Here is a 982,623-nt window from a genome sequence, read left to right as displayed (position 1 = left end):
ATTGTTGAATTAAAATATGTTTCTTTTATTATTAGTTAATAAAGGCAGTTAGAAAGTTAAATGTTATATGATATATAGATAATATTGTGACGATTATAAATCTGATTTATTTATTTTGCTAAGTAAATAAATTGATCAATCGATATTTCACAGTAAGAATAAATTTAATAAAAACGCCATCTTATGGTGAAAGCTAGAACTACAACGAATTCTCATGGAGTTACATATAAAATAAGCGCCATCTATGATCTAACTGATCTAAAGCGATATTCACAAAACCCCAACAGATGTCGCACCACTTCCTTTTTTTATATTTAACTCTATATCCTAGGAGTTAAAAGTTAAAATTGCATAACATCAAAGAATAACTAACATTCACGATTCACGAAACGCCGTGAGCCGCGACCTGAATTGATCTGATCTGTTTGGGTTTGATCTGCAGATCAAACTCATATAATAAGTGAGCTGAATCTTTGAATCGGGTCAGATCTGAGTTACTCACCTCTACCCCGAGCGCGCACGGAGGCCGGGCGTGGTGTATGTAACAATTTGTATCCAGGAACTACAGGAGCACGCCCCTCTTCTCCTTGTCTTAACCACGTTTCATTTATTACTATTAGGTCTATAGCATGGTCCAATAATGCAGATATAAATTCGTCATGCTTAGTTACCAATGACCCTGGATTCAAGAGACCAAATCTTAGAGCTCGCGGTTTATCCATTAAATAAAAGGATAAAAGAAGACCAATAGGGGTTAATGTAATATGGAGAAACTGTTAATAGCTATAGCTGTGGATAGCTACTCTACTTTAAATTCAATGTTGGTGAAATCGACTTTTAATAGTTTATTTTATAGAATTTGACAAGCATCTGTCACGGACCGATGCTCAAACATGAGTAGACTCGATTGAAGGCAAGTCAGACCAACAACGCCTAATAGTGAAAGCCACGCCGCGCCTAACATAACCCTTCCTGCGCCTTATATGAATGTAGATATTATATTTCATGGCTTTATATGGAACAATAACTGTTTTGTTCTGCAGGATATTGGCCCGGGAAACTAGCCATGCGAGCCACGCGTCTAATTTTCTTTTAGTGCATTTAATCTCCAAATTAGTGAAGAATCGATTGGGAATAGAAATACACATTTTCATTTAATAAATACATTTAATGTACTAGATATAATAATTATTTTACTGTTATAACAATTAAACAATATTGAAAGCAGTCGTATTCCGCATTCCGTTGGCGTCCGTCAGCACCTGCACAATAGTAAATATAATTTTTAAACATACAAAAGGAACGTATCAATTAGGCAAATGATAATTTAACATTTGCGTCACGTTTTCGTTTATTGCTCGGTACTCGTTAAATTGGCAATAAATAGGCGCGATTATATTATCACGTTCAAGTGGAACCACGACGGGTCATACCACTTAAGCTTAATGCTTGAATTGCTTGAACTTTTGTATGTGATGTTCTAATGTGACGTCACCAACTGACGCCATGACACCCGCGAGCGTTTTCGCGCTTAATTCAAAATAAGTATAAAATAAGTATGCAGCTATGATACTATTATACTGCATTTATTGCAGAAATTATACGATTTTTGGAATCGTATCGTTGTAATCGTTGGCCAATTCGAACCTTGGCGGCGCGGGCTGGTGCAGCGCGTGCGGCTGCGGCGCGGCGGGCAGGCCGGCGGGCAGGCCCGGCGGCAGGCCCGGCAGGCCCGGCGGCAGGCCCGCCACGCCGGGCGGCAGCGGGCCGGGCGGCGGCGGGCCGGGCGGCGCGGGCGCGTACAGCGGCTTGGGGTCGCGCATGAGCGAGTGGTAGAGGTTGAGCGCGTCCACGAGGTCGGCGCTGAGCTGCGTGAGGCGCGCGTGGCGGCGGTCGGCGCGCTCCAGCGCCGCGTCCACGAGCGGCCCCACGGCCAGCGCGCGCGCCTCGAGCGCGGGCCGCTCGGCGCCGGGCGGCGCGGCGGGGTCGGCCTCGTGCAGCGCCGCCAGCGCCTCGTCCACGACGGCCTCGTCGATGCGCACCTCGGCCGGCTCCGCGGGCGCCGCCGCCGGCTCCGCGAACTGCACGCTCTTGCGCGTCTCCGCCGGCTCTGCAACGTGCGTCCGAAGTTCAGTATTCGAATGTGACGGCCGACGGTGGACGACGTTTCCGCTTACACGATTCCATTCGTTCGTAATAACTAATAACTTATCCATCGGCTAATCACCTCACATCGCACGAGAAAGAAAGAAAGTAGAAATAATAATGCAATATCAAGTATAAGAAAAATAACAAAGATTAGTATGACTTAAGTGAATGCAAGCGATACTTCACAGTATTTTACAAGCTTGCATGCGTGATGAGTGCATTTCAGTAGAGATAAATTATATTTATTGATATGAAATTGGTAAAATATTTATTAATATAAATTGAAAATGTTGCATTATATTTGCATATGAATCTGACAGTTTGAAGAACTTAAGACGGTAAAAGCGTCTCCACTGTGGATACAGAATAATTGAAGACAGAATACTGTTGTCTTTCACAACTTCAAGAGACCGCAGTATTCAGTGGTTACATGGTAGCTGCAGGACGGAAAGAGATGGATCTAATAATATATTACCCAATATCGAAGGAAAAATAGCAGACAATCGTGCCGTGAAAACGGCTACTCCCATTTACCTACATTTTCATCTTTCTAAGCGTGTTTCTGGACTGTCCCACGCGCAGCAGCGTAAGCAAAATGATATATGAGCTCTGCCTCTAAGACGTCTACCGATTGCTTACCCGTAAGGTCCGCGGTGACGAAGTTTGCGGGGAAAAGGCCCTCGCCGCGCTCGCCGCGCCCCTTCCACCAGTTAGGGTCGGTGGCGTCCGTCACCGATACTGTGGAGTGTGCACATTCATTAAGTTTTTACTTGTAATATTCCACTATCGGTTGTATACCAGACTGACTAAACTACCTGTATTAAATTTATGCTAATAATGTAAGGAATACGGATGAATGTCGCTGTAACTGGTGAGACTTTGCAATCTGTCAATGAAACTGTTTTCTTGGGAATAACCATTGATTCTAAACTCCAGTGGGTTCCCCACATCTCTGCTTTGTCCAGCAGACTTACTACTGCAGCTTTTGCAGTCAGAAGAATTAGACAGTTAACAGACATCCCCACTGCCAGACTTGTATATTTCAGTTACTTTCACAGCATAATGTCTAATGGCATTCTAATGTGGGGTAGTGCTGCTGACATAGACTCTATCTTTACTATTTAAATTCACCATAACTTTATTACTAGAAATAGAAATAAATTAGCAATTTCTAAACATAGATTATGTAAGTTGGCTAGATCTTTCATGGGTAACTGTATTATTCGCTACTACAATAAATACCGCCCACATTTTGAATCTCTCAGAAAAAAGTTAAAAACATGTCGTTAAACAAACGCTATGTCAAAAAGCGTACTATAAACTAAGTGATTATTTGACTAACAAAAGGGTGTGGTCTGAAGTAGCTCCAGCTCCACATGTACCATTAGGTTAAGTTTCACATTGTAAAAAACATTTTTTTAAAGATGTGTGTTATGGAGTTTCTTTCGCTGCTTCTTCCCCATAACAAAACACCTTGTGAAGTGGTGGTAGTTGACATTCAAAAAGTGCTCTGTAAAGTATATTTTTGTCTAATTATTAAGTCAATTTTGAATAAAAAAAAATTTTTTGATTTGATTTGACACGGCAGTGGGTTGTTAACTCACAAGTTATACAGGGTATTTTTTTCAAATAGCTCACTAATACTTATAGTTTACCGGATTTGGCCCCGAAGGCCCATTTGAAAAATTAACCCTGTATATTCTATATTAGTTAATTCAAACATATCACCTCAAAGCAACACTAGTATAGACCGGCGCACGAGTTTCAACAAATTCGTCGCAGGGCCACTTACATATCTCGCCGGCCTGAAACGTCAGTTCATTGTCCTCCGCCGCCTCGAAGTCGTAGAGCGCGCGCACCTTGCGGGCCGGCGCGGGCGCGGGCGCGGCGGCGGCGGCCGCGTCCTCCACGCGCGGGTACAGCGCCGCGCCCGGCGCCGCCTCGCGCAGCGACAGCGCGATGGCGCGCGCCAGCTCCTCCTGCTCGCGCTGCGCGGCGCTGGCGGCGGCGGCGGCGGCGGGCGCGGCGGGGCCCTCGCCCGCGCGGACCTCCGCGCCCGGCGCCTCGGCGCTCAGCTTGGCGTGCAGCGAGGGAATGAGGTCCAGCTGCGGGTCGTCGCGGAACTCGCCCTCGGCCCACTTCCGCAGCAGCGCCCGCAGGCGCGCGGCCACGGCGGGCTGCGCGCGCGCCAGCAGGCGCCGGAACTCCAGCTCGAAGTCGCGCGAGGCGACCTCGAGCAGGAAGGCGCGGCCGCAGTTGGCGACGCAGGCGTCGAGCAGCGTGGCGGCGTGCACCTGCACGTGCGGGTCGGCGTGCGCGAGGCGGCGCAGCACGGCGCGCAGGCAGTCGCGCGCGGCGGCGGCCGACGCGCCGGCGCGGTCGCAGATCTCGAGGATTAGGCCCCACTCCTCACTTGTATTATTTTCGCTAGTTGCGCGTTCTGTAACGATAGCACGATGACGCAATTAATATTACACAATTATATTTTACCCCTAAACTACGAAACATATGCCCGGCTAGAGGCGTAATTTCGAAATGTAGCAAACGAGGCCATGAAATGTTCACTCACAGTGTCGCATAGATATATTATCCTACTGATAATATATCAATGCAGTGTCGTATAAAATAACTCAATAATGTATATTTTAAGCGACTTTTCAAAAGAAGAGAAGTTAGCTATTTGTCGGCGACTAACTAAAGTTATTTACTTAGAATTGTAATTAACTTGTTTTGTTATGTCTGTCTGAATATGTTTTATATGTTATGTGATAAAAATAAGTTACGTAAGTTTAAGGATAAGACACGGTAGATGGCGCTATCGGTCGCATTTGTTGTATTTTATTAGTTTTTAGGTATTTTTATGAAAATAGTATTCAAGGTTATATTTTTCACTTTTATACATGTTTTATATTTCTAAAGTTTATGTTATCTCCTAGAATATGTTTCTAGCTTCATATTGATGTAAGTTTAGTAAGAATCAATTATGATAATTTCGAGATAATTAGGATTATTGACATGTAAAATTACGTAAGATGTACATTTTTGGTATATTTTTACGAATAACTTCTTACCCATTTAAGATATGAATATGTAATTTATGTGGCTAAATAGGGCTAATTATAAGGATTCCAACGATATATGATACATGTATGTAACTTTTGGAAATTAAATAAAGAAAGGGTGAAAACTAGGTCAGCCAAAGTGAAAATGACACGAAAATGGGCCAAAAAAGCGCGGCTCTCTTTACGGTATTGCTCTGGGGTAGCTCAGAAAACCAGTTTTCCGGCCTAAGCATCATCCGGCTTGGGGCTCGCGCACGGTCAACCCAGCGGGACGTAAACTGCACCATGACTCCGAGGCGATGGGCTATGAGGTGCTTGGGCCAGAGGCACCCACGCACATCCCCTCGGCCGAGTCCCATCGTCCCGATGTCCTGGACATAGTGCTCCACAGGAATCTCCAATGCCCGGTGAGTGTGGAGGTGCTGTACGACTTGGACGGGCAGCACCTCCCCATTCTAATCACGCTTGGTCTAGGGGCAGAATGCGTAGCGCCCCCCCGGTTCCGCCGCGTGACGAACTGGGAGAAGTACCAGTCCAGTGTGGAAAACCTTAAGTTCAGTGGCTCGCTTTCCACCCCGGAAGGGGTGGAAGCCGCCGCCCATCTGTTAACAAACACCCTTAAGGATGCTTTGGCGGCGTCCACCGACCACAAACCGGTGGAGAGCCACAAAACCGACCTCCCAGTTCGTCTTAAGGCCAAGCTATACAAAAAGCGTTTGCTGCGTAAGCTTTGGGCCCGCACCCGCTGTCCCCGGATCAAGCGTGAGCTCAACGCACTGGCGGAGGAGCTGTCTGGCGAGATGAGTGCCTACCGTGGCGCCGCCTGGGACGCGTATGTGGACCAGGCGGGCGAACACGAGAGGTCTCTGCACCACCTCAACAGACAGCTCACTCGCACTAGGGCGGCCGTCTGCCCGCTCCTAGACGGAGAGGGCAGGCGACGCTTCGCGCCTAGAGAACGGGCGGAGATACTTGCGGAGCACTTGTTCGAGCAATTCTCAAACCCCGTAGGCGCTGTCGAAGAACACCACGAGGTAGTGGAGGCGTGGGTTGAGGACTTCGTCGGACGCCCGACACCGCCACCCCAGGGATTGGAGTTCATCTCGCCCTCGGAGACGCGGAAGGTCGCCGCGCGCTTACATAAGCGCAAGGCGCCAGGCCCCGACGGGATCCCCAACTTAGCGCTGAGGATGCTGCCCAGGGGAGCCTTGGTCGCTATGACCAGGCTCTTTAACGGTGTCCTCCGCACGGGCCACTTCCCTACCATCTGGAAGTTGGGGAAGGTCATAGTCCTCCCGAAGCCGGGGAAAGACAGACGTCTCCCGGAAAGCTACCGACCCATCACGCTACTACCTACCATAGCAAAGCTCTTCGAGAGGCTCGCATTGAAACGACTGTCGCGGTCACTTGCTGTAAGGGACGAACAGTTCGGTTTCCGTGCGGGCCACTCGACTACGCTGCAACTGACACGGGTACTCCACCACTTGGCAGACGAGACCAATCGCGGGCGATGCACTGTTGGGGTCTTTCTCGATATCGAGAAGGCCTTCGACCGTGTATGGCATGCTGGCCTCGTCTTCAAATTGTTGGAGTCGCCGGTGTCGGCGCTATTGTGTAGGCTAGTAGCGTCGTTTCTTGATGGGCGGCAGTTCTTCGTGTCGGTAGAGGGCTACGATTCCGACCCCCGCCCCATTCGTGCAGGAGTCCCGCAGGGCAGCTGCCTCTCGCCGCTCCTCTACTCCCTCTATACCAACGACATCCCCACTCTAGAGGGTCACCTCAAAGAGTGGGAGCACGATGCCGTTCTTGCGCTGTTTGCGGACGACAGCGCCTACTTTACCACTTCGCGCAGTCCCGAGTTGGCGGTCGCGAGGATGCAGCGGCTGCTCGACTTGCTACCCGAGTGGCTGGACAAGTGGAAGCTGACCGTCAACGTCGGTAAGACGGTCGCAACACTGTTCAGCCGACACCGTGCTATGCCGTCGCCGCTACGTTTCCGTGATCGGGAAGTAGCTTGGCAGCCCACGGTTAGGTACCTGGGATGTCACATCGATCGCTCGCTGCACATGGTGCCTCAGGTGAACCACGTCATTCACCAGGCCCGTGCTGCACGGGCGATGCTCCGACCGGTGTTGTCATCTCAGCTGCCGACATCCACCAAACTAAGGGTGTACAAGACGTACATCCGATCCCGGTTAACCTACGCGGCGCCTGCATGGTACGCGTTGGTGGCCAAGTCGAACCGCAAACGCATCCAAGCGCAGCAGAACCAGGCCCTACGTGCTATCGTGGGCGCCGGTCGCTACGTGCGGAACGATGTGGTGGCGCGTGACCTCAGGGTTCCGACCATAGAGGAGTTCGTGAGGACGATGTCGGTGCGAATGTTCGCGAAAGCCGACAACGGCCCACACTCCCACCTGAGGGGCATCGCGCCGCTTCACGCTCGTCCTCCTGACGGGCGCCCGCTCCCTAGGGAGCTCATGGGCTAGGATCCCCAGACCATCCAGGGGAGTCCGTCAACCCTCACTCGGGGCAGCGCGAAGACACTCCACCCCCCCTCCCCCACAATTATTTCCGTAAGTTCGCCTAACGGCGGAACATAGCACCGGGGGCAGTCGACCCCTTGAGAATTGCCCGGGTAAAGAGGGAGACCTCGAGACCCGTATACCCCACTCCTGGAGGCCCCCCTCAGGCCACAGAGTAGGACGCCCACTTTGCTTGGCCTAAGCATGGTCTCAGCAGAGAAGAATACGAAGAAGACTCCTGAAGAAGAAGAAGACTCCCGAAGAAGAAGAAGACTCCTGAAGAAGAAGAAGACTCCTGGAGAAGAAGAAGACTCCTGGGGAAGAAGAAGGAAAATCTGAAGACGGAAGCGTTCCTGCGCAAGAAGAGGAAGTAGGGGTTAGGTCGGGATAGGGAAGAGGCTTTGGCTGGCCTACACTCTTGTTTCTATTGCACGTCAATTATTGTTTCTATTGCACGTCACCCCTTCCCCGCACCTACCCTCTCTACGGCACGGGACAGGCGCAACTCCCCGACGCGACGACTATCACCACGAGCGGGCTTCCGGCGCCGGACGGAAGAAGGCCGTCCGTACAACATCACGCCCGCACCCCTATACGGTCGCAGGTTAGGTGGCGGCGTGGCATACCACCACACCGCCGAACACAGCGCCCCGCGACATCACTATTCGTCACGTATATATTTTTTTATGTATGTCCAACGATTATTTCGCGATGCCGCGACCGATCGACATGATTCAAACACCATTGTGTGCAGCAAGTTTCACAGGGGGTCTCATTTCAAAGAATTTTTTCCCGGAAAAATGGAGAGACCTGATTTCTTTTAAACTTGAGTAACTCGAGTATTTCTTAACTGTGCAGTCCGTAGATAGCACAAATAAAATAAGCTAAATTTGAGATGCTAAAATATATTTAATGACGTGAAAATAGTTACAAATGACAATATTATAATTATTGGGGTATGTACGGTAAGGGCGAACGATGCGAACTGAACCGCGCGCCGCCGCGTGACAACGTTTTGCTGATTTCGCGTTGTAGGTGCGATGCACCGAACATGCTCCCGAGACAACAAAAATGAAAAGATAACAATTGAAATGCTAATAACAGACAATATTTAAAACAATGTTAGTAGAAATAAGCTCAAATATGTAAATTGACTTAAAAGTTGTATATATAAAATTTAAGAAATATAAAAAATATAAAAATGTTTAAACTACATCTGCCACTCTATACACCCTTATCGGCACGGGTGAAGTGGATGCGTCTTTTTTCACTTTCACACTACACTTATCACTAAGCTGACGGTCAGCTCTGTTGTTTAGATTTCGCGCACTCTCGACACTGATGACACTGATATTCGGTGAGGGTGAAGGCCGATAGCTCACGGCTACCGGTAGCTGCTTTACACTGCGACGCCGGCTGCACCTCTTCCATAGGATCACGACTGCTACCACCACACCTGCTGTCAGTAAAACGTAGCTAACCACGTAGTGATGAACATCATGATGGTCCATTGTGGTGTCTTGAGGAAGCTCTACGTTTTTTTACTGATTTATTTGCTGTCCAAGTTTTTCTAAATTGCGATGAATATCGGCGCTGGATGTTTCATTTCCATCTATCTTAAATGATATATTCAGGAGATGATTAATTGGAGCTACCCGTGGTGTATATAAGTTTGGTTCGATAGCGATCTTTCTGATCGCTTCCTTTTGAGAGTACGCTGTAAAATCCTTTTCTTTTATCAAACAGTCTGAACTTAGGTGTACGATACCCGAGCCCGTCAGCTGCTCGACGGTAACATGATCATCACAAATAAGGCGTAGTACACACCGATTGCAACAGGAAAATAAAAACAAATTAGATGCATAAAGCTTCAACCATTTGTGTACACAAATCGATAGTTTTGTTTGGCAGTGATGAGAAGATGAATCTCTTACACATAGTCTATTATCTGGCTTCAAATGGTAGAAAGTAGTGTGTAAGTTACATTGATAAGATGAGTTAAGATAGATGCACTGCTGCATATCATTTTCTCCCATTGGAATGTAAATATCCTTCCGAAGGTTAACTGCTATGTAATCCGATATCGGAATAATACTGTACATATTAGTTCCGCTCTGACGTGGTACAGCTATTATTTTATGGAGTTCAAAAGTATCTCTAGCTACGAGAGGAATTGAGATTTCAAAAATAAAGTACTCGGCTGTCATTCGTGCTTTAACCTTTAAAATTTTATACATTTTAGCCATTTCTTGAGATATATTATCAATAGATAATGACAAGTCTTTAGTTAACTGTCCGGAAATAATATTAAATTCACGTTGTAATTGTTGTGGTGAGAGGAGATGGAAATTGTATCGCTCATAATGCACGTCTGTTATCAGATCCAACAGCTGATCTTGAACGCTTCTCAAATTGCTAATCAGATTACCGGCGATTATAATGGACATTGTAAATTCATCTATTAGTTCTATGCTCTGAATTTCCTTTTTTAACGAATTTAAGTTTTGTTCTAAATTATTTAAGTTTTGATTTACAATTTTGTGCTGTTTACTGATCGTTTCTTCCATTCTTTTTAGAACATTATACTCTCCTTCAATTATAGATGTCTGGTTTTTCCATAACGCTCTCATATGGTTCTCATTTCGTCATTGTTCTGCGAACATTATTGTTCTGCGAAATGCTCGTCGAGTACCCCGAACAATGTGTTCGCGAGGTATCCCACTCCATTGATAAGGCCGCGCCTCGGTCGTACGCGTGTAAAATTACGCTGACCAAGCAGGATGCGGTTATTGAACTCTAACTCTGATGTGCTGTGTTTTAGTTGTGATAGGGCTACGTCACAATGTGACTGTTCAGATATAAATATACATAAGTTATTCAAATACTTTATATGTTTCTCAATGGTGGCAATTCCTTCCCAATAGGGATACATGTTATAATATATGACAAGCTTCCACTCGTCACGTGCTATTTTCATATTGCCAATTTTGTCGAAATATAACCCCTGATCTTCTTTAAATGTTGTTAATATCTTTAACGATGCTTGTGATCCATTTAACAGTGTCATGAATAATATAAAGGAATATATTACCATTGAAATAAAACTAGGTTTCGCTTGACTTCTTCTACTGCTGCTTTTTTCTATAACTTCCTCTTTCTGTACTTGTTTGTCCGTATTTGCGCTTGCGATAGGTAAAACTGAGAGCTTCAATACAGGTCGCTTTATAATACCATTTTTTGTTCTAAGTGATACCACTCTAACCAAGCCATCTCGTCCAGGATGTAGTTCTATCACTCTGCCCAGTAACCATCTTCCTGGCGGAAGGTTCTCCTCTTGGATCGTAACCATGTCTCCTATCTTCATATTTTCCCGCTCCTTATGCCATTTACTCCGAACCGATAGTTGAGTGAGATATTCTGTTTTAAATCGCTTCCAAATATCAGATGCTAATTTAGAAGTCATATGCCATCTAGTCCGGGCATCATGCTCTGTCTCTATAATTGTCATTCCAGGTCTCCCAGATAGAAAATGAGCTGGTGTCAAAAAATCTAAATCATCATGATTCTCCGTTAAAGGACACAGAGGTCGAGAATTTAGACAGGCTTCTATTTGAGCAAGAAGTGTGGTGTACTCTTCAAAAGTCAATTTCTGCTCTCCGACCACTCTCTTCAAATGATGTTTTACGCTTCGTACTGCTCGCTCCCATTATCCCCCAGCACTGGGCCAAGATGGAGCATTAAAGTGCCATTCGATATTTAATTCCGCTATTTCATTAAAAAAACTCCTCACCGAGTGTATTTTTTAAGTCATGGTATTCTTCTTTTAACATCCTATTAGCTCCCACGAAGTTCGTGCCATTATCGCTGTATAAATGCTGTGGCGCTCCTCGCCTTGCGACCATCCTGCGAAGGGCCGCTAAAAATGCAGAACTACTAAGGTCCGAAACCAGCTCCAGGTGCACCGCTTTGGTGACCATACAGATAAATAATGCTATGTATCCTTTTGTTGTTTTTATGCCTCGTCCCTTATTGGCTTTCACTTCCACATACCCAGTGTAATCAACCCCGGTATGACAGAACGGTAGGGATGGGTTAATTCTTTCATCTGGTAAGTTACCCATTAATTGACTTTGCTTTATTGGATCGTGCTTTCTACATTTTACGCAATTTTTAAGCACCTTCTTTACTACTCTATTACCCGATACTATCCAATATCTCTGTCTTAAATTTGCTTGAGTCAAACGTGGGCCACCATGGTAAGTAAGCTGATGAGCTTGCTGTATTAACAGATTTGTAAAATTGCTGCTGTAAGGTACTACAATGGGGTGTTTCATCTCTGTACAGATACGAGCGTTGTTCAATCGCCCTCCCACACGTAATATCTTATTGCTATCTAAAAATACTCCCAACGTTAATAGTTTGCTTTTATTATGCAATTTATTATGCTTTATTAAACATTCAAAGTCTTCGCTATATTCTGTCCTTTGTACATATTTTATAATAAGTGATTTCGCCCGCTTTAATTCTTGTAATGTGAGATATGGCGGCATCTTTTTACTTGCTGTTTTTTTATTTGTATTACTGAATCCTAAGGTATTTATAGCGCGTAATACCCATGCTACAATTCTTGTAATTTTTGTTAATGAACTTTTTGAGTTTAACAAAGAGTTTATTATGCTATCTTCACTTCTCTGTACTACGTTTACCCGATTCTTCTTAAGTTCCTCTTCTGTAGAATAGCTAGTGCTCTCATTTTTATCTTCAAATTCCTTCAACCACTCAGGCCCTCGCCACCACAAAGTGTTGTTTACCAATTGAGAAGCTAAAAGTCCCCTGCTGGCAGCATCGGCAGGGTTCTCGGTTGACTTTACGTAACGCCATTTATCGCCTTGTACTATCTCTGTTATGCTTCTGACTCGGTTAGCAACAAAGGTCTTCCAACGACCTGGGTCGCCTTGCAACCAACCTAAGACCACCATAGAGTCTGTCCAACAATATACTTCTACACCTCGAATTTTAAACATTCCAAAATCTTTTTCATTAATTTTGATAACAAATGCGCTCCACATATTTCTAATCTTGGCAAGGAGATTGATTTGTTACAAGGAACTAATCTGGTTTTCGATGCTACTAAAGTCACCTTCCCTTCATCTTTCTTTACTACTCGTGCATATATAACGCATGCATAGGCTTTTAGGGACGCGTCACAAAAACCGTGTAATTCTATGACGTCATTCTGCATACATCCTATCCATCTTGGAATTTCACAGTTGCTTAAATGAGTAATATCCGATTTTATCTTCACCCACTCTTTATTAATCTCTTCAGGAATTTCATCATCCCACTGTAAGTTTGCTAACCATACTCTTTGAAAAATCAGTTTTAATTTTGTAGTTAAGGGTGCTATCCATCCAAGTGTCTGTTCGGTCGAGTCTGTTCTGCTAATGGCTGACTAGGCTCATCTCCCCTACAAATGCCTCCCATTTTGATCAAAGCATATATATCAGACCCCAGAAGTAAGTCAACTGGACGACTTAACCAAAATTCCTTGTCCGCTAAGTTTATATTTTGAATGAACGACCACGACGGTTTTGTAAAGCTTGTTGTTGGCAAATGTTTTATTAAGTTACTCATTATTAGTGCATCTGTACTAAACGTGAAGTCATTATAAATTGAATTACAAGTTATGCTTATCATGCCTTTACAATTATTTTCCTTTTCCCCTAGACCATAGACCACTCCACGGCAAAACGATCTTTTTACTCCTAAGCGCTGGGCTGAATGTTCAGATATGAGCGATATCTGCGATCCCTGATCTATTAACGCTCTTAAAAGTATATAGGTACCATCCACAGCTTTAACCTTGAGCAAGGCCGTGGCTAGTAAAACTTCAGACGATCTATTTTGAGACACGTGTAAATTATTTGATATCGGGTCATTAGCTTTGGCAATTGGCAACGAACTATTTGCTGACGGATTAGTTTTTGTAAAACAATCGTGAAGTAAAGTATTATGCTTTCCGTGGCAACGGTGACATCGTTTCGTAGAAATGCATTGTTTGCTATTATGTCGAAATAAGCAGTTTATACATAAATTTAATTTGTTTGCCGTTTGCAACTTTATTTCATTAGGCATACTTGTGAATTTTGTACAATTGGGTACACCATGGTCTCCTTTGCACAAAACACACTTATTAGTGCCTACGTGATACGACTTTGGATAGTTATTATTACTATATGCATTAGCCCCTGACTTTCTTCCGTTATTAGAAAATTTCGGATTATTATGTTGAGTTGGTTTCGGTACGTGCTCTTGCTTTCTGCGTGAGGATTCAAGACTCGTAAATTTATTTTCCAAATATGACAAAAAATCCTTTAAAATTGGTAGCTCCCGCGAGTTATTCAAAGAGTCTATGTAGTCATTAAATGTGTCGCTATCCAGCTTCTGAGACAAAATATGTATTAAGATGGGGTCCCAGCTTGTTACATCTACTCCTAAATTCGTAATGGCATGAAGGCTTTCTAAAATGACGTCATGCATTCTTTTTATAGGCATTGCTGATTGATAAGACATGTTAGGTATATTCAATAAGGTATTTAAATGGGACGTAAAAATCAACTTTTTATTATTATATCTATTGTTGAGAATTTCCCAACAAAAATCGTAATTTGATGAACTTATCTGCAGGTGTTGAATGAGTCTCTCTGCTTCTCCGCGTAACTTGCCTTTGAGAAACTGCATTTTTTGAGCTGACGATAACGAGGGATTGCTATGAATGGCCTCGTTAAATAAATCCTTAAACGACGTCCACTGCTGATACGTACCAGAAAATACTGGAATGTCCATTTGAGGAACTGATTTCTCCCTATGCGATACAGACCACATTTTCTGGTTAATGGCTTTCTTTAAATTAATAAAGGTATTTTCATGCTTAGTAAACTCCTTCTCATATTCCTCCTCCTCTCCGTTCAACTCCATATAAATCACCCAATGAAGGGAATCAATAGCTGACCAACGTGATTGTAGTTCTTTCAATACGTCTTCAAACTCCCACTTTTCACTAATGCTTTCCAAGCGAATGTTCCTGACCGTTCTCATAAATGCTGTGAAGTTGACCGTCTGCTTACGTAATAGATCATCTAATTTGCTTGTTGTACCTGTAGCAACGAAGACTCGTGATGACCCGGCCTTCGCTTCCACTGGTTGCTCTCTCGATGCCGACATCTCAGGCTGAAACGTCTCCTTTGGCTGCTCTGCTGCTACTGCTGCTGCTGGTGGTGCTGCTGCTGCTGCTGCTGGTCGACCTAATCCTACCTCCTGCTGCTGTTGGTCTATTATATCTCTAGCTGTTTGATATAGTTCTCTCGTACTCTCATAATCCGATTGAATAAAATAAGGATGATCTTTGACACCAAACTTACACAGGTTTTTATGATTCTCCTCGTAATCTGCCCAATAGTTTTGTAATAACTCCAAGCGTCTCCTAAAGTAGTCACTTGTTCTTCTCTCTCCCGCTGTTTTCTTTAGGTTAGAAATAAATTTTGCAATAGCTTCGTTTATCACGTTTTGATTCTCATAAATAGGTTCCATGTTTTAGTTATAGATGCAGTAAGTTAGATAAATGGAAAGCTCTTACTTGGACACGTGGCTTATAAGTGAGTTCGCACGACGCTCCTGCTTGCTACCTGATGCTGCTCCTGGCTGCTGGCTGCTTCCCCAATCGTAAACCCATATTCCAACACGCTCACTGAAGTTCACTTGCTTAACGGGTCACCTAGGTTAACCACGTTTTCGATGGACACGAGGTTACTGCCACGTGGTATTGCGGCATGTAACTAAACGCGAGGCCCCGCTTTTTTGATCTCCACCGCGCGCTAGATCAAGTAGCTCGAAGGACCAAAATGTGCAGTCCGTAGATAGCACAAATAAAAGAAGCTAAATTTGAGATGCTAAAATATATTTAATGACGTGAAAATAGTTACAAATGACAATATTATAATTATTGGGGTATGTACGGTAAGGACGAACGATGCGAACTGAACCGCGCGGCGCGCCGCCGCGTGACAACGTTTTGCTGATTTCGCGTTGTAGGTGCGATGCACCGAACATTAACCAATTTCAATTTTTTTTTCATATGAAAGGATGTATCATTGCGGTACTTTTCTACCTTGGGTATGGTCTGATGATTAGAACTTCGAGTTGGGGTGGAACTCATGTTCACTACCCCTGTTTTTTTACATATTTTATGATATCTTACCTCCTAGCCACCCAATTCTCATAAAACTTAAAATGAACATTGAGTATCTAGATTAACAAGATATGATGAAAAATTCGACCTTTAACTTTTCAACCCTGATAATGAAGATGTGCCTCCCATGTAAAGTATATAGATTAGACATTTGTTGTAATGAAATTTGCTGGAACATATAAGACAATATAAAATGTGTGGATACAATCCAAACCTTTATTCATGATCATGTATATACAATCTAATTCTCAATATATTATATAAAATGCTAATGTTAGTACGTAAATTCACAGTTTTCTCTATCATCCGCAACTCCGGTCAAGTTCCTGTTGGGATGGCAGGTACCCCTTGGTCTCCTGTTGTGCGTAAGGGAGTTAGGTCGGGGTGGGAGGAAGTGGGTGGCTGAATGCGGCGGAAACATGAGATAATATATCTGTCCTTCTCTAAATAATGTAAATTTGAATATAAATGTCCTTCTCTAACTCATGTGAGCTTCTTAAAAGTTATGTAAAATTTCTGGAATGATCAAGAAAGTTCCAAAATGTGTGCGATGGTTGTAATCGTTCTAGACAGATTTAGAAAATTTCTAGAATGATCTAGAAACTTTTAAAAATTTCTAGAATGATTTAGAATGTTTCAAAATGAGTGCAACTGCTAAAATTAATCCGAAATTATCAAGAAGTACTAAAAATCCTGGAATGGTCTAGAAAGTTCAAAAATGTGTGGTTGTAATCTATGTAGAATGTTTTAGATTGAAGTTGGCGCTCAATATATTTCGTTTGATAACGGCGTAAACAGCGTGTCCAATATGAGCGCCGACTTCAGAAATATGTACTAAACCAACATTTATTTCAATTATTTTTTACTTTGTAGTGACATAGAGTACAACATATTCATTAATCATATTTTATATTTGTAAAAAGTAAGTGTCAAGTTGAAGAGTTGAGGTCATTTATTTCATTGCATGTACCTGGTTAGGACCTGTAAAATATGTGTGAAAGCACTAAATGACTTATTCATGTGGTTTAGGCTGGAGGTACTTCTGCATCATCAGATCTAAGGAGTTGAAGGTCAAATTTTTCATCATATGTCTCTGTCTAGCAACTTCATTACAACAAATGTCTATTCTATATTCTTTACACGGGAGGCACATCTGCATCATCAGGATTGAAGAATTGAAGGTCATATCTTCCATCATATGTCTCTACTCAAAGACCTTATCATATATTCGTAAGCTCCAAATGCCTAACTTGTATGATTGAGGCAGGAGGCACTTCTGCATTATCAGGGTTAAAGAGTTGAAGGCCAAAGGACAATGCCCATGAAAGTATGGACCGCCGTCCAGAGTTGCATCAAATTGAAAGTTGTTGTGGACGATGTATAATTAACCAAATACTACCACCAATAATTATTTTTTAGATCAGCACCCGGGTTCTGAAGTTATTTACCGAAATGTCACATAACCTCAAAATCTAAAATATCCGACGATAGATTGATGGTCGATTTTAACTGATAGTAGGTACCTATAATGTAGTTCGATTAACATTTTCCATTTACTTTTAAAGGTAGTAGGTAAAAAAACCTAAAATAATCCTAAAAACCTAAAATAATGAATTCCGAGTATAAAATACCGCCATTTTAATTTTTAAGAACAACAATCAACATTTCGTCTTATTATATCTTAAATGGAACCCCCTTGTTCAAAGAAACTATTCTGATCGACAAACTATGTAAAAAAAACAAAAATAATTTTAATATTACTTTCATTTTGATGCATGAGAAAAATCATTAGTCAAAACACTAATAGATCTTATTGAATTCCGAGTATAAAATTCCGCCACTTTAATTTTTAAGAACAACGATCAACATTTCAACTTATTTTATCTTAAATGGAATCCCCTGTTCAAAGAAACTATTCTGATCGACAAATTATGTAGAAAAATAAAAAAAATAATTTTAATATTACTTTCATTCTGACGCATGAGAAAAATCAGTACCAAGAATGGGCATTCTCCTTTTCCATCATATATCTCTACCTATCAACCTTATTGAATATTCATAAGCATCAAATGCCTAACTTGATGGTTGAGGCAGGAGGCACCTCTGCATTATCAGAGTTGAAGAGTAGAAGGTCAAATTTTCTATCATATATCTCAGCTTATCGACTTTATTAAATATCCATAAGTTCTAAATGCCTAACTTGTATAGTTGAGGCAGGACGCACTTCTGAATTACCAGGGTTAAAGAGTTGAAGGTCAAATTTTCCATCATATCATGTTAACCTAGATACACAATGTTCATTTTAAGTTTCATGAGAATTGAGTGGCCAGAAGGTAAGTTATCATAAAATATGTTAAACCCCACCCCATAACTTAAATTCTAATCATCAGAGCATACTAATGTTAAGGTGAGCATACTAATATTAAGGTAGGAAAGTACCGCAACGAAACACCCTTTCATATGAAAAAAAGAAAATTAAAATTGGTTAAGAAATACTCGACTTATTGAAGTTTATATGAAATCGGGTTTTTCCAATTTTCCGGCAAAACTGGCGGAAATTTTCAAATTTCCTCGAAATGGGACCCCTTGTGAAACTAGCGGCATACAATGGTGTATGAATGATATCGTTCGGTCGCGGCATTGCGAACTAATCGCTGAACAAACATAAAAAAAAAAGGATATATACAGTCAAATTGAGTAACCTCCTCCTTTTTTTGAAGTCGGTTAAAAAGTGTCTCTACTAGGTATTATAGTTCTACTAGCTGACCCAGCAAACGTTGTGTTACCATATAAATAAAGAAATGTATGGGTGAACAATCCTTATCACTTAGGGGTATGAAAAATAGATGTTGGCCGATTCTCATAGATACCGGATAAGCACAAAAAATTTCATCAAAATCGGTCAAGCCGTTTCGTAAGAGTATGGCAACGAAAACTGTGACACGAGAATTTTATACATTAGATATAATAGTAGGGGAGTCTATCATGCTAAATGTATACAAACTCAAGCATCATCGGGACCCATATGATTGTGTCGATTCGATAGAATGAAGAAACAGTTATATGATATGTTTCAATTCAGCTGGGAGTTCAGCTGCTAGTTGGTTCCAAAGATTTAAAAAAAATTTTGGTTAAGGATACTCTACAGGGTATAAGGAATCTCCCATATCTTAGTTTGCCGAGATACGTTATCTATTAAGGTCATAATATAATATATAAATGGAAAAAACAGAAAATTACAGGTGGCATACAATTACCTTTTTTAACACGCTTTTATTAGCTTGGGTTGTATGTATGTATGTATGTATATACATAACAGAGTAACGGAATCTGTGAACCTGATTTCTATATTTTGATAATTTTGTACCATCGTCCTTATCAACATCCTCAGGATTAACGATTTTCGAGGCCAGATTTAGAGAAAGTTCACCGCAAGTTACTAGATTGCAAATAATTATTGCTTTTTAGTTTCAATAACTGTTCTAGCGTGATTTTTAGTTTAGAAAATAATAATGTTATTTCCCTATAACTCAAATGTTCTGAAACATATCTATAACGCCCTAAATCTTATACTTATATATCTTATACATCTAGAATGACTTATGATTCCGTACTCAATGTGTAAAACGAAACCCTCCGCTGTCTGTATGTGTGTCACTGGGCTTTATCTCTTAAACCGTAATAGATAGACACTTCATTTTTTTACAAATGATGCATAACGGTGGTCACTATAACAACAAATACTAAATATTAATAAAATACACATAGTTCAAAAAACTAAAAAACACACTTTTATAATAAGAACAACTAAACAGTAGAAAATAATTTTCAATCTAAGAATAAATTAAGGAACAGCAATTAGTATAATGCACTCTGCATTTGGTACAATAATAATGAATGATCTACAATTGTCGCAAGGAAATGCCATTTGGGACTAACACGGGCATGTCATTTTTCCTTTCTTTTTGTCTGATTTATTGTTACTATATATTATATACCTTTAAATAAGTTTTAACTATCTAACCGATATATTTTCCTCGCGAAACAAAACAAGAAATTTTCTATATTGTACCTGAACTAGACTTGAGTAGCTCGCGAGTGAGTGATATAAAAGATATATATCTTCACCAAAGAGCTAATCACTCATCAACTCCGACGAATTTGAATTATATCTTTATATCCGCGTCACATGGTTGAGTTCATAGGTCCATACGATTCCGGACATAAGATCTTCTTCAACTCAAGTTTTATACTCGCTCGCGAGTGAGTTATGAGTCAAATGAGCGACTGACTGAGAGAGTCTGATTCGAGTCAAATGCATTACGTCTTAAACACTAATTAAAATCTTTTTTCTTTGCTAAGATTATGAAAATAGGGATATACAAATAGTGTTGGCTGTGAAATTTATATATAATTTCTTGCCAGTTTTGTATTAATTATAGGAATCAAAAATGTTGTCAAAACATTTTGATCTGATTCTCTGATATACTGATATAAAATGTTGCTTATATCTTTACAGAGCTACTGAGCTAAAGTGAGTTACTGAGCTAAAAGAGTGATATATATCACTGAGTTGAAAAGATATATCTCTCTCTTTTCACTTCAGTGATATATAATGCGCACCTCTAACCTGAACAATATTTAAAAGGCCAAAAAAATTAGATATATATTTTGCATGTTTTAGTTTAAATATGAAAAACGTACATAAGTTATAATTTTGTTATCATTCCATGAATCACTAAGTGTAGAAAGAAAGCAAACAAACAATAGTCCAGCAGTCTTGTCGCGATAACTTATCGACTCAACGTCGCGAGCAGGCTCCTAGCGTCATAGTAATACTCATTCAGGGCGTGACTAAGGGTTAATTAATTAAAGACAACATTTACGTACCAACATCCTGGTCAAAAGGTGAAGAAGTCCCAAAAATGCCCATAGTTCCGCACTCCAAATCACAGCGCAGATACCTCTGATATTTAGATATGCTTTTGTTTTGTTGAATTTTGTTTCATCCACAAACTACAATATTACTGGAATGTTTAAACAACAAATGTTTATTGAATTTAATGCTCTATATTGGCTTTTTTCACATTTTATTTAGCAATCTTTAAATGCTATGTTTAATTCCATTCACAAATGATTAACTCATAATGACACTATGACACATGACATTATGACATAGGGGTGTCGATATGAGATCGGTTAATCGAAGAACTATTGGATAGAAAAATCGATTGTTTTAATCTATATTTAGTATTGAATCGATTCAGTGAATCAATATCTCGTCCAGAAAATATTTTTTTTTAGATAACAACAACCATACAGTGATCATAGATTCGTAAAGATTACTCGCTCCTAACAAGAAAATGTAACCATTTGACAATTGGCTGCTTGACACTTTTTGAGAAAGTGTTTTAATGAATTAATATACGTATACTAATTATGTGCCTTTCATTGACCATTTTTTCGAAAAAAAGGGCTATTTATTAATAAAAAACGAACTTTCTTTACGGTGAACGGAACGTCGCGTTAAATCAGGCGGTCAAGTGTCATTTCGAGGCGGAACGTAACGAAATCTCATAAACGTTAAAAGAACTTGCAGACAAAGGAATAAGGATTCAATTAATTATTACTGAGTTATTATTACTTGTGCACGGATTAACTTACAGGACCGTATAATTAAAAATACATGATTTGCTAATATTAGTCTTTTATTAACAGACTTCTTTTTTTGTTAGGTTTATATGGGTCAATTATTGAGTACACACCGTAGAACTTTTGTAAATATTTATCATTATATGTTACATTTACAATAATTACTACAGATAACCTGAAAGCATTTTGAAGCTGTTATTTTTTTGTATATTGAAGCCAGAGCTGGATTAACCCTGTATGGGCCTGTAGGCAATACAATTTTCGGGCCCCTTTTCTTTACCTACTCTGACTGACTAAATAATGTTTTTTTTTTGCCTTCTACCCACATTCCTGAATACAATTCCCGATATAGGCATGGATGACGTCCTAAGGGCGGGTTCAGACATACGCAGGCTCTATGCGTGCTCAACGCGGGTTGGCTGCGTGTTAGTACGGAGTCTGCAGTGGGCCCCTGTCGATCCTGGGCCCCTAGGCAGTTGCCTACTCTGCCTTAAGGTTAATCTGGCTCTGATTGAAGCTCTTGCTAAGCTTAATTTCTGTGCTGCTTGAGTATGTTCTTTCTTCATTTCTAAAATTATTTGTAACAACTGGATTTTCAGAATTAAATCTGTAGTGCAATAACAGCAACTGGATGGTCATTTTTCTTCCTTCATCTTGTTGGGTAGGTTACTCATAGGGTTTGTCCCTGTAGTTCCGGGACTAGAATAGGGCTACGGTATCCCCTGCCTGTCGTAAGAGGCGACTAAAAGGGGGCTTCTATATTCTAAAGAACTACTATTTCCCATTTCATTTTCCTTCAGAGTGCTGACCACTTTCGAAACTTTTGGTTCCTCACTTTCTATGCACACATTAAAACATTAAAAATGCTACTGCATGTTTGCTGCATCCTAGGGAGGCAGGACAGTCATACATTGACATACGTGGAGGCAGGACATTTAATAATACTTTCCTTTTCATATACAGTCATGGACACTGAGCATGACTTTTGATGTAGTACCTTGTATTCAGGACAACTTTTACTTTTCATGAAACACAACTTGCCTGCCTCTTAAACTGCACATACCCTATAGTGTCGTCACTATACGACTGTCGCGAAGATCTGAAAATATAAATATAACCAATAAATAACCTTAAAGCAGTTCCGATAAGAATATATGTACCTATAGTTTAAAAAAGCCTGATAATCACTAAAAGGCAATCTTTCTTCTATCGAAAGTCGGTTAAGAAATATTTTAACTGTCCGAAATGATTAAATGTAAATCATAGATTAGTAAAGATACTTCGCCGCCTTGAAATTGAATGAAGCTGCAAATGGCTTATTATAGTAAGTTCTTTTTTTGAATTCTTGACAAATAAAAACATTTTTAGAGAAAATTTACGAATAAATAACTAATACTGCGTAATTTTCATGATAATTAAATAATTTATAATAATAATTTCAAAGATTTTAGGGACATTTTAGCACGGAGACGTGGCAAAATTTTTTTACGCAACTGTTTCAATTCTCAAAACTGGGCACATTTTCTTGTTAGGAGTGAGTAATCTTTACTAATCTATGATGTAAATATAAAGAATATTTTACTTATGTTGTTAATTTGTGATTTCCATAGGTTATTTCACGGAAGTTTTTGTATTCATTTTTATTTATTGCATTGTATATATGTATGCTTATATGTAACGGCTTATTAGTAAGTTCTTTTTTTGAATTCTTGACAAATAAAAATATTTTTGGAGAAAATTTACGAATAAATAACTAAAACTGCGTAATTTACATAATAAATAAATAATTATTTCAAATATTTTAGGGACATTTTCCTTCCTCATTCTCATCCTCATCCTCAATCCTCCTCATTCTGAGAGGAGACCCGTGCCCAGCAGTGGGACAATAATAGGTTGATGATGATGATGATGATGATAGGGACATTTTAGCACGGAGACGTGGCAAAACTTTTTTACGCAACTATTTCAATTCTCAAAACTGGGTACATTTTCTTGTTAGGAGTGAGTAATCTTTACTAATCTATGCCCACAGATAGAAAATCGAAAATTTCTTTTTAGAAATAAAAATATTTAGAGCGTATTAAAAATAAAACTAAAAAACGTTTATTTTTTAATACTTTCTAAGTATTTTAATTTTTAAAAAGAAATTTTCGATTTTTTATCTGTGGATTTTAAATCCCAAAACGGCGACAGTGCTGCCTCAAATGTCATGTGACGTCACTACATCGAAACCAAACAAGACAAATAATAATTAAATCGTTTGCTGTTAGAAAAAAAAAAAAAAAAAATTCTTATGTGAACTGTTTTAAGGTTATTAATTGGTTATATTTATATTTACAGATCTTCCCGACAATCGTATAGTGACGACGTTATAGAGTATGTGCAGTTTAAGAGGAAGGTAAGTTTGTGTTTCATGAATTGTTAATAAGTGTAAGTATAATTGTTAATAAGTGTAATTGGTGCATAACCGTTCTTCTTAACATTAAACAACAATAAATAAAATAAATGAAAAGTAAAAGTTGTCCTGAACACAAGGTACATCAATGAAAATGAAAATGTGATGACTGTCCTGCCCAGAAGAAGTGAGGAGCCAAAAGTTTCGAAAGTGGGCACCAGTCTGAAATACATAAAGTAAAGTACACGGGAAATAGTACTTCTTTCTTGCGTAACCTACCCAACAAGATGAAGGAAGAAAAGTGACTATACAGTTCCTATTATTGCATTGCAATTTAATTCTGAAAATGACAGTGATAAAAATATATATCCATTTGTTACGGAAAATAATTTTAGTAATGAAGAAAAGCAGACACGCAAGCAGCACAAATATTTAGCTTAGGTGATCTGTAGTAATTATTGTAACTGTAACATATGATAAATATATACAAAAGTTCTACTGTGTGTACTCACTAATAGAACCATATAAACCAAATAAACAAAGAAATTGGTTAATAAAATACTAATATTAGCAAATCATGTATTTTTAATTATACAGTCCTGTAACTTAATCAGTGCACATGCACCATCAATAATAACACGGTCGTGAAATATTTTCATTGTGCCCTATTAATTACAGAATGGGCCCTTAAAATAGAATTCTCATAGACGTCTTATAATTCTATTCTTATCATAGACATCTATATAATATATTAAATATATGAATACTTCCACTTGCTGTTTTGTTTTGATTACGTCCCGTTCCAATGATTTGGAATTGACGAATCACTCGAGAGTTACTAAATTTATTCCTTTTTTTCAATAATACTTCTCTTACATAGATAGTAAACACAGTAGAACATTGCTTGCAAACAGAGGATTTAAACATATAAGAATCTGCAAGTTCTTTAGCGTTTATGAGATTTGGGTATAGGAACTTGTATAAGCAAATTTGTTACGATCGTACTTGTACACATCGTCACTGCACACGTCTTATAAGTTGTCATTTATTTAAATTTTACTTATAATAGTTAAATAACTCTCAATTTTCTTCTAAGCGTTGTTTGTTCGATTTTTATTAATGAATAGCACTTTTTTCGAAAAAGTGATCAATGAAAGGCATATATAATACGTATACTAATTCATTAAAACACTTTCCCAAAAAGTGTCAAGTAGCCAATTGTTACTGTCATCTATTTTCGTGTTTGAAAAATATTAAAAAAATGTAGTTTTTAGAACATTTACGAATGAAACGATATTTCTTCGCACTTTTTCTTCAATTTCGTGTCTTAACTGTGTTAACATGTCGGCATTGTTCCACGTAAATTACGCCATGACAGCCATTAAAGTGTCCGTGAAACTAGCACAGCATTTGCCAGCAGAGCACTAAAAAATGAGAGTTCTATTCGCATGCACATGAGTTCTATAGTTCCTGATAGTTTTCAGGAATAGTTCTGGCGATTTCACGGAGATAAAGCAGAATGAAATAATGCTCTGCTAACTTCACACAGCAGAGCATTTTCTACAAAATTGAAAAACAAGCTATTGATTAGTGTAATTAGCTAATATCTGGAGTTCCTAATAGTTTTCAGTGATAGTTCTCGCGAAATAAACTTAAAAAATAATTTATTGATAAAATAAACTAACAAAATTTTAACCAAAAAACATCTGCAAAAAACTTATTTAAAAGCGGAAACTCGTCGATTTTGCAAAGCCTAGTAATAAAATGATACATTTGTACATTAACCAACCCAGGAACTCACACTAAAGTGCCAGCACAGCAAACTAGATTAACAAAAATCGGATGGATTTTCGACAAATATTTTTTTTTCAATCATGTTCACGTAACCAGATGGCGGGAACTCATCGGTTTTATATAGAATAGTAACATAGCTACAATTTAAAAATATAACCAATCCCAGAACTCACACTAAAGTGCCAGCAGTGCATACTAGAATAGCAAAAATCAGATGGATTTTCGACAAATATTTTTTTTCAATCATGTCCACGTAACCAGATGGCGGGAACTCATCGGTTTTATATAGACTAGTAACATAGCTACAATTTAAAAATATAAGAAATCCCAGAACTCACACTAAAGTGCCAGCAGAGCATACTAGAATAGCAAAAATCGGATGGATTATCGACAAATATTTTTTTAAAATTATTTACACGTAACCTAAAGACGGGAACTCATCGGTTTTATGTAGACTAAAAACATAGCTACAATTTAAAAAAAATAACCAATCCCAGAACTCACACTAAAGTGCCAGCAGAGCATACTAGAATAAGAAAAATCGGATGGATTTTCGACAAATATATTTTTACAATTATGTCCACGTAACCAGATGGCGGGAACTCATCGGTTTTATATAGACTAGTAACAAATCTACAATTTAAAAATATAACCAATCCCAGAACTCACACTAAAGTGCCAGCAGAGCATACTAGAATAGCCAAAATCGGATGGATTACCGCCAAATATTTTTTTTTCAATCATGTCCACGTAACCAGATGGCGGGAACTCATCGGTTTTTTTGTAGACTAGTAACATAGCTACAATTTAAAAATATAACCAATCCCAGAACTCACACTAAAGAGCCAGCAGAGCATACTAGAATAGCAAAAATCGGATGGATTTTCGACAAATATTTTTTTTCAATCATGTCCACGTAACCAGATGGCGGGAACTCATCGGTTTAATATAGACTAGTAACAAAGCTACAATTTAAAAATATAACCAATCCCAGAACTCTAACTAAAGTGCCAGCAAAGCATACTAGAATAAAGAAAATTGGATGGATTTTCGACAAATATTTTTTTTCAATCATGTTCACGTAACCAGATAAAGGAACTCATGGGTTTTATATAGGGTAGTAATATAGCTACAATTAAAAAATATAACCAATCCCAGAACTCTAACTAAAGTGCCAGCAAAGCATACTAGAATAAAGAAAATTGGATGGATTTTCGACAAATATTTTTTTTCAATCATGTTCACGTAACCAGATAAAGGAACTCATGGGTTTTATATAGGGTAGTAATATAGCTACAATTAAAAAAAATAACCAATCACAGAACTCACACTAAAGTGCCAGCAGAGCATACTAGAATAACAAAAATTGGATGGATTTTCGACAAATATTTTTTTTATTTTTTTCCAAGCAGTTAGATGGCAGGAACTCATCGGTTTTATATAGAGTAGTAATATGACTACAATTTATAGACATAACCAATCCCAGAACTCACACTAAAGTGCCAGCAGAGCATACTAGAATGGCAAAAATCGGATTGAGTTTCGACAAATACTTTTTTTTTAATTATTTCCACGTAACCAGATGACGGGAACTCATCGGTTTTAAATACACTAGCAAAAAAGCTACTTATTAAAAATATAACCAATCCCAGAACTCTAACTTAAGTGCCAGCAGAGCATACTAGAATAGCAAAAATCGGATGGACTTTCGACAAATATTTTTTTTTCAATCATGTCCACGTAACCAGATGGCGGGAACTCATCGGTTTTATATAGACTAGTAATAAAGCTACAATAAAAAAATATAACTAATCCCAGAACTCACACTAAAGTGCCAGCAGAGCATGCTAGAATAACAAAAATCGGATGGATTTTCGACAAATATTTTATTTAAATTATTTACACGTAACCAGATGACGGGAACTCATCGGTTTTATATAGAGTAGTAACATAGCTACAATTTAAAAATATAACCAATCCCAGAACTCACACTTAAGTGCCAGCAGAGCATACTAGAATAGCAAAAATCGGATGGAATTTTGACAAATATTTTTTTTTTCAATCATGTCCTCGTAACCAGATGGCGAGAACTCTTCGGTTTTATGTAGAGTAGTAATATAACTACAATTTATAAACATAACCAATCCCAGAACTCACACTAAAGTGCCAGCAGAGCATACTAGAATGGCAAAAATCGGATTGAGTTTCGACAAATATATTTTTTAAATTATTTCCACGTAACCAGATGACGGGAACTCATCGGTTTTATATACACTAGCAACAAAGCTACAAATTAAAAATATAACCAATCCCAGAACTCTCACTTATGTGCCAGCAGAGCATACTAGAATAAAGAAAATTGGATGGATTTTCGACAAATATTTTTTTCAATCATGTTCACGTAGCCAGATGAAGGAACTCATCGGTTTTATATAGGGTAGTAATATAACTACAATTAAGAAAAATAACCAATCACAAAACTCACACTAAAGTGCCAGCAGAGCATGCTAGAATAACAAAAATTGGATGGATTTTCGACAAATATGTTTTTTATTTTTTTCCAAGTAGTAAGATGGCAGGAACTCATCGGTTTTATATAGAGTAGTAATATAACTACAATTTATAAACATAACCAATCCCAGAACTCACACTAAAGTGCCAGCAGAGCATACTAGAATGGCAAAAATCGGATGGAGTTTCAACAAATATTTTATTTAAATTATTTTCACGTAACCAGATGACGGGAACTCATCGGTTTTGTATACACTAGTTACATAGCTACAATTTAAAAATATAACATTTCACAGAACTCACACTAAAGTGCCGGCGGAGCATACTAGAATAGCAAAAATCGGATGGATTTTCAACAAATAATTGTAGCCAGTAGCTAACAATAATTGTATCTGGTTACGTGGACATGATTGAAAAAAAAAAAAATTTATGTCGAAAATCCATCCGATTTTTGTTATTCTAGTATGCTCTGCTGGCACTTAAGTGTGAGTTCTGGGATTGGTTATATTTTTAAATTGTAGCTATGTTACTAGTCTACATAAAACCGATGAGTTCCCGTCATCTGGTTACGTGTAAATAATTTAAATAAAATATTTGTCGAAAATCCATCCGATTTTTGTTATTCTAGCATGCTCTGCTGGCACTTTAGTGTGAGTTCTGGGATTTGTTATATTTTTTAATTGTAGCTATGTTACTAGTCTATATAAAACCGATGAGTTCCCGCCATCTGGTTACGTGGACATGATTGAAAAAAAAATATTTGTCGATAATCCATCCGATTTTTGCTATTCTAGTATGCTCTGCTGGCACTTTAGTATGAGTTCTGGGATTTGTTATATTTTTAAATTGTAGCTATGTTACTAGTCTACACAAAACCGATGAGTTCCCGTCATCTGGTTACGTGTAAATAATTTAAATAAAATATTTGTCGAAAATCCATCCGATTTTTGTTATTCTAGCATGCTCTGCTGGCACTTTAGTGTGAGTTCTGGGATTTGTTATATTTTTAATTGTAGCTTTGTTACTAGTCTATATAAAACCGATGAGTTCCCGCCATCTGTTTACGTGGACATGAGTGAAAAAAAAATATTTGTCGAAAATCCATCCGATTTTTGCTATTCTAGTATGCTCTGCTGGCACTTTAGTGTGAGTTCTGGAATTGGTTATATTTTTAAATTGTAGCTATGTTACTAGTCTACATAAAACCGATGAGTTCCCGTCATCTGGTTACGTGTAAATAATTTAAATAAAATATTTGTCGAAAATCCATCCGATTTTTGTTATTCTAGTATGCTCTGCTGGCACTTTAGTATGAGTTCTGGGATTGGTTATATTTTTAAATTGTAGCTATGTTACTAGTCTACATAAAACCGATGAGTTCCCGTCATCTGGTTACGTGTAAATAATTTAAATAAAATATTTGTCGAAAATCCATCCGATTTTTGTTATTCTAGTATGCTCTGCTGGCACTTTAGTATGAGTTCTGGGATTGGTTATATTTTTAAATTGTAGCTATGTTACTATTCTATATAAAACCGAGGAGTTCCCGCTATCTGGTTACGTGGACATGATTGTAAAAATATATTTGTCAAAAATCCATCCGATTTTTGTTATTCTAGTATGCTCTGCTGGCACTTTAGTGTGAGTTCTAGGATCAGTTATATTTTTTAATTGTAGCTATGTTACTAGTCTACATAAAACCGATGAGTTCCCGTCATCTGGTTACGTGTAAATAATTTAAATAAAATATTTGTCGAAAATCCATCCGATTTCTGTTATTCTAGCATGCTCTGCTGGCACTTTAGTGTGAGTTCTGGGATTTGTTATATTTTTTAATTATAGCTATGTTACTAGTCTATAAAAAACCGATGAGTTCCCGCCATCTGGTTACGTGGACATGATTGAAAAAAAAATATTTGTCGATAATCCATCCGATTTTTGCTATTCTAGTATGCTCTGCTGGCACTTTAGTGTGAGTTCTGGGATTTGTTATATTTTTTAATTGTAGCTATGTTACTAGTCTATATAAAACCGATGAGTTCCCGCCATCTGGTTACGTGGACATGATTGAAAAAAAAATATTTGTCGAAAATCCATCTGATTTTTGCTATTCTAGTATGCACTGCTGGCACTTTAGTGTGAGTTCTGGGATTGGTTATATTTTTAAATTGTAGCTATGTTACTATTCTATATAAAACCGATGAGTTCCCGCCATCTGGTTACGTGGACATGATTGAAAAAAAAATATTTGTCGATAATCCATCCGATTTTTGCTATTCTAGTATGCTCTGCTGGCACTTTAGTATGAGTTCTGGGATTTGTTATATTTTTAAATTGTAGCTATGTTACTAGTCTACATAAAACCGATGAGTTCCCGTCATCTGGTTACGTGTAAATAATTTAAATAAAATATTTGTCGAAAATCCATCCGATTTTTGTTATTCTAGCATGCTCTGCTGGCACTTTAGTGTGAGTTCTGGGATTTGTTATATTTTTTTATTGTAGCTATGTTACTAGTCTATATAAAACCGATGAGATGAGTTCCCGCCATCTGTTTACGTGGACATGATTGAAAAAAAAATATTTGTCGAAAATCCATCCGATTTTTGCTATTCTAGTATGCTCTGCTGGCACTTTAGTGTGAGTTCTAGGATTGGTTATATTTTTAAATTGTAGCTATGTTACTAGTCTACATATAACCGATGAGTTCCCGTCATCTGGTTACGTGTAAATAATTTAAATAAAATATTTGTCGAAAATCCATCCGATTTTTGTTATTCTAGCATGCTCTGCTGGCACTTTAGTGTGAGTTCTGGGATTTGTTATATTTTTTAATTGTAGCTATGTTACTAGTCTATATAAAACCGAGGAGTTCCCGCCATCTGTTTATGTGGACATGATTGAAAAAAAAATATTTGTCGAAAATCCATCCGATTTTTGCTATTCTAGTATGCTCTGCTGGCACTTTAGTGTGAGTTCTGGGATTGGTTATATTTTTAAATTGTAGCTATGTTACTAGTCTACATAAAACCTATGAGTTCCCGTCATCTGGTTACGTGTAAATAATTTAAATAAAATATTTGTCGAAAATCCATCCGATTTTTGCTATTCTAGTATGCTCTGCTGGCACTTTAGTGTGAGTTCTGGGATTGGTTATATTTTTAAATTGTAGCTATGTTACTAGTCTACATAAAACCGATGAGTTCCCGTCATCTGGTTACGTGTAAATAATTTAAATAAAATATTTGTCGAAAATCCATCCGATTTTTGTTATTCTAGCATGCTCTGCTGGCACTTTAGTGTGAGTTCTGGGATTTGTTATATTTTTTAATTGTAGCTATGTTACTAGTCTATATAAAACCGATGAGTTCCCGCCATCTGTTTACGTGGACATGATTGAAAAAAAAATATTTGTCGAAAATCCATCCGATTTTTGCTATTCTAGTATGCTCTGCTGGCACTTTAGTGTGAGTTCTAGGATTGGTTATATTTTTAAATTGTAGCTATGTTACTAGTATATATAAAACCGATGAGTTCCCGCCATCTGTTTACGTGGACATGATTGTAAAAATATATTTGTCGATAATCCATCCGATTTTTGCTATTCTAGTATGCTCTGCTGGCACTTTAGTGTGAGTTCTGGGATTTCTTATATTTTTAAATTGTAGCTATGTTACTATTCTATATAAAACCGATGAGTTCCCGCCATCTGGTTACGTGGACATGATTGAAAAAAAATATTTGTCGAAAATCCATCTGATTTTTGCTATTCTAGTATGCACTGCTGGCACTTTAGTGTGAGTTCTGGGATTGGTTATATTTTTAAATCGTAGCTATGTTACTATTCTATATAAAACCGAGGAGTTCCCGCTATCTGGTTACGTGGACATGATTGTAAAAATATATTTGTCAAAAATCCATCCGATTTTTGTTATTCTAGTATGCTCTGCTGGCACTTTAGTGTGAGTTCTAGGATCAGTTATATTTTTTAATTGTAGCTATGTTACTAGTCTATATAAAACCGATGAGTTCCCGCCATCTGTTTACGTGGACATGATTGAAAAAAAAATATTTGTCGAAAATCCATCCGATTTTTGCTATTCTAGTATGCTCTGCTGGCACTTTAGTGTGAGTTCTAGGATTGGTTATATTTTTAAATTGTAGCTATGTTACTAGTCTATATAAAACCGATGAGTTCCCGCCATCTGTTTACGTGGACATGATTGAAAAAAAAATATTTGTCGAAAATCCATCCGATTTTTGCTATTCTAGTATGCTCTGCTGGCACTTTAGTGTGAGTTCTAGGATTGGTTATATTTTTAAATTGTAGCTATGTTACTATTCTACATAAAACCGATGAGTTCCCGTCATCTGGTTACGTGTAAATAATTTAAAAAAAATATTTGTCGAAAATCCATCTGATTTTTGCTATTCTAGTATGCACTGCTGGCACTTTAGTATGAGTTCTGGGATTGGTTATATTTTTAAATTGTAGCTATGTTACTATTCTATATAAAACCGATGAGTTCCCGCTATCTGGTTACGTGGACATGATTGTAAAAATATATTTGTCGAAAATCCATCCGATTTTTGTTATTCTAGTATGCTCTGCTGGCACTTTAGTGTGAGTTCTGGGATCAGTTATATTTATAAATTGTAGCTATGTTACTAGTCCACATAAAACCAATGAGTTCCCGCCATCTGGTTACGTGGACATGATTGTAAAAATGTATTTGTCGAAAATCTATCCAATTTTTGTTATTCTAGTATGCACTGCTGGCACTTTAGTGTGAGTTCTGGGATTGGTTATATTTTTAAATTGTAGCTATGTTACTATTCTATATAAAACCGATGAGTTCCCGCCATCTGGTTACGTGAACATGATTGAAAAAAAAATATTTGTCGAAAATCCATCCGATTTTTGTTATTCTAGCATGCTCTGCTGGCACTTTAGTGTGAGTTCTGGGATTGGTTGTATTTTTAAATTTTAGCTTCGTTACTAGTCTACATAAAACCGATGAGTTCCCGTCATCTGGTTACGTGTAAATAATTTAAAAAAATATTTGTCGAAAATCCATCTTATTTTTGCTATTCTAGTATGCACTGCTGGCACTTTAGTGTGAGTTCTGGGATTGGTTATATTTTTAAATTGTAGCTATGTTACTATTCTATATAAAACCGATGAGTTCCCGCTATCTGGTTACGTGGACATGATTGTAAAAATATATTTGTCGAAAATCCATCCGATTTTTGATATTCTAGTATGCTCTGCTGGCACTTTAGTGTGAGTTCTGGGATCAGTTATATTTTTAAATTTTAGCTTCGTTACTAGTCTACATAAAACCGATGAGTTCCCGTCATCTGGTTACGTGTAAATAATTTAAAAAAATATTTGTCGAAAATCCATCTTATTTTTGCTATTCTAGTATGCACTGCTGGCACTTTAGTGTGAGTTCTGGGATTGGTTATATTTTTAAATTGTAGCTATGTTACTAGTCTACAAAAAAACCGATGAGTTCCCGCCATCTGGTTACGTGGACATGATTGAAAAAAAATATTTGGCGGTAATCCATCCGATTTTGGCTATTCTAGTATGCTCTGCTGGCACTTTAGTGTGAGTTCTGGGATCAGTTATATTTTTTAATTGTAGCTATGTTACTAGTCTATATAAAACCAATGAGTTCCCGCCATCTGGTTACGTGGACATGATTGAAAAAAAATATTTGTCGAAAATCCATCAGATTTTTGCTATTCTAGTATGCTCTGCTGGCACTTTAGTATGAGTTCTGGGATTGGTTATATTTTTAAATTGTAGCTATGTTACTAGTCTACATAAAACCGATGAGTTCCCGTCATCTGGTTACGAGTAAATAATTTAAATAAAATATTTGTCGAAAATCCATCCGATTTTTGTTATTCTAGCATGCTCTGCTGGCACTTTAGTGTGAGTTCTGGGATTGATTATATTTTTAAATTGTAGCTATGTTACTAGTCTACATAAAACCGATGAGTTCCCGTCATCTGGTTACGTGTAAATAATTTTAAAAAAATATTTGTCGAAAATTCATCCGATTTTTGTTATTCTAGCATGCTCTGCTGGCACTTTAGTGTGAGTTCTGGGATTAGTTATATTTTTAATTGTAGCTATGTTACTAGTCTATATAAAACCGATGAGTTCCCGCCATCTGGTTACGTGGACATGATTGAAAAAAAAATATTTGTCGAAAATCCATCCGATTTTTACTATTCTAGTATGCTCTGCTGGCACTTTAGTGTGAGTTCTGACATTGGTTGTATTTTTAAATTGTAGCTATGTTACTAGTCTATATAAAACCGATAAGTTCCCGCTATCTGGTTACGTGGACATGATTGTAAAAATATATTTGTCGAAAATCCATCTGATTTTTGCTATTCTAGTATGCTCTGCTGGCACTTTAGTGTGAGTTCTGGAATTAGTTATATTTTTAAATTGTAGCTATGTTACTAGTCTACATAAAACCGATGAGTTTCCGCCATCTGGTTACGTGAACATGATTGAAAATAAAATATTTGTCGAAAATCCATCCGATTTTTGTTATTCTAGTATGCTGTGCTGGCACTTTAGTGTGAGTTCCTGGGTCAGTTATTGTACAAATGTATCATTTTATTACTAGGCTTTGCAAAATCGACGAGTTTCCACTTTTAAATAACCTTTTTGCAGATTTTTTTTGGTTAAATTTTAGTCAATTTATTTTGTCAATAAATTATTTTTTAAGTTTATTTCGCGAGAACTATCACTGAAACCTATTAGGAACTCCAGATATTAGCTAATTACACTAATCAATAGCTTTTTTTTTCAATTTTGTAGAAAATGCTCTGCTGTGTAAAGTTAGCAGAGCATTATTTCATTCTGCTTTATCTCCGTGAAATCGCCAGAACTATTCCTGAAAACTATCAGGAACTATAGAACTCATGTGCATGCGAATAGAACTCTCATTTTTTAGTGCTCTGCTGGCAAATGCTGTGCTAAGTTCACCAACATGCCATTAAACGGCTGACAGAATTGGGTACTTGACACTAATAACAATAAAATATGATCGATATGATAGCTTATAAGTAAACATAAATTATGCAATATTTAGTTTAATTTTTAATACACTATAAGTATGTTTATTTCTAAAAAGAAATTTTCGATTTTTTATCTGTGGGTTGTAAATTCCAAAACGGGGACGGTGCTGCTTGAAATGTCATGTGACGTCATCACACGCATAATAAACAAGACAAATAATAATTATATCGTTTGCTGTTAGAGTTGGTTGAATTTATGTTGTGAACCGATATAAATCCACACTATATTAAAGTTGATAGCGTGTATCTGCTTAAAGAAGATATACAATGCAATAAATAAAAATGAATACAAAAACTTCTACGAAATAACCTATGGAAATCACAAATAAACAACGTAAGTAAAATATTCTTTACATTTAATCATTTCGGACAGTTAAAACATTTCTTAGCCGACTTCCGATAGAAGAAAGGTTATGTTTAATTGATTATCAAGCATTTTTAAACTATACTTATTATGTTATGTGAACTGCTTTAAGGTTATTTATTGGTTATATTTATAATTTCAGGTCCTCGCGACAGCATTATAGTGACGACGCTATAGGGTATGTAGCGTTTAAGAAGAAGGCAAGCTTGTGTTTAATGAAAAGTAAAAGTTGTCCTGAACACAAGTGACATCAAATGTCATGCACAGTGTCTATGATTGTATATGAAAAGGAAAGTATTAAATGGGATTACTGTCCTGCCTCCCAAGGATGCTGCAAACATGCAGTAGCATTTTTAATGTGGAGTTGTAGAAGAAGTGAGGAACCAAAAGTTTCGAAAGTGTATAAACAGTAGTTCTTTACTTGCATAAACTACCCAAAAAGATGAAGGAAGGAAAACTACCATACAGTTGCTGTTATTGGACTACAGATTTAATTATGAAAATGACAGTGATAAAAAAATATATTCAGTTGTTACAGAAAATAATTTTAGGAATTAAGAAAAGCATTAACGCAAGCAGCACACAAATTCAGCTTAGCAAGAGCTTCAATATAACGAAGGAAATAACAGCTTCAGAATGCTTTGAGGTGATCTGTAGTAATTATTGTAACTGTAACATTTGACGATAAATATATACAAAAGTTCTACTGTGTGTACTCAATAGAACCATATAAACCAAATAAAAGACTAATATTAGCAAATCATGTATTTTTAATTATACAGTCCTGTAAGTTAATCAGTGCACATGCACAAGCAATAATAACACAGTCATGAAATATTTTAATTGTGTCCTATTAATTACAGAATGGGCCCTTAAAATAGAATTCTCATAGACGTCTTATAATTCTATTCTTATTATAGACATCTATATATTATATTAAATATATGAATACTTCCACTTGCTGTTTTGTTTTGATTACGTCCCGTTCCAATGATTTGGAATTGACGAATCATTCGAGTTACTAAATTTATTCCTTTTTCTCAATAATACTTCTCTTACATAAATAGTATAAAATGTCATCGCTTGCAAACAGAGGATTTAAACATATAAGAATCTGCAAGTTCTTTAACGTTTATGAGATTTGGGTTAAGGAACTTGTATAAGCAAATTTGTTAGGATATTTAGCGATCGTACTTGTACACATCGTCACTGCACACGCCTTGTAATTTGACATTCTTGCAATTGTACTAATAAAAGTTAAAAATTTCCCAAGATTTCCCCTGACAGGTTAGTTCCATTGCCACATTAAAATATGTTGTATTTTGCTTATTTGTATTTATTATAATGGGTAATTTACATAGATTAGTAAAGATTACTTAATCCTAACAAGAAAATGTAAGCAGTTTTGACAATTAAAATTGTCACTACTTTCGTGTTTGAAAAACATAAAAAATGTAGTTTTTAGAGCATTTACGAATGAAACGATATTTATCCGCACTCTTACTTCGATTTTGTGATTATGCACCACTTAACTGCACATGTCGCTATTGCTCCGCGCAAATAACCATGACAGCCATTAAATGGCTGACACGTTGTTAGCGAATTATTGGCTTCCTTCAATTACAAGGCGGTGAGATGTTAATACTTATCTATGGTTATTTATAAAAAATCGGTTCAAGAATTAGAGCTCTGTGACAGGCGGACAGACAGCGGAGTCTTCGTAATATTGATCTGTTTTTACCGTTTGGATACGGAACCCTAATAAAAAGCATTTAAATCGTACGTAACAAAAATATTAAATCAAGGTAACATTTTCTTTACATTTCTCTACAAGTAAATTAGAATTATAAGCTTATAACCGCCGCTCAATTTAAGCTAAAATTTAGAGTAATCCAACATATAAAAATATGTAAAAATTCGTCGATCCGCTTGTGCCTTAGGGCGCCAGCGCGCTAAAGAATAACACATACATAATAACGTGTACCCTCTGCAGTTGACCAAAAATAGAACATACTTTTATAAGTTCTGAAAAAAAAATTACAAAAAAAATACAACCGACTTTTAAGTCACACACAAAGTAAAAAAAATATTGAAATAAATGTTGGTTTAGTACATAGTTCTGAGGTCAGCACTCATATTGTACACTCAAGGATCTTGATCTGTACACATATTCGTAAACTTCAAATTCCTAACTTCTATGGTTGAGGTAGGAGGCACCTCTGCATTATCAGGGTTGAAGAGTTGAATTTTTCATCATATAGCCAACCTTGTTAAATATTCGTGAGCTCCAAATGCCAACTTGTATGGTTGACGCTGGAGGCACCTCTGCATTATTAGGGCTGAAGGGTTGAAGGTCAAGTTTTCCATCACATATGTCTGCTTAAGGATTTTATTACATATTCGTAAGCTCCAAATGCCTAACTTGTATGGTTTAGGCAAGAGCCACTTCTTTATCACCAGGGTTAAAGAGTTGAAGGTCGAATTTTCCATCATATCCTATATTCTATATATGTCCATTTTAAGTTACACGAGAATTGGGTAGCCAGGAAGTAAGTTATCATAAAATGAGTTCCACCCCATAACTCAAAGTTCTAATCATCAGACCAAATCCATGTGAAGGTAGGAAAGTACCGCAATGAAACATCCTTTCATATGAAAAAAAAATGAAATTAGTTAAGAAATAATCGGTTATTCAAGTATAAAACAAAGGTTTTTCCGATTTTCTGGGAAAACTGGTCAAAATTATCACATTTCCTCGAAATGAATGTTATTTGAATCATGTCGATCGGTCGTGGCATCGCAAAAAAATCGCTGAACATACATAAAAAAATATACGCGACGAATAGATAACCTTTCTTCCTTAGGGAAGTCGGTTATAAACACAAAATAACTTAAGTAATTCTATGTTCCGTGGTATGTACTAATGTTTATGCGATATATTATCTTATTATGGGATATGTTTTATGTGATGTATTATCCGTGAAAGCAAATATCTTTGCCTCCGTCCGGTCGAGGTCCCGGGTACGGGCCCCGTGCGCCCTTAAGGTAAAGGTGGAACTGCCCGGTGGTACATCTCCCTTTATCAAAGCGGTGATACCGGAGAACAGTTTTTCTGAACTCTCGTAGCACGACCGCTCCTTAAGCGCGTGCACTTCGCCGCCGCGAGTTCGCCCTTTTTCAGCTTTTCCTTCATTTAATAAGTCTCGGTTCAAAAATCGGAAGTGAGCAATGTAGTTCTGGCGGACGATGCGTCTGGCGGCGCGGGCAGTGTCGCCGGCGGCGGCGCGGGCAGCAGCGCGGGGCGCACGGCGCGCGGCGCGCGGGCCAGGAAGCGCGCCAGCTCGGCCGCGCCGGGCCGCGCCGCCGCCTCCTGCTGCCAGCACGCCGTCAGCAACGAACGTCTGCAACGCGCAACTTTTCAGTGATTAAGAGAAACACCACATCTATGTATATATGTTACAGTCTAAGTCAAATAGCTATTATACATAATGATTGGTTATTATGTATAATAACTAATTCGTCCAGACAATGTGATAAATTAATCACTTTATCCAGCTGTTATATACTCGTATAATAGCAAGTTAAGGTTAGTCAAAGTAATAAATATGTTATTGTAAAAGCCTGAAGTACGGTAAATCTTAAGATTAACTGAAGTTATTAATGATGAATTCTGTTGTTGTATCTGTTAGAGTAGTTACTCTATGATTCATAGTTATGAATCATATAGTTTAGGTCCGAATTATCGTGTTATCAAATATTATGTTTATTATATAATAAAAAATAATTACAAGAAGAATTGACATACGTTTGCGACCACATGTCTGGAGGCAGGGAAGGACGACCACCCAAGCGCACGAACTCCAATACCCGCTGTGGAGACCAGTCTCCGTATGGACGCTGGCCCAACGTCGCTAACTCAAAGAAGAGCATTCCTAGTGCCCATACATCTGAAGATGTTGAGAAAGTTCCATGGATCAAACTTTCGGGAGCCATCCACAATACAGGAAATAGTGCTTGACGTATAGTGGTGTATTCCTGCTGATCGTGACATAATTTACGTGCCATACCAAAGTCTGCCAGTTTAAGTGTTCTTCGCTCGTCTACTAGACAGTTCGCTGCGCGCACGTCACGATGTACCAAGCCCTGCTGAGCGAGGTACTCCAAGGCCGCAGCCGCCTCGCCCGCCAGTCGCGTCAATGCTTCGGCAGACACGTGTATGGCTTCACTTTCGTCACCTGCACCTAAATGTCTTTGTCCGGCCAAATGACGTCGTGATTTCAAGTAACGATGGAGATCTCCGTATAATGCATATTCCATTAATATAAACCGTAAACCGTTCGCAAAGCATATTCCAACAAATTTAACGATATTTTTATGGTCTAAGAACTCAAGAATTTGGGCCTCTTGTAAATATTCCCTCTTGTCGGAGTCATTTCGTAGTGCCTTCGCAGCTACGAGGATTGATCTTTCTTGAGATCGTCGTCGGCGTCTTCGAAGGGTAGCTAAATAAACGCGCCCGAAGTTACCGGTACCAATTTCTTTATGTACGTAGAGCGAATCACGATGGACGATCGAGCTGGATTGTTTCTTTTCGAATAGATTTGCTAACATTTTGAGGTCACGGCGTTTTAAACGCCTTAGTCTTGCTCGTCGTGCCAGAAGAAAAACGCCAGGTAACATAATGAATATCGCGATGGAAGTGAACAGTAGCGGATCGTAGCATTTTTGTACGAAATTTGAAATCTCGCCACCGCGTAACAAACAGGATGGGCGATCCTGCACTCGAAGTCCACATATAGACTGGTTTCGTTCCTCAACATCTTGCAAATGCCAGGTTGTGATCACAGTTCGTATTGTACCCTTCCAATGCTCTACATATATAACCGGGTTTTCAACAGAACTGTTATTTAATCGTAAGTCTCTCGCTAGGCCTTGCTCTTTTATTTCATCATAGATTTTTGAAAATTTGCTGAAAGTGAATATTCATATTGTATAACGCGTACCGACACGATAATAGTTACCAAATGCAATTATGTATATTAAAAGTCAAAACTATTACATGTTATTCTCGTCAACATAGCTAATACGCACGTGCAGCGATATAATCGATCTATACTTACATAGCATATCCTCTTTTTTTCAAATTAAAAGGGTTCGAAGAATAAAGGAAATTAAATTGAGCGAAACTGTGGTAGAGCAGGAGCGTCGCATCCACTAAAGGCGCAGCCATCGCGGGCCATGTGCGGTGCGGCCACAGCGCGCCTAGCCGCGAGCGCAGCGCCGCGCGACCGCCCGACGCCGGTCCGCCGCCGCGCCACGACCAGCCCAGCGAGAGGTGGCTCATGGCACCCCAATCTGCCGCTAGCAGCTCCTTCTCTGGACTCCACTCACGCACGATCCACGCGTAGCCTTTTATTGGCGTCATGTCTAATTGTGATGCTGATAGGAGAATTTTCTCGGCTAACGTGGAATTCGTGTTCACTAGAAATATTCGGGCATAGTCTTTTTCGATAGACTTCAATGTATTCGATATCGTCTCGGGTCTTACCGTTCTTTCGATGTGAACGATGCTGCCTCCTTTAAGCAAATGATTTTTAAAAGACTTCGCATAAGATGATTCATCGGAGAGTACAGCCAATCGCGACCAATTGCATGTTTTTAGAAGTTTACGATAAGCATTCGCCAGATCCTCGAGTTTTCCATTGACAGCGAACGCGATAGTACCGGAGAATACTGGCTGGTAGGCCCCGTCTGCCGCGACGGGGCCTGCCAGCGCGACGGGCACCTCATTGTAGTTGGCTATTTTTGCGAACGCCGCGATTCCTGCACTTGAACTCCATGCTAATGCACCCATAATGCTTTCCTTATTTTCTCCAAAATTGTTTAAAAAAATATTTGTAATACTATGAGCATCGTTACAATCGACAGTACGGATATCTATTTTAAATTTGAATTCTTGCTTGATCACGTTCTTAACAAGTGAAAGTGTATTTCTATATTCGCCATTAAGCGGGTCATTGCTACATAAATATACGAATAATATATACTCTCGGCTAGTAGAAATCCAAGACTCAAAAGTAATATTATTATGTAAAGCCCAATTACAGGCAGCAGCTTCGATATCAAAAGTATTATTCTTTGAATTGATACTTAAAACATCCTTCAAGTTTTCTAGTCGAGGATTAAATTTCTCGATTGTATCTAGAATTTGTTCCGCATAACGATTCATGTTATAATTGTATCCTACACTGAACGCACGATCTGATCCGAGTATAAAATTAAACCGTTTGTCAGTTGTTTCCTTGATATCATTGAATAAGTTCACTGTAAGTACTTCGGGTCCGTACATCGATAAGTCTTCATTTAGAAAGAGAAAAGATAAATTTCTGTGCTGATCGTACAGCCTATTAAATATTTTATGAAAACACGAAGTATCACTGAAGCGTACGATTGCTAGTGAAAGAGTACTATTGCAAAGAATTTGCTTCAGTGCATCGGTCCCTTGATCTTCGGCGGCGACGAGCACGACGGCGGGCGGCGCGCCGCCGGCCGCGGGGGGCGCGCATGGCAACCGTGTTACAGGACTGAAAATATAATTATATTTTTTACAAACTTTAATTTAGTTTACTTTGTTAGTTCATAAGTAGTGTAGTGTTAAAGGTGGTAGAATATTTTATGGTTCGACTGCGGCGGCACCACCGCCACACCTATTTCTGCCTAAGCAGTTAACAGCAGTTTTAGGCGCTGCTGTGTTGTGGTTTGAAGAGTGTAGTAAGGGAGACATACATTTCCGAGGCGTTTCAGCTTAGTACTCAGGGCTAGCAACTGTCGAATTCAACTACGAATCTAATTTTATCTAGGATTAATTACAGATGTCCATGGGTGGTAGTAGCCACTTACCATCAGGGACTGAATTCTCGTTTGCTACTTAAGTATTATAAAAAAAGTAAATAATTTTATTCTTGAATATACGGAGTGCACTCATAAGACCTCGGAACAATACTAGTGGTAGTTATTGTTCTGAGCATAGACAAATATTATTTGGTCCTTAAAGGACCAAAAGGAGTTGGTAAATACCTTTCGCGCTTAGAAATTGCGATAATGACATTTATTCAGATGTGAAGTGATTTATATCGCTGCGCTGCCCTAAGAATCCCCTCATGAAGATTTACTCTAGCACAAGATTTTTATAGTAGGTAGGTTAAGCATTAAACGGTAGGTAGGAACACACAAAATTGTACAAAACGCTTCTTCTTCTTTTTCTCCAGAGCTGGCGGTTCTGGATCGTCTTTGGGTCAATATTATAATTCTTAAGGTCGTTATCTATGGTCTTTATCCATGTGAGTCGGGGTCTCCCACGTTTTTTCGGCGCAGACTCAAGTTCGAGAATTTTCCTGGTCATATGGTCCGCTGGTCTCATGACATGGCCATACCATCGCAGACGTGTTTCTGCTAGCTTATCTACAATAGGTCTAACTTTAAAAGTTCCTCTTATATAACGGTTAGGTACCTTGTCTAGAAGTGTAACACCGGCGGACCATCTGAGCATTCTCATTTCTGTGACGTGAAGTTTGTCGGTTTGTTTATTTTTAAGAGGCCAGCATTCCGAGCCATATGTCATTGCCCGTCTTACGGCAGTTTTATAGACTTTTCCCTTGGTTCGTATGGGCATTCTAGCATCGCATGGGACTCCGGTGAGCTCTCTCCATTTTTGCCAACCTACGTTTCGGCGGTGTTCAATATCCGTATCTATGTTGCCATCGCTGGATAAAACACTGCCTAAATACTTGAAGCTTGAGACAGTGTTAAGGGCAGTAGATTGTAGGTAAATAGTGCGGTGACAGCCGGAGTCGGCGAACTTGCAGTGCATGTATTCCGTTTTATCTCTGCTTATTTTGAGTCCTGCCGTTTCCAGTGCCACTCGCCAAATTTCTAATGTGGTTTGGAGAGCCTCAGGGTCAGAGTCGATCAGTACAACGTCATCAGCATACAGGTTGTTCCAGGGTGAAGGTTGCTGAGCTTTCGATGTCAGGTAGTCCATTACAAGGTTAAATAATAGGGGGCTGAGTGCCGATCCTTGATGAACCCCTACCTCTACTTGAAACTCGTCGTTTTTTGTGCTGATCTTCTCTTGAACATTTGGGTTCCAGAAAGTAGAATCTTTGTTTTCTCTTGTGGTATCTTGTGGTTCCATTTGAAACACCAAGGTACGAAGTGGCTTTCTCGATGGCTACAGAATGAAAGTCGTTCCACATTGCATTAGCTTCCTTATCTAGCTCATTGTTTTCTATGTAATCATTGAGTTCGGCGCACAGTTTTAGGCCTTCTTCTTGAAATAACTTATACCATCGAATCTTTGCAACTCTAACTTTCTTGGCCTTTGCTGACCTTGGTATTATAAAGTCAGCTACAATTAATCGGTGTTGAGATGTTAGAGGTTCGCCAGGTATTACTTTACAGTCTTTACAGGTTCTTAGTAGTTTCCTGTCCGCTAAGATATAGTACCTGTGTGTGCTTTCCCCCACTCTTATATGTGATCAGATGTTCATCACGTTTTGAAAAGTAGGTGTTGATAATTGCCATGTTAAATGTGGCCGCGAAGTTCAGAATGTCATTGCAAATATATTCACACAAGGAGTACACGGCGAATCAATTTGAATGATAATAATATAATGCACTGGGTTACACACGTACAAACATAAATACGAGTAATACACTGATAATAAAGTAACGCAATACAGGGTTGGTTCAACCTGATTGCCTGATATCATCCACATCCTCGGATGCGGATGCCTTTACTGATCATACTGAATTGGGGTCTCAACCCCTAGTGGCCTCCAACCTTCCCTTTAGCCACACCGTGCCTCGCCTGTTTATACTGAGACTGAGCATGACTGATACTGATATTGATGCTGATACTATTCACAAACGTTCCGACGCATCGGTTACCAACTGAGGATAGCACACAATAACATAAACTGATTATATTTGTACAAAATATTAAAATCAACTCACAGTTTTACTCCAACGTATTCATATATAACGGCCGCTGCCATGACAACCGACATCGGTCTCTGAGTTAACCTTTTTTGACACTAGAGGCGTTAGTATCGCCTCCGGCACAACTCATGTTTCGCATTCGCGACATTGCCCTCGGGGTTTGCGTTGCCATAGCCATAGTTCCCATGGATGTCTCTATATGATGTTGATGTTCTACCTACATGTCCGTTAAAATCTGCTCCAATGTACTTCGCCTCGGTGCTGGGTATAGACTGCATGACTTAAAAAAGATCATCCCAGAAAGCCTGTTTTTCGGTTTGTGACAGCCCTGTTTGGGGTGCATACGCTGAAATTACGTTCATGCATGGCTGGTTGTCAAGAGCGAATTTGATCGAAATTATTCGATCGCTTACTCTCTTCATGTCGACTATTCGAGCTTGGAAATTTTCGTCAACTACGATGCCTATACCATTCCGATTTTACTGCTTTCCGGTGTATGAACTTGTAGCCGTTTCCGATATTGCGTGCTTTGGACCCCTTCCACTTCGTCTCTTGTATGCAGCAGATGCTGATCCGTCTTCTGAGCATCACATTGCTTAGCTCGGAGCTGCGTCCCGTCATGGAACCCACGTTCCAGCTGGCTATGCGAACTTTTGGGACGTCGGTTCCACTTTTCTTCTTCTCGTTGCTTCGGGGGTACGCCCTAACATTTGCTGCATCGTTATCGCCATTGACGTCGCTTCCGGGGGACGCCCTAGTATTTGAATTGGACCCTTTCTTATTTCGTTTATTCATGGTTAGGAGAAGGTGGGTTGGCTATAGGTTTTACGGACGGCTGCCGCCTGACGCCAAGACAGTAACCCCTCTTGCTAACAAGGGCTTAGGATGCCACCGTTGACTTCCGCTCTTCCGCTGCCATCCTCTACAAGACATCCTGCCCGATGCTGCTGACCTACTTCGGCCCGGTGTCGGAGTATGTCCGAGCGGCCCGACGAAGGTGTACCTGTTGGTCCGCGGGAGGTATTTTATTTCCCTCCTACCCTCCGGCACTTCTCTCGAAATGCCGGCGAGCATTCCCCGATCCCACCTGGGGACGCGCTCCCTAGGGATGAGGTTCCCCCGGGAGTGAGGTTCCCCCGGGAGTCAAAATTGTACAAAACGCATTTAAAGAAAAGTTTCGTTTGAAAAATGATTGTTATTTATTTAATTTATTTATATACTCACCAATGACTCGATTCAATTAATTCCACATAGAACTTATCAAAATGATTAAGCGTCATAAAGCCGCAGCGGTGTGCTTCGCTAACGAGCAGCGGGCCGGTGCGGCGCGCGCACGGGCCGGCCGCGCGCGCCAGCAGCGGCGCGCTCAGCGCCGCCTCGTCCGTGCCGCAGCTCACCGCCACGGGGGCCACCGGAAACCTACGCATGAGAAATATCTTGTAAGTGGCAGTGGGTGAGGGTGAAGCTTGTGGAGGCCGTGGGCGGGACACTCACTGCGACTCGATAGCGGAGCAGTTGTCGAAGGGCAGATGCTGCAGTGCGGCGTCGTAGCCCAGTCCGTAGTGCAGCGCCGCGTGGAGCAGCGCGGCGGCCGCGGCGACAGGCCCGCGGCGCGCGCCCCACACCGCCAGCGGCGCCTTTCTCCCCGCGATCACCACTTCTCGGTATTTGTTCGACTCTGAACCCAATTTTTGTATCTTACGGAAGTTACGGAACCTTTATAATAATAGCATAGCCTCAATCAAAGGCCATATACTGTTTTCTTTTAACAATATTTGAGTACTTGACTGGCTTGTGTTGTGACCATTGAATTGCTAGATAATAATATTTAACCAATACTGTAATATTTACAGGAAAATACCACTACATACACAGGTTTACATAATTATTTCCATTATTATTCCAAATATTAATAATAACTAATTCCCAAAGACCGCAATGACCCGGCCAAGCCTGTATTATAGTGACAATCTCCCTTCTCACGAAGGTGATGGAATGTGTTATAAATACACAGCTTCTAAAATTATTTCAAGACTGAGCTACAGCTAGGTGGTTACTTCTTACACTTTACTTAGGCCTCCGCTGTCTGTCCGTGTGTCTGTCTGCCCGTCCGTCACAGGGCTCTACCGTAATACTCGTAGATAGACATTAGAAATTTTAACAGAGTATGTATAATCGTGGCACTATAACAACAAATATTAAAATAACAAAGGTTGAAAATAAATGGGGTTCCCCATAGAAGAAATCACTATTTTCTAACGTTTTTTGCTTTATCTAATGAACTGTAATAGATAGACATTTCAAACTTTCACAATGCATTTACTTCAATGGTTGGTATAGCAAATCCTAAAAATAAAAAAAAAAATAGAAGTTTTGGTGGTATCTACGGAATTCTCGGTTCGCGACGTCAACTTGCACTTAGCCAAATATTAATTTTAAGAATACGTGGTGGGCCAATGAATACGTGTCTTTAAAAAAGTGTCCAAAATAGTATAATACGAATTTTGATTCATTCTCCTTTAAAACCGGATAAGTGCGACTTCAACTCACGTGGAGAGGGTTCCCTACAAATTGACTGTACAGTCTGTATACTATGTACCACATTATAAGTATATATACAGTATTCTATCTTCATACAAGAGCACGGAACGCAAATTATACCTACGCGCAAATGTGCCGCAGTGATGAGCGGTCGATGTGACGGTATTTAGGAAGTGTTTTTTTTATTTAAACAATTTTATAGCGTGTGTATAGGTATGATGATGATTTGTTTCTTTTTTGAAAATAATTGGTATATAAATTTTTTACCGAACAAAATACCTGAATTTATAAATAAATAATTGGATTGGACGAAGAAAACGACATACGAACGATAATTTAGCAATAGCTATTCTCGTTAAACATGATTATAAATAGACTTTTCATACCTACTAATTTGCAAAGTATTTATTATAACTTATTAATTTACTTATTATTTTCAACTAAAACAAAATGTCAGTTAACCTCTCGCCTTCAAGGAGCGGCTATGTAAAGGCTAAAATATAATATTTACAATATAAAAAAAAAGTAGAAGAAAGTCAGACGTAATTTAAATACTGTAGGCGCGCAGCCCTAACGCGAACTCTCGCCCAGGGGCGAGTTACAATACTGTGTAGATACTTCTACTGTGACTGTACTGTAAACACTTTAAATGAGAAACATTTTCTACCTTACGTAATGTATGGGTAAGTATGTTTACCAATGGAAAATGTATGGTCAATAATCCTAATTAGGGACGACTTTCACCCATCCGCTTAATGAATGAAATATATTTTACATCATAGTTAGTATTTTAAAACAGTGATAGCCTAGTGGTTAGAAACTCGGTCTCTCGATCGAGGGGTCCGAGGTTCAAATCCCAGGCACGCACCTCTGATTTTTCAGAGTTATGTGCATTTTAGAAAATAATTATCACTTGCTAAAACGGTGAAGGAAAACATCGTGAGGAAACCTGTATAACAGAGATTTATTAAAAAAAATCTCAGAGCTATGTGAAGTCTACCAATACGCACTTGTCCAGCGCGGTGGACTATGGCCTAATCCTTCTCATTATGAGAGGAGACCCGTGCCCAGCTGTAGGACAGTAATGGGTTATTGATGATGAAGATGAGTATGTTAAAAAATATTTCACAATCAGATTGGTAAAAAATGTCCCCCTGACCCAATAATCATAAATTAAAGGGTAATTAAAGTAAGAGTAAGTATGAGTACCTACCTAAGGTATACATAGTTCACTCTGTAGGAGTTTAAAGGTTCGGAATTTAAGTTATTATAATGTATGAACAGAATAATAATTTCGCTTAATCATACCTTTAGTCAGTATTCGGTACCGATAAGCGTACTTGTCGGCGAGCTGCGCGCACGCGGGCGGCGGCGCGGCGCGGCGCGGCGCTACCGCCAGCAGCAGCAGCAGCGGCACCAGCGCCGCGCTCGTGCACACCCTCATCACTTTTAAATACAACTCGCTTACTAATCTCTGGTCGCAACACGTTCGCCCACCGCTACATTCCACGCGATTATTTCAATATACCTACGTGCGCGGTGGAAGGCCAATCTTAATAAGGAAAATATTATCGCACTACTCCTACAACAACATTATAACTCAAAAATACACTTTTTTTTAAATCGACGGTATAATAAATTACTCTAATTTTTCAAAGTAAAGTAGTTTTCGATTAAAAGCAAAAATCAAAGGATTTGGAAGGCAGTGGTGGTAAAGTAGCATGAGGCCCCGAGTTTAAAAAATTGGTTGAATTTTACTAATACATTTTTCGCTGACGAATACGTACCTGCTTCAGTGATTATTTGGTTCTGGCAACCATCTTTTTTCACCAGAGATTTATTTTCTTCGTTTTGTCATTGTGGCAGTTTTCAAGACCGGCCACCCTATAGTTACGCCACTGTTGGGAGGGTCCCGAATCCTTGGATGACTGCACACCCGAGTCGGGATTCGCGGTAGGCTGTGGCCTGTCCACGGCCGTACTGCCAGTGGTATAAAACAATTTAACAAAAGTTTGATCCTACTATATCTTTGTTAATAACGCAAGGAAAATCAAGAAAATATGGCTACACTCATATGAACATTGAAAATATAACTTCTTAACAAAGTTGAATGGCCCTAAAATGTTATAATACTGTTTATAAATAAAATTGTTGTTTAAATAAATACCTTTATACATTTAAATTTAAAAATTTAAAGTTACAACAGTTTCATTAATTATAAATACCTATATTTGTGTCAATATTAATTCGTATCAAAGAAAGAAGTATAAAGCGGAAAACGATAGGGATATGTCGGTGAACACGCTGCGAATAACGATCTAGTCAATTTAATTTATACAATTATGTAATACCAATACGTCATCAAATATGATTAATAAATCTACAGGAGTAATTACACGAGAAACTGGTGGGGCCAAAACTAATTTTTTATCCGCCAGCTGTGAAAGGAGAATGCCCATTCTTGGTACTGATTTTTCTCATGCGTCAAAATGAAAGTAATATTAAAATTATTTTTTGATTTTTTTACATATTTTGTCGATCAGAATAGTTTCTTTGAACAGGGGATTCCATTTAGAAAAAAATAAGACAAAATGTTGATTGTTGTTCTTAAAAATTAAAGTGGCGGAATTTTATACTCGGAATTCAATAAGATCTATTAGTGTTTTGACTAATGATTTTTATGATGCATCAAAAGGAAAGTAATATTAAAATTATTTTTTGATTTTTTACATAGTTTGTCGATCAGAATAGTTGCTTTGAACAAGGGGGTTCCATTTAAGATAAAATAAGACGAAATGTTGATTGTTGTTCTTAAAAATTAAAATGGCGGAATTTTATACTCGGAATTCATTATTTTAGGTTTTTAGGATTATTTTAGGTTTTTTTACCTACTACCTTTGAAAGTAAATGGAATATGTTAATTGAACTACATTATAGGTACCTACTATCAGTTAAAACCGACCATCAATCTATTGTCGGATATTTTAGATTTTGAGGTTATGTAACATTTCGGTAAATAACTTCAGAACCCGGGTGCTGATCTAAAAAATAATTATTGGTGGTAGTATTTGGTTAATTATACATCGTCCACAACAAGTTTCAATTTGATGCAACTCTGGACGGCGGTCCATACTTTCATGGGCATTGTCCTTTCCAGATTTAGTTGTGCTGAAATATTGCTACATATTTATTTCGGATATGCCAAATAACCCATAAGGCGGTATGTATAAAGTAACGCATTTCCAATATTTAGCCACCACTGTAGGGTTGCCAACTCTCGTAAGAACCAACCCGGGAGGATTTTAATATATCTTTCCAACGGTTAAATAAAAGTATTAAAACAAAACTTAAGATTATTAAAGTCTCTCCATGTCTCCATTACATCACCAAAAGAAGGTCGAATAATTGCTATAATCACCTATTAAAGATGTTCGGTTATTTTTTTAAAAGTAGGTACCTTTGAATTAATCTTACAAGCACGATTATTACAATATTTTACCAAAAATATTTTTTCATAATTAATAATTATGAAACTTTAAAAGTGTTAAAATGTGAAGTGAAAAACCCGCAGACTTGTATTTGTTTTGTACCCAATAGATCCCGCATGTGTACGTATTTAGTATGGTTAAACCTCGGGTTAAACATGTGTATTCAACCATAAAACAGAAAAAAAAATTAACAAAAAAATACAACCGACTTCTATGTCACTACGAAGTAAAAAATTATTGAAATAAATATCGGGTTTAGTACATAGTTCTTACAGAGATGTCGGTTGTATTTATTTGTTAAAAAAAAAATTTTCACTCTTTTTAGTGATGACATACTAACGTTTATATTAATACGATATAAAATTCTATATCTATGTATATAATTCTATATAATTCTATATATATATGATCACATTGATCATGAATAAAAGTATGGTCTGAATTTACATTGATTGGACCCACCCGCTCGCAGGGCGGTACCGCGCCCTGCTCGCTTAGTTTAATATTGTCTTATATGTTCCAACTTAACCTAACCAATTCAATATTATTGGCTGGGTGAGTTTGAAACAGAAAAGTAAATAATAAACTAAATAATAAAGCTCTGCGATGGGGTTGGGCGAATTCACGTAAATTCAGTAGGTAAGAAAAACTACAACGTATAAGTTAACGTAAGCTATAGCCAATACACAAACGTTAATAAGCGCGTAAGACAGTTTAGACCAGCAATGTCCCTGCGTCATTAGTATTGAAGACTTGAAGATCAAATTTTATATCATTACGTCATAACAAAGTCTAGCGTTGATACTGTTTATAAATATCCGAAAGCATCAAATGTATAACTCATACCGTTTAGGCGAGAAGCAACCCTGCATTATCAGGGTCAAGATATTGAAGGTAAAATTTTCATCATGAGAGACATGTATGAAAGCATAAAATGGCTAACTCCTATTGTTTGGGTTGGTAGCACTCCATCATCTACAAAGTGAAAGTGATGAAGGTCAAATATTTTATCATATATCCCTGTCTACCAACTTTATTACAACAAATGTCTAACTTCTATACTTTAGGTGGGAGGCATCATCAGAGTTGAAGATCAAATTTTCCATCATATGTATCTACTGAAGGACCTTATCACATATTCGTAAGCTTCAAACAGCTTCAAAAAGCTGCCTTACTTCTGTGGTTGAGGCAGGAGGCACCTCTGCATTATTAGGGTTGAAGAGTTGGAGGTCGAATTTTCCATCATATATCTCTGCTTATCAACCTTATCAAATATTCGTAAGCTCCAAATGCCTTACTTGTATGGTTGAGGCAGGAGGCACCTCAGCATAATCGGGGTTGAAAAGTTGAAGGTCGAATTTTCCATCATATATGGCGCTAGCGCTCCGGAAGCGCCTCAGTACCGCCATTTCCGACACGGCCATCCTGCTAGCACACGGCCTCGTGTGTTGTGTGTATGTTAACTTTGTCTAGCTCATGAACTTTACACTAACCTGAATCTTAATAGTCTTTAATCCAAACTTATAGCAAATCACAACACACAAATACCGCAGCCACGTACCATCGTCATCATCAAAACCAATAAAGTTACAACCAAGTTTCCACAAACCCTCGAGTAAAGACCTCTAACGCCACGGCTCTCCAGCCGAAGAGCAATCACATTGCTCTCTCACACGTCTCAGTACGCACATCCACCTAGTGGATCGTCCGTGTACACCACCCCTGCGGCTACACGATACGGTCTCCATAGACCACGACCTCCGCCAGAGTTAAACGCACACCGCGCACCCACGGACTACTTGAGTTGCCCCAAGAGATACCGATTTCTACCGGCCTACGACTACGAAATAACTACTGGTACGGTCGAACACAATACGGCCGATAGAGTTATTTACCCGAATTTCTTTTAACCAATTAACTTTGAACATCGTCACCTTTAACAAGATTTGAAGGTGGTAGAACCTGTTGTGGTTCGATTCCGGCGGCACCACCGCCACACCTATTTCTACCTAATAACAGCAGTGTTAGGCGCTGCTGTGTTCCGGTTTGAAGGGTGTGGTAACGGAGACAGACTTTACCGAGGTAGGAATATCTAATCCTATCTGGGGTTGATTACAGATGTCCATGGGCGGCAGTAGCCACTTACCATCAAGTGGACTGCATGCTCGTCTGCTACTCTTATATTATAAAAAAAAAGATCATCCATTACTTTGATTTCGACTGGTACATGGCCTTCTGGTATTTTTCTTAACCTATCGTGAGCAAATTTGTAGGTACGTTTACAATTCAAAGCTTTCTGCGTGTAACAATGACCTTCCAAAACCTCAACTACCTTAAATGGACCTATCAATTTCGGATCTAATTTTGTTAGATTTCTTTCTCATTTTTAATCAAAACTAGTTCACTAATGTTAAATTTCACTATTTTAGTTTTACTTTTATCAAACCTAGAATTTTCATAACTAGTAACTAGTCTACTTAAAATTCAAATCTCATTTGTTCAAAATTGATTCACATACTTAGAACACTTATTGAAACTCAAACAAACCACCACCGCCTCGGAAGGGGCCTCGCTATGGAGAAGAAATGGCACAAGAAACTCCATACGTGTGCAATTCTGCATCTTTTTTTAAAAAGAAAATAATTTGTTGGAAATAATAGAAAAAGGTACGGCGGACCAAAGTGTGGCGTTGTGGCACACAAAAACTACGTGATCTTCTACCACTCACTTGTAGTAGGTATCTGTAAACACATTTTATTAAAATGTTACAACACGATCAATAATTGTTAAGTATTCCCTATGAATCCTATTTGGAGAAACGCAAAAGTTCACTGTTGGTGTCTACTGAACTCGTCCATTCGTCAGTTATACAGTTTCAGAGCAGAATAAGGAAAAAGCTAAAACCCAACTTTTTTTTTTATGTTCGAAATGTGTTATTACTGGTCACCCCAGCTAGTGCCATCTCCTATGTCTTGTGGGTAAAGCGTACTCAAACCAACTCTCTATTGGCCATCTCCGCCACGGCCATCGTGACAAGTTACACGTCCTCGTGTGCTGTTCGTTTAAGGCAGAAAAACAAACTGCGAATACTAAAATTTCCGCTCGGCCAATCCTGATTAACTCGTAATAAGGTTATTCGCCACGCTAAAAACTAAAAGACTCTCAACGCACAATACAACCGTACTCAACTTCGATGACACTACCTCTTTTACATTACTACCACTTTTCTTATTAAACAAAAATTTACTCAAAATCGATCGGTCACATTGTCCTTGTTAAGATTCCTACGTAACACACGCACGGGAGGAGACGCGCGGGCGGAGGAGGCGGGCAACGTCATCGGCGCGGGCGGTGCGGTGGCGGTACGAGCCGAACACTACTCACGCTTGCGACCTCCTTCGGCCACGGACGATTTACTCTTAAGGCGAAAGGATAGGCCAAACTACGACATAGACCTCTCTTTAAAGGCCTACTACTACTAGACGGATTGATCAAATTAAAAAATAAAATATACCTAATATGCAAAATATAATAAACTTTAAATTTTAAGTTTATTTATAAAAATAAACTTAAAATTTAAAGTACCACCAAAAATAATGATAACATTATTTTTGGTGGTTTTTAAGAAAAAAAATCTATTATATCGTCTATATATTTGCAGGAATTTGCTTACTGCTTCCAAAGGACTGAAGCGATTTAAATGTTTTTTTCACATTATTATAGACAATTTATTGCTTTATTAAATTTAAGTTCAAAGTTTTGCAAAATGACTACTTAAGTGCTATTAAATCAATAACACCATATTACTGTGATATTATTCTTTCGCGGATGGCGCCGCGACTGTCTCAGACGCGTGGGCCAGTCTTATCCAAGCGTTCGCACGGGGAGGTTGTGTCACATGTCAGCGCGCTCCGCTCTCTACACTTTGCGTCAAACAGTAAACAGTTCAGACAGTGCATTTGGTACAAAGCTTGGACGTTTTTAATATTAATATTTTATTAGCGTGCAAATAACTTTGTAAATATTTAGATTTTATTGTTTTAGTAAGTAGACACCTGAATATACATATTTTTATTAGTGTACAAACTCTTCGTAAATAGTTAATTATAATTAAATATTGTTGTAATTGCGAGTGGACTCTGAATATTTTTGAATATAAGATGCCACTCTAGATCAGCTAGCGAGACAACTGAATGTCCAAATTGCACCCTGTGGGCTTTTTGTAGACGAAGTAATTCAATTTCTTGGAGCCACACCCGATGGCTTGATTGGGGCCGATACTATTGTCGAAATTAAATGCCCTATAACAGCATACAATAAAAATTTCAGAGAAGCTGTAGAGAAAAAGAAAATACCGTTCTATAAAATTAATAAAGGAGAGATGGTTATAAACAAAACGCACGCTTGGTATTTTCAAATACAGGGACAATTGCATATAACCAAAAGACCAAAAGGTTTGCTTGGCATTTGGACGGGAGAGGATCGGCCTTTACAGACAGAATTGATTCCCAAAGACGATAATTTCTGGGCGAATGAAATGGAGGAAAAATTTTGCACATTTTATACAGAATGTCTACTTCCAGAACTGGTCGATCCCAGGTTCCCACGAAATATGAAAATAAGAGATCCCCAATACATTCAAAGCGCGATCGAAGAAAAAAAATATAAAGAAAAGCGAAAACATACGAGTACAGAAAATAACGATAAATCTGGCAAGCCAAAGAAAAAACCAAAAACTTGTAGGAAAAGAAAATGAAGAAGATATACGGAAGTCAAGCTCCAGTAAAAAAAACGCAGAAGGAAAAAAAGTACCTGTAAATTAAACTATTATCATAATGTTGAAGAAAAAAAGATATATGGAAGTCAAACTCTAAGCAAAGCAATACAGTTGAATCTATGTATTTAGAATCTACATTGGTTAGAGATTTAAAATTTACCGAGTTTTGATTGATTTAACGAAACTGCAGTGTTTCCGCAAAAAGAGAACTATCGTATTCATAGTGATTTGATGTGATTTTTATGCACAGCCGTGAAATCGGGTCATTTTCACGTTGTTTTTGATACTCATAATGAAGACAAGAACGTTTAGTGACTTTCTGTTCGTTTAGTGAATTTAAGATTTTTATTTTAGCTTCGTGATGTTCCGTCGAATAGCTAGAACCCTTGTCATCATCCCTATAAAATGGAGAAAATGCCATTTTAACGTTAAAAATGTTAAAATAAACGATAGCTATAGAATGGTACTTTCAAGACTGTTTTTAAGCGGTCTAAACGAAACGTTCAATAAAGATGTTATTTCCACATTTCAGTTTTTTATTAGAATAAGCACAATAAAAAAGTGTACCTTTTAAAAAACGCATATGGCACATCTGTGGAACCGGTTCCTTTCACTCACTGTGCAACCGGCTCCCGGTCACGTCACAGACAAGCGGTATAATTTTTTTGACAAAATAAATTAAAATTTTCCTAATTTTAGTATTTATTTAAAGAAGTAGTTGGTTAGTAATGAAAATTAATGAAAGTAATGAAAATTTTAAAAAATCTCTAATTTCACTTTTACAACAATAACTGTACTTACTAAACAATATTCTATTCAGGAAATAAGCACTGCAAATATTTGAAGTCTGCTTACATTCAATCGTTTTATGATGATAGAAGTCCATAGGTGACAAAAATGCTTCGAACGCATCGGTTTCAAATACTCTTTGACTTTCGGGGGAGTGCGCGTGCGCGTGAGGCAGTAATCGCTGGCCGCTTACTGCCTACAGTGTCGTGTTCGATTCTCAAGGACGTTGGGCTATCATTTCGCCTTAAAAATATTGTTTGACCGGGATAACCCTAATGTGATTAAGCGGTCTTATTAAAAATCAGCATTCTACAGTCCACTCTTTCATTTGTGTCCCAGGACCCTAACAGTCGTCATAGGATTATTCCACATTTTCTAAAATACCATTTAAAAAAAAGAATTAGTCCATTAACATTAAACTCAAACGCGTAAAATAAATTCCTACGAATTTTTTTTTTGTTTTTTTTTTTTAAACTCAAGAGCTTAGCTGACCAAAGTCTGGAAGCTCATCAATAATATTAAAACCCAATGTTTAAATGTTCTAACTTAAATCACTACCTTGCTCAATACAACACACCGTTAAGTCTCAATGCGATCGCCACCAAACACTACAGTATCGTATTTTCACTGAACACATCACATCATCATCATCATCATCACATTTTATAGTGTCAGTCGATCGGAAAAAAGTGGCACGCTTGGATTTCATACAAATGAAGGTACATGTGTCATTTATTTAGATATAGGTTTGTGGAAAATCCAGTGCCTCCTTCAAGAACCTGAACAAGACTTTCTACTTTCGCTCGTACGTGAAAACGATACGGATGTTTCTAATATAAAACGCATGTAACAGTACATCTAAATAATATATTATCTTTACTTATAGCTCCATGGATTATTGTAGGTCCTCAAAATTTAGGTTCTGTAGTTAATTATATATTTCTATTTGTCACAGTTTATTTTTATTACATATACATATAAAAATGCTAATACAGATATTGCAACATTGTGAGCGCATAAATACCAAGTCACCGCTGTAAAAAAGTAAAAAGGGCAATATGGATAGGTAAAGAACTCTATCCTTAAAATAATGTAAAATGCAAATATTTTACTACATTCAGATAAACGATCATTTTTAATATAAGCCTTTTTGTTTCAGAAATACGAAGAATTGGCAAAATTTATTTCTTGCGTCAGAGGAAGTACTTACATGTTTTAATTAATTTGTACCTTCATGATTGCTTTGCTATTGAAAATCAAATCGTATTTCAAACATACTGTTTGATTAAGATTTATTAATTATTATTTGTGAGATTTATTGATAAAATTGATTTTATATTATTTTTGAAATCTGAGTGTGCTATCTATATAGCTACTTACAGCTACCTATAAAGAGAAGAATTAAAATAAGTTATTTCAAATTTGTAAGGAACCTTAAAATACAATTAAACTAATATTTATAAATTATTCTATACATAATTGTAAAAATAGGTACTGTACAATAGTTATAGCTATTCAAAGTTGCTAAATGTTGACTAGATCGATTGGGAATGTTTTTAGTAAGTATAGAGTCGAGTGTGTTTCTCGGCGGGTGGTGCCGCGGGTCGTCAGGGCAGGAAGCGGTCGCAGTCGCGCGGCGCGTCGCTGAGGTAGGTGGTGTCGGTGGCGGCCGACGCGGGCGCGCCCCACGACACCCAGCGAGCCTGCAACGAGCCGTTTTAAGATTTACTCGAGTTTTGTCTTTACAAAATTAAGATTTTGCGTAAACCCTACCAAGTTTCGTGGTGCTTGTCCCTGTAGTTCCGGGACTAGAATAGGGCTAGGGCAGTGTCCTCTGCCTGTCGTAAGAGGCGACTAAAACGGGGCTTCCGGGGTTGCGGACGGCAAGTGGGAGCTCGAACCGCCCGGCCAGCGACCCCAGGATGAACGACGATATGTGTGGTCGAATACCTTCGTACACACCAGACGGTGTGGCGAGCGTCATGCTCACGTGGGCGGAGCCCGACGGGACAAAGCGCTAAAATCACTCCGGTTGGACTAGGACTAACTGGAAGGACTACTGTATTATATAGGTACTATCCATCATAAAAAAGTTCTTCCTACTAAATAATATGCAGAATTTTTTGTTGTAATTATATGGCCTTGAGCCATCAAGGCTCTTTCGGCGACATAATACACATCTAAGAGTTTGTTTGGTCCACGCGACCGTCTTTGTCGTCGACTAGTTCTTCGTCTATATGAACATTTAATGACTTTTTATCAAGTTGATTGTTTTTAACTACAGATACACAATCGATTTTTCTTTATTTTTTTAATAGAATTGTTTAATTTATTATTTTCTTATAATCGATTTTTACAGCAATGTTAATCGATTTTTTATATATCGATTATATAAATTACGTGTTCAAATCTATTTTTAGAAACAGTTCGTATCTATGCAACGGATGAAAAATGTCGAATTAAGTTCAGACGTAGAAGTTGTTTAAATAAAAACGGTACCATGCCGGTGCCGGTGTAATTTTTATATAACCGATTTATAAAAAATCGATTAATATTACTGTAAACAATCGATTATAAGAAAATAATAATCGATTAAAATAAAAATCGGTTATATTTAACATCTCTATTTTGAACCGTTCGGAGAACTCGTACCTCGGCGCGGTCGGGTGGCAGGCGCCAGGGCGGCTCGCAGTCCAGCGGCAGCGCGTCCAGCGGCACGTCGAGGCAGGGCGCCAGCAGCCGCGGCGCGTCCGCCAGCGCCGCCGCCAGCTGCGCCGCGCTCGGCCGCGCCTGCCGCTCGCGCTGCCAGCACGACAGGATCATCTCCTCCCTGCTCGCCACGCGCGATATTGCATTAGAATGTTATGTTTGTAATACGATTAAGAACTTATACACGAGTTTATGTAGCTGTAATTTGGTTTAATTTGCTAATTTAGTGTTCCCAAATATATACGATGTAATGGTTGCGAAACAAAATACGAAACTTTTGAAATACTCTTAGGGTTCGTACACAAAACTGCGATGCGACGTCGCATCGCAAAAATCTGCGAGCTCCCTCGACGCATCGCAAGAACTTGCGAATTGATTTGCATCGCACAGTGGTTGTTGTTGTTGGTCACCCTGAGAGACGCTACGCCGCACGATATCGCATCGCAGCAATTCGCATCGCAATTTTCTGCGTTGCGAATTCGCATCGCGTCGCATCGCAGTTTTGTGTTCGAGCCCTTACATAGACGTACTACGTACGATCGCTATTTTAGTGATAAGGTCGCCTGAGATTATATAATTTGTTACTTTTAGTTTGGTGTACAGTAAAGAATTTTTGTATTATATTATACATAATGTCGTGCAGAAATTATTAAAAGTGTTTTAATATGTATGTAATAATATTTACGTACTCGATGATGAGTTTTTTGTATGTTAATATCAGATGGAGGTGAGGCCGCGGTCATAAGTAATATTAACGATTAGTAATGGAATGCTCTAAGAAGCAGTATATACTTACAGCTGCGGTTTGATTCCAAGCGGCAAATCTAACGTGTGCCCCGCCTTCACGCGGGCCAACACTTCGCTATTGCTGAGTCCTTGAAAGGGTAACGAGCCGAACGTGACAATCTCGTAGAGCAACACACCGAAGGACCACACGTCGGAGGCGGGAGAGAACACGCCCAGCGCGAGGCTCTCCGGAGCCATCCAGCGCACGGGCAACATGCCCTTGCGGCTGAAGCGATAGTAGTCGTTCTCGAAGACGAGGCGCGTCATTCCGAAGTCGGCTAACTTGACCACGCGGCGGGAGCTGACGAGGCAGTTGCGCGCGGCCACGTCGCGGTGCACGTATCGCAGCTGCGCCAGGTAGCTCAGCGCGCGCGCCGCGTCCAGCGCCATGGCCGTCAGCCGCCGCGCCGACACCTGTTCCTGCGCCTCCGCCGCACCCGCGCCGTCCGCCTCGCCCGCGCCGCCTGCCAGGTGCCGCCGCGCCAGCAGGTAGTTCTTCAGGTCGCCGTACAGCATGAACTCCATCACGGTGCACACCGGCTCCGTCTTGGTCACCACGGCTAACAGTCTCACCACGTTCTTGTGGTCGAATCGCTTCATGGCTTCGGCCTCCGATAGAAAGTCGAGCTTCTCGTCGACGGTTGCGCCCGGCTTCAACGTCTTGACCGCCACTGCCGTCCAGGTGCGATCCTCAGCGAGCAGCGCGTGACCCCCGTACACGGTGCCGAACGCGCCCATTCCTAGCTTTCGATTGATAACGACGCGCTCGCGTGGCAACTCCCAGCGGTCGAGCCCGGCCGGCTCGGCGGCGAGGGTGTGCAAGCCCAGAGCCTCGAGCTTCGCGCGGTATCGGCGCTCGGTTCGCCGCTTGCAATAGAGAGCCGCGACGGCGAGGATCGCGACCGAGAGCGCGAGGAGCAGCGCGCCCAGCGCGGCGAAGGCGGCGGCGCACTCGACGCGCAGCAGGTCCGCCAGCGGGCGCAGCGCACAGCGCTCGGCGCCGTCGTCGGGCGCCGCGCCGTCCGGCGTGCGCCAGCGCGGCGCCGCGCCCGCCGCCAGCGCGCCGCGCCGCCAGCGCGCCACCTCGCGGCCCTCCTGCGCCAGCACGAAGGATGTTTCTCGCGCGTACGTCGTTTCTTCCTCGTTCAAGGAATTCCACTCGAAGGTGCCGGTAACTCCGCGGAAATTTTCGGTAACCGCGTTCGTTACGAGTGACCTGCGGCGAAATGAGGTTGTTAATACGTAATAATCATCATCATCATCATCAATCCATTACTGCCCTACTGCTGGGCACGATTATCCTCTCATAATTAGAAGGATTGGGCCACAGCGCTGGCAAGTGCGAATTAGTAGTAGAATTCATATACCTTTGAAAACTTTTTTTAACATTTCTCAAATAGGTTGCAGATTTCCTTACAATTTTATTTCTTCGCCGTTTAAGCAAGTGATAAATATCTTCTTATACGCACATCAATTTGAAAAATCAGAGGTGCGTGGGATTTGAACCCCAAGATCAAGAGGCCGAGTTTCTTAACCACTAGGCTATCACTGCTCCCTAGGCTATCTATCTACACTGTTATTTACACGTAAAGGGTGTGTAATAGTTGTAATAGGACTCCAAGAATGTAGAATAGAACTACATATATAGTCGTCGAGACGGTCGTACCTTACGAGCGTAGGATTGTGGAGGTCGTCGAGAGCGGAGGGCCTTTCGGCAAACAAGCGGTCGAGAGCGTTCGCCCAGAGGCGCAGCACGTCGTACAGCAGCGCGGCGTGCGGGCCGGGGCGCGCGCACGCCGCCTCGCGCGCCGCCGGCTCCACCAGCCGGTGGCACTGCGTGCGCCACTGCGTGCGCCACTGCGAACGCCAGTTGTCTTCGGCATTTGCAGAAATTGATAGGCCGGTAGAATTGGCTTCGGAGGTGGCATCGGCCCAACCCACGAGCCAGTCTGGGCCCAGTGTGAAGTGTCCGGCGGCCACCGCGTCCAACTGTTCCCGGGTGCAATTATGTAAATCGTTGGATTTGGGTTGTAACCAGGCGGACGAAAGGCCGGCCGGTAGAATCCAAACTGTACCCGAATTGGGCATCAAACCCGCATTGCGTCCGGCACACAGGGCGGCGCGAACTGCTCGTGCATCTTCCAAGCATAAATAAACAATCCGTCCTCTCGCCGCCGCTACCCTTTTCGCCCACTGGAATATAATAAGTATATTATAATATGTCTCCCCTTTACATTTGCGTGTTTGCACAATGTTTTTTTTGTATATTGGTCCATAGTTAACCTAACAATATATTAATTTTATAAATGGGAAAAAACGTGTCACATCTGGATTTGAATATAGGAGTATTATTGAAGTTATACCTATTTGGAGTATTGGAGAAAAAAAGACGAGTGTGATTATTTGCCAATCCAACAACTAGAATCGACACCATAAAGATGGCTAATAAATATTACATATTTTGAAAAAGGCTACCAACAAAATAATTTTAAATAAGCACCATGGGTACTCAATACTTTCAATACATTCGATCATACTAATCATAGTAAGTCGCATAGTTCACCACAACGCGCTCTGTGTGACGTATTGTTGCTATCTAGTAACTTTGCCCTACACTTTATCCCGATAGTTAATGCTATCTAGTGATTAACACCGCCTCGAAAACGTTAATCCTGATAAGGACAGTGAGACCAAATTATTAAAATTGTGTTTTATCGTCGGTTCTTGATAGTTGCTCAAAATTTTCACATGCATGTTCGACTCGTACTTTGAGCATTTTTTTGTAATATAGACTACCACCAGAAGATGGATGTTTAAAATCATCCTTTAACTCACGCTGTTACGATTTTTACATAATATCATTTTTGCATTATATTTTATGTTAAAAATTTAAAATATTACAGCGTATGTGTAATTTGGAACGGTTGTACATACTAATTGGGCTGCAACGGTTTAATGAGAATGAAAAGATTTGGACGAGATGGTGAGTAGGTAATTTCGTAAACATATTTTGCTTAGTAGGAATATAACAAAAGTCACGGTTGTTAATGGTTGTTACTACACGTATGTATAGTAACAACCGTGACCATAAGTATAGTCTTAAAAGTTAAAGTAGTTTTTTCCCGCGGTTTCGCCCGCGTTTAAAAGAAAATATTATGACTTACTAACATACATAAAACTGAAAATTCGTACCTTCATTGGAATTACAGTGGCGCCATCTGGCGGAAATTGGTCGTACCAACTCTGAAACCTTCGTGGGCTCATGGACAACAACTTTGCTAAAGATCATCATTTGATTAAATGCATAGTTTACCTTACTAATATCAATTAAAATAATCGATTTTTTGGTCCAAAAGATCGATTCTCCGATTAATCGATCTTAGATCGTCATCCCTAGTTTCCGTGGGATTTCCGGGATAAAAACTATCTATGTCCTTTCTCGGGTCTCAGGGTATCTTTGTACAAAATTTCATTACAATCGGTTGAGTGGTTTAGGCGTGAAGAAGAGAACAGACAGACAGAGTTACTTTCGGATTTATAATATTAGTAAGGAAGTAAAGAAGTAAGGATATATTAGCATTACAAATAGTTAATTACAAGATTGTATTTATAGCATTACAAGGCAAATATAATGTTTCACCTGAACGATGATATCGTTTTCGTCGACTGTCCATTCATCAGCGAGTTCGAGATGCTCCACGATGTTGGCCTGAAGCCGCGCGGCGTCAAGAGTGGCGTGCGTGGCCGCCTCGCTGAGCACGACGAGCCGCCGCCAGCGCATGTGCGCCAGCCACGCGCCCAGCGCCGCGCTGGCCGCGCGCGCGTCGCCCGCCGCCAGCAGCGCGCGCGCGCCCGGCGGCGCCGCCTGCGCGCTGTACGCCAGCACGGGCAGCGCGTGCGCCGGGCTCTGCCGCGCCACGTCCGCGAACGCCGCGCCGCACGCGGGGCCCGCCACCGCCGACAGCGCGCCGTAGTCGCTGGTACCGAGGGCGTCCAGAAGGTACTTGTACGCGTGAGCGGCGTCGCAGCGATCGTCGTATACTTCCACCTTGAAACGTGCGCCGTGCGGCTCCCCGCGGATCTCGAGGTCCTCCTCGGCCGAGGCCGCGGCGGCCGTCAACGCGATGCCGTCGTACACTTCACGCGGGGTTCCGTCCGGAATGAACACCGTCACTCGAACTTCACGCGGTAGGACGTGCATCGGGTGATCTTTCAAAAAATTCCGTGCGGCGGCGATGGGATCCGAGGTACGAACGTGCGCAGCAAGCTCGCGAAGATCTTTCTCGGCCAAAGCGAGACGGAGCAGGGCGCGAAGCGAGGCGGGTGACCTAGCCAGCGCGGTCGCCTTGACCAGCTTGATGAGCCGCCGACTCTCGAACGGGCAATCTTCCTGCGAGCAAGGCGGAGGTCCAAGAGGGCGAGCGAGCTGGGTGTCGAACTCCGAGGCCTCCAGCGCCCAGTCGCAGACCAGGCCGCTGCCGTTAAGGGCGCGCGCGACGGCGGGCAGCCGCGCGCCGAGCGCCACCACGCGCGCGCGCAGGGTGTGCTCGCGCACCACGCCCTGTAGCAGGTGCGCCTCGCCCTCCTCGCTCGTCAGCATGGTGGCACAACTCATATTCGATTGTTGACACCATTCAGGCTCAGGAAGTGCATTTATTCTGAAACGAAATTATACAATGATTATATTAAGTTTGCATAAAAATTGTACATGCCCACTAATACAAAGTACAAGAACCATATACAACTGTGTCAGATATGTGCAATGTATCGTATAAGGTAGCACTTTTCACAATAGTTGTCATTAGTAGATTTTGGTTATAATATTGTATTGCTTTACTCATAAATAAAGGCAAAGTAGGTATATCTTTTTTCGAGTCACCTAATGGAATGACTTGTAACATCAACATTTCGAATAGCAGCGTTCAGGAAGTCGGAAGAGATACGATAGTGTGCGGCGATTTCAGTGTCCGCCAGGTCGAGCAGCGAGCGCGCGGGACGGCGCCCGGGGCGGTCGGCGGCCCAGCAGGCGCGGCGCGCAGGCGGCGTCAGGTCGCCCAGCTCGTCCAGGCCGGCGTCGCGCAGGCGCCAGGCGGCGGGCGCGGCAGCCGCGGGCACGGGCAGCACCGCGGCCAGCATCCGGCCCGCGGCCAGCTCGCGCTCGACGGCTCGCAGGCAGGCGGCGTGGTCGGCGCGCGCGGGCGGCGCGCACGCGGCGGGCGGCGGCGCGGCGCGCGCGGCGACCCCGCCCGCCGACAGCGCGCGCGCCGCCAGCTCCGCGAGAGCTGCCGCCACGCGCGCGCCCCCGCCCGGCAAGCACGCGGTCACAGATTCATTCTCCTGGCTCACTGCGCGCGATATAATAATATTAACGTTTATTCGAAAATCAACGCACATTTTACCACACTAACAATATCCTTACGCACACGTACTTTGCACTATTTGTGACTTGCATAAACTAACTAAATATCGGCAATAAAAAAACGCATATCATGTGTACCCGTTACATAATAAAATGTCTCAATTCCGCGATAATTTTAGTCTAATATCAACGCACACCCTACACCGGAGTTGACTTTCCACTCGGTGAGGTAAAAAGTAACTCATTAGGTTTTAAAAAAATCTATTTCCCTAGCCGGAAATCGAACGAGTTCATTTTGAAAATAACAACCTGTATTATTGCACCAGAGTGTAATGTCGTTTATAAGGATCAAATAGGGAAGGTAATTATAGGAAATGGTTAATTAAAAAAAACACATTTTTTGCGGACGTTGTATACGAGAACCTATGTAAGTGACCATGGATTTGTCTACTTGCTTACCGGCATACGTCAGAGTGGTGATGGTCAGCAGCAAATGCAAAAGCACGCGCGCCGCCCCAGACCACCTGCAAGATACAAAATACCGTCGTTATGTTATTCTAAGTTCGACGCACATATAAAATGTATCTATACACATAATAATGTAATTATTCAATAAAAAATAATTTTAAACAATTCAAACTTTGAATACGAAACAGGACGTTACTCACCCGCAGATCATGAGAAGGTTCCTGGTGGCGACGGTAGGACGCCTCCTACGGACAAACGTGATGTTTGTTGATTATTTGTAAACAGCTATGTGTTGTAGGTACTATCGAATATACTAGTAATTACGATGTTCACTCCACACGTACATTTCATTCTCTACACTGTAATCGCATAAATTGCCAAGACCTTCATAGTTCGCTGATCTACACGTAAAGTAGACGGAGATAGTAGAAGGTGTTTGTGGCCAACTTCTGGTAGTAATCTAATCTAATTTCATTCGACGGTTGATTACTTGGATCCATCCGAGGACGCTGATGTCCGCTGACGAGTGAGGAGAGCGAGGCGCACCAGCTGCCGGGCGAGGTGCGTTAGCACGTCCAGCGCGCACGTGGTGGCGCTCGGCGCGCGGCTGTCGGTAATCCGGTCCATGGGCGGCAGTGGCCACTTACCATCAGGTGGACTACAGACTCTTTTTCTTTTTTAATATTATTAAAAAATCCTAGTTGTCGTAAACGTTTGTAAATGATGAACGTTTTTCGTGTACATTAACTATATTATTATTAAAAATTGAAATATCCAGGCATAGCACATCAGTGTGAGTAGTTAAAAAATAACCTACCTACAACATAACAATTATTTTTTTGCGCATAAGTAAGTTTATTTCATTCACATATTCCAACTTGACGACCCACGTGGTGGAGGGGTCACCATACCGGTTTAACGCGTAGAAGGTCCTGGGTTCGATCCCCGGCCACACACCTTTTTTTTGTTGACGAGGGGGAAACCTTCAAAAGGTACTAGACACTCTTGCGGCCCGCAACTCCGAAAGCCCCTTTTAGTCGCCTCTTACGACAGGTAGGGGATACCGTAGCCCTAATCTGGTCCCGGTGGACTACAGGGACAAGGCCAGGCAAATACCTAAATGATGAATTTAGGTTGCTATTTCTGAATCTCGGTGTTTGTGTATTTGTCTATGTATGTGTCCACACCCATAGCACTCGTGATACAGGAAATGCTAGTGTGGGGCTTTGTATGCAATTACAATACTCTGACGTGTTTTCATTCGATCTTTTTGATCAAAATTTTGAATATTAGAGTTACGATCCTAAAAATCGGATCAAATACGAAGATCGCATATCGCTATCGGTGGACCTGTTACGGATTAATGTAATAATACGACATCAAGTGATTTTTGTTACCAGTGTCGGTAAGCTAAAGTTTGCGAACAAATTGTAAAACTATTGGCAATATGGCAAATTGACATTTACATTAAATTGATCTTGCTAATTTTGAGACGTCAAAAACCCGACTGCACTAAAAAGGCTCAAGTAGAACCAAAAGCGGTGAAATAGGCGTTTCATTATTATTATCCAGGAAGCCAAATACAAAGTTTCATAGTAGGTATCTGCTTCAAAATCAAAAGATGTTCAAACAATATTATCCTATTTTTTCCTCGTAGTGCTCATTTACGCTATATACAGAACCTATGTGTAAAATTCCTGCACTCTAAAGGTCAGCGGTTTCCCTTTGTGTTGAACTCTGGCACAGCAACACTACTCATTTAGTCAGACAGTCATCTCGATGTTTTATATATGTACCCTATTTGATAGGTTTGCTAAACTTTTTTTAAAACGTCTCACTATTTCGTAAAAAAATACACCATTTACGCTCTATAAAATATATAACTTCAGTAATTCAAAGTTCCAGCCATTATTTTACCTCGTTAGGGGTAGAATTTCAGTATTTTTATCCAGCAAGCCAGATACAGAATTTCATAGTGTTTGCTTCAAAATTGACGATTATCCAAATGAACGTTCAACCCCTATTTTACCCCTTACGTGGTTAATTTTTCGGAAGGGGATAAATAGGTATGTCCTTGTTCCTATCCGAAAGGCAAATTCTAAATTTTATAGTAATTGCTTCAAAATTGAAGAATTTAAAATTAATTTAAATTTAAAAGCTGTCAATCCTTTATTTTTCCCTCTTAGGAGTAGGATTTCCAAAAGGCCTTTCTTAGTACTTATTAACGCTACATAGAGAACCTATGTGCAAAATTTCTGAACTCTAAGGTTTCGGATGTTCGTTGATTTCGAAAAATGAATTAGTCATTTAATTAGTCATTCAGTTGCACCTTGCTGTTTTATATATATACAAATATGTTTTTATAATCTCCGTTTAATTTCCTTTCATTTGATACCCTACTCGATAGGTTCGGTTAACTTTTTTTTAAATGTGTTACTTTTTCGCGCCAAAATTCCGCCATTTTCGCCAATCCGCCGTTTTTTCTAACATCTACCTAAGGACACTCGGGTCATTGAGACAAATATAATGACACCTTATCTGTTGAAATTTATCCAACCGTTTGTTAGATCCGATCAAATAAAGAAAGACGACAAAGTACAAGATACGCAAAGTACAAGATACGAAAAACATAACCCTTCCTTGGCAGTCGGGTAAAAATAACTCTTGATATTTTTTGACTATCCCTTATAATATTTCCTAATTATTTATTAATTATTCTTTCTAGTTTCTGATTTGGCCATCTTCACTCAATTGAAAATTTTATGTTATTTATAACACTCTACATTATAACATGGGTAACACATTATAAGATGGTTGGCAACTAGGTATGAGCGAAATGTAATTGTAGAAATGTAGGTAAGTACCTGTCTATGCGGTTAATAAATATAAATTTCTTAATCGTTTACATTCGATTGACCGTAAAGTAAGGACCATAATTATCGTTATTATCCGTAATATATGTGCGTCGCTTAATTAATTAAAGTAGGTAGACTCAAATGAGCTTGATATTATCAAGTATTGCAACTAAGATGCCTTCTCTTCCTAAAATGTGAACATTTTGGTTTCATTTTTATTACTTTTCTATATTAAAAAAGCAGCAATCATCATGCAATCCACTGACCGAGTACTGACCACAGGTAGGATAGGAGTTCACCTCTAATCGCTTCACACTGAGCTGAAGTAGTAGAATCACAGGGTTCTACCACTTTGAAATTATTTAATAAATTGATCATTATTCCAGACAATTATTTCAGCTTAATTTCACGATATTATGTTTTTTTTTTTATCGTTAATTTCAATGACATTAGAAAGTTCCAATTGTTTTAAATTTGAAACTTGTTGGCACCGACGTGGCTGACAGCCCCTAGCCCAACCGACCCGCTGGACGCAATCAAGATATCCAATCGACGTCTACTTACTTTCGGGGTGAAAGTACGCAGAGGAGACAGCGGAGTACGCTGACATCGCGAGCGGTGAGGCTCGACTCCGGAACAGTATTCACTGCGCCTCGTGCAGCGTGCGCCGTGCACCGGCTGCACAGAGCACACACGCGATCCGCGCGGTTTCCAAGAGATTACTCGGCGATCACTATCACCACACTATTGCCCGATATAGTTGTTATCCCGGCACAGATATTGCGAACGCACAGCGGCGTTAGCAGTGCGCACGACTCAGCGGCGCTGCAGCGCTCGGCGGACTGGCGGCGGCGACTGGTGCGGCGCGCGCGCACCGGCGGCTGGCGAGGGCCACCACACAAACAACACAATAATTATTAACCGAGACCTCGCAATAATTAGCTAATTAATTTAAATTTATTCTAGCGGGATAATCCGAAAAAAAAGAGCCGACGATGCTGCTTCGTCGAGGCGCAACGGACCCGACCGTGACAAAAGCGTTCGAGAAAATGTTAATTGAATTTCATGACTGAATAAAACATAATTTCTTGCAATCAAAAGGAACAAAGCCAGCTTTGTAATAAAGCCGTTCTGTAAGAGCATCTCGGTAAAACCTGAGGAGAACGCTTTGACACCCTTTCCACACCTTAGAGAGACAGTCCAGGCACGTCTTACCCTCTGGGCACACATATATTGCGCAGGATTCGGGTACCGAGGGTTCTCTCTCTGCCCGGGAAAATCCTCGGGTGGTCGAATACCCACTGGCTTCCCTACATTTATTTATAATAATATAATTTTATTTGGTTTGTTTGGTGAACAAGTATAAAAAAAAACCAGCTCCACTGTTAAGTAGGTGGTTTGGTACTTGGTGCGTCGTTACCGAGCGAACTTTCGGCCCCGTGGTGGTTAGGTCTCACCAGTAGTCGATCGAGTAGAGATGCGAGCCACTGTAAATGGGAGTATGGTCCGGCCTCCGCCCGCTCATACATTGCGCGTGCGAGGCGGACCACGAACTCCTCGACCGTCTCTACCTTAAGGTGGGGCTTCATCATATGGTTCCTGAAGTAGCATCCAGACCCCACGATTTCTCACAGGTTCTGATTCTGTTGCACCTAAAGACGCTCTGTGACCTGTAGGTTACCAACGCGTACTATGCCGTCATACCGATGCCGCGTAGGCAAGTCGTGAACGAATGTAGGTTTTGTAGATCCCTAGTTTCGTCCTCAACGGTAACCTATTTTTAAGTTCCGGTAGCGACATCGCTGAGGGCACTCGGGCCTGGTGGATCGGGCGGCTTCACCTGCTGGATCATGTGAAACGAGCGCTCAATGCTACATATATAAGGCTACCTAGGTATTTACCTAGCGGGCGAACTAACGTGCTTAACAAAGCGCCTATCACACGCGCCTTGCGTACTTTAAACCTCGTTGCAGATTTAATTGATATATTCTCTTGCTCTCTGAATGAATTTACAAAAACGACACTGTATGTACTGTGCTATTTTGTTAAAAATTAAGGAACCACAATATCGCTTTGGGAAGGACCTGTAATGATATGTGTTTGTGTGAAATAAATAAATAAATAAATTTAACTATAGGCTGCCAAGCAACCTCCCTCTCACGGAGCTGTAGCGGAGCCGGCATGATACGCTTGCAACTGAAAGGTAATCTACAGTCCACACCTTCTACGTACACTACATAAAAAAACAGACCATTTATAGAGCGTCAAGGTACTCGTAGAATGAAAGGGTTACGTGGACACCGGGACATACGATTCCTCGGAGCAATCACTGTTGTAAGGGAGATAGCAGAGATATTGTATGTACGTATGTATGTAAGTTTAAAACTTACAATCGAATTAAGATTTTTTGTATAAATTGAGACAATGGCTAAAATAAAAATAGCATCGTGTTCAATGTTGTGTTGTGTGTTCAAATGTGTCAAATATTAAAAAAAAATGCAGGAATTTATTTGTTAAGAGCTTTTTACACGGTGTTCTACTCTACAATAAATTATGTACTTATTTAATTATATAATTTTGGTGCAATTTATATAAAATTTCTTCGTTCTTTTCTAAAATGTGTAGGTACATGAATTGTATTTTTTACCTCATGTTACGTTTATTCATGGCCTTCTATAGGTAACCAACTCTATATAGAACAGGTTTTACCTGGAGCCTACTACCGATGGGTTTCCACTCCTGAGGACTAAGATACTCGCCTCATATGTAAATTAGCCGGCATCCACACCCTTTGAGTTGTGAATATTTGACTTGATATTAGCTCGCTTGGCCTATGCTGAAAAGCATTCGTATACCTTTATATATTACCTACTTTCTACTACACACACCATACACTATTAATTAGTATTATCAACCGGTTATAAATAAATTGAGACATGCATAATTTAACTTTTACATTATTAGAAATCTTGCGGTTTATAGGCCTATTTCCTAACTACTTCTTTGTTCATGTTACTGATCTGATCTTGTTCTGAAGCGCTACATAATACAAAATAGGTAAGTATGTGGTTGTTCGTCCCTGTAGTTCCGGGAGTAGAATAGGACTACGGTATCTCCTGCCTGTCGTAAGAGGCGACTAAAAGGGGGCTTCCGGGGTTGCGGGTGGCAAGAGTGGGAGCTCGAACCGCCCAGCCAGCGGCCCCGGGAAGGACAGCGGTATGTGTGGTCGCATACCGTCGTACACACCAGACGGTGTGGCGAGCGCCAAGCTCACCTGGGCGGAGCCCGACGGGGCAACTCGCTAAGAGGGCTCCGGTTGCGTTCCTTTGGAGATCCCGGAGCCCTCTACGCAGCGCCGAGGACGGCCACCGGGGCGGTTTTAGTGCGGTATGAATCCCACATAACCCTACGTCGCTCCCACGACACCGGGTACCTTTTGAAGGTTTTCCCCTCGTAAACAAAAAAAAAAGTATGTGATTGTTAATTCTTCTTCCCTTTTTCTTCTCCATAGCGAAACTCATTCCGAAGCGGTGGTAGTTTGTAGACGTTCAAAAAGTATTCTATATAAATCTTTTAGTGGTGCCCCGTGGTTTCGCCCGCGTTAACAGAAAATTAAAAATATCATAAATAAACAAAATCGCCAAGACTAAATGGTCTTTGAAATTTGCCTCCCGGGGCCTAATTTAATTTCAAGGTTTTCGATTAGGATGTACCCGTACTCGTAAAATAAGACGAAAACGCAATTTTTATCCCCTAAATGTTTTGTTATTTTATGTCAGATGCGTTTTATTATACCACGTTTTATAATGATACTTCACGGAAACGAGGTCAAACGGGATAAAAAGTATGTCCGTCTATGTCCGTCTCCTGGTTCTAAGCTACCTCTACCTCTACCAATTTTCAGCCAAATCGGTTCAGCCGTTCTTGAGTTATAAAATTACTTCACGGAAACGCGGTCTAAGGGAAAAAAGTATCCTATGTCCGTTTCCTGGTTCAAAGCTTCCTCTCCACCAAGTTTCATCCAAATCGGTTTAGCTGTTCTTGAGTTATAAATAGTGTAACTAACATGGCTTTCTTTTATATATAAGATCTATTTTGAATAAATATTATAATTAAATTTTGAGGCGATTTATTATGATTGAATGATTTATTTTCTAGTTATTTGTTCGATTAGCAATAAACGCGTGTTTTTTTTTGTTTTCTTAAACTAATATTTATTTTTCATTTTGAGTCTGTGACTAACTCATATATTGGAGAATTAATTAATCTTATAAGGATAAAAGGAAATTGTTATCAAATTATTGCATAGTTATCGGTCCTTGATACGTGTGCAAAGTTTTAAATTGTTCAGAGTTGTGGAAATTGGTGAAAATTGATCTGAAGAATTCCATTACATACATACATACATACACACATACAACTCAAGCTAATAAAAGCGTCTTAAAAATAATGCCTATGTTACTCCCATAATTTAAATGAATCCAACGTTACTTCGAAAGTTAAAAAAGGCCATCAAGCTGTTTGGACGGGTCTATATTTAAACTATATTTATACCTTATGTAGACTATACAATAATGTATCCCAATAACGAATGCGAAGCTTAATTAGAATCAATTCAAACAATTAAGGGTAGACACGAGATAGAGTTAAACGATGCAGTTTTCATGACGATCATTTTCCTTGTGCCTTACTCGTATGTAACTCTACACTTCGAAAATTGTACATTTTTATTTCATCTAATATTTATGACAAGGTTATATAAAAACAAATTTCGTTTATTTACTTAGGCAGGTTAGGTTTTATACTTATTACTTAAAAAAATAGACTTCATTTACTATAAGGTATTTACTTAAAGTAAATCACACATGATGTGACACTCATGTTACTAGAAGTGAAGAATACATACGTAACTTAATGAATCTGATCACACCTACTTAATACATTCATGAACCATTACATTTTGTGTAGAAATGAAATACTTATCTATTTCAGAACAAAAGAATAAGAAGAATGATTAACTTTTGAAGGTGGTAGAACCCTGTGTGGTTCGACTCCGGCGGCACCACCTATTTCTACCTAATAACAGCAGTGTTAGGCGCTGCTGTGTTCCGGTTTGAAGGGTGTGGTAAGGGAGACATACTTTTTCGAGGCCTTACAGCTTAGTCCTCAGGGGTAGCGGCGCATCTGTGGCCGACCTCAGGTAGGAATATCTAATCCTATCTGGGGTTGATTACAGATGTCCATGGGCGGCAGTAGCCACTAACCATCAGGTGGACTGCATGCTCGTCTGCTACTCTTATATTATAAAAAAAAAAAAAAGTAATATTAACCTTAAGCACTCTGTTAAAGCTCTCACGAGCTCCTATAAATATACATATAGTGCGTCAATAAAATAATAAGGCTATAAAGTCTAAATAAAAGTATCTGGTGTTTTTCTATAAATCAGTGATATTGTTGAAACAAACCAAAAATTAATGCCTCGCTCCTGAAGATGTATAACGTCTTTTTTTTTTTTGAGGAGTAAAAAATGCATCCAAGCACTTACACGCCGCGACGGCCGGTGCCTGCGTCGTGTGGGGCTGAATGAAAGGTCCTCCTGAAGGGAGGACCATCCCACTAAAAACTCCTTTAAAGGCATTCGTCCGAGGGGACCGTACAGCCGACATCGGATAGCGACCTCTCGTTGTGGAACGAGAGGCGCTAGCGGCGCTCCCTAGAGAGCGACCGCTGGATAGATGACACTGAAGGTGTCAACGTATCATGAATAAGACTAGAATCGTCGGGAAGACGATTCTCTATGGAGAGTTGAACGCCCCTGTGGGCGGCCAGAAGATTCTCCACATCCGTGGAGAGTTTGTTAGGAGCGTCGGTCAAGATATTTCTTGGCCGACGGCAGTTGTGACGGGTAGGAAGAGGGGCAGCATAGTCCGCTGCACCCTTGATGAGTGGGTTGGAATGATTTTCTGAGCGGTCGAAGAACGCTTCAGAGAATTGTTTGAGGACTTGTTGTATTGGAGCAAGTTCCAGGTCGCGGTGGAGGTCGGCGTTCCTGACATACCAGGGGGCATTAAGTGCCCGACGACAAAAAAGATTTTGTATGACCTGGAGTTTATCTAGGATGGTGGGATTCGCGTGAGCGAAGACTGGAGAGGCGTATGTTAACACCGGTCGAATGCAAACCTTATACAGCGTTCGCTTATTCCTGGCTGACAACTTGCTGTGTCTGCCAATCATGGCGTTGAGGCGGCTCATGTAAGAGCGGGCGGTGTGGGTGACCTTAGAGACGTGGGGTCTAAAGGTGAGGCCCGGGTCAAGGGTAACTCCTAGGTATTTTACTGTGGGCCTCCATGGAATGGGGGCCCCAAGTAATTTGACGGAGGGCAGGTTGTTTAAGCGCCTGCGTTTGTGGTCGAAGCGCATTGCGGAGCTTTTCTCCGCATTGACTTCGATGCGCCATTTCGTTGCGAGCGTTGGAGTTTGGCGAGGACAAATGACTCCTTTTGCCCTTGGATGTAAAGAGCGGTGTCATCGGCGAAGAGTGATAGCTGCACCCCATTTTTGGGGATAGGAATATCGTTGGAGTACGATATGAATAATGTGGGAGCGAGCACTGAGCCTTGAGGGACTCCGGCTGTTATGGGGCGTGGTGAAGAGAGGACACCTTCGTGCCTGTAGCGGAAGGTTCTGTCCTGAAGGTAGGAAGCCACGATGCGGACTAGGCGATGAGGAAGACCAGATTGGTATAGCTTGTATACCAGTCCTCCATGCCAGACTTTGTCAAAAGCCTTGGCGACGTCGAAGAAGACTGCTAGTGTATTGTTACGTCTTGGATAAAACCCGCTTGTGATGTACTCGACAATGCGGTGGACTTGTTGGGGGCACGAGTGCTGGTGGCGAAAGCCAAATTGGTGAGGAATGATGAGTGGGGGAGCATCTATTGGGAAGAGGTGCCCTCTTATGTGAACGAGGATCACCCGTTCGAAAACCTTGCCCATTGCATTGAGGAGGCTAATGGGGCGGTGGTTGGAGGGAATATGTTTCGGTTTCCCAGGCTTGGGAATACCGATAACTGTTGCTGTCTTCCAGGCTGTTGGAAAGAAGCTGAGATCGAGGCAGGCATTGAAGATAATGACCAGAAGGGTCAGTACCTGCTCGGGGAAGTGTTTAAGCGCCAGGTTGGAGATACCATCCGAACCTGGGGCTTTGCGAGGTTTCAAACCGCGGATGACGGTCCGGACCTCGTCTGTAGTGATTTTAATGGGAGCAGAGGTGACAGGGAGAGAGATCTTTTTAAGGACCTCCTCCTCCACCTTGTTAATGTGGATAGGGTCGCACGGTTGAGTGCTGGGGGAGCACTGCGCAGCGATGCTATCTGCGAAGCATTCGGCCTTCTCGGTGTCCTCGAAGGCTATGCTGCCGTCGGGACGCGTGAGAGGGGGAGTGCTAGAAAAGGCTTCGGTACGAAATCGTCTAGCGATTTTGTAGAATGCCTCATGAGAAGGTTGGATATCCTCCATGAGAGAGTTCCAGTTGGAGTCCCTCAGTTTGGCTAGCCGGGATCTGACTTTCCTTTGGAGGGCGTTAGCGCGCCTCCTAAGGACAGGGGTGGGATACTTAGCGGCCCATCTGAGGGCTGCGTTCTTAGTTTGGATTAGCTTCCTGACCTCGCGAGGTAGTTTGCGGTTCGGGACCTCTACCACCTTCGCGTTGTCATGAAGCGAAGTCTGAACTAGCTGGGTGAGTGAGTTGACCGAACTGTCTATTTTGTCCGTGCTAACAAGGTAGCCTGGGGGAATAGCATACGGTGAATCGGGGGCCTCTATGGCCGAGGTGAGAGATTTCTCGTACCCTTCCCAGTTGGTGAAGGTTTTCGAGGAAGTATGGGAAGTTGGATCATAGGGACCTAACTGGAGAGAGACTGGACGATGGTCTGAGCCCAGATCGTCCAATGTTTCGATCGCTCTTGTATTGAGCGCGACGCCTTTGAGTAGGGCGAAATCCAGCACGTCGGGTTCTTGGTCTTCCCGATCGGGGTAGTGGGTTGGCGCTATTGGAGAGAAGATATCAAAGTCCAGTGCGCGGGAAATGGTTAGGAGTTTATTACCGTTGGTATTAGTCAGACGACTGTTCCAAACGGTATGTTTACAATTGAAATCTCCAAATAGTACGACAGAGTCTCCGAGCGAGAGGAGGGCCTCCAAGTCGCTTTGGAGAGGGGCTTTATGGGCGGGGAGATAAATTGAGGCTATGATCAGGGACGGGTGTCCTGTCATGCCTAATTTGCATACAGTGGCTTCCATATTGGTGAGCTTGGGTGTTTCCAGAGGGGTGCAATGGAAGGATCTCTTGTAGTAGATGGCAGTGCCTCCGCCACGACGGTCGTCGGCTCTGTCATTACGTACAAGCGCGTAAGAGGGGAGACTTACGCCTTTAAGGGAGGGCTTGAGGAAGGTTTCCTGAACAAGCAACAGGTCGATATCCCTGTTGCGGACGAACTCTTTGAGTTCGGGAATGCAAGGCTTTAGACCTCGTGCATTGAAGGAGATAAGCGAGACGCCTTTAGGTTTTTGACGACCGGGACGAAGGGGTTGAGTATGAACGTTACTCATTGGATAGATTTGAACAACGCTAAGTGTTCGGAGTAGATAGCGATGCGTTCCGCCTGGCTGGCGTTACGCATCTTCTGGGAGACGAGTTTGATCTCGTCGAGGTCCACGCCCTTAACGCAGTCGACAAGGAACATGATATGTTCCCTTACCGATGCATCTTGGGTGGGACGGGGAGTGGGAGTGGCCTTAGGGGCCGGGGTTGGTGGGGCGGTCGCGGGTGCGACTTTCCTCCAACTCATGGGAGCGGTTGGGGTTTTGGAGGCCCCTAGCCGCGGGAAATTGGTCGAATTGACCGGAGGTGGGCCTACTTTGGAGGGCTGCTTTTTGGCAACCTTCTTTTGAGCGGGACGGGGGGCTTTCGGGCAACCACGGTAGTTAGCCGGGTGACCGGAAGTGGTGCACAACACGCAGGCAGGAGGGGACTCGTCTTCACGAGTTCTCTTGCACTCCCGTGTGGCGTGGGGTTCGAGGCACTTGACGCACCTTGGGGGGGCAGTGCAGTTCGCCGCTGCATGGCCGTAAAGCTGGCAGCGGTGGCACTGGGCAGGGTAACCACGCTTGTTAGGTGGTTCCACCTTGATTTGAGAAAGGCCACAGATTGTGAGCTCCTTCTCTTTGAAGATGTCCTTGGAGGACGGGGTCTTGGACAGTATGGCCAGGGCTAGTGGGTATTTAATCCCGTTGCGGTTGTACAGCTTGTGTACACCTTCCACGGGGAAACCTTGGTTGACGAGATCCGTTTGGATGTCGTCGGTGGGAAGTTCATAGGGGAGACCCCTAAGGACCGCTTTGATTTTGCGGTCCTCTTCCAGTGCGTACGTGTGGTACGGGAGTTGCAAGTGAGTTAGGAGCCTAATGAGGCTCCTGAAGTCCTCGGTGGTGGGGCATGATACGCGAATAGAATCGCGAAGGTTATGTGCCTTAGTGTAGTGGATTTTTCGTTCCACTAGGGTTTTGGAGAAGTCGGACCATTTCGACTTATCCCTGAAGAAAATGTGTGGAGGCGGTTTGCACTTGGCAAGTGCCGGTTCGCAGCGCGTGGCTGGCTTGGGGGGCTTAGCCGCGGGGGTTGAGCTCTGGGGCTCGGTGGAGGCTTTTGGCACGGGGGCCAGAGTGGAGGCTTTAGGCACGGGGGCCAGAGCGGGGGCCGCTGGGGCTGGGGTGGCTTCGATAGAGGCCTCGGAAGAAGTCTCACTTGTCGCCTTAGCGACGCGTTTGACCGGTCGTTTCTTGGTCTTCTTCGACTTGACAGGGGTGAAAACCTGGTCGTCGTCGGAGGAGGCCACGGAAATAAGGGTGTTTTCCGACGATTCGTCGGAGGAGGCGGGGCGTTTTAGCGAGATGGCGTCATAGTCCATCTCGTGTCTCGGGGTGGCATCAGGGGATGCGGGTGAATCAGTAACGGACGGGGGATCCGTTACGGACTTTAAGGGCTCGCAAAGGGAGCGGAGTTTGACAGCGTCAATGGGGCGATTGAGCTCCTTGCTCAAGAGGGAGGACAGAGCCTCGAAAAACCTATCCGTTACCATGTAGGCCATGGTAACCAGGGATGCCTCCCTGCCGAAGCAGGGAGCTAACGGGGAGGGGGAGGGAAATGCAATTACCCCTAAGGGAAAGTAACTGCTACCGTCACCCTTGGGATAGCCCAAGTGCAGTGGGATCGGGTCTGCCGGTTTCTCTCAGGCCGAGAGGTCTGAGAAGCGCACCGGGTCAACGCTAGCTGGTTTCGTTGGCACCGTTAGGTATCCACCAACTCAAACGCGTCGGGACGTGAGTTTTGTTTATTCCCAATAAATTGGCAATAAACAAAGCACGGACCGCTATCGATAATATCGAGTAGGCGAGAACCGGCCGAAAGGCCAGAGAAAATTCTGGGTTAGGAAACACTAGAGCGCGAGCAGGCGGGGCTGCTCGGTCTGGCGTTCAAACGCAGAGTGTATAACGTCAAAAAGAATTTCAATTTAAAATAGATAAGAACAATGTAGTAGGTCAGAGGGTGGTGCGGGTGGCGTCACGGCACTTGCGTCGATAGCACCTTCACTGCCACCAATTTGATACGGCTGCTGTCAACAGTTTCATTTCAAAGTGACTTTCGCCATTTAAAAAAATATATTTTCGATAACGAGGTCCGTACAAGTTAATTGCGTATGAAATATAAATCCGTTGTAATGTAGTATCGTATTTGTTCGATCGTTATCTTGTTGACGCGATAACAGATAGCGCAGTAGACGGCTCGCACCTCGCACACGTGTCCGCAGCCACGCGGCTGGCAACTCATTAGCTCGCCACCCTGGCCCTCCAACTCACCTGTGCAAATTGAACTTGTGCATATGTATTGGCCAACGGAACAAAAACAAAGTACTAAATTAATGAAAACGTTTCATGACGGCATTATTGAACAAACATTACAATATGGTGTACTACATCAGAACATAGCATCTATTACGGATCAAGGGATAGAGCCTTCTGACAGATGGTTTAGTAATATGGTATCTACCGTTTTTAACTTTTGGATTTTGAACGTTAAAAAAAATTGTTACTTATTTAACCCTGGGTGGTGAAATGAAAAATATGAAAGTTTTTTAAGGATAAATAATTCTTTCTATTCTTTTATGTCGTTAAATGTAGCTTCATTTACATCGAAGCTTAACAAGGTTTTAATACTTTCCACGTTCATAAAACATAAACGGAAGTGCCGGTTGTAAGTTCGTCCAGGAAAATGAATGTTGCGTAAACCCTATCTACTGTGACATTATAATGAACGGCGTGATAACTGTGAGTTTGTTTGTCATCGTAGGGTTCGCAGTAGATTAGAGCCGTTCGAACTGGCGCGAGTCTGCGACCGGCGGTGGCCCTTTTCTTTTTTCTTCTCGAGGGGGAATCTCCAAAAGGTACCCGGTGCCGTGACACGGTTATATGGGATTTTTACCGCACTTAAGCCCCCCATGTGACCGTCCTTAGCACTGCGTAGCGGACTCCGGGATCGATCGAAATCGAACGAGTTCTTTTTTAAAAATAATACACCTATATATTATTCCACTATGTTATAGTGTCGCTTATAAGGATCAAATTCTGGAAAGTAATGTTGTGTGACAAATTAAAGGAAAAGAAAAATTTCCAAGAAAATACATATTTTTTCATACCTGTGTATACTAATTCTTAAGGATTATACATAACATATGACTTATGTATAATTCTTTAGGACTATACATAAGTCATAACATTGAAGAATTTGTTGGTTAATCAACTAATTCTTCGATGTTAAGGCCATGACTTACGGCTTCGTATGAGAAAGTAATAGGTTGGCAACTAAGTTCCCGCCGTTTCTAGGATTGATTTTTTAATAAAAATAATTAATAACTGATTAATTAGTAAATTCTAATTTTTTTGTTGTTTTTAACTTCTTGTCAACGTTGAATATGATTTTCTTCGATCAGATTTTCCGATTTTCTTCTAATATCTCTTTGTTAAGTAAACACTCGGATTTGACTCGAAAAAGTCATTCTCGCAAATTGTCAACTTTACATCTGTATTAAACGAAACGCGCATAGCAAGTTACAAATCTATTATAATGGTCCTAAAAATAACCTTAACATAAGTCGAACATAAATTAAAAATATAAATTCTTGGAGAACAGAACGTCCGCTTTCGAATGATTTAAAACATAAGGCCAAAAAATTGTTAATATGAAAAATTTTTAAATTAATGAATGGCAGAAACTTAACTGCCAAATTATTATGAAAAAAATTGAATTTTCTTAAATATGAGGCTTTTCCTTTTGTCATTTATCATTACTTACTAGAATTTGATCCTTATAAGCAAAACTATGAGAGTGGAATAATATACATATGTATTTTTTTTTCAAAATGAACGCGTTCGATTCCCGGCTACGGAAAAAGATATTTTAAAAAACTAATGATGCAGCTTTAGTTTTTATCAAAATCGGCCTCGTAACTCCTTTCAGCATTTTTCGCTAATCCTTATAGTTTCAGATTTGGCCCTGAAGGTCCGTTTGAAAAATTCACCCTGTATATAAATATGTTATTAAATAAATATTTTTTCAATAAACTTCAAAAGTATAAAAAATTATGAAATGAAGTGGTTTTGTTATTTGTACGTCATAATTATGCACAATATCTATTTAAAAGTCAGACGCTGAATGTAGAGTCGTTTGTACTTCTCGTTGGCCTATAACAGGTATTGTGCTGTGCACGGCTAATGTCAAAACAACAGAATTTACATGTATCTTGCTACACGGAATTTGAAATGCGTATATCTTATTAAAAAGGATCGTGGAATTATGGAAATGGCACGCCGCGGCGCTGACTAACAGCGGCCATCAATTGATATGAAACTTGTTTTATGTTTAAAATAATGTAATTTATAAAACAGATAAAACGTATCTTCGTATCCGTATCGATATGCCTTTATTTGCACATGCCTGCAGATAGAAGATGTTTCATTATGTTTTTTCAAGCACATAATACGAACCACCCGGAAGTCTCAAATGACTATCAAGATTAATTATATTTAAAATACACTACTCAACAGCAATAAAATGCTGTAGATGCAACGTTAATGTTTATGTAACCACACATATTATTGTTAATTATTTTAGAACGTCGTATTTACGTTTTCGTTTTGGGTTCGTTTCATTTTACGTCAGACTAGCTCTCATTCGGAGTTATAAAAAAATTAAGTAAATAAACAACAAAATAACATATACTTGGACGCATATACGCCGGAATATTTTCATTTTTTTTTCATAGAAACCCAGATTTTATTTATGTGTAATAAGTGGTTATGTAGCTTTTTATAATAAGTAGCGTACTGTAGTGCCAACTTACTACAGCGTGTCGTGCCCGCACGAGGGACAGCGCGTCGCAAGACTAAATTTTTGTCGCAGATTTTTTTATTTGACATTTTTATTTTTATAGACTTTCCGAGCTCCCGCCTCGCGTGACACAGCGGCCACTTGGCAGTTGGCACACGTGTTTATTTTTATTCGGACCACATTTTATGTTCTGTTATATATCTTACCTATTCGTTGTTTACTAGCATTGTAGTAATTTTGGTAGAGAATGCGAGGACCACGATCCACGCCAGTTCGTTTTAAATAGGAATGTAGTTATATTGCCCAAATAATGTATCTGTAGATTGCAGTTAAACCGTGTTTTATGTAAACCTGTTATTGCTACGTGTAAGAATAAATATAGGATTATTGACGTAAGTGCACGTCAGTTTACTCGTAAAATGTAACAACGAGTAGGTACGATTAACGTTAGTGTTTTTTGCATATACGAGTAATACGTGACCTTTGTTTTGTATTTCATACATAACAAATGTTAAATACAGCCACAGTAAAAAACTTCTAATAGTTGTTTGCGTTACTTATTATCTTACAGCGAAACTTCGGAATTCATTGGAATGAGATTATAATTGTTTTGAATGCTTTATGTATGTACGACTATTTCCGCCGCTGTGGCGAGCGCAATCGCTGGCATTGACAAAAGCGATTGATCTTGATCTGCGATATAAAAAGAAAACATCGCTGGCATTTATTATGCTCTAGTCATTGCACTAATAAGCAGTGATCGCCTAGTGGTTAAGAAACTCGGCCTCTCGATCGAGGGGTCCGAGTTTCAAATCCCAGGCACCTCTGATTTTTCAAAGTTATGTGCGTATTAGAAATTAATTATCAGTAATGGGTTGATGATGATGAAGATGAGTCATTGCAATGTTAACATCAATTATTCGTTTACTACTGGGTGCGGATGAAAGAAAGATGGAATGAGATGTAAACCGGAACAACTGCAACCCCGCCTGTCGTAAGGGGTAACTAAAATGGGGCTTTCGGGGCTACTTGCGAGAAGAGTGGGAATCCGCAATCCCGGCAATGACGAAGTTGTGTTCGATTCGAGACCCTGGATTACTCTAAAAAAAAGGGAACAAATCTTAACAAAGGTGGATAGATCAGGATGGCATATGTGGATGACGCTGCCAGTGGCAGTGACAGTTCCTTACATTACACATGACAAAGGGGCAGGGATAGGAAAGTGGACTTCCTTTCGGGAGAACGAAAGAAAGAAGAGAAGAAAGAAAGAAGGGATTCTTTATTTCTTAATATTTCTCAATACATAAAATTAAAATATCGCATAGAAAAATTAAAAGTATAATAATTACTGGTATTTGATTGATCGATGTATCTGTGTAGATTTTGCTGATAGTTTCTACTGCCATTATAATTAAACCAATAATGCTCATTAGTTCCAAGAATGTAATAAATAATTTAATAATTAGCAGTAAGTAATGACACTAGATACTACATATGAGTATAGCCTCATACACACAACTGACTGCGCTTACCCTTGCTCGAGACCATGGCTTTGTCTAAAGCCTATAAGTTTCTCGCCAGGAATGATTTGTCCACGCGTCAGTTCCTTTTAGAATTGTCTCCGATTGATAACATTTTTTATCTTAAATTGTTTATTTATGTTTTTAATCATTGACGACATAGATCTTAAGATGAATGAACGATTGGATATTCCATAAAAATACATAAGAATTAAACAAATTATTATAAAAATTAATTAAGATGTGACTTCTTACTTGTGTTTATATACGTACACACATAAACATACTTATCACATTGAGTGATGTAAACTTTAGGTATAATTAAATCACATCAGTAATTAAATTTCAATGGAATATGACGTATATCACTGCGGTAATGAGGCTATTACGATGTTTATAATATAATTTAAAAATCAAGCTAACGGTGATAATTGATAAAGTAGCTGCACAAAATAACCAGTGGTACGAACTGACAAACATGGGTAGCCACCTTAGATAATTAAACCAACGTAGCCAACCAAGCCACTAGCCGAACGAGCGCTACTTAATGTTAAGTTTTATTATTCAATAATATAGAAGTATACGATTATCTACATAATAAGCGGTAATATGGCATTAAACTCTGGGACATTCCCCGTCCACGCGCAGCCCGCAGCCCGCAGCGCAGCAGGCGCCTTGGAGTATTAAATAAAGCTTGTGATTCGTGCACCGCGCTTACAATCATCTTTATCTTTCTCGGAATCGTTCAACGATCGCCATTATATCTTATTGCGTCTTTAGATCCTCATTCATTTACATTAATCATAACTCGTAGGTACTTAATTAGCATTAGTATTCGCTTTTATTATTTCGTTCTTATATTCTTTAGCTTCATTATTCGCATGAGATACTAAAATATAAACGGTATAATTATAACCTACACTGTCGTACACCTCTACCCGCCCTGGCTCCATTTTCATTAATTGCGTCTTGTACCGCCTTTCACTATTACCTAATATCACAGTATTGTATCTATATACTACTTACTATTCATCTGTTCTTTTTTACAATTTCAAAGTTTGTTATTACTTTGTTAATTATATTGAAGTATTGGTATCACTTCATTGCGTTATATGAATTAAATGTCATCTTACTTATTATACCCACTCATGCAATCGTTATAAATATCGCATGTACTCGTACCTATCGATTAAGTATTCCACCTATCTCACAATCAATGTGTCCGTTTGTTCTCGCCTTGATTAATTTTATATTAAGTAATGTAAATATTATGTTTTGTGCGCAGTGATAGATAATGTCGAATTGTAATGAGTAATATAAAAAACAATACACTAGCTTTAGTGACTTGAATTTATCTGGTTACTATTTTGAATGCCAGGAACTGTTGAGCGTGGGCACACAAGAACATTATCCGTGAGTTTTTTTGTCCAATGTCGCTGTACCTACAAGTATTAATCGTATTATGACAAAATGTAAGATCCACATTGTACACCTATTTAGTCCATGTTTTTCCTGCCGTTTTCGAGCCTTTTAGTGTTAAAAATGGACTATGAAAACTTTAAAGAATCCATTAACAACTACTAATATCTACCAATTACGAATATCAAACAAGGAAGGATGTATGATCTTGAAATGACCAATGACGTTTTCGTGCGGCCTTCTTGTACTTCATTCACACGAGTGAATCATATGAATATCGTGAGGTAAGGACTTGACACAGACTTGACTTAATACAGTGTGTGGAGTATTTCAACGGACAGACGTATTCTTGTTGTTTTTTCATACACTTATATCTAATAATGATTTTAGTGTAGGTACTCGCTCGTGCGTGTTATTTATATTTATCAGGAAATTGTTTTCAATGCGGCAGATATGCTAATGACAAAATTTTATGATAATTAAGAATTGTGGTTCATGAAAGATCAAGTTTCTATAGTTTTCGCGCAATGTTCATGTTATAAGCTAGTCGTCTCCCCCCCCCCCCCCCAAGTTGGAGTGCGCCTTGTCGTGGTGGTGGGGGGGGGGGGGGCTCAGTAGCCCGTTGCAATCCAGTAGCGGAAGTTAAAGCGCTCCAGTGGCGGTTGGGATACACTGCCGCCCGATACGGGGCCGACCCGTATCGGGCGGCAGTAATATCTCGACGGTACGCTGCGAGGCATTAGCGTAGGACACGGGGGTGTACGTCAACAACACTATTAAGCCTCGAGGTGGCGCGCGCGGTGTTCCCGCGTGCATCTCAAAGATGAGCGGATGGAGTAGCTCCAGCTCCATCCCGAACCGTCCCGGGCCCAGACATGGGCAAACGCCGTCGGGATCGCGGACGAGTGCTATTAGCCTACCCGTGGTCCCGGCAGTCCGGCATATCCTCTCCGCTACCCCCTCAGCTGAGAGGAACCCATGAAGGGGTTCCACACAGAAAAATAAACAAAAAAAAAACGAGGCGAGGGCAGAGGAGTGGGAGGCTTAAACCTGTTTTAAGATTATGACTTATGAGTTATGATCTAATAAGTGCGCGGGTTCCGAAACCCGAGCGCTACAATAGTTATTTACAAACTTTCACCACTGCTGACAGTGCTGACTTTGGAGGTCGCGACTCGCTACGCCGCTGCTTCGCCAGTGACCGCTCATTACCAAATAAAGATGAACACAATATGCACAATATATAATTTCGAATTATACAGTGTGAATTTTTCAATTGGGCCTTCAGGGCCTTATTTGAAACTATAAGGATTAGCGAAAAATGGTGAAAGGAGTTACTAAAACTGCATCATTACAATTAATGTTTAATAGGTTATCAGCGTCCACCCTGAGATGAATTATTAACTCTGTGTACTGAGAAGTCACAGAAGCGCGTGCCACATAAACCACGAATCCATTATTTGACAAGGATAAAACTTACGCAATTAACTGCAAATTTTTCCCAGCGTACATTTAATAAAGGAAAAATCCATCTCAATGTAGGGGGAAAATATTATTGCATATTGCAACATATAGATAAATCTTCGCATGATCAAAGATCGTGATTACCTACCAAACAACAAGCAATACGATTATTACGTATCTATGTAGGTAAGTTATTAAGAATTACGGAAAATCTCCAGCTGGTACAATTCGTAGAAACTATTTTTCCTATTTAAAACAACGCAGTACTATATTTTATTTATCGATAAATATTTTCTTAACTTAATTTTCGAAATAAAAATTGCAACTGTTGTACACGCTATTTTGGTGTGTTATTTGTAAGGGATATTTAAGTGTATAAACCCTTCATATTACGATATGCATGTGATCTAGCTCTAAGGCAGACTTCTGTACATTCACTTGGCATTTCTGTTTTCGAAGTCCATGTGTAAATAACACACTTTCTTAATAAAATGTTCCAAATTCTACTTAAAGGTAAAATTGTATACCTAATTAACATTATTTGGCTCGACTTGGCGGAGGCACTTCCGTGCCTCCAGATGTTGTTTCATATTGGAATTTAAATGTGACTTTTTATATTTTGTTCATCTCTTTTGGAAACCCTGTCCAGAATGAACGAAGGTCTGATTTGAACAATTCAATTAAGTATTAAAATGACATTGTAAAGTTTATATTGCAAGTTTTGCATCCATCTGTCAGACTCATTGTTTATCTTACGCAATGTCTCGAGTTTCTACCAACCACATCCTGGTTTATATAAACAACCACTACGTATGAAATATAAATGCATACACTATACCGCAGTGTAGCAGTGATGATAGCCTAGTGGTCAAAAATCGGTTTCTCAATCGGTGGTCCGAGATTAAAATCCCGCGCAAGCACCTCTGTTTTTTTAACGTTATGTGCGAATCAGAAATCATGGAATCACTCTAGTTCCATGGAGTCTCGGACGACCCTTGGTATAGGACGCGACGTGCGTTGACACATTAGCCCTCTCTCACATAGTTAATACTTCAGTGAAAGTGGAGGCCGCAGCCGACCATGCCCAGACTCTCAAGCGCCGTAAATATAGTAATTTATTAGACAATTCCTTGCTTGCTATAAAGACAGTGGGTCCATTATGTAACAATATCGCCTATAATTTCGCCTAGCTTTATATTTGAAAGTTGTAATATGTATGTATAAAGGAATGTTGAACTTGAATTGTTGTACATCACTTCATACGAGGCTCACGAGATGGTTGCAATAAATAGCGCAGCTCGTGGCGAGTGCGCGCGCGCCGCTCGCAGTGCCAACAACTTGTTTACTGTCGAGGCGAGCGCCTCTGCCTACCGTGACGTCGCCGTGTTTGTTTCGTCGAATACCACAGAGTAGGTACGGGATGGATCGAGTGGAATAATATATTCGATACACAATGTAACAACTGTTATTTATGAGCGTGTTCTTGTTTGTGTGGATGATAGTTCTAGTAGGTGTAGTAGAGCGAGTAGTGCTGCATGACGCGGCAGTGACGTCACCGGCCACGCGGGGGCCGGGGGGCGCTGTGCGGATGGGGGAGGCTAGCAAATTGTAAACAACGGAGACCAGCTAAGCAGCGTTATCGCTTGAAACGCTCTGTATCGTTCGTTAATGTGATAATGTGATGCAATCAACGGTCTGTCGCGAGTTATTCTTAGAAGGGTGCCCTATTATAAACCTCGTTTGTCTTTTACTTAAATGTAAATTTTGGTAAATTAACATAATTGGTCATGTTTTATTCTTATTCCGTCTAATTCGCCAGCTGATCTTGCACATGTTGACCTTTAAGCGAGGCCGCCGGAACATTGTACCCATGTAGTAAAATCTGTGTTCGCAATGAAAAAGAATACAAGTCTAAACTTTACAGAATCCCCGTAAAATCCGCCGCACTAAAAATTACTTGCATTCTTGATCAAAGCTATTGATTTTATTAACATACTTTATTAACATACATAATTTTTTAACACGAGTTACAATAAATTAACTTAATTATTGACCACTACAATGTGTGGACATCAATTTAAAAATTTTCGTATGCGAACAAATATGCTAACGAACAAAAAAAATAATAAGTGGTAGAATCATAATGTTTGACAACCGCCATACATATTTCTAGCGTGAATCAGTTTTTGTTTTTCAGTAGAATGGTGTAGATGCCAGCTGATTTTCATATGAGGCGACCACTTTATCTTCAAGAGTGGCATCGTATCTGTGATTGAATTATTCGATGGAATTATTTTAAAACGTAAAACTTGAAAAGACGAAAGATAAAAGACGAAAAAATCATAAAAAAAAAGAAAATTAAACATAAAATAATAATTTGTTCCGTAAGCTGTATTCTTAGATACTTCGTGTTAGATAAATATGATTAAAATGTGACAAGATTGTTTATCTCTATTAAATATTATATTTTTAATCATAACGTGGTATGCAAACGAAAATGCACAAGTTTAATTACGTCAAAATCCACTTACACACTTTTTTTATAGGTGCGCAGAAATAAGTTTGAATTGTAAATTGTCTAATATCTAATTAGACACTTGTACATTTTTTGTAGAATTAATTATATTGGAACTTGTTCAATAGCTGTTTTTAGAGGCAACAAAAAATAGAATGTAGTTTGTATAATACATTTCGTAGCATACTCGTATCTTTTATGTCGTTATTTAAAAATAGTAACTAACTATATTTATTGAAAGCCGGTGGGTTAAATTTAGTCTAGGCTTAAGTGGTTTCTCCTATCAGGCGTAGGTCAGAGATATTTCATCGTTGTTGTTTATCCTATTTGTGAATTTAGCCTAAGCATCAGCCAGTCAGGAGACCAGTATGGCATTGTGTAGTAAAGAGGTCAAACTGTTAATTTAACAGTTAATTGAGTTAATAATTCAGATCAAATATAAAACTTCCACAATCGGTACATTTTCATTATATACTCGCTGACAATACGGCCAGACTAGTCTCTCCTCAAAGCGGTTAAGGTTAAATATATAACTCCAAAAAATATATAACCCCAGAAAAGGTTATTATTCAACATTTAATAAATAAATAAATAAAGCTGAACAACAAAAATCAAAAACGCGAGGCGATTCCGCCGCCGCGGCTGTCCGCGTGCGAGAGGAGCGCGTCGCCGCGTTGCTGGATGAGGTTGACCGCTGCGTAGGGGCGCGAGGCGTTGAGCGCGGCGCCGCGCGGCAGCAGCGCGGCGAGCGGCGCGGCGAGCGGCGCGGGCGCGGCGCGGCCCGCCTCCCGCGCCAGCGCGCCGCCCGCCGCCAGCGCCACGCGCGCGCCCTCCGCCGCCGCCGCCGGCGCGCCGCCCGCCAGCGCCGCCGCCGCGCTCTGCGCCAGCGCCGCCCCGGACTCTGCGCCTATCACGTACCGCGTGCCTGCACCGATCGTTCAATCGTGAATCACTCTCTAAACTTATGTTTTTTTACAAATTTAACACAACATTTACAAACCGTTGAACTTATAATCTCTCATAAAAACAAATTATAGATTAAATAGCAAAATGTAGATATATTTAGGTACCTATAGCTCGCCAGTACATACAATATACGGCATTTGAATTGAATAAAAAAACGGTCAAATATGAGTCCATAAAGAAATCGGGTTGCGGCCCACCACTTAGTAAGAATAGTCATAATTATTTGTCTTATGTACCTTGCACAAAAAAAACTTAATAAAGTAGGCCTTAATTAGCATACCTATTATATAATTTAAACACTTAATGTTTTTTTTATAATATAGGAGTAGCAGACGAGCATGCAATCCACCTGATGGTAAGTGGCTACTGCCGCCCATGGACATCTGTAATCAACCCCAGATAAGATTAGATATTCTTACCAGAGGTCGGCCACAGATGCGCCTCTACCCCTGAGGTCTAAGCTGGAACGCCTCGGAAAAGTCTATCTCCCTTACCACACCATTCAAACAGGAACACAGCAGCGCCTAACACTGCTGTTATTAGTTAGAAATAGATGTGGCGGTGGTGCCGCCGGAGTCGAACCACAAAGGGTTCTACCACCTTCAAATGGTTATTTATTATATTATATTTGGGGTCTCTCTTGAGGTATTGTAGTATCTTGATACTAAGCTTATCGTAATATACATTTCTTTTATTTACTTTGGGGAACTATACACTAACTACTCGTTAATTGGGTTCCTGTTAATAAGTGAAGGTACCGCAAACGTGTTCATCCACCAGCAGCGCGGGCGCCAGGTCGAGCGGCGCACGCGGTGTGTCGCGCGCCCAGCCGTAGCTGCCCGCCGCGTCAACCGCCGCGTTACCCGCCGCGCCGACAGCCGCTCCGTCCGACCCAAACGCAGTAGACAGCCCGCTATGAATTAAGCCAATTTATTTATTTATATAGCGTATAATTATATTCTATTTTTTTTGTGACAGTAAGGCTACATGGCGTGTGTTTTATGATGATTTCTATAAAAATGATTTCACTTATTTCCTTTATAATTTTATCCCAATGAAAACATAGTCGTACGTAACAAGGGCGACGTATGTGTCTTGCGGGTCGACGACGGCCAGCCCGGACGCCACGCCCGCCGGCCACGCCGCGACACCCGCCGCCTGTTGCTGCAGCTCTACCACCACTCTGATATAATAAATACAAAAGGCATATGTTAAAACGCATTACGTTCTATTAAAACTGTTCGTATACATTATTTAAATATGTTTTAAAAATGTAGCTTTGTTTAAAATATCCTCCAAAGTCTAATCACCGATTGATAGGTAGGTACGATACTCTAAGCTGAAATCGCAAACCGACATTCAGTGTCGGTCATTGACCAGTAAATAAATCACTGATTTGAAAAGAGATTTCGCCACACGCCGTGACAACGTCGGTATCGGTACAAAAAATATTAAATTACACTTTGAGTTGTTATTTGACTTTACGACCATTCAAATTCACAAACCTTAAACTAAAAATAAACTTTATTGGTTTTGGCTGCTTTAGAACCATATAAACCATAGAAAATATACTTTCCAGAAATCACTTTAATTCTTTCAACTGTCCGATAAAATTATTTTCAACTTATTATAAAATTAGCCAATAAGAAAACATAAATAGGTTATTTGGATAGGATATTCGTTGAATATTATAAATATTATAAATTACCTGGTGAGCGTGTCGTCCGGCGGCACGGCGGTCGCGGGCGGCGGCGGCAGCGCGGCGGCCAGCGCGGCGGCGGCGTGGCGCCCGCCCGCGCCGGCCGCCCACACGCGCCACGAGCCCGCGCGCGTCGCCGCCGCCGAGCTCGTGCGCACGCTGCCCGCGCACCTCCACGCCGCGCATAACTCTATACGAACCGACCATTGCATTCAAAAACAATCTACAGTAAGTACACCTTTTATTTTGTGTTAACATACAGACTTAGCAGAATATTTTATTTTAGATAACATACAGACTTAGCAGAATATGTATCAATATATACATACGGTAAACTAGTTAAAACGAAAAGTTCCGAAAAGCGTAGCGTATATGTTCCGTTTTTATGTGTCCACCTATTGCAGTTGAAGTGATAGAGCCCGGTGACAGACGGACAGCTGATAACGGAGGCTTAGTTAGTAATAGGGTCTCGTTTTCATTTTCTTCGTTAGATTCAAAATAAACGCTGTATGTAGTATTGCTCGTAAATATAAAGTGGTAAAATGTAGTAGTCAGACCAGCGCTGGTGTTGAGCTGCAACGTCTCTAGGAAGTCTGCGAGCGCGGGCTCGGTGCGCGGCTGGCCGGCCACGTAGCCCGCTAGCCCGCGCGCCTCCGCCGCCTGTGCCAGACCCTCCGAAACTAGGAATCCCTTCCTGAATGTAACAAAATGTGATTCAATTGAACCTTGTTTTCTAGTGGCTTGGTCTTGATGATACCATCAACGCACACCTATTATTCTATTATTGTGTTCGTAAATATAATGTAGAGCTACGGTAACATGGTTTGATGTTTTTTAAGTTAGGTACTTTCATGAGCCATGGTAGTATGTTCAGGTTTGTGGCGAGTATCTAGTGTGAAAATTGTTATTCATAAAGTTTGCAACACCAGAAACAGTACCTTGCAATATCGATAGCGGGCTGCAGCAGCTGCGGCCAGGGCAGCGCGCCGTAGCGCTCGTGCAGCGCCGCCAGCGCCGCCAGCAGCCGCGGCGGCCGCGCGCCCCCCGCGCCCCCCGCGCCCTCCTCCGCCCCGCCCCACTCCGCCAGTGTGGGGGACTCCCACCGCGACGAACGGTATTCCCAGTATAACAGGGCTCCACTTCTAGATAAATGAAATATCAATATTTAGGAACAATGGTTATATAGAGCAAACTTTTGTTTTATTATCTGGTACCGTAGGGACTATACAATTTAATTTATTTCGTGGCCCCTGGTGAGTCCCAAAGGGCTGTGGTGATAGAAATACTTTCATTCATTTATATTTGCATAATGTGCTTAAATATCAAAATGTTAAGAATTCACTCTTAAAATATGTTAGTAGGCAAAAAGCGTTAAACTTAAGTGGGTCAATCGTACCGCTTCCGCATTTTTAGTAAATATTATTATTTTGCAAAAAAAAAAAATCACACAAAGAGTAAGCACACATCGGAACATAGTACCATTATAAATATGCGCATGCTAAATATTTCTTCTACTGTGCTTCAAACTTATTCTAACCTAACCTAACATGGAATTGGCGTACCACTTCGCAGCGTAATGCGCGACTTCTCAGACACGTGTAAATTTTATGCTTGGTTGTTTGCATTTCGAGAGCGTTTCTGTCTTTTCATATCGGACACTTGCGTATGAATCGCGAAGTGTCCATAAAATCAATGATAATGTGAACTCGTTACGTGCGCGGGCGTCACTATAAACAGTTCTATTAGTCTCGCGCGTCATCCATTCAATTGTTTATGTGTACATGTAAATTGTCGAGTTAACCTTGCAAAATAGTAATTTCACTACGAGTATTCGTTGAGATACAACGCGTAGCCCATTACATTGGTAAATTACAGCTTAGCCGAGATAATAAACATAGAGGTGCTAGTTAGAAAAAGAGTAAGAACGTCCACGGAATGATGGAAGCCTCGCCCGGACGTACGTACTAGAGCAGTGTCTCCAAAATTGTGGTGTGTTCGAAGATAGAGCTTCATATTAATTTTGTCGATGGTGTTTGTGTGTTTCTAAAGCAGTCGGCACACATAACAATTCAAATTGATTTAACTTTAATTATTCATATACCTACTACGTCGCGAGGTTCTGTTCACCCTCTGTGGGTCGACTCCGGCACCATCGCCACTTACATACTTCTGCCTAATAATAGCAGTGTAAAGCGTTGCTGTGTGTCTTGTTTGAAGATTGGGGTAGGATAAAGGGACTCTATAGAGAGTCCCTTTTAGAGAGAGAGTATAGACATAGGTCTATTCTTATAACTTAGTTAACCCTTAGATAAGTACTTCCTTCTCTTAAGGTAGTAGGGTAGCAAAGTAGCTGTTGCTAACTTCAGGTAGGAATCTAATCTTATCAGGGGTTTATTTCACAGATGCCCGTGGGCGGTAGTAGGTACTAACCATCAGATAAACTGCATGCATCGTTTATTACTTTAATATTTTAACAAAAATATATATTTAGCTCGCTCTATTTTTATCGTATTACCTAAGTACCTATGGTTTAATTATAATACCTATTCTACCTACTGCAAATAACAGGAAACCCATAGGGTAAATATAATTATATTATAGATACCTACAATATATTTTAAGAACGGCAATGCTTAATAATTATTATTCCAACTTATACCGATATGTTTACAAATTATTCAAGTGTCACGTGTTATCAACATTCATATAAAAATAAAATAATACAAACAAAAAGACATATCAAACCAAATTCGCTAATAAATCCTAGGTGACATTCAGAGCTAATGATAATTGTGGTCACTGTATCTATAATTATTCTTTACAGTGTCACTCTTCTTATCGTAGCAACTAAATCCATCTCTCTTATAAGTGTTGTACTAGTGTATTGACGACGCTAGGTTCTAGCTCTACCTGATAAAGAAGTTCTGAAACTCACATCCAGATAGCGCTGGTATTTTTCGTAACAAATCGGATTATCGAGTATTTAAAAATAATCTAGAGTAATTGATAGAAACGAGTAACGTGTATGATGATTGCTAATATATTGTTATAATAATGATGGGACACTAAAATTAAGGGCTAAAATCATGGAACAGAAAAAACAAGGCTAAAATAATATCGCCTACGCCATCTACCGTGAAGTGGCCGTACTATAAGCAATTGGATGCGCGCGAGGTTTTTAAAGTGGCACTGAGATGGCGTTGTAGTCTATAACATGACACTCATTGTTAGAAATATAATGTCAGAATTAAAATAAAGTATTTGCAATTTTAAAAGGAATGTTTCTCGATAGAATCGAGGAGGCTTAGCAAATAAATTTGCTTTATGTATTCCAATATGATTACATTGTCATAAATATTCCTATTAGGTATAATATTTTACTATTAGGTAAGTAACTTAAAATATAAAGTACCTACATAACTGAGACCAGCATTAGCTGGGTCGAGGACTGCAATAAAGTTTTCATGCCTTTATGTTGTGTTCTGAAATTTGCTTGTCCTGAGAAGAGCATAGTGAACCAGTGCTTTCCACTGAAGATTCCGGAGTTTCTCTACAATACGCAGGGGCCAAATTGTGTGGTAATATTAAAAGGTTTTTCCTTTCCCCCACACTAAAAAAGGCTTATACAGGCTTGTAGAGTCGTATTAGAGCTTGGCAACAGATGCATTGCTACACCCTTAAGGACTAAATTGGAGCGCCTTGGATAAATTTATGTTCCAGCATAAATGGTGTGGTAAGGACAATATCCTTATTGTCCTTACCACACCATTTATGCTGGAACACAGTAGCACTGAACACTGTTGTTATTAGGCAGAAGTCCGTGGGGTGGTGCAGAATCGGGAGTGGAATTACGAAGGGTTGTACCATATTGAATGATATTATTATAATATTTGTACGCGTCGAGCGAGGTGCGGTGCGGCGCGAGCACGGCGAGGCAGAGCGCGGCGGCGGCGGCGGCGTCCAGCGCGCGGCCGCCCGCCCGCAGCGCGCCCGTGCCCGCGCGCGAGCACTCCGCGCCCGACGCCGCCACCGACCCGTGCGGCACTACCTGCACAATGCATCCTAATTACAACATCTTACTGCTCACGCGTTTTATTCATTTTAAGTTAAAGTTGCAAACAGATGCCATACGAGTTAGCTACTGCCCATGGACATCTATAACTCTTTTACAAAGTGAAATGTCTCGCCTAGATATACCTCATGAGATATACCCCACTTACTTCACCCTTTAATCAGAACACAGCAGCTTATTACACTGCTATTATTATTTATTTATTTATTGCAAAATACACACACAACTTACAACATAATATAAGAGATATGTGATGCCCTGAGAGGGCGTCGCAAAAATACTAGAGAGCAGCATTAATTTATATTAGGTTACATTACATACATACATTACATTATGTAGAAATAGGTACGGCGGTGGTGCCTTCGCAGTCGAAACATGATGGGTTATACTACATTAATTTATGAAACTACATTTACTTCGTAATCTCCATAGTATATCTGTGTGAGCAGCGCAAGTGTGATAGCGGCGGAGAGCGCGGCGAAGGCGGCGAGGATGAGCCGCGGGCCGCCCGCGCAGTGCGCCGAGCCGCTCGCCGCGCCGCCCGCCGCGCTGCTCGCCTTCAGCGGCAGGTCCTCGCGCAACTCCACCACGCCTGTCACACATGTAGCAAACACAAGTTTCAACTTAAAAACGAACTGGATAACTACATATAATGTTTGTGACGGCTTTGATGAAAATGCATGATTGATTGCGGTTAATTACTAAATACCTTTAGACCTGAGATGTAATTCTCTATTGGTTTGTAATTGTCTATAATTTGCAAATAACTATTGAAATTAATCATTGAGTTTCCAGCTGGCGGCCGAAGGACAAGAGTGCTACCCTACAAATTTGCATTTAGCTTTACACTAAACCCCCATGACAACAAAAATATAAAATTGGGTCTTCTAACTTTTAAATGACTGATAGGTAGGTATTTTGAAAACTATACACAATCCAGTAGGATAAAATAACTTGACATAGGAAATGTACATAAGTATGTATTTGTGACTATTTTGCATATAGTTCTCAGACTTATTCCAGCCAGACAATGTTTATATAATATATTTATTTATTTATTTATTGCTTCATTAACAAAATTACATGCAACAAAACTTATAGATAACACAGGCCAAAAAAGAATAACATGGACTTTCAATTAGAAATGAAGACAGCTAACATATTAAGAGTACATAAACACACATAGATATACAAAACTAATAACATAACAAAAAATACATTACAAATTGGAAAAGGTTGCCTAAAGTTTAAAAAGATAAAAAAAGAACAGGAATTATACAGCTTGTAGATTTGGATGGCTGGGAATGGGGTGCAAGACTCTATATATTTTTCTTTTAAAGGCTTCAAGTCCATCATGAAAGAGGTCGATGGTAGAATCTTTAGCTAAAAATTCCTTCAGAAGTCTGCATAACCGAGGAAAAATGGAGTGGTGTCCTAAATTAGTTCTATATATAGTGTGGGTAAGCAAGGGTGCAGGATGTCGTGGTATACGCGACGGCACATTGATTTTAATGTGGTTTAAGAGCTCCATATCATCAACAAAATTATTAAGTATCTTGTATAAGAAGGTAATGTCAATTATTTTGCGCCTGTCTGATAGTGTTGAGAGATTAAATATATTAAGTCGATCTTTGTATGGAGCCCGTTTAAACTGTCCGTGACTGAAGAACTGAGTAAAACGTCGTTGTATGCTTTCGATGCGATCTTTATGAATTTGATAGTGAGGGTTCCATACTACAGAACAGTAGTATATCTTCGTTGTTAGGGTATTTCTGAATAAGTTTTTCTATGTATACAATTACAATCGTCATGTAGAGCTAGTAGCACACGGAAGAATTTCGAGCATTATAATCACGTAACAAAATAATTCACATCAACACGTATTGTCACTACATGACGAGATATCGAGAGAGAGATGCTTATCTACTAACAATTTGTATCAGATAAAACATTTCATTCAAAAGCACAGCAGCGGCAGCGGCGGCGGCGGTGCGGCGCGGTGGCGGCGCCGCGCGGAAATGAAAGATTTTTATTGAGATAACATTCTGCGGTCATCTACATAGGTAGTATAGGTACATCGTGAAGTCGAAATACATATTGGTCGTGCTAGGCCTTTATTTTGTGTATCAATATGAATTAGTAGGAAAATATAGTCTGGTTAATTTTATAACAAAATATTAATGCAATTGGATTAAGTTATTGTTTAAATAAATAACTAATTATCCATAACAGAGCCACAAAAAGGTTTTGATAGCATTCTTCTACGAAATGGAAGGGTTCCCTTCAAAGGAGAGCTTTTTGTTACGAGTATATAAGCACAGATGCTATAAGCTACACATTACTGCTATAAGCGAAAACAAACAAGCCATGTGAATAGAGCGGTATTGCTAACTTATTCACGTTCTGAGCATTTAGAAGAAACGTTGCAAGTATTTCCGTCGGAGGGCCGTGGCTACAGTGGATTGCCTTCATTAGGCGGGCAGCAGCGCTAATAACCGCCCATTACACTGTTTGCTGCTTCACGTAAACAAATATCCCGCGCTACGCCCACGCAACGGCTTCTGTACAGGCTAATACAACTGCTCACCAAGTCCAAAATGGGCCTATTTCTTCGCCCTGATCCAGATATTATATTTCTTCTAAATTACATAAATTGGGTCTGTATAGGCTTTTATGTACGAAGTGATCGTAACACGCTAAGCTAACGGTACAAATATGTTGCAGGATTGTTTATATTTCATTTCGGCAAATACCTAAGATTTTGGATAAATTGGACCTTAACGATAATTCCGGTTGTCAATTTCGTTACAAGTAATTAATGCACTTGTATGTACCGGTGAGGCGTGATGGAATGTTACCTACCTACATTATTTGCAATCTATACGAGGACGTGTTTATTTACATGTTTCAGTTATACCTACCTGGCGGTGGCTGCGGGTCGGGGCTGGCGGACATGTCTGCTGCTCCGCTGGCCTGCACTACTCTGAGTACTTCTGAAAATATGTGACAGACACATTTCATACATACCACTTTGTAAAACAAATCGGTCAATTATTATAAATGAGAATAAAATATGTTGTACATAATAAATATTATTGCTGATTTTCACAGGCATCCAATTAAATTATTTATAAGTACTGTTTTATAGTTGGTACCACAAACTATTGAAGGACATTATATTGAGTATTATACTCAATTATGAGAAGGAAGTTAAGCACGTAAATTTATGTAAGTCTCACTGCTGCAACTTGATTCTCCAGCCTCTCCTTATGGTCTCTACCATGGCCATTGGTCACTCTTGAACAGCGTGTTAGTAGACCTAATTATGATGTTGGAAATATCAGTGCTTGACACACTGTTATTGTTGCAATATTTAAGCTTGAGGGTGATGGAACCTTTGGAGGCACGATCTATCTGCACTTGTATCTGCTTTATCAACACTGTTAAACGTTTTTATGTTTTGGTTTGATTGGTGTGGCCAGGGACAGATTCTTATAAGAAGTATTTCATTTGCTACATGTCTGTGACTGATCTCTTACCTGACATGCACTAACCATAAGGTAGATTAAGTATAATTATGCTCGTTCGGATTTTTTTCTCATAAAATACAAAAGTTTAATAACTGACAAATATGAAGCGGGCTGGGGCCAGGAGTGGAATGTTGGTTCTATAATAAATAAAAATTAAGTTTAGTCTTGATTTTTTTAATCAATTAGAGACTTACCGGTTACTGAATTCAAACTATGTCCATGTGTCTAGGTCTATTTTTGAAATAGACAGATTTCAGCCACTACACCGGGTGTTCGAACGAACCTCAGCAGAAACCTCTTCTATAATACAAGTATCTGAATGTTGCATACTACTTCTGTATCAGATTGAAGCAGTGCGCTCGCTTACACACTACAAAGTTTATTATGTTGTGCTGTTCCCACAGTTTGTGTTACAAAATAAACAAACAATTATATTGCAATGACTCTGATCGAACATAAGGCGGTCGGAACACGGTTCATACTCCTCAGTGAGGACGAGTAACTGTTCCTCGACTGCGCAGGCCTCGGCGGCTGGCGGGGGGCGGCGGGCTGCGGGCGGCGGGCGGCGGGGGGAGGTGCGCGGGAGTCGCTCGCGGTGACTCGACTCCGCGCTGACGTCATCGTCTTCGTTTGCATTCCGCAGGCGGAGCATGGTCAGGGACACTTTCGACAGATTGTCGTAGGTAGCTTTTAGACTTGTCCTACCTGGTACCTGAACTGATTTACACTAATAAGCAAGTACTATTGAACAGTAAAATGCTATTATAGTTGTCATACCATCTCTATTGAAGTCATGGATTGAAGTATGATAGTTAAGGATAAGTAATTAGTTGAGTTTAAGGCGAAACCGTCCATTACGTCTTGCTAGAGTAATTATTACTTTATTAAAGACTAATAGAGGTCTGTTGTTAGTTGCTGCAGACCTACTTGTTATATATCGACTTTAATCACCATAGTTAGAAGTTCGCCTTAAACAAAATTATCAAGAAGACACCCGATCCTGCACCGCCGCCGTGCCGTGGGAACGCTGACTCCGCACTACCGCTCCGTTTCCACTGTATAGTCCCGAACGTGGGAATTCACTCTGGGCGCTAACATTGCCCCAGCAAGTCACTTAGGATAGTTAGTTATAATTTAGGTTAGATTTAATCCAAAACATGTAACATTCTGTTTGGATTAAATACATATACATAAGTAATTCGGTCTTTCTGTATCCTGGCTGCTGCATCCCGACGCAATACATAACTTACTCGTAATTATCACTGTGTTGTGAGAAAACGGGAAACAGGAATATTTACTAGAATGCCTATAAAAGTTGCGCTCGCTAAATTATGCAGGTATATACTCGTAGCTGTTCTGTTCGGTAAACACGGCTTGTTTATTGTTCGCCCGGCGCCGGCTGTCTAGCGAAATAACATAATCTAGTTCAGAAATGCAGCCCATTTTTAGAGTTTCCCTGGGAGCATCATTGTTTTTCATCTATATACCCTAAGAATGTAGATAGGTGCACCTATAATTAGTCTGTAGACTATATAATTAGTAGCCGGTTTTTATTTTATTTGGTTTTGTATTAGATTCTTAGAAAATGTGTATATATATGTATATATATACGTAGTGTAGTGAGTAGCAGTGCGAGAGAGTGCCACTGTTCGCCACGAGGTGGTGAGCGAGCGAGAGCGGGGTGAACGACCCGAGCGCGGCGCGTGCGCGTGCGCCGATCCATTATGTTTGATCGATGCGCGCATCAGCTGGACGAGGCCGCTTAGACACATGCTACAATATTACTACGCGTATTTACTTGAATTTATAAATTGTGAAGCCGAAAAGACTACGAACTCACACTTAACACGTATTTTATAAATGTTTTTTAAATAAAAATATTATAAAAATTTTAAGGTGTCTCCATCCATCAGACTTTACGAATCCACTACTGGACATAGACCTCCCCTAATCTGCTTTATCTTAAGGTCTTTAAATTAATTGCTTGCTTAAGGTAATTGCTTTAAAAAAAGTAGTTTTCACAGAACATTTTAGGCATATCATAAAAAGGTTTAAAATAAAGCTTTTTTAATTTTCTTGGCATAAAATGTTTTATTTTTTTTACTTATGTATGTAATGGGGACGTATAAGAAATTATTGCTCTGCCACTTTGGGATGTCCGCCGTATTTGAGCGTCAGTCAAATTGTTTTTAAAATAACGTTACTAAGCTAGTCAGTAATACATTTGCATGCAGTCAGGTTTAACTGGTTTGAAATTCAACTACAAGGTTTGGACTTTATATATTATATATGTGGCGACTTCGCGCTACACATCAAGATATGGCGCCTCAAGTATTCTGAATCACGATGTGAAAGATCTGATCTGAGGCCGTTGGAGCACAGCTTCTTTCCGGACATGATCACCTAGCCCGGCAGGAGATCTGTCTTTGCCAAACATACATACGAACTATCGAAGCAAGTAAAACAAAAGATTGAAAGAATAATGAAGATAAGAGTATTCGCTGCTTATGTTATTCCTGATATAAGGCCCTTTTAAAGTAAGTGCGGTAAAGGAGTGTGCAGGCGTCGGAGATCCTATCGCATTCACGAGACAAGTGACGTGCGCTCAGAGATTGATAAGCCCGGAGCAGCGGCTGGCGGCCGGCGGGGCGGGCGGCGCCGGTGACCGCATTCGAAGGGTTTACGAGGTGCGGCGACGGGATGGCTTTATTTTTTCCGAATCCTCCGCTTATTGAATATGCGGCTTTTACGAGGCGGCCTTGTCCCACGATTGATACGACTTTTTCAATTTACAGTAAAACGGCTTCGTGTTTATGTATGTGCTATACGGCCGCCCTGGAAACGCTCGTTTATGATCGGCGGCTCCGGTGTCCCAATACGCGTAGCGAGCCTCACCGACCTTCCGACGATCTTGACGCATACTATATTAAAGGTTATTACTTTATCGATCGCTCGTACGAGGCATGACATGTATGATTACGACTTAAATCGCATAAGTCAGTCTCTTGTTTGTGCACGTGGGCCGCCCTCACCACACTGTGGTCCACTCACGTGATCGCTAATGAGGTAAACAAGATTAGTGTGGCTCAGAAGCCTCACATTCGAGTAATCCCTTATATATTACGGTGGAGCTGCTTCGAGGACGCATTCGGCTTTTTGCCGCTACATACTGTCTGTGGATAACGAATCGCAAGAACAGCTAACCTGCCAAAATGGTGTACAATTTCAAAGTGTTTAAGAAGTGCTCCCCCAACGGGAAGCTCACGATGTATATGGCGAAACGGGACTTCGTCGACCATATTTCGTACGTGGAACCTATAGGTCAGTGTCGCGAAACTTATAACATATAAGTTATGTATCTTACAATCGATGTTTTCTAATAAACATGTAGATTTTAAAATGATACTGTACTGAAGTGAGCACACACCACGTCTTCTTGCGTCTTCTTTCGCACGCAGTTGGTGGACGTCTGCGTCCACCAACTGCGTGCGACGCTAACTGGAATCTTTTAGCAAATTAAAGCACGAATCATTTCAGTGTTTCTACTAACATAAAAAGGTAGATAACTTTAAATAGTGTAAATAAGTACGGTTTTACTGCTCCATACTAGGTCTGCACATATACTCTCTTCCTTACAAAACAGCTAAATCAGACTCCTGTTTTGAAGTTCGTTACAAATGTCCATGTGTCAGAAGGCATTGACCGTTAAATTCAAATATCAAACTGCTACAATCACGATTATGACTTACAATAAACCATAGACTTTAGGGCAATTAGCTCAATTTGCATATGGAGTATGTAAAGCAAGTGAACAATATCAGATGGCATGGTGGTGGTGGACCCGGAGTACATGCAGGAGCGCAAGATCTTCGTGCAGGTGGTGTGCACATTCCGCTACGGGCGCGAGGAGGACGAGGTCATGGGGCTGAACTTCTTCAAGGAGCTGTACCTGGTCTCCGAGCAGATCTACCCGCAACCCGAAAAGAGAAACTACGAGCTGTCGCGTACACAGGTTTTTATTTTCTTTAAAGTAATACAAATGGTAGATTTCTTTCTGATTCAAATGTGGCGTGTTTGTAATTAGGTATGTATTTCTATGTAACAGAACCAGGCTGCAATATTCTGGTTCGAACAGGGCAGATTATCAGTGATTGTATGATCTATTTTAACGGAGAGCGACGAAGTAGGCTGTGTGCCGTTTACTACTAAGGAAAGTAAATAAGCAAGGTAGGAAGGTATACTGTGGAAGTGATATATCTCCCTGCTTCATGATAAACATTTAAATCTAAATGAATGAATTTATTGCACGAATCTATAAGGCTTGGCCACTAAAATACTCATCCGAAAGAATCACTATTAATTAAAGGAAATGACAGGTTGAATTTACTTTTGTAAATACAGTACATTGAACTCTTCACGAGTTTTAGAAGACTGGTCTGTAGCGCTGAGCCCGTTAAAATTAAATAATTGAACCCAATTACTAGCATTAACTAGTTACTCCAGCAATAATTAGATCAGGCGAGCGCTTCCGCGGGCGAATCGAATTCATTCGGGATTAACACTTGCCACTTATTCGTAGTTACTCGTACCGTCCTTTACTATGCTCCAAACTCCGGAGCGCAAGCTTTCGCTGACTTTGAGATAGTAATCTAATGGGATCCTTGGGGTAGAGTCCACTTAGTCGGTAGAAATATCACAATTATTCTTTCCTGTTAAAAAGCCTGACATTGAATGTAACCTAAAATATATCTTTATATATATTTCTTATGTGCGTGTGTATGTCACTGAACTCCTCCTAAACCACTGGACTGGTTTTGATGAAATTTGTTGTGTGTGTTCAAAGGGACTTGAGAATGGTTTAGATTCACAATTTAGTCCGTGGGTAAAGAATCGGAAACTATGCATTTGTTCAAGTGACGGTCTTTAGCAAAGTTGTTGTCCAAGAGCCCCCGAGGGTTTGGTAGTTGGTAAGACCAATTTTCGACAGATGGCACCACTGTCATTCTAATGCAGGTACAAATTTTCCGTTTTATGTATGTCTTATTATTTCTTTAAAATGCGGGCGAAGCCGCGGGCAACACTAATAATAATATAAGATGCAAACGATATGGACCTCTGTATTCAATTATACTTTTGTATCTTTGTTTATATTGTCTGAAATAAATGGTTATTATTATTATTATTATTATTATTAAACGTAATAATTTATCCTTAGACTCTTCTCGATTCATTTCCTGAACACTTAGCTTCCGGAAACTGCGTATCTGCAGGAAGTCATGTATGCAAGTCACGTATGTCTGCAGGAAGACATGGAAGTAACGTATGAGACATTTGTCACTGCTTTGTGACTCTACATTTTTTATTCAAGTTAAAATGTTAATTGTTAGAAAAAAAATGTGATTCTTATATGATGATACAGCGGTGTCGTGTAGAAATGTCCTGGGGGCCCGCGGACTGGTTTATGGCGACGCAGTGGCGTAAACACTCCATTGTCGGCGCTACAAAGCCATCTATTTGTCTTTATTAACACGCCGCCGCCTCTCCAGCTGTATTGAGTTATTGAGCGTCACTTTCGTTTCATAATAGGATCTTCGGTCTTTAACGAATTAATGTATTGCCTTCGTTTTTGTCTCATCCCTTTCTCTCCCTTTAACAAATTCAATTGTGTATTCTGTAACGTACAAATTGGTAATAATAACTTACCTATTATATTTTTTTAAAAACAAACTTGACAGATGATTTTTTAGTTCTATTTAGAACATCATGTCGAAATCGCTTTAATAAAATAAGAACACAAATTTTAAAAAGAACCTATTCTTAACTAAGTTATTTCGTAACATAAGCGCAAGTGTAAGTTATTGAAAACATGAAAATAATATACCGTCATTTTTAATGGACATCTTACGTATTTTATTGGTCATCAAAAATATCATGTTCTTTAACTACTTTCCCAAAGAACCATAAATCGCAGGCTGCAAGGCTGGAAACATACATACAAATAATCATTGTGTTATCCTCCTCGTCTACACCCAGGAGCGTCTTATGAAGAAGTTGGGCGAGAACGCCATTCCGTTCCGGCTGACGGTGCCGCCGGGCGCGCCGGGCTCCGTCACGCTGCAGCCCGGCCTCGAGGACGAGGGCGAGCCCTGCGGCGTCCACTACTACGTCAAGCTCTTCGTGGGAGACACTGAGATCGACCGCTCCCACCGCAGGTTACTCTCTCATATATTGTCAGCTTGTTTGCTGTTTTTGCCATATGTTAACACTATGGTTCTTGCGGTAAAGCATTTTTTTTTATAATATAGGAGTAGCAGACGAGCATGCAGTCCACATGATGGTAAGTGGCTACTGCCGCCCATGGACATCTGTAATCAACCCCAGATAGGATTAGATATTCCTACCTAAGTTCGGCCACAGATGCGCCGCTACCCCTGAGGACTAACTGGAACGCCTCGGAAAAGTCTGTCTCCCTTATCACACCCTTCAAACCGGAACACAGCAGCGCCTAACACTGCTGTTATTAGGTAGAAATAGGTGTGGCGGTGGTGCCGCCGGAGTCGAACCACAAAGGATTCTACCAAATTCAAAGCTATATCCTTATATGAAAGTCACGCATGTCCATGGGCGGCAGTGACTATTTACCACCAAGCGGATTGCGAGCGCGTACTAACTCCAATCATAGAAAAAAAAACTTACCGACTGAATTCTGATTTCTACTTGAGGCTGTTTGTTTATAGTTTTCTCGACTTTTGTTTTATAGCTTATTATTATATCGTGTCCTTTGTGCATCAGGAGTACCATCGCGTTGGGCATCCGCAAGATCCAGTACGCGCCGGACAAGCCGGGCCCGCAGCCCTGCACCGTGGTGCGCAAGGATTTCACGCTGTCGCCGGGGCAGCTCGAGCTCGAATTGACCCTCGATAAACAAGTAGGTACCCGGGCAATCTTATATATTTGTCTTGCTATTCAGCCTTTGATCATACATATATGCGTTCCGATATCCTGTCGGAGGTGGTGTTATCACCACCACGATTATATAATAAATGAAATTTTATAAGGTTTTTTTATCTTGTAAAGCATATCAGTTATTAGGTAGGTACCTTAAGTGTTTAACTTACGAGGATATTATAATTCATTGTAATGAATTTTATTTTTATTTGTTAGTCGCTTATTAACCAACAAACTTTATATAGTATCTATAGTGAAGGACACAAGATATCGATTGTCGGTTGCAGCTGTACATGCACGGCGAGACGGTGGCGGTGAACATCTGCGTGCGCAACAACAGCAACAAGGTGGTGAAGAAGTTGCGCGCCAGCATCCTGCAGTCCGTGGACGTGATGCTCTTCCAGAACGGACAGTACCGGAACGTCGTCACCAGCATCGAAACAGAGTCAGTGGATTGTATACGAATTTATTAAGATAAATAAATTCAAAGCGTGCACGTACATTAACTTACGGCAACATAGAAAATTGTTTTTGGTTTTGTGGCTCTCTATTATTTACCCTTACCATGAGTTTTTACGTTTCGACAAATATGACTGTTTTGGTATTTCTTTACGTATTGGCCCATACAATTTCCAAGTTTTGATATAATCCGCTAGGGGCGCTGATTGGAAATAGTATGGGCAAATACGTAAACAAATACCAAAACAGTCATATTTGTCAAAACGTAAAAACTCATGGTAAGGGTACTGTACTGACCAAGCATTCAACTGTGTGATGGTTACACTAAATATGTTAATGTAATTGAAATAGAATTTATAGATGTAAGTGATTGAGTCATTTTTTAAAGTTTATATTCTAAAATTTAATTTCAAGACCTGTAATTTCATAATTTTGATGTAATAATTGGTTTAGTACGTGAGACACACTCTTTGATTTATTATATTATTTGTTTTAAGAGGACTAGGTATTGACGTTCGTACTCATTGCTCCTGAATGTGTTCGCAGGGACGGGTGTCCCATCCAGCCTGGCGGCAACATGCAGAAGGTGATACAGCTGCGGCCGTCGCTGGACACGCTGCGCGACCGCCGCGGTATTGCTCTTGACGGACAGCTCAAGAGCACAGATTCGTCACTCGCTTCTACCACCCTGTAAGTGGTTCGGCTACGGCCCAGCATATTTTCCAATTATTTAAATTTTATCAAGATTTTTGTGACAGTCAAGTAACGTATATATCCAGCTTGTTGGACGCGGAGCAGCGTGACGCTTTCGGCATCGTGGTGAGCTACAGCATCAAGGTGAAGCTGTTCCTGGGGGCGCTCGGCGGCGAGCTCAGCGCTGAGCTGCCCTTCATTCTCATGCATCCTAAAGTAAGCAATGCTATGCAATTGTTTTTTTATGTATAACGAATTTATGTAGCTTAGATACTGTTTTTAATATTTATGCGTGTAGGTACTTTAATTTGTTACAAATGTTTATTGTGTTGCTGGTCATGTCGTGCAGGAAGGTCGCGCCAAGCTGATCCAGGCGGACAGCCAGGTCGACATCGAGATGTTCCGCCAGGACACCGTCATCCACCAGGAGAGCGTCGAGGTCTACTAACTGGGACCTTGGGATACTGACTGGCCCAGCAGATTAAATTATTTCTGCTCATCTTTCATTATTTCACGTTTTCAAAATATACATATGTATGGATTTCAAAATGTATGAAGATTTTCACGTTATCAGGTCTTAGCTTTCATATTAACTACAATATTATTGGATTTATTGATATGAATTAATATTTTATTTGAAATTACTAAAAACGTTTTATTTTTAATAGAAATTATTTTTATACATAAACAAAAATAATAATTAATGATAACGTGTAATAAATATTCTCGACCACTTGTTTGGGTTTTGCGATGTTGAAATGATATTGTAAACTTTCTATTTTTTATTCAGGTCATGGACTCACGTAGTTAAAACGTTACGACGTTTGTCTCTGCTTAAATACCAATAAGACGTTATTAATTAAAAATAAATATATTATAAATTAAAAATAAATTAGCGAGCATTCGGAGATACGTAATATAAATCTCAATTCGTAACGATAGTTACTTGGGGAAATATATGTAACTGAGGTTTTAAGGAAAGACATTGTTAATAAATGATATATGTTATAAAAACTATGTTATCCTTAAATATTTAAAGTAAAAAATGATAAAAATATAACAAAAAATAAAAGAAAATTTACTTAAAATAAAGTATGTAAATACGCTTATGTACCTACTTATATTTTTAACACTATGTATAATAATCGTGACATATTTTTCACTGTATTTGTAGCATGTGTGGTCGTATTCATATTACTTCCATCCAGTAAAACGGACTAATGAAGAGACCATAACCAATATAATCAATGAAATGTACAATATGTTTTATTTTGCCCTTTTCTATATTTTTATTTACCCTTATACACGTGTTCTGTATTTTTTAGTTGTATTAGGCATCGTTATAGTTGTATAAATATTAAAATCTCCTATATTATAAAAACATTACAAGTTTGAGACATGAAACATTGTCGTAGGATTGCCATTAACTCATTACTGGTATGAACTAATAGAGCTGATGGCCCTGATGAGTAATGCTGATAAACGATCTGGAGATGGTCTTAATCTACCTACTACCCATATAATCGATTATTTATTCGTATTATATTGTTGTACAGTGTATACACGTATATGCATTCATGGCCCATGTTGTAATAATTAATACTAACGTACTTCAGTTCTTAAAAAATATTTTTAGTCATATAACAGTAGAGCATGGCCTAACTTAAACATAGTGGATTCCATGTTCTTGTTTGGTCAAAAACATGTGTAGCCCACCTACCTGTAATGACGTCGACGTGTTGCAAAAATCATTCGTGTAAACGACCAAAGTCCCGTTGAAGGACCGATGTTGTTCTTAATTGAGTTACGTTCCTACGAGCCCACGAGCGTACTTAATGCAGAACGTAAAGAACCACATTGCTCGGGCACCGGCGGATACGGATGGCACGCGCGGAATCGTTCAGTCGCTGGCTCTTGTGTCTTTGTCCTAAAAGAATTACCCCATAGATACATAATATTTTATAATTATTGTGTTCTAGTATTCTTAAGGTCTCATTATTTTTTTATAATTTAATAATAAACTTAATAATAAAAACTTTATATATATATTACTTAAATACATTTTTTCTTGAAAAATAGGATTAAAATAAATACTTACGTCTTTACATCAAAAATAATTTAGAGGTCCTATTCTTAGAAAAGCAATGTTATGTAAAATATTAATTTAAATGAAATAGTTAGTAAACAGTGTCCCGTTGTAGTTAATTATGCAAACAGTCGGGCTTCGGACCGGCGGGAGGTGGCGACGCGGGGTAATCGTGTTAACACGGCGCCCGCGACTTCAGACGTCGCCAGTGCTGGCACCGCTCCGCTTCGCCCGCCGCTCTGCTCTTTTGACGCCATCCTGAATACGGTTTGATGGTCGAAACTATTTTGGTGTTGCTTAGTTTAGGACACTTGGTCAAGCAAATCTGTGGTAGTGACCTTCGTCTATTATTGCATTTGGATGTCTTTGTAGTGATGTCAGCGATGATTCAATTAAGCTCGACACTACATCCTAGACATGTCTATTGTCCATGTCCATTACAGATAAAAATATCTATTTAATTTAGAACTTAAGTAATCAACAGCAACTTAGCAAGGCAATCGCAACTTATGGAGAAAAAGAAAGAAACTCCATAACATACATTTTTAAAAAGTATATTATACAATGTTAACTTAAACCGCGGGTAGTAGCTGCTAGCCTATAAATGTGATGTAAAGCGCCTGTTCAATAATAAATGCAATTAATGTGTTTCAAACAGGCGCGGAATTAACTACTAAAAAAAGTTTATTTGATGTTTAGAAGGTATGTTAAGGACACAAAGAAGGTAATAAATGTAATATAAAAACTTACATTATAAAGATAATCAACTTAATTAATATGTAAGATTCAAGATCGATCAGAGATATATTCTTTATCATCATAAAAAGATCAGGATATAAACAAGTCGCGAGGCGGGGCGTCCGCGGCGGCGGCGAGCGGTGACAGCGGAACATTTAAACACCGTATTATAATTACGGAATTAGCCGCCGCCTGCGCTAAGCTCGAAAAAGTATATTACCCCGGACACGGCTCAACATCACCGAAACCCGCCTGCGGCCGATACGAGCTCTGTTACAGGTATCCAAGGTCGTTTGTCCTTTGTGCGGTTTTCAAGAATAAGTGAGCAATAATATTTAGTGACACGAGGATAGTCGTTAGGGCGGGCGCGCAAATGAATCATAATGGGCGGGCGGCGCGCGGGTACTCGCCGCGCGAACCATTAAACAGTACGACTGGAAATAAGGGCAAATAAAGCCGGCTTCGGAGAAAGAATTGACATTAATCGGCTCTTGTTTATTACGTGGCATTTCAGAAAGTTAATGAGACTTGAAAACTTGTTGAAACGATACGTTGATTTTAAATATATATTGTGCGTATTTTTATTTATATACACATAATAGACAATATCGATCGCATGCCGTCGTCCTCAAATATCTCCTACAATCCGTGTAGACTACACGGACGATATCGGTTTGTTATCGAGGCGTTCAATGGGTCACGAAAATTAGCTTAAACTAGCAGGGTTGGCAGCTGTTTATAAACGGAGCGCGTGTCAGGCGCAGGGCTGATCGGCGAACAATCGCGGGTGCGATGTTAACACGATTATCTGTCATCCCTGCCGCCCCCGCCGCCCCCGCCGCCCGCGCCGTACTGTTTGCATAATTAACTACTACGGGACAATGTTTACCCACTATTTATTAATCAACGTTAACATTTGTTATGAGTTTCGCCTGTGAACATATGCATTTGAATATTTTATAATTACAATGTATCACTTGGCAGTGTGTTGTGGAAAGTTGCTTTAGTGGTAAATCTAATTATTACTGACGATCATTGGGCTTTTAATAAACTACTATCGGTCTCTATTGTATTAACGTTTTCGAATACGTTAACGGACAATATAGTAGGTACACGCACAGGTAATACTCATCACAATTGTAGAAAATTAAGATTTGAATGGATCATGGTATAATTTCTTTGAACTACAATTATTATATATGTAGTTTAAAAACTAAAAACCACGCTAAAATCGGTCAAGGAAAATCATTAATCTTGACGATCCTGATGAGGAGAATGGGAAAAAACAATTATTGTCATCGGATTTTGACGAGTGTTCAAAGTTTTAAATTAATCAGACCGTTCATAGTGGATAAATTCGAGTTTTAAGATTCCGTTACATACATACATACATACAGGTCAAGCTAATAAAAGCGTGGTAAAATAATAATATATATAAACTTAGTAGTAATAGTTGGTTCTATTTACCTACATGGATTACGCGATGGTTAACTAATGGTTAATAGGTTATTAAAAACTTAGCTGTTGTTGCCGATGATATCATCACTATGACTTATCGATTCGATTCAGAGTTTTAAGATGGGTATAGTTCCGAGAGGGACATTACAATGGGGCGATCAGATCAGGGTATTTGCGTTCCCATCGCATCGCTCAGCATGTGGAGTGCTAATTAAACGTCAATGGCACTCAGCAAAAATGAACGCTGGAATTGCTTGGCACGTCGGTACCATTTTACTTGATCGAAATCGGGATTGATAATATGTCCTCAGCTTAGTCCTCAGGGGTAGCGACGCATCTATGGCCGACCTCAGGTAGGAATATTCAACCCTATTTGGGGTTGATTACGATTATTGATGTCCATAAGCGACAGTAGCCACTTACCATCAGGTGAACTGCGTGCTCACCTGCTTCTCCTATATTATAAAAATAAAAATGTGTATTGTTAGATAACAATACGTCGTCGTTCTACTGCTAGGCACGGGTCACCGCGCTGGCCAAGTGCGATTGGTAGACATTTATGACAAATTTTATTTTAAAGGACTGTTAGGCCTTAGGCCAGGGTTACTCACGGTATTTTCCTTTACCATTATAGCAAATGATAAACGTTGCTATAAACACACACAATACACACACACCTAATATTGGAAAATCAAGTGTGCGTGGGATTAGAACTTCGGAGTTAGAGGTCGAGATTCATCTATTATTCTCTCCGTTCTATATTGATTATCATTCATTTATGTATAATTATAATTATTTCGCTCTTAGAATCATAAAGCTATTTATTACTTACAGTCCAAGTGGTTTTAATATCCTTCACACATCGTCAACAACAACGTGAAGTAATTTTCAGGCACATGAGCCTCGGTAATACTCATAACAACATTTTACTTTGTCATGCCCGAAAGATAGGAGACTGAGACTTTTGGGCTAGAGATGAACCAAGTACAATGAAGGTTTAAAATGATGACCATAATTTTCTATTTTTAAATACAAATTATCAGATTAATCCGCAATCTACTAAAAGAGGAATTCAATATTGAGTATTTGTGAATTTACGTTTCCAAATTAATCGATATTTAAATCGGTACTGACTTATTATTAATATTAGTATTAGGCCTCAAAGAGAAATAGGCTATCGCTCTTGACTAATGCAAGTCGATAAAGCATATGCAACTTGGGCAATTATGTAAGTCGTTTCATATGAACATCCAGCAACACATGTGTAGTGTCTAACCCTCTAAAATAGTGTGTTTAGTTTTCAAAATACAAAAAGTAAATGAAACTCAAGCCAACCTAAGTAAAATGTAACGAGTTTATTATTTTTTTGTCATTTGTTTTCTTGACAGGCATATTTACTTTTTCATATTTAACTTTAAATTATTTTGCTCACAGATTGCCAAAATTCTCGAAATTTTCAAGAATAACGCAAAATTTCGCAAAATTTCCAGTGTATCCTTAACGGCGTTTTTGGCTTCTTCACATAGCACGCAAAGTTTAATTGACAAGATACTACATAAAATGTCTTTTAGTAATCCTGAAATTGCTTATGTGAACGAAGCCGAAACTGCCTGGACTTCGGCCTGCCCAGGGCAAAATTTTCCTATTGATAAAACTGTTCAGAGATTGTGGGACGAGCCCATTTGTAAATCATACCAAAAACGACTTTTAGACAATTAACCAAATCTTTCAGAGCGGGCTCGTCTTTTAGCAGTCTCTGAAAAAGAGTCAGGTTTTTGGCTGCAGGCTTTACCATCATACAATTTAGGTACGTTTTTTGATAATATTTCATTTTCAATTTGTGTCTGCCTGCATTTAGGTATGAAAACAAATGACACATCGCTGTCTCTGTGGTGAAAATGTCAGCCAGTTTGGCCACCACGGACTGTCTTGTCGCCGCAGTGTTGGTCGCTTGTCGCGTCATGCGTGTGTCAACGATATCATCCGAAGGGCCCTTGTTACCGTCAACGTGCCGGCTTGCCTTGAGCCGAATGGTATTGCACGTGACGATGGCAAGCGGCCCGACGGTATGACTCTCGTTCCCTGGAAACAGGGGATGTCACTTGTATGGGATGCGACTTGCGTGGATACGCTGGCTCCATCCCATATTTCAGTGACCTCGACGCATGCAGGTGGTGCGGCAGAGGCGGCTGAATCTCTGAAGCGGCGCAAATATGCAGCCTTGGGGGAGGGCTACATATTTGTGCCGTTTGCGGTAGAGAGACACTGGGTCCGTGGGGGCCAGAAGCGACGGTTCTTCAAAGAAATGTCGTCGCGTCTGGTTGACGTTTCTGGAGACCCAAGAGCTGGTGCGTACTTTGGCCAAAGAATAAGTTTGGCCATACAACGTGGCAACGCGGCCAGCATTCTTGGGACTCTACCAGGAGGCAGTGATTTGGACTCATTGTTTTATATTTAATTTTTTATATTTCCTTAAGTTTTAATATTTCTTTTTTGTTTAAATTATATTTTTTGTATATATTGTATATAGATTTATAGTTTGTAAATAGAAAATAAAAACACTAAAACGAAAAAAAAAAAAAACTAATTGATATAATTCTTATTAAATATAATTGAATAAGCTTCCAAATTAGGATGCTTCCAATTTGTTCCATCTCTAGCCCAAAACTGTATGAAGCATGCCCAGTCTCCTTTTAGACTTCAAATCCGTTTCCATGATCACAATTGCATCTGTAAATGATTGACAAATAATTTATTCGGTTCAAACCGTTTTTATGTCCTACTGCATCCTGGGTCCTCTCCACATAATAAACGAAGGCCTACTCAATCATGGCACTTCAATGCAAACCGACAGTTAACTTAATGTAGGTAAATTCCCTTAGATTATAGCTCCGCACAAATGTGTCCTGTTTCTTTGTCTAGCGAACGGAAGAGCGCATGGAGAAGTACAGCGATCCATCGCCATAGTGTGTGTGCAGGAACAATGCGCCGGAAGCGGGCCGCCGCGCGCCGCGGCGCCACGCGCAAGGATTTGTCGCTGCAGAGCATGCACTGGGAATACTTACGTTATCTATACAAATTATTACAAGTATATTGTTTGGTTTGGATGTCGAAAAAATTATCTTTAATTGATTGTATTTTGACAGATAACACCGGTAACACCATTCAAATAAATCTTTAAAAAATCAGTTTTAGTTTATTTTAACGGTTTTTAAGCTATTCGTAGTTTTATTACAAAATGTGGCGACTTCCCACTACTCGTCAAGAGATGGCGCCACGTGTATTCTGAATCAGGCTATCGAAGTTTTCTAAACAATCTGTACATATGCAAGTTCCAAAGTAAGACTGTCGGAGCACGGCTGCACCCCGGGCGTGATCACCTAGCCCGGCAGGATATCTCCCTTGGCCAAAAAAACACAGCAAGGCAAAGTAATTAAAAATAATAATAGGCTACATCCTATCAAGTGGGTGTTTAAATAGGGAAAAATATAACATCAAAAAGCACGGAGCCACCGAAGAAGCCAAATTTAAGGTATCCATAAATTGTATTTTAGTTGTAATAAATAACCACGATTTAGTTAGGAACAAGGAGTACCGATGTATAATAATGAACACTTTTGGTAATAGTGGCAAGATATTGCTATTTACTGCAAGTTTATCAAAATAAAACACATAATGTACTTCCAAGACAACCTTTAATCTCGTCCAAAATAAATAAGTCAACAGTAGGGCGAACTCTTCGAGTTGTTTAAACGTTATATTAACAAACCTTACGTTACAAATTAGATTACCTAACGATATCTAGCTACGTCGGGATCAGTCGCTCCGAACACTGCTCGTTCTGATATGACACTGCGATATGACATGTTGGCTATATGATATGACACGTTGGGAAATGTCAACCTATCACTGTATTATTCACGTGAGTTTCAGTGTACATTCAATGATATGTGGAACACAGCTTACTATTTACATATGAATTGTATCGGCATTTCTAAAAGCCCGATTAGTAATCACAATAATATTGAAACATTATATTTTTACCTGGACCCTTAGTATGAATTTCAAATCGAGGAATCGATCAATGGAATCGAGAACTTGACAGATCCATCTCTTTACATTACAATGACAAATTTTAGTTCCTAAACAACTAACAGAGGTGGTATAGTGATCACGTAGGTTTGGGCGATCGAGCTGTTGAACCTTCGATCCGTTGGATAGAGTCCTCCATTGAAAACTCATACAAAAAGTACAGTCGGCTCGTCTTTGTAAGTCCTTCGTGGGCGGACTGTATGTGACGTCATTATGCTTGTCGCAAGCTACAATCGTAAACAGACATTTTTTCCTTTGAAAAACAAATTTTGTTTTATTCGGTTCCATTGTATTATTTATACAGCTCAAATGACACAATAAGAAATAACTATAATTAAGAACTAATATTTCAAATTTCACATAAAATATACTTTTCATAATTCGGTACGTGTCTAAATGTAGTAAATACATTGATTGAGATCAATAAGACTTTTTTACCACATTGTTTCAAACAATATACTATAATATAATATATTCGACAAAAATGAGAAATGTACCTAATACTAATTATAATATTTTCTATCAGACCCTTTACGAAAAACACGACTTAATTTTAAGGGAGTTTATTGCATTTTTTATTATAAAAATACCAAATCGTTATGAAGGTGTTATGATGTTCAAAGCGCGTAGAGCAATGTTCGCGTGGCAGCGTGGGTTTCCTTTGTCGTGTTTTTCGTGTGGTAAGGGATTGTGTAGTTTATTGAACATGGTTACAGAACTTAATAAAATGTTTAATCGTTTTATATCGATATTCTTATACTTTACAAAGTTAAAACAATACAAATGTAATAAATAATTAGTAGGAAGATCAGCTTCGCAACTTTAACCGCCCTATATTACACAAAATATTCCAAATAAACAGATATGAATTAAGTGGTTCTAGAGATATCATTATTTAGTATTAGAATCGGTATGATCGTCGCCACGCGTACTCTGTACAGTATAACTCACACCACGCGGCCGCACGCGCGTCTCCACGCTAGTATACTCTGCCGATAGCTTCCCTAAGCCCGCCTGAAACTTTAAGAGTGAAGTAGGTACAAACTTTATTTACACACAATCTACCGCTTTATACAGATAACGACGAGTCCATTCACGTATCGGAGAGGCGGGCCCGTGCCGGGACCGCTGCGGGGACGGCACGCGGACGACCCGGCGCCGAGGCCACCGTACAAATGTGATTAATTATTCCCTAAAGTTTCCTAGACATGTAAAAAAGTGGCAAAGACTCAGTCGCTTATAACCTACTATGTACATCATAGAATTTGTTCAAACAAAACAAGAACAAATTTAGTCTCCGATTTATTAGAAACGGCGTGGAGAATATCCGATTTAAGATGAGGTTCTAACAGATGTATGCGACGTGAGTGCAATGATTCTATTTATCGAAGCCAACTTGAAAGTTTTTGAAATGGAACAAATCATAGATAGCCATAGACGTCCTACATTAGTGTTGATCTCCCCTAACTAGGTAGGTAGGGAATACCCAGATATTAATTTAGCATTCGTGTCTAATAAAATCGAAAAGAACTCGGTTAAAAATACGATTTATTAGGTGCTCATATACGAAGACAATAAATATTTTGATAAAACTGTGATTATTGATGCGATAAAATTGTCATTGTCATTGTCATTGTCATGATGAGTTAAATGTTTAAAGAGCATTACATTTTAAAATATTGTATTTGTGGTTATTCTCTGTTTGGCTCCGTGGCTAATTTGAACATAGTATAGTATAAATTTTATATAACATATTACATAATTATATTATGAGAGGCGTTGAAGGTCATCGGATATTCAGCACGCGTTGGAAATTGTACAAGAAAATGTCTCCTCCGCTGCAGAGACGCCACTACATTATACATTTACATACGACAACGTGAGAAATATACAGAGACGGCCGCCGCCCCGCACTGACCACACGCCGGATAAATCCTCCATCATACATTAAATCCTAACACTCAGATTAGGACAGTACATCTAGAGGCCTCAAACAATTCTCCTAGAATGTTAATTAGTACTTTATTGTAAAAGTTTCCCTACATGTAACACATTCGTATTTTCTTACGAGTTAAAGATGACATAATCTATTGTTTTCACATTGGCCGTCCACATTAAGAAAATATTTTACGATAAAATGAAAAAGAAAACGCATACAATTCTCGATAGGACGCGGCGGGGCGGCGGGAGGCCATCCACATCGACGTATCACGCGGGCCGGCCGAGCTGGGACCGGCGGCGGCCTAGACGCAGGACTCGGGGATCCGGTGGTCCAGCAGCTTCTCCTTGATGGCGTCGACGTTGAGGTCGGCGGCGGCGCCGGGCGCGCGCAGCGACGCGGACGCGCTGCGGCCGAGCGCCGCCGCCGCCGGCGCCGCGCGCGCGCCCCACGTCCACGACGCGCCCGGCCCGTTGCACGCCTGCAACACGCCCGATCAATCTTACTCTTCATACTTATGCTTTTACTTTCTTTTATTAGTCTTAATAAAAGAAAGTGAATATTAATAACAAAACAATGAAATAAAGAATGCATATATATTTTATATAATACTAGCTGACCCGGCAAACGTTGTGTTGCCATATAAATAAAAAAAATGTTAAGTGTGAACAAACCTAGGGGTATGAAAAATATATAGTAGCCGATTCTCAGACCTACTGATGCATGATACTGATGCATGCAGATATGCATGTAAAATTTGGTGAAAATCGGTAAAGCCGTTTCGGAGGACTACGGTAACATTGTGACACGAGAGTTTTATATATAAGGTTATTGTAAGGAATAAAGGGTTTTTTATTTTGTTTATTATACTTAAGCTAATTCGAATTACATTTTTAGAAATGGTTTTGTGGTCAAACTTTGTGAACCGACTACGGTTTATTGTACATTGTATGTTGGAAGTCAAAGTTTATTGAAATTCATTATGAGTGATTCAGATTTTTGAATGCACGTGATGCTCATTTTGGAGATTGCCTATTATTGAAAACTTGATAGTCATTATACATGTAGAACACATATTGATTATTGGAAAACTTATGAAAAGAGCTGAGGTCTCTATAAGTTACGCTCGGTTACTTTTTCACTAGTAGGACGAGCCCTCAAACGTAAAAGTTGAAAGGGTTTATATGCGACGGGCTGAGAGTAGGTATTTTATGGTCGTAGAAAGATGTATTGGGCAGTGTTATTTCATTGCTCAATATTCGCGAATGGGCAAGTTTGTAGCAGTGGGTCAGTAGTCGGTGAGTTATCAGCGGTATCAGCGCATCACATAATATAATCCGGCGGAACTGCGTGCGTCCGGCCAATCAGCGCGGTAATGAGCCGGGCGCCGCGCAGGGCTACCGGCAGACAGTGACGTTGCTTTAAATTAAGTGTCAACAATAAATGAAGCTTTCTGCTTACACAGGTCCACACTAGGATTCCCTGTATTTTATTGTGCCCACAAGGTGTAATAATAACCTAAGTTACTTATAATTATTATTTATATGCCCATCCGAAGATATTTAGAAATCTCAAAGTGTCAGACCAGTATTATAATCACTCTGTCGTATGGCTTATCGATTGTATCAAATGGAAGAAAAGCAACAATGACATATAATACTATGTTTATCATTAAAATATTTGAAAAGTAAAGAAAGAAAGATCTAGTGAGAAAGACGGATGATCGGAATCTGAACGATGTTGCTAAAACTGAAAAATATCATGAAATAATGAGTAAGGAAAACTTAAAAATATAATTTAAAAAATATACAAAGACCATAATATCAGTTTTATTAATTGACATTGTAACCATCAACGCCCATCATACGAGCTCTTTCGTAACACAGATTAGACAGGGTTACTAACTAGACAGAGTCCACTACATAAAGTTTAATTCAGAAGAGATGTCCAAGTAGATAGCAACCCTGGGCGTGGCCGCGCGGCTCTGGACACCGCATTACATTAGCGCTATCGCCGCATCTACTGAATTAGTTTCGCCATTGTTGTGAGATCCTAGTGTGTAACCCGTTAACTGATGGAAAACTTAATTGATACAAAGGAAGTATATTTTTCGTATTTTCATCAAATGTAATTATTTTTCCTTTTTGTTGTTTAGTGCCTCACTCTGGGTGTTGATGAATTCCGGTTATGATATATAAAAAGGCTTGCAGTCATATTATAGTATCTATATGTTTTATTAAAGTATATTTTGCTTTGTACATATCTCACACAGGTAAATTTCCTCAAGTTATGCCGTTTTCTTCAAAGTAAAACAAGTTTCTTAAACGGGTACATAAATTCATATACATATACATTCGAAATCTCGGTAGAAGACGAAATTGTCACCTTTATGAAATACTCTTTTTATTACTAACATCAAGTTCAAAATATATGTATATAAAGATAACTCTGTTTACACTGATATCTATTTGGTTGGCCGTGAAAGCTTTACTAAGAGTCGCTAGAGCGTATATTTTTGTAAAAAAGGCAAAGTACAAGTGGAACACGAATGGTCCAGCACTAAATTTTATTTTGCTATTAACCGACTTCCCAAAGGAAGAGAGGTTATTGTAGCATCTATTATGATTCTTTATATGATTTTTGTATTTGTTGTCATAGTGGCCATATGTGGTTATGCAAACTGTGTTAAAATTGAAGTGTCTATCTATTATGCTTCAAGAGATAGAGCACAGACCGACAAACGGGCGGATAACGGAGGCAAACTTTGTAGGTTATTTGTCTAAGTAGTTCCAAATAAGTAGTGTTGTCGCGGGGCGCTGTGTTCGGCGGTGTGGTGGTATGCCACGCCGCCACCTAACCTGCGACCGTATTGGGGTGCGGGCGTGATGTTGTACGGACGGCCCTCTTCCGTCCGGCGCCGGAAGCCCGCTCGTAGTGGTAGTCGTCGCGTCGGGGAGTTGCGCCTGTCCCGTGCCGTAGAGAGGGTAGGTGCGGGGAAGGGGTGACGTGCAATAGAAACAATAATTGACGTGCAATAGAAACAAGAGTGTAGGCCAGCCAAAGCCTCTTCCCTATCCCGACCTAACCCCTACTTCCTCTTCTTGCGCAGGAACGCTTCCGTCTTCAGATTTTCCTTCTTCTTCCCCAGGAGTCTTCTTCTTCTCCAGGAGTCTTCTTCTTCTTCAGGAGTCTTCTTCTTCTTCAGGAGTCTTCTTCTTCTTCAGGAGTCTTCTTGGTATTCTTCTCTGCTGAGACCATGCATAGGCCGGAAAACTGGTTTTCTGAGCTACCCCAGAGCAATACCGTAAAGAGAGCCGCGCTTTTTTAGGCCCATTTTCGTGTCATTTTCACTTTGGCTGACCTAGTTTTCACCCTTTCTTTATTAATTTCCCAAAATTTACATACATGTATCATATATCGTTGGAATCCTTATAATTAGCCCTATCTAGCTACATAAGTTACATATTCATATCTTAAATAGGTAAGAAGTTATTCGTGAAAATATACCAAAAATTTACAAGTTACATCATTTCACATGTCAATATTCCTAATTATCTCGAAATTATCACAATTGATTCTTACTAAACTTACATCAATATGAAGCTAGAAACATATTCTAGGAGATAAAATAAACATTAAAGACATTAAACTTGTATACACCTGAAAATCTTAACCTTAAATACCATTTTCATGAAAATGCCTAAAAACTCTAATAAAATACTACAAATGCGACCGATAGCGCCATCTACCGTGTCTTATCCCTAAACTTAAAATTTACGTAATTTATTTATCTCATTTAACTTATATAAACATATTCAGATAGACATAAAAAACAAGCTTAATTACATATCTTAATTAAATAACATTAGTCAGTCGCCGACATCCTCCCCCTCGTGCGTAGCACCAACTCCTGGCCCGGCGACTCCATGCTCGTGGCTCGACGTGACGACCGCCTCCCCGCAGTCTGGCTCGCTGGTCGATGCTCCACCGCCTGTGTCGTCGACCGCTTGCTCTTCATCACGTCGCGCTGGTACCAGCAGCACCAACTTGGAGCTGGGGCGTTTCAACACGCCCCCCGTAGTGCGCACCTCCAATACCCTGGTGCGACCGTCGGGCCCAGGGAAGGTTCGGACCACCTCACCCCTCGGCCAGGCTCCTCGTGGCAGCGTGGAGTCCACTATTAGGACCGTGTCTCCACACTGCAAGTCCCTTGTGGCAGCTCTCGCGTCGACTCTTCTCGGGATCAGAGTTGGAAGATACTCTTTCACCCATCTGCTCCAGAAGTGGTCGGCTAGTCGCTGCGCAGTCCTCCATGTGCGCCGGCCGGTGAGGTCTTCGTCGGTGAATGTTCCCATTCTTGTGCCGCAGGATCTCCCAATTAAGAAGTGATTGGGAGTGAGGGCACCTTCTTCATTGTCTTCGTCGGCTTCGATGAGAGGTCTTGAGTTCACCAGGTGCTCCGCCTCCAGTAGCAGAGTGTGCAGGACTTCTTCCTTGGGATGCCTTTCCTTGAGGGTGACCGCCAAGGCCGTTTTGATGGAACGGACCAGGCGCTCCCATGCCCCGCCCATGTTCGGAGCCCCAGGTGGTATGAATTTCCACCTGATGCTCATCCGCTCGGCTGTGGTGATGAGGTCTTCTTTGTTGAGGCTGGCGAGGGCTTCTTGAAGTTCCTTGTTTGCCCCCACGAAGTTGGTGCCGTTGTCGCTGAAGATCGTCTTCGGCATCCCCCTTCTTGCTGCCATTCTTCGTAGCGCCAGGATCATGGAGTCCGTTGACAGAGATGCTGCCAGTTCCACGTGGACGGCTCTGGTTGTGAGGCACGTAAACAGAGCGCCCCACCTCTTCTCATGACGCCGACCCACCGTGATGCTCATGGGCCCGAAGTAGTCCACGGCGGTGCATGTGAACGGCGGTTCCCCATGCCGTAACCGTTCCAGCGGGAGATTCCCCATCGGCTGGAGTCGTGGTGTGCCGCGGTACACCTTGCACCACTGACACCGATGAACCGTCGCCCTCACCGCAGACCGTAGTCCCAGGATCCAGTAGCGCTGCCTCAACTCGTTGATCACCGTCGCGTGGTTACCATGGTTGAATACTTCATGGTAGTACGCGATGAGCAGTCTGGTGATGTGGTGCTTGCTGTCTAACACCACAGGTTTCTTATCTTGCCGAGTGTGTCTTGCCGCGTCGATTCTTCCTCGGAGTCGTAGTAATCCATCTTCCATGACGACATCCAGTTTCTTAAGCCTGCTATTCTTCTCGAATGGCTTCATCTTCTTGACGCAGCGTACTTCATCTTGGAAGCTCTCTTCTTGGCTTCTTCGCAATAGGATCTTTTCGGCTTCTTTTATTCGGTCGGGTTCGAGGGGAATGAATCTTCTTTCTTGGGTGTTCTTGTTCACGGGCTTCATTGCTACCTTGGCTTTCTTCTTATTTCTTTTCCAGGTAGGATCTTGACGCTCAGACTTGCGGGACATGTTCACTGCGTGTGTCTTCTTTCGGCACAGGTCGACGAACTGTAGTACCCTCGCGGTCGCTCTTACTAGTCGAGTCCAACTTGAGAACTTGACTGGGTTCGGAGTTGGATATCGATCAACGGGCTTCGTTGCCCCCACAGTTGACCTCTCCTTCTCTTCTCCCGTGGACTCCGCCTTGAAAGTACGTGGTTTCGGCCAATCTTCCTCCTCTTGTGCCAGGAATGAAGGTCCGTTGAACCATCTGTGTCCGCTCCCGAAGTCCTTGGGCACGTCCCTCGTTGCGTCGTCGGCTGGGTTTTGAGCTGTAGGAACCCAGCGCCATTCCTGAGGTTTTGTTGTGTCTTCGATCTCTGCCAACCGGTGTGCTACGAAAGGCTTGAAGGTCCTTGGGTCAGACTTGATCCAGGATAGTACGGTGCTGGAGTCGCTCCAATACGTCTTCTTTGCGATCTTGATGTCCAGCTCCTCTTCAATTGATCGCGCCATCCTGGATCCCAGCAGTGCCGCTTGCAGCTCCAATCTAGGGATGGACACCGGTTTCAATGGGGTAACTCTTGCCTTACCCGCCAACAATGATACTCGGTGACCACCCTCTTCGTCGCGTTGCCTTAGGTAGATCGCGCAGGCGTAAGCTTCTTCACTTGCATCGACGAATATGTGAAGCTCCCCCTCGGTGTTGGACTGCGCGACGCACCTTGGCACCCGAAGATCCTTAAGCAGCTGCAGGCTGCCCAAGTAGTCTGTCCAGATCTTGTTGTCTTCTTCCGTGATGTGGTCATCCCATCCGACGCCGCTCCTCCAAATGCTCTGGATAAGCTTCTTCCCTTGGATGAGCACCGGCGATGCTAGCCCCAATGGGTCGAATGTTGACATCACGGCACTGGTGACCTCCCGCTTGGTTGGAGTTCTTACTTGTTTGACCACTTCTTCATGCACGTTGCGAAGACACGTCCTAAATCCTATTTCATCGCCCCCGGTGAACCACCTTAAACCCAATGTTTTTTCTTCTTTGGTTCCCAATTCAATTTCGTTACTGTTTCCCTCCGGAGTGAGCTTCTTCAATACTTCTTCATTGTTTGATGCCCAACCCCTTAACTGGAACCCGGCCTTCTTGTGGACGAGGTCTACTTGGCTGGCTATCTTGACCGCTTCCTGTTGTGTCCCAAAGCTGTGAAGGTAATCGTCCATATAATGATTACGCTCAATCGCCCTTGCTGCCTCGGGATACTCGTCTTGGTGCTCGGTCGCGTTCTTATTCTTGACGAAGATAGCAGCACTCGGAGAACAGGCGGCGCCGAAGATGACCGAAGTCATCCTATACTCCTTCGGTGTTCCGCTCCGTTGACTTCCCCTCCACAAAAACCGAAGACTGTCTCGATCCTCTTCTCTTATCTTTACTTGTAAAAACATTTCCTTGATGTCAGCTACCACCGCGATTGGCTTCTGACGGAACCGCAGTAAAACTCCGAATAATGACTGCAACAGATCTGGTCCCGGCAGCAGCTCGTCATTGAGACTCTTCCCTTGACACTTGGCAGCAGCATCAAAAACCAGCCTTATTTTCTTCTTGGTGGGGTGCGTAACGGCGAAATGAGGCAGGTACCATTTCTTCGTGGACGTGGATTCATGTTGAACTTCTTCTGCGTACCCACTATCAAGGAGATTCTTCACTTGACTCTCATACTCCTGCTTCAGTGCCGGATCCCCATCCAGTTTCTTCTCGATGTTTCTTAACCGGTTTTCCGCTTGCTTGTAATTGTCCGGCATTTTCCCTTCCTTATTTCTCCATAGCAAGCCGGTCTCGAAGCGCCCATTGTCCAATCTCTTTGTTGTCTCTTCTAAAATTGCCAGAGCCCTTTCTTCTATGTCTGTGGTCGGTCGACGTGGCTGGATCCCCAACGATTCCACGGCGAAATGTTCCTTGATGACCTTTTCTAAATCCTCTTCTATAGAAGACACGTGCGCGCAGGTTACGAAGTTCACAGGTCTTGATGCTGCTCCATCGGACCCGTGTAGCACCCACCCTAGATAGGTCAATGATGCTACGGGTTGACCTCTTTTCCCCTTGCGTGTGGCTCTGGACACGATGAGCTCCCAATTATCTTGTCCGATTAATAACTTGGGTGACTCTTCTTCATAATACAATTGTTTCGACATTGGCTTGAGATGAGCGCATTCTTCAATTCTTCGTATTTCCAACCTCTGAGGCGTCAGGTTGATGTCATCTATCGTACGGGCCCCAGTGATGGTTCTCTTCTTGGTCTGGTGCATTCCCTTCAATCTGATGTTGATCTTCATCGAATCTTGCTTGGAGATGGTCTTCCCACCTACGGTCTCCAAGGTGAGTGCTTCCACGGGTCCATTGAGGCCGATTTGTCTTGCAACCGTAGAGTCGAGAAGCGTGACAGTTGACCCCTCATCCAGTAACGCCAGGATCCGGGCAGCTCCCTTCGGTCCATAAAGCTCAACAGGAACCATCTTTAAATATGCCTTCGCTGTCCTTGCAGTGTTCACCGGGAGCATGACGTTGTTCGCAATTTCTTTCTTCTCTTCGGGCTTCGGGTTATCCCAACATTCTTCATGAAGCACGAAGTGATGCCACCGCTTACATGTCTTGCACGGTGGACGCCGACATGTTTCCTTCCGATGTCGTCCTTGAAGACACTTGAAACACATCTTCGACTTCTTAGCGACGTCCCACCGTTCCTTCATTGGCAGCTGTAGAAATTTGCGACATTCGAAAAGGTGATGCTCGTACTGGCAATGTGGACAGGTCTTCTTTTCTTCTATTTGTTCGGACGTGGTGTTCGTGAATTGACGTCTGGGAGGCTGGCGCGGCTGCTGCGTAGTCTCCTGCGTCGCGTATGGTCCACACCGGTCCGCTTCCCTGTTGAGGAACTTCATTAAATGCACCAGGTCTGAATCTTGATCTTCTGCGTCGGCGGCGAAGTCGTACCACCGATACTGCAATACCGCCGGCATCTTGCTCACGATAATCCTTACCATTTCCGGTGAGTGTAGATACTGCGGTCTTCTTAGCCCCCGTATTGTCGCGACGGTGTTGTTCACTCGACTGGCGAACACGCAGATGTCGCGCGCATTTTCGTTGATCCTAGGAAGATTCTTTACCTTTTCCAGTTCCATCAGGATCAGGGCTTCTGGTCTTCCAAACCTTCGACGAAGAGCTTCTATTACTTCTTCAGGAGGGCACTCTGAATATAATAGGCTCTTGATAGCCTCCCTTGCCGTGCCCTTAATTGACCGCCGCAGCCGCGCCATATTCTGTGCATCCGTAAACAGCGGTGCGGTGTCCTCATATACCGTCCTGAAGGCGATCCATTCTTCGCTTCTTCCATCGAAGTCGGGTAATTCATGTACGTAATTAGGTTGCGATGCATTCCTCGGAGCAACACTAATGGCCTTCATGATGGCCTCAGCCAATTCCTTGGTCCCGTTGCTTGAAGGTTCCGCTTGGTCTTCAGGCTTGACGATAGTGACTGGAGGTTGACTGGCTCGCCCCTCCCCGGACGCCCCCAGTCGGTGCCCCTCCCCGGACACCTCCCCCTGATGCCCCTCCCCGGACATCCTCTCCACCGTCGACTGCACCCACGTGTGGATGTTCGCGTTATGCGACCAGTCTTCATCCTCGACCTCGGACTCTTCATTCTCCACCTGGACCAGCTCCCACTGCGCCTTGGCGAGTTCTGCAGCTGCCTTTGCTTCTTCCAGCTGTCGGCGCGCCAATTCCAGCTTGGCTTCCATCTCCCGACGTTTCGTCGACTTCACCGACCGCGTTTTCCGCGTTCCAGCTGTTGCAGCAGTTGGAACACCTGGAGCAGCTGGAACAGTCGCCAAGGTGCCTGAAGTGACTCTAGACTCATATGTTGTAAGCGTACCCTCAGTTGCGGTGCCCGATGTCCCCGAAGAGTCAGTTGTCCCCTGCGCGCTGTCCGTGGCGCGGGGCGCAGTCGACTGGTTCGGCGGCGAGGTTCCCCTCTGGCTCCGTGTGATTGGCATGGCGGCGTCAGTAACCCGACGATGTGACGACTAGCACGATGATCCGGCTCGAAGGACCAGCTGTTGTCGCGGGGCGCTGTGTTCGGCGGTGTGGTGGTATGCCACGCCGCCACCTAACCTGCGACCGTATTGGGGTGCGGGCGTGATGTTGTACGGACGGCCCTCTTCCGTCCGGCGCCGGAAGCCCGCTCGTAGTGGTAGTCGTCGCGTCGGGGAGTTGCGCCTGTCCCGTGCCGTAGAGAGGGTAGGTGCGGGGAAGGGGTGACGTGCAATAGAAACAATAATTGACGTGCAATAGAAACAAGAGTGTAGGCCAGCCAAAGCCTCTTCCCTATCCCGACCTAACCCCTACTTCCTCTTCTTGCGCAGGAACGCTTCCGTCTTCAGATTTTCCTTCTTCTTCCCCAGGAGTCTTCTTCTTCTCCAGGAGTCTTCTTCTTCTTCAGGAGTCTTCTTCTTCTTCAGGAGTCTTCTTCTTCTTCAGGAGTCTTCTTGGTATTCTTCTCTGCTGAGACCATGCATAGGCCGGAAAACTGGTTTTCTGAGCTACCCCAGAGCAATACCGTAAAGAGAGCCGCGCTTTTTTAGGCCCATTTTCGTGTCATTTTCACTTTGGCTGACCTAGTTTTCACCCTTTCTTTATTAATTTCCCAAAATTTACATACATGTATCATATATCGTTGGAATCCTTATAATTAGCCCTATCTAGCTACATAAGTTACATATTCATATCTTAAATAGGTAAGAAGTTATTCGTGAAAATATACCAAAAATTTACAAGTTACATCATTTCACATGTCAATATTCCTAATTATCTCGAAATTATCACAATTGATTCTTACTAAACTTACATCAATATGAAGCTAGAAACATATTCTAGGAGATAAAATAAACATTAAAGACATTAAACTTGTATACACCTGAAAATCTTAACCTTAAATACCATTTTCATGAAAATGCCTAAAAACTCTAATAAAATACTACAAATGCGACCGATAGCGCCATCTACCGTGTCTTATCCCTAAACTTAAAATTTACGTAATTTATTTATCTCATTTAACTTATATAAACATATTCAGATAGACATAAAAAACAAGCTTAATTACATATCTTAATTAAATAACATTAGTCAGTCGCCGACAAGTAGACTAAGTTACAATTGCTATAATAAGCGTATCCAGTCGGGGTGTCTAGTCTCGTGGCCCACGGGATATGACGATATTATCCACAAATCAATTATTGAAGGTGCGCGGCAAATGCGGTGTAAATCGAATATCGTAACGTAATAAATCCCGGCTGCCGCACGCACGCGCCTGCCAATATTATATTGTTACATGTTTCATCAAAACACTTTTTAAAGCTGACATTGATTTCAAATCAATGAATGTAAGACGACCTACACATTGACGGGAACCAAGAACTAATCTAACGGATCCACTCAATGAACATCTTAGAAGCTAATTTAAATCACGCCAGTGGTATACCTATAATCACATCCAATAAATATCACGTTATCCATTCTGTATAAGACTACAAGAATATGCCAAATCAAGATTGGAGTGTAAAAACTTTGTCGGAGTTCGTAACATCCTAATAACATTCCACTTTGGGCGCGGAATCTTAAAGAGCCGAGTGGATCATAAAAGTGGGCCATGTCATATAAACTCGTAAGTCCCCCGCGAATGGATGTGCGACTTAACGCGATTTTATCTCGGAGTTGGCGGTCGTTTATTTTATGTTCCGGCCGACAGTCCGTCAGCGGTCACTCGTATCTTTATTGCTGTGCTCAATAACAGGCTCTTTACGTCCTATCGTAGATACAGGATCATATTTCTTATATTCCCGGGGGCCGCGATACGCCGCGCCGATTGGTCGCACGTCCGCCGCGCGCAGGTTCAACACCGAAACCCAAAAATAACTCACAGTTTTCACGTCTCGTCTAGGGCAGATATAAATTTTTCCTATATAGTTTTTTGTTATCTAGAAGTTTCTCCTTGAACTTCTTGCACTTAAACTCTTGAGATCAAATTATTACTCAGGTATTTAAAGATGGGATGCTCATATTAAACAAATGAACACCGCCAGTGTCCCACGCTAATAACAATCAAAAGATAACTAGTTTCATGTAAGATTTATAGGAGCTTTGTTTAAAAGATATCATAAGATTTACGAGTGCGGAGTAGTTTCGCTCGGCCGCTGGGTGCACGCACCAAGTTTGGGCGCGCGGTTAAACAAAATTATAATATTCTCAGCGCCGAACCGCACTGAGCTAATTCGCAGTCGAGATTAAATATTTCGAAATCTTCTCGGCATTAACTTTATCGTATTTGCTCCCATTGCGAATTTACTTTGCAAAGTCCTCATCAAATAGAAACATCGAACTCGAGCTAACTGAGTTACGGGCCGATAAAGCGGAGAACGAGCGGAATTTTAATACGAACTCGTCAGCGAAAGCTAAAATCTTGAAGGTTAATGTTAATCAAGTCTATATCTGAGCCAATTAAAACTCTTGTATGTGACTACGTGGAAAAGGCCTTCTTGCTGCGTTGAGGAAGATAACATTTTTATGTAATTTACGTCTGCAAGAAAGCTCATTTTATATTTTATAACTCTATATATTCATAGGATAGAAACGAGGCATTCTTCAGTGTTTTTCAGCTTATTAATAAACTATTTAGAAAAAGTGTTAAGTATTGGTGGTACGGTGGTAAGGAACCTTCTTTGTGCGAGTTTAACTCGCATTGATTTTGTAGATGAAATATCTAAAACATACATTCTGTTTGGTTGTGAGCGTGGTATTGGAAACATTTTCACCAGGAATATTCTCTCCTAAATGGACTGTGACACTAACGTGACATGAAACAAACAAATTTTAAGCTCGTTAGATTGTAGTGTTGATATGGAATCAGTGTTATTTGGTTGTAAAAGCTGGCACAGTTTTTCAGGCAAGTTCGTGGACGAGTCGAAATTCGATGAGTGCCACAGCCGATATTTTGCAGATTGCAATAGAGTCGTCCATTTGATTTGTGCTTCCAATTTTCGGTGCGCGCCGCACTGCGCCCACAACTTGGTGCAATATTTCACGGCGCTCATATCGCTTCGTAGATCACACTTCGGCCCGCACTAAAATGCATCTGTTCTTGCGTATCTCTTATTCGCATGTTTGACGTCGTCAGCTCATTAATCTATTTAAAAGCATTGTAGTTATTATATGCAAGCACTATTTAAAAATTAAAAACACATTAAAATATAACTATTATTAACCGTCAATGAAATTTTGTCACTTCATAACTAACTAATGGTAAACTCAACGGCGACGCCAAATGGTTAATATTAAACCCTTGTCTCTTATAAAGTCAATGCACGGGGAAAAAACAATACTAGGACAATGATATTATCTTCTGGCGTTACTGCAGAACTTTTAAAACCGTAATGGAACGATAAAAGATATGGAGGTCATAAAGTAGGAAACGGAGAGCATTATCGCTAAACTTCAATGAATGAAAGTGACATCTGTCGAGGATATAGGAGCCTTAGGCTTAACGATGGAAAGACATTGGCTCAGCTGTGCGGGGGGCGACGCGGGCGGCAGTGCCCGCGGGCTTCTCACGAGATGGGATCCGATCGACGCAAGTATCGCGATATGGGTATCCGCTAAGTGGATCGGAGTTTTGTTTATGAAACGTATTACATACACTATGGAAGGGAGAACAATTAGAATATACTATATGTGTTGAAATTGTATATAAATAATACACATGTAGGTACCTATGTAGTTGATGCTATATTAAAAACAAACATTTCACAACTTTGGTATTTATTAAACTCTAAAATTTTAATAAACTCTACAAGCCTCACTGGGATTTTCACACTGACCTGTATAATTTTTTTTTAAATATTTATAATATACAACATTACGTATAATGTTATGTGGTGTTAGTGGTGTACAAGTAGGGTTGATACATACCGGTGTGGAGAGCGGCGCGGGCGCGGGCGCGGGCCGGCCCGGCGACGACGCGGCCAGGCACGGCGCGCTCGACGTCTCGCCTGCAACCATACACACGTAAGCAGATGCACACTGTGAGCGTTTGTCCAATGCCGCCGTCACCGGACTGTCACCGAGAACGAGATGACGGCGCCGAAGTAGCAGTATATACGTTTACTATAGCCGCGTGTCCACAGCACGTCCGTCACGTCATATCAAATTCGGCCCGAAATAATCTCGTTCTCCGGTTCGGTGACGGTGGTGATGGACAAACGCCCTGAGTGATATAACAATACAATACTCAGGAAAATAAATCAATATTTAGGAACCAAGTACCTACATTCAAAGAGTCTTGTTTACTTACTAACGCCTCTAAAACAAAACTGATCGAAATGGAAAATTAAGGCATTTGACTCCTTTAAATATCAATGTACTTTAATATGTATTACTCTTTATGGGTTAAATATACAAAATATGTAATGTTATACGATGAAGACTTTCTATTAATTAAATACATCACTAGATACTCAGTACGTTTCGCATTAATACGAGAAAATTACTTTCTATAACGTACACAAAAAAGGCAAAGTTCTTCACATAGATTCTGATAATGTTACCTTAAAATTTCGATACAGAGGAAAAACGTAATTGGCAATCTTGAAAGCAGTCAGAGGTTCGAGATAGTGCCGAGCCGGCGGGTCGCAAGAAATTAAACGTGTCGCCGCTGATCACGCCGGACGCCTAATGTGCCGCCGTGACGCTGCACTCGCCGCCAATTAATTAGTTGTCTGCCGACGCTCAGATCAATCAGGGCCATCCCTTATCAATGAAAAATGTAATTTTCCTCTATCCCAAAAATATTATAAAACCTACAGATAGAATTATTTTCCCTTTTTTTAATGTTCTAAAAGTAAACGAGCACGCAAATTTAACTGTAACTAAGTTAAAACTACCTTAGTACCTTTGCGATGCATGTCCCTGATAATATGCAAAGAAATAAACAGGTTTTAGTAGTTGTTTCGCATGTCCGGGATAAACTAAAAAACTATCGTTACAGATATTAACATATAGGAAGCTATATAGGTAAAAAGTATGTATTTTGGAGATGTACAAGTAATAAATAAAAAAATGTCCGGAACTACGAGTACGTGTGGGCCGAATCGAGCGGAAAGCCTACAATAAATAAATAGAAGTATCGGTCAATATATACTTGCGAACTCTCGCAGAGTTGTACTGCCAAAAACCACCTTTCATGTTTCACGCGTATAAAATGTGTTGAGATTTTTCGATTTTAGATGAAGTGTTTTATTTGTGTCATATTTGCACATCCGTTCACGTCCAATTTATTTTTGCCAATTTCATTTGCGAATCTGGTCCACAAACAAATTGTGCAAACAGTCGCAAATCAAGCGTAACAGTTTGTTCAAACACCGGTGGCTACGTGGCGCAGGCGGCGGCCGCGGCCCGCGATCCTGCGGCGCGATTAGCCGGCGTAATTAGAGGACGGAAGTGCACGGCCGGCGTCACAACTCACAATGAAAGATTCCATCTTTGCGGCGTTCCCTAAATTCAAAACATTTATGGGAAGCCACGCCGGCTCGCCGTCCAATTACTTATTTGTCCCACGCCGGCTTAATACGTCGCTCTCGCTCTAGCCACCCATTAATCAGTCTTTTTTCTCTGTCGCGAAAATCCCGTGCAGCAAGGAAGCCGGCTGGAGATTTATGCAGCGACCGCTCAACTCTGCCACCGCCCGCGCGGCGACGTACCCGTACGCGTTAATGAATGAAACAATTAATACTCGACTCGCTTAAATGTAGCCATTACTCATTGTTTTTACTGATACTCTAAGCAAAATCCTAAAAGGTTTTTTGTTGACATTAACAAATTAATCCTTTAACATGTTGCAATTCCATGTGAAACTAGGTATGTAACTCATAAAATTCGAACACTGTATTGTTTGACGTCTGTACGATGTGTAAACAAATAAAATATAAGTGCGTCTTTAATTGCGAATATAAACTTCCACATATATTAGCAAACGTACAACAAGTATTCCCGGAATACCACAATCCATCAAAGGAGAGGGTAGCTCATAGTTCATAACTCATAAGGAACACCGCGTTGTTTGTTCGCAACGCAGCCGCGTGATTAATGGGTCCTGCAGTTGCTTGAAGCACCGCACTACACCACAGAACAGGTAATGGGGAAAAACTTTCCGGCGATATTGTTAATACCAACTGAAATATATTTATTTAAAAGATTCCCATTAAACCATTTCATAGATGGTCCGTGGCTATCGAGAAGTTTTTAAGCTGCTAGGTGGACTTCGACAAAGTATTATGCTTCTTAACTATTACGGCGTCTTTAGCACAAACATCTTTTGATGTTATTTGACGCTATAATTCATTTTCGAATATAATAAATTTTGAAAGTATGTACATCTATTTACCATAGTGGCATTACTAAAATGGAACAAGTTTAATAGAATATTGTTAGCTTTCTGTGACTAAAGCGCAAAATGCCTCATAAATGGATCTAGTGATCTTTTTGAAAAACGAGTTCATCGGCGTTCTACGTTTGGAAGCATTAACTACTTGAATAAACCCTCACCAGACAATCAGGAGCATATCTCACTATATCGATTATGAGATTATTTATGCTTCACCTTTTTAAAGGGGAATCCCTATGGTTCGAAACCGGAGTCACCACCGCCACACCGATTTCTGCCTAAGTGCTGAGTGATGTTGTTTGTGGTAAGCATGAATAAGCATGTCTCCGTTACCATACCCATAGTAAGGGATATATACTTATTTGAGGCGTACCAACGTAGTCCTCAGGAGTAGCATCGCACCTGCGGCCCACTTCAGGAATCTAATCTGGTCTAGGATTGATTACAGATTTAGAAGGTGGTAGAACCCTTTGTGGTTCGACTCCGGTGGCACCACCGCCACGCTTATTTCTACCTAATAACAGCAGTGTTAGGCGCTGCTGTGTTCCGGTTTGAAGGGTGTGGTAAGGGAGACAGACTTTTCCGAGGCGTTCCAGCTTAGTCCTCAGGGGTAGCGGTGCGTCTGTGGCCGACCGCAGGTAGGAATATCTAATCCTATCTGGGGTTGATTACAGATGTCCATGGGCGGCGGTAGCCACTTATCATCAGTGGACTGCATGCTCGTCTGCTACTCTTATATTATAAAAAAAAAATTCCATCAGGTGGACTTTACGCTCGTTTTCTACTTCGATATAATAAACAAAAAGTCATTCAGTTAGAAGGTTTATAGATAAATTCATGTAGAATTATCCGTAAGATGTCACAATGTCGGTCTAGTCGCGGCGGAAGCTGCCTAAATTGATATTGTTTCCTCAACTATTACATTAGCAATTTCCTGCGATTGATAGAATTCTCAACGACGCGTAATATATCAGTTTCATTGAAGTACAAACTATATGAAATGAATAGTAAAGGATACTCTGAGTCAAAACTTCCCATGAACATAATTATATATTTTATAACTAAAATATTAATATCAGAGAAATTCAAAACTAGGCTTGAAAAGGATAATTTGATAAGGGACATTTCTGTATTATAAAAAAATATTTATGTCTCTATTACTTCGATCTGTCCTCAGTCTTTAACAAATTTAAAGTAAAACCAATAAACCTCCTAGTAATCAATATTTTAACTGTGACATTTATAAGTGTGTCCTTCTATATTAGGTGTATTTCAATAATCCTCGGTTTATTTGGTCAAGTGACGGGCACTCGAGGGACGAGGGCCGCACATAAATAACGCACATCGAGGCTACAGATTTATCCCTAACCTCCCCCATCCCCTGGCAGAGGGAAAAAACCTGATTAATCACATTCAAAGTCCGAGACGAAGGTTTGGGCGTCGTTTGAGCTGCGGCGGCTAATGTGTCCTAAGCATTCGCTTATTTTTAGATGTCCTTATTTTGAAAAGGAAAAAAACCTTGAATGAAGTTTAATTTATTTGGTAAAATAGTACCATAACTTTTTTTTTTTTTTATTTCTCATTTTAATTATTTGATGATTCTACACATACATGTTAAAATCTCTGCACTCCATGCAATGAATATTCCTCTGGTTCTAGATAGCAAACAATCGAAGGAGGCAGCGTGCGGATCCGGCGCGTGCGAGCCGGGACACAAGAAATAATTAATTGGCGGTGCGCGGGCCCGCTAATGTGCCCAAGTTTATTCAAATTGCCTTCATTAATAGCTTTACTTTACCTCGTGCCGCAGTATCGTCGATTTCCCCGCCTCGCACTCGCGCCATGAATCTTAATTATATAAACGATCTCTATATTAATAATTCGCAGCTGTTCGTGTCTTGCTGTCTTTCTTCGCGTTACCAAATCTACCTTCGTTTTAAATTGTACTCGCGCTGTTGTTTGGCCGGGTAATGTTTCTTAATATTCTCTTCATTAATGGCCAAGTCGAAAACGTTTGGTCCCATATTTTCGCAATTTGCCTTTTAATTGTAGCTGCTGCAGTACATTGTAATTCGACTCGACTTTCCAAAAATAGGACTGTACTTAAGTCGTCAAATCTTACGTTTGCGTCGGGAAATTCCAATGTACTTTTTATGATAGTTGAACAAAGCCCTTAAAAAATTGTCTCTCTATTCTTATGAAATTTTTAACCAGGACGCAGTTACAGCAGCACGTAAGCGGCGCGCGGAGGCAATAAATACAGTAAAGCCGGCGAGAGGGATATTTTTGTGTGTTGACTTTGAATGTGCGGGGTCTGTGAATATATCTGTGAATATGCCAGTAAGCGGTGCGGGGCGGTGCAGCGTCGGCGCGGCGGCGGAGCGGTGCAGCGCGGGCGCGGCGCGCGGCCGCCACGCCGCGGTGTTTCAATTGCGAGTGTCACCGCTGAATATTCACGATGCCATCAATATTCATAAGTGCCTCTAGCGTTGCGCATCATAAAAATATTTTTCAATAAACTTCTTCGTTTCTACGTAGTTCGTAGAAGTCAACTGTGTCGTTTCTTTACTATTTTCATATTATTACGTTAGGTACAAATTTATGTTAAATACTGTACATATTTAACACGTTTAAGCACTTATATTTACCTTCAATTTCTTTATAGAAAACGAAATAATTATAGTACCTGAATAAGTCAGTGTTTACAAATAAAAATTCAATTTAGAATATTTTATCTCTTGTAATTGCACAAGCATTTTTGCGTAGGATTTGAATGTTATGCTATATAGTTACAATATTGTATAATCACCCACAAAGTGGTAATTCTGTTACCATGCAGTAAGACCGCAAACGTACGACGAGCACCGATGAAGGCATCGCGGCGGTTTCGGGGCTGTGCGGTTTCATATCGATGCGGTTCTGAATCAGCATTAATATAATGTGGTTGCATAATTATTAAGTAAAAATGTTAAATCCTTATGTGATATGTCATATTAAAGTTGATTGCACAATTAACAGGTGTTTTCAAGGTCTAATGAAATGGTAATTTAAGACTGTAGAATATATAGTAAAAAAGTAAATTTTGTGAACTTATGTTCAGGCTAATTACTAAATACTACAAATAGGTAATTGGTGTGCAATCACTTAAATCATACGCTGAATGTATTAATTTACCTATACATTATCCAGTTGGATATGCAAATCGGTCTTGCGTTTTGGTAGAAGACTGTGTCAGGTGCAAAAAAGGAGATAGATTTACGGTGTTGATTTCGATCTGTTGGTAAAAATTCACTCTAATATATTTTTATAAACACCCCAAAAAGTATAACTTCAGAAATCAAGTAGATATCAGATAGAATAAATAAAGTTTCGTGAGTGTGTGATTTTCGACGTGCAGCATAACATTGGCGACGTGGAGTATAGCGTGTGCGGTGCCGCGGCGTGTCGCCGGCGTGCGGTCGAGGACTCGCGGCGATCGGCAGTATGCGTGGTTGGCGCGACTAGGAAATAATTTTCAATAAACTTCCGGGATTCTATCGCTGGGCGACTATTTCGCTTGTATATTTCTTTACTGTTTGCCTGATCTCGGTACCGGAAAGGTGGTTGTGAAAATGTAAATAATTTTATATTTGACTTTATTTGTTTTCATAATTTGTTTTAATCTAAGTAGGTATATTTAAACAAATCAGTTAAATTTAAAATGACACAAATTACTGTATCGTTTTATGGAAAATATCTATAGTTGATTTTTTATTGATAAAATGATAATATACAAAATAATTTAACTTTATTTTTTGCTTACCAGAGCTCTTTTAACTTGTATTTTTTATTTACTTCAATATTTAAACCTTATTCCAATATTATAATAACTTAAACTAAATTTAAAACAAATAGAAATAAAAATATTTACAGTAATCAAAAAATAACTAAAACTATAATAAATAAAATAAATGAGCCAGATCGCTGCCCCGCGGTAGTGTACACAAGACACTAGCAGCACTACCTCGTTATATTGTCAAACTTATTTCTTGACCGAGGTAAGCTCCAGCTCTTGGGTCACCAGAGGTCTCAATCAAGCGCGAAGACAATTCTTTATAAAATTGCTTTGCTTCTGGTCCTCATGGTCCCATCGTCTCAACTGCGAAGGGCACAAATATATAATTTTGTGAAATAGCAGCATATTTGCGCCGCTTCACAGCCTCCGCAGATTCGGCGGCCGCACTAGCACGCATCGAGGTCGCCCGAATATGAGACGGTGCCATGGTGTCAACACATGTACCATCCCATACCAAGGACCTCCCCTGTTTCCAGGGAACGAGTATCAAACCATCTGGCCGCTTGCCATCATCACGCACTATACCGTTCGGCTCCAAGGTAGCCGGTACGTTGATGGTGACAAGAGCCCGACGGATGACATCGTTGATGCATGCGTGGCGCGACATACGGCCGGCACTGCGTTGACACGACAGACCGTGATGACCAGATTGATCGACACCTTCTCCGCAGACACAACGATGTAGCTCTTTTGCATGTTTAGTATTGTTAAGGCTTAAAACCGTTATAACGTCTGATTTGTATTTGAATGTCAAGCCAAAGAACTTCGCTTTTTTCTTTCGGTAAAATGGTACAGATTTCACTTCAGACGTGAGGAAGGGTTTGACATATTAAACCACCTTGTAAATAATATATTCTTATTACAGTGCTCACAATCAAAATTTAAATTTAAGTTTGGAGTGATCTCATTAAAATGTGTGCCCATTGGGAGTGCGTTCAGCGCGCCATCATCTATTCACGTGCCCGCCGGAAGTGATGCGCGTCATTGCGCGCGGATAATGAGCCGCGGCGCACGTCGCATTTCAAAATTTCAAAAGGATGAATGAACATTTTTATTGAAAAGCTAAATTCTTCAAAAAAATATCTCAAATTTAATTTTATCACGTGTGCAGATTTACAATTATCTGGCCAGGTCAGATTGTGATTACAATTTTCAAGATTTCGAAATATATCTAAGTTAGTCAGAGTCTCGGACATCTCCAGAGAGGCTGCGTGTCCACCATCACAGCTTCAATTTCCATACTTTTATAGATTAATAGGTCAATTCGCTTTCCATTAGAACGACGTTCTTACTCCTATCTACGCATTCGTTCTTATTTAACATTCCCGTTCGTCCCTGCGCGAGTGTATCACGGCCACAATCCAGTCGCTGCAGAGCCGGGGAGCGTCCAGCGTCGAATGATTTTGCAAAATGGCTTCCTGCGCCCACACTGCACTGCATCGGATAGATTGCTTTGTGATGCTGTCATACACTGATATCTGCGGCTCGGATTAAAAGCAATAACAGAGAGCTTTACAGTTTTATTCTGACACAGTGTAAAACAGACACAGATATATGGTTGTTTCCGAGAACGGTAACTCTGTATAAAGAGGATTTTCACTGTGTTTCCGGAAAATGAATATTTTTTTTATAATGTAGTGTAATAATTAGTGATGCAACGGATATCTGGCAACTATCCGGTATCCGGCCTATCCGGCGTTCTAAACACTATCCGGCCGAATACCGGATAGTAGAACCTATCCGCCCGGATACCGGATAGTAGCACCTATTCCTAACCATGGAATCGAATGAGTATATTTTAAAAAATAAACATAACATAGTCTTTATTATTCCACCATTGGATAGTGTAGCTTATAGGGATCAAGTTCTGGGGAGTAATTATAAATGGATATCCGGTATCCGGCCAGCTATCCGTTGCAACACTAGTAATAATATTAGGTGTAAAATAGTAATACCGTACAGTCTTCCGTCAAATTGTTTCAAAGTACATAGAGATATACGGTAACGACACATAAACGTATTGTTATATAACAAACGCTAGGTTGCAATGATAAAAACGCAAAAAAAACTTAAGTCGTTAATATAATAATTACACTATAAATAAACAAGTCTGTGTATAACTAAAGTATTCAATTTTACACTATAACTCAACAATAATAACGAAAACATATAAAGAAATAAATATTATATGTGAAAGTAAGAAAACGGCGAAAATTTGACACTTAAACGGACGAAAATTGGAAACACAAAGTGCGGTTACACACAACAACACGTTGAGTGGAGCAGTCACACCAGAGGCCCAATAACAACGAAAGAACGATGTAGAACAAAGCGGGAATAAAAAAGAAAAACATGCAGAAAAGGGAAAAATAGCAGTGAAATAAAAGTGCAGAAGCATAACGTTTCCGGCTCGTGCGTGCGCGTTGAGAGCGCGCTCACACCGCGGCTTATATACAATAGATAGAAAAATAAAATTAAATTGAAGAATTTGATGGCTTATTCATTTAACTGCTACTAAAATATAAATATACGTTCACGAGACAGAAAAGTAGGCCGTAATCATAAAGCGTCGCAGAAAAATCCGAAAACACAAAATAAAAAGCCGGAAACAACGTTGAACTAACTCTGCAATACTTTGCATCGACCGGCGACACGGACAGACAATAGGACAGTTATGCAGAGCGGATTGATTGTTACTTGAATGAGTAGATGTGATACATTGTAATTTTCTTTATTTTGCTTAGGAAGTTCATTTTAAATTGCAACATTGTATAAAAATACCAATAAGTAATATACAGATTAATATTACAGTGAGGAAGTTAAATTGATGCTCTCTATTTGAGCGCTATCGACTCTATGCCGATGAATTGGATTGCAATATTTCATATTAAATTAGCAAAAAGCGCAGCTTTATACGGGCTCGCGTATCGTGCATGCTATTCAGTTTAAGATCCTATATCCGCAAAGATGATGTGGTCACTTATTAATTAGCAATAAATAATTAAATCTACCTTTCGTCAGAAGACCTATGAAGAGCAAAGGTACCTTTGATTAATGAATTATGTATGTAGCCTGCTCCATTAGTTTTGTATTTTATTTTGTTTCTACCTAACATAACCAATTCTATACAATACGGGAACGTACTCCCGGAAAACACAATGTGTTAGTCGCTAAATTGTAAATTTGTAGCTGGCCTTCTTAAACAAAGTATTTTGACGATGGGAATGAAATTTACGGATAGATTCAAAACAAAAACTAGATTAATTGGACATGTGTAGTTTTTGAAACTACACCGCGTCAAAACCTTTATAATATCCAACGAATATTATAGAGGCGAAAGGTTGTTAGTATGGATGGATGTTTGTGCCTTATATTAATCGGATGAAAATGAAACTTTACAATATGACAGCCTATAAGTACATCAGAATAACCTGGAGAATAAAATGAATAAAGATAGGTGTTTTGCTATACTATACTTAGCTGTCAGAGCTATCTTGATGTTCGATACGATGATACGTAAACTATATATGGAAGCCACATAGCCAATATAATCATGCATAAATTACTATTAATTTAGATACATTTTCGCTACTCATATTGTAAATAGATTACCTCTTTTTTAACACCAAATAAATCGGACGGATAGTTTAAATTAAGGTGGTAGAACCCTTGTTGATTTGACTCCAGCGGCACCACCGTCGCACCTATTTTTGCCTCATAACAGCAGCGTTAAGCGCTACTGTGTTCTGTTTTGAAGGGTGTGGTAAGGGAGACATACTTTTCCGAGGCGTTCCAGCTTAGACCATCGGTTAGCGTGTAGAGGCGCATCTGTGGCCGACCTCAGGTAGGAGGAATATGTAATCCTATCTGGGTTTGATTGCAGATGTCCTTGGGCGGCAGTAGCCACTTACCATCAGGTGGACTGCATGCTCGTCTGCTACTAATATATTATTAAAATAAACTTATCCGAGACGTTCCAGCTTAGTCCTCAGCGGAGCGGCGCACCTGTGGCTGACATCTGTTGATTACCGATGTCCATGGGCGGCAGTAACCACTTACCATCATATGGACTGTATGCTCGTCTGCTACTCCTATATTATAAAACAAAGAAAAACTTGAAACAAAACGCTTTTAAAATACACCTAAACCTCGGTGAAACACTGTCACGTTAGCTTTTTCATATTTTTGATTGACATAATTATGTCATAAATGCATTATTCATCATGATGTTTTTTATTCTCCATTATTTAAACGGAAATATTCCAAGTCATACAGCCATCAATGTTACACTAACTTTAAATCCTTATTTCAATCATGTTGTTCCAATCTAGACATGACCTTAAGTAATTATGTTAAGTTTCAAATTTATAAGCCCTGTAGTTTTTTCAAAAAAGGGGTGGAAAGCTTGCAAAATTTTCAAATTATAGAGGTAACAAGTAACACTTTTACAAATGTGCATATCTGATGACTGTTCATTATTTTAGTTCTGACTCCTTAGGCGTGCTGGTCTGTTGATGGAAAGATGCAGATGGTATTCCCTCTTCAAGCCGAAAAGCTACCTCTAGATTGGTTGTTAAATTTTGAAAATATATTTGTGCGTAGTCAATTAGTAAATAAATTATGAAGTATTTATAGAATAGATCATATTTTAAATTAAAAAAATAAATGGGAAGTAATAAAAAAAATAGATAACAAAGTGTATAAAATAATAAAGTAACATTTTGCATTGTAACCGTTCCAATTGTAATTAATCTTTGAATAGCAAAAATACACAAATTTGATATTGCTATTCGTTTGCAGTCAAGTCATGTACTTCCCAAGAAGAGACGGTTTCAAGATAAGAAAGTAATTTTGCAAAGTGTTAAGAAAAATCGTAAAACTAAGAAGCTTATTTCAGGGCTAATCCCTAACCTCTTACATAAGTTATTACGGGAAGATAAATGGACATTTTCCCCGACTAAACACGACGTTGAAGCAATATCTAGATTTTATATAATCTTCTACAATATTGTGTAACATGTAAGAATAGCAAATACGTTTATTCGGAATATAATCTGTATATTCTAATACATTAACATTTTCTAATTCAACATATTTACTTTTATTTTAGTAACCGAATTACATTGGATTCGTATTTCACTTTATCTTAATAATACAATTATACGTATACTCTCATGTTGGGAAGCGATCACATCGATGCAGAGCAAGTGGCACTCGTGTGTGCCATCCAGTCGTACTGTATCTATTCTAATATTCGAGCACGCATCAGGCGCCGCTTGGACCGAAATGAAATTCTCTCGCATCAGTCGTGGCATACAACAATGTATTTTGCTCGTAGCGCTCGTAGCGCGGGGACTACGGCTCATAGTGTACGGAGCGCATTCTATTCGCGATGTTCGTAGTGCTGGGAATTCCGCTTCTTAGCGCTCGTAGCGCTCGAAGCGGTGACTGCTCCATGGGCGTAATTTACAGATGAGATTAGCACTGGACTCAATTCACAATTAAGGTCCGTGGGTTTTATAATGCTAGAGTAGCATTGTTAAGGGCAATTTATTTCTCTTTTTTTAAGCGTTTATTATTATTTAAAAATACTTAAATAAATTTATAGTGTGTGTAAACAGGAGTAAAATGGAAAATGATTTTGCAAAACTACATAGATGAATTGGACAAAATTTCTCAAGTTTAAAAAAGCTGTAAGAAAGTAAACTCAGACTGAATGAGCGGCCTATTAATCGCGTCGTGCCATCATTCCAGCGGTCTCGCTCATCAGACCGGAGTAAAACAGAATACGCCAAGTTTTTAGCCGACCGTAACTCGATCCGCGATAATCGAGCGATTAAGTGAATAAAAGTAGCGTGTCGCACGCGACGCCCGCGCCGCGCCGCTCGCGCCCGCGCCGCCGCACGCCGCGCTGCTAACGACGCGCCCCAATTAAACGCTAATGTGGACGCGGGAGCCCGTCACCCGCGACCGCACGCGCCCGCTCACTGATTTCTGTTATTATTTTTTAATAGCAACTGTTTAGCGCTACAAGATTGCAAATTGAAGTCACGGAATTGCAGATATAATAGCATTTAAGTATTGTAGATGATCCTAATGTTTGGTATTGTACTAAAGAGCTTTACTAACTTGAATAACTTGAAGAATATATAAAACTTTTGGATAATAAAATTATTACAATTTACAGTATTTTACTTTACAATGTTTTCATTATCACTATAATAAGCACGTTATAGTTAATGTCTAAGGCGCACAACAAAAATTAGACCCCTTGGATTCGAACACACCTAACATGGAAGACCAAAATTCATACATCTGGGTTATATCGCTATCCAGATCAACATTATCATTGTTATGCGAATGTCTAACCTCGCACAAAGGTCGACAGTTGACACATAATTCAGCTTAAACTTTTGCGTAACCATATTCAACCCTATTTATCTTATCCGATGATACAAAGGTACGTGAGCGAATATGTTAACAATTAAAGGGCTGTGTAAATCAGTTTAATGTGGGGCCGCGGGACGTGTTCAGAACGCGCGTATTATTCGCGTATTGTAATACGGTGTGGCGGAATTATTGTCATCGTAACTCCACGTTACCATCCCTCCTTCATGCGGGTCTGCGGCAAAAATCACGATAAAAACGTTGTGCAACAGTTTACGAGCGGCGGCGGACGCGCGATAGTCGCCGGTGCCCCTCGATTTGACACTAACGGCCTCAACAAACTGTGTATGTACCCTTTTTTATCTTGCGAAATTTCTGACTTTTAGTGTTTTAAAGATTTTTGTGTCAATCAATTATTATCATTACACGGTAATACAAAATAATTATATACGTTTAATAAATAATGAAACACGACCACACTGCTCTATAATTGTTTTATTTCTTTATTTTTTCTGTAACCTGGAAAGTAAATATTTACTAACCAAAAATTTATGCACATTAAACAGGGGTACTTTGCATTTATTACAATTAGCAAAGCAGCTTATTACACTACTCGCCATACTCGCGTCCATCCCCAATACACACTTTGTAGCTAGCAATTTGGCGTGCAACTGAACAGGCGATGAAATATAAAGAAAGGTCATCTCATATTCATAACGGGCGAGCGAGCGGTCTAGAGCGGTCATAAATTGTTTCGTAATGAATGCCGTTCTCGCCTCAATAAAAACTCCCACATTATATGATACAGCCGGATTTACGCCACTGCCCGTAAGCTCCCGCGGAAATTTTAATACCTTGCTTAGCGACTGACGCGACTTGTAATCGCATTGTCGCGCGCGGCTACACTCTGTCAAACGTTGTTCGGATAAAACGAGGAGCGCCACCACCTTCGCTTTTGTAAATGTTTTTAATGTTTTTATGTCGCTCAATGGGCTTTTGTTGTTTGTTCGTTCGTAAAATATAATGTTTTTTCACTGAAACGACGACTTGTTAGATTATTCGGTGATATCTTTTATAAAAAAAAATACAATAAGATTGTTCCTATATTTTAACAGGTAATACATTAAATTGTTGGTTAATTACTTTGCATTTATTTAAATTATACATGATACTCTGTTTTATTACGGCCAACCATCCCTATTAGATGCACACAATGATTGTAGGACTTGTTGATACGTACGTTTTCGCGGATAGTGATAACTTATTCTCAACCTGGACTCAATCTGGCCGACAGGGCTCTGTGTGTTTGACTTGTTTTATTTACTTATTTATTTTGCCAAACCATACAATACAGTATAACTCTTATATACAAGTATTTTGAATGGTTATTATTTTAAATAATGCTATTAATATAACCACGAGAATATTGCCGTGTGTTGTGGTATATAATGTTGTGTATCTAGTATATCATAAACTGAATTTAAATACATAATGCATCAAGCAGTGTAGGTATATCGTAAATCCAAGAATTGCTAATAAGACACGTATTCCTTAAGAACTAGTTCTTTGATTATGATGAAGTGACCCAAACTTTAATAAATATAAATTGTAACTGCATGTTCCATTATATAATATGTGACCTCTGACGGCAAAGGAATACGTTCTGTTCCACTTCATATTGCCGATTATTCGTCACATTTGAAACTATTATCATTGATGATCAACGGGAAAATTCATATACACTCCGGTTAATTAATTCTAGCAGTAACACTAAATTCCAGCTGATTAAATCTGCGATACAAAGACGAAACGTCGAGCCAGCCTAGACTGCATTACTTAAATAATACTCATAAACAACTCACGGCAAGTAGACGGCACTCGAAACACTCGGGCAGGTGCGCTATTCAGACTGCCACCGTCGCCGGTGGAACAAATCAAGGCAGATTTATGTGGAGGCAGCGAGCGCCAACAAACTGAATTTTGCATACGACGCCACTCTCGCACGGCTCGCTTTGACTAACCAGCGCTTTACACCTCCGCGCCGATGTATCGCATTACCTTTTTAAGTGACTCACGACTATTCGATCGCGGTAAGCCGTCGCACAGTTGTTCTGAAACGAAACCTTTTGCGATGTAAAGCTGCTCGTTAGAGCGTTGTTACTAGATTTGGAGCAGAACTGACTGCAAGGGGATTTATTATGTCGGAATGAATTTGAATGACGGTGGTATTAGACAAGTTGTCGGTGATACGTCCAGAATAACGAATGAATGCAGTATAGTGAATCCATTTATCGATGACACTGAAACACGCCTACTGTAGTTTACAATGTATAATAATTTGAATAGCCCGTTTATGGTTTTACATTAGAATTTCAAAATATGTTTTTGTGTAAAAAATATACATTTATTTAAGTTTAATCATTCATTCAACACACCATGTTTTATGCCTTGAAATCAAGTCAAAGATAACTACACGTAAGAGAGAGTGAGAGAGAGAAAGTCGCATGGAATGCGCATAACGCTTCTTTTTTATGATACAGTTTCTGCTATTAAACTAAACAGGTTAACAAACACAAGAACAAACGCTTTTTTTTTCTAAACTTACTATTTATATAATGATTATGATATTATCTATGGAAAATTGTAGTCAATAACCCTCTTACAATGCCAGCTCTGTTACAAAGTCCCCGAACTAAGTAGTTACTACATTACTTTTAGAGGATTTCGTGCACAAATAGAACAGCCGCACAGGAACGGTTCCCTGACCGTCTGCGGCTTAGTTGTATCTTGTGTGTTTGCCGCTAACTAACTGCACCGCTTCCGTACTCGTCCACTGTATTCCCCTGCGAATGTGTACTTTAAACCTGCTATATGTTCTTGTGGCAGCATTAGCGGAGTCGCTGATATTTATATCAGGAAGGTACAAGATATGTTATGTCTTTGGATCCTTGTGAAACCGTATGGGAAAATGGAATTTTTTGAAAAGAGTTTCTAAGTGAGGTTAGTAGTAGAATTATGATAATTAAAATCAGTAGGTATCCGTTCCGGTACTTAAAAAACGTTAAGTTGTAGGCTCTTTGTTTCTTGGAACAACAAAAATCATATTTTTAATTTTTGTATTTTTAAATAACAATATAGCAGATTATATTTTCAAATGATAATGTGGTTTTGTATATAAAAACATTGAAATTATAAAACAATATGGAATGCATCTCGGCACATGAGCAATAATTTGTGGGTCGCTTGCAGCTAATCGGGCGGAGATAAGCTCGCTGCGATGTTGGTGCAGCCGGTAATCCCGTTTGGAGCCAATCCGGCTCTGTTGGCGAGAACTGATCGAACTTGACGTCATTTTCGTGGTCACATGGTTGTAGTTACGTTACAAGAAAACGTCATTACGTGTGCAGGTGTTAATAGTGATGAATTTAACTGCGTGGTACGGCACTTTTAATCGGAATGGTATATTCGCTAGAAAACATTGTCTGCAGGAACCTAAAGTGAAGTATTTTCACAAAGACTACGTATTATTTTTTCAGAGTTTCAACTCGTCTGAATTGACGTACTCAATTGAATCTCCGCAAATAACATCTTACCTTTAATTTCAAAAATATAAAAAAAGTTTATCTGTCTAAATTGCGTTCCTTCGTAGGCTGTGCCTTCGCATGCGAAATAAACGTTTATTTAACATTTTCAGTAATTCATATCTTTTACTTTTCGGCCGAACATACGCATGAACATAAGCATGACGATATATAGATGCAACAGTCATGTGTGCCTGAAATAATTTTAAAAATTGATTTGCATTTTCAGGGCTGAACGGAATAAATTGGCATATGAAATTTCCGTGTTACCTTGTCAAATGTGTAAGCTTGTCAAAATAGCTAGGTCATCGTTAATGTTTAATGCGGGCTCCCACGCCGCCGCCAGCGCTGATCCACGCTCCGGTTTACGAAAGCCCTTATAAGGATTGCCTGTTAAACCGCGAAGCGTTTTTCCATTTTCACGTACGTTATATGAATATTTGAATCCTCCGGATACATGTACCCCTCGCGCCCGTCCCCCGCAAGTGCTACACGGGCAGTGTTTCGGTCATTCTCAGTTTTACGAAATGCGAATCGTGTAATGGACTAAAGTGGACCCGGCCCCGTCCTGTTTCCAAATGTACTGGATTCAAAATTTGAATAATGCGTGCCGCCCGCCCGCTGCGGTTCTTTAATCCACGGGGACCATCGCACATCTTTCCCGAGATATACCAATGTGGAATCTGTTTGAAATGTATAAAGAAGCAGTTCTTTTATAACTTTAAAATTTAAATAAGTAATGATCGCTCTTTAATCGTATATAAAAATTATTTTGAGCCTATTAAATATTTTCTCTTATTTTTATAATATCGAAGTAGAAAACGAGCAGGCTGTTCACCTGTTGGCAAATGGCTACTGCCACCCAAGGACAACTGACATACCTGATGTTGCCCACAGATACAGTGCTACTACTGTGGACTAAGATGGAACGCCCCGGATAAGTATGTTTCCCTTACCACACTTTACACTTTACTCACACAAAGCGGAAGACAGCTGAGTTTAACACTGCTGTTGTTTATTGCGGCAGAGATAAGATAGGATTAGGATAGGATAGGAAGTGGTGCCTCCAGACTAGAATCACAAAAGGTTCTAGCACATTCAAATAGTTTATTGATGATTTTTTTTTTTTTTTTTTTTTTTTTTATAATATAAGAATAGCAGACGAGCATGCAGTCCACCTGATGTGGCTACTGCCGCCCATGGACATCTGTAATCAACCCCAGATAGGATTAGATATTCCTACCTGAGGTCGGCCACAGATGCGCCGCTACCCCTGAGGACTAAGCTGGAACGCCTCGGAAAAGTCTTTCTCCCTTACCACACCCTTCAAACCGGAACACAGCAGCGCCTAACATTGCTGTTATTAGGTAGAAATAGGTGTGGCGGTGGTGCCGCCGGAGTCGAACCACAAAGGGTTCTACCACCTTTTGATTTTATGATGATAAACCATAAGGAATTAGTACCCGTTATTTTTCCAAATTTGTTAGTATTATGTCGCATATGAACAATGACCGTCCATAAAACACCATGTACTTCACTGCGCTGTCAGGCAATGTGGCATAACAACGTCACGCAAACAGATCCACTCAACGTAATCGAGGTGTGAATTTTTAATTGGCATCGAAATGATAACGATCGAGTATGGTAATCATTTATGCAATTAAGTTTTTAGTTAAACTGCAATGTAACATTGGTACATTATGTGTATATTTTTTAACAAAATTGAAGTAACAAATGCGCTTCTTTTGACCATCTGATGTAATGGTCACTGTCGCCAATGGGTGATTGTAACGAACTCCATTTAGAACAGAAGTGTTGTCTGAATCCGATCACAGATGCGTTGCCTCACATGGAGGTAAATCAGGCGACGTCTTCATCTTTCTCCCAAAACGCAAGAACGGGTATACCAGAAATAGATGAGGCGGTGGTACCTTACTAGTTCTACTTCAAAACTTGTATATGTATCCATACCAAATAAAACTTTAGTTAAAATATTCAATATACAAGTTGGAGAATATTTTCTAACGACTGACCAAAGTTATATTTAAAAAGAAAAGCATAACTTCATTAAGAAAGAAATGGCTTGTGTTGTTATGTATGTATTTCGTGAAACACATATCGAATACATTTCTATTTTGTGCGAATGAATAACATATTTTATACAGCTTATAGTTATGTGTGCAGGCGTGTGTTATTCACACATTTACGTTTCAGATACGCTTATTTCTTTATTCGTAGATCCGCGGCTTTGGCATTGAAGGTTTTAGCTTTGTTCTTTCTACAAGATTGGAGCGGATTATGTGCTTATGGAAATGTATGGCGCGGTTCGATCGGGAGCGCCTTTTAACGAGCAAATGTAACGGTGAGGCTTAATCCGTGAACGAACGTTATTTAATCCACGACTGAACAAAAGAAAGGGCTTTGACGTTTAATCGGGAGACATATTATTTTAAATAGCTATTCCATTTTCAATCCTTATATGTGGAGAGATTATTTTTATGGATAGGGTTACAGTTCATTGTGTTGTAGATGTCATAGTTGTGTTACACATTTATAGTATAGAAGTGGCAAGCGAGCATGCAGTCCAGCTGTTGGTAAGTGGCTGCTGCCGCTCATAGGCATCAATAATAAACCTCAAATAAAATTTGAGCCTGTCCCTTATGCGTTGCGACCCTTGAGGACTAAGTAGGAACGTCGCGGATATGAAAGTTCTTGGCACGCCTTTTAACGGGAACACGGCAAGGTTTACTGCTGTTATAAGAGAGAAATGTGTGTTACGTGTTAATAATATGTTAAATTAACTATCATTTCTTATTGGGCATACTCCATCAATGCTATAGCGAAGTAGTAGTAGTACGTAGGAGTACTATCCGACTGTGGTCTCTGTTGTAAATAAGTAAATATTATAATCTTTATATCCAAAAAGTATTGTTATAGGTTACTAAACTCTTTGGTAATGTTTTATGATTTATCACTTCTTGTCAAATATTTAGAGAAATAAAGATGTGTCTGAGCTAAGAAAATAAGATTTTATTATTTAAAGTATTTCACGATCCTATATTTTAACATGGTAGCAGAGCGTGGTTAATAAAAAAGAATTAGAATTTCTAGAAAAACGCAGCGTGATAAAAAGACGCGTGCAAGAAAGAAAATAAAAAATTGTTTAAATGCTTGGAAAACATTACTGTCATAAAAATGGCTAAACAAGCGAAGATTGAAGATATTATGATACCTATTTTTGATGGTGAAAACTACTCAAGCTGGAAATTCAGATTGTTAACTTTGTTGGAGTACAAAGAATGCAACGAGGCCGCCATTGTGAAAATGGAAAAAGCTGAAGCAGAATGGAAAAAGAAGGATTTAAAGGCAAGAACAATAATTATGAGTACAATCTCAGACAAGCAATTGGAATACATAACCGATTGTAAAACAGCGTATGAAATGCTAAGTAAGTTCGATAAAATATACCTTACTCAGTCTACAGCCATGCAAATTATTTGCAGAGCAAAAATAGAAGAGATTAAACTGAACAATTATAATACTATAGAAGACTTTTTTGTGGAGTTCGAGAAAACAATAAATGAATTTAAAACGGCTGGAGGAAAAATAAATGAACCTGAGAAGTTAAGATACCTACTAAGAGCGCTCCCACCAAGCTATAGTTATATTGGAGACTTTCTCGATGTAATTCCAGAAGAACAAAGAACAGTTGATTATGTATGCTCTAAAATAAAAGAGAAAAATATGTCTACTAGAGACTTAGATAAGAAAAATAATATAAGTACATTTGCAACCAAAACTATCGCTCAATGCTTTGTATGTGGAAAGACTGGTCATCTCAAGAAGGACTGTTGGTATGCACAGAGATATAATCAAGGACAACAAACTGCTAGAGGTCAGCGAGGATCTCAGAGAGGTTACAACAGCGGTGGATATTATAGAGGTCATATCCGAAGCAGATGTCAAAAACATTTTAAGGGTCAAGGTCAGTCCAGTGGTAAATCTTCAAACAACTTTGCAGGGGAGTCATGGACAGCTCAAGTATGTAATTCGGAAATAAATCAGGTAACACAAGAATATGATAATGATGGTGAAATTAATTGGCTTTTAGATAGCGGGTGTACCGACCATATAATAAAAAACGATACATATTTTTATGATTTTATAGATCTGAAAAGTCCTGTTTATGTAAAACTGCCCGATGGTAATATGTTAAAAGCCTCTAAAGTAGGCACTGTTAAAATTTATTTTAAAACCTATTATAATCTAAAGTATGTAGATTTAAAAAATGTTTATTTTGTTGAAGGCATTAAACAAAATTTGTTAAGCTTTTCAAAAATAACTAAAAGTTACACTATAGTAGCAAAAAATGAAAATGCAAAAATTTATAATAGTCTCAGAGAATTAATAGTTGTCGCTGATAAAATAAACAATTTGTATTCTATAAAAAGTTTTGTATGCAAAAGAGAAATGTATGCACATTCAATAACTTTGACTCAGAAAGAAAAATGGCATAGGGCACTTGGTCATGTCAATTTTCAGTATTTGAATAAATTGATAAATAATAAATTATTAGATGGTTTGCCTGATAGAATTGAAAGCACAGAAATGAAATGTTCAAATTGTATACAAAGTAAAATGAGTAATGTGCCTTTTGAAAATAATAGAACAAAGACAACTAAAATTTTAGAATTAATTCATACTGATTTAAATGGTCCACATAATACAACTGGTTATGGTGGGGAGAAATATTTTCTTACATTTATCGATGATTATAGTAAATGCACAAGGATATTTTGTATTAAAAGTAAAGCTGAAGTTGCGAGTTGTTTCATAGAATTTGTTAATTTATTAGAAAATAAATTCAACCAAAGAATTAAGAAAATTCAGTGTGACAATGGTAGAGAATATCTAAATAAAGAAATTTACAATTTTATAAGGTATAAGGGTATAGAGTTATTACCATGTCCACCCTACGTTCATGAATTAAATGGAGTAGCGGAAAGATATAACAGATCTGCTATGGACATAGCTAGGTGTTTAATGAGAGAAGCTAAAATTCACAGAAGGTATTGGCCTGAATTTATAAAAACAGCAGCATATTTAAAAAATCGTACAATTGCAAATACGGTAGAAAATATAACGCCTTATGAGATATTTTTTAGAATAAAACCAAATGTCGAACATTTAAAAATATATGGAAGTAGAGTTTATGTTAGGGTTCCAGAAGTTTTAAGAAAAAGTAAATGGGATGATAAAGCACAAAAGGGTATTTTAGTAGGTTATAATGAAAATAGTTATCGAGTTCTATTAAATAACAAAATAATTAATGCTAGGCATGTACAGGTAATCGAAGAAAATACTGAACTAATTTGCTTAGAAAAACTAGATGATCCAAAAGATAAAGATTTAGAATTAGACCAAACTTTAAAAGAAATAGTAAATGAGGAAAGTGATGAAAAATATGAAGATGCGGAGGAGACTAATTCTAATAATACCTTGAAGGATCTTGTAGTTGATGATAGTTTAAATGATAATGGAGACAAGAATGTAGTAGAAAAGAGAAAGAGAAATCCAGTTTCTAGATATGGTAATCCAGTTTCACATTTTATATATGTTAATTATATTGATGCCAATGTACCTAATACTTTTGAGGAGGCGATGGACTCCAATGATTATAAACAATGGAAAATAGCAATGGACTCAGAAATAAATAGCATAAATAAAAATAATACTTGGCAAATTGTTGAAAAACCAAAAGATAAAAAGGTTATAGATGTTAAGTGGGTTTTCAGAAAGAAAAGCAACAATATTTATAAAGCTAGATTAGTTGTGAGAGGATTTCAGCAAAATGAATACATTGATAATGCTTACTCACCGGTAGGAAAAATGCAAACTTTGAAAATTTTATTGTCATACAGTTGTAAGAATAATTTACTTATAGAACAGATGGATGTAGAAACAGCTTTTTTAAATGCTTATGTAAAATCAGAAGTTTATGTAAATCAACCGAAAGGTTATGAAATTGGCGACAATAAAGTTTACAAATTGAAAAAAGCACTCTATGGTCTTAAAGAAAGCCCTAAAGTATGGTACGAATGTTTTGATACATTTATTAAAACGTTGAATTTTGTTAGAAGTAACTATGATAACTATTTATATGTTAATAGAGCAAGCAAAGATCCAATATATATATTAATATATGTTGATGATTTTTTAATTTGTTGTAAAAATAAAACTAAAATAGACGAGGTAAAAACTAGTTTAATGAAAAGATTTGTTATGAAAGACTTGGGTAAAGTTAAAAGCTATGTTGGAATAGATATTGATTATAGTAAAGATAAAGGTATAATGACTCTAAACCAAACAAAATATATTGAATCTTTGGCTGCAAAATATGATCTGAAAAATACTAAATTATATGATACTCCAATGGAAACAAATTTAAAACTAGAACAAGCTAGAGAAATAGATGAAACTATTAAGTACAGAAATATAATAGGTGAATTGTTATATATTAGTACAGGCACAAGGCCAGATGTAGCGTACAGTGTTAATTATTTGAGTAGATACCAAAGTTGCTATAACGAAACACACTATAAATATGCAATGAGAATATTAAAATACCTTTATAATACTAAGGATCTAAGTTTAACTTATAATGATAATGTGGATACTGAAATATTAGATTGTATGATAGATTCTGATTTTGCTGGAGATAATGTGGATAGAAAATCTACAACTGGTTTTATTATTAGATTGTATGGAAATTTAATTTATTGGAAATCACGTAAACAAAATACAGTAACTAAATGTTCAACTTTTGCAGAATATACTGCTATGTCAGAAGCAGTAACAGAAGTACTTTTTATTAGAAACTTACTAAGTGAGTCATTTGATGTAAAATTTTGTAATCCAATAAAACTCTATGTAGATAACTCAGGTGCAGTTGCAATAGCTAAATACGGCAACTTTACAAAGAATTCGAAGCACATCGAAGTGCAGTATCATTATGTAAATGAGAACTATGAAAAGAAAATAATTGATATTGTAAAAATTAATACTAAATTTAATTTGGCAGACATATTAACTAAAAGTTTAAATAAGGCAAGTTTTTTGAAGAACAGATTAGAGTTAAGATTGATTTAGATATGTTATTAGTATGTAATAGTTATGTTATGAGATTATAAATTTAAGGAGGCGTGTTGTAAATAAGTAAATATTATAATCTTTATATCCAAAAAGTATTGTTATAGGTTACTAAACTCTTTGGTAATGTTTTATGATTTATCACTTCTTGTCAAATATTTAGAGAAATAAAGATGTGTCTGAGCTAAGAAAATAAGATTTTATTATTTAAAGTATTTCACGATCCTATATTTTAACAGTCTCGACATTTAATAAAGCAGAAATCAAAAATAATCTGCAATTAGTATCAATATACCTTTAAAGCGTTCAATTTAAATTACAGTATTTTACGAGAATCTTTATGTGTATCTATTATAATCTATTTTTAATGATGATTATAATCGCCTGTACTGTGCATTGTTATGAAAGCTATTGAATTAATCCATATAAATATCCATTGTTTTGCATTCATAACTATTCGAATAAAATATTTAATTGTGGCGAGTAAGTATCTTTAACATTTTGTAAAATATCAACGTAATGAATTCGTTGAATAGGCAACTACATACGAATATAAAATAATATAATAAATGTAGCCCGCGAAGGTGATTTAATAAACCATTAGGTTCTAACTCCTTGGAGACGAATTTACAGATTTAGCTCACGTCTTAAAGAAATATGGTCTTTCTCATAGATAGAACTTGGACGAAAACGCGTCAATTAATTATTCAGATTCGTTGGAAATTTTATAATAATGCAAACAACATATAATTATGTGTTGGGTAAATTAAGTACTACTGTTATTATCCGGAATATATTCTACGTAAATGAGAACCATATGTAAATTTTATATACAAGGATCCAACAGGCCAGGCAGACAATTCAATGGTGAGTTTAGGTGTTTTTCGGGGGCTTGGCAGTTCATTTACTTTGTATGTACCCGTTATAAAACATTATTCCTTGTTTGTAAAATTAAGAATGTAGAATACGGTAAAACACGTAATTGTTTTGAAGATTACAGAAAAGTCCACGTATTTCAAAATTAAAGTTTTGCTCCTATATTATTTAACGTATTTTAAGCGAACGTGTTGGAATATAGCAAAAACTCAAGCCTCTTATAATGTATAATATTCAAGTAGGTTATATATGATAAAGCTGGCAGCTGAAAAACATATATTTTTACTTCTTCTAATTTGTCATTCTGTCAATGATTCGATATAATAAAAAGTATCTTTTTGGAGTGAATTTTATTTTATTATATTTCATAGTTTATTTTCTCGTTCTCCTGTGGCCTATTCCCAACAGGTTATGGGCCCAGGCTACGCTATCGTAAAATATTGAAAAATATAGTCATCTACTAAGTATAAAATTTATGTAATATTTTAAACATGGAGTCGCGGAAGAAAAAGACACATGAAAAATGTTTGATGGCAAACAATAATATATAAGTGTCTAAACCAATACTGTCTACGGCGAAAACAATAATGGATGACTTAAATAAAATTACGAATGGAGAATTTTTTGGCTACACAATTATTTTGACTGCGTAAGAAACAACTTAATTTGGAATTGCGACCAGATATCAAACGCTGATACAACTTATTTTAATGATTGAGTAATATGATCACTAATTTGGTGCTAAACTTGATTAAATGGATCAATGGATGAAATGGATCGACGGATTATGGATCAAAGGATGAAACGAATCGACGGAATGCATATAATTCAATGTCTCATCTTTTAGATTCAATGAATACATTCAAAATATTTCGAAGTAAAATTGAGACCTGAAACAACTGAACTTCAAATATCACACGCTTGTAAAAATATAAATTTTAATATAGAAAGATGTGTAAACTACTACAAGAATACTTACTACATCATGCAGATACACAAGCAAATATGAATTTTTATCATGGAAACTGTTGGTGTAAAAATTATATTTTTTGCGATCTGAACCCGTCGCTATTACTGATGCTAACTGTCATTATATCAAGTACCTAATTGAAACAAAATGGAGACAGTAGTAGCTATATAACTGTAAATGCATTGGACACTGCAAATAAAAATAAGGACAGTTTCGCTTTTATGTCTTAAAAATGAAATTTATTTGATTTTTGTTCCAATTCTAACCCTGACACTTGTTTTTCTTTTAGATTTGAAAACTCTGATCACTTTGAAAATATAAAGGATTAATATGTGTCAAATGACAGACTACGTTTAAAATTGGAGGAGCTAAAGATTTGGTAAAGGTCAAAAACAAAGAATTTAAAATTCTATACTGTTCACCAAAAGTTCTGTGGAACTTTAGTTCTATGGAACTTAAGCTGTACCTATGCAGCTTCTTAGTAAATCGAATTGAATAATAAAAGGTATGTGCCGGTTATTAAAAAATGAAGGGCATATTTATAAAAATAGTAAATGTCTAATATGTAGTATAAAGGATGATAGTATCATTATTTTTCATAAAATGATAGTTCACAGTATAAAATAAACTTAATTCAAAGTTAGAAATCGTATTAGTTATGGCACAAACGGTCATTTGAATAAACAGAAATTAAATTTGAATAGCAGTGATAGCCTAATGGTTAAGAAACTCGACCTGTCTAACGAAGGGTCCGAGGTTCAAATCCCAGGCAATCACCTCTGAATTTTTTCAAAGTTATGTGTGTATTAGAAATTAATTATTACTTGCTTAAAAGGTAAAGGAAAACATCGTGAAGAAATCTTCTACACCTGAAAGATTTATATAATAAAAAATCTGAAAGGTATGTGAGTCTACAAATACTCACTTGGCTAACGCGATGAATTATGACCTAATCCTTCTCATTCTGATAGGAGACTCATGCCCAGCAGTGGGACAATAAATGGGTTGATGAAATTTGAATATTTTTAAAGATTTTATTATTGACCGTCATGTGACAATCTTGAATACTTATATGTAATCTGTGATCTTGAATTTCTGAAAGTCAAGACTGACCAGCTAATGGTAAAAAATAATAAACATTTTTTTTTTTTTTATTATTCACTGTGATGTTTGCGATTCGATAACGTCGACTTCCTTTGATGACAAAAATTGTCTTTATGTTACATGTATTTTAAATGGGAAATAAGTATCATTTTAAAAGTCTAAAAGTGAAAATGTATCCTATAGTAACATTATTCATTTACATTATGATAATGATCGAGAATATATTTCTGAAATAATGAACTTAAGGAATTTTTGTTGGCAAGATAATTATGTATCATTAAAATTTACCTTATAAAACACAATAAAATGGTGAAACAGAGCAAATGAATCGTATATTAACCGAAATGGTTGTAAATGCGAAATTAAATAAAGCTTTTGGGGTGAAGCTGTTACAACAGTCATATACCTACTTATATTTATAAAAATATACATATTCCCCACTAAAGCTCTGATAATAAATAAATAAAACACCATGTAAATTGTGGCAAGGTAAAAACAAAATCGATCATATGAAAATGTTTTGGTGCTACTGCTACGTTCGTAACACAGTTAGCAAGATTAAAGATAAAATAAATATAGTTCAAAAAACTAAAAAACACGCTTTTATGATAAAATTAACTAAAAAGTAGAAAATCTAAATGAATCTAGGAATCAATTAAGGAACAGTAAATAGTATAATTGTGAAATAAATCTACAAAGTTTGAACGAAATCTGGCCGTTTCAAGTGGGTCAAAATCGCGCCCAAAGTTACAAAGCCGGTTACAAACATACAAACATACAGGTGAAGCTAATAAAAAGCGTGTAAATATTTTAGATCCAGCCTAGTTGGTAAAGATTTTAATGGATATACATTATTAAATATTAAAAGTAATGAAATGTCCATAGCTGCTAAGCAGATCATGTAGTTGATGAATTAAATATTGAAAATAATGACAACAAACATTGAGCATTACATATCAATATAAAATTTAGAAAGCCTGACTCTGATTCGGCGAAACTAATTGAAAGCTAACAACAACATTCCTTAAATGATAATGCGTCAACAATAACTATTAAATACTTGATCAATCCCTGAATTATTATATACGGATGCACAATCCTGATAGCTGATCTTTATTAAGTACTTTGCAATAATTACCTAAATAATTTAAAGGTATTTTAAGGTGCCTATTCAATGGTGAAAAGCAGTACAAAGTGAAATTAAGCCACAAAGGAGTAATCAAATCTGATATTTTGTTTACAGACCTAAATATGTTAACATTATTAGTTGCAAGTGGGTATTTACCACAAATAATAATGAACTAAGTAGGTAAATCAGAAAAAATAACAAAGCTCGTTTAGTTGCTCGAAGTTTCACTAAGAAATTCAGTTTCAGTAAGAAATTTTACAGGATTAAGATGTAACGTTCGCACCAATAGCCAGATTTACTACATTTATATAGATTTAAATGTACAGCATATGGACGAAAATACTACCTTTGTAAATTTCATTTGATATAATTAGAAAAATATATTATAATGGTTTTCATACAGAGAATATTTATATGGTAGTACCAGAAGGTAAAGGTTGCTAAAGATAAAGAAGGTTGCCTAAAGATAATAAAGTAAGTAAATTAAATAAAAGCTTTAACGGCTTAAAGCAGACATCTCGGCTTTGGTTTGAACGTCTTCATGTTATACTTAAATATAGGGTTTAAAAACTCTTAAAGGTACATTCTCATGCAGATGCATGTAGATAAATGTTTAAATATACCTATATAAGATAAATTAATACGGATAAGAATAGATATATGTATAGAATAAGATATATGTATAGTCCCACACGTATGTATATGGTTTAATAATTTCAACAAAATAAGCATTATAAATTTGCAAAAACATTTTAATGCAAATAATTTATATTACAAATACAAAATAAATAACATAATTTCTTGATATAGATGTTGAAAGAATAGCAAATACAATATCACTTAATCAGTCTACTAATGTGCAAAATGTGTTAAAAATATTCTATAAGTGTAATTTATCCTAATCACTTTCCTTATAAATTATTCAGTATTAAATACTGACTTATACCATGGTGCACATTGTAGAGTTAAATTAAAGTTACTACTTTGTATAGAAATGTAAAAGTAAATGTACTTACGCATCCAGATTTTTTTGTCTTAAATGTGTAAATATTTAATGCATCTTTTAATGTTATATAAAAGATATAAATAGTTAAACCTAATCAATGAAAGCTGTAATTATAAGTAGTTAATTATTGCTTATGTGGACTCTGACTGAGAAACTGAGAACGCGACGAGACGCACAAACATAGTATTAGAAACTATTTGTTAAAAGTAATTAAAACTGCATAATTTTGTGAAACACACGAAAACAATGTAGACACTGTCGCAGTCTCATCAGCTAAAGCAGAGTACGAGTATAAGGTTTTGTTTGAAGTTTTCTTTGTATATTTGACTGATAAATCGATGTGGTCTGAAGTATCTTCAGCTCCACATGTGCCATGGTTAAGTTTGCCATTGTAAAAACATTTATATTTATTGTAAAAAGATGTGTGTTATGGAGTTTCTTTCGCCGCTTCTTCTCCATAACGAAACACCTAGTGAAGTGGTGGTAGATGTAATGACATTCAAGAAGTGTTCTGCAAAGAACGTATTTATAAATTGTTTTATACTTGAATTTTTGAGGGAGGCTGTTGGAATATAGCAAAAACTCAAGCCTCTTATAATGTATAATATTCAAGTAGGTTATATATGATAAAGCTGGCAGCTGAAAAACATATATTTTTACTTCTTCTAATTTGTCATTCTGTCAATGATTCGATATAATAAAAAGTATCTTTTTGGAGTGAATTTTATTTTATTATATTTCATAGTTTATTTTCTCGTTCTCCTGTGGCCTATTCCCAACAGAACGGACAGTAGAATATAAGTGTTCTGCGATGGACACAGCTGACAAGCCGATCTGTCGAGTACCGTCATGCTTCGCTCCTACAACGATGTGCAGCGGACCGTGACAATATATTTGCTGTCGGATTTGCACGCACGCACTGTTAAACCTTCATTTATGTCTATAGAAATAGAGCGTGCCAGACACAGAACGTAGGAGACAATATCATATTTTTCTATACAATATTATTAGCAGGAACCGGTTTCTGCCGCGCCAGCGTCTGATAGATAAAATACGCTAATAGATATTGTATCAAAAATATGTTTTAGTTTAATTTCATTTAAGGCAGTCTCATTTTCAAATATATTCTTAAATCTCAAAAGATATGTTGTACGCGTATATCGTACACAATAGTTGTATGGTTATACATAATTAATTTTAGGTAGACTCCATGATTTCATGATGACTCTATGGCATTTCGATTTGATCATAGTTTTACATGAACGTTAACATTTTTTCTATAATCTCTCTAGCATAAAAACTATTCACTGTAAGTAAACAAAAACTGTAAAGGAACTTTTATACTTATAGGTATAAAACGTTAAACAGTGCGGTACTCACAATAATTGTTCGGTATGAGGTCGGGCTCGGCGTCGTCGTGGTCCGCGGGCTTGTCGGCGCGCGGCGCGGGCGGCTTGCGCGGCGCGCGGCGGCGGCGGGCGGCGCGCCACGCGCCCAGCGCCAGCGCCAGCGCCGCGCCCGCGCCCGCCGCCGTCGCGCCCGCCGCGCCCGCCGCGCCCGCGCCCAGCGAGCCCTCCGACGCTGAGGACAACGACAACGTTATACCTCGTCTTTACACACTCACACACCTACCACCAGAATATTAATTACAGTCTCCTTAAAAAAATAATAATAATAAAACGCTTTCTACACTCACAGCCCCACACTAGGATTCCCTGTGTCGTGGGTGCCATGGACACACACATAGACAAATACACAAACACCCAGACCCAGGCCGGGGATCGAACCCGGGACCCTTTGCGCGTCAGACCGGTATGGTGGCCGCTCCGCCACACGGGTCGTCACGCTTAAATTATGATTATTAAAAATTCTTGGGGATAAAGTATAGTTAATTATTATAAAAACTAAAAAATCATAATATTTAGAATAATCCAACAACGCCTCATATTTACTCTCTTGAAGCTCTCGAATTAGTTCCCGGAACAACTTCGTTTAATTTTTATATAATGATTAAATATAAATTACCATCGGGCATTTCAATAACAAAATAGTAAGCGAATTTCACTTTGCACAAAGGTCAGTCGTACATGACTGAGTACGATTTTGTAGTACTTTATGGAAAAATGAATTCTAAGTTTTTTAAAATTCCAACTATAAATATAAATAATAAACTATAGAATATAATTTTAAATAATTATAATAATAAATTAGAGGTACTGCGACGTTGACGACTTTGTCTTCAATGGACGTTGGTTTAAAAAATGATAAACGAAAAGTTCCCTTTCATTCATCACAATATACGATCGGAATAACCTCCTTTAAAGTGGAACACTCGGTAAAACTTTCCCTAAACAAAGTTCTACACGAAATAGGTGCTCGAACAATGAACGTATATCACACAGAGGCGCCAGTAGGTACAATGCGAGTAGCTCTACAACATCGCTCGCTCCATTGCCCGTGGTAATAAATTCGATACGGCATTAGCATAACTATTGCGGGCGAAATGCGAAACTACACATTCTCCTCAAGACAGCACCTTCATGAGTTAAAATCTACATACTTACTAGTTGTTGATAATACTAAAAGTTTCATTGAATACAAGTTTAGGGGCGCTATATCAGCACAGTTATCGATGGAAAATAGCAGTTAATGAGGTGGAATAATGCTTTTGTTTCTAAATAATGTAAAAAAATTACAATCACATTCAGGTAACAAATGAAATAACCACAAATTTAACAATATTTTTCACCTTAATACTCGAAATATATGTTAGTATATAAGGTATACATGACAAATGGCTATGTTGATGATAAATATTGTCAATGGCAATCCTAAGTCGAACAAATCTATCGCCGATAGTTTTCAACTGTTGTTACTAGCTCGTAGATCAATCTTTAGATCCCGGCAACTAACTTTCTGAACAAGAACACGACCCGTGAGGATAATTTCATTGTTTGTTTTAACTTACTGTAATTTAATACCGCGGCGTCATATCGCGTAGACACTCCAATTCATTTTAGATGTAGAATTTATTTTTATTGTAATAACACGGAAATAATAACGCTATTCATTACGACCCAGATTGTTTTTAAATTAAAGCTTAACTGCGCTGCATTTTGTTCCGACGGTTACCATACGTACATTATATTTTGGAACATATCGTACTGTCCATGTTGTCTAGTATAATATGAAATAAATATCGAAGGTAAGATAATTGTAGTTACGTCTGCGTTAAATCTTAATAAAAGAATAATGATTATAAACAGTCTGTCAATTTGTAGATAAAATAGGTCCTCATGTTTAAAGAGTTCATCTTTTGACAATGTTAAGAAAGTTCGGTCATTAGCTCTGTAAACACTGAAAATACGTACATGCTCATGTTGTAGTTCGTAGTTCGTTAAATCAAATGATATTGAATAATTTCTGATAATAACATGACAGTAAAATATATTTCCATGGGATTCGATCTCGCGACTTTTCAATGGGAAACTGAATTATTATCATTGGGTTTCTCCCACCCTATAACAGCCCGTAAAAGTTTAGTCAACAACTATTCGGCAAGTGCTTCACAATATCTATCGCCGTCCATTATGGGACCCAATTACGAAGGAGCTAATTAAAATTAATACAGAGGAAGAATGTCAGTAGGAAGTTCCTGGCCAACTCGGCCGGCGATAGATTGCTTTATGTCGCTGTGGTCGTCACGGCCGCTCCAATCAATCCATGATTTTCCGCGACCCACTTTCCTATTCACAAGTTGATAACGAGTCTAAAACAAGTAATTAATTAAAAAAATCAAAAACCCGACTGCACCAAAAAGGCTGAAGTAGAATTTCCAAAAGCAGTGAAATAGGCATTTCGTTATTTTTATCCAGAAAGCCACATACAAAGTTTCATAGTAGGTGTCTGCTTCAAAAACAAAAGATGTTCAAACAATATTATCCTATTTTATCCTCGTAGTGCTCATTTACGCTATATAAAGAACCTATTAAATGTGTAAAATTCCAGCACGCTTAAGTTCAGCGGTTTCCCTTTGCGTCGATCTCTGGTACAGCAACTCACTCATTTAGTCAGACAGTCATCTTGATGTGTATATACGAGTATATATGTACTAGCTGACCCGGCAAACGTTGTGTTGCCAAATAAATAAAAATATGTTAAGGGTGAACAACCCTTATCACTTAGGGGTTAAAAAAATATAGTGGCCGATTCTCAGACCTACTGAATATATATATAAAATTAGATGAAAATCGGTGAAGCCGTTTCGGTCGAGTACGGTAACTAACACGAGAATTTTATATATAAGATATATTATATAACGTACGTGTAATCTCCTCTTAATTTCCTGTATTTTGACACCCTACTCGATAGGTTTGGTTAACTTTTTTTAAAACGTGTTACTACTCGTATTTCGCGAAAAAATCCACCATTTACGGTCTAAAAAATATATAACTTCAGTAAATCAGAGTTTCGGTCATTATTTTACCTCGTTAGAGGTAGAATTTCATTAGTTTTATCTAACAAGCCTGATGCAAAATTTCATAGCGTTTGCTTCAAAATTGACGATTGTTCAAATGAACTTTAAACCCTTATTTTACCCTCTACGGGGTTGATTTTTCGGCAGGCGATAAAGAAGTGCGTCCTTGTTCCTATCCAGAAAGCCAAATACAAAATTTTATAGTAGTTGCTTCAAAATTAAAGGATTAAAAAAAAAACTGTTTTACCCTATTTTACCCTCTTTAGGGTAGAATTTCCAAAAGGCCTTTCTTAGTACTTATTCACGCTATATAGAGAACCTATGTGCAAAATTTCAGAAGTGTTAGGTCCTTGGTTTAGGCTGTACGTTGATTTCTGAAAAATGAAAAAGTCATTTAGTTAGTCAGTCAGTCAGTCACTTTACTGTTTTATATATATACAAATATGTTTTTATAATCCCTGTTTTATTTCCTTTCATTTGATACCCTACTCGATAGGTTCGGTTAACTTTTTTTTTTAAATGTGTTACTATTTTGCGCCAAAAATCCGCCATTTTGTTTTTTTTTTACTAACACCTATCTAAGGACACTCGGGTCATTGAGACAAATAGAATGACACCTTAACTGTTGAAATTCATCCAGCCGTTTGTTAGATCGGATCAAATAAAGAAAGACAAACATACAAGATACGCGCGAAAAACATAACCCTTCCTTGGCAGTCGGGTAATTAAAACGCTGCTATTATTGTTGTTGAATTGAATTGTTGAATTTTAATGATGAATGAAGAATTTTGATTTGATTTGAATTGTTCAACAAAATTAGAGAATTTTATGATATGTGTTACTTATTATTATTTGGGCAAAGGTGAAATAGAATGAAGAACGGCAGTGCTCCGAAAGTCTCTGTTCGGAGCTTATATACCTAATGCTAGATTTTGAGAAATCTAATCTAAAATAACAAATATTACTAGCTTGCTTACAGGTCACTGCTATTAGAGGATCTTCGACTATTTTGGTCACATAACTCGTTAAAAAGTGAGACAAAGTTTTTGGTGCTAGGTACGGTGGAAGAGAAGAACATGTGGCCGATCTCCTACCTGATGGCGTAACCAAGTAACTACATGCTCATCGGACTCCCCATTGCGACTGTCTCCAGAAGAACACAACCGGGTAAATTAGAATAGGAGTACATAAATTTGTAAAGGATTTCCAAGAACAATCCATTCAGTTATTAAGATAATGACGGAGAAGTTTACCATTATTTACTCTTAGTATCTTATAATGAAGAAGAATAGGATTTGTAGTATTGCGGTCTAGTTTTCAGTCTAAAACAAGTTACAAATGCGTATCGCATTCAGAATACAAGAGCCTGCTCTGCCGAAAGTTAAGCATCAAGTAATGTGACGCGTGCGGCGGCGGATGCTACGACCGCAGCCCCGAGCAGACATGGCGGCCATTACACAAACTATATGTATAGTTGACATGTTTAGTTATAATATTATTTAATTTATGCTTATTTTTTTTAGAAATGCTGAAAGTATGATAGGAGTCACAACTGTGACCACTGCCGCCTACAGATATCTCTCCAAATCCTTCATATCTTTTTTTTACGTGGATTAAGTTAAATCCATTTCAAAGCGAGTTTATGTAGAGTTAAAGTAGTTATAAATAGTTACGCGGGTGCCAGCAGTCCATCCGTATGGGTAATGCCTCCTCGGACTGGGCTTATTTAGATGCTGGCGTCCGGCAAGGCGGTATTCTCTCTCCTTTACTATTTTCTCTATTTATTGACTCCATCACTCCTTCTATCAACTGTTCGTATCATCTGTATGCTGATGATTTACAACTGTGTTATATATTGGCCTTAATCACCATAGTTAGAAATTCGAATTAAACAAAATTACTAGAAAGACATCCGATCCTGCACCGCCGCCGTGCCGTGGGAACGCTGACTCCGCACCACCGCTCCGTTTCCATCGTACAGTCCCCAACGTGGGAATTCACTCTGGGCGCTAACATTGCCCCAGCAAGTCACTTAGGATAGTTAGTTTTAATTTAGGTTAGATTTAATCCAAAACATGTAATATTCTGTTTTGATTAAATACATATATATAAGTAATTCGGTCTTTCTGTATCCTGGCTGCTGCATCCCGACGCATTATATAACTACTGTATGCTCAAGCCGATGTTGAAAATCTCCATAGTGCAATAGGTGAAACAAACACTAATTTGAGTGCTCTCCGGAGTTGGTCTATGCGCTATGGGGTATCAGTCAACCCTGCCAAGTGTCAAGCTATCATCATAGGAAGCTCTAGACTGTTGGCTAGGATTGACCGGAATTCTTTACCAGCGGTCATTTATGACGGTACGCAAATTCCAATATCGGAGTCGGTGAAGAATCTTGGCATATACATTGACAGCTCCTTGGGATGGACTACACAAGTTACAGAGGTGTCTCGTAAGGTCAATGTTACCTTGCGATCTTTATACCGCCACTACTAAAGCACTTCCTTCCCGTTAAGACCAAACTAATGCTTGTGAACACCCTTATTTTGCCTATCATACATTATGCAGACGTGTGCTACCCAGATCTGACCGAAGCCCTTCTGAATAAACTAGAACGCCTTCTCAACAATTCTATCAGGTTCATATTTGGCCTTCGCAAATATGACCACATTTCGCAGTTTCGCAGCCAACTCAAGTGGCTTTCTATTCGTCAGAGGCGTAATTCTAGGATTTCTTTATGCTTTACTCTGAAGGATCACTTCCAATATAGGTTTTTAACGCATGACAAGACGCTTCGGTGGTCGGTCGTTATCTGAACTCCTCATCAAACTCTTAATCGACTGTTGTTACTATTTGTGTTTATTTATTTAATTATATACATGATAAATGGTATTTATAAATGTGTTTATATATATATATATATTAATGTAATATATATTTATTTAATTATATATCTGCTGTTTTTTTTATTGTTTGTCGCTTTTTATTACTTTGTACAACACCTGCTGCAAATTCTCTACATCAGCTCAGGGTTGACCGGTAGAGAATGCCATCAGGCATTATGTTTGCCCTTTTGTATATTTCTTTTTAGAGGTGATACAATAAATTTTAAATAAATAAATAAATGCATTCACACTCATTTTCATATTTTTTATAATCGGTTAACTGTATAGGTACAATAAAATTATTAACTGGTTCTATTACTATGAGTATATTAAAATTCGAACAACCAAAAGTATAGAAATTACTACAGTCAGATTAAGCATCCGAGTGTAAAGAGGATAAATAGTGCAATATCTAGCACAGCTGTCAAGTCACAAATCACTTGGCAGAATGCAAGCGCTGTCAAAAGTTCACAGCGAAATACTAATGCGCTGTTGAATCTAACATCAGGGTCGCGACACGGCGCCGTAATTACCCGGAAACTCGACACGAGTGCGCCTTTCAAACATTGTTGTTACCGAAGCTTCTTACAAATTAATTTTATGTCAACATTTTAAGAAACTGTCTGTGAGGCACGCGCTTACCCGCAGCCAGTTTATAGAAAAGGTAAGCATTTTTTTTTATTTTGTATTTCCGACTTTTCTTTTGTTTGTATGTTTTTTATCCAAATGAATTGAAATATTGCGAACAAAAGACACTTATTTAATAATTGAAGTGACCAAATCACTGTGCTTGTTATTTATTAAAAACATATATTAAAGATATTAAAGATTTTTCCAATTAAGATATTTCGAAGTACGTTAGTACTAGTAGAATATTTTGTAATTTTTTACTTTGCGCTATAATGCAATTGGTTTTTAATTTGAATTCAGTTTAAAATATTTCATGATCGTTTTATAAGAAATAGAAACGAAATTTCCACTTCAAAGTGCTGCTGAGTTGATAGCCTCTGGCAAGTTTTAGATAGTTACCCAAACCGAAATTCCTCTTAGCGCTGCGAGCATTCGACAGTTGAGTCCGACGATGTTCTTCATAAAAGGCAATCAGGGGCAATTAGGGCTGGAAACTAATTCGGGCCATAACGAGCGAGGGTCCGACGAGACACGTGATTCGGTGTAACTTCAATAATTAATCAGGGAGAAGCAGGTGCGCGTATGCTAATTCCGAGCCTGCGAGAACCGGTAATGATATTTATGAGTCCGCACGCCGTCGAGAGGACGGCTTTTATTTGGGGACGCTCCAGTAATTATGCCAGTAAAAATCTCATCTGATTGTTAATATATTATTATAGCAATACGCATAAGCAAATACTGGTAGTGGACATATTATATAATATTGTACTGCTAAGCACGGTCCCCCACAACACGAGGAGGCTTGGGTCTGGGGAATCTTGCTACTTCAAAGAGTTCAAAGCGCATTAAAAAAAAGAAAAAAGATATTAAGAAAGTTTTATTTAAATATTTATAATTATAGTAACTTACAATACACAATTTACAATTTAAAATCATTCGTCCATCACTTATAAAACTTGGTTCAGTATATTCAATCAGTTAATCACATAAAATAGTATGTGGTTTTATGCTTAATGTATTTTAAAATTTACTCGAAGTTCTACTGGTTAAATATTTCCGTAAAAAGTATGGCTGATCCATTCTCTCTAAATCCTTTCACTTGTTCGTGCGTGTTGTAGGGAAATTAATATATTCCGGCGATGTTCGCGCTCAATGAGCGGCGGAATTGGCTCGAATCAAACTCGCGCCGGGAAATTCACACGAACCACCGTTGAATGAAAAACCTGTGTTTTATCATGCTGCCTTTATTTGTAGGCTTAAAGGATAGCTTATAGAACGGCCTATTGAAGGTTTTTGCATGCAGCTCACCTGATGCTGAGTGATCACTGCCCTCCATATACGTCTGTTAATTACGACTATGCTAAGGATTGTATGCGATTTCTACAACGGGTGCCTTTCTGTCAAGTGGGACTTCTTCATATTATGAGTATTTTTGTCCTGACATACTTATCAATCCGAATAGAACAGTTTTATAATGATTTTAAAGCGCAGAAATAATTATGACATTTATTGAAGTCGACTTTGACATGCATGAACTTTAATTTGTCTTTTAAAACTTTGTTTATATAATAATTGAGTTATGGCTTTAGTGAAGGCCCGTATTAGCGCATTGTATAACTTTTATTTTCATCAATTTCTTTGGTCATTCGATCACTTCAAATATTTCAAAGAAGAAAATCGGTTGTGATTTACATTACTAATCAATATAAACAAAAAATCGAAAGATTTCGCTCAGCTTTTTAAAATGTGAGTAAAAATGTGCCGCGCATTGAATCGTCCCAAACAAAACACCTTGGAAGCTCCCCAGCCAATTGAATAATAATGGATGAAAAAGTGTATTGGCAATTTTATTTTTATAGCGCCGTGTAATAGGTGGAATAAATTTCCATCAGCGTGTAATAATAGCTATTTGTTCAATTTTATTAGAACATGGGCTTATTAAGTTGAATCCAATGTACTTTTAGTGCTTCGAAATATAAAATGGAAAAATATAAAATATAACTAATTATACTTAAAGAGTTTTTATACTCAAAGAGAGCTTCCTATCTCGTGAGCATTATGCACGTTTTTTTATGATATAGGAGTAACAGACAAGTTCATCTGATGGTAAGTGGCTACTGCCGCCAATGGACATCTGTAATCAACCCCAGATAGGATTAGATATTCCTACCTGAGGCCGCCACAGATGCGCCGCTACTCCTGAGGACTAAGCTGGAACGCCTTGGAAAAGTATGTCTCCCTTACCGCACCATTCAAACCAGAACACAGCAACGTTTAACACTGCTGTCATGAGGCAGAAATAGGTGTAGCGGTGGTGCCGACGGAATCGAACCTCAGAGGGTTCTACCACCTTCAAAACATATACGAAGATAAGTGCAAAAACCCTTAAGCTAGAACAGATGAATAAATTTATCATTTAAAAATCTGCCTGGTCGGGGATTGAACTTAGAACCTCTGCATATCACACTGGCATGGCGACCCCTGTGGTAATAAATAGAAGTAGTAAGCATACACCTAATGGAACGTAATTACTATTACCAGTCGGGTAAAATAAAAACGTAATGGACTTTAAAGATTAAAGTAACTTTAAATATTTCACCACCACCTACGATTTTTACTAACTACGACTAGTCGCAGTTGTATCGTGTAAATGTAACATTTGGTAAGCGCTAAAATGAATCGTATCTTGGCGTTTGGAATTGATATCGCGTACGTGTGGACGCGTTGCGCGATACGTGTTCATTACGCGCGCGCCTTTTTATTGAGATTTTTTATTCTTATTACAATATATTGCGATTTATGGGTTATTGCCAAATCTACTTGGTTCTCTGGTTCACTTTTATTGTGAAATTTTATTGTATTTCATTTATTGTGTTTATTTTGAAGCAGCAGCAAAGGAAAATGCAGTCAGACGGTTAATCAGCAATTGCAGCTCGTACACATTCGTTAGCTTATTTAATAATAAATTAGACTTGCTCTATGATTGCTTGATAGGCTGTTACCAACGAGATCTTAGTGTAAGCCCTTCATTTTAAAAGCTACCGGTAAAGCTCCTAGAAATCTGAAGGTGGTAGAACCCTTTGTGGTTCGACTTCGGCGGCTCTACCGTCACACCTATTTTTGCCTCATAACAACAGTGTTAAGCGCTGCTGTGTTCTGGTTTGGAGGGTGTGGTTTGTATGGTGTGGTTTGGATGGCATACTTATCCGAGGCGTTCGAGCTTAGTCCTTAGGGGTAGACCGACCTCAGGAAGGAATATCTAATCCTATCTGGGGTCGATTACAGATGTCCATGGGTGGCAGTAGCCACTTGCCATCAGGTGGACTGCATGTTCGTCTGCTACTCCCATAGATATTATACTATATATAAAAAAAATGTAAGAACCAACATCCATACACCAGCTCGCCAGCCAATCATCCTGTGGATGATTGGCTGGCGACGCACTTGTGTTAAATTATGTATTGTAGCCCCGGGATTCTGATTTGAATGTAGTGTAGCAACAACAGATGGTATACAATTATACACGTATTGGTAGAGCCTTGTTGCGTTGCCACACGTTGCGGCAGGTAGATAATTAGTTCCTTATTTAGACCGGTGCTTTTGCTGCGCCACAAAGCGCCTTTAGTGCGTATTATACTGAACAGCACCACGAGAGCTTTGTGCTGGCACTAACTGTTCTAAAGCCTGCTGTTCATTAAATTCTAGTTGTTATAAGCGTTAATGATGGACAGCAGGGTTAGAAATTGATTATATTACGTTGTATAGACTAAATTTAGGCCTACATTAAGATTTGAATCGATTATACTATTTATATTACGTTTCTATCCATATCTTTTGAAATCCATACATTCAGACAAACCCTTACATTAGTCGAATTTTGATTGGATAAAAGACAAGATCTGGTCTCCCTGAAACACTTTCATTTATTTTAAACGCAATAATCTATATATTTATAAACTAAATTATGTAAAATATGGCAGACTACGGCCGCTGATCGCAGGCCGCGGCACGTCGCCGCGCGCCGCTCGTAAATCCGCCGTCGAACGCCAGTTTGCATGATATCATTATAAATATTAATCATAAAGCCCATTAATGATTAAACTTGTGCCGTCCTTCCGTTAATGTATTCATTGGCAGAACTTGAAAGCCGAACTTGAAAAACATGTAACAATATATCTCGTGTCAAATAATAGTTACGAGGAAAACTGGAAGTGGCAACGTAATTGAAATTTCGTAACTCCTTACGAATACGAATTCTTTTGAAAAGACAATACAGAACCTCCGCCTTTTCGAAGCCTATTAAAATTGATGACACTTTTCTTTCAATAAGAAAATATTTATAACACTACAGCAGTGATTAACCATTAGTTAAGAAACTCTGGCATCTGGATCGAGGGGTCCGAGGTTCAGACACCAGGCGCGCACCTCTGATTTTTCAAAATTATATGCGTATTAGAAATTAATTATCACTTGCTTAAACGATAAAGGAAAAAATCGTGAGGAAACCTGCACACCTGAGAGATTTATTAAAAAAAAATCCCAAAGGTATGTGAAGTCTTCCAATATGCACTTGGTCAGCGCGGTGGACTAATCCTTCTCACTTTGAGAGGAGACCCTTGCCCAGCAGTGGGACAGAAATGGGTTGATAATGATATAATGCTTGAAAAAAACTTATTTAATATGTAGGATTGTTATTTAGGGGTATTGATTTCTATAAAGTGTTTTTGTTATTAAATGTTGAAATAAAGGTCGTTACCAAAGAAGGTAGTAATTTACAAGTCAGAAAATAATCTCCAAAAAGCACTTGTATGTAAAAACACTTTACACAGTAGTTACATCCAATTATACTTATAACTTATCCAATATACTTAAATGAGTAATTTATAATATACGGATTGGCAACGAATATGTATTAGCAAAATCGGGAACATTGTGCATTAAACTGTGTGTTCTGTCACAGCTGTCATTCGATGCGTTATTTATGCGCGATGAAAATTTAATGGCGTTTAGGAAAACAATAAACGATAACGAAAACACTGCGTGAATTAATACAGCGGACGTGGTGCGGTAGGGGTGTGCACTGCGCAGTATTAGACATTTTGTTAAAATATATATATTTGGTTCTCAACAGTCCATAGTTTTGAGGAATAAATACAGAAGAAGGAGAAAATCATTAGAAAAGAAAGTAGAAACACATTGTTTTTTTCTGTCTTCTTTTTTACTAAAAGTGAAAAGTACTAAAAGTGAACTATTTATTACACTTTTATATAAACGTAAGAGTCTTATCAAAGAAACTTGTTTCAAAATTCAAATTAAAAAAATAATGAAAACCCTATAAAACATTTTGAAATATTTGGTTGAATATTTAAAGCTGTCCCAACTTTGCACGTATATTTTCGACGATCGACGCGTCACGTTTCGGAATTTTATTTAAATTGACACTACTCTGCTATACGCAGTTCATATCTTTGAACTTTCGAAATTTGGATGCGTACGTGTACCGTTTTTAACGAAGGCTGGACAGTTATACTCGGGTGGCCATCAAAAGCGGGATTAAGATGGTCCGGCGCGCGGCGCGTGCAGTTTGTCAGCCGGCGCCGCTCATATTTATACTCCTCGGGATTACGCGGCCCTGCGCCCGCCGATGAGTTATCGGCGACGCGATTCCGACGAGCGATGAGTAATTACTATTCATTGCACTCTATCGTTGATTTATCGCTGTGTTATTGTATTTTTCCCTTGTTGTAATTAATCTGCGCCGAAATATTGCATCTATAATTTTGCGACGCGTATATTTCGCGAATTTTAATGAAATGTACGCCGTTTTAAATTATTTTTATAGCCATTTGAGCGTTAAATTCAAAGTTATTACACGTGAGCCAATTACGTATTTGCGCTGTGAACTAAGTTTTGAATGGAAAATCAAGCACGTCAGTGAGCAATTACAGTATAATTGTGTTGAGTTACGGAGCAATTAATTCATGTATAATTGTAATGAGCGTTTTATCACGCCGTTAGCAAAAATATTACATTAACAAGAAATATCCTATATCCATGACCTTATTTTATTTTGATTAGCCACGACTATATTTCCTGAGGGTATTTATAAAAAAAGAGACTTTTTTAATTGTAATTTTATATTGCCAATTGTATTCATAATGTTATCATAAATGCTAGATGATAGAATGTGTATATCATCATTCTGCTCTTGTTTTGTTGAGCACAGTATAAGTAGTTATGTTATAGTTGTATTACTGTTTACACTTGTTATATTGAGTTACAGGCATCTCAGTCACGATACTGTGTAGCGTCGTAGGAGCAAATGCACGTAGCACTTAGCACTTAGCGCAGTCGCTGGCAACTTCCTTACAGCCTATACCTTAGTCATAAGAGAATATGTAGAGCCAGCGTGATGTGCGAGAGCAGTATAGATACTTAGTAATAACTTATGTGCTCGTGAAGCGCATGACGGGGAATTTACGTGGAATGTACTAAATACGTGGCAGTTAGCGCTGTCGTTAGCAACTAACTGGCTGATATCATGTCAATAGATTAACTGCTACGAGAACTAGCGGGTAATTTATCAATCCCAAGCAAGAATATTTGATATTTTTGAGTTAATTTGGAGTCTATGTTAGTTTTTGTATAATATGTGTTAGCGAAAAAGTTATGTAAGTCGTTTCGGCTATTTACATTATTAATGTTTACGGAAAGATATGTGCGATTTTTTAACTATAAAATATGAATATTTTCTATACAACGTTATCAGCATTATATTAATAGTTTCATTATTTAATTAATTATGATTATAGCGCAGCACGAGCATAAGCACTCCATGACTCCACGTTCATATTTAGTGGGAGTCCCATTTCACAATTATAATAGACGGTTAAAGGATATAATTTATAATTACAAAATTCATTCCTATATAATTGACAAGACCCTTTACCTTTTACCCTTAAGTTTTAGCATCACTAACGAACTACAATTGGTCCTGTCCTGACTGATAGCAAGCATAGCTGGAGAGAACTTGTATCGCAGACTGGAATCAAAACAAATCTTGATAAATGTAAAACCACGCTAGAGAGAAAGAGAGGGCAAATAGCTCCAATCCTGAAGAATAAATCTCGTCTCTGGAATCATAAATCAGCCTTATGCCAGCTCAATCAAAGCAGTAAATACGGCTCAATGCTGAACGCTGGGACTTAAATGATTCCAGCGAGCATATCGTTTTGTCTTCCGCATCTCGTAGTTGCTTAATATCATTATTCTTCCCATATTTATTCGAGCTTGCACGCTAAAATATTGAGCATGAGAATAGGATATTCAGTGCTTCAATTAGAAATAATATACATTTACATTATATAGTAGTATCTATATGAAAGCGAAACGATTCTGAAATTAAAACCATGACGAAAATTGTTTTATTTTATTACTAGTTTTTGCCCGCGGCTTCACCCGCGTTTAAAAGAAAATAATATGACATACTAACATACATAAAACTGAAAATTCGTACCTTCATTGGAACGACAGTGGCGCCATCTGGCGAAAATACCAACTCTGAAACCTTCGTGGGATTTCCGTGATAAAACTGTCCTATGTCCTTTCTCGGGTCTTTGTACAAAATTTCATTAAAATCGGTTCAGTGGTTTAGGCGTGAAGAAGTGACAACCAGACAGACAGACAGACAGATAGAGTTACTTTCGGATTTATAATATTAGTATAAAAGTATAATATTAGTAAGGAATAAGGATTAAGACATTCATCAAGAGATGATTTTGTTATACTACCCCGGGTAATAAATAGAGGTTGAAAGTTATCCTATAAGAATCTTATACAAATATTCGAAACACTTGTTGGTTTATATACGAGTAATACTTTATTCATAGTAAGCTGTTTTATTACTTAGATTATTAAAGCAAAATGGGCGCACATTACATTTGTAATCTCAACACAGAATCTCAATATAAGTAAAAAAATGTGAACCATTTTTACATTAATATCAAAATCGAAACCTGTTTTGCATTCACCCAACGCCATTTGTCCATCAGATAAATTGAATCACGCGCAAGTTCCCCTGGTGACCAAACAATGTACTAATGTAATTCCAAACGCCACGATTGCACAATTGCCTTCACGTAATGCTAAGTAAACGTCTCAAGCTCAACAATAACTCGCCGGTCGGAGCGCCAGTTATAATTTGATCTTCTGCGACAACGGTTCTTGACTCTAACGACGCAATACGATTTACTACAATTGCCGTGTTCGGTTATAGTAATGTTTAATGGATTCTGAGTGAATACCTCGTTATTTTTGTTCACTTCTATTCTAGATATATTATCGTTGTGTGGTATCCAAGTAAGTCTTCACATGTTGCATCAGTATGAGTTCTATGATTAGTTTCAGTTATTTCTATCACGAGTGACCAAGACCATCCTCAAGTTTTAACACGTGGTATCCTTCGAAACCTTATGTTTCTTTAATTACTACCTTAATAATATACAAATCCAACTAATGCTTGTTTGCTTGATGTTGCTTATTACATAAAAATACCTAGAAATGTTACAAATTCGTACCAAAATTCTGTTTATGTTACACATATTGATAGTAAAATTTACAGGCATTGGCGTATAATTGTACCGCTAACTGTAAACTTTATGGTCGATTTACATCTGATACAAGTAACGGAGATTTATCATTTTAATTTGCACAGAGCTCGTAAGTTTTCCTCACTACCTGTAAGTATAATAGAGCGAACTACTACTAATTTGAATTTACCAAACACTTCTCGAAAATTATTCGCGTATGTTCTAAATGTCTGAATTGAAAGTTAACGGCTTCGTGGAACTTCACAAGGTATTCTATTAGGACCGAAATTGTTCGCATTCGATAAAATTGCTGTAAGAACGTAACAAAGACGTTCACAATGGGAATTTCTAGCACATACATCAGTTTCGAGGAGGAGTGAGGATGCACGGTCGGCGGGGGGTTCACGCGATCGAGTTAATGGAAACACGCGATTGATCCGCGACGGTTATATATCGCGCGGCAATCCACCGCCGGCACAATGGCTCCACGTACCGCTACTCCGGCAAATGAGCCGTACATTTGCGCCTCTAATGCTTTCAACTTGAACGTATCTCTTTAGTGCTGGAGCGTTTGTAACCCATTATCTGATTTGATCCTAAATTAAGTACGTGCTTTGAAGGCATTAAGTGGATTGTATTGTATTTGGATGTTGTGTTAAGATAAGTAAATTTAGCCCCGTGTTTGTAATAAACTTTGGTGTAAGTGGAATTAAATGTAATTTACGGATGGGAATAATTTCAAAATATACAGGGGCTTTAGTGAAATATTGACTGAATTTTACATGAACTGTAATTAATATGTATGCTTCATAGATTCACAGTGAAGTAAATAAGTAAAATACTATGTACAATGTACATCTGCAGGTATTAAAACTATGACTTAGGCCTGTTTCAAACACACATCTATTTCTGACTGACTGAAAGTGTAGTGCTGCTGTGTTCTAGATTGAAAGGTGTGGAAAAGCTGATTTATTTTTACCGACATATTCAATTTTAGAACTCAGGATAAAAAAATATTTCTGACTACTAAATTAAATTTTCATATGTACTCGATATGAAATTTATATGTATAGTATTTCTTAGTAGTGATCTAAATAAATAAATATTCCCCTGAGATTTACCTGCCGTTGCGTGTGCATCTTTTATTAAGAGCTCCTGTCGTATGACTACACTGTTCACTCGTGTAATGGAGAAAAGTCGAATTTGATCTTTACTTCATATATAAGAACCCGTACAATCTGATCATTAATGTTTATAAACAGAAAACAAACTAGAGATGGCTTGTGAAATTAACTACGTTGTAAAATTACAATAAGAACCCCCGGTATATGAGTGTGCCTAGTATGATATAACTTATTTACACTTAATGAATAAACTACAATACAGTATACTCAATACTCATGTACTATTCCAATAAATATAAATAAATTTAATACGATCGTACTGCTAAAAATATTTTATTAAAACAAATAGGCATACATGCGGTCATGAGGTCAAACTGTGGGCTGTGGTGGGGATCGTGGCTCGGAGGACCATGAAAGTAAGAATTACAATTACCTCCAGTCTCTATTTTAAATCCTTTTAGTAGTGATGTGCTGATAGTAGTGATGTGACGTCTCTCTCGCATACGTCTGCATCATTGATAGTCTGTGGACGGAGGAGCTAACGAGACGAATTACGACACGAGTAATTGGATTTTAGATGAACTTAATCATACTAATTGTTTAATTAATTACTTGTCGGTTGGTTCACATTCAAGGTGACTGACATTTTGCGCTATCTTACCTAAAAATGTTGTATTTATGAAAGAAAGTTTGTAATTACCGTACCGATAGTATGAATGAATGTTGTCGTCAATCTATTTCTTTCTCTTCTCTCTTAGTGGGAGGTTTAGGCCTTAATCCACCACACTGGCCAAGTGCGAATTGGTAGACTTCCCACTTTGCAACATTTTTTTTCAAGAACTCTCAGGCTTGTAGATTTCCTCATGATATTTTTCTTAACTGTTAGCAAGTTCAGCAATTTATAATTAATTTCTAAAACCTACGCACATAACTTTAAAAAATCACTGCTTCGCGCCCGGGATTCTAACCTCGGGCCCCTTCCTTGAGGAGCCGAGTTTTAACTACTAGGCTATCACTGCATCTATCATCAATGCACGTAAAATAAATTATATAATATATAAATTATGAATTTATTAAAAAATATATATTCGTAAAAAATATTTGTAAAATTAGCATGTACGAGTATATGCTTATTAAATTCAGCAATGCATATCGAGATTATATTATCATTATCTCCAATACTGCATCGTATAATGATATTGGCTTATGACAAACTAATAGGTACCTTTTGCATATTACCATTGCATATGCCACAAATCCTTTGATACGGCCGCATTACCATACGGCATTGTAATGTGTTTATGCATGCTAGTTAGTCTGATGATTAATTTACAATCCAGCTCTCGCATAATTACAATTATGCTCAATATTGATATTGCGTGACAAGCTTCTGAGTTAGCAATTAGTCTGGAATAAACCGGCGATCAACGTTCGTCGTATGAGTTTTTTCATAATATAAGAGTAGTAGACGAGCATGCTGGACTGCATAATGGTAAGTGGCTTCTGCCGCCCATGGACAACCCTAGTAATCAACCCCAGGTAAAGATTGCCAGCTGAGGTCGGCCACATATGCGCTGCTACCCCTGAGGACTAAGCTGGTACGCCTCGGATAAGTATGTATCCCTTACATCCTTCAAACCAGAACACAGCAGTGTTTAACGCTGCTATTATTAGGCCGAAGCAGGTGTGGCGGTGGTTCTACCACCTTTAAAGTTAGTCGCAAGCGGCTGTAATCCATCATTCTGTAGGTTATGGTATTGTTTCCAGTACTGACACCTCACGCCAGCATGTTTATTTCAGAAGTTTGACTCATGACGATAATGGTGCGTTACATGGTCGCTTGCGTTATCTTATAACGGCTTGATTTCTATGTTCACGTGTTATAATCGAAATATTTATAAATTAATACGGTTTAACTATGTTGTTTACGTAAATACGGCTATTATAAAAAATTAAGAATACATATAGTTGTTATAATTGCACTGAACTTGAAAAGAAATCGTATTGAAAATATACCACGACCTCCGAACACAACGAAGAATCTATGCAATTACATAAACTCCTAAACTAGCATTCCATTAGCGCTATTTTGACTACGAAAACACTACCTAATTAATTTACTTTGAGTCTAATGCACTCTAAATAACTATATGGCGCGGGCTATTTACTCGCGGAAGCTGGAGCACTATAATATGCATGTGTCCCGCTGGTGCCGGTGCCGTCCCGTCACGTGTGAGGCGTTTTTTCTTATTAATGCTAATGCACGCTGGGTGTGTGTGTGTGTAGCTGGGAATAGCCTGCACGTGCTCGCTTGTCCGCGTCCTAGGGGGTAATACTATATCTTATTTAAAGCTTAAACAGTATACGTTACCACCACATGTTTTGTGCTTATATTTGAATAGTACAATCCGCGTAAAACTGCTAGTCTGCTCTGAATATACAAAATAATGAATCGCGTCGCCATTGCAAAGTGTATAACTACCTACCTACCTACCTAGTCGCAACAACTTCAGAGCGAACTAGCAGTTTGGCGTGGACTATACGCCTGTTTCTACTGTGAAACAGTTCTTGCGTTGCAGGCACAAAAATAAAGAGATGACATTCTTAGTTCCCAGGAATCGTAATGAATCTGTGATGAGCTTCAGATATAGCCCCAGATGGAATCCACATTAATAAAATATGAATAAGTTTAAATCATTTACGTAAAGGAAAGGTCTCGCTGTCAGATCCTAACGAGCTGTAGTATATGAAAGATGCAGTCGAAGTATTTCTATATCCAAAACTTGCTATATTCTACGTATAGGCTTTGTTGGACGAGCGAAAAAGTTTCATAAATAGTTTTTTTTTGGTTATACTCATATGTATCTACGAAGAGTTAATGCAATAAATGAGATGCTTAAGATGTGGATGCGTTCTACTTATACGCAACTTAGGCAATTACTTACGTAGGATGAACAACAGGGTTCATAGATGTAGGGTTCATTTTACAACCAAATTGAAAAATACATGTTTGAAGAATTTTCTATTGTGATTTGGAGCTGTGCTTGGCATTCTTACAGAGACTACTATGTATTCTCGGAAGTCAATTGTCATTCTTTAAGCTAGCATGAAATATTATACTTGCATGATCAGAGCGCAGTCGCGTTCACGTCCTGCACCCGTCCCGCGCCCGTCCCGCGCCCGTCCCGCGCCCGTCCCGCGCCCGTCCCGCACGCGTCCCGCACCCGCCTCGCGTCGAGACCGCCTCATTTGGCGCTAATGCAGGCCCGACGTGTTTATTACATGCACCAGGTAACTTGCGGCTACACCGCTTTGCACTACCGCGTCGCCTCCGTCGCGGTATATTTACATAAATTTACAAATTCCACCGCGAAATAAGAGTTTAATGTGACGGGTCGGCGGCGAGGCTCCGTAAGGCTAATTTGCGAGCGAGTAGTTGCGGGTTATGGCACACGCCGAGCCCGGACTGCCAAGAGCTTGTTATCTCGGATTTGTTGAGTGCTCCCTCTTTGTTTTATTGTGCCTTCTGAATAACCTGGTCTCAAACTACGGGAGTTCTTTGTGAGATACTAAATACAAAAGTATATCCACTTCAGACATTATTTATTAATTATGTTGCATTTTCAAAGTGAAAGATCAAGGATTTTCATCTATCTCAATTTGTTACTTAGTCTTAGGATTTTTGCAAAAATATGTATGCTTACCGTGGTAATATTCAAATATGTATATTTGAAATTGTCTCAATTTTAGACTAGTGGACAATTCATAAAAATTAACTTGTACCTAAGTAATTTCATCTAAGTTAAAAGTTATCTCAGCAAACAGAACAGAATCTTAATCAGCGGCGTGAAGGGCGGCCGCCGCGCCGCCGATACCTGACGGTGTTTATTTTCAATTTCGATCTAAATTTATTGCCGTTCGTTTGTTTATCAGCCGCTGGCGTCGTTGTGGTAATTTGACGAGACTTAAATTAGGCAAAACATACCTAGATTAAACTACTAGGTGAACCTACGTTACTGGATTACGATACGAGCATGTGGTCCACTTAATTGTAATTCTACTGTTGTTTGGAAATCTACCTATAAGCAACTCCAATAGGATTGGAGGGTTAATTTGGTTGGCCACATTTACCTTATTATCCGTACAACCTAAGTTGGAACACTTTGTGTACGTGTATACCTTACCAATCCTTTCAAACCAAATCAAAGAAGGCCTAAGGCTGTCGTGGTTGTCCTTCGACCTTTAAACTTGTGTCGAAGTACCTTTTTCTAATTCTAAATGAAAGACATTTGAGGTGGTAGAACCCTTTGTGGTTCGACTCCGGCGGCACCACCGCCACACCTATTTCTACCTAATAACAGCAGTGTTAGGCGCAGCTGTGTTTCGGTTTGAAGGGTGTGGTAAGGGAGACAGACTTTTCCGAGGCGTTCCAACTTCGTCCTCAAGGGTAGCGGCGCATCTGTGGCCGACCTTAGGTAGGAATATCTAATCCTATCTGGGGTTGATTACAGATGTCCATGGGCGGCAGTAGCCATTTACCATCAGGTGGACTATATGCTCGTCTGCTACTCTCCTATATTATTAAAAAAACAACACACACACACACACAGACACAGAAACATACGCTTTAAGAAACTGCTGAGCTATTTTCTTAAACTTTACTAATTACCTTCTTGTCCATCGAAATCAAAACATTGAATTACTGAGATTCAAGGAAGGAAGGCTTTGTGACTGTAATGGTTTAATTACCTAAAAGTGATGATGTTTCCATAGAAACTAGTCAATCTGTTGAAGTAGAAATAATTAGAAATGTACCTATGTGAACAGTATGATAGTCATTAAATTTTTGCTTGCAACATACGGAGATGATCGAGTAAATTAAAGAACATACCGGGAAGAAAATAAGATGAAAATAAAAATGATATTACGCAGAAAATCAAGGTCCCAGTCCTGACATAACCAAATATTTACCCCGCGTTAAAATCAAAGATGGCTCCCATTGCCGAAATCAGACGAAAAGTGAAAGGATAAACATTATTTATGAAATGCTGCCGATAGCGGGGCGCCATGGCGCGGCAAAACGAGATCAAACGGTCGATATTAAAAACCTTTCCATAAGAGGTTTGCGCCCTCTGAGGCGAGAAATTAAAGGTCCGACAGCTTGAAGGTTAGTTTTTCGAGTGATTTCATCACGTGACTGGTAGGCTATTTTTTCTAAGATTCATTTTTTGGATACGTACACTCCAATTTATTGGGCAACGGAGTTAGGTGTACATAAAAGGAAATTGCGATATCTATCTTTATATTGGATGAGTAGAGTGCGACATCTACGCTTTATGACTTATAGTTATGTTGAGTTATAGAGTGTATAAATATTTTTTTAGAACCATTGATAAAGCAAACGGTTGTGTCTAAAATAAACATAAACTGGTATCATTCGAAAACGAATGGTTTTAAGAATATAATTGCTACAAGCTAGAATACATTCTATGAAAATGGAAGTATGCAATGTTATAAAATCTGCTGCCGAGTAACAGCTGGCTAATAAATAACATACAATAATAATGGATAAATCAACAATAATATATGCACAAAAAACAAGGCATAAATAAAATTCGACACTATTATAGTTTCGGTTGAAGCCCGACTATCGATATTGAAATTAATACATCATCGGCAAGCGGTTGAAATATGGAAATTGGCTCCACTGTATAATACGTAAAAAATCTGAACTGACAAACTGATTGCTCACATAATTGTTTTAAAAATGTTGATAGCACATAGCATTATATAAGTCAGCATTGACGAATTTAATGCAAGTAAATTAACAATGATCCTTGAAAAAAAGTCGAGGTAGACGAGGTATTCAATAGTAGATAATTCACTCAGGTTGTTGTGACGTAATTCAATCGGAGAGGAAGATCGGAGGCTGGCATCGTCGGTATTTAGAGACCCTTGATTAGTCTTGCCGGTGGATCAACGTTTAATTAAAATGGGATTATCTGGAGGTTGCAGCCGAGACTATGCGCATCGTAACAGTAACATACTAAGGTTCTATTAACTGTTATCTTAGTTGCTGAACTAGGTTTGTTTAATAAAGTACCTAATGTTTAGTTTAGATTTTTATTTGATGTTCAGATATTTACCAATTTGTGTTTTTTTTATAGTGAAGACCATAGAAACAAGGTCAATTTAAATAACCATTAGTTGAATGTAAAACACGAATTATATAGATTTCTATACGAATGTTACACATGATTTTTTAACCGACTTCCCAAAGGAAGAGAGGTTATCTATTCGTCGCGTATTTTTATGTATGTCCAGCGATTTTTTCGCGATGCCGCGACCGATCGACATGATTCAACCGCCATTGTGTGCGGCTAGTTTCACAGGGGATCCCATTTCGAGGAAATTTGAAAATTTTCGCCAGTTTTCCGGGAAATTTAGAAAAACCTGATTTTTTGAAACTTGAATAACTCGAGTATTTCTTAACCAATTTCAATTTTTTTTTCATATGAAAGGGTATTTCATTGCGGTACTTTTCTACTTTGACATGGGCATGATCTGATGATTAGAACTTTGAGTTATGGGGTGGAGCTCATCATCACTACCCCTGTTTTTTACATATTTTATGATATCTTACCTCCTGGCCATCTAATTCTCATGAAATTTAAAATAAACATTGAATATCTAGATTAACATGATATGATGGAAAATGTGACCTTCAACTCTTCAACTCTGATAATGCAGAAGTGCCTCTTGCCTCAACCATACACGTTTGGCATTTGGAGCTTACGAATATTTAATAAGGTTGATAAGCAGAGATATATGATGGAAAAATTTACCTTCAACTCCTCAACCCTGATAATGCACAGGTGCCTCCTGCCTCAACGATACAAGATAGGCATTTGGAGCTTACGAATATTTAATAAGGTTGATAGACAGAGATGTATGATGGTATATTCGACCTTCAACTCCTTAACCCTGATAATGCAGAGGTGCCTCCTGCCTCAACGATATAAGACAGGCATTTGAAGCTTACGAATATTTAATAAGGTTGATAGACAGCGATATATGATGGAATATTCGACCTTCAACTCTCCAACCCTGATAATGCAGAGGTGCCTCCTGCCTCAACCACAGAATTAAGGTATTTGGAGCTTACGAATATGTAATAAGATCCTTGAGTAGATACATATGATGGAAAATATGACCTTGAATCTTCAACCCTGATGATGCAGAGGTGCCTCCCATGTAAATTATATAGAATATATTAATATGTCATCACTAAAAAGGGTAAAAAAAATTTTTTAACAAATGAACTATGTACTATGTACTGGTGTGTAATGGTGTGTAGTGGTATACTGGTATGTAATGAACTATGTACTGGTTTAGTACATAGTTCTGAAATCGGCGCTCAATATATTTCGTTGGATAACGGCGTAGACAGCGTGTCCAGTATGAGCGCCGCCTACTAAATCAACATTTATTTGAATTATTTTTACTTTGTAGTGACATAGAAGTCGGTTTTATTTTTCTGTTATTTTTTTTTACTTGTTAATAATAAAAGAATAATCTGATATACTTGTAAATCTGTCGTAATGTTATCGCAACAACAACATAAAGAGTCATTTCATAAAGTTTGACTACGAACTTTGGTGTCTTAACCTTAAACCGAGATATCAATGACAAATAATTGGGGTAGGATATAGTGACGTTCTTTTAATCCCAGGGTAAGATCGAGGGCGGGGCGGTGGCGGTGGCGTCTAAGGCTGCTGATTAATCTCGAAGGTGGATTTCCGTTTAATTAAAATGGAATTATCTAAAGGCTGCAGGCCGGGCCCATGCGCCGCCAGCGTCGGGGACGACGGCCGAGACCCGGCCTTACTGCCAGCTTTACTGCCACTATTTTTTTGCTTCTCTTAACGGAAATCTAATGACCTAGCCTACTAAGGCGAACTAATTTGCAAGGCAAATTTACTAAAAGGTGTTACATAATGAAAAGATACTTAACAGGACGGTCTTAAAATAAGTCTATGTTTATTGTACGGGCATATAAGTTAATAGTCACGCGATAAGTATGTGGAGGTATACGAGCCGCGCTCATTATTATATGCCTCTGGGCATGTCGATAACATTATGTGAGCATAACAACAATAACAACGTCGAACGCGATGGGCCCGTTGGATTTATGAGTATTTACGTACTTCATATGACTCGGAAGCGATGATCTTTATTGTTTCACATTTTTATGCTCAATATATCTTTTTTGACTTAGGCACAAGTAATAAACTCTCAATATAAATGTACACAATTCCACTGCCCTGCATTGAAATTTAGACAAAAACTTAAAAAAATGTCGACTTGTGGGAAACATCCGTCTGTTTTTTCTCCACAGTTAAATGGAGAGGTTCCAACATGAAGTTTATGGTCAATTTATTTGAGTTTACCGCTGAAGAAATTACGCTAATCGAAGGCTTTGGACAACACGGTAATTCCGTTATCCCGGTCTTTGCGCCGGTATAAACGCTGGAGTCATGACTTTCCCGGCATCAAATCTTAGGGTGCTTGAGCCACTTTTCCTCGTTACTTGTATTTTCCCCGGCGAGCCTAATGTTTTCTCCTGGGCTAATAATTCGAGCGGGATAAGGGCGGCCGCCGCTACTTAGTGCCGGCCGCCGCTCCCGCGGGACGCTCCCTACCCTTCAAATCGAGTTTCGCTGAGTGATTTAGGAAAACTAGTTATAGACAAGTGCTGCATTCTTATCGTCGGTGTTATGAGTCAGGTACCGCTTATTGCGTTTGGCTAGTTTTATGCGGGGATTAGTTAAATTCTATGAAGTATCGTTGAACTTCTTTGTTTATACTCGTAAATTGTGTAATCGTGTCGCATCAATCGATTAGTACGAGTACCTACCTAGTCTTTTCAAAAAACTATTTGTGAGTACCTAATACAACACAGATTTAACATAGGTACTTACCTGTTAATAAGTATAATGGAATTCTAGAATAATATTTCTTTGGTTTTAAATAAATCACTTCCTATGTTAAAAATATATTTATCCAAAGATAATTATTTTGAAAATAAAATAAATAATAAATGATCTGATTTTTGCGATATTACGCGGATAATCCGGCATCATTTCAGCGTATCGTTTGCTAATTAGTAGAGTAAAGTGATCTCACCAGTGCGTTTCTCGGGGTCGCGGAAGAGCACGTCGTCGAGGCGCGCGGGCGGCGAGCGGCCCTTGCCGTTGACGGCCACGGCCGCCAGCCGGAAGCGCACGTCCCACTCCAGCCCGCGCACCGTCCACGTCGGCTCCTCCGACGACAGGTTCACCCTGGTGCCGACGGATACCAGGAAATTAGATCTATATACTTTATTGATACTTATTGGCGTAGTGATACACTAGTGAATGATTTTATAAGGTGGTTGAACTTATCTCTAGCATGAAGCTGTTCTGCGTTTCGATGGAAGGATTTGGATGCTGGCTGATTGATGAGGCGACGCTCTTATTCTTCGAGGGTGGCGACGCACCTGTGACTGATTTTAGTTGGAGCCCCTCAGTTCTATGTGGTCTATGATTACAGGTGTTCATGTGCAGCAGTGACAAGTTGTATCAGATAGACTATTTCAATGTTATAAGAAGTGCGAGTAGCTTAAAGTTAAGTTGTAAAAAGGGACCCATGACCAGCTCACAAAGAATTATAGTCAGTACATCTGCAAAAAAGCTTCGAAAAAAGCACAAACAGTTATACAACAATCTTCAAAGTATAAAATGTGTCATGTTTTGTCAGTGAGAGCAACAAATATCCGACGTTAATATTTTCATTTGACGGATTTAAGCGGTTAGCAACAGATTGCGACGCGGCCGGTATGGAGCTGAAGCATCCATCCAGGGTTCATCTATTAATAATTAAACTGTCCGTGCGTCGCCCTGAATTTACGCAGCGGCCACCTGCCGCCGCCGATCAAGATACATAATTCCGGGAATTTATACAAGATAGATGGTGGTTGTACCGTATAAATTGACAAGGATTTTGACAAAATATTCTTGCTATATTATTATTTGGTCAGAATTGGCGTAGGTGGTAGAACCCTTTGTGGTTCGACTCCGGCGGCACCACCGCTACACCTATTTCTACCTAATAAGAGCAGTGTTAGGCGCTGCTGTGTCCCGGTTTGAAGGGTGTAGTAATGGAGATAGACTTTTCCGAGGCGTTCCAGCTTAGTCCTCAGGGGTAGCGGCGCATCTGTGTCCATTGGCGGCAGTAGCCACTTACCATCAGGTGGACTGCATGCTCGTCTGCTACTCTTATATTTACAAAAAAAGATAGTTACAAACCTATGTCATAACCTGTGTTACATGATTTACAAGATTACTGACTAGGATTTTTATTTCAGTTTGAGATTTGGTTACATAAAAATCAAGACGCCATTGTAATGCAGTATAGACTACAACTGATAATATTTAGTTGATAGTGCCTTTTTGATCTGAGAAATAAAAGGGATAATAATTCGGCGCAAGGGGCAAATATAATATAGGCCGATAGAAAGTGCTTAGAATTGCTAACCTCGCATTTTTGGGTCTAAAAATTTCGGGGCCGTAATACAAATAATGGGGTGAACAATTTACGTCAAATTTTTCATAATCGCGCGTGGCGACCTTCAATAAATTTGGCCGTTTTTGAGAAGAAAGGGGGTGGCATTCTTGCGCGCATCTAAATCCTCGTTAGTGGCCTTTGTCCGCGCGCCATTGTCGCGTCCGGCGGCAGCGGCGGCGGCGCGGCGCTGCGCGCGTGGGCACCCTTTTTTCAGGCCATTACTTCGCGCCGCCATCGTGAGTTATGTTTATGCTGCAGCCGGCGATCGTCTGCGACTTTATTCGCTACAAACGTAATTTATCTTCGAGGGAATGCGAATATACTATTGTTTTAAGCGACGACAGCACCGGAGCGGACGACAGCGACGCGTGCAGTTTTTCAAGTTCTTCATGCTCCAATTTATTTAAGCGTTGCGTGCTGGGAGACCGTGCAAATTAAGTCGCGTAATTACAGGGATATTTCTGAACCTTGCTTCTTTTTGCTCACTAATATATTTTGTTCGTGTTAATGTTTATAGCTAATTAAAACAATGGATACAAAGTTTACTATATACTAAGTGTATGTTTTTGCTTTTCGAGCATTTGCAAACAAATCATTACACGTTTAATTAGGTAAAGTAAATTGGAGTACATACTTAGTTTTATTTAATTTAGATGGTTACAAAATAGTGTCAGTCATAGAATCGCGAGTCTAGTAAAAATGTCATATGTGTGGTAGGTACTTGAGTCAGTGTGGCGGGTGTCGCCAGCGCTACGGCGCAGCGCTGTGCGGGCAGATTGCCTCTGTAATATTAAAAACAAGGCCCCCCACCCCTCTCGTGCCTCCCCGGAGAACGAAGGCGCTTATTAGTAAAATGCCGCTTTTTATTGCAGCCAGGTGGAACGGCAGATTAGGGCCCTTGGAGTCTTCATTAACCTACTTACCGACTGCTTAAAACATTTAAACGGCTCAAATCTATTGCTGTGAATACAAAACGTGGCCGGGTCGCACTGTAACTAGTTCGTTAGTGAAGTTTTTTTTATCGAAATAAAACTATTACCAGCCTCATTTTGTTGGGTTCGTTTTGTTTCGCGCGGCGTTGGGAGCGGCGCGCGACCGCGACATCTGCACGGGACGCGGGAATTAAATAAATTTGCGATAAAAATTCATGTATTTTTTTGATGGTCGTGTTTTATTCCGTTCGAGTTTGACCTAGCTTTGGTCATCTTGTTTGCAATTTATTTAAAATTAGTTAAAGGTTTGTAATAGTGTAAAGGATTATAAAGTTGTCGTTTCGTCGAAGATTTTACCTTTTTCTAATATTGCCTCATTTGAATATCTATCATCACTAGATAGACGAAAAGTTTATACATACTCTTAGCCATGTACCTACCGTTGAGCCATGGACCCAGAGGATGGACACAAGGATGAAAATCTGGAATCAAACCTTGACCTACGAGGTCGTACCTGGGCACGGTGCCGTCCGCGGAGTACACCTCGAGCAGGAAGCGCTGCGGCAGGCCGCCGTCGAAGCCCGCCACGCACGACACCTCCACCGACTCCGCCGTCTGGTTCCACAGCGTGCAGTTGCGCGGCGCGTGCGGCTTACCTGCACACACGAATGTACATTGACACTGTTAAGTCACAAACACCCTTACACCTTGTTCAAATAGTTATAATAAAATTAATTCTCTATATCAATGACTAAAATGTTAAGATGTGCTATCATCTATTACCTGTTAATAATAATGTTCCGATTTGTATTATCAGAAAAAAAAATGTTTTACAATGGCTTGATTTTTGTTCGTCTGTCAGCTTAAAAATGATCTAGAGCAGGCTGATGACAATTTTCTGCTGTATGTGTTCCGAATGAGAAAAATCAAATATTTGGTTTTACAAAGGCGTTGAATCTAATCTTTCGAAATCAAATACTTATTTATTGTACATGACTAGTGCGATGAGCTCGTAGTAAGTAATGATATATATCTGAATTATTGATGAAAATTGCGTTATGTTTCGTCTCTGACCAGCTGCCACCATTTGGAAGACGCAGGGCGCGAGCTGCGAGCCCACCTCGTTGGACGCGGAGCACGACAGCGTGCCGTAGTCCAGGTCCGCAACGGGCGTGTACCTGAGGGGCCATTCAAAACTATTATTAACATTAACATACAAAACGAAACTACTAAGATTACGGATATCGACTACGGCGGCATACCAACCAGGTCTATTTATTTTAAAGAAAGAGAGAAAGAAAAAAAATCATTTAATTCGGATAATTGCAACACACATGAAACAACAGAGATACAAAAAAAAAAAAACAAAACAAAAAAAAAAAACAACAACAACAAAGGTCAATAAAAATACATTCAATTATTACTATTATATGTGTCGCAACGACCGCGAAAAGGGACATTTTCATGCTCCACTTAACATGATTTAAGTATGATTTCATAACACAAATAATATTAGGCATTATTTGTGCATGCAAATCAAACAAGGCAGGAATACAATGTGATCTGGGGTTGACAACACATGTGCTCGGGCAGCCGTAGCCACTTACCACCAGGAAGACTGCGTGTTCGTTTATTATTTCAATATTATAAAAAAATATATAACAAATAATTAATAATATCACTAAGGGATATTCAAACCCCATTCTAATTGGCATGCAATAACTATTAACGCATATTGAATGCAGGCGTTGAAACATATAACTCAGTTGACACCGAAGGAATTTAGTTATGATAGGCTTTATTGGATATTGGTTTGGGGCGATGACGTTAAATCCATATCGATTTGCCCCTAAACGGATTCGGATTGTGCTATTCACACGCTCGCAATAAGCCGAGTTTGTTACTGTGTAGCCGAGGGCGGGGCAGGTACACATCGGAAAACGAACATTTCACCGTAATCAAAATTGTAAAGAACAATTTAAATTTTTACATGTAAATAAGTAACAAGTACGCAGAGTATTTGTTTAGGTCTTTTTATCTTTTAATAGTAATTTATTAAGGTTTTAATTACTTTGTGCTTGTTGTCTTATTTTGAGGCGTTTTCTAATTCATATATTCCATTTCATTACGAGCAAATCTTTTCAATTTATAAAGGTTGAGTCCTAATTTATAAAGGGCTGCGGATGGTGACTTGTGTTGGACATATCTGTGCTCAAAAATGTGGTCGAGTTTAACAAGAGTTAGGTAGGATAAAATCCTAATTTGAGGATAATTTCAGATATCCATGGGCAGTGATCTTACTGCTTATCTTCAAGTACAATAGTTCGTTTGTCATATTATAAAACAGAAAAGACTGTTCAGTATTACAGTTGAACGCCACTGTGAGCATTGCACAACTCAACAAATTTTTGTCCAGCTTACGCATACAAAAGATTGTATACATTCACAAAAACAAAACCTGTGAACGTGGTCGGCCGTCATCCACACAAAGCCTTTAGAATTTAAAATTAGGTCAATCCTTTCAATTCAGCTTTTCAATATTTATTTATCTGTGGGACGCAACGCAAGTAATGTTATCATATTGTGAATGTAAAAATAAAAATAAATGTTGCAAATTTATTGCACCCCCAAGTATATTAATATTTATATTTGTAGTTACTCTAAATATGTTAAAACAATTTAACAATCGACAAAGCAACACGTCATTTTTCGTCGGATCTTAAATTTCTTGAACTGGTGAAAAGAAGAAAGATCTCACTGTTCGCAGTGATGAGTAGCGTACGTAGGCGTACCTAGATGAGTACGTAGCGTTACTTGAGATACTCACTTGAGGCTGGAGGCGCTGCCGTTGGAGGTGTATCTGTCGGCGGCGACGTCGAGCGTCTCGCCCGAGTTGTTGAACTTCCACTTGAAGACCGCGGCGGGCGGGTCCGCGTCCACCTCGCACACGATCACCACGGACTCGCCGCGCGCCGCGCCCACCACCGACACGCCGCCGCTGCGACACGACGGCGCATCTGGGAACATTATTGATAGTGGAAGAATCCTTTGTGATGCCACTCCGGCGGCACCATCGCCACACCTATTTCCGCCTCATAACAGCAGTGTTAGGCGCTGCTGTGTTTTGGTTTGAAGGGCGTGGTAAGGGAGACGTGGAGACGCAGCTGCCGGTTTCAAGTAGAACTTAGGAAATGTTGTACTTAATTAATTTTTAGGTTATTTAACATCTTGTCTTAGTGATAAAAATCATAGTAATATTTTTAACTAAGGGCATGAGTTGACCGATATTGTTAGTCAGTTAGCGAGACTGAAATTGCCACAACTCTATCATGAGTGCCCGCATCCATCCGTCCGTCCATCCGTTTGCCGCAAACTCCAAACCTCTACAAACGTTTACCTAGATCAAAAAACTACTAGTGTTTGCAAACGTTCAATCCATACGTTCGAATTTGTGATGGTTTGGCAAGCTTGCGGAACCAGGCTCAAATATTTTGAAAGGAGGCAGGCAGGCTGATGTCTGGTTGACGCGGCTGGCAACCCGCCACCGCTTGTATGTAATAATAAAATCAATGGCGCGTCCACATGAATACGAATGGGCACTGATTTCAACGTCTCGGTGCATCGCAACACGCTTGCGTTGCATAAACATTTTAACGCCCATCCCAGTTATAAGTTATGGTAGCGACAAGAGTTATGATGTAAGAATTTATAGGAACTGTTACTACTAGCTTATAACGCACTTTCATCACCATAGTTCAACATACATATAGAGCAATAAAATGTCCGGGACCATAATTAATAATTTTCATTACATAACGTCCATACATTATGTTGGAATTAATTTCTTTAGAATAAATGACTGTGAAATTTACCTAAAGCAAACCATACTACTTGATTTACAGATTTCTACATTTTCATTTATCATTTACTTTGCTGCGACTTCATTTCTCAGTATGAATTGTAATTAGTTGACCTCCGCATCCTGGTTGCGACCTGAATATAATTTATAACATACATAGGTTCTGTCGCCGAATGGTTTTCCTAGAGTCCATATATTATTTTCTCAGTAACATACAGAAATAACCGGACCGTCAAAGGTCGACTAAATGCAAAGCCACAAGGGTATTAATTACGGGTGCAGCAATTTCCATCGGCTTTCATCGGCTCCAATCAGAGGATATTATCGTATCAGAATCTCTCAATTTAACTGTGTCTGTAATGGCCGGTTGCTTCAGGGCTGCCACTGCTGGTACAATTATGTCAAGAAACAATTACTGGAATAGTAATTATGCTTGAAATCAGTATAACCAATATAAAACGATGTACCTATGTATCGTTATTTATTTCGTTATTTTATTGATGAATTTGATTGACTGGATTTAACTGGACTGTTTGCACTTAAAAAAATACAGAAAATATATACTTTTTCGGCACGTTGATTAGTAAGTCATAAGATAATAAATAATTTTACCACATTGCATGAATGTGCGCTAATAGCAATTTCACACGAGTTTCCGTGCTTTAATTGGTACGATAAACAACTGATTACGAATATACGATAAGGCCCTTAAGCCTTCGGAAGGCTAAAATACTTATGATTAGTCTTTACATTCAAATTAGTCTTAAGCTTATTTTGAATAATACACACTGTATCATTTTTAACTTAGGATACTACTAACATAGATAACACTAAAAATCCGAACTTAGATGAACATTTTACTTACACATATCTCGCAAAAATACCTAATCCGTTTTGTCAGCCCTACGTACACCAGAGTAGTACAGACTGGGCGTCTTCGCTATCGGTTCCGCGCGAGCATCAAATCACGTAAATTGGAAGGGTGCGGGAGCGGCAGTGGGCCGGTATCAGTAAGTGAGAGGCGACATGCGAGCCCTCGGTCACTGTATTAAATGCCTGTCCTCTCATTGACAACATCACAATACCAGAATGAGTTCCAAATACTTATAAATTATATAAAAATACCAATCCAAAAAATGTTGTAGTGCAAAAATGTACTGTGAGGTTCTCAATCACGACACAATCACGCGAATATAAAAGTATATCTTTTATTACAGGATCCTATTCACTACAAGTTTACTCGTGTGTGTAAGTAATTTACAAGTAAAGCAATTGTTAATGTAGGGTAAGTTAATCAAACTCGATGATGCGACGCGGGGACGATACGACTCGTACGACATCCAGACGGCACGAAGGGCATCATACTCAACCAGGTCCGAGTCCCTTGAGAGTCCGTTAATTTGCTTTGCGTGTTGTGGTATTAGAGTCGCTTATAGGCTTACTGGTGTCCTTATTGATGGGGCGTGAACCGGCCGCGTCGCGTGATTAACGTGAACGAGTACATAGCTGGAGTGTGTTGATTACGTTGCTAAGCTTTGTTAACATTTGCAAGTTAATGTTTAGTTCTAGGTATATTTATATTTACAGTTACCAAATATTATGAGTGAGTTACTTTGTTTTATATAAAATTGTAGTTGATCTTTGTTGAATATACCTAGGTACTCTATAAATAAAAAAAATATATAAGTAATAGAAGTCAGATTCCAATAAGATAAATATGTATAACACCTCTCATATAGCTTTTATTCATTCAATGACTATTTCAGTGCAGTGTTGCTTAAACCCATTTTAAATTGATGATTGATTGATAATTGGAAATCATCAATTAGTGTAAAAATAAAAGATCGACGAGTCGTATCGTACCGTCGTATTGTCGTGCGCGATACATCGTTCGCACGTCGTTAGGGCGCGTCACATTACGACACAATTACGAGAGCTCGCGACGAGCGCCATTAATAATGGACCGGCCGCAATGCAGGCGCGCCCTTATTACAACAAGAGTTGAGCTCCCGATGGAGACACTACGGAATTACTAAGTTTTACATTATTTTGTACTTAAGTACATAATTTTACAGTATTTTTTGCTTAAAAGTGAATTAAGCTGCTCTGTTTTTAATTCAAGGTGTTGTGATAAGGTAGATAAACTAATATATAGACAGGCATTGCAAATAAGCATTTACAGACATTAAGTAGGGCTCATGTGCAATTTAAGTTGGTTATACATATTATATACCTATCTATAAACTCTTCATGGGAAGCAGTGACATAATACAAGTTAAAAAGGTTGAATTAGTTTAAACCTATCAAAAGTACGCACAAACAGTACAATACGAAACAATTTCTTAAAAGAGGAATTTATCGTGCTATTAAAAATCCCATCTTGTGTTGTCTGGCGCGGAATTGGCAAAATAGATCGGCCATTAGGCGCGCGACGCGAGTCCGGACGACTCCACCTGCTGCCCGCGAACTGATAATGTAGTGGTGTCCCTACATTGTACCACCGAAATAAGATTTTTAGTCTCTGTAGAGTCTCTATAATTTTTCACTTGATATAGTTCGATAGATCTTACCTAATTTTATTATTTGAGGGATAAATTTTACTATTAAATTTATTGTTTTAACAATGATAGGTACGCTATTGGGTACGCTAGTTGCCTTTTTTTAGTTTTGTCTAGTGTGTGCAATTGTGCACCTATCTATAAAAGTGATGGGAAATCGAAATTCTACCGACACGATACGTTTTAAAGTTTTCGTTTCTGTGTACGGAAACTACGGGATTATCTGGGAAACGTTTATTTGATTTTGACTAGTGCCTCACATAAAGATACAAGATGTTAAGTCGGTTAAAATATCGGTTCATTTATTCCAGATCATAATAAATAGAGATGCGCCGAATATTCGTTTGGTATTCGGTATTCGGCGTATTCGGTTTTGATGCCGAATATATTCGGTTCGAGTATTTCTATTTTCTTGTGTTCACGACATGGAACAGGACTAACTTCTTATGTAAGATTTATGTTATATTACAAGTCAAATTCAAATCCTATGAAGAATGTGTTGAATAAAGCTAATAAAATAAAGCGATTAAACTTCAAATCAACATTTATTTTGATACCTCAAGTCAACACATTTATTACTTAATCTATAGTTAGTATATTGAACGTTTATTTTAAACCTTAAATCAACTACATAAACTCAAATCAACATTTTAAAGTGTTAATGAACACGCATAATTGACAAACTGACAATAAAGAAATGGTTAACCGAATAATTCGGCCGAATATTCGGTTCGGTAAAAGTTTAACCGAATATTATTCGGTATTCGGTTATTCGGTAAAACCACTATTCGGCGCATCTCTAATAATAAACTAAGTACAGGATATTTTTTTATGTAAAAAATTGAAAAACAATCTCAGGCGAAATCAAATGAACTAAATATATTTTAATGAATAATTAAAGGATAATAAACGTTGGCCCTTCCTAACATCTGGATTGTATAATATCAATAGCGGTTCTTAATCACTGAAACGCAATCCGACCATAATTAACTATTGTTTAGGCTTCCTTCCGTCTTCGCGCCCAATGGAAAAATGTTCATAAATTTAAATTAACCAGCGATTATTGCGTTATTATTTCGCCGTGATGCTCATTGTTTCTAATATTAATGATTGCTATTTTAAGGTCTTTGTGAGGTTTGTGGAGTTTCAGCAAATTATCTCGTAATTAATCCATCGGAGTCGGAACCGTGAAATTTTAACGAGAATGATAAATGACCCCTTTTGTGCGCTCACCCAGCACCCCGGCCTCCACTGCTGCATTATTTTGTCGTCTCCTCTGCATTAGACCAGATGGAATATTCTAGCGAATGTAATTAATCATCATTTGTATCATCCTTTTCAAACGAAGAAACAATTAAAACTGTATACTTTTTTGTTTGTTTCTATCTCTACATTTTTAAAATTATCAAAAATTTTAATGTTTCTTTTCATCCTTTGGAGACGTTCTACAACAGTTTATTCCACCCTTCTTATTAAGAACTCGCCGTGATCCGAAAATCTTACTGCTTGTAAAGCTATTCTGCTTCTATTGCGAAACCTCCACGTCTCATTTAGCTTCATTCCCCATCAGTTTTCATAGCGGCCCCTAAAACAATTAAGGGGAACTTTTTGATAGCAGGATAAAGCGACCGAAATAGGACTGCACGTGGCGGGATGCGGTCACGCATTGTCGCCGGCGATTCCTAATTTAGCCAGCTTAGTGGCAACCGGTAATTAGTTCTGAAAGTTTGCAAATTAGGAATTTCTTGGCAAAGAGAGTCAATACTACTTACTCTACATGGTTAGCCCGGGAAGCGGTTTCACTTCTCTAAGTTCAAAATTAGTATAATGAATCAATTCGATGTTTTTGTCAGTTAAGTTATTCCGTTTTTGCTTTTTGCTTAAAACGCAGTACAAGTGAAGCGGTTGTGATTGCGGGGAACTACATATTAAGGAAGCATAAAATATGATTACAATTCATTTGAACAAAAATATTGTTGTCTTAATTTCCACCGTCATTCTCCTTTCAACATGACGTCGTAGAAGTCAGCTAAGTTTGGAGCACGTACCCGCGGGCTGCTATTAGAACCCCAGGGAAGGAAGTATTAGAAGCGAAGCGGAGGCGGCGCTCTTCACTAACCCTAACTTTGTTGAGCAAGTTGACTTGTGTACTAAAATTTTCTCGCAAATTCGAAGCATAAAAATTTTACGAGGTGAATTTTTCAGCGTTCTGGGTAAGAGTGCATCAGGCAAATAAGATCGGGTGGGCCGTTACTCTGAATTTCGGAGGCTGGCGGTATATCATTGCGTCCGTGAAATACTGTTGGCGGCTCCGAGCATCGAATTAAAATACTATGTATTTGGGTCGTGTATCTTCAAGCATTTAAAAAAGTTTATGATTGTTTTTTTTCCTGTAGCTTTGATTTGCGTACAATTTGAAGAATTGTTAATGAGATATGAATGTTATAGAATATGATTAAGAGATTCGGAGATCGAATCTGTTTATGTAACGTGTATTCATAATTCATATGTAAAAAAATATAACTATGTGTATGATGTAGTCTGTTACATTAGTTTAATAAGGAAACTGTTGTACTAACGTAGTTATAGTACTGCGATGAGTTTTAGCACCACTGCCACAATCCCTCTACTTCTATCAGAACAGTTCTTAACTACCCTTCACGTGATGATAGTGCATGAAACAGTGTGTGTGCATTAGAAACGTATTCTGGTTACAGTTCAACAATTGTAATTATTTAAGGATTGAATAGGATCTTAATCAACGTAAGCAATAATCAACATATGCAATGATTTTGAATTATCAGAACGTTGAGATGAATATACAGGGTAGCGCAAAATTAATCACCCTATTTTGTTTCTGAATAACTTTTGTACTGAATAAAAAAAAGTGATTTTGAGTAATAAAAATCTCTCCCAGGACCTGTAACTTTTTTTTGCCATATAGAAAATATGATATCTGTCAAGTGTCTTCCACCAGCGATGACACAAATTTTCCCGATTTTCGACGACTTTCCTTAAGATTTCCGCCGATTAAGAGCTGCGATTTGCTAAGGCTTGTTGCTGTTTTTGAGTCATTACATCCACTTAAAGTCACTGGATGAAAGGATGAAATCTATAGGCTTCGTATTTCTCCATAATGTTTTCAAAGGTATATGAATAACATATTCCCAGCTTGCCTATAATGGTGACCGAACACCGTAACCAATTTTTAGGAGGAATCCTATGCCTATAGTGAGACGGTAATGTTTTTTAAGGATCAATTAACATTGACGATGATAATGACGGTGATGTAGTTGACTCACATTTGACCCTGAAGTGTAGCTCGTTGGAGACGGTCTCGCCCTCGGCGTTGAGCGCGGAGCAGGCGTAGCGGCCGCTGCTGTGGCGCGTCACCTTCTGCAGCACGAGACTCTGGTTGCTGTGGAACACGCGCGCGCTGGCGTTGTGCGCGAGCGGTCGGTCCTGTGGACAAGTGGCACATTCACAAGCGATCAAAGTGTTGTTCCTTTTAAGCGTGTTTTGCGCATTGAAATGCGCTGGTTATATATTTTCATAGATTCATCCATTCTGATATACGAGTAAAGTGTACGTTAGTTTCAGGCGGTAATATTAAAGGAACATTTTGTTATGTTTGTTTTTTCAAACATTTGAATGACATTCTGAGTGATATGTAATTTCGGTAGACGTCACCCTTGGCTTTGGGTAGCTAGGCCTTAGTTATACGCGTTAGTTATCGTTGATTCTTTGACAATTATATTGTAACGATATATTCATAAATTATACAATTTTCCTATGCTATGAATTGTTATTATTGATCTTAGCTAGTAATTTTGCTTAGTTTATTCAAGTTAAACCTAGTTTAAAGGGCCAATTTATTAAAAAAAACATAGCAGTAGATATATTAATAACCATAATAACTTTTTCCAATAAATCAGTTTTCAATTTTTAACGTGTAATTATGTACTCGTCAGTTTTTAGCTAAACGTAAATTAAGATTTAAAGATATAGATATCTCAAGTCTATACAATAGGATGCGACAAATGTGTATCAAAACAATATAGGATCAGCTCAGTGACCGAAATAATTTTCGATCAAAAAGCGCGTTGAGTGAGCGAAAACATTTAAAGAATAAACAACTTTGAAGGAAATCGCAATAATTTAGCATTTCGCTTTGTACTGGCGCTGCTCGCAGAAACCGGGAACGATAAAGGATATGGAGAGAAAGGGGAGTGGGAAAAGAAAATTAAACATCGCATTTGGGATTTAATGACGATCACTTGTAGATTGTATGGGGCCCGCGGCGCCACTTGGAAACACACAAAGCCAAATTTGTTTCTCCTTTTACCACACATTAATAGACGTTTGAAATGTTTCAAGGAATACAACTGACAATGAGTAGGTAACTTTAATGCAACTTCTGTTTTTAAACGAGTCTTTTATTTAAATTTTGAATCCTAAAAATATTTATGCAAGATAATTGAAGTTGAACCATAAATAACGTATTTACAGAAGCAAATTATTACATTTGATAATATGAATGTATCTACCTACTGAACCTATGCATGCGCTGATCTTAAATCGGAAAGAAATTACGTAGGTTCATGACACACTGTCCCTACTAGAATAGGGCTACGGTATCCCCTGCCTGTCTTAAGATGCGACTAAAAGGGGCTTCCGGGGTTGCGGGCGGCAAAAGTGGGAGCTGGAACCGTCCATCGAGCAACCCTGGGACGGGCGGCGGTGTGTATGGCCGCATACCATCATAACTAGCAGGTGTGGGGGATGAGGGTAAACTGTTCCTCAAGGGCAGAGCTCGATTGCGCTCGGAGGACTTGGAGGGCTCGGCGGTTGTGTTCTATCGGAGATACTGAGTAGTTACTGAGAAAAATACAACATGTAGTGCAATTCGTTTACCTACTCCGTAAGTTGAAAATGGTTGTTTATGTAGGTACATACGCAACGTACACAAGTATATCTTGTACGACGATACCTAGGGGCCAAGTGAAGGACGACGCTATGTTCAGAATGGGTCAGTGATTTGCGCCAATCATCGGATGGTGCCAGTTAATAGGTTGCGCAGTTCAGATAGTAATTACTTTGCGGTAACCCAGATACAAGGCCACTTCAGATCGAGCCAAGCCAAGCCTGAAGGGAATATCGGAATCTCTAATCCTATTAATACTAGTGCAGTATCGTGTTATTTTAATATAAAGCTAGATGTATCATATGAAAAACAATATACGTACTTCTAATAACCGCTCAACAGGTGGGACTGATGATTGATTTTTACTTTAAAGTAATGTTAAAGCTTTTTTCAGTTATTGTCCAAAATATTTGTCATAAGTGGTCACGCTACACGGATTTATTGCATCAGGATATTTGTACGAGAAAATAAATGTGACTGTCTTGTTTTGAGCGGTAACGTTTTAAGAATATTATGTTACTTAAGATACTTGTACAATACTACGTAATAAAAGTATGTGAAATTATTTGTTTATTTTACAACGCAACATTGTTAAATATTATTGCTACATCGTTACGTTGAAATGAAAAGGGATAATGAAAAAGCCCGAAAAACAAAAAAGTAGGTATTCTAAATAATGTTTCAAAACGTCCTGTTCCGTAAAGGGGACGTTTTACTAGAATATGATTATATATACAAAGGGCTCTATTAACTGTGCCGCGTTACAAAAGGCGCCACTCCCGCGGACAAAGCGCCTCGTTGTGCTGCAAAGGACTGATTATTTCTTGTTTCTAACAAAAGGATTTCTAATTATTAGAGTAGATAAGTGAGTCTGAAGATTTACAGGAGTTCACTGCAGGTAATAGTCCGACGGGGAATTCTCTGTTATAGATACGAAGCGTTAAACGGCGTTTAAAACCCGCTCCCGGAGATACCCTATTAGCAACGGCCATTTTATTCGCCTCTGTTTTATTGGCATTACGGCAACATTGTAGGTAAGCGAGCGTTTGCATACGTCGGAAGATTTATACATTCGATAAAATTATTGTGCTCGTAACAATAAATCAGCGTGCGATCTGCACTCAGCTCGCCGGATTTTATTTGTCATTTCGGCGTTGCCGAATCAATATCCATAAAATATGTCTTTTATAAAATCGTTTGCACTCGAATAACGATCATAATAGAGTAAATTTATAGGCAACATGAACAACGTTCAAAATTTTAAAGTTTAGTCGATGGTGGCTGATTTGTGACATTGTAAGGTCGCTTGGATTATCAAATTAGTTTGGCTATTTTTGTATCACGCATTGATTTCGGACTTTAATTAGTAGGCTGTATTTGCTCCAACATTCAACTGACGAATCATCCAGAATAATCATAAGCGCTAAAATTATGCTAACGAGGTTGGCCGACTTGTCATAGCTAAAATTGATGAGCTGGAAAACAAAGGGACGAAATGAAACGCGTACACAAAATTTAGTTAGCATTGTCCCGGATAATTACGTGGGATGGAGGAGATAATGTACATCGAGTCTTAATTCGGGACATTGTGTGCGGTCCGGCAGGTGGCGCACAATGCGACCGCGCACGACGCAAAATTTCATTTCTCCTAATGAAGTCGCTGAACGGGGCGCAAACAAAAACGTACTGACTGAAGATTCCCTTGTTTCGGTGAAATAAAAAGAGACATTTTTAAAGCTGCGTGAAACTGGAGGAAAGCTTTGTATGAATGGAAATACGAAATTTTCACTTTCACGAACGTCAGCCGCAGCCGCCGCTGATCGCTCATCTAAAAATGCTTACATTATGACGTCATTTTATAGCTCCGTTTGCTCTTCGGTTGACTCCTGGTTGCTGGAGGAGATGGAAATTGTTATTTTTAAATTCTAAAGATATGGTCCAAAAAGCTTTGTGGCAGCTTCCTGATAAAATTTTTGATGCTATTCTGTTTCAAGCGAAGTTGTCTACGCTTGTCTAGCTAGACAAGTGTGTACTAGATACACGCCCAGCTGGGCGTGTGTACTTCGGTGAAAACATTCGTTGTTACGGATAAGTTAACGCTCCTTGAGTGTTAAGTTAGTGGATTTCAAAAGAGAACACCCTAAAGACTTTATAACTGAGCACACAGAGATAAAAAGTCGGACTGCGATCGTAAATTTGAAGAAGGGAGGTTTGCAAACATGAAAAATTACCATTGGGCTAATAAATCCAATCTTGGAGAGAACATTATAACTTCCGTCCAGTATTTTTCGGGAGGCGCCAAATTCTCTCTCAATCAGAGAGAAAAACCGGGCGTATATCATGTCGGCGTGACGTGGGGGAGTTAGCGGCTATAATTCATTTCGTGTATTATCTCACCCACATCGGAATGTCCTCGAGCGAGTCGCGAACAACCTGAGCCCGCGACATTCGGGCCATGTTTAATGCGCGTAAAATTACGTGCTTATAATTTATTCGTTGGAAATATGACTGGGTAAGACACGACCGTGTTTGTCGTTCGTTTCGTGTGTGGAAAATTTCATTCGAAATTACATTACCTGTTTCAGGAGTGAGTTTGTTCAGACTAATTTGAAGGTTGTTTAAGCCCGGTTTGGCGGAGGACGCTTCTGATTCACCCTTTTCACTTCTCATTAGAAATTTATTCAATCGTTATTTACTTTTAGCCGGTATCGAGAGTCAAAGAATATTACTTCGTTACCGTTTTTTTATTAACTGTTCTATTACTACATTTAAGTATATTTTACTCATTTGAAATGTATGGTGTACTATATTATGTATTATTCTCAGAAAGCGAACGGCGAAGTACTGGGGCATTTGTAACGAACATCAATATAGTATTGAACTAAGAACTTTATTTGAGTAGGTTAATGTGATAATACAACATTTGTGTATCTAAATAAATGTAAGTAAATCTAACTATTTCAAAATAATGCAGTATTTGTGTAAAAAATTTGTTGCACTCATTGATGTCTTGATGAAGACTGACAATTAATTAAGATACATACTACATACGTTTAATTAATTAGTACAAAGGCAAATTACAGTGTAACGTAGTATGTACTTTACAAAAGAACTTCATCTTTGTGGGATAAGGCCTCGAACAGCACATTAAAGACATCGAAGGCAAATATTCATCGCATCAGTCTGGAGAAGCTTCTCGAAGTAATTAGAGAATTCAGCTCGCAGTGCTTTGATTAGGGCTTTTACAGTGGAGCAAATACGGGGTTACTTTGGAGGGTGTTTCCGTAATGAATGCTATTAATTATTTAAGAACGCTACACCCTGTCGCGATCCGTTTCTGGTTGTATTGATGGGACAGGTTAATGAGAATGGGGTAAATAGGGGTGGAGCGGTGGGGTTATTGCTCATAAACCGACGCAACATGTGCGTCTGGAATAAATTAAATTAACCAACAACCATGTTGTTTGGGCGTTTGACCGGGAAGATGATAAGAAATATGATTTTTATAATAGTACAATTTTCATAAAGTTAGTTTAGCCTATTTCTTTTACTTTTACCTGAAACTAATCAGAAAATAGTAAGCGAAAGTTTTATCAAAATATTTCGAATACCTTCTAATTTTGGATCCTTTGAGAACGTTAAAAATAAACATTCTTGAACCTTAAAATACAACGAGATTTATTGAGTCTCAGTATTTAAATTTATCATTAGGTTGACCTTAATTTAAATAATTTGAATATTGGATACTTCAGTTTTATTAGTAAAAGATAATTTAGAACTTAGAAAGTTTATAAAACGAACTTTAAATATCAAAGTGTTGATGAAACCACCTACCGTACATATGAGTGGTTTTAAATACAGACAATACGCGTTGGCCCGTATTAGCGCCTGAACGATGAAGCATGCGTCTAATTGTGAGAAGAGATCGTGCCCATCGGTGTGACATAAAAAGGGTTGCAATCATTTTATAGCATTTTGTGTGTTAACGTAAAAGATTGATTAATTAAACAAGTTAGTGTAATTTCGGAAGTTGTTTATTCCAATGTTAGGCGAACGCGTTTTATTTGTAAAAACGTATTATTCTAGCAGACACTTACTCGTTAAAAAGGTCCGATGCTCGGTCGGCTACGCTAATTGTTTGGGATATCGCGAAACGCGACCCTTTGTGTTTTCTCGTTTACCCCTTTTTTAATGAGACCCTTCGCATAAACGGCAGCACTGGTCGGTGCTCTACGTCCCATTTCGGGCATGTAAACAGATCTCCATCGACGCCCGTATCGGTCGATTTTCACGACACGAACGGAAACGCTACGAAATCTTGATCGCGGAATCAATCCAGCATGAAAGGAGTGCGAGTGATTCAATCAGGGGTGTCCATTATGAACGGGACGAGTTTCATCGGAGCACAATCTCGCGAATGATCACAGGAGGCCGCGGGGGACCGGCCCGCCGCCCAAACACCTCAGGAAAATAGCTGCCATTAACGAATAAAGAGAGAGAATTTTCCACCTGATAACGTCTGCTTATGTTCTCGGAGAGATATTCACGTCTGTCTATTAATGGATTCAATATGCGCAGTTCCCGGCGTCTCTTCTGGAAACAAAGGCAGCTCGTGTGCTCGCAAGAGAATCATTTTTACGGCAGCTCTGCGAGAAATAGCAAACGACGTCTCGGCTATAATCAGACAGATGGACATAATTGCGTTGTCCCATTAGGGAGGCGTAATCATAAATATATTCAGAGGGTCGTCCGTCGCCCGCCGAGGGTAGGAATATGTTACACTTCAACACATTAGTGACACGTGTCGATGCGGCTCATTGTGTTCTGTTGTCTCATGTCTACCTACTTAGCTATTACCCTGTTTCGGCGGCTGCCGGTTCTTTGTTCGGAGGCGTTCGCTTGTTTACGTATTTCAGCTTGAACAAACATGTCAATGATAGTTAATAAAATATTGAGTCTCTTTAAAAATATATGTAAATTAAAAGAAATATCCCTTAAATATTATACAAACAAAACATTACGTTTCACTTTCACTTGGTATCACTTGGATAACATGACTGGCACATAGCAGTTTCACCCGCGGCTTTAATCAGAAACTTGGTTGAGAGATGAGTATTTGAGTGGCAGAGCAAGGGTATTAAACACGGGTGAAAAATAGGAGCGCTCGACTCGAGGGTTGTACGGCGAGATGTGACGCCACTTCGCACCTGCCGCGCCGCGCCTCTGTAATTTGTTTTGACATGAAAACTACACTATCTTCATTTGATTAATATCTTTGAATCATTGTTTTGTATTTTGGTAAGTTATAAATCAGTTGTGCAAAACGTTATAAAATGTATTACATTCATTCATTGGGACTAAAATTTTAAAGAAGACACTGTAATTGAAAAATTGTCCCTTTCTTAATAAACAACGACAAAGAACGTCTTATCATAGTTACGATCTTTTGTTACGTGACGAAATAGAAACCAGTATCACGATACATTGAATTCCTCCCCGACCAATACCGACGAGAAATAGTTGATTTTACAAATCGAAATAGTGTTCAGCAGAGCGTGTCTATCGCGCTGCTGAGTTGACATTCAACGGACATAACTTTCATATCCATTGCGAGGAACAATTTATTTCCGAGCACGATTGCGCTAGTTCCAAATGAAACGCAGCACAAGTTGTGCAGCCGTAATACCAGTGGCACTGGACGGATTTCAAGACATTAGAGGCGTCGGCGCGGTTCCCGATCGGCACAAGTTTAACTCTGCAAATCCGCCCGAGCCCGCGATCCTTTTGTTCGCTTCTGCGGATTTCATCATTTCTATATTAGAGCGAGCCATTGATCTATAAATATAAAGATCCGCCACAAGCGGGCAAAACTTGAAACATACAAAATACGGCAAGTGGTGTAAAACGACTCCAGCCAAGTCCAGTCGCTCTCGCGCGGCGTAGTAATACACACGAATGTCACGGAACACGTTGAACGTCATTATTTTGAATTTAAAGCCACAAAATGCCTTCTTGTGCAATGCGTAAATGCAAAAATTATGCTCGAAAAAGAAACAAACTTCATGGAATCACCTATCACACGTAAATGAAGAGAAATTATTAAATTTCGTTTATTTTTCGTGTTCGATCCGCCATGATTACGTGAGTAACCAGAAAGAGACAAAGTATGTTTTTGTCAATGAAAGTGATAAAGACGCAAAATGCATGGTCATAGATCAACAAAACAGAAGTGACATTTTATTGAATCTGACGATGTTCATATGTCGTATGTTATAGTTTAAGATCCCACTGCTTAATTTTTATATTAGTGTGTTTTTAGTCAAAATATAACATTTTATGGTTTATTTTAATAAAATAAAATCGATATATGGGAAATTCTGTATCCTAATCTTTAAATTTCCTTCGATACCTGTGGTAAATAATAAAAAATATTACCATAAAATTTATATAGGATAGTATACGGTATTTTAAAATTTCTTTAATTGAATAAATATTTCAATCATTAAGGTCGTATTTCTTCCTTAACCTAAACATAATTTAATAAATAATCTTTGTATAGCCAGAAATTAATCCTCAAAAAGACCACGGTAAAATTAGAATCTTATATATAAAATTCTCATGTCACAATGTTAGTTACTGTACCTACTCCTGCGTAACGGCTTTACTGATTTTCACCAAAATTTATATGCATATTCAGTAAGTCTGAGAATTAGCTACTATCTATTTTTCATATCTCTTAAGTGATAAGGGTTGTTCACCCTTAACATTTTTTTATTTATATGGCAACACAATGTTTGCTGGGTCAGCTAGTACATTTATAAAATTTACACAACTTTGCAATTAATGGTCGTGTGTAAAATAAAACTGATAATAATAAACATAGATTAGTAAAGATATTTCGCCGCCTTGAAATTGAAATAAGCCACAAACGGCTTAATAGTAAGTTCTTTTTTTGAATTCTTGACAAATAAAAACATTTTTAGAGAAAATATACGAATAAATAACTAATACTGCGTAATTTACATAATAAATAAATAATTATTTCAAATATTTTAGAGACATTTTAGCACGGAGACGTGGCAAAACTTTTTTACAGAACTTTTTGAACCTGACGATAAAGCAGACGTGCTACCTGATGGAAAGTAGTCAACGTCGCCTATGGACATTTGCAACACCAGAGGAGTCGCCAATGCATCGCCGGCTTTGAAGGAGAGCTCTTTTTGCACCTTTTTTGAAGAGCCCCATGTCATAGCGCTCCGGGAATACCTCAGAAGGAAGTTCATTCCACATTTTGCACGTCCGTGGCAAGAACGTCCGCGCAAATCGAACCGTGGAGGACCGCCACGAGTCCAGTTGGTGTGGATGGAACTTCATCCTTCGGCGAGTGGTGCGATGGAGGAACGGTGATGTAGGCACCAGGTCAAATAGTTCCTGGGAACACTCACCATTGTAAAGCCGGTAGAACACGCAGAGGGAACCTATGTCCCTCCGTAAACTTAAAGGTTCTAGCCGATCGGAAATCCTCGGATCGTTGACGATTCGTACTGCGCGTTTCTGTACGGAGTCAAGTGGGTTAAGTTGGTATTGGGGTGCTCCTGCCCAGAGATGCGAGCAGTACTCCATGTGGGGTCTCACTTGCGCCTTATAAAGCAGAAGGAGTTGCCCCGCAGTGAAGTACCGCTTCGCTCTGTTCAGAACGCCCAGCTTCCTTGATGCCAACTTCGCCTTAACGTCCAAATGACCCCGGTATTGCACATCACACGATATGTCAACTCCTAGGATCCCTATACTTTTATCAATGGTGAGTGGAATTCCCTGGAACCGTGGCGCTATGACGAATGGGGTTTTTTTAGCGGTGAACGCGCAGACTTGCGTCTTCGTGGGGTTGAACTCAACAAGGTTAAGTCGACCCCATGTCGAGACCTGCTCCAGAGAGTTCTCGATTTCAGACACAAGTCGGATTCTGCTTTCCTCCACGAGAGTCCGAGAGGTGTTTGCACGGCCTGTGTACACAGCATCTCCCGTACTATCATCCGCATAGCAATGAATGCTGCTAGATTTTTGCAACATGTCATTGATATGCAGAATGAATAGCGTGGGAGAGAGGACAGAGCCCTGGGGCACGCCAGCATTAACAGGCTTCGTGTCTGAGCAGCACCCGTCAACTACGACTTTGATTTGCCGCTCAGACAGAAAACTGGCTGTCCATGTGCACAACCTCTCGGGAAGACCGTAAGATGGAAGCTTCGCGAGAAGGGCCCTATGCCAGACCCGGTCAAAGGCCTTTGCGATATCCAGGCTAACCGCCAACGCCTCACCATTACTCTCAACGGCTTGCGCCCATCGGTGTGTGAGGTACACCAGAAGATCACCAGCTGAACGGCCCTTGCGGAAACCATATTGGTGATCGCTGATCAGCTGGCGATCCTCGAGGTACCTCAGAAGCTGGGTATTAACCACACGCTCCATTACCTTTGAGAGCAAGGAGGTTATCGCAATAGGCCTGTAATTAGCCGGGTCACTGCGGTCACCCTTTTTAGGAATCGGGTGAACGAGGGCTACCTTCCACGAAGACGGTACTTCACCTGTGGTATAGGAAAGCGAGAATAAACGCGTTAAGATGGGAGTCAACTCGGGAGCACACGTCCTCAGCACCACTGCGGGGATTTCGTCCGGCCCACTCGACTTCTTGACATCAAGGGACAATAGAGCTCGCCTGACAGCTTTCTGCGTAAAGCGTATATCAGGCATAGAACCCTCACACCGCGGGATGGTAGGCGGTGTGGCCCCCTTGTCATCAAGAGTCGAGTTTGAGGCAAAGAGGTTGCCCAGAAGATCGGCTTTCCCCTTTGCCGTGTGGGCCAGAGAATCGTCTGATTTCCGCAGGGGCGGTAGTGAGGAGTGACAGAAATTACCCACGACAGCTTTGGCCAGCGACCAGAAGGCTCGACTCCCGGAGGGGTAACCAAGTAGTCGCTCGCCAATTCTGCCAATGTGCCTAGACTTCGCCTTGGCCATATACTTCTTTACTGAACGGGAGGCAGCGTTAAGTGCGGTTCGTAACTCGGGGGTCTTCGGATCCTTGCACGCGTGTGCTGATGCCCAGGCTTGGTAGGCCTCTTGCTTATGACGTGAAGCCTTAGCGCAAGGCCCATCAAACCAGGGCTGACTCCGCCCACCGACGGACACGACAGAGTTTGGAATGAAGCATTCCATACCCTGCCGTATGACGTCGGCCACAGAGTCAGCGCACGTGCTAGGATCACCCGAGACGAAGCATAGCTGCCTCCACGGGTACGAGGCCAGGAATTCCCGGAGCCCGTCCCAATCTGCTGACCTGTAGTGCCAAACTTGTCGCTTCCCCGGTGGTCGAGCCCCCGTGGGACGCGACAAGGGCACAGAAGAACTTACCAAGCAATGGTCAGAAGATCCAAGAGGAGCCTTGACCATCACTTGGTAGTCATCAGGATAGTTGGTTAACAGAAGATCCAGCAAAGACGCAGTATGGGTCTCAATATCAGGTACCCTAGTATGACCGGGTACGACCTGGGAGAGCCCATATGCCAAGGAGAAGTCATACGCAGTTCTTCCGGCGAAGTCCGTGATTCGGGAGCCTAGCCATTCAATATGGTGGGCATTGAAGTCACCCAGAATGACCAACTCCGCCGAAGGGCACTGCTGCAGCATTTTGTCAGTCCCCCACTGGACGTGCTCGAATAGTCGAGTTGTCTCAACATCTCCGCTGTAGGACCTATAAAGGCACGCGTAGACGCGGGTCTGCCCCCCAATATCCACGCGCACCCACAACAAGGATAGGTCCTTGTCTTCGAGGCAGCTGAGACGGCGGCAGCAGATATCATCCCGAACATACACACATACCCCGGCTCGACGCCTGAAGGCATGTTCTAAACTGTAGCCGGGGTAATTTAAATACGATGTTTCGCCCGAGGGCGATATCTGCGTCTCCGTCAAAAAGAGAAAAGCCGGCTTTGCCGTCTCAAGGTGGTGATGGACGGCATCCAGATTGGAATGGAGCCCCCTGATGTTGCACATGTCCACAGTAAGTGTGGAGGAGGTCGCCGCTGAGTAAACGTTTCCCTTATTATTCTGCCTTTTCATTCTGGTGGTATAAGAAAAAGAGGAGGAATTTGAAAGGACTTGCGATGCTCCTTCGACGCCTCTCGGGACAAGGTGCGGATCCCGTAGCGCCGTGCTCACAGTGGTAATGTGGGATGCTGGCGCGGGGGACGGAAGGGCCCCCGGTCCCCCCCGTGCACGACTACCCGGCTCCACTCCGGTCTCTTACTCCGGCAGGGTAATCGTGCAACGGGATTTTTCGCCGGTTGGCGGGACAGCCTCCCGGGCCAGAGGTTTACGGTGTTACCCGGGTTCGGGTCCCCAACTAACCGGCGGGCGGCCAGCGGAAAACCGTTTCACCGGGTCTCCCTGGCCCCCGCGCCAATACACCACGCCTCCGAGAGCAACGACGCCTAGAAGGACCCACCGGACCAGAAAGGTACGCCGTCGGAAGCACCACAGAGGATGGGAAGGGAGGATAGGGGATGAACTGGCTCCCAGGCGCACTACCGAAACACGAAGAGTCGTTATTAGCGGTAGACTTCGGCCTGAGGGTGGTAGCTAGCCAGGCAGATCTCACGAAGAGATCTTACCACCAAGCGGGACACCTTTGGGAATTACGCCAGGCAGTGTCAGATCCAGCAACCAGTGGGACCGTCGCAGTAAGATGTTAAATGCCCGAGTAGACGCTGCTGCCCATCTACCCGGTAAAAACCCTTAGTCGCCTTCTACGACACCCACGGGCAGGTATGGGGTGGTCTATTCGCCGCCGGAGCCACACGGCACAAAAGAACTATTTCAATTCTCAAAACTGGGTACATTTTCTTGTTAGGAGTGAGTAATATTTACTAATCTATGATAATAAATATAAACTATTTTTAAATCATATATTTTAAACCAGTCGATACATCTGTATAGATACATTCTTTCAAATTATATTTTTATTTAATAATTATTTATTTAGTTAAACTGTACTATAACATTTCTACGTAAACGACGTACTAAAACTATTATCGACAGTTTTGGACATTTTTTACCTTCTGTTCCATTATTTCATTGTCTTTGACAAGCATGCGGATCAATGGGATAGCCACCATACGTCCCGTTTTTAACGGGACAGTCCCTTTTTCCGATGCTTCGTGCCGTTGTCTCCGAAATGAACCGTTGCCATTGTCAATTAAGTAACAGTATATAGTATAATTATGAAAAAAAACATGGGGTGCTCCATTTACCAGTTTTGTAAAAAGCGCCCCACATTTTTTCCACAATTATACTATTTACTGTTCCTTAAATGATTCATAGATTGAAAATTATTTTCTACTTTTTAGTTAATTTTATCATAAAAGCGTGTTTTTTAGTATTTAACTATATTTTTTCAAGTAAAAAGTATTTGACTTAAAAAAATCGATGTCCCGTTTTGACTGAAGTAATCATTGGTCACTATATTCCATGGTCAATATTTACGTTTGCGTAGACTTGAAACGCAAGGTCAAACACTAGTTGTCTTTTTTTATCACATTGTTCTAATAGCTCTGTCCCTTATAGAACATTTGTCTATGTAGTAAAGGTAAGTAAAATAAAAAACGTGCATGTGTGCTATCAAAGCAGTTTCGCTCAAGTTTTCTCTTAAGTTAGCGGGCGTATAACGTGTCTAGTATAAAATGTCATTGGAGCGAGCCAACTTCCAGCACCGAGGCCTGTCCAGTATAAAAGCATTGAAATCGACTAACTGATAATCAATATTCCCTTTGTTTTTTCTCCTCCGCCTCTCGACGTCCGCTGGAGCAGAAGTGAATTGAAATGATGATTTCACAAAAAATATCGTTTCATTCAACGAATACCGGCTTTTGATGTCTACACTTTGTATAATAATTATTTACATCATACTTTACAAGATTTTGTATTATGTTTTATTCAAAATATGATCGAGTTGAGTCCGTCATCCTAATTTATTCCATCCATTAAACTATCTGAAGTTCTGTGTGCTTTACTGAATCGATCCACTTCGGATCCGTTGGACATTAATTCATTAATTAGCATTAGGGAGCTCCTCCCAGCGGATGGACCTCGCCATCTTTCAAAGGCAGTAAAATATGATTTTGCATTAACAAGGGCCGCAAGGCAGATGCCCGCTGAGCGGCGTAAGTCGGCTCGACCGCCACTGAATAATTGTTGAGATTACAATATATACAATTTTGCTTAAATTTAAGACGGCGATCGTGAATTTATGCCCCGTCTTATTATTTTGACGTCTCATTCGTGGATAGTTAATATTAGGAGCGCGGGCGACGCGCTCGCGACCGCCATCACCACCTAATTAATGACTGTAATTTGCCACGTCTGAGATTCGTTGGGCTCGACCAACAAAAAGAACATTCATAATCATGATTCTGAATTTGAGTGGAATCCCGATAGCGGTCGCCGAACTGCTCGTATGAAAAATTGTTCCGGGCTAAACTTATTTGACACACAGAATTAGATTTTGTGCAAAATTCTTCGTTAAATTTTATTTTAGCGAATATGTTATATAAAGGACGGATTAGTTAATCCGTCAGGATTTACAATCTAACTCTAGTGGTATTACATATGAAACTAGATGTAACCTGCGACTTCATCTGTCTAGTTTATAGACACATAAATTACTACCAGCATTATATAAGAAACACGACGCATTTTCTTTCAAAGGTCGCTCTTTCTATTCTAATTGCATATATAATCAATTCTAATATCAATTCAAAATCTTTAAAAATGGTCAATTAAATTAAAAAATAGCGTTCTAAAAAATATATAACAACACTTTATGTCGACGGGCGCCATTTTCAATTGTCTTTACATAACCCAACCAGTGGAAGATCAAAATGTTTTCAGTGACACCTCATTTGTGGAAATATTATAAGTAGTTTAATAGTTATGAGGAAACAGATACATACACATATATATATATACTAAGGCAAAATCATAACCCTGCTTCGCCGTAGGCGGAAAACAATACATAACAAACAAACAAAGAATAGGGTTTCCCGTGAGATGATTTTTGAGGGAGAAGACGACACCTCTCGTTCACTCCGATTGAAGCAATAGGCGCATTCCGCTGCCGGAATGTTAATAAGCGAAGTACCCTCCCGCGCACAATTTAATAATATCGTGACCGAGAGGAGAACTTCTTGAGAAAAAAAATCCTTTTTTAATCTAATATTAAATCTCTGTGTTTGTAATTTGTACATGTATAATAGTTTAAGCGACTTTCACTCGTTTTACCCTCACTGGCTCACGCCAGCGTTGTTTCTATATTAATTATTTAGATATTTATCTACCTCAGAATCGAGCCTGTAACACTTGTCACTTTGGATTTGTAACCGTTGCGCTACGTTTACTTCAAAAATTATCACTTTATTATCAAAATAACATTAAAAATAACAAAAAGTGCCTCCAGATTTGTTTATAACAAGACGTCGTGCTCTTGCCTCTAGTAATGGGGAATGTTCTCACAAGGAACGTAAATGAGCACGTGATGCTTACACCTTCGGGATTAAAAATACCTTTGTTGACGAGAGATCGGGCTCAATTCCACCTCTTATTATAATAATCAATTAGTTATAGAGTATTCAGTATATCTTAAGGTACCTGGCTACCGCCCACGGACATCTGTTATTACCCCAGATAAGATTAGATTCCTACCGAAGGTTGGTCTGACGGTTACGCGATCGCGCTGTGTTAGCAGTTGTGTTTCTTATTTAATCCTTCAATAGAAAACACAGATGTGTCCCTTTGATGGTGAGTGATCACTGACCATCAGGAGATCCAACAGTTTCATAAAAAGAAAAGAAATTGTTAAATCCTTACACAACATAACACTATTCAAACAAGTAATTAATTAAAAAAATAAAAAAAACCCGACTGCACTATAAAAGCTGAAGTAGAATTTCCAAAAACGGTGAAATAGGCGTTTTATTATTTTTATCCAGAAAGCCAAATACGGTTTAATTTTTCGGATGGGGATAAATAGGTGTGTCCTTGTTCCTATCCAGAAAGCCAAATATTAAATTTTGTAGCAGTTGCTTCAAAATTAAAGGATTTAAAAAAAACTGTTTTCCCCTATTTTACCCTCTTAGGGGTAGAATTTCCGAAAGGCCTTTCTTAGTACTTATTTACGCTATATAGCGAACCTTTGTGCAAAAGGAGAATGCCCATTCTTGGTACTGATTTTTCTCATGCGTCAAAATGAAAGTAATATTTAAGTTATTTTTTGATTTTTTTACATAATTTGCCGATCAGAAAAAAATCTTTGAACAGGAGATTCCATTTAAGATAAAATAAGACGAAATGTTGATTGTTGTTCTTAAAAATTAAAATGGCGGAATTTTATACTCGGAATTCAATAAGATCTATTAGTGTTTTGACAAATGATTTTTCTCATGCATCAAAATGAAAGTAATATTAAAATTATTTTTTGACTTTTTTACACAGTTTGTCGAGCAGAATAGTTTCTTTTAACAAGGGGGTTCCATTTAAGATAAAATAAGACGAAATGTTGATTGTTGTTCTTAAAAATTAAAATGGCGGTATTTTATACTCGGAATTCATTATTTTAGGTTTTTAGGATTATTTTAGGTTTTTTAACCTACTACCTTTAAAAGTAAATGGAATATGTTAATCGAACTACATTATAGGTACCTACTATCAGTTAAAACCGATCATCAATCTATCGTCGGATATTTTCGATTTTGAGGTTATGTAACATTTCGGTAAATAACTTCAGAACCCGGGTGCTGATCAAAAAAATAATTATTTGTGGTAGTATTTGGTTAATTATACATCGTCCACAACAAGTTTCAATTTGATGCAACTCTGGACGGCGGTCCATACTTTGATGGGCATTGTCCTTTCAGAACTCTAAGTTGAGTTAAAAATTGAAAAAGTAATTTAGTTAGTCAGTCAGTCAGTCGCCTTGCTGTTTTATATATATATATATATATATATAACTATATATATATATGTGTGTGTAAAGAAAAAGGTTTATTTTAATTTATTCTTTTTCTCTATGAACTTTTTTTCTATTGTCTATTTATTTGTGACGTTTAATTCAATGTCACATAAATTTAAATAGAAAAATGTTTTAGTGGAATAAAAAACGTTAAATGTCGTTTCTCTATTTAACAGGTTTGTTTATTTATCTATTCATTTATATCATTTTAATTATATTATTGTACATAGAATGTAGATTAATAGAATAAAATCTCTATTTTACAGAACAACAACATTCGTTTTTTTCCACAAGAAAGATCACTACTATATATATAAATATGTTTTTATAATCCCCGTTTAATTTCCTTTCATTTGATTCCCTATTCGATACCGATACCTGGTTAGCTTTCTTTTTACCCGACTGCCAAGGAAGGGTTATGTTTTTCGCGCGTATCTTGTATGTTTGTCTTTCTTTATTTGATCCGATCTAAAAAACGGCTGGATGAATTTCAACAGTTAAGGTGTCATTATATGTATCTCAATGACCCGAGTGTCCTTAGATAGGTGTTAGTAAAAAAAAAAAAACAAAATGGCGGATTTTTGGCGCGAAATAGTAACACATTTAAAAAAAAAGTTACCCGAACATATCGAGTAGGGTATCAAATGAAAGGAAGTTAAACGGAGATTATAAAAAAATATTTGTATATATATAAAACAGCAAGGTGACTGACTGACTGACTAACTAAATGACTTTTTCATTTTTCAAAAATCAACGTACACCCTAAACCAAGGACCTTACAATTCTGAAATCTTGCACATAGGTTCTATATATAGCGTGAATAAGTACTAAGAAAGGTCTTTTGGAAATTCTACCCTCAAGAGGGTAAAATAGGGGAAAACAGTTTTTTTTAAATGCTTTAATTTTGAAGCAACTACTATAAAATTTTGTATTTGGCTTTCTGAATAGGAACAAGGACACACTTAGTTATCCCCCTCCGAAAAATCAACCCCGTAGAGGGTAAAATAAGGGTTAAAAGTTCATTTGAACAATCGTCAATTTTGAAGCAAACACTATGAAATTTTGTATCAGGCTTGTTGGATAAAAATAATGAAATTCTACCTGTAATGAGGTAAAATAATGACCGAAACTTTGATATACTGAATTTATATATTTCATAGACCGTAAATGGTGGATTTTTTCGCGAAATAGCAACACGTTTTAAAAAAAGTTAACCAAACCTATCGAGTAGGGTGTCAAAATAAAGGAAATTAAGAGGAAATTACTCGTATATATAAATATATATATATGTATATATAAATTATATATATTTTATATATAAAATTCTCGCGTTAGTTACCGTACTCCTCCGAAACGGCTTCACCGATTTTCACCAAATATTATATACATATTCAGTAGGTCTGAGAATAAGCCACTACCTATTTTTTTTACCCCTAAGTGATAAGGGTTGTTCACCCTTAACTTTTTTATTTATATGGCAACACAACGTTTGCCGGGTCAGCTAGTACATATATATTCATATATACACATCGATGACTGTCTGACTAAATGAGTGAGTTGCTGTGCCAGAGATCAACGCAAAGGGAAACCGCTGAACTTAAGCGTGCTGGAATTTTACACATAGGTTCTTTATACAGCGTAAATGAACACTACGAGGATAAAATAGGATAATATTACATATTTGAACATCTTTTGTTTTTGAAGTAGACACCTACTATGAAACTTTGTATTTGGCTTTCTGGATAAAAATAATGAAATGCCTATTTTACTGCTTTTGGAAATTCTACTTCAGACTTTTTGTTGCAGTCGGGTTTTTGATTTTTTAAATTAATTACTTGTTAAATGTGTTATTATTTCGCGCCAAAAATCCGCCATTTTATTTATTTTTTTCTAACACCTATCTAAGGACACTCGGGTCATTGAGACGTATATAATAACACCTTAACTGTCAAAATTCATCCAGCCGTTTGTTAGATCCGATCAAAGAACGAAAGACAAACATACAAGATACGCGCGAAAAACATAACCCTTCCTTGGCAGTCGGGTAAAAAAGAAAATAACCTTCGTATTATTTATTCAAAAAAGAAAAAAGATTACAATCCAAAGTGTGTTAATTGTAAGTAAGACTGGCGGTCTGCGCACACAATTGCCAGCGAGCTGTCACCGGCGATATGAGCCCGGCTTGTTTGCAAACTAATGAAATGGAAATTGCCCTCGCATTATTAACTTCGCAATATATTTTATTTACTTCCCCTGTATTAATATTGTTTGTTAGTATTTGTTCAACATTTGACATTAAGACGTTCAGCTCGACGTTCTCATTATTAGGATTCGGTGAAAACAAATTTACTAGCGGCTATGTGCTTTGGCTTAATTGCATTTTTTATATCTTGCAGATAAGAATTATATGTCTTTCAGATATTTTTTATATCTTTCAGGCTTCCTTTCATGCAATCTAAAACCATTATCCACATTAATTTGGGTTCCAAAATATGTAAAGGTATGAATTTCTGCCTTCAAAGTAAATAGTTATTTTTTGTAAGTGGTTACACATAGTATAAACTACAGTGCGAACTCTACCAACCCATACTTGACGTTGGAATAAGGCCTACATTTGGCTTGATCTGATAGGAAAGCAGTGTTCAATGTTTGGATGGACTTTACCCATAATTTTGGTCAGTAATCGTCGTCATCACCGTCAATCCACCACCACTACTACTACTACTACTACTGTTTGAAAAAATCGGATATGCTTGGGATTCCATTTTGGACTGCCTGATTAAAAGATCGAGATTCCACCACTACGCTATCAGTGCTGACGGCAGCGATAATCCTGTTAAATTTATAATACACCATTCTCGAGGTTGTCATTGAATAGAATCTACATTCTGCTAATAGTGCGTGTGTAACTGAATCGAAATGCGCAATTAACGTAACTGGCGGACGTGACACTGGCCGCGCCGCGAGACTAAACACGTGTGGGACTTATCTCATATCCTCAGGTAATGTCTGCCTGTTTACATGAGCAGTGACATGGTGCTCAGAACTGGATTAGCAGTCACTACATTGTAGGTGATAGAAGCCTTGGCGGTTCGACTCCGGCAACACCACCACACCTATTTAAGCGTTGTTGTGTTCCGTTTTGAATGTTGTGGTAAGGGAAACATACTTATCCAAGATGTCCTAATGTAGAACGCAGGGTTAGCAATGCATTTGTGGACGACTCCAGGTTGGAGTCTATCTGAAGTTTATTACAGATTTTTTTTATATTATATAGGAGTAACAGACGAGCATGCAGTCACCTGATAATAAGTCACGGCTACTGCCGTCTACTGCCCTGCAGGATTAGATATTCCTACGTGAAGTCAGCCACAGATGCGCTGCTACTCCTGAGGACTAAGCTGGAATGCCTCGGAAAAATATGTCTTACCACACCCATCAAACCGGAACACAGCAGCGCCTAACACTGCTGTTATAAGGTAGAAATAGGTGTGGCGGTGATGCCGCCGGAGTCGAACCACAAAGGGTTTTATCACCTTCAATCCACACGCACACATATCTTGGGCGGCAGTAGCCAGTTACCATCAGGTGGACTGCATGCTTGTTTACTACTTCAATATTTTATATATAAAAAAATCAGGTGGATTACAACAAAAAAGTGTGTGTATTTGTTTAATCTACTTTGATAATCTCACACAAACTATTCAAATATAAATCATATCCACGAAACGCTAGAGTAGACAGGCTTACATTACGTTAACTTTAGCGTACTCTAAAAACTATACTCATCCAACTATTATTTGTATAAAGTTGGACGACACAATATGAGTGGATTTACAGTAGCGTTGTTAGAGCAGTCGCGAGCGCCGGTAGTTGGGTTTAGTTGTTATAAACTTTTCAATAATGACACTCGCTGCGTTATTAAGCGCTGGGGCAGCTGTATGCACCTTTTTGACCAACTTACTTTGCGTAATTCGCACTGCTTTATTCTGAGTAAGGAATTTGACTGGATTGCTATTCTAGGGTTTATTTGTACTGTCCGAGGTGAAACTGGTGGTAGTTTTCTTTGAGTAATAAAAGTTATTACTCATAGTCGATTCAGCTTCTATTCCATAGTGACGGGAGTTAAGAGGAAGGACTTACATTTTCATTTATATATTGAAATTTCCATTAAACAAAGTATTATGTTTCATGTAATCTTATAATATATCTTTACCCTCTGTTTATTGTGCATAAGAATACTTAGTAAAGGATTTGTGCTTGAGTTTTTATAAAAATGATATTCGCATAAAATAACGCGTATTACATCTGACATGAAGAGCAATAAAGCAAATAACGCGACCCGACGGCCGGGGAAATGATTCATTATAATGTAATAACCTCTTTTGGGACTCGCATCATTGTCGGCGAGTAACGAGAGGCCAGGTAACGTGGAAATGCTTATTCTAAAGGCGATAGGGTTCAGCGTTAAATTAACAATATTCCAAATAATTAAAACCCTTGAAACTACATAAAATACCAATTATATTGTTTTTATATAACCTATATCAATGAATTTTTTTGTAAGTCAATAACCACTTTTAACAATAAATCTATTTCGAATGTAAACTCAAGATTCTTTTTAGGAACCTTTAATGAAATAAAAAAAATACGGAACCCAATATTTTTTCCTGTTTGCATATTCGTTTATCTATCTTTTCGCATGTTATAGACATTTTAATATGGGTACTATATAGAAAGTGGACAGTAGGTACGTTCTATTATGTCCTTATAGTCTCGGGAGGAGAATAGGGCAACGGTATCCTCTGCCTGTCATAACAGCTCGAACGTCCCAGGTAGTGATCACACACGAAGGGGTCGTGAGCGTAAATGCTCGTCTACCCAGACTCTATTGGACTCTCCAATAGAGCCGCTTGGATGAATCCGATTATGCTCCGTTGCAAATCCCCAATTACTCCTCGTCAAAGTAAAGACACTCCATAAATGTAAGAAACCAAAGAAAAACGAGTACAGTATGGTTCATCGACGACTTTGCTCGTCTATCGCTTGCCCACTGTCAGTGTGCGTTCTCGGTAATGTAATATAATAACCTCTTTTTGCATGAGTACGGGATCTCGAGGGGCTCGTGGAACAAAAAGCCAAATAAGCCCCCATTATACGTGTAACGAGGTTGGTCTATTTAAACAAAGATTATGTACGAGATGAGCAAATACAGATGCCGGGAAGAATATCTCTGTCCAGCACCGCCTAGACACTGGGCGCTGAGCGCGACATGGGAATGTAATTTATCTGGCGTAAGCACTTATGAGTACTTTATAATTAATCTGGGTTATTCTGTACATTATTATAAATAATAGATTAAGTGTATAATAATTATTATTTCAAGAAATTTAAGCATTACCAATCCAGCAGCGTAGATACTTTTCTGTAAGTACCTAAATTCTCCAATATTACCGTATGTGGTTCATACAATGACCTCTTTCTAAAGCGAGCAAGAAATTAATAGCAATAAAAGTCTTATATCCTATATTAGGGGTTATTTTTTTATAACGATCCTGCATGTGCATGATTTAGTAATGTTATTCAACAAAAATGATTTTTTTTTAAATAAAATTCAAATATTACTACAGTTTATGAAGTGTTCCGTTTATTTTGGAATATACATGATTTTACAATTAAACACTACGATTACTTTCAACTACAGAAATATTATAAAATAAAAACGCAACTATTATATATTATATTTGTCTCCTAAAATTTAGAAAAATCCAATGATACCTCATAATTATGTTAAAATTCATCAAGCTGTTTGGGATGCAAGGCATGCCAAGGAATTACCCGTACTTTCATACATATGGAAGGTAGTAGAACCCTTTGTGGTTCGACTCCGGCAGCACCACCGCCACACCTATTTCTGCCTCATAACAGCAGTGTTAAGAGCTGCTGTGTTCCGGTTTGAAGGGTGTGGTAAGGTAGATATACTTTTCCGAGGCGTTCCAGCTTAGTTCTCAGGGGTAGCGGCGCATCTGTGGCGGACCTCAGGTAGGAATATCTTATCCTATCTGGGGTTGATTACAGATGTGCATGGGCGGCAGGAGCCACTTACCATCAGGTGGACTACATGCTCATCTGCTACTGCTATAGTATAAAAAATGTGGGTCTGTTCAAAAAACATTACCCTCCGCAGTTGAATAATATGTATTTATTTAGGGATTATCGAAATGTTTTCAGTTTGGAACATTAAAAGTATCGATTGGGGCATAACCAATAAATTGCCCTATCGTCTATTTAAATAATAATAGAGTTTTAGCATTACTGTTACTTTTTGTGGGTATATGACAGCGGTTGCCGGCGACCGCGCCGCCCGCCCGATGCCAGCTGCGAGCTACTCTAATTATTTGATTTATCGAGAGCAGTTTATCGACTAATCCTTTTTGCGTAGCCCATTAGTCGGCGCTATGATGGAATAGTTTTGTTTGGCACTTTGTGGGTTTTGGTTTTGTGGGAAATTTATGGATTGATACAATATTTATAATTATGTTTAGTGTTTCATTACGTTTGTTTACTTTTGTGTAATAACTAAACTGAATACTTTATGTATCTATCTGTAAGCTCTCTTTTGCAAAGATTATGTGAACTGAATGAGTATGAAATACATAGTGTTAAAATTTCTTAACATACTATACTGTAAGGGATGATTAAGTTTTAACGTTTAATTTGAAAAAAGAAAACGAAAAAATATTACTAATACTTTTTAATTTGTTTATATAATTGGCATGAGTACATCTACTATCTTTCTCACTTTAAGAGGAGACCCATACCCAGTAGTGGGTTAACGACGACGACAATCGAATAAACACTAAACTAACATATGTTGCGTGAGATTATCAATAGTTGGCGGATATTTGCTTTTTGTTAGAATATATTATTATGTAGTGTGTTGTGGGTAGTCTGGCGCATCAGGGGCGAGCGCGGGCCGTCGGCGACCCTCCCTGCTCAGTGTTCATAGTTTGCTCGGTCTCTACTGTTTGATTTCAACAAACTTTTTATTTAGTAGTATAATCATATTCTACGTCGATAGGATTTTCGTGGTAAATGGTTACTGCCGTGGTAATTATAATGACAGTAAATGTTAATTTTTTAATACATTGAAAGTGACGATGACCTACATATATAAATTTCTTAAATTAATAAATATATGATGGCTCGTTGTCATTATGTTCTTCAAAAACCTGACCTTTATAACATAATATAGTGTAGAGGCAAATGAGTAATCTAAACCAGCTTAAGCTATGGTGGTAAGTATGAACAGAAACAATGGTCCGATTTCACTTTACAATTATTATTGTATTCCCAAAACTGTGATATACTTCAAAGATATTTTGATTTTAGAAATCAGTATTGTGAATTTCGATTAAAGATAAACTAATATTTTTATTATTATAACAGACTCAAATAAGTACGCTTAAACAAACACTGTACCAGTATAGAATTTAATAAATATATTTGAACAGTAATACAACTTATATCGTCTAGAAAGAAAAATCTTTAATTTTAAGTCACTCCGTACAAATTGTTAGTTAATTCCAAATTGTTTAGTATAATGTCATAATATGTCAGTTGTCTGTTTAGTGGGCAGAGGCATTAGTGGCGAGTGCGGGGCGCGCCGGCCCCTAATGCCCTGCGGACTGCTCTGAGCGCTTGATTTAATGACCACCGACAACGACTAATCCTTTCCACCTCGCACTAATTGAAGGTCAGCGTTTAATCACTTGAGAAATAGTCGCATTAATACTCTACTCCTTTTACTGCCTGTTTTAAAGTACTTAAACTGTATTTCACTGAAAAGGTGTCTAAAACACTAGATTTATCTGAATTTAATATGAAACGAAATATTTTTTATTCAAATTTAAGATTAACAATGTTATTAGATACGAAAATATTGAATAATTTACAATAGAAATAGTTATGCAAATTTATCCTTTCGACACTAATATTCCCATCTAGATTCCCTGTGTTGTAGTTCCTATGGAATCACAAATCATAGAGACCCCAGCGTAAGAAAGTCAAAGATAATTACGAACCTTTATAGATTGTTATGACCTATAAATGTTTACCTAAAGATACAATAACTACGTATCTTTTAATACATTTAATATTCCAATCCATTTCCTAGGATATTACAATTTATCGTCGATTCACGGAGCGTTGCGGCTTTACGTACACACGTCATAGCGCGACCGCAACTGGTGTGCAATTTAAATTGAGTTATTTTCACAATTCTGGTCCACGAGGTGGGAATAATACAATCAAGCTGTTGTGCTGATAGAACAAACAAAAAAGGGTTAAAGCTATGCAATTGTAAGGGAAAAGAACAACAGTGTGATCCCGCGGGTGCGCAAACGAGTCTTCGTTACGGCGCTCGCCCGCGGCTGAATGTGGCGCATAGTGTGTGGTGGCTTATTGCCTCATATTCATCATTAGGGTACAAAGTGAACGCAAAGTATATTGGAAGTAAAATATAAACCTTAGTAACGGGTATATTTTGGAGGTACTATGTGGTATTGCTCTAAGACTGTTGCTATATTAGTTTTTGCTTTGTAGAACTCATGTTTAGGGTTATTTCTTTGTCTGTGGATCGTATAGGTGGTTTTTTAGGTATAGGTAGGGGATACCTAAACATCGATTTAATTCTAAGTTATAACTAGGAGCGACCAGCAAAGTTAACCACTGGACACAACACGCACAGCTAAACGCAGCGTCTTTGGCATGATGATTCCACTTCAGTGACGTCTTTGCTTCATAAACTGCCTAACAGCTCTTTAAGGACTTAAAGAGCTGTTGGGCAGTTTATCTTATTACTTTATCCAAATATAAGTTACACAAGAAAGTGATTTATCTATGTTACATCGGATGAATTGCGAATGATATTATATCACACATTTCTAGACAGTAAGAAACGTCTAAAAATTCGTGACGTTTCGTCGGCGTGTGCCCGGAATATCACAAGCCGAGGATCCCGGGTCGCGTTGCACGCGTCGCACAGCCACTCATGTGCAATTTCAAAAGTGCTTTTTCTCAGTTACGACGTATGAGTGGCGAATAACATCTTATATACTTATTCTGTGATGAATATAACCTGAGTGTCGGTCTGTAATTTCAAATTTTTGTAAGCAGGTGGTTATTTGCATAAGTCATTATTTCTATGTAGGTTATTCTTCAAAATATCGGTTGAGTCAGTTTTAGTGGAAGTTGCACGCATTGAATGGGGTTTACAAGGAAACGAAAAAATCTACATTTCTGGTTAAAATTCTAAACTGTGCGCCATTGGGTATATGGGTGGCACCGCAAGTGAACATTAGTAATATTCCAGATAAAACTAGAGATCTACTTGAGGTCGGGCACAGATGCGTTGTTACCCCCAAAGACTAAGCTATATGGCTTAGGATAAGTATATCTCCCTTACCACGGCCTTCAAAGCGGAACAAAACAGCGCTTAATATTAGGCAGGAATAGGTGTGGCGGTGACGCCTCCGGAGTAGAATCACAAAAGGCAAAAACATGAATGACACGTGGGATGTATGCATGCTAATGTGTGAACTTTTACGCAACACTTCCGTCAAGTGGAACAACTAAATTATCCTAACGTTATCCGTATCCATTCCACAATCAACGTCATTTGAACATGACGAATACACGTGTCCCGCGACCAAAATGAAATTTTAACATGTCGGGTAATGCTAACATTAATAATTAGGAAGGGAGGGGGTGCGTCGGAAAGCTTTTAAGTGACCCTTCTGCGAGGTGACCGGAGCGCGGCAATTACCTAGCCATTACGCGGAAGGGAAAGTACCTTTAAAGTATTTTATTCTAAGACAAAGTAAGCGATAGGGCGTCACGCCGTTGCCATTGTTGCAGATTTTTATTTTCTTTTACTTTTTAAATAATCTATTTGGCCGGTATTAGTGTTGTGATACATCTACATAAAAGACTGAGTGTGTAATCAAAGGTGATAGAGACTTACGTGGCTCGACTTAGAAAGCACTACTGCTGTCTGGTTTGAAGGATATCGTAAGAAGAAATATTTTTTTACACAACGCATAAGTAAATGCTCTAAGGCAGCCAAGTCTAACTTTCCAGATTTTAATTACAAGGAATTCTTAAACTACAGTAACTACGTAGGTACCATTAGGTGGATTGCATGTGCGATTGTTGTGAAAATAAAATCATAGGGTAAAAATATTGAGCATCAACTCTATCGAAACTCCGCATAACGTTCTACAAATTATTATTCACGCAAAAATCCGCGCGCCGTCCTGCAAGTGGCCGCAGTAAATTTCAGCCGTTTAATTGGAGCGTATCGCGCGACGCTACGCCATTTTTCAAAAACAATCACATATAAAACAATGAGACGTGTCGTCGCGAGCCGGACAAATGGACGCGTTTAAAACGTCCCACACAAAAACGACGGGAATAATCGTCGACGAGATATGACGACAACGGGTATACTCGCACGAAACCGCCGCACCGCATTGCATCAACTGTACGAATGGCTTTATGAAATGCACAGAGGATTTATTATATTTTTATCTGGATAAAAAGATCCTATTTCCGTTATATTTTTTTGCAGCCAGTTGAAGTTAATCTCATATGGGGATTATGAAGTAGGAGTTATAACGTTTTGTGTCGTTTTGGAAGTCCACACTTCAGATCGAAATAATGTTAAGGAATAGACAAAGGAAAGAACACTTTACAACAATGATTAACTATCAAAATACAGATTTAATTCCAACCTCTTATTAAACGGTTTCTTTTTATGATAATTTAAAAGTTGAAATACAAAAACGCCAATTAAAATAAGCTTAAAGAAAACAAAAACATTTCTCTTAATGTTTACCGAGTGATTGGAAAATATTTTCTTCATTAAACATATTATCTACTCGTAATATATTTCATTATGTTAAAATAGTAATAGAGGAAACGCAAGCCGATACTTTCAGATTGGCAATTTACATCCTCGGGAGATACAGCAGCACTGGCAGCGCGGGGAGACGCGAGCAGAGCAAAGTCGCGGCAGCGGCGCTGCAAATCCCCTGTCGTCGGCCGCGGTCACGACTCACGACTCACGACGCACGATCTGTACCCGTATTCCGTATACGAAAGAAATTTATTTTCCTTTGAGTTTCGAATCCACTTAGGATTTGTGAAAAAAGAAATAACTTTATATGTTTGTTTTTCAATTGGAAAAAAGAAAAACTTCTTCTCATCTCATCTTACGATGAGGTGTTGTGTAAAAATAATTAAAAATAATAAATATGAATGAGATATTTTCCTGAAAGAAGGTTGTATATCTCCCCTAGAGCAGACCGATAATTATTGTGACCACGTTATAGTCTAATCCACAAAATAAATAAAATCTCTTCTCATGAACTTTTGCAGGATATCAAAATATAAAAGGACGTTTTAAATTTCTTACTACCGGTCAATTTTCAAGATCGATATTATCACAAACAAAGGCAAAGTAAGTTTATTGAAAGTCGCTTAGGATACGTAATATTTCTGCCAATAAATTAAAACTGAAAAATGCTCTCTATAGGTAGACTGGGGGAAAGTGGGTTCTTGCGATAAGACAAAACCACTATTGTCAACTTGTAAAATTTTGAAATATTATATTACAAATTCTACAAAAAGCAATACTTAAAAAAAACCGACTGCTTAAGAATATAGCCTGTTACTCGGATTTTGACGAAACCAATGTCACCTTACACCTATGTCAAAATGTATCAAACCGTTTGGTTGTGTTTAGGCGTACAAAACTGAGACATACATACACAAAAATCATTACCCTCCACAATGGGGTAAAATGATAGACATAGGTGTCTTAGCAAGCGGGCGGTGCGACCCCGAGCAAACAGCGCGCTCGGCCGGCGCAGGTGCCGCCGATAAATATTGCCATACGCAAACATTGCACGTTTTGTTGTTCTTTTAAACAGATTTTGATACTCTAGCGCTATTCTATCGACACGGAATCCGCTTTTATTGATCCCGATGTTGACGTGGAGTGTGAACGCGTTCGTTTTAACAGTATGAATGATCATGTTTGTGAAAAAGTGTCTAGGTTATTCGAAGGCAAAATCAATTAAAATATGTTATTGTAAAATCATAATTTACTAATTGGAAAAATACGATGAAATAAAATAAAATGTTTCAAGTATGACAGGACATAAATTTAAGTTTATATTCAGCTAAATTATTTTGAAAATAGTTACAGTAACGTTAACGAGGAAAACATAATTATTTTCAGTCTATTTTCAGCGAGTACTGCAACAACTACCGTATTCGCAATTGTGCTGTTATTAATTATTGCAGCTGCGAGCAGAATGAGATGAAATAATGACACACTCGCCTCGCAGACAAAACGCCGACGAAACAACGTTCAGAGTAGGGGTGCGCCCGGATGATTTGCGTTTTACTTTAATTACATCCTCATATTATAAAATATTTAAGTGTTATTAAGATTTTGATTTAATATCATGTAATAGGAAACCCGAGTTTTCGACAATCTTCTTCGACGTTCTTCCATTAACAAATGCATGTGCTACGGAATAAGTGACGTCGGAAAAATTACAGTGTATCTGTTTTTAATAAAGTATTTATTACGGAGTAATACAAGATAATTTGCTACAGTATCCTTAAATAAATGTTTAGTTCAAATTAAATATCAACAGAAACACGAACGAAAATCACGTAAAAAGATATTCTCGTGGCAAGAAGGAACGCAACACGTTAAAAAGAATGAAGTGAGGCCGCAACAATGCACTTCATCGCGGCGCCACCGCTTGACAGGAGTCACATGGCAACCCGGCGGCTGGCAGCCCTATCGCGAGCAAGTGGGTCGAGTCGAGCGACCTGCCAGCGACGAACAATGGCGAAAAAATAAATAGGCGCGGGACGAGCGGGGAGGGGCGGTGATGCGTGTCGCGATCCGTGTAACAACGCGCGACTGATTGCCCCTGAAAGGGTGAAGCGAAACAAAAATAAAAACGTACACCGCTCTCTACATTGCTGATTAAAACACGAGCGACACTGTACAAAGCGATTATCGGACCGTACACTGCCGTCTATTACTTTATTCCCCCGTCTTCCCTGCCTCCCCGTCTCCTTCCGGCTGCTATTGTTGTTGTATCGATGTCGGATTACCAACTGGTTATTGTTAAGCTTTGACAACGAAATTGAAACGTCCGAGAGGCATTCACTGGTCACCTCGTGGTGCCAGTACCGGTATGGTCACGCCTGGTGTTCATTTAAAGCTTAATTACATTGCGAGCAGCATTGAGTTCCCTTCATGTTTTTACAGGATTTTCCGGACGTGGTGTTGGATGTATCTAACTCCACACATTCATATAGTTTGAAACGAATACAATGTAGTCGACTGTAAATCTTGTTAATGAATTTACGTAATTCAACGGAAACTAGGGGGCTACTGGTAAGATTTTATTGGTAAGGCCTTACATTTATTTATTTTTATCCTCAAGGCATTATTCTCTTCTAGAGACATGGTCCTCTTTATAAATAGTTGCGCTTCTACAAGGTATACCAATTAACTGACTAGAAAATTACGAGTATTTTAAATCAACAAACAAACATAAAGAAATAGAAATTAAATAAGACTGCATAGGAATTATAAGTAAGGAGAATATTAATAAAATAGTACCTTTTAGTATAAAACAAGTAGCTTTTAAAAAGGCCCATAAGGAGCTTTTATTCAAAGCCCCGGTAATGTAATGTTGACCCTGATTTCGTGAACATTTTTTTTGCTATCACAAGAGATTATCCAATATCAAGGTGGACAAGTAATGACTACAAGACACGTGCAAAAACAACTCTTATTATTCATCCTTCAATTTCTTCTAGTCAAGAATTAACAACGTTTCTAACCAATTTTTAACTCATATACATATTCATTAGATTAGATTTTCATGACATAAAAGTAGCTTAAGTTAATCTTTGTCTTATCAGCTAACTATCTGTGAAATTCCAACCAAATTCGGCCCAGACATTTCTGAGATTAACCGGAACAAAAAAATAATATATTTTTGTTAAACTTTCATTTGCGTGCATTTCAGTTGCGTCAAACGAGCATTTAGTATATGTGTAAAGTGTACTCACGTCGTGCAGCCAAGAGAGTTTCCTCGCGGGCGGGTTGGCGCGCACGTGGCACTCGAAGTACACGTCGTCGCCCTCCTTGATGTCGCCCGCCGCCAGCGAGCTGCCCAGCCGGAGCCGCACCACGGGTGGATCTGGTGGTACAGGGTTTATGTATGTATATGCATGTATGACGTAAGTTGTTTTATTTTACAATAATATAGGAATAGCAGATGAGCATGCAATCAACCTAAGTGGCTAATGGACAGCTGTAATCAACCCCAGATAGGATCAGATGCTCCTGAGGTCGGCCCCAGATGCATCGCAGGCGTGGTGCCGAAGCAGTTGAACCAAAGTCCTGATTTTTTACCAATTTGTACCAGCAAACGGTATGTCGGCAGTCAACTTGGTGTTATTCGTCCATGACTACTTGACTAGTAATCCCAAATATTTTTAGAAGCTTACATGCCCACAGAAGCTGTAGCTTGCTACCCCTGAGGAATAAGTTGGTACTCATGTAAAGGACTTACGAGTAGCTTTAGCATTAGCTATTAAAACTTTGTAATTAGAACATAGTATAGTAGCGCTGTTATAATACAGCAATATGATGGTGATAATAGTAATGGTCTTTTTGATTCGTGAAGAGTCAGAATACCTTAGTATGTATTTCAACTATGGTTTTTTATGCAATGGCTCTGCTTAATGCTGTCAAAGATAGAACCAAGACAAAATATTTGTTCTAAAAACGCATGGAAGTAATGTTTGAAGGCATCCTGTACTCACAGACTACGTTGATGGTCCATGAGGTTTCCAGAAAGAGTGCGGTGACGTTGGGGTTCTCGGCTCTGCACGTGATGGGCTTCCCGTCGTCGTCCAGCGTCGGCACGAAGCTCATCACGCTCACGGTCAGGTTGTCGCGGAGCTCCTCCTGGGACCGAGGTACGTTATCAGAAATCGGACTAATTTACACAATTTTACAGAAAATATTTATAGCGAATATTTATTCTTTTGCCCTTAATTGTAATTTCTGCTGTAAAATTAAATGTTCAAATTTAAAGTTACCAAGTTAGGTTACTAGGTTAAGGACGCTTGGCTACCTGAGTGACGTTTGCTTGTAATATTTTTAGCTATATTAAATCATTTATCAAAAAGTATTATTGGATAGCGTGGCTACTCCATAAACATAATATTTTAAAATCAAAATCTGCGTGGTAATTCATATGGCATTTCCAATTATATTTGAGCTAGCCGACCGCAGCATTGTCGACGAGGCCGCGGGCCAATAATTTGTATTGAGCGACTGCGCACGTAAACATGTCAAAATTTGCAATTGAAACCGCGATCGTGAATGGCTCATTCATAAAATTTCATTGGGGTAAGTGACGTGTAACCAAATAGCGAATGCGATGGAGTGGTGATCGCGTGGCACTGCGTCATCGGGCGTGGTTCGCCGCTGGACGCAATCCCGCGTCAACGGACGCGCGGACAATGCGTCCAGAGGGTTTTATGCGGTTTACTCGAGTCGTGATTGCGAATTAATCAGATTGTCATCTCGCTGATCCTCAATAGCTTCAGCCGTTGACAATTTCGGTTGATATTCGTTAGGTACACAAAGCTTTGAATCCCATCGGATTAAGATCAATGTAAAATTAGCGTTTTATACTTAATTCGTAAATTACTCTTTGTAGTGTTGAAAATCAGGTTAGAAAACATTGTGAGGAAATCTATCATAATCAAGACTTTGACGCTTGCACAAGTTGTGTTAAGTCTGCCTATCTGTAATCAATCGTTAACTTATAAGTCCTATTTGAAGAAAGAGAATTTAGAGGCCCTTCAAGCAGAACCTGTTGTTAACAGCTATTATCGTGTAGAAATCAACGAATTATAATAAACTACACTAACAAGTGTTAGTTAGAAACTACATCAGACGTTACAAGCTGAGATGAAGCGGATATTTAAAAATGAAGCGTTACAAGGTTGTGTTTGTGTTAACTGGCAGCAAAATAAATCACAACTAGTTGTTGTCAAACTTCGCCGCTGAGTGAAACTCGTTCAGGGAATTTCAGAAAGAAACCCGGCCAAGTTGGCGCAACTTCCAACTTGGTCGACGTGTGGGTTTTCAAACAAATTTACAATTACGTGGCTATTATGAAGTGGCGCTGGTTTTGTAATCATTCTAACTCAATCTAAAGTTAAAATGGATTGGATTAAAATATAATTTGTTGTGTAAAGTGAATAAATTGTGACGAAAAGATGGTATAAGATAACAGTTTAAAGATATTATGAGTATGTCGTTAGAACACATGGCTTTGTATGTATTTAAAGTACCAAACGAGCTTGCAGCCGTTGATGTTAAGTGGTAACTGGTGCTCATGAACTTCTGTAAGCGACTTCATGTAGAACAGAAATCAAACGCGTTGCTTCATCAGAGGACTAAGATAGAAAGTCCACATAAGGTGAAATTATCTTACCACATCTATCAAACCAGAAAAGCAATGATACAATGCTGTTATAATTAAGACAGACGTAGCTGTGGTGCTTCAGCCATCACGAAAGTGGAACAGTTCCGTCAATAAAATTGCATAGCCTAGCATAAGCTATCCGAGCTACCCGAAATCGTATTAAATGTATAAACATTTAATACGATTTCGGGTGCTATAAAATGAACCCGTGTTCGTCGATGAAGTGTTAGCCGCGAGTCGGAAGTGGGATAACTCAAGGGGATCGGCGCGCTCCGCCCACAAACGGCATAGTGAGCAGTGGTGCACTTAACCGGTTTTACAAACAACAAACAAACCCCGTTATATATTGGGCAATGGGTGTTCCTTTCTTGGTACGACAACGGCAGGGCACGATACCGACACTGCCAGAACTTTTTGCCAATTCGGCAGTGCTGGCCATATAAACAAAATTAAATAGATAGCGCACGTATATAAAATGAATGAAACGAAGCGTGCCAGTTTTTTTCTGCGATAACTCACGGTACGCATATGATTTTGGGAATAATTAATCCAAGAATCGATACTTAGATATTATGACTGTTGTATACTGACACCACGTATCGCCATGTCGCGTAGTTCCAATGGCACTATTATAATTACGATAATTAATACTAGTTTAAAAGCTGTATAATAAAGGAAGATCAGCTTCAAGTTCCAGATATAAAAAATAATAGAAAATTTACTATTCAGGATTTTTCTTAATTGACTCATTCCTTTTCCTGACTTCTTGACAAAAAGACCTCGCATAATGCAACTTTAATGAAATCTGGTCTTTATATTACGAGTACCTTGACGACCCGCCGGCGTTTGGTTAACTTATTTTTTACAATAAGGAACTATTTACAGACGAGGAAAAAAATAATTAGGTACTTTATTTTTATCATGGCGTTCAGAAAATATTACGGTATTTAAAAATACTTTTTTTAAATATGTTGTTATCGGTATCGTTTAGGTAGACGTGCGTGTATCGGTGCATCTCTATTTCGGGATTCATGTTATGACCATCCACATTGCACATATTACCTATATACATCAAAAGAACATAAAAATGGTTGCAGCCACGTTATCACTGTTATGTGACTGGTCTCTCATTACATTGAGTTAACTCTTTCGTCTAAATAGTGACTTTTCAACAATAGGCCTCAATTAAACCATTGGCAAGTGAGCACATCGGTCAAGATGGAGCGTCGATAACGTATTGAAGCGAGCGGAAACGTTTAAGCAAATAGCGGGTGTCGGTCGTGGCGCAGATTAATGGCAGGTGTCGGCTCGCAAACAATCGCCTGTTTGCCGCCCGAGACGCCGCGTGTACGACATCATCTTGCGTTGTCGGGACATTGCTCACTTGTTGTACGAACCTTCAAGGAGGCCTGTGCAATGTGCATGCTTAAATACATGCATCTTCCTAAAAGACTCTTATCGATGCAAGCGTTGAAAATTATATACAATACGACAATATCTGTTATCAATAAAAGCAATGCAAGGTTTAGATTTAGGATTACCTTTGCTTACGCTTATTATAAATATAACGCGTATTTAAGAAATGAAAATAATTGCCGTGATAGTTCCAATTTTTTTTCAATATTTTGAATTTTGGTATTTATTTTGGTTCGTTCAGGAGTCACTTTTTTTTTATTCAATATATTAAAACAATTAAACTCGACTAACGCAGAGTAACAGAAAATTCGATCAAAATTCCGCTAACGAGTGCAGTCAATTCAAATTATACTTAATTAAATTTAAATTAAATCATATCATACTAAAACTATATTATGTTAACAATAGCTTGCTTTACTGTAAACACTTCATTGCGCAAATCAGTCTGCGTGGAGCGTCCGCCGGAACCGTTTAGGCAAATAGCAGGTGTCGATTTCGCCACAAACTGATGGCGATGGCCAAACAATCGCCTGTTTGCTGAGACTCGCACTCATGTCCTACAAGTTGCCCGATCCAATTAGTACCTATATGATGCATAGTACATTAAAGAAACATAAGCGAAAGTAAAATCAAAAATGATTTGCCGAACTACAATAGCAAGATTTTATAGCAATACACTGCTACAAGGTGAATTGCTATAAAAATCTTTTAGCCCCAGGTTTTTCGCAATTGTGGGGCTCCTACTCCCCGGCAGTGGATAAAAAAGGGCAAGAGCAGTGGGGTATAAAAACAAGTAAAAGCTCGGTTAGAATGATTTATCAAACCGCTGAACATTTTTGTGTTGAAGTTATGTTGCTTTTCTAGCTAGTATGATTATGTGATGATTTAAAATTCAAACCAAAATGTTGACAACTCTTATTTCATATTAATAAATATGTATATGAGATACTACCTGATTCTATAACGATTATTTAATTAATTATTTTGAGATGGTGCCGATTTACACGACTGCCTGTATGTTGTTGAGATGCAGGACTCGATCTTGAGTAATCCGACTAACTGCACTCCTTACTTAGTGAAGGTAGGAGCAAACACTTAGCGAGAGTGGGCTCGGCGCTTCACTGATTTCCGTAGTTCACGGCAAGGTTTTGTTTTAATGTACGTAATATGACAAGTAAAATTGTTTTTGCTTATTCTTATTTTGATAGAATGCATGTCTTCAAAAAAGTCAGTATTCAATTTTAACTAGATATGTACATAAATGTAGGTTAATTGCAACTTTCGATTAGTAAATTGGAATGTCTCATCAATGTATATCTGTATTACAACCCTTTAAACTATACACTACGTACTCGTATGTTTATTTAGTAAACGTCTACTCTAAATTAAGTATTTACTACATTTTAATTTAATTAATAGTTGCTTTTTTGTTTATTTTTATTAATTGTATATCTAAAATGAAGGTATTTCAATATCAAGGAATCTATTTTAAAACGAATCTAAAACTACACACAACGTCCTCATCTCCTTCTGTTAAATAAAGCGATTCAGCGCGCCCGGATAAAATCCTCAAAAGTATTAAATTACACGTACTGACAGCGAAATCACAGAGCAGTCGGTCAGCGTAGTGGCACTGGAAGCTTATTTGCGAGCTTAATAAAGCGCGTGTGCCACAGAGCCATCGCGAACCGGCATTTCGGACAATTTAAAACGCAATTATTCCAGAATTGTCGCTAATTAAACGGAGATACTCGTTAATGGCTCGGCCGCTTCCGCTTTTAATTCGTAATAACGTTACCTTTCAAGCTCGTCGTGTTTGCCTTGTAATCAACAAATCAAAGAGCTACGTCAAGGGAAGCCCGATCAATTTGTTTTCGACTTGAAAGGATGTCAAATGTCTATATATAAACTTGTTGGTATGCTGAGGGTATTCTCAGTATTCTAATTAGATATCTCGCAATAAATCATGTCGAGTTATTTTTGTTATCGAATATGGAATATAAGTTATTTTTGCGATCGACAAGTAATATATAACGTCTGAAATAGATTTCAATATTGATAACCCGATAAGTTATTTTGTTTGATTCTTCAGTAGTTATTGTAATGAAAACTTACGCGTGTATCGGTGGTTAACAGAATTGTCTTTTCCAAAAGGCAATTTAAAATAGAAATAAAATCACCTCACCATGCTTCTCCTCACAAATTACATCACCACAACTGAAAAAGTTTCACTTCGATAATAAGGTTGTTGAGTTCTTTATATCTGGAACACAATATTTTTTCTCTCATCTGAAGCAAACTCTAGATTCTCTGGAAATACAAACACTCGGAGTAAAACCACATAATTTTCATGAATACATTTTTAACGCATAAGGGCAGAAAATGTAAGGCAAAGCAGTGCCAATGATCATAAATTGAGCCAACGATGGCACAAGCCGCACCAAAAAGCGAGACAAGCGCTAACTAGCGTCGGGGCGTTCAGCCGGGACTATTAACATCGGCTTGAAATTTGCGAGGCGCAAGCGGGTCCTTCATAAAGTGCGGAAATTATGTTCGCTGCAGCGCTGAAGTATGCAAGCTATCCGCTGAACGAGCATGCAGTATCGTGCGTGGGATAGACTCGGAGCTGACTTCATAATTTGGAGCCAATTATGCTATTTCATTATTTATACTTATTTTAACATTTAAATTTATTTATTTCTTGTGTTATATAATTTTGATTGAGTTAAAAATACTTCTACATTAGCTTAGTAGGGGTGAATACATTACAGGGAAATGTCTTTTCATTTCTCTAAAAATCTTGACAAAGAAATTTAAAATTGTCGTTTAAATAATTTTCTATTGCTTTGTGTGTAAATTATCAAAATAATAAATGCGGATCATATTCGTCTTACTCGTATAAGTTCTTGCGATAAAATAGCTCTCGTGATACTATATCTGTCCACAGATTACGTCTCTATTTTTAAAACAAAAGCGTGTTAATGATACTTGTATGCATATCCCGGAAAAACATACAAGTTTCTTAAAATGTGGCTACTTTGAATCAGTAGACAATATTTACAAAAATAATTATTCAAAAATGAAAAAGTGCTCTTGTGCTATAAAGAAAATGCGTTTCAGGCGTTTTGGGAGCAACGGGTAAGCGAGGTGATCGCGCGGCTTATTGCGCGGCGCTGGCCGCCCGCCAGCACACCCTGTGATTAAGATTGCCGTAAGCAGCTTCAACCACTGGCCTTTATGGGACCAGTTCACTTAATTTTTTAATTTTTTCAAAGTAGCTTTAAAAGAAATATACCAGGAGTTGTCTTGTCACAAAATAACGACGATGTACAGTACATTATATGAACATGCGGTCCACTTCATAGTAGGCTTCTGCCACATATCCACATCTGTCATCAACCCCTAGATAAGATTAGATTGCTACATGAGGTTGGTTACCGATGCGTTGCTACCCTGGATCAAGTTGAAAAGCCTCAGTATGTCCTTCTTACTAATAACAACATTTCTTTAAAAGGCAGGAATAGGTGTGACGGGAGTGCCTCCCGAGACGAACTGCCACCTTAAAAAAATAATTCTTTATATCTGTTATATCTTATATATACAATTCTCGTGTCACAATGTTTGTTACCGTACTCCTCCGAAACGGCTTTACCGATTTTCACCAAATTCTATATGCATATTCAGTAGGTCTGAGAATCGGCTACTATCTATTTTATCCCTTATCACTTAGGGGTATGCTAAGTGATAAGGGTTATTCACCCTTAACATTTTTTTATTTATATGGCAACACAACGTTTGTCGGGTCAGCTAGGATTTCTATAATATAAAAGCAGCTCCCAGAATTAATACTGCGTTTCTATTTTTTAAATATTTAAATAAATATACAGACCCAGCTCGCTGGCTGTGATTAAGATTTTTGCAAGCCACGTTTTTCCCATATAGTTCCCTTTATGAGACAGGATTTTAACGAACTTTGTAACGGTTATGTTATTGTTATGAGTTTTTAGTCCGAATTTCAAAAGTGCTTATTATGGTAATTGTTTTCTTAACGGCTTAAAAAATGAAATTAGTTTGTGACATTTTTAGGGTGTAAGGTGGCATGAACCTCATTTTGCGATAGTTATTCTACTACAAATATACTTTTTGTGTATAAAGAGTAAGAAGTATATTTAAGCGGCATTGTCATGTGGTCATTAGCGGTACAAGAAAGAAACCAGTTCTTTTACTCTTTTATACTTAAACTTAGATAATTGTTTTTCTTTTTTGCTGTCTTCGTATCTGTAAATAATGAAATATAACACAGGAGACAATACAACGCGATAGGCTACTCATAAGTAAAACAATTCATTATTATTTACAGAATAATAAGTAAGTACTCGTGTTATAATATCAATGTAACGCATAATATTCGCAACATAATGTACAACCGCCATTGAAGTGTACGTGACGCGGGGCGGGCGGCACGCGCAGATTTATCGCGCAGACGTGAGCCGAGTGGTGATGAAAAACGGCCAATAATGTTGCCAGGTGTACGTTCACATTCCTGGACTAGTTCTAGTTCAACTAGCCCTTGTTTACAATGTGCTATGGAAATCATTATAATTTATAAGGGAGAATACTTCGACGTCACCGCTGTCATATATCTCTGCTTTAGAGTGAGAACGCACGATGTGGTTTTCTTCTGCTTGCGTTATTAAAAAAAAAACACTTTCGATCGACACTTATGCGCGAATATGCAGCCGCCGCACCCACGCAATCGCGCGCAAACTTGGCAAAACACGTTCGTAAGACAAATTAATGGATAAAGATCGATATAAATTCAAAATAAATCGTACCATGTAAATAGTAACTCTATCTTACGTACATACGTAAAACGGCTGAAAAACGCTTGGTAACTTCTAAAGCTTGGTAGTTCTTTTCACGTTGTTTTAATCTGAAGGTTACGTTCTAATTCTTTAGTAGGTTTTGATTGGTCGTTTTCGCAAATCTTTCATTAACTCCAAGTAGGATTGAAGTTCTATTTAATACGACCACGAATGCATTTATAACTTTGAGAACTAATTTGGTATCTTTCATGTAATTTCTCTACATTAGCACTTTAAACATCTTTAATCTTGTTTTCAGGACTTTTAGTCAAAACAATATCTGGAATCGAAAAGTCAAATACATAATATTTATTGGTGATAAATATTTACCTCGACTATCATTCCTTAACAGCATTCCTGTAATACTTAAATATTAATTTTATAAATTACGTTTATATAAAAACAAAATAAGTTTATAACTCTTGAAATTCTTAATAATTTCCTAGAAAAATTACATCTGTTAGTGGGGGCGCTGGTTTCCTAGAAATGTAGTTAAGCATTTCAACACATAATATTGTATCCAATAAACAATAACGGCCGAAAATCATTTATCATCATTGAATTCGATGAAATCAAATTACAGAATGTTTCAAAAGTGATTCATGGTAGAAATTTGTTGAATATTACTATAAAGCATATCATGCATACCACGGATCACATCGTAAAGCAAATTACAAATACTTATATTTCTATTCAATACACTTGTGAGAAATGAAGAACATATGAAGCATAACATAATTACGCGACCAGATTATTTTATTCTTAAAATACATATTTATTACATTAAATTGTTTTAGATCTGGGTGTTTCTATATAGTTTTGTGCGTGCCAATGTTTGCTTTGACTGAAGAAATAAGTCAATAACTTTAATCATGGTATATAGTAGTGTAGAGACACACTTATTAGAAGCTAAAGTAATGTGACTGATAATTCTTTTAGGAAGCAATCTTGCACATCTAGAGGTGTTCCACATTATACGTTTTACTAAGTAATCTTAAAGATTTTCCGATATACCTAACTTTACAATAATTATATTACAATGCATTGACAATATGTGAAATCGACACATGACGAAGCGAGCAGCGGCTTAGGTAAAAGCCCCGAGCGCTAATTCCGGGATAACTCACGAATTTGTGTAGCTGCTTTCGCTGAGAACTGAAGCGTGTACCGCTTCAGCTTACAGCTTACTGTGGGATTACTATGTTTATTTTAAGGAAACGAAAATATTGAAATCCTTGAATATTGATACGATAACAACAGTTACTGGCTTTTAAAAGGTTTGCTTTTTATGCTTAACTAGATGACCCGGTGAACTTCGTACCACCTAATTATGAGTGACTATCTGTACCTCGTGGTTTCACTCGTGTAATTTAAGTATTATGTCCATAAACTACTGGTAAATATTAGGAAATGGCCACAGGAGAACAGGAAAATAAAAAATACAATTAAATAAAATTCACTCTACCTCTCTGCACTCTGTTATTTTTTTACCGACTTCAAAAAGGAGGTGGTTATCAATTCGGCCGGTATCTTTTTTTTATGTATGTACACGAATTACTCCGCCGTTAGTGAACCGATTTTAATAAAAAAATTTTATTGTGTTATTTTTTATTGTAGGTTCTAATGAAATTACAAAGTCAGTTCATCATTGACTATTTAAGGGTCTGATAATGTGGCTCGGAGACAAAATATGTAACTCCTCAACCGATGGGGATATTTGAGTTGTGTTTGAAGATATTTGGTGTAAGTTCTAACGAAATTGCAAAGTCAGTTCATCATTGACTATTTAAGGGTCTGATAATGTGGCTCGGAGACAAAATATGTAACTCCTCAACCGATGGGAATAATTGAGTCGTGTTTGAAGATATTTGGTGTAGGAGATTCTAATGAAATTGCAAATCATTGACTTAGTTAGGTTAGGTTGGAACACATAAGACAATATAAAACTAAGCGGGCAGGGCGCGGCAGCGCCCTGCGAGCGGGCGGTTCCAATCAATGTAAATTCAGACCGTACCTTAATTCATGATCACGTTTATACAATTTTATATTGTATTAATATAAATGTTATTATGTCATCACTAAAAAGGGTAAAAAAAATTTTAACAAAAAATACAACCGACTTGTATGTCACTACATAGTAAAAAATAATTCAAATAAATGTTGGTTTAGTACATATTTCTGAAGTAGGCGCTCAATATATTTCGTTCGAATTATTTTTTACTTTGTAGTGACATAGAAGTCGGTTGTATTTTTTGTTATTTTTTTTACAAACACGCGAAAAGAAGTACGTATAACTTCAATAACGGTTTTTTTTAAAGAAAGTTTATTTACTTATAGTACTCTAATCGGATTGTTGAATAGCTAAAAATGCTGAAACAGTTGTGTAAATAGAAAGGCGATTTATAACAGTCTTAAGGGTTGATCTAAAAAAACAAACAGTGACTCAGATGCTTCATACATAATGATACTTCATACACTTATGATAATTTTCTTAGTGCTCCAAATTAACGGATATTAAATTAAAGTTCCATACCCGATTAAACGACCCTAAAGGTTGATTTTCCAAAAACGGTGAAAAATGTGTTCTATTATTTTGAATCAAAAAGCTAAATTCCAATTTTCATAGACTTTGCTTCAAAATCTGCCGATTTCTAAACGAAGTGTCTTCTAAAGCCAAATGCAAATTTTTACAGTTTTTGCTTCCAAATTAAAGGATTTTAATATAAAATTACAACCCCTACTTAACCAACTTAAGGGTTGATTTTGCAAATATCGTAAAATAGATATTTAATTACTTTCTATCGAAATCCTATTAAATACCAATTTTCATATAGATTTGCATCAAAACTGGGGGACTTTAATACAAACTTTCAACTCTTATTTATTCACGGAAACGCGGTCGAACAGGATAAAAAGTATCCTATGTCCGTCTCCTGGTTCTAAGCTACCTCTCCACCGATTTTCAGTCAAATTGGTTCAGCCGTTGTTGAGTTATAAAATGCTTCACGAAAACGCGGTCGAACGGGATAAAAAGTATCCTATGTCCTTTTCCTGCTTCTAAGCTACCTCTCGATTAATTTTCAGTCAAATTGGTTCAGCCGTTCTTGAGTTATAAAATGACTTCACGGAAACGCGGTCGAACGGGATAAAAAGTATCCTATGTCCGTTTCCTGGTTCTAATCTACCTCTTTACCAATTTTCAATTAAATCGGTTCAACCGTTCTTGAGTTATAAAATGACTTCAAGGAAACGCGGTCGAACGGGATAAAAAGTATCCTATGTCCGTCTCCTGGTTCTAAGCTACCTCTCCACCAATTTTCAGCCAAATCGGTTCAGCCGTTCTTGAGTTATAAGTGGAGTAACTAACACGACTTTCTTTTATATATATAGATATGCGCCATGTATGACAGAATACCAGTAGTGGTATTTTTATGGTAAGGGACATATTATGTTCTTATGCAAGGCAGGTATATGTGGCCAACACATCGGCCACACATGTGTAGGCAGAGACTCTAATCTTATCTGGATTGTAATAGCCATTTCCCATCTGGTGGACTGCAAGGTCGGTTTTCTACTCTTTGCTCTATTTATAATATAGTATATTATATTATAAAAAGTTAAAAAAAATATACGGGCTTAAGGGGATTCTGCTTAAAACTAAGTAAACTCCTTGAGATTTCATTATAAATGAAAATTAAAATTCCGCTAAGGGTTACGTTATACAGTGGAAGATTTTCCTTAGAAAACGACCGTTACAGAAACCTTAGATTGCCGTCACCATTTATCGCTCGTGGCCTCTCAACGTACAACTTATTGACTTGACGTTTACGGTATATAACTTCTGTGAACTTGTCATTTGAGGTAGGTATTGAGGAACGAGCGAGTGGCGAGTGAATGCGCGTTGGTTGCGAGTGCGGTCCGCAACTGGATTATCGAGTGGTGCGGCGCAATGGAAATGTGTGCTTAGCGTTCTATTTTCTACGCCTTGACTGCGGTGGACTGTCTTCACAGTGTGTTAAAGGCTTGTCTACGGTAATTACCTGTGCTTCATCTGTCGCTTCCCAAGGATAAGTCAATTCTTATTGGATTTAAATATCGACAAATAAAATGTTTCTTGTTAGTAGCTGATATGTATTTAATCTTCTTTTACAATTGGGATATAAATGTATCATACAAATCACAGAGTTATGAGCAATTTATGCTGTTATGCACTCATATTTAAATATGTCATCTTAAATAGCCATATGAGGCATGGTTCCCAAAACACTGGCTTTCACTGCTGTACGGTAAGACTTAATCTTCATGCGAAGTAGTTGCTAGCTCTTCAATCATGTTATATAATGCAAATGTTATATAATAGTTAATTTATCCAACTTGCAGTAAATATGATACCTTGGATTTGAATGAATTTGCTGGAATTTAAATCAAGTGTCAACGAGAGGGCGCGTCGCCGGCGCCACCCGGATACCTACGCCTGCTCATTTCGTGTTTTTTAGTCCCCTCGGATTCCCCGGGGCCAAGGTATAGTAATTAAAATACCTGGAAGTTTGTCAAAATAACTCTTCTTTATTAAAATTTGCTCTCTGCGCCTGCGGGCCGCGTGCCTCCGAACCTCGCTCCAAATTAGATGCTATCTCAATTTGGGCTTTTTAGTGGATAAAATTAGATCTCAGCATGAAAACACTATTTTAATTAAGTACGGTTTTAAACGAGTCCAGGCTTATACCCAACTAGAGTATTACGTAATGAGAATTGTGGAAGTTACGTGGATAGTAAGCGAGATTTAGAAATTAAGAAAGAATTAGTAGGTATGGTTAATGAAAACTATCTTAGTCACATTCTTAGTAACTTATCAATCTTGTTGACAACTATTTTACAGTCTTAGATCATTGTAAAGACTTCGTTTGATCCACATAATAGGAACGCAGACAAATGATAATTTAATATTTAACATTTATATTAAAGTTTAAAAATTAACTTAATAGTTTTTTTATAATATAAGAGTAGCAGACGAGCATGCAGTCCACCTGATGCTAAGTGGATACAGCCGCCCATGGACATCTGTAATCAACCCCATATAGGATAAGATATTCCTACTTGAGGTCGGCCACAGATGCGCCGCTACCCCTGAGGACTAAGCTGGAACGCCTCGGAAAAGTCTGTCTCCCTTACCACATCCTTCAAACCGGAACACAGCAGCGCCTAACACTGCTGTTATTAGGTAGAAATAGGTGTGGCGGTGGTGCCGCCGGAGTCGAACCACAAAGGGTTCTATACCACCTTCAATAGTATATTAGGTACTACAATTACAAAATGGCTTTTCGAACAAATAGCATTAATTTAGAACAGACATCTAGAATTCTATATTTGAATTGGGCTAGTTTCTTGACTGACAATTCACGAGTAAACGTTATAAGGCCCGATAGTGAACAAACACCGCCTTTACAATTGATTACAAAAGCTGAAAGAAGCGCAAATACTCCAATGTTTGCCGAGTCTAGCTCAGTTTGGTTAACTCTTTTGTAACAATGGCTTCACTGAAAAAAAGGAATTTAAATACTTTTGAATGAATTCGAGTTCTGACAAATATTGAATGACTGACAATGGAATGTTTGATTCGATTGTTTGATATGGGAGTGTTGGCTTGCGTGTTGGACGGTTGTTTGATCCAATACGAAGCCGTGGGTAAGGATTTAAAAAACCGATCTATTTTAATAGCTTCACCGAACGGTCAAACTTTATACTACGGGCAACGTTTCGATTTTAATTATAGTTTTTCGGCAGTAGATATATTTTTTTACCTGAATTTCACAGTTACGTTTAACAATAGTAATTTTTAAGTCATTTAACGTTATTTTAGGTATGTTATATAATAACAAATAGTTTAAGGTACAAATACTTAATTGTAGTCATTTATTTGTCTGTTTGAAAAAAGGAAGTTTTATTTTATCATGCATCGTATAAATACATACTTATACTCGTAGGAGCACATAATTAATTTAAGAGTTACTCGTATTACATTTTCATACACACACTGTATGGAAGCTTACACGTCACCCATGCATCAAAAAGAGCGCTCGGCCTATGTACACAAATGAAATATTAAAGGCTCGCATAAACAATAAGGTTGGTTCGCGCAACGCAACGCTAAGCCCGATACGTTTCGCGCGAACGGCTCTCGGCTGAATAATTAAGCGTCTCGAAGCGAATCTCCTGAAGCCCGCGCTTTTGATTCCTGTCCACAGTCGCGGTTGTCGCATCAACAACAATAACATCGCTAAACATGCTAGTAGATCCAATAATGACATGAAAAAGGGGATCGAGCTTGATACACAGAACAATTACGATGTCGTTGATGAAATTGTTATTTTTCCATTCCGACTTACATTACGAACATACTGCCGTTTTTATATGAAACTCGAGATGAAATTTATCAAAAACATAATAACTAGTACACATATATCAAAAATCCGAAAAATATCTAAGTTCGTGTTTCTAATTATTGTAAAGTATTAATCAACCCAAATGCATATAATAATTAGATGTTTACTTTGACCATTTGCTCATTTAATTAAATTGCTATACACATATGTTTATACAACCAATACGATGATTCCCCGAACCAACTGTTTCCAATAATTTCTCATTTAAATAGCAATTCGCTGTACGTCGACAGGAAGACGAGTGGCTTGCATTGCTGCGAATTTTATTGTCTAATTAACCGTGTTTCACGGCGATTTATTACGTTTTAAATTATGCACGAAGGTGCTTCATTTTATCTGGCCGTCCGAATTGCGGCCGTTTTCATTAAGAGACGAGCTTGAAATAAATATAATTTAATTACGACTGGCAGTCGCGAACGGCAGATTTTATTGGGGTGTTTGTTTGTGAAGGCGGTGCTCGGCTTAGTGGCTCTAGCGTGATGCATAGATACAAGGTTTTTTAAGAGGCGATCTATCCCACAACTAGATCTGGGTAGATCAAAAATAGGAACAGCATAGAACCAAACAGACACGTATACGAGGCATATTTATTAGCCCTTTACACCCGAAGATTTTTTTCGTAATTTCCGATTCAAAACGTTTATTACGGCTTTTTATATAGCTTAAGGGATGCACAAAAAATACGAAAAAAAATCCAGAGTTTATACTTAATCCAGAAATCGACCCGCACGATCGTGAGTCTCCGGTGGGAATTGTCACACTCACGATCGTGAAAATTGCAAAAAAAAATAGTTTTTTATCAAAAAATATTAGAAAATTAAAACAATTTGGAGATATTTAACATCACTGTCTTTATTTTCATTAGTCTTTATAAAAATCTGTCTTGGCAATGAAACCTAAACTACGTAATTCTATGAAAATCAACATTCTTCTTTCTTCCGTTATTGCCTCCGTCTTCAATCCAGGTCTCCAAGGCGTAGGTATTCTTGGCTAGGGAATACATCCAATGATAATAATAATAATAATTATAATAAGGGGTGCTTGTCGGGCAACCTCCACGAGTGTCCGTGTAAGCGGACCGGTGCACCCTGGGCGGCCCGTCCAACAGTTGTTGGCGGCCGGCGAATAGCCCGACCCCAATCCCTACGTGTGCAGGTACCGTGCCGATGGATGTGTAGCTGAGGGGGTGCTCAGTTCCGAACGGTCCACCTCCGATACTTGGCGACCTCGGAGAGTACAAAGCCTTATCCCAGCATGCGGGGCTCTGCCGGGATGGACAGTTTAGTTCCCTAGCTAAAACCGTGGCCCTTAGCAGGCCGATTATGATATGGACGACAATAAAATAAAAAACAAATATAATTTACGGTCAAAAACAAAACACACAAATAACGCTGATTCAAGTTCATCTCAGACACAAAACGAGACACAAGAAACAAACACATCAGTCACTAATCAGTCAACAAAATATAAAAGTAAATCTCCAGAGTTGTACCCGGCCGAGGATGTTTCGCAGGCAGCTGCGGCAATGAAACCTGCGACCACCAAGGCTGGCAAACCCCGTGTGCGTATGAAGTGGGACAAAGAAATAAACATGTTCATAATGCGCACGTATTACCGTATAACAAAGTTAGAAACTGATTTTACAACTTATAGACAACAAATGCATCAAAAATTCATAGAAAAATATAATTACACAGAAATAACAGAACAAAGAATATCGGATCAAAAGAGATTTATAATTAGAAATAAGCGATTGTCTGATGAAGAAATAAAAATAATCAGAGATGAAGTAGCGAAAGAAATAGAAAAAGAAGATATTAATGTCAATCAACATATAGCACCAAATACATTACCAAATTTAAATAAATCACAAACAAATTTTAGAAGACAAAATAGAAGTAATCGAAATAAAGATTTAATCTCTAAAACGCTGTTAGATGGAGATTTAGATTCACAGAATAAAGAAGAAATCACAAATGAAGTCAATACAGAGGCGTTAATGCAACAACTAGAGGCCAACATAAGTAAATATACTGGAACAGATCCAACCTGCAGACCAGTTTTACCTAAAATTAAAACATCAAGATATTTAACACATTTGATTAAGAAGTTTAATACAGATATATTGCCAACAAAACTTAATTTAATAAAGACTATCACAGATACACATACTCTAATATACTGTACAGCACTCACAATTGCAGAACATTTAAATATTAAATTGTATTGTAGAACTAATAATAATAGACATAATTACAAAAAACCAGCCTGGCAAATTAGATTAGAAAACAGTATAGAAAATTTAAGGAAGGATATAGGCAGGTTAACACAATATAAGGCTGGAAATAACTCCAAAAAGCTATATAAAAATGTAATAGAAATTTTACGTAAAGCAAAACATCATAGTTCCCATGAGCAATTAAATAGAAAAATAAATGAATACCTAGACACCCTTAAACAAAAATTAGCAGTGAAAAGTCATCGATTAGCTAGATACAAGAAGGCAAAGGACAGAAAGGATAATAATAGATTATTTACAACAAGTGAGAAACAGTTCTATAGAAAAATTAGAAACACGAGTAATAATAACATTACAATTAAACCACCCTCAATAACCTCTTTGAGAGAATTTTGGTCGAACATATGGACGCATAACACTGAACATAATAGAAATGCTGAATGGATCCAGTCCGAAATAAGCCGATCACAATTTATACAAGATATGCAACTTGATGACATAGATGAAGAAGAGCTACAATGTATAATCAATAAAACCCATAATTGGAAAGCAGCAGGAATAGACGGAATACACAATTACTGGTTTAAAAAACTTTTTGTTTTACATAATAAATTAGCTATACAGATAACTGATATTATAAAAGGATCTTGTTTAATTCCTGAGTTCTTAAGTAAAGGTCGAACATTTCTATTACCAAAAAACAATAAGACTGAAGATCCCTCACAGTATAGACCTATAACCTGCCTTCCAACGTTGTATAAAATTATCACTTCAGTAATTGCTAATAGAATTTACAAACATTTAGAAAAGTATAATATTTTGTCAGAAGAACAAAAAGGTTGCAGACGACATCATATGGGATGTAAGGAGCAACTAATAATTGATACCACCATTTTAAAACATGTAGAAAAATCAAAGCAAGATCTTTTTGTTACCTATATTGATTACCAGAAGGCATTTGATAGCATCCCCCACTCATGGCTTATCCAAGTTCTAGAAATATACAAAATTAATAACACTCTCATTAGCTTCCTTAAAAATATAATGACCACTTGGAAAACAAATATTAACTTAAATACCAATAAAGACCAAATAAATATAGGGGAAATAAAAATTAAAAGAGGAATTTTTCAAGGAGACTCACTCAGCCCATTATGGTTTTGTTTAGCCCTTAACCCATTATCACAGCAATTAAATAATACAAAATTCGGATACAACATTAAATATAATAGACATACTCTATATCAACTGACTCACTTATTATACATGGATGATCTTAAGCTTTATTCTAGTTCAAACATCGGTATGGATAGGTTATTAGATACAACAGTTAGATTTACGAAAGATATAAATATGGACTTTGGACTTGACAAATGCCGAAAACTGAATATTAAAAAGGGAAAGATAAAGGGTGGTAATTATAAAATCAATGAAGAAAATCAAATAATAGCAATGGACAGTCATGAGCTTTACAAATATTTAGGTTACAGTCAGTCACGGTTACTAGAACACACAGCAATAAAAGAGAGTTTGAAGAAAGAATATATCAACAGGCTTCATGTCATATGTAAACAACAACTCAGTAGTAAAAATTTATTTAAAGCTATAAATACCTTTGCCATTCCGATACTTACATACTCATTTGGTGTAGTTAAGTGGTCAAAAACTGAATTAAAACAATTAGAAATAAAAACAAGAACTATTCTCACTCAACACCGACATCATCACCCGAAATCTGCTATAGAACGGGTTAGTATACCTAGAAGGGAAGGAGGAAGAGGACTTATAAATATAACACAATTACATAATAAACAAATTAACTCTATGAAAGTATTTTTTAATAATAAGAAGGAAAATAGTGAATTACATAAAGCTGTAATGATAGTAGACAACAAATATACGCCATTAAACCTTAGTGAAGAAAATATAGAAGCAGTAGATACACAAAACCTTACAGAAGAAAAACATAGGAAATGGAAAGAAAAAGAATTGCATGGGAGACACAAACACGACTTGGAACAAGCACACATAGACGAAGAAGCCTCGAATAAATGGTTGGAGTTAGCAGGTCTCTTTCCTGAAACAGAAGGTTTTATCATAGCCATACAGGATCAAGTAATAACAACAAAGAATTATAGGAAATACATATTAAAAGACAACACAATAGTCAATGATCTTTGCAGGAAATGTTTAAGTAAACCAGAAACTATACAACATATTACTGGCGCATGCATTACACTGACTCAAAACGACTACACACACAGACATAAAAGTAACCAATATCATACACCAAAAATTAGTAATAAAATACAAATTATTAAAAGAGCCTCACACACCATACTATAAATATTTACCTTCCTCTGTTTTAGAAAACACTACGCACAAAATATATTACGACCGCACTATTCTTACAGACCACACTATATACAATAATAGACCCGACATCACACTTATAGACAAACAGAATAAACATGCATATATAATAGATATAGCGGTGCCAAATACAAATAACATACAAAGTACAATAGTTGAAAAGATTAGAAAGTATACTGAACTGCAAGAGGAAATTAAAAGAGTTTGGAAAATGAATACGGTAACAATAGTTCCCATAGTAATTTCATCGACAGGTGTAATACCAAAACAGCTCTCCCAAGCACTAAAAATATTAGATTTACCAAAGTTTACTTATATAACATTACAAAAAGCTGCAATCTTAAATACATGTCGGTTAGTTAGGAAATTTCTACAGTTAGATACAGATAATAAAAATAATAATTAAGTAGCATAATATAATATATACATAAATATAAACTTTGATATAATATTTACAGCCATACACATATATATATACACATACATACATATATATTACATAAAACAATAGATACTCGTATATAATATGACGTTCACTTGGTGTAAGCCCGTGACCGCCATTACTACCGATTCGCCTACATCTGAGTCGAGACTTTTAAAAAGTATACATACAAATAATAATAACCATTTATTTCAGACAATATAAACAAAGATACAAAAGTATAATTGAATACAGAGGTCCATATCATATATACCTTACAGACTAACATACATATTAATATATACTTATAACTAAATCACGTATTTGCGGCGACGTGAGACGCGGGTCTGGTGACTGCCGGGGGTCCTCTCCGTCCACGGAATTTCCGGAACACAACTCCCTTCGGCCACAGCTCCTCCTTCAGGAAGGTCGACAATTGCTCGGTTGGGACGCGTAAAACAAATGAACTAAAGTTCACTGCGTTACGCGCCTCCAACTTCTCGACCACCAGTCGGGTATTGGTGTTGATCGCCAAGTACTCCACTACGTCAGCCGGCTTCGTGTTGTAGTGAAGCCGCGAGACATACACGAGCGTTACGGGAACAGCAGGACGCAGTACATGATCCGCTCCTGTCGGTGCTGTGCCACATTGGTTACGACAAGGAGGCTTCTTCCTCTTCCGCTCGACTTTAATAAAGCCATCCTTGTCTGCCACATGGTTGGACACCGCACTGCGAGGGGGTTCGATGCGGGGGTTCCCGCTTTCCCTCTCTGGCCTCGTTGTCTTCCGCTTCCCGGGTAGCTGGCGGGAGGCAGCTGCAGCGTAGTCACGTTGAGGCGTGGACATGACGACGCACGGCGACACCTCGGCGGGGGGAGGTGCGGGGCGGGTGGCGCACGTGTCACCACATGCGGGCGCAGCGGTCGGGGTCGTGTCAAGTTTCGCAGATTCGAAACTTGCTGACGAGGTGTTACATGCCCCACGACGCGTGTTGATGTTAGTAACCTCTGGCGACCTACTTACTGCCACAGTATTACGTAATGTAGCAACTTCAGCCCGTAGGTCGCTGATGGTGTCTTGCGAGGCTTCTAGCTTCAATACTACTTCCGCCAGGCTTGTCTTCAGTGCTGTGATGTCCTTCAACAGCCTGGTTACATCCACATGGTCGAACGTGACGGGCGGCAGCTTGTGGATGTTCTTCGCCACAAAAGCAGGCAGGTCATCAGGATCAGTCACCTTCAGGAGATTGATGATATCCTGGAGTCCTTTTTCTCCCTTTTCATCCTTCCTTCGGGAAGGCATCCGGTCGCTCATCCCTAGCGACTCAAACAGGAGGATCTTGGCACTGCCGATCTCCTCGCGTGTAAAGTTGTATAAACGCCAACACCTCATTGGCTATGAGTTGTTCAGATCTCATAGCCATTTTCCGTGCAGCGGCGATCGCCGCGCAAATCGCGAATACGAAATATGAATATTCGGAAGCGCTGTGTTTGCGTCCGTCACCGAGCGCATACAACACCCGATTGATATATGCAGATGGAGAAAACTTTAGCCATATCTATTGCAATTAAATTATGTTTTCGACCGGTTCTTCTTAGATAATATAAATTTGTGCATCTGGTTACATATCAAGAGCCTCACAATTAAAATATTAAGAAAAATATTTCTTTAGAAACTTTACTGGAGATGTTGGTAAGGACCTTTTCAAGATAGAAATCGTATTCCTTTCCAAGCTATTTTTCGATATGTTGGACGTGAAGATGCTCGGCGGCGAGAAATTTCTAGGGATGATTTTGACGTAGATGGTTGAGGTTCAGGCTCAAGTTCCAGATCCAATTCTAGGTCAGTTTCTATTTGAGGGTCTGCATGTGCTTCTGGATCTGTTTCATTGCACAATTCTTCAAATTGAAACTCTTCTAATCTATTTGATTGAAGCTCTTCACTTTCATGAAGATCTTCAATGTCCGATATATTTCTCCTCACCCCGCACTGGCAAAATCTGATCGTCATTTAAATGTACCCCTAAAATTGAAACAAACAAAATTGTTATTGACGAAACTTACACATAATTGGTAATAGCAATAAAAACATTTTCATCAAACGTTATTCTGCACCAACAACCGTAGGCACACGATCGTAACAGTTGAAATTTACAACCTAATTATATCTAATTTGCAAGTTAATCGAATAAACTACTAAAGTCCACGTATTTAGTGTTCTTTTAGCTTTTAATTAGCAATAATGAATAATGGATACTAAACATCTATATATATAAAAGAAAGTCGTGTTAGTTACTCCACTTATAACTCAAGAACGGCTGAACCGATTTGGCTGAAAATTGGTGGAGAGGTAGCTTAGAACCAGGAGACGGACATAGGATACTTTTTATCCCGTTCGACCGCGTTTCCTTGAAGTCATTTTATAACTCAAGAACGGTTGAACCGATTTAATTGAAAATTGGTAAAGAGGTAGATTAGAACCAGGAAACGGACATAGGATACTTTTTATCCCGTTCGACCGCGTTTCCGTGAAGTCATTTTATAACTCAAGAACGGCTGAACCAATTTGACTGAAAATTAATCGAGAGGTAGCTTAGAAGCAGGAAAAGGACATAGGATACTTTTTATCCCGTTCGACCGCGTTTTCGTGAAGCATTTTATAACTCAACAACGGCTGAACCAATTTGACTGAAAATCGGTGGAGAGGTAGCTTAGAACCAGGAGACGGACATAGGATACTTTTTATCCTGTTCGACCGCGTTTCCGTGAATAAATAAGAGTTGAAAGTTTGTATTAAAGTCCCCCAGTTTTGATGCAAATCTATATGAAAATTGGTATTTAATAGGATTTCGATAGAAAGTAATTAAATATCTATTTTACGATATTTGCAAAATCAACCCTTAAGTTGGTTAAGTAGGGGTTGTAATTTTATATTAAAATCCTTTAATTTGGAAGCAAAAACTGTAAAAATTTGCATTTGGCTTTAGAAGACACTTCGTTTAGAAATCGGCAGATTTTGAAGCAAAGTCTATGAAAATTGGAATTTAGCTTTTTGATTCAAAATAATAGAACACATTTTTCACCGTTTTTGGAAAATCAACCTTTAGGGTCGTTTAATCGGGTATGGAACTTTAATTTAATATCCGTTAATTTGGAGCACTAAGAAAATTATCATAAGTGTATGAAGTATCATTATGTATGAAGCATCTGAGTCACTGTTTGTTTTTTTAGATCAACCCTTAAGACTGTTATAAATCGCCTTTCTATTTACACAACTGTTTCAGCATTTTTAGCTATTCAACAATCCGATTAGAGTACTATAAGTAAATAAACTTTCTTTAAAAAAAACCGTTATTGAAGTTATACGTACTTCTTTTCGCGTGTTTGTAAAAAAAATAACAAAAAATACAACCGACTTCTATGTCACTACAAAGTAAAAAATAATTCGAACGAAATATATTGAGCGCCTACTTCAGAAATATGTACTAAACCAACATTTATTTGAATTATTTTTTACTATGTAGTGACATACAAGTCGGTTGTATTTTTTGTTAAAATTTTTTTTACCCTTTTTAGTGATGACATAATAACATTTATATTAATACAATATAAAATTGTATAAACGTGATCATGAATTAAGGTACGGTCTGAATTTACATTGATTGGAACCGCCCGCTCGCAGGGCGCTGCCGCGCCCTGCCCGCTTAGTTTTATATTGTCTTATGTGTTCCAACCTAACCTAACTAAGTCAATGATTTGCAATTTCATTAGAATCTCCTACACCAAATATCTTCAAACACGACTCAATTATTCCCATCGGTTGAGGAGTTACATATTTTGTCTCCGAGCCACATTATCAGACCCTTAAATAGTCAATGATGAACTGACTTTGCAATTTCGTTAGAACTTACACCAAATATCTTCAAACACAACTCAAATATCCCCATCGGTTGAGGAGTTACATATTTTGTCTCCGAGCCACATTATCAGACCCTTAAATAGTCAATGATGAACTGACTTTGTAATTTCATTAGAACCTACAATAAAAAATAACACAATAAAATTTTTTTATTAAAATCGGTTCACTAACGGCGGAGTAATTCGTGTACATACATAAAAAAAAGATACCGGCCGAATTGATAACCACCTCCTTTTTGAAGTCGGTAAAAAAATAACAGAGTGCAGAGAGGTAGAGTGAATTTTATTTAATTGTATTTTTTATTTTCCTGTTCTCCTGTGGCCATTTCCTAATATTTACCAGTAGTTTATGGACATAATACTTAAATTACACGAGTGAAACCACGAGGTACAGATAGTCACTCATAATTAGGTGGTACGAAGTTCACCGGGTCATCTAGTTTAATATAAAAAATAATTATATACTCGTACCTGTGACAGTGCGCGGGTCGAAAAAATCTGCCATCTTTGGACGAGTCCCTAGCACAACTGACCGCCTGCACCCCGCTCACTTAGCCGGTAGCACGTGCGATACTCTCCTCACGATCGATCGGCATCGGTTGCGTTTCGAAAAATAAGAAGCTATCACGTGGGAATTTTTGTAAAGTGAAACTCACGCTCATATCATCTCGGGTGTAAAAGGTTAGGAGGCCTTATGTACATGTAAGGTAAGTTAAAACATTGTAATAGTCCACCATAGTTCTCTTTTTGAGAGTATTTTAAAGACAAGATATACGGGAAGCAGGCATAATCATTTTTAGACAGACGTATATAATTTTTCAGTTAGTGCAAAGAAGTTACATATTTGGGTTAGGATAGGAGCACAAAACTAATGTATTCCACATATAATGTATTTCACCTTATCCTGCAATAAATGAATTGAATTGAATTGAATTAAATGTGTCTGTGTGAATGTAAGTAATTTTTCTTTCAAGCATTATAATGTAGAAATAACTTCGCATCTTTACCGCAGGAGCGTCAAGATTAGTTTCAAACGTGGTTCAGACGTTGAAATCACGTTGCATAAGTAAACGGCCAGGTGCATAGCGACTCCGGACAAGTTCGCACTCCCGAGCATTCGGCTTGTTCAAACAAGATTGCAAAATTAATGTCGACAACTCGACAAAAGATGACGCTTAAAGCTAACTTTGTATACATTCCCGGTACGGCGTGTTTAAGTTACATATCGTTAATAGTTTAAATACCGTTAGCTAATGGAAATTAAGCGATAACAATAGAAATTATTAAGAATCTTAAATGAGGTGTTTTTCGCATGTACTTATATTGATTTTCTAAGTCACCTAGAGTCCTAGAGCATGGAAATTATTAAATGCAATCCTCTTAAAACTAAATTTAACTCGTTCACTTGAATACGGTAAGTTAGCATCAGTATCGACCTTCAGATTATAGCGATTGTAGTATAGAAAGCGTTTATAGATTGGTTGGTAATTGTTGTATTTTTATTTGTGTACAGGGTACTTGTATTTTAATTTTCTTTACTTAAACTTTTAGTAATTTTGCGATATTTTATTAACAAATTACCTGTTACTTTTTTAAAGAAAATGAAACACATATTTAAAATTTATTACAAGTATTACATTTAAAATTATGCTATATACGTCACGCGGTCGCAGGATATTATGAAAGACGTTTTTAAGTGGCACACGTGACCAGCGGACTCACGGACTCATCGGGCGGGACGAAAACTCATTCGCTTGCGGACGTGACGCGATGAGTTCTCATTTAGAACGAAAGAAATGAAACAGCGTACCTCGTTCCTTTATGGCAAGGAAAATATTTTCGAAACAGAATTTTTAATTTTAGAACTCTTTTCTAAAATATGTTATCCTATTGCGGGTCGCTCCGTGTTATTTTTGCTAAGGGTACAATTTTGTTTCCATGTTTATTTTACACGGATAAAACTCGAATGTGGGAACATTTATTTTTGGAATATCACGAGATGGATTAATTTTTACGGTCATATTTATAACGCGTCCTGGAATTTTAAAATCTAAAAACCTAGATGTTTTGGGGTCAATGAGGTCCTTTACCTCATCCTTAGCTGCAAAAAATGTATATAGGAGTGGAGTTAATTCTCATTGGTGCGTAAGAAAAACGTGCATATATTTAGGTCTACTGCGATATTGAAACTGAGAATTTCGCTTTTAGGATTAGATTGAAAAAAACATTATGCTTTTAAAACAATGAGAACAATAATATACTGTTCCTCAATCTTAAATTCACAGAAAAAAATGTATAGGTCATCTAAAATCAGCTGACAACTATGCATTCAGCTATCCAGTAATTCTAAGATATCGACTATTTAACTATATTTGACTCCACAAGTTACGGACGTTTGGGTTATGTCGACGACTTCTTGCGGAGAGACTTCGTGAACTATGCGCATTTGTTTCCGTCTGTTATAATCTTCCCTTGTCCCATGTCAAGGACCCTTATAAGAAACTGGGGATAACTCGTTCAAAAAGTTCTCAATAAAATTTGGTAAACGGGCACGTATTAAGTTGCAGATATTAATGTGACTTTTTTCTGTTGTACTTAGGTCATTCAAATATTAAAATATGAAATATTTGTATATCTTAAAGGTGGTAGAATTATTTGTGGTTCGACTCCGGCGGCACCACCGCCAGACCTATTTCTACCTAATAACAGCAGTGTTAGGCGCTGCTGTGTTCCGTTTTGAAGGGAGTGGTAAGGGAGACAGACTTTTCCGAGGCGTTCCAGTTTAGTCCTCAGGGGTAGCGGTGCATCTGTGGCCAACCTCGTAGGAATATCTAATCCTATCTGGGGTTGATTACAGGTGTCCATGGGCGGCAGTAACCACTTACCATCAGATGGCCTGCATGCTCGTCTGCTCCTCCTATGTTAAAAAAATATATATATCTGCTGTCCTTCAGTATTGAGTTTTCAGGTTCAATCTGTTTTAATGCCCGTAGCAATAAATTAATGACACACTTATTTTCTTTGTGTTGCGTATGATATGTACCAACCAGATCCTAAAAACAAAAATATAATCTCGGTAAAGTTCCATTGGTTTAGGTTTTACGATGTGGTAGCGTGGTAGTGTGACACAAGTCACAATTAGAAAATATGAAAAATAGGTCACATAAAGCCCGCAGTTACAATTCCTATCATTACTTACTCCCAACAAACGGACAAGCGACAAAAGACAGGTAATAACACGCCGTCGGTTCCTCCGCTGCGTTTTGTTCGCTGGCAGTGAAATTGTTCCAGAGATTTATCGTCCGCCCGTGACACGCGCCCTACACCGACCCCGTGATAGACGAACTTGCTCCACAATGCACTGCCTTCCTTCCTTCCACATATACGAATGTTTGTGCAGCTTCTACTAAGTATTTTAGTAACAAAGACTTAAAGTAGGTTTTACTCATACTTACATCTATATATATGAAAAAATAATGGGTGTCTGTATGTTCTTTATAGAATCGTAAACTTTGCATTAGATCATGATCTTTAGCAAAGTTGTCTTGCACAAGCCCACGAAGGTTACAGTGTTGCTACAACCAATGTTTAACAGATGGCGCCACTATCACTCCAATGAAGGTACAACTTTTCAGTTACATGTATGTCATGTTATTTTTTTTTATGCGGGCGAAGTCGCGTGCTACTTATTAGAAATAAATTTGTTATTATTATGTCTTCTTGGTCGTTTAATTATTTCCAAGAAGGGGCACGTAGATAACAATATCTGCTATGTCTTCATCGGTCTAGCAATATTGGCCTCGTTTGGAAAACAGTAACTTTTATATTTTGATCGCTCTGGTAATATTGATGTTCAGTATCGATCATGTGCTAAAGGAAGCAATTACGTCATGATACGACATTAAGTTGATTCAGAATATACTAATATAATCGTAAACATTGATAATTTAAATGCTGTTATCTATTATTAAATGGTTTGAATTTCAAATTCTTATTCATCTTGTACTTCACTTGTTGGAACCGTCAGAGGATATCAAATAACTTGTCTTCTTTCTAAGTTTTCCTCCTTACTACAGAATTTATAGTCAGCGCAATATGTTTCCTCCATCCATTCTCTATCTCGCTTCACATTGCGCAAGTAATTTGTAGCTTCATAAGCTACTGGACGCTCTGCACCATCTCCCAGCGTTGGTAATGAACTTAGATCAGCTTATGTATGAGCTTGCCACAGTTTCGGATAAAGTGCTGGTGTTGTTAGATTCGAGAGGTAAATAATTTCACTGGTATACTCATTGTGACGTTTAAAGATAATAATAAGAATAATAAGAATAATAAGAAATATAAAATGTTATTACAACTTAGTCAGATCCAAAAATGTAACTAACTTTCAAAGCATTTTAAACACCGAAGTGGTAAATACAAAAACTTACTATTAGTGAGAATTAATGCCATACAAAATTTGATTGTGTATTTTTATTTAGTTTTTTAGTTACTTATATTTTTTGTTCCCGTCGTTTGGCTTTTTTTAATAATGTAACATCTTTTAAACTTCCCCAGACAATTATTAGGTAAATAATTCAACTTAAATGAAAAAATGGGAAGGCGATTTCAGTAACGATTTTGCATTATTTCGTATTCCAGCCCGGGGTGAAGTTTAAAGCAATACCTGTAAAGCAATTCTGCTTGCGCATTGTTTGTTCGCCGGTTAAACCACGTTCACATAACACACCCTTACTTTTCATATAAATGCGAGTATTTGTTTCCTACAATGCTATTAATAAAAATATGTTACAGAAGGTGCAGAGGTCGTTGTCAAAGAAAACATGATATTGAGAGTAATCCTCATCGACGATACGGTAGCGCTGAACGATGGGAAGGCAAACAGCCTGTATTGCGGACTCTCTGCAAACAACACCTGCACGCCATCTGCATGACGTCGATCATCTTTAACACTACGACATAAGACTCATTATTAAGGTCAATTACTTGGGCCTTTCCACTTCTGAGCATTGAGAATCTATGATACGTTTAATGTTACGCAAAAATAAACTTTGATACGTTCTTGTACAGTTTAAATTAAGTGTATGGGTCCCCGGCGAAGGTTTATTTGGTTTGAGATAGGCTGAGCTGTATCTGGATGGAATTTATTATTTGATTCAGCCAACATATTGGTCTGTTGTTTAGAACTTAGATTTATTTTCCTTTCAGGGCTTAATGCTATAATATATTGCCATATTATACTAATAGATTATTTGGCGCCGGAGCGGAGAGTGGAAGAGTTTAATGATACTTTTAAAATCTCCCGAATACATTTTTCGGGGTGCATTAAAATATTTACGGTATTACTGTGACTGTGTATTAGTTATATATGCTTTGAGCGATCGTTTCGCATGTCTGTTACCTTTTTTAAACAGCAGATATATTTTTTTAGTTTAACTAGATCGTAAAGGTGAATTCTTTACAAAATTAATGACTGTCATTCAGCCAAAGACCAACAGTGTAGGTTTTAGTAATTGTTTTCGAAAGCATCTTCGAAAATACATAGTTTCATTACTCTAAAATGATTATCATTTAGTTCATAATGTTGACATTTGTGCATTATATTTACTTAGTTCATATTTTATTTATTTCTTAAACTGTGCCCTCAGTATGAGGTTTTAAGTTTTTACAAAAATGACTGTTTTGGAATTTGTTTACGTATTTCCCATACATTTACAATCAGTTCTAATTCAGCCCGCTAGGGGCACTGATGGGAAATGTCTGGACTAATACGTAAACAAATACAAAAGCAGTAATTTTTGTAAAAACGTAAAAACTCATACTAAGGATATTGTTCTGTCATCGATACTCGCTTAACCGCTTGCCATAAGAAACGTCCCCCAGCCATTCGTTATCGACTATTTACAAAATGAATTACGAAATTATACGAGGTGTCAGTAATTAATAAGCGTATTTCGCAAACTACGCGCACCGAACGAATGTGCTTGAAGCAAATCAGTTTAACCTGTATTTACTCTCATTTGTACGCCTCGCTTATCAATCAATATTTACTGAGAGTTAACATATTTGCTGTACATTTCCAGATTTTAGCTGAATTTTAACTTTTATGGAAAAGTAATGGTTTACTTACGAGTAATTTAATACTTGATTGAAACTTGGTTGAAACTCGACCTCTCAATCAAAAGGTCCGAGGTTCAAAACTTAGGCAGGCACCTCAGATTTTCCCAAAGTTCTGTGCGTAATAGAAGTTAATTATCAATTTTACGGTTAAAGAAAAACGTCGTGAACAAACCTACACTACTGTGAGTTCTTAAAAAAGTTTTCAAAGGTGTGTGTATCAATTCATACTTGGCTAGAACGGTGAACTATGGCCTAAACCCTCCTCGCTCTGAGAGGAGTCCCGTGTCCAGCAGACGATATTCTTTTAGTATAACAATTTCTAAAAATATTATTTTTGGCGAATGTATGTTATACTGTTTCAGCAGATATTCTATTTCTGTAACTAACACCCACGATTCGCTTTGAATACCCTCAGTAACCAATTACACATGTTCTTATCTGAAGTCTGTGGGGGCAGAGCGCGGCAGAGGTCGCGCGGAGAGCGGATTGCGGCTCTCCGGCGCTCGTTACTCGTGACGAGCCTAATGCGCCTCTTGAGCGCTGCTCGCGCACTCGTGTACGAGTACTCACGGCTTCAGATATTCTATGACTCGTCTGTATATTTGCATATTAGGATGAGAAATTTCTATGTAAGTATTGATAAGTATTTGATCTTTGACGTTACAATGATTATTACGTATATGGAAAGGAATTGAACTTATACGCTTTTTGTTAAGTTTTTTTTTAATAATAAATGAGTAGCTGACGAGCATGCAGTCCACCTCATGGTAAGTGGCTACTGCCGCCCATGGACGGCCACAGATGCGTCGCAACCCCTGATGACTAAGCTGGAACGCCTCAGAAAGGTATGTCTCCCTTACCACACCCTTCAAAACGGAAGACAGCAGCGCCTAACAATGTTGCTATTAGGCAGAAATAGGTGTGGCGGTGGTGCCGCCGGAGTCGAACCACATAATGTTCTACCATCTTCAAATTTTGTTTCAATTTCAATTCTTTGTTAAGTATAGAAGTAGCAAACGAACGTGCAGTAAAAGTGACCACTATGTCTATGGACATTTGCAATTAACCTCAGATAGGATTCGTGTCGTATCTGAGGTCAGTCACTGAAGTCTGGATGCATCGTAAATGTACGAGTATGTCAACCTTAAAACCAGACCACATAAACGCTGAACACTTCTTTTGTAAGGCAGAAATAGATGTGAAGGTGGTGCCTCCAAACTTGAACGTCATTTAAAATTTAAATATGTGTCACGAATCTGTTAACTACTCTATTCTATTTCATAAGTATGACCTTTATACGTGAAAATAACTATCTTTTACTAACAAGTAGAGCTTTGTCTAGCTATGAAAAGTAAAATAATGAGTTGAATAAAAAACTTTAAAAAGGTGACATTATAATGTTTTAAAGTACAGAAATAGAACGGGGAACAAAGAGCTGACATCTGAATTAAAGCTGATCGAAAACGTCTCAAAGGTCTTTCAAAATGTAACGTGGAACCGCTTGGAGAATACCACCGGCTCCTGTACTAATTACATGGCCGTGACGAAAAGGTACAAAAGGATTTATCAAAAAATAGTGCGCTCCGGGGGACGTTTAAAATAAATATCAGAGGCGGTTTTAATTTGCACAAAGAGCAGTAATCGAGGGGCTTTGAGGCGCTCTTCAAACGAACCGGGCGACTGTGCGACTGCTCCGTGACTACTGTTGCCTTAAGGGTTACTTCCGAGAAACGCGATCGGGGTCTGCGTTCAGCGACTACGTAATTACTCGACTACTGGAACAGGAAAATTATATATAATCATTCATCTAGGTAATTCAAAAAATCTCGTTATATTTTTTGATTTAAACATCAGAGTATTTGCGTACCTGTGACGTAATAATCACTATTACGTCATACAAATATTGCCATACATTAAGATTTAATGTATGGCAATATTTGTTTATATAAATAAATAATTTAAAGGTAAATATTTAAATAGAAAACAATAATTCTAATCAATGTATATGAGTACGCCAATTGTACAAGTAATTTATTATGCACAACGCCGCAAGCATGTACCAACGTGATACGAGTAGTTTGAATTGACGAAAAATAGAAGTTATTTGTGTCTTTCGTGCGGAAGTCCCCGTTAACTGAATAGCTTTGGTTGTATTTGAAATGGCTTCGCTTTAAACCACGCTCTGTACACTCCACTTTAAAGCTCCAAGGTTAATGTGAAACAGAATGTTTAAAAGAATTTCGTTTTCGCTTCCACAAAGTCGTTATTTTCGCTAGACGTTGCAATGCCATTTATTTGATCACTGACTTGGTAACCTTTGTGACAAATATCTTGTTCTGTTGTGCCTGAATGCGATTGGTACAGGATCCCTAGTATAGTTTTCATCATTTATTAATAACAAGCTGATTTTTCGTGAGTAGCTTCGTTTCGACAAGACGCCCAACATTTTTCCTTACAGCAATGTTGGTAAATGGTAGCTTGATGGGGCAGCAAGGATAAAATATGTTGACCGGACGAATTCTAAAAATTTATTACTAACCAAATTTTTCTTTGTTAATTATCAAGATAATTATTTAAATAACGTGAAAAAATATTTGTCCTACAAAATATAAGGTTTTTATTAAGGCGTCCCCCCTCTCCAACATGTATCATAAACAAGGTCATGAAAAATAATTACTAACCAGCTGATTTTTTTTTTATTGGCTGTCTAACATTTACATAGTCTACCATGCACATTGTCCTACAAATTGCATGGTATGTCATCTCGGACCTACGCTGAAAAGATGTTAATTCCGCAGGATTATTTTTTTTATTAGTAACTGTAGGACAAAGGTATCACGTGATAGGATAATATAATTTTTATCTAAATAAAACAATGTCCTACAAAAAAAAGGGTAACTTTTATTAATCCTACAAGATTTGTAATTTAACTATAATATAATATAAATAAACTATAAAACTGGCGGACTGGAATAACGTACTTCGCAATTTGTAGGACAATGTGGGTAGTAAGCTGTGTAAATGTTAGACAGCTAATAAAAAAAAAATCAGCAGGTTAGTAATTATTTTTCATGACCTTGTTTATGATACATGTTGGAGAGGGGGGACGCCTTAAAAAAAACCTTATATTTTGTAGGACAAATATTTTTTCACGTTATTTAGATAATTGTCTCGATAATTAATAAAAAAAAATTCGGTTAGTAATATTTTTTTTTTGATTCGTCAAATCAACATATTTCATCCCTATTATTTTAGTTATAAACCACAATCGAGAACTTTCGTACGAGAATTTGTTGGGCGTCTCATTGAAACGAAGCTATTCTGGAACACTCAGCTTGATACTAATTATTTTTACATTAAGTATTAGTACTACAACTTTTAAGTGTAGGTCCGAGATGACATACCATGTAATTTGTAGGACAATGTGCATGGTAGACTATGTAAATGGTAGACAGCCAATAAAAAAAAATCAGCTGGTTAGTAATTATTTTTCATGGCCTTGTTTATGATACATGTTGGAGAGGGGGGACGCCTTAATAAAAACCTTATATTTTGTAGGACAAATATTTTTTCACGTTATTTAAATAATTATCTTGATAATTAACAAAGAAAAATTTGGTTAGTAATAAATTTTTAGAATTCGTCCGGTCAACATATTTTATCCTTGCTGCCCCATCAAGCTACCACTTACCAACATTGCTGTAAGGAAAAATGTTGGGCGTCTTGTCGAAACGAAGCTACTCACGAAAAATCAGCTTGTTATTAATAAATGATGAAAACTATACTAGGGATCCTGTACTAGATGTGCTAATGTATTTTGTATAATATCTACAATATCAATATAATCTCTTACCAAAATTAATGTAAAAATCCATTTAATTTGACATTACTCCTTAGGTCGTTGGCTAATTTTAGGTCCTATCTTACTGATCCCAATTCGAACCGATCTTGTATTGGTAATCGTTGACGATGTCAATCCATTACTATCTCATTGCTGACTTCTCTCAGAGTGCTTTTTTATAGTAAAAGTAAGTTCCAACAAAGTAAAACTGCTTTTAAACATCAAATAGAAACCATTACGCAGGACAGAACACAATGCAACATTATTCATGACATTACATTCCTTGGAAAACTAGTACCGGTTAGCTGAGTAGGGTGGTGGCGAATCGAATGATCCACGGACGGGGTGAAGTGTTTAGTTTGCGAAATTAACTTCATTGTAGCATTGCCAGCGCTCTGCAGCGCTCTTCAAATTCTCTTTACGCTGAACGATGAGTATTGACTTGAACGTGTTTGGTGAAGCGCTTAGCTTCATTCGCTACATGCTTTGAATTGTAACTTGAATAAAAATTTTGGAGTAAAATTTAACGCCAATACAGCAAATATTAGTTATTTCGGTCTTTTGTGAAAATTTTGCTACAAAAATATTAAGGAGAATATCACGACGACACTGTTTCCTATAATGTACGTGGGATTGCACTCCCGTTACAATTACGTTTACTTTAAATTATTTTGGTAATTTATATCAACTTATCACTGACATACCTAAAACAATTATTTGTTGTAACTATATTCACTAAGCTGAACCCTAAATACGCACTAAAAGTTTAAAAACATCATGATTACATATGACAACCTTATAGTACCCGTCCGACTTACTCTAAGACCTGTTACTTTGTAAAAAGTAACTGTTATCTGAAAATAATAAAAGTCCAGCTGATAAAAACGTGTCAATAACCGTAACAGTACACATAACTATCGGCGACACGAGGGCAACGCGAGTGCGATAATGAAAAGCTCGTAAAACTAAGCGGCGGTTACGACAGCGTAAAACGTTTTATTGTCCAACGTAAGTGTTGGCCAGCCCTGACACACGCCTAATGGAAGATGATGGCCACTACGTATGCCACTTTCCATAATGTTTTGCACGCTTTAAAGATTTTTGTCACAGCGATTGTTCGAATAGATAGCCCTAAAATATAACATGACACTAGCGAACTGAAATATATACAATACGATAAACTATAAATTGTGTCCATCGATTATAATTTATACGACTGAGTCCACAAAATGTCTTATTAACATAAAATTTATATTTTAGTAATTTGTTCATAATGAGATTTTTATTATAATATTTCCATATGACATATATAAATAATATAAGTGATTAAAGTTTCTCGTTGATTTTCATGATACCGACGGCAGTAGAATGTATAGATAGTACTTAGGAGTTAAGTTTTAAAGCAAAAGACGATATTTTACAACAGTATCAGTATAATACAGAAAATAGGTTATTTCGTTATAAATAAAATATAAACTGTTTCTGTCCATTTACTTTTCACTAATTACTGTCTGGCTAATTGGCAGAAATGTTGTAATTTCGGCGCGCCTCCTCCTAAGCCGACCGATCTAAAATTCGAAGTTTCTCCTTAATAACGAAGTCCATTTAGAATTGTATTGTCAACGATATTGGAAATTGCGAAGTCCTTCGAGTTAGGTGCGGCCCTGTTAGGGACCTGTTCTATCTCCCCTGGGCAACTAGTAACGAGTTGAGCGAAATATGTCAAAGTATTAATAAATCGCATAGAACTTAGCAACCGCCACAGTTTACAGTTAAGCTTCCAGGACAGTGAAATGATTGAAATGTATAACGCATTAATTTTGCGACCAGATGTATTCGCTATTTAGCCGTCTGAAGTTGATTATCTTCCAGTATCTTCAGGCGACCTCAATTTATTACGGCGATATGTATCTCACCTGCCATCAATAGTAAGTCACGAGTTTTACAGCAATATCAATAGAAATAAATTGTGTTTCCCGTACAATCGTATAATATTTATGTATTCTTAGTTTTTAAACAAAGTTTGTTAATCGCCGTCTATTCGCCCACTTTCTGCGAAACAGTCGGGAATGGAGACTGAAACTAGACTTAATTAATTAGATTACCGGCGAAACTGTCGGACTAGAAGTTGGAACAAACATATTAGAAGTAGGTCTTAGTGAAAGATAAAGTAGAATTTTAACTTTACTTTTTAATGGATAAGGCACCTTAGAACTCTATCTTGAACTTCTATATAGAACTCTATTCAATCTCTATTTTTAGCGGCAGCGGGTTATCTGCTGTAAGCAAGAATAAGGTAAGAACAAAAGCATGTACTAGCATGAGGGATTTACTATAAAGTTCTCAGAATAAAATAAGATACGGTACAGAATGTACAGAATACGGGTAATATCGGTTACATATATCTGAATCTATTTTATATTTGAAGGTAGTAAAGGCGTTTGTGATTCAACTTCAAAGGCACAACAACCACAGCTTTTTCTCTCCAATAATATTGTTGTCAAGCGCTGATGTTTTGAAGGGTACGGTAAGGTAGACATACTGATCCTTAGCGTTCTAACTTAATCATCAGGGATAGCAATACATCTGCTAGGAATCTTGGCCAATATTATGGAATTGATTGCAAATGTACAGGGGCAGTAATCACTTTTCTACTTCAAAATTATATACAAAAGAAAACTCAAAACTACACATATTACAAACCGACATCTGTAAGGTAAACCGAGCTTCAATACTGTGACGCCGTGCCGCGTGAGGCTGACGTTCTTCCTGTAAGTCGATGGTTTAATTAACTTTATTAGTTCCTTTCTTTGAGTACGGAACACATTTTGATGTATATTAGATAAGTAGGTATTTTTATGAAAAAAGTATTAGTGAACTTTAAAAAAATTTAACGATCGTAATTTGTCATGGAAACTATGTTTTCTGAAAAGTCACATGTTTGGAATATGTATGTATGTGTGAAGTATAGTTAAATAGATATAACAATATTTTTATGATACCCACTTAAAAGTACAGGGGATACTACAATTTCACAAAATATTCCCAGACGTTTTTCATAATTTTTCAAAGTAAATATTTAATAATAAAAGTGAAATTGTAAAGCAGTCTATATATTAACAATACACGTAAAAATATTAGCAAGGTGAAAACAGATCAGACGGGCGGGTAGCGGGAAGCCGGGGTTCTTTCTCGCAAGTCGATGGTTTAATTAACTTTATTAGTTCCTTCCTTTGTGCCGGCGGGACGGGAACAAATTTCAAATATAGGCAACTAACGTCCGCTCCAGCTTCACTAGAAAGCTATTATGTCTTTGTAGTGTCGCGAAAATGTCTCAGTTTTACTCATTTTCACTTCTTGTTTAATATTTAATATGAAGTTTGGTAAGAAGAACTTCACCTTATTACCTACACTATATTAAGTTCATATGCTAAGATAATTTTAAGAAGACAGGACATACGATATTTCAATGTTTAAGCAATAATAAGAGTATCTGTAAAATACAATAAGTCAATATAACAATATATTAACTGACACCGATTGAATTCAATATAATAATATATTGATTAATAATAATATACTGAATAATTTGTCAATATGTAAAATTATCTTATTTTGTTTTATTCGTAACATAACAAAAGTAGAAAGTTATACTTGATTTAAGTGACAAAGCTCGATAAGATAGAGTCACAACAATAAGTAGTTAATATGGATTTATGTGTAAGAGTTGCTTCAACAGAATCTATTAATGCTAATAGAGAAGACGTCGAGGGGAAAGAGATAACGACGATAAACTTAACTTTGTAGGTATTTAGTTTCGTTTTTTCCTTAAGTCTCGGGATAAAAATAGATCTACGATATCACCTGCCTGTAGTCAGAAGCGGCTAAAGGGGCTCTTCTAGGGTTGCGGACAGCAAGTGTGGGAGCTCAAACCGTCGTCGCATACTGTCGTAAACGCCCGAAGATGTGGTGAGCGTAATTAGTGATCAGGGCAGAGTTCGACTGGGGCACAGCGCTCAGAGGATTCGCTCAGAGGTCGCGGTGCCCCAGTGTTCCTATGGAAATCCCGCAGTCCTTTACATTACGCTAAGCACGTTCACTTGGGCGATTTAGTTGATAAATATTCCGAATAACCCTGTGTTGCTCTCACGTCACCAATGCATTTTGAACGTTTCTGCCCTCATCAACAAAAATATATTTCGTTTCATTACGCTCCGATCGTTATCACATAACTGATAAAACTGAATCGCACGGTAGAATACGGATGGACGGGGCACAGATTAATAAATAGTTACTACGTAACTAGTGGACAGGGTTCGATAGCGACGACACTATCAATATACATTGTACCTTTATTTCTGATATAATATAGCAACAGTGTTAACATTACACTTATTTAAAATTTGATTGTATTGATATTTGTAAAACCATCATGAAGCGGTATTTCAATATCGTTAATCAATTGAAATAAACGAAAGAAAGATACATTCTGGAAATTTCTACAAAAGCATAATGAAGGTTTCATTTCAATAATTAACTGTTAAATATGTAGATAATTTTTGCAACAATTTAAAAATTAAACTTAAGTAAAGTGTACCGGAATAGTCTTACGGAGAACAGAGTTTATATAACTCGGGGCGGGTAAAGGATATAATGGCTAAGGAGGTCGGAATAACGAGCAGCCAAATAATCTTACTTGGACAGGCTGTAACACTGCGCTGGATTATGTGGTTTGTAGGTAAACGGAAATAATGAATTCTTGTTTTTAACGTGAATGTAGGTAGTAGTGTACACGATGCTCGTAAAAAAGCAAAACATTTCTGAAGTAAATATGTATTTTACTATTTCATTTTTTGTCTTAAAAAAATCTGTCCTATATCTTGGTAGCAGTATAAATAACTTAGGATTTTTCCTTTTTATGATGACGACGCCACATTAAACACCAATTGTTCATCGATAAATGAAAGATAGTGATAGCCTAATGGTTTAAAAACTCGTCCTCTCGAACGAGAGGTCCGAGGTTCAAATCCTAGGCACGCATCTCTGATTTTTCAAAGTTATGTGCGTATTAGAAATTAATAATCACTTGCTTAAAACGGTGAAGGAAAACTTCGTGAGGAAACCTGCATACGTGAGAGATTTATATAAAAAAAAATCTCTATGGTTAAAAAAAAGGTATGTGAAGCCTACCAATACGCACTTGGACAGCGTGGTGGACTATGGCCTAATCCTTCTCTTTCTGAGAGGACACCCCCGTACCCAGCAGTGGAACAATAATGGGTTGATGACGTGACGATGACAAAACGAATGATAAATGAAGCGTGCATATTGCCCATATGTACTATATAGGTATTTTTTCGTCTGTGGTTGTCGAAGCCTGACATAAACGTAAAAATATGAAAAAAGTTAAAAAGAAATCGGTAACTTTCGAATTACCTTTTCATGAACGGTGTCAACCGCGACCGTTTAATGCGGTTAAACTTACCTGTAAGTACAAAGGAGAAGTTACAAAAAAGTTATACTAACAGTATTACAACGATTGGAGTCCCAGTGTGGCGGCGACCCGCGGGTCAGCTGGCGCGGGGCCAGCGCCGGCCGGAATGCCGAAACTGCGCCCGTAATCAACTCCCTTGGACCGATCTGAATTTTGTAATTAGACGCAGTTCACGAGTTGGACGACCGCTAGTTGCACTAGTTCATCGACTCGTTATGGACGCAGTTTTATTGGACAGAATCTAACGTTACGCAATCTGTTGACTCTCACGTTTTAACGTATGTATGTTAGTAATTAAATTTCAGTTCTGGCTTTGGAGTGGTAGTTTTAATCTAGTAAATCGCGTGTTCGTTTCTAATAATTATTTTAATTTTATGAATATATTAATGGTGTTAATTAAAGAACATTTATATAAAGTACATCAATATCTTGTATTCGATCCCACAACCTATCAGCTTAAAGTTTTTCCATCACCTGCCGCTTATCAAGGTCACGACCACGTCTCACAAGCTCCGCCAAGTAGCATCGAAACTACAACTCGAAAAATAACGCCGAAATATTTTTGACATACAAAATTCTGTAGATCATCTCCGGAAATTGCGAAAAGTTTATTGGCCATCAGGTGAATGGACGCTCCGTGTTTATGGGCGGCGCGGGGAAGGTACAGGTGCGCCGCTGCGGAATACACGATTTTATTTGACGCTGTCATCTCCTCTGTTTTCACTCGAGCAGATGGCAACATTTTTGATCAGCAACTTGTCGTTTGTTTAATAAGCGATTACATATTTACCATCTGTAACAATGAATTTGTAAGCTAAGCTGACGATAAATTACGCCCGTTATTAATAATCAATCTATCCAACGCCATTTGACACTATTTATGTTGACATTTTCTTCATACAAAAAAAATGTTTAATTTCGATCTTTGACCTTACAATAATAGTTCGTCTTTGCAAATGGAAATATTCAAAGTTTATTTGGCCCGAAAAGCCTAGAGAAAAGTCACAAAAATCAATTTTGAAACAACCATCGAACTATGAACATAAAAGTTAACACAGTTGTATTTATACATCATTCCTGCTACAAAAAGTGTGAAAAGCTTCACCGATTACATCTGCAAACAGAATTAATATTGCCGAGTTCCAATTAACGGGAGAGAATTGCAAGTGTTGTATTTACGGTTGCAACATTTTACGCGCCCTGTACAGGTGTGCTTTAGATGCACTGTTACGTTTGAAACTTTAGGAGAGCTCGTTACGGGGGCGCTAAAATGCGCCTTGGAATCACAATAATAGGCAGATTTTTAAGGAAACTTATCGATACAAATTAGTTTTGTAACGATTGAACAGAAGTCGCTGTAATATTTACACAAAGTACTTATGACTTCAAAATTATCAAGGAATTAAAAAAAATACAGTGTAGCACCTAAATGTAGAGCCTTTATAATTATATGGGAGAAATAATACTTTTTTAATAAATTAGAAACAACATTGATTATGAACAGAACACGAACGATATAGTGACAATTACGCCATGCATTCGTCTAATAACACAATAACATTACCATAATAATTGCACGCCCATAGTCAACTATCTTATTCAAAAGCGACAAAAGCGTGAAGCTGTAAGGGGTAACCGGGGAGTTAGAGACAAAAGCGTGTCTCGACAAAAGACAACGATCGAAGCCTTTATAACGAAGGCTTTTAAGGAGTATTGGAGTAGCGAAGGCAATCTGGCGATTTGTCAGCGCTCCGCCAGCGCCGATAGACCCGATGTGTTTGCTCAACCGCTCCTGCAGCTTTATTTGCTCGAAATGGGTTAGTTCTACTTCCGATAAAAAGATGACTAATTCCATTTAACAATAATAGATTGACTTTATATATTTTTTTGGAAATTTATTTTTAACACGCTTTATTAAGATCATTACCTTCGTACAATAAAAATAGTATAATAGAAAAATAACTAAGTATATGTAAAATAGTATTTATTTTTCAGCACCAACATAAGTATATTTACATACACTGTAGAAATTTAAAGTGTAGAGTCATGTGACAGAGGGACGGGCAAACAGTTAACTGTTATTAATAACGTAAATTTTCCTTTCTTATTTGGATACCCAAACATTTAAGAATTACTTACAATAATGTAATAATAACGTGAATACTTGAAGTTAATTTTTCATTTAAAATTAACTGCTCTGTTATTTTTAAGAGGCGAAGTCGAGGTAATCCAAGAGGCGATTGACAGCGCGCCTACAGCGCACAAACGTTCGACGTGTTTGTCGACTCGTTGTGAGAGCTATCGCGCGATGGCTTAATTCCGATAGCTTAAACTATGAAGTCTTTGTATTAGGTATACACTTATTAGGCTTTAAGAATTCTAAAATATTCAATAGTCTTACTATTATACTTTTCAATAGGTATAAAAACAAAACTAAAAACAAAACTGTAAATAGTTAAAAAGGGTGTCATTGTAGCGGAACGAGCTCTATCATCAACATTATTGCATTTAAATATATTTCGGCTTTTATTTCAATTCTTTCAATTCTCTTCTCAACTCTCTCTCTTTTTTTGTATGTCCTCTTTCTACAATAATTTATTTCTAAAATAAATAATTGTATTCTTCAGCGAGGGAAAATAATTAAAAAGCTTTGAGTACCTATGTAATAACTACATATTTGGATATTACTTCCTGGTCGTCTTTCTGAGGTCTCCTTTAGCTAATTATATATTTTTATATTCAACATAATTATTGTCCCTTTCTACATTAATTATTCCTTATATTTTAATCAAAACATGAGGAAAGGTCCAACATCACATTTGCTTACGAACGTATTTGTAGTCAATATTTATTAATACTCTGCACTGAAAGGAAGCTCAAACATAACCGAAGCTAATCAACTGCAAACATTAATGAAATGAGTTTATTCCCTGCAGCATATAGTACATTTTAACTTGGCAGCTGTTAGCTTTGGGCTGAGTCAAACAGCGCAGCGCTAACACGAGTAAGTCGGTGTCGCAACGTTTAGTTTGCTTGTGCTTATATGCGCTGAGGCTTCAGTGCTTTTCAGTTTGTACTGTATTAGGTATATCAATATTAATTAAAGCTGAATACTATTTCCTTGGTCAAAGCTTTCCTCGTGTAATTTTACATTTTGTATCCATGACTTTTGTAGCTGTATTTTAACTTTTTCAACCAACAATAATTAGTATGAGTTTTTAAAAGGATAACTGTTGATTTTATAAATAAGTTATCGAATTTATCCATTTGTAAAATTCTGTTTATAAAGTCAATCAGAGTTTCTGAAGATTAGATAGTGGATGAGACGAATAAAAGTTATACACTAGTTTTGTTTATACGAGTACATTGCTAGTTGGAACTAGGTTGAAAATATCTACATTTTACTAATTACTTGTAAACACTAATCTAATTAGTCGTATTATATTCGTAAATACAATATAAGCTAAATTAAGGCAATATATTGGAGGCATTATAGAAGCAAATTTAATTTTGAATGTAAGCACGACGGCGCAACTCAATCTGAAACACGTCGATAACATGACAACTTAATTTAGAGTTCATTAATTTTTTGTGCGTTGTATATTTATACATTCGTATAAATCTAAATGAAAAAATAAAATACCTAAAATTTATAGATTAATTTTTAGTGAGAGATTGGGTTTGGTCGAAAAATGGTTATAATAACTCCTAGTCTTAGCTGATTATTCGTTAATATTATTAAGAAAGTTCTCAAAAAGTTCGAAATCAATAAAACCATTCTAATAAGTAAGGCGCTTATATGGCATAACTTATTTTTAACATTATCACATTTAAGTACTAACAAAATAATAAATAAACTATGCATAAAAGTTAAGACAACCTTAATCTGTATGTAAGCGGAATTGCGCAGCGCAAACGGAAAGACGTCGATGCCATGCGCTCACTTGACAACTTAATGTAGTGTTTAGTGAACTTTTGCCTATATAAAGACTTTAATTTATAGCAGAGATACGATTCATGACATCACAGTTTCTAGTAAAGAAATGGAAACTATAGATAATATAGAACATTGTGAATTAGTTAACAAGATATAATTCTACATTATTCTTACTTATTATTTATGCAAACTAAACATGCAGTGAGTGCCAGCATTTGTATCGTCAGTTCTGCTAAGTGTGGCTTAACAAGGCACATACTTCTTGAAGCATTTTAAGTTAGTCCTAAGTTTCGACATTTCGACGATTTAATGCGTTATTATTTTTATTCAACCTATTCCGCTTTACGAAATGCAAGTTATATTTGGCTTACAACGACAGGGTAATACTATTTTACCTATCGAAGCAAAACCTCTGTAAAAAAGGCACTGGGAGCTACTAACATTCATTAAGTGATTACAGCGGTAGTATTTTCAGATACAACGTTACCGCCTGCCTAATGGATTAGAAGCGAGTGATGCGACGACAATGCTATCTAACGGGTTGATATTATGTTAGAGCTATGAACCATAACCTCCTTTACTACATACATAATACCGAGCACATTAATTTGAGCATATTGGCATAAGTGGTACAGACGAACACTATGTATATACATAAGGTGTAACCTTTTGTTATAAATAGGAAGCTAAAGGAATAAAATCCAGAAGACTCTCTTACTTTGAAGAATATGATAAAACATCCATAAAAGCATCCAATTAATTATATTCCATTATAATTATAATCCAATATAATTATAATCTAATTAATTATTGTCCAATTTATTGATATTGAATCGAATTAAAAAAATGTTGAAAAATGTCTTTTTAAACAAGATATTCCTGTATAGGGATACCAATCGGGTCAATTTCAAAACAAAATATTTAAGTACAAAGGGTCCGACTTCATCTATCACTTTTCAGTTAATGAGGACAAGTCGACAAGTTTTGATTAGTGTACCGAAACGGAGTTGGTGATAATAGCGCTTCGGAAGTCCGAAGTTTGCGGCCCAAGACGCTTGTCAGACGACTGCTTCCAGTTACTTCGACACTTGTGATCGGGAGCCCTTCAACCTGTCGGCATGGGAACTTATCGGGCTCGCTTAAGCAAATAAACTTTTATGGACAATTAATTGTACACAATTTGGTAATCAACGAGTTTTGGAAGTACAGAGATTGAGTTTTATAAAAATTGTTGTTGCTTGGGAATTATTTTGGAAATTAAGTGTCATGTAATGTACATTATTTTTCAATCTTAAACGTATTGCTAATATTAAGAATTATGTTTTTATGTTCAAAGTTTTTGACACCAATCATTTATATATCTCGATCTACTCGTTTGACTGTTTACCTAAACTATTCTGTAATAACATAAGAGCTCTGCATTTATAAAAAACCTATCACTTTATTCGTAATATTTTGTTTATCTTCATGCTTCTGTTATCGTAGAAAGATAAGTATTCAGCCTTGCAAGAACACTTCTCGGAATTTTATTATTCGTCCTATTTTTGATTTTACTCGCGATCTGCTTGTTTCTCGTACTAAAGCAAATAGATCCATCTTAATAAGAGCGAGTTCCTTTGTGAGGATCACAAGGATACGGGCATAATGTAATATATTTTCTCCATTCCGAGATTATCATGTTTAATATGTATTATGTATGCATGTAGTAGTCATATTTTACGGATGGGACAAGATCAAAAGCTCTTGTGTAGGGCTCACTTGGACTTTTTGTTTGCAGATGATTTACGGTTCATGGTAAGTGCGTCGATTTTTTGGAGTAAAATTGACTACGAGTTTTGTTTTATTTTATTCTAAAAGTTGATTTTAGTCTCATGTGAAAATATAATAATAGTAATAAGAAACAATCAAGCTTCGAATTTCGAAAATATATATTACTAGCAACCCGCCCGCGCTTCGCTCGGGCACAATAGAATAAGTGTCTATTTTTTTCGTAGTAAACTATCAGCTTTTTGAAGGTGGTAGAACCCTTCATGGTTAGACTCCATCGGCACCACCGCCACACCTATTTCTGCCTATAATAATAGCAGCGGCAGTAGCGGCGCATCAGTAGTTGACCTCAGGTAGGAATATCTAATCCTATCTGGGGTTGATTACATATGTCCATGGGCGGGAGTTACCATCAGGTGGACTGCATGCTCGTCTTTTACTCCTATATTATTAAAAGCTATATATATAATTATCGTCACACTTAAGTCAATTTAAATTACTCTTTAACCGACTTCAAAAAGGAGGTGGTTATCAATTCGGCCGGTATTTTTTTTATGTATGTACACGAATTACTCCGCCGTTAGTGGATCGATCTTAATAATTCTTTTTTTATTGTGTAGAGACGAGCTGGAAGTTGGTCCCATTTAAATATGGTTAGGATCCATCGATGGGTTCTGGAGAAAATAAGGGGAACTCCTCCACCCATGTAAATATAACAGCAATAATTTCGCCGTTTATGAACCTATTTTAATGCCTTTAATTTCGTGTGTGGACAATTGCTACAAGTTGGTCTTGATCTGATTGGGTTCTGGAGACAAAATATGTAACTCCTCAACCGATGGGTATAATTGAGTTTTGTTTGAAGATATTTGGTGTAGGTTCTAATGAAATTACAGAGCCAGTTCATCATTGACTAATTAAGGGTCTGATAATGTGACTCGGAGACAAAATATGTAAATCCTCAACCGATGGGAATAATTGAGTTGTGTTTGAAGATATTTGGTGTAGGTTCTAATGAAATTGCGAAGCCAGTTCATCATTGACTATTTAAGGGTCTGATAATGTGGGTCGGAGACAAAATATGTAACTCCTCAACCGATGGGAATAATCGAGTTGTGTTTGAAGATATTTGGTGTAGGTTCTAATAAAATTGCAATGCCAGTTCATCATTAACTATTTAGTTAGGTTAGGTTGGAACATATAACACAATATAAAACACACGTATAATAAACGGTTCCAATCAATGTAAATTCAGACCTTACCTTAATTAATGATCACGTTTATATAATTTTATATTGTATTAATATAAATGTTATTATGTCATCACTAGAAAGGGTGAAAAAATTTTTTTATAAAAAAATACAACCGACTTCTATGTCGCTACAAAGTAAAAAATAATTCAAATAAATGTTGGTTTAGTACATATTTCTGAAGTCGGCGCTCATATTAGACACGCTGTTTACAACGTTATCCAACGAAATATATTGAGCGCCGACTTCGTGGACTTATCGAGGTTTGACATACAAACATTCTAGTTTCTAATTCTAATTTCCAATTCTGTATCTATTCAGGAAAAACCCCCAAACTATATGCATTTGGTTACTGATTCTTATGGGCGGCAGTGACCACTTTCCAGGTATACTGCGTCCTCGATACTATCTTCTACTCGTATGTTATGGTTACTTTCTATCAAACCGAATGAAAATCACCTGTATTGATAGCTCGTGCCTCCATATATTCATCCCGCCTGTTATAATTGCAGGATCTTCTAAGACCAATTTACATGCTATAAGGAGCAAATTTTATCTACATTAAACGCTTGATTTTTTTAAACAATTTATTTCGATAAAGATTAATATTTGCTATCTATTAAAACCATTTTATTATAAACTTATTTTATATCACGGCGTGCGTAAATGGACGTTTTACGCACGCTTCGCGTGCGCAAAACCCCCATTTCCGACCCCGTAATATAAAATTTTATACAACACGCGGACGAAAAATGTTTTTCTGACTCGTGTGATTGCAGTCCTCGCCTGCGGCTCGGCCTGCAAACTCACACTTGTCAGAAAAAAAATTTTCGTCCTCGTATTGTAATGTACTATTTTGTCTTCTTTTTAAATCATAAAAACAGTTATTGTGGAGTACGCAACAAAGATAGACATATGCCATCACGGACTTATTTGTAGATAATTTCAAGGTGAACAATACTGTAGAACATTATTTTAATTTATCTTGTAGGGTTCAGCCAGCGTTTGCAATGTAAGCCCAAAAATAATGTATTTATTTACGAAATCTGTAAAATTATCAGTGTTTTTCTAGTATAATATGCTTGTATTATTCATAAAAACCTTCCTGTTGAATAACTCTATCTATTAAAAAACCCGCATCAAAATCCGTTGCGTAGTTTAAAAGATTTAAGCATACATTGGGACATAGGGACAGAGAAAGCGACTTTGTTTTATACTATGTAGTCAATAATATCAGGCATAGGTAATTTGTAAGTTCTAAGGTCGCAGTGGCCATAGGTATAAATAAAGGCTTTAACTAACGAATAATAATATGTTCTGTCCGTTTCAGAAATGAGTAGCTATCCAAATATGTATCATCCTTGTCATTGGATTAAAAATTAAGAATTCACGACTTTTATAGTTTTAAATTTTCGTGTGATTATGATCCAACTTTTCCAACTATTTTGATTGGGCATCAGGAATTTATAGAATCTCATTTCAAGTTTATTGAGGAGTATGCAAGACGTATATTGAAAAACTCAACGTTTCAAAATGTTTTATACTTCGTTCCACTTGTTCCAGGACATCAACAATACTCGCGAGTTGCAAACTTATTATATCTAAAAGGGGACAGATGTTCCTGACTTTTGACGTTCAAAACTTGCCTGAGCACACTTCAAATTAAACTTTGTTCTGAATTAACACTAAGTCGAAAATGTATTGTTCGTAAGCTTAAACATTTCGCAAGGAACGTATAAGTGCTAACAAATATACTTAACGTGGAGTTACGTAGCATCGAGTAAGTAACGTAGTAGTAGGTAATAGTAGTAGTAGGAGATGCAACCTTCACGCATCCGTTTAATGGATGGAAACTATTTTATTATAGGTACTTTAATGGTTGATATTAAAGTATCCAATAACAATACAAATAATTGTAAATGAAAGAAGAAGCATGAGATAGCCCGTCTAATGTTTCGTGACGGATGGGAGAGCCGCTAAGTTAATGAAGTCGCATGGATCATGTTCCTGTCAGCCGCCGCACACACCCTCCTTATTTCTGTTTTATTAATGTTTTATGTTGTTATGTTACCATAATTACAACTTTTCGCGTTGTTTTAAAAAACCGTTAAGTGCGAGTTAAACCCACGTGGCTTTTACAATATTTTTTTTTGTGTTTCAGACTAAGCAGACATAAGACAGGTTGTGATATAACAGAAAAAAAGTTTAAGGTTTACAAAATCCTCAAAAAATGGTTTAATTTTTAACTGGTCCAAACGCGCATTTTTATAAATATCGTGAATATATTATTAATTAACATTTATTACCTACTCCAAGTCTCTAGAGACATTCTAAAAAGGGTTTGATTAAAAATATACAAATTTCAGCTGTAAATATTAATAACAATTATTAATTATTATTTATATTTATCATGAGTATTTTGCTTACCTCTCGTACGTGCTATTAGATTTTAGTTAAAATAGATATAAACTTTTTATTTTTCAAAAATACAAATTTATGGTGTATGTATTGTAAAAATGGATATAGACTTAGACGAATTTTATACAACATGAAATATGAAACATTACAACTTTTACGGCCGCGGAAAGGAAACGAAAGCGTGGCGACACGACACGACACGCTGAGTGATGTGCCAGGCCGCTAAGTTAATGAAGTCGTCCGGATCATGTTCCGTAAACCCCAACACTAACACCTACTGTTTCTCTTCTGTTTTCGGTACACGTTCCTCGCTTATTTTTCGGACGAGTTTTTCGTTATCCGCCGTTTGTTTTTAGGACGGCACTCTGATGGATTTTCCGATGATAAAGCTGTTTTTTCGTCGACAAGGACGCCCTGTGTACACAGTTTTCATACGACAAGTTTTCGTTATTGACCAAATATTTCTATTATAAACAATCTTTGTTACTCGCTTATTTGTACCTCGATGCTCGGTGTATACTACTCATAGATGGATTTGAAACGTAGTAAAATTTGCGTGCACTGAAGTTTCTTACACAACTTATTTCTGTTTACTTACATCAGTTATCGCGCTGCTGTTTTCCGCTTTGTAGGCGTAAGGGAGACATAATGATCTGAGGCATTCCAACTTAGTCCTCATGGGTACTAACGCACCTGAGGCCGACCTCAGGTGGGTGGCTAATCCAGGGGTTTATCACAGATCTTCACAGGCGACAGCCACTTACTATCAAGTGGACTGCATGCTTGTTTCATCATCAACCCATTACTGTCCCACTACTGAGCACGGGTCTACTCTCATAATGAGAAGGATTAGGCCATAGTCCACCGCGCTGGCCAAGTACGTATTGGTAGACTCCACATACCTTTTATATTTTTTTGTCTTTTTTATAAATGTCTCAGGTATGTATTAATTTTTAATACGCACATAATTTAAAAAAAAATCAGAAGTGCATGCCTGGGATTTGAACCTTGGACCCCTCGACCGAGAGATCGAGTTTCTTAACAACTAGGCTATCGCTGCCTACTTCTGCATGCTTGTTTGCTACTTCATTATTATGAAAAAAAACGAAGATGAGCATTGAGGAAACAATAAATAAAAGTAATCTACAAATTATACTCACTATTGTATAACAGAAATATAAGATAGCAGACATATACATAGCAGACAATAAATTCTTACGTAACAATCTTTTTTATCGTATATTATTTAGCGATCAATATCTTCATTGCTTCGTATGATCTGTGTTCAATGTCTTTGTTTAGATTTCGATAAAAACGGAGCCTTGTGTGTGTGTTGTAAGGTAGTTAATCGCACGCGTTGCCCGTAATAGCCCTCGTTCATTTTAACGATATGTGTTATCGTCCATAAGTAATGTAAACGGCAACTTGATGTCACTATTAGCTATTCTACGAAATGAGTAGCCACTTATTTCGCGATGTTTTCTAAATAACGTGTTGTGGCTGGATTTTGATATTGGCGATTTTAAAATGTTAATGGTAGTTTCATGAAAAATATTTTAATTTAATTGTAAAGCATTTAAAAAGTAATAGCATTTTTATGATCAAGCATTGGGTGAGCTGCACCTAATTGTTGTATCATAAAACTGTTTTTTATCCATTAGGTGCAGCATTCTTACTTCTTACAGGTGTGTTTTATACGGAATGTTATACATGCTACATAGCAGTAAGGAAGACAGGGTTCTCGATATAAAGTAGTCACCGTCGTTTATAGACATTTGCAATACCAGAGGAACCATTCATTCAGTGAATCAGTTTTATTTTGTTTAGCCTGAGATTACGCAAACAGTCTTACGAGAATCATTTTACTTAAGTCATAAGTACCCCAGGCATCAACGCATATAGTATTCATGGTTACAAAAATCGTTTTCGTAAATTACTTTTATAAGGTTACTTTGATTATCCTTGGACATGGACTATTACATGGAGAGATTTTGAAGATGGTAAAATCCTTTGTGGTTCGTCTCCGGCGGCACCACCGCCACACTTATTTCTGCCTCATCAAAGCAGCGTTAAGCTCTGCAGTGTTCCGGTTTGAAGAGTGTGGTAAGGGAGACATACTTTTCCGAGGCGTTCCAACTTAGTCCTCCGGGGTAGCGGCGCGTCTGTGGTCGACTTTAGGTAGGAAAATGTGTTGAGAACTTCACCAACACTACCTTACATAACAGCAAGCTACAACAAAACAAAACAGCATCATCAGCTAAGAAAGTTCGTTAACACGTGACGGTATCGATTTGTCACGTCACCGGCATCGGCTGGCGCGCGGCCAGGGGGACCTTAGCCACTTCAGCTCATGTGGATCGATTCATGATTATATGGGACACTTTTTACAAGATACGCCTTTTGCAAGTCAATGTACTAGTGTTCAGTTTTAAATTCCTGACTATGCCATTTGGATATTGCGTGCGATACTGGGTGTCGGTTTATGAAATCCAAGTAACAACTGGATAAAGTCGGCCAAATGGAAAGTAGTTACTGTTTTTTGTTTTGAAGAGTATGGTAATGAAGATACATTTGGGGAGATAACGACGTCTACAAGCGAAAATAAGCTAGATGAATGCTGTGGCTAGTAGTAACTAACGAAAGACAGCGATAGTCAACGGCAGTCAGCGGCGGTAGCTCCCATGCTAGAGCCCTAACACGAGGTTTCCTAACTTGGTACTCAAGAACAAATAACAGTTGAACATAGCAGGTTATGACCATATAACATTTGGTGAATTATACGCTCTCTATATTAGTTGCATAAAAACAAAAAGCGATTCTACAGAGCCGAAAACTTATGATCGTTAGAATTCTCGTCAGTCTATTGTGTTACAAATTGATGGAGACATCACCGGGCGTTGTAAAAGAAACATGAGACTTCATTACAACGCGTGCGCTGTTGCATGTTGAGAAAATTACGGCCAATTCTGTCCCGGTTTTAAGATCGAGTACCGTTTCATCGCAAAGTGCTTCTAAAACCAATTTTGTCCCACGAGGTCGCGGGGCACGCACGTGCTTCATTTGTCACTGACGTGGACTCATATCGGAGTGCACATCTGACCTTAACGGTCAACGAACAAGACGTGCTCTCAAATAAATGCTTGAAATTTAAAGTTATATTTGTGGCTAACTTTCTGTGTGGCAAATACTGATTTTTTTATTATCATAAGTTATACTGAAAGTGTTGGAAAAAGACTTGCTGAAAGCAAAATTAGTAAAGTGTGTGTATTTTCCAGGGGTTTTAATATGACTCACTACCAAGAGAAAATTTACTACTTCCATTGTTATGTATACACAATTTAAATCATTATTGTTATAATATATTCAATATAAACCAGCAACAATCCGTAAATCATTTTTGATCTCTTTGAATAAGTTAGCAAGACTTGAAACTTTGAACCTGCCTGTACAATCTACGTCAAATAATCATCCTCATCAAATATCATCTTTACGAGGAACCTTTCTTAAACATGGAATAAAAATTTTACTATCTCCATCAGACAACGTGGATTTCCTCAAAATAACACTCGAATGAAGTGGCATGACGATAAAATTCGACCGAACGCCCGAATTCTCCTCGCTGGAAAGATGTCGATGCGAAATTTCTAATTTTCATATTTCATTGCGAGATTTGAATGGCGCTTAGTTGTACGAACCTTAGCTATATGTATGCCCCATTTAACTATTTAGTGATGGATGAATGATAAAGACTGAGACGGTAATCTTTTATATTGTAGTATTTTTTAGGCACAATCGAGATTTTTGTTTGAGGTCAGAATGGGCATTTTTATTAAGAAGATTTAGATAAATAACCTCTAAATAAAATTTTATTTTAATTTGTTACCTAACTGTTTGTTACCTTTTATTAAAATAAATTAGAATTTGAATATTGAGAAACGTAAGTAATGAATAAAGCTATAGTCTTATTGTATTACCTTTAGTTTATTTCCAGTAGGTATATAGTTCGATAAACTATTAGCAAAGCTCTGACGGTTTTGACAAACCTCTGCAAGGTTCAAATTATCTTGCTCATTATTATTATGCTATTTTTTTTAGTTTTCACTTATAAGATATTACTTTAGTAAAGTTTTATAAAAAATAGAGTAGATTCTAATTTTGCAACTTGCCTTCATTTCTTTTTTTTTTTGCACCCAATGCTTGAAAATTGCAGCATCACAATAATATTTACTATCAGTTGCTGTGCTGGCATTATTTTATAAGTTATTAAAGTTAGTGAGAACGGAATGCTTTAAACACAAATATAAATCTGCTTTGTTAAAAAGACAACTTGCTGGTGAAAATTTGAAACCTGCCTGCATGCAATATCTACCAATAAAAAAGTTCTTTAATGCTAATTAAACACATTATTTAACCTCCAAATACGTACATACACACTCACACACACACACACACACACACACACACACACACATACACGCTTGGATTTTAAAACCCAGGAGATGCCCCACTGACGGCTGACTATCTTCTTATCCCACCTAACACCACAGGGATTATAGGAGCGGCTGAAAAACAGCGCTACTCGAATCCCTGATTCTGAGACAGCAATGCTGAGCCGAATTCCTTTTGTCATATTAATATTACTGTAAAATGTACATTTATTCTTTCTGTAACTGTGTTATTATGGCAATAAACGTTTATTATTATTATTATTATTATTATTTTTTAGCGTTATACGAGTATATAGTTTAATTCCCTTCTGTTTTTCATTTCTTATTTTACGGAACTTTTTTACACTTTACAAAATCGAAACCAGTTTACGTGGCTCTTAACACAGGCGATACGTGTTCATTATTTATTTATAACCAGTTGTGAGAATGGTGTTTTCCACGTGTTCGAAGAAGGGGCACCGAACGTTTGCTTAAATTGCTTTCTTAAACGCAAATAAAAGTAAACAGGAAAATAGGCGCGTAAATAATTCACCCAGTCGCAACTCTTCAGCGTATTACTGCGGGGATGAGACGGGGCGGGTCGGAGCGCGACCCAGAATAAGTTATTCTTCTTAAAAATACTGCAGTGTGAAGACAGTAGATTTGAAAAGATAAAGGAGTCAGTATTTGTAACTTAATAAAAATATATCCGAGTGTACTCATTTTATACGTATAAGTTGCTCTAGCCAGCGTACTACTGTATGACTTTAAACTTTTTACTTTGATGTGAGACTCATCTCTAATAACAATGATGGGTAAAGAAAGGTAATACTATTTAAAACAATCATGCATATTTATTTTAATGCTTAAAGTGATGGGTACACGACGATTAAACTTACATGTCTCGTGCATCAAATAATAGATAAAATGTGTAATGAAATTCATATGCTTTTAAAAAAACTATTTGCCTTGTTTCTTAACAACGTTAGATGGTTGCTGACTATCCTAATACTGTCGGCTAGAACAAATTGGTTCTAGTGCTGATCGTGACAAAAATAACGAAGGCGTAAAAGTTTGTCGAAATAATTTGCAAATAAATTCGTGCGCTTAAAATAAGTTAAACAATATCTATAAGGTTATTAATGAAGACGATTTCATCGCTGTTATGTAACTAAAATCTTATACGTTCTATTCGTGATAATTATGCATATATTTGCTTCGTCAATATATTTTTGTAAATATACACTTATATGTATAAATAAAATAGAGATTTCTTCTGAGACGCTACATAATAATATTGTGTTTCAGCGCCTCAACCGTGGCAATGCTACAACGTAGACATGCTACGGCGTAGCACTTTACTCGTAGCTCGGCGTAGCTAACAATGTACGTTAGAGCCTGTTGCTTGTATCATCAAAACGAGAATTATGCAAGCGTCGTAAAATATTTTATGATTTCCAAGAAAAAGACAAGCAAATATCGAATACAGCTTTTTTATTAGGATGTTAAGTTTTGTAGGAGAATAATTTATGAACGCTACAGTTTCGGATATAAAGATACAAGTTTATTGTACATAATTTATTATTTTATAGTTATTTTGCACATAATAAGAAAGCATTTTTAAAATTTTATCCTCTAAAGAGAAACCTTGAAATACATAAACTATTACTTCTAAAGAATTCATGTAACAATTATTTACAGCAAGATGATGGAATAAAAAGATGAATTACTAATTCATAGGTGGGCAATGGGCATCATTTTATATTCTCCTTTTTTGGTATTTAAAAAAATAAAATACCTAAATCATCACAAGAGAAACCAGTTAAGGCAATATCATATTATTTTACAATGGAGGAACGCTAAATAAAAGTTAAGAGAAGTTTGTTGAACTTTGTGAAACTTGGCGCAATTTTAAGCATGAATTCGCAAATCTACCGAATACCTTGTAAATGAAGACTTGTCTTTGGAAATTTCGTCTTCTATACATATTTATTTTGCTAAATGAATTTATGTCAGTTCGAATTGCCCTTGTTTATTTTAGTCGAAGCTAATTCCGTGAAGTTCTTTGAAAATTATTTTAGACATCGTGCGTAGGACTTTAGATAATAGTAACTTTAGATATTTTATTATTAAATCTTTACTGGGGAAAGGAAATTATATTATATTACGAATGACATAAGCCTTGTTGGAAAGCTAAATATATTGTATTCTAGCACATTGACAGCAAATTGGGAACCTTTATATAAAAAAAAAATTACGACCAGTGTTTCATTTTAAGAATACTTAATTAAAACTCGTACTAGAAACAGATACCTAAGAAAGGAAAAAAAATAGTCAACATAACAATGATCAAAATTTTTTTAAATTTTAAATTTAATTTAAACACATGTCAAACGTCACAGAAATATTTAAGAAAGAAAGAAAGAAAGAAACGTACTTCATAAGTATGGGCATATACTTATTAAGTACATACTATAGAAGATATGTTCCTACAACATAAGAAAGGGAAGGCTTACGAGATCACTTGACCGTTTTTTTAAACGAGAAAATAAACTATTTTAAAACGACGAAGTATAGTTTTGAAAGTTGGTGGGGTCGAAGTACTTGGAGTTAGGGTCAGTCGTCTGCCGGCGGGATACTTTCATAAAAAAGTATAAGCACTCTGTCGAGTTCCAATTTTATACTAACGATAATAGTAATTAATAGTATAAAAACATACTAAATATAAAATTATTAGTGAGAACCATATTTATTTTATTAAAACATTGGTAACATTTTGAAATTTCCATCTATACGGTATTAGTTATGCTGAAATTAATAATGAAACCTTTAAAAGTTATTTACCTTTATATTACGTAAATATTTTCTAAATGAGATGTTCCAATCACTAGGTAACCATTGCTGCATATCGGGCTGTTATTAATCTAAGATTATTATTATAATCCACCAGCCTAGCCCCAGTTGGAACGCTAACGCGTCTAATCCAGAACTATGTAAAATTATCTCTCTTACGACTTTCACAAAACTTGAAGTGATAGAATCTAATACAAGTAGAAAATTTATATATTTGGAAGTAATAAACCTCAAGAATAGCCACTATCTCAGGGATATCCCTAAGATTGTTTTATTTATAATGAACGCAAAGCCTGAAAGTTACGACTTGTTCAGAGATTAAGCTTTATGCCTCTCGTCTGAATAAAACCAGATTATAATCGCGTGGGCTTTATAACTTTTCGCTGATTATATCGGCAGCAAAATTAGTAAATGTGTTTTTCCTGTATATACGCATATTAGGAGTTCTCGAGGGATAGATTAACGGTTGTTTCAAAATAATGCCACTAATTTATATCATTATTTACATGTATTCAGATATTGTATTAAAATATTAAATAGCCAATAGATGATAAATCGGTTCGGTGTTCATTCGTTTTAAAATTATGTTGGTTGAAAATTTCACATTAATCGTTAAAAAACAAACATGGCTACATTTCAAAGTGTAAACTATTAAACGTTAACTGCATTCGCACTTGCAACTTAACCTGATTTACTTCAGTGAGTCTGCCAAAACAGAATTTTCACAACGAGAACATTATAGCGATTGCGACAAGCCCGCTCGAACAAAAATTACATTTGGAGCGCAGTGACGTGCTCGTGGTACTCGAAACCTCGACATCTAGCATTTTGATTTAACACGATTTTAAATTCGAATGGAAGAAATCAATCCATCTTTACAGATTAGGTGAGTTTAGTGGAACGACTGACCGCACGCGCGACCGATCGCCGCGCAGTCGCCGATGCGGCAAATCTCTTATGTTTTAATATCCGAGCGGGATATTGCGGCCATGTTTACGGAGTCCGGACCGCCGGATACTTTATATAATCTATATTTTTGAATATCGAAGGATGGCGCCCGGCGCGCCGCACCCGGATAAATATTTGCCGGTGTATTATCATCCAAATTGCTCTAATGTAGGAGGCGAGAGCGACGGCACACATATCGAGTGTTTGCCCTTTAAGCGTTATGTGCCATACGTCTTGCGGTTCTGGTAACATGTGGCGCAAATATCTGCACGGCAAACAGCGTTAGTCTTCATATATATTGAGCTTCTGCAAACTCCTAAATTAGCTCTCAGCAGCTGCCTCTTTCATAAACAACTCACGAACGAGCTGAGTTTTAAACTTGTGTACTTAAAAATGAAAGACAAGTTTCGACGCTTCTGGATAAGTTTAAAAGCAATCACTTTTATAATTTTCACGGAAATGAAATATAATTAGGTCCAAAAGTCGAAAAAGGTGATGTACAAAAAGATCAAATTACAAAAAAAAAATGTTTTTTTTTAAATTTCATAATATGATTTTTAACACAAAGAGCTACTTGTTATTTAAATAGTAAATTTGACATATAAGGTTTGCCATTATAATGACCGCAATGCAATTATTGCGGCTAGCGTCAAAATTGTTGCTTTGTTGGAAAAAAAATGACATCGAATCGAATCAAAAATACCATAAAAGGTTACTAGATATCTACCAAAAGATAAACAATTCTGTTAAAAGGAAATAAAAAAATAATTACGAGTACTTTGACGCATATTTATACGGATATTTATTGTATAATTATTACTCTCGCCATAGCATATATAATTTATTAGAAATGAAGTTTATACTAAGTGTTGATTTAAGTAGATTGCAACATAACCTGGTTGCAAGTCAGCGAGCCATTTTCTGCTCTATTAACTAGTGATAATTACCCTCGGTACCTCTGCTAGCAACGGGATTTTCGCGCCCCGTATACATTTCTATATGTTTCGGAGATATGTATATAACACTTAGGAAAATATGTGTACATTCGTATTATTACAAAGTTTTATTTTACTTGCTTTACTGTTTCGTATGTATGTGAGGGTTAAATCTTACCACTGAATTTTAATCAGTTAACTCCATTCGATTCAGCTAAAATTTTCCATACAGGTTGGTTTATATGACAATGCATGATCAGTTTAGTGACGTTATTCTAAATCCAATGTGGCATACGTCCCAAGACGGCGGAAAAATTGTTTTTTCCCATGATATGGGTATCAGATTAAAGGTTTTTCTAAGAAAAATATGAAAAATCATGTTACTAAAAATATGACTTAAATATATTTCTTAGCAAAAAATATCTTCCCATGTATGGCTTATCGATGTGTGTTCATACGTGTTATGCAAGAAAAATATACAAATCATTTTGTGACATTGACTAAATGAATTTGATGTTGATAGGTTACGAGCAAGGATGATGGAATTATTGTGGTGCGACTGCATCAATTCATGTATACCCTTTTCTTATGATAACAATGTTCATTGCTGCTGTGTTTTGGATTATAAGACAAATACATTTACATGATATGTTGTAATTTTGTAATCAGGAATAGCAACGAATCTGCGGCCCATCTTAGGTGCGATTTCAATCTCATTTCGAATGAACCATCAGGCGGCGAATATGAATCTTACGATTAATATCCGACAAGCATTATTAGTTTATGTGATAGGAACATAAAATACATTCGAAATATCTAGATATAATATATTAACGAAACATTTAGAACTCTAGAAGTATTTCGCGGGTGTGTTGGGTACTTAGAGCGAAGTATAATAAATAAAAACTCAACTACAAGAAAGTACGTGAACGTCGGTCGGCCGCTATTAATTACGTAGTTATGCCCAAACTTCCACTTTACTTTATTGTTTCTAACGCAATTCAGAATATTCGGTTTTGGATAATTAGGGACTACTACACATTTTCACGCTACTTTCAAGAATGTTGTTGAAATTGATTTATAGACCGACACTTAACAATGGCATTAAAATATTGTTTGTGGCGTAAAAATAATGTTATTTTACTAAGATCTGCTAAGTATTGTATAAATCACTAGCGTAATTTGTCATCTTTCTGTAATATTAATATTATTCGTATTGTTCCATGAAAAGTTTATGAAGTTTAACTACTGGTTATATAAATCATGGCTATAATAAATAAAACCGGAAAATAACCTCAACAATATACCAAAACGCTTCATAAGCATTGCTTTCCAACCACGCTAGATCTACTAAAATAAGTTCTGAAAGCTATACGGCGGATAATAATCATGAATGGCATTTAGATCAGCTAATACGGCGACTAAGCGCTGGCGCGGCTCCAAGCCTGCGACTAAGTGTAAACCGTACGATGCTCGCTTATGGACAAACCCAACATCTTCCGATACTAAGTATTCCTCATTCAAATTGACTTGATTTAGTAAAAATCTAGTGAGCTAATTTGAAATTTAACGGCAATGAATCTTGTATCTACATTATTATTTCGGATAATATGAGCTTGTCCCGACAAAACCGGATTTTCATATAATTATAGGTACCTATCTGAAAATAGGATTGACAAAAAGCTTTTGCAACCACGTAATCTGAAATATTAATATGCTCCTAACGTACTCTTACTTTCTCTGTTGTTTAGAAAGGATTCATGTAATATAAATTCATCTCAAGGTTTAGGCGGTGTTGTCGCAGATGACGGACAACAATTCTGCCAACTCAGTTTACGGGAAATGAAGTATTTTACGTAGAGATATGTACATTAATTGTAGCAAGTTACACTGATAAGACACAGTCAATATAATGAACGTAAAGCGTCAACAGTATTCAATAGCAGCTTATGTAGTGTATTGTGAATATCGAACATTTCACTGCATTTTGCGAGTTTTAACAGCACGCGACCTACAATAAAGTACGTGAAACAATGCAAATATTTTTTCACCAATGCATTCGATAATCATGAATACGGCATTAAGATAAGCGCTGGCGCCGCTCCAAGCCTGCGACTAAGTGGGACCACGTGACCGGGCAAGCCCAAATCGCAAATCGATCGATAACACTTTTATTTGATCCGATTTGAATAGACTCGAATAGTGAATCGATATGAATAGGGCTCCGTATCTGAATAGCGTGTCTATGTATTGTGTAAGGTTCCATTTGAATCGCACGGGCGGTTTCGGTTTGATATATTATTATTGAGTAAATAATCATGATTTATTGTTAGAAGTTCCAGATATTACTTTTTTCAGATGGTAGTGCGGATAGTAGTCACAAAAGCTGAGCAGGTGGGCCGTGTATTGTCCTTTATGATTGATCCGTGGTCGTATAATATCTAAGATTGAATGTGGACTAGCATTTTTTTTGTTTTTAAGATTTGTTCGATTAGATCTTTGAAGTCTTTTTTCAAGCTATATGTTTGTAATTCAAATTTTCAAAGAAGATCTAAGCTATACGTTTTATGCTGTAAATGTTTTTTATGATTCTACACATGACTATCTCTTCTTTAAGATTAAATAACAGATAGTCATGTGTAGATTTATAAAAAAAACATGTGTGTAGATAGATACACATAGAGAGCATGTGCTTGCAAACCGCGTACTACATTATTCCTGAGCGATAACGTAAAGACCGATAAAGTTCAATGACAGCTGCCGTTCCGGAGACCCAAAGAGCAGTGACGTCACTGGCCATATGTGCCGCGTTAGGCGTACGACGTACCCGATTGAGATTTAACTGCCGCCTAACGCGACATTCATTCGATATCCGATGCCCTCGTCCGTCCTAACTACTGCTTGACTTTGACTGGCGGTAGTTTAGTGATGATGTACAGAGCTTGGTCGCATCACTTCTATTAGTGTACGAAGCTTTGATTAATGTTTGACTGATAACGATGAATGCGAGTTCGATGTTTTAATCAGTCGTTTCTTGAGGTGCCCTAGTCATAGGCCTTTCATTTAAAGTTTTCGACCGCACTCACTGCTATTGGCCACTCGTAGTTGTAATAGTTAAAAAACTGTAGAGGAAGATGTTGTTGACCATATCCTTGAGATCTCTTTATAAGTAATAGGTACAACATGCAGAGAAAGTGTGGTGGACTGATTGATTGTTATTTAAAAGTAAATTCGTTCGTTTAATGAATTGGGCATTAATTTATTGAAATTATTAATTTGTATCGTATCACCCAAAATCAGTATCCACTGTGCGTAGTTTAATAAATAAGAAACTTAATAAAAATCGCTCATTTTAAATTCTGATATAGGGAGTGCTAACTTGCTATATTAGTTCTAGTCACTAAACATTATATCATATCATGAAGTTCCACTAAACAAGACAGCGCAGTAACCGTCCAAATTAATAAATTACGTAACATTTATGGCGCCTCGGCTGCGCGTGATACATCGACCGCTCCGCACCGACCGCAGTATTGCAAGCAGCTGACGACTGCGCAATATATTCCACATGAAGCGATCCGTGCACTTAGTGGTAATGTATCGATGCTACGTGATACATGGTGTACGTGGTAATTACCCGATGATAGAGCAAACGCTCATTGGCGGGCCGCCAGCCGCCGCTAGCCGCCGCCAGCCCCGCCAGCGCTGCGGTAAGGACGTTGCAGTTGGAGGCAAGGAGTTTCATGTTCGGTTTACACTTAACACAGTTTTATGATTCCTTTTTTTAATACGAAAATGACCCTATGATAGTTTCGATGCTAGGTATTTTTAAACACTCCTAAATATTTCTGAACTGACAGGTAATTGTACTATAAGTTTTTTAACCTTGCAATTAATTGTTAGGTTAGAAGTTCAGTAATCAATGTAGTAATTGGTTAGTACTGTTAAATAATTAGAATGATTGAATCGAACTACGCAGATTTAGATTACTATTATGATAGATTACTACTATGAGATTGGCTTGCCACAATAGATACTGCAATAGATAATTTTTTTATTTCATTTCTTTAAAGACAGGTTTTATTATAATATATACGAGTATTGTTGCTCAATTACGAGTCAATTTGTGATAGGACTCTAGTAAATGTGTTCGGAAAATAATATTGCGATATGCGGTTAAATACCCTGGTAACTTAAATAGAACGCGATACATTGCAGCCAGCGTGCACGCAGCTGATGGTCGTTCTATACGTCGCCAGTAATGTACAGTATCTCGATACGCGCTCTTAGCGGTAATTACTCGATGATGGACGGACATTGGCGTGCTGCCAGGGTCGAGTATGGGCAGTGCAGTTTCAAGGAAGTAGTTTCAAAAGTGGACTTTTTACCTAAATGTGAGTAAAATGAATTTGTTTAAAACATATTGTTTTGTTTTTTTACTGCCTCCTTATCGTCAGCGCAGGAGCTGAAGGAGAGATATTTTTTGTCCAACCCTATGCTGTAACGTTTTGCTAAAACACAAGACTTTTTTCCTACCTTACCTACCTACCAGGTTACAAGATATTTAATAGGTAACAGGTCGAATATAACAGAGATAGCTATCGACGATGTCATATATGTATAGTTAGTAATGATACGTGCTGTTAGCTGTAATTAGGCGATCATACTGGCATAGTGCCAATATGCCAGGATATGAACTGGGCCTTTTAGTAGACGAAATCTTAAGAACATGCACAATACATTCATTGTCTTGTCATCTTCTACGTCCTTTAGATTGAAAGCATCAAAACTCTAGAGACGGTACCATTATCAGCGTTAATAGAAGACGCCACGTAATACATCGACCGCGGTGATGTACACAGCTGACGACGATCCCATATATCGCCGGTAATGTACTGATACGCGCTCTTAGCGGTAATTACGCGGTGATAGGCGAGCGCTGGCGTGGTGCCAGCCGCACGGCAGGACGCTCGTATCGATGACGTCGATCTTTCCGCCGAAAATAACGCGATCGGAAGTTAATTTCGAGTCGGCTGCAGCGGATTTATCTAGATTGAGATACAGATTTTTAATACGCTACGTATACTGAGAACACAATTAATCAGAATTGAAGTATCGATAAGTAATTTGGAAATAACACGATTTTACGTACGAATGCATATTTCCATCCTTTGAAAGTCCGTTACTGACACCACTCCGACCGGTCCTAAGCCGTTTGAATCCAGCAGTTACGCCGTCCTCAGCAGGCTATCAGTACACCTGCTCAAGGAGCGTCGTGCACTTCTTTTACTTATTTTCACGACACCACAATCATTATAAAAGTTTTTTTTGAATAATTCTACTTGTTTGTTTAATTCTGCACCGGCTCCCTAACCGATGTTTATGAATTTTAATATAATTAATGACAATCAAAATACCTATTATCTACTTCAATATTCCAAACATAAAAATGTATTTTAAAACGTATTCTGGTGATATTAAACTAACCCTTATTTATATACACTTATGGAAATCTTTTAATAAGACATACTACTATTATAATAAAAAGTGAGTTTAAGAAAGTTTTCTTCCCCAATTGCACTAGATAGAGACTACACCTAATTTCCTACGACCTGGCCGAGAGCCTAGGATCTAGATAAGCTACAACAAATACCGCGCGAGCACGCGATCCCGGATCTGTTGATAGCAAGCCAACATTTGTAAAGGGGCATGGAAACGTTTTACCAATTATAACAATATGTACAGAAAAGACAGTGATAGCCTAGTGTTTTAAAAGTAGACCATTCCAGTCTGAAGATCAAATTCGAGGCACAAAATTATGTGAAATCTATATATCATTGATCAGCGCGGTGGACTATGGCCATTTCACTCTGAGAGGATACCCGTGCCTAACAGTGGGACAGTAATGGTTGACGACGACGATAAGAAAACTGTTAAGCTGCGTATGCATATAAGTGACTTATAATTACAGGTGGAAATATTTCAAATCATATTTTTCTGTACAATTGGATAGTCAAAACTAAATATATGGCTGTATTAAATAAATTTAAATAAAGGTCATTACTTGTCTTTGAAATGTATTTCTGATTTTTTTGTGTTTAAATTCATCAATGTTAATTTATTTATAGATCTTGTTTCTTAAAAACTTTTAGTAATTCTTACACATATAAGTTAAGTCTTACTATATACTTAAATATAACTAGGTACACCGCGACGTGTACCAGAACATATAATATAAGCGAAGTTCTTGCAAGAGCTCGCAGCGCAGAAAGTTGTGAGCTTGCCGTGAAATGTTGGAATAGTAATTAATTCCTTCGCAACAGTGCAGTCGAACTGCGTTGCAGTGCGACTCCGCAACATTTACGTCGAGATAAATCTCAGCTGCGACTTCGCAATACGTCGAGATGAATTCAGCTTCACGTTATTGCTGTGTACGTCACTACACTTGGAGCGTCACAACTTTTGTCAAAGCTCGTTAGAGATCTGAGATGCTAATATGCTTTAAACGTTCCGTTTTGTGAAACTGAATCCGTTAGTTTTAGAACTTTATGCACAAGTTATCTAAATTAATTTTGTCTACGTCTATCTACGTCATAAATTAACGTCTTAAAATTAGACACAATAAGGGAAGTGCAATCTCATAGTAAAGATTGCACTTCCCTTATTCCCCTATGAGGCATATTTTTCCCTTATGAGGGCATATTATCTTTGCGGTTTTAATGTAGAATTATGTTTACACTATATCATGTTTTCTGCCTAACTGTTAGTATTTGTGTCGCCGTGGACTGGTTTTAATAATATTAACAAATGTACGAAAGATTTCATCGTATTATAGTCTTCAGGGACGCAGACATAAGTCTTAGATTTGATCCCGTAATTTAGTTCAGTACCCTTACCAGGAGTTTTTACGTTTCGACAAATATGACTGTTTTGGTATTTGTTTACGTATTTGCTCATACAAATTCCAATAAGCGCCCCTAGCGGATTGTGTCAGAACTAGGAAATCGTATGGGCCAATACGTAAACAAATACCAAAACAGTTATATTTGTCGAAACGTAAAAACTCCTGGTAAGGGTACTGGTTGTCGCTATGTTTTAAAGGAAAGATCATGAAATTTTGTATTAGGCTTTTAGGACTGCAGCAACTTTTAACGTGGGATGGGTGATGCCGTGTCAAGCACACAAAAGAAAAACTACATTTTTGATTTAAGTGCTAGAAGTTTCCGTGTATTTTTCAATTTCCTAGCTAAACAGGCATCAAGCGGTGCCTCGTAACGGCGCTGCGGTTTGGCGCATCGGTTTAAAATTAAAGCTACGTGCCTTTGCGCGCCTTCAATGAAGTCTGCGGTTATCGCTTCAAGTTTTCAATGGCCCGTTGTCGTGTTAATTGGATTTATCGCTGTATAATTGATAAGCAAAATATTCGTTCGCCAATTTATCGCTGGTGACCAGAATTTCATTATTTTTAATGCTATGGAAATTTGGTGTTCCTTTGATCGCTATTTATGGCGTCTTAATTACATTTTAGTGCCGACTTCTATTTTTGAACTCGAGAAAATATGTCAGAAAATAACAAAAAAAAAAATACGCTTTTCTCATATACTATTGGCAACGTAATAACATCCGCTTAAACGGAGAGGACTTAGTAAGTAAGAATTATTGTGGGAGCATGACTAAGCATGAGCATGACATAATATATGTAACGAGCTGTGTCACGCCCTAAACCTCAAACTTTTGTTACAGTCATTTTATTTTTAAAGGACGTAAAATTATTGAAATTTCCTGTGATAAAAAATCCGCTTATAAAAATAACAGTATAAATAAATCACCAATCGAAATCGTTGAGAATTTTAGCGGGGAATTTTAGTGGGACCTATATGTGGCATAAGTATTATAAATACTATAAGTAATATATATAAACAGCGTGCTAGTACGTATTTGTCCATATTCAATGTTCAATTTTAATAATTTCTAGTAAAACCATAGTATTGTTATAAAACTAATATGCAGGATTGGCTCCAATGGCCAGCGGAATATTTTGCGAGAGTGACCGCACAAGACACGTTTCGCGGATTGCACTGTAATGCGCAAACTCCATTATTTGTATCGAGATTTTTATACAACACTACTTTCTTTTTATAACACCCGAAGGTAAAATAATTGCTGAATGTAACGTAATATTTTTGAGAATAGCTGTGGTTATTTAAACGGATTCCCTAAATGACAAACTTATCATTATGATTTATAACTTTTCTATTGTAATTATTTATTTCTCTCCAAAATCCACAAAGAGCAACCTAGCGTATTATAAAATCCACTTATAATAAGGGAGCTCCAGAAGGTTAGCGGAACGGTCTGCGAGCGTGACCGAGCGTGACGCGTATTGTGGACCGTGACGTAATCCGCAAACACCGCCGCTTTACGCGGAGATTTTTCCAACTACTAGTAAAATAACGTGGTGGAAAAAATATTTGGTTCTCAAATTTTGTGATACGATAAAGTTATATAGCACCATTTGCAAAAGAGTTAAATAAATAGAATGTCCGCGATTTATTAAAGCATCGATTCAATGAAATAAATCTATCTTCTTATGATTAGGAATTGAGAAACAGATAACACCTACTCGTACAATTGACACATTTATATAATGACGAAGCTGAAAGCAATAGCTCATTACGATATACGTAAAGATAAACAAACATAATTGTACCTCGTCAGTTAAAAAGTTTATTATTATATTGTCGTTTTTTTAAAGCAAGATACCCGAAAAACAATTGTATCCGACGATACACAAGACTAACTACTCTGACAAATCAATCTGCCATTAAATATCGTTGCTTTCGTATAACCTAGAAAACACACACCAGAAGGGTTAAACTAAAACTTTGACAAACAATCGTATAAGTGACTCACTGTTATCCTTTTGAGCTGCCTCTTCCCCTTGTACCAGGTGACGACGGCGGGCGGGCGCGAGCCGGCCGACTCGCACGCCACCTCGTACCGGCGCTCCGCCGTCAGCACGCCGCCCTCGCCCACTTCCGCTGGCTTCTTGATCTCCACTGTCAGGGGTTTTACTGGAAGAGAACCGTAGTCTTAGTATCTGATATAAGAATCGAGCGGTGATATATGGTGGAACGTGAAGGTATTAGGAACAGCAGTTTTGTGGTACTTTTATTTTTAACCGGGATTCTTTTATACGTACATATTTTGACTGCTATACAATATCATCGTATAGTAATATGATTACTACACTGGAACTGTCTATGTAATGATAGATAAACTATTTGGTTCGTATTTATTAAAAAATATAGTACTAAACCATGCCAGCGATTTTCATGAGCAAACTTTTAAAACAGACAAAAGAGACGGATAGGAATTAAAATAAAATAATATTTCCTAAAATAGTTGTTAAATTGACATTCCAGCCAGGAACTGTGTTTTTATTTGACAAAATTTTGCATTGTGAGTTGCAAACAAAAAATATATTAGTTTGAGGGACGCTACAGAGTTTGGTGCCCTGATAATTTATAAAATTTATAATAACTTTAGTACATTAGCAACAATTTGTAAGATGTAAGCACAAAAGTTATTTTTAACACGCTATTATTTTTGTACTTTGTCTATGTATGAACTAATTTTAATAATTGCTATAAGTGTGAATGATGGCAGAGTTCACTTTTTAAATTGAATTTTCGGAAAAAATAATCAAGTAAAAAATTGCGCACTTGCACCCGGGTGGCAGCGAGAGGGGTGAGCTCGTGCAAAATATATTTAACACCAATGAAAGTTCCTCAGCTGGGACTAAATGCAAATTTGGCGTTTAGCATATAAACAGGGCTGCACAGCCAGTTAAGTCTGACGTCACTTTATTTGTCTTCATTGTGTTTATCCTAATTTGCTTTTATTATAAACCACCACTCGGATTTATTTAATCACATTTAAATCATCGTAGAACTTGAATGATGAATATGACCAATTCTTTACTCGAATGTGGAATTTAAATAAACAATATAGGAAACATAATTCCGATATAAAGTTATGAATGCACACACGGCCAAGACTGGTTACCAGGATATAACTCACTATCTAAAAAGACACACACATATAAAAGTTGACTTCAAAAAATAGTACATTGCATGTTAATGGTTTTTCAATTTTCCGTTCGATTTTTTAAACCTTGATGTACACTAATTTACACCTTAAATTAAGATGAAATCCTACACTTGGACGACCTTAGTGGCTGTTTAGTGTTTAAATATGATAACCGCTTATCATAAGTACTATTAGTTCTACTTCAGATCTTAAAAAAAACTTACAATACATATCAAGCACTAGCGACAGCTCCTTAGGCGGCACGAGGTGTGAATTGGCTGCCTGGCACGTGAACACGGCGGCGTAGTCCGCGCGACGTATCGCGGGCCACATCAGCCGGTTCTCGATCACATCGCCCGTATTGTGTTCGTACTCCTCGTCCACCAGCACACCGTTCACCAGCCATCGCACTGATGGCTCGGGTCGACCTAGAAACGAAGATTTTTTTTAACACTGAAGTATCAAATGAGCATGCTGTTAACCTGGCGACAAGTGGACAGTACAGCGTAGGTTCATTTTCTGCCTGAGTTTAGCAATACGTTGCGAGGCCTTCCAATTTAGTCTCTCTCGCGAGGACTAATTTGAGAGGCCTCGGGTAAGTATGTCAGGTAAATAGGTATCCCTAGCCCTTCAATCCTTATTAGCCAGAATAGGTATGATAGTGGTACCCCGGAGTCGGACCACAGAGGGTTTGTGAAGTGTCATTGGCTTTATGCACGAATTATTTCACAATAACCTTCATAGCGTCCAAAAGTATTCTATCTTGATGAAACTGAAAGAATCACACTGCGACCTCGAAGAAATTATGTAAATAAATAGGATTGAATTTGAATACGTTTCTACGCGTTATAATCCCGTTAGTCATTTATAAAAGCTATATGTTAGTTTTTGAGAAGTTTTAATCATTGGAGATAGTGAAATTATATCCTAAACAGTTAATAATTACCCGTACGTTGACAACTGCCGGGTAATTGTAACGTAACCTTAAAAACTAAATAACCCATTAATTATCGCCGACAACGACGTGGTTTAAGCAATTAAAACGTAATTACGCGGTATCTAACTTGTCACCGGAAAATTAAAACCACTCTCAAGGGAAACAATGATTATGAGTTTTGTAACTAATGAACTTTTGTGTGCGGGAAGGATCGTATATAATCCATATTTACAAGCTATCAATTAAAATATATTATACGTCATTAAATTCTTTATTATTTACGTATCAGTATTCAGTTGTAAACACATCTTACTAACTAGCGGCGCTAGCTAACTAGCAATGACAACAACTTAAAAAGTGATGTCATATGATTGAACAATATTATTCTCACACACAGAAACTACAAAAACATAAACAACATAGAACAAAGCTTCATTCTGTTAATAAACCTCGCACAGACAACAAAACCTAAACCAAAATCAATAATTGAAAAGCGTTCCTTGATGGTAAAGCAATATATTTCTCTGTAAATTTCCCGACAAATAATTCTACAGACACCGATGCGATGAAATTCCTTAGAAGGATTTCTTTTTGCCTTTTGTCTATTTGTTTATCGGGCATGTGCTTTTGTGCGAATTGGGAACCATCCTTGGAACCACTTTGTCCAAATTAAATTACGAGTAGGTAGTTCCTGCGTCCGATCTAATTTCAAGTGTCAATGGATTCAATTTAGATTTGTGTTGGCATTAGGGTTGCCAAGCCTTTCTTACAGGATCCGGACGAATATTTTTTCATGTCTGTCTTACCAGACTTTTGAATAAATGTGATATTATGTCGATTGGCGCTTATTGGCATTATTATAATTAAACGATAAACATATCGGAGAAATATGAAACATATTTTTTATTCGACAAATATGACTGCGTTTAACACATTTTATCTTGGCATACAAATTAAATATTTAGTTGTTGAGAGTCCTGTTTTAATTTCGAGTCTGGTAACCCTGGTCGGAGCGTTTCGGAGCGTCGAAGTTGGTGGGTTTGCATCTATTCATGAAATAGACGGCTTGTTGAGCCACGAGCTTGTGTTCTTGCTTTGAGATCAATTCCTGGGACGACGTTTAGAGCGGGGCTTGCGAGCACGTAATATGTTTGCCGGCTTTGCTTCCGCTTGCCTTGCGGAAATTTCAACTTGATACGGAACTCACCTATTTGGGAATTCATGCAATAGCTTACATTGAAGACTTAGGTAAATGCAATACCAGTATTTAAATATTGAATATTTATAGGATTCACTTAAAAGTGAATATCTAGAAACACTGTTATTTTCGAAGATATAATACCTTCTTAGTAATAGATAACAATTATTTTTTATTAACATAACACATGTTTATAAACTCGCCTCGTTATGTAGATAAGTGAAGATTAAGTGTATTAAGATTGAAGATGTTGTATAGTTAATTGTATCCGGCGTTACTTTGCGGAAATCCATGCTATTAAGTTAAGTTAAATTAAAACTACTTCGCAACAATCCGCTACAAATATGTATGATGGTATATATTTTAAACCATACAGTATGTACCTCCCTCAAAGGATGCGTGCAGATGCAGAATATTAAATACACCACCATACATACGAGTACCACCACCAACATGTGTTTCGCTCTAAAACGGAGCATCATCAGGGTAAGTTGACTCTACGATGGTTAATCGTTAATTAACGATAATTAACTAAGATGTAATATTCCGGTATGAAGCGTTCTCAGAGATAATAACGTATTTGTGATCACAAATAATCAAAAGCAAAATGACCACATTACATCAGTTGGACCAGATATCTATTTGCTACAATTGCATCAAAGAATAACAAACTCATTTTGAAATCAGTTGCAAGTATAAAAATGCTAGCTAATAAGAAAACTAATTTAATTTAAGCTTCGGTGAGCACATAAGGCAATAAGCAATAGATAATATACTGGAAGCAGCGCACTGGCTCAATAACTCCGCAAAGTTAACGATTTAATGACTTCAAGGCATTCAGACCGATCCGATTCTATTCCACTGCGGAGATAGCTCTTGTGCAGAGTCTTATTACTGATCAAGTGGTCTCACCGACAGCGAGTGAGTTACGAGCGATATAAGTTTGATGCTCACTGCACGTAGAATAAAATGTCCACATTTTGTTATCTTACTTTATGAACAAATCATTCCTTTCGAAGAGCGAAAGCAACTTTAGCAAAGAAGATACACTTTTGCAAAACTTCACAATGTAATAGTTAGGTCAGCTACATCACCATCTAATCTTCGTTTTTTTGCACTACGAGGGGCCTCAGGACACATCTTTTAAAGGAAGAGGTTTCTATTAAAACGTCATCTATAATGTGTATTGTACTGTGTAGTGTACTGTAAAATGTCTTGTAATATTTCATAATTTTAAATTGGTGGCTAAATCGTTATTTGTAATATGTAATACAATGATACAAGTTGTTGAGTACGGGTTTGCAATAAAAACTCCAATTGAATTTTTCTTCCTGTATTTTCTTTTCTTGACCATTTACAATATTCTTCTATTTTCCGGAGCGTGCCGGACCCTGTTTCTAGCCACCTTAAGTGGCAAAGTGAGTGTTACAACCGACGGGGGGCTAACGCAGCAGTCGCTTTTACTCCCGTCTCGCTCACTTCCTATAGCCCTCTCTTTCTATCATGCATCTCGCTCACTCGTGTCCCTCTCTTTCTATCTTTACTTTATTTTTATTTTTCTTTATTTATTTACATTAAATACCTTATTTTAAACATAGTTGTACATTATTTTTCATACACATTAAATATTCTTATAAAATCAACAATCTTACGTACTAAAAAACAATAATATGAATTACAATATATCAACTATTCTTAAATTTATTCGCCGTCCGCAACATCCTCCCCCCGGCGCAGCTCCGTCGTAGCCCTCCCTATCTGGAGGACGGCGAGCTTCACCACGGGCCTCCTGAAGACTCCTCCCCGGGTCCTCACGTCTGCTGAGCGTATGATGCCGTCGGGTCCCTCGTGCACTCGCTCGACGATGCCGCGTGGCCATGTGTTGCGGGGTAGCGTGTTGTCGACCACGATGACCAGGTCGCCGACCCGTAGTTGTCGTGATGCCCTTGTCTCTTGTCCTCGAGGTATCAGCGTCGGCAGGTACTCCTTGACCCACCGCCCCCAGAACTGGTCCGCCAGCGCCTGTGCTTTTCTCCACACGCTGCGGTCGGCTTCCTCGCAGGGTCCCGTCAGCGGCAGCCCGGTCGACGACCCAATCAGGAAGTGGTTGGGGGTTAATGCTTCTGAGTCGGCGGGATCCACGGAGACGTGCGTGAGTGGCCGAGCGTTGACACAGTACTCGGCCTCCACCAGTAGCGTTTGAAGGACTTCTTCTTTGGGTGACTTCTCGTTCAGTGTGGTGCTCAGCGCGGTCTTGACTGACCGCACGAGCCGCTCCCATGCCCCGCCCATGTGCGGAGCCCCCGGTGGGATGAAACGCCAGCTGGTTCCATACTGTAGACAGAAGTTATGTAGCTCCGGACCCCATGCCCGGTACGCGTTTCTGAGCTCGACGTCAGCACCTCTGAAGTTCGTTGCGTTGTCTGAGAAGATCACCTGTGGCCATCCTCTTCTGGCGGCCATCCTTCGGAGTGCCATAATTGCCGAGTCGGTCGACAGCGATGACACCAACTCCAAATGCACTGCTCGTGTAGTTAAGCAGGTAAACAGTGCGCACCATCTCTTCTCATGTCGGCGCCCAATAGTGACTGTTAGGGGGCCGAAGTAATCCACGCCGCAGTAGTTGAACGGTCGATGCCCTGGACTTGTCCTCTCTTCTGGTAAGTCCCCTCGTGGCGGTGTTTGCGGCGTTGCTTTCCTTATTTTGCAAAATTGACATTCCTTAGCCATTTTTCTTACTGTCGGTCGTAGTCGAAATATAACGTATTTTTGTCGCAGCTCGTTTACGACCCTCTCGTTGTTAGCGTGTCCGGCGTTTCGATGGTAGTCCATCACTAGTAGGCGTGTGAAGGGGTGACCACCATCCAATATTATAGGTCGGTTCGAGTGCGTCGACGTCTTAGAGGCTCCTATTCTGCCTCGGGCCTTCAGTGTTCCTTCTTCGATGACGGGGTCCAACTTCGCTAGTTTACTATGCCGGTGTAAGTGCTGTCCAGCCCGCAGTCTACGTAGATCTTCGCCGAAGGAGTCCTGTTGTGCTTGTCGTATCCACCGCAGCTCGGCGTCTTGTATGTGGGAGACTTCTAACAGCAGGCTTCTGTTCTTTGTTCTTAGCTTCTGTACGTAGAGTTGAACTAGCGCTGTGGCCCTTATGAGTCGTCTGTAGGCGGAGAACCTCGTTATGTCCGGCAGGCAGCCCATGCGGTCCGTGATGTCGTCTGTGGTGATGGTGTACGCCGCCTCTTCTGAAGTGTCACTGCTTGTAGCTTCGGTAGGCCATTCCTCCTCTGGTAAGCTCAGGAATGACGGCCCGGTGAACCATCGGTCTGCGCCAGTGATCTTCTTCGTTTCGATTCGCGTGGCGTCGTCGGCTACGTTGTCGGCCGTGGGCACCCATCGCCAATCTTCCACCTGGGACAGCTCGCCTATTTCCGCCAGTCGATGCGCCACGAACGGTGTGTACTTCTTCTTATCGTTCCTTATCCAATGAAGTACCGTCTTGGAGTCCGTCCAGTGGTAGACTCGCCCTGGTTTCCATTCGTGTTCCTTCAGGATGGTGCTCGCCATACGCGCCCCGATGAGTGCTGCCTGTAGCTCCAACCTGGGAATCGTGAGTAATTTCAACGGCGCCACCTTAGCCTTGCCCATGACTTGTACAACTTCCACGGTGCCATCCTTATGGGTGATCCTCCAATACGCCGTGGTCGCGTAGGCCTGTTCACTCGCGTCGTTGAATATGTGCAGCTGTAGCTCTGAGCTCGGAGTCATGTCGCGGCTGTAGCAACGTGGTAAGGCCAAGTTCGAGATGTCTTGTAGTCCGGCGACCCATTGCTGGAACTCTTCGGCTTCCTCCCTAGGTAGCTCTTCATCCCAGCCGACCTTCTTGACCCATAGTTGCTGTAGCAATATCTTCCCGGTGATTGTATACTGGCTTACGAGGCCCAGGGGATCGTAGATTGACATGACGGCGCTCAGTGCTTCACGCTTGGTCGGTGCTCGCTGTTGACACTTGACTTCGGTGGGGACCCTCTTAATGTCCGTATTGAAGCCTATGGTGTCTTCGCTCGGGTTCCACCTTAGTCCCAGGGTCTTCTCCGACTGGTGTGTCGTCAGTTGCACGTTGACATTCTTCGATTTCTTCGTGTCGGGAATACTCGCGAGGACAGCTGGGCTATTGGAGTTCCATCCCCGCAGATTGAAGCTGGCTTGTTCGTGTACATGAATGACGTCCCTTATGACCTTTATAGCTTCCTCTTCTGACTGAAAGCTATCTAAATAGTCATCCATGTAATGGCGTTCCCTTATGGCCCGCGCAGCTTCCGGGTATCCCTCTTCGTAATCGGCGGCATTCTTGTTTCTCACGCTGTGAGCGAGGTACGGCGAACTCGAGGCCCCAAATATCATTGACGTCATCTTGTACTTGCGCGGGGCTTCACTGGACTCGTCCCGCCACAGGAACATCTGGGCTGGTTGATCTTCGCTACGTATCTTCACTCGGAGGAACATTTCTTCTATGTCCGCCGTCACCGCGATCTTCTTTTCGCGGAAACCAAACAGAATCTTAATCAGAGACGCCAACAGGTCGGGCCCCTCCAGCAGGTAGTCGTTCAAGCTGACTCCGTTAATCTTGGCCGCTGCGTCGAATACCATTCGTATCTTGTTTGGCTTGTTAATGTTGACAACCGCGAAGTGAGGTAAGTACCACTTGACGTTACTTCTTTCTTCGTTGCCGTCGCATGCTTCTGCGTAACCCTTCTTCAGCAGGTTAGCCACTTGAGCGCTGTATTCCTTCTTGAATGTGGGCTCATTTTCCATCTTCTTTTCCAATGTGCGTAACCTCTTATATGCTTGCTCGTAGCTGTCGGGGAGTGTGGGGTTGTCAGTTTTCCAAGGTAGACCCACTTCGAAGTGTCCGTCCTTCCGTCTGGCGGTCGCCTCGAAGATGTCGCTGGCCCTCTTGTCGTACTTGTTAATCTTCTCTTTCGTAGATACGCCGAGCGAGTCCACGTCGAAATGCGACTCGACGAGCTTCTGTAACTGTATGTCGCCCGTGCAGACGTGAAGCACGGCCGCCTGGTCCTGGTAGACGAACCTCCTAGGTACCGACCCATGTAGAACCCATCCCAGCTTTGTTCTTGATGCGGCAGGTTCGTTCTTCTTGCCGGCGCGCAGCTGTCGGGACACTATTAAGTGCCAATTGTCGGTGCCTATTAGTATGCGAGGTCGAGCTTCCCCCGTGCTGATTTTCTCCCTTACGACTCGCAGGTGTGCATACCGCTCCAGGTTCTGAGGTACGCGCTGATGATGCAATTGAAGTCCCTTCACCGTGCGGGCTGTCACGGAGTATGCTTCATGTTCGTGTAGACCTTTGATTTGAATCTTGACCGCCTTGCTGTCGATTCTTCTTTGTTCATTGATACCTCTTATGTTTAGAGGTTGGTTCGGTCCGCCGCTGGTGAGGTGACTTGCCAATTCTTCATCTATAAGGGTTACTGTAGACCCCTCGTCCAGGAGGGCGTGCGTCCTTATCTCCCCCCGTGGACCGCTGAGTTTTACTTCACATGTCTTCAATAGCACCGCTCTTGGTGCCACCTTTGATGTGACGCTCATGACCGCTGCGGGTGCACCCTGATCTGTGCACTCAGAAGTCTCCACCCTCCTGGCGGGCTCTGCAGTCTTGTGTAGGATGGCGTGATGCTGCATGCTACACCCGTCGACTCCGCACGGCTTCGCTCTGCATGTGGTTCTACTGTGTCTTCGTGTCATGCATTTGAAGCATAACCGCTGTTCCTTCGCCCAATTCCACCTGTCGTTGATGGTGAGTTCCTTCAGCTGAGGGCACTTCGGAGTGTGATGGCTTGTAGACTGGCATCGTAGACAGCTAGGTGCTCGCTCTTCACGCGTCGATTCACTCGTAGAATAGACCTTCTCCCGAGGTGCTGTCCTCCTTACTGGCCTCTCCCCTCTGAGAAGCCCCGGAGCGCTGTTCCTCGCCGTGTGCGTGTAGCGTAGTACCCTGTCTGCTTCACCCATCAGGAACTCCGAGAGTATTGTGATTTCGTCGTTGTATGCAATCTTCCCTTCGTTGATCGCCGCGTATTCCGCCCATTTGCTCACCAGGTGAGGGCTTAGCTTCTCCATTACATCCCTTATCAGTAATGGATTTCGTAGATAACCACGGTGATCCACACTCTTCATAGTGTAGACGACGTTCTGTAACTTGATGGCCAATTCATTCAATTCGCTGCTGGAGTTGCCGACCTTGGGGAGTCTCTTCAGTTCTTCCATTGCTTTATCGAAGATATATTCAGGTCGACCGTATTTCATTTCTAGCGTCTTCATTATGCTGTCCGGGTGAGTCGCCGTGTACAGTTGAGAGAGCACTGTCTCTCTCGCTTCCCCACGGAGACTGTTTCGAAGCCGCAATAAATTTTCTGTGGCGCTGAATTTGTAGAGACGCGTCGAATCTTCTACTGCTGCTTTGAAGGGTAGCCACTCCATGACGGACCCGGAGAATGCTGGGAGCTCCGACGTTTGCCGCGGCGGGGGTCGTACGTGCATCATCTTCTCTAAGGCGTTTGCTAATTGTTCGATGCCCCTTCCCCTCTGCCGAGGCCGTTCCTCCCCCCGTACTTCTAACGGGGGAGGTAGGACCTCCTGTTCCCTGTGTACTTGCGTTCCGGCGTGTTCGTGGCTCTTGTTCACCCAGTCGTGTATTCTTTCTTGGTCGCAGATAGTTTCCCCCCCCTCTTCCGCTTCGATCGCAGAGATTTCCGCTTCTAGCCGCTTCTTTACTAACGTCTTCTTAAGTTGTATTCTTCTTTCTTCTAATTCAGCTAGCTCCTTTTCCGCTTCGTATTCGACTAGCCTAACTCGTGCCGCGACGCTGACCGACGAACGATGCGAACGCATACTGGGCGCCGCGCTATATGCCGGAGACGTGGGCCGGCATATAGGCGACTTGGAGCGCGACGGTATCTCTTGCGACGTGGGGTGCTCGGGGTGTGCGGTGCTGCGTACAGGTGAGCGCTCGAGGACCCTTCCTGGTGGGATCCTCCCGACGGATGTTCCGGCGGGCGTCCCGGTGAGGACTGCGGTCGATGGCGATCTCGGCGATTCTTCATATATACGGTGGAACAGCCCCCGCCCACCTGGCGGAGGGTGCTCCGATTCGCCGATGCCGGACTCGGAGTGGGTCTTCTTGCTTCGTGTGTTCATTGTAGACGCGCTGGTTGCTTCTTTTTTCTGTATCCGCCGATCGAAGGACCAATGTTGAGTACGGGTTTGCAATAAAAACTCCAATTGAATTTTTCTTCCTGTATTTTCTTTTCTTGACCATTTACAATATTCTTCTATTTTCCGGAGCGTGCCGGACCCTGTTTCTAGCCACCTTAAGTGGCAAAGTGAGTGTTACAACCGACGGGGGGCTAACGCAGCAGTCGCTTTTACTCCCGTCTCGCTCACTTCCTATAGCCCTCTCTTTCTATCATGCATCTCGCTCACTCGTGTCCCTCTCTTTCTATCTTTACTTTATTTTTATTTTTCTTTATTTATTTACATTAAATACCTTATTTTAAACATAGTTGTACATTATTTTTCATACACATTAAATATTCTTATAAAATCAACAATCTTACGTACTAAAAAACAATAATATGAATTACAATATATCAACTATTCTTAAATTTATTCGCCGTCCGCAACACAAGTCCTTTATACCCATATTGAATTAGTCAGTTTTAAATTATTGTGACATATTCTGCAAAGATCTGATAACGAGAAATGATGCTTTGGAGTTCGAAGTTAGGATTGTAGCTGTTTCTTAGCTTAAAACAATTCAAATTTGTTATGTGTGCAAATTGTGTGAATAGAAAAGAGTAAGGAACTAGTCTTTTGTTACAAAATAGCCCTGTTTACAATGATATCCCTAAGGGCATAGTTGGAAAGCCGCAAGTAATTATGTATGTGTTTGTTTTTATAAACAATTATACCAATTATAATTATACCGTACAAATGTGTAATGATAAAGTGCCTAAATATGTAGTGGAAATATAGGTTTAAAAAAAATAGACGGCAGAAACATAAAATATGTTTTAACTAAGAACGGGTACTAGTCAAATCTGGTGAGACGTATTTGAAATTCTTAAAGCCAACCGCAAACCGATATTCGGATCTTGGCACTACCGAAATTGCAACTGGATTTCGAAGTGTCGATGTTCTCTCTATTTACGGCTTACGTCCTTAAACGTTGCTATTAGACTGATCGTTCAAATTGATAGTACAGCAGTAAATCGATCGCAGGAAAGCGATCCAGTTTTCGCCTTTCCATAATTGCGAATAAAAACGGGTCACGAGCGAACATTTTGTAGTGCTGAAAGCACCGGCCTAATTTTACTACCGTCAGCGGCCAAGCGATACCGATTTCTGTTCCAAAACTAATAAGGGTGAGGGTTGCATAACATCCTTTTGTTTCGCCTGATTTCCAGTCTGATAAACAACATCAGTGCTTCTTTAAATTAGATATTGGTGTTCAGAGTACAAACAGCGAGCCAGTGAAATGTAACGAAAATGCTACTGTTGATGTTGTATTTAATAATGTGTTCTTTTGATCTACACCCAATTGTTACGAGTTTGTTTGTAAAAAATATACATTCTTCTTACGTAAGTAAATAACATTTACCTTTTAGGAAGCAGAAGTACAACATCGTAAAGTCAAAGAGTATGGGAAAGTAAAGATAAATATTTTTATACCAAGTTACTCAGTGGTTTTCCAAGTTAAACATCTATGTTGAAAGCATCAAAGTGATGCGTCTTAGGCGAAAAGGAATTCCAGTGGTATCGATCGTCAAGCAACAGGTTCCTGAGAGCTTGAGCTGTCGCTCGCTAAAAACGTAAGGACAAAAACAAAGCCCTGGACTAAGCCCCCATCATTAGAAAGGCATCTGCCCTTACAAGAATTGAATTTTTTCCAGGGCGTGTTTTCAGGAAATACGCTTCAATCAATTTCTCGATTATGTAAATTCTTCGGCCCCCGTCAATTCGAATTTCACTCGAGGGCTATACTATAATCTGATAAAATCCATTTTGATTTGAATCTTGTAATTTTAACGTCGTGATTTTTGGAGGTATTCGGCAAGCCCTCTTGAAAATGTGCGGGCCATTATCGTTTTTATGGAAAAGTACGCAGTTAGTTGCTATCAAATTGAGTTTAAGTATATTGACTAACTCCATAATTAACTTTATCTGTTCAATCAAAATTAAGAAAGTTACATTTTGCATATTGATATATAGGTAACGGTAGGTAATAGGCGGTATTCCTGAGAATAAGGTCGATTCAAAGTATTTAAGAAAGTAAGTAAAAGATGGACTCAAAATTGTTCCGTTGGCTCGAAAATGGTGCTTTATCTTTGAAGTACGTACGAGTCATATTTGATCGATTGTATTTGAAACCCTCAAGAGCATCGCGCGTCCACTCCAGCAGCAGATCGTATTGTTGTATGGGATTGTGTTTTATTAGATAAAAGCATTTCAGTGTCTTCAGGCGCAAGCTGTTCTTGAAGAATAATATACCCGAGGCTAAGAGACGTCCGGAACCGGGTTATCTGGCAACCGCTTAAGACCTTAAATTTTCGCCATTTACAGCGGGATTAAAGTTGAATCATCCTGGTGTGACTTACTGCTGTTTATTACAAGCTTTTTGTTTATGCTGTGAAAGGGTGCAACTACCTGTTTAACGTGATTTACGCTCGTTTTTAATAATCAATCTATCTAATTTTTGTTTTTGCCCTTGTCGTTCCACTGCTGGCCATAGACCTCCCCTAAGGTGTGCCCCAACACTCGGTCCTCCGCTGCTCTCATCCAGCCACTAGCACCAACCTTTTCAACGTTCTTAAGGTAAAGCCAATTATTGTTTTCCGATCCACATTTGATAATTTGTTTACATTACACTTATTGTCAGATGACGATCTTTGGTAGGTAAAAATTGGATAGATTAATTATTTATTTACAACAGACGTTTCAAATACGATGTGGTTAAAGTTAAAGGTAACTTATAATACAGAAATAGATACAGCTATTAAAATTAAAATAGGATATCTTCAATTTTACAGAAAATGTAAATTTGTAGCAAAGTATTAAAAATGTTTAAATGAGACCGAATATTCTTCTATCAATCTCATTTATTTTAATGATCATTATCCTTAGAACGAAGTTAGTGAATTAAAAAATATACAATTTGAATAACTTAACGGACAAGTAAGAATTAATGGATCTTTAGAATATATTAAAGCAGTTAACTATTACTTGTCCCTGTAGTCCCGGGACTAGAATAGGGCTACGGTATCCCCTGCCTGTCGTAAGAGGCGACTAAAAGGGGGCTTCCGGGGTTCCGGGCGGCAAGATTGGGAGGTCGAGCGAGCAACTCCGGGACGGGTTACTTTTAAAACAAGTAAGCCAATTATAATAAAGAACGACTATGTTTGAAAACCGGTAAAAGCATTCCTATGTCAGGATGGCAAACTCCACGAACAAACACATGCCGCGGCCTCCGTGAGGAGTGCAACTGTGCACTGCAGGCACTCCGCACGTTAGAGTACTGCTTTTGTTGACAGTGAAAGAAACTAACGACAGTTGTATGATATACGAATATAATTAGCAACCTCAATATAGTAAAGTGAAGAGGAGTATAAATAATATGCGTCATTATAGTTATGAAAATATCTAGGGTTTTTATTGTGGAGACTTTCTTCTTCCTTAGTACTGGTTGAGACTTACTAACTCAACAGTAAAATTTCATGGAGATCGGTTAAGCAGTTCCAGACATAATTGTTTACAAATAGTGACTTTAAATTTACACATTAATGTCTGCGAAAACAAACTAATTGTTTCGTTATCTTTCAACCACATTAATAGACTAAGACTAAGTTTGATTACAGTTTGATTATATATTTTTAGAACGTTGAATATTTAAATGCAAACTTCTTAAAGCATAGATAATACATCTGTCGCCAGAAAGAGAAGAAACGATGCATGATGTATGCACAGATTTTATTCAAAACATTTATTAAATTTGTTCTATTTTGATAAGATAAATTTAACATTCTAATGACAATGTCGTGCATGCACTTGACACGCTTGTTGATAGCGCTGTGGGCGAATCTGCATACATGTGATAGCAGATGGGGCGTCATCGCCGGAACCGGTGTAGCTGGCTGAAGCAATTCACTGAATTATTCATTCTCCACTCCAGTGAAATGGCAATGTTAATTCATCAGTTGATTAGGTACACTACACGCTTGTTCCAATCCCACATCGTCATTGCTGTCCATATTTGAGTGGCATGGACAGTAATATTGTTTCATGTAAGTAGATTCCTTTTACAGTATATTCAGTATGAAGTGTGTGGGTGACAGCACTTACTGGCGTAAGAGGCACTTTAGCTAAGTTCTCGGAGGCACGTATAAATATATAGGCTATTGGTGAATTTAAGCGAAACGAAAGCGAAGCTTAATTTAGTGTTAATGATTTAAAAACCAAGGCGCTCGGTGTTACTCAATTCAGCATGTCTTTTGCTACCATTAGTGCCTATTTACGCGCACCACAACTAAATGCACAAGTTGGCAAAGACATGATTTATCTAACAATATTTGTGAAATAGGTATCAACCGATTCTGAAGTAGACAGTAATCACATTCAATTTGTTGTGTATAAAAAGAAAACATCCCCTAAATTATTCAGTAGCCACTCACATGAAATGGAAACGTTAACTCATCAGTAGATTACACTTAAGTAAACATGTTTGCGTCATTCCCACGCCTTTACGACCGTGCTATATTATCATTACCGTGTCTGTGACTTTCTTAATTAACTTCATGTAGCGAGTAAATATTAATGAGATTTTCATTACCAAGTAGACTGTTTAATTTCAAAGAAAGTTTAATTACCTCAATAAAATAAATAACTAAAAATTGTTTTTGGTTATATGAAATAGCTGATTTGTCAAAATGTCGTTGAGATTGAAATTAATGGGAGAAAAATAGTTTGGTAAAAACTTTAAACAGAAATGTTAAAAGGCTTGCCTCAAAGTTGTTTGATGATAAAATAATATGTTGAAAAAAAATAGATATGTTTCATTAAATTTTAATATGCGACAGCTGGTCTGGAAAAAGCATTATCCGCTTAATCGGTTCGAACTATTTCGAGCAACCATTACGGTAGGTATCAAGCCTTAAACTCCCCAGAACTTAAGACCTGCTTAATATTTTCAAAACACGCTACAAAAGATACTATATTCATTAAAATATAGGTACTTTTTCGTTTACATTTCCAATCTCCTGAATATAATTTCTAAGAGCACAAATGCTAATAAAGCTACTTACCACCAAGGACTCGACAGGTCAGAAGCACGTCCTCTCCTTCTTCGTGAGGTCCCAGCGTGGTGGTGTTAATCACGCGCCCATATCGGTCTACCACCACTGGTTTCTCCGGAGGCACTGTAGATAAAACCACTAATTACTATAGGTAAAAAGTAATAATGATATTTGAATACACTTCTCGATTTCGAATGATATTGTATTGATTAGCTATAGCGAATTAATAATTATCATGGTACGAGTGCTAATTATTTTAAGTAGGTAGTTGACTTTAATAAAATGAATGGGTAGTTTTAAATTATTTCGTATGAGTGATTTCAACTTTATAGGATCAAGTAATTTTTGTATGTAAAAATAAGTACCGATATAAATATTTATAAATATTTATTTGTGAGGATTTACACACAAAACATAATTTAAATATTACAAGTATTGGTATCGCGTCTTTGTATGTAGTTGTACGAAAGTTTTTAAAAGAAACAAAAATCCTTCTATGATAAAATTAAGTTCGAATCCTCAAAACTTGTGTAAATTGAAGAAAATCATTGGTAAACTTTGGCACTTTTGAAAAAAAAAACACCAACATTGTTTTAAACATCTATTTTATAATCCTGCGTCATCATATTTACGAGTATAATTCATAATATCTGCTCAGCATTTGATGCAAGTCTCAGCGTTTCAAAGATAATGAATTCATATTTATTTTTATACATAAACGCAGTCTAGATAAATATTTAGGTCGGTAGTTCGCTTTTGTGTCCACAGCAAACTTCACGGCGCCACGGCTCTGGAAACGCGAGGCTGCAGCGGCCACTAGCGCCTTGTTTTCACTACTTTTTGTTTAACTTCCCGGACGACGGAGCTGCGTTATCTTTATGCATGGATTATTTTGAAATACGTTTTAAAATTAAATCTTACGTCGTCTTGATTATCATCACCTTTTTAGTGTAGTCCTGCTTCTTTTGATTGTTTATACAACTCCACATTACGGAGACCTCTGAGTACCTAATCTTTATAAGAGAACATACCTTTGGTCCCTTACTTGGTAAAAGATTTCCTTTTACCATTAAACCATAATCTTTTGCTCAAAATTTGTTATAATTTCCTTATAATGATATATTATGTACGTCAGCTTTCATCGATATCCATCCACCGAAACCCATTAACTGCTTCATGATAGAAATAAGTATGGCTTTGGTACAGTGATTATTTTGACACACTGATATTCAAAGCTGTGATATAAGATACTGAGACGTTCAATAAGCATTAATACTAATAAATCTTACGACCTGTTCATTATTATTATGGATCTGTGCAATCGGAAGGGTATTAAAGGCGGCCTTCATTTAAAGCGGATGCAATAAACAATATTATGGGACGGGCATTGCAATTAATCAGCTCAATACAACGCAGGTGATTGCCAACAGCTCCGTTCGATTAGCATTAGCCTGTACCCGTGCACAGCTTCCACAGATTAAACAGACACCACCGTGCCCTTAATGCCTGGACAATAAGCGCCACAATGCGTGAGCCGAGGCGCACGGCAAAGTTTGCCAATTCCGCCACACCGGCGGTGGGTTATTTCGGTTAGCTCCGTTTAAAGCATCAAAGCCCAATTGGGTTTTACATTCGACACAGCGGGCTCGTCCAATCTAACTTTGGCCTCTAATTCCGGCCCCGAACCATTAACTGTTTTGTGTAAAAATAGTGCGAATTTATCTATAGCGCGTAAGACAAATTAACTCGACGCGCCGACTGCTGAATGGGGTTGTGTTTTTTTTGACATTTATTTCATTTTTATTAACACTGGTAAAAAATGCTGTTGGTACAATCAGATCAGAAGAGGTATGCATCGAGAGATAAGGAAATCCTTGACGTATGTTCATTACATGTAACCATATTTAACGCACATATTTGTGTTACATCACATAATCTCTACGTATCTACGTCGTTAACGTTTGAACCTAACACAAAGCATCGCTTCCCGAAACTGATTGAATAGGCTCTTTACAGCCGTGTCAATATTATTCTCTAATTATTGAACTGTCTTTGATCATATCATGATATTCAACGGCAAACTTAATTAGATCCACTGTAATATATTGTTTATTGTGTTATTATTGAATTTCTCCTATCTCCGCTGACAGCCACGACGTGACGGGATCCTATTAATACAAATTGAGCAGAACTTGTGCAACTTGTTGTTGTTTCATACCTCAAGATACCTCAGGCAGGTGTCTTATATTCGTTATCTTAATTGGATCAACTTAACAATCAAACTTCTAATATCTGTAATGAAAGTACGTCCTATAATGACAAGCGAGGTATTTGCATTAAAAATTGAACGAAGCGAAGGAATCCTTCCCGTTTAATAGAAAGACAACAAAGTGATAATCAGATCCCACGGTTCGTCCGAGATCGGCATCTTTGATAGCCTTTGAAAGTGATTTAAAGTTTAAAACTCGATTGAGTGAAGGAGAGACATTTCATGGTACGGCAATCGAAGGCCGGGCGTCGGACAAACAAGCCTAGTAAACTTACCGTGAAATCGAGCAACACTACACTAGCGTAACACTCTCAGGGAGAAGAATCGGCCTGGAAACGGGCGACGAATTTAAAGTAGACGAAATTGAATGGCTCTGTAGTAAACTGAGTGATCGAATTTCAATAAAAGAGCGTCGGCGAGGAGGGCGGGCCGTCGCACCGACGTTGTTTTAAAAGGGAATGATCCAATTAATGTGCGGAATGTCCAGGGCGTAATTACACGAGCCCGCGGGGAACGCAATCGGGATGCTACTCATTACGGCGGCCGACTCGTTGACGAAAATACAATAATGTTAATTACGACGGAGTATTTATTGCTGCCGTAAATGTCGGAAATCACCCAAATAATTCCAAGTTTGATTTTCGGCTCAATTTTGTTAATTCAATATTGGAACTGCTAAAACCTAAAAGTGCTTGCTTATGTCAAGAGATTGGGTCCGTCAAAGAGAGTTTAAAGCGAAGATAAATATCAAGTCAGAAATTCTTGCAAAAATGCGAGATTTGCTACAAAAGTTTCAAAGTTAAAATTAATTTGAACAGGATTTCACATTAATCCTCCCTTTCAATGAAGTAATCTGAAAAATTGCTACTTGTAATTATTTAGAATCATCTCCTTTGTGAAACCATTTCAACTTTCATTTATTATCTATGTGTGTGGTTAATAATATTGAGTTAGTAAAGTGTAAGAGAAATTTCGAATTGTGGGTTTTGTTGCGGGACGGATGATAAGAGAAAATAGAGTACGCGTTGAAATAGCAAAGGGAATACGCGTAAGGATATCTCGGCTACTAAATCACTGTTTGAAATGGCGCCGCACATAAACGGCTTCGCACGACCGCGTGACATTTCGCGTGAAGTGATTGAGCGCTGTTGGTATTACATTACTTTCCTCAAACAATACACGCTCGGCTTTCACCGCGCGAAACTTGCCAAGCATTCGTTGCTTTCAAAGAACTCTGTCGAGATAATCCACTTTGTGTACACCGCTATCTGTGACAAGGACGGAATCCGTCATTGTCAGCAGATGGAATTCAATAAAAATATGTGGATTGAAATGTATTCTGAATCTTTCAGAAACATGTTCGTGCTTTGTCAATTGAGCATGGTTTGTATATTTTTATCTTATTAATTTTAACTTAAATTTTATATTGTTTAGATTGTTGTCGCTGCTTTAGTATCCTTATCATCCTTTTTATAGGCAAGACAGCCATTGTGCTTTTGGTATGCTCATAATTTACGTGTAAGATAGTAGTGGTAGAACACCAGGAGTCATGCCTATTTCAGTCTTATTTTATCCGTGTCAAGCGCCCCTGGTTTAAAGAGTTTAACGGAAAGGCATAGAGGCATAAGTTGGAACGCCTCGAGTAACTACGGTTCCCCTAACACTGCTAATATTAGGCAGAAATATGTATGGAGGTGTTGCCTCGGGAGTCGAATCACAATTGGTACTGTCACCTACAAAATCTTTATAATAAGCATTATGTCAATCTATTAATTAAAGGTGGACACAAATGCTCGTGTGCTAATAGCTATTTCGCTTATGACATGTGTTGTCATGAACAGAATAGATAATTATACTATGAATTTTAAGAGAAAAAATATTTTGTTTTAAGCTGTTAAATGTTATTATATGAGAGATTTTGATATTCTGAATGGATTGAATACACTTTTGTTACATACGCAATACAATATTGTAACATGAAAATAATTCACACATATTTCATGTTTTTATTTTTCAGTCCAAGAGTGTTAATATAAGAATGTATTCATCATGAAAATATATTTAACACAAGCGATGTGAAAAGCCATAAAAATGACATAAAATGTACTTCACATACGCAAACAAAGTCGCCGGCGGCGGTCATACATAGATACAACGGTTGCATCGTACTAGCAGCGTACGCGGAGCGGCAATATTCTAATGCGCCCGCAATGTCCGTAAGTGATTAGTTTCTCCATGCGGATATTATGAGATTCAGCGCACCAAACCTGTTTTCAAGCAGTAATGAGCATAATATACAATGTATGGAGAGCTTCAATGGAATGCTTCAGGTTAAAGACCACTCTCTGAAATTATTTCCTTCAATTTGACACGTAGAATTGAATAATGCTGTACGCGAGCATAATAACGAATAGTTTATTATGAGAATGCTTTATGATGCTAGTTTTTGCTGACTTTAAGTCTCATATCTCGCCTTTTGAACAGTTGTGCTTTTGAAAATTCCATCCAAGGTTGTGCATTGACGTAACTCGACTACTGTTCTATTATATTTTAAAGTGAATTACCCAATTAAATGAAAGACGTATTTTTTTTATTTTTACCACGCTTTTATTAGCTTGGGTTGTATGTATGTATGTAACGGAATCTTTGAACTCTATTTTAATAGTCTATCTTTAATTAAACAATTATCAATAACAGATGACTTATCCGAGACTCTCTAACTTAGTCCTTTGGGGTAGTAGCGTATTTAGGGCCGACCTTAGTAGGACTTTAATCTTGTCTTGTTATGAGTGGCAGAAGCCGTATACCATCAGATGGACTGCATGCTCGTTTGCTACTTGTATATAAAAACTAAATTGGACCGTGTATCGAAACACCATGAGATACCGTAATATGAACTAACATTCCGAAACTTTGAGAGGTGTTTTTGCGGCACCCCATTACGATTCCCGCAAAGCCGCTTAACTTCCACTCGATAACGACTATCTGCTGGCGCCAAAGGTGGCATTTAGTTTATCTGCACCTCTCACCTTCAGCAAGGTGCGAGGAATGGAAGCCATTAGCATTTGCACGACATTTCAATTTAAGGTCACCGCTCTTACTCTTTTTGACTTGGCATTGGCATTAGGCAAATCGATGGAGTCTCCTCAATCGATTTTTTTAGGCAATGCAACAATACTATATGCAGCTTATTTTCGCGTCTTTTGTTGAAATACATGCTGTCTTTAAGTCTTACTTTTCCTTTTGAATGATGCTTTTTAAGAAATCATTCAGGTTTGTAATGTAATTCTACTATTATTCGATTACATTGCCAGTGATAATTATTCAATCTGATCAGGGTACCTACACCAAAATATTTTTATTCAGCGCACGTTATTTACAAAACTGTTTTTCACTTCAATGAATTGCAATTCAAAGGAATCACGGCTTCACACGGTTTTTGATTTATATAACCGTGTGAAGCAACCACAATATGCACATTAATTACTTATTTTGTCAATAACCTTATTTTTTATCATCGTTGGCACTTTATTTGTTGTCCAATCACTGAGTTCCCCCCGGAACATTTAGTGAGATGTCTTAAGGTGCTCCATATTCATTGGCCGGTGAGTCGCTTACAGTTAATTAATTTACTTTGTCAGCTCCGACCGGAGTACGGTTTGCTTTCCACTGAATTTTTAATTAGCTACAGGTAAATTGAAGTGGAGAGGTATTGTGCTATATAATTATACTCGTAGTACAGTAAGATAGTGATCTAACCTTGAGTGAGAGGAGGAAATCTGAAGTAAGAAATGAGGGCTCTCCTTTTGTGGACTCATTAATTGGCCACGATGATAAATTAATTGTACAGCCACTTGTATTGTAAGATTCATTTTTCATATTAGGCAGGTTGTGATCAACCTATTATTGATCAACTCCCAGTGCTGGGTACTGGTCTTCTCTCAGAATGTGAAGGATTAGGCCATAGTCCACCGCACTGGCCAAGTACGTATTGGTAGACTTCACATACTTTTGAGTTTTTTTTTCATATAAATCTCTCAGGTATGCAGGTTTCCTCACGATGTTTCCCTTTACCGTTTTAAGCAAGTGATAATTGATTTCTAATATGCACATTACTTTGAAAAATCATAGGTGCATGCCTAAGGTTTCAACCTCGGACGCCTCGTTCGAGAGGCTGAGTTTCTAAACCACTAGGGTATCACTGCCTTATTAGGCAGATAAATCCTCTTAAATATTCTCAAGCTTACACTTTAGTCCATGAATACGTGTCAGTCAATACGAACAAAAGTTTAGCTTTAGTCTATTATTCCTACGATCTACAGATTAGAAGCACTTGTTACCCCTTAGGACTAAGTTGGATCGATGCAGCTAAATTCCAGCATTACACTATAACTAATGGTCTGTATTTTGTCTGTGCGAAACGTAGTTATGTATGAAAATGTGTCATTAAATTCTACTAAAATTATTAGGCAGTGTTATACGTGTGTACATTGGAAGTACTTTAACGAAGCTAGCTTACCAACAACAGTGAGATTGTATCTGAAGCTGGTGGTCTGCGTGTTGCGGAAGTCGACCCGGCAGCGGTAGACGCCCTCGTCGCGGCGCTTCACGTCGCGCACCAGCAGCGCGGCGGGCGGCGGCGACGTGTTGAAGTGCGCGCGCGGACCGAACACCTCGGGCGCGGACCAGTGCCGCGCTTCTGATAGATGCTTGCCGCGGACGTCGAAGCTGCAACAATGTATAGCATGTTAGGACCAGTATCGAAGTATAAGTTGGATGCAGGAATGACAGGTTTTGTTTTTAGGGTTCCGTACCCAAAGGGTAAAAACGGAACCCTATTACTAAGACTCCGCTGTCTCTCTGTCTGTCACAGGGCTCTATCTACTGAACCGTAATAGATAAACACTTTAAATTTTTAAGAGTATGTATAAAGGTGGTCGCTATAATAACAAATACTAAACATCAAAAAGTTGAAAATAAATGGGGGTCGCCATGCAAGAAACCGATATTTCTTGACGTTTATCACTTTTACTAATGAACCGTAACAGGTAGACAGTTCATAACATACTAAAAATAAAAAAAATGAAAATGTTGGTGGTAATGAACCCTCCGTGTGCAAGTTCGACTTTCACTTGGCTAATTATTATATGCAGTAAATGAGCATCAATCCACCGGATGTTAAGTTGTCACTGCTGCCCGTCTGTATCTAATCCATACAGAGCAGTGGTTCTACCTGAAGCTGATCATTGATGTTGCTACTCCTGAGGACTATTATGATCGCCTCTAATGTAAATCAGTCGTCACTGACATTTCTGAAGAGTTTCACGTTAGAAATTAGTGCAGCGGTGGTACACAACCCGTTGAACCATATTGGTTCTACCGGGCTTCTACCAAACAAAATGACTAGGAATACGATGATATTGCGGAATTTACTCTGTTTCTATTAGTTTTCATTTAAAACACAGGTTATAGCGATTGAAATAGTAGAATGAATACTTGAGAAAACACTACGACACATCTCTTAATTTAATCCCTTAGTCAGCACTAATGATATTCATGAGAACACAGGTACTGGCACTACTCTAAGTCGCTTGGTATTTCAGATATAGCTCTGATTAATTAAAGCGCAAAAAAGACAGAAACTCATGTGATTTGGAGTGACACAATGAAACTAATTCACTTAAAACTATCCCGAATGCAGCAACAAACAATTTAATAAATTACGCCGTTCTAATTCCATCCCAAACTTGTTCATTTAATTAAGAACTGTGAAGATTCACTCTGTGGTGTACGATTACTAATTTAGTTGTTACTAAAGTTTTCAGCTTATTTTAAATTAAATTTATTACTTTAAATTAAATACTGTACAATTTAATCTTGAACGCGGTGGATGTTTATAATTTTAGAAGGTTAACTTATTTATAGGCTTAATTTTTTTGTTTTCTTTTAGACACCGAAGTCAATTATGTATTTTTAATTTCAACGTTATAAGTCTTCATATACATTAACACTGTGCTACTATATCTAGTATTTTAAAGCGGCGTCGGCGGGAATATTTTGTAGGGCAACAAGATTTAAATACAATTAAAATTCATAGTCCCTGGAGTTTCACGGTGAGTCTATGAAAAAGGTTTAGAGATTTAGTTGCTTTTGTTTAAAAATGTAAATTCTTTTATTAAATAAAATTTCAAATATATTACATGTATACTTCACTTTTACTATACTTTGTCACAGTCTCACTGATTTTACTGTAGATAATATAAGTTTGTGATAGCGAATGATAAATTTAGGTTTTTCAGGGTTTAATATTTGTGAACTTATCTAAAATCAGCTTTTTGTTAATTTATAAGGAATTTGTTTTTTAAACAATACTTTTAATGAATCGTCTACTTTAAATGTACAAATCAGTTATAAATCAATGTAGAAAAATGTATTATAAAATTATAAAAAGGTATAATAGTATTTATCGGAAGCGAGCGTGGTAGCCGTCGGCGGCACTGACGGCGTCGCCGCAAACCGCACGCCGCCGCGACGCGCGACATATTGCTGCATTTGAAATGTATTACATACGTTAAATAAGGTTACAGTTACTGTGGGTGTAGTTTTTGTATAATCTACTCGTAAGAAGTGTTGGAATTAGGAGCTTCCAGGACCCAGTTATAGCCTTCTAGCTAGAAACTCGGCCTACCAATGCCATGTGATTTTTTAAAGTATAGTTCGGTCCGCATTAAAAATGTAGTAACACTGCCTAAGGATATGGGCTAAACTCTTCTCACTCTAAGAGGATACCATACTCAGCAATGGGACTGTAATAGGTAGAGGATGAAAAAAATTAAATCAGTTACCTTAACCCTATTTGCAATTGACTACAATTGTATCTATAGGAATCTACGAAATATTCTGAAACATTAAATCTTATGTATACGTATGTAGAGCCTACATGTAACTATTACTCAAAACGCTATAAAACATTCCCGTCAAGCCTAACACAATACGGCCAGTACAATGAACTTTTACAGCGCAGTAAGAGTAAGTTGGAGGCTGATAGCGACTCGCGAACAATGCTCGTTATCACGTGTGTCATGACGCGGTGCCTATCACTATTGTGCGGCGTGATGTGTATTGATGGACCTTAATGTCTGCCATTTAATATTACAATCGTTCACGCACTATATAGTCACTGAAAAGCGATAGAGCGTACACCTGATTCAGTATCAGCATACATCACAGACAGAGAAAAGTCTTTAGCACTGTCAACTGAGACATAAAAGCTGTGGTACATTTTTCATATTAATTAATAACATTGGATTTATCTTTTTACCTGATTTCAAGTAAAGTAAAAGAAGGTGCAACACCTTAAACGTTAACTTGTGAAGTTATCCACGGGTACATATATACTAAGTACTAAGGGATTTGAAAGGAAGAGTCACAAAAAATATTATGACGTAGTAGTAACTTATTTTCGTGTCCCAAATATATATAAAAAAAATATGTGTAAAAAAACGAAAAAAATGTTTTTACGGACGCTCGTTCGTAAATAAATTCACACATCATAACGTCAAAAAAACAAGGTAATATTTTGTTTTCCAACACTCTGCCACCTTGCGCAGGGCTCGTGACGAACGGCACACGTCACTGAGGATCTTGTGAGGGATTTAAAATAGATCGAAAGCGTAGGTGCGAATCCGCGGCGACGGCAAGAGGGAGCTTAGGAACTCCGACTTGTGCAGTGATTGAAAACATTTTTTTGCTTCCAAAAATCGAGCAAATTCTATGGCATGATCTTTTTTATATAGGAGTAGCAGACGAACGTACAGTCCACCTGATGATAAGTGACTACTGCTGCCCATGGACATCTGTAGTCGATCCCATATAGGATAAGATTTTCCTGTATGATCTGAGGTCGGCCACAGATGCGCCGCTACTCCTGAAGACTAACCTGGAACGGCTCGGAAGAATAGATCTCCCTTACCACACCCTTCAAACCAAATCAAAGTACCGCTTAACGCTTCTGTTATGAGGCCGTGGCGGAAGTGCCACCGGAGTCGAACCACAAAGTGTTCTACCACCTTCTTTATCATGCCTTAATATTAATTCTCTATTCTTACTCGTATAGTCATACGCAACATACATATGATTGAAATCATTTTGGAAACTTTACGTGAGACATTTAATTACGCTCAAGGACTTAAATTAATATAAACTAAAACAAGATATGATCTAAACTTGTATGATATCATATAAAGCAGACATATTAATGTGAGGCTAGTCTAAAACTTAGGCAACTTAGTCGTGCGAAGCAACCACACCTCTGCAATTGAGCTCACGTAGTATTTCTTTATTATTTTAGATCAGAAATAGATATGAAAAGGTTTTAGGATATGTATGATTCGACTGGGGAGGTTACACCGCCTCACTTATCTAGCATGAACTTAGATAATTAAGCCATAATTATCTAAGAGCGTGAAGCAGGTTTTACGTTTTGCTGGAAGAGTGTGGGGATGCCGGCTGAGGTACTTATGAGGCAACCATCTTCTCATCACTCTCAGCGGTGGCAGCTATGGCTTCAGGTAGAACCCCTGTTATATATGGAGTTGGTTAGAGATATCCATGGGCATTTGCCATCGGGTGGATTGCATGCTTATTTGCTGCTTTCATTGCATGATAAATATGTGAAATGTGGTAATAAAAATCGTGGTAATAAACATCTTCAAATCGACCACAGGCTTGTTATACTTATAACCTAATTTTCATGTATGTTTCTCTGCATATTTTTCTTATCAAAACTCAAAATACAATGGAACTACTTATTTATTATTTTTGTACAAAATAAAATATTTCAAAATTACCGAATCCAACTAACTCGTACAAATACGTGATTATATCTGATAAATATTCAAATTGCTAATTAGAATTTAGACTGCTTCGTTAATTAAGCCCGATTGAATAATTCGGTGGATACATATCTAAATTGTGTAATTATAGTCAAAGTAACCCTCGAGGTGAATGCGGTATTATGATGAAGTGTGCTCTGCGTCTTACTTAAATTCTCCCACGATTTCGAGGTTTGGGAGATTTGATTAGAAAACCACATATTTGTGTTTGTGATACACCCTCTGATGTATTACAATCATAATATTATAACTTTATTAGGATATGTGTTTTCTTTGGATATTAAGATTTTTAAAAATACAGAAATTTATTACAAGAAGCTCCTCAACAATAATAATAAAAATATTAATATTATGAATGAATGAATATGAATAAAATGAATGAATGAACGATTGTTGTCTTTTTCGAATGTGGCTTTTCCGATTAAGCAAAAATATTTATTTTCTAAAATTAAATATTGTTTTTTATGAATGTGGCACGCATTACACAATCACTAAACGGGCGTAACCTCAAAGCGGCTTAAAAAGAGATCAAGTCAAGAAGAAAAACAGTACCGATACAAAAAATCTGAAACACAGTTTAGTCGAGATTAAATTCCGCGCCCCGAGACACCGGTAATCCTCTTAAATCAATAGAAAACGTCTATTTTTCATCACGAACTCTTAATTTTTTATGCGAAGCTGGTTTGGAGAAAAATTGAGCACTTTCTCTTGATTTTAATAAACTCGCTCCACCTCCCCGCTGAGCTTTTTCAACAGAAATTAGCGTAATAAAAACAATTTTCGGATGTTTTTATCGTTTACAAAGATGCCTCTCGTAAATAATCTCGTTGGCCGCTATAATTTTCCGAGTGCTTCGGACAGCAAGAATTCAAATTTAACATCAGATATCTGGAATTTAATAAACGGCCGAATAGACGACTCGCGATTTCCTTGTAGACTGTAATTTTATTTAAACATTATTTATAATGACATTAAGATAACCTTGGTAGTGCTAATAATAAAAGAAAAGTATATTAAGTTTTGAATCCAGGTAAATAGATATAGAGATTTAGCTCTCTTAGGTATTTTGTTCACTTCTGTTTGTTCACTTCTCTTTCTTTTTATAGTATTATAATATTGTTTATGGATAAATATACCTTATGAAATAATCGAAAAAAATGCATAATTCTGAAATAATTAAATAACATTTGTTTTCAATAATATCATCATGCAATAGTAACGTTTTTATGAAACTAATCCTAATTCGTAGCTTAATGAATAAGTATCATTATAATTATTCTAGCATAACAAAGCAGCCAAGAACACACAATTTTTCAGCATCATCTTACAAAATATTCACGCAAAATACGGTCCCATTCATCACAACGGGACTTGAGGGTCCATTGTGACCCCAACCCCCATAAATGCTCAAGTTTTAAATACTCAACCTCGGTTTCAAGGGTGTTAGTTTCGGGGACCGCGGCCGCCATTAAAATAAACAAGACCCATATTAACGGCGCCCCTCCCATTCATCATAAACCTCACACGCCCCGTGATTCAACGCGTTTACGCGGAAAATTCAAAAACCAGCGAAACGCCAGTAAGCGCTGCCTCGAACATGGTTATAAGTTCCGTATGTATTGTCTTCTCTGTTGTATTTCTAAAGTGTAGATAAAATTAAACAATTACGAAAACACGTTTCTTAGCAGGTAAAAGCAGGTGAAATAACACTGGTGAGACTTGTATTTTTTATAATCTAGAAGTAGCCACCGAGCGTAGTCCACCTGACGGTAAGTGATCAATGCCGTCCATGGAGATGTATCATCTATTATAGATAAGATTAGAGTCCTACTTGAGATCGACACAGAGAGAGAATATGGGTAGCGGCGTGTTTTCCAAGGTTCTCCATGCATTTACTATTGTTAAGTACCATTCACTGTATTTCTATTTATGTAAAGGGTTTAAGCTACTTTCACCGGAACCCTACACCAGCGACTGCATAATCATAAAAGGGATTACCGCAGTAAAATATACCGCCGTAGGTTATGCTGTTCGCAAAGACCTTTTATTTTCACGCAGATTGCCTTCCCGGAAGTAATGATGACAGACATTGTTTTTACTGTCGCGAGAAACGATCAAATAAACATATTAAAAAGATAGAGACGTGCGTATGTTTATGTGGATTTTAGGGAAGTTTTATTTATTATTTGTAATGTCATATGTAATGCTATAAATGTTAACTTAAGGAGCCCTGTTTTTTATACATTTATTTACATGTTTTATATTAAAACTAGTTTTTGCCCGCGGCTACGCCCGCGTTTAAAAGAAAATAATATAACATACTAACATACATAAAACTGAAAATTCATACCTTAACTTTGCTAAAGATCATCACTTGATCAAATGCATATTTACGATTCAATCCCTACTAATATCGATTAAAATAATCGATATTTTGGGTCCAAAAGATCGATTCTCCGATTAATCGATCTTAGATCGCACATCCCTAGTTCCCGTGGGATTTCCGGGATAAAAACTATCCTATGTCGATTCTCTGATATTAGGGTCTCAGACTATCTTTGTACAAAATTTCATTAAAATCGGTTCAGAGGTTTGGGCGTGAAGAAGAGACAACCAGACAGACAGACAGACAGACAGACAGAAAGACAGACAGACAGAGTTACTTTCGGATTTATAATATTAATAAGAATGTATTTTTTTTTATAATATAGAATTAGCAGACGAGCATGCCATGGACATCTGTTATCAACCTCAGATAGGATTAGATATTCCTACCTGAGGTCGGCCACAGATGCGCTGCTACCCCTGAGAACTAAGCTGGAACGCCTAGGAAAAGTCTGTCTCCCTTACCACACCCTTCAAACCGGAACACAGCCGCGCCTAACACTGCTGTATTAGGTAGAAATAGGTGTGGCGGTGGTGCCGCCGGAGTCGAACCACAAAGGGTTCTACCACCTTCAAATGTATGTATCTTTTAATATCTAACTAAAATCATTATTTTATTTCAGAGTCGGCAGCAGATTGCCCAATTTTAATGACGACAAACAACGGTAATATTAAATATTTACTTCGCGTTATTATTACATTTTTAGTAATGACGAGATTGTTTAATATCAGCTCATAAGCTGATGCTTCCGTATATATTTTGAAATTAATTGTTTGTTGAAAACAAAATAATAAAACATTAATCTATACAAAAAAATCTAAGTAATGAAATTTCGCTCTCACATAGAACTACTTCTAATATAAAAACACAACAATTTTAACGGGTTTTGTTTCCTTCTTGTCTATTTTCTGGTGTAATAAACTTATGCGTATTTGTTTTTGAAACATGTTGGTAAAATATATAGAGATAGATAAAAAATCTATACTTATATTATAAAGAGTTTTTGTTTTAACTTAATTTGTTTGTTTGTAAGGGCTAATCATCGAAGTAATCTAAGTAATGAAAGCTACACTATTCAGGAGTGCTGCAGGCTATATTTTATTATGATTGAACAAAAAGCGAAGCCGCCGGTATTGCTAGTCAAAAATCAAGAAGTTGAAAACAGTACTATGTACATTTTCTTTAAAGCCCAAATTTAATTTAAACCAATAAAAGAGCGCCAAATGAAATATAAATAACAGATAATATTTTATAAATGTTTTGGTCTAAGAAACAAACATGTAAGAGGGGGTTATTCGGAAAGTGTCACCGGTAAGGAGCCCCCCGGGAGCTGGGGCTGAACAGGCGTCATGTTTAAATTTGCAATTCGCGCAACACTTCCCCCTTACTGACGCTCCCTCCATATTTGATAAACAAACACAAAAAGACTAAGGGTGTTTATGAAAAAATCAAGAAGTTGAAAGCAGTACTGTGTACATTTTTTTTAAAGCCAAAATTTAATTTAAACCAATAAAAGAGCGCCAAAAAATATAAATAACAGATAATAATTTCTGTGTCTTATCAATTTACGCCTATTATTTATAATCGATCTATCTACTTTGTTGCCTACGAAATTTAATAATAGGTAAAAGCTGTCTTTCGATAGGTAAAACATTGAAAAGATTAATTATGAATAAAGGACGTTTATGTGAAGGATATTTCTAAAATATCATATAGGTATACAACAATTTCATGATATTATTTTCCATCAGAAGACGCACTGGAAGAACAGCAAACAAAACTGTCATAAAAGTACTTAAAAAGGAAAAAACAAGCACCAAACTCTCAACCTCTTTCGTATTTGAAGTCGAAGTAGGATCTTAATAAAGAGAAATTTCATATGTTCCTACCTTCGAGCCATTACTGAGGAGCTTTTTATATGCGTACTTACACATAGCAAAAACCATGAATAATAAAAGGGAATGCGAATCGATTGTAATATGCGTATTTCCTTTATGTAGACAAACAAGGCTTTGAAGTGCCGCCAGGGCGTTCCTTTCATGTACTTACATGACTGTAACGTAATGTCAATGGGCACAATTTGACGATTTCATTTGCAAAAGGTTTTTAAGTATTCAGCTCGGAAATACAACTCTTGTACTGTCAAATAGTCGAGCAATGATAAGTCTCACTTGGTTATGTTCAGGTAAGATTTTTTATATACTTTATTTACTTAATATAAAAGTACCAAATGCGAGTGTAGTCTATCTGATGTTAAGTAACTATTGCCACTCGACAACATATTTTGTAATCAACCCCAGAGAAGATCCTTCTGAAGAAGAGCCCGTACCACATTTAAAGCAAAACGTAGCTTTTTTGGCTAATAACAAGTGTTAAATTGCTAGGCAAAATTAGGCGACCGAGAAGCCTCTATATTCGAACGAAAAGGGATTCATCCACCTTCAGATAGTGACCGTGGCTGACTACGTTGACCATAGACATTAATATAAAAATGCATCTACTTTTGAGCGCCTAATTCCCAGGCATGTAGGTTTCTTCCATATTCACCACAAATGAAAATATATTTGTATATAAAAAGTATACTCAGTGTTTGTAACCCAAATAGCGTAAAATGAGAACAACGTTCGAGCGCATTCAATTTTCCCCGCACGTACATTTTTAATTCCATTTTCGTCTTCAATCAAGAGCACCACTAAAATTTGGTAAAAGGTAAATGTTACGAATATTTTTGTTCGCAAAAAAACGTTAACATTCAATATTTGCAATAACTGTGTTTATATTTATATTTATTGATATTTGATAAGTTACGTTATATTAATTAAAGTTAAGTTTGTTTATGCAGCTTTTGCCTTTTTTGATAAAATATTAGACTCTTTATTTTCGATATATTTTAAAAAATATTATAACATTAATTTTATTGGAGATTGGTATCCACATGAACGATTTTATCATACATCATAATATTATAATGACAACGATTATTTGTCTTACGAAAGTGTTGTCGTGCGCGTGCCGTGAAATATAACGGACCTATGTAATTGATTCAATCCTGATTTTTCCTACAAAAATCCTCATTAAGTAACTGTTTGTTTGTTAAAATCAAAGTTCAAATCAAATAAAATTTTTTATTCAAAATAGGTTCTTTACAGATCACTTTTTGAATGTCAAAGCAACTACCACCACTTCACAAGGTGTTTCGTTATGGAGAATAAGCGGCGAAAGAAACTCCATAACACACATCTTTTAATAAATTTTGTTTTTTTTTTATTTTTTGTTAGTTAATTGTTAGTTAATAGTAAGGTAATTGTTGAAGGCTGCTGAAGAAATGTAAAGTGTTTTTCGGTTGCCTGATACTTTCGTATGTTATAGGATAAAATGTGTTTTTTTATAAAATTAAAAAAAAAAACTATTATTTTGATAAACTATGTTTACCGTCGTCCCATCGTCGTCATTTTGAAATATCAAACATATTTTAATATTCCGCAACATCGATATACTACTAATGTCATTGTTTCGTAAATATTTTTTACTTTTTAATTCCAGCGTAAAAATGGGTATGAAAGACAGCCGTCAATTTCTATTAGCATATACTCGTAGTAATACTGTTGAATAGAGAGTGAAAAAATATATTGTACTCGTATTATTTCACCGTAATATTCCCCGGACTCTGTCAAGTCTGACAACGGATTCCGCAAAGCTAAAGAGTTTACGCCGACTTATAAATTCAGCAAAGAACCCACAAGGAACAAGTGGCAGTGTAATACATATATTTGTGGAAATAAAGACGGATTACTAGATACGTCACGACCCGTCACGTCCGTCACGTTAGCGTATAGGCGCGGGTCGCTTCTGCCTTACTGCGTGGCAAATTGTCAAAGAGCCGTTCGTATTATTATTTGACACTGGATTTCGTCTGTGATCATTGCTTTGATAAAATATGAGAAACTATTTCCCTTTGAGCGTATGTATACTGGCAACCTAAAATATTTTGTTGCATACTTTCACGCATCGTGTTTGAAAATGTCTGGTTAACGTGATATACAGCTTCGAAGAACAAGTTGAGTCGTATTCATATTTTAGTTTAAGTATAATGCTTGTTTGATAAAATATGAGAAATTATCTTTACACGTTTAGTGATAACCAAAAATATTTCAACTATTGCCATTAGAGAAATATTTTCTAAGCGCCGTTTGTTAAAATATCACCTTCTTAAGTTCATAATAAATCATTTCGTTCTTTTTGAAGTTGTTTGAACATTAACAAATGTTATACAGACATTGTTTTGCTGCCGGATACGTATTTTAGTGCTTGTTTGGTCCTGATGACCTACTTTTTTTCATTATCTTCGGCTTTTTTCGCTGAAAAGATAGAAGATCGATTTATCACACTTCGATTCGAATCCATTTTTTTCGGAAAGACTAGCCATCCCTACTCGTCGTTTTGCGTCTGATGGCGGTGGGCGGCAGTCACGCGGAATGCGGGATGAGACACGGTCTCGGGGGGAAATAAATACAATGTGGATCTGGTAAAAATATATGAAGCCCTAGTGCATATGAATGCTAGAATGAAAAGGTACCTGTAAAGTTGAGTGAATTGATTGAATAGATTATTAATGCTGAATTGCAGTTTGTTTTGTTTTTGTATTGTAAGTACACTTATGATCATATAATGCATATACCAGATAAGGATATCACAATGTATCACGTTAGCCAAAAGCACATTCAGGTATTTTTTTACTAGTTCATTTCCATAGATTAGTAAAGATTACTCACTCCTAACAAGAAAATGTCACCAGTTTTGACAATTGAAATTGTCACTGTCATCTATTTTCTTGTTTGAAAAATGTTAACAAAATGTAGTTTTTAGATCAGTTACGAATGAAACGATATTTCTCCACAATTTTTCTTCGATTTCGTGTTTTTGCACCACATAACTGCGCATGTCAGCATTGTATCGCGTAAATTACACCATGACAGCCATTAAGGCTGACAGAATTGACAGCCGTTTAAGTCATTTAATGGCTTCCTTCAATTAAGGCGGTGAGATATCTATACTTCATTTCCCACATGTTTTAGAAGTTCATTTTTTAAGACCTCTCAGACACGTACGGTGCCGCACGATGTTTCCTTATTGTTAAAGCAAGAGAAAACTAACACCTAATAAGCACAAATCTTTGCGAGGTCGAGTTTCAAACACTGGGACAGTTATGTTGACAACGATTATTTATAATTTTATTTTACGCGGATTCTAGGTAATTTTACATTTCTATTACTTATTTTATTAAACAACACATTAAAAGGCTGTCACAGAAGCGTTTCTTGGCCACTCCATCAAGCGGCGACTGCGGCCGCTCCCCCGGACGACCTCAGCGTGCACGCGAACCTCGCTCTTCCGTGCTGGGAATTGGGACCCTAATTGAATACATCCTACGTCTTACCAACCCTTGTCTGTTTTGAATGAAATAAGAGTGCTTTGAACATAATAGTTACACTCTAAAAAGGTTATACATTCAGGAAAATGCCCAAATCCTTACTAATATTATAAATCCGAAAGTAACTCTGTCTGTCTGTCTGGTTGTCTCTTCTTCACGACTAAACCACTGAACCGATTTTAATGATTTTTTTTTTAAATATAATCTGAGGCCTGAGAACGGACATAGGATAGTTAAATCTCACGGGAACTAGGGATGGCGATCTTAGATCTATTAATCGGAAAATCGATCTTTTGGACCAAAAAAATCCATTATTTCATTCGATATTAGTAAGGATTGAATCGTAAACTATGCATTTGATCAAGTGATGATCTTTAGCAAAGTTGTTGTCCATGAGCCCACGAAGGTTCCAGAGTTCGTACAACCAATTTTCGCCAGATGGTGCCACTGTCGTTCCAATGAAGGTACGAATTTTCTGTTTTATGTATGTTAGCAGTGATAGCCGTGATAGCCTAGTGGTTAAGAAACTCGGCCTCTCGTTCGAGGGGTCCGAGGTTCAGATCCCAGGCATGCACCTCTGATTTTTCAAAATTATGTCCGTATTAGAAATTAATTATCACTTGCTAAACGGCGAAGGAAAACATCGTGAGGAAACCTGCATACCTGAGAGATTTATAAAAAAAAGAAATCTCAAAGCTATGTGAAGTCTACCAATACGCACATGGCCAGCGCGGTGGACTATGGCCTAATCCTTCTCATTATGAGAGGAGACCCGTGCCCAGCAGTGGCACAGTAATGGGTTGATGATGTTTGTTAGTATGTCATATTATTTTCTTTTGAACGCAGGCGAAGCCGCGGGCAAAAACTAATAATAAAGTACAATATACACCTACTTGTTATTTTGTGCAGAATTTGACATAATAAATTACTGTAATATCTGTAAAAGGTAAACCAAAAATTACTCATTCATTTTATCAAACCCAATAAACTTTATAAAACAGCACTAAGAATAATCCCATTGTTATTTACGGTCCTTAGGCCGAGGCGCTTATCCGTGCGCGTTTAATTTTGTTCGCAGGAATTCTTAATATTTTGGGGATAAAATGTAGCCTATATCACTTATAGGCCACTTTTTCCCCAATTGCTATAAAGCAGCCGGGAGTCACGCGCGGCAGCTCCATCATGCGGTAACGCCGTCCCCGAGGGGCGCGCATCCCGCACGCGACCTTCGCTCTTCCGCGCCGGGGATTGGGACCCTAATTGAATACATCGACCCTTGTCTCTTTTGAATGAAATAAGAGTGGAATTTTTTGATCGCTTGCGATTTTTTTTAGAATATAAAAGTCCCATGTCAAGTTTACTCGCAGGTAGCGATTGATGTAACTTTCTAAAAAACTTCGTAAACGTCTAACTCTTTAATATATAGTAAAATAAATATCTAATAAAAATACCTATTCATAATCGCCCACTATTAATAAGCAATCTATTGATTTGCCTTCAAAGGTTATTGACCTTGTCAAATTATTGAATTTGACAATTTCTTAATACCAGACATTGTCAAATTTTGACTGCTGGTAGCTAAAATTTGAAAATATTGAGTATTTATAGGAGAGCGTTTACTACGCGGGTATTCTAAACTTCTTGTTGAAAACTTTACTATCATAGATATACTACCTACTAATATTTATTAGTGGTATATCTATGTTTACTATATATTATCCCGCCATGCAATTTCACAAATGCAAAGCAAATAAATTCTACCATTTATCTACCTATAAAACCACTATTGTTTGAGAAAACCTCATAAAATTACATTATTTCGATACGAGAACAAAATGTGTATTTACCGATGGTTATTTTGCTTCGCAATGACAAGTCACATCTGTTCGAACAATGGCGAACATCTGAATATTGTAATATTATTTCTGTTCTTTAATATTGCTTTGTGAATATTATATTTCTGACGACGTACTTATTCTCGTAGTATTGGCATGCGCTCGAGCAAAAACATTATAATAGTACCTACATACGTTTCTATTGTTTGATGTTAAATAATAAATACTGCCATATCTTTAGGTAAGCTCTAAGAAGCAACGCGAGCTCCGTAATATGAAATTGATGGTAACCATTGGGAAACAATTTTGTATCAAGAGACGCATAACTTTACTTTGGAAATATTCATTCACCACCAAGATGGAATATAAGTAAAAACTGTTTATTTTTAAAGGAGACTTTTATTGTATTAAGTGGTAAAAAAGTTTTTTTTACGTCGTTGTATGTAATACACACATAGTATTTATGTGTTGTAAATTTTGACCTAAACCTGTATGGCGAAATTTTCTTAACAAATATTGACAGGACTTTCACAATACGGGAGGAATTACAGGCCACGTCTTACCCCAAAAATTAATAGGGCTTTCGCGTAAAAAAAAAAATACTGCACGCGGATGAACATATCGTTTAGTGCAAGCAAACGCTTCTTCAATAAACGTTAACTGCTCCCTATTTTTGATCTAGCACAATGAGATTCATCCTCCGAGCGCACTAGGTTTTAAAGGCCATGTTTAGGTGTAGACCGCCTGCAGCGCCGGTCTATCGCGCACTCAACCTATTTGTGTAGTGCCCTCGAAACCGACAAGCACCGTAATGCCTCGTTGAATCGCAACGAGTACTCGCCCCAGTAACTCCGCTCGAATAGTCCTGATGGATAAAAATCAAAGGAAGTTTGGATGCTTGAGTGCTTTCGTGAATAGATTTAGGTTAAGATCATCAAGCTCTTTTGATGGACTTCTTTTAAAATATGTGCAGAGAATAAGGGGCTGCGCTGTATATTTTATTCACGTGAACTAATTTTCTTCGGTTAATAGCTGTAAATTTGATTTTGTACTCTTATTTATCTTTAAGTAAAAGTCGAATATTATTTTATATTTTACAACTTTTCTTAATAATAATTAAAGAGAACGCTCATTAAAAGTTTTTATGGAAGACATATTTTTTTAATATTATTAAATATTTAGTTTATTCTTACTGACGCTGCATTATTGGCTGTCATTTTTGCGACGTAGATAGGTCCAATTGACCAAAATTCTAATTTGTAATCATTAATTATTAAAAAAATATTTTATAATTCTAGTAGAACCTTTTCGCAACTTAACCCTTTCCCATCAAAGGCGTTAAGTGAAAACGAGGCATAAGACATCGGCCTATGATTCATTACCCACGTACCGTCGGCCGGGCTTCCGGTCGCGATTTATGGCCTTCGAAACATTTGCCTACGAAGCCTCCGCAGTACAGCCTACACGATACCACTTCCGCTACTCGTAATAAACGTGAGTGTATGATTTAACATGGCGCGGCTTTGCATTTTGTGAACACCTACTTACTAGTAACTTTTAAAATATTCCTTTGTTGCTATTTTGTATTAGATGCGATATTGCATTCGATATGCAATAAATAATAAGATTTACGAGTAATACAAGAGTTGTTATGAACAAGAGTTGTTTTGAGAAGTTGCATTTACACGTAGAGGTTCAAGTTCGGTTGTTTTGGATCGGAATTATTGTGTACTCGTCGATGTGTGTATGTGACAGGTACACTGGGAATTCAAGTGCTCTTTTTCTATCTACGATAACTCAGTAAAAATCTAGCAGTTATTTATTAAAATTAAAACAGAAACACAATAAAAACGTGCAATCATTCAAAATCTGGGTTTTCAAGACTTTGTAAACTTTATCGCCTAAGAGGGCTCAGAGGTAAATTTGGTGCTGTCATATAATACTCTATTATTTTGTCTAATTGTACGTAAATTAAGAATACTCTGCCAAAACTCCTAGGGAAATCAAAGCATCTAGGCACATAATTATGTGTTGTGTACCTATACTCAACACAACATTATAAAACATTCATTCTACAGTTGGGACATAGTACCCCAATCCTATTAGCTAAAACAAGTAGTAAGCATGTCTAAATTCCTGCGTGGTACATTTTCATAGCATAATGAGTTTCGTAAGAGCCAGCTCAGCTAAACTCTCTACACAGCTTAGAACTTACCGCAGATTAGTGCAGATAGGGAATGCATAGGACTTACTCTGTAAAGTGAACCGGGCCGGTGGGACAAAGGATATACAACTAGTTCTAGCTCGAGAATTCGTTAACATGCACATTGCACATATAATTATTTATAAGATTTTGAAGGTGGTAGAAAACTTTGTTTTTCGACTCCGGCGGCACCACCGCCACACCTATTTCTACCTAATAACAGCAGTGCTAGGCGCTGCTGTGTTCCGTTTCGAAGGATGTGGTAAGGGAGACAGACTTTTCCGGGGCGTTCCAGCTTAGTCCTCAGGAGTAGCGGCGTATCTGTGGCCGACCTCAGGAAGGAATCTAAACTTATCTGGGGTTGATTACAAATGTCACTGGGCGGCGGTAGCCATTTACCATCAGGTGGACTGCATGCTCGTCTGGTACTCCTATATTATAAAAAAATATGCACTATTTGATGAACGTCTTCTTCTTCATAACGACACACCTGGTCAAGTGGCGGTAGGTATATTGGCATTCAAAAGTGCTCTGTAAAGAACATATTTTAATGTATTTTTTTATAATATTAAGTAGTAAAATGAACGGTCAGTCCGCCTGACGTTAGGGACCCTAACGTCAGGCGGATAATCAACCCCAACATAAGATTAGATTCCTATTTGACATTGACTACACATACATTCTGCCTCTGATAACTAAGTTCGAAGAGAAACAAAATTAAGCTTAATACTGTTGTTATTACAAAGGGTTCCACCACTTTAGAAACATGATAAAATTGTATCCGGTATCTAAATTATGGATGTTTTCTGAATCGGGGTGTTTTTATCTTCGTCTTTTTTTTTCAAGACACCTACAACGCACTAATAATCCTAATAGCTATTTTTTAATATTATCATTGGAACAGCATGGAGAAATAATGTTTCATGACACCATGACAAAAATACGTATGACGTAGAAGGTCTCAGTCAATAAATTAAAATATCTTACATTATTATTACCATTCGAAGCCGGAAAGCCTTCCTGGAACTTGGAATTACTTCGGATATCTGAGAAATTCTTCGAAGAGTTTGTTTACATTTTTGCTTATTATATTATTTTCTGGAAGAAACATATTACTTATGACACGTTACACATTATTAAGTAAAAAACATTTTTGTATTACGAAGTCGTTGGTATACTAAATTATTTAAGGAATTCTATTTTTACATAGGTACTTTTAATAACTTTCTACATTTACAGCCCCATACTAGGATTATTTATTTTGTGGGTTTCTTTGACACATAAAAAGACGAATACACAGCTAGACCCAGAACAGATATCCAAATTCATCATTTAGATGTTTGTTTGGCCGGGGATCAAACCCGGAACCATTTTCGCGTCAATTCGTTTTGGTGACCGCTCCACCACGCGGGTCGTCGTAAGTAAGGTACTATATTACTTACTCGTATTTTAAGCTAGACGATGCTATATATAATACTAGATCAGATACAACCTAAACGTTACCTTGTATATTATATCTGTAACCCATAAATCAACATCAGCATCAAAGGCCCTTGACGTGTACAAGGCATTCCGGGGAGCGCTCGGAACGTCTTAACGACCGGCGCTCGAGTGCCCATTCAGGCGGACGTAAGCCTTGTCAACTGGACGCATTTCCATACACCGGACGGAATAGAGTGCGATTGGTCAATGAGGGTATTACATGCCAGACACAAGGGGGTTATAGCTCAGTGGCAGTAGTGACTTGAAAGCGTTCTGTTAAGTAAAGTTAAGGATAATTGCTTGATGGGTGTATGCATCCTACTCGTCGTCGTCAACATGATTTTTCCTGTGCTGGGCACGGGCCTCCTCTCAAAGTGAGAAAGATCATAGTCTACCGTGCAAGCCACGGCGCACCTAGTATCTATATCAATCCAAGGTAGTAAAATACAAACTAGCTACGTGACAATATTTTGTGAATTAACGAATTTAGATACTTATTGAAAATGCACTGTCACTCACACTACTCTCCAGCAATTATATTTTCATTTGAGCTCCATATAACAGCGCTTAAAACAAATATCCGAAAATTTGTAGAACAATACAAATATCAACAATCGACAAACGTACAATAGGGGATAAAATTGTAACCTTTTTGAGCGGGTTTAGCGAATATCCATCGGCGTCACGAGCGTCACGTAAAGGTGTCCCGTCATTCTGTTTCGCTAACCGGCGACATTAAAATGTATTAGGGACATCGGACACGCGTCGGTCCGAATGGCGCAATGAATTTGTGAAGGGATATTGACAATAGCCCATTCGTTCGTGTTACTTGGACGTGTGTTGTGCTTTTTATAAATATAGTTAGTTAGAAGTACCTACTATTGCTACATGTTTAGCCCCATCAAAATGTATCCCTTATGGTTTGTAGAGTCCTAACAGTACTAAGATTACCAATATAACTATTACGTATTTATATGATTATTATTTAGTATCATAAATATATCATTCAAAGTAGATCCTTTACATAATTATTTTTGAGCGTAACGAATACGCTACATATAATGAATAGTCTTTATTGATACATTTTTAATTACTAAAATACATAAAATGTTAAATATAAACTAAAAATGGACTTATTTACAAAATATATACAAGAAAATTATAAATAAAATAAGCCATCTAAAAGTAGTAGTTAGTATGAATAGTTAGTTAGTTACTCTATAAAAGATTTTTTTTTTTTTAGAAAACCATAAAATATTTTTAAACATCAAATTTTTAAAGATATCCCTCAAATCTTTATCATCCAAATTGAAGGAGTAGGACAGAATTGAATCCTTAAAGTTTCCCCACATGCATGTCACATACGACACTTACGCCGTTAGTCAGGACCGAGCGCTCTAATGACGTAACACGCTAACTGAGACGATAAACTCGATTACGAACCATTAGTGATACTATTGTTGTCAACAGAGATCACGTTATATACCCTAATGTTATTTGTACGGCAGTATACTAAGAAATTTGTGTGTTAATAGGCTAGGCTAATAGGTCTTTGGCCCTGTTATACATCTAAAGGTCCTTTTCATAATTATTTTATACTAGCTGACCCAGCAAACGTTGTGTTGCCATATAAATAAAAAAAATGTTAAGGGTGAACAACCCTTATCACTTAGGGGTATGAAAAATAGATAGTAGCCGATTCTCAGACCTACTGAATATGCATATAAAAATTGATGAAAATCGGTAAAGCCGTCGAAGCTTCTCGCTAGGTGACTCGCTAGCCTCTAGGCGCCAAGCAAGCCGCCTGCCTGCCTGTGCGCTCGCGACCTCATACAAAAATAATCGTATTTCATGTATAACTTTGGTGCTTCTATACCGATTTCTATGATTCTTTTTTTTGGAATAGTTAATACTGTTAACTTTTTTAATTAGGGAAGACTGAGAGTGTTATAAACTTTTTTATATTAGTTGTAATAGATGAAGCAAGAAACGCCAATATATGATATATAAACCCTTGGAACATACTCTGTAAAAAAATCAGTGTCAATCAATTACAGTTCACGAGATAGAATCTTATGACAAACGAACAGATGGACTGACGGACGGACAGCGGAGGCTTAGTAATTCCATTCTTATCTTTTGGGTGCAGAATCCTAAAAACCTCAATTTAGGGTGACTTTGCCTCTACATAGAAATAGTGAAAAAAGTTTGTTATATTTACATTTTTGCCGCCTCTAATCGTGTCAGGGGCCTTGAAACAACTCCAGGTTCTTCCTATATAAAATACACATTATATAATTCGAAACGAATGCCGCCCGGGGCGGACCAGCTCCTGTACCCCCGGTACGCTACGACTCTGTTACCGGGTTGCTCTTATAAAAAGATAATAAAATGTAGACATAAGCGAATCAATGCTTGCGTAGACAATAACAATATTAATTACAAAAACAAGCATTCGAGATTAAATCTTGAAATACAATGAAATTATTTTAATAAGCACCTTTTGTTTCTCGACTTGTCTGTCCCAACAATGACTCGCTCGCGTATTATTAAAATCGTTATACTATATCAGTTATTCATATAAATTCCGGCTTCGTTTAGTGAGCAAGTTTTGTAAGCCTCTTTGAGAGACTTACGCGTACTTCAAGGGATTTCAACAGAGAAACCTCAATGAAAATATCATTCCGAATAGTGCACGCGACTATAACCTTTATTTATAAGGGCCACAGAGTATGAAAATTGTGATAGACGGAACACACAAAATTATATAAATAATAATAAAATGGTAGGTTCAACAATTATATCTTCTTGCAATCTATTAGAAGTTCAAGGGCTTTAATAAGTAATAAAATGATCCTATTTTTAACACGCTTTTATTATCGAAAATCGTTAATCCTGAGGATGTTGATAAGGACAATGTTACAAAATTATTAAAATCGTGTATTGTCATCGGTTTTTGATAATTTTTCAAAATTTTAATTAAACTGAACGTTCAAAGTGTATAGAAATCGGGTTTAAATATTCCGTTACTGCTACGTACATACATACATAGATAAAACCCAAGCTAATAAAAGCGTGTTAAAAAGAGATAAAGCTCATTTATATTTTTTAATTGATCTTATATCAATATGCATTGTCTTGATTGAGAAATATTTCCAGGCACATTCCGTCATCATCCGCATCTCTTGTTTGGTGTTTTCTACGTAGACGTACAAAACTTCAGCCTGTTAATAGTAACGTTAACTTCATAAAACCCTGAAAATTCCACGTATAGCATTACTACCACAATACGTTACAGCGGCACAGCTCGCAATTCACAAAAACGCAGCCAGTGGGTTAAAAATGAAAACGGCCCGCTTTGACATTTATAGCTGCGATAGCGTTTCCAGACCGCTGGCGCTGTGACGTCATAACCGACGCGCGTCCAGCGCCCGATATTGAAGCCTGCCACTCCACTGTTCCAATGGAGGTTTTATTTAGAAACCAACTGGATTATGAGGTTTTACCTGCGTTTATATTACTTACTAAGGCTATGCATTGGATACGTGCATTATTTTTAATTTGTTAAGAGTAGCTTTTAACCAGTTTTAATCAGTTGAGAAAAGGCTCCTATACCGCATAAAAAGTATAGCTTCAAAAACTAGATAACATAATAAAGTTTTTAACCTTTATAGTAATCTCTTTGAAATCAGTTGGATTGCTTCAGGCAAATCGACTTGTATAGTCTCATGTGGTTCTACTTAAGAAATCTGTAAATAATAAGTATATGCAAAGTAAATCTTATAATATTATTATTATGTGCCCATTGTTATAGTTCTATCTATTTATATAATGATCGAGGCCTTGCTAAGAACGTAATAAGTGGGCAAATACGACTCATTGACGTTCCACGTTTTAATTCACGAGCGGCAGCGATTAAAACAGATTTTACGGGTATAGATGTCCATGAAAGTAAGGATTTAAATAAAGATTATATAATAGATATTTTACACCATCATAGAGAAACAGTCGCCCGCAGTTTAACTATGAAGTCAACTTATTTTACAAGTTTTGTTATATTGTACTATTAACTTTTTGAACACTAACTTTTGCCAGCGTCTTTTTATTCTGAAATCATGACATATTCGCGCTCCTAGCTACACTAGTTTAGGCTCTTTGATGATAAATCACTTAGTCATTCAGGGCAAGTCTATTTATAAGAATAGAGATAATGGATAGGTTACACGTTTTGTTGGCACTTTTCTTCAAACAATAATTCAGTAGTACAATATGGGTCGCATTATTCTTGTTAATTGAGACACACCCCACCTGGTCCATTACTGGCCTGCTAAATTATGTATGAAATAGGCTTCAATCGATCCTACGGCCACACATTACGTTCGAGCAATTGTGTGCTCTTGTTTTTCTATTGTCCTTCCCTTTATTAATTAAAAGCACCTGAATTGAATCAAATTGGCTTTTTCTAATGTGTGTTAAAATATGCATTAAGTCATATAGGTTTTTTATAAAGAAGCAGCTAACGAGTTTGCATTGCACCTGATGGTGAATGCTCATTGCCGCGCATGGATATCTGCAACCAAGTCTATATAGAAAAGGGGTTTAACTGAACCTGATCGAATAGGTATGCGCTAGCATTCCCGAGGATTAAGATGGGTGCTGCATACGTATGTTAGTCAGCATCCACACCCTTTCACTAACCGCTCCTCGTCTACAGTGGTATTACACTACACTTTAGGTATTAGTATATTTAGTTGTAAAATCGACATTTAATATAGAAGTCAAAAACGTTTCAATAGTCATTAAAATGAGTAAGACACAAAACTGAATACACGTGCTCACCGGAGTTGACATCATTATATTACGGACCTGTTCCAGCAGCGGCGCCGGACCAGCGAAATCCGGTCTCTTCCGTAACTGCTGTCAAAATTTCACACGCGAGTTCACGTGACTTGCGTCGAAACTTTAAAATCTGTAGATACCCTCTATATATGTCAAAGGTTGTTTAATAAGACTACTAGATTTTTCCATTAATGAATTTCGAGTATTACTTTAAATTTGGTAGTGCTCAAGTAAACAATTTATATTTTTTTGTTTCTAAATTTACTTAACTTCAAAATTTGGTGTAATATATATGTACATTTTTCACATGCCTTACATATTTTTAACCTGAAACTTGAAATCTCAAATCACGAGTGCACTACAAAGAATTTTTTAAGGAATTTCGAGGGGTTGGAGGTTAAAATGTTACATTCCAAGGTGCTCAAAGAACCGCTGAATTTGAACGAATCTCGGAACGGTTGAATCCTATTAAAAATGCCAAAATGCGTGTTTGTCCTAGTGAGTTCGACAATCGAGCTGAACATTGTCTTTATTGGCAAAATAAATACCTTTGCATTTCGGACTGCTTCAACATTTTTTTTACGAAATTGTAACAGTAAGTGCATCCCATGCACATTTTAATCATCTTAAATACTATTGAAGTTCTACTTGAGGTCAGCTATAATTCTGTCGCTACCGCTGAGCATTAACTACTTCTCGTAAATATCTCTTCTTTACCGCACCCTTCAAACAAGAATAGAGTAGGGCTTGAATCGTAGGTGTTGCGGTTGTGACATTGGAGACGAACTGCGAAGGGTTGTACCAAAAAAATTTGGTAATGATATTATTTTGTGCTTGCAATACATCATGTTATATCCCATAAGGTTTTAATAATGCGAGTGTGAAAGGCTGGGTCCCGCGGGACGCATTCGTAGGCGCCGGTTGAGCGCGCGTCACGCTCAGTTGGACACGTCGACTATTACTCGGATTTATCAGAATGTTTAGGTATATATGAAAAGGATATATCTTTGCAGCAGTACTATATTTTTGTTTTCCTATAAAGCTGATATATTCTGTTCTGTAAAGTTTGTGTGTAGAGTTGCTTGTGTAAGAAAATATTTGAAGGTAGTAGAATCTTTTATGGTTTGAATATGGCGGCACCACCGGCACGTATATCTGCCTGATAGCAACAGCGTTAAGCGCTGCTGTGTTCTGGTTTGAGGGGTGTGTATGGGAAACATACTTTTCCGAGGCGTTCCAACCTAGCCTTCGGGACTAAGTTCAGTTAAAACTCTTATATTTTTTGAGATGAGCACAGATGTTCGTAGGCGGCAGCAGCCACTTACCATCAGATGGCCTGAATTCTCGTTTGCTTCTATATTATAACAAAGTAGTATTTTTGGGTAGTTTTTTTTAACAGATTTATCTTTGCTAACTAAAGCCTCTACCGTCACTAATGAAAATTAAAACTATCAAATAGTAATAAATTAGCTTTCTCACCTCGTGTCGGTATTCACGCCATAACTAATTACCTCGTCTTTTGCGCAGACTCTTATTCATAATACAAATCAATTCAAGCAATATGCAAATGAAGCTAAAATTATACGAATATATCTGAATCGCAGGAAATAAACACAATATTCATAGTCACAGACATCAAAGACCTCCCTTAACTTGAAATTATCATAGTTTAATCTCGTTGAAAGTGCTAGTAACACCCAAAATGTACTCGACTGAAGGGAATGGTAATAAAACATTACAAACGCTCAAACGGACGAAAGGTACCATTCCAATTATGTAATTTGAGGAAAATGTAAATTTGATTTACTTTAAATATTTGTAGGTTTTACTGCTTTCGGTAGTATGACAGATTTAAGGAAACAAGGTGTTTTAACTTAGTAATCAAAAGCCTTCAGAGATCTTAATATATGTAATAAAAAATAGACTGACATAGCAATTTAAATAACTGTACACATATTACAAGAGAGAGCAGAAGACAATTATAAAAAAACAATAACCCTACTGCTTAAAAAATAAAGCTTATGTCACTCTCACAATTCAGATAAATCCAGCGACATTTCATATCTTAAAATCTAGAAAGATTGAGTCATACCCTCGAACAATATTACCATCCGAAGTCGGCTAAAAACAATCAAACTCACTTCAAGCCAGTCAGTTTGAAGTCAGTTAGGTTGCTTTTTAGCCATTTAATGTTTCAGTAAAAATCGCAACAATTCCCGTACGTAATAGTATTCATTTCATTTAACTAAAACACCCCAATTCAGATACAGAACAAAAAGAACATTTTGCAGAACAAGTATTACAGTCAATTTCAACTCGTATTATCTGAAATAATCTTACTTTACTCTCATTCGATCCCATATCTATACATTTATATTCACGTCCCATCCAAAGATAATGCCAAAAAGCTATCCAGTATTAATTGTTATTGGTTTAGTTAGAAACAGGGACGTCCCTTACTCAATTGTTTCACTGTCAGCGAATCGTGACTGACGATTAACAGTTTTACGTTTTATTTTTTCTTTGATACAAGCATATTTATGAAAGAATAAATGAACATTCAACTGTTAAAGTTAGGAATAAAGAAACATATTTGGTAAAGTTAGGAATAAAGAAACATATTATGTAACCTATAGTACCATTCCACTTACCAGCATACTTTTAAGTCTACTTAGGCTTAGGCCTCCTCTAAAAAAAGTGTGTTTGTGATTGTAGTAAATTCTAGGTTCTTCCGAATTCGCTGCTATCCATTTTCTAAATAATCAAACTAAATAAAATTGTCGCTGATTAACCTCTGTAAACTAATATTGATATGTTATTTCATTAAGAATTATAAGTACAAACATATTTTTTGTATATTATACTAATTCTTTACTTACCTTTTCTTTGTAATTGTTTTATTTTCATAATACTAACATTGAAATATAACAAAATTAATTTCAGTGCGTGTGCCGACATATTAATCGTTTAGCTTAGCCCCAGTCACTCGTTCACAAAGAAACAAGTCCCTAAAGGTAGTCTAAATCCAATCTAAACACTAAATTTGGCTCGAAATAGAGGTGGAATTAACGAAATAACACGACTGCCTCTAATTACTGAACACTGAATTCAATGCGAGGATCTGCAGAATTGCGCCACTAACGGTATTGTGTTAGACATTTCAACTAAAATTTCATGCCTTTCATGATTCGGTCCAGCTCATCTACTTAGCAAAGAAACAATTAGATGAAACATTAAACCGTTATTAAGAAATACAAATGCCTTGTGCTTAAAAACCTTTTTTTGTAAACAGTCGCGTCAGTAATCAAAGATTAATTAAGTGAAAAAGGCGTTTTGATAACTTATGTATTCTGGCGCGGTGGTAAATACTTTATTTAGGCTACTTTTCTCTACAATTATATGGCTCACTCATTTTATAACAACTTTAAAATCTTGATAAACATTGAAAAAATCATATTTGTGAAATAGTTAAATGGAGCAATTTATTATTTTACACTCGTTCAGAGCTTTCATATTTTAAAGCCTTAAAACTTATCGTGTTATTTATATCATCAACATTTTTTACCTATAGAAATGTGGGTAAAACATGTTTTCTTTATAATGTCCTTAATTTATTTAGGCTGTTGGTAAATTTTTATTTTAAGGAATATATGTACTGTTTAACTACATTTGTAACTCAAAATTGTACATACAATTTTAAGTAATAAATTGAAATGTACCATATTTGGCTAATTAATAATGACTATATTATTATTTAAATAAAACATAAACGAAATTATTTTTATTTAATAATTATGTTCATTTTAACTACGACATAATTAAGACGTTGGCATATCACTCTTAATTTGTAAGTATAATTATATTTTTAACATTTATGAAGTATCCACTTATCAGTATTCAAGAAGCAGTTGTACACTTTCATAGTATTATAATTCACAACGTTCCATCCTCATCGGTTCAAGCTTAACAGCGGACAAAGGCGCCAAGAGCTCTCCAAATTTATATAATCCTAACGATTTCAATCCATATTTTAAAATTGAACCAAACAGGTAACGAGTGCAATACGGAGAGATTTAGTAAATCCTTGCTCGCAGCGTTTGGGCGATTCGCTCGAACAATCCGATTGGCAGCGGGACAACTGGCTTACTATTTGTTACCGACTCACTTTGGAATGCGTTTTCTGATACACAATAAAATTTGTGTGCGATTTAATAGTTTTTGGATAAAAAAGAAGTAGGGTTAAACTTTTATTTATATTTTTTAAACAGTGAATTTAAGCCAAAGTTTCATATTGAGCAAGATGATACAGGATTTGTATAATACTTACAAAACATTTTGTTAGATTCTTACTGCAAGCATGATCCACAACTTTTTATTTATAACATGTTTGACACTTGTCTGTATTGCCGTTTGCACTATGGAGCAATATCCAAAGAGCGCCCCAAAGTTGGGCAGTATGTATGGTGCAAGTGATTCCAATGCAATCGAACCCTTCGACCTTTAATCTTATTTGACAACCGCAACATTAAAAAAATCAATATTTTACGCAAATTAAATCCGCCTCTAAATTCAGTGAAACGTCCCCTCAGCAAACAAAGCGCTGCCCGCCATTTGGGCGGCCATTCTCTAACCGCCACTGTTTGTCCGCAATTTCACGATTAAATAATAAAATGGAGCAATAAGTCCATCAATGTCCGAAGCGGAACGCCCGCAAAAACCAACAAGCCAACTACGCTGTGATTAAAATTAGCATAATATCGGTGGATTATCCGCAGCCATATTGGCCATGCAATCCGGGATGCAATCTGGGTCCGGGGAATTGTCGCTTAACGGGATCCTCCAGGGATTCGAATGTCACTGTAATTGTGTGACCTACTAACCAGTATTATTGCATTAAACTGCAGCCCGGGGTGGAATAGAGCCTTTAGAATAGGATAATTGAGCCAACTGCCAGAAGAAATTCAAATGTGAATCCGAGGTCTAGTTCGCTCGCGATGCGGTTACGCGATGCCTTTTTAAACGTTTGTTCTGGAATTGCAACAACCGTAGAGTTTTATTGTTTAAAGAATGATTTTGTACTTTTTTTTTCAAAACTATTTTTTTGGAATAAATAAAAAAATGTAATATGTGTGGTAATGTAAATCTACCTTAGACGAACATTTCTTCGTACAGTATGCAATAAATGAAGCGTTTACTTTAAGCGAAAAGGAAGCAAAGGAACACCTTCTTTACTTAGTGAAATGGATCCTTCATTTCAAATTTATGGCGTTCGGGGAATACGAGTACCTCATACGTTATCTATATCAATAAATAAGAAATACAAACAAACTAAATATAAATCCGTTGATATCTTGTAGACTAAGTTTTTACGCTTCATTTTCTTTAGTATAGCCTAATCCAAGAACGCAGTCGCACCACAGTTCTACCACATCGAGAAAACAAAAGTAGTCTCATTACTCTCTATTACGAGGCAGCGGAAGCTCGCATCCGTCAAGCTCGTTCGTTTTATTTTATTATTTAAGGCGGTGCGTCGGCATTCATAACGCCAATTCGTTTGACGTAATTGGCTGTTTGTCATTTGCGTTTCAAGACAGTCTAATTCCTCATTCCTCGTTTTTATATTAATCATAGCTCCCTTATTATACAATGAAGTTGCAAGCCATCATACTCATTTTCGGGTTTATATTCAGAATCAACAACATAAGGATTTGAAAGGATTTTTTGTCGGTATGTTTTTATAATATTCGATTGTTTCGCGTTTCGGAACAATTATCATAAAAAAATATAAAAACATACTGAATGCTGGAAAATAATGTCTGTTTTAGTCCCAATTTAAGTACATCTAAGTACACCTAATTTGTTAAAATCCGTCATGTCGTTTCGACTGTAGGCGTGTCAAAGAATTAGACATACATGCTTAATAATACACAGCGTAAGCATGAAAAACTTTAAAGGAAAATACAATGTCGCTAGCGCACTATCGTACATTTTCATCTTTCTATTAATTGTAGTAATCTTTCCCCTCATTCACTCCGAAATATGCAGTAATTACGCCTACTCAACAGCGGGCAAACATCTGCCAAGCAGTTTGCGGCCGGCTCGCACTAATGGGGGTAGCCCGAGCTGAGAGTACTCACAGTATAATAGAACAGAGTATATGCGAAATAGACAATTGTATGAGTATGTATGATCCTGAATCTTCACATTATTTAGAGTTTCTTGCCGTGATACATATATAAGAATTATAGCGTCTTTCTGTGTCTGCTTTTCAGCAACAAACTTTGTCTAAAATTATAACATCTAGAAACATAATTTGCGTAAAATAAATTATTTCAATATTATTACAAAAAATAAAGAGGGTTTAAAATTTGTCGCATCCGTGACAGAAGTTAAATAATAATTGTTTGTTTTATAAATTAAAATACACATTTTCATACTCGGTCCTACAACAATTTGGTAAAGAACAAACTAAAAACCTCCATTTTAATATTAAGTCATTTCAAAGGCATATTTACATATCAGGCATAATTTAAATTATTAATCTAGAGAAGCCCGTGTTTTAATCAAGTAGCACAAAATATAGTTCCAATTTCCGGTTGCAATAAATTTTAAGGTATAATTGTAAACTACGGGGTATTAACTGTTCCGTGGGTTTCCGCTTGCATGTTCAACGCTTAAGTACTTAAGACCGTCAGTAAAATGTGAAAATTTATTGTTTACATAGTATCAACGGGTTTCCCAAAATTTCGATGTAAGTTTTATGATAGTAGATTTTAAATAAATGAGTTATTGTTAACATTAAAACAAAACTTCCATCTGAAATTGTATTGTCTGTAAATATAAATAATTTTACTATTTGTAGATGCGAGTACTAAATACTGGTATTTTGTTATAACAGCAACAACTATTATAATGATAATGATCACGCAGGTGTTCATTTTCGAATAAACTAAGAGTAAATATTGCTATAGGCACGCTTAAATCATGTTTAGCATTCAAATGAAAATCGAACCATAAAATATTATTCCAAACCAAAACATAATCAAAGCGACTTACCGATGAAGTCAACCTTCATTTATATGTACGAGTATAATACGAAATTATACGATTCATAAATCATTACACTAAGCTAAACATTAACAAATTCAGGTATTTTCGTAAATGCTGAAATAAACAGAATATGAAAATACAAATCACTATCTATTTATTATTAATTAAGAATTATTACATATAACTATGATCTTAAGGGTGCTTTTCATTGATGTGAGGCATGCCTTTGTAGTCTTACTACTCTTACTGACATGGGATTCGTTGAGCGATTCAGTTGTGAAAGTGTACTCGTAGCGCTGCTACGGCGTTTTGAGTTTTGCTACGATATTTAAGGAGTATTGTAAGGCAGTTCACCTCTTACAGACGTTCATCACCCATAAATATATACCCAAGTATTCGACCTATATAAATTAGATTCTTCCTCATGCGAGAATTGAAGAGCAATTAAACTAACCACCGCAAATCCTATTAAACGTTAATGTGTTTTTCTACAATAAAAACACCACACAAATAAAGATATTTAAACAGTACCTAAACAACGCAGGTTATTAAAAAAATGTTTATAAAAATGGAACGAGGCGAATTAATTACGCTCTCGGCTAATCCAGGTGGGGACCGACAGGCATTATATTGTGAAATTTCGTACCCAACTCGCAACACCCTTTAATATTCTAATTGCTCACATAATTCTCAAACTTTCTGCGGCGTATGTTTGACGAGTGAGCTTTATTTTAATACACCGCAGAAACTTCACGTGTTCCAAGTGTGGTTTTGTTTGTGTTCTCTACTTGGTTCAGGTGATAGTAATTACTTATGAGGACCCTGATTAGTGGTAGATGGAGATAGGGATAATTGAAAGATTTTTAAATAGATAAGATTTTGAAGGTGGTAGAACCCTTTGTGGTTCGAATCCGGCGGCACCACCACCACACCTATTTCTACCTAATAACAGCAGTGTTAGGCGCTGCTATGGTTCCATTTTGAAGGGTGTGGTAAGGGAGACAGACTTTTCCGAGGCGTTCCAGCTTAGTCCTCAATGGTACCAGCGCATCTGTGGCCGACCTCAGGTAGGAATATCTAATCCTATCTGGGGTTGATCCATCAGGTGGACTGCATGCTCGTCTGCTACTATAACTATATTATATTAAAAAAAATACGTTACTCTGATGTATTCTGGTTTGAAGGGGTATTTAGTTCTCAGGGATAGCAATGCATTTGTAGTCGATCTCCGGTAGGGCTTTAATCGTCGGCAGTAGCCATTTATTAAGGTGGACCACATGATTATTTACTACTTCAATATTTAAAAAAATCCATTCATCAGACTTTATATTGAATTCCTAAATTCTTTCTTATAATACCTACAAGAAGAAAGTGATTGATACAAACATAATGGCACCCATTAAAACTAGAGATCTACTTTACACTAAACTTTTACACATTATGATGTATGTTATATACTACATACATATCAAGTAAAACTATAAAATAATTCAGTTCGCAACAAGGGCCGGATTTATGAAGTAGTTGAGAAGAAAGAGAGCATTGGAATCCGAGCGGAAGTTTAGCGAAGAACTTGATTTGAGGTTTTGTATAGTTGGAAAGAATATTTTTTATTTATGTGTTATTTTTCTGTATGTAATGAATTCACCAAATTTTAAGTAAGTTTCACATTTAAATATATCACTTTATTGGATAATATGCGTTATTGTAAGGTCTTTCATTAGTATCTGCTTTATAAACGTTTTGAAAGTAGAGCACTTATTTTACTACTGTATAAACTACGAAGAGTTCTCGCACCTTAAGTCTCTACTCTAGTTAAGTTTATACGAAGTTACGTTATTATTTTGCAACAATCTGCCACCAACATATACTAAATACTTATTGTTAAAACAGTATGCACTGCCGTCCCTTTCACATGGGAGACGTGCACATGCAAACAATATAAATAAACATCACTACAAAATTGGGGGTGACCCTGTTGTGAATCGTTTCTGGCGGCACCACCGCCACACCTATTCCTGCCTAATAACAGCAGTGGTAAACGCTGCTGTTTTCTAGTTTGAAAGGTGTGGTAAGGGAGACATACTTGTCCGAGGCATTCTAGCTTAGTCGTAAAGGGTAGCGGCGCATTTGTTAGAGACCTCAGGTAGGAATATAATCTTACTTGGGGTTCATTACAGATGTCCATGGGCGCCAGTAGCTACTTACCATCAGGTAGACTGCATGCTCGTCTATACTCTTAGATTATACAAAAAATGTGAGTATAGATTTTCGTGAAGTAACGTCTGACTATCAGAGTTTATATCGCTAGACTGCGAGTAGGTGATAGGATGATAGGTACGGGTGCATGTTTCAGGCTTTCCTGCGTTTTCGTTTGTGCGAGTATGTGAAAATGTTCAGCGTGGTGTGGCGACGGGTACGATGCGAGCATCAATTTAACATGTGCATATCCGTGTTTTTAAATATTTGATCGAAATAAAAATGTCGATGCTTTTTTTACTTATAAATACTGCATTATTGAGCGAAAAGTATTTTTTACAGTTTAGGCACGTTGTACCACTATTAATATTAATAATATTCATGGGTGAGTAATATTTATCTGTATATTAAATAAATCTGTATGTTAATAAAAGTCGAACAACGCGGCTATCATATTATTATTACGATATTAATAGCAATTAACTACAGTATTTATTACGCTTTTGGTTAAACTCAAATTTATTGTACAGTTAGTCTCGTAAAACGTAATCTGACATTGAAAAAAGAAAATAATATAAATGAGAAATTATGTATGAGATCACATTAGTTTGGGTTCCATAAATCTACATGAATAAATTAAATCTCCAAATAAGTAGAGATTTCGAATAACTCCGAATAAGTTTTAGCGGTCTTTCAGATCTTTGAATTAACGTCACTTAGGCTTTGAAAAGAAGAAAATATATTAAAAACATGAAATGCATTATGTAACTTAAAGCCGTAAATGCTAGATCATGAAGTCGTAGCTCGAAAGTCGTAGCAGTTGTAGAAGACCGTAGCACTACATTGCTACACGTATAATGTAATGTCCTACAATAGTTGTTTGCTTCAGATAGCGGCTAGTAGGCTAATATCAAGTGGTAAGACACACATGTGCCCAACCACTACTATAATCATAGATACATGTTATCAAACATCTCATCGAAAATTCACATATGAATAAATATATAGTACCCAAGTTGCATATTATTGTTAGTAAGTGATCATGTTACGTCCATGTGGTGAAAATGCTGCTAAAGATTATAAAAAAATATGACAGTACTGTCAGGGCCTTAGCCAATCAAAACGTATTCTTAAATTAAGTTAAACATAGACTGCGTTAAATTTTTTATGAGCTCTTAACTGTATAAATCAACTTACTCATCGTTTCCTCAACAAGCCACTAAATTAATAAAACTCAATGAGAGCAGTCAATTTCGAACGAGTCGACCGTCCAATAGGGCGTTATAAACTCAACGACATCGATAAGGCCTATAACATCGGCCATTAAGACAGTGCTGCTGCGCGGTATAAATCACAAACTTTCTGTGCCGCTATCGGCAATAAAGTGAGTTTACGAGGGCCGCTAATAGAGCCCTCGCCACTAACGATGGGCTGCGCTGACTTAGGGCATGGGATACGTTGGGCTTAATCTTGAATTGGTCGTATGTCCAATGGTTTTAAAGTCGTCTTCTTTTAACAATAATTATTATTAAATATATATATATATATATATATATATATATATATATATGTATATTCTAATTGGATAAATATATTTTAAATAAAATACTTAGTCAATTAAAATAAAATAGATTCTTATTTATTGTATGATTAGTAGCTTTGAGTTGCTTGACTGTTATTTCACAGATTGTTTTATTATACTATCGGTAACCACTTATAGTCCTGCTGCTGAGCAAGAGGAGCTTTAGGAATGTATGTTTCCTCTTAACGTTCTTCTTCGCCGTTGAAATAAGTCATAATGAAGAGTAATACCCGCAGACCTGAGATTCAAAACCAGGACGAGATGGACCGAGTATCAAGCGAAATGAAATGAAATGTATTTATTTTTATAGGCCTACGATGGCGCTTATTTATTCTTAAACTATTACCGGGTCGGGACGCGACCTTCACTGCGAAGATCCGGTCAGAAACTCAGTGGGTTTGTTTTTGTTTTTTTTTTTTCAAAATATTAATTACTAGCTGACCCAGCAAATTTTGTACCGCCTCAAAATCTATTTATGAAATTTTCGAATGGTGAATTTTTTTATAATCGGACCAGTAGTTTTTGAGCCTATTCATTACAATTAAACAAACAAACAAAGTTTTCCTCTTTATAATATTAGTATAGATAAAGTTTTTTTTCTTTTTTTAAATGCCATCATTTTTTGCAACCCACTAAACTATCATAATCTTTGGGCTATCATTCGTTATACTATACATTAAAAACGATTACCCAATAGAAGTCTACTACTACTTGTTATCTCAGTTGAAATAAAACCACGATAGCGTAAACGTCACACTATCCCTAACAAACTCAAGGCCTACGGTTGTCGCAGTGAGCGCACTCAATCTTATCTTCAAAGCAAACAGAGAGGCAGTTGGCGCTCCCGCTGCGCTTCGTTTGCTGTGTCTACCACCGCTGATATACTCTAAGTCTCTATGTAGAGTTTAGGAATGTTCCTATTGTAGCCTAGGAATACATAACGATATTGTTGTTCGTGTCTATTTGACACAAAATGAAAAAAATGCTAGCTTTGAACGACAAGCTTTGAAGCGTATAGTGAGGGAGACATACTTAGGTATACGAAGGATTTTATCTTAGACCTCAGGGGTAGCAAACTATCTTTGGCGGACCTTAGGTAGACGTCTAATCTTATCAGAGATTTATACCAGGTGTCCAATGACCATTGACTGTGATGTATATAACAGTTTCTATGACATCCTATATTTAATTTAGACGTCAGATAGATAAAGCTATTAAGAGCAACTTCTTTTAGCGGAGCTCAGTATCCCATTACGCTTAGCTGATACGATACAAAACTCCGCGACAAGTTCAATCTGAGTGTGGCGGCGATAACTAACGAGCCGAGTGACGTCACAGTATGATTAGTTAGAAAAGCGTTAACGACTTCAAGCGCTTCTTAATGAGATACGCCGTGATGCCAGGAAGTCAGTACGCCACTTTGTGGATACACCGGAGAAATTGACTCCAATTATGGCTATTTTACACGTAGTCTTAGTGATTTTTTTTTATAATATTGAAGTAACGAATTAGCATGCACACCACCTGATGATAAGTGACTATCGCAGACCATTAACATGATATCTGCATTCAATCCTTGATAAGATTTCATTCCTACTTAAGATTGGCTACAGATGCGTTGCTGCTCCGGAGAACTAAATTTAAACGTATCGGAGAAGAATATGTCCCTTACCACACCCTTAAAAGTGGAACATAGCAGCGCTTGACACTGCTATTATACAGTTGAAAGTAGGTATTGTTGGTAGAGATGTGCCTCTAAAGACGACCCACGAGGTCGACCTTCATGTTTCACTTGTAGCACGGTTCCGATGAACACACAAGCACTTTGTGAACGAAATCTACTTGAATACTTCCTAATATACTAATTAAGTTCTAATTGAATACTATACTAATTAAGTTAATTTCAATTATAATTATGTCAATTAATTTATAAGTGTAATTATTTACATAGCCATTCTGGAAGATTATCATTAAAACTGAAAATACATATTAGTTTTAAAGATAAGACTTACTAATTACATGCCTTCATAGTGTTTTGTAACTCGATTCTCTTCTGTCTTTATTTTCTGGATTTTAAGCTTTCTAAAATACAGTACTCTGATACGATACTCGTTCTAGTTATATTAGTTTTACTACTTTTTGAGTCTATGTAAAACTTACATTGTAACTACATTATGAATTACTTACACTATAAATAATTAGGTATACCTAGATAATATCGCCTAATTTTGTTAAAATCACATAATTTACGTGTTACTCGTATTATTTCATAATTAACTTAACAATTACAACATGACACAGTTTGTAATTTTAGGATTAGGTTGAGAGTATTGTATATCTAAATTATTATTACCTATTGGAGTAAGTATATACATGTTCTTTTCTGATATATTTCTTTTAAAACAAAGGGTCAACGTTCTTACTATAGCCTACATAAATCAAGAATAAAGCTATAGCTTCACAAACTTTAATAATTCTACATCGTTGCCATCATCAGCAATTTGAATAATCTGCGACTTTACGACTGAATGACAGTTAGCTGCGCCAGTCCCACGGAGATAAGGGCTCGGGGGACGTAAACGCAATACAAATTGAAAATATTTCCACAGCAATTTTCAGGAAAGCGCATACATATTTATCAATACAGAGCATTTTCAGCTTCAGAACCGCTAAACCTCAGCGGTGATTTAGTGAATGCATGAATATTGCGATTCAATTTAATATTACGGACTGAGAATTTTGTTAGAAGCAGTGGCTTTAGTTGGTGCCATGATTGCAAATAAAATCGTTAGGTTATTGCAGTTAAACGCTATAAATATTTTATTATGTGCTCTTTCTATGAAAAGTTATAATAAGCGCTTAAAAATATTTTTATTTAAAGACAATTTAGTACAATATTCTGGTGTCTATTATTTGAATTAAAGTAAATTGTATTCTTTTTTACTTTAATTGAACTAAAAAATAAACAGTTTATACTATGAATATTAATTTGTACCGAAATATAATTTATGTAAGTGAAATTACAAAGACTGTGTTTCAAGTCTTTAAGAAAATAAAAATAAACGTTACGATAAAATTAGGACTTATTTCGTGAGAATAAAAGAAAACGCCCGTAGAAAACTATTTAGCAATGATAATGAAATTACTGAATCACGAAGCCCACAAACGAAAGTCGAGTCACACGAACTATTTTTGGGAACGTGAAAAGAGATTTTTAGGCGCGGCAAGAACTAACTGGTATCAAACAAAAGAAGTGGGTCAAGACACGATACGAGACAACTTGAGAACGGGAGCGGATCACCGTGTCGTCGGTATCTTAACTAACTTTCTATAATAGATTAACGCAACTTTTCATTAAATTTTCCAAGTTTAATTACGTGTCGTTGTGTTAGAACTGTAATTAATCGAAAATAAAATTAGAACATTTCAATGTTATACAATTGCTGACTTATTTTCTAATTGAACTACTATATGATTAAAGTAATATAAAAATAATATCTTTGCAAGTTAGCGCTAGTCGAGTGCAGATTTATAAACTTTACAAGTCAGTTAGAACTTTATAAACAACTTTTAAATTAAATTTTAAAGCCACTTGTGAGCATTTTTAATAAGCATAACACTTCAAACGTGAGACACTGAAAATGAGACACATATCTGAACTAAAGGAAGGGAGAGAGATTGTAGAATAATAACGTATCGTTGGAAGACCATTGTTTATACATACAAGTAGTTACAAAAAGAGCAAAAACATTATTTGTCATCAAAAGGAAACCAAATATCATACATATGATGTTTTTTTTATAATATAGGAGTAGCAGACGAGCATGCAGTCCACCTGATGGTAAGTGGCTACTGCCGCCCATGGACATCTGTAATCAACCCCAGATAGAATTAGACATTCCTACCTGAGGTCGGCCACAGATGGGCCACTACCCCTGAGGACTAAGCTGGAACGCCTCGGAAAAGTCTGTGTCCCATACCACACCCTTTAAACCGTAACACAACAGCGCCTAACAACTGCTGTTATTAGGTAGAAATAGGTGTGGCGGTGGTGCCGCCGGAGTCAGACCACAAAGGGTTCTACCACCTGCAAATGTAACTGACGCATTACAAAGTAGATAGATTGATATCTACTTTGTAATGCGTTACTGAACTGAAACGTTGTTTCAGTTCAGTAACGCGTAACCCACATGAAACGTTGTTTCAGTTCTTTCCTAGTTTCAAACATAGTTATTTACTGCTAATTAAACGGAGCTTGAAATAACCAACCCTTAAGTATACAGAATTTTATTGGCACCACGTGGTTACGTCTCTCCCAGACTTTTTAAAGATTAGTAACCAGAAACCGTTTCTACTTTTTTATTTCGTACATAACTATCGCACAAACTTCTAGCCTTTTTGCAGTAGAAATAGGGTTAATGTCGAAGATAAAACTTAGTCGGAACAACGATAACGCTATAAGCCTGCACAATCAGAATACACTCATATCTTAAGCGAACTTTCCACAACAGATAGCGTAGTTCGGAACTCGCTCGCTAATTCCATAAGCGGAACAATACACGGCTCGAGCGACTTATTGTAATTAGTTACCGTTAGAGGGCGCAGCAACTTTCCTAATATCGAGCGTATCGCCGCAAATCTTTGATTTACGTCTCTTAAGTAATATGCTTTCGGGAACATATCATGATATTAAGAGTCTGTGGTTTTGATAATTTATGGAAGAAAATGTAATAGAAAAAAGATTATCATGTACGTATTAAATTTGTCACATCTACATAGCAAAGAAAAAAGTTCTGAAAGATAACGGCCATGAACTACTCTAGACTTTAAATCTTAATGATTAAAATATAAATACTAGTTTAGTACATTTCTAATTTTTTCTACAATAAAGTACCAGTTTTAAATATAGTATCTAAAATAATATAAAATATATAGGTTAAAAATATATAGGATAATCATACGGCCATTCAGAAGGATTTGAATTAATTCGAGCGATACTATAAAATCCAATTTAGGTATAAAAATATTTTCCACACATTTTGTTTCATTTTGCAATGAAAGACAATTCGACAACAGTTAGATTAGAACAAACAATGTTCTCGAACAACAACAGAACAAAACAGGCAAAGCTGCGTTAAGATAACGCTGTTTGGAACTCTTTTATTAGCCGGAGCAAAACTAGCCAATGAGAGGAGCATTGTGTATTTTGCCCTTCACTCGCTCGAGTTAGTAACACGGATGGCATCTTTTGTAATCTATATCTAAAAGATACGAATTTTTTTGTCACAATGTTTCCATTAAAAAAAATAAAAGACAAAGGTCAAAGAGAAATGAAAATACATTTCGTGGAATTGCCGTCCAAATGGGTTTCGTACGTTCTAAAATTAGTTTGTACATACGAGTACAACAAAAGAGCTATTTTCAGAAACTGTTTAATGATTTGGTATAGCACATTAATAATTTCTCACAGTCCGGAAATATGTTCTAAAATTAAAAACAGACACTCGTCGTCATAAAGTTATACAAAATTGTCACTGGAAATTTCTTATTTACTCAATATTTCACACACAAGGGCGTTAGAATAGAACCCTTTGCTTTCCGTCTTCGGAGGCACCACCGCCAGACCTATTTCTGCCCAATAATAACAACAATGTTAAGTTGTTAGACAGAAATAGGTGTGGCGGTGGTGCCGCCGGAGTCGAGCAAAGGTTCTATCACTTCCTAAACTAACCTAACCAATTTGACACTCGTTTCATTGGTTCATAAGTTCGGGTTTATTGCACACAGTAGATTGCATACCGCGAGCAGTTGAGCACTTACTGTAACCGCTTTCCTGGAGAAATCCATTACTGAAGGTCGTTGCGAGGATTCTTTGCTTACCTAACTTTTCCATACAAGTTTCACTGTCCAATATCCCTTGAAAAACGCTTTCTTGTGAGAAAATGATATTTCCTCTAACCCGAGTTACAGAGAGAAAATAAACCTACTAAGGTGTAGCAATTTAATGCATTTATTGGTATGTTTTATAGCTATAATTTTCTATAACATGCTACAAATTTCTGCGGGCAGCAGTGACTACTGACTACTAAAAATGAGTTGCTGTTTCTGTAACTTAACCTGAAGATGTACTGATGCAATTCTCATTTCATTTAGTTTTGTTTAAAATTAGTTAGATACATCGAAAACTACAGTGGTTATTTACAGAGTACTGAATGACCGTTTACTATACATATAACTTACAGGTAGGTAGGTATGGTAATTTCTTTCGGTATGCTGAATTTCTGTCTTGAAAATTGTTACCAATTTCTGGACAATAATATAAAACAAAGATGTAGCTTATATTCTCTTTGCCTTAAATAATTACTCGTACATTGTTTTAATTTTATATCAATAGAACTTCATTAAAGAATTTTCTTAATAAAGCCAACTTAGATAAATTTCTTAATTCATCCAAAGTAAGTATCATGAATTACGAAAGAAAAATGTAATTAGTACCGTCGTAACTTTATTCAAACTATGTCGTGTCATTAAAAAGATTGAGACTGTGGTTGTAAAATCTTCTTGAGCGCTCGTAAAAAAGTAGAAGACTTGACGATTTTTTCCTACTAACAAAGTAAAGAAATCTACGACATTCACGCAACTATCTCTTACTTTGTCATTAACCGATATGTTGATACTGTTACGTCTTCGTATATTGCCGCAGGTAAAGTTAGGTAGTATAGGTAATATTAAGTATCATTTATGTGAATATAGATCATTTCACGTTCCTCTCTGGCATTCAGACAGTTCCCTAAAAGTTGAAGGCAACAGCAAAGTGGAATAATAACTTAAATATGAAAGCTATAAAAATCTTAGAGAGCGCGCAATAAAAGTTTGAAAATGTCGAGGAGAGGCAAGTTGATAAAAATTCAAGGAGCCCAAAGATATAGGATGCCCTTAGTTATGAAAATTTGAGACACTTGGATATTAACTTTGGTGGTCTTTATTATTTTACTGCACGCACTTTCTTCCCTATTATCGTTTAACATTTCCTAGATATAACTTATAGACAATATATGCCCATTTAATTTTGGCTAATTGTAAATATCGATACAACTCGAAAAAATCACTATTTTTCACATTTATACTCTGAAGAAACTTGGTGAGCCAATATTGTTAATTAATAAATAGGAATGTACTCTAATAGAAAATTAAAGCTAAGGGTAAATTAAAATTAAACTTTGCCGTATTAAAACAAAGATTTCAAAAAAATATATATACCAATCATATTTACATTTTATTCAAGCTTTCCTCTTAATATTTAACGATAAACTTGTAAGCATAAAAATATGGGTCAGAGAAGATATGCTGGAAGATAAAACAAGTGGAACAGATGAAAGATATAAGAGGATCGCAAGAAAACTAACTCAAGTAGGAAACTTAAATCTCACGTATTGGAAGTTGTTAAGAGCGGGTAGATCGTAAAATGAACTTTATGGTGGATGGGCATCGGATGGTGGGATTTATGGGTCATTTATTGTCGGATTAAGTATTTTATTTTACTGCACTTTAACGAATTTGTTCGGGCACTTCCTCTGACTGTCTATTCAGTAGAACTGTTTTTATGGCTGGTAAAATAACGTCGACTTGCAAGATTATGAAATTTCTTTGGAAATAAAACTATTTGATAATGGACATATTTTATGATTTACTCCGCTCTTAATAAAGGGTAGAGAATGTTTTCAAGGTAGTAATTACGTTTTTCACTGTAGCTCTGGGATAAAATTGTATGATAAATTTTCGGCGCAATCGGAAATGGACAATGTTGTTTTTTTACACTTTGATGAAAACATTGCAATGATGTTCCAATATCGTTACTCCAATTTTCATTATGAAAAGTGTAGGTATTAAAAAATGCCTACTCGGTCAACAAGCCACTTCGATATATTGTATAAAACAAAATTTTTGTAACAAAAACAATAGAACACAATAGCGTCAGCTGAGAACCCTATCTCCTATAATCAAGGTTAAATGCCATTATATGGAAGCTCATGGCCTTCTTATCGCTTTACATCTATGCGTAACCAAGGGTGTACTGGGATAACATTTTCGCATCATCCACATCGTAAAGATTATGTATCTAGTTTGCTACTCACACCGCAGGAGTAACTAAGATATAGGATATGAATCTCATGGGAAAGCGGTGTTCCTAATACAAATGTGAAAAAATCTGACTTTAGTTATAGAGCTACAATACTAAAATACTTGAAGTTCAATTGATCAGTTCTAATAAAAAAAATGTTAGAATAAAAAGTCCTGTTACGATGTTAGTCATAATTTTCCAAATTTATTGTTGCGTCTGTGCTGCTTAATATGGAATAACCATTTTGTAAAACATATTTGCACTTTATTGCAGCTATAATTAGTTATCAATATCCTTGAAATGAAGACAATGTTATCTTTACCTCACTTACATATAAACAAAAATTTCAAGCCACTACGTAGCATTGTAGACCTAGATCCGTATCGCTGTAGTTCCGGGACAAGAATAGGGCTATGGTATCCCCTGCCTGTCATAAGAAGAGCCTGTCATACGACTAAAAGGGGGCTTCTTGGGTCGTGGATGGCAAGAGTGGGAGCTCGAACCGCCCGGCCAAAGGCTCCGGGAAGGACGGCGGTATGTGTGGTCGCATAGCTTTTTACGCACCAGACGGTACGGCAAACATTAAGCTCGCTTAGGCGGAGTCCGACGGAGCAACACGCTAAGTGGACTCCGGTTGCGTTCCTTTGGAGATCCGGAGTTCTCTACGCAGCGCCGAAGACGGCCACCGGGGGGTTTGGTGCGGTAAGAGTCCCACATAACCCTGTGTCGCTCCGACGGCCTCGGGTACCTTTTGAAGGTTTCCCCCTCGTGAACAAAAAAAAAGACCTAGATCCTTAAATAACCTTACGATACTAAGATAGTGTTCAATGTATTTCAATTCTACATGGGAGAAGAAAGTATCTGTATAAATTATTTCTATTAGATCCATGTCATCCCAAAATATTATATCCAGATGCTAAACTCTTGACGCTTCCTGTCAAGAGTCGCGTCAGTTTGGAACTCATAATAGTTTTCCGGTCCAAGGCGGGGTGCGGGGAGGGGATGCCGAGCGATAAATAGCAGCAAGTTTGCTGACAGCTCCGTGAAATACTTTGAAAGCATTCTTCGAGTCTTCAGTTTTGACCTCCAATTCAATCCAGTCAGATATTATGTTCAATATGCGTAATGGCGTATTTTTATCTAAATCGAAAGTATCAGACACGATCCATGGTAAAACAAAATCATTTCCTTCTATACAATATATGTGCACGTATTCTATATTTTCCTTAGCGCCACCGTGCACCGCGCCGTTTGAGAAAAATATGTTTTTGACTAACATGACACCTTAAAAATATAAATATAAAAGCGGCCTAAATTTTGCTGCAATTAGCAGCATTTTCTTAACATTCCATATAACTTGAAAGGTTATTACTTATTCTTTCGTTATTACGACCTTGTTACACGTACCTAGTTTATTTTGGCGAAATTATTGTTTGTGATTATTCAGTTTTACATTTAACTTTACAGGAATAATACAGATGATTTTTTAATATATAAAGTCTGTCAAGCACTTCTTTCATTAAAATTGAATTGCTAAGTTTATCTGAACTTTAATAAAAACTATATTTGTAACTAAACATTTCGAAGGTAAACTATTATTATCTAGGATTACATAAAATTTACTTTGATTTGGTTGAAATAATAAACAGATTTATTACTGAAATTAAATTGTGTAACATTCACGTAACTTAATCTGCCCGGGGTCAGCCACAACCTAATTTTATTTGTATCAAACAGTAGGTATAAACATAGGTAAGCGATTTCGTGGGACAATAATCACCGCCCGATAATTACCTGTACAATGAAAACCGTCATGGAATCCCTTCACCGTGACTACATTACTAATCGGCTTACTCGTAATGTTATTATATGGCCGGGATTAAACTAAACTCGCATGTAATTGAGCGAAAGTTTCTGAATAGAACCCCTCACATACTTCAGGTATATTTCCTGTACCGGAATATTATTGTTTCAAACTGCGGCCTGTGTTTGTGCTATAAATATTTTATGTATAAGAGCTAACGAGGTTAATTAATATTTGGAATTAAGGAACTGTTACCAAGAGGATTTATAATGTCAGGAGCAATTAATATAGTTGCTTTAATTTTAGTGTTTATGAACTAAGCACATCAATATAGTTTAGACCAATAAGTACCAGTTAGCAAATAAGGCTACTAGCTACTAGTTTAAATAAAATTTAGATAAAATAAAGAAATTATGTGGAAATACTAAATTTGAAGACGTCAAAATAGTCTATACGAGTAAAATAGTGTGTGTTTAGGTACCATGAAACTTATAGTCGACTTTCAAAACAAAGACTAAAAGAAATTACACAAGAACACAATTTACCTAATACTTGACAAATGAGGCTCTAATTATTATTTTAATAACTTAAATTTTATTATAATTTTTTTTGGGGCGATGCATTGTGACTGATTGATTTATTTTCTACGTTTGAGTTCGATTAGGAATAAAAACGTGTTGTGTAGATTTTTTAACCATTATTTATTTTCCGTTTTTAGTATGTAACTAATACAAAAATTGGGGAATTGATCTATTATTGCATTGTCATCGGTCCTCGATACATGTGCAAAGTTTCAAATTATTCAGAGTTGTGGAAATTGGTGAAAATTATGCTCAAAGATTCCGTTACATACATACATACATATAAGCTAATAAAAGCGTGTCAAAAACAAGGGTCACGTAGCGACAACTATTTCTAATATAGTGATGTAACAAATTGAGCGACAGAAACGTGAGCACGTCAACAATAACTGTTCGCAGTTCGCAGTAGGCGTTCGAGTGCGAATGATCGATGACGTTGTTTAACGTCGCTCCCGAGACATTTGTATTAGGTGCCCATGATAGTACGCAAGACAAGTACAATATGTAATATATTTGTACTTGACAAACGATTTCAAGACGCTCAGTACTGCCGCCTTTGCAAATACGTAATGGTTCTGTATGTAACGTGTCAATGTATTTTTCATTCGTTGTCATAGCATTTTTTGTTGTGTACTATAAAGTAAGAAAAGTTTTTAATATGACCATATTTATGTACAATAGTGACCATTCAACATTTAGTAAGCCGCATGCTGATTTGCTAAATTATTAATTAAAAGAAAATATATATTTATGTTTGTGATTCTTTATCTTTTATGATAATCCATTTAGCTGAATTTTTGATAAGCGCTGGTTCGAGAAATTTATTGAATAATCTTATTAAATTGTTTCCCTTTGAGCTTACTTCAGCGTTCATAAATATTAGATTAGATAATATCTAAAGAGTACCGTAATTAAATAAATCCTAAGCTATCCTTTTCTCTGTTAAAAGTCGGAACGTATTGTTTTACACATTTTTGAAGTATTCTGTCCCTTATTATTAATTTTATTTTATGTGTTAAAAATAGAATAAATAAACGCGGTAAACCCTTTGTGGTTCACAGCAGCGCTTAAAACTGCTGTTATATCTGTCTAATAACAGCAGTTTTAAGCGCTGCTGTGTTGTGGTTTAATGGGAGTAAGGGAGACGTATGTACATTTCCGAGGCGTTTCAACTTAGTCCTCACGGATAGTACTAATCTCTGGTCGACCTCTGTACGCTTATCATGAGTTTTCAAAACATCCCAAAATTTTACGTTACGTTTACTAAATCCATTATTCTGTTCAGTTTGCTTTAGTAGACTGAGTAAACGTTTGTCTGCATCACATGTTCGCAAATAAAGAGAGACAAAATATAAAGCGCCATTTTGTCAATTTAGACATTTAATCTTACGTTACTGACACTATAGTTCTGATACAATCAACTGATTGGAATGTTTATGGGCAAATACGTAAACAAATACCAAAACAGTCATATTTGTCAAAACGTAAAAACTCATGATAAGGGTACAGGGATTGATTACAAATGTACGCCCATGTAGGTACATTTCAAACAGTAGCCACTAACTATTAAGTAGACTGCTTGCTTGTTTGAAACTTCTATGTATATTATAAGAAAAGAAGCATGCGCAATGTGCAGGCTATCGCATGACCTTCAACCTGCGGTTTTCTTCAAAAGTATAATATTTGATCGCTTACGAAGGGAATCGATCATTTCTCTCTGACCAGCAACGAAAATGGTACCCCCAGCCGAGAGGGTCACATTAGACTTTATTATATTTTTTATGCTATACGAAATCGCTAAAATACAACTAAATATATATGAAATACATAACCATGTCAAGTACTTACTAAAACCTTAGTAAAGTGAAATAGCCTACTTAAAATTTCGAAATGCAATTCTTTCTCGGACCGGTTTAAATCTAGTTTTTCAGTTCAAATAATTAAACGGAGATCAAGCAGACGCAGACATCGCTCGCTTCTTGCGACGTAATTCAAAATTAAACCTTAAATCCAATTCCATTGTGACCCACTTCGTATAGTTCTTAACTTAGCCGCTTGTTTTATACACGAAGCAATGCTAGGGCGAGTAATTAAGTGGTTCTGTTTTAAAATAAATTATTGGCACTAGAAATGTAAAGTTAGTTGTAGTTATAAGATATAGTTGGGAATAAGACGACTCGTTTTGCTTTTATTGCACATTTTATCGTAGCTTATACTCGTATGCGATATTTACAAAATTCTATTTCTTTTGTTTTCATTTTATTGAATTAATTTCCTACTTATGATAAGTCGGGTGTCAAAATATAACTTTATTTATTACAAGTAATACCAGTATTGTATTTTCTTAATATGAAAAAAACTATAAGTCAATGTTTGCAGCATTTAATGTTTTAGGATAGCAATTTCTTATGTATCATCGCTTTAGAGCAACGTTTGTCGCATATCTTTCCCTCTCCGCAGTACAACAGGTCTTATGCCGGCCGGGAAAAAGTATTCAATCACTAGCGAGGTAGCGAGATATTGTTTCCAAAGTAGTTTCGGGGTCATGTTGAAAGCCTGTATTATTACAGAGCGACGTTAAAGTTTAGTTCGTGGGAAGCAATAACGCGGTGGAGCGAGGGTACGCACACATATTAAATTTTATGACTTGAATCGCAAGTAGAGTTTCAGCTGACGGTAGTTCCGAAGAAACAAAGCACTATATGAGCGCAGAACTTCTACTTAATCTATTCAAATTTAATTTGTTGAAATACTCAGTTACAAATTTCGTAATTGTTATTATAATTATTAAGTTGGAGTTTCGAATTAAGGTACGCGTATTTCTACGTTTTAATGGAAGTTAGTAGCGTTGTAGTGACATGATGAATTACATAAATAATTATAGTTATGAGGCGTTCCATAGGTACTTATTGATACTAATAAATAAATACCAAAGTATGTGATGAACTTTAATATTTTCTTATTCTAATATGGTTGCAGGTAGTACAGTTTCAAGCTTCGATCGGGTATTGTTGATCGAAGGCATCAAGGGATATTTAACATCAGGCTGCAAGCTCTCTTGCTAGGCTTTTCCTTAAATTAACACCTTTTCTTGTCGTTAACAATCATGAAACATCTAACAACAAGACATTCGACACGCGAAATACCCACTAACCCGTATGCCGACAAAAGCACGCATAATTATGTTGATGTGATAAATAAGCTAGTTTGAAACTCTCGACAGATTGCAAAACAGCCACGGGATCCACTGCAATCATGTCATAATGACGTCAATTGTCATTCATTAGCACAAAATTAACCTAAATGCGCTAACACCAACAGACCGTGCTAATGCCTTTTGCATAGTCAAAAACGAGTTAACTATAAATAAACATAATAATATTATTTTCAACCACCTACGGACAAGCGGTAACAGGTTATATGATAGGCTTATATTATAATCTAGTAGAATGTTACACTCGGGACCAGACTAGCGCTATAATATCCCCTGCCTGTCGTAAAAGACGACTAAAAGGGGGCTACAGGGATTGCGCAGGTTAGTGGAAGCTTGTATCGCTAGCGATCTCAGAAAGGACGACGAGATGTGTGGCCGCGTACTGTCGTGAACACTGGAAGGCATGCCTGGAGTAAATGCTCACCTGGGTAGAGCCACATAGCTGCACCGCGCTCGGAGGACTTTGGTTGTGTTCCGTTGGAGATTCCGGAATCCTCCTAGTAGCGCAAAGGACGACTAAGTGGTTTTAGTAGGGTAATATCCCAAATACCCTGATGCAACTCCTACGGCACCGGATATCTTGTGAATGTGGGGAACATTTATTAGCTAAAAAAGAATGTTATTTAAAATAAAGCAACACTTAGTAAAGTATTTATATTTGCACACAATTTTTTTTCAACGTCTTGACCTACTATGTATGTACTTTGTAGCCATATAGTAAAGAGACTAAGTGTACTTCCGTCATTGTTGAATCATTGATGGTGTCCCGACTTCAAAAGTTAGCCAACGTTGCGTACTTACATAAAATTAAGAAGAACATGAAAATATTAAATCAAACATTAATACCAACATTGCCGTGTTTCGAAATATGAATAATAAATTAGCGGGCCGTGGAACAAGAAACTTGGACTTTATTACTGAGTAATAAAACTTTACGAGATTGTAACCGTGGAAACTACGCAAATGACTTATCAAAGTACATCTGCTCTCGCTTTCCACCGGCATTCCATCGCGGGTCGGATTGTGGGGCCGTTAATACGAATGGGGTGTAAGCCATGAACTTTTAATATTAAAATGCTTTTATATGCGGTATTACTGTCTACCGTAGAGCGATTCCTACCGTGACTCGCGTAGATTGTATCCGATATACAAAGTTTTCATTGGAAAACAGATATTAAACTGACCAATAATACACTTGAAGTGTTTTCTAGCTTAAGAGAGACCTGTGTCGTGACATAAAAAGAGTTGCAGCCAGCACAGTCTACTGCACCTAATGGGTACCTATTAATTTTATTTTTCTAAGCGCCAATTACCTTACTGTTATCATTATTTCTAAAAAAAATATAAATAATCCTAATTAGAATTCTAGAAATAGTTATGACAGGTCGTGACCTCGCTATTGCCAGGGAGCCTCGTAAAAAAGGACTTTGGATAGGTACAGAATTACTCGGGTTGTTCTAATTACCGATTGAGATAAGCAGGTCAACCTGAAACAATTACGTTCACTCTTACTCTAGTTGTTTAAATTTAATATTTATGAATTTAAAATTAGCTTATTTATAAGAGATACAAAAAACTTCCCCTATATCATCTATCTATTCTGACTGGGTTCTAATATAATAATGAGGACATATGTGAGTTCATTTGTAAGTTAGATAAATATGAATCTTAGATCGGTCTTTTGTCAGAGGGACAAGAAACAGAAGATGATTATGCACTAACAATTTCATTTAATTATAAATTCATTATTTCCGAGCAATGTAACAAAAACATTCATTAGTAAAGTATACACTTATGCCTTAACCTTAATAACTCTGGTCAACCAAATTTATTTTCCGCGTAAATAAATACGTTCCTTGAAAGGGCTGGTAATGGAAACAAAATTATGAACACAATACCTTGTGTAGGTATATTTCTGAAAGGTTTCAACCATTCTACCCGAGTTGTTCCACTACGACGCCATAAGCGAGAAACGAGCGTCCTAATTAAATTGATCTACGATAGATTACCGAATAAAATGCTTGATATTTAATGCCTAATAAGTTATCAGTAGAAGCTTTACTTATAATGTAGTTAGTTGTATAGTCAAGTATTCTACTTGAAGTAAATCACAGTTACGCGATAACGTCGTTTTTTTAGTAGATTTAATATTACTGAATTAATTAATCAGTAATATAAGATGTATAGGTACAAGCTCGTTTGGTGCTCTGTTTAATAGAAAATGACCTGCAGCCTTATTGAGGGGTAATTGCTATAAAAATAGATGGTATATTTAATTGTTGGCTCTACTCTCTTCCCGTTACTCGCTACTACTAAAGCGAGTCCCTAAGCCGGTCGCTTGTACCGCCGACCCGCACCGAGTGCGTTAATATTTCACGCGGAGGTCATACCGAGATGGGCCACTCTATAAATTAATTCCGAATTCGGATTATGAAGCTCGGAATTTATTCGAGACTCTGAGAGTTATTGCGGAAGATTTGGACGTCGAATTCACAATTGGGGTTGGCACTTTTGTGGATTAAAAGGACATTTGTCTATGGGACTAAGGGACTAATAACTCTTTCGGTATTACTGCGGGCATAGTTATGATTTTGCTTTTAGACTGTTATATTTAGAGGAAATGGAATTCACAAGTATTGAGTGGAGAGATTTTGATTAGAATAATGTTTTGCTCTTTAGTATGAATTCTGTACTAATAGCGATAGGGATTTAAAATGTAAGATTTATATTGAGCATATAAACAGTGGAAGACAACATCATAAGAATATTCGTGTACGCATATGTTCTCAAACGTATTTAATGTCAAATAAACCAGTATCGTCGTTGATGAGTCTGAATCCTTTTATTTTGAAAAAGCAGTGGTTCTTTAAAAAGGTATAAGAATAAAAACTAGGTCATTAAAAATTAATGATATTGAAAAAAAAAAACAATTTCCTTACCAAAAATTGTAGGCACATTCAACGTTATAAGCAGAAACATAATACTGAAACTCGAAACGGCAGCCACGGGTTAAGCCCTACATAATAAGAGCCTAATACAAACAGCCCAACAACAAGCTAACTCAAACATTTATCTTAAGCACACAGAATCAAATCCTAAATCCTTGTACTATAAGCATGAACTACGAAATGGCTAAGCTACTCCTATGTGTTCAGTGATATTTGTATATAGCCTCTATATCCTTAGTCGATCAAAGGCGCCTAAAATATATTCGCCTGAAACTAAAATGATATAATAGCCTATAACATAAAAAAAGCATTTGTCGTAATCGTTTGATAACCATGCTAATATCTAAAAGTATGACTCATCATACTTTTAGATATTAGCATGGTTATCAAACGTAAAAAAGTAAAGATACAGTTTCGTTTAACGCAATAAAAATGTATGAGTTTAAAAACAAAAGTAACGTCGTCGATGAACGTAACAGGAAAAAACTATTTTCATTTCACTTCAGGCAAATACTAGGTACATCGTTTCTGCTTTGCTTCAAACCCACCACACATAAGCAAATATTTACACCTCATTCGAACAACCATATCATAGCGATTTGCAAAAGGCTCATACGTAAGCCGTTCCGTAGCTGGTAATAAATGTTTTTGATGCAGCTCATTCGTTCAAAGAGACATATGATGTGATATTTATTTTACCACTAACGCAGCAACAGTATCACAAAACGCGGAGAAAATGTAGGGATTATTTTCTTGTAAATGCATGTATACAAAGGTTATAGAGTTGCAGTTGTTTTAATTAAAAGGGTGTTGTAAAGAAGAGATCTAACATCCATTAAAGGGGCAAACAAATTTGTAACGTTACTAATAAACCCAAGATAAGATCAGATTCCTACCTGATGTTGACCTCAGATGCATTGCTACTCCTGATGACTGGGTAAGTAGGCCTCTGATAAATATCTCCAACAACCTTCAAAGCGGAACGCAGCAAAGCTTAACTGCTGTTATTAGGCAGAAAAAGGTGATGCGGTGGTGCCTCCAGAGTTCAGCCACATGGTTCTACTACCTTTAGATTCGGTCATTTAACGTAAGTTATATTTTTCGTCAGGATGCAGCAGCCAGGATACAGAAAGAACGAGTTATCCTTATTATTTTTGTATTATTGTATTTAATTAAAACCGAGTGTTACATGTTTTAATTAAATCTAAACGAAATCATAACTAACTAACTTAAAATAAGTGACTTGCTGGGGCGCATATTAGCACCCAGAGTGAGTTCCCACGTTCGGAACTATGTAGTCGCAACGGAGGTGCGGAGTCAGCGTTCCCACGGCACGACACCGGTGCAGAATTGGATGTCTTCCCGATAATTTTGTTTGAGGCGAATGTCTAACTATGTTGGTTAAGGCCAGTATATAACACTCACAATAGCAGGCCAAGTGACCGCGTATATTTTTGTGTCCCGCATTGTTCAGGCCCAAGGCCTTTGTCTCCGCGCTCGTTAATCATATTCACGCAGCAGAGGACGCGATAAGCACAAAGTGATGACCGGAGCTCCACGTGAATTGTTTCAATATAAAATTATTATGACCAGCTCAAAACAGTGCTTTGTTTATTATCGTCTTCGGCTATTTTTGTTACTGTTTTAAAAATCGCATTAATTTTAAAACTTACTGTATTTATAAAAAAAAATTAAACCATAAAAATAGATTTCTCTGTTTATGACTAAACAGAGAAACCACTAAAAATATTTTTTCTTCAAAGATGCTACGTGCACTAGACGCAGCTATGGCTGGAATGTGATTGGTTTCAAATTTACTTGTGATAAAGGGACATTCGAGTAGATAAACATACACAATACATGTAAATTTAACTTCATCATGACATTGATGTTTTCAATTCTGACAAATTAAAAGTGAGGATCGAAGTTAAAACCCACGACAGAACTCCGTAGCACCCTTTTGCCTTTTGCCACATTTCGTCAGAGTTTTACAACGAAAAGGGATTGTGTTGCATTGTTCATCCCCAAGGTGGCTTTTGTCTTGCGAGCTCGTTAATCACGTGGCGCGGTGGACAGATAAGCAAGTGGTGGCCAGTGGTTCGTGAATCGATCCAATATAATATTGTATACGATAAATAGTTTTTGTAACAAAGTCGTTAATCAAAATGTGATAAGATGTAACGACAGCTGGACTTTTTTGTAGTGATTTCAATTAAAGTATGTACAAAATAAAAACCCTTGTTTATGGTAGGTACTTTATAGAATTTATTAACATGTGTTATATACTAATGTATCACTTGTACCGATGAGAAAACATTTTGTATTATTTTTTAATTGATAAACTAAGATATTTGTGACGTATTTTCTCAGAATCAGTATATCGATATTTACCACAATGTATCGCAATATTCCCAACCCATATACTCGTAATATTAAGATCCTTAATGAATATTCTAAATTCTAAAATCATTACTTTACTTTACACAAGAACAAAGTACCTACCATGAAGTGACACAGCTTAATAGCAAATATGAAATGAAAATATAAGAAAGCTTCCTCAATATATCTATGAAGTGTACAAAATACACAAGTCATCCCATACGTCATCTTATTCGAGAGGGCGCGGAATATCGCAATATTATCTTTTGATAAATAAACTAAGGCATTCGCAGCTGGGACTCAATTACTATTTCATTAGAAACTCGAGCGTTATTACATTCTACCGCCCCGAGATATCGCGGAGGAAATGAATTGTATCGCCGTTTTCTATATCGATGAACATCGCACACTCTACACAGATCGCTGAGAGTAACAGGTTATTGTTTACAAATATTTATTTAAGGTTAACTTTAATATTAATGCAATGTACTTCCAAATTACTAAGCTTCATATACATAATAGTTAAGTATTTAAACTACGACATCAACTGTAACGTCATGTGGCTACGATTTTCAAGTACATTAAGTATTGATGTTAAACTAAATATCATTAATGGTCTGTATGAACATCTGTCTCTATCAGACAGAAAGTCACCTGGGGTCGATCGTGAATATATGGCTTCTGAGGATTTACATATGAGTATCTCTTTACATTATTTTATACTGCTGTTATCAAGTAGGTACAATATAAACTTAGTACTGTCAATGTCAAACTATTCAGAATAAATCACTTTATTATTTTTGTTTCAAAAAACACCAATTAACCTTTTTAAAGTATTTATTCGCTGCTTTTATTGCTTACATAAAAATATGATTTATTACAGAACATCATTATCTTCCGTCACGTCACGTGTGTCACGACCCTTATCCTGAACGCAAAAAGACAACTGAGACCACCGACACGTTGAGATATTAGACAGATTTTTCATCTGCAGTTGATTGTACTATGGACTTAAAATTACTTCAATTCTTTCTACATTATGAAGAATTAATAGCATCTCTCGAAAATAATGTCCAATAGTTTTCAAGACTCAGGTCAAGACACCCGAATTATTTTTAAAAATGAATCTTTTCTAATAATCTTCGACGTAGTTCGTCTTTTTTCTAGACAAACTTCTAATTAAATTTATGTCTGCTCCTTAAATCTCTATTCAAAATGCGTAGTGTGAAATAAGTTACATAATTTATTTGGAAAAGTCATTAATTTGTAAGTTTATTAAAATCTGAATTCAATTTGAAATAACTTATTTGTAATAATCTTAAATTATAGTAGTACTCGTTTAATTATATTTTGAGAAAAAAGTAATGTTTCTTAAATACATTACGAGTATATGTTTATCTTTAATGAATCTACAATTTACGGAAACCCCAGACGGTCGGAAGTATTGCAAACGCAACTATTTCTACCGCAAAGCGACGATGCTCGGTCAATACCATTGTTATGCATTTTAAACTGTCTAATTCAAATTTTAATCGTAAAGAAAGTAAATAATAACACTTTCAACACTTATAATATTTCTTTGAATGAGTGCAATGGACACACACGATGACACAAGCAACCAGACTCAAATCAAAAATCTTCTTAATTCATCATTACATATTTGCCTTGCCGGGGATTAAGCCTAAAGCTTACTACGCGTCGGACAGGTATAGTGACCACTTTACCAGGATCACGGCTTTGTAACAAGTGCTCATTCGGGTAGCATAACAAAATTACTAAGTAAGAAACAAAAATTAAAGAATTGCAAAGAAGGGAAATTAAATCTAACAACATTAATAGAATTTAATACCTTAAACACGATAAATGCCAATGCTAACAAAATATGACTTGTGTAGTTAATGGCTATAGATACATTTACTTCCGTCACGAGAGCTATCAATCATAGAACATTATACGTAAAAGCCGTATCATTAACGCCATTTCCCACACTGATCATGCGAAATTTAATACCAGCATAATTATATCGTTAATTCAAAGAATCTTACAGCAATTTCGTTTTAACTTTGTCCTATAATACAATTATTTTCAATATACTTTTCTTAGTAAAATAAAATTGGAAATGTATTTCTTCAAAGCAAGATTTCAATTGCGATAATAGTTATTTTCTTTTAGTTATTATTTCATTGTCATAGTTACTCATACGTATTAAAACTATAAGCTGCCTATGTCAGAATTATATATACATGTAACCTATTGAATAATAAATTAATCTATACGCCTCTATTTTGCTTCCCAAAATAGGCTGGATCAAATTTTCTGATTAAATCATGGAAATGTTGGTATTACGGTATTCGGGCGTCGGCGTCAAAACTGAATAATATCGAATATTAGTGTCAAACAAACAATAATCTCTAAGATATTACATAAACAATACGTGTCCCTGAAGCCATCAAAGGGATTCATAATGATATCGATTGGGTGAGGACCGAGAAATTGGTTTCGTTTATTCCGATACAATATCGCTGTATTCAAGGCAACGAAATCGACGTTGAGCTATTCGGAAATGAAAAGATAAAAGCTACAAACATTTCCAATGATTACTGACGTGTCTTCCCGCGGATAGGTCAGCGAGTGTATCACAACGGTCCTTTTCTAAGCTATTTTTTAAATTAGAAATATGTTTTAACAAGTGTCCATGATACCCTACTAAATGCGGCGCGCGCAGTTGGTACGTAAAAAAAAATAATTAATTATTACTCTTAGGTCTTAGGGTTACTCTTACTCTATATATGTACAGCTGCATTCGTTATCTTATTTATATTTCTACATATGAGATGTTACTTCTATAAGTAAAGTACGTACTATAAATTTCATTTAGCCCCTCACCTCACCTGCGCCTCTTATTAATGAGCAACGACAGGATTCTTATGTACCTTGCTATTTAACTTTATGATTTTTAAAATATGTGTTAATCTGCGCTTCAATAATTTACAAATAAAATATTTTTAAGTATCTTATTTATAAATGTTAATGTCAAAATATATTTTTAAATTTCATATTTCATCGCTCGCATTTTTACCAGTAGAAATAGAACAAGTCCCTCACATTTCTGAGTTTTTCTGGAACAGTACGACTAAGTAATCGTTTGCGGTTGGAATTGAATTTGAATTCATGCTTTTACTCGGCAGTTATTTTGTTAGCGTCTATAAAAGTGAATTTTTAAAGTTGTTTATGTATGGCGAGCATGAATGTCGACGGCTTATGGATTAAAAGGCGCTCTTGCTCCGCGTTGTGTATCGTTTTCATTTCAAACTGATTTAATAGAAAAGGAAATGAATATATTATGCGTTGCGGTTCTTTTATGAATTTAAATATATTTAAATATATTCTCATTTAAATTTGCTTTATGATTATCATATCCTACTAACTGCTCATGTATACCGAATGTAAACGTAAGCTTAAATGTATACTTCTTTTAATAAAGTTTTGAATATTTTTCTGTCATTAAAGCACGAAGTTAAAACAGGTATTTATACTAGTAGTACCTCCTTAAATGATAAATTATTTTCAATAACATCATCCCAAGACATTTCTGCACTGAAACGAACCTTTACAATTTTCAGAAGACTTATATAAATTGAACAGTTAAAACGATTTTGGCAATGTAATTAAATATTTAGGCATGCAATGAACGTAAAAAAATAACTTATGCTGTTGTGATATAAAGCGCCCCCGGCGGACTATATCAAGACTGATTGGAAATGTATGGGAAATACATAAACAATACAAAAACATTCATTTTTGTTAAAAAGTTAAAATTCATACTAAGAGTACAGAACGCTGTCTGTGTAGGTCCGGGACCAGAATAGGGCTACGGTATCCTCTGCCTGTCGTAAGAGGCGACTGAAAGGGGCTTCCGGGGTTGTGGACGGCCAGAGTGGGAGCTCGAACCGCCCGACCAGCGACCACGGGATGAACGGCGGTATGTATGGTCGAATGCCGTCGTGCACACTAGACGGTTTGGCGAGCGTCAAACTGACCTAGGCGGAGCCCGACGGGGCACCTGGGGGAAGATCCTGGAGTCCTCTACGCAGCGCCGAGGACGGCCGCCGGGAGGTTTAATTGCGGTAAGAGTCCCACATAATCCGGTGGTAAATCGCTCCCACGGCACCGGGTATCATTTGTAGGTTTCCCCCTCGTTAACAAAAAGAAAATAAGGGTACAGAACGCATCTTACACCTTGTAGAGCGCATATTATACGAGCATGAATGCCATATACATTTGTTTACTATTTTTACCACTGTGAACATGGAGCAATTTTCGTAGTATTACTAAAGACGAAGGTATAACAGTTCCTGCAAACACCGATCCCGTGAGACGCTGATAATTCAATAAGTCACTACGGCCTCTATAATCCCAACACGACAACGATTTTATACCGAATCGTAGATCCCATTCTCATAACTCGACAAACATGCTTTATCAATTCAATTCAAGCGTGTCTACTACGTTTTTACAATGAGTTCAAGATGTTGGCCTTGTCGCAGTATTTACAATATCTAGTTACGAAATAAAACTTTCGACATCTACTTTAGACAATTATTTCTTAGATATCACAGATACGAAAAAATATGCATCATTATACAGGATATTTCATAAGAGTTTAGTTACGTAGATATGTCTGATTCTTGATTTCTGTCTGTCTTCAAGTCAAGATTTGAAGTCAAGACTTGTTAAAATGTATTCTTAAAATATCTTCTAAACACTATTATTTTTCAAATTCACCTCCATTTCATACTGTATAATATTTTCATGACGGTACATTATTAAGCATATATAGTTTTATTTGTCTTCTATAAACATGTCGACGAACCTGAATCAGCGCTCTTGTAGATAATAATATGTTTTTATTAAATAATCAATTCATTATTATTGGTATAGCAGTACATTATTGGTATAGGTGAAGCAGAACAAATAAAACCTGATTTTGATGACCAACAACTGAACAATAAATCAACAATGATCGCACCCATTCCACGTGTTTGCACGTTGCCCACACTGTTGACTGATTGCTTGCTGTGTGTATGATTATACTAAGGTCAATACAAATAGACGATATTAATTAGGACATGTCACGTTATAGCTGAAAACCCCTGGAGTACATTTCTATTTTATTATGTTTAGGTAGCTTAACAGGTTTTATCGAAAAAAACACGTACCTTGCAAAATGAAACCAGTTGAACATGTCAATAATTATAAAAAACGTTACGCTTGATATAAATAATGAAATTATGAAAGATTTTATACGTAGCTTTATTTCTGTCTACGTCCGTAGAACTTAATGTATTTTATTGTTTTACTAGTACCCATACAATTTATCGGACCCGGCAAACTTTGTACCGCCTCAAAATCCATTTATCAAATATATTTCATATAAAATATAGCCTATGTTACTCGTGGATAATGTAGCTTTTGAATGGTGAAAGATTTTTTAAAATCGGTCCAGTAGTTTTTGAGCCTATTCATTACAACCAAACAAACAAACAAAGTTTTCCTCTTTATAATATTAGTGTAGATAATATATCATTGTAGGATCTATTTAGTGTTTACTTGATAATAACAGAAACACGGTAAATCTTATTCATAAAGAGAAATATTGATATTGTGATAGAAGTCACACCAAGCCAACAACATATGGAACTTCCAAGGTACCCTATTAGGTCCATTATTTTAATTTGTTTATTTTGATGATCCACGCACTAAAATTATCCTTTTATTTAAACAAGCCAAAATAAACAAAGCTTGATTAACTTTTATTATTATAACCAATTACCCGTGGGGGAACAAATAAAACATGATTTTGATTGAACTACAATCAATAATGATGACCACTCTTCATGTTTACACGATGCTCACTCCGGCACTGTTTGCTTATTGTTTGTGTTATTACACAAACGTCAGTACCGACAAACAAAGGATAGTAATTATAACATAACATTATATAAATTTGTGTGGTTTTGTTAGCTGATTTATGGAGTTGCGAAAGATTTTGGCTTTACAATAAATATGATTTTTTATATCAAAGCACTTGTTATAAGAACTTATTATAGAATTTTAAAAATCTATCTTCAATTTATGGCTAACGTGGTGGAAAATGTATTTACTTAGACTTTTTGTTAATAAATGTACCTACAGTATAAAGTAGCGAGATTTTAATACCAACATCAATTTCTTTTTCAGGTAAATGAAGTAGCAATTAAGAATGAAAGCATCAGGTAATTAAATGAAGTGACAACTTCAGAAAAGAGAACTTTATTAACTTTTACTTATTTATTCAGGCACTTACGTAATATCTGCTTGAAAAAAAAACGCGTTTATAATCCACATGGTCCCCGGAAAGTTAGACTGCTCAATAAATATAGTTTTCTGTTTTGGATTTGGGTGTGTATGCGTCTTACAAGTGTCCACTGTCATCATCATCAACCCTTTACTGTCCCACTGCTGGGCACGGGTCTCCTCTCAGAATGAAAAGGATTAGACCATAGTCCACCAGTGCGGTGGCCAAGTGCGAATCGGTAGACTTCACATACCCTTGAAAACTTTTTTTAGTTTTCTCAGGTATGCAGGTTTCCTCGCGATGTTTTCCTTCACCGTTTATGCAAGTGCTAATACGCACATAACTTTGAAAAATCGGAGATGCGTGCCTGGTATTTGAACCTCGGAATCTGCGATCAAGAGGCCGAGTTTTTTAACCACTAGGCTATTACTGCTATTACACACGCAAAAGTGTCCTTGGTACCCTCAATAAAGAGAATGTGGGAAGTATATATGTACTATGTATAAGCTTTTATACAGACAATTGAATAAGTAGGTATTTTTTTATAATGTAGGAGTAGTAGACGTGCATGCAGTCCACCTGATGGTAAGTGGCTCCTGCCGCCCATGGACATCTAGGATACCCCAGATTAGATATTCTTACCTGAGGTCGGTCACAGATGCGCCGCTACCCCTGAGGACTAAGCTGGAACGCCTCGGAAAAGTCTGTCTCCCTTACCACACCCTTCAAAATGGAGCACAACAGCGCCTAACAATGCTGTTATAAGGTAGAAATAGGTGTGGCGGTGGTGCCGCCGGAGTCGAACCACAAAGGGTTCTACCACCTTCAGTAATATCAAACTTTTGACTTTTCACATCTCTTTCTCCTAAACGTAACTAATTTCACAATACTACGAGTATAATATTCGGGTTAGAATACATAACTATCACATAAATCGTGTACCCCAGGTTCCAGGTTAGTGGTCCGTCTTAACGAAGGTTCGCTAGTGGCTCCGGAATAGCTATGATTAGTTCCTCAGTTTCCCGCCAACTCATCGCCTTTTCATAACTTGTACGAATGGAAAGCTCATATGTTTGTGGAAATGTGCAAGTAATCATAATGTAGGAGTCTAAGTATAAAGTTTCGTTGTAACCGATTATAACGTTTGTAGACATTGATATTGTTTGGTGTGAGGAGATGTGAGGGTGTTATTTTCTTAGGTGGTAAAACCCTTTGTAGTAGCACCACACCTTTTTTTACGCGGGGGAAACCTTCAAAAGGTACCCTATGCCGTGGGAGCGGCACGCCTAAGAATATGTCTACTTTAAAACAGTCTTAAACGTTGCCATTTTCTGGTTAAAGGACGCGGAGACCAATCCGAGGATTCCCTTTAATTATGACAATAACGCATTTTTGACCGATCTCAGGAAGATTTCAATACTACTTGGGATTGATAAGAAATTATCAGGGCTGTCAATGTGAATATGTGATATATTACTTGAGCTGCATACTGGTTGCTTACTATGGGCGGGTGGTTATCTGTATATATTATGCAATCACTCTGATAATAATAATTCCACAAAAGTCTTCTAATGGCTTATTTCGAACAATTAACATTACACAAAATATTACGAAACCCATAAATAAGGGGATATAACAATCTTTATGTGCGATGTTTTCAGTTATTTGTATTTGAATTTGCTACTCCTATTAGTTTTATGTGACTCCTGCTGCAGCTGACTCCTGTTAGTTTAATGTGTATCTAATGAAACCAGTGACATAAAGCAGTGATAGCCTAGTGGTTAAGAAACTCGGCCTCTCGATCGAGGGGTCCAAGGTTCAAATCCCAGGCACGCACCTCTGAGATTTCAAAGTTATGTGCGTATTAGAAATTAATTATCACTTGCTAAACAGTGAAGGAAAACATCGTGAGGAAACCTGCATACCTTAGAGATTTATAAAAAAAAATCTCAAAGATATGTGAAGTCTATGATGAATGAAACCAAAACAGCGATCGATTCATGTTGTATAATTAATGAGTTAATGCAATATTAATATACTTTAGAGACTACTATTTAATAATGGCCGTGTATAGTAATAATATGGAGATAGGAGAACCCTTTGTGGTTCGACTCAGGCGGCACCACCGCCACATCTATTCCCTCTCTTCTTGATAACTGTTTGACAACAAACTATCCATAATTTATTAATGCTATGAAAGAGAAGCACGTATTGATTATTTAAATTTACCACTAACGGGCGCCCATCCAATTCCCGACCGCGCAGAATATTGCTTAATTTTGTACACTAACTACGATCCTCATAAAATGCAGGGTTATACAGTTTACTACTAATTACTAATAGGTAAGAAAATAGTACAAGGAGAAAGGAAAATCCCCTAATAAATAAGGAAGTGCTCCGAACATAGTATTACGCATTTCCTCCCCCACGCTTCGCTGCTTTATAATTGGCCCTAATCTAGTTAGCTACATGGAACAACGTTGTATGTGTCTTTGTAACATACATACTCGTATGTAACTATCAAATTTTGCTCTTAGTATTCTTGAACGAATTGACATTTCTAAACGAATAGTAATTGATTGCATCAGGGGGGCTAGCCATGTTACAAACTTTGCATTCTATTCGTTTTCTATTCTATTCGTTAGCAAATGTCTTTCTACATATACGATAAGTCTATGGTTAGCGATCACATATGGATCACATTTAATATCAATGAGCCGTTAAATACAATATCTTCTGATTTCTACACCAGCCAAAATACCTACATGGTAATGATTAATTATTTAATAGTAATATTACAATATAACATCATAATATACATAAAAAATAAACCATATTTTATAGTACATGTATTTTATTAATTAAAACTATTTGCAAAAACTAAACTTAATAATGTGTCTATGAACGGTAACTATGGTGATTAGTGATTGTTTGCAAAGAGCATACAAATTGTTTATAGCGATATTACTAATGACAGTGACAGCGATCGCATGTAATTTGTATAAAGTTACCTATTTCAACTTAGAATACGAACCAAAAGAAAATATCTGGACGTCCAACTTCGTAAAATTTACTGGCTCATTGCAAGAATATCTCTCAGCAACAAACTTGAGTACTACAAAGTCATACTAAAACCAATATGGTCATATGGATCTAAGCTTTGGGGAACCGCATCCAACTCAAACTTGTACATCACACAACGCTTCCAATCGAAAATGCTTCGCATGATAGCTGATGCCGCAGAGACAACAGGGAAAGAGGAAGTGACAAATAAACTAAAATCATATACTCGTCATATAAAGACTCGACATATAAATGAGCTTGCTAGTGAGCGTATGAAATCCACCCACACTTTTAAGCTCATCAAAAAGAGAGCTACTCAGGATCTTCTTCCATCGTAGAAGCGGCTTCCAAGGAGGCAATAATTATAAATGGGTATGCCACTGGATGTATCCCGTACATGCCACCCCGACAAATTAAACCTCATAACCACCAATTTTATGCCTAGACAGGGAGATTGCAGGGAAACAAGAGATAATAATGAAAAAAGGATACGGATATTAATATTATATTTTTCTTTTAAGGTTTAAATAAATTGTTTAGTTACAAGTAAAGCTAAGATGAGAAGTATTAATAATGATTCAATAAAACAGTTCAACTGAGACAATATTTTTATTTAAGCACTGGAATAACTCTAAGTTCTATCCTATGTATCTATTATATTATATGCTCATATTCATTTAAAATAGAAAAACGGCTGTGCAATCCATTTCTATAATATTTTAGGATACACTAGTTATAGAGAGCCATATTCAAATTTCAACACATCTAAAGTATACATTTTCAACTGATCAAAAGTAATTAAAGTCTATAATGCAGTGATAGCGCGTAGTGAAGTGACAAACAGCTGATACAGAATCCGCCATATTATTAGCGTTAACGTTTTCTACAGGGTCGGCGCGATCGCTCACTATGACACTTATCTTAGAATAAGCTTTGCTAACAAATTTGACAAAAAAGTCAAAAGGTTGTCAAAGGTTGTCATTTGTATGGAAAAAAGCAATGACATGGGCATTGTAGAATCGCTAGCGTTCTATTCTATCGTGTAATTTGGCTACGACTTTTCTACTTCGCTATTTTGATCACGTGATCATTGATAATTTCATACATTTGAGCGTTTCTATAGCGTTTCTACAGCGCAAGCGACTGTAGAATGTCAACTTGGCTAGCCCCCCAGTTATAAGCTTGGTTTGACACTTAAATTTGAATACGTGATTTGGAATATGTATGTCCGAATTATGGATTAGAGTTTTAATATATTTTATCTTATTATTTTTGCTAAATAACACTAACGCGTTTCAAAAAGGTGAAAGTCAGAATCAGTATATTTGCAACCCCTGCGCTTATTCCTGTGTGATACAGTTTTTGCATTCGGTGGCAGAGTTTATAGGAGTAGCAGACGAGCATGCAGTCCACCTGATGGTAAGTGGGTACTGCCGCCCATGGACTTCTGTAATCAACCACAGATAGGATTAGATATTCCTACCTGAGGTCGGCCACAGATACGCCGCTTCCCCTGAGGATTTAGCTGGAACGCCTCAGAAAAGTCTGTCTCCCTTACCACACCCTTCAAACCGGAACACAGCAGCGCCTAACACTGCTGTCATTAGGTAGAAATAGGTGTGGCGGTGGTGCCGCCGGAGTCGAACCACAAAGGGTTCTACCACCTTCAAATATGAGGTGTGCATGCTTGCTAAATATAAGGTGACAATCTTAGTTCTGAAGAGTGACGACGCGTCTGTGATCGGCTTCAGGTAGAATCCCTTATCTATATTTAGTTGGATACAAATGTCCATAGGCAGCGGACGATGACCACTAATCATCAGGTGGACTGCAAGATCGTTTGATTCTTCAATCGTACAAAAATAACCAAAACATCTATCGTTAGGTATACAAAGAAATCAAGATATTGATTAAGGATACCTATAATAATATAGAAAAAGACGTTTCCTTTGTCACCGGTACCAACATCCGATCTGAGGAATAAAAGCAATCCTGTATTCTTTTACGTTTCGTTTCCTCTAATGAGGCGATCTCGATCCCATATTAATTACAGTTGCTCGTTACTTCAGAAGTGACAAACAAGGGACATAACGAATTGCGTATACATTATATAAAATACTTTTATCTCAATGTTTGTGATTTGTGTTTGTGATATGTGAAACGAATAACTTTACATTTCGCCCGCATACATAGTTCAACGCGGTCCATTTTGATTTTTATTTTTGTACAAATCCTAAATATTTTGAGGTATAAACTATTTTATGTTATGAAGAAATCGGATCGGTTGCTAGGTACAAAAATAGGTATAAACATTTTTTCTTTGTATAGATATGAGATTGATACATACAAAGAGGGTAAGAAAACAAACAATAATAAGAAATTAGTATTAGATTTCAGTATTATTGTGCATATTCAGTACATCGGTAACAACTAATTAACAAATATTAAGATAAATGTTCAGATTCGTGAAATACTATCCTAAGGTCATATTAATTACTCGAAAATCCTTTGAACTCAACACAGTTAAAATGTACGTCAATACCGCAATCCGCAGCCGAATGTCAAGTATTGATTAATGCGAGCCGCGGATAGAAATATTTCGTCCAAAATGACTCTTGCGGCCCCGTTCTGCGGCTGTGGTCTGCGAGCTCACGAACTGTGAGTAATGGTTGTGACCCTACCGACATACGCCGATACAATGGAGGCTAGAATAACACGAGTTCGACAACTAAAATTTCGAATATGGAAATTTACAGTCTGCGGAGTGGAACATTTAATAATGTTCAGTCGATCACTATAATTGTATGTACCTATGTATAGTAATTGTATGAATAGTATGACATAAAAAATAACTGACAATTATTTGCCTCGCTCACCAATATCAATATCATGATAATATTATATTTTTCTATCCCATAGACAGAAAATAATATTCCTGAACACAATTACACTGACAAATGCTGTACGAAAATCACTGAATAATATTTATCCTAATATTTCATTATTTGGCTCTCAAATGATTTGGAATTTAAATAGACCTAATGTATTTAATTTGAGTGAAAAATTGATATTTGGATTATTAATGAGATGTTTAGGTGTACTAACACCTTAATGCAGTTTTGTACATCCTAACGCGTTGGGAACATACAATATAAACGTTTTATACCTCTTCTTTATAGTGGGTGCTAAAAACAGACTCAAAAATACGGATACACATCTAGCCAATTCTCAAAAAATAAGAACTTATAAAATTTCACAAATTACTTACGACATATAAAGATCCAGAGTTTTTATAAGCAAAATTAATATGCTATATATTTATTTATTTATTTATTTAAATCATAATTACAGCTAACATTACAGGTTTATACCTAATGCGTTAGAGTAAGAAAAAAAATAATTGTTATAAATTTAGTTAATATAGTCAGTTACAGAAAATTTCAGATTAATTGGTACATTTATAATCAAGTAGGTACATTGTTACTTACGTCAGTCATTATTAATTATTATATAATCATTATTTAATATATATCACAGTTATCTTTGAAAGTTTAATTTTAAAGGAGCAAAAAGCACGCACTACATAAGTACCACCATTTAGATAGTGGCCGAGAGGTCTGCGGGCGACTTCGGCGAGAATTAAACGTTCCTCTTTATCTTTGCGCTTTGAGGTTTTTCCATTGACTTTTCTAATTCACCGGACATTTCCACGGAGACATAAATTTAAAGTAAGTTTTAAATCAGCGAAGCGGTAATTTTATGATTTGAATATAAAATTTATTAACTTCGTTGTGGAAATTCGCTGCATTGTACTTGATTTCATTTGTATCCAGATAAGGAACGGTGAATTCGCCACGAGGTGTACGACCATACCTGTTTCTACTATCAATTATATAACTTACAAAGCGGACATAACAGGGTCAGCATACTAGTATTCAATGTGTATATTTTATAATATAGGAGTAGCAGCCTAGCATGCAATCCACCTGATGGTAAGCGGATGCTGCCGCCCATGGACTTCAGAGATAACAGACTTACTACGAAATACTGTCTAATGAATTTCATAATTATAGTGACTTATAAGTCACAAAGACCGACATAGAAGTCAGTAAAATCATAAATAGCATAAAAACAAAAGCAGAGGGACATGACGGGCTTAATATTGAGATGATTAAATTGACGCTAGATGTAACTCTTCCTATAATAACATTGATTGTTAATAAGTCGATAGAAACAAATACATTCCCGAACGGTTGGAAAAGGGCTATAGTCAAACCTATTCCCAAGAAAAACTCCATAAAGGATATAAAAGACCTGCGACCTATATCCGTCCTTCCTGTGCTATCAAAAGTCTTAGAAAAGATAGTGCTAGACCAAACAATAATTTACTTAGAAAATAACAATATACTTCCTAAATTTCAATCAGGGTTTAGGCGTGGGCACAGTACAGAAACGGCTCTTCTCAATGTCACAGACGACATAACCGAGGCCTCAGATATGGGATTGAGCAGCATTCTTGTACTACTGGATTATACCAGGGCATTTGACTGTGTACACCCGGAATTACTTTTAGCCAAAATGAAACATTATGGATTCACAAAAAATACTTGTAGCTGGTTTGAATCGTTTCTTGTTAAGAGAGATCAAATGGTGATAATAAATGGTCGGGACGGTAAAAAGATGATATCCTCGCTTCGGTCGGTTGAGCGAGGTGTGCCCCAGGGATCTCTGCTCAGCCCAATCCTGTTCGCTATGTACACAGCAGACCTGCCTGCGCAAATCAAATCATGCAAGTACCACCTTTATGCTGATGACACACAATTGTATTATTCTTTTGACAGTAGAAACGCACCAGAAGCAATAAGAAAGATCAACGAAGATCTACATAATATTTACGCTTGGTCGCAGAATAATTGCTTGGCTCTTAACGCAGCAAAATCACAAGTACTAACCCTGGGAACAAAAGTACAAATGAGACATGCAATGGACAGCAGGAATGCAATTACCATTAATAATATACCTTTGGAACAGGTAAAGTCCGCTCGTAACCTAGGGCTAATGCTGGACGGAGAGCAAAAATTTATCGACCACGTTAATAATAAAATACATATAGCCTTTTTTAAGCTAAAAACATTATATAAGATTAGACCCTATTTAAAAGAAGACCTCCGTATAACCTTGTGCGATTCTTTGGTGCTTTCCCAGCTAAACTACTGCAGCCCTGTTTTCGGTCCGAAGATAAATTCTAGCTCAGAACGAGCAATACAGCGGGTACAAAATGCATGCATCCGATTCTGCTTTAACGTACCTAGGAAAGAGTTTATAACGCCTTATCTGAATAAAAAGGGTATTCTCAATATGTGCGCCAGGAGAGAACTTTACTATGCCTCGATTGTTAAAAAAGTTATGTGGACCAAAAAGCCCGAGTATCTTTTTGAGAAACTCAACTGGACGAAGGACATTTCCCAACGAAGCATTCGGTCTAACGCACAAACCCTCTTGCAAATACCAGCACACAAAACCACGAGATATAGAGGATGTTTCAAGTTCGCTGCAGCGAGAATTTGGAACGACTTGCCACCCCCTATGAGACAACACATGTCTATTAAATGCTTCAAAGCAAAATATAAATTAGCTCTGCTAAAAAGGCAACTCGCTGCAGAAAACCTGAAACATTCCTACCACAAATCCCTGAGCCTAAAAAAGTTTTTCGAAACTAATTAGTAAGCCAATGCAACCAATTAGTAACAATACTTATATTTACACACACATACTTACACGCACACACACACACACATACACTAACACGATATTCTTAGTCCTTAAATTAATTGTTATTATTTTTATATCTTTCTGTCTGTTTTTTTTGTGGATGGCTTTATGAAAATTTGTCTATCGGTAAATGGGGACCGCTTACTTTTAACTCCCTAATAATATCTTTGGGAGTAGGGAGTGGCTGAAAAACAGCGCTGCGCGGGATTTCTATCCCGCGTTAGCTAAAGCTGAGCCACTTCCTATTGCCCCAGCGCATGTTTGTTAAAAAAAAAATATTTGTTATGTATCGTATTCTATTGTTTTATTCATGTGTATGGCAATAAATGATTATTATTATTCTTATTATTATTATTAATGTGACATTTATAGTAAATTTATACCACATTTATTATTTTCTAAGACTGTATAAGAATAAGAAAGTTATTATAACTTTGCTAAGATAACCCGAGCACCAAATATTTCATAATACAAAAAATACAAATAAATTTTCTTCTTCACCAGCACGAGGACACAAAGCAAGTTATAAGGGAGAAATAAATCTCTCTCCTAAGCTTTTAACGCCGTTTCTATTAATTTGCAGAATACACCTGATACTGTTAAAACGAACGAATTAAATGTGTATTTCTTTAAGGATAAAAATGGTTTTGTACCTTACATCTGGTTATTCATTCTTGTAATGTTAGCGATGTGTGAATTTAGAATTTCGCGGAATCAATTTTGTCGTATTCGTGTGAATGGTAAGTAGAATTTTAATTATCATTATTAAAACTGGACATAAATATCGTGGAGACATCAACATTTATAAACAAATTCAACGTGTGTGAAGGCAATGAGCAGTTGATTAGCGTGGAGAAATATAGAAATATATATACACACGTATTTTAGCTGCCGATAAATTTTGTGACGACTAGAATCCGTCCATGCGTATTCCAAAACATTCATATCTGTAAACCTGTATATTTGCTAAAAATGTAAAAGATAACAAAAATAATCAAACGTTAAATACAAATTAAATTACCGATTCCCATCGTCCCTTAACTAATTAGAGAGATCTTAACAACTCTTGTTTTCTTCATGTTTTGTGATGGCTCCATTATGAGAGTTTATTAAAGAAACGCCTACCTCTGAAGATGCTAATTAACAAAATTAAACGAGTAATTTTTGGGAAAAATTACCTTTTCCAACGGCACAATGCTTAAAATATATTAAAAATGGTTAAATTTATAAAAAGGCAGATTTCTTTCCGGAAAAGAAATTTATTACACGTGTAGAACAAGATGGTAGTTCATTTCAGAATATTTTCCAGAGAAAATAGAATGAGCGTACGTACCTATTACGTTTCCACAAGAACGAAAAGCCTCTTACGTAATAAGTTATTCCGTAAAAATAAACCGCTGAATTTAGTAACGCGATACCGCTCCAACGCACTCCGAATGAAAACGTGTTGGCATTCAAAGTTAGTGAGAGCGTTCTTTAATGGCGATCACGACACGTTCACTATTACAGTAACGCCTATTACCAGCTTTAAACTTTAATACATTTGGATATTTTTTTTAATAACAAACGAGCAAGCAGTTTATCTGATGGCAAGTGACCATCGTCGCCCAATCTGTAATCAACCCCAGATAATATAAGAGAGGTAGCACCTGAGGCCTGCCACAGATGCTACACCTGAGCACTAAGTTAAAACGCTTCGAGTTAGTATGTCTTACCATACAAGAGGCATCGCCTTACAGCCTAAATGACAATTCGTATCAGAGATGCAATAAATAGTAGACAACTGAGTTTTTTAGATATGAAGTTAATAATAATAGTCCGTTGTCAATATTGCCACATTTATTATAATAATTTATTCAAGAAAAAAATCGCATTTATATAATTTTTTTAACTTCCATCTTTCAGTCTTTTAAATTATTATTTTCGACTCTACCGATACCATAAAGTCCTTGAATGATATTCGTCTGGCAAAAAAAATAGTAAATTACGTCAACTTTACAAAAAAAAATCAAGTTAAAATCGTTAGTCGCGTCGAAATCGGACAGAACAAACAATCTTCTTTATACTGATACAGTCCGCTGGTTTTCAAACAATATTACGAGTGCCGTGCTATATTTCAACGGTAACATGTCTGGTAGCATAATCCATTTTGATATTTCAACGCTTAAACTTTGTGTACTGGATAACAAACCTATCTCTGTTGCTCGGTAATACGATATGTTCATAACTTGTATTCTCTGCCGCCTGCCAGTTGCGTGTCACTTTTAAATTAAACTAACATTTTATGTGAAAGGTATTTTGATGCTGGAATAGCATTCTCTTTCAGTGGCGATCTTTTAGCAAAAGTCCGATCGGGAAATTCTGACACCGCTCGGGCTCGCGTCCTATTTGTTGTTGATTACAATTGTGCATGTGTTGTGTTATCATCGTTAATACGAAGCTTGAATATTAACGATATCGCATTTTTATATTAGTAGTAGTTAGTAGTTTTGTATGAGTAGTAGTTAAAATAATAAGTTACTCATTTGATTACTACAGTTCAAACATAGATGCAGTGGGGATGTCAAGTGGGGATGATATCGTGTGTACCTACTTACGTGTAATTGTAATATCGTTACTCTGTACCGTATATGTGACTATATTTATACATGACTACCTTCAAGAAGACTTCGATCACAGTTGCATCATAATTTTTTTTCTATAGGACTAGCAGGATCAGTCATAATGTTTTTATTCTTATACCTACTATTACCAAATAAGATTACTTTCTAATTTAAGAATATGTGACAAGAGACTACGCGGGTTATTCTTTACGTTTTTCTGTCTATTCTTATCTACGAGTATGTACCTATGTGGTAAGCACTTATTACATTTTAATTATTGTTCTTAGTTAATTTATCGACATTAAATTTTATTACAGAATAATTAAATCATGTTTCATGAATATTCTATCCACACATATCTCATACATGATTTGCATGATAAACAATGTACAATTAAATAAATGGCATTAACAATTTATAAATTAAATATCAATATCATTCGTAAAGCGGAGGGTATACTCCGCTTAGCATTAATTCTAAGATTTAGGTATAGACAATTGTACTATTATTGAACTAACGGGCAGATGCACGATCTATAGATATTAACAGTATCCTCGCAAATGATTCTAGCGAAAAACTTTAAAAACATATAAATATATAAGTGAAATATTAGCAATACTGCAAGGAGTTGCAAGCAAATTTGAAATGCTATCAGGTCTAATTTCAAGACGCAACATCAGGTTTAATGTATATTTTGCAAAACGCCTTTTGCATAAAACTATTTTTTGCTGAATATTCTAAGATTGGTTGGTAGAGTGATTTTATCATTAAGTCTACATTTGCTCTATTTTTCAATGGTTTCTAAAGATTTTAATAAAATATATGGCTGAAAGTCTTTCCTAAAACGATATGTTTATCGATTTGAATATCCGTACGGTGACGTGTAAATATTATATTAGAGCGTATTTATGTTATAAAGTATATTTATAAGCTTACCCGATTTTCTCGTTACTACGTGTAGATGAAGCAAGTCCTTAATCTGGATACTCTGGGATTTTAATTAGAGATCGCAACAAAAGCCTACGTTTCCTTTGGCATTTCATCAACTGAATAATCTTACATAATGAATAAAACTTCCCCGCTAGAGAATCTTCCTCCGCAGTAATTACTGTTACTGTCCGTATTATTAATAACTGTTCGTACCTATTTCTAATTATTTGGGATTGTTTCATCTTTCCGCTTGGTTTTGTGAATATTTCAAGAATCTCTTTCAGTTTGAAAGGCAAAATGTAATAAGTTAATGCTCTTATCTCTAACAGATTTAATTATTTTCTACCGTCATTGTACTCGTTCTTGTTATCGGGATGCTTAACGAATTTATGTAAATACATTAATGTAAAAGTTATTTGACTGATAGTAATAAGATAACGAAATTTATTTGTTCACACTGAAAGCAATATAATACATAACCGTACATAATTTTTTAATTAAACTCATAAAATTTGAGTTAGCACACTCCATGGATTTTAAACTTTCTACTTAGATTTGATTTTAGTGGACAGATGACAGTAAAACATAAAAGGTCCTTCCATGCAAATGTAGCGTACCAAATCACACATGTATTCCAAAAGGTGGTGTTTAGTTGGAAATAATGAAGCACTTCCTTCCACAGACACAACCTGTAATTTCGTACAAGCATAGCAGCCTCGCGTCCGAGAATTACGCTGCGGGGAAATTGGCATAAGAGCAGTTATAGTTATTTCGCGCAGTAATTCAACTTTCTACAAAACGCCTAAACGCCCGCGAGCTCACGCTAATTGCACGGTTGTTAAATCCAACGCCAGTTAAACGTGTTTATGGTGCTTTGTATTGCTGCTATTTTATTGTTGTTTACATTCAGTTATAGTTTCTAATCTGTAAAAATAAAACTTTTACTAGCTTCTATTAGTAACTTCGTCTATATAAATTTAAATTGTTTATTATTTAAAATGTTACAACTGTGATTTGACTGAGAAAGCATTACCACTACATCTTTTTTGCACTGTGATAGCGGTGTTATATACTGCTGTACTTATACTGAAAGATAGGAACGTGCCTGTGACGGATTCTCAACAAATTTCTACGCTTTTTGGACTCGATTACAGATGTTCTTGGACGATAGTAATTATTAACGAGCACGTGGAGCAATTTTACCAATAAAGTGTCCAAAATTATTCTATAAAATGACTAAAATAAAACTATAATATTATCATCTAAATATATATGTATATGCCATATTATTTAAGCTGCTCTTATATCTTATATAAAAAAACATTATTATTTTCAGCTGAAAATCATGCTAAAATCCTACGTTTACTGGTACGAGTATATACTGTTAATATCATGTTTAGTCTAACCAAATATGTGTTTATGAGTATAACAACATAATTAAATGAAGCCCTTTCTAGTAGTATATCAGAACTTGAGTATAAACCACTACCTAACTCCATGCCGACACGCGACTACACTTCGAGTCTTCATTATGTAGTTCTGTAAATTACTACTATAGTTGAGACATGTCTAAACTTATTGGTTTTTATGTTAACTATTTACGAATCATGCCTATTTACACGGTTTATTTTATGTTATTTGTACAAGCGATAACTAGCCACGTATATCTGTATAGGGGACCAAATTGAAGGAATCCTACCTGAGGTCTAGGACATAGCCTTAATATTTATCAAGTCTAAGTTTGAACGCATCATTTAACTTCCCGTCAACAAATTTTCCCGTTTGTTTAAATGCAGATGTAGACTGTATCTTTGTAGTATGTATTCTTATCTGTGTAGTATTCAGAAAAAAAAACACATTAGTGTATTAATTACACTACATATGAGTGTACGCGAAAATCTTAATATCCATATGACCAACAGACACTTCATCAGCTTCGTAGAGTACCGAAGTAAATTCTTAAACTTCCCAATTTAGAAGGAGGCGTCCATCCCTATCAGCACACAATAGACACACGAGCGAGTGGTCTGGCGAGACTAAATTCGTATACAATATTATAAACTAGTATGGAGCGAACTGAGCAAAGTCCTTGTAGGAAAGTGATCGCGTGTTAGCGCGGAGTTAGGCGGGAGTTTACAATGCTCGAGTTCCAATATACAACTTTAAAGGGCTTAATTAAATTAGTGACTGAAATACTTTTACTAATGTTGTCTGTAATAGTTAACATTTACGTTTTTACTTTAACAAATTAACCGTGTAAAATGAAGTGGTTTGTTAATTTAGTTAGAATCGGCTGAAATTTGAATAAATTCGTAAGTTATATAATTTTTTAGGCAAGAACCTGTTCTTTAATATTTTTACAGAAATCATTTAAAAATCTGAGATGCCTATCTATTTGTTATTTTAGTACACGATTTTATATCATTACAGGTATTTTGTAAAGTAATTGTAGGTTCTACTTTCATAGATAAACTCATGCTGTTAACATACCACTAACACGTAGAGTGTTCCAGGTTTGATCTTTGGTCAGACGAGAACGAGTTAGGTCTCGTAGTAAGGGGCAGTACAAAAATATATTATGTAGAATAATATCTTGAGATTGTCCAATCAACTTAAGATTTGTTTTAAAATGTAAGATTTCTCGTTGTTTCCTTGTAATACAATGTCCTCAAGTGCGTCGCGTGCCAACGGAAAGTTAGCCTATTTAAAGAACACGGGAACTGTTATTTTGTTACTGTAGGGGCTCTATTAGCTAGTGCCGAGTTTCGCGAGATTGCCGGTTGTGGACGATTTGTTACGAAACTTATGAACAACATACATTTTTAATTTAAAATAGTATACTACTCAAAAAACGCCTTACACTCATAACTTAGCAGAACGCCTGCCTATTTGGGGTTCATAAATGTTTGGTGGGCAGAGACCACTTAACATAAGTCGGGCGGCATACCAAGTTGCTATTTTTATGAGGTACTAAAAATATAATAGTGTTATAAGTGTGATAAATGAACGGATTTAATTTTATGTTTATTTTCTTATTGATACAGAACCGAACTTGATATCTTGTGGACAGTTGACTGATATGATGACAGTTGTGTTAAGAAATCTTAGGCACTAAAATATATAACATATATATTGGGGCTTTCATTGGATCACTTATTTTTTAAATCTATAATGTAAACTGATAAACAATACTTACACGTAGGTACTATGTACACATTTTTACTTGCGCTGGGACACGAACCCAGAACACTCAATGAACGTGTATAATAATATTGGCGGTACTACATCAAAATCACTCGTTCGTAATGCAGAAACTAATAATTTAAAGCCATTAACGTAACGCCTACAAATCTGATAAACTATACTTAATTTAAATATTATGTTTATAGTTTTGTTAGCGTTATTACTCATGAAATAATGCATAATAATTCTATATAATGAAAATGTATTTACACGTCTATTAATTTATGTTTGTAAGTGGCTTTTACGATAATTGCGCTAATACAATAACACACATTTATATATGATTGGCTATTGGCTCCATCAGTAACGGCTAAATGGATGCCCTCAATCCTGTTCTGAGGGAATCTCCCCATTTATCTGGTATTTATTTATTAGAGTTTCCTATGTTGCTTTATTCTTTATCGAGAAATAAGACCCTCATGAAATAGTAACATCTTGTTGACATGTAAAAAAGATGAACGAAATTGTCGATGGATGTTAAGATTATCTATTTAACGTGTCACTTGTACCTAACGGTATATGGTAAAATTATGTATTTCATGCTATTTACTGCTAAAAGTAAGTATTTAAACCTATCGAATTCTATTCTATTCCATTATATTTAATGAATATGATATTGTAAAATGTACAGTATAGATACATGAAAAGAAATGATTTAGGTACTGTATTTCTTGTACTAGTGTGTTTGTGTCACCATTTGTAACTAACAGAATCCATCAAAACATATAATGTTCACTTCGTGGTCGTTCATTTGTATTTTTCATGATATTATGATACAACATTTCTGTTAATATTACAAAAGTATCTGTTATTACCAGATATTAATGGTGTGATCTTTTCATTGCCGATAAATAAGGGTAACCCTAAATGGATACCGACAATTCCGTACTAAGTTATTACCGGCCTGTTATTACAGGCCTATCATTACAAAAATCCGAGTGTGTTGTAGCAAGCTTACCGTCTATGAAAAATAATTATGATGTACAACCATTCTGAATCTATTAAACAATTGTATAAAATTACCCTTATGAATAGCTTCGCGTTGTAATTCGTTTTTAAAATATTTCTTACCCTCTTATCTCCATATTATTTCCAATGTAACACATACCTGAAAATAAAAAAAAATAGTTTTATATTACGTATATAGCGAATACACATCAAATATATAGGCGATACTGCACGGGCCTCGCCAGATTCTCCATCTATCACGAAGGTATAGGCGGCTCGTGGGTATCAGGCCGATGAGAGAAATTATAACGCCGAAAAGTAACACTATTAATTCGCACTTCTTTTCACTAATCATTTGCTAAACTAGCGAATGTAAACATCACGAGGAAACCTACGTATTTGAGAGTTTAAAAAAACGCTCAAAAGTGTTTGAAATCTACCAACCCGCACTTTACCAGCGCTGTGCAATATAGACCAACCCCCTATCACTTTGAAAAGTAACCGGTGCCCAGCAGTGGGACAGTAATGAGTTGACAACGACTATTTAGCAAGAAATCAGCGACAGATATTATTAACACATAACGCACTCCCATGGGACGCAGGTGAACTGTCGTATCAATGCATTGTATATTACTGAAAGCAAATATTCCACGCAACTCATAATTATGTACATAATATAAATTTGAATCTTTTGTTTATATTTCGCTCGCAATATCACCCTGCGAGAGCAAGTGTGATAATGTCAAAGTAAATATTTTAAATCTCGTTAAATAAAATAACGTATTCATTGTTAAACATTCCCATTATGTGGTCAGTATTTTCAGCTTAATTCAGCGCAAATTGTATTGTCCCACGGTATTCACGTTATTATATACCTATTTATTGTTTCCAATGTTGGATAGTTTTGTTTTAAAATAACAAATTTATCATCGGAATCTAAATAAATATATTATGTGGCTTAGTTTAGAGATATCAAATGCATTTTCCGTCAACATAAAATGGTAAGACAATCTACATCCCTGACAGTTCTTAAAAAAATTCAAGTTTGTGTGAAGTCTGCCTGAAGACTGTGGCATAAATCCTTCTCACTCAGAGAGGAGGTTTGTGCGCAGAAGTAAGTAATAAGTTAATGACAATGCGGTCCATGTCCGGGAGAACATCTTTATTCAATTCATGTAAGTATAAGCCGTACTCCCCAAAGTTCACGACAAGATTTTATAGCAAGAATAAAGCATAAAGAATAAACAATCTCACTTATACAACTTTATAAAACAATTGTACCCTAACCTAAGTAATATTTCGTGGAAAGATTCCATAGCAATGAGGTCACAGTATTTCTCCGCAATATTGACAAAGCCCTTTCAACTCGCCCATCGGCATTAGCACGTGTTCGAAGTGGCACACACCGCGGCACCTTCGTTAGCGAGTGCTTGTTAGCCACGGTACGAATACGGAATTAGGCAAATTTTGGGTACACTTGGCTGTCTCCCAGATTTACGTCACTCACTTCGATTGATTTTTATTACTTGTACTGGAATAATTTGTTTCGTGTGACAATAGAAGGCGATTATACTAACATGGACACGCGCGAAGTCCCGCTTGTGTAGGTCGATCAACCTATTAAGTTAAGCAATATCATACGTAGTCGAAAGTTGGATTATCACTAGTGGCTAAATTTTAAACGCTTTAGGTCATTGGAGAGTCCGTTGTCATTAAATAACCATTTTTCAATTGCTTTGCTTTCTCACGGGCCTTATGGACTAACACTATAATGTCTGACATTAACCTTGAGTTTTCTTCAGCAATCCGCATTGGAGTACCTCAATGAAGTATTTTATAGCCCTCCATACTCTCAGGAGTGGAATATAATAAGTTACCCTAAACTCGTTCGAATATGGTAACACAATTGGCCTACCTATATTTGCATTAGTGTAGCGTAAACAACAGCCTAATCTAACCTAACCTGACCTAATTAAATTTAGGCTTAATTTAATTTCCGCTACCCATTGCAACCATTTGCTTTGATTATCGGCTTGTATGCGTATCGTTATTAAATTATTTACAATAAACGCTTCGATAAACGTGTATTGAAAAAAAACTAATGGTGAAATGCAATGCTACCAGCATCTCGCGATAACTTGAAGTTATGTAGAATCGTATAACTACTCGTATCGTTACTCACTCATTTAAAATTAATCCATCGACAACTCATATAATAAATTTCGAAAAGCCGTTTGAGCTACAGGACTTCAAAGAATGAGACATAAATACATACGCTCGAAAACATTACCCTGTACAGACTGGTAAAAATAGACCAAATATCAATTAAATGTTGCTTCAACCCTAGTAATCAACAAATATTTTTCACCACCGTATAAATATAAGCGCACATCGGCATTAGCACGTGTAATCCAAAGTGGCACATGCGTCGCGCCTTCGTTAGCGACGAACACTTGTTACCGCGCTACGAATACGGAATTAGGGCTAAAGGTAGATGAGATATTGCGCTTACGAGATGTTCAATTTCATACAATCATTGCTTGCTCGTATTTGTTCTGTAAGTTTATCATGTACGAAAAAATCGTGCCTATGTAGACATGTGAAAATATGTATATTATTATCTATATGTACATATTATCTACCACGCCTAAATACTTAATACTTAAATACTTAGGCATGGTACATAAGATGTATCATTTATGCGAAATCACACTGCATAGATTAATAACGTTAATAAATATAACATACATCTAGTATACATGTTAACATTTCACTTTTTCATCTCATCATCTTTTACTTTTTATGAACTAAAATTAAGTTATTTTTGCGGCACATATAACTTACTTGTATTTAGGTACAAAATTAAATATATATTAGATTCATTCATCTAGAATAACATTTATGCAAACCCACAAGAACGTTTGATTTATATGAGCACTGTACTACAATAAATCTGATGTAGCTTTTCAAACTTGTAGTTTCGAATCAAGGCATGACCTAAGCTTGAAAAGTTAGAGTGAAACGTGGCAAATTATTCCAGATTTGCGGTGCACAAAACAGCTAAAAATGCAGTTTAGCTCGGAGCCCCGGCGCGCGTAATTGAATGTCACGACTCGCTCACAGCTCACTTAATTTTTAGAAATACAAAATTCATAGTAAATACGCTTTAAAAGTATTTTATTTGTATGGTCAGATTCGATTTTTCTCTAAAATAACACTATTATAATATTTTCATTTTGATAGAAAAATAATTAAACTAAACATTTTACATAAATTAAAAAAATATATTATAAAAAAAAGTATTTATATCACGGCGTGCGTAAATTGACGTTTTACGCACGCTTCGCGTGCGCAAAACCCCCATTTCCGACCCCGTAATATAAAATTTTATACAACACGCGGACGAAAAATGTTTTTCTGACTCGTGTGATTGCAGTCCTCGCCTGCGGCTCGGCCTGCAAACTCACACTTGTCAGAAAAAAATTTTTCGTCCTCGTATTGTAATGTACTATTTTATAATATAAGAGTAGCAGACGAGAATGCAGTGCACCTGATGGTAAGTGGCTACTGCCACCCATGAACATCTGTAATCAACCCCGGATAGGATTAGATATTCCTACCTGAGGTCGGCTACAGATGCGCCGCTACCCCTGAGGACTAAGCTGGAACGCCTCGGAAAAGTCTGTCTTCCTTACCACACCCTTCAAACCGGAATACAGCAGCGCCTAACACTGTTGTATTAGGTAGAAATAGGTGTGGCGGTGGTGCCGCCGGAGTCGAACCACAAAGGGTTCTACCACCTTCAAGGTTAGAGTACTTGTTTAATTTTTGTACGAATTAAGGTTTTGACCGCCTGTAAACTTTAAAATTTGATATTAGCAAAATTATAATTTACGTTTATTGGCGGTTTTTTGTGTACAAACATACATTAATTTATTCTGTTTATGTATACTACAATTCAGTAGAATGAAGTATATCGATGAATATCTCTGACAAGTAATTTTAGAGAAATCATTTTGTCTTATGTCTGCATAAATAAATAGAGTTGTGACCTTTAAGCCAACGTTTCCTATAATCAACTGAAAAGCTTATCCTCTGCAAGAAATACAAAAATTGCACGCAAAATACGAATACCATTCCAGACCTAGATGATAAAGTGGCTTTTCAATTTGAAATATGGCCAGCTTGCGAGTGCTATTTTAATTTAAAAAGATCCAGTATTGTCGGGCCAGAGATCAGTCTCAGTGTTGCCAATCCTTCCGAACTAAAAAAAGCAGTAGATAAAAGTGTGGAAAACAATAAATGTTACAAAATTTGATAAAGTACCTATGTACACAAAGAAATAGTCATCGGAAAAAAAATAAAATAATGTCTGGGAAATGCGTATCAAATCAAATCGTGTCAAAGAACCTCTGAAATGCGTGTCTATTAGAAAAAAAGGGTTATCTGCACGTTATATTATACGAAAAACTAACAGACGAGTAATAGATAACACGACAAAACAGTAAAAAAGGGAATTGAATCAGAAAAGGTAGCACGGAAAATTCCCTAAATCTACAGTCAAAACAGTGGAGTTGGCAACACTGCTCTCAAATGTCCGCCGGCGCGGCATAGCGCGGGAGATGCCGTAGATTAAAAACGAACATGTGATTGACGAATGTGGAACAAGTTTTCAAAACCTCTCTTTGTTGGTATAAGAGAGAACCTTTGATAATAGAAAAAAAAAACACTGTGATACAGGCCCCGGCTTCACTTTCTGTTGTATCATAGGCATTGTACACTTACACCATTCCTATATTTACTTCCTTGGATATAATGTCAACAAACAGACGACAGACGAACAAAAATGCAAAACAGCTGTTTATTTGGTCACCTACTGGGGTCAAGGAAAGATGCTCATTATTGATTTAATCTTAATCTATTAAAAGCTAGACATTTTTAATTTCAAAAATAGTTTAAGATTGTCAAGGGCGGGATTACAACAAAATCTTTATAAGAAAAGATTATGCTCGCTTTTGGACTACTTTGGACTCATAAAATGGTAGGATGTTTGGATAAAATAGAAGAAGTAAATTGTAGTGTATTCATAATCAACAATGGTCCCTTTCATGAGTATGTGAATCATGTGCGCACTTTCCACAGAAAAACAGAATCCACAATAAAGTATTTATCTGTTGTATCACTATCAACAGGAAACAGTAACTACACGCTCTAGATACACAAGACTTTCCCTAAGGAGGAAATACGAAGACGCGACAACCGACAAACGATTAATGAAATATGGAAAGGCACCGTTCACGTGACGGACATGGAATATGGAATATTCCAGACAGCTTCCTTTCCCAATATCAATGGAACATTAAATGTGAAGTTCCGAGAATAAATCCTTGTGAACCTTTGGGAATAGATGAAAAATACTTGTGGTTTTGGCTATTCACAATATTTTATGCTTTAACTAAAGTCTGATTGTGGTATATGTAACTATTTTATTTTGCAAAACCCAAGTGACAAAAGGATAGGTACGTTTTGAGATACTTTTTCAGGATCCTATAATTTTGTACTTAAGTGATTATTTAGTATATATTAGATTAGGATCGGAATTAATTATCTCTTCTTAACTTTAAATACCTTTATTATGAGCATAAAATACATGACTTAATACATTCATACGAATCCATTCCATAGTATACCTATGTTATTTAATAATCCGTTACTTGGATAATAGTGTTGTCAGTTACACTTATAGAACGGGAGGTCCCGGACAAGACGGAACGAGACGCGACAGGCAACTAATGAAATATGGAAACGGAGAGCGGAACTTGACTCACATGTTCCATGTCAAGCTAAATCTAAGAATGACGGAATAGTCGGGGACTTTAATGTAATCGGTTCTTCTTGGAAATGAATATTTTATAAATGTACCACGGACTAAGTGATTAATGAAGGTAATGTTGGCATTGTAATGCTTAAACTATGAGTAATTCTTGATAATTCTTTAGAGGTTTTATTTGAAAGCTGTTGTACCGTTAATTTTAAGATGGGACATTTTCCATTTCAGAATATACTTTAAGTTACTTAATAGACCATTACTTAGATAATAGTGTTGTCAGTTACATTTATAGAACGGGACGAGACGCGACAGGCGACTAATGAAATATGGAAACGGAGCGCGGAACTTGACTCACATGTTCCGTGTCAAGCTAAATCCAGGAATGACGGAATAGTCGGGGATTTTAATGTAAGTGCTTGTTCAAGGAAAACTTTAATGGAGAAACGAGTATTTTATGTACGTGTTACGGACTAAGTGATGTATGAGGTTAATGTTTGTAATGCCTCAAGTAAGAATATTTCTTTAGAATTTTTTCGGAATAAATTTGATGAGGTAGGTACTCTTATTTAGGTTTTATTTGAAAACCAAGGGTGATTACGTTGCAGATTAGCCGTTTATCAGCAATAGTTACTTTTTCCGTGATACTATTGTACATACGTTACAATAAAAAATAGGACTTGATATAAAATGTAACATAACAACGTCAAGGAAAGTAATTATAAAGAATAAATGGAGGCCAACATAAGGGTTGCTTGCGAAAAGTTACGAAGAAATTCTATTAGCGCACCTGAAACTAGCGGATTCGGAACGAACTCCCAATGTGCTGTAATAGATCGGCGAAACTTTGTCAAACTCAAAAAGTAATTAGTTACTCAAATTAGCATCCCACTTCCGCCCTTACGCGCACGCGATTACCGCTATAATGGCTTGAACATTGACAGACGTTATGACTTATGATGTAGAGTGCTCAAGTTCATTCCGGTGGACCTTGGCGGAGGCTATTAATCATGCGCCCCCAGTAGCGATATCGCCCGATCTCCTTAATAGGTACAAATGTTTAAGTCGCTACCCGTAAACAATCCGTCAGGATGGATCTGTAGGACTACCAAGAGTTTACAAAAGTATTACTCGCTAGCGACTGCGTAAAATAAATGTATGAAAAATTGTACAGCGCCTCTGGTGGTTACTCGTAGAAATAAAATCCGTAGTGACGTAACTCGATACGTAAAAAACCTATCGAAATCAAATCGCTAGCGAATGTCATTATGATCTATTGCCATACAAATTCGGTCCCATGAGTCATTTATTTGACAGACGTTGTCAAGAAATACCGTAACGATAGTAGTTATGTTATTCACTAGCAAAATGACAATAGTTTTCTATTTACCATTTCTATAGTGGCGTTTCTATGCCAACTCATGGTAATGCTACTGGGCGCATTTTTGTTATTTAAATAAGCTTAACCGTACTTACGCCGTACCGTTCTTATATCGTGTTGTACCGTGCCAATACCGCAAGATCCACAATAAAATGTGTATGTCATCTGACATGCAGACGGTTTTGGCTTGAGTTCACGGGCAGAAAAAAAATTGTAATGAATGTAATAGATTCGTTTTGCTATAGATCCGAGTGTTTGTATACTCATGGTTGTACTCGTATGTATGTTTGATACTCTTACAACTTCCTGTTTTTTCTAGTGTGACTCATAGCCGAGCGATGAGGATGAGAATTGATTCTTTTCAAATTAAATTCGTTTCGTTACGCTGAGTCTAGCAAAGCCTAATGAGATTACATCGTCCTATGTAAAATTCAGTTAGCTACTCTAATAGGTGACGCGTGAAGGTATTAGAGCACTCATTCTATCATGGAGCCATTTTCACTATATATTTCTTTTTATATATAGTAAAGATAGATAACCGATAATAGTGACCTCTATTTTCTACTTTGACATATAGTACGCACCCAAAGTCCACTACGTTCCAAGATTTACAGGGGCCTTCCCCATATATTACAGGTGCTCAATAAGTCGGGAAGGATATTTTATTTCTCCTCCCGTCCTTTGACCTTATTCGTTACCTATGAAACATTGTAACATCAGCATAGTACCTACACAACCTTTTATTAACTTAAGTTTCTACAAGTAGACGTTATTATATTATACGAAACTTAGTGACTGCGAAATATTTAATAAGATACTAACATAATAATATTAAGTTGAAGGACGGAGCGTAATCCAAATACTTTTCCTCTAGTTAAGCGCAATTCAGAGCAATATCCAAAAATATTATTATGAATAGACATTTCTGTAATACTTTGTCTCAGATTATCTTTTATCGGCAATTCATCGGGTATGGAGGACGGGAAGCAATCAAGACAGACAAACCGCCTTTCGTGGCGCTACGTGACGAGCTGAATGGAGCGCGCGTGCGTATGCCACAGCCGGCCAATTTGCCACTCGTATCACAGTTAGATACCTATATGTAAGAGTATAAGTGGAAAGAATGTATCCGTACTTATATTTTTTTCGATAAGATATAGAACAAAAAACTTTAAAAAATATAAGACACAAAATAAAGAAAAAATAATTAAGAAAATATAGTCATTTTGGAAGTGGTCGAGCCCTTCGTTTTGGTTCGTTAGCGTTGGCATCATTGTCACATCTTTTTATAGCGAAAGTGGCATAGGTTATATTACTAAGAAGTCTTTTTTCTAATAATCATTCAATATCATTAAAATATCCAATTTAAAACGGATGCTCGAAATTATTGCTTTGACCCTATCGACTGTTTAGGAGTCAAACACCGCTACCAATATATCCCAAATATCAAAGTAAGTGCGCATTAGCACGTTAAAACCATCAAGATAAGTGGCCGCGTACGTGAGTGTGGTGACGCGAGGACCGATACGTGATGAAGTGGACGATTGGCTGTCTGGGCCGATGAGTGGAATTGCCTCTTAATTGCTCAGAATACCCCCAGCGCAGAACTTCTTTTGTTATTATAAAACGTTTATATGTATTTGTTTGTATATGAACTCTCAAATTTCCACACTATGGTTCTTTGAAACAGGTGATAACTCAGATACCGATACAGAACCTTAGAAGCTGTATTAAATGCTATTGAGATATGAGTTTTATGTTTGTGCGTTCCAAATTATTCCTTATTTATAACATCTGAGGCTAATCTTAGAGGGGTCAAATTCTATCTGGTGTTCATTAAAGATATCACTTATCATCAGATGGGCTGCAGGCTTTTGCTACTTCAAATAAATAAGATAATCATCGCGATCGGGGACGACTCTGCGACAAAAAAGGGGTGAAATGGGAGAAGGATGAATGTAAACGCGGCGTCGAGTTTTTAATTATACGAGTCAAGCGGTGGAAGGGATTCCGAAAAACATCAACTCGCACAAAGTATTCAATGAATTTCCATTAGAACTTTATCAGCCCAAATACAAGTTATTGAGTGGAAAATTATTTTTTTCCTCCGATGATTTAGACAACTTTTCGCAATTAGGGAGCGATAAATTGAAATCTTTTTGTATAACTAGTAGAATGGGGTCGGAAAAAACTGAGCGCTCAGTTCAAAAATTAAATTTATCAGCATTTTCTTGAAAAGATTTAAACGGTAAACGAGTGAGTATAATTGAGTTCCACCTATATAAATATTCGAGCCGTTATAAAATAACCGGCATTGGGCGTTATTTGAAAAGGGTTTCATACGTGATTTTAAACTTACGCAGTAGATTCAATTTAATGTAATCATGTCGTATTGTTATGTTAAAAAATATTTTATTTTGTATATTTTAAATAAAATATTGTATAAGCAATTTGTTTTCATCATCAATTTAATAATGACTTACATTTCAGCACCGTCTCCTCAGAATTGAGTAGAGTTCAATGCGTAGTCAATCATCATTACTTTCTACCATTATCATTATAACTATTAAAATTTTAGAAAATGTTAAATATTAAATGTAAATATTAAAGTACGTTGTAAGTACATATGTTTCACAATGTCACGACATGCCAGCTGCCTAAATCTCTTATTGCAGCTTACGGTTCGCTATATTGTTTAATGTAATGGCAGTTGGCGCCAACTAATTTAGATCATTTTGAAAATATCCTGAAACCTCCTATATTTATAATAAATATCATTATCATTTTACAAGATTCCACTTCACTTGACAACATATATTTTAACCATAAACTGAGGTACTTATTCATAAATCACTATCTACTCATACACCTACTCGTACTCCTAGATAATTCCAATTCGAAAATCAACATATTTAATTCATTTGAAAATAAAATATGGTTTAAGTTTAAACTCAGTTAGATATAAGCGTGGTGTAATTATTTTTGAACTGTTGTCGCTAATTGCATCTCCGGTTGAATGAGCAGATCATCTGCTAATTAGTCAGTCGTTTAAAATAAATTACTGTTTGAATTTCTGCTTTCGAAGCCAAAGGTAAAAATCGTTTTGCGAAAAATGTTGAAGCCAATATTATGCTTTCAACGAGTAAGTAGTTATATAAGGTGAGAATCATGAAATTTCTTGTCAGATCTAGCGAAAAACGTTGAATTCTTAATGTTAAATATTAATTACTGTGTTCGTGGAAACTATTTTATAGCTCAATTTCCTATATAACGAATCCCACCAGAAAGTATTCTACCATCTTGTCTTACCATTCCACAATCTTTGTAAATATCAGTTCTTCAAGGTTTTATCCATAAAGTTTGAAAACACAGTATGTATTAGGCTAATTTTCTCAAGTCATAATTAACTCAACACTGACAAGAAAATAAAGACTTATTTTGGACACATATCATATCATTACGAAGGGTCTCGCAGCGAACAGCGAAGACAAAGCAAATGAGTAGTACTCCCGTCTACAAGTGCCTAACAAAAACGAAACACCACTCATCCTTTCAACACGCACCGCATACATTGCGCCACAACAACCGCACTTTAGTGGAGAGTGTTCTAACGCCCCAGCGATGTAGGTTACATAAAACAATAACAGAAAAGCTTGGAGTTTATGAAGCTACTTCTTCGTGAGAGTGTAAGTACTACTCCCGTTGTTCGCAGATGAACTATCACTGTTTAATATCTGTTTAATAGCTCCATTGCCGCTCTAGTTCTGAGACTTGTTCCAGAAGTGTAATTAAAGCAGCAATGTATGTTGTATGTGAGAGAGTACCGTGCGTTTTATTAATTTTGGTTGAGGACGAGGTATGATACTTGGTTTGTTATAAATGGTGTCGTAAAGGATGCTTACTCGGTGACGCTGTATGGCTCTTATACTCGAGCCCCTAATTATACGTGTGGGATTAATGTATGGTATTGTGTTTAATGTACGACGTATCAATTTGGAGAATATATTACACGTCAAATAGCAGGTTTACATTTGACTGATAATACTTAATAATAGTTGGTTATAACTTTTCTGTAAATTCGCTACTTAGCACGTTATTGACCTCTAATATAGTGAAGCATCCGCAAACATTCCTGGTTTGATGCCGGATTAAGCAGACATCGTAATTTAGATTTTATACTGTTCGAATGTCATTCTAGACAACATTTGTTTGTTTTGAAATATTTAATCCTTTCATTTCATCCATACGATCACTATAAAATACACTACAAATGGAAATAGGTAGAATAGGTATATGGAAATTAAACAAGGTTCGCGTACTTTTGTCCTCGAATAAATGATTTACGATAATCTAAATCCCAGATAATTTAGCGATCGGATTAGGCGCAATTTGAACAAAGAGGCCTAGACTAGTCACTCCACCCGGCGCGGGCTGACTAATGGCGCTCCCGAGACCATTGTGGTGAGAAATATGACGTCAGCCGCTTTGTCTCAACCCGTTTCTAAATAGACGCCGGAGAAATATAATTAATAAATCAATTGCAGATGTTGTTTTCAAGCCAAGAAAACGGTGGGGAAATTACGGGCTTCTTTGAGAAAATGTCTATTGTTTTATAAAGCTTTTATGGACTAGCTTATAAATATAACGACAAAATGTGCTTCAAGGGCAGTAAAAAGGGTACTCTGGGCATTATTTTCAACGTGTTTTATGTTTATGAGTTTTCATTAAGAAACAATTTACGACCAAATGTGTTCCGGCAGTGATGAGTACAAAATGACATTTTTTAAAATAAAACGGCCAATTTGATGCAGGCAATAAATATTACATACATTGTTATTATTAAATAAATTAATTTGATTTGATGACTGCTGGTCACATCCATCTGTAATCAGCTATAAGCATGACTCAAGTTGTATTAGAAGTTGGCCACAGATATCTTGATGCAGGGAAGTGTTTAAGACCATAATTCAGAATACACTGCTGTTATAAGACAAATGATTCTGGTGGTAGAGCTGCGTGAGTCGAACTCCGAAAAGTCTTACCTTTAAATGTCTATTCTTGAACCTTTGATTGAAAGCCCGCGTGCTGCAATAACTACTTTTTTCATACTATAAGAGTAGCAGAGGAGCATACAGTGCACCTGATGGTAAGTGGCTAGTCTCGCCCTTGGACATCTGTAATTAACCCCACTTAGGATTTGACATTCCTACCTGAGGTCGGCCACACTCGCCGCTACTCCAGAGGACTAAGCTGGAACGCCTCGGAAAAGTATGTCCCCCTTACCACATCCTTCAAACCAGAACACAGCAGCGCTTAACACTGCTGTTATGGAGCAGAAATAAGTTTGGCGGTGGTGCCGCCGGAGTTGAACCACAAAGGATTTCTACCAACTTCTAAAATATATACTGCTACTTGAAAACACATAGATTTTTTGGAACGCCTTACGAATCGGATATGAGAGTAGAATGGTAAAGTCCTCTATGGGGCGAGATTGGCTACGGAAGTCCATGTCTACCGCAATGCAGCTGTTGTGTTTTTGTCCCAAGATTGGTCGTATGACAGCAATCTTGTATGTGACTACTATGTTTGCTATGATTATTATGTAATACATGTTTTTCAACTAACATTGTTGCGGAAATGACAAATTTTAGAATGTGATGCGATTAAATGCAATCGACACCGCGTCTGAAGGAAGTAAGTTTACAAAAAGTGATGCAGCATTAATGCTAAAACTAAAATCGCCGATGCTAAAAGTACAATGACTGCATGAGCCGTAATATATACATTAATAATAACCCATAAAATATGTATCGTTGTAGGCAGTAAATAAAAAAATTACGTTTTATTACCTTGTTTATGAACATCAAATGGTTGTTATTTTAAAATCAGATACGTACGGACACTATGATTTTATTGCTATGATTTATTTTTATGGGTTATTTTAAAAACCTTTTAATAAAACATGAAGCACTAAAAATCGGCAACAATAAAACATGTTATTTCTTAAACGTACCTATTGCCTGTCTCATTAGTATACTGCAGAGCTATCGTTTACGATTTGAAATGCAAATCGAAAAATTGTTTCAGTTTTATTTTATTCTCTGGAAACATGCAGATTGCGTGCAACGAACTCGCAAACAGAAAACGTAACGAACCTAATTTTACAATCAGCAAACAACTCATCTTGTGCTTAACAATTTGGTGGTAGTAGACCACCTTATTGTTAATTACTAACCACTAATTCATTATGTCAATAGATCTGAGAGGAAATCATGACAAAGACGATCTATCTCATTGATCAATTGCAAATCAATTACAGGTATTTGAAAAATCTATTTCTGACGTTTACCTCGTTATGAAAAGAAGTCATATAATTGGTGGTTAAGATGCACATTACTATAAAATATTAAATGGCTTATTGTTAAAAAACAGCTACGTTACTTCAACTTATTAGCTCTGCTGCAACTAACAAAAAAAACATTTATCGACCTAGCACTCAAATTAAATTATCTACATAAACATAATTTGTTTTAATAAATAAGGATTTACACAAAAATACCACTAGCGGAATATTACCCCTCACCTAGAATATGAAGCGAACCTTAACGATAAATTCGTGTGTCACTTCATCAGCCTACAATTTGATTAACACGGTAAAAATTACGAACCATCCAAATGTATTAAGCAAACGATCTGATTGTTGCTGACAATTTGCCGAAAATATCTCTTTTGAATTCAGTATTTTTCCATATCTAGTGGTGTTTCGAAAGTCAATTTGGCTTGCAATAAGTTCACTGCGTGCGCAAATAATTATTATCGAGTGGAGTTCCCATGACTTATTGCCGACGGATTATTGCATTTCGACTCGATGGAAATGAAAAAGTGATCGATTTTAATTTCAAGCGTTGGCCTTTCGTTTTTACCTTAATCCCAGCAAAATAATAAATAGGTGTAAAAAGATATACTTTAGACAAAATGGGATAATAACATTTTACATGATTCATGTGTATTGCACATGAATCACGTATATACGTGTCATATTGGACACTCTGTTTACGCCGTTATCAAACGAAATGTATTGAGCGCCGACTTCCGAAATATGTCCTAAATTTGAATTATTTTTACTTTGTAGTGACATAGAACTCGGTTTTATTCTTTGTATATTGTTTTATTTTATTTATTATTTTTTTAATTTTATATTATGCACACACAAAATCTTTTTAATCATAATTAGAAAAACAAGAAGAAATTGTTAATTAACGTGGAAAATACATTACAACAACACAAATAAGGTTATTTTTAGTGCAAAACATGAGCAACCACATAACACACAAAAGAATGTTCTTCCGTGCCTCTGTTAAAGCGCAACAACTCTTAAACCAGCCAATTCCGGCACTCGTGACAACGTCATTCCCATCCACCGTACCTTGAAAGATTAATACGCGTTGCCATGGCAACAGATTAACGCACGTCGAATTAGTCGCGCACGAGCCTGTTTGTACGATCGCCGTACATTATTCAAGTCTCATTACCGCATTCATTACCCAGCTTCGAATTAATGTTTCTACCTCTCGGAGCGGCGTTGTTTGGCATTTGTCTAAACTCGGGTTATTACTTCATTTGTTTACTATTTGTTGTCATGTAAATTTAATTTACTGTTTTGGATTAATATTCAGTTCTCATTACCACTCATTACAGTGCCAATTAATGGATGCTCCTTCGCTGTTTGCACGGAATAATGAGCGTAGGGATCGTTTGCTCACATAATTTACTGGCTGAAAAATTACTTTAGCAATTACACTTAATGATTATTTTAAAAAGCTTTAGTTAGTTGTTACGAATATTGCTTCAGATCAAATTGTTTTTTTTTTATCTTCTTAATTGGACAAGATAAATTACAATCCATTTTTTACAGTGCATCGTCACAACTCCATCACATGTATTGAGACTTGTACTCTACTTGAATTTAGAATCCAAATAGAGTTGGAACTCTTACTTTAAAAAGGACATCAGAACGGCAGTCCTCAGAGGCAGGCATCAGAAGCTCCTGCTGCCCGTATTAGACAAAAAGTTTACAGTCACAGACTATAACACTAATGGCGAACGATAAAGAGTAAATATAAAAATTCCGTTATAATACGCGCAAAACTACTAGTCCGCTCTGAATGTAGAAATGAATCGCGTCGCCATAGAAAATTGTATGAGTACACCTGCTTGCAACAATTTCAGAGCGGACTAGCAGATAACCATACCTCTCTACGTTTCTATACTTAAATATAACAACAAAGGAAAAACATATCATGATGTTCTTCTCTTTCATAAGAAATACTAACTTTAAAATCGTAATTTTATTTTTACATTCTTACACATAAATACAGTAAACGCAACTTCATCCCGGTAAACCATTTACTCTTTAACGTTTAAAATTCCTCCAAGTTCGAGAACAGTAGTGGTCCCCAAGCTCGCAGTGTCGTGGAACAACAATAACACGAAGCCATTGTTTCTGCACAAAGGTACGCGATCTGAGTCTAAACCGCTCGGACTTAGATTGAAAATTTTCAATGGCGCATATGTTATTGAAACTTCGAGACGCTCATGCAACTTCGGGCGTCTGAATTGGAAATTGAATGGGGGATATAATGGACGGTAATAGAATGGAGCTAGTGAGCGCGATGTCCTAGACTATTAGCTACCTCCCTTTTATATGATTGACTTGAATGTCTTTAACATTGAGCTTCAATATCGTTTTAGGAATTGATATGTATTTTAAGACGAGATATTTCCAATATTATCTACTTTCAACCACTTTTGAAAGGTAGCAGGTTCAATATGATTCGACTACGGAGATACCTAGATTCATGGGTGGTGGAACCCTTTGTGGTTCGACTCCGGCGGCACCATCGCCATACCTATTTCTGCCTAATAACAGCAGTGTTAGGTGCTGCTGTGTTCCGGTTTGAAGGGTGTGGTAAGGAAGACAGACTTTTTCGAAGCGTTCCAGCTTAATCCTCAGGGGTAGCGGCGAATTTGTGGCCGACAGGTAGGAATATCTAATCCTATCTGGGCTTAATTACAGATGTCCATGGGCGGCAGTAGCCACTTACCATCAGGTGGACTGTATGCTCGCCTGCTTCTCCTGATAAAAAATGATATTTGAAATGTAATGATTTCTTATTATAGATCGCATTTATAATATGCATCACTTGATCTACTCCACATGTAATTAATTACAATTTAAAATTTAAGTAAGGTTTGTATCTAAAGCACAAAACATGTCACACAAAGGTCTTCCCGAGAAACTAGCGTCTTTGTGTTGTGGTTTGCGAATTCCCTCCGATCGTAACGAGCTCTCCCGAAAACGCGTATTGTTCAGTGCCGGCGTCCCCCAAATCCTGTATTGTATTGTACGTACATGTATTATACCCCAAGATTCGTCGTTCGTCGTATAAGCTCCGGAACCACACAATGTACCGTCGTGAATAACTTTTATGGAGCTTTAATAAACACAGCTTAATCAACAATAGTTATATTATAGAAAAATATGAGTTAGAAGTTTAATAATTGTTAAAGGAAAATGAATATCACTATTTTTTAATTATATCTATTGAAGTTGCGAAGGAGCATGTTGTCACCTGAATTTATCCTCAGATAAGATTAGACTCCTTTCCCCTGATGACTAAGTTGGAACGCCTCGCATAAGTATATCTCCCATAACAACCAACAGCGCTTGGCTCCGTTATTATCTACTAGTAAGATCCTACCGCAAATGCTCCTATAATCTTCCAAAAAAATCTGTAATGTGTAACTTAAATATAGAGCTATTTTTGGAAGTACGAGTATAAATAAATTTACATATTATTTATACTTATGAATTTGTACCTCAAATTAAATCATAAATTTGGGCACTGTTGTTCGTAAGAGACCGTCTAGACTTCCAGAATAGGCAATTTAAAAATCCAGTATTTTGGTAAAGTATTAGAAACAAAAGTCGTTTTAAGAGCAACATAAAGAAACTGTAAAGGAAAACAACAATACCTTGTTTTATATCAATTCAAGTAATATAAAGTATTAAATAAAAATATATTTAATCCTAGCCTTCTACACTTTAAATGGGAACAAAATATCTCAAGTTCCTACCTATCACAATCAATTTGTTGAGCTAGAGAAGATTATAATACACAGAAGTGGATATGGAGGGAAAATCAGTTCTAATCTGAAGCGGGATTGGGGCAACAATATTTCATAGCGGGGATTACGACGTCAAGACGCGACATTACGCACCAGCGGGTTCTAAAGTAGTTTATCTCAGGGACTTAGTCTCGAATGGAGAATATTAAGATATGTCTTAAGATATTAAATGAACTAGTAGCACTTACAAGATAAGAGTAACCATTATTCAAAATATCTAGGTGCTACGGCAAGTGACGTTAATTTTATGATATACAGTTTAATAAAATTGTGAGGAGAAGGACTCCTTCTCATTCTGAGAGGAGACCCGTGCCCAGCAGTGGGACAGTAATAGGTTGATGATGATGATGATGAAAATTGTGAGGAGCTTCGAGTGAAGCTACGAAGCTACGTATTTGTGCTTCGTAGTTAGTAGAGAAATGCTAGTATGTCGTATTTTGTTTTAAATTAATCCCTGATAAGAGTCTTACTGAGGTCGATCACAGGTGCATTGCTATCAATCACGCAATTACTTGGAACGCTTCGGATAAGTACTCGCTTACCACACCCTTCAAAGCGGAACACTATTCATATGAGACGGAAAAAGGTTCCTCCGGAGCCTCAATGGGTTATATTACCATCGAGAATATAAGAAAATATATTTAATGATTATTACATCTAACGGTCATGATGTGTATTGTGGGATGAAAATCACTTCTAATCCTGAGCGGGATCGGGACAACAATATTTCATAGGAGGGATTACGGCGTCAGGATGCGACATTACGCACCACCGTGTCCTGAAGTAGTTTATCTCGGGGATTTAGTGTGAATAGAGGATATTATGGAAGCTAATGTAGTGTTGCCTTCAACTCGGGCGCGGCTTTCTAGGCATAAGCTGGATACCTAAGCCGGCCAGCCTGACGGGTGTCGCCTACAACTTAAACTATCATGGCCGGTTTGTGGCTGTACGACAGTTGAAATGTACTAGATTGTATCTACTTCTGTTCGCACCCTAGTCTTGTCACTACATTGCGAATTATTAGTACAATAATACATGGAATTACGGATTACCGTACGTTAGAACTTAATATATATAATATATTTTTGTTAATATATATAATATTGGAGCAAACGAGCACCCGGTCTGCCAGATAGTAAGTGGGCACATGAACGTCTGTAATCAGCCACAGATAATATTAAATTCCTATCTGAGGAAGCCACACATTCGTTGCAACTCTAAGGACTAAGTTGGAACGCCTTGGATAAATATGTACCACTCCCTTCAAAGCGGAACACAACAGCACTTATTGTTGTTAATCAGAAATTGGTTTGGCGATAGTGCTTCTAGAGTCAACCAAAAAGTTCCATCTACTTAAACTGAATAAACAAATAAAAAATCTGCACCAGATAGCTGCATTCGTCGTGACTCCACATACAGGTCATACAAGCACTGTCCCTGTAGTACCGGGACCAGAATAGGGCTACGGTATCCCCTACCTGTCGTAAGAGGCGACTAAAAGGGGCTTTCGGGGTTGCGGGCGGCAAGAGTGGGAGCTCAAACCGTCCAGCAAGCGACCCCGGGAAGGACAGCGGTTTTGTGTGGTCGCATATCGCTGTAATCACCAGGGGATGTGAGAGGAGCGTAAATTGCTCCCCCAGGGCAGAGCCCGATAGAAGGGCATCGCGTTAGGAGGACTCCGGTTGTGTTCCGTTGGAGATCCCGGAATTCTCCACGAAACGCTGAGGACGGCCACCGGGGGGGTTTTAGTGCGGTAAAAATCCCACATAACACGGCGTCACTCCCATGGCGTCGGGTACATTTTGAAGGTTTCCCCCTCGTCAACAAAAAAAAAATACGTGTGGCACTCGGAGACTGCCGCGGTAAAGCTATTGCATAGCATTTTTTATGCTATGAAAACGCTCAGAAGGAATTCCAGAAATACAATATATTCTTCCATAATCATCAACATTTACATTAATACATCTTTATCCACTATTTTATCATATCTCCATTATATAAGACATTGCAAATATCAGCTGACATTTCATAACTCCAAGCAAGACTGAACATTCTAAAATATAAAATAGAAAAGTATTTAATAAGTGACATAAAGTATTAACAACCAGCAATATAAATGGATCAATGCGATGTGCCTGTGACATTTGGCCGAATGTTACAGGTACATCGCATTTTTCATTAATAAATGCACTTTGTTTATTCATATTTAAAACACTTTGTACACAAATTATTTGTACCCTAAATCATAATGGCGTTTTGATTTTGTGCTGTCAAGTCTGTCAGTTGTAATTGTACGTTTAAAAATAACAAACACTCTTTTACGTTATTTTATCAATCCAGAATTCAACATAGCTTATGTTGATAAAACATATTATTTGGATAATATGGTAATATAATTTTGAATTTTATAATGGGAATATAAAATATACTTTACGCAATTTTAAGATTTCTGCACGGATTATAAAAAAATGTGTATTACTGCCATCTGTGTTCAAGTTGACGAATTAAGGTTATCAAATAAAATAATAAGGAATGTAAAATAATACTTTATTCAATTATATCCATATTTTTCTATTGACAGTCAACAACTCGGTTGCCTGGAGACTTGATATCCAACAGTCCTCCACCGCTATTTTCACTTACACCACCAGGGGCGCCGGCAGCATTTGGTCAAGGTGACGGCGCACCAGTATGCCATTTTCAGTTCTGACTTCATAATGGAGTCTACCTAATCTTCATTTAACTCTTGGGTTGGTGTAACTGCGGACTTGTACCTTATCACCTTGTCCGAACTCCTGCGTTGGCGGTGCATTGTAATGTAATCTGGATAGTGGGGCGGATTTCTTAAATAAGGCATGCATATAGGTTCTTAGTGTTCTTACCTCTCTGCCGAACATTAACTGATAAGGTGATAACTCTTTTGTATTAGGTGTACGTCTCAAGCGTGCCTTGACAGTTAACAGTTTATCAAATAAACTTCCGCTCTTGCTGATATAAAAGAACATTCAGGTATTAGCCGATTATTTTCTTTTTGTACATTCAAAAATTTAAATTTTAGCTTTGTATATATTTCTTCAAATTCGTACCTGTATTTTATTTCCTCTTCTAAATTTTCTTCTTCTGTAAGCCATTCAATTTTTTCTTGAATCGCGTAGAATTTGTTCAAATTTTCTTGTAAAGAATTCAGTCGTATATTTATTTCTTCAATGTCAATTTTTTCTATTCCCGAAATGTTATTTTCGGTTCGTTTCATTAACCCACGTAATGTGGCTCGTATTTCCTTATTGTTTTTTAGTTCATTCGACATCTCGTCGCCAATATCAAATAAAATAATAAGGAATGTAAAATAATACTTTATTCAATTATATCCATATTTTTCTATTGACAGTCAACAACTCGGTTGCCTGGAGACTTGATAGTTGGATATCAAGTCTCCAGGCAACCGAGTTGTTGAAAGGTGTTACTTATTTTCGTTACGGAATTTCTCGATTCGGTCCCCGCGCTCAAAGCCGCGATAAAAGCTATGCAATAGCTTAAAAAAGGTCATACAAGCACAACAATCATTAAAAACAATCTGGTCAGCTGGTTATCTAACGAGTTTGGGAAGACGCCGAGTGGGCAGTTGGCAAAGGACCTCGTGTGTGCCGAGTGCCGCTAACTAACTTAGAAGTCCTTCGTAATGGGTAGGGAGTAAGAGATCTTATACATATAATGTGTGTTATACATATAAGTTAAAAGACATAAAAGATCTCTAAGAACGATTTAACTCAAATTGTATTGGTCTAGTGGTTAAAATTCAACCATAATCATTATAGAAATTATGAGGAAATATTTATTGATAACGCTAATAAAGCTCCTTACACATAAGTAGTTCTGTTCTTTAATAGCACAGTTTAATACTAGTAGTATGATATATTTATATCTAAAGACCTTGCAAAACAATATCATATTGTTCTATACAATATACACATCGGATTAATACGTATATCTTTATATAACACGCCATAACATGCTTACGCCATTCCAAATACTTCCGTAACAAGCCTGTTAAAATATTGTAGAAAATATGTTTTTATGGACACGACGTTCAATGTCTGTGGATATAAATGGGACCGTTATTGATATTGCAAATAAAATAAAGTAGTTTTTCTAATAAGGGTAACGGATGTAAATCAACTAATTGTCTCTTCCGCTGTCCCTTATAATTCGTAGCGTACGATCCGACGCGAGCCGATTAAGGGTCGAAGTTGGAATTAATCCGAAAGCCTAAGAATTAAGGGCGCTACCACAAACGCTACTTAAATGTAGCCATTAAGCATCATTTATTAGAGTCGCAAGGACTCTGTCGTTAAAATTACTGAGCTTTTAAATCTGATCTTTTTATTCCTTAGAAGCTTTGTAATGGTATGCTGACTTTTAAGGATGTTTACAAATTTTAATTTTCAATTTAATATAAGTATTATTATAAATTCTATCATAGATACGAGTAGTAGGAGAGTAAATGTATTAAAAGTATATCTTTGTTCTGAAGGACAACCAATTCGAGAAACAAGTAATTTAATATTGTAATTTGAAATCGAATATACCAAAGCAATCAAATACAAAGCAAATAGACTTGCTTTCTCTGATAAAATACACATACTAAACAGTTTTACTTGAAGTAAAAATTATTAATAATTAATGAGCTAATATCTAAATTCATATCAAATAAACCTACAATGTGTTTCCAACCTAAGGGCGGAAGTTACGGATTAATCCGACGCCCTATTAATTAAGCCGTCAGGGACCGGTATCGGGTAGTGTTAGTGAGATTTACCGGACCGGAAGAATATCCATTTTTGATTCGAACGCTTTGAAGCTGCGGCTATTGAACTTAAGTACTATCTACACACTAATATAAACAACATCTTATTGGGGATGTGGAATTGTTACGTAACAGGCTCTCAGCTTAACAAACCTACGAAGATAACTTGTTTGTCGCACAGCCTACATTACTATGAAATTTTCAGATGTACTTAATCTGAGATATCTTTCACAATACCCAGCCTCAGCTTCACCTTTTATATCTTGCCCATTTGTCCGCCTTTTCATAATAAAAAATATGTCCGTCTTCAAAACGGAATGGCACACAAAGCACGTCTGTCCAATGTTAATATCCTGAATCACACGCTCCTTCTTTTGACGAATTTTCGTCGACGGCGAAGAATTCCGACGAATCACAATACATCACAGAACAAATAACAAAGGCCTTAAAAATAGTTGCGCAATAACAAAAGTTCAGAGGGTACGCGTTGAATCATAGCGTAAATTGAAAGTGCGTCGCTGAATGCCGATTTGGCGCCCCGAGGACCTTCAAATAATATGAGAGGAAAGATGTACGGAGTTGTACACGTATTCGCACATAGTAACGGAAACTTTATCTTATCGTAGTGGTGTATTTTTATTTTGCAAACATTTATACGTTCTGTATGCGGCGTCGTGATATCTTCTGGGTAACATATGTTCAATGCTATTAAAGCGTGTTTAAAAATTAATAAGATGTCCTAATATTTGATATCAAATTACAATATTAAAAAGTACCTAATCTAAGGTTATCGTGAAATCCACATTACAATCCAACTATCAGCTGTAACTAATTACATCGCAAAAATATTGCGCTTTAAAGTTTTATCGAATAAAACCTTAAGACTGTGAGTAACCAGTGGTAATGTTTTAAAGTTATCATAATAAAATATATGATATTTTATCCGTGTCACACAGAAATATATTTGTACCAGAACATCTTGGTTAAACTAACCCATGAATCTCGGAAACGTTATGATCGGAGCCCCGAATAGATTCGTAGGCGACAAAAACGCGCGCTCAGTAAAAAGGGGAGCGGCCGAGCCTTCGCAATAAAAGCGCCACTAATACCGAGGCGCACAATAATAATAATTTGCATGTGAAGAAATCGCCTCTTTCCACGGAATTTATTCTCTTCCCGGGAAAAAACGGGCGCTCACGCCTCCAGCGCCGCGTTTTATTGCGAACGCGAAAGGATTCTAGCCGAAGTGTGTGAAGTCGGGATTGTCCGCATTTTTATTGTTATGAATCTTTTTATTTAAATTCATTGCGCTTATTGTAGCAATGATAGTCTCGTGGTTGACTCTGTATCTCAAGGGACTATGGTTCAAATGCCAAACATGCATCTCTGATTTCAAAAATATGTTCCAAATATAAATTAATTTTCACTTATTATAACAACCGAAGAAAAACTCGTAAGGAAACCGTCACACAGGCACTCACAGGGTTCTTAAAAAGTTCTCAAAGTTACATGAAGTCTACCAATTTGTATTTGGACTATGGCCTTATCACTTACACTCTGAGTGGAGACCCGTGCCCACTGCCCAGCCGTGAAACAATACTTAATTTTTAAGTGATTAGGATTACTGTTTATTAATGTTTAACCAATATCAGATTTCTAAGATGTAAACAATTAAATTAATTCACACCAAATAATGTTAATGATTAAACTCTATTATCATTATAGTTCTTTGACGAGATTAAATCCTTGCCTTGATTGCATCAGCTCTTCCAACAACAATTTCATGTGTGAATAATTTTCTCATAACTATCCCTCTTTTTGGCAGAATTTTATAAATAATTATCTATAAATAAGGACATTTTTTTTAAATGTGAGTAGTTCGAAGGATTAAAACAATTGAGCAAAAATGTGTGCTACAAGCTCTTGCAAACCTATACAAAATAAGTAGAACGCTTTATCCACACGTTTGAATTTTTAAATGATTAGGATTACTGTTTATTAATGTTTAAACATTATCAGATTTCTAAGATAAAGACAATTACATTAATTCACACCAAATAATGTTAATGATTACAGTTCTTTGGCGAGATTAAATCCTTGCCTTGATTGCATCGGCTCTTCCAATTAAACTTGCGACGAAACCTGTACATTTAAATTAACTGAGTCTCCTCTTGCCAACTTACTAACTTTCCTCCTTGCTTTTGCTTTGATACGAAAGCAGATTATTTAATAAGATTTCTTGCAGTTTTGTAACTCACAAACAAGTACGCAAAAAACTTTTTTTTTGATATTGAGCCGGGAGGAATAGTTTCATTTCTTACTCTTGATACATTAGGTATCCATACAAAACAGAACTCATAAACATAATAAGAACAATGCCATGCATCCATCCTACGTCAGTCATCAGTCATCGTCAGTCTCTACAAGTCTTTCCATACGTTAAAAGATAAAAGAATATCAGGAAAAATTTGAATTTTTTTAAAGGCGTATTTTAATTATCGCATTTTTGTAAAATAGATAATACATACAAGCATGAAACTTGATGTTGTTATAATCCAAACAAAACTAAAATTAATATGAACATTTAAGTTTATTTCATGCTCGCTCATGAATTTGAATGAACAAAATACATTTTTATGTAAGTACAAAGGTATTACAATATTCTTTTTACCTTTTCCGTATCTAGATAATACGAGTATATAGAATGTGAAATGCATATCATATCAGCGGAAACAACCCTCCCCATTCAGATGGATGTGCCCGGTAGCCGGAAGTTGCTAAGCGCGACACTTCCGCCGGACAATGACCCGACAGGTCGCATCGCCGTGCTGCCATTGTTGTGAATGTAAAACTACATAACCAACGTATTATAAACATTATAAATACATGTATGCATTTAAGTTGGTCCTGAATACTACTGTTATATGTGTGCAATTGCAAAAAAATGCAAACGTTACACTAAATTTTAATAGGAAAATAAAGTCTATTGCCTTGTAATAGAGCTGCAGGAATGTAACCCAATAACAACCTAAACACAAATATTAGGTCATCGAAAGAAAAACAAACTCTTTTACATTGTAAAGACCTGATGAAGAAGAAGTGTATCTGATTCTAAGTAATTACTGTCTCTCGTAGGCATCTCAAATCAACCTCGATATACTTGAATCCTATTGTCTATTGCTACTTCTGAGAACTATGTTAGTTACGACGCCTTGTGTAATTGTATCTACCACGTCATCCAATCCAAACAGCGTATAACACAGCTATTAAAAAGCAGATAAATACTTTGTATACTCACAGACCCACACTAGGATTCCCTGTGTCGTGCGTGGCATGGACACAGAGATAGACAAATACACAAACACCCAGACCCAGAAACAGAAATCTTAACTCATCATTTAGATATCTGTCTGACAGGGGATTGAATCCGGTACCCCGTGCGCGTCAGACCGGTATGGTGACCGCTCCGCCACGCGGGTCATCAATAATATGCATTTGCAGGATAGCTATTTGTAAGAGTATTAAGCACCAGATTTTTTTTGCGCTCAGTTCAGTTAACTGGGTTATGTATGAGATGGAATGCGCAACCGACTCGCTCATGTAAATGGATTTATGTCGAAATAAACGCGCACGAATTGTTATTTCTCTCTGAATTGATTCCAAATCGAATAACGGTGGAACGGGGACGGTCAGTTGTATGAAACATTGGAATAGGTAAGCATTTTATTACCGGTTCATTGGTACATACATTTTTATATCTAGCTAAATTAATCTTTGGTTTTGACAATCGAAATCTGTTTTGTGTATGGTCCTAAGTGATAAGCAATCATTATATTCCCTTTGGAGTGTCTGTATACATGATTAACAATTTATTGTATCTGTAATTTTTTCATAACTATGCCCCTTGTTTTAGATTTCATTATAAATTAGAACTAATTCTTAAAATGTGAACTTGTTAAATTTAAATAAAGGTTTTTGTTTCGATAGACTAAAACAATTGAACAAAAATCTATGCTATAAGCTCTTGCAAACCTATATAAAATAATTGGAACGCTTTATCCACACGTTTGAATTTGTAACGGTTTGGCAAGCGTGTGGACGCGGCATAAACTTGCGTCAACATTCGTTGAATTTTTTTGGCAAGAGGGGATCACACAAAGATCTACAATCTTCATACATACATAAGCATTAGAACATGAAGCACCTTCTGGAGAATTTATTGAACCAAACTCCAAATAAAGCAATATTTTATTACTACGAAAATAAATATAATAATAACTACAAAAATAAATCATGAAATAAAATAATATTTTATAATTGACATTAAAATTTTAATTGATATGTTGACATGCCGATATTATCGCGAGACCATGAAATTCATTTATTACTCGCCCATGGGAGCCGAAATATGTTGAGTGAATATTTATAATGTTAATTATCATGATGGCTGATATTAAAAATTGCCATTTAATTTTACAATTATACATTACTGCATTTTGATCGACAATTTTCAATCAAGGTGTATTCAATATTCATGAGCTGATAAATCGTGCTGAAAAAGAAAATCATGTGACATTATTTTTTGGATAAGCTTTATGCAATTTGGATAACAAAGTTTTCAACTATTTGTAACTCTAAAAACTTTCAGAAAAAATATATCTTAAAATTAGTACATTCGTTACGAAGTATACGAATAACAAAATAATGATATTGTAATACGTAACTTAACACCCACAAGAAACACAAAATTCATTTGTATCTAAAACAAAATTCTAAAATGTTCAACACTTTTTACAAGCAAATCCGTGCTCACTTTTTGTTGGAGAACTCTTCTAATATTAGTTCAAGTATTTCTTGTTGCAGCGTGCAGTCGGGGCGTCCGAGTCGGAGCCCAACGACGGGTGAAATTACGATGGACGAAAAAACGCCCCAAACGGAGGGGCAATTTGTCTTAAGTGGGTAAAACAGTAAAATATCTGGCAAGTTCCGGAGCGCATTAAAGTTTGGACCCTTTCGATGCGGTGCGCAGGGTTGCTACACGCAAATTGTTTCTATTGTTCTGCGTATTTTATACTTAATTCATTTATAAAAATGTATACAAATATTATTACTTTTATGCACTCCATAATGGATGACAGCAACCAGAAACGATGATAGATTGCTTTATGCGTGCTGAGTTTTGTTTACAAATGTAAAATTTAGTTAGTTATGGGACTGTCTACTTGAAATGTACATAATTAAGTCTATCAGTATTAAGTATGTCAGTAATGCTACGATTAGAAGGTGTAGTGTAAACTATAATAATTGGATTAAGAGTAAAGTACTAACTCAATTTTTCTATTATTTTAATGTTATAATATAGGGAACAAGACATTAATTATTACAAGACGAAAATTATCTAAAATCTAGTTATCTAAACAATATCCTGTAAACTATAATCTCTTTTTACTTTGCACACTTTAATATTTTGTTAGACAACAGGTAAAACATGTTTTCATCGCGCTCACTTATTAGAAAATGTTTCGCATAGCTTCCACTTTTATTAAAAAGCAAGATGGATCATATAAGGTTCACCGGAAAAGGTTACCTTCATCTATGAACTTTTATACGACCAGTGCAATTACAATGTTGAAACAGAACACTTTTTAAGTATGTAAGAAGAAAGAGAGAATAATATTATGGTTTTAGTAATAAGGAGTCTCATTCATTATTTATTTATTGTGGCAACCCTACGAGATGGCCGGCAAGGTTCCTCGCAACTTACTGGAGGTGTCGACGCGACCCGCTTTTTTAATTAATTCGGTAAGTTTCAACAGAACTTGTGGTGCTAATTATATAAATACCAAATTAAGGTAGAAATTTTACTATATAATTACCGGTCGTTTTCTATCTCCATGTATAAGTAAACAATGGAGAATACATTGAAGCTTGGTGGAGTATGTCCGGTATCTGCTCCCGGTATAGACAAAAGCCATGCTTATCAATGTGATACGATGAGGGGCAGCTAAATAAGCATTACTTTCTACGAAAACACATTTCTTTACAGATATTCGTAATCTTCTTTTTAACGATGTTTCTGTGTAAGAAATAGTAAATCGATACACCACGTTCTTCCACCATAAATTTGTATTGAACTCAGCTGAAGCACGAAGTACTCGTGAAAGACGTGGGACAGACAATGATCTCGTTAGCGCAGCAAACCTTGAATGAATAAAAAGGGGACATTGAAAAGCATTCATCTCTTTTCGATTCGAAACACGTTGTAACGTACAAATCAGATGAAAGGCCGTTGTTTGATGTCAAATACACATTATGATTTCGCATTATGTTACAAAATTAAAAGCGTACACGATTTCAAAAGATATTGTATTTAATTCACGAGCGTAAATATGAATGAATGCCTTTGTGATAAGGTTTTATGTTTGAAATTGAAAACCATAGAGATTGAAAATTATCGAAATTACAAAGAAAAATATGTTTATAAAATTTAGTTCACGTCAACTGAATCTGATATGATGATCACGGGTGACTCGATTTATAAGTAACATTTAAGTAAATATTTAACTTTCAGCAGATAAGAAATAAAAGATTATATTTTTTATATAAAACTAACAGAAGAATATGCAATCCTCCTGATGGTAAGTACCACGTACAGTCATCTTTAATGAGTCCCAGTTAAGATAAGAGTCCCTTTACCAACCCTGAGGAATAAGTTATTCCAACTCGGGTTAAGCCGTTAAGCTTAATAACAACGTTGTTATTAGAAATGCTGGTGGTACCTCCGGAGTCGAACCACAAAGGTTTCTCCCACCTTTCCATATCCACTTAAAACGAGTTACTAAAAAAAATTCTCACATAACCTAAGAGGTCACTTGGAATACTTAAGGCTAAGTCAGCCTCACCGAGACCTTTAAGCTAGGAGAATGGCGTATACAATGCAATGTGAACAATGCAATAAGGCAGAATAGGCGGCGCTGGAGCCGCATTCACCACGCAGAGTTCTGGAAAGTTTTCGAATTAAATTCTACTTGGAATTATATTCGCAGGCTTGTACGTGACAGTGCGTAAATATGTATGTTTGGACCATCAAAGACATGTCTCAACAATAATTTGACAAAATTAATAATGATGTAATTAAATTATTTCGGAGATAAAAATAGGACTTTTAATTTTCAGTGAAAATCAACACTTTAATTGGGTAATGACGTACGAACTATACCTACATAATGATTTGATTTGATGAAGGAGTTAGTATCCTTTGTGGTTCTACTCCGGGAAAAAGCGTGTTAGGCGCTGCTGTATTCCACTTTATGGTAAGGAAGACATACCTACTTATTTGTGATCCAACTTTGTCCTCACGAGTAGCAACACATCTGTTGCCAACTGTAGGTAGGAATATAATCTTATCTGGGATTGATTACGTATGTCCATGAGCGGCAGTAGTCACTTACCATCAGCTGAACTAAATGCTAATTTGCTACTTTAATAAGTACTATATACAATATTCTTAAAACAAGTACCTATAAGACTCAGCGCGTTAATTCTGCATTTTCATAACATGCATACACAACTTCTACAAGTTTACGTCCAAGTTGTTCATAAGAAAGAGAAATCATATTTCATTACGGCCCGGGGTGCTGGCAACTCGAGTATGAATTAATTATAACTGAACGGCTTCCTAAGATGTATACATAACTTCGTTTTATCATTGTCTAGAGAATGGCAATGAGGTAGGTTGAATCGTTTGAATAGCTAATAACTCAGTTCGTTGCACAAAAACTTATGTAGGTGTCATACAATAATAGAATTGACATTATATCTGATCTGATCAGAGCTCTAATATGTTCTTCGGCTGAAATACTAAAAATAATAAAACATATTTATAATTTTTGACGTATCGGACATTACTCGGAAATCCATTAATACACTATATTCATAACTCGGATTTCGGCACGGACGCATATTTTATTATTGTTCTCGGGACCGGGAATATTATTAACGTGAAGTGCATCGAGCGAGCGAGTTCGTCGAGCAATGGCGATCGAAAATGTATCCTCTCACCTATTATTACTAGCGAAGAAATAGAAAAATATAACTCAGATAAATCAATGACCTGAAATTCGTACAATCAGATCCCAGAAATAAATAGTCACTGTAACCTCTGGATTTCCTGGTAAATGTTTGGCATACCCAATATCAATCTAAAGCTCCGGGATATACATCAAGATCGAGAACTGGTCCGATTACTAGAAATGTATTCGTCCGCGCCAAACTTCTTGTCCGCTCTGAATAGAGAAGTAAATCGCGTCGCGATAGCAAATTGTAGATATTAGCGGGACAAAGACAGCGCGGAACCCTCTTGGCACCGGTCCCGTGTGCGCTCTCGCCCACGGGTACATAGCTGCGTTAGTGTGCTCTTATTGTTGCTACGGAGTATGTGCTTGTAGTTGTGTTCGATCGGATTGGCTCTCTGGGCCTAAACTAAACTAAATATAAACGTGCGCGCAACAACTTTAGAACGGACTAGAAGTTTGGCGCGGACTCTAAAAACACTAAAATCAATAAAAAATATCCAACCACGACATGATCTAAAGAGTAAAATTCTCACCTGTACAGCGGGATGCCAGCGTCATCGCGGAACCAGAACACCATGTACACTTTGTCGTTGGCAGCGGTGCCCAGGTCGCAGGGGAACTGCGCCACCATGCCCTCCACCGCCTGCACGTCCACTGTGCGCACACCAGCTGCAACAAACAGTTATGGTTAGTTTTAAAACCAAAAACGTTATAAATGAATTAATCATAAGTAAAATTGTAATTATGAGATAACAGGAATATTGATTTTTTTAAGATACAAGAAAGTTAACTGTCACAAAAGGGTAGGCAGAAACGCATTAAGAGTGAAAATCGCGTAATAATTGCCGCAAGCATACGATTTAAGTCTTATAAACATGGATTTTTCTTACTTTCTTATACGAAATGATTTTAAATAATCTTAATTAAAATAAGATAAAGTCGAAATAACAGTCTCTAACCGGACCAAAATAAACCGGGTGCTTAAAAGCGTAAATCATTAATTCGTAAAATTATATATATATATATATATCATAGAATATATTTAAAATAGTATCCCCTAAGCTCATAAAAGTGAAATAATTGCGAAGTAAATCATGGTATTCCAGTGTTTAGTATTAAAATTCAAATTAAGCAACCGCACATCATAATAACCTCAAATTTCACTACATGCTCCAGTTACCACTCGAACAGCCCTCGGGAGGGCAACATACAATAATATACGCGTCGAGGGCCCATTAGTATGATAACGACATACGGAAGTTCCAGCTTTTAGACCTCCGAGACCGAAGCAAGGGTCGAGAGTGGAGCGAGGAACTCTGAGAACCCTAGTAGTCATATAATACAGTAACTTAGGCAATAACCGGTAACTGTTACGATTGTTGGAATACGCAATTTATATTACGAAAAAAATTAATAGGGAGTTAATTTTTGTTACAAATCAAAAATTCACAGACACTCTGTACCCTTACCATGAGTTTTTACGTTTTGACAAATATGACTGTTTGGTATTTGGTTACGTATGGGCCCATTTCCAATCAGCACCCTAGCGGATTGTATTAGAACTATACTCCCAATAACGTAAACATTAAATGTCTAAATTGACAAAATGGCGCTTTATTTTATCTCTCTTTTTTGCGAACATGTGAGGCAGACAAAAAGACTAGAGCACTTACTTATTGTGACGTTTACTCAGTCTACTAAGCAAACGGAACAGAATAATGGATTGAGTAAACGTAACGTAAAATTATGGGATGTTTTGAAAACTCATGGTAAGGTTACAGATTCCCAGTTTGTTCTCAGTCTCGTTACAAATTACAAAATACTTAACACATATATGTCTATACTGGCCCTATATGTTCTTGTATTATATGTAAGTGCTCATAGACTTGGAATTTTTTCGTGACATCCTATATCTATGTAAGTGCTAGAATACGCGCCAGAAAGTATATTATTCATAATGTAAATAGCCACAAAGCTTAACTAAACGGTACATGCTTAACAACACTGCTTTAATACATCAATACCCACGGATTTAATAACATTTATTGAACAATGAAATAATACTAAGCAATATGCACGCGATAACAAAGCACCGATGCCTAAACATTGCGAAACAATAACGGTTCCGAACATTAAATTCAATCAGACAATCAAAGCTTGTCACTGCATTAACCGGCCATTCAATTTCGGTTATGTGCCGGAAATATCCGTATCGATCACGAATTTAAATTTAATAACGCAACGGCAATATTTTTGGGCGTGGCGTTATGACCCCATATTAACGCCAGGAACAAGCTCCACATTGTTCACGTGCAAATGAGCACAACGCAGAATCAACGCAAATTAACGTCGAAAACATTTCATTCGCTACGAGTTATATTAATTGGCATATAATGAAGTATGGTGCACAACGCGGGTACTTTTAACTTTTTAATTTGTAATATTCATGTTTAAAAATATCGGTCACTGGTTTTTAACAGTAAACAGGGCTGCTGTAAAATTAAGTTTGGAATTATTGCTTGATGATAGAGGTCGGATTTATAGAAATTGCTACATTATTGATCTATTTAATTGCAATCAGTACCTTTATTAAATCTGAACCCAAGATAAACCATTTAGCCTTGATTTCGTAAAACTGGGACGGGTAATTTTGTGTTATTTTAAAAAGAGGCAGTCTTGTATAATTGTCGTGACGAAATTTAAAATAATACACTCTTTTCTTTTTACATTATTTACCTAAACTATTATGCATACTCGAATAAAAAACTTTATATAAGCGATTTTTACCTTCGACCGCGTTCACCTAAATTCCTTAATTGGCAACGTGTCCCACAACAATATTGCGCCAGTAATCTTTCAGCCCTTTGTCGCCCTGACAAATTCGTTTGAAAAATGAAACGAATATTTTCAATCGCCGCTCAAAATTCGTCGCGGTGAAATAACGAAGGTTGACAGGCGGATTATTATTATGTCCACAAATTTGAGCATCGTTGTCGAAGTACAAGTAAAAATATCAAAACTATTCATAAATTGGTCATTGATTGTTTGTTACGGGTCTGTAAACATTTTGTGTGTGGGAGAAGATGTGGGTGGAGTGTCTTTCTTCGCCCCTACTCCACAAAACTCTCGAAGATAAATTTAACTTCAAAAATAAAGTATATTTTGTAAAGAATTTGAAATATTACTTCAAAAACTTTTATTTAATTTAATTTGAAATATTTTGACTGGATTTCAGCGTGTAGGTGCTTTGTTGCTTGTATTAATTTATTTTTAAATTAATATTTAAACTAATTAATCAATGAACCGCAATAATATTATTGCTGTAGTGAATAGCTTAAGATTAAAAACTGTTTGAAATTGGCCACTGTCAGGGTTTATCATTTCAAAAAAAAAATAACCGTTATAGTCCTAGAAAAATATCAAAAGTAAAACGTATATCTTCAATCGACGCTCAAAATTTGCCACCGCGATAAAATAACGAAGGTTGACAGGTGCGGAATTATTATTGGTCCGCGAATTCGGATCGCTCGCCGAACGCCGACGAGCTCCCAAACCAGCTGGATATCCCTTGTTTCACGTTATTGGAGACTAACTCCATTGATGCATGAACTTTATAAATGCTAGTTTTGGCTTAACGTTGAATGTGTGGCTGCGTGTATTTGTACATTAAGATATAAATGTTTGTATTATTATATTTTTAAGAATGTCTCATTAATATCAACGGTTTCAACAACGTAAATACGCGAAAATCCCCACCTAAAAATCTTAATCAGCACACATGTTTAATTTTTGAAGGTGGTAGAACCCTTTGTGGTTCGACTCCGGCGGCAACACCGCCACACCTGCTACCTAAATTATAAAAAAAAAACAACAAAACAAAAATTGCTGGGGATCAAACCCGATACACTCTGTATGGCACAACAAAGTGATGACTATAAAGTCAAAGAGGTCTTAAGAACATTAATTACGAAATATCCTTTAGGTTAAAAAAATATTTTGAATTGCAATACCATGAACGAGCCGATTCTGAGGTTCATGTTCGTAGCAATCGACAAATTCATGCTTCGTGGGAATATTTACAATGTGAATAGAATAGAAAAATACAATCCTCAAATTTCAATCAAGTGCTATTTTTGGTCTCATACCTTTTACCAAAACAGAATATTCTCATATGTCTTTCGTAGAACAAAGGTAAAATTGTTTCTCAAATTTCCTTAGCACTCCTTGATTTGAAGATGAAATATTACAGCCATTCACCATTCAGTCTTGGCCCAAAGCCCTCCAAATGTACCGCGGTATTGTATATTTGAGGCTTTGTTCGTTTAATCGCAATCTGCTTTTGTATTGTAAGCCCGATATTAATTATCCTCGCGAGCGATTTGATTGCGTTATTGGGATATTGAAGCACGGTCCGGTGCTTCCAGCCCGTTCCATAGAATTAGCTATTGTACTCAATATCTTGAATTCGTGTATAAAAATAATATTTATTGTTAACTTGATGTATGTATTCATTTTTGTGAAACGGAAGCTGCAAACGATATTGCAATCCGTTTGATATTTTTTAATCAATTTATTACAACTCATAGCCATCTATTACGTTCCCCAAATTACATGGAAGTCTACAAAATGCTAATAAACGCCGATGCGTCCTCGAGGGCTAATTTTTAACTCAATCATCAATCAAATCAAAATACAGCTAGATGGTGAAAAGCGTTTGCAGCAGATACATCGCCACATTCATTTCAGTAGCACACTGCTATTACTAGGGTAGTGACGATCCCATCGGATGGACTGCTCGCTTACTACAATTTCATGAAAATATACAGATTGCTGTTATTTGCCATTTGTTTACATAGTGCTGTTCCATACGTTAAGCTATAAAAACTTACATTTACTCCTGTTGTTATTTCAGGCTTCGGATATATTGAATTTATTGCTTTTCATACTCTAGTGGTCTGCGGGCGTTGTCCGTAGTAATATTATTAATCGTTTTATGGAATTTTTCACGAGCCATTCACGATTTTTTCAGGATTTTATTTCGATATTGTAATTCTATGTTGGTCTTTTTTTGTTTTACTGTGTATTGCCAATTCGTGTTCGGCTATTGTTTGCAAAGCCCACATATCGAGCATCACAAAACTGCGACCAATTTACTGCCTATTGTTTTACCGGACTATAGTTTGGATTAGGAATTAATACTATTTCACGATATTCATATAAGGTGTAAACGCTACCGAAGTAAATTTATTTCCTACAAGGCCCACAGTATGAAAGGTGTAGTAACAACATTTATTAACGGGATATTTATATTTAAAAAAATACAAATTATTCTAAAATCGCACAAGTATTCTAAAATCGCACAATTATTAAAATCAATTTCATCATAATTTTTCTAAATATTGAATTAATTAATCGAAGTAGGTAAATACAGGTCACGCTAATGAAACTGTGGTCATAAATTACCATATATCACTAGCTCGAACGGACTGCATCCTTACGTAGCTATTCGACTAATGCGGTCACCAGTGTGGCTACGACAAAACTCACCTTTCTGGAGAATACACTATGCATGCCCATGACTTCAAAACGCTGATGGATGGAACAAGAATATTTACTAAAAGCCTATGGGACTAAGATGATATAAGATTTATTATTCAAACGGAATAATTTTGAGTAATTTAACCTCTAAACTAAAGTATAGAGTGTGCAATTAATTGGCGACCCGTCAAATTATGACCTCAATCAATCAAACGTTTAGGGCGCACAAGAGGTTTAGGTACATTAGAGGACAATCTTTAGTCTGTGATCATCGACATCTATCTTCATTACCGTCTCGGGACATGAAAGGGTTTGAAATAAGACACCGCAACAAATTTTACGGGTTTTCCTAAGAAATATCCATTTAAATCGAGCTCTGTTGAATTTGGTGTTCCTAAGCTCTTTTCTTGCCATATATTATGGTATTTGAACATTAAAATTATATATTTTTTATTAAATTATAGTTACTCGGTTGGTAGAAACTTGTTTGCGATATATGAGACTGGGACTATATGGAACGTTTTCGTCAGTTAAAATTAGCTGTCCGTTAAAACTAATTGTCATTGTACCCGTAGTGTGAGTTTTTATGTTATTACAAAAATGACTATTTCGGTATTTGTTTACGTATTTGCCCATACATTTCCAATAAGCGTTTCTAGCGGATTGTATCAGATCTGATTGGAAATATATGGGAAATACGTAACCAACAATAAAATAAAAACAGTCATTTTTGTCAAAACGTAAAAACTCATACTAAGGGTACTGTTTAAAAAACATACATTTATTTTCATATTTTTTATGTACACCTGTAGCGAAACATGAAATATTATTCAAAACAACAGCTACATTAAATAACATTTAAGAAATATTTAATTGTTACCATACTATATGTTGTAGCTTATGAAAATACAAATCGTTAAAAGATTTTAATAAATTTCGTGAAAATAGAGCTGTATCTCTCTTTATGAAAATCGACAGGATTTAATTAAAAAGGAAACATGAATATTCTAGTGCTCTTAAGCTATGAAAGCAAAACAATGTGCCGGAATAATACAAACAATGGTTGAATTGTAAGGATTCCACCGCAAAGCCATAGGTCGTCCGTAATTTAAATGTTTTTATGTTACGGAAGTAACAAACGAATACGCAGTTCATTTTTTTATATGACCAGTACCGCTTTTTAGGGTTCCGTACCCAAAGGGTAAAAACGGAACCCTATTACTAAGACTTCGCTGTCTGTCCGTCTGTCCGTCTGTCACAGGGCTCTATCTCTGGAACCGTAATAGATAGACACTTGAAATTCTTACTGAGGATACATAACGGTGGCCACTATAACAACAAATACTAAAAATAAAAAAAGTTGACTATAAATAGGATTCCCCATACAACAAACTGTTATTCGATATTTTTCCAATTGACTTTTGAACCGTTATAGGTAGACAGTTCAAATTTTCAAAATGTGTGTACTTCAATGGCTGCTATATTAATAAATACTAGACATTAAAAAATAATGAAAATTGTCGTCGTATGGAACCCTCCGGTTACGGGTTTGACTTGTACTTGGCCAATTTCTATTTTTACTACAGATGCAGGTAGCAAGCAAACATGCAGACCATCTGATGGGTGGTCAATCCCAAATAGGATTAAAGTAATATTAGAGGGTTAAGCAGACACTTTCTTTCAAGCCAGAATGTACGAGAGACAGAAGTATGATACTCCTGTTATTAGGCAGGAATTGGTTGTAATATGAACAGAAACGAGAAAGGTTGTACCAACTTCGAAACGTAATCAGCATTTGTAACTGCGCAATATTCTCTTTACCATATAGTTGAGTTAAATATTATAAATAATATTTTACCTTAAAATGAGAGAAGAATTAATAAATAAATAATACATGATACCACAACGTAACATATCGATTAGAAATAGGTAGGTATATTACGTTTTTAATAAAAAACAAACAATCTTTTTCGACCAATACCGTTTAAAAATATAAATTTGCGCACAAAAACAGCAATAACATCGCTTGAATTAATGCGAATTCAGTTAAAATTTGTAGCTTTCATCATTTTCCTTATTTATAAACCGCTTATAGTCGGGAAATTTTCCAATAACTAAGTAACCGATTCAGCGAATTCATAAGTATCGCAGGTAATTCCAACTTGACCGACCGGGGAATCAAATGGTTTGCAAGTTATTAAGTAAATAACATTTTATATTGATTTCTATTTATCATTTTTAAATAGACTACATACAATTCATTTAATTTTAAAATGATTGTAGTTTTTACCAATTGGACAGTACATATTGGCATGTAAACATATTTTTGAGTATTGCAGATAAAGCCTTTTTTTTTGGAGTTTACTCCTTAAGAAACGATTTGAGTTATAAGGCCCGGTACGGAAATTTTATGAGGAGTAAAATCAAGTGTAACACGAAAAGTTGAGGCGTAACGGTAACCAAAATATGAATCAAGAGTGCTTTTATTAATTTAAAATATAGTAAGTTCAAATCCCATATGAAAGTAATTATTACAATAAAAATAATTAGCAATATATAAAACATTAAAACGTCATTAACTAATTTGTTTACATTTTTGCATAAATTAAGTTATAGGTTTGATCATTTATAAACACTGTGAAAAATATGAACATTGGCGCCATAATATGATTAACAATCTTTTATGAACGTTTTTAAAGAAGAGTAACATATAAAATCAGTAAGCAATTGAATAAGATATAATATTAGCAAAATAAGTTTTAAACATAAAGAGGCTTTTGTAAGTTACTGATATATTAATTTAAGTTATAAAAATGGATGCATTATTGATCAGCACCATCTATCCACGATAAACGGGCAAAATCAAAACAGTATTATTTAATATTTATTACAGAATTATTGCTAATGAATTATGTTAAAAATAAGTTATATAAAATTAGCAATACGTTTTAAATGAATTCTAGAATTATAAAACATTCAGAAACAATCCAAATTACATATAATAACATGTTTATTGAGTCTCATATAAATTTCATCCGTAAATTGCAACAAGGATATTTTATAGATGGCAAAGAAATTATAATTATTAAGTTTTAAGTTATAAAACGTTTAACATTGTTTTAAATATAAATAATTATATTATATTAAAATTTACTTTAATATAAACAATTATATTAAGTTACCATTATAATATTTGGAACCAAAATACATAGATTGATAAACTTGCAAACTTACAATTTATAAAACTTGCCACTAGATGGCGCTATTTTATATTATTTTGTAACATACTTTATGTAATACGCATTATTGAAGTAATATAAATAATCCGAATAATTACAGATATATGTTTGTTTCTCTTATCATTTTAGCAGATGCGTTCATTTACCTACCCTTTTTTCTATTCGATATATATCATAATTATCATTCGTAAGGAGTAAACTCCAATCGTGCGTCGTAGCTGACACACACACACTTTTTTTTTTTTTGTTTACGAGGGGGAAACCTTCAAAAGGTACCCTATGCCGTGGGAGCGACACGGGATTATGTGGGATTCTTACCGCACTAAAACCCCCCCGGTGGCCGTCCTCGGCGCTGCGTAGGGGACTCCGGGATCTCCAAAGGAACGCAACCGGAGTTTTCTTAGCGCGTTGCCCCGTCGGGCTCCGCCCAGGCGAGAGTGGTGCTCGCCACTCCGTCTGATGTGCACGACGGTATGCGACCACACATACCGCCGTCCTTCCCGGGGTCGCTGGCCGGGCGGTTCGAGCTCCCACTCTCGCAACCCCGGAAGCCCCTTTTAGTAGCCTCTTACGACAGGCAGGGGATACCGTAGCCCTATTCTGGTCCCGGAACTACAGGGACTGCAGATAAAGCCTAGTGGCATAAGTTTTAAAATATATATTTGAGATTATTTTGTTTTTTATTTGTGCATTGTGCAAATTGTAATAACTAAATTCAAATTGATCTATTATTTGGACGACGTACTATGTAATTTTATTTTAGTGTCTAGAAAGATTTATAATGTACCTACCATACACAAAATTGTTAATAAGGCTATCATTATTTTATTAATTAGACTAATTATAAAATCCACAATTTGTATTTCATAGGAATTCTACTGAATTTAAATTAAACATTTGAAACGGACAATTTACAAACTTGGAACAACCCAAGTTGTACCATAATGCGATCATTACACGAATATTTGCGCCAAGTTTCGCCGAATAGCACGCGCTCGTACACTTGTACACCGTGTACCCATTGAATGTTGCTACCAACATACAAACCATTGTACAGTGTACACGCGTTGAAAGGATCTTTTCAATTACAAATAGTAGGTTTGTTTATCTGAAATACTACCGCAAATATTTATATATTCGTTTTTGCCATTTTGTCGCATATTTTTTCCGAGCTGCATATTTGTAATAATTGTTCACATACGTAAAATATTTTTCAGATAAAATTTATTTTAAATATTAATAGTACATTTTAATCTACAACAATATAAAACAATGATAAATAAGGTATGACATAAATTTCATTCTTTGCAATTCGAAATACTAATTACTACGTAGACGACATTGTCATACTCGTAAGAATACTGGAAATTTTCTTTTGAACAGTTTAATTTCTTCACAAAATACGATAAAAAATTAGCGACTACTACTACTAGTAACTAGTACTAGTAACTTTTAACGAAGAGAAATACGAAAGCTGATAAATCCGGGGTTCAGTAGTTAAATCAATCGAGTTATCGCCGGGTTAATAAATACAATTTTATGGTTCTACGACGCGAACTGAGTGAGCTCGACCGGAACCGTAATAAAACGGTTCTGTCTCTACATTGACAGATTTCACTCCGGAGTTTCCAGCCTGACTGTTAAACTTATGTGTGTAGTACAATTATATTTATAGCCATTTTTACTTTTTACCCGATTGCGCAGTTTTATGTTTTTCGTGTATTTATGTATGTACGAATGTGTGTCACATTCCGTGTCACGAACTGCAGCACAAACGGTAACACGGATTTTAATAAATGAGGTGTCGTTAGATTCGTCTACATCTTTGTGGAATTGATATAGGCTATGTTTTAAGCAGTTGAATATGTTATTTTTATAATATTATTCTCTTGTTTCATTCAAGGAAACCTATTTTAATTGAGTGCTTTTCATGAGTAGTATTAGATACCTACCTACCTAACTATAAGTAGTTCTACATGGTATCTTATACCTTGTAGAACTATAAGATACCTTAAGGTGGTATCTTATAGTGCGACTTATGTATCTTATGCTGCTTTATACTAAAAATTGTTCAGAGTGTTAGTTAGAAAATTTTGCGATACTGTCCATTCGATAATTAGTAGGCATCGAGGTGCATTGACATTATATACCCATCCGATTTAATTAGACAGGGACTATTGTAGTTTTACAGTTCTGATATTTCCTCACACCTAACGTAAATGTATAAAAAATCTTACAAATTCTTTCAGAATAGATTTCATAATAACTTGATTTCTTAATGGTAAACGTACTACAAGTAAAGGCGCAGTTGCACCACAAAGTATTCTACCAACTTTAAAATACACTTTCTACTTAGTAACAGACATTGTATTACCGCGATCTAATTCTACCAGTTGTTGTTCACACACTAACACAATTCCAACGAGTAATAATATTGAAGGTCCTCTACAAAACAAACCCGTCAGCAGACACTTGGGAGGAGGCATCGAGAGCGCGGTGTCATCGATATGGCACGAACGGTATTATTTACCTTTCCCATTCAATTATTTGTTTTTAACCTTTGGAAGAATTTGTTGTTAACCTTGACGTTGCGCATTTTGTACAGAAAAATATGGATAAGTGAGACGATGTTTTCGGTTTTGATACTTGGTTGTAGGAGGCTCAATGGTAATTGAGTTCTAATTAGATTTACTTAGGAAGAAAAGTCTCCTCATCATAAAGTTTTGACGAATTATGATTTTATGATGGGTGTTTTATGCCACGACACAAGGAATCCTTGTATAATAGACAGTTTTGAAGGAAGTAGAATCCTTGGTGGCTTGACTCCGGAGGCACCGCCAACAGTGTTGTAATCGTTCCTTTGTCCCACTTTGAAGGATGACTTATCCAAGGCGTACCAACTTAGTCACACTCACTCACCTAACCTAACCTAACCTAACCTACCCAGTGTAGTACGCATCTATGATCTATCTCGGATTGCCGATTGATTAACCTTATGCGGGGCTTATTAAAGATGTGCATGGGCGGCAATAGCCACTCACCATCAAATGAACTGCAGGTTTATTTGCAACTTGCTCAAAACTGTTATTTTTAACGTTTATTTTATGGCATTGTCATTATTCCGCAATATGTTTCAGCAAATTAATATTAATAATAACGCAATACAAGTAATTTGAAGTGGAAAGTTGGTGAAGTAGAGTCTCGTCGATAGAGCACGGAGCTGCTTTGCCCTCGGACGCGGATCGAGTGCCCGTAATTAGGTCGCACGCACCTTTGTTGTAAGGTTACTTTATGTTTTCCGGGGATACATTAATTGCATATAAATAAACAAAAATACAAGTTACCGTTTCATACTGAAAAATATAGATACTTACTATTGAATGCTTGCTTGATTTTTTTATTTTGGACGTTTTTACCATGGATTGAACCCGAGACTCTTTTGATGTATGTTATTATATGTATGTTAACTATGACATACCAACAACAATATATTCCATTCTACGCAATAATATTGATGTTGTAAAAAGAAGTTGGATTAAATGTCGTAAAACCATACATGCCGTATTCAATTACGGAAATGCCGCCTACATTTTTTCTTCCTGATGTTAATAGTTCGTGTTAATAGTAGTGACGTAACACAATGTTCGGACATGAGACATTCTAACACTTTTCCATGAAATTGAGGAAGTAAATAGAAAAAGACAATTTGATAGATGCCCAAGCTTGTACATATACAACAAAATATGTAAATCAAACAAATAAATATAACCAAAAAATAATACTTACTCGTGTATACGATAAGTGTTTCAAAGAAAAAGATATTTATTTATAATTTTCTTACATATTTGCGAACCTTTAAAGACTACTTTACCAGCTTGACCTAAAATCTGTTTATATACCGTCAACCTTATCGTTATCGTTATTGAGCTGGCTTTTTCTATAATTACAGCACGAGCCACTAAGTTGCTTATTCACTAGGGCGCAGCGATTTATTTGAAACGAGATGATATTCCGTTTTAGTCAGACGTGTAGCAAATAAAAGGTGCTACATTTGCGAACCTATCCGAACGGGGCGGGCTGGAATGGCCCCATCAATCTTAATAAAGGCTTGAAAGCAATTTTTTCTTCGTTCTAGGCGCGGTCTGTCAATCACCCTGATAGACTGATAATTCTAGGGGCAAGCGGCTCAAAGGAACCCCAGCATTTTGACCGACGTCCGGCAAATAATTCTTTTGTCCGTTCCATTGTCTTTGCTTCCTTTGTGATTATGTATACAGATTTCCCGGATATCATTGCGTTCACAATATGTTTTAGTCGTTTATTGTTTTACATTTTCTTCTATTTCTTCAGGTAATTACTCATTGTTATATCTTGCTACAGCTCGGGTAATAAAGTTGTACATTTTCATCTAACCTATTTAAATAATATCTCAAAAATGAAGAGGGTAATGTTTTTGTGTTATGATTGTATATTTGTGAAACTTTTGGCAAGTCCTGCAGCTCAAAGGCTTGATGGATTAACACATCATAAGCTCGCTGTCGATGTAATGTGTGACTCGTCGGACAGAAAATCCAAGTAGGGCCTACACTTAGATTTTCCGAAGAGTTTAAAATTGTAGAAAACTTTTGTTTTAAATATGCGAATTACAAAAGTGTTGTGGTTTCCTGCACATGTCAGTCACTCTGATACCTACTGATAATCCTCGCAAGTGGCTTAAAGGAGGCGATTGTTTTGTTCAGTGTCGGTCGCCGTGTCCATTGTCTTACGCTTCCTTTGTGGTTTTTATCGGAGCGACCCCAACCGACTTTGTGGGTGAATGATAAATTGCTGGCGTCGCTAGCGTGGCTACCATTGGTAATGCAAAATGTTTTATTCTTCATTTCCTTATTTTTTACTTTAGTGTTGTTTAAACTAGATTTAGATAATTTTAACATTTAGCATGTTTCAATGGATTACGTTTTCTAATAATGATACTGAGCTTATTATGAATGAGCAGTGTCACGGAGCGGTCATCGTGCCGTTAACAAGCAAAGCATTCCGGATTCAATTCCTGACCATTCAGACTAGAAAATGTTATACTTACATTTTTGTTCTTTGTTTGAGTACTCATACTAGTATTGGTCATGACATACGGACTATGTGCGTATAAAGCCTTTTTAACATCAGACCTCTTTATTGTTTTAATAATATAATATATAAATGTTATATAATTAATAAATGTTAAACAACTACTACAGATATAATATAAGTTATAAAACATTTAAATGCATTCAAGATAAGTCTTAATAACACTATTCTGGAGTCATTACTAGCATTTAGCAAATCAGCGAACAAGAATATTAAGAGTTAAAAAGTAGAATATTGATGAAATTCTCTCAGTACTAAAACCAATTACCTAATATAATAGATATCGGCTAACGGTATCTATAACGCTTCAAATCACCGTCGGAAGCTGTATCATTATTACCGGAAACTATCGTAATTAAATATCCGGCTGAGCATGGCGCTCTAAAACTGTTGCACCTCGGAGCTATGTCGGCGTAGGGATGGCGATCTGAGATCGATTATTCGAATAATTGATCTTTTGGGACCAAAAAAAAACGATTATTTTAATCGATCTTCAGTAATGGAATCAGCGAATCGATATTTCTATCCGATCGGAGAAGAAAATCGATCTTTTCTAAGTTAGTTGAATGTATTATAGGCATGTTTTGCAAACTGATACGTATTTCAGTACTTGTTTGAACTTGTCCTGATGATCTTATTTTTCGCGCTATCTTCGCACTTATTAACTAAAAAGATCGAAGATTGATTTTTGGAGAATCGTTTCTTTGGGCCTCGGTTATGTGTGAATCGATTTATTGCACCTTCATTCGAATCGATTCAAGAATCGATGTTTTTCGGATATAATTGAAAATTGATTGGATCTATCCAAAGCTCTAAGTATGAAGCTTCGATTGGCGTGATCGTTACACGGTGTTAATTGACGAATGCATCTCGATTTTGAAAGGGCATTGTAGGGAGCTGTTACAGAACTTGATCGAGATCGTAAAGTGGTTATATATAATATTGACTACAATATTCGTTTCTATTTCCGTGTTATACTAAGTTCTAACTACTATGTTTAGAAATGCTTATGGATTTATGTGTGAAGTGTATTGGCAAACAACAAATGCAAATGTTATATTGACGTTTCATCAGTTGATCCGTCTTTCCTCACACGGTAACGGCTTAGATAGGGCTACAACATACATGTGGGTTTGAAACATTCGACATTGGTTAGGAAACTCTAACATTTCTTGAAAAAATTGTTTAAAAACATAATATTGAATAAGGCTTTCTTCAGTAGTTGTTATGAAAAAGCGTCTTCAAATCTTTACTGTACCTCCGCTGGGCATGGGTCTCCTCCCATAATAAAACAGCATATTCCATAGTCTACCACACTAGTTAAGCGCTTATTGATAAACTTCTCACACCCCTGAAAACTTTTTAAAAACTCTCAGACTTTAGTTTCATCACGATAATTTACTTTGCAGTTAAAGTAAGAGATATTAACATTTCTACAGCAAAAAAGCTTTGATAAATTTATGTGTCTAAAATTGTCTGGAATTTAAACTGCGGATCCCACATTATGAAACCAAATGTCAAATAATGAGGCTATCACTGATTTTAACGATCATATCAGTGAAACTATTAAATGCAAACCGAGTCATCAAGATTTTCAGCAGAAACTAATGTCACTGAGATGAAAAGCCTAATCGGTCTTCTCCTAAAATATAAAGCCTCAATCAAGGCATCGTTCTTAAGGACGTGTTAATTTACAAATGCATCCCTGATTTCGATATCTATTGAGAGTTTGATTTCAGGAATGTATTATGCGACTTCGGTACCTTTCACATCGCTTATTCTAAATAAAGACCAGGAAACTTGATATGTCTCCTTGTGTGGGTGTTTTCCACATGATGTTTAATTACCATCAAGAGCTAAATAATTTGTATTAATCAAGGATTGCTAACTAATATTTTCAATTTCCCTAACTTCTTAATTATTAAATTTCAAAATAGTGTGTATTACTGCATTATTTTTGAACGTCAATAACCCACTCCGCAACATAATATTTCGTTATGCAGTACCTTAACAGAAATATATAAAAAAAAATGCAATGTAACCTAAGCTAATGAAATATATGGGGCTGAAGCTACTTCAAACCACACAGTTTTATCGGTTAAATAATAGCTTGTTTTATAGCACGCTTTTTAAACAGCATTTATTTAATGACTTATTTAAACTTTTTTTCTGTGAGATCCAAGATATAGTCCGGTATTTAATTGTAATAGTGAATACAGTTCATATAATTATTTAGCCATCTTACACAATCTATATCTAGGTGCAACAGTAACAATATAATGTTCCAATGCAGGATGGTGCGGTCCCTTTGGATTCTCCTGTTTTTAATTTATGACATACGAGTAACATTATTCCTTCCCCTTATATAATTATGTAAAGCATTGACCTAATTTGTACATTGTAATAAAATTAGTACCGTGTACCTATTATAGCACAACTGTAAGAGCTATGAGAATAAAAGCAAAGTACTTGAATAAAAGCCTTTCAAACTATTCAGAGTTTCACAGTATCACGGTCACGTCACCCAGACTTTGGAAAATAAAAAGTGTGTATACCTACTCGGAAATAGGCATAAACTTCTTACAAAAACACTTTGACAATTTTTTTTAGAAAGTATTACTTTTTTCAGAGAGTTGAAATATTCAAACACTTATATTCATAGAAAAAGGGTGCATTTTAAATTTTCGCGATTATTTGTAATAAAACAATGTTATTAACAGACAATGCACAGCTTTTATCGATAAATATAGAATCAAGACGAAAGTCTAACTTCATAGAAACACATTAAAATAAATTGACGTGAAAAAATCTAATAGCACTTTCAGTATGGAAACAGCAGTCGACCATTCTGGGTCGAAAATACCATTTTAATGTTTGAATCGCTAATAACTAAGAAAATAATATAGGGTGGCGCAAAATTAATCGCCCTATTTTGTTTTTGAATAACTTTTGTACTAAATAAAAAAGTGATTTTGAGTAATAGAAATCTACGTGGTCGTGTTATCTCCCGTTTTGGCGATTTTTAATTGACTCGATGACTTCTTTCTTTGGGACTACTTAAAGTCAGGGGTCCTTTCAAATCTAAAACAGGTAGATACGTCTATACGAGTACGTCATGCAGAAATTAATAATTTTTCCCGTAAGGAAACTAAATATTGTAAGAACGTTTGCATTTTTCACAAAAATGCGCCACATATTACGTAACTCTAACCTTAAATTTTGTCAAGGAAGTATAACCTACATTGATTCTTTCTAGCGTCTTGAATGAATTTCACGAGCACATTTGAAAACCTTTACAAAATGCAGCTTAGTTTTTGAAGTGACGCATTTTCTTTTTATACGGGTCGCGAATTACCTCTTCTGAGTAAGTTATTTCGTTTCTCCAGCTTATTCGCCACATACGAGTATGTGTTTAAGCGTGAAATATGTGTTTTTGATTTTAAAAGATTAAATTAGTAATAAAATATTAAAAGGAAAGTTTTATAATTTCAGTTGAAGCTGGTACAACTCTTGTGGGTCGACACCGGAGATACCGACGCTATACTCTTTCCTACCTAGTAACAGCAGTATTCAGCGCTGTAGTGTTTCAGTTTGAAGGGTGTGGTTAATAGAGACGTAATTGACCACGGTGTTCTTCAGGTCTTCAGTTAGCCTTCAATATAATAGAGAACTAATTAAAAAGTTGCAATGAAAAATTTTGCTATATTTGTTTTGGAACGTTTCATAAAGAAACATTATTAAAACAGCAAAGAAAGTTAAACAAATCTAAAATTTTAAGACCTTATACTAAAATATTTTGAGATCCAAACCGTTTTTCGTGTTCAATGCAACACGAGTCTACGGAGAATATAAAAGACTATACTTAGAATAGTAATACGTCGCAATATAAAATTCCTTATGTTTTGTTTGACAATATTAAATCAAGTAGATTTCCTTTAAAATACGGGAAGATCGTATGTTTCATCTCCAAGAGCGGTGCCCTCGGAGCCAGCGTTCCGCACGGCCGGCATCAATGATATGATATCTCAATTTCGATACTGCACTGTGACTTTGCCGTACCTCATTGATGTTCAAAAAGAATTTTGAAAGTACTAGAAATAAATAATTTTCAAAGATGATCTATTTTTTCATAAGTCTATTAATTATTTGATCTTATATCAAAATTTTTAGAAATTTCAGAATCATATCTATGTTCATTATATTAATTAGATTTGACCGATCGAGGCATGTTTAAACCCAAATGTAAAAATTATCATAAAGGTAGGATAAACAATTAATTAATAACATTTCCTTCTTGTTCACCTAGATATTATATAAAAACTCAGAAACCCAACCAGATCCACAACAGATTTCTGCTAAATTATTTCATAGCTGATCAGGAAGCGAAATCGGTATAGGCCACCTGAAAATATGGTGACCGATGCGCCGCGCGGGTCATTAATAACAATAATGATCCTAAATAATAATATCGATAAGATCTACATGTTCAATAATCAAGGGATTTCCCACACACCGATAAGGGTATTTTCAAATACGTACAGTTGTTCCTAGGTGAACGACAATAATTTATGCGTCGGGCGCCGTGGGCGGGCTTTTTTCTCATATCGCGATCAAGCACGTGTCCCTACACATCTTATCGATATAACCATAAATTGTTAGCTTTTTAGGAGGACACCAAATGTCGTTTCGTTTCCCTGAACAGTTTATTTAGAGGTCCCGTCTCGGGGGAAAAAAGTTTTCTTTCTGACTCAGTAATGGGACGAATTGCCTCCGCCAAATGTTGCCGGTGCCGTCAGCCGACACACGTCGGTAGCAAATTGATCGATTGCAGTGTTATCTATATTGAATTGTATTACTTTTTCGACATATTCCACCTTCGTCCTCAGGAGCAATGGATATATAATTAGAACTTTCTTATTTTAGAAATTTGCCACTGTTATCTATGAGCGATATTGATCACCTGAACATCATATCAATTTAGCCCACCTGATGTTATGATAGCCAAAATAAATTAGAATTCTATATCTGAAGTATAGTAATGCAAGTAAACAAAAATATAGACGTACCTTCACTACATATGCCCGCCAAAAAATGACAGATTCCAATATCCAATGTTAATTAGTTCATTAGGTACGAGTATGTCGCTGCCAAACATTTATTCCCCAAAATCTCTCATCAAATATTCAACGAAATCCCGAAAACAGCATTACAACAGTAAAAAGCCCTGAAACAAAACAGTATTAGTAAAGCCAACCGAGCCGGATTGCGGAGAGTTAATAATAGGAAGCTGTACGATTTTGGGCGAACTGACTAATGAAATGTTTTGTATTTTGATCCATTTGTGTCTGGTTGACATGGAAGCAACGTTTCACGTTCTACTGATGCGCAATGTCCTCTCACAACAAAAAGACCTAGAGTGTACTCCATCGCGTTCTTTAATAAGGAGTCATGGCTTAAATAATAATAATAATAATAAACATTTATTTCAGACAATATAGACAAAGATACAAAAGTATAATTGCATACAGAGGTCCATATCATATATACCTTACAGACTAACATACATACTAATATATACTTATAACTAAATCACGTATTTGCGGCGACGTGAGACGCGGGTCTGGTGACTTCCGGGGGTGCTCTCCTTCCGCGGTACTTCCGGAACACAACTCCCTTCGGCCACAGGTCTTCTTTTAGGAAGGTCGCTATATGCTCGGTTGGGACGCGTACAACAAATGAACTAAAGTTCACTGCGTTACGCGCCTCCAACTTCTCGACCACTAGTCGGTACTTGGTTTTAACAGCCAAGTACTCCGTTATGTCAGACGGCTTCGTGTTGTGATGGAGTCGTGAGACATACACGTGCGTCACGGGAACGGCAGGACGCAGGAGATGGTTCGTTCCTGTCGGTGCTGTGCCGCATTGGTTACGACAAGGAGGCTTTCTCTTCTTACGCTCGACTTTAATAAAGCCATCCTTGTCTGCCACATGGTTGCACTGCGAGGGGGCTCGATGCGGGGTTTCCCGCTTTCCCTCTCTGGCCTTCTGTCTTTGTTTTCCGCTTCCCGGGTAGCTGGCGGGAGGCAGCTGCAGCGTAGTCACGTTGAGGCGTGGACATGACGTCGCACAGTGACACCTCGGCGGGGGGAGGTGCGGGGCGCGGGACGCACGTGTCACCACATGCGGGCGTAGCGGTCGGCGTCGTGTCGAGTTTCGCAGACTCGAAACTTGCTGACGAGGTGTTACATGCCCCACGACGCGTGTTGATGTTATTCACCTCTGGCGACCTACTTATTGCCGTATTTCGTAATGCAGCTATTTCAGCCCGTAGGTCGCTGATGGTATCTTGTGAGGCTTCCAACTTCAGCACTACTTCCGCTAGGCTTGTCTTCAGTGTTGTGATGTCCTTCAACAGCCTGGTTACACCCACATGGTCGAACGTGACAGGCGGCAGCTTGTGGATGTTCTTCGCCACAAAAGCTGGCAGGTCATCAGGATCAGTCACCTTCAGGAGATTGATGATGTCCTGAAGTCCTTTTTCTCCCTTTTCATCCTTCCTGCGGGAAAGCATCCGGTCGCTCATCCCGAGCGACTCAAAGAGGAGGATCTTGGCACTGACCATCTCCTCACGTGTGAAGTTAGTCTTACAAATCTGGATGATGCTAATTTCATCCATGGTGTCGATGGCGTGCTGTATAAACGCCAACACCTCATTGGCTATGAGTTGTTCAGATCTCATAGCCATTTTCGTGCAGCGGCGATCGCCGCGCAAATCGCGAATACAAAATAAATATATTCGGAAGCGCTGCGTTTGCGTCCGTCACCGAGCGCATGCGACACCCTTAAAATACCTAATCTTTTGAAACAATAAAATACACGCATTTCCTTTAAGAAGATCTTAATTTTGACCGCTTAATTCTGTAAAAAAAAGAATTCCTTCTTACCACATCCGTTTTGACAGTTTATACACAGAAATATTTTTCTATACGTGATTTAGATGAAGATGCAGCAAAAATACATCTGTTATTCTATAGCAGAAATAAAAAGCAGTATATTAAGTACAAATTTACCATGGTCAAAAAAATAGAAAGCGTTCAGATAAGGACATATAAAATAATAGTATTATCTTCTAGGCATTCCTGAATCTAGGTAGTGAGATAAAATTATATTTCATAATTATTTCATTTCATAATTTAGTTTGTTTGAAAAAGAGAGTGCAAACAAGATTTGAGCAAAGCCAACTAAACCGGGTCGCGGCAGAAGTTAATAATCGAGCGCTTGCCGGAGTTTGCGCACAGTTGATAAAACGTGTTTTCTAAACACCGACCGACTATGGCCAAAGTCCCACGGAATGGCACTTGTCCAGTTTGGATTAGTGTAGCTCTTACTACCAAGTATTAGATTTTCTTTTCTTTTTTATAATATAGGAGTAGCAGACGAGCATGCAGTTCATCTGATGATAAGTGGCTACTGCCGCCCATGGACATCTGTAATCAACCCCCGATAGGATTAAATATACCTACCTGAGGTCGGCCACAGATGCGCCGCTACCTCTGAGGACTAAGCTGGAAGGCCTCGGAAAAGTATGTCTACCTTACCACACCCTTCAAACCAGAACACAGCAGCGCTTAACAGTGCTGTTATGGGGCAGAAATAATGTGTGGCGGTGGTGCCGCCGGAGTCGAACCACAAAGGGTTCTATCACCTTTAATAATGCTTGGATTAATACAAAATAAGATATTTTAGTAATATTGGAGTAGCAAACGAGTCCTGATGGTCATTACAGCTGTCCACGGACGTCTGTACTCAACACCAGATACGATTAAATTCTTTAGACTTTGAAGACTACATTGAAACGCCTCAGATAACATCTCCCTTTTACTACGCCCTTCAAAGGGAAACTGTACAACAATTTAATAAATTAATATTAATTGAATACATTCAACCATAAAATATACTAGAAACCTACGCGATGTCCGCACTTTGTACAAACCTTTTTAAATTTTCCTCTCCTCAATTTTATTATTGTGAGTAAAAACATTTATTCTGAAAAGAAATATAGCAGTAGTAATTTGTTGATAAATATTTCAGCTTCTTTGATATTTCACATTTCATTTGAACATGAAATTATTTTAATAAAATTATTTGTGTCCTTAAGCTTTTGTAAACTTGGGACCTGTCTAAATACACTGTGACAATAAAATATTATCTAGATACAAATATATATTTTTTTAGGGCTAATAAATTTAATAAAAATGGTACACAGATAAGTACACATAAGAAAATATATTTTAATAGAGATAAAACTCTAAATAAACTAACTATATATGACATATAAAGTACTTGTAAAGATATGAATAGGCTTAATCAATCTTCGTACCACGTTAATATTGGCGAAATAGGTCCTGTATAATTATTTGTAATGTATAATTACATACAGTCCACCTGATGTTAAATAGCTAGTACTGTCCAAGGACATCTGTAATCAACCCCAGATAAGATTAGATTCCTATCTGAGGTCGGCCACAGATACGTTGCCAACGCTTCAGATAAGTATAACTCTCTTAACGCACCTTACTAAGCGAAACAGCAGTTATTAGGAAAAAATAGGTACTTGTATAGAAACTGTTATATAACTAGTTTATTATCCAGTGCCTACGTAACAATTTTCAATTTTTTGTCAAGCCCACAACACCAGCGGTCTGTAACGACACAATCTCATTAGTTCCATGCCTCGCGTTCACCCGTTACCGCCATAATGAACGCGAAATATAACACGAGAGCTTAACACAAAGTGTTAATAACCCATTATATTCCTTACTCAGAATTAACATTCTTAAATTGTTTCATTATCTCACTGAAATATAAATGTGAAATGGCCAAGTTTCAGGTTTCAAGTTTACTTTTCACTATACATCAGTACTACGTCTGCCAATTCGCACTTGGCCAGCGCGGTGAACTTCTTTTTCGTTTTGAGATGAGACCCGTGCCCAGCAGTGGGACAGTAATGGGTTGATGATGATACATCAGTACACACTTTCTATGTAATGTTTGGTTGCAAGCGTTAAAATCACACACCTGTATTTGTTTTGCACCCAAAAAGGGTATTCTAGTCAATATTAAGGGTATTTTAAAATAATCCTGCAGTTAGTATGGTGGCGTCCACTACTTTGTTGATACAAAAGAAGTTGAGGTGGCCATTAATTACTCTTTCAAACTTTGTTCAGTTCTCCCCAACAATTGATTTATATTAGCTATTAATAATAACAATATTTTAAAGAAAAAAATGTTGAGTCATGGAATTATTTCTATTTTCCTGTCTTGAAACATTAACATAACAAGTTGTTTCGTATTGAAGTTTAGTGTACTACTTATACTACTATGAAAGACCCTTTAATGAAAGATGGAGAACATGTTTCGGGCACCAAGAAATTAATAAAAACTCCGATGAATTATAGATTTTAAAATGTTGTAGTTAAAGTATTTTATATTTGTCTATCTGTAAGATGTTGCATAATCTCTACCTTCGCGTATTGCCTTATTTGTAATACCGTACAAAGTATGTAATGTCTCCACAGTTCACTCAAAGGCGTAATTACCGCAAATTGCGCCTCTCAGACGGCACTCCGGCGGTGCAAGGTTCGAGTCTCGACGTGTGTAAGATCCTTGTTTAGTTCTAAGCAGCGTTATTAACCTTTTGACGTGTACTTGCCATGAGGTTGGAGATATCTTTTACAACACAAATAGATTTAATGACTGTCTTAAACTATAGCCCCTTACCACGATTTTAACTTTTAGCTTGACCTGAATGTAACGGAATTTTTGAACACAATAATTATTCACTTTGAACAATCAACATAATTCAACATTTTGAACAATTATCAAGAACCGATGACAATAAACTATTATAATTTTCCCATTTTCCTCGTGAGGAGTATCATAATTAAGGATTACAACATATCGTATTAAAAAGCGTGGTTTTTAGTTTTTTTAATTATAATTTATTTATGGGCTGATTTAAGTCGTAACGCATCCTATTACTAAGAAGGGGTCATTGCATAATTAGGATTAGATTATTCAATCGTATTATACTTCATAGCAAAATTGTGAATCAAGAGTTGACACCCTAGTTGACTGCTAGATGTCACAATTACTATTCAAGGTAGTCTTGATAAAAACATTTTTAATAAGTTAATCGGTCTTACTATCTTGCGACACTCTATTAGAGTTCATGACAATGACGCACATATAACTAATATAACTAAAGTCCAGTAGATAATGCATTAAAACCATAAGTGCAATAAACTATTTTACTGTGTTTAAACATTAATAACCGTATAAACAACATGTACAGTAATAATAATGATTAGAAAACTTTACGTGACTTCCGAAAGGTACATTATAAAAAACAGAGAGAGTATTCTAGTATGAATTTCATTTTTTTTAATACAGTCGGTTTTAGCGTCATCCGATATCATTACCGACTCATAAACTCATCCGGTCTCCGAGCGTTAAGTGCGCGAAATAAAATGATATGAAGTTGATGGATGTCACACAAGAACAAATTTGCATATAAACGACGTAGCTGCGTGGGAGCGAGGGTAGGGGCAACATCGATATCTCAATTTTTGTGCTCGCGCTTCTTAAATATATAGGTATATAGCAAAGTACCATGCTTATCCTATTTATTTTTGTCATCAAATGCAAGTAGCCAACGTCCACGTGCACGTGATCGTATGTGGTGACAATTGCCCATGGGCATCTGTAAGCATGTCCATAAGCAAAGGTTACACTTTACGATTGTAGGTACGTTTCCGTGCCTTAGAAGTAAAATTGTGGCTTTATAAATGAGTAAGCCGGCATTTACAAACTTCCACTAAAACGTAGCTCTGCACGCTAGAAATAGATGTGGCAATGGTTTCCAAATCATGCTAGTTTTACTATCACCTTTCAAAATTGCTATAGTTCGCCTTTAAAATTCTTATTCACAATACACAGAACGAAAAAAGTGGACTGATCCAAGTGGTTACAGTAAGCTGAGAGGAAATATCAATCCTATCAAGTCACATCGATACCTTACATTAAACCCCAAGTAAATTGTACTCTTGCATGCATATCTATTTATCCACATTTGTTTTATACGGTGGTCATATCGAGGTAGGGCGCAGAACCACAACCGCGAGTTATCTCAATGAGGCATCTTCGGCATTTCCTTAATTAAGATTATGCTACGGCCTACAATATTTTATTACCTAGAGTTATAATTCTGTTGAGACATTTGGGAAAAATGACGAGAGTGTATTCTTACAAACATACAAATAGCCTCAGAGGCGAATAAAATATGTGTAGAGTCACCGCACTAAAAGAACCCTTTGTGGTTTTGAAGGTGGTAGAACCCTTTGTGGTTCGACTCCGGCGGCACCACCGCCACACCTATTTCTACCTAATAACAGCAGTGTTAAGCGCTGCTGTGTTCCGATTTGAAGGGTGTGGTAAGGGAGACAGACTTTTCCGAGGCATTCCAGCTTAGTCCTCAGGGGTAGCGGCGCATCTGTGGCCGACCTCAGGTAGGAATATCTAATCCTATCTGGGGTTGATTACAGGTGTCCATGGGCGGCAGTAGCCACTTACCATCAGGTGGACTGCATGCTCGTCTGCTACTCTTATATTATAAAAAAAAAAAAAAAAAAACTCGGGGTTTATTCTGTTGGAGGTCCTGGAGTCCTCCACGTAGCTATTTATGGCCACCGAATGGGGTTTGTTGGATTAAAATCTCACATAACTTGGTGTCGCTCCCGGCAACGGCAAGGCAAAAGACATTAATAGTAAATGTGAACAGATTTTGAATAAATGTCACCACCTGCCACGTATTCGCAATATCGCACATTAAACGCAAGCCCCGAGAGAGCTGTCAATTGAATCGGTGCTAACTTCATTAGCAATTAATTTTCAGCTCAACTGCAATCCCTATTCTCGCTTTGATTCCTTTGTTGACGAAATCGGCGATCTGATTTTCATTAAATTTAAGCGTGTAATTCCAAATATTAAGATTATGTCCATAGTATATTCTGACAAAGAGCACCATTATTAACCGAAAAAGCAGTGTCTTTGTCCCCAAGTCTTCAGGAGATGAGGAACCATATCGCGTCCTATAAGTCCTATCCTATCCTATAAGTCCTAATTACATTATTTTCATAGTTCAAAAGATACAAGCTTCAAAGTTTAGAAAGCTACGCTGTATTTAATTTGGAGAACAATACATTATGCAAATTTATTTACACATCCATGAGACCAGAACAAAGAAACGAATTAACAATATGTGAGTGAGGATTGTAGGTAGGATTTATCTACTGCCACTACCTGCGGTAATACCTACTATATCCACCCATTGTACTAACTACTTTGTGTGTTTCGTACTGTAGTGAAACATAAAATTCTACTTTCTTACACTTAAACATATTACGTGCGTAGTAAATTTGACGGTTACATTTAAGACTACAAAGTAAAGTGACATAAATGGCCATAGTTAGACCTTAACTTCAGTTGTTAAAATAATTACTAAAATGTATCTAAAGTTCACATACTGAAGTCTGGGTCTTTAACGAATTTAAGTTTAACTAACTTCGGAGATAATGTCATTTTAACATTATTAGCTTTATCTCTAGTATTTAAAATTCTTCAGTAATTACTTAACTAGTAGTAGTATCTATAGATGAAGAAATTTTGGTTACACTTATCTTTTGTCATTATTAGGTATACATCATATAATATTTAGATCGTTCTGGAGGAAGTTGGAATAATTTTGATGACCCACGTGGCGGAGCGATCACCGGTCTAACAGTCAGGGTCAGAGTCAGGGTTTGACAGGGTTTCGGTTTCAAGGCATGCACAACACAGGGAAGTGTATTACAAATTACAATATACTATGAGTGTAGAAAGTATCTTTTCATTTTTAACCGACTTCAAAAAGGAGGTGGTTATCAATTCGGCCGGTATCTTTTTTTTTATGTATGTACAGGAATGACTCCGCCGTTAGTGGACCGATTTTAATAATTCTTTTTTTATTGTATAGAAACAAGCAGGAAGTTGGTCCCATTTAAATATTGTTAGGATCCATCGATGGGTTCTGGAGAAAATGAGGGAAACTCCTCCACCCATGTAAATATAACAGTCATAACTTCGCTGTTTATGAACCTATTTTAATGCCTTTAATTTCGTGTGTGTACAATTGCTACAAGTTGGTCCCATTTAAATATGATGAGGATCAGAGTGGGTTCTGGAGACAAAAAATGTAACTCCTCAACCGATGGGAATAATTGAGTTGTGTTTGAAGATTTTTGGTGTAGGTTCTAATGAAATTGCAAAGCCAGTTCATCATTGACTATTTAAGGGTCTGATAATATGGCTCGGAGATAAAATATGTAACTTCTCAGCCGATGGGAATAATTGAATTGTGTTTAAAGATATTTGGTGTAGGTTCTAATGGAATTGCAAAGCCAGTTCATTATTGAATATTTAGTAAGGTTAGGTTGGAACATATAAGACAATATAAAATTAAGAGAGCAGGGCGCGGCAGCGCCCTGCGAGCGGGCGGTACCAATCAATGTAAACTCAGACCTTACCTTCATTCATGATCACGTTTATACAATTTTATATTGTATTAATATAAATGTTAGTATGTCATCACTAAGAGGGTGAAAACAAAAATTTAACAAAAATTACAACCGACTTCTGTCACTACAAAGTAAAAAATAATTGAAATAAATGTTGGTTTAGTACATATTTCTGAAGTCGGCGCTCAGTATATTTCTTTGGATAACGATGTAAACAGCGTGTCTGATATGAGCGCCGACTTCAGAAATATGTACTACTTTGTAGTGACAGAAGTCGGTTGTAATTTTTGTTAAAATTTTTTAGTGTTCAAAATTCAACGACTTTCATTGTACAATGACCAAGAAATTTCGTGAAATGTGTGCTTAATTTTTTATATAAGCATGGAAGCATGGAATTTTAATTTATAAGCCCATGCCATCACATAATTATACTATAACATTATTTAACACATATGACACTAATTGAAACAATCCATCCATCCATCAGCCTTTTGAGGTCCACTGCTGGACATAGGCCTCCCCTAATTGGCGCCACTCCAACCGGTCCCGTGCCCTTTGAATCCAGCGGTTTCCCGCCTTCTTCTTCAGGTCGTCGGTCCACCTGGTCGGGGGGCGGCCTGAACTCCTTTTGCCTCCGCGTGGTCGCCACTCGAGGACCTTTCTTCCCCATCGGTTATCGGTCCTCCGAGCGATGTGGCCGGCCCATTGCCACTTCAGCCTGCTAATTTTGAGAGCTATGTCGGTAAGCTTAGTTCGTCTACGGATTTCATCATTACGAATCATGTCTCGTAGCGAAATACCAAGCATAGCTCTCTCCATAGCACGCTGAGCGACTCTGAGCTTTCGAACGAGGCCTACGGTAAAGGACCACGTTTCGGCGCCGTAGGTCATCACTGGCAACACACATTGCTCGAATAGTTTCGACTTCAGGCACTGAGGAATTTTGGACGAGAAGATGCTCCTTAATTTCCCGAACGCAGCCCAGCCGTGTTGGATTCTTCGAGTGACCTCCCTCTCAAAGTTGGACTTACCCATCCGGATCGTTTGTCCCAGGTAATTGTACTCGTCGACAACTTCGAGAGGAGTGCCATCAACAACTACCGGTACGGGTGTGACATGGACATTGGACATGATTTTCGTCTTATCCATGTTCATCTTAAGACCCACCCGTTGTGAGGCACTGTTGAGGTCTCCTAGCATTTTACTGAGGTCCCTCAGCGAGTCTGCCAAGATGACTATATCATCGGCAAATCGAAGGTGTGTGAGGTGTTCACCATGTTGTTAACGCCAAGACCTTTCCACTCCATCAGCTTGAACACATCTTCCAACGCAGCGGTGAACAGCTTCGGCGATACGACGTCGCCTTGTCTGACTCCCCGCTGCAATTGGATAGGGTTCGTCTTCTGGTCGTGTACTCGGACTGACATGGTGGCGGCTTTGTATACACACTTCAACACCTCGATGTACCTATAGTCGATCTGGCATCGCTGAAGGGACTCCAGCACCGCCCAGGTCTCGATAGAATCGAAGGCTTTCTCATAGTCCACATAGGCAACACATAGCGGCAGATTATACTCCTCGGTCTTCTGTATAATCTGCCGGAGCGTGTGTATGTGGTCCATGGTGCTGTAGCCTTTTCGGAATCCGGCTTGTTCGGGAGGCTGAAAGTCGTCAAGCCTGCGTGCAATACGGTTAGTGAGGACCCTCGAAAAGAGCTTATAAACATGGCTCAGAAGCGCAATGGGCCTGTAGTTCTTCAGTAGGGTTTTATCGCCCTTTTTGAAGAACAGTACCACTACGCTTCTGCTCCACGCTTCCGGGGTAGTTCCGCTATTGATCACGGAATCAAACAACTTTTGGAGCGCCACTAGTACGGGTTTCCCGCCAGCTTTTAGCAGCTCTGTTGTGATTCCGTCATCTCCCGGTGCCTTGTTGTTTTTAAGCTGTTTGAGAGCCCCTCTAATCTCGTACAGGCTGACTTCCGGGAGGTCCTCGGTGTAGTGTCGGGTCAGCTTGGCACGTTTGTCGTTCACCATCTTACGGGCTGGAACTCGTGCGGAAGTATACAGCTGTCCGTAGTTATTCTCGATTTCTCTCAGAACTTCGGGCTTAGACGAAACTATGGTGCCCGACTCGGTCTTCAACCTCGTCAACAGACTCTGCCCAATGCACAGATCTCCTGCGAACACTTTCGAGCCGCGGTTTCGCTCAATAGCGTCTTTTACGCGATTAGCGTTATAAGAACGCCAATCGCGTCGCCTACTTTGGGAGATCTGTTTATTAAGCAGCCTGTATTTCGACATTGAGGTTGGAGACTGCACACATAGTTCTCGTCTCTCCCGCATAAGACCGAGAGTATGCTCTGAGAGAACTCGAGACTTACCACCGGAGGGGGCCTTGAAGTACTTAGACCCTACCTCGTGGACAGTTGCTACAACCTGGGTGTTAATATCGTCCACGGAAACGCAAGAATCGAGGCACGCGAAACGGTTTCGTAACTCAATCTGAAAGTCTTCGGAGCCCTGGATCTGGACAGGTGTTGGGCGGAGCGTAGACTTCATCAGGCGTGACCGTTCGAGCTTAACGTTGATATTTAATGTGCCTCTTACCATCCGGTGATCACTTCCGGTTTTCACCCTGTTGATCACAGAGACATCATTAAATATGTGCCGTTTGTCTGCCAAAATGAAGTCTATCTCGTTCTTAACGGTACCATCGGGACTTATCCAAGTCCACTTTCGCTGTGCCTTCTTCTTGTAGAAGGAGTTCATCATAAAGAAGTCTTCCCTCTCCAAGAAGTTGGCAAGCAAGTGGCCTCGATGGTTTCGTTGTCCAACTCCAAAGGGCCCCACCTTCAGTTCGTCACCATTCCGCACGCCCAGTCTTGCGTTAAAATCCCCCATAACAACGGTATAATGGGTTTTTGAGGTATGTATGGCTCTACTTATGTCCTCATACATAACCTCAACCTCATCGTCTGGGTGTGTCGACGTCGGCGCATATACCTGTATGACCTTCAGCGAATACCGTTTAGATATTCTGAGTATAAGGTACGCTACCCTTGCCGACACACTGTCGACCGTTACCAAGTTGTTTACGAGGGATTTGTGGACGAGGAACCCGACACCTCCTTGAGACAGGTGTTCGCCCTCCCGGTGATAGAACAAGTTACCGGATTTAAGGATTACCGTGTCCTCCCCCTGTCTTCGGACTTCTGATAATCCTAAAACACTCCAGTTTAACTTGTCTATGTCTTCTTCCAGCTCCTGTATCTTCTCGTCGGTCCTCAGTGTCCTGGTATTGTATGTTGCCAGGTGCAGAAGTCGTCGTGTGTGGTAGCCGACTCTCTTCCGGGGATTCTTAGCACCCCCTGCCCCGCCGTTACCTTGGCCGCTACCATAGCCCGGAATAGCGGGGCCGCCGGGGACTGGGGGCCGTGGCTTTTCTGCACCTTTCATAGGGGGTTTATTGCCATAGTCACCGCGCCTGGCATGCGTGTTGGTGACCGCAGTGGGTGTTATTTATTTTACACAGGAAGATGCTGCTGCCCATCTCCTGGTATTGTCCCTTAGTCGACTCTTACGACATCCACGGGAAGAAAGGGAGTGGTGCTATTCGAGGCCGACACCACACGGCGCAATTGAAACAATATCAAACAGATTCAATCACATATCCTTCTTTCCGATTAAAACATTCATTTTCATTCCATTGTGTGAAATTTGCCATCGGTACATACAATAAAGGAATTTAAGCAAAAACAATGAAACCGGTGTATTCAGGTACGGTGCAGCGATTGTTCCCGGATAACGCGGTTGTTAACTATGTATTGGTTAGCGAGGCGATTGAACCCGGCATATATCCGGGAAATTTGGAAGTACAAAACAGTACACGAGCAGAAAAAACACGACAAAGCGCGTTGGACTGTTCCGTACAAATTCTGTCAGCACTTCGATCCATGAGAACTTTGGGCATAGGTCTCATAACGACGAATTATTATAAAAACCAAACCTCTAATAATGGATAAGTAGATTTTTTGAGAAAATCGCGGACATAAAAACTTACACAGATAGCTGTTAAATACAGAACTCCTTTTTGAAATCAAAGTCATTTAAAACAAAAGACCAGACTTCGTAATAATAATTAACTGAAATATAATAACCATACAAACATAACATACACACGGCGGCAAAAAGTACACAGGTAAATAGGTTTTGTCATGGTCCCCTTAGGATCTTGTCAGTGCGTATTGATGGTGACAGTAGGTACATGAAGCAGCTCGCTGGAAGTTTCTGCTTTTTTTGCACTTTTCCCAACTGAAGGTATCTCGTTCCAGAAATATGTTTAGAAAAACTTCCCATACGTAGGTATGTATCTATGAGAAAATTATGACCATTGTTTCTGATAAGGTAATTCTCGATTGTTTTCCTTGGAAGTACATTTCATTATTTTCCAATGTAAAATGAGTAGAAGTGATGATAGGACCCAGCTTCTCCAAAATTGAAGTTTTGATTTAATTCCACTACTCCCGCGAAAAAAAACAATATTCTTAAGTAATTGTTTAATCGGTTAATCTATCATAACTGTAGTGATTTCGAATTAGAGATATTTAGGTCAAAATATTTAATAGCGTGTAATAATATAGTTACTTTATGGGTCAACGATATGAATTTCCGCCTTCAAACTTAAACGCTCACGTGGGCGGAGCCCAACGGGGCAACGCGCTAAGAGGACTCCGGTTGCATTCCTTTGGAGATCCCCGAACCGTCAACGCAGCGCCGAGAACGGCCACCGGGGGGTTTTAGTGCGATAAGAATCCTACATTACTCTGTGTCGCTCCTACGGCACCGGGTACCTTTTGAAGGTTTCCCCCTCTATAACATAAAAAGGCTAAATGCATAATGGACTATTTAAACACATTTGAGAACTGTTTTCATAACTCTCAGTCGAACAGGTTTCCTTATGAGAGTGTTCTACCACCTTGATAATTTAAAGCAGCGATTCCCAAACGATGATTCGCGGAACCCTAGGACTCCGTAGAAGGGTTACAGAGGCTCCACGTTCAGTTCGAGAGTTCAATAAAACATTCGTAAAAAATACGCATAACTATATTTAATGACAACTTCTTAATTTATTTTTGTTTAATAAGTATTTTGTAATACTTACATTATTTTTCTTTTACGATTTGTTCCTTCTTATCAAGTCTCACAAGAAAAATATTCAAACTAGAGGGTGATTCCTTCGGTCTCGAAATAGGGTTCCGTCAAAAAAATCTTCAATTAGGGATCCGAGACCAAAAATTATTGGAACCCTTTATCTACTCGTAAATACTATCAATAATAAGACTACTACTCTGTATGACACCTTAAGAGATGTATCTCAAATATCCTCTATCTAGCTCGCTGTAACGAGGTTTTTCCCAAACCCTGCGGCTGCGGAAGAGCATCGTGACACACTTAGAATTTTTAACGACCGTGTTCAATATGTATTCAAATGCTATACTTTTTATTTAAATGACGGTCAAATGGGATGCAATCCATTAGGGATATGAATAAATTATTATTTAGTTTTGATTTGGGCGTATTATTATTTGTTGTTGATTTGTCTTACGTCTATTAATATTCAATTGTCATTTAAATAAAAGTCGGTCAGTAATTAAATTATTATTTTAAGACTTGTTCTTTTTAAGAACCAGAACTGATTTTGAATATATTGATAACTTTTTTTAATAATGAACATGGAATTTAAAAGTATTTATTTATAGATTTATTTTTGAACAATTTTACAGGTAAAAACGATCGTGAAACTCTTTGGATTCCTAACGACAGCATTCAATATGTATTGAAGCCCGTATGCTGGTCCGAAACGAGTCTAGCCTCGCTTTTTGCTCTAACTTTAGATAAGTTGGGATCTCGAGCGCTCCGCTCCGTCTAGCAGCGGAATTATTTGCGAAAGTGGTGACTTTGAAGTGCCTTTTCGTCGATTTCAATTTGAAAATAATATTAAAGTGTTATAGTTGATGGAATTTTTCTTCTATTCTATGAAATTGTGAAATAAACATGGCTCTATTATATAATGATAATTTTATGAACAATGACGTTTTTCAATAACTTAACGGCTCTTAATGAATAATATAAAAATATCGCAATATTAATTTCCAGCCATCAATGCTATTACTTTAGTTTTATAAATATAACTAACTATAGCCATGCTCACTACGATCAATGAGATTTTATACAAACGGACCTTAAACAGGTCCAAAATCAGCGCTATCCCTTAAATGTACACTAGAAAACGTCATCAAATTATTTCGTAAAATACACATTTTGGTTTTGCCTTTAATAGCGACAAAATAATTAAAATATTAATAAAAGTCCTCCAAAAGCGGCCAAAATAAACGCGAAAGAGAGGCGATCTCTAATCCCATCCCAGAGAGAGACAAAAAGCACCGGCGTAGCAACAGTTACCGCAAGATCATTATTTACTTTATGTAACAAAAACCGTCGCATGTGAACGAGTTTTGTTTCCATTTTAATGGGAAGAGATTCCTTTCGTGTTCAGATTTCTGTGGTTAATTTATATAAGGATGCCACCGCTTTATTTTGGATAATTTGAACACATTTTCTAAAGTATACAAATATAGTTTCTTTTTGGTTGTTTTAGTGTCGAAAAGTCACAATGCCGTAACAAATACCAAATATTGAACAATCCGTATATGGCTATCCCATTCGAAAAAAAAAGATATTATTGTAGTCTGCGATATCTAGCCTACATATACATTAACTACGCGAGTTATGTACACAACTCGTATATATATATATATATATATATATATATATATAACTTTTTATTTGAAACAAAGAATGCCATAAAAAAGTGCATTTTATATTTTCTTATATCGTATAAGAACTTATATGAATGCATAATCCTATTTTAATTATGGATATAATAACACTGACGAAACCACAATCTAAAGCTTGTATACCAGTAATCTAGAGAAATACCGGAAGAAAAAGCGCCCGGAGGTTCTATCAGGCGCTATCAGGCTGATTGACGCGGGGGAATCGGAGAAAAATATCACTTTACGGGATAATTAAGATTGATAGCGCTGAGACTGGAATAAATATTATCCGGGGAAATTTGTGTTCCGAAGCCGACTTGTCACGCCGGATGAGGATCTGTATTGATTATCGAAATTACTTATACCTTTATGGAATATTTCTCTTATTTTTCGGAATGATGTTGTTGTGATATCAGAAATAAATGGAAAGCGTAGTTGTGTAACTATAGTAACAGTAAATTAATAAGAAAATCTTTCTTTCTATGCTCATTTTGTGACATAAACAATGGTTTTTTTATAGAAACAAAATCAAATGGTATTAAGTGAAATCAGTTTTAGTGAACGATTTTTTAATGTAACATCAGGTGCTTCGCTAGAGAGAGCAGCATTTCTGAAAATACAAACATATTTATATTGAAGTACCTATTTATGAATAAATTAATTGTCAATTATGTCACACGTTATAGCAATCATTGTTCATCATTAACATTGCATTTAATTATTATTACAGAATTAATCTCTGTGTATAATCTATTGTTTCCACATAATTATGTAAGGTGCGAAGTATCCAGTTAATGTTAACACCTAACTTAGTTCTAGTTGTATGTTACGTAACAAAGTTAAGTCAAAACTACTACGCAACAATCCGTGGACAACATGCACGTAAGCAGTGTGCACCAACATCTTTATCACATTGGACATGCGCATGAAAAACAAATCCAGTACCATACATACCTGCCTAGTCCTGTTTTGCCCCAAAAAACATCATCATCGGAGGAAGTCAAATCTACGACAGATAATCTCTCACTATTGATGAATAATGCAATTTCCTTCTAGTGGACAGTAATCCTCTTCTCCGAATCATCACAATGCTGGTACGAGTAAGTGAGTCATTTTAGCATTTGATTAACACGATATTTTCCTTTACCGTTAAATCTTGCTACATGGGATTTAAATCCTGGACCTTTGATGTGAAAGCCTGAAATTTACACTACACACCACTAGGCTATTAATGCAATACGTTAAATTCCAATTGTATACATGTGATGGTCATCAAATAAAGTTTCTAATGTCGCACGCCCCTAAGTATGCGCAATTATACATATGATGCATGGTAAGATGAGATTTTTTTTATAAAACACTGTTTAGTTTAAGGTTCACATTTTTCAGTTTTGATGCCGATTGTTTCAAGTAAAAACAATCCACGACATTTAGCATAGTAAAACACATCAGTGGAACGTGATGGTGATGGAACAAGGTGATGACATACCGGTAAAATATTGAAAGGAAGTCAAAGATCTCCCATCCCTAGCGTAAAGATTGTAATTTATAATCGATCGTAAGTTGTTATCAGTCATCCGCGAAAAATTGTAATTTCCTTAAATTTGTTGTAGGTGTGTTATGTTACATTATTATAAATCCGGGTGAAACTGCGGGCAAAGCTGCTCCTTCAAATAAAGTCGCAAAGAAAACGCCACACAAGATTGTTACACTAGCTCACGAGTAGGTGACACGTAAGTTGACTGCGGCTCGTAACAATACGAGAAATGCCTTATACGCCCACGCCGCCACAGGCGCTGACCTCAGAACAAGTATTCTCGAATGCCTCACAAGTTAGAGCGTAATGTAGAGTTTATTTCAGTATATTTAGGTAACTATAGAATTGTTATAAAAAGAAAAAACTTGACTACTTATTTTTAGCCTATGTCACTCCCAGAATTTGGACTAATTGAACGAAACCAAACCTCATGTTAACATCTTTTAAGCCTTGCCAAAGCAGAAAATTATACAAAGTTCAACACTAAGCTATATACAATAAACATACACAATAAACATATATACATAAGCTCGGTAAACATTTCCTTTCGCAGTTGGGTAAAAATGCGTTTTTGTACATAGTTCATAATCTCTACTCCTATGTTATCCCAGTGATAAAATAATAAAACACATTTTAATCTTTATCTACGTTGAAACTGACCAGCTAAAATTTTTGGTATACCTATCTAAAAAGGGAGAGTAATATTTTGTGTCAATTTAATTCTTGCTTTAGAAAATTTTTAAATACAAGCTATAGCTAAGCTAATGAAAGTTAAACGCTAACAGCTTAAAGGCTATTAAGAGCGTACCTCTAAGAGTGGGATATAATAGTTGTTATAATTATGTTTCCTATACTTTTATAATAAATTACAAATGAATAAATAAAATAACATTACACCCGTAAACTAATAAATCAAAAATCCCGCTCTTTCGTAACCAAATATTTCTCAACTAAACTCGCAAGATACGAAGCACTGTATTACTCGACCACACAAAACGAGTTTCAAATACCTCTTGTTACCTCAACGTAATGTAGAGTCCACTCCGTCCAGAGATTCGTATTTCGAACATAATCTCCGCTCGTGCAGTCACGACGTTTACAAATGGTCCCGAAACAAAGTTAAGACGAGTGACCGGTGACAAAACAACTTAACTATTCCTTCCGTTGACCCGGTACTATACTTAGTTAAACTTCCATTCATGTGAAACAGTGTGGGGTATGCTCCAAGCTACGTTGTGAAGAGACATTTGTGTCTCATACCCTTAATATGAGTTTTTACATTTTGTCAAAAATGATTGTTTATGTATTTGTTTACGTATTTTTCATACATTTCCAATCAGTTCTGATACAGTCCACTTGGGGCGCTAATTGGAAATGTATGGGCAAATACGTAAACAAATACATAAACAGACACTTTTTTAAAAACGTAAAAAATCATAATAGGGGACTGTATAGGGACACAGAAAATGTTGTAATTCAAAATCATGTTTTAAAATACTTTTGGCGTTGTGTATGTCTTTTACAGATTTTTAATTTATTTCTTTTATTTTTATGGTTGTCATAATGATAGTGTAAAACTCTTATTTTATGATATGCCTTTTTTTTACACTTACAACATACGTTACGTTTATATCAAGATCTCAAGCAATACACAAACTTTTAGTAATATAATATACCTATCATAATTTGAAGCAGAAAGATTTGTATCAAGCAGTAAAAACAACACAGTTGTATAACCAAGAGTGCGGTTTCAGAAATACCTGCCACCGCAGATATTTCTCTGGCATAATCTCCTTTCTGCACGAGTTCCTAACTGGACATTTACAAACGGTTGCAACTACAAAACATTAAGTCAACGCAAGTATCCACTGCACTAAAAACTAGCGGCTTTACTCTATTGTCTTACCGCAAGAGATTGTGCATTAAACGATCTTTACTATTCTTGTCTTAATATACAAAATTTGTAATGTTGCAGATAATAAAACATTTACATTTTTCACGCACCTCTGCAAGAAAGTTTCACATGAAATCATTTACGACATAAAGATGGCGATGATGCTACCGCAGTCTGAGTACGAAATTCAAATATTAATAATGAACTTTTGAATAGTTGACGAATATACTTGTTGCAGTGGGTAATTACCCCACTGTTGTATGAGAGTCTCTTTCATAATGTAAATAAGCTTAGGGATACTATAACTTTGATCCAATGCAGATTGACAGATTATAAATACGAGTACATAAAATTCATTACTTTGTTAAACAACATTGTTTTGTATAATGTTTCAATCATCTATGCTTGTTTATCTCTGCTTATAATCCTGACGCTAACAGACAAACACTTTAAAATACTTGGTATAAAACAGTTGAATAGTTAATATCTTTGTGTTAAGCAAAGTTCACTATTCGTGAAGATTCAGTCAAGTGCCTTAAAACGTCCCGGAAGTACCCCTGGGGGCTCAAAAACGGACGTCATTATAAGTTGCTCTCAGCTCTCGAGGTAATGTAGGTTTGCTCTGGACATTGTTTTATTAGAAACGTAATTGTTCGCCTCCCAAGTAAACCTAAGTTAAACCGATTTACGAGATGTTCTGTTAAAGACAAAGGAGAATAAGTTGTCCGAAGATATGCATAAGGTGACTTGTTTTTGTGAATGGAAGTGTATATAGAAGTCTACCTGATGACACCTAAAGTAAATTTTTGATAAGTTTATAGTTCTATATGAAGTCGGCCAATGATACGTTGCTGCCCTTGAGGATTACGCTGAAAGCCACATATCTTTTACCAAACCACTATCTTTAAAGCAAAATACAGTGCTAAGGTTTCTCTTAAGGCAGAAATATATGTGACGGTTTATATGTGTGAATTATGAATTTCTAGGGAGATCTCAATACGCAAAATAAATAGGGTTGCAGATATAAAATCATAAACACTTCAATTAGGTATATTTCTATTTATGTATACTTTAGGTACAACTAAATCGGAAACAATTGGGGGAAATTGAATATTCGATGTCTGATTTTGTTAACACGGGGTCCCTATTTATTAAGAGCATTGTTAACGTTCGTCGCTTAATTATCCCGGTTAGGAGTGATGCCACGCACCTGACAGTAGCAATTATATTCGTGGAAATGAATGATATTTAACTGAGAACTAGCTAAGTTGTTCAATGTGTGACGTGTTTCAAGAGACTACATACTCGAACTTATTTGATTGTAGTTGATTGCGTACCCTTATTAAAATATCATTTATATTTTGAAGTAATGTACAAGCTTACAGTCCAACTGTCAGGAAGTGGTTACTGCCGTCCATGGACACCTATTAATTCAACGCCATTCGATAAATTACAAAAAAAATACAATTGATCGGTTTACGCGCTTGTTTCTGTAAAATTTTTGTAAAAATTCGCAAAAGTAACACAAAATATGACTCGCTATTACAAAAACAAATTTTAATGATCAAAGGACTTTTTAACACAAAATTTACAATCCCTTATATTTGAGTTATTAATGGCTGCTCATATAATTTCGTGTGTGAGGTGCCCGTATTTCCCAAGCAATTCCAACACAACTTTTTCGAGAGTTACGAGGGACTTCTAATTGTATCCACGTTAATTTGAGACCATGTACAGCTTGTTTATTTTCCCCTCAAATCCTAATTGCATGAGCTCTGAAAGAGATTTGCATAGCAAAGTCACCCAGACCATCATTACGGCGGTTCAATTCGGTCGCATTTAGGAAGGCCGGTTTGCAAAGGTTTGCAACGTAGCCCGACGCCTGTTACACGGTACGTATAAACGTATTGGTGTGCAATACGTATACACAAAGACCTTTGTAAAGTACATCTAGGCACACAGGTCTTTTGTGGAGTACATCTAGGTAACTCGATAACGAGGTAAAACTCTTAGGATTGCTGCCTGAAACGCGAGCCACCTTTAAACTTGTGGGTTCGAGCAAGAACTCTTTGAACCTTTTTCCACTTAAGACGTGAACTCAATTCGGAGTATGTGCTGTAATTACTTTACAAACTTTTTACAAAATTATTTTATTCGTTAATATTTCAAATTGATTGTATTATGAAGTTATGCCTTTTTATGTAATATAAGAGCAGACATGTATGTAGTCCACCTGATGACAAGTGGCTACTGGCGCTCATGGACATCTGCAATCCATCCCAAACTTTTCCATAGTAATAATGGAGGTATTTTATTTTTCCCTAATAACCGTGTTCAGTGTTCAGCGCTGTTGAGTTCCGGTTTGTAGGATGTGGAAAGTGAGACATACTTATCCGAGGCGTTCCAACTTAGTGTTCAGACGTAGCAACGAATCTGTACCCTTACCATGAGTTTTTGCGTTTTGACAAATATGGCTGTTTTGGTATTTGTTTACGTTTTGTCCATACAATTTTCAATCAGCGCCCCTAGCGTATTGTATCAGAACTTAGAAATTGTATGGGCCAATACGTAAACAAATGCCAAAACAGTCATATTTTTCAACGTAACAACTCATGATAAGGGTAGTGAGGCCGATCTAGGTAGGAATTTTATCTTATCTAGGGTTTATTACAGATGTCCAGACGGTAAAAGCCACTCACCAACAGCTGGCCTGCATACTCGTTTGTTGCTTCCATATTATGACCATACACATCAATATAATCTCAAATTATTTCGATAAAACAGTTAGTAATTTTTTAATAGAACTAACAGTTATAAAGTTGGTCGACGGAAACGAGCCATTACTTTAATAACTTAAACGCTTGTTAATTATAGCAAGTTCACCTGTTCATAATACACAGAAATTGTTCATTGTTAAGAATGTTGGTATGTAATTTCTGAATAATGACTTGACTAATTAGTTTCTGCTTTAAGACCTATTCGAAGTGTCGGAAATATATTTTTTACATGTGATGGTAAGTGGCTACTGTCGCCAATGGACATTTGTAATTCACCCCAAATAAGATTAGATTCCTGCCTGAGGTTGGCAACAGATGCGTTACTACTTCTGCGGATAAGTATGTACTCGCCTACCACGCTCTTTAAATCGGAACGTCTCAGCGCTTAACACAGTTATTATAACATAGAAAAAGGCATGGCGGTGTTGCCTGCTAAGTCGCACAAAGGGTTTAGTCACGAAATCTATGTATAGATCTGTGTGTTCTACCGGCTTTACAATGGTGAGAGCTTCGAGGAACTATTTGACCTGGTGCCTACGTCACCATTCCTCCATCACACCACTCGCCGAAGGATGAAGTTCCATCCACACCAACTGGACTCGTGGCGGTCCTCCACGATTCGGTTTGCACGGATGTTCTTGCCGCGAAGATGTAAGATGTGGAATGAGCTTCCTCCTGAGGTATTACCAAAGCGCTATAACATGGGGCTCTTCAAAAAAGGAGCAAAAAGGGTTCTCATACAAAGGCGATGCATTAGCGACTCCTCTGGTGTTGCAAATGTACATAGGCAGCGTTGACTACTTTCCATCAGGTCTGCCCAAGACGTTAGGTTAAATAATAAAAAAAATAAGATACGTGATATGTGATAAATTATACAAGAATACAGAAATAAATATAAAACTAACAAATCATAGCGAATCGTGAATTCCCTTTGAGACGGAGTTAGGTACTTTACAAGCCGTGTTACAAGTATTACCATTCATTACTTTCAATCGCGATAACATTAATAGATTCCGTTATGAGCACGTATCACGATATTTAGAGTAGCTAAAACGGTCTCCATTCAATAACACACGTAATTTTATGCAAAACAACTCATTACCCTATGGTTTACTTCATTTTGACGACCAAAATAATATTATAAGGGTTTTGTTGCATTCATAGTTACGATATTTGATATTTTCTTGTAAACTGTATATTCGAAGGTGGTAGAACTATTTGTGGTTCGACTCCGGCGACACCACCGCCACACCTATTTCGGCCTATTAACAGTAGTGTTAAGTGCTGCAGTGTTCTGGTTTGAAGGGTGTGATAAGGGAGACATACTTTTCCGAGGCGTTCCAGCTTAGTCCTCAGGGGTGGTGGTACATCTGTAACTATCTTCAAAGGAATATCTTATCCTATCTGAGGTTGATTTCAGATGTCCATGGGCGGTAGTAGCCACTTACCATCAGGTGGACGGCATGCTCGTCTGCTACTCATTAAAATAACATTATAGTGTGTCTTTGTAGTATATAAATATTTTTAAGACTCCACACGTAATTTACAAATATACAGATCAAAATTTGCCTTAGTATTGATCTGAATGTTCAAATCATCGTAGTCTGACATCAATAAAGCTTATTTTCCGCAAGTGAACAATCCCCAAAAATTAAAATGTTGTCATTTTCAGAGCTCTAGTTAACAATACAAGCATTGTTGTTGAAAATGATCAAGGCAGAGTTCAAAGCGGTGTCCCCGGGCTAATAACCTGACCTACAAAACATGATTCTTATTTATAAACTGGCTAAACAAGTGGCCCGAAAAAGGTGACGTGACAAACTGATATCTGGTTTCAATGATAAGTCATTTCAAGCTAAACAGGACGCTAATGACGTTAAATGAATGTGACTTAAAAATCTATTGTACATTATCTATCTGTCACAAGAAAATAATTTTAGTTCACTGTAGCCCATAAAACATATATCTACAACTAACACAAATGGGTTTAATCTAAGGTGAGTCTGCCATGTGACTCCGCTTCGTTGAATTTCCGCTTCCTACCAGCCCTTATTCCTCCGCCATTACCTGTTTCAATTTTATTGCATTTTTCGTGCTTCGCTAGGCGCATTTTTTATTATTCCGTAATGAGGACCGTTTTACATTTAATATCACAATTACCTTCCCTCTCTTTCACGGCGCGTTTCAACTTTGTGAGCTTTGTAATTATTACACTTTCGTGACAAATAGATTCACGGAGCTGTTCACGCGGAATGCAAGGCAAAATTGGAAAATCATAAAGCATTAATTTTTAACGAGATAAAAGTGACTGTAAGGTGGTAGTAATGAAATGAAAATTGGATTTTCAATTCATTTCAAAAACAGTACAAATACACGCTACAGTAACAAAAGTGAATGGTATTCCTTGGTAACCTAAATACGATATTTACGTAAACGAATAGCAGACGCAAATATTCGCTCAACGCAAAACATTTCGATGAAGCACATAAAAACGACATAGTAGTAACAAGCAACAAAGACCGAGTACGGCGTAAAAAATAATCGATTCCTGTTACAGCACTATAAAATTATATTGCATTCGATGAGACGAATCGAGAACGAACGAGAAACGAGAATGCCACAACAGTTCCGTAGTTTGATAAAACTCGATAAGTGGATGAAAATTCGCGAACAGAATAAATATCGCCGAATACTTTTTGCTCCGTCCTCGATCGTTATTTATTATTTATGGAAATAGACCTGGAAACTCCATCGAGGGAAGGTCGTCATATTTTTCTTAAAAAAGTAATGTCCCCCGGTGCGGCGCCCGTTTGTCATGCAAATTTATGCGATCCGTTTTAGCGTTCGTTTTTAAACCGATAGCGATTTCTAGACGGAATATTGAATCGCATTGTGAATAAAAAAAGAGCTGATCCGATAACTCGGAGTCATATTTTGTTGTCACGAAAGAAGTTAATCCAAATCGTAAATTAGGGAATCAATCGAAAGCATTAAAGACATTTTATGGTCAAATGTTCGCCGTGTTGTTCCACCAAGTACCAGTGTACGAAAGGCGGTAATTGACTATCTTCTAAAAATCAAACAATCATTGCTATAAATACTCCTGTAACAAAAAAGTCCTACTTCTGAACTTTGTCTTTATCGCTTATTTCATCTTCATCTCTTTCATGAATTTCACATGTATTACCGTCTCCTCCATGTAACTAACTAGTTTCCTTAAACTCTATTTACTTTATACCATAATCGGCAAAGTTGTATGTTATCCAGATAGGAAAATAAAAAATATTTTTGAAAGAGATTTCAATGGCCAATACCTTGTTAATTGGAAATAAAATCTGTCTTTAGTGAATCTGATGTTTTACTTTTGAGTTATTAATTAGTCGTAATACTTCTAAAATTGTGCAACAAAATAATATTAGTAAACAGTCATACAGACGAAATAATTATTACGTAGTTAAAGGGGGTCGAAAATAGCCTGAATTGCTTCGAGGAAATAATAGTATAGATGCTTAATAGAGTTGAGAATATTCAGACAATCATCTGAAGTAATTTTGTGAATTCCGGATTTTTATAAGTTAGAATATACAGTAAAATTAAAATCGGAACAATATTATTTTAACATCATATACATATTATGAGTGGCTTTTAGGAAGAAACTTTTTTGATACACAGAATTCAAATAAAGATGTCTCTGTGACATGACTTTCATGCGACCACGCAATCCTTTGAGGCTAATCCCAGATGTCCATGAGCTTCAATTGTTACAATTCAATGAGTATCTGGAACCGTTTGACCATTTTCTTATTTTGTCACAGTAAAATATTTCTTACATGCAAATTCATAGCAACAAGCTCAATATCTTAATTCCCGTAACATATGAATAACGCCATCACAAGTTTATGGGCGTCGTAAATTACGAAGCGAAATCTGGCAACATTAAGAGACGGTTTATGGCTAAGCGATGGAGTTCCACGAAATTGGGCGTCGTAGAGCTGAGCTCCATCATTCATCATTTATAACTCATGTGTAATATCATTATATCTTTTATAAGCATTAGTAGATTATCTGTGAAACGGTTTTGCATTGTCTTGTTCAATTTTAGTCGATTTGTGATTTGATATTCAGTTTGATATTTCCTTATTTGATTTTATTATCACATGTTAATCGCACATTTTGAAGGTAGAATCCTTGGCGACTCCAGAGGCACGCACGACACTTCTATTTCTGCGTAATAATAGCAGTATTAAGCCCTACCATGTTCCGATTTGTGGGTATGGTAAGGAAGACATACTTATTCCAGGCGATTCATTTTAGTCCTAAGGGTTAGCACCCCATCATGCTCATTTGCTACTTTAATACTATAAAAATATTTTTTTCTTGCTTGCTTTGTGCTTGCGTGTGTATGCTCTCTATTATATTGTACAGTGTCTTCATGTGCCAATAAAGTATTCCACAAACATGTATACCGCATTAAGTGCAATTGAATGCACCACACATTACAAGAGTCACGGCGGGCTGGCGCTCGAACCCGCAAGCCATCTGCATAAAGTTAAATGTTTACCGCTGACCACGTTATAAATGTAAATGGCAGTGTGACTGTAGCTACAACTCCCAATAGCATCAAGGACTCGATATAGAGCAATGACAAGATAGACATGTTATCAGCTAAAAAAAATATTAAAACTAAATTTTATTACAAAGTACAATATGCATAGTATTACAAAGTATCTTCGATTGTTTTGTTGTTAAGAAGTATACAATTGTGCCAAATTCAAACCGTACCAACTCGGATGACTTTGCTGTTGTGGTCCAACGGTAGACTTATGTGGTGTAACAATAAAAAGAGAGATTTTGTGTTGTGAAACCTTACTCGTGGATTGGTAGAATCACTGAGACAAACTAGAAATATCATGTCCGAGCCAACAGTAAAACTATAAACAGAAAGACTACAAAAATAGTCGAGAACGCCGTCATCCTGCTTCCACTCGAGAGCTGTTGTGGAATCCAACAATTCAAGCCTACTTGTAACTTGCCCCTTTGACTTGAACTTCGGAAGGCACCCGTGAATTTAATCAAAGTAACTTCCTCGTAAATAACTGTTTTCAAGTCCCTATCCTCTAACGTAAATTACATTAAAAGGCATCAACGAGCATAGTAGGAGGATCTTTTGTTGCGAAGTCAGCGATGAATAAATTAACTCGCGCCGCCTCACGGCTCGCTACACAAAAATGTTTCAATTTGGTACCACTATTCCAATGTATTTGTTCAGTTTACGTTTTGTTATTATCTTTTTGATGTTAGAAGTTTTGGCTTACTTTAATGAATAAATTATGAATTTATATGATTTTAGACTAATATTATCGCGGAATCGAGACATTTAATGTGTAACCAATACTTAAGATGAGTTTCTCCGTGACCACGACCCGGCAAAGTGAAAAAAATATCAGCATAAAAATAAATTAATAACCGCATTTAGTACCCGTTACATATAAAAATAAATTTGAATTTTTTTACATACATTATTTTTATGAAAGTGCAATACCACCTAAATTATATCGATAATAAAATCATCAAAAGATAAGCATATGTAATTAATGATTTAAGGCAATATGACTTTAAATTAAACATCGAACCGAATCGACTCTGATGTAACTATAAAATGTTTATCTGGTGTTTCCTACAATGGAATCCTACAAAAATGAGGAAAGCCGTTTCCGTTTTCATCATAATTTTGTAACAAGTTATTTTACTCGAGTAATATATTTATCCAACATGACATTTGGTATGATTATATTGTCATTCCCATTACTCTAATACTACCAAGTTTCTGAATATAAATATATCTATGCATCTTTCTACCCTCTAACATGACTAGCAAAAACTGCAAGTCTCGAGCAAGGGTCTCATCCATGGGAAAATAAATTATGACATCTCTTTGGCAAATCATTCTGCGCGCAACAATATAATAATGTTTTTTCTTTTTTATTCAACTATTGAACATATTAGACCTATCTTTTATGAAACAGCAATAGCAAACGATGGTACCGGTAAAAGTGACTTACTTCTTATAAGGCAAATAAAAATATTAATAGAAAAGCTGTTGTGTTCTTGTTGGATTGAAAGTGTGAAAGTTGGAGTGAAAGACAAACTTTTCGGAGGCCATCCAGCTTATTTCTTTGGCGTAGCGGCGTATCTCTAGCCAACCTAAGGTAGAATCTAATTTTATCTCGGGTTGATTATAGATGTCAATGGGCAACAATAGCCACTTACCATCAGGTGGACTGCATGCTCGTTTACTGCTTCTATATTATAAAAGAAACACCTACAAGTTCGGATAAGAGAGAGAAGGATGAAGGTGATCCGCGAGAAAACCGCAAACAACGTTTTCATTTCGTTTTCAAACGCCTAATGTAAGAATGAAAATATTTTAACTATCTATCATTCAGACATGGCTCTCTAGCGTGACTGGCGATAACTGGAAGTTTCCAGCGAGGGACCCACGACCCGACTAATGCGAAAATGAATTATGACGTCATATATCGAAGATTTGTTATGACAATCTTTTTTTCAAATAGATTAGAAGGTTCATTTTCACACAGTTTTTACTACTTATAGTTATAGCACAGTATAAGGATTTATATACTTATACTGTGGTTATAGTATGAGATCCAACTGTGTGATTAATAGATACGTCTGTTTTATTAACTGTTTTATTATTCCCTTTCAATAAATATAAAGATGACTGTGGAATATATGTGACTTGACAGATTTTACATATAAGAGGTTATTCTGTTCGTCTCGATTGTAGGAGTGACATATGATACATTACTTCCATTTTAATCAGTCGGTTTTTTTTGTTTCGTAGCTTTTAGTTTTTTTTCTTTAAAAACATTAAATCACCCTTCGGCCTTCATAATAAACAAACATTCGAAACAAAATGTCATTTCAACTGTGTACATTATCATTTACACGAGAAAATAAAAACTATAACAAATCGACAAGAGAGAAAATACTGAGGTACTCGTATTATTTTAAATTATTTTCTATGAAACTAGAAGTTATTTATTTTTATCTGAATATTCCGCGCTCTTGTTTAGCAAAGCAAGTTATTATGTTTATGAGTATAATACCTCGCGTGCAACGCTTTCTATCCTTAAAAGAAAGGCTTAATATGAGCACTAAACTATACTTTAGCTATTTTTCACTCTCCTTTTAGATTTATAATTTGACTGATTTTTTTCCTTTAATAATAAAACCACAACGTTTAGCCTACCTACTTCATAATAAGTGGTCATTAGCTCGAGCTTCAGTATAAATTTTAGATAGGATAGGATTCCTATCTAAGATCGATCAGAGTATTGCTACTCTCGAGAAGCAGCTCTGTATTACCCCTGAAATCAGAATATAGCAGGTTTACATACAACATAGCTATGAGGCAGAAATATGTGTGACAGCGGTGCCGCCACAGTCAAGGAATTAAGTGTTATGTTAAAAGCTGTTAATTATAAGATTTTTTTGTCAATTTTGGGCGTTAAATACCCTTGTAGCTAAATATAAATGAAAAAATGGAATAAGGATATATTGGCACAAGATTCAAGGTCGGTGATATTGAAACAGAAGTATTGGAAAAGACTGTAATCGTATCTCGAAGACCCATTTCAACCAACATTAGACGTGGAGGTACAAAACGATTGTAAAGAATTTTCTTATCAGCTTCGTTGGTATCGGCTGAATTTGTAGGCTTTGTCTTTCCTATATTATTGTTACGAGAAAAAATTATTTCGTAATTGAATATTAAAGATCACGTTCCTTACTCAGTATATATCGTTGTTATTTACATTGCCACATAATAATTATTCATTGCCCATTTTAATTCGGTCGCAGTGAAATTTGAAGTTTCCATGTGACGAAGCAAATTTAAATTATTCAATACGTATCTTAAATCGCTCAAATTTAGCAATGCTTTTAAAATATTATAATTAGAAAAATAGAACAATTAAATTACACGACTATTTTTAGTTAAAGGCGGCGAATTTGAAATTACAAGTTTCTAAAGTCCAGCCTTTGAAGGACAAGTCCCAAAATGAATGTATGTTGATATTGAGCTTCCCTTGGGATAACCCTTTTCTATTTCAGGACTGAAATACCTCGTGGAAATTACGTATACAACGTATAGAAATAATATCTTCAAAAGTAATCTAGGCATCAAATTTCAGCCGCTTGACCTGGAACTAAATTAAGGTCTTTAAAATGATTTGGAGGTCTATTTTCATGAACCAAATTTGAATGACGAGTCATATATTGTGACATAGAGGTGACTGTCAGCTATGTCAAAGGTTCCGGGTTCATAAGTCGTGAGGAAAAAATATATACTGTTTTAGGTCTCGGTATCTTTTTTTATAATATAGGGGTAGCAGACGAGCATGCAGTCCACCTGATTGTAAGTGGCTACTGCCGCCCATGGACATCTGTAATCAAACCCAGATAGGATTAGATATTCCTACCTGAGGTCGGCCACAGATGCGCCGCTACCCCTGAGGACTAACCTGGAACGCCTCGGAAAAGTATGTCTCCCTTACCACACCCTTCAAAACGGAACATGACGGAACGAAACGGAAGTAGGTGTAGCGGTGGTCCGGAGTCGTTTGAGATGGTTGATTTATCTTTCGATCATCATGATCAAGCCCGCCCTAGGATCAGACGGAGGTAATGGACTGTTTGATCTAGAACGGAAGGGAGGTGGCGTAACCAGATAATCTGGGCCATTAGGGTTAATCTTTTCTGCATGTCCTGAAAATGGAAGCATTAAGGGATATTCAATGATGTGAAGCTAATCCGTAGCGTTACGGTGTCGTTTGGGGATATTTATGGGGGTTGATTCTTGATTTACGTGTGAGGGAGTAACAGATGGGTCTTATAGTTATGTACATTTAAATAACTACCCAGCTTCGGATGGTTTTTAAGTGTCGAATATAAATTGCAGGTGAAACGTGCGCTGCTTTCCATCTCTTAAAAGTGTTATAAGTGTTAAATTTTCAAATTTGTCCCATTACAAAAATTAGAGTGACTGCAAAATGTATTTTTAAACCGGCGATACGAAAACAGATACGCAGTAGAAATAATAATTATCTTTGGAGACTAACTTCATCTTTACTCTGTCAGTTCTGCGCGCGCAGCTTTTGTTTGGTTTGGAAAAAAACTCATGTGATTGTAACGTACCGAAAGCAATATCTTATATATTTACCATATAAAAACTTAATAATAGCTTCTGGTATTCAAATAACCAATATATATTATAAGCAAAATAAATATTAAAAATAAAAAGCAGAGCTAATCCCAAAAGTACGTGAGTCCCCGCGGTTAACGTCACCCCTCGTCCCCACTTTTATGATAACTCGTCGCTTCACTTGCAAATCCCGCCCGTATATCACCTGCTTCGGATTTGGAGGCACTCATAAAAACAACCCTGTTACATCAAGCATCAGGCGATCCGAATTGTTTGGAATCAGAAATGGTTTGATAACCTGAAGGACGCTTCAAAGTAAAAATATTCGAAAATTAACATTCTACTTTTCTAAGTACATGTGGCAACTAGCTTCATAGCCCTACTTTGCTTCTGTTGGTCGTAATCGTAACAGATCCCCAAAATTAAGCTAAGCAGATTCCTAAAAAAATCATACTCAGCACTTGTAAAGAAGATCGCTATTGACAGGGGTACATTGACTAACGATAGAAATTGTTTAACATTAGATTATGAAACATATGTCCGTTTTTACTATTGATCGGTATAACTCAATATTCTTTATCTTTTGGTAAAATTAAATGTAACCAAACATATAATAATCCTTCAGATAACTCCGGGATTTCAAATATTATTAAAATTTACAACCTAAAAGTCAGAATACAATCAACTGAAACATATGAATAAGTTCAAATACAAGAATATCAATTCTGATATTCGCAAATCAAAATATAAGAAAGGTTAAGAGTAAAAGTCAATTAAACCGTCCAACAATTTGTAGACACATCAAAGTGAACTTGACTCGTGTCTATCCACTGAATTTGCAATTTTAAAGGTGAAACTATGAAAAGCGTGTTTGATGTCAAAGGCGATCAGATTCTTAGATCTCATCCCTTCCAAGATTCAATGTAAGCCTTTTCAATGCAAAGTTTTGAAGTTTAGACACGCGAGACATTCAAAATGATCTTCAAATAAAATTGAAGTATCTGTCTGTAAGTAATACAGCTTCAGGTCCTATATATGAGTGTACAGGGTGGCCTCTGAGAGGGAGAAATGGTAAAATGTCGTGAGGCAAGCGACATCAACCCGTATTAAATGATGACAACTTCTAAGAAGAATCTATATCATCGTCATCAATATCATAGTGCTGGGCATAGATCACTTCTTTTGAAGACTAATGGACGAAATCATTCTTGAAAGAATTTCAAAATTACTCAAATTAGAAGGATAATTTTGAACAGCAATCGGTTAATCAAATATATTAATCAAATATTCATATAAAGGAGGATAAGGCTCTGTCGTATAGTTTCTCTAGGCTATCGTGTAAATTTAAATAAATATCGCAGAGCTTGTTGGAATGTCTTAATACAAATACCTCCAAGTGAGGCATTCGTTTAGCGTAGAACCAAAATGTCGTAGGCGGCGGCTGAGTACAGATTAAACATAAACCATTTTATGTATAACTTATTTGACATAATCTCTTCTTTCTCTTCTTCACATAAATTATTATTTTCCCTAGATGATCAAAAACATAATAATAACATGACCTAAAGTGTAATAGAAATTTAGTAATAATTTATTTAGGGAAAGATTTTAAATATGAAGAACTAAGCTTGTGTCGTATCAATTTGTCACTGTTATTATTTACTATAAATAATTTAAGCCGTAGACATTGAGATTGATAATAATGTACTCAATGTCGAACAAAAATTGATATCGAAGGGTTCAAAATGTTTAAATTGCTTTAAAATATATTACTGAAGAATAATTAAGGTAGTTAAACTATCACTTAAAAAGTTATTTTAATAGGTCTATATTAATATGGTCTTTGTTATGTTATAAACTCTGAACTATTATTAATTAACATATGCAAAAAACACTTCATAAACATGAAAATTAAAGTTGAAGGTCGTTTTGTGCTTCATTACATTTAATAATATAAAAATACTTTTGACTAACCAAAGTATTCTAAGAAACAAAATAATAGATATTGGATACAAAAAGATAACACTCGTTACTCAGTGACAGGGAAGTTCCCTTGTGGCATAAAATAAAGCTACATTGTTCGTTTGTTCCGAGCTCCATCAAACAGTAACCAGCGACACCGTAGCTTTAACCGACGCTTACAATAAATACCGTTTACGTAAAACGAAAAACCTTCCACAGGGGCTTGCAATAATTATCGCATTGTGCCATATTGAAAAGCCAGTGTCATTGTCGACTGCGCCAATGCAGCTACCATTTGGCAACCCTAGTTTTGCGGTAAGCGCCGCCCCTACATAAACGGCTTAAGCCTTATTTTTGCTTGTGGACCCATTACGGCGGTTTGTGAAGCAGTTTAAAGTAGAATATCAGTAACGTGACCACGCATATATTATGATACAATACATTCCTGCAACACATCTGCCCGCACTCGCCGATTTATTATTACAACGTGATTATCATACAGAGAAATATTTGTATACGTTTAAAATGGTTTAAATGTAATTAGGCTTAGATTAGATCAATTATCGGGTTACATAACTTACTTAGATTCTTTGAAAATTGCCTTTAACTACATTTCAAATTTGGCTTTAATTAACATCTTTACTCTTAGTTCTAATGTTGCGATCAAATATATTAATAGTAAATTTATATTTACATAAAATAACAAATTTACATAAATTAATAGCACAATGACTAAAAAACGAAATAGGTCATAATGCTGAGAAGAAATTTAAGCGGTTGCGAAACTACAACGACGTTACGTTGTGAGAATCCAGGTTATAAAGTTTGGTTTAACCTACTTTCTGTAACCAAAGTCATACCTTAATTGTACCATGAAGGGTATGCTAATACGCACACAAAAATATTATTCCAGGAAGTTTATGAATTAATGAAATAAAAATGTCCACCGTTACTAAAGTACCACAACAATGTGTATCGAAAGGAAAATTTAGAGAAGATGTTAACTCTATGATGCTTAATTATGATGTTAAGACAGTCTTATCACAGAAAATTATTTAAGGAATTGTCAAATCTACATTATGGAAATATTATTATTTCCAGAATATTTTCAGAATAACTTATTTTCGAACGTCAATAAACCTCCGTCGCTTCGTGTGGTGTATTTATATTGAAGAAAACGCAGCAATAATGCTTGACATTAATTAAAATTAAATATCTGTTTATATTTAGTATTTCAAAGATAAAATTAGAGACATATATAATCCTAAAAGTTTATTTAAATAAGAAATAAAATACCTATAATATTATAAAAAAATAATTGTTGAAAGAAGCCGTTTACTGAAGATATATTTATATTTATTTACAAATACACGTCGACATTCCAATAAACAAACAGCATCATTAAATATGATACAAGAACAAATTAATACAAATAAAACATAAAAGCTCCTATTCTTTTTGATTTCCACGAAGTTGTGTGAAAAAGCAAATAAGTCCTCACTCAGAGAGATTCATACAGATAGTGAACCCTTCTCGGAAAGTATTGTTACAAGGGAAAGTAAAGTTAATACGCCTACGAATACGGTTCATTTCAGAGCTGTAGGTTCTATAAAGGCTGATGATATCTCGTTACCTGTAGCCTTTTTGCTTGTAAAAGTAATGGTAGCGAGGAAAATAATTGTAAGCCATTGTAATACATCATGATAGGGATTGATAGTGAATGTTAACTGACGGGAGGTTGATTGCATCATAACGCGATCTATTTCGAATGTCAGAACAAAGCTTCCCTCCAATCAAGTAGGGTATAGTGACATATATATCACTATACAGAGTAATAATGATATTAATGATATCGTGTATAGATTATGAATTAAATACCGTCGGTAATATAAATCTTAAACAAGGTCAAAGATACTTTTCTGTTTCCCATAACCAAGTTAAAACTTACCATGCTCTTTAAATCAGAAGTCAACTCATATTATTATTATACTCACAGTATTATTTAATTTCCTAATATTGTGCGCCAAAAGGCATAAATAGAGAAAACATTGTAAAAGTTTAAGACCTATCATGTACCTCTTTAAATGCAATAAATACGAGTAATTACTAAATTACTGAATTACACAACGCTGTCATGAGAAAGCGATAGATAAAAAAGTTATCAGATGCTTATGATGTCCGCCAATACGCACTTGGCCAGCGTGGTGGGATATCGCATAAACTTTTTCACTCTGATAGAAGACCCGTGCCCAGCAATGGGACAGTAATGGTTGACGACGACAGCTAGTTAACCGTTATTAAATCTATTTACAACACGTGGCGAATCGCATGCACACTAATTGGGTTTCATATTCCTGTATTAATTCCATTTGGCGAGAAACTCACTGATACGAATATATTAACACTCTATTGAAATACATTTATGAGATGTTTTAATATCATTTTAAATCTTCCTTCCAGCTAACGTTACCTTTGAAGCCTCTACTTCAATACAGTTATTCAAACATGTTCAATGTTCAATATATGAGATACTGAATAAAAATAAAGAAACGGGAAATCTGCACTGAACTATCTTCAGCGGCAAAAAATCGTTTTCCTAATGTTGACACACCGCTCACCAGTTTACTATGAAAACATTCTCGAGAAGCCCCTTACACCAGATACTACATACAATATTCATAATGTTATTTCTCAAGAACATCAGAGGCATGTTATTCTAAATTCCGCGTATTCTTTGAAACAACAACTTGTTTTTGTCAAATGTCGAAAAAATCCTAGAGTACTAGATGCAATTTTAATGTGGAATTGACTCAGAAATTGGAAGGATATCGGACCAAGCCAGAAGTACGAGTAGGTGTATAGATTTGTTAAGCGGTTTCTTAACAACAGAACAGAACTGTGCTGAACAAGTAATGCTTAAGATTAGTTCTTCCATTCCAATGTTCTGTCGGCTAACCTGCAATTTATAAACATAATGCTGCAATTTTGTTAAATACGTCTTTAATAAACGTAAAAGCTTATTTGTAGATATGAAATTTGGCCTCTGACGTTGATGATCTGGATTTAAATCCCAAGCACTGATAAATTTTAATTGTTATATGTGTACATTATTTATTAAAAATAATTACTATACGCTCTAGTAGTATACACAGTGGGAATACCATTTCGCACTTGATTATATTCAAAGCCCTTCTCATAATAGAAAGTCTATAGCAATATACAGTAATGGGATACTGTATTAATTGTACAATGTATAGTAATCGGTTGACGTGTCAACAATAAGGACACTACGACTGGCTATTAATTAAACGATCTCACTAATGAAATGTGGGGTTAACTTCTCTTCCGGATAGATCTAATATCGGCTACCTGCACGTCCAGTTCCTACACGCTCAAATCAAGCCGGGGTCATTTTGTCGCAACCGTTTAATTATCCCACAGAGCGCTGTGGCGTTAAAGCGACACTGTCCAACTGCAGGGATTCAAATTGGAAGTGACGAGCGATAATTAAGGGCGTATTTATTGTCAATTTGTCGATTGATTGATTGATTTCCACATCGTTTTCCACATAAAATTATCTGTGTTATGAATGTTAGAAAATAATAACATTCATAACACAGATAATTTTATGTGCCGCTTTTTTTTTTGTTCCACTTGCGGAGGGACTGACGTGATGTAACAAATTTAGGTATCTGTCTCACCAAAATCAAACCCGTGACATTTTGAGTATCAAACAGGTTGAACACCATTCTGCCACGCAGATGGTTATCTGATTATGTTACAATTTCTCTTTCCGTATTATTTTCAAAAACGCCACCGGGTTTGCGGGCAGCAAGAGTGCGAGCTCGAACCGTCCACCAAGCGACCCCGGGAAGGACGACGGTATGTGTGGTCGCATACCGTCGTAAACACTACATGGTGTGGGAGGATCGAAAACTGCTCCCCCAGGGCAGAGCTCGATCGGGGCATCGCGCTTGGAGGACTCCGGTTGTTTTCCGTCGGAGAACGCGGAGTTCTCCAACAAGCTTTGAAGACGGCTACCGGGTGGGTTTTAGTGCAGTAAAAATCCTCCATAACCCGGCGTCGCTCCCACATCATCGGGTACCTGTTGAAGATTTCCCCCTCGAAAAAAGGTACAGCTATCATCTGACGTGAATTAAGATTGCAGAATACATAAATCTAAACTTGTAATACCTTTTCTTCTCCTCGTATCCGTATATGGAGTACAAAAGAATGGTACATATGTTCATACTCGTAGTCTGGGATTGTAAATGCTAAGTCGAATTTCGTGCTAGAAAATTATATTTTATCAACGTCATCAGCAACAGTACAAACACTCTACAAAATAATAATAATTACAAATAATGTTAATTCCGCTACATCCTATGCCTTGGACAGCCGCCTTCACATAGCTCCGTGGCCGTTAGTGGCCCGTGTCGTGCTCCTTTGTTAGCGAATTGAGCCAGTATTTGGAATTCGATTCCTGTACACTATCAATCTACGGCGAGCACCTGCGAATGGCCGCGGTGTCTCTGTGAATGTGAATTGCACCATTCATTACCATTAGGCATGTTGCTTTCCTTTTGGCATATGTAGGCTTAATTGCGGGCTCATTAATTAGTCGCTCTAAATTTATGGAAAGTCAATACAACTTAACATATGTATATCAGAAGTGTATAGTCCCTCGGCTTAATTAATGTAATTGGTGTATGAAAATAATTAATATTGAGTCAGATTGATGACCATTCAGTAAATATACTCACTTCCGTGATTCGGAGAACACGTTTATACTCGTATTATGGTCACAGTTATTATCATCGGTTAGTAGTCGAAGGTCTTGTGGACAATTTGAAAATATCCAACATAGATTAGCTTATCCGTATTGAAACAGATTAACAAAATATGCTCAAGACGCCTCCCAGTTGTGGAAAGAAACATGTTACCATCCAACATACTCAATTATGTTAAAGAAATTTAGTTATCGATTGGATCACCACCACGCGTGAGGATACCCCATAACTAAGATTAAATCAAACGAGAAATCGTGAGAGGGCGCGATTACTCGAGGTAAAGCACAATTCAAATAATTGACAATTTGATCAATTCGTAGAATGTGCGGACGCTTTCGCAACCACAGCAACTAGGTAACTGCAGAACTGTGGTATCGCGAGTTTTGATATAAAACAACTATTCCGCGTTGGTTATTGTGGGAGTGATAGCATAATGGTTAAAATTCGACCTCTCAATCGGAGGGTTTGGAATTCCAAGCATACGCTGGCTCCTCTGAGTTTTCAAAGTTATGAGTATAACTTAATTATTACTTGCTTTTACAGTAAAGGAAAAAATCACGTGAAAATCTACACGCCTGAGAATTCTTTGAAAAAAAAAAAGTGTTTCAAGGAGTATAAGTCGACCAATTCGTAGGCCAGTGCGGTGGATTACAACCTAAACCCCACGCACCCTGAAAGGTGACCCGTGCCCAGCAGTGCGACAATGATCGCTCGACGATGCGGCCGCTAAAATCCGCTCCGTGTGTCACATTTATAATAACTTTCGGTAGAACGGAAATACGATAATATATATTTGTCTTATAACACCTATTGTACATCTTATCACAGCTTATGACACATCTATTTCCATAACAATACGCCTGTTTGCACGTCCCCGGCCGCCCCTTGTCCTCGTATTGGTCGATATTGTTCCGCCATCTGTCCATCCCTATTCATAGCTCCCTATCTTTTATTACACAAACAATATTTATTATTTATTCGCCAATGGTACAAATGGATGTCCATTGTGATATGATTATGTGTGGGATGTAGGTATTTCTTAGTTTTGCACGTTTGTTAAATGCTTGTTGCATGAAGATGAAACGTTATTTCGTATCTATTAATGATATTGAGTTACCTTAACCAATGCTATAAGAACGAAAGTGTACAGGAATTCCTTATATAATTTGTGCACAATTTACTTATTTGTGTAATATTCTACTCTAACTAAACAAACGTTTACATGATAATGTATGTCTCTAATCGATAAGATCATGTTTTACGAGTAGCTAGATTCTTATCAAAAGGTGGATAACAGATAACATAACACTTTTGAGTGCACCCAAAAAAACAAGTATTACGTAGGTACCCTAACGCTGAAAGCCATTTAAATAAAAATAGAATTACCCTTAAATTCTAGCACAAATCTCACAAGTCAAACTTGTAGAGCTTGTAGAGCGTGTAGAGCTACAATCGGTAACAAGAACGATTCAGAAATTTCGCAAAGCGCTATCCAACGACACATTTTCGCGAAAATACAACTCTCAACGTCGTTATGGCGTTATGAAAGCTGTGACGCTGCGACGCACTCGATGGAAATTTTAAAGCGTCGTCGCCATATAATGAGTTTAATTTTAAAATAGATAACGCTTTGTGGAACATTTTATAACGTTCTTTATTCTGGGGCTTAAGCTGTGAGACGGAGTTTTTATGTTTGGATTATATCTACTATAAAAATAGAATTTGGTAATAATGTACATAAGTTATAAGTAAAATGGAAGCTGAGCTTAAGCGTCTATTTCTGAAATGTAAGGTCCTAATAGAGAGTTTTGAATGTGGTAGAACCCTTTGTGGTTCGACTCCGGCGGTACCATCGCCATACTTATTTCTACCTAATACTCGTAACAGCAGTGTTAAGCGCTGCTGTGTTCCTGTTTGAAAGGTGTTGGGGAGACATACTTTTCCGAGGCGTTCCAGCTTAGTCCTCATGGGTAGCGGCGCATCTGTGGCCGACCTCAGGTAGGAATATCTAATCCTATGTGGGGTTGATTACAGATGTCCATGGGCGGCAAAAGCCACTTACCATCAGGTGGATTGCATGCTCGTCTGCTACTCTTATATTATAAAAAAGAGTGACATTTTTTATCGGATCGAAAAAATATAGAATCCATCAAATTAATTTGAAGTTCTATTATCAGCAGGTTACAGATATTCATGTGCGATAATGACACGTCAACATTATGGGCACTTGGCAGTGTGCGCTCGCTATGTTTACTCGTAGTTGCGTAACATATTAACGCTATAAGACAATAACATATTCTAAATAAGATAATTTATAGTAATTTACTTTTACATTTTACCTTAATTCTTGTTATCTATCTTAATCTTAAAATCATGATAAAAGTCGTTGATATCTATGAGTACATTTTGATCCGAAAAGAGACAGGTAACCAGTTAGGGTGGAGTATGGATCGTCGATGTCCACGAGACACGTATTTCAGATCCACCCCCACTCGTCAATGCGAGTGACACTTGCCGCCACCACAGATAACAATAAAAGTTTATTGCTTTTCTGATGCGGAAAGATTTGTAGATCGAAATATGAAATGAGATGATCTAGATTTGTTAAATGGATATGGTTCACCTGCTTGTAAGCCAGTTGTTGATGAGGAATTTAAAATGTTATTTTTACCTGCAACAAAAAATATATAATTTAAAAATACAAACAGTCATGTAAAATATAAAGGTTTATTAATATATATATTTGTACAATATAGCTACGGAGTTGAATCACAAGGGTTCTATCAACTTTAGAATATATAAAATTTTCCACGTTGACTCCAACTAAGCCATTGTATGAATAGAAATATTGTTATTTAAATAAATTAAAATTAAAAGCATAACTACCATTTGGAATCATTAATAAATAATATGTTATTGCATTACACAAAGTGAAATAGCAAATTTATATAAATTCAGTATCTATATTAAGCCGGTCACAAATAATCCTAAGCGAATCTTTTCCTGGAGGCACCCGGTGCATTAGTGAGACAGCAGAACGTCACAGAAATACGACGCCTTGAATAAAATACTGTCTCCGCGGAACTCATTCCTTAACTCGATACGACTTGTGTATTTTAGCGAAGATTATTTTTACTTTGCAGCTACAAAAATACATATTGTCAAGGCAGACGGCATAATAGACGGCATCTACTTCTATACTAGAAGTGTTTTCAGTGACAGTCCGCGCTGAACGTGGCCAGCAGTCTGCGACAGTTGCTAACAGCTGCCTGCGGTCATTGACGAACATCACTGACGGTTGCAGACGGTCGATAACGGTAGTGATTGGAGGTGGTAGAACTTTTTGAACCACTAATACAGCTATTTCTGCCTCATAATAGCAGTGTTAAACGCTGCTATGTTCTGGTTTGAAGGCTGTGGAACGCTTCATGTAAATTCTTCTTAAATGTGTAACTTCAAAGTATAGTAAATAAATTTTAATACCAAAATTATAATCCCTACACCAAGCACCCCGCTCAGTTATCCCTCAACTCAAAATAAGTCCATGTGTATATTCCGGGTTTGCATTATACTTTCCGGGGCACACAAGTGCATTAGTGGAAAGCCATGACGTCACAGAATCCAACGCGACATTTTAAATTTATAATTCACTCACTGCAATACACATTTTTAGTATTTCGTTCCCAAAATTTCATATACAACACTTAAAAATTAATTTAGCGTGTTTGTAAATTACTATACGTATACACACGTTTCTATTAGAAGCATAAGTAATTCTCAGAAAGCTTCGATAAAATAATACACACATAATAGAATAGCTTTTTTGCTTAATGAAATAATAATTAAAGCCTCACTGCCTACGTATATTTATCTGTCCAAGATCCATCAGTGTTTTTAACAGCGTGACGTCACAGAATCCGAAAAGACTTTATAATTTAAAATGCAGTCTCAGTGGAACTCACTTTTTGCCTCGCAGCGACCTGTATATTTAAACGGATTGAGATTATTTTCAACAGAACTCAAAAAGTGATGTTCTCAATTTCATCTGTTATTTATATCTTGGGTATTTGTAAGCAATTTTGGACTATTGTATTTTGTCTGAAGTAATATCATTTTGTCTTAAATACATTAAACCACTAGTATTTAACTAGTAATATAAACACATTATCATTTTTTAATTAAATAAATAGATAATGATTAGATTAAGACTTATTAAAGATAATTTCTGTAAAGGTGATATTAAGATGAATCACCAGCCGAATCTAAATAAAGCAATTAACTGTAGGACAAGAAAATTTAAAGGTTGTAGTTTCACAAAACAAAATATGTAGAAATATCTTCGATTCAACCAAATTATAAATAAAATTAGTATAAGTAAACAAATAAGCGTGATGGCATTACAAGCTCGAAATTAGAGCCATTTTATGGAGAGTTCCAAACTACATTATTCCGGTCCACCGCTAGCTGCGAACTTTTATTTGTCGTATAACCAATTTAATGTTTAAACAAGGGTGTCGTGACGCTTCACGTGGAAATCCTGTGAGAGGGAACAATATTTTAATATGTACATTGTGTTTTATGCAGAAGAGAAGTATTTCATTGAATTATTTTGTATCTAGAAAGTTAATGTTTCAATATTCAATATCATAATTGTCATAATCAAATAAATATTACTTAGTGAAACTATCGGGAAAACCAATTTCTAATAATTCAAATATATTTTTTGTGCATCCTAGAAGTGTTTCACTTAATAATTTTGTATCTAGAAATAGTAAATGTTGCAATGGCAGTAGTTGCCATAATGAAATAAATATATTACTTAGTGAAACTATCAGGAAAACCAATTTCTAATAAGTTGAATATATTCTATGATATTAATAAATGATAATCACTTTGAAACACTGAATACAACATTTTATTATATTCTCATATCCACTACTTTTTTTCTTCAATTTATCAAACACCATTACAAACGCATAAAAAAAACATTAAACATTTTCCTAAACAAACAAAAAACAGTCCAATTATATAACGAGCCTGGTCATTTCCGAAATGTTATTGTCACATAACCAATTTGGTGTTTAAACAGGGGTGACGTGGCATCCCTCGCGGCCGTGCTGCGAAAAATTTTGGTCACTTTTACTACTGTTTTTTATTGATTGTTAATAGAGTGTTAGCGAATTTGTTTCAATTTTCAATAGAATTAGAGTTTTATAGGTGCGCAGCCATTTACTTATTTTATTAATCGACGTGATATTTTATTGTAAGAAAATTATATTTATTAAAATAATGCTTAAGTTTTTCAAGTTTCAGTTTTATAATTTGGTCTTACCCAAATTAGCGCCAGTGTTCTCTTTCGAAATAAATATTCGGTCGATGATATTATCACAATGGCGAAAAGAGGTAACATTGTAGGAGATATAAAACGTTCCTGTGTACCGTTACGGTGAACATTATTTGTCGCATAACCAATTTAATGTTTAAACAGGGTTGACGCCCACGCGGGTGTCCGACGCGGAATTTTAATTTCGGTTTTTGGCTTTGGTCTTTTTATTTAAGAGCACCGGGAAAAATGTATCAAAGCTTCTTGTTATTTTTATGGATATACAAGGACTTATGAAATTAAATGTATGTAGGTAAATATTGGTTTAAATGGTGGTATGTGTTTTGAGCGGATTAGACTGAGTCAATGATTAACTTATTAGAAAAATAGTGAATTCGGTAGAATATTACAGTAATGACAATTGGCTAACTTCATTTTAACTTTAATACATTAATTCAACTTTAATACATGGTTTTCCCCACTTTAAAACTTAGTAAATGTTCTTTATTATTTTAGTATGTCATAAGACGAATATATGAATACATGTGATAATTATGATAACAAATGAATGAGGAACCTTTGTATAGCTTCGTAACTAGAGGGGCGCCGCGGGCGAAAGGTGATGGATAATAGAAAGATAACTATTCGTTTTTCGGGTCAAAAATAACACGCCGTTTTCCCCTTAAACTAACTGGCCCCTTGGGATCAATAACACCGATATTTTGGTAGAAAACACCCTAAAAGCATTTTTTATAGAGCTATAAATTTTAGCAGATTTTTTTAGTAATATTTATATGATAAAATAATTTCATCAGATAAATAAAAATAACTATTATATCAAAATCGAAAAATCATTAAGTCATTAAAGAACATCAATAACTTAGTCAGATTTGAAAGGGAAGATACCGGTGATAATGACACTTTCACTGAATATTTTTCCGGTTTTACAACAGGACAATTTTTACAACTTTTTACCCGACTGCCAAGGAAGGGTTATGTTTTTCGCGCGTATCTTGTATGTTTGTCTTTCTTTATTTGATCCGATCTAACAAACGGCTGGATGAATTTCAACAGTTAAAGTGTCATTATATTTGTCTCAATGACCCGAGTGTCCTTAGATAGGTGTTAGTAAAAACAAATCAAAATGGCGGATTTTTGGCGCGAAATAGTAACACATTTAAAAAAAAAAGTTAACCGAACCTATCGAGTAGGGTATCAAATGGAAGGAAATTAAACGGAGATTATAAAAACATATTTGTATATATATAAAACAGTAAGTAGACTGACTGACTGACTAACTAAATGACTTTTTCATTTTTCAGAAATCAACGTACAGCCTAAACCAAGGACTTTACAGTTCTGAAATTTTGCACACAGGTTCTCTATATAGCTTGAATAAGTACTAAGAAAGGCCTTTTGGAAATTCTACCCTTAAGAGGGTAAAATAGGGGATAACAGTTTTTTTGAAATCCTTTAATTTTGAAGCAACTACTATAAAATTTTGTATTTGGTTATCTGGATAGGAACAAGGACGCACTTATTTATCCCCCTCCGAAAAATCAACCCCGTAGAAGGTAAAATAAGGGTTAAAAGTTCATTTGAACAATCGTCAATTTTGAAGCAAACACTATGACATTTTGTATCAGGCTTGTTGGATAAAAATAATGAAATGCTACCTCTAACGAGGTAAAATAATGACCGAAAGTTTGATTTACCGAAGTTATATATTTTATAGACTGTAAATGGTGAATTTTTTCGCGAAATAGTAACACGTTTTAAAAAAGTTAACCAAATCTATCGAGTAGGGTGTCAAAATAAAGGAAATTAAGAGGAGATTACACATACATTATATAATATATCTTATATATAAAATTCTCGTGTTAGTTACCGTACTCCTCCGAAACGGCTTCACCGATTTTCACCAAATTTTATCTACATATTCAGTAGGTTTGAGAATCGGCCACTATCTATTTTTTTTTACACCTAAGTGATAAGGGTTGTTCATCCTTAACATTTTTTTATTTATATGGCAACACAACGTTTGCTGGGTCAGCTAGTACATATATACTCGTATATACACATTGAGATGACTGTCTGACTAAATGAGTGAGTTGCTGTGCCAGAGATCAACGCAAAGGGAAACTGCTGAACTTAAGCGTGCTGGAATTTTACATATAGGTTCTTTATATAGCGTAAATGAACACTACGAGGATAAAATAGGATAATATTGTTTGAACATCTTTTGTTTTTGAAGCAGACACCTACTATGAAACTTTGTATTTGGCTTTCTGGATAAAAATAATGAAATGCCTATTTCACTGCTTTTGGAAATTCTACTTCAGCCTTTTTGGTGCAGTCGGGTTTTTGATTTTTTTAATTAATTACTTGTCTAAAATACTACATAGTCTAAAATTGTATTTATTGAAATACTTTGTAAGTGAAATATTCCTGCAGAATTAACAAGCTAGCTATTTGTATTGTAAAATAGTCATGGGATTCAGGTTCCATGTAGGTTGCGCTTTGGCATATGAAGCATTTGAAATTATTCCCAGGAGTATTGACGGATAGTTCATATGGATAGTACATATATTATGACACAACCGCAGTTCTTATCAGCAAAATAGCTATCGTTACTTTTAAGAAATAAAATCAACAACTTCTGTTACATTCAGTGCTCACTTTTTATACTAAAAATATTAAAATAACAAGCTCTTCGGACGCCGTGGCATTCGGAAGCATTTACCAAAATTAGGCTCTTAGAATTGTACGTACAAATGTGCCCAGCGAACGCTGAACGAAAAAGAGAAACAGAATTTGAGCACGAACAAATTAAAGTTGGCTGCTAGCTTTGTCTTTGGAAATGGAAAAACTAAACTAAGATTTGCCTGAAAAGCTCGCCCGTCGCCGTGCGCCTAACGAAATTGCATTTTGATTGTACTCCACTACACGTGGTTGGGCACAATTATTTGATATTATTACCTTTATTGCAGGTGAAATGGAATTTTATAAGGTTTCCGGTCCGCGGAGCTCTCGTGAAATCGTATTACTGTTTTAGAATTATTGCCGTCTTCCGTTCCTCACCGGAGTTCAGCGACGGCTCTGGTTATTGCTTTCTTTCTGGTTCTTGGTTATTTGATGCGGAAGTACCGCGTTCCTTATTACTGAAAGTGCGGCTAGACTACTTGTGAAATATAAGGAAGGTTTCTTAGAAGTATTTTACTTACGCAATATCTATAGACGACAGTATGACATAGTTACCACGCCAGGCTTCAATTTCCGGCTGGGACAAAAACTGTTACAAACTTACCTTTGCTAGAGATTGCGTACGTTACCTACCTGTATTTGTCAGCATCGTTTCAGACTCGTACGAAAGTAATCCGGTGAAATATTCGTCAAATTGAATTTTTCAGATTGACTTTAAAACTGCATGACTAGATTTAATTAAATTACAAGTTATCCATAAATGTAATTATTTATTGACTTTTTTCTCTAATGCACGAGCGAAGAACATACAAGACTATATTTGTTATGGTTTAGCACTCATACATTATAAGGTTGTATTAATTGACAAAATATTTAAATATCACAATATTCCCAGCAAAATAAACCCAACATTGTTTCTTAACAGGTCTGTCAAAGCGACCGTTAATCATCGTTCCTTACAATCGGTTAATCCTTATTAACTTTCGCAATCCGACAGTAATCCCCGATCGCTCAAAACTCTCTTTGTTTCGTCCATTCGGTAATTAATTATACAAAACGTTCCTGATGTACTTTGTGTTTCTTAATTACGCCATCACAATAAAGCTGTAATTGCTCGGAGCTATTACATATAATCCGTTTGATCCTTTAACAAGCAAGAGTTTACAGCTCGTGTTTATTGGAGCCCTTATTGGATTTGTTTTGACAAATGTACGAATGAAACGATTTTAATATTCCAGTTTTAACAATGCCTAATTAAACGTAAAAAACAAATAAACAGGTAAATGGTGACCTAAATTCTCAGGCAAATGGCATGTTATTTAAAAATCATTTTAAATATTTGTGTAATTTTCGAATGAAGCTCCTATTTATAAAATGGAATTAAGATATAACATTGAACTTGCAGTCCATCTGACGGTAATTGACCACTGCCGTCCATGGACATAAATAAATAATCAATCCCAGATAATATTAGAATCATACTTAAGGTCAGCCACAGACGGGAAGTGTGACTAAATTGGAACACCTCGTGTTTTTCCTTTACCACCAGATCACAGTAGCGCTTAACACTGCTGCTCACAAACATGTCGCATGTAGTAGTCGTACTGAAACAATTATCCAATGTGATTGTGATAATTATGAGAGACATACGTTAAGATTTTTTGCAAATATCAAACTTGTGAAGTACAGTATAGCACGTATTGTAGCAATATTACGGTAGCCAACTGTTCCGTGCAATATGCATTCCGGAGGCCAATTCGAAAGCGTTGTTGTCGAGCTCATTATTGGGGAATTTTGAACACAACGTCTGAATTATTGCGGTGTTGCAGTCGAAATTATTTCCAATATGAAATGTCATCATGTATTGCTATTGTTACAAAACGATTGATTAAACTATCGATCTATACGAACTGTGAACTGCGGTATCATTCGCGTATAAAAGTATTCGCAGTAGATTTCACCATCGTCAACCCATTACCACCCCACAATTCGGCACGGGTCTACTCTAAGAATAAGATGGGTTGAAAGCATAGTCCACTGCGCTGGTCATGTACGAATTGGTGGATCTGTCCATGTATGTCAAAATAGCTTTCAGACATTTTGGACATTAGCCGGATCAAACAGACAGACGGACAAACAGACAAATATCTAAATTTATTATAATATTATACATTTATATCATTTTATTAGAAATCTGTTATTTTAATTTTACACACATTTCAATTTTTATTTGTTTAAAAAAAATACTTTTACAAATCGTAATTTAGATTTGTAAAAGTAAATTCTTTAGGTGGTAGAACCCTTTGTGGATCGACTTCGGCGGCACCACCGCCACACCTATTTGTGCCTCATAACAGCAGTTTTAGGCGCTGCTGTGTTCCGTTTTTAAGGGTAACAGATGTGACTGTTCAAATCAAATCAAAATGTACTTGACGTCAGATAGGCTGTATGGTCGCATTCAAGAGGGCTGAAAGTTGATAACAAATTGCTAGTGTTGTAGATTGAGATTAAACGCCTTGAGATAAAACGAAAAAGTGAATTTGTATTCCCAAAATATCAAAATACTGTTGTATTTTGATATTTTTCATTTCTGCTTAAAAGTAGATTAAACACAGCGATGGCTCCGACTTCAAAACCTATAAAAACAGTTTCAGTTGTTTGCTTATTCCTAGCCAACAAACACATTGTTATTTTGATGTCGCCCGATAAAATATCGACTGTCGCCTGTTTGATAAAATGTAACGATATCAAGTAACGGAATTGTTATTCCACATCGCTGCAGTCGATAAACTATTTGAATGGACTTCGTCGCTAAACATCCGATATTGCATGCGATCTTTCTGATCCATCGGATTTATTGGACGCGAATAACTTTGAAGGAATTTATCGATAAATCTGTGATGTATGTCAATGGACTCTAGTTGGAAATAAGTAATGTTTTAATAAAAGTTGGTCAAGTGCGAATCAAACTTGCATATGAAGGGTTCTGTACGAAACTTTTTTTATTAAAAATATCTCCCTTTTCCACCTCAACAGGTTAATCAGAAGGCGTTAAAAATATAGATTTCTTGTATTGAAGCGCTCCTCTATTCTCAACTTTTTTATTTCTAAAAACGGTGAAGGAAAACCTACACGCCTAGAGTTAAAAATAAATCAATGGCGTCTGAAGCTTAACAATTATTATTTGGCCAGCGCGGTTGACAATAGCTTAACCCTCTTACGTTGAAAGGAGACCCGTGCACAGCAACGGGATTATAGTGAGTTGACCATAATATACATATTTGGATATGTAATTACATAAGGCTTTGTAATGTAAATTCCGGTGGCACCGAGTGTATGTGATCTACATCAACTTTAGGCAACTCCTGTGGTTACGATTCACTGATAGGTCTAAGGACTACAGTGACCAATTAACATGACATGGTTAGGATAGACTCTATTCTAAGATACATTGTACGAAACACCGATAGTGTTTGCAAGCCTAACTAGACAGATTGGACGCAGATGGTGTCGAGCATCTCGTGCTAACGTACGGCGGGTACGTAACTAAGATCCATTGCAAACAGTTAGTTCGACTCAAGTGTTAGGCGTTAGATAAGATATTGCATTATTGCCTGGATCTTGGTTGCACCGGCTGTATTGTAGCTACTAGCATCATCCCATTTTGTATTGGGAAAGAATATATTAACGTGAATTTTTTAATGATCATCAACAAGCCTTTTGTGTGTCTTTCTATCAGAGATGTGTTAAGTGCTAATGTGCGTCAAATCTACCAATGGGATTGTTTAATATAAAGTTAACGTTTGTTTAGTTTCATTGCATGAAAATCAACGTATCTTATTGACGAGTCCAGTAGGTTATGATGATTTTAATGTACTCATCATTAGAACATACATATGGACATTGGACATACTGAAGGACGAGTGAACTTTACTTGTAGTACTTAACGTGCAAAATTCACTCGTCCTTTATTATGTCCATTTAATAAACCCATTACATTAATGTTATGAGCTTCAAACTGAACTGTATGTTGATAGAAAATGTTATTACGGAAACGTTATTATCGAAATCGATAAGACTGCCCCCGGGGACCAAAACTGATGATGTCACTATATATTCCGCAAACGACAGCATTCGTTGTTATAATAGATAGAGACCACTCGATAAAATGTCAAGGCTGTTTAGAAGTTTACAGAATGTCTGTAAATAAGCATCTTTCTTTTCTAGAGAAAACTTTTCTTTTTATAATACATTAGTAGTAAAACGACAATACAGTTCATCTACAGGAAAGTGGCTCCTGTAGCCCATGGACATCTGTAACTCCAGATGTGATTAGATTCGTACTCAGATAATGATGTCACAAATGTCCATGTGCTACATTCTCAGGAATCCAACAATGCAGTCCATATGAGGGAAAGTGGCTACATATGGACATCTGTAACTCCACACACACACAACACCGCAGCAAAGTGAACATTGCTATTGTTAGGCAGAAACAGGTCTTCTTCATGAGTGTAGATTACATTTGTTAGACTCATTACTTTATAGCATTGAAAATTTAAATAACCTAAACCTTAGTTGGAATGAATGGCCGCCTGGGGAATAAGATTTTTTGTGTAGTTTTTGGATAATACTCGTATATTTTGTCCCACGCGATATTGAGTTCACTAATCGCTCACTTAACGGTTATTACGATTGATATCAAATTAGAATGTAAATCGTGAACGTTTATCCCGAGCATGGAATATCACACACGACAGTCTAATGTGTGGCCACCAGACCAAAATGTCACGACAGATTTTTTTACCAGATCTGCAACAATCATGAGAGCAGTCGGGCTACATTGTTGCCGTAAGTTATTTTATGAAGTTATAAAAAATACATCCAGCCAAACACAATGTCTCTTCTTTTTTCAAAATCAATACTAAGAAAAAAATCATAGGAATGTAATCACTTGCCCAAGATTTAACTGATACAAAAAAAAACTAGTTCTTAAAAGTCTTTGAACTTTATCAGCTTTTGACTTGAAGACATTAAGTTCGACCCTTTTCATACTTAGACATCTATCAGTAGGACCACAGTGACACAACAAAATGGCCCACACCGTACCCAGCAGTGGGACAATAAAATCGCTGTTGAAACAAACAGTTGAAATGAGCAGATTATGTTTGAAACCACCAGCTATTTGGGAACATTACCAAAGCAGCTCTAATGGCCATTAGTATTGCATTGCGGGTTAGTCGAGCCATTTGAATAAAATCCCCATAAAATAAATTAAAGCGCACGCGATACTTTGCTGAATATTTGTAATGTACACTCATTAGATATTAATTAACCTAACAGTTACCAGCTTTGTCGGTTAATAGTCGATTTTTTTAGCGAAAAGCAATGAAACGAAATGATTGCCTTTGTAAGCCGCCCCGTAGTAAAAACAAACTACTACATGATGATCACTTAATGGTAAGTGGTTTGCTGTGGATAGTGCTAACACCAGTTGATGCCAACTATGAAATTTTAAAATTATGGATCATTCCTACGTTTATATGGTATATTGTTAACCAACTGCGGAAGTTAATGTTTTTACGTTTGCGCACGTGTGTATGTATGTACATCATCAACCCATTAGTGTCCCATGCTGGGCACGGGGCTCCTCTCAAAATGAGAAGGATTAGGCCATAGTCTACCGCGCTGGCCAAGGTCGTATTGGGAAAGTTCACATACCTTTGAGATTTTTTTTTTATAAATGTCTCAGGTATGCAGGTTTCCTCACGATGTTTTCCATCACCGCTTAGCAAGTGATAATTATTTTTTAATACGCACATAACTTTGAAAAATCAGAGGTGCGTGCTTGGGATTTGAACCTTGGACCCCTCGATTGAGAGGCGGAGTTTCTTAACCACTAGGCTATCACTGTCTGTATGTATGTATGTTTATCAAATTGTTTGGCATTGCTGCAGCCCAAGTGGCTTGACTAATTTGTGAGGTGTTGTTATTATTCTTAATTGTGTGATTGACATAGGCCATGTTTTTAAGCAGTTGACTTATTGTATTTATAGTATGAGGTAATTGGTAAATCTTCTTTTTTTATGATTATTATGAATGAATACGATATTATGAATAGTTATAACTTCATTATTTTATACCATAGATAACGGGTAGTTAATTTGTGTCCATGTCTTCCATACAATGCAGTTTTATTTACTGAAGCTTCATTCTTATTATTTAAATAAGAATGAAGCATACAATATTCTGTTCAGAAAATAATTTTCGTTACAATAACGCAATGATTAAAATTAAAATCAACGGAATTGTCCTTCAGAATGCACAATGTAGGAACAGAGTGCTGCGGTGACATCATTTGCGGTAATAATTATGTTTACTTTTTCATCCCCTTTTGAAATGTTGCTATAAAGTTTTTATTCTGATACAATCTGCATTGAAACAAAATGAAATGAAGATACCTTAACGTATTATATAACACGGTACATACAAAAATACATCAAACGCTCAAATGTGTTTTCTATAACTTTTTCTAGACAAATACCTAATATGTTAATTGGAAATGTTGAACATAAAGTAATCATATATTAAGTAAGATAATCAAAAGCGGAAAATTTTTATATTAGGAAAAATATCGAATAATGTCCATTCAAAAACACTTCGAACGATTCAGAGACTTTGGATTCGGATTGATTTGATGAGATTTGATTTGGAGGGCTGATTTTATAATTTCCATGCATTTTTTTTATAATATACGAGTAGCAGACTAGCATGCAGTCCACCTGATGGTAAGTGGCTACTGCCGCCCAGTGACATCTATAATCAACCCCAGATAGGATTAGATATTCCTACCGGAGGTCGGCCGCAGATGTGCCGCTACCCCGGAGGACTAAGCTGGAACGCCTCGGAAAAATATGTCTCCCTTACTGTGGTAAGGGAGACATAAATTTTGATTTGATTTGAACAGTCACATCTGTAACTGACCCAGTATAGATCAGAAATCGGACCTGCAGTTCATCATACATGTAATATTACTCTTATGGGCTTATACGGCCGAAAATATATGCCTTTAAAGTTAATCTGCCTTAGTTGCCTTATTGTACTGAAGAGAATAGTAGGCAACAAGAACACAGCTTACATAGCTGTTATAAGAAATACGTAAGGCGGTGGCAGATCACCTTCCACCTACACGTCCAATCCTATATTACAACAACACCCACACTTACATCACCTCCATTCTTTCTTATGATAAATCGACGACCCCACTTCTAAAGGAACATTCACAAGCAATATCAGTTGTATTGTGCGGTGTCCGTCGAAATGACGTCGACTCGACACTTGCAGTAACGATCGGGATCGTAACGGGATATCGCTTCAAGCTCCGCGTTACATCCTTTAGAGCTATTTGCGAACTGTAATCCAATGCATCAGAATCGTCACAATAGTGCTATATCGGATGTTTTGGTGCTCTTTTGTGAAATGTACATGTTTTAAAATTGGAGCTTCACATATTGTTGGTTTAAAATATCAGTTGTTACTTACAATACTGGGATTATATTATTTTATTCCATGGGTGCCATGGGTACACACATGTGTATATTCAGGATTCGGAAATGAATTCCCCGTATGTTTCCTCCCCAAATATCGAATAACTGGCTATGAGATAAATCGGTATGCAGTATAAAACTGCTTGCTGTGTTATAATTGATATTAAAGCGTGGAATTATGATTCTTATTTCGATTAAACATATTTTTATCACACAAAAAATATCAATTAAGTCTCGTTGTTTCGAGAAGTATCTGTGTGAATGTGAAGATGTTATGTAGGTACGTCAATTTCTAGTGTAAAGAATTCCTGAGTCCAAATATCTTAGTAGACAATATAAATGTGATTGAAGGTTTAAAATCAAATCACTTTTATAATCGAATCGAAAACGAATATTCGATCGCAGACTGTTTGCTCGAGATTATGTCTAAATACAAGCTTACCACTATCACCAGAGTTGAACATTTTACGCTTGCTTCAAAAAGTAACATTTGTCTGTACACAATACCAAAATGCCAATGGTAAGAGGAAAATAAATAATAACAAAACATTGTTTATTTTCCTTATACATTTTTAAAATAAATTAGAGTAGAAAACGCGTACACAATTCACGTGATTGTATAGGGTTACTGTAGCCAATAAACAAACCTGTGTAACTCTAAATCTACGAGTACATATACTTGAAGTCTGAGCTGAAGGTCATTAAAGAGTTGTTACGTCTAAAGACTAAGTTGGACCACAAATGAAAACAACTATCTTATCACACGTTTTGAACTAGAACACTGCATATTTAACACTATTTCTATGAAGCAGGCACGGGTGTGATGGGCGTGCTGAACCGTAAACGATTCTAACTATATTTTTATCCTACTGTAGAGAGTAATATTTTGCCAGTGTATGTATGTACGTTTATCTCATTCTTTGACACGCCCTGAAACCAAACTGCTTTACAGATTTTACTATATTAGGTGTCGTTATATTATTAAGTGGTCGGTTCTTGTTTATATAATAGTTTTAGTTTTGTTTTTATATGAATACTCTATTAAATGCAATAAATTAAAAAAATATATAGACAGCTTGCAGTTACCACATTAATTCATGCTGACTAAATAAAAAATCTAATAACATTAACCACACGGCTGTTTGATAATCACGCTATGAATATAAATCCGCATTAAATAACCACCAGTTTACTTAAATTATTTGTAATTCTATTAACAACTGCGGATTAAATACATAAACCAAACTAAAACAATTAGTGCAATACATAATTCATTAATTCATAAGTAATTTAAATCCTAATTCAAGTGTGGTTATTATGCGTTAATTTAGTTTAAACATAAACACCATTTTATTAGGATTAAATTTTGTTACTGTATATTAGAATGTTTCTAAAATGGAATCATTTGGTGCGATGAACTATTTGATATGTTAAGTAATTGAAAACTATTGATAAAGTTCCATGTGAAAATGTATTTCTACTTACATATGGTCTAAAATTTACAACCCTACAGGACAAGTTTGCAGACCTATGATAAAAAAATGACCTTTATTTAATCAAACTTACGTTTCTGAAGCATGATTCAGATCTTATTAATTAATTATTATCTATTTCATTTGACTTTGGCCGAAAAGCAACATAAAATAGAGAACCAACATTTTTAAAGTCGATGACCTTTTAACCGACATGAAGACTATGTAGCTCAACCCTTGATATGTTAACAAGCCAAAATAAACTAAGTAATTAGTTAATAATAATATTGATCTTCAAAGTAGAATAGAAAGTCTTCTGATGTTTAAATTTCAATAAGTGACATTTAACCCTATATACCTATACCTATATATATCTATAGCATTCACTTCAACACCTATTCATGACTTGATACTATTTCTAGAAGTCTTCTTACAATTTAATTTTAAAATATAAATAAAAAATAATTACGTACCATAAACACAAACAAAATTTTTAATAATTAAAAAATACATCAATATTTTATGTTCCTAAATAGAGAAGTTGGACGTGCTATTAAATTAATTATCTATCTACACTAGGAAATGTAAACATAATTTAAAAAGTACAAAAACGGCAACTCTTACAAATGTCGCTAATTAAAACGTATCTTCGATCTCAAAGGAAACAGCAAAAAGGAAAAGGTCCGCTTCGCTAACATATCGAGAAGGAGCAAAAAATTAAAATTCGATTGAGGAGCGAGTCCCAGGCTCCGACCAAGAATAGGAGCTAGAGGGAATTACAATTTTCAATCAACTTGCACCTTTCTTTGCATATGTAATATGATGTGCAAATTGACTGCATCAACATCTGATGAACCGCGTGGCGGAGCAGTCACCATATCGGTCTCATATGCTCCGGGTTCGATCCCCGGCCAGACAGACATGTGAATGATAACTTTTCATATCCTTTCTGGGTCTGGATTGTTTGTTTATTTGTCTGTATGTCCATTGCACCTACGACATAGGGAATTCTAGTATGGCATTGTGAGTGTAGAAAGCTTCTATGCTTATAAATCACACAGAAAAATAGTTGACTATTACTTACGAATATCGTTGTATTTAATTTCAAAGGTTTTTCTGAAGCCTGTCCGTTTATTTGCACGTTAAACTTAAACACGCGTATTTTTGAACGGAGCTCGACAATTTCTCATTTTTTCTGTGTTGAATTTTTTGGATTAATCTGAAGTGGGAGACTTCTGAAGTGTAATTTGACCCACTTTTTACTTCGGGAATGTTAAGAACTCCTGCAAAAAATAACTACAGAAATTGTGTTTCAAGTTAAATTTTTTGTCGCTTTTACGGACAACTCTCAACGAATTAGGGTAGGTAAATAATTGTTTATTATTGTTAACTTTCACGATGTTATGTCTCTCCTAATATTTACGTTTAGTTAGTTACATATATATATGATATTCATATCATGATCTGGTTTATTACCTCAATGGTTAATGAAATAAACACGCACTTGCAAGAAGTAGAAACGTTAGTAGTTTAGTGATGTTGCTACCGCGGAGTTGCCTTTTTGAGTAATTAAAACTAATGTTTTTGATGTGAAGAATGTAGTATCATATCAATACAATATCATATCATACCAATATGTTTGGTATCGATTTCCAGATATTTCTCTTCTATTTTTAGGTAATATTCTGTTATCTGTGACCTTACGTGTTTTACTTTACTTGCTATGTAATAAAAACGTTTTATGCAGCAGGCTATCAGTATGTATTACATTTATTATGAAGTCGTTAAACTTTAATCGGTGCCAAGTTGTATTAATATTAGTATTAATAATAGTAAAGCAGTAATCAAAGTGAAGAACCTCCGACTTCGACTCCAGCGGCAACACTGCCACACCTATTTCTATTATATAATTAAAAAAATCAACCACGAGCTAATCATACCGTAATCCAGTTCCAGCAGAATACTTTGTACGAGCGAAATCTTTATATTCAACAAAGAAAATAAGGAAAAGAGGAGGTAAAGGGGTGGAAAGCTGCTCGTATCACACCTAGTTGGACTGCGGAGCTGAGCTCGTTTCAACAATGAACGCAAAACTGCAGGTCGGAATAATCAAGCCAGTTCTCTAAGCCGTTTCGCTACCTATCTCTTGTAAGTCGTTTTCTTTTATTTATTTACATATCTATGCCTTTTGAACTATGTTTGAGATTTTACTTATTATTATTTTACTTACATTTTCATTTTCAACTGTTATCTTAATTGGCATACACAATAAAAGATTCGTCTGGTATGTACAAAAAAAAGGCGACAAGACAAATCTTAACTAGGTGTTAATTATGTTTAACAGATAAATAAATAGATGAGATATTATGTCGTTTAAAAAAAAAATAATTTAAGCCGGCGATGCATTGGCGACTCCTATGGTGTTGCAAATGCCCATAGGCGACGTTGACTACTATATATTATATATATAGTAGTCAACGTCGCCTATGGGCATTTCCAATATTTAATTCTATTTAATTTGGTTAAAATAATCATAAATATTTTCTAAAGTGTTACTCTGATAAATTATTAGGATAAAGACATTTTGGCATAATAAATGTCTTATTTGGTTAATTACTAAAATAGTAATACCTGCACCATCCCTCAGCATCACCACCACAATTTGTGTATATCACATTTATCACTTTTGCAATTCACTCACTTGACTTGCACAATTCCAACATTACAATGGCAAATGTCACAGAATTGGAATTAAACTGGAACAGAAGAATGGCAGATTTTGAAGACCGGCTTAAAGCTGCTACTACTCCAACTAATCCAACAGTGGTGCAACTTGCACAGGATTTCCAAGCATTTAAGGACCTTGTTGGAAACATGCTGAGTATGCTCCGTCAGCAGGTCATGGACTGCACCAGAGTAGTGGATGCTATGGACATGAGGCAGCGTCAGAAAGTGTTGCTTGTCAAAGGCATTCCTGAAGACCAAGAGCTGGATGTCCAATGTGAAGTGTTGAAAATTTTCCGTGACAAACTAGGCCTTCCTCATATCTCAGAAGCCTCTCTAAAGCGGTGTCATCGGCTGGGAGTTCCGGGTGGTGACCGTGTTCGTGCCGTCCTGGTGCATTTCCGGGACCATCACTTAAAATCTGAAGTGTGGAAAGCCAAGAGTAAGCTCAAAGGAACCAATTTCACCATGTCAGAATTTTTAACCCGCATAAGACATTCGATTCATACAAGGGCTCGGAAGCATTTTGGCATTAGGAATGTTTGGTCGCTTGATGGCACAATCCATATTAAAGTTCCTGGCGGTGGTCGGGAGAGGATTACCACGGATGAAGAACTGCATTCACTCATTTCCAAGTTTCCATCGACTGACACTTCTCCTACTTCAGAATTGAGGTCTGGGGGTTCTGGGAGTGAAAAAGCAGGCTGTCGGGCCCCCCTGCAGACTTCAAATCGCGTCCAGGATGCCCGGCGTAAATTGCCTCTTGCCGGGATGTCAGGAGATGACCTCAAGCGCAGTAGACGTGCGGCCCCTAAGAAGTGAGTTTGTATATCGTAGCATGTAAACAACTTTCCTTTAATTTTTTGTTTTCACTCCGTGGGTGTACTTTAATATTTGCAACTCCTTTTACCGTCATGTTTGTCATATTTTTATTTTTTTTGCACTTAAAGTTCAAAATAGTAATATTATAATTCCAAGTCAAAGTAATTGTCAAAGTCAGAAATACAGAACAGCATGTCCTTTATATGACATCTGCCAAACGTCACTGCTGTCAGTGCTGTCACCTGTCCTGTCCTATGAATTGGACTTCACGTTCCGTTTTAGTTTCTGTTCTTTTTTTTTATCATATGGAACTATAAAATTTGTTTTATTTTTACATAATTCTATTGTACTTTTATAATATTATGTTCCTTTTTTAACTATTGTTACCTTGTAATACTATTAATTTGATAATTAAGTATATCTACTTAATTAATCCAAAACTTCCGTTCGCTATACTACTGTCATAGACAATGTTATTATTTATTGCAATTTTTATCTTAGCTTATTTTGTGGCACAGCCTATTATACATGTTTTTTTTTTTTTTTTTTTAACCTTTTTATTGTCTATGACTGTATTTATTACATGTTTTTTATTTGTATTTGTCATTTTTTATGTTATTTATTTGAAATGTAATTTAACTTCAAAGTTAAGTAATTTAAATTCCCAGTCATGTGATGTAAACAGTCAACTGTGGGTTTGGTGTTGGTTTACAGTATTTTTATATTTATAATTTGTTTTACTTAATTTAGGCTATAATTTTTTAGCTTTTTTTTTTAAATTGTTCAGTTTTTTGTTTGTTTTGGTTTAATTCTATAATTTTATATAATTATATAATATAATATTGTATCTATTGCTTTATATTATTATGTCAGGAGTTGATGAAAGCGATGAAGATAACTATCAGTCATTTAGTGATTCTTTGGACACTTTTGACACATGTTCTAGTTCTTCGGACGTTAGCTTAAACTGTAATTTAACTAGAGTATTTTCTTCTCAACACAACTATTTAAACGTATGTCACATAAATGCGCAGAGTATTCCGAGTCATTATTCCGAACTTGAGGCTACTTTCAACGTTAATAATTTACATGCCATTTTGATTTCGGAAACCTGGCTACAACCTTCCTTACACTCATCCACATATTCACTTCCGGGCTTTATGCTGATTCGCAACGACCGCACAGGGAAAAGGGGTGGCGGTGTAGCGATTTACTTAAGATCTTCCTTTAAGTACAAACTTATCGCGTCTTCGCCGTCTTGTTACACTGCTTCCCCGGAGTATCTGTTTATAGAACTGGATGTCATGGGCACTAAGGCGATTCTGGGTGTAGTTTACTGTCCTCCATCCGTCGAATTATCTGACACTCTGGAGTCAGTTTTAGAGACCCTGGGATCTGAGTACACACACTGCTTAATAATGGGAGACTTTAATACTGACATGTCTAAGTGCACTCCTCGTTCCCTAAAACTCAAATCCTTAATCGAGTCAGTTAATTTCTCAACACTTGCCTTATCAGCTACTCATCATAATATCAACACTGATGACTCATGGATTGACCTTATCATCGTCGCGTCTCCGGAGTGCATTGTGACTTATGGTCAACTTTCTGCCCCTGGCTTTTCCAGACATGATCTTGTCTACACATCCTATAAAATTAAGTCTCCCAAACAAATCCCCGCTGTATTGCAGTTGCGTAATTTCGCAAGAATGGATGTGGGCAAACTTAAGAGAGATGCCTCGTTAATCAATTTTTCCCCTTTAACTGATGCGTCAACGGTGGATGATAAAGTCCTTTTTCTTAACAATGCCATTCTTTCTCTTTACGACGCTCACGCTCCGTTGCATGAGGTGAAATTGAGGCGTCCCCCTGCTCCCTGGTTCAATAATGACATTCGTATTGCAATGGCCAGACGGGATCGTGCTTTTCGCAAATATAAGAAGGAGCGCACTGAAACAAATTGGGCTGCATTTAAAGCTGTGCGTAATCGATGCAATCAGATGGTACGAATAGCTAAACGCCGATATATCCATTCCAATATTTCTCTCTCGTCAGCCGCTGATATGTGGAAATTTCTGAGGTCACTCGGTGTGGGAAAGCCACCTTCTTTGGATTGTTGTTCCTCTCTTTCCTTGGATGACTTGAATCGTCATTTTACTTCCACTTCTATCGTGAACAATACAATCCGTTCCCATACCATAGCTTCCATTGCTTCAATGCAATCTTCTTGTGTCCCTACCTTTGAGTTCTCTTCTATTAATCAGGAAGAGGTTAAAAAGGTTGTACTGAGTATCCAATCCAAGGCTGTAGGATGCGATGAAGTGAGTAGGACTATGATTTCCAATGTCATTGATAGCTTTCTTCCAGCAATTACTCATGTCATTAATTTTTCCTTGTCCTCCGGTCAGTATCCCTCTATCTGGAAGAAAGCCTTTGTACGACCACTTCCCAAAGTATCCCATCCTGCGCTCCCTAACCATTTTCGGCCTATATCTATTCTCCCGTTCCTTTCTAAAATTCTGGAAGCCTGTGTACATAAGCAAGTCTCCATTCATATATCGAAATATAACCTGCTGAGTGTATATCAGTCTGGGTTCCGCTCCGGTCACAGCACCTCCACCGCTTTAGTCAGAGTGTGTGACGACGTCAGACAGGGGATGGACGATCGTAAACTGACGGTGATGGCGCTTGTTGACTTTTCTAACGCTTTTAACACAGTCGACCACGATATTCTCCTAGCTATTCTTACTCACTTACAGTTCTCGCCCTCTGCCCTGAATTGGTTCTCTTCATATCTTCGGGGGCGCCAGCAGTCCATCCGTATGGGTAATGCCTCCTCGGACTGGGCTTATTTAGATGCTGGCGTCCCTCAAGGCGGTATTCTCTCTCCTTTATTATTTTCTCTATTTATTGACTCCATCACTTCTTTCATCAACTGTTCGTATCATCTGTATGCGGATGATTTACAACTGTATGCTCAAGCCGATATTGACAATCTCCACAGTGCAATAGGTAAAATAAACACTAATTTGAGTGCTCTCCGAAGTTGGTCTATGCGCTATGGGGTATCAGTCAACCCTGCCAAATGTCAAGCTATCATCATAGGAAGCTCTAGACTGTTGGCTAGGGTTGACCGGAATTCTTTACCAGCAATAATTTATGACGGCACGCAAATTCCAATTTCGGAGTCGGTGAAGAATCTTGGACTCTACATTGACAGCTCTTTAGGATGGAGTACTCAAATTACAGAAGTGTCTCGTAAGGTCAATGTTACCTTGCGATCGTTATATCGCCTAAAGCACTTCCTTCCCGTGAAGACCAAAGTAATGCTTGTGAACACCCTTATTTTGCCTATCATCGATTATGCAGATGTGTGCTACCCAGATCTGACCGAAGCCCTTCTCAATAAACTAGAACGCCTTCTCAACAATTCTATCAGGTTCATATTTGGCCTTCGTAAATATGACCACATTTCGGAGTTTCGCAGCCAACTCAAGTGGCTTTCTATTCGTCAGAGGCGTAATTCTAGGATTCTCTTTATGTTTTACTCTATCTTGAATGATACAAATACTCCTCCTTATCTGAAGGATCACTTCCAGTATAGGTTTTTAACGCATGATAAAACGCTTCGGTCGTCTAATAATTTAAGAGCCGATGTTCCTCTGCATTCTAGCGGTTTTTTTCATTTCTCATTTACTGTTCAGGCAGTACTGCTTTGGAACGCCTTGCCCGTGCATATCCGTAAAGCCCCCAGTAAAGCTGTGTTCAAAAAGCTTGTCCGAGAGCACTATTTAAATTCCTCTTCGAACTCGTAATCTCCTGTCGTTACTATTAATGTGTATTTATTTAATTATATATATAATAAATTTGGTTTATATAATTTAGTTTATTTATATGTATTTATATATAGGTATATATACATATATATATTTTTATAATATATACTTATTAAATCATTTTAATATGTATTTTTTTCTTACTTCTAATACATATTTATAATATCTGCTGTTTTCACTATTGTTTGTCGTTTTTTTTTTATTTTTTTCTTGCTTTGTAACACCTGCTGCAAATTCTCTACATCCACCCAGGGTTGACTGGTAGAGAATGCCATCAGGCATTATGTTTGCCCTTTTGCACATTTTTTAGAGGTGATGCAATAAATTTTAAATAAATAAATAAATATATATAAAGTATTAAATTTTTGTCTGAACACATGTTACGCGCTCGTCTGGGGAATTTCGTCCATATTTGCGAATATTTTTCATAACATATTTTATTTTGTTAATGGATTGCGTATTACGAGCAACTTTCATGTTAAATATCTATAAATAGGATAAGTGACTTGTTATTTGAATAAAGGGCGACCATGAGCAAAATATTTTTACTTATATTTTTACCTATAAAGGTTTTATTTTTGGAAACCTTATTTATTAGAGTCGGACTTTTTTCACTATACAAATACCATTTGCATAGTATTATGTGGGGTAACATAAAATATTATTATGTGAGTTTCTTAATCTCAAGCATTACTAATCTCTTGTAGCCATTTATCATCTTACTTAGCTTTCTATTTATCTATTTACGCAACATAGGATTTACTTAACTGAAAACTTCGGCTCCTGTGACCGGTATTCAGCAATAATGGAGTAATATGCAGGTGTCCAAGTAAAAATTACTTAGTAAATAATGTCAATGTTTAATATAAGTGTATAGTATAAATGGATGATTCATGTGAAATTATCTTAGTCTTATATAAAGTTTCAGCTTCACTCAGGCACAAGACAATATCTTAGAAGTTGTAGGAAGTTTTTATTTCATAAAAGTCGTAAAGTTTTTTCGTCTAAAAACATAAGCCTATTTTTATAAGTTACCAAAACCCATTTCGTGCTTTCGAACTCAATACAACTGAAAGTAAACTTTAACACTAAAATTACAATAAATATACAGATAAAGTTTAAGATATTTTTATTTTTTATAAAGTAGTATAAATATTTTTTTTCCTTTCCCACATTTATACTACGTTTGACCTATTAGTTCTTCAATGACTTTTTGTCTTGTTTTTAAATGCAAAGAATGACAATATTCAAGCTAAAAATAACTCTTTCAAAGGTTTTCTTGTTATAGATCTTAACATTAAAACCCTACGAAGAAAGAATACTTAATATATAGTCTCAATTACAATGACATCATTATTATCCTTTGGTTTGATTTTTTTGTAATAAATGTACATAAACATAAATGCACTTAAATCACGGCACACATGCAGCAAAGTACGTATATAACGTATTAATTGAGATTATCACTTAGGGTAACGACACCTGATACCGACGCTCCGTCGTGCCGTACTACAGGCGTGTAATGTCCGCATCGCGTGCTGTCAAGTCATTCCGCTGTTTATCAGCGAGCAAGAGGCGTTTTCACACGGTCTTCGCCTTCGCCAGCCGTTGCGGAGCGAGAGAAAATCTCTGCAGTAATACTGGCTATGAACGTTTAGCACGCTTAAGGAATAACACACTAACTAAACGCAGGTTAAGTGAAATAAAGGCTGAGAATTTCCAGCCTTATTTGAAACGCTCCGTTTTTTATAAGCGTATGTATTTATAATCGTCAACAAGCTTAAAAGCGCATAACCTGACTTAATTTCCAAGAATTTTATCAAGCAAGTAATTAAGTAGACAATTATTGTCAACGCAAAAACAATTTTTAAAATTTAAAATTAAGTTACTCCCATAATTTCAACGAATACAACAACAAATTTGTGCAATGTGCATGTGCCAATGAATGAGAAATATATATATATATATATACCCTGGAAAGGCATTATCCTCAATCTCGTAAAAAAACTTAATAGTTTAGTGTCCGTAAAAAGTAAACGAATGTCCTGTAATGTATCTGTTACCTACTAAGAAATTGTAGCAAGCAGTGATCACGTAGCCGCCGTAAATTCGTAGCACACGTAGCGCGTGTAGTGTTCGTAGCAAGCGTAGCAGTTAGAGCTAAATAAAGAGAAATCGTCGTGCACCGATACCGGACACGCGTCGATCGAGACTGGATGAATGACCTTTATTGCTTAGGATGTGACCGTGTACTGTTCACATTTATAATAACTAAATGTTTTATCATTTTAATTATAATATTTTTATTTATACGTCCTTTACTGCAGTATTTTAACTGAGTTGATATTTAAATTCTTTCAATTTTTAGGTCACCTAACATATTTGTGTATATATATAAGCTTTGGTATTGAATATGAAAATTCATATTCAATACCAAAAATTAATATTAATTTAATTGAATATTAATATAATAAAACAATTTGTTGTGATATACATCATTTAATAGATTCTGATAATGGATTTGGGCTATTATGAATTTTTATTGGTTGCCGTACAAAGAAACTAGTTCCGTTATGTATTCGTTATAATACGTACTTTTAATGTAATGAAATAGTTAGCCAGTAGTTTTTATTAATAATACTGACGTGCTTTTTGTAGCATGGGGCACATAAAATTATGTCATTAGCGGTTACCCATCTATTACTCGACACCGCCTAACATTGCTTAAGTTTGTAGATTAGTTACGGTATACAATTCGAACCTTTACGAAAAAAATATCGAAGAGCTTTTGTAATAATACTTGACTTTTCTTATTAAGTTTGTTTTTGAAGTTATTTCTCTACTAAAATCTATGCTACAGGGCATATTATATAAGTAGAATAATAAGCTACAAACTTCATTATAGTGGACATACCTTAGATAATGTAATCCCACCACATACCACATAAATACCCATACTTGGCGTACCGGTGCAGTGTGAATGATGTGTATATTTCTATTTAATTCCTGCAAACTATTCTGTGTGCGAGAGAGAGCAATGAATATTGCATGTTTTAAAGTACAGCATTATTATTAACCCATTGCTGGTCAAATTCGTTTAGAATGTAGTAGATTCATAGGCCACCACGCCGGTCATGTGTGTATTGGCTTGATTTTATACATATTTATGAACTTTATGGAGTACTCTAAGTTATTTTTTTTATAATATTAAAGTAGCAAAAAAACATGCAGTCAGCCTGATGGTAAGTGACGATTACCGACCATAGATATTTGTAATCAACCCTAGAAAGGATTAAATTTGTGATTCAGGTTGGTGCCAGATGCCTTGACTCCTGAAGACGTTTTCTTTACCAAACCCCTTTAAAGTGGAACACAGCAGCGTAACACTGCTGTTATAGAGCACAAATAACCAACTACCTAAATTAACCTACCTAAATAATCAACCACCTTTAATAAAAGGTTTTCTTACGATGATTTTCACATTAATAAAAGTACTTATAGCCAAATTTCGATACTTCGTCAATATTCCAGCATTAAAAATGTTTACAATTTCAATTGTTGAAATAAAATTCATTTGTATTAAAACGCAGACTTACGTTAGAATCACGCGGTCGGGTCTCGCACTATAACCGATGTTCCAAATTACATTCTAACACAAAGGTTTGTTTTCGGCCAAAATAAACTTATATATTGTCCAGTGTTAGCTTGTTTGGCCCACGCTAAGATAAATTTTTACTTATATTTACTTAGCAACTAAAGAAAAACTGGGACAAGGGACTTGTTCCTCTGTGAACGATTAACAGGTTATACGAAGCAACTAAAACAATTGAAAAATGGTGTATTAAGTATTTAGTAGGTAACATGCCTTATTTATACCAAATAATAGCATTGTTAAGCGCTGCTGTGTTCCGATTTGAATACTTACCCGAGGCATTCTTAACCCTCACTGGTAGCAATCTGCGTCTGTTGCCGACTTCAGGCAGGAAACTCTTATCTGGGATCGCTTGCAAATGTCCTTGGGTAGCATTATTGTTCCTACTTATAGATTTCTTTGCATTATTTACTGAAAGGAAAATAACAAGTTTATTTCACAATTTATATCGGTTTTTAATCTTCAACAACATAAAACCTCGTTACGCCTTGAAAATATTTTATTTAAAAAATTATTATGAAGGTTTCGTTAGAAGTATACAATTGTAATAAACCCCTATACATATAAAACATTTAATTTAATTACATCTCAAAAAAGTATTCAAAATATATTTTTTGGAAAAAAATGCCCTATCTCAGCCGCTTACCCGCTCGTGATGAGCCACAGCCGTGAGGCTCGCAGTCCCCGGGAATATAGTTATTTTGGCGAGAGACAAGCTGCCGAATTGGCTTGTTGACTTATCGAAGTTCACGTCGAGGTCGCAAAGACTCTGTTTTCTTTGAAAACAGTAACTGGTTTAACATTAGAACTTGAACAAGCTGGGGGAAGGGAATAGGGCATTCGCCTTTCCCTTTCTCGAAAACCAGTTACTAAAACATTTAAACCAGTGGTTATGGATATTCAGAATCATTATTGTTAATTTCAAGCGTTGATTTGTTAGCTCTACATAATTTACCTAGGCATAAGGCACACAAGGCACTTGTTGTATAATGTACTTCATGTCTACGGGGTAGAACAAGGTTAAGAAAAAATCATGTCGACGAAGTCCTAATCTTGTCTTTTGGTTAGTTAAAATGGATAATGTATCTGTGTAGAAGTGTTGCTTCTATAAAATATAAATAAATTCCAAAAATATAATTTTAAATATTAGGTATACATAACACTATCCCTGTAGTTCCGGGACAAGAATAGGGCTACGGTATCCCCTGCCTGTCGTAAGAGGCGACTAAAAGGGGGCTTCTGGGGTCGTGGGTGGCAAGAGTGGGAGCTCGAACCGCCCAGCCAACGGCCCCGGGAAGGACGGCGGTATGTGTGGTCGCATACCGTCGTACGCACCAGACGGTGTGGTGAGCGATAAGCTCACCTGGGCGGAGCCCGACGGGGCAATGCGCTAAGAGGACTCCGGTTGCGTTCCTTTGGAGATTCCGGAGTCCTCTACGCAGCGCTGAGGACGGTCACCGGGGGGGTTTTAGTGCGGTAAGAGTCCCACATAACCCTGTGTCGCTCCCAAGGCATCGGGTACCTTTTGAAGGTTTCCCCCTCGTCAACAAAAAAAAAAAAGGTATACTAAGGTATCTTAAACAAGTACAACCGGTGTCATGCTAAGAGTTCTCAGTTATTCATACACTCTGAACGTAACAAATATATATATGTAAAGAAAAAGTTTATATATATATATGTATATATATATATATATATATAATAGTTATCTTTCTTGTGGAAAAAAACGAATGTTGTTGTTCTGTAAACTTTTTCTTTACATATATATATTTGTTACGTTCAGAGTGTATGAATAACTGAGAACTCTTAGCATGACACCGGTTGTACTTGTTTAAGATACCTTAGTATACCTTTTTTTTTTTTTGTTGACGAGGGGGAAACCTTCAAAAGGTACCCGATGCCTTGGGAGCGACACAGGGTTATGTGGGACTCTTACCGCACTAAAACCCCCCCGGTGACCGTCCTCAGCGCTGCGTAGAGGACTCCGGAATCTCCAAAGGAACGCAACCGGAGTCCTCTTAGCGCATTGCCCCGTCGGGCTCCGCCCAGGTGAGCTTATCGCTCACCACACCGTCTGGTGCGTACGACGGTATGCGACCACACATACCGCCGTCCTTCCCGGGGCCGTTGGCTGGGCGGTTCGAGCTCCCACTCTTGCCACCCACGACCCCAGAAGCCCCCTTTTAGTCGCCTCTTACGACAGGCAGGGGATACCGTAGCCCTATTCTTGTCCCGGAACTACAGGGATAGTGTTATGTATACCTAATATTTAAAATTATATTTTTGGAATTTATTTATATTTTATAGAAGCAACACTTCTACACAGATACATTATCCATTTTAACTAACCAAAAGACAAGATTAGGACTTCGTCGACATGATTTTTTCTTAACCTTGTTCTACCCCGTAGACATGAAGTACATTATACAACAAGTGCCTTGTGTGCCTTATGCCTAGGTAAATTATGTAGAGCTAACAAATCAACGCTTGAAATTAACAATAATGATTCTGAATATCCATAACCACTGGTTTAAATGTTTTAGTAACTGGTTTTCGAGAAAGGGAAAGGCGAATGCCCTATTCCCTTCCCCCAGCTTGTTCAAGTTCTAATGTTAAACCAGTTACTGTTTTCAAAGAAAACAGAGTCTTTGCGACCTCGACGTGAACTTCGATAAGTCAACAAGCCAATTCGGCAGCTTGTCTCTCGCCAAAATAACTATATTCCCGGGGACTGCGAGCCTCACGGCTGTGGCTCATCACGAGCGGGTAAGCGGCTGAGATAGGGCATTTTTTTCCAAAAAATATATTTTGAATACTTTTTTGAGATGTAATTAAATTAAATGTTTTATATGTATAGGGGTTTATTACAATTGTATACTTCTAACGAAACCTTCATAATAATTTTTTAAATAAAATATTTTCAAGGCGTAACGAGGTTTTATGTTGTTGAAGATTAAAAACCGATATAAATTGTGAAATAAACTTGTTATTTTCCTTTCAGTAAATAATGCAAAGAAATCTATAAGTAGGAACAATAATGCTACCCAAGGACATTTGCAAGCGATCCCAGATAAGAGTTTCCTGCCTGAAGTCGGCAACAGACGCAGATTGCTACCAGTGAGGGTTAAGAATGCCTCGGGTAAGTATTCAAATCGGAACACAGCAACGCTTAACAATGCTATTATTTGGTATAAATAAGGCATGTTACCTACTAAATACTTAATACACCATTTTTCAATTGTTTTAGTTGCTTCGTATAACCTGTTAATCGTTCACAGAGGAACAAGTCCCTTGTCCCAGTTTTTCTTTAGTTGCTAAGTAAATATAAGTAAAAATTTATCTTAGCGTGGGCCAAACAAGCTAACACTGGACAATATATAAGTTTATTTTGGCCGAAAACAAACCTTTGTGTTAGAATGTAATTTGGAACATCGGTTATAGTGCGAGACCCGACCGCGTGATTCTAACGTAAGTCTGCGTTTTAATACAAATGAATTTTATTTCAACAATTGAAATTGTAAACATTTTTAATGCTGGAATATTGACGAAGTATCGAAATTTGGCTATAAGTACTTTTATTAATGTGAAAATCATCGTAAGAAAACCTTTTATTAAAGGTGGTTGATTATTTAGGTAGGTTAATTTAGGTAGTTGGTTATTTGTGCTCTATAACAGCAGTGTTACGCTGCTGTGTTCCACTTTAAAGGGGTTTGGTAAAGAAAACGTCTTCAGGAGTCAAGGCATCTGGCACCAACCTGAATCACAAATTTAATCCTTTCTAGGGTTGATTACAAATATCTATGGTCGGTAATCGTCACTTACCATCAGGCTGACTGCATGTTTTTTTGCTACTTTAATATTATAAAAAAAATAACTTAGAGTACTCCATAAAGTTCATAAATATGTATAAAATCAAGCCAATACACACATGACCGGCGTGGTGGCCTATGAATCTACTACATTCTAAACGAATTTGACCAGCAATGGGTTAATAATAATGCTGTACTTTAAAACATGCAATATTCATTGCTCTCTCTCGCACACAGAATAGTTTGCAGGAATTAAATAGAAATATACACATCATTCACACTGCACCGGTACGCCAAGTATGGGTATTTATGTGGTATGTGGTGGGATTACATTATCTAAGGTATGTCCACTATAATGAAGTTTGTAGCTTATTATTCTACTTATATAATATGCCCTGTAGCATAGATTTTAGTAGAGAAATAACTTCAAAAACAAACTTAATAAGAAAAGTCAAGTATTATTACAAAAGCTCTTCGATATTTTTTTCGTAAAGGTTCGAATTGTATACCGTAACTAATCTACAAACTTAAGCAATGTTAGGCGGTGTCGAGTAATAGATGGGTAACCGCTAATGACATAATTTTATGTGCCCCATGCTACAAAAAGCACGTCAGTATTATTAATAAAAACTACTGGCTAACTATTTCATTACATTAAAAGTACGTATTATAACGAATACATAACGGAACTAGTTTCTTTGTACGGCAACCAATAAAAATTCATAATAGCCCAAATCCATTATCAGAATCTATTAAATGATGTATATCACAACAAATTGTTTTATTATATTAATATTCAATTAAATTAATATTAATTTTTGGTATTGAATATGAATTTTCATATTCAATACCAAAGCTTATATATATACACAAATATGTTAGGTGACCTAAAAATTGAAAGAATTTAAATATCAACTCAGTTAAAATACTGCAGTAAAGGACGTATAAATAAAAATATTATAATTAAAATGATAAAACATTTAGTTATTATAAATGTGAACAGTACACGGTCACATCCTAAGCAATAAAGGTCATTCATCCAGTCTCGATCGACGCGTGTCCGGTATCGGTGCACGACGATTTCTCTTTATTTAGCTCTAACTGCTACGCTTGCTACGAACACTACACGCGCTACGTGTGCTACGAATTTACGGCGGCTACGTGATCACTGCTTGCTACAATTTCTTAGTAGGTAACAGATACATTACAGGACATTCGTTTACTTTTTACGGACACTAAACTATTAAGTTTTTTTACGAGATTGAGGATAATGCCTTTCCAGGGTATATATATATTATATATATATATTTCTCATTCATTGGCACATGCACATTGCACAAATTTGTTGTTGTATTCGTTGAAATTATGGGAGTAACTTAATTTTAAAGCATTGTTTTTGCGTTGACAATAATTGTCTACTTAATTACTTGCTTGATAAAATTCTTGGAAATTAAGTCAGGTTATGCGCTTTTAAGCTTGTTGACGATTATAAATACATACGCTTATAAAAAACGGAGCGTTTCAAATAAGGCTGGAAATTCTCAGCCTTTATTTCACTTAACCTGCGTTTAGTTAGTGTGTTATTCCTTAAGCGTGCTAAACGTTCATAGCCAGTATTACTGCAGAGATTTTCTCTCGCTCCGCAACGGCTGGCGAAGGCGAAGACCGTGTGAAAACGCCTCTTGCTCGCTGATAAACAGCGGAATGACTTGACAGCACGCGATGCGGACATTACACGCCTGTAGTACGGCACGACGGAGCGTCGGTATCAGGTGTCGTTACCCTAAGTGATAATCTCAATTAATACGTTATATACGTACTTTGCTGCATGTGTGCCGTGATTTAAGTGCATTTATGTTTATGTACATTTATTACAAAAAAATCAAACCAAAGGATAATAATGATGTCATTGTAATTGAGACTATATATTAAGTATTCTTTCTTCGTAGGGTTTTAATGTTAAGATCTATAACAAGAAAACCTTTGAAAGAGTTATTTTTAGCTTGAATATTGTCATTCTTTGCATTTAAAAACAAGACAAAAAGTCATTGAAGAACTAATAGGTCAAACGTAGTATAAATGTGGGAAAGGAAAAAAAATATTTATACTACTTTATAAAAAATAAAAATATCTTAAACTTTATCTGTATATTTATTGTAATTTTAGTGTTAAAGTTTACTTTCAGTTGTATTGAGTTCGAAAGCACGAAATGGGTTTTGGTAACTTATAAAAATAGGCTTATGTTTTTAGACGAAAAAACTTTACGACTTTTATGAAATAAAAACTTCCTACAACTTCTAAGATATTGTCTTGTGCCTGAGTGAAGCTGAAACTTTATATAAGACTAAGATAATTTCACATGAATCATCCATTTATACTATACACTTATATTAAACATTGACATTATTTACTAAGTAATTTTTACTTGGACACCTGCATATTACTCCATTATTGCTGAATACCGGTCACAGGAGCCGAAGTTTTCAGTTAAGTAAATCCTATGTTGCGTAAATAGATAAATAGAAAGCTAAGTAAGATGATAAATGGCTACAAGAGATTAGTAATGCTTGAGATTAAGAAACTCACATAATAATATTTTATGTTACCCCACATAATACTATGCAAATGGTATTTGTATAGTGAAAAAAGTCCGACTCTAATAAATAAGGTTTCCAAAAATAAAACCTTTATAGGTAAAAATATAAGTAAAAATATTTTGCTCATGGTCGCCCTTTATTCAAATAACAAGTCACTTATCCTATTTATAGATATTTAACATGAAAGTTGCTCGTAATACGCAATCCATTAACAAAATAAAATATGTTATGAAAAATATTCGCAAATATGGACGAAATTCCCCAGACGAGCGCGTAACATGTGTTCAGACAAAAATTTAATACTTTGAACAGAACGTATATTCATACCGTACTTTTTCGCATAAAATTGATGAACAATATTGAAAATTCGCGGGAACACGGCTGTAAATTTCCTAGCACGGCAGCGAAAGTCGTAAAACGATCAAGTTACGGCCACAAACGCATTTAGATGTAATAAAAACAGACATTCACAATCGTAATTCAACTTTCAAAAATTTTTTAAGCCATAAACCACTTGGGTCCGCCATCTGCTTTGTATATTTAGTTTAATGCCCCAAAATGAGTCGTAATTGTATGAAAAATGATTCGGTACACAGCCGTAAAATTTCAAGATATTACCCTGAATGAGTTAAAAAATATTTATTGTTTGCTTATTTTAGAGTTTTACTCAACATTGCCAAATTGTGTTGTGACACGCATTTGCGATTAACATGCCTTCAGTATTTTGAAACATAAGAAACAAACTTGGAGTTCACCAGCTTAACCCTTTTCCAAAAATTTAATTTGAAAGTTGGTTTTACCGAATTAATTTCTCAAATTTCCGACCTCGGGAATTTTTGGACGAACCTGACAATTCGTTATCACTGTCATTTATGAATTTCTGACATCTATCGCAATTAAAATAGAAAAAATAGTGCTCCAAAAGGGGGTAATGCCACGTATCATAAAGAGATCTTATGTGACAATTGCCACTTATTTCATAAACGCATGCAAATGTCTCTTTTACAGCAGCGCTTAAGATAACCTATAAAGCAGACAAAGTGAACGGTACCTACTCGAACTTTACTTCGACCTAAACCGAACTGTCAAACATCAAAACAAGCTTATACACAAAAGATGTTTGAGCAACAACCCCACAGAACAAGCTGCACGAGTGAACCCGGTTCATAGTTTATTATAAAACTGCGCCGTGCTTTGTTCGCCTTGACATGCTCGAAATGCTCGGACGGGGCTATGGGTAAGTATTGCTGTGTCGCTACTTGTGGGATTGGGGTGGCAATGCGTTAGGGGAAATGTGGGACATGTCCTGATTTTATTGTGGTCTCGCTGTACTGAGGAATTTGTACGCATCCAAATAGGATTGGTTATGAAAACAAAGTAATAATGTGTTAAAACACTAAAACAATAAGCACGTAGGCATTACTGTACTTCGCTATACATTATATGCATATAACGTATTACAAGATTCGATTATTCCCGATTACTAATATATATTTTTTGTTAAAATTATTGTTAAATATTATATTGAAGTAGAAACGAGAATACAGTACACCCGATGGCAAGTACACGTGCCTACTGATGCCCATGGACATCTATAATGAAGAATAATAGCAGATAAGAGTATATTTCCACCTAAGGTTAATAACAGATGCATTGCATTCCCTGTCTCCTTTACTTCACCTTTCAAAGCAAAACAAAGCAGCGCTTAACACTACTGTTATTTGGCGTCAAACAGAACAGGTAAATCGTCAACCACCTTCAAAATATTGTCTAAAAAAAATTTCTAGATCTGACCAAAAAGTTATTTTAAAAATCATATGAACTTGAGAACTATACTACATACTACTATAATACATAGGAGTACTATAATACATCGTCTGTAACTATTTTAGTTCTCTCATTTCGGATTTCACTGGTTACATTTTTTTCAGATCAATCACGAGTCTGATAGATTAGCCTGAACGATTTATCTCAATCTGTTTTTGCAAGTGGCAGCCCGGGCGAGATTGAATTTAATAGATGATCTGCGGTATTCCACTCACCTTGAATTTATCTCTATATTTGATTAATTTAAACTTAAATATAATGTATGTGATTGTGAATAAAATAGCGTAACGTACAATGAATATGTAAATGATACATATATATATCTATTGAAATTTTGTAAAGAATTTTGTCATTTTTTAATGACGGTAGAGGTACAATTTTAAGGCAGTCACTGTAAGTTGGTCTATCGCTTACTACCATCACCACCACCATAAGAAGCAACAGTATATCACTGTGTTTTAACTTTAAAGATGTGGTGAGGAAAACTCTCTTACACGGACATTTACGACATTTTACAAGATAAGAAGTGAGTGTGGTGAGCGACATTAAGGAATTTAGTGAGTTGATAGTTTAAATTTATTATTTTTATATAGTTAGCCCGCATTTTAACCGAGTGCGGAGATATGTGTTTCGAGCGTATTTCACATACAAGGAAAGATTTGTCTTAAGTGTGGGAATGATATAAGCTATTCATAATTTGAAGCGTCCAGGGATTTTTTTATAATAATTCTCTCTTGGGAGGCATAATTCGGTTAATATATATCCTGCTTATATCATTATGATGGTGACACTACACATATATAATAGCCAACGAGCGCTTTGATCGCTCGCACGGAACCGTCTCCCGGCCGCGCCTTTTTTAGCTTTCAACCACTTTCAACCCAAACTTTTAGATGCTAACTTTCTGTGAGTTGCCTCACATCGTTATTTTATATTGAGTTTGTGGAATATATTTAATAAAATGTCGATATTTTTACTCATTAATGAAAAGTAGGACCCTCATAGTTCAACTACAGTGGCACAGTGGCGCAGTTGTCTATCAGAGGTTTAAATGGTATTGAACTATTTTCCTTATAAAAGCAGAGTCAAGAGCTGCTTCTGGTTAGAAGTTGGTTAGGGAGTCGGAGTCGGAGAGTCGAAGACATACTCAGCAATAACTATGCACCTGCATTCGGTTTTAGGTAAATTTCCGATCTGTGACGCGCTTCTTTATTAAAGATATCTACTCGTATACAGTGACACTTTTCATGTTCATTGTTCATGTGACTTCAATTTCTTAAACAATAGCACAGTCTTAGCACAAATTGCATCCATAATAGCGGTACCGGCCATGGAGGAGACTCAGTAAAAATATACTATCTTGTTCAACCTCAACGTTCATCGGCCCTTATGAATAAATTAAATAAACAATCTGGGCAATAACCTGCGTGGCAGAAAGCCAAAAGTCATCTCCTACATCGCTACGCTGCGCTCTATCATTCTTCATAGACAAATTTAGTAGTGGAACTCTATATTTCAACTAGTTACACTCTTACACACCCATTCTCTAAATAATGGATGTCTTTTACGATGGAACCTTGTGAATGAGATTATTCTATTGTTCATATGTCAAATATTGTCTTTGAGAGCAAGTAACCATTAATATTTATAACTGTTCTCTCTACGTTTTCTAGATATGAACAACATAAATTAATTATCATATGTTTCTTGGCAAAGGAAACACACCTACCTAAAGTAACAAACCTATATACCTAAGAATTGTTCAAGAAGTAATCATTTAAGAAAAGTCTATATTGTATCATTACATATAATGTAGTAGGGATATGGCTCATGGATATTTTAGTTCGATAGTAACATGTAATAAATAAGTCATTAAAGAGTAGATGATGCTAATACGGTATAATATCTAAAGCACTCATGGGTTGATGACGTCAACGTGTGACGTTAAAATCAAAGTAACTCACCAAGTTTATCCTGTAGCACGGTCTTGGTGTCGCAGCGGACGAGGCAGAGCAGCAAGAAGAGCGCCACGCGGGGCGCCATGCTGCGGGCGGGCATCACGTGCGCCGCGCGCGCCACCGCCACCACCGACGCATGCTTCGCGGTTTCTGCAAAGAGAAGGACGACGTTAGAGTATATTTGAATGGGTTCTACCCCTTTGTGGTTTGACTCCGGCGACACAACCGCCACACCTATTTCTGCCTCATAACAGTAGTGTTAAACGCTGGATTCTGGTTTGAAGGGTGTGGTAGGGAAGACATACTTTTCCGAGGCGTTCCAGCTTAGTCCCCAGGGGTAGCAGCGCACCTGTGGCCGAACTCAGGTAGGATATCTAATCCTATCTGGGGTTGATTACAGATGTCCATGGGCGGCAGTAGCCACTTATCATCAGGTGGACAGCATGATCGTCTGCTACTCCTATGTTATACAAACAAAATATTGTTCTACTGATTCAATGATGATAGATTTTGTGATTTTATTACTAACTTAATTTGAAGGAGGAGGTACACATATACATTGGTATACAAATTGTTGTGCTGCTAATTTAAACAAAATTTCTGCTGCTCCGATTTCATGAATTCACTCGTCAAACGTCTATACTACGTCACTCTCAACTATACTAATCCTCAAATACGTATGAGAACAAGGATGAACTCCTAAGGATGCCCGTTGTCACGCCTCGTATAAGTGTGTTTACCTTACGCACTCAGTATATACTCAGCCTGTCAAAGCGAAGAGAGCCTTACAAAAATACATGATTATTATATTCTGTACCTAATGAGCTGGCCTCCACATAAATTTAATGATGGTACCGACCCAGCTGAAACCCTCACAAGGGTCTCTTACGTAGTCTTACTTAGGCTTCTTACGTCCTACGTTTCTTCAACGCATTTCGGCAAGATTATGTTAGTGTAAATGATTGTCATAAAAAATTCAGTACCCACTTACAAACTTTATCTTTAGTACGTTAAAATAAACGTCGTCAAAAGCTATTACCTAAGTGAATTCCATTATGTTGATACAGTTTGCGAACGCCGTGGGTCGACACACCGGCCGGAGACGACTTAACTACAAGAGGGAACATTTTCTGCATTACTTTATGCGGAGGTCAATGGAGACTACGGTGCCGGCGCTAGCCTTTAGTTTATTACATAAAGACTAAAGCTTGCCAAGTCGTATCTCGTGCGAATTCCAAAAAGGAATTAACCTGGTCGGCCTGGACGTCCCCGGGACCGTGGCACGACAGATTTTATTACCGCCATGAATAAATTTCACCGCTGGGACGTTGCCTCGCACCTCGTAAATTATAACGACGGTCCCAACCATCGAGGCGATTTAGTGCGACGCTCGAACACGCGACGTACAAACGTGTGCCATAGCGAGCGCGCAATGGATGCCAGCCTAAATGAATTCGACGAGATATAGCTGGGATGTGAGATATATTCTGGTGTCTTTTCGCCGTTTACATTGCACGCCAGAGTTTAGTACTGTCCGTCCGTATAATGTTTTATGACGCTGGCTGTTGTTCCTTATCCTTTTATAAACGGTATCTCTGCAAATCCGAATAATGTGCGTTCATTTAAATGTTGGCAAGGATACGGATGTTGATACTTTACTCAAAGGACGGAAGGAGTATATCAACACACATAACTGAGTTCCACCGCAGTTAAAGCAGACATTTTGTCTTTCTCGTATATTTTGTTATATTTTGCGTTCGCCATTGTTTTGTCGTTTTATTCAACCCTTTCTCGCTTTAAATTCAAGGGAAGTTATTGTAAAGTATAAAAAGTTAACAATTAAAAACGGTACGAGTTCCATATTTTCATTTTGAACCTATTCACTCAAAAATGTGTTTTATTTCATTCTATTCCATCTACATTTCTATTACATGATTATTCCATTTACATGGTTTTCGCTGATTTGTATTAGTTCTTAATTACCTTATTTAAAAGTTTGCGTAATAAGAATTACAACGTTGACTTTTGTATGTGTAACCATTTCTACAAGAAAGAAAAAACAAATATAATTTAAAATGTGTTACAAGATGAACCGGCATACCTTGAAAAATTTGTGGTGCTGCCTTAGGTCGAAGAACTACGCTCTGATATTAGTAACCGGCATTCTTATGATAAGGTTATCACTGCTATTATAAATTTCATCATCATTAAATGTAACCTACGTACGAGTACATACTGCTACTAATGTGTTATTCTCGTTCCATCTCAAATTGATAAGATCATAAAAATTCCGTCCAGCATCCGGTCCCAAAATAAATACAGCCCTTCCGAAGCCGTAAATAAATCTTGTGCCGTCCTTACACGCGTTATGAGTTTTTGTCTCTCGCAAATTTTCCGATTTAATTCACAGGTGCCCCGTTGGTATTATTTGATTCATGCTCCAATTTATCCGGTGATTTATTTTCGGGTCAGTGCTTTCAGATTCAACATCGCGCCTTTATATCTAACTGTTCACAGATGCTCGCTCGCAAATAAAATTTGTATATATTATGAAATATAAGTCTTGCCTTTTTTCGTTGTGGATATTAAAAGTGACTCGATTAAAAGGAATTAGAGTCTTAGATACGGAAATATTTTTCTGAGCTGTAATTTTAAATGTATTACCACTTGATTTAACGGTACACAAATATATTATAGGAAATATTAGCCTGAAGCTGAAATTTATCGTCAAAAATCGGGATTTTTGACGATGTCTCAGGCTATTATTCATAAAGTGCACGAAGCCTTTTGATCGGCACTTGGGCAACTTTGTGGTTACGTCCAGTCACTTTCAAAGGACACATACAGATTAGCTAACACTATTCTGGAATCCGATTGCATATCCAAAGCAATATCAAAGTAGTGTAATTAAAATCAAACTTGATACCCATCCATCGATTTGTTTGAAAGTTCTTATAATCTCAAGGGTGTATTCAGTCTATAAATATAACCGTATTTTTCAAGGATGACTATTTCCTAAAACCTGTGGGAGTCCATTAGACTGGAATGCGGCCCACGCTTCAAACATATCTCCATAGATATTCCATTATCCAATACAATTAGGTACTACACTAGCTCTCGCCCACGACTTCGTTCGCGTGGTCTATGTTATGAGTTAAGTAAGTGGTCGTAATAAGGCCAGTTAAAGTAAAATGGATTGCACAATGTTTTCTATTAAAACACTTAAACATGCTAAGTTTTATGATGATAGACTAACCTGTGTGGGAGTTTAACGATCACATGTAGGTAAATATACCCTTATTGGTTTTCGTCGACCTATAACTATCCCAGTGCTGGGCACGGTTCTCTTCTTGAATTGAGAGGGGTTTAGGAATACGAATTGAGGGGAATAGGAATTTAGTCTACTACGCTAGGCCAGGTGGGAATTAGTAGATTTCCCACTCCTTTGAGATAATTTTTAAGAGATTTTTCAGGCGTGATAATCTCCTCATAATTTACTCCTTTACTCCTTCGCCGTCTTGTACCCAAGTGACAATTACTTTCTAGTACGCACATTACGTTGTAATTTTACAGGTGGCGTTATATTCATCTTTGTATAAATGTACAATTATTACGTGATTGTGGTAAAAATCGCAACTCTAGATATAAGTTAACTATACAGAACCTCTGCGCCACTGTCTCTATTAAAACCATCCACTAACTCTACAATTTACAGTGTAGAGTTCCGCGTCATTTGGCCGTCGAGATACGTTCGGCGCCGAGTGGGACTCATCTGTTGCTAAATTGAGGCTGTAACTTGCTACTGTACGTAAGTATCTCTACTCTTATAAAATTTTCATATGTTTGAGTTAGGTACTATGTTTCAAATATTAAATGGTATCAGATATTTTATGATCATGTCAGACGCTATATTGAAGTCAATATAATATTATTAAAAATAACTAATAATATTAGTTTAAAGGGTTTTTTAAGCTTAAAATGGGACGGAAATATATAATCGAAAGGAACATTAAAGGCTGTTTAATTCAAAAGTTTTTTAAAGTTACTTATTAAAATCTCTGAAAATATAAGAATCTCTCGAGAACACAAGTTATTTATATAATAAAACAAACGAAGGTATAAATTATATGCAACGAATATATATCCTTATTTTCCGAAGTGTCCTTTAAAAAGATAATAAAATATTACAGTCAATTAATAATATCATTTTATACTTTCTATAATCGCTACCAAAACTCAATTTCCCACGACACAACAGAAGAGTTGTCTTCAATACGTTTTCTATAACGGCAAGTATTACATCTTGAGAATAGCGGCACACGTTGCTAACGGGGTCAAGGAGCAGAAGATAAAGCAAATTGCATTTGTGCCTTAAAATAAACGGTCTTCGGGAGGCAGCGGCAAACACTACACTGAATTGTCGCGTTCCGTTGGCATGCTATATTTATCTCTCACTTATATTGTTACAAGCTTTTGCCAGCGATTTGGTACGCGTAAATCATAATATATATACTTATATAAAACAAATTTTAAACTCCTATTTTACCTCCTGGCAGGATTTTCTAAAAACGGTGAAATAGGTGTTTTATTATTTCTAATCAGAAAGTCATATGGTAAGTAGCATAAAGTTTGCTTCAAAATTAGCGAAATAGATGAATCAGACAGGACAAAGTTTTCATTAGTATATATTTTAATTCTTTTTTTTCTCACAAAAAGTGCGGTTGTGCGTTTAGATACCAATATTAGGGTATTTATTTAAGTCTTGTTCATCATATACATCTACATATAAGATAAGAGGGATTTGCCTAAGGTATACTTAGATTACTATTTTGGAGTTAGTATTTAGTGTAATAATTTAATGTAGATCATCAAATAGACACTATTTTAAATTACATTCTCTTAGTAAATATTTTTCTAGAATAAATAATAAAATAGATATCTTGAGGCATACACCATGAAAATGCATGTACTTGGACTTTTACTCCTACGTGCGTTGTTATTTTATGGTAAAAATATATTCATGTCGTTACTTACAACCTTTTACTTCAATCTGATAAAACTGTTTTAAAAAATATGACTAAATTTAAAAGCAGAATCGTGTATAAAGTAATTTTCCATACATGTATAACTTTATGGGGCGCTTCTATCGCGTTTGTTTTAGTATTGCCTACTCTATAAGTATGTATACAACGTGGATTACTAGAAAGAACGGATTTAAAAAATGTATCCCGTACAGAAGTTCAAAATGAATTAAATAATTGGTCAAGCGCGAGTCGAACTCGTAGATGCAAGGTTCCGTAGCAGCAAAGTTTATTTTTATTTATTTATTAGTATTTATTATCATAGCAGCCATAGAGGAAAATGCATTGTGAAAATGTAAACTACGGTTCAAGAAATAAAGCCAAAACCGCAGAAAAATGGCGGACAGACGGCTAAACAGCGGAGGCTTATAATAGAGTTCCGTTTTTATCCTTTGGGTACAGAACCCTCTAGTATATGGCTACGGTATCCCCTGCCTGTCGTAAGAAGCGACTAAAAGAGGGGCTTCCGAGGTTTCGGGCGGCAAGAGTGGGAGAGCTCGAACCGTCCAGTAAGCGACCCTGGGAAGGACGGCCATATGTGTGGTCGCATACCGTCGTGGATACCAGATGGTGTGGAAGGAGCGAAAACTCCTTTCCCAGGGCAGAGCCTGATCGGGGCATCGCACTTGGAGGACTCCGGTTGCGTTCCGTCAAAGATCCCGGAGTTCTCCAACAAGCGTTGAGGACGCCCACCGGGGAGGTTTTAGTGCGGGAAAAATCTCACATAACCTGGCGTCGCTCCCACGTCGTCGGGTACCTTTTGAAGGTTTCTCCCTCGTTAAGAAAACAAAAGGGTACAGAACTATAAAATACCAAACAAATCTTTTATACCTAATCTGGCAACGGTTAGTATTTTAAAATTAAACAAAAAATCTTACGCATTCACTAAGCTTACTGAAAAATCCCTAAACGAGTAACTCCAATATTTTTTAAATTTCTTATTGGATTAAAGTGGCATTTTATATAAAGGGCTTCAAGTCGAAAGATTTCTAATATCAAGCTACTATGCTTGACACGTCGAAAGTCTTTGTGCGTAAAAATCTTAAGAGCATACAGAAAATCTTTTATGCGTGTCCTAAATTATAAACGTAAGCCCATTTTCTGGTCAAATACCTTGAGGTACCTTCGATCTCATTAAAGATCTGAACAATGACCTTAAATACATTATTGAATTGTTTGCTTAGAAATGTTATCATACAATATTCACCGTTATATACTTACGCACGTTAAGGACTCTTCAGACTAAGTACGTTTTATAATAAATCAAGATATAATATTTATGATTACATGCACATCTATTTATATTTATTTGTACACAAATTGAAAGTTATTGAGAAAATAGTGATTTGCGAGTATTACTTATTAATTTGGATAATTGAAGCAAATAAAGTCATTTTATTGTACATCATACAACGTAAGAACCAATTTAACCGGAATGTACGATTTTGCTGCGATTTACAAAATTTTAGATTTTCAAAGTTGCTTTCAAAACTCGCAAAAAATATACGTTGGTGGAAGGTTGCTAATAAACATTCTCTAACGATATGTTATATTATTTATGTAGATTATGTACCGCTAACTCTCGATAGGTGCAGGATACATTATGGATACATAATTTATACAGGAGATGGCAAATGTAAGCAACAGTTTCAGGAGATGCATGAGACCCGCATCCTCAAGAGGCCAAACAGACTATTAGTTCGCTATTCAGTGAAACATAAGTAAAAATAGTATATTAACCTGCGATACACAACCACTAACTGATTAAAAGTGACGAGTTAAATAACTAAAACAATTATATTACCTACTAAGTATATCCTAAATGCGCAACGTGACCACCGAAGGGGTTTTAGTGACTATAAATCTTACATAACCAACCCTTTCCCCTAAATGGTGGAGTACATGTACGGAGATTTCCCCCGGAAACCAAAAAAAAAGTATAGTACATTCCTATCCCTAAGTCCTACAAATGTGTCAGACTATTTTAACAGTCAGCTAATCAAGGAAAAAATAGAAATAGATGCATTCTAACCGCACCTAATACGTAGATGTTTTTACGGCGGTACCAATTTGCCCGTCCCGGCCGGACAAAGGAAGGTCCCGCAATTGTTTTCGCTCATTCCCAAAATAACAACATCGGTTTTCGATCTTCCGACCGTCGCCCGTAATTTTATTTGTTTCGAATTACAATACAAATTCATTTGCTATTATAATAGCTATTTCCGAACGTATCTGTATTGGAATATATTTAATAGAAATAGCAAACACTTATGTGGTTTTAACTTTTGTAGTTGCAACATTGACATACTCGTATATGTATGTAGCAGGATCAGAACAGGACTCCTTATCGATTAAAAGTGTATTACTACTTTTAAGGACTACGGCCCATTAGTAGTAATAATCAATCTTAAGCTTAACCAATTAGTTCGGCAAGACTTTAGTAGGCAAAAATTGGTTAAAATTTGAGGGCATTGCTACGCTAGCGTAACATAATAGCAAACCGGAACACAGTAGCGCTACACAGAGCTGATGTAAGCCACAACCTTCGAAAATTCTTTGACAACATACCGTATCCATAACAATGAACACATTTATGTAGTACGTATGGGAAACAAATTATTATAGGCAAAGAGTGCACTTCCGAAAAGCGCATACCGCCGATCGACCTAAAATTTGGAAGACTAACGTATTTTGATCACACACACACACTTTCTGGGGAAAGCTAAAAAAAATTGTCTAAATCGGTTAGGAATGCGCGATCATGCACACCGAACGAAAAGATGTTCTCCTTCGTTTTTCGTATTCAAAATGGCGTTTGCGCCAATTTTCGTTATGATATTCGTGATCAGGTCAAAATACGTCTACCAAATTTCAAATTGTAGAAGAATAGAAGAATTCAGAAGTTTATCCTAAACAAAAATACGCATTGCATAATATAATATAATGTTTTAGTCTTCAATTTACATTTTTTTCACTTATGCTGTTGGCGTTCACGAGGAAATCTTAATCTTGAACACAAAAAATCATCGCAAGCGAAATAACAAGAAGGAACAAAAAACAACCGTAGAATCTATTTGCTTATAAATATAAAAATATAAATTAATGTAAATACATAGAACTTTGATTGTGGTCGAGAACGAAGAAAACTCCATCTTAAACTTTACCAAAAAGAGAAAAAGTTGGTTCACAAATATTTATTTTTGGAAACAAATCCTTTCGAAATGTACTTAAACACACACAAAAGGGCACAAAGAGACACGGTGTCGGAAGCCCATCAATGTCCCCACTTCACGTCGATAAATCATTCCGTTGAAGGATATTCGGTGCCGGTACTATGTAATAAGCTCTGCCTTGATCCCTGAGAGATTCCGTATATTTTGAACATAACCCGTCTCTTTAAGGATTTGGCCTTTGGAATTAAAGGGTATCCGATCGAATCGCTTGAGGTTTTGAGTGACAAATGATATAAAATATTGCTATTTTATTTATTTACATTATGAAATTAGGGAATAGCTGCACAGTGCACGTCTGACCTTTAGGATAACTGCATCTCATGAATAGGTAATAATAATAATAATTTTATCTGCCGCTATGACATACCAACGCATTAACAATACCTAGAATGTATGTATATACCGTTGTTATTAAACCAAAGTATATAGTGGTGTCTATGATGACTGCTAAGAATTACTAAGAAAATTACCATCTTTATAAATGTATTTGAAATAGAATTTCTCTTTGATGCTCACTTTATTACACGGTTCAGTCACTTTCCTAAATAACTTAACTAATTGCTTTATGAGAGAGGATATTTTTCTAATGACAATATTTCCGAGTTCAGGGAACTAACGAGAGCTACGAGTAACTGGGACCGGAAAGGCTCGTTTCCAAGGAAGTTGTTGTCGGGATACGTAGCCTGTTCTGTTAATTTTAATGTATTTTATTACTTACTTAAAACTACGTGCTCATTTGCTACTCGTTTCATAAGAAGATATGTATAAAACATTTTCCAGTATATGTTTAGGGTGCCAACAAATTTGACGAATGTACTACATTCGTAGTTATGTTTGTTTATATAGCGCGTCCGAGTTACGCGCTGATACAGCGCCGCGCGCGCGCAAGCGATTTTTGAATGATAAAACAAGGAACCGAACTAAATTCTTGCAATCTCGCACGCGCACGGATCCGCACGCCACACGTGAGTTGTAGTCAAAGGTTCATCATTATCATCGTCCACCAATTACTGTCCCACTGCTGGGAACGGGTTTCCCTTAGATTAGGCCATCATCAACCGTCCATATTGACTATTTAATTTGATACTTATTAGTTATTTATTTGTTTTTACTTTGTTTTCAAATCAACATAGCTGAAAAATTCTTAAAAGATACTTCTAATAATTCGACTGAAACTTATCAATTTTATTTGAACAAGACGAATAGTGAAACTTTGCAAGATTTTTGCGTCGTTATACCTTTATATACGAAACTATTGTTGAACTTTATTTTATAAGTATGTTATTTATATTGTATGATTTCTCCCACAGTTATTTTTCATACGATATATTGAAAAAAAGATATGGCATTGTTAGTTACTTTACTTAGATTTTTTCGTTAAAAGTTAACACATATTTTTCTTTTTAAATAACAATTTATGGACTTATATTTAACATATTTCTGTTTATCTCAGGATCTCAAAAAACCCTCAAAATTAGTAAATATTATTTAGAAACCCAAACAACAGTTCCAATATCCAACAATGTCAATTTTTTATACGAGCAAACCAATAAGCTAATCGGGTTATAAAACATGTTTTCCTCTCAAAGGATGATGAAAACAACAAAAAAAGCTGAAACATCCGAGGCTAAAACAATACAAAACTTTATGTTTTAATGTCTACTCCTACAAGTCATAACACGCATGAATCGTAAAATGTACACAATTTTACGCGTCTCACTTTGATATGGGTTTACTGATATTATACAACTTTATGCACGTATGATAAGCTCTACTCTATTTTGGCTTCTCTCGTATTTTTTCCGTACAACAGCAATAACTGTCTTCCACACTGAAGGGTGTCATATATTGGATGACAATACAATGCTATAGTTAACAATTGCATATCCGTCATTTAAGTAGCTGTTAGTATTGGCGGCGTTCTATTATTATGGTCGTTATTGTCTACATGTAAAAATAAAAACATTACACTCCTGACGCCGTAGCGTAATAAAAACTATACAGTTATTCTAGGATCTCTCGCATGATCTCTCTGTAAGCTTTTAGCATTTCTACTTCCTCAGTTTCATCTACTGTATCCTACGCTCTTTAATACAGACTTCTAATAAAATATGACACTTAGTATATTTTACATTACAATGCGTGACCAGCAGGAGGTGTTAATCATGTCTATCATACAAACGTGGCATTGAAAAACTAGCAGAGAAGCTAAACCAAGCCCATTTAGCTAGAAGGTGCCAACATTACGTTAGCAGGATAGAGGTGTGTGTGTCGGAAACGGTTGTAAGGGGATGTCCTATCAGCATAAAATATTAACGCCATCGCGTGTGTCATTGCGTAAGTGGAGGCGGGTCTTTGCTTTATGTTTTACGTTGAAGAGGATCGCATGCAGATTTTAGAAATAGCCGAATATGTGATCGTAATAATTATAATGATACGTGATAAATGTGTAATAATTATATTCGATTGACTTTAAGTTAGGTGGACTTTAACCAATAAATAAAAAAATGGAATCTGAGTTGTACTTGAAAAATCTAATATAGCTGACTCTTTACGTCTGAGATCATCATCTTATCTATTTAAACTCGTTTGCTACTTAAACTTTAAAAGAAAAAGCTTGGAACACTAGTGCTAAGGGAATGGAACCTTACAATACCATACTGTCAAACTAGAACATAGTAACACAACACTCATTTTAAAAACTTTTAACATTTAAAAGTTAAACGGTACCGTTGATAAAATTTCATAGACTTGCTACGTTCACGATTTCCGAAAAGTAGCAAGTCAAGTTAAAAAGCTAGTTTCAAGAAATGGTAAGAAGATACGAATAAGACCCTTCCAGGGTCTCCTAAAAGTTATATTATACTTCGCAGATTTACCAGAAAAGAGCCTGAGGCCAGATGATTGTTACAAACGAGTTTGATTGATCAAGCCAACTCTTCAACAAGCCGGCCTCTTATAATTAGTTTAAAGAATTTAATGGGCTTCCTATCGTAAGGGATCGAGGGTTCGGGAAGAGTCACAAAAGTTGTAAAGTCGAGAAAACTCCGCTAAGGAATTTGTTTCAACCCGACAGTGTAACGAAGAACGAGTTGAGCGAGGGATTTTGTTACCTCGGCTCTCTAAAGATTTGATAATTATGTCGGGTCTTGTCAATGTATTAACGATATAGATATGTCAATGTTTATTATCTTAATAATTTGACATTAATGAATATATACGATATGACGATTCATGTGGAGAAGCGGATCGTAACGGTTTGACATGTATTTGGTTCCGAGATCAATTTTCAGTCAGACAGATATAAAATTATAGCCTATGTTACTCCCACAATTTAGACGAATCTAACGAAATCTCATACGTTAAAATTCGTCAAGCTTTTTGGACTGTGAGGCGAGCCAAAGAATAAGACGTACATACATACATACGCTTGAAAGATGTTACTCTCCGAAGTCGGGTAAAAATACGAGATAATTACACGGTACATTTTTACTCATTCTCAATGAAACAAGTTAGTAGCTCTAATTGTTTTACTCAAATCTTCCCATTTCGTTAAATTTAGTTCCATGCGGTATATTTCTTTATCGTTTAAATTCATTCGCGTGATTGACTTTTATTCGGTCGTTGAAATTGAGATGACATTTCACTTTAATTAACTGTACGAAGACTTTTGACTTGGTTGGCTCGGTTGGACTAATTCTGAGAACCTCTGCTACAGTTTGCTTACTTTGTATCGTAAATACAGTACTCGTATTGATTACTTTCACGGAGTTAATTTAAATGAGAGACATTAAATCGTTTTACAATCTATGAATTTTCGAAGTAGTTGTCAACATTTGTTGTTTTAAAATATTGGACCGAAACCACAGAGTCGAACCACAAAGGTTCTACCACCTTCAAACATTATTAGCTGACCTACCACCTTATACTAATATTTAGCTCTATGTTCCTTACTAATACGAATACCTAATACCTCCTAGTTAATACTCTTCATTGGTAAATACGACATGCACTGGTACACAAAATCCTCCTTCTAAGTTTTAAGGAGCAGCCAAGCAGATCATTTAAAGACCATAGAGCATTGATGTCCATTTGCTTATAAAATACCACAAAAAGCTCAACCCCTTTCAAGTATTTTAAACTTTTTCCAGCATGTTCGTAGTAAGAGCTTTCCAATCTATCTGAAGAAAGCTCCTCTTTGTAAGCTGCACCTGGATTTCTGTAAAGCCCGAACCCCGCCTTCGATCCTTAGACTTTGATCTCGCGAACTCTTTTATAAACAATCTTGTTATTTGTACTTTCTTTTGTTTCGTTCCTACTTATTTGTTGAAATCTAAAAGTAGCTTTGGAAATGCTTGTACATTACCTAGGGTTATGTTGTTTCTATGAATAGTTCATCCCTAAGGTATAATGGCAGTCTAGAATAGCACAACGTTAAACTCATTTAATGTAGAAACTTCAAGTGGCGAGCGAAGGTGGTAACATTGTCGTTCGACTCCAAAGGCACCACCTTCTAAATATATAGCAATGATGATGATGATGTATAAGGGTACGAGGCGTTCTTAGTCCACAGCAGTAGCATCAGTGCCCGACCTGTACCGACTGCCGTTATAAAACCATATCACTAAGTGCCATGATTACAGACAAAATAATAATTATAAGTGGTAGAATTATAATAACTTAGTTCTGGATTTTAGTATTTGTTCTAACCTGAACTAGATGAACAAGGAATTTGTACCTAGTCCTCAACACTAGTAAAAAGATGGGGAATAAACAAAATTATTATATTTTAACGGATAACAACATTTGCAGTTTTTTATTTTCCCTTATTTAAAACACTCACTTACTTACTTTCAAAGCATAAATTACTTTTACCGCATATTTTAATTATAATTAAAATTTAGGACAATAAACATTACACAACAAAACATGACACTAATTGCTTGATAAACAACAGACAACGAAATATCCGCAGGAATACAGAACATTTACATTTTAAATATTTAAAACGCGGATACCACTTAAATTCCACTCAACGGATCGCTTTATCTTACCTATACGGCTTAAGTACTCCACAACTTTTAATGTTTGCAACATTAAAAATCAGTTTAAACAACGAAGCTTCAACTCCAAGTATTTGCAAACCCGACTTCGTTCAACTTTGATGGTCCGATCCGGATTTTTCATCTTCGTATAATTTGAAATTATAATTCGTTCCGAAGAAATCAAATCAAAATTCCATTTAAAGTTGGTATTTCAATATTTGTTTGTTACACAGCTGTTCGTTATGGTAATCGTTGGCTTGACCGCTGTTGCTTGTTGGCTTGGGAATTGCTTGTACAACAAGCACTTTATATTGATGTGCAGTTTATGGAACCTATTTCCCTGTAAAATATATTTCTTTGATATAAGTATTCTCAATGAACTTGAACATGAAATAAAGCTGTTTTTTTCTCATGCCTAAACTTTAACTAGTTAGATTTTTAGGGCATTTTTCCTGTCACGCGGGTATAGGCGTGTACGCGTAAGTGATTCTAGTACTATAGTTTCACAGATGCTTTTCCTGCCATGTACAACATGCGCGTAGGCACGGAAAGACTGCAGCGGGCCGGCAGAATTCATGCATTCAATAGAAACACGCACGCGTACATAAAGAAACGCGTGTCAAGAAAAAAACCTCTATTACCAAGAGACCCAACTTGACCTAGACTTGTACATAATTATTCAGAAAGTTCCAATAAAATGTATTCCATATTAAATTAGCTATACAGATCGGTTCGGAACGGCTCGGATTTGTATAAGGCAGGAGATAAGCGAGGGAGGTCCGAGTGGCCGCTGAGCCGCACCGGATCACCGTCATTACAAACTCGGCCTTTGGTCTGAGGACCAAGTAAAGAAGGTGAGCGGTTGAGTTAATTTAAATAAAGAAGCGTAACGGAAAATTGATAAGGCATAAGAATTATGAGCTTAATTTTATTGTATTCGGGTTTTTTGTAACCTAACATACATATAATAACAAAATACTTGAAATATTAAGGTACGTTAACTTACGTTATACTTACATATATTAAAAAACACGATTACTATTTTGTTAAAATGAAATTCTTAAAATCATAAAAAAAGGAAAATATTACTCAATGCATAAGGAAAGTAGGGCACTCCATTAGTTTACTTAACCACCTGTTTGAAAGGAAAATTATTCTAGATAGGTATATTAAGTTCTTATCATAATTAGTTCTATTTTATATACTACGTGCTTTGACATATTTTTTCTAGGTTAATTCAATATTTAGATTATCGGTTTATCCTTTTTGAAATATCAGAATACTGTTACTATAATTATTTTAAATTGTCACAATATTATGATTGAATCAACAGTGACAACATAAAGGAATTTTCTAGAGAGACGCAGGCATCCCCGCAAGCGATAGACTAGTACCCAATAAAACCGTAAAGCAACATGTAAATTGGTTTCGTTAGGGGTGTGTGAAAGCCGCTTGCAGTGAATTACTCGGACCGCGGATTGGGGCCAAACCTTTTTGTCAGGTCAAAGGCTAGGTGTAGAGGTCACTCGATATTCCGGATTTGAGATAATCGAAACTTGGACAGTCCTTAGCCCTTACCCTACCGTTGTACATATTTGTGTATTTCGGTACAGATTCCGAGATGGTAATATTTCTTGGTGATACAAAATATAGGCATTTTTTCATTCACTGCTTTTATAAGAATTTTTTGAAGATATCGTGCTCCGATGGCACCACCGCCACACTAACAAGGTTAATGTTGCGCTTCCTTTGTTCCAACGCATATCATCTTAGTTCTCAGGGGTAGCAACTTATCCGTGACTGACCTCAAATGACTCTGCTACTATTTCTAATTTATTACAGATGTCCACGGGTAACTATGATGATTGGCATAGAACGCTCGTTTTCTACTTCATTGGTATAAAAAAAATCTACTGCATTTCTAACATTTCGAGATAACAGACAGTTTAGTTCAGTGGCCATTACAGATCATCATGCAATGTTTCAAGTTCGATTCCCTATTGAATATATGTAAAGATTTAGCTTAAACATTTAAATGCTCGGTGGAGCAATGGATATAAAACAACATTGAATATTTGCTTTTCTATCACATTATATCGCGTTAATGGTTAAAAAGTGCCTTTATTAAAATTCTCGCAATCCCGAAACCTTATTTTCTTGTTGAAAACATATTTCAGTGCCCGCGCGAATTCATACACGAGAATGTGCATTATGAATGCAGGTATTACGATTTTGTAAACATTACCCGCGGTTTCATATTTCATGCACTAAAAGAAAACTGGGTTAAAATAAGTAATGCTTGCTAGGCTGTTTCATTACTAAATGCATCTCAAACAGGAAGGCTGTGTACTCATAAAAATAATGTCGGCTAATTACTGAATGGGGCTAATGTTGTCGAGCGGCCCCACTGCAGCCGGGGAAGCGGTAAACTATTTTCTACCTTCCCTCGCGAAAATCCTCAAAAATCTCCATAGAAAATTTATCTTTTTATTGGTAATATTTCTTTTTTATATGGCTTCATATTTGTAAAAAATACTAAGTTGCAACATTTTATATGGAATATAAAAAAGAATATAAAAAATAATCAATTAATTTCCCATTTGTGAAGTTCCATTCCCAAAAGTGGGACGTAACGGATGAAACGTATACTCGTATAACTTATAAAAATCATATATTACCTAGGACGTAAACAGCGAATCCCAAGACACAGTGGTTGAATTTTATATCACTAAGCTACATATTAAATTTGGCATGCCTGTCCATCCATCAAAACATATTGACGTGTTACTGTTTACTGATATTCCTCAATTCCTATCCGAAGCGTTATTACAGTTTGGGTAACTGTTATTAATTATTCTCTTCGGTGCACAAAGCCAAGTTTCGCTGCATAGTTTCAATATACAGCCCAGAAAGGTGCCAAACGACTTTTCTACCGTTGCCAAAGGTACGGCACTCCCGCGACATATGCAGCCTTACGAACTATTTGTTTATTAACTGTGTGAACAAAACTGATTTTGGAGGTGTTTAGGGGTTGAAAAAAGACACATAACAAAGACAAATTAAAACTATACCTACACGTTTTCTGTTTGAAACGAAATTAATATCGAATATGAGTATGAATGTATTTATACATATATAGAGGCACTTATAAAATTATCAGGTACAATATTTTTATTATATTACTACCGGATCGGAACACGACCTTAACTGAAAAGATCCGCCAAGGAAATCAGCAGGGTTTGTCGCCGAAGCCTCCCATCCTAATTCTTAGAAATACTAATGAAGAATAATCACTAATTTGCTACGTAATGTAACATTATAAATAAAATTAGATAAATATGGCGAGTAAAAGCAAATAAAATAGGTGGTTTTAGAGAATAACATTTTATAATTCGATTATAATGACACCAACTACACACCTATGCATTTTCGCTATAATACTTATTCTCTTATAAATTGCTACTTATATTAGACATTATCAGGTATTTAATTAAGGCTTTAAGGTACACATACAGATGAGTTCAGGAAATATAGAATTTGTTAATAATCGGATTACTGCTTGACATATTCTTGAGACTGTTGGAGGTGGACTTTAATAAATAATTATTTATTACTATCTCTTATTCGTCTTATTATTTGCAATAATTATTAAGGCATAATAAATAGTTACTATTTCAAGATTAACCAAAATGATTAATGCGACGCCACATCAAACTCAATGCAACTTTTTTGATTTTGTCTTCGCGAAATTAAAAGCAAATATCAAAAATAACTTAAACTCCAATATACTCAACCAATTGGACCGTCAGTGGTATCGAAAGAAAAAATCAGATCGCATTACATTACATCATCCACATTACTCAGCATTCGCCCATACATTATTGCCTCGGAGCTAAGTAGGCCCCCACCCGTATCTCACTCAATTTATCTGCGCTCGATAAAGTGGAATACACGTCAAAATTGAGTTCACGTCTAAAAAGCAATTTGGATTATCTGATTTGCGCGTTTATACATAAAAATGGATTTTTCTTGCAGCATTGTGCTTGAGTCGTTTTTATTTCGATGCGTGCGATACGTGGGAGGAGGTAACTTTTATGGGAGTGATAATCTGGTTTGCCAGTTTTGGTAGTAAAAGGTCCATGAAATTCATGCGTTGTAAGAAATGAGCTACTTGAAAAAAATATGGATTCCGCGTTAAAGTCAACGCCCGTACTCAGGGTTCGGGTACCATTCCAGGAACATAACTCGGTTTAAAAAACATAGGAGTGAGAGAAGACTTAGCGATGGATCAATAAAGGGTTGATGATTATCATTGGTCTGTTGAAACATTATCTCATTTAAGTAAACAAGAATGAGCTTATTCAACAAGACATTGAACTAACTTTTAATTAATTATCTGAAAAGTACATAGTTCTTGTTTAATTAACGAAACCTAACATCCTAAAATGCAAAAAAATACAAGGACAGGGGGCCTACCACCATCTTTTAAAAACATCGTAGTTCAGGAAAGTTTCATTTCCTCCTTAAAACAGTAAAAATTCACAGTTGAACAAATTTAAACCCTTATTAATTTTTCGCTTATCTATTGTATAAAACCAACTGAAATTGTCATATTTTGCTTAAAAAGTTACATTTCCTGCCAAAAATGATAAGTATGATTAAAATAACATTGTTTTAAGAGATGGTAATAAGCCCCAGGACAAAGTAACTATCGCCAAATAATAATAAATATATACATCCAATACTTATTAAAATTACACGGATACCACGATAGATAAGGTTAAGTGAAACATAACGGTAGAGAAATAGTCTTCCGTGTGCAGTTATATTGGAATAAGTTCGATTGACGCTCGGCACGACATCATGGGTATTGCTTGTCATTGATTTCCGTCATTTACATAAACATTTTGCTAAATGTTTTCTAAATTATAACATAAAAATTGAGCACAAAATACTTAATTATAAAAAAAATATATCATGATTCACAGAAAAACAATGAACCATACGGAAAAACTCTTTATTAAAGACTTATATGAAATATTATTTTCGTAATATAAACATTTCAAATACATAATTTAAAAGATAATATTTTCATTATAAACCAATTATAGGCTAAGTTATAAAAACACCACTGGACTCTATTTGCTCTACGTTTTTGTGTGCTCGTTTAGCGAAAAGTGTATGATAGCTTCATAGTAACTGTTTGAAAATGAATTTAAAATGATTTAAAATAACAGACATTTCGTTTTTATTTTCTGATAGAAATGAACGGCTCGTTGAAAGAAATAAATAACACCGTTTAAATAACCGTGCAATTTAAACATTTGAACATCAAACAAATTCACTTTCCAGTCATTACGCTATCTGTTCCAGGATTTTTGATATGACTTTCGTTTTGTGCACTACAATAGCATTTTTAAATGACCATTGTTTATAGTATTGTGTTCGACTGAGAATATTTTTGCGGAAAACAGCACCAACTTTTACGGTTGTTTCAATTCACGGGGTCGCTTCGTGCGGTTTTTATTTGAAAAGCGTTAAAGTCGAAATTAGGTTGAATCATGACAATGTAACTGGTTGTTATTTTGCGTTTTAGTCCAGTTGACATTTGGCGCTGGCCCAATGTTTGAGCTTGTCTAGTTTATGGTTATGGCTAGGTGTCCTGACGTCAGCGAACCTAGCGGTCAACTAGATTACTATTTTGAAGTTTAATGGAACACAAATTGTATTGGGACGTAAGGGAATGTCCCAAGTTCGCCATTCCTTTAGCTTTGTTACTAATTTACAATAGTTGCGTCGGAGCTTCAAAGTGGAAGACTTCAAGTTAGTTGTAATAGACGAACATTTTGTTATTTAATAGTAAACGTCTCACCCCTGCAGTTGCTGTTAGGTATTCACTACAGTCACAGTCCATAGAAATTTTATAGATCACAATAGCTAATAGACATTACTTCATACCATTAAAAGGATTTTGATAATGATAGCTAAAAACGATAACACTGCCATGTTTTGTTTTAGAATCTTTTCACTTTATGGCACATTCAAACTAAGTCGTAGCATGAAAACATGTAACTTATAGTTAATCAATGAGAATGTAGGCCAATACTAAATAAATGCCTTTTATTTTTTCGTTTCTTAAAACACGATTAGGTCTGTCACTTCGTTAACTTAGTTAAATACTATTTAATATACATTAGCACAAAAACCAACAGTCATGGTTAACAAGGCATAGATTGATTCGTAGCATTAAGGCAGGGCATTGACATCTAAATGTGGGTAGGCCTCGTAGAACCACCCAAATCCCGAATCCCATTACTATTTAGAGCAAACTAATGCCGGGTCAATCGATGAACTAAACTTTCTTATCCATCTAATCTTGATATAGTAACGACCGAAAAGAATAAATATTGAGAGTCAAATCACACGTCATTTGTTGCGTATATAGTCAAGGTGTCCTTATTGCATGTACTCGTAGATACGAGATATAAATAACGAGTTGAACGCCAAGGTGGCGATATTTACATGAATTAGTATGGGCCCATTATTATTATGTTTTTATTTTTATTTTTTCATTATTATTATTATAGGTTTATATTTTTTTTACTTTTTTGGTGTCATATCTGTCAATATCTATCTGTATATCTATCAATAGTGTATTCACTAAATAATTACAAGTTTACCGTTTATCAAGGTGTTGGATCAATATCTGAGATTTGTTTTTGTCATATTACAGAGGTGTTATGTAGTCTTGTATTCTGGTTTGAAGGATGTAGTAAGAAATAGAGAAATATATAAGGCGTTCAGACGTAGGTATTAAGGGTAACCAAATATCTGCGACTGAATTCAAAAAGGACTCATGTCCTATCTGGTATATTCATGGTATGTTCATGAATGGCGATTATTAACATTATCAGGAGGGCAGTTAGGACGTTTTCCACATCTAATTTTACTTAAAGATTTTTTTTTACTTAACAAAATAAAAACAAATCACAGAACGCCAAATCCCCATTAGTATTTAGAGCAAGCTAATGTTAGCGAGCAATCGATGGAACGCACTAAACTTTCTTATCTGCCACTTAATCTAAATGCGCCTCCGCGCATGCTCGCTCTAGATCCGCGGCTCCAATTCCGCCTTATCGCCGGATCGGAACTTAGTTGTGTGTAAAATATCCTATTATGTTCGTGGGGTATTATTAAAAGTAACACAATACAGTAGTCACGGTTTAACTGTGCTAGAGTATCTTTGGCCGTTCAAGGATGTCGCTTTTTTAAGTGATTAAATTCGATATTTTTGTATCGACTAATCAAAATCGATACAAAGTTAGTTAGGGTTGTTGAACTTGTAGTTTAATATTGAGAAACATCATTTTCGTCATTTCGTTCAGGGAAATAGCAAACAAAATAAACTAGACGAATTATTACCAAAAAAAATCTGACTGCTTAAAAATATACTCCATGTTACTCCCACAATTTAGACGAATCATACCTTTTTTTCATTAGGGAAACCTTCGACAGGTACCCGGGCTCCGTCTGTTGTACACGATGGTATACGACCACACATACCGCCGTCCTTCCCAGGGTCGCTGGCCGGGCGGTTTGAGCGCCCACTCTTGCCGCCCGCAACTCCGGAAGCCCCTTTTAGTCGCCTCTTACGACTGGCAGGGTATCCCCTGCCGTAGCCCTATTTTGGTCCCAGAACTACAGGGACAAGACGAATCATACCTTAACGAAACCTCATAATTAAATACTATACATCAAGTCGTTTGGACTGTAGGGCGTACAATAATGTGACATACATATATGCATAGTGTATGTGCTCGAAAATATTACCCTCCATATTTGGGTAAAACAACTTATTTTTATTTTATTTTGCATAGCATTCTAGCTAATTCAACTTGAATACTATGTTAGAATAATTGTTATTCTATCTCTAGTAAAATATCGCACGAGATCTTTTAATACCACAAATGCACTCTACTTAAACTCAAATGATATCATCGCCTATACCCTCAATGCGAGAAAAACATCCTCCTGGAGTGCATAGCACACAGTATCATCTCAAGCCAAGCACCACGAGTGGCTATAGAATTAGAAGGAGCGTTGGAGCCCAGAGCCATTGAAGTGAAATCGTCTCGAATGTGAATAAAAGGCTGCCTTTCGGTCCGCCATTACTGCGCGGTTTTGTTTTAGTTGCCATCTGTAATTTTCTTAATTATACACTTGGAGCGGCGCGGGATTAATGCGCTTTCTCTACTTTAAGTTTTCTATTTAATGCGTTATTTAATTTTTACGAGAGCTCTTTTCTGTCTGGGTACGAGAGTTGTGAAAGCAACACGTACTATCGGAGACCAGACCTGGTAAAGGGGAAAATTCTGTAAGACCCAATGTATAATATGCCATACGTTGTAGCTAAAGAAATAGACGAAGCTCCCCATCGACTAAACTCCTCTCCTCTAAGGTTCCCCTAAGGTTCGGTTGAATAAATTTTCTTCTGAAGTATTATCAAATAGAATAGTATAAGATCGAATTATTTAGAATCAGATACAACTAAACAGGTTATGAATTAATTTAATGTTTTGCCAGTTTTTTTTAATGGTAGTTGGTTTGCTGTATTAGAGTTCTTGAAAAATAGCAACTGATCTTCTATTTCTACACACAGTTCTCACATAAACCATACAAACACATCTAGATAATGAATACAGCGAAGGAAAAAAGATAACAAACATTATACCAGCTATTCTAACTCCAACGAGGTATTACAATAATTCCGTCGTAAGCATTTAGAAGGAATCACCTCTTAGGCTTAAACTAAGAAACATTACAGAGGAATTCGGGCGAATGTAAATTCCCAACTCCACTAATACAAACCATTTGTACTGTTCTTGTGCTTTTATTTTGTAAACATTTAAACGCGGCTTACAACTTTCATTTTATCAACTACTTATAAATTTTAAAACGATATTTTCTTTCTTTTTACAAAAAAAAATACTTAATAGCTAGCTATAAGCGGTTCGCTTATAGCATACTGCATTTTTAACAATGTTCCACAGTGTTTTGTGGCATAATGATTATACTTCCCTCACCACATACAACAGAAGTCCATGTACAGTACAATTAATTATAATTTTGATGTGCTTCAGCATAGTTTTCAGGTAACTACCAACGCATCTGCGATAAACTTCAAATAGTATTCCTATTATTTAGACTTAGCAACAGATATTACCGAGACTTAGTAACTTGTAGCGCAAAGTTTACACATTGGTTTCATACCTTTATGGGATAGAAAAAAGAATACCTAATGAAGTACCGTGGTAAAATATTGCATACTAGCTGACCCGGCAAACTTCGTACCACCCCAGAATCTATTTATGAAATATATTTCATATTGACTCACCTTTTAAACCTTCCCTGGACTTCTACAAATTATTCTAAACTAAAATTAGCCAAATTCATCGAGCCGTTCTCGAGTTTTAGCGAGACTTACGAACAGCAATTGATTTATATATATAGATTATGAATAACATAGCCCATTGACTGACAATGGTTCGTCAATCAGTACCCTGTTTATTACACAACAAATTATTCATCAAAGCCCACTATACATACAAATTTACCCTGTAAATATAGAAAGCACCTAATACACCGCCACCGAGCTAGTGACGTGCGAGATTGAAAGAGAAAAAGTGATTGATTGACAGGGAACCCTGTTCCTTACAGCCTGTTTAATTTGTTCCCCGAGCGTCGTAATATGTTCCAGGGCAGAAGTCGGCAACCTTACGCTCCGTGTTGAAGGCGTTCGTAACATTTCAGGGAATTATAACTTACAAGTTTGTCATTACTAGTTACTGTGTGTTTATGTATTGTGTATTTAATAATAGGAAAACTGTAAAGTGAAACAAGAACTAAACTTTCTTCTTTTCTAAATTGTTCTACAATTTTGTTCGGAATTTGTTTTCCGCAAGAACTTTGCCAGCTGTTTTGTACCCATAGAACTGAATTGTTCGAAAGAAAAGAAAAGTAAAATAACTTATTATTCACGTTCGGGTCAGTCAGAACTACAACCCAACATAATATTTTTTAAATAAATATATACAAAATAATAAAAAATACAAACAAATCAATATATCTAAACCTCTGTCTAATAATTACGAAGTTTATACTTTGTAACAATACTTAAACGTTGTATAAATCGAAAGTTGAATTCTACCACTCAACTCCACCTTTATTTCATCTCTTCTGCCTGTTAACTTAACATCACCAGTGCTTTCAGAACAACACAGCGGCGCAAAATATGATATTTCCTTACAATAGTAATTCAAAGCGTTTTTGTACTTGCATTTACCTGCACAAGAAGAAAGCAATCTGATTTAGCGGTGGAAACTTCAGTTGGAATTCTGTGAGCGTTTAACTTTGAATTGTGATTGTTGAATCGTTCTCCCGAGCCACCGGGTCATTAAAGTAGCGGAATGAACAAAGAGATATTGTTTGTGTACGCTTTTAACTGGAATTGCTGTAAATAAAGGCTTAGTTGTCTAATGAACTGCAATTAAAATTTAAAATCCTTTTTAGGTTCTACGTGGGTGGATGTGCGCTTGTTGCTGCAGCGACAATGTTTGGTTTATTGAGTTCCGGTCTTTAAAATATAAATTGTTATAGACTTAATCAAAGTGTAACTGAATATCAGTTCTAGTTGAATTTAATTTTCTCCTTTGAATTTTCAAAGATTTTCTAATACAAATTAATTATCACAAAAATAACGTGCTAAAACCTATAGATATTTACAAGGGTTGTCAAATAATATTCTCAACGTTATACTCGTATACAGTTTACCAACTTTTACTTAATTAGCATGGCTATCTATATAACTCCTTCTCGTACTTCGAGTAGATCTTAGCAGTGGGACAATAATGGTCTGATTATCATAATAGCTCTTACATATTCTTATCAAAAAATTAAATTAATATCATAAAACAAATACAAGTTATTACGATATTTGTAAATGAAAAATAATTGAATATTTAATTATAACTCTACCCTTAGAATAATAATTGTAATACCTAGAACTTAATTGAGCTTTATTATTGTGGTGAGAACATTTGAAATGTTGAAATGCCTATTCGTTATAATTCTATTTAATAATATCAGCACACGTGAAAACACGTTTAAATAAGCCCTCAAACATATGTTGGACATAATAGAAAGGCACTTGTTTCATAAATAAATAACTCCATGTCAACGTTCAAAAGGTAAAAAGATTATTTTGTTGTGTTTATCCCCTCACGTTCCAGTTTAAAACGGGAACAATCATTTATTATAAAATAAAATAAGAAATACAATCTTTCACCAATCCCCATTTCACCTCGTTAGGCGTTCAAATTCCGAAAAAGATGATTGGTTATTTCTATCCACAAAGCTAAATTAAAAATTTCAGTGTTTGCTATTTTACCCCCTTAGGGGTTGCTTTTCAAATTACGGCAAAATGGATGTTTCATAATTAGAAACCCAAATGCACAATTTCAAAGCGTTTGCTACAAAATTGACGGATTTTCAAACAAACTTTCAAACCTCATTTTATCCCCTTACGGATGGAATTACCAAAATTCATTTCTTAGTTTTCATGACTTAGATAACGTTGTTATGTATGATTTAACCATTGAACATGTTGTACATTGTATATAGATTGAAAAAAAAAACAGTACAGTTGTTTTTAAAATTATGTCATACAGAAAGTCAGTTAGATAAATTTTATATGGAATCCTCGACTAAAATTAAAACAGTCTGTTTTAATATTTTAATCCGGCGCAAACAAGCGTAAAGCTCACAGAATGACAACGAACAATTCAATTGTGTCTAGTTGTGTTACGTAATTTAATAGTTGGTAATAAGCTTATGTAATTTGACTAAGCGAGCGTTTATTTAGATCTGTTTCCACTATTGGTCGGATTTGTGTCGGCCACACTCGCCGTCAACTTCATTAATGGGATTAGAGAATTGGAGTGTAAAACGTTGCTTTATTGTTTGCTTTTTGGCTATTTTAGAGGCTTCGTACTATCGTTTGGATTGGATGTTGTTGAAGAATTATATATGTTTGTCTTCTACATTTGATTGACATTTGACACAGTGGTTGATACTCAAGAAAACAATCTATTTGTAGTTTGTGCGCTTGCAACCGACTCTCGCCGCAACCGAAGTAGAACTGACTCGAGTCGATGGACTGCAATCTCACATTTATTATACAAGTACAACACACATCTTATAAAACAAAATGGTGGTAGTACACCACATTGAGTATTTTGGAGTTGCGCTTCTTTACTGTGAGACTAATGCCTTGTGGCATTTGACGGGGGTTGACGGTAAAAATAATAATCTACTTTTTAGGTACAAGACAATTATCAAAAATTTCGTGAGAATTTTCATATGTCTCAGAATTCTCAATGTTCTAAGACGTTTCCGAACTTCTAACATACACTTGGCCGTCGTACTAAACTACATTATTTAACCGATGCAGTAGCCATGCCTCCAGAGATATATTACCCAGATTTACTTAAACTTTTACGCATGTTTTGATTTAGGGTAACCTAGTCTTGGAGCCTCCATCAGACGTCGGGGTTTGAATGAAATATTAAGAGCACCGCCAGGAACAGCCGTCACGTCACCTTGAAGGGAGGCGACGGCGCGCGCGTGCGGAACGCAGCGTGTGCGGGAGCGCGCACTTAACTCAGATTTATTAATGGCTCAGATTGTACTAGGATAAGCTGGGACTTTACTTGTTTTCGAGTATGATTTGATGTATTTGAATTTATGAAAATAAATTTTAACTTTCATTTTTATCGCCTATTGAAATTATTTTTCATGATGTAAGCAAAATTTATTTATGGCCTATCATTATTTTCTGATCTGTGATCTCTTTTGTTTTGTTTATCCACTATGCCATGTGCTTTCTTACTTTATTTAGTTTTACGTAACAATCTTGTCAATATTTTTGATTTGGAGGAATAGTTAAAACAGAAAGAAAGGATAATTAAAAAAAACTTTAAACAATATATTAGGTTACTTTTTAAAACTGTTACGACACAAGTTTAAAATCAGTACAACAACACAAGGAGCTTCGAAATACAAACCAATATAATAAAAGATTATTTTAAAACCACAGCGGAACACTGTAACTTAATTATTTGTAATATAAATATACCAACAATATACTAAAGGCTTTTTAATTATTGTGATGCATGCGGGAACTAATAATATTGGCTCCTGTATCCGGTAACTAAAGTGAATTGGAAGTATCATTAGCTCTTGCCTACTCTCTATATAGGTTTTCCAATATTTTATTTGTATAATTTAAAAGAACAGGGGATCTATAGATCTCAGACGCTTTGCTCCTCCTGATGACTAAGATGATAGACACATATCCAAGTCAGCTAGTATTTGCACCCTTTTATCAAAACCTAAGAACTACTTCATGCTAGAAATAAATAGAATAGGAATTTAACACACCTTTTTATTTTAGCTTTCTATGGCAAATACCCCTTTCTCAAGTTCTGTTTGAGGCCTGTGTGCAGCAATGGATTTCCATAGACTGATAAAAGGGAAGATATGAAGACTGTAGTATTTCGTGGAATATTAATGACATCGCTCAAAATATAACTGAGATTTATTCAAATGGAGTTTGCTCAGTTGATTTGTTAGCTCTTTCTTCTGATTTGAAAAAGCTTCGGGTGTAATTCGGAAAGGCAGATTTGAGTTTGCTTAGTACATTTTTTCTCTTATGGGAATAAATTACATCGTGGAAATAAATTACAATTTGGTATAAAATATGAATTTTAGATAAGGTTTATTAAACACCAAAACAATGAAATAAAACAGATATCTCTAGATCGAATATATTGCCAGTGTTGGTGTCACAAAAAAATATCATCCTGAAAACTATATTCTAACACGCTACTATTTATATACACGCTACTATTATATAAAAACAAACATTAAACGATGAAACCATCAAAATATAAATTAAAAATATGTTTATTTGACTTCATGTAGAAAAGTGGTTTTAAGGTGGTAGAACCCTTTGTAGTTCGACTCCAGTGGCACCACCGCCACACCCATTTCTACCTAATAACCGCAGTGTTAAGCGCTGCTGTGTTCCGGTTTGAAGGGTGTGGTAAAGGAGACAGACTTTTCCGAGGCGTTCCAGCTTAGTCCTCAGGGGTAGCAGCGTATCTGTTGCCGATCTCAGGTAGGAATATCTAATCCTATCTGGGATTGATTACAGATGTCCATGGGCGGCAGTAGCCACTTAATATCAGGTGGACTGCACGCTCGTCTGTCACTCCTATATTATAATAAAAACCATCTGTTGTAGACTTGGTGATCAGTGACCACTTACAATCAGTCGGACTGCATGCTCATTTGCTAATTCAAACATAATAAAAAAGAGTTACGAAGCAATCAATCAACATCACAAGGTAGAGTTGATTAACTTGCTAAATTAAATCCCACCTTGTACATTTTATTTAGTTGTCTTCATTCCACTTTCACAGTAATTTATTAAACTTACTTTCATGATTATTCTAGCCAGCGAGTGGGCGTATGAAATGAAATTGAGCCTGAAACAAGCTCGGTCATTGTACAAGTTTAATTAATTACACGGGCATTAGATTTGCTCATAATGGTCCCGTGAAGGCTTAGACAAATAACTGGCGATTAAGGTGGAAAAATATTTAGGTATATGTTAATGAGGCGATATGAAGCAACGTTAGAATATGTTTTAGACTGGTTCCACTCCCTTTGTTTCTATAAATATCGTTTGTATTTAACCTGCAATCGAGACAAGTTAAATCAATAAAATAGCAGCGTCTTTCTCAAAGGTTTTATTTATTGTAGTCTCTTGAATTCGGGTTAAAAACATGTAGTAAAACTGATCATCATCATCATCATCAACCCATTACTGTCCCACTGCTGGGCACGGGTCTCCTCTCCGAATGAGAAGGATTAGGCCATAGTCCACCGCGCTGGCCAAGTGCGTATTGGTAGACTTCACATACCTTTAAGATTTTATATAAATCACTCAGGTATGAAGGTTTCCTCACGATGTTTTCCTTCACCGTTTAAGCAAGTGATAATTAATTTCTAATACGCGCATAAATTTGAAAATCAGAGGTGCGTGCCTGGGATTTGAACCTCGGACCCCTCGATCGAGAGGCCGCGTTTCTTAACCACTAGGCTATCACTGCCACTAAAACTTATACTTAACATAATTTGAAAATAATATACATGGAAGTGTAACATAATTAATTTATATTGATTTTATATCATATTCCTTTGTGCTCTATAATACACTCTCAACCGAACCTCCCATTAAAGGTTAACGCTAGAGCCTACATTTACGAAATACCCTTCCATTTCACAGGATTTATCACTAAAAACACTATTATTTATGACCACACATTGATATAACATTTTGATTAAGATAACAAGGTCTATGTCGTTTCTTAGAGCTTACTTTTTGTGTCAAAATATGAAAGATTAATATACACACCGTTAATTTTTTATTAGGTATATTTTTTTCCTACACTGCTAATTACTGCGACTCCACTCATATAACTATGTAATATAGTTCTTACAATAATGCTACGCGACCGCTACAAGTTTATCTGTGTGCTACGCGTAACATGCTACGCTATCCAATATACCTGGCATAAGCTACGCCAGTGGTAAGAGTTAACCTAAGCTATTTTGGCGGGGTTGGGCGCTAGGACTTACAATGATGTTACCTCAGAGCTACGAGCTTACTGACTTACTACACTACGAACCTTGTGGTGAGTTACATAAATATTCCACGTAAGAATTACTACGCTATCTAGAACATTTTTTTTTAAATATGTTTGTTATAATATTGACAGCGATAAAAATCCTTAAAGTTATTGCAGTTATTAGATATTCAATGTTTCAATCATAGATGTCAATATTGAAATAAAATCACTATATTATTATCACAAACACGTTACATACAAAATACTGGAGAATTATAGTGATATTCGAATATACTGCGAAGAAAACCTATCTCAAATCTGAGATAGGTTTTGCACAGATTAGACGATTAATTATCACTGATTTACGCGATTTTTCACAATTACTTCATACAAGAAAATGTGAAACTTGTATTTTTGGGAGGTAAAATTAGTATACATTGAGTATTAATAACAAGCATACCGAAGATCGAACGTGGACCCACACCGTCTACTAGGGCACGACACCGTCATAACGTGACATTTCCACGAAATAAAATCCCAAACTCCACAAGCCATTACCGTCAGGTTCACTAAACATTAGCCCACATAAAATCGCGACGGAAGGTAACCAAACAATCAATAAGGCCACGCCAGAGGTCAGGGCACTCGATGGCCATTTAGCTGACGTTGTTCTCACGTTGCGCCTCTATTTCATAACGCTTGTTTATCTCGTTACGTTTTGTCGTGATTCCCGGATAAGCGCGGGATCCACCCTCATGTCTCACTGATGACGATTGGCGGATGAATTGAATCATGATTGTGTCATCAAATTACTATAACTAACTTTGGATAAATTTTGTACAAATTAGATTGATGAAGAAGATGTGAAATTGGACTTCAGGTTAAATAAAAAAAAAATATAAGTGAATTTTAAACGTAATATTCCGGTGCTAGAATTAGCGAAAAGGTTCAGGGTAATAAAGGACACAGTCGCCAAGTTTAAATAAGAATGCAAAGAAGACAAGTAAAGTTGATAACAGATGAGAGAAGTAAAAGTTCGAATCTCCATGTAAAGATTATTAAACGACTTTTAAATTTGCTGCTAAAAGCTGCTAAAAAAAGAAAGAGGTAACAATAATGTCCTCGCGCTAGTAAAAAAGTTCTACCACCTCTTGCGAATAAAAGAAAAAAATAATCGCTGATCGCATCCCGCTTGCACTGGGCGCGTAAAGGGCGAGGTTCAAGCCTGAGATGATTTTTAATACATCCCTGCTTCACCCTCGTTCTCCTAAATCGATATAGCCCTGTTTCTCGCGGTGAATAAATTTGTTTGGATGTTTGGCAAAAAGCGGGATAAGTGTGCGATTTACATTCCAAATGTGCGGATGATGTTGACGACCACTATCCGTGATGGATACGGCGATTATATCGATCCTGGGTGTATTATCTTTGGAGTTCTTTGTCATCGTTGCCAGCACCAGCGCAATTTATTACGGGAGATGAATTTTTTCTTGTCCCACTTTTTATATTGTTTGGGAAGTGCTGGGTCATAAAGAATGATTGGTAAAGTTGCGCTCTGTTTCTGTTAGGTGGTTTAACGTTCATATTTATTGTTTTTATTTGTCTGGTGTTGTTTCCAATTTTTATGTTGTAAATTTTTGTTAAACTGATAACTAAGCGGAATTTTATTTCGTTGCTTGTTTATGCTGTAAGTGACGTAACTGGATACTGATTTATTCTTTCCAAGAAGTATAAATATGCAATCTACCAATTGTAGCATCACGGCCTTATTAACCTATAAGTAAATTGCCTGTACATATTTGTATTTCTTCCATTTAAAGGAGAAAATATACGAGCAACATCTTGCACCGGCAACTGTCGCCGATGATCGAAGACTATCGCGGGCCATGTAGCTTGTATATTACAGTTCTAAAAGTTCGTAACATTAAAAATAAACAATTAACTAAAATATTACATACCAGAAACAATCCACAAACACATAGTAATAATACTTTCCTTAATGCACCGAGTTTATCCGATTAAGCGAGGTCGCAGAGTTCAAACTCCCTTCACTTTGCGTCATTTAAATGTGCTGCATCATAAAATCATTCAGAAAGGCAATCCGCCTTCAAAAGTGCCAGTCACAAAATTATCATATTCCGCAAAGTTGCAGCGCGACGTCAAATAACGAATTAAGACGAAATCTTCAGCTTTGCCATCGCGGCCCGGAGCTGGGGGATAAAGGGATTTTGCTGAACTAATCTAAACAAATATTTGACATAATCTTGTCTAGTACTTTAAGTTCGACAATGCTGTGCAATTTATTTTACTGTAATGTTTTCTTTGGATTTCATTATAATTTTAGTCTAAGGATTACAATGTTTGCAATGAATACCAAACATATATTTAAGAACCTTAGCAATAAACTTACCTTAGCATAAAAAATATATATTCAAGCAAATTTATTAATAAAAATATATATAGTTATTATTTTTGTTCATCAAAGTGACGAAATCAAATCCATATAAAGCAACAACACTGCGATGTCTTGTAACCGAATTATCTTTCTATAATAGAGTTTTTATATTTAACGATCAACATTCAGCAGCATGACAGCTCTCGAACCAGGAAGCATAAGATGACCGTAGAATCGGAACTTTTAAAGCGATAAAACTTATTCCACCTGCATAAATTGAGGTTCATTTAGGGACGCCGCTGTAATCCGGCCCGAAATTAAAGAAGTTATGAATAGAAAGTTGAAAAGAATAAGGCTCGCTTAATTCCAGCATACTTCAAACGGTTTAATTAAGGAAATTGCAGAATTTTGGACTCCGCCGAATAGTTTTCATGTTAGAGATTAATCTTGTGAAGGGAAGTGGGCTGGGCTATTTTTGAATATCTTGCGGCAACCCTTTTGTGTATAATTATCTTGAGTAATCATTTAAAATTAATGGACAGTATTACTTTCAATCAAGAAGATCTTAATTTGACCAAATTTTAGCTTAAACACTAACAATTGTTTTATTCATAATTGCTTAATAACTATGGCTTTGTTATATTACTTTAGAATGTAAATAGGACACAAAATAAATGAAAAGAAACCAAATATAAAATGTGATAATAACGTTAATTTTTTCCATTATTTGAAAATGACTATAAATTAAAAAAAACTATAATATAACGAATAAGTCTAAGACCCCGAGGTCTTATTCGTGTTCCCGGTAAATAATATTTATTATACGTGTCTAAATTACAACAACCGAATTAAAGTTCATCATCTGTGTTCATCTTCAATTAAAATACCTCTATATTGTTCAACCTAAGTAAAGTGCTATTATTATTACTATTATGTACAATTAAAATTAATTAATTGCAACTTTATTCATGAATCATTAGACCGTTAAATAAATAATAAATATACGCACAAAAATATTTATCTTTATATATTACTCCCAAAGTAAAGAAACTGTCAAGTTAATAAGGAAGTAAAATTGTAACATGTGTCTACTGTCTCGAGTTTTAATATAGGTTCGCGGGAGTCGAAGCCCCGTTAATGGCTGGCGAATTTTAATACGGATTTTGTCCCACTTGTCTCACCGTCAAGATAGACGTGACGCGACAAGCGAAAAATATATCTAATACCTGTAAACGAGCAATTCTTGTATATGTATACTATCTGAATCTTGAAAAATGCTTTAACGATTCTCATGGAAATTAGTAGTGGATTTCCGAGGCGATAAATCGATCTAGCAAGGTTCATTTTTAGAAAACGTCGTTTAAAAATACCTCGTATACCATCCAGATATTAAATACTTATAAATTGTAGAATCGTATAACTTTTAACAATGTCATTTAAAGTCTAAACTCCGCACTTCAGCCTACCGACTATTTATTTCCCTTATTTTCTACTAAAAAGTAAATCGAATAGATATAAAAAATCTTTAAGCTAAATATAATTTATAACGATTAATTATTCCGATGCACTTTTTATTTTATTTTCAGCAACTTACAAAGTCTCAATGATACAACAAACTAAAATAATTTATGCTAAATTGCAAAATTCAACCACACCCCAAAGTGTTTAGACGTCAATCAAAATTCAATATAAATTCTTTCTCTAATTATCGTGGTTTTGAAGTGGATATATTTGTAAATAAAATTTGAAACCCCTATTATGTAAATAAGGTAAATATTGCGTTATTATTCGTTCCCAGCCGGTGATGAGACGTATCCATTACCACAAGAGCCGTAAGTGTTCGTTGGCCCTTTCGCATAAATTTCACGTCGGCGATTTTTAATATCGCCCTCTGAGGGTAGGTATTTGAATTGTTCAGCCGCAATGACAGGTGCGTTTGACCTTTTGGCACTTTCCGGATTCCGATATATTTTTTAAACATTAAGGGGATGGTTTAACTTAGCCTAATTGTACGCTGAGAGTGCTGGATTTGATGCCCAGCGAGGCTGACATCTAGATTAATAGATTACTTCTGCAGTGAGTCTTGGTGCCATTTACACGCAGAGGATACAGAAATATAAGTGAAGTAATTAAATAAATATAACAAATTAGTTCCTCAAAACATCCGAACTAATGTTCATTGCTAAATAATCTAATATTTTCCTTCAAGCGTAGATACTATCTAATGGAGATAAATGAGAGGTTCCAAATATACGGATTAAAATTTAATCCAATATTATTGCTCGTATATCCAAGTCAATATTATTATCCAATAGAATTAATAATACCAATACAAACTTAATCAACTCATAATTTAATATTTTTTCCAGAAAAGCTTCAATATTAAATTTATTAAGTTTTCAATTGCATTCATTTCCGCTCTTTGGCACTATTATATGTACTATTCATAAATGTATACCAGGATTTTTATCTTTACTTTTGTAGTAAAAAGATATCGTTTAAAATAAACCCGCTGCATTTACTCTTAAGCAAACGTTCTTTATAAATCCTAATAAAGAGTAATAAAAAGGCTCGCTAGTGGACTTGATAGTGAATTAAAAGATAAAGAGGCCATTCAGCGCGTGCCCTCGCTGAATTTTAAACTGCCCTACGTGCAGCATCCGGTGTATCTTGCAGTCATTAACATTTCTTATCTCCAGGAAGCATACTGATCTCACGGGATGTTTGGTGTAAATAACTAGAGTTTTCGTGTCTTTTTATTCCTGTTTGTCTGCCCGTGTGTTAGTTTGTCCGTCGTCTATCCATTTCTTTGTTTGTTTGTGTATTTGTTACGAGACATAATGATGTCATATGGTGAATGCACCATATTAGTCAAATACACAGATCTGGGATGCCAAATGAAGAATTTTAGTATGTGTACATGTACAACTGTAAGTATTAGAATAGGTACTCGTATTTATGGGCGTCATGGAAAATGCCTTGTATAAGGCATGTAACGCGATATCATTGAAACCTGTGCAGCATTATTATTATTATTATTATTTTTGATGCAAAATTAGTTACTGCTATCCATGGAGTTCGTATCAAATCGATAGAACTATGAGAATAATAAACGTTAAAGCCATCACAGTCTATAACGCCTTTCAAAACCCATGTCATACAAACATACGCTGTACTCGTAAAATATTCATTCAATACAGAGGAACTAGAAACTATTAATAGTTAAACGCAATCTAACATAAACCTTCCGTCGTTACTTATGTCCATTCAATCCACCAATCCATTCAATCCGTTCGATCCAAATTGCTTTTTGAATAACAAATCAGATTATTACTTCCGATTGACTGACATTAATCGGATCCGATTAGTTGTTGATCTCATTTCTAGGTAACGTACTAAACGTAAATTAATTCACTTGTGTTACTTATTTATAATTTACAAGTAAATTACGGTTCGTCACATGTTACAAGGTATATGTAAATCATCAAAAACGTGAGTGTTGCATTCGAAAGTATGTTTTACAAAACTAGGCGATGAAACCAATAAAAGTGTCTTGAGTTTTGGGCTCAAACCTGTGATTTAGATTGCAAAATATTAAATTAATGTCGATCTTTCTTACAATATAGTCAATACAAAACGGTAACAACTTCATATGGAAAAACTTTCGGCACCAACAATCGTAATTTATCAATTGCTAGTATGCAGAATCTGTCAAGGTCGATCTCTGGCAAGTAAGACTTTAAACATACGTATACGTTTACGATTACCGGAATCGGGATTTAAAATCGAAACCAAAATATTTATAAATTGATTATTAATACCGAGCTTTAAACGAATGATTACCTAGATATTATTCCGCCAAAGTAGTTATCCATTTACAAGTGACTTAAGAACATTCGTCTTCGTATAGTCAACATATTAAGGTTCACTTAGTTGTATTTACACGTGGCTTATATAATGACTAACATTGTAATTCTACATCATAAATCATTACGGGAAAGTAATGATTTATGGTTAAGGTTAAGGTTATTCAGCTCAAAGACTTCTCTTTTATTATGCTACCGTGACCTTAGTACTAAACGAAACATTCGTAAGTTCCAATAAAGACACACGCAAATCCGGTAACGTGAATGATTTAGGAAATCCATTAAGGGCATGGCGTTAGTCCCGTGTTTTGCATTGTCCCTCGGCGGTACGTAGGAGCCGCGGCGTGCATACAAACGAGGCCCCTGGACCCTCCCACACGGTTCCATGCATTAGCCGGCTCCCAAAGGGCTCCGAGTTTTATTATAGTGTTATGTATTCTGAAATCTTCTCCTGGAAATTAATCAAGGAAAAATACGTTTTGTTTTATTTTTGGCTTTGACCCATATTTTATCCCATAAGTAGTGCTATTGCCGAATAGGTGTTTCAACCATAGAAATCACAATAAGGTTAGTACATGAAGTAACTATAGAAAATTATTGACTACCATCGCTATGTTCAATTAAAAGATGCATAATTATGCCTCTCTCATATAGTTGCTTGCTTATATCTGCAAAAGGTTAAAGCAACTTAAAGGTTATATTACTCTTTTATTTCCGCCTCATAGTAGTAACACCTGTATTAGTATATACCGCAACAATATCCGGAGATTTTTAGTATGTTTGTTTCACATTTTCAAGACGCCCCATGTAAGGGACACAATCGCATCTAATTGGTTACAAATGGGACTCCTATTCAATATGAAATTGATTTCAGATATCTGACAGCACCCACCGATTCATATCGAGGCTTCACACTTCTATAAAATAAAAAACGCGACATATACAATCCCATATCAGTACAATGCAATACCCACAACACACGTCTCCCAACATGTATTAAGGTGTCCGTGTCCCCCAAGGTCAACACATCAGTATTCGCTCGGCGCCGTAGCGTTTGACGGAAGGTACAGAAACACGGCCTCGCCTTAATGGATTTCCTAGATCATTAAAATAAAGGCTCACTAGAACAGCTGGGATCACGTGCAATTTATACAAGCCCAGCTCAGAAGTCATCTTCCTGAGAAGTGAAATTCCTGTCGTATCTAACATTATATGTGTTATAATGAAAATGGGAGCCTTATCATTTCAATGACCGGCCCTTCCTCTTAGAAACAAGTTGATAATGTTCGATTATTATGTTAACTGTAACGTAATAATAATAGAAGGATCACATAAAATACCAATGTATGTCTGAGATTCATAACATTGTAAAAATTAAAGTTCTTACCATGTCTAAATAACGCATTAAAAATATTTTAAAAGCTTTCTTTATTCTAGGCGATTAAAAAGTATGGAATTGTAGAGTATTATTTAACGTTTGTAATTATTACTGAAAGATTATTTACTGAAGGATTGTAGGTGTCTTTATTTTGTACTGTTTAGCATAACAATATATTCAAACCTACATACCTGCATAAAACTTTTTAATATTAATTCAAGGATAGAACAGGCAATTCTGCCCAACTGCATAGAAAAGAATTTAAAGTCCAGTACTCTTACCGTAAGTTTTCAAAACATCCTACAATTTTACGTAACGTTTACTCAATCCAATATTCCGTTTCGTTTGCTTCAAGTAAACTGAGTAAACGTAACAATAAGTAAGTGCTCAAGTATTTCTGTCTGCCTCACATGTTCGCAAAAAAGTGAGACAAAACATAAAGCGCCATTTTGTTAATTTAGACATTTAATGTTACGTTACTGACACTATAGTTCTGATACAATCCACTAGGGGCGCTGATTACAAATTGTATGGGCAAATACGTAAACAAATACCAAAACAGTTAAAACGTAAAATCCATGGTAAGGTTACAGATACCGCACAACATATTTCAAAAATACGAGAAAAGTTTTAATAAGCCCTAAATAACTAAAAACATTATGATACCTAATAGTGTACTTACGAGTAAAATATTCACACCGAAATCCTTTCACGCTTACATCTAGCGACCTAATCCTAAAATGTAGGCATTAACAAAATAGTTCAGCTCGTATTGCTTCAGCACTAATAGAAATCTATTTATTGGCCTAACCGCCCACCTGGCGTCCCCGCCCTGTCTTAGGAACTTGGTAAACCGTAAGCGAAGAAAGAGTGAAAACGAGAATTGGGAACAATATACTAGTACCAGCCGCGTTACGTATAAATTTTGAAACAAAGAAATATTTTTTTTTATTTAAACCATAAAATATTCCCTTTTAAGAAATCAGAAAAACTTATGTTCAATTTTAATTCATATTTCTTATTTTAAATGATGTTAATAAAAAATAATAAAAACCATTAAGAAAAATTTTAAAATTTAGATTTAGATTTATTTAAAAATTTAATTAGACAAAAAATTGAGATGAAACCAACATTGAAATATGCATGCCACATATGTTTTAAATGACATTCACAATCACTGTATGTTTACTAAGATTATTTTTATATTTTTTGCAGAAAAAATATTTTTCATTTGTCTATCGCTCATCCATTTGCAATGAAACACGGCTGTTAAGCCTTTGTGTATTCCTCTTTATTTGATTGGACTGGCGTTGAACTAAATCTTGTTTTTGTTATCTTTTTTACCCGACTGCCAAGGAAGGGTTATGTTTTTCGCGCGTATCTTGTATGTTTGTCTTTCTTTATTTGATCCGATCTAACAAACGGCTGGATGAATTTCAACAGTTAAGGTGTCATTATATTTGTCTCAATGACCCGAGTGTCCTTAGATAGGTGTTAGTAATAAAAAAACAAAATGGCGGATTTTTGGCGCGAAATAGTAACACATTAAAAAAAAAAAGTTAGCCGTACCTATCGAGTAGGGTATCAAATGAAAGGAAATTAAACGGAGATTATAAAAACATATTTGTATATATATAAAACACCAAGGTGACTGACTGACTGACTAACTAAGTGACTTTTTCATTTTTCAGAAATCAACGTACAGCCTAAACCAAGGACCTTACACTTCTGAAATTTTGCACATATATTCTCTATATAGCGTGAATAAGTACTAAGAAAGGCCTTTTGGAAATTCTACCCTAAAGAGGGTAAAATAGGGTAAAACAGTTTTTTTGAAATCCTTTAATTTTGAAGCAACTACTATAAAATTTTGTATTTGGCTTTCTGGATAGGAACAAGGACGCACTTATTTATCGCCTGCCGAAAAATCAACCCCGTAGAGGGTAAAATAAGGGTTTAAAGTTCATTTGAACAATCGTCAATTTTGAAGCAAACGCTATGAAATTTTGCATCAGGCTTGTTAGATAAAACTAATGAAATTCTACCTCTAACGAGGTAAAATAATGACCGAAACTTTAATTTACTGAAGTTATATATTTTATAGACCGTAAATGGTGGATTTTTTCGCGAAATACGAGTAGTAACACGTTTTAAAAAAAGTTAACCAAACCTATCGAGTAGGGTGTCAAAATACAGGAAATTAAGAGAAGATTACGCATACGTTATATAATATATCTTACATATAAAATTCTCGTGTTAGTTACCGTACTCCTCCGTAACGGCTTCACCGATTTTCACCTAATTTTATATACATATTCAGTAGGTCTGAGAATCGGCCACTATCTATATTTTTTTACCCCTAAGTGATAAGGGTAAGTAATGTTCACCCTTAATTTTTTTTTATTTATTTGGCAACACAACGTTTGCAGGGTCAGCTAATATATATATACTCGTATATACACATCAAGATGACTGTCTGACTAAATGAGTGAGTTGCTGTACCAGAGATCGACGCAAAGGGAAACCGCTGAACTTAAGCGTGCTGGAATTTTACACATTTTTTAGGTTCTTTATATAGCGTAAATGAGCACTACGAGGATAAAATAGGATAATATTGTTTGAACATCTTTTGTTTTTGAAGCAGACACCTACTATGAAACTTTGTATGTGGCTTTCTGGATAAAAATAACGAAATGCCTATTTCACTGCTTTTGGAAATTCTACTTCAGCCTTTTTGGTGCAGTCGGGTTTTTGATTTTTTTAATTAATTACTTGTTGTAGATTACATACGATGTACTTTTATATGTTATGTATGTTTTCTACATGGCTAACGTTTTAGGACAAATATAATGATGTGCCGAATACATTGGTTTTGTCATGACTACACGAATCTTTTTAATTCTAGGACCTGACTGATATTTTATTTTAAATGTGTGACGCTAGCCTACTTGGATAACTAATATAACTAAAACGTCTTTTTGATTATTCATAGAATACACTCATTTTAGAAATAATACATACTTAGCAATTTACTAACATAATTATGAATTCCATTAGACTTTTCTGTATAACTGAAATAATAATAGAGTTTCTTGAACACAAAGGAACTAAAACTGTATTATTTAGTACTTTCTTATTCGTAGACAGAGGGAGGATACTGTGAAGTCCAATTAAATAGTAATATTTTATGTACGTTGATAGGATTTCTTGTATCGTAATGTGCAAGTTAATATAGCTACTGCTCCTGCTACTGCAGCTACTGCTCAAGTGCTACGCAGGTACGACTTACGTCCGATATAGCCACACTGAAGGTGCTACGAAGCTACGCATGTGCTACGAAGCACTTACGGCATAACCGCCACCCAAAAAACCAACGGCGCACGTTACTTAACTGAGTGCTTGTTTGTAGATATTTCCTCAAAAATGTCTCAAGCAACCCAATAACATGACCCGAGGTATTTCTAATAAGCGGTTCCTTGGACTGAAGCACGCGAAACGTTCATCAAACGCCTTCAGAACGTTTCATGTTCGTAGCCGCGACCGATATTATACCTCTAATCGATGAAGTGTTTATTAAAATTATATTCGTGGAGACCCATTTAGAATGTTAGGGGGAGTTAAGATTGAAAATTTTATACTAAAACCTTTCTACAGTTTAACGTACGGTGAAATAGTGGAAAACTTTTAGACAGATTTGAGCCACACAGAGCAGACTTACTTTACTTGAAAAGTATGGTATGATACTTACAGGAAGCCTAACTTATATTTTGGGGTAGCATCGCTCATGACATACTTACGTAACACTGCCTTCCTATTTTCATTCGATGACATTATATGCTTGAGCACGCAGTAATACCCTTGTTGTTCGAAATTCTAACTTGATAAGATTATTAAATCGAAGAGTCAAAGGTTCGAATCCCAGGACTCCCCGCCTCATCTTCAACCTCTGATTTTACAAACTTTTGTGCTTAATGGAAAATAATTTTTACTTCCTTTAAATCTTGAACGAAAACATTGTATGAAAATTATAGGCCCGACTTTTTTAAGGAAAAATTAACAAAATGTTCTCAAGGGTACGTGCAAAAATTAGAACCTATTATAATATCTCAATGTAATAACCAAGTGTTAGTGTTAGTAACTAACATTTATTTGGTTTGATAAAACTGCACATAAAAAAGACTATTAACTTCAAAAATGTTAATCTTCTCGTATATTAGTTATTGTAGAACGGTAATTTTCTTGTACTAAAACGTTGTTTCATGACTTGCCCTATCGAGAATGGGACATAATAAGCAAAGATGGATTATTATATTTTTCATAATACCTTTGGGCTCTTACTACTTAGACCTTAGGGTGTCCATGATATTTACATTGAATGTTTTTTTCCGGAAGATAAGGATAAAGAAATCTATAATATTTGTTCAATCAATTGAGTATTTATTTGTTGTCAAATATCGTGAGGTAACCTGATATTTTATTAACAAAGTAAATGCGATAGCGAACCTGAGAAACAAATATTAAACTGATATTTTTTTTTACTTAATAAAAGTAGCACCATAGTTCTAGTCACTATACTATCCCTACAAAAATTATAAGCATAACATCAGTTATGACATACTTTTTTTTTTTTTTTTTATAATATCAGAGTAGCAGACGAGCTTGCAGTCCACCTGATGGTAAGTGGCTACTGCCGCCCATGGACATTTGTAATCAATCCCAGATAGGATTTGATATTCCTACCTGAGGTCGGCCACAGATGCGCCGCTACCCCTGAGGACTAAGATGGAACGCCTCGGAAAAGTCTGTCTCCCTTACCACACCCTTCAAACCGGAACACAGCAGCGCCTAACACTGCTGTTATTAGGTAGAAATAGGTGTGGCGGTGGTGCCGCCGGAGTCGAACCACAAAGGGTTCTACCACCTTCATCCTTACTTCATACTTATCCAAGACGTTCCAACTCAAGGGTCAAGGAGTCAAGGGTAACAACGCATCTGTGTAAGACCTAAGCTAGGAATCTAATCTTAACTGTGGTAGATTTCCGATGTCCATGGGCCTCGCCACTTACCATGAATATGGCGACTTATCATCAGGTGGACTACATGCTGATTTACTAATTCAACTTCATAGAATATATATATTTGTATAACAATCCCGATATCAACATATAATATTTTAAGAAACAATAAAATTCATAATATATATCGGCAGTATTTCCAAAAGCTTGGGCACCTTATATCCAATATTTAGTTCCTTGTACGACGCAGTCTCCGACTGTCCATAAGCCATAACTCGCGGCCGTAATAAAACGCCCGAACCTCTATCTAAACTTATAGCACCTCCTGCTTACAATCTATTATATGTATTGTTGTATTTTCGAGATGTTTTATAAGGTGGATAAGGAGACTCATGTTTTATCTTTATGTTTTCATTTTGTAAATGCCTTGTGGAGTACCCTAACGTTATTCGAAACTTTATCATGCTCATTAATACTCCTTCAAGTATTCTCTAGTTTTCCGCATATCGAGTGTTCACTGTTGTATTATTAATTTGAAACACTTACCTAAAGTTATAGACGCGTCGTAGTAAGAGTAAGAAATAAGTAAGTGTGCTTTATCATACACCTTTGCTTTTTATTTGGTTAAAATATAAAAGAAAACGTTACAATCGAACGAAGAAATAAGTGAAGACCTCAAAGAGTGATCTAAAACTCATCCTTTTGATGTCTGGCTGGGAATCGAATCTGGAACACCGTCAAGATCTATCTTTATCTAGAATATTCGTTTAGGACAAACAGCTTTTGCTGATTCAAATATAAACAAGCAGCTTTCCACATCTAAAACAAAGCAGGTACTAACATACGAGTACCACCAGTACTGATAATCGTCAAGTTGTCAACGAGCACATTACAGCTACGAATCAATAACCGCCTCGAGGGCGTCGAGCCGCACCGAACTTCCACATGCCGCACAAAAACGTCGAGTGTGTCTGAAACGCCGGAAATTGTGTTCTAATTAAAAAAGGAGGGACCTTTGAAGTTTTTCATCAATTACACGATTCAGCGGATCGCGAGTAAACTTTTAATTAATGAGACGCTTCTTACCCGCCTTTGTTGTGCAAATTGTTTCGCGTCACTAATAATTCGCTTTTGACATATGTGATGGGATCTTGTGACCGTGCCGACACATATTTTAAAATTGCTTAACTTTTCGCGCGAGAGTCGAGGCGTTTAGTTGTTATAAATTTTCTTGTTTTTTGTTGGATCATCCGCGCTTTAATCATAACTTTTTTAACGGTTTTATATTTCAAAGGTGATATAACACCTCTGGTTCAACTCCGGCGTCACCACTTCGTCTTATGACATTGTCAAGTGTGACAACAAAGATACATTGAGGTACACGAAGAGTTTTAACTTATAGTAGGCGTTTAATACTATTCTATTTTCCTCATTCACGTCAAATGACACATTCTTGCATTTTGCCCAACAACATTTATCTATCCATTCCTACTTTCATCCATCAGCATTTGAAAGCCCACTGGATTTACATTGTTCAAGGCAATTACAATGTGCCAAACACGTAACCGATATACAGTAAAGTTCCTGAAATAAATACCTCCTCTTGCAAGGTTGAGTTCAGACTTGAAGACATGTACGTAGTTATTCTAAATCCGAATTGAATGTTAATTTGATTGTATTCCACTTTTATATATGAACAAATTTTAGTTCTAAGAATTTCTAAATGAGTTTAATACTGTTTACCCATCTCATAATCTTACTACGCTTGCAAATATGTATAAATATATTTCATATACATTATTTAAGCATTTATAACTTTTTCCTTTTGATATTAGCATAACACTCACATCGGCCAAATCAAATAAGGATCGTAAGACAAACGGTTCTTTCAAAGAAGTCAAATTAAAGAAAGATCCTGAGTGTGTACTTATAAAGACCCGAGTCGCGATCTAGCCTTCGAATACTCGTACATCTTTCAGTTGTTGAACTCTTCTATTATTATATATTTTTTTATAATATAGGCGTAGCAGACGAGCTTGCAGTCCACCTGATGGTAAGTGGCTACTGCCGCTCATGGACATCTGTTATCAACCCCAGATAGGATCAAATATTCCTACCTGAAGTCGGTCACAGATGCGCCGCTACCCCTGAGGACTAAGCTGGAACGCCTCGGAAAAGTATGTTTACCTTACCATACCCTACAAACCAGAATTTGCCACAAGAGTTGAACCACAAAGGATTCTACCACTTTCAAACGAAGGGTTCTACCATGTTACAGTTGTAGAATTGTTCTATTATATGTACAGGAAATTGTCAGAATAATTACAAAGTCAAATGAACAGGCTCTTCCTATTGCCTAAAATAACAATCGCGCATTCAGATTCGTAGTTAGCGGCCCAACAAGATGTTTAGGTAAAATTTGCTAAATGTGAAAGGTTACCTTTAAAGTGAACCATCTTCAAATTTCTTACAAAATTTTATTCTGCTTAAATACATTCTTTACATTAAGCTAACGCATAAGTAAGTCATAGGGTAATAAAAATCGTACATATACTTACCGCAGTAAATTAATTATTTATTATTAACTTGGTAGATGTATTTTTAAATCATATAAGATATGGTACATTAAAATATTATAGCCTGTTAATGTAATTAATAATAATAATAATAATTATAAGCTTTTTATTTATCTTTAACCTAACCTAGATACATATAATAAAAGTTTAGTAATAAAAAACGAGAAATAAAATAATTAAGTTAAAGCCCCTTTGCGGGTATAGGCCTCCTCCAGACGTCCCCATTTTCCTCTATCTTTCCCTTTCTCTATCCAGTAATTAATGTAATTACTAATTATAAAATACAGAGAACATTAGAAAACGCCAAGATTGGTACATTGCGTTTCTAAAATCATTAGGTATGCGATACAAATTTATATTTATCTTTGTAGTCCATTCTTAAGAATGCAAACAGAACAAGACTCCTAACTGAAGCCTAATACAATGACAGGTGCATTTTATGTTAAAGTGAAGAAAATCCTTTAAAAATACTTACTAGATTAAGAAAGTACGTCTCAAATCGTCTATGATTTACCGACGGGAGGTCTCAGTGACCTCGGCAACAAATTGCCCGGAAAGCAGCCTGTGGCCGGGCAGTCACTCCGGAACTTTATAAAAACCGGTCGATAGTTTAACGGACGAAGCTATTACGAGAAATGCTATTCCAATCAATCTTAAGCCCAGCCTACTTAAGTAGAGATACTATAAATGGTAAGACTCTTCGTATTTGGCTCCAAAGATATGACATCTTTGCCATACCGCCACACCTATTACTGTTTATAATAAAAATAGTAAGGGAGACACTCGTACTAGACATTTCAACTTAGTTCTTACTGGTAGCATGATATCAGGTAGAACTTAGCATAGATCATCATAGAAAGATTAGCAAAAGTCAACAAAAAGTCAGTGAAGACTATATTACTCACGATCACGTATGTGAATTGGAGATGAATAACTAACTCAAGTGTTCATTTAAACCAAAAAAAATGTCTTCTATCGCAGTTTACCAACTGTTACAAGTTACGTTAATCAATGATAGGTCAATAAACAGGAAATCACTATCTTGACAATATAATATGTCGCTAAGAATTTACATTTACATAGGCATAAGCAAGCAACTTACTCGTAGAGTCCAAATCCACGAATTGTGCGATTCTGTCCACGTACGTACAAAATTTACGACATAATGGTCGCATATCTAGCGGACCGCACCCACACCACCGTGGGCATGTTTATCACGTGTTTATGAGCCCCCTGACCTCTCGCCACTATCTGATTGCTCCGACTGCGAGGCCAATTGAAATGGTACGCCATCCATAAAGATCACTTCGGTCAAACGGAAAATTATGATGTGTGAGTTATTGGTGGAGTATCACTTGTTAGGTTTATAGCATTGATGACAATGGCATATACATACATGAAATTATCTGAATCACTTTATTTTATCAAGACATCGCTTTATAGAATTTGAATCGGAGTATGAATCTGGAATATCATTCTATTAATTAAGCATTTTATGGACTTATAAAATAGACAATGTACAATAGTTAAAAGTAAAAACAAAAAAATTAACAAAAGCCATCAAAAATTTGTTTGTCAACGCATGTAGTACTTTATAATGCTTAATTTCTAATTAAAAATATTTCTCTTTTTATGTAATTATTATTAAGCAGATGGAACTTCTGTTATTATGATAATTGATTTAATACCTACTTAATAAAACTCCACAAACAGCTAATCCACCTATTTAAGGTGGATTTAGAATCGTAACATTTCCCACTGAAAAGTTCTGGAATTATCCTAAAATTCACAAATTATTAAAGAAAAACTAAATAACGCAAATATTTAAATAAGTCAAATATAATAAAAATTATCCTGTAAGTCATAAAGCAACAAGATGTCACAATTGTCACAATGACATGTTATGGTAAACCTTACAAAATTAAATTTCCAAAATGTAAAGGACATGGTAGGACATGACACAATTAGAACTTCATCATGTCGAAAAGTCCTTGACATGTTACAAAGCTGTCGAGTGTATTATTACATGTTGTACCGTCATGTCGCAATGTCATGTCGCATGATCTAGGCTAGACTGGCTTAATTAATTACGCCTAACATTTAATTAGTATTTCCTTTATCCTTGACGAACTGTGGCAGTGGATAAAAACTTGTAAAGTAGAAATCTATGACTTCAAAGTAAAACAATTTTTAATTGAATATACGTATTTGCTTAATAGCAGTGATAGCCTAATGGTTAAGAAACTCGGCCTCTCGATCGAGGGGTCCGAGGTTCAAATCCCAGGCACGCACCTTTGATTTTTCAAAGTTACTTGTATGTGCGTACTAGAAATTAATTATCACTTGCTAAACGCTGAAGGAAAACATTGTGTAAGTAATGGGTTGATGATGATGATGATGATTTGCTCAATACTAAAAGGAACGAAGGTGGTTTGACCGTTTGTGGTTTGACTCAAATAGCACAGTCACATCTACGCTGCATAGTAACGAAAGTTTTAAGTACTACTGCGTTCCCGTTTGAAGGGGAACACATCCTTTTCAGTTTCACCGTATGCCTGTTATTAATTATTATCAATCTATCCATTGTCTTGCATAACAAAGATCGACATTTGGTTTTAGCCAGTGGTTTTAACTTAACTAAACGGAACTAAACACTGCTGTTTTTGTTAATTTTATTTATACCATATTTGAAACGAATTAAATACTTACTGAAGTAATAAGCTCTCGAAAATAACCGACCGATATCGTAAACGAGGAGTTACTCGTGGCTCTTGAAAAGGCGAGTCGAGCAACTATCATACACTTATCCGTAATTAACGTAACAGCTCACGCTTAATATGACGCAAAATGGCGTAAAAAATAGACTTAGCGGAAAAAGTAATAAAATGTATCTGTTTTAGGTTAATTTAAGTTAAAATCTGATCTTCGTGATAGAGTGCTATGTAGTTTTGAGTTCGATACACAGGCAGACAAAGTTCGGAATATATGTGGTTAATTAAGAATTTCATTCAAAAGTATTTTTAAATTTCAAAACATCAGTCTCTGAAAAGTATGTCTCCCTTACGCCATCCTTCCAAACAAAACACAGCAACGCTAACACTGCTGTTATTAGGCAGAAATAAGTGTGACGGTGGTGCCACCGAAGTCGAACCACAAAGGGTTCTACCACCTTCTAGTAGTTTATGAGGTAGAGCCACTGCCACCAGCTAATTTTACATAACTATTTAATTATACACGTAGAATAGAATAAAACTTCTTTTATTTCAATTAAAACGTGCGTGTAGCACTAGCTAATAACGAAAAAGCTAATAACTTACGCCATTCGGTAACTAGCTAACAAGCTGAGTAAGCGTTACTTGGTGTATTTCCAACACGGTTTTATTCCATCTAATCTTTATACCACACTTATAACGAATATTTTAATGAATTAAAAGCCTTAGTTCGGTGTATTTAATTTTACTTTTAAGAAACCTTAATTGGACCCCTTAGGTAAATTGAGTGTTGTATACTATAACTTAATGTATGAAACATGTATATTCGAATAATAAATTAAATATGGTTTGAAGATTGGATACATGCGAAGCAAAGTGATAATGATATTGAGAATATAAATAAAGTATTTTTACAACAATTTAATTTTTTTTTTTATTATACATTATTCAGCTTATTTATACCAAGGTAGGTTCCAAAGAAACAGCAATTTCAAAAGAACGCCAAATGATACAGATGTAAGGAAATTACAAAATTTACATTCAATCCTGCTTATATGGTCTTTAGAGAGATGTAAAATAAAAAAATCTGAATAATAATGTCTTATGACAATTTTATAGTAAAAAATATGATAAAATTAAAAAAAAAACTCATTAGGTACGTCTCTGTGGTATCCATCTCGAATATCCCTGACCATTCTTGAACAAACGTTAGTTTTACGCTAAGCTAAAGCTAATACACAATAATACACATATCGATGCATCGCGCTCTATTTGCTACCGATAAAATTAAATCTGAATAATGTTTTATATTGTTTTTATTGCGCCGTGGAGAAAATAAATAAAACAGTATATAAGGCCCTGTTGAATCTGTCTCAAGCGTCCCTGACCCGTTACTGAACAAACGTTAACTTCATAACGCTAATACGCACATCGATGCACAACGCTCTATTTTTTGCCGATAAAATTAAATAGAAACAATGTCTTATATTGTTTTATTTTGTGTCGTAGAAATAAATAATTAAATAAAAAAACAACGTACCTCAGCAATATATCTCAAAGATCCCTGACCCGTTGCTGAACAAACGTTAGCTTCATAACGCTAATACGCACACTGATTGTCGCGCTCCAGTTACTACCAATAAATCTGAATAATAATATTCAATATCACTTTATATTATGTAGACGACGAAAGTAATAAAATAAAACATAATGTATTACGCCCCTGTGGACTCTATTTCAAACCCGCCTGACCCGTCCCTGAACAAACATTAACTTTATAACGCTGATATGCACACTGATATAACTACTTTGTTTCGTGCAGATAAATTTTGAAAAATAATGTCCGTCACGTTCTTAGGTTTCAGTGAAAGGATGTGAATGTTGACTACCTTACATAAGCCGATCATCTTAGGTCTTAAGAAAAACTCATCTATTGAACCCCTCTGTGCTATATGGTTACTTACAGACGCCCATGAATGACCACTTAGCATCAGCTTGACAGCATTCGTTTTGTCGTGTTGTGTCCCTAAATTTTATAAAAAACTACTACTATGGCGTTCCTTCTAAAGTATAGAAGCACGCAAGAAAAGTCACTATCTTTACAATACTCTTAGTACGAGCTTTTAAGTTTTTACAAAAATGACTGTTTTTGTACCTATTTGTTCACATATTCCATACATTTCCAATCAGGGCCCCTAGCGGACTGTATCAGAACTGATTGGAAATGTATGGGAAATACGTAAACAAATACGAATTATGTAAAAACTCATACTAAGGGTACAGGTTGTTTGTAACCTACAGGAATCGCAGGACTTTATGAGTTTTCTAATTAGCTACTCAATTTTATAAAAAAAATACTGATGTAACCGATAACTTAACGTCTCTTTCGAAGCATGGAATCACGAAAAAGTCACTAACTTTACAGGTAATTTCGGTAATCATAAGACTTTATGCGTGTTATTATTTAGCAAAAGTCAATATAATATTTATTATCGATTTTCCGACCGATGAGTTTACTCGGTACGTGATATATTTAGCTCCGGGTATTGAAAGCTAACGTTTGTCTTAGCCGCGGGTCGGGCGAGATGGAGTTCCTGAGATGAATTGCCTCGATACTATCTCCTTGTTTACAGTAAACGCGCCGAGGAATATTGATAACGTTTTAGGCTAACGTATGATAATATCCTACAGCTGCTGCTTGACCGAACACTGACACTTGGATGCCTAAATATATTGAACAGTTTAAAATGCATCAGCTTATAATTAGCATATTTTTAAATATTGTATATATAAGATATTACAAATATTTTCCCGACTCAGAAGGATAAAGGTTTTAGAATGAATGTATGTATGGATGTGTGTTTTTATCTATTTCTTATTATTTAGCACGATGATTAGTCATCATGGTTTGAGGGATTTAAAATAATTTGGATTCGTTTAGTTTGTGGAAGTGAAATATTATTTTAACATTCGGCTTTTTTTTAATAATTATTTTAGCTATTAAACAATTAAATTTAAAAGGACTAAAATTTTATCTAAATTGTACATTTGCTAGTATTACTTAGTACTATGGTAATATATGTATATGGTTACATGGTAATGATTTTATAACCTAAAGTAATAAGGCAAAGTAAAGTTATTTCATTCACAAAATACCTGAAAATTGTATGAATAAAGGTACCCTTAACTGCCACGAACTTTTGCCGTGTGCATAGTTTTTCCTTTTTGTAACGTGCATCACTCTCACTGAAATATTTAATTAAAAGCCCTGTCAAAATGTATTCAGCTGTTACCAAGATTAACTGTACAGATGAAGGGATAGCAAACAACTATGATATTTCATTTATTTTTGTGTCGCCCGTTGACATTTGAATTTTTTTGCATATCGAAAATTTTTGATTGAGTTTTAATAAGAAGCAGTGATACTCTAGTTATTGAGACTTGGCCTCTCGATCTAGTGGTCCGAAGATTGAATATCAGGCATGAACCCCTGATTTTTCGAAGATACGAGAGTACTAGAAATGAACGATCACTTGCGTTAATGATGAAGGAACATATCGCGAGGAAACCTGCAAACCTGAGACAACTTTGAAAAAAGTTCTCCAACGTATGTGAAGTATACCAATACGCACTTACTCAGCGCGGTGGACTATGGCCTAATCCTTCTCATTCTGAGAGGACACCTGTGCCCAGCAGTGGGACAGTAATGGGTTGACGACGAGTATTAATAACAGGGGTTAATTAAGCTAAACCAATTGAGCGGACTTCTAAGAAAAATAATACTACGTGCATCACCATTCTTTTCGTTTTTAATCTTCGTTTCGTTATCACATTTTTTTTAGAATAATCACAGTAAAGAAATTCCTTTTAAAAATATGAAGTGTAACAAAATATTATTTTATTATAGAAACAGGCTTCAATATGCAGCTAAGCGTACCGTATGATGCATCGCCCAATCGGTCAGAGCGATGACTTGCCGGCACGGGTTTATTTAAACTCAAACACCTCTCAATATAACTTGGTTAACTTTATCATATTTTATTCTGCGAAAAGTGTGAAGTTTGTTGGCCATATTATACAGGTTGTACCGTAAGTACCACGACAAAGGTATTTTTTTCTCTGAGAGATCAGACATAATATGTTCTCCTCAAGTTTGTCGTGGTACTTATAGGACACTCTTATACATATATATGTAAATGTAATTGATTTCAAATTGAAAGTAATTTAAGGCCCTGTTACTGTTAACAAAAAGTAGGTATTTCGATGACTAAATGTGGTCCTTAACTACAAACAAAGCAAGACAAAAATACTTTCGTTTTTTCGTTTAATTCTGATTTTTAATTACGATAATATTTATCAAATTTGGTCCAATAAAAAAATAAAAGCTTTTAAATAAAAATAATTGAGGAGAATAATGAAGATACTATGTTAATTTTAAGAATAGAATAATAAATAATTATAATAATTGAGATGCAGACTTCGAATATAAATCTCAAATAAGAATGCATAATGAACACGTAGTTACAAGTTTTAGTAGTAGTCAAACTTTAAAAAATAAACAAAAAATATCACTATCATTAACATATTTCGAAGTACATCACGTTAATTGCTTTGAAATCTGTTCGCAACTTCTAGAAACTTCGGCTAGATTATGCAAATCAATCTCGACTTACGGCGCATCACGCTCCGCTTTTTGCAACTTTAAAACTGGGGCTTCATCAATAGTGATTGATGGCGTGATAGTGGTACCGTGATGATTTATTATCATTATGATGTTGACTACTATTTTGTTCAGCATCGGATAAACGACAAAGACGATTGATTTTATGTATTATAGTTTTCATGCCATACAGCATTTAAAAAGTAACTATTTGATTAGCTTAATTTACAAAACACGCAATGATTCAATAAAATGAAATATATACGAATACAAGAGAACATGTGTTTCATGTGATTGTTGCTGAATTCGAACTCCATCTGAATTCGAGTATGAATTGCATTGAAGTGAAATGCCTGTGTCTAATAGCACCACAATATGTATATATATTTATAATATAGGAGTAGCAGACGAGCATGCAGTCCATCTGATGGTAAGTGGCTACTGCCGCCCATGGACATTTTTAATCAACCCCAGATAGGATTAGATATTCCTACCTGAAGTCGGCCACAGATGCACCGCTACCCCTGAGGACTAAGCTGGAACGCCTCGGAAAAGTATGTCTCCCTTACCACACCCTTCAAACTGGAACACAGCAGCGCTTAACACTGCTGTTATGAGACAGAAATAGATGTGACGGTGGTGCCGCCGAAGTCGTACCACAAAGAGTTCTACCACCTTTATATACCGTGTCTAAGACGTATAACTACAAAATATCGCCGCTAATCGCGTCTCGCTATCGGTAAGACACGTTATAGTATGACAAAAGCGTGATTTACGCGTGCCGCTAATTATTTATCGCTAAACACCGCGTTTCCTGTCACGCGCGGTCACACTGACAAACTCCAACTTTGTGGACAATGGAATTATACAACTTTGTGCTGTATATGGAATTTATCCTCGTTCTCCATACAAACGTGAGATTTCCGTGTCTGCGATTTCAGAATTAATGAGATTTTCCATGATTAAATATGCTAGATAGTCTTTGAGCATGTGTGCATGTGGGGCACGCGTGTAAATTTAGATCCGTTAAAGAGTTACCGGATGAAGTCTACCAATCCGAACTTGGCGAGTGTGGTAGACTATGCTGTGGTGTTCTGGTTTCAATGGTGTGAGGGATAAGAAAAATACACTTATCCGAAGCATTCCAACTTAGTCCTCAGAGGTAGCAACCGGAGGTGGCGGACCTCAAATAGGATCCCGGGTGACGGAGCGGTCACCATACCGGTCTGACGCGCAAAGGGTCCCGGGTTTGATCCCCTGCCTGACAGAAATCTAAATGATGAAATTAGGTTTCTGTTTCTGGGTCTGTGTGTTTGTGTATTTGTCTCTGTGTGTGTCTCTAGCACTCACGATACAGGGAATCCTAGTGTGGGGCTGTGAGTATAGAAAGCGTTTTAAAAATCTTATCTTATCTGGGGTTGATTACAGATGTCCATAGGCGGCAGTACCCACTTATCATCAGATGAACCTCAGGTTTGTTTGCTACTCATAATCAATAATAATATTAATATTATTAGGATGATATACATGTAAGAGTATCTATAGTGGTAATCAGAATCATAATGAATACGCACTTCCGCAGATAGTCTTCCGAGAACATCTACTTAACTCAAAGTGCTACTCTCGCTAATTGCTAATTGAGATTTTCACCTTGTTATAATTTATTATGCTGAAAAATTATTCTGGCAGATTGATTTATAAAATTAAGATAAGATAATGCCAGGTAGTTATTAATCTATACATGTTCATTAAATACACCAAATCTTGATTATACTTGATATTACTTATTCAACCCGCATTGGGACAGCTTGGTAACATACGCTCCAAGACGCGCAAGAAAAATATCGCCATAGAGGTGTATTGAACGTAAGTAGTTAATGCAAAGATGTGTGTTAAGGTATTTCTTTCGCCGCTTCTTTTACATAGCAAACACCTTGGATGTGGTAGACGACCAAAAAGAATGCTATAAATACCATTCTACTTTAAATAAATTATTTAGATTTTTTTAACGTTTTAAGAACTTAATCTCAATCGATTGTATTTTTCATGGTTCAGATCAAACCATCTATCGCTCTGAAGCAACTTCCAACTCCACACGTATTCCAGTAAATTTCTGTCGAGTCTAGAACCCGGTGGCACTTTACTTCGCGGAGAAAAATGCTGAAACACTTTTATCAACTGCCTCAACTTCCCTCGTTGTGAAGTTTAGCGCGACCCACTCCTCAATACTATGGTAACACCTTGTGAGTGATATTGACCGGCACTTGTTTTAATACTGATATATTTTACCAGTAATAATAGTGTATAATATTGTAAGGTAACTATTTCTAAGTAGTGTGTAGTGTGGACAACGGGGAGAATTAAATTTATAAGAGTCTGAACTTGGCCAAAGGTGAACTGTGAGAACTGTGAGTCAAATTCTAGTCATTAAGTTAAGATTAAAACTACTTCGCAACAATACGCTACAGATATGTATGATGGTATATATTTTAAACCATGCAGCATGTAAAAGCATATAATAGCATGGATTTGTGCAAAGTAACGCCTGATACAATTAACTAAATTCTAGTCACCCTAAGAAATTCCTAGAGAAAAACGGACCCATACCAAACCGTGGAACAGTAACAAAATTTACTATAATAGCTCAGGAATAGCAAAGAATAAATATAAGCTAGATCTAAATTATAACTTCTGCTTTATTTAGGCGTCTGTAGATTTAGCCGACAGAAGCAATGACTCTTAAATAAGAAAGGTACACACTCTAGCTGGTTTGTTACTTCATTTAGGTATATGAGTAAATAATAAAAGTAGCATTTTTTGTCAATTACCTATAGAAATTGTTACTCATTAGTCACCGGGCCCATTTCAACTTTTGAAAGCATTAAGGTGGATATCATTAAAATGTTTTCAAATTAATAGTCGACTGATACGAAAATTGCTTGTAGGGCAATATTTCTCACGCGGGCTTCCGAAACCGATACATTACAGGTAATTACCGCTGTAATATATCGTTTATCAGATAGACCTTCCGTTTACACCGTTATAGCACTTGTCTCATCACAAACGAGTAACGGGCAGCGAGGCCGCGAATATGAGAACTTGAACTATTTTCATGTTCAAGATTCATGATATTTTTACGTCCATCTGTTTTTTAGTAGCGGCAACTTGCCTTACGGCAATTGCATCGATTCTGTATCACGTATCAAAATGCGTGTTTTGCGAGTAACTGCGTTCAATCACTTTAAAAAAATGGATAGTCTAAGATAATGTGTGGGAAGTGTGGTGTTTTATGGATTGTGAAGCGTTGGGTCGCTACATATACCTTTTAAAAAAGAAGCCGATTTCAAAGACGCCTGCTAAAAGTATCTAGTGTGCGCAGTTCCTCATAAGTACTGCGTGCATAACAAATATGTTTCTACTATTTTAATGAATATTATTTTTACCAATCATCACTTATCTTTCATCCGTTCAGCGTTGAACAACTGGATAACCGTTATTAATTACATAAATCAAATACTAATGATATATCGGCAAATTGTATCATTGACAGTGTAGTGGAGGCGTCATTAATAACTTAGGAGCACTGACAAGCGATGGAGGTTGGGAATGAAGCGACGTGTGGGATTAAACGGTACATCGCGTGTTCTGAGGTAACAATTGATTTCGACTTCAAATGATTAACCTACAAAAACGATTAGCTTGGTATTATTACTTAGTATTATTAAAAAAACGCGACTTGAACGTGGTAGAAACTGTTGTGGTTCGAGTCCGGCGGCACCACCGCCACGCCTGTTTCTGCCTAATAACAGCAGTGTTAAGCGCTGCTGTGTTCTAGTTTGATGGGTGTGATAAGGGAGACATACATTTTCGAGACGTTCCAGCTTAGTTCTCAGGGGTAGCGGCGCATCTTAAGTAGGAATATCCAATCCCATCTGGGGTTAATTATGGGCGGCAGTAGCCACTTACCACCAGGTGGACTGCATGCTCGTCTGCTACACCCATATTATAAAAAAAAAACTTGAAGACTTACTGAAAAGGAGAAGGATTTACCCGCTTAATTCAATTTATTACAACGGTCTTAACCAATTATACTAATTAATAACATCTAAGAATTATAAAACAAAAGAAAGTTACAAACAATTGTTTGTTACTTTCTAATACTTTCGAAGAAAATGTAGTAAGTTGTAAATATGTTACTCCCACAATTTAGGAGAATCCTGATACTGGACTCCCCATAATGTTAAAACCATTTCGGTTGCAAGACATGCCAAGGAATGTGACTTACCGTATGTAATATGCTCGAAAAACATTACTCTCCAAAGTTGGGACAAATTACGACATATTCAAACTTAAAATAACAGTCAAATATAATACAATAAAAATCTGTGGAAACAAATACGTTATCATTATAACTAACTTATATGCTTTCAAAGCACCAACACAACGATATATAACATATAATTTACTATATATCCTCTAAACGCACATAAAACTACAAACAATGTAAGTAATGTCACATTCGTATCTGACAATAAACTGAATTTTATGACTCCTAATCGTAAAAATGGATAACTGACCGCCTGACTATTTCGCGGATTTATGAACACTATAAATAACACCTTCATAACTCACGCACTTAGAATTTCCACTACTTTTATAACTTGTTTGTTTGTTTTTATACTTATTTCTTATTATCCTTCACCATTACAGTAGTGATAATTAGTTACTCATACACATGTTAATTTAGTATTCAGAAAAAAATATATAATAAAGATTGATATTTTGAACTATCTTTAGTTAGTTTTGATGCAAACCCGGTATGGGCATTATATCCATTTTAAGATTATCTATGATTTTACGTAGATCAAGACTACGCACTCGAATTACATATTAACTTTCGATAACCAAAGAATGCTTAATGGACACAAAATTAAAATATAAATGATAAATAAAAACCTATTATTCGCCCTCTACCACTACTACTATAACTTATTATTCACGCAACCTCATTATCAATTCGTCACATCTTCCTTTAAATTAAAATTAACATTCTCATAAATTCAAATTACCGTAAAATATTCATCGGCAGGTGAAAACTTCGAGATAAAACAGCAGAGTAAAAGCTTAAGATCTTAATTTCCCAACTAGCAATAATAATATTAGGTTCCGCGGAAGAGATACGAAAAATCAGGAAAGAGGAGCGGCGAAATCAGCATCAGCGAGAAACTTTGCAAACTTCTTTACGGACTCGGAGATTTCCAAGCGGCAGAAGATTTAAAAACGAAACTGAACAAGACAAAGATAATTGGCGAGCTTAATAAAGAAACTTAAAATTTTAATGAAAACGTTGGAAATAAGCACTCATTGTTAAATTGGCGAAATGGCCAATTAACGGCGAACACAATTTCATTTTCCAAGCAAAAGTTACTTCATACTCGATTTGGCCTATTAGAAAAAAATATTTTTCCGTTCCAATGTAACTACGGGTGGGGGTGATATTTTTCCAATTAAAAGTTGGAGAGTTTAACAAGTAGAGCAACACTTGCCTCCCACGCGGGGAGTTAGCGTGTGTCGTGTATCGCTGTTCGTCCAACGGTTATCAAATCACTACTATTACAAAATATTATCTGATAATATTTTGGCAACACCCACAATGTGAATCTCTCTATGATCAAAATCTTAGGTTATTTAAGAAAAGGTTGGGAATCGACTGCGTTTGTACAGAGTTGATAACAAGGGTTTCTGTCAAGTTTTCTAACAAAAAAAGTTTTATCAACAAGTAAAAAAACCAAAGCATTATCCATTTTAATTCTTTGATAAAATTTACTTTCAGAACGTGAAGCATTTCCCGCTTTTAAAATACAAGAAGATTTAAAGTGCAAGATTAATAGTAATAAAATAAATTTCAACAAAATCCCGCAAAACGGAATTTCCGATTCCTAAGCATTTTCTAGCAACGTATTATTAAAAATGGGAGTTCCAAGCATATTTCTCATAAGCAACAAATTGTTCGTGAATAACTTTGCAACGTACACTTTTCTCATAACAAAAGTTTGGAACTTGCCTCAAAGTCTCTTTGAGGTCGCAAAATTAAAGTCGAGATCTCAAAAGGTAATATCAATGGGGAAATTATCGACCCCACAACTTGGGTTCAAGTCAAATTTAAAAGTAATCAACGAGGTGAGAATGGGAGGGATCTAATGAGTAGGCCCACGGAATATAATAATCGTATTTGATAGAAATGCCATCAATATTATAAGATGAGTGCATCGATAAATTATTCATTTTATATATCTGTCTAAGCCAGAATAGAAAACCGTACCTTCTGCATAAAATTATAACGTTTTAAAAATTGTAATGTGCTCAACATTACGATTTCCAAATTTCAAATACTGTTATAATTATCTTGTGTGTGTAAACTTCTAGTGGGCCGGTTACGATAATACTAATGCGGTGATATTCTTTAATGTACATTTCAGTAATTCTACTGCAATGACGCTACTTCTACACAACAATAGGAGTATGATTAAAATATCTAGTTACTAAAACGTACGCACAATGCACGAAGGCAAAATTTTAACTCGTTATTGAAATATGTCGCAAATGAAATTGCTTGCAAAACCTAGTGTAAATAGCAGTATACTAATATGAAGTTATTATACGAATCCTGCAACAGGTATCTATTTTACAATTATGATATTTCTATTTATTCTCCACTCTGTGACTTACGTTATGTTTGAATATTCCATATTTTACCAACACTTGAGAAGTAATGTGCGTATCGCTCGTGATATTTATCTCGCGAAGAAAATTATTTTATGAAAGTAACGCGTTTGATTTGATCGCAACTCAGGACGTATAAAGCTATTAGATAGATAAAATCGAGGTGTCCTGGCAATCTAGATATAAATGGTGTGATAACTTCGAACTTTAGTGCTACAGAATCACTGCTGTCGATTCTATACAGAGATATTCAATATTATAGCAATGGGCTGGACACGGAGGAATAGTGTCATGTTCCAGTTTTTACCAATTGGCAGTAACTCGATCTTTCCTACATGTCAACCGTCAATCAATTCGAGATGATGTTGGTGTGACGAGGGATGAAGGTCATTTTGTATGAAAATCATGATACAGCCCACTCTATAGCCCTATATAAATATTCAATCTCTGATTGTATAGCAGCAACACGCTGCTGTATTAATGTACTGAGGTAAACATGAAATTGTACAAGCCATTCTTGCTTGTATACTTTACTAACACTTTTTATTGAAATGCGCTGCTACTTTCCCGTGCGTTGGAATAATTTCAAGCGGTAGGTCTAGGCTAAGATCTAAACATTAAGCGTAATCTTGTTATCGAACATAATATTTTTTATTATCTGAAACTTTGATTTATTGATAAAATGCAGGATAAATTAACATTTAAAATATATATGAACGGAAAGTCCACTGATAAAAACTGCTTAAGCTTTCAATGACTAACAAAGATTAAAAAGGCACGTTTATGAAAATGAAGCATTTAGAAATAAATTTATAAATAAATAATTTACATTAGTGTATGTATATTGACATAAATGGTGAGTCTATCACTCGTAACGTGGTACAGGATTCCAGGTCTAAGCACGCAAAACTAATTTATAATATTTGATACGTATTATGAAATAAGTAAATTGATTTAACTATGAAGTAAAATATCGCGAGGAATCTGTCAATCGACACTTATCCAAATACACAAAATGGTTTTGTATGTGGTCTAAACGCTTCTTATTCTAAGAAAAAATCTGGGCCTAGCAGTAGAAAAATAAAAAAATACTGTAGAAGCGATAACGAGACGAGATAATTAATGATGATGATAATCGCACATTGGTGCAATTATGATAGTGACGAATGGGTTGATATTGATCAGTGATAGTAAAAATATATCATTTTTTTACGGACGGAGTAAACATCACTTTTAAAATCTAAAATTGTACTGTACATATTACGATATTTAAACGATAGACGATATTTTAAGTAAGGGTTTTCCTTGATATCTTGCAAACGTGCCCACTCGTATTTATGAATGAAGTGGTCCACCACTTTAATTGACTCCTAGTTCGATTCTCGGCTAGACGAAACTAATAAACCTCTTTAGATTTCTGTTTTATTTGGAGTATTTGTATAGCCGTCGTTGTTATTGGGACAAATATGACCCTCAATACTATGTATTGGGCAGTATATTATTATTAGGACGGCTAAAATAAAATATGCCCAACCCGGTCAACCCAATATTTCGCTCTGTTTAACTATTTCGTGGGACGCGCACACTAACAGAATTACGTTTACATAGTTAAAGGTTTTACGTGTTCAGCATTCCAATATTAAGGTTCCAAACGTGAATATGTCTGAGCAAATCGCGAGGTTTCCCGAGGGATTTTGACGTGTCCATGTTTTGGACCCACGCGCCTTAACATTCCTATGATGGGAATATTTGAACCCACATTTGCCTACTAATACCTGTTTGGGTATTTCGGCTACAATTCCCTTTTGTAACTGTAATAAAGATAATATTTAAATGGTAATGGTTTGGCCTTAAATATAGAATTTGTGTTTGAATATAATGCATTGCGTTTTTATGTGACTACAGTTGGCGCCCAACGAGGGACTAAAAGTAATCTTATCCAAAATTTCTAAAAATTCTATTTCGGTGATATTTATGTATAACAGGTATTTATAAAAGTATATCTTTTATGACCGAATGTTTATGTAACAATAAAAAATCTGCGACAATCCACTTACCGATTTTCACTGAAACCAGCTTCCGGCTTCAACAGCTATTACATTCTAATTTTGTTGTACCCGTAACCGAATCTGTCAAAGTTACGTCAAATCAAATTGTTTAAAGGCAAACAGCTGAAAAACTTGGCTTTTGATCCCCAAGCTTAAATTGGCGTATCGGTCAAAACACGTTCGAATCACACGTCAAACACAATGCATATCCCAATCCACTGGCACAACACTCTCACTCGTGAGTGGTATCGCGAGCACTATTCACTCGATGCGGCGCCTCACGAACACGGGACACGTGCGACCGCCACGGAGTCGCGACGACTACTGAGGCCCGCGCCGCGCATATCCACGGGCTCCTTCAAAGACTATTCCAGCATTCGGGTTGGCAGAACTGACACAGTAAGTGCCAACTTCGCTCATTTTTCGAAGAATCTAAAGACCATTTTTCCGTGCACTTTCTCGTCTGATGTATCATTTTGCTTATATTTTTTAGGATAACCTCTTCTCCTTGTATTTTATTCTTATAAATCCGATACTTAGAAATATTAATAGATCTTATCCTGGTGGGATTTACTTTTTGAGCTCAGTATCTTGTCAGATAAAAATTAAAGACAAAGTACATCAAAATAATACATAGATATAATCGAAGATACGACTAGAAATAATAATATACATCGCAATCATAAACGATTATTGGAATAATATACAAAAGATTCAGTGACATAGACATTACAAGAAGTGGCAAAGAAAAACGTATTTCTGTAGTAGTACAAACTCGTATACTCAAATTCTTGGGGCACGTCACAAGACGGAATAATGACTCCATCGAACGGCTTGTCATGCAGAGTGGAGTGGAAGGAACCAGATCTCGCGGATGATCACTCACGCGATGGACAGATCAAGTAAAATTAGCAGTAAGTCACCCTGTGCATGAGTGCTGTAGAATGGCCACGAATACAGAGAAATGGCGAAATGTCGTGAGGCAAGTCACATCAGCCCCCACACATAACACATGATGACCACGACCGCTCTGGCAAGTGCGAAAGGACTGAGAAGATGAAGATACAAAAGCTTATATTTTTCTAATTAAATGCTAAAAGATATAATTTACTGAACTTATAGTAGCAAAGTAGGATTGACTTACATATTCTCAGGCAACTATTTTGGTCCTTAGGAGTCCATATACGATATATAGAAAACCTATTTTATATGAAGTTGACTACAGCTGTCCATAGGCGGCAATGACTAGTTATAATCTGCCTGATCGTCTTCAGTCTTATAAAAATAAATAGCATTGCAAAGACTTTTTTAATCCTACTCAAAGTAGGTAGGAGTTCAAAAAAAATCGGCACGAATGCGGTCCTAACGAGAGTTAGGCCTTCCACCTTGTGCTAAAGACCCTTACCCAGCAAGTACGGTTTACTATATCCTTACATACCTTTCATACTAGAATATACCTTAAATACTATTAACTGATGATTTATATGATAGAATAAGTGTAATGGTAAATCTTCACAGCCATTAATTGTTAGAAATTACAACATCACACTGGGCAGACTAGCTCAGTAAAATACTAACTAAGCATATAACCTCAGAGAACCGGAGGAAACTTTTGTACACAGAAAATATTTAAGCTGAATAGAAACTTACAACAATGAAACATTAAAATGCGTTAAGAATTTAAAACAAACTAAACGCACCAGTCTAGTCTCCTCCAGTAACAAAAAGTTAAATCTTCGCTTGACACAATTCTTCCCCGGAGCGTCATTTGATTAACTAGCATAAAAAGTGGCCGTGTTTTGAACTACTCACTACGCCACTACCCACATACTTGGTCTCTCGAGAATTTTAACTTGGAACGAACTAAATGTCTATTTGCAAGATTGTGCCCAGCTGCTACGAGCTTGAAAGATTTACTGGGCTTTAAAATATGCACGGTTTTAACATAATTATGTTGTACGGTTATATTCTAACAAATCTAAAGACATGTGACACCTGAGTCACCTGACGCAAAACACTTAAATATTTCAAGTAACAAAAATAATAATTGTAATGTAGGGTGCATTATTGGTCATCAATGAAAATGCATATAATATTTTTTACGTATACGAGAGAGAAATTTTGAGATACCGGTAAATGAGAAGGAATTGAGAGGAAAATATAATGCATTGGCTCCTTTGACCCGCTACTGCTCCTTAACCAATTACTGATAGCATTACAAATTTTTAGTCCATAGTCCATCATCCAACTATCATCCCTAAAAAGTCTACCGTGGTATTTAAACAAATTGATACAACTGCGTATGACTATACAAATTAATAATAATAATCGCGATAAATTCACAGAGTTAAGTACATTTCTAAGGGAATGAATGGTGCTCATCTACTCGTACCACACGTCATCACCAACCCATAGCTGTCCCACTACTAGGCACGGGTCTCCTCACGGAATGCGAAGGATTAGGCCAAAGTCCAACGCGTTGGTTAAGCGTGTATTGGTATGTGAAGTCTATTCACGTACCTTAAGATTTCTCAGGCATGCAGGTTTTCTCACGTTTTCCTTCACCGTTTAAACGAGTGGTAATTAATTTCTAATACGCACATAACTTTGAAAAATTAGAGGTGCCCGGGATTTGAACCTCGGACCCCTCGATGAAGAGGCTGAGTTCATTAACCACTAGACTATACATAGCACACGACATACTTAACTACTGTGGTTTAATTAGTTTAACGTAGAAAGCTTTTCACTTATCACCTAAAAGCCCACGACTAATTTTTAAACCTGTCACCCAGGCACGTATTTTTCAATTGTATACTCACTGTTATATAAAAATATTGTATACACACTGTTATATGAAACAAATTACACAAAGCGCGAAAGCTGGTACAGTTCATTCCGAATATCGTTTGCAATTGCAACAAACAGACAGTCTCGGGAAATATCTGCGCCAGTTTCGCTTGAATAGCTGCCAGCGTCTTGCCTATTCTCGTTTTGTGTCGAATGAGAAATAACCTTGGTTTAGATAGCTCTAAATTGTATCTAAAATACGATCTGGTAATACAAGGAGGGCTATTTGTATGATTGAATGATGAGATGAAAACGACGGCGATGTGTTGATTTTAAATTGTCAATGTCATTGTCACCCTGAAATGTTGTCATTAAAGCCAATAGGACAAAGTCCTTATTAAAGTAAGTATAGGTATATACGAGTATGTGCGTCTACTTACTTCGACCGAGAACTAAGCTGCAACACTTGAGTTTTTTGTCCCTACATCATGCAAACCAGAATACTTTATGTTAGGTAATGTTGCCTTCACCTTTACATTACAAATGTATTAAAACAAAGGGCAACCAAAACGAACCATCCGAAACGTCACCCAGATTTTCAAGGAAAAAACACAAAACCATCTAAACCTGCACATAAAGTCACAGCGTATACCGTTACAGCTTACGAGCTTACATTGTGCGACTCCAATGAATGGAAGCGCAAATACTGGACAGTCCTTCAAAGATTCATCTCAAATTAACACTCTCAGTATCCAGCGTTAGACCCAAATAGCTCGGAGAAAGGTGCATACAAGTCGCTTTAAAGTTCCATCCCTACTCGGCAGCTGCTAATTCTCTATTCATCGCGGCTGTTGAGCGTATCTGTGTTTGCATCCTATTTAAACTGCCTCGGACAGATAAAAGCAGTCAAAGAAAAGCCTATCTCTTCCGTTTGCACGTTTACTCAGCCAACTTTGTGGAAGCGATGGACCCAACAACTGTGCTTTAAATGCTGCAAACTTGCGACTGTTTCGAACTTCTGTTTACGTAATGTTCTGTTTACATATATATCAGGACAATCCAGGCGTCCAGGGCAAAATGTTCAAAGCCAATATACTGAGCGATAGAGAATTCTTGCAGAAGGCCAGAGTAGAGCTCTTGATACAACAGCAATGAAAATCGGCGACTCGCGACTCAGTCGTCTTTAAATTTGTAGTGTCCTAATGTGATTAAAAGGTATACAATATTATATTTATTAATTTACATCTTATTTTATACAGATCCTTTGTAAAAAAGGATAATTTGTTGATTTTGTCATATAAAAATAAAAATATTACACAATAAAATCTGATTTAATTTTCAATGTTTTATTACGATTCTAAATCCACGAAAATCGCCCGTCTGCATGAATTGCATTTAAAATAGAGTTTCGCGTGACGAAGACATCTGATTGGCTGCTTTACATGTGTGCTTGCACTAAGGCGTGAACGCACTGGACTAACTAGGAACAATATTGTTTTTACTTGAAATGGGGACCATTTATGAGTAAAGGTTTATCGTTAAGTTTGTTTTGTACCAAATAGTAGCGGACCATTTAATTGTAATCTTTACACGACAATTGTTTAAGTCTGCATTCTCGCTCATTGTCATATCATTAAATGTTATGTTATAGTAGTATAGTAAATACTACTATAACATAACATTTTTTTTATTTTAAGCCCTGACTTTCGCAGCATAAGGAATTCTAAGACTCCAATTTATCGTTTGTTTCAGCCAACTATTTCAGATAATATATTAATTTTATATACATCAAAATATCATGTGATAATGATAAAATCAACAAAAAAATCCAATAAAATCTCGGTTAATCAACGCCTAGTGCATCCAGAGCCTAAAGCAAACGTGTACACAGCGGCAGCACGCGCGTGCGGGTCTCGTAAATTTTGCACGCGTCAATCTAGCACGGTCACCTCGCTTACAACTGATCTTTGTGGTGCATTGTGGGGAGTTACTGGCGGCTGTTTGGGCTCTTTGTGACGTCAATTGCGAAGTCCAAATTAAAAACTTGATATGATGTCGATTTCTGTTTGTCTACGCTTATTAGAACGTTAACTGGGAATATGCCCTTATTTGAATTTTTCACAGTTTCGGTATAGAAGTCATCATTTGGCAATCGATACTACAAACAAGCTACTTTGATCTCATAAAAAATCTTCAATTAAAAAAATTGCAAGAGGAGCTCTTTAAGACAGAAAATCGTACCGCCACTGCTCACATAAAGATTTTTTACGTTCCTAAGGAAGGTCTAAGAACATTGCTTAGGTCCTGGCAATTAAAGCATCTTTACGTGACCTGTAGTTGCTGTATACTTCCAGTACTTTCAGATTCGTGCGAATCGAGCCATTACATAATTCAATTGTTATAATTCACCAAACCAATCTTAATTACCAAGCAATTAATAATTAAACTTCATTACCAAGCTTAATCTCATCAATCGGATTAATTTCTAATTAAATCTAAATAATTAATTTATTTTATGCCTCGTATTAAATATATGGACTATAATGCGAGCACCGACATATGAGAAGCGTCTATCCAACAACAACTAATTCATCTATTCTCCAAATACAATACCTTTGTTTCATACAACAGTACCAATTTGTCGAAAATTAATAATGAAATACATTGTGTAATGATGACAGCTGACCTTATCACACGCGGACAGTTCCGATAACACGCAATTGTTTCCAATTTACCGAATTGTACCTGTGCCTCTGCATCATTCATATGATTTATAAATAGTTCACATTGTAAGGGCAACGAAGCTTATGTATTTTACTGATATTTGAAATAGAGCTTTTGGAATTCAACGTCGATACATATCTGTATGTTTTTTGTGCAAATAGAGAATATTGATTATATGTAATAACATATTTACCCGTGATAAATATTTTTTATTAGATTAGATAGTTGATATTTTCATATGCACGACAAGGAGATGACATCTTGATCATAGGTTTTGACGACCCGTGTGGCGGAGCGGTCACCATACTGGTCTGACGCGCAAAGGGTCCCGGGTTCGATCCCCGGCCAGACAGATATCTAAATGATGAATTTAGGTTTCTGTTTCTGGGTCTGGGTGTTTGTGTATTTGTCTATGTGTGTGTCCATGGCACCCACGACACAGGGAATCCTAGTGTGGGGCTGTGAGTGTAGAAAGCGTTTATTTGTTTATTATTTTATAGGTGACATAGATGACCGAGAGCAAGGGTTTAATGTGCTGCTCACCTGGCAGGCACGACTTCATCTAACAAAAAGGATTTTCATATTCCGTGATTTTACCGATACTATTGCTTTGATAAGATATCCAACAGATTATAAAAAAAAGTCACATTTTAATTGATGTTAGAGACTTTATAACTGAAAAGATTTGAATCCATAGTTTATATAACAGTTTTAAACTTAGAAAGATATTCAGGTTACAAACAAGCGATACATAAATATTTTAATCAACACTATTAATTACAAACATTTTTCACTCTCTCAACCAAAGTTGAGTCAGATTACAAGCAATAAAACGCTAAGACAAATTTTGTTCAGGGCAAGACTAAGTCTGCGATATTTCAAGCCAAAAAAGGCGCAGGTATTTATTCAAGCACTCCATCAATGTCCAACAGACACTCAGCTGTAATCGGGCCGGGCTAATCTGTTTTTTGATTGAAAACTTGAAACAACTCTTTAACGAGAACAAACGAGCTAAATAAACCGACACCTAATAAAGGTAGGCTTTTCAAATATCCTAAATATTATACTTCATTTACGAATTTGTTAAGTGGAAAGCTAATTTGAAAATATTTGAATCGTTAAACATATTGATACAACAGGTGTATCTTAAATGTTATCACATCGAGCGAGGTCGCTTCACTTACAGAAGTCAGCTCCACAATCAGTAAAAAGGTGATCCTCATTGAGTTTAATCGGATTGAATAGATGATTCTACATCGGAGACTCTTTTCTATAAAGACTTAAATTCAATAAAGTAGATAACTCAGTTATTACTAGTTTTCTAACATTCCTGAATTAATGAGTTTTCAATAAATAAATTACTTATCCTAAACAACTTTTTCTCAGAATACACGAAAATATTTTTTATTTAATATTGTCAAAAACAGTCAATAAAAATTACGATCAATTAGGTAATCGAATGAATTCCAAGTTCTTCCGTAAAGACCGACCAAGAGCCACGACGAGTATGAATAATTAATTTCCGGTCGACGATGGCTAATTTAATGCCATCCAATGACATCTTTACAAATGTCCAATTTCCTGAGGAATTTAAGAGTGGCCTTTGTTTTACAAATTCGTCCTTAACTTTGTTTCGTTTACCTCTATTTCAAAAGGACATAGATAATCATCTAAAGCTTTGTCGACACCTACTGTCTACCGACATATAGTCTAGTATAAATGTACAAATATTGTGACTACGTATAAAAAAGACAAATATAAAAAAGTAAGTATGTAAATAATATATTTTTTGTACGCAAGAAAAATCTTTGAAAACTAAAACAAACATTGTCGAAGTTTCCGTTTTCCGCGCACCGTTTCCTCATAACCAACAGAAATGTTACAATACGCTAACACACTTTCCGATACACCGCGAATGTTTCTTGGAGATAAACTTCGCCACATGAAACCCCTCCGTTGCCACAAAACAAAACATGAGTTCCAAGACAAAGGAGCTTTGGAAATAAATACGAACTTCACAATACCGAGTTTCGAACAAAACCGAGTTGCGAACAAACTTGTGGAATGACTCGAGCGGTCTTCTCGATCATTGTGGATTTTGCCATACCTGTAAGTGAAAGGAAAAATATTTTTTAAATAAACCGCTTGTTCTACTATCTAGAACCGAGAAACGTCGTACGAGATGTCTCTTCTTATTAATACGAATGGCTACTTCAATTCGCGCATGAAAAACACCGCTGGTGGTAGGCGGTCAATGTTACAGTCATTTAATCTCTTTGAAATTGTAAATTTAAATCTCTTTGAAACCAGAAGTCAGTTCACTCATATAAGGCAAACATTATTATGGTGTTGATGAATTCTACACGTGTAAACATACTTTATTTTTATTGTACATTCATAATGCTATGTATATAAACTCAATCAAAATTTGAACTGTATAATAATTCAACTATAAATAGCTGCGAGCCAAAATCAATTCGAACATGTAAACATGTTTATTCATACCGTAATTTCGTGATGCGTGCTCTAGGCATAATACGTGACAACTGAGTATCTAGATATCGGTCATAATTAAAATGATTTGAAATTAACTATTTGAATTTCACTTTCATCATCAGTTCTGTCTAATGGCAATAATTCCCCTTTGACATCTAAAATCCCATTTATTCCAATTGCCGTTCTGTTCTCTCAAAGGTGATTAAAATTGTCACCAGAGTTACATAATTACGTAATGGTTTCCGGCGATGGATCTCTATTGTACGAGTTCTATTTATAACATTTAACGGAAATTTTAACAGAGCATTATAATGACTTCTGTTTGCGTTATATAATTGGCCTAAATTAACATTCCACTTGACAGATATGACGATTAAAACGCAATAAGCTGTTCCATCTGAAAGTGGTTGACGTGATCGTGAATGTCATGATTTACTACTTTATGGCAATTATTGCTCATGATATCTCTTGTAAAAGCGAAGGTATTAGAACTCGTAGTAGGTAGTAGATCCGGAGGCACCACCGCCACACCTATTTTTGTTATGTATAACAGACGTATTGAAGTATAAAGTGTGTGATAAGGAAGACATACTGATCCGAGGCGTTCCAATTTAGTTCCCAGTGATAGCAACGCATATGTGGCCGAACTCAGGTATGATCATAACCTTATCTAGGGTCCATTCTATAAATTAAAAAAGGTTGACTAATCCATAATACTTGATTCTCAAAAAGAAACATTTCAATATTTTAATCTTCTACACAATCAATACGAAGCGTTCTCCAACAATTTCTATCGCTTAATAGTTTCAAACATTCATTATAATACAGAAAACGTCTAAGGAAGACAAACAATGTCTGGAAGCTTCTACGAAAGCGTCTTAATCGAAATCAGAATAGGTATCTCAAAGTTACAGACCCTAAGTTATCACAGAGGAACTGATTCAAGTTATAATACCCGATCCGTTGGTTCCCGAGGCGTGCTATAAAATCTTTCATTGCAATATCTTTGGAACTAGATAGTAGAGTGGATATTCTTCGAGTGTGGACATATTATTATAATAAAACTGCCAACTTTGCATTTATATATTTCAGAAATTCAATGATTTTTGTGTTTGACACAACGATATGCCATTGATGTCGTATTTACAACGTATTGTATTTTCACAAATAATTCACAATTATTAATTAACTAAAAGTAAATAAAAAAAGATGAAAGTTATTATCAATTCTAATTCTAATAGCATATTCAAGAATTATTTTAAATTTCCAAATGCCGAACAGCTCGCGTTCAAATTCCATAAAGCAGATTATATACGTTTCACTAGGTTAGACAAAAAATACAAAAAATATCTTCTTATAAGTGCTACAATAAGCTTAGTCTTCTGCCTCTGAAACTTTATTATAAAAGAAAACTTCATGCTTCCCTCTATACTTAGAAAAAGAAGTTTATTTTATTTGGGAGCAAAACCTAGTATAATGTAACCGTTATCCTGAAATCATTGCAAATACAAAAGCTGAGATAACTGCTCGGCTCCGGGCAGTAAGTTAATAACTCACATTTGTGCCGCTGTGTGTGTGGACGGAAATTTGGTTCGCCCTACATTTTATATTCCGGTACTCAATTTAACTTCGCTTTTTTGTGGGAAAAATATCAAGACATTCACATTGAACTGCAAATATTTTTATAGAAATGATATTACTTTTATGAACTTTAAAACAGCAAGTGTATATACTTTTCATTATAAGTTTCACTCATTTATCATATCGGCACCGAATATAATTAAAGTCCGACCTGAAGTTAGTCATAAATCCGTTACTCCTCCCAAGGACTAAATTGGAATATTTACTAACTATAGTATTTCTATCACACATCTCTAAACTGCAATATTTTACTACATAGAGAGAAGCCAGCCGAACTTAGAATTCTATTTATATTTTACCAACTTTATTCAATCTATCAATTAATTAATTGTACTTATATACCTATCATGAATTATATTGCAAAAATATATAAAAAATACATTTCTTTCTCGCTACAGAGATACATTCGTCCTCAGTGTATGTGTCCCTGGGGAACCTCAGTTATTCTGTGAGAACTTTATGACGACATTCGTTTAAGGAGAGGATGGCGGGACTTCTTACTTGCTATGGTAAGGATTATAGGTTGGGTTTTTGTTTATATCACTAGCTATTGCTTTCATTTTGATTGCCATCAGGTTTCAGAAAATGAGAAATGAGAATTTAGTTCCTGAAAAAATAATGTTATACCACAGATATATTATTTTTCTGCACTTAAAAACTTTTCATAATGCCTCAATAATATTTGCCTTTTATTATACTATTCTAATTTTACGCACGGGTCTCCTCGCAGAATCAAAAATGCTAAGGTTTCCACCAAATTAGCCAGATGTTAATTAAAAGACTTTACACTCCTTTAGACTTCTTTAAACTTTCTCGGCTATCAGAAAAATAAATTCCCTCGCGATATATACCGATACCGTTTATCCAATTTATTTAGATAAATAAATAAAGTTCTAATACGAACATAAGTTAAATATACAAAGGTAGCTAGAATTCGAACTATTACAATTCTATCTTGGAATAAGTTGCAAAAGTCCATGGGCTATTGTAACCTATATTCACTACATGATCCTTCCCTAATTCTAAAATGCAAATAGACATTATAAAGGCACCATCTGTACAATTCCCATATTATCTAAGATTTATTAGTAGTATGTATGACAAAATGTCTTGCATAAATGAAAAATTCATAAGCCTTTAAGGCAGAACTATCTTGAATTATATATGGCAGTTACATCTAGCAAAACCCGCTGCTTTGAATACCAAGCGCCTACATTTTTACATGAAAAACCTTTTGATAGCGACAACTTTAAATAGTAACGAAGTAAAGTAGAGTGGAATAAGTGTTATTAGCATCTATTTCAATTCTCACCACAAGTACTTTACTTTCTTTTAGTTAGAATTTAAATAAATATTGGGTAACTGGTGAATTGCTATAAAAATAAAAAACTTGACAGCTTAACATTGGCTAAGTCACTCCCATAGTGTAGGCGAATCCAACGAAACCGTGCCAAAGACTGAAACATACATGCATACATATGGGAGACTGGGGACACATGATCCCCCCTTTTGTTTTTTGACCACTATTTGGTAAATATTGCTCCGATTTTAGATATATCGGTACTGAAATACGTGGAATTTCATTGGCTATACTAAGTATAAAAGCTAATGATATCGGTATATAAATTTTGTAACCAGCCCACGAAAACTTCGTATAGGGAATGATATCATGTGTCCCATATATATGTCTGACTTGATCTCCTCCCCCCCTCTGGAACACTTGATCCTGGGGGAAATAAGTCTCCATTATTTTCATATGATACTAAAATGAAAAACAATATATGTTAACATAGATTTATCATTGATTTATTTGCTTAGTAGAGATAACAACAACATATCCACTGTTTTGATAAATCACATATACGTGTAACTATGTTTTCAGCTAACATTACTTAATGTTCCTATTATCACAGAATCTTATAGTTGATATTTTTTTTCTTGCACCTTCTATTGTTTTATATACTCTGGGCATTCAATATCCTGAAATTATTAAAAAATAAACATTAATGGACGCATGATCCGGTGGGATCATATCTCCCTTAAGAAAGTGTACCATGTGTACCCTAGCTATACTGTGGTTATAAAAAGATATTGTAAAAAAATCTACTACTATTAACACTATTCTATGAAACAGACGTTTAAAAACATAGATAAGGAATAGTTTAAAAGTGATACTTACCCAAAATAAGTTTACTAACCAATTATTTAATCAAAATGAAAACTTACGAAAAATATGTTCCTGCGACACGAAACAAACAATCTTCCGCCATCTGCTTAAATATCAAATTGGACAAGGGTACCAACTTTAGAAAGTTATAACGTATCATAAACAACCAATGTTGCCACACTAACCACATGTCATGTTCACAGAAGGTCTGTAAATCCAGTGTACCTAGTCTCCCGTAAGGATCAAGTGTCCCCAGTTTCCCCTACATACGCTCGAAAAACATTACCTTCCGCGTCTGTAAAAAGTAAAAAATAAAAAGTGTAAAAAGTAGTGCTGTTCGCAATACAACATCACGAACACGAATAAACGACACCTCATATATAAAATCCGTTAACCTATTTGAGCTGCAGAAGTACCAGAGAATGAAACATACGTACAATATACATACACTCTAAAAACATTGCCTTCCGCGCCTAGATAAAAAGCTGCGCTGTACAACACCACGCCTATTTCTATCTTATCTACATTTGTGTTATAGATGTTATGATTTTAAGGGCGTGGTAGAGGAAGATGCATATACAAGTGACGGGGATTTTAGTATTATTTGGTATTGATCACGTCCATGACCAGCAATTATCACTTATCTTTACTTTAGAGACAACTCGTACGGTACTCCATCATCATTGTTCCAGTAAAAACAAATAGGTACTCACTACTTAGTGTATGAAACTGTAAACCTTTATTTATGTAGTCGTTCATTCCGATTTTGAAGTAATTTGAGAGCGACCTAGTGATGTCGCTCAATATCTAACTTAGAGCCCTCAAAAATGAGTACCCACTGCTGTAGCGTTTGGAGAATTATGTTGCTACATAAGGTAATAAATTTTATTGTTACTTTAAATATAAATATAATTAATTGTTTCATTTGAAATTTTGATATTATAGACAAGTGTGACAGTAAATTATATTTATAAAATTTATATACATTTATTTATGGTGTTCGGTCGATGGTAGAATTGCAACATCAATTATTAATTGTTATTGTTTAACAAAAGCAGTGATAGCCTAGTGATTAAGAAACTCGCCCTCTGGAGCGAGGGGTCCGAGGTTCAAATCCTCTGATTTTTCAAAGTTAAGTGCGTATTAGAAATTAATTATCACTTGCTTAAACGGTGAAGGAAATCGTCGTGAGGAAACTTGCATACCTCAGAAATCTTAAAATAAAAGAAAGTTTTCAAAGGTATGTGAAGTCTACCAATACGCACTTGGCTAGCACGGTGGACTATGGCGTAATCCTTCTCGTTCTGAAAGGAGGCCCGTGCCCAGCAGTGGGACAATAATGGATTGATGATAATGATTTTTGACGATAAATTGGATTGGTGCACATCAATCATCCCTATTCAAGTGCTCCTATAATTGTATTTTACAAAACTACGACGACGGTAACGACGACAATGACAACGACAAAGACGACTACGACGACGGTAACGACGAGTAATCGATTGATGTCTGGACAATAAAATGAAACGATGTACAGAGAGACTTATGCAGCCAAAATAAAATGTATACAAGTCACCTGCTTTATATTTTGCAACATTGACTTTTCTCTCCGGCCGTATGTCCGGGTGTCAGGAGTCCGGGCACGTAATGAAACGCTGCAGGCGCAGCGTCAGGTTTTGACACGTCTCCGTTCCGCCGCCTTTTATCAATATTTGTATCGGTTTTCTGTATCTGTATCTTTGTATCTGTATCTCATCGACTGAACTTCACTTCAAAAACGTACGATACACACTTGTCATTTTAATTTAATGTACCACGATAGTACTCTGATTCTTCTACTCGTAATTGGTGACATGCTAGTTGACTGGCTGCAAAACTTTTTATGTACTGAGATTGGTACTGAGCAATCTTCCTACAACTAGTCGAGGTCTAGAGTCTTTAATCTACTCTAACGCATATTGGCAGGTTAGTAGCTAACTGTCGGATGTGTCCAAACCGCCCCTAACACCTCCGACGAGGTTTCTATCCGATGACAACAATCTGGACGAACGACAACGTGCCCTCCAAAATACGGAAGCGCGCATGAAATTTTACCACTATCGGTCACCAATTCAATTCAGTCTTAGATCGGTTGGGATTTACAGAATTCGTTTACCGAGCTTCGTTTATAAACATATACAAGGTTTAACAGACTTGATGACACACAAAATATTATATATTCATTCAAAACTGTCACCCCGCCTTCTTTATATTAATTTTGAATAAAAACTTCGAATTTAAGAAAAACGTACGCAACGTCGCGCGTAATTGTGCGTCAACCTTTAGCTCATGTAATATTTTGTTACAACGTAACCAAAGTAATATGCGATTTGGTAACTAATAACTAAATCCCATTAGGCGTAGTTGAGCAGGCAACACACACTAATTAGGTAATGAGATAGCAATTAGCTCCCTAATGGCCGGTAATCACCTTTGACATCGTAAACTCTGTGATTGGGGTCTCTTTGCTTTGGGGATATGTGACCTGGCTATCGGAGCTACGGTCAATTGGTTATGTACAACGTACTTGATAAAATACAATGAAATTTCCTAGAAAACTAGAGAGAACACTGTTAACTATTGAAATTGGACAAAGTTTCTAAATCTCCAGTGAATGCGATTTGGATCTACTATCTAGTCGGAACCAGGCTTTCAAATCACGGAAAATCTCAATGTAATTAATTTGATTTAACTCAACGTGCTCGATGAAAATGCTACACACCACTATACTATCACAGCTCCACGAATTATTATGATACAGTAAATGTGTGCTATCAAGATAACCTGTAAGATATGTAAAATTTACTTATCCGCATTTATGTAATGTTAATGTATAGTTGGTGCGCTGATGATGCTTCCCCAGGTCGAACTATACTAATACTACCATATTTTAATTTTAATTATAATGATGATGTTGACGATGACAATTGTTTAACTGTATTCAAACGACCGTTAGAGATGACGCGAAAAGTAGGTACTTATTAGGTACCACAGACCGGGATAGGGCCTCCAAAGAAAATGAGTTAGAAAGTTTGAAGAAAACACAAGTGGTTCTATCGAGGCATGAACGCGTGGGTGGGTCCATGTAATTGCGAGATTGTTTCCAACTCGTGTGTAGGCTGCCTGCGTGATATATTTCCGTTATGAGGTAAAAAGTTTCTTTTGGAAGTGGCGAGTGTTGAAAGCTTTCATTGTTGATCGCAGTTATTAGGCGGGTAATTGGGAGCCTGATTGTGCGATACAGGAAGAGCGAAAACATTTTTTTTTGTATTATGAAAGTAGCAAACCACTTAATGGCTACTGCCACCCTTGTACTCATATTAGATGGAAGTCCTATCTGAGATTGCCCTGAGGTCTAACTTGGAATGCTTCAGATAAGGATTCGCCTTCCGATATACTTGGATCCAAAGCAAAGCAGTGCTGAAGTTAGTTGTTTTCAGGCAACAATAGGTGTAGCAGTGATACGTCCGGAGTCAAACCACGAAGGTTTCTACCACCGTCACATGTTTATTATTATAGTCGCTCCTACCTCCAGTGGGCTACAAACTTTTGACTATTTTAATAAAAAAATACTTTCGCGACTCACCTGCTGGGGTCAGCGGGTTTAGCGGAGATGCGAGTGTCCACTATAAAACTAGAAGCGTTTTCGTGTTTCACACTTAAAACGCTATTTGTAGCGCAGTTGCTGTTACGTACTCGGCCCGGCTTTGTAACACTTTATGTAAGGAGTGACCTCGAAAAGTAAATAAAGTGAAAGAGTTTCAGCGGTTATTTTGTATGAGAAAATTAGGTTAATTAAATTATGTGTTAAACTACTATAGACAAGGACCTTATTTCTTACCTATAATAAAAAAATTACCCTGGAATCCTTTCTTTGTTGAACTATAGCCACCGTAGCAGATGAATGATTTTAGATAATGACGCTTCTACCAAATTTTCTAGTTTTAGTCCCACGAAAAAATAATATGGAGAACCTCTACATTTTTTTTACCGTTAATGCATTTGGTCAATATCAATATACCTATACATCAGCTCTATGCAACTTTGTAACATTGTAAATACGTGATGTATGAAATTTTTCAATTTTATATCCATACTTCAAATCTCATACTGATACACTTTAAATCTCAAACATTGATTTTAACGGTAACATTAGGGTTCGCCCGTTACAAAATAATTAAAAAACGCCGAATGCAATTTTCAAATAGCACACAGAAATTCAAAAACCTCCGTACTGCATCCCCACGTTTGAACACACTTACCTTTACACTCGAGTTCTGTTCTGTAATAGGATTCCGCTGGACCTTTCGACTAGGAATTTCTTAAAAGTAGAGTTCCTCTTCGAATTTTCTAAGTAAACCCAAAGATCAATGAAAATCAGAACAGAACAAGTTATTATCATAAACACTATTTTGTATTGAATACATCAATATTCCACTACTTAAAAAGATATGGTATATGATATATCTATTATCATATTATATCGAACTATTTTTTTTTCAGAATTTTGCGTACACTTTCGCGAACCAAGCACAACGGCTTTTAAAATCATAAGGGATACGATCAGAGATTACTACATTGTCATAATGGATAGACTTCACATCTTCGTAATAAGTACATTATGCGGATTTCGCAGAAAGTTTTCTTAAAATATTTTTCTTAGCCGTTATAACAAATAATCATTGACATTTTTCTATATAGGCCCACATTAGGATTATTTAACAATGGTAACACGGACAAACAAAAAAGGGGAATCTACATAAAAACCTAAATCCATAACAAAAATCATTAATATATTTGCCTGGCCAGTGACGGATCCCGGAACCCTATGATATGCAAAGATGAAGTAGATGGCAGGAGTTTGCTTTACACACAATCACATGCTTCTCAACAGGAGGCTGATATTTTTGCTGTGTTTTTATAACCATTGGAAGAACACCTCTAAAGCAGAAGTGACTATGCTTACTCAACATTTACTTGAACTACTGCAATGTCTGTAGTCTTTGACCAAAGCTAAGGTACCCCATCGACGTGGGCCATCTAAAAAGGATTACCGCAGTCGCCGATTAGCGCGGCGCTTGGAATTGCCTCTAGTGTAGGCTATGGTAACACTTGCGATTATGCGACCATTTTGTATTTTCGTTATGCTATGTTTACAGCTTTCCATAGTTCCGTTGAAGTGTGGTTAAACTTAATAATTTGATTCACCTACTTAGAAAACACAACTGATGTTATTGAGGTTATCTTTTTACGATTTTTATTGACTATTACTATTATTAGACTTGAAGTTTATTAGCACGTGAAATTGCAATTTTTAATTTTGCAGAAATTAAGTGAAATGTGAAATAGACACCGTGGAAGTATGAACTTGGACATTTTGACTTTGATTTTTTATTTCAGTACACTGATACAGTTAATTTAGTGAAAAAAATATTTTTCACGCATTGGTCCTTTACACACATACGACTAAATGAAAACCTTTAAAGGTACTTGTTATTTTTTCAGTTAATTCTTTATCGAAAATTCTTATTTCCGGTGTTTAAGTATATCGTTGAATTTATATTATTTTGAAAAAGTTAAAAGAGATTTATAAAATTTTATATATTCTATAATTGCCACGTGCGTATTCAGCCTAAGCTTGGCTCAGCGCCGATTGGCTCTGTAAGCATTCATTGGGAGAAACCTTAGCTTGAACATTGAACTTACAAAGCTTCTTTATTGAATCGGCGGTAGATTGTGTGATGTGTGGGATGTTGTAGAGATCGTAGCGTTGTAGTTAATCGATTTTGCCTAGTAGTTAATTGGGTATGCACAGTTGTATTAGATTTGCCTTCTAGTTAATTCTTGGGGTTGCAGGGTTGTAATTTTATAATTAAATTATCCCTTAAATAATAAAAAATACACAAATAAACCGGATCGCTTCACAATTCTTCATAAGGCTCTTAAAAGGGTGTTAATTTTTCTAATTGAATTAGTACATTGTAAGGTACCAGTGTCTTAATAATTCTTATTTTGAGAGGAAACCAGAGCCCGGCCGGCATCCGGACAGTAATAAGTTAATGATGAAGAAGGTCAAAGGGTTACCCACTTCAAATACATGATCCAGGATGATGGAATTTGCTACGATCCCTAAATGGTGGCCACTATTTTTTATGTTTTTTGCTTTATCTTTTTTAATTGTAACAGGTAAAGAGTTCAAGTATGTACTAGCATAAACATTATAAGCTGCTACTTATAAAGTAAGCTATGATGCTCTAAAAATCGATCTAAAGAGAACGTTTACAAATTTGAAATTGAAATGATAAATATTTCTTCAATTTACATAAGCGTACATTGATTTCTAATTCAATATTGTTCATGTACTGTTAGTACAAAAGTATTTGTAATTGAAATACACCTACAGAAAAATAAATGCTGTTTATTGAACATGAGAGCACTTGTGGATGACAAAAGCGTATTCTAGTAGTTTTGGAATAAGATCATAACACTAAAAGATTTCTACGTTTTCTACACTCACAGCCCCACACTAGGATTCCCTGTGTCGTGGGTGCCATGGACACACACATAGACAAATACAAAAACACCCAGACCCAGAAAGAGAAATCTAAATTCATCAGTTAGATATCTGCCTGGCCGGGGATCGAACCCGGGACCCTTTGCGCGTCAGACCGGTATGGTGGCCGCACCGCCACGCGGGTCGTCACACTGAATAGTCCGCAGAAAAATATTATAGTATTTTCTATTATTAGGTACCTAAATAATAAGGACTTGTATCGATATGGGCACCGTTTTCGGTAAGCGGCTTGCAGATATTCAAATATTGATCGTAAACCTAAATTCCGGGAGCTGCATCTAAAAGATGCGGATGCATTCAGACCGTAGAGCTGGAATCCTCTTGTCAAACGGAAATATCCGGCCGTCTATCACACCGCACACAATGCATAAATCTGCTAAGCTTCCAGTCGGTCGAAGCGCCGCTTATAGAGATCTAGATCTGGCGCGGAAAACCTTATTTTGAAGACCAGCGTTGAAAGATAGATAATAAATCACTTATGCATATATTTTTGGTAAATTTTACGAGAATAATATGCCTAATTAATAAGTTCAGTTCCTTTTACTTAACCCAAATAGAATAGCTTTCTTAGGAATCTTATCGCTAAAAATATTGATTGTTCTTAGTATTAAATTTTCTCAGGTGGACATGGATCAAGAATGGAGACTCTTTGGTGAAAAAACTGTAAAACAGCGGTTGGTAATCAACTGAGACATTCTACTATGTAGGAAGCACTATTGCTTCGGGTCTATACATCATCGGGTCTATACCCGACATGAAGAGGTAAAGTGTCATTCACAACTTTTTATCATTTGGTAGTAAATCGATTTAAAATATATGTCCACCAAAAATCAATCTGATTACCAAATATCAAAATGAAACGAGATGAAAGTTCTTGTATGAAAATATCATCGATAGCCCTATACATCTATAAGTTGTCTTTGTTAAAGAGTAATATTTTTAACGCTTCATCAAATATCAAGTATGTAACGTAAAACTATAATTACAATTTACAAATTAATACATAGATGCCCATAATGTGCTGCCGGCGTACATGGGTTTCCACTCAATCGCAAGTTTTGGATCTCGTTAAATATCAGTCCTTCCAGAAATCACCTGAGGCGCTTCGTGTTATAATATGCATGATGTAGTTAAGAGTTGAAGGGAATTCGATATTACATTTCCACCCATAAATTCACGGTTATAATATGTCGAACAACTTCTTGCCCGCGGCTTCGCTTTCGGGAATTTTAATTTACATCGCACACTGATTGCAGATTTAATTTCATTATAAAATTTTCCTTTTAATGAAATGAGAGGAGTAACTAAAAGTATTTTCAAACGATATCAAAATTCACAACATAAACATTTTTTTTCAAAAGGATGGAAGATAAGGAAGAAACAAAAGGAAAATTAAAGATTTTAGTGGTAGTCAGTAGAGTAAATATATCTTTTTATCTTATAAACTGCTACGCTGAAAACTAAAAGGGAATAGTAATGCAGATTGATATTTAGAGTACTTATTGAAACCGCAGAGATAGCAATGTTTCGCGGGTCAATTTGAGACAGAACACCTACTCGTATCTGGGGTTGGTTCCAAATATCTATGGGCGCTAGTGACCATTTATGATTAAATGGGTTTCTTTGCTATTTACATTGTATAAAAAGTCCCACCAGTGCATTTGCTTCTAGTTCCGCATTAGTACTAAAGCGAAGTTCCAATTAACAGACTTCCATTTACAATTTTCATACGAAACGAAACAAAATCGCATTGACAGATAACCAAGGTCCAGAGACGAAGAGCCAACAAAAAACTATGCGTCAATCAAACCTTTGATAGCCTTTATATTCGAAGCCTTTATAGGGCTCCCGACATCCCTCAAGGGTAAATTCCTGAAGGGCCTCGGGATATAAACCCTGACAGGTAGCTGATTGCGTGTATTACCGCGCTAGATTTATTACCCCTCAAAACTTTGAAAGACGGTCAAAGATAAGTCGCAGAGCCGTCAAAATAACTTGTCTCAGTGCTGGCGAAGAGCGAGTAAAGATATTATTATATGTTAATCGAGATGATAACTCTAGACTTCTTTATAATATTTACTGTCCTGTAAGTACTGCAAGTGGCTACTGCCGCCAATGGACATCCTTAATCAACCCCAGATAAAATTAATTCCTACCTGGATCGGCCACAGATGCGCCGCTACCCTTGAGGACAAAGTAGGAACGCCTCGGAAAAGTATGTCTCCCTTATCACACCCTTCAAACCAGAACATAGCATCGCTTAACACTGCTATTATGAATGCAGAAATAAGTGTGGCGGAGTTTTTTTTTTAATATAATATAGGGGTAGCAGACGAGCATGCAGTCCAACTGATGGTAAGTGGCTACTGCCGCCCATGGACATCTGTAATCAACCCCAGATAGAATTAGATATTCCTACCTGAGGTCGGTCACAGATACCCCTGTGGACTAAGCTGGAACGCCTCGGAAAAGTATGTCTCCCTTACCACACCCTTCAAAACGGAACGCAGCAGCGCTTAACACTGCTGTTATTAGGCAGAAATAAGTGTGGCGGTGGTGCCGCCGGAGTCGAACTACAAAGGGTTCTACCTTCAAGCTCTCCTGACGACTAACATAGTCTCCTCATATGTAAGTCAGCCGGTGTCCACACTTTTCCAACGAAACGCAGAACGGCTTCATGCTTACTGGTTCTACGATCTTTCAAAATGACTTTATGGACGACCATTTTTGTCCTAAGTGACAACGCATCTGTGATTGGTTACAGACGAGATTAAAAATACGCATTAAAAGTCTATGGTTTATAGCTTAATCGCTAACAGCTGTTAGTGTAGCTTTACGAAATCTCACGGAACGCCCATCAATCCGGCAAATTTCCCTCATCTGAACATTTTCTTAATTATTTAACGATTATTCTCCGCTCCGTTTTACTGCGAGTATAAAATTAATTAAAGCGATCGTATCTTTATTCCAACTCCGAGGTAATGGTTGTCCGATTTTCTTCTCTGGGTGGTAATCTTGTAGTTATTGCTTAAGCTTACAAATACTTAGTAATTCTTTGAAATTAGTGACTTTAGTTTGAGAATATTTATTTAAAATTTACCATATCTACTTGTGTATACTATAAGTTCCACTTCCGTATGGGTTTTATTTGTATCCTTATTAACATAGTCGAATCCACTTGTCGAACGAGTCGATTATCCAGGTGACAATGTGGCCATATGCGTGAGAAACGCAGAGGTATCAGAGTTCGATCCCTGTCTGTACAGGTATTTAAACGTTGAACTTAAATACCTAAGTCGAAAGTTCGAAACCTAAGTCGAAGATTCGAAGTTCGGAAACTAGTTTTTATGTATCTATGGTAACTTCCCTATATATAATCTTAAGATTCATCTGATCGACAGACACATAGATAGATGGACAGTAGAATCTGTGCATTTATGTCTAGCTATCTTTGTCATTTTGCAGTATTTAAGTACTGAAATTACTAATAGCATCACCAGTGGCTTTGAAAAGACGTCCAAATGTTGTTTCATTTACGTTATAATAAAATAGCATTGTATCCATTACGTAAAAGCAGCGTATAATTTAAAGCACAGTTTAACAGTTTAAAAGAATTCTCCGTTGACATAAAAACCGTGTTTTGCCTTGCACCGCTTGGCCTACACCGCCCGAAGTTTCATTATCGCCTCAAACTTCCCGCTTGTAAATCTTCCCGGAGACTGCGAGGAAAAACTTCGCGAAGTGTACCTGCCGTAGCCTTCATCGCTAGTTTCATTTACGGGTTGTAAAACAAGGATAAGTTAGCGATAGTGTTCGTTTTTACCCGTTTTTCGAGCGTATGTCTTACCATACACTTTTCGAAAACATTCTAGCTTAGTTCTCAGGTAGTAATCTTATCTTAGTTGGTGTCGGTTACAGACGTCCGTGGGCAGCAGTAGCACTTACCATGGGGTGGACTGCGTTCTTATATTATAAAAAATAAAGTCTCACTATTTGACACGCCAGGCGGCTTCATGGATTTCCACATAATATAACTTGGCGTTGGATACGTCTCAACGGAACTAACATACGCTTTGTTTCTATTATGCTATGTTTTTGCCGACTTCCCAAAGAAGAGAAGTTATACATAGTCGGGTTTTGCAGTTTTATATATTTAATAGATATGAATTGAATTTAATAGATAATAGAATACTCTTTTGTCATTATTGCATTATCATAAACTTTGTATTGATTCAAAACAAAATCTGTCTCTTCTTAGTTCCCAGAAGTAACAATTCATGTAACGTCTAAACAGGTGTGTTCCAAATTCATAACATTCATTAAAATATCGACAACTTACACTAACCACGTAATATAAAATTCAACGCACCTACTAACTACTTACAAAAACATAAAAATAACTCGTTGATACAGTTTGTTACCGCTGTGAACCAAATAGTCGACGATTCTAATATACCGCGCTGGTGTCGACACTCAATTTACTCCAGGGAGCCCGGAAGAAAGGTAAGGCTACACACTAGAAAATGCTTTAGACTTACACTCTATTAAATATGTCACATTCATTTTGCTGAACTATTAACAGTGAAAGTAAAAAGTTTTAGATAGTGAGTTGCATTTAGGTACCTTACGATTAGATTTTTTTTTTTTGTAATGACCAAAAATACTATTTAACTTAATTTGAATAAAGACGACGAAAAGAAAAATTACGACGGTAAAGATTAAATCAATAATTATCAAAGTATACTTTTTAAAACAACTTTTTATTGGTTGGATAAATAAGAAATAAAAAGTTTCAAACAAATTTATTCTCAATGAAACTCACCCGTTGTATACTCAAAATTTTCAAATAAAAGCGTGTTACCGTACTTAATACCTTTTGCTGTAAAAATATATTAAGTAAATTACTGGTAGTTTACTACTTAAAAATATATTTTAAAAATAATAGTTTCAATTACTGATGTTAAAACAAGAACAAATAGCTTAAGGACTATATTTTAATAAATACTTATAACTAATTCATCTGCCACAACAACAGATAATGTCCTGTTTAATAAGAAATTCCCACCCAATAAGAAATTCTTTCTGACACAGTCATCAATTTAAAACAATATGAACCTATCCGAAAAGAATGATGTCTATAATATGATGCAAGTAGACGATCCACGCGCAGCGGGGCCGCGTGCCTCAACAGATCAAAAGTTCTACGTTGAACGGTAAGGACTTGGGTGTACGTGGTATTTTGTTTTTAATTTTATATTACTATTAAAAATAGAAACATTCCCGGAACAAAGCTGCAAAATAGCTAATTTACTGGTCTCATCACTAGTCGTCATTTGGTGGTTTACTTAGATAAGTATATTAACCACAAACATTTCAAATTTTCTATACATACAGAACATCTATCAGTATTTTTATTTTATTTATTTATGAAACTAAGATTAAGAAACCTTTTATGCGCTGTACCTAACCCGTACTTGGCCACAGTAGTTCAATATGATTTTAATTATAGGCCAGCTTTTAAGGTGTCAAACATTATAAATATCAGCCAATTCCAAGGAAAAAAAAGAAAGAAACAAATAATTACTTTCGATGTGTATTAAAACAGCAAAACATCTATAACACCCCACAATAATCTACAATAACGTATTGTTTACTTCCACTTTTGTACGGAAATATACACAATAGCCGTTCCCCTTCATTAAAACCTACTCGGATACAAACAAAAATCTAGATACGTTTACATTCGTAAAAAACCTATTTATTTTGGTCCCAACCCCATCGTGTCCAATCAATTAATTCAGTCTAGACATGTAATCAAGTTCAGCTCGAAAAAGGTTGAGGCCCTTTTGTATTTATGGACAAAAGTGAATACAAAATGATGGTCCCAGTGTGCCCCAGCCCTGGCACCGGACAGTTTCATCCGAGGCGGAAAATAGGGCGATTCTTAGCACTAACTTGGAAATGAGATGGGAATCCTAATTCAATCCTCTCGCTCGCCGTTCGTTCGCTCGCCGTGTATTGGACTTGTCGTACCAAAGGTAAGTAAGCTATTTTTTGGAGATGTAGCATCAAAAGATAACCAATGTAAAAAACATAAAGAAAATAATTCAAATTAAAGTTAATTAAGGTAAAGAGTTTTGTGGTTTAACTCCAGCGGCACCACCGCCACACCTATTTCTGCCCAATAACAGCAGTGTTAAGCGCTACTGTGTTCCGTGTTTAAGGGAGAGAGAGACGTGCTTATCCGAGGTATTATCAATTAGTCCTCAACGAAGACAACCTATCAGTAGTCAAGCTCAAATAAGAATCTACTCTTACCTTAGGCTACTTAAGAATTTTCATCGGCGACAGTAGCCACTTACCATCAGGTGGAGTGCATGCTCCTTTACCCATTCAATACTATAAAAACTTAATACACTCTATTCTACTGCAAAAATAATCAACATTTAACACTATTACATTGTTAACGGTTACATCAAACTTATTAGATAGTTGTGAATTCCACATCGTTAATCGACAGCAATCAGGGAAGTCCCTTAAAGTTTGTTTTCGTGTCAAAGCCACTACACTTAAGTGTTTCGCGGTAATTGAATGGAATGGATGTTTCCTTGAAAGCCAGATGCTTGAGGTGAAGTAACGAGCAATTTGATAATGAAATTTCTTAAGCGAAAGAGCATGTGGTAATTTAACTGAATTTTATGAACTTAACTCGTGGACTGGGACGATCGTTAAAAAATATAAGGTATGTGTCGTCTTATTATTTTGTAAGATTGGAGTAGCAAACGAGCATTCAGTTCACTTGTGATGGTAAATGGTCACTGCCATCCATGTAAATACATTTGTAACCAACTATAGTGAGGAACAACAGGGGACAACATAAATTCTAGTTGTAATCAGAAACTTTCTGAACCTCTGAAAAATATACGTTTACTCCTGAGGGCCAAGATGGTCAGTTCACATCATAATTGTTGCAAGTCAGCCGGCATCTACACCCTTCGCAAATGCAAAAACAGCGTCACGCTAAAAACAGATGTGGCGTTGAAACATTCCCGGACCAAATATACAGGCTCTACCGTCTTCCTTACAACAATATTCTATAAAAACGTACCAGAAATCGAAATGCTATCGCTGCCTTACAACAGAAATGTTGATGTTACATTTACAGACATATTGTTATATTAACAAGCCAAATGGGTAACATATTTCTTACAAACATTAGTTAAATATACGAAACAAATTACCCCAGACAATAAGTAATGATCATATCCGCGTAGTTGATAGCGCGACGTGTCGGCGGCGGCGTGACGTGACGAAAACCGCGTCAACGTGACGAACACCGCGTCAACGTGACGAACGCGCCGCGACGAAGCGATCGCTACACGCATGACGTAAGAATAAACGGAACATCAATATTGTCATTATGAAACGGCGTGATAAAGAGTTGCGTTGTGATCACATTTATTATAGTAATGGCATCATTTTTCTGAATTTATTGATACCCGTTTTTATGAAATATATATACGCGTTAATACGTTGAAGCATAAGGACAAAATAAATAAAAATGATGAACTGTGTACAAGACGGCGTCGATGTTCTCCGCAGTAGGGTAGGGTATATACAATAATTTATCTTATTCACGGTCTCTTATAGATGTCTACAATTTTAAATAAACCAGTAATTTCTGCTCCGTACGCCAGATATTGATTCATTATACAACAAACAACGTAAATATACATTTAAATTTAGTATTACGTAAAATTTAACATAGCATTTAAACATTTAAACGTAGGGCTGACACTGAGACAAGCGGACAGCACGCACGGTGATCTGCATCACCTCGTAATATATCCTAAGTGTGGGTGAACCTAAACCTACTCGTAGTTAATGGGCAAGCGAGAAACACGGACGATGAGACGTGCGATCAGTATGTACCCTTACCATGAGTTTTTACGTTTTTACAAATTGACTGTTTTGATATTTGTTTCCGTATTTGCCCATACAATTTCCAAAGAGCGCCCCTAGCGGATTGTATCAGAACTATAGTGTCAGTAACGTAACATTAAATTAAATGTCTAAATTGACAAAATGGCGCTTTATGTTTTGTCTCTCTCTTTTGCGAACATGTGAGGTAGACAAAAAGTCTTGAGCACTTACTTATTGTTACGTTTATTCAGTCTACTAAGCAAACGGAACAGAATAATGGATTGATTAAACGTAACGTAAAATTGGGGGATGTTTTGAAAAAAAATTAACAAAAAATACAACCGACTTCTATGTCACCACAAAGTAAAAAATAATTGAAATAAATGTTGGTTTAGTACATATTTCTGAAGTAGGCGCTCAATATATTTCGTTGGATAACGATGTAAACAGCGTGTCTAATATGAGCGCCGACTTCAGAAATATGTACTAAACCAACATTTATTTCAATTATTTTTTACTTTGTAGTGACATAGAAGTCGGTTGTATTTTTTGTTAAAAAAAATTTTCATCCTTTTTAGTGATCACATACTAACATTTATATTAATATACAATATAACATTTTATAAACGTGATCATGAATGAAGGTAAGATCTGAATTTACAATGATTGGACCCACACGCTCGCAGGGCGCTGCCGCGCCCTGCTCGCTTAGTTTTATATTGTCTTATATGTTCCAACCTAACCTAACTAAATAGTCAATGATGAACTGGCTTTGCAATTTCATTAGAACCTACACCAAATATCTTCAAACACAACTCAATTATTCCCATCGGTTGAGGAGTTACATATTTTGTCTCCGAGCCACATTATCAGACCCTTAAATAGTCAATGATGAACTGGCTTTTTAATTTCATTAGAACCTACACCAAATATCTTTAAACAAAACTCAATTATACCCATCGGTTGAGGAGTTACATATTTTGTCTCCAGAACCCTCTCTAATCCTCGTTATATTTAAATGGGACCAACTTGTAGCAATTGTCCACACATGAAATTAAAGGCATTAAAATAGGTTTATAAACGGCGAAGTTATGGCTGTTATATTTACATGGGTGGAGGAGTTCCCCTCATTTTCTCCAGAACCCATCGATGGATCCTAACCATATTTAAATGGGACCAACTTCCAGCTTGTCTCTACACAATAAAAAAAGAATTATTAAAATCGGTCCACTAACGGCGGAGTTATTCGTGTACATACATAAAAAAAAGATACCGACCGAATTGATAACCACCTCCTTTTTGAAGTCGGTTAAAAACTCATGGTAAGGGTACAGAACGTTGAAATTTGCAAGATGATACTAAAGGTGGATAGCGTTTTGTATGCTATAGTTCTACCAAAAGCCTAACCAACTATCAGATAGATTGTTAAAAATTAATTAGTTGCACTATTTTAGTTTAAGTTGAAATTACGTCATAACTACCCCTTAATAGAAACCGCTCAATTTTGATCTATCGGCCCTTAGGGTCTGGGACGTATTGAAGTGACACTTACTATGTATTTCACAGAATACATTAACCACATACACAATCTTTATTTGTAATAAATGTCCACTGAGAGAAGACAAAATAGCGTATTACTCGAAATATATTTCAATACTGCTACATACGAGTAGATAAAGGTTTTAATTTCTTAAGAAAACTACTGAAACGTACAGAGGTCTGTGAATATTATAAAATCAGTTTTGTAGCCTCTAGTTCAAGCAATCTCTGGCAGACTCTAGTTATCGAGCGTATTCAGAATCCGTGTCGAATTAAGAGTTTACGAAACCGATAATCGTTCGTGCTAGCCCCTAGCACAATTGCAAATCAAGCACGGTTAGTCAAATGTCCGGCTAAATCAATTTATGTCCGGACTGGCTAAACACACGGCCACCACGATAAATTCATTAATAGTTATTTAGTCAAACGAGATTGGATTTCACCCCCGTATTGTGAACACAATATAATATTGAACATAGAACTAACATTAGGTATTTATTATTTACACTACTATTCTAGGTTTGCAGCGATGCAATTGTTTCATTGTAGTCAAGTGATGTTTATATTAACACGTTACACTGGGCCGTTTTAGATAATAGGCTTCTAACAGAATTACTAGTCTAACACTCCGGTAGGAGCCTGAGATTGCTCACTAAGATTAAATTGATATTTTTGTCTTAAAGCATAATGTTTTTTTCACAGTTAAGGCAAGTATTAAAATGCATACCTCAATAATATAGTAATACCTATATTCTTAACTGGCACGGCTCAATTGCCTAAAAAGCATAAAGCTTATTATTTGATTGCTTTTAAATATGAACCCAACAATAACACGTACGATGCAAACCTTCATTAGACCTTTAAGAAAAAGATTTTCCGTGGCGCAGAAGGGGGCCTGAGAAGAGTTATAGCCACTAAGTGAGTGTTAATCGCCTGCGTTTTTCCGTGGCGGGCGATCGCGGAATGACAATTAATCGAGTCATTAGCCGACAATGGCTGAGAAAATTAGCGGCCGTCAGAATTGAATCTGGAAACTTTCGGCAATCATCTCCATTGGGTTTAATTGGCTCGTCGATTTCGGGGTTGAGAGGTTCAGAAAAAATCGAAAGAGCTTGTAAAGTGATATTCTTTTTTTTATATAGTAATTAAGGCAAACGTATTCGTTTGTCATTAGTTGACTGATTTATTTAATTAACTTAACTTTAATATATGGGTTTGTGAAACTATATCTAATTTGTAAAAATTTAGAAGCTTTAATTACTTTTTATACCAAATTGTAACAAATGATTTAGACTTTGCGAAGTATTCGAAATGTCTAAATATAATTGGTCTTAGTGTAAAATTATTTTTCATGAATAGCACTTTTATCTTGTAGTATATACTTATCTGTCATATTAATTATTTTATCATGATATTCATGCGTATATTTGTGCCAATTCCAGAACATGACTTAACACCGATTCGTTATTATATCTATCAGAACTAATTGATGCAACTGTTAAACGATACTTAATAAGAGTACTTTTACGCAAAGTAAATTGTATTGCTTAACAATTTATAGACACATTTTGCAGTTATAAATTAAAATTAAAAGTAAAAAACAACAGGTATTTGTAATCCGAACTTAGGTTGGATTTAATAACTAGAACTATAAAAAACGTAGTTAATCGAATAGAAAGCAACTTAAAGGGCAGCTATTAGCTTTTCAATTTGGAACAAACAATGAACAAAAGTTATTTTTCATTCAGCCTTGAATACATAAATAATACCCGTCTAAATTAGTTATTCGTCTGTTATGAAAGTGACAACTTAACTGGCGTTTGTCTTCAACTAAATAATCATATTTGCGCTTTTATTCGGGACATGTAAGGCTGACTACACATCTGACGTTTGAAGATCCATTTGAAGAAATTGTCCCTATAGTCGCGGGTCCAGAATACGGCTACGGTATCCTCTGATTGTCGTAAGTTCGTCATTCAAATGGAAATACATCTTCAGATGTTTTATAACATGAAACCCGCTGCTGTCGACGGCGGCCGAATCTCACCTACTTACGGATAACCCCTGATGAAACGCCACGCCTGTGAGCGGCTTTAAGGCTCGATGAGCCCAGGGGGAAGGGTAGGGTCTTTTGTATCAAAATCAGGGACGTTCCTATTAATTATTCGTTAGGGCCGACCGTTGTTTTCATGTTGTCGCCGAGCATTTGTTTACAAGCCCCCGAATACTTTGAAGACAAATAATGTTGCGATATATAATTATTTTATGACACAACTTTGAGCATAACTGGGTGGGGTTGGGGTGAATCGGATCATACGCTGTTCTGGAACTTACAAAATTAAGTGGCTACTGTAATTGCCTTCGTTTGAGTGTAAATAAATAAGCCTGCATCGATCGCTATGGTTATGAAGTATTATGCTTGTCTTTAATCTGAATTCGAAACGTTAAGTTATTATAAATATAATAAAAGATTAGAGGGGAAATTATTGAGAAATATTTTAAAAGTACTAAATTCTAATTATCATTGTACTATGTACAAACATGATATAATTTTATATTAAAATTGGATAATTCAAATTAAACTCATTATTGCGTTATGAAAAAAATAAAAAGGTTTCAAATTTAAATACTATATACAAACTTCACTATAACGTCAAACTCATGTCCATAATTATTAACTATAATCGGAAATGACAGCATTTCTATTTTCCTCTCGTTTAATTTCTATAATGCGTAAGCGAGAAACATGTACAAGATCTGCCAGTTTTACTTCCATTTCTATTGAAACGAATTATATTTTTCACGTTCTTGCTCACAAAAACACTAAAGTAAAAAGAGTGAAGTAAGATGAAGGATACTTCCACCGTCACATGTATCAGCGCAGTTGGAAACTTCACAACTTCTTCGAATTCAGCGCTCGCTGCAAAAATGTGCTTCGATATAATATGTAGCCACTCCTGTGACTATATGGACCGAAGAACCGGAGATAAAGTAGCTAATCGCTACTATGACGCGCTCTTTTAGAGTTTTATTGTAGCTTTATATTTGTTTAAATGAAATGTCCCACTAAGCTCCAAATATACTGTATACTGGCCAATATTAAAATAAACAATTTCTTAAAAGATTGATGTTTACGGAAATAACATCATTTATGTTTTTCATCAGTAAAAGAAGTGTTTCATTTAAGATAAGTGAAAACTAAATGCACTTACAAATTTAATCTTTCTTTGTTATAAATATAAAAACATCATTAGGTAGGTATGTATCTCTTCTAAGATAAATCTTGACGATTGCCTATTAAAGACATAAGATATGATGTTTTATTTCTTGTACCCAAAGGGCAAAAACGGAACCTTATTACTAAGACCCTTGAATAGACACTTGAATTGTTTACAGATAATGTATAACGGTGGCCGCTTTAACAACAAATACTAAAAAAAATTAACAAAAAAATACAACCAACTTCTATGCCACTACAAATAAAAAATAATTGAAATAAAAATTGGTTTCGTACATATTTCTGAAGTCGGCGCTCAATATATTTTCTTGGATAACGATGTAAACAGCGTGCCTAATATGAGCGCCGAGCTCAGAAATATGTACTAAACCAATATTTATTTCAATAATTTTTTACATTGTAGTGACATAGAAGTCGGTTGTATTTTTAGTTAAATTTTTTTTTCACCCTTTATAGTGATGACATACTACCATTTATATTAATACAATATAAAATTGTATAAACGTGATCATGAATGAACGTAAGGTCTGAGTTTACATTGATTGGAACCGCCCACTCGCAGGGCGCTCCCGCGCCCTGCTCACTTAGTTTCTAACCGACTTCAAAAAGGAGGTTACACCAAATATCTTCAAACACAACTCAATTATACCCATCGGTTGAGGAGTTACATATTTTGTCTCCGAGCCACATTATCAGACCCTTAATTAGTCAATGATGAACTGGCTTTATAATTTTATTAGAACCTACACCAAATATCTTCAAACAAAACTCAATTATACCCATCGGTTGAGGAGTTACATACTTTGTCTCCAGAACCCACTCTGATCCTCATCATATTTAAATGGGGCCAACTTGTAGCAATTGTACACACACGAAATTAAAAGAGTTAAAATAGGTTCATAAACGGCGAAGTTATGGCTGTTATATTTACATGGGTGGAGGAGTTCCCCTCATTTTCTCCAGAACCCATCGATGGATCCTAACCATATTTAAATGGGACCAACTTCCAGTTCGTCTCTATACACTAAAAGAAGAATTATTAAAATCGGTCCACTAACGGCGGAGTAATTCGTGTACATACATAAAAAAAGATACCGGCCGAATTGATAACCACCTCCTTTTTGAAGTCAGTTAAAAATAAAAAAATAAATATAAGTAGCGGTCCCCATACAAGTGGAATTTTTCGATATTTTTTCGAACTGTTGAACCGTTGTTGGTAGACAATGGCTGTTATAATAATAAAATACTATAAATTAAAAAAAAAGGTACGGAGCCCTCCGGGTGCAGGTTTGACTTGCACTTGGCACATTATTTAATAAAAATTTAAGCTCGATGTCCTACTTTCGTGCAATATGAAGTGTTCATCCTACTAGCTGATACGTGAATGTACCAAATCACAAGTTTTTCTTCGCCGTGCGTGAACCAGCGCCACCCGCATAACCCATCCATACGTTAACAACATATTTTACGAACTACTTATTTTTACGCTTATTGTCCTACAGTATTTTTTTAATTTAATTCGGTTGTAAGAATGAAAGAGAAATTGACTAACACATGATGAAGACTATTTCAATTCTCAGGGGTAGCAAAGAATATGTAATTGGTCATAAGCAGAACCCTGTTAATATGTCATTGTTTTCTACGTACTGATTTCGTTCCAGTTTCGGGGTTGAGAGGTTCAGAAAAAATCGAAAGAGCTTGTAAAGTGATATTCTTTTTTTTATATAGTAATTAAGGCAAACGTATTCGTTTGTCATTAGTTGACTGATTTATTTAATTAACTTAACTTTAATATATGGGTTTGTGAAACTATATCTAATTTGTAAAAATTTAGAAGCTTTAATTACTTTTTATACCAAATTGTAACAAATGATTTAGACTTTGCGAAGTATTCGAAATGTCTAAATATAATTGGTCTTAGTGTAAAATTATTTTTCATGAATAGCACTTTTATCTTGTAGTATATACTTATCTGTCATATTAATTATTTTATCATGATATTCATGCGTATATTTGTGCCAATTCCAGAACATGACTTAACACCGATTCGTTATTATATCTATCAGAACTAATTGATGCAACTGTTAAACGATACTTAATAAGAGTACTTTTACGCAAAGTAAATTGTATTGCTTAACAATTTATAGACACATTTTGCAGTTATAAATTAAAATTAAAAGTAAAAAACAACAGGTATTTGTAATCCGAACTTAGGTTGGATTTAATAACTAGAACTATAAAAAACGTAGTTAATCGAATAGAAAGCAACTTAAAGGGCAGCTATTAGCTTTTCAATTTGGAACAAACAATGAACAAAAGTTATTTTTCATTCAGCCTTGAATACATAAATAATACCCGTCTAAATTAGTTATTCGTCTGTTATGAAAGTGACAACTTAACTGGCGTTTGTCTTCAACTAAATAATCATATTTGCGCTTTTATTCGGGACATGTAAGGCTGACTACACATCTGACGTTTGAAGATCCATTTGAAGAAATTGTCCCTATAGTCGCGGGTCCAGAATACGGCTACGGTATCCTCTGATTGTCGTAAGTTCGTCATTCAAATGGAAATACATCTTCAGATGTTTTATAACATGAAACCCGCTGCTGTCGACGGCGGCCGAATCTCACCTACTTACGGATAACCCCTGATGAAACGCCACGCCTGTGAGCGGCTTTAAGGCTCGATGAGCCCAGGGGGAAGGGTAGGGTCTTTTGTATCAAAATCAGGGACGTTCCTATTAATTATTCGTTAGGGCCGACCGTTGTTTTCATGTTGTCGCCGAGCATTTGTTTACAAGCCCCCGAATACTTTGAAGACAAATAATGTTGCGATATATAATTATTTTATGACACAACTTTGAGCATAACTGGGTGGGGTTGGGGTGAATCGGATCATACGCTGTTCTGGAACTTACAAAATTAAGTGGCTACTGTAATTGCCTTCGTTTGAGTGTAAATAAATAAGCCTGCATCGATCGCTATGGTTATGAAGTATTATGCTTGTCTTTAATCTGAATTCGAAACGTTAAGTTATTATAAATATAATAAAAGATTAGAGGGGAAATTATTGAGAAATATTTTAAAAGTACTAAATTCTAATTATCATTGTACTATGTACAAACATGATATAATTTTATATTAAAATTGGATAATTCAAATTAAACTCATTATTGCGTTATGAAAAAAATAAAAAGGTTTCAAATTTAAATACTATATACAAACTTCACTATAACGTCAAACTCATGTCCATAATTATTAACTATAATCGGAAATGACAGCATTTCTATTTTCCTCTCGTTTAATTTCTATAATGCGTAAGCGAGAAACATGTACAAGATCTGCCAGTTTTACTTCCATTTCTATTGAAACGAATTATATTTTTCACGTTCTTGCTCACAAAAACACTAAAGTAAAAAGAGTGAAGTAAGATGAAGGATACTTCCACCGTCACATGTATCAGCGCAGTTGGAAACTTCACAACTTCTTCGAATTCAGCGCTCGCTGCAAAAATGTGCTTCGATATAATATGTAGCCACTCCTGTGACTATATGGACCGAAGAACCGGAGATAAAGTAGCTAATCGCTACTATGACGCGCTCTTTTAGAGTTTTATTGTAGCTTTATATTTGTTTAAATGAAATGTCCCACTAAGCTCCAAATATACTGTATACTGGCCAATATTAAAATAAACAATTTCTTAAAAGATTGATGTTTACGGAAATAACATCATTTATGTTTTTCATCAGTAAAAGAAGTGTTTCATTTAAGATAAGTGAAAACTAAATGCACTTACAAATTTAATCTTTCTTTGTTATAAATATAAAAACATCATTAGGTAGGTATGTATCTCTTCTAAGATAAATCTTGACGATTGCCTATTAAAGACATAAGATATGATGTTTTATTTCTTGTACCCAAAGGGCAAAAACGGAACCTTATTACTAAGACCCTTGAATAGACACTTGAATTGTTTACAGATAATGTATAACGGTGGCCGCTTTAACAACAAATACTAAAAAAAATTAACAAAAAAATACAACCAACTTCTATGCCACTACAAATAAAAAATAATTGAAATAAAAATTGGTTTCGTACATATTTCTGAAGTCGGCGCTCAATATATTTTCTTGGATAACGATGTAAACAGCGTGCCTAATATGAGCGCCGAGCTCAGAAATATGTACTAAACCAATATTTATTTCAATAATTTTTTACATTGTAGTGACATAGAAGTCGGTTGTATTTTTAGTTAAATTTTTTTTTCACCCTTTATAGTGATGACATACTACCATTTATATTAATACAATATAAAATTGTATAAACGTGATCATGAATGAACGTAAGGTCTGAGTTTACATTGATTGGAACCGCCCACTCGCAGGGCGCTCCCGCGCCCTGCTCACTTAGTTTCTAACCGACTTCAAAAAGGAGGTTACACCAAATATCTTCAAACACAACTCAATTATACCCATCGGTTGAGGAGTTACATATTTTGTCTCCGAGCCACATTATCAGACCCTTAATTAGTCAATGATGAACTGGCTTTATAATTTTATTAGAACCTACACCAAATATCTTCAAACAAAACTCAATTATACCCATCGGTTGAGGAGTTACATACTTTGTCTCCAGAACCCACTCTGATCCTCATCATATTTAAATGGGGCCAACTTGTAGCAATTGTACACACACGAAATTAAAAGAGTTAAAATAGGTTCATAAACGGCGAAGTTATGGCTGTTATATTTACATGGGTGGAGGAGTTCCCCTCATTTTCTCCAGAACCCATCGATGGATCCTAACCATATTTAAATGGGACCAACTTCCAGTTCGTCTCTATACACTAAAAGAAGAATTATTAAAATCGGTCCACTAACGGCGGAGTAATTCGTGTACATACATAAAAAAAGATACCGGCCGAATTGATAACCACCTCCTTTTTGAAGTCAGTTAAAAATAAAAAAATAAATATAAGTAGCGGTCCCCATACAAGTGGAATTTTTCGATATTTTTTCGAACTGTTGAACCGTTGTTGGTAGACAATGGCTGTTATAATAATAAAATACTATAAATTAAAAAAAAAGGTACGGAGCCCTCCGGGTGCAGGTTTGACTTGCACTTGGCACATTATTTAATAAAAATTTAAGCTCGATGTCCTACTTTCGTGCAATATGAAGTGTTCATCCTACTAGCTGATACGTGAATGTACCAAATCACAAGTTTTTCTTCGCCGTGCGTGAACCAGCGCCACCCGCATAACCCATCCATACGTTAACAACATATTTTACGAACTACTTATTTTTACGCTTATTGTCCTACAGTATTTTTTTAATTTAATTCGGTTGTAAGAATGAAAGAGAAATTGACTAACACATGATGAAGACTATTTCAATTCTCAGGGGTAGCAAAGAATATGTAATTGGTCATAAGCAGAACCCTGTTAATATGTCATTGTTTTCTACGTACTGATTTCGTTCCATTTCACGGGACCTTACGATAAAGAACAAAAAGTGATATTACCCAATTTAATCCCCAAAACATCTATCATTCCAATGTAAAAGGAAAACTCCGTGCCATGGTTTAAATCGCCCGTAATAAAATATTTATTTACTTCGCTTCATTACTGTACTCGTTATTTGAGTGGCAATTTAATGAGACCCTTTGAAGTTTTACTTTGTTTGATTTAGAATTAAATGCCGCCATATTGAACAACACTGTTGATTTCTGCTTAAATAATTCGAACTTAAAGAAGTTAATTTAAAATCAGTTTAGTTATTTTAAATAATTGTATTTACATAAAAGAGAGCATTATGTAATGATGGAGCAGTCACCATACCGGTCTCTCGCACAAAGGGACCGGGTTCGATCCTCGGCCAGACAAACATGGTTATATTTCCGTGTCTGGATGTTTGTATATTCATCTTTGTTTGTGTCCATGGCACAGGGAATTATAATATTGAGCTGTGGGTATAGAAAATACATATATCAAATTATTTCATAAATTTGTGTTGACTAAATAAAACATTTAAAGCGCTTATTTATACATATATTAAATTAATCAAATCAATCAGTGATTAACGTCGGTGGTATTTGATCATCAGTTCGGCTGAGCGTTGCGCTAATTATCAGTCGCGGCTATTAATTAATTGCAATGTATGTATTACGCTGATTTGTTAACAACGGAATAATGACTAGGTTTTGGTTCTGAATACGCGTTGGCTGCAGAAGCTCATAGTTCAATCTATGGGTGCATGAATAGTTAACAAGTATTATTACCTTATTCGCTATGTAAGAAAAATGTAAAATTTCATTTTCGAAATTCAATTTCGAAAGAACCACCCCCACACCTACTACTTAACTCGTTTAACAGCAGTGTCAGGCGCTGCTATGTTCTTGATGAATTTTAACATACTACTCCTACAATTTAGTCGTATTTAAAGATCGAGGTATCTTTAAATTCAACTATATAGTAGGAGTAACATGGACTACATTTTTAACAGTTTTATAATTATTCTCTAGTTTTCATTATAATTTGTCATATTACTATTTTTTTCAGTTAAGTCCTATCACTTCACTAACATTCATATTTTATATGATAAAATTACTATCCGCACAGAGACATCTAGTGACTGAACCGCGCATTAACTCAGCCACAATCAGAGCGAGCTCGTTAGGCCATAATTCGATCACCGACTGTTCACTAATCACCCTTTCATTTACATACAATTCATTTGTTTTGCGCCGCGACAGCGTAGCGCTCCCAATTTGACGCCCGATTGTTTGACTGCGCCATTTTAGTGGCCCCTTGATTAGGCTCGTGTCACATATGTCAAACTCGTGGTGGAGTATCTAAATATTAATGAATACACAATTCATGTATTTACCGCATAATTGTTAATTGCTATCCCGGTTCTATACCATACTGGCATAATGTTTACTGATCGTGTGTACAGTCAATTCGGACAATAAATCAGTTATTCAGTTAAGGCTCAGTTTATTCGGGCAATAAATCAGTTATTATCTTCACTTTAGTTTAAAGGACGCTGTCCCTAGTAGTATGTAGTGTCCCTAGGAGATTTTGTTTGATACTGAGCTTAGAAGTTGCAATCATTTTTGAAATATTTACTCTAGAAATACACATTCTATTTTATTTATTTATCTAGATCAATATATCATGATATAGTAGGGAATTTAATAAAACTCTCCTTATAAGCCATCTTACAAAATGCAATTTGTTTTCTGCTTGCTCTCAATTAAATTCCTATTCTGTCTTAAGAATTTAACTACTATCTTTAACATTTTTCTTTAACTACTATAATTAAAACTCAACGAGCTGAGTAAAGTAAAATAGTAAAGCCAATGACAAACTAGACTGCCTTTGAGTCACAAATAAGACGAAGCAATTACTGTCAAGTTATTCTAGAAAGAAATATTTAGTTACGTGACCTACAATTTCCAGAAAACCATAATAAAGTAGGTAGTTTTATATTTTTAAAACTATTTTTCATTAGTACTTAAAATGACGTTTTCTTGCAATTAAAATTAAATTGGAAATTACATTTTTCTTGTTAATTTGATTTAATAAAATTACAAGAATATTTTTAATATATTCCAATTTTTTTTATAGAATTGCTTTAAATAAATAATCGTGTTTGTACTTAAAAATACAAGCTTGTAAAACGTAACATTACAACACTTTACATACCTACTTTAACTTAAGCGCTGCTATTTCTGAAATACTTGTTAAGATACGTAACATATAATAACAACAAATAATAAAGACGTAAAGAGACTGCAGCTAATTTCTCCAGCAAAAAGCGACAAAGTTGCGTTCATAAATTATTTCAGAAGCCGTCTCTGAGTGGAGAACGACATAAATTTCTCGGACGCTCGGTTGCAGGGTGCAAAAACAGTCGTATACATTTTTCAAGGCATCAAGTGGCAAGGGTGTGGGCACCGATAAGGGCTATATTGATGTGCCAGTGCCGCCGTGACGGATGAAGCGCTCGGGTTATGCCTACCCCTCAGTTTTATTAAAGCTTATGGGTTTTATATTCCTAAAATTGTATTGAAACTCTAATAAAAAATATGCAATATTTTTTTTAATCAACCGTTATTTCTATTCAGGTTTCTGAACACAAAATATTTTTACTATAATATTGTGGGTTTGTCTATTTATAGGTTTATTGGCAAATGAGGAAAAAAAATGAATATTCTAAACCTTGATAGTATAGCTCCAGCTCCAAATCTCTCATTTTTTAATATGTAGGTATAATCGAAGAAATTAATAAGTTATAATAAATAAGTTGCAATATGTAGGTATGTGTTGTCCCTATATTTATGTTATTGTTGTGGGACCAGAATAGGGCTACGGTATCCCCTGCCTATCGTAAGAGGCGACTGAAAGGGACTTCCGGGGTTGCGGGCGGCAAGAGTGGGAGCTCGAACCACCCGGATACCGTCGTACCCACCAAACGGTGTGGCGAGCGTCACGCTCACCTGGGCGAAACCCGATAGGGTAACGCGCTAAGAGGAGTCCAGTTACGTTCCCCTGGAGATCCCGGAGTCCTTTACGCAGCGCCGAGGACGGCCACCGGGGGGTTTTAGTGCGGTAAGAATCCCACATAATCCCGTGCCGCTCCCACGGCGCCGGGTACCTTTGGAAGATTTCCCCCTCGTACAGAACATTGTTACGCTTAACACTGTTATAAGTCAGAAAAATGTGTGATTGGCTTTCGGAGTTGAGCTCCAAAGGAAAAGATTCCAAACTATCGCTCATCAACTTCACGAGAGTGAAATGAAAATAGCCGACAATTTTTATCATAAATAAATCCCAAACAAACCAATCTCTAAATCCCTGGGGCCAGTAGATCCTCAGTAAACTGTGGTAATCGTCGCCGTCTCCATCGGGTAAAGTTTAAAGAATTTGCAGTTGTCTCAGCGCGGGTTAACGTGCGCCAATTAAACTTGCCGATACCGCACCCTCCGCGGGGGAGTATTCTGGCACCCATGGTATATAGATGATGACAATTAGAAATACCAAGATAATCAGAAGATTCATTAAAAATAATATAATGGATACACGAAATGTCCATTTGTCAAATTTAGTGGCCACTGCCGCCCATAGACATATGTAACCAAAACATTTTATGTAAAACTTTTGTGTTAAATAGATACGAAATTCTTCTGTGTTTAGAAGAAGTTTGTAAGTTGGACCGCTTAGTATATGTCTCGACCTCGACTTGACGAGACTACGAACTAGTCTCATACTAATATAACACAACAAAATCAGACAAACATGGACAAAACTGGCCCATTACAAGCAACGTGTATTTTTTTAAAAACGTATAAAATTACTAGAAGGCAATTTGTCGACTTAAGATATTTGTAGACAGAAAAACACCGGTGCTGTCGCAAATAGGATGCAACTAAATCTTTCAGGTTTTATTTCCCGTAAAAGTGACAATTTTTGTAAAAACAGATCTAGACTTAACTGAGTGTATGTTCGTATGAGTTTGCATGATGTTTGCATGAAATTAAGGTAAATAAAAATGATCGTAGTAGGTAACGATTCGTTTTAGATTTATCTACCCAATAACTATCAACAAACACAAATAACAGTTACACCCAGAATAGGGCCGCAACTGACGGGGCGGGCGCGGCTAATTCGTCGGAATCACTCTCGTTTTTACTGCTATCCGTATCTGAATTGAACCCTAAGTCCCCGGAATTTAACCCCAACTTGATAAACCTCTGATTACCAAGTTGAAATGAGTCTGGTAGGGATTGCAGACAGATCATGAAGTATTAGTACGGAATCTCAATCAATCTGAAAATGCGCTTTTAATTAACGAAGAAGCAATTTATTTTGATTTGACACAATCTTGGAATACTAAAACTGAAACTGAAATTAATACTTAAAAAGATAGATAGATAAAGATAACAAACAGACTAATTATGTAGTAATAGTAACTCACCAAAGTCCCTACAAATAAAATGTTACATAGTAAATTAGGCAGCGCGTATTAACTTACGTATCAATAAATCTTCCCCTATAACACAAAATCATTCAGCACATGGAAATCTAGATCAGGAATAATATTGAAAACAATACTGCATATAGGTCACAGGACACGTATATACGTGTAAATAATAATAAATACGCGATAAAACTGAATGCATCGGAGGAATAAGGAGTTTTCTTCAACAAAGCGTGTGGAACGAACAAAGTTGCATGTGGAGCGGGAAATTCCGAGCGGGGAATAAAAAGATAGCGCCTGCAGTTTCTAACTTGCTAGTTTTAACGATCATCCTGTATATCGGCACTATTTTTGATCGTTATGTTGAGTTTAGTTTCATTTGTAATTTTAAATGTAATTTGTTTAGTATTCTCATCTTCGGAAGAAAAACGAAAAAAAATCGACGATAATAGTTCTCTTAAAACAACATTTGCATGCTTTTGACTACAATATACATAGCATTGATAACAGAATCACGATGTTAGTGATAAAATCAAATGTAAAAAGTTTATTGTGTGGCAGATAAGACATCAACGAGTGAGCGCTACACGTTTATTACGGATCATTTTAAATACCTCTCTATAAAAATATATATAAAAAATATTGCACGACTTTTGAAAGATATTGGATTTTAAATGTTTTATGCGACGAAAACAGTAGTCTACAATTCCGAAGGTACCCGATCACGACCGACAGTCTTTATGACATGTTACTATCAGTGTATTTTTTAAACCTTTCGTATTTAACATTTTTCTTACAATACGCAAAAAATAAATGAAATATTTATAATTAATAACATAAAAATAAAAGACTAATAATATCCAGAAAGATACAGATCATTTTTATTTAAGAGTATGCAAAAAGGAACGCAGCCGGTAGGATTCGAACCTACGCTCCCAGAGGGAATCTGATTTCGAGTCAGACGCCTTAACCACTCGGCCACGACTGCTATGTGATTACTGGTAACTTGTACCTAATACCTTGTTTGCTAGTAGTTACCAAGCAGTGAGAGGGAATTAAATAGCATAGTATCACACATACTTAATTGCAATATTTTGATGAAGTGTTGGATCTCATAAAGTACAAAATAGTTTTTCTCCGTGTAGGTACACATTTTTGAATTTCAGATGTTCAATTATGACGTTTGTAATTTATATAAACTGGTCGGCTTGGACCAGCCCTGACCACGCGGAAATATGAATGATGAACTATTATTAAGATTTTACTTTTAAATGTAGCTTGTCTACTCCTCTTTGTAAGAGTCCATAGTACCCACAACACAGGGAATCCTAGTGTAGAGTTATGTATAGCAAAAGACATTTAACAAAAAATACGTGTGGCACTCGGAGACTGCCGCGGTTAAGCTATTGCATAGCATTTTTATGCTATGAAAACGCTCAGAAGGAATTCCAGAAATACAATATATTCTTCCATAATCATCAACATTTACATTAATACATCTTTATCCACTATTTTATCATATCTCCATTATATAAGACATTGCAAATATCAGCTGACATTTCATAACTCCAAGCAATGACATTTTATACTTATAGACAGGTTATACCCGTACTAACTTGACCGAAAACTTGAGCGAAACTCCATTGATAGCACACATGCACGTTTTTTATTTTACTTACCTTTCACTACTTAGACAAATGTTCTCTAAGGGACAGAGCTATTAGAACAATGTGATAAAAAAAGACAACTAGTGTTTGACATTGCGTTTAACACTAGAAAGACGGGAGCAGTCATTTGACCGGATTTTCAATTTAAAAGTTTGTTTATTCCAAAACTTTTTGACTAAGTTTACTGATAATTTGTGACTTTTATTATTATGAAAAGAATCCTAAAAATACATGACCAAAAGATTCTCAGGGTCTTTGTTTACCTTTTAAAGTGCTGATATACCGACAAAGACGGCGACAGTCATTTGACTGCTGTAACTTAAGTAGTGATTATAATTGTAATATGAGGGTGTTTTTGTAAACATGTGAATGGTTTAGTTTTATTAGTCAGTCGCTAGAGTAACTACCTTCATACAGTACGTATTATTTAGAATATTGTGAATAAATTAGTGTAAAAATGTCTCGGAGACTAGATGATAACGAAATACTTCATTTACTGCAAAACCTACCAGACGATCAGTCGGAATGTGAATCTGAAAGTGCAGTACTTGACAGCGATGATGACATTGTGTTACCTGCTGTTAGTTCGACCTCTGATAGTGCAGACTCTGACCCAGAAGATCAGGTACCCCTTTCAAATTTACGTTACGTTAATAACAATAAACGCGTTCGTGGCAGGGGTAGGGGTCACCGTTTGCTTGCCAGTACTGCTCACGAGCAGGATCGCCATTACACGGCTACAGACGGGACCACATGGGCACTTCAGACGGTATCAACTCCAACTGGTCGTCGGGCTCGACAGAACATTATTACTGAGCAAGCAGGACCTACATCATTTGCAAAAAGGAATTTCAAAGGAAATATAGCCGATGCATGGAGGCTATTTATTGACGAACATATTTTGAGACATATTCAAAAATGCACAAAAGAAGAAGCTAATAGGCAACTAGGACATAATAATTGGACACTCACTTTGGCAGAATTAGAAGATTTTATTGCTATTTGTTATGTTCGTGGTGCCTGCGGTGCGAAAAATATCCCGATAAACGAATTATGGAGTAAAACATGGGGAATAAGTTTCTTTTCGAAAACAATGCCTCGCGACAGATTCAAGGATATTATGAAGTTTATTCGATTTGACATAAAATCTCAAAGAAGTTCCCGACTTCAACAAGATAAATTCGCTTTGATGTCTGATGTTTGGAATAAATTTATTGAAAATTGCGTATGTTGTTACAAACCAGGTGAGAATATAACAGTTGACGAACAACTTTTTTCTACTAAAGTAAGATGTAAGTTTCTTCAGTATATTGCAAACAAACCTGATAAGTTTGGTATAAAATTTTGGCTTTGCGTTGATGTTGATTCCAAATATGTGCTCAATGGTTTTCCATACTTAGGTAAAGATGATAGTAGGCCACAAAACCAAAGCCTTGGTGAATCCGTTGTAATGCGTCTCGTGGAACCATTTATAAATACTGGTCGAAACCTCACCACAGACAATTTTTTTACATCTGTTAGCTTGGCAAAAAACTTACTTTCAAAACGCACTACGATTGTTGGGACCATGAATAGAGCACGACGCGAAATTCCACCTTATGCCAAGATACTTTGTTTGAATTTATTCGAAACAAAAGTGTTGAAATGTGATGATTGCACTCTTACAATATATCAGGGAAAACGAAATAAGAATGTTTTATTGCTAAGCACTTTACATGAAAATGTTCAAATCGATACCGATCACCGTAAAAAGAAGCCGGAGACTGTGACTTTTTACAATGCTACTAAGTATGGCGTGGATGTAGCTGATCAGATGGCGAAGAAGTACAGTGTCAAAGCAGCATCTCGAAGATGGCCTGTACAAGTATTTTTTAACATTTTAGATCTAGCGGGAATCAATTCTTACATTATATATAAGAAATTGACAGGAATAAATATAAAACGGAGAAAATTTATTTTGGATTTAGCGAGTGCACTTAGTGGAAATAATGAAATTAAAACAGTACTTTCCGGTTGTGAGCCTTTGTGTGTAGAACCTATGCCTTCAACTTCTCAATCTTCGTTACCGATCATCCAAGACAACCGAAAAAGGCGAGAATGTTATATTAATAAATGTAAAAATAAAACTAATAAAGTATGTTATTCCTGTAAAAAGCCACTTTGTGGTTCTTGTAATGAAATTAAAACTTTTAAATGTAAAAATTGCAATTAGATATGTAAAATAGTATAAATTATGAGCATTATGTTACAAACATTCAAGTTTATAGTAGCATTTTTTATACTAATAAAGAATTTTCTGAATATGAGTACTTGCAGTCATTTGACCGCCCGCCGTCTTTGTAGGTAGTTAAATTTTGCCGTCTTTCTAGTTTTAAAGTGTACGCCAACGTAAATATTGACCATGGAATATAGTGACCAATGATTACTTCAGTCAAAACGGGACATCGATTTTTTTATGTCAACTACTTTTTATTTGAAAAAATAAGGTTTAAAAAACTAAAAACACGTTATTATGATAAAATCAACTAAAAAGTAGAAAATAATTTTCAATCTAGGGATTATTTAAGGAACAGTAAATAGTATAATTGAGGAAAAAGTGTGGGGCGCTTTTCGAAAACTGATAAATGGAGCACCCCATGCTTTTTTCACAATTTTACTATTTATTGTTATTTAATTAGAAGTTACTTAATTAAACGTTACTAATAATTCAAGATGGCGGAAATTTGCTTTTAAAACATTGTTATTTTAAATTTATGGATTTTAATATTTAGTTATCATTACTGTTATTTGGGAAAACGGACCAATTTTGTGTCCCGAGGTTCTTTTCGGAGACAACGGGACGAAGCATCGAAAAAAGTACCGTTCAAAACAGGACATATGGTCACTTATCCATTGATCCGCATGCTTGTCAAAGACAAAGAAATAATGGGACAGAAGGTAAAAAATATACAAAACTGTTGATATGTTTTAGTGCGCCGTTTACGTAGACATTTTATAGTACATTTTAACTAAATAATTTATTATATAAATATATAATTTAAAAGTGTGATACAAAATATGTAGATTTTATGGTTTATTCTATTTTATCTTTAAATAATGTATCTATACAGATCGATTGGTTTAAAATAGACAATTTAAAAATATAATCAATTTTTTATTCAAACTAGGTTCTTTATTCTTTTTTAATGTAATTGCATCTACCACCACTTCACAAGGTGTTTCGATATGGAGAAGAAGCGAAAAATTTCTGGCTATACAAAGATTGTTTATCAAGTTCAATAAAGACGTAGATAGGTTACTAACAAAACAACCGGCGCTTGTTAGTGGCACTCATCGGGAGAAATACACACTACTTTATAAATATTATATTTAAACAACACACTAATAAATAGTTAAGAGGAGCAAGTAGGACGGCATGTTCGCCTCTTAATGTGCGGGCGATAGGTGCGCCGGCGGCGGCATCCGCGGCGCGCGGCCAGTCGCCCCACTCCTCGACCACTTGGCCTACGGCGGTGGGCAGAGACGGACGCTCGCGATAATTTGTAACCGATCCCAATTAAACAGTTAAAATACAGTCCACTTCTTTCATTTCGAGCCCTATGCATATTAGGTTGTCCCTGTAGTTCCGGGACTAGAATAGTGCTACGGTATCCCCTGCCTGTCGTAAGAGGCGACTAAAAGGGGGCTTCCGGGGTTGCGGGCGGCAAGAGTGGGAGCTCGAACCGCCCGACCAGCGGCCCCGGGAAGGACGACGGTATGTGTGGTCGCATACCGTCGTACACACCAGATGGTGTGGCGAGCGTCAAGTTCGCCTGGGCGGAGCCCGACGGGGCAACGCGCTAAGAGGACTCCGGTTGTGTTCCTTTGGAGACCCCGAAGCCCTCTACGCAGCGCAGGGGTCGGCCACCGAGGGGGTTTTAGTGCGGTAAAAATCCCACATAACCCGGCGTCGCTCCCACGTTGTCGGGTACCTTTTGAAGGTTTCCCCTTCGATAACAAAAAAAAAAGGCATATTAGGTGTTCTAACACGGCACGTCTAACTGAATATGCAAAAAAAGGATAAACATATAACTTTATGCGTGGCAATCATGATGACTATTCGTTAAAGATGAGTTTAAGTCTGATCCGTCTATATGAATTAATTGAATAGCTACCTATAATGTGCTTGGTATAGAGAGAATAAATTCGTATATGCATTAATTTAATATGGTATTAGTATTAAGGGAAAAATACGTAATTCAGTGCGTGTCTCTGCGTGAATGTTGCATGGAATGGAGAAGGGTGTTCAAGAGTGTTTTATGATTAACTACTAGTATGATTTTTGGATGCAGGCAAAATAAAAATTAAATTCTTTGGTTTTGTAAGATTTAATTATCATCGTCCATGGTATGTTCAGAGCAAGTCCGACTCTAATAATTTGGATGCGAATCGTCTTCCCTTCTTACCTTGCGAACAATGTCCAACCACTTTAGTCGCCCTATTTCATTTAATGGGAACCTAAAACATACACAGAAATACAATCACTACACAGAAATAGTATTAGAAAAAATATCGACTTAAACATCAAATTAATAAATATAACTTTCAAATTAGTAAATGATTTGTGTAGTTTCTTACGATATATATACCAATAATGTACCTTCTGGACTATTTATTAATTTAATCTATGATACATGGATACGCACAATTCATAACGCTTCTCTTTTACACTTAGTAATATGCCCATCTTTTTATTCGCTCTATTATCTGTGACATATATTTACGCTAAATTTAATTTGAATTATTGAAAAATCGATAATAACTTCTTGAAATTGAAATACTTACGAATGATAAGTGATTCCACCACCTTGGGTGATTTTTCCGCTGTAGTTTGTGCAAAATATCATGACACAAGACGGCATTTTTAATCACTTTTCAACACAGAAACTTTGACATAGACACGACCATTCTGAGAGGCGCGCGGCCCGTGACTAAGTTGTCATAGGCCAATTAGCCCATGAATCATGTGCCAAATTTCGAACGTGTATGACTCATCTACGTCTTTATTAGTAGTATATCGATGACTCCAAGCAAGACTGAACATTCTAAAATATAAAATAGAAAAGTATTTAATAAGTGACGTAAAGTATTAACAACCAGCAATATAAATGGATCAATGCGATGTGCCTGTAACATTTGGCCGAATGTTACAGGTACGTCGCATTTTTCATTAATAAATGCACTTTGTTTATTCATATTTAAAACACTTTGTACACAAATGATTTGTACCATAAATCATAATGGCGTTTTGATTTTGTACTGTCAAGTCTGTCAGTTGTAATTGTACGTTTAAAAATTACAAACACTCTTTTACGTTATTTTATTAATCCAGAATTCAACATAGCTTATGTTGATAAAACATATTATTTGGATAATGTGGTAATATAATTTTGAATTTTATAATGGGAATATAAGATATACTTCACGCAATTTTAAGATTTCCGCACGGATTATAAAAAAATGTGTATTACTGCCATCTGTGTTCAAGTTGACGAATTAAGGTTATCAAATAAAATAATAAGGAATGTAAAATAATACTTTATTCAATTATATACATATTTTTCTATTGACAGTCAACAACTCGGTTGCCTGGAGACTTGATATCCAACAGTCCTCCACCGCTATTTTCACTTACACCACCAGGGGCGCCGGCAGCATTTGGTCAAGGTGGCGGCGCACCAGTATGCCATTTTCAGTTCTGACTTCATAATGGAGTCTACCTAATCTTCGGATGACGACTCTGAACTCCCATTTAACTCTTGGGTTGGTGTAACTGCGGACTTGTACCTTATCACCTTGTCCGAACTCCTTCGTTGGCGGTGCATTGTAATGTAATCTGGATAGCGGGGCGGATTTCTTAAATAAGGCATGCATATAGGTTCTTACCTCTCTGCCAAACATTAACTGATAAGGTGATAACCCTTTTGTATTAGGTGTACGTCTCAAGCGTGCCTTGACAGTTAACAGTTTATCAAATAAACTTCCGCTCTTGCCGATATAAATGAACATTCAGGTATTAGCCGAATATTTTCTTTTTGTACATTCAAAAATTTTAATTTTAGCTTTGTATATATTTCTTCAAATTCGTACCTGTATTTTATTTCCTCTTCTAAATTTTCTTCCTCTGTAAGCCATTCAATTTTTTCTTGAATCGCGTAGAATTTGTTCAAATTTTCTTGTAAAGAATTCAGTCGTATATTTATTTCTTCATTGTCAATTTTTTCTATTCCCGAAATGTAATTTTCGGTTCGTTTCATTAACCCACGTAATGTGGCTCGTATTTTCTTATTGTTTTTTAGTTCATTCGACATCTCGTCGCTAATATCAAATAAAATAATAAGGAATGTAAAATAATACTTTATTCAATTATATACATATTTTTCTATTGACAGTCAACAACTCGGTTGCCTGGAGACTTGATATCCAACAAAAATGTTATTAATTTTCGTTACGGAATTTCTCGATTCGGTCGCCGCGCTCAAAGCCCGCGATAAAAGCTATGCAATAGCTTAATAATAAATTATTATGGATCATATGTGACGCTTATCTGACTTATTTGGGTTTTAATGAGAATTTATATAGTAGTATTACACAGTACCTATAGAAAACTAATGAGCAAAACCATAACATGGTGACAAGAATACATCGGAATACATACAGATTATTATGATATAACTTATAACTATTGTATTATTTAATTGAACAATATAAGCAGTCGTGGCCGAGTGGTTAAGGCGTCTGACTCGAAATCAGATTCCCTCTGGGAGCGTAGGTTCGAATCCTACCGACTGCGGAATACTATATTTTTATTTATGAAAATCCAAAACTTGCGACAAACTGTGTCGTTGTATAATTACTTACTTTTTTGGCCTTACCTTTTAGGCCTACAATTCAACAAGGCACATTCGAAACCTATTTGTCGATAAAGGCCTCCGCAGTTTGGCGGCGTTTGACCGGATGATCGGTTTAGGAGCAACACAAACCGGAAGTCGATTGGGGCGAACCGAGCGCCGGCAAATGAACAACTTTCTACCGAACACTGTTTCACAAAACAATAGAATTGAATTTAAATGGGATTTATTTGTTTTGCTGTTGACTTTTTTGCGATTCGATAAATAAGATGTCTATTAACGGCAGGTATAATAATCGCTTGTGTATAATTTATTTTAATATTCCGTCAATATGAAGTAGTGAATCTAAATTAAATATGTGCACTCCATGACATTCGACACATTCAGTTACCAGAACTCGCTATGTGTTTCGGTGATCCTAGTAGAAGAATTCCATTTTCTGGAAGGCTCTGCTTGCTAGATTATAGATTCAATATCTAAATTGCCTCCTAAATGTTCTCTTTTCATATGATATCGTATTATTTAATTGACCAATATAAGCAGTCGTGGCCGAGCGGTTAAGGCGTCTGACTAGAAATCAGATTCCCTCTGGGAGCGTAGGTTCGAATCCTACCGACTGCGGTCTAATATATTTTTATTTGTAAAAATGCAAAGCTTACGAGAACACTAGTTAAACCATTGTAATAACTTACATTTTTAGATGTGATAGGACTACCTTTTAGGCCTACAATTCTACAAGACACATTCGAAACCTATTTGTCGATAAAGGCCTCCGCAGTTTGGCGGCGTTTGACCGGATGATCGGTTTAGGAGCAACACAAACCGGAAGTCGATTGAGGCGAACCGAGCGCCGGCAAATGAACAACTCTCTACCGAATAGTGTTTCACGAAACAATGAAATTGAATTTAAAACGGATTTATTTGTTTTGTTGTTGATTTTTTACGATTCGATAAATAATATGTCAATTAACGACAGATAATCCCTTGGGTATGAATTATTTTAATATTGAGTGATTATTAATTAGCGAATGTGGTTAAGGATTTGATTGTTATTTGATCGCAGTCTCAGCCCTCTGCGTGTCAGACCGTTAACCCCTCCGCCACAGGGGTATTCTTAAAGTAGAAGCAACGAAGAAGCGTACTACGCCAAATTAGTTAGAAAACATATCTTAGTTAAGTCAAAGTTACATTGCTGCACTTTTAAAGTAAGTTGTTTATTATTTAATATCGGGAGGATTTGTGCATCGTAATTTCTTACTGCGGTAAATGGTCATTGCGACTACGGTCAATGCAACTAAGATCTTTCCGATAAGTCTATGTAATGTTGCTTGCATTCATAATTTTAGTGCTCATTTTAAAAAATCCTCAGATTCTGGTTTAGATTAAGTGTACTTTCTGAAAAGCATAGAACTTTTTAAAATATATTATTATTATGTTATTTAAAATAAATAATTAGTTATCATTTTAATACTCCGAAGGTAACTCGCATTTGGCAATTACTTAAAAACTGTTTAAATTGTAGGTATAATGTATCCACCTGTGTAATTTAAAATTAAATGCACCTAAACCTATATAACTATGACGTAAGACATGTTTCTTATTATGAAAGTAAAGGCGTTTTTAAATGTGATAGTAATCAGCAGTCGTGGCCGAGCGGTTAAGGCGTCTGACTAGAAATCAGATTCCCTCTGGGAGCGTAGGTTCGAATCCTACCGACTGCGATGGTAGATTATTTTTTACAAATTTATGAACGGTACATTGAAGGTGTTTTATATGTACCTACATATAATGAACGAATCAGACAAGAACCATGGCAGACATCAATTCTACTATCAAATTTATGTATATTAACCATAGATATAATATATCTATGATATTAACGTATTTATATCGACCGTACAGACGCCCTCAGACAATGACCGTGAGCGACCGGTAAAAAAATATTTTGTCTGTGTGGTTTTGTTCTAGACATTCAAAGTAAATAATGTTTAAGATACACTTAAATAAAGCCTTTTGATTGTTTAAAATAGACGTCTAATTGAAATTTATACAGCATAATCCCGTTGAGCTGATTACAAATTATGATTTCGATCGATAACATACAAACATAGACAATAATTTGAAACGTAACCTAACAAAATTGTACCAAATATTATATTAGGATAGATATGGATACAGATGTACAGTTTACAGATGTTATGCTAAACTTTCAAGTACCTAGTCAACACAGCTAAAGACTACCTATCAATCTCAAATAGAATAAGGGCCACTATCCACGAAAGCGGAGATGAATAGGAAAGAGAGATGATGGGTAAATAACCAAAATATTGTATATGTTTCGATTGTATTGATATTTAAATTTACAAAACATCGCTCCGCTCATCTTCACTTTAATGGATACCGGCCCTATTATAATTATAGTTCTATCATACCTACTTGGATTTATTTAGCAACAAAAATCATGGCCACCCCTCGTGGTGGCCACCCAGTTAAGTGGTGACTGTGCATTATTAGAAACGGACAAAACTCATACCAAAATTCAGTCGCAAATGGCCTGAGAAAACAAGCGAAATATCCTTCAAAACTAAACCCAAAAACTCTATACTCATACATACTACACTGCTATAAAGCATAACACAAATTATAATGAAAACAAAAAAAAAACGACAACAAACTAAAAAATTTCTTCATAGGACTGGATGCACGACTTTATGAACCTTTCCAATTAACTTTATTAAACTCAATCTTAACTAAAAATGTAGTATAAATAAATAAAAAAACTTCATCACAAGCATTGGAACGCAGTCGGTAGGATTCGAACCTACGCTCCCAGAGGGAATCTGATTTCTAGTCAGACGCCTTAACCGCTCGGCCACGACTGCTGTGGACATGAATCTCAAATACACGCATCCATTTTAAATATTCCACTTTCTCTTTTATTGGATTCGGGTATCGTAATAAAGCGGTTACGAAATCCAACGTGACGTCATACGTCATTTATTATTACATGCTCTCTGATAAATATAGTGACATTGTAATATTTGCATACATAGCGCATGGCGAAGCAGTTACCAATTAACACGCTGATGGATATATGAGTTTGATGCCTTTTCAGGTAAACATAATTTTTAAAATGTATTGTAATTGCGGTTCTGATTTAGTTGAGTAGTGGATACCCACAACTTCATCAACAACGACAATCACTGTACCATGACCTTTACTGAAAGCACATGTTAAATAATTATTTCAATTCTGGACGACATACTAATATTTACGACTGGCCTATTTAAAACTTTTATAAGATCAAACGATACATTCCTAAGTTTTTAGTATAATTCTGGTACAAATAGTTAACATAAAAATACAAAAAGATGTAGAAAAATGTAGAACAATACTTAATTAGCAAAACAAATTCACTTTCGATAATTACGATCGATAGTCCATCAATAGCGTAATTGGTGGTTAGGTAAGCAAAAATGTTTGCGTTCTCGTAACGTAACGTATGGGCTATGTAGGTCAAACTGTTAATTGATTATTACTGCTAGTTACCGCACTTCATCTAACTTTGATTAAAAAGAATACGTCAGCAACTTTCTAGTTTTTAAAATAAAAAGACGCATTATGCTTGTTTGTTATTTACATGTTTGTCCGACTGGGGATCGAATTAAAAAAAAACGCTTTTTACACTCACAGCCCCACACAGAGACAAATACACAAACACCCAGACCCAGAAACAGAAATCTAAATTCATCATTTAGAAATCTGTCTGGCCGGGGATCGAACCCGGGACCCTCTGTGCGTCAGACCGGCATGGTGACCGCTCCGCCACGCGGGTCGTCTATAATTCGGATTCGTCTATCATGCACATCACCATAAGGAAATATACTTATCCGAGGTGTTCTAACTTGGTCCTCACATGAAGCAACGTATCTGCAGCTATCCACAGATAGGACAATAATATCAATGGAAGGGTTAAGACGCTGGCAAAACCTATATATGAGGCCAGTATCTCCCTTCAAGAATAGAAAGGGCAACGTATGTATGATTCCAATATCCCATGTTTTATACTGTTACTTATCCAAGGCACTCCAGCTTAGTCCTCAGGAGTAGTGACGCATTTGTAGGCAACCTCAGGTATTCCTATCTAATATTATATTGCTTTTTTTATAGATCACCATTGACGGCAGTAGCCACTTACTACTAGGACTGCATGTTGCTATATCTATATTTTAAAAAGGTAATACTCTCGTCTTGCATACTGGCAGTCTGGCACTAGACTTGAGCTTAATAACTTGATGCTCCAAACCGATCTTATTGAATAGCTCCATTAGCGCTTATCTGGAGTTGTTACAAGTGGAGGGTTAAAATCGTAATTATCTCCCAACGCCCCAAACTCCTTAACTGGCGCCATTAATAAAGCCAATAGGCTAGTTTGAGCTTAGCGCATGCCGTGATTGTGGAGCTGGCTTTACTGGCTAATTTGTGGGTTTTGTTGTTATTCAAAAGGATTCCTAGTGGTTATAGTACTTTCTGTAGGTCTTCGGTTCGATTTCTTAGCATTCGTTTATTTTTGACATTTTTCGTTTTACACCTATTATATTTCTTTAGATTCAAAAATAGCAGAGCTTATAGTCCACTGAGCTTATAGCTTTATAGTCACTGATGCCAGTGGTAATTTGCTCTTGGGTAACCAACAAACTCCTATTTTTAACACGCTTTTATTAGCTTGGGTTGTATGTTTGTATGTATGTATGTACGTAACAGTAACGGAATCTTTGAACGCGATTTCAATCCACTTTGAACGTTCAGTTTAAATCAAAATTTTGAAAAATTATCAAAAACGGATGACAATACACGATTTTAATAATTTTGTACCATTGTCCTTATCAACATCCTCAGGATTAACGATTTTCGAGGCGAGAGAAAGTGCCTTATGGAGCGTACAGGCAAAGTTACTAGATTGATTTTTAGCTATGAAAAATAATAATGTTATTTCCCTATAACTCAAATGTACTGAAACATATCTATAATGCCATCTTGTAGAATGATTTTTAGGATTCCGTACTTAAAGGATAAAACGAAACCCTCCGCTGTCTGTTCGTGAGTCACAGGGCTTTATCTCTTAAACCATCATAGATAGACACTTTATTTTTTTACAGACGATGCATAATGATGATCGCTATAACAACAAATACTAAAAATTAATAAAATAAATATAGCTCAAAAAACTAAAAAACACGCTTTTATGATAAAATCAACTAAAAAGTAGAAAATAAATTTCAATCTAGGAATCAATTAAAGAACAGTAAATTGTATAATTGTGGTAAAAGTGTGGGGTGCTTTTTGAAAATTGATAAGTGGAACACTCCACGCTTTTTTCACAATTATACAATTTACTGTTCCTTAATTGATTCCTAGATTGAAAATTATTTTCTACTTTTTAGTTGATTTTATCATAAAAGCGTGTTTTTTAGTTTTTTGAACTATATTTATTATAATAAAAGAATAGCAGACGAGCATGCAGTCCACCTGAGGGTAAGTAGTCCGCCCATGGACATCTGTAATCAACCCCAGATAAGATTAGTTTCCTACCTGAGATCGCCTAGAAACGCGCTAATACTCCTGATGACTAAGCCGGAATCCAAGGCATTCAGGCTTAGTCGGCTAAGTATCGATTTAAAACATGGGATATTGGGATCATACCTGCGCTGCCCTTGTCATTCTTGAAGAGTGATAGTGACGTCATGTATAAGACAGTCAGCATCTTCACCCTTACTTCATCTCCACTGATATTATTAGCAAAATGCTACCAATGATGATGATAATTACTTGTAATTTGTATTTTCATTCGATAAAGAAGTGATAAGATAACGCAATATACATTTCTACTATAATTATGTGAAAGGAATTAGTATTAACTGAGTCTTATCAGATTAACGATAAGTGCTTTTGTTCTAGATTGTGACGTCATAGTGAGTTGAGAATTAATTAGATGTTATATTTATACTATGGACGGGCTTCATACAATCTTTATATCCAGGATAATTGAAAAGTGAAAAGTTAGAAAGAGTGTCTCAACAAAGATAGCATTTGTATTTAACTGTCGTTCTCAAAACTGTAAGCAAGACATTAGAAACCGCTATTTTTAATTTCAATCTTTATTGTAACCAATCACTTAAATTATTTAAAGGCAAAGTTACATTTTCATACGATTGTCCCCATTCGTGGAGCCAGAAGTTTGTTACAATAATGTTTTGTTCGTAACAAGTACAACTGTCATTAGGCGGGGGCTAATTGGAGCTTAATGTACAGGGGCTCTGGTTAACAAACAGATTGGGCATGGACCAGCCGAATGTAACGAATTAAAAATTAGTCATTTCTTTGTTTTCATTTTTAGGGTTCCGTACTCGAATGGTAAAAATGGAACACTATTATTAAGCCTCCGTTGTCTGTCTATCTGTCACAGCTGAATTTTTTATGCAGTACCTATGTAAAATAGGGGTCTCTAAAACAAATACTAAAAATAAAAAGCTTTGAAGATACTATTATTATTGAGTACGCTATACAAGATACCGATTTATTCGGCGTTTTTCGTTATATCTAGTAAACTTTAATAGGTAGACTTCGATCAAGAGTTGGTATTATTGATCGAAGTAGGTAGATAGTTCAAATTTTCACAATGCATTTACTTCTTGGGCTGGTATGATTACAAATCCAATTCAGGACTGTGTGACAAATACTAAAAATAAGTGAAAACTAGTTGGTACGGAACCGATCGTGTGCTAATTCGATTCGCACTTTTTTGTTTGTCAGACATAAGTGTCTCAGCTTAGGTAGAAGTCGAAACCAAATACATTCCCGCCCAAACAGTCTTATAACTATTGTACTATGGTTTCGTACAACAACTCATATCATTATATTCAACTTATTCGTACCATATTGCTCCAAAAATAACGCAACAGCTTTACAACGCTGCTATAAGTAAAAACGTACGTAGCGAACGCCTAAAGATGTACGTAGCGAACCGCCTCAATGAAATTACTAATTCTAGAATTTTAAATTACCTACTTATTTATCTAGAACTAATTACAATTACGAAAGGAGCTAATGTGAGAAATATCTCAGATGTGTTGCTATTATACACTGACTGTACGAATAACATGTAGGACACTACGTCTGTGTAGCACATGACCGTGGATGATATTTACTTTCACCTGATACACTCGGATAACGAACTTGTCCGAATTTAGTTTTTTACCGTTCGCGTACAAGCAGTCGTGGCCGAGCGGTTAAGGCGTCTGACTAGAAATCAGATTCCCTCTGGGAGCGTAGGTTCGAATCCTACCGACTGCGGTCTCCTGTATTATCATGATTTTTTTTTATTATTTGGATTTTTATATATTTCTAAAGATTATTTTAATATTCAATTTTTGGAACTGCCACATTTTTTTATTGCGCCCAGACTTAAAAAAAGACTAAAGCAACCCTGCGGTACAGGGCTGAGTGAATGCTCGTAACACTACCCCAGGCCGCAACGATGTCTGGCAGTATGGGACTCATCCTTAAGGGATGCCTACCCACTAAACACCCTACTTTTAGGCTTCAGTAAGTCAAAATTAAAATACTAAAACGCTGCTCAGTCTCAAAATAGCGTATAAGACATTTGTGTATACTGTATACTGTAAGCACAAGTATAATATTGGATGACATAGAATGCCTAAAACACTCATATTGTATTTTTAAAGTACTTAAATTAATGTCACTTGAAAAGAAGTTGCTAAATAATTTGTTGCTAGGTGCATACTCGACCACGCTGTCGCAAGTCAGATTTCTAGAAATCACTTCAAATCATACGTAATAGCCATGTCATGCCAAACATTAACATTACATTTTGAAACCGATAGCTTAACGTGCCCTCCATAGCATATAGTTTTGTTTTATAATATATGAGTAGAAGTAAAAAACGAGTATGCAGATCACCTGATGGTAAGTGCAATGTGCAATCAACTCAAAATAAGATTAGAATCCTAAGTACCTGAGGTTGATCGCTAATGGCTTGCTACCCCTAGCACTATGTTGGAATGTCTCGGATGAGTATGCCCCCTTACCACACCTTTCAAACCAGAACATAGCAGCGCTGACCACTGCTGTTATTAGGCAGAAATAGGTGTGGCGGTGGTGCAGCCGGAGTCGAACCAGAGTCGAATCGGAATCGAAAAAAGTCCATAGGGAATAACACTTACATAGCACCTTAGGCTACCAAGCTATCTTCATACACGAAAAAATAACTTTCAATACTTTGTAAATTAACAAACTAATATACAAAAAAAAGTACATTTATGCATATTGTACGGAAATCTGGCAGTTAAAAAATGGAGTGAGAAAGCAAATACGCAGCCGGTAGGATTCGAACCTACGCTCCCAGAGGGAATCTGATTTCGAGTCAGACGCCTTAACCACTCGGCCACGGCTGCTGTGCACGTTAAACTGAATTTACGGAACATATTCCTATACCTGATTGCTACATTATTATTAAAATAAAGTAATTGAGGTTAATGTATAAGTTTAGTTACATTTTTCATACACACAATAATAAAAGTTGGACATCAGCAATCGACCCCAAATAAAATTAGATTCCTGCCTGAAGTTGGCAACAAATGTGCCGCCACAAATAAGGACTAAGCTGGACTAAGCTGGACATAAGCTGGAACGCCTTAGCAAAGTATATTTCCCGTACCACATATATCAAACCAGAACACAGCGTTTAACCATCATAAAAAACTTAATAACCATATTTCATTTAATGTTAAAAAAATTAAAGATAGTAATTAAACATTTGGCATTCATCATAAAGAAATTATTACTTCAGGCATTTCATATAGTCTTTAATACGTTTCTACTTCCATATCTCTATATAATACACGTTTGCATATTACAAATGTCATTTTAATATACGTTTAATATTTTAAAATATATTTTTGTAGTGCCATTACTACAAAGGGAATTTTAAAATATTAAACATAGTACCTGAATTCTATACAAACAAGCTTTGGATGAAAATAAAAGGGGTTGCACAGCAATTCGTTTGAAGCAGTTTGAAGGAACATCTGACAATGCGCTCTATCGGACCTCACACCCATTGTGAATTCCATGGCTCTTTGACTCATAAAAGGTGTTATGAAAGTTTTTGAATAAAATGCATATTTCATCCTACATTTTTGAGTCGAATGGTATTCGCATGGAGTATAAAAACTTAAAAAAATCATTTGTATTTTTGCAAATACATAGGTACACATTTTTGTGAAATGATGATCTAAAGTTCTAAAGTAAATGAAAGAAAGTAGCGAACAACAACAGAGTGAAGTAAAAACATACGTTTCATGCAACGTCACAAAACAAAGTGATTAATAATGAAATATTGGAAAATAATGAAAAAGCTTCGCCTGAGGCAACTGACACGCTGTTTTTTTCCAGTTATGTCTGGAATATTTTATTTTTATTTTACACCTATTATTATGAATAGTCAAAGGAATGTTAAGTATACTCTTGCCCACTAGTAATACTACAAACAAAACAAATAGCAATTTTCGCCTTGAAAAATTATAACTGAGTTGAAATTTTTAGCAGTAAAAATTGAATTTTGTTTCTATAACTATACCATATGTATACCGTACTTTATAAAAAGTTCTAATCTATTACGGTTCAAGAGATGTCCTATTACACAGATGGACAGCCAAGACTTAATTATATGATTCTATTTTGATCTTTTAGATACGATACCCTAAAAAAATGACTTTCGCTTAAGTGAACAAAAATAAAGAAATTAACTGGTAGATTTTCATTGCGCAGTCATGTTCAGAGGAAACATATCTTATCAAAGAGAACCATTCAGGGAATATAGGACATCTGAACCCGCAGCACTCGCGTCATGTTTGTATGTATGAGCGCATTAACATACAAAACGCTGCAACCTGGTGCTCGCTGAATCTGAAACTATGATGCTGTTCCTTCTAGATTGTGACATGGTTTTGTCTGCAATTGCCAATGTGCAAGGTTGGCTTAGTAACTAGTTGCAGATTTAGGTAAACTTAATTATTCTTATGTATTTTCTTCCGGGCACCACACCGAGATTGTGAAGGTTGAGACTAGACCTGTTGTTAAATATTTCTACAGTGGTAGTCTATTCTGACAACGATACACTATTCTGAAAACGATAATAACTTCCTTAGTAGTTTGAACTTAATGTATTTTTATATTTTTTTGTGTGTGTTTTTTAATTCTGTCCTTTACTAACAACAACAACAACAACTTCGTAATTTAAAAGTTCTAGACTAGACATTGTTAATTATTTTTATAAACGTAATAAATAAATTTTGTATATGGAATATAATATATGTATATATCACTTATTATATTACCATACAATTGTGTCTTATTAGAGCATTGAAGCCTAGTGGTATGAAATTCGTCCTTTCGCCATGGACACTCGTAATTCGTCGTAACGTCGTAATTTAAAATTAAAGTGCATATAAAAGACAATGATAATTCTAAACGTACATACAGAATTTATTTATACTACAATGGTAAAACTCAATGTACTTTATAAGGGAAGGACGGCCCGATCCAGATGCAATCAGCTCGTTAACGCGCGAACATTCGCGGGGCGCGTGCTGTGTGCGAGTGCGTGCCAACACCTCGTTACTGCGCGTAATGGAGTGGTGAGCAGTCACAACACAGTTGGATTTAATGAAACTTACCTAGACAATACAAATGGTGATATTAGGAACGTAGAAGAAGAACGACGACTAAAAAAACGATGACAAAATATGAGAAAAAGAAGTGGATTAATAATAGATGGAACGCTCCGAAAATATATCAAAAAAAGATCATCCGTATCACCACATATTTAAATCAAAACACCACAGGACAATATATAAAATAGAGAACGACGTGGCATCTACAAACCAAAAGTCAAAGAGTTCTATCACCTTCAAAGTTTATGTTATTGTAAGCAATCTAAGAATGCTCATTACTACGCACATACTATAAAAATATATTATCCAAACTGCGTATAAAAAATGAACATGAACATTTTTTCAATTTATCAAACGCACTTAATATAATGTTCAAATAAAGCTAGTTTTAATAAGCAAATAACCTTTGAAGCCGGAAATTAAAAAGGCAATTTAAATAGGCCCTTCTGGCAACACCAACATACTTATATTAATTTTGAGCGGAAATGAATTCCAAATTAACGCGTTTTAATTTCGTCGCCCGAACGAAATTGTTTCAAAGATTTTGCGTGACAACACCGGAGCTTCTCCTTATTGTTTTCTTTTAGGGTTCTTTCTAAGAAAAATACATTTGGTTATTGTTTTCGAACTAAATATTATTTTATGTTTTTCTACACAACTACGGAGGGTATTTTTCTAGCGCATATATGTAGGAATGTTTTTATCGACTAAACCGGTCTGTATTTTTATGTCTCATTCTTTGGCATGCCGTACAGCTCAAAAAGGTTAATAGATTTTTATATAATTGCGGTATCACTGGATTCGTCTTAATTTTGATTTAAGCTACATTACTTCGCTTTTTAGTTAATCATTTCATGCAGTCAGGTTTTTATTTTTGTTATGTTACTAGCATAGTAAGTACATATTCCTATATTTTTTTTTCTACAAAGAAACCCAAGAATAGTACGCAAATTAAGAAATAAATTAATCATGTTTTAAACATTCATCACAAGGAAAATCTTAACTATAGACCTCAGTTTATTTGCATAAATATTTTAAAGGCAAACCAAACTTGCGAGAAGAATTTACATACGGAACCAAATATTTATGCTGCAAAATCCTTGCGGTTAGACGCAAAATTTCATCTAAGATATCGCTTAATTCAAAGTCCAAACAAAATTTAATTACGTTTCCTGGAAGACACAACTTACTTCCTAATTGAATCAGGTGTTATCGACGAAATTCATAATGAATTTACGGTAAATTTCCTTTGTTTAGTCTTGAGTTGACAAATTATTTCTTATTATTCTGTCCGATGTCGTTGTCAAGAACATTACGAATGGCCATTTTGTGCAGGAAACATTTAGAAGCCTTTGTGATTGCGGTCTAACTGATTGTACTGTTATACATAATTTTATACATTAAACAAACAGATTATCTATGAAAAGCATGTGAAAAAAATTATATCTACCTATGGTTTGACTTTACGTCTATTCAGGTACCTATGTTTTGAACTGAAGTTCAGGTACACATATACACAATTCATGCCACGTATACACACGCTTTAGATTATAAAATAATTCTTACTAAATAAAAATATTTCAGAAAAAATAAATATTTTTAAACACTGTATGAAAATTCCAAAATATATCATCCATAAAGGGTTTCTCTAAACATAATGCACTTCATCATCAGGGAAGTAAACGTTCGTCAAGTTGGGATTTGTGGGCATACAAATGCTAACGAGTGCTATCGGCCGAGCGCCTCAAGCCTCCAGGGAATCGCTCCCATTTGAATGTTAGGAGAATCGCTCGTAGATTCAGCTAAACAACTTCCATGAATAGCGTGAAGACAAAGAACAGGTTCACAATGTCACGTCTAAGGAAACTATGTCAAGAGTATGAGAAAAGTACGTCGTAAATGAGGAAATCTGCATGGCTGAGAATTCTGTGGAAAAAGTGCTCCAAAATATGAGAACTCTACTAATCTGCACTTGACCAGCGAGATGGGTTATAGACTCAATTTTTTTCTGATAGTCAAAAAAATCATACTTATATAATAAACAGTATACGAGTTTTCAATCTATTGCAAAAACCAAAAAAAATAAGCAATGAATTTGAGACTTCCCCTTTTATGAAATTGGCTTAAACTTTAGGACTTACGGTAATCGTTTAATTTTTAGTTTTATTGCAGGTAGGAATAGTGCATTTCAATGCCTAAATTCGAGTAACTACTATCCGTCAATACGGTATTTGACATATAAATGCTAATGGCGCATTCTCACCTCTCACGGGATACGTTGGTAGTATATCCTTCGGGATTGATCGTGTTATTGGTGAGGCCGTTAATGGGAATCTCTTGCTTCATAATTGTGATCACGCATCCGCTTGTTATTCATGAAACTTATATTAAGTCTTTTTGTAATGTTTCAAATATGAACTGTGATTCATATTTTTGTCGATCATTTCTCAAATGTAATTTAGCCGTAATCTATGCTTTCTTTTCATAGGTAAGTTATAATATCATCCAGATTTTGTATAGGATAATCTGTATATGGCAATAATAATGAATTGTTTATCCTCCTTGAATGTATAATGAATCCTTCATCTAGAGCATACAACCAACATAATACCTATGTGTGTATGTTATTAGCAGTTTTGTGCTGAGTTGAAAAATGACAAAATGATACACCGAAATACAAAACGGACTTCTTTATTGGTCTCTGTCTTAAAGTGAGCAACGCATCTATTCTCGATTTCTGTGGAATCCAACGCTGCTACGGTTAATTATAGAACTCATAACTATATAACTGGCATCAGCCCCTTATCATCAAGTAAATTACTTGCTACTTCAATTTCAAAAAATAAGATTCTTACCATCCGATGCATCCACGTAATACCATACTATGCGAACCAACAATAAAAATGTAACATATTTACCATTTCTATTCCTAGCACTTAATCTTAAACCACAATACACGTCAAACGGAACGTCATGTTCAATGAAAGCAGATGAAAGTTGGGTAAAACCGTGAATATTTCGGATGCACCAAACATGAGGTGTGCGGCAAAATCACCATTCGCTCGATATTTGACGTCTCCAGCAGATGCGAATGCGACCGGTTTATGCATTCAGATTATATGGCAGCATTTATGGAACTGACTTCATTCATAGTCAACGTGCCTGTAGTAAAATCACGTTTGGATAACTTTTCACTAGCAATCAACTAGTTTTATAATGTTTTTGCAGTTTGTTGATAAACTAAAAATCGCCTAATGGGGTGTTCCATCTTAAAAAGTCATGTAGGTACCAGTTTTGTTTTATTATTTTTGGAATTAAAAACTATTTTAAACACAAATTCATATCTATTCATATTCATACTTACATAATATTTGTTTTGTTTTGCTTGCACTGTTTTCTGTATCAAAATGATATAAAGGTGTTGCTTTTTATAAACATATATTATACGATGATCAAGAAATAACTAATAGTGAATAACATAATTTTGACTAAAATATTTTATTAAAATATCCGATATAATGATATCCGATACTAAATATCTAAATATCCGTAACCGATTTATATTATTTTGCATCACTACTCATTTTCAATTAAGAGTCAATGCTTTCTCGTCTTACTAGCTTACTTTTATAACCATAGTTCTATTTAGCATAGTTAATCAGAGCGCAGGCGTTACCCAACGTTTCTATTAAGGCGGTGTGCACCGTCCGACAGATAGCGCGTGATGTATTCGCCGCTGAGTTAGTTACAAATGCCTCACGCCCTATTACGAAGCTCCGTTATCTCCTATCTAATCGGTTTCGTGTTGTTTGCCCTAATTTGCTGTAAAGGTATTTATTCGCTCTATTTTATTTATTTCTGGTGTATTTAAATTTTAAAATGATGTAAATGTCAGTAACGAATTTAAATTTCAATAATGAAGTATTTGCTACAATCTTTATAATAAAATCAATCTGTTTAGGGAGATATGTTCTAATTTGTTATACCAATGGCCAGAACATCGGTTAGTGAAATTGTAATCGTAAAAAGGTTTCCTCTTTTTCTGTCACATGAAAATAGTTTTATAATAGGTCTTTAGTAAGAACTACATACTTAAGGTATTTTCTGTGGACCAAGAAAGCCATCCTTTCAACAACGACCTCTGGCTAATTCAATTTGAGTTATCGCAGTGAATTAAGAACGCTAATGGCGCGGAGTGCAGCGAAATGCCTATTACACGAGAAAATTAACGTTTCCAACCAACGAGATGGTATTTAGGGGAAAATATGGCTCTGTCCGAAACAAGACTGGGAGCTGGTGCGATTTATGCGATGCATCCAGCCTTGCTCAGCGCATACCGTCCGACTTTATTAAGATATCATTCCTTTTTCTCTCTGTATCTTCTTTTTAAAATGTGTGACTTTTATTTACTTCAATTTAATTTTACTAACGTTGACACAGCTGTTTTTTAAATTTACTTTAACAAAACCCGTGTAAAAAATATTCTCACGTAAATATTTTGGGAGTCCCTAAGCCGATTACTTTTTAAAACAATCTAAAGTACTGTCTCAAACTTGACAACCTATTACTTTGCTCTGAGATTAAATTTTCCTAAAAGAATACAACGAAGTCGGGAGCAGCGAAGTGTTATTTATCGTCGAAAAACTAGATTTCATTTAGGCCAAAAAGTTTCGTCGTAAACAGAGAGTCGAAAGGGGTGCGAACGCAAAAAGGCGGCTTGATTCCTGCTTGATAACAATAGGCGGAACGTGGAACGATCCAACAATAGAATCGAAGTTAGGTAAAAGTGCATATTCGAATCCATTGCTGCTTCAAACCATAGCCAAATATAACCCTGCCCAAGTAAGAAGCAACGTAGGAAGTGCTTGATTAAAAAATCGTTTTCAAGGTAAGCTTGATGGTGAAGGCAACGGAAACCAGAAAGTAAACAACGAGGTAGTTGATTAATCATTGTGAAATAGTATAGCAAACAAAGATAGCGCTGTGGCGCCGATTTTTCATGTTAAAAGGCTAATTTATACAGCAACAATAAAGTGAGAGGATAACTCTTTGATGGAGTAAGAGCTTTTATAGATGAGGGTGCTATAATATAATATGGCTTCCTCAGAAACGTTTAGGAAAAATGGAAATAATTCAACCTATTCCATAATAGTCAACAAAGTGCAATATCACTTATAAACTATATTTTTAAAGCTTTAAAATATATTCTCCTTCCTTTAATTAACTTCATTGTAAGGCTGCAAAGCATAGAAAAATGCTTTCAACGTAAATTAATTTTAATAATGTCATCGAGACAATTATGGGATGTTGTATATAGGTAAACTATATTTTTAACTTAGCGAGTGTAGAAATATAATAAATGGAACTTCAACTTCAAACTTATTTTAGCTGAATATACAATTAATGTATTACGTGCCAAGTAAAAGTTGCAAAATACAAGAGAGCATACAATATTTTAATATTAAGAACTAACTATTTTAATTGAAGAATAAATAAAAAAAAACTGGGGGAAATTAGTTGCCAATTTATCATTTATCAATATATAACATCACGATAAAGGACTATATTTGGTCCAAAATTTGGCCTCTTTTTTAAATTCTGTCTATTTATCGCTACAAGATATTGTGAGATACGACAACAGCGATAGGACATTATGAATAATAAAATAAGCTGTCCATAATCGAGATTGATTCTCGACTCCCCAATATACTCGAAAATATATTAGGAATCCTTGTAAAATGTAGGATATGCGCGGATCGACACAATAGAATTTTAACGTAACTTGTGTACTACGTATCGCATATACTTACTCATATTATAACGTTCAGCGCACCGTACACATAACAACAAAGATCCAGAATTTCTTATTAAATATTTACAGGAACCTCTTAATTATCCTGCTTTAAAAATTAAGCCGCGGCCGACGGGTTGGGCTAATGGAAATTTATTTGCACTTGTACAAGGCACATTGCTTTCATTTTAGTATGAAAAATACAACGTCTGTATTTTTACGCGAGATTTTTGCGAGTACTGGACAACTTTTAAATTTAATAAAAATGAGTGTTATTTTGTTATAATTTAAGTTGAAGAATATTAGGTTCTATGAAAAAATATTATTCTATAGATTTCGCGCAAATTGATATTTGTATATTACAAAACTAATTCTATGAAATATAACATATACTCGTATATATATGTATATGTAGTAAATTTTTTTCAAGTTTATTACATATTATACGCTGACCATCATCGATATTTACTTCTACGTGTATTCATACAATATACAATTCCATATTAATGCAATTAATTGTGACCTAAAATTAAAGTCTCTCATAAATAATATAAAATTAAGGACATCACTGTGCCAATTTTTGAAGCAATTAATATTCCTCACTACACAAAAATCATCGGAAAGGGGGCAAACCTGGCCGCCGGGGACGACAAAACTTCGTCGAGCTCACCCCTAACTTCGCGTGAACTGTGCGATTGACTCAGACAAAATCTTTACGAGTAAATTGTTACCAGCAGATGGTTATTATAAACCAAAATTTACGAACTATAACTGTCTGTTGCTACGTTTGAAAATCAATATTGGATATTACCGTATTACACAGCTCGATACGATAATTTTACAACCATACATTTTCAACTCACACAGAACTCTTCATTATCGCGACGACTTGACATCGGTATCGGAACGGTAACGACAACAGTGAACGCATAATTCTATAAAATTTAACTACACGCAGTCTTACTAGCGGACGAAATTTTGGTCAGTAGCAGCATATTGGTACCGTTCCGAGATCTTGATATATGCATATGCTCTGAAAGATAAGCTTAACTTATATATAAATCTGTGTGTCATGTCACTGTGGGCCAATAATAAGCAATAGCTGAACGTGCTGTCGCTGCCGGTGCCGTACCGTTGTCGTATCGTCTCAATGATCAAACGCCCATCCACTTACTAACCACTATAATCCTGTAGAACACACAGTGTATAAAATTGAATTACACCACAAACAACACTACGTTAGTAAATGAATGCAATCAGAGCACCTTGTCTCGAATCCACTTAGTGAAACTTGCATCTGCCGCAAATCGTATTAAATTGTATCTATTGACCGTCCCCACTCCGGGTTTCTCGGGGCAATTAAAGTTCCTCACGACAGAATCAACAGAGGGATGGGGACAAACTTGGCCGCCGAAGTTGGATAAACTTGGCCGGCTTTGTCCCGACTGGGCCCGAACTATCGGATCAGCTCTCTCAAAAGCTTTACGAGTAATTTACTAACAAAAGTCGGAAGCTTGGATTTTGGAACAAAACAGGACGATTATTTCGATCTCGTGCATTATTTGAAGCGCATCGCTAAGCATTCGTAACAATGTTTATAACGTTTCAACGCCAACTTTGATTAGTGTCGCGCTACTGCACTGCGTTTCCATACTAAAACTCTCACTGACTGACAGATAAAATCGCAACATTTAGTCTAGAAGCACTATTTTTTTCTCAGGAATTTTATTTACAACATAGATGAACAACGAAAAAGTTTGTCGCATAACATTTCCCTGAATAACGCGAAGTACACAGAGCCTTAATTTATTGAAATTTTACACTTAAGTATATGAAATTTCAACTTATTAATCAGGGGTCGCGCCGCATTTTTGACCGACCTTAGGTAGGAAGTCTGATCATTTCTACTTTTACATTACATAACTGAAGTAATATACATTCGCAATTACCATAAACAGTTTGGGGTTTCACCCAACATTCATCACAAAAGTCTAGCATACAAAGTCTCCCCGTATTTGCACTGTACAACAGCTATGCAGCTGAATGGAACTATAGCAGTAAGTCGCACAAAGCACACCATTCCAAAGTCTTTAGTCGCACTAACAACTGAAACAATGGCAATTGATTTCCAGACCTCAGACTCGAGTTAATGGAATAATTAAATTCTTTGCATTACTTAGCCGTCCAACCCACGTAGAAACCTGGATCGAAATGTTTTCAAATGGTAATGGATTCATAGAACTCATTCAGCGCATTCCGAACAGATGTTAAGATGCAAGAAGTTTCTGCTTCATTGGGAAAAACTGGGTACTTTCATATTCCAGAAGTAGTTTCACCGCAGTCGAGTAACGAGATGCGAGTTGACAGAATATATTTACAGAACAGAATTTTAGATGCTATTATAATACATCAGAAATTATAAATTTACCTGACTTATTCCGTATTTAGCAGCTCTAAACGCTGCCGTCATTAGGTAAAATAGATGTTATCCCTGTAGTTCCGGGACAAGAATAGGGCTAAACGGGGGCTTCTGGGGTCGTGGGTGGCAAGAGTGGGAGCTCGAACCGCCCGGCCAACGGGCCCAGGAAGGGCGGCGGTATGTGTGGTCGCATACCGTCGTACGCACTAGACGGTGCGGTGAGCGATAAGCTCACCTGGGCAAAAAAAAATGGTAAAATAGATGTGGCGAGAAGACGAACCGTACCAAACCGTAGAGTAGTCTCACATAGAAGTCAATCCCAATCTATCTTCACTCGACATAAAAAGTCCAACTGAGTCGTCAAGAGTTACACATCTGTAATGATTCAATGACCCACAATACATCCTACAAGGTAAGAGAAAGTATCTATATAAAGTTTAATTTTCGTGAAAAATAACTAACATGAGATTGTTCTGAAATCTTTATTTTATTTTATTTTTTATTTACAAATTTGTGTACACAGAGACATAAAAAAGAAGGCATTAAAAAGAGACATAGTACAGAGGACTAATTATTTCAACCTGAAATTTCTTTCAGCAGCCCCGCCCCTATGCTCGGAAAATTTATGTGATAGGATAGCGCTTCTCAGCCTTTTTCAGTCCACGGACCCTTAGAAAATCAAGCACAGTTTTCACGGACCCCCTTAATAAAATAACAGCATAAAAACATAGGTATGTGGTTGAAAAAAAGGCAGTAAAGCGGCTCTTTTGCATTTAATGAGCGATTTATGTATAGTCCAGAGATGACACCGCGGACCCCCATACATATACTCGCGGACCCCCAGGGGTCCGCGGACCACAGGTTGGGAAAGGCGGTGATAGGTAAGATAAATAAATTATCATATACAAATAATATATACAAGTAAATACACATAAATAGTGCTCTTTTACTTTCCGTTTGAAATGATTTCTATGTTCTCGTACTTTGTTTGGAATTTTTCTTTGAAGACCGACGTTTACTTTTTGCTGAGCTGAAGAATTACGTATTTTTTACAGAGGTGCATGCTACTTATCGAAAACGTTAGAGGTCTGTACAGTATCTTCATAGTCATACCTACTTCCCTGTCATTACAAAGTATGAAATAGGCTGTCGTATACTGAACCGAATCTTGAGAGGCAAGCATACTAATTTAATTATCATCATCATCAACCCATTACTGTCCCACTGCTGGGTACGGGTCTCCTCTCATAATGAGAAGGATTAGGCCATAGTCCACCGCGCTGGCCAAGTGCGTATTGGTAGACTTCACATACATTTGAGTTTTTTTTTCTAAACAAATAAGTTTTTTATAATCCTACCATAAAAATCTTAACAAAACATGCATGCGAATGGTCTTGTAATTTTTCAACTTAATTTTTGAACTTAATCCTGTCCCACTGCTGGGCGTAGGCTTGAGAATAAGAAGAGAATATTCAGAATAGTGCAGCTCATTAACTCAGGACGTCTCCGTCAGCGTCAAGTCTCGCGAGCTCGTTAAGCCGTCGACGTTACGAGATTAACGAACTAGTTAGTTTATATTTAAAGTTAATTATTCCACTTTGGATTTGAGAACTTTGTTAGCGATATGTGCATTGCGAAATAGATAAATTTAATTTTGAGTGTCACTGCCTGAAGTTAGGGTGAAACAAATTTGGAGTAATCGATGAATGTGAGCAGCCATCGTCTATATGTATCTATTACTTATCGACACGATAACTGCATTACATACGAGTACAAATAATTCTTAAAAATAGCTTGTAAAATTGTTCCTAATTATAAAACACAGACACACACAGACTGTGTGCTTACATTCATCAGTCGCTTATACATATAACGACAAGGTACTGATGATAGCCGATAGGTAAGCTACACAGTTGCTGCAACACTAACATTGACACGCAAATCAGTTTCGTCGCGAACTATTACAAAACAATTTATTCTTACTTTGTGTGTATCTTTGTAGTAACGCAGTCAGTAATGTGCATTAAAAGAAGTATTCAGTTTTTTTATTTACAGCGACTTTTTCTGGCGACTACTACAAAAATTTTCGTCACTATTAATTTGCATACAATATTTGCAGAAATATTTTTTGTTTCATGCTTGTAAAGAAAATAAGATTTTGAAATTGTTCAATTTGAAATGGATTTTGCCCAAATTAATTGTATTGGGCCATTTTATTCAAATTCCTGGTAACTTGGTTATTGTACTTCGGACATTGTATTAATTTTGTTTTCATGGAATCAATATAACGTACCCATATTTTTGATTAAAATACTTTTGTCGTCAACAACTCAAATTAAAACCAGCACTGAAGTATTATAATTCGGACATCATATTAATTTGTGATGGTACATATACATACAAGGAAATTTACATAAAACAAGAAAATTTCGCGATAAAAATCAAGAATGTAATAACGCTTTCAGATCCGACCAGTATAAAAACAGCTCCGTTATAACATTGTAAAATAAAACCATTTGTTCAAATACACGGTAACAAGAGAAACACGTGTCAGAAAGGCTCATACGGAATGAACAAATGTTTTCCGTAAACAATTTTTATTGGTCAGGTTTACACGCAACGGGGGAGGGGTAGCGAATTAATTCTCGCAAGCTGTTTGTTGATTTTAATTTTTCTACAAGCCACGCTTTGGTTGCAACTGACTAGAGAGAGCGATCCATTTTAAAAAATCTATACCATCAACAAAATCGCTGGATATACTCGTCATTATAAGAAGTCAAATAAAAATGTAGACGTAAAATGAACAGAAGAATTTTAAGTTATTAAAAGAAATTTATTTACTAATGTCAAATTAATAATAATAGTGTTTTTTTCTAAAGTATCTCCATTTTGAAACTTTTATCTAATTTGTAACAAACTTCGTAAAGAGAAAACGTTCTGTATAAACGGGTGTATATTTTTTGAAGTCTATGCGTCGTCGCTGTGTCTTAAACCTAAGACCACGCGTAACTGGTAAAGTTTTTATTTCAAACGCACAACTGTTTAGTTTGGAAACTGCAATTAATATTGCCCACTGTCCCAGCGAAGAGAACAGCGCTCCCAAAACACGTTTTATCTCCGCTAATTAAGATTTTGTTGTTATTTAACAAAGACTTGTTGTTTTTGTTTGCGCCCGGATTAGTTCCGTTCGACTGTTGTTCTACTTATCCGGTAATTGACGCTCTAATTTGAAATTCGTAACGGGAACTTTGAGAATTGTTTTCATTTCAGCGGACTATTCTTGGTTTTGTTTTGATCGGAGCCGATAGTGAAAACACGGTGTAAGAGAAAATACGCATTTAATGCAATGAAATAACCATGCTGCAAAATATTTAACCACTTTGACTGAATTCTTATTTGCTACTTCCATTTCATAAACTCGATTCAATTTTGTTCAATGAATATTTGTATAGATTACAAAATATAGAATATTACAATTAAGCATTGGTTTCATCAGGAATGTCGGATTGAGCGCAATGCTCAATGACACGCAATCGGCTGAACATTAGACATTCCGGGATATTCGATAGTCTTCAAAGTGGTTTTACCTCGCTGCTATCATTGACTAACTTATACTAATAACATTGACTAATTAATAATATTGAAATGACGATTATAATGACAAAATAACAGCATCGTAATAGACTAATGTACGGTATGTTATATTTGCTTCTTCTTCTTCTTTCTTCTTCTTACTACACTCTTTAAACCAGAATTAAGAAGCGCATAGCACTGCTGTTTTAGTAAGAAATAGATGTGACATTGTGCTTCGGGACTCGAACCACAAAGGGTTAACTAACACAATCAATATCAATATCTAGATAATACTATCGCATTTCGTATATTATGCATGCATTCAACATAACATAATGCGGTCAAATTTATGCTAGAGTTAGATTGAGCAAAATGGATAATAATAATAAAATTTTCATTCTCTACAGAGGATGCTTTATTAACCTTCAGACTGAATTCCATCTTGCCCTCGTTTATGTAAAATATTGAAAGACTGGACACTAGGGGGCTGGGAGGGTGTTGTCTGGAGAGGGGCACTCAAAAATGCAATAAACGCACCTTGTGGACCTCTGCGTTCTTGAGGCGGTGCATTCCGAGCACAACTTATGTATTGCAGCTTTTATTTATGTTAGTTGGTTATAAAGTAAATTCATTTTAGTTGTCCTGCCTGTAATATGAGAGTTGGGACCACAGGATGCCCACGATTTACTTTATTAATGGATAGTTACAGTAATGTCATTGTACACTGACCACAAACAATATAAATGATACAACTTAAATACTCGTATATTCTTCAGGCGTCAGTAATTGGAATAGTGTTCGTTTCTAATATTGGACGTGCTACAAAGACTATGTTACCTAATTTTATTATAATCATGTAAAACTTAAACATTAACACGTACATACAACTTCAAAAATAAGTTTCTTTTGTAAAATTTTAACGGAATCTACAGTATGAAGTTTCATACCTTCCCGCCATTGAGCGGCAACCAGACCTATAATGCTATGGTTCCGTGGCACCGTGCCCCTAAGCAGCTATCACAGAACCCTCAATAATTTCCCTTAGGTACGCATCGCAAATTGACTTGTAAAATTGTTACTCTCTTAGAATTTCAACAATTCGTCGTTCCGCACCGAGGCCCGCGGCCATGTTTTATTATCAACTTTTTGCTTCCGATAACTGGCTTACTTGCGAGCTCTTATAATATAGCTTTGAATGCGTTCAGATGGAATATTAATTTCATTGGAATTATTTTCTCAGTTAATATTGCAAAATGATTTTTATTTAAGCGCTTTATAACAGGTTCTTTGCTCTCAACTCTGGCCACGAGGTATAGATTTTTACTTTTTAGTATACAATGAATGAATATGAAACAATAGGTACTATATGAAACTGATAAAATGAAATAAAATTCAACTGAAATTAAAACTAACTTCATAGTCAACAATAATCATATATATGTACCTATATTACAAACAGTTTACAAATGTCAACATTATCTCACTAGACCCAATCAAATGATCAGGCAGATATACTATAAACGAAAATGCCGCGCGAGTTTATAACCAAATGGTAATTATTTCCCGATGATTGGTCACACCAAGACGTCTTAAACTTTTTTAATTTCGACCAAAAGCGCTGATCCCCTGGGACTTTCGGGAGCGGCTCGTTAAAATTAACAACGGAATATTGGCGCTTGATTAATGGCCGATTTCCTACGTGAATTTTAAATTCGGGAATTATATTACCATTTAAATAGAGGAGGTATGAAGCTGGCAACACTGAACGAGGGTAATTACATTGTTGGTGCCGGCAACAGCGACAAAGGAAATTCGGCGCAAGAATTATTCCCGATAAATTGCAATTTCGATTTTATGGTGCAGCCTATTTGCAATGATGATGTTGAAAAGTTACCAGAATAAGAAAATAAAGTTAATGAGTATTTTTCGCAAATATATTCGAAATAAGTTAAATAGGTATAAATTTAATTTTCTGTATCGAGAACTACCTATAAAAGTAAGCTTACCCTACACTTATGGGTGTTTTCAGAATTTTGCGTACAACTAAATTATTCGCAATGTACGAATTTAATGTTAGGATCCACACTTGACATTTTTGAACGAAAACATTTCATACCATGAAATCTTCTCTCTCATGAGCACTAATAGTGTTCTTCTATTGGTGGAAAACTCAAACCTTGACAGTAAAGTTTACAATCATTAGCACGAAGTTATAGCGCGAAGTTTGATTCAAAACTACTCCGGTTAAAAACGTATCAAATATCAAAAGTAGTTCCCTGTCAATAACCAATAAAAACATTCAGATACAGGTAAGTTGCACAATTTTATATACGAAGAATATTATTTTTAAAAATATAATACGAAAGGCTAACATTTAATATCGCTCAGATTGGATATGAAAGATATTCAGCGATGCGGTGAAGATACCGAGCGGTATTCACTGCACATTAATATGCATGCTGTGTGCGTTTCACTTATTTTTCATATTAAACTTGTGCGGTTTGATAAAAGCTTAGATATTAATCATGCATTGATGCGAGTTAGCTCCTGGCTTTAAAATCTAGCGTAAATATTTGATATACTTTTCATGGTTAGTTTTTAATAACTGTTGGTATATTTTTGGTGCGTTTGAAATTATGGTTTTTAAACGAGAAGGATTTAATTATTAATTTTATATTTATTGTTTTATGTTTATTTATTATTTTGACGTGATTTAGGTGTGCGTAAACGTTTGCTTAAAACATTCAAGATTTTAGAAATAAAAATATCCTGCCGAAATGTATTCGCCTGTTTTAAAAATTCTAACGCGTTAAATTGCATTCCATTATGATACGATGTTACGTCATCAACCGTTTCAATACACGCAAAATTCAATTTCACGAATTATTAACCTTTACTTTTCATACGGGAAATAAACAACAAAACAAAAGTCATAGTATTTTTCAAAGTCGGGTCCGCAATTTGTTCCCTTTCCGAGGATCCGGGAACCCAATACCGGGATCGCACTTAATTGTACTGAACTCCGATTGATAAATAATGACGGACCCGTAGACTCGTTATTCCTAATGGGGTTTATGTTCCACTACCCCCTATTTCGTTTTCAGTCGGGTGGAATTTAAATTTAACTAAATCGATTGGACGCGTGCCGCAGCGGTCCTCTCCGTAAAAAGACGTAGAAAGTTCAGGGTTCGATCCATAAAATAGAAAAACGAAAAAAATATATACATTTATATTATATATATTTTTTATTATATTATTTATATTTTTGCTCTAGGTCTGCACAACTACGAAATAGGCGTACGAAACTACGAATAAAATTCAAGAGTGGTTTAAAAATGATAATAAGGCTCTCCGCATATAAAAGTATGTATTGAAAGCCCTATTGTTTATCACAGCCATATAAGGACTAAATTGAAAAAAGAATACAACAGTGCAAACACTGTTGCTATAAACGCAGTTGTGACGGTAGTACCGACGCAGTAAACCGCAACGTTCCACCCTTTATCAAAACCGGATTCTTAACCGGCAAAATCGAGGTCACACAATCAAATAACATAACTTCCCCTAGTATACTGCATAATTTATATGTCGGTTATGCGAAACTATTTGTGGAATTAATACAGAGCACTGTGATTACAGACTGTAACTTATATTCAAATTAGGGACTGCAACGCTAAACGCAGGGTAAAGTAGCCAAATTAGACAGTGCAGTCTAAACACAGAGGCAGTGATGTTGCAGGAACACGGCATCCGGGACACGCGAGATATTCGCCGCGTGATTTTTGTGAATTTTGCTTAGGGTTGCTTTGAATTATTTTATTATTATTAGTATTGAGTGGCTTTCTGTATTTTTTATGGCTTAGTGATTTTCGTAATTTTTAGTTTAATTTGTTATTGAAAAGTTAACGAGTCATTTATACTGTATTTATAAAGTAGTGTAAAAGCAAAATTAATAATAATTACGATTACATGATAAAGCAAACGATTCAAAAGACAAAAATCAACCTACAGCTTTTCAAGGTAAAGTAGAAAACGAAGGATTTAATCCTAGTAAAGGGGCAAGTAATTTTCAAAGTCAAATAGAACATGCGTACTAGTTAATCTCAATTATACGAAATCTGCCCCTGGTCTTAAATGAGTCTTCTTTAACATACGCTTGGAAACAAAAGTGCAAAGAACACTTTCTATCTGTAAGGACAATTATTTATTGTTAATTGCAATATCTACCGTATATCATCACAGTGGAAACACAGAAAGTTTTATTTCTTGAAGAACTTAAGATTTACTCTCCGATAAGAGAGCTACATATCATAACTTTTAATTCCTTTCTAAAATTCGACTAATATAAATTCTCGCCTGTATGTCCTCACAATCCTAGCACTGATAGCAAAACACGAGCAAATCCAATTATGAAGCAACGAGTGTTGGAAGCGTCATTGTATACCACACTAAGTTTCAAAATCACACCGTATTCATACATCAAGGAACATATTCCATCAATAACAGCGCACAGCACCTGCCGCCGATATTACAATAACATCCCCATCCCGAACAAGATCGACTGCCCTACTCCAGTTACCCGCTCTTCCTTGCTCACTACCTCTGCCGCTACTTTGTCAGCTTTATGAAGGTATTTTTACATATAAAAATGTTATGCAGCGTCTATATTGTACTTTGAAAATGGTTGCTTGCATTTTGAACAAAGCAGTCAAGTCATTAAGTTAAGGAACTGGCAGATTCTTCAGTCAAAATGAGTTTAGAAAAAACACTTAGACTAAAACTGGTCCCGATATGAAAAAATAATAAAAGACACAAGGGTGAAAGCACCCTTCGAAATCTTCATTTCGACAGATTGCGATAGACCTTCTATAGAGTATCTACTCACTGTACTAACCACGTAGGTACCAGGTAGGTACCATCCTAGAAGCTGCCGGTTATCTCCTGAATTTATTCCCTTAGTCGCTTCTTAAGACAACGGTAAAATGTAACACACATCTCAACAGCTCCACAACAAACTGTGGAAACCACTATTTAACCACCTTCACAGGTACAAAGATCTTAAAAACTGAATTCTGAAAAATATTGAAAACCCGCTACTATTTTTCATATAAATGTCTTCAATATGTATATACATTATATACGCACATTGTCATAACTATAGATATTCATTCATTTCCTTATTCAATATAATTCCATCGAGGGCTGGAAGATTAATTTGTACTGAGAAAATCTATTCCCCTTTGTACAAGAGCCTCTCAGTGAAATAGTTGCGATTTTTGCATAGAAAGGAACAGTACATAATTTATTTGTGCCTGACTTTTCTTACTCTGCCTTTTCCTACTTTACTTTCTTTTTTAGCTTTTTGTAGAGCAATAGTATGATGTTCTCTTGAGATTTTAAGTGGCTTGATACGTCTTGAATATCAATTGGTTGATTTCTGAGTCGGAATAAGCGAGTAGGTGAAGTAGTAATATAAAAAGCAGGAAAATAATATATTCAGAAATTCTTATAGGTACATATTATGTGCCTTTAATAGACGATAAAGTAGTGAGAGTTTTTCTAAATGTGCATAAAAGTAAATTACCTTATTAACAAAATGTTACTTTAAAATCTCATCGATTGATCTTATAACATTCAGATACTATCTATGCAAAATACTTTTATACTCTAAAGTCATCGTCTTTATAAAGACAACAGGAAAATAGCATAGAAATTGACTACAAAAAATCTCGAGTTCAAAAATTAAGAAAACTCGACTTGAGACTAGCGAGTGTGTCGCTCGCCGTTCTTAACTGGGAAATCGCAAAGGCCCGATAAGAAACAATAGGGGAAAATTTAAATATCCTTACAGTCATTGAGACCTTTTTTATCGTAATGCCGTTCCAAATGAAGAGGTCTGCCGTTACAGGATTACAGAAATTGCGGACGTAAAGATCGTAATTTGAGTCCTGCGTCATTGAAATAAGGGAACAGTCACTGCAGATACAATCCGATCGAATTGTAAAAGAGAATCAATTGAAAAAAGCGCTTTTTTAATCAAATGGACTAGAAACGGGCATTCGATAATCGGCCATTAACTTTAACGAGCACCTTTGTCATATTTTCTTTTGAAATCGCGCCGGAATGCCGAACGCAATTAATCCGCCCGCGGTCCTTCCCTGCCCAGTTCTATCTATAATTACAAGTAATTGGAATCCGGTTAGCCGAATTTTCTATTGGAAAACACGAATATTGGAAAGTAAAATATTAACGAAAAGCAGGTTCGAGAGAAATAATATTTGAATTGATTAATAATAATACAAAAATATTTGGATTACTGTTAATGATTAATTTGCGCTTTCATGTGATACATTTAATTGGAACTCATTTATACAATCGAAATTTAATAATGTTTAAGTCACTATTTAAGGTCCTATAATATAAGCCTTTTTTTGCTTTTCGAGGGTGAAACCTTCAAAAGGTACCTGACGACGTGGGAGCGACGCCTTATGTGGGATTTTTACAGCACTATAACCCCCCGGTAGCCGTCCTCAGCGCTTGTTGGAGAACTCCGGGATCTCCAGCGGAACACAACCGGAGTCCTCCAAGCGCGACGCCCGGATCGGGCTCTGCCCTGGGGGAGCGTTCGCTCCTCCCACAACATCTGGTGATTACGACGGTATACGACCACACATACCGGCGTCCTTCCCGGGGTAGCATCCTGGACGGTTCGAGCTCCCACTATTGCCGCCCGCAACCCCGGAAGCCCCCTTTTAGTCGCCTCTTACGACAGGCAGGGGATTCCGTAGTCCTATTCTAGTGTAATATAAGGCCTATATAATATATTCACAAACCAGTAAAAAATCGTAATCAAAACAAAACATAAACATTTAAAAAAGCAAGTTCTTATAATACTAGACAAATATGTTAATATATATGGAGGGTACCGCGCTGCGATATCATAAACCATAAAACGGGCTACCCTCAGCCAATGCCATGATAACCAAGGCGCTGATTTTTAGAGTGAACCGAAATAAAGGGAGAAACACGGACGGCTGTCTTTGTAACACAAAATAATTATTTAAACTTTTAATAACATTGATTAATTAAAAATAGCAAAGAGATAATAAATAGAAATAAAAGGTAAGCATAGAGTATAATAATATTTACCAAAAGTTTATATTTTAATTGCACAAATTATTTACAAAATGAAGCTACACAAATTATTATATTTCTTTAAAGTTGTCCAGGTACCGACATTTTAAGGAAGAAACTAATTCATAAGGAATATAAGTGAAAAAATTGGCTCTGCAGTGTAAAAGAAGTACGTAACGAAGAGAAGGAAAGGCAGAGAGAACACTTAACAATGTATTAATAAAACTTTCTGATTAATACTGTATTTACGAGATAAATTTTACGTTAAAATCTACCTCTAAAAGCTATGATCCGAGCAAATAGAATGCGCGGTTGCGAGATTAATGAGTGAAGAAAAACTATGAAGTAAATATAGAAAAACTAAATACAGTAAATACTAAAATTCAATAAAACAAATGATCTAAACCGTATGTTTAAAAATTTATTATTAAATGAAAAAGGTACCACTTACAATATATCAATTAATATATTAAAATTAAAATAAGTACAAACTTGTTACAAGATGCATCACGCGATGCCTAATGAAATGTAGGTACGCTAACTAACTTTCCCTAGGTCCCAGGTTTGGGCACCAAATATAATTGTCGACAACGACCTTTCCTAGGAACAGGTGAATTAGTGTTTACCCTAACATTTTGTCTCTAACACAACACAATTAGTGCTGTATTTAGGATTAAAAGTCTTGCACCTACCTCTTCCAGCCACGTTCGCCCCGCCCTGGCACCTATTTGGCTCCATAAGGCCCACGTTCACACACCAGCATTACCGTTGAGAATTTCACTCAATTCCACACACTACACCACACCACTACCAAATAATTAACTATTTCACTTCACACTAAGACGAATTTAATAATAGTTCCACGCTTTTTGTACGAATCGGTTCGCAGCGGTATTTTCTAACACATTTCACATCGCGCCATCTTGCGGAATGCAGCGTGACAATACTCGCGTCTGATTGGCGGAGCGCTTGAGCACGATAATTCTCCAACTTCGATAATGAAATTTAAAATATTCATTCATTTCTATACATCATTTTAGCGCGAAGTTTGATTTTAAGCTACTACGAAGTATTGTTAGTTTTTTGTATTTTTTTGTCATCCCCGCCCTGTACTTCATCCATATTTTTATAAATTCTTATAAGAAATTAATATTTTTACTTAATTTTGAAAGCGTGATCATTTACAAACATTGCAAATACTCTTAGGTGATAATATATGTACTCAAGTCATAGAAGGAAGACATTGTTATTGCATTGCGGGTATACTTACAATTTTAGTTCGTAAAACGGTTTACGACGTCTTCAAAACTCATTTTATTCAGTGCCCGGGACCATAAAATGTTTAGTTCCTGAATACAGAAGATAATGGCGATCGTGGAGACTCCTACGGAAGATTTTGTAATATATTGCTGTTATCATTAAAAAAATAACACTTATTGTAATCGTAAATATACAATAAGATTCTATGTATTATGGATGACGGAAGTAGCAAATAAACAAAACATTTTACATTGATCGATTGACCGGGGTCTGAACCTTGAACTCTGTGCATGCACTGTGCGGTCAGATCTGACTAATCTTCGTTCTAATTATCGTCATAATTGTGTACATAAATCGTCAGAACATGCAGTTCGTCTCATAGTAAATGAACACCCACAAAAGTTTGAATCTTACACATACGATGCTAAACCTGAAAAATTGGGAATGACTCACGTAAACAGCCCTTATCAGTGCCATGATAAGGTAGGTATGTCTTTATTAACCAACCTGAGCAAAGCTCCTTTGTATAGGTATACCTAGAATCAGTGTGGCGCTTTTAACAACTTTGCTTACAAGTAGGCAAGTGTAAATTTTAGAGCTATTGTTACCACAACCAGTGCTTTTTTGCACAATTATACATATTTACCTACTGGTATATCAATCCTTGGCTTTATTGCTACTGTTTGTCGAACCCGCGGCGCATGTTAACGCATTTCATATACCTAAAGTTCTTGCTTCACCACACAACCTTCTGCGAGATTCATAAAAATAATGAAAAGAACATTCCGATACTATTTCAATACTTCTGCGTTAACAATAAATTTGTTGAGGACTAAATAAACGTGATTAATTATTTTTAATAGAATTTGAAATTGGCATCACGGCAATAAGGGGGAAAGCATACAACCTAAATATATAACATTCGGAGTCCTTTCAAGACGCTGAAAAAAATCTGTTTTTAGCGCTTTACGTTATATAAAGAACAGCTGTACAAAAAAATATCGTGCGTCAAGACCCACTAGTTTAGTTCCTGTGTGTTGCCTTTCAGTCAGTTAGTTTTATTAAGGTTTTACCGCGTATCGCTAAGTCTTCCATGGTAGAACAATGTAGTTAGCTCCCCCGGGTGTAGCCGAGTAAGACGTTCCGGATACATTAAGTGCTCAGCGGCCGGGTACAGTCGGGTGACGGTGAATGGGTAATGAATCCGCTCTTCTGGTTAATGAAGGAAGAAACCCGCCATCAAAATATTTAAACAAATCCTTAATTGAGTTTAGGAACACTCGCATTGCAGAAGGTTCTTAAAACGTTTGTAGTAAATCTTTTGAAGTGTTTTTAATGTAGTAGAATGTATCGATATAATAGGTATTTTTTCTAAAAACAGTAGATACTGGGAGGCGGTAGGTATTTAAACCATGAATTCGATTTCGACTTACCAATAATTTCATGAAAATACGTTTCATAAAGATATTTTATTGTATCTTTCGTGCTAATATAATCAAACTTAGTAAGCCAATACGTACGTACGTATAAGTACGTATTTACGTACGTACGTACGCACGTACGTAAATACTAAACTCTAATAATACAAAATTAATAATAAATAACCGAATTGGCTTGTTCAAAAATTTGCTTTATCATCGCAAAAATTATATCTTTAGCGCGAGTACAAAGCGCGAGCCAGTCGCGCGAAACGCGAGCCAGAGCGAGTCGTAACGACTCGCTCGCCAGTGTGCTACACGACAGATCGCTGTTCGATGTACAAAATTATAATTAATTTATTTATTTATTTATAAGTTGTACCAACAAATTAATCGGGACTATCCAGACAATTTTTTTTTTAATAGTATAGGAGTAGTAGATGAGCATGCAGTCTACCTGATGGTAAGTGGCTACTGCCGCCCATGGACGTCTGTAACAACTCCAGATAGGATTAGATATTCCGACCTAAGGTCGGCCACATATGCGCCGCTACCCCTAAGAACTTAGTTGCAACGCCGTGGAAAAATATGTCTCCCTTACCACACCCTTCAAACCAACAGCGTTTAACACCTGTTGTGAGGAAGAAATAGGTGGGCAATAAATAATTAATAAATTCATGACGCTCAATAAATAATGTTTGAAGAGCTCAAATGAGGTAAAATTAACTTTTTACCAACAAAGTTAATTTTACCTACCTTATAGAATTAATTTACGCTACCTTTGTAGTATAATGATTATAAGACAGCGAAATCAACTACAGGGTACCTCATTTCAACCAACAAAATTAAATCGTAAGGTGCATGCATTCCAAAGACTTAAAATTAATGTGGATATTATTTCCAATATTCTTTGAAATCCGGGAAAAATTTAAGCGGTAACGTGTTATTTAAAATGAATTTGAAAACCGTATCGCAATAAAGAAATATTTATATTATTGTAGCAACCCTACAACGAAAATCGTTATACGCGTTATGTGGTAGGGAGAACACGGTTTCTATTTAATCCGTGGAATTTCGGTCAGTAACTCCAAATTGCTTCGTATGAAGCCCGAAAACTAAAAAAACAAGTAAAACTTAGTTTGCTCGTTTTCTTCACTGCTGAAAACATATCTTAATAATATTTTCAATTTAATTGCATTGACGAGCTAAAGAGAGATGACAAGCTGAGTGACGTGTTTGATGCCGTAATTATGTGATTAAATTTTTTTTAGTTATTACAGATACAAAAAAAACAAATACAGAAGGTAATTATAACTGTTTATTATGAAAAATATAAAAAAAAATAATGTGAAGGTTGGTGTCGCTTTTTTGGAAGTAAATCAGGCATATTCGGGTTGATGTTGCTACTAAGCTGTAATCTCAAATCAGATGCTACTTGTAATCTGTTTCTATATTTTGTTCTTTGTATAAATAAGAGTAGATAATGCCTTTTCACATAGGTATGTGGTTGAAAAAAGCAGTAAAGCGGTCCCTTTTGCATTTAATGAGCGATTTTTATATGGTCCAAAGATGACACCGCGGACCCCCATACTTATACTCGCGGACCCCCAGGGGTCCGCGGACCACAGGTTGGGAAACGCGGGACTAAATGATAATGATAAGTAGTGATAGAGTAGTGGTTGAGATTCGGTCCCCCAATAAGAGGGTCCGAGGTACAAATCCCAGGCATGCACCTCAGATTTTTCAAATTATGTGCGTATAAAAAACTGATTATCACTTGCTTAAACGGTAAAAGAAACTATCATGAAGAAACATGCACGACTTAGTAGGAAAAAAGTTTTACGGGTGTAAAAAGTCTATGAATTCGCACGTAGATGTTTAGATTTGATGATGATAGTACATGACTCACAGTTAATTTAGTTAAATGAACTAACAGGCAAGTCAATTTTTTCACAATATTCGCCGTTGCTATGCTAAGATTAATTTCTAATATGCACATGCAGTCCAAATATCACCAGCTTTTTCGAACCAGGCTACAACGGACCAAAGAGGCCAAAGTTCATATCACGATGCTTAAAATCGTATATACAATATAGTATTCATATTACAACATTATCTATAATCTTTAAAATAACTGAATTCTAAAGGATTTTGAAAAGAAAAAAAAAGTAGTTTGGGGTAACTCTCTTTTATATTGTCAATAATATTATTGGTTGTAAATCAAAAATCTGTTGTTAAATTTTCACCAATGACCACCCCAAGCAGCAGCGTGACCCCAAGGCGCGGCATGACCCCAGGCAGCACCATGACCCCAAGCTCCGACCACGGGCGCAGCGGCAAGAGGAGCGACGACACGGGCACCGTGATCCCAAGCAACGGGAGCGGCAGCCAGCACAGCGGAGCGCTTGTGGAGAACGTGAGCGGCTTGGGCGTCCACAGCCCTCGCGGTGTAGTGGGCGGCACGGTCCAAGTTCACGCTAAGAGTATCCCAAGGTCTGCCATCAGGAGCCACGATGTTAGCGGGCTGGCCGGGAGGCAGCGACAGCGGTCCTCTGTAGTTGTATGCGCCGTGCACGGGAGCGGCCAGGGCGAGGGGAGCGGCAACCGCCACCGGAGCAGCGACGTGAGGAGCGACCAGGGGAGCAGCCAGGCCATGACCAGCCCAACCAGCCCAGCCGTGGCCGGCCCAGCCGAGAGGAGCGATAGCGCTGGCCGAAGCCAGGGCCACGAAGGAAGCCAACACCACCAGCTTGAACATTGTGGTCTGTGTTGTTGTTAGTTCAAAGAACGACTGATGCATGTTCCCTGTTTCGTCTAGCTTTTATACTATTTCATATTGTAGGTGTTGTTCCTATGTAGCGTCAGGAAATATGCAACGGGGCGTTGGCTAGCAATCATTCTCGGAAAGAAAAGCTCTCTGCAAGGGCGGCCGCGAACAACATTAGACGCATGCCTACATTTTTGTCTAAATTAAACCCTAGACCTTAAGAAATACATACCACGAGAGTTTTGACGTCAAACGTAATAGTTATATTTTGTTGTTACCTTGAGGCTTTGATAAAGGGCCGTTCACTTAACTGATTACAAAAATTAATCATCAATTTACAGCGATTCCATAAATTTGGAATTTTAGGTAAACTAAATTAATATATACCTAAAATTACTATAGTTAAGTTTCCTTTTATTTTTCAAGTAGATAATTATTATTTCTCATTGTTCGTTATGAATAATATATTTTTTGTACTTCTACAATTAACTTAAAAATAATTAACTCTTTCATCTTTAAAGTACTTATTTATTTTGTAATTTCTGTCAGTACCTATATTATTTTTATTTAAAACTTATATAATTGACAATAAAAAAAACTTAGGCAGAACTTGTTATTTCCATGATTACAAAAAAAAACACAATCTTTGAACATACCTTTTGATAACATATTAAATTAAGTGTTACACATACAATCGAAACGACAATAAACAATTGGGGTTATTGTCGGAAACGTTAAAATACAACAATAGCATGAAGAAATAGGCAGTACGTGAGGTCATGTAAAAGTAATTGACAGACAGATGACAAACATAACCGCATGTGCATACCACGGCCTTGCATATTCCACTAGTTAAATAATTACTAGTTCGAGGTGTCCAACTTGAACCAATTCTTAACTGATAGCGGTGCAGGTAAGTTCTGGTCTAAATGTCTAAAATTGTTGGCAAAATGATTTGATTATAAATTTATTCAGTTGTCGATAAAATCGAGTTAGAATTCCAAATTTAAAGCTGTTTATAAATATTGATATTTCCGACAGCTGCAAAGGCGGTAACACTTAATGGTTAAACTTTAACATTAACCATAACATTAAAATTTGACAAAATTAACATCCAACTTAATTGTACCATTTAAAAACATGTTCTTGTTTTAGTTTGAACGGTTAATACAGTAACGCTAGTTATCAGTCTTAACCAATTTTTTGCGTACCAATATTCTGAACTTGACTAGTATCACCTACCTAAATTATTAAATATTCTTAAGCTCCAAATGCCTATCTTGTATCGTTGAGGCAAGAGGCACCTCGGCATCATCAGGGTGTGGAAGAAGGAGTGGAAGGTCGATTTTTCCATTATATATCTTTGCTTATCAACCTTATTAAATAAGCGCCAAATGTCTAATTTGTATGGTTGAGGCAGGAGGCACCTCTGCATTATCAGGGGTGAAAAGTTGAAGGTCGAATTTTTCATCATATGATGTTAATCTAGATACTCAATGTTCATTTTAAGTTTCATGAGGATTGGGTGGCCAGAAGGTAAGATATCATAAAATATGTAAAAAACAGGGGTAGTGATGATGAGTTCCACCCCATAACTCAAAGTTCTAATCATCAGATCATCATTGTGTCAAGGTAGGAAAGTACCGCAATGAAACACCCTTTCATATGAAAAAAAGAAAATTGATATTGGTTAAGAAATACTCGAGTTATTCAAGTTTATAAGACATCGTGTTTTTTAATTTTCCGGGAAAACTGGCGAAAATTTTCAAATTTCCACGAAATGGGACCCCCTGTGAATCAATTCGATCGGTCGCGGCATCGAGAAAAAATCGCTGGTCATGCATAAAAAAAAACAGAAATATAAATATATATATACAGGGTTACTGATAATTCGATACATTCCCTTGGAGGGGTAAAAGTAGAGCTCATTTGCAATAGATTTTGTCATTAAGTACCCTAGCCGATAGTGATTTGTTTTTGAGATATTCAAGTTTTTGTGTTTTAATTTCTAAATACCGATTTCAGGCAAAAAATAAAATGTTCGTACGTGAATGTCCTATTTTGATTCTATTTTTGTGCATAATCTTATACCTAACATCGCAACACGTCCTTAAAATAACAATACGCTGTAGTAGTATTCTTAAACTTTACGTTATGGAGGTCAATTTGCTAGAGTTCAATACAAAAACTCTTTTTATTTCCACTACAGAGTGAATTTGAATAAAAAAGATGTATGGAATGTGTCATACAAATTATTAAAATAATAGCCCTATTTCACTAGCTATCTAAATTGCTACGAAATATTATGGTATTCATTTTAATACAAAAGTTATTAGTTAAAAACAAATATTCAGAACATCAGTAATTTTTGGATTCGCAAACTTTTTAATGGGAAAGAAATGAAAATCGGCTGAATCTTAACATCATTTATTCAAAACATAAAATTACAATTCCTGCTCTAAATGGGAGCCACTGTTAAACTTTGGGGCAACGCCGGGACATCTTTTTCTTTCGCCTTACACATTGCCATTCAGATGGTACTGCGCAGATTCTTACTGTTTGCCACAGGTAAAGCACATTATCCTAGTTAACACTTTAAACTGTGTTATTGTTGTGATTGTCAATGCAGATAAAAGTTTTATACCATTTTGGAAAGCTAGTGAAATAGGGCTATTATTTTAATAATTTGTACAACACATTCCATACATCTTTTTTATGCAAACTCACTCTGAAGTGGAAATAAAAAGGGTTGTTGTATCGAACCCTAGCAAATTAACCTCCATAACGTAAAGTTTAAGAGTACTACTACAGCGTATTGTTATTTTAAGGAAGGGTTGCTATGTTAGGTATAAGATTATGCACAAAAATAGGATCAAAATAGGACATTCACTTAGGAACATTTTATTTTTTGCCTGAAATCGGTATTTAGAAATAAAACACAAAAACTTGAATATCTCAAAAACAAATCACTATCGGCTAGGGTACTTAATGACAAAATCTATTGCAAATGAGCTCTACTTTTACCCCTCCAAGGGAATGTATCGAATTGCCGGTAACCCTGTATATATATATATAATGTATATGTAATCTCCTTTTCATTTCCTTTATTTTGATACCCTACTCGATAGGTTTGGTTAACTTTTTTAAATCGCGTTACCATTTCGCGAAAAAAATCCACCATTTACGCTCTATTAAATATATAATTTCTAATATATAATTTCAAAGTAATTCAAAGCTCTAGCCATTATTTTATCTCGTTAGATGTAGATTTTCATTATTTTTATCCAGCAAGACAGATACAGAATTTCATAGTGTTTGCTTCAAAATTGACGGGTGTTCAAATTAACTTTCAATCCCTATTTTACCTTCTACGGTAACCCCGGGGTTATTTTTCGAAAGGAGATAGATAGTTGTGTCTTTTTTCGTATCCAGAAAGCCAAATACAAAATTTTATAGTAGTTGCTTCAAAATTAAAGGATTTCAAAAAAACTGTCATCCCCTATGTTACCCCCTTAGGGGTAGAATTTCCAAAAGGCTTTTCTTAGTACTTATTCAAGCTACATAGAGAACCAATGTGCAAAATTTCAAAACTCTAAGGTCCGTGTTTTCGGCTGTACGTTGATTTCTGGAAAAATAATTAGTCATTTAGTTGGTCAGTCAGTCAGTCGCCTTGCGGTTTTATGTATCTACAAGGCAGGTATTTTAAAAGCATATCGACATCCGATAAGTTTTTATGTAATGTCACGATTTTTATTAAATCATCCTGAATATGTATGTTATTTTTCATTGATATTCCACTTGTTTATAAGCACGATGCTGCATCTTAGCAATATAAACAGAGTCCGTAAACATCTGACGCTTATCGCGCGGCGCATGTGGAATAAACATTTTGATGGATTGCCGCCAGATCCAGTGGGATTTCCAGGTATTTATTGTTTCTTTTTTTAATAAATAAATTGGTTAGCGGATTATTCCAAGCAAAAAATATCAAAATAAGTTATTTCATAGTTTTCTTGGATAACTATTAAATGATAATAATTGAAAGATAACCCGAACTGAAGAAATGGTCTTAGTTGAAGATGCCGATATAAGCCGACCTTCACCGAGCTCCATAAATCAGACCAGTGAAATGTTTAAGAAAAAAAAATAATTTAAAAAGAAATCATATTCTGGACTGAAATTTTTTAGACAACCCATTTGCAATATACTTTTTGACATTAATAATTTAATATAAAAAAACGTTTCCATCCATTAAGCAGATCGCCTTATATCGGAATTATAGACCATGTGTGAAAGATATTTGCTCTACTTAAATATTTTTGCCTCAAATTGTAAGATGCTGAATTATGAACATAGTGTGGTAATGGAAACAAACTTATCCGAGGAGATATCCTTGCATCTGTACCCGACCTCAGGTATGAATCTAATCTTATCTGGGGTTGATTACAGTTTTCCTTAGAAAATTAACTAAAATCTTGACTCCTCATATAAGGGTAAGATAATATAAGAGTAGAAATGGATTTCCGCTAATATATCAATATACAATATACATATCACCATGGCAATTAAACGTGTTATCTTATAATACGCACTATCGCTTTACGCAGGTTTCTCGTCGGGTAAATTAGTGTGTGTCGGTTAAATATCGAATAATTACCACTAATTCATAGTAAGCACGGCTTGTCCTCGAATTCCGGCCGAGGCCTGTTTGAGCAGACGCCGGACGCATTAGCGACCGATACCGGATTAGTATCAATAGTCGAGATTACCGGCGACGCGATCGACGCAGATACCATCAATAGTCGGAGATTACCGCTAAGAGCGGACCCGGGTAGTGCGGTTTGTGGTCGCTTCCTCGTTATCGTGACCGGCCCGGTTAAATTTAGAGTCAACATAAAACTTAAGGTATCTCTAAAATAAGCTACAATTTAAGATAAAATACAGCAAAACAGCATGCAATTGTTTATTTTTTATATCTTTGAAGTTCAAACTTACTTATGCACCTTTCAACCGAAATGCAACTGCTTCACGCAAGGAATAGGGGTGGCGTAGTACCAAAGTTGAACCGTCCTACCACCTTTTAAACTTTTCAGGCTAAACTGCTTGAACCGTCTTTAATTTCAATTTCATTAACAATGTTGTTGGCTCCGTACAATATAAAAACAATGTTGAGTTTGCACCTACACAAACTCAATATAATATTCATAACATGTACGTAACCCTCTCATATTAGCATCACGATACAAAGCCACGTAAACTGCAACGACAAAACAACATTAAATCAAAAGTTAAAAGAATAATTAGATCTGCAAAGCGTGCCCAAGAAGGCGCACTCCGGAAGCACTGAAAGATGCCATTCGCGAACCACGTCCACGGTCATACATATTCATACGCCGCGAAATTTGAAATACTCCAGCTAAAAGCTCTCAGCGAGTTCTTTACCGCGGCCACAAGTTTTTACTTCTAAAAGACACCTTTTTTGAGCAACGCTCCTTCAGAATTCTGACTTATGATGGAACTAATATTCTTTATGCGAAAATAAAGCAGCAACAGTTTGCATTAAATTCACGAAATAGCAAAATTACTTCTGTTAAGAGTATTTTTCATTTATTTTTGCTTTGTAACGTTAGGATCAAATGCTGTTGTATTCTGGTCTGGCTGTATTCTGATTTGGAGAAACACCAAAGCCTATTGTGCCCGGTCTCCAGCCGTATTTTGGATCGGTACCACATATGTGTGGGTGGTAGTGATCACTAAACATCAGATGGACTGCATATTTAGCTACTGCAATAACATTAAAAAATAGCTGGTAATTTAATTAGCTAATTTACTAATACCCCGGTGGTCAGAAATAATTTTAGGTGGAAATAGATAGATCTAAAAAGACCTAACCGAAGAAGGTATCTACATTTCACTACTGTAGTCATTTTAGAACAGAAAATGTCGGCAAGGTCTTATATTATACTTGCTATACCACTGTTAAAACCAGACCTCAGCTACTTATCGCCACACTTATAAGACAGAAATCGGTAGAAAGGGAACTACATTTAGTTATCTTTGGTTAATTACTACGCTAAATTAGTTACTATCAATATACGTTGAAATACTCTTGTTTAGAACTATATTAATTAGAAATAAAGAATTGAATTAGTCCAAAGGACCCCGCACATTAATGCGAAGTCTTAAGCCGTGTGGGCGGCGCTCTGTTTAAACCCATTAGCGTCGTGAAATATAGCCCTCCGCCCTCCGGCGCCCTCTCGCGATTAACGCGTTACCCCCGTAAACTCTACTTCCTAGATAAATTTTACTAAGATATCTGTACTCTTGTTCATAATTGGAGGATTTATTATGATGAACCATGTTATCTTAATATTTTGACATAAAACAGTGTGTGCTACATTGTACGAATGCAGTACCATTATCTTCTAGCAGGAAACTTGTGCTGCTGTATTCTGTTTTGTAAAGTAACACCTATTCCTATTAAATAACGAAAGTATAACATTTTAAAGTCTAGACTCGTTTTTCTCCGAGAGGAGTGGCCGGAACGCTTTAACCTGAAGTTTCAGAATAATTCTCCGGCCATCGCATTAATTAATTATCGAACATAATTAGAAACCTATCCTATTTAAGATCGAATACATGTGTTCATAGGTCCCCCTTAACATCAGGTGGCATGCATATTAAATGTGTTCTTTTATCGCAACACTTTAAATCAATTCACTCACTTTAAATCAAATCACTTTAAATCGCAGCAATTGTTACGTGTCGAGTGTACCGTAAATAGCGGATAAAGTTACTTGTGTTTTAGTAACATGATTTTCGAATTACGAGTATTTGTATGTTTATAAAATTGGACTCCTCCTCCTTCTCTACCGTTTCTTTTTCAGTTGTGATAGTAGCAAGTTCTGAGCTTTTTCACTTTTATTTTTAACCAAAAAAAGTAATACCCAATCATCGTTAAGTAAAGTAATTTTTTTCGACATACTAATTCCATCATGAAAGTTGTGTGTGTTAGTGAAATTACATTACGTTATATGAATGTTGTCAATGTTGTAAGGATTCAATATCCCGGTAGAGAGTGCACGAAGAATTTCATTACATTACAAGCGTATTCCCCGATGGAAGACAGAGGCATAATGAGAGAGTTTCCTACTTCAAAGAGTTGCATGAAACCTTGTTGTGCACTTACGAAGTCTAATTTAATGTAAGTTTACTATACATTGTCTCCTCCTAGTGACTTTAAAGTTCATTATTTATCAACAAAATATAACAACAACCAATTTTAATTATAATCCTTACTAATATTATAAATCCCAAAGTAACTCTGTCTGTCTGTCTGGTTGTCTCTTCTTCACGCCTAAACCACTGAACAGATTTTAATGAAATTTTGTACAAAGATAGTCTGAGACCCGAGAAAGGACATAGGATAGTTTTTATCCCGGAAATCCCACGGGAAGTAGGGATGGCGATCTAAGATCAATTAATCGGAGAATCAATATTTTGGACCAAAAAATCGATTATTTTAATCGATATTAGTAAGAATTGAATCGTAAAATATGCATTTGATCAAGATGATCTTTAGCAAAGTATGTCTATGAGCCCACGAAGGTTTCAGAGTTGGTACAACCAATTTTCGCCGGATGGCGCCACTGCCATTCTAATGAAGGTACGATTTTTCAGTTTTATATGTAAGTATGTCATATTATTTTCTTTTAAACGCGGGCGAAGCCGCGGGCAAAAACTAGTAATATATAATTCTTCATAATTTTATCAAAAAGGTATTTAAGAAAGATGTGACATACTAGGTCCAGTTACGGTTGTCTCTGAGTCTTGGAACCAGAATAGAGCTACGAAATTCCTGTCGAAAGAGGCAATTAAAAGGGATAGGTAGCAAGAATGCGAGCTTGAATGGTCCAGCCAGGTACACTGGATGTGTGAGGACGACGCTACCGTGTGACAGTATACCGTTGTAAAATTGAAGGCTTAGGAGGCACCAAGGTTTTTTATAGGCCGAAATTTTAGAACATGGGCAACAACATCTTCCTGAGATTCGTAATTATGCATTTAACCCCTCTTGCTAGGGGACTGATAAGTCACATGGATAGAAACATCCCATTTACAATTTATATTCAGCAATTACCCTCACATCTCTGATAGTAACAGAGCTACTTACCTTCGTTAAGTAGCTCAAATACAAAGATAATATACAATAATAACAGGATTACGCGACGAGCTCCGAGATTGAGAGGGTCAATGCTGATCTTGTTTTTAGGTCAACAATCAGATAACACGAGGGGGTCATTTAAGTAGACGGGACCGTTACTACTAAATAACAATGTTTTGTATTTTTCCACAAAGAGCTTACCTTAAGAGGATTACTTGGCGAAGGAGGACTAAAGAAATTCGCGTCTGAGTAATTTATCTTAGTAATGGCTCTAAAGCCGAGCCACGCCCTTTTTGGATCTGTTTAAGAGAATCAAGGCCGCGGCTTGAATTTAAAACGAGTGGATTTTCTTAAAAGCTAGACGCTCATTTCGGCAAAACATCCGTGATTAAGTGCCGCGCGCATTCCCTCCGACATGATTGATGTAAGGGCGAGCGGAAAATATATCTAGACTTAGCTCACTGAACATTCCCTTGCTGACTTGTCTGATAACGGAAGGTGGACGATGGACAATTCAAGAAACTGTAGATGGGCACTTAATATAAGTTATATGATCAAGGCCGGTCACGACACTGCAATTTTTATGTTTTCATTTCTTTATGAACATCGGTTACCTGGACGTCATATAGGACACGAGTTCTACTTGAAATCGATTTCAAATGAATTACATAAATTACATACAACATTAGAGCGCTAAAAGGAAAAAGTCTTCCCGTAAATCTGTATATCTGTCTGATAAAATCTGGACCTGAAGATGTTTGGTAAGAAGATTGTTAATCTCACCGCTAATCTGTTGTTCGTCCTAAGTGAGGTTAGACCTTTACTTTAAAGGGAGCGTTCCTTATTTACTTAGGCACGCGTCAAGAAATACATCATTTGAATGGCTGTATTGGCGAAGTAAATAAATGTAGAAGTATCTTTAACTTTCCTTTCAACGCCAAATTAATAAATTCTCAAAGTCGTTACAATTCTAGTGAGATCATTTTTCCCTTTTAAAACAGGCAGATGGCCTTTTCTGCCGTCAATTTCGTCGTCCCATTTTGACAAACTTTGAAGTTTTACTTTATGAATATTGAACTATAATCCTAACTGTATAAATTTGTTTGTATGTTAATTTAGGCGAGGCCCACACCATACGTATATATTTTTTTATAATATAGAAGCAGCAGACGAGCATGCAGTCCACCTGATGGACCGCCGCCCATGGACATCTGTAATCAACCCCAGATAGGATAAGATATTTCTACCTGAGGTTGGCCACAAATGCGCTCCGATCCCTGAGGGCTAAACTGGAACGCCTCGGAAAAGTACTCGTATGTCTCCCTTACCACATCCTTCAAAGCAGAACAGAGCAGCGTTTGACACTACACAAGTTGCATGAATGAAATTGATGTAGCTCCAATTAAATACAATTACACACAGCATCTACCCATTACAACTGGAACAAACAACCATTTATGTAAATGACAAACAATGTTTTTAAATAAAATTATTCTTGGATTATCTCGTTCAGAATATTTTCAAGGCCAAAATGGATTCTGCTAATAAGCATATCCATAGTACTGAAAATAAGGGACTTGACTTTTATGCAAATCCTGGAATAAGGCACATGTTATACCAAGAGCGGGTATCGATCTGCTAATTTAATAATAGTACATAGAGTGATTATATTAACTATACTTTTTTGTTCATGTTTCAATACATTTTATAATAAAAGCTCTAATTTTTTTTCATTTCACGCATGGAACTATTCGTGTGCAAATCCGCTCGCACTTTACAGGTTTTTGTATCCTGTCTATGTTAACACATTCAATTCTGTTGTTGAATATAACTTTAATGACCATACTTACGCAATATCGATTAATTTATGTGCAAATAAGAAACAATTTATTTTTATATATTTCATTGTTTTTCGTTTCCTAACTCACGGTCAGACTCGCCATTCAAGGGAAGCTCAAATTAATTTTCTTTAACAAATCTTAATAAGACGAGGGGATTGTAAAACTCAACTAGATCATATTGGGACAAGACGGGATTTGGGTTTAATTCATGTAAGGGCTGAGAGACGCGAGAAGGGATGAGGATACATGGATAACTATTTATGTAGAAGGTTACAGCGTTCTAAGTTCCTGCGTTAAGCCACTACTGGGTCTTTTGGTCATTGAGTGATGATGATTTGTAATTTGAAATAATCCTAAATTGTTGATACAGACTGATAAATTAATAGTCGAGAAGTAAGTGCTCTTAGCATGTTATTTAACGATGGTCAAATATACATGAGAGACCGCAGACACGTATTTCTATGCACTTCCGAGCCTTTCAATGAATTGTCTATGTAGGTATTCATTATCACTGGTTTATCTTATGTTGCGACTTTGAAGTCAGGAGCAAGCCCTATTTCAGGCAACTCTAAAAACGGTATCAAACTCAGAATATTTATTGTACTGTATTCATTCGTACGCTCTTTGTGTGTATGGCACCAACAGGTCACAACAGAGAGAATCCTAATGTAGCGAGCGCACTTTAAAATAATTATTAGGTACATACAAAATTCGCGGTTAATTGTTTTTGGGCGTCCCAGTTTCTGTGGAGATAGTAAATACGGACGATACTAATAACTACGCGAACTAGTTTAAATTTGCAGGAGAACTACACGGCGAGTTACGCGGCGAAATATTTGTGGGCAACCTCGCCCGTGCACGAGTATATTGTCCAAATTAATTAAGCACGTTTAGTATAAATTGTGCTATTTGTACTCTTATTTGTAATAAATTATTTATTAATGATTAACGTTTAAGGTAGAAGTTTGTAGTTAGACTGCAGCAAGCGAACATGCAGTGTAAACTACTGTCTTTTCGATTTAAGGGTGTGAAAAGCCAAAATAGAATGAGGCGTTTCAATTTAGTTGAAAAGTAATTACGAGTAAAAATATGTATTTACTGTTCTGGTGACCTGGCGGTTAAAACATTTGATGGTGGAAGAAAATTATCTTGAGAAAATCTACTTGCCTGAGGGCACTCCAGTATATTATTAAAGGTGTGTACAGTTTACCAATCCACGATTTAGAAACTTCTATGATTGTGGTCTACCATAATCATACCAATATAATAATTACGTAATAACCCTTCTAATAATGCTAATTGATATCAAATTTCCAAAATCATATCACTACACGTGTTATGAAACACGTGGTTTCTTGCACCAGTGTCACGTGTTTGTGCTTTAAATAGTCTTCTGCATACAACTTAAGCCTGAAAACCCCTTGTCTCTTCATTTTGTACTGAAAATAAAATCTTTATCCGAGGATTAGGGGTGGCGAATAATTTATCTCTGTAATGGTTTTAAGGCCGACGTCTGCTTTAAGGAAAACATAAGCAAGCCTTAATAGAACTCTTAATAAGACCCGTAAGACTCAGTTAAACGGTTTTAACGTTACGTTAAACTGTTCTGGGTTCAGTACCTGGATGGGCAGTCTAATTGTGTGAATTGCATTCCTATTCTAAGACTATTAGTAGTTAAATAGTCTGGGTTTCTGTAGATAAGTAGTATCGGTGTTCTTGTACGCATCTGAGTCCTGGACGATCCGAGCTGTAGACAGAAGGAAGATCGATGCCTTTAAAATGTGGTGCTGGAGGAGAATGTTACGAATACCCTGGACGGGTATAAGAACCAATAAGTCAATTCTTCAACAGCTAAAAATTAAAACAGTATTATCTACGCTCTACTACCAGCGCATTCTAACTACTTCTACTTTGGCCACATAGGATGAAGAGATACAGACAACCTTGAAAAGCTGGTTGTGGTGGGCAAAGTAGATGGGAGAAGACCTAGAGGCCGATAACCTAGCCGATGGCCTGACTCCATAAAAGAAATTACGGGACTTCCAGTGACAACCGCTCTCAGGCAAGCTGAAGACCGGGTAGCATGGAAGCAGCTTTAGTAGTTTCTTCACATGTCCTCTACATTCTTTAATGTCAAATTAAATAAGGTTGGGATACCCCCGATTGTCACCAACATAGTATATTAATAAATATTTTATAATAAGGTCAAAATCTATTTAATTATAGATGAAACTTGATATTTCACTGCGACATTCGTTGTTGTAACAGAAAATTTTAAAGGAGCTGTCAAAGCATTAATAAGAATTAATACCGCAAAGACGATCGCAACTAAAGATAGCTTCAGGGCTGTCACAAACCTACAATTTGAATTTACTCCATTATATTGTATTCTTTTTGAACGTAATGAAACGTACGAAAAATAATATAGAGACAACAATACGTACTTTTAGAGAAAACAATACATCGATTACCAGACCTCAAATTATATATTTTCTAATTAACATTCAGCAAAAAAATAAGTATAAATGATATTCATGTAATGTTGATTGAAATTCAGTCTTAACAAGTTTTTCTCAATTTTATATGTAAAAAGGATAACTTACTAATTCCCCCCCTTCGTGCGTCAACTATTTCACGGGATATCACAACATAAGTATAGAATAACCCCTTTACCATTAGCATGATCTTCAGGGGCCATTTTACTTGGGAACGAAAATATAAGTACTGAATCCCCACTGCCAAGTAATTGCCTCCCGGTGTTAGGTAATAACTTTATAATTGCCAATAAAGTTATTTTGGCAGCCCTAAATCCCAAAAATTGTAGCACTAACAAGGCCTTTAAAATATCGTAATTGCTGACTATCAGCTGTCATATTAAGTTGGTCCAGGCCGAGTTTACCAAAATTTCACTACAAATTAGTACTAATATTATTTTAATCTATTGTTAACGTAAACAATGGTAAACTGTACAATTATGATTTTATTTAACTTTATTGTTTTAGCTAAGATTTTAATATTATGAGATTAAGATTTCTTTTTGCTTTGATTTAAATGAGGGAACCAAAATTCTTTGCCCATTTTAACGTACAAATTCTGATTGATCTGATTTTAGGTTTTCTATTGTAATAGGAAACATACGACGTACATAATATCACCAGTATAAACAAGGTTACCGTCATACAACTAAATCAGGCATACAACCTTCAAACCAAAACACAGGAACACAACTGCTATAAAGAAGAAATACGTGTGGTCGTGCCTGAACTACAAACCAGCTTTACTCCTGCTATTTCGCCGAATATAAATGCGAAGTAAGGAAAAAGCCGTGAATACCCATCGAAGTGGTTCATAAACTTCATAAAGCCAGATGTAGTCGCATCAGCTAGTCAGTAATCCTGGTCCGGCGGCTGGCGATAAGCTCTCCCGCCGATAACAGCCGGGAAGCCTCCGTCAACGACAGCTTACCGCATAATTGTCAAAACCTTCCCGCTGTCAGCAACGCTACAGATTAAACAAATCCTCCATCACAGTTCAAGGTTCGTTACGTTTTAAAACTAGCTCAACTCACAACTCCGTTCGTGTGTATTGGATGGTTGGTGTACTTTATACGTAGAAATATCCTGAAAACTAAGCAAAAGCTATTAGAATTAAAGATATATTTTTTATTCGCTAAAATAAAGTGCATGTTGACCAATTACATGATTTATCGGTTGATGCTCAGATACCCCTCTCCTCAGCACTATTGTGTTATGACATGGGGCTCTTCAACAAAGGTGCAAAAAGAGCTCTTCTTCAATACTGGCGACTACTCTGGTGTTGTAAATGTCTGCAGGCGACGTTGATTACTTTCAATCAGATATCACGTCTGCTTTATTTAGGCTCAAATATAACCAAGTTCAGACTTTCAATTTTAAAATAAACTAACAGGTGTCTATTGAGGTAGATATCTGTGTAAGATGTAACTTTCAATATATAGACAAGAGCGTAATGTACATAGACTTTAGTATTGATAACTTATATTTACGCGCCGTGTTATGATATCGCAATCTTTTAATCCCCAGAACCGCAAGATCAGCGTCTAGCCAGACACCATTAACGGTTGGAACTTCAGTTTTATGTCGTGAACGCCCTACGAAGCTCGAAGGACTGCGGTCTCAATGTGACGCACAATCACCAATGTCTCCTTGTAATGTTAACGCGATTGCTGCTGTTGCAAAAAAGGGTTATTTACAGTTTATGTTTACTTATAATGTGGCTAATTAGCGGCCAAACTTTTGAAAGGATTGGATTGAAAAGATTGCAAGTATTTCAAGTTTTGACTCGGAGCAGTTAATTATTTTTTCATCTTCACGGAGTAAAAAAAAGAACATGCCTTCCTATCTAATCCATAATGTTACATCCATAATGTTGAAGTCTGTATAGATAGAGAAATAAAGGTTACTGGTTGTTGGATGATGTTGTTGGATGGTTGTTAACTTTCTGATCCGGTTCTTATCCAGAGCCAATCTGAACAGTTGTTTTACTACAGATTTTATGCTAGTCCATTCCCTAATGTTACATCTTACGTTTCCCGGCTTAACGTCTTCCACATATTTTGTCATCATTATTGTCTAAAGAGGGCAATATTAGCCATTTTTGAGCATTTAAAAAAATGTATCGATATTACCTTATAAATCAATAAATATTTTTAAGTGACAAACGGGCGCTTATATTTTATTTATACATAAATAAAAACTTGCATTAAACTAACAGCATTTATTACCAGTGCTCGTGTTGTCCCTAACAACATGTAAAACACGCCACGTGGCAGCGGAGACTCGCAAATTCGCACGTAATAAAATGTAAAATTCTTGTCAAGATCCAAAAACGAACATGAGTTTTTAGCACCTACATTCGAAATCCGATTTCAGTAAAGAATGTCCGCACTAAAACAATCAAAAAGCCAGGTACCTCTGGAATGGTTAAAAAATGTAAAAAGCTAGAAAACTAGCAACAATAGCCGCGGCGGTAGAATTTATGGCAATTATTAAAATTTTTCCCCGCGGACCAAAAGGAAAGTTTAGCGGAGAATTGTGTCTTGAAATATTTTATGTAGGGAGGATAGTGGCAAAAAATATAAAAATCGCTCGGACCGTCCGCGGCTGTTATAAATGGCCGGTAATTAGGGCACACACCGCGCTGCCGTAAAGTTGCGGCCACACTGAGAACACGTGTTTTACACACCAATACACACTAACTGAAAAACGAAGAAAATGTCTCAGAATAATAAGTATACGCAATTATTTTTAGTACTTATATACTTTTTTATTAAAGTAGAAACTTAATTAATGATTAAAATTGATTATCATTATTTTGTAAATTGATTTTCCGTGTGGCGAAATATCAGCTACCATCAAAAAGCTAAAATTAACGATCATTTGTAAAATTATCAACGAATTTGTAGAATAATATTTTAAAAGTGAATGGAAAATAAAATTCATAATTTCATAAATAATCATTTTTTTTATGATAATAACAATAGAATTTTTGTTGAATATAAACCTACTTTGTATCTATCTGCAATTTAATCTGTAAGCTTTAAATAAATTCTAGTCAATTAAAATATTACTTAATCATTTTAGCTTAACCCTAAGCTGCTAAAAGCAGGGAAACACCAACTCGGTTCTCATTGTACCCGCAACTTTAAACCCACTTTTTCCTAGCTCTCTGTTATAGGGTTATAACGGTACGGACTTTTTGCGGATATTATCCTTTTAGCGCCACGTATTATAAACGTTTGCTAAAACTGCGCTCGCAAACAGCAAAAAGTTGCGGCGGTACATTATTTGCGTACTTATGCTGATTACGGCACACGTGCGACAATATACTCTCGTAATGCTTTTTGTTAAGGTCACATACATTAAATGTGAGAATTTTGTTTTTACAAGGAAATTAAGCCGCGGTCCGTCTTCCGGTAAACGCCACGGTTATGAAGTCTGCATCCAGCCATAAATTTTACTAAGCTAACGTAGATGATAAATGCACTTCTACTTAAGAGTACTAGGTATTTTGTAAAATTCAAGAAATAAAGAGGGTAATATCTAGCTAACTTTTAACATGTGTTTATCCATCATGGATTCCTCTAACTCGCGGAGTACGAGGCCAACGGAGAGGATAATTATGTCCGTCTGAAAACCCACGGTTTACCTCTGAACGCCCTTTATCGGGACTACGGATACTTTAAGCATTCATTCGCGGTCCCGTTTGCCTTTACCTAATTCTCACTTCAGGGATAGAGCTAAAGTTACTCCCAAAATCTTTAAGATGAGCGTGACAACACCTGGTATGTATTTATCAAATCAAAACAAATTAAATTAATTAGCACTTAAAAAATAATTTCATCAAAATCGTTCTAAAATTTAAACTTTTAAAACTAAAAATCAGAAAACAAAAGTCTGGCAACCCTAAAATATTTTATACATTAAAGTATTCTTCGGAAAACGTAACGTAATACGTTAAAGTACCCGTCACAGCGCTAAAAGACCTACGCAAGACGCTTTGTCATTTCCGTACCGTCTAGTTAATAACATTGTTATCTTCATGAAATTCAATATTTCAGCGTAAACACTGAGCTTATATAAATGAAAGTTGCAAATGTAATTCAAAGCTACAAAGCTATTCAAAACGGCTCCATTATGAATATTATAAGCACTTCTTGGAATCGGAGCATGAGACGGGATGAAAACTGATAAACACTAATAAATTCCTGTAAATGAAGAGTATTATGAAATATGTATTTTACTATGATTTGACTAATGTAACAAATTGATATTGTTATTATAATCAAATTTAAATAATAATCGAGCACACAGTCTACTTTTGAACGTGGCAGAGCCCTCCGTGGTTCTACTCGCACTACTACCGCCACGCCTGTTTTGGCCCATAACAGTAATGATAAGCGAATTTTATAAGGCTGAAATAAGTATGGGGACGGTGCATTCGAAGTCAAATCGCAAAGGCTTGTACCACCATTTATTTTAAAGGTACATAATTGTAAAATATAAATCTGTGTCATACTAAGTTTACATTTACAGGGCACACTAAATATCAAAAATGAAATTAAAATTCGTTATCAAATTTTTCATCCGAAAGTAAATTAAGATTTTTAGGATATAGTCAGAGTTATGAAAGATTAAAATGTAAAACACAATAATGATATTCAAAATAAACGGCGTCCTGCATTATGAATATTGCAGCGCTTGCTTCGGAAGCGCGAAGGCACAACCGAAACTAACAGCCGCCGCGGAATGAAAATTTAATCTGAAATGTAAAATTGTTTACATTATTCCTTTGAAACACTGACGCCACACAAACGTGTTGAAAGATTCATCACTCATCATTGATAGATAGGTGGCAACTAGGTCACATCTATGTCTGAAAAGTCATGGAACGACTTGCATGTCAAATCGATGTGGCAATCGAGCATGCAGTTCACCTGATAGAAAGTGGTAATATGTAGATATGATCAGATCAGATACTAATCTGACCATGTAGTCGTTGCCTCCTCAAAACATCATCATCAACAACCCATTACTGTCCCACTGCTGGGCACGGGTCTCCTCTCATAATGAGAAGGATAAGGCCATATTCCACCACGCTGGCCAAGTGCGTATTGGTAGACTTTACATACCTTTGAGATTTTTTTTATAAATCTCTCAGGTATGCAGGTTTTCTCACGATGTTTTCCTTCACCGTTTAACAAGTGATAATTAATTTCTAATACGCACATGAATTTTGAAAAATCAGAGGTGCCTGGGATTTGAACCTCGGACCCCTTGATCGAGAGGCCGAGTTTCTTAACCACTAGGCTATCACTGTTTTCATGCTCATGATCACTGCAAAACATCATAAGTTTGAACATCTCATGCGTCTCTTTCTTATCCTTTAAACCGGATCTAACAAGGTACTGTGATCACTATTATTATAGAGGAAAAATAAGTGTTGCCTCAACGGACCCGAAGTTAAAATGGAACAAGATTCTAAGAATTTTCATAAATGATGAAAGAACTAATTTCAAAAGATATACGTTAATGTTCCTGTTCATTACTGTAAACCTGCATAAACACATCAACACGAACTACATATATCGTGAATAGAACAAATAATTCTAAATAAGTGACTGTTACATGTATTAACATTAGATAACAGTAGAGCATGCACCTTCTCTATCTCAAGATGCAATTTTACTTTATAAATAATTACTTTATAATTAACTGTAAACGATCGTAGCGATTGAGTTTTTTAAGAAACCGAAGATTGAGATTTAAGACCTGAAATATTTGAAGTAAAAAATAGATAGGACACTCAATTTTTATCGGGAATGTAGAACAGAAAACCGGCAGTTGAAAGTGAAAATTTAATCTGAAATGGTCACAGAACATAGTTAGTTTATAAAATATGCTAGCCATATGCATACTATAATAAGAATAATCTAACAAAGGAGAAACGAGTGGGCGTTAAAACAATAAAATTATAGGACAAAGACCGACGCGACCCAACGCTGCTCACGCCATCCTGCTTATTAATTTTGAGAGAATTTCTATCCAAGAAAAGAAAAAAGTCCAAGGTATAAATAATTATTAGCGCTCCTGGATATCAGCTTCAAAGAACACAACAATTCTGAAGTTAAATAATACGCTAGAAGTATATTATATTCTTAAGGACTAACTTGCAAACCTATTTGTATTTATCACATAAATAAAAATAGTTCATTAGGGTAAATGTTTTAACGAATTGAACGAAATTACTGAACTTTGACTTTCTATTATTTAGGTAACTAATGCCGAAATATTGCTTATTGCCTTTTACTTGGTTTTAAATAAAAACAAATATATCAAGAATCAGCATTGGAAAATGAAATAGGTATTCATAACGTTACATCGGTCACTGGTCTCAAGATTCCAAGCTGACAAAGTAACTCACCAAATTCTCCATCTCATAACCCTAAAAGCTATTTCCACAACGCGATGCATTTTCCATAAACTCAGCACAAGACGCTCGAGCATTCCAATATAGTGGAGTATTTGCGACAATGTCGCTAAGCCTAGCCTCGTGCTAGAGTGGTCACGTGCGACCGTGTAGGGAATCTATGGAACTTTAATTATTCTAGTTGTAATACAATGTTCAGCGTGAGAGTGCTCGTAAATTTGTATCGCCGTATTCCAAGTTATGTCAGGTCAAGTGAGGCCAAGCGCTGCCTGAATTGAAACATAGGATACGTAGTCTTGTATAGTAGCTTTTTTAGTTCGTGGAATCACGTTAAGCAGCCATTAAACGTTTTTTGTCCAGGTATGAATTGTTAGGTATATATTTTCAGAAGTTTTGTAGTGATCAAGGTAAAATTCATATTACCATTGACGGATTCTTAGCACCAACTCACAATAAAATTGAATAAATATTTTTATGAAATACAAATCTATAAAATAACCTCTATGGAATTATTTAATGAAATATTTGTTTTAACAAGGCTTATAAACACCACCGGTTACACTATGAAAGATCGTCTCTGGTTAGGGAACAGCTACTTTCTCCCGCCCAGAGCTCAAATGTAGCGGAAAGATAACCGCTGCCCCGCCACTACGCTAGCAATGCTGCTTTGTGTATGGTAAAAAGTTATATGAAGCGCAAACTATCATACTGTACGTGTATGTGTAACAATGAACTTCTAAAATAAATTTAAAATATCGCTTCATATCTGATATAGGTTATGAAAGTTATGAGGTCCTTATACGTGAAGTTGAAAAATAATGTTACTTAATAAAAAAATGCAAGTGTACAAATTCTTAAGCACAAGTAATTAGTTAATAGTGACAGAAGACTTTCTTGTTGTTACTTTGATTACAATTAACAATGGAGCTACGACAAGATAGAAAGATGTTTTTGACAAATACTTATATCTGCAAGTGATCCCATCTTATTCTCAGCAGTGGAAAGTTTGTCAAACATGCCTATGTTCTATTTAAGTGGCTATGGTGTCAATAATCATTACCATAGAATAAACTGTATGCCTATTTGCATCCATTAAAATAAAATAAAACTTTACAGGCATCAATTATCGTGCGCTTGTAGTAATATTTGTTGCTTTAACCCTTACCCTGCGTCTCAGCTATCCGAAGAACGTTAAGATTAAGTCGACTCGCTCACGATATTATTAAGATAAACTTAGCCTGAGTTATAGCACTATCAACCCGGCCATAACGTAATGATAATTGTGCACTAGTACGTAATGACGGCATCTTAGGGCCCTTTATATGTTTCTACGTCTTAGCGCCCTTTATTATTTTTACGATCCAAAATTATTGTGGCTCTAGTGAGGAGATATCTTAAATTGCTCAGTATAATTGAGATAATATAAGTTAACGAACTTATAAGATGTTATTGTTTTAAAGCCAATGATATTTTAAAACACATTAGGTACAGCAACGCATATGAGTAATTACTCATTATTAATTAATAAAGGTAATTAGAAACATTTACTGTTATTCTTGTGGGAGTCATTTTATGGGCTATTTATTTATCTAAACTTAATGACCTTATTGAAGTCAGTAAAATAGGCATTTACTGATGTTTTAGGTAATGTAGACCAAGACAATAATATATTGTTATTTTAAGACGTTACTTACAAGTTAAGTTAAATTAATCTGTTGAAATATTTAGTTCAATTATATTGAGAAAATTTATTGAAACGAATAAAATTTAATTTCAATAACAATTATACCTACTAACTTATCTATACCATAGTAAATCTATAATTACTATATTTAAGACTGCATTTCTAAACATATTCCGAAAATATACGCTACGAATTATAACCGGTGTCATTTTAACGTTGCACTTAGCGGTGCTCATAACAAACCGAGTTAAAATAACCCATCCGCCCTAATATACAACTGTGTAATATGTACATACGGCTCTGCGGGATAATCTATGCTCTCCTTACTCTGGTGTACAGGAGTATCGCCCTTGTGGCTCAGTGGTATGGTTCCGAGTTGAACGGTGGTTAGTTAATACACGGATGTTGTCCGGGCAAGGATCGTTACCACGGGAATGGGGTCCATTACCGCGCCATATACCCCCGAATAGTCCTGACACCAGTAAGCTGTATACTTAAGCGGGAATATTATTGCATTGTTCGGTCTGGATCGCTGATGTACTGGCACACGTTGCTTTCCGAGTTAGTCCTCAACAGGCACAAAAAGCATTCCACATTATCACTCTCTTTATTGAATCGTCGAACCATAAGAAAGACTTCGATCATATTTGGGGTTGCTTCGATTTGCTTTTATATTTCTATAATTACTTTAAAATATATTTAATCTTATTATATTTAACACCTTAGTAACATAACGAAGGTCCACTTTCGTATGAAAGTTATAACTTTCGATCGAAGCATAGTTATATAACAACTTTCTTAAAAATCTTAAAATAAAATATAATGATATTTTTACCTCGCATTACTTTAACCTTCAAACAAAAACACTGGCGATGTTATATAGCCGTGACAATTCAGATATTCAACAAGGCATGAATAAGCTTTTAGAAGTTCATACAACACTAATCCATTTAGCGACAACTAAAATCAAAGCCCCGTCCAATGTAGGTTTTGACTAAACACGCGAGCGAGCATCTTAACGCAAACAAAGAAACGCCATTATGAGATGAAGGGGACTTGTGCATAGAAGGGATATCCGTAGTAGTGTGATTAGGTAGGAAAAGGACAGCTCGGCACTAGGAATACGAGCTACAGTATCCTCTGCTTGTCGTAAATACAAAATAATGTCCGTTATTACGAACCAACCTTTCCAATAGTTTTCGAAGGTGGTAGAAGCCTTTGTGGTTCGACTCCGGCGGCACCACCGCCATACCTATTTCTGCCTAATAAAAGCAGTGTTAAGCGCCGCTGTGTTCCGTTTTGAAGGGTGTGGTAAGGAAGGCACACTTTTCCGAGGCGTTCCAGCTTAGTCCTCAGGGGTGGCGGCGCATCTGTGGTCGACCTCAGGTAGGAATATCTAATTCTATCTGGGGTTGATTACAGATGTCCATGGGCGGCAGTGGCCACTTACCATCAGGTGTACTGCATGCTCGTCTGCTACTCCTATATTATAAAAAAAACCTACCAAAAATCAATATTTGATCATTTTTATCTACTAGAGATTGATTATTTATAATGGGCGTAAAAGAGATATTTTTTTAGGTTTCTGATGTTTCGATCCGTCCAGCCAACAACTATAGTAAGAATAAAAGTATGTGCGGTCCCGTACGTCATAAAATCTCATAGGTGCGGGACAAGAACATATATTCTTCTCTTCTCCTGATCATATTCCCAGTGCAGAGCCCAAGAGAGGCCCCGCTGCTGGAAAGACACCAGTGTTTACTCTTTGGAAGTCCCCGAGTCCTCCAAATACATAGCATGGTACCCTTAAAAAAATTTCCCCCGTTAAAATGTGGCTGTAAAGTGTTAACGAAAACCCGAATTAGCTAAAGATCGCCGGCGGTGGTATAACCGCACTACCTATTTCTCCCTTATAGCAATAAGTGTAGTGCTACAGTGTTCTAGTTTGAAGCGATCCATCTTAATCCTCTGGAGTAACAACGTATATATGATCGATTTCAGCGAGAGTTCTAATGCTATATGAAACTGGTTACAAAATTTCTTGAACGGAAATACCGCAAAACCTTTAGTATTTTACAAACTTACGACTAATTGATTAAACATTGTCAAAATTACATATTCAGAAATGTATATAGATTTTCTATTACTTTTTCATTCATTACATCAAAACTGTACTCAAGTGTCAAATAATACGTTTTTTATAGCAATCATTGCATGTTGTTATTATCGTATATTTAAATTATTATTAAATTCTATATAATTTTCAAGTTTCGAAATCTTTTTTGGAAGAAATTGCTGCCTAACGATTAACTCTCCAATTCTTTGTATATATAATAAAAGTTACCGTATCGTACCGTAATATTTAAATGGATAGTTGCACATCTGTACCAATTAACTTACTTTAGTCCCGTGTAAGCTAAATAAAGTTCGCGAACAAACAGTCGCTAGCGCCGAGCGGACTTCGAAGGATTGCTTTGGAGACAGTGTTGTTTCAGATGTACAGAGTGTGTGCAAACAGTGCATTTTATTTATCCAACTCAAATTAAACATGGCGGGTCGTGGAGTGGCCGCTTAGTATTTTTCGTTATTTTATTCTGCCGTCCAGAATGTAACATTTACATTTCATTAGCCGTAGTTAATGAAGATGTAAGGTTTAAGTATGTACGAGTAGGTAGTGTACAATTATAAAACATTTAATTAAAATCGATTTAACGAATTTAATTTAAATTCACTAACCAAACGTGTGAAAGGAAAATGTAGAGGATTAATTTTTTAAAATCGAAATACGAGTAAATGTACATTTACTCGTATTTCGATTTCAGATTTCCATATCTCCTGCTAGGAGATTTTTAAATTTTCTCAGTGATACTAAATTACTTTCAAAAAGATTTGTTTAAAAATAAATTTTAAATTCCATTTCAATTTGATTTGAAAACACCCATTAAAATATCTACCGTTCTTTCCAAGATGTCCGTACATAACCGTCGACAACAATCAATTTTCGGCGCACCTGTGCCGTTCAGTTATTTCACCCCCTCTCCTCACCGAGTGTTCCGCACACACCGAGACGCTCTCGAGTGTTGTGTGTTGAACGTTCGCTGTTGAGTTGACATTCTTTAAACACTTGAGTTACTGTGAGATTTTGTCAATGTTAAGATATTTGTAACGTGCGAAGTACAACGCTTGCTTCAGAATTGACAATTCTTATCTATTCAATACTTACAAAGAGAAGTGCTTTGTGATATAAAATTATTTGATTCAATATTTATTTCTAGTTGAAATAGGCAATAAAAGTTTAGTAACGCCTTTTATTAATTATATGAATATAATCAATCCAGTGTGTTGCCTGTCGCCGATCAAGACAGAAATTGACATAGTTCGATCTTTAGAAGGCAAAAAATTGGGTAAAATGATTTTTAACCGACTTCCCAAAAAAAGAGAAGCCTATATTAATAACGGACGTAAATCTGTTTTGCAGTTCTAAATTCAGTCTTATTTTTTGTTAGACTAGACAAAACCTACGCAAATTTAAAGCTCGTTCTAATTGTTCGCTGTTTAGCATTGAAAGATGTAGGAAGCCTTCAGACAAGATTAGCATTCATTCATACAGACCGTGAAGATGTTGTTTTAAATAGCCTAAATAAGATAATTGCCTTGAACAATGAAGATATTTATTTTGTGCAATTCATTTATTTTCTAATATTCCTTTATTGTTTATGTTCGATTTATTTATCGCTGATTGATATCCCTACTAAATAGTTTCGTCGAACAGAAAATCACTGCATCGTCCTCTAGTTTTGTTGTGGCCGGCACCACAGAAGTGACAAACGATCGGTTTTTATAAAGTCTTAGAGGCTAGACTAAACACATACCATAAGAATGTACGATTGTTTCTCGATTAAAAACAATAATATACTCTCCAGACGAGTTGAGACTCTACCACATGAACAGTTTCCAAGAATCTCAGAAAGCTGAGAGGTTTCTCTTTCAATCGATACACTCATTAGAGCACATTTCTAGTATTTCTAAGTGCTTTTAAACTGAACATCAAGAATCTTTACACTCCGGTTAAGATATAAACTTATTTCACGCGCTACCAACCCAAAATGATACTAGTATTTCATTGTGATAGTGCAATGTTGAAATATTGTAAGCATATTTGCACAACATTTGATTTTAGACTTATGTCACGGGTGCTCACGAAATATCGGCAAATGAAAAATAGAAATCACGTATGATGAGTACCCGTTACATATTAAAATATGATGGCAACACCAATTTCTGTCTAATAATAGCAGTGTCAAGCGCTGATGTGTGCCGGTTTAAAGGGCGCGGTATGGAAGACGTATGTTAGACGTACGTTATCTAAGACGTTCCAACTTAAACCTCAGGTGTAGCAACGCATGTGTGGCTAACCTCGGGTAGGACTCTGATCTTCTCTGAGGTTAATTATAAATGGCTATGTGTGGCGGTATATGCTTATTTGGTACGTGTATAATGTAAAAAATATTATAAAATTGTCTTGAATTTATAACCAAAATGTAACATTCATATTTAACGACCCTTCAATAGATAAAAAATTCTAAAGTTTGGCCTGGCCTTCTGTCCATAATAAAATTGGGTCAACGCGAAAGGTAGAAAACCTAGTGAATAATTGATGACTTCATTGAATCAATTAATTCATCAATTAATATTCAAAAAGGCAATAGCGAGGGGTAGCGCGAGGAAGACGCTTGTTCTTATTTAGTCGATTATGAAATTAGACGAAAATTTTAAATAAGCAATTTATTTAGCGTTGAAATATGCTTTTACATTAAGAGTCACTGTGACTGCTTAATTGTTTTATGAATTATTTTATTTTACAAACAAATAATTACATTAGGATAGACTGTATAAACGTCATGATTGTATCGATGTCTTCGAAACATGTTTATTTAGGCACTATAGGTTAAATTCCAATTCTAGTATTAATAAATAACACAATATAAACATAAGTAAACGGTAAAATATACTACACATTATTTAATGATACAACTACCACATGCTTTACGCTACAATACACTTTATACAATACGCTTCCTACACTCATAACCCCACACTAGGATTCCCTGTGTCGTGGACACACACAAAGACGAATACACAAACATGCAGAATTGCAAATGCAGACAAAATCTTGATCCACTGACGAGCACAGACCAGTAACACGATCGGATCCTCCACTTTACGGATCAGTATTTCAGGTTTCAGAAACACCTGCCTACTATCCAAGATAATGTTGAAAAGTTACACTAACTAGTTATCACCAAAAGACCTCAACATAATAATAACAATATACTGTGTATGTACGTATATATATAGGATTCTGCCCATGTGGAGACACCACATGGGCAGAATCCTTCGGTTGCCGTGTTTATATAGTACAGAAAAAATGTTGGCATTAGAAGAAAACACTACGTTCCCAAGAGAAGAACCAGAATGATATACACTTGAGGATCAAGAAAAGTACAATAGTTACATTGCTGAAGAACAAAATAACATCTCAAAAGTATTACGAGTAGAGGTTACGCCACCATAAAATACACTACATTTTCTTGAAAATTCAAAATTAAAATCCCATTTAATTTTAGTTTTTGGTAAGCAGCTTTATGTACGAGGGGAAAGTAGTAAAATATTTTACAACGAATCAAAACACTGCCTGAATTAAATACGACAAACTAATTCTAAATACTGATCTTCAACATAAAGAAATTTGTGCAATGTTTCAACTATAGTTATAGAGATATAAAAATATAATGCTTTAGAAAAACAACTTGAAAACTTCTCAGACTCCTCTGCAACCAGTTTCCAGTTGTTGACTAGTTGTAAGTGCAAATAAAACTTGCTGAGCTAATATCCTCGACGTCACAACTCAGTACATTTGTTTATAGTTATTGTGCTGCAGACAGTATATTTTTAGTTCGTGAAAGTTCGCAGACTATCTTCGCTAATGCATTCTGCTTTACGATCTGACTCGTTTTGTTTACGGTCAAACGGTTGCAAATTGTTTGAGAGTTCAAGTTTCAGTCAAAATTAATAATTTAGAAATTTTACTTATGTCGTTTAGTTTTAAGTTGAACTATTATACACTTTTGTTTTGTTTAGCAAAATAGATAATAGACATGTAGCTCACCTGATCCTAAATGATAATACCTAGTTAGGTAGTTATTTAGAGGGACGAAGTTTGAACGACTAAAAGTTATTTCTACATTCTAGAATACTAGACATAAACGTATTGTTTTAGAATAAATCATAAAATTTCTGCTATTCTTGTCCCTATTACAGAAGCAATAAATACTTTCATATACACTAAATAGAAAGATATTATTTTATTTTGCCTCGGCCCGTGTGTGACACGCATGATGTCTGTAGATATAAATTATCATTATAACTCTTTATCACTAATGAGCAACAAGGTATCTATTATTATCGAAATAAGTCTCAAGTATTTGGTTGAACTTTTAGCGTCGGCGGTTTTTTCGGTAGAAATAGACTCGATTTCTACTTTAATTACAATAAATAGGTATCGATATTTTACATTCCCATGTCCCCAGGTGTAAGATCAAACCACAAAGTACAGCGAGTTACTGCTCTATCGGCGAACGTGTTTGTTTAGGTCGCGGCTTCACTTCGCAAATAACACATAATTGTTTGACGATTTTTACATCAAAATAGTTCTTTTGAAAAATAAAATTATTGAATTAAATCATGAAACCTTAATCGTAATACATTTTAAGGCCCAAAGTAACAAACCAATCGTATCTATATAAATGATCCTTAGAAGAAGAAATCATGGATTCGTTTTTAAGTACTGTCAAACTTTTAGCCAGAAATCTAAACCCACGGTAGAAATGTTAATATTTTCATTTATTATATATTATAGTAATAATGTAAGCACATTATTACTATAAAACGTATAATATAAAGAAATTTCAGGAATGCTTTGTGTAGCTTTGTTGAGTTAGTAATTTATCGAAAAACATCGTATTATTTACCAGTTATCAGCAGCATAAATATGATTGACAAGGCACACTATATTGAAGTTAAGCAAACGTATTGTTGAGAAGAGACTAGCTTTGGGATTAGATTAGAAAAGCCGGTTAGAGTTAAAAGAATAGCGGCAATACTGCGTGATTGAAAGCCCCATCGGGTAGTGTTTGTTCAGGCCGCGGCGCTCCGCAAATATCATTTGCGCACATTGCGCCGTGATAGTTCGATTGGACCATTTCCCGACACGGTTCAGGTGAAAGGTTCTGTGTGACAGGAAGCTGGAAAATACTTTATAGTATTAGAAGATTGCATGAAATAATGCATTTTTTGATAGATGCCAAAGCATTGCAGCAATAACACGCCAAAGTAGGTGAATAAATTCGGAACTTACTTAGTCCTTTAATCTATATCAAGTATTGAAGGTGATTATTTTATTATTACAGCTAAGTAAAGCGACTCTTTGATTTGCAGATGTGGTGAATTAGAGAAAGTAGTAGAGAAATCAGTGTAATGTGATATAGTCACATTACACTGATTCATGTACAGCCCTTGGAATATTTAGGCGTTGAAATGTCATCTGACTTTTGCAATATCCTTTCGTTAAAGAATTGTGATAAAACAGTGGACAAAGTTATATTATTGTAACATTCGGCTGCATGGTTCTTTTATATCCCTCGTGAGCGTTTTAATACTACCAAGTGTTCCAAATATTGCTGAGAAAAAGCACAAGAAAACATCTTTACTTGCATTCTGATACTTCGGTGGTACTTGGCGTCAATTACAGTTTTATAACAAGCATATCATAGGGGTATGAACACTTGTTTACTGCTTTCTTTACTTATATAAAAATCTTAGAAATAAATTAGACGTCTACCCATTTAAAATATTAGCTATTGAAAAACAATTGGTATTAATATAACTGCCAAAAAGTATAAGCGAGCATTTTGTTTTTTTTACTTCTATAGAATATGAAGACAAAATAGCAACCAATCGCCTTAACATAACCTCATTCAGCTTATCCTATTGGGTCAATTCAGGGAAAGGATTGAAGGTACACAACAACGCCGTCCTAAGCAAGCAACCCCGCACAAAGACAACATAACCGGCATCTGTGTATGTTTGTGTATGTAGACATAAGACGATCGACTGTAATGTATTTGTAATATCCAAAGTGCTCATAGATTGCTTTGAATGCTGTTGTGGTCACGAATAATACTCTCTCTCATGGGTGGGAGGGCAACTAAAGTATTAAACTAGAGGATGGTAAGCAGCTTTAACACGTACAGTGGCGGATCTAGGATTTTCGTTTAGAAGAGGCTTGACCCAGCTAAAAGGGGAAGGGTGCTGGATTCGCTGATGCACACATGCAATCGAACATAAGTTAAAAAAATTAAAGTATTTTTTTTTAAGATTTCCTCATATTTTACAGAATAATATTCTTATATTATATGAACTAAAGTAACTAATTATTTTTAATACAATACTCGTACCTATATACTTATGGTCTGAAGTCTGAACCCTTTAAATCCACGCAGAGAAAATCGTGGGCAAAACATAGTATTGCAATAAATTTGTTGACGTACTGGACTTTTGGTAATCACCAAATGAATGGCCACTTTATTCCTTTCTTAACAGAGTTTTCTGCAATTAGCCTTCAAATGGGCAATTCTAGTTCTATTTAGCCAAGCAGGCTTTAATATCAAAGTAAATATTTTTTTACCTTGTAGCAACAATATTCAGTTTATTGTTGTTGGAAGAATGTGGAAGTGTGTGTAAGACTAAAGGATGAACAAATTTTGCGTACCAAAGTTCAAAATTTGACAATTATTGCCTAGAAAGATTGTCAAACAAACTTTACTAGACAAATATTGATTAAGATTGATTTTTATCAAGGGTTAGACAACAGAATTAATTACTCAAACTATCGCTTTCAATAGATTTTTTTAGATCGATCACAGCCCTCTACGGCCACAAATTTCATCGTATCCACGTCAAAAATCCTACAATAAAATGTATGAAAGTGTCCTCAGTGTGGTGTGGAGAATGGCGTTGTAAATTCCATATCCGATGCTTTACGGCGTCGTTTCCCAGCCGTGTTGACAAATGCATCGCTGCTGTTGACATCCTCGTAAACAGTTCGAAAGGTGGGTATTCTAGGTTTTCTATAGTTTTTATACCCGACTGTGGAGGGTAATGTTTTTCAAGCGTATGTATGTATGTATGTATGTATGTATTTATGTATGTATGTATATTACATTCATATATGTACTCGTATGTATGTCTCATTAATTTGCACGCCATGCAACCCAAATGGCTGGACGGATTTTACCATGTAAAGTGTTGTAAGATTCGTCTAAATTATATGAATGAGAAAGGCTACATACATATTAGCATTAAAGTTTCTGTTCTATAATAATTGAATATTTGAACTAAAAACATAATATGATTTACGTATGTACAACACATATATATATTAGTAGGCGGAAGCTCGGTTATCCTCTTACAAAATATCTTTGTAATTTTAGTATCTGAATCTGAAATATATAGCGAAATATAAGAGTTTGGAATAATATAGAAATGCACATATAAAATTTAGCAGCGATGCCGTCAGAATTATTATTATGTCAATGAGTAAGTATTCGCAAACTCAAAAGTTATACTAGTAGATAATCGCAGAAATAAACTGACAAAGGGAACCCTAAATTACATAATACTAGTAAATATTGTTGAAAGATTGCATTAGTAGTAACTCTATAAAAATATGAAATTTGTGCCTGTAAATTTCGTAATAAATTCAATTCAAATCTTTTCATCATAATTAAACAAAATGCTGAAGTGTTATCCATTTCTATCTACTAATTGGACTGACTGAACAGGACTGCAGAAAACATCCCCAACTTGAATGTCTCAAAAAAGTACAAAAAAACTAATTTAACATCATCAAAGCCCCAGTTCAAATCAAACTAAAAGAAGCAGCAGAGTTATCGTACCCCGTTACCACAGATCCAGTCTTTATATTTCTCGAGCCACGAACGGAACTATGTATTTCAGGACTTCTAAATAAAGCCCCATTTTAACGTGTAAATTATTTAACCTCATTAACTCAGTGCAACTTTAAACAAAAGTCGTCCTAATGAAGTCTGGGCACTATTTTTTGCGGTGCAAAGATGTGCTTCGCTTTTAAGTCAGTAATTCTTCGGTGTCTTTTTAATTTCGAACTAGTTGGTATTACATAGTGGTAGAGTAGGTTTTCCTTCAACGGAGTGCAGAGAAAACTTGGCGGTAGTATAAATAATTCATTGGTGCGGGACCGTGCCGGATTAACGTACACCTGTTCATCTTTTAGTTGGTGCTTAGCGCGAGAGCTATTACCATAACTAGTTTTATTACAGACTAGTATTTCCTTCTAACCTCGCTTCGTTTTACGTTCTTTGTGAGATTCTTCAGCGAAAAAATCTCATTCTTCTCCTTCCTGGATAATTGAGCAACGTCTATGTGATAATTCCACTCTCTGTTTAAACATTACAGTACCTATATTAATCTCTGTTTAATATTTTAAGATGGCTTATATTTTTTCAATATAGTATGTCGCCTTAATTTGATTAAAAGTAAATGAACGAAATGATCCATTGTATTACCATTAAATATTCTTTACCAGTACAATTTTTTTTAAATACTTATTTTTATAGTGCAAAAATACGAAACTAAATGAAATATTCCAACATTGTATTACGTTACAAAAACAAGTCAGAGGCAGATTTAAGCAAACAGCAAGAGATTGAATAAAAATTTGCAAGTTGTAGGAAGCTTCCAACACGGAGTGTATTTTCATATTATTATGCAGAGAAAGAAAATACGGGCCAACGGCGTCGCGGCGCCTCGCGTCGCAAGAACTACAATATTACTACGGTACCCACTACGTAGTGCAGCTATTGTTGTGTCACTGTAATATCATATTGATGTAATGTCGTCATGTGAAATCTACAACAGTTTGCAGTGGTCTACGTACATTTTATATTGATTTATTTTACTTTAAACGTCGTAAATGTATTTTGTCTGCTAGTAAATACTTAAATTTGATCCAGATAAATAAATTTTATTTCGAAAACAAATTAACTACTTTTTCATATTCTTAAGTCTTTGTTCACTAACGGTCAACATAAGTTTTGAGCACAAGTTAGCACACTATTAAACTGTATCGTAATTTTAGTTTTAATCTTAGACAAAACTGGACAGATTGATTAATAATAATGGGCGTAAGTAAAATAGCAATGGCATAGGTGTAGGTAGACAGACGAGTAAGAGCACGGATGACATAAAATATGCATGGATATCAATAACCCTTTATTCATATTCGTACATAAAATGCATGCGCGTTCATAAAACTTACGTGATGGTCCTTCAGATACAGATTCATCAAATGTTTTAGTGCAACTGCATCTTCATTTCGCTACGTATATATAGCTATACCTACTTACATTATATAGACTACACAGGAGCCTCGGCGCTCTGTAACCATTCTCTTACAAAGGCCATACAATTTTATTACATACACTTATTGTAACGCTACACAACATACGAGCCAGCGAGAGGATCGACATAAAGCAGAGCTATACAATACCACAACGTACATCTCAGATCTGTAGTAATCACATTTCATTTATTCGTTCAAATATAGGCGACTGGACTAAAAAATGTAGAAGTAAGGAATTTAACATTAGGATTACATGTTATCATTTACCCTCAGACCGTGTAATATCAGAAGTGATAAACATCACTACAGAAATTCACAAACACAAAAACATAACACAAATTTAAATCAATCGTTATATTTGCCTGTTGGGGATCAAATCTGAAACGCCCTCTGTGTGCAAACAAATTTATTTAATTTCCTAGACTAAGGCACAGAACATCCCCAATAAGAAAAGTATAACCTAAAGAGTAAAACTTAAAAAGAAAAGCCAAATTCAAGCAATAAAGATTAATTATTTCAGTACGTTTGTATTTCGATCACAGTAACAGAGTGCGGATTTGGTTAGCAGCTGAATATTCACCAGCATAGCTCATCCGCCGGCGATGTCCGTCATCGTGAATAATGCATCGTGTCTGAAAGAATAAACTAAAATGCTCACTTTTTACTGTAACCTGCCTTTAGTCATGGCGCAGGGAAAGCAGTAAGTCAATTTTACATCAGACCTACATTTCGTGTGACTGTAGCCTTATTACCCTCTCTATGTTCAAACAATGTAATCTAATGCTATATGTTACACGGATGTGCGAAATTGCATTTTTAGAGTATTATATGTTAATCATGTGTTACGTAATTGAAAGCTTGAACACTCGTTTCCAGTGTTCCGAATATATTTTAGAAGAGGGAGAGTGTGGGAGACGATTAATTATACACATAAATAAAAAGTTATTTTTTAGCGATTATTACACTACGTACAGTAAGAAAGGAAAATGGCCCTTTTTTAATTCACTCTACTGTGAGTATGACTGTATCAATTTTAAAAAAGGAACTTGAAAAAACATATAGCACAAATGTCGACTGTAAAAAATGATATGTTATTCTCCATAATTTCACGAGACATTTTTCCGACATCCTACGTTGAGTGAAATGTGTGCTTAAGGGCACTTACACATAAACCGCGTTTGATAAACTTACTATTCTATTTGCGCTATGTATTCGTATTACAACTAAGCTAATTATATATTGAAATCGCTATTATTAAAGTACCTACACTGTGAAATTTTAACTTTCATTCAATATGCGTTTTATGTTTGTATTTGTATTGTGTATCAATTTTAATAGTGCAAAACATTGTCAGGTTATTTACTTGCCTAAGAAAGTATTAATAAAGACGTCGAAGACCTGTAATTTACAAAAATACACCATTGATCATCGTAGAGAACAAAACTATACCATTTCCACTCTAAAGGAAACTTTGAGTCCTGAAGCGATTTTCGGAAGTTGAAAAATATTTAAAATAACTTTTGGATAGTGTACAGTACCCCTTATCTATTAAGATGCAAGATTCGTGCGACTATTGTCGAACGATCGTAACGCGCCGGTTTATGCGTTAGTATTATGGATAATAACGTAACGTGTTCCGTACATATCCAAGACAATTGTACGTTTGTTCGAGACGTGTTCGTGTGTAACGATTAACAATAGGGCAGCGCAGGCGAGCGACTCTGCTGCGATTATGCGATTTGATGACAAGCGTATATAAATCTCTATAATTAAAAGTGACCGGTGTGGCGTTGTGGTCGGTCTGGCAGGGGGTTCTGGGTTTAATCCCCGGCTAGGCAGACTTCTTGATTTCTCTTTTATTTCAGGTTTTTGTTCTGAGCGTAGTTGTTTCTCTACTCGTGTTTATGTGCGTCTAATAGTGGAGGCGTCCAAGCGAGTTATTTGCATTATTAACTTTTATTCTTTTGTTTAATAATATAATTATGTATTATTATATATAATATACCTACACAAACATAATTATCAAATGTAACTGGATACAAATTTACAACAACAGGCGTACATATTACAAAATACATCAAAATCGCCATATTTATGTTAATAATATTATTTGAATGCCTTTAATAGGATATTAATAAGATGTGTTACGTTAATTTAGAAATAATATTTTTGTTGCGGTTAACTAACCCAAACAAATACTTTTTGCAACAAATAGTAATAGTAAGTCTGCACTACTTATAAGATACCAGTGTGCCGTATCAAACTTTGAAACTATTCGTGCCACGAGTCGATGAATAATTAATAAGATTCAATAATACGTGTAAGTTTATGTTTTGGTTACAGGCACGAGTTAGCTATAGCGAAATATGTGCAATACGTATTTCTTAGTTATATAATTAACTACTGTCCCACAGCTAGGCACTGGTCTTTTTTAAGTAAGGATTTACCTAAATCATACAGGTTATATGAAAAATTAACAAATCCTATAGTTTTGCCAACAAGGACATTGAGCAAATAACGCTTTATTTTATGTACCCTCAGACACAATCCCTTATGCAATCTTTACCAAAATAGTATTCGTAAATAAGGTTTTCACTAGCACAGAAGTAACAAACTCATCGTGCATTTATTATTAAGACACTTCTACTCCGATCAAAAGGTACGTCCAGTTGGGTATGTAAAACAAGTTGTTTACACGCTACCGATACACACAATACAATCGGGGGTCCTTTCGGCACCCTTGAATATTTCATAGTTTACGGATAACTGAGGCAGATATCGCGCCTTCAACCCTTTAACAATGCATGCTTTAATCTTCCCCAGTAAATTTTACAAGCGCCCGAACCCGTCCTGCGAAGCGTACGGCGTCTCAGGTTAGGTTCATGTTTGAAATTTTATTACTCTAATGTTATATACAGTGTGTTGATACTGTCCTGAAGGATATCAACTTTAAGTGAAATTTTAATGCTATAAAATAATAAGCTTTTTCTATAGATATTTCGACAAATATAGTTATACCATGCCATAAATTAAAATGATGGCGATCTTTAGCGGTTCGACTCAGAAGTAGATCAGAAGTAAATGGCTTAAAGAGTGCAATAACTAAGATGTTAGGGATAGCAACGCGTCTTGGAACGAGCTTAGACATGACTGCAACTATTGGGCGTATATTACAGATGTCCATGACCGCAGCATCACATATACTGCATGTCCGTTAACTTCAAAGAATGAAGTCGCCACGGCTATTCAATTAGTGTTTCACTTCACACCTTCGTACAGACCACTAAAACGAACCCAAACAGCCGGCTAATTACGAACGAAACTCGCAAAACTATTTTCCAACAAACAACAATATTACCTCATCGTGCTGGAGCTTCGGGAGCAACTATTAGCAGACTTGATATTTATCTTGCGCCGGCGATATTCGATTTGTATAACTTATTAAGAGTTCGCAAGACAATCGACGAGCGGATCAGGTAATACCAAACTGAATAATATGATATTGAAGTGCTCGCTAAGGGACAAAGTTCGCGGCACCAAGTTTTGTCAATGATATTAAATGGCTAAGGGACCCAGACAAGTAGTGTTAAGTTTTACGCCAATTCTACCCGTATGTTACAGATGGTAGAGGTGAGAATGTCGTGCGAGTGTCGCCAGCGATTGATTTCCAGCAGGGTTTTCTAATAAAATTGTTATTGTTTTTGTTCAAGAGGCTCTTCTCGTATGTGTGGTTGGACGACTGGGATCGTTTTTATTTCGAATCCACTATTATTTTTGCGATGTTGACAACCTTTCTTTGGATGGAAGTTTTATATGGAGTTTATTTATTTTGTAACTTGCGGAGGGAGGCAGAGGGAGATCATAGGTGTAATATCCATTGCTACCGTCGAGACCTAAGTTGGGCCTTACTAGTACTAATATTGAACGACTTCAAATTTTATAAGCTTTAAAATAATTTATGATCAGTATCCACACTGAATCAGATTTAAAAGTATGCTCCTCTGTTACAGCACTATTTCATAGTTTCCATACGGACGTAGAATGGTGTCATCTAAAATCCTTTGATAATATTCAGATTTCAATACAAAATAATAGCACTGGTTCTATACAGTGCAGCTAACTGCAACATGTTGAGAGAAGTTTAGGCGAGTCAAGCGATCAAATTATAAAGTTCCACATTCAGAAACGATAACTTCCTTTATAACACTACTAGAATGTACTAAACTAAGCTAGGACGACTCCCCCGGGAGCGTTCGGGCGGCGGACCCGGCGCAAATGTACATTAGAATTCATCTGTGTTTCTGAACTTAGTTTGCTGAATTAGACATTTTACTGCCGACAATACGATAATGAAGCTTTTTGGTGAGATTATTGAAGTTAGTGCCTATTGCGTACAACACAATTACAAATGCAACTGCGTACAACACAATTACAAATTTATGAGAATATACATTGTTTGATTCTTGCGGAAATATTTTGCCGTCCAGATAAACCGTGTGGACGATACCGACTACATCCGACTACAAGCCATACCTCGCATCAAAGACCAGCTACTCCATAGCAAAGACACCATTTTGTAGTAACCACAAAACAACCACAATGTAGCCATTGCTTCCTAACATTTCGTCGCTGCCATGTGGTGTAATTGTGGTTACGTGTATTTGTATATACCTAAGACTTATTCGTTTTATCGCCGTCATATGATAGACGTTCTGCTCTTTTCGATATTTGGGGCGATAAACTACATTTCATAATTACATACCTCATCTGATTGATAATAACATAAGATAATTCTACACAGATTTACGAACCAAATCAGCAACTATGCCCAGAGAGCCAATAATGCAATGTGAGGTGCAATTCGTGTCCGGGGTAATACTTTGACGTGCATTTAGTCCCGGATTAAATTTTCGGTCAGGCAGAAATTTCATTCCGATTCTGAACATTTAAGTGTCTTTGTGTGCCTGTCGCATCGATACCAGATAAATTATAGGAATCGCTTATTTATATACAATACAACACAGGATTACGAATTACGTGGAAACTGCTTCTATATATGTACTTATATTCTGTGCCATATATTCATAATTAAACGAAATGTTTTTATTTTGTATTGACCTACAGAGCACTTGGAAAATGTACTGACAACACACTCCCCTGACCGTTTCGAAGAAGCGGCTCATTTTAAAACAGGACATAGATTTTTCTCGTAAGAATAAAATGCTTATTTACGATGGGCGATTTGTTACCGAAATTGCCACGAATTCTTCAAAACAAATCTGTTTTCCGGTGTTCTCATTAAGTTTCCTCTTGAACACGGCCGTTTTATGAAAATGTAGCTAAGCTTATACCAGATTTAGCTTTTGGGTTCCGTGGAAAGAGTAATAATATTAACGAAAAAAATCTTTTTTTTATAATGCAGAAAGCAAGCAAACGAATATGCGGTCCATCTGATGCTAACTGGTTGCAGTCGCCCACGAACATCTGTATACAACCTCAGATAAGATTAGAATTCTACCTGAGATGACAGATACGTTGCTACCCTTGAGAGCTAAGTTGGCTGTAGCAAGTTCAAGTACTCGTATAAATATAATTTTATCTTGGGTTGATTTCAGATGTCCATGATGTCCATCTTCTGGATGGGTGTTTCCAAGAGATGGACTGCATGCTCGCTTAATACTTTAATGTTACATAATAAAAGTGAACCAGGCGTAGTAATTTTTACTCGGTTCATATGATAAGCACCTTTGTCGTAAGGGATTACAAAGAGGTGTCCATTACACGAGACCCTAACTCCACGGCTCCGTACAGATACAGAATGATTTAGAAGCTCTCTTTCTTTTTACTTTTTATCTTTCCGGGACATTTACGTTCCCGGATGGCGGCAACTTATTGTGTCGAAGTTTGACACGATGATTTCAATTCTGTTCAACATTTCTTGTTTAAAAATAACTATGGAATAGATACTTGTATAGAGGCGGAACCGGGTTTTTTCTTAGGTTTGATCCAGCCAAGATATTTATATCAAAGAATATGTCGCACTGCATCGGAATATGTCGACGAAAAAAGGGATTTTTTGAGGCAAAAATAAAAGATCACGGATTTTAGATTTCAATTGGCCTGACACACTTTTCTATTTTTTTATAATGTTGAAGTTGCAAACGAGCACGCAGTCCATCTGATGGTAAGTGGCTACAGCCACCCATGGACATCTCCAATCAAACCCTGATGAGATTAGATTTCTACCTGAGGTTGGCAACAGACACGTTCATGTCCCTGAGAAATAAGTTATATAGCCTCGGGTAGGTCTCCCTTACCACGCAAATCAAACGATTATACGGCAGCGCTTAACACTGCCGTTATTAGGCAGAAATAGGTAGTTCTTAATCATTTCATGAATTCTTACTTCAATCATTAAAGATCGTCTCAAGATGTAGCCTTACACACACCCATTAAATAATGCTAATCTTACAATTCCTGTTTCATGACTGTAACCACTCATATAAGTTTTTTGACCTAAATCCTTCAATTTCTTTCTCCGTAATATAAATATTCAGTAATTAGACCAATTAGTACAGTAATTGCAGCTTGGTCTGAATCACTTTTTCAAGTCAGGAAAATGAGATCCTGATGTAGCTCTTATCTCAATTACTCCTGTTATACTACAAATGCAAACTAATTATTTTAATAAAAGTAATTATGAATGAAATGTTTAACTTTTATATTCTCGAATCAGGAGACAAAAAGTATGTGGTTTTATTCTTAAAATCACATAAATGTTAGAAACACGAATTCTTGGTATAGTATAAAAAAAAAATTCTGTATGAATGCATAATATTATTCATAATAATCTATTAAAGATTCGATTAAGGTTAACATTATTAAAATCTTCAAACTTGTAGAATTTATATAGAAAGTCATCTTTAAGAAAGGCTGCAAAAATGTAATACCGCATGTAAAGATTACGAGATTTGATTTTTAGTTCTACAAGGCCCCGCAACAACAGCAAAAAATGTCAACACCATCTTAGAAACTTTAAAGCCTCCTAACAACGATTGATTATATTCTCCACAATTTTACCACTAAAGCTGATGAGGTAATGGATATGATAAGCTGCTGCTTTCTCAAAGCTGAAAGCTAGAATATAATTATGACATGCATTTATAAATATAACAGAAACTTCAAAAGATATTAAACTTTAATAAAAGAAGCTCCAAAATATCTAGATAATGATAAAAGATCTGAGACGTATGGGAGAAGAAAATGCAATAATGTATCATGTGCGTCTTTATAAAAACTTTCTTTTGAACCCAGCGCTTTATTAACTTAGTTTCGCGAAGATTTCACTCATATTTCCACGCGTCTCGAACCGAATTTTTCTTTAGCTAAAGTTAAATAATAGGCTATTGTTATATTTTTCCAAGATATCTTTATTTAATATGACCTCTTAAGTACCTTTAAAATGACAAAGGGACATACACTTCAAGTAACCCTAGATGTCTCTGCGACCTATTTACATTACAGTGCACACTAAAGTTGTTTTTGAGGTCATAACCCATTACAGTATGTTCCTATGGAACAAATCCACCCGTTTACGACCCGAGATACATTATTAGTACAGCCTGCTAAGGGGTAAAACAGAAACACACACATATTCGACGCAACATCACAAAAATTCACGACGCGGCGTCGCATTCAATGTTTGTGTTTAGCCTTCATATAAAAAAATCACATGACAATAAAACTTCATCTTAATTTATTATGTTAATTTCTGGTAAGAATACGTTTCAGTTGATGTATATCTTAACAGAATGGGTGTTGCGGAAGTACTTTCGCAGTAAAACCCTATATGAAGGGTTACACCTTGAAGTTGCGTCAAGTTAATATCTGCTACTTATACTCGTATGATTTAAGTTTCGCCTCTTATCCTTGCATTATCTCATTATAAAATCATGAATCTTCTTAATATGGAGGAAAGTTGGAGTCATTAGCGATACGGGTGGAATTTAACGAGAGCGGCACGGCACGCGTGCCGGCACACGCGATGTTCGGCTTTGTCGCGACTAACTTTACAAGTTTTGGATATTTGTTACTAAAGCATTAAGTTATTCAATTAATAACAACATTGAACTTTGTTGATAGATTACACAAAGCGTTACTCTACAAAGTAGCACTAAAATTCATTTGGAAGGTGGTAGAACCAAAATGATTCGACGAAGGGGTTCCACAGCTACACCTAAACGTGATGTGCGGATTTGTGTGATCGGCGTCGAACCCCTGCTTTATAAGATAGAATTGCACGTAAGTGGGAAATGCACGTATAACCTAGTTAATGTACTGTATGCTCGCTCACTACCTCCAAATTATAAAACACAAAAATAAACTAAGAACTGTTACATATATTACAAAATTACAGTCCCATTTTGAATGAGAAAATAGATTATTTAAATCGAAACCCAACAAAAGTTGTAACTTATTCACAGACGGATAAAATTAAGAAACCAAGTACTTTTGTAGACAAACTAATAATTAACTAAAGCCTAGAAGTCCTCAATTAAGGTCCTTACTTCCCCAATTAGCGCTTTAGACTTGAACTCAAAGTTTCAAACACTTCCGTCTCTTATTTAGGATCGTTTAAATCGTTATTGGACTCGATAAAGATAGATCGAAAACTTAAATTATAAAACTTTAGTGTATAATTACAGCTATCCTTAACTTTTCTCAGAGCGCGTAACTTCTTAATAGGACTAGGAAAGTTTGTACTGTTGGGGATACACCCGGAATTTAATACGACACGACACCGGCATTTTATACGTGCCGGTACATGTGATGCGCGGATTTGTTGCAAAGTTTATAAGAAGCCAATGTTCGTTCCAATGAGAAGTACGTTATCGTTGTGAGACGTAAAGACACGTTATGTGTGTGTGTGCGCGTTGTTTTTACAACTTTTACGTGAATGGTATGAAATATTATGGTAACGTAAATAAAAGTGTGGTTACTCGTATGTTATCACATATCCAATCTGTAAGTATAATCACTTTGAATGTATCTAGTCTCTATAAAAATTAGTTAATTTGTAGTAATTTTTTATGTCATTTCGGACATATATTGGCAACGGCAGACACATAAATATACTGCTGCTCGACATACTAACTCTGGCTTCCTCGGAATCTCTCTAGGGTCAAATCACTTTTGGGAAATTTTCTTCATCTCCATCAGTATGCAAATAAATAGAAAGAGGGTTTACAAGTTGTCCGAGATCAATTTTATTTTGTTAACGTTATAATCTGGTTTGATAATTTAATAATTAATATAATTATTAGTGTCCATTTCATTTTAATAACATACCTACATCTAGTTTAATTTCAAAGATATTAAAAAATAAAGAAGTTTATTAACGTAGAGTAAGATAAACATTCAAAACTTACAATTTAATCGCAAGTATCGCTTTTTAATCTCACAACGTACCTCGTCAACTAAAGTTAGTCTAGAGGGTCGAATTCACGAGTAGCGTCGCGGTGTAGGTACGAGTATCATAAAGATATGAGCGCACGTGCATCGTAAAGTGACGTCGGGAAGAATTCAATTTTGGTCGCGGACGAGCTTATAAACTGGAAGCCGGAATTGCAGAAGTATATTTAGAGAAGACACTTCCCGCGCTTCTGTTATTACTAGCACAACGCTATGCTTTCAACTTTTGGTTCATCTTCCACAAACACGGCGACAGACTTTGTTCATTCGGATTCCAGAACTTTAAAGAAATTTCCAAGATCAACTTTTTACTTAGCGTTTATTTACAAATTAATTTAAAAATTGACCAAAATTTTTCCGATACAAAATCGACAGACTAACATTCAGTTCAACAGATTGTATGTGGCCGTCGACACCCTTAAATTGAAGATCCGAACTTCAAACTGAAAACCAAAATAATATTTAATTAAATGTTTAGGGCAGCTGTGGCATTAATACCACCACATTAAAACTACGATTCCACCTACGAAATCTATTACATCCGAGAGATTTTCTACTAACATCTCCAACAATTCTACTGAAATCCCAAGTACTCGTGGTACGAGTATAAGTGTCAATGAAAATGTAGGAATCTTTAATTGCGAGAGCTCAATAGTTAAAGCGGTAGGAGGCAAAGGTTAAACTAACGGTTGAACTGGGTTGAACTAACTTGTTATTAAACCAGCGATATTTGTAGAAAGTTGCCCAGTCGCCCGCACAGAAGGTTCAATTAGTTTCAGTTACATATTATTTTATGGCGCACTAAATGTACTAGTTTTTATCCCATGCCTTATTGTAATGCTAGTCCTATGAGTAAGACCTAAATAGTACGATTTTTCTTAATGTTCCAATGAGGAATCTGGTGTACATAATTATGTAGTGGCCTGCTAGTCCACTCTAAAGTTGTTGCGAACAGGTGTAGTCATACAATTTGCTATGGCGACGCGATTCATTTCTATATTCAGAGTAGACTAGCAGTTTTACGCGGACTATACCTTTAGATCAGAACATGCCAGTCTAAATGATTACAACGCAAGAGCATAAACGATGAAAGAGGATAGTTCCGCCACCTTAATCCAAGCATAACTGTGCAAAAACCATTTAGGTCTGGCATCGCTCGCTCTAGTACAATCGAAACTAATTCTAGATGCATTAATTAAACCGCAAAACGATTTCCACCGACAATTTGCGATTTTCCGTAACGAGCCTAATCTATTAATTAGTTCAAATTACGCTTAAATGGAAATTGCACTTGCATGCGGGCAGCTGTACCGCTGTACCGGGCAGTGTCATTTATGTGATTGTACAGCCGATGGTAAGTGTGGAGGTTAAGCTATCGAATCGTTTTTTACCTGATTAAAGGGGAATCTTAATCCTTCTAGACCCACTTGCTTAAAGCGTATGTTGTCTGACAGACAGTGTTATTGTCCATTTTAAGTACATAAATTGGTATCTGTAACTCATTTACATTTACAACCAAGGTTAAATAGAATATTAATGAAACTGCTCATCCATGTTCCAACGCCGATGTGCGTATATTTCGTAAAATCGATAAATAAACGAGAACGATTATAAAAGTAAAAAATTGGAATCCGGATAAGTAAACGGTGTCCGAAATAACTTCTCTACGTCATTTCAATGAAATTCAATTCAAAATCATCCTACACATTCAACGCACCGACACTGGTACACAGCTATTAAATCGGAGATACCAACATCCGACGTCCATCAGAGATTCGAAGCATACACGAATAGCAGCGAATTGCAACCGGGGAGCATCCTTGAAAATCCTTCAAAAGCAAGTTTGCTTTGCAGGACGACCTGGGGTACAATAGTGAAATAAATCTGAATGCAGTGTTTTTATCTCTGCGGAGTGAGCCGGCGAGCGTGTCCGCGTGCATTGTTTCACGCCGCTCATATTCCGCGCCATTGTTAGTTTTTCCTCATTACACCCGCGAAGCGTGTGTAGTTATCATAAATTCTCGCGAACCAGCTAGCGGTACGGTCCAGGCACTTTTGGGGTCGAGATTTCGCAAATAGGTTAATTGGATATTGTGTTTATAGTCCTAATGGTCTTATGGGTTTAACTCGCGTATTAAAGGCGTATGACGATTATTGAACTGACTTCAAGCGACTTAATGAGCATCCTGCAACTTACTTGGATTTTAGATATGACGGGTAATACAGAAGATACATTTCACCATCACAACTCATTCATATTTTATTCTCCTTATAAGAGCCAGCTAGTTTCCATAGAGAGAAGCGTTGACGTGTATGCTAAACATTATTTAGTTATCAGGTGATACCGTCATACCTTCAATAGGTATGTTTCCAAAGTATGTTATTAATTGACAAGTTATCATGGACAGTTTCAGATAGTCTGATAGCTGCTCCTGAAACGGATAAGATGCATGAAAAGTTCAGATATTTTAGCTAATAGTTATATCTATTGAACTCGGCTTATATTACAATAACTAACCAAGCAAAAAGATATCACGTATAGTTTTAACCAGAATACGAACAGAATATTTTTAGTAAAAAAATCCAAAATTTTATTCCGTAACTGTAATTACTTCTAGCACACCAACAGCTAGTTTTTATATTTCGTATATTAGGGAGGTTAATGTGTTTAAAATCTTTTGGCTGTGTTCATTTGGAAGTAGTTTTTAATGAATACAAATGACTACTTAAGCTGTACTTGAGATCCGAAAGTAAAATGCAGGTTCATAAACCGGGAGGAAAGCGCTACGTGACTTATTCTCCGTGCGTTGACTTCTTTTCTTATAATTTTTAACTCTGTATAGTTTAAAATGGTGTCATATTTTAATTATGACGGAGCAAAAGCATTAGCAACTTGCAAAATATTTTGTGAACATTTAAATCTCTATTAGTTGTTTACTTTGTTTTCAATAAACGATTTATGATAAATTTTCTCAGAAAACGTCGTATCCATAATGACTAAAATATTTTATTAATCTACTGTAAGTATCGCTTTAAAACTAAGTTGTTTTCAATGTATATTTAAATACTTTAATCTAAATAAAATTATTTTTAAAGACGACGACAATGCCTAACGGCGATGAAAAGTTATAAGCAGCTGCACGATTAAAATCAAAAGTACCAGTATTTTGATTTTAACTTATATTTCAAAAGAATTTAAAAGTAATGTTGAGCATTTAAAAAAAATACCAGTACATTACATTATTTCAGTATATCTTTCAGCTGAACAAGTCATAAACAATACAAAATAAGTAAATTTAAAGAACGAACCAAGCAAGAGAGTAAAACCAGAATGTTCTGATATCCTAAACATCGGAGAGGCGTACTCAATAAAGTTTATTGCGCCGTGACGCTACGTCGTTAATGAGAGATAACCGCACATCTCGGATAAGGATTATTTAGAGAATGGCACAGAGATTTAAAGGGTAATTTAAGGGAGAAGTCTGCGTCTTCGCACCAAAACGTATAACAGAAAAGGATATTGGTGTGCAGCCTTACATAATCTTCTAGAAATACCAACGGACTCTGATCGACTTACAGTAGCGTTAAAAACAATATTGTAAAAGGTAAATATAATAAAAAATAATTTTATAAAATAAAATAGAACTTATATTAAATCAACTTTCCTATTAAAGTATAATTTAAAACTCGTATATATGTAGGCTCCTTCAAAAACTAATTTCAACATTCTCAAACTAGTACATAATAACGGCGCGCGATGTTTCCGTTACCAGCTAAAAATTAAAATACTAATTAATTATTTGTTTATAAGAAAATAGCAGCTCTTATTATTATATTTATATTTTGGAACTAAAGAAAACTGCAAATCAGCAGAATTAAAGACGTAAATTTAGTGGATCGTAAAACACGATCTTCTGGCGGTGTCCTAAACAGCGGAGAGGCGTTTCAATAAAGTTTATTGCAGCTGACGCTGTCTCCTTAATGAGACGCTTATCTCTCTGATTATGATCTCTACGACGCGATTGAGAGAAACATCGAGAAAATGTTTCAGTGAAGCATTTTCCACATTTTTAACACGTTGTATTCATACCGATTTACCGATACGGCTTTTGGGATCCATAAACAATTTAAAGTACACGAATATCTAATCCAAAGCTACATAAAAAAGTTAGGGGCAGGCTGCCCAGCTAAAAGTTAATCTTCGATTACTATTATATTCTATTCTATACGTTGTTTATTTTAAACGAGCTTTTAGCTTGTACGGGGTATTATTTTCATCCCCTATTTTATCCCTTTGAGGGTAGAATTGATCAAAATTCTTTCATAGCGGATGCCTACGTCATAAAATCTACCTGCATGCCAAATTTCAGCCCGATCCGTCCAGTGGTTTGGGCTGTGCGTTGATAGATCACTATGTTAGTCAGTCACCTTTGAGTTATATATATTTAGATATTGAAACAATGCAGAATATAAATATCGTTGAGTTCTAAACAAGATATACGTACACAAAGTATTACTTATTAATTGCATTATACATAGAAGGATTGACTTTATCACTTTTCTTTTTAAATCAGCAGTTATCTCTTCTGACTATTGACTTCACCCCTATAATATAGATAATAACTTCAATCTTGTTTGGGATTACTTACACATTTCCATTAACAGCAATAACCACTTACTGGACTCCACATTCCTTTGCTACGTCCAAATCTCTCGAACAAAATTTAAAATATAAAATTTAAAATCCGAAAAGCTCCGATATGATTAAGTAAATATATACATTCAGAGACATAAAACCGAATCAGTAACTGCGAATGTGTCTATGACGGATTTGATATAGAACCCGGAGCGGCAGCCCGTGTAATCTATGCAGCTAAGGATTCACATCTCTGGCTTCAACTGAGATAAGTTATGGATATGCATTTTACTATTACTTTACAAAAGACTTACTTTTAGACTACAGAGCTCTTACTACGTGGCTTAGCGATATTTTGGCATTGATTTAGTATCTTATTCAGTCTGTGAACACATTGTGCTTGCGTTTGCGTTTCTAATGCCAGAATTGACACCACATAAAATACTTTGCACACTCATATTTAAAATTATATGATATGTGATATCTTTAAAAAAATAATCAATCAATGATTGGTATAATAAATCATAATAATTAAAATGGGTTACACGTTTATCATGTAAAATAATATTTTCATACTACGAATAAGCTGAAGTCTTTCAATTTTTAACCGACTTCAAAAAGGAGGTGGTTATCAATTCGGCCGGTATCTTTTTTTTTTTATGTATGTACACGAATTACTCCGCCGTTAGTGGACCGATTTTAATAATTCTTTTTTTTATTGTATAGAGACGAGCTGGAAATTGGTCCCATTTAAATATGGTTAGGATCCATCGATGGGTTCTGGAGAAAATGAGAGAAACTCCTCCACCCATGTAAAGATAACAGCCATAACTTCGCCGTTTATGAACCTATTTTAATGCCTTTAATTTCGTGTCTGGACAATTGCTACAAGTTGGTCCCATTTAAATATGATGAGGATCAGAGTGGGTTCTGGAGACAAAATATACTCCTCAACCGATGGGTATAATTGAGTTTTGTTTGAAGATATTAATTGGTGTAGGTTCTAATGAAATTGCAAACCCAGTTCATCATTGACTATTTAGTTAGGTTAGGTTGGAACATATAAGATAATATAAAACTAAGCGAGCAGGGCGCGGCAGCGCCCTGCGAGCGGGTGGTTCCAATCAATGTAAACTCAGACCTTACCTTTATTCATGATCACGTTTTTACAATTTTATATTGTATTAATATAAATGTTAGTATGTCATCACTAAAAAGGGTGAAAAATTTTTTTAACAAAAAATACAACCTACTTCTATGTCACTACAAAGTAAAAAATAATTGAAATAAATGTTGGTTTAGTACATATTTCTGAAGTCGGCGCTCATATTAGACACGCTGTTTACATCGTTATCCAACGAAATATATTGAGCGCCGACTTCAGAAATATGTACTAAACCAACATTTATTTCAATTATTTTTTACTTTGTAGTGACATAGAAGTCGGTTGTATTTTTTGTTAATTTTTTTTATATTTGTACGTAGATACACTTTAATAGTACTGTATGTAGTACTGAAACTGTATTATTGTGCAATACATTCCACAAGTAATAACAGTCGAATTTATCATACGTTAAAACTTGCATGCAGCTCTGAATTAAAATTTAAAATGCATTCTCTCACCACGAAATTATATCCTCGAAAGTTACAATCGTGAACATTAAAACGGGTCTCTTTGTCAGGATCTACGATATTAAAATTATGCATGGTCAAGCTCTTTGTTCTACACTCGGCCGACGCTCTCATATGTTATCTGCAAAATAATAGCTTTTCAATTCCAAAGAGAATGGCTTCCAGGTAATGTCGGATTTATTACCGGTCCGCTTTTAATATGCATCTGCTTTATCTAAAGGATGGTTCCAATTGATATCCGAATAAGCCTCGGAAGCTCGGATTAAGACCATAATAGTTTAGGAGATAGCTTTTGTGAGAATGAACGGTTGTTATAGATTGTTCGTTCCGCTGGATTAGTGTCCGCAGTTTGTTGAGTTATGGTTTGACTTGTTAAATATTTGTAGTTGATGCAAATTTTTCGATAGCCTCCTGTGATTAAGTAAATATACTCCTCCACCTCCACTACTGGTGTCGGCGCTTTTACAGTAGCGCGTGCTTATGCTCGCACGCGCGTCCCAATGATGTATAGAAATTAACTTACAGTCTAACAAGTGTGCATATGCATATGAAACAATAAGGTAGGATGCGTACCGGTGGGACACGATGAGCGTAAAAATGCATGCAGAAGTTTTTTTTTGTTTTATTTATTTTAAAAGTTGCTAAGGAAACTAAAATGCAACTGAAATACTTGAAGCTTTAAGCTTGCGTGCGCAAATTATCATGTAAAAATAATTGGGTGAAGTTAACTTTTGTTCTTATTATCAGTATATGAAATCAATAGTTTTACTTTAATCATTTATTATAATTTGCTTACTTAAGCCATAATGTACGTATGCAATTAATATATATTTAAATGCTTGTATATGAATAGGTAAAAGCTTAAGGTTTTATTCAATCACGTAGTATTAGTAAAGATATGATTTTACCGTAGAATAAAATTAAGATGCACAATGTTCATAATATATACTTTAATTTTATTAAATGTTTATATTATGATGTTTGAACGCCGCATTTGTTGTACAGCACAGCCGGACGATGCGTCGGCGTCGCGGCCGATAAATAACGGGCTTATGTAGGAAGCGGCGCATATTTCAGCAACGTCGCCGCGGCGCGCCGCGTCCGTCGCTCTGTATTGTTCTTCGTTTAAAATTATATCACATACGTTTCAAAGGATTTCAAACACTTTTATTAATCGCGAAGGATTTTCTATACGTAATACATAGATTAGTAAAGATTACTCATCCTAACAAGAAAATGTAACCAGTTTTGACTTTTGAAATTGTCACTGTCATCTATTTTCGTGTTTGAAAAATATTTAAAAAATGTAGTTTTTAGATCATTTACTAATGAAACAATATTTCTACGCACTTTTTCTTCGATTTCGTGTTTTTGCACCACTTAACTGCAGATGTCGGCATTGTTTCGCGTAAATTACACCATGACAGCAATAGAATGAATACTTACACATACATATATATAAAAATGATGCACTATTGAAACTCAAAATCAAGTTTATGTGCCAGTAAATCAAAACATCCACATTCTTGTTATATTATAACCCGTGATAATGACAAAAAGACAGTAAAAAATTTTCACACCTCGCACACATACAAACACTCGAAAAACGTAATATTTCCAGGTATTACCAAATGCATACATACAGTCAGCGTTGCATCAACCATTCGTATATATTTATAAGCACACCCACGCCTCGCCGGAAATTAAAAATAATACGAGCGATGTAACTAACCTACGGACGTGTGCGCGAGGGGATTAGATTTTTGGCTCTTTGAAAGCGGTTGATTGCAATTTGTTCCTGTTGCCAGTACATTATGAGCTAATGGGCTCTGATAGCTTAGTATTTTATGAGACAAAAGAGGTTTGAATTGGGACTCGATCCACTGATTTTTCAGACGTATTACAATTATTTTTCTATTACCTCATATTACCCAATGATAAATATAAGTCTCTCAAAAAGATCATGGTTTAAGGTCTGTATTAAAAGTCAGATTAAACGAGAGATTTCAATGAAGATTTAACGGTTCGTATATACAATAGTTAGTCTCATATTCGAAGGCGTAGAGAGGCTGTCAACAAATGTAAACAGAAATGATTATCCGCAAAATAGCGTTGTTATATTCTGAACGAGCTGACACAACACAAGACAGTAGGTTTAATTAATATCAAACTACTAATTCGTTATTTACATAATTTATACGCTGGTTCATGTCGCCCTAATCTCAGAAGCTCAACTTCAGGGTCAGTTAATAATTAAATAGATTTGTAAGCGCAACGTTTATGGCCGGTCTTTTGAAAGATCATGTTGATTTCACGTCACTGGTGATTGGGGACCGTTAACTAATAACTTGCTCTTAATATAACTTTGATAATGGTGATTTGTGTGATAACAATACACACTTAAATTAATACACTCATAAATTCGCACGAGGTTTCGGACATAGTTTACAAGGAAACATGTAAACGTACTAACACCTAGACGCAGATAAGTAGGTAATGCAAATTAGTTATTTAAAACTATCAAATGAGGGTTGGAGTCTGGCACTCTCTGTGTCGGACTGGTATAGAAAACGCTGCACTTGGAAGATCGTGGTTCACTTTTTGTGTTGAAAATGACTTTATTTCACTAGGTCTTAATATAACTCTCATATAAAGAATGTGTCACACATTCATACACAATCACAATATTCATGTCATGAAGTGATATCGATGCAATTGTTATTTTTTATTACCTACGAGCTAACGTAAAGCACTACTTTCATGTAAGTACCCCTATTAGTATACCCAAATACCTTAACATACAAAATATTAGTATTTGTACACAAAAGGTAGGCTTTATACAACATTATAATACGTGTAATAACGTTAGTGAAGTTCAGATTAATGTTGCTTTATCGGCCCCTGCGGGTTGATAAATAAAGCCCCAAAGGTCAGATTGCAGATTGTATCAAGACACGGAAGTTTATGAAACTACCAACTACATATCTACACTATAAAAGTATAAGGTCGAAGTCATTCCAAACATTTCTATTAATAAATCTTTGCTAGTATTAGAAATACCGTTACCGGTATGTTTAAGTCGGTTCAATAGATATTGTAATAAAAATGGCGGAATGTGCCTCTCGCCCGTTCTCCATCAAATATATGTCGGAGGAAGAGTCAGAGTTATTCAATATAGCTTTAGCTATATTGTTACATTAGTATTTTAGTAATGTTATAGGTACTTGATCAATTGAAGGGTTAATTACTTTAAATTATAATTAACAGTCATTGTATACCTTTCGTATTAGAATCAGAGCAGAGACTTTAAGAGGTATCTAGTAGATTCGAGGTATGTGGCGGCGCGGTGGGGAAACATTGATAAGAACTGATGTGAGTGATCGAGGTGGATCATTATTTCGTTGTGCTTTGGAGCGTGTAGTCACTACCTTGAACCTGCTACTCAAACCTTTGTTTGTAAAGTAATAGTAGTAGTATAGTATAGTTATTTTGTAAATCCGAAGTTATAAATGTTAAGAACAATAAATACTGTGATTACTGTATTTGTGCCTGCATCTACCCTATGACAACGCCCACAAAACCCATAGATTCTATCAATGATGTCGGTGAGAGCCGTCCTCCTCCGACATATATTTATTTTTCTCCAATAACCTTTAAGTATACTATTTGGACAATTCGCTAAAATGACCATATAGGGACTAAAAGTTCTTTTTTAATTTATTTCTAACAGCTAAAATTCACTTTTTATTTATAGCTAGGTACATATGTCTACCAGTCTTTTCATTTTATAAAATATATTAACAGACACTTTATTATAATTAATAGCTTCAGGATGTGATTGTGAACTCATCAGGGAACACATGACAGATAAAATAAACGGTACGCGAATGAAGGCCCAAACCCATAGACTTACGATTTTCCGCTATATAGACATGACAAAACACAAACACAGCACATCTCCCAAATTGCCTAGGAAACCGCAGACAACACACAATAAACTAGCAACGCAAAATGAACCCGTAATACGTCCAACAACGTATTGGAGCCGATATCTTTATTCGGAGGTCACTCCAATATTTCCCTTACAAATCTGTACGAGGGCGTTACTGCTATAACTCGAAATCTTTCTCTTCATATTGTTTCTTTCCGATCAGCGATAAACGGAAAAGGGTCCAATTTATCGTCCTTTACCATGCAAACATCAAATTTCGGCACTATGCAAAGTATTATTCATAATACATTGATAGTTTGTTCGCGTCATAGTAACGTTACTTCATACAAAAAGAGTAATGGACGTGGTAATAAAATTGTTGTCGACTTTGTTCGTGGTAGAGGTTCTCAAATGGAGTCGCAGGGCCAATTTATAGCTCATACAACGTCGGACGGCAGTCGAATGTAAATGAAAAGCAGTTCGCAGTTTATTGAGTTGAAAGGTGTAATAGTAGAGCTCCGATGTCCCGCCCAGATTAAAAAGGGATTTGTTTGCTAATAAATTTTTAGCTTTTGTGCAGTTGACTGGCTTTGTACCCTTTCTTATCATTTCGGCAAATTGTTTTGTAACTTGTATTTAAATTTTTGCTCTTTTGTCTTTTTTTCTGTTTGCGGGCAAGCAATGAGTAATGCGTAACGATATTTAATATTCTCATTTTCTCAGAAAAATATTGAAATATAACAATACATTTGTAAGGCTATGTTTTGAAGTGATTTTTTATCAAACAGTGTATCATATCTACTCTTATATACAGGCAAAGACTTATTTGGCTTGACCCCAAATAGCCAATCAAAGAAAAAAAGACTATATAATAAATTCATAGCAACTTTTGAGTTTTGCTTTGCTACGATTGCTTTTGACACATTATGCGGTCTACGTTTTGCCAATATGAAGACCAAAAGATTTTCAAAGAAAACGTCACTTAGCTCCGACAACGATATCTAATGCAAATTAAAAGTTTAGATTCCATTTGAGTTTCCATTTTATTCTTCAGCAATACAATTATTCTCAAACAAACTACAAGCTCGCTTAATTAGTCGGATTAAAATAGCGCTGTCTTTGTAACAACTGTTACTGAGTAACGATCGCAAACTTAAACGCTTAGTGTCTATTTACTATTTAAGTTTATTTACTAACTTTCGGAACTGTACATAACACGTTATGTATTTTAAGTTGAACATGGAGCCGAAATATTTGAGAGTAGTTTGGAGTAGCTATCTGTTTTTGTAAGTAGTTTTAGTTTTACAAAGTACGTAGTATAGTCTTCAGTTCTTACATCGGAAGGAAATCTACGCAAAATATTACACTTTTTTACAATCAAGAAGTAGCAAACACGCATGCAAGCTATGTCATGGTACGAGTAAGTGACTATGTCTGTAATAAACTCCATATATGAAAAGCGTCCTATCTGCGGTTGGCTATAGTTGAGATACTACCCCAGAGAAATTAGTTGAAAAGCCATGGATAAGTATGTCTCACTTACAACACCCTTCAAATCGGAACACAACAATTCTTAACACTACTGTAATTGGGCAGAAATAATTGTGGCGGCGGTACCCCCGAAATCGAGCCACAGAGGGTTCTACCACATTCGAAAATGAACTGAATATATAAAAAATCGCGTGTCGACAATTCATAAGACAAATTGAAAGCGCATTGTTTGATAAAATCTCAACATTCTTCAACTTGCAATTCTTTGGAAATAAATGGAAAATTTTATTACTTCACAAAGTCGCTTGATAAGAGTTGCAGTTGTGCAGATAAGAAATTAGTGGAATGGAAATGAAATTACTGCCAAACTGAGTATAAGTAGATATAGTATAGGTATCCCACATTGATATAATTATATTACCCAAACATGATTTAAGTAAGATTTTAAATAGCTGCACCAAGGTAGAATATTTGGAATGACTCTTTTTAAGACGTTTTTTTTTTTTATGTAAGGACATATTGTGAAAATGTACACATTACTATATAATTATTATCGTTAAAAGTACATCAAACTTTTTCGCCATATCTACAAATCTACCATTGGAAAAAAGTAGAGTTTGGACGGCCAGTTATAAAATGAATACTTATATGTATTTCAAATATCTTTTTAATGTAATTCATGTAATGGTCGTGGTATGTTTCTTTCTATGGTCGCTTTGTCAAATATTAAAATACTCAAACCAGCCACTTAAACCAACATAACGTTACCTTATAATTTATAGAGAAGTAGACTCATAAATAACAGAATGCCACGGAATGTGTTATTAACCTTTTCGGTAATGTGTCCCCAGTCTAGACGAAGCCATCAATTTTACGGGCAATACACAACTCAAATCTGGCATTCGAAGTGCCAATGTCTGGGTGGAGGTGCCTGGACTTCAATGTGAAAGGGCACTAAATCGACACTCAATATCAAACATTGTTGAGATTTTATAATGTAGACGTTAGACGTTTGATGGATTTTTATTATGTGAACGTAATAAACTGATTTTTAATAAACTATGGAAGACGATAGAACTAGTTTCATTCACTTATTTCTAGCGTGACGCAGTGCTTGTATTTCGCTGGAAAGAATACCGATATAGCCATCAGGAGCGGCAAGTGCCTATTTACCATCACATGTACTGTATGTCTTTAGCTGATCCACTGACATAAGCTCGACATTCGAAGTCACTATTACTATTCGTTTATGCTGATAGCGCAATGGTAGGAGTATCGACGCTCCGTTCCAGAGGACCGACTTAGGAGGAAAGGAGGATTTTAAAGATTCTCGTTTTATTAGAAGAAACGGTACATGAGTAATTTCTCTATTACTGCGACGTTTGTATTTTTAAACTTTTACCTATTTACGAATTAAAGCCTCATTTTAAGAGACGATAATGATTTGCAAAGTAATAAAACAAAAATATTTAGGTACATTGAATATAGCCAGATTGTTTGATTAAAATACAATTCACAAACACAGGTACGAAAGGAACGCTTTAATTTTTCGTGTGATTACCTATCTGGGGATCGCTGGCGCATTTTCTATCTAATTAGTTCGCCTAAATAAATACTGGGCTAATTGAAAGGTTTAACGGTTTTGGATTAATTAGATTTCCGCTCATAATACCTAAGTAACCAGCGAATTACAATTAATTACGAATCTCATAAAACGTAATAAATGACGGTATTAATTATGAAACACTTTGTAATGTTATTTGAGTAAAGGTATCTTAATAATGGATACTGAACAAATATTTTACAATAGGAGTTCTAGATTTTATTATTTATACGTCGTATAATGTTGCGATTTTGTAAGGTGGAAATATACGTTGTTGAAAAAAATCATGTTTGCATCGCCAATTTTCATCAAAGAAATCTAGGAAACATTGGATCGTTAGTATGATAATGAAAAATGAAGAGAAAAATGCCTAAAGGAAAAAAGGTATTGTAATTTCACGTAGTACCTGTACTCTACAACAAATAATAATGATATTTTACAATTTCCAGATCAGACTCAATGCCAATAATAAATATCGATAGTCAAATTGAAATCATCAGGCGACTTGTATGAGAGTCTCATATTTAATTAATTTGTCAGCTCGGGCCTGTCGCAAATTAATTAATTTAATGAAAGCAAAGTTTGCGTGGTGACGCGAAACGACGATCAAACCCCCCGATGCCACGAGATCGGATTTAATACAAACGAACTTACTTGGTCTTTTAGACCACATGACATAGACACGAAGAGTTGGTGTAAAAAATGCACATAAGGCTGTGAGAAGGTTTAATGATTGCTCTAAAAATGACTGATGAATTTAAGGCTCTTGACATCTCGAATATGATTCACACTAACCGCGGGGCTATTACGTATTAGATGTTTCAAAAACAAATCATACATTTATCAAAATAACACATAAGTTATTAATACTATTATATGCGTAGAATTTACAATCATTCATTTGAATAGGTAACAGAATAGATTAAACACGCACTATAGTTATTGCTTTTTCATAGTCTACATGCCGCAGTCATTTCCTTTGCTTTGTAAAAATATCAAAAGGTAGGCTATAGGTTAACATAAACTAATATTTCGCCATGGAATTTATTCGCTTTAAATGCTTTGTGCTTTGAAAAACATTTTCGATGCACTATTTCATCAAATTTCGTTTGCGGGTATTTGAAAAGGCCAAACAAAGCGCCATAGGCGAAACTAGCAATAACATAGTGATAGATTCCCATCGTTAGGTTAACCAGAGAATTAATATCTCGTCCGTCACAAAATAAAAGCCATAACCGCGGTCCATCCATCCCATCCCGTATTTCAATCGACTATTAATAAGTCATCAATGAAATACCGGTGTATTTTGGTCGGCGCGACTGATGCGAATTTTAGTCAAAAAATAAAACGTGATCCGCCTGCGAATTAATTTATAGTGAGTTTTATTAATAACTTTGAGCGATTTTTTTATCGATGTGATGAAACACTAGCTGTCTTTGTTTCGAAAATTTAAGGATATATCATAGGTAGATACCACAGAAGTAATCTAATACAGAAACCGACGAACTTCGACGGCGGTCGCCGACGCGGGCTGTCACTCATTTATTGACTCCCTTAACTTTCATTAAAATATACATATATTCTACATATTTAATATATTGTGTGTAGCTGTGTGTGTATACCAAAGCACCTAATATACTCAAAAAATTAAACCCAAACAGTATCACAGCTATAACACATTCCAAGAGTGATCCTCGCGATATATCGCGGCGCTCACACAAACCCCCGTGGCCTTTTGAGGGTTGGGTAATAAATATGCAAAGTTTAGTATCAGACAGACAAATCCGTTTCTCTAAGACCGAGGATACATGTAGCGTTCCTCTTCACTAGTTTAGTTTTACTTGAAAATGTTTTTATTTAACACAATATCCCTTAGAAGTAAATGTGTACACAAGAGACAGGAGTCGCACGCCGTCTTAACGATATAGTACATTGTATTATGTATAGAATTGCAAGAGGACACAATCCTCGTCCGAACTAAATAAGTAAATAAATCTACTTACCTTGACTTACAAGTTGATCTGCATATTCAAATCGTATCAGAAGTTAAGCGCAGGGCACTGCCTCATGGCTCAAAGAAGTAGGCACGACCTAATCTTCATGAGGAGTAGTCACTATGAACTTCACAAGGCACACACGGCAGCACGGCTAGTCCACGTGCAAAACATAAGCGAGGGAGCAGTACAGCACGTGTTTACGTTCTCGCCGCGCGCAAGATGACTGGTCACAAGAAACGACAACTCTGAAGGAATTTTTACATCTACCCACCTACAAGTTTACAAAGATTGTACAGGATGGCAAAGCTGTATTTAGAGCTACCACACCCTTGAAACAAATACTAACATGATCCATTTCTATTATACGAATCGATCAGATCATTCATGGATCAGATCCATTATTTCCTAGCTTCTGCAACTACAAACCCTTTACTCGGAATGTGTAAGTATATGTGTATCCTTGATGTAAATGTATATGTAAAAACCGTCTCAAAGCACAAACACATACACAGAGAGACACACACACACTCCCCCAAGTACCACAAAATATATATATCTGTCAAAGTGAAAATTTCCTCGTTTCAGCGACCGTGTGCACCCAGCCCTAGGGATAGGTGTTCGAATCACAAATTACGCGGCCAGGTGCGTTTTATACGAATTTTAGGCAAATGCACTCACTACTTACCACTTATCGACTTTATGATACGTGACACATGATGCTGAAAAACTATTCATACCGACAATTTTAATTACGTTTTAACTACTCACATTATACTAGTATAAGTATCTAGGTAACGATACATATATACCTAGGTAAAGGAATATAAGGTAAGAAAATATTTATATTCATTACTACTTGTTTAATTTACTTTTGTTGCCTATTATAGTTAAAACGACGATCTCTTTATAATTAATGTATAGAATAAGATAGCACGTATGACTTAATTATAGTAGTTCTCTCGTCACACCTAAGTATTTCTAATTTGGTGCCGCCTAATTGACATATGAGGCCATTCTCAGTACGTATATTCTCAGGCGTAATTATGTTTCTGTAATCGGCTAAAGATAGAATACCTGTCTTACATGGATTTGGTAACAGATGTGTGCGGGCGGTAGTGACCTCTTACCATTAAGTTGACTACAAGCTCGATTACTACGTCAATCAGAAAATGACTCTTGTTATTTGGTCATGTCCTGTCATGTTGCTTACCATGGAGTCAGTTGCACATGTTAATTAGCTAAGTGTCCACTTAACTTAGAGCAGATAGCTTATTCGTTTCCATGACATAAAATACGAGCCTGAAGCAGCGCAGTGTGGAGCAGGGTGCGTCTACATCCTGCAGGTAATAGCTTCCGCGATTATCTGTAACAAGGAGCAGAGGGATGTGTGACTGAGATAAATGCTGGATAAGAATTCCTTCCCTGTGACTGTTTAAAGGACATTTTTTATTGTGGTATTTTATGAGCAAAATTTAAGTACGTGCGCGTACGGCGCGCCATTTTTTATTACATTTAAATACGTGCAAATATGTATTTTTCTGCTTACTTGTGAGATATCGTAACTTATCGTGGGTAAGATCTTGTATTAATAGAACTTTATTAGTCGTAACTTGACAACCACTTTTCAAAATATTAGTACGTTTTCACCTTCATTCGTTTGGTTCACAAGTTACTTAGTTCAAGACTTGACTGAATTTACATTACTTATTAGACTTCCAACTTTACTGAAAAAAATATACAGAGAGCCTCTGTTACAGTATTCTTCCCTTCTGAGTAAATAAAAAAAAACCTCTATGTTTAAGTTAACATAACTAGAAAGTGAAATAAACTGCTCCTAAATATTAGCTGTAATAATGAGACTTTCTTTACCAGCGATAATCGCAGTAGGAAGTCATATCCGACGTTAAGTGTTGAAATACTGCTCCTTAAAGAGATGTAGCAGACATTATTTATCTAGCTAGCGGATAGTGCATTACGGGCCATAAACTAACGCCTAACTGCGCTGCCGCTACCGATGTGGCGGTACTGGAAGTTAACACAAATTGCCCTTTTATATAATTGTATAAAATAAAAATAACTATGTTAATACGCGGTATAAAAACGTTTTCAATATTCACACAAAAACCATTACAGACTCAGAACATGAATGGAATCGGCCTGTTTGCCCGAGAATCGAACCCAAAACTCACTACATGTTTGACTATTATTGTGACCGCTATCCCAAACGGCTTGAATGAACTACTCTTTCAATGATTGGTTGTAAAAAGCTGTTCGAATTTTCACCAAGTTGAGTGCATTCTGTAGGACTACCATGAGTTTACAAAAGTATTACTCGCTAGCGACTGCGTAAAATAAATGTATGAAAAATTGTACAGCGCCTCTGGTGGTTACTCGTAGAACTAAAATCCGTAGTGACGTAACTCGATACGTAAAAAACCTATCGAAATAAAATCGCTAGCGAATGTCATTATGATCTATTGCCATACAAATTCGGTCCCATGAGTCATTAATTTGACAGACGTTGTCAAGAAATACCGTAACGATAGTAGTTATGTTATTCACTAGCAAAATGACAATAGTTTTCTATTTACCATTTCTATAGTGGCGTTTCTATGCCAACTCATGGTAATGCTACATGTGTTAGTAACTTTGTCAAAATATCAAGCTTGCTTCTTTGTTTTAAAGAGGACGTTAAGTCGACGTCAGTTGTTATTGTAGATTGCTGCTTGCTGGATACACGGGTTTCTCACAAAGTCTACAGGAGACCTTGAGTATACTTCATCACGCTGCTATAAAACGTTGTCATCAACAAGGCTTGAGAAGGAATAACAGACCCATGCTCATCAAGGACATATAAAAAGGGTTGTAACCATAATTACAACAATAAACACGCAAGATGTAGCAGCAATTATTTACCTAAGAAGGAGCTTGGAGAGCACAATGCTCTGGAACATAAACTAGAGGGTAACTGCTTTACGTCGCTTTCTCCTACTGATCTTGTAGCGGGAGAAAGCTTACAGAAATATCTCCTTAATGGAGTTATTACAAGACTCTAAGAGGTTGTTTTATTGTATTAGTTAGTAATTGTGTATACAGGGTGAATTTTTAAAACGGGCCTTCAGGGCCAAATCCGAAACTATAAGGATTAGCGAAAAATGCTGAAAGGAGTTACGAGGCCGATTTTGATAAAAACTAAAACTGCATCTTTACTTTTTTAAAATAACTTTTTCCCTAGCCGGGAATCGAACGAGTTCATTTTAAAAAAAATACACCCTCTATATTATTCCACTATCTGATAGTGTTGCTTTTAAGGATCAAAATCTGGGAAGTAATGATAAATGACAAACTAAAGGAAAAGCCTCAATTTTAAGAAAATACATATTTTTTATATTAATTTGGCAGTTAAGTTCCCGCCATTCATCAATTTAAACATTTTGCGTATTAACAATTTTTTGGCTCAATGTTTCAAATCATTCGAAATGCACGTTTTGTTCTTCAAGAATTTATATTTTTATGTCCGACTTAGTTAAGGTTACCTTTAGGACCATTATAATAGATTTAACTTGCTATGGGCGGAGTTTCGTTTAATACAGATGTAAAATTGACAATTTGCGAGAATGTTTTTTTCGAGTCAAATCCGAGTGATAACTAAACAAAGAGATATAGAAAATTATATTTACTGTTGAAACGTAGTTATAAACAACAAACAATAACAATTTACTATTTAATCACTTATCTATTTTTATTAAAAAATAAATCCTAAAAACGGCGGTAATTTACTTGCCAAACTATTACTTTCTCATACTATGCCGTATGTCACGGTTATAACATCGAATAATTAGTTGATTAACCAACAAATTCTTCAATGGTATGACTTACGTATGTTTCTAAACAATTACACATAAATCCTTTGTTATGTATAATCCTTAAGGATTAGTATGGCAATGTATGGAAAAATATGTATTTTCTTCAAAATTTTCCTTTTCCTTTAATTTGTCATATAACATTACTTTCCAGAATTTGATCCTTATAAGCGACACTATCAGATGGTGGAATAATATAGAGGGTGTAATTTTTTACAAAATGAACTCGTTCGATTCCCGGCTAGGGAAAAAGATATTTTAAAAAACGAATGATGCAGTTTTAGTTTTTATCAAAATCGGCCTCGTAACTCCTTTCAGCATTTTTCGCTAATCCTTATAGTTTGGGATTTGGCCCTGAAGGCCCGTTTTAAAAATTCACCTGTATATATATTTTTTTTTTTTTTTTTTTTTTTTTATAATATGAGAGTAGCAGACGAGCATGCAGTCCACCTGATGGTAAGTGACTACTGCCGCCCATGGACATCTGAAATCAACCCCAGATAGGATTAGATATTCCTACCTGAGGTCGGCCACAGATGCGCCGCTACCCCTGAGGACTAAGCTGGAACGCCTCGGAAAAGTCTATCTCCCTTACCACACCCTTCAAACCGGAACACAGCTGCGCCTAACACTGCTGTTATTAGGTAGAAATAGGTGTGGCGGTGGTGCCGCCGGAGTCGAACCACAAAGGGTTCTACCACCTTCAAATAATAATTTTTTTAATAAAGGACTTAATTAAACTTCAACTCCATCACCAGGAATTAGGTATATCGAAGTGTATATACATGAGATTTTTAAGCAACTTATTTTTTTTAATAAAAATCAGTGATTGTCTAGTGTCTAAAAACTCGGCTTCTCATTCGGAAGATCCCATGTTCGAAACGTTCCAAAGGCGTGTGAAATCTACCGATCCCCTCTACATATCCAGCGGGGTGAATTATGCTCTAACCGCCTCTGACTATGAGAGCACATGGCTAGCAGTGGTACAGTAATGCGCTAACGATTTACTTTAAGTGGCCATATTATGACCACTCAATTTAAAACCTTAACATTGAGTATTATAATAATATCGTAGATTGTATTCCAATCTAAACGCAACATTGAAATGTGTGCTTTATTCTATCTTATAGAAGCTTCATTCTACCGGCCGTATTAATTATAATATCTATCTCCAGAAAGGCGTCACATACGCCTAGAGTTCAGTACCCATGTGAATGTTAGAGCGATGACAAAGGAAGCTATTACCTACAGGATGTAGACAGCACAGTGCCAGGTAACTGAACACTGACATTTATCTCTAGGTACAGAGATCCTTGTACCACGCCCACTCTCATATCCTCAATGTCGTAGGTGACGAAAGGATCTCAAGGAATAGGTTACCAGCGTATTCTTCTGTAGTATTACATAGAGTATGCAAGGGGGCTTTCATACCCCTTTGTTAATTACGTAAAAAATGTTACAAGTTAACTTTGTTGAAAATAATTTGCTACCCAATCTTTAAACGATAATAAAAAACAATAAAAAATAAACTAATACACGCTCAGTAATAATGGTTAATAAAATAATAATTTTAAAATATTAACTAAATCTGTAACGGTTATGTTATAAAAAAATCCGTCATTTTTATCTGATCTATCATCCCCGACACGCCTTAACAACGATAACTTCGAAAATGAAATTTAGAGCTTTTATAAACTTTATTATTTGTTGAAACAATTGTCTTTTGTTCTGTAAAGAGAACACAATAAATACTCGTAGAGTTAATTTCTTATCTTTGCTTATCATATTTGTAGAAAAAATAAACGCTTCTGAAGAAACCGGAAGCTGGAACCGAAAGGAATATTTTTTTATCAGCATGATATCTATTTTTCACAAACTACTTTTTTTTCATATTCCTAATCGTACAATGATAGAAAACTGTTGTAGGAATTTATGTTTAAAGAATTAATAACATGAAACGAGACTTCGTAACCTCTAGAGAAGACTTCGGCACTACCTGTATACTGGTTTCGGTACCTGCAGCGGCTGCAGCCTAATAGTTTCCACTGAAAGTATAATACCCCGTATACAATACCTGTATTGTATCTGCGGAACAAAGCTGCAATAAATCGCGCCTCGCCACGGATACAACCGACGCTGCGATTTTAATTAAATTTATCACAAAACACCCGTCGAGCCAACCTCACGCTGTTTTCAATTAGCGCCATTGTTTCTACGACGTGTCTTGCAACCACAGAGCGGGTGTCAAATAGAGTTGTCATTTACACTTGTACATTCACATGGTCCCGCTTGAAATACGATACGTATAGTCGATAACAGGATATATCTGGATATAATACATTGGTTAACAGCAATGGATGGCACGCAGATCGCTTGATATAAATGAATTATAGCAATTAACATTTATAATTAAGATTTAAAGATGATGATGCCTTTGGCAATTCGACCAAGGCTGCATCATTACCATCTATTCTCCCTTATAACACCTATGTTCAGCAGATACTTATACGAGGTGTTCCAATTTATTCTACTCTGGACTAATTCTATCCAAACGTCAGCCTTTTAGTATCTGCACTAATTGAGAAGCCTGTATACACGCTTGCAAGGAGTGTAGAGAACTTTCATTTATGACTCATATTTAGAATCAAAGGTCATTGGAGAGTGAAATTCATAGTAGGTTCAAATTACGAAGCTATTTCGTCTATTTTATTATTATTAATGTGAGGTTCTACATGAGGCGAATGCCCTTTGTAACTGAAAGCGGCTGTGGTGACACCTGTGTCCACCGCACTCTACATAGCGAACGGCATTTCTACTTGACACCCTCTCTGTGGTCCCCACCGACAAATTATGACGCGCCACACCACCGCTTTTAGCGGACGGTATACTCGTGAATGTTATTGTCAGTATGAGTAGCATTTCGGTTTTGACGATAGAATAATTCAAAAGAAAAAAAAAAACAAAAGTCTAGACCCAGTTTATTAAAGTATGTAACTAACAACAATAGTATTTACGATTAAAATGTTTTAGCTTATCGAAAGAAGCTTGTATCTCAATTTTTAAGACACGCAAATTTTAAACCACCCAGACATTATTTTGATCTCCTAAACATTAGGTCGTATACAAAAACGGGAACCTCAACCTCACTGTCAAAACAAAATAGAAACAGTTCAAATCATAAGAAACTTAACCATCCGCTGATAAGTTATCCATATTAGCGCCGGCGATATGCAAATCAGACGAGAATTAAGTGAATTATGGAAAGCTAGGATTTGTGGTGCTTTTAATTATATCTCGAGGCGGAGCTAACTGCACACTAGGGATGCGCCACTCGCTAAACGGTTACACAATTTCGATTAAACATAGATTACAGATTAACCGAAAGTCATACCCAAGGAAACCGTTTGGATCACTGCGCAACCCTAACGTCAGAATTAATTAAATGTCTACTTGTTTAGTACCTTAAATGAAATACAATTTCCTGGTATTAATATGTAGTAAAACGAATAGAGATATTCGAGTAAAATATATAACAAAACAATGAGTCTCAAAATACTGAATGATTTTAATATTACCTACTTTTACTTAATGGAAAGATTTATTAACTTCTACTTGACCCGTTTGACATATAGATATAGATAAACTTTTAGATATATGGTTATGCAAAATTATGTATGTGTTCTATGGATGTAGGTAGTGAATACTTTACGTTTAACCCCGTATTCAGGCGAATACGCAATGTGTCATTGTGTCGAAACATCATAAATGTGAAGCGTCTATCGTACTAGAACAACACTATGGCGTGCGCCTTGCATAAAATATTTTAATTTGATCCTCGTGAATGCATTAAGACTTTCGCCGCTTTTGCGAAAGTTAATTGATTATTTAATCCGATCTTCCGTGCTCGGAACTAAAGCTCTTCTTTATGTATGTCTGTCTACCTTTACTCACTTGCTATATTATCAACGGTAAACGATAATCTATAAAGTTTTTGCTCGCTAATAGAATGAGTATATGTTAAATCTAAAAGCTTTCTATTGAGTGAAAGAATTTTCAAAAATCCTTTCTTCTTGCGCAAGTACCTACAGAAACTTATTTGCAAATGATTCTATAACCATCGGTTTAAAGTTAGCGTTGTCAGTCGTTGTGTGTGTTATTAAGCAGATGTTTTGATAAAAATACATAAAAATTGTTTATTTGTGTCAATTAACCTGTACGCTTGCCATTTTTATTTTATTAAAGATGATTATTACTAGACATCTACATTCACTTTACAGTATCTTACCCATACATATGATGTAGATATGAGACATATTGGCTGCAACAGAACGGCAACGACTACACCTACTTCTATGAAATACAAACCGTATATTTACACAACAAATGAACCGTTTCAGTGGAACCGTTACGGAACAATCGTCATTTAAATTTTAAAAAAATGTTGATGATGCAACAAGTTCCTAACTTATGCCTACGGTTAAAAAGTTCCGCTGTCGAGAATTCTTTTACAACTTTATCTTGCATAAATGTATAGAAATATCTTCAACGGTATTTCTTACCTTAAGTTTTACTTTTACATTAATTGAATTAAGATTTTATAAGGAAACGCGTATAATTTCGTAAAGCATTGTATCCTATAATTTGATACATATCAAATCCCTATCTGACGAACGTATTTACATTAAATTTAAAATAATAATTAAAATATCTTGGAAATATCGTGTTTTAATTGGTTATTTTTGATCCAAATAAAATGGATAATTAATTAACTAACCAAGTACACTTGTTTCATAACCCACCGACAATTTCATTGAGAAAAAGCAACACATATAAAACAGGTATCATATAAATCTAAACCTAGAAATAAAACCCATTTCAACCGTACAGTTCAGTTGCCTGCCAGGCCGTTCAGTGAGGCCTGTCCCCGCCATAGATAAGAAAGCGTATTGTCAGGCAATCTGTACTTACACGTAAGTTATGGCTAAATCCGTAAGAAAAGAATAGAAAGTCTAATATTTTTACATTAAATCTTGAATTTTAGCAGCGTGTGTGAGGTTAGCCTCCGGGTTATCTTTCCGCTACATTTGCCCTGAGCGGCAAAAATGTGTCGGCGCCCGGCCAATGACAGGGCGGCGGCGGAAAAGCTGTAATAAGTTCATCCAACCATCAGCTCTAGCTGGGTCTAGTGAACGCTAGTAGTAAACTAGTCTTCAATTTATAATATCTATACTCTATTGTTTCTTCTTATAGAAATTATTAAAATTCGTAGGTACAGAAAACTAGGAATTTTATTGTAATTGTATAATAGACGAGAAGTAGTGAAATCTCAAACTTTTATGCAACATTTAAATACGCATCGAGTACAGACGAACATCAAGGTAGGTACTTGATGTTCGTCTAAATTCTTCTTCTTCTTCATGTGCCTCTTCACTACTGAAGGTTGGCCGTTAGTTTCTTGAACCTTTCTCTGTCCATGGCCAGGCGAAAGAGTTGTTCGACAGAGGTGATGCCTGTCCACTCCCTGATGTTTTTTAGCCACGACTTTTTCCGGCGTCCAGCGCGCCTCTTCCCTTCTACCTTGCCCATCATGATGAGTTGTAGCAGATTATACCTATCGTGTCTAAGCACATGGCCGAGGTATTCGATCTTACGCTTCTTGATGGTACGTGTCAGCTGTCGGGTCATGAAGACGCGCTGGAGAACGATCTCGTTTCTGACTTTCTGTGTCCAACTGATGCGAAGCATGCGACGATAACACCACATCTCGAATGCCTCTAGACGTCTTCGGGTGTCTTCTTTTAGTGTCCATGCTTCGCAACCGTACATAACGATAGGCCAGATGTAGCATATGAGAATCCTAACTCGGAGCTTGATGTCAATTCGTCGACAGCACAAAACTTTCCTCATGTTGGTAAATGAAGCTCGGGCCATTTCTATCCGGGTCTTAATTTCTTGGTCTGATTCCCATATTTCATTTACCCAAGCTCCAAGGTATTTATACTGTCGAACCCGCTCTAGATTTTTGCCGTCTACATGTATCGTTGGACTTAAGTCAGGGTTTCTGGAAACTACCATTAATTTTGTCTTACTGATGTTGATCGACAGTCCAGCTTTCTCACTGCAATTTTTGACTTTATCAACAATTTCTTGCAGGTCTTCTTCTGTTGACGCTATCAAAATTGTATCATCAGCATAGCGCAGATTATTGATGATCTTTCCATTTATCTTTACTCCAGCTGCAAGGCCTTCCAGAGCTTCCGATATTATAGCCTCTGAATATATGTTGAATAGCAGTGGAGATAAAATGCAACCTTGTCGAACGCCACGGCGAATCTCAATTTCCTCTGTATCCTCGTTATCTACCCTAACAGTGGCCACTTGATTCTCGTACAAATTTCGAATGATTCGTACATCCTTACCATCAAGACCGATGTCGTCCAGGCGATCCAGTAATTGGTGGTGTTTCACACGGTCAAAAGCTTTTTCATAATCTATGAAACACATCAGCACATCGACCTGCATGTCTCTGCATTTCTGAACGAGAACATTAAGGGCAAAAAGGGCTTCTCGAGTCCCAACACCTGAACGAAAACCGAATTGACTATCTCCCAGTTGTTCATCACAGGTGGGTGTGATCCTGTTTTGTACTATTTTCAAGAAAACTTTTAGTACATGACTCATAAGACTAATCATACGATATTCTCCGCATTTACGAGCATTCTGCTTTTTGGGGATTGTTATAAACGTAGATTTGAGCCATTCTTTGGGAAGATCGCCAGTATCGTAGACGTTATTGAAGAACTGTGTTAGAAAATCAAACTGGTCCTCTTCCAAGAGTTTCAGTATTTCTACTGGAACATTATCAGGTCCAGGTGATTTTCCAGATTTGGCTTGTTTTAAGGCTCGTAACACTTCCGACTTTAAAATTGAAGGACCATTTTCATTTGTGGCACCTACAGTGTTTCCAGTAACGTCTGCAAACATTGTGGAGACGTAATCTGTCCACGCTTTCTTCTTGGCATTGATTTCTAAAATCGGGTTTCCTCCAGCATCGGTTAAAGAAGTGGTGTTCTGAAGCTTTTTACCAGTCTAAATAAATAACTTAATCAAGTATATTCGGTACTCGCCTTTGACGGATTTTTCGTAAGTATTTAAAAGTTGTTACATGTATACCCTGGTACACCTTACTAATCTTGCTTTCACGGTCTAAATGTTTTCCTTATTATAGGGACATTTATTATTTTTATGTAAAATAGAAACATGCGGAATATGGGATTCCACTGATTGAACAAGCGAACGATAGGCTAGTTCACCGTATTAAAGTATACACGGATTAGTTGCGGCCCGTATTGCTCCAGAGATACTATTATGATATGCTAATGCATGGAAAACAAACTGGAACACGCTCGTGTTGATGTTTGGATAAGCCGACAAATGTTTGATCAAATAGATTGACAATTTTAATCTAGTAGAACGTGTATAAGTATTATGTCGGGCGGTATAATTTAATCATCGCAATGAATGGAAGTTTGCAATCTGAATTATTCTATTTATGGTTTAAGAAACTTTATTCTCATTAAGAATTCATAAATTCACTTTACTATTTACAATCTATGTAATGAAGTTATTAATCACAAGAACGAATCTCGGTTGCCAATGGTTTTTACATAACGTTGTAAATGGATTAGTGGATATTCTATGTTATAGACGTAGACGTTCTGGTTTGAAGATAGGCTGTAAATATATAAACTTCTAATTTACGATTAATAATAGTCATTCACACGAGAAAAAATCCAAATGGATGTCTGCTTAATGCTTGGTTGATTTTATGCTGTCCTAAGCGTTGGTTTTAGGTTGGGTTAGTTGTTTAATTTATCGTACTAAAACCAAAACGAAATACAAAAATTATCGGTATTTAACACTTCCGAGGTTTAAAACAAATGTTGGCAAATTAGCAAACATTTGACTAAAGCTGAACCAACCTTGGCCACAAACAATAGAGTAGGATAGCATGTTGTACTCGATACATCTGTAAATAGCTTCGGCCTCGAATTTACTCGTACCTACGAAACGTAGCTACAACGTAGCCAACACGCTGTTCTCACAGTAAGGAGCCACGTTAAGATAAGAAGGAAATATGTACTATATATCACATTGTCATGTTACTATTATTTGATTTAAGTACATGACTCAACATAATTTTGTGCTCAGAAATAGCTTTAGCTCAGAAACCTTTAGCCCATTACCATTACTATTTATTTTATATATTAATGACTTTCCATCTAGTACGGATCAAAAAATGGTACTATTTGCGGACGATTCGACACTAAGTGTAAAAGGAACATGTTTAGAAAATTATGAAAAAGCTGTAAACATTGCATTGAGTGATAATATTGCATGGCTAAAAGAAAATAATTTGCAAATTAATCTATATAAAACTAAATGTATTCAATTTCAATTTTATCAATCACAGAAACAAAAATTAGACATAAAATATGAAGATAATGTAATTGAACAAATAAATGAACATAAATTTCTAGGACTTATTTTAGATAAAAATTTAAATTGGAAAGCTCATATTGATTACATATGTAGAAAGTTAAGTCGTTTTGTATTTGCTCTGAGAAAATTAACTGAACATGTATCACAACAGACTGCATTAATAGCATATCATGGACATGTCCTCTCAAACTTAAGATATGGAATTATCCATTGGGGTAATTCTGTTGATAATATTCGAGCTTTCAAATTACAGAAACGATGTATACGAGCTATATGCCGGGTTAATCAACGACATAGTTGCAGATTACTTTACACAAATCTTAAAGTATTAACATTGCCTTGCTTATATATATACGAGGTGTGCATTTTTGTTAAGGAGAACTTGCAGCTTTTCGATATAAAATATACAAGATGTCCAAGGAAAACTAAAAATATTTTTAAAGTTGTACCAAAACAAATGTCTAAAACCACTCTGTATAGTAGAAGCATATATAATATGGCCACTAAAATATTTAATCATCTACCAGATACGATTAAAGATCTCAATATACAAAGGTTTAAATCAAATATAAGAGAACGGCTTGTAAATAAATGTTATTACAGTATTGATGAATATCTCAATGATAAAATATGTTGACATTATTGCATGAATTTAAATTTAAGATTACTATTCCGTTACCGCTGACATCAAATTGCTTATTGTGATAATTACTTTTATTATTTAGTATTAATTGTATTGTATTAATTAATAAAATGAAAACCCTGTGACAATTGTAAATTATATCTTATGAATAATATGTACATAATATAATAATAAATAATAATTAAAATAACTAGAATAATAATAATATTATATAAAAATTGCACGCCCTTAGGGTATACACAGAGGAACTACCATTGTTAACACCATCATTTTATGTACCTGTTGTTTTAGCAATAAATTACTGATTACTGATTACTGATTACCATGTTCCGATAATTTAAGTTTGTCAATTGTAAAATATATGTACTTTTATAGAGGCAGTATTCACTTTCTAGCAGTAATTGTAAAATTTCTTTGTATGATAGACAAAACCTTGAATAGATTGCTTATTAATACGAGTTAGATATTTAGATTTATTACAATATTCGGATTATATCTTCAGTAAAATTTATTATCATACTTCTAAATGTTAGTAAGTACTGAAAATCTTTAGAGTGCCACAATATTTAAAGCCTGTAAGTAAAGTAAGCCTTGTTTGCTCTACAACTCAAACTTATTCGAAAAATGCTCTCCCCTCCGTCTGGCCCGAGCCTAGTAACTGTCGAAAAACTTTCATAGTACAATTTTATTAATATTAGATACTCTTAATGTTCTAAAATGTTTTCAAAAGTTTAAAGACATCTAAACTTGCATAGATAATATAGTGATTTATAAACTTTCTTCAGTTTTATTTTTAATACATTTCAATAAGGGTCTGAAGGTAAGGGTAGCACAAAAAGTCTCAAGTGTAGCTGCCATATAATTTCAGTGCTGTAATCACTCCAAATATATCTCAACTTGCATATGTGTACGTGTTGTATGTTTATCTGAGCTATACATGCACCTCAGGCACAAACATCGAAGACAAACCCAAGATGAGGGACCGTTTAGCTTCAATGTGCTGACAAAACGAAAACATTATGTTTACTTACCCCTTACTTAGTAAACTTCCTTAGTAAGCTAAGTTGGAACAAATTTACTAACACACATCAATAAAAACCACATGTATTTGTATGCAAATATATAAATAAATGCATTTGTATGGGACTAAAATTATCGCGGAATTGAGATACTCGTATTTTATTATGTAACGGGTAGTCACCTTATGTGTTTTTTTTAATTTCTTTAATGCCGATATTTCGACCAGTTGCATGGATAATGGTCACGGCGAAACTGCGGTGGCCGAGGGTAACCGGGTAATGACAAATACTGTTCTAGTGGTAGATTAATCTATCTACCCTACGTCTAGTACGTTTTTTCTTTTCTAGGCAGCATATCAGGACACACAACTTTACTACTAATTAGTTTTCTAATCAGATGTTTAATTTATTATAGTGCCTCCATTCCCTTAACTAGATCTAAGTTTATCCACGATACTATCAAAGTGTCTATAGTGTAAATATAACGCCTTAAACCTAATCGAATGTAAATTCTAATTAACTAACACAGACACAACTGTATCTCGCGCGATGTATACTGTAGATTAGAACTTGGCGACCTACATAAGGGGTTTACCGTCCAAACAAGCGATTAGCTGATCCTTAAAGTTGCTGGATTTATGGCTGTCCACTGTTGGGTAACAGATGGCGTTAGGCGTATCTTGAATCACGATATCGAAGTTTTATAACTGTCTTTTTATATTATAGAAGTAGTAATCGAATGTGCATTTCACATAATGATAAATACCACCCATGGATATCCATAATCAATCCCAGATAAAATCAAAACTTGAAGTCTACTTAAAAACGACCATTGATGCATTGCATGATGACTAAGTTGGATTATCTTTGTGCCTGTAGTTCCGGGACCAGAATACGGCTACGGTAAACCCTGCCTGTCGTAAGAACTGAAAGGGGGCTTCCTGGGTTGCAGGCGGCAAAAGTGGGAGCTCGAACCGCCCGGCCAGCGACCCCGGGGTGGACGGCGGTATGTGTGGTCGCATACCGTCGTGCGCATCAGACGGTGTGACGAGCGTCATGCTTACCTGGTCAGAGCCCGACTTAGCAACGCGTCAAGAGGACTCCGGTTGCGTTCCGTTGGAGATCCCGGAGTCCTCTACGCCGCGCCGAGGACCTTTTGAGATTGTATACGTATATATGCCTAACCACATCCGTAAATTAAGACAATAAGAAAATAAACCCAACAATTAAATGTTCTTAATTACTTTTGTAACAATTTAAAGCAACAGGTACGTAATCATTGCATTCATCAAATACTAATTCTATAGACCCGCCCGAGGTCAGCCACAAATGTGTTATTAGTTATAAACCTTAAGCTGGAAAACCTTGTGACCTCTACTAGTAAGATCATTAGAATAGAGCCAACTTCCTGTTTCTGGTTGCCAAGGAAGTTCACAATATAGTCCATTCCAACTTGAAAGTTAAACTTATAAGGCATCCTAAGTTTTCGAAATAATAGCATGCCCACGAATTTACGATACGCTTAGTGCGGTTACAATAGAAATAGAAGTTACTAAGAATTTGTATAATCATATAAGGGGGTTTCCCTTTTACTAGGATTGGGTTATATAAGGTTCCTGTCGAATTTTCAAAAAAGATCACGTTGGACGTAGGTATAGAATAAATTCGAGGTTTTATAACTGTTTCGAAAAATACGTCCATGAAACAACCAGCTATGACGAAGTCGAAGCGTAGGATCTCAGATTAACCTCATTAAACTATTGAAGAATTTTACAAATACCATATAAAATTTACACATAGTTATCTTTTTAAAAGAAGTTGATTTCCCTGAGAAGTAAGTTGCAACACCTAGTACGATCTTAAGTACCTTAATACAAGCAGATTATAGCTGGGATAGCAGTGGGGCTGTGCCGCTGTCGCAGTCAAACTTCGAGACGCTACGACCTTTAATAGTTTTACGAATGGCTTGTACAAAGCATGTTACATTTAATATGTTTTGAGTGTTAATAACAAACAGCAACGCAGGTTTTGAAAAGTAAAAATAAAAATATCCATGCACTGTATGATACACATGTTTTTATCCTTTTTATTTAACAAGGGGTTAGCTGCTCAAACTGCCGGCCCTTCCGCCTTCTCAGAATGCCCTCCATGTGAGATGATTTCAAATTTATGAGGAGTGAGTGTTCATTAGCGAGGGGATGAGTTTTGATAAGGGTAAAAAGTTTGGAAGGTGTTGGGAATTATGTGGGTTATAAGAAAAGTTATAGCCGTGTTTTCAATATAGCTTAAATTTGATTTTTTTAATGACCTACGTTTTCGCTGCTTGATGCCGTACAGGTTGTCGATTGCTTGGGGATAGATATTTATAATTCAAAATATTTTTAATTCATGTATTCCACAACCAAAATTAATGCTATCATCTTATTAACGAGTACATAATTAAATCCATTTGTTTGTCTAAATTGACTGCATTGCTCAAACTTTTTGCATTGAGGATATTCGACACAAAAAACATATGACACTAAAATTTATTATTTTCTTTATTATCTAGAAATCCCCGAAAGATAAAAAAATATCATTAGATGTGGGATTCTGTGAAATATTCTTAACAACACTTTTTGCTTAATAAATCCAAACTCCATCAAGACAGGCTAAGTACTAATAAACAAACACAAAAACACTCGTCCCAAAAACATCTCATAGGCGAAGGTAATCCAACCCGAAACTCTAAATGAGAATAATTTGGGATACACATTAACCATTACACGCCATCCTATTTCAAACGAAACTCGAAACAAAATTAAATGAGGTGTACGTTACGTCATAATTCCGAAACATCGACAAAGACATTCGCGTAATAGCGGATGGACACAGATTTAAATCATTCGCCTTGTCCTCCAACGACAGCCTGTTCGACATTATGCTTCAGTGAAGACACTGGATTGAAGTCAATTATCAACTTTGAAGTTTGAAAAGCATGCTCAGCGAGTTGAAATTCTGGAAGAAAATAAATAAAGATACCATTTTGTCTGTTTACAAAGTAGACTAAATTCCAAATAATTAAAATTAAGTCAAGTACTAGATTAATGATATAATGAAAATTCAAATAATTCGCCTAAAAACACTATATTAATAATCTTTGAATGTCGACCTTATAAAGAATTTGAAAATAATACAAAATAAGGCCACTTCTGACGATTTAATCATACGTCCCAAGCGATCCTTTTACCCAGGAACCGATGACAAAAAAGGAAATATGAGTTACCATAACATTTCATTGTTGGTGGCAAATGTTGGTGTGAAATATACACGCTCTAAATGGTCAAAGGGTTTCTATTCATTGAAACAAATTAGGTCGTAATAGGTTTGGTTACGGGGAGGAGACATTTGAGTTCTTCGCACACTTTTGCACATCTTGCTTAATGAGCGGTGGGCTAATGGGCTGACATTTGCACCTTAATTCGCGGGACTGTATGAATTCTATTTTCGTACGAAGTAACTATTAAGTAGGTTTTTTATATATAAGAAAATATATCAAATGATCGTGCAGCATAACCTAAAACAAAATTTAACTCACCGTTTGAACACATAATCTAGTATTTTTATTAAAACTACAAAAGAAGTACTATAAAGCTTTAATGAACAAGTTGTTATGATCTTCTAAATGTAAATTCCCTTTTTACCAAACTACGGAGGGCCAGGTTTGACGAGTATATATGTATGTATATATGTCCCATTCTTTGGCACGCGCTGTGGCACGAAAAGCTTGATGGATTAAAACATATCAATCAGATTCTGTGTTTTTATAATAATTTTCTATAAACAAAATTTCTTAAGGTAAAAATATCGATTGCACCCACAAATACCCGCATACCCAATACACAGGCGAAAATCTCGAAGTTTAATTAGATATCGCTTTGCACGAGCCCGGGTTTTTCGAGCTCCCCTGGCTTTTAGATTCTAACCAATTTTCACTCCGTTTCCACGAAGATCAAATGAAATGCTCCATTTACTTTCAAGGTAGAATAAAGACAACTGTAATGCACACACAAACTGTGTATTATGCACTCGCTGACTCACTAATTAGCTATGGACTTAGTATTTATGGACGTACATTTGACTCATATTTAGTGGAAATAAGAAATTTGCATTTTAGGTTACTCAAATGTTTAATTGATTAAAAGACTAAAAGCTCTTGTAAAGGGCATTATGAAGACCTGTTTAACTTGACTAGAATATTGCCAGTGAATAAAAAAGTTACATATATGATTGCGCATCAACAGTATTTCAGTGAAGATTATAAAGTAGAAATAAAAAGTAGACAGAACAGTAGGTTTAACAAGCCAAATAAATTTATGCAACCAAGGGCTATTAATTACTATGGGGAAAGGACATTTTTTTTGTTTAGGTATAGTATTTATATTTATAATATAAGGGGGTACAAAACATATGTATACAAACTGAGCATATACTTTGCCAACCAACAGTATGCACAGTTTGGCAAGATATAATAAAATGTATTTTATATGTACTAATTTTGGAATTAAATAAATGAGAAAAAAATCTAAACTTAAATGCAATGTAATATATGTAGTTCCTGAGTAATGCAAGGTAAAATATTAAAATGTACATTGTTTTATTACTATGATAATATGTTGATATATCAATATAACTTATAATGGACGTCATCGAAAGTTATTCCAAATTGATATAAATATATGTTTATTTAACTGTTATTTTTTCAAATGAATGCCCATATTTATATTTACGTAACATATTAACAACTGACCTATATGAGTAGGTCATATAGGATTTTATTATTAAAATATTAGTGTAATTGAAAAATAATTTTCAAAAAAATGTCTCCCAGAAACGTATAATTTTGGGACGAGGAACATAATCTGCGCTAGAGGCCTCGCGTCCATCAATCAATGTTAGGACAAGACAAAGTGGAATTTTATGTCGGCATTATAATAAAATTATATTTGAAGCCCCGTTGGATTTTATTGATGTCTTCTGCTACAAAGGAGGTATTATAATTCCGTATAAATTTGTCCATCACATTCAAAAAACGCAACTCGGAGAGTATTATAAAGCTATTTTTACCCGACTGCGGCGGGTAATGTCTTTCGGGCATATGTATGTCTCATCATCTTCTTTTGCATGCTCTGCAGCCTAAACGGCTCGGTGGATGAGGTGTCGCACGGATTAATTTAAATTAACATAGGTTATATTCTTAAACAGTCGGATTTTTGTTTTTATAACAATTCTATAGTTAGTAGATCGTATCTTTTTGTCGTAAGACTAAGGGTATTTTTCTATTCATGCGGGACCACGCCCGCATGTGTGCCCCACACGCCCACACGTGTTAGGTGCTTTGTTAAGGTCTCTTCGCGACCCGCGCGCATGTATCACGCGTGCATATAGGATATGCAAGCGGGTAAATTAAGTAGGTTTTAGATATTTTTCTTCTCATATACCATTGACTATTAGGTAAAATCTTATTTAAGACCAGACCAAGTCTGGACAACATAACAGTTTGACGCACAAAGAGTTCCGGGTTCGATCCCAGACCAGATATGGGAATGATGAATTTAAATCTGTTCTGGGTCTGGGTCTGCGTATTTGCCTGTGTGTGTATTCATAGCACTCACGACACAGGAAATCCTAGTGTGAGGCTATAAGTGTCTTTTAATACTCAACATCTAGACTACACACCAGAACGGAAGGCTGAAGTTAAAGTTCCCTAAGTTTATTATTACATGACATTACACTACATTACTATGAGCTGAAGCCGCAGTAAACTAGCCTCGCAGTATCGACACGAGTTGCCCTAACTCCACAAAGTGAGCTCGCCGCTTTAATACTATTATGTGTGCATTTCATTAAGTTCCCAACTTTAATCTTCAGGGTTGCAACTCTACTAATTTGAATTTAGACGTCCACCAGCAGCATTGCCATAACTTAACATATTTTATACCTATTTATATGAAACTATAGGTCTTGCTTATACCGTGGACTAACCGGTAAATAAGATAGTAATATTAGTTTCCCAAGAGTTACACCAAAAAATTTAAACTCTGGATGTTTAATATGATTTAACTAAGACATGGCAACTATTTTTTCCTGTCAACCAAACCTGTGAACCAAACCGGTTCAAACACTTGGTAAGAATCTTAAATATTGCACACACTTATCGATCTAATAATATGCGTTCAACCTTTACTTATTTCCATGGAGTGACGAATAGAATTGCCGTGAAAATTAGGTTGATGATGTTAATTGGCAATGATTAACTAGCAACTGCTAAAAAATATAACCTATGTAGCTCCTAAAATTTAGGCGCATCCATTAATAATTATGTTACAATCCGTCCCCAACACTACCCTTAACAGTCGAGAAAAAGACTTTCCAATCACAAGAAATGTTTCATTAATAAAACCAATAAATTCTACTAACTTCACCAGAAAACAACAGCTTTACATCGCTGTTACAAGGCCGAAATAGAATTGGAAGCACAGCTAAAGTGCAACCACAAATAGTTCTACCACAGTAAGCCGTAATCATCTAATGTCGTAATGTGCGCATTTCGCTAAAGTTTGCAACTTTAATCTTCGGAAATGGCACTACACTCCTAATTTTCTGAGTGCTATATTGTATCGAAACCACTTCTGGTAATTATAGTTGGAAAGAAAAATGTGCATCTGTAAAACTGCGCCAGTAAGAAATAAGGATGGCTGTTTGCTTCGTGAGACGATTTATTTATTCTTGACAAAACATGGACCAAAATTGTAAATGTTAATATATGATTTTTATAGTATTTATACTTTTATAGCCCTTTACAAGACACGAAGTAGAGGCCGCCATAGGCCATATTACTCCTACGTACCTACTTTAATTTATTAACTTAAATAACAGGCGCTGGAAATATCTACTTATATAGGTTTGAACGAAAACTACTTTTCTGTGTTATTTTCAGAAAGAGTTCATGTTAGGACACATACGAAACCAAGGAAGCAATCCACTAGTACTTATTTAAAATTAATTTTATAGCCTATACCATACCATACTATTTCTACCATACCATACCATACCATACTATTTCTAATCTGATAAATTCCTTGCTCAATATTTTTCTTATACTAAGCAATACGTATTTTAGCAGTAGTAGTAGCTAAAAGGATTTTAAAATATACACTCGCAGGGATTTTTAATTTTTAAAAGTAACGTAACAAGATGGCCGCCGTGACGTCACGCCGCAGCGCGCTCTTTGTTGCCCGCGACATATAAATTATTTTTATGCTTCCTCTTGCGATACCATGCTACCACAGTCTGGCGTTTTGTCTTTAGTTATTAAATTAATATCTAACTAAAATTTACATAAGTAACACTTAACTGCAGTATAAATAATGGTAGGAGTGAAGTTATTTCTGTGTTATATAGTAGTTAGGCACTGCTGTATTCTGGTTTGAATGGTGTGGTGAAGAGACTCTTACAGACAGAATTCTAATTTAGTCGTCAGATGAAGCATAGCGTTTGGGGTCGACCTCAGTCCTCCTTCCTATCCTATGTAGGTAGAACTGATTGGATACGCATATGATCTATAGATGGCAACGGCGGCTCTTATTGCCGTAAAATTCTGTGTGTGTAAAATAGTAGTGTTAAACGTGCCTACGTTCTGGTTTAAAAAAAGGTGTAAGGAATATTACGGTTCTTAGTCCGATAGGATACCTATCTGAGGTAAATTACAAATATTCAATTTTGACAATTATTATTTACCAGATGGACTGCAAACTTGATCGCTCATTCGAGATCATAAGTAGCAAAGTGGGCTGCAGTCTCGCTGTCTTGGGACACTACCACAACGACAACTTCAGTAATTACATTACACCCGAAGGGCCGAAGACTACAAAACTGGCATCCGACGCCATTGCGTACCATTTGCATACGTCGTTACATACACTTTATATAATTTACCCTGTTCAACTAGTGCTGTGGAAGGACTCCGATGGAGTTTAAAGTCCTGGGTTCGAGTCTTGGACACATACATTGATTTTCTGAAGAGTAATACACACATAATAGAAATGTACTATTTTGTGTGGAACCGATCCCCACTTAGCTAACGTGGTAGACATGCTGGCCTAACTCATCCTATCCTGACATAAGACACGTGCCCAGCAATGGTATAGTAATGGATTGATAATAATAGGAATCAGTACTACTCGAAATAACAACTTGAATCATCCCAAACCTCGATATTTGAATATAATTTACAATTTATAACATACTGTGTTCTACAATTTATAGTTATATCAAGTCTGGGACGGATCAAATTTAACTTACGACTCCAAAGGTCATGTAAACAGAATGTTTAATACTATGTAACTAATTTTTAATCTCACTGTTCCAAAGAGTAGTAGTTAGTAGGTACAGTTACCTTGTCCATGTAGTTTCGGGACCAGAATAGGGCTACGGTATCACCAGCCTGTCGTAAAAGGTGACTAAAAGGGGGGTTCCGGGGTTGCCGGCGGAAAGAGTGGGAGCTCGAACCTCCCAGCCAGCGGCCCCGGGAAGGACGGCAGTATATGTCGTCACATAACGTCGTATGCACCAGACGGTGTGGCGAGCGCTAAGCTCACATGGGCGGAGCCCGATGGGGCAACGTGCTATGACGACTCCGGTTGCGTTCTTTTGGAGATCCCGTAGCATAGAGGGCTCCAGGAGCAGCGCCGAGGACGACCACCGGAGCGGATTTAGTGCGGTAAGAATTCCACATAACCTTGCGTCGCTCCCACTGAACCGGGTACCTTTTGAAGGTTTCCCCCTGGTAAACAAAAAAAGGTACAGTTAGCTACATAATATTTGTTATAATATAGAACTAGCTAACGAGCATGTAGTCCAACTGATGGTAAGTGGCTACTGCAGCCCATGGACATCTGTAACCAACTCTAGATAAGATTAGGATTGACCTGAAGTCAACCACAACTGTGTTACTGTTACCCCTGAGGATTAAGTTGAAACGCGTCGAATGTATGTCTCCCTTTCCACACATATTGATGGGAGTTTACTATTTATTGCCATGACATCTTTCCGTGACGTCACGTGTAATATTAGGGTCGATATCAGGATATTACGTAGACTGCGTGTTCGTTTGCTAGTTCAATGTTACAAAAAATAAAGTCGAAAAGTTATATATCTAATATGATTATAGGAAGCGTTTTATTATTTTAGAGATACGTGTACCTACGTACGATGTATTGTGTATTGTGTATATTCAATACAAGCGTTCGATAACAAGTATTGTGATCAGTTATAACAATTACAACACTTGTCTTTATCGAGGGAGCGCGGAAACAATCGCCTCATTGTGCTTCCCCCGGGAACTCCGCTTGTACCTATAATATTAGTATTCACACATGAGGTAGCTTTATACTCCTTAGGGAACGATTTTACATCTAAATACATAATGTCAGTTCTACTTCTCCTATTATTTATGCCTTTCAATTTATGTATTGTACATAGATTAGATATATAGCTACAACTATAAAAGTTATATAAAATTTTCATTTTATAATTATTATTCAAATTAGTTTAACATGGGCATTGCTGCGTGATTTTTGATATTTTACTACAAATAACCAAATCTGAATGAATATAAAACAAAATTATTCTAAAAAACGGCCACTATAGGTACCTACAATATATTTTATATTATAAATCTTCAAATACAAATAGGTACATACGCACGAAAGGTATATAAATCAAAAATCCACAAAGATATTTACACTCTTTCTATTTACCAACGACAATTATTAACGCTTGTTATTAAAGTAAACTTATAGAGCTATTCGTTCGAGAGATTCGAAAAACAACAAATTATCCGATAAATATTTTCAGAGCTTAAAAAATGTACCCGTAAAACTGAGTAATGCTTTATTAATTCTAGGATAGAGGGAAATTAATGCCGAAACACGAGCGCGCTATCGAGAATTCGATATCAGCGAGGCTTTGAGCGATGACAATACAGCCTTCAGCCGAAATAAGTCCGTAAACTTGTCCCGTAAAGTTATTAAGAAACGTTAAGCGAGTCGAGGAATTTGCAAGCGGCCGAAAGGGCTCGCAACTTAGATTGGAATAGTTGTAGGAATGCCACGAACCGATGCCTTCGTCTCATATTATTAACGAGTCAATATTGTTTTATATACAAGCGAATTGTAATCTATAACGGGTTCTAGGAAGATCGAGCCTCTCGGATCTGGGATTAATCGATGTTACACCCTAATCCTTCGGTTAATATTAAGGTCAGACCGTCCATTGTTTATTTAATTCCTGAGGTTCTCTTTATCGGTAATGATGTTTACTCATAGATTAGTAAAGATACTTCGCCGCCTTGAAATTGAATGAAGCCACAAACGGCTTACTAGTAAGTTCTTTTTTTGAATTCTTGACAACTAAAAACATTTTTAGAGATAATTTACGAATAAATAACTAATACTGCGTAATTTACATCATAAATAAATAATTACTTCAAATATTTTAGGGACATTTTAGCACTGAGACGTGGCAAAACTTTTTTACGCAACTATTTCAATTCTCAAAACTGGGTACATTTTCTTGTTAGGAGTGAGTAATCTTTACTAATCTATGTGTTTACTTAATATTCATGTTATAATAAATCTATTAATCGCATTAGAGCTAAATTTAACCACAAGCCTGTAATACACCCTCGTTACTTACTTTATTACGTCAATACGTAATTATGGGAATGGCCACACGTATGTTTTAGAGTTATAGTGAGCACGACCTGTGCTTTGCGGCTTCACACGCGTTTAAAAGTGTAAACATCTGAGAGTTTTCATGGAATTTAATCGATTCCGCGGCAACGTACTTCTTTTTCTAAAATAAAAGAAGCATACAACATCAACTAACTGCCATTGAAAGTCCTGTCGAAATCTGCTCAGCCATTTCGGAGATTAGCCTGAATAAACAACAGACAGGCAAAAAGATTTTTATGTTTAAAAAAATAGACAAAAATGAGAAATGTTTTTTTTTTCTATAAAACTTTTATTTAAACATTACAAATAAACACTTCAATTATATATTTATGTAGTTACGGAAATATCTAAATACTTCAGGCACTAGTAATTAGCTGTATCTCATTGTCTTGACGCGGCCGAAACCGAGGCTTTATCGTTATTATCTTCCGATGGAGCCCCTAATAACTCGCGCAGTTATCCCGGAATTATCCCCGAAACTTCCCCTTTAATACTTGTATTTGAGAAGTACCTACGCGTTTTCAGATAAATAATGAATCCATGTGTAATAACTGGCTAACCATCCAATCATAACTTTGAATATGTAATGATGCTATTAACAGAGCTTTTATTAACTGGTGATCCTAGAATTATTACAACAGAGATTTTGGAATGTATACGACGAACAATGCTCGAATATGCGTAACTCAATGTTCATGAGACTTAGAACTAAATTTAAAGATATTATAAATACCACCCATGGACGTAGCTATAGCTATAGCTTTAATAAGGGGGTGCAAAAGCGTAGTCGAGGTTGGAGAATAAAAATCGGCTAGTCTCTGGTATTTTATCTCATCCTTTGATAATGCCAATAAATAGTCTAAATAGTGAAAAAAGTTCTGTATAAAGATTGTTTCTTTTCTCGCCTATGCTGAAGAGCTTCTCTCGTGTTGCAGCTGGTGTTTCAGTATCTAAGTAATCTAGGTAATCTTTAAACCAGAAATAGTTGTGACTGTACTGCCACTACAACCGAATCACAAAAAGCTCTACCACCTTTGAAAATAAACTATAATTTTAAAAGTGTAAACAGTCACTTAATTATTGCGAAGATATAGTCTCTGCCCAAAGATTGCCTGAAAGTCTATCAAGTGTTAGAACTCTATCTTATTTATATAAGATTATGATCACCTTATCTGTTACTTTATTATTCTCATGATTTTTGGTCAAACAAAATAATAAAAAGATATGAGTTGTGTAATATAACGATAACAAATGTATATTCACATTAAAACAATTTTGGCACACCGCTTAACGTGGAACCGAAGGCTTAATCATTATTATCTTCCGATGGCGCTCAGAACGACTCCATAGGAATTATCCTCGGAACTTCCTCCATTATGAGTCGTATTTAAGTGGTGCCAGAAGGGTCCATCGTCGAACGGACCCATAATCACAGTTGGATCACTAAAACCTTATTTGAAGTTGACTACTACTGTTTCTCAAGTAGTATGTTTATTACTTTTATAAGAGTTTTGATAATTAACATGAGATAAGATAATCATAACAACACATTAATTAAATGTATGATACTTTGATTCTTAGAAGATTGCGCAATTTAAGACCTAACAAAATTATGAAACGCAAATTCACAGATTTAGCGGCAACAAACGCCAATCCTCGTTAAAGTTAAAAAAGTATCATTAACTTCGATTAGCGTTAACTTGCCTCGTCGTAGAAATAATATTATAATTATAAATAAGCACTTTTTTTTGTTATTAACGAATATATTCCATCAGTTGAAAATTTTCTGCCGTATTCACGTATTAGGGATACGGTTGGAACAGTCTGCCTATTTGAACCAAGTCTATATTGATCAAATATCTATAAACGTCGTCGTCACCTCACGGTCACCTGCAGACCACTACCTAGTACATCCCAGGCGGCCATCGACGCCGTCTGCAAACTTCACCAATTGTTTATGCAAACAATTGTCAGAACACAATTAATATTTATGAATTCATTCATCAGTTGTACCTTTCTCTCGAAAGAAACTAACTCTCACACTTGAGGAATTATTCACAAAACTTTTGTACAGCTATTTTCGTCTGCTTGTAGATACAATGTTATGCATTGAAGTGGAAAATTTAAAGATTTGCCTCGAAATGCTAATTAATTTTTACCTGACACCTTGTGTTTGTGTGTCGAACATTAAAATTGTGTCTTCTTTTGCATAAATTCAGTTGTTTGTAAAACAAAAGAGATAATCCTACCTTTAGTCCCTAAAATGTAATTTTCGTATCACTACACGCACAATTTATTTACTCTTTGATCTTCTCACAAAAGCATAAAAATATGACAAACAAAATAAAAGCAACATACGTAATTCCTATTCATTCATAAAATACATTTATTGAATGAGTACATATTGACAGTGATATTAAAATAATTGATATAACCGGCACCTCACCTTCAGAGTGCTCATTAAGACGTAAGTCTCATAAACCGTGTCTAGATAAGCACGCTCATACATCCAACAGGCACTACATTACAGGCACGTTATAAACATGTTCGTATTTCTGTACGCGGCTCCAAGATAACCTAATGAGTGCTAATAACGAGCATAATTAAGTGGAGGGGAGATAAGAGCCGCGAGAGTCTTGAATTATGCATAAAATAAATATAAGATGGAGAAATATGGATGGATATTTTCGACGGTTATGGCTGTTCCTGTTTCAAGCTATTTTAAACTTGAAACCACTTTTATCGTGGTGTTATTATAGAATGAATATAATAATCTTGAGGAAATATTTTTGAAAATTTATGCAACTGTATGAAATATTTTGATCATAGTTTATCATGAAGCCATCTAATAACTCGTTTGTGACTATTTTTTAAACTTTAATATAGTAGGTAGGTAAGTCTCATAAGTCCAAATTAGACTTACTCGGAAATAAGATTCGTAAATTTTAATTATAAGAATATAATGATGAATTTATTTATCCTATGTCAGATCTCGTCTATACCTTCCAGTCCATTAATTCACCGATCAATTTAATTATCAATTATTAACTCCAGTTCACCCATGGTCCTTTGACGAGGCATTTCTTTATTACTTATCATAATTGGTCCATTCGTAGCTACTGCTGCAAATCTGGGTAACTTCTCTACATACAAATGAATCCACCATTGATTTATAATTCTGTAACCGAGCATACCATCGCCATCACATCTATATTAAAGCCATGGGGTTCAATACAAAATTCGCTCAACCATGTATATACTTGCATAACTTAGCGCGCTGCCGGCAATGGGGTTTTGTAGAGTCACCAGATGAACACCATGGAAGAAGACATTCCATTTTATTATGTGCACTTACATTTCATTTTGTTAAAAACGTTAATCAATGCCTCTACATATTTGTATGCATTTAAGCACAAATGCATATTCAGCTTTCACGACTGATGATTTATGTATCTACAAAGTTGACAGAAAACACCAGACAAAACCTCTGCAATTCTGAAAACCGCTACTAACCAGATTCTAGTTAATGATGGTGGTTATTCTCCGGACGAAATGCATCATATCCAACCTACGGACCATGTCAATACGTGACTCAAATCAGCATATCTCACGTGGATTGGCCGCGTCCTGACTCCTTTAATGAAAACACTCTGCTGCGTGATGAATTATGCATAAAATTTAACAGAAGTTTAAGATACCTTCACATTTCTGATTTAATTTAAGAGGTAGACTTGATATTATGTCGTTTAACTGTTTAACGGCTGTGTAAGCGGCATTGCTGAAGCTACGTTTGCCTCTTGTAACAGTAGTGTTAGTGGCAAAGCAAAATTTCCTTTCACCCTTCATTCGTTTTTCGACAATTGTTGAGGCCTTAACCCCCCGTCGGTTGTGACGCTCACTTTAGTATACTTAAGGTAGCAAAAAATAGGGTCTAACACGTTCCGGAAAATATAAGAAATTGTAAATATAGGTAGAATTTACAGCCAAATATTAGAAGAATAAGCAGCTTGGGATTTCATTTGCACCCCCGCACTCAACAACAATGAAAACTACTACTTTCAGGAACTCGAAATAAGTAAAGCATGTCTACGAACTACGGTCTACGTCTCGGAATGCAGCTGCCAAACCTGATGGATACACATCTAGGGTACCTATAATGTTAATTTCTATATCCACTTAACAAAGAAGTAGATAACATAATCATTCGCAACCTCATTACCGTAAAAAAGATCTACCCGCTATGAACAAGCGACATTGCTCGTACAAACGTGAATACTCCCCGGAGGCAGGCAGAACTCCTTTCATTTAAAACTTTACCTCTCACCTTTTTTCTATTGCGGGACAATGGAAATGAAAACTATTGTTCCAGTATTGAAAAGTTTTCACATTACTATGTAGATACGGTCGCTCCACGCCAGGGTTAAGCAGGGATTGAAATAAGCATTAATATTAAAGAGGAGAATACTTTATTTTTTATATTATTTTCAGTAGCCGTTAATTAGACGTAAATTTCGCAGAGTAGCACAGGAATTGTATTGTATGCCATAAAAAGTTCAATCGTACGCATATATGTATTATTTTGTTATTCAAAGGTGGTAGGGTTCTTTGTGGTACGACTCCGGAAACACCACCGCCACGCCCTTGTCGCCCAACATAGTGTTAAGCGCTGTTGTGTTCCCCTTTGAAGGAATTTAAAGGTGTTTTAAATTTCAAAGAATACACAATTAAGGAGAATATAACGATTCTATTATCTAAAGTGCTTACATATAAATATGAGAACGTTTAAGCATATTACACTAAAATTACTAATCCGTAAAGGCTAAAGTTCGTATTAATTAAAGCGTTATAAGGATAACCGATGCCGGAGATCCGATGAACGTTCCGTATCTATCGGATCGCGCGGCGGCTGGGAAAGCGTCGGGCGCGGCGCAGGGCGGCGGTGATGTTCGCGTCATAATATTTGCATATCGTAATGTGATGCTCGCGGCATTTCACGCTGCCATATACTCGTCTAATTGTATCTATAAAGTAAATTAACAACAAAAACTTAGTAGATAAGTGACTAAAAGTAAAATGTGAAAAGTGTTTTTCTTATTTTAAATTTAAAATAAGAAAAACACTTTTCACATTTTTACACATTTGAGGGTACGCTGTATAGGTATCTAACCTACCTACTTAATTTTCCCTACATCAGGTAATTTGATAGGTTGTTTTGATGATCACCTAATTTGATACCAATGTTAGAGTTATTCAAACTCTTATCACACCCGAGTTGGGTTTTAAAACAACATGAAGTCAAAACTTAACACTACTCGTTTTTGACTTCCCCCTTGAATTTGACTCTACGTTTTGACAAGTTAAATTAGGTAATACTAGGTGCCAAAGACTTTAGCTGAGATGGCATTGATGTACATGGAATCTTAATCAAAATACCCGCCAAGAAAGATAAAAGTACCTACTTACTTTTTTTAAATGTGAATCACGTTTTCAATTCACTCACGCTTTACAAGTTTCGTTCCTTAGGTATCATAAAGCGTATCCATGGAGCTGTGTCGATATCAGCTAATATTGGCTCAATAAACATCACGCGCGCGTGAACAAACACGCCGGAAGGGGAACTGTAATTAAGGATTAATAATAATTAATAATACCGGATCGTCTTAATTGACTGTGGTCCCGCAGCTTTTCGCTGCTGTTGTTGAGGTTGTGAAACAGATAACAATCTATTTCGCATGATTAAATGGATTTATAGCTGTGGCTCTAGTGTATAGGTAAGTAACAGATATTGATAAATGAAGATAGAGGCTAATAATCTTAATGTATCTATTTACACAATACACAATACACACAATAAATGTGTGTTCGGGCGTCTTAGCAAAATCAAATGGCAAAAACAATCTGTCCCTTTAAGTATCTTTTTAACCATCGATATGTTAGTTATACAAGTTATAATATTACCTAGGATATATGATGTAACTGTAAGTTTTCTTAATTTTACGTACGTACTTAGTAGTTGCGTGAATTGTGTGAATATTAAGAGATGACTGTAGTGTCCCCAACAATGAGAGCAATGCCACAAAAGCAATACTATTTGGCTTGCTAACGCACTGACGTATGCGCTCGAGACAAATACCCACCTACCCACATAAAATGCCTAGACACAAAATTTATTTTTCCCTGTCTTCGATCAACAAAATTGTGCTATATTATAACAAATAATAGATATAGGTATACTGAGATAAGGGACTATATTAAAATTACTTAGATTTATAGCAAGTATACCACATAAAAAGCTCGTAGGTATATGAACGCGCAGAGAATATGCATTCATGCAATACACTATAGTGGATGCATGCGATGCGCCGTAGCGCCCGTAGCACGTCATTGCCGTCACAGCGACGGGCGCTCTATAAAATTTCGAAATGGAGCCGTGAAGAAAGCGCGCGCCATATATTCTGGAAGTTTTGTCCCAACACAATGACTGTGCTCCGTACAGGAATTTATTCCAGTTTATTACATAGGTTTTATACCCTGTTTCACATTCTTTACTGGTACTCTCATTCGCTTTCCGCGTAATTGGCTGGTTATTTATATTGCCAATTTGAATTCATTACGGAACATCCGACGACCTCGTTTCCGACGTTTTGAGCGGATCCCGGTGACGTACATGTACATAGGCACGTTTTAATATAAATATTGGCGAAGAGATTGAAAGCCGCAGAAGCTATTAGTTAGGTTACGCTATTGTTTTAGAAAATGAGATAAGATTTTTATAACAATGTAGTTGGGCTTGTAAAGAGTGTCTACTACTAGGACACCATGGCTACATCTCTAAAATACAGGTACATACCTAATACAATGCTTATTTAAATTACGCATTATGTAGCTACGATAATTAGTAAGATAGACAGCTAGATCGATGCTGATTCGTTTGACGATATTGTATTACTCACTAGGCAATCTCCGTGCACGGACACATGACACAATAAACTATTTCCTTTTATTAGTGTTTACACAATATCTAGAGGCACGGCAATGCCTCCGCAAGTCGAAAAAAAAAATTATTTTTCCTTAGTCACATTTGCAATTTCTTTCTGCTATCGCACATGAATCCGTAATCATCTCCAGATAAGATTTAGATTTTTACCTATGGTCGGACCACAGCTGCGTTGCTAGTACTAAAGACTTAAAACGGAAGGTCTCGGACAAGTATGCACCGTAGGGTTGCTGTCCCTCGGTCAGGCAGGACATCGGTATCCCTTTTTTTATGTTAAAGAGGGGGAAGAGGACTCCGGGATCTCCAACGGAACGCAACCGGAGTCCTCTTAGCGCTTTGCCCCGTCGGGCTCCGCCTAGGTTTACGTCACTTTTGTATATCTACAAGATTAACTAACTATCGATAACAAAGCTGCCATTCGAAAGCAGCGCCATAGTTACTTCTATATAAAGTGAGTATGAGGTTCTCTATAAATAAAAGACCATTTCATTTTTCTACTTTATTGAATCCAATTACACAAACGGTGTTGTTAACGAAATATAGTGTTACAAACGACATGAATCACAAATCACGTTAATAGGAACACAAACAACTTTAGTAAGTATAGCAAAAATGATGCATACAAGTGTAAGTGAAAGAATAACTGAATTGTGAAATAAAGCCAGTCAATGTAAAATTAAGGTCAATTACCCACGAAGCCTGTTTTCATCGTAGTGTCTCAATATAGTGCGTATTTCGCTCATCTTATCCTCTGAAATCGGGGCGCAAGATATTAATATTTTATGAATTTTAAGAGTCTTTGTAAATTACAGGAAAACACGGCTCGTTAGTAAATAGCCTAAGAAATAAACAAAATTTAGTTACCTGGTACACAGGTGAAGGAATTAACGTAATTCAAGGTTGGACGTAAGATACACTTACATTTTTTTGTATTTTTATCCTTTTTAACATCTATACACATATTAAAATTTATATTATAAGTAGTTAAATACTAATTCAATAAATAAAAGCGTCCAAGCAAGTATTTTTATAAATGCATAGAAATGGCCCAGATATACGAGTATTGTATCAGTCGAAATAGAGTAAATAATAAATATATACCCCCGCAGGGGGTCGTAGTCCGGCATGGTTATCCTCACGAACCCCTTTGTTTTTGTGCTTGCGGGGATCGCTGAGTATTTTGATTGGGAAATAATGTTCAGTAGTATTTACCTGATGAAATTATATTAGTAAAACTGGCCAATGTAAAAAAGAATATTTTTGTATATTTAAGAAGTCATTAATTATTTGATCTTCCAGATCAATTGTGTCCGAATAGAGATTTTTTCTCACTGACCATATAGATTTTTTTTTGGCGTTGGCAATTTTATAACTTAAAATACTTAAACTAATAAATGCAAATAATACTTATAACGAAAAAGCACCTTTTGGTAGCTTAACTAAAAATACTGCATACCAATACTGCCACTTATCGCATGACTAAAAGATTACGCAAAATTAAATAAATCAGAATAGCATATATCGACAAATATCTGATCATCCCCACATCCATGTACGACTTTTGCCCATTGAGCCTTTTACGTGCTTCCATCAGTGTTTACCTAATAGAGTATGTAACATAAGTATATGAACTCGCATGAGGGCGTTTTTGGCATGTCTTCATTTCATCTAGTCTGGCAAGCATGTTATCCCTTCAAAAGGATTAATGGAACCCTTCAAGATGTACTCCAACTAATTTGATCTCCGCCGTATCAATAAATGCTACTTTGATAGAAAAATAATAGGAACAGAAACCTATCAAAGCATAAGATATACTCGTATGTTAGTTACATAGACAGTCAATACATTAACATTATGATATAGTCACTTATCATCTATGCAAAAGGGTAGTGAAAGATATTTTAAACAGTTACAGCTATCAGGATCTTTTTGGCATTATTATTATAAGAACACAGTTCTTAAAAAACGAAATGTAAAAGTGTATGTATTTATCTTTCATGTGATGTTTTCCTATATATTGACCATTCAAAATACATTTCACTACCATTGCAGTCACTACACAGGAAAATAGATTATGCTTATACTTACTGGCTATAGACTGAAACTAACTCTAAACATATAAATTGAAGGTTGCACATATTTATGACGTATCATTTGGGATATTTCGCTTAAAATAATTTTGTTGAATAGTTATAGATGCTACAGTACAATCGCGTCATATATTTATATTATTCTCCAGATGGAATTGCATATGACATATATTTCAAATAATAACACTAAAAATATGTGCAAACCAGAAACATTTCCTTATTTACATTAGTCGACGGGCGACTAGAGAATATAGAATTGGGCGTTTAACTGTTCACTAAGAGATGGCACCACATGGAAGTCCTGAATCACGCTAACGAAGTTTCCTGCGTCTCATATATTGTTTTTGTCCTTGCATTGAGACTTCATCTTACGCCAAAGTCCCGGGTTTTGATAGCGACTAATGCAAATAAGATTTGGCTAAACTAAACAGTGAGACATTTCATCCATATATAATCCATTAATATAATCCATTTTGAAAATGAGCCGGACACCACTAAGACGTGGATATAGGTAGCGTTTCAATTAAAATGTGGCCTACTCTTCACCACCCTTCTCATACATTACATTTTTTTTATCCTATTCATAACTAAATGGACCAAGACTTAAATTTCTTTTCATATCCATTCATTCTTTTGCCTATCCATTCAATCAATGAAATCAGTCTTAACTTTTAAATCAAATCATAAAATAATATAATTAAAGCATAGTTTTTGTTTTTGTACTTACATTTAAAACCAAACATACAAACAACAGAAATCAGACTTTGAAAATAATAGTTAACAGATCTATTGTACAACTCTGAGCATTTCAAATTATCAGCCCTTATCGGTACAAACCCTATATCCACACACTAGCGGACTGGTTGGGCGAGCCTTAGGTCGTTTGTCCACCGCACAGCCGATACCGAGAACGAGATTATTTCGTGCCGATTTTAATATGTCGTGACGGCGATAGTTTGTCCACCGCGTCCGATATCGGAGGTTTATATTGCTCCAGCTGTCACGCGTGTGACGGCAGTTTATAGACAAGTTCCAACGTGTTTTCTTTGCGGGCACATCGGCCCGTCAAAATCTCGGTGCCGATCTAGCTGCCACGCCGATCTACTCGAAATATCTACTCGGGATGACGGTTCGAACACCGTCATCCCGAGCAGATATTTCCCGAGTAGTTGACGGACGTGCGGGGAACAAGCGGCTTTAGTAAATATATGTATTGTTCTTCGGCGCCGTCATTAATTTTCGGTATCGGCTCGGTGACGGTGGCGGTGGCGGTGGAGAGACGGCCCTTACTGCTGGGGGCGGGCCGCCGCCAGCTTGGGGTGCGGCGTATGGCCACTGCGGGCCTCCTCGTACTGCAGCACGTCCGCCATGTTGCTGATGGTGATACGCTGCAGATGGTTGCCGGAGAACTGCACGAAGTCGTGGCTGGAAGCCTCCGCCGCCGCCTCGGGCGCCGGGGAGGTCGCCGGCGGGGGGCTGCTGCCGACCTCCACTGAGCGTTTGCGTACTGAAAGCATAGTCATGTGAATATAATATAGATGTATAGTCCGAGTAAAACTGCTAGTCCGCTCTAAATATAGAAATTAATCGCGTGGCCATAGCAAATTGTGGCTACACCTGCTCGCAACAACTTCAGAGCGGACTAACAGTTTGGACTATACCATTATATTAGTGAACTAGCTGACCCGGCAAACTTTGTACCGCCTCAAAATCTATTTATCAAATATATTTCATATGAAATATAGCCTATGTTACTCGTAGATAATGTAGCTTTCGAATGGTGAAACAATTTTTTATATCAGTCCAGTAGTTTTTGAGCCTATTCATTACAACCAAACAAACAAACAAACAAAGTTTCCCTCTTTATAATATTAGTGTAGATTAATGATTGAATAGGAGTCTGAAAGACTGAAGGTATTAAGGAATGTATACAGTAACACTTTCTACATTTATAGATCAACATTAGAATTCCTTAGGAAACTAAGAATCGAAGTTAAAAACCATACTTTAAATGTTTGACTGAGGATTTTAATTAACAATAATTTACTTTATTACAAGTATTTTAACAGTTTAGGAAGTCCATATTATTAGATGTCCTTCTCATCATCTAAACTAAATTAGAAAACGTTATATGCAATGATATACAAAATATATAAAAATAATATAAAAAATAATATAATATAAAAAAATGACATTATATGTATTGTGTATGCATTTGTAAATTCATACGTCTGTAGGATTGTGTCTTTATGTTATGTTCAGCATGTATTTTATGTGCGTGTGCGTACTTGTGTATGTGCGTGTGCGTGCTTGTGTATGTTCGTGTGCATGCGTGTGTATGTGTGTGTACGCGTGTACGTGCTTGTGTGCGTGTCGCGGTAGTACGCTGGAGACTCACAAACGAGCGTGTCCTGCAGGTCGAGGCGGTAGGCGGGCGGGCGGCAGGCGCGCGGCGGCGCGGCGAGCGCGGGCAGCTGCGCGCGGAACGTGCTGTGCGCGTGCGACAGCTCCAGCCGCGACTCGTTGTGGAAGCTCGCGATCAGCGTGCTCGGCTCCAGCACGAAGTCGTGGATCAGATCCATCACGAAGCAACGCTCCTCTGAACGGATGCCTGGATACATATTCAGACATCTTTAATTGATGCATCTTGGTTATTCATAGCGTAAGTTGGTAGTGATTCAAAAGAAATCAAAGTGTTTCGGACCAGTCTATGAGGTTACCAAGCAGGTTGAAATCATTCTATAACACTCTTAGACCATATTACTATCCAAATATCACGCAAACTACCAGAAATTTAATTGATGTTGATCCTTATCCCACCGTACCCCTGCTAAACACAACTAGAGCGTCATAGACAGCCAAAACAACTGCTATGGTGCAAAACAGTGGAATACTTACTGGTGAGGTTATCATCAAAGTCATGAACGATTTCGAAGACTCGTTGTCCATCTCGAACAGTGATAGTTTCCAGGCGATCCTCGATAGCCATTTCTTCGAGTAGCTGGTTCAAGATATTGGGGTTGATGAGGTCGCTGGGCGACGAGAACACCTTCATCTGTACGGCCGGCACCGCGAACCATGGGACGTTGGGTGTATCGTTCATCACCAGGTACTGAGGACAGACAAATAGAAAAATTAAATATTTATAAGTGGATGTGCATAACGACAGCTTGCAATAACAGATGGTGAAAAAAAAATAATAAATAATTTATATGTTAGGCATTTGCCCCAAAAAAGTCCCTGTCCCACAGCACCTTGCTCCCAAATGCCTGATGTTTTTTTAAGTTTATAGAACTGTCATAGGTTTGACACACTTACATCCATGTCCTTAGTAGAGGAGACAGTGCAGAAGCCGCGGTAGCGCACGTTGCTGCTGCGCACGTACTCGCGGAACAGCATCACGCCGCTGGTGAAGCCCAGGATCACCACCGACAGCGTCACCAGCGCCAAGCACAGGAAAGCGCCCGTCGACGACTTCAGCCTGTATGGATCCTTTGAAGGAGTTTTACGGACCTATTAAAGATATACATGAATCATTATTTCACAAAAGTACCTACGTATATGAAGCAGCTTGACCAAGATCTTCCCTGAGATCTAAGATAGAATAGATATTTGCTACACCATATAACTTAATTGGAACACTTCAAATAAATATTGGCTGAAGCTGAGCTTTAGGCTTGCCACCAAAACCCGATGAAGCTGAAAAGGTTGCTAGGGCCATCAAAAACTGCACCCTTAAAAAAAATATGTCAAATAAATTTGTCTCCCTTACCACACCCTTCAAACCAGAATACAGCAGTGCTGACCACTGCTATTATTCAGCAAAAATAGATGTCTCCCAAGCATTAGTGGAGTAAGACGGAGGCGGCAGGGACAGCCAGCCCAGGCCACTGATCCATGGGGCCTCCAAATGTGTACAAAATCCCTTGTAGACACTTATAAAAACTGGTAAAGTTAGTTCAACTTATTAGACTGAGGGCCTCATTTAATGTGTCTGTCCTGCGCCTCCGACGAGTTTCGTCCACCACTGCTCCGAAGTCGAACGAAGTATATATAGGTGTGAGTAAATAGCGTAAATAAAATAGTAATAGCGCAGAGCTACCAGCATATTATAGTTTCTCAATAGAGAGAAATATAAATAATATTCTACAATGTTCAACTTGCAGTGTAACAAATTATAAATAAATATTCCAGTAATAAATTTCTTGAAAATTAAAAAGGGCGTTGTATCTCAGTGCTATTTAGAAATATAATATTTTATACAGGGACCAAATTTACAATTAAAATTATTTAATACTACAGCTTCTCAAATTCTAGCTTGAAATATTATAATAATATAACATATATTTTTTTAAAAAGGACAAAATTATACAGCGATCTTTCTTACGCATCGTTTTGTTTTCATTTTCCTAGTTTATTATACAAGTATAATGTTCAATTAATTTGTGTTGTATAGCAACCAAAATAAATAATCAATACTCAATAGGTACTGGTGGGCAGTACATACGCAAAAACAATAATCTTACCCTTTTCACTTGGCGCGAGGCGACCAGCGGTAAAACCGTGACATTGGTTGGCTTTTTGCCCACTGTACTGGTTTTCACAAGAATCGTCATGGTTAATCGCATAAATACCCTTAACAAAAATATCAATTCGCGCTGCACTTGCAAATGCACCCCAGGAGAAAAATCAATACTCGCTCATCCTGTCAATCAAGGACATTATAATTTTTAATATTACCATTTCCGGGTTGGACAAAGATTATATTATACAGCCAAAATATTATATAGATGGCTCTTTTATTTAAATCGCATTGGTCATTTAGTATTTTATATCATTATATTTTGATATATATTTTTTTATATTTGGTTTTGTAAAAACTTACTATTGCACCATAGACAACTTTACTGTCTAGTTTACTTAAAACGCAAGAAGCTGTGCCGGGCATAAAAATCATAAGAATTGTCTATGTACTATTAAAAGAAAAAAGAAAAATTCACGAAGGAAGGAAACGGATTTCGTGTTGTAGAATATTCTCCTGAAAAGAGGTTAATGAATCAGCAACGCTTATAGTGTCGTTAAAACATGTTTGTTTAGTTTTCTGCGATCTTATTTTAGTTTTGTTACTTATTTCATTGTGTACTATATATAAAAGTTCGGCCAGCAGTCTACAACCACAATAAAATGGCGACTGACCAAGGAAAAAACCGCATGCATGTCTTCAAGAATACGGGCAAAGATGTCGATGTGAGTATACAAAGAATAAATTTTCATAACATAATCGTATTGTTCAAACTGATCGCGTTTGGTACGGAAGGTAATGGATATCTTAATGTTTTTTTTAGGAAATGCGTAGACGAAGGAACGTAGTAACAGTGGAGCTGCGAAAGAATAAAAGAGACGAGACATTACAGAAGCGTCGGAATGTTCCGATCAGCGACTCGACAGACGAGGACGAGATCGAACGGAGCTTGGCGACTACCGATTTCAAGCAATTGGTGATAAACGCTGCGAACGCGGAGAACGGGCCGCTGCAGCTGGCCGCGGTGCAGCAGTGTCGCAAGTTGCTCTCCTCCGACAAGAACCCGCCCATCGACGACCTCATCCACCATGGCATCCTCCCCGTCCTCGTCGCGTGCCTGTCGCGGGCAGACAACCCGACGCTCCAGTTCGAAGCGGCCTGGGCCCTCACGAACATCGCATCGGGTACCTCTGCACAGACGAACAAAGTGGTCCACGCAGGCGCAGTGCCTCTCTTCTTGCAGCTGCTGATGTCGCCGCACGAGAACGTGTGCGAGCAGGCTGTGTGGGCGCTCGGAAACATCATCGGCGATGGCCCGGTGCTCAGAGACTTCGTCGTGGACCTGGGTGTGGTGAAACCTCTGCTGAGCTTCATCAAACCAGAAATCCCAATCACATTCCTTCGCAATGTTACATGGGTGATTGTTAATCTGTGCAGGAGTAAGGATCCTCCCCCACCAGTCAAGACTATTCAGGAAATTCTTCCAGCTCTCAGTGTACTCATCATGCATACGGACATTAGTGTAAGTATTATGAAGGACTACAACATCATGAACATAATTCTCATTGCAAGAAATCATAATTTTATGGTAAAAAAAAATATTGCATTACTATTAATAATTCCTTCCTATGATTCAACAATTCTTCAAAGTATATAATCTTTAATATCAGATAAATACTCCATTAATGTCCAGTAATATAGAATAGGTGATTAAGACTAAGGCAATTACTTAATTATTTGTAAATCTACGTTTCTGTAATGAATTGTATTTTTAAAGAATCAAAAGTAACTTAACTTAATTGTAATCATCTGGAATGTAGTGGAGTGATGATAAATAATAAAAATAACTGATAATGTAAAACAAAGGAGAAAGATAGGTTACTTGTAGTATTATGACACATCCTACACTACACTCCTACACTCTACAATCTAAAAATTATATATGTAAGCTAAGACTCAGTTTTCTATTATATGACTGCTTTTTTTCACAACTATATTGTTAGTAGATTGTTTTTACAGAAGAAAGTATTAGCCAATATTGTTATGTATAGACACTTACATTGTCATTCCTTTTAATTAAATACAAACCACTTGTAATTATTGTAATTGTAGTCTTTAGATTAATTACTTAATTACACATGTAATTAGTTAGTAATGTTTTTCGGTACTATTACCATACAACATTACAATGTACTTGATATTTATGAATTATTATTATTTGATACTTCAGAAATATATCTGACAATTAAATGAAGTCACACAGATTTAATAACAGTAGTTGATTTCCCAAATAGAATAAATGTATACCTAAATCATTACAATGTAATCCACATTTTCTTAACAAAGCTTAGCACATTAAAGTAATATGTTTTTAACTAGCTTTTCATATTATGAACAATGTTTTTTTCAGATTTTAGTAGACACAGTATGGGCCATCAGCTATCTCACAGATGGGGGCAATGATCAGATTCAAATGGTGATAGAATCTGGCATTGTACCCAAATTGATTCCCCTGCTATCTCACAAGGAGGTGAAGGTGCAGACAGCGGCCTTGCGGGCTGTAGGCAACATTGTAACTGGCACGGATGATCAGACACAAGTGGTGCTTAACTGTGATGCGCTCTCACACTTCCCAGCTCTCCTGTCACACCAGGTAAAATAATATATACTTTGTTATATAAATTGTATGTATATAAATTGTTTAGTCAAAGTTGATTTCATACAGAACTCTTTTTAAATATCAACATAGATATAACATAGATTATGGTGATGCAAAAAAGTCCATATTTGTGCATATTTTGCATCTTTATCTTTATAGATTTAAGTGAAAGTTTGAAAACAAAGGAATATACTTGTTAGCATCTTTAAATTGACTTTTTGTCTGTGAATAATAAGTAGAGATTGGCTTTATTATGACATGGTGATAAGATAAGGTAATATGCATTGCAGTAAATAAAGATGAATATGATTTCTTAATATCTCTGTTCATAAGTTGTTATTTTAAAGATTTAACTATGATATATCACATTTTTCTAAAAACATTGAAGTTCTAAATGGCATTCTGGCATTTTGTCAAATTGTTTCATATGTTTATATTTGAAGTTTAAAATAAACAGCACTCTGTAGTTTCCTGACATGCAATCGACAGTACATATGATACTAACTGATATAAATAGTTATTGTGCATTTTTATACTATAAAGCAAGTACTTGGTGCTCTTGTATTGTACTTATTTTTTTTTTACTTTGACCAGGACCTGACTGATACCCATTTATTTGCTTCATTGTTCACAAATCTGTCAACATTTATCTCCCTTATTTCCAAACCAAGCAATTGCACCATGTCAACTCCACAGCTCAATAGTTCATAAGGTCTATTATGAATGATCATTTTTATTCTTCAATAAATTTAGAAGTAGGTCAGTATAAAATCATGAGTACTGCGATAATTCAACAGCCATCATAACTGATACTGGACTGCCACCCATCTTGATCTTGGATCTTGATTCTTAAAACATGTTTTATGAAATATGTTTTACCTCGGTGTCCATAAGTGCACATTACAGAATATTGTGGATATGAGTGAAGATATATATAGAGCGTAGCACGAGTTTAACCTTATAGACACATTAAATTTCCAGAAAGAAAAGATCTGCAAGGAGGCAGTGTGGTTCCTGTCGAACATCACCGCGGGCAACAAGCACCAGGTTCAGGCTGTCATCGACGCGGGCCTGCTGCCTAAGATCGTGGAGAACCTTGGCAAGGGCGAGTTCCAGACACAAAAGGAGGCCGCCTGGGCCGTCTCCAACCTAAGCATCAGCGGTACTAAGGAGCAGGTGGCCGCGCTCATAAACTGCGGCGTCATCCCGCCCTTCTGCAACCTGCTCAGCTGCAAGGACACGCAGGTCATCAATGTGAGTATACCTGCTTTGTTTTAAAGTAAATATCCTCCGCTGGTCAGAGGCTCCCTTCGAAGAAGACCTAAATACAGGAAAATATTGTTTTCCACCTCCTCCATTGGCTAAATTTTATAACATTGAGAGGGTTGATGTTTTATCTGTGTACTACACCGCTCACCTTAGTCCATTATTACACAGCTTTAAATACATACTCAGTTGAATAATATTTACATAATATTATCTATTCATTATAAACATGCTGTGGTTAGCCAATTAACCACAAATGCAGCATTTACTTGCATTATTATCTGTTAAAATTGTAGTATGTTTTATAAACTATCTGAAATAAGAAAACTTATCATAATCAAGTGTTGTTTTGTACACTTGTTAATATAGAATCTTTGTAAAGAGTTATTTCTACCATATCACTAGTAATGAAGTTTTCTCTGAATTATAAGAATATATTATGTATTTCAAATTACATAGTAGGTCATAGAAACTTGTTTTCTAAGTTTTTTTTGTTTATGTTCATAGACTTGTTCATTATTAGCAGTTAATTTATAGTCTTTAGGTGATAGAGACTACATATATACTTCATCCTTTAACTTTAATTTGGTCTAGCGAGTGTCATTTACAATAATAAATAAGTAGTAGATTTATTTTGATGTAATATTTGAGCTCTAACTTGGGTATTGAATATAGCAGTATGATATTAAAAAAAAATTAAATTACTTTATCTTAACATGTACATTAATTAACTTAGTCTGTTCTGCTGTTATTGTTTTAAAGGTTGTTCTGGATGGCCTGAGCAACATGTTGAAGATGGCCGGGGAGAATCTGGAGCAGGTGGCTAACATGATTGAGGAGTGTGGAGGTATCGACAAGATCGAGGCATTACAGGGCCACGAAACCGTCGAGATTTACAAGTTGGCCTATGACATCATCGAACAATACTTTGCGGGAGAGGTCAGTATGAACATTGCACTATGTATTACTTTAGCAGGAGTATCATTGAGATGGTGTTGTTGTTATCGGTAAAGCCAAGTTTGGTAAGATCCTGACAATGTAGCTATTATTCTGCTTAACCCGCAAGTAAATTCTGTAGATAATCTTGAATAAAGTATTTTGATTTGATGTGAACTTGCAATTTTAATTTGTATACAGATTTTGTTAGACCAAAATTTTCATACTAACTGTCCTTAGAATCCGTTACTTTCGATAATATTTAATAACATAAGGTATTATCCCTAACATAAAAAACAATTGTATAATAGGATGTGTGTTGTCCGTCAGGAGGAGGACGCGACGCTGGTGCCGGCGGCGCAGGAGGCGGCGTTCCAGTTCGACCCGGCGGCGGGCGGGCCGCACGACGGCTTCCGCTTCTAGGCGCCGCCGCCGCCGCCACCGGCTTCGCTTCCCATTTGAGCGGATCGTACCTTCGGAGTTAGTTTACGCGTTAGAACGGTTCCAAAGATACAGACATCGCTAGCCCGGCGGCGCGTGTAAATACGTGTAGCGTACGAACTCGACGAGTGAGAACGTTCTATGGCAGCCGCGGACGTAGTAGATTCGGCCGGGCCATCCCCGTATCGGATGCTCGATTTAGCTGCTCATAGTAAGGAATATGTAAACTAATTATTAAGTATGTTAAGTCTTAAAAAATATTTAATTAGCGTGCGGTCCGGCACGAGCGGAGCCGCGGAGCGCCGCCGCCGCCCGCCGGAGTCGCCACGGTGACGTGGATTTATAATGATCGACGGTAGTCGAGTGGTTCGTCGATCAACCGGCGGACTCGAAACAAAAAGGCCTTAGCACCGCAGGAGCTCGATCGTGACCGCGGTCGGGGGCCCTTCGTTGTATAATTCGCGTTGTAAAAATGTCCGTCGCTTGACCCTCGGTGCTTCGGTTTCGTTGTGATACAACTCTATTGTGATGTTTGAAAATTTTCAACGTTTGATTTTTCGATTTCGTTCTATCGTGACGGAGGAGGACGAAGTGGACAGCTTTAACGTAAAGTGCCGCGTGCGACGCGCGCGAGTAGTGTACTCCGCTTACGATCCGACGCTTTTACTATAACATAGTATTTATGTTTTTATTTTTAACTCTGATGCGACGCCACGACGTTCGGGACGACGAGAACACGTTTTATAGTCTATGAAATTATGTTCTATGACATGAGCCCATTTGTAACTATGTATTAATAAATTCTGTCCAATTTTATTTGGCTTTTATTTCTGAATAAATTACATTCAAAATTAAATACATTAATAAATGGAGGGTAGCGAGTCTTCCCGGGCCGCTGGTGCGCACAGCTTGTAGTGTTGCTGAAAAGAACGGTTTTGTTTAGTCTGGGATTTCTAAACTAAAAAACTAATGTTTGTCAATTTATATCCGCATGGAGGATATCTCATTAACGAAAATGCGAAATTATTAGATTTATATTATGATCTATAAACTGTATAATGTTATTGCCAATAAATAATTCATATTTGACAAAGTTTGACTTTTCTATTATAGCTATCTTATATTGACTTTCTAGTAATATTTATTACTAACCTTAATTAAATGCCTTTACCCTAATTTAAAAGTGCTTTACTCAGTAGACAGCACGCGAAGAAATATATAAATCTTGTGGAAATAATAAACATATTATACTGATGCTCAATGCTCATGGCAATCATTACCAATCCAAAGAGGACTGGAATCCAAAAAGCCGATGCTATCTGGATTACTAATTCGATTGTACTAAATAATTACATTCAAAAAGTAAAATTGCGTCCGCTGACCTTTGCAGACCAAAAATTGTAATATCCTACGTCACGTGAGCCTCAATGTGTGTAAATTAAAGGGTAGTGGTCATATCAAATAGAAATTAATAAAAACGCACACTTTTATTAATTACTTATTCGTAAAATTACCATTTTCTTGTAGTCGCACGCGTAGCATTTAACGTTGCAGTACGGCGGGTCGTCGTCCGCGTCGCGCCGCCGCGCCGCCAGCCGCAAGCGCAGTTCGCGCTCGTCGTAAAACTGACCAACTTTCTGCTGGAAACTGTTGTACATTTTTTTTTGTATATAACAGCACACCTAGGGCTTCTTATGTACGTCGTATATTAATTATAATCCAATTTTATGTATATTTATAAAGACCTCCACACCTATTTCTACCTAATAACAGCAGTGTTAGGCGCAGCTGTGTTCCGGTTTGAAGGGTGTGGTAAGGGAGATAGACTTTTCCGAGGCGTTCCAGCTTAGTCCTCAGGGGTAGCGGCGCATCTGTGGCCGACCTCAGGTAGGAATATCTAATCCTATCTGGGGTTGATTTCCGATGTCCATGGGCGGCAGTAGTCACTTACCATCAGGTGGACTGCATGCTCGTCTGCTACTCTCATATTATAAAAAAAAAAAAAAAAAAAAAAAAAACCTATCAATTAAAATCACTTTGTTAGTAAAATAATTTAATTAAATGTGAATTAAAATTGAATAGGGAGTGTAGACGTCTTTGGATCTCCAAACATCTGTTAGAGATCATAAACGGGGATTACACGACGACATTCAGCAACTCTCTCACTATATTCCTTCTGTAGCCCGATCGCCGAGCAGGAAAAATTTCGTACAATGACCTTTTGACCAACTGCCAGAGGTTATAAACATTTTTTGTAAGGTACATCCTTATAAAGTATTGCTAAGTTGTAGAATAAGAATAGTACATTACAATACGAGGACGAAAAATTTTTTTCCGCAGGCGAGGACTGCAATCACACGAGTCAGAAAAACATTTTTCGTCCGCGTGTTGTATAAAATTTTATATTACGGGGTCGGAAATGGGGGTTTTGCGCACGCGCAGCGTGCGTAAAACGTCCATTTACGCACGCCGTGATATAAAATATTAATTTAAATTATAATATGAAATAGAGAAAAGCGAAGTTTTAGCGATTATATACATAACAATTTAATAGGCCCATTTTGACACATGCCATCCTAATGTCATAAAAGTTTTGAACTAACTTTGCATGACCGCCTACGCGCGTATTTGGAAACACGTAATTGGAAAGTTAAATACTTATAAAGGCACACCAACTAAACAATTTATATACATGAATAATTAGTAAAATTTATTTGCACATTTTAATAATAAAATGAAAAGAAATATGGAATGTCGAAAAAACATTTCCAAAATCCAAAATCAAGGGCGATTGAACCTAGTACCTATCATCGCGAAAATAAGTCTAAAATTATATAACCAGATGTTTGCAATTTCTGTGAACGGCGATAATCGCTTCTGTGCGACCGGGACGCCAAGAATAAATACACGAGCGAAAGAGATGGGTAATAAGGGTCATTGTAGGAAATTCTGCTCGGCGACCGGGCTTTAAAATACATTTTTTTAATAGTTGATGAATTATAAAAACCTCGTAATTTCCTTTTGTATTTTACTTCATACTTTGGATTTTTTTTGGAAGCTTCATCATCAACAAGAACCACAGAACTATTGAAATAGGTCACCATTACTAGCTCCCCCACTAGTCTTGTGTGACATCGGAACAGTGTAATCGTACTTGGGCAAGGGCTTCAGCCAGCGGTCGTCGAGGCGCTTGGTACGCATGAGCGCGGCGAGGCGCTGCAGCAGGCGCTGGTTGTCGCGCTGCACGCGCGCCACGCGCTCGGCCTCGCGCGGCGCGCGCGGCGCCTGCACGTGCGGCCGCCGCGCCGGCGCGCGCGCGTCCACCGCCGCCCGCGCCGCCGCCACCTGCCCACCGAGACAGATAGCTCGCTACTTGGAGTCGTTCAAGCGAAAGCATCTTTTGCCAAAAACAGACCACTTTGACTCATAGATTAGTAATCTCGAATATCTAGAATAGATAGCTCTCCGCCTTGTAACTGAAGGAAGCCACAAATGGCTGACACGTACGTAACATGACTGACGGTTTTCCCATTTCGTTAAGTGGTGCAAAAACATCACGAAATCGAAGAAAACGTATGGAAAAATATGGTCTCATTCTTAAATGCTTTAAAAATTTAATTAATTAAAAATACATTTTTTTAATATTTTTCTAACACGAAAATAGATAACGGACACGAATTTCAATTGTGAAAACTTTTCTTGTTAGGAGTGAGTAATCTTTACTAATGTATGCCTTAACTCATCTCGTGGTTAATAATCCTTGCATCTCAAGTATATATCAAAGGTCTAGGTATAACCTCCTACAACCAGCCTTAATTCTTATCTAAAGCGGTTCTATGGGTATTCTAATCTATAGCTGTTATATTATTGCAGGCCGATTTGTGCAATGATCTAAGATACCAGAAATAAGAAGGCGCTTAGGTGACACATCCACAACGAACGAAAGTCTGATCATCTTAAACAGTCACCATCATCATTCACCTACATCACCAAATATATATGATTATAGTACAGTTCATGTTTGTCCCATTCGCAAAGCAAACCCGAATATTGTGTCCATATCTTTTTGTACCATTTAATAACAAAATTCCTAAATACTCACTTTAGATCGATGGTCCTTAAATCTGCGATCCTCCCATGGTTGTACTAACAATTTATCTCTACGAGACAACATGTTGCACTTCCGTGTTGAATTTAAACTGTCCTTCAAGTAGACTAAGGAAAGTAAAAAGACGAAATTAATCGATGTTGCTCTAGCAACGCGTAAACTGGGGTTAAAATTACCCTGGATTACAAAGTTTATTTCATCAGAATAATTATGTTTGCAATCAAACTTATAGTACCTACCTATAACAGAATTAAAACAAAGTATTACTGCATGTCAGAAAACAAGTTTAGTATATAAGATTATGCAGGGTTTGTTTAATTTCTAAAACTCTGTAAGGGTAAACCTGAAGTTGGGAGACTTGTATTGTTGAAGTTGTTTTGGCGTTGAATCGTACATGTATACCTAAAATAAATAAAAATAATGATACCCTTATCGATTGATGGTAGGTCATTTTTTATGAATATGTTTTTGTTTGTATTATTTTGTATTAGAAAATGCTAAATAACTTATATATGATCGGTTAGAACCCTTAAGCCTGCGGATGGACATAGGTTCCCTCTGCGCGTTCTACCGGCTCTACAATGTTGAGTGTTCTGAGGAACTGTTTGATCTGGTGCCTACGTCGTCTTTCCTTCATCGCACCACTCGCCGAAGGATGAAGTTCCATCCACATCAACTAGACCCGTGGCGGTCCTCCACGAGTCGGTTTGAACGTTCATTTTTGCCGCGTACGTGCAAAATGTGGAATGAAGTTCCTCCTGAGGTATTCCCTCAGGACTATGACATGGGGCTCTTCAAGAGGGGTGTAAAAAGAGCTCTGCTGCTTTCCATCCGTAGCCCGTAGCCCGTCTGCCTTATCGTTAGGTTACATATAAAAAAAAACTTAGTAACGTTGCAGTGTTTAAATATATTACTAGTAGGAAAAAGTGAAAATCTATAGGCATACTTTTGTAAAACTTTTTTCGATACCTATTTTAGAGATCGCCCTAGGTAGGTAGGTGTTGTTTTAATTTAAATCGTTGTGATTCTAAATTCTTCTAAGTCTTAATATGAGCAAACCAGAAAGATAAATTGTTCAGTGGAAGTAAAGAAAGTAGAAAGAAAACACATTTTGCAAATTAATAAATAAATTATAATGTTAAATATTATACACTGCACTTACATTGGTATCATAACATGCTCGTTACATCAGATAATAATTATACACGAAAACGTACAAAACACGTGGTTACAATACAAATAAAAAAAAAATATACTTTGAGCAATATAAAAATAAAAAACCGAATCACTCTAATCTAAAACTAAGTTCACTATCAAAACATATAAATCCAGTTAGTCGGCTCGCGGCCTCGGAGCCGGTGGCTGCCGCCGGATCCACGCACAACTTATTCGTACAAAAAGCGTAGGAATGTAAGTCAGCATTCATTTGGCAATGTTCACTTTTCCTACATTTTCAAATAAAACTTCATTCTACCGCCTTTCGACATGTCACAAACGTTGCCAATACAATAATTAAACACACAAACACTCCATCATAATTATTTTTTACATAAGTGTCCTTTTCAATTTCGTTGGTGCTCCTAAACGGGCAAAAGTTATGATATAGCCAGCTCGTGGCTACATACTTAAGACAATTGACTGGGCTGACGGCCTCCGCGAACCAACCGAATAAATATTGCAATGATCCCTCGTAATTACAAATTACTTGTGTATTTGATTTCAAGAACACTGTTCATACAAACATACTGCTCGTTTAGATGCACCAATCTAGAGTTACATTGCCATAAAGCAACCAAATCCGTATCAAAGCCAGTTACTTTGCAAATTCTACTGATTTGTGCATACAATGTCTACCGTTTCCGTTCTCTCGATTTGTCACTTATGGGAAGACTTAATTAGTTAATTCAACCAGATAAAATGTTTAATACGAAGCGAGTAACGGAAGAACTGTTGAGTGGCGTCAAATGCGAGTGGCCATGTAGATATCCTGCCAAGCCGTTTCCTATAACATTATCCCTATTTTGTTCCTAAGAGCCTACGTTACAATTGAGTTTGCCTCGCATTAAAACTCTAATTACAATATTGAGTATAAAACGTATTAAATACATCAAAAAGATCTAGTAACTTACTATTCCTCCGCCTTAAGATATGAACGAAAGTAACACGTAATCGATACTAAAATGATCGACGAATTTCTTCCAATAAAACGAAGTCATATCTCGAATGTATCACAAGTAATTAATTATAGTACCCACGTGAACTAGAAACGACATCACCATTATGAAAATAATACTCCGCACAAGATTCCGAATAGTTTACCACATTAATGCGTACGCAGCGATGTTGCATTTTTGTTTACGTAATATATATTTTACACTCAAACCACGCAACATATCTAATACGAGAATTCCTATTCCTATGGAATTCACGAATAATTTAAAGCCATTATCTTACGACTAACACAACGTATCTGCTCTGCCGTCCGTTTCTGATGTCGCTTCTAGTACCTTAGGTTAATGAGTAACGTTACCGAGGGGACATAAAATGGATGTTTCCCCGCACAAAATAATATGAAAAATAGTTTCCATGTAAAAGCATAAATTTCTAAATGCGGTCCATCGGGTATGAACGCGGGATCACCTCCACAAGCTATTCACTATAGTACAGTGTCGCTAACTTAATACTACGATTCGCATACAAATCTCCTCTACACTTGGTGCATCGTAAATGATTAACGTTACCGAGTGAAAAAGAAAACATTCGTAGAAAAATAAATTGTCCCATATTTCTTTTTGTATATTAATACTTTCCGTATGGAGTGTGAGTTACAAAGGGGTGCATTGGACGAGGTCGTTCCGGGAAGGAACAAATCTAGGCATGGTACAATAATATTACCACCGGCACGTTATTGCTGACGTCCATTATTAATAAATCAATCTATCTAATTTTCGCCTACCAAAGATCAAAATTTGACAATTTCTGCCTACTAGAATTGTCAATTGCGATTTTTGGTAGGTACAACATTGGATAGATAGATTATTAATAACGTGCTTAAGTTACCAGGATTGCCATATACAGATAAATATATCCCTAACTTAATATCACATTAAGATATTTTCTCCTTTCGATTAAATGTTTTATTTGGGATATTTTTACCGCTGATGATATGGTAATCGTAGCGTAGTAACATTATCATACCTTGGCTTTAGGGATGTTAAAAAGGCAAAATATTAGACGGTTCTTATTAGTAAAAGCGAGAAGCCAGCCACTTAAACTTAATCTACGACGCCCGTAGTGTTCGCGGGTCCATCTAAGGTCGCATACACTTTAACCTACGTATATTATACACCGCACGATCGATCCAATTGGTTAAAAAATAAAATACTGGACCATACAACTCGATGTGATTCGCATTTAAATTTATATATTGATATAAATTATAACTAGGTAATCTACGATATTAAAATATGAACTAAATGAAACAACACAAAAGCTGCCGCGGATAAATCTCACGTGTATTTGTGGCATTGCAACAAGAGTTGAGATGCGTGCATCATGGGTGGGTTTATAGCAAAGCCAACAGTCAGCGGCGACAGCCTGCATGACTTTCGCCCGTTATTAATAATGATCAAAGTATTCAATTTTCGACTACCAAAGATCTAAATCTGTCAATTTTTAGTAGGCAGAAATTGTCAAGTTCGACTTGGGTAGGCAAAACATTGGATAGGTTGATTATTAATAACCGAGGTTATTTTATCATGCCGGCTATTTCCCGCAGAATCAGCTGATATCTCAACGCCCTCATTAGAAATAAAACCGGGCCGTCGCTACAGATTTAAAAGAAAGGTACACATGTGAAGTCGGGTTGCATACTTTTAAACACATTACACGCGGGTCTCAGTATTATGAACTTGTCGTTGCACTGCAGCGTACCTTAAACATATTTCGTAAGAATATATTAAAACAATAATTTTACATTTTTGTGTACATAATTTTACATAAAATAATTGTTATTATTATTGAATACCGCTTATACCTACGCAAAGTATCGCAACCCGACGCGATCAGCAAAAGCAGTAAGCTTATGTTTGTGATGCCGGCGTATTGACTAGCGACAGTCACTTCAGAGGAAATCCCACCGCGCGGCGCAGGCTCGCTCACCACTACGAATATTTATATCCGAGAGGTCTATCTTTATCCATCACGGGTCATAAGCATCTGACGTGATTATAAATGACCAGATAGTTTACTTAATGACAGGAAACATAGATAAGCTTCCGAGCAAACGGTACATTCGAAGCCTGCGCCAATCCAAACATGCCATTGGGAAAGGTAATTCGTTGTCAAACACTAGAATTTAGTTAAATCTCAGTCACACCACACTCACTAATCAGACTTGTTTATTTGTAGCTGTAGTCTATTCTGCCTTAACTTAAAGTTATATCATAACTTATTTGAATAAACCATACAGTCGCATTATTTTAAAACGAACAAAACCTCTTGGTATTATAAGATTTTTAAACATATCCGATTTTTTTAAATGAATAGACTACACACAAAACGATAATAAAAATAATTCACGCATACACAGAACCGCAGGCACGTTTGACGTAGAATGTATACATAAGCTGAATGTATAGATGTTTGTTATCACGAACAATTTTGAGTAACAAACCAATCAGTGCCAACTCATAAAAAAACTATTGAAACGGTATAATTATTCTTCAGTATTTTAATGTTTCAATTACATGTATGGGTGTGACTATGCCCATGTTTATTTCAATTTGTCAGACGTGCCCGTCGTAAACATTTCCCGTATCCCCACATTTGTAAACCATTCCACGAGTTTCCCTGACACATGACTTACATTAACTTACGTAGCCAAACATCACAAAATGTACACAACAGTTGTATAAGTGTATAATATGTATATCACATGCTTTGTATGAAGCATTCAAATATGAAATAATTTCCGCCCCTCACTCTATATCGAGAACCTCAAATCTTTCCAAACAAAACACTCAATTACAAATGTATATAACTTTTAAGCTAATTGTATAACTTGTATATAATTGGCTTATAATATCGAGTGACTATTCTCGTAGAACCATTTTGTATAATATATTTTATTGAAAACTACCTACAATTTATATTTAAATTATATCCATGAATAGTTTTTTTCGAGACAAACTTATATTATTCCATGTAAAATTAATAACTGAGATTATATTAAAAATGTTTGTATATAAGCTCGAAATATACGAGTTTCCTGTGAATAAATAATAAAATATTGATACTTCAACTAATAATCACAATCAGCATAAAATTGCACACATTAATAATACAACTACATAATTCTACAATTTTATACTGTACCGATATAGGTTAAAAATTAATAATGATCGTGATGTACACAAGAATTCTCGATATGAGCTGCGGAGGCGTCGTAAGGGGTACGAAACGGAGTTCGACTAATTAAAAAACTCATTATAAAATTACGCTACTTTACTTATATGAGAACTTATTAAATAATATGATATAGAAATCGCTCTTATGTTAACTAGAATAGAGAATGCTGAAGCCAATTTTTTGGTTTATTATTTATTGTTATATTAATAATTATTATAGTCGGTCGTTGCATCAACGCCGTATTAAACTAGATACAAAGAGTATGCTATAGGTGTTCGTCACTAATTCAATCGTCCAATGAAATGTGCGTATTTATTAGTGAAGCGGTTAAGTGTCGACCCACTCAGGACCATCTTTATAACGTGAAAATGAACGTGACGCGGGATTATAGCCTTCACAATATGGGCATTAAGTACTGGCTCCTGAAAACGACCGCAACATGTGGCATGCCATTGCACAAAATTATGGTAGTAATTGAACGCAGTCACATCAAGTGACAGTTTAACCACATTTTGTGCACATTAACTGCTTCATATTGAGATTGTCATCGTAAATGGCCATTATGTCTGGTTTTGAACGCTATTCTCCAGAACACTTTTGTTTTTAACGTTGTCCCAGTGGGCTGACGTCGTCTTCCTCTATATATTATCTAAGGTGTTATTGTTATGGCGCGTCTTACTAGACCCTAACAGGTGTAAGGTGGACGAGTGACGAACTATATTTTATTTTAAAAGTTGATGTATCCATAAAGACGTTCCTTTAAATCTTTGGAGCGTTCCATTTAATTATCGTGTCGTATAATGACCGCAAATTGTCGTTCATAGTTTACCCCCAATAGATACGCACAGTAAATTCTCTACGTTCAATTATGAAACGCCGTTTCATCGTTAGACTACACCGTGGCCAGCGGCCAGTCCACGTCGAGCATCGTTCTTGGCTAATTTATATGGAATGCGATTTCGTAAATTGACATTATCACTAAGATTGGATAACGGAAGCTCATTAGTATACTTGAATGTATTATAGTTAGAAATTGTTAATACTGTGAGCAGTTTCAAAACTAGAATCCTGTCAAAGATATTTAAATCAATCAAATAGTTACAAAAATATATCGTATGTAGAATAGTTTAGTCACAGAACATATAATAAATGCAAATTAAAAGAAATGCCTTATGTAGAATGTTCATTCAATAAAACTTATGTTAGGCCTCATATCATGAGATAAATTAGGAGAAATATGCAGATTAAAGCTAATTCACGACAGACGTAAAATCTGACAGGATGCTAGTTTTAATATTAAGATATTAAACTAATGGGAACTATCAAAAGTATAGTTGTTTGTCTCTCTCACATATTAAAAAAAAAAAACGAGATAGAACATTAATTATAACTTTTCACTTTCTAAATACTAATCGTCAGTGTATCATAGTCAAAAGGATTATTTTAAAATATTCTATTGGAGAGATAAGACATAACCGAACAGGTAATACAATATAGAGTTAATGTAACCATCATATCGTATGCGTAAAAAAGTTAATATTAAAATTTTCATTATAAAATGTGAATACTTTTGATTGGCCATCGTTTTTCTGAACTGCATATTTAAACCGTTAGTTAAGCTGTTATTTTTCTTAAAACGTAAATAAACAATTCTGTTGGAGAAGCAGAGGTCGATTTGGATATGATGTCACGTGGTGTCGGCGGCTGTGACGTCGCTCGGTGTCGGCGGCGGGTGCGGGGTGGCTGCGGGGGCGGGCGGGGGTTCAGCAGGAGGGCGGCGCGCGCGGCAAGGGGCGCACGAGGTAGAGCTTCTCGCCCTGCTTGTTGGTGTAGATGGGCGCGCGCTGGTAGTGCGCCACGAGCTGGTCGAGCGCGGGGAACTTGCGTTGCCCGATGCAGTACAGGCTGCCCTCCACGTGCACGCGGAAGTGCTTGTTGCGCCCCGGCGCCTTCAGCGACACCGAGTAGTCGCCCACCTGCAACCAACCAGATAAAATCATATATTTGTTATAAATTACGTTTCAATTGTATGTTTATTTATATAAATATAATTTGTAGTATTTAAATAACTAATCTTAATTAAATTACTGGGCCGCGTTATAACTTAACTTTAATCATTTTAACATCAACAAATATAAATCTATGAGTGTTATTATAATAAATGTGAAGGTGTTAGAAACCTTTACGATTCGATTCCAAAAGCACCACTGCCACAACAATTTCTGCTTTATAACAGCAGTATTCAGTGTTGCTGTGTTCCAGTTTGAAGGGTATAGTAAAGGTGAAATACTTATTTAAATAAAGTAATCCGACTTAGTCCTCAAGGGCAACAGAACCTGTGGCTGATGTCAAGACTTTTATTTGGGGTTCATTACATATGTCCATGGACGACAGTAGCCACTATAAAATTTGAGCAAGGGAGATCTCCCGCCGGGCTAGGTGATCATGCCCGGGGAGCGGCCGTGCTCCGACAGTCTCCGTTTGGAGCTTGTGTATAAGCAAAATGTTATAGAAAACTTCGATAGCGCTATTCAGCAGCGACATCTCTTGACGAGTAGCGGGAAGTCGCTACAAATTTTATATATAAAATTCTCGTGTCACAGTGTTAGTTACCGTACTCCTCCGAAACGGGTATACCTATTTTCACCAAATTTTATATGCATATTCAGTAGGTCTGAGAATCGGCTATCTATTTTTCATACCCCTAAGTGATAAGGGTCGTTCACCCTTAACTTTTTTTTATTTACATGGCAAACCAACGTTTGCCGGCTCAGCTAATTTATTAAAGAAACGTGTAAAGGCGACTGACGTTGGTCTCGGAGTCGCGGATGAGGAAGTCGCCGTCGTGTCCGTGCTGGTTGAGCAGCGCGTCGCAGTGCGTGCGCGTGATGGCGCCGTAGTACCAGGCGCGCCCCGCCGCGCCGCCCGCCGGCCCGCCGCCCGCCGCCAGCGCCGCGCGCGCGCCCTCGCCCGCCTCGCTGCACACGCGGACACGTTATAGCCCGCTCCACATTTTCGCGAGAATCTCAGGAGAATCTCGCGAGAACGCGCGAAAACCCCGATTCGTATAGGCTCCACATTCTCGTTTCTCGTGCTTTTCTCGCGTTCTTGCAAGAATGTGGAGCGGGCTTATATCTCACGGTCGCAACTAACACATAATTTTTGAAAACTATAAAGAGAATCGAAAATTATTCTCAACTATAAAAAAAACATTATTTTCTAACATTTTTTGCCAGTGTTAGAGAATGATGAAAGTTCCTTTAATAAATATCTATTTTTCGCCAGCCAACAAAATTTTGATTAGTTTTCGGCCCTCCCAATAATAATAAAAAAAAAATCAATATTTCTGAACCCATGGCTCGGAACAACAAGTAGTACCCGAAATTTTTCGTGTCCCCATATATATTCCTGACCCACAGGTTAACACATTGTCTTAATTTAATTTAATAGATTACATTGATCTATGTGTGTTCTTAAGAACTTAAAACTGAAATTTAGTATTAGTATGTATTATAATCATAAAAAAATATAAATTATATAAATAAAATTCAGATAACATAAGTGAGGTTACCTGTATGGCTGCGCGAGGTAGTCGGCGAGCTCCTGCAGGTAGTTGCGCGGCACGAGGCCGAGGCGGCCGCGCGAGTCGCGCGCGCGGAACCACTCCGGGTCTGACGGCGGCCGCTCCACGATCTCCAGCCGGTCGCCCTTTTCGAATGACAGCTCCTGCTCGTTGTTCGACGTGAACGAGTAAAGCGCCACCTAGAAACGTAACACGGACGTTTTTTTAAATATTTGAACCTGACGATAAAGCAGACGTGCTACCTGATGGAAAATAGTTATTTACTAATCAACCCTTCTTCCTCCGTAACAGACTAGGTGTTAGTGTTGAATAAAATCAAATAAAAACATTTTTTTTTTCATAATAGCACTTTGGTTCTTTGCAGAGCACTTTTTTGAATGTCAATAAAACTAACGCCACTTCACAAGGTGTTTCGTTATGGAGAAGAAGCGGCAAAAAAAACTCTATAACACACATCTTTAAAATAGTGATAGACATATTGCACAAATTAGATCAGTGTAAAAAATAATATCCTCTCTACAAATGAAAATGAGATAGACACAATATATTTTTCGAAATTACGTAGGAACGTATTAGACATTAATTATAATTATTCATAAATGTGAAATTAAACATCGTGAAAGGCGTGTAGCCTGAAAGTTCTCTAAAAAAAGTTACACGAAGATATTTCATGTCCATCAATTTGCACTGGGTCAGCGTGGAGAACTATGCACTACTAACCTAACTCTTATTCTTCTCAGAGAATAGATATTCTAGGAATACCTAATCATAAAACTAGCAGACAACAACAGATTCACGTTGAAGATAATAATAACAGTGTATTATTTTCCTTGAATTATGTTGAATAATATAACTTACAACAATATCGAGAACGTTTTCCGCCATCGCGTACGTGTGCACCGGGTCCTCGTTGTCGCCCTCTTCGCTCGTATAGTTCGACGGGAACCTGCACACAACGTTAATAATCTTTAGATGACCAATTGCTAGTACACATCGCTAATAGGAAATGCTCATACAACTGATAACTTTCGTTCTCGATAACAAATGTGCAAAAGCTGCAATAATTGTTTATGTCAGTCATCATTTAACATCAAGCCAATAGTGCTTCAATCATTAGTGTTTCTGCACTTTCCATGTTATAAAAAAATATTTACGTCAGATGCTTCCCTTCAAAATTGTCTGTCTACATGAAGTTGTCTGAATCATTTACCTAGCCCAAGTTAATAGGTGTCTAATTAATGTATAATTTGTAAGCAATGAAGAAATATTTCCGCTAGATCTTATTTTTTGGCTTACGTTAAAAGTGTTAAAATAGTCCCTTAAAACACGGAAATTCATTACGATTACGAAAAATTAAATTATTTAACTGAATACCGAATACTGCAAAGACAAATTCTAACCTGTATTCTAGAAATTCTATTTAGGTAACAACCTAAATATCAGTCACGCCCCTATGACATAATTTTGGTGTCCTTAAAGGGTTCATTAAAACTTATAACCACTTGCATATTGATGCCGGTAATCCCGAAAAAGCAGCGAACAAACGCACATGCATATTTAACACCAAGCATAAAGTTTTTACGATCAAACGTTACTGAGAGCAGAAAGGGAGATTAAAAGTGGACAAAAATATTAATTTAAAATTTGAATATCTTATTAAGACTATATCATTTATAAAATTGGCAAATAAGTATACAATTTACCTGGTAATATAGTCACTGCAAAATGAATAACAAAACCAAACACAAAAAAGACCAAAATGAAGCATTTTACACAGGTAAATTTGTTTTGGCGCGCCCTTCAAACCAGCAAGACCTCAGTTTTATACTTTTTTATGTCGAAATAGATTAAAACGACATTTTTATTAACAATGTTAATGTATGGAAAGAATAATGTGTAGTTCACTGACCAGCCCGTGTGCCCCTGGTACTGTCCTCGCCACCAGCCATCGTTGCTCTTCTCGAGGATGAGGATGCGCGTGCCCTTGGTGAGGGAGAGCTCGTCGGGCTGCTGCGCCTGGTAGTTGTACTTGACGACGGCGGTGCCGAGTGCCTCGGCCGGCTCCACGCGGCGCGCGCCCGGCGACTCCGCGCCGCCGCCGCGCACCGGCGAGCTGTTCGACGGCAGCGTCTTCGACCCGGAACCCTTCTTCACCTTTTTCTTGATGCTGGGGAACGTCGAGCAGTACGATGAAGGTGACGTGTTGTATAAAGCGCGCGCTTCGCTTCGATCGTACACGGAATGCGTTGACATGTTAAACGCTGTTAAATTCCAAAGCGTCCAGTATAAATTATTGATTGACTCGAAGGCTAATCGAATACAGAGGGTCGCCCGATCAATTTATCTAGCACTCGTAGAAACCACGAACGGACTATAGCTAAATAAACAATGATCAGCAAAATTATATTTCAGGTTGACTCTCCGAGAGCTACAATTCGAATGTAACTGTGATGATTTTAGTAAATATTAATTTATCGTTTACCCGTTACTGGAATAACCACAATTAATTAATTAATGTTACAATAGATAAAACATATTCATATTCGACATTCAGTTTTCATCCTTTACTACTACCTCTGTACATACATGTGATTGTAATTTAAACAAATTACATAATTAATGCAATAAATGTATAAACAAAATGTTTTAATTGTACTACTTATGCTTGGGAGGATACCATGTAAATTAACAAAAAGGAAACAATAACTTATGAAACCCCCATCCAAATGAATCACATACCAATGATTAAGAATATTGAGTAACATGTGGCAAGTTTTTTTTATAAAAACAAGGAAAATATTAATAATTCAAAAATACTTCCTGAATGCCTAATTCATAATTATTCATAACTGATCTTAAAGCTGGAACACATAAAATATAGACAGTAGGTCCCTTTTATGAGATAGGCACAAAATTGTTTGTGATATTCCACCTTAAGGGTAGCACCCTTAGCGTGGATTAAGCCATGACAGTATGTTTGAAAGTCTGCCGAATTTCTAGCAAACACTTTGTTGTTGTTTGTTGTGTTTGTCTTTCTGGTTACAAATAATAACACATTTGTTTCATCATTTGTAGAGTATCAAGTTCTAACAGGGTTAAATAACGGTAGAAATCTTGAAGAAAAGAATCCAGGAAGGTTTGCTAAGCCAAACTGTTATCCACATACATTCCGGAGGATTGGTTTTTGTTACAACTGTATAAAATTTGATAAAAAATGAACCACACCCATATATTTGTGCATATTTTTTTTGTAATTTTATTTAATACATAACTGAAAAAAATTCTGATAAATTTAACTTGTTTGAAAAATAAGTTGATGCCCACATCATGAGTACACTTAATAATTCTTGTACACTGCTGGGCACTAGTCTCACCCCATGTTGCAATGCTTGAAAGAAGCTCATTTTAAAGAGCTACATGTCATAGCTTTCTGGGAATTCCACAGGACAATCTTTCCTAATGTCGCATATATGTGGTAAAAAGGAATATACAAACCACATAGTGAGAACATGTTTCTGCAACATTAAACATTATATTATATACAGCCTTACCTGTCGAAGAGCGAGGGTTTCTCCTTCTTGACATAGTTGCTGGGCACGTAGCCGGATTGGCTGCGAGCATTCTGCACGCGCCACCAGTGCTTGGAGTCGTCCAGCAGCAGGTACCGCTCGTTCTTGCGCAGGTCCAGCTCTTGCGCGCCCTGCGCCGCGTAGTCATACTTCGCCACCACGTAGCATACGTCGTCCTGGAAACAAAAAACATTTTTCTTTACAATATGACTATATACATAGCACACGATAGCTTTTAATATGCAACTTAAAATATGCATATAGCTATCCCGATTGTTCTGTGAAGTATGGATCATTGTTTTCTAAAAACGATTATGGTGAAGTGGAATTATATAAATTAAAATTAGAGGCTACATATGCAATTCTTCAATTCATAAATAATCTTAAACATCAAACAGATGTACATATGACCAAATAAAAGATTATAGATTGTATAAAGCTGTGGAACCATTATAATATAATTCAGTCTAGTTCTTAAATACTCACTTACACTTACAAATTCTGTTGTATAAATTATATTTCATATTACAAATGGATCAAAACTGCCTCAACTGAAAAGATGCAGTGAGAAACTTACAATCGTAACATATTTATGATCTTATCTATAGAGATAACCTTTAAGAATGTTCTCAGTCAGTAAACAAATGCAAATATTGACCTGAATTATGCAAGATATGTTTTTAAAATTTCTCTATGTTCAGAGCTAGTGTAAAAAACTAGTGCAATCCGATACGAGAGTTAATTACCATAATTATGCTTCTCGCTTGTTACAATAGTGACAACAATTCATCCGCACATACATTATATGGACAAAATCACACGAAACATAAAAGCTACTTTGTACACTATAGTACACAATTAAAACTAACACACACACAAAACATCTAAACCTTTAGTTATAGTATTTAATAAAGCATCTAATAAGTAGTCAACATATAAGTCATCCATCCAAAATATTGATCAAAGGTTAATCATCATTGTTAACAGCAAATAATAATATGTACATTCATTTATGATTTCATCACCATGAATATACATACAGTAGACTACAAAAATTCTTTATAAATTGCATTGTATAAAGTATAAATGAACAAACAGGATGTTTAGTAATTACAAATGTGTGTTGAGCAGTTAGCCTTAAGGCTAACTTAATCATTCAACTGGTTTAATTGCCAACACTATGAACTTCCTTTAGTATCCAAGATTCAGTTACACAGCCACGAATAACTTAAAATGTTGTGTGGATGTTAAGTGGTTATTGCAACCACTGTACACGCATATTCAAACGTCAAGGACAACTCTGGTACTACTTATTCCCGTTACCAGACAATGTATTACTCTGTACTACTCTGAAAGTACAAAAATGTATTACCTATTGTCAGTGTATTCTTTTCTATTCTGTAGTTGTGTGCACTAACCAGAAGAATACGGTTCATAAGGATGGTGGCAGCAGTCCTCAACTTAAACCATATACACAGGATCTTAGTCATATCAAAATAAAACATACTTCAAATGTCTAAAGATAGTATGCAACTGCTTATTATTCTTTCTCCTCATATAATATGAACTAGTATATAGTTGTTCTAGTATTATCTTGAAAAATGTATTTAATTTTGTAAAACTGAATGTTACATTTTATGTAAAATTGTACACAACATAAACAATTCTTCATATTCCAAATACACATTCTAGATGTAGGCAAAGACAGAGTAATGAATATTGTTTAATTTCATTTGTAGTTCACTATCATGTGTAAACTTATTTACGTTTCAATTCATTCATGTTTTTCTAATTACTCAGGTAGCTTTTTATTGACTAACTTATTTATTTTATATAAAATATTTTTGACTAATTCAACCAAGATGTATCAACCAAGATTGACTTATTGCAAGTGACTTCACTAAATAAGTTTTTCAATAGCAGACCAATTGTTGTCGAGGTCGCTATAGGCAGTAGGTGGTACCTGTGCATTCTTCCCGTGCCTCGAGTTGGCCATGGCGTGCGGCGCCGGCAGCGGCTTGTTCGCCCACACCGATTCTGCGGCGCGCACCGACCGCGTCTCCAACATGACACCCCGGCTGGTGGCTCGCTGCCGCCCTCACTGCTCCATCTCGCCGAGCGCCGCACTCCGCCGCACTGCACCACACTGCACCACCACGCGCACCACGCTCACCACCACCACACACGGCTACTCGACGCCCGCACTTCGGTACCACTACAAAAACCACCGATTGTTTGTTGTAGGACGTGCGAAAATCCGATCGAAAGCTCTCTGTCGATCAACCAGAGATGTCCACCGAGACCACACGCTTACACCCCACCTAACTTAATTTTCCTATAAGTAAACTATTTAAGACTATTTCTTTACAATGATTATCACGTTTTTGGTTTAATTTTCTCACAATATTATCACATTTGTGAATTTTTATGAAAATTTTCACATCAGTCGGTGGGGCAGCGACGAATCAATAGACAAAAGAAAGGATTTATTTTTATTGGTGGTCTGAAACATAGACAAGTTGGAGAAATATAGTTATTACTCACCAAAAACAGAAATCAAAATCATTTTTATTAAAGTACGATAAAGTAACCATTTAAAAGTATTTTACTTGTAATGTTAAAAACATATATTTGGCTTTAATATATGAAGACATTGTTAATCATAGATAGTACAAAATGAATAAAATTAGTTTACTACAGAGACTAAACAGATTCTTTTATCTGTGAACTGATAGCACTGTCCAAAGAGTATAGGAACGTACTGTCACTTCATATTCAAGTCTTTTGTCCTTGGTTACAGGCGTTTAGCGATTCTTGCTTCGTTAGAAAAATCAATCTCTAAATCGATATAAATCGACTACATGTTTCTCAATTATTTTTCGAGTATTTCAGAAATGAACACTAAATATTATCTTAAGGACAAGGCACATACGCTTAAACAAATTGAAATACAAAGTTCAATTTATCATTCGATTTAAAAGTGATTATCAAAAAATAATATAAGTGTTAATTCGTACATAACTGCTATCTATCGAATATAATTTTTAATCTAAAGAGTTTATTGGTTAGTTGTTGAGATCGTCAATTCTGGAGTGATTTTCTATTTCATTTAATTTTTGAATAAATTTAATAAATTCATTTTTGTAATAAATCGATTTTATAGATCATACACCTCACCTCTATTGGCCGGATTGGCCCTATTGTGTATAATTGTCATTTTGTCTGATTTTGTCACGTCAACTTACTTATGTTCTATCTGTTTTGTGATTCTGTGTGCTACGGATGTGTGAGAACTGTTTCGACATATTGAGGATTTTCACTAATAATATATTTGTGCAGTGAATTAGTTGCCTTAATGGTGTCTAGCAGTGAATATGTCGGATTCAGAGGGCAGTAATTATTCGGGGAGCGGATCCGACGCGGGCAGTGTGGTATCCAATCGGTCGAGACGGAGCCGTAGTGCCGCGTCGAATCGTTCAGCGAGGTCCCTGTCGGGGTCGCGGTCTCGGTCCCGGTCGCGCTCAGGCAGCCGCAGCCCGTCTCGGAGCCCTTCCAGGTCGCGTTCTAGATCGAGATCGCGCTCCAGGTAATATGAAACCGTGGGTAATTAGATACGATCGAAAGACGTGTTTGTTCACCGTACGAATGTCTCAGGAGCCGCTCTGCTGGGTCGGACGTGAGCCGCCACAGACATGACGAAGCGAAGGAAGCTTCCGGCGATGAAGACGTCGAGGTATGCGTTTATTACAAAGAAAAAAAGTAACAAGATTGACGTAAAGAAAATGGCTTTATGAACACCCAGGCTAATTTTGTAGAACATTACATCATTGAGCCCAATTATCTAGTTAATGACAGTGAAATTGTCTGAGGAAAATAAACTTTTACCATGTATATAACATTTCACTCTTAGAAAGTCAAATTGAGGTGCCATGTTTAAACTATCAACTTGCTTACTTTACTTTTTGCTAATGTAAGCCTAAAACTAATTTATAAATTTTCTTCAGACTACATCATCATTGTACAAGTTTGTACATGTTTGAAACCATAGTCCATGTCATTGGAACATTGGGTCCCTCACACTCCACTCTCTGAAAATCCTGGATCATGTTCCATCACACTGCTCCTATGTTAATTGGTGGAAGAAGGCCTAACCTTACTTGTTCAACACATGTTGGATCACTTTTCTAAAACCTTTAGTAAACTTAAACACTGGTTGTTCTACTGGTGGTTTGAAGGTGGTAGAACCCTTTGTGGTTCGACTCCGGCGGCACCACCGCCACACCTATTTCTACCTAATAACAGCAGTGTTAGGCACTGCTGTGTTCCGGTTTGAAGGGTGTGGTAAGGGAGATAGACTTTTCCGAGGCGTTCCAGCTTAGTCCTCAGGGGTAGCGGCGCATCTGTGGCCGACCTCAGGTAGGAATATCTAATCCTATCTGGGGTTGATTACAGATGTCCATGGGCGGCAGTAGCCACTTACCATCAGGTGGACTGCATGCTCGTCTGCTACTCTCATATTATAAAAAAAAAAAAAAAAAAAAACTTTACTAACTCATTGAAGATTTAATCTGCCATTAGAAGTATGGACATGCAAAATGCTTATCTACTGACTTATCTTAAGGCCACACCCTACATTCCTTTTACTTTTAGATTGGTTACAAATATTATAATCTGTATTTCAGGATGAACAGGAGCCTGAAGGAGACGACTTGGTGGACTCTGAGGAGTATGATGAGGATGAAGAAGAAGAGAGACGTAGGAAGAAACGGAAAAAGGACAACCGGTTTGGTGGATTCATTATTGATGAAGCTGAGGTACTCAATAGTTTCACTGTATTGTTTACTAGGCATTTAATCTTGTAAAATGTAAAGAAGTGTGGGTTAATGTACTGTATACTAAAACACTAATTCCTTGTAGAATATGCTTTCTAATAACTTTAACCCAATTGGATTAGTAACGTTTGAGAAAATGATAAACTTATAAACTTACACACATACATAGAGGTCAAATACATAACCTCCTTTTTGAAGTCAAAAGTATAAAAAACTTTAGCTGACAACAACTGGGCAGTTTCTTTTTGTCTGTGTAAACAACTGTTTAAAATAATCTCGACTCAAATCATATATGACTGTATGTAATAATAAATCAACATTAATTTTTGTTATTAAGATTTATATGATTACATGTCATATATTTTACTCTTAGGTAGATGATGAAGTTGATGAAGATGACGAATGGGAAGAGGGTGCTCAAGAGATGGGCATTGTTGGCAACGAAGTTGATGAAATTGGACCCACGGCTAGAGACATTGAGGGACGACGCAGAGGCACCAACTTGTGGGACTCACAGAAAGAAGAAGAAATTGAAGAATATCTTAGAAATAAATATGCAGATGAATCAGCAGCATTCAAACATTTTGGTGAAGGAGGTGAGGAAATGTCGGATGAAATTACCCAACAGACTCTTTTGCCTGGTATCAAAGATCCCAACTTATGGATGGTAAAATGTCGTATCGGCGAAGAAAAAGCCACAGTTCTCTTGCTAATGAGAAAGTTTATAACTTATCAGTCTACTCCAGAACCATACCAAATTAAATCCGTTGTTGCACCTGAAGGTGTCAAGGGATATATTTATATTGAAGCTTATAAGCAAACTCATGTTAAAAATATCATTGACAATGTAGGTACTCTAAGAATGGGTATTTGGAAACAAGACATGGTTCCCATTAAGGAGATGACTGACGTCCTCAGAGTTGTTAAGGAACAATCTGGCTTGAAACCAAAGCAATGGGTCAGATTGAAGAGAGGCTTGTACAAGGATGATATAGCTCAAGTAGATTATGTTGATTTGGCACAAAATCAAGTGCACTTAAAATTACTTCCTAGAATAGATTACACAAGACTGAGAGGAGCTTTAAGAACCGTGCAAAGCGAGAGCGAGGCGGCGAAACGGAAAAAGAAGCGTCGCCCCGCCGCTAAGCCCTTCGATCCCGAGGCTATTCGATCCATCGGCGGAGAGGTCACTTCTGATGGTGACTTCTTAATATTCGAAGGTAACAGATATTCCAGAAAGGGATTCCTTTATAAAAATTTCTTAATGTCCGCCATTTTGGCGGAAGGTGTAAAACCGACTTTAACAGAATTGGAAAGGTTCGAGGAGCAGCCGGAAGGAATCGATATCGAATTAGCAGCTCCCGCCAAAGACGACCCAACGAGCCTGCATTCATTTTCTATGGGCGACAATGTGGAAGTATGTTCAGGAGATTTAGCTAATTTGCAAGCGAGAATTATCGCCATCGATGGCTCGATGATCACGGTCATGCCGAAACATGAAGTATTAAAGGATCCTCTTGTGTTCAAACCTAACGAATTAAGGAAGTACTTCAAGCAGGGAGATCACGTAAAAGTTCTCGCGGGTAGGTATGAGGGCGATACCGGTCTGATCGTTAGGGTGGAAGCACACAGAGTCGTTTTAGTTTCGGATCTGACTATGCATGAGCTGGAAGTTTTGCCAAGAGATCTCCAATTATGCTCGGACATGGCGACAGGCGTGGATTCACTCGGACAATTCCAGTGGGGTGACATGGTCCAACTAGATCCGCAGACCGTAGGCGTAATAGTGCGCCTCGAAAAGGAGAACTTCCACGTTCTCGGCATGCAGGGTAAAGTTATAGAGTGCAAGCCCCAGGCACTGCAGAAACGTCGAGAGAACCGGTTCACCGTCGCCCTCGACTCCGAGCAGAACACCATCCAGAAGAAGGACATCGTGAAGGTGATCGACGGGCCGCACGCGGGCCGCAACGGCGAGATCAAGCACCTGTACAGGAACTACGCGTTCCTGCAATCTAGGATGTACCTGGACAACGGCGGGATATTCGTGTGCAAGACGCGCCACCTGCAACTGGCCGGCGGCGCGAAGAACGCGAGCACGACCAACGGGCTGTCGCTGGGCTTCATGTCGCCGCGCATCCAGTCGCCCATGCACCCGTCGGCGCGCGGCGGCGGGCGCGGGCGCGGGCGCGGCGGCCGCGGGGCCGTGGCGCGCGACCGCGAGCTCATCGGACAGACCATTCAGATCACGGGCGGGCCCTACAAGGGCAACGTCGGCATCGTCAAGGACGCCACCGAGAGCACGGCTCGCGTGGAGTTGCACGCCATGTGCCAGACGATCTCTGTGGACCGCGGACACATCGCCGTGGCCGGCGGAGCTGGTGGCGCCGCGCGCGGTGGTCTCTCCAGGTCAGTGCCAGCATCTACTTATAAAAACGTTTATAATTGTTTTGTCTCAGTATTATTATTAAGTTGTCATTGTACAAAAAAGTTTCATTTACTTACACGAACATATACCTATTATAAACAATGAAAGTAATTGGATGAAAAACATAAATATCAGTACAATATTACACATATTACATTCAAAAATTAGTTTGTTTAAGCTACAATCTTAAATGTCGTGAACCATTCTGCAATTTACATTAATCTGTAGTCACAGTACTTAATATGTTTTTGGAGGTAAAAATAATATTAATAAAATATATGAAGATTTTCACATAAAATCTCGTGATAGATTAAAATAAATGACTGCTTGATTCGTCGCAGCTATGATGTTGTCACAGTGAAGCAGGTGATTAAAGTGATGCGATTGTTTTACAGCTACTCGCGCACGCCGATGCGCGCGGCGGGCTCGCACACGCCGACGTACCGCGAGACGGGGCTGAAGACGCCGCGGCAGGGCGCCGCCACGCCGGTGTACGAGGCGGGCTCGCGCACGCCGCACTACGGCGCCGCCACGCCCGCGCACGACGGTGGCCGCACGCCCGCGCACCCCGCCTGGGACCCCGCCGCCGCCAACACGCCCGCGCGCCCGGACTTCGAGATGCGCCTCGACGACGAGCCCGGCCCCTCGTACGACCCGCCTTCCTACTCGCAGGTACCGTACTCGTCGTATAAAGTCGTAATTTCAATTTTACTGCGGAAATTGTGAAATGTGAATTATAATTTTGTTGTGATTATTATACTTTCACTTTATTTTCGCATCGATAGACATAAAATTCCAAGTGCAGTCAGACTACAATTCATGAACATCACTATAATGATAAAATATTACGTCATCAGCTATGTTTTGAGTAATATAACTTTACTAGTATACTTTTAATCTTTTAACTCCTTATAATTCTTAACGTGTATGTTCTCGTGCAGGGCCCGTTCACCCCGCAGACGCCGGGCACGATGTACGGGTCGGAGCCGACGTACAGCCCGTACCGGCCGTCGCCGTCGCCGGCGTACACGGGCGGGTACATGGCGACGCCGGAGGGCGACGGCGAGGCGGGCGAGGCGGAGTGGGCGGCGCCGGAGCTGGAGGTGCGCGTGCGCGCGACGGGCGCGGTGGGCGCGCTGCGCGGCGTGGCGGGCGCGGCGTGCGCGGTGTACGTGCCGCTCGAGGACCGCACGCTCACGCTGCCCGCGCACGCGCTCGAGCCCGTCGTGCCGCAGAGCGGGGACAAGGTCAAGGTGAGCGCGTCTTCTATAGATCACCCCATCATCACGCAATGTCGATAGTCGGAGGCGGTTTCCTTGCTTGAGCAATTTTTTACACGACTCCAAAGATGGTTTTCGAGTGTATATCGCGGTGTAAGAGTCAGATGAACGTATCTACATTTTGTCAATTTTACAGGAGAGCAAAAATAGTGTGAAAATTCGCCACTTCAAACTTTGCCAGATCATTAATAGAGATAATATACAGTAGTTGAAATAAACATATTGAATATAGCGTTACGTCGTTTTGCCGTTTCATAAAAGACTACATTATGGATAGTTTTGTGAAAAAGAAACCATTTTTTTATTTTTTGTACATACGTTCATCTGACTCTTACACCGCGATATATTCTTTAGCACACACAATGTATGATATTCACAAGCAGCTGTGTACGGAACTGTAACCATTTAACATGACTAAGTTTATAAAAATTGACAAAAGTTCGTATCAAATACTGTTTTCATCGAACTACGCAATGCAACTTTATTAAGCAACGAATCTTTTCAGGTTATCGCTGGGGACGACCGCGACGCAGTAGGGCAGCTGATCTCAATCGAGAACCAGGAGGGCGTGGTCAAGTTCAGCACCGACGACATCAAGATCATGCAGCTGCGCCAACTCTGCAAGATGGCTACTTCATAAGCCAGCCTACCCACAAATACGTGCTTAACAAAATAAGTGTGCAACATATTGCTTTCGTGTGTATTCGATTAGCTCATTGTTTATTGAGGCATTTATGTTAATCGATACTCATTTAATAATCTTGTGTTTTCTTCTGTTTTTATTAATATTATGCAATTAGCTACATAGTAAACAACAGACTTAGTTCAAAATTAAATTCATGTTTTTATTACGACAGCAACACGCGGCTGCACGAACTCTTTTTCTGAATGCAAAACTAGGTGGACACCCTGCTCTGTTACCTGTTTATGAAGTATCTTAGGAACTTGGTATTGTTTTCTTATGACGTGATTAGTAAGATCATGACTGAATCTTCCAGATTTTTCCCAGAATTGGGAGTGGGACCCAATACAATATATTTACGATTTGTTTTAAATAAAGTGATAGAAGTTTTCAGTTATTCATGAGGGGTGTAGTTAGCTAATAATTAAAAGTCAGACGTTGACATATTTAGTTGCATCCGTCGTTTATGTATGTATAGGCTTATGCAGAATAAGCATAACCCATTGTTCTTATATACACAAATAAACCTTATCCTGATTTAATTTGATGTTTCATTTGGTTTTATTTCTGAAGTAATATGTTCAGTTTGCAATCTTCCTTGTATATTTACTTGGTAAATATACTATACTACTACTATACTATATATATACTATGGTAGGTATTGTTTTTGTTGTTCCTTATATATTTACTTGGTAAATATACAAGGTACAACAAAAACAATACCTATAAATTTATTTTCTTTTAAAACTCAAAATTATAAAGTATGACAGTCTCATCTTCAAGTTTAATTTTCTTTTCGTCCCGCTTAGATAAACTGATGTATGTACAATTCCCCTCTTTGCAATTTAACTATATCAATAACTATATTAAAAAAGTAGATTGATATTGAAAGAGTAATAGCCAAATAAAATGTGGCAAAAAAATGACCTTAAGCGGGGGTCGGAGGACCGCACTTAGGATTTTTCGAATGTGCTTATTAAAAATTAATTAATGATCACTAGTTTAAACGGTGAAGGAAAGCATTGTGAAGACTCTCTCTTATCTCAAAGATTCGTGAAGTCTCCCAAACCGCACTTGACCACACGGTAGACCATATGTCTGTGCCCTTTTCACTCCGAGAGATGATCTTTGTCCAACTTTTTTCTGTATAATCAACTGTATTAAAACTTGAAAGGAAAACGGTTTACAAGGAAAATAAAGAAAGGCAATTTATGATTTTATTAACATTTATTGAATAAATAATACAAAATTGGTTTTCACATGAATTTTATAAGATTTTAAAACAAAAACTGAGCAAATTACTCCTACTAACGACCGCGAAACGGCCGATGCGTATCGATTCAAAACTATTACATCAAAAATATCATGCTACCTATTATAGTAACATCGAAACATTTAAATACATCAATGGAATTTATTAATTCAGATATTGAAGTTTTAACAATACCATTCATTGTAATGAACTTCAAATCTCCGTGTATTATTTTTTTATAATATCTATCTTATTAATTACAAATAATTTCTACATATCATTATTACATTGGCAATATTAAAACTTCAACCATATACACCCACTGGCCACGTCGCGCAAGAGGCGGCGACGGTGGCGGCAGTGAGCATCGTTAGGGACTGGGGTATAAATGCCCAAAATGCTAATAGACATCGAAATGCTACAAGAATGTTGAGAGTAATTGTCTCCCTATAAATGTTACATTGTTAGTCATAAACTGCGCTTGAAGTACGAACGTACACAATTTTAAAGGCTTGAAATGATGACAGAGCCATGCCGACGGTTTTTAAGATACTTCAATAGATTTGGAACCTAAGCATTGTAAGATCATTTTTAAACTAAACTAAAATATGAAAGTTTAACTAAAACAGCGCAACCTTACACAGTCTTTGTAGCCGTCCCACTATTCTCAAATACAACTAATCAACAAACTTCACTTGCATCAAATGTACACCGAAGAAACCTTTATATACAACTAGAAGCGACAATTATAATTTAATTCGCCTAAAATCATACATTTGGTTAAACGATTATGCATCTCACGATTATACATATATGACAAAGAAAAAAATATTATTGGCGTTTCCACGCGCCCGCCGCTTGGGCGACTTCGCTTACTTGTAGAACTGATGGAAAATGGTATATTTGTAGCTGTTTTTAATAAAATATTAAATATAACGGAGTCACCGTTATGTAACTTTATAAAAATAATATATTTTTTTCAAGATAAACCAAACGTCGGAGCGCCCAGCGGCCCGCGCCTCGTTTCCCTAAGTACTAAAACAACTTACAAACGAGTACTAGCAGTGATTTTTCTTATTCTTAACGATCTTCCGTCAATAAGAAACATCCCGCTTTGACCGGATGCTGATAAATAAATGTACATTTCAGACGCTAGGTCAGTATCTACAAGATTTAAAATTGATTGTATTGTATCGCGGTAGACTCCATAAATCAGCTTAGTGGGCTCATCAGCCCTTCCATCTACTCTATCTTATACATTAATGTTTCACATGATTAAAGAAAGTACATAGATACTACCGTAACACAGAAATATACAACTCGTCCGTCGCTGTGCGCTCATTCGAAACAAACGCGCTTTTCATTCTCACACAATTATTTCAGTCATCAGATCTACGATTTATCACTCCTCACCGCGCCCTTTTGTACCGAACGAACACCACAAGTAAACCGAATACATCCGAATACAAAACAACCTCATACCGTAGACATTGTGACAAAAACTAGGTACCAATCGTCACTGCGCATTCGCGCTAATTAATATTTCATCACGAAAATACACTACGATTAATTTTTAAAGATAAATAATGTTATATGTACAGCTCTTACCCGATTTTATAATAGAAACTTAGAACCGAATTGAAAATAATTAAATCTACTTGTATTTTTGAGGTTTAGTGATTTAGATGAAGCTACCAAAATATCTTGAATAAACTCCTAAGGTAGATGTGATGATCACGATATACAAATATAAAAACTCAGGCCTAATCTCGGATGTCCGCATTGGACAAGAATTACGCTAAGACCTACACATTATACACAGTTACTTTACATGAAAATATTTATAATCCCAAAGATTTTCAAAAGACGCGGACGATAGCAACTAATAATTACAACAGAGTTTCCTACATATAAGTTAATATCGCTGTTCTGCGACTAGACTAAGGCAAATAAAATTTTAAAACGAATAAGTTCACTGAAGATTGTTCAGTTTATTGTAAAAATGTCCCTAGTAAGTTTCAAGGGATGTTCCGAAATGCAAACGTTAACTTATTTGGCAATACGAATTTTCACAAAAGATTCGATATATTTAGTACCAATTTTTGTCGTAGTTTTCTTAGCAATTTTGTAATTGTAAAAATATAAATATTTTGAGTAATGTAAAACAATAATACAGGAATTCTCGTGGCGCACTCACGTACGCTTCACTGACAAAATGCAACAACATCGAAAACTAGATGCCAACTTAGAACCGAAACAATCCGAAACATTGCCAAATCTCGTGGTACATCGTGACGGAGCACTACTGCAGCGTGTCTCAGGAGGCGTACATGCGCTTGATGTCCTCCTTGTAGCGCTCCTGGATGTCCTTCCGCTTGATCTTGAAGGCGGCCGTCACCAGCCCCATGTCGGGCGACCACACCTCCGTGCACAGCTTCACCGCCGCCGGCACCTCGAACCTCTCCAGACCACCTGCCAAGTCAACATTTCACATAGATAAATAAATACTTTCTACAGTCATAAGCTGGCAGTAGGATTCCTTGTTGTAAGGAGAAAATATAATACTACAAATATCTTTACTTAGAACAGATTCTAAATTACTTAGACATCTGTCTAGCCAGAAACGAATCTGAACTTCACATATTGCACAGTCCACGCCAAACTTCTAGTCGCTCTGAAGTTGTTGCTCACAGCTACAAGTTGTTGAACACAACTACAAGCATATACCCGGGTTGGGGACCCGCGCTGTTTCGTCCCGCTGATACCTACATTTTGTACTGTTGCGACGCGACTCTTCTATATTCAGAGCGGGCTAGAAGTTTGGCGCGGCCTCTATAGAAAAGCGGTACAAACACGTACATTTGCGAGCATGGTCAGCGAGTTCCTTGACGACGGCCTTCTCGACGGCTGGGTGTTGGCACAGCTGGTCGAAGTCCATATCGGGCAGCCCCGCGCGCTGCGCCAGCTCCGCCAACCGCTGAGGGTTGGGCACCAGCAGCGCCACCGTGAAGTTCTTCGAGCTGTCGCCGTACACGCAGATGTTCTCCACAATCGGACACGTCTTCAGCTCCGCCTCCACTTTGCCCAGCGACACATACTCGCCCGCTTGCAGCTTCACGAGATCCTTCTTGCGATCTATAAACACATTGTATTATGTACATTAGTATACCTACGATTCACTTAAACAAAAATAATTTATTAAAAATAACAACCACTATTGTAAAAAAATCTTTGACTTATAATAATGCACTAAACATAGGTTTGTTCAGAGACACATCACTGTTATGCTAAAATCCTTTTTGTAATGTATTATAACATTTTTTTTTAATTCAAAATAGATTCTTTAAAGAGCACTTTTTGAATGTCATTGTATTGTGTATTAAACAATACTGATTCTCACCGATAATCTTAATGCATCCATCGTGGTGTAGCTCCCCGATATCGCCCGAGCGGAACCAGCGGCGGCCGTCTGCCTCTATGAACTCCTCGCGCGTCTTCTGCGGGTTCTTGTAGTAGCCCTCCGCCACGCTGTCGCCGCCGATCACGATCTCACCCTATAAAAAAAACGCAAATTTTAAAGCCCGCTCCACATTTTCATGAGAATCTCGCGAGAACGCGAGAAAAACCCGTTTCGTACAGGCTCCACATTCTCGTTTCTCGTGCTTTTCTCGCGTTCTCGCAAGAATGTGGAGCGGGCTTAACAATCGATTGCTACAGTTATACATGTATTTCATTTCATTTTTTTCTACATATAAAATCTACATATAAGTAAGCTTCGAGAAAGAGAAAAACAAGAAATTAGAGTTTCATGTCTCACTACCGGGTGTAGGTTTCTTTCCAGAATAGTTGCAATGTGGATTGGTGGCAAGAATGTACAGATTAGCGGGGGAATGCAATTTGAAATCCCTCATGAGGCCTTCGCCAACGATATGATATTTAAGCAGTACATTGTGCCGGGTCTCACCTGCGGGAAGGGCTTGTTGGTGACGCGGTAGTTGCCCTCCTCCCAGTTGACGAGGCGGATGTCGGTGCCGGTGGTGGGCGCGCCCACGCGGCCGGTGGAGCGGTCGGCGGGGTCCATGACGGTGGCGCACGAGGTGGTCTCGGTGAGGCCGTAGCCCGCCACCACGTCGGCGCACACGCACACGCGCACCTGCGTGTGCGTGTCGGGCGCCAGCGGCGCGCCGCCCGCGATCATCAGCCGCACGCGCCCGCCCAGCAGCGCGCGCACCGCCTTGAACACCTGCGACACACGTATACATTTTCATTTAATATTACAATTTACTTTGAAAAATGAAACCCCATATATGATAAGAAACTAATCCGAAGTCTAAGTTGAAATGCGTCATATGTCTCCCTTGCTATGAAGGGTATACCCTTCAACAGGTATAACGGTGCCTCCGGAGTCGAACCATAAAGACTTCTACCTTCGATCTTTCTAACTTTAACGTATATAAAAAATACATCTCTTTAAATTTCTTTCAGAAATTAGATCACTAACTGGATCCTACTTTTATTCGTTACTAAATCATTATCAACAAAGAAATATTTAAAAAATGATAGTGCCTCCTAAAGCGTCAATGCACGTTTTTCGTTGTCTTACATGACAATCAATATATTTCTTCAAATAAAGTTCTCCTTAAACATGCATCAGCAATAACTAAACGATGTGTACATACTAAGCTACATATAACTATGATATAAGTACTGACCACACGGTTGAGCAGCGGCGTGTCGTAGCCGCGCTTCATCCAGGTCTGCTTGTAGGTGTACGCCCACTTGAACAGCGCGCCCGCGAACTCGCCGCTGCGGGACACCTTGTCCGTGATGCCCTTGCTGATGCGGTCCATTATCAACTGCAAATAATACTTATCTTTAGTACATATTTTAACATACGTTTTAACATACGGTGCGCTATGACATGGGGCTCTTCAAAAAAGGTGCAAAAAGAGTATTCCTTTGGCGCATTTCCTTTCGGAGCATTGGCGACTCCTCTGGTATTGTAAATGTTCATAGGCGACTACTTTCCATCAGGTAGCACGTCTGCTTTATCGTTAGGCTCAAAAATATATATTAAAAAAATACGTATTCCGTACTATGTGAAAAATTGTCTCGAAAATGTACATACATTTCATTTCTTAAACGTTTATGCAATATACTTACAGGTACTGTAGTAATGCATGTGGGTTGCAGAATTGTAGCGTCTCCCTTCGTACCCTTCATGATTTTGCTTGATGAATCCAACATGGTCAAAGGCGTTGAGTAGCCAATTGGTACTCCTGGAAAATGTTACATTTATAAAAAAATATTAGTTAATAATCAAAAAATATTAGGCAAACTATTACAAAGGAGCATTACAATTATTTCATTAAATTAGTTCTGGCATAAAAAATTTTTTTCGCGAGTATTAACTAAAATAAACGGTTTTATATGTTTAAAACAAGACTAATTAGAACTAATTTAGAGTTTTAATCTTTCAATGTATTAGCTATACTTTGATCTCTGAATTTCAATATTTCTGTTTTGATAATAGCTACTAAATACTTTGTACAATAAGTACTAAACGATAGCAATAAGACATCTTTCACAATATTTCGCCATAAAGTGTAAATAAATAAAAGAACAAACAAGTTCAATAAACGAATAAATGCACAAAATGTTTGTCAGTGCGAACAGTATAAACTAAGATGATACCAACCTCCAATAATGCAGAGGCTCTCGCCGAGCAGCTCGAAGACGTGCGCGAGCGGCAGGAAGCCCATGAGCATGTCGCCGTCGTAGATGGGCACCGCGTCCGCGAACGACTTGAGCGTGGCCAGCATGTTGCGGTGCGACAGCACCACGCCCTTCGGCACGCCCGTCGACCCCGACGTGTACATCACGATCGCCGTGTCCTCCGGCCGCGGCTGCACTGACTCTGCACGGGGATATCACCGTGTTACATTCATATTAATTTACGAATCAAATCTCATACTTTAGGAGCACAACAAAGTTATGAGAAAAGAACAAGCTAAAACGGTTTTTGTAGAATACAGTACTTTGTGGGTTTTTGAAATTTGGTAATGGACTCCATATTTCTTAATTTTAAATAGTGGAAATTGGATTCACTCTAATGGGACATAAAAATATTATAAGTTTCATAGTTTAATTTTAATCATGTTAGCTTCTTTTATGTGCAAAAATGTATTTTAACTACAGAGATTTTTCTGTCTTACAATCTAAGATTCAGAATTTATTAATATTTAATTTAATTACACATTGAATTTTAATTCCAAACTGTATTTTCTGTTTGAATAACATTGACATTATCAATCAGACATCTGTTGCCAAATTTATATAAATCAGACATGCAATCACTACTTACTCATTACACAAAAACACCAGGTAAAGTATACTTTGAAAGTAGAGACACTCACCAATCTTAGACTGCTTGCCCTTCTGCACGACTTCCTTGTAGCCGACTATTCTGATGCCCTCCTTGAAGCCTTCCTTCTCGGTGGTCTTGAGCTGGTCCTCCATGTAGATGATGGTGTCGACCTTGGGCGTCTTGGCGAGGATCTTCTTGAACTTGGGCAGCAGGTCGTGCGTGGTGATGACGGTGGACACCTCGGTCTCGTTGATGCCGTGCGCGATCGCATCATCGCCCAACGTCGCGTAGATTGTCACCACTGGAATCAATTTGGTTTTCATTAATTTTACATAGAAAATATATAAATAGACGTATTTACGACACTTGTGTAATTATTGCATTTCAGCTTTCCTTCATAACAATTTCAATATCAACCAGTATTATAGTCCGTGCCAAATTGCTAGGCCGCTCTGAAGTTGTTGCGAGCAGGTGTAGAGTCATACAATTTGCTATGGCGACGCGATTAATTTTATATTCAGAGCGGACTAGGAGTTTTCCGCGGACGTTACCTACACGTGTAGTGGTTAATATTACTACAATGTAATGTTTTACTAGCATTTACTGGTTATTGGTCTACTTATTGATGGTATCGTATTTCACTGCATGCTACCTCTTAATCATTCTATCGGTCCATGTTCCAATCTAAAACGTACTTAAAATATATCGATACCACGTGTTGATACAAGTTAAAGATCGATAAGAATTGGATTTCAACTTTACATAAACTTTAAACAGATGGACGCTTCCTCTTTTTAGTAAATAGAAGTTATTTATTCTGGACCCGTCCTTAGCATATTCAATTCAATTTCAATTTATTTATTTAACAGATTACAGAAATCCATATTGTTAAGTAGTAAGAACAAACATTTTAATAAGATAAGACAGACATTTTAATAAAGAGAAAATAAGTTAATAAGAATATTTACTGTTGTAGATTTAAACACATCATAGGGTAACTAAAAATTCAAAGTATTGCAGATATTTTTTCGCCAACCTCTGCAGTCCCCTAACAAAGCTATGTCGTAACCAAAATTCAGAGTGTCGGCAGTTTTTTCGAAAACTTTTGTTATTCTTCTCACACTAGTCTTGGGCGTTATTGTTCACAACTGGGTACGCTCAATCTAGTTCGCGACTCCTAAACGAACTAGTTCGCTTTTTTAGTTGGGAACTGAAGAACAGATGAATTAACAGAGCGAACTATCTGCCTTTTTTTAATCAACTTGTAGATTAGAATTTTGTGGATTATGTGACAAGATTAAGGAATGCATGAATTCCAATGTTTGAACGCTAAAAACAGGATAACCTATTGATTAATATAAAACATTCATAAAATATGACTACACTAGTTCAGTTAGGAGCTAACGAACTATGGAGCGGGAGATCAGGGAACTAGTTCGCGTAGTTCATCTGTAGGAGCGCTAACTACACAAGACTATCTCCCACTCACCGGGGATGCTCTGCTTGAAGCAGCCGTGCGCGGCGACCATCCACTCGGCGCGCGTCTCGGCGAACATGACGACGTTGCGGCGCGGCTGGCAGCCCAGCTCGCGCAGCCCGGCCGCGAAGTGGCCCGCCTCGCGCTCCACGTCGATGTACGAGCGCCACACGTAGTCGCCCATGTTGTACTGTTGTACACAATATACGGTGTTATTTACTTTATATTCAGTAGCAGACGTTGCTAAAGAAAGTCGGTAGAGCCCACGGTTCAACTCCCGTGCCACTAGTAGCAGTGTTTTTATTATAATATTGAAGTAGCAAACGACCATCTGACGGTAAGTGTCCGCTGCCTTTCACAGGAATTTCGGAATTGAGCCTCAAAGGATTCTACCACCTTTCAATGTTAATTGTTATTTTGTCATTTATGGATCGTGTAAAACTAACTAGTATTAGTAACACTCAAGTCTTAATATCGTAGAAAGTAATAAGTACTGCTTGGGGAGTAAGGATAAGCATAAAGCTTGTATTACAGTATGTACAGAATTAAATTATTACATTTCTTAATAATACACCAACACAACAGAATCTGATGAATAACCTACATATCAAAGAGTATTTTACAAAGATTTACAATACTAATTGGATACCAGTCCAGATAGTTCGCATTATTAGCATGATTAGCGACTGATTTGCAAGTTGGCGGGTCGCCAGAACATCGTTTTTGGCTATACAATCACCACAAAAGGGCTTTACCCTCAAATACTGCGGCAATAAGCAAATGTTATCTCGGTTCTGTTTTTGGTCTTTGCTATTTGCGCTTCTGCATTTTGGTGCAATAAAGGAGAACAAAGACAAATTTCGCTTGATATTAGGTTCTAAGCAAATAAAGCAAAATACCGTAGTATTTAGAGTACCTAAATCGTGAAAATGTAAGGGGACCTAAATGATTTAGCATTTCAAATGCGGCTGTGTCATCGCGGCGTCTATACTAGCCTTATAGCGTCAATGTAGGATTTTATGTTGGCAAATATTACATTCATATGCGTTTTAACACGGCTTTCGTATTGCTACCAATGGATACCAATGATCTTATTTGGATTTGGTGACAGTAAATATTGCACCTATTTCTAAAGTACTTCGGTCAGTCCTTTTTGTTCCATTTTTAGATATTTGGTTTTGTAATGGATGATTAAAACAAAGCGGAACCATTTAGCTTACCATTCTTAAAACATGACAATGTCTACAAAGTGGCTAACGTATCAAACTACTGAATAAATATAACAGTTACCTTTTTGAAGACCCTGCCGTTGGGCTGCGGCTCGTCCTCCTCGCCGAGCACGGTGCGCGTGCCGAGGCAGGGGCGGTGCGCCCAGCGCGCGGCGGCGGCGCGCAGCATGCTCTCCATGCACGTCACGCCGTCGCGCACCAGCCGCACGTGCAGGTCGCACGGCTCGCATATCGACCGCACCGTCACGCTATCCGCCGTTGACTCGATTATGCGCGCCTGAATGTAACAAACACGGTGTAGAGTAAACGGAAGAAAACCGCGAAGAAAATACTGATAATGATCTCTTGGGTATATGGATTTTGAAAGCTTTCTAATTCTAACTACCATATTAGAATAGTTTGAAGAATTGATTAATCTATTTGCTGTATAATTTACATACTTAAATATAAACTTAAAATGATTAAAAAATACTTGTTTCAGAGCAACGATAGTACACAATGGTACTCAATGTAATCTTCAAATACTTCAAACATAAATATGTTTTAATATACTAACTAAATAATGTGTATTGGGAAATCGCTTGCCTATATTAATTTGTAATTTTCAATGAAATTAAGATCGATAAAAACTTACGTATCAAGGCTGTATCGTGTTTTACCTTACAACATCGAGGCGCAACCGTAATTAACTTTAAATAAGCAAGTAGCCTTAGCACGAACCACTGACAAAAAAGCACTCGAATCTCTAACTAAGTAATTTGTATGATAATTATATGCGGCCAGTAGGGATTCAAAACATTTGAGCATTACTAATAAGTATGTCTCACTTTAATCCGCCTGGAGAGCGCGCGCTTCCTCCAGGGCCGCTGCAGCAGCAGGTGCACGGGGAACGTGAGCACGTCGAACACGAGCGCCACCGCGCGGATCGTGCGCAGCACCGCCGACACCCACCATGACTCTGGCCTGCGAACAACAAGACAAAAGGTTAGACACTTATACAAACACATTTGTATAGAGTACGATATTAAAGTATAGAACACTTTATATACAGTCTGTATGGACTAATTTTCGCGGAATTTTGAGACACTTTACAGGGTTACTTTGCCAACATGTTTACTTTTTCGCCGGACAAAATCAGCTAAAAATCGTGTCTAAAAATAAAAATTGCTCACGCGGGTGCAGTTCTACATATCTGCTTACCTAACTACTAGCGTACCTAACTGCTAGCGAACCTAATACTACTTCTTATTTATTTTATAGATGTAATATTTTTTTATCTATTGTCTTGCCTTTGTTACGTTATCTGTGATTAATTGTCAAATAATGCCTACAAATCGATTAACCCAATGATATGATATCAATTGACCCCATCAGTGACTATTAATAAATCAAACGGCCCAGTTTCGTAAGGAGATCCGTATGTATTTTATCAACAATCTCAAGGCAATGGACTTTTACCATAAAACAGACAAAATACAAATTATTCCAGCATTTACATCTATCGTTACGAGTAGACAGTTCTAAATGTTTATGTAATATACTTAAATAGAATTGAGCGGTCGTACTTTTTGCAGCTAAAATGTGTCGGAACCACCTAACTTTACCTTTACCCATTTCGTCTCTATGACAGCAAGTGTATAAACAGTTGTTCTGGTTTAAGGTTTGTGCTAAGACAAAGACATTTACGCGAGGCGTTCCGTTGTTTGGCGCGCTAAACGGTACGAGCGCTTCCTTGACCTTTTAAATTGAAACGAAAGTAAAAAAACTAAATTGCAAGCTCACTGGATTGGAACTGATAGGGTTGTCGGTAATATTAACTGAAACTTTTGTAGACAAACAAATGATTATTTAACGACATTTAATTCTTCTAAAAATAAATCAAAATAACAAGAAGCTAGGTGAAAAAACTTCGTCCTACGTAAATGGTGGAGAAACAACCAGGGTCTAAATCTAGTGTTGTTACCACGAACACTACTTAGGCCCGTTATTAATATTCAAGCTATCCAAATTTTGCTACTGGAAATCTAAATTTGACAATTTGTACGAAGTAATTGTCAAATGTCAATATTTGATTGGCAAAACACTGTACAGACAGACTGATAAATCAATAATGGTCATTATACGACGCAATGTCGCGATCACCATAATCAATTGATTTAAAAAATATTAATTAGGTAACTCCAGTTAGTTTTGAATAGCGTCATTTAACTGTAAAGGTGTGGCATGGCATATTAACCCCGGCATGCATATGCAACCCGGCAGCCCCAGTCCGGGGCGGGCACGCATGCGCGCGCAGTTCACGGCCGACGCGCGAGACGACATGCACCCGACAGCCGACACTGACCTATCTTATTTTCACGTATCGATTGCCGACCGCCAGCCGCCGCCCGCCCGCCAGCCGCACGCCACGCTCGCTAACTCACACCACACTATCATTATACTGCTTACCTATATACCTTTAGTCTCGCTTTTAACTTACAGGTACAGATCAGGAATTGGGTGAATTTGCAAATAGTGCCAGGAATTTCGATAGGCGGCATATCACTTCGCCTACTTCTGCTAAGAAGTAGGCAACTTCCCTAAAGCCTTGCCGTTATGCCCGTTTTACTAATGTGCGAACCGTAACGATAAAAAAACTCTACGTAATGAAGTAGCAATATAGCTGCAAAGTTGACAATGACTGTAACTAAGAAACTGCAGTAGGGCACTTATAATTGAATCAGTCTGCGATCTCCCTACGTAGATCTCCTAGGTCTATTTGCATTAGTTTTTGAATTTGGTTTCAAACGTACGTGTACGTTGTCTATAGTGCACAGTAAATAGGCGAATTCAATGCTTGATTGCCTACATTCATACCTAATCCATCAAAGGTATAGGCAAAATAATAAAAGTATTAATATCCTATAGTTAGTATAGTTACTGCATTCAGATCATAGAACAAATACTAAATTAGATCATCTTTTAAATATCACACTATTCTTACATACGTTTTAACATATAGACAAAAGAACTAATAGCAGTATTCATTTCCTATAGTTACAGGTGCGTATCAGTATTGTGCCATTGTTAACGTAGATGTACGATAAATACCGATCGAAGTACAAGGTTAGTCTACGCAGAATGTGTGTACTTATTTCCTTTATATTTAGCTAGATTTATTATGTTTATTTACTTTTTAAAGTTTTAATTGGATATTAGGCATCGAAATCTATTTTTTATGTCTAGTTTTTATCTTCTTTCTAGCAATAATTATCTCCAAAATGTTTGTATGCCATGTCTGTCTGAATAGTTAATTAAAGCTAATATAATTCTACTTACTTCGCTTGGAAGTTTTAAATAGATTACTTCGCCTATCCGCTGGGGGTATGCTCAAGTTATGGAGGCGTTTCCAGAAAGATCTACAAAGGGTTGACATTTAAAAGGTTTAAATTACCAATGTACCTATTGCTTATAGTTAAATTATTACTTTATATTGCTATAATATACATTTGAAGACAATAATTGATAACAATTAAGATTACAACTTATCAACAGTGGAGTGGCGAGTGCTATTAAGTCCATATGTAAACCAATACATTCGGTAAGTGATTTAGCAATGATAACACTGGAGTGCTAAATTATAACTGAACATTAATGTAAACAAAGATAAACGAACGGTTGCTATTTTCAATTAATTGACACACATTGATAAAATTTAATTTCTGTTTGGGCAATTGCATGTATGTATTGATTCATATTCTTATTTACAAAATTAGCTATGCAACCTATCTATTTACACATTTCTCGACATATTAACAACTTATCCACATCTCTAATCTAGTATTCCTACACTCATCTATCCAATTTTTCTCAACGTAGTCTTTTTTAATTGCTGATAGCGGATTAATGAATTATTACCAAAAACTAAAACCAACTACATTAGCTAATATGACGACGTACCTTCGCCACATACATAATATACATACATTTTATAAACAACAACAATGTTGATATAATGTGTGTGTGTGTCAACGCGAGGACAAGTAAAACAATGAGTGGCCGTTACATTAGCGAATTTGCGAGAGATCTCCCTCGAGGATGTGTGTCTTTATCGACAATGAAACGCAAATTATGAGCAGCCTACCTTACCACACCGGTAACAGGGGTCTTGACTCTTGAACCATTAATGCAATTACTGTCTTACTGCACAGTAATGATAGGCATGTCGATATACTTATTGAATGAGCCGGGTGACGTAATGAACGCCTCACTGGACCGCCAGTATTACATGCAGTACAGAGTTCAAAGCCGGCTAAACATCTAAAACGATTTATTTAGATTTAATTTAGGTGTTTTGCGATTTGTTCAAATAATTTCATTAGATTTAGACCTAATTACCCGACCTCGGTGAAGCAAATTGAGGATTAGTTACTTGGTTCTTCTATCTACATACATATACCTATTACGCAATAATATATCGATAATATACTGACTTAATAGAATTCGAGTTCAAAAATATAGACGCTAAAACCGTTATTGAAATATAAGAAAAATATAAAAGTAAACATATTATTATTATCGACTTTGTGACCTTTAAAAGGAAAGCGAAAACGACCTAGGAAACTGGTATTTGTTCAGCTTTTACCACAAGCTAAACAAACCGTGGCCTCCGAATTGTTTCTGTATACAATAAGCCACTTTATGTAATGTCAATTACTTGTAACATTTTTTTTATTACTTGTGCAGGGTAATAATCTACTACTTTTCTGTAACTATACATTTTTATTTATAACAAAGAAATCATTAGAATTTTAATGCAGGTAAAAAGATTGTGCTAAAAAGCGATGAAATACAGCTGGATTTCCAGTTAATATTTCGGAATTAATAACATACAAATACATCTATGTAACACTACAACCTCTAGTGTTGAGGCATAGTAGATAAAGCTGTATTTTGTTAAATAAGTATCTTTGTTCTATCACAGCCCTCAAAGACGAAATAACGTTGATGCCGCCGCCTGATCATGAGGAACTCTACCGTCGTTACCTCGTTAAGCAAGGTTTAAGAACAATGTACAAGGAAAGGAACCTCAGCGGTATTTCGCAAGCAGTCACGAGCCGGTTGCACGGCCGCGCCGGTGCAGTGAAAGCGGTCGACCGTTCCGTTTCGCCGCATCGATTGTATGATTTATCGATCTATCCTCGTCAACTACTGATATTCCTGCTAAAAATATTTGAAGATCGATCTCATATCCACGACTTTCAATAGTACAAGAAAACAAATCGTCAGGCTACAGGCCTGTGTTAAATGGTCAATGTAGTGCATGGACGCTTTAAAGGACCCTAAGAGGATCAAAAATCTTACCAAGGTGAGACATAAAAGTCAAAGAAAAATCACACATTTAACACCAAAAGTTGAGCTGTTCACATATTTTAAAAACATGATTGATTAGTTGTGACGTTATACTATGGTGGGATACCCGTAGCAAGTTATTATTGCAAAAGTAAACAATAGGACAAAAACATAGCGTGAAGATCGCGCGAGGCCACTGAAGTAGTTACAATACATCTCACGGAGAAGCGTGATGTGATCTTTGTGAATGAACAAATAGGACTGAAAATTAAATTACATCATGACAAAAGGGTACAAAGTATCAAGTACCGCGTGGTGTTGGTTAACTTCTTGTCGTAAATCGTTTGGTGATAACAAACATGTCAGGTGATTTATAACTATGATGAAGTGCTTCTTGGTTGTAAGATACACCTATTGTCTCCTGACAAGCTACACAAGTTCCAGATCGCTGCAAGTAGTTTTAGGGAGGTATAGAATACACTTACCTATACGGACTATACGCTCCCATGTTGTGAAATCACTTCCACTTAACTAAAATACAGTTGTGATATATATGTATTATTTCAAGATACTACGATACTTATAGCTTCAACAATCAGAGTTAGACTTATTTTGGAGGCCGGTGACCGTATATTATATACCAGTAATAACATAGATAAGCTTATCTTCTGCTATCGGCTTAGTCGGATCAGACGGACGGACGTCGCCCTAGCCTACATAGCGTTACAAATAACTGGCGACACACACTTGCGATTATTGAAATTTTAATAAAAATCGTTTCGTATAGTTATGACAAATATGGCATATTTGCGGTGTCGCAAAAACGCTTACTATTTGTCGATTTGTCGAGCGTGTGAAATGGCTAAGCTGAGACAGGGATGTTGATAAGAGCGGCGGAAATCTTAAGACGACCATGTGTAATGTTTATTTTCAATAGATAATGTGTAATGACTATTTTTAGAATCCAATAATGAATTTTAAATTCCAAAGATAAGTAGTAGACTTTCGTAGTATTGTTGATAAGCATTATACTCGACTACGAACTACGTAGTAAAATATCGGCTTCTTTAATGGCGGTACTATCATAGCAAACCAATGTAACTAATATCTTAAAAAAAGTAGAAAGTTAAAATTATTTTTGCCTTACAGACTGGTATGCCTTGCCAGAGAAGTATAAGAGCTGAATGCACTTTTAAACGTGGCGATTCAACCATTACCAAGTTTCAATAAGTCTATAACGGATCTCAGTTTGTATTTGATTGTTATTTCAGATAATTTTAAAAGGCCGATGCACGTACTTAATATTTATACTGATAAGCTAGTCTAGTTAGCAATATGTAGTCGTTAACGTACTTTATAAAAATATAAAAAATATATATAAAAAAGATATTCACAGATGGTCATACTTCACACAATTAGTTCTTCTGTTTGAAATTCGGACAAATCTGCGGGCGGATCAACCCATTTAATATCAACTAGGACTGTTTATGCTTAAATAGGACCCGTATTTGTCGGCTCCACTAAAAGGGTGAGAAATATTTAGATTAACATTCAACTAACAAATCTATGAAAATATTTACCTCGAGGAAAGGATAAATCTGAAAATATCGTATGAGAAGAAAATAAATACATATAAGCGATAAAAATAGAAGACCTATTTTAAACAGTTATTCAATTTTATTTTTTATATACTTTTTGTAATATCCTACAGTTTGTAATGTTCTACGCGTTATTACTTTTTTTTTCACGAGGGGCAACCCTTCAAAAGGTACCGGTGCCGTGGGGGCGACACGGGGTTATGTGGGACTTTTACCGCACTAAAACCCCCCCGGTGGCCGTACTCGGCGCTGCGTAGAGGACTCCGGGATCTCCAAAGGAACGCGACCGGAGTCCTCTCAGCGCACTGCCCCGTCGGTTCCGCCCAGGTGAGTTTTTATCACGACCACACATACCGCCGTCCTTCCCGGGGACGCTAGCCGGGCGGTTCGAGCTCCCACTCTTGCCGCCCGCAACCCTGAAAGCCCCTTTTAGTCACCTCTTACGACAGGCAGGGGATACCGTATCCCTATTCACGCGTTATTACTAGCTCGCGTTTAGCGAGCACGTGTAAGATGTGAAATGTGTTTCTTTAGGAGGCACTCACAAATCTGTAAAGTTGAACTCGTAATAAAGCAGCGCAAAAGACACACCTACGCAGGCAAATATACAATGGATACTATAATTATGTACATTTTCTATTAATGACTTATCGTGCAGTAGCTATCTGCATATATATGTATGTATGCTAAAATGGACTAAAATGTCACAATATTATTTCAATAAATTTCAATTAATTGTGATTAATAGCGTGAAGATAATTATAATTAGTGTTTCAGTTTATATTCTCTACCATTAGCAAATGTAGAACAATTTGAATTACAATTGATATAACTAATTGAATTTAATTGTTCATAGTTAAGAAAAATAAAACAACGATATAAAACGTAAACGGTACTCACGTCTCATTCTCGTCTATAAACATTTCTGTGTTATTTCAACCTGTAACAAAAAGAAGAATTTGTTAGTATGTAGATTCAGAAACAACGAAGGAGGTCTGCGTAAAACAATATATTACAATATTACATACTAAGTTTCTACGACGCTTATTTGTTGGGAAGTTTATACTTATGTGTGATCACATAAACGTAACGTTTTAGAATAAGAAGCACGGAACCCTAACACATTATTTATAGCCAGCAAAATAAGAGAGATTGTCGATATGATAAGTGTGCAAAATGCAGACAATACGGCCACCGATAAGCTGGTAATGGAAACTCGTGGAAACAACGAACTTTATCATTATAGACAATAACATCAAATAAAGTGAATAACATGTGGGGAGAGTCAATAACACGTCACCCTTTAGCGATGAGTAATGTTAACATTCGGGGTATTTGTTATTCCGCTTTATCTCAGAATCGTGATTTATAAAATTCGCTTAATTCCGCTTCGTCACACGTTTAAGAAACGTAAGTACTTTAAAATAAGGAAGTGTTTGTTAAATTAGAAAACACTAACAAACAGTTATCTCGAAAGTTCCCATTAACCGTCCATCCACCGGTACTTACGCCGACAAACCACCACGCGTAAGCGAACACGTGTTCGAAGAGGTTATTAACATTTCAACGATCAAAGCAAGGTCGGAAGAAATCGGAAGCAGCGCCCCTCTAAATCAGAACAGATTGCAGAGCCGTATGAAACTTGTATAGGTTGTATACTTGTATACTTGTGGTAAAAATATTGAATATGAAATTTCTTTATAAGCTTTATGTACTTTAACAATATAATTGAAAGAGGGAGAGATATGATAAATGTTATCGGACTTGTAAATGTTTTACAAAATACAATCGCCAAATCATACATCTGGATTTTACCTTTATTTATATAAAAAGTGCAAAAAAACGTGAAACATTTACAAATAATCAAACTTAAACCTTGATAACAAACTCGTAGTTATAACAAACACGTTTTAGCGTAAAACGAAACATATCCAAGAGGTTGTTGACATCTAAGCATAACAAAATATACTCTGTTGTACCTCACATGGTCACACCTACATGCTAAATTATAAATTTGCAAATAAATCAAGTCTACATTTCGGTATGTATAGATTTCATGGATATAAAAAAAAACTATTTTGTTCTGTGATGCAATTACGTTATTGAGTTTCCAGTAAATATAAAAATAAAGATAACCGTTTGTACATGATTTAAATAGACACTCTTCAACGCATTTCCATTTGAATGCAGCTGAGTACGGGTTTATTCCGAAATGATAAGGATTTAGAAATAGGTATAGTTTATACTAAAAATATATCTCAAAGGTATGTGGAGTCTGCCCAACAGTGGGACAATAATGGATCGATGACGTGACGATAGTTTATACACTGACAAAGTAGTTTTCCTAACGGTGTTTTCCTCCGCATTGATGCCCACGCTGGACTTCCAATAACTATAATGTGATCGATGAGTAATCAAGATTCTGTTAAAAAAACCTAGTCATTGATCGGCGTACGTGAGGCGAGCACGTCACTTCCACGGTGGAGGAAACAGGCGCACAACAGGATATTTGATTAGAGAGCAATGTCGGACGAGACTCGTCACGGGACAAAGTTCACTATTGAATCACAGGTAAATACTATTGGAACCATTTTCCTTGGAAGGAAAATGGGTTAAGGTCCTAGAAATCATCCGTTTCACTATGCTAAGCGTATACCTCACTCACATTCAACCCACAGTAACTAAGAAATTACTTTTTGTAGAAATCGCATATTTCATTCAATTTGAGGTATAGTTCATAAACAAAACTAACTAAACTTGTTATCTTCGACTTCGAGGCTTAAGATCTAAGAAGGAGATAGAATCAAAACCTTGCCGAATAAAAATAAGAAACTGAATCTCTTATGGAAACTTGCCTTTAATCAGAACCACTTCTTATTATGAATTGTCCCATTAATTAAAATAACACACAAACACAGTCCTAAAGGCCTATTTCGATAAAGTATCCGCACCGCGCAAGATTTAGACTTTCGATACACTAAATTAAAATTTCGCAATCGCAATATCTTTATACCCTCGACAACACGTGGCCTAAAACTTGACATTAGTCTTTAAGCGGCATGACTATCACGAGAAGGGATTATTGACTTATCAATATATAACAGGATATAACATAACTGATAAAGCAATACTTAATATGTCCTACAGTAATCAACATTAGTATCAATATGATTATAATTGGCTTAGCAACCGGATTACCGCGCGGGCTATTGGTGCAGAAAGGGGTCACCTCTATTCGTACTTTTACTTTTTTCTTATGTAATATAAATTGCAAATGTGTGAGCAATACATCTGGTGTAAAATGGTCACTGCTACTCATAGGCATCAATTACTGAATGTTGTGGTTCATTATGCGCCTTAAGCGCCTGTGTAGTCATTCCCACATATTACTAAAGTAGCTGTAATTTTCAAAAACTGAAACTTGCACATAATAATAATCGCATAGTAAAATAGATTGCAAAAATAATGTTATCAAAAAATACGACGACAGGTTAATTGATATAACATTGTCTATTAATTTTAATTAAAAGTAGTATGCCAGAATTTCATGCTTAGTTTAATTAAAAGCGTAGAATTGTGAATCAAGAATAAAAAACAGTTCATTCAGTAGTTTTGTAATAAAAATGGCAATAAATTTGTAAAATTAATCTTTAGTTTGTCGACTTTTTTGTTTACTAATCCGGATATTGATACTAATTAACCGAATTCAATTGCCTGATCTACTAGACCAAGTTTTTATGCAGGCTATTCAGTTAAATACATTATAGAAGACCAATAGACAAACTAACTGTTAAGTTAAAGACATAATAAAACTGTTGGCAACAGACAATGTTTAGATAATACCGGCGTAACACTGCCAATAGCCGGAAACATCATTGTAATTATATACACGGAAATATTAGTTTTACGTTTCATGAAGCGATTAATCAACAAAAAGTATGATGTGAAAAATGGCACAAGTAATTTTAATCAAATTATAACAACCGCTTCAGTATAGTATTGTGTAGTCAAAATAATTGCATAATGGACGCGCATAATTGAAGCATTTCATTACAATGTTAGCGACTTGCCCAACCGTGAATGTTTATACTACAGGCGATGACAATTTCAATTAAGTCATTTAGGAACAAAATCGTGTGTCTACAGACGCTTGTCTATCTACATAAGTTATAGTCGAATGAATTAATTATAAATCGTATTACTTAGCCCAAATTATGAAAATATGGGTGAATGATGTATATGCACCTTTCAAGACACATGTAAAACACCTTTGAATAACCATAGGTCCAGTACCTCTTCCATAAATATTTCAAAGTATCAAAAAAAGAAGACTCTACGTTTCACTTAATTATTTTAAATAGTTACTCGATGAGACTATTGTAGTATAGACATATTCTTTAAAATCTGTTTCGAATACTATATGTATACAAATGGTTGGAATGTTTCCAGAGTGACAGATTATAAACTGAAAATACTGAAGTTGAAACGTAGACACAGCCAAATACCTACACAAGTCAACAATGCAATTTACCACTGCAAAAACTGAAACGAAAATAAAATCAACAATGAAATATTTTTATATTCTAAACAGAATAATAAACTAAAACCCGAGTCACTCGCTGTTGTATTATTTTAAATCAGACTTTAGAGGAAAAATATTTTCTTGGAGATAACAAAGAATGTGACGCAGCTACAATATAGCAAATGTAGAGTATTTTCCGAGTTAAAATGACAGTGAAACAAAGCGATGTAAACAAAAGTTGCGTAAATCAATCGTACTATCATATCGGGAGCAAAACACCATTCAGGAGATGGCCTTAAGAGTAACAACAAGACGGACAATGAGGGACAAAGTCCACGCGACAATTGTCGAGCGGCGAGGAGCCGTCGTGGCACTCGTGACTGCTTGCTCTGGAATTGATCTGAAAATCAAAACATGGACTTTGTACCTTCAGCGGATTACCTAGCGCCACATACTGACAAGACGAACATTTTTTGATAGTGGCATGTCAAATTCGGCAATTTTGAAGAGAATGAAAAGGTAGGCAATTGTAGCTTGCTGATATGGACCATCAGTAAGTGTTGAAATTATTTATTTAATCTTTACTTATATTACCTAATTCTTATAGTTTTACCGTTGGCCAAAGAGTTCGACAGAGAATTTATAGAGCACTTTACGAACTTTATAGTTTCTTTTTGAGATCTTTAACCTACTTGCAGTGTCTATTTTTATACATTTAGAAATAAATGTATTATGATACTACAAAATAAATACATCATGTATAATTTTATCAAACGGGCCGTGCCATGATGTTATTTGTTGTCAATAAAAGAAATGCAATAACAATGCATACTGAATGATCACATGTACTTTGTATCTTTTGTCTGCGATGACGACAACCGCGTGTTTCAAAACATGGATATTACAAATCGTGTAGCGGCACAAAGAAGACGAAATAACGATGAATATGAAAGGAAAACATGGACTTTGTTTCCTTTGATAACTGTGTCGCACAAGTAAAACATTAATGTTCGCAGTCATAATAAATACTGCATATAGCTTTAACCATGTCGACCACACTATGGACTCACTCAACTCAACTCAATATTCGTGTGTCCAGCGTGGAAAAGGATTATGCCAATCAATATATTGGCGTATCCAGTGTGTATGATGGTTGACAAGCGAATTATTTTACATAATTGTTTAATTCACATCCGGAATATAATGCAAATACACAGGTTAATAATATAATTAGTAACAAAGTCGTTTAATTTAAATTGCTTATTATAACAATTAATAGTCTTGTATATTTAATTGTAAGCAAATTCTTTTTTCATGTCGACATTTAAATAATGGGTTATCTCTTTATATGCAGAATAATATTTTTCGTGTGTATGTGTCTATGTGCCTGTAATAAGTTAATAATAAAATAATTAAAAAACAAGCGATTTAATAACATCAATATTTTTATTTATCAGGTAACCCTTTCATATGAGAATGCATAAAAAATCAGTTGGCCATGTTTCATGCATTGTCATCACCAAATTTTGTATTCACAAATTTCAGTTCAATCGGTTGGGGTTAAAATTTTCTTGCAAGAATCGATACAAAAGTTGCTTCTTGTATGCTTATGTCAAACACACACTCCAAATAGTTATCACTTGTTCATTCATTACGTAGTTCATTAACAAATAATACAGCATAATATTACTATTTTCGAACATCATGGAATAATGAATGAAACTAAACTAAACATCATTTCGTATTCATTGTGTCATTTTCATTAACATACGTCGATAAACCTTTTGTGTAATTTACTACGGGTTCACCACTTCCCGTTGGATTTATTTTATTTTTATTTTTGATGGATCAATTGGCACTGTTCCCGTTTTTTCTAAACTGGTTAGTTCAATTGAAGTTATAATTTATTTTACTAGCGGCATAACGTCACTCAATTCAACCTACCTCTATGATAAAGTAATTTTTAGGAGTGTGTGATAAAGTAATTTTTAGGAGTAAGTTTTACGTGTGGTTTTGAATAGGTATTAGATAAAGTACGAGTAAGTGCTGCTACTTAAAACAAGTTCTACCAAAATACTTCAAAGTTTAATCATTTACCTGTCGTTGTGGTGAAAAGTAAAACCGCGCCACTTTTCATATTTTTTTCTACAAAAATGCAATTATTTATGTATTACCTTAAATTATTACTGTTTAGATTGTAAATAAAGCTATCAAGAAACTGCAGAAGGGTAAGATCATCGCCAATATTAAATGTATCTGGTGCAGAGACGTGACCTCACCTCCAAACAATATCAAGGTCGGCTCCTCATTGATATGAATTACGTTCAGAGTCGCGTTTAGATTGTGATTTAGGGCATGGACTTCGGCACGGAGCCCCTCAGATATTGTGTCAAATATTTAGATAGAAGCCATTCATTGTGGCAACAACAAGTACGCGTTTTGGCAGAATGAGTAGAATTACATACAAACATATTTGTTTTCGCAAGCTGATAAATAAAGAGGAGCATCTGACTTATATTCAAGCCTAGATTTAACAATGATAATATTAGAAAATACATATTATAACACGGGTTGTATAATAATGTAAATTGAAATAAAACAAAGATTTGATATTAACTTATGGTAGTTATGTAGTTACACACCTTGCGCATGACCATGGTGAGCTTACTCATAATTATGTATGTCAAGTCACGGACTGATAAGGACTTATACGAAGACTGCCTTTTAAGTGCAAAAACGATATATAGCTAATTGAACACTAAACACACTACTCATAGTCACGTAGGACGTGGACTTTGATACAATAACGCAAAACATCCGAGGTGGTAGGATGGTAGGGTTTCGGTTGCGAAGTGGTCGCTGGTCAAGTTACAAGTTACGTGCGGTCTTTGTGCGCTCAATCAGAGCATTGATAATTAATATGCACTTCCTTTTATTGCATACTACTGTATTTTTCAAATAAGAACCCATTGTTCTATGTTTAGTTTTTTAATGATATATGAATATACTAGTAATTATTAAAAAGCAATTAGTTGTTTTCAAACTGTCATAATATGTAGTCATATATCAGTACTCAGTAGTTTCCAGCGTTCAAAGACCACTGCTGATATGGAATTCATTTCCTGGATTTATTCTTTAATCACTAACTAGGGCACTACATGACATGTAGTGTGTCATAATTTTGAAATATATAATGATATGCATTTTTACTACGATTTTATTAGCTTGACCTGTATGTATGCATGTATCGGAAACTTTGAACTCGATTTTTACCTACTTTGAACGATCCGATTAATTTAAAATTTTGAACACTTGCCAAGAACCGATGACAATAAATGATTTTAATATTTTTTTCCCATTCTTCTCATCAAGATTTTTCTTGTGCGATTTTAGCGTGGTTTTTAGTTTTTAAACGTAAAATATAAATTCGCGAATAATTTATTCTCCTTCCGGTAACTTCTATTAATAGAAATCATGTATTAAGATTCGTAAACAAGTTTTTCCGATTGCTTAGATCGATCGTAAAAATGAGGATAATATTTGGTTCTACACTTCCCACTTCGCGATCCTTGAACGCAAATAATGCAATATAACTCACATGAGCAAAGGTCAGACAGCATGTACGATGCTCCTGATTGATGCTAAGATTTACACCTTTATATACCACTTTTGCAGTAGTTGTGCTCTTTGGTCCAACAAAAAAAAAATCTAGAAAGTTTGGTGTGAGTATGAGCGAAGTAGGTATAGTCACGTTGTTGTCTGGGAAAAAGGGTATGGATACTATCATTATGATTGGAATCGACTATATGAATTATATTATTTAATACTACTGTGGATGCGAGCGAGATAAGAAATTAATCAAGATGATCTAATAAAAAACGTCAGTGTCAATGAAAGCGATATGCGAAGGAATCTAATTCAATCTTACACTGTAAATAGCAGTATAAATACTTATAAATACCGATAGCTAATTTACCACACCTGGTACACGCCAAAGCACATTATACTCAGCAATAATCAATACAAACATGTACCATCTTCGATCTTCGCACCTTTATCGGAGGTTATCTTGAAGCTAACAAGGCGACACAAGTCAAGCGACTCGAGTACTTACCGCTGATAACCTTATTGAAGGTTCATCAGCGCTCCAGTTAGCGAGCTCGTAATTGTAATTATTCCATTCAGTTGCAGTAAGATTGCTTCTTTCCATTGGAAAACGACGTGCAACATTTATCGCCTCTAACATGTTATCGCAAATGACATGAGGAAATCCTTATTCTAATGCCAATTATAAAGATAAAATGTATCGTCCCTTGCAATTTATCAACGGATCATATTATGATGTTTATGAAATTGTCAATGATTCATCTACTGCACGTAAATATATTACGTACTCACGTAAATATTTTGAGGCGTTAGAACAATTTATGTATGAGAAGATCGATAACTTCCTCAAAAAGGACGGGTATAGATGTCTAACGCTATTTTAAAGATTTAGTAGATTACATTTGACTTCATTCTTAGTTTGATAGTAAATTCATAGACGTAGCCAAGAGACAGGGTTTAAAAGCTCACAAATACATTATAACTAGTCAGTGTGACAGAAAGAAAGACAGAGAAGAGAGAAAAGGAGAGAGATGATTTAAATGAATCAATTCATGAATACAAACATTTGTATATCATTGGGCATGTTTATTCATTCTGAATATAAGATACCTAAGAAAACCTTGGAATAATGTTTCGGTTAAAAAATTAACAAGAATATTGCTTGAAGCAACATAAAATTGTAATAATAATATATGAAAGCTTTCAAGGACCGGATAATATAATAGCAGTAAAAACGCAACAGAAAGCGGTTCTCATCTTGACCCTAGCGGGGCTGAAGTTTTATGCATTCACTTCGAATTTTTTGCATTTGCATAATAATATATTAGGGTACATAACTGGAATTCAATATTAAGGAAGTAAAAGATGGGAGTGATTTACTATGGTAGTACGTAGGAATGCATGCGAGAACTTTATCTGGTAGTAGGTAAGTGGTGACTGCTGCTCCCAACTCCAAAATAGGATTTATGATAAGTAGGCGTAGCTCATGCGTCTCTTCCGATACCCTTAAAACTTGAACACAGCAGCGCGTGACACTGTTGTTATGTTATGACACTGACAGGTTTGGCTGTGGTGCCCCGCAGTCTAACTTATTATTCTGAATATTACAATATGTTAATTTGAAGCGTCGTAGAGCAAGATGTTTCCACATAGAACAATAATTTTACCTACACAAGCTACAATTTAATTCCTGCTTGTAATCGTAGGTAACATTATCACCAAATTATACCTTCGTAGCAGGTAGTTAGGAAGCTTGACGAACGAATAGATTTGAAGCAAGGTCATGCATTGTCAAGTGCACCGCAAAAACATACAATGGCTAAAGAGTAATTACGGCTACGTATGTGTAGTACTGGTTTATCTTTAACAACCGTGGAATCGTATGTGATTATTAAGTGGTACTTTGTCATATATCTGTCGTATAACTTGGTGCAAGGCTCGATGCGAATTTCCGTTCATATTCCTATTTCTGCTAAAACAATGTTAGTGTACCGTTGAGGCTATCGTTACAGTATCATTGATTCTGTGGTCTATTTCGCGTGAATATGATTATGAAGCGTGCGTGATTATGAGATTGCAGCAAATTTAGACTACATAGATAGTTAAATAATTTAATTATGATGCGATGTCCTGATCCTTATATTTCCCGAAACTTAAGATCATTTATCAACGCATCGCATTAGTCAAATTCTATAAAACATTATGACAAAATAGTTTTATCCCGTGTAATATTTACGTAACATTCAAACGTAGTAAATAAGGGTGTCATTAATGCAAACAAAATGAAGTACAAAAATGGATCCTTGCTCCATACCCGCATAATTATGTCACTTGCTTAGTATAATTACTCTAGAACAAACTTGTTTTACATGGTACGTATAATGTCTATGATTAAATGGGAAAAATAGACAAGATCATGCATCATATAATACAGGTGTGGAATATGGGTGATGGTGATGCAACATGCCGTATTAACAATACGATATAATTTCGTTAAGTTCATTAAATCCGTTACGTCATGCTTATTAACTAGAAAATAGTAAGAAGATAAGGTGATAAAAGACATTATTACTATGCAGTGGAATGTAAAAACAATAGAACATAAACAGTGCAAGGTCGCCAATCAAATCAGGAATTATTGTTCGCACTTGACTGATAAGAAAATGTGCGTCGTTTACATCGTAAGCCACAAACAAACATCATACAAAATCTTAATTTCTTGATTCTTTCTTAAGATCTTGTCGTGATTGCAGTATCATTCGAAAAATATAAATAACATGTTTTTTTGTCTTATATTTTTGTTACATTAGCGTATGTATGTATGCAAACTTAGTACCTACTTTGAAGGTATTAAATCATACGACTAATATTATACGACTAACTATTTCAAGCTTTAAATATAAAATAACATCAGTGTGGTCTCCGTAAGAAACCAATCTGTGTTCTACGACGACCTTCAACCAATTCAAGGTTACAGATTCCCGCGAGTCAGTTATCTTACTATCCGATTTGTTTTTGCGCTATTTTACGTTACACGAGTTACTAGATTGCTTATAGTAAATATCAAGGTAAAAAAAAATGGAAACGTGCGATTCAATTCTGCTACTAATAAAAAATAGCATGAACCTGTGTTATAATGATATCATCATTCTCCAACATTTAAAAATAGTTAATGGTTACTTATTTACACTAAGCGGTCACAGAGGTTGCTATTCTATAAATAGTGCGATCCATCCATTAAACTTTGTGTTGGTCAGTTGCATTCCAGACGACAAATAATGATTATTACATTATATTTAAGTGAGTGTTAACGCATTCACGCCTACTTTATATTGTAGTACAACATCTGAATATGTACCTATTTTGTGCAAATAAATCATTCTGCTTCTGAAAGTTAAGCAACGTCGGGCAAATCGCTTAAAGCGTGGGTGAAGCGGCTGGTGGATAAACGATCATGCTTCCTTGTTTTGGATGTCGGGGTAAAATATTGCTCGAGTGTGCCTAGCATTAGGACAAAATAATAGCCAAGCGACTCTTAAATCAGCTGTATTTACAAGCGCTATTCAAAGTCAAACTACTTTCAGTCTTAATGAAAACACTTTGGACATTAAACAAATGTGTCTGTGTCAATGACACCGGGAACCGGGGTACCGATTAGCGAGTCGTCAGTGACACTCGTCAGTGGTCGTGAGAGTCATAAAACATTGTACACATATTAAATCTTCGTGCATAACGGTCATGACGATGAATTCCAGTGTGCGCGCTAATGTTAACGTGCAAAATACGTTCGGTATGTCAGTGACATGTGCTCGATGACGTCATGCACGTAGTAAACGCGTGGTGGTCTACTACAGGTTGGAACTTCACTCAGCAGATACAGTGTGAGCTCTATTCCAATAAGTCACGTATTATTGAATTGTAAATTATTCCTTTATTTGTGGAAGAACCCACCAGTAGGACATAAAAGCCGGCGATGCATTCATTGGTGACTTTCCTGATGTTGCAATGCCTATAGTCGTCGTTGACTTCCCGATTGCCTCATCAATGCGTTAATTATATAAAAAGAGTGCTACCAAAATAAGCAAACTACCGATTAAGACTCCAGTCTGGTTAAACATACAGTATGCATTTCATGTAGTGAATTTTAGTGCATCTTTTGCATTAATTAGCAGTGAACGTCCACAAGTATGGACCACCTGTCGAGCCTCGTTTATTGTCACATGAGAAACGCCTTAATATGTCTTCCAGTCAGAACTTGCATTTCTAATTTTAATTACGAAAGTAAATTTGTTATTGAATATGTAGGCATATACTAATGTACATACCACAGCTGTTTACTGATGTTTAAAGGTAGCTATAATAATAGTTAGAACTCTATGGTGTGTTTGCAGTACCACTACTACACACATTTTACTGCTTATAGCAGCAATATATAGCTGCTGTGTTTAGCGAAAGTGCGTTATGCTACGGTATTTAACCAAACCCGAGGAATTTCAATTTAGTACTAAGAGAACCTAACATTGTGTACCATCGCATCTACGATGGATTTCAGGTAGAAATCACATTCTATTTCAACATGATCAGTGACCATTTTGTACGTTACGAAAACGAAACGAACCTAATAGAATAGTACCCATTACCATTACCTAGGTAATGAAAACATAATGAAATAAGGTGAGGTGATATTTTACGTTTTTCGGAACTACCCACAAAATTCGAGCAATACGTTGCAGATTTCATAATTCCATTAGAACACGTAACCAATTCTTATCTTGTATTACTACAAAATCTAATATTATGGAAATCACGGCATGGTTTATGGTAAATCCTCAAATATTTACTTGGCAATTTGCCGATAACGGATTCTTGGTACAAATTGCAAAGTTCCGAACAGATAACAATAGGGTCGCACATGAATCGCAAAGGTCGCAAATAAATTGTAAATATTGTTCTTAACTTAGTCATAAGGTTTTAGAAATCTAACGCGTAATATTATATTTGATGATTTTTAAGATGCCTTTCTATGTACTATTTTTTAAATGTTGAGAATATTGTTTGTTAGCTATTTCTTGATCAAGTTTCTGTAAGTTTTTTAATAACATAAATAAACTCGAAAGATTTAGGAAATTTAACGTGCGAAATTAAAATATGTAGGTAGTAAACAAAATCGACACAGAAAATTTGACCCGCGACTGAAACACGGGAAATATTTTTTGCTACGTCAGGGTACTTGGAAATTCGCTGACGTTGCGAAAACGGGCAGAACATGCACTGCCTCTTGTAGGGCGTAATAATATTTTTAAGGAAATTTCACGTTTGCTACATAAAACGTGCCCTTTTAGAATTACGGAACAGTGTTCCAAGTTAGCCAAACACGTTGTACGTAACAGTCCAGTTAAACTTTGTACCTCACGTGCATGCATGCATTGCGAAAATTAAATTAAATCTCACCTCGGTAACTTATGCAAAAAATTGTAACTAAACTCACTTATCGACTATCACAGCCACTCGGTAAAATTATAAAAAGTTTATTATTTGTATAGGATAGACACGCGTCAGACATGCGGATGACGCGACGGCGCGTCGGAGACTGGCTCGCTCGGCGAGAGTGGAGCTTGGAAGTTGGATGCCGGGCACTTGTTCCCGCCATTCGTAACTAGAGATGTGACGTGGAATGATTCATATCATAGCCTGTATTCGGATTAATCGATTTTGACACGGAGAATAAACATACACAACTTTAATGAACTCATTTCTACGGATTACTGCTTCAGCTGTAGAATTCTCCCATGATAACGTATTTTGTAGCGAATTACACCAAGGTTGACGTGATTAAAAAATCAAGTCCTTCGAATAATTACGTTTAACAAATTCTTAACCGTGGCCATGATCACTAGCATGTGCGCGAAGTCGATGGTCATGATTTGAAGGTTTGCGGAATATCTAAATAGCTTGATTTTTTATTTGCATAAATTTAAGATACTCATAATATAGGTAAAACTGATAATAATAAATGTAAGAAAACAACCAAAACTCTACATCAAGATTTCCGTACGTAAATGTCATACAATATAGTAACATACATTCCATGTTATTTCATAGTAAACTTAATAGTTAAAACCTTACGCTATAGCATAACAACAGGAAAAATACTACTGAGAAAAATTCCTTGCTATTTACAAGAAAATGGAATAAGAGCGGCTGCCTTCATTTTTAAAACATCCGTAACGTCAAAGGAATTATTTAGCATTATTTGTCAGATAAAAGTAAACATTGATACCAAACAAGCGAATAACATTTAGCGATAGAATTTCAAGGTGAACAAAAACCAGCCTTTTCCGGCGCATTGCGTGTTGTTTTCAAGGTAATTGACTTAAATATTGCTTTGTTGAGAACACAGTTTGTAGGACCAGCCCTAGATGATACCATTGAAACAGAATAAGCACGTCGCGATGCAAGTGCACTCCACTGACCGCGTCCCGTGATGTGGGACGGAAACTTAAATTCCAACTAACTATTACACACTATGTAGAGTAGATTATGGAAGGTCGTGTCTCGTGTCACAGTCCGCGACTAAGAGAAAAGCTTTTACATTTTTCTCTAGCTTCAATATACTCGAAGTGCACTTATCCCTGCGGCGCGTGTAGTTCTAAACCGATCTATACGCGCTTCCATCATCCGAAGGGCATGATTAGTAGTTGGTGATAATAACCGGCACCATTATGGTGCCGGTTATTATCACTGAATATCAATTGTTAAACCTTGTCGGAGGCATTATGTGCGGTTGGAAAATATTCAACACAAGTTAGACTTCAACCCGTAGCCGTACCTCTCTTTCCCATTACATAACTAATGGCCAGAAGTAAGACAAAAAGGATTGAAAAAAATAGTAGGTACTCTACAGATCTTAGGTTGAGTTAATTTATGTCAGTATGCCCTACGTGCTATTCATTGTAGGCCATAATGAACCACAGGCTTTTTCTCTATGAAATACGTTTAGTCGTTTACCTTCAGAATACCTTATCGTACTATTTGCGTCAATTAATACCTACAACTGCAGTATTAAAGGTGGTAGAACTTTCTGCATCGCGTGTCCTCGCGTAAGCGCGTAGTAGTATTCTGCTTTAATTAAAGTGTGTTTTATGGTAAGTTGGCTACGCTCGGATAGGTATAGCTTAAGAAGTGGCTAAATAAGTGGACATGGACAGACTAATCAAGACATTCTCAGATGAATGTATTTTTTTTTCGAGATAAATGGTATTTATTACTACTAATCAGCTAATATACCTAGACGAAACCTTGTTTCATAATCGTATATAGTTTCTGAGATGAGAGTGCACAAACAGCGACTAGGGTACTTAATTTTATACACAGGCACGTAAAGATGCTGCTTAATGCAAAATGTCAGTTCCATCAAACCGTAAAAGGATTGCAAGGTGAAGAGTGTGAATTATTTTAGGACGGAATTATGTTCCACATATGTGCATACAGCATCTGGCAAATGATCCGGGCTATTTGCACAAGTTCGTGAAGCTGTAGCCAAACGGTTACTCTGTATGCAACATACAATTCGCGTCTAGAAGCGCTAATCACAAAGTTACTTAAGGTCAATATCCTGAATTAGTGAATGCAATAGCTCTGTTGGCCGAAGAATTAGAATGAATTAACGAACTATTACTATATACTTTCGGAAACTATACCTACTGTTGGCTAGCTATGTAAGTACATGTTATTAAATCACCATAACACCCATTTTAGCCTTATGGCAGATTGCTGAACCAGAACTCAGTAGTACTTGAGCAATGAGACTAGCTAGCAAACTAGCAGTTTTACTCTTACTCTTACTCTTAAGTAAGAGTGTAAGAAGAGTACAGTTTACAGGAGCCAAACACAACATTACATTAAAAAAAATGCAAAGCAATATGCAACAGTATTAGACATATCGATGCTAGTCATATGCCAGTACATAGTTCTGTGGCTAGTAGAACTAGTGAATATAATCGCTGGAGTATGAAACAGCCGCGTTACGCCACTGAGGCGTTCGTTACACTTGGAACGGTCCAGTAAACGGTCACAGTTCGGAAACCACGACATTCACGACCAAAGTCTAAGACGTAGAGTACAAAAAAATAATGGATTGTAAATATATTTTTATCGCATTGACCTTTTGGATCTTACTATTATTATTAAATAATAATTAAATGAATTATTCATTGTGAAGATTAATAATGTGGCTTTTTATTTAAATATAACAATAATTACATAATAGTGTGTAGACTTTTTCCCCCAAATTAAATAGATATTTAATTTGTATAGAACAATAAATGATCATTAATATAAGAAAAATATCGTTTAAATCGGTTTATAGACGGATTTTTTTGTCTATCAATTATTATAAAATTAAAATTATTGCGTACCTATTATGTACATTGTATCCTGAATTATAAATTTAATTAAAAATTTACCCATGCGAACAATAGAATAATTATTCATATTAATATTATAAGTGATTTATCAAAAAAAAATATCATTCAAATTATTAAATCGCGTTACAATGACATGTGAAACTAAAGAATGCTTTGGTGTGACCATTTTATTGGTATAAAGACTGAATTGAATACACAAATATTTTCTGAATGTTTCTTATATCCAATTCAGGCTTTAATAATAATGTATAAAAGAAGCAACCCTGATCAAAGTCTACGTCCGATCAACACCATTAGCAGTAAGATGTCCTTTGTCTCAAAAATAGAAGCAAACCTATGATCCCCCGTGTGAACAGCTAATCATACCCTCATATTACTGCAAATAGAATAATGCCGGCGGCACGTACGTGTTATAAAATGACCCCTTTGTCTCAGTACTAAGGTGCACGATAAGCAACGGATACAATATGACAAAGCCATTTGTTGTCTCGTTATAAAGTCTCCTACACACGGGAGACAATGCGAAACGTGTTCCAGCGTGACCTAAGCAAGAGGATGGGGTGACATTGTTATTATGGGTCCGAGGACGTCTATAGTCTTTACTGTCAATTCCATGATGATATCCGATAACCGGCGCAAACAATAAACACGTGTTTCTTTAATAACGCTAGATAATGGTGTTGGTGACATTCTTTGTTATGTACAAGAGAAGTAAATAACACGAACGTTAAGTATAGCTAGTATATTGTTAGCTGTGGAATAAGATTCTTGTTGCTTATTAGGTGTTCTACTTAACCTATTTAAGCGATATCCGCAAATGTATTTGATTTCGGAACAAAGGTAAGCGTACTCAAGATGATAGAATAGTTCTAGTTCGACAATTGTTGCACAAAAACTGCTATTACCCAGTCCACAGGAGCAAACGCCAATTATGAATTAATTCTTCCTAGTTTAAGCATAATTTGTGACCCTCCGCCGTAAATACTTAAGACAGCATATATAGTGATATATGATAGTAGTGAGTATGGTATGTTATGGATATTAAACCAGCGTTGACTCCTATCCTTGAGACTGACCCTGGCCTGCAGGGGCCTTGAATACGAAGCCCGCCAACCTCTTTATGGGGATAAAAGCTTGTAAAAAAGTGTAATATGTGACAGTTTTCCGCTCCATTAACACAGACCACCAATGCCCTTAATTCGCTATCGTCCTAATGTAAATACGTATTATAGATCTCACATATTTTTAGCAATTTAATTCGTAATTACAAAGGAAATCAAAACAATATATATTTTTATTGAATTATTGAAGGCTTCGAAGCAAAAAAATAATATCCACATATAAAATGAGAATCGCACAAATTGTAATGTAAATAATATGTATTATATGTTTGAAATAAGCCACTCCTCTGACAGCGTTAAGTAGAGTGACAGAGTAAGCACCAGTAAGTACCAATAATATTTTATACTGTTGAGATCGACAGTGCACTTGCCATTTTCTATATATCTTGAAGATTCTGAATGAGCGTCTCTTCAGCATTATCGATTAATCAAACACTTATCGATATTAAATAGCTAAAATAAGCTGATGAATATGCTTACTAGAAAAAAATGTATCAGTATTTACAAGAACAATGGATCGTGCCGAAATTGTTATCTCCATACTATTACTGTACAATCATCTATCTGGTACATTCATACAGACACTATCTAGCAACATTATTATTAGTATAGATTACTATCTTTTATGTTTACAGAGCGTTGTTATCGGTCACGAGATAAGGGAGCATAAGGTCAAGTTCCGGCGAGCGAGTCCGGAGTGGTGACACTATCGTGGCGGATGTACGGAGGAAGGCGCCACTCGGGCCGCGGGATAATGGCGGCCCGGGGGCGAAGTCCAACGGCCCGGACGGGAATAGACTGCCCCGATGGAAGGATTACGTTAAACACTTGGTACTAAGTGCTATGTATGTATCTTTAATATAATTTCGAAAGCATTATACGCTCGCTATGTTTTTGAGGCATAAGTCCGTGTCATAGATAGAAAGAAAAGGTTAATGAGCAATCTGAAGGTTGTACATTTTCTGTCAATGAAACAAGACTTTCTCAGCGTCTACCTATCTCCTATATTGTAGAAGGTATAATTTAATCGTAGCTATCCAAACAAGCAGATGTCAATCAACGTCAGTGGAGCTTTGCATGGCACCGTTAGTTGTCGTCCCTATTAACTTAACACACTCAGTGTTTATGTATACAAATACAACTTACTTAAACTTTCTATATAGGCAATGATCCTATTAGGTGTCGTTCGAGTCTCAGACGACCTACATTTACAGGCGCCTTTCATCGCCTACTTCAGTTGTACAAAGTACAAACACGTGACTATGCCGCAAAACCGACAAGGTTCGGTGATCAGGCAACGAGGCTAAGACAATCCGAAGCAAGAGAGTGGTCCGGGCTCCTCTAGTGTTTCGGGAATCTCGTTGAGAACTTACAGGCATCATTAAAGGCTAAAACAAACGCCCATTAGCGACATTCGCGAGGTGAACTCGTTGCAGCCGGCGCGGCGGCGGACGTCCCGCGAGCGCTCTTAACCTAATTATTTATTGCACCGCGGGACGGTGACACATGCCACTCCACTCCACTCTCCGTTGCCACTCACCGAGTGCAAATCTTAAATGAATTTCAGAAATACTAATATTCTTAACATTATATAATTGTGGAATTTACAAGAAACCGCATGGTACAATTTTCTGCGGTAGGAGCCATACCACTTTACACAAATTTGATACTTAGTTATAATGTTAATAGTAAGGGTTGTTGTGTTCTGTCACATAAAGTTACAAGTCAGTGTTATGTCATTAGGTGACCCTTTAGCCTACCGGCCCACCTCAAGCGGCTAGGTATTAACGATCGATTGCAAGCAAAAGATCTACTTCCATACAACCATAGAGTGAATGATTTACATTGCTCAGCAATTGAAGATAGAAGTGGATATTCACAAGACCAATGATAGAACAATGACCAACTAGAAATTAAAAGTAATGCTGAGTGGATTTTTGTAATCACAAATGAAGTATATTAGAATGTAACTTTATTAAACACAATTCTGGCAATAATACTTTAATAATAATAAAAAGCGCCTCACCCATTTCAGATACAATTATCTCCGTACACAGTGCAGTGCATGTTTATCACAGTGGCCGGGAGCGGCAGACGATCACGGTCACGTCGATAAACCACTTGTGACCTTCAACTAGATAACAGAGTCTGAAGTTCAGTGACAACATCATCCAGACCTACTTGGTACACATCGGCTTTGATTGATTACCTACTAGTTTATGATTCCGCTTAGCTGAAGTTGAGGTGGAAAATAGAAATTCAATTATCGTGGTTCGCATATACCTATTGATAATATAAATAGTGTTGTCTTAAACATTAAACAATATAGTAATAGAAAAAATGGGTTCGAAGGCAAGATATTCAAAATCCAAATACTCATACCTGTGTTTGTGCGTGTCTGAAAATTGCAAAATGACCCATTTTTAACAAATATGAATTAAAAGAGGATTAAGGTCGGTTCAGCAGTGGTGTACAGAGCAGAAATCCTTGCGATCTATGTGAGATTAGAATACATCAGCGCAAGTTAGCACGTCTGCAGCGAACCCGACCATGAGAAACCTACACATCTTTTAATGTCGAACACGGCTGTTAAATACAATATTTTAAAGGATACCGTCGTTAATATCGTGTATATTATCGAATCATCTTAACAAGCCCTCGCCCTGACCTTAGTATGGCCCGGTGGCTTCATGTAATTAATTTTATCGAGAAAACACTCAGGTACAAGGGTTAAAAACTACTAATGTACCAATAGATATGTCATCTTTGTTTGCGAGTGCCGTCATCCAGCAACAATTTTAAGCATTAGAAATTAGGAGTAAGTCATGACGCTATATAGTTTTTGAAGTTTATGATGAAAATTTGTATCTATACCTATATGTCTTTAATTATGCTAGGTTCTATTTTAACATTTGCGCAGTTTTATCTAAACCGTTCGATCACGCGCGACGCAGACAAATTATGTATGAACATTCATGAGCACTCAGTCACATTGTGGTTACGCGCGCCACGCTCTAATGGATCTTAAAGTATAGATAGAATAGGATATTACTCTATGGTTAAACCCTATTAACTCTACGATTGATTAATTTTAATAGGTATCTCATAAATTTAATTACGACCATGTATATTACATTGGATTTTCATTACTTTTTTATACGTTTTGTGTTATTAAAAACAACTTATATAACGCATAAACAAGGCGTGCAATATCAACCATATTAGTTTTAAGGAGCAGTCAATACGTCTACGGCATCCCAATATTTTGTAACAGTTGTGTATCTATGGCACCTATACACAGGAAACGGAGTAAGGTCAGATAACTTATTTTCAGATATCTCTTTTACTATATTTTCTCTTCAGATAGTTCAATACAAATAAACTGTAACAGAATAAAACACGAGACGCGTTATCTCGACACAAATGGGTCACAGATACAACGATCGCCTCTCGCCTTATCCGACGGACTTTGAAACCGATTTGTGCCTGACGCTAGTTCATTATGTATTGTACAAGTTATGAGGACACATGTAGCAAGCAGTGGCAATTTAGTTAATATCAATTGTAGATGTGTCTATACGAATAAATAAAATTGAAGTCTGCTGGACCATACGGATTAATCGAGAAAAACGAAAGTTTGACGAAACATTTACACAACGATGAAATCTCTTCCTTTACTCCAAAAAGCTTTTCAACGATACATTACAATAAAGCAATATTTATTGCGCTGAATTGTATATTATTATGAAGTTGTTTTGAAGGATTATATTCGTACAGGCACGCATATCACTACTTTTTCGAAGTTGTCTGTATTATTAATCATTAATAAACACTTTAATTTTGAAATGAACATCGTGATCAAAGGGGGTGTCCCCTTTAACACCCTTTCTATACTAAGCCTTCGCTGTCTGTCTGTCACAGGGTTCTATCTCTTGAACCGTAATAGATAGACACTTGTTTTTTTATAGTTCCTAAAAGTGTGTATTAGGTGAAGGTGTCCTACACTGAATTTGCCACGGCAAAAGACTAAAACCTAAGCTCTTATTATTTTGACGGATTGCAGAGCAATGGGTCAATTCCAAAAATTATCCTATCGAATCATTATGCACTAATTAATCCCACAGACTAAAAGTACAAAAACAGATCCATCAAAGAATTAATAAGGCTTTTGAATGTCGAAGATGTAGCTTATTCTTAGCCGATAATGGATTTTTGCAAATCGGACAAACATCGGCTTGTTGCCATCGGCGTATTTACCTAAGGGCTAGAGTACTTGGACGAGTAAGTAATTAGGAAGGTTGCGGGAGTATTCTTTCTCTTACATTTTTATTATCTTTTATGAAAAGAAAATTTTATGTAACGAAGTATTTTTGTTGTTACGACAATACTTTGATCTCTACCCTCTACGTCAACTTTAGATGGAACTCACTTAACTATTTCGCCATTTCACGTCAGTGAAAGAATGACAAGAAAAGTTTTGTATTGTTCCAATGTAGCCATATTCCAATTTTCCTGTGTATTTTTAAAGATCCCTTTGTAAACATAATTTTCAAAACATTGTTCTGGCTTCAATACGGTGAAGTTGTGCAGAGGGTGGGATATTTTTAGCTTTGAGACGTTTTGTACAAAATTTGTGTAGATATTTGCAATTATTCTGCCCATTGTGTGTTCTTAAATGAATAAATAAAATCTGTGACCCTAAGACCCTTACTAGGATGTCCTATACTGTACGTTCCATGTGCACTCAAAACCAGAACATATGCCATTTGTAAATCTGACTAACCGGGGTCGAATCCAGAACCTTCTGCGTGACAAAAAAGTATAACGACCTCTGTGTCACGCGGTCGTCTAAACTTTAAGGTTGTGTAAAAAATGTGAGAAAAACAACAATAATGCAGTATACATCGTTAGATTATACATATTTTCTGAAGGTTAACTTTAATTAATATTTTTGCATTACAGAACGTATATATGTTTATATAATAATATTTTTATCGCATAATTAACATAGTATTCTGCAAACCACCATAAAAACCTTACAAGAAGCTGTCATATTTTATTATTATTTGAGCATAACTATAAAATACGAATATAGGTACCTATATACCGTATGAACATATTTAATATGTTTCTTTGTTATAGGTATTTTTGACAATTTCTTCAATATCGTTTTTTCAAGTAGTAAGTTACGTTTTTTGCAAAGGCAATATTATTGAGGAACTTTTATCAAATCCCTTTTATGTATGAAATGGATTGAATTGATTTTTTGGAAGATAACTGACCACCAAGGGTAACAGGAAAGGTAGTATGATAACACTCACAGTTTTTACACAAGGACATTAAAACGAGCTCCGTTTTGGAAGATTAGAAGAACAGTATAGTGACGATCGGCCCTTAGTTGATCCGGATACAAGGTCAGACGGTAGGCAAGGTCGCGGCGCTCTCCCCGATAACGATGATCTCTTTAGCGTACCCTTACTGCAAATTAGGAGTACCGATTGAACAAGGGCAGCTTTGGAAGAGAGACATAAGATTTACCTTATAATATTTACAATAATCCTTCCCTATTAATCGTAACTTGTTTCAAAACTTTCGTTATATGCAGTATACAGACTTAAAATATTATTATTCTAAATGACGTTACAATAGTTTACATACATGCTAGTAAAATTACTTTTAATTTATTATCAAAAAATATTCATGTAATAATAAACCCATGAAGACATTCAGTCACACTGCAATAATTGAATTACTAACAATAGGACTATAAAAATAAAATAATGTTTGTAGTTTAATTTTCGTAATGCGTCTCCTCTCGCTCCCAGCCTTTCCACCAACGAAGGAAATTACAAAAGACTAAACGTAGCGCCCACCTCCGTGGTAAGGAAGAGCATGTTTAGCTGCCCACTCGCTCTGGCGTTACTTATATGTTCCGATGGCAAATGATCCTCTGGAGTATAGATGTTACTCGTGTGTGTAGTTAGACTAACTAACGAATCCACACTTACGATTTCCGCGCTGAACTCTAAAGATCGATTGACTTTTTCAAAATAGCGCATGTTATCCAAAACTCAAAATAAAACCGTTATTATCCTATGTATTCATTATATGCTACCTTTTTTACTAGTATATTAATATATCAAATTTTGGAAAGGCCTTTATTTTAAATAGGAGAATAATTACTTACGTATTTTATGCGTTCCTTGTCTTTTTCGAACCTTTTTGATATAAAATATTTTGTATGCCTAGTTTAACATATGCAGTAAAATAAACATCATTTTCGGGAAATGAGGTCCATGCCCAAAATATGAACTTGATTGTTGACTGACTTACAATAATCATCGTTCAGACAGCTTTCGTACCCTCCAGAAATTATCAGGGTGTTCGTAACATAGCCTAAAAGCTACATAGCTACAATACAGTACATTAATTATTATGATCAAACAATCTGAAGTAGACGGCCAATCCTAACGTGGGTTGGGTACCTTAGTAACCAAGTTGATGAGGTGGGCGACGTCGTGCGTCATATCGTACGATACTTCGTTAGGCTGTCATATCCACGAGTAATTTAATTTCTGTTGATAATTAATTAATTTTTTTATATAACCGATTAGCTGACCCGGCAAATTTTGTACCGCCTCAAAATCTATTTATTAAATTAACATAGGCTATATTTTATATTTCATATAAAATATAGCCTATGTTAATTTATGTATAGGCACGAGTAACATAGGCTATATTTTATATGAAATATAGCCTATAATAATTATAATGTAGCTTTCGAATGGTGAAAGAATTTTTAAAATCGGTCCAGTAGTTTTTGAGCCTATTCATTACAATCAAACAAACAAACAAAGCTTTCCTCTTTATAATATTAGTATACAGACATACCGTCCGTGGGACGGACTATTTTTTTATGTATGATGTTGAAGGGTAGGAGTCTATTGATCACCGTTGTCAACTATTAGATCGGCGTCGGCGGCGATTTTGCTTTCCAATTAATGTTTCGTTAAGTCTAAAACTTATAAGACAAATAGGAAAACCAAATTCCATTATAAATTATTGCTTTTTAGTGAAGTTAATTAAGAAATCGTGTTTTTAACTATTAATTTATGCATCATAATAATTACACAGAGCTCATTTTTGAAGCCTTTTAATTTCTGTGACAAATTAAACGAACAATTCTCTAGGTTTTCAATTGATTTCATACGATTTCGTATGGGTATATGAATACAGAGCGTTTTTAAAAACAATAGTAGCTTAAAGGGGAACTTCATATTCTTCATAAATACAACATCATAAAGTTTTTAAACATTACCAGATTTGAATGGGTGTTTAAAAGTTGGCACAGGGCTACTGGTATCAGGACGGTGATGTTTAGAAAACTATGTTATGTGTGATATAAACGGATAACACGTGTCAGCATTATGTCGGGCCCACGTGGGCGAAAATTTCCCATCACACATAATTACGTATTATAGAAGACATTCATTCTATTATTTTTACCATTGGACTGAGAAAAATACATAATTATTTATAAATTCTGGGAGTCCATTCATATACTTATAGTACATATAATATATAATATAATATATATGTTAGTTATGACCTATTGTTATATTTTTTCCTATTTCGTAATTATTTCACATACAATTTACATTTATTTAAAAGCAACAATGATTCATCTAGTTTTTTCTTTTGTATTTTATATTTATAATGAGTCACTTTTTGCTCTTTAACAATTGGTGCTGATGATTTATGCTCCAAGAGACGAAAATGCTGAAACTGATATTACAATACATAGGTGCTTAAAATAAAAGTATGGAATTACAATCAGGTGATTAACATGTACTCATAGATCATTTAGTATCAGACATGATCTACATTATTTTCTTTATAATAAAGATGCAATCCCTCTGGTCTTAAGCTATTGCGGCCTTTGGATATCACTTATTAAATTAAATTACCAGAGCTTTGTTTAAATGAATTCTATCACATCCGAGGAAGATTTATAAGTAAATGTAGTTATCATTATTAAATTATAATGTGTAAGACTTTACTATTAGTGTAAACTTGAAGCTTTTAGTGTTTCACCGATGACAATATTTTAAAATAAATTGTTGTTAATCATAAAATAAATGTCAACAACATTTGTTACTAGTCATTAATTCTAATAGGAATTCCTTACAGTTTTTCAATGTAATTTATTAATCATTAAAACCTGATTTTTTCATAGTTGTTAGATATTTTTGGTTGATTTCTTGCAGTAATAAAAATAGTATAATGAAATAATAACCATGACAATACTGCAGTAGCAGTGATAATACAGTTATTTTAAATTGGGCCTCTGAATCTGAAAATCAGAGATTCAAATCCCATTCATTGAATCCATGGTTAATGGAATCACAGCGATAAAGCCAACGGACATGAGAACTAAAAAAGTTCTCAGAGGTGAGTGAAGTTGGTAGACTTCACGACCATCACCTTAGCCTGGCACTTGACATATGCCGACTATGGCACAAAGTTTTCTCACTCAGTGAAGAGATCCATGATGGTTGATGAGTTAACATTGATGAATGCAACTGATGGAATAAGAATTTTGTCCAATGTATGTACCAGGACCATGTAGTAAATTCATTAATTGAGTAAACCTTATCAGAAATTGTATACATTGGGTGGATATTTAAGTCCAAATGTAGAATAAGATGTATAAATTATGTCTCAATTTAAATCTAAGGTTCTCAGATTTAGATAAGGCAATAAAATTGTACATTATATACCACACAAGAAAATTCTTTATTATGTTTTAGAGATGAAATCATAATTGACTAATTTACAAAGGTTATACTTTGCACTAATACTACACATAAGTATTATATTGGGGAGTTATTAATTTACTTAAATTGTATCTAATGTAATGTTCTTGACATGCAATATACCGCAAAATTTCACCGATAGTCGCCGAACTTATTAACCGTATTAGAACGAATAGGTACCTACTGTAAACTGTAACTGTTTAAGATGAAACCAAAATTTTTAAAGTAATATTAAACGAAAAATAATAATATAATTATCCTGTTTTAGTCACTGAAATAGTTATTTTCTTATAGGTTATAAATCGCGCTATAAATTATATGTTGCTTCTCTCAGAAAACCATAAATAAATGGAAAAAATCTCACCGTGTACGCCGCGACGGTTCTGGGGTTGCTGAAAAAATTACACTTGTAAATTATCACTAAATTTTCAAATATATTCTTAGTAAACACACTGATAACTGATACTGTCCCTACGTCTGCAAACCCGACCAATCCGCCGCACGTTTAGTGATGTGGGCACTTTATAAATGTCAAAATCGTCGACGTACCGATTAATCGATCCATCCATCGCAAATACTTTAGACGGAAACAAAAACTTATAGCATTAAAATAATAGATACTTAAAAGTTATAGAAGTTTCCAATTATTTTATTAATAAAAATATTTAAAATGTAATATTATATGCTTTCAATGTTTTTAAGTCGCACATTGTTCGATTTCATTATGGTTTACAATCGATTAAACTGGTACATCACTGGACATGTTGAATGTGTCGTATTTTTGTCAGGGGGTGGGGAATTTAACCAATCAGAATGCGGCAAGCGGTCTAGAAAGGTGGCGTGATCACTACGTCACAATTTGTATATAACTAGCGATTGCGCTATACTAAATTTTGATCAATACTTCAAAAATGGTATGTTACGGTGTACTTATGCATAAAACCTAATTATATGTATCTTTACATCTATCTTACATATCTATTGTGAGTTTATTTATTCTGAAATACTATCTTATCAGTTATTAAAGGAGCTATAATGTATCTCATAAGTCAGGCGCCATCTATTTGAATATTTTGGAACTATGTAGCTAGAAATTATTATCCTTAATGAACAAAAAGTAAAAAGAGCAAAGAAATCAACATGAATTCATAAAATTCGTTTGTTCAGATCAAAGTTCAGATGCAAAAGTATCTAAAGGGGACAAAAAGGGAATAAAATAGTATTTTTTTCTGGTGGAATCAATGATATGGTGGAATGCATATATTTAGGATTGGTGGAATGATAATTTACTTATTTATGAACATAGGTAGGTTAATGCATTAATATCATTGTTTATGAATATTAAATTCATCTATGAATAAATTATTTTTATTTTTTCGTCTCTACTTTCTTTTGGATTCTGTCTATCATAGATGCTGCTTATTTTGATTTGACTTCTTATTTGACAGATTCAAGGAATCGTTAGCTTACTGTATTTTATTTTCCTTCTGATAAATTAATAAAGTGCCGGGCTATCATCTTACTTAATATTTTTATAAATATCCTGAGAATCTCTCAGGACATAACTATTGAGATGTTTAAATTTTACAAAGACTTACGAGATGTTGTTTCGTTACTTGTCTTTTGTCCGGCTGACAGGTCGTTTCTTGTAACGAAGGAGACAAGTTCCGAGTATTGGTTACCGTCCAGTAAGGCTGAGAAAAATTGTTGGAAAAGCACCGCCCATAAAATAAATTTTGAGGTAACCACTTACTTATCACACGTACCTGAGCTAACTGATGCAATATGATCTTTTTTATAAAATTAAAGTAGCAAACAAACATGCAATCCATGATGTAATCATCATGGTCACTGCTGCCCATGGACATCTGTAATGAACTCCATAATATAGAAGAGGGGTTCTTCCTGAACTCCATTACAAAAGCCGTTGCCACTCTTTTTTTTCTTTCTTTTTTTGTTCACGTGGGGGAAACCTTCAAAAGGTACCCGGCGCCGTGGGAGCGACGCAGGGTTATGTGGGATTTTTACCGCACTACAACCCCCCCGGTGGCCGTCCTCAGCGCTGTGTAGAGAGCTCCGGGATCTCCAAAGGAACGCAACCGGAGTCCTCTTAGCGCGTTGCCCCGTCGGGCTCTGCCCAGGTGAGCTTGACGCTCGCCACACCATCTGGTGCGTACGACGGTATGCGACCACACATACCGCCGCCCTTCCCGGGGTCGCTTACCGGGCGGTTCGAGCTCCCACTCTTACCACCCGCAACCCCGGAAGCCCCCTTTTAGTCGCCTCTTACGACAGGCAGAGGATACCGTATCCCTATTCTGGTCCCGAAACTACAGGGACAGCCGTTGCCACTCTAAGGGACTATGATGGTCGTCTCTTATATAAGTTCGCTGGCCTCTTCACACTTCCACCGAAACGCAACAAGCAACTGCTTTCACGCTGAACAAAAGTGATATATTACTGTTTTTAGGCTATTATAATACCTACCTATTTTACCCGTAGGCTAGAAGACTTGTAGTTGCAATGTTACTGTCGGGCTGTGACTTTCAGTTGTCGATTTAAAGGTTGGTATCTCATGGACCTCATGGACATTACATGCGTAATGTCCTTGACTTATCACCTATCGTTGGGTCACACTACACTACTCACTACTGCAACGCTTAAAGATTTTTTGTCAATATAACAATCCAAAAAGAGTTTTTTTTTTGCAAAAGACGAATAGTCCAAGAAGTTAATTCTTTGAGTTTAACAAATTGTTACGAGAGAGGCTATTTCTCCTAAATCAGATTTTCGGCGTAGAGGCTGGTACGCAATGCGTACCGCTCCGGGTTTACAAGATCTGGCTGCCAAATCATCCTCAGGGGTGTGTTTACCATGCCGTTTACAAAGTGACGGTAAAACTTGAAATCAAGAAAAAAGTTAAGATGAAGACGGTAAGTTCATAGAGCTCAATTTTTACTTGTAATATTAGCCATTGAACTATCGCCACATAGTTTTATCGGAGTAGTATCTCCGTATATATTTTTTTATTTGGGAAACCTTGAAGTCGTCTTCTATTTTTTTTATAAAATTTATCAGCAATATCGATTTACCCAGTAGCTCTTAAAGACCTTTATGATAACTGTTGTGAAGTGAAAAACAAGTAAGTAATTAAGCAAAATACTTAAAAAAAAGATAAGAATGTAGAGTGAGATGACCTTCCTCTTATCTTACGCTTCTGTCTGCGAGGTGACTCCATCTGTAGGTTTAGTTTGCATTCTATCAGTCTTCCTACTTCGCTGCGATTAACTGAAGAGTTTTTCGTATAGTATAGAAGTAGGAAACAAGCACGCACTCTACCTGATGGTAAATAACGAATGCCAGCCAGACACGTCCTACCCTATGTGAGGTCGGCTACAGATGCATTGCCTAACTCTAAAGGGACTAACGGAATAAGTATGACAGCAGTATAAGCGTCTCTCATCCCACACCTTTCAAACTGGCGACACCGTTTAATTATGTTTTGTTATTTACAATTTTTCTCGTTAATACCGTACAGGGTCTCCGTGGTCGCCTTCAATGGTTCTCAATGGTTGATCTAGAACGTTATAAGGCCCATGCAAGTCTTCGAAGCCCTGAGTTAGTGACATTCTCACAGATGGCTTCAGGAGAACACCCGAAAGATCCAGAAAACGGGGTTAGGAACACAATTTTTCTATTCCATAATCTCATGGTATGCGGGATGAATTTTTCAAGCAGGCCGTAAGCGACATTAAGCCATGTATACATCGCAAAGTGCCGCTTGTAAAGATCAAATTATGGAATGTAATGATAAATGAAAAATTAAAGGAAAATGCTATGAGGATACTAAGGATGAGTGTAGAAAGTATCGTTTTCACTTTATTTTTAACTAGCTGACCCGGCAAACGTTGTACCGCCTCAAAATCTATTTATTAAATATATTTCATATAAAATATAGCCTATGTTACTCGTGGATAATGTAGCTTTCGAATGGTGAAAGAATTTTTAAAATCGGTCCAGTAGTCAATCGGTCCACCAAACAAACAAACAAAGTTTTCCTCTTTATAATATTAGTGTAGATTACATACATAATGAGTGTAGAAAGTATCGTTTTCACTTTATTTTTAATTACATACGTAAATTGAAGAATAGGCTTTCGCATTCGACTACTAAAAACCTAAATGTAACAATATCATCGCAGCTAGACGCAGAGTTAGGCGTTTTCGTGGAGATTTGCGAAGACAATTTGGTTATATGCGCAGAAACTACTGAGGCAGTCTCGTCTCCTACCTACCAGCTTTTGCAAGCTGCGAATTATAAGAAAGATGGCAAGTAAAATAACAGTTTCTTAACATATTTTAAGCAACTTTAATGTATACGTAAACATTAAGATATAAGTATATTAATTTATATCTAAAGTACCATCAGCGCTTTTTGCGCTTGAAGCAAAAATACCGTCTCGGACGGTTTATTTTTCCTTAATTATATATTTTATATTTTTCTGTTTAAAGTAAGTAGGTACGTATACCACTCAAACCACTCATAAGGCCATCCAATTTGCGACCCTATATAAGCGCGCCTCATCCAGTCTGGGCTCTGGCACAGTCCATAATTAACTATAATGATCAATCTGATCCATTTCAGAGCAAATCCGCATGTTTCGTGAATTCCTATTGTCGGTGTACCCAGCTCTGTACATGAGTCCGTATGCTTTCACGCAGTTCATGATGGACCTCGGCTGGGACCGCGCGCAATGTTCAAATCTTTTCAGGTAAGAGCTGATTGCGGAAAAACCTAGGGTCGAACGTGATATTTAATCAAGTTCTAAATATTTATATACAGATATTGTCTCTGGTGATTTGTTGCTGCTGCTTATTAATACTGCTGTGAATTATTAATACCATTTTTTTTACCACGCTTTTATTAGCTTGATCTGTAAGTATGTATGTAACGGAATCTTAGAAAATCGATTTTTACGCACTTTGATCGGTCCGATTAATTAAAAATTTTGAACAATTATCAAGAACCGATGACAATACATAATTTAAATAATTTTATCCCATTCTTCTAATCAGGATTAACGATTTTCCTTGTGCGATTTTAGCGTGGTTTTTAGTTTTTAAACTAATTATTTTGGAAAAGTAAGTGACGAATTAATAACTAGTCTGAAGCATGGAAGCGAACAAGGGACATTTGACATTCCTATTATCATTTAACTCCCGACCGTACCTTGTTTAACTTCCAAAATCGTGATCTATATAATTAAGCTTGGTTATACACGTTTCCAAGAAAGGCAGTTTGTTTATTAGAAACCATATGACTCTGCGTGTACAGGGCAGCGGACGTGACTGGTCGCGGCGGCATCTCGTTCCAGGAGATGCTGGTGTGGGCGGCGGCGCTGGAGCCCGCCACACAACACAGTGGCTATGCGGCCGAGATGAGATGTAGATACATTTTCAGGTACTGCTCTTTAGTCATAATTTCAAATGATATATTTCTATGACATAATAGCATTATACCTATTATTTATTGAATGTTTTACACACATGAACTGATTTTTAAGTTTTCGATAAAATGATGAATGAATTTAGTTTCAACTAGGCATACAAGAATTGAAGTTGTAAAACCTAGACGGAGGCAGATTAAGCTCATTTGAGGCCCGGCGCGAAAATGATGAATGAGGTCCCCTCTTTAGAAAAGATCATTCCTCATTTTAAAAGGTTTTACAAATGTCTACAAAGGAACTTGTAGATATTTGGAGGACCTCAGGACCAGATGCTCAGGGCGCATAGTCCATGTCCGAGAGCCGGAAACGCAATTCGTAGGTAGGTAGGTAAAGCATAGATTAGTAAAGATAACTCACTCCTAACAAGAAAATGTAACCAGTCTTGACAATTGAAATTGTCACTGTCATCTATTTTCGTGTTTGAAAAATATTAAAAAAAAAGGAAGTTTTTAGATCATTTACGAATGAAAAGATATTTCTCCGCACTTTTTCTTCGATTTCGTGTTTTAACTGCACATGTCGGCTTTGTTCCGCGTAAATTACACCATGACAGCCATTAAATGGCTGACAGAAATGTCAGCCGTTTAAGCCATTTAATGGCTTCCTTCAATTACAAGGCGCTGAGATATCTATACTTATCTATAGTCCGATTCATAATTAGGTGTCCAAAATGTAAACAAAGGTGTTGACCTATCAAGAACATATGTATCAAATGATAGTTTCTTATTTTTGACAATATTAAATTAATACAAGGATAAAAAAATAATTATCTAAATAAATTAAAATCAATTCACATTTTCCAATATTTATATTTACCTAATTTAATTTCATACAGTAATAATAATAAAAAACAAGATGTATGGTAGAAAATTAAATTGTGATAATGGTAACACAATCGGGATCCAAAACATTTTTTGTGCCGCCATTTTTAAGTTTCGTAGTTTATATTATTTATTTTCGTGATCGTGGTCGAAGTCGGATGTTTTCTAATTTTTATAGCACGTTCTTTTAAATTGTGTGCAGTTATTAAGTTTTTGTTTTTTGTTGAATTTGTGAAAGTTGTCGCTTCTTGTTAATTTGTTAAGGTTTGCAATACCTGTAATCGTATTTTGACAATGACATTTCTTTGTTTACATTTTGGACACCTAATTATGAATCAGACTATATGGTGGAAAGTGATACGAAGGTAACGGTAGGTACTTCGACGCGAATCGCGACCAGAAGCTGGAGTACACGGAGTTCAAGGAGCTGGTGGCGGCGGCGCGCGCGGCCCGCCAGCTTCCTGTCGACGCGCTCAGCGTGGCGCGCGACGCGGACGGCTGCCTCAAGTGAGAAAGGCCAAAACTATTCTATATGAGCTTCCTCCTGATGTATTCCCGGAGCGCTATGACGTGGCTATCCAAAAAAAAGTGTGTGTGTGTCAGCAACGACGCACGATTGGAGTTTACTCCTTACGAACGATAATTATGATATATATCGAATAGAAAAAAAGGGTAAATGAACGCATCTGCTAAAATGATAAGAGAAACAAACATATATCTGTAATTATTCGGATTATTTATATTACTTCAATTATTGAAGTAATATAAATAATCCGAATAATTATAAAGTATGTTACAAAATAATATAAATAATAATAGTAATAATAATTGTGTTCAATTTATACAAATCCAATTTTAGGATGATTGATTTCTTTCACTTTGAATTATAAAATCATTCTTAAATACTGTAATTATAGGTTTGTGGTAACTGAAATACGATACGTGAACTTCGGAAGTTACATGAGTTATGAATCGTGAAAACACCGCATCAATAGTTGTACCATATCACAGTATAAGGATATACAGTAATTTAACTCGGCCCTGTCCTTGAATTAGATACCTACGGTTGCGCTGGGCACGGTAACGCGTTAGGGCTGCCTGCCTACAGTTTTTTAATTACATCTGCATACTTGACTTTCTTTTTAATTTTTTGATTGTAAATGTTGTATTTTTTTATTTATACAAATGAATGCTATAGTTAATTATATAGAAAGTGTTGAATGAAAATGCATGTTATGTTTTTTAATATGTATATGTTACGTAATAAAAACTATTCTTATAATTGGGTACTTGACAGTTACAACAATAAAATATGAAATATGTTCGACATGATAGCTTATAAATTAACATAAATTATGCAAAATTTAGTTTAAATATTTAATACAATATTTAATAATAATTTTAATTAGAGATGCGCCGAATAGTGGTTTCACCGAATAACCGAATACCGAATATTATTCGGTTTAACTTTCACCGAACTGGATATTCGGCCGAATGATTCGGCTTACCAATTCATTGTTTTGCCGCGTAAACAGGTTCTAATATTTCTTTTATAGTGTCCATTATTGTCAATTTGCCAGTTACCTGTGTTCATTAAAACTTTGATTTAAGTTGTAAAAAGAAATACTGATTTGAGGTTTAAAATAAATGTTAACTATACTAACTTTAGAATCTATACAAATAATTAAAATTTAAGTGTCTGTTTGTAATGTCAAAATAACAACATTTTACTAAGACCATATAACATAAAAGGAAAATATAAAATATACGGTACATACGGTACTTTTAACGAAAAAAATATTATTTCAAATTTGTTTTGTTCCGGCTAATCTTTAAAATGGCTGTACTGATTTTGATGGGACTTTCACTGACAATTAGCTGATGTTATAGACAGTAACATAGGCTACATTAATTTTGGAAAAAGAATTAGGGATAAGCGCAAAAAAGTTAAATCCCATGAAAACTTCAGAGTATTTACACTTTTAACGCGGGTGAAACCGCGGGGCACAGCTCGTAAGTAATAAATATGTTCTTTTAAGGTTTCAAAATAAATGTTGATTTGAAGTTTAATTGCTTTATGTTATTAAATTATCATAGGATTTCTTTGACTTAAAATATAACATAAATCTAAGAAGTTTTGTGTTTTAGTTATGTACCGTGTCGTGTATACACGAAAGTAGACATACCTACTCGAACCGAATATATTCGGCACCAAAACCGAATAATTCGGCCGAATACAAATACCAAAAAAGATGCCGAATACGCCGAAAACCGAATACCAAACAAATATTCGGCGCATCTCTAATTATAATCTATACTCCGATTCATAATTGGGTGTCCAAAATGTAAACAAAGGTGTTGACCTATCAAGAAAATACCTTTCAAATGGTAGTTTCTTATTTTTGACGATCTTAAAATAATACAACAATAATAAAATATTGATCTAAATAAATTAAGATCAATTCTCATTTTCTAATATTTATATTACCTCATTCAGAATAGTCCCTCGGCGGCATATCGCGCGAACAAACGGGTGCCGAAAGGCCGCTAAGCCACGCCCTCAGCCTTTGTTGCGCCGCGCGACGACGAATAAGTACGACGCGTGCGTTGTGCAAGCAAGCCCTTCGTTTATCAACAGTTTCGAGTTATATTTTGCGCGGGAATAATAAAAGTTGTAAATTGGTCGAAGAAATAGTTTTATTCTATTAATTCAGAAGAGGGATAACCTCAAATAACAAGCTCTGACACCTGTCTACTGAACCAAAATTACAACAATCATACGTATTTTTTTAAAATATCAAATTGTATTAATTAAAAACTAATCTAATTTAGTAGTAGTAGTACCTAGTAGATTAAGTATCTAGTATTAACATAAAAATCATTGTAATTGTCTTACCTTTCGGAGTTTCCAGGCAGTTTAAAAAATGTTATATCTGGATGTGTTATTGACGAATTGAAGCAACCAAAAACAACACAATATAACCTATAACTTTTCTTCGCCATATTATTCTTGAAACAACAAAATATCTTACAAAACCGTCACATCACCCGCTCGTCACCGTGGCACATTCACGAATGTTCGTGTACCGAGTTAGTACCGGCCCGAGGCGAGTAGGCGTGGCTTGCGTTTCGTGCGTTTGTATGAAGATACAATACTGTATTGTATATCCTTATACTGTGACCATATCTAGCGCGCACCACACACGTACAAACATACGCACACATTCAACTCTCAGACTGGAGGTAGTGAACTATACAGTGAGACTACGAAGTATCGCGCAAAGAGGAGACCCCGAGAATGAGATACGCTGTGTAATGTATTCCATCTCATTCTTTTACACGTTCAATCCTACAGATATATATGTTTGTCTCTTTCTACGTAACGCCTCAACTTTTCGTGTTACACTTGATTTTACTCTTCATAAAATTTCCGTACCGGGCCTTATAACTCAAATCGTTTCTTAAGGAGTAAACTCCAAAAAGGTACAAAAACAGCTCTCTTTCAAAGCCGGCAATGCATTGGCGACTCCTCTGGTGTTGCAAATGTCCATAGGTGGCGTTGACTACTTTCCATCAGGTAGCACGTCTGCTTACTCGTTAGGTTAACCAATAAAAAAATAAAACATATATGAGTCAGAAATTCCTCTTTTCATACTGAGAGTTTAGGGTTTATTCAGTTCAGGATTTGTAGGGATTACTTAACGTTCTTAATAAAACACTTTTAAAATGAAAGAAACGTAAGCCTGAATACATCATCGTAGACACTGTAAATATTGATATAATACACGATGCAGTGTCGCTTGGTTGTGTTTTCTTTTTGAGAACTTGTCTCATACCCTACCGTCTAAATTTCGAAGGCATAAAATATCTACTGATTCAAACTTTGCCAACGGTGACTGTAAAAGTTTTGCGTTTGCAAATATTGCTTTATATGTTGTATTCATTTTTTTATTGCATTGAATGGTTATGAAATCATTCTTTCTTACAGGAAAACTTTATATAAAACTTTCATGTTAATATTTAAATAAGGGTACGGCAAATTCTCTTTACATCTCGGTCGGCTAAAAGTGCCATTATTCGCTAGTGCAAATGCAATAAATTTCCACAATAATTTAGGCAGTTAGGCATACAGCCGAATAGTCCGCTTCCGTTAGCGGAGTTCCTGCGCGGCGTGGGCGAGCTACGCCTGCGCGGGACCAGCTCGCTGCTGCGGGCGCCGCGGAGCATCGCCGAGTACTTGACTGACTTACAGTAAGCGCTAAACCACATTTAGTAAACGTCTAAACGAACAGGCAGTCAACAGAAACACCTTTGAAACACCAGTCCACAGAAACAATTAGAATTGGAATCTCCTTTATAATTTTATTCTTTAACCCAGTAATGCTTACGCAGCATGTCCCATACGTATGTTTACACACAATGCAGATGTAAGATGCTAACCTAACTGTAACATAGAGCATGTTACAGTAACCTTTGCGTATTAAAAATGAAACTGAAGTCACCTACCTACATACATACTGAAACATATTTTTAGGACAAATCGTTATTGTTTAATTAATCTTTGAATTACAGAGAAAGAGATCAAATCGTGAAAACTTCTCCGTCTTCAAAGTTATTAACGAATATAGGTAAAAAAATATATCTACTTATGTCTTCATTTCTATTTTTGAGCTTTAGCTCATCGCCAATTATGTTTAGGTTACGTAGGTATTACCCAAGAACCTAAAGGTTCATAAGGAACCCTAAACATAATTGGTGATGGATATTAGTCATTGTTCCCCATTAACATTTGTAACCCATACAAAATATAACTCGAGTCTTATATGATGTAGGTCATATAGATGTACTGTTACGCCCGAGATCCCTGATAAGATGGAACGACTCTGCCAATATACCTTTCATATTAAAAATCAGAATCTCTTCACACTACTGTTATAAGGCAGACAGATATATTCTGCTTCTGCAACCTCGTTAACTGTCCAGTGAGCAGCGGTTTGGAAGAAGTACCAATAGGGTTCTCCCCGTCGCCGAGCTCGACGCGGCGCCGCGAGTACCGGCTGGCGGACTGCGTGGTCCGGCTCGTCCAGAAGGCCCCGCCGGAAATGATCGAAATTAGCAACTTTAGCGGTGCGATGTATTATTATAGCTCCTGCAACGCTGCTTGCATTTTTTACAAGTAGGTAAAGACAAATAACAATGATAGCCTAGTAAGATATTTTTTTTATTTCGTGTAATGGTCGAATCACGGAGCAATGATTTTGAGAGTTTAAACTTTCCGGTGAAGAACAATGTCGCAAACCTACGCTGACTAACTTACCTAACACTTTTCTATTCTGGGCAGAAATACAAAAAAAAACTCGAATAAAGAGGCTATACTATAAATGTTTATCGATACTTTCTTCTGCTAAAGAAGATTTAAATAGTACCTTAATAACTTGGGTATAAATATTTAGGAGATGCAGTGAGCGCATCAACAGCACGCATGATCGCTCCGTCGATGCACTCCGTGGAAGTGCTGGGCGCCAACTCGATGCCAGCGGAGGCGCTGGCCGCGGTGCACTACTTCGCCGCCGCTATCGATAAACCTGGACATGTAAACAATCTGCTTTCTTAAAAAACCAAATATTTTTTGCAACTATTGCTTTTATGGTAAAAGTAACTTTAGTTAAAAAAAAATATGTCGCTCATTCGTCAATATGCCGTACTAGAATGTTTTTTTTTGGATAAAAATTTACACCTACCCGAGGGATTATTAGTGGGGATGGTACCTATGGAATAGATCGACTAATGCAAAATACAAATTAGTCCTCTAAAATATTCAGTAAAATCACATTTTTTTCTCAAAAATAACAGAAACAGATAATAACATGGTTTTATTATCGATTTAGAAGCGTGCCAGCACTAGCCCACCCTTCACAGCGAAGCCGGCGTGGTCGTGGCTGGCGGCTACTGAGGAAGCAGCTCTGGGCTCCTTGTTACTAAAACTTGCTGAAGCCGTTCGGCCAATTTTTTCCAGTGAACCTAGATTGTTGAAACTTAACTCACCTATTTATGCTATTGGTTAGTTTACATGTCATGCATGTGTGTACATAGTGTAGTAGTAGTGTACATGTCTATTTTATGGTACAGTTAGCAAATCGTATTTATAGTTCGATTTCTTTGCTGTTCTCAGGTAGCACTTAGATGTGGCAGTGGTATCTCCAGAGTAATCCAGAGGCGAACTTGTCGACTTGTCTATTGCGATAGTGTGCTTACCTGAGACGATTTAATAGATATGATAATAATAGTCACATGGACAATGGACAAAATATATAAAAGTATCGAAAATGTGTCAACCATTAGATGAAATGCATGGTCGTTTTAATTCGTAACGGGTACGCACGGTACTCGGTTTTAATTTCTTTTTGCCGATATTTCGATCCAGTTACATGAATCGTGGTCACGGCGAAACTCCGATGGCGTGGAAAATTATTTTCCTCCGGGCAAAAATAATTTAAAATCGCGTAGGTACCTATCTTGGGTGAGTCACATGTCTGAATTCCGCGATGTTAATCTATAATATATAATATGGCACGGTCGCTTGTCACCCGTGGTCAGGCGATCTGCACGGCAACCTGTCGGCGCTGCTGGCGATGGAGGCGGCGCTGTGGCCGGCGGGCGCGGCGCTGCTGCCCGCGCGGCTGCTGTTCCTCGGCGACTTCGTGGACCGCGGCGCGCACGGCGCGGAGGTCGTGGCGTACCTGCTGGCCGCCAAGCTGCAGCGCCCGCGCTCCGTCTACCTCATCCGCGGGAACCACGAGACCAGGGACATACAGAAGATGTTCACCTTTCACTCGTGTGTTCGCGCTCTTTCGTTTATTATGTCATTTATGTAGTAACGCCAAGGAATATTTATTTTACGACAGTAGGTACTGACGAAATACAGAATTACATTATATTTCTTTTTTTTTTAACTCATACAATTGAATTTGAATCCTAGAATCAAACTTAATTCCATTTTTTATAATTTGAGTACATTTTTTGAGATTTTTTTATTGTATCTTTATTGTTTTCAATTATTTTGCAGTGAATGCGAAACAAAATATGGTGAAGTTGAAGGAAATAAAATTTGGAACGCCATTAACCAAGTATTCGACGTCCTACCATTAGCCGCAGTAGTAGATGACAAGGTTTCCGTTTATATATTTCTTGCAAGTAACATAAAGTGAAATCTTATGATATTTTCTTTTGTCAGTTCGTTATGTAAATAAAAGAATATTAAATACCACGTCCGAATCACCGCTGTGCAGGTGTTCTGCTGCCATGGGGGCATTCCGCCGCCGTGGGTGTGTCCGCTGATCTCTGCTATCGACAAAATCCCGGTGCCGCTGCCGCGCCCCGCCGAGCAGAGTTCCGTAGCTTGGGAACTACTGTGGAACGATCCTATCAAGTAATTTTATTTGGAAGTTTTATCTGTTGTTCCTTTTTGTTAAATACTTATTGAGGAGTTTCCTTTATGGTAAATATTGAAGAAATAATCTTAAAGGTGGTAGAACACTTTGTGGTTTAACTCCGGCGGTACCACCGCCACACCTATTTCTGCCTAATAACAGCAGTGTTAGGCGCTGCTGTGTTCTGTTTTGAAGGGTGTGCTAAGGGAGGCATACATTTCCGAGGCGTTCCAGCTTAGTCCTCAGGGGTGGCGGCGCATCTGTGGCCGACTTCGGGTAGGAATATCTAATCCTATCTGGGGTTGATTACTGATGTCCATGGGCGGCAGTAGCCACTTACCATCAGGTGTACTGCATGCTCGTCGGCTACTTCTAATTTATAAAAAAAAAGGTGGATTGCATGCTCGTCTGCTACTTCAATATTATAAAAAAAATATATCAATTTCACAGTTTTCGATCGTGGAATTGTTACTTCTTTGATGATTTTCTTTTGAAAAATATTTTCTTACATCTGATTTGATTTCAGTAATTTCAAACCGATGATCTTATTCTTGGAACATTTACAATCGAAGGATGCTCGTTCAAGTTGAGTTGAGTTTCTTGCGTGTGTAGATCTTAAACATTATTGGTGGTCTTTTAAATTCCTGTGGTGGTTTCAGGCCGAACAAGATAACGGCGTCGCTGTCGCTGGAGCTGGCGGCGAACGAGGGCTTCGCGGCGAACGCGCGGCGCGGCACGGGCCACGTGTTCGAGCAGGCGGCGCTCGACCGCTTCCTGCTCGCCAACGGCCTCTCGCACGTCGTGCGCGCGCACGAGCTGCAGCAGGCCGGCTTCATGGTGACACACACATATCTAATTAACCGTTGTTCATCATCGACCCATTATTGTCCCGCTGCTGGGCACGGGTATCCGCTCAGAGTGAGAAGGTATCAAGCCATAGTCCACCGCGCTGGACAAGTGCGTATTGGTAGACTTCACATACATTTGACATTTTTTTATATATCTCTCAAGAATGCAGGTTTCTTTACGATGTTTTCCTTCACCGTTTTAGCAAGTGGTAGTTAATTTCTACTACGCACATAATTTCGAAAAATCAGAGGGATTTGAACCTTAGAACCCTCGATCGAGTGGCCGAGTTTCTTAACTACTAGGCTATCACTGTCATCATATTATTTAATTCCCAAATTATAGCATTTTGTTTAATTCAGACCTGGGTTTAATTGTAGGTGGAAATAGGATTTTGCCTATTTCGTATGTATATGGAACGTGCGAAACAAGATGCTATCACGTGATTCTGAATCACGTTGTCAAAGTTCTGTGAGCATATTTAGAAGCTTACATATTTACAAGCTTCGTACTTCGCCTTTTTTTCTTTTTATTTACGAGGGGACACCTTCAAAAAGGTACCCGACGACATTGGTGGACATATACCGCCGTCTTTCCCGGGATCGCTTTGGACGGTTCGAGCTCCTACTCTTACCGCCCGCAACCCCGGAAGCCCCTTTTAGTCGTCTCTTACGACAGGCAGGGGTTACTGTAGGCTTATTCTAGTCCCAGAACTACAGGGACATTCGTACTACGCCTAGCGGGCGTTTGTATTGAGTGGTGAGTGTATGCCGTCAGTGCCAGCTGCGCGGGCGGCTGGTGTCGGTGTTCTCGTCGGCGCGCTACTGCGGCGGCAGCAACGACTGCGGCGTGGCGCTGCTGCACGACGCTACGCTGCGCCTCATCCGCCTCGCCGCCAACTGATTTGTACAGAACTTTGTACAGTCCACGCCAAACTAGTCCGCTCTGAAGTTGTTGCGTGTAGGTTTAGGTAGCATATACTCTGTAAGGTAAAGGCACACTAACGCAGCTATGTACCCGTGGGCGAGAGCGGGCAGCGGACGGGTGCCGGTGGGGTTCCGCACAGTCTTCGTCCCGCTAATAATTACAATATTGGTATTGCGACCCGACTAATTTCTATATTCAGAGCGGACTAGTAGTTTGGCGCGGACTATACTTATTACCACGTAACATAATCGGCTAATTTTGAATGCCTATTCGTCACTTCACAATGTGTTTGTAGTTTTAAAACTGTCGTCTTCTATTTCATGTTATTCATTGTATGATATTAATCAAATCAATAGAAAACCCTATAGACACGTATCCTATAGAGCCGCGTTTCCCAACCTGTGGTCCGCGGACCCCTGGGGGTCCGCGGTGTCATCTCCGGACCATACATCAGCAAAACGGAAATCAGCCAACCAGTTTTAAAAAATTAAAAAAAGATGCATCCAATGATGTATAACATTATTATTAATCTAGGTATATAAAAAAAAAACAAAATACATAAATCGGTCTTTAAATTATGTTTTGGCTGGGATTGTTTTTTTTTTGCTCTTCATTTTATTATTAAGGGGGTTCGTGAAAAAAGTGCCTGATTTCCTAAGGGTCCGTGGACTGAAAATGGCTGGGAAACGCTGCTATAGAGTATACGGTGGTGATAATCCAGAATAACAAATTACGTTTATATCGAATCTAAGTTTGTATAAGTGTCTCAATTTAAAAAAGTCTCAAATTTAATTCGTGATGCAAATATTTCATTATCGTATTCAGCTATTTATTCCACATTTATATTAATATTGCAAAAACTTTTAAATTATTATAACTTACAAGGTAAATAAAAATTCTGAAGTTATCTTATTCGTGTATTTATTCATGTATTCATTTTAGTCCTTACAAAACCTTTTACAATAAATTGGAAACAATGCAAAATTAAGTTACAACTTATAATTATTTTTACAATACTTGTTGAATATAAGTTAGATGAAAAGTCATGGTGTAAATATGAATTGTAATAAATAGAAACCTGGCAAATAACTGCGTGAATACATACAAATTTATAATAACGTATTATATGTGCAGGCTTAAGGCAGTAACATAAGATTAATCAAAATAAGTACAAATATATAAGACACTCATGTGCCAATAGTCAAGATTATTAAACAACCTTAATCATAAATAACTGGCAATCTGACTCCTCATTGATTAATGTTGTCCTTGAACAAGTCGTATACTAACAATAATAAGATACAGTGGATTCAAATATCAATGTATATTATTTACACACAACTATGTAATGTACTTTTTCTGCGAAATGTGAATATATCTTAATGTTTCCTCTCGTCATACTTTAGTTGTAGCATATTTTTCAATTACCTTTTTAATGTTTACTTCACTTAAAATATAACTTAATCTATTATTTATCTAATATGTTCATGTTTTCACCATGAGCTCTGTTTATCGCTAGACTCAATTAAATTGAGAATATTCTCATGTTACTTACTTCAAATTAGAAATTAGAAATAAGCATTATATGGAATTGGAACATGAAATTATACCAAATTTTGTTATTTGATCCTGTTTTATCTAGATCAACCACCAAACCCGAATCATATTACATAGTATACATTTGTTTACTATAGGAAGAACACAAAGTTTCTATCAATTATGTACATCTCAAATACTTAGAACTATGAGAAAGTATTATTAATTTTACGCTGTCCAGTCACAATGCAGTCTAAAATTTACTTTTAAATGCCAGTTTAAAGAAAAATCTTGTCTTTGGGCAAAATAGTACATTAAATGGCGGTTATCATTATATTTTCATGTTAAAAATGGAATGATTAATAACAGATTAAATGTTTTGTGTGTGGACAGCTTAGAACTTCTCATATCTCATAATATAATTTAATGTTACCAGAAACTTATCGGCAGTAGTCAATGAATACCCGAACTTCATAATAACGATCAGATACGTCTTTTTTTAAGTAATTTGATTTTTATAATCCTGCCGCTAAAATTGAATTTTAACATATTCAAGGACAATAATGACAAATTTTATATTTACATTCATCCTTTTGCTCCAAATAAAGTCAATTTATGGAAAACTTGACACGTTTTCATGTTTGATCCATCTCTGTCATCAATTGTAATTATCAATTTAGTGTCACAGGTATAGTACTTATTACATTTATTTTTTTAACTTACTTATATTTTGTAGTAATGATATTGCCATGTTATATTTAATAAGATAACAAACATATCTGTAAAGAAAGACCTTTAAGCAGAAGACACTACCACTGCCGTTAAGCATCATAACCATATTTCTACACTGGAGAGCAATGACACATTTAACACACATAGGCTTGAGTGCGCCGAAGTAGAACTTTACAATCCATCAGTCTCACAAACAAACACCACCAGTTCATAATTATCACTTTAACACAATCACTTTTTGGGTTGCCATGTGTTCACAATAAAAATAAAGATTAGACTAAGGTCATATAATACAAATTAGGTTAAAATATGTAGTTTTCAATCTAGACATGGAATTACCTGCACTTGGTTGTGTATGCTGTAGTTCCTTGGGGCTCAAAGCAGCAAGATTTGTTACGATTGGGTGATATTTAAAGATCCTGGGTTCATAAAACCTCTGTGTCTATTGTACTTGGGGCTAACCACAAAAGACGAGTGTTTTAGTATGGCCAATTAGTGTAAATATGTTATGCGGGAAAAATTATTTACACACTAGTGCAGATTATTGAGATTCTGATGGTGCCATTATTCGGGCATTTCAAGTTTTATTCAAGTGTTTTCAATTCATATAGATAGCGGCGACTGCGCTGACTCTAGATTGTGACGGCGTAACTTCGCAGGCGGGTTTGAGTCGCATAGTGGAGTGGGACACACGGTAACCCCGGAGCGCGGCGTGGCGGGCGGTTCAGAGCAGCAGCTTGCCGAGCAGCAGCTCGAGCGCGGCCTTGCGGCGCAGCGCGGGCATGTGCGCCTGCGTGAAGCTGTAGCGCGCGCCGCGGCACGAGAACTCCGCGAACGTGCACGCGAACATGCCGCAGTCGCTGCCGTTCATCTGCTGTGGGATGTCCTGCAACACGCGCACGTTCAAATTCAAATATATTTATTTCCAAGAACACGGGTAGGTCATAAGATAACAGTAAAAGTACATAAGTTCGCCAAGTTTCACCTGTCAAGGCATGCAAATTTAGAAGTCGTAATAACAAATAAATTCGAATAAATCATTTTTATAATTATCTAGTCTTCAAAAAGTCTTTAATAGAATAATAGGCTGTGTCATCAATTTTTTAAAGTCAAATTCACGTTTATTTTTGATATAAATAGGTAAAGCATTGTATATTCTAGGGCCCATACAACTGTCATGGAACAACTTACAAATTACAGTACAAATTTAGTAATTTATTATTATGCCTATTCAATGTAATTTTATCGTAATGTTGAATGTCGTGTTTTACCATCATGGCGACTTCATAAATATATAACGAAGGGAGAGTCAAAATGTTTTACTGTTGAAAGTAAATCTTGCATGATTCGGTTGATTATAGTTTGCACATAGATCTAAGACACCTCCTCGTTAAACACCATGTTATTGACAAGTCCTTCATTAGTTTACTTTGCCAATAAAACTCTCGAAAGTAATCGAACCTTCACATGGAATTGACTCGGACCTGTTTCTATCTAATAATGGTAGATTTGAATGCTGCTGTATTTCAGTATTGTGATGGGAGATAAACACTTGAGGCATTGTAACCAGAAATGATTGCAGTCCTATAAGACTTCATATAGGACTGCAATCATATCTTGGGTCGATTGTTTTTGTCCACGACTACTATTTTATTTAATCAGAATAAACTATCCCTTGCTTAAATTACAACAATCGAGGTAAACAACGAAAGTAAAGCATAAGATTTAGCTACAAGGGCCATAGATGTAACAATGTTCAATAAATACTCATTATTAGTATGGCTAATGTTTACTGAAATATGACTAATAAAAAGTGTATGATGTTCCCCCCTCTCTTACTGCAATTCGCACGTACATAGACTATTTCTATTAAATTACCTTTAAGTTTTCAGTGGTCCAACCATTGTCGTCAAAGGGTTGCCCCTTCTTGTCTTGATGCTCATCGCGCAGATACTGTAGTAGCGCATCCAAGCACGCCTGGTTTCTGCCGCCCATGCTATCCAAGTAAGAGATACGTTTTTCCCGGAAATCCACAATACTCAGACACCAATGCACTCCCAGGTGAACGGGGATCACCATGAGATCGTGCGCGAATATATCTACCTGTAATTTTTATATATTGAAGCAGATATTTAACCTGTCAGTCTCATTTGCAACACGAACGAACAATTGCAACTGAATCCAAAGTAGAAGAAACATTATATACATGATTCAGAAAAAGTTGAAATATTTTTATAAAGTTTCAGCAATCATAAAAACTACAATTCGTTACCTTTCTCGTCCACCGCCGGAGCCCAGACTGGCCTGTCTGCATGAGTTTAGGGTAGAAGAATGTGTTTGTGGCGTATACGCGCGGCAAGTCCTTACGTTCGGTGCTGCGCTGCATAAGCAGATTCATGTAGAAGTTAATCACCTCATCATTAAGCCAGTTTAGCCCTGCGAGGGTCTGAAGGTCGCGCCTGCAAGTGATTTGAAGATTTTATTACAATGAAAAAGTTCCATATAACAATAATTTAATTTTGTTGTACATTGAAAAGTGATATTATATAGAATGTGTGAATTATGTGTAAATTATAGCAGCAACATACCCAAAGCCTTTTTCTACTCTATGATTGTGTGGAAATATTTATAAATGTTCTATGTCAGTATTCACCTTTACAAAGCAGTATGTTTTTTTCATTTAATTTAGATTATACCCTGACATACCTGTGTATCCTTAAATTAAATTTCTCCACTAGTAGTTGACTGGGGGGACCAGGGCCCAATGCTCTGTCCACTAGTTGCTCCTGTTCTGGAGTCAACTTAGGTAGTTCCACAGTTGGAGGAACTTCTTCAATAAGACTCTCAGGTATACTTAATTCATACTTTAATTTATGTTCTAGTAATGCTACATTCTGTTTATGGATCACTTTTGATATTATTTCAGATTCACGGACAGCATCTTTCAATTTCTCCTTACTATCCTGATTCCTTTTTTTATATTTTGAGTTTAATTTTGCTACCCAGTCATTAGATGTGACTGTTCGATCTTTAAAGGAATCTCGTAATGTATTTATAGGATTTATCTTAACTGATGAGGAAGTGGATGCCTCTGAAGGAACAATTTCCACTTCAGAATCTGAGGAATTGATTGAGGCTACAGTGATTGGATCATATTCTGTCGTATTATCATTTTCCTTATCAATATTTAATCGTTTTTCTACTAGTTTCAAGTCATCTAAAGCACTCTTTTGGGCTCTTTGGGTATTACGAAAGAATGCTGCATCTTCAGCCAGATTTATAATATCAGGTTTCCTTGGAGTTGCAAGCTTCATACAATCGGTAACCCTCTTAATTAGTTCTTGATAACGATTCCTTTCATCCAAGTTAAACACTTCAGAGAATGTTGTTCTGGCATTACCATTTATATTTTGTAGCCGGCTCCTATTTGATAACACTGTAGATGTTTTCTGTGTCTCAAGCCATCTCGGAATGGCTGGAGAGGTCTTCCTATATGATTTGGTAATTCCAGCCGGGGACTTAAATTTACTAAGAGATCTGGGTGATGCATTACTAGAGCTTCGATCATTAAGTTTTTTACATATTTTATAATATTGTATTCGCTCATCATCTTGTGACTCCTCGGTATCATCTTTGTTTTTGGAAGTGAAGAATTTGTATGGTTTCACAGGTGGTGGGGACGTCACCTTCTTTACAAATATGACATCATCATCTTGTACATCATGGTCTTCATCTTCATCATCCACATCAATGTATATTTTTGAGGGTTTCTTAGGCTTTTCTGCCTTTTTTGGTTTATTTTCAATGAATGTTACCTAAAAAAATAAATTGTAATTAGTTTAATGTTAATCATCATGTGTTGAACCTAAAAACACTAGAAATGTACATATAGAGAGAGGAAGAAATGAATAGACAAGTGTAGTAAAACAGACATTATAACTGATGTATTCATTTAAATATATTGGATGATCTATGATTCACTTCCTTCTCCTATTTCAATCACATTAAGTGTTAATAACAATTGTCTACAGATTCATCTTAAAGTGGACTTGATTTTCGGCCGTTACATAGCAAAGTAGCATCCAGTCCGTCTGATGGTAAGCGAGTATTGCCGCTCATGGACACTTGTAACCGAGCCCATATAACTCTAGGTTCCTGCCTGACGTGAGCCACAGACTTGTTGCTTCCCCTGACGACTAAGTTGGAATGCCTCAAAAGTATGTCCTCTTCAAATCACAATAAAGCAGCACCAAGCACTGTAAATATGTCAGATGATAGAATATATACATACCTCCTGATCATCATCATCAACCACTGTATGCAGGATTGGCCGCACAGGAGTGTGCATCCTTGGTTTTCTGTTTGGTGTTGAACTCCCTTTCCCAGATGACTCTAATAATTTTATTGATCTTAGCCTATTTGTCACCCTCGTTTGCACTTCATTTGGAGTTGATGTACTCGGATGCCCCTTTTCCACATCTATAGGCACATATCGCACTTTCTCTACCTTGTCCCTAAGATCTGAAAAGAAATTTTAACGATTAACTTATATCAATAATAGGAGACTATAATTTACAGAGCAATTATTATCACCTTTATTTCCCATGGTTTCGGGAAATGCAGTTTTCTTCAAACGTTTGATTCTTTTAAGAGCTGGAGAATCCTCGTCAGACGACAAATCATCCTCACTCCTGCAAAAGAAAAGCAAACTGTATCGCTTGTAATTGGACGATTGAACATAAAAACATGTACTCACTTACCAGAACTTAGAGGCTACTTTCAGAGGTATTCTGAACATAGTTTATTGATTGTAATTGACGAATAATAATGAATTTACCGACTTTGCCGCCATAACCGAACTATAATGTCGTAAACAAGAAATGTCAAATTCACATTTCACTCTACTTACCTGTCTCTTTTGAAGCTTGGTCTTTTAGGCTTTTCTTCGCACCAATCGAAGAGACTACGCACGTAAGCCAACATGGCCTTCATTATAAATTTGATTATGCTTCCATTACCTAAATAATACGTAACACGTATATTTGGTCACTACACGGTAAAACACATTGAAATCTGCTTTGATTAAAGCGACAGACAACAACAGCAGCGGTGAAATTGAATGAAATGCTTATTACGCCACAGACAAGAAATGTTACAAACAGCAAACAGTAAAATGTGAACACAGACTATTCAGAGAAACTACCACAGGCAACTAAGAATACTAATTATAAGTATTATAACAAGTTATGAAATTTTACACTTGATATTGGCTAAATTCGATGTAAAACACCATAAAGTTAAATATATTTATTTTAAATTAATAACTATATTATATTGCTTATATTACTATATTATATCTGTTGGAAGAAATAATTACCTCAATGCACTTGTGTCCGTGAAACTAGCACAGCATTTGCCAGCAGAGCACTAAAAAATAAGAGTTCTATTCGCATGCACATGAGTTCTATAGTTCCTGATAGTTTTCAGGAATAGTTCTGGCGATTTCACGGAGATAAAGCAGAATAAAATAATGCTCTGCTAACTTCACAGAGCAGAGCATTTTTTACAAAATTGAAAAAAAAGCTATTGATTAGTGTAATTAGCTTAATATCTAGAGTTCCTAATAGTTTTCAGTGATAGTTCTCGCGAAATAAACTTAAAAAATAATTTATAGATAAAATAAATAGACAAAAATTTAACCAAAAAAAAAAAATATGCAAAAAGGTTATTTAAAAGTGGAAACTCGTCGATTTTGCAAAGCCTAGTAATAAAATGATACATTTGTACAATAACTGACCCAGGAACTCACACTAAAGTGCCAGCACACTACAGCATACTAGAATAGTACAAATCGGAAAGATTTTCGACAAAACTTTTTTTCATATTATTTTCACGTAACCAGGGGGAAGGAACTCAGCGGTTTTACATAGGCTAGTAATATGGCTACAATTTAAAAATATAACCAATCCTAGAACTCACACTAAAGTGCCAGCAGAGCATACTAGAATAACAAAAATCGGATGGAGTTTCCAGAAATATATTTTTTTAATTATTTCCACGTAACCAGATAGCGGGAACTCATCGGTTTTATATAGACTAGTAACATAGCTACAATTTAAAAATATAACCAATCCCAGAACTCTCACTAAAGTGCCAGCAGAGCATACTAGAATAACAAAAATCGGATGGATTTTCGACAAATATTTTTTTTTAAATCATGACCACGTAACCAGATGGCGGGAACTCATCGGTTTTATGTAGATTAGTAACATAGCTACAATTTAAAAATATAACCAATCCCAGAACTCGCACTAAAGTGCCAGCAGAGCATACTAGAATAGCAAAAATCGGATGGATTTTCGACAAATATTTTTTTTTCAATCATGTCCACGTAACCAGATGGCTGGAACTCAACGGTTTTATGTAGACTAGTAACATAGTTACAATTTAAAAATACAACCAATCCCAGAACTCACACTAAAGTGCCAGCAGAGCATACTAGAATAACAAAAATTGGATGGATTTTCGACAAATATATTTTTACAATCATGTCCACGTAACCAGATGACGAGAACTCATCGGTTTTATGTAGACTAGTAACAAACCTACAATTTAAAAATATAACCAATCCCAGAACTCACACTAAAGTGCCAGCAGAGCATACTAGAATAGCAAAAATCGGATGGATTTTCGACAAATATTTTTTTTCAATCATGTCCACGTAACCAGATGGCGGGAACTCATCGGTTTTATGTAGACTAGTAACATAGCTACAATTTAAAAATACAACCAATCCCAGAACTCACACTAAAGTGCCAGCAGAGCATACTAGAATAACAAAAATCGGATGGAGTTTCGACAAATATTTTTTTTTCAATCATGTCCACGTAACCAGATAGCGGGAACTCATCGGTTTTATATAGACTAGTAATATAGCTACAATTCAAAAATATAACTAATCCCAGAACTCACACTAAAGTGCAAGCAGAGCATACTAGAATAGCTAAAATCGGATGGATTTTCGACAAATATTTTTTTTTCAATCATGTCCACGTAACCAGATGGCAGGAACTCATCGGTTTTATGTAGACTAGTAACATAGCTACAATTTAAAATTACAACCAATCCCAGAACTCACACTAAAGTGCCAGCAGAGCATACTAGAATAACAAAAATTGGATGGATTTTCGACAAATATATTTTTACAATCATGTCCACGTAACCAGATGGCAAGAACTCATCGGTTTTATGTAGACTAGTACCATAGCTACAATTTAAAAATACAACCAATCCCAGAACTCCCACTAAAGTGCCAGCAGAGCATACTAGAATAGCAAAAATCGGATGGAATTTCGACAAATATATTTTAACAATCATATCCACGTAACCAGATAGCGAGAACTCATCGGTTTCACATAGACAAGTAACATAGCTACAATTTAAAAATATAACCAATCCCAGAACTCACACTTAAGTGCCAGCAGAGCATACTAGAATAGCAAAAATCGGATGGATTTTCGACAAATATTTTTTTTTCAATCATGTCCACGTAACCATATGGCGAGAACTCATCGGTTTTATGTAGACTAGTAACATAGCTACAATTTAAAAATACAACCAATCCCAGAACTCACACTAAAGTGCCAGCAGAGCATACTAGAATAGCAAAAATCTGATGGATTTCCGACAAATATTTTTTTGAATCATGTCCACGTAACCAGATGGCGAGAACTCATCGGTTTTATGTAGACTAGTAATATAGCTACAATTTAAAAATACAAACAATCCCAGAACTCACACTAAAGTGCCAGCAGAGCATACTAAAATAGCAAAAATCGGATGGATTTTCGACAAATATTTTTTTTTCAATCACGTCCACGTAACCAGATGGCTGGAACTCATCGGTTTTATGTAGACTAGTAACATAGTTACAATTTAAAAATACAACCAATCCCAGAACTCACACTAAAGTGCCAGCAGAGCATACTAGAATAACAAAAATTGGATGGATTTTCGACAAATATATTTTTACAATCATGTCCACGTAACCAGATGACGAGAACTCATCGGTTTTATGTAGACTAGTAACAAACCTACAATTTAAAAATATAACCAATCCCAGAACTCACACTAAAGTGCCAGCAGAGCATACTAGAATAGCAAAAATCGGATGGATTTTCGACAAATATTTTTTTTCAATCATGTCCACGTAACCAGATGAAGGAACTCATCGGTTTTATGTAGACTAGTAACATAGCTACAATTTAAAAATACAACCAATCCCAGAACTCACACTAAAGTGCCAGCAGAGCATACTAGAATAACAAAAATCGGATGGAGTTTCGACAAATATTTTTTTTTCAATCATTTCCACGTAACCAGATAGCGGGAACTCATCGGTTTTATATAGACTAGTAATATAGCTACAATTCAAAAATATAACTAATCCCAGAACTCACACTAAAGTGCAAGCAGAGCATACTAGAATAGCTAAAATCGGATGGATTTTCGACAAATATTTTTTTTTCAATCATGTCCACGTAACCAGATGGCAGGAACTCATCGGTTTTATGTAGACTAGTAACATAGCTACAATTTAAAATTACAACCAATCCCAGAACTCACACTAAAGTGCCAGCAGAGCATACTAGAATAACAAAAATTGGATGGATTTTCGACAAATATATTTTTACAATCATGTCCACGTAACCAGATGGCAAGAACTCATCGGTTTTATGTAGACTAGTACCATAGCTACAATTTAAAAATACAACCAATCCCAGAACTCCCACTAAAGTGCCAGCAGAGCATACTAGAATAGCAAAAATCGGATGGAATTTCGACAAATATATTTTAACAATCATATCCACGTAACCAGATAGCGAGAACTCATCGGTTTCACATAGACAAGTAACATAGCTACAATTTAAAAATATAACCAATCCCAGAACTCACACTTAAGTGCCAGCAGAGCATACTAGAATAGCAAAAATCGGATGGATTTTCGACAAATATTTTTTTTTCAATCATGTCCACGTAACCATATGGCGAGAACTCATCGGTTTTATGTAGACTAGTAACATAGCTACAATTTAAAAATACAACCAATCCCAGAACTCACACTAAAGTGCCAGCAGAGCATACTAGAATAGCAAAAATCTGATGGATTTCCGACAAATATTTTTTTGAATCATGTCCACGTAACCAGATGGCGAGAACTCATCGGTTTTATGTAGACTAGTAATATAGCTACAATTTAAAAATACAAACAATCCCAGAACTCACACTAAAGTGCCAGCAGAGCATACTAAAATAGCAAAAATCGGATGGATTTTCGACAAATATTTTTTTTTCAATCATGTCCACGTAACCAGATGGCGGGAACTCATCGGTTTTATATAGACTAGTAACATAGCTATAATTTAAAAATATAACCAATCCCAGAACTCACACTAAAGTGCCAGCAGAGCATGCTAGAATAACAAAAATCGGATGGATTTTCGACAAATATTTTTTTTTCAATCATGTCCACGTAACCAGATGGCGGGAACTCATCGGTTTTATATAGACTAGTAACATAGCTATAATTTAAAAATATAACCAATCCCAGAACTCACACTAAAGTGCCAGCAGAGCATGCTAGAATAACAAAAATCGGATGGATTTTCGACAAATATTTTTTTTTCAATCATGTCCACGTAACCAGATGGGTGGAACTCATCGGTTTTATGTAGACTAGTAACATAGTTACAATTTAAAAATACAACCAATCCCAGAACTCACACTAAAGTGCCAGCAGAGCATACTAGAATAACAAAAATTGGATGGATTTTCGACAAATATATTTTTACAATCATGTCCACGTAACCAGATGACGAGAACTCATCGGTTTTATGTAGGCTAGTAACAAACCTACAATTTAAAAATACAACCAATCCCAGAACTCACACTAAAGTGCCAGCAGAGCATACTAGAATAGCAAAAATCGGATGGATTTTCGACAAATATTTTTTTCAATCATGTTCACGTAACCAGATGAAGGATCTCATCGGTTTTATATACAATAGTAACATAGCTACAATTTAAAATTACAACCAATCCCAGAACTCACACTAAAGTGCCAGCAGAGCATACTAGAATAACAAAAATTGGATGGATTTTCGACAAATATATTTTTACAATCATGTCCACGTAACCAGATGGCAAGAACTCATCGGTTTTATGTAGACTAGTACCATAGCTACAATTTAAAAATACAACCAATCCCAGAACTCCCACTAAAGTGCCAGCAGAGCATACTAGAATAGCAAAAATCGGATGGAATTTCGACAAATATATTTTAACAATCATATCCACGTAACCAGATAGCGAGAACTCATCGGTTTCACATAGACAAGTAACATAGCTACAATTTAAAAATATAACCAATCCCAGAACTCACACTTAAGTGCCAGCAGAGCATACTAGAATAGCAAAAATCGGATGGATTTACGACAAATATTTTTTTTCAATCATGTCCACGTAACCATATGGCGAGAACTCATCGGTTTTATGTAGACTAGTAACATAGCTACAATTTAAAAATACAACCAATCCCAGAACTCACACTAAAGTGCCAGCAGAGCATACTAGAATAGCAAAAATCTGATGGATTTCCGACAAATATTTTTTTGAATCATGTCCACGTAACCAGATGGCGAGAACTCATCGGTTTTATGTAGACTAGTAATATAGCTACAATTTAAAAATACAAACAATCCCAGAACTCACACTAAAGTGCCAGCAGAGCATACTAAAATAGCAAAAATCGGATGGATTTTCGACAAATATTTTTTTTTCAATCATGTCCACGTGACCAGATGGCGGGAACTCATCGGTTTTATATAGACTAGTAACATAGCTATAATTTAAAAATATAACCAATCCCAGAACTCACACTAAAGTGCCAGCAGAGCATGCTAGAATAACAAAAATCGGATGGATTTTCGACAAATATTTTTTTTTCAATCATGTCCACGTAACCAGATGGCGGGAACTCATCGGTTTTATATAGACTAGTAACATAGCTATAATTTAAAAATATAACCAATCCCAGAACTCACACTAAAGTGCCAGCAGAGCATGCTAGAATAACAAAAATCGGATGGATTTTCGACAAATATTTTTTTTTCAATCATGTCCACGTAACCAGATGGCTGGAACTCATCGGTTTTATGTAGACTAGTAACATAGTTACAATTTAAAAATACAACCAATCCCAGAACTCACACTAAAGTGCCAGCAGAGCATACTAGAATAACAAAAATTGGATGGATTTTCGACAAATATATTTTTACAATCATGTCCACGTAACCAGATGACGAGAACTCATCGGTTTTATGTAGGCTAGTAACAAACCTACAATTTAAAAATACAACCAATCCCAGAACTCACACTAAAGTGCCAGCAGAGCATACTAGAATAGCAAAAATCGGATGGATTTTCGACAAATATTTTTTTCAATCATGTTCACGTAACCAGATGAAGGATCTCATCGGTTTTATATACAATAGTAACATAGCTACAATTTAAAATTACAACCAATCCCAGAACTCACACTAAAGTGCCAGCAGAGCATACTAGAATAACAAAAATTGGATGGATTTTCGACAAATATATTTTTACAATCATGTCCACGTGACCAGATAGCGGGAACTCATCGGTTTTATGTAGACTAGTATCATAGCTAATATTTAAAAATATGACTAATCCCAGAACTCACACTAAAGTGCCAGCAGAGCATACTAGAATAGCAAAAATCGGATGGAATTTAGACAAATATTTTTTTTTCAATCATGTCCACGTAACCAGATGGCGGGAATCATCGGTTTATGTAGACTAGTAACATAGCTTCAATTTAAAATTACAACCAATCCCAGAACTCACACTAAAGTGCCAGCAGAGCATACTAGAATAACAAAAATTGGATAGATTTTCGACAAACATATTTTTTCAAACATGTCCACGTAATCAGATGGCAAGAACTCATCGGTTTTATGTAGACTAGTAACATAGCTACAATTTAAAAATACAACCACTAGTCTACATAAAACCGATGAGTTCTCGTCATCTGGTTACGTGGACATGATTGAAAAAAAAATATTTGTCGAAAATCCATCCGATTTTTGCTATTCTAGTATGCTCTGCTGGCACTTTAGTGTGAGTTCTGGGATTGGTTGTAATTTTAAATTGTAGCTATGTTACTAGTCTACATAAAACCGATGAGTCCCGCCATCTGGTTACGTGGACATGATTGAAAAAAAAATATTTGTCGAAATTCCATCCGATTTTTGCTATTCTAGTATGCTCTGCTGGCACTTTAGTGTGAGTTCTGGGATTAGTTATATTTTTAAATATTAGCTATGATACTAGTCTACATAAAACCGATGAGTTCCCGCTATCTGGTCACGTGGACATGATTGTAAAAATATATTTGTCGAAAATCCATCCAATTTTTGTTATTCTAGTATGCTCTGCTGGCACTTTAGTGTGAGTTCTGGGATTGGTTGTATTTTTAAATTGTAGCTATGTTACTAGTCTACATAAAACCGATTAGTTCCCGTCATCTGGTTACGTGGACATGATTGTAAAAATATATTTGTCGAAAATCCATCCGATTTTTGTTATTCTAGTATGCTCTGCTGGCACTTTAGTGTGAGTTCTGGGATTGGTTGTAATTTTAAATTGTAGCTATGTTACTATTGTATATAAAACCGATGAGTTCCTTCATCTGGTTACGTGAACATGATTGAAAAAAATATTTGTCGAAAATCCATCCGATTTTTGCTATTCTAGTATGCTCTGCTGGCACTTTAGTGTGAGTTCTGGGATTGGTTGTATTTTTAAATTGTAGGTTTGTTACTAGCCTACATAAAACCGATGAGTTCTCGTCATCTGGTTACGTGGACATGATTGTAAAAATATATTTGTCGAAAATCCATCTAATTTTTGTTATTCTAGTATGCTCTGCTGGCACTTTAGTGTGAGTTCTGGGATTGGTTGTATTTTTAAATTGTAACTATGTTACTAGTCTACATAAAACCGATGAGTTCCAGCCATCTGGTTACGTGGACATGATTGAAAAAAAAATATTTGTCGAAAATCCATCCGATTTTTGCTATTCTAGTATGCTCTGCTGGCACTTTAGTGTGAGTTCTGGGATTGGTTATATTTTTAAATTGTAGGTTTGTTACTAGTCTATATAAAACCGATGAGTTCCCGCTATCTGGTTACGTGGAAATAATTAAAAAAAAATATTTGTCGAAACTCCATCCGATTTTTGTTATTCTAGTATGCTCTGCTGGCACTTTAGTGTGAGTTCTGGGATTGGTTGTATTTTTAAATTGTAGCTATGTTACTAGTCTACATAAAACCGATGAGTTCCCGCCATCTGGTTACGTGGACATGATTGAAAAAAAATATTTGTCGAAAATCCATCCGATTTTTGCTATTTTAGTATGCTCTGCTGGCACTTTAGTGTGAGTTCTGGGATTGTTTGTATTTTTAAATTGTAGCTATATTACTAGTCTACATAAAACCGATGAGTTCTCGCCATCTGGTTACGTGGACATGATTCAAAAAAATATTTGTCGGAAATCCATCAGATTTTTGCTATTCTAGTATGCTCTGCTGGCACTTTAGTGTGAGTTCTGGGATTGGTTGTATTTTTAAATTGTAGCTATGTTACTAGTCTACATAAAACCGATGAGTTCTCGCCATATGGTTACGTGAACATGATTGAAAAAAAAATATTTGTCGAAAATCCATCCGATTTTTGCTATTCTAGTATGCTCTGCTGGCACTTTAGTGTGAGTTCTGGGATTGGTTATATTTTTAAATTGTAGCTATGTTACTTGTCTATGTAAAACCGATGAGTTCTCGCTATCTGGTTACGTGGATATGATTGTTAAAATATATTTGTCGAAAATCCATCTAATTTTTGCTATTCTAGTATGCTCTGCTGGCACTTTAGTGTGAGTTCGGGGATTGTTTGTATTTTTAAGTTGTAGCTATATTACTAGTCTACATAAAACCGATGAGTTCTCGCCATCTGGTTACCAGGACATGATTGAAAAAAAAATATTTGTCGAAATTCCATCCGATTTTTGCTATTCTAGTATGCTCTGCTGGCACTTTAGTGTGAGTTCTGGGATTGGTTGTATTTTTAAATTGTAGCTATGTTACTAGTCTACATAAAACCGATGAGTTCCCGCCATCTGGTTACGTGGACATGATTGAAAAAAATATTTGTCGAAAATCCATCTGATTTTTGCTATTCTAGTATGCTCTGCTGGCACTTTAGTGTGAGTTCTGGGATTGGTTGTATTTTTAAATTGTAGCTATGTTACTAGTCTACATAAAACCGATGAGTTCCCGCCATCTGGTTACGTGGACATGATTGAAAAAAAATATTTGTCGAAAATCCATCCGATTTTTGCTATTTTAGTATGCTCTGCTGGCACTTTAGTGTGAGTTCTGGGATTGTTTGTATTTTTAAATTGTAGCTATATTACTAGTCTACATAAAACCGATGAGTTCTCGCCATCTGGTTACGTGGACATGATTCAAAAAAATATTTGTCGAAAATCCATCAGATTTTTGCTATTCTAGTATGCTCTGCTGGCACTTTAGTGTGAGTTCTGGGATTGGTTGTATTTTTAAATTGTAGCTATGTTACTAGTCTACATAAAACCGATGAGTTCTCGCCATATGGTTACGTGGACATGATTGAAAAAAAATATTTGTCGAAAATCCATCCGATTTTTGCTATTCTAGTATGCTCTGCTGGCACTTTAGTGTGAGTTCTGGGATTGGTTATATTTTTAAATTGTAGCTATGTTACTTGTCTATGTAAAACCGATGAGTTCTCGCTATCTGGTTACGTGGATATGATTGTTAAAATATATTTGTCGAAAATCCATCTAATTTTTGTTATTCTAGTATGCTCTGCTGGCACTTTAGTGTGAGTTCGGGGATTGTTTGTATTTTTAAATTGTAGCTATATTACTAGTCTACATAAAACCGATGAGTTCTCGCCATCTGGTTACCAGGACATGATTGAAAAAAAAATATTTGTCGAAATTCCATCCGATTTTTGCTATTCTAGTATGCTCTGCTGGCACTTTAGTGTGAGTTCTGGGATTGGTTGTATTTTTAAATATTAGCTATGATACTAGTCTACATAAAACCGATGAGTTCCCGCTATCTGGTCACGTGGACATGATTGTAAAAATATATTTGTCGAAAATCCATCCAATTTTTGTTATTCTAGTATGCTCTGCTGGCACTTTAGTGTGAGTTCTGGGATTGGTTGTATTTTTAAATTGTAGCTATGTTACTAGTCTACATAAAACCGATTAGTTCCCGTCATCTGGTTACGTGGACATGATTGTAAAAATATATTTGTCGAAAATCCATCCAATTTTTGTTATTCTAGTATGCTCTGCTGGCACTTTAGTGTGAGTTCTGGGATTGGTTGTAATTTTAAATTGTAGCTATGTTACTATTGTATATAAAACCGATGAGTTCCTTCATCTGGTTACGTGAACATGATTGAAAAAAATATTTGTCGAAAATCCATCCGATATTTGCTATTCTAGTATGCTCTGCTGGCACTTTAGTGTGAGTTCTGGGATTGGTTGTATTTTTAAATTGTAGGTTTGTTACTAGCCTACATAAAACCGATGAGTTCTCGTCATCTGGTTACGTGGACATGATTGTAAAAATATATTTGTCGAAAATCCATCTAATTTTTGTTATTCTAGTATGCTCTGCTGGCACTTTAGTGTGAGTTCTGGGATTGGTTGTATTTTTAAATTGTAACTATGTTACTAGTCTACATAAAACCGATGAGTTCCAGCCATCTGGTTACGTGGACATGATTGAAAAAAAAATATTTGTCGAAAATCCATCCGATTTTTGCTATTCTAGTATGCTCTGCTGGCACTTTAGTGTGAGTTCTGGGATTGGTTATATTTTTAAATTGTAGGTTTGTTACTAGTCTATATAAAACCGATGAGTTCCCGCTATCTGGTTACGTGGAAATAATTAAAAAAAAATATTTGTCGAAACTCCATCCGATTTTTGTTATTCTAGTATGCTCTGCTGGCACTTTAGTGTGAGTTCTGGGATTGGTTGTATTTTTAAATTGTAGCTATGTTACTAGTCTACATAAAACCGATGAGTTCCCGCCATCTGGTTACGTGGACATGATTGAAAAAAAATATTTGTCGAAAATCCATCCGATTTTTGCTATTTTAGTATGCTCTGCTGGCACTTTAGTGTGAGTTCTGGGATTGTTTGTATTTTTAAATTGTAGCTATATTACTAGTCTACATAAAACCGATGAGTTCTCGCCATCTGGTTACGTGGACATGATTCAAAAAAATATTTGTCGAAAATCCATCAGATTTTTGCTATTCTAGTATGCTCTGCTGGCACTTTAGTGTGAGTTCTGGGATTGGTTGTATTTTTAAATTGTAGCTATGTTACTAGTCTACATAAAACCGATGAGTTCTCGCCATATGGTTACGTGGACATGATTGAAAAAAAAATATTTGTCGAAAATCCATCCGATTTTTGCTATTCTAGTATGCTCTGCTGGCACTTTAGTGTGAGTTCTGGGATTGGTTATATTTTTAAATTGTAGCTATTTTACTTGTCTATGTAAAACCGATGAGTTCTCGCTATCTGGTTACGTGGATATGATTGTTAAAATATATTTGTCGAAAATCCATCTAATTTTTGTTATTCTAGTATGCTCTGCTGGCACTTTAGTGTGAGTTCGGGGATTGTTTGTATTTTTAAGTTGTAGCTATATTACTAGTCTACATAAAACCGATGAGTTCTCGCCATCTGGTTACCAGGACATGATTGAAAAAAAAATATTTGTCGAAATTCCATCCGATTTTTGCTATTCTAGTATGCTCTGCTGGCACTTTAGTGTGAGTTCTGGGATTGGTTGTATTTTTAAATTGTAGCTATGTTACTAGTCTACATAAAACCGATGAGTTCCCGCCATCTGGTTACGTGGACATGATTGAAAAAAATATTTGTCGAAAATCCATCTGATTTTTGCTATTCTAGTATGCTCTGCTGGCACTTTAGTGTGAGTTCTGGGATTGGTTGTATTTTTAAATTGTAGCTATGTTACTAGTCTACATAAAACCGATGAGTTTCCGCCATCTGGTTACGTGGACATGATTGAAAAAAAATATTTGTCGAAAATCCATCCGATTTTTGCTATTTTAGTATGCTCTGCTGGCACTTTAGTGTGAGTTCTGGGATTGTTTGTATTTTTAAATTGTAGCTATGTTACTATTCTACATAAAACCGATGAGTTCTCGCCATATGGTTACGTGGACATGATTGAAAAAAAAATATTTGTCGAAAATCCATCCGATTTTTGCTATTCTAGTATGCTCTGCTGGCACTTTAGTGTGAGTTCTGGGATTGGTTATATTTTTAAATTGTAGCTATGTTACTTGTCTATGTAAAACCGATGAGTTCTCGCTATCTGGTTACGTGGATATGATTGTTAAAATATATTTGTCGAAAATCCATCTAATTTTTGTTATTCTAGTATGCTCTGCTGGCACTTTAGTGTGAGTTCTGGGATTGGTTGTAATTTTAAATTGTATCTATGGTACTAGTCTACATAAAACCGATGAGTTCTTGCCATCTGGTTACGTGGACATGATTGTAAAAATATATTTGTCGAAAATCCATCCAATTTTTGTTATTCTAGTATGCTCTGCTGGCACTTTAGTGTGAGTTCTGGGATTGGTTGTAATTTTAAATTGTAGCTATGTTACTAGTCTACATAAAACCGATCAGTTCCTGCCATCTGGTTACGTGGACATGATTGAAAAAAAAATATTTGTCGAAAATCCATCCGATTTTTGCTATTCTAGTATGCTCTGCTGGCACTTTAGTGTGAGTTCTGGGATTAGTTATATTTTTGAATTGTAGCTATGTTACTAGTCTATATAAAACCGATGAGTTCCCGCTATCTGGTTACGTGGAAATAATTAAAAAAAAATATTTGTCGAAACTCCATCCGATTTTTGTTATTCTAGTATGCTCTGCTGGCACTTTAGTGTGAGTTCTGGGATTGGTTGTATTTTTAAATTGTAGCTATGTTACTAATCTACATAAAACCGATGAGTTCCCGCCATCTTGTTACGTGGTCATGATTTAAAAAAAAATATTTGTCGAAAATCCATCCGATTTTTGTTATTCTAGTATGCTCTGCTGGCACTTTAGTGAGAGTTCTGGGATTGGTTATATTTTTAAATTGTAGCTATGTTACTAGTCTATATAAAACCGATGAGTTCCCGCTATCTGGTTACGTGGAAATAATTAAAAAAATATATTTCTGGAAACTCCATCCGATTTTTGTTATTCTAGTATGCTCTGCTGGCACTTTAGTGTGAGTTCTAGGATTGGTTATATTTTTAAATTGTAGCCATATTACTAGCCTATGTAAAACCGCTGAGTTCCTTCCCCCTGGTTACGTGAAAATAATATGAAAAAAAGTTTTGTCGAAAATCTTTCCGATTTGTACTATTCTAGTATGCTGTAGTGTGCTGGCACTTTAGTGTGAGTTCCTGGGTCAGTTATTGTACAAATGTATCATTTTATTACTAGGCTTTGCAAAATCGACGAGTTTCCACTTTTAAATAACCTTTTTGCATATTTTTTTTTTGGTTAAATTTTTGTCTATTTATTTTATCTATAAATTATTTTTTAAGTTTATTTCGCGAGAACTATCACTGAAAACTATTAGGAACTCTAGATATTAAGCTAATTACACTAATCAATAGCTTTTTTTTTCAATTTTGTAGAAAATGCTCTGCTCTGTGAAGTTAGCAGATCATTATTTTATTCTGCTTTATCTCCGTGAAATCGCCAGAACTATTCCTGAAAACTATCAGGAACTATAGAACTCATGTGCATGCGAATAGAACTCTCATTTTTTAGTGCTCTGCTGGAAAATGCTATGCTAAGTTCACCAACATAATGCACTTGAATTATTTATTTCTGTATACCTACGTACCTACTTTAAATAACTGTAAATGGCAATGTTGTTCTATCAAATTGGCTAAAATATATGATGTCAAAACACGAAAATAATTATAGTCAAAATCTAAATTCGCGGCAATTTGAACTTTGATAAATGATAAATTATCCCTAACATAACCTTAAAAAAATTTGTTGTTATCTTGTAGTGCGACACAGTATATTCGTGTATTTTTTATTTTGTTTTATAAATCATATTATATAAGGACAACGTTTACGATTTCAACAACAAAATGTTACAGCCAGTTATGAATGTTTTGAAGCAAAAAAATATTGTTTTGGCAAGTGGCTCCCCAAGAAGAAAAGAACTCATTGAAAATATTGTAAGTTAATTCCTAGATTTGTATTTTGTATACTTAATACATTTATAAATGGAATAATGCAGATAGCTGACATAGAAGTGAACCATATTAGTAGGAACAATATTATTAGTCTAGCAAAAGTACTATTGCATTATTTACACTAATATGTTTATTTGCGTTTATCTTAACCTCGTTAGTCGTCACGTAATTATAATTTTGGTGAAAATATTTAATACATTATATTCATTTATTCAGAGGAACTACAATACAATAAAAAAAAAACAGTTAAACAATATTTAAACTTATTTATACTTGTCTAATATCAGTACTAACATTGTAAAAAAAATAAAATGCAGTGTATAAACACTTTATTCATAAGTTTCAAGGAAATTATGTCATTTACAGGGCTTAAAGGTCAAGTTGTGTGCATCACTATTTGAGGAGGATTTAGATCCTAAAAAATTCGGAAGCTTCTCTGAATTTGTAGAAGAGACAGCTTTACAGAAGGTTCTAGAAGTTGATGGCAGGCTACAGAGTCAAGGTGATCCCCCAGACATGGTGATTGGGGCTGATACAATGGTCACACTGGATGGTGAAATGTTTGGCAAACCCACAACAGAACAAGAAGCTTTTATAATGCTCTCCAGGTATATTTTTGAAATTCATTTATTTTTCATTGTCTTACATTAAACATTGTACATTATTTTTAATGTGTTCCTGTATACTGTCTGATTCCACAATAATGTTTTAAAGTTCACCTTTTAAAGTTAGGTGAACATTTATCATACCTATGCCTTTCTTTGTAATCTTCCAGAAGATGTATATTGTTAAGTGAGATAAGTAATTTAAATTGTATTGTATTATCATTACACCATAAAATATGCTATGAAGGTATTCCTTACAGGCTAGCTGGCAGAAAACATACAGTGTACACTGGTGTGGTGGTAAAAAGATGTGAAGAAGTTGTCAAATTTACTGAGAAGACAGATGTGGTTTTTGGAAAACTGGATGAACAACAAATAAGGGCTTACATTGCTTCTGGAGAACCCATGTAAGACCTATTTTATGTAGTAATAAAACATGCATTTATTATTTTCTAACTGTACTTTGCAGGTAATTGTATTGGAAATAAGATTAAAGATGTTTAATTTATATGAGAGCAATAAGGCATGAAAATGTACCTAGTATTTGCTTTTGCATAGATTTTTTATAAAGCTAATGGTGCCTTGAAAACTAACATTGTATATGTTTTCAGGGATAAAGCAGGTGGCTACGGGATCCAGGGCATTGGTGGTACATTTGTAGAGAGGGTTGAAGGTGACTACTTCACTGTAGTGGGACTGCCCCTGTACAGGCTTTGTTCTGTAATCTATGACATGTTTAAGGAATGTTGAATGTTCAGTACCTATAGACAAATTTTAATTCCTTGACAAAGGTCAAACAAAATCCAAGGACATAAATTAGGTAATTTTCATTTGTTACCATTGAGTATGATAATTAGCTAATTATTGTTTTAAAACTTTCATGTTGTTGTTAAACTAGTCTTAGATTGTTATGCTGTAAGCATAATAAGGTATATTCCTTTAAATCAAACCTGCCGGCTGTTATACCAATATAGCAATCCATTTTTTACACTTCAAGCTGTCAAAAATGGTCCAGTGTACAAATCTTTTTAGTCTTGTGGAGTATGTTAAATGCAATTATGTATAATTAAAACTATAAAGGCATACTTTTACAAATAAATTCATTCATTCATTTGTTCATTCATTTACAAGACAACTCACACAGGCAGTTTTTAAATGCCTTGGAGGAGTCTCTTTGTAGTTGTGCTCTCATAATTTATTGTCCATAGTACTAAACAGCGTAGTATTTACCTCTTCCTTTTTGGAAGTGGATAAAAAATAGCAAATTTATTATTAATATTTACCATATATTATATATATTAATAATTTACAGTATATGGTATACGTACCGTATAACATAAATTGCACAAGGAAATAACTTGTTTCATAGACTATTGAGAATTGAATGTTTTTATTTTTAACATCCAATAATTTACTTAATACATAATCGTGATTTTCTTTAGTTTACCAGACTTTCCATAAAGTTTAAGAAGTGGACAAGTTTTATGATGCACTTTTAATAACCATTCCGAGTGGACGTGATTACCTGCAGTTGGTAGCTTAATGTTGAGTTTCTTCTACTGTTATTTAATTGTATAGTTAATTATTTTAACCAAATGTTGATTATTGTATTGTAAATAGATCCTGTGTTATGTTTATTAGTACAAATCTTATCATTATTACTTTATGATATGTGCATTTTTGAATTGGACAGCTTTAATAAAAAGCTTGCAATTTTTGAAGTTTTTTTTGTGCGGTTTTAAAAAGAAAACAATGCATACCAGCATGAAAATTTATATTCAGTGATGCTGAGACTATATTGTAATACATATTTGTTTAAATTTACTAATTTCAATATCAATAAATACCTGTCTTCTATTCCCAAAATGCATATTTTTCTTAGCGCGTTAGTTGCGTCATGTTGATGACAGACTTGTTATCATACTCAGGTACTAATCCATGTATTCAGGTCAGATTATCCATTTAGGTAAATGTAAATTAAGGAAGTGTGAAATTATTCAATTTTCAAAGACAATTCAAATTTACGGGTTAGGTACGTTGATATTCTACAGTTTATAATTATGACATTATGTGCTTATGCATTTTAAGGAATAACCTATTTTAAATAGCAATAGAAATGGTAAATTAAAAAATACACGCACTTATTTTATTGAAAGGTTTTATTTGTTACTTAAAATAATAATAATAAACTATTTACCTATTTTAGATTCATGTACATATATAATATTACAACTCTAAATATACGTAAGCCGAAGTTGCGTATGGAAGTAGATGCCAAACTTCTTTAAAAATTTTTTTTGAAGTAGATTAACAGTCTTTTTTAAATTATGACAAATATTTATCGATAAATATTAAGATTAAAATATCAATTTTGATTAGGCAGGATTAAGTAGCTTGTATTTACACAACAACAGTTAATTGGGGCCATGATGGTGTGTGTGAGGATTTTCCACTTCCCTGATTAATGATTGCCTCACAGGTGAATTTACAGCTCCGGGTATTGCCTGCGTTGTAGTTGCGGTGCAGCAGGAGTTCGGTAAATACAGAGGGTCAACTGCCATCACCTCGTACTTAGTAAGCACCTCAAAAAGTTCCTGTTTCGCCCGAATACGTAGTAGCGGCGTTAGTTTTCTCAGAACATTCTTCATGTGACTTGCAAATGATCCTATTTCGTCTTCATTGTCTTTTATACAAGATGCAGCATTCTGTAACAGTGCCTGTTGCCGAGCATCATCTCGTTTTTGAAGATATGGGAAAATGGTATTATTGCCTAGCGATTTTTTAATGGGTCTTGTTCTTTTCTTTCTTGATTCCTTCTCTGAAGGCGAAGATTCATCGGCTTGGAGATCTGTATTATTATCTTCTGACTGCATATACAGTTCTAATTGTGAATTGATGTCGACATTAGTGATATCCTTTTCACTTTTCACATTATCTAAAAAACTTAACAATCTGCTATAAGTCTGGAATTTATGTCTGGGGTTCTTAGATGTTGCAGAACCGATTCCAGAGAGCACTTTCTTTTTTTGGCGAGCGTACGTGTCCTTTATGTTTCTCCATCGGCTTTTACAAGAGTCAGCTATAACAATAAATCCTCGATTAGGTAAGTACCTACCTCCTATAGTTACCTACTATTTAATTAATAAGTAATGTCCCAACATCAAGTGAAGCACCAACGCACTTCTAAGAAATAGTAGCTACCTAACGCATACGTGTGACTCGTGTGAGTGAGTGATTGTTGACAATTATAAGTTGCAGTGGCCACTTACCATGAATATGTAGTAAAATAGTCATTGCTTTTATTTGAAAATATTTTTAAGAGGCATCAGTGACATCTAGCATCACATTTGGAGGCTATAATGTTAGAAGAAAAAGATCTAGATGTCGCTGTTGTAGCATAATAAATATGGTTTGCTTTGCCTGCGACTCTGCGTCATGTCATATTAGCAAACCGCAACAAATGTCAGTCAACTCCATTACTCCGCTAACTTTACTCCAATCTCCAATTCAAAAGACAAAACAACGTAAATTGTTTGATTGGCACAACAAAATACGTCGTTGGTGTTTGTTGTCTGTTACTTTAATCACTAGTCGGATAAAACAGTAAATAGAGTACATTTATTATTAAATACTCACGATTTTTATTCAGTTGTGCTCCAATTTCCCGCCAAACATTTTCTCTAAATATTACGTTTTTGTAAGTTGCATTCGAGTTATCGTAGAGACAGGGGTATGCGCCTACTAAACTAATTAAGTCTTCTTCTTCTTGAGATGAAAAACTATCCATTTTAGAGATATTAAAACACAAAACAATGTGAAAGCCGCGCGGCCCTTGCGGCCATACTTGTTATGACGCGGCACAGCAGTGCGGCTGCGCCGTTCGGAAAGGGAAATCGACGCGTGACGCACACCGCAAGCCGCAGGCCGCATAACTGGGAAGTAGGGTTACTGTTTATTTACTTTTAATCATACTGTCCCATTTAATTTATTACATTTACAATTGATAATTAAATACGTACTTTTCTTACTAACATATTGTACTACTCATTATGTAGATCCATGACGGTTTTAAACTATTAGCTATTTAGGTTTCAACTCCAGAGATAGATCAAAACGAAAACTTAACTTTTATTTACTCGTTTAAACTTAAAACTTAAATTTTGCTTACTCGTTTATTTTAAATTATAAATATTTCAGTAACAGTACTTTCCCTTCTTACACTTCCCTAAATTTGAATTAATAATTAACATAAGTCAGTTCTTATTTAAATACGATTTCTTCAACGTGCAATGCACCACGTTCTTAACTTAATTTTGTTCTTGCATACCTTGGGTTCATACCAGATACATTGCCTTTTATTTTGTTATGGTGACCCTACTTGGCTCCCCCAGTATCGGTATCCTCGTACCTCTCGCTTATTAAGCACCAAAAAGAGTGAGAAGGCAAGAGAAGCTATAACATATCGAGGTATCTATACAATTTAGTTAAAAGAGGTAAAAGTTAGGCAGGTAAGAAGCAACCATAAAATTTCATGCACTTTGTTAATTTATGTATTTACTATTTTTAGTACTGAAAGAATTTCGTACATAAGGTCCCTAAATCTATGTTGCTATATAGTGGACAGTGGTGTAATAAGATCGAAGAGGCATGGAAAATAGCTTTCACTAGCACACGGAGCGTTCCAAGTTAGTCCGCAAATGTAAAACGTTTTGCGGTGTTCTGTTTCTGTGCTTGGAAAGAAAATGATCAGTGTTATTGTTATTACCTAACAAAAACTAATAACCTAGTCGTGAAAAATTGCTGGTTTGTTATGAATCGTTTAAAAAGCATAATAATAAGGTCAATATTTCATATGTCTATTGATTTTTCTGGTGCAGCCTACGTCAAGAGGTGGGGCCTGGACGACTAACCAAGAATAGTGTTACATGCTGCATATTATTATTATAATTTCATTAGCTGTCGAATACCAGTATCATCATCAACCTACATTTATCCCAATGCTGGGAACGGGTCTCGTTTTAAAGCAAGAGGAATCGGGCCATAGTCCACCAAGTTAGCCAAGTACCGATATATTTCAAATGCACATTAAAAAGATTTCACTATGTTTTCATTTATGTTAATTTCTATTATGAATAACTTCGAGAAACTAGTGGGGCGGTCTGACATTCAATACTAACTTCCAGTATAAAATACCAAATTTCAAACCACTAAGCTATCACTGCGATTTAAACTTTTTTTTTATAATATATGAGTAGCAAACGAGCATACAGTCCACCTGACGGTAAGCGGCTACTGCCGCCCAGGGACATTTGTAATCTATCCCAGATAGGATTAGATATTCCTACCTGAAGTCGGACACACATACGCCACTACGAAAAGTAGGCCTGTCTTACCATACCCTTTAAATCATAGCACAGCAGCGCTTAACACTGCTGTTATTATGCAGAAATACGAGCAGGTGTGCCGGTGATGCCATCGTAGTCGAACCACAAAGGGCTCTACCACCACCATTTATAACATTTAATTATTATTTTACTAAATCTTGCTGTCAACCCTGGATATCTTAATTCGAGTCTGTCATCAGTGGAATGCAGTAGTTTCGCAGGACTTAGGTCCTGGCAGGATGTCTTAGATTGCGGGCTACCTGCTTGCTCGACGTGAGTGATGAGCCGTTTATATCCTTACGTAACTAGTTACATAAGGCAGGATGACAATAAACATGATTAAATTATTTTAGTATCGTAAACTGATACATTTCAGCATGTAGGTACCTATTCAGACGTTCGGCAATTCAGTTAATAAGTTGAGTCATCCTGTAACTAGTTCTTGACGAACGAATAACCTATTAAGGGTCCTTTACTTCTTTGATTAGGTCACTATAGCTACATATAAGATATGTACTTAAATAATATTTAATGATGATCGGTATTTAGGTGTTATGTTGATAAAACAATGAACAAAAATGAAGTATTCAGTGTAGTAAGATGTAGAGTTCGATGTAGAGTCGTAAGATTGCGTGTAATTTATAACAGGCGCTCTCATTACTACAATTCCGTATCCATAGGGCAAAAATAGGATTACTAAGCTTTCGATATGTTGTACGTTTGTCACGTGCTCTTGAACGGTAGTATATTATATTTTTTAATTTTAGTTGAATTTAAATTTCAGTTAAAATTCATGCACCTGTAACAAATAATGACGCATAGTCTACGTTATTTATATTTTTAACGATTTATCTGTATGTAATCAGTAGGTATAGCTGAGCTGAAAATGTGAGCCAGAACTTACACTTGCCATTTAGGGTTTAAACCTTACCTTTAAACTTTACATCCGTTTATAGTAACTTTTTAGCTTAACAAACGGTTTATAGAAGTAAAAATCACATCATATAAGTATATATGTACCAAATTACTTCTCTCAAGCTACTGTTAGTCTAATCATAAATTGACCGCAGTCCTAGAACGTAGGTATTACGATAGGTAGACTCTAGATAAACTTGGACTAAATATGAACACTAAAGTTGCATTTATCTTTCAAGACGGCTAAAAAAACGAGGTTGGTGGTCTGTAAAAATGAGACAATGTTTAAGCTTATCAATCGGGAGTAGTTTGGCGAAACACGATCGTTGGAAGTAAGCAGTTCCAAGGAACGGATTAACGATGTGAACTGCAACTGTGCGTTGCAGTACTCGCAGTGTCACCTTCGATTGTGCGAGTGTTGGGTTACATCCCGCGGCCATTGTTGTATCGTGTGAACACTTATAGTTAGCATGTATTCGTAGTTTCGAACAAATCGAACGATTAAAGACCCATTTATACATACGTCGTATGGACTTAAAACACATTAATCTTTTCTAAAACGTAGGCACTGAACTTCAATAAGTTTATTTTTAAACATGCAAGTAAAACTCATTGTGGTAGCTTGTTTACATGACAAACATAAAACTTAGTTTTAACCATATATTATTATGATAAATAATAAATATCACGTACCTACCTACGTAATGTTTATTATGTTTTTCCCCCTGTACTCAGTATTTACCTTGACTAACGAAATATAAACCCATAATTTTGTACTAATTTACTAATCTCCACTTAACTATTACAATCGGTATTCCGTGATTATAATGACATATTTATTTGCGTTGTTTTTAACTATTTCTCACGGATCATAAATATAGCAAAACCTTGTTCAGATTTGCGTAATCGAATGTGAAGTCAATGGTTTCCTAATTTAATTAAAATGATCTTCAACTTTGTAGGTATGTTACTCAGATTTGGTCAATTATGAGATTTTCATAATTTAGGCAACTCGCAAGGCTTATACGTTTTATAGTATTGTTTTGTGAGTCTATTATGCTCATTTGATAGCATTGTAATTCGTAGTGTTCTCGTTTCCATCGCACAGTTATAACCATAACGCGTGGGAGTGCGGAAGGTGTCGCGTGTGGGGCTAGTGCAGTGGCAATTTATCGAGTAGCGAATATTATATTATTATTTTATGTTATGATAAGTATGCAGTCTATTCAATGGCATGTACGTCTCTAATCAACCCCAGATAAGATTGAAGTTCTACTTAAGATCGGCCACAAATGCGTTGCTACCCATGTGGAGTTATTTCAGACGTGAAATGAATTGTATCTAATTCCAGTCAATGATTCGTATTTTTACAAAATTTTACCTATACTTACTATATATTTAGGTATAGTCCGCGTAAAATTGCTAGTCAGCTCTAAATATAGAAATGAATCGCGTCGCCACAGCAAATTGTATGACTACACCTGCTCGCAACAACTTCAGAGCGGATTAGCAGTTTGGCATGAACTATAATTGGGTACATAAAATAATTGTGACTAATACCTATCCTCATAAAATTATTAGAAATATTATTGTTTCAAATATAACAATAATACGAGTACTAATTTCTTACCTACCAAAACTAAGTATTGAAAACAGATTAATAGTCTATCTCTACCAAATTATAAAAAAAAACGGTAGAATTATTCGAAAAATAAGCACAGAAGAAATAAGTTATCGATATTTCTAAAGACATTTATATCGTGTGGTATCATCTCTACTCTCATTACTTTTTTCGACAAATCTTCGAGAGTCTGTAGATGCCACTGGCGGTATAAAAAACTATTGTTTGGTGTGGGAACTAGAGAATGCTAGAGATTTGCCACCTGTCTCCGGCGTCTTGCTTTCGCATCAACTCCTCTGCCCTCATCCTGTACGTTGCAAAACAAAATTTTAGATCAATAGATTACATGATTATATAATAAAAGTATTTTAATTATCAGTTTTATGTATATTGAAGGATTGGTCTTATGAATAAAATAATTTTAATAGTAGTTAGTGTTAGTGTTCCAACAGCATTATACATTAACATTAATCGAAACTCTGAACTACTACTACGCATAATTAGTCCAATAGTTTTAGTGCATAAATAAAACATATAAAAGTTTGACGTGGGGTTTGAATATCAATAGATAAGTTGGTACTAGGTAGGTACTTGTAGTTGCAAAGATAACCAATAAATGTATTAAGTATTTAGATATCATAAAGTTCGTAGTAAGCTGAGATACACAGTGCTACATAAAGGTTGCTCAGTGTGTACCTACTGGTATTCACTGCCGCTCCTGAGTTCTATTAAATCTCAATTACAATTAATATTAAACCTTGTCAGCTTTAACTTCCGATTGTTCCCAAAATCGGAATTGGAATTGAAAAAACGTGCGGGTGTGGGAATCGCGAACAGATGCACCGGATCTCGGGCATGTGTTCTCGATCCGGGAACTATAACGATGCGACGCTTTTATTTCGTTTTGTCTATTGTAAGCTGCAATTTTGTTCGTCTGCCATGTTCCTCTGACTGGAGTCGCTTTGGTGGGAAAGTTTTAGGAGAAATTAAAAAAGGATCAAATTTACTGTGGTCTAATTACTTTACAGTCCGTTCAGATAGTAAATAAACTACTTGATAAGTAATAATAATAATTGTTTATGTTTAATTACAATCCACATTCCTATTGTGTAACAGCCACTTTCTGCGTAGTACCTATTGAATATCTATCACTGATACCTAATTGCGTCAATGAAATATTGAAATGAAAAGAAAGAGCTCCGATTTTGATGATATTTATTTTTTGTTATATAAGGTGTGATAAATCAGGCACCATCGATTAGAAATCACCTGAAGCGAGAAATTAATTATTTTTATCGTTTAATCAATCGATTTTTGTTTTACTTATTTGATTTCGCGACAAACCAACACGCGCTATTAATCCTCGTATTTCTATCCTTAGGAGACGATGACTTTTCAAAGACTAACGACTAAGTTTACGTAGGTCCTACGTGATTGAAGATCTTGCATTAGTCTATTCGGTACCGTTGTCTACTAAAAGCTAAGCTTCAAACGGTTCTTTATGGACAGCCCTTGCCGCGTAGCGATGCGTTCACTGAAACATTAGCTCGTAAACTCACTTGTCCAAACAACGAGCTGAGTAAAATTAGCTTAGGTACTTTCAAACGTTGTTTGTCGCCCGTGTTGCTTTACACGGGAATAGTGCTCAGCATTACTAGATTTATAATAATCTAACACTAAACGACAAGATACGAGAAGAGTATTTAGTAACACTAAATACTCTTCTCGTATACGAGAAGATACGCAATTTAGTGTTACCAAATACTCTACTCGTATCTTCGCTAAATAACGAGATTGGTTCAATAATGTTGTGGTATCATAATACGAGCTTTTACCTCCAAACTATAGTGATAGAGTGCGTGCAAAAATACTGTGCAAAATTGAGATGCATTTCAAATGGGATCATATAGGTAAACTTTCAACTTCTATTAAGTATGTTCTCAAAATAAGTAGGTGTAGGTATACCATTCTGTAAGTATCTTATGCTACGCTGTGTATTTCGCTTAGTAATCGGTCCAGTACAGTACAGTAAACTACCAGCTAGTACTAGAGTAAGTGAGCAGTGGAGAGCGAACAGGGCGCGGTTCCCCGAAACAATGTTACCCCTTCAGTCGTTTCCGGCGGCGCTTCCTGTCGCGCAATGTCAAGTTCGCCGCCGCCCCACGTGCGCGAAACAGAAGCCCTGCTGTACAACTTCGGACAGGAAAATGGAATGTGGCACTGAACTCTAAGATTTGATTTGCACTGCAAGTGATAGCCAGGTTGGTTGGTATATCATTCGGTCTCTTATAATGTGGGCACGAGGTTCAATCAATCATCATTTGCAAAGGGCAAAATTACATCAATTTTATAGTTACTCGTACTATCCCTTTACAGATTTATGATAGTTAGCGCACTGGCGCGCAGACGCGGAATAGCTGTCTTTTGTTTTCTAGTCTACTTGAATCTGATAGAACTGGTTGAAGGTGGTAGAACCTTTTGTGGTTCGACTCCGGCGGCACCACCGCCACACCTATTTCTACCTAATAACAGCAGTGTTAGGCGCTGCTGTGTTCCGGTTTGAAGGGTGTGGTAAGGGAGACAGACTTTTCCGAGGCGTTCCAGCTTAGTCCTCAGGGGTAGCGGCGCAACTGTGGCCGACCTCAGGTAGGAATAGGAATATCTAATCCTATCTGGGGTTGATTACAGATGTCCATGGGCGGCAGTAGCCACTTACCATCAGGTGGACTGTACGCAGGTCTGCTACTCTTATATCATTAAAAAAAATCTACCATTGGAGCTTGTCAACAGATTTTTCCCATCACTGCAATTTCGCCATGACCACGATACATGTAACTGGGTCGAAATATCAGCAAAAATACATTCAAACAGCGTACCGAGAGTACTCATCACATTATCCCCGCAACGTTACAGTGTCCCCATTTGTACAGCGTCCTAGACCGGTAGTGATCAAACAGTGCGATATATCTGCCACGTGCTAACTGTTAGCGCCGTTTGACGGTTCTCTTAGGCCTCACGCAGTGTAAACAATCACTACCTACACGGTATGGCTTTGATGTTTTTGGCTACATTTCCAAATATTATGTGTATTTTACTTATTTTCTGTAGTATAATGTAGCTCTGTATTTTTAGGAATAAAATTATCAGACCAGGCTTGTTGAAACCAAGAAAACATAACAAAATATTGACAATATCATAAATTAAGAAAGAAATAATATATAATGACACCAATGTAGGTATATTTTAATCACAGTTACATAACTGTGTAGTTTGAACTCAAGTTAAACCAGCCTGTGGGCGAGGGCTGACTGTGAAGGGAATGGATCTTGAGCCACGGAGAAGGGCTTAAGAAGTACACGGCCACATATGGCGTTTACAAAACTCCCGCCCACGCCCACTAGTGGGTGATAAACTATGAACGTTCTAATCTAATGATATTACGTAATCCGCCTTTACACTGTATATGGATTATAATTATATTTACTGGAAAACCTTAAGAAATAGAAGCTTGTGGTAAAACTATCAAGTATCTGTATACCTACTATTACCTACCTACACTTGCCAGCAGTTCGCTATAGGAAGTTAGAGTTACTTTGTTTAAAAATACGATATCGGGATATTTTGTACCCTAAACCTACTTTAAAACGGACGGTTCTACTAACTCCTTACATTATCTTTAGTTTTTAACGTCCTTTTACTGTTATACGATTTCCCTAAGATTAAGATGGTGCTATAGGTAGGTACTCTGACACGTTGGCCATAGAGGATAGATAGACTTGATACATAGTATATAGAATTTGGATACATAGAACTCTCGAAAGATTGGCTTTCAGGTTTTACTGCGTAGTGATTATTGATAATTTAATTTAAAACCGGAGTGGCGTGCCTAATTCAAAACCTGGCTTGTGACCACTGTTACTTCATAATTAACATGTTATTGACAAAATATTATCGAACATTGTACCGGCCTTGCAAAGGTATTTCTATGTCAGCCGCCCAAGCAGTGTTTAGTAAGAGAGCGTTAAACATGGTTATTTTTCCGTGTAAGGCTGCCGGTGGGCGGCGCCCACGGTGCTCCGAGGTGATAATCAACCGAACAGTTGCGCAACGTTAGTTCAGCTAAGGTCGTTGTTATCGGTTTTATTGGATTTATATAGAGAATCAATGAAGCTTACATACTGTTGTTTTATAGGACAACCAAAATAAAAACGGTTAACATAAGATTTATACCGATGTTTTTGGAGAACGCTGTCAATAAAATTTAATCGTTACCTTTTCTTTCTGAGAAGAGGCTCGTGCCCAGTAGTGAGATGAGTGGTCATTGTACATGAAAGCTTACCACAATCATCATGTTTAATAGTGTTGAAATAGTTATGATACAACCAATCCTAAAAGTAATGAAATGGTTCTTAAGCATATTAAAAATAAAGCGATTTCATATTATTTAGTATTTAATCGTAACTCCAACTGTAAGTAGCATGTAGTAAGGTAAAGGGCTATCGAAGGCTGCAAGAGAACGGGCTGAGGACAACGATGTACCAAATATGGTGGGTTGTCGCAAACACGCGTAAATGTAACACGACGTTGATTGAGGATAAAACACAGGTTAATTGTAGTCGTTATTCATTTCTTCGTGGTGGTAATATTTTTTCCGGGCCATGGCCATCGGTTAGTCTCACTGCCAGCAGGTAATCGGGGGCGGGCGACGATATTTCTCGATTAAATACCAACTTACATAATCCGTAATAATAACATTACGTATATTAAGAAGTAGGTATGTTAAAGCGTTCCGTTCAGTTTTGAATGGCTTATACGTAAGGAGTCACTTTTGTAAAACTTCAGCGCTACATACTATGTAGGCTACATTTAATAGTGAAGTATTTTATTTAATTGCAATTAGATGCACCTAAAATTGCGCGGGCTACAAAGGAGACATTGGATGTATTATTTTCTACGAAACACACAATCAGGATGTTTGTGCCATAATATTTATATAAGTTTGTTTTGGACCTCAGCTTTGACGATCCTATGTTTTCTATTAAAGTATATAAAATCAATATCAATTTTATTCGTTATTCCCACTCACCGCGTCTTCTGTATGGTCTGCTGAAGTGCAAGGGATGGGTCGAACAGTTCGTGGTTTCTTGTTAAGGAATGAATTAAGTTACAGATTTATTTTATGTTCACGATTTAGTTATTTTTCTGTAAGGATGTCATTATTACGTCGATCGGCTTGATTAGAGCATCTTAGGGCCGCGATTTGATAAGGTCGTCTTAAATCTTATACAAGTGTTTGTAATTTCGCTTTTGTTGTTGTGTATGGTTATTCATGCACAATCCACTTATAAATTGTGAAGAACACACCTATGCAACATCTTACTAGTCTTAGCATATATTTTCAACTTCATGAGGTTACTCGCTGAGTATACGAAAGGTGGCTAATATGTTAAGTTGTTTACATGTCATCGTGATAGGCTTTACAAATTGGTATAAGGTAAATGTACAAATTTGGCGTTGTTTAATATAATAAATAAATATTTCTGTCGATTCCACTTAATTTGCATGCGTACAGATGTAGGTAATGAAGTATGCATTTTTTAAATTTTAATCTATCTGATTAAATAACAACGATTAAATTTTATTACTTCTGCTCATAATTTTCGATTAAAAATTGGCATCCTCGATTTAATTAAGTCTCGCAGGTCTGGTTGCAAAATTCACTCCGTGACACATATTTTTTGGTTTGCACAAATAATTTTCACTCGTATAGTGGTATATACGTATAGTCGTATGTTCTGGTCAGGAAAGTTTGTGGTCTGACCGCGTTCCAGTTTAGTTAGAAGGGCGAATTGATATGCGCTTGGATATTATAACATTTAGTTGCGTAAGTATTCGATTTTATCATGTGCACAAGAAGCTCCTATTATTAATTTATTATGTATTGTAGATGCACTGCAGAGGTTACTTAACCCTAAATATATTGAGGATCACTTTAATAAGTAGGTTATTACAAATAAACAATTTCTTTTCGATCTCCGGTATTATAATACTTATAACTATGAAGTAATTTAACGATGTCACTTGCGGTGGCCGGCACCCGCACTCGACACCGTTCCCACAGATGTTTATGTAAGTAACCTGATGAGCATCTGTTAATATGTTATTAGATACCTGACACAAAGATTAGCTGCAATGTTTTTATTATTATTATGATTGGAGTCATATCTCAGGTCTGCCACAGACGCATTGCTACTACACAGACTAAGTCGAAATGCCTTGTATCAGTGTTCTCTTACCACACCTTCAGGCCAGCATTTAACAGCGCTTTAACAGCTTTGATAGACAAAAATATGTACCTATCTAGCGATGAAACCGCAGTTGCACCAACAAGCCGACCCACAGTTGTCGGATACCTATACATTCTTCTTTTAAAAGAGATTTGTCGCCGTTATAGATAATTAGAATTGATTTATAAAATGAGTTGGACTTTATCACGTTGAAGAATATTGATTAGTTAATTTTACAAACTCCAGGTCATTACACAATTCGAAATAAACAACACACAAAGTTTTAATGTCTATCTACAGCTTTGAAATAATTGTAATTTTATAATGTTTAGTTTAAATTTATGATTATGCCATGATGTTCTGGTTATTTGAAAAAAAAACCAACAGGGCTGCTAAAACTTACGCTCGTTATTAATAATCGATCTATGTAATGTTTTGGCTACAAAAGATCGGAATTTGAAATTTGCTGTTTCTTAAAAATTGGTAAATTTCACAATTTTGTAGGCTAAAATAGGATTAATTCAATATTAATTATATCATTTTGTCGAATATAAAAATCACAATTTCTTCGGAAATGAATTTAGTTTTACTTGACCTTTATAAGATTTTAATACAATAATTAAATAATAATCACAACAATGAAATGTGGCGCGGCTCTGTATAAGACGAATGTTTTCTCACGCGCCGCGAAACCTTCCTGCTATTAAATGTTACATTTATTCTTCACGACGACTTCTAGTAGAACGATGATACGAATAAAATTACTATTTGTAAACTACACTATGATATTATTTCTATTCTGGCGTTCTTATATTTCTAATTTTCATCAGCAGTTAAGTATTTAAGCGAATTATTCGAAGTGTTTCAGACGTCAAGTACCTATATTAGAAATGGAAATAGAATACCATTTTCATTCAGACTTGTTAATTGTATAACACTAGAATAACAATGATAATGTACAAATATACATATAGTGTGTTTTCTTATGTTTCGTATAGGCTAAGTTCCGATGTTTTAATCGTATCGTCGTGAACGTCGTGAGATATAAAAGTAAACGCTGATAGAATAATATCTGGGTGCCATCTCACCTCCCACAATACCGCGGTTTTTGTGAGCCTCGTAATGAAGGTCAGCTGTTTTTCTGTCCATCATATTTACAGCAAAGAGGTTTTGGGGACAATTCATAAAAATATCTTTAAAATTTGCTTGAAGACTTTGAAGTAAAAACGTGCTTTTGATATTAGGTTTTTAGTGAAAGCCCTAAGTAGGTTTAGTAAGCGATCCAGTAATACAGTAATGTAATTATTTAATTGAAGAGTAATTATAATACCTATTATGTTTTTTCGTGTCATACATCTCAGTTTCTCTTTGTAAACTATCCATCGCCTGGATTGGAACGGACTGACGACCTGAAGAAGACGACGGGTAAATCATCCAATTTTGTATACCAAGGATGGAAATTTGAGAATTTAGATTTGTCAAATTTCGAACAGTATCATGACGAAAAAATAATATGCACACTTATTATTTTTTATTAACATTGCAAAAAATTCCTTGCATTTAAAATGAGAAACCGCTAATATAACTGGTAAATTACTAAATAATTTTATGAAGCTTCATAGCTTATTAACATGTGGATGTTGGTTAACTTGATTATGTAGTCAGAACCAATAATACTATTGAAATAATGACGAACATAACTTCACTAATCTGAGACGACTCGATAAAGTGGAACGGACGTTACGCTTGTATATCTTTCCTAATCCAACTTTAAACCAGTGTTTGCCAAAGAGGGCGATAACGCCCCTTATTGCCTGGAGGCTTATAAAGCCGCGCTAAAGGACCCAGAGAAAAGGGGTTCGCTAATGTGATTTTAGTGCGATGGCGGATTTGCGTTTTTCTAAAAGATATTTCAAGTTAAAATCAAAACCTACCTACTACACAGTATCCTTTATTCGGATCCTATTTCATTTCTCCTTATATTTTTTTGTTTAAACTGACTAAAACTGTATTTTTTTAATAAAGACGTTATTTTCAGACAGTTTTTTTCCATATTTTGATAATTCGATTCCGAATTTCAAGTATTGAACGTCAGTAGGCTAAATAAGTTTGAGAACCTGTGGATTAAACTGTGAAGAAATAATCACATTAGCTTATCATAAGGTATTAAGTTTTCAAATTGTGTCGGTGTGTAAGAGTTTACAAATAAGTAATATATTTTATATAATGACTCATTGTTTTGATTTTATATCTTAGCCTCATCCACTGGGACAGTATGCGAATAGTTCATGCAATTCCGTTACCATAAGTTATTTAGCTTTATAACCATTAAAATGTCCATGAGCAGCAGCCATAGCTTAAGATTAGGTGGACTGCATGCTACCTGCGTGTTACGTCAAAAGCTAAATATTTATTTAAAGTTCCTGTCATAGACGTTAGATTTTAGAGGGAATACAGAGTTTGTAAAACCGCTCCTATATTGTATTACTGTTATTCAAATGAAAATAATGAAGTAACATTAATATCGCATATTTACGTAAATTCCGCAGACAATTTATGTGGGATACTCACGGCTGTAGTTTGTATATGCCGGACGCCATTACGAGGCGCCACTGAATTTTAATTAGGTTTTTCGACTGGTTTGTTGATTTATATATATTCACAAAAGGTATTTATTATTAAAACAATTTGTGTTATCGGTTATTTACTGAAATAACATTAAAACATTCACTTTTTCAAATTTTCTTTGGTATATTTTTGGTGGAGGTAACTCTGCGGCTAATATAATTTGCGGGCAGCAGAGACACAGAAATTCTATTCTTTGGCAATCCGTTTTAAGAAGAAATGAGTTAAATGTATTAAATGGATGTTATAAAAGGCATTAACTTGAAGTACTAATAAAGTAAGTGTGATATATAATATTAGGTATACTCGTATCTAGAACTACAAGGATATAACTCATTCGCAATTAGTACTGCAAGCGAATTACTGTATAATTTTCCATTTACTGAAATTCTTGTCAAATGTTTGCAATAATAATAAAAAAGATCAAACAACGGTATGTAGTGACACTGTTTTCTAATAACATTAGAATCAAGGCGTTTTAAACTTTATACTATAAGTATAAGGATCTCGTATCCAGCTTTGGTGAATTGGAATAAATATTGTGTTGATATTCTTGGCATTGCATAATAGCTGCCGGGATACTAAAACTGTACACAGTTAAGTGTGAACGGCGACCGGTTCGAAGGAAATGGTGAGTGTGGACGCGGTTACACCGTAGCGAGCTTTATAAAAGCTTATCACAGTTGATATTGTTATTGATTGGTATTGTTACGAATTTAGCTAAATTAATGTTAATCCACTCCTGGCGGCACATTTAGAGTTCTACAAAATTTCACAATATCATATAAATCGATAGTTATGTGTGCAAGTTGCTAGGGGCTTGGATTTAAACCTACTCCACAGAGAATCAACGGGATGCGGGCTATCTCTATCAGCTAGCAAATAGACAAGACAATTTTACATAAACCCGTGTTGGCAAATTGTCACTATGTACCGAACGGTAGTTAGACTTTTGTTAGAGGATCGCTGCGGTGTAAGGCGCGCTAAGACGACCTCGCAAGGCCGCGCATCCGCCGCCGAATAAGGTTGCTAGCCAGTTGGTACGTTTGTTTTTATATAGTTTTTTGCGATGGCATTCCCTACGCTTAGCGGTACTGCGGGAGTACTTTTCACATTCTTTCATCTGTGCGGAAGAAGGTAGATGTTTAAGAGTTTTTTTTTTTATTTACCCATGGAATCCATTTTTTTATTATTAATGTTGTTACATTGAATGTAATTACTCCACATTTTAGCTGTGGTAAATAATACATTATTATTTTAATAGTCGTACCTATATGAGAGCAAGGTATCAGTCGAAGAATGCCGCAGTTTTGACGCTAATACTCTTTATTTTTAAATAAAATGGAGCAAGTATTTTGTCCCATATTTAAATTTTATCTGTGCATCTATTCCCATTCTCTGTTCTGTTGAATAGAATACCACAAGTTCCAAAGACAATAGACCGAGTTGGTCACGGCGGTAATGAGCCGGTACCGTCACAAGGCCGACACTTTATTATCTGTGCCCGAAACAAAATGGTGGAATTGAATAAACGCTACTAAATAACATCCAGGGCCGAATATCCATTGTTCTAGTGTACACCGTTGGATACAGTTCTAGAATTTATTATGTGAATTGTTGATATAACAGAAATTTAGATTGCTTAAGTACAATAAAGAGGTCCTAGATGGGCAATTCATTGCCTAAACTTGCTCATACCATAGAATGGCTCAAACCGAAGCTGGAGAATTACAAGGGTTACAAACGGAAAAATACTATCTACAATCGTGGAAAATTTGTCAATTGCTTAAAAAAATTGGAATATGATACCTACTTATATGATCCAAAGATAAATGTACTTATATTAAAATTATAACTTTAATTATTATAACTAAAATAAATTATAACATCCCCTAATAAAGTAACGTGGTGTTGGTGAAAACGTACGATTCCCACGTCGCAGGGGTGACCGCGGCCAGGACCGGCGTCCCACAGGTGTATCTGTCCACATTCCCGGCCACTCGCGCGCGACCGTGTCATCCACTTGGTACCGATTACAATAAACTCATAATTTAACATGGTATAGTCCGCGCCAAACTGCTAGTCCAATCTGTGTATAGAAACGAGTCTCGTTGAATAACAAATTGTAGATATTAGCGGGACGAAGACGGCGCGGGACTCCTCCCGGCACCCGTCCGTTAACCGCTCTCGCCCACAGGTTATAGCATAGCTGCGTTAGTATGCCCTTACGTTGGTGCGGAATATATGTTAGTATTTGTGCGTAACAACTTCAGAGCGTACTAGCAGTTTGGCGCGGACTATATTACGGACGGACTATATTTTTAATAAATAAATTAATTAATTTCATTTAAATATAATGTAATATTTTGGACATTATAAATATTATATTATATTATAAAGATTTCGATCCATTATCTAGTATGTTTAAATGATTTTAGTGGCCTGTCTGTTTGTACTTTTGTATTATGCAAAAAATACCTGCGTAATATAAGTGGACGCAAGTGGACTTTACCTTAAGTTGAATGTTTGGGCGCTTCTGCGGTTGTGGGCTCGCGTCGCTCCCACGGACCAACACACTAACCCTCTTTTTTATTTGCAATTAAACAAAATGTCATTTAATTACTACGGCCTTGCTTGCGGTATTTGCGCACTTTTTGTTTGATTCGAGTTTGCTAATTAATCAACTCACAAGAATGTTGATCGGGAACTGAGCTCGTGTTTGCATAATTTCTGTGATGTAAACTTAGAATTTGACGAATTACAATATTCTAATATTATGATTGTAGCTGTTATATAAATAGTGCATGTTTCATTTAAAATATAGTTTTACCGAATATTTTTGCAGTATCCATAGATTCTACTAACTATCCTATGACTAATCTATGGCATCCTAATATTTAATATTTCCATTCTAACAGATTTCTATTGCAGTAGTAATAAAAGATGAAATGGCCTATATTACTAATGGAAGTAAGGGTGATAGTAAAATGTACTATAAATACGAATTTTTCGTTTGACCTCTAGAAAATATACCTCTATAATTTTGTAAGTGTATCTGGATATTTTTGCGTATGTTGGTATTCACAACGCACGAAATCCAAATCGGGGGCTATAACTATAGAAAACCTATTTGTAGTATAAGTAACTACTATGACGAAGTTTGTTATTTCTTACTAAAACTTCATTAAAACCTTAGTTTTCTCTACTGGTATGACCATTGATAAAAAATCGTCACAACACGTTTTAATACCCATATCTTATAATTTTTTTTTAAGGTATTAACCAAATATACGAGTACCTATACTTGTTTGCACAACATGTCCAAGTTAAAATTATATTAAGAGTTGGTAGACGGCACTACCCTTTACGGTAATCCAAGTTGGTTGTGTACAAAAATAAAATATTAACAACCCTTCCTAATCTCCGTCAATAGGTACATTCGACGTACGGTCTTTATTTCATTCGCTTTTAAATGAAATGCATAACCATTAAGTATTTCGAAAAATCAACCAGCTGCAAGGTCAAAGAGCCCCCAAGCTTGAAACCCATCACGTACCGTCAATTACCGTTAAATATTCGTCCAGAAATAGACGGAAACATGAGCTAAACGGGCGTTAATATAGTTCACCAAGGTATATGAGCACACGCGTGAGGATGTGCCATTATTATTTTCGATTATAGGAGGGAGACACTTTACGAGGCATTCCAGCTTGGTCCTCAGGGTAACGCATGTGTGGCCGACTCAGATAGAGCTGCAATCTTGTCTGGGGTAGAAAATATATACCGGAATATCCACAGGCAGTATTTATCATCCAGAAGAATTTATGCATGTTTACTTTGGTATTGAAAAGAAAAAGTTTATTTTTCCACAAAATCGTGAGGTGATTGATTGCAATTAATATTACCAGTCTTAATTGAGTTAAGCTTGAACTTATGAAATTCTATGATAGTACACCCAGCGTAAGTACGAGTAACTCGTACCACGAACTAGTTTTGATTTAGATGTGAAATTAATTTTATCAGAAGGGTCCATGCTCATAAGATTATTCAGTTTTATTTATATTAAATAAATAAACAATCATATCTTCTAGCATCATATTTGTACGCATTCTGTATGTATTCGTCGGCATCGTTGTGTGCTGTACACTGATCCAGGTGGCAGTTTCTGCGGGCGTCTATTTTCAGAGCAATTAAACTCGCATGGATTCCCGCGGATCGTATATCAAACATATTTCACGTATCGGGGATCGCCCTATCGTGACAGCGTGTTGCATGTTTTCTGTAGATACCAATGTTTTGACGTTTTTAATTTTGTTTTCCATAAACACAACGTTCGTGCTACTTTTTAATTGGGCTTCCTCTTTAACGTAATTGGTGTATTAAATTTTATGGTTTGATTGCTCAAAATGCCCGAGAATTTTTGGGTTCAAGGCTTAGTAAATTTAATATATTCATTGTTTGCAATTGCATTATTGCAGAGTGGCAAACTCTTTTATTTTTTGTATCCCATAGTTGAACCCGACTTTCTCCTTACAACTGTAATAGGCTAAGACCAAACTGTACCACGCTGTTCTAATGCGGTTTGATAATGGTGATAGGCGTTAGTAGAGAGGCTTTAAAAGTGCTCATAAGACTACCGATAAGGTTTAACGATTGCTATCAAAATGATAGTTGCTCTTTTCATTGTTTATATTACTATTCGTTTTACAGGGTGTCAAATGTTATAAGTACCTACAAACCGACAACTTCGACGAAACTAATAGTTACTTTTAGATCAATATATTAAGATTGATAGTATAATTAAGTCAATAATTATAAGAGAAATACGCTCATTATTTTCTATTGTTATACGTGGTGCAACAATAGAAATATCATTTCGTAATAACACAACGTAAATGAAATATCGGACTCGCGATCGAAATTAGGCACGTGTCGATCAAACTGATTTGTAATGAGGTGGAGCTTTCTCCGCCCACTCTTGTGTCTTGTGTCGCTTTGCAACAGACTGGTATAGATGTAGTTTATTCGAAATAACGACAAAGAAAGCACGTACCTTAATGTTTCTTTTTTATAATGTAGAAGTAGCAGATGAGCATGCAGTCCACCTGACGGTAAGTGGCTACTGTCGCCCATGGACATCTGTAATCAACCCTTACCACACCCTTCAAACCAGAACATAGCAGCGCTTAACTTAATTAAGCTGCTCGTATGAGGTAGAAATAGATATGTATAAAATATAATGTAAGCTTTTCAATTCAATCTTTAAACGCAATCACCATAAATATTGTGTGTGTGTGCTTAATTCGTGTAAAGGCACTAACCCATGGACAGAATCGGATACACTTCATATTTTCCGAGTCCGAGAGATTGAGTCTATTATTTTTGTTCTGAGATGACAAAACGAAACTCCTGTATCTGTTTCCAATCATTACAAAGATACGTGCCAGAGATATGGATTTATAACCAGGTAGTGCTTTCTAACGCCTACCTGCTGTACAATGTTGCTACGGGAGATAAACTATTGGTGCCGATTACGTGTCTGCTTGTCTGTGTGTATATCTAGTGCAATTTGTAAATAACATTGTAGGCAACATTATAAAGTACGGTACTACGGTGAAAGGAATTTTGTTTACTATTTGTAATTACTAATCTTTTTTCAATTTATAGGTAAGTGGAAACAATTTGACTTTTCATAAAGGAGATTATTTAATTTTTTATTTGGAAAGTTATTGAAAATACTCAGAAGCTTTAAAACATAAAATAAAAATACACATATTTGAATAAAATAATAATGATAATAATATTATATAATGGTTTACTATTTAATAAAATAGGAGACCATATCGGTCTCACATTTGAGAATCCTCTGAGGTCTAAGTTGGAGAGTCTCGTTAATACGAGACAGAGATATGAGGGAGATCCACTTCCAAACCCTTCAATTAAAAACACTGTCTGCCAAGTGGACTTTATGTCAATTGTCTACATTAGTTACATAAAAAGCACGCAAAGTACCAAAAAACATAAATCAGAGGTAGGTTCATGAGGAAGATACAATAACAGTTACTTAGTAAAGGGTCACTCCTACGCCGGTTTTAATTGGCTCCACGGCGCCGTCGCCTACGTGAATCAAGATCGAATATCGCCATTGTGTGGTAAATCAAACCAACGTTGCGCAGTATCCAAGATATTTTTACAGCGTAATAAAAAAATACTATCGATATTATTCTTGCGAAGTATATAAACAAGGGCTTGGAACTTTTACAGTAAGTAAAGGGTTTAAAGGGATTTAAGAGCTCTTTTTAAAGGCCAAGAATCGAATCTATAGAATTCAATATAAAAAAATGTTGTGATTCTTGAAATATACAGTTATTGTTTTTCCTTCGCAGTAAAACATGATATGATTTTATTTGCTTGTTCAAACTCTGCTATTATAATTATAAGGAAAAATGGAAACTATAATTTAAATTTGTTATGCGATTCATTGTAAGCGTAGAAAAGCAACCTTACTTACGTTGAAAAGCAGTAAAAAATCATGACAGAATTATTCAGGATATATAAGATTTTACTATCGTAGCAAATGTTAGTGCATGGTCACGGACGACCTTAGAGGATAACATGTGGAAAATTGTCTGAAGTTGATCCATGAAAAGGAATTACGAAGTAAAGTACAAGTAGTTGCTATTACTTCATGCTCGTTTAACTGACATTATAATGGAATAAAAAACAATCTTTTGATATCAGACAATCTTTGGCAGCTCCTGGAATTATTTTACTAGTAAATATCGTAATTATGATTAAATGAGCAGTGAAAACTAATAAAATTTCACAACAAGCTAGTTTTAGAGAGTTAGAGCATGTCCCTATTTGTATTAAAGTGTTGGCGGCCTGGGCGCACTCTATACTAATTATTATTCTATGGTACCCACCAGGTTAAGCCCACTACGTGCATATTTGGAGTCTAACTTCATTCCCAGAAGTAGCCAGTACATACTATTACTTCAAATACTTCTGGACTAGACTGGATTCCTTTAGGCTGCACTCCTGAGCTATGCTGAGTGTCAGGAACCATTTGATCTCATATACTCCTTCTATTTACATACAAAGCGTTATTTTACGGCCATAAACAGAATCCCACCGAACTTTGTGTGTTAACATCGACACGGGAAGTGCAACCAAAACGATCGTATCGAAATATGGATTATGTAGAAATGCTTAGTGGAGCAAAACTTCCTTTCTCGAGTTACTGGCTATTTCGAGTTTCCGTGAGCACGTTCGCAGGTGCGCAGTTTATGGTGTAAGGTTTATTGTGAGAAGTAAATACTGCAGATTGCAGCGTTTTGGAAATAACTATGTTTGGAAATTAATTGACTGTTACGTCAAGTGATAAATTTATATCGTAAGTAGGTAATGCAAGTGTATACAGTACTATCCTGTGTAATTCTATGAATGTAATACAATAAAATTCGCGTAGCCTCTCGGAAATTTAGTATAATGTGTGCTTCCGTGCTCTGGAAGATATTAGATGCCAGCTATAGGTATTATAGTTTCCCTCTATAGCCCGCTTTAAGCAGCACAGTATTGTTCTAGACTTAGGTGCCCGCGGTGGGATATAAAAAATGGTTGCAGTTAAACAATGATAAAGACTACGGTTCCATATTAGGAGACAACCTACTATGGAATCTTCAATTTAGGCATGGGTAGAGAAAATAATAAGGAAATAACCTCAAATTCGTAAATTCTTACGATTACTCCAATGCAGTGTACTGCACCTGAGTTGTTTATTTAATTAAAATGCGCAGTGTTTGCGGCGGGTGTGGAAGGAAATTGGCCAGCGATGCCTGATCATTGTTAACTTGAAAGCAGAAAGTGCTTAAATACTAATAAATTGCAGGATTAATAGTAGAGTGCTTGGGGAGTTTGACCTCGGACTCCAATTACTGTCAATGTATTAATGTGAGACCTTCTGCATTATGTTTTATACATAAATTACTAAAAAGTTTACCAATTTTTTTTCGTTGCTTTTTTGTTTTTCTTAATTTGACACTAATTTCAAGAAATTGTCAATTTTTCCATTTTAAATCAAAATATTTTTATAAAATATTCATAATTTAAGTAAAATACATTTTAGAAAACATCTTTCATAGATACCAGATAGTCAAAAAGGGCCGTAAAAGCAAGGAGCCGGTAGAAAAAAGGTGAAGGGGAAGGGCAGCGGCAGCTGCTCGGTACGGTTAGTCGATTGAAAAACGTGTTTCGGTACTGTTGTGTTCTTTCTGCTGTGCATATTTTTCAATTTAATAATTATTTTTTCAAGACGTTTCGATACATTTTTGTTAAATAAAAACATTACAATATCAAAAAAATTATTGCTTTGTAAAGTATTTGTTTAAAAACAAAAGATCTCTGCTAACTATTAATGGTGCACATGATTGTAATTATGTAATTGATGGAGGTATGTTATTATTACATCGATGTAAATGGCAACTAGATGAAAAAATGGATGAAATATGCAATCACTACTCGTATGTTCGATACTTAAATAATAATTACGGCAGAAACGTATACGTAGTATTTGATGGTTATAAAAAAAAATGTATAAAATTAATGTCGAAAGAGACCGTCGTGCACTCAAAAATACATGTGCAGATGTCGAATTTAATGAAAATACGCCCCTCAAAATAGGCCAAGAGAAATTTCTTTCAAATAGTAAAAATAAAAGCAGACTCATAGACATGCTGAGGAAGAAACTATCTAACAATAATATGTTTACATGTCAAGCGGAAAGTGATGCGGACAGATTGATTGTTGAAACAGCAATTAACTTACAGTCAACAAATGTTACTGTAGTTTCTGAAGATATTGATGTACTAGTTCTATTAACTGCACTAACTCCAAACGACCGTGAAATTTATTTTCAAAAGCCACCTCGAGGAAATGTTGTACAGAATTTTTTTTCATCAAAAAGCTTAGAAAATACATTACCGAAATGTAAAGAGCATATTCTTTTCGTACACGCTTTCACTGGTTGCGATACAACGTCTGCTTTTTTCAATAGAGGCAAAAACAAGTTCGCTAAAAATTTCGAAAAATGCAAGAATTTACATGGCGCTGCTGAAGTATTTAAAAATATTGATGCAGATCCTGACAGAATTTTTGAAGCTGGCGTTGCATGTATTTTGGAATTATACAGTGCTCCCAAAAAAGTTAAAGATTTGAATATATTGAGGTTTAATTCTTTTCTAAAGGGCACAGCCAAAAAAACGGGTGTTCAATTGGCATCTCTACCACCTACGTCTGATGCAGCGTTTGAACATTTGAAAAGAGTATATTTACAAGTGCAGATATGGTTAGGTAATAATATTTCTGTTGAAAATTGGGGTTGGAGGTACGTTTCTGATAAACTTGAACCAATACTGATGAAACAATCGCCAGCTCCAGATAATTTACTTAAAATGCTATTTTGTAATTGTAAAAAAGGATGTGGTAATGCTTGCGGATGTCGAAAAAGTGGCTTATACTGCACTTCAGCGTGTTTACAGTGCAATGGTGATAGTTGTTTTAATGCATCTCCTGTCTTAAAAATAAGTGAAGTAGAAGAAAGTGACGAAAACGGAATAATTGAAGTTTAATCATTTTTAAGCATGTATGAGAGGCGAACTAAATAAATATTTTTTATAAACTTTTTTTTGTTACACTTATTGTTTCATACTATTACTTTTTAATATTATATGATAGAAATGTATTTATAACACGATTTTGACACTACATAAGCTCGTAATGTCTTATATTATATGCCTTAATTTATTTATTTTATTATTAAATAAAAAGCAACGATTTTTAATTGGTAAACATTTTAATATACCTTATCAACAATACAATCCAACAGGTCTCATAATAATTCGTTGACAGTAATTGGATTCCGAGCTTTTTCAATTCTAGATGCTTAAGGCACTCTACTATAAGTACTTATTTAGAACACTCATAAAATAAATCACTGAAAGATCGCATACTTACTCAGTGAATGTGGCGTGCGTCCGCGTGAGTGATTAAAACTTGTATCGAAAAAAAAAAAATTATCTCGCATTCATTTAATACTAACTTTTGCTAGCTTGTAAATCTTACCTTACATACCATAATACAAACTTTAAATCCCTATTTTACCCCGTTATGGGTTGATTTTCCAAAAACGGGTAAATATTACTTTATTATTTCTAACCAGAAAGCCAAATGCATGCTAAGTTTTATAAATCTTGTTTCAAAATTGGAGGATTTTTAAACAATCCTTTAATCCTATATAATCTTAGAAGTGGAATAACAAAGAAGCATTCCATAGTGTGCAACTATGTCATAACAGGATCTTCAGTAGGTTAGATTCTGCGATGAGAAATCAATCAGTTCAACACATAACACTCTCTCCTATATACAAAAATAGCTGTGCGATATAAAATTCAGAATATTTCACTATTTTCTAAATCAAATAATATTCTCATTCCCCAGATTTATTCAGCCCATTTCTCTGTGTAAATCTCTCTTAATGCATCATCTCAGACTTATTAACGTATAATATCACGCTATTAATCTATTTCTAACGACAGCTAACGTTTTTACTGAGCTGTAAAACAATTTTACACTTTTATGAATTTTATGTGTTTTTCAATGCGCTATTAAAGTGTACGTGATCTGTACTTCGTATTAGCTATAATATCTGTTCACTAGAGCATATACAAGTAATGTTCAGTTTTTTGTCTTGAAAATTGTTATAGTGAATTAAATGTGAATAAGTACTTATTATTTAGCTTCTACTTTCTTTATTGATTTCTCTTAAGCATAAAGAATTTAAAGTAAGTTAAAGAATTTCAGAGAGTTTATAAAACTCTTAATTCGTAAATACCGTAAAAACATCATTCAACATTCTTCGATTTTTTTTCAGTTTAGGTAGAATTCTATCTAATTATGATATATAATGGAACGTACATGTTAATATTTACTTTTTAATTGAGGCAGTAAATATTTTTATTAATTCATATTATCTAATACTCTTGAACTTTTTATTGACAATGTGGCTCTATACGTTGTGTATATTTTTCTACATGTCGTTTGTTTATTGTCCGAATATACATAAATATGGTAAGAAATATTGTGTACATAGTAATAAAGACTACAACCCACGATTACCATAGTACTCGTAGCAGATTCAAAATAATCTATTACAGCGGGTACTTAATCCCCGAAAAGACTTTTATATAATAATTATTCATATAGCACAATGCTATTTCAATAAATTACAATAAATGTGGAGATAATACACTAATTATTTACCGCTAGGCACCAAACAAAGGACGTCACGGCGATGGAGCGGCCGCTCCTCTCCACGCTCGCTGCACACGGTAACAAACGACGCTACCATTGCTACAAAACTATATTATAACAATATACTCATTAATATATTATGCATTCTACTTATATATAGGTTAGGTTGGCAAAGTGAAAAGTAGGCAGGCTAGTTAGCTAAATTTAAACACAACGTAGATGTCATCCCAGTTACAGGATAGTTACCTACACAACATAATCTTTGAATGTGTATTCGCTTAGTAATTCTTATATATTGGATGGATATATTCAAGGTGTATTTTAATGAGCAACATATTTATATATTCAATGTTAAAACAATTCTGTAGTCTCGATTTTTTGTTAATCAATTTGGGAACAAATAACTCCGCCTCTAAAAAATATGCTCATGACTTTCCCGGGTTGCACTTAGCACAGCATGGCAATTAATACATCAATGGGTATTTGTTTTTAATCTCCATTTTCAAAATTGGACATAAATACCTTAAAAGTCTAATATTTACCAAACAGTGGTTGGGTTAACATATGCACACTATTTTATCAACTATTGAACAACTTTGATCAGAATAGTTGTTGTATATTCTATCGAGTTAAAAATGACTTTCATTGGTACTGACTCCATAAGGAACAAACGTTATTGTTAGCATGAAATTACGGTGCGCGGTCCGAAGTTCAAGGGAATATGACATTGTGATCGTCTTAATGATCGTCTACGTATTGTTCATGAGCCGGGAAACTCAACACGACCGGTTTATTGTGGCGTTAATGAAGAATCGTAGTAAACAAGGTTTCAGAATTATACCTTCAATAATATTTTACAATTTATTCGATAGAGCATATTTCAAAATTTCTTCGACAATTAGTTCGTTTACATGCCAGATGTAGAAAAATTTACTCCTGAAGTATTCCCAAAGGACGATGACACTGTTTAAGAAACATGCAAAAAACTACATACCATATTCGTGTTATAGTTGCATCTATGTGAGTTCCTGTTATAGGATCTAAAATTCTCATTAAGCTTCATTTTTTCTATACTAAAAGGAAATACTCTTTATGAAGCCTCCGAACACGTAACAATAATGTTAATGACCTTTTTACGCATTATATACGCTTAGTACGATTTTGTCCTTAAATAAACATACTATCATATCCTGCTCCACGTGAGAACACATCTAAAGGCAGAAGACTCAAGCGATTTCCAATCTTACGTTCTCAGTAACAAAACCTCCGTAAACCGTTCGTGGATGAAAGAGTTATACACAAATAACCAATTCGGTATTTGAAGCGGTTCCTAATAGCCATTTAGTGTGATCAGTTCCCTAATCACGTGACCGGCTTCCTGTGTCGGTGACTCGGGATGTCGCCGCCTTGATGTTCGGGCACCTTGATATCAACCGGAATTATATAAATGGATACATAAATACCTCTAGAGTTTTGATCTTTGGATTAAGGATTGGGACTCGATAAATATATCGAAGGTAGATAGAAGAGGAGATGAGGTAGTAACTTGCTTATGATAAATAATTCTAATTGTATTGATTTGTACATTGCACATTATTAAATTGAATTAAACTCCACATTATATCTTTAATACAAAATATTTTGGAATATTTGACGCCAAACTTAGCGACTGACGCTTATTTCCAAATGTTGACCTTAAACATTAAGTGTAACCAGTGTCTCTGACTTGTAGTGATGCTGTCACAGTTCAGCCACGTTCTAGCAAAACGAAATCTAAAATATTTTAAAAGTATATAATTGATAACCAAGATCACTAAGAGACACTTCAATCAGTCCTATTGTTTTACATCTCAAACTACTTGCAAGAAAATTGTGATTTAATTGAAATTTTTGGTCGTTATTATTATCGCTGTCTCTACGATATCAACAGAATCATTTACCAAAGTGAACCCAAGCTAGGCATCGGTTTACACCTCCTGTGCAGTGGCGTAGCTAGCTAACCAAGGGCCCTGGGGCAAATAAAAAAATGGGGCCCCACTGCTATGGAAACTGATTAGGTTTTATCAAACAAAATATGAAATATACAAATACTTTATAAATGCTAAGCTATTTAAGCCCTTTTTTGTGTAGTGCAGGGCAGGTAATAAAAATATTAAACAGTAACAACATAAATTACAATAATACTGGATGTAGGTTTGGCAAATAAAACGAAATAGGATCGTCAAGGATTTATCATATAAAGGTCGGGCCTAACTGACTAAATAACTATTTTATTTGCAATTTTTCCTAGCTTTAGTTTCCGAAAAAGTATAACGTTTCCACATAAATCAAAAATGTTTCACTGTAGGGACATTTGTTCTTAAAATAGGCAGATCAAAGCGTCATAGGACCACGATTGGATACGATCCTATGACGCTAATGTGTCCGTTATATTTTCGCAAGTTACAAACATATATGTCATAACATCGAAGAATTAGTTGATTAACCAACAAATTCTTCCATGTTATGACATATGTATTTATGTATAATCCTTAAGGATTAGTATGCAAATTATGAAAAAATACGTATTTTCTTCAAAATTTTCCTTTTCCTTTAATTTGTCACATAACATTACTTACTTAAATAAATTAAGGGTCCATGTGTCGGCGCACCCCGATTTGATACGATTGCGCATTAACATGCCGATCAATACATTTATTGATTTATATATATACTCGTATATGTCTACCAAACCGCAATATACTAACAAATAAACACAAAAAAAACATACGTCTGCAATGTATTCACATTTGTGCATAGGTGGTCTGCACCGTATCCCTTAGCCGGTTCTTACGGCACCCACGGAAAGAGAGGGGGAGGCCCTATTTTACAACGCCGGGGCCCCACGGCGGAATACTTCCGTTAGGTCGCATTCTAGCACTCCATATTTGCTCATTATTTCCTTGCATGATTAGTGAACAGTCCATGCTTGAGTTAGTTGAGGTAAAACTAAGTAATAGTACAGATAGAATTTAGGGGAATTCCCTAGGCATAACTTTTAAATTACTTTCAACTGAGTTGTCATGTTTAAAGTGGGGTTGCAACATTTCATATTTATTTTGAAAATGGGAGAAATTTCCAAAAGTTCCGTTCGATCGAGATTTCTGGTAAGGGTTCGAGGGCCCCCTGAGTTTGAGGGCCCCGGGGCACTGCCCCGCCTAGCCCCTAGGTAGCTACGCCACTGCTCCTGTGTAATTATTAAAATAATCTGAACGATTTCCTACGTATAGTAAGAGATTTCTTGTAAAATCGCGTGTGTAAATCTGTAACAACAACATAACATGGGAAGTGTGGTACTAGTTCCGCGGTGCGTTTTTACCAAGCTACGCAATTTCTCGGTAACGATACGATCATAGATTATGGTTCACGCATGATTCTTTTTGTTACCGTATGAAAAACTTTTTTGTGATAAAAGGAAATGCGCCGGATAATATAGAATATTTGATCATTATAGTACACTAAAGCCGACAATCAATTTAATGAAATAACAACAGAATAGAGTAGAGGAAACAATAATGTAAAAAAGTGGTCTTATTGCTAAGAAGTGTCTTTTTTCGGGCTTGTTCAGAATATTTTGCCTATCAAATGATAATCAAAATATTCTGAACAAGCCCGTGAATCGAACTTTGACAATTTCTGCCTACTATGTATTGTCAAATTGGATTGGATTCTAAAATTGCATAGATTGCAGGTGACATACTTATGTGATTCTGCTATTATGAACTTTTTATTGAACACCGATGAATAATCTATTGACTCAACTGTTGAAGTATTGTGTACTTTATCCACGAGTTTTCCGACAAATGAATCACGTGATACGTGATTGATTGTCGTTTACCGGTTAAAACACCTTTGAGTACCTAACCTTTTGGATTGTATTTTAAAGAGGAAAATAGGTTGTTTCTTACCCTGCGTAGCGGGGTACAAAATATTTATATTGTATAGTAAAAATATATATAATAATATAGATAGGTATACATTACTTGAAATAAATTCATATGTAACAATTACTTTACTTAAAGTTGAAGATGATTCTTATTAATCTGGCTACAGCGGCAATTAATAACCGAACAATGGCCACATCACATTTGAACTATTCAGCGTTCTGAAGCAAAGCACTGAAGCGTGCCGCAGGAAGTGATCCGACGGAAGCGCTGCCATCTTGCCGTCCATTGTAACTTGAACTTGTAGGAATCAAATTGAAAATGTTGTGTAACACATTCACGCCGACAAAAAATAGTTTACGTTGTCTTAATTCTGAATGAATGCTATTTTCTTCGCTTCATCTGTTTTTTTATGAAATTTTAGAAGTAAATCACATAAGCAGTAAGCAGTCGCTGTCATACTTAGACGTCTATATAATCATTTGCTTAACCTGAGGTTTGCAGCCTACCTGAGGTCGGCGACAGATGCAATCTCTATGCTCTTAGCTGAAATATCTCGGCTTTCCTTTACTATTTTTTGTTCATTCCACATCTCTAAACTGTATTTGACAGAATTAGTCTACTTTATCATCAAGCACTTGAAACTATTTGTTTTATCGTTGTTCGGTCGATAACGATTAGGAAATTATTGCGTCATTTATGAACATTTAATGTGAAAGTGAATTTATTGTTACTTTCAATACCCGCATATTTTTCCTTTTAAATTAAAAAAAAATTCGCAGTAGAATAAAATCTTTTATAAATTGCAATCGAATACGTCTACTTTTAATTTTACCTAGAAATTAGCGCAGTACGGTATCTTCGGCTTGAGCGAAAGTGTTGCTAGCCATAATGTGAACTTGTAGAAATAAAATAGAAAATGGGTGTTACGTAACGCTACTCGATATGCGTGTACGCACAAATGTATCTCTGTTTGATGTTTGAGCTTTTATTGCGTTGAAATAGAACGCTTTTAATTTCCACATTATGATTTCCGAAATACGAAGAAAAAGTGCAGCCACATCCCTTGAAATCAATCTTATGAATGTTTCAATACATTTTATCGTACATATTTCAGAATTTAGTTTTTAGAATTCTATACCTATTATAGACCGTTGCTATACCGACCTTCCCTTCACCTAGGAAGTACTGCCTTGCCTGCCTTAAATCTGGAATAAAATACGGGCAGCAACATATCCATGAGCGACTTTAGGGAAACTCCTACTCTATTCGGAATACAAATATCTTGACGGTAAAGCCGTTTAAATGCATGCTTTGCAGTATTTTCAACTCCGTTACTAACATAACAAACCTTAAGATGTGATTTTATTTTCCGCGAATATACAGTAAAAAAATGAAAAAAAAAATCCATGTTTTCTCAAGTGTCGTGAAAAGTCTCTGCTCTATACCTGGTATATGGAAATGGAACTATATGGAAGGTAAACTGCTGCGTGCGCTCAATGTCAGTCAACCCGTAATAAGTCAGCTTCACGCTTCGCCTGGCCCACATCACGGTCCTGGGTTGGGCGAGGTACTTTGATATCAGTAGCTCATAGCTTAAGAATTAAATATCCATAGCGTAATGATATAAAGTCAACGAACGAAGACATCGGTCAACGAAGCAATGCTTAACTAAGCGATTTAGCAAGTTTCTGTTCCTACTGATACCTATTGGAGCAGTCGGTGGTGATCGTTAAATAGCCTAAATGTTTGTGGTATAGTGATTAATCAATGTCTGCCTTGCAAATTAACCGCATATAGGATTAAAAAAGGATTTGTCCTCAACAAGTAGTCATAGTCATATCGAAGTCAGTCAATAAAATATGATATTGTTCATTTAAATAGATCAGAATATAATTATTATTTCTACACTCATAACCCCTATAGGATTCCCAGTGTTTCAGGTGTCAAGGATCATTTAAATAAGAATTTTCTCATCATACATATAGACTTTTACTGTCACTCCAGAATAGTTAGCCTCATCAACTTCTTATATCAATGTACGTTACGGGTACAAGTGTTTTTGTCTGCTGCCTCGCTCTCACGTCCTACTAACGCTAATTCTATGCCGATGTTATACTAAATCTCTTTCTAATATATCAAGATAACGTATTTTCACAGTATTAACGATGCATTGCAGGAGAATATCATAACCTAATATCAATACGTCTAAGATCTACAGTGTATTGAAGATGTTCGGATATGTCAATTAAAGTTTTGCTGAATCCGTGGTACATAATTAGCATTAATTAATTATTTAATTTATGCAAATTATTATATTATATTTATCAATAGTATTTTACTAACAAGATAACCATATTTAGAGATAAATAACTATGATTTAAATCGTAAAATGTATATTCTGTTACTTTCGTGTAAATATTTACACGGAATATAAGTACTAGTATTACTCGTATGCAGATAAACATATTTAAGCTCAGTTCATCAGGCAGAAATAGGCGTGGTGTTAGTGCATCGAGAGTCGCGCCACAGAGTACTCTACCACCTCCAAAATGTTCAAAGTCTCGCGTATACCTCGCTTTTCGTTATGTTTTTTTATTTCTATTTACTTAATACAAAAAAGTACTTATTACGATACATAACGTAACCAAATTAAATTTGTACCAAAATATTTCGAACATGGCCACCGAAGCGTAGAGGGCGTAGAAGCGTCGTGGATACAATCGATGAAATAATAAAATGCAAATTCATTTATACTTTACATAATGGAGCGCGGCGCCCGTGACGGCGGCCAAGGATGCACTGAATGGCCGCTTTTTGTCCAGGAAGTAAATATCCCGGAAAACGTTCAGTTTGGTATGTATTTTTGATGTTAAGTATGGTATTTGATAGCTTATTATAATTTTGATTTTTGATTTGGAGCGAAATTAGTGTGTGATAAGGCGGGTGAATATCGGCTTCCTAATCTAGAGGCACCGATTCGAAGCCTAAAAGAAATTAAAGTTAATATTAGAAATAAAAATCACTTTATAACAAGTGAAAGTGAAGTAAGGGAGAAGAAAAATATAAAAGGAAATCTGCAGTTCATTTGGGTTTATGGTGAATGAAAAAATAATAAGGAACTAATATGTAAGGAACTAATGAGTTCCCTAGAAAATAACCTACTCAAATATGTGAAGTCTTCTCTGAGTCTAACTCGCACTTGGCTCGAGATGTAGACTTTGGGCCCTTGGCTTCTGTGCGTTAATTTGAAGAGTTTACAAGGTTACTGATACTAATCTTAGTATCAGTAACCTTGTAAACACTTCAAATTGTTCTTCAAAAAAATTCACTATATCTATAGTACCAATAACATAATTTTCACGCAACTTTGATAACATTATGGAGACTTACAGCTACGCAGGTTTCCTAACGCTCTGTCTTCGTTTCACCTCTAGATTAGGGAACAGCACTCAAATCATTGGGTTATCGGTAGTGTAACATGTGACCGATTTGCGTTAGTTAATTAGTTTAACGATAAAGGTAGTAAAGGTACCCAATCTCCTGGGTTTAGTAAGTTAGTGGTTAGTCACGTGTAGGGCCCACACGGCACGCTTAGTTATACCTGTCACGTGACGTTGAGCAATGCGATAACAATGCTGTTGTAATTACTATTACAGAAATAAAACGTTTTGTGCATATAAAATAATAACATTGCAACGCGTGGCAGCGTGATTCCCGTACGATTGATGCAGAGGAAAATAAATCCCTAGCCGTCTAGAAAACGTCGAAACAAAAACTAAGATTTAGGCTTCTGTTATAAGTATGTCTTGGTGGTTGTATCCAGTTGTGAGTACAAACGTCGTTTAAAAGTATTCTAAAACGTCGTATCTATGCGGATGAGTAAGCAATAAGTACCAACTCTTTTATATACATTTTGTAATAAAGGGCTTCCTTCTATTTGTAATCCTAAAAAGTACTGTCTGCTAATCTTTAGTTTTTATCAACATACTTTAGCTATTAATGGATATATTTACATAATAATGGCTATTTTAGATCTTCCTCCTTTGTTACTGAAATAGCTGTATCAGTTGAAAATAAGTGACAAATATAGCAATGACACACTTATTTGTTTATGAAATAATATTATATGTTGAACTGTAGATACTAAGGCCATTATGCTTGTTAATATTGATTATTATATAAGTAAATTTAATAGGCTAATAACTGCTAAGGTAGTACAAAGATATAGGTATAACAGAGATAAATGTATTCCATCGCAACCTAGCAATTAAGTTAGTAGGAAGGTACATAATTAATAAATAGGTACTTCAAACTTTATCGAAAAATTCGCTACCTAATTACTGAATTAGCTGTATAATCCTTGCAATAGGTAATCAGAACATCTATAGTAATATTATAAAGTTGAAGAGATTTGTTTGTTTGTTTCAAGACTCACGTGTAGACGGACGAAATAGCCATTCAATCTCTTGTGGGATTAAGTACAAATATTTTTTAATCTCAAAATAAAGATGTAAACATAGTTTAAATTCCTGATATTTTTCTAAGCATGTAGTGGTGCAGTTCGAATATGACAGTAGCAAAAAAGTGTTAATAAGAATTCGGACAAAAAGCCGAGCAGGCAAAATGTGCGCATACTTCAGGTCCAGGCTTTATTAATATTCATGATCACAAACAACTTATTTATCTAAGCTGTCCACTTAATTGATCGATTCGTGGGATCATGTTACGAAATAATCTCGGTGATTATATCGAAAGCATATTATAATATCGATCATATAGATGAATATGTGATAGTATTTTTTCTTTGTCAAACTAACAAAATATTCGAAATACAAATATTTGGTAAAAAGCAAGCCACATTAATAGCAGGTAGGTATATAAATTGATCGATAATAGCTTTTATAAATATAATATTGTTATATTTTTAAACCTCATCAAACACGACAAGTATGATCAAGGAAACACGTAGGGTTGTTTGTTTATATGGAAGCTTGGAAGGTGTGAATGCACTTCGGACCACACACGGGGCTCGCTAAGGGACTTCCGTTTGTTTACAATGCGAATTCTAGCATAGTAGCTACTGATTTTATTGACTGCACGCATAGAAAACAATGCGTTTCTTGTATACGCAAAGAGATCGGCGCACGCGCAGCTTCTGGCAAGGCAACACATAAGAAAGACACTCCGGTTTTCCATTCCGCGCTGAACCTCCGCGCGCGACGGACGTGTCGCGTCGCTCGTAGTATCGCGCTTTCGATACACTTCGCGTACTTGTGCTACCTTGAAGGATATCTGTGCAATGTGCTATGGAGTTTGTTTAAGTGACCGCCCTTAAGGGCTCATTTAGTGCTTGTTTCGTTTGTGACTGGAATTTATACAGCGGGTAAGTTCTTCGAAATATTTCGAGTAATAAATAAAAACGCGCCAACTTTATGGCCTATTGTGATTCCATATTTTGTGCATGCATCATTAAATTTTAGGACCACACACACTTTCTTATAATAATATTTTATACGAACGTTGTAAAACCTCTCTGTTTATCTAACACTCGAATCTTCAGCGCTGTATTAACTTTAATTGCCTCTTAAGCATTGGCTGCTTAGTCTTGACCTTCAGCGCCGTCTATATTTAATGTATTCATGAAAAAGTTGAAGACGATTATGCACACAAAATTACCTAATTTCATAGTCATTTTCTTGAATGATGGAAAATTACGTGTTATTATTCATATTGCATAGTTGGCTGTTATTATTCATAGCGGAATTAACAATGGCATGCGAATGTGGTGTGCAATTGCAATATTTGTTTTAATAGAAGCTATTACGGTCACACATATGCACACATAGTATGATAATAGTCATCTTTCCAATAGACCGTGTAAAGAGTAACATTACAAACATGCGCTAGAAAAAATACTTATGTAAAAAGCTACTATAAGCTTACAAGTTTAATATTAAATAAATAAATACATTCTGCTTATCTATATAAACTACTAATATTATTACTTTCGTGTCCTGCCTTTACCAGAGTCAGAAATGTTGTCTTAATTTATAAATAAATTAAAGTTAACTAAAGCTGTAGCACACACAAAATTTTGAATTGTATCTACAGTAAAATTATTACTAACGTTGTAAGCGTTCTATAACCAAGAATATTGAATAGAATGTAACATTTGAATACAATTAGATACTGCACTATAGTATTTGATGTTATACAAACCTTGTTCTAAGAAATCCAAGATAATCTGATGTAGGAGCATAGTCTTCACGTGTCCACAGTTGCATGGGCGGATGTTGTTACGTGACACTCCATTATCTACGGCTACTGTACAAGAGTAATTGTTAACATGAAGATGTTACATACCTACCTATGATAGTTTTAAGACTGGGTTTAAAACGCCCCTGAATGATGGACATTTGTTTTAGAACGCATAATAATATTGTCTATGTTTTTACTCTTTTGACTTAAGTACTAAACATTTAGAACCATAATTGTAACTAACTTTTAGAATAACAATAACATAAAAACCCATCTTGTTTACTATTTTAACAACTGTTTTAAATCTATAAAGTTATGTTAAAGTCATATTCATAATATATTATTTTTTTCTTAAAGGTAGGGCGATACATCCGGTATTGATCTATATTTTAAATCCTGGAAAAATGTACATCAAAGATGATGGAAAAGTTTTTATTGTTCCTAGTAAAAGTTCAAAGATTGTATGCTTTAAACGAAACATGGTTGTTGTTAGTGTTGCTATGTCGATCTTTAACGCCTCATGATTCATCAATCATCAATAGTTGGCAATGATTTAACGGAAGAGAGAAGTTCGAATTACATACATTAAATGAATCACGTAGTTTTCATTTCTGCAGAATTTCTTTGTTTTTCTTAGTAATTTTGTTTTATTTTATGCTGTTAATTTTAATTTCACAGTTGTATATTATTCATGTTAAACGTAAGTTACCTAACACACTGATTGAAATGTAACAAACTGTTTTTTTCCAAATATAAATTTACTACGTGTTCAAATAAAAAATACCAAATAGATTCGTAATGCAGCTAAGTTTATCTGGTCACAGTAAAATAACATTGTTACTTCTGCTACTAAACCCCAAGTATGATAAGGGATCAATCTATTGTTGCGACTAAGTTGATATGTAGGTACTTCATATATTTGTAAAACTCCAAACGAAATGCAATTGCAATAAAATTAACGAGTTCTAGAATGATTAAACTTCGTATTACGACAAATGTATGTTATTATACAAACAATGAAATTGCAGTCGCTCTCTCAACTTTCCTAGCACCTTTGTCGGGTCCGAGACCGCCAGCATAATTGTCAGAAGAAACGAAGCGTCCAATTATACAAATAATAGATGAATTGTTTGCTGAGAACGAGAGCCGAGCGCTATGGGATTTATAATTCCATCCTTTTAGTGCTTCCCATAAAATTTCACATTCAAGATCCTTCACTGATTGCTTTACTACCATCGAGCATTCGTTGTAGTGATATTTATAACACACTACTTTATTTTAGTTATTTTTATTTATATTGGCTGAGTTTTTGATTTTCGAAAATTTTTGATTTGATTTTTGAAAAAATAATCACGTTTTCTTCGATATATGTTCTGTCATAGAAAACAAGTCGAGCATTTTGATATTGTTTATAGTTGCAATTACATTTTATTACAATGTAACTATTACAATGAGTGATAAGCACTTAGGATTTTATTGGCAGTGTTTGTTGAAGTGTAAGTAACTATAAATCTTATACGATTGTTTGCGATGACGACGGAAGCCCTCAATTAGTGTATCGATTAACGAGAACATTTTACTTGCGTCATAAACTGTTTTAATCCACCTATCCTTATCCTATCCTATTCTAGAGTGCTAAACAAACCTCATTACAATAGCTTTAAATCTAATTAAGTTTGATGAAGCCTATTCAGATTACATCACTCGATTAGCCGTGCCGAATCTTAAATACACGGGAGTTGATAGGTAATTAGATTAAAATGGATCAAACCAATTGAGACTTGATCCAGTTGTAATTATCAGGCCGAGGCTGCGCGCGCGTCGAATTTCAATGCACGCTTCTACAAGTTATATCTTAACACTCGCGATTAATATAATGATATTATTGACCTTCCGTTATTGGACTTTCGAGCAATTTCTCAATTAGCCTCAGAGGTACTTTTCCTAAGTACTGTTGATATAAAAGTAACAAACTAATGCAGTTCATCTGATCCGTGGGTATCCTTATCTCGATCGCAATGTATCTGGTCCACACATTTAAACCACTGATGACTCCAAGGACTAAGTTGAAACACCTCCGATAACGGATTCGTGCCTCCCTTATCACTCCCTTGAAGGCAGTGAAATAGGTTTTGATTGGAGTAAGTGGTTCGTATACGCGATTCTCACTTACGGGAATTTCCCGGGGCGTTTAGTAGCACCACAGGTTTTAACCGACATTTAAAAAAATATACTTAATTCGCCTTGAATTATGTCTTGAATACATTGTCTGAGTTAAGTGGGATGAAGGATTTAAACGAACTTAGTCACTTTGTACAGAGGTCGTAATCGTCTCCATCTTGGAAACGTTGGTCTAGAATGCCCTTAATTGCGGCATTGCGTAGTTGAGCTATTTAGGTACAATTGCTAGATTGCCACTAAACACTGCGTCAGTGGTCAGTTTAAGTGTTAATCTCCTGATTGGCTGATTGAGTGATTACTACTGTGCGCTGTTTCTCTTTTACCTTACAATTTTATCTTTACTTTAAACGGTTTAACAGAAAACTTGTCTATCTATAGACTATAGAGTATTGTTTTGTTTTTCCTTTTTTATCTTACTGGGAAGGTCACCTTAGATTGCCAATTAAATACCCACAAATAACTTACATTAACAAAGTCATATAAAAAGCACCTGACAAAGATTAAGATAAATGGATATTATATTTAACCGCTCAATTTGAGCCACGTAAATTCAGTTCTGTGGACATTAGGCTTGTGCTTAATTATAATATGTATTTACACTTTAAAGTAAAAACTGTAAACGGTATATGCCATAAACTCTTGGGGTTCCTTAAACTTTTCTTTTATCAATCCCTTAGCTCCGAGAAACCCAGTCCAAATACATTTTAAATCTCAGTTGTGTCTATGTGGTTATTGGGAACGTGGACTAGATGCGTGCAAAATATCTTTCGTCACGTGCCTAAACGAAGCTTGGTAAATTTTGCAATTTCTCGTTTTTGAACTAGCTGCTCCAAATCTCCATTTTAGACGCCTTATATTCGCTTTGTTAATAGAAAATGGCTTTAAATTTATCCACGAATCGACAAAGACATTTCGATGCGAGAATAATTAAGCAGAAAGATTTGATCCTAAAAACTTCGTCGTCGACCAAACTTGATACTTGTTGTAACTAGCTATTTTTATATTTCAACAGAAAAAACGATCACGTTGATTAATTGTAAACTGTAAATAGAATTTTGTATTCTTATAAACAGGATTTTGTGTTGTTTTAATTTTAATTACAAATATTATTAGTAAAATTATTACCTACCGATGCTTATGGTTCAAATAATTGATGTTTACTTACTTAGATTAGGTGATGAAAAATATATGAAACTGGAAAGTTAATGCGATGTGATAAACCTACATGAAATATAAATAAGTTAATCTCAAGTAACCAATCTGAATAGTTTAACTGAATATGGAGTGGTGAAGACTAGTCGTGACAATAGTCGCCTGTTACACCATTCCACGATCCATTTTCTAACCGATTGAAACGGCAAAAAAGATATAATTATGTTTACAGCTGAAGATGTAGGGCTGACGATATGACATAATGTAGCACTTTAGGTATTCACTTATCTATATAAATTCGGTTCTGGTCTGCGGTGAGCTTTCACATGACTGCATGCAAATTAGTAGTTTTCCTTACTTAAAAAATTGAATGATGATTTAAAACTTTGTAATATTTAGGGAGATTTGGATAGGAGTACTAGGAATAGTAAGTTTATTCATATTCTATTCCCAAATACTTCGTAGCAACAAAATAATTTGCGCATTTTTTTAAGAATACGAATACGACTTATGAAAATTAATTCTTAATAATTTCAAAAATAGAAAATTAAAGAATCCCTAATACAGGTTTGCGTAATAATCTTTATCCATTTTATTTACTTGATTGACAACCCTTAGTTTAAGACAGAGAAGCAAAAACACTGGTTTTGCCATTTTCTCATGAACGACAGGTTACGATTCGAACGAAGAATACGAATAAGCTTTTCATTGATGCTCGCCTATGTTGGTTTCTTTTAAATCTACAACATATACATAATATGTTCGTATGCATTAATATATTCATATATGAATGATTTGAACGGCTTACGGATAAGGAGAGTCTGATGATAAAAACTTAATCATACTTAAGGAAATAATTAGTTTATATACCCAATACAGAATAGTTATTATCTGTAAATTAACACATACGGATTCATCATGTTGCTTAGTGCAAAATTAGTCATATTTTCACAAATTCTATATTTCGTTTCATTTCTATGTTTAAGTTTATGCACCATGTCAAATCAATTACTTTTATAATTTTGTATAAACATTATAATGCATAACGTACTAATCAAGCGATTGGAAATGGAACCTGATTATTCACAACTGTATATCGAAACAATTGCTACAGTAAATAAAAACAGGAATGTTGTTTAAGGATACTTTATTTGCTAAAATAATCTTGGCTTATTTGTTTAGGATTACAGACTCTACTTTTTACTAAGAGTTTTTAAGAAAGACTTGTGTATACGTCGTGATAGGAGTTTCGTATGAACACGTCTTGTTTAAAAATTCACCCCCCCCCCCCTTTTTGTACTTACTAAATGTTAAGTTCAACGCGTCGAAATGTTTTAAACGTTAAATTAAACATACATATACTTAATCTCTTGACGAATTTATATCAAACCATCAATTGAAAACTGATTACAGGTGCAATATTCCTTCTGATTCAGTAAGTTATAGCAGTCTAAGTATGGTTCCACCGAAACGAAGTTTTGCATGACATGTTTCAAACCATAACAGCAATCAGCGTAGCTGTTATAATTGCATATATTTGCATGATTAATCCCTTGCATGTTTCTAGTCGTACGGTATCTTTCAAAATGTGTTCGTTATAATTACTGAAATATGTTTAATAAGCTACAGCGACTGGTACGAGTAAGTTGCGCAAAGTTCAGCAATTGTCGCGATCCGCGCGTTTTGCTCCACTATTACCGATGGCTGGGAACCGGGCACAATGGGCGCGCGCTCCCACGCTCTCGGCTTGCAACACTGCGACACTTGTCAGACCGTCTTCGGGTTCGTTCAGATTGCTTATGAAGATCGTTAAGGTGCGCTTTCTTTGAAATATTAAATCATAATTCTTAAGCTTTTTAGTTAACACTTTATTAAGATCTAGGTAAATGTGATAACTGGTAGAACTCTTTATCTAAAATTTACACATACCTCCGTGGATCGATTAGGAATTTGAGTATCAGAAATTAAAATTTAATCTTCGTATGCTTTAATAGTGAAAGAAGATAACGTGAGATCTACATAACATCATAAGTGTAATAAAAGTAATTATCATAACGATGAAAATATCAATTTATTTTCACAGCACCAATAAAATGCTGATACCGCCTCCGTATGACTCTGTTATCGTAAGCATGTATGCATATTTTACAACCACAGACATTATGAACCACGTCTGAGAATAGCAATTAATATAAACATTACTATAGGTCTTTGGAGTCAGATTTCATCCCTGGATGATAAGAGGCTGTTTGTTTAAAGATAGCTCCGTAACTTAATCCCTCTCTCCTGTGTACAGTTACAGATTTACTGAGAACAGGATCGGAGAAAACGAACTATATCAACTTAGCACTTACTTTGCCCACGTAGTAATAATAAGCTTCCTTTTCATATCGTAAAATGATATCGGGGTATAACGATATTCCGTAACAGAAAAAGTAATGTTTTATATATAAGACTCTATTATTATATATAATATAAGACTTAAATCGACAAGTATTTTTATAATATGTAATGAAAGTGAGAACCTTCATACTAACTTATCATAAGTCGACGACCACAACTAAATACAATTGATTACTCTCATTCATATTAGTGACGACTCATAACGTCTGTTTGTTTCATTTATACTTGATCTATGATTCAAACGTCAAATATCATTTGGTCGCGTTTAAATGATCAATTTATGCCGTTCATATGCTATTACCCACTACAGTTAAATGGACTTCTATTGATTCTAATTTATTTTGTTAGTATATTAGTTTAGAGGGCGAAGAATTATAGGTAAATAAATTAGGTTGGTATATTATGTGTTGGATCATACTCGTATAAAAAAAACAATTGGAATTTAAAAATCGAATATAAGCTGGTATATAAGCACAAAAAAGTGTAACATAAGTACCTTGTGATGTTGTAACATTTGTAAATACGTAAGCGCCGTGTAATATTGTAACATTATTGTTATCATTGGATCTTGTTCGTCTGGAGGTGTGAAAATGTTATGACATAATCAACGAACTTCATGTAAACGTTTCTCTTCGACGCCCACGTCTCATCGATCACCCAAGCTCAACAATGTTTGTTTTAATTTGTACCTAGTATCTAGTTTTACGGTATACGTATCTACGACTTATTTTCAGTAGTTTGACTTTTAACAAACACGATATGGTCTTTGCTACTTACCGAGTTTGAATTGTTATTTACAAAGGTAGAGTTGGCCTACTTATGTCACAAAATACAACTTTATTTTGCTACTAAAACAACTACAAACTTAAAATCAATTGCTCTACAGTGTCGTGTTATAAAGTACAATATGCTATTTTAATTTAAGCAATATCTTAATTACCATATTTAAATGTTTATTTAGTTTTATTACTGTACGGGATAAGCTTGGCAAATCCGATGATGATATCCAGTTGGATATGCACTCAAATATAGACTTAATAGATACTGATAGGGTTCTCTACTTTTTACTCCTATAGCGATCTCGCGTAAAAATATTTCTCAATGACGCTCTTGGTACACGTTTATTAGCTTCTATATATAAGGAAGAATAAAATTAGTCAAAGATGTCATTGTAAATGGTAGCAATAAAACAAACAAGGTGGGAAAATTCTCGGAAAACACGCGGTCAGCGGCCACTCGCCGATGATTCAGGGTGACTCATCGATTAACCTCCTTGATGGCTCGTCATTAGCTGCAATATTGATTTGATCTGTTCATTTGCATCTGAATATCGGCTACAAAAGCAGCCATAACTAGAGTTTGAGATTTGGCCTCTCACTCTAGGAATACAAGCTTTCAATTCTAGACACGCATATCTCATTTTTATTAATTTTGTGTGTATTTGAAATTAATGATTGCTTATTAGCGTTAACGGTGAAGGTGAGAAGAACATGAAGATATTCACATGGTCGGAGTGAATAAAGAAAGTTGTAATAGTATCTTACGTATATCTTTTAAAACGAGACATTTTAAAATATGAAATAATATATACCAAATATTTAGGTAAGTATTAACTTATGTTATAGAAACAATAAATAAGTGTGTATACAAATATCAGGGCAAAACCTTCAGAGGGCTTAAACAAAGCGCAATTGCCAACATCTTAACAAGAACGCTGTCTCTGAGAAACATTAGCGCCCGTCCGCCATACTAGTACCAGTTCCAACAATTAGCAATTAACACAATTGTGTTGAATCCAACAAGAGTTTATCTGACGGGGAAAGCGTTTCTCCTAAACTAGAAATGCATTCTTCACGGCCACGCGATGTTTCGTGCGCGGCATCGCTAAATATTCTGGAATCTGCGAACATTACCCATCTTTAAACTGACAGTAACAGATGTACTCGTTTCGCGCGCTCCTTAATTATCTGTGTCAATTCGTGCTTGACTATTAGTAATGGATGAACAAAACGAATATTTTGGTATTAAGGCAATAAAATATAAACATGTAAATCGATCTAATTGAAATAAATTGCGAGTGTTAACCCGAGAAATGACTAACAAAATGAATCATCACATAATATACAAAGATACAACACAGCTTAAAACGTGGTTCCCTTTTATTAGAGTTTGAAAAATAAAACAAAGTTACTGTATTCCATTTAGACCTTCCCAAGTTGATATCTCGTATATTTTTTTCAGTAATTGAAAAAATGTGTAAGGCATTCCATGGCGTAAAAAGCAACGAGTCTCTGTAATATTAAATACAAAGTGACTGAGCGTTTTTCCAACACTTGCACTGTTCAAGATCATATTATTGGAGCAACTGGCATTCCGATGATGGACATTGGCCTTTAAAACTTTGAGAGGAAAAGGAATAAGTGGTGTTTACTTTTGACATTTGATATAAGGAAATATTTAGATGCTGGTTATATGTAAATTAGAACGGAAATGACTCTACAAATCTGAATATTTCTTCTACCTTTATATCTATAGTGTCAAATATGTAGTTGGTTTTATTTTTTGTCAATGAATATAAATCTTTATTAGGTACATTCGATTGACGTGTAAATATAATTCATCATAATATTTTATTATGCAACAGAACACAATTTAAGTTTATCATAAAGTCGTATCCTCGGGTCAAAAACATTAATACTTATCTATTTTACACCAAATTCTGATACAACAAATATTGTTTTATAGGCTGTGAAATTCAAATGCATTTGTGTTATGCACAAAAAAAATAAGGTTATCGTTGTTTTTTATGGAAACCGTAAAATTATTTTATTTCTTTTAAAGAATTTGTCGAAGTTCCATTCCTTAGCTTAGGTATGTACCCTTGATATCATTCCACACTTGATATTTGCTTAGCTATCGTTCGTAACAGCATCCGCTCGCAGCGAAGGCTACGCAAACGGACAGATAAGCATCGTTTTATTATTAGTTCGCTATGCGTTGATAAACCGGCTGGTCAAACAAACGAATTGGGTTAAACCCTTTGCTTCCAAGCAATATTTGATAGTAATATTTAGGTACCGCGATAAGCAAAGCAGCGTTAACTGTATATCTACATATTGTATCTACGTATGTCTCTGCTTTGGTTTAGTTGCATTTAGAATACACTTCATTGAATAAAATATGTAATTCAAAATTGTGCCTTTTTTATACATACGCACCTCGCTCACAAGTTATACAGAAAAAGTGAAAGATAACTACATATACTTGCCGCCATTTGGTATTACAAACTTTGTTAATTTTCATTAATCGTAACTACCTTAACTACTACTAGTACTAATTGTAATACTTGATTTAAAGTCACTGGATTCCTTTGTTTCGGCTTAATAATAAACAAAAACACGACCATAGACAATATCTTATTGCTTTTGCTTCCTCAACGGTGGTTGTATACAAATAGTCTAGTCGTAATGTACTTACAAGTGGCTTGATGGTATCTGGTGGCAGCGAAGCATGGCGCCTCGCTCATTACATTTAGCTCAATTGCGCGCCAGCTGCGCGACCCCTCGCGTTACTCATGTCTTCGTGCGTTTTTAATCTGTTCCAGAACAAAAGGGAGAGCACTTGTATTTGCGGCAATATACTGCAATTATACGTGCGTATACCATTATCAGGCTACCACCCGCAGTGTTACAAGTAGGCGGTTCAACTGTCTCGTAAGAGCTGTGACGTCCCGTTGTTAGAGGCGTGGAAAATGTGTCTTTAGATAGAATTAAGCAGAATGCCAATCAATTTTAAACTTATATTAATTTTTGGGAGTTCGTTGCTGGCTATAGGCTAATTGGCTATCTCTAATTGGGGCCAATCTTTGATCACTAATAAGAACCGAAGGGGCCAATCCATAGTTAGCCAGCTGGCTACAAAACTAGTAATATCGTTGGTGGCATATTAAGAAAAATAAATAAGATAACATAATCAACAACATTTTCAAGTCAATTTCAATTTTATAACTATCAATGGCTGTCGTAAACTATTTTTGATACGCAATAAACTGCTGTAAGTTTATTTTTTCACAAATTACGGAAGGCAGTAAACTATAAAGGGAAAAGTAACTATCGCTGTATCTCGTTTATCGCGTGGGCGAGTAACCGAGTATACAAGCTTATCAGTGCGTGTCCGTCCCCACTGTTGTTATAGCAGATAACACGTGTTTTATTTTCAAATTCAATATACCTAAAATCCAAAATTATTTTTGACATCTGGAATATTCAATGCTAAAAAGCTGTTTTAATTCTCTACTCGAATTAAATGCGTCAAGAGGTTTCAAAAAAATATTGAAGGTGGAATAACCTTTGGGGTTTACTCCGGAGGCTCTACCGGTACATATATTAGGTACTGTCTAATAACAGCAGTGTTGAACACTTGTTGGTATTTAGGCGTTCCAACTTAGTCCTCAAGTAGCAATGCATATGTGGCAACCTTAGGAATAATGTTTTTTAAATATGTAACATTTAGATATGTATACATTTAGACATACGAGTATGTTTAGCCATTAGCCATTTAGCTATTAGGTACTACGTAAAATATGTAAGTATTATCTGGGCTAACTTAACTTGTTAGCTCTAAAGTCACCTCATATCGGTCAACCGAGTTTGTTATCTTATAATTCCTTGCAATAATATATATTTAGTGATAAATATGCTTCACTTTTAAATGTATTCAAATTTGCAGAGTGTTAAATCTTGTTTTACGAAAATTAAGCAGTAGCTAAATTATTCCTGAAGGATTTATTCGTAAGGTCAAGATGATTTCGTTGATTATCTTATGAAGCAATAATTTACGATAATTAACTACCAATAATTAAATACAATTACAAAAACAAAGCTAGACACTTTTACTCAGAAACTTAATTGACTATTTAATTACTTTATCTTTATTGCAATCTTTTGCGGCATTATTTTATGTGGAGAGGAAATCAAAGGTTATATACCTTGTTTATTGATTAACTTGTATTGATTAAAAAATTCACATATTTTGCTCCTTTGCGTCCCTTACTATTGTAATTAATACGAGTGAACTGTATAATACATTCTTGGAAAAAAAGTTGGCAATCCAACAGAAATTCGCTTTCAAAATCAATAAAAATAAACTAACTAGTCGTTTATTTTTCAATTTTAAAGAATTCCAGTGGGACGAGCGCAAGGACGCAATTCTTTAATTAATCTTTAATTGGATGAATCGAGCGCGCACCAAATACGTTAATGAACTTCTTCACGTGGTTTAAGACTTTTTTATTGAGTACAATCCTTTATTATAGTACAGTAATCATTTGACATTACCCGTTTTGTACACCAAGGGTTTTTTTGTGCGCTTATCTGCAGAATTGCGTAGTGTTAAGATATAAATTTTAAAATTAAAGAGATCTTTTACTACAGTAGTTAGTCTTACGATGTTGCGTCATTATATTGACCATCTGTTCTTTCTTGTGAAGAAAGAGGACAGAAAAAAACAAGTGAGACAAACAGTTTAAAGACTAACGAAATCTGATAATAGGTATCTGTTGTTAATTGGTATTTGTAATTAATTATATTATTGTTATTGGAAAAATAACTGCAAATTGTGTCCAAAGACACAAAGGTCTCCTGTCACCTTATTATACATACTTAAAATATTATTAGTTTAAAAATCGTTGTATTTACGAAGATGAAGGTTCATGTGAACTGGGTCTTGGTCCGAACTAGTTAACCAAATCTTATGTAGTATGCGTGACTAATATGAGATGAGATCTCTGTATATTTCGCTACAACATAGAAAGTTAAACGTGGAAATTACACCATTTAGCCAAATCGCTGTTTAGCAATAATGGATGGACAAAAACCCAACGTTTTGCCAGTCATTACGAATGTTTTGTCATTTCGTACAGCAGACACTGACTCATACTATGGCATCGTAAACTAGCGTTATTTTGCTTCAAGGGGGTAAAGAACTTGCGCAAAATAAAGAAATATACGGAAATAAAGATAACTTTTATATTTATCTTGCAAGTAACCCGTTTATCAATAACTTTTATTGTACTATGGGAAGCCTTGAAGACGCTATGAATTAGGTAATTGTTTTCTCCTTTTTTAAATAAATATGTACTCTTGTGGAACTCATAAAATTTCACTATGATTAACGGTGGGGACCTAGATCCAGAGATGCCAGATAGAGAGAGAAGCTGAAATAAAAATCAATGGAGTTGATATGATTACCGCTGCATATTGATGACGTATGATGAAATATTTTTCAATATCACTGTAGTACATATCATTGGTACATACGCACATATACACGTATAACAAGTTGGATAAGAAATATTTATACTACATCCAAATATGGAGTCAGCATCGCGCGGGTAGGGTGAGCATACTATGAACATCTTGATGCCATATTAATTAATTACGATAAGACTATTAGCTTACACTATTCACCAAAATTCCTCTTCTTTCCAAAGTCCTGTTACAATCGGTTAAGTTGTCTCGAAGACTAAAGGACATTTTTTGTACCATTCAAAAAGATGAATTATTTTAGGAATAAGAAAATCTTTGGAACTTTATAATGTTCGTAATGATAAACTATTATGTACTAAACGTAAATTGAAGTCTTTGGGCCTATTTTTAAGAAGACCGTGTCCGTGGCGTCAAGGATACATGGCAAGCCTACTCGCGTAACTACAATAAGAAGTGCATTCGGTATTTTTATAGCAGTGCAGATGCTAGGCGTGAGAAAGTATAGTTTGCTACAGAAACCTTTGTTACGCAGTGCTGGGGCCAAAAAAACATTCATTAATTTCACTTTACGACATATTTTTAGCCATATAACTAGAATTGTTAAGGTTTAGTGAATTATTAAAAATGTGTTGGGCTACATTAATATAAGTGAAGATTTAAAGTTTAAGATTTAGTAATCTGTGCGGAAAATATGTCACAATTAACCCCTTTTGCGAAGGCCCATATGCCCGTCAGTCTGTCATAGGCCTGTATTTCTTGAATTTTAATAACAGACACTTATATTTTTGCCATAACAACAAATAATTAAAGTAAAACTTAAATTGAAAATGGGGTCATATATATTATATAATTATGATGTTCGTCATTATTATCTGCTTTGGCAAAATAGATTTATGTTATTATTGTTTATTGTTAACCGCAATATGTTATACCATTTACAATTTCAAATAGATAACATTTATCTGAAATATAATTTTCCTATTCCAAAAATAACTTAACAGGAAAATCGTCCTGAAGAAACTATGTAACAATGTTATGATTTAATAATTATTTATACGTAATTAGTTTGTTATTTGTTGCAGGATCAAACCAAACACCTATATTGTGAATAACATACTGTAATTTTATTTTGCAACCAATAATACCAAAAATCCACATACAAAGGCTAAGGTGGTAAATGCACTTAAAAGAACCAATAACTCGCTTAAAATACTGAGACCCTTTTAGTGTGAGCCTTAGTTTTTAAGATTCCATACTTTTCATTTGCCACCTAACAATGGACTTGCCTGTCCTTTGTAGACCATTACTCCAAAACGCATTCTAAGTTTATTGGTATAGAGTAGTATCTGTTCTCGAAGCCATCGCTAGTGAGATGTGAGATATTTGCACGCGAGATGAATGCGTAATAACTTAATTCCACGGTGTCGACGGCCGCGCACAATGTCCCATTTATTGATTGTACAACCTTCGCTTATTTCATGTGAGATGTTTGGTTAAGATGCTTGAATGCGCAATCGTTGGTATGTGGAGATGTACTTACATATAAAGGTAATAATAAATGTTGCTTTTATAGACGCGAGATGTAGTATGATATTCGTATGACCTTCCTTTTGACATTGCTAGAAATCAATGCACATATCGATATTCACATAACAATTCTCAGTATTGAGCTTTTATTAAGCGATTCAAATTACAGTTTACGAATATTTTAACATATACGAAAATAATAGGTATGATTCCTTCGGTATTTTTCTATGAAAAATATTTTTAGGCTTATGCAGGCCACACATATTACAAAAATGTATTAGATAACTTATTATTGTTAATATTTGTTTGTATAAAAAGAGAATATAACCACTACGTTTTTGTATAATAATATCTGTGACAGAAAGTTTTGCTGTGCCCATACTCGTCACATAATGTCTCTTTTACGACTGTTCCACAGAGCATCAACCATCTAAAATTTTATTATGGTATGCACAGAATTATGAATCGAAATTATTATTTGGATATGTGATAGAAAAGTATATAATGCATGCCAGTCACGTGCCACAGGGCGTCTTGGCATAATTGTCGGACAGTGAATAGGCCGCCTTCGGAATTATAATCAAAAGCTGTAGGATACCATGTGATGTATGGATTGTTGTTTTTCCTTGCTTAAAACTAAAAATAGATTACAAAATATTAAAAATGTAAACAATACCCTTATTCATAGAACAGATTCATTTGAGAATTTATAGTAGAGTTGGCAAATATAAAGAAGGTGCATGGTTAGTTACTGTGATTATTATAAATTTTAAATATGTTTCATTTTGCATTTCTTTGAGTCTAAACCTGCTGACTTTTACTTCTTACCTCTTAAAATTAAATCATAATTTTAAAAATATATATTTCGCCGCGAATTCTTTTATATCTACATATAGCGAAGGAATTCACTGAAATTAATATGCGGTACTACTATGCGGTAATATAAAATATACATATAAGTACAAAGTCTGGAATTAATATTGTGGATTGATCGAGATTGAGGACAGTATCATCTTGAGCAGTAATAAGATTTTATTATGTCACAATATTACTCTTAATGGATTTACTATACGTAATAGAACGCAAATATACCCAAAAATATCAACTCTACCCGTACATCGGCATTACAAAAATCCTTTCAGCCGACGTGTTCGAAATATGAAATGCGCTGTCATTAAACATGTCACCTTAATATTCCAGTCCCGTTGCGACTCGTTTGTATGACACTCGATGATTTGGGAGTTTTTGCTAACATTCGACAGACACTGCTTCCGCTCACCGCAGACCGAATTAATATTACCTATTAAGCTCTGTACTTATTGGAGCGCAAACTTTGGCTTATTTTTTTTTTAACATAACATAAATAATGTTATATAGAACGCTGTCTATATAACATAAATAATGTTATATAGAACGCTGTGTTAAAAGTATTTTATAAAAAAGCTTGTAACTGGGATTATTTGATAGATAAAATTCATTTTTTTGCTTAAAAAGCTTTTGTGTGAATATCTGGCGCTTATTGTAGGGATATGATTAAGGCGCAGTACAATGTGTCGTATTTAATTAAAATTATTTCTTGAGTTAATAAACATTTAATTAGATAATAATAATAGTCACATCTAAATTTAACTTTTTAATCATAACATTTAGATTTAGAAACCTATACTAATGTACTCGTACATATGTTAAAAATAATATAAAACAAAGCACGATGCATTGCGAAATTGTATCTAATCAAATTACAATCTCTTCCTGCAATCAAAAACAAACGGGCTTTCATTAGTCTCGTAAAGTATAAAGTAAAAGCGAAACTCGATACGATTGGCGCAGTTACGGATTCGCGTAATGCGGGTTGCCAGTGTGAGTACGGCTTTACGGATCGAATTGCACGAACAATGACCTACGGACACTTAGCCTAGGTGCTCACTAGGGAAACACATATATTATCTCATGCATGGCACTAAATAAAGTTATTTGAAAGGCAAGAATCTAAGCCGCAAGAAGTGTTAATTTTTTTTGTGTTTGAAAAATGTGTTACTAAAACCTATTAATATTTTCGATAAAAAATCCACAACTTAAAAGTGGTTGATAGATAAAATATTTTACTTGCATAAATGTTCGTTTTCTTTTCGTTTATTAACTATGAAATGTATTAATAAATTGTTTTATATTAAGGTGGAATGCGATTTCTAAAATCAGCTAGACCATGCTAGTGCGTCCCTAGGCTTAGACGTCCATTTCTATTTATAACTATTCTGTCATTATCGAATTACGACTTGTTTAGTCTGTGGTCGCGTACTGTCTGTTTATTATTTGTACCTTGTCTTTGGCGCGCTTTTGATTTGATACTTCGGTGACTTCTAGTCCTAATATTTACAAGATCAAACGACGTGTTTCTCGACGATTGTTTCACATACTTTTTTTCGTTTGAGTTTTTATTTATTATAGTAATAAATAATTATGTATTTATGAATTAAAATAGTAATTCTTTAAGTAGTTAATTAAGATTTTCCACCTGACAAGTAGGTAAGTTTTTTTCAGTTTGCACAATATATCGTCTGAAAGGAGTTTAGTACCTACAATTGCTTTCAATAGCTTTAGGCTTTGTTGTAGTCAAAATATGGTCTTATTTGTTACAACATTTTTTTTACTACGTAGGTACATCTACAAGTAAAAAGTTTAATAGTGTAATAAGAAAATAAAGTTGTTAGTGTAGGTAACATCCTCTGCATTGACGTGTTCTAGTTTTAGCTTCCCTTGTCGTAGGGTCTAGAAATAATAGGTTCAGTTTCAAAGTACGTTTACCTCCTACTTATAATAGGTCAATTGGCTATTTCGTCTAATGAATAGATCTTGTCGGGTATTAGCTCGAAGATTCTTGCACTGTAATTGGTTATTAAAAGAGCTATAAATCATGATACATTAGTGCAGCTACTTGACATATGCTGTGCAGGAATCGGTAAGTCCTGAAACACTATCTATTATTTTGTTATTACCGAAAAAGTATTTATTATAAGGGAAATGCATACATACTCGAATATGTGTAAAAAGGTATATTGTTAAGTAATTTTTTAAAAAGGCATTATGTTTTTATACAAACTTTTATATAAGTATGTTATTTTTAACTGATTCTAACTACGATGGCGACAAGTCGGGCTGCACGACCAAAACTACGCTACTTAAGAATACTTGAAAGCACAATATCTTTCGTTGACTAATTCATTACTCATGTGTTCTTTCTTTAACGTGAGGGATCAACATCAAGCGCGATTAATAGATAATGTGTACTTGTTACTTATTAATAAATATAGTTATCTGTACTCCCGATATAAAGATGTGGCATCTATAGACATGTAGATTAAACATACCTACACATAAAAACGAATACACAAACACCAATGCCCGTATTAGAAACCAAATTTATTCATTTATTATTATGCCTGACTGGTGATTATTTGATGTAAAAATAATAAACATAAACTTAATTAACTTGACGCAGTATTGCGCGTTCTTCTTTATGTTAGGAATGTAGGTTCTACTAACAGATTTAAAAGATTTGCGCAAGTGTAGGTATTCGCGGAAATATTGACGTTCCATATTATGTCGTTTTACCGTGTCGTGGAACGAGTGACGAAAGGAAAATAAAATTATTACATTAATGCTTAAATGAGATAAGTAGGTACATGGATCATTATTGGTTTTAACCCATAGGCTTATTATTAAATAAGGCTATGCTAGATTCTTGTATAGCTTAGTCATAATAAATGATTTTTTTTAACTTCTTTTAAATTTTATAAACGCACTAACGTTGTGAACGCATTTATAATGCAAAAATTTGGTGAATAATGTCTCAATAATTTAAAATGACGCATGGTCAAATTCCGTAAACTAAATGCAGTTTCTTCTAAATGAATTTAAATGATACGAAGGAAATGCTTATAAAACTAAGGAAAGAGGAAAGAAAAGTTAAAATACGTTCATCACCACGATAAAACTCGTTCACCACTAATCGCTTGCACTGCGACAAGTGGACGCTGTCATTAGGACAAGTAATCTAAAATTAGAAGATTTTAATAAACAGTCACTAGGCCAGAATGTTTATAATTTCGTAAGGCGTCCACATCCCGTGTCGATTAAGGTTTCCTACACAAACTCCCATGTTAATTAGTTGCTTACATTCCGTATTCGGTGAACGCCACTCGCAGTCATTCCACATCGGATGCGGTTCCATTTTACTTCGCTATTAGTAAACATGCGGTTGGTCGTTACAGAATAGTATCTGTATTTAAGCTATATACAATTTCTAAGAAATTTACGTTCGGTGATTGGTATTTTTTCTTAGAATACATATAATAGGTAGGTACACATGTAACATGTGTTGTTGTAAAATCTTAGTGTTAAACAATAAAGAGTTCTAATTTTAGTCGTATTTACTAGTTATAAACTAAGTGTTGAAAGTCAAACACTTCTTATATTAAGACTCCATGAAAAGTACACGCACAGTAAATTTATTCGCTGTGCACATAAATCGAGCAATAAATTACATAAACACGAGTCAATATATTGAATTGGTTTCCGTACAGAACAAAGGTAACGTTAACGCAAATAGGCGTCCAACGCATTACCGTATTGGCGTTATATCGGAATGCAAGGCAGCTGCAAAAACAAACACGTCGACGCCTTAATGCTTAGCACGACGGAAATTGACGTCAAATTGTCAACTTAGTGTAAGTTGAAATTATGTATAAAAGATTAGCATTCGATTGGAAATAATCTTGTCCGCTTATTGCGACCTTTATGATAGTAGTTGTACTACTCCGTTGACACTACAGCCATACCCGTTAGTAAGAACCTAATTATCGGTGCTGTGTTCTGATTTAAACATTGTGGGACGACTGTGGACGAGTGGATTTGTGACCTACTTCTGATAGGACTCAAATTTTATGGGGTTTTTTACAAATATAGGTATGCCAGTTACTTTAAATGTAATAGTATGCTAGTTACTTTGGGTGAGCGTTTCTTCGGCCTGTTTTTAAAATTGATTATGTATACTTTCTCATATTTTTTAAACTTTAATATTAGATGTTTTGTGGTGTCTACCCCGATCGTTGTTAAAATATCTGATCAAATAGTATTACACTTAATTAACCTTTTCTCTTTGTTTTCTTTACATATATGTTTTTATCATAATACACATCATAATAAAATATTGGAAAAAAATGTGTATATATGTTTAAGGAAACGAGTAAAAACGAAAAAAATATGGATACAGCCTGTTTTGAAATGTACATATGTAAACAAGCCTACAATTTCCGGATTGAGTAACCGAGTCCAGCTGTGGTCTCCATACTTGGCCCAATATTGTAATAACGGCCCACGTATAACATTTATTTGATCAAGTGGTTTTAAACCATTATCATTCTATATTATTATGGGACCAGCTTTATTGTTGAATAGTATACAGTTGATTTGAAAATATGGTATTCTAAGAATTTAGAAGACCAAAGTAACGTTAATATTAATAACACTTTAAACTACTAGAGAAAAATTGTCATTTTTTCAACGATGACCAACTTTTTCAAATAGAAAATTTGCTATTATGACTGCTCGTTGTGTCATGTTTTATTTTTAATACTCTACTTTAGGTTTTTTGTCTATTCACGATTATGTTGTCTTTTTAAGAAGTGGTATACATATTTTATCATTTACCTAAACGTTATTGTAAAGCTTTGTAGAAAAAAATGAAAATCAGAATACGAAAGAATGAAAATCAGAATCATGTAAACAAACGTAGAAAACACAAGTTCGAACCAATTGTACTACAATCATGTTTTCAAAACTCATCTAATTTATTATGGCACAAGCTGGTAGGCGTCGCCCATTGTTCGCATTGCACAACCACACGAACGCCGTAAATGTTAACTGCTTGGTAACAATACTTTGCCCCCTGGGGTTCAATGGTTTTAATCGTGTGATACATATGGAATAGCTTGATGATATATTTATTACCCCATAGATCTGCTATTGACAAATTGCAACTCTTCTGTTAAGCAATATGACGGTTAGTTCTTGGATGGGTGACCTGTAGTGAGAATTTTCTAGGGTAGCTTTAAAATAGTTAACTCATATTTGAATTAATACGCATTAGAACGATTATATCATAGTTCTGGTATTATTTCAGTCAATATATTGGGGCTGAAGCCAGGTTCTGAAAGCAGTCTTTTGTACTCATCACCTTTTAGAATTTATACTGGTAAAAATACGAAGTTTCCGTGGAAATTACTTAATTATAACAAAATAAATTACATGTATATATTTCTTAACTAAATAATAGAATCTTGTTATGGGTGACTAAAAATTTGTTACAATAGTAAATAAATGAGCACTTTAGCAATTGCTTAAGCGCCCAAATGTGTAGCAACATTTTATAAGTTTCCTTTATTTTGTAAAAGATATACAATAATAAATACAAAGATGGTCTTCGTGATCGATTAGAATACTAATCGTGGGAACGGATGATTTAACAGATCCGGTCCGGCGACGCTAGTTCTGTTGACCGTGTTATGTTATAATATTTTTATGCGCCGTAAAAAATTGCACAATGTTAAAGAATTTATTTTTTCGCCTTTGATGTTTTTTTACTTTCTTAGTATTGGACTAGTTCTACGATTTTTTAGAATGACAGGATGTGACGATTTTTTCCTATTTTTTGTAAATATTTTTTCAACATAATAGGTACTAACACTCTATTATCTTGATTTGCAAGGAAATACCGTACGAACCAAAAAATAAATGTTTCTTTCTTTAGGGATCATTATGACAAAAAAAGTCTATCAATTGTCCAGTTCCGTTTTTGCGTTTATTTTATTGCAACGACCTTCCGCCAGCGTAGGTTTGGAAAATAATTCAATTAACATTTTTATTTAGGAAAATAATCATAAAATAAATCTTTAAACTTATTATTAGGCTTTAAGTCAAATCAAGTCTTAGTTTCGTCATTTATTTTAAACGAGACCAAAATTATTTTAATCGAAAAATATAGTAATTTATTTATTGTTGATTTTGTAATGTTTTGTTTTAATATACAGACGGAAATATTAAATTTATTACATGTAAAGATCAATAAAGATTAAGAGAGTCATCAGGTACATTGAAAAGTCAAGGACCCGTCCTTTTGTGTCACATTCTAAAACGGAAATACGAATATTTGACGAAACGAGTTTTTATAATCCACCTCCTTAACAAATAGTAATTTTAAAGTGCAAATAACGTAAGTATAATAAATATTGGTAAAAATTGTATCTGTTGTTACATCGGTAATTTCGCGTGTCTACATTGTAACATCCATCATGCATCCATCATTTTTAACGATGTTGTGTAAATGCTGTTTCCTGAAACTTAAGTATGTAACTATTGTTTTTATTAGACCATTTGCAAAGGATTTTTTTCAATTTTTAGTTCTTTAAGCAATAGGCTGATTATAATCGGTGTAATCAGTTTTAGATTAAAAGTAAAATGTGCATTATAGACTATTTGTCTACGTAACGAATGCAATTACTGAAATGTTTCTTTAAGCTGAAATAATAGATATCGTTTCGTTAAATACCGTGAAGATAATTGTAATAAATCATCGCTATTACGAACATAAACTAACGCAAATAACTAGTTACGTTTACACGAACTATGCATTCTACATTCCAGTGTGCATTTTGTTTAGAGATGAAAATCGCACAGTAGCACGTAGACCACATACCTGTTTCTAAGTCTGTGACCTAGACGTAGTTAACATGTTTTAAATTCGTTTTTTCAAATCTTATTAAGATGACATTAAGCACTCTATGGCAGCTGTCAATTGTAAAAATATTTTTGAAGATAATTACTAAAATAAAATTCAACCTTTTCACATAGTTATGTGGTTTTAAAATAAATTCCTATTTTACACTATTTGTTTAGACGTTAGTTATCAAAATGTCTACTAAATTAAATCGAAAGGAAATAATTGAAATCTATTGATCGAATTATTAAAAAAATGCGTTATAAAGATGTGCTTACAAGGCAGTAATTTGTTTTAGGATCAAAGTATTTAAATAATTTGCTTTCGTCAAAAGAATTGTCAATGACGCACTGAGTCTTAGCAAAAACGTGTAATTGTACAGCAGATGTTTAGCCGGATGCGCGTGCGCAGACTGTAGGGATGGTACTTAGACGATTGTTTAGGAGATTTGATGTGACATACTAGAGTTTATTAAATTGAAATTGAATTGAAATTTTATATTTTTGTGCGTCCTTACGTAATAGTGTTCTACTACGAGTAGTATGTTCAAGTACTACTAGGTCCGTGCATAATATTTCATGAGTATAAAAACTTTATTATGATTTTTATAGTGACATCCCTACCTCCCACTCCACGCGACCTTTGTTTGAACACATCTATATAATTACGAACAGCTAGTTTTAGGTCACATTGCCATCTAAACGCCTATACACGGTTATTACACGGTTATTAATCATGTAAAATACTTAAACGATATTCGTACAAATTACAGTTTGTTGTATCGTCTTCAAGTTGCGTCATTTAAGACATAGAAAACAAATGCTTGAAATCTCCTTCAGATTTGAACATTGACAATATGCCACATTAGTTAAATAAAGCTATTTGTTGTAAGATATTAAAAAGTAATAAATAATAGTTTCAAATACCTTTACTTGAATCATGGTAATGATTCATGACTGCGACGGTCAATTAAATACTTTATATTATTAAGTGATTAATATTAATTATTTTTTCCTTTACACGTAGGCATAGTACATACTCTACATGTAGCACATAGGCTACGTTTTTCTTTGTTTGGTGACCCGCAAAACCTTGGTATATTGTAATGCAAAACCTTAATAAATTTTTAGACACTGTACCAATCTGACCTTATTAATTTTTAATCTAACTTCCAAACTAGTTGCGCGCGTTAAATTCTTGTTACATAATTCTTTGCCCCAAACTCCATAAGACAATAAAGATTCAGGTACCTCTTTCCGCGAAGAGACCGCCCCCAACAGAATAGGGGATGCAACATGTGCTTGGATGAAAAGGGATGTTCTAGTGTTTTCTGTTTTATGATGATCCTTATAACTTCCTGTTTGTAGTGTTAGGGGGATGTAGTATAAAATTCTAAATAGGCAAACGTAGTCTTTATTAGTTTACTGTACTTTAAACATTGAATTATTAAATTCTTATCGCTTTTTGATGTGAAACATCTATAGCCGCACGTAAAAAAGATTTCTGGCGTGGCGACGATTACCTTTAACTACATAGACAAATGTTCTATAAGGGACAGAGCTATTAGAACAATGTGATAAAATAAATATAGTTCAAAAAACTAAAAAAACACGCTTTTATGATAAAATTAACTAAAAAGTAGAAAATCTAAATGAATCTAGGAATCAATTAAGGAACAGTAAATAGTAGGTATAATTGTGAAATAAATCTACAAAGTTTGAACGAAATCTGGCCGTTTAAAGTGGGTCAAAATCGCGCCCAAAGAAGTCGGTTACAAACATACAAACAAACATACAAACAAACATACAAACATACAGGTGAAGCTAATAAAAAGCGTGTAAAAAGACAACTAGTGTTTGACGTTGCGTTTCAAGTGTACGCAAACGTAAATATTGACCATGGAATATAGTGACCAATGATTACTTCAGTCAAAACGGAACATCGATTTTTTTATGTCAAATACTTTTTACTTGAAAAAATATAGTTAGAAATAATAAAAAACACGATTTTATGATAAAATTAACTAAAAAGTAGAAAATAATTTTCAATCTAGGAATCATTTAAGGAAAAGTAAATAGTATAATTGTGCAAAAAATGTGGGGCGCTTTATGAAAACTGATAAATGGAGCACCCCATGTTTTTTTCACAATTATAATATTTACTGTTACTTAATTGACAATGGCAACGGTTCATTTCGGAGACAACGGCACGAAGCATCGAAAAAAGGGACTGTCCCGTTAAAAACGGGACGTATGGACGTATATTTCTCATTGATACTCATACTTGTCAAAGACAATGAAATAATGGAACAGAAGGTAAAAAATGTCCAGAACTGTCGATAATAGTTTTAGTACATCGTTTACGTAGAAATGTTATAGTACAGTTTAACTAAATAAATTATTATTATATAAATATATAATTTGATGAAAGAATGTATCTATACAGATGTATCGACTGGTTTAAAATATACGATTTAAAAATTGTTTATATTTATTATCGTATATTAGTAAAGATTACTCACTCCTAACAAGAAAATGTACCCAGTTTTGAGAATTGAAATAGTTGCGTAAAAAAGTTTTGCCACGTCTCCGTGCTAAAATGTCCCTAAAATATTTGAAATAATTATTTATCTATTATGTAAATTACGCAGTATTAGTTATTTATTTGTAAATTTTCTCTAAAAATGTTTTTATTTGTCAAGAATTAAAAAAAAACTTACTAATAAGCCGTTTGTGGCTTCATTCAATTTCAAGGCGGCGAAGTATCTTTACTAATTTATGTTTATTATTTTCAGTTTTATTTTACACACGACCATTAATTGCAAAGTTGTGTACATTTTATAAATGTACTAGCTGACCCAGCAAACATTGTGTTGCCATATAAATAAAAAAAATGTTAAGGGTGAACAACCCTTATCACTTAAGAGATATGAAAAATAGATAGATAGTAGCCAATTCTCAGACTTACTGAATATGCATATAAATTTTGATGAAAATCAGTAAGAGCGTTTCGCAGGAGTACAGTAACTAACATCGTGACATGCGAATTTTATATAATCTTACCGTGGTCTTTTTGAGGATTAATTTCTGGCTATACAAAGATTGTTTATTAAATTATGTTTAGGTTAATTTATTCAATTAAAGAAATTTTAAAATACCGTATACTATCCTATATAAATTTTATGGTAATATTTTTTATTATTTACCACAGATATCGAAGAAAATTTAGAGATTAGGATACAGAATTTCCCATATATCGATTTTATTTTATTAAAATAAACTATAAAAAGTTATATTTTGACTAAAACACACTAATATAAAAATTAAGCAGTGGGATCTTAAACTATAACATACACGTATGAACATCGTGAGCTTCAATAAAATGTCACTTCTGTTCTGTTGATCTATGGTCATAGATCAATGAAAATTTTTTCATTGATCTATGACAGTTCAATTCAATCAATGAAAGTTTTTGTCAATGAAAGTGATAAAGACGCAAAATGCATGGTCATGCATTTTGCGTCTTTATCACTTTCATTGCCAAAAACATACTTTGTCTCTTTCTGGTTACTCATGTAATCATGGCGGATCGAACACGAAAAATAAACAAAATTTAATAATTTCTCTTCATTTACGTGTGATAGGTGATTCCATGAATCTTGTTTCTTTTTCGAGCATAATTTTTGCATTTATGCATTGCACAAGAAGGCATTTTGAGGCTTAAAATTCAAAATAATGACGTTTAACGTGTTTAGTGACATTCGTGTGTATTACTACGACGCGCGAGAGCGACTGGAGTCGTTTTAACTCGTTTTACACCACTTGACGTATTTTGTATGTTTTAAGTATTGCCCGCTTATTTTTCTGATAATAAAATGTCTGACCGTGATAATTTAGAGAGTGAAAGTGATCAGCCTTCTGCAAAGAAAGCAAAATCACACTATGACACACCATCAAGTCATCAGTAAGTTAATTATTTTTTTATAATTAAAGTATGCATTTATCTGTGCATTAAGCACGCGTATATTTGGTGTGTTTTGAGCGCCAGCAAATGTAAAATCTACTATCTTGGTAGATTAAAATTCACATAAAAATCATTAAATACAATGTTTTTAAATTATTAATTAATTTTAATGTCATTCTTCTCAGAGAATAAATTTATTAAGACTGACAGAATTGTATTTAAAAATCAGCTGATGGCGTGCAGCGCACGAAAGTTTTTTCTTATTTGTTATAAATATGAACATTAAAAAATTAATTAATTTTTCTAATCATAGTGGCATTTATTGTGAAACATTCATTATTGATACTTATAATTTACGATTTTAGTAATATATTGAAATAACTAGCTAAGATTCTTGAGTTTACTAATATATTGGAGCCAATTTATTTTTTTCTGTATATTTAATAACATATTTTTTATAAATATTTCAGAACCCAACAATCATCACAGGGGTCACAAAATATTATTATTGAAACTGGACGTCACCAAGATCAGTTAAACACAAGACATACTATTAATGTTATGTAAGATTTTGTAAATCTAATAGTACCAGAATATACTAATTTTGATGTGAAACATCTATAGCCGCACGTAAAACCGATTTCTGGCGTGGCGACGCATGCCGTGACGCTATACGATGGTATAATATATATGTTATAGGCAAACTCCGAAGCTCCGGCGCTCCTAGGTTGGACTGGTCAATCCTCAGGTCAGACTGAATGACTTAGTCAAAGCCCAAACAAATGTAAATTTTCGGCCTTTGACTAAACAATTTTCGTCAAACCTGGGAGAGACTAATTTGGTCAGGCAAACGTCAAAACACAATTTTATTAAATCGGGGTTTGACGAGTCAAACTCCGATATAGGTATGAAGTGTCTTATCTTCGTATATTTGGAAGCATTTTATCATTTAAGCAGCTTTCAAGTCTTAAGAACCGCTTAACTCTGCCAGTTCTGACACCTGATTGGTCAGCTTACGTGATTTTCACTTTTATATTTGAGATGCTTTGAGAGAATGCCGTGTGGCATTAGGCCCACCTTTTGTACGATGTGCAATAAAGTATAAAATAAATAAATAAATGCTTTGGAATATACGGAGGTTAGTTTGTAAGATTAGGTATAAAAAAATAACATTTTTAAAATTTTGATGTTTATTGTTTTAATAATTTAAAAATACCTAACCTAACCTAACCTAACCTCACTCATCTTCAATTTTACACAATTACACGCCCGCACGCTCAATGAACGAACATGAAATGACAAAACAATCGGTCGGAACACCGCGAGAGACATTATGAACCTGTTTAAACATGTTCAGATCAACGTTTGACCGAGTTTTGCAGTCGCTTCTAGGATTGACTAGGCCAAAACCGAAACAGAATAATTTACTTTCGACGTTTGACTGAAAAGTTAGGAGCTCCTGGGTTTGACTAAAAATACTTCAGGCAAATGGCGAAATTGAAATGTATTTCGGGGATTGCCTGATGGCTTTGGCCAAACCTAGGATAAACCAGTCCTTCCGCGAAGAGACTGTGTATCGGACTTTGACTATAACATATACAGTCTATATGCAGTAGTGTGTACGGTGTGGCGACGCGTCGCCATGCGCAATCGACTGTGCGATAATTAAGTAGTCACGATTTGAAATAAATTCGTAAATTTTTGTATTTAATGAAAATAAATGTTTATTCAATAAATAGTCATCGTTATCTGGAAAAAAATCGATTTTTTTTTATCATTATGACATATTTAGTTCCTATCACAATATGTTCTTTTCTGCATATTACTTTTACAAAATAATGTCGATGTTTCACATCTGCCAGGCGTCCCGTGACGGCTCACATTTTTTTTATAAAAGAAAATCATTTATAGCTAGCTAGTAGGTACATATTTCATACTTGAGTGCTTTTTACTCTGAGTCACTTTTATATTGGATGACTGTTACAGAAAAGTATTTATCTTTCAAATTCTAAAACCAAACTTTGATTTATTTTGATTGATTTGATTAGTTTGATTTTATTTATCTCTGTTGGTAATGAAAGTACTCGTACAATGAAACTTTGCATTGTCTTTACAGATATGTATTTGCCGCTATAAATTAATCATGTATGTATTGTGCCCAGGCGCCGGTATGCTGAAGCACGTGGCGGTGTCGCCGCACCGCGCGCGCGCTGACTCCGTGAGCCTGTCGTCCTCCGCGTCCTGCTGCAGCCTCGGCTCGCTGGACCACCGTCACGACTCCGTCGCAGACCTCTCGCACCGCACTGTGAGTACCTACTGAACTATGTTCTTTTTCTTCTTCTTATGAATTCTATCTTTCTTTTCCTTAGTTGGTCTAACCGAATAGAAATTTTACTTCAAAGTGTTCGTCACGAGGTTTTAGGTTTGATTGACTCACACTTATGTTTATCCCCTAACTAGGGTAATGTTTCCTGTGTGAGAGGGTGTAAACAAATCACTAGTTGTTGTTGTTGTTAAAGGAGATTTTCGATAACTGAGCGAACTCTACTTTGCATATGAAACTTTTTAAAGAAGAGTCACTTATATACCTATTTTTTTTAACAAACTTTATATTTTAATCTGTTTCTAGTACTTTTGGTTTTTTTTACACTTATTACTGAGAAAGACGAAGTTTGCAATAGAATTTGGATACATATAATCTAACAGCAAGCTCCAATCAAAGTATTCAATAGCTTCTTGCGAAATAAAGCACGTCTGGTTTTTTCTCCGACTCGGATGAAATAGTAAATTACAGCATGAGTGCATTCTACTCGTAAATTTCACGAATTTAGAAGAAATTACACACTTTTGTAACGCTCAGCCACTGAATGAAGATAACGAGGGACCTCTCATTTGTACAAAAGCTTGGCTAATTGTGGAACCCACGCTCTTGAGAAATTTTCGAAGCAACGATACCATTTCGGCACAATGAGCGAAATCATATTTTAGGTGATTTTTAAGTCTAAAAGTGTTTCCACAAAGTACTTCAGGTGTTTGATGTTTTCGACGGATAAAAGTACTTGAAATTATTCGGTACTTGGAATAAGACATATGTAGGTATTTACAAAGTTGCCACAAATTTTGCCAAGTTCCGTGTATAAAATATATACTATAGTAATTATCAATAAAGTTGTAAAATTTAAATGACTAATTATAGTTCGGATTAAAGGAAAAAAATATTTACCGAGTTTACCTCTAACATTGAGTAATAGACAACCGCGTAGTGTAGAAGCTTGCAATTTGCCATAGGTGATAAGAATCTCCTGTGTACAAACGTTATACAAGCGTAGATAAACACTAAAATGGGGTACTAAAATCCATTTCCTATTAGGAAAACTTATATGGAAATAATAAACCCAAATAATACCCTAATCATGAATAGAAAGGCTCTATAACATTTCTCATACAAAGGTAACATTGCGTCAATGAATTATAGAGAAAAGAAAATATTTATAGCGACGTTACGTGTCTATCACAACTTGTGTGGCTGTTTAAAAACCCATCTCCTTTGGGAGGGCCATTATGTCAGTTCCTTCCGCCTGAACCCCGGCCCCTAATGGATCTATAATAATGGGAATAAAGCTCACATCCGATTATCTAATATTAAAATCTATGTAATCTATTCGCACTTACTGCATTACGTCGCTTTGTGCAGGAACGTAGCTGTAAATAATATTCATTAAGATCATTCGGATACGTAAATTGTTTTTATCTAGGGAAATTATTCCATGACTTGCTTTAAACATAGCAGAACTTTCTGTGCCTGGGTGTGGGGTTTTATTTAATAAAGTGCTAATACCAACTGTATTTCTATATCAGGAATCGTGTTTCTGTTTTACTTGTCTGGTTTAAATTGTTTTGTTTTTTATAATGCAAAGAGTGTCTGATAGTGCTCTTAATAATTTAATCGTCTGAAGTATCTGTGATCTGTCTCAGGTGCAATTTCTCCAATTCCTATCGTATTTGAAAATGGCATTTAATTAAAAAATATTTCAAGTTAACTTATTTGCTTTTTATTGCCATGTGATTTTAAAGATCTTTAACTTTTTTATATTAATCAGCGACATGGAGGTGGATCAGAAGTCGTCAACCTTTTGACACCAAGTGACATTCATATTTTATTACGACTTCCCTGCAATAAGAGCGAAAGTGCCACGTACCATGTATTTATTTTTTACACAATTTCACTTTCGCAATGTAATGACGATATTTTCTTCAACGTGAGAACTGTTGACCGCTTCTGACAGGAAGCGTATACGTGCCAGTGATAGGGTTATCGCCCAATAACTTGCTTTATTTATTCAAATTATCAATATTTAAATTTGTTTAACGTCGGAAGTTTGAGCTACTCTATAACGGTTCCAAATAAATTCGGTAGTATTTGTATAGTCTGCTATAAAATTTTAATATATGCAAAATGTTTGTAGTTCCCAAGTTTATACGAGATATAATTTTATGGTTATACAACTTGACAACTAGCTATAAACGAAAGTCATTCATGGTCCAAAGTCAAGTTCAAGGTGACTCTTTCAAACGTAACGTAATTTAAATAGAAATAGAAATGAGGAAATTCTAAATGGATTTAGTTAATCGTAAAAAAAAAAATTAAAGTTATTTTCAGAAATCTCTCTATACAGCGATGTACTTAGGTGTGTATAGGCTAAATTGAAGGTTAAATAATAATATCTAACCGATTTCCGATCCCTCCACCCTGAATATAAAGTACCTTGATGTTACGTCGCATTTTTTGGCGACTTTCCTTAACGATTGGGCAGACGGTACGGTTCACAGTAGTTCACATGGCTTCAGGGGAGTTCACAGAGCTTCACAATATGAGTTCACATCTCAGGTTCACATCGTTGTCGCAAACAATCGCGAAATCATCGGCTATCTGAGTGGGTCATCGAGATTAATTAATAAGCCACAAATGCTCAGCGGCCATTTTGAATCAACAATGGCTGAAATCTCATTGTGGATGGTTCTCAAGTTTTGGGTATGCTTATTAGCAGCTTCAGACAAAATAAGCAAATCTAAATTAATTAGCTAGTATCTAAGTAATTTTGGCCTTCATGTAAAATGAATTTGAATTTTATCTAGTGCTATTCAAAAGAGTAATTTGTTCATACATAAATCAGTTTTGTTTTAGTTTTATAATTAACTTTTGTGTACCGTACATTTTAAGACTTTTCAAAATAATGGGAAATAAGTGTACTTTTTGTTTATATAAGTATTTTTAATGTTAAGTAGTAGCTGAGCTTTAAATAATTACATGACCAAGGTGGTTCCTTACTAGGTACAATTGTTATTATTAGATAAGAAAAAATATTAGAACTGTTATTATTATTTTTGAGTTACACCTTTGTACTTTTTATATATATGGGATATTGAATAACCAAGTATCTTCGTAACACTCCATCTTACTAGAAAAATTGCGTAATAAAATAAATTCGATCCGGCAGTTACGCGCTAACCGCACAATAAGGTCACTTGCGGGAAGAACACATTGCGCTCCACGTGGTGTCCATAACTACGAAGATTAACTAGTGACGACAGCTTTAAGTGTATTAATCTTTAAGCTGTATAAAATCTTAATTTCTATGATATATATCGCCAGTTGATATTAATCCCACGTAGGATTGAAGTCCTACGTAACGGATGTCGTTCTATCTATGAAGACTAGTTTAAATGCCTCTTATAAGTCTCAGTCTGTGTCACACTCCTTACACTAACTACTTACAGCAGTTCTTAATAGCAACAGTTAAAAGGCTGCAAGTTTATATTTTACAATTTTATAAAAAAAATATTGGTTTTTTAATTTATTTTAGCGCAAAGTCCTCTTTTTATACATTCTGCCGTCTCTACATATACGCAGAAATATGCAATAAACATGCCTAGATTAGCAGAAAAAGTACCTATAATTCACCAGTGAAGCTTGCACCACAAATGTGTTATGACATGCAGATACGTGGGTGCACATACGAGGTGCATTAGTACAGTTTAAACGGAACTGCATTACCGTGCGAAATAGGAAATCCGTTATGAATGCCATCAATAACACATGGTTATTGCATGGGAAAGTATTTGCCCCATTGTTCGGGTAGCGGGCTTGCTCCCATGTCACGGGGAACCGCCTTGAATGAAAATCGGTAAAAAGTTCAGCTTTCGTGTCGTGAATGCTTTTCTTTGCTTATCGTGATATATGTCGATTGCGCGATGTTTTGTTAATTATGTAGATCAATGAACAATGTAGTTGATAAGAGTGAAAATAAAATAGAATTTGTTTTTTAAACTATTTCGTGTGCTCTACAAAAATATAAGGTTAGAGGGAAATCTTGTTAGAAGAATCGCTAATTTTGTTGAATAATGGCTGAAATAGATCGCTACTGCTCTACACGCACATCTGTGCTTATCTCATGTCATCGTTTATATTCAAATATTTTCACATTGTGCCCTCATATTTTAATGACTCTTCTTCTATTATTAGGCTTCTGGTGAACCTACTATATAGTAACGTACTATAAAGTACTATAAAGTAAGTAAGTATAACTGCAGTCAAAATTACTTACAGTTTCAAAAAGATCAAGTCGATCGTAACTTGTCTTACTTAAGTAGGTTAATTATAAATTATCTATTAAATCAACTTTAATATGACCTTATTCCGTATGACATCCTTGAATTATTATTATTATACAAATAAATAAATATACTTGTTCAGTTGTGTATGAAGCGAGAACAAAGACCAACTTCGGTGTATAAATCGATTAAACAAACAAACTGACAATTCGCTCCACTTGCGTGCCATATTTCATATAATAACGTAATTTGTTTTGCATCTTATTACTACGTGGTTTAGTTTAATTTTGTTTAACAAATGTTAATTGTTACGCGCATCATGTGGTGGGTGTAGGGTTGACACTTTACGAAGTTTTTATTTTGTCTTAATTAGTAGTAATTAAATCTGCTTCTTAAAAATGGAAACTGCTAAGGTAAGTAAAGTTAAATGAAATTTGCTTAATGTAAATTAATGATGAATATTTACTTCTTTTTATATTTATGGAAGGTATTATGGCAAGTTATATATTAATCCTAGATAGTTTCGGGGTAAAAATGTTTTATTTTTAATAACATTTGCTTAAAAGTCCCTGTCAAAATGGTTAAGCTATTGCCAAGATAAATGAAAAATATATCTTCTCACATCCTGTCAACAAAAATCTAAGCGAAATTAATATCTATGCACATGTATGTATTACATTGTTATTACTTAGATAATAGTAGTGATTAAAACGGTAGACAAATCCTTTAATTGTATTTATTTGCAGAGAAGAAATAGCATAATTATTATTAAAATTACAATGATTGCACGTTGTGCCAACCCTAACTCCGCGCAGTTTCCCACGGCCGCGACACATGCGCGGGCGCATGTTGCATTGTTCGTCGCCATTACACTAATGAGAGCTGCTCTAGCTTATCTCGCTGCTATCACAGAATCTGGGAGTAGTTCGGTGAAGCCAGCCAATTTGTCGCTGCTACTGTGCAAGATGTCCTATCTTGTTAAATTATTAGATTGCTATCAAGAGGAATGGATCGTTTCCTTAATTTGATTCATGGTTGTCTGTGTTTTCTATTAATAACTGTAGAAATATACTCTAAGAACCTGCATCGAAGAATAAGCTTTTATTGCTTATAGGGTTATTTTCTTCCTTCTTTCCATTGATATATTTTGTGTCAAGAGTTTCATTCACCAATAATATAATGAATAACAACGAATTTACAACATATCTGCCCAAAACTTTTAAATTACATTGGGGCTGCATGGTCGACTGCATATGCATTTGTTACGTCATTTATGACCTATTGTTTTGCAAAATAATATAAAGCACACATCCCATTCACCTACTTTTCTCTTGGAAATGGTCAACAGGGTTTTGGTCCTACACGAATAACATATTGGTCGTATTTTCGCATGACGATGCTGTAGAAAGCCTCGCCCAGGCAATAATGAGCGGAAGTGGCTTCGCTTCCGCCTTTAGGCGTGATCTACCGATGCGTACTCGACTATGAAGTTTGCGGTCCAACACGCATTTGATTTAAATAAATACGATTCTCTGAAATATTTAGATGTGTACGGAATAGTAACTTGAATTGCATTCCTTGATAAAAAAAATAATAAACAGCGAGTGAACGTACGAGAGCCAGAAGAATATCATTTGCATGGTATCGTAAGAAATACCGAAGACGCTAATGAGGTCACATCCTTAAATGCGAAATACGTATATCCATAAGTGTGAATTATATCAATTGGCGTTGTTTAAGTATGGTAGACTATGACTCAATCTTTCTCATTCCTAAAAGACCCAGGTCTAGCAGTGGCGTAGTAATGAGTTGACAATGAAACTATTCTTAATTTTATATAGTTAGTACCTACTAGTGGTACAGTGCCTACAACAGTACCTATAATTACAGTCACCACCGCGAAATAACCATATGTGATCACATCCTGTTTGCTCACATCATAATTATTAAGTAGGAATGCTACATAATCCACTTGCCATTTATGATAACACTGCCTTATACAACCAACTCAAGATCGTACTGTATTTACTCGTATGTGGGTATAGTCCGCGCAAAACTGCTAGTCCGCTCTGAATATAGAAATGAATCGCGTGGCCGTAGAAAATTGTATGACTACACATGCTCGCAACAATTTCAGAGCGGACTAGCAGTTTGGCGTGGACTATACTTACTATGAATTACCGTGATGGCTCCGGCTGTGTACATCCCCGTGCAGGGTTTATCAATTTTAATCAGGAACCTTAAGCAAGTTAAAGTAAAGAACCGTGTATAATACTCTGGTAAGCCGTTTATTTTTGAATGAGTCATGATAAAATTGTTAAAGTTAAAAAGCAGACAAACTTTAAAATGTAATTGCATTGAGAACAATCTCCTTTTTATGTTATCGGTTGAAAATGCAAAATGTAGGTCGGAAATGACAGTCATTTTCAATATATAGTGAACAATATATATGTCTATTTGCACTATTACATATGAAAAGTAGAGTGTTACCACTATTGATATATGGCCTCACATACAGTTACAATTTTGTCAGTATTTCATAACTCGTGAAGTGCATAAACAGATTTAACGAGCAAAGCCGTGTATCGGGTTCTTTTACTATAAATAAATTCTTGGACGAGTCGATAGCTGCCGATAGGTGTCGACACCTGCCAGCCACATCCGCGTGGTGATTTATTCAGGTCATGTCACCCATTCAATGGTGACCATCTTCATGGCATATCAATACAACTTGCTCATATTTTCCTTAAAAGTAGCTAGAAAAGTAATGTTTTAAAGATTCCATTCTTTATACCTTGTCAAAGTTTTTGTAGAATAGAAACAAAGAAAGAAAAAATTGCAATTTCCGTTAATACAGCGAAATGATACCGCTCTTTATTTTACTTATTATTACTTAGTTTTAGCAGACGTTGTGTTTCTTCTGCTTCGATCTAGACGACGTTAAAAGATAGTGCACCGATCTGATCGACTGAAGATAGAATCTAGTTGTACAACTCAAGAGAGGTCTATGGCTAGCATTGTTATAAAGTAGCTGATCTGATTATGATGATGATGATGATGGTCATGATAATGATAACATTAGGTACATGCAAAAGGGCATTCGATGTTTGCATTAGAAACTTCTTTTCAAAAGCTCTTGTAAAGTGTAGACGAACCTTCATTTATCAGACAATATTTAAAATCAAAGCAATATTTAAATAACGGATGTCATAGGTTTATTTCAAAGTCTTCTTTATGAGTAACTAAGCTAGAGCTGATGAGGAAAGACAAATTGGCAATGAATGGACACCAGCTACTTACAAAGGAACTGGCATCGTGAGTGGAGAGCTCGCTTCCACCGTCGGATGCGAGGGACCAAAACGTCCTGTCTTGATAACTACAACCAAATCATTGACGTTCTGACGTATCTGTTCCGTTCTAGATGTACAAGGTATTTGGTAGGTATCACTGGTTCGGTTAGAAAAACTGGCAATGCCATACAATTTAGACTAAACTATAAACCATCGCATTCGTAAATTTTAAATTATCTTTTTCTTTCAAGATTTTAATATAGTTATGTAAATTGGACTTACTATAAATTTCTACGAGAGCAGCGACTATTTATCAGGTGAACTGCAATCGCATTTCCTGCTGCAATTTCATAAAAAAACGAAGTTAAACGGAAACAATATGTCTATCGAGCTCATATAACTTATAATCTTGACATACTTAATGCAATTTCAAGTTATACAAAGAGAAAGATATTCCAAGTAATGTAAACCACGTATAATTAAATGTTAATTGAGCAAAACTGCCATCACCGTAGAGATATGAATCACTCAACCTTGGCAGGGTTGACAAACTGTAGATATGCGGGAGAGGAAGTCATTCGTAAGTAAAACGGCTTGTCAACGTCACTATCAGCTTCAGTCGGATTCTGTAAACGTAAGCCCACCAGTGGTGTCCATATCTAGGACATAGATAATTAACATCTTCTCTTTAAATACACCTATCCATCTATAAGATGCTGACTGATGTATTAAAGGTAACCAGTTCTGGGTCTCCTGCTTTTTGAACGGTTTCTTGTACTTTCTCAAAGCAGAAATACTTCTCAGTCAATGCACTGTACTACACTATCGATGTATTGTATGTGTGTGTTTTCATAATAAAAAGGCGAATTCCTTACTTTATGTGTGATGGTACGTCCAATAATTATTATATTACGTGCTAAGACTTAATTAATAGACATAACCAGAAGCCATCACACGTCATTAAGCTCACATTAACGATGGATCATTACAAGCAATTAACGGCATTTGTAAAACTATGGTCTTATCCGGAGGTATGTTGTAAATAAATAATTTAGAATTTCTTCGTGTCCTAATTAGTAAGTAGTAATTTGATATATAGCTACAACGTTCGCTACCTGAACGAAGTAGCTACGTTGCTACAAAATTTCCAACCATGAAACAGTAGCAGTAAACAGCTATGTATAGCTGTTATTAGGTTGAAAAAGGCGTTGGTCCCGTCGCAGTTAATCCAGGAAGATTAATACTTTGTTCATATGTCGCTTGAAATGGAACATAGTATAATTATTTTAGTCATTTCATGATTATAATAGAGCTTAATTTATAATTGTTTATATCCCTAGCATGAAAACAAATGAGTAAAGTATTACGCGGAACGCGACCGCAACATGCCCGCGTTACGTCACAACTGAGGACATGCGCAGGCGCCGCGGAGGACGCGCCATGTCCTTCGTTATCGCATTGTCACATTTATCGACATTATTTGTGGAACTGCATGTGTTACGCATTCGTAAATGCGTAATATGCTAATTTATTATAATAAATAAATTAATATATTACGCATATAATACTTGTAAGACTTTGCTTTGTTAGTACATATTATGATTATGTGGTAGAGCTCTCCGTGGTTTAATTTCCGTGTTTTGTTGGTAACCTATTTCCATTATACATAAATAATTACTTTACCTACGTGTAAAGAACATGTTAAGAGAGTCTTTAAATATGTATTTCTAGTCAAACAAATCTCAATGGCTCCTTAATTGACACAATGGTTACGAAAAGTGTATTTTAAGAAGTTTACGCGCAAACATTTTTTCAATTGGGTAGTAATCAAATCACGTAAAGAACTGTGAGATGCTGAACCCAGGGATAAAATGCATATTTTGTAAGAACAATTATTTTAACATAACATAAGTTAAGAGTTCCAAAACCCTTTGTCCCATGTAGGACATCAGTATCAATTTCATTAAATCATCAATGAGCAGCGTACAGTTTCGAAACTCGGCCCAGATAGTGTTATCTGGCACTTGTTCCAAGAAATACCCTATGGGGTACTCGTGCCTGGTTTGATCTTAGAATCGGTTATTTTTAGGTTGTAAAGTTTATCATTAAACTTCCGTGGTAACATGTGTAAGGGTGGAATTCGTGGAATTCGTCTATCCGAACTATAGAGTTTGAACGCATCTTTGAAAATGTATTAATATGTATATCTTTTAGCAATGCTATGTGTTTTTCAGTCTTTTGTATTATGGTAATTTCTGTGGCAATATAAATGTAAAAATAAATATTATTATAAATAGACTCAAACTTCGGGTTTTAAGGTGGTACTTACATATACTAGTAGGTTAGGTTAGTCGATTCATGTAGGAGGAAATATCATCGGTTATTAAGCGATCATTTTCTGTCCCTGGACTAATATTTTAAAATCATATAGAACAGGAGAACTACTTGAAGTCGAACATGGTGGTTAGTGTTACCCGTGAGGATACAGATAAAATCTATCAAAAAGTTAAACTCCTGTAAATCAGTTTCAGTTTGCAGACACGACCATTACAAGCGCTACTGTGCTGCTATAAGGCTGAAACGAATCCGTCACCTTTGTTAATTAACAGACCTTACTTCAAAAATCTAACGTAGTGCATTCAATTAGTACCTACATCGAGTGCGATCTCGTAATTGACCGCGCAGATAACCGCTGTAACCTTTGCTGTTTGCACTTTGCATTCACGCCCGCCCTCTACGATGCCCTCCGAACAACGTGTGGCGGCTCCATTGATCGTTAGGGATGTAACCGCTATCGATAAAAATGTTTAATGTAACAATAATGCCGCTTGTTGTAAATTAGCCGTGATATCGCTTTTAAATATATGTCATGTTTTTATAAATTAAATGTAAACAGCTTGGAATATATTTATTTTAGGTGTCGATAATTTTACAAATGACTGAAACAATTTATGCAATTGACTTGGTTTTCGAAGGTGTTTGTTTTGAAAAGAAGTTTTAACGTAAAATTTTAATGTAGAGCTTTATTTTACAATTATAATTTAATTTCAGATATGTGACAGTAAGTAGGTGGTAATTTACGTAGATACTTGTAAATTTATAATAAGTTATAATCAAAAATTCAAAAGGATACTTCACATACTTAACATTTTCAAGTTATTTCGAATAATGCAGACATAAAAAAAACATAAGTTAATAACTCTAATTACTGATATTAAAGTTTCCTGCTTACGACCTCCATGCTCAATTGTAATGTTAATTTATAACATTTTTAGCTTATGTAAATGTTAAAGGTATTATGTTAAGTGGGTTCAATTACAAATAAATTAACTTTAATTGATGACGTGGCATCCGTTTGATATTTGGCCAATGTGATTATCTATTACGCATTAGTAAAAATGGTAAACCCGTATTTATAAGTTTGTTATCTTATTATATAAAAATACCCCGCTAGGTCCTTGCGTACCTAAAAAGAATTGAAATATTTTAGTAAAGACATAAAAAAGAGACCTCGTTTTAATTATTTTTGGCCCTTTTAATTATTTCTGCCTCCTTCGTGTTACCGACGTTACCGTTACAATTAGTGTTAAGGTAACGTTAATTAGGCGGTGTATGTTAAAAAGTGCATGGTATTATAACATCTAAAAAATTAGCTTTTCTTATATTCAAGTTAGGATTCTTAGGGAACGAGTTAAAATAATACTGCTAATCTTCGGCTTATAAAAAAATCTCTGGGTAACATTTAAATTTTCGAGTACCACCACCGTCATATATCGGCATATTTAGTATACAGTCAGTTAGTGTTAGACTTTTGTTAGGTAGATGATTAAACTAGTATTTTATATTGATAGATTATCGATATTCCGTATCCATCGCTAGCCCGGACGACGGACGTAGGGCGACAGGCCCTACACTCCCAATAGGGCCAATTTAGCCCAATGAGTGCAGGACCCATGCACCGGAAATTGCATTGTGGCGCCCGGATATCCACTTGCACTGTTTGCATTGACTTCTACTTTCGACTTTTTACTCACTTTCTCATTGTGACCATTTATGTTGTTATGTTGTATTGGCATCAAGTGGTCAGTTACATTAGGTGGCAACCCTTCTTTATTTGGAAACGTTGTTGAAGTAAATCAGGGTTTCTATTTGAAATGTTCGTTGATATTAGCTATACAATGTACGAATAATAATAGAATTTACTTTTATAGCTTTTGGTTAAACTGACCGAACGACTGATGCGGGCGCAGTGCTAATATACTAATCGTTCCAGTTTAGATTCTTCTCGTAAACATGTTAACGTGAATGTTTATTAATCTATTAATATTTTCTATATTGAAGTTTGAAACAAATTTAAACTTTAGTTACAATACACTTTAATTGGTATATTTTTATTTTTATGCTTGCACTTCAACTAAAGTGCATACATAAGTTGTCTGGGTTTGCGGTTAGTTATAGGTCTTTGTGTAGGTATACTAGATAATACAGTTTTCGGTAATGTCCCTAATGGCGAGCATGCGGAATCCACGTAACATGTTATGCAAAACCTTTGCGACATTTTTATGAAAAAGTAAAGCCATCGCTTACGTACTGAGCTATAAAGAGATCGAGTTGATGAACTGCGAATAAAAAGTGATAAGGTCCAGCAGTCTACACAATAATTACATCAACATGTACTTTTTAAGCCCATAGACCTCTGGTAGTTGGCAAATATTGAGCCTTATCCTATGAAGGGTTATGTAATAAAAGTTTATTTAAGTACTTATATAACCGATATTAGTGTTCTGCTATTATAATAAAAGTGTTATATTTTTGCGTAATGCGAGTAATAAAAGTGTATGCTTACACGAATAATGTAATATGAATGAATTGAGATTAATGTTTCTTAATAGATTCCTCTAATAAAGATTCCAGAAAGAGCAGTCAGAGAGTCAGGTAATATTTTATCTATAATGTTAGCAAACTGCGTGATAGTTCTTTTATAAATACATAAATAAAATAAAAGATTATAATATGTATGACTATTTGTGATAAATTAATAAAAAGGGTTTAGAGATAAGGTGGTAAGAGCACTTTAATAAAACCAAATAATAAGAGATAAATATCGGTAGGAAAGCTTGAATAGTGCAGGTGACGTTAAGTGGTTAAGTGGAACGGCACGCGAGCAGGCCGTGACCTCGCCTTTTAGGAATCGTTGTCGCGGGACAGATTTAACGCCTCTTGCAACAGAAGCTTTACACAATGCGGCAAATTGGACTATTTCTCCATTATCTCCTTTCCATCATTATTTTGAAGGTAGTAAAGCCCTTCGCGGTTCTGTTTGTATGATTTCTGCTTAATAACAGCAGTGAAAATAGTGTCTCATTCGAAGAGAGTTTTTATTCAAATGCAGTAGCAAATAAGCTCTCCATTTAATGGTAAATAACTACAGCCGCCTGTAGGTACACATCTTAAATAGGATTTATGTCTTACCTTCGGCCGCAAATGCATTTATTCCCTACAGGGCTACTCGTTATTTGTTATGTCCCGTTAATATTTAGTCTTTAGCGACAATAGCAACAAATCTGCGATCAATCTCGGATAGGTTTCCTGTACATAGCACTAACTCGTTGGATACCAAGTTGCTTCCATGACATTAAATGAAAAAAAGTGTGTGTGTGTCAGCTACGACGCACGATTGGAGTTTACTCCTTACGAACGATAATTATGATATATATCGAATAGAAAAAAAGGGTAAATGAAAGCATCTGCTAAAATGATATTTTTCAACTTTAATCACTTGATGATTTGTTTAATAGTACATAAAAATACACGTATCAATGCATAGAAGTACAAGAAAACTTTAAAATCAAAACATTAAAACTTGATGGTTAGGTTGCTGTTTATGTACGTTGTATATAGATGTATACAATAGATGCTACTATATGCATTTATTATACAGCATGCATACCCTGTACTCGGCAGCAGTATACAAGTTGTGGCAGAACTTCGTAATACGCAGGCGCGCAACACACACGTACAAACATACGCACACATTCAACTCTCAGACTGGAGGTAGTGAACTATACAGTGAGACTACGAAGTATCGCGCAAAGAGGAGACCCCGAGAATGAGATACGCTGTGTAATGTATTCCATCTCATTCTTTTACACGTTCAATCCTACAGATATATATGTTTGTCTCTTTCTACGTTACGCCTCAACTTTTCGTGTTACACTTGATTTTACTCCTCATAAAATTTCCGTACCGGGCCTTATAACTCAAATCGTTTCTTAAGGAGTAAACTCCAAAAACAAGACCAAACCATTGTAGATGTAAAATGTAGACATAAAAGTTAAGTTAAGACCCCACTTGTAAAAGTCCTTAAGTGGTATGGCACGCGCGCGTGACCTCGCCTTCTAGGAACTGCCCAGTCGCTGGGCTGAGCTTAACAAACTAGTAATATCTAGCTGTAAAATCGCAATATGTATGAGACTTGTCCAGGAAATAATATTGTGTCTAGATTATGATATCTACAAATACTATTTACTAGTGTTTAGTATTCTCTGAGGAAATGATAAAAGCATTTTAATGTTCCCAAATCGATTTTTGAACTGCAGTGTAAATTTGGACAGTATCAGTTGGAAAAACGATAGTATAAAGTATATAGGAGCCATTCACTTGAATAATGGAATGTTGCACTGTCCCTTAATACAAAATTGTAACCTGCTATACTTATTTGTAAATAGTATAGATTTTACCGGCGGCTTCGCTTGTGGTCAGAGGTTTTTATCTATCCCTCGGAAATGGTGTCTTTTTCAGGACAAAAGATACTCTATGTGTTTTTTTGAACCCCAGATAATTTCATGTCAGTCGTTTATGTAGTTGGCATGAAGGTGTAGTAAACAAACAAACTCACATTCCTATTTATAATAATAGTAGGTACGATAGATAAATAATTTACACCCACCATATTTTATTATATTCCGAGTATTTCCTGAGATTGATGTTTGAACAAATCGTTGCCTTTGGCTCTAAGGCGTGTATTGGAATTGATTGTAGAATGCAACGAACGCCTACATTTTGAAAGTATCCATAACTGTGAAGCTTAGATTTGTAAAGTACATTCAATTTACATAAACTCTCGCAATAGGTTATTTCGGAGCCATGTTGCTGTAGAACGTTGGACATTCCTTTAATTAGGCTTATTTAGGCCATACCAGCTGCCGTACATAGCTTAATATTAACTAGGTGATGAATTAATGTGATATTTCTAGATCAGATTTAACTTAGGAAATTGCAGCCTAAAGTAACGAGCATCAAATGTTAAGACATATCCGGAAGACTTAACATTTTAAAATAAGATTTGGTCTGAGTACTTTACTATGTGTGGAGTTAGAACGTCATTAACTATGAAACCTGCTGAACTCGAACGGAGAGGACCTCCGTTTTCAAATTGTTTCTGGAATGACCCATTGACTGGGCAGCGCCTCTTCGTCGGACCAACGACCTTCTGAAGGCAAATGGTAAAGGCTTGATACGAGCATTACGAATTGAATGTTATCGTATTTACAAACATTGGAAGATGTTTACTTCAACAGTGAACAAAAAGCTGACGTGATGATGATGAGAAATATCTTCACAGTCTACCGAGCGCGACGATAGACGTGACAGTAAATTAGTAACCGGATTCAATTAAGCATGGTGTTTACGAAGTACATCGCAGTAAACGAGCAACGACCTTGCTCTTGTCCGCTTTTGTGTCCGCGTGTACCAACAACTGAATAGTTCAATGGAGAAATGTAAGCTACTTCTATTTAAATAAGACTCCGTTCTGGTCGCCGATGGAAATGACTGGCCTCAATGCAACTCACATAATACGAGATGCAAGATTTAGTTAAACAAGCGAAAGCGTGGTTGTCACTTTTACAATCGTATTGGAAACATTGCTTAGTAATGTATTCGTGTGGAACTTCGTGGCTCGGCTGCGGTCTGTGTGGTTTGAAGGTTTCCTAAAACAGAAAGTTCGTTTTATTATATTTTATTAAATTAGAGTGGAAAGAAAGAATTCAGTTCACCTGGTTTTAATAGGCTTGAAATTCTATTTGAGATCGGTCATAGATGGTCAACGCCTAAGGAGTAAATTAGAATGTGTTTTTTACCTTTTAAATGTTTAAACAACACAAAGACAAAATGTTATAAGCCCGAAGGCGAAACATGAAGAGTTTTACCTATCGTCTTGTAATTGTATTAAGTACGACAGCAAAAAATTGTTGATAAACTACTTTTAACATACTGTGAGAGTACAACGTAAAGCACTCAACGCATATAGAGTCAACGTTAATAAGGAGGATGGCGACGTAATAGTGACGAGCGAGTGACTCAGCACTCGAGCCTCGTAATGTGTGACACAACTTGACGTCATTTGTATTTTAGTTGGCTCAAAATACGTGCAAATTATAAATGTCTTACCTTATATGGTTAAATTTAGGATTTGGAACTGTAGGCAAATATGGTTTCTAATGTTTAAGGTTCAATAGAGGTTCATACGGATGTCTTGCATTAGATCGTGACAACAGTGGGTGATTCAGTTCTTTGTTACAGTACGTACTTAACATTTGACAAATTTGAGTAGCCCATTAAAGTCGGGTTCTGTTTCAGACAATTTGTGCTTCATAGGAATAGATAAAGTAAATACCTAGATTTGATTTAATTTTCAGCGCTCCATCGCTGTTGAAATATTTTTTAATATCAAGGTAGTAGTAGAGCATACTAGTATCATATCTTAAGTATGTAGGAAGTGTGAATAGGTTTTCCCGACGTCACGCTGACGTAAGGATTTTTTCGCAGGAACCGGTCCAGACTATCTATTTCCATTCGGTCACGACTGCCCCGTTACCATTATGACAATGATAAACTTCCTGCAAATATCTCAGCGATATAGAACGTGTATAACCAGTTCATTGCGTAGCTATTGTACCGAAATTTCCGTATTAACCACAGGGCGTAGAAGAATAGAAGTGTTTTTTCTAAGGTTTATACTGTTATCGTTAAAATGATTATTACCTTCATTAAAAATTCTATGATGGAACTAGATTCCGCCTTGTCGACTTGTGTTGTCTTTAGTCGTAAAGGCATGCTAGGAGCATACGACCGACCGTGTTAATTATTGCTTAACTTCACGTTAGCATACAATTAGCAATAGCAATAGAACAGCGCTAAAATTTGCAGAAATACATATTATATATAGTGTTTAAGAATGTATAAGTCTACATCTTAGAGCTTACACCAAGATGCTGGTCCAGAGAACATTGGTGAGACCAATTTGTACAATTGTCAATTTTTAAGCACAACTATAAATTGAAAGAAGAATCTAAAAATGTAAAGACATCTTCCATTATATTAACTACGTTCTGGCTTTTTGTTTGGATATTTAAGCGTTGGTAAAACACATCAGATGTTTGTGCAAAAGCATTTACATATCATTTCTAGATGGCACAATTCTGTGGTATTAACCTTTCATTTATTTCTTAGAAGCAACTGTTCAATGTTGCAAAAGATTGTCTCCGTTTTTCCATGAATGTCTTTTATGAAATCATCAATGGAATAGATTGATTCGGGGAACTGTCCAATTTGCAAGTAAATTGAATTTACATGGCCGACTTGTCCACTACAAAGATGAAATGATGAAAAACGGATAATCATTAAATCAATCACTGTAGTTTACATTGATACTTACAAGAAAATAAATGAAATACAGCGTAATTTGCTACAAAACAATACCTTTAAACATATAGTGCTTTATAATGAAGTTTCTGTAATGAATGTTAAGATAAGATTTTGAGTTTTCAGTTGTAATCGGTGTCAAACATTTAAGTTAGTACTCAGGAAGAATAACTTAACTGTGACCGGCTTCAGTTGAGACACCCGATAATTATTACCGATGTGCACGTTCATTTGTTAATTTATAAAAAATCGTTTGTCGATAAAAAAAAAATTTGCTTACTTAAGTAACCTATTTTTCTTCTGTTTAAGTAGCTAGTATTGAAAATACACCTTCATTACCTTACGGTTTGGTATTCGTTTCTTGGACAATAACGTTACGTCACTGTACGGTAGCCATGCTCTACTTAGATTTATTTGATTTGGTTCCAAACTTGTTTAACGTAATTTAAATCATTCGATGCAATTGGAATTGAAGCTGTGTGTTGCAAGCAGTGTCTGTATTCGGGGTAGTATTGGTTTGTAATATTTTGCTATGATAAACATGTATAAGATAAACATGTATTATGTTTAAAATTAGTAAGACTTGAAAATTAACGTCGGGAGGTATATATGTAGATACATCTACCTTGTCTGCTGGGATCCCCAATTCTAGGGAAGATCTGCGGACTGGATCCAGCTGATGGAGGGAATAGTCCCTTTCTTTTTTGCGTTAATATTATGCGATAAAATATATTTTATTTACAACTTTAGCTAATTAATTCCGTACAAGGAAATTCTCAGAAGTCAAATCACAGGTTCAGACTGCATCGATAAAATAAATTCAAATTACATCACGAAATACAAATGGCCGTATGGGGATTTTCCCGTGATAGACTTAAAAGATTACATCAGGAAAACCGATATACCTACCTTGATTGAGTAAAGTAAAATCTACAGTAACCATCGAGATAACCGATATAGTAGGTACTTGGTTCAATAAGTATGATGGCTACTTTTATGTTTCTCGCTCACATTATAGACATCGAGCGGGAACTAAATAGTATCTAATATCCGTTATTAATTATTAGTTTTTGTTACGTTCATGACTTTATATTTTACTGGAAATTTGCAGCTTACCAATTATAAACTTTTGTATTTGTTCAGTTAAATAATTTACAAATTTATTTGTAAACGTCAATGCTTTTTTACCATTTACTCCTTTTGTAAAACCGAAACTCAGTCCAACATTAGTCTTGCACTTGTCTGATCCGCAATATTCGCGTTTCGCAACTTTCGCCCTTGGAGCGACAATGTAAAGTTAAATTCCATTTCTCGTATTGGCTTGCAATTTATTGTCTAAGAATAGCTTGGTATTGAGAATTTGAAGTATGGCGCCAATCGTACAATTTATTGCGTGAGACTCCATTCGAAATGTCTCCTTTCTTGGTATACGTAGTCGAAGTACGCCTGTTGTGTAGTTTAAGCGATGCGGTACGGTTGAAATTATGAAGAAGATCATACGATTTTTGCACAATTGTATCAAATACGTGGGTCTTTGTGTATATCATTTTATTTACTTTATACAAATAACAGTGATATACAGAGCCCTAAAAATGAACATTCACTAATTTATGCATTCCTGTCGCTTAGTTGCAGTATCGATACATTTTTTTTTTATCCTATAACCTAACGATTAGGCAGACGTGCTACCTGATGGAAAGTAGTCAACGCCGCCTATGGACATTTGCAACACCAGAGGAGTTGCCAATGCATCGCCGGCTTTGTATGAGAGCTCTTTTTGCACCTTTTTTGAAGAGCCCCATGTCATAGCGCTCCGGGAATACCTCAGGAGGAAGTTCATTCCACATCTTACACGTCCGCGGCAAGAACGTCCGTGCAAACCGAACCGTGGAGGACCGCCACGAGTCCAGTTGGTGTGGATGGAACTTCATCCTTCGGCGAGTGGTGCGATGGAGGAATGGTGACGTAGGCACCAGGTCAAATAGTTCCTCGGAACACCCACCATTGTAAAGCCGGTAGAACACACAGAGGGAACCTATGTCCCTCCGCAAACTCAAAGGTTCTAACCGATCGGAGATCACCGGGTCGTTGACGATTCGGACCGCGCGTTTCTGCACGGAGTCAAGTGGGTTAAGTTGGTATTATTGCACGACTCATGATGCGAAGCATCAGAGAGTGCTTTACGATCGAAAAAATTTTTTCGCTTCATTTTGGCGGCTATTTTTATTATTATAGCCTTGATAGTTCACGGAATCAAGATATTTTGCATACTATTGTCGAGATAATTTAATGGAGATTAATTCCATACTTTTTAAAAATTGATTTACTGCAATAGAATTGGAAAAAAACACCAAAATAGGTCAAAATTTTTTCCTGTCCGTCATGTGTGAAACCTGAAAACACTGTAACTTGTGAAAAAATCCATCATTTGAGTTAATTTTTTTATTTAAATTCTAATCGACGATTGTAGGTCACTGAATGCGAATGATTAATTAATTCAGTGTCGTTTAATTGCAATTAATAAAAAACGAAAACTACAAGACTGTATATCTATAGATATTATGTACATTTATTCCACCAGGGGCGCTTGTGCAGTACCTTCTTCCTACTACAGCTGTTTTTTCGGCAATTCAAAATTATTGAACGACTTAAGTTTTTTTTTTATATATTTCATAATTAAATGAGCATTATGAGTCGTGCACTTTTGGATTTTCCAAACTTTTTATTATTTGAAGTGATATAACGGAGTAACAGTTTAAAAAGGCGTGACGTCAGCACCGCTGACGTCATAATTATTGTTATGATGTTGATGAATGACTCATAATGAAACCTTCGAAAGCAAACCACACGAGAATTGTTGAGCTTCGTTTATTCTTCGGGCAGCATAACGACGTCCTAAGGAGGTCCGCACTGTTCCACAGCTCCAGCAGTAATGCCCCGATGTCGCCAGTACGGCCCTTTTTATAGGACCGGCGCACGTGCACTTGTTTTTCTATTGAAGATGCAGGTAGTTTTACCTCAGGTGTTTAATCATTTCATTTTATAATAGGAGAACTGCCGTATTTGCTCCGACACGGCCATTCTGACAGGCGGCGCGTGCTCTGCGCCTGCCTGCGTTGTGAAGTTCAAACTCTAAAAGACGATAATTTCTTTGAGGCAGGTATCTGTAAGCAACACATGTTGCCATTACAGGTTACAGATGGTGTTATAAAAGCGGCACATTAAGACATTTCCCATGCACCTGTCTTGTAAATAAATATGGGTCGTTATTATGACTTCTATCTACAGAACTGTCATAATGTTTAGGTTATTTAAAGTTTCTCGGCGATCTGTGGTGAATACGTGTCTACCACGGCTCCACAAGGGTAACTCGTGGTAGCTCAGAGGTATCACTCTCCAGATTATGTTTTGTTATATTTCTCGAAGATAGGGATGATGCTGTGGCGCTGAGCGGTCTTGAACGCCGTGGTCCACAGTGGCTCTAAAGGAAAAAGGAACAGGGTCGATGCTGTGGCGCTGAGCGGTCCCGAACGCCGTGGTCCACAGAGGCTCTGAAATCTTTTTGTTTTTTTTTTTTTTTTGACATAATTACTTGCTCGTGATTATGTTTTGTTATAGTTCTCGAAGATAGGGATGATGCTGTGGCGCTGAGCGGTCTTGAACGCCGTGGTCCACAGGGGCTCTAAAGGAAAAAGGAACAGGGTCGATGCTGTGGCGCTGAGCGGTCTTGAACGCCGTGGTCCACAGGGGCTCTGAAAATTTGTAGACATATTAACTTGCTCGTCGATAATCGATAAGTAATCGATGCTGTGGTTCTGAGCGGTCACGTACGCCGTGGTCCACAAGGTTTATGAAAATATTTAAAATATCAGACTAGTAATACGGGATATGGTAGGTTTCATAAAGTTGTAATTAGCGTTAGAATAGGATTTTCCAATATTAGAGATCTAACAGAAAAATAAAATAACTGCTGACCGGTTATTTAGGTCACCGAACCACCCTCTTCATTGTCCACTGACACTTGGGATGCTGTTACTAGTGATGAAGTTGTGGATCCGCCTCCTGTAAAATTCCTTCTGCAGATTCCGCCGACACGGTTTATAATTATTAACTATTCCCTATAAAACCTATTTGGAAAAACGCAGAAGTTAAATGTTGCTGTCCAGGGAACTCGTCCATTCGTCAGGAATAAGGGAAAAGCTAAAACATGACAATTTTCTTCTCTTTTTTTTTTCAACTGTGTTATTACTGGTGACCTTCTCCGACTCGGCCATCGTGACGGAGTCACACGTCCTCGTGTGCTGTTCCTGTAGGTCAGATAAACAAACTGAATATTAAAATTTCCACTCGGCTAATCCTGATTAACTCGTATTAAGGTTATTCGCTACCGAACACTACGGTATCATATCTCCACATTGGAAACACCTTTAATTGAACAGTTACACCAGTATCTCCATTGAGTAAAGTGTAAACTATCAAAATTGATTTAGAAATATGATAGCCTTCACAAAAATTTACAAGAAATAATGAGTGTACCTGCAAGTTCATTCAAACACTAAATAATTCTCATTAAATAGTGATCACATTTTAGTGGCTTAATTCTTGAACTGTGAAGTACCCCAAGTACGTTAATCTTTTAAGAGCCCAAAGTCACTTACCGAAAATGCACTTACTAACTCACCACCTTAGTTTTACCACTGTCAAAAAGTGTCCTGCCTTATGACCACCCGTATCATTGGCCACTCAATCTGTTCGCGGTCAACACATGTCCGATGTCGTTGCAATACCACCAATAAGCAGCTATACTAGTTTCTTATCCTGTGAACACTCAAATATTAGGTGAACATTATAAAATTATAAATTGAAATAAATTGAAACAAGTATCAAACGTGTCGCCCGTATGCAATAATGAAGCTGATCGTGGGCCACTTTTCTGGGACGCCCTCTACCGATGTGTCAGGTAGTAGATGTGAAGTGCCTATTGTAGTAGCACCTCGCAATGTGGTGCTATCTGGTGATGATCCTGGTATGACAGGTGGAAGGATGCCGCAGCTGATGAGGATGTAGGCGAGATTGGAGCTTGTTCCGATCCCAATTCTGATAACGGAGTAACAGTTTAAAAAGGCGTGACGTCAGCACCGCTGACGTCATAATTATTGTTATGATGTTGATGAATGACTCATAATGAAACCTTCGAAAGCAAACCACACGAGAATTGTTGAGGTTCGTTTATTCTTCGGGCAGCATAACGACGTCCTAAGGAGGTCCGCACTGTTCCACAGCTCCAGCAGTAATGCCCCGATGTCGCCAGTACGGCCCTTTTTATAGGACCGGCGCACGTGCACTTGTTTTTCTATTGAAGATGCAGGTAGTTTTACCTCAGGTGTTTAATCATTTCATTTTATAATAGGAGAACTGCCGTATTTGCTCCGACAGATACAATGTAGACAAATACACTTACTCGTAAACATTCAACTGGAGCTAAAACTAGGGCAGCAATGACCCTGTGATCGACCTGAATTGGTTTGGTGCACATATTTTGATAACTATAACATAAGAAAAATAATGAGAACTTCTGCATAGCATATCTTGCACTAGGTATCAGTAGCAAGTGTCCTTATTAGGTGCAGTTAATTGGTCACGGAGATATAATCTCGCCGGTTGATGGACGATGAAGTGTCTTTTAAGTGGCTTCAAAACGCTGCTTCCTACTTTGAAACAATCGTTATGGCACTGTTTGTTAATGTTGTTTGTTTGCGAATGTTCAAAGTAATATTTGTTTTGTTTTGGTTACCTTGTTCTTGTGTTTATAGTATTTTATATTTTTTGTTTTTTTCTTTTTCATGGTTACGTTTATTATTTTACGGTAATGTTATTAAATATTCAGCGTTATACTAGAAGGAAAGAAAAATAATTCAATTTTGTTTTCCGTCAAAAACACTTTTTTGTTAAAGAAATCTTATATGCTATTAAATAAAACACTTTTGCCATTGCTATATATAAGAGGGTTGCAAATGGTTGCAAACTATCATCTACCCTATACAATGATAACAGTAGTCATAATTTTAAATTAAACTTTTGTCATAACATCTGAAAGCTTAAAACATGACATTCTCACGTGAATCTCTAACCTCAAAGGAATGCGAAGTAAGGTGATACTCAAAGCCCAGAGACATGGGTGTCGTGTTCATGGTGCCCAGCAAAACGGTCACGGTTCGGGGGTCGCTGGAATGTAAGCGGAGCTTCAGGAACGCCCGCTCGCCCTTGACGGCTTCGTGTTACTTCACTGGTGGCTTTTTTGTTTGTGGTTTAACTTTACTGCTAAAGAATTTTTGTCCCAATTGTTTTGGTACAAGGTGGACGATAGTGTTGAGAATAGGTAACTAAATGTTAGAATTATAAATATATAATAAGAATAAGAAGGCATATATACAAAGGCAATTTAAGTGTTTCATATGTATTTTGTTTTGCTTATCTGTCATGAACAGTACTTTCTAAATCGGCTTTATATCACTACAAAAACTGTATTCCTTAGTTCGGTTTTGTTGTTATATTTGTTAAACAGATACCTACTTCCCACATAAAGTAAGCTAAAATACGCATATATTTTAAGAAATGCAAGTCGTTAACCGCAGACCAAAAACAAGGAAGACAACAGAACACCACGCGGAAAGATGCAATAAAGTATAATTTGCACTTGTACGGAGAAGTTTGAACGCCAGGTTGCTGACAAATTTCAGTATTTGCTGCTAATATGAACTTTTTATGACTCAATGAATGATTTTCGTTCACTAACGATCCACTATAACCTTTTTTCATTATGCGTTTAATATTGTGCAGCAATGTTACGTCTTAACTGTCAAGTTTTTTCTTTGTAGTGACCGCAATCAGCATCATTTCTTATGCTTTAACATTTTGTACGAGAGGATAGTTTAGTTTTTTAAGTCCATGGTTGTAACCAAATACAGTTTAAATACGCCCAAGCTACGAAGGTGTTTAATGGAGCTCGAAGTTCGCAAAGATCATTAACAAGATGAACAATACCATATGCAGATCTAAAGATGCGCCGGTGTCGGCAGCACGGCGCGTGCGCACGTGGCGCCCTCCTTGTGCACTGGACTAATAGGAAACATGTGTTTCTTAAAGTTACCTACACTAAGAAGTTCGTAGAAGTCAGGTCATTTGATATAGCCAAATTTATGCTCGGACGGTTTTGGGTTTCAAAAAGAAGTTTTTTTTTATGAAATAGAATTAACTAGATGACCTTGCGATACCAGTGTATACCAAGACCGTACAAACATAGTAAAATAAGAAGAGGATTTGGGGTCCTATGCCGACTATAAACCCTAAGGACTATGAAGGAATGATAAGAGTGGCTTATCTTACATATAAGTATTTTTCAAACCAGGTGGCAGTGGTGCTTAATACTATTTTTGTACACAAACAGGTCTCGTAGCGATGTAACAACGAAGGATTCTACCACTATGTAATACTTGTACCTGATGACTCTGTTGTTTTCGTTTTATTCTCATGCTCTACTATTTATGCTTTCGCTTTACTTTCACGGGATATCCTGAAATAAAATATTGTTTGTTAATTCAAAGCAGTAAAACCTTACTTAATGACCCGTTGCCTTCAATTCTAAGATTTTATTAAGTGATTCACACGATGCAGGATGCAATAACTAATAATGTGATGCCACTTCTTGTAATCTATAAATAGCGATCAAACAGTGATATTATATTATCTTCTTAAGTGGTTGTATGATGCACAAATTGTATAAAAGGTAAAACAGACATGCAACACGTATTTCCTTATTATTTTAAGTGTTCTGTTTTCTCTATCTTTTGCGTGCGTTTTAGTAGGTAGATGTAATGAAATATTATAGGTTCGCGTCATCGGTGATTTGTATTACTTGGGCAATAACGAAGATAATGATGCAAACCTTAAAAATGTAGAGAATTTTTGGCGTAAATTGAAAATTAAATTCACTGACATTTATGCAATTACAAATACTGTACAAATACAGAAAAATGTTTAAGTACAATTTGCAAATACCACTTATAAAATGTATTTAATCAATTTTTTATTACTCGTATACTTTCTTCGATTTCGTCCGGAAGGCGACGGTTTGATTCAGTTTAACTACGACTGGGTCGTAATTACTTTCTCTCCCTTCGCCTTTCTATAGCTCGAATTACTTTGTTCACCCAATACGTACCAACTCATGAGCTATTTACGAAATGCAGATTAAAAATGATTCGAGTATCAAATGCGCGCAAATCTTTGGCGTCATATTAGAAATACTGATTTAAAATATCGCTTAAATGTGAATGTAAATATTTTTAATAAACCTAGTAGGGTGTATCTATTATTTTATGAATGGTTTTGTGTTCAAGTTACTTTCACTTCACATATAAAGACTTAACAAAAAAATGAAAAATCGAAACACATTCTTGTGTCAAATTGCACGAGCCTTTTTTGACGAATGCCTTGACTTCGTTGACTTTTTCTGTTAACAAAATGGCGTCCTCTCGCGACATTTACATTTTGTTTATTGGTTATTCCAAATTTAAATTGCGCGGGTATTTTTGGCAATACGTTGGCAGAAAGGACGTCGTTTCTTAAAATAAAGCCGATCACAAGTAGGTGGATAAGAACTTGATAACGAATAAATGGCTCATTTACTGCAATATTTTTTTACACAAAGGCTTATTTAAAACAGTAATGGTCAATTTCTGAGAAATAAACAGAGTAATATTATGGCAACATATTCAATGTTTGTCTTGTTCTTGTAAATGTTATTAATTTCAAGTCGATGTTTAGTGTGATGAAATGCCATTTATAATAATAATAAGAATGCATGTGTACTCTATGTGTATGTTTCTTACATAAACATGCATAAACGTATGTACGAGTACCTACATATGCATTCTTACGCAACATACTAATATTACTGTTATGTATTACTTATAGTTATTAAAAGTTTCAATATATATTTTTCATTATTACGGTAGTTATTTTTTAAAAAATATTTCAGTTATTATTAACTGAAATATTTCATCCTCATATTACAGACTAATATTTAATCACAAAATAGCATTAAGGGTATATAGGTTCAACAGGTAAATAAACCCGGAGGTTTACTAAGAAAAGAAACAAAACCTTCGCTTAAAGAGTTTGCGTTACTTTAAGATTATTTTGAGTGTGTGGTAAGTGGAGTGCATCAGGCTGGAAACAAAGAAGTTCTTTGAATGCTTTTTCGGTACTGCCCGTCGTGTAGCTCAAGTACCGTTTGAAGTTCGCTTTTTGTGTTTGTTTCACTGAGGATTTACTTAATTATATTTAGTTAAAATTGTTTTTTGTGTCTTAGTTAAGTTATTTGGATTCCTATCTTAATAATCCATCATAAAGCGTTAGTGGTAACTTTTACAATTTGTTCCTTTTATCATGATTTTAAATCCACTTGATAATATATAAGTAATGGTTTTTACTTGAATTCATTTTATTAAATTTTATTTATTGAATTGTATTCGGGTATACGTTTTCCAGACTGGATTAATAAGTAGATCCAAATCTTCATATGCCGATGACAGTATCTATAAATTTAAAATAGGTACTCTCTACATTAATATAACATACCTGTGTCTGGTAAAGTAGCTTAATAAACTTTCCTGCATATATTAATTGTTCAACAACCTATGCTGAAACCTAAAACAATCTTCGCACAATGGATTTTCTTAAAACATACAACTTCACGATAATAAAATAGAATCTTAGTTCCTAGAAGTGCCAAGACCAACCCTACGTTGAATAAACAAAAATTGAATGACCGTTCCTCGGGCCGTCAATTAGGCAGCTGGGCGATAATTGGACACGCGGCCGACGAGCCACTTGGCAAACATTGGTTATTGGATACAATTGCTCCAAACTGCTTTTTGTGTGCCTTGTTCTCTCTAGCTGTTGGTACACATATATGTTGCATGTAAAAGGTGTACGGAATATGTGGAATATACTCGGCATTTCTAATTATACGAGTGCAATTGGACCCATTTGAGATTATTTGTTCTGAAAATGTTCTAATTGGAGTACTCTTGTTCTAAGACTTATATGTTCTTGTTCTTGTTTTTATACTTATTCTTGATTTGGTTTCTGGTAAGCATTGTTACATCTAATTAGGCCTATTTGGAGTGCCTGTAATTATTATTTACGTTAAATATTTTACATTAATTAGGCAGATAGATTTCTCCAACATTACCATATGTATACACGGTAAGTATGTGTTGTAAACTAAAACATAATATGCTATTCGCTGTAGAATTACAAGATTTTATTCGTTAGGAAGGAATGTAGGTGTATCGGCAATTTATACCTACTAATATGAAGGAAACTTTTGTAGATTTTAAGCAAACTGTACACAAGGTCCACACGTTTTCGGTTGAAAAGTACAAGCCACTGGGTGATAATGAACTTAATGAAGCACGTTCCACTCGGGCCACGGCAAACGTTGAGGTAGGACCTAATTGGACAATTATGTTTGCACCTCCAGATTGACTTATATACGTCAATGTGTTTTAGTTTGAGACTGACATATTTAATGTACAAAAAAGTGGTATAAACTTTAACTTAGGTCCGATTTTATTGACAAAACTGATTTTGATCTGAACTGTATATTGTGTAGACTGTAGCTACATACTTATATTATAACTAGAAACAAAGATAATTTAGTAAACCATAAGTGGGCTGAAATAGCTCCGAAGCTATAATCGCTTCATTTCTTTTAGTAATTTCGTTGTATAAACTTTTTGTATGTTACTTTGTGACGTGTAAAGTACACACGACCCTCGTATTCCTTGGTGGTCTCTTACGCCGACAGTAGACTCGTTATCATTACAATGTGACGTAATTACATCAAACGCTTAATATCACATTAATAGTTAATCATTATCCTTCAAATTAATGGCACATTTATAGTTTTAATGACTTTACAGATAATGTAAATAGTTCTATTAATGTTTTGCACAAGTACTTAGATTTCATGATATAGGAGCTGTAGATGCGTATGAAGACACGTAAATTAATAATTATTGAAATATCTGTCTCATAGGTTGAAAGTTGAAACAAGTACCAAGTGATTTATCAATACACTTGCGCGCCGCAATCGAAATAGAAGATAATTATAAATAAGTCAATTGGTGAACACACAAAAAATAGACTGAACAAAGAACTCGAACTATGCATCATATGATGTATTATTTCGTAAGTAGTCCACCAGATCAGATGGTCCATAAATCCCGTTAAAAGTCAATAAATAACTTAAACGATTCCACTCGACAGTGTGATGCGATGTGGGCCGGCGGTGGCGAAATGTGATCTTTCTACGACTGTCTGTCTTCCGCTCTTCTGTTTTAGGGTTAATTTGTGTATTGATATCTTAAATAAAATACAACTATTGTCATATCGTGAAGGCTAAAAATACACAATAAGTCATTAATAATAAAAATATATTTATTTAAGTATTTTTATGAAGGTGTACGGTTTGACTCAGAAATAAAATAGTACTAGAAGAACTATTTATGGACTTAAAATATTGTGAGTGGATGGTGAGTGTTACAAAGGAGCAGAATTATATTTTATGGTGAGGGCACTACTTTAATTCCAGAGCGATATCGAGAGAAATAAATAAAAAAATCCGTTCATGACTTCATGACGTCATGAATTTCATAGACGTCATGAAGTTTATTTCAGTTTAAGACTGCTAACGCTTCTAAAAATAAATCTATAATAAACTCCTATTAAGATAAACCTAATAATCACCTTCCAAAACAAACCGTAACTCAATATCTAATCTCGTTCGTTCTTCATACATCCTTAAAGCACTAAGGATAAGGCCGGCACATTGTACGAACACTCATCTTCCATACTCTACCCACTTCCTGTGCACCTGGTGCTGCCAGTAGCACGTGCGCTCACTTTTTGTCAACTCTTTACGTGTTTGTGTCGTGACGAGATGAGCATGCGGCTCTTGGGCTATGACAGGGATGTGCAACCTTTGGTTAAAGTTAATAATTATATTTAAGTAAGATAATGTGTTTGACAATACTGTAGAGTAACATACCAAAATATTTACTGCAAATTATTAACAAAGAATAATTGAACTGAAAAATTATCAGCTTTACACCTCTATTTAAATTTGATAGGCGGAGAATGTTATTAAGTAACATAATAATATTTTGTCTGTCGTCACATAATCTCAATAGGATAAAGAACATTTATGAGATTAAGAGCAAAAGTAAATATTTTTTTTTAATTTTAAATGAGATTATATTGATATCTGGTAAACAGCATTGTAAAAACCTCCAATCCTTGTCAAAACATTGTCGGTAATTTCCATAGTTTTAAGGACAGATACAAGACATATTTAGTCGTAGTAATAAATTAGCGTTGACAACCTCTGCTATAAAACGAGTACGCCTACATTGGTAAGAAGTTGTAAGGTTCGTAAGGCAGCTGAATAATTGTATTTTTTTCTTAATTGTCGCTTATCATACCGTATGTGTATGAATGAGGGTGCGTGGTCGTGGTGACTTGCTAAGAGATTTGTTTGAATATTTTAAATGCTTACAGATGTGACGCCACCCTGTACGTACCCAAGCTTGTATAGGGGGAACTATAACTTTAAATTATTGTTCTATTATCAATTTTTTTAATTAAATAGGTAGGTATATGAGATCTCAATTTAAGAAGCTTTAAGGAAATGTACTATTTTTTTTTATTTCATTAATCCATTATTAACTTCTGTAAAATATAACAAAAATAGCATAGTGACTTAAGGACTAAAATTCCCGAAGGACCTTCTTGATGTCAAATTACAATATCCATAATTACAGTTGTAAGTTCTGTTTTTTAACTGAGCCAGTCTATAATTGTAATATCTTTTTCCGGACATTTTATCACACATTCGTCACAAATGGTGGCAACTGGAATAACATTGAGGTATCAGGGCATAGCGGTGGGCTTTTTGGAATCCAATCGTAAAAACCTTTCATGTTGGAATTTCTTCTTAATAGTCATTGCCTCATGGTTATATCATAAAAATAGATATTTTCTAAACCTTGCCTTTATTTGATTGGCGCTATATTTTTATGCTATACTTAGCTTAATGTATTTTTTTACAAAATTGAAATAGCAAATGACATATATTCCATCTGATGGCAAGAGGTCATTACCGCTTATGTGTAATCAAACTGACTTATGATTGGACTTATATGTATCTGAGGTCGACCACACGCCTTAATAATCCTAACTTTCAATTCATGGAAGTATCTTATGTATCTATGTATAAGGTATGCATTGCCATTATCACAAACATCAAACCAGAAGTCAGTAGCGTTTAGCACTTCTTTTATTATAACAACAATAAGTACTCATGTAAGTGGTAAGTAAATACCTTTATACTTAACTTCCTTTTAGTTGTTCTTGTATCATTACAAAAATAAATGTTTAATACTAAATAGAGACAATCTTTGCATTTAACAAAAGGGAATCGATTATTTTTAAGCTGTTTGAAGTTTTGGCAGTACTTTCCGATTTGAGTTATGATTTTTTCCGGATCTACATTTAGGTAATAATGTAATTTTCTTTCCAAGTTATGTAATGATAGGTATATAGTCAAATAGTAGTAAACAGTGGACATCCAAGCGTGCGTGGACAAATAATAGCTGACGCGTCATTTCCGTGCGAGTACTTCCGTTGATTTTCCGCCAATTACCGCTAATTATTGCAGCCTTCCTTATTTTTCCACCTGTCCGCATTTCTAAAGAGTTATTAATTGTTCACAAGTCTAGAGATATCATAATAATGTGTAGGTAATTCTCTACGACTCTACATAATAGAATATTGGCGATTGCAGTTCGAAATGTTGAAAATATTTTAAAAGTTAAAGATAAATTCTGTAATGATTAGTTATAATATGTTTAAACCTAAAGTAAGAATTGTTTACCAATTTGAATAAAGCAACAATGGATCAATTGTAGGACATGAAAAGTGTGCCAATATAGTTAGGGAGTAGGAAAATTTTAAAGTTAGTATTTTTATTTAACCTACTTGCCTAAATCAACCTTTATAAAAGCTAAGATAGGCAATATCATTGGCAATGATACTGGTAGGTAGGAGCTAAATATAGCAACAATTAAATGATCATAGGATGTTAAACAGACAATACCCTGTAATCGTCGATTTCCTGATCATAGACCGAGCGCTTGCTGCAATTTGTTCGTACGCTTCTGTTTCTCTAATACGAATAATTAGTTCCAGATCTGAATGACACCGGATGCTTATATTAAGTCAAACTCTTTCCTATCCCATAAACTATGAACGTTTAGTCCCTATTTCCATTAAAATAAGGGTGAAATTCTTATACTATTGTGCATATTAATTTATGGACTACCGGCTACTTCTCATCTGTATTGTTATAGCTGTAAAGTTCAAAATGTAAGTGAAATTATTACAACACTAGTTTCCGGGACGGCGTCACACCTCATTCACCCAATTTAGTGGCGTCCTGTCTAGTATATTTCTGATGTGTGTAAATATAGTTGAACTAATGCGATTAAATGTTTTAAAACATTAAATTGGAGTGGTTTTGACAAAGTGCTATGAAAAAAGGGTTAGGGCACCAATTTGAGCAGGTACCTTTTAGTATCAAAGCACAGGAGGAGGATGTTTTGAATATTTTATGTTCTATATCAATTTGTATGCGAGTGTAAAAAATGTTTTTTGATTAATTTGTAGTTTTAGGTACTTTGTCGTAAACCTTTTAAGGTACAATACTAATTTTAGTTAAGTAAGAACTTTTTACTGTTACTCGTATTTCACAAAAACTCATGTTCAATTCTATTTGGGGTTCTTTAAAGACATCTATAGGCGGTACTTAGGTATGACTTATTTAGTGGGCTGCATTCTCTTTTGCTGAACTGAAAAACACTATACCTAAAGCCTAAAGAGAAATGTATGAAATGAATCCGTTCGTGTAACTTTATATCCAGGACTTCCCTGTCATGCGCTCCGTCAATCATTCACTTTGTAGTAAAATTTGCTTAACTTAAAACTTAATCAATCGGTAATGACTTAGTTACTAATAATAACTTATTGATTTTTTGAGAACTGCAGCTAATGTAGGTATTTGGGTGAAAATATGTTATATTAAAATAATGCTATTTACTATGTATCTATCTAAACAATCACGTATTTTCAAAATGTTAATGATCTGGATCCCCATAACTAGAGATTAGCGTTAGATTAACGTTATGTCATAATAACGTCACGTTATAGTTCTGAAAAGCTGTCCTGACCTTTTTCGCCAAAATGTTCAGACTAAACGTGCTGTCGCAATAAAACTAAGTTCACGGTAGTCATCATCCGACATTTAACCCTGCGATTTCATCCACTTTGTTAAAGTAATACTCAATACTCAACCTTGTCACGTTGAAATAAAGTTATATGAGTGACCGTACTATTATGGAAATTATGTTTAAAACGCATGACATAATTTCCTTTGATATGGGGATAATCAATGTTCTCAGCTCTAGGGCTGACCCGTGGCGATTAGCCTCCTTAAAGTTAATAGGCAGCTGCGATCTAATGGTTGAAAGTAAGAACTCGTTGGGCAAGGCGACGGTGACTTACCAGACTTACTTTTTTGCTATTATAGAAAAAGTAAGTGCATTACAAACTTCACTTAGTTGTATTGTAACGGTAAAGTAAATAGTGGTAGTTAGTAGTTAGTAGTAGCAAATACTAGTAATAGTAGAAGGTGCAGTAGGAGACTTAAGTTGAACCTAGTCTTCTTAGAACACACAATTTGTTTCAGATTAGGTTGCATGTATTCTTGTTACTATCCTTTGCTCTTCCTCTATATTGCGTTACTTACTTGTATTAAATAATAATTATTATAAGTAATAAAGGTTTATCACTTAAGTACTTACGTATAAATTAAAGATGAGTTTGTTCCGTGACAAAAGTTGCATAAGTTATGAGTTAGGAGGTCAGTAAAGCACATTAACACTCAATTGCTTTATCTGAACGCGTAACGTAATAAGAATATGAGTCGTTGAGTTGCCACTCATCCTTATAAATAAGTCGCATTGAGGAATTGTACCTACGACACCTACATAATTATGTTCTTATTGAACAAAGTTAGAAAAAACAACTCACTGTAAAATTAGTTATATGATTAAATTAATTAATTAATGTCGCTATAGTTGCTTACTCCTATTCGTCGCTATAGCAAAAACAAGCGAAGCGGTAATTATCAAAATTATTTTTAAGTTACTCTTGAACAAGTACATTTTCATAATTAAATACATAATATAAAAACAAACATATTATAATTACTTAAAAAACTCTATAACTTGATAGTAAATACGCTACTTAACTAACCTTGACGCAATTCAGAATTTAACTATACAACTAACGCCATCTATGCAAACCACGCGGAACTACGACAACAGGTCAAAGACTCAAGCGCAGCGCGTCGCATGCGCACGTGCGTATCGAGACGCGGCGGCGGACGCAAATTACAAGGCGCCGGGTTGAAGGGCTTGAAAACGATCTGATTGAGGGCTCTCAGGAAGCGGGAAGCGAAGCAGTCCATCCGTGAACCCCTGGGGTTCATAAAAATGTGTTAAATTGTGTACAACAAAAATATTGGTCGCTTGGTTGGTTTTACTAAATTAAGTTTCGAAAACTTAATTTTACAACATGAAACTAAATTTTATGACAGGTAAAGTAATATTTTCCATTTGTTAAACTTTACTTTTTCATTAAATGTTATCGTAATAATAGATGCTGTTGTAAAAAATTAAAAGCAGCTTGTATAAAATTACTACACAGAAAAACTCAAACAGCAAGTTCGTTCTATCACAATTTAATAAAAAATATCTAAATTTATTTGATTCAGTCGTATACTTCCTTAATTAAAAAAATATTTTTGTATTTAATAATTATGTTATGTATTAATCAAGCACATACCTACGTAAAAGGTTTAGTGAGTTATTATCAATAGCTTTTTATAAAAAATAAATCATATTTTCTTTCTGGATCTAAATGTGAACCATAAAGAGGATCGTTACGTTTCAATTACTTTATTGTGGTTAAACAAAGGATCCTATTGCTAATTCTCCATTTACCAAATAGTTTCACCTTTTGATGTGGAATCTTTAGGAGTAAAACAGTCATGTTTATGGTCTCATTTGTTTCCTGTAATCAGAGATATGTTAGTGAGGATGCTCAGCTCAATGGTCGGCAGGCAGCGCATTCCTTTCTCGTCCGGCCGTCGTTTTTGCGTTTCCTCCGACCAGTCATTCCAGCGTCTTCACGAAAGATGTCCACTTTTACCGGTACTTTCTTTCATTAAGTTTATATTTCTCTCGGCGCTTCTATGTGTACCGTTGCCTCGTGCGGCGCAGGAATGTAAAGGAATCTCTTCACACTTCGCACTTTCATACCATTGATTGGATGCTAGAGTAGATTACTTAATTTTATGTTTATCGTAATAAATCGTTTAAGTGCTTGTTGTGGTTTGTAAATCGAATTACAGATGATAGCGGTACACTTATTATTTTCGACATACTTGGGGTGATTTTATGACCATTACATAATTATGACTTAATGAGGAATGATTACCTCGATCGTTCCTTATTTTAATAGTTTTAATTTCCGTGATGAACTCGTCCAATAATCGTTATTAATGTTAGAAATACTTGAAATAGAATATTACAAATTTGAAATACTCGCATTTACACAAATATTGGAAGCGGGATTATGCAAAGATGTTAATTAATATTTATGGCTTATTTCAAATTTCCTGTTATTTGATTTGTATCACTACAACTAGTTGCGATAATAAATGGTGTTACGTAATATATACTCTTAACTATAAACCTATTAAAATTGTATCGTAGTATCTTTACCTACTATGATTTGAATATTTTATTAGTATTCCCTTTTTATGTGTTTAGATACATATTTGTTTATTTTTATATTGAAAAGATCTCCCACGATCATTCGCTTGAATTTCCGCAGTGATTCACATGCATATGCTAAAGTATACTAATACATTTTCAACCAACCTCAAAAAAAAAAGAGATTCTATGTTCGGACGTATGTACTTTTTAAGTGGAATAGTTATCATCTTTAACGGGAATTCGCTCACTCTTTCACAGTGGGTACAGTCATTACTAAATTGCAGCTTTAGCAGTTTCCAGTCACGATATGCGTCGATGAGATAATGGTGTTGCAATCAATACCTAGTGACCAGATACTCTAATAACACAGTGTGGTGTACAGGTGAACTGCAGCTGCCACCTGATGGCAAACAACCGTAAATTAGCCAATCTCATAATTACGATTTTAAGTATAGATGCTGGTAATAAGTCAAGTACTAATAATCTACTACATTTTTATGGTCTTGCGGTTAAAACTGTAGTTGAAAGAAGTGTCAAGGTGATTTGTTTAATTATTCCTGATGTTTGGTAAATAGTACAATAGAATATGTCAAAATAAAGTACAATTGTACACCGAAGAAACACCTATTAGAAGTGAATATAGAAATACATACATGTTAGGATGAGAGCTTGTTCTTACGTTGCGGAAACTTGCAAGAATACATTTTATGGGCGCGCCCAGGGGACACGGACTATTTCCTGGTAATTTACTTTTTAACTCATTTCCCTAATATCATGATTCCGGACTCTGATGCAATGGATGAAGCGTGCCAGCGGATGTGGATACAGATATAGTTCATATTCCGGATTTGAATATGAAGTTATCAAGCAGGGGCGTGACAACAGATTATAATATCCTGCTGGCAAATATTACAAGTAAAAATTGTTTTTATTCGCTCATATGCAATGTTATTACTATGTGCTGTTAAGGAAATTGGCAATCGCGTCATGATAAGTTATAAAGAGGAGCAGTTTTTCTTTTTTTAGAAAATTGACCTAAGTATGTATTTAAATATTTAAGTAATGTTCGATTTTAGTTCCAGCCTCTCAACACATACATCAATTGCGTTAGTTTTGGATATATAAAAAAATATTTGTTGTTGACGATTTGCGTTTGAAATTTGGCAACGTATGAAAATCGAGAAATCACTCATCAATTTGCATAGGGCTATCGATCGGTAGCGCGTGAACGACTTCCTGCGTGTCACTGGGCGCAGCAGGTGGGTGGATATATCAGCTTACCCTTTGTATAAGGGCTGAGCGTTTCCGCAGTCAGTTGCGACAGCGCGTCGACTCGTGCGCACGCGTCATGGCGGCGCCGGTTCCCGCTCCGCGAATGCGTCTAGCATTCCATCCCCATAATATTCACGTGAGTTAGCTACCTATTTGTCATCTTCCGCAGTCGTTAAAACAAATTATCCTTCTTTAAATGGTCATTTAGGTGTGTTTGTGACATTAATGGGTGATTAAATTTCTATATAATGCGTTTCAAGTTCGCAAGGTACGGCGCGTGGGAACCTGATTTTCTGCAATCCTTGCATTCTGATACGTTGAGCAATGTTTTATAAGGCCGTAAAGTGTCGTAAAGTGATTTGTGGTCAATGTATTCTAATTTTCATCTTCTATTTCCTACGATTGCTATGTTTCCTTTGATGAAACGTTTGATTCGTTTGTTGCGCAAGTTATGTTTAGTGTCCCGTACAACTTCGAGTCTTATTGGAATCCAATCTATAGTAGCATTTCAGTACTGTGACTATTGAGGGTCAATTGTGGTCGGACAATCCTGGCCGCAAAGGAAACTCGGTTTGAAAGTGTGTCGCTTGCCTCGTACCCGCCGATTCTTCTGTCTCACCGCCGTCGTGGGAGAATTGTAACCAGTATTGTGTGATTGTGTGCTTGCTGTAGCTATGCAGAAGTGTACTTGAATGTATACGGCACTCAAAATCATTGTGTTTTAGATATCAATATGACTAAACGTAATGGCTTGCAATTATCTTTGTCACTCCCAAAATTGACTTTGTTTGAAATTTGATAAATTTAAGCGTATAAAAAATGTGAATGCAAGCAAATAAACCATAATTGTCAAGATTATACTTTATATTTATATTGTTCGTATCTACGGCACGTAGCGGTAATCTTTTTTGTTATATGATAAATTATTAAGGGATAAACCGACCCCCGACGGGTATTTATTAATTCGTCATTATTGGGCCGTCCAAATATTACATAAGTAGTTGTGTCTTATTGTTTGGTAACTTATTATCTTATTGCCAGCGCATATTTGCTATTGTGGAAAAGCTACTTTAGCTTTTTATTAACATCAACTTTCTTAAAATGCGTAATTTACGTAATTTTATTGAAGTCCCATGTTATTTTACTGATAATCATTTTTCTCCACAGACAACGATAAAAGTGTACGCGCGGTGCCTTCGCCCGGACATCGAATACAAGACCCTGTCGGTGACGTGGGGCACCCGGGCCAGGGAGGTGGTGGCGACGCTCTTGGGGAAGTTCCGCATGAGGCACCGGGACCCTCGCCTGTTCTACCTCAGCATGGAGGTGCGGGTACGCGCTGCTGGGTTACGGACCACCCTGGTTTTGGATGACGATGCCAGGCCTGCAGCTCTGCAGGCGTGTCATCCTAAAGGATATTCGAAGTGAGTAGCTATTTTATACTACTAAGAAAACGATTTCCCAGTTGGTACCTGTCTCGTAAATAATTTAGCCCAAAAATAATCATCAACATATTAAAAAAATGGCGAAAAATTGTTATTATTGTTAAATTTTAAAATTTATAAAATTATTTTAAATTTTATAAAGAACCATAGGATTAGTAATGAGGAATTAAAAATATTGAATGTAATACGGTTTTGCAAAGATAGGTAATAATGTCAAGGATAATGCTATATCTTTTAATCTACTTACTTGACCGAGTTAATGAAGTGCATAAATTTTATAACAACACCTACGATTATTTACGTGTAATATTTTCACCCTACTGAGGAGTGTAACGGTTTTAGGGCGTATTAGCTTTAATTTTATTAGTATTAGTTTTAATTTATTGATAAATGCATGCAGTAATGCCTTGTCATTAGCGCTGTTCTTCTTTTTTTAAAGCGGAAAACAGACACGCAGTCTGTTCAAGAAATGGGTCGTGGATACAAAGCCACGTAGAAACTTTAAACCGGCTTCCGACGGCAGATCTCGCGCATACGGCGTTCCGGCGCTTTTAAATGCCAAATTGTTTTCTTTGTCTTCTTAAAAAGCGTCGATTTGGTGTCATATTTCACTCGTGTATTACGGCTAGGCATGGTTATAGGAGAATTAAGCCAATTTAAACAACTTTAAACATCATACCTTCAGATTAAGTACATTCAAAGAAAGCCTTTGCATTTTTATTTTATGAGATATATGGTAAGGTATTATTATGTGTATTATAAAATTGATAGGCTAATTAGATAGGATATTAGATATCCAATACGTATAAGTTAGTCTATGAAAAACAATTGTCTACGATATTAATTAATTTAGGGCTACTGTATTGACCAATGTAGAGCAGGAGGACCAATGTAGAGTTCACATATACTTGAGACAGTGTCAAAATTTACCTGTGAAAATTATCTCATACGCTGGATGTCACAAGAACGCGTGACGTAGTTTTTATGCAGTTAAAGTAGCATGAGCCCGCATCCCACCTGCAGTTAATTGATCCCTGCTGGGATCAAGGGATAAGTTGCGACTGCTTACATAAATATCCATGATTTTATAAGACACACATATTTCTGCCTAATTACAGCAGTGTTAGGCGCTGCCATATTACTGTTCACTTAGATGATGGTGTTACAGAGTTCTATAATATTCTCTGTATATTTTTCTAGCAATATCACTAAGTCGTAGCAGTATGTAATATTGCAATATGTAGGATATCAAAATGGAACAATAGTCGAATACCTCACTAAGGTCACGACCTCATTGTTTCGCGTGTCTGCAGCTTGTCTGTCATTATAAGAGTTCATTACTCGTTTTGTATTTGTATTTGCATAATAAGAGTTAATAACACTGTTTATTGAGTGTAATTTTGGGCATAATAATAGTTAATTTGGAAGTAAATAAACGTTCTTACTATCACTATTCAATAGTAGGGCTCTTAGCTTAGGATGTTGTGGATGCCATAGACATGCTTACACAACATTTAAGTTTTGCGACATTTACATTTCGGCCTAGTTGCGAATTGCATATGACCTATTTTACTTAAACCAAATGACTACAAAATATTCTAAGACGCGGTAAATATGATAAATTCTACATTCTATTCTACACACTTAACATTTGTTTTAAATTGAAAAGGAAGAAAATCAATAATAGATTTCGGGATTTAACTACAAATATTAATTGTAACCTATAGGTACCTGTACGAATGTATGGTATGTATGGTAAAATGTATCTATATAGTATTAATTTAAAAAAATATAAATATATCTCAGTGGGGGGTATCACACACTTAACATGCGAATAAATTCATTTCATTGCTATCCCTCATAAATTAAATCCAACACAATAACACATTATTACACCTTGTAAAACTGCCGCCATACACAATTTGGACTGTCAACAAACGTAGAAACACGATCCATATGGTCAATAAAGGGCTCTCGATCTTTAGAAGATCTTTTAAAAGTTTTTATTGCTAGTGTGTTTACGGTACGGGAATAGCGCGGCCGGAAAGGGGACAGAAAAAGGGACAAAAAAAAGGGACAGAAGTGTGTCTTTTTCCAGCGACTAGCCGGTGGTCCGCCGGGACGCTTCTGTACTGTTTTGTTCTCTTTGGCTCGTGATAAGGTATTTTTGGCTTTTCGTCGCCCTATCACGTTAGGACGTGAGTGACACGTGCCGCTCCTCTATGTCATTGTATTATATCAAGTGGACGACTATCACAGGTAGAGTATGCGGTAACTAAATTTTATTTTTTCTGTAAAATAATATTATAATAAAAAAAAATGTATTATAAATTATCGTCAATATTTCAAAATCCACTGCTAGATAATGGTCTTACTATAAAAATGTTTTTGCCTTAGACATCGCATTTGTGTACGTATGTTGGTGACCGCAACTGATGAACAAATTAGCCTTAAGAAACGCAAGTTTCACGAAAAGTACAATATTTGTAAACAATAACTATAATAATCTACTACGACATTCGCCCTTTACCCGTTCACGTAATACAATGCTATCGGGGAATTATTTATAGAATAACAGGAATTGTGACGTAGGAGAGTACGCTCGGTACGTCAGCAGATATTGGAAGGATGTTGATAGCGTCTGGTTGTGAAGTTATCTCCGTTTAAGGAGTTGACGGCTATTTATGAGGTCTCTAAAATAGGACGACGGTCATTTACGTCTGTGCTTACGAGCATAACATTATGAGCATTACATGTTTTTCTGTATTATACAATTATGAACATCGCTATGAACAATGCTTTATTATAAACGTAATAGTATTTGGAATCTAACATATTTAAAACTGTAAATATAGTTTATATTGCTTTGATAAAATTGTTAAGTTGTAATACATGTAATAGTAGTGTATGGTTCGGAGTTTCTTTTACTATTTCTTGTGTAGTGCAAACATACCTTAAGCGGCATAATGATAGTGAAGAATGAAGAATATTTTTTTAGTTCATCAATAAGTTACGTATATCCTATAGTACCCTCTCTACAATTGCGAAAAGCTAAAACAATATTTCTCATGTCACTAACATTTATTAGTTCAGTTTCATGTTCCTTTTCTTTATTACAGGTTTTCCCTCCAGATGAGGCCGGGCGGTCTGGTGAAGATCTATGACTCGGCCCTTATGTCCTCGTCGCAGTACAAGTGTCTGCTGACCAGCGAGAGGACCACGGCAGACGAGCTGCTGGCTATCCTGCTACACTGCTACGACTCCACCGAGGGTGTCGAGAGGTTTTCGCTCTATGAGGTAGGCACTGGATTTGCTGTTTTGATAATTTGACTGATTGAAAACTTTTTTATATGCTACTATTGGCATGGGTCTCTCCCACACTAGGCAAAGGCTTAGACCGTGCACTGCTGCTGAGGTTTTAGGAAAATTTGGGAAGTCAGTTTCAGTAGGTTTTTTAGTTTAGTTTAATTGTTGTTTACTCTATTTTTTATAGAGCTTGGAAGTTAATTAATCAGTGTTCTTTCTACAAATACGATAAAATCAGTAATTTATGGAAATAACGAGGGACAAATTATTAGCAAATGACTTCAGATTAAGTAACGCATAAATTTTTGTATTTCCAGGTGAGTCCGTCCCAAGAATACGAGCGAAAACTGCACCCAGACGACCTGCCCCTGCTGGTGCAGCGCTCCTGGCCCGCCGACAGCGACTGCCACTTCCGCGTGCGCCGCAACCCCCGCGCGCCCCCGCTGCCCCCCCGGACCGTTCCCCCGCCACCGGAGCCCACCCCCGAAGACGACGAACCCTCTCGAGCCCTCTCAGCTCTCTCCTTGGAATCGGAAGGAGACAAGAGGAGATACAGCCCAGTGTACAAGTTCCCGAGCATAAGCTACTGTAAGGAGACCAAAAATGACTATCTTTACATTTGACTAGCCGTCAGGTTGGTGAGGCTGAGGGCCGCGGTGGCCCGCAGGAGAGTGCGGACAGTGAAGCGTTTGTGCAGTGTAAATACGGTGTAAATTGTAAATAGACGATTTCGCGGGCTGGATTGTGATTCTACGTGCGAAACCAAAGAAGTTATGGATTAAACACGGAATTAGGGTCTCAGGAGTTGTGAAGAACGGATGCGATGGTGGCGTTGTAAAAATAGAGTCGAAGAACTCTATAGGTAATGGATTAAATTCCTTGTCTTGAAATCGTGTAAAGGCTTGATAACACCAGAACGAAATGTAACCCAGATATAGATTTAGATATATTTTAAACCCAAATAAATGTACTCAATGTCAGATGTAAAAGGTAATTTGAAAATATTTTAATAGTAATATAAACAAAAATACTAAAATTGTATATTTCTAGTCCTATCGTTGTTTCACCTCGCTCCAGCAGTGTCTTGGGGAAACCCTAAGGAATTGGGTACATCCATTTGTTTTTTTAGAAAAGTGCAGGCTATTTTAACAGTATTATGACGATAATAGCGTGTACTTGTATCGTTGAACGATCTGTTGTAATGTAAAGTGTATATAAATTCGATAGCGGTCTGCTTACGTTTCTAATTCAACATACGTTTAGATTCTAGATTATACAGTGTAAAGAAAATGTTTCTTTGATGTTCGTAAGCAGACTTGCTTCCAGATATAATCTGGTATTTGACTATTTTTGTTAAGTAATTTAATCGTAGTAGTTTAACAATCTCCAGTAAAGCAACTTAGTTTCAGGTGTAGGAACATGGGTCATGGGCACACCCCATAGTAGGAATGTGAATGTGTGTTGTGGGGTGCACTCACATTGATAAAAAAAATATATATTCTACATATGTACACTGTTAATAAACAAATCATTGTATATTTATTAATCATCGTGTAAAATGTTTATATATCAATTACTAACCAGTTTTGTCAATGAAAATAAAAATAGTCGGATACCTTATATTACTTAATTTAGCTAGTAGAAACCAAAGAGGCAAGCGAAATATATAAAATTAGATATATTTATCTGTTATGTATTGTGATGTTTAATTTATTTATGAAAACCGGGGAAACCCTTGTCCACTTCGAATATAATTTCAACACCTGTAATGAAGTAATTAATTAAAGTACGTTTTCTTATATAATGGGCGTTTTGATTTCCTAAAATACTTTAAGTATATTCGTGAAGTAATATGGGGTAAGTTCTTATGGGGCGATTGGAAAAAAATATGAGTGTTTATTACAAAAATGACAGGTTTTAGTCAACGCCTTGAAGTTATTTGCAAATTTTGCAAAGTTATATTAGCTAAGGTAAACGCACCAGTAATGGACGTAAAAAAAAGGAAATTATAACATTTTATGATGAACATGAAATTACTCAAGTTACATAAAAACTACTTGAATGTACATTAAAAAACTATAAAAACAAAAGATTCATATTATTTTATTCTTTTTTTTTTATTTTATTTTACAAGTATTCCAATAGATCCCATAAAATCCCATAAGATTTTTGTTTGCAAACGTTCATGTTTAAATGATCAACCATGTTCAGGTACCAGGTAACATAACTATGAAGGAGGTAATTCTTACTAGGAAATTGTATTAATATGCATCTCTTTCGCTCTAACCGTATGCAACAGTGTGAGAGAGACGCAAATACTATGCGATTGGTTCTATTCATATTTTGTATCTGACTCGCATCTTAGCGTGTACGTTAGCGTGCGAGTGAGAAACAAAATATTGCAACGAATTACAACATGCTGCCATCTATTGAAGAATTAAAGTACTTTTTAATACATCGGTTATCGTGTTGCTTTATGTGGCAACGATAGATGTCGCTTTTGTAATAGTTCAGTTTGAAATACTTTTTCAAATAAAGTAAACCGAAAATTACGACCATGATGCTGGTCATTGTGATGCTGATATTCAATGAGTTTTTATATTGTTCGTTAAAGGACAATGCCCATGAAAGTATGGACCGCCGTCCAGAGTTGCATCAAATTGAAACTTGTTGTGGACGATGTATAATTTACCAAATACTACCACCAATAATTATTTTTTAGATCAGCACCCGGGTT

General features: G+C 36.4%; 18 protein-coding genes, 4 long non-coding RNA genes and 7 other non-coding genes across 35 annotated transcripts; 14 read left to right on the top strand and 15 right to left on the bottom strand.

Annotated features, from left to right (window-relative positions):
• Positions 1-1,147: 1,147 nt before the first annotated feature.
• Positions 1,148-21,325, bottom strand: Stam (signal transducing adaptor molecule). Its single transcript, XM_073081162.1, has 5 exons — positions 20,874-21,325; positions 3,941-4,588; positions 2,788-2,886; positions 1,648-2,110; positions 1,148-1,262 (listed from the first exon to the last, which is right to left on the bottom strand). Exons 1-5 carry the CDS (start codon positions 20,914-20,916, stop codon positions 1,256-1,258), a joined length of 1,260 nt encoding a protein of 419 aa, XP_072937263.1. The 5' UTR covers positions 20,917-21,325; the 3' UTR covers positions 1,148-1,255.
• A 14,165-nt stretch (positions 21,326-35,490) lies between these two features.
• LOC140748323 (uncharacterized) lies at positions 35,491-36,566 on the top strand. The gene is made up of 2 exons (XR_012102938.1): positions 35,491-35,776; positions 35,949-36,566. It is a non-coding gene; the product is annotated as an uncharacterized LOC140748323 (long non-coding RNA).
• Positions 36,557-49,449, bottom strand: LOC140748321 (uncharacterized). Of its 2 annotated transcripts, XM_073081160.1 has the most exons (7): positions 49,135-49,449; positions 48,656-48,875; positions 46,301-46,484; positions 46,031-46,225; positions 40,927-42,390; positions 39,612-40,775; positions 36,557-39,207 (listed from the first exon to the last, which is right to left on the bottom strand). In XM_073081160.1, the coding sequence occupies exons 2-7, from the start codon at positions 48,789-48,791 to the stop codon at positions 39,015-39,017; spliced, it is 3,336 nt and encodes a 1,111-aa protein (XP_072937261.1). In that variant the 5' UTR covers positions 48,792-48,875; positions 49,135-49,449; the 3' UTR covers positions 36,557-39,014. The 2 variants fall into 2 exon arrangements, with proteins under 2 accessions (XP_072937261.1, XP_072937262.1); XM_073081161.1 differs by lacking the exons at positions 46,031-46,225; positions 46,301-46,484; positions 48,656-48,875; positions 49,135-49,449 and adding an exon at positions 44,822-45,920.
• Positions 49,450-57,248: 7,799 nt separating this feature from the next.
• Positions 57,249-69,445, bottom strand: LOC140748320 (uncharacterized). Its single transcript, XM_073081159.1, has 9 exons — positions 69,143-69,445; positions 65,924-65,968; positions 65,715-65,779; positions 64,776-65,241; positions 63,537-64,554; positions 61,563-62,089; positions 59,907-61,112; positions 59,054-59,231; positions 57,249-58,104 (listed from the first exon to the last, which is right to left on the bottom strand). Exons 2-9 carry the CDS (start codon positions 65,932-65,934, stop codon positions 58,009-58,011), a joined length of 3,567 nt encoding a protein of 1,188 aa, XP_072937260.1. The 5' UTR covers positions 65,935-65,968; positions 69,143-69,445; the 3' UTR covers positions 57,249-58,008.
• A 20,037-nt stretch (positions 69,446-89,482) lies between these two features.
• Positions 89,483-100,593, bottom strand: LOC140748318 (uncharacterized). Its single transcript, XM_073081157.1, has 10 exons — positions 99,401-100,593; positions 98,598-98,669; positions 96,093-96,268; positions 95,501-95,652; positions 92,543-92,746; positions 92,162-92,298; positions 91,614-91,794; positions 90,978-91,088; positions 90,664-90,818; positions 89,483-89,864 (listed from the first exon to the last, which is right to left on the bottom strand). Exons 2-10 carry the CDS (start codon positions 98,629-98,631, stop codon positions 89,551-89,553), a joined length of 1,464 nt encoding a protein of 487 aa, XP_072937258.1. The 5' UTR covers positions 98,632-98,669; positions 99,401-100,593; the 3' UTR covers positions 89,483-89,550.
• A 1,745-nt stretch (positions 100,594-102,338) lies between these two features.
• On the top strand, positions 102,339-108,577 carry Arr1 (arrestin 1). Its single transcript, XM_073081156.1, has 8 exons — positions 102,339-102,527; positions 103,028-103,218; positions 105,240-105,418; positions 105,999-106,134; positions 106,442-106,599; positions 107,160-107,303; positions 107,393-107,522; positions 107,656-108,577. The coding sequence occupies exons 1-8, from the start codon at positions 102,419-102,421 to the stop codon at positions 107,752-107,754; spliced, it is 1,146 nt and encodes a 381-aa protein (XP_072937257.1). The 5' UTR covers positions 102,339-102,418; the 3' UTR covers positions 107,755-108,577.
• A 6,687-nt stretch (positions 108,578-115,264) lies between these two features.
• On the bottom strand, positions 115,265-660,039 carry side-II (sidestep II transmembrane protein). Its single transcript, XM_073081158.1, has 17 exons — positions 659,820-660,039; positions 519,310-519,453; positions 425,026-425,161; positions 318,892-319,100; positions 312,113-312,226; positions 297,825-298,028; positions 296,422-296,582; positions 230,165-230,309; positions 229,406-229,536; positions 198,554-198,713; positions 191,662-191,851; positions 189,909-190,012; positions 189,349-189,490; positions 186,484-186,638; positions 160,971-161,171; positions 131,084-131,163; positions 115,265-118,100 (listed from the first exon to the last, which is right to left on the bottom strand). The coding sequence occupies exons 1-17, from the start codon at positions 659,863-659,865 to the stop codon at positions 117,924-117,926; spliced, it is 2,499 nt and encodes an 832-aa protein (XP_072937259.1). The 5' UTR covers positions 659,866-660,039; the 3' UTR covers positions 115,265-117,923.
• LOC140747833 (uncharacterized) lies at positions 121,489-126,632 on the bottom strand. The gene has a single exon (XM_073080452.1). It carries the CDS (start codon positions 126,523-126,525, stop codon positions 121,489-121,491), a length of 5,037 nt encoding a protein of 1,678 aa, XP_072936553.1. The 5' UTR covers positions 126,526-126,632.
• Positions 516,301-517,556, top strand: LOC140748219 (uncharacterized). Of its 2 annotated transcripts, none has more exons than XR_012102926.1 (3): positions 516,301-516,446; positions 516,530-516,755; positions 517,450-517,556. It is a non-coding gene; the product is annotated as an uncharacterized LOC140748219 (long non-coding RNA). The 2 variants fall into 2 exon arrangements; XR_012102927.1 differs by having other exon boundaries at positions 516,527-516,755.
• TRNAS-CGA (transfer RNA serine (anticodon CGA)) lies at positions 621,806-621,887 on the bottom strand. The gene has a single exon. It is a non-coding gene; the product is annotated as a tRNA-Ser (tRNA).
• TRNAS-CGA (transfer RNA serine (anticodon CGA)) lies at positions 629,317-629,398 on the top strand. The gene has a single exon. It is a non-coding gene; the product is annotated as a tRNA-Ser (tRNA).
• Positions 629,996-630,077, top strand: TRNAS-AGA (transfer RNA serine (anticodon AGA)). Its single transcript has one exon. It is a non-coding gene; the product is annotated as a tRNA-Ser (tRNA).
• Positions 631,096-631,177, top strand: TRNAS-AGA (transfer RNA serine (anticodon AGA)). Its single transcript has one exon. It is a non-coding gene; the product is annotated as a tRNA-Ser (tRNA).
• On the bottom strand, positions 632,257-632,338 carry TRNAS-AGA (transfer RNA serine (anticodon AGA)). The gene has a single exon. It is a non-coding gene; the product is annotated as a tRNA-Ser (tRNA).
• On the top strand, positions 636,728-636,809 carry TRNAS-AGA (transfer RNA serine (anticodon AGA)). The gene has a single exon. It is a non-coding gene; the product is annotated as a tRNA-Ser (tRNA).
• TRNAS-CGA (transfer RNA serine (anticodon CGA)) lies at positions 637,849-637,930 on the bottom strand. Its single transcript has one exon. It is a non-coding gene; the product is annotated as a tRNA-Ser (tRNA).
• Positions 660,040-663,977: 3,938 nt separating the features above from the next.
• Positions 663,978-664,613, bottom strand: LOC140748168 (uncharacterized). Its single transcript, XM_073080906.1, has one exon. It carries the CDS (start codon positions 664,603-664,605, stop codon positions 664,048-664,050), a length of 558 nt encoding a protein of 185 aa, XP_072937007.1. The 5' UTR covers positions 664,606-664,613; the 3' UTR covers positions 663,978-664,047.
• Positions 664,614-753,772: 89,159 nt separating this feature from the next.
• LOC140748310 (uncharacterized) lies at positions 753,773-760,090 on the bottom strand. Of its 2 annotated transcripts, none has more exons than XM_073081146.1 (5): positions 759,905-760,090; positions 758,697-758,891; positions 758,277-758,490; positions 757,777-757,989; positions 753,773-756,885 (listed from the first exon to the last, which is right to left on the bottom strand). In XM_073081146.1, exons 1-5 carry the CDS (start codon positions 760,004-760,006, stop codon positions 756,665-756,667), a joined length of 945 nt encoding a protein of 314 aa, XP_072937247.1. In that variant the 5' UTR covers positions 760,007-760,090; the 3' UTR covers positions 753,773-756,664. The 2 variants fall into 2 exon arrangements, with proteins under 2 accessions (XP_072937247.1, XP_072937248.1); XM_073081147.1 differs by having other exon boundaries at positions 758,697-758,870.
• A 253-nt stretch (positions 760,091-760,343) lies between these two features.
• Kap-alpha3 (karyopherin alpha3) lies at positions 760,344-766,018 on the top strand. Its single transcript, XM_073081145.1, has 6 exons — positions 760,344-760,625; positions 760,724-761,422; positions 762,311-762,553; positions 763,541-763,813; positions 764,588-764,764; positions 765,092-766,018. Exons 1-6 carry the CDS (start codon positions 760,563-760,565, stop codon positions 765,182-765,184), a joined length of 1,548 nt encoding a protein of 515 aa, XP_072937246.1. The 5' UTR covers positions 760,344-760,562; the 3' UTR covers positions 765,185-766,018.
• A 44-nt stretch (positions 766,019-766,062) lies between these two features.
• Positions 766,063-769,641, bottom strand: LOC140747891 (uncharacterized). Its single transcript, XM_073080507.1, has 4 exons — positions 769,305-769,641; positions 768,357-768,547; positions 766,717-766,849; positions 766,063-766,122 (listed from the first exon to the last, which is right to left on the bottom strand). Exons 1-4 carry the CDS (start codon positions 769,374-769,376, stop codon positions 766,063-766,065), a joined length of 456 nt encoding a protein of 151 aa, XP_072936608.1. The 5' UTR covers positions 769,377-769,641.
• Positions 769,642-776,347: 6,706 nt separating this feature from the next.
• Positions 776,348-784,335, bottom strand: dock (SH2/SH3 adaptor protein dock). The gene is made up of 7 exons (XM_073081144.1): positions 783,835-784,335; positions 781,854-782,047; positions 780,212-780,469; positions 779,161-779,248; positions 778,291-778,481; positions 777,529-777,697; positions 776,348-776,695 (listed from the first exon to the last, which is right to left on the bottom strand). Exons 1-7 carry the CDS (start codon positions 783,937-783,939, stop codon positions 776,483-776,485), a joined length of 1,218 nt encoding a protein of 405 aa, XP_072937245.1. The 5' UTR covers positions 783,940-784,335; the 3' UTR covers positions 776,348-776,482.
• A 733-nt stretch (positions 784,336-785,068) lies between these two features.
• On the top strand, positions 785,069-791,632 carry Spt5 (Transcription elongation factor subunit Spt5). Its single transcript, XM_073081143.1, has 7 exons — positions 785,069-785,457; positions 785,526-785,604; positions 786,554-786,685; positions 787,077-789,109; positions 789,524-789,800; positions 790,070-790,381; positions 790,914-791,632. The coding sequence occupies exons 1-7, from the start codon at positions 785,246-785,248 to the stop codon at positions 791,046-791,048; spliced, it is 3,180 nt and encodes a 1,059-aa protein (XP_072937244.1). The 5' UTR covers positions 785,069-785,245; the 3' UTR covers positions 791,049-791,632.
• A 2,124-nt stretch (positions 791,633-793,756) lies between these two features.
• Acsl (Acyl-CoA synthetase long-chain) lies at positions 793,757-835,349 on the bottom strand. Of its 2 annotated transcripts, none has more exons than XM_073081142.1 (13): positions 835,200-835,349; positions 809,245-809,284; positions 802,243-802,378; positions 801,477-801,692; positions 800,199-800,376; positions 798,759-799,010; positions 798,041-798,259; positions 797,506-797,621; positions 797,055-797,198; positions 796,307-796,585; positions 795,743-795,896; positions 795,202-795,477; positions 793,757-794,814 (listed from the first exon to the last, which is right to left on the bottom strand). In XM_073081142.1, exons 2-13 carry the CDS (start codon positions 809,265-809,267, stop codon positions 794,660-794,662), a joined length of 2,148 nt encoding a protein of 715 aa, XP_072937243.1. In that variant the 5' UTR covers positions 809,268-809,284; positions 835,200-835,349; the 3' UTR covers positions 793,757-794,659. The 2 variants fall into 2 exon arrangements, with proteins under 2 accessions (XP_072937243.1, XP_072937242.1); XM_073081141.1 differs by lacking the exon at positions 835,200-835,349 and adding an exon at positions 821,924-822,083.
• LOC140747677 (uncharacterized) lies at positions 810,305-813,186 on the top strand. Its single transcript, XR_012102893.1, has 3 exons — positions 810,305-810,385; positions 810,784-810,915; positions 812,794-813,186. It is a non-coding gene; the product is annotated as an uncharacterized LOC140747677 (long non-coding RNA).
• Positions 835,350-835,651: 302 nt separating the features above from the next.
• LOC140748305 (uncharacterized) lies at positions 835,652-850,642 on the top strand. Of its 2 annotated transcripts, XM_073081140.1 has the most exons (18): positions 835,652-835,749; positions 836,474-836,576; positions 837,622-837,768; positions 838,374-838,511; positions 839,037-839,163; positions 839,480-839,606; positions 840,170-840,295; positions 841,538-841,669; positions 845,279-845,413; positions 845,735-845,790; positions 846,146-846,289; positions 846,616-846,755; positions 847,051-847,222; positions 847,760-847,997; positions 848,229-848,331; positions 848,452-848,591; positions 849,252-849,429; positions 850,216-850,642. In XM_073081140.1, exons 3-18 carry the CDS (start codon positions 837,760-837,762, stop codon positions 850,339-850,341), a joined length of 2,091 nt encoding a protein of 696 aa, XP_072937241.1. In that variant the 5' UTR covers positions 835,652-835,749; positions 836,474-836,576; positions 837,622-837,759; the 3' UTR covers positions 850,342-850,642. The 2 variants fall into 2 exon arrangements, with proteins under 2 accessions (XP_072937241.1, XP_072937239.1); XM_073081138.1 differs by lacking the exon at positions 835,652-835,749 and having other exon boundaries at positions 836,253-836,576.
• Positions 850,643-853,199: 2,557 nt separating this feature from the next.
• On the bottom strand, positions 853,200-857,786 carry LOC140748304 (uncharacterized). Of its 2 annotated transcripts, none has more exons than XM_073081136.1 (7): positions 857,543-857,786; positions 857,227-857,324; positions 856,925-857,154; positions 855,340-856,448; positions 854,906-855,092; positions 854,512-854,736; positions 853,200-853,519 (listed from the first exon to the last, which is right to left on the bottom strand). In XM_073081136.1, the coding sequence occupies exons 1-7, from the start codon at positions 857,623-857,625 to the stop codon at positions 853,358-853,360; spliced, it is 2,094 nt and encodes a 697-aa protein (XP_072937237.1). In that variant the 5' UTR covers positions 857,626-857,786; the 3' UTR covers positions 853,200-853,357. The 2 variants fall into 2 exon arrangements, with proteins under 2 accessions (XP_072937237.1, XP_072937238.1); XM_073081137.1 differs by lacking the exon at positions 857,543-857,786 and adding an exon at positions 857,394-857,524.
• Positions 857,787-871,747: 13,961 nt separating this feature from the next.
• Positions 871,748-876,585, top strand: LOC140748303 (dTTP/UTP pyrophosphatase). The gene is made up of 4 exons (XM_073081135.1): positions 871,748-872,075; positions 872,460-872,701; positions 872,959-873,105; positions 873,310-876,585. Exons 1-4 carry the CDS (start codon positions 871,986-871,988, stop codon positions 873,446-873,448), a joined length of 618 nt encoding a protein of 205 aa, XP_072937236.1. The 5' UTR covers positions 871,748-871,985; the 3' UTR covers positions 873,449-876,585.
• Positions 876,586-909,935: 33,350 nt separating this feature from the next.
• rau (RA domain-containing protein rau) lies at positions 909,936-981,690 on the top strand. Its single transcript, XM_073081134.1, has 5 exons — positions 909,936-910,149; positions 938,453-938,595; positions 976,303-976,559; positions 979,700-979,877; positions 980,204-981,690. Exons 2-5 carry the CDS (start codon positions 938,461-938,463, stop codon positions 980,507-980,509), a joined length of 876 nt encoding a protein of 291 aa, XP_072937235.1. The 5' UTR covers positions 909,936-910,149; positions 938,453-938,460; the 3' UTR covers positions 980,510-981,690.
• On the top strand, positions 936,067-938,026 carry LOC140748316 (uncharacterized). Its single transcript, XR_012102937.1, has 2 exons — positions 936,067-936,290; positions 936,761-938,026. It is a non-coding gene; the product is annotated as an uncharacterized LOC140748316 (long non-coding RNA).
• Positions 981,691-982,623: the final 933 nt, after the last annotated feature.

This window comes from Epargyreus clarus, unplaced genomic scaffold (assembly GCF_041222505.1).
Source record: "Epargyreus clarus isolate Ecla_fem2 unplaced genomic scaffold, WU_Ecla_fem_2.2 ptg000015l, whole genome shotgun sequence".
Classification (NCBI taxonomy): Eukaryota; Metazoa; Arthropoda; class Insecta; order Lepidoptera; family Hesperiidae; genus Epargyreus; species Epargyreus clarus.
Note: the sequence above shows the minus strand (reverse complement) of the source record. Positions and strands in the feature narration are given on the sequence as shown.

Bases quoted from the DNA above. Each gene is read 5' to 3' on its own strand.
- Stam (XM_073081162.1), bottom strand. From the start codon at position 20,916: ATGGGCATTTTTGGGACTTCTTCACCTTTTGACCAGGATGTTG. The intron at 2,887-3,940 runs GTAAGTGGCCCT...CACACTCCACAG, and splicing joins GTTTCAGGCCGGCGAGATAT to TATCGGTGACGGACGCCACC. The intron at 2,111-2,787 runs GTAAGCAATCGG...CGCACGTTGCAG, and splicing joins CGTCACCGCGGACCTTACGG to AGCCGGCGGAGACGCGCAAG.
- LOC140748321 (XM_073081160.1), bottom strand. From the start codon at position 48,791: ATGAGGGTGTGCACGAGCGCGGCGCTGGTGCCGCTGCTGCTGCTGCTG. The intron at 40,776-40,926 runs GTAAGTATAGAT...ATTCACTTTCAG, and splicing joins AAAAAAAGAGGATATGCTAT to CAAATTTTCAAAAATCTATG. The intron at 39,208-39,611 runs GTATGTCAATTC...TGCGCGTTGCAG, and splicing joins CCAGACATGTGGTCGCAAAC to ACGTTCGTTGCTGACGGCGT.
- LOC140748320 (XM_073081159.1), bottom strand. The intron at 59,232-59,906 runs GTAAGTATATAC...CGTGGCGAGCAG, and splicing joins CTTGGAATCAAACCGCAGCT to GGAGGAGATGATCCTGTCGT. The intron at 58,105-59,053 runs GTACGAGTTCTC...GGCTCGTTGCAG, and splicing joins TGCCACCCGACCGCGCCGAG to GCTCGCTGGGTGTCGTGGGG.
- LOC140748318 (XM_073081157.1), bottom strand. From the start codon at position 98,631: ATGTCCGCCAGCCCCGACCCGCAGCCACCGCCAG. The intron at 95,653-96,092 runs GTAAATGTAGTT...TGCATTGTGCAG, and splicing joins TATACTATGGAGATTACGAA to GTAGTGCCGCACGGGTCGGT. The intron at 91,795-92,161 runs GTCTGACTACTA...CGGTTCGTATAG, and splicing joins GCAGCTCAACACCAGCGCTG to AGTTATGCGCGGCGTGGAGG.
- Arr1 (XM_073081156.1), top strand. From the start codon at position 102,419: ATGGTGTACAATTTCAAAGTGTTTAAGAAGTGCTCCCCCAACGGGAAG. The intron at 105,419-105,998 runs GTTACTCTCTCA...TTTGTGCATCAG, and splicing joins ATCGACCGCTCCCACCGCAG to GAGTACCATCGCGTTGGGCA. The intron at 106,135-106,441 runs GTAGGTACCCGG...TGTCGGTTGCAG, and splicing joins AATTGACCCTCGATAAACAA to CTGTACATGCACGGCGAGAC.
- LOC140747833 (XM_073080452.1), bottom strand. From the start codon at position 126,525: ATGAAGGCCATTAGTGTTGCTCCGAGGAATGCATCGCAACCTAATTAC.
- side-II (XM_073081158.1), bottom strand. From the start codon at position 659,865: ATGGAGCCAAATAGGTGCCAGGGCGGGGCGAACGTGGCTGGAAGAG. The intron at 296,583-297,824 runs GTAAGTTTTTTT...GTTCTCTTCCAG, and splicing joins GCTAGTGCTTGATATGTATT to TAAAACCCCTGACAGTGGAG. The intron at 161,172-186,483 runs GTGAGATCACTT...CGTTGTCCTCAG, and splicing joins CGACCCCGAGAAACGCACTG to CGTCGGAGGGCTCGCTGGGC.
- LOC140748168 (XM_073080906.1), bottom strand. From the start codon at position 664,605: ATGCATCAGTCGTTCTTTGAACTAACAACAACACAGACCACAATGTTC.
- LOC140748310 (XM_073081146.1), bottom strand. From the start codon at position 760,006: ATGCGATTAACCATGACGATTCTTGTGAAAACCAGTACAGTGGGCAAA. The intron at 758,892-759,904 runs GTAAGATTATTG...TATCTTTAATAG, and splicing joins CCTCGCGCCAAGTGAAAAGG to GTCCGTAAAACTCCTTCAAA. The intron at 758,491-758,696 runs GTAAGTGTGTCA...GTCTGTCCTCAG, and splicing joins CCTCTACTAAGGACATGGAT to TACCTGGTGATGAACGATAC.
- Kap-alpha3 (XM_073081145.1), top strand. From the start codon at position 760,563: ATGGCGACTGACCAAGGAAAAAACCGCATGCATGTCTTCAAGAATACG. The intron at 761,423-762,310 runs GTAAGTATTATG...TGTTTTTTTCAG, and splicing joins TCATGCATACGGACATTAGT to ATTTTAGTAGACACAGTATG. The intron at 764,765-765,091 runs GTCAGTATGAAC...GTTGTCCGTCAG, and splicing joins AACAATACTTTGCGGGAGAG to GAGGAGGACGCGACGCTGGT.
- LOC140747891 (XM_073080507.1), bottom strand. From the start codon at position 769,376: ATGTTGTCTCGTAGAGATAAATTGTTAGTACAACCATGGGAGGATCGC. The intron at 768,548-769,304 runs GTGAGTATTTAG...CTCGGTGGGCAG, and splicing joins TTAAGGACCATCGATCTAAA to GTGGCGGCGGCGCGGGCGGC. The intron at 766,850-768,356 runs GTACGATTACAC...AATGTACAACAG, and splicing joins TGGCTGAAGCCCTTGCCCAA to TTTCCAGCAGAAAGTTGGTC.
- dock (XM_073081144.1), bottom strand. From the start codon at position 783,939: ATGTTGGAGACGCGGTCGGTGCGCGCCGCAGAATCGGTGTGGGCGAAC. The intron at 780,470-781,853 runs GTAAGGCTGTAT...GACGTTCCCCAG, and splicing joins AAACCCTCGCTCTTCGACAG to CATCAAGAAAAAGGTGAAGA. The intron at 777,698-778,290 runs GTAACCTCACTT...CCGCGTGTGCAG, and splicing joins TACCTCGCGCAGCCATACAG to CGAGGCGGGCGAGGGCGCGC.
- Spt5 (XM_073081143.1), top strand. From the start codon at position 785,246: ATGTCGGATTCAGAGGGCAGTAATTATTCGGGGAGCGGATCCGACGCG. The intron at 786,686-787,076 runs GTACTCAATAGT...TTTTACTCTTAG, and splicing joins TCATTATTGATGAAGCTGAG to GTAGATGATGAAGTTGATGA. The intron at 789,110-789,523 runs GTCAGTGCCAGC...ATTGTTTTACAG, and splicing joins GCGCGCGGTGGTCTCTCCAG to CTACTCGCGCACGCCGATGC.
- Acsl (XM_073081142.1), bottom strand. From the start codon at position 809,267: ATGTTTATAGACGAGAATGAGAC. The intron at 800,377-801,476 runs GTAACTGTTATA...TGTGTACAACAG, and splicing joins ACGGCAGGGTCTTCAAAAAG to TACAACATGGGCGACTACGT. The intron at 797,622-798,040 runs GTTGGTATCATC...AACATTTTCCAG, and splicing joins GAGCCTCTGCATTATTGGAG to GAGTACCAATTGGCTACTCA.
- LOC140748305 (XM_073081138.1), top strand. From the start codon at position 836,409: ATGTTTAAATTTTACAAAGACTTACGAGATGTTGTTTCGTTACTTGTC. The intron at 837,769-838,373 runs GTAAGTTCATAG...AATACCGTACAG, and splicing joins AAAAAGTTAAGATGAAGACG to GGTCTCCGTGGTCGCCTTCA. The intron at 838,512-839,036 runs GTTAGGAACACA...ATATCATCGCAG, and splicing joins CGAAAGATCCAGAAAACGGG to CTAGACGCAGAGTTAGGCGT.
- LOC140748304 (XM_073081136.1), bottom strand. From the start codon at position 857,625: ATGAAGGCCATGTTGGCTTACGTGCGTAGTCTCTTCGATTGGTGCGAA. The intron at 855,093-855,339 runs GTATGTCAGGGT...AATCACTTGCAG, and splicing joins TTTAATTTAAGGATACACAG to GCGCGACCTTCAGACCCTCG. The intron at 853,520-854,511 runs GTAATTTAATAG...CGCGTGTTGCAG, and splicing joins GGACCACTGAAAACTTAAAG to GACATCCCACAGCAGATGAA.
- LOC140748303 (XM_073081135.1), top strand. From the start codon at position 871,986: ATGTTACAGCCAGTTATGAATGTTTTGAAGCAAAAAAATATTGTTTTG. The intron at 872,076-872,459 runs GTAAGTTAATTC...TGTCATTTACAG, and splicing joins AAGAACTCATTGAAAATATT to GGCTTAAAGGTCAAGTTGTG. The intron at 873,106-873,309 runs GTAAGACCTATT...ATATGTTTTCAG, and splicing joins ATTGCTTCTGGAGAACCCAT to GGATAAAGCAGGTGGCTACG.
- rau (XM_073081134.1), top strand. From the start codon at position 938,461: ATGCTGAAGCACGTGGCGGTGTCGCCGCACCGCGCGCGCGCTGACTCC. The intron at 938,596-976,302 runs GTGAGTACCTAC...TTTTCTCCACAG, and splicing joins CAGACCTCTCGCACCGCACT to ACAACGATAAAAGTGTACGC. The intron at 979,878-980,203 runs GTAGGCACTGGA...TTGTATTTCCAG, and splicing joins AGAGGTTTTCGCTCTATGAG to GTGAGTCCGTCCCAAGAATA.